This window comes from Loxodonta africana, chromosome 18 (assembly GCF_030014295.1).
Source record: "Loxodonta africana isolate mLoxAfr1 chromosome 18, mLoxAfr1.hap2, whole genome shotgun sequence".
NCBI lineage: Eukaryota > Metazoa > Chordata > Mammalia > Proboscidea > Elephantidae > Loxodonta > Loxodonta africana.
The window spans coordinates 60,489,826-61,559,134 of NC_087359.1; the positions used below are offsets into that span (position 1 = coordinate 60,489,826).

Sequence of the window (1,069,309 nt, forward strand, 5' to 3'; positions counted from 1 at the left end):
CCTAACTTTCCTGGCAAGAGATGAGGGTGGAAGCTGGACCTCCAAAGCCATGACAAATGTGGGTGCAGGTGAACCAACAGTTCTAGACAATGTCAGTGGGGGAATCCTCTAGAACTTGGTTAAAAACAATACCTAAGTGGTATTTAGAAAACACGGTAGTTAGCGCTGTAGATCTAAGAATCCGTTTCAAACTTTCAGCGACTTAAGGTGGTTGAACAAAGTACAGCCAGAATGCTCCTTAGAAGTGAGAATGGTAAGACTTCATCTCGTGTACTTTGGAGGGACATCATGCTTGGTAAAGTAGAGGGTCAGCAAAAAAGAGGAAGACCCTTAGCGAGATGGACTGACACAGTGGCTGCAACAATGGGCTCAACATAGCAATGATTGTGAGGATGGTACAAGACCAGGCAACATTTCATTCTGTTGTACACAGGGTCGCTATGAGGCAGAATCGACCCAACAGCACCTAACAACAACTACAACAAGGAATGTTTGGTGGATACTTGTAAACTGTTTGCACAATAACCTTGATTTCTCCCCTCCACGATGGTTTTGTGCATGTGTGTTTGGGCTTTTCCATCAAACATAAAAGCCCCACTTTTCTGCAAAAGTAAAAGATTAGCTAAATCAGTCTTCATCGTACTAACAATCCAGAAGGGTATAAAGCGCCAAAATTAAGCTGCTGAAAGTATTTGAAACGCAAACAGCACAAGCAGGCAAGTTGTGGCAATCTCTCTCCAAGGCTCCCAAAGGGCCTCTTAGTCAAATTTCATTTTGCCTCAGCCCTACCTCCTTCTACACCTGGCCAGCCTGCAGCCCCCAGTCACTCTCCCATAACCCTCCCAAGGAAAGACGCTGGCAGCAACCTGGAGCCTGCCCACAGAGGCCAAGGTAAAGGGGCTGAGCTCAGTTGGGCACTCCTAGCATTAAAGACAACTACAGTTTCCTCTTTGCCCCAGATAAAGCCCAGTCATAGGATATCATTCTTCCGTGCATTCATTCATTCAAAAATTATTTATTGAGCTAGAAGTTATGCCCAGAGCCGAAGATGTAATGACAAACAAGGCAGATGAGGCTCCAACCCTTATAGAGTACAGAGTCTAAGGGAAGAGGCAGGTAATTAAATAATCCATTCCTTTATTTTCAAAAATAACTTTGTTTTAATAGAAAATATATTCACATTGTTCAAAAAAAATTATAGAAAAATGGACTGTGAAAAGTCTCATCCTACACATTAGCGTTCCCCTCTTCGGAGGCCAATATTTCTAGTTTCTAAAATAATTTCTGTAGCAGGATCAATTCAATAATTGGAGAAGTACAGGGTGCCATGAGGGCGCATTACAGGTGTATATCTAAACCAGTCCAGGTGTTAGGAAATGAATGAATGAATGACCAACCAAATAAGTATGTCCCTAAGAGCCCAATTCTGGAGAATGAAGAAAAGATACAGAGAAGGAAAAGGGAGGAGGAACCTCCAGCTGTGGGCAACTGGTACCTTAAGCCCTTGCACAGTCACTAGTCGGCCAGAGCCTGCCATGATCCCCAGGGTGACTCTGTCCCTTGCCAGCCATTGATCCAATTAATCAGATAGTATATTCCTGGGGTGGCGTGCTTCGCTGGGCATCAGACGCCCATGTCTGAAATGTTCTGTGCAAATCTGCAAATACTTGTGTATATACCAGTCCCCATCCCCCAATTTTTGGTTCTGAGGAAAGGGTGCCTCAGTCAAACTTGGGTCACAGCCTTGAGGTATTGGCAGGGAAGAACTTTTTTATAGAAAGTTTCTTTCTCTCTCCAAGCTGCTATGAGATTTTCTATACTGTCCCCAAAAGAGTAGGGTGAGAAGTGTCAGTAAAGCTACAATATGTCAGGTGGATATGCTTATCTCCTTTTTTGAGGTTGAGAGAGGCTGAGTGACTTGCTCCAAGTCACCCAGCCAGGGGAGCTAGGACTTGAACCCACATTTACCTGGCTGAAGCCCTCCACATCCACTGTACCACCCTGCCTCTCACAGTGATGCTTGAACAACACATCCTTTTCTTCAGGGATCCTGGGGAGGCCAACAGTTTCCCTACACCACCCTAAGTGCCCCGAACTCCTATGGAGAAGTCATTTTATCCATTAGGGTACTACAGCCACAGAACCTTGGGCTTATGGGATTTCCAATTTTTTTTTTTTTTTTTCTAAAGCAATATATTTGGAAGAAAGGCCTGGTGATCTACTTCTGAAAAATCAGCCACTGAAAACCCTACGGAGCACAGTTCTACTCTGATGCATATGGGGTCGCCGTGAGTTGGAATTGACATGACAGCAACTGGTAAAACAATATATTTAAAACCCCAAAAGATTTCTTGGCTCCAAAATTTCAGAAGAAAACTGCAAAATTAAAATAAATGAATGTTTAATAAAATAGCTAGAGACTCGTGCCTACCAGTCAACTGCAACTGAATCCAACTCTTACATAATTATATATAAATATAGTATAATCAAGTATAAGTCCTAAGAATGCAGTGAACCATTTTTTTTCCTGTAGTTTAGAACTACAATAATCCGTTTACACTTTTTTAAACAAGAAACTATATTCCATATAGGCAGTGAGGTGTATTTTGACGTGGTTGATAAAAAATGGGGCCTCCCAAGGTCTTAGGAAGGCCCTGGTGTGGTGAGAAACTTGGAGAAGAAGAAGGGACAAGTCTTCACCAAAGACAGCCCCTGTCCTCACTCCCGCTGCTCCAAGGATAAGAACACAGCAGCCAAGGCCTCTATCAGCCAGCCTTGCCCACAGCCACAGGGGCCTCTCTGGATTTCTGTATCCCTAGTTTAAACAAAGGCTCCCAAGGGTGAATAGCCTGCAGGCTGAGCCACCAAAGCTCCGGGGATCAGGGGGAACAAAGGTGGAGGGAAAGCAGAGTGCTGACAGGGCCAGAGGCCACTGGTTGCAGGCCTATAAGAAGGAGGCTGCAGAGGACGTGGCACCAGATGGAGACCCAGGCTGTGCAGCAGGAGCTGGGTGAGTAAGGTCCCAAGGGGTGTTCTTGCCCTTCCTTGCCTTCCCCCTACAGACACACCCAGGAGGGGACTCAGTTTTCCTCCCTTGTGGTCAGAGCTTTCTAGGATGGCAAGAGAACAGTGGGTGAACTCTGGAAGGAGGCAGCCTCCTCCTCTTGCCACCCCAAAAGAAGTCACTTATATGGGAATAACCATTGCCCCAGCAACCATGACTGCGGGCAGTAGGATGTGGAGCCCCACAAAGGGAGCTGACTCCTGGGGCACAGGGAGAAGGTGTAAGGGACAGGAGCTGGGCAATGTTGCTTATTCAGAGGCTCAGAATGAAAAAAACGTACTGCAGAGTCTACAAGCATCAGGCCCTGGGCCTGATACCACCCAACGGGGAAAGCTGTTAGAGGCATCCTGAGTCAAGAAACCTGATGCATACCTTCCTATCCTCCCTTTCTCCTTCCCTCTCTTCTTCCTTTACTTGCTTCCTCCCATCTTCCTCTTCTTCCTCCCTCCCTTCCTACTTTCCTCCTGACCTCCTTTCCTTTATTCTTCCAGTCATCTTTTCTGTCTACCTAACCTCTATGAGCCTCAGTATTCTCACCTATAAAATGGGGATAATGATAGTACTTACCTTATAAGCTTGTTGTGAAGATTAAATGCATTAATACATCAAAAGCACTTAGAACAGTGCCTGGGATAGAGTGAGCCATTGTTAAGTGCTATTTATTACTACTCTCTTTGTTTTCTCACTTTCCATCAGTAAGTCTTTTTCACCATTTCCCTTCCCCTAACAGGTGCTATGGGTGACTGGTCCAGGTCCTGCCATTGAAATGGGCAACCAGGACGTAGTCAGTAACAGATCAGTACTGTGAGGAGTGCTAGAAATGAGGGAGAAAGCTAGCCGCTGCAGGCTGCGGAAGGCAGGAAAGTCTCTCTGAACAGGAGAAGCCAGGGCTGAGTAGGTCTTAAAAGATAGAGAAGCAGGAAGGAATGGTAGCATGATTCTGCAGAGCCCCAGTCAGCTTGAGGGCTGTGAGAAGCCAGGTGAGGGTAAGACCGTGAGGGTAAGACTACGGAGGGTCAGAGCCTAGGCTGCCCTTGAATTGAGGATGGGGTAGGAGTTGCTGGCTGTGTGGTCAAGCAAATGAGGGGTCTAGACTAGATGGTTGCCGAGAAGTCTGTGAGCCTGAGGCAATACTGCCACCTGTAGGGAGTGTCTGTAGGCAGGTGCAAGGACAGGAAACTACATTTATCAGGTTACAATGCTTGTGCAGTGTTTTACCTGCATTATTGCCTCTAGTCCTTACAATAACCCTGCATGTAGAGTTTTACAGATGGAAACACGGAAGTTTAGCTAATGAACAGCAGAGCCAATATTCCAACCAGTCTGTATATTGCACTTCAAACCTGCTCCCTCCCCGATTCTAGAGACGATGTCACTGGTGTGTGTTCTGTCTTCCAGAAACCCTTCCAACCACCAAGATGGCTCAGACCAACCCCATGCCAGGGTCCATAGGGCCATGGAAGGTAAGCCCACCCTATAAACATGGAAATTTGAGGAATGGAGATTCAACACAGCAGGGGGTTAAATACTGCTACAGAGTAGACCAAAGGGCTGTAGTGCAGCTTGCTTTTCCATGAGAGAGTGATCAACCAATAAAATACTACTGTTTGTAGAGGCGGGATCCCCCCCGAGGTGCAGACACTGTTCAAGGAAGGATCTCTCAGGAGGCCCCTTGTTGGGACATAGGAAAGATGACCCTAGAAGCCTATGATGGGTGGGAGGTGATATTTAGTTTCCTAGGTCAACTGTCTGACACAATGATAAACTCACTTTAAAATAAAGCAGTCCAGAGAGGATTGTGCCCATGGAGAAACTGGGGATCCAGAAATGAAGAGAAATTTACCACCAGATCCCAAATAAGTAATAGGGTTGAGGTCTCCTACTCCCAACCTGAAGCTGGTTCCAGCCATTGGCTGAAGGGGCTGATCCTCAGGCTTTTCACTATTTTCCCCTCATACTGCATCTCTGTCCTCCTCATTGGATCAACTCTGAGGACAGTTCACAGCTTTCGGAGTGGTCTCTGTCCTCTGACCAGGTCCAAGAGCTAAGTTCTAGTTCAAGGAATAAAGAGGGTTCATCACAACTGTCCCTTTACACTTTAGGCTTCTATAGTGGGTGTGGCTAGAAAAGCTAAGGAACAAAGGGAGTTCCTGAGTGTCCTAGGATCCTGGCCTCTGGGTCACACTTACACAGGAAATGTGAAATGTGAGTCCACATGGCTAAAACCACCAAATTCTTGGTCTGTTCACTGGGTAGCTACGTCCCTGGCAGATCATTCTATAAACCATTCCCCTCATACCTCATCACTAGCCTGGACACGTGAATATCACCAACCAGTGGTGTTAACTCAAATCCCTTCCTACCCTGTCTATACTGGAAAAAACCTTATCAGGCCAACATATGACCCTGAGCATCCTGGGCTGCAACTGGTGACAGAAAACACAGGGTCAGACATAAGTAAACTGTTGACTTGGGCCTCTGTTCTTCTTTGTTCTACCAAGTTCTAGCTCTCTTGCCCCATTCAATCCCATTTCAGATAACCATCTATGACCAGGAGAACTTCCAGGGCAAGAGGATGGAGTTCACCAGCTCCTGCCCAAATGTCTCTGAGCGCAATTTTGATAATGTCCGGTCTCTCAAGGTGGAATGTGGCGCGTGAGTATGGACTTCAGCATGTAACCATAAGAGTGGAGATAGCGGAAGAAAGATGTTTCCCCAGACTCTAATTGTTTCTGGGAGAGAAGCCTCCATAGTGAAGTAATCTCAAAAGAAATCACTACATGTATAATTTACCAACCCGAAGTTAGGAGTGTAAGGTTCTTAGTGGCTTGGTATTGGGAGGAGATTAAAGAAGTATATACCATGGATGGGGCAGTGACAGTAATCAGACCTGTGCTTCTAGAGGCCATGGGTTGCTACCTATGATTCCCTCAGAACAGCCACAGGACTCTTCAGTTTTCTTGCCTGCAGAGAATAAAAGGGTAGAGAGAAAACCGTCAGGCTGCAGGCCTCTTTGCTGTTAATGTCCTCCTGCATGTCTCAGACCAGACCAGCCAGCTAATTTCACTAAAAGGACACCCAATCCCATGACTCAAAAGCCACATTAGTTGCTACTCCGTTTTCTGGGGGCTTCTTGTTGACGGTTAATGTCTTCGGTGAGGGAGACACCTCTCGTCTTTGTCCTTGGCTCTTTGCTCTTCTGACTTTGCAAAGTCAAGGCCTTTATCATCAGCCTGAAAACATAAAGGGAAAGGACTCTCCTTTGGCCTTGGCAGAGCTGGCTTTGCATGTGGATAGTTTCCCGTGAGTTGCACACCACCAAAGCTTTTCAACCCTTTAGAAGGAGTAACACTGTAAGGTGTCATCAGCACCTGAGACCTGATTGTGAAAATTTGATCTGAGGTGTTTCAATAAATAAGGTGTAGGTATGGAGCAGCAGGAAGAACTCACAAAGTGACAAGGAAACAAGAGACAATAATCGATCAACTACCCATTTGTCTCCTTCCTTGGGAAGAAGCCAACAGTTTTGGCTAGAGCCAATGCAATAGCCACTAGATCCTGAACTTGGAGCTCCAAGTACGGAATGGGGTGACTTGGAGAGAAAAAATATACATTTAGAGTGACCTTACTAATACATTTCTTCAGAATCTTTTAGTGGTTAGTCCCAAAACAAATACCACTTTTATAAACCTGCTTACATGGCTGCCAGCTCATTCCGTACCTCTTCTGATAAATTTATTACCTCATGGTGGCGTAGTGGTTAAGTGCTACGGCTGCAAACCAAAGGGTGGGCAGTTCGAATCCGCCAGGCGCTCCTTGGAAACTCTGTGGGGCAGTTCTATTCTGTCCTAGAGTTGCTATAGGGTCGCTATGAGTCGGTATCGGCTCGACGGCACTGGGTTTGGGTTGTTGGTTTTTTTTAAGGCTTTTTGGGATTTACTTTTTACACCACTATCATCTAAAAGAAAAGATGTCTTCTCCCTGAGGCCATGTAGGCTCCGAACATCCTGGACAATGACTACCTATCTTTGGCAGCTGGATTGGTTATGAGCACACCAGCTTCTGTGGACAACAGTTTATACTGGAGAGAGGAGAATACCCTCGCTGGGATGCCTGGAGCGGGAGTAATGCCTACCACGTCGAGCGTCTCATGTCCTTCCGCCCCATCTGTTCAGCTGTGAGTCTCTGGAATTTCCAACTGTGTGTGCATGTGGAGAATGGGAAAACAGAAGGTGCGGGCAGACTGACATTTAAGTTACTTCTCATCAGTTAGGCTGAAAGGTAGCAGCACAGAGGACAAAAGTAAAAAAGAAAACATTGCTTCCCTCCTTCTCCAGGCCTGCCATTTGATTTTTCTCTACCAGATGGCATTTTCCTTAAAACAAGCTAAACGAAAGGGCCTTCTTATAGGTAGGTGGCAGGAAATGGAGACTCAAGAATCCAGATCTTCAAAAGTGCTGTAGGACAACTAGTGAGAGCACTTACTATGGAAAAAGTAAATCCTTGACTGCACAAAACAGGGGAATGCTGATAGCCCCAGTAAATGAGAATGACCGAAGAAAAAGAAATAGGCAAGTCTTCAGTATCTCTGCTCTGATTCCTAGTTTTAACACTAAGCACTACCCAGTAATGCATTAAAAAAAAAGTCTTTGGAAGAGTTCAAGTGGAAGCAGGATGTCCTTCAGGCATGTGTTGAAGTCTAGAAGTGATTTTCATCTCACTTTAACTTTTTTTTAAATCAAGGTATAATTTACATACAGTAAAATGCACAGATCTTAAGTATACATTCATTGAGTCTTAAAAAATATGTACACCCATGTAACAACACACTAACCAGACGTAACAATTCCATCACTTCTTAAAGCTTTGGTTCCAGTCAATTTTTCCCCAACCATCACCAGGGTTAGTTTTGCCTGTTTTTGAACTTCAGACTAGTCTCTGCTTTCTTAATGCTTGTGTAGTATTCTATTTCATGTAAACACAACTTAATTCAACCAATTCCCTACTGGCCATTTAGGTTATTTCCAACATATACCTACACAGGTAGTCCCCGCTTAACGATGTCGTAATTCGGCTCTGACACAAGTCGAATACCTTTTTTTTTCTAGTTTTCACTATTGCTTTTTATTGTCAATATCTTTATAGATCCTACCTTTGTCTTTGGGGGCTGGGGACATTACATCTGAGAATGATAGCATCAGTAAATTATGTGTTGCAACACTGTATATAAAATTTTTTTTTGCAACATTGTAGGTAGTATATATTACTAAAGATGTACCAAAAAAATTTGGTGGTAAGTCGTATAGTTTTACTATAAATATGTATATATTTTATCTCTCACACACACACACGCGTATGTAAAATTGGGCTTACTTTTTCTATTAACTCATGGAATCTCTTTCCACATTAAAAAAGAAAAAAACCAAACCTGTTGCCGTTAAGTCGATTCCTACTCATAGCAACCCTATAGGACAGAGTAGCAGCCATAGCTCTAAACCACTACTACACCATCAGGGTTTCCACATTAGTGAATATTAACCCCTTGGCTGGCTGTGTGTTGCAAGTATTTTCTCCAGCTGTCATATTTTCTTCATTGGTCTTTTGTTGTTCCAAAGTATAAAATCAGTTATTTGTACATTTTAAATGTTACATTAAATTGGATTAAGGATTATGGGTTATTTTTTCTTACAAATTTCTGTATCGCCTCAATCTCTTTACAATGATCATGTACTTCCTTTCTTAAACTGGGAAGTAAATATTTCCAGTTCGAATAATACACAGCAATTAAAGAATTAAGGTTTAACAGCCAAAACACTGGTACTATTTGACTTTTTTTTTTTAATTTATGGATTACAGAACCACAAGGAGTCTAAAATTACCATCTTTGAGAAAGAAAACTTTATTGGGCGCCAGTGGGAGATCTGTGATGATTACCCCTCTTTACAAGCGATGGGTTGGTTCAACAACGAAGTTGGTTCCATGAAGATACAATGTGGGGCGTAAGTGCAAAAACAGGGTTTGGAGCAATTTCAAAGTAACTCCTCCAAGTGTGTATCTTGTGAATATTAATACATCATTGGGTCATATTTTATCAAGATTTTATACACTGCAATCATACTGGTATGGATGTCACATTCTAGTCATGTTGAATCTCAAATTCCTGGCACCAACTACCACTCAAATTTTGTTATTTCTCCACCATTCTTCTATGGCAACATTTGTCTTTTTTTTCTTCCCCACTCATTCTCTTTCCTGGAGTCTTCAAAGTTGTATTTTTAGCAAAAATAAATAGGATCCAAGAAACATGGGAAAGTAGGTTTTTTCAGAATTAATCAGTTGTCTTTAAAAGCACATAGAGCCGCTTGTGGTTGCGAGTGGATCAGCATTAACTAATTGTAGCATGTAAGACCGCTGGTGGCACAACAGTTAGTGCTCGGCTGCTAACCCAAAGGTTGGTGGTTTGAACCCACCAGCCAATCCACAGGAGAAAGATGTGACAGCCTCAGCCTACTGGGCAGTTCCACCCTGTCCTACAGGGTCACTATGATTCAGAATTGACTCAAGGACAGCAAGTTTTTTTTTTAGCCATATCATGCCTGGCACATTTAGGATGACTGTCTTCTAAGCCTAAACGCATCATTATACAGACTATGTTGCGGAGAAGGCTCAGGTTTTGGGGTGTTGACCAGGCTCCCTACTTGTTTTAATAATCTATTGTGCTTTGGATTTCTCAGTTGGGTGTGCTACCAGTATCCTGGATACCGTGGGTATCAGTATATCTTGGAATGTGACCATCACGGAGGAGACTATAAACACTGGAGAGAGTGGGGTTCTCACGCCCAGACTTCCCAGATTCAATCGATTCGCCGTATCCAACAATAGTGGATTAAAAGCACCAAGTAAGAGAATTCCTCAAGCGTGAGACCTTGCTAAGCACTAACTTTGAATGAGTTTTATGTTCTGCTCAGATACTGCTTCCAAATGTTAGCTGCTGAAATCAATAAATGTCATTTAAGAAAAACTTTGTAGGCTGCATTAAGTAGCATGCTTTACACAAATCACACTTAGATGGCTGAGACTTTTGCAAGACAAGTTTTAATAAGATCCCAAACTCCCTTGTGTCCTTGCACATCACTCTTACCAGGTCAAATCAAATGTTATCAGAACTTACAGTGACACACGCACTTTTGGTGAATGTTTTTTTCTCCACTTCCTCCTTTTCCTCTTACCTCAAGTCTTCAAATACTCATTAGCAAAGATAAACAACGTCCAAGAAATACAAAGTAGGTTAATGGTCCAGAGTTAATTATTTGTGTTTACAGGCACAGAGAGTTGCTGAGGTTGCAGCTGGTTGTTAATGTCAGTATTGATTTTTTTTCCCCCCACCTTGTGACAAATCCCCTAGGCAAACCTAAGAAGTTTCTCATATGTGTACTGCCAGATATATTTTTTTACATAAAGCTATGGATAAACCAAGAATCTCGGCAACTTAACATTCTAGTTACTTAACTGCTTAAGCTCAATTTTGGTTTATTTCAAATGAAGAGCAATGAAGCTCAATGTTCTGCCAAAAAAAAGCTGCTCTCACATCTGTTTTAATAAAGACACTATTTTCTAAACACCTGAGCAACCCCTATAATTAAAAAAAAAAACTACATGACACATCACCACATTTAGGACTGAAATTCTTTGTTCATCTGATCCTTTGAAAAAGATTAACATCAAAATCACAGTTTAGTTTTCAGCAATTTTTGCAATTAAAGACAAAGGATAACACAAACATCTCAGAAACTTTAAAATTTTTATTCAACAATGTACACTTATTCTCTTAATTTGATCTACAAATTTCTCAAGTTTTTTTTCTGATAAAATAAGTAAATCTGTGTATGGTTGTCGAGTGTTTGTAGTTTATATTTTTAAACACTGAACATGAAGTAAGACATCAATAAAGGAAGATCACGTAACTGACACTTCCTCAGAATCCATGACATCAGATACAACTAGGGCAAATACCTAAGCATTTAGCAAAAAGGGAACTTTCTGGTCACTGGTCTTTTATCTAGAAAAGGTTCATCTTTATGACTGGGCAAAACAAACATTAAGACTTTTGGGGGGGGCGGGGAGGGAAGGAGAAGCATCCTCTAACATTGTAGTCCACTAGCTTTCCTTTCCCGCAGATTAAGAGGTAACTCAGCTCCTAATTGCCTATGCACACAAGACAAATTACTGTGCTCCTACAGTATCTTCTAAGGCTGAACTTAAGTGAACTACTGACAGATGCCCAAGGGTAGCCACGGCCATCTAAGACAATGCGCTTGCTACACTCCTGCACTTCTGCCTCGTAAGGCCATGCATTACTAGTCAACTTTTGACTCTTGAATAGTAGACTATTTAGTTTTTAATTGTCACTATCAGTGAAGATAGAGAAGGAAGGGTTTTGCTGTGTTTTTAAAGTCAGCAACATACACCAAGAGCGTACTTGATGACAGAGAAGTAATCCTCTTTTATATATAAGAAAAGCTTTAAATTGAAATATTTCTTTTACTACTAGGAGCATGGGGAAGATACTTTAAGTGGTAACTTCTACTTCTACTTAAACTTCCTAGCCTCTCCTACAATGGTACTGAAGAGATTACAAAACAATCTTAAAAGATGACCTGACAAAAACTGGCCAGCACATCTACACAATCTTCTAAGTACACATACCTGTGAAGTAAAGCTATTTAGTTCACACGGGCTGCAGAGACTTCAAAAAAATGCACCCAATTTCTAAACTTGTTCTAATCAACTTGGGCAATTTTAAAGATACACACTGTCTGTAAAATAACCTGTGCTTTGATCTTTAAACAACTGAATCATTCTAATCAAGTCAATCATTCAGTAAACCACATTTGTTAAAGCAATAAAGCTATTCTACCTTTACACCAGCTTTAAGACATCATAGTCACAGAGCTCCATGGGGCAAACAAACGTCCTTCCTTCATTTCAACTTGAATTACTTCCCATTTCTATTTGATCAAATAAACCGACATTTTGCTGAGGAAGGAACAGCATCCAATGGTTTGTAAAGCTGGTATGAACTGCCCTGTTTCAAGAAAAGCCCTTTAATAGATACAAGATCTCATTTGAACTGAAGCTTATTAAAATAGGTGCCAGTTTTCCTTTTTCTTTTTTTAGTTCTATGGATGAGCTAATCCAGAACTTAATTTTGAGCAATGTTTCCAAAAGATGGTAAAACTAAGAACAGCAAAGTAAGAGCAGATAGGTCACTTTTGGTAATGACACACAAATTAAATTAAAAACATGTGCATAGCTTTATTCATCTACTTAGAACTAACCTTTCGACGGAGCTTCGGCAAAATTTTAGTGTGCAAAATGCATTTCTAAAAGATAATGCAAGCAAAGCATTTCACATTTACACTGGCAGGAAATACAGAGAAACTAACAAGTCACATTAGGGAGAGTAGGTTTTTTAATAACAAGAATTGCACAGTTCATTAATTTTAGACAATTGTTGCAGACACAGATATTTATGCAAGGTGCTTTAACAATAAAAAATTTAAAGTTGGATAAGAGCTGATAACTTGGATCGTAGCTCACATAGAATTCCAAATTAAAGTTGACTCCATTCATCTCCCTAGATTTTGCAAACAATAGTTTTCATTAACACTTTTTTTTTTGTAACACTAAAGGAGATAGCAAGCTGAAATTATTTTCCGAAGTACACAAGAAATGGTGTCATTATTTTACTTCAAGAAGGTGCTGAGGGGGGAGGGAAAGGGAGTGAAGAATCCTTTTACTATTTCCCACTACACAACAGCCACTAATAGACTAAAAACAAAAAATTAAACTACAAAAAAAAGTGAATCACTTCCCCAGTTTATAAAATAGTTCCAGTTTGTGACAAGATCTTTAACAGAGAGCACCAGTTGGGCAACAGAATAAGCATTTCATACTGCAAGAAAACTAGTGAGGTGGTAAGAACCATCAACTAACTATCTCAGACATTACTACATGGCCTTTCCAATTTTTTTTTTAAATATACATGCAAGGCACATTGATATAAAAATAGATCTCTGGCCAAGATATATTAAATAAGCAAATTAAAATTTTGGCTTTGCTGTATTGGCATCATCAAAATATAACCAGATAGCTTTGGACCACACATCTTTCTCATATTCCTCCACCCCATTTGGTGTCCTCCCTCCCCCCGACCCAGTTATTCTGGGTTCAATCTCCTTCAAGTTTGGGTATGTGCTTGAGAAACGACTTTTCCTCTTGTCAAGTAGCATTTCTACTATACTTACTTTTCCTTTGTTAAGTAAAAATATACAAGAGAAGCAGAATAGTAGGAGTTTTGATTTGATTAAACTAAATCTGATAGGCTTGGGGCAGCATTATTTCTCTTCTGTACACAAACACAAAAATAAGACCCCAGCTTACATGGTAGACAATTGTTTTCTTTCAAAAAAAGATCAGCAACAAACCAAAGGTCCTACTTCCTTTAAGCCTTTCTTTCCTATTCCTTTTTGAGGCAGAGAGAGGGAGTAATAGAAACAAAGATATAAAAGATTTTCAGTAGTAAGAGACATTTTTAAGGCCCAAAAGTGTAACATTGACAGAATTTTTATTTTCCTAAGTTATTGTTCATGATAGGCCAATAACAACAATGGGTTAATTAGTTCTACTGATTCCCTCCCTAAGAGAATTTCAAAATTCATTCACTTTTGTTAGTGGCTGTGCTAAAGGAAAGGTATCAAAGCAACCTAAACAGGTATGGTATATAGTCATGTAAAAAGTGCATCACAGTCTTGATTTTCAGTTACTCTTAGCAGCAGGATTAATCCAAGACAGAAAACAGTTGAATTTTCATTCTAAAAATGCAACAATACTTAATGAAACGTATTCAAGATCATGAAAGGATCCTCCTCTAAAGAGGATATATGAAACAGACTAAGACAAACTAAAGGCATTCATATTTACATATTAAAACCACTTTTGTTAACACCAAATTTTTACATCTAGCAGAAGAAATGTATATTAAGAATAAAGCAGATGTTCCTAAAGCAGTATGCATTTTTGGAGCTTTTGTTTAGCACCTGAGAAAAAAAAAAAGAACATGGAAAGCTATATAATTTACCTCAAGTTGGTCTGTTGGTCTGCAGAGTACAACTGTGATATACGATAAAGTGAGACTGAACTGGAAAATAAATGTTTGTAGCTATTTTAATAGGGCTGTAGAAAAAGGATATCGAAGTATTACAAAATGGCTAACTATAGACATAAAATTTTCTGGATAAACAGGGAAGTCTGAATCAGCAATCCCATTCCATGTGAGGAAGGCTGTTTCATAGGTTGCTAGCCCGTAACTGCCATTTTTAACACTCCCAGTAACCCAAAGCACTATAACATTTGTGCCTCACTGGGAGTTTTTATTACACAGACAACCTAAAACTCTATTTGTAGATTTCTGGCACCCAACTACTTTAAGACCTTTTCTTGAGTAGCAAACAGTGTGAAATTTAAAACTCAGCAAAGCGGTGCTTCTGAGTGGAGCCAATGATTCTTCAGTCTTTCAACCAACCCAGGGTGGTCTTGGTTCTCACATATTTCAACAGGCTGGTGGTGTATGTTTAAATGAAACCTTTTAAGATACAAAGCAGAAGCCCATCTTCTACACTCTAAAAGAATCCTGCTGCTGTCAATTAGTTACATTAATAAAAACAACATTGCTACTAAGAACTAACGTTAACCTCTCTGCCTGTGTAAACTTATAGCAGCTATTTATGCTTCTAGTCTTGTTGCCTGAACTCTCCCTTTTAAACAAATTATCAATACCTGGGGTTGAGGGGGCGGAGATGAGCAATTCCTGCAGCCTATCCTTTAGAAGTTACAAGTAAACCTACTAAGAACATGACCCTATCACAATCTACCCCAACTGGTGCAGCATCAACAAACCTGACCATAAAAACTACTGTCCATGATGTATGTATATTTTTCCCACAACAGCTTGTCTGCTCTGCACAATCAGCATTAAGTATATAAGAGAGATCATGTGTTATTTGAGAACATAGCCCAATCAATGGTTTAACTATACCTATAAATTCTTGGAAACTGGACTGAAAGTCCAATTCCTTGCCTGTGGCCAATTGGTACATGACATACAAATTTCACCCTAAATGGCTTTTTTATGCTTAAGTTTACATCAATTATAACAAAAAGCAAAAAATAAACCATTAGATATCTCTGATGTGAGTCAGCAACAAGCCTAAAAACCAACTATGAAACTACCACTGCTATGCAATGTTTTGGGAAGAAACACATTTTGCATTGTAGACAACTCCCATAGTAGGGGCTTGTCTTATTTTCCCTAAAAACTGTTATTTGTAAAGAAAGATGCAGCACTTTTTCTCCTTTATAAAGTTTTTATACATTGTGAGTGATGACTAGGTAAGCAGATAATTAAGGACAGCAAAATTCTAAAGACAGAGAGGACATCTCTCGAGACATTTATTTCAAAAAGTTTTTAACAAATTCCTAGTTATTGGCTATCCCCTTCCAGAAGCAGAGGCGGAGGAAGGGCTACTATAGATGGAGTAAATACAATTATGTAAAGGTTCCTTACTAAGAAGGTTAGAGGAAACGCTATGCAAATAACTTCAGAAAAGTGGGGGTGAATACAGAGAAAGATAAATACACCCTGTCTTTTGTGGGGAGGGGAGATTATTCAAGACAAGGAGTGGTATGTGACATAGAAGCCTACAATCAAGATAAGGTTTAAAAAGAAATCTTCACCCATAATTAGTATCTTCATAGCTATTAAAAAAATAGGTCATGATTTCATTCTCAGTGCCATTTCCCAAATACTACCCTTTTAAGGATTAAAACCACCTGACTTTTATTCTGTGTAATGAAAACAAATGGCACAAAATAAATACAAGTTCATTCTCTGAATACTAATGTCTTACATTCATTTACTTCCTAATTTTTATTACCTCCCTCTTTCCCACACATACACAAGCACTCAACATACATACACACAGACACACACACCTTTTTCAGTCTTTATAATGGAGGGATGTTAAAAAAAAAAATCCCCTCTAGACTGTATTTGGTTTATGCTACAGTACTAATACTCTGAGTTGAAGGAAAATTCTTTATATCCAACAATAACACATCAATGTTATTTAAATGTGCTAAATTAATCACAGCTGAAGTTTGTTTAGAAGGTTCCACAAAAATAATCAGAAAACAGATCAACTCTTTAAGATTTTTTTTTTTAATAAGTGCTCTGTAAGGAATTGTGTGAGGACCTAAGGAGAAAGATTTTGACAAGTGTTACAAAACAGCACAAAGGAGATTTGTCCCAAAACCTGCTTGTACCTAGGCAATTAAGTCCATTAACCCAATGCCCCCAAAATACTGACAATTAATATGATGGGGCAGTAGGGTTCCCAGAAAGTTAAAGAGACAGTCCTAACTATATACCTCTAACCATACAATCAAGGAAACTTCAGTGGAAATTAAGTGAAACGTTGCATTGTTTTATTTATAAGTGAGACTCTGAAAAACCTTTGGGCAGACAGAGAAGGAATAAATTCTTTTTGACTTCTCTGAATATGGAGGCCTGAGGGATATGGAAGGGAAGTAGTAGGAAAGCCCAAGTTATTACTAAAGTTTTGTTATTTTTTATTAAGTAAGTGTTGCTTCTAAACTTCTAAAAAAACCAATTCAAATGGGGGCTGTTTTTCTTTCTTTTTTTTTTTTTTTTTAAATATATATTCATTCAACCTCCGTATGTCACAAACCCAGAAAGTTTCCTGTGAGTTGTGAGCCAGAAGAGCTTTAAAATTCCAGGCAAGCAAAATGGATGTTGGGAAAAAAAAAAGAATCTGGCCCTAAGGCGACAAATGGTTTACAGAAGGCAACTGAACACACAGCAGAACTTTAAAACCTATAAAACAAACTGGAGCCTTTTTTTCCCCTTTAATCTTTTTTTTTTTTTTTTAACTTTAAAAATTTCTTTTTATTTAAAAAAAACACAGAAACACAGACTTCTTTCACTTCAGTATATGGTATGTCGCATTTTCCAGTTTGTTCAATGCTTTAAAGCTCAAGGATGCCTCTGCTTTCAATTGTACATGGGCCTGAAGCATCCTAGCTTTTGGCAAGCAGGCAGGAGACTCAACAAAAATCAAAATAAGAACAAGGCAGACTAAATGCAGGGCACATCTGTAAACATATTATACATTTGAAAATTACAATATCAGTAAAAGTGATACAGTTTACAGGTGAAATGAAACTATCTGGAACTGGCCTACCACAAGTTTCTGAACCTGGACTGATACAATAAGTTATATATATTATGTATAAAAAGTTTTGTTTACATCAAGTGGAATTGGCAATCCATGCTTATACTTTAAAAATCTAAGCAGGGCAGAAATCCAGACTAAAAAGATATTTTAATTTCTCTATCTATGTTGAGTCCAACAGCTTCTTTCATGAACTATTTGTTAAAAACCTCAAATAATCAACAGAACAAGAAAACCCATTCATACTAGTCTCTCAAAACTGGACATTTCTTAAGCAGGCGGGTAGAGCAAAACCAGTTACTTTCTCCCCCAAATACCCTGGGGGATACAATCGACTTTATTAGACTACACCTCATATAAAATGCCCTGCTATCTCAACCTGTATTTGACCTACATTAATACACTAATTTCTCTGCGTGTGATGTGATATTATGTCAGGCCAGAGAACTTGTTTTTATCCACTAACATCACCCAATCTTAAATTGGACCCTTAGTTTCTGCACACACAAAAAATTTATTTTAGCATGCTACACGCAAGCTGCAGTGCACCAGGATGGCAATGTGATGATAGGACAGGGCTTTGCTCTTCTCTGCCCGAAAGAAAAATTTCCAGAATTTCACATTATTTTTTCCTTAAAAAAACCCATTTTGCTCTAGTAATAAAATATATTTATAAAGATATCATTAGAAGCTAAAAAGCTCAGAAGTACAGTTTGCATGAAAACACCTTCTATAAGCAGGGTTTATTACCCCCTCACTGGCTAAAAACATGAAAAGTTTTAGTCTTCATGGGCTTTTTTCTTCTTAAGATTTTTCTGAGAAATTAAAAGGGAAAGAATTTACAGAAAGATGTTATAGTTTCTCTTCAGGTGTTTGATGAAAACCAAGGAGAACAGCACATTTAGTGTTACTGACATAGAGCAAGTCTGGAGCACCTACAGTTGAAAAGCAGAGTATGTTTTTGCTCCCAGTTATACAATTACATTAAAAGATGGGAACAAAGGGTTTTTTTTCCCCCCATTATTAAATATTTAAGCTTGTTCTGCAAATTTTCTTTAAAATGACACTCATGGATTCTTCAGTTGTAAAAGTCCAATGTGTAACCAAAGCCAAGTGACTATGTACCACCAACCATTCCAGAATTGTAGAACTTTAATGCCCTCCCCTACCCCCACCGCACCAAAAAAATAAAAGGAAAGAAAGAAAAGTATTTCCCCAACACCCCACAGAGGCCGAGCTTAACTCCTGGCAAGACATGCAAATCATATTCGCTAAAAAAAAAAAAAAAAAAAATATATACCCCTGCAAACGTCAAGGCATTTATCCAGCATTCTCGCAGGGTTCAAAGGAAAACCAAAAGATCAAGGGAGGAGTGGGGAAGATGTTGAATCATTCTGGGCTCCCCATGATTAGTGTACCACTTTAGTCACAGAACAAGATACAGAGATCTTTTTAAGTGGATGTGCCTTTCCAGTGGGTCATTTGTTGCCCAGGTTGATGACAGCAGGAACTTTAGAACCACGCTTGTTTAGTCTGTATTCATTAATCACTTGCATTCACTCTTAAAAACAATATCTAACAAAAGAGGGGAGGAAAAAAAAAAAAAACTATTCAGTACCGGAGATTAAATAACCATGTGTAGTCTCTTGAAATAATTTTTGATTCCTTAAGAAGTCTAATTACTTTCAGTTGCCTTTTTTTAAATAACTATATATATATATATATATATTTGTATATATTATCCTGTGATTCTACTTATGGTTCCTCTGCTGCGTTGAAGATCTAGGAGCATAAAAGCCTTGCGTCCCCCATGAACGGTGGCTCTAATGCTGCAGAAAGGTTACAAACAGGCAGTCTGGTCCTGCTACCTTCATTGATCTGGACTATCCATGGCTTCGTTGTAAGTGATTATCCTTTTGGGATCTGCAGGCAAGGTTAAAATAAAAATAAGGTCTGGCCCTCAAAATGCCCACACCGCCCCCCCAATCCCAAAATAACCATCATCATATATTTAAACTGGCCCTTCTTTATGCAAACATAATTGAAAGGCCTCATCCTCTTTGCATTAATATATGTAATCCACTTTCTCAACCCAAAAGTAGTTGTTAATATCCCAACAGCAACAAGGTCCTCTAGCCAGTGAGGGCCCCAACTCCCACAGATTATAGTTAACTAGGGTTTTCTATGTGTTTATTCTGATTGTAATAGTAGTTTGTTTGAAAAAGTGGGCAAAGAAATAATAATTCAATACTAACACACTTGGAGGTATTTTCTTTTGCTCTTCTCAGCAAAATGAAATCAAAATTTATTTCAACCACTGAGAGTTGTCTATCTAGCAAGGAACTGTCCAAGTAAAACCCAGCAGCAAAAACTTCAGGTTAAGAAGTACTAATTCAGTGCTAACTATGACTTATTTGTTCCTTCTTCCTAACTTCCCATAGTACCACCAGCTTGATTCCTAGCAACAACAGAAGTCTATGCATGTCGTGGACTGAAAGTACACAAGTGTCATCACGTGTCTGGATCAAAGATCCCAGGTGTTATTTGTTTGTTTTTTTAAATGTTTGGTATTATTCATTTTTAAAAATCTGTAATACCAAGTACATAACAACATAAAGTGAGAAAAAATGCCCTTGTTTTCATTTGACAATAGGATTTGACATAATATTTTTCCAGGCGTCATTCTGAAGGCTGAATTCCTACTGTTTAGCTGCCTGCTCTCCTCTTCTGGACAGCAATGATGTTATCACACACAATATCTATCGTAAGAACCTTTAAAAGTATACCCGGCTTTAATAAAAAATAGGTAAACCAACAAAACTGGTCACCTAATGGAAAATTATAAAGACCTGAAAGTAATATTGAAGAACTCAGGCTCACTTCAGCCTAATAATCCATCTAATTTAGTCTAGACAAATATAATATTTCTGGGACTCTAAGGGCCATCCACTGGGAACCTGCCACGAAGATAATGCTCATTTCTATTAGTTACCAGCCATTTAAAGTAAAAACAGGTATGTCTACCTTTGTAAGGTATAGTTTCTAAACTACCATCTCTGCATTTGTGCTTGAATAATAAAAACTTCAAAAAATATAGAAAGCAACTCAGATTGCTAGCTATCTTCAGGCCACAGCTGTCAGACAAAAAGATCTGGCCTAATAACAAGGTGGAGGTGGAAGAAGGCGCAATGCTGGGAAATCAGGAGTCCCACCACTCTCTAGCTGATATAGTAGCCTTTCTGGGCCAGAGTTTCCTAATCTGTAAGATAAAATAGAAGAGTAATTCTAAAGCCCCTTAAATTCTGAAATTCTAAGAATTTCACATTAATCTGAAATTCACGTATATTAACTAGCGAAGTGGATGGGGAACAGAATATAATTCAGTTACAGGGTTCTGAAAACCTCAATCTATTATTCAGTGACTAGTTCTCCAAAGCAGAACTAGCACTTTATTTCAGGTATCCCACAACTACCATAATACACTGGGAAAGAAGGCCTATGATAATTAGGATACTTAATCTTCATTTTTTAAAAATGGCAAATACTCCCAATGTGGATTACCCAGTCCCTCTGCCCGCCTGCTATTCACATCTCATTCATCGGAGGGTAAGGGGAGCCAATTTGTTATTACTTCTAAGCAGCTTTTCAGACAATATACAGCCCAGATAAAGTCTGTGTAATAGCTGTTATTTTTCTATGAATTTCAGTTCTTAGGCTACTCCTTGTGTTCCACATAAATACAGATAAAGGCTGGTTATAAGAGGAAATACTTATTCATGTTGGCTTCCTGGATGAAAATATTTCTGGCCTGTCTTACCTTCATAATTAGAAAAAATAAAAATATTCCTGTTCTTGACCCAGGTAGTGTCTTTGAATATTCTTTTCCCTTCCAGTGCTACCCTGTCCTTAGCAGTTCTGAAATGGTAACTAGTGCCTTTCGGCTGCAGTTAAAACTAACTCAAAATACAAAGTCTATTTATTTGGTAAGCGACACCACTGGTCTGTTCTTCCCAACCAACAAAAATGTTCAGTGACAGCTGATTAGTACTCCTACATTCCAGGTAACATAACCATTCTTACCTTGCTTCTGTAAATTCCAAATAGATTCCATTTCTGCAAAGAGAAAAAACAGAAGAGGAGAAAAAAAAAAAGAGAGTTATTTTACACACTAAGTTTTAAAGAGTCAAGTTTGAAGCTACGCTCTTCATTTTTAACTTAACAAACCTAAACTGATTATTGCTGGGCTGGAGGTAAGGTTGAAACAGCACAGTTCTATGAAACTCAGAGAGAACCCTCATATTTTTCTGTAATTCTTAAAAGTATCATCCAGATTGTCCAAAGTGTTACAGAAAGTCAATTATTATCTGAAATCGAACTGCCAGAACAATTTTGTCTTTGGCAAATAGCAAAGACATGTAGAAGCGTGCTATAGATAAAATGTATCTTTTACAACAGCTTAGCATTATTAAAAAACACCAAACATTTCTTGGCAACAAGATGCCCACATCTGTTGAATGAATCAAGTTTAAATTTGATTAAACCTGATGTTTAAAATGCCTTATTAAAATTTTACTTTATCCTTTGGCTCTAGGGAAGTGGTTGACACCAAACTACACATACACCTATTTTAACTGATATGGTCAAAATGTCAATCTGTACCCATTTATTAATAACACACAATCCTCATTTGCTCCAATTTCATTTAAAGCTTGAATGTCTACAATGTGGTTCTTAGTTTACTCTAGCATCTTACAATAAGGGAAATACATACATGACCAAAGTGTTAGAGCAACATTCAGAGAGGGCAGTATGAAATCTCCAACTGGGAGTATACAAGAAAAGCTTCACAGAAGGGGAGAGTTGAAGTCTTGATAACTAAGATAGTAAATGACCACCAAATGCCAAAACTACACCTTGAAAGGAAATACTATATACTGCTCCATTATAATTCTGACAAAACTTGTTTTTGAACTATAAACACTGAGGATAAGTGCTCTTTCCATGGCTATATAACTTTCCCCAGGGCTAAAAGAAAAGTATGTAAATCTTTAAAATTAGGACTTTGTTGTATGTGTATGGGGGCAGGAGAGTAGCAGAATCACATTCTCATCACCCCACCTCTCCCAGATCTTTCTACAGATCTTTACATGTATGTTTCTCTACTAAACTGAGTTACTCTCTTTTCATTTACTCATCACCAGTGCTTCACACAGTGCTTGGTTTAATAAATATTGATTTGAATGAAATACTGTTTATAAATTAGCCAGGAATAATGTACCACAAAGTAGTATTGGATAGCTTCATCAGAAATTGCTGACATTCAACTTTTTTGACCTATAAAAATGGCAATTTCATATTGTCCAACCAACTAGACTCAGCATTTAATTCTAAAATCCCTCACAGGGGAAAACAAAACAAAACAAAAACCTGAAGCTACAAGAGCTAAAGTCAACTAGAAGCTTGTCCTTTGCCTTTAAAACTGAAGAATGGATGATACTATTGTCCGAGTTTAATAAAACATTTTAAAAATCAGTATCCACATTATGACCTTAGCACATAATGGCTTCTCCCAGACAGAAAACAGATCAAATGTAAGGCCAAGCAAGCTCACTCCCACAACTGAGAACCCCCACATCAATTTACCACTTGTCATTCCAATTCTTCCTGAAGCCATTTTAAATCAAATTCTGTAGAATTTAGCAGGTCCAGTGTGGACAGGAGTGGCAAATATAAATTCGGCTTTTTTTTTTTTTCCTAATCCAGATTTATCAGTATTTTGATGATTACTGGCTATTCTAACATGTTATATTCTGATTTCCACTGTACCTAGCTAATTCTTTCGGAAATTTTCCCCCACACCTTACTTTTTCAGTTCGACTATCTGTTGTTGCTGTGTGCCATCAAGTCAATTCCAACTCACAGCAACCCTACAGGACAGAGAAAAACTGCCCATAGCGTTTTCTAGGCTGAAATCTTTACGGGAGCAGATAGCCAGGTCTCTTTTCCCATGGAACACCTGGTGGGTTCGAACCGCCAACCTTTCAGTTAACAGTCGAGCACTTAACCATTGCACCACCAGGGCTCCTTACTTTGATTAAACACAAAGAAAAATACATGTAGCACATTTCAACTGAATTTGATTAAGGTGGTTAGACACCACCAGTTTTTTAGTAGATGCTTAACAAACTGTTAGGTGTAGCAATTTTAATCCTGTATGTCCCAATTTGGAGTTACATCGATCAGAATAAATTGTCTGGACTACCTCTAAATACATACACAACGGTTTCAGCAACGGAAGCTTGGAATTCAAAAATCTTTCTTTCCTTCCTTCCTTCTTTTTTTTTTGCCCTTTTCTATTGCTATACTTATTCCAACCCAGTTCGATCTACAAAGCTAAAATATCAAATTCAAGCTGCTTGGAATGAAACTGCTACACTTGTGATAGTAGGAAGCTTCTGCTTTTACAGCAAGGATGGTTATCTGGGGGCTAAATTTTTTCTATAAATTTCCTCCAGGTCACCCTTTCACACTAATACTACTACCAAGTAAATTCAATAGTACTGCAGTCATAAAGCAGACTTAAATGAGCAATCAAGCAGCCTGTATGGATGCTAAAATGGCAAGTCCTTGGGACAAAAGGTCCCTACGCCATATTAGAAATTATTTATTACATCCGTTTCTGTATGTTCCATATTATAAAGGGGAAAAAAGGACCCTTTTCAAATCTAGGAAATTCAACCAGGGCAGAAACCAAAGTGTTTATCCTAAAATGGTCAAACTGCAGGCACATGCTTTAAGATTAAACAGGTAAACATGGAACAATTTCAATAAAGTGCAGTAAATATGAAATTACTTATTAAGCATTGTGTTAAAAAGACAGACTTTAGTATTCAGATCCTTCTGTGACCAGATGTGCAAACTGTATACCTACTGCCGTCAACAAACATTTTATGGATTAACCATAGCATATTTCGTCATATCCTGTTTCCCAAATCCTGTAGATATATTTCTAAGTATTTTGCATCAGTTCCCTCATGCCCTTTCCCAATCTAAAATCATTTGTTTACTTTTGTATAGGTAACACATTTACATAGTTACAAATATAAACGGGAAAACCTGTTATCCCTCTGCCTGGACTATTCGAAGAGTCTTCTAACTGATCTTCCACTTCCAGTCACCAAAAAAATGGGCTTCCAACCCACCCTACAAATTGGTGTCACATTAATCTCTGTTAACAGCTCAACAAAGTCAGCTGATTAATACCAACTCAGTTTTTAAACCATCTGAGTACAACCTTATAGGACAAAGCAAAGGCTATCCTTATTTTACAGAATTAGGAAATCTAGGCTTAAAAATGACAAATGATTTAATACTGGTATTCCTGATTACTATTGGGAATACCAGTATTAAAACCCAGTTTAAGTTACTTCTACTCCAACCTATCTCCCTGGTATTCACGGCTCCACCTGCCTCCAGATTGAATTTACAAAACTCAGTGATCTGGCAACAACTTATCTTTTCTCACAGTCACTCGTGATTCGCCGATTTTGCTATTTATTCTTTATCCTCCTCTTCCCTGCATTTTTGTAAATCAAAAATCGTCCCTACCTATCAAAACCCAGTTTAAATGCTACCTTCATGAGAGACGGTTGGTTGCTATGATACTGGAAAATATGCCACCTGTATTTCATATACCAGCAGGGTTTCCCATGGTGAATAGGTTTCAGCGGAGCTTCCTGATTAAGACAGACTAGAAAGTCAAGTCCTGGCAATCTACGTCCAAAAATCAGTCAACAAGAATCCTATAGATCACAACAGAATATTGTCCGATACTACGCTGAAAGATGAGCCCCTAGGTTGGAAGGCGCTCAAAATACAGTGGCCGCAAAAATGAACTCAAGGATACCAAAAAGATCATGAGGATAGGGCAGGATTGAACAAGGTTTCGTTCTGTCATACAAGGAGTCACCAAGAGTCAGAGTCAACTTGATGGCAACTAACTCCACGAAGGGCAGTGGTGGTTCAGTAACAGAAGTGCTGCCTTCCATATTATAGACTGGGTTTGACTCTCGGCAAAGGCACCTCAGGTGTGGTCTTATCAGTGGAAGCCTGTGTGTTGCTTTGATGCTTAACAAGTTTCAGCAAAGGTTCTAGACTAAGACTAGGAAGGACCTGGTGATCTACTTCTGAAAATCAGCTAATGAAAACTATGTATCACAATGGTCTGATGGATCCCCAATTGACCACAGGGATGGCGCAGGACCAGGCAGCAGCAGGGTCCGTTGTACACGGGGTCACCACGAGTCAGGAGCAGCTACAACAATCGCCATGAAAAAACGTCCTGCACTCATTCTTCCTACCTTTACCTCTTTAGATATTCTCTTTCCTCTGAAATCTAGGTTTTTTTGTATCTTTATGACATTAAAAATCTTGTCTTATACTTGTACACTGTTTTCTCCTCTACTTGATAAGTTCTTTAAAGGAAAAGACTCACCCTGTCCAAGTCTTTTGCATTCCCAGAACCTACCAAAGTTACTTTGCCTACGGTAGGTACTTCATAGGGGAAAAGGAAAAAAATTCACACACCTATATTATACGACTCCTTAATAGTAAAGAGAAATGATCAACTGGAGCTAGCTGTGACAGAGCAAGAAAAATGCCAAGCAATGTTCTCTATATCTATAGTTCCCTATCCTGCTGGCAATCAGAACCATCCAGAGAATTAAATTTTTTTTATTCCAGGGCCCAGCCCCAGATGTACTGAATCAAAGCACCTATTCCAATCACCTGTCATCTGTGGAGGTAGTAGAGACACACAATTTTAAAATTTCATGTAATACCCTGAAGTTGTCTAAGAGATCTTTTATCCCTAGCTTCTCCTTCTATACAAAAGGCACTTAGATAATTAAAGAAAAAAAAAAAAAAAAAAAGGACATCAAAACTCAAAGGAGTTGTTTTTCCAGAGTAGTCAACTTAGAACACTTATACGGAATGGTAGCAATACCACCTTGCTTTCACTAGATTTTTAAACTTCTTTGATCCTCACTCATTTTACAGACCCAAGGATCACTTTCATGTTGGCTTACCCTAATATGCAAAGATTAAATCTTATTTTATTAATTCAGCTCCCCTGCTTCTGTATGTGCTGAGTTAGATTTACCATATCAAATTATCTTTAATGAGTATTTCAAAATGCCAATATTTTAAATGCCTGCTATCCTTCCGTGCTGTATTAGGCTAAGAGAAACCAACCTAATTTAAATCATGGCTTCGAACCGGTTCAAACCCCGGCTGACAATTTGCCTTGCCACTCCCAATATACTGAATCAGAACCCACGGTTCAACAATATCCACAGGAGATTCTTATGTATAATTGAATGAAGATTCTATAGATGAACCCTGCTCAAAAGGTGTGTGTTGGGGGGGGGGGTGGACCGTGAGACAGAATTTCAAATTATCATGGAATCCAGACTTCCTGGGACCACTGAGGCTCAATGACCTCAGAAACTCTCACCCTGACATAATCTTTAAATCTTAAACCAAAAATATCCCCTAAGTCTTCTTTAGACTAAATGATAGTTTAGCTCAATTAGTAATGAATGTCTGCATCGAGTATTGTGCTCTTTTAAAGAACTATCTATACGGGATCATATTTTGACAACAGCAACTCAACAGATTAGACAGGAAGCTTGGGGCCAGTGAGTTTGTCCATGCGGGAGCAACAATTCAGAAAAAAAGAGTGAGAACGGTTGCACAACTTGAAGAACATTATGTCAGTGAATCGTACATGTAGGAAAAAAACTGTACATGCAGGTTCAAGCTGAATGATTCTCACACATCGGGATTCATTCAATTACTGGCCCTCCATTTCTGTGTATCCTTAAAATTTTTCATAATCAAGTAAAAAAAAAAATCACTTTATAGTTTTACCTTGTGTCAATTCGGATAAATGGTGAGGGATCTGTGTAATGGTACAATATTCCCCCAGATAAAACAGGTAAACAATCCTATTTCTAATACAGTAGCATAATATATATCAAAACTTAAAAAGAAAAATCCCAGAAACTAGAATTCCCATTTTGTTTTAATATCTTACTGCATCTTTTTATCATATCCTTAATTGTACTGAACAGCTGAGATCATCCAGATTTTTAAATATTTAATCTAAAACACTGCACCATTCCTATTAAGTGTGATAATGCACCCTTCTACCTACTTACTACGATCGATCCTCTTTATTCGAATGCCTTTTTTGGAATTTGTCTACTTACTAAAATTTGTAACCACAAAATCAATGCTGGACATTTTTTCTGTTTTTGTACTTTATGTTGGTGATTTTGCTGTTTTAAATAGTCCCCAAGCGCAGTGTTATAAGTGCTGCAGTGTTCCTAAGCACAAAAAAGCTGTGAAGCACCTTAAAGAAAACATGTGTTTTAGCTAAGCTTCATTCAGGCATGAGTAACAGTGCTGTTAAATGTCAGTTTCATGTCAACAAACCAACAATTTATATTAAACGAGGCATCTTAAACAGGAACTAAAGGTAGATGCGTTAATCAGCTGACAAAAATGTTGTGACCAGAGGCCTACAAGAACCTAACTCTGCATGGTTCAGTATTTGCTTAAGTCAGTGTTCACTGTGACTTTATAAAACAATAACTACCATGAATAATGAGAACCAGCTATACTTAAAAACCAAGTTGTTGAAAGGGTATATTTCTAAGAGGTAGTGTATAACTTCCACTTGTAAGCCTAACTTCAACTTAGTAAAAGATTACTATTAGAAATCTAAAGACTATAAAAAAGTGTGGTTACAAATGTATGTAATGCATGCATGTATGTGTACACCAAAACAAAAACAAAACCAAATCCGGTGTGATCCAGTCAATTCTGACTCATAGTGACCCTATAGAACATAGTCGAACTGCCCCACAGGGTTTCCAGTGAGCACCTGGTGGATTTAAACTGCCAACCTTTTGGTCAGCAGCCGAACTCCTAACCACTGTGCCACCAGGGCTCCCTTAAACGTGTGTAAGTATCTATACATGCATACACATACAGATGTGTGTGTGTGTGTGTATATATATATATATATATATATATGCATATGTAATGGGAGCTCTGGTGGTGTCAACGGTTAAGCATGTGATTGCTACCCAAAGGTCGGTGGTTCAGATTCACCCAGTGGCTCCCGGGAGACAGACCTAGCCATGTGCTTCTGTAAAGATGACAGCCAAGAAAACCCTAAGAGGCAGTTCTACTCTATCACATTGGATAGCAATGTTTTAGAGTCCACTTGACAGCACAACATACATACAGGGAGTCCCCAGGTTTCAAATGTCCAACTTATACACTACCCATAGTTAAAAACCGACCCTCCATAAAGCCTATTAAAAATTCCAGGTACACACAATGGCTTGTAGTAACAAATGGGCACTAATTTGCATCAAAACATTATTTTGTATTATTATTTTAAAGACGTTTTAGGGTATCTGAGAGTTTCTTTAATGTTTTTTATGCATAGAAAGGACACCATAAACTACATACTAAGACAAACATTTGACTGACGTCAGATTCGAACCTATCCGCTCTGACTTATGTATGAATTTGACTTAAAAACAGGCTTTAGGAATAGAACTCGCTCATAATCCAGGGACTGCCTGTGTATGTGCGTGTGTGTGTGTATATATATATTCATATATATAAAATAAAGCACCTGGAAGCACGGTTACAGATACTTCTTAGACATAGCTAAATACTTCACAGGATTGGTTTTCTGGGTTTGAAGGACCATCATCTCGTGCGAGAAGTCAGTCAACTGGCATTAAGATAGTTCATAAAGTTTATGTTCTACATCCTAGTTTGGCTGAGTAGTGTCTGGGGTCTTCTTTGGTCTCTACTCATCGGGAGCAAAAGAGAAAGGAAATCAAAGGCTCAGAGAAGAAACTAGTCTACAGGACTAACAGCCTACAGGAACCACGGCCTCATCAATCCTGAGACCAGAAAAGCTAGATAGTGCTTGGTTACCACTACCGACCATGCTAATCAGGGGCACAACAGATGGATCCTGATAGAATGGGAGAAAAACGTGGAACATAACTCAAATTCTTATAATCCAGACTTACTGGATGGTTGAGACTAGATGACTCCCTGAGACTACTGCCCTGAGATATGCTTTTAAACCCTGAACTATCAACTATCCCCCAAGGTCACCTTCCAGCTAAACAGACTGAATCGTTAATACTACCTCCCGTCAGTACTGCACTCCTTTGAAAAATCAGCTATATGCCACCAAAGAGTCAACAATCAATTACTCTAAAGCAAAGGTTAGAAGGTAAGAAGACAGGGAAACTAGGTTACTGGAAATGGAGCAGCCAAAACAGCAATGAGAATGTTTAAATATTGTGAAAAGTAACCAATGTCACTGAAAAATTTGTATAGAAAACATTAAATGGGAACCTTAATTTGCTGTGTAAACTGTCACTAAAAACACAAAAGAAGACTGCACTAAAGAACTAAGAAAATAATACTGGTACTCTTAAGCCTCCATATACAAAGTAGAAGCTTTAAAAAGTTGTGATTCAAAAGAAATCCAAGGAAAGAAAAACCTTAATGGACCGACTCAAACAGCCTGCCACTTTGGGACCTAACTGAATTGAGTACTATCTATTGTTCTGGGGATGAGAGGGATCAATGATTTAATCTCAATAATGTTCAACTACAAAACTCGAGCTGACGCACAGTAAACTACATCTTTTCTGTAGCACCAGCAAAACTAAACATAACTGCATCTATGGAAGGGCATTTTGTTTATCTAAACATCCCTATTTCATATTTAGTTAGCCCATCTACAGGGCAAATGCATAAGGAATATCTAGAAATAAATAGGAGCTAAACATGCCCACATTTTAAAAGGTCTGCAATTCTGCATAACATCATCCAATACTTAATTCACAATATATAACTATACAATTTGTCCGTTATGGATTAAATTATGTCCCCCTAAAATATGTAAATTCTAACCTCTAGGCCAGTGGTTATAATCCCATCTGGGAATGGGTTGTCTTTGTTATGTTAATGAGGCAGGATTAGTGTTGGCTTTATCTTGAGTCACTCTTTTGAAGGGGGGGGAAGATGCCAAGCCACATGAAGATTGCCCAGGAGCGTACAAGGACCTTCCTCCTAAGCTAACAGAAAGCCTTCCCCTACAGCCAGTGCCCTGAATTCAGACTTCAAGTCTCCTTAGCTGTGAGAAAATATGTTTGCTGAAGCCATCCACTAGTGGTATCTGTTACAGCAGCACTGTCATTATTTGTTAAGTGCCACTGAGTCGGTTCCAGCTCATATAGACACAAAGGACAGAGCAGAACTCCACTATAGGGTTTCCAAGGAGCAACTGGTGGATTCAAACTGCTGAACCGTAGCTCTTAACCACTGCACCATACAGCAGCACTAGGTAACTTAAAACACTGTCCCAGAGTTTTGTTGAGGGTAGGAACGTAACACAACCGGATAAATGAGGACCACTAAGAAACTGGTAAAGACTTTCCAAGTAATGGCCTCTCTGGAGTAGATAGCACAAAAAACGACACCAAAAACACCCAACTCCCCCTGGCAGAATTTAACATATATAATTAACATGACTTCAAAAACTAAACATTTCTTTTTTGCTCTAACTTTCCTAAAAACATTAAACTCCTGGATAACTCATTTTTACTTCCAAAGAGCAGAACAGAACAAGTGAACACAGCTCATTCTATCTGCCAGGATTCTTACTCCTAAACTCCCTTAAGGTAATTCTACTACTTACTCCCATTCTTTTAATGGAAGAAAAATATTAAAAAGATGTTTGTTTTACTAAATGTCTTCCAGTTTACAGGTAAGGAAAGGTATTTGGATTAGGTAATTTGCTTCAAAGTTACATGAATAGCCTTCTAATCACCTTTTATGCAATAAACAAATAATTCTTCACTTAAAAACAAACCAAAAAAAAAAAAGAAGTTACATGAATAAATAGCTTTGTTGTTCATCAGAGGCAGTAATTCTTTCAGGGAGAACACTGTAATTACCTCATCCACACATCCTGATTCGCTCCCCTTTCTCTGTAGTAGCAAGTCACTGCCTAAATGAGCAAATGTTAACAATGGGAATGTGTGCGCACACATGTGTGCATGGGGTGTGGATCTGTGTTGAGGAGGGGGAGGAAAGATAAAGGTGGAAGGGTCTAGAAGCACTGAAAATCACTGTTCTCTTAAGCACTGGTTGTAAACACCACTCATTAAACCTCATAATTTACTTTATGGATTTACATTATCATTATGCCATACGTTTAGTTTTTCTTCAAGACACAAATAAACCATATTCTAAGAAAGTTATTAACATAGAACTTGAAAGATCTGATTCCTATTTAACACAGGCTTTGGGGCTGTGAGAAGTGCAGACTTTCAAGAGCCTGGTCTCTATGCTGCTAGTTGTGTGGCTACTGTGTTGTTGTTAAGTGCCATCAAGTCGGTTCTGACTCATAATAACCCTATGTACAACAGAAGGAAACACTACTCGGTCCTGCTATTATAGTCTAAATTATTTTCTAGTTAACAACCAGCACCCGTTATTCCTTCTTATAAGAGAAAAAAATAGTTTAACGCTTTCTGTTAACATTAAAAGAAAAAAAAACCTCACCACCGAATCAATTCCGACTCATACAGACCCTACAAGACAGAGTAGAACTGCCTCACAGGATTTACAGTGGATTCAAACTGCTGACCTTTTGGTTAGCAGCCAAGCTCTTAATCACTACGCCCCATGGGTCCTTAAGTTATAAAAGACGATAATAGTTTAACATTTTTCGGACTCCTCACAAACACTGCTCCTACTCATTTTAAGCAAATTAGAACTATTAAATAAGCTAACAATTCTAAAAAGTATACGATAAAAAAAAAGCAAGGAGAGGGAACACCTATTCTAAAAATTTAAAAAGAACAAGTGTTTCAGAGAAAATATAACATCACCCCTTTAGTCAAGAACCTCCCTCCTTTATTCTCTGAACCAGGCCAAGAGGCCAATTATATGTCTACGTAAAAGAAATGGCTTAAAGTTGCAAATCAAAACTCCTTCTAAACTTTAACCACAGTATTTCCAAAGACCCTGAATTAGAACTCATCAGTAGCTTATTCACACTGTGATTCTCAACTAAGCTCTGAAATTTTTAAGGAAAAAAAAAGTCATAGTAATTTCCAAAGTTCACCCTTAATAAAATATCTTAAATATATCTTAAATTGGTCGATAAGAATCTTTGTATAGAAAACATTTAGATGAGTTACCTTTAGTGTGATATACAATAGCAGCCCTCAGGTCAAAAGAACCCCAGCTATCATTCCTTTCTAGGCCTCTCTGGTATTTCTGTTCTTTGGCAGAGCCTAACAAAGTGTTCGTGGGAGAGGCCAAAGGATTTGGATTTTCTATCTCGTAGTCCTTTGAGAAAAACACTAAAGCACCTTGACTACTGGTGTCTGCTTTTTGCAGGTCACCTATATGACTGGGTTCCAAGGATAAGGCTCCACTCTCACTGGTAGTCCCAGATTTTATAATGCTACCCAGAACTTGAGGACTAGTCCGTTTTTCCAGCTCATAAGCCTTGGGAAACACAGGATGCTCAGTTCCTGAGGGGATTATTTCAGCACCCTGTGAAACCAAAGTGGCAGGATATTCCCCTTGAAATGTCACTTCCATTACTTTATGATCTGAAGACTTCCCAGTAACAGTCTCAGGGCCAGCACTGGGCTCGTTTATAAATGATAAACCCCACTGATTCTGGAAAATATCCCCCAGGTTTTGTTGATCCGTCTGAGAGGGCAGGTCTACTTGTGCTGTGCTCAACAGCACAGTTTGCATATTTGAAGGGTAGATAAAAAGGCTAGACTTAATTTGTTCAACAGCTGCTGAAGTTAAACTCATGTCCTGGAGCACTGAATCAGTTCCAGAGGAGATGGGTGTTAGAGTACTAGCAGCAGCAGTCAGCAGTGGCTGACTCCCTGGAGAATACACACTTGCATCAGTCCCTGCTAAAACAGGCCCATTAGAAAAGTTGGCAGAAGTAACAGATTTCAGCGCAGACATAGGGACCTGGGATAGCCGGCTTGAAGACTGGGTCTGAGTTTCCCCAGTAGATGATGAAGAGGATGAAGATGAAGATGGAGACACAGAAGAATTCTGTACAGTTTTGTTGAGGTTTTCCTTAACTTTGCTTGCATAACTTATTTTAGGAACTATTTTAGCACTGCTATTGTCCACTGGAAAAACTGGGGGTGGTTTAAATAGGGTCCATGAGTCCTCCTTGGAGGCAACGGCTGATGCATGCTTTCCTTTGGGCCGATCATCAAACTTTTTACTGCTCACACCAGGTTTAATATCAGAACTCTTCCGCAGCATATCACCCACAGGTTTTCCTCGGCTTGTTCCTCCAGGCCCAGTTTCATACTTCCAAATGGGCTTAGAACCATCTACTCGATTTCCCTTTTGTTCGCTATAATCAGGCTTGAAAGTTTCAAGTCCCTGTTTCAAGGGTGGGACACTGGTCTCTTGTTGCATTATTTTGTCCTGCACTAAATTTAGGTTTTCACAACCCTTGGCACTATTGCGCCTAGCTTTCCTCTTTTTTGGAGTGGTATATCCACTCTCAGACCCGCTACCGTCATTATCTGCCCCTTTGCCCACATAACCATTAGCAATATAGCCAGAATTATTTGTTATAACACCATTTGGAATCGCTATAGTGTCCGTCTTGTCTACAGATTGGTTCTCGCCAGATTTATTTTCGTAAGACTTTCCATTCTTTTTGTCCATACTGTTTTTCTGAATGAAATTCTTGGTTTTAATTCCTGCTCTCCCAAAGGTGCCGGGCTTCACAGTCTGCTTCACATTAGTGTCTACCACTTGCTGGTTGCCATTGAGGACCCTGGAAAAAGGGCTGGTAGCTTCATCAGAACCCAAGTTCTTTGAAGATATTTCCCTTTCTCCAGCATTACCATTTAGTTCACCATAACCTAGGAAAACAAAAAGGCACTTTTTAATCACAACATGTAAATTACAGTAGTACCTAACATCTACAACTGTTTTCTTACTGTGCAATAGACACTATGCTATGAGCTTTAGCTCTAAATATTATTTTACAACTCTACGAGAAAGACACTTGTCAGCCCCATTTTACAGATTAGAAAACTGGAGTCTATCCAGACATTAAGTAACTTGCCCAAATTTTTACTGCTAAGCAATGGACAGAACCAAACCAAATTCAAATCAATGTCTGAGGTCAGAGAGAACATGATCTCTTCTGCAGTACGCTATAATCTCTCCCATCAACCTACCTATCGCTCTCACAAGGCCACTGTAAGATTTCCTTTACAATTAAGAGCAAGGATACCCTTTTGGCAAAATCAAGTAAACTGACATAGTAATTATTCTTACAAGAAATCTCCAACTTCATTCCTATCAAATTACAAATGGTTGGTGGTCATCATAAGCAGTTTCCATTTCTGTCATTCTATTTACAATTCAACTTTTGAAACTGAACAAAAACCTAACACGTACTTTTTCTAAAGAAGTCTTAAATTCACTCTGACATTTCCTGGACACTGGATTGTACGTTAACACACGAAACCAAACACCTACATACCAACGTCTGTAACTCTTTTAAGATATATCTTCTTCATTTTATAATTGAGTAAACAGACTTCTCAAAGAGATTAAGTAGCTTGCCTAAGTCACAATGTGGCAGAACTAGACCTCTGAATTCCCGTCTGTCTGGAACCCATGCTTTCATACCACTATGTCACACTGCCTACCCAAATGGGGCAGTAAGAAAATATTTACTAACAAAACTACAATGAAAGGTACATAATTTTAAAGTGTTACGGTATTCAGGCTTAATTAAAGACCTTGATCCACCATAAAAAACAGTTATGTTACTACAGGTGGTTTAAGGAGTTCTCAGAGCAACAATTCAGAACCATATTGGGAAAATTCAACAACTTTTCCCATTTGCTTACTAGTAAAATAGTTATCATTAGTTAACTATCTTTCTAGAAAATGTACATCAAAGCATCTGAGATCATTAGAAATAGATATGCAATAGGATGGACACACACAAATCCAATGCAGCTTTTTGGGGGGAGAATTCAATTGGAATACTAAGCTATTTACCCTTGTCACTCTCACTCTCTTGGGTCTTTAGCCTGTGATGGCTAAAAGGCATTTGAGTTTTTGTGTTCTTATTTTAAAACTGTTTTAATTTCTAATATGGTATCATCAGATATAACCCATACTGAAAGCTCTGTGGAGGTGCTCAATTTTAAGAATGTTAAGGTATACCGAGTTTAAAAAAAAAGTTTGAGGACCACTATTTTGAACGAGTTTGACGTGGAGCGAACATACCTTAGCCTGAGAAGACTCACAACAGGGTTCACTGTAATTTTAAGTCACTTATTCTACATCAGAAAAAAGGGTGGGAACACTAAAAATGAGCAAATAAAGGCATTTCCTTCCACTGTATTATCAGAAAATACACTCAAGAAAAAACACTCAAGGTATAATCATTTCTAAGACAGCGGGAAAACCTATAACACGAGAGAATAGATTGTGTAAAAGTTTTTAACTTCTGTGGGGTTACATTTTTTATTTTCTGACTGCTGAGAAAGCTATGCTAACCCATCAAGTCACTTCTGGTGGGAAAATTCTAACTCTACAAAACAGGAAAAAAGATTACTGCTTGGGATATTTCTAAAAGATTGCTTTTTCTGTAGAAAAGCAGAAAGTTCCTAATTACAGGCTCTACATTTTTAGTAAACAACTTTACCCTTCTGCAACTCAGGACCAAAGAATTATATATATATACACCCTCTAACATGCTAACAGGTTAAGCAAAGGTCTGTATCCTTTTGGCCATTACTCACAACTTTTCGACCCTATAGACAGAGTAGAACTGCTTCATTCGGTTTCCAAGGAGCAACTGGTGGATTCGAACTGCCAACCTTTTGGTTAGCAGCCAGAGCTCTTAACCACAGCACGATCGGGGCCCCAATTAAAAGTAAGCAGTCTTAAAAAAAAAAAACAAACCTACGTCCAAACAGTTGGATCCAAGTTAAGACTTCTCAGTACTTTTAAGTGAACTGGAATAATTTTTTCTAAGATCACTAATGTTTAGTGGCTCAGATTTCAAGAACCACCAAAGAAAAATAGCTCAGAAACCACTATACTCTCACCCCTAAGTTTTTAATTAAAAAAAAAAAAAAAAAATCTATAAATATATAAAATTTAGCTATTATGAAATTTTTTTCCAAGGCAACCTTGTTTATGTACAAAAAGTCTTCCAGAAAGAAGTTTTCTTTTTAAAACTGAAAATTACTAAGAACACAATGTATTTTAGGACAATGTAAACACTATAAAGTTACTAAAAAATTAAAGGATTCCTAATGCTTTTATTATTTACAGCTGCCATGGTAAAGCATCTAACCCCAACTTTAAATGGATTCAGCAAAACTTGAGTCCTGATAAATCTAGCATTTTGATTTGAAATTAAAATTACTCAACACATTTGGCCCTCTCTTGCGCCCCCTTTTGGATAAAGAAAAACTGTTCCTCTTTATAGGTTTGTGGGTAATGGGTTACTTAAGCCCACCTCAACCAACATTTTAGATACATTTGGAAAGTTTTCTTAGAAAATTAGCGTCGTAAATGTCAAAGCAACAGCACTGTAACCAGGTCACACATGAAAAACTGCTCATCACAAATTGTTTACATTCTCTCAAAACTGTTAGGCCCAGTTTTCCACTTTTAATCACTTCCAGGATAAAACGGACTATTTTGGGCGATGCCACCTTGAATGGTTTAAGGGTCACTTCTATAAGCGGAAAGAAGTACTGCAGAAGGATATTAACGTGATCAAACTTTTCAATATGGAAAATAACATTCCCTAATAATAAAGCCTAAGCAACCCTAATAAGGTTAAGGTTTTCTCTTCTGTAAATTGAGCAAGGTCTTTTAAACTGTTTCAAATCCTTAGGATTAAATATTCAACACATTCCTGTGTCCCTACCACCCCCCAAAACGGGAAATTTGGCATTCCAATTTCAGTCAAAGTTAAATTAAGTCTGCGATAGAAACACATTTAGCTTTTCTCCAGCTTTCAGTAACTGCTTGCTTGTACCAAATTTGACATGCTGGATTTAACATCCACTTTCTTACTCTCCCCTTCATTTTAATTTAAAAAGAACTTATTTTTTTTAAATCTGGGTGGTTATAAACTTTTAACCTCGTTTCTTCTCAAACCTCTTCTAAAATGTCTTTTACCCTCACAATTTAACATTTTTTAAGGAGGTTTTGGGATCAATAGCGGTTTTAAAATGCGAAAAAAAACACCTTTCCTGGAAACATGGAAAAAGCCTCATCCAAGGCAAGATGGTAGTGATCCAACCTCATGGATGAACCATCTCGGTTCATCCTAAAGGACAAGAACAAGGGGTCAAAAAACTCGCCCTCTCCGCCATCCAAGCGAACATTTTTTTTAGCCCTCTCTTTCTCAAAGACACTACCTAAGCTCAGAAGGTATGTGTTGGGGCGGGGGGTTAGACAGAGAAAAGCTTTTTTTGTAGAAAATAAGAAAAGGGCCCAAGTGAAAGCCTCAGAGGCGGAGTCGTGAGCGAACCTGGCAGGAGATGAGGTTCCTGTGGCAGAGAAACTCGTGACCGGGGAGCTCAGTTCCCGCTGGGTACCCCACCCGGCCTTCAGGCACCGCCTCTACCCAAAATGCACCCCCCCACCCCCCCACCCCAACTCTCCAGCCCGGAGAGCCGCCGCGGCCGAGCCGCCCGCGGCCTCCTTTCCCCTCGGCTCAGCTCAGAGGCCGGCTCCCCGCCCCGACCGCCCGCGCCTCCCGCCGCACCCGGGAGCGGGAAACGCGGCCGCCGGCGCGCAAAGCCCGGCGCAGGCCGCTCCCCTCGTGGCCGCTTCCCTCCCCCACCCCAACCGCCCCCGCCCCCGCCCCTCACCCCAGGGACCCGCCCGGGGCCGCGCGGCCGCCACCGGGTTACACAACCCCGGCCGGCAACGGGGGGAGGGGTGGCCGCGAGCCGGCGGTACCCCCGCAGGGTAAGGGGGAAAGGTGACGGCCGGTAGGGATCCCCGGTCACCCGGCTCCGCCGTGCCGTGTGCCCCTCGACACCCTTCCCCCTCGGCTCCTTAGTGGGCCGGAGTCGGTGACAGGAATCGGCTTCCAACATGGCGGACAGGAAGCGGCCCCGCGAGGAGGAGAGAACATTCCAGCCGCGCCGGCTCTGCGGGGAGCGGGCCCGGGGCGCCGGCCCTGGGAGGAGCCGAGGGGACAGACCGCGGGCTCTGGAGCCCCAAAGGGGTGTTTCGAGGTGGAAATGACCTAAGAGACGAAGGGTCCCACCCGCCCCCCAGACGGGGAACCCCAAGGCCACAGGTGGGCTTGGGGTGGCGGATGAGGGAAGACACTTCCTTAACTCTGCCCACCTACCCTCTCCCTCGCCACCTGCAAAAGGGTCTCCCGTCACCCACCCGAGCAGAGATTCACTAGGCCTTCCTGAGTTACACCCCGAGGGATTTGGGGGGGGGGGCTAGATGCTAGATTCATCCTGTCTCGAGGCCCCAAATTAAGGCCCCCTCAGGGCAGCAGAGACGAAAACGCGAGAGAAATAAGGCTGGACTTCCAAAGCCGACCTCCCGCTCTTCCTCCAGCCGGGGCGGGGGCCGGGAAGGTCACACTGGCCTGGCTGGGCCTCTCCCTAAGAGGAAAGAGAGGGCGCTACAAACCCCACTGCCCAGCCCAAGTCTGGGGAAGGTTTGGGAGAATGAAAGGGGGCATCCCCGACCCAGACGGTAGACACACATATACCCTCCGACCCCGTCCGCGCTTTTCTGCTCCAGCCCCACCCCCATCTCTCCTGCCCCCCACCCCTAGTCCCCTTCCCCCACCCGTCCTCCCTCCCAGACCTGTTTTCTTCTTCGGCGTTTCCTGGTGCTGCTGGAGGGCGTGTTTCTGCTCATGTTTCAGTGGCTTTGGCTGGGCCTTGGGGCTGCCCTCGACTCCATGCTGCAGGTACTGGTGAGGCTGCTGGTGATGGTGGTGGTGGTGGTGGTTGTGGCTATGGTTGTAGAAATAATAATGGTGGTGGTGGTGCGGCTGTTGCTGCTGCTGCTGCTGCTGCTGGGGATGATGGTGCGGGTGGTGGTGGCTGTGATGGTGCTGAGGCTGTGGCTGGCCGGGCTTCTCCTCCATTGAAAGCGGCTGGGACTCCCTGGCTGAGGCTGCAGGCTGCTGCACCGTCAGGATCTGAGACTGCTTCTTAGGGCTCACTCAGTATATCTGAGCGCGTCTCGCCAGCGCACTGGTTAACCGAGCGATTTTGCGAGATTGGCAGCCGCGCTCCAGCAATCAGGAGCCACGTTGCGCCGCAGGCCCCGCCCCTAGCCCAAATCCTCTTTCCTTCCCCTTTGCCACTGCCTCTCGGCCAACGCCACTTACCCTATGCAACCTCACAGGGCTGGGCCTTCAACGTCAGCACTATGGCTCTCTCTTCTGTCGCTTTCTCTCCTTCACCAAGCAGTCTGCGAGCAGCACTTTCTACACTCCTCGCCGGCAAGCAAGTTTATGTCGAGTGTAGCAGATTCCACTGGCGCTAGGAGCCATCTGTCGGTTTTTGCACCCCCTAGAATCTGCTGGCTTTTTTTTTTTAATCCTTTTCCGGGTAACCGGAGGGGAAGCTCAATTCTCTTAACCCAGAGACCACTAAAGGGGCAATACAAAAAGAGGAAATAAATAAATTTTTAAGAATACAAGAGCTTCACAATCCAGTAGATGATTTTGTATTCTGGATTCATTTTGCTTTGTATTCATATGCTAATCTCTTCCTTTCCACGGAGGGATTATAGGGTTCGACAATGGGGTATCTGTGTAATTTTCTAAAAGGCCACAAAGGGTTTATATCATTGTTTCTTTGTAGTTGAAGGCAAAGGAGAGCGGGAGGAATGAAAATCTACACTTGAAGTTTTTTTTTTTTTAATTAAACTGCAGGTGAGGTCGACTGTGGAATTAAAATAGGTGTTAGAAGGTGAAGTTTGAAAAGCGAAGGAAGGGGGAATGAGCACTTTAAAAGTTGTTAAATTGTTCACTTTCTTTGCGTGTATGAAAAATATTGGGATTTAAGGAAGTATTCTTTTACAATTTGTAGTTTTGTTTTTTTTTTTGGTGTTAGTTTAACTTTCCTGTATTATCATACCACACTCTAATTTTTATAAACAAATATTGGAATCAAGTTAGTCAGAAAGCAAGAAGAGGGTTGTGATGGGGAGTAGCACAGGGTTACCCCTCTGATAGAGTATTCATTTATTGACCTAGGTGGTGATTACACATATTTACTTTACATAGATTCGTTAAACTGTATATATTATACACTTACCTCAGTGTAGGTTATATTTTACAGTTTACGAAATGTAGCTCAAATTCCTTCCTGTATTTATAACAGCAGGACTAAGTTAAGGGCACAAAGAAGTTTAAAAGCAAAAACTTTCCACAAATTAATCACAAAAGCATAAGTAGAAGGTAAAAAGCATGCTTCCAACAGCGAACACCACTGAATCCAAAAAACCATGATCAGACTCTGATTTGTTCTATATAATGAAAATTTGCATTGCCTTGCTATATTTTAAAGACAGACTCTTGGGGGACCAAAACTCCAATGATAACATCGTATCATGACATACAAGTTTTTGCCACTGAATAGTATTCCACCACTTTCCCATCCATTCAATAACTAAAAGTATAAGTATACAGTGTGTAGAATTTAGGATTATCTTGATAATACTTTATATTCTTTTCCTGACCTAGACATTTAGTTGGAAAGCAAGAATTTTGACTTCTAGTTTCTTTTTCTATATTTTCAGCACTATAGTTGCAGGCAAATCAGTGGTGCTCACTCTGAATTTCTGACTTCTCACACACCTTCGCCTGCTTTAGTTTCTTCATATACAGAGCTGAGAAAACTAGGACAAGACTATGGTTGTTACTATGAATGTTGCTTTAGTAGTCTGTAGTGGTATGGAGAAAGGTTTATGATATAATGTAAGGAAAAAATGCAGAATATTTAATTCTATGTATAATAGGATCATAACCTTGTAAAACATGAATAGAATGTAAATACAGCAGTAAAATATATACCTTTTTCTTACATCTAATTTTTCCAAAGTAGTTTTATGTAAAATATATTTAAAATTTGCCATGCATTTGAAATATTCCATTATAATAAAGCCATAATACCAAACCTCCATGAAAAGAAAATAATTGGTTCTGTATATTTCAAGAATATTTTTTATTAAACAGAGTCTACATTAAGGAAAAAGACACAAGAAGGAAAAACATCGTAAGTCTAGTAGAATTATGGGTGGTTTTTTTTTTTTTCTTTATTTTCCAAATGTTCTATACTCTAGTCATTACTTTCCTAATTAAACATTATTTTTAAATGAAATTAATACAAAATTTAATCTGTGCAATCCTTTGAAGTTCATTTTACACAGTATTTTACTATAGCCAATGTGGAAAGTTACAATGGAGAGATAGGAAATTCCCATATATGGTAGGTTAATGTTTTAACTATCGTTATAATCATAATAACCTGTTGCGGTCGAGTCAATTCCAACTTACAGTGACCCTATAGGACAGAGAAGGACTGCCCCATAGAGCTTCCAAGGAGCGCCTGGTGGATTTGAACTGCTGACCTTTTGGTTAGCAGCCGTAGCACTTAACCACTACGCCACCAGGGTTTCCATAATCATAATAGCAGGTATATATGGAGCATTTTCTATGTGTTCGGAATTGCACCAAGAATTTTCATTTTCATTTGTAATTCTTTGAAATGGTTATTAATCCCAGCTTACAGATAAGGAATTTGAAGCCTATAATTTAAAAGCCACCAAGTTTGTAACAGGGCCTGAAATAGAACCCAGGACTAGCAAACACCAAGCCTGAAGTACGTAATTCTGTTCAACTTGAAGTATGTCTAAAGCTATCAGAAAACAAGCTAATTTATAATCCTGTCTATTTTGCTGCTTCTCAAAAATAATCAATATTCATCCCTTCCACTTAAAATATTCTATTCCAAAACTGCGCATAAATGGAGAACATTCAACTGGTAATGTTGTTATGCCTGATAGCTTCTCTTGCAAGAGAAAAAGGCACCAACCTTTAAAGACAAATGAAACTAGCAGTGAATCTCCCAACTGGCCTGACTCACTTCAAAGGAAACTCTAAGCATCCTTCTTCCGCAGACTTGATAGTTTAGTTCTGCCTCAGCTGTCAACTATTTGACTCTTGTAGGGCTTTTCACTGTAATTCGATCTGTGAGTTTTATTAAAGATATCTCAAACAGTGTACAACTATATACTCCAGAGCACTAGCCTTATTTCAGCCCTATATTAACTTGCTTTCATTTAAAAGGATTTTTAAAAGTAGTCTTTCAGAAAAGCCCTTTAATCTTTGGGAAGAAAAAAAGTGGTTTATCACAGATAAATACAACTTTTAGATATTTATTTAACACTTAGTCTCCAAGATCTCACAAGTAACTTAATGCTGAAAAATAAGGAAATTTGTTTTAAGACCAAGGACTAAGTGTCAGTATTAGTTTGTTTTCATTTTCTTGCTGTTGTCCTTGAATCAGCTCCAACTCATGGTGACCCCATGTATGTCAAGGTAGAACTGTGCCCCACAGGGTTTTCAATGGCTGATTTTTCACAAGTAGATCACCAGGCCTTTCTTCTGAGGCACCTCTGCTGGACTCAAGCCACCAACCTTTTGGTAGCAGCCAAGCATATTAACTTTTAAAAACAATTGTACCATACACGCCAACCTTTAAAAAACTGAAAATTCTTAATTAATCTCAGCACTGGAAAAGAAATTATTGGTTCTTTGTTAGAAGAAAGTATTTCTAACACTATCAAAAGGTCATATATATTTTTAAAAGTTTAGTAAACCTCTTAAAAATGCACAAGCTACATCATAACCACTGAGAAGGTGGTGTCTGGTTATAAATAGAGCCAAGTGTACTGTAAAGCTAATGAACCTTCAGAGACCCTCACTGCAAGGCCCCTGCGAGGCACTCCAAAGGATCTTTTGAAAGAACTGGATATGTTTTCATTACTTTATAAAATTTGAAAAAGTAATATATTTTTGTATTGTTTTTCTTATTGGTGGCCCCCAGAACCTGGATCCACCCCTGTCAGTAGTCATTTGGGTTTAGGAATCAAAACTGTTGTAACTTCAATACCAAAACCTGTTGCCATCGAGTCAATTCCGATTCATAGCGACCCTATAGGATAGAGTAGAACTGCCCTATAGAGTTTCTAAGGCTGTAATTTTTACAGAAGCAGACTGCCACATCTTTCTCCCGTGGACCGGCTAGTGGGTTCAAAGCACCGACCTTTCTGTTAGCAGCTGAGTGCTTAACCACTGCGTCACCAGGGCTCCTTTGTAACTTCAATAGGTACTTTAAAAGATTACAGTACTATTTTATAATAGGGAAAAATGTTGACACTAACTCAAATTTTAAAAAGCAAAGTATCAAATTATATATATACATTATGAATGCATGTAAAATATGAATCCAAGGATTGTGAGGGAACTTGAAAACTGAAAACAATTTTTTTATTCATTTGTTCAATCAGATATTTCTTGAGCACTTTTTATGTACCAGGCATTATGTTTTTTGTTGTTTGAGTTATTTTTGATTCATTGTTATTTATATAGTTTGAAAGTTAATTAAAATATATTTCCAAGACTGCCTTAATTATCAAGTGAAAATCATTTTTCTCACACACTTTGTGTATTAATGACAGACTAAGAGAGACAGAAGTATTTAACTCTCTGGGCCTTAGTTTTCTCATCTCTAAAGTAAGAAGGATGGCCTAGGTGGTCTCTAAATTGCTTCCTACTCTAATGTTCAATGATTATAATTTTCTGATGTTTCTCCACAGTTGTCATTAGTTGCTATCAGGTAGATTCTGACTCAGGGTGACCCCATGCAAGCAGAGTAGAACTCCTCCATAGGGTTTTCAAAGCTGTGATCTTTCAGAACAGGTCACCAGGCCTGTTTTCCAGGGTACCTCTGTGTGAGTTTGAACCACCAACCTTTTGGCTAGTAGTCAAGTGCTTAACCATTCATGCCACCCAACCACTCCCCAGACCATCTCTTTATTTCATTATAATAAAACCGTACAGCAGCAGGAAATTAGCTGGTAAAATTCCAGTTTGTAAACTGTAACAACTGACTATAACTTTACAGGGATTAGAATCAGAAAAAGTATATGTAGTTGTGTATAAATGGAAATTGGTTCTCTGATGATGGTTCCAGTTTTAAAATGAGGCAAATCACTGGCAACATCCACTGGTTTATTTCACCAGGGAAAGGATTTTATTCATGCATATTTCTTTTAGATCTTAAAATTTTTGACAAGAGACACTAACTTCAAAAAACCTTTAAAGGAATTGTATAGAGGTATGGATAAATTAGACTAGTCTTTTAATAACTGGAATATGATGACTTTTCTGAATATGAAAGTTTAAAAAAATTATATTTGATTTCTATAAAAAATACTATGGGGAAAAGAATGAGGAAGACACTATAGCAAAGTGGTATGAGCATAAGCTTCATGGGCAGACAGAACTAGATGGCATCCCTGTTCTGAAACTACTTGTTTGGGCAAATTGGTCCCTGTGCAGCACAAATGGTTTGCCCTTGACTATTGACTTAAAGGTTGGCGATTTGAACACGGCACTGGGAGAGAGGATTGGTGATCTGCTTTCATAAAGGTTACAGCCAGGAAAACCCTACAGAGCAGTTCTACTCTGTAACACATGAAATCACCACGAATCAGAATCAACTACATGGCAACAGTTTGGTTTTTGACTTTATGGGCAAGTTACTTAACCTCTCTAAGCCTTGGTTTTCTCATCTGAAAAATGGGGGTAATACTAGTTTTTTGTTTTTTTTTTTTAGTAGTAGGTGCCTTTGAGTGGATTTTAACTTATAGCTATCCCATGTAATTGAGTAGAACTTCCCCACAGGGTTTTCTAGGCTGTAATCTTTACAGGAGCAGATCACTTAGTCTTTCTCCCACAGAGCGCTTTCCAAAACAAAACCAAACCTGTTGCCCTTGAGTCAATTCCGACTCATAGCAGCCCTGTAGGACAGAGTAGAACTGCCCTCTGTGGTTTCCAAGAAGTAGCTAATGGATTCGAACTATTGACCTTTTGGTTAGCAACCAAGCTCTTAAACTCTGTGCCACCGAGGCTCCTTCACAAGGTTTAGTGAAGTTTAAGATACAATATTTCTCCGCAAATAGTGTGCTGGGCCCACATAAGTAACACACACATATAATGTGTGGAAATAATGAGATTATATTAAAAAATTCTCGCATAGCACACCCTTGCATATACTGCACATGCCTTGTGACAATTCCAGAAGTGAATTTCAGCCTCATTTACCCTCAGTCAATAGTCCAAAAATGTTACTTTTGACCATATTTGTATAATAAAGGTATAAGCCATGGTCAAGAAGTCACGGATCCAGATTGGTAGTACCTCAGTAATCCGAAAATAAACTATTAATTTAAGTTGATAATTATATCAACCTTGATTTTGAATCATTTGAACCTTGAACCTACTGAAGTCTGTCCAAATATCATGTGCAATTTGGAAGCATAAACAAAATGAAGACTGTACTGGCATAAACGACATTGAGTAGCTATCAATAGGAATTGCCATTCGATCTGCATTGACATAATTATCACAGTGGTCTTCCAACCGTGGCTATTAATTGGAGAAATAAACAAAGCAAAACTGATACATGATTGCTCTTGACTCAACTGTTGAATATGAAAACCTTATCAGATCATCTTAAGGGAAACCATTATTAGGTCTGCTTATTTCATAGTCTAATTATGTCTTATTAGCACCCATGTCTTTGGTCAATTATCATGTCACCTTAGTCTTTTGCTTACCTTCATATAAAAAGAACTTTGCTTCTTGTACACCTCACATTTGAATTTTGCAATCTCTTTACTAGAACCGGAAACCTTGGTGGCATAGTGGTTAACAGCTACGGCAGCTAACCAAAGTGTCGGCAGTTCGAATCCGTCAGGCGCTTCTTGGAAACTCTGTAGGGTCGCTATGAGTCGGAATCGACTCGACGGCACTGGGTTTGTTTTTTGTTTTTGTTTTCGTTTACTAGAACCAGGCAGTTATTAATTATATTGTGCATATTTTTTCAGTTTATAAATCTAAATCTTCGAAGAGCTCTTTAGGATCATGGCAGAAATTAAACACAAGTCCTACACCGCCAACTTCCAACTGAAAGTTGTGGGGAGGGCAGAAGAAACAAGCAACAGAGCCGCAGTGAGACGGTTGGAGGTTGGAGAGTCGTCCATTCATGAATGGAGAAAGGAGAAAAAGGAACCGGAAAAAATGAATCTGTGAAAACTCGAATGTCTGGGCCCAAAGGAAAATGGCCTGAGTTGGAGAACGACTTGAAAGAGTGGATTATTTCTCGAAGGGAACAAAATCAAGCTATTTCTACTGTCACAATTCAGATCAAAAGCAAAGCTTCTGGCAAATGAAAGAGGAATCCCAGATTTCATGGAATGGCGTTTCCATGAGAATGAGAACCATTAAGGATGGTAATGAATGAATAAATGAAAATGACGTATTTGAATATGAAAACACAATTTCTTCTGGTGACTTATTTGTTGATTTCAAAGACATCGATTATAAAGCATTGTTTCAGTTAAAGATTTACAAAAGCAATAAAATACAAATAATGTCTTCTTTTGTAGGCCTAGGATCATTTCTAACTTACCAAATTCTAGCTCTTCGTGCATTCATACTCTTTGGTTTCAACACGGGGTCTCATTTCCTCACGAGCCCATTCAGTTCACCACTGGTTGCACTTGATTTAGGAAAATACCTGCCTTAAATGAAATTTCCATGAGATCAGTTTTATCCCAAACCAAAAAAAAAAACAAACCCGTTGCTGTCAAGTCTATTCTAACTCATAGCAACCCTATAGGACAAAGTAGAACTGCCCCAAAGAGTTTTCAAGGAGCGCCTGGTTGATTTGAACTGTTGATCTTTTGGTTAGCAGCCACAGCACTCAACTACTGCACTACCGAGTTTTCAACAGTTTTATCCCAGTATCATTAAATCTGTTGGACAAAAAAAAAAAATTGAAGTCAGCAGCATGTAAAAAAATATGGCTATTGAACCCTTACGAAAAAAATCCAAGGGGGGCTGCACAGTCTGCAAAAATGTATATCGTGCACATTATTTGCGTAAAAACACGGTAATGGAAATAAAGATGTTTAGCATAGTGCTTATAACATCAGTTGTTGTTAGTTGCTTTCAAGTCAGTTCCAACTGGTGACTACCCATGTACAACAGAACAAAACATTGCCCAGTCCTGGGATCATTGGTATGTTCCAGTCCATTTTTGTAGCCACTGTGTATTTTGAGTGCCTTCCAACCTAGGGGAGCCCTGGTGGCACAGTGATTGAGAGCTATGGCTGCTAACCAAAAAAGTCAGCAGTTCAAATCCACCAGGTGCTCCTTGGAAACCCTATGGGGCAGTTCTACTCTGTCCTACAGGGTTGCTATGAGTCGGAATTGACTCAGTGACAACAGGTTTAGTTTGGTTTTTGGTTCCAACCTAGGGGGCTTATCTTCCAGCACTATATCAAGACAATATTCTGTGACTGACAGGGTTTTTTGTTGTTTAGGTTTTGGAAGTAGATGACAGGCCTTTCTTCCTTCTCTTAGCCTGGAAGGTGCGCTGAAAATTGTCCTCCATGGGTGACCCTGATGACATTTGAAATACCAGTGGCATAGCTTCCAAAATCTTAACAATGCAGAAGCCACCACAGTATGACAAATTGACAGACAGGTGGTGAATAACATCAGTGATAAGAGAAAAAAAAAAAAATCAGTGATAGTAAATATTAAATATTAGTGGTGCTAAATTACTAAATATTAGATATAAAACTGAATTATAGAGAAAACAAATGGGAAGTTAACCAAGAATAGAGTGTATTCACAAGTTTTAAAAGGAAAGCCAAATGCTAGCAACTTAAATTCAAGAGTGCACTCAGCCTCAATAGCAATTCAGAGTAGCAGGTTCAGAGTTGACTCTTACTTTCTAATTTTGCTTCTCTATTTTCCCTAAATGTTGCACATTGAACATTTATTCCTTTTGTAAAAATAGAAAGCATTTTTTAAAGACTGAATTCAATATGCAACTACTCTCTGAGCATTGATCCAAAATAAAGACCAAGAGAATTAATAGGCCATTTTGGATGATTTGTTCAGTCTTCAATAGATAAAATTAATGTATTATAAATCAATTAATATTTAGTTGCCAGTATATATAGTCAGTATATAGGAATCCATAGTTAGATGCATCCAGAACTTAGACATATGGTCACCCCCCGAAAGTAAAACTAGTAAGCTTCAACACATACTGGATGGAATTAGCCATTAATAGGTAATTTAGTCAGTGTGATCAGAAACCCTAGGAAGCTATAATAATTTAAATAGTGTGTAACTGTGGAAACTATAACGGATTTTATATCTCCCTTCTTTTTTAGTGTTTTAAAATTAGTATTTCAAAATAATATGATTACTGTGTTATTTATTGCTATTTATTCTTGTTCTTGTTTGTTGTTGTTGTTAAAAAAAAAAAATTGTTATTAGGTGCCATCAAATCGGTTCCAACTCATAGTGACCCCTATGTTCAACAGAATCCTCACAATCATTGTTATGCTTGAGACCATTGTTGCAGCCACTGTGTCAGTCCACCTCACTGAGGGTGTTCCGCCTTTTTGCTGACCCTCTACCAAGCATGATGATGTCCTTCTCCAGGGACTGGTCCCTTCTGAGAACATGTGCAAAATATGTAAGATGAAGTCTTGCCATCCTTGCTTCTAATGAGCATTCTGGCTGTACTTCTTCCAAGACAGATTTGTCCATAATTTGGCAGTCCATGTTATATTCAGTGTTCTTCACCAACACCATAAGTCAAAGGCATCTATTCTTCTTCAGTGTTTCTTATTCAGTATCCGGCTTTCGCATGCATATAAGGTAATTAAAAACACCATGGCTTGGGTCAGGCACACCTTAGTCCTTCAAGTGACATCTTTGATTTTTAACACTTTAAAGAGGTCTTTTACAGCAGATTTGCCCAATGTAATGTGTCCTTTGATTTCTCAACTGCTGCTTCCATGGGCACTGATTGTGGATCCAAGTGAAATGAAATCCTTGACAACTTCAATATTTTCTTTGTTTATCATGATATTGCTTATTGATCCAGTTGTGAGGATTTTTATTTTCTTTAGATTAAGGTGTAATCCATACTGGAGGCTGTAGTCCTTGATCTTCCTCAATAAGTGCTTCAAGTCCTCTTAACTTTTCAGCAAGCAAGATTGTGTCATCTGCAATTGCAGGTTGTTAATGAGTCTTCTTCCAATTCTGATGCCCCATTCTTTTTTGTATAGTCCAACTTCTTGGATTTATTTGCTCAGCATACAGATTGCATAGGTATGATGAAGGGATACAACCGTGACACACACCTTTCCTGATTTTAAACCATGCAGTATCCCCTTTTTCTGTTCAAACAAGTGCCTCTTGGTCTCTATACAGGTTCTGCATGAGCACAATTAAAGTGTTATGGAATTCCCATTCTTCACAGTATTATCCTATAGTTTGTTATGATCCACATAAGCAAATGCCTTTGCATAGTCAATAAAACACAGGTAAACATCTTTCTGGTATTCTCCGCTCTCAACCAAGATCCATCTGACGTCGGCAGTGATACCCCTTGTTCCATGTCCTCTTCTGCATGTGGCTTGAATTTCTGGCAGTTCCTTGTCAATGTACTGCTGCAACAATTTTTTAATTATCTTCAGCAACATTTTACTTTTGTGTGATATTAATGATATTGTCTGATAGTTTCCACATTCTGTTGGGTCACCTTTCTTTGGAATAGGCACAAACATGTATTTCTTCTAGTCAGTTGACCAGGTAGCTGTCTCCAAAATTTCTTGGCATAGATGAGTGAGCACTTCCAGTCCTGCATCCGTATGTTGAAAACATCTCAATTGGTATTCCATCAATTCCTGGAGCCTTGTTTTTCGCCAGTGCCTTCAGTGCAGCTTGGAATTCTTCCTTTAGTATCGTCTATGCTTGATCAAATGCTATCTTCTGAAATGGTTGAATGTCAACCAATTCTTTTTGGTACAGTGACTGTGTATTCTTTCCATGTTCTTTTGATGCTTCCTAGATCATTTAATATTTTTTCTGTAGAATCCTTCAATATTGCAACTCGTGGCTTGAATTTTCAGTTCTTTCAACTTGAGAAATGCCAAGTGTGTTCTTCACTATTGGTTTTCTAACTTTAGGTCTTTGCACATTTCATTATAGTGCTTTACTTTGTCTTCTTGTGCCGCCCTTTGAAATCTTCTGCTCAGCTCTTTTACTTACTTCATCATTTCTTACTTTCGCTTTACCTACTCCATGATCAAAAGCAAGTTTCAGAGTCTCTTCTGACATCCATTTTGGTCTTTTCTTTCTTGACTGTCTTTTTAACGACCTCTTGCTTTCTTCATGTATGATGTCCTTGACATTATTCCACAGTTCATCTGGTCTTCAGTCATTAGTGTTTAAGGTGTCAAATCTATTCTTGAGATAGTTTCTAAATTCAGGTGGAATAAACTTAAGGTCATACTTTGGCTCTGTGGACTTGTTCTAATTTTCCTCACCTTCAATTTCAACTTGTGTATAAGCGATTGATGGTCTGTTCCACAGTCAGCCTCTGGCCTTATTCAGACTGATGATATTGAGCTTTTCCATCATCTTTTTCCACAGATATAGTCAATCCGATTCTTGCGTATTCCATCTGGTGAGGTCCATGTGTATAGTCATCATTTATGTTGGTGGAAAATGGATTTTGCAATGAAGAAGTCATTGGTTTTGCAAAATTCTATCATGTGATCTCCGTTGTCATTTCTATCACCAAGGCCATATTTTCCAACTACTGTTCATTCTTTGTTTCCCACTTTACATGCCAATCGCTGTAGTTATCAGTGCATCTTGATTGCATGTTTGATCAATTTCAGACTGCAGAAATTGATAAAAGTCTTCGGTTTCCTTATCTTTGGCATTAGTGGTTGGTGCATATTATTGAATAGCCATATTAACTTATCTTCCTTATAGGCGTATGGCTGTTATCCTATCACTGACAGTGTTGTACTTCAGGATAGATCTTGAAATGTTCTTTTTGACAATGAATGCGAGGTCATTCCTCTTCAGTTTGTTACTCTGGGCATAGTTTACCATATGGGCACTTATTTGTTGCTCTTATTTATTTATTAATTTATAAAACATTTTATTATGTTTTAGGTGGAAATTTACCTAGCAAATTAGGTTCCATTTAACAATCTTTATTCAACTTGTTCCATGACATTGGTTACATTTTTCACAATGTGTCAACATTCTGATAATTCCCATTCTTTTTGTTCTGTTTCCATTAATCCACTAATCGTTTGGTTTCATATAGTTGATTATTTAAGGGAGCTTGGTATTCATGGGTGATATTGTTTATTTTATAAGCCAACGACCCTTGGGAGTGGCTTCAGTTCCAAATTCAAAGGGTATGTTAGGGTGATAGTCATGGAGGTTCCCTCTAGTCTTTATCCGTCCAGTAAGTCTGATCTTTTTTAGGAATTTGAGTTTTGTTCTTAATTTTTCTCCCTTTTTTGTCTGGGACCTTCTGTTGTCTTTGGTTGGAATGGTCGGTAGTGGTAGCCGGGGACCATCTAGTTTTTCTTGTCTCAGGCCAGATGAAGCCGTGATTCATATGGGCTATTAGACCTGTCAACTAGTTTCTTCTCTGAGTCTTTGGTTTCCTTCATTCATTCTTTTTTGTTCCATAAAAGTAGGGACCAATAGTTGTATCTTAGATGGCAGCACACAAGCTTTTAAGACTGCAGATGCTACTCACCAAACTAGGATATAGGACTTTATCTTTATGATCTACATTATGCCAATTGACTAAGCTGTCCCAGGAGACCATGATCCCAAGCCTTCAAACCCAGTAATCCAATCCTGAGAAGTGTTTGGTTACATATAGGAAGTGTCCATAACTGTGTCCCCTATGTGGTTTATTAACTTGTCTTGGTCATCTAGTGCTGCCATAACAGAAATACCACAAGTAGATGGCTTTAACAAAGAGAAGTTTATTCTCTCATGGTCTAGCAGGTTACAAGTCCAAATTCAGGGTGTCAGCTCCAGGGGAAGGCTTTCTCTCTCTGTCAGCTCTGGAGGAAGATTCCTTGTCATCAATTTTCCCCTGGTTGAGGAGCTTCTCAGGAGCAGGGACCCCAGATCCAAAGGATGCGCTCTGCTCCCAGTGCTGCTTTCTTGGTGGTATGAGGTCTCCAACTCTCTGCTTGCTTCTCTTTCCTTTTATCTCTTAAGAGATAAAGGGTGGTACAGTCTACACCCAAGGGAAACTCCTTTTACATTAGATTAGGGAGGTGACCTGAGTAAGAGTGGTGTTACAATCCCACCCTAATCCTCTTAACATAAAATTACAATCACAAAATGAAGGACAACCACACAATACTGGGAATCATGGCCTAACCTAGTTGATGCACACATTTTTAGGGGGACATAATCCACAACATAAATATATGAATATACATGCAGTGCATATCAGCATGTATATACGCATGCCTACAGATATGCCTATACATGCACACTTATATATTCGTATGTGCCTTCCTATACACATAAATGCATACATGTCTACCTATGTAGCCACATACATTTTTTTTTTTTGGTTATTATTATTGTTGCAAAATTGTATGTTATAGCATTTGTCAAAATTGTCCCTTATTCTTGCATACTTCTTTGTGTCTTCATTTACCTTGGACAAATTGTGCAGATTTCACCTGTATTGGGTATTTGTCTTAGTCATGTAGTGCTGCTATAACAGAAATACCACAAGGGGATGGCTTTAACAAAGAGAAATTTATTTCTTCACAGCAAAGTAGGGTAAAAGTCCAAATTCAGGGCATCAGCTCCAGAAAAAGGCTTCCTTTCTCTGTAGTTCTCATCAATCTTCCCCTGGTCTAGGAGCTTCTTCACGAAGGGACACCAGGTTCAAAGGACAAGCTCTGCTCCCGGCACCGTTTTCTTGGTTGTATAAGCTTCCCCCTACTCTCTGCTCACTTCTTTCTTTTTTATCTCAAGAGATTGCCTCAAGACACAATTCAATCTTGTACATTGAGTCCTGCCTTGCTAACACAACTGCCGCCCATCCTCCCTCATTAACATCATAGAGGCAGGATTTACAACATACAGAAAAATCACACAGTACCAGGAATCATGGCCCAGCTAAATTGATACACACATTTTTTTGGGGCGGGGGGCATAACTCAATCCATGACAGTATTGCCTTTCCCATCACTTACCTACTGCTATTTATTCACTGTTACCTCAAAACTTGTGCCTTAAAACAATGAGTATTTGTTACCTCAGTTTTTATCTGCATGTGGCTCAGTGAATGCCTCTGGCTCAAGGTTTCTCACAAGACTGCTAGGAAGATCTGCTTCCAAGCTCACACATTGGTTGTTGATAGGATTCAGTTTCTCCTGAGGTGTTGAACTGAGGACCTGAAGTCCTCACTGGCTGTTGGTTGGACGCCTCTCTCAGTTCTTTGTCAAGTGGACCTCTCCATGTGGCAGCTCATAACAACTGGCTGCCCTCAGAGCAAGAGAACAAAAAAGCATTCGTGAGAAAGTCTTTGTAACCTAATCTTGGAAGTGACGTTCCATCATTTCTACTATATTCTGTTCTTTAGAAATGAGTCATTAAGTCCAACTATACACAAAAATCAACCAAAACCAAACGCAGTGCCATCGAGTCTATTCCAACTCATAGCGACCCTACAGGACAGAGTAGAACTGCCCCATAGAGTTTCCACGGAGTGCCTGGTGGATTCGAACTGCCGACCCTTTGGTTAGCAGCTGTAGCACTTAACCACTACACCACCAGGGTTTCCAACTATACACAAGAGGAGGGAAATCACACAAGGGCATGAATACTAGGAGCCAAGGATCATTGGGGCCATCTTAGAGGCTGCCTACTGCAAGTTAAAAATATTCATCAAATTTATTCTTACTGTTCTGATGTCATACCTAGCTATATTCTGAATATAATCTCATTTTAAATATGACTTGTCTACTTTTTTTTTTTTTTGCAAGGAGAGAGAATACACTGACCAGCACACATAAGTTCCTCATCATTTACTCAATAAATATTTTAAAACACTTAAATTTTGTCATTTGGCTTACATGCCATTCCTTTGAGTGTGATTAACATGATTAACATCCTTGGAAACTCTATGGGGCAGTTCTACTCTGCCCTACAGAGTCTCCATGAGTCGGAATCAACTTGACAGCACTGGGGTTTTTAACATGATTCAGTGTCCCTAATGCTGGTTAGCATCTGAATGTGAACTTGTGACCAGGCTCAAGCCTGTAATCCTGCCCTGAAAGGGCCTACCTGAGCAGCCAGGAAGCTTCCTTGTGCAATAGGGCTGAATATATAAAATGCCTATATGGGTCAGGCAGGTATCTTAACTGAGTGAAGTAAATGGATGTAAGAAACATTTCTCCCAACACAGCATTAAATCCTACAGTGATATAGCTCTCTTAGAATATATACCTATTGACCTGAAGAACTAAGTGATGCAATGTCTAAGTCAAATATCTACATTCAGTTTACAAAAAGATAATCTGATACATACATACAGACACGAGTGCAGCATAACTGGTGAAATCTGAATAAGCTCTATGCATTAAGCCAATTTCAATTGCTTAGTTTTTAATATTGTACTAAGTTGTGTAAGATGTCAGCCCTGGGGGAGACTGGAGAGAATTTTACAGGACTTGCATGTATATTCCTTTGCGACCTCCTGTGAACCTACAATTATTTCAAAATAAAAAGTTAAAAAAAAAAATCTGTCCCTAAGGTAAATTTGGAAACCCTGGAGGCGTAGTGGTTAAGTGCTACGGCTGCCAACCAAAGGGTTGGCAGTTCAAATCCACCAGGCGCTCCTTGGAAACTCTAGGGGGCAGTTCTACTCCGCCCTATAGGGTTGCTATGAGTCGGAATTGACTCGACGGCACTGGGTTTGTTTGTTTTTTTCTTTTTTTTTAAGGTAAATTCAACTCTCTACCTCTGCTACAACGTCTTTACTTGACTATCTTTAAACCTAACTATATTAAAAAGTTTTACCTGCATAATAATGACTTAGAGCTACAAAGTCTTAAAAAGAAAAGATAAAGCCCCTCCCTTAAAGGAGTTTCTTTTAAGCAAATTAAAGACATACAGGCAAATTTGCTGCAAAGACCTCTTCAAAGTGTTTAAAAGCAAAGATGTCACTTTGAGGACTAAGGCGTGCCTGACCAAAGCCATGATATTTTCAATCATTTCATATGCATTCGAAAGCTGGACTACGAATAAGGAAGACCAAAGAAGAAGTGATGCTTTTTGTCTTAGTCATCTAGTGCTACCACAACAGAAGAACCACAGGTGGATGGTTTCAACCAATAAAAATCTGTTCTCTCACAGTCTGGTAGACTAGAAGTCCAAATTCAGGGTGCCAGCTCCAGTGGAAAGCCTTCCATCTCTGTTGTCTCTGGGGGAAGGTCCTTGTCATCAATCTTTCCCTGGTTGAGGAGTTTCTCAGCACAGGGACCCCAGGTACAGAGGATAGGCTATGCTCCCGGTGCTTCTTTCTTGGTGGTATGAGGTCCCCATGTCTCTCTGCTCGCTTCTCCCTTTTATATCTCAAAAGAGATTGGCTTAAGACACAATCTAATTGTTTTAGGCTAAATTCTCTAGAGAAACAAAACTAGTAAAGCGTATAAAAATATATAGAGAGAGATTTATATCAAGGAAATGGCTCACAGAGTTGTAGAGACTAACGTGCCAAGTCGTGGATCAGGAAAGAGGCTTCTGATTCATGTAGCCACAGGGGCTGGCAAACCGAAGATCAGCAGGCCAGAGATCAGGGCTGTTGCTCACAGGCTGTGAAGATCAACGAATTCCAAGATCAGCAGGCAAGACCACAGGTAAGCTGCTAGTTCAAGTACCAAGGACCAGAGGTCAGACGAACAGGAGCCAGCTACAGGATCCAGAACAAACAAAAGCCCCGGCAAGGAGAGGAGTAAAAACTGGGCAGTAGAAGGCAGAGAGATGAAGGCTGAGGGGGGCGGTGAGCCACCACAGGCCCTTCCCTGCCAGTATGGACTCACAGCAGATCCCATCGTCGGGAGGATCATGTATCAAATCTCAGTAGGGAGGTGATCACATTATACGACTGCCAAAACACTGAGAATAATGGCTCAGCCAAGTTGACACACAATCTTAACCATCACAGTAATGTTGTAGACTGAGTGCTGCCTCATTGACATAACTACCTCTAATCATGCCTCACTAACATCATAGAGGTAGGATTTACAACACACGGGATAATCACGTCAGATCACAAAATGGTAGACAATCATACAATACTGGGAATCATGGACTAGCCAAGTTGAAACATATTTTGGGAGGACACAATTAAATCCATGAAACCTTTGAATTACGGTGTTGGCAAAAAATACTGAATATATCACAGGCTGCCAGAAAAACAAATAAGTCTGTCTTGGAAGAAGTTCAGCCAGAGTGCTCCTTGGAAGCGAGGACAGCGATAATTCGTTTCATTTAATTTGGACATGTTATCAGGAGGAACCGATCTCTGGCAAGCGACATCATGATTAGAAAGGCAGAGGGTCAGAGAAAAAGAAGAAGATCTTCAGTGAGATGGACTGAAAAAGTGGTTGCAACAATGGGCCCAAACATAGCAACAGTTGTGAAAATGGCACAAGACCGGGCAGTGTTGCATTCTGTTATATATAAGGTCACTATGAGTTGTATTTGACTTAACGACACCTAACAACAACAAAGAGATATGGATATGTAGTTAAGGGGCATTTTGTCAAGCATGAAAGTTATGTATGTTCACATACTACTATAAGGTAAAATTGAACTCTTCAGATCAAAGTCACTGTTGAGCATCAAAAGGAAAAACATGAGTAACTTAGGAGTATAGCATGAAAATCTCCATAGCCTTGGTGTGAAAATAAATTTTCCGTATTTTAGTTATTTAGTAAATGTCCCTGCATCTATCTATCCATCTGTTCATCTGTCCAATCATGCAATCATTCATTAATGTCTTCTACTTGCAGACGCTCTTCTACCTTAGTCTTAAAGCACTAGAGTCTTAGGTATATTATTTTGCCTCACTTACCTCTGTGGCTAATCACATAAAATAATGTAACTGATCTCACTCTTAAATGGGTCTTACAAACCAACTTTCCACATGTCATTCTGCAAAATGCCCATCAAAATCCTGGGACTCAAGTATAGCGTAAGTCATTAAATCAAAAAACCAAATGTGTTGCCGGTGAGTCGATTCCGATTGATAACAACCGTATAGGACACAGTAGAACGGCCCCATAGGGTGTCCAGGGAGTGGCTGGTGGATGTGAACTGCCAACCTTTTGCTTAGCAGCTGAGCTCTTAACCAGTGTGCTACCAGGTCTCATTAGAGATTTAAATACAAGAATAATGTGTCCCCATTTACCATTTCAGATATTGTCCTCTACTATATTTACATAAGACAGATGTAGAATTGCCCCCATCTATGAACATCTGGACTGAAAATCAGTGAGGTGAGAAGTTGTGGGGGGATGTGAGTGGAGCTGTCCACTCTGGGTACAGGTCGTAAGAAGGCTGTATTAATTTTCTGTGGCTGCTTTAACAAATTACCAGAAACTTGATGATGTAAAACAACAGAAATCTATTCTATCACAGGTCTGGAAGCCAAAAGTCCAAAATCAAGGTGTCAGCAGGACTGTACTCCCTTTGGAAGGTTTGGGGGAGAATCTGTTCTTTGCCTCTTCACAGCTTCTGGTGACCATCTGCATCTCTCGAATTGTGGCCATACCACTCCTTTCTCTACCTATATAGCCACATTGCCTCCTCCTCTTTGGCTTAAGGACCCACCTGGATAATCCAAGGTGAACTCCTACTTTCAAAATTCTTAACTTAATCACATCTTTTGCCATATAAGGTAATACTCACTTTTTTACCGTATAAGGTAATATTCACAGGTTCCAGGGATTAGGACATCTTTGGAGGAGGCCACCATTCAGCCTACTATAGAGGCATTGTCTGTAGAAAATTTTGAAATAATAATAAAACTGTCTAAAAATAAATCTACTTTTTATACTCATGCACAAGTAATTTTAAACAACATCAGTGCTAAAATACTCCTCTCCGTTGGGGCAGACCACTTACAACACCTCCACAATCCTCTGTGTGCCACTATTGAATATTCCAATAAGAGCTATCCAGCCTGCCTTAACTTTTTTTTTTTTAATTTAATATTTTAGGTGAAAGTTTACAGAGCAAATTAGTTTCCCATTCAACAAATTGTACACAAAGTGTTCCAAGACATTGACTGAAATCCCCACACTGTACATCAGCACTCTCTACTTTTCTGCCATTGGTTCCCCATTACTTTTCATCTGGTTTTCCTGCCCTTTCCTGCCTTCTCATCTTTACTTTTGGGCAAATGTTGTGCCTTAACTTTTTAGGGCCTGTCATGGATTGAATTGTGTCCCCCCAAAATATCTGTCAACTTGGCTAGGTCATGATTCCCAGTATTGTATGATTGTCTACCATTTTGTCATCTGATGTGATTTCCCAAAGTGTTGTAAATCCTATCACTATGATGTAATGAGATGGATTAATGTAATGAGATGGATTAGTGGCAGTCATATTGATGAGATCTACAAGATTAGATAGTATCTTAAGCCAATCTGTTTTGAGATATACAACAAGAGGAAAGCGAGCAGAGAGACATGGGGGACCTTATACCACCAAGAAAACAGTGCTGGGAGCACAGTGTGTCCTTTGGAACCGAGGTTCCTTCTCGGAGAAGCTCCTAGGCCAAGTGAAGATTGATAACACAGACCTTCCTCCAAAGCCAGCAGAGAAAGCCTTTCCCTTGGAGCTGATGCTCTGAATTTGGACTTGTAGCCTACTAGATGATGAGAGAATAAATTTCTCTTTTTCGAAGCTATCCACTTGTGGTATTTCTGTTAGAGCAGCACTAGATGACTAAGACAGGGCCAAATACTGCAAAAAAGAAACAAACAAAAAAACCAATTTGGTAGATCATCAATGGCCAGCCATACTCCCTAACCTTGGTATGACTGAGTCCTCATCCTTCAGGAATCAACTTAAATTAATGTCACTTCCTCAAGGGAGACTTGCCTAAATATTCTATTTAGTCCCCAAGTGCCATCTTCCACTTATTTCTTGTATTTGTCTATTTCATAGCACTTGCCAAAATTTGCTGTTATTTTATTTGTTGTTATTATTGTTGTTGTTAGTTGCCATTGAGTCAATTCCAAGTCATGGTGACAGCACACGCATCACGGTAGAACTGTACCCCACAGGGCTTTCAAGTGAGCAACTTTTCAAAAGCAGATTGCCAGTCCTGTCTTCCAAGGCACCCCCGGGTAGGTTCAAACTGCCAACCTCTTGGCAAGTAGTCCAGCATTTAACTGTTTACACCACCCAGATTTTTTCCAGCTGCTTCATTAGGTTCCAAGACTTGTCTGTCCTGTTCTCTGAGTTATCCCCAGAGCCTAGATGCTCAGTATCTATGTATTATTATTGCGCCCTCCTCAGCTTGTATGCTCCCAGTAAAGTGCATTTGCTCAACATTGGGGAAATTCTTATTTCTTTATGTCATGCCCATTACTAAAAAGAAATAGGTACTTCTTGTCTAAGACTGGTGACATAGACAGCCATTTATCTCCATAATCCAGAAACAGCTGCAGCATCATAGATCTTAGTAAAGTTGTTATGCCCTATTCCAAACTCCATCTCAGCCATGATTACCCACTGCCATCAATTCGATTCCAACTCATAGCAACCCTACAGGACAGAGTAGAGCTGTCCCATGGAGTTTCCAAGGAGCGCCTGGTGGATTTGAACTGCCAACCTTTTGGTTAACAGCAGTAGCTCTTAACCACGACACCACTAGTGTTTCCCAGGCATGATTAGGAATGTTTGGTTCTGAAAATTCACAGATACCATAGTAAGACTGAATCATAAAATATAAATACGATGTTAACGTTATGAAGGGGATCTATGATTTTGCCCAGGCACCACACTAGAAATGACAGAAATTCATTCAGTACCTCCAAACTTAACAAGTTTCAAACGTATGTCATCAATTTCTTCTCCAAACCACATGTTCCTCCTAATTTCCTTCAGTATTTCTTTTAGCAGCACAGCAATTCACCTGACTAGTTATCCAGGCTCAGTCCTAGGCTTATTTTTTCTCTCCTTACACTGTCTTTCTAGATCTCACTCGTATTTATTGCAACAGTGTTAACTCCTAATACAAGTCCCCCAGGTCTCTCTTCTGAGTTCCAGACTCATATAGCAACTGCCTACTTTTTATATCTTCTTAGATCATTAACAGACATTTCAAACTTATCAGGTCCAAAGCCGAACTCTTTTTCTCCCTGATCTTCTCTATCTGTAATGGTACCATTATCCACTAGTGGCTTAATATAGAAACCTGGGAGATATTCTTGATTCCTTTCTTTCTCTTACCCCACACGACTAGTTCATCCACAAGTCCTATCAGATCTACCTACAAATACATTCCGGTTGCGCTTACTCCAGAGTACTGCTGGTGCAATCGTTGAGAACTCGGCTGCTAACCAAAAGGTCAGGAATTTGAATCCACAATCACGTCCTTGGAAATCCTGTGGGGCAGTTTTACTCTGTCCTACAGGGTCGCTATGAGTCAAAATCAACTCAACGGCAATGAGTTATCAGGTATGGTGCGCTTACTCCTTTCCATCTCCACTATCTTTTAGTTCTAAGCTAGGGTAATATCATCCTAACTGGTCTTCCTATGTCCATTCTTAACCCCATATTCATGCCCCAAAAATAGGTAGACTAATCTTAGAATATAAATCACATCATGGCATTCCCCTCTTTTAAATTATCCAATGGTTCTCATTGCACTTGTAATGAAATCTAAATTCCTTTTTTGTCATGGTCTACAAGGCCCTGCAAGTACAACTACCATCGGTCTGTGAGTGGAGGCTTGTTTGCATGTTGTTATGATGCTGAACAGGTTTCAGCAGAGCTTCTAGACTAAGACAGACAATGAAAAATGTCCTGTTGATCTTTTTCTGAAAACCCTATGAATCACAACAGTCAGTTCCACAACCAATCATGGGGATAGCACAGGACTGGGCAGCATTTTGTTCCATTGTGCTTGGGGTCACCATAAGTCAGGGGTCATCATGAGTTAGGGGCTGACTCGATGGCAGCTAACATCAACAACACAAGGCTCTACGTGTTATGAGGCCCTAGCAATCTCTCCAAACTCATTTTATTTCACTTTCCCCTCAATCGTTGTGCTACAACCATTTATTGTGACTTTCAGTTCTTTGTACAAATAAAGAACCTTAGCACTTTCTAAGAACCATAGTGCAGAAACAGCTGCAGTGTAATGGACCTTAAAAAAGTCAATATTTTCCCCATGGTAATTCATACAGAAACTTCATAAAGAAATTGAATCACAAAATACAGAAAGCATCAGTAGTATGAATTGGATAGAACTTCAAAAGTTTTGCCTGAGGCAACAAGGTATTTTCTTAAAATACCTTGAGATAACCAGACAGATGTTTCTTTTTGCACTCCTTCAAATGGACTCACAAAGATAGACAGTATCTGCTGCCTATTCTGGCAAGAAGTACAAAAGTTGTATATTAAAGCATAAGTCATCCACCCAGAGGCCTTCGTTTCCATGAAGAAGAGGGGCAAACTAATTTCAGATAAGTCTGGCCTAGTAATTTGACCTAACAGAAAAGTGGGTCCACATTTACCATTCCTTAGACCTTACACAACATGACAGTGTCCAAAGAGGTGTCTCTTCCTTGTCACACTTTAGAACTTCCGTGCATACCCAGACTGCCCAGCAACTAGGCCTCGTAAGCTGTCCCTCAAGCAGACACTCTCTGGCCTGGCTTGAAAGTTCTTAAGGCTATAATAATAATAATGTTCAAGCAATAACAGAAGTCCTCAGATTTCTCTCAGTGTCTACCTTTGAAGCAGTTCAAAGAGTTTCCACATTTATTTTTTTCTGGTGCTTTCTCTGTCACACTATGATGTAAGGAGAACTGAGATTAGAGGATAACCTGCTCAAAGCCACAAAGAAGTTACACGATACCACAGTTAGGCCCCATTTTCCTGACTCGCACTAGACCATGTAGCCTCCCAAGGGATTTAAGACCCTTTATAAAAAATTTTCAAAATTATATGTAATTGTGAGTCTTAGGCATTTTTTTCTAACTCTCTCAATACAGAGAAAAAACATTATTTTGCAGTTCTTAAATAAAAACTCTTTGAGGACAAGCTTCTGAATCTCCTCATTCCAAATTCACATTGAAATGATTGAAGGGATATATACAGAGAAAAAACCTTCCATATGTCAGAAAATACGAGGAATTTCTGTTAGACTATAGAAGGGCCCATTTAGAAGAAAGGGCCATTTCAGGATTTCTCTTTTGTAAAGTGCCTGATAGATTTCCACAAATATCTCCTTGCTTAGGGTTGAAGACTAGGTGAGGACTGGTAGGGAGATAATCAGGGGACTCACTCAGACATATTCCAATCTATAAGGGAACTCACTGCAATTCCTACTTGGGTAATGAAAGATGGACAAGCACAGACCTCCATGTTAAGATGGGCAAATGGAGAAAATTCTAAGACCTATGAAAAGATGCTACAACCCAAAAGATGGGTTGTTTTTAGGTGTCACTGAGTCACTTTTGACTCATAGTGACTCTATGGGACAGAATATAACAGCCGCATAGGGTTTCACAGGCTGTAATCTTTACAGGAACAGATTGCCAGGTCTTTTCTTCCATGAAGCAACTGGTGGGTTTGAACTGCTGACCTTTCAGTTAGTGGCCAAGTGATTAACCACTGCACCACCAAACCCAAATATGTTGCCGTCAAGTCAGTTCTGACTCACAGCAACCCTATAGGACAGAGTAAAACTGCCCCGTAGGGTTTCAAAGGAGCAGCTGGTGGATTGGAACTGCCAACCTTTTGGTTAGCAGCCGAGCTCTTAGCCACTACGCGGGTACCTCAAAGGATGAGGTACTCCTGAAAAATCAGAACAAAAGTGGGTGACATAGAGAGCAGATTCAGAAGATCCAATTAATAAAAGGTAAGCATTTCTGTCCCCTAATGTATCCCCAATACCTAGGGCAGTGCCTAGCATAGAATAGTTGCTCAATAAATATTTGTTAAATGAATTCCAGAAGGAGGAGGGAGGGTAGGCACAGAAGCAATAATTAAATAATTTTCCTAAGACGTAAGCCTGCAGGCAAAATGAATGAAAAGAAACCAACATCTAGACTGGGCAGGTGATTAAAGGATAAAGGAAAAAAACCTCTAATGACTTATCTCCAAAGGAACAAAACTCAAGTTGGCCTCAGACATCTGCAACTCTGTAAGGCGCAAGACAATAAAGTATAACCTACGTAATTCTGAGGGTAAACGTTTATAATTTAAGAATTCTACACTCGGCCAAGTTGTCATGTGTTTATGAAGGGCATAGAAGCTAAGTACTCAGCTGTAAAGGGTTCAAAAATGAAACCATCCCGGTTATCTGTCCTGAAAGGAAAAATTGCTCAAAGATGTACTTCTGCTGAATGGGAACTAAAGAATAAAGAAGGAAGTGATGGCATAAAAGGGCTTACACATAAAAGAGTTTTGTTTAAATGTCTAAAATAACTCTTGTAAAAGAAGATGTATAATATAAAAAAAAATTTTTTTTTCTAAAAGGAATCATCAGGGTCTAAAAGGCCAGATTGTATGAACAAAACCAAACTGAGGGGGTCAGGGAGTAGAAGGTAAAGAATGAGGGGAAATAAAAATGTGCTAAATGCCACATCTTACAAAGGAGAAATCAAGAACTATCATTTCATTGTGATATTGAATAGAAGTTCTTTGTTTTGTTTTTTAACTTAAAGGTAAGAACCTGTAGAACAGAAACCAAACCAAAAAAAAACAAACCCAGTGCCGTCAAGTCGATTCCGACTCATAGCGACCCTATAGGACAGAGTAGAACTCCCCCATAGAGTTTTCAAGGAGTGCCTGGTGGATTCGAACTGCCGACACTTTGGTTAGCAGCTGTAGCTCTTAACCACTATGCCAACAGGGTTTCCAGAATAGAAACAGGATGTGTAAATTGCAATGCATTAAACAGGACTTACGGAGCAAGAAAAAATAGTTCATATAGTAAAAGACTAAGAAAAAGAGAAAATCAACAGAATATTAAAAAAAAAAAAAACATTAAAAGAACTCTAAAGACACAAGGAAAATATTATCCCTAGAGACGGAAAGGGCCACAGAAACCAGAGACACAATCAGCCTGAAACCAGAAGAACTAGATGGTACCTGGCTACCACCAATGACTGCCCTGACAGGAAAAAAAACAGAGTACCTGACAGAGCAGGAGAAAAGTGGGATGCAGGACTTAAATTCTAGTAAAAAGACCAGACTCACTGGTCTGACTGAGACTAGAGGAACCCTGGAAGACATGGCCCCCGGACTTTCTATTAACACAGAACTAAAACCATTCCCACAGCCAACTCTTCAGACAAAGATTGGACTGGACTATGAGACATAAAATGATACTCGTGAAGAGTGTGCTTCTTAATTCAAGTAGATACATGAGACTAAATGGGCAGCTCCTGTCTGGAGGCGAGATGAGAAGGCAGAAGGGGACAGGAGCTCGTTGAATGGACATGGGAAATCCGGGGTGGAAAGGAGGAGTGTGCACGTTTTAGAGAGAGCAACTAGGGTCACATAACAATGTGTGTATAAATTTTGTATGAGAAACAAACTTGAGCTGTAAGCTTTCACTTAAAGCACACACACAAAAAAAGATTAAGAAAACAAGATTACCCAAATAATCTGAAACACCAGAACATCTATCCCATCTATATCCATAGTCAATAAAACACAGGTAAACACCTTTCTGGTATTCTCTGCTCTCAGCCAGGATCCATATGACAGCAGTAACGATATCCCTTGTTCCATATCCTCTTCTGAATCCAGCTTGAATTTCTGGCTGTTGCCTGTCGATGTACTGCTGTAGCAGTTTTTGAATTATCTTCAGCAAAATCTCAATTGCATGTGATATTAATGATATTGTTCAATAATTTCCACATTCAGTTGGATCATCTTTCTTTGGAATAGGTATAATTATGGATGGGTTGGCCAGGTGGCTGTCTTCCAAATTTCTTGGCATAGGTGAGTAAGCACTTCCAGCACTGCATCCATTTGTTAAAACATCTCGATTGATATTGTCAGTTCCTAGAACTTTGTTTTTTGCCAATGCCTTCAGTGCAGGCTGGACTTCTTCCTTCAGTACCATCAGTTCCTGATCATATGCTACATCCTGAAATGATTAAACGTCAACCAATTCTTTTTTGTATGGTTACTCTGTGTATTCCTTCCATCTTATTTTGATGCTTCCTGCATCATTTAATATTTCCCCCCATAGAATCCTTCAATATTGCAACTCAAGGCTTGAATTTCTTCTTCAGTTTTTTCAACCTGAGAAATGCCGAGCCTAATCTTCACTTTTGGCTTCCTAACTCCAGATCTTTCCACATGTCATTGTAGTATTTTACTTTGTTTTCTTGAGCCGCCCTTTGAAATCTTCTGTTCAGGTCTTTTACTTCATTATTTCTTCTGTTTGCTTTAGGTACTCATAGTTCAAGAACAACTTTCAGAGTCTCTTCTGACATCCCTTTTGGTCTTTTCTTTCTTTCCTGTCTTTTTATTGACCTCTTGCTTTCTTCATGTATGATATCCCTGGTGTCATTCCACAACTCATCAGGTCTTTGGTCATTGGTGTTCAACACATCAAATCTATTCTTGAGATGGTGTCTAAATTCAGATGTGGATTTACTCAAGGTCGTACTTGTGGCTCTTGTGGACTTGTTCTAATTGTCTTCAGCTTCAGCTTGAACTCACATGTAAGCGATTGATGGTCTGTTAAACAGTAGGCCCCAGCCTTGTTCTGACTGATGACATTGAGGTTTTCCATCATATGCACGAATATATGTGTGTGTGTGTGTGTGAGTATTAATAAAATCTATATGTGCTTACGCATGCATGTATGTAGAAATAAGACTGAGAGAAACTATACAAAAGTGTTAACAAAGGCTATCTCTAGGTCATAGGATTTTGAGTGATTTTTTCTTTCTTTATACTTTTTGTCCCTTCATGCTTTTCTGAATTTTCCAGAATTTCTAGAAAGAACATTCTTGCTTTTACAATTAGAAAAAAAAATTAATTTAAATGTATTATAAACAGTTTGTGGGATAGCAATACAAATAGAAATATAGCTCTTCGAAAGTAATATTCATTCTCAGGCACCTAAAATGCACAAAATTACCTGTAAATACAACATTGTCTTTTATACAGCTTGAGTTCAATTTTAGCAAAACAAAGCAAATGTCTTTTCCTTTGAATGGTGAATGCCTTGAAGTTACTTGAGAATAATATTGAATTATTCACATTGAATGGTGAGTGCCTGGAGTTACTCCAGAATAATATGACATCAAACTTTATTTCAGTAAGGACTTCTAAACATAAAATCCTGTAAATTAAATCATCCTGGTACACATATCTGTTCTAAAAACTAGTCTCCAAATTTATGGATACTAGCAGTAAAAAAAAAAAAAAAAAAAACCGGTTGCCAGCAAGTTGATTCTGAATCACGGTGACCCCATATGCTTCAGTATAGAACTGTTCTCCACAGGGCTTTCTTGGCTGTGATCTTACGGAAGCTTATTGCCAGGCCTTTCTTTCATGGTGCCACTGGGTGGTTTCCAACTGCCACCTTTTGGTTAGTAGCCAAGAGCAAATTGTTTGCACCACCCAGGGAGAGGGCACAAGAAGACTACATATATTAGACAAATGCCACTTGATGGTGAGGTAGAGGTGGGGGAAGTGTAGGACTGTGGAACTCAATACCAATCATTGTAATATTACAGTATTACTCCCAACTGTCTTTTATCAGAGTAGTGTGTGATAAACACTGTTTCATTCACTCATTCTTTCAATTAATATTTATTTAACTGTGGTACATACATACATAAAATGGAATACTACCAAAACAGTAAAAGAAAGTCTCAATAAATGCTACAATATGGATGGAGTTCGAAGACATTATGCTCAGTGAAATAAACCTTTCATGACCAGAGGGACATACAGCCCCCACCTATATTTTCCACCTCTTGGATTTATTGGGAAGCAGCTTTCCCACTGACAGTACATACAGATGGCAGGCGGGGACCTATATAACTGTTTGAAACTGAAGATATAGGCACGTGCTGCAAATAACTGTTTTTACAGGGTATTGTAATAAGTGGTGCACCCTGGAGGTGTAAGTGTGCAAAACTTTTGTCTCTTGTCTTTTATACAGTGGGATAAGCCTTGTAAGTATATTTCTAGGTTCCTTTGCATTATTTGGAAGTTGTCTTTCTCGAGATGATTCCATGTTCATTCAAACACCGCTCAAGCACTGTACAATGTATGCACCTATGAAGGGATGTAAAAGGCAATGCAGAGTCCAGAAGGACATATGTGTCCCACATCATATGTATCAAAATCTATATTGCCTACCAAAAATTCAGACATACTTAATGATTCAGCATACATTCCATTAATGAAAAAAAAAAATTATCAACAAAAAAATTAAAAGAAAAAATTAATTTGGTCATGAAAGGGTTAAAAAGACAGGAAAGAAAAAGAAAAGTCTAAAATGGATATCAGAAGAGACTCTGAAACTTGCTCTTGAATATAGAGTAGCTAAAGGGAATAGAAGAAATGATGAAATAAAAGAGTTGAACAGAAGATTTCAAGGCAAAGTCACAGAAACTTCACAGACACATCCAAATCCCCTGAGGGACTGAGCTACTGGCCTGAGGGCTGGGGACCCTAGTCTCAGGGGACATCTAGCCCAACTGGCATAACATAGTGTTTAGAGAAAATGTTCTACATCCAACTGTGGTCAGTAGCGTCTGGAATCTTAAAAGCCTGCGAGCTGCCATCTAAGATACTACTGGTCCCATCTCACCTGGAGCAAAGGAGAATGAAGAAAACTAAATACAGAAGGAAAGGATTAGTTCAAAGGACTAATGGGTCACAACTACCACAACCTCTACCAGACTGAGCCCAGAACAACTAGATGGTGCCCAGTTACAACCATTGACTACTCTAGCAGGGATCACAATAGAGGATCCGGGACAGAGTGGGACAAAGGTGTAGAACACACTTCAAATTCACACACACACAAAAGACCAGGCTAGCAGGTCTGACAGACTGGAGAAACCATGAGAACATGGCCCCTGACACCCTTTTGACTCAGTCCTGAAGTCACTCTTGAGGTTCACCCTTCAGCCAAAGATTAGACAAGTCTATAGAGTCGCTATGAGTCAAAATCAACTTAACAGCAACGAGTATTAGCATAAGACCAACAAAAACACTCTTGAGGACTGTGCTTCATAGTTCAATCATGTACACGAGACTACTGGGCACACCAGCCCCAAAGCAAAGAAGGCAGTATGGAACAGGAAAACCAGAGGAATGGAAACAGGGAACTGAGGTGGAGGAGGGGAGGGTGTTGACACACTTTTGGGTTGACAACCAATGTCACAAAGCAATTTGTGTATTAACTGTTTAATGAGAAACTAATTTGGGCTATAAACTTTCACCTACAGCACAATTTAAAAAAAAAAAAAAAGAGGAAGGAAGGGGGGAGGGAGGAAGGTAGGCAGATAAGAGGGGAAGAAGAAAGTGAGAGAATAAAAATAATAGTATAAGGGTGAGATAAGATTGAATATTTACTTTTATCTTCTGAAGCTAGAGGAGATGAACTTTTACTAACTCCCTCTTAGTGGATTTTACTATTAACTGAATGTTCTAACTCAGTGCCTTTCAAATTTAATATGCATGTAATTGTAATTCACCTGGGGGATGATTCAATAGGTCTAGGGTGAGGTCGCCATGAGCCAGAATGACCCGTAGACAACTAACAACAACAGCAACAACAACAACGGGGTGGGGACTTGCAATCTTCTGCATTTCTGCCTAGATCTCAGATGATGCTGACGCTTTTGGTCTGTGGACCAGTTTGAGTAGCAAGGCTCTAGATTAAGTGGTGTGGTTTATTTTAATTTAAAATAAATAAATAAATATTTTATAAAAACCTATCTCACATCAAATTGTAAGTATTTATACTTATTGTATAATTTAAAAATTGTCTCGAGGGTCTGCTGATTCCAAAATATGTTCTGCACTGGTCTGTCACAGCATCCAACAGTTTTCAGTCTTAGAGTTGCTCTTTTGGATTTACAGTATTATCTCCTAAAATTTCCTTCAAAAGCACCTTCCTGCCTATCTGCTTGACTGCCTTCTTGTTTGCCTGTAGGCCCTCCTGCCTCCCTCTCTTTCTGAATAATTTAGTCCAAAAGTCATTGTTGCTGTTGTTAGTGTTAGGTGCCATCTAGTTGGCTCCGACTTGAAGCAACCCTACGTACAACAGAATAAAAAGTTGCCGGGTCCTGTGTCATCCTCACAATCATTGCTGTGTTTGAGCCCTTGGTTGCAGTCACTGTATCAATCCATCTCATTGAGGGTCTTCCTCTTTTTCGCTGACCCTCTACTTTACCAAGCATGAGGTTCTTCTCCAGGGACTGGTCCCTCCTGATAATATATCCAAAGTAAGTGAGATGAAGTCTCACCATCCTCAATTCTAAAGAGGTTTTTGTCTATACTTCTTCCAAGTCATTAAAAAATAAAAACAAAACCCTTTGCTGTTGAGTCGATTCTAACTCCTAGTGACCCTACAGGACAGACTAGAACTTCCCCATAGGGTTTCCAAGGAGCAGCTGGTGGATTCTAACTGCCAACCTTATGGTTAGCAGTTGAATCTTAACTACTGCACCACCAGGGGTCCTCCAAGCTCTTAGGTGTGATTTAGGAAATAATATTGGGAGTCATTATTCCCTGTCCTTGAGCACAGAGAATGTGACCCAGCTGGAGCTGGGCCCAGGAGGGCTCACAAGGACCCTTCAGCTGGGCCCTGAAATATAAAGACAACAGCTCAGACAATCTTGGAAAATGTCTTTTAGGGAACCTTTCACATAAACCAATCAAACAGAACACAAAAGACTTTCCACTCTTATCTTTTTCTATTAGCCTTTAGTGAATAGAGAATTTGCTGGATCTGTGAGGACCTTCATGACTTACTGAAACCTGTACAAATGATTGTTAAGAAAGACAATTCAAAATGTAGATCACAGTTTCTGGCCCATCTGTGAAAAGGTGAAGCTTTCAATGGTTTTGCCCATTTGTAATGTTAATATATACTGATGATTCTGTAATATTCCTTGGACTTGGAAAGACATGGCTGTGGTAACATGCTTGTCCGTTTTTCCTTTCTTGCCTATTCTGTAGTATTCTTTGGGCTCAGACACAGCTGTGGCAGCATGCTTGTCCATTTTCCCACTTTTGTCTATTCTGTAATTTCCTTGGACTCAGGCAGACGTGGCTCTGGCAGCATGCTTGTCCAATTTCCTACTTTTATCTCTTTGAGCATATGCCGAATAAAACTTTCTTTTTGCTTTACTAAACTTTGCAATGTTTTTTCCCTACAACAGGTGGGGCAATAAAAAGTGCTGAGCAAGGGATGAGGGTTGGAGCACGGAATGTCAACTGGGTCAGAGTGTTGGAACTCCAATAAGGACAGAAGAGTGCCGGCACAGAAGGTCAGTGGTGACCTAGTATTGGAATGTGACAGGGGTGAGAAGAGTGTTTCCATGGGTGGGGTGGGGGAGCACCATGGGATATGGGAGATAAGTTACTTTTCAGAATGGGAAAGTGGGAGAATTGATTCAGTAAGTAAATATTGAGGATATTTCATTGTTGTTTTTCACTGTAGGAGTTACAAATACGGAAAGAAAATGAGAATGAGTCATCCAGTGTTATGTTAGCATTGGAGTTATCAGTGTGAACTCGTCATTTAAAATATAGGGAGATATTTTAATAAAAAATATAGATGTAAATGTATGTGTGTATACATATATACATACATACATATAATGTGTATGTATATATATATACATACACAGTGAAGTAAGCTCCTTATGTGGTCTTTTTGCCTTGGCTCTTTGGAAAACTAGCTTGAGAGATTTTTCCCCTAAGCCCTGAGGAGTTACCTTTGCCCTAGTTTTCCACCCCTGAGGCTTTGTAACTTTTGTCCAGGTTGATCGACATTTCCTGGGTAAGCTGTAAACAACTTGTGGTCTGATATTTTTTTCTGGTCCTGCGCTGAAGCCTGCCCTGTGATTGGTATGCATCTGATCAACAGACAATGCTAACGAAGTGTCTGTAGCCTACTATGCAAACTTGTGGCCTACTGAGAAAGGATTGGTCAGTTCATGGCCCTGGTGGGAAGGCCATGCCTTGAAATTGACCAGGAGTTTGTGCATATATGCAGCCAACCCTACAGAGGTTTTTCAGGCAGGAGTCAGAGAGAAGCAGAAGAGAGAAGAAAGAAGAACCAGAGAGAAAGCAGTTAAGGAACTTCCTAAAAGAGTTGTTACATGGTATCATGGATTGAATTATGTCCCCCCAAAAATGTGTGTATCGGTTTGGCTGGACCATGATTCCCAGTATTGTGTGATTGTCCTCCATTTTGTGATTGTAATTTTATGTTAAGAGGACTAGGGTGGCATTGTAACACCACATTACTAAGGTCACCACCCTGATCCAATATAAAGGGAGTTTCCCTGGGGTGTGGCCTGCACCACCTTTTATCTCTCAAGAGATAAAAGGAAAGGGAAGCAAGCAGGAAGTTGGGGACCTCATACCACCATGAAAGCTGTGCCGGGAGCAGAGTGCGTCCTTTGGACCCAGGGTTCCTGCACAGAGAAGCTCCTAGTCTGGGGGAAGAGGGGAAGATTGATGAGAAGGCTGACAGAGAGAGAAAGCCTTCCCCTGGAGCTGATGCCCTGAGTTTGGACTTTTAGCCTACTTTACTGTGAGAGAATAAACTTCTCTATGTTAAAACCATCCACTTGTGGTATTTCTGTTATAGCAGTACTAGATGACTAAGACATGCGGGCTGTGGGCTGTAACACTGAAGACAACGACAGGCCCAGATGGGGCCCTTCAGCAGAGTTGGTGGTAACAGATGGCAGGGCCAAGGGGAGCCTGTCCTGAGGGAACCAGGAGGAAGCATGTCCTGAGGGGTTGAGAGGAGGCCTGCGCAGGCAAGAGGAGCTAAGAGAGCTGTCCTGCACTAAAGAAGGGAGACTTTGCCTATGTACTTCCCTTTCCTGATCCTAGCTGTAGCCTGTTACTTCCTTAATAAACCACTTAACTGTAAGTATGGTCTGTGAGTTCTCTGTAGCCATTTCAATGGATTACTGAGCCCAGAAGAAAAGTAGAGAGTGCCGTGGGAGAATTGATAAAAAGGTTGGAGGGTGGAGGTATGTCTGACCTCCACCTGATGGGAATCGGCTTTGGGCTGATCCTGGCCGTTATACCCCCTGAAGTTAGACAGGTTCTGATACTATTACAACTACCACTATTGCACACACACACACACACACACACACACGTATATTTCTCAACTCCTAGAGGGCCTGGGAGCAGCAATGAACCAATAGAAATTAAGTGGCTATATCTTGATTTCTAAATAGTATTCTCTGTTAAAAAATTATCAGGAATTCTTGGAGAAATAGCTTATTCCAGGGCTGAAATATGGAAAACTTAAGATAAGCTTGAAACATCTTTTTGTGTCAAAACATAAGATAATAAAGAATCAGACCAAAGACACAGAAGAAAACTTGAAGGGGCTAAATTGGAGACAATCAGAGCATCAAAATAAATAATGATTGTTGTTGTTAGTTGCCACTGAGTCAGCTCCACCGTATGGTGAACCCAAGTGTAAACCAAAGGAAATGTTGCCTGGTTCTGTGCCATCCTCATGATTGTTGACATGTTTGAGGCCCCGCTTGCGGCCACTGTACCAGTTCATCTCATGGAGGGTTTTCCTCACCTTTGCTGATCTCCACTTTACCAAACACAATGTCCTTCTAGAGTGATTGGTCCTTCCTGATGATACACCCAAAGTAAGCAAATTGAAATCTCAGGCAATATTCTGTGATCCATAGGGTTTTTGTTGGCTAATTTTCAGAAGTAGATGACTGAGCCTTTCTTCCTAGTCTGTCTTAGTCTGGAAGCACGAATGTAACCTGTCTACCATAGATGGCCTTGCTGGTATGTGAAATACCAGTGGCATAGCTTCCAGCATCATTGCAACACACACACCACCACAGTATGACAAATTGGCAGACAGGTGGTAGTAAATAGTGATACTAATGGATTATATAAAATAGGAGTCCATGAGCCCATGCTGATATAAATAAATAAAATAATAAACAAATGGGAAGACTAGAGAGATTTTTTTAATAGTCAACACTAACTAACAAATGTAGAAAGAATGTTGGAATGAGAAAACCACTATTTAGCAATCATGATAAAGCCAAAAACCAAACCCATTGCCGTCGAGTCGATTCTGACTCATATCAACCCTATAGGACAGAGTGGAACTGTCCCATAGGGTTTCCAAGGAGCAGCTGGTGGATTTGAACTGCTGAAATTTTGGTTAGCAGGCGTAGCTTGCCGTAGCTCTTAGCACTGTGCCACCAGGGCTCCAGCGAAGAACCATCATGGATGCTAAATCTAGTGGGTGAAAATTTGATGAGGAACAGGATATTTACATAGTCTCAAAATACTTCCCTCACAAAATAATTAATAATTACAAAGTGAAAAATAGTAACTTTACAGTCGAGAAACCTGGCAGATACCACCTTAATCAAGTGGTCAAACTTAACATCACCAGTAATGGGAAAGGTCCCTGGGTGGCACAAATGCTTTCCACTCAGCTGGTAACCAAAAGGATGGTGGTTTGAACCTACCCAGTGTCACCATGGAAGAAACAGTTCTGACGATCTGCTTCTGTAAAGATTACAGCCAAGAAAACCCTATAGAGCAGTACTACTCTGTAACAGATGGGAGCTCTCCAAAGTCACAAACCAAAAACAAAATCAGCAACTAGTAATGGGACAAACTGAAACCGTATACCACCTAATAGGACACAGTAAGAACACAGCATCACTTCTGTGATAACCCTGCCAAAAATGCATTACCTGAATCTAATCATGAGGAAACATCAGACAAACCCAAACTGAAGGGTAGTCTACAAAATAACTGGCCTGTAGTCTTCAAAAGTGTCAAGGTCATGAAAGTCAAGGAAAGGCTGAGAAACTGTAATTCAAGATTGGAAAAAAAAAAAAGAAGATACAGCTAAATGAGACACATGATCTTGGGTTAGATCCTATAGCTATAAAGAGTGTTATTGGGACAATGGGTAAAACTTGAATAAATTTTGAGGATTAACCCTTTGCCTTTGAGTCAATTTTGACTCATAGCGACCCTACAGGACATAGTATAACTGCCCCATAGGGTTTCCAAGGAGTGCCTGATGGATTCAAACTGCCAACCTTTTGGTTAGCCGCCATAGCACCTAACCACTATACCACCAGGGTTTCCATTTTGAGGATTAAAAAATATATATATACCACCAGGGTTTCCATTTTGAGGATTAGGTGGTAGTAATTTATCAGTGTTAATTTCTTGATTTTGATGGCTGTATTGTGGTTATAGGAGCTCTGGTTGCACGTTGGTTAAGTGCTTGGATGCTAACCAAAATGTTGGCAGTTTGAACCTACTAGCCATTCTGCAGCAGAAAGATGTGGCAGTCTATTTCTGTAAAGATTACAGCCTTGGAAACCCTATGAGGTAGTTCTACTCTGTCCTATAGGGTTCCAAGGTTGATTCTGACTCAACAGCAATGGGTTTGGTTTTGGTTTGGTGTTGTGGTTATATGGAGAATATCCATGTTTGTAGGAATCCCACTCTAAAGTATTTGTGGGTGATGGGACATCATGCTGGCAGCTTATGTCCAGATAGATCAGGAGGAAAACATAATTTGTATTATTCTTGCCCAAGAAAGGTAAACATGTGATGTTGAATAGGTGACTCATTAAAGAGTGCCTTTATTGATTAATGATGCCTATTACAGGTACAGGGAGCCCTGGTGGTACAACTCTTAAGCGATTGACTGCTAACCATAAAGTTGGCAGTTCAAACTCATCCAGCCACTCCTTGGAAGAAAGACCTGGCAATCTACTCTCGTAAAGATTACAGCCAAGACAACCCTATGTGGCAGTTCTACCCTGTCACATGGGGTCACTATGAGTCAGAATCGTGGTGCCCAAAGACAACAACAATTATAGGCGCAGGATGTTAGTATCCATTTGGTATATTTTCTGACCCTAGCCTATGGGTTTGGTAACAACAAATGATCACAAATTAGCAGTGTGGCAGATCCTGTTGTTTGCCTACCCAATTGTCATTCCCTCCTCGCATTCTTAGTTGCTAACAGCTATGGGTATTTGGGTCCTTCCTACCTCTAGGAGGTGAATTTTTATTGGTCTAAGCCAGTCATGGTTTAGGTATGAGCATATGGTATAATTCTGGCCTGTGATATATGATATAAAAAAGCAGGTCTGGAATGGTTCCTGTTTTAAAAATATATATGTATCTATTCTGTTTCTTGGATAAAATTTTACCAATTTAAATAGCAAGATTAATCTACACATCACAGTGGATTTCTCCTCAAACTGATAATGCCTGGATTTCAAGCAATTAAAGTAATAATTAATGTGAAACTAATAATAATAAGACCCACAAGATGCAATGGTCTCTTTTTTTCTGTTTGATGTGGCCGTGTCTACATGGGACAGCTAGAACTGCAGCAACCACCTTCCAACCATGAGGAGACATGCCTGAGAACAAAAGCCAAGATGCTGAAGATGACAAAGCATAAAGATAGGAAAAGTTTTTATCCTGGGTAATGCCATTGACCTGCTAAATTAACCAATCCTGTAACCACTCTATCCCCTGCCTGTAATGTGGGATAATAGGTTTTATTTGTTTAAATCATTTGAGCTGGAGTTTTCTGTTATTTTCAGCCAAAAGCAACCCAATTGAGATAGTCAAGAGAAATCTTTAATCCACGGATTTTCTAAGATAGATCCAGTTCGCTTAAGAGAAATAGCTCTCTGCCTAGAGGATCTAACATGTACCCTATTGGATGAAGTTTGAGGTCATAGAAGAAGACAGCTGAACACTTTAAGCCTGACATGGTTTGTAGAAACTTAATGATGTACTGACTAGAAGATAAGCCTTCGGCTTGACATTTCCCACAATCTGGACTGTTCTGTTTGATACATTACAATTTTTTCCCCCGAAGATTTATATGGACTCATTCCATTCTTTGGATACCAATGAGATATGCTACTGTTCATAGGGCCTATGATTTTTCTCATCTCTGTATCTAGGGGCAGAATTCCACATAAAAACAACAAAACATTATGAAAGTCCCTGTTAACTGCATACCAAATAGATTCTCACTGAATAGGTATATCTCCTCCTTACCCTCCCTTCTCAGTCATATGCTAAAAGTGCTTGAAAAGATTTTGTATTTTTGCCTTTTTAATCGTCTTTACTTGTCTCATCAGATTTTTCAATTTCTCTCTTTTTGCTGGGTTTTTTTTTTTTTTTTTTGGTCACATGCCTGTTCTTGGATTTAGAATAATACGGTAGTTAAAAGCTTGAGACTTGGCTCTTCTTATTGGCTGGCTGACCTTAAACAAGTTACATAACTTCTCTAAGCCTCAACTTTCTAATCCATCAAATGGGGATTCTGACAGTACCTTCATAGGGTAATTGTGATAATCAAGTGAGATAATGAATAGAAAGGTCCTCCCTATAGCACCTTTAGCATAGTAAATGCTTGTTTGGTAGCTCTTATTAAATAACAGGAATGTAACACTGAAGTATCCCTATGTAATTTTCTGTATAATTTTACTACTAACAGGGAGTTTCCTTGGGCGTGTGGCCTGCATCCGAATATAAGCGGATGTTCTAGCTTTTTGCTCCTCTGCATCCTATAGCTGGCTCCTGTTCCACTGACCTCAGGTTCTTGGGACTTGAGCTAACAGCTTACCTGCCAATCTCGGGATTCGTCAATCTTCACAGCCTGTGAGCAAGAGCCCTGTTCTCCAACCTGCCAATCTTTGGTTCACCAGCCCCTGCAGCTATGTGGATCAGGAGAAGTCTTGTGGTCTTGCTTGCTGGTATCGGGATTCATTGATTTTCACAGCCTGTGAACAAGAGCCTTGCTCTTTGACCTACCAATTTTGGGTCTGCCAGCCCCTGTGGCTACATGAATCAAGAGACGCTCCTATCCTGATCCACGGCTTGGGATGTTCCAGCCTCTACAATCGTGTGAGCTGCTGCCTTGATACAAATCTCTCTCTCTTTATATTTATACATATTACTGGTTTTGCTTCTCTAGAGAACCCAGCCTGAGACATTTTACTGTCATAATTTGTTTCATCAGCTTCCTATTAACATACTTCAAGACATAATAGTGATTCAGAACGTTGGGCTTTTGCGTTGGACAGACCTAGGTTTGAATCCCATCTCTACTACTTATTAGTAGAATGACCTTCTGCAAGTGATTTAACCTCTCTGATCCTCAATTTTGTCATCTGAAAAATGCAAATCATTAATACTTAACTCATAGGGTTGTTAAAGGCTTAAAGGAACTATTCAGTGCAAGTGTTCAGTATAATACAAGGCACGTGAGAGTTGGGGGCCAATGCAGGGTGGCGGTGGGGGTGAGACTCATTCTGGATATATTCTTGTCAGTTTCTTCCTGACACTTATCTAGGTACTACATGGCTCAAAGCAGAAGTATATTTGAGTGAGAGCCATGAAGATCTAGAAACTTCACACTGAAACTCCCAGGCTAAACCACCGTATTCCCCTTGAGAAAGCTTCAAATAGACCATTTTCTTGCAAATAACAGTTTACTTTCACAAAAATGTGTAAACCCTGGTGGCGTGGTGGTTAAGTGCTATGGCTGCAACCTCCAGGCGCTCCTTGGAAACGCTACAGGGCAGTTCTACTCTGTCCTATAGGGTCGCTATGAGTCGGAATCAAATCGACAGCAGTGGGTTTGTGCTGGTGCACAAAAATAGATGACCTAGCTCATGACCATAATTAGCCTTCTGGAATTGAATGCTAATTGTAAATGAGTGGACATAGTTCTGTCTTTTCACTGTCCTGAGCTGGTGAGGAGCTCCTACACTTTTTCCTCAGATAGTGCATTTTAACAGTAAAAATGCCATAGTGTGTCAATTATTACGTTTACACATATGCTTACGTAACATCATAAAAGGGCAAGTATTTTACAGATGCAATCTAATGAATTTTCACAAGGGTTTCAGGAAGGAAGATGCAGAAACGAAGCCCAGGAATAAAGTTAAACAGCTAAGTGACAGACCTGATTAAGACCTGAGGCTGCTGCTGTGTGTACAGTCATTGCACCATTGCGTTGTGCTCCTGTTCTCACTGGGATTACAAATAGTAGAGCCCAGATGTGCCTTCCACAAGAGTTTGCACTGGTCTTCTTTCAATTCATCCAAGGCTCTAAGCTTTTTCCTACCTTATGGCCTTTGCGTATGCCATTTTCTCTTCCTGGAATACTCTTCTTCATCCTTCCTGTAACTTTTACTCATCTTTTGAGTCCCAGCTGAAATGTCACTTACTCAGAGAGCTTATCTTTGACTACTCCCTCCCATCCTAAATTCTCACTCCCCCATTCTCTTTCATAGCACTCTGCACTTTCCTCCATCTCACTTTTCACCGTTTTCGATTGTGTCTATTTATGTAAGTATTTGTCTGTCTTCTCCACTAGGCTCTCAGCCCTAGGCAAGCAGGAACCCTGTCTCTTTTATCTTCCACTGTAAGCCCAATGCCTAGCACAGTGCTGCATGTGTAGCAGGCTCTTAAATGTATATATATAAAAACCCACTGCTGTCGAGTCGATTCCAACTCATAGCGACCCTATAGGACAGAGTAGAAGTGCCCCGTAGAGTTTCCAACAAGCGCCTGGCCATAGCACTTAACCACTATTTTATTTTTGTTGTTGTTGAAAATATATACACAGCAGAACATACACCAATCCAACAATTTCTACATGTACAATTCAGTGACCTTGATTACATAATTTGAGTTGTGCAACCATTCTCACCCTCTTTTGGGGAGTTGTTCCTCCCCCACTAACATATATTCACTGCCCTCTAAGTTTCCTATCTAACCTTTCTGGTTGCTGCTGTCAGTTTGATCCCATATAGATGGTTCTTTAAAAGAGTACAATGCTCAAGGCAGACATTTTTTACTAGTTAAGCTAAACTATTGTTTGGGTTTAAGAAGACTTCAGGGGAAATTTTTGGTTTAAGGTTTAAGGATTATCTCAAGGCAATAGTTTCCGGGGTTCATCGAGCCTTCGTGGCTCCAGAGTGTTTGGAGACTATGAGAATTTGAAATTCTGTTCTTCTTTTTCCCCCTTTTCATCAGGATTCTTTGACAATCTTTTATCAAAATGTTCAGTAATGGTAGATGGGCACCATCCAGTTCTTCTGGTCTCATGGCAAAGAGGGCAGTTGTTCATGGAGGCAATTAGCCACACATTCCATATCCTCCTCCTATTCCTGACTCTCCTTCCACGTTGCTTCAGGTGAATAGAGACCAATTGTTGTATCTTGCACGGCCAATTGCAAGTTAATAAGACTCCAGGCACTATGCAATGAGCTAGGAGGTAGAACAAAAGCACTAAACATGATATTAGGCTAATTAACTGGAATGTCCCATGAAACCATGACCCTAAACCTCCAAACCAAGAAACCAAATTCCATGAGTTATCTAGTTGTACATAAGCAGCCTCAGCAGCTACTTTTTTTTTTGTCATTGTTATATCACACAACTTTTGCCAATTCAGTATCTTACAGGTGTGCAACTTATTTGCAACAACCCTGCACTTAATTAGTGTACCTTTTCATCACCATAAACTGAAATTCAGTATTCTATAAGCAATGGTTCCCCCCTTTTCCCCTCCTTACCACCACTGGTGACCACTATAAAATGTTGGTCTCTATACATTTGCCTGTTCTTATCTTTTTATGTGAGTGAGATCATACAATATTTGTCCATTTATGATTGACTTAATGATCTTTTGCTTTCTTCATGTATGAGGTACTTGACATCATTAGTGTTCAATGGGTCAAATCTATTATTAAGAATGTCTCTAAATTCAGGTAATATATACTCAAGGTCATACTTTGGCTGTCATGGACTTGTTTTAATTTTCTTCAGCTTCAGTCTGAACCTGCATATGAGCAATTGATGGTCTGTCCCGCAGTTGGTCCCTGGTTCTTGTACTGACGGATATCCAGCTTCTCCATTGTCTCTTTCCAAAGATACAGGCGATTTGATTCCTGTGTGTTCCATCTGGGGAGATCCACACGTATGGTCACAGTTTGTGTTGAAAAAGGGTCGTTGGTCTTGCAAAATTCTATCATGTGATCTCCAGCATTGTTTCTATCACCAAAGCCATACTTTCCAACTACTGATCCTTCTTTGTTTCCAACTTTCACGTTCCAATCACCGATAATTATCAATGCATCTTGATTGCATATTTGAATCAATTTTGGGCTCCAGAAGCTGGTAAAAATGTTCAATTTCTTCATCTTTGGCATAAGTGGTTGATGTGTAAATTTGAATAATAGTCATACTAACTGGTCTTCCTTGTAGGTGTATGGCTATTATCCCATCACTCACAGCATTGCACTTCAGGGTGGATCTGGACATGTTCTTTTTCACGATGAATGTGACTCCGTTCCTCTTCAAGTTGTCATTCCCAGCATAGCAGACCATATGATTGTCCAATTAAAAATGACCAATACCAGTCCATTTCAGCTCACTAATGCCTAGGATATCTGTCTTTAAGCATTCCGTTTCATTTTTGACAACTTCCAATTTTCTTAGATTCATACTTCACACATTTCATGTTCTGATTATTAATGGATGTTTGCAGCTGTTTCTTCTCATTTTGAGTCATGCCACATCTGCAAATGAAGATCCCAAAAGCTTTACCCTATCCACGTCATTAAGGTTGACTGTACTTTGAGGATGCAGCTCTTCCCTGGTCGTATTTTGAGTGCCTTCCAACCTGAGGGGTTTATCTTCTGGCACTATAGCAGATAATGTTCCACTGCTATTTGTAAGATTTTCACTGGCCAATTTTTTGTTTGCTTTGTTTTATTGTGATTTAAGTGAAAGCTTTCAATTCAAGTCAATTTCTCATACAAAAACTTATATACACATTGTTATGTGACCCTACTTACTCTCCCTGTGATGTGACAACACGCTCCTTCTCTCTACCCTGTATTTCCCATGTCCATTCAACCAGCTCCTGTCCCCTTCTGCCTTCTTATCTCGCCTCCAGACAGGAGCTGCCCACATAGCCTCATGTGTCTACTAACCAGTATCATTTTATGTCTTATAGTCCAGTCTAATCTTTGTCTGAAGAGTTGGCTTAGAGAATGGTTTTAGTTTTGGGCTTACAGAGAGTCTGGGGGCAATGACCTCTGGGGTCCCACCACTCTCATTCAGGCCATTAAGTCTGGTCTTTTTACTAGAATTCGAGGTCTGCATCCCACTTTTCTCCTGCTCCATCAGAAATTTTCTGTTGTGTTCCTTGTCAGGGCAGTTATCAATTGTAGCCAGGCACCATCTAGTTCTTCTGGTCTCAGGCTGATGGTATCTCTGGTTTATGTGGCCCTTTCTCTCTCTTGGGCTCATATTTTCCTTCTGTCTTTGGTGTTCTTCATTCTTTTTTGCTCCAGGTGGGTTGAGACCAATTGATTGCTAGCTTTTAAGGCCCCAGATGTCACTCATTGAAGTGGGATGCAGAACGTTTTCTTAATACGCTTTGTTATGCCAGTCGACCTAGGTGTCCCCTGAAACCATGGTCCCAAATCCCTGTCCCTGCTACTCTGTCCCTCAAAGTGTTTGGTTGTATTCAGGAAACTTCTTAGCTTTTGGATTAGTCCAGTTGTATGACTTTCCCTGTATTGTGTGTTGTCCTTCCCTTCACCTAAAATAATTCTTGACTACTATCTAATTAGTGCATACCCCTCTCCCTCCTTCGCTCCCCACCCTCATAACCATCCAAGAATGTTTTCTTCTGTGTTTAAACCTTTTCATGAGTTCTTATAATAGTGGTCCCATACAATATTTGTCCTTTTGCAACTGGCTAATTTCACTCAGCATAATGCCTTCCAAATTTTTATGAGATGTTTCACGGATTCATCATTGTTCTTTATTGTTTCGTAGTATTCCATTGTGTGAATATACCATAATTTGTTTAACCATTCATCCGTTGATGGGCACCTTGGTTGTTTCCATCTTTTTGCTATTGTAAACAGTACTACAATGAACATGGGTGTGCATATATCTATTTGTGTGAAGGCTCTTATTTCTCTAGGATATATTCCAAGGAGTGGGATTGCTGGATCGTATGGTAGTTCTAGTTCTAGCTTTTTTTCTTTTTTTAGTTCTAGCTTTTTAAGGAAGCACCAAATCAACTTCCAAAGTGGTCGTACCATTTTACTTTCCCACCAGCAATGTATAAGTGTTCCAGTCTCCCCACAACCTCTCCAATATTTATTATTTTGTGGTTTTTGGATTAATGCCAGCCTTGTTGAGGTAAGACGGTATCTCATTGTAGTTTTGATTTACATTTCTTTAATGGCTAATGGTCGTGAGCATTTCCTCATGTATCTGTTAGCTGCCTGAATGTCTTCTTTGGTGAAGTGCCTGTTCATGTCCTTTGCCGATTTTTTAATTGGGTTATTTGTCTTTTTGTTGTTGAGGTTTTGCAGTATCTTATAGATTTAAAGATTAGAAGCTGATCAGGTTTGTCATAGCCAAAATTTTTTCCCCATTCTGTAGGTTGTCTTTTTACTGTTTTGGTGAAGTATTTGGATGAGCTTAAGTGTTTGATTTTTAGGAGCTCCCTCACTGGCCAATTTTTTAAAAAGTAGATTACTAGGTCCTTTTTCCTAGCCTGCTTAGTCTGGAAGCTCTGCTGTAACCTGTCCATCATGGGTGACCCTAGTGGCATAGCTTCCAGCGTCACAGCAATACACAAGTCACCACAGTACAACAAACTGACAGATGAGTGGTAGAAATAGATTGTAAACACCTTTAAAATAGGAACCATTTTAATAGTCAGATACCAGAAAGTCTGGCTAGTGATTTTCAGATGCTGACTTCTGAAGACACATTATCTAAAGAATACAATGAATTCCAAAACCTCATTAGATTGCTCTGCTTTTGGAATTAGCCTCAAATGAGAGGACTAAATCATTTTCCATTCTTTTTCTTATTGCAAAATGTCAGCCTTTCAATTCTGGGTTCAAACAAACCTAGACTCAGGTATCGGTCTGCAACTTGCTGACTGTGTAACCTTGAGCAAGTCTCTTAAACTCTGAATTTTCATTTCTATTTCTGGAGTGCTTAAGCTCATGAGCTTTGGAATCAGGAAGCCTATCTTTGAATTCTGCTGCTTCTCCTTAGCTATGTAGCCTTGGGTAAGTTATTTAATCTCTCCATTTAGTCACAGTAAAATACAGATCAACTTCATACGTTTGTCATGGAAAAATGCATATCAAGAACTTGGCACAGTGCTTTGGCATATATTATAGGTTCAGTAATTGTTAACTTTATGGAGTTATTTTTCTCAGTTCTTAAGCAAGGATAATAAATATAGCGAAGGTTCTTGTGAGGGATTAGATGAGATAACACAGAGTCGGAACGCAGTGTCTGACACAAAGTAATCAGTCAATATTAGCTCTGATTGGCTGACAGTGTTGTTGTGAGGATCCCGTGGAATAAAGTAGTATGATGCTCATAATCATTACTGCTCCCTCGCAGTGGGAGGTAATTCTCATCTTGTGGTTCAGAAAATTTTGACGATGCTGTCTATAACCTGAAAGCCAGGTTTTTAAAAAACTCATTTACCAGTTGCTGTGGAGTTGATTCCAACTCATGGCAACCCCATGTGTGTCAAAGTAGACCCATGCTCCATAGGGTTTTCAGTGGCTCGGTTTTCAGAAGTAGATCACCAGCCCTTCCTTCCACAGTGCCTCTGGATGAACTGGAACCTCCAACCTTTCTTTTAAAGCCATTTACACTTTATTTAATCCCTATACTTGTCACTTATTTATATGCTGGGATCCTGCAGAGGTAACAGCTGGGCATTTCCACTCAGATCAGGCTTGATAATGCTCCTCTGATCCTAAGGTCCTGCTCCAGAAATGGCCAACACCATCCAGTTCTTCCCAGGAGGGTGGCTGGATTTGGATTGCGAAAAGGGAAAAAAGAAAACCTGGTGGAAAGAAATGTTCCAAAAATCTTCTTTAAGACAAACGTCAAGGTTTACATCTGCCTGGAAAATGACTTCTTTAAAGGCCATGCAAAGGATAAAAGAGGGAACAGTGGAAAGAGCAGCATCCAATTGCTATGGCAACCTGAATTTTGCAAATAAATACTTCAAGCAAAGGCTTGTTGCTCAAACAAGCTGACCTATTCTTTCCATTATTTGGTCTCCGTCCTGTTTTCTCATCCTCCCTGCATTAGTGCACTCCCATTCCTATCATACTTTGGATGAGAGAAAATACTCCTTTTTGAGCCTATCTTTCCCTCCAAAATAAAATCTGGCAATGTATGTTTGTTCATACACTGAGAAAAGAAGTGTCCCTATGATTATCAGGAACTCTGTCCCTTTTTGAGCATCATCATACTGAGTTCCTGGAAGGTGTGCTAAGCCAAGAACCTCCCAAGAATCCTGACAGCCATGATACTACTGGTCTACTAATGACTTGCTGAGTCTCTAAATTTCCCCAAGCATCCCTTTCCCTGTGTGCATGGGGGAAATGCTGCTCTAAGTTATAGGAAATATGGGCAAGATTTGGGTCATTCGTACTCATATTCAACTGACCCAGTTTGGGCCCAATCTCCCTTTCCAGTCTAAGCTCTCACTGGTCTCCTGTGCTTTTAGCCAAACACGTCTACTTGTTCCTGGCACACGTATTTCTGTGCTTTGGCTTTTGGCATTTTTTCTGCCAGGAATGCTCTCTCCCCCTCTTTCCATTTCCCTCTGTTTTATCAAAGTCTGATCTCTCCTCCTATAAACCTCAAATCAAATAGCACCTCTTCCATAAAAAAAAAAAAGCCTCCTTTAATTTCCAAAGCTAGTAGAGACCATACTGTTTAAAAATTCTTATTCTTTTTTGGTATTTATCATTATTTATGTGCATCTTTCATCTCCCCAGTAGAATATAAGCTCCTTGAGAGCAGACACCATGTATTCTCTTTGACTCTCCTTCACATCCCAACCTATAAATGGCCTTTTACTTTTATATCTCTCTCCCACCAGCCCTTGACTTATAAGCTCTTTGAGACCAAGGGCCGTGTCTTGTTCTTTATTATATAACCAGCATCTAGTTCAGTGCTTGACACCTAGTTGATGCCCAAAAAATACTGGCTGAATAAATTAATAAAAGTAGATGTTTTGTTGAAAATTAATTAATTTATAAAATAAAACCTAAAATTAGTGGAAAAAGTATTGAGTAGTTCTACGGCACTGAATTTATTCGTTCATTCACTCGGCATTGAACAAAGCAAGTAAGAATCTTGAATTCACGTAGCTTGTATTTTAGAGGGACATGCAGAGAATTAATAAGGAAATAAGGCAAATTCAGATTATGACAAATGCTGTGAAGGAAATAAGCAGAGCAATGAAATAGAGCCATTTTAGGTGGGATGTCATTTAAAGTGCTACTTGTAGGGTTTTTCAACTTCTACATTATTGACATTTTGGGCTGCATAATTTTTTGTTGTTTTGACCCTAGGTGGTGCAAATAGTTACATGCTGGGCTGCTAAGCCAAAGGTTGGAGTTTTGAGTTCACCCAGGGGCACATTGAAATAAAGCATTGGCGATCTGCTTTTGAAAAATCAGCCATTTAAAACCTTATAGAGTACAATTCTTGTCTTAGTTATCTAGTGCTGCTATCACAGAAATACCACAAGTGGATGGCTTTAACAAACAAATTTATTTTCTCACGGTTTAGGAGTCTAGAAGTCCAAATTGAGGGCACCAGCTCCAGGGGAAGGCTTTCTGTCTCTGTCAGCTCTGGGGGGAGAAGGTCCCTGTCATCAATCTTCCCTTGGTCTAGGTGCTTCTCAGCACAGGGACCCTGGGTCCAAAGGACACACTCTGCTCCTGGCTCTTCTTGCTTGGTAGTTGTCTTAGGCTGGGTTCTCTAGAGAAGCAAAACTGGTAAAGTGTATAAATATATATATAGAGAGAGAAATTATATCAAGGAAATGGCTCACATGATTGTAGAGGTTAGAACATCCCAAGTCTGTGGATCAGGATAGAGGCTTCTCCTGATTCACATAGCCATAGAGGCTGGTGAATCCAAGATCAGCAGGTCGGAGAGCAGGGCTCTTGTTCACAGGCTGTGAAGATCAACGATTTCCAAGTTCAACAGGTAAGCTGCTAGCTTAAGTCCCAAGAACCGGAGGTCAGCGGAACAGGATCCAGCTGCAGGATCCAGAGCAAGCAAAAAGCCAGAATGTCCCCTTGTATTCAGATGCAGGCCACATGCCCAAGGAAAATCCCTTTCAACTGATTGGCTACTCACAGCAGATCCCATCATGGCACTGATCACATATAAACACTGAGAATCATGACCTAGCCAAGATGACACACAATCTTAACCATCATAGTAGTAATGAGGTCCCCCTCCTCTCCACGTGCTTCTCTGTTTTATATCTCAAAAGAGATAGACTCAAGATATAACCTAATTCTGTAGATTGTATCCTGCCTCATTAATATAACAGACAGCTCACTCCCAAAGAGGATCATAACGACAGGCATACAGGCTAGGATTCACAACCCATAGGATAAATACACCAGATCACAAAATGGAGGATAACCACACAATATTGGGAATCATGGCCTAGCCAAGTTGACACATATTTTTGGGGAACGCAATTCAATCCAGGACAGCTCTGACACACATGGGGTCACCATGAGTTGGAATCAACTCAACAATAACTGGTTAATTCTTTGTTGTGGGAGGCCCAGTTGTGACAATCAAAACTGTCTCTAGACATTGCCAAATGTCCACGTGGGGGCAAAACCACCCCTAGATGAGAACCACTGTGTTAAAGGAAAACCCCTTTGAGTAAGCGACATGAGCTGAAACCTAACAAACAAGAGTAGCCTTTTAAAACTAGTGAAGTACATTCCAGGCAGGAAAGAGTTTAGAATGTTCAAAGTACTACAGTGCCTAAAGGTAATGACTGAGGAAGAGAATGATGCAAGATGTGATTGGAGAGGCAGGCAGAGGCTGGATAATGTAGTTCCTTTTTAAGTTATATAAAAAAAAAAGTTATATAAGGAAGCTTAAATTTCATTTTAAAGAAATAGAGGCCATGACAGATTTTAAGCAGAGAAGTAATATCTGATTTATGTTTTTAAAGTTTACTCTGGATACATTGTGGCAAATGGATTGGGTAAGAGTAGAAGCAAGGAGACGAATGAGCAGGCTTTTATAACAATCTGAGTGAAAGATGATGAGGCTCTGGTCTAGGGTAATAGCAATGGAAAAGGAGATAAGTGAACAGATTCATGATATCGAACAAGTACTACCATGTAAAATGAAATATTACCAGCTAAGAAGAGGACAAACTATGAATGGTTAACTCATCAACGCATGTTTAGTTGCAAGAAAGAGAAATCATCTCAGACTGCTGAAGTAAAAAGTTTTGTTTGCCTTTTTGTTTGTTTGCTTGTTTTTAAAGACTAAAAAGATGATCTTAAAAAGAATCAACTACAGAAAATAAAGTACAGTCAGGACACATAAGAGCTAAATCCAGAAGGTGGGTATCCAGACTTCTCCTTCACCTCTTCTAGCACTTCATGGTGTATTGCCTCCATTTCTTCTGCAGATGAGCTTCCTTGCATCCCCCAAGCTTCAGCCTGCCCGTGGTTTATCATCATAGCCAAGACTCTACAGTATGTTTTTGTTCAGGCATGCGCTGTCCTCTAGTTACCTCAGCCTCTCAGCTTTTCAATTCCTAGAGAGGGAATCTGATTTGTCTAGCTAGCTTCAAGTCTCCATCTCTTCTGGGGAACATGGAAAAGTCAAGTTCACTAAAAATGGTGTTATGAGTGAGAAGGCAATGATTGACATATCTACTGAAGATAACAGTTTTTAGTTTTAGGGTCTGCTCAGGCAAATCTTATGAAACAAATTCACAAGCGCTAGCCTTTTTCCAGCCTGCTCCAGAGGTTTGGTCAAGGTAAGACTAGATAATGGCTTAAAATAAGTCCATTTCTATTTCAGAGAACTCCCTGAGAAGCTGGTTGTGTTTCAGATTTACCCTCAGATATTTTCTTTTCCTCCTTTATGGACCAGAGAATCAAGTCAGAGGAAGCCAAGAAGAATGACAGAGTCAAGGTAAGGCTAAAAATAAAAGAATGCCCTATTCTTATCACAGGCTGCACTAGGTTATTGTACGTCTTATTTCCTCAATTAGTCTACAAGTTTCTTGATGGCAGGTACTGCTATATACCTGTTACAGATTGAATTGTGTTCCCCCAAAATATCTGTCAACTTAGCTGGGCCATGATTCTCAGTATTGTGTGATTGTCCACCATTTTGTGTGGTTGTCCACCATTTTATGTGATTTTCCTATACGTTGTAAATCCTATCACTATGATGTAATAAGATGGATTAGTGGCAGTTATACTGATGAGGTCTACAAGATTAGAAAGTGTCTTAAGCCAATCTCTTTTGAGATATAAAAGAGAGAAACGAGCAGAGAAACATGGGGACCTCAAACCACCAAGAAAGCAGCGCCAGGAGCAGAGTGAGTCCTGCACCGAGATGCTCTCAGACCAAGGGAGGCTGATGACAAGGACCTTCCTCCAGAGCCGACAGAGAGAGAAAACCTTCCCCTGGAGCCAGGGCCCTGAATTCGGACTTCTAGCCTCCTGGACTGTGAGAGAATAAAGTTCTCTTTGTTAAAGCCATCCATTTGTGGTGTTTCCGTTATAGCAGCACTAGATGACTAAGACAATACCTTGAAAACTATTTACATTCTACTCAGCACCACCTAGCACATCAGTCTTTACATAGTAAATGCTTGATAAATTCTTGTTCATTAATTTATTGATTGGTTAGTGGTTCCTATTTTGGTACCAGATTATTATGAAACAGTCTATATTTTCTCATAAAAACAATAACACATTGCTTTTCTGACTGAGCACTTAGTATCAAATAAGTAAAAAATATTTGGCTGACCATATATCATGATGGGAAAGATGCAATTATAAAACTTTAAGTAATTTCTAAAAATAATTATTAAAAAAATAGCTTATAAAATTTCTTTTTTTAATTCAATAAACACGTAGAGATATTATTATGTGACTGGTTGTGTGCCAGATTAAGAGGATTCAAAGGCAAATCCCTGCCCTTGAAGAGTTTGCAGTTTCATGGGGGGGTAGACAAGAAACAAGCATCTTTACCATGATGGGGGGTGAGTACTCTAATACAGGTAAATGCACATTACTGTGGGAGAAAAGGATAAGAAGCACTTAACTCTATTTGTGACTAGAGAAAAGGGAAGTTAGAAAGGTTCCTGAGATGCTTCTTAAAAATAAGCATGACCAGGACCATGTGGCACTAGCATAAGATTAATGGAATAGAATGGAAGAGTCCAGAAATAATTAGGGTCAATTGATTTTGACAAGGGTGCTGTCTTAGTGCTCTAGTGCTGCTATAACAGAAATACCACAAGTGAATGGCTTTACAAAGAGAAATTTATTTTCTCACAGTCTAGGAGCCTAGAAGTGTGAATTCAGGGTGCCAGCACCAGGGGAAGGCTTTCTCTGTGGGCTTTGGGAGAACATCTTTGTCATCAATCTTCCCCTGTCCTAAGACCTCAGGTCCAAAGGATGCGCTCCCCTTCTGGTTCTGCATTCTTTGTGGTAAGAGGTTCCCTTGTCTTTCTGATTACTTCTCTCTTTTATATTTCAAAAGAGATTGACTCAGTCTTGACTCAACCTAATCCTTTAGATTAAGTCTTGCCTCATTAAAATAACTGCCTCTAATCCTGCCTCATTAACATCGTAGACACAGGATTTACAACATATAGGAAAATCACATCAGATGACAAAATGGTGGACAATCACGCAGTACTGGGAATCATGACCTAGCCAAATTGATACACATTTTGGGGGGATACAATTCAATCCATAGCAGGTGCCAAGACAATTTATTCGAGTGGTTCTGGGATGCATGGGTATCACATGCAGAAGAATGAAATTGGACCCCTTACTAACACTATACACAAACATTTACTCAAAATGGATCACAGAGCTAAAACTAGGAAACCTTAGAAGAAAACAGAGCAAGAAATCTTTGTGACCTTGAGTTAGACAAAGCCTTCTTAGATATGACCACAAAAGCTTAATCACAAAAGAAAAAATAGATGAATTGACCTTAATCAAAACTTAAAATGCTTGTGCTTCAATGGAAGTCATCAAGAAAGAGAAAAGACAACCCACAGACTGGGAGAAATTGTTTGCAAATTGTATACCTGATAAGGGACTTGCATCTACAATATATAAAGAACCTCTACAACTCAACAATAAAAAGACAAATAACTCAATTAAAAAACAAACAAATGATCCAATAGACATTTCTCTAAAGAAGATATGCCAAAAAAGCACATAAAAAGATGCTCAACATAATTAGCCATCAGAGAAATACAAGTCAAAAGTACAATGAGATACCATTATCGCTATAATAAAAAAGATAGATAATAACGAGTGTTGGTGAGAATATGGAGAAGTCAGAACCCCCATATACTCCTGGTAAGAATGTAAGATGGTGCAGCCCCTTTGGAAAACAGTCTTGCAATTCCTCAAATGATTAAACATAGAGTTAACATATGATCCAGCAATTCCACTCCTAGGTAAATACCCAAGAGAAATGAAAACATATGCTCACACAAAAACTTGTACACAAATGTTCATAGCAGCATTATTCACAATGGCTAAAGTGTGGAGACAACCCAAATGTGTACCAACAGATGAATGGAAAATAAAATGTTACATACCCATGCAATGGAATATTATTTGACAATAAAAAGGAATGACGTTCTGCTACATGCTACAACACGGATGAGTCTTGAAAACACTATGCTAAGAAGCCAGTCACAAAATACCACATATGGTATGATTCCATTTTTACGTAATGTCCAGAAATAGGCAAATCTATAGAGACAGAAAATAGACTAGTGGTTGCCTAGGGCTAGGGAGAGTTGGGGGGAAATGGAATTGGTAGCTAATGGGTTCAGGGTTTCTTTTGGGGTGATAAAAATGTTCTAAAAGTGATTATTGTGATGCTTGCACAACTTTGTGAATATATTAAAAATTGTTGAATCATACACTTTAAATAGATGAATTGTATGCTATGTGAATTATATCTCAATAAAGTTGTTATATACATATATATATATATTTTTTTAAGAATTAATTTTCTGAGGAAAGTAAGAGACAGCATTCCAGGCACAGGGAACAGTATTTGCAAAGGCAGGGAGGAATAAAAGAGTGCTTAATGTTTTTCATACTACATATGATTTGCACTGGGTTTTTTTTTATACGATTTGTTAAGGGTAGAATCAGAAGGTTAAAATTCATGGTACCTCAGTATTACGGGCCCTTCCAAAGCCCTTGAAGGGGCCCACCGATGTGTTCACATGGCCATATATTTTTATACAATTCGGAAAAGCAAGATATATTTGCATTCTTTTTCTTTAAAAGTATCTCCAGTTTTTATAAGCTTCAGTGCTACCCCCCCCCCCAAACTTGTATCTGCTCCTTGGGTAGAGTGAGAGGTGAGTATGTAGGTATAGCAGGAGATGAGGCTGGAAATATAGGCAGAGGGTGGACCCTGGCAGACTTTGTGTGCCATGGTAAAGCATTTGGCTTTTATCCTTTAGGGAATGGTACCTCCTGAAGTGGTTAAATGTTGACCAATTGTTTTTGGTATAGTGACACAGTAACTAGAATTGTCTTTTTAAAAGCACAAATCCAGTCATGGCATTCTCTTGCTTAAAGTCATTCAAGGCCTTCCTGTTGTACTTATAATAAAATCCAAATTCCTTATTACTTCATGCGAAACCCTGAATGATCTCACACCTGCCTATCTCTCCTACCTCATGTCTTCCCATTCTCTCCCTCTTTAGTGGACATCTGTTACTGTTATTGGTTGTCCAGAATATGAAGCCCTTTCCAGTGTTCAGGGAATTCCCCACACTATGAGCTTTAGCTGGAGGCAGAGTTGCTTCTTCCTTGAAACCACAAATACCAGTGCTTTTTTAGCCTCCCTTGAAGTAAGGGAACAGGATCTAGGCTTTGTCAATCAAATGTATTTGCCTGGGGTTTGATCAGGAGCTAGTGACCTAAGGCTTTGTCAATCAACTGTATTTGCCTGGGGTTTGATCAGGAGCTAGTGACCTAAAGAGGGAGAATTTGGTGGGAGAGACTCCTGCAGGAAGGAGTTCCTGCGGGTGGCAATGGCAGCAGTGAGAGCTCTGGTGTCTGATATTCTAGGCCAACAGTGTTGGCAGTTTAAGCATATTGATGCTCAGAAGCAATCACAGTGGTGTCCCAAGCAAAGACTGTGTGGTTAAATGTGGGACATTGTTTTGGGCCACATAACTGTGAACCTAGTTTCCCAGCCCTACTGATGATTCCTAGTGACTCAATTACCTTGGTTTTTGTCTATAGCAGCAAGGATAGCCCGAAACCCAGTGCCATTGAGTCAATACAGCAGCAAAGCAGTATTATACCCTTTCTCTACTACCTGCCAAATTATTTCTGGCCAATAGAACTGAAGGACCCCTATTTTACTTTATATCCCCAACGCTTCGGATAGTATATAGCAAGTAGCAAGTACTTAGTAAATGTTAGTTCAACTGAATAGAACTGGTCAGTCATAAGCCAACCTACAAAACTTTTGTTTCTCCTATATACCCCTTTGAAGCTTTAGCACCACCAGAAAAAGCGTTCTTGCATTTCAGTTTCTGATTGTCACAGTTATTAGTTGCCATTGAGTTGATTCCTACTTATGGTGATACAGAGTAGAACTGCTCCATAGGGTTTTCTTGACTGTAATCTTAACAGAAGCAGTTCACGAGGCCTTTTCGTCTATGACACCACTAGGTGGGTTAGCAGTGAAGCATAAATTGTTCACGCCACCTAGGGACCTGCCACTTCGCCACCAGTGCTCCAAATTTACGGAATTAGACTTCCCCACTAACTAGATATTGGCTCCACTATAGGGCACAAAAAAAAAATCTGAGCTTCCAGACTAAGACACACTCGGAAGAAGGACCCGGCAGGCTACTTCTGAAAAGAATTAGCCAGTAAAAACCTTATGAACAGCAGCAGAACATTGTCTGATATAGTGTCAGAAGATGAATAACCCAGGTTGGAAGGCACTCAAAAAAAGACTGAGGAAGAGCAGCCTCCTCAAAGTCGAGTCAATCTTAATGACATAGATGGAGTCAAGCTTTCAACACCTTCATTTGCTGACGTGGCACAACTCAAAATGAGAAGAAACAGCTGCAAACATCCATTAATAATTGGAACCTGGAATGTATGAAGTATAAATCTAGGAAAATTGGAAATCATCAAAAATGAAACAGAACACATAAACATTGATATCCTAGGCAATAGTGAGCTGAAATGGACTGGTATTGGCCATTTTGAATCTGACAGTCATGTGGTCTATATGCCAAGAATGAAAACTTGAAGAAGAATGGCGTTGTATTCATCGTCAGAAAGAACGTTTCAAGATCTATCCCGAAGTACAAATGCTGTCAGTGATAGGATAATATCCCTATGCCTATAGGGAAGACTAGTTAATATGACTATTATTCAAATTTATGCACCAACCACTAAGGCCAAAGATAAAGAAATTTAAGATTTTTACCAACTTCTGCAGTCTGAAATTGATTGAACATGCAATCAGGCTGCATTGATAATTACTGGTGATTATAATGCAAAGTTGGAAACAAAGAAGAAGGATTGGTAGTGGAAAATATGGCCCTGGTGATAGAAACAATGCCAGAAATCACATGATTGTGTTGTGCAAGACCAATGACTTCTTCATTGCAAATATCTTTTTTCACCAACATAAATGGCGACTATACACATGGACCTCACCAGACAGAATACACGGGAATAAAATCGACTACATCTGTGGAAAGAGATGATGGAAAAGCTCAATATCAACAGTCAGAACAAGGCCAGGGGCCTTCTGCAGAACAGACCACCAATTGCTCATATGCAAGTTCAAGTTGAAACCAAAGAAGATTAGAACAAGTCCACAGGAGCTAAAGTACAACCTGGAGTATATCCCACCTACATTTAGAGACCACCTCAAGAATAGATTTGAGGCATCGAACACTAATGACCAAAGACCAGACGAGTTGTAGAATGACATCAAGGACATCACCCATGAAGAAAGCAAGAGGTCATTAAAAAGAAAGGAAAAAAAGAAAAGATGAAAATGGATGTCAGAAGAGACTCTGAAACTTGTTCTTGAATGCCGAACAGCTAAAGCAAAAGGGAGAAATGATGAAGTAAAAGAACTGAAGAGAAGATTTCAAAGGGCGGCTTGAGAAGACAGTATTGTAATGACATGTACAAAGAGCTGGAAATAGAAAACCAAAAGGGAAGAACCCACTCGGCATTTCTAAAGCTGAAAGAACTGCATAAAAAATTCAAGCCTCAAGTTGCAATAGTGAAGGGTTCTATGGGGAAAATATTAAACGATGCAAGAAGCATCAAAAGAAGATGGAAGGAATACGCAGAGTCATTATACAAAAAAAAAAAAAATTGGTCGACATTCAACCATTTCAAGAAGTAACATATGATCAGGAACTGATGGTGCTGAAGAAGTCCAAGCTTCACTGAAGGCATTGGCGAAAAACAAGGCTCCAGGAATTGATGGAATATTAATTAAGATGTTTCAGCAAACAGCTGCGGTGCAGGAAGCACTCACTCCTCTATGCCAAGAAATTTGGAAGACAGCTACCTGGCCAACTGACTGGAAGAGATCCATGTTTATGCCTATTCCCAAGAAAGGTGATCCAGCCGAATGCAGAAATTATCGAACAACATCGTTAATATCACACGCAAGCAAAATTTTGCTGAAGATTATTCAAAAGCCGCTGCAGCAGTGTATTGACAGGGAACTGCCAGAAATTCAGACCAGACTCAGGAGAAGACGTGGAACCAGGGATATCATTGCTGATGTCAGATGGATCCTGGTTGAAAGCAGAGAATACCAGAAGGATGTTTACCTGTGTTTTATTGGCTATGCAAAAGCATTTGACTGTGTGGATCATAAAAAATTATGGATAACATTGCAAAGAATGGGAATTCCAGGACACTTAATTGTGCTCATGAGGAAACTGTACGTAGGTAAAGAGGCAGCGGTTCGAACAGAACAAGGGAATACAGAGTGGTTTAAAGTCACGGAAGGTGTGCTTTGGGGTTGTATCCTTTCACCATACCTATTCCATCTGTATGCTGAGCAAATAATCTGAGAAACTGGACTATATGAAGAAAAACGGAGCATCAGGATTGGAGGAAGACTCATTAACAATCTGCATTATGCAGATGGCACAACCTTGCTTGCTGAAAGTGAAGAGAATTTGAAGCACTTACTGATAAAGATTGAAGACCACAGCTTTCAATATGGATTATACCTCAACATAAAAAAAAAAAAAAGATCCTCACACTGGACCAATAAGCAACATCATGGTAAACAGAGAAAAGATTGAAGTTGTCAAAGATTTTTTTTTGCTTGGATCCACAATCAACAGCCATGGAAGCAGCAGTCGAGAAATCAAAAGACGCGTTGTATTGGGCAAATCTGCTGCAAAGGACCTCTTTAAAGTGTTGAGAAGCAAAGATGTCACCTTGAAGACTAAGGTGGGCCTGACACAAGCCATGGTATTTTCAATTGCCTCATATGCATGCAAAAGCTGGACAATGAATAAAAAAGACTGAAGAAGAATTGACGCCTTTAAATTGTTCTGTTGGCAAAGAACATTGAACATACCATGGACTGCCAAAAGAAAGAACAAATCTGTCTTGGAAGAAGTACAACCAGAATGCTCCTTAGAAGCAAGGATGGTGAGACTGCGTCTTACATACTTTGGACATATTGTCAGGAGGGATCAGTCCCTGGAGAAGGACGTCATGCTTGCTAAAGTACAGGGTCAGCAGAAAAGAGGAAGACCCTCAATGAGGTGGATTGACACAGTGGCTACAACAGTGGGCTCAAGCATAACAAGGATTGTGAGGATGGCACAGGACTGGACAGAGTTTCCTTCTATGGTACCTAGGGTCACTGTGAGTCGGAACCGACAGGACAGCACCTAACAACAACAACAGCACAGGGCACAAAGCTAGAAGAGGTGGAGAGTAGGGATGGAATTCTAGAAGTAGTGTTGTTGTTGTTGGGTGCCAGCAAGTCGGTTCCAACTCAGGTCCTTTGCCATCCTCACAATCGTTGCTATTTTTGAGCCCATTGTTTTGGCTACTGCGTCAGTCCATCTCACTGGGAGCCTTCCCCTTTTTAGCTGATCCTCTACTTTACCGAATATTACGTCCTTCTCCAGGATTTAGAACTTCAGTGGCGGGGGCGGGGGGGGGGCGGCGGGGGAGTCAGAGAGAAAAAATCAGGGTGGGGATAGGGAGCGGAAGCAAGATTTCTATCTCCCATAAGACTGTTCTGGGTGAGACTTCAAAGTTGTTATGGCAGTTCTTATTGGTAGTTTTGGTAGAGACTCTGGTGTGGGGTGGGAAGCAGAATCCAAACAAGAAACTAGAAATTTGGGGGAATTGAGGTGGCAGGGGCCTACTTCAGCATGGTGGAAGCAGAGGCTGGGTATGGATGGTTCTCCTGCCTTTCTTCAGGCAGCTTTTCAAGTCTCTGCTAAGTATGACTGTGGGGAGGGAGGGAGAGAAGCATTGTAGAAGCGAGAATTGCTTGTTAGCATTAAAACCAGCCACCTTTTGTTAAACATTTACTTTGTGCCTAGCACGACACTAAGTAATTTGCATGGATTATCTCATTTAATCCTCACACCTCTCTGAGAAGTAGCTTTTACTATTGTCCATCTAACACCCTTGCTTAAAAACCTATTTTCACCATTATAAAGATAATGCATCTTCACACATACACTTTGTTTTTCTCCTGTTAAATTATTTTTCTTGGGATAAATTTTCAGATATGCAATTACTGAGTCAAAGAACTTAAAGAGTTTAAATCCATCAACTTTTTTCTCTTCTCACTTGGGGGATGAGCCTGCTCCCTTTCCTTGTACTTAACTTTCTGTGGGCTCCTCCACTTCCTGAAGTCCTGCCCAGCCTACAGGCTGACAGACAGTAGATGCTTAGTAAGTATTTACTGCATGACTATCAAATATATTTAGAGTATTAAAAAAACAAACAAACCCAGTGCTGTCGAGTCGATTCCGACTCATAGCGACCCTATAGGACAGAGTAGAAGTGCCCCTATAGGACAGAGTAGAAGTGCCCCATAGAGCTTCCAAGGAGTGCCTGGTAGATTCGAACTGCCAACCCTTTGGTTAGCAGCCGTAGCACTTAACCACTATGCCACCAGGGTTTCCTATTTAGAGTATCTCGTCTAAAAATTCACCTAAGAAAAACAATTAGTTCTGTCTTTGATAAAGATTCTCAGGATGGAATTTTAATAATCACCTACTTTAAATTTATTAATTCATCTACAGTTTGTCTTCTTGCAAAAATAATTTTCCAGTGTCTTATAAAGTTGCAAAAACAGATAGCAAGACAAAATATATTATGTATAAGAAAGGAATGTATAGAGGGAATATAATGATAGGGAATTAAAATAGAGCCAGAAGTGAGGGTATCTCACAAAATGCATACCATGAAGTTCTATACATTTGCTAGAGAGGACCATACACAATTTTGACTTTAAGCTTACTGGGAGCCAATAAAAAGATTAAAATGTGATCATTTGCAAAAAGATTCACAGTGTTAATAAGGCAAATACAGCTACTTAGGAAAATCACCACCCTTCCTGATAATAAGACTTAACATAAATTTCTTCCGTGGTTTCTCTCAGAGAGCAAACCTTGTAATGTTCAGTGGTGCCACTAGGAGGATGTGGGGGTGCAGACCACACTGGGTGACACTCTCAGAGGGTGATACCAAAATGACTGTCTATAAAATTTTTGTACAGTGTTTCAGCAGAAATTTATTATTTTTTATAAAAAATCCCTGTAGTTGGTTATAACAACAAAAAAATTTTCCGTAAGCCCAGTTTACATGTATCAATATACCTACAAGGCTAAAACTCTATGCTAATTTATTTTTGAACGTTCTAATCAACTCCTTCTGGTCAGAGCTGTCATTATCACCCAATTACAATGATGTTTCCAATCACATGGTTTGGCTACATGCTCTAGAAGCACACCCTGCTGTTTTTGTTGCTGCCAGTTCATAGTCGCTGATTTTTTCAAATTTTATGTGTTTTAGCTACAATACTGTGGTCATTAGCATGGCGGGGGGACACCATGAGTTACTGCACTGGGTGACATCAACCCTAGTGAAGCCACTGGTAATATTAATAAACAATGTCAAGATCCTTATAGTAAACACAGAGAGGAATTTTAGAGGACTGTTTCTTAATGTGCTTGCAATAAAATCAGAAAACATTACAACCAATTACAGTTCAATAAAGGCTGTTTTATTTTTTAATTATGTAGCCCAGAAGATTAGACACTCCTAGTTTTATTTAATCAAGGGGAAATTTTTATTTATAGGATGTAGGCTAAAAAATTCTTAACCAGGGGCTTGTGGAAAACCAGTCAAATATTCTAAGTTCTCTGAAATTGTATGCAAAAGTATTGTGTCAATGAGTAGGTACATTTTCCCCTGGAAGAGCCTAGGGCAGGAGCTCTTAGCTTTAGCTGCACATTGGAATCACTTCCAGAGCTGAAAAAAAACAAACACAAAAAACAATGTTAGGGATCCAGCCTCAGATATCCTGATTTAATTGGTCTAGGGAGTGGTGTAGTAGTTAAGAGTGATGGCTGCTAACCAAAAGGTTATCAGTTTGAATCCACCAGGTGCTCATTTGAAACCATATGGGGCAGTTCTACTCTGTCCTATAGGGTTGCTATGAGTTGGAATTGACTTGACAGCAATGGGTATGGCAATGGGTAGGGATCCTGGGCAGGATATATATATTTTTTAATTAATAAGCATAACAGACACTGAAAGATTTTTGTTAATATGCAGATACTGATTCAGTATATCTGGGGTTAGGCCTCAGACTATGCATTTCTAACAAGCTTCCAAGAAATGCTACTGCTGTTAATCTGCAAAACACGTTTTGGGTAGTAAGGCTCTATAGCCATACTTTTCAAAGTGTGGTCAGAGAACCCCGGGTGTGTGTGTAAGGTAGAAGTAGCTGATATTCATAAGAAAACCAAGATGTTACTTGCCTTTTTCACTGTGCTGACCTTTGTACTAATGGGGCAAAAACAATGGAGGGTAAAATTGCTGATGTGTTAGTACCAATCGAGATGGTGGCACTCACTGTACCAAAACTCACTCTATTCTTTATTGCCATCCATGTGCAATGAAAAACATGCATTTTTACTTAAGAATATCCTTGATGAAGCAGTAAAAATTGTTGATGTTATTAAATCTCAACTCTTGAATACGTGTCTTCTTAATAATTTTGTGTGAGAAAATGGGAAGTATGCATGAAGTAGGAGGGTTATCTTGAGGAGAAGAACTTGTGTAATTGTTTCAGTTGTGAGCACAGCTAGCCATTTTGCTATGGACTACCGTTTTTACTTGAAATAATGAGTGACAGACAAACTATGGCTATTCAGGCATGGGTATTTGGCTCAAGTTTTGTAAAAATGAAGTGAGCCTGCCCTTCAGGAAAAATAATTGACAGCATTTGTTGCCAATGATAATATATGAGCTTTCAAACAAAAATTAGAATTTTAGAAAACTTGTATCCACCACCATGAGCTCAACAGCTTCCCAATACTTAAAAGACTTTTTCTGATGATAACAATTGTGATTTTTTTTTAATGTCATATGATGAAATGTGTGTTCTGGGTATTATGAAATGTGTCAATATCTGGAAGATCTGCATAACTCAGTGAACCAGTACTTTTCAGTGATCAGCGTTTATTAAATCGTGCATGAATAAAGCATCCATTCAAAGAGCAAGATAGACTAATGGATTTTAATAAAACAGAATAAAAAGTTCATCAATATGATTTTAGATTTCACATTGCAACTAACCTTTAAGAAATCACTACTTGTTGAGTTTTGGTGTAGTATCAAACTCAATGGAACCTAACAACAACGACATCAAAGGAGAATAACCAATATATAAGCCAAAACCAAACACATTGTCATCAAGTCGATTCCGACTCAAAGCAACCCTTCAGGACAGGACAGAACTGCTCCATAGGGTTTCCAAGGCTGTAATCTTTACAAAAGGAGCCCTCATGGCACCGTGGTTAAGCACTTGGTTGCTAACCATAAAGTTGGAGATTCAAACCCATCAGCTGCTCCTCAGGAGAAAGATGTGGCAGCAGGCTTCCGTAAAGATTACAGCCCTATGGGGCAGTTCTACTATGTCCTATAGGGTCACTATGAGTCAGAATCGACTAGACAGCACACAACCAACTAAACAAACCGGGGTAAATTTATTTAAGCATAATTAATTTCACTCGGTGGTTTTAAAATGTTTGGAAGAAAAATAATATGCTCTTTTTAAGACGACAGTTTATCAATGGAGAAATCATCGACCAGGAATTAAAAGCCTTGGGTATGTTATGTGAGGTTTTACATGAAATATCTAGAATGGGCAAATTCATACAGATAGAAAGTATAGTAAAGTATAGTAGAAGTTACCAAAAGATACTGATGTGGAATAAAGAATGTCAGTTTAGGCTATCATCATTATTTACTTAAAAAAAAGAATAACCATAATGACCTGAAAAGACTATTAAAATACTCCCCCCTTTTCCAACTATCTGTGTGAGGCCAGATTTTCCTCATATACTTCAACTAAAACAACATATTTTAACAGATTGAATACAGATGCATATTTGAGAATCTTGTTGCCTTCTGTTAAAGCAGACATTAAAGAGATTCGCAAAAATGTAGAAAATTGACACTCATTACATTTTTTGCTGTTTTGGAAAATACAGTTATTTCCTTAAAAAAATGTTATTTATGTTAACGTGTAATAGGTTTCTTGCTATTTTTTTAAATGAAATAAATATTTCTTTGCTTTAATTTCTAATACAGTAATTGTTGATAGATATAACCCACATAAACAAAAGCTCTTTAGGGCTCTCATTGACTTTTAAGAGCCCTCATTAATGTTTTTTAACAATTCCCTTTTTTATTTGCTTTTAAAATTGTGTTTACACATATATAATAAAGTTTGCCATTTTAACCATTTCTAGGGTAACATTAATCACATTCACAATGTTGTGCAACCATCACCACTATTTCCAATTTTTTTTAATCACTCCAAACAGAAACTCTGTACCCTGACAGACCATTTTAAATCTCTTAGAATCCAGATTTCTGGGTTCATGGAGTTCGGTGACCCACTCAGGCCATCTGCCCATACGTGTCCTTTTGAACCTTGAGCCTTTAAGGAATTGTTTTCCTAAAGTCTCCTTCAAGTCAAACAATAGCCTAGTAGGCAGTTTGGTGGAGATCGTTTGGCCTAGGCATTGGGCTCTTTTAGAGAATTATCTATGTGCAGCCACTTTGGAGGAGCAGGAACCCAGGGTCTGACTGGAAAATGTATAGCATGTCCTCAGTGACTGTTTCTACAACAGAATGACCCTGGAACCCTGCACATGTTCTGATTCTATCTCCTGAGAAATTAACACGACAATGACCTATATGACCCATTTTCACTATCCCCTCTTCAGAGCACCTTTCCAATTCTTTCTAGGTTGATGATGCCCAATTGAAATTGTATCTACTCACAATAAATACATTCAGTTACACCAATTTTTGGTGTTTCTCTGCATATTTAGGTTTTTGACGGCCCATTAAGCAATAGGTCCCCCATAACCCTTCACCCTAGCCCTTGGTAACTTCTAATCTACTTTCTGTCTCTAAGAATTTGTCCATTCTAGATATTTCATGTAAATGGTGCCAAAACAAAAATTATATTAAGCCAATCATAGAAACTGATTGAAATTTATTTAATATAGGATTTGCAAATTGTCAAAAATGTTCCGAAGATGGAAGAACTTCCCAAAAATTCTTACAGCCAATCTTATTGACATTGCCATGGAAAAGCGTTTATATAAGAACAATTTACCCTAGAACACAGTTTCCAGTTCGACCCTGGAGTTTCTGTTTCTTGAAACTGATTGCAGGTAGATGAATTCTTCAAAAGAATCCAATGCCTAAGGCAAAACAGTCTTCACTAAGCTGCTTACTAGGCTACTGTTTGACTTGAAAGTGAATTTAGGAGACCAGCTTTCTCAAGGCTCAAGGTTCAAAAGAAGGTCTCAGGGCAATGGCCTGGGTGACTCACCACAACTCTATGGACCTCAGAAATCTGGATTCCAGGAGAATTAAAACTTGTTCAGTGGAATCACATATTTTGCCTTCTGTGTTTAGCTTATTTCACTTAGCATGATGTTTTCAAGGGCCATCCATGTTGTGGCATGTATCAGAATTTCATTTCTCTTTATGGATGAATAATAATCTCATTGTATGTGTATATCTTTTTGTCCATTCATCTGTTCATGGACATTTTGGCTGATTCCACCTTCTGGCTATTGTGACTAATGCTGCAATGAGCATTGGTGTACAAGTATCTCTTCAAGTCTCTGTTTGCAATTATTTTGGATACATACCTAGGAATGGAATTTCTGAGTCATATGGTGGTTCTGTAAATCCTGGTGGTGTAGTGGTTAAGTGCTACCGCTGCTAACCAAAAGGTCGGCAGTTGGAATGCACCATGCCCTCCTTGGAAACTCTGTGAGGCAGCTCTACTTCTGTTGCTATGAGTTGAAATCTACTTGACAGCAATGGGTTTTTTTTTTAATGGTAGTTCTATGTTTAACTTTTTGGGGAACTGCCAAACTGTTTTTCACAGTAGCTGCACCATTCTACATCCCCCCTAGCAATGGATGATGGTTCCAATTTCTCTCTATCCTTCCTGTCTTAGTTACCTGTTGCTGCCATAACAAAAATAGCACAAGTGGATGGCTTTAAAAAAAACAGGAATTTATTTTCTCTCAGTTTTGGTCTATGGCACTGGGTGGGTGGGGTTTGGAGGCTAGGAGTCTGAATTCAGGGCATCGGTAGGGCAGAGCTATGTTCTCTCTCTCTCTCTGTGAACTCTAGAGGAAGATCCTGGCTTCTTTCAGCTTCTGAAATTTCAGGCGTTTCATGCCATTCCGTGGCTCTTAGAAAGATATTGGTGTTTTCTCCCTGGGTATGTGTCTCTTTATGTCTGTTTTCCTTTTTTATAATACACCACTCAAAAGGGATTAGGTTTAGGACCCACCTTTCTCTGGTATAACTCATTAATATAACAAAAGAACTTCTGTTTCCAAACAAGTTCACTTGCACACAAAGGGAGTTAGGACTTCTTTTTAAATGTAGACATTTACAGCTATAAATACCCATCTGGTATGTTGTGCTTTCATTTACATTTGTCTCAAAGTATTTTCTAATTTCCCTTGTGATTTCTTCTTTGACTCACCGTTTGCTTAAAAGTATGTTGTTTAATTTCCACATATTTATGAAATTTCCAGTTTTTGATCTGTTATTGATTTCTAGTTTCATTCCATTGTGGTCGGAGAGAATACTTTGATTGAATACTAATGATTTCAATCTTTTCAAATTCATTGATACTTGTTTTGTGACCTAACATACGTTCATGCGCATTTGAAAAGAATGTCTATTCTGTTGTTGGATAGAGTGTTCTGTATATGTCTGTTAGGTCTAATTGGTTTTTAGTTTTGTTCAAGCCCCCCATTTCCTTTTTGATCTTCTGTCTTAATATTACTACGGCACTGGGTGGTTTTGGGTCTTAACATGGCATACAAACCACTCTATATGAACTATGCTGTACAAGAATAAGAATTAGGTAATTTAATTCTCACAAGTCTATGTGGTAGTATTCTTACTATCCCCAGTTTTGCATATTTTGTGAATTAATGAATGAGTGAATTCATGAGTAAATAAAATTAATTAAACTTGTGTACTTATATACAAACACAATTTAGGGAAGAGACAGGCTGTCGATATAGCTCTACCCATCCAATTAGTGATCACCTCCTGTCTTTTTTTCTTTTCTCTCTCAATATATGCCTGTGTGCAGTTTTCTTGTGTTCTTACTGCCACCTGCCTCTTTTCTGTCTTATCGCTTCAAAGGTCTCACAGTTATTGCCTTTCCTTCTTGGGCTGAGAGATTTCTTCTTTCTAAGGCTTTGTGCACTTTTTGAAAATAAGTACAAATACCTCAGTCTCTATCACTTATTGGACCCCAGTTCTCATGCTTCTCAGTATGGGCAATGTGCTCATCCTAGCAGACAGATCTCACCACTGTCTCTCAACCACACTAACAATAACAGGAACTAGCATTCACTGAGTATTTAACTATGTGTTATGTGCTTTATTGCATGATCTTATTTAGTCTTCGTCGGTAACTACAGTACTACTTTTATCACCTGTTTTACAGATGGGAAGATGGAGGTTTACAGAGAGCTAAAATAATTTGTCTAAGTCTCCTAGTTAGATAGTGTCGAGCCAGGATTTGATTTGAATCTGTCTTTTTTTCTTTTGCACATCTTTATTGAGGTATAATTTACACATAATAAAATGTACCTATTGTAAGTGTACAATTCAATGATATTTAGTCAATTTATAGAGGTGTGCACCTACCACCAATCCAGTTTTAGAGCATCTCCTTTATCCTAAAGTTCCCTTATGCTCATTTGCAGTCAAGTCCTGCTTCTGCTCCTAGCCCCAGTCAGCTATTGATGAGCTTTCTGTCTCTATAGTGTAACTATTTCTGAAAATTTCATATAAATGAATGTAAATGGAATCTTTTGTCACGTTTTTTTCGCTTAGCATGTTTTTGAAGTTCTTCCATGTTGTATAGTGTGCCGGTAGTACATTCACTTTTATTGCTGAATAGTATTCCGTTGTATAAACCAAACTTGTTGCCATCTAGTTGATTCCAATTCATAGCAACCCTATAGGACAGAGTAGAGCTGTCCCATAGGGTTTCCAAGGAGCACCTGGTGGATTCAAACTGCCAGACTTTTGATTAGGAGCTGAACACTTAACCACCGTGCTACCAGGTCTAGAGATACACCACATTTTGTTTTTCCATTCATTACCTGATGTACATTTGACTTGTTCCCACTTCTTAGCTACTGTGAATAATGCTGTTATGGATATTCAAATACAAGTCTTTGTTTGGACATATATTTTCATTTCTCTTCAGTAGTACCTAAGAGTGAAATTGCTGGATCATATGGTAAGTTTATGTTTAACTTTTTAAGAAGCTGCCAAACTGTTTTCCAAAGTGGTTGTATCATTTTACATTCTCACCAGCAATGTATGAAGGTTCCAATTTCCCCACATCCTCAACAACCCTTAGTATTGTCATTCTTTTTTATTATATTTATCCTAGTGAGTGTGAAGTGATATTTCATTGTGGTTTCAATTGGTATTTCCGTAATGACTAATGATTCTGAATATCTTTTCCTGTGCTTTTTAGCCATTTTTTACATATTCTTTTGTGAAAACCTATGTCTTTCTTGATACAAAGTTAATGTCACCTAACCAATGCCTTCCAAACATGTCATATACATTCTTGCCTCTCTCTTTTGATTATTCTCTTCCCATCATGTAAAATACCATTATTTCATGATCCCAAATTTACAATTTTAAAAAATTTAGCTCCAGATTTACATCTCCTATGCAGACTAATCTTGGCCCAACCCTTACACATCTCATCGCCCACAGTATTCTACGTATAGCAAGAACCCAATAAATTCTTAAATGTACAGATGGATTTTGCCCCAGTTAAAGCACATGAATTCCTCAGGGGACATCTAGGTCAACTGGCATAACAAAGTTTATTAAGAAAATGCTCTGCATCCCACTTTGATGAGTGGCATCTTGGGTCTATAAAAGCTATCAAGCAGCCATCTAAGATGCATCAATTTGTCCCAACCCACCTGGAGTAAAGAAGAATAAAGGACACCAAAGACAGAAAGAAAATATGAGCCCAAGAGACAGAAAGACCCACATAAACCAGAGACTTGATTAGCCTGAGACCAGAAGAACTAGATGGTGCCCAGCTATCACCAATGACCACCCTGACAGGGAACACAACAGAGAGTCCCTGGTGGAGCAGGAGAAAAGTGGGGTGCAGAACTCAAATTCTAGTAAAAAGGACCAGACTTAATGGTCTAACTGGGACTGGTGGGACCCCAGAAGACATGGCTCCTGGACTGTTAGTCCAGAACTAAAACCATTCCCAAAGCCAACTCTTCAGACAAAGATTAGGCTGGACTATAAGACATAAAATGATACTGGTGAGTAGATACATGAGGCTATGTGGGCAGCTCCTGTCTGGAGGTGAGATAAGAAGGCAGAAGGGGACAGGAGCTTGTTGAATGGATATGGGAAATACAGGGTGGAGAGGAGAGTGTCACATTGTAGGGAGGGAAACTAGGGTCACATAACAATGTGCATATAAGTTCTTGTGTGAGAAACTGACTTGAATTGTAAACTTTCACTTAAAGAACAATAAAAATAAAAAAATAAAGCATATGAATTCCATTCTAGTTCTGAGCAGAACAGATCCTCAACATATATTTCTTTTTAAAAATATTTTATTTATTTTTGGTTGCAATATACACAACCAAACATACATCCATTCACAATTTCTACAGTTAAACAACATTGGTTATGTACTTCACATTGTGTCACTCTTCTATCTCTACCCATATTATTTCATCACCATTAATATAGGCTCTCTGCCCCTTAAGTTCTCATCTGTGCTTTAGATTAACTGTTGTCATATAGATAATTCTTTATATGAGTGCTATGCTTGAAGCAAACATTCTGTGTTAATTGGGCTAAACTGTTGTTGGAAACCCTGGTGGTGTAGTGGTTAAGAGCTACAGCTGTTAACCAAAAAGGTCAGCAGTTCGAATACACCAGGCACTCCTTGGAAACCCTATGGGCCAGTTCTACTCTGTCCTATGGGGTCGCTATGAGTTGGAATTGACTCGATGGCAATGGGTGTTGTTTTGTTTTGTTTTAAAGTGTTGTTTAGTTTAACTATGGCTTCACTGATAGTTTGGTTTGAGGTTTAAAGATTATTTCTAGGCAATAGATTCGGGGGTTCCCTCAACATATATTTTTTGAAAACTGATTCTGTGAATGACACAAATATGAATAAAATAAACTAAAGTATAAAAACACTTATCATCCGGCATCACACACAGGCACAGACTCAAGTAATGCAAAAGTGTATCTGCAGTTGCATCATCACTTCAGGCCTAAATGAGACCCACAGGCCTAGTATCCATTCATCTACTAATTCATTTAACTATTATTTATTGGGTAGCATAGTGGTTAAGTGGAAACCCTGGTGGTGTAGTGGTTAAGTGCTACGACTGCTAACCTAAAGGTTGGCAGTTCAAATCCACCAGGCACTCCTTGGCAACTCTATGGGGAAGCTCTACTCTGTCCTATAGGGTAGCTATGAGTCGGAATTGACTCGATGGCAATGGGTTTGGTTTTTGGTATAGTGGTTAAGTGCTATGGCTGCTAACCAAAAGGTTGGCAGTTCAAATCTACCAGGTGCTCCTTGGAAACTCTGTGGGGCTGTTCTACTCTGTCTTATAGGGTTGCTATGAGTCAGAGTCGACTCAACTGCAAGGGGTTTAGTTTGGTTTTTATCATTTATTGAGCATCTCCAATGTATTAGCCACCATGTAATTGCTATGATTAGAGGGATAAATAGAGATAAATAATATATGATCCCTGCCCTCTTCTTGTTCATAGCAAGATGAAGGAAAGCGACAGGTAATCAAATAATTCTAATACAATGATAAATGTTATAATAAACGTAGCCTCAACCTGGGACCACAGAGAAAATATTATCAAGATATCACAAAAGAGCTAACTTTGACCTGGTTCTTTAAGAAAGAATATTGGCCAAGTGAAATGTAGGGCTCCCTGATGGGAATTTTGCCCAGCTCTGGATTTTTCCCTCACCTCAGGGAAGTTAGACTGTCTTGTCAAAAACCCGATTCAATTTTGGACTCAGTAAAATGAACTAGGGACCAAAAAAAAAAGTCCCAGACTGACTTGGGTTCCTGGAGATATTAAGATAATATCAATAACGGAAACTCTCTCCACTACCCACCCCCCCAACACCCCCCCCCCCCCGCTTCGGGCCCATGTCTAGGCATTATATTCTCAGTTTTTAGGCAACTTGAACAGCTTTAGGAATGAAACAAGGATAGGAGGGCATGCACGGTAGATAAGAAGTGGACATTTTGAAGGACTGTTTTTTTGATAATCTGTTCTCTTTTAGCCTAGAGGATTGCCCAAAAGCCGGAGTCTCTGTATTGTAAATAACATTGATTGTTCCCAGGTGAAACCATCAGGTTTTTAGGCCCCAAAATACTGCCCACCCTTATTACTTGATTGTTATTTGAGTTTAGCCCATATTGACTTTTATTTAAACCTCTCAGGAGAGCTTAATCTGGAAAACAAAAGTGGATGGTGGTTTAGAAAACCAGGAAAAGCCTGAATAGTATCTGAATAAAACAGGAAGCTGTTACTCCTGCTATTAACATAGTATAATGAAAAGGTATTTAGACTTCAATCAGAATTTGAATGCTGATTCTGAAATTTTGGTTAAGTCACTTAACTCTCCCAAATCTTAATCTCTTTATCAGAAAAAAATTAAACTGCCTTCTTTATTGAAAGTTAAAGAAAGTCCAGTATGTAACAGCTGATTGATGTTGGTGATAATAATGCTAATATTAATACCACTACTACTAGTTTATGTTTATTGAGCATTTTCTATGTGCCAGGCAGTGTTCCAAAGTGCTTGTATGATAACAATTATTTGTAGAATCTAAATCTGTTTCCAGGAAGAATTAACTGTGTTTGCCACTACATCCATCTGAGACACCAGTGGATCGCCATTCTAGGAATTAGTTCTCCATCCTGGCTGCACATGAATCATCTGGGAGCTTTTTAAAAATATCAATGCCTATGTGCTAGATCAATTAAGTTAGAATGTCTGGGGGTAGGACCCTGCTCCTTTCAGAGTGAAGGAGAATTAGAAGGCAAAACTTATTTACAGTTTTCCTAAGTAATGAGCACCCAGTTTCCTGAAAGCCTTAGCAGTCAGCCCAAGGAGCCCTGATTTCACCCAATTTTTGCTTCACTCCTGGTTTTCTCTGTTTTTCTGTATGGGAAGAAAGTCAAAAGAGAGGCCTCTTTGAGGATTTGTATGGCCGTTGAAGAAAGGACATATCTGAAGCTTGATTAACATAGCACTTGCCTCTTCTCGGAGTCCTATTAGGATTCTTGTTATTCATTTCTGGGGGTGTTAAAAAATAATCGAAACTCACCAAAATTTGAACATAAGGTTTATTCTGAGCAGTTATTCTATAAGCATATAAGGAGGCCATTTTGATTCCAGAAAAAGCAAATGGCTAGAAGAAATTCAGTACAATGGGGCTCATAAAGAGATGTTAGGTGCTGTTGAGTCGATTCCTACTCATAGTGATCCTATGTACAACAGAACAAAACACTGCACAGTCTTGTACCATCCTCACAATCATTGCTATGTTTGAGCCCATTGTTACAACCACAGTGTCAATTCATCTGGTTGAGGGCCTTCCTCTTTTTCACTGACCCTCTACTTTACCAACACGATGTCCTTCTCCAGGGACTGGTCCCTCCTGATAACATGTCCAAAGTATGTGAGATGAAGTCTCGCCATCCTTGCTTCTAAGGAGTGGTCTGGCTGTACTTCTTCCAAGACAGATTTGTTTGTTCTTCTGGCAGTCCATGGTATATTCAATATTCTTCACCAACACCATAATTCAAAGGCATCAACCTTTCTTTGGTCTTCCTTATTCATTATCCAGATTTTGCATACATATGAACTGACTGAAAAGATCATGGCTCGGGTCAGGTGCACCTTAGTCCCCAAAGTAGCATTTTTGCTTTTCAACACTTTAAAGAGGTTTTTTTGCAGCAGATTTGCCCCATTAAATACATTGTTTGATTTTTTGACTGCTGCTTCCATAGATGTTGATTGTGGGTCTAAGTAAAATGAAATCCTTGACAACATCAACCTTTTCTCCGTTTATCATGATGTTGCTTATTGGTCCAGTTGTGGGGATTTTTGTTTTATGTTGAAGTGTAATACATACTAAAAGGCTGTAATCTTTGATCTTCAGCGGTAAGTTCTTCAAGTCTTCCTCACTTTCAGCAAGCAAGGTTGCGTCATCTGCAGTTCATACGTTGTTAATGAGTCTTCTAATTCTGATGCTGATGTCAAATGGATCTTGGCTGAAAGCAGAGAATACCAGAATGATATTTACCTGTGTTTTATTGACTATGCAAAAGCATTCCACTGTGTGGATCATAACAAATTATGGATAACATTGTGAAGAATGGGAATTCCAGAACATTTAATTGTGCTCATGAGGAACCTGTACATAGACCAAGAGGCAGTCTTTTGAACAGAACAAGAGGATACTGGGTGGTTTAAAATCAGGAAAGGTATGCATCAGGGTTGTATAAAGAGAAGAAAACCCAAATCGAACTCACTGCTGTCAAGTTGATTCCAACTCATAGCTATGAGTCAGAATAAAGAGAAGAGGAGGGAGAAATATAGAAGGCTGCTTTTAACACGATAGGTTATTATTAACCTAATTGATTGAACCCTGCCTTCCCTCTTTACTGAGAAACTAATATCAGGTTACTTCTAGCCAGACTGCTAATAATTTGGCCCTCCATCTGCCTGCAGCCATTAGGCATTTTGAGATTTAAATTAGGAGATAGTGGTTTGATGATTATCCTTTTCTAGCAGTGTAAGACAAATTTACATTTCAGTAGAGCAATTTCTGGCAACCTTTTGTAGTTTGTGTCAGAATTTTTATGATTAATATTTGGTATCTGTCCTATAGGGTTGCTATGAGTCAGGATTTACTCAACTGCAATGGGTTCGACCATGCTAGACACTCTGCTAGATTCAGGGTATACCCTGATAGACTCAGTAGACATAGTCCTTGCCCTCATGGAGCTTACAATCTAGTAGGGGAGGCAGACGACAAATAGGATATTCTAAAAACATACAAAATTATCATTTGAATAAGTGCCACGAAGAAGCAAATGGAATCCGGAGGAAAAACAATGTTCAGGGTTGAGGGCCAGGCTTGAGACAGGAATGGCCACAGACCAAGACTTGAAAGATAAGAAGTATCCTAGTTCAAATCCACCAGGCGCTCCTTGGAAATTCGATGCGGCAGTTCTACTCTGTCTTATCGGGTCACCATGAGTCGGAATTGACTCAATGGCAAAGGTTTTTTTTTTTTTAAGAGTAAAATCACCTCAAAGTTCTATATTTTGAACTGTCTTTCTTAATAATCATTGGTATAGATTTCAGTAATGACAGTCAGAAGGGTCTCCATTGGTCCAAAAATCTTACTATTTACTAAATGCTTTTTTTTAATAGAAAAAGAAAAGATGAGTGGAAAAAATATGGGTCTTTTGTGCTATAGGTATTTGTTTACGTGAAAGGTTGCCTAAAAGATGTTTTCCAAGATTGTCCTAGCTATTGTTTTTATAGATCAGGGCCCAACTGATGTGTCCTTGTGAGTCCTTGTGAGTTGACTTTTAGCTGGGTCACATTCTATGTACTCAAGGACAGGGAATAACGCTCCAATTTAACTCCTAAGTCACTCCCTCCTTTCCATAGGAGATTGGAGATTAACACATTGATAATCAAAACCTGGACTTACTTGGGCTCCTAGATGGTGGCCATGGCAGTCTTTTTAAACTCATGGTGCAGGTTTTCCATCGAACACCATCTGTTTCTTCACCAGGATCTTAAGTAAGAATGAGGTTCGCATCAATTGCATTGCAGAAAGGAGCAGAATTGATGTACATCAACATTTTAGACTGAGCCTTTCTTTTGCCTTTTAAGTGTGCAAGACAATAGAAGAACTCCCAAAGTTCACCCTTCAGCCGAAGATTGCACAGGCCTATAAAACAAACAATAACACATGCGAGGAACATTCTTCTTATCTCAGTCATATAAATGAGACCAAGTGGGCAACACCTGTCCAAAAGAAAAGATGAGAAGGCAGAAAAGGACAGGAAAACAGAACGAATGGAAACAGGGAACCCAGGGTGGAGAAAGGGAGAGTGTTGACACATCACGGAGGTAGCAACCAATGTCACAAAACAATTTGTGTATAAATTGTTGAATGAGAAATTAATTTGCTCTGTAAACTTTCACCTAAAGCACAAGAAAAAAAGACAATAGAAGATAAGTTTTATTATGCCTAATACTATCAGAATGCAGACTAAGAATATTACTATTCCTTGTAATAGTGATCTAGCCTATGTACTTATTTTTGGTGGTAACTAACCAAATAAATCTAATGTATGCAGGGGTATTATAGTGTGCAACCAAGTAGCTTGCTGTCTAGTTCTATGTGTATCTTGTTGCACTTCTCCTGTGTTATTTATCAAATGCAACGAGAGGTATTTGCTACAGCACAGATTCCACCTTCTTGGGCCAATAAAAAATCTAAGACTGTTCTGTTATTTACTGTCACCTTGGCTAATACGGTCAGAGTTCTCTGTTGTGTTTCCATCCCATTAGCAACTTTGTCTGCTACTTGTCCCGTAACCAGTTGCTATTGAGTTGATTCTGACTTATAGCGACCATATCGGACAGAGTGGGGAAACCCTAGTGGCAAAGGGGTTAAGTTCTACGGCTGCTAACCAAAAGGTCAGCAGTTTGAACCCGCCAGGCACTCCTTGGAAACTCTATGGGGGCAGTTCTACTCTGTTCTATAGGTTTGCTGTGAGTCAGAATCAACTCGATGGCAGTGGGTTTTATAGGACAGGGTAGAACTGCCCCATGTGGTTTCCATGGAGCTACTGGTGAATTTGAACTTCCAACATTTGATTAGCAGCCGAGCTCTTTACCACTGTGCCACCAGGGCTCCATTTGTCCCATAGTTATTGATAAATTTCTTAAATGTTTTTCTAATTCAATTATACCATAAGTATGAATTAGAGCCCTTAGAAATGACCAACCCCATCCTGAGTGTTGGACTAATGGGTTTTCTTCTGACTCTTGATTTACAGTTATAACAATTTAACACTACCTCCCTGGCGGCACAAAGATTAAAAGCTCAGCTGCTAACCATAAGTTCAGCAGTTTGAATCCACCAGCTGCTTCTTGGAAGCCCTATGAGACAGTTCTACTCTGTTCTATAGGGTTGCTATGGGTTGGAATCGACTTGACGGCAATGGATTTGGCTCCAGTATTTACTAGCATCATTACTACGAATATGTAAAAGTAACCCTAAAGTTTCCAAAGTGCATTGCTCATGCTTTCACCAGGAATCTAAACAAGAGATTGTCCACATAAACTCACTGTCTTTTGGACAGGGATCATCTCAATTAGTATAGTTGGATCCACCACACAAAAAGATATATCTGCAAGGAGTGCACAAAGTTTGTCTAGAGGAAACAGAAGATATAGAAAAATTTACATGTGACTACCAAGTTTCCATTAAAGAATACATGATTAGCAACATAATTCAGGATGGACCCTTCCTTTTGGAGGTCTTCTGTTAATCTATTTAAAACATACTAAGTGTTTTTCCTGAAGGCAAGCAGCCCATCCTTGGTTTACCTATTAACAGTCATGGGTCACTTTCTCAGAAACAAAAGTAGAGCCTAACACAAAATAAAGTCTCAGCCAGACCTTGTGTTAGCCATTTTAGTTAGGCCAAGTGCCTCAGTTACAGTGTGCCTTCACATAGTCCCTTCTTCCAATCTTGAGTTTCCATACAAACTCTTTGATCACTATACAAGTGTATCTTCTTCCACTCAGACACACTGATTCTGTGATTTTAAATTAGGATAATTGTAGGGCAAGGCCACGTTGGAGGAACTACTTGATTTCCCAAAAAGCTGACTCAAGGTGAGGTTGATCTCCTCTGAGAAACTGGTTTCTTCAAGACACCTAATTTTCTACAGAAAGGGGGTGGCTGTTTGATTATAAACATTAGCCCAAAACCACATTTTATACAACACTGTCTTGAAGATCAATTAAAGTAATCACTGATTTACCATAGACATATCTCCAAGTCTGATCTTTGGAGTCAGTTTCCTGAAACAGACTGAATTATTCAAAAAGCACAATGCTCAGAGCAAAACAGTTTTACTAGTTTATCTGCACCATTGTTTGACTCAAAAGTGGCTTCAGGAATCAGTTTTTTTCACAAAGCTCAAAGTTCAAAAGGACACCCAAGGGCAATGGCCTGTGTGGGTTACTCCAACCTCCATGAAAGCCAGAAATCTGAATTCTAGGAGAATTACAACTCTTTCATCATCTTTTGATCATGATCCTGCTATAAAATCTTTAATCAAAAATGTTCAATAATGGTAGTTGGGCGCCATCTGGTTTTTAAGATTCCAGGCACCATGCAGAGAACTAAGAGGTAGAACAGAAACACTGACAATAATATTAGGCCAATTGTGTAAAAAAATCAATGAAACCATGACCCTAAGTTCTTTGAACCAAGGAAAGCAATCTGATGAGGTGTTTGTTCATACATAAGCAGTATCAGTAATTGCTTTTCATATGCCTCAGCAGCAACTACATTCTGCAAAACCTCAGATTGTATATTACTATAAACACAGTAACATTTATGTATTACAGCACAAACTGTTCCTTGGGAGACTAACAGGAAATCTAACATCATTCTATTTTGTAAAATCATAGCTAGAACTTCAGACACTTCTCTGGTTATGATATTTACAACTTTGCTAAGTTTATCAACAGGAACTGCTAATTTGAAAGTTACAATGTCTAAACCCATTAGTTAGATAATGTAGGAGAAAGGAGGGAAATGATTTCTTATATCCAGAAAATAGGACCTTAATACATCAGCAAAATTCCCAAGTAAAACACATAGAAATCCTTTAGTTTACTCAGTCTTAGGTAGTTAATTTCTGTGCAACGTGATTCTGGATCAGCTGCAGTCTGTGAACTCATCAGCTTCTACATAAGAGTTCTGGAAATTTTGATTCAATCTAGTCACAGTCCTTTTCACAAGTCCAATATAAACAAAAACCTGTTGCTCTCAAATTGATTCTGACTCATAGTGACCCTATGGAACAGAGTAGAGCCGGCCCATGGGGTTTCCAAGGAGTGGTTGATGGATTTGAACTGCCCCTTTTGGTTAGCAGCCAAGCTCTTAACCACCGCATCACCAGGGCTCCAAGTCCAATATAGTCCATCTTTTTTGTTGAGTTATTTTGGTTAAAGGTTTTCAGCAAATCAGCAAACTAAAAACTTATCTGCAGACTACAAAACTTATTATGGCCATGGTTAATTTATGAAAAGAATACTCTTAAAAGTGGAAGTCCTGATGGAAATTAATTACAAAAGTAATGCAAAGCCAAATAAAGTCAGTTTAAAAAAACTTTAGATAAAAATATCTCTAAATATAATGATTAACTTTATTTTCAAAGAGCTTCAGATATAATATATAACAATCTTGAAACATAATACCCTATAGTCAGAATATACCAAGAATATACAAGGATTATCCAGCCTCTAGATAGATGAATAGTAATTAAAAAAAAACTTCATGGGTAAACAATGTGAATTCCCCAAACAAGGCATTGACATTTATGATGGTAGATTTAAAAATAATAATAATACAATTGTGAACAAGTTAGTAATTAAAAAATAATAAAGCTATGACATAATATTATGAATTCGTTGTCTAATATTAGGCAAAAACATAAGAGAAAATACTACCATGTAAATGTTAACCTAAAGAGAATCAGGTGTTTCTCTTGATTTTGACAACACATTCCAAGTATTTTATAATATATTAAATAAAACTTTTTAGCACTTTTCTGTTATAAATTTTTTTTTGTGGCTTTCCATGAAGTTTCAAATTTGCCAGGAGTTTATTACAGGGTACCAGAAAAAATACTTAAGTTATTTAAGATCTTAAAGGTATAAGCCTTAGTTTTTTTTTTTTCTTTTTTAAGCCATGCAGCTTGGTTTTTGATTTAGGAATCTTATTCTAATAAGAGGCTGAGCCTTTGCCTTTGAGGTGGATTACACGAAGAATACATTAACCCTTCAACTAACAGTGAGAAACCCAATTCTCTGTTTTTTATGCCATTTAACATTAAAGTTCCTAAAAATCTCATAAATCAAACCATTGAACTTTAGCCAGACAGATAAAACTTTTGACCATATTAAATAATTTCTTTTTATCGATAAACATCTTAAACATTGTTGCATATCTCTTATAACCAAAACCAAAAATCCTACTGCTGTTGTGTTGATTCCTACTCATAACGACCCTATAGGACAGAGTAGAACTGCCCCGTGTGGTTTCCAAGGAATACCTGGTGGATTTGAACTGTTAACCTTTTAGTTTGCAGCCAGACTCTTAACCACTACATCACCACGGTTTCCATCTCTTATCATAAAAAGAACTTATCATACACCCCTTTAAATGGTAAACATTAGCATATATATATCTATACATATCTTTTCTCTGTGGCATAAAAAGCAAAAATATATAAACTTAAATTATGACAGATATCTATTATTTTAATAACAGGAAGTTACCTGGTGGTGCAGTGGTTAAGAGTTTGGCTGCTAACCAAAAGTTTGGTAATTTGAAGCCACCAGCTGCTCCTTGGAAACCATATGGGGCAGCTCTACTCTGTCCTATAGGGTCACTATGAGCCAGAATCGACTCAACAGCAACAGGTTTGTTTTTGGTTTTTTAACCAAACCCCAAACCCACTGCCATCACGTCAATTTCAACTCTATAGGACCGAGTAGAGCTGCTCCATAGGGTTTCCAAGGAGTGTCTGGTGGATTCAAAGTGCTGACCTTTTGGTTAGCAACTGTAGCTCTTAACCACTACACCTCCAGGATTTCCTTCGTTTTTAAATTCCTTAAAAAGTTTTGGAAATTATTTTAAGCCTGTATACCATAAACTATAATTACTGTTGAAATAAAATTTGTTTAAATATTCTAAGTTTTCATTCAATTCTTATTGTTTCCCATATTTTCTCCAAGCTAATTTTGGTGCTTGAAGATTTTATCAGCTGGCTTTGGAAATGACAAAGTCTCTGCTCAATCAACCAATTCATTGATATGGATATAATCTTAAGTGTCTGGTTAGGGATGGAAATATTTCCCTGTGCCATTTCACGTGTGTCTCATTGTGATTTCTATTTTTCGGCTTCTTAGAATTCCTCTACAATAGACAGAACTTGTTTACAGTTCTTTTACGATTGGGATCCACCCAATTTCTGATAACTATAGTAAGGGAGCATTTAAAAATTTTTTCTTTTGTCTTAAAAAAACTCCATCTACTTGGAAGGAGTCTTTCAAAAGCTCCCCTGGAGCTATATGACCTCACAAGCTGGGGGCCTGCCCTCCCTCTGTTGTCATTCCAATTGATTTATATATGTTTAATTTGGGCCCCTGGTGGTGCAGTGGTTAACAGTTTGGCTGCTAACCAAAAGGTTGGCAGTTCAAATTCACCAGTTGCTCCTTGGAAACCCTATTGTACAGTTCTAATCTGCTTTATAGGGTCGCTATGAGTCAGAATAGACTCAATGACAGTGGGCTTGGCTTTTTTTTTTGGGGAGTTGGTCTAGGCATTTTCAAAGACAAAAGATAACAAATTTTTCCCCCTTTATTATTCCCTTGCTAAGCAGTTTTAGCTTCTCCTTATCACAACTTTTTTATCTACCTAGTAAATACCAGAAGTTTTAGCAATTTTGTAAATAAGTCCCTCAATTCTTGGCTAGCTCCCGTACTCCCCCCACCCCCTTTCCCTCTAGGCTTATCCTATGCCTCCTTTTTTCTACTCTGAAACTACTAGTTTATTTTAAGACAAAATTGTCCTTTTTCTTTATATAAAACATATTTCATATAATATCTAGCTTAAGTTACCTAGAGGTTTCACTTTTAAGACTGACATAGTACAGAACATAAAAATCTTAGTGCACTTTTCAAATAGACCAATTTATAGTAAAGTTTTTCAAAGTAGCTACTAAAAGCTTAACTCATAAGACAGGCACAAGATGCAGTTTTTCTTGGATAAGGAAAGAACTGAGGTTTTAAGACAGCCTTACAAAAAACAGCAACTGTCAGCTGTAGTCTCCAGCCTGATACAAGACAGAAACTCAGACACAAAACTCTAGACCTGAAGCAAGCTCTTAGAACAAAATGAGACAGAAAAGCCACGTAAACACACTGGACAGTACCACAAAAAACAAGGATACGGGAACCATATTTTCTTAAAGTGTATATAGAATTTTTCATAAGATCCACTCAATTGAATGGAAAAAACAGGTTCTAGATAAAACTTACTAACTTCCCAGAGCCTCAGATGGGGGAATATTAGGCCTTTTGACAAAACCTGAGCATCAGACAAAGGTTCCCCAAAGAAGAAAGAAAAGACAACACAAATGGAAGCTCATTTTCCCAAAGTGGAAAGAAAAGAAAAAAACAGAAAAAACCTAGCAGATTGGAACTCATTTTCCCAAAGTGATCACTGAAATTCCAAACTACTTCCAGCATATTCAGTTTATAGTGTTTTTAAATATGAACTCCAAACCAGCATTGCAATGGGGGGAAGAAATACAGGCTTATTTATCAAAGATGTTAAACTCTAAGGTTCAAGCTTTTGGTTTCCTTCTTTTTGAAAGTAATTCATTCTGTGGGCTAGAGACCTAGTCTCTTATTCTAGGCCTTAAATATACTAGTTCCTCCAATTGGAAAGTTCTTTAAAGTAGATACTGATGATTTTAATTTTAACATTGTGATTCTTTATTGAAAAATTGTATCATACTACAGGTCTGCAAGTACTACTTCCCTCTATGAATTTCATAAAACAAGTCAACATAAAAAGACAAACAGAAACAGAAGTAAAAATACAGGATCAACAACAACAAAAAACTCTGAAGAACTAAAAGACATTTCAACAAGAGTGTGAGAACAATGCTTCCCACTGATTTTAAATTTATTTGAGATTTACTTTGCTTGTACTTTACATCTTAAGAAGACTAATCTGGCCAATTTAAAAGTCCCCCATTTAGGCCATTGTAATGAATTCTTTTCTCTCATTAAATTATGCCATTTTTCTAAATACCAAACCAAATTAGACCCCAATTTTTTTACCATATAGGTAGCAGGTGTGCTGGATGGTGGGTCATCAATTTTGCTTTTCTCTTAGTTATTTCCCACCTTAAATTTGGAAAGGGAAAAGAAAGGGCTTTTGAAACAGAGCACTATTTTCCAGATTTTCTCTGAATTACAAAAAGAAACCTAATGAGGAACACTGCGGGGTTTGGACAGTGTTTTGCTTGGACCAATGTGTACCTTTCTGGTGCAAAATTTACTTGCTCGTAGCAGGCAGCCTAATGCTCTAGCCTGTCTTGTGACCACCTTATCCTGTCATGGGAGTCTTTAGCACTCGTGATGAGGGCTGGCAACTGCCTTAATGGCTTTTACTGGTCAACCCATGCCTGAATTTTGCATCTTCTAGCGACCCAGCACTCTTTGAAAATAGAATTACCTTTTTAATGTTTCAAACACCCAAATCCAGACACCAAACTGCAGTTCACCAAAAGAATCACTAAATTTCATTCTTATCCAAACAATCAAGCAAAAATCTAAGAAAGATTCTCCTTAATCAAACAACTGGTTTTCAAATAATATGCTGAACAAAACTTAAGAAAATGGGAGAAAGAGAACAAAAAAAGAATAAGCAAAGGCTTGTTTTCCAAGAGCAGTTATCCTTTTGGTGACGAAGGGAAGTGGAGTGTGAGTGGTTGGGGTCCAGAAGATAGGACCTCTCTTTTTGGGCTTCTGATATGCAGTCCAGGTCTCCTCAAGGTCACCTGGATTCATTGCTTCAGAAAATACTGCAGCAACTATGTCATTTAATTGTCCTAGAGTAAAATTGCCACAAAGTTATAGCAAAGCAAGAAGAAAGGTTTTATTCAGCTTCTGTTCCACGAGGCAAAAGTGGGAAATGTGCAGTTATGCTCCCAGACTCATGTCTGCCCGAATCCGAAGAATGTTAGAGTCATCAGTATATATTGACATTACAAGTGGGTGAAATCATTAAGTTTCACCTCTGCACAGCTTGGCTAAAAACATGCTAAATCACCATGATTCCATATTTTGAACTGTCTTTCTTAATAATCATTGGTACAGATTTCAGTAATGACAGTCAGGAGGGTCTTCACTGGTCCAACAAATCTTACTATTCACTACATGCTAATAGAAAAACGATAAGACTAGAAAATACATGGGTCTTTTGTGCTCTAAGTATTTGTTTATGTGAAAGATTCCCTAAAAGATGTTTTCCAAGATTGTCCTAGCTCTTGTTTTTAGCTAGGGTCCAGTAGATGTGTCCTTGACAGGGAATAATGGCTCCAATTTTAACTCCTAAGTCAGAAGTCAACCATGACAACAGCAGAGGGAAGGGCAGAGAGATTTTGACATGTTCTAGGAATTGAAAAGAGGCCAATATGGCTACAGTTTAGAAGGAGAGAGTGGTATAAGATGAGGGTGGGTAAGTGGATAGAGGCCAGATCATTCAGGGTTTCTTCTAGGCCCAGGTAAGGAATTTTAATATTATTAGAACAGTTGGAAGTTACAAACTCGTTTTTAAACAAAAGAATAACATGACTGGATTTGTGTTTTAACATTAATTACTAAATGCAGAGTAGATTAAAAAAGAGTCAGAGCAATCAGTGAGGAGACCTGGTGAAATTTTTAGGAAAATAGTGGTTCTATCAAAATAAATATTGAAGAAAATTAAGAACAGAGAGTGGTTTTTTAGATGAAAGTGATAACTTTGTTTTGGGCCTTGTTGATCTTGGGGTGCTGACACTGGTCATTTCAAACATAACTCCAAGCTGGACTAAGGAGATGTGTAGAATGGAGAAGCCATTCAATTCCAGAGACTGATGTAACAGTAAGGAAGGTCAGAGAGGGAATGCCAAGACTGGAGTCAGAGAAACCAAGGTAGTTTTGTTGTGTAGTATTTTAGAAATCTTAAGAAAATGAATAGAGAGATACTCAGGTTTGACATGTATAAATTCGTTTAGTTTATTGCAAGGTAGTCATGGCAAGACATACAAGTAAGACCTTAAAACATTCATTTAAAACAGGAGCATCAGAATTAACGATTACAACATTAGTTCAGTGGTTACAGTCCAAATCTTTCAGGCTTATACCTTTAATGAGAAGTCTTGGGAGGAAGGTTTAACCATGGCTAGAACTCAATGGAGGTCCCTCATAGCTAGGTCCAATGTCGGTTGCAGTGGACAGAATCTCAGCTCCATCTCTGCTTTTTCTCAGTGAATGAGCAGAAATTTAGGGTTTATATGTGAATTTGTCACTTTGGCTCCATACAACAAGGGCCAATGTGACATCAAACACTAGTATGTTATATCTTTTCTCCAGGGTTAGAGAGTAGCTGAATGATACATCTTTTCTTCAATGTTAGAAGTTAGACCCAAAAGCAAAGATGAGAAAGCAGGAAGAGTCAGGAAAGCTGGGTGAATGGAAATGGTCAACCTGAGGTCAAGAAGGGGAGAGTGTTGACACATCATGGGGTTGGCAACCAATGTCACAAAATGATATGTGTATTAATTGTTTAATGAGAGACTAATTTTCTTTGTAGACTTTCACTTAAAGCGTATTAAATTTAAAAAAAGAAGTTAAGGAAGTTGTTTACATTTATGTTGTTTTCTTGTGTTATAACATGCGAGGTCAAAGTAAAATTAGAGATTGTTCATGTTCTTTATATACTTCACATACTTCTGTGTTTCTATGTCTAAGTTCAGAAATTTTCTAAATAACTGTCTTATGACTTAGAGGTTTCTAATGGCTTATAGTTAATGTTAGATAGCCTCAAAAAGTAAACATATTTCTATTTCTAAATTCATATTATGAGTGCTTATACATACATATTTTGAAAGGATAATAGTGACTTTCACTTTATGGAATTTGATATCATTATAGAAACATACAGAACAACTTTCTTTCCCAGAGTTAATTTCACAGGAGTGTCAGATACCTCACAACATCCTTTTGGAGATGTTCCACAAACATCTGGACTGGAGTTTAGAATAGGAGGCCGACTGGACCAATGACATCTCTGCATTCTCAGTTTGTAGCGCAAAGCAAGACGTTAAATGATGTTTGTTAAATGAACAAGGTCAATGTGGTAGTTACCCAGTTAGGAGGCGGTTGTTGGAAGTGTAGGAATGGATGGTATCAGTGAGGGAGAGAAGAGAAAGAGAATGAAAAGGGAACAGCCAAGGATAACTAAGGTCTGATCTGGTAGAAACTGAATAGTGTGACTACAAGAGAAATTTGAATTGGACTCTGGAAAATCCTAAAACTGGTGATATTTAGTAAGAATGAGAGGTTATCAATTAAGGAAAGATATTGAATCGCTCTCTTTTTGTCTGAAGAGATTTTTAAAAAATAGACAGCCTACTAATTAAGTAAGATCCAAAGTGGTGACATGATCTCAAAAAGACTGACATTTTTTATATAGGTTTCACTACAACCAGCTGGGAATTTTGAAACAATAGGATATTGGGCAAAATGGCATCCAGTTGTTGAGAAATTATCACTTACACAAAATGGCTAATAGGGTCTCTATAAAAAAACTGTAATTAAAGGGGAGTAAAAACAAATCCTTTGCTTACAGTTTCAGTGGGTTTAATTAAAACCTATTTTACAGCCAGCCCATTCTACATGCAATATGTATCTAATTCATGTGGATTTAAATCCAAAGAAACTAGAAAAAACCAATTATCTCTTTGCTTAATGTGCCTTAGTGTTAGGCAGACCCGGTTTTGATTCTTGCTTGCCTATTTCCTAGCTGTGTGACCTTAGGCAAGTTACTTACCCTCTCTAGGCTTCAGTTTTGTCATCTGCACTGTATAGATAATGAAGTAATCTATTTCAAAAGGTTGTTATGAAAATTAAATGAAAAAAAATTAAAGCATTTAGTGCAGTGCCCTGGAGGCAGCACCTGACACATTCTATTGCAAAAAGACATCATACAAACAATATAATATCTAATGTTTATTATATGCCAGCTACTGTGCTTAAGTATGTTAAAAACATTATCTCATTTAATCCCTTGAGACAGGTACTATTTCTTATCTGCATTTCACTCCTTAAGGAATTGAGGTTTAAAGAATCTCAGTAATCAGTGAGCTAGACAAATACTACTTTAGCACAGTTACCTTCAGGTGTGCATATGTAATTTGCTGCATATATATGCATGCACATAAGTACAAGGATGTGCACATACTTGTTGTTGCCAGTCCCACATTTCCTGGTCCTTCTGCTGGGGTTGGTGGTACTGGAATAGCACAGTGACAGTTGTGTAACTGGCTGGAGGAGCACCTACTCAATCTGCATAGGTGCTTTACTGAAAAGGGTGATGTATTGCAAAGAGCACAACTCTGTCTCTAACTTGCCCTAGGACCTTGAATAAGTCATTTAACTAAGTCTTTGGGCCTCAGTTTCCTCATCTGCAAAACAAAGGCACTGGCCCAGCTTTAGAATTCTCCAAATCCAAGCAGCCCTCAAGCCTACCACTTTGCATAGGCAGTCCTATACAAACACTTGCCCCCATGGCAACAGCCAGTGGGTTCTCAGCACCTCTGGTATGCCGCTGTACTCCAGCCAGCAGCACTATTTCCATCGTAAATTCCTGGGTGAGTAGGAGGCTTGGATGGGGAAGGGACCCATCGGGTGAGAAATCCTAAAGCCCCTGGCTTTAAGAGAGATCCTGGTATAAGTTGTCTGTGGGTGGTATGTGTTAAGTCAGAAAAACAGCATCAGTGTTTTTAATTCACAAAGTCACTCTTCTAGGAGGTAGAGGAAGACTTAAAGGGTCACTTTGCCACTAAATGCTGAGTCAATAAGTGGAGGAGACAGTGACATAAGCTCATTAGTATTTGAGAGAATGCCAGAGGAACATTGCCAAAGCGTGTTTAAATCAATCTGGATTTTTAGGAAGCGGCTCTAGTATTTATTTCCAAGGTATATGGATTAAGAAGACTTTCTTATTATCATGGACATGATCAGAGCTCCACCTCAGAAGCACAGGGACTGTGGGGCAAGAAGATTGAGGGTAAAGATATGAGAGAAAGAGAACATCTCTTTCCGAGAACAGTAGGAAACATCCTTGAAAAGGCTGCCCTACATCTGCTTTACCCTCCATTTCTAAGCCTTCACAAAGTTGTTTCCTGAGTCTGTTGCTCCTAACGTTGACGATAACGACGAATTTATGGAGAGGAAGAGCTTCTGCTTTTTTCCTTCTCGGCCCATATTACTACCTGAGATTTGAGTTGGAGAGTAGAAGGGGGCAGTATCTTTTTATAACTCAGATGTAAATGAAGCAGATGTTCCAGCAGTGAGTTTGAAGAACTGACTTTCTGAGAGAGGAGTGGTTCCAGGAGCAACGCAACGAGCACTTCACTAGATTCCCGACCTCAGGGCAGGAGTGTTACCCTTCGCTGACTCCTTTTGGTTGCTTCCTGGGAGATCTGCTTTGCAAGGGAACTGAAGAAAGGAAAAATGTGGAGGTGGGAGTGGGTGGTTGGGAACCAGGCTGGCAAGTCCCTAGTAAAGGGCTGTCTATAATCCTGGTGGCTTAGTGGTTAAGAGTTTGGCTGCTAACCAAAACGTGGGCATTTCGAATCCATCAGCCACTCCTTGGAAACCCTGTGGGGCAGTTCTACTCTGTCCTATAGGGTCGCTACGCGTTGGAATCAACTCAACAGCAACGGGTTTTTTTTTTTTTTGGATAGTCGCTGGTGGCACAGTGGTTAAGCGCTTGGCTGCTAACCGAAAGGTTGTAGGTTGTCGGTTGTCAGTTCAAACCCACCAGCTGCTCCGTGGGAGAAATACATATTAGACTGCTTTGGTTCTGTAAAGATGACAGCCTTGGAAACCCTATGGAGCAGTTCTACTGTGTCTTATAGGGTCTCTAAGGGTCGGAATTTATGGCAACGGGTTTGGTTTAGGTTTGTAGTCAAAGACAGGAGTCTCTGTGTGCCGCAAATACTTCAGTGTTCTACTACTAGCTGAAATGTTGGCTCAAACTCACCCAGAGGCGCCTCCAAAAAGAGGAGAGCAGTTTTACTCTGTACACTGGGGGTTGTTGTAAGTCGGAATTGACTCAACAGCTACTAACAACAATAACAACAGTAGTCAGAGGCAGAAGTGGTCTTTGCTGAAGACTGAGCAACAAAACTTGCAGAGAGATACAGGAGCTATAATATTCAGGGCAAACCAAACCTGGCTGTATGTGGTCCTTACAAGACCGTTCGAGTTGAAACTTGCTGTTTTTTCTTTTGCCACTAGAGGGTAGACTATGAAAAGAAGATTTGTGTATTCTTATTCTCTGAAACTGGCTATTTAACCCTGGAGGAATTCTAAGTCTTAGAAGGGATAAACCATGGTCTTGCTTAAATGTACTTCTGATTAAGCCATTTATTTCCCTGCTTACATATTTTCAATGGCTTACTAAAGTCTCCAGGAGCCCCTGGGAGGTACAAACGTTTAATGCTCCTGGCAGCTAACCAAAAGGTTGGCGGTTTGATTCCAACCAGAGGCACCTTGGAAGAAAGGCCTGGCAATCTACTTCAGAAAAATGTAACCATTGAAAACCCTATGGAGCACAATTTTACTCTGAACCACATGCGGTCGCCGTTGCCATAAGTCATAATTGACTCGAAGGCCAACTGATAAAATCTCCAGAATTAAGTTGGATGACAATGGCATACAAGCCTCTTCCTAAACTGCCCTTTGTCTTCCCTTCTAACTTTACCCCTTTAGCACCCTGCTCCCCATCTCAATATATACAGTCCTGGGGGAAATAGTGTGGTAGAAAGAGCATGAATGTTGACACCATCCAGAAGCCTGTGATTTCATCTGAGGGGTTTTCTTTTCCAGCATTACCACATCCAAGTAATCATTAATTCCTGTCTATTCTACCTCTTAAATAAGCCCCACGAGGGCAGGGACCACATCTTCAATTGTTCCTCTTTGTAGTCTTAGTGCCCAGCACTCTTAGAAGGAGCTCACTAAATATTTACTGATCAAAATAATACATAAACAAACATATCCATGTCACTTATCATCCTAGTCCAAATCACTACTATCTCTCATCTGGTCTGCAGTGGGATCCCCAGTGGTCTCCCTCTGTCCCTTTTTGCTCTCTGTAACCCATTTTATACCCTGCAGCAAAAGTGATCTTTCTGAAATGCAAGTTTGCTAAAAACGCTTAGATGACTTCCCATTGCTCTTAGAATAAAGACTATAATCCTTATTATGACTCACAAAGTAAGCATAATTGAATTGTTAGCAGCTTGGGCACTTGCTAGTTAAGTGATCATGAAAAAGTTACTTAATTTCACTGATCCTTGATTTCCTCATCTAAAAAATGTGAACAATAATTATTCCTACCTCATACAGTTGTTTGGAAGATTAAACAAACTAAAAAAAAAAAAATACAATTGTTTGGAAGATTAAACAAACTAAAAAAAAAAATACAATTGTTTGGAAGATTAAACAAACTAAAAAAAAAATACAGTTTTTCGGAAGATTAAACTAAAAAAATATATACAGTTGTTTGGAAGATTAAACAAACTAGTACATGTAAAATGCTTAGCATAGTGTCCAGTTCTATGTTCCATAAATGGTAACCACAATCATGAATACCTGAATGCTGTGATGTAGTCCTCACCTACCTCTTGCTATTCTCTCTCACTTTTTGCACCAGCCTCATTGAGCTTCTTTCAGATCTCAGAATACACCATGCCCCTTTTTATGCCTACTCCTCTTTCTAGTCCCGACATAGAGTTTACTTCTTCTAAGAAGCCTCTCTTCACACTCCATGTCTGGGCCAGGTGGCCCTATGATGGGCTCCCTGGATAGCGTCCTGTGCAACATTTATCACTGCATTTGTTGGCCCACTCCAGACAAAGTGGTTGATACTTAGTAAGCCCTCAATAAATAGCTGTTGAATCAACTCTAGACCCACTGCACTTCTCTTTCCTGTATTCTTTGTACATATTGTTTCTTATTTCTGTTCTAGATAGACATAACTGCTATATCCACATTTCCTTTCCAAGAGAAACTTTCCTACCTACAGCCTCTGTTGAAGAGTCAGCCCTAGGTAGCTACATTTCCTGTCCCAAAGAGCTACTTTTGCCTTAGCTGACTGGACCAGGATTGGCATCTGATGCAACAGTGGACGATCCAGAACCTGGCCAGCAACTTACGACATGCCTGGCACACAAACACACAAAAAGGAGTCGGTCAATCAGATTCTCTCTTACTCTCTAAAATTTGAATTGGAAAAAGAAGGAAAGAATGTGGCTATTAACAGCAAGAATAAAAGCTGAAATGATACAGAAAGAAAAGCCGTGACATAAACTCAGAGTCACAAGGGGTTATGGCAAGCTATATAGCTATAAAGAAGTAGAAAGTATGAGGCAGAATTGGTAGAATTGGTAGAGGTAAAAGAGGCCCTGCCAGGAAGAGAATAGCTGGGTCTTGCTGATGATTGAACATCAGAGTAAAAATATCTAAAATGCTGTCTCTTGCTCTTTTGAACTGCTAAGTTTTCCTGGGTTTCTGTGACATACATTTTTAAAATAAAATTGTAAAGCTAAATTGTGAGTCGTTCTTTGCAATTCAGAGGGCCTCACTGATAAACGATTTCTCTGTTTTGGGAAAACCCTGGCATCTGTGAAAGCTGAATTTCTGACTCCCTCTTCTGTCTCTTTATTCACTATAGTATTTGTCATATTATCTATAATTATTGGTTTATATTTCTATCTCTCTGAGGCCAGGGTATGTTGTCCGAGTTTACCCTAGTGTCTAGCAGCATTCCTGGTATATGAAAGATGTTCAATAATGTTTTTTTTGATCAATGAATGAGAGAATAAATGAAGAGATTGGCTTATCTAGACTTTGCCTTTGTGTGCCTTAAATCTGGGACAAATTTTTCTATGTAATTTAAGTAGGTTATAAGTAATAGAAATTGGAGGGGCTTGGGGAGAAGAAAGATAACAATTAATGAAAACAGCTAACATTTACATAGAAGCTACTCTGTGCCAGGTACTAAGCGCTTGACATATTTCAATTTATTTAACCTTCATGAAAGCCTTCTGAAATAGATACTATTATTTTCTACATTTTAACAGACAGGGAAACTGAAGCACAGAAAAAGCCTTGCCAAAAGTAGCAAAGTAAAGAGTAGAGCAGGGATTCGAACCGGAAGTTTGACTCCAGAGTCCCTGAGCTTAACTGCAATGCCGTATGGCCTTAAACTTAAGGAGAATGAGGGCAGGAAATAGTACTTAATATGAATATTTAAAAGCTGGTTTAACAGGGTATTTGGAGCCCTGGTGGTACAGTGGTTAAGCGCTCAGCTGCTAACTGAAATGTCAGCAGTTCAAACCCACCAACCACTCCGTGGAAGAAAAATGTGGCAGTCTGCTTCCGTAAAGATTACAGCCTAGGAAACCCTATGGGGCGGTTCTACTCTGTCCTGTAGGGTTGCTGAGTCAGAATCAACTCAAAGGCAACAGATCTGTTTGTTTTGGTTTTAACAGGATACAAAGCACTTTTATACATTATATGAGGACATCAAGCATACTCTCATCCTTGGTGGCCAACAGTTCTAGACCAGGAATATCAAACACCTAGATTCTTCCTACAGGCATAGGAAAATGAAGTATATCTAAAGGGCTCATACAGACCTATTTTGCGAACTCCATGGACCCTTACAGGTGCTAACATCTGGAAAGTTATGCAGATTTCTAGACTAGTGACTGAAAAAAGGATTCTATTACAGTATGAAGACTTTTCATCTGGGGCAAAGCATCTGCTTTCTCAGCTATTCCAAGAACTGGCGATCTCTCCATAGGGCCAACAGTTGTGGGTGTGTGTGTTGTGGGGGAGAGGGGTGGATGTAGTGGTGATTACACTTTGTACTATTGTTTTTAAAGGAGTCTGGGTTTAGGGAGGGAGACCTTGTGGAGCAATGGTTAAGCACTCAGCTGCTAACTGAAACGTCAGTTGTTTGAACCCACCAGCCACTCCGTGGAAGAAAGATGTGGCAGTATGTTTCTGTAAAGATTACAGCGTAGGAAACCCTATGAGGCCGTTCTACTCTGTCTTATCTGGCCGCTATGAGTCAGAATTGACTCAATGGGAAGCGTATGGGTTTAGGAACTCTTGCAGATGCCTTTATTGAAGCCTCAACCCATTTCTCTTGAGTTGCCATGGCAATAGGGAGCCAAATTTTGGGAGAAGTTTATTGGTGAGTGATAAGGAACCAAAAGAAAAGAAAGATCTTTGAGGAAAGCCTGGGGTTGTTCTGGGAAAATGGAACAGGACATTTACATGTATTGGTATGGAATAAAGCCAGATGCCTCTTGGCACAATACACAGGTAATGAAGACCAGAACAAGCACTCAGGCTACCTAGGGGCTTCCTAACATGCCTTCTTCCTCCTAATCCCCTGTCTCTCAGAGGTCTCAGTAAGTGACCAGGGGTGAGGCCTGAAGGTAGCAACTGTTCAGCACTAAAATGTTCTTAAATATTGATGGTGCTGTGTAGGGACAGAAAGAGTCTTTGGGAGCTTCAGAAAGAGAGGGAACAGCAGGAGCTACCTATAGAAAAAAAAAAATTCACCAGAGAGGTGAGTGAGATTTGTGTTTGGGCTGAATTCCTAGTGACTCAGCCATATGGCTTTTGCTGACTGTCATCCTCCAGATGGTATACTCCTTTTAGAGGGCAGCTAAAGTGTATAGAGGATTGTGGCTTCCACACTGTCACCTTTAATTCCCCTCCTCCACCATCAGCTGGAACTCTTTAATGAGGACTCATAGTACCCCAGCTTCTCCTTCTAGCCTGAGTTCCTAGCCAAGATCACGGATCATCCTTCCCTTTCCGCAAGCCACTTCCTCACATCTCTGATTTTTCTCCCTAGAGTAGGAGGCTTCAGGGGACCACAGCTGACTGTGCCAGGCACAGAGGGTTGAGTCATCCTGCGGGCGTCAGAGCTGTTAGCAACAGCTCTGCTGATCTGTATGCAGCTCCAGCTCCCTCTCCAGTTCAGAGTTTTGGAGCCAGTCTTGTTCGAAAGCAAAGAACAGAACACAGATGGCTGGTAACAGGATCCCACGGGGACCTCCTTTCCCACTGAGCCCATCCTGCTAATTCTTTTACGGGAGACAGAAAATAAATGGTGAGTGGAGCAAATCAAGAGTATTGGCTTCCTGCACTGGTTTTGGGGTCTTGGGGGATGGTCTCTGAGAACCACCTCCAGCCGTCCATTAAATTTCCCAAGCATATTCCCTTCTTGGTCCTTCTTTCTCCTTATTCACTTCTTTTTAGTCCTTCCTTCCATTTTCCATCTCAGCTCCCTATTCTCTGTAGTATCTTTGAGTCTAGTGGATTATTTTACCCAAATACCTCCTACTTGAACTGGGAAATTCTAATCCATACATGTATAAGATAATCAAATACACTGGAATTTGAGAGTGGATTTCGTCGGTTTTGTCTCTTGGGAGTCCCTTTAGTTTCTTCTCCTCTACTGAGGTAGCATGATGCACTACAAAGAACATAGGCTTTAGACTCAGAAAGAAGCAGGCTCAAAGCCTTGTCCTAAAAAAATAAGTAAACAAATTTTTATTTAAATATAAAAAAAAAATCTGCTCTGCCGCTTACTAGCTGTGTGATCATGGGCAATTTACCTAACCTCTCTGAGATTCAGGTACGATATCTGAAGATATATATAGTAGTACCTACTTTGCCAATAAGGTTTTCACTGGCTAATCCTTTTCAGAAGTAGACCACTGGGCCCTTCCTCCTGGTCTGTCTTAGTCTGGAAGCTCAGCTGGAACCTGTCCGCCATGGGTGACCCTGCTGGTATTTGAATACTGGTGGCATAGCTTCCAGTATCGCAGCAACACACAAGCCCACGTAGTAAAACAAACTGACAGGTGGATGCTAAGGCATTTAACTGTGCGGATCATAACAAATTATGGATAACATTGCGGAGAATGAGAATTCCGGAACACTTAACTGTGTCCATGAGGAATTTGTACATGGATCAAGAGTCAGTTGTTCAAATAGAGCCAGGAGATACTGTGTGGTTTAAAGTCAGGAAAGGTGTGATTCAGGGTTGTATCCTTTCACCATACCTATTCAATCTGTATGCTGAGCAAATAATCCCAGAAGCTGGACTATATGAAGTACAGGGCATCAGAATTGGAGGATGACTCCTTAACAACCTGTGTTATGCAGATGACACAACCTTGCTTGCTGAAAGTGAAGAGGACTTGAAGCACTTACTAATAAAGATCAAAGAACACAGCCTTCAGTATGGATTACACCTCAACATAAAGAAAACAAAAATCCTCACAACTGGATCAATAAGCAACATCATGATAAACAGAGAAAAGATTGAGGTTGTGAAGGATTTCATTTTACTTGGATCCACAATCAACACCCATGGAAGCCGCAGTCAAGAAATCAAAAGACTCATTGCATTGGGCAGATCGGCTGCAAAAGACCTCTTTAAAGTGTTGAAAAGCAAAGCTCTCACCTTGAAGACTAAGGTACGCCTGACCCAAGCTATGGGAGTCAGAACATGACATTATATATACCTGTCTTGGCTATGAAGTTATTCACTAGTTCTAACTTCACTTAACATTATCATTCTTATTTTTTAACTTTTTTTGATGAATAAGGCACCTTTTCTGGGGCCAGATGTGTAAACGTTCTTACCAGGCACTGAGTAAATCTTTAATTAGGTTAGGAATTCTGGCTTTCGTTTTTCAAGCAGTTAACTTTGACAAAAGACTGAATGATTTTTATAAGAGTAGAACTGAAAATCTTAGTTTAATTCAGAATGGAGTTGTTAATTTAGGTCTGAAGTCACCTAATTCAGATATTCCAGTACCTCAGATTCTAAAGTTTACATACATACTATAATGGAAGAAATGATGAAATAAAAGAACTGAACAGAAGATTTCAAAGGACAGCTCAAGAAGACAAAGTAAAATATTATAATGAAATGTGCAAGGACCTCGACTTAGAAAACTGGAAGGGAAGAACACTTGACATTTCTCAAGCCATAATAACTGAAGAAAAAATTCAAGCCTCGAGTTGCAATGGTGAAGGATTCTATGGGCAAAATACTGAACAACACAGGAAGCATCAAAAGAAAATGGAAGAAATACACAGAGTCACTGTACCAAAAACAATTGGTGGGTGTTCAACCATTTCAGAAGGTAGTATATGATCAAGAGTCCATAGTATTAAAGGAAGAAGTCCAAGCTGCACTGAAGGCACTGGCAAAAACAAGGCCCCAGGAATTGACAGAATACCAACTGAGATGTTTGGACAAGTGGATGCAATGTTGGAAGCACTCACTCATCTATGCCAAGAAACGTGGCCAACTGACTGGAAGAAATCCATATACGTGCTCATTCCAAAGAAAAGTGATCCAACAGAATGCGGAAATTATCAAACAATATCATTAATATCACACACAAGTAAAATTTTGCTGAAGATAATTCAAAACCATTTGCAGCAGTACATCAACGGGAGCTGCCAGAAATTCAAGCCATATTCAGAAGATGACATGGAACAAGGGATATCATTGCTGATGTCAGACTGACCTTGGCTGAAAGCAGAGAATACCAGAAAGATGTTTACCTGTATTTTATTGGCTATGCAAAGGCATTTGACTGTGTGGATCATAACACATTATGGATAACATTGCGAAGAATGGAATTCCAGAACACTTAATTGTGCTCATATGGAACCTGTAATAGACCAAGAGACAGTAGTTCGACAAGAACAAGGGGATACTTCATGGTTAAAAATCAGGAAAGTGCACATCAGGGTTGTATCCTTTCACCATACTTATTCAATCTGAATGCTGAGCAATAATCTGAGAAGGAGGACTATATGAAGAAGAACAAGGCATCAGGTTTGGAGGAAGACTCATTAACAACCTGCATTAGGCAGGTGACACAACCTTGCTTGCTGAAAGTGAAGAAGACTTGAAGCACTTACTGATGAAGATCAAAGACCACAGCCTTCAGTATGGATTACACCTCAACATAAAGGAAACAAAAATCCTCACAACTGAACCAATAAGCAACATCATGATAAAGAGAGAAAATATTGAAGTTGTCAAGAATTTCATTTCACTTGGATCCACAATCAACACCCATAGAAGCAGTAGTTGAGAAATCAAATGACGTATTGCATTGGGCAAATCTGTTGCAAAAGACCTCTTTAAAGTATCAAAAAGCAAAGCTGTCACTTTGAGGACTAAGGTACGCCTGACCCAAGCCATGGTATTTTCAATTGTTTCATATGCATGCAAAAGCTGAACAACAAATAAGAAGACGGAAGAATTAATGCCTTTGAATTATGGTGTTGGCAAAGAGAGTTGAATATACCACGGATTGCCAGAAGAGCAAATCTATCTTGGAAGACATACAGCCAGAATGTTCCTTAGAAGGTAAAATGGCAAGACTTCGTCTCACATACTTTGGACATGTTATCAGGAGAGACCAATGCCTGGAGAAGGATATCATGTGTAGTAATACAGAACCCATTGCTGTCCAGTCGATTTCGACTCCTAGTGACCGTATAGGTCAGAGTAGAACCGCCCCATAGGGTTTCCGAGGAGCACCTGGTGGATTTGAACTTCCAACCTTTTTGGTTAGCAGCCGTGGCTCTTAATCACTACGCTACCAGGATTTCCAGTAAAATAGAGTGTCAGTGAAAAAGAGGAAGACCCTCAATGACATGGATCGACACAGTGCCTGCAACGATAGGCTCAAACATAGCAACTATTGTGTGGATGTTGCAGGACTGGGCGGTGTTTTTTTCTGTTATACGTAGGGTAGCTATGAGCGGAATTGACTCAAGGGTACCTAACAACAACAAAAACAACCAAAAACTCATCTGATACAGGGCTGTGGTTTGACGTGGTTGTTTTTTTCCAGGTAATAAACATGTGTAATGTCAATTATGCTAATATGTTTTGCTCTAGTTGAAACAAGGAGGCTGATGACGAGGCCGGGACACTGTACTTCATTCTATCTGACCGGGCTACTCTCTGGCAACACGTTTTTCCTGTCTCTCTTTGTAAGTGGTAATTAGGCTGTCAGCTGAGCTGTCAGGAATCTTGACAGGTTTTACAGGCAGTCACCTTTAGACAATTTACAACTCTGGGCTTTTCACAGCTGGTGTGTTCCCTCAACCAAAGTTTTTCAATTTCAGACTCCTCCTATCATTCAAAGAGGCTGATCCAAGAAGAAGCTAGCTTTCTCAGTGCATTACCCAATTCCAAAACAGACTGTAAGATCCAGTGGTGGTGATGGGGAAAACCTCGATATTTATGTATACCCCTGAGCAGTAAGGGCTGGCTCTGTGGTTTGGTAATGAAGTAGAAGTCATCAAAGTCAAAAGTGGCATGGGAGGATGGAATCTAACATACTTTTCAAGAGAGAGAGAGAAAAATTAGTTAACTTCCAGGAACCATGTATCTGATAAGGGTCTAATGTCCAAAATGTATATAAAAGTTCTACCACTTAACAGCAAAAAGACAAGCCAATCGAGAAATGGGCAAAAGACTTGAGCATACATTTCACTAAAGAGGATATTGAAGTGATCAATAAACACACGAAAAGATGCTCAATGTCATTAGTCATTAAAAAAAAAGAAAAAAACAAACCCATTGCTGTTGAGTCGATTGCTACTCATAGCAACCTTATAGGACAGGGTAGAACTGCCCCATAGGGTTTCCAAGGAGCGGCTGGTGGATTCAAACTGCCAACCTTTTGATTAGCAGCTGAGCTCTTCACCACTTCACCACTAGGGTTTCCATTAGTCATTATCCACTGCTGTCGAGTTGATTCCTATAGCAACCCTATAGGACAGAGTAGAACTGCCCCACAGAGTTTCCGAGCAGTGCCTGGTGGATTCGAACTGCCGACCTCTTGGTTGGCAGCCGTAGTACTTAACCACTATGCCACCAGGGTCTCCCCATTAGTCATTAGGGAGATGCAAATTGAAACTCCAGTGAGGTACCACCTCACCATATTAGAATGGCAATGTTCAAAAAAATGGAAAACAACAAGCATTGGTGAAGTTGTGGAATGCAGTGTGATGGATCGCTTTTGTGTGGCCTTTCTCATCACGGTCTTGTAACTTTCACCCAGGTAACTGTGCATGGAAATACGGCAATTATGGTCCACCAAGGGGACTGGTCAATTTTGCCTTAAAATAGAGCCAATTCCAGAGCAGAGAGAGGACCCCACCACCACTAAGGAAGAACAGCCAGGAGCAGAGAGTGCAGCCTTTGGACTAGAGATCCTTGTGCTGAGAAACTCCTGGACCTAGGAGACAGAGAGCTGTAATCCTGAAGACGGCAAGAAGTGGTGGCAGGAGAGACTGAGCAGTGGGCTTCCTGGCTCATGCAGTGAGAAAGCTGAGTGTCTTTTGGCAAAGGCAGAGGGCCAGGGAGAGGCGTGCCTGCAAGCATTGCTGAAAAGAGGCTGTCCTGATGGAAGAACTGCATCTTGAGCGTTCCTGAGCCTGAATTGTAACCTCTTTGTTCACTAATAAACCCCATAATCGTGTGTGTTGTCTGTGAGTTCTGTGTGGCCACTGCAATGAATTATTGAGTCCAGCAGAGAAGTAGAGAGTCCCATGGGAGGGATGGTTGGTGTTAGAACTGGCTACGATGGTGGGTAGAGGAAACATGTCTGAACTCTGCCTCATAGGAATCAGCCTTCCGCCTTGTGAAGAGAAAGGAGGCTAGACTCTGTCCCTATGCTGTTTTTTTTTTTTTACATGGAGAAACTGGAACCCTCATCCCTTGTTGATGGGAATGTGAAATGGTATAACCACTATGAAAAATAGTTTTGTGTTTCCTCAAACTTAAACATAGAACCTCCGTATAACCCAGCAATCCCAATCCTAGGTATATAGCCAAAAGAAGTAAAGGCAGGAACGCAACTAGAAACCTGTACACCAGTATTCATTGCAGCACTTTTTAAAATAGCCAATAGGTGGAAACAACCAAAATGTTCATCCACAGATCAGTGGATAAACAAAACGTGGTACATACACACAATGGAATACTACCCAGCCATAAGGAGAAACAAAGTCTTGATGCATGTCACAATGATGAACCTTGAAAACATCATGCTGAGTGAAGTAAGTCAGTCACAAAAGGACAAATACTGTGTGATCCCACTTACATGAAATAAGCAAATATATAGAAACCAAAGTTTAGGTGTTAGTGGTTATCAGGGGTGAGAGGAAGGGAGAGGAAAGGTGGAGTTTTTGCTTACATGGTACCCAGTTTATGTTAATTGTGGTGGAATGATTTGGAAAAGGATAATGAGAATGATTGCGCAACTTGAAGAATGTGATCAATGTTTCTCAACTGTACATGCACAAATTGTTGAAATAGTGTATGTTCTGTTATACAGAATTTCACAAGAATTTTTTAATTAGTTAATAAAGTTGTTTTTCTTTGGCCTTAAAAAACCCGACCCCCCTTTTTTTAATACAATTTTTATTGTGCTTTAAGTGAAAGCTTACAAATCAAGTCAGTCTCTCACACAAAAACCCGTATGCACCTTGCTACACACTCCCAATTACTCTCCCCCTAATGAGACAGCCCGCTCTCTCCCTCCACTCTCTCTTTTTGTGTCCACTTCACCAGCTTCTAACCCCCTCCACCCTCTCATCTCCTCTCCAGGCAGGAGATGCCAACATAGTCTCAAGTGCCCACCTGATCCAAGAAGCTCACCAGCATCCCTCTCCAACCCATTGTTCGGTCCAATCCATGTCTGAAGAGTTGGCTTCAGGAATGGTTCCTGTCCTGGGGCAACAGAAGGTCTGGGGGCCATGACCACTGGGGTCCTTCTAGCCTCAGTCAGACCATTAAGTCTGGTCTTATGAGAATTTGGGGTCTGCATCCTACTGCTCTCCTGCTCCCTCAGGGGTTCTCTGTTGTGTTCCCTGAAGCCTGACCCCTTTTGGATGAGGGAACTTAAGTATTTGATTAAGAGAATCAGTTCTTCCCCGTCTGGGTGAGGAGCTCCTCGGATGGGCTCTCACTTTTACATTGATTACAGCACTTGCCAGACTGTACTGTAAAGCCTATTTGTGCTGTTCATCTCTTGTTTTTGCTGCCTAGCATCCATTTCCCCTCTTCTGGTAATTGTACCTCATCTTTTAGCTGGGAACAAGTCCCCCCTCTATTCACAGTCTATATGGCTTTTGTGAAGTTGACTCTATTTTGCAGTCTAGGGGTGGAGCGTTTTTATCAGGCCTAAGGCAGTCAGTGTATGCATTGTTTAGTATTTCCCCAATAAGACTTTCTCTGGCATTTTTGGGAAAGAATTTCTCTTATTTTTTCCTGCTAGATCTGAAATTTGATGATGATTATAATGATAACGATAGAAATTAATTCGTTAACTTTTATCGAACACTTGTTCTGTGGTAGGGAGAGTTCTAAGCACTGAAGTTATTTACTCTTCACAATAACCATATTGGTTGGATATAACCATTATTCTTTTTTACAAATGAGGGAACTGAGGCACGGGAGTTTTAACTAATTTGTCAAAGGTCTAATAGCCAGTATGATGTGGTGAGGCCAGGTGTCAAACAGCCTTCCCTTGGAACAATTATACTCTTTTGCCTTGAGAGGATATAGGGACTGGAATTGCTCCTGCTTCTTGTTGTGAAGCCTCAGACCAAAGGTAGCACAGTGGAAGATAAGTCCTGGATATGAAACCAGATAATTTAAGTCCTGGAACTAACTCTACCTGAAGCCGGCCCTAATCCTGGACTTTTTAGCTTGTGTGAGGCAAAAAATTCCCATTTTGCTTTAGCTACTTTAGATTTGGTTCTCCATTACTTGCAACCAGAGTCCTAAATGACAGAGAACTGTTTATCTGTTGGCCTTTTCCACTAGGCTGTGATCTCTACAAGAATAGGAATGGTGTCTTATTCATCTCTATGTTCATGGAGCCTAGCACAATGCACATAATTGACATTTAATAACTGTTTGCTGTCTATCAATTTAATCATTCAACAAAGGTTTACTGTGGGTCTGCTATGTGCCAGAAATTGGGTTAGGTGTGAAGATGGAAAGAAGAATGAGTAAATGAAGGCTATTTGTCTGGGTTATGTGGAAGAACAGCTATTGCAAAGGTTAGTGTGATTACAGAACTCCAGGAAAAGACGCACATGAGACATGCTAGATCACTTCCCTGGAAGCTCCTGTCACCTTAGCAATATGTACCTGGCTGATGGGCATATTCCAGGCTGGTGCACCTGTCAGATACTTTTAGGGTTGTCTAAGATTCTAAGAATGACTGGAAGGCACCTGCTTCATGAACTGATACACATATCAGAGTGACACCTGGCCCTGTCATACGAACCACGCATCTTCTGCTGTGCTTCTGTGTTGCTTGAATCTCAAAAATACATCCTGTAAAATGAATATGCCCTGTCCACAACTCAGGGTTTCAGTGAAGGTTAAAAGAGGTCAGAGATATGAAGATATGAAAGTCCTATTGTATCCATGTGGTAGTTTCTTTTACCCGGTAACACAAGTGCTAGCGTATCCTCCTCTAGCTAGTATCTCCACCAAACCACATCATTTGGCTTCTATTCTATTCTACTTCATCATTGGCAGTTCTATTCTACTTGTAGTGAACATCTGTTGTTTTTGTCTGTCCAGAATTTCTCCCTCTTCTTTTGGCAAAAGTACCCTACATTCCTTTGGGAGAATTTCCCCTCTGTAATTCTATGTAGTTCTTGTGGGGCCACTACCTTGAATCTGTTTCCCAGGGTGGGCACATAATTCCAGCTAAGGCATCAAAATGTTTCATTTCTTTGTGAATTGACTGATCTAAGGAAAGGCATAGGACACAGGACCCAAGCTGGGCCACTCAGAGCTATTCCTTTGGATTTTGTATATTGTTAGTGACAGTGAGAAGCTTTCCTTTGCTCTTGGGGTCACTAAGCTGCGATGATGTAAATCTGGACCTCCTGTGGCTGTTCTACCCTACTTTTTTCCCAGTCCAGTCAGGGGCAGATTATCTAATAAGCAAGGTAAGTACAGTACTTATCTTGTTTACCAGGTCATCTGTCATGGACAATTTCACATTTTTTTCACCACATCAAAGATTCTGCTTCTAGGTATGGCTGGCATCTGTCTCTTTCCCAACCCCAGAGCACCTTCCTACAGAATCAAAGCCTCTTTTTAAATTTACAGTCCCTGACAGGGGTGGATGACCCAGTAAGCAAGGTGAGCAATTTCACCACATATTTGATGTACTGAAACCCATGTGAAATTGTTCACTATCATTGATCTGGTAAGCAAGGTAAGCACTATACTTACCTTGCTTGTTGGATAATCCGCCCCTGCCCGTATCTCTCTGCTGCATGAAATAAACAATTAAGACGCAAGTTCTATTCAGTATGATTTATGTGATGTCTGCTTAAACCTCTCATGGAAATATATTTACAGTTCATAAGCCCCAAGTTCTGACCCGCTCACCCTCACAAAGTCCCAAATACCTTCAAATCCTACATACTCTGACGTACATGGGGTCGCCATGATTCAGAGTCCACTCAATGGCAACTGGTGTTTTTGTTTTTATATTTCTATACTGAGAAGACTTATGAAGAGGACAAATAAAGAATGGGTTTCATGATATCATTATATGATGTCATTTGGTAACTAGACCTGATGTCATTTGGTAACTAGACTAGATCTTTGTCCCCTGCTCAAGGGTTTTGGGGCAGTAGGTGGGAGGGAGCAGGTTATGTATGAGAAGTCACATAGCAGGCAAGCTTAACTGTATAAAATCTGAACTTGGGGACAAGGGCTCCTGTTACTAGTGATTATAATACAGTATAACATGTAAGTAAAGGAAACATATGATTAAAACCATTATTAGAAATCTCCTTGATTCATCTCCTGTATGTTGACAGTATCAACGACAGCATTCAGTATTTGGGTATATTAAACTAGGTGGCAGCAGTGGGAAGCACCTGAAGTCCCTCAAATTTACCAGCCGCACCCCTCTCAGAACACACACACACACACACACCCCTACGTTATAACAGAATCCAGTCTATAGAGAAAAATAGCCAAGAGATTGGGGATTGGGAGCTGGGTGTAGTGTGTGGAGAGACAGAGAAAGGGGAGACAGAAAGAGATAAACACCTAACAAAATATTTTTAGTTCTTGAGGCACTGGACTTCTTGTTACATGGCCTAATAAATTCCCCCTCCCCTTTTTTTTCCCTTAAAAAAAACAAACAACTCGTTGCTGTTGAGTTGATTCTGACTCACAGCAACCCCGTAGGGGACAGTAGAACTGCCCCATAGGGTTTCCAAGGAGTGCCTAGTGGATTCGAACTGCTGACCTTTTGATTAGCAGCCAAGCTCTTAACCACGGAGCCACGAGGGCTCCTCTTTTTCCTTAAGCTGATATAAATTGTCACGTTAAAAAAAAAAAGGTTCTTACTAGTACAGTACTACTACTAAGTAAAGAGAAGGATAAAAAGGAGACTCAAAGACAATTCCAGGCCAATAAAATATCAACTTATTTATGTTTTGATTGCCAGCTGTTTCTTTTTCATATTCTCTGTGGCACAAATCTGGCTGGAATTTGAGTAAGTTTTTTTTTTTTTTAAATCCTCGCAGATGCCAGCCAAAGAGAAAAGCATGACCAAATCGCCAATTGGTCTTGAAGATACATTCCAGAAACCTCTCAGTCCACAAACATGCTGCCCAACCCTTCCCACATTCGCAGGTGTCCCAGACAAACACCATGCACTGTTCATGGGGTGCCTGCCAGAGGGCAGTGTTGGAGCTGTGCGATGAATAGTTACCTCTTTACACAGACACAGTAATAGTTTACACATTAAAACATTGTCCATGGGCTAGGCAGAGTGCTACGCACTTTACAAGTTATTTAATTCTCACAAAACCCTCTGAAGAAGGTAATGTTAGCCCCACTTTCCAGGTAAGTATAGGAAGGCTAAGCATGGTTATGAAAACTGATACAAAATAACACTGGTTCCAGACACTAGTAAGTAATGGAGGTAAGACTCCAAAGTCAATGTTTTTAGGCGTAGCTGTACTACCTTCTCATCCTTTGCTTGATTTCTTCAGAGCTGGATTTCTTTTAGACTCTGCGGTAAAAAAAAAAAAAAAAGCTGCTTTAATTTATTCACGGCCTGCTGCTCTTGCTTAGCTGGTAGATACCTGAGACTGAAACGTTTCTAGGTCAGGACTTTCTTGGACTAAATTGTATTCTACCACCCTTAGGATATCTTGGCCTGGCATGTATCCACTCCTGTGGGTTAAAATGGCAGAACCTGTTGCCTCCCAAATGTAAGATGAGCATTACAAAAAGATGTTCACAAAATGCATACAATTACTGTATGGGAATGCAGAGTATATGAAACAACTCTGTACACAATCAGTTGTATTTTCCAGCATGTGAAACCATGCCTACATCAAGTAGCCTTCTATAGACACTTCTGAGACATGTCTATATGACAAGCAGACTACAACCTGCCTCAGTTGGTTGATCCTGGGACCTAAAAATAAAAATCCGTGGAGATGATAACACTGATAACAATCTAGGGTTGAATGGGCTTTCAGAAACTTGCTTATTTAATTAATTCATTTATATAATGATCAGTTCCATGCAGTGCCTCACCCCTGGTTTCTCAACTGGGAATGCTAAGACATATCCTTCTTACCTCTCACATGCTTTATTGATTTTTGCCTTCTACTTGGGAGAAATAGAGATTTCCATAAGTAAACATAATAGACAATGTGATTGCAAAAATTTTACATACTAGATAATGCTGGATGGAGATATCATCATGACCAACAAATTTTCCCTGTAGTTTCCTAGAATACCCAAAGAAGAGTTTTCTCTTTCTATTTCTACATATGGACTCTTGGCATGCATACATGTATGTGCGTGTGCACACGAGCACACACGCACACACATGCTTTGAAATTCAAGATCTATGCAGGTATTATTTGCATAATCCCTATAATGATAGATTTTTGAACTGCAAAGGACTCTAGAGATCATTTTAGTCTATTGTGGGAAACTAAGGCCCAGAAAGGTGAAAGTAAGGTCTGGTTTAGTGTGTCATTTGATCACAGGTGGCTTTGCATTGTTATTTAAACCATAGTAGAATTTTAAGTTCCTGAGGGGGGGCCGTGGGGAAGGGGACTGGGAGGCACTGGAAAAAACAGAGCCTTAAGATTCAGACTGAACCTGTACTCTAATTTTAGCTCTCCACTTACTAGCTGTGTAACGTTGCGCAGAATTATTTAACTTCCCTGAACTACTTTTCTCCTCTGCAGTTGGAATCATCATCATCATCCTAAACATCTCTATCTTTCAGGGTTGTTGGGAGGATAAAAGGGTATAATGAATGTAAAGTATGTGTTTCATACAGTGCTTGGCACAGAGTAAATATTAGTTCTGCTCACCCCTTCTGTATCTTACTTTAAACCATACACAATAGGAATGCGACAGTATTTGTTAAATTGACTTGAACAAGTAACCTTGTACACATGACTCAATCCTCTACTTAGTTATAATACTGAAAAGATAGCTTCAGTGGGCAGATGCTTATATCACTACACCCGCTCACACACTGACAAGCTAGCTTCTCACACAGAGATACATGTGTAACAACAAATACGTGGATATCACACATGCTCAGGCATCTCTCATACACCAGAAATGTGTCCATGGCATCATGTCCTCGGTTGGTGGTTCCAGGAGTACAATATGGCACCAGGAGTAAAAAGGGAATGTGCTTTTGGATTCATTAAGACCTGGGTTCAAATTCTAGCTTACCACTTGTGTGATCTTGGGCCAGTGACATCAGCTTTCTGAGCCCTGGTTTTCTTATCTGTAAAATGGAGGTAATAATAATAGTACCTACCTCACAGGATTGTTGTGAAGGTTAAATAAGACAGTATATGGAAAGGGGCTTATTCTTGGTTTTGTCCCTGCCTGGCGACTTTTCTGTTAATGTTACACCTGGTTGATATCCATCGTTCTTCTCCCTGCAGCCTTCTGATCCCAATTTACAGGCTTAGGAGATACCTAATTAGGATATAAGAAGGCCTCTCAAGGGAGGTGACACTTGAGCTGAATCTAGAAGGATATTGACCAAGAAAGAAGGCATTCCAGGCAGAGAGATACAGTAGTGTGTCTTCAAAGCAGCATGTCAGTGTTTGCAGAATAGTGAATAATAGTTCGAGTGGAAACATCCATCCTAAATAATGCTGGAGAGGTATGCAGGGGTTTTGTCTGGATTGCATTTGAAGGACTATGAGGAGCTATGGAAGACTTCTAAGCTGAAAATTGACAATCAGCTTTTAGAAACTGCATTTTAGAAACATTAAAACCATTCACTGTGGTATGGAGAATGAGGCACACTGGGGGGCAAGGAGAGTAGTCAGAAGGCAATTATAAGTATCTAGGTGAGAAACTACGAGATATGAACCAAGGCAGAGGCAACGAGGATGAAGTGGACAAATCGGAGAAACGTCGATGAATTAAATTCACAGGAAATGCAATATCTGCCAATTGTTCTAAGCATTGACTTATTTTTTTCTTGGCTAAAATTAAAATAACTGATATATTTTACAATATCTACTAATATAGTTTACTGTCGAGTAAATTTGACATTGAGATAAGTCCATGTGTGTGAAGTTTGAAGAGTTTGAGGAGGAAGGCGTTTTAGCCCCAGAACACAGGCACAGGCACAGATCAGGAATAAGAAAGACAGCCAGGTTCTCTTAATTAAGGTTCTCTGTGGTTTTGGGTGTGCCAGGGAAGGATGGACTACAATTTGTGGCAGAGATGTAGGTGAGTGTGAGAATGAGATAATGGCAGATACAAAATATTATGAAAAATGCCACCTATGTAACATTCTTGCAAAAAAAAATTCAACCTAAATATAATCAAATCTTTAAATTTAACTATCACTTTACAAGAAATGGAAACCCTGGTGGCATGCTGGTTGAGTGCTATATGGCTGTTAACCAAAAGGTTGGCAGTTTGAATCTACCAGGTAGGTGCTCCTTGGAAACTCTGTGGGACAGTTCTACTCTGTCCTATAGGGTCGTTATGAGTCGGAATCGACTCTGTGGTAGTGGTGGGCTCCCCCCCACCCCAGGAAACAAGAGCATTGAAGAAAATGTGAAATGACACTGCAAGGCTGCATCAGCCATGTTCAGAATGTGGGACATTCTACAGGACATATGATCTGATTTCTTCAACAAATAAACCACATATGAAAAATAGAAAGGAAGAAGGAAACGAAGAAAAAGGGAAGGAAACCATCATGAATGAAAAGAGACTTAAGTGACATTTATCAATCAAAAGAAGTATGTAGGACTTGTTCAGATCCTGATTCAGATAAACGAACTGTAAAAGTACTGGAAAGTATCGGGAAAAACTGAACATGGATGGGTATTTCCTCCATTAATTTTGTAAAGATGTGATAATGATGTGGTGGTTATGTTACATCAGATGTCTTAGAGCCACAGCTGAAGTATTTATGGGTGAGATGTTATAGTGACTGAAATTTATTTAAAAATATTTCAGGAAAAAAAAGTGTGTGGGAAAACAGATGAAACAAGAATGGTAAAATGTTGATAATAGTTGAAGCTGGGCGATAGACACATGGAAGCTGATTATTCTATTCTTTCTCCTTTTGTGAATGCTTGAAATATTTGATAAAAAATTAAATTAAAAAAAAACTATAAGAGAGCTTAAGTATTTTTCTATTCCCAAATGTATGAAATAATAGAAGGGAACATTCTCGTTGCAACACTTTCAGGAGAAGGGATCATTTATGGGGTGGGTGAAGGAAGAGGAGCCCAGTGGGGTTGAGAAGGTAGAAGGAAAACTGGTTTCAAGTGGTGAAGAAGCCAAGGAGGAACAGAGTTTCAGGATGGAAGGAGTATCAACCAGGTCAAATGTTGCAGATATCAAGGAGGAAAATGACTCCACTGGACACTGGACAGCAGGTCACTCATGACCTTGGCAAGAACAATTTAAGTGGAAATGGGAAGATAGACAAGTTTTCTAAGAAGCTGGGGTGTGAAGAAGAGGAGAGAAGATAGTAAACTTTCTTTTCCCCCAAAAGGAAAGAGAGTAAACATGCTTTTTATGCTTCTTGGAAGCTGCCATTTGAAAGTAGTTGACAATATAGGTGAAAGGAAGAATGACTGACTCACAGAGCAAGAACAGTAATCCAAGACAGAGTTTTGAGAACAGATGTGTACATCCCACGGAAGTAGATGTCTTGCTTTACTAATTATGGGCAGTTTACTTTCCTAGTTTACTCTAACAGCCAATCACGGCTCCAGAGTACATTTTAACTCATAAATCTAACACAACAGACCCATTTTTCTCCGTTGTCTTGGCTGAAGAACCAAGATCTTTTATGACTGCACTTTAGGCACACTATTTGGTTCTTCAGTAAAACTGCTTTCTTTGTAGTTCACTGAAGGGGTTTTCCCTTTAAAAAAGTTTTTCACCACAAAAAAAAATTAGATAAATTCTACTTCTTCCCTGCATAGGACCCTTAGGACCCTTTAATCCGTTGCTCTTGTTCCAAAAAACTCACCTTTCAACCTACTAGAAAAATCCACAAAGACTTCTCAAGAATTTGTCTCTTTCCTATCCACCACCAGCATCCAGAATGGTTTAAACCTGTAAAAGTCTTATTCAAACTCAGTGCCCTCGAGTCGATTCCGACTCATAGCGACCCTTCCATAAATTATTATCAACTATTAGACTCTCAAAAATTCAGTTACATACTGCCTACGCTGCCCAGTTGACTTCAGAATTCTGCGGAGGGATCGAACTAAGGTGTGTTGAAGTGGGAGTGTACACACTGCTCAGTCGCAGGATTAGTAGTGGCAGATGTTTTGGGCGTGGGACGAGAAGGAGGAGTGCATATAAGCACTTCTTTCTCAGATTTTTGAGGGTATATCTATGCATCTGATGCCCACGTGGCACGAGGTCCGCGAGCTGAGTGAGCCCGCGCTGGACAGAGGATGGGGCTCCAGGACTGCGGGGCTCCCGGGGCGACTCCGCCCCGCGCAAGCATCCGCGCGCTCCTGTGAGGGCGCGCGCGCGCACGTAGTCGTGTCTCGCGCAGGGTCGGGCCTGTCAGGCGGGAAATCTCGCGAGATCGGAGACTGGGGTGACTGTCGGGAGGAGGGGAGTGGTGTCGGGGAAGGGGGGGAAACCTGGGCAGCGGCTGGGCTCTGTGGCTTTAGGGCTCGTAAGGGAGAGGGAGAGAGAGAGAGGGAGAGAGGGAAAGAGCGAGGGCGGCAAAGAGAGTGAGTCGGCGCCGCCGCCCGCCTGAGGAGAGAGGAGGGGTCCCGCTCACCCTGCGCTCTTTGCGGGCCGAGAGCGCGAGGCACCCTAGAACCTCTGAGGCCTCCGGGCCCCTGGGGACCCCGCCCCGCCGCCCGCCGGCCGGCCCGAGGCCTCTCTTCCCTTTGTGAGCGCCCCCTTCCCAGGGGTGGTGGTGGTGGCGGCGGAGGTCTGTGCGTGGGCCCGCCCGCCGAGGGGCCGCGGCAGGGGACTGAGAGGGCCTCGGCTGTGTGAGGACGGGAGGCGGCCGAGGCCCGGGCCGGTACCCCCGAGGCAGCGGTAGTGGCGGCTGCCGGCACTTCCCCGCGCCATCTTAACTGAGCCCAAGTGCTGAGGGCGCCTCATCGACCCCGGTCGTCCCCTCGCCCCCCCCCCATTGCCCCTTGTCGCAGAGCTTGGGCTGGGCGGCTCGCTGGGGCTCGGGGGGGGGGGGCGGCGGTCTGTCGCCGGGCCCCCTCCTCCTCACTTCTCGCCCTCCAGCGAAGCGGCTACCGGAGCTCTGCAGGGGGCTGCGCCCGCCTACCCCGCCCCAGACCTGTCGGCGAAAGGGTAAGGGCACCTCTGCTTTGCGTAAGGGAGACCTGGAGGGGGGCGGGCAAATTCGGCCCACTCAGGCCTCTGCGTGGAAGAAGGGCTGTGGGGGTGGGGTGGGGGAGGGAGACAAGGAGGGTCTGTGAGTCTGTGGGTGGGGTAAAGAAGCTGGTGAGCTCGGCTCCCTCCCGTTTTGAGGGGCAAGAGCAATTGCATTCCTCTTTCCTGAGGGTCACCGGAAGGGGTGGTGGAAGGGGATGTCTCGAGGAAGGTGTGGCCCTCATAGGGAGACTGTGTTGATGTGCACCCCGATTTAAGGCTTGAGGTCCCTTTCCCTTCTTGTCTAGCTCCTCCCGCTCCATTTCCCTTGTAGTGTCAGTGTTCTTGGGAAGGGAGACTTCTCTGGTTAGCTTGGCTGAGTAGCTGCTCGATTCCATCCCACTCCCCCCATCGCCCCCCCCAGGAAGTCTGTACCCCTCTTCTTTAAGGATGATGGAAGCCTTTCTCTCCCCTACCCTTCCACCCTCCCCATCCTCTAGTCTACTGCAATGCCGCAGAAGTCCAAGGCTGTTTCTTCTTGCACAGACCCATGTATACACTGAAAGGGGGGGGGGGGTGCGGGTAGCAGGAGAGGGAAGTAATGGCGCTTCCCTTGGAAAGGTTACTCTTTTTTCCTTCGGTTTTTAAATCCATAACAGTACTGGTTTAGTACTCTTCCCCTGAGAGCAGTAACTGGGAAGTGTATCTGTTCCTTTTGTTATTATTGAGGGATGTGGCCTCTCGAGAGGGACCCCTGCCATGTTAGAACAGTTTTGATGTCTCTCCCTTTTTAAGCACTGGATTGACATATTTTAAGCAGGTTGGGAATCAGATAAAATAATTGTTTCCTCTCATCCCCCGCTTTTCTTCCTATGACTTTGTAGTGCTTGAGGAATTGTTGAAGATTATTTCGTACAGCCAGGCTGTCTGATAGACATTTCTTCTTGAGCAGTGAATTTTTAGGGTTAATACTCTTTTGTATAATATTGAAATTAGAATTTTCTGAAAATGATGAGGTTGCAAACCTTTTTGTAGCAAATGCAAAATAATAACATTAATGTCCTTGTAATGCCATGATAGGATCTATATTCTCTTGTCAGTAAGTCATTTTTTAACTTCCTTTGCTTCATACCATATTTGTTTAAAACAAAGCATCTTATCTGATTTACAGTAGTACTTGTTGGTTTTGTACTTAGTACAGTAGAAATAAGTAAATAAGTTTTTTAAGATATTCTGAAAGTCTTGTCTTGCCAAGTGCTTTTCGTGACCAAAAGCAGTCTTGAAGTCTACTGTTGATACTTTTCTTTTTCTTTAAGTATTAGGTTTACTGGTGAAGTGATTTCAAAATGTTTCCATATATGAGTATTAAGAGAATTAAATAATTTTTTCAGTACGTAGTGGAGATGACTAAAATATATATAGATGAGTTGTTTTGATATTTTACCAGTAAGTTGTACTTGGTGTTTTAGCTTTTCTTAGAGGGTGACATTAAATACCAACAGATTTTATGCTGTCACTAAGTGTTGTCCATCAGAGCTTTTTGTTGTCTATGTTGCATTTTGAAATCTGTTTTGAGTCAGGGATTTAAGGTTGTTGTTAATGGTGTCACTAGGCACTAGATTTTCTAAGTTTCTTTTAGTGAATCTTGACATAGGGAGACACATTTATGGTATGTTAAATCACAATTTTTTTTTTCTCAGAAAATGAAATTCTCTTTGCTGTGTTAACTCTCTTTTGATGTTTATTTCAATTCATTTTAACTTAAACAACACTACTCATTTGAATCTTTATTTCCTGGCACAAGCTGTATATTCTGGTCTGTGGAGTTTTCTCCTACCTGGCAAGTTGTGCTATAAAATTGAATTCCCTGGGGGGTTTGTGTTTGTTGTTGTTGCCAACAGTTTGTTGTTGACAATTCATGTATACTAGCATGTGTAACTTCAAGCATACTGCTGAGTGAAGGGTGACTTTGCTTTTATCCTGAAAAGATGCAGGCAGAGAGAATTTATCAAGAAGAGCTAGAAAACTTAAGAAATGTGCACACGGTATAGGTAGACTACTTGATATATTTCGGTGTGTTAGAACTAAGGGGTACTCTTTACGACAACTAAAAAGAAACCTTGTTTTCCATAGCTGGTAGGACCTCTGCCCAAGAGTGGTAAAAGTATGTTCATCATCACTTAAATAAATTCATTATTAACGAAAGACTGCTTGAGGGTTATTTCAGCTGACCTCTGATGCCACTGCCGGAGAATACTGAGAGCTATTAGTCTGGATTGACTCCAGATTAGTATGGCACTTCTTATGTTTCTAAATAGTTCATCTGCAAAATGGCACTGTACATCACTTCCTGTTCTTTCACAACTGGCTCTTTCTTTGGATTCCCCTTTAATGACTTAATTTTTGGCATTTTGTTATCTGATTTGTTAATTTGGTTGTAATTCTCATGTTTTATAGATGGAAGAACTAAGAATCAACCGGGTTTAAAGGTTTTGAATAGTCTAAGATCTTGACAGTAACAAAACATTGCTTTTATATTAAAGGATAGTGTCTCAAACAAAATTTAAATTTTGAAAGGGTTTTAAGAAATACAGCAGTATAAAAGACAAAAAGTATGAGTAAAGTGAATATAATTACTGCATTTCCTATAATATGGAATTTTTGAAAACCGAATATGGCAAATCAAGTTTAATTTCGTTAAAGATGTCTCATCTTTTTTAATATTATTATTTTTTTATTGTGATTTAAGTGAAAGTTTACAGTTCAAGTCAATTTCTCATACATAAATTTATACACACATTGTTATGTGACCCTAATTGCTCTCTCTGTAATGTGACAGCACACTTCTTCTTTCCACCCTGTGTTTCCCATGTCCATTCAACCAGCCTGTCTATCTCTGCCTTCTCATCTCGCCTCTGGACTCTGCTTTCTCATCTCGCCTCTGGACAGGAGCTGCCCGTGTAGTCTCATGGATCTACTTGAGCTAAGAAGCATACGCTTAACAAGTATCATTTTATGTCTTATAGTCCAGTCTTATCTTTGTCTGAAGAGTTGGCTTCGGAAATGGTTTTAGTTTTGGGCTAACAAGAGAGTCCGGGGGCCATGTCTTCTGGGGTCCCTCCAGTCTCAGTCAGACCATTAAGTCTGGTCTTTTTACTAGAATTTGAGTTCTGCGTCCCACTTTTCCCCTGCTCTGTCAGGAACTCTATTGTGTTCCCTGTCAGGGCCATCATTAGTGGTAGCTGGGCACCATCTAGTTCTCCTGGTCTCAGGCTGATGGAGTCTCTGGTTTACGTGGCCCTTCCTGTTTCTTGGGCCCATATTTTCCTTGTGTCTTTGGTGTTCTTCATTCTCCTAGATGTCTCATATCTTACAAAAAACTTCATAAATTACAATGTTATGGAGGGAGTAGAAACAGTTGGAGCCCTGGTAGCACAGTGGTTAAGAGATTGGCTACGAACCAAAAAGTTGGCAGTTCAGATCCACCAGCTGCTCCTTAGAAACCGTATGGGGCATTTCTACTCTGTCCTATAGGGTTGCTGTGGGTTGGAATCGACTCAACAGCAATGAGTAGAAGCAGTTATTTTCGATTGGGATGTGTCCGTCAACATTTGGTAACAATTATTTCCGTATCAGTTTCTTCCATTTGTGTTAGAAGAGGACTTTTTATTCTGAAATACAATCTAAAGCTGCATCTTTTAACTAGTAACAAAATTAAGTGGCCCATAAAAGGTGGGAAAGTATCTCAAAACACAAGTACCTGGCATATAACTAAAGTAAATAAAACTACAGGTTACAAAGTACCTTGCATAATAGATAATACCAGTATCAGTTGCTGTTAAGTTGATTTTAGCTCACGGTGACCCTGTGTGTCAGATGAACCCTATAAGCTAGAAGGCAGTCAAAATACACCGTGGCCTCAACAATAAACTTGAGCATATCAAGGATCATAAAGATGGTGCAGGGCTGGGCAATGTTTCACTCTGTTGCACACGGGGTTGCCATGAGTCAGAGCCAACTGGACGGTAACTAACAACAGTATTCCACTTGTTAACAGACATTTAGGTTGTTTCCACCTTTTGGCTATTGTGATCAAATAATTCTTAGAACTGTGCTCCATAGGATTTTCTGTGGCTGATTTTTGGGAGGTAGATCACCAGGCCTTTCTTCCCAGGCACCTCCAGATGGACTCAAACTGCCAATCTTTTGCATTACCAGGGACTCTGGTACCAAAAAAATGCCAGTGTCAGTGATGTCTTAGGTTATTTGTTTAAACTTAACTACATTTAAATTGCATTTAACTTATCTTTAAAGCTAAGAAGGGATTAATTTTTCCTTCTGCTAATTAGATCTAATAGTCTTTTGCAGATATAAAGGTGGGTGAATTACTTCAACATTTAGAAAGATATGTATAGTTTTTAAGAAAAGCATTGACAAATAATGGGATGGAAAAAAACTTTCTGATTTGCAGCTGCCAATAAGAACAAAACTGGCACTTAGTATATCTTAGTTTTATCATTTATTAGCTGTGTAACTTCTTTAACTTTTTAAGCCTCACTTTCTGTATCTATAAACTGAGGATAGTAAGTATCTATTTCACAGGGTTTGTTAGGTTTAATTGTCATGACTTACACACTAGCTGCTTAGTAAATGTTTACAGATGAGTACTGGGAATCTAATACTTAAGAATGAATTGCATTCTATAATTTTGATTTGAAGTTGGATTTATACATTTGGAGCTGCACATTTTTTTTTGAAGGAAGTGGTTAGACGATCAGGGTAGTTTACAAACTTTTTGTACCTATAACGGACTGTGTAGTACTTAACACTAATGCCCGTACCCATTACTGTCAAGTCGATTATGACTTATAGCAACCCTATAGGACAGAGTTGAACTGCCCCATTGGGTTTCCAAGGAGCGCCTGGTGGATTTGAACTGCCGACCTTTTGGCTAGCAGCCATAATGATTAACCACTATACCACCATACCTAATACTGATAGGAATTTCTAATCTATAAGTAATTTTCATTTTCCTTTGGCGGATATAACGTCAGTCCTAAGGAATTTTTCTTTCCCGTTGGTGCTTCCATTTGTTTAAGAATTATTTGATCACAATAGCCAAAAGGTGGAAACAACCTAAATGTCTATTAACAGGTGGAATATTGTTGTTAGTTACTGTCCAGTTGGCCCTGACTCATGGCAACCCTGTGTGCAGTAGAGTGAAATGTTGCCCAGCCCTGCATCATCTTTAGGATCATTGATATGCTCAGGTCCGTTGTTGAGGCCACTGTGTGTTTTGACTGTCTTCTAGTCTATAGGGTTCATCTTCCAGCACTATATCAGGCAATATTCTGTGTGATCCATCAGGTTTTTATTGGCTTATTTTTGGAAGTAGATTACCAGGCCATTCTTCTTAGTCTTAGTGTGGAAGCTCTGCTGAAACCTGTCTACCATGGGTGACCCTGCTATATTTGAAATACCAGTGGCATGGCTTACAGCATAGCAACATGCAAGACACCATAGTACAACAAACTGGCAGACAGGTGGTAAAATGGAATATTACTTAGCCATACAGAGAAATGAAGTTCTTATACATGCTACAACATGAATGAACCTGGAAAACATTATGCTGAATGAATAAGTCAGTCACAAAGGGACAAATATTATATGATCCTACTTACATGAAATATCTAGAATTGGCAGTTGTATAGAGATCAAAGTTTATGGGTGGTTACCAGGGGTGGGAAGGAAGAGGAAAGGAGGAACCACTGCCTAGGGGGCACTGAGTTTCTGTTAAGGATTATGGAAAATTTCATACATATAAAAAATGTTTAAGTGGCAAATGTTTTATATATATTTGTACCACAAATAAAAAGAATCGTTTGGTGTCACTCCTCTGTCTCCTAGAGCTCTTTTCACCATCTCTGGCTTTGAAGGTATCCAGGGTACTCAAGTTCTCCTAAGTCTTTTTATTTAGATATACTTTGTAGGTATGCCCTCACCTTGAAAGTACTTTATTTTACAAAATGTTATCAGCTCAGCAGACAGTAAATGATTAAAAAAGCCCTCACCTTGAAAGTACTTTATTTTACAAAATGTTATCAGCTCAGCAGACAGTAAATGATTATTACAGATATAATCCCTGCCTTGGAGGCATGCTGTCTTCTCAGTTTTTTCATCTCCTGAATAGTTTTCTCAAACAATGTAGATATTCATGGAAAGGAAGAATTTTCCTATGGTTGTCAGTTCCTCTGAGCCAGTGCTTTTCAAACTTCAGGATGAATTTAATCTTGAGAGTCACAGTAACAGTTTTTCTTTTTTAATGAAAAATATCAGTATGTTACATAAGTAAGAGTAAGTGTTGTTCAGGGAAACTTATTTTTTATTTCATTGTGTTAAAAATATATATAATGAAACATTTGCCAATTCAACATTTTCTACATGCACAATTCAGTGACATTGATTGTGTTCATCATGTTGGGCAACTGTTAACCACTATCCTTTTCCAAATTATTCTACCACCATTGCTCCCTAAGCAATGACTCACGCTTTTCTCCTCCTTCCCACCCTTAGTAATCAGTAATAAGCTTTTGTCTCTATATATTTGCCTATTTCATATAAGTGGATCATACACTATTTGTCCTTTTGTGACTGACTTATTTTACTCAGCATAATGTTTTCAGGGTTCAGCCATGTCGTAGCATGTATCAGGACTTGATTTTACTTAATGGCTGAGTAATATTCTGTTGTATCTGTGTACCACATTTTGTTTATCTATTTATCTATTGATTGACATAAAGTTGTTTCCACCTTTTGACTGTTGTGACTAGTGCTGCAGTGAATGTTGATCTGCAGGTTTCTGTTTGCATTAGTGCTTTCAATTCTTTCTGGTATATACTAGGATTGGGAATGCTGGGTCATATGGTAGTTCTATGTCTAACTTTTTTTTTTTTTTAAGTAATTTTTATTGTGCCTTAAGTGAAAGTTTACATATCAAGTCAGTCTGTCACATATAAGCTTATGTACACCTTACTACATACTCCCATTTACTCTCCCCCTAATGAGTCAGCCCACTCCCTTCTTCCAGTCTCTCCTTTCATGACCATTATGTCTTAACTTTTTGAAGAAGTGCCAAACTATCTTCCACAGTGGCTGTACCATTTTGTATTCCCACCAGCAATGCATGAGGGTTCCAATTTCTCTACACTCTCACTAACGCCTGTTATTGTCCATTTTTTTTCTCATAGCCATTCTAGTGAGTGTGAAATGATTTATATCTCCCTATTTTTTAATGATTAATGGGGTGGCATAGTGGTTAAGTGCTACGGCTGCTAACCAAGAGGTTGGCAGTTCGAATCCGCCCAGCACTCCTTGGAAATTCTATGGTGCAGTTCTACTCTGTCCTATAGGGTCGCTATGAGTCGAAATCAACTCGACGGCTGTGGGTTTGGTGCTTTTTTTGGAATGATTAATGGAGGGCAGTAGCGGTTCAGTCGTAGAAATCTTGCCTTTCGTGCAGGAGATCTGTGTTTGATTTCTGGCCAGTGTACCTCAAGCACAGCCAGCACCCATCTGTCAGTGGTCTATCAGTGGAGGCTTGTGTGTTGCTGGATGCTGAACAGGTTTCAGTAGAGATTCCAGTTTAAGATAGACTAGGAAGAAAGGCCTGACAATCTGCATCTGAAAAATCAGCCAGTAAAAACTCTTTGGATCACTACGGTCAAATCCTCCTGTACATGGAATCACAACTCAAAGGCAGCTAACGACAATGACTAATGACCTTGAGCAGTTGTTCCTGTGCTTTTTGGCCATTTGTGTATCCTCTTCGGTGAAATGTTTATTCAAATCCTTTGTCCATTTTTTGATTGGGTTGTTTGTCTTTTTATTATTAAGTCGTAGGAGTTCTTATGTATTCTGGATATCAAACCCTTTTCAGATATATGGTTCCCCAAAATTTTCTTCCAGTTCCTCACTTTGTCAATAAAGTGTTTGGGAAAAATTTTGTTTGTTGTATATATAAATGTGTGCTCTGGGTGCCCAGTTAAAACCAGTTAAAATTTTTTGCATTTCTTTTTTTCACCTCTTCCCTTTCTTTTTTTTTTTCTAGTTTCATGTCTCTGAAGGCTGCTTTTTTTTTTTTTTTTTCTGTCTTTTTCTTTTCAACAAGCCTGTCTTCAAGCTCTATTGACTGTACTCTATTTAGTAGTTGTATTGGGCATATTTATGTTTTCTAGGTCTCAAAATTCATAGGGTATCAAGAACTCAGTCTAGAAAACCATGGCCAGGGTACAGGCAGTTTTGGGTATGATGGTAACTTTTGAAGCTTTTATATCAGGGAGCATATATCATCATGTATCAATTGTCACAGAGTAAAAATGACATGGGGGCGATGTCTGACCTCCAATTTCACAAAGGGGAAGGAGAATCAAGATCAGCAGCCTACTCCTAGGAATATAAAAAAATCCTAGAGAAATAAGAGCTGTCATACAAATAGACGTATGTACACCCCTGTTCACTTCAGCATTGCTCACAATAGCAAAAAGATGGAAATGACCTAAGTGCCCATCAACAGATGAGTGGGTAAACTATGGTACATACACGCAATGGAATACCACTCAACGATAAAGAACAAATGATGCGTCTGCGAAACATCTCACAATATGAATGAATCTGGAGGACGTTATGCTGAGTGAAATAAATCAATCACAAAAGGACAAATATCGTATGAGACCACTATTATAAAAATTCATGAAAAGGTTTACACACAAAAAGAAACAATCTTTAATGGTTACGAGGGGGATGGTGGGGAGGGAAAAACGCTAAATAGAAAATAGGTAAGTGGTAACTTTGGTGAAGGGTAAGACAGTACACAATACTGGGGAAGCCAGCAGAACTTGACCAAGGCAAGGTCACGGAAGCTTCATAGACATGGCCAAACTCCCTGAGAGATGGAGTTACTGGGCTTAGGGCTGTGGGAACCATGGTATCAGAGGACATCTATCTCAATTGGCATAACATAGTAGTGTCTCAGATCTTAAAAGCTTGTGAGTGGCCATCTAAGGTACTCCACTGACCTCACCCATCTGGAGGAAGGGAGAATGAAGAAAACCAAAGACATAAGGGAAAGATTAGTCCAAAGGACTAACGGACCACAACTACCACAGCTTCCAAAAGACTGAGTCTAGTACAACTAGATGGCACCTGAATACCATCGCTGACCGCTCTGACAGGAATCACAATAGGGGGTCCCAGTCAGAGCTGGAAAAAAAATGTAGAGCAAAATTCTAACTCACAAACACAAAAAAAGACCAGACTTAACTGGCCCAACAGAGACTGGAGAAACACCGAGAGTATGGCACCTGTTTACCCTTTTAACTCAGTACTGAAGTCACTCCTGAGGTTCACCCTTCAGCCAAAGATTAGACAGGCCCATAAAACAGAGCGAGACTAAATGGGCACACCAGCCCAGGGGCAAGGACGAGAAGGCAGGAGGGCACAGGAAAGCTGATAATGGGGAACTCAAGGTTGAGAAGGGGAGAGTGTTGACATGTCGTGGGGTTAGCATCCAACGCCACAAAACAATATGTATATCAATTGCTTAGTGAGAAAATAATTTGATCTGTAAACCTTCATCTACAGCACAATTAAAAAGAAAAAAAAAAAGGCAGCCCAAGGCTTATTCCTTTGAGGCAGAGGTTAGACATGCCTCCTTTCTCCACCATCCTTACCAATTCTGACACCTCCATCCCTCCCATGACACTCTCTACTTCTCTCCTGGGTTTGATAATTCATTACAGTGGGCATACAGAACTCACAGACCATACTTACAGTTATGGGGCTTATTAGGGAAGTAACAGGTTACAACTCAGGTTCAGGAAAACTCAGGATACAGTTCTTCCATCGGGACAGTCTCTTCTCAGCTGTGCTTGCAGGCACACCTCTCTCTTAGCTCTGCCTCGCTTGGCCAGTAAGCCTCAGCTCAAAGGCGCTCAGCTCTAGCTCCATGGGTTGGCAGAACCTAGCTCCACCAAGTGCTCAGAGACACCCTATCCTCCAGCAAGTCTCCTGCCCAGAGGCACTCAGCTTTCTTGCTCCGTAGGCCTGGAAGCCCAGTGTGCAATCTCTTGCTGGTTCTCCTGCTGCTGTTTGTCTGCTACCACTTCTTACCATCTCCAGTGTTCCAGCTCGGCCTCTCTCCATCTCCTGGTTCCAGGAACTTCTCAGTGCAGGGATCCCGGGTCCAAAGGACAGGTTCTGCTCTTGGCTCTTCTTCCTTAGTGGTGGTGGGATGCCCTCTTTCTCGCCTCTGGGTTGGCTCATTTTAAACCTAGCAAGGTGGCAAAACTGACCAATCCCTTTGGTGGGCCACAGTTACCTTATTTGCGCAGTCCTTCCCAATTACTTGGATGGGAGTTATGAGACCATGGCGAGAAGGGCCACACAAAAGCGATCCATCACACCACATACCCTCTAGGTAGGTCCTCTCATGAATTGTGGAATTTATTATAAAAAGAAAGCCTTTTATACTTGGAGCATATTAAAAATATTTTTTATTTTTGCTTAGGCCATATAGATTTAATTTTTAAATTTTGTAATGTACATTTTAATGAGATTTATTATGCGAATATGTTTAAATGTATTAAATAAGTACAATAAATATACTTTTAAAAGTTCATTGTGTTTCATTGTATTGTATCTAACCATATCCTTATGTTTTGGTTAGTTTTTTTAATCCACTCATGGTAGTAGTTATGAGTCTGTTTAGTTTTTATTTTGGTTGGATTTCTTCCAATTTATTCTCATTAAGACCAAGAAAGAGGCTTCAGAAAAAGTTGATGAACAGCATTACTTAACAAGGTCAAGGTTTTTCCTTTTTTAGACTTGGGAATTTAGTGTCACTGAAAATTGGAAAAACTTTGTCTCTGCCAAAAGCATCCATATCCTTGACTGTAAAGACTAAAATTACTTATTAACCTATGGGTAATTGTATTTGATAAGGAAACTTTGCTCTTCATTGTTACACAGAAATTCTGTATAGTATGTGTGCTAGTATTTAATATATAGTGTTTAAGTAATCTCATGTTATACACATGGTAGATGATGAGTATGATGTTTTATAGGGATCATAATGGGATATAAAACAAAACCTGTTGCCATCTAGCCAGTTCCGACTCTTGGTGACCCCCGTGTGTTACAGAGTAGAACTGCTCCATAGGGTTTTCTTGGCTGTAATCTTTACAGAAGCAGATCCATGGTGTCACTGGGTAGATTTGAACCACCAACCTTTGGGTTAGTAGTTGAGCGCAAACTGTTTGCACCATACAGGGACCCTCATCACATGATAAGAATACACAATATTTCAGTTGGTTTTGTTTCTTAGAATTCAAGGTTTCTGAGTCCCAGAGGGGCAATGCAATTTGCTCACCTTCAGTTTCTTTATTTTGACATATAGTTGTTGGTGATAATAATTTTCCCACTGCCTAGGAAAGCATACAAAATTTAAAACTGTGGAGTAATACAAAGACCTTTTCCTGAAGTTCTCTTTAGGTACTGGCAAATTATATTTGTGTTTTACATATGAATGTTTATATTCTAGTATGTGACCCTATCTACATTCAGGAGGAGGGATAAGAATCAGGATCAGCTTAAAGCTAAGTCATATGAGATAGAGGTCGGACTACCTCCACTCTCTGAGTTTTTCACCATTTCTGACACCAGCCACACCACCTCCCACAGCAGTCTTCACTTCTTTGCTGGGTTTGATAATTCTTTGCAGGGGCCACAAAGAGCTCACAGACCATGGGTATATATGGTTTATTAGGGAAGTAACAGGCTACGATTCAGGATCAGGATCAACTTGGAAGGAACAGGGTACAACTCAGGAGACAGGATACAGTTCTTCAATCAGGATAGCTTCCAACCAGGACTACTCTCAGCTGCTTCTTGGCTGTGCCCACAGGTAGGCCCTTCTCTCAGCCGTGCCAGCTGCAGGCTTTCTCTAGGTCTCTTCCCTACTAGGGCAAGTGTTATAGCTCTTTAGCTTTGCTGAGAAGTGCCTGGAGGTACCCCACTCTGTCAGCAAGCCTCCTGCCTGTGGGCGCTCAGCTATCTCATTCCATGGGCTGGCAGGTACCACCACAGCTGTCTGACAGTCCCCTGGTACTAGCTGTTCGTACTGCTGCTGCTGTTTCTGCTGCTGGGCTCTGCTCTGGTTGACATTGTTTCTCACCACCTCATGTGGTTGTCAGTGTTACAGCTCTCTCCTTACTGGGTTAGGAGGTTCTCAGCACAGGGACCCTCGGTCCAAAGGACACACTCTGCTCCAGGCTCTTCTTGATGGTAGTGAGGTCTCCCTCAGCTTCTGTGGGATTGGCCTTTGTATTCAATTTCAAGGCATGGCCCTCCCAGTCAGACCATGAACTGACCAATCCTTTTAGTAGACCACAGTCACTCAGTTTGCATAGTAATCAACCAGTTCCCTCAAGGTCACTTAATCCTTGTGGGTGGTTTTACACACCCTAATTGCATAGTCAGCTAACCAATACCTTTGCAAGATTGTGGCCCAGCCAGTCATGTTTGGCAGAATTATAAACTCAAGGCCAGAAAGTCCATATGTAAGAGAAACCCATTGCACTGCAATGTTCAGTTATGTAAAATAATGCCATAAAACTTTTATCAAGAGTAAAAGGATTTTAAGAAGGAAAAGATGTGAAACTACTTTTACTTAGGAAGGAAATGTCCCATAGTACAAAAAGCTTAATTACTAACAATAGAAAGCATAGAATTTGGATATTTCTTTATTTATATGACATTTTGATCATAGTAGTATATAATAAACTGGTTGGAGAGAGCCACTGTCTTAGTTATCTAGTGCTGCTGTAACAGAGATACCACAGTGGATGGTTTTAACAAAGAAAAATTTATTTCTTCACAGTAAAGCAGGCTAAAAGTCCAAATTCAAGGTGTCAGCTCCAGGGGAAGGCTTTTTGTCGACCTTCTCATCAGTGTTTCCCCAGACCAGGAGCTTTTTCACGCAGGGACCTTGGGTCCAGAGGAGGTGCTCTGCTCCTGGTACTGCTTTCTTGGTGGTATGAGGTCCCCAACTCTCTCCTTGCTTCTCTTTCCTTTTATCTCTTAAGAGATAAAAGGTGGTGCAGGCCACACCCCAGGGAAACTCCCTTTACATTGGATCAGGGTGGTGACCTGAGTAATGTGGTGTTAACAATCCCACCATAGTCCTCTTAACATAAAATTACAATCACAAAATGGAGGACAGTGACACAATACTGGGAATCATAGCCTAACTAAGTTGATCCACACATTTTTGGGGGGACGTAATTCAATCCATGACAGCCACAATGCTCAAGATTAGCATGGTTTTAGGGAAGAAGAAAAATATTATTGGTACATGACTTTTGTTTTTGTAATATGTTAGATAATTTGGTAAGTTAGAATAACTTCTACAAGAGAGATTATTGCTGTATTAAAAGATGTTGTACCCAAAAACCCATAATAATGGATTGTTACCAAATAAAATTTCTTTTATTCCTCTGATTGAATACATATGAAGTAGATGTTGTTTACTATCTAATAATTAGGTAAATGATCCAAGTGGTTTTTTTTTTTTTTTTGCATTTAGTAGTTTCAGTATTGGAATTGGATTAGATTTTGTGCCTATAGGTGATTTTTGTGCATGTGATTTGTAAAATTATTAGTGTTTTTTTAATCAACAAGCATGGACCTAGTTCAGAAGTTGTATGCTTTAAGAAGTGTATAGGAATCAGATAATTAATTCTTATTTATCAGATTTGGAATGCAGTTATTTTGATAATGTGTTCTTTCAGCTATCTTCAGTTGGAGAATTGGTCTTGTTGTTACTCTTGAGTCATGGCGATGTTATGTGTAATAGCATGAAACATTGCCTGGCTCTGCACCATCTCCATGATCTTGATAAGTTTGAGCCCGCTGAAGCTACTGTGTCAGTTCATCTCACTGAGGATTTTCCTTGTTTTTGCTGATCCTCTACCAAACATGATGTCCATTTCCAGTGATTGTTCTTCCCTAGTGATGTGTCCAAAGTAAGGGAGTTGAAGTCTCTCCAGCCTCTCTCCTGAAGAGCATTCCGTTTGTATTTCTTCTAAGACTGATTTGTTTGTTCTCTTGGCAGTCCATGGTATATTCAGTATTCTTTTTCAAAACTACAATTCTTCTCCCTCCCCCCACCCCCCCGCCCCCAACACGACAATTCTAATGCATCAACTCTGTCTTTTTTCATTGTCTACCTTCCACCCGCATGTGAGTCAGTTGAAAACACCATGGCTTGGGGCAGCCACACCTTAGTCATCAAAATGACATCTTTGCTTTTTAAAACGTTAAAGAGGTCTTTTTCAGCAGATTTGCCTGATGCAATGCGTCGTTTGATTTCTTGGGCATTGATTGTGGATCCAAGTAGTATGAAATCCCTGACAGCTTCAATTTTTTCTCCATTTATTGGTCCAGTTGTGAGGATCTTCGTTTTCTTTATGTTGAGGTGTAATCCACACTGAAGGCTCTGGTCTTTTACCTTCATCAGTAAGTTGGAGAATTAGCCTCCCAATATTTTACATGCTATCTACTCTAAATAGTTAAATTTAACAAGGTATTTGGTTAATTTAACAGTCTTGTAAATAAAGATTTTTCCTTTGGTGAAGGGTACACAATACAAGGGAAGCCAGTACAACTTGAACAAGGCAAGGTCATGGAAGCTCCATACCCGTAAAAACCCAGTGCCGTCGAGTCGATTCCGACTCATAGCGACCCTATGAGAGTCGGAAGCTCCATAGACACATCCAAACTCTCTGAGGGACTAAATTGCTGGGCTGAGGGCTGTGGGGAACATCTAGCTCAATTGGGATAATATAGTTTATAAAGAAAATGTTCTACATTCTACTTCGGTGAGTAGCATCTGGGGTCTTAAAAGCTTGTGAGCAGCCATCTAGGCTACTCTCTGGGTCTCACCCCTTTGGGAGCAAGGAAGAAAGAAGACTAAAGACACAAGGGAAAGATTAGTCCAAAGGACTAATGGACCACATCTACCACAGCCTCCACCAGACTGAGTCCATTACAACTAGATGGTGCCCGGCTACCACCACTCACTGCTCTGACAGGGATCATGATAAAGGGTCCCGAATGGAGCTGGAGAAAAATGTAGAAAAAAATTCTAACTCAAAAAGAAAAACCAGACTTCCTGGTCTGACAGAGACTGGAGAAGCCTAGAGAGTATGGTCCCCGGACACCCTTTCAGCTTGGTAATGAAGTCACTCCTGAGGTTCACCATTCAGCCAAAGATTGGACAGGCCCATAAAACAGAACGAGACTAAATGGGCACACCAGCCCGGGGCAAATACTAGAAGGCAAGAGGGGACAGGAAAGCTGGTAATAGGGAACCCAAGGTTGAAAAGGGAGAGTGTTGACATGTCGTGGGGTTGTTAACCAGTGCCATAAAACAATATATGTGCTAACTGTTTAATGAGAAACTAGGCTTGTTCTGTAAACTTCTTCTAAAGCACAGTTAAAAAAAAAAAAAAAATTTTTTTTTTTTTTCCACTCAACTTTCCAGGTTACGGGGTGAAATAGATTAGGGTGGGAGTGGTGAAATAAATACCATAATATGTAAGATGCGTTTCATGACTGTCTTTGAGGTTGTAAATCCAGTCATTAAATAAATATTTTATCGTTGAGATAAGAAATGTTTGTTAAAATAAGTAAAATGACTATAATATAAAAACTTAATTTTTGACAGTATGTTAAAGGGCACTACCATTTTTGTTAATTTAACATAAATTGATTGGATTACAGTTAGGTAAAATGGTATCCAAAATTTTAGTATCCATTATTTTATTTTATTCAGGTGGCATTGTGATTAACATTTTTTTGAAAAAGTGTTATTTATTTATTTTTAAATTCTCTTGAATCATAGTCATTAAGCTAGTTGGTTTACTCATACTGTACTTAATATAGAAATCAATTTTAACTTAATTTTTGAGATACATGGTTATAATTGTGATTACTAAACGTGCTGCACACACAGACTGCCTCAAAGGCGGCCCCAAGAACCCAAGCAGGCACAAGACTACTGGAATGAGGACCCCGACCAGTAGCAATAATCCCCCCTTGGCTGCTGTGTCCATCCAGTCTAATTAAGTCGCACACAGAAGACACTGTGTTGGCAAAGTGAAAGCCGTTTATTACTCACAGAAAGTAGACAGCATACAACAGGAACAGATTCATGATAAGCCAGTCCACCCTTGGGCTTAGAAGGCTGTTCACGCAGGATGGAGACTTCTCTACCTATGCCTCACCTTGCACCATAGGAGAAGGGACTCTGAAGTCCTGTACCCACCTGGCTTTATATTCCAGGGGTCACTGACTCCCTTGAGTTAGGAACAGCTGCAGGTTTTCAGGCTTGACAGCTCAAGGAGGTCCATGGCCCTTGATAGGTGCCAGCTGGAGTTTCCCTGGTCCCTGTTGCCTACCTGGGCAGAATATCATACCCCAGATTGAGCTGTAGTTTGTTCCTGAAGCCTAGGGACACTAGCAGGAGGAGGAACAGGGGAAACTGTGGCTGCTGGGCTGTCCAAGGGCTGACCTCCTTCCAGTAAAATAGTAATTGATGGGGTTTGAATTTAAAGACCACCATTTTAACCATTAAGCTATGTAGCTTTAGTGTCAAAATAAGATTCAGTAATGACACATTTATTATATATAACCCAGTGCCATCGAGTTGATCCCGACTCATAGCGACCCTATAGGACAGAGCAGAACTGCCCCATAGAGTTTCCAAGGAGCGCCTGATGGATTTGAACTGCCGACCCTTTGGTTAGCAGCCATAGCACTTAAAACATTTAATTTTATTTTAGGTGGAAGTTTACACAGCAAATTAGTTTCTCATTCAAAAAAAAAACCAAACCAAACCCAGTGCCGTCTAGTAGTTTCTGACTCATAGCAACCCTATAGGACAGAGTAGAGCTGGCCCATAGAGTTTCCAAGGAGTGCCTGGCACATTCAAACTGCCGACCCTTTGGTTAGCAGCCGTAGCACTTAACTACTACGCCACCAGGGTTTCCTTCTCATTCAACAATTCATATGTAAATAGTTCTGTGAAATTGGGTGCTATCCCCACAACTTGTCAGCACTATTCCTATTTCCACCCTTCCTTTTCCATTTTCTGTTTCCATCTCTTCAGTTTCCCTGCCCCTCCTTGCCTTCTCATTTATGCTTTTAGGCAAATATTGCCCATTTGGTCTCATTTAATTGATTGTTCTAAGGAGCACATTCTATAGACCAATCTATTATTTGGCTAAAAGGTGACCTCTAGGAGTGGCTTCAATTCCAGGTTAAAAGAGTGTCTTAGGGGAATAGTTTCGGGGGTTCCTCCAGTCTCTGCCATTCCAGTAAGTCTGAACTTTTTTATAAATTTGTATTTCATTCTACGTTTTTCTCCCATTCTAACCAGGACCTTCTGTTGTGTCCATGATCAGAGCAGTCAGTAGTGGTAGCCGGGCACCATCTAGTTTTTCTGGTCTCAGGCTAGAGGAGAGTGTGGTTCCTGTAGGCATTAATCTTTTAGACTAATTTCTTTCTTGAGTCTTTGGCTTCCTTCATTCTCCTTTGTGCCAGATGGGGAGAGACCAATAGTTGAATCTTACATGGCTGCTTGCAAGCTTTTAAGACCCCAGACACGACTCACACATTGGAATGCAGAACATTATCTTTATGATCTGTTATGACAGTTGAGCTAGATGTTTCCTGAGACTATGGTCCTTAGCTTTTAAGCCCAGTAACCCAGTCCTACAAGGTGTTTGGATATGTCTAAGAAGTTTCTGCAACTGTGCCCCCTATGTGCTCTATTATATATATAAATATACATGCAACACATACAAATATGTATATGCAGTTACCCACAACTATACCTGTATATGGAGCCCTGGTGGTGCAGTGGTTAAGCATTCAGCTGCTAACCAAAAGGTCAGCAGTTCAAATCCATCAGCTGTTCCTTGGAAACCCTGTGGGGCAGTTCTACTCTGTCTTATAGGGTCGCTGTGAGTCGGAATTTACTCGACAGCAATGGTTTTTTTTAATACCCATATATGCATGTGCCCGCACTCCCGTATGCCCACATCCATATAACGTACATATCTACCTACGTTACCACTCAGAGATTTTTGGTTGTTATTACTGTAGTTTGTAGACTTGTATATGGTATAGTTGTTACTGTAGTACTATATGTTTTTTGAATGCTATATTCTAGGCACTGCACTTATCAAATAGCTTCTGCAATGACACGTCTAATTATACATTATTTGAGTGCTGTTTATTAGGTACTGTGCCAGGCAGATACAGAAATGAGTAAGACTTGATCCCTGCTATTTTATAGTTTACTAGGGGTACAGACTTGCAAACAGATATATACAATAGTGTAGCGCAAGGGTTCTCAACCTTGACAGTATTAGGTAGGATAATTATTTGTTGCGGGGGGTCTGTGCTGGGCATTATAGGATATTTTGAATCATCCCTGGCCTTTACCTAGTAGATGCTAGTAGCCCATGTCAGTTGTGATAATAAAAAATGTCTTCAGAGATTGCCAGATATCCTATGGGGGCCAAAATCAACTTTGATTGAGAACCAGTTGGTGGAGTGAATGCTAAGGTGGTAGTGTAATGTACAAAGAACTGTTTAGCATAGGTGAAATAGTGTTAAGGGATGTTTAGGTGGAATGGCCTCTGAGAAAGTGAGATTTTATATGGGTCTTAGGTAAGAGTCAGAGGGGAAAGGGTATTGCATACCTCAAAGCATGAAAGATCAGTATTTAAGAGCATTAAAGATTTAAGTATTTAAGAGTATTTTGTATAAGAGTATTTAAATACAATAAGAGTATTTAAGAGTGATTACTGATAGTTTGTGGCTATAGATTATGTAGATTATAGTGCATTATATAGATTACAGTGCGTGTGTGTATGTATGCAGTTTTGGATGGCTGTTTGATAAAATAAAGCTGAAAAGGTATTTTGGGGACATCAGTCTTTTTTTTTCTTTTTAACTACGGTATGATTTATGCAGCAGAGTGCACAAAGATTAAGTATAAGCTTGTTGCCTTTTGCAGGTGTATACACTCATGTAACCACCATGCAGCACAGGATGTAGAACTTTTCCAACACCTCTCATAGTTTTTTCTTGAAGGGCCATTTTTGCTGTGTTCCTAATTAATGTGAAAATCATAAAAGCAGAAGTGTGATAGGGTCAGATTTGTGTTTTAAAAAGATTACTCTCGAAGTACTGTGGAGAATGTTGTCAGTTGCTGTTGAGTTGGCTCCGACTCCTGGTGAGCTTATGTATAATGGAATACAGTGTTGCCTGATCCTGTACCGTCTTAATGAGCTTTGATATGTTTGAGCCCAGTGTTGTGGCTATTATCCATCCATCTCACTGAGGGTTCCCCTTATCTTCTGTGACCCTCTGTTTATCAAACTTCATGTACTTTTGTAGAGATTGGTCTATTTGGAGAATAAACAGGAAGAAATTATGTGTAAGAGTTTGGCTAGGAGATAATTACAGAAGTCTAACTAAGGAGTAGAGCTGACATGTTGGATTTGAGAGAGATTAAGTCAGAAAATTGAATTTGGTACTTAACAGATACGGGGAAAGTGTATGTTGAGGATAACTTTATTTTGCAAGGAACGGGAAAGATAACGATTTTGATTTGGGTTTATCAGTCAGGAGAGAATAGGTTATGTTGTGGTACCAAACAGCTCAAAAATTTCAGTGGCATTTAACAGTGCAAAAATTTTTGGCTTGTGCATGCTGCGTGTACCGTCTGGGTTGTCAGAGGTACTCTGCTTGTTGTAGCTTTGGAGGGTGTTAGTCTGATGAGGATGCCTCTGAATAGCATCATGGCAATGGGAAGGGGACTGTTGTAAACAACTTACTGGCTTTTAAAGTGCCTCCCTAGAAGTAGGACATGCAATTTTGCCTTATAGTTTATTGGCCAAAGAAAATCTTATGGCCTTAAAGATCTACAGGGGGTAAGGAATTATAAAGGAGCCCTGGTGGCACAGTGGTTAAGTGCTCAGGTGCTAACCAAAAGGTTGGCGGTTTCAACCGACCAGCGGCTCCACAGGAGAAAGATGTGACAGTCTGCTTCCATAAAGATTTACAGCCTTGGAAACCCTGCGAGAAGTTCTGCTCTGTCCTGTAGAGCTGCTTGTGATGACAGTGGGTTTGGTGGGTTTTTTAATTTTTTTACTTTAAGGAATTGCAATTGTACCATGTGTTCTGAAGAAGAACAGAACTGAAATATTTCAGCCATGATGAATATTTGTCATATGTTAAGTTATAGATAATTTAGTCTTTTAAAAGGTGAATTATGTTGAAATTTATGGTAACAATTGTAGTACGGGCAGTTCCCGGATTATGAATGAGATCAGTTCCTAAGTGTGTCTTTAAGAATTTGTGGATAAGTCAAAACAGGTGCATGTGGCTCTTATTTAGCTTAATTTAGTGCAAGAAAAGGCTCGAAACCTTTTCAGTGATTTAAAAACTGCATGTGTAGCAATTGAAGGTGATTGTGATGAAGAATGTGTTGCTAGTAGGGGTTGGTTCAGCTGTTTCAAAGTGAGGGCAAATTTACTTAACATTAAAGGGCAAGCAACCAGGGATGTACTGTAGTAATAAGAGCTGGCATTATTGAACATTTACCGTGTGCCATGTACTCTGCTAGGTGCTTTCAGATGCATTCTTATTTAAAATTTTTTTTTTATAACATTCTTGTAAGGCAGATGGCAGTTCTGTTTTAAAGTGATGAAACCGATGCTCGTGCTGTAACATAGCTTGTTTAAGATAGCCAATAAGTGACAGAGCCAGGAGCTTGACTGTATAGCCTGAGCTTTTTGGGAGTAGGGTGGGAGAGGAAGAAAAACTCCTTTTTTTATTAGCTATTCAATTAGACTTAAATGATTTGCAGTCATATTCTTTCTGTAAATAGTATTTTCCTCCAAGATTTTTCTGAAATTTCACAATTTTAGGCTATTTCCCTGTACTTAAAAGATTCACAGATTAAAAGATGCTGTTTTTCATCTTTTATTTCTGTTTTTTCACCATCTGCAATCTGATTTCTGCCTATGTCATGCTACTAAACCTGTTCTCTAAGGCTGCCTGTTTATCATTCAATGAGTGTTTGAGTGTGGAAACCTTTCATCAGTTCTTTGTACGTGAAATTCTAGTGTATGTGATTTACTTCTTTGTTACTCTTTCTTCAGCAGCGATAGTTTCCTTTCAAGTATGTGAATTGCTAGTCTTGGGGAGTTTGCAATTAGAATAAGAGGGGTCTGGCTATTAGGAATAGGAAAATCAAGCAGAAGGCCTAGTCAGGAATAGGAATTTTTGTAAGGAAACCTTGGGAAACATTAAAGGAAGCTGAGAAGAAAATTTGATCCTTAAAACTGTCATTTAGCAAAAGACAAACAAACCAGTTAAAAAATGGGCAAAGGATATGAACAGACACTTTACCAAAGAATACGTTCAGGTGGCTAACAAACACATGAAGAAATGCTCACAATTAATAGCCGTTAAACCAAAAAAACCAAACCCGTTGCTGTCAAGTCAATTCTGACTCACAGTGACCCTATAGGACAGAGTAGAACTACCTCATAGGGTTTCCAAGGAGTGGCTACTGGATTCAAACTGCCACCCGTTTGGTTAGCAGCCGAATTCTTAACCACTGCACCACCAGGGCTCCTATTAGCCATTAGAGAGATGCAAATCAAAACTACAATGAAATACCATGTCACCCTGACATTATTGGCACTAATAAAATAACAGAAAATAACAGATGTTGGAGAGGTTGTGGGGAGATTGAAACTCTTACACACTGCTGGTGGTAATGTGAAATGGTACAACCACTATGGAAGATGGTATGGCGCTTCCTTAAAAAGCTAGAAATAGAAATACCATATAATCCAGCAATTCCACTCCTAGGTGTATACCCTAAAGAAATCAGAGCTGTGACACAAATAGACATATGCACATCCATGTTCATTGCAGCATTAATCACAATAGCAAAACGATGGAAACAACCTAGGGTCCATCAACAGATGATTGAAATAACTGTGGTACATACAGACAGTCGAATACTATGAAACAATAAAGAATAATGACGAATCTGTGAAACATCTCACAACATGGATGAATTTTGAGTACATTACGCTGAGTGAAATAAGTCAGTCACAAAAGGACAAATATTTTATGACATTGCTATTATAAAGAAACAAGAAGAGGTTTATAACAGAAAAAGACAATTATTTGATGGGAGGAGGAGGAAGGGAAAATTACCAAATAGATGGAAGACTCATTGTCTTAGGCTGGCTTCTCTCTATATATACACATACACACACACACATACATAGAGAGATTTATACCAAGAAAATGGCTCATGCGGTTGTAGAAGCTGGAAACTCTCAAGTCCATGGTCAGGCTGAAGGCTTCTCCTGATTCATGTAGCAGCAGGGACTGGTGAACCCAAGATTGGCCGGTCAGACAACAGGCCCCTGGCTCACAGGCTGTGCAGGCTGATGAATCCTAAGATCAGCAGATAAGCTGCTAGCTCAAGTCTCAAGAACTGGAGGTTAGATGAACAGGAGCCAGCTGCAGGATCCAGAGTGAGCAAAACCCCTCGAGCCTCACCAGAATGTCCACCTATATTGGATGCAGACCCCCTCCTCCCCCCGCCCCCCTGCCAAGGAAACTCCCTTTCAACTGATTTGCTTCTCACAGGAGATCCCATCATGGAGGTGATTGCACATTATATCAGATCTCTTCATGGAAGTGTTGACATCATTATACAACTGCCAGACTACATCATAATTGCCAAACCACTGAGAATTATGGCCCAGCCAAGTTGACACACAAAACCTTAATGATCACACATGTATTAGTATTGGTGACAGAAAGGCAATGCACAATATGGGGGAAGTCAGCAAAACATGATCAGGGCATGGGAGAACACTGAGTGGAATGCAAAAACCAAAGGCAACAACATAGCATAGACAATTCTGCAACAATAGTATTAACAAACACTACGAATGGATACATAGGTAGGTAGGTGTGTCAAGAGGTGTGGGAGGATGTAAGGGAGCACACCCACCTACAGATACAGGTTTGGTGGTGGATATTTCTACATACACAACTGTAGGTAAGACAATAGAGCACAGAAGGACCACAGTCAGGGCAACTCCTTAGACATAATCAAACACCTTGTGGGACAAAGTTCCTAGGCTTGAAGGTGAAGGACCACAGGCTTGGGGGACATCTCTGGCAATTGACACAACACAGTAAAGACAAAGTTCTGCATCCTAATTTTGTGAGTAGCTTTTGGGTTCTTAAAAGCTTGTGAATGGCTGTCTAAGATAGGTTACAACTATTGGTCTCTTACCATCTGGGGCAAAGGAGAGTGAAAAAAAACAAAGACTCAAGGGAACAATTAGTGCAAACGACTAATAGACCACACTGAACCATAGCCGAGACCAGAAGAATTAGATGGTGCCCAGTCTAAGGTAAGTTACAAATGACTAATGGACCACACTGAACCATAGCCAGGACCAGAAGAATTAGTTGGTACCCAGCTACCATTACTGACCACTCTGACTGGAATCACAACACAGAGTCCTGGACAGAGTGGAGAAAAGTTATAGAACAAAAAATCAAATTACAAAATATACCAGACTTATTGGTCTAACAGAGATTGGAGGAACTGCTGAGACTGTGGCCCTAAGAAACCCTTCTGAACTGGGACTTGAAGCCATTCCCAGAGACCACCTTTTAGCCAAACCATAGACAGTCCCATAAAATAAACAGCACCCAAGAGGCATGTACGTCTTAGAACAATCATTATGAGACTAAGAGGGCAACGTTTGCCCAAAAGCAAAGGTGAGAAGGCAGGAAGGGGTAGGAAACCAGGACAAAAGGAAACGGGGAACCTAGGATGGAAATGGAGAGAGTGCTGACACATTGTGGGGAAGAAACCACCATCATGGAACACCTTTTGTACAAACTGTAGAACGGGAAACTAATTTGCTGTGTAGACTTTCACCTAATGAACATTGAAAAATTAAAAACAAAACAACTGTTGTCTTCTGTTGGAAGGGAAGGGTTTATCTTTGATTGGCTGACAGTGATCTGACATGAAATTAACGGGCAGAGCTAAGGCTTTCTATGCTGAGAAGGGCCTGTGGGAATTAAGTTATCCAAAGCATTTCTATCACCAAAGCTACCGTAGCATCTTTGGTCTATGGTTGGTCTTTCAAAATCAGCAGCTTTTGCCTTAAAATCAGGAACGCTTTAAATAGGAAAAAAATTAAATTATTTAGAGTAAGTTGTAACTATATATGATACAAAATTTAAAAGATACAAAAAATATACCATGAAATTTAAGTTGTTCTCCCAGTCCTGTCCATTAGTCACCTTGTTCACTTTCCTAGAGGCAGCCACAGTTTTTCTAGTGCATGTGTCCGGGAATAGTTGACATTAAACATTTGAATGATGGATTCCAGATCAAACCAAACCCAGTGCCGTCGAGTCTATTCCAACTCATAGCAACCCTATAGGACAGAGTAGAACTGCCCCATAGAGTTTCCAAGGAGCACCTGGTGGATTCGAACTGCCAACCCTTTGTTTAGCAGCCGTAGCACTTAACCACTATGCCACCAGGGTTTCTGAATGATGGATTAGGCCTCTTAAAATGCATGTCTGTAAAGGAGCAGTCCACGTTTACAAGCACTTCATTAAAACTTTGAGGAGGAGAGAGCTGGAAGATTTATAGTTGGCAAATTGACATCAATAGCATTGGTATTCTTTTTACTTAGTACTTTAGTGTGTGTAGAAAAACGTAAAAAAATTTCTAAAAGCATAAATCTACCTATGACCTTAGTCCTTCTGATCCTGTTTTTCTTTCTCATATCTTAAGTGTCTAAAGCATCAGGAAGTAGGACTTTGAGTTAGGGAGAGGCTGCTCAACCTGGTTGCAAAGTTGTCTGTTAAAAAACAAACAAACAAACAAACAAACAAATCCTCTGCTAGGTGATACAAATAAAAGGTGTCCATGAAAGATGAGTTTTGAATTCATAAGGAGAATGAATTTATTTGTGTTCTGTCTTAGTCCTCTAGTGCTGCTGTAACAGAAATACCACAGGTGAATGGCTTTGATAAAGAGAAGTTTATTCTCTCACAGTCCAGTAGGCTAGAAGACTGAATTCAGGGGAAGGATTCTCTTTCTGTTGGCTGTGGAGGAAGGTCCTTGTCATCAGTCTTCTCTTGATCTAGGAGCTTCTCTGCGCAGGAACCCCAAGTCCAAAGGATACACTTTGCTCCTGGTACTGCTTCTTGGTAGTATGAGGTCCCCATGTCTCTCTGCTCACTTCTGTCTTTCATATCTCAAAAGAGATTGGCTTAAGACATTTACCTAATCTTATAGAGCTCATCAATATAACTGCCATTAATCCATCTCATTACATGGTAGTGACAGGATTTACAACACATAGGGAAATCACATCAGATGACAAAATGGTAGACATCAGACAATAATGGGAATCATGACCTAGGCAAGTTGACATATTTTGGGGGCACACAGTTCAATCCATGACATGGACCTTTTTGTTGTCTGCTTCCTTTTAATGCTTAACAGTTAATCCTTCCCCTTCTTCTTTCAGACTGCTCCTATCTGTAGATGTCTCTAGACACTTACCTTGATGCTTTTCTCGGCTTCTCACTCTGGCACTCTTGTTCTATCTCTTCCTACCGCCTCCCCTAACCCCATCCTTTATATACCTAGCTGCCTACATGAGATGACTTTTATCTCTTGGTTATCCTGTAGAAACATCAGGTTTGACACATTTAAAATGAACTCTTCTTCATCTCCTCTTGGAAAAGGTCCCCTGTATTTACCTGCCTATTTCGATATTAATATATTTTTAAAAATGAGCTTTACCAAGGTACAATTTACTTAAAATAAAATTGATACGTTTTTAGTGTATGGATCAGTGGCTGTGAGCGTCACCCTGGTGAAGATGAAGAACGTTTCCGTCTCCTCTGCAAGTTCCCCAGGCTCCTTTGCAGTCAGTTACACCCCCACCCTGACGTCTAGGCGACTGCTCATATGATTTCTGTTACTTTGAATTACATTTGTCTTTTCTACAGTTTAATAAAAATGGAAATCAAGTATGTATTTTTATGTTCGGCTTCTTTTTCTTCGCATAATAGCTGTGATATTTACCCATACTGTTACATGTATCAGTAGTTATTTTTTTTTAATTGCTGAGTGATATTCCAGTATTTGGCTATACCACAATTTATCCATTCATCTGGTGATTGATGTTTTTGGCTATTATGAATAAAACTGCTATAAACTTTTGTGTACAAGCCATTTTTGGACATCAATTTTCATTTCTGTTAGTAACCTTTCTGAAGTCTTCCAGGCTAGAAACTTTGGGATTGTTTTAGATTCTTTTAGTCTCTTTCCTCACCTATGTTCATCCAGTAGGTTATTTAAGTCATGAGGTTTCCTTCTTTGAAATATGTTTTATCCTTTGTTTTTTTTTTTCCAGGAATCTTTAACTCTCTTGTGAGAAGCTACTTTTAACTTTTGTGAAGCCTTATTTTAGGAGTAGGGGATATAGAGGTGATTATGTAGCTGGTGTACTTGCTGAGTGAGGTTTATAGTCAGTCATGCTGACTCTGGAATTTGTGAGAGAATGGTGCTGACATTGAAGCCACAGGACGGGGAAAGAGGATGTTGCTGCTGGATGTACTTCATCTCTGTAAGCACTGTTTCAGTCTGTGTTGTTTTTTTTTTTTTTTTGCATTTTATTTTTTTAAATAATCTTTATTGTGCTTTAAGTGAAAGTTTACAAATCAAGTCAGTCTCTCACACAAAAACCCATATGCACCTTGCTACACACTCCCAATTACTCTCCCCCTAATGAGACATCCCGCTCTCTCCCTCCATTCTCTCTTTTTGGTCCTTTTCGCCAGCTTCTAACCCCCTCCACCCTCTCATCTCCCCTCCAGGCGGGAGATGCCAACATAGTCTGAAGTGTCTACCTGATCCAAGAAACTCACTCCTCACCAGCATCCCTCTCCAACCCATTGTCCAGTCCAATCCATGTCTGAAGAGTTGGCTTCAGGAATGGTTCCTGTCCTGGCCCAACAGAAGGTCTGGGGGCCATGACCACCGGGGTCCTTCAGTCTCAGTCAGACCATTAAGTCTGGTCTTATGAGAATTTGGGGTCTGCATCCTACTGCTCTCCTGCTTCCTCAGGGGTTCTCTGTTGTGTTCACTGTCACAGCAGTCATCGGTTGTAGCTGGGCACCATCTAGTTCTTCTGGTCTCAGGATGATGTAGTCGCTGGTTCATGTGGCCCTTTCTGTCTCTTGGGCTCTTAATCACCTTGTGTCTGTGGTGTTCTTAATTCTCCTTTGATCCAGGTGGGTTGAGACCAATTGATGCATCTTAGATGGCTGCTTGCTAGCGTTTAATAGTCTGTGTTCTTGTTGATAGGTTGAGATAAACTGACATTTTTAGCTTATTTTGGTTTTTGTTTTGTTGTGTATGCATGGGTGTATAGCTGGTGTGGAATGGTGAAAACAGAGCTTATTGTCATGGACATTCTCATTACTGTGTAACCTTGAGCAACTAACTTAACCTTTCTGGGCTTCCATTTCATCATTTGTGAAATGGGGATAATGATAATAAAACCTATCACATAGGGTTGTTAAGAGGATTACAGATACAGCTCTTAGAACAGTATCTGTGTTATATAAGTATTAAAACCAAAAAAACCCACTGCCGTAGAGTCAATTCCGACTCATGGTATTAGCTATTATTATTATTACCTTAATTCTAAGTTACCTAAAAGGCTATCTTTTCTGCTCCTCTTGCAGTTCCTTTTAGGTATTGCTTTAAGACTTTTTTTTTTTTTTTTAAGACTTATCTCCTAATATACCACTCTTCTGTTATCTGTTCAAACCTACAGAGGTACTGTGTCATCTGGCAACTTTTTTTTTCCTCCGATTGTGGTATAATATAACCAGTTGCCATCAAGTTGACTCCAACTCATGGTGACCCCATGTATGTCAGAGTAGAGCTGTGCTCCCTAGGGTTTTCAGTGGCTGATTTTTTCGAAGTTGATCACTAGACCTTTCTTCCAAGGCACCTCTGGCTGGACTTAAACCACCAACCTTTTGGTTCACAGCTGAGCACGTTAACCTTTGCAGTACCAGTGACTCCTTGGTAAAATATGCATACAATAAAATAAACAAATGAATTTTTACAGTGTATCCACCACTCAGATCAAACGGGCTATAGAAAGTTTCTAATACTTCAGAAATCTTCTTGTCTTTTCCCCCTCAATAACCATCTTTCCCACATCAATTCTGATGTCTTTAAAATTGATTATTTTTGTCAAGTAATTCTTTTGTTTAATTTTTAAGGCTATCTGTGATTGGCCTCATCACATCTATGCAGCCTGATTCCCATCACTGCCCAGTGTAAAGCCATTATCTTACCTGTTCTGTCTGTGCTCATGGTGTCCCTTTAGTACCCTTTCGATCTTATTGTCCTGTTCCTCTCTGTCCATTCAGGTCTTCTTTCATGAAATTGTTCCCAACCGCCCCAGCTTATATGGTTCTCATTCTCTAAGTTCTATCTGACTCATTATCAGTGTCCCTGTTTAGTACTTAATGAGATATTTTCCTTTTTTGGTAATTACTTGTTATGCAAAATAATGAAGTTGGACCATTATCTCACACCATATACAAAAATTGATTAAAAATAGACCAAAAATCTAAATGTTAGAGCTAAAACTGTAAAGTACTTAGAAGAAAACAAAAGTATAAATCTTTTTTTTTTAACTCATTTTTAAAAAAATTATGGTGAAAATCATATAATAAACCTTCACTGGTTCAACAATTTCCACATGTACAATTCAGTGACATTGATTACATTCTTCATGTTGTGTCACCTTTATCATTATTCTTCTCCAAATTATCCTACCACCATTAACATAAACTCAATGCCCCCTAAGTGAAAACTTCCCCTTTCTCTCTTCCTCCCATCCGTGCTAACTACTACTAATCTTTGGTATTCATATATTTGCTTATTTTATATAAATGAGATCATATTGTATTTGTCCTTTCACAGCTGACTTATGTAGTTTGCCTAGTGTCAATCTTGATAACCTTGGATTAGGGCATGGTTTTTTAGATATGACACCAAAACCACATAAAACAAAAGAAAAAATAGATAAGTTGGTCATCATCAAAATTAGAAACTTTTGGGCTTCAATGGACACCATCAAGAAAGTGAAAAAACAATCCACAGACTGGGAGAAAATTTTTGCAAATCATGTATCTGATAAGGGACTTGTATCTAGAATATATGTTGTTATTAAGTGCCGTTGAGTCGGTTCCAACTCACAGCGACCCTGTGTAAAACAGAATGAGACACTGCCCTGTCCTGTGCCATCCTCGAAATTGTTGCTGTGTTTGAGCCCATTGTTGCAGCCGTTGTGTCAGTTTACCTTGTTGAGGGTCTTTCTCTTTTCCACTGACCCTCTACTTTACCAAGCATGATGCCTTTCTTCAGGGACTGATCACTCCTCATAGCATGGCTGAAGTATGTGAAACAAAGTCTTGCCATCCTCGCTTCTAAGGAGCATTCTGGCTGTACTTCCTCCAAGGCAGATGTATTTGTTTTTCTGACAGTACATGATATATTCAATATTCTTCACCAACACCATAATTAAAAGGCATCAATTCTTCTTCGGTCTTCATTATTCACTCTCCAGCTTTCACATGCATATTAGGCGATTCAAAATGCCATGGCTTGGATAAGGTGCACCTTAGTTGTCAAGGTGACATCTTTGATTTTTAACACTTTAAAGAGGTCTTTTGTAGCAGATTTGCCCAGTGCAATATGTCATTTGATTTCTTGACTTCTGCTTCCATGGGTGCTGATTGTGGATCCAAGTAAAATGAAATCCTTGACAACTTCAGTATTTTCTCTGTCTGTCATGGTGCCACTTATTGGTCCAGTTGTGAGGTTTCTGTTTTCTTTATGTTGAGGTGTGATCCATACTGAAGGCTGTGGTGTTTGATCTTCATCAGTAAGTGCTTCAAGTCCTGTTCACTTTCAGCAAGCAAGGTTGTGTCATCTGCACATCATAGTGCAGATGTTAATGAGTTATTGAGTCTTCTTCCAATCCTGATGCCGAGTTTCTCTTCATATAGTCTGCTGGAATATATAAAGAACTATTCAACTCAATAATAAATAGACAACCCAATTAAACAATGAACAAAGAATCTGAATAAATATCTTTCCAAAGAAGATATACAAATGACCAATAAGCACATGAAAAGATGCTCAACATCATTAGTCATCAGGGAAATGCAAATCAAACTACACTGAGATACCACTTTAATAAAAAAGATAATAACAAGTATTAGAATATGGAGGAATTGGAGCCTTTATACACCTGCTGATGGGAATGTAAAATAGGGTAGTTGCTTTGGAAAACAGTCTAGCAGTTTATCTGATGGTTAAACGTTGATTACTGTGTTGTTTTTAGGTGCTGTCTAGTTAAATCCAACTCATAATGACCCTAGGCACAACAGAATGAAACAGTGTTGGGTACTGCGCCATCCTCACAGTTGTTATGCTTCAGCCCATTGTTGCAGCCACTGTGTCAGGCTGTCTCGTTGAGGGTCTTCCTGTCTTTCAGTGACTCTCTACCAAGCATGATGTTTTTTTTTTAGAGACTGGTCCCTCCTGATAACATGTCCAAAGTATATGAGATGAAGTCTTACCATCCTTGCTTCTAAGGAGCATTCTGGCTGTACTTCTTCCAAGACAGATCTGTTTGTTCTTCTGACAGTCCGTGGCATATTCAGTATTCTTCGCCAACACCATAATTCAAAGGCATCAGTTCTTCTTTCGTCTTCCTTATTTATTGTTCAGCTTTTGCATGCATATGAGACGATTCAAAATACCATGGGTTGGGTGAAGTGCACCTTAGTCCTCAAAGTGACATCTTTTGCTTTTTAGCACTTTAAAGAGTTCTTTTGCAGCAAATTTGCCCAATACAATATGTCATTTGATTTTTTGACTGCTGCTCCTGTGGGCATTGATTGTAGATCCAAGTAAAATGGAATCCTTAACAACTTCAGTCTTTTCTCTGTTCATCATGATGTTGCTTATTGGTCCAGTTGTGAGGATTTTTGCTTTCTTTATGTTGAGGTGTAATCCATACTGAAGGCTATGTTCTTTGATCTTCGTCAGGAAGTGCTTCAAGTCCTTGTCACTTTCAGCAAGCAAGGTTGTATCATCTGCATATCACAGGTTAATGAGTCTTCCTCTAAAGCTGATACCCTGTTTTTCTTCATATACTCCAACTTTTTGGATTATTTGCCCAGCATACAGATTGAATTAAGTATGGTGAAAGGATTCAACTATGATGCACACTTTTCCTGACCTTAAACCATGGAATACCCACTTGATCTATGTGTAGGTTCCACATGAACACAATTAAGTATTCTGGAATTCCATTCTTCACAATGTTATCCATAATTTGTTATAATCCACACAGTCAAATGCCTTTGTGCAGTCAATAAAACACAGGTAAACATCTTTCTGGTATTCTCTGCTTTCAGCCAGGAGCCGTCTGACATCAGCAGTTCCACATCCTCTCCTGAAGTCATCCTGAATTTCTGGCAGTTCCCTGTCAATGTACTGCTGCAAATGTTTTTGAATGATCTTTTGCAAAATTTTACTTGCGTGTGATATTAATGATATTGTTTGATAATTTCTGAATTTGGTTGGATCACCTTTCTTTGGAATGGGCACATATATGAGTCTCTTCCAGTCATTTGGCCACATCTTCCAAATTTTTTGGCATAGACAAGTAAGCTCTTTCAGCATTGCATCCATTTGTTGAAACATCTCAGTTGGCATTCCATCAATTCCTGGAGCCTTGTTTTTTTGACAGTGCCTCAGTGCAGCTTGAACTTCTTCCTTCAGTACAATCGGTTCTTGATCATATGCTATGTCCTGAATCGGTTGAACGTCGACTGATTCTTTTTTGGTATAGTGACCCTTTGTATTCCTTCCATCTTCTCCTGATGCTTCCTGCATTGTTCAATATTTTGTCCATATAGAATCCTTCAATATTGCAGTAGAGGCTTGAATTTTTCTTCAGTTCCTTCAGCTTGAGAAATGCTGAGTGTATTCTTTCCTTTTGGTTTTCTAACTCCAGGCTTTTGTACATTGCATTATAATACTTTGCCTTCTCAAGGCGCCCTTTGAAATCTTCTGTTCAGCTCTTTTACTTCATCATTTCTTCCAATCACTTTAGCTACTCTGTGTTCAAGAGCAAGTTCAGAGTCTCTTCTGACATACATTTTGTTCTCTTTCTTCCTTTCCTGTCCTCGTGATCTACTTCTGAAATTCAGCCAGTGAAAACCCAGTGGATCACAATGGTCCAATTCCCAGCTGGTCACGGAGATGACATGCTGGACAACGTGTTTCATTCTGTTGTACATGGACTCGCCATGAGTCAGGGTTAACTTGATGGCCGCTATCAACAACAACCTTTAGAAGATAAGACTGATACAGAGTGGGAGCTTAACTCCCCACTTCTTAAGTGTGGGCAGTGCATAGTGACTTTCTAATCTACTAGCATCTGAATTCACTTAAATTCACGAGGAGGGATGAGAATCAAGATCAGTACAAAGTTGATTTCTGTGAGATGTAGGGGTCAGTCATACTGCCACTCTCTGACTCTTTCACCATTTCTGACACAAGTCCCGTCCCCACCGTGGCACTCTCTGCTTTTTTGCTGGGTTTGGTAATTAATTGTAATGGCCGTACAGAACTCACAGATCATACTCACAATTGTTTGGTTTATTAAGGAAGTAACAGGCGATACATAAAGAAAACAAAAATCCTCACAACTTTGACCATTAAGTAACATCATGATAAATGGAGAAAAGATTGAAATTGTGAAGGACTTCATTTTACTTGGATCCACGATAACACCCATAGAAGCAGCAGTCAAGAAATCAGGCAACGCATTGCATTGGGCAAATCTGCTGCAAAAGACCTCTTTAAAGTGTTAGAAAGCAAAGATGTCTCTTTGAAGACTAAAATTCACCTGTCCCAAGCCATGGTGTTTTCAGTCGCCTCACGTGCACGCGAAAGCTGGACGATGAATAAAGAAGACCAAAGAAGAATTGATACCTTTCAACTGTGGTGTTGGTAAAGAATATCAAATATACCATGGACTGCCAGAAGGACAAACAAGTCTGTCTCGGAAGAAGAATGCTCCTTAGAAGCGAGGATAGTGAGACTTCGTCTTACATACTTTGGACGTGTTATCAGGAGGGATTGGTCCTTAAAGAAGGATATCATACTTGGTAAAGTAGAGCATCAGTGAAAAAGTGGAAGACCCTCAATGAGGTAGATTGACATAATGACTGCAACAATGGGCTCAAGCATAACAACAGTCATGAGGATGGCACAGAACTGGGCAGTGTTTCATTCTATTGTACACAGGGTCGTTATGAGTTGGAACTGACTCAGCAGCATCTAACAACAACAACAGGCTATAACTTGGATCAGGATCAGGATTAACCTGGAAGTAACAGGATACAACTCAGGAGACGGGATACAATTCTTCACTCAGGACAGCTTCCAACCAAGACAGCTGTCAGCTTCTTCTCATCCGTGTCCACAGGCAGGTGGCCCTTCTCTCAGCTGTGCCCGCCGCTGTGCCTTCCCTTGGTTGTGCCCGTCACTGGGCCTTCTCTGAGCCATGTCCACAGCTCGGCAAGTGTTTCAGCTCTTTAGCTCTGCCAACAAGTGCTGGGTGGCACCCCACTCCACCAGCAAGCCTCCTGCCTGAAGGTGATTAACACTGTATCTTGCTCTGTGGGCTGGCAAGCATACTGCAACTGCCTCGCTCTAGTCTTCTGGTTCCTACTGCTTGTACTGCTGCTGCCATTTCTTTGCTGCTGGGTATGCCGCGGTTGCCGCTGTTTCTTGCCATCTCCCACAGTCTCCAGTGTTACAGCTCTCTCTCTCTGAGTCTAGGAGATTTTTGGTGCAGTGATTCTGGGTCCAAAGGATGCATTCTGCCCCAGGCTCTTTTTGATGGTAGTAAGGTTCCCCTCAATCTGTGCATTTGGCCCTTATGTAAGCCTATTTCTTGTCAATTTAAAGTGTGATTCTCCCACCAGGACTCCTACTAACCAATTCCCTTGGTAGGTACCAGCCACTCAGGTCTGCTGCAGGTGTCCATCTGATCTGGTCAGGTTCTCCAAAAGTCATCATGGCTTCACCTTTTCTGGCATCTGATAAAATTTAGCTGAAAGAATATTAGTCCCTTGCTCTGAGCCTCTCCTGATGCATCAGCATAGCAAAACCTTTAAGGAACTTTAGGTTTGGCTACTGTTCTCTAGTCCAACACATGCCACCCCCCTCCTCCCCCAGACTTCCTTCCAAAGAGTACAGTATGGAAGGGGGGGTGACGAGAATAACTTTACAGTGTGGAAACTTGATAAACAGTATTTAGCCAGGTGATTAAGGTCAGTATCAACAATTGTAAATCATGTCGATGGTATGTATCCTTGATATGATGTGATGTTCTGTGATCCCCTTCTTCAAAACCTATAACCTCAGTCTAATCATGAGAGAAACATCAGACAAATTCCAGTTGGAGGGCATTCAACAATATACCTGACCAGTGCTCCTTTAAACTGTCAAAAGGTTATCAGAAATGAGGAAAGTCTGAGAAACTGTTACAGCCAATAAGAGTCTAAGGAGATATTACAATGTAATATGGTACCCTGGATAATCTACTTTGATAAATGTTCCATATGCACATGAGAAGAATGTGTATTTTGCATTTATTGTGTGGAGTGTTCGATAAGTGAATTAGGTCAAGTTGATTGGAATGTTTAAGTTTCTGTATATCTGTTGGTTTTCCGTATTCTCTCAATTACAGAGAGGAGAGTGATGAAATGCCAATTATAATTATTCATTTGTCTGTTTCTCTTTTTAGTTCTATCAGTTTTGCTTCATGTATTTTGAAACTCTGTTATTAGGTGCATACACATTTAAGATTGTTCTTGATGAATTGTTCTTTTCTCATTATGAAATATCCCTTTGTATGTTTGGTAGTATTCCTTGTTCTGAATGGTCCTTTGTCTAATAATATAACCACTCCAGCATTCTTATTCTTTTTTTGTTTTTTAATTAATTTAACATTAACTTGTTTTTTTCTTTTATTTATTTATTTTTAAAATAATTTTTATTGTGCTTTAAGTGAAAGTTTACAAATCAAGTCAGTCTATCACATATGAGCTTATATAAACCTTACTACCTACTCCCGTTTACTCTCCCCCAATGAGTCAGCCCGCTCCCTCCTTCCAGTCTCTCCTTTCGTGACCGTTTTGCCAGTTTCTAACCCTCTCTACCCTACCATCTCCCCTCCAGACAGGAGATGCCAACACAGTCTCAAGTGCCCACCTGATACAAGTAGCTCACTCTTCATCAGCATCTCTCTCCAACCCGTTGTCCAGTCCCTTCCATTTCTGATGAGTTGTCTTCGGAATGGTTTTTCTTTTATTTTAAAAAAATTATTTATTGTGCTTTAAGTGGAAGTTTACAAATCGAGTCAGTCTCTCATACAAAAATTTATATACACCTTGCTATATACTCCCGATTGCTTTCCCCCTAGTGAGACAGCACACTCCTTCGCTCCACTCTCTATTTTCATGTCCATTCGGCACTATTTTCATGTCCATTCGGCAAACTTCTGACCCCCTCTGCCTTCTCATCTCCCCTCTAGACAGGAGATGCCAACATAGTCTCATGTGTCTACTGATCCAAGAAGCTCAGTCTTCACCAGCATCATTTTCTATCTCATAGTCCAGTCCAATCCCTGTCTGAAGAGTTGGCTTTGGGAATGGTTCCTGTCTTGGGCTAACAGAAGGTCAGGGGACGATGACCTCTGGGGTCCATCTAGTCTCAGTCAGACCATTAAGACCATTAAGTCTGGTATTTTTATGAGAATTTGGAGTCTACATCCCACTGCTCTCCTGCTCCCTCAGGGGTTCTCTGTTATGTTCCCTGTCAGGGCAGTCATCGGTTGTAGCCAGGCACCATCTAGTTCTTCTGGTCTCAGGCTGATGGTCTCTGGTTTATGTGGTCCTGTCTTTCTCTTGGACTCATAATTACCTTGTGTCTTTGGTATTCTTCATTCTCCTTTGCTCCAGGTGGGTTGAAACCCATTGATGCACCTTAGATGACCACTTGCTAGCGTTTAAGACCCCAGAAGCCACTTTCCAAAGTGGATTGCAGAATGTTTTCTTAATAGGTTTTATTATGCCAACTGACTTAGATGTCCCCTGAAACCATGGTTCCCAAACCTCTGCCCCTGCTACGCTGGCCTTCAAAGCATTCAGTTTATTCAGGAGACTGCTTTTAGTTTAGTCCAGTTGTGCTGACCTTGCCTGTATTGTGTTGTCTTTCCCTTCACCTAAAGTAATTCTTATCTACTTTTTTAAATCCAATTAGTGAAAACCCCTTTCCCTCCCTTCCTCCCTCCCCCCTCGTAACCATCAAAGAATATTTTCTTCTCTGTTTAAACTATTTCTCCAGTTATCATAATAGTGGTCTTATAAAATATTTGTCCTTTTGCAACTGACTAATTTCACTCAGCATGGTGCCTTCCAGATTCCTCCATGTTATGAAATGTTTCACAGCTTCATCATTGTTCTTTATTGATGTGTAGTACTCCATTGTGTGAATGTACCGTAATTTATTTATCCATTCATCTGTTGATGGGCACTTCGGTTGCTCCCATCTTTTTGCTGTTGTAAACAGTGCTGCAGTGAACAAGGGTGTGCATATATCTATTCGTATAAAGGCTCTTAATTCTCTAGGATATATTCCAAGGAGTGGGATTGCTGGATCGTATGGTAGCTCTATTTCCAGCTTTTTAAGGAAGCGCCAAATCAATTTCCAAAGTGGTTGTACTGTTTTATATTCCCACTAGCAGTGTATAAGTGTTCCAGTCTCTCCACAACTTCTCCAACATTTATTATTTTGTGTTTTTTGGATTAATGCCTGCCCTGTTGGCATGAGATGGAATCTCATTGTAGTTTTGATTTGCATTTCTCTCATGGCTAATGATTGTGAGCATTTCCTCATGTATCTGTTAGCTACCTGAATGTCTTCTTTGGTGAAGTGCCTGTATGTACCCTTTGCCCATCTTTTAATTAGGTTATTTGTCTTTTTGTAGTTGAGTTTCTGCAGTTATCATGTAGCTTTTAGAGATCAGATGCTGATTGGAAATGTCATAGCTAAAAACTTTATCCCAGCCTGTAAAATCTATTTACTCTTTTGGTGAAGTCTTTGGATGCGGATAGGTGTTTGATTTTTAGGAGCTCCCAGTTATCTGGTTTGTCTTCTGCATTGTTGGTAATGTTTTATATACTGTTTCTGCCATGTACAAGAGCTCCTAGTGTTGTCCCTATTTTTTCTTCCATGGTCTTTATCATTTTAGATTTTATATTTAGGTCTTTAATCCATTTTGGATTCTTTTTTGTGCATGCTGTGAGGTATGGGTCTTGTTTCATTTTTTTGCAGATGGATATCCAGTTATGCCAGCACCATTTGTTAAACAGACTATCTTTTCCCCGTTTAAGTGACTTTGGGCCTTTGTCAAATATCAGCTGCTCATATATGGATGGATTTATGTCTGGATTCTCAATTCTGTTTCATTGGTCTATGTATCTGTTGTTGCACCAGTACCAGGCTGTTTTGACTACTGCGGCAGTATGATAGGTTCTAAAATCACGTAGAATGAGGCTTCCCACTTTGTTCTTCTTTTTCACCAATGCTTTACTTAACTGGGGCCTCTTTCCCTTCCATATGACATTGGCGATTTGTTTCTCCCATCTGATTAAAAAATGTCATTGGAATTTGAATCAAAATTGCATCGTATTTATAGATCGCTTTTGGTAGAATAGACATTTTTACAACGTTGAGTCTTTGTATCCGTGAGCAAGGTATATTTTTCCACTTATGTAGGTCTCTTTTGGTTTCTTGTAGTAGTGTCATATAGTTTTCTTTGTATAGGTCTTTTATGTTTCTGGCAAGATTTATTCCTAAGTATTTTATCTTCTTGGGGGCCACTGTAAATGGTACTGATTTGGTGATTTTCTCCTCGATGTTCTTTTGTTGGTGTAGAGGAATCCAACTGATTTTTGTATGTTTATGTTGTATCCCGATACTCTGCTGAACTTTTCTATTAGTTTTAGTTGTTTTCTTGAGAATTCTTTAGGGTTTTCTGTGTATAAGATCATGTCATCTGCAAATAGAGATGCTTTTACTTCTTTCTTACCAATCTGGATGCCCTTTATTTCTTTATCTAGTCTAATTGCTCTGGCTAGGACCTCCAGCACAATGTTGAATAAGAGTGGTGATAAGAGTGAGCATCCTCGTCTGGTTCCCGATCTCAAGGGGAATGCTTTCAGACTCTCTGCCTTTAGGATGATGTTGGCTGTTGGCTTTTTATAAATGCCCTTTTTAATATTGAGGAATTTTTCTTCTATTCCTATTTTGCTGAGAGTTTTTATCATGAATGGGTGTTGAACTTTGTCAAATGCCTTTTCTGCATCAATTAATAAAATCATGGGATTCTTGTCTTTTGTTTTATTTATGTGATGGATTACATTAACTGTTTTTCTAATGTTGAACCATCCCTGCATACCTGGTATGAATCCCACTTGGTCATGGTGAATTATTTTTTTGATATGTTGTTGATTTCTATTGGCTAGAATTTTGTTGAGGATTTTTACATCTATGCTCATGAGGAATATAGCTCTGTAATTTTCTTTTTTTTTGCGTGTGGTGTTTTTTACCTGGTTTTGGTATCAGGGATATGGTGGCTTCATAGAATGAGTTAGATAGTATTCCGTCCTTTTCTATGCTCTGAAATACCTTTAGTAGTAGTGGTGTTAACTCTCTTATGAAAGTTTGGTAAAACTCTGCAGTGAAGCTGTCTGGGCCAGGCCTTTTTTTTTGTTGGGAGTTTTTTGGTTACTTTTTCAGTCTCTTCTTTTGTTATGGGTCTATTTAGTTGTTCTACCTCTGTTTGTGTTAGTTTAGGTAGGTAGTGAGTTTCTAGGAATTCATCCATTTCTTCTAGGTTTTCAAATTTGTTTCAGAGTAATCTGATTCTTTTAATTTCAGTTGTATCTGTTGTATCGCCCATTTCGTTTCTTATTCGGGTTATTTGCTACCTCTCCTGTTTTTCTTTTGTCAGTTTGGCCAGCGGTTTATCAATTTTGTTAAGTTTTTCAGCAAACCAGGTTTTGGTCTTGTTAACTCTTTCGAATGTTTTTCTGTTCTCTATTTCATTTAATTCTGCTCTAATTTTTATTATTTGCTTTCTTCTGGTGCCTGAGGGTTCTTTTGTTGATCTCTTTCTATTTGTTCAAGTTGTAGGGATAATTCTTTGATTTTGGCCCTTCTTTTTGTATGTGTGAGTTTATTGATATAAATTGACCTCTGAGCACCACTTTTGTTGTGTCCCGAACGTTCTGATGGGAAGTGTTTTCATTCTCATTGTATTCTATGAATTTCTTTATTCCATCCTTAATGTCTTCTATGACCCAGTCATTTTTGAGCAGGGTATTGTTCAGTTTCCAAGTGTTTGATTTCTTTTCCGTGCTTTTTCTGTTATTGATTTCTACTTTTATGGCTTTATGGTCAGAGAAGATGCTTTGCAATATTTCATTGTTTTGGATCTGCTAAGGCTTGCTTTATGACCTAATTATGTGATCTATTCTAGAGAATGTTCCATGCGCATTAGAAAAGAAAGTATACTTAGCTGCTGTTGGGTGGAGTGTTCTGTATATGTCTGTAAGCTTTTCTGGTAGGTATGTAATGTCACCTTCAAATTTTAAGGATGTCTTTACTGTACATAATATTCTAGATTGACATTTTTCAGCACTTTAAAGATTTCATGCCACTGTTCCTAAAAACATTAATCATCGAATTACCATATGACCCAGCAAAAGACTTGAAGGTAGGGACTCAGACGCATGTAAACCAGTGTTCATTGTAGCATTATTCACAGTAGCGAAAAGGTGAAAACAACCCAAGTATCTATCAACAGGTAAGTGGATAAACAACATATGGTGTATTCATATAATGGAATAGTATTCCATCATAAAGAAAAATGAAGTTTTGATATATGCCACCACATAGATGAGCCTTGAAAACATACTCAGTGAAATTAGCCAGATGCATGAGGTCAAATATTGTATGAGCCTACTTACGTGAAATATCTAGAATAGACAAATCCATCGGGACAAAAGATTAGTGGTTACCAGGGGCTGGGTTAGAAGGGGACCTGAGGGGAAAAGTACGTCATGCCATTATCTTCTGACTTGCATAGTTTCAGATGAGAAACTTGCAGTCCTTTTTATCCTTGTTCCTCTATATACAAGATGTCTTTTTTTCCCTGTCTACTCTTAAGATTTTCTCTTTATCATCAGCTTTCAGCAATTTGATTACAATGTGCCTTTGTCTTAATATGAGGTTATCTTGTTGTTGTTGAGTTTCTTGAATCCGTGGGCTTATAGTTTTCATCAAAACTGAAAAATTTTGGGTCATTATGTCTTCAAACATTTTTTTTCTGTTCGCCCTTCCCCCCCGGCACTCCAATTACATGTTAGACTGCTTAATACTGTCCCACAGTTACTGAAATTCTATTCTGTTTTGTTTTTTTTTTTCCTTTTTCCTCCTGTGCTTTTATTTGGTTAGTTTCTATTGCTTTGTCTTCCTATTAATGAATGTTTCTCAAATTTATGGATCTTTTCTTGTACGGTGTTATATATGCTGTTCATCTTATCTAGTACATGTTTTATTTCAGATACTGTATTGTATTTTTCCTTTTTGAAGTTCCATTTAGTTCTTTTTTTTTTAGCTTCCTTTCATTATGTATATGTTCTTATATAAATCCTTGAAGATATATATATTAACTAATTTGACACCCTTGCCTGGTAATTTTGCTTTCAATATGAGGCTTGTTTCTGCTGACTGATATTTATGCTGGTTATGGCTAACATTTTGCTGTTTTCTGTGTGTGTGTGTGTGTGTTTTAGCATGTCTTATAATTTTTGATTGGTTCTGTATGTTGTCAGTTATGTTTTTTTGTATGCTAAGGTTTTGTTTGTCTATCTCTAAAGAGTGTTATACTTCATTCTGATAGGCAGATAAGTTACTCATCAATTAGCTTGATCCTTTTAAGACTGTTTTTAAGCTTTGTTAAACGGAGTTTAGAGTAGTCTTTATTCTAGGGTTAATATAACAGCTAATTTAGCTGTTCTAAAAAAAAAAAAAAATTTCTTTTTTTTTATTCAGTTATGTCCCCTTTGGGGTCTCTTGTATTCTCCATGGCTTCGGTAAAGACTTTCCACTGTGACTGGTTGGAACTCAGGCATCTCCCAGCCCTCACTGAGCTCCGTAGCTCCGTAGCAGTTATCCTTTGCCTGGCCTCTTGGAGTTTCACGCTGTTCATGTGTAGCTTAATATTTAGTCAAATACGTAAGGGGTTCTCCAAGCAGAGTTCTGGAATTTTTTTCCTTGGGCTGTTCCCCTTCCCTATTCCAGTTGGCTCAGTCTCCCTGAATTCTGATCTCTGTCTTTGTGTTCAGTGAGATTGCCATGCTTTACTTGGAATCCCTTTCCCTGTATTGCATTCTGGAAAGTGTTTCCAGGTAAAAAGTCAGCAACCATAGAACTCACCTTGTTTGTTTCATTTCTCTTAGAAATCGTAGTTCTGTATTCTTGTCTGTTGTCTGCAAAGTGGTTTCATTTTTTCTTTCCTCTAGTTTTCTAGCTTATGTCAGGAAGGTAAATCCTTTCCCAGTTACTCTGTCATTACTCAGTAGCAGAAGTCGACCCCAAATTTGTATATGTCTATTTTCAAAAGCAATTTGATTGGTTTAAATTTTGTTAAAGTATTATAGCCAACATTGTAAGATTTTTATTGATTAAATTGTGGCAGTATGTAAAAAAAATCACTGTTATTATGAATACGAACCCTGTGCCTCATAGAATATATGGAGTTTTGTATCTCTGAAATGCCGGTTTGGACTATTTAGCAGAATGGTTTATCCCAAACATAAGATTCTTCATAAATTGACTGTAAGTTAGAAGAGTTGGTAATCATCTACTTCTATAAAATTAAATAGAATATATATACTCAGTACTTCAGTGGTGAGGAGCCATTGCATTTCCTTGGCAAAACAGCATCATTTAGAAACAATGGAGTGTTATTCTTTCATGGAAATGGAGTTGTTGTTTTTAAAAGTGTAATTACTGTCATGATCAATATAAATGATTCATTAAACAGAAGTTCCGAGGTTTGCATGGCTTGGTGGTATTCCTTTCTAGCATTTAAAAAGCCTTAAACACTATTTTTGGGTTTGTTTTATTATAGAATTTGTAGAAAATATCAGAAAATACAGAAAAGTAAAACCCGTTTTATGGACAGTTGGTAAATTTTGATGAGCATGGAATATCATAGTTGCTGCTAAGTAACAGCTTACAAATCTTTTTGCACTGATGGACCTCACTTCTAATTCCTACCAAATAGATTATTTAAAACATCTAGTAGTGTGTCTGACACAGAATAGGAATTCTGTATTTTCTTCCATCTCTATTTCTTCTTGCTTCTTGTGAAGCTCTAGATGCCCTCTCCTGCCCTTACATATACTCATTGCCATTGAGTCAATTCCGACTCATAGCAGCCCTGTAGGGCAGAGTAGAACTGCCCCATAGGCTTTCCAAGGCTGTAATCTTTATAGAAGCAGACTGGCACATCTTTTACCTGTATAGCTGCTGGTGTGTTAAACTGCCGACCTTTCAGTTAGCAGCTGAGCACATAACCACTGGGCCACCAGGGCTCCTTCCCTTACATACACCATGTGCTTAATACCCATATATGTAAGTGAATAGGGACACAGTAACATTTGCTAAAGAAAGAAAAGAAATAAACTGGGCAGAGAAGTAGAAATACTCATGTCAGGTCTCCTTAGTTACCGAAGTGAAGTTGGGTAACCTACGTATCTTTGGAAGTTGTGCTTACCATATAGGAAAAATGAGGTCAGTAGTAGCAAATGCCTGTTTTCATATGCTGCATAAAATTACCTGCCAGAAGTTTTCTTTATTGATTGCTGACCTTTCGTTTCTCTTTTTGCTGCTTAGAAAATAGTTTGAAGTTTGGAACAACATGTACAGGTTAATAGTTTTAAGTATTTAAAAGTTTTTTTCTGGTTGTACTTTTTATTCATTATAGATTTGTGTGCAATTTTTTTTACTCTGCCACTTCTAAAGGTGAGTGTGCTATTGAGAATATGCTACATTATTTCCATCATGAAAGCCATGTAGTAGTTAGCAGTGTAATTATTTAAAAATTAGACTGTTAACATTCTTAGTAAACCCTGAGAGTATGGTCCCCGGACACTCTTTTTACTCAGTATTGAAGTTAATCCTAAAGTTCACCCTTCAGCCAAAGATTAGGCAAGCCTATAAAACAAACAGTAACACATGTAGTTCAACCATGTATATGAGACTAAATGGGCACACCACCCCAGGAGCAAGGACAGGAAGGCAGGAGGGGACAGGAAAGTTGGACCAATGGAAATGGGAAACCCAAAGTAGAGAAGGGGAGAGTGTTGACAGTTGGCCGGATTGGCAACCAATGTCACAAAACAATACGTGAATTAATTGTTTAATGAGAAACTAATTTGCTCTGTAAACGTTCACCTAAAGCAAAGTTGTAACATTTGTAGATTTTGAGTATGTTAGTGAACTTAAAAATTCCTGTTTCACGCTTACCTTGGTTTAAGTTTCTGATGCTTTGCAGAATAGTAGCAACGGTATTGTTTTCTACTTGCCTTTTAAAATCCATACTATTAAACTACATTCATTATAAGCACAATAAACTAGAAAATACTGATAAGCAAAATGAAAAGCAAATCGAGAACAGTTTGGCAGTATCTTAGAAAGTTAAACATATTAAAAAAAAAAAACCGTCAATTCTACTTCTAGGTGTTTATGCAAGAGAAATGAGAACATGTCTTAAAAAGGCTTATGTGCAAATATTCATATTAGCCATAAATCAAAAACAATGCAAATGACCATCAGCTGGTCAATGGAGAAACAAATTGTTACATCCATACAGTTGACTACTACTCTGCAACAACATGGATGGATCTCAAAACCATTATGTGCGTTAACGTGCATCAGGGCTGTATCCTTTCACCATATTTATTCAGTCTGGATGTTGAGCAGATGATCTGAGAAGCTGGACTATATGAAGAAGAGCACGGAATCGGAATTGGAAGAAGACTTATTAACAACCTGCGATATGCAGATGACACCCTCGCTTGCTGAAAGTAAAGAGAACTTGAAGCACTTACTGATGAAGATCAAAGACTGCAGCCTTCAGTATGGGTTACACCTCAACATAAAGAAAACAAAAATCCTCATAATTGGACCAATAAACAACATCATGATAAAGAGAGAAAATACCGAAGTTATCATGGATTTCATTTCACTTGCATCCACAATCAACATCCATGGAAGAAATCAAATGACGTATTGCATTGGGCAAATCTGCTGCAAAAGACCCCTTTAAAGTATTAAAAAGCAAAGATGTCACTTTGACAAGTAAGGTGTGCCTGACCCAAGCCATGATATTTTCAATCACCTCATATGCGTGTGAAAGCTGGGCAGCGAATAAGGAAGACTGAAGAAGGATTGATGCATTTGGATTATGGTATTGGCAAAAAATATTGAATATACCATGGACTACTAAAAGAACGAACAAATCTGTCTTAGAAGAAGTACAGCCAGAATGCTCCTTAGCAGCAAGGATGGCGAGACTTTGTCTCATGCACTTTGGACATGTTACTAGGAGGGACCTGGAGAAGGACATCATTCTTGGTAAAAAGCGTCAGTGAAAAAGAGGAAGACCTTCAACAAGATGGGTTGACACAGTGGCTGCAACAATGGGTTCAAATGGCAGTGACTGTAAGGATGGTGTAGGACCAGGCAGTGTTTTGTTTTGTTGTATGTAGGTAGGATCAGCATGAGTCAGAACTGACTGGACAGCACCTAACAAAAACATGTCTTGAAATACTTATGAGATAATCTTGTAGGATTTAGTTATTTGGTAAATTGATTTTTGCAGTGCAATGGATTGCTTTTATATGATCTTTCTTGACGTGGTCTTGTAACTCCCACCAAATGACTTCGTGGGACTATGCAAGTGAGGTGCTTGTGGCTCTTCAAGGGGATTGGATAGCTTGCTAACAATGCAAATAAGGTACATAGTACCCTTGTGGGGGTAAAAACCCCAAAAAAAACAAACCCATTGCCATCAAGTTGATTCCAACTCATAGCGACCCTGTAGGACAGGGTAGAACTGCCCTGTAGAGTTTCCAGGGAGTGCCTGGTGGATTTGAACTGCCAGCCTTTGGGTTAGCAGCCATAGCGCTTAACCACTACGCCACCAGTGTGGGGGGTGGGACCATGTAAATGAGGTATATGGAACTCTACCAAGGGGATTGGTCGGTTTTGACATCCTACTAGGCTTTAAAGAAAGCCAATCCTAGAGGAGAGGGGGACCTTACTACCACCAAGAAAGAAGAGCTGGGAATGGAGTGCATCCTTGGGACCTGGGATCCTTGTGCTGAGAACCTCCTAGACCCAGGAGACAGAGCTGTAACACCAGAGATGGTGAGAGACGGTGAGAAGCAGCAGCAGAGAAACGGTGGCAGCAGAGACAGCAGAATCAGGAGACCAGCAAGAGATGGTGTAGCGGGTTTCCCAGCCCATTGGGTGAGGAAGTGGAGCACCCTCTGCTGGCCAAGTGGGGTGTCTCCGGGCACTTGTCGGTGGTGTTAGGCTTGCAGACCCACTAAAACTAGAGCTGAGTGCCTTCAGGCTGAAGCTTACTAGCAGAGTGGGATGCCTCTGGGCACTTATCAGCGGCTAAAGAGCTTTGTAACACTTGCTTGAACAGGGCAGAGGCTGGGCTGGCCCAAGAGGCCTGAGGGGCCAAGAGGCTGAGGGCCAGGGAGAGGCCTGCCTGTGGGCACAGCAGAGAAGAGGCTGTCGTTATGGAAAAGCTGTATCCTGATTCATCCCTGATCCTGAATTGTAACCTGTTACTTCCCAAATCCCATAACTAAGTATGGTTTGTGAATTCTGTGTGGCCATTGCAACAAATTGTTGAACCTAGCAGAGAAGTAGAGAGTGCCATGGAAGGGACAGCTTGTGTCAGAACTGGTAAAAAGGTTGGAAGATGCAGGTGTGTCTGACATCCACTTCATAGCAGTCAGCCTTGGTTTGTCGATGCTGATAATAGTTCTCCTCTCCTCTTGTGAAGTTAGATGAGGAGATCTGATGCTGCCGCCATACCATCTTTACAATTTTTTAATAGTGTACTTCTGATTCTTTGTTATGTTAGAAACTGTCGTGTTAAATATTTTGTGAAGAATAATACCTTTTTTAGGGAGTTTGTTTTTTGAGGGAACTAATCTTCTTCTTATTTCTGATTATCAATATGATGATGGTAGAAAATGCAAAAGTATAAAAAAGGTATATTAACTGTTAATATTTTAGTGTATTTTGGGATTTTTTTCTATGCTTAAATGAATGTGGAATAAAATATCAGTATCTAACATTTCTGAGCATATACTGTGCATCATGTACTGTGCTGAACACCTAGGGAATCAACTCCCACTCAAGGCAACCCCATATATAACAGAACAAGATATTACCCAGTCCTGTCGCCATCTTCATGATTGTTGGTATGTTTCAGTCCGTCATTGCAGCCATTGCCAATCCTTCTTACTGAGGATTTCCCTTGCCTTCACTGGCCTTCCACTTTACCAAAGTTGATGTCCATCTCCTGATGATTTGTCCTACATATGCCAGTTGAAGTCTTGGACAATATTCTGCAGTCCATAGGCTTTTCACTGGTTAATTTTCAAAAATATATTACCAGTCCTTTCTTCTTAGTCTGCAATCTCCACTGAAACCTGTTCACCATAGGTGACCCTGCTAGTATTGAAATACTAGTGGCATAGCTTCCAGCATCGTAGCAATGTGCAGTCACCACAGTTTGACAAACTGACAGATGGGTGGTGGTTGGTACTAATTAATATCTTAAATTATTCCAATTCTAAGATTTTTTAAAAAATAATCTTTATTGTGCTTTAAGTGAAATTTTACAAATCAAGTCAGTCTCTCACACAAAAACCCATATACACCTTGCTACACACTCCCAATTACTCTCCCCCTAATGAGACAGCCCGCTCTCTCCCTCCACTCTCTCTTTTCCGTCCTTTTTGCCAGCTTCTAACCCCCTCCACCCTCTCATCTCCCCTCCAGGCAGGAGATGCCAACATAGTCTCAAGTGTCCACCTGATCCAAGAAACTCACTCCTTACCAGCATCCCTCTCCAACCCATTGTCCAGTCTAATCCCTGTCTGAAAAGCTGGCTTTGGGAATGGTTCCTGTCCTGGGGCAACAGAAGGTCTGGGGGCCATGACCACTGGGGTCCTTCAGTCTCAGTCAGACCATTAAGTCTGGTTGTATGAGAATTTGGGGTCTGCATGCCACTGTTCTCCTGCTCCCTCAGGGGTCCAACCCTAAGATTTTATAATTATATATAATGTCTATAAGTAGGTTGAAACAACATCAAATCACTTCTGCATAGATTAAGCCTGATGTGAGTTCCTGTAATATCAAATTTATGTTCTTGCTGACATTTCTTAGTTGTATTCTATATCATCCCACTTTTTGGTGTAGTGATGTGTGTGCATGTGCTGTAGGGTCGGTATGAGTCAGAATCGACTCGACAGCAGTGGGTTTTTTGGTTTGGTATGTGTGTGTGTATGCATCTGTGTCTCTTGAGGGAGGATATAGAAGATTGTATAATCTCTGCCACATCTGTATAAAGAGGCAATTTTTCTTTTCTATAAAGAGAACGAACGTTTGACTAAGTTGACTTTTTCTACGCCTGTACGCTCTGATTAACAGATGTAGGGGAAAGGGCTTTCTTTATGCAATTGAAGCCGTTGCTTAGGACCAGCAACGTCCTTTTTGTGAAAATCTGAAGGTTCTTAAAAGATGGACCACCATGACATCATCGTCACTGATCCATGGAGCATTCCTTGAGTGATACTGAATATGCTGTGATTTTAAGTACCTTTTCCCCTGTATTATTTATGTTGCTTTTGACTAAAGTTATTGTCAGTTATTTGACTCTGTGTTGCAAATGAGGAAAAGTTACATTTAGCTCTGAAAATCTTATTTTGGGTTAAGATTTTAAAATATATTGGGTTTCTATTCTAGTTTCATCTGTTTTCTTAAAGATGTATTGTTTAGGATTGAACAAAGTGGTACTGCACACAAAAATTGTTTATGCCTTTTGCATTTTTAGCCCTACATAGCCTAATAAATGATAGGCTTGACTTCTTTATTTTTGTGGAACCAGAAACAGATTAGGATTGTTAATTTCTTTTTAGTGTTTTCTTTTTGTAAGAAAGATGTGTTAAGTTACTATCATGATATTTTTCACAAATATCATATTAGATATTTTAAAAATGTAGCCTAATATCCTGGTGTTACTTTTAACTTTTAAAAATAAAATTAAAAGATGTTAACAGATTACGTGTTCAGTCACATAGTACCATTAAGAGCTTGTTAAAAATATTTATATCTCTTAAGCCTGACCTGTAGTTTATCGTCTGTGTGTGTTCACCACACCAGAAGAATTACGGAGTTTATGATCAAGGTTGCTGTGAAAGTTCCTTTATGCTGATTCTTTTCCTGCAGTTTTTAATGACAACTGTTTAAATTATACAAGACTCAAGTCAAGTGCCTTTGTCAGTGATGATTCTATTTGTAGCAGTATTCTGAATTGGTGCAGGCAGCCAAGATGGTACTAATTTGTATTAGTACTTTTGAGAATTTTGAGGATGTATAGAAAAGAAGTGCCGATGTAGTGAATACTGTTAAGTCTAGCATAATGAATTATACTTATGGTGTAATTCAGGGATTTCTAACTCTTTTGGAGTTCTCATATTTTTATACATTTTATTTTTCATCTTTTCTGTCTTCTGAAAGACAAAGAATATGCACGAGTGTTGTTGGATCTTCTTTCTTTTTACCTTTTTTTCCTGGTTGTATAATTATTGGTGAAAATTTGAAATATAAGGAAAGTATAGATTAGTGAATAATGTCCATAATAGTGGCCACTAAACGAATAATTTTTTAAATAAGGATCAGCCCAAAGCTGGTTCCTATGACATAGAGGTTAAAGATGTCCCAAATGTCCAACTTTTCCAACTCCTGTACCACTTTATCATCTCTAACATCAACTACTCCCTCTCCCCTCAGTACTCTCCCTCCTGTCTTTGGGTTCCCTGATTTGCTGCAACATCTCATAGAACTCACAAATCATATAAAGGAAATGGTTCAAGTGGTTGTGAAGGCTGGCAAGTCCCAAATCCGTGGGTCAGGCATAGACTTCTTCTGACCCGCGGGGTTACAGGGGCCGATGAACCTAAACCAGCAGTTCAGACCACAGGCGACTGGCTCACAAGGCTGCAGAAGCTGGCTGATCAGGTCACATGATAGGCTGCTGGCCCAAGAGGCTGCGGAGGTCGGCTAATCCCCGAATCAGCAGGTCAGACAGCAGGCCTCCAAGAAGGGTGGTTGATTACTAACTGGATGGGCGATCCAGATGAAGAGACAGAGAGCCTCACCAGGACACACACGTATATCTCAGATGCAAGCTACACCCCAGGGAAGGGTGTAACTTTAGTAAGGGTGGGGCCTGAGTCATGCCCTCCTGCAAGGCTTAGATGCAAGGCACACCTTATACCAGTTCTGCCTCATCAACATGTAGAGGTCAGGATCTACAACACATAAAATGGAGGACAACCACACAATACGGAGAATCACGGCCTAGCCAAGTTGACACATAACCCCAACCATCACAGGCTCCATATACCTTATTTGTGTAGTCCCACTCAGTCATTATGTGTAAGACAGAAAGACCATGGCTAGAGGGGCCGTATTAAGTAATTCACTGCACCACAGCCACCTAAAAACAAACCTGTTACCATTGAGTCGATTCCAACTCACAACGAACCGATAGGACAGAGTAGAACCGCTCCATCGGGTTTCCACAGAGCAGCTGGTAGATATGAACTGCTGATCTTTTGGTTAGCAGCTGAGCTGTTAACCACTGCACCATCAGGGCTCCAATATCGGCCACAGCTACCTAAAATCAACCTTAATATTTTCATATATAGTCACGCATCACTTAACGTCCGCAATGCATTCTGTGAAATAGGATGTTATGTGATTTGGACGTTGTGTGAACACCCATATTATATACTTAGCAAAGCTGTATGGGATACTTTACTTTCACTTTCAAATACATCCTTCTCCTTTGCCTCTTGCTGCTGCTATAACTAGCACTGGTTTTGCTGCGTTTGGGAGCCATGATGCACTTCGCGGTAATATTTTTGAAGGAAAATTAAACAGAGAGATAATGCTGCAACATTCAAGATGTGCATGATACAAAAGACTGGATGCCGCTGCCTATGAGTCCAAGTATACACTGTAATATGATAAACTTTTTATTTGTAAGTAGATAAAGTTCACATTAAAGCAGCGATAATCCAGTTACATAGGCGTTTATCATGACTATCAAGACAAATACGTTATAGGTTCTGTATGTAGTATACCATTATATGCCTGTCAGCATAATCGCTTTGTATACAACAGACATGACATACACATGTTGTGTGCGGGTTGCTGTTTGTTCCCTTCATCTGATTACGTTCTCCACTCTTGTTCTCTGATCGAGATTTCTGAATTCTGTTATAACCTTATGGGACCACTGACATATATGTGATTGGATGTTGCCCTAACAGAAGTTACGCAGCACATGACTGTATAGAGGAAAACACTGGTAAAAATGTAGTATCAGTTACAGTAACATCAGATTGTTTTTGCTATTTTTAAGATATTAGGGAGCCTGTAGAAATGGGGGAAAAGGAGGAGAAAGAATGTTAATTGAGCATTTTCTCTGTGCTATGCATGGTCCCAGATGCTATAAGGTTATTTCACTGAAAAGCTATTAAGAAGACCTTTTAAACCTCAATTACACTTGGCTGTCAAAAAACTACACCTGTTGCCATAGAGCCAATTCTGACTCATAGCTACCCTACAGGACAGGGTAGAACTGCACCATAGGGTTTCCAAGTTGGTTAGCAGCCAAGTTTTTAACCACTGTGCCACCAGAGCTGTCACCTGACCAGAAATCCACTTCCCCGCACTCTTGGATTCCCTGCCGCGGCTGACCACTGTGTACAAGCTAACTAGACTTCGGTGTCCCCACCAGCAAAGCTAGGCTAAAAGACAACTCTGTCTCTTCCTGTCCTAGACATGTGGTCATTCAAAGAATAAAAAATGACTTATGTGAGGACATGTGGCATGAAGTCTCCCTGGCCACCACCCAGTTTTTCTTCCTTGCCCTCTATACAGTGGAACCTGATACTACAGACACATGGTCCAGCTTGCCAATGGTCTGCCTGAAATCTGAGTCTGTCATTGTGAGCGCTTCAGGTTAAAAGACACTCAAAATATGACTGGGGAAGAGCTGTCTCCTCACGGTAGAGTTGACCTTAATGACGTGGATGGAGTAAAGCTTTCAATTCCTTCATTTGCTGATGTGACATGACTCAAAATGGGAAGAAACAGCTGCAAACATCCACTAATAATCGGGACATGGAATGTATGAAGTGTGAATCTAGGAAAATTGGAAGTTGTCAAAAATAAAATGGAATGCATAAAGATCGATAGTATTAAAAACCTGTTACCATCAAGTTGATTCTAACTCACAGTGACCCTGTAGGACAGAGTAGAACTGCCCCAAAGAGTTTCCAAGGACTGGCTATCAGGTTCTAATTGCTGACCTTTTGGTTAGCAGCCAAGTTCTTAACCATTGTGCTAGGATGGAGCCATGCACCTAGGGCTCCATGGACTGGTGTTGGCCATTTTGAATTGGATAATCATATAGTCTACTATGCCAGAAATGACAAATAGAAGAGGAATGGTGTTGCATTCATTGTCAAAAAGAACATTTCAGGGTTTATCCTGAAGTACAACGCTGCCAATGATAGGATAATATCCATATGCCTACAAGGAAGACCAGTTAATATGACTATTATTCAAATTTACACACCAATCATTAATGCCAAAGATGATGAAATTGGAGATTTTTACCAACTTCTGCAGTCAGAAATTGATCAAATATGCAATCAAGATACATTGATAATTATTGGTGATTCGAATGCAGAAGTTAGAAACAAAGAAGAAGGATCATTTGGTAGTTGGAAAATATGGCTTTGGTGATAAAAACGACACCAGAGATCACATCATAGAATTTTGCAGGATCAACAACTTATTCTTTGCATCTGTCTGTTTTCAAAAACGTAAATGGTGACTACACATGTGGACCTCACAGAAATCAAATTGACTACATCTGTGGAAAGAGACAATGGAGAAGCTCAACATTATCAGTCAGAACAAGGCCAGGGGGCTGACTGCAGAACAGAACATTAGTTGCTTATATGCAATTCAAATTGAAGCTGAAGAAAAAACAAGTCCACAAGAGCCAAAATACAACCTTGAGTATATCCCACCTGAAATGAGAGACTATCTCAAAAATAAATTTGATGCATTGAACGCACATGACTGAAAACCAGATGAGTTGTGGGGTGACATCAGGGACATCCTACATAAAGAAAGCAAAAGGTCATTAAAAGATAGGAAAGAAAGAAAAGACCAAATGGTTGTCAGAAGGAACTGCGAAACTTGTTCTTGAACTTAGAGTAGCTGAAGTGAACGATGAAGTAGAAGAGCTGAACAGAAGATTTCCAAGGGTGCCTCGAGAAGACAAGATATTATGAAGTGTGCAAAGACCTGGCGTTAGAAAACCAAGAAGGAAGAACATGCTTGACATTTTTCTAGCTGAAAGAGCTGAAGAAAAAATTCAGGCCTTGAGTTAAATTTTGAAGGATTCTGTATAGGGTCGTTATGAGTCGGAATTGGCTCGGCGGCAGTGGGTTTGTGGGTTTATGGGCAAAATATTGAACAACATAGGAAGCATCAAAAGAAAATGCAAGGAATACACAGTCAGTGTACCAAAAAGAATTGGTCAGTGTTCAGCCCTTTCAGGAGGTACCATATGATCAAGAATCGATGGTATTGAAGGAAGAAGTCCAAGCCGCACTGAAGGCATTAGCGAAAAACAAGGCTTCAGCAAGTGACAGAATGCCAGTTGAGATGTTTAAACAAATGGATGCAGCTCTGGAGGTGCTTACATGTCTATGCTGAGAAATTTGAAAGACAGCTACCTGGCCCACCGGCTGGAAGAGATCCATATATGTGCCCACTCCAAAGAAATGTGATCCAACAAGATGAGAAAACTATTGCGCAGTATCATCAGTGTCACATGCAAGTAAAATTTTGCTGAAGATAGTTCACAAGTGATTGTGGCAGGGGACTGCCTGAAATTGAAGCCAGATTCAGAAGAGGGCGTGGAACAAAGTTCATTTTTATGAATATGTATGTCCAATTGCTGTGGCACCATTTTTGAAAAGACTATTGTTTCTCTTGAATTGTTATGGTACCTTTGTAAAAAATCAGCTGTTTATGTTTGTGTGGATTTGTTTCTGGACTGTTTTGTTCCCTTGTGCTATGTGACTATTCATCAGCACCACACCGTCTTGATTGTTATAGCTTTACATTTGCTCTTGAAATCAGGTAGGATGAGTCTTCCAACTTTTTAATTCTATTTAGAAATGGTTTGGCTAATGTGGATCTTTTGCCTTTTTGTGAACTGTGTAATCAGTTTGTTGGTACTTAACAAAAATCCGGTTGGATTTTCTTTGAGATTATATTGAATTGTATTGAATTTTTGGATCGATTTGGGAAGAATTGACATCGTAACAATATTGAGTCTTTAAGTCCATAAACATGGTACATCTTTCCATTTGTTTATGTTCACTTTGATTTCTTTCATCAGGGTTTTATTTATATAAGGTCTTATATATTGTTAGACATATATAAATATGCAATTTTTTTCCTTGTTATTTTTTATGTTCCTTGGAATTTTCATGTACACAATCATGTTATCTACAAATTAAGACAGTTTTCTTTCTTTGTAATGTCTGTACCTTTTATTTTCCTTGCCGTATTGCTCTGACAATTTCCAGTATAATGTTGAGTAAGAGTGATTTGAGTGGACATCCTTGCCTTATTCCTAATCTTAGCAGTAAAGGTTTCATTTCAGTCTTCTGCCATTAAGTATGATATTAACTATGGGTTTTTTTTTGTAGATGCCCTTAACCAGGTTAAGAATGTTCCCTTCTAGTCCTAGTTTATTGAGAGTTTTTATCCTGAACAGCTGCTGAATTTGTCAAGTGATTTTTCTGCCTCTGTTCTATATGATCATTTGTTTTTTTTCTTCTTTAGTCTGTTTACAATGTTGAATTACATTGATTGGTTTTCAATTTTTGAACCAGCCTTGTGTTTCTTGGGTAACTCCTACTTGTTTGTGATATGGAACTATTTTTATATATAGCTGAATTTGATTTGCTAATACTTTGTTGAGGATTTTTGTGCTTATGTTGATGAGGGATATTTAGCAGTAATTTTCATTTTTTGTCTTGTTTTTGATATCAAGGTAATGATGGACTTCTGAATTTGGAAGGGTTCCTTTTTTTATATGCTTGAATAGTTTATACAGAATTGGTGCTATTTGTTCCCTTAATGTTTGGGTAGACATTGAAACCATTTAGGCCTGGTGTTTTTTACTTTCGAAGATTTTAAACTATGAATTTAATTTCTTTAATATACACATGACTCTTAAGGTTATCTATTTCTTCTGAATGTGTTTTGGTAGTTTATGTCTGTCAGGTAATTTGTCCATATCATCTATGTTGTCAGGTTTATGAGCTTAACCCAACCCAGTGCCGTCGAGTCGACACTAAAATGATGAGAAAATGTTATTAACATAGTGGTTAAGTGTCTGTGTAGTGGTTAAGTGCTACGGCTGCTAACCAAAAGGTTGGCAGTTCGAATCCGCCAGGCGCTCCTTGGAAACTCTATGGGGCAGTTCTACTCTGTCCTGTAGGGTCGCTATGAATTGGAATCAACTCGACGGCACTGGGTTTTTGGCTTAGAGTCTATAGTGATATTCTCTCTTTTATTCCTGTTATTGGTAATCTGTGTCCGCTGGGTTTTTTTTTACTTGATGAGTTTGGCTAGAGATTTATCAGTTTCACTCATCTTTTTTTTTTTCCCCTGACAACAAGATTTTGGGTTCATTGATTTTTTTTTCTCTCTTGTTTTCTAGTTTATTGATTTCTACTCTTCTTTAGATTTCCTTCACTATACTTACTTTGGATTTAATTTACTTTTCTCTTTCGTAAGATGGAAGCTTACATTATTGATTTGAAGCCTTTTTCTCTAATATAGCATTTAATGCTATGATTCCCTTAAAGTACTGTTTTAACTGTATCCTACAGATTTTATGTTATATTTTGATTTTCATTCAGTTCATAATATCCTATAGTTTCCTTGCGACTTTCTTTTTGACCCATGGGTCAAACAAATCAACAACAACAAAAACCAAAGAAGAATATGGGACAGAGACTCTACCTGGTTCACAAAGCCTAAAATACTTACTCTCGGGTCTTTTACAAAATAGTTTCGTTGACTCCTGCTCTAAAAGATAAGTACCCTTTAAAAAAACAATCCCCAAACCATTATTACCCCTAAAATTCTTAAATAACAATTTCTTAATATCAGAATCGACTCAAAGGCAACAGGTTTGGTTTTTGGTTTTTTAAAATACCTTATTAGTATATATTCTGCTACCACAGAAAATCTGATTACCTCATACAAAAAACTTTCTACTCTCTCCTGCCCTCACTCCCTCCCCTGCTCTCCTTCTCTCTGTCTTTCTTTTAAGAATTGTTTATGTAAATCAGCATGTAAAACAAGGTTTTTATGTCTGGTTAAAAATTCTAAGTCTCTCTTTATTGCCCCTACCCTCTTTTTTTTCCTTGCAGTTCATTTCTTGGACTAAGTCATTGTCCTGTAGGCTTTTCATATTTTGAATTTTGTTAATTGCATCCCCAGGGTGTCTATTAACATGCTTATCTTATCTCTGAATTCCCGTAAACTATGAAGACATCATCAGGTTGAGTACTGAATTTTTTTTTTTTGGCAAGAATACTAGGTGTTCATTCTTGTAGCTTGCCATGAGTTGGAATCAACTCAATGGCAGCTTATTTCGTTTGGCTTTGTTGTATCTCCTTGAAACCAGTTGTTGCAGAGTCGATTCCAGCTCAGCTCGTAGTGACCCTATGTGTGTCAGAGGAGTATTGTACTCTATAGGCTTTTCAATGGCTGTAATTTTATGGAAGTAGATCACCAGGGTTTTCTTCCAAGGCACTGCTGGGTACAATTTTGCACTAACCAGGGACCTTTGTATCTCATTAACCAAAAAAAAAAAACTAAACCTGTTCCTGTCCAGTCAATCCTGACTCATAGCAACCGTATAGGACAGAGTAGAGCTGCCCCATAGGGTTTCCAAGGTATGACCAGTGGATTTGAACTACTGGACCTTTGGTTACCTGCTGAACTCTTAACCACTGTGCCTCCAGAGCTCCTTGTATCTTGTTAAAAGAAACAGACAAAAAAACCAAACCTGTTGCCATTGAGTCGATTCCAACTCATAGCGGCCCTGTAGGACAGGGTAGAACTGCCCCATAGAATTTCCAAGGGGTGCTAGTGGATTTGAACTGCCAGCCTTTTGGTTAGCAGGTATAGCTTGCCATAGCTCTTAACCACTGGGCCACCAGGGCTCTTGTATCTCATTCAAAAAAAAAAAACCCTTAGGAGGCTGTTAATATCGTGTGTCATTTTTCAGTGTGAAAATAAATTAGTAGGTTCAGGTATTGTCCTTATCCTCACAGCTTTTCAGGTACTGTAAAGGCATTAGCAATCATTGATAATGATCAAAATTGATCCATTATTTTGTTAACCATTGTAAATGATAATATTCTATCATTCTTTCTTCATTTATTATTTGGAATATTTCTGTAAAGAAAAAATTTCACTCGTTACCTACTTGGCTATCATAAAAAGGCAGGATAAGTGTTTGATTTTTTTCCTTTATTTATCAGTTTACAGAATAATGTGTTGGTTATCTAGCATTTCCCAAAGACCATTGAAATGTGTATGTGTTTTCAGTCAGTACTAGTGCATTTTAACATACTTGATGTGTTTTTAATTCATTGTTTTAATTCTGTGTTTCTTAAATTGCTTCATCTCTGGTTTGTGGAAACTTTTTAAAAATTGGCTTGTGAGTATGGACTTTTGTAGCTTTTTTGCTTTCTCATTATGACAATATGTTTTCAGGCTTATTTTATACATTTCCTCTCCTAGACCCATAAATCATCCAGGTGTGCTCATTGCCACTAGATTGGTTTCGAAGCCGTTTTAGTGGATAGAGTTGGGAACTAGGCGTTGTTACTTTGTTTTGTTTTTAAGGTAAGTTAAGTCATGAGCTCATACCAACATCTCCGGTTCAAATTTCAGATTTCAGAGGTTTTACTTCTTTGATTTTATATCTGTATCTCTTTTATCTTGGTTCCTCCTGACATTAACATAATTACTCATTTGTATCTTACACTATGGACATAATGGTTTCAGAATAACAATTCTAATGTGATCACTAACAATATGACTAAAATAGTTTAAGATGTTTTGCACTTCTTTTGGTCCTTAGAATATATTCTAATAGCCAAAATTCTGTGTTTTAAAGTTACAATAATTTCTCTGTTTGGTTAATCCACCAATTTAATACACATATAGGGTCACTTGTTTCAATTTGCTTTTGATTCTCAGGGATTGTTCTTTTTCTTTTCTTTTTGAATAAAGTTTGATTTTATAACAATGTAAGATATTCTCATGCTTCGAACTCAAATTAATAAAACAGTACATTCAGAGAAACCTGGCTTCTATTCCCATTCTCTTTACCCTGCCTTTTCTCTACATAGGTAACCATTTGAAATAGATTTAAAATGTTTATCCTTTCATATCCTTTTTTGGGTATTCTTCCGTCTTATACACACTATTCTGTACCTTGCTTTTTTTCTCATAAAAATATAATCTGCGCATTACTTCATAGCAGCATGTAGAAACGGTCATCGTTACTTTTTATAGCAACATAATTTCCATTTTATAGATAAGGGGTTGGCAAAGTGGCCATAGGGCCAAATCCACCCTGCTGTCTGATTTTGCCTTGCCCACAGCCAAGAATAGTTTTTTACACTCCTAAATGGTTGAGGGAAAAAAATCAAAAGAAGAACAATATTTTGTAGCACATAAAATACAAATTCCAAGGCATGAAGTAAAGTTTGATTGGAAAGTCATGCACATGTGGTTACAGAATGTCAATGGCTGCTTTTGAGTGACAGTGGCAGAGTTGAGGGGTTGCAGGAGAGACCGTATTGGATATTCTCATTCTGTGGCTCCGCTGCTGGGCACACAATAAATAGCAGTAATACACTTATAACTCGACAGTGTTTTGAGTACCATGCCTGTCATACTCTTATTACCAGGGCATACCTGTTATGTCAAAACTAGAAAAGAAGAGAAAAGTGGACTTTAGATGTCATGCCTTAAAGCATAGTATAGATTATTTTGTTATTGAATTAAGTGACAGAGTACTGTGTTGATTATTCACTGACACTATGTTGTTGTTAGTTGCCATCGAGTTGCTTTTGACTCTGGTGACCCATGTGTTACAGAATTGCTCCATAGGGTTTTCTTGGCTGTAATCTTAACAGAAGCAGATTTCCAGGCCTATCTTCTACAGTAGTGCTGGGTGGTTTCAAACCACGAACGTTTAGGTTCACAGTTGAGCACAAGCTTTTTGTGCCACCTAGAGCTGTGTTAACCTAGAGCTATGTTAAAAGAATATAATGTATGTCAATATTACCAGGCTACGTACCCATAACAGTATTCTCATCTGACAGGAAAGCAATGTTCAGGAAAATTAGAAAATTTAAAATAGAATATTTCATCACAGCAGAATTTCTTCATGCAAATGAGGCTCCCCAGAGGGGGTCAGAAGCTGGCTGAATAGACATGAAAATAGAGAGTAGAGGGAAGGAGTGTGCTGTCTCCTTAGGGGGAGAGCAGTTAGGAGTGTATAGCAAGGTGCATATAAATTTTTTGTATGAGAGACTGACTTGATTTGTAAACTTTCACTTAAAGCACAATAAAAATTTAAAAAAGAAAACGAGGCTCTAACCAAATAGTTTCTTAGTAGCTCATTTATTAGCCAAGCAAGGAAAGTCCTTTACTGATGTGAATAAATTAAGCTGTATTTGATTGCAGCAGCTGAAGAAATGGGTCCAGAGATAATAAGCTTGTTTAAGACAGTATTTCATTGAGAAGAGTTGTTCAAAGAGTTGAGGACATTGGGAACAACATCAATGGTTAATTAGAAAACAAGGTAAATGATTTTGAGTGGTTTTCCTTGGTTTTTGATGAGTCAGCAGTTGTTACTTATACTTTTTAGTTGTTACTTATTAATCTATGCTGTTTTGAAGTGACTGAAGAATTTGCCTCTATAAATGGCAAGAACCAACTACCAAACCAAAAAACCCACTCTGTCGAGTCAATTCCAACTCATAGCGACCCTGTAGGACAGAGTAGAACTGCCCCATGGGGTTTCCAAGGCTGGAAGTCTTTATGGAAGCAGACTGACTGCCACATCTTTCTCCCACGGTGTGCTGGTGAGCTTGAACCATCGACCTTTTTTTTGGTTGGCAGCTGAGTGCTTTAACCACTGCAATACCGGGGTCCTTGAATCAACTACAGGTGAGAACATCTTCAAAGAAATTGAGCAAACACAAACTCTGTGCCACGTGAAGTAGAATCTGTTAAGATGTGTTATAATTGATGGTGGTAAGCATACATGTGGAACAGAAAAAAGCTTAGTTGGACAAATTTGCAAAGCTTGTGAAAATGTAAGGTGTTTTAAAGCCTGTTGTTGTTACTCATTGTATTATCAGGAGGTAATCTGTGAAAAATATTTGAATCTATCTTGTGTTATGGAAACCCTAGTGGCGTAGTGGTTAAGTGCTACGGCTACTAGCCAAAAGGTGGGCAGTTCGAATCCACCAGGTGCTCTTTGGAAACTATGGGGCAGTTCTACTCTGTCCTATGGGGCCGCTATGAGTTGTAATTGACTCGACAGCAACGGGCTTGGTTTTTGGTTATCTTGTGTTATTGAACCAGTAATGTCAGTGGTGAACTTGATTGCTCTTCTGGACTTAATCATCACAGTTCCATGTATTTTTGTCAATTATAGAAATTGACTATATTGACTTGTCCTAGCACACAGCAGTCTTATGGCTTAGCAGTGGTACAGTGGCTTTGTGATTTTTTTGTACTCAGAACTTAGGTTAAATTATTTAGGGTGAGAAGAACTCTTATTGTCAAACATTGACTTGCTTTGAATATTAGCTTTTGCTGCAGACTTGCTAATGTGTCTTACTGAATTCAAACTAAAACTACAAGGTGAAATAGCACTTAAATAGGAAAGATTCTTGGTGAAGTCATTTGAAAACAACTAATATTTGAATCACAAGTAATGTCAAGCTGCTTCATACATGCTAAAACAAGAAATAAGATCTCCACTCTCACATAAATTTCCAGCTCAGTGGTTAAGTGCTGGGCTGCTAACTGAAAGGTCTGTGGTTCGAACCCACCAGCTACTGTGCAGGAAAAGGATGTGGCAATCTGCTTCCATAAAAATTACAGTCTTGGAAGCCCTGTGGGACAATTCTGCTGTGTCCTATAGGGTTTCTATGAGTTGGAATTGACTCGATGGCAACAGGTTTGGCTCTGTAGTTTTTGATATTTTCTGAGTTCAAGCTGCAGTTCCAGCATTGATTTTCAGACCTCAGTGCAAGTGCAGAGAAAATCTTCACACTTCAAAATTCATTTATCTGTACAATTGAGGAGTTTCCATCTAACTCTCAAGTGATTAATTTGCAGTGTAATGATACGGTAAAAGGCAGATATCGAGAAGAGTCTTAGAAATGCTTTCAAAGTGATAAATATCCTCATTAAAATCATATGTTCATGGATTCATATCAGTATTTGGCAGTACCTACCTATCTGTGTGAAAAGACATGTGAAATAAGTCTCATTACAGGCCAGCACTAATAGGTGAACATTTGTGATTTTGATCATAGGGTACCCTCACTTCGAACCCTGTTAAGCAAAATGTTATTCTTCCCCAAAAGAATTGCATCGTTCTGTTAGAAGTGTATCTCAAAAAATTATACACAATTACTGTATTTTGAATTTTGTTACTACATTATTTTTGGTGGAATATTGTGTTGTTTTGTTATAAATACAGGATAAATAATATCCTTGATTTTTTTGCATCTTGGCCCACAAAGCCTAACGTATTTACTCTCTGGCCTTTTATAGAAAAAGTTTTCCAATGCTTGGTATATATGTATAGTTTATTTGAGCAGTCCCACGTGATAAACATTTGGGTTGTTTCTAGTCTTTTGCTATTATACAAATAGTGTTTCATCAAATAACTTGTGTATTTATCATTTCTTGTATTTTACATAAGAATCCTTGGTATGAATATCTTTGTGAGATTTTTGGGTGAAATAGTACTGTATTTTTACACAAATAATTTGCATCTTCTGTGTTTGTTTGCCAACCATGCCCTCTCCCTGTGAGGTATTTTTATACACATGCTATGCTCATTATTATTATTATTATTTTTAACAGAAACATATAAAAAATATTGGCGTAGTGACACTTACAAAAATACCTCATGGGAAGAGAGTGTGTTTGGCAAACAAACATAGAAGGCATGCCTTATTTGCGTAAAAATACGGTAAATGCATACATGAATTTGCTAGGTTTTTCTCCATAAGATTTGTACGCTTTTGCAGTCCCACTACTAATGTATGAAAGTGCATTTTTTTCTTCCACCTCACTATCAGTATTTTAGATTTTGGCTACTTTGATAGGTAAGAAATGGTTTTTGAGTATAGCTCTAATTTGTATTATTTTTACTTTGCATGCTATTGAGCGTATTTTTATATATTTAGTGGATACTTGCATTTCTTTTTCTGTGAACTGTTTGTTTATGTCTCTGCCAGGTTGTTGCCTTTTTTTTTTTTTTCCTCTCTTTTTAGAAACTATATATTGGGGATATCAGGTTGTTGTATCTTCTCAGTTTTCCCAAGCTCCTTATATATTACAGATATTAACCCTTGGTTATATAAGTTTCAGACATTTCCTTCCAGTTTATCATTTGTCTTTTTGTTATTGGTGTCATTTTCCATGGCTTTTCCTCCCAAGTTTTCTTTTTTATATTGCCAAATATATCAGTGTTTTTCTGTACTGCTTTATATTGGGATCATAGGACGGTTTCCTCACTCCCAGATTACAGAGGAATTTACTCATTTTCCTTCTAGTACTTTTCTAATTGCTTTTTAAAAAAAATGTTTATATTTCTGATCTATTTGTAATTCCGATGTTCAGTTTGAATAACAGGTGCAATTTTTTTTCCCCATATGGCTATTGGATTATCACAACAACACTTCTTTTTATCAAATTTTTGTTTTCCCCATTGATTTGAGATGCTTCTTTAAGCCATTTAATAGTGATGTTTGTGTAAGATATGTGATACGGATGTAACTTATTTTTTCCAAATGGATTATCAGTTTTCTCAACAACACTTGTTTCTTCATCTTTAATAGTATGCCAGATTCCAAGATACGTACACATGGATTTGTTTTTGGACTCTCTTTTAGATTTTTCATTTGCTCGTCCTTCTTGTATTAGCATTCTACTGTTGTCATGGCAATAAATAGTTTTGTATTATCTTTTGGTATTTGGTAGAGCAAATATTCCAATTCCCACATTATTTCTTGTTTCTCTGATTTTCCGGAGGGTGTTATCCTTATTAATTTATTCTGTACTATAAACTTTTATATTTTTGCATAGCATAGTTTCATGCATACTATTTGTTCAGTTAACATCTGTGAAAGTGAAACCATTTTTAGGGGTGGTAGAGAAGAGAATTAAATGCATTCTTTTAGTTTAATAAACATTTATGTCATATTAACTGTGGTTCATGCTTAGTAAAAGGTAGGCAGGTGATATAAAAATGGATAACACACATTGTCCTTGTCTGTGTAGGTAAGAGAGAAAGATAAGTAATTGCAGTATAGTATGGTAAATGCTGTAGCATGTTTTGGAGCATAAAGGAAAGTGACCAACTCTTCCTAATAGAATTAAAATTTTACACACAGATCATTTAATCTAACTCTTGAAACATTTTAAGTGGGAATGTGTTAGGCAGATAAGAGAGGTGATACAAAGTCATGTAACTGGTTAGAAAACATTAACCTCAAATAATTCTTGTAATGAAGGTACAACAAGTTGATCATTCAGAATTCTTAAATAAGGTCCTAAGTAATGGAAAGTTTTTTTTTTTTTTAAAGCATGTAGATTAATTGGATATTAACACTTTATGTGGAACTTAGTTCAACCTACTCATTTTAAGCATGGGAATTTACGTGACTTTCCTATGGTGACATATTCTTGGCAGAACTGGAATTGAGATTCTTTGTTCCAAGAACTTCCAGAGCAGGGAAATTTGTAGGAAGGAGTGTATCGTGCAACCTTGCATCATGTATGTTAGAAATGGGACACAAAAGAACAATTTAAACCTTCTTTACTTTTTTTGCTGTATTTAGGCCTGCAAAAAAGACATTTAAATGTGTTTTATGTAGTGACAGAACTTATCTAACAAGAGTTAAATTGGTTCAGTTGATGTCACTATAAATGACACAGCTAACTGCTTAAAAGTTATCTAAAAGGCATGGGAAAGAAATGGCAAGAACTCTCTTTTTTTTTTTTTCCTTTTTTTTTTTTACTGTAATTAAATCAATTTTAGATCCCTTCCCCACTACCACCACTGAATTTAAGCAAGTTAAAATAACAGCTCAAGTGGGAGGAGCCAACATGATACCCTAGACAGACTCACCACACCACCCATCTGCTACAAAGATCTGAAAAACTAAGTAAAAAGATACAAACATCGACCCTAGAACCCTGAGCATCAACTGAAGGGATAAAGAACTAGATCAAACACCAAGTGGAAGAAGAAACTGATGGAAGACAGAAAACGAGGGGATATATGAAGTAGAGGCCCCCTGCCAACTAATAGGGCACAGCATGGCCATCTTGAAACACAGCCAGCAACAACCCTGGACAGGGAGTATGGGAAGGCAACTTCGTGGAGGTCCCAACAGGAGTCAGAGCACCTGGTAATCAGAGAAAAATACTTTCCTACCCTTTACTCTTCTGGCGAATAGAAGCAAGACCTCCCCCCCCCGCCCCCAACCACTCATCCTGGCAGCCCCCGTCACCAGGGTTCACAAATACGAGCTCCTCCTTTTTAGAGCCTACCCTGACCCCTCCTGCTATGTGACTTTTTTTTTTCTTCTCTTTTTCTCTCCCTCCCACCTAGCCCCGTATGCCATCTCCCCTCCCCACCGGCCCCTGGGTTCACCCATCCTCCACTCGCTGGCTGTAACCATGCCATGGTTTTTTTTTTTTCTTTCTTCTTTTTCTTTCTCCCCCGCTCCTAGCCCTTTACGCCACCTGTCTCTTCCTCTATCCCTCACCATGCCACTGCAGCTAGAGACCCAGTGGCCTGCTGCCACCCCAGGTTCACCCTGCCCCCATCCGTCAGCTCCCACATTGCCATTTTTTTTTTCTCTTTTTTACCTATCCCCGTATGCCGTCTCCTCCCCTTCCCACTGGTGCCCAGGTCCACCCTGTCCCCACTCACTGGCTCCCCACCACGCCACCGTTTTTTCCCCTTACCTTTCTTCCTCTCACCTAGCCCCATACATCGCCTACCCACCATTACCTCTGGCCCCAGCCGTGCTGCCATGGATAGAGTGCCATGGGCACACTGGCCCACTGCTGCCTGGGTCTACCCCACCTCACCCGCCGGTCCCTGAACTGTGCCATTTCTTTCTTTTTTTCTTTCTTCTTTCTCCCTTACAGCTAGTCCCGTACACCACCTTCCCCCTTTCTGCACGCCTCCGCCATGCCACCATGGCTAGAGTGCCCCCAGTGCTCAGGCTTGCCACCACACTGGGCCCACACCACCCCTACCCTCCTGTCACTTGATCAGCTGCTGAATAGTATGAGGTGAACCTGTACCACCACACGTCCTACACTCCCTCCCATCTGGCAAGGAGCTGTGTAAAGCTCCCACATTGCTGGACCAACATTAGGAAGCAGACAGTGCCCTCCCAGTCCTCTCTCAGCCATTTTGCCAAACCAGTGTACAGCGAAGCAGTCTCACCTTGCCCACCGTTGCTCTGCCCACCCAGATGAGGTGGTGGGAGGCATTGTGCCGACAGATGAGCAAGCAGCAAAGAACACTCAGGCCACCTGCCCTGATATATCAAAACAAAAAAGCAGGACAAAACAAAAAAACAAACATACAATCAGTAAATAAAGGAAACAATACCTTAATGTCTCAGAGACAGCAGACAATAAAAAAAAAGCAGGACAGGATGGCTCCAGTAAGTGACCAAAATAAAGAATCAGATAACCTTCTGGTAGAAGAAAAGTCAGTGTAGCTACCCTGATGTAGAATTCAAAAGATTAATATGTAGGGTTCTCCAAAAGATTAGGAAAGAGATCAAGGAAAACACAGACAAAACTAAGGAAAAAATAGACAAACCAACAAAAACATAGCCAAAATCAAGGTAGACATGGACAAATCCATAGAAGAATTCAGGAAAATAATACAAGAACAAAGCATTGAAATAAATAATTAGAAATCACACAAAACAGTAACTAGAAATCTAAAGGTAAACAACAAATTTTCAGAAAAGAACAACTCAATAGAAGATTTTAGGAGCAAATTTGAAACAATGGAAGACAGAATCAGTGAGATTGAAGACAAATGTGTGCATGCCACTTTGAGGAAAAATCAGAGAAACAAATGAAGAAAACCTAAGAATTATGTGGAACACAATGAAGAGCAAAAATTTGTGCATGATGGAAGTTCCAGAACAGGGAAAGAAAATGGAAAACACAGAGAAGATTGTTGAAGATTTACTGACTGAAAATTCCTCAGATATCATGAAAGATGACCATCCAAGAAGCTCAATGAAACCCATATAGAATAGATCCCAAAAGAAGGTCCCCAAGACATACCATAATCTTACTTGCCAGAACCAAAGACTAAGAAAGGATCCTGAGAGCAGCTTGAGAAAAACAATAAGGTTAAGCTCTGATTACTTGGCAGAAACTATGCAGGCAAGAAGGCAATAGGATGACATATATAAAACCTTGAAAGAACAAAACCGCCAACCAGGAATAATATATCCTGCAAAGCTCTCTCAAAATTCACTGGTGAAATTAGGACATTTCCAGATAAACAGAAATTAAGGGAATTCATAAAAACCAAACCACTCTTACAAGTTATATTAAAGTCCTTTGGTTCGAGAACCAACATCTGACAACAACCTGAGTCTAGAACACAGGACAGCATCAGTCAGATACCAACTTAGGTAAAGAAATCTCAATAACAAAACAAACCTAAAAGACTTAAAATAGGGAAACAGAGACATCAGTCTGTAAATGATGACAATGTCAAACCAATAAAACGGGGAGTAAATGGTATAGGTACAGAACTTTCAAATGGAGATGAAGTCAAGGCAATACCAAGTAATAAAAGACTGGATCAAATTTAGGAAGATAAGGGTAAGTTTAATAACCACAAAGAAAGTTAATAAACCTACTCATCAAAATAAAAAAGAAGAAAATCATAAAGACTCAGTAAACTCAATAATAACGGAAGATATGAAAAGAAAATCCACAAATAAAAGGAACTAAGTACAGGAAAGTAAGAGGAACAGAGAAATCATTAGCACTACAGAAAAAAGCACAAGAATATGACAGCAATAAACTCATACATATTGATAATCACACTGAATGTAAATGGCTTAAATGCATCTGTAAAGAGACAGAGAGTGGCAGAATGGATAAAAAAACACAACCCATCAATATGCTGTCTACAATAGACACATCTTAGATACAAAAATATAAATATATTAAAAATCGAAGGATGGAAAAAATATATGAAGCAAATAATAACCAAAAAAGAACAGGAGTGTCAATACTATTCTCAGATAAAATAGACTGTAAGGCAAAATCAACCATAAGAAACAGGAAGGACATTATGTAATGATTACAGGGACAATCCATCAAGAAGGCATAACCTTAATAAATATCTATGCACCCAATGACGGGGCTCCAAAATACATAAATTATAACAGCACTGAAAAAGAGAAATAGACAGTTCCACCATAATAGTAGGAGAGTTCACCACACCACTCTCGGTAAAGGACAGAATATCTAGAAAGAAACTAAGCAAAGATATAGAAGAGCTAAAGGCCACAGTCAACCAACTTGACCTCATAGACGTATGTAGAACACTCCACCCAACAGTGGCAAAAATATACATTCTTTTCAGCTCACGTGGAACATTCTCCAGAGTAGACCACATTTTAGGCCACAAAGCAAACCTCAATAAAATCCAAAATATCAAAATAATACAAAGCCTTCCCCCTGATCATTACCCCATAAAAATAGAAATCAGTAACAGGAAGAGCAAGGGAAAATAAACAAATTCATGGAAACTAAATAATACCTTGCTTAAGAACAACTGGGTAATAGAAGAAATCAAATAAGATATTAAAAAATTCCTAGACTGAAAAGAGAAATGAAAACACATCATACCAAAACCTTTTGGACACAGCAAAGGCAGTGCCCAGAGGTCAATTTATAGCAATAAATGCATGTATCAAAAAAAGAATGGGCCAAAATCTAAACATTAGCCTACAACTCAAACAAATAGAGAGAACCGGAAAAGAAGCGCACAGGCACCAGAAGAAAGGAAATAATAAAGATTAGAGCATAAGTGAATGAAACAGAGAACAGGAAAATAGCAAGAATCAACAAAACCAAAAGCCAAAGATTAAACAAGCCTATAAAACAATAACACACACGAGGAATGTGCTTCTTAGTTCAGTCAAGTATATGAGACCAAATAATACCTGCCCAAAAGCAAAGATGATAAAGCAGGAAGAGACAGGAAAACTGGATGAATGGACACAGGGAACCCATGCTGGGAAGAGGGAAAGTGATGACACATTGGAGGGATTGCAACCAATGTCACAAAACAATTTGTATAAATTTTTGAATGAGAAGCTAATTTGTACTGTAAACTTTCACCTAAAGCTCAATTAAAAAAAAAAAAAAAGCACTTAATATTGTGCTTTCTATGACTGAGTACGAGTTTATGCTTACATTTATTAACTTAATTCTCACAACTACAGAGAAGTAGAGATATAGTATTGTTCTCATTTTATAGTGATATAGGAAAATGAGGCTACCCAACATCACAGCTTGTAAGTAGTGTTGTCAGGATTCAAACCCAGGCAGTGTCATTTCAGAATCCAGGTTCTGAAGCCTCTCAATTGATGATAGTCATTTTTTTTAAAATGAGTAATCTGATACAAAGGAATTGATAGCAGAGCCACCAGGGAATTTACTAGCTCTCTGCAATATATACTTATCTAATGAAGAATAGTTGATAAAGACCATATTTTAATGTGAATCAGGTTTATGGGAAAACAGTTGTCTACAATTAAATAGTTTATTCCACTGTATTTCCCTCCCTCCCTTAGGAAGGTCTGTACTGGAGTTGATTGATTAAACTAGTATGTGAAAGAAAGAGAAAAGCAGAGTACTGAGTTAAATCTTTTGTGTGTTTTCTTATATTTGAAGATCAGTAATAGGTGGGAGTTTCCCTATTGTTAGAAACATGCCATGGGTACATCTTGAGTTGCGTATATTAATCTGTATGTTGTATCACCTCATCTGTCTCACTGTATCAGAATTAAAGTTCTGTTTATTGAGAATCCACGTAAAAACAAACAAAAAAAGGGCAGAAGCGACTGTGATGGTGAGTGAGGTTTAGGAACAACTGTATTAATAGACAATACTGCCTTTTCAGTGAACTTCTAGGCCTAAGATAATTTTGCAAATGCTGTCAGTAAATGATCTTATAGTAATTATTCTTAACAGCGTTTGCTTTTCCTGACCTTTTTTTCTTTTTTTTTTTCTCTGCAGTAGTTTATGCCAGCGTGGCTTCATTCATACAGATGAACCAAGGATTGGGATAGCAGTATAAAATTAGAATCAGACAGCTGACTGCCCAGCAGGATGCCATCAACTAACCGAGCAGGCAGCCTGAAGGACCCTGAAATAGCAGAGCTCTTTTTCAAAGAAGATCCAGAGAAGCTCTTCACAGACCTCAGAGAAATTGGCCATGGAAGCTTTGGAGCAGTGTATTTTGTAAGTGTTAAAGGCTTAATGTCAGTGGCTAGCATTTGCTTAATGTCCACTCTTGGCAGAGTAAAACACAATAAATATAAAGAAATATAGTCCATAGTCCAGAGTGGTGTATGTATGTGTGTAAGATCCAAATATGAAAGTAGATAGTTTTATTTGATAATGTGTTTTTAAAGCTTCTGCTTATTGAAAAAATATTATTTTGTTTTAATGTACATGTTACTTGTTCAGAAATTTTAGCTGTTTTTAGGAGTCTTATGGCATGCATTGGATCTCTGGTTGTGCAGTAGTTAAGAGCTCGGCTGCCACCCAGAAGATTGGCAGTTTGAATCTACCAGCTACTTCTCGAAAACACTATGGAGCAGTTGTAATCTGTCCTATAGAGTTGCTATGAGTCAGAGTTGCCTCGACGGCAACAGGTTTGGTTTGGTTTTTGGTATAACCCAAACGGAGCCCTGGTGATGCAGTGGTTAAGAGGTCGGCAGTAGGATCTACCAGCTGCTCATTGGACATCCCGTGGGGCAGTTCTCTGTCCTGTAGGGTCACTATGAGTTGGAATTGACTCCACAGCACTGGGCTTGGTTTTTTTTGGGGGAAAGATTAATACTTGTTCGCATCTCTTCATGTGTTTTCTTAGCTGCCTCAGTATCCCCTTTTGTGAAGTGTCTTCATGTCCTTTGTGCATTTTTTGATTGGATTGTCTTTTTGTTGTGTTCAGTTGAAGTTTTCTATATATTTAGAGATTAGACCCTTGTCAGGTATATTGTTGCCAAAGATTCTTTCCCAGTCTGTATCTTTTTACTCTTTTGGTAAAGTCTTTTGATGAGTGTGTTTCATTTTTAGGAGGTCCCAGTTATCTAATTTATCTTCTGTTGTTCATGCATTTTCAGTCGTGTTTGAAAGTCTGGTTATATAGAAACTTAGGACCCCTAGTTTTGTCCCTGTGCTTTCTTCCCAGGTCCCATAGTTTTTAAAACATGCTTGAGTTTCTACCATTAAAAAATCCTTTATTCGAGCCACATGAACCAGAGACTACATCGTCCTGAGACCAGAAGAACTAGATGGTGCCCAGCTACAACCGATGACTGCCCTGACAGGGAACACAACAGAGAACCCCTGAGGGTGCAGGAGAGCAGTGAGATGCAGACCCCAAATTCTCATAAAAAGACTAGACTTAATGGTCTGACTGAGACTGGAAAGACCCTGGTGCTCATGGCCCCCAGACCTTCTGTTGGCCCAGGATAGGAACCATTCCTGAAGCCAACTCTTCAGACATGGATTGGACTGGACAATGGGTTGGAGAGAGATGCTGGTGGGGAGTGAGCTTCTTGGATCAGGTGGACACTTGAGACTATATTGGCATCTCCTGCCCGGAGGGGAGATGAGAGGGTAGAGGGGGTTAGAAGCTGGCGAAATAGACATGAAAAGAGAATGGAGGGAGAGAGCGGGCTGTCTCATTAGGGGGAGAGTAATTGGGAGTATGTAGCAAGGTGTATATAAGTTTTTATGTGAGAGAATGACTTGATTTGTAAACTTTTACTTAGAGCACAATAAAAATTATAAAAAAAAAAAAAAATCCTTTATTCCTAGCTCCCTGTCTACCAGCAGTCACGCCCTTTCATCCACCATCTGCAGTCCTAATCATGACTACAGCCTCAACAGTGCTAAACATTTTTGTTCTTACCACTGTGTTATACAGGGTGTTCAAGAATTTAAAATATGGTATTTCCTCACTAACGTCAGGGATTGTGTGCCTGAAACCTATAGTAATTACCCACACCATAGTTGTCAAGGTAAGGTGGAAAATGTGTTAGGAAGTGTTAGGAATAGAAGCATTAAAATGATTTTTAAATATATTTTTTAAATTGTTAAAAGTCTAATAAAGTATCAGCTAGTTATATAAACAAAATGTATTGACATTGAAAACCTACTCCAGTAAAATAACCTTTCTCTTCAGTCTCCTTTTCTTGTTTAATAACCATTGCGTTAGCATTGTAACCTGCAGAGGCAGATTATTCACAGGTTTTATCTTTCTTTGAAAAGTTTTTAGTCAGCCCTTACTAAATTGACTTTCTTTTTATATTTGTATTGAGATATTACCTAGATACAGTAAATTGCACAGATATTAAATGTACAACTTGATGAGTTTTCACATGTGTATATACCCATATTACCACCACTCAGGTGAAGATATGGAACTTCCCCAGTACCCCGGAAAGCTCCCTCAATCACACTTCCTGTCTATAAAAAAAAACCCCTCCCAAAAAGTAACCACTGTTCTAACCTCTCTCTGTAGATTAGTTTTGCCTATTATTGAACTACATATAAATGGAATCATATTGAATGTACTGTTTTATATCCAGCTTCTTTTGCTAAATATCAAGTCTTTAAAATTCACCTAGATTCTTACATATAGCAGTAGTTTATTCATTTTCATTGTTGCCTGGTATTTTGTTGTATGAACATACAATTCATTTATTATATTGTTGATGGACATTTGGATTGTTTCCAGTTCGGGCCTATGTTGAATGAGCCTGCTGTGAAAATTCTTGTACGTGTGAGTTGGTATACATAAACCTCCATTTATAAACTCCCATTTCTCTTGGGTGAATAACCAGTGGTCACATTTCTGGGGCATACTTTGTGTGTGTGTGTGTGTGTGTGTGTATGTATGCATTTAACTTCACAACATACTGTCAAACATGTTTTCAAAGTGGTTGTACCAGTTCATTAGTGTATCAGAGTTCCAGTTGCTCTGCATCCTTGCCATGATTTCGTATTAGCATTCCTTAGTTTTTGAGTTTCGGTGGGCATGTAGTGGTGTCTCATTATGGTTTCATTTTGCGTTTTTGTGATAAATAATGATATTTTGATACACATGTTGGCCATTTGGTTTTTTTTTTTTTTGGTGAAGTGCCTGTTTAAATCTTTTGCCAATCTTAAAAGTCAGTTTTCTCTCATTTTCATATCCGTTTGTTAGGAGTTCTTTACAGAGTTCTTTTAACCTAGCCTGTGATTTTCATTTTCTTAGTTTTGTATTTTGATGAACTCAAGTTTTTAATTTTAGTGAATTCTAATTTTTGTTTGTTTTTGGTTACTACATTTTGTGTTCTGCTTTAGAAATTTTTGCCTACTCTAATTAAGCTCAAGAAAATACTGTCATATGCTTTTGTGTAGAAGCTTTATTTTATCTGTCACATTTATGTCTATGATTCATCCCTGTTTAATAACTGTGTTTGTTATATGAACGGGGACCGAGGAGGATGTCTAAGTAAATCACTAAAATTGACCCAGCATTAGTTACTGAATTGTACCTTTGTAGTAAATCAAGTGTGATCGTATATGTGTGAGTTTCTCTCTGAACTTTCTGTTTGTTCATTTGGTCTATTTCTGTCTTTTTTGGGGATTTTTGTGTCACTAATCCACGGTAGGTTTATAATCAGTTTTAGAATCTGGTAGTTTTAACTCTCTCTGCTTTGTTGTCTTAAAGGTTGCCTTAGGCTATTCTAGGTGCTGTGCCTTTCCATACAAATTATAGAGCTAGCTTATCATTTTCCATAAAGTCTGGGATTTTGGTTTAGATTGTATTGAATCTATAGATCAATTTGGAGAAAATTTATGTCTTTACAGTGTTGAATTTTCTTATTCATGTACCTCAGTTTTTCTCTCCATTTATTTAGTTCTTCTTTAAGATCTCTCATTGTTTTTGTATATTTTGCTATAGAGGTTTTGTACATCTTTCCGTAGGTTTATTCCTAGTTTTTTGGGGGGGGCGGGGGTGAGGGTTATACCAAATGGTATCTCTCTTTAAAATTTCATCTTATAGTTATTGATTCCCAATATATAGAAGTACAGTTGAGCTTTTGTATCCAGTGACCTTGCTAAATTCAGTTATTCTCATAGTTTATAGGTGTTTTTGAATTTTCGTATGTAAGCTGACATACTGTCTGTATGCGAATGTCAGTTTTATTTATTCCTTTTCAATCCTTTTTTTTCCTTCTTCATTGTTTGTATTGGCTAAGACCACCAGTAAAATGTTGAATAGAAGTGGTAAAAAACTTAGACTTACAATGCCAGATGTTGTCTTCTTGAGATACAAACATGTCATTTAATTTCTACTGTAATCTGATTATGCATTTACCTATAACTTTCCCAGTCAGTGCTGTATGTCACAAGTTTTCATATGCCATTTTTAAAAGAGACTTTTTTTTTAAACACAGATTTAGGCTTACAGAGAAATTGTACAGAAAGTACATAGTTCTCACATGCTCCCTACCACCTGTACATCTTTTCTTCTACTAACATCTTGCATTCCTGTGATGCGTTTGTTGCAATTGATGAATCAATATTGATACGTCCTTATTAGCTAACATCCATAGTTTACATTAGCGTTTATTCTTTGTGTTGTACAGTCCTTTTGGTTTGGACAAATGCATCATGTCATGTGTCCACCATTACAGTATCATACAGAATGCCAAGTGATCCACCTTTTTATCCTTCTTTTCTCCTGCTGACCCCTTGACAACTGGTGATCTTTTCATTGTCTCTGTAGTTTTGCCTTTTCTAAAATGTTAGATAGTTAGAATCACACAGTATGTAGCTTTTCTGCACTGTGTTTTTTCACTTAGCAGTATGCATTTAAGCTTTCTTCATGTCTTTTCGTGGCTTGATAGCTCTTTTTTTTTCCTGTATTTTTTTTTATTATTGTGGTGAAAATATACCAGAACATTCACCAGTACAACGTCTAGCTCATTTCTTTCTATCACTCCGTTGTTTAGATGTACCACAGTTTATTTATCCATCACCTATTGAAGGACATCTTAGTTACTTTCAATTTTTGGCAGTTATGAATAAGTTGCTATAAACATACATATGATAATATGTCATTTTAAATATCATTTAGGTTAAGAAAATTTGTTTTCCAGTGTGATTTTTTTCCCCCTTTGGGTTATATACAAGTGTGTTGCTTAATTTTTAAACATTTGGGGGATTTTCTAGTTATCATTCTATTATTCATTTTTTTTTTTTGTATAATACCACTTTTGACACAGATTATACTTTGTACGATTTAAATCCTTTGGAATTTATTGAGACTTGCTTTATGGAACAGTATATGGTCATAGATAGCATCATACAGCCTCTACAATTTCTGATCCACAATGAAGGGCATTCAGTGCTAGAATCCAATGTTCTCTCATCCAATTAAGAGCATTCCATGTGTCTAGGAAAATAATATATATTTTGTATTTTTTTTGTTGTAATGTTTTGTATATATGTCAATTAGGTAAAGTTCATTGATGATGGTCTTCAGCTCTTTTACATCATTACTAATTTTGTGGGAGGAGAGAGAGAGCCTTCTCTTTGGATCATTACTGACAGAGGTATTTTAAAATCTCTACTGTTGTTGCGGATTAGTCTGTTTTTCCTTTTAGCTCTGTCTAGTTTTGCTTTATATATTTCTAAGTTATGTTCTTAGGAGCATACAAGTTTAGGAATATTATGTTTTTCTTTTTAATTGTCCCGTTTATCATTACAAAATTTCATTCTTAGGACAGGGAACCTGGTAATGGGGAACTCAAGGTCAAGAAGGGAGAGAGTGTTTATATGTTGTGGGGTTGGCAACCAGTGTTACAAAACAAATATATGTATTAATTGTTTAACAAGAAACTAATTGTCTAAAGCACAGTAAAAAAAATTGCCCCCCCAAAATTATTCTTAATCATTCATAATATTTCTTGATTAAAAATCTACTTTGATGTTAATCAGAAACCTTTTGACTAATGCTTGCGTGGTATTTCTTTTTTCTTTGGGGAGCTAATAGCTAAAGTGTTTCTCTTGTGTACAACATAGAGTTGGGTTTTATTTTTTTTTAATTTGTCTCATGATCCTTGTTTTAGTGTTTTGTCCTATTTTATTGGATGCAGTTACTGATACAGCTGGCGTTAAAGTCTGCTGTTTTGCTCTTTGACTTTTGTTTGTTCCATTTGTTCTTCCTTGTTCCTCCTGTCTTGTCCTCTTTTAAATTAATCAAGTGTCTATTGTTATTATTTCTTTTTCTCTATTAATCTTTTGGCTATACATTCTTTTATTATTCTCTTAATACTTATCCTAGAGATTACGTTATGCATTCTTGGATTTATTATACTTAATTTAAATTTTAGCACTTTCACTACTTCTCAGATGATGCAGAAAAACCTTATAGTATTTCAGCTCTATGTTTCTCTTGTTCTTTGTGCTATTATTGTCATATATTTTACTTCCAAAATGTCCGTTTGATTCTTTTTTTAAAAACTCTGAATCTATTGAAATGCTGTATTTTATGCATGTAATGCACGCTTTCTACCTTTGTTTGCCAACCACTCCTCCCCGCCCCCCGCCAGGTATTTTGGAAGTGTGCTATGCTAATTTTTTTAGATTAACATGTAAAAAATTTAGCATAGTGGTGCTTATTAAATTACCTTGCTGGTAAAAAAAAAAAAAATTACCTTGCTGGTGGAGGGTGTGATTGGCAAACGAATGTAGAAAGCTTGTGTTATTTGTGTAAAAATATGGTACATGGATTTTTTTAAGCAAGTTTAATCTTTTCCTCTGTTTTCTTGAATTTATTAATCGTAATTATTTTATAGTCTTCTGTCTGCTAACCTCAATATCAATTTCCCAGTAGACCTGTTTATGTTTCCACTTTTTTCTCTTTTCAGAATTTGATCTACTTTTTAGCATACCTCCTAGCCCCCAGGTGTCTGTCAGTTTGTTGTACTGTGGGGGCTTGGGTGTTGTTGTGATGCTGGAAGCTATGCCACCGGTATTCAGATACCAGCAGGGTCACCCATGGAGGACAGGTTTCAGCTGAGCTTCCAGACTAAGACAGAGTAGGAAGAAGGACCCGGCAGTATACTTCTGAAAAGCTTTAGCCAGTGAAAACCTTATGAATAGCAGCGGAACACTGTCTGATACAGTGCTGGAAGATGAGCCCCCCAGGTTGGAAGGCACTCAGAAGATGACTGGGGAAGAGCTGCCTCCTCAAAGTAGAGTCGACCTTAATGACGTGGATGGAGTAAAGCTTTCGGGACCTTCATTTGCTGATGTGGCACGACTCAAAATGAGAAGAAACAGCTGCAAACATCCATTAATAATCAGAACCTGGAATGTATGAAGTATGAATCCAGGAAAATTGGAAATCGTCAAAAATGAAATGGAACGCGTAACCATTGATATCCTAGGCATTAGTGAGCTGAAATGGACTGGTACTGGCCATTTTGAATCGGACAGCCATATAGTCTACTATGCTGGGAATGACAACTTGAAGAGGAATGGTGTTGCATTCATCGTCGAAAAGAACGTTTCAAGATCTACAACGGTGTCAGTGATAGGATAATATCCATACGCCTACAAGGAAGACCAGTTAATATGGCTGTTATTCAAATTTACGCACCAACCACTAGGGGCAAAGATGAAGAAATAGAAGATTTTTATCAGCTGCTGCAGTCTGAAATTGATTGAACATGCAATCAAGATGCATTGATAATTACTGGCGATTGGAATGCGAAAGTTGGAAACAAAGAAGAAGGATCAGTAGTTGGAAAATATGGCCTTGGTGATAGAAACAATGCCGGAGATGGAATGATAGAATTTTGCAAGACCAATGACTTCTTCATTGCAAATACCTTCTTTCACCAGCATAAACGGCGACTATACACATGGACCTCCCCAGATGGAACACAGAGAAATCAAATTGACTACATCTGTGGAAAGAGATGATGGAAAAGCTCAATATCAGCAGTCAGAACAAGGCCAGGGGCCAACTGGGGAACAGACCATCAATTGTTCATATGCAAATTCAAGCTGAAACTGAAGAAAATCAGAACAAGTCCACAAGAGCCAAAATACGACCTTGAGTCTATCCCACCTGAATTTAGAGACCATCTCAAGAATAGATTTGATGCATTGAACACTAGTGAATGAAGACCAGATGAGTTGTGGAATGACATCAAGGACATCATCCATGAAGAAAGCAAGCGGTCACCGAAAAGACAGGAAAGAAAGAAAAGACCAAGATGGATGTCAGAGGAGACCCTGAAACTTGCTCTTGAGCGTCGAGCAGCTAAAGCAAAAGGAAGAATTGATGAAGTAAAAGAACTGAACAGAAGATTTCAAAGGGCCTCTCAAGAAGACAAAATATTATAATGATATGTGCAAAGATCCGGAGATGGGAAACCAAAAGGGAAGAACACACTCGGCGTTGTTCAAGCTGAAAGAACTGAAGAAAAAATCCAAACCTCGAATTGCAATAGTGAAGGACTCCATGGGGAAAATATTAAACGACGCAGGAAGCATCAAAAGAAGATGGAAGGAATATACAGAGTCATTATACCAAAAAGAATTAGTCGATATTCAGGCATTTCAAGTGGTGGCATATGATCAGGAACCGATGGTGCTGAAGGAAGAAGTCCAAGCTGCTCTGAAGGCATTGGTGAAAAACAAGGCTCCAGGAATTGATGGAATATCAACCCAGGTGTTTCAACACCCAGATGCAGCATTGGAGGTGCTCACTCGTCTATGCCAAGAGATATGGAAGACAGCTTCCTGGCCAACTGACTGGAAGAGATCCAAACTTACGCCTATTCCCATCCCAAGAAAGGTGATCCAACCAAATGTGGAAATTATAGAACAATATCATTAATATCACATGCAAGCAAAATTTTGCTGAAGATCATTCAAAAATAGCTGCAGCAGTATATTGACAGGGAACTGCCAGAAATTCAGGCCGGTTTCAGAAGAGGACATGGAACCAGGGATATCATTGCTGATGTCAGATGGATCCTGGCTGAAAGCAGAGAATACCAGAAGTACATTTACCTGTGTTTTATTGACTATACAAAGGCATTCGACTGTGGGGATCATAACAAACTATGGATAACACTGTGAAGAATGGGAATTCCAGAACACTTAATTGTGCTCATGAGGAACCCTTACATAGATTAAGAGGCAGTTGTTCGGACAGAACAAGGGGATACTAATTGGTTTAAAGTCAGGAAAGGTGTGCGTCAGGGTTGTATTCTTTCACCATACCTATTTAATCGGTATGCTGAACAAATAATCCGAGAAGCTGGACTATATGAAGAAGAACGGGACATCAGGATTGAAGGAAGACTCATTAACAACCTGCATTATGCAGATGACACAACCTTGCTTGCTGAAAGTGAAAAGGACTTGAAGCACTTCCTAATGAAGATCAAAGACCACAGCCTTCAGTATGGATTACACCTCAACATAAAGAAAACGAAAATCCTCACAACTGGACCAATGAGCAACATCATGATAAACGGAGAAAAGATTGACATTGTCAAGTATTCCATTTTATTTAGATCCAGAATCAACACCTATGGAAGCCGCAGTCAAGAAATCAAAAGACGCATTGCATTGGGTAAATCTGCTGCAGAGGATCTCTTCAAAGTGTTGAAGAGCAAAGATGTCACCCTGAAGACTAAGGTGGGCCTGACCCAAGCCATGGTATTTGCAATCGCATCATATGCATGTGAAAGCTGGACAATGAATAAGGAAGACTGAAGAAGAGTTGACACCTTTGAATTGTGGTGTTGGCGAAGAATATTGAGTATACCATGGACTGCCAAAAGAACGAACAAACCTGTCTTGGAAGAAGTGCAGCCAGAATGCTCCTTAGAGGCAAGGATGGCGAGACTGCGTCTTACATGCTTTGGACATGTTGTCAGGAGGGATCAGTCCCTGGAGAAGGACATCATGCTTGGCAGAGTACAGGGTCAGGGGAAAAGAGGAAGACCCTCAACGAGGTGGATTGACAGAGTGGCTACAACAGTGGGCTCAAGCATAACAACGATTGTAAGGATGGCTCAGGACCGGGCAGTGTTTTGTTCTGTTGTGCATAGGGTCGCTATGAGTCGGAACCGACTCGACGGCACCTAACAACAACAACAACAACAACATAGCCAATGATGAGTCTATGTAGCAGAGGTTAGCAAACTTTAACTTATGGGCCAGATCTGTCCTGTGACCTGTTTTTGTTCAGCTCCCAAACTAAGAATGGTTTTTACATTAAGAAGAAAAAAATGTGCAGCACAGACTGTATGTGGCCTGCAAAGCCTAAAATATTTACCATCTCATCCTTTACAGAAAGAATTTGCTGAATTCTGATCTAGAGAAGAAATAAACAAGGCTTACCACCACCTTAATGTACATTAGACGGGTTCATACAATAAAAAAGTAGGGAGGGAAAAAAAATAAAAAGCTGACTTAGGAAGTTCAGGTTAGAACAAACCCAGAACCATTAAATGAAACCATTGAGTAGTCAGAGGCAACTGCTAAGAGCAGATATTTTCTGTTACTTTTCTTGATTTCTGGGAAACGTGCAACATATAACCAAACCAAAACCAAACCCACTGCTGTCGAATCGATTCTGACTCATAGCAACCTTACAGGACAGAGTAGAACTGCCCCATAGAGTTTCCAAGGAGCGCCTGGTGGATTCGACCTGCTGACCTCTTGTTTAGCAGCTGAAGCACTTAACCACTACACTACCAGGGTTTTCCGTGCAACATATAGGTGAGCAAAATTTGAATGTAGCCCAGAATCAAATCTTCTTGTGGTAATTCCATTTCTAGGTCTCTAACATTTATATTTTTTGGTATCAGATAATCTTGGTGTGCGTGTATGTATATATGTGCCCACCTCTGTATGTTCCGCCTCACTCCCACCCACAGCAGGGCTATATGTGTAGTGTCTGTCTGTAAAGTAGATAGAGGAAAGACCCTCTTGTCAAATAATTTTTACATGACTAAAATATTTTTTATAACACTTCTTTGAATTTTTATTAATTGGAAGTAGGCATCATCTTAAGTTAAAGATATTCTAATGGAACTATGCTGGCTATCTCATAAGGCAACGTAATGAAGGGCTGGTGTCATAAGTATTTGAAAGCAAACCAGAAAGTCAGATGTGCAAAAAGATCACTGTCTCTAGATTGCCAGCAAGATTAACATTCTCTTTTAGTTTTCAATACCTTAAATAGAACTAACGTGATGTCAGTAGATAGCCATAAAACTGCTGCCGTCGAGTCGATTCCGACTCATAGCGACCCCATAGGACAGAGTAGAACTGCCCCATAGAGTTTCCAAGGAGTGCCTGGCGGATTCGAGCTGCCGACCTTTTGGTTAGCAGCCGTAGCGCTTAACCACTATGCCACCAGAAAAAAAAAAAGCCATAGGATAAGTCAAAAAGCAGAAGAGAGTACTGGCTTGGGAACCAGGTAGCTTGCTAACAGAAGTGGCAAACCATATATGACCCCAGAAAAGTTTTACTTTGCAAAAGTTATTTTCTTCTTCATTTTTTAAAGTGAGATATAAACATCTACCTCTTATTTCCTAGTGTAAGATTTTACTAATTTGTGTTCTTTTAGGAGCTTTGTGCATTTTATCTTTCCAGTGATTAAAGTAAACGGTTTAGTGTTGTTCACATTAGACTTAAGAGAAAAGTGGTGAACACAACAAAAGAAATACAGAAAGACAATTTATATATAATTATTAATTGACAATGATTTCAGATCATTCTTATTAACTGATTAAAATAGATCCCAGTGTCACAGTTTCCTGGTTTAAAACAAAAAAATTGGTTGTGTGCATCATCTTTTTACTACTCAATCTATTTTTGTTCCTTTTACACCTTAGATAGCATCTGGTTTGTTTAGCCCATCAGCTAACTTTACTCTTTTCCTCTCTGAGGGTGAGAATATATGACATGTAGCATCATACTCTTCTTGGATTACTCAGAGCTCATTTGGTTCTTAAAAAACTGTTTCTTTTGACTCTTAACCTTGCTTTTTCTGTATTAGAAGAATATTATATCCTTTTTTAATATGGGTCCTGTTTACTTCTTCACATCCTTTATGCTAGTCTTGTTGTATATATTATTGTATCTACATATATTATAAACTCACAATACAATATTACAATTTTTGCTTTAAACAGTCATGTATTTTAAAGAATTGAGAGTTTACTTGAAAGAGCTCCCAGTGGTTAAAACTGGAACAGTTTGAGCAAGAAAAGATTCCCATTATTAAATGTAGAAACACTGAGGCAAATAAATTGTCACAACCATTTGTGGGCAAAAGTTTAAAGAGAAACAGGATATATGCATAATTTCAAGTATCTCTCCCAAGATAGTCATTAATTGAAACAGGAAAATCAGTGGAGAAACTTGACAGAGTCCACCTTAATTAAGAGACCAAAGTTGATGCAGTGAATTGATTTGTGTCCCCCCAAAATATCCATCAACTTGGCTAGGTCATGATTCCCAGTGTTGTATGATTGTCTGCCGTTTTGTCATCTGTTGTGATTTCCCTATGTGTTGTAAATCCTAATCTCTGCCTGTGGTTAATGAGGCAAGGTTAGATTATGTTAAAGAGAATTAGGGTGGGCTATAACACCCTTACCCAGGTCACATCGCTGATCCTGTGTAAAGGGAGTTTCCCTGTGGTGTGGCCTGTATCACCTTTTATCTCTGGAGAGATGAAAGGGAAATGAATAGAGATTGGGGGAACTCAGACCACCAAGAAAGCAGTCAGGAGCAGAGCACATCCTTTGAAGCTGGGGTTCCTGTGTGGACCAAGGGAAGATTGATAACAAGGACCTAGATAACTAACACAGTTGATATCGCCAGTAATAAGACATATCAACATCATGTATCCCCTGATATGACACTATGAGGACACATCACTGTTGTGGTGCTCTTGCAAAAAAAATAAAAATAACTCTAATTATGAGGAAATATCAGACTGACTCAAATTGAAGAACATTATATAAAATGGCTAACCAGTACTCTTCACCTGAACGTGAAGAAAATAACAGAATAAACAAATAACTGGTAAACAACATCATGATAAATGAAGAAATTGAAGTTGTCAGTGATTTCATTCTACTTGGATGAATAATCAGCACCCATGGAAGCAGTAGTCAAGAAATCAAAGGACATGTTGCATTGGGCAAATCTGTAAAAGACCTGTTACAGTTGTGTTGCTTAATTTTTAAACATTTGGGGATTTTCTAGATACCAATCTGTTATTCTCTCTTTAAATTTCTTTAAAAAGCACAGATGTTACTTTGGTGACTGAGGTGCACCTGATTCAAGCCATGGTCTTTTTAATCGCCTCATGCATGTGAAAGCTGGACAATTGAAAAGGAAAACAGAAGAAAAAAAATTGATGTATTTAACTGCGGTATTGGCAAAGAATATTCACTATACTGTGGACTGTCAGAAGAGTGAACAAATCAGTCTTAGAAGAAATACAATTGGAATGCTCTTTAGAAGCAAGGATGGAAAGACTTTGGCTCTCTTACTTTGGACACGTCATCAGGAAAGACCAATCGCTAGAAAAGGACATCATGTTTGTTAAAGTAGAGGGTCAGCAAAAATGAGGGAGACCCTCAATGAGATGGATTGGCACAATAACCAAAACAATGGATTCAAACATACCAATGATCATGAAGATGATGCAGAAATAGGCAGCCTTTCCTTCTGTTATACATAAGGTTGCCATGAGTCAGAGCCAACTCAGTGGCACCCAATAACAACAGCTCTTCAAAAGTGTCAAGGTCATGAAAGATAAGGAAAGACTGAGGAAGAGCCACAGATTGGAGGAGACTGAGGCAATAGGACAGCTAAATGCAATATGGGATCCTGGGTTAGATTCTGACACAGAAAAAGGTTATTAGTGGGAAAACTGGTGAAATGCAAATAAAGCCTACAGTTCAGTTAATAATAATTTTTCCAGTGTTAGTTTTGGTTGTTGATCTATATTATACAGGATGTTAACATCAGAGGAAGCTGGGTGAAGGCCATATGGTAATATCTGTACTATTTTTGAAACGTTTCTGTAAGTCTAAAATTATTTCAAAGTAGTATTTTTTTAATCGACTAATTTTGAGTGTACTTTCCATACAGTAAATACACAGATATTAGATGTGTAGTCTAATGAAATTGGACAAATTATCCCTGTAAAGCCAACAGAATGGAGTGGTTGGTGGAGGGGATAGGGTGCAAGGAGTAGGAGAGGAAGTGGCATTTCTTTGAGTATACCTTTTTGGATAGTAAATATTTTATGTATTTAAAAAAATTGAATCAGTATGTTTGGGGGGAGACCTTGAAATCAAATGCAAAGAGAGACAGTAAACCCAACTATGTTTCAGAACACACTGAGGAAAAAAAAGAACTAATGTAAGTAACTTCTTGAAAATAGTATTTTAACTGTATATCCTCAGTCTGCTTTGGGAGAAGGAAACTGCAGATAAATCTTGAACTCTTCTTAATAGGTTTGTTTCATACTGGTATAGCTGTGACTGTTCTGGAACTATGTGTAAAAGAATTAATTGGACAATGAATAATGCTGATATTGGGAGTTAGGGTTCTAACTGTGAAAGAAAACCCATTGCCATGAGTCGATTCCGACTCATAGCGAGCCTATAGAACAGAGTAGAACTGCTCCATAGAGTTTTTCAAGGAGTGCCTGGTGGATTTGAACTGCCGACCTTTTGGATAGCAGATGGAGCTCTTAACCACTGTGTCACCAGGGTTTCCACTATGAAAGAAGGAACAGAAAACACAGAAATATGGAATTGAGGAAGGAAGAACCCTATGGAGTTAGGTAGGGATTGGATAGGAATTAGAGATATCAAAATGAACTAATTTATATGTATGTAGAATATATGTATACTGCACATACATGTATATATATCCTAGCTCTGTCCACTGCAACGTTCTAGTTGCAATGATACTCTAGTAGCAGTGAGCACACCTAGCACCCAGATCTTGAATTCTCCACCAAAAGGAACAAAGACTCCTTGGAGGAATGGCTGATCCTATTGCTGGGAAAGAGAAGGTAATAGACAAGACTAGAACATATAGTGCCAGAAAGTAAGAAAGCACTTTAAGAAAAAAATGGGGGCTCCACCAGCCAACTCCGGGATAAGTTGAGCATCAATATAAATAAAGACAGTAATGGATTATAATGCATAGAATAAAATAGGAATTCGTAATTTCTATGGTGGTGGGTGGATGAATGGGAAGAGAGGGCTCTTCTTTGTAATAGAATCCTGACTGATTAATGTGGAAAGAGTGGTTGAGTTGGAAAAATGAGCATTTTACAGTCATCATACGGAAGATTGTTTTAACCTAGAGTATTCACTGGTTGCAGAATCGAGGGGAAGAGTTTGATGAGGAGCAGGATGTTTCCAGATTAAGTGTGGGGAGATACTTTTAAGTGCAAGTGTAAAATGCAAGGTGGAAAACAGTAATTATAACCATATGCACTGGAGAAACCTGACAACACCTTGAGTGGGTGATCACAATTAATACAATGAGGTATGGACATCATATACCTAGATACGATACCCTGAAAGGACACATCATTTTTATAGTATTTTGGCCAGAAATGGTATAACCTGAATCTAATCATGAAGAAATAATCAGACAAGCACAAATTTAGGCGCATTCTATGAAGTACCATGGTGGGGTGGTGGTGTTACTAGGTGCCATCAAGTTGGTTCCGACTCATAGCGACCCTGCGTACAACAGAATGAAACACTCCCTGGCCCTGCGCCATCCTCACAATCCTGTATCTGAGCCCTTTGTTGCAGCCACTGTGTCAATCCATCTTGTTGAGGATCATCCTCTTTTTTGTTGACCCTTTACTTTACCAAGCATGATGTCTTTCTCCAGGGACGGGTCCCTCCTGATGACATGGCCACTAGGGTGGCTATAATAAAAGAAGCAGATAATAACAGATGTTGTCAAGGATGTGGAGAAATTGGAACTCTTATACACTGTTAGTGAGAATGTAAAATCGTTTAGCCACTTCAGAAAACAGTCTGGCAATCCCTCAAATGGTTAAACATAAAGTTACCATATGAGCCAGCAATTCCCTTCGTATGTACCCAAGAGAAATGAAAAACCTATGTTCACACAAAAATTTGTACACAAATGTTTATAGCATCATTATTCATAATAGTCAAACGGTGAAAATAAACCAAATGTCTATCAGCTGATGAAAGGATAAACAAAATGTGATATATCCACACAATGTAATATTCAGCCACAAGAAGGAACAAAGTATTGGTACATGCTAAGTATTGATACATGCTTAAAAACATTATGCTAAAAGATAGAAGCCAGTCACAGAAGACTACATACTACGTAATCCCATTTATATGAAATGCCCAGAACAGGTAAATTTGTAGAGACAGAAAATAGATTAGTGGTTGTTTAGGGCTGGGGTCAATGTGGGAATAGGAGGGTGATACCCAAAGGGTATGGGGATTCCTTTTGAGATGATCAAAATGCTCTGAAATTGACTGGGGCTATGATTTTACGTATCTGTGAATACACTAAAAATCATTGAATTCTGTTTTAAGTGGATAAATTGTATGAAATGTGAATTCTATCTCAATGAAAGTGTTATATACCTAAAAGAATGTAGCTGTTCAAATTTGTTGATCAGTATCGCAGGGCTCAGAGACAGGCAGAAAACATTTTGGGAAAAGATTCATATGTAAGCAGGATTTAAGTGGATGGATCCACTTCGTCCATTACAGTAAGTGGCACAAGTTCATATTAACCAGCAATTTAATTGGAATGTGTAATTGGAATGTCATTAGTTCTTTCCGGGACTCACTTAACAGAGCACAAGTGATATGCTGTTTTTTTTTTTTTTAAACCAGTTATTGAGGTACAATTTATATACCATAAAACCTACACATTTCAAGTGTACATTTTAGTGATTTTTAGTAACTGTACAGAATTCTGCAACCATCACCATAATCTAGTTTTAGAACGTTTTGTCTTGGTTCTAAAATTCGCTAAAGCCTGTATTGAAGATGAGTTCCTTCACAGATGTTTTGAGGTGGTTCTGACCCTCTTAATGAACTCATTTTAAGTATTTCACAGCTATTCTCTTGTGTCTTCTTAATATATATTACCATTCTTTCGTACACTAAGAGAGTTTGTCTCTTCTTTTCCAACACATTAACTATCATGTTTATAATTTATACTTGTATTACTTTTTTGAGAATTTCCACAACAGTGTTAGCTGTTAACTGTGATACCAGTTTAGCAAACTTTCTTGATCCTGATTAGCATTTATTTGCAAAAGACACTCTATCATGTTGAGGACTTTTCTTTCTAATTTTGACTTCCTAAGAATTAGGTCCTTTGCCAACTGAATACATTTAGAGTTGGACTCTTCCTGCATTTTCAGCATTTATTGAGAGTTTCCATATTTTTTTCCCTGTGACTTTTTAAAAAGGTGGAAACTTATGAAATGCTTTCCTGGTACCAAACTCTTTGCATTCTTGGGATAGTATATTTTGTCCAAGTGAAAGTTTCTTTTAATACCCTATAAAATTTGGTTTATTAGTTTTATTTAGAGTTTTCTTTTCTCTATTTATAAATGAAATTGGTACCTAACTTTCTATTTTGTGGTGTTTGTGAGGTTTTAGCTGGAGAGTTATATACTTTTTTCATCAAATTAATGGGAGTAGCATCCCTATTATCCCACTTGTATCCCGGAAAATTCTCCCTGGTAAAACTATTTGCCACTGAAGAGTATTTTAAAGATAATTTATTCTTTTCAGTCTTCCACCATTGTTTGTTTTACTAACATTTTCTTTTTTAGATCAGTTTTAATAATTTTTCTTGGGAAATTGTCCATTTCATTGAGATGTCAAAATTTATTAGCACAAAAAAAATTATTGGCATGGACTTGTATTTGTTGTTTCTTCGTTTATAGTATTACTTAAATTTCTGTGTTTTTCCCCTCTCAACTGTTATAACATCAAATCAGTTCCAACTCATGATGACCTCTGTGTGTGCAAATTAGAACTGCTCCGTAGGGTTTTCTGGGTTGTGACCTTTCAGAAACAGATCATCAGGCCTGTCTTCTGAGGCACCTCAGGGTGGGTTTGAACCACCAACCTTTGGGCTAGTAGATAAGTGCTTAACTGTTTGTACCACCAGGGACTCCTTTTTCTCAGCTATATTACTCAAAAGTAAACCTGCTTCCTACAGCAGAACAACAAAAAGACATCCCAATCGAAAATGGGCAAAGGACGTAAATAGACATTTGCCAAAGAAGATATACAAATGGCCAACAAGCATGTGAAAAGATGCTCAATAATCATTAGGGAAATGCAAATAAAAAATTGCAACAATACCACTTCATGCCCACTTAGATGGCCCCAATTTAAAAAACAGAGAACAGCAGGTATTGGTGAGGAAGTGGAGAAATAAGAGCCTATATTTATTGCTGGTGGGATTGTAAAATGGTACAGCCATTGTGGAAAACAGTCTGGAGGTTCCTCAAAAATTTTAACATGGAATTACTGTATAATGTAGTAATTACACTCCTAGGTATATACCCAGAAGAATGGAAAGCCAGAACACGAACAAATACATGTACACCAATCTTCATAGTGGCACTGTTGACAATAGCCAAAAGATGGAAACAACCTAAATGTCCTTCAATAAATGAATGGATAAACAAAATGTGGTACATACATAAATGAAATATTACACAGCCATAAAGAGAAATTAAGCCCTGATGCATGCTATAAAATCAATGAACCTTGAAAGCATCATGCTGAGTGAAGTCAGGCACCAAAACCAAAAACCAAACCCAGTGCCTTTGAGTCGATTCCGACTCATAGCAACCCTATAGGACACAGTAGAACGGCCCCATAGAGTTTCCAAGGAGTGCCTGGTGGATGTGAACTGCCAACCCTTTGGTTAGCAGTCGTGGCACTTAACCACTACGCCACCAGGGTTTCCAAAGTCAGTCACAAAAGGACAAATATTGTATGATTCCACTTGAATTATCTAGAACAGGCAAATGTATACAGACCTAAGGTTATTAATAGTTACCAGGGGCAGGTGGGAGGGAGAGGTAAAGGGGAAAAGCTTAAGGGACACTGAGCGTCTGTTAAGGGTGATAGAAAAAGTTGGAAATATAATGTTGATGGTTATACAACATGATGAATACAATTTATGTTGCCATATTGTATGTGTGAAGACTGTTGAAATGGCACATGTTTTCTTATGTACATATTTACCACAATTTGAACAAAGTAAATCTGCTTGATTTTTCAGAGTACCAGTTCTCGGAGCATTTTATAAATTTTGTTATATAACGTGATTTTTTTTAATGTTCGGTAAAATCAGTTTTAATGTCCTTTTTTGACATGGTAGTTTACAAATGGTTTTATTCTCAGAGAAACAATTGCCTGGGTTTAATCTGTTAATTTTCACAATGATCCTTTCTTTATTATTTTTTAGGCACGAGATGTACGCACCAACGAAGTGGTGGCCATCAAGAAGATGTCTTATAGTGGAAAGCAGTCTACTGAAGTAGGTTAAGTATATACATTTTTATTGGCATGTTAGAGAAAGACACTAGTTTTAATGGGGTGTGCAGAATTTTTTTACCATAGTGTAACATACATAAAGAGTGCAAATCTTAGTGTATATTTCAAAAGGTTTTCTTTCTCACCAGTAACCACCCTGACAGGGAACACAACAGAGAGTCCCTGACACAGCAGGAGAAAAGTGGGGTGTTGAACTCAAATTCTAGTAAAAGGACCAGACTTAATGGTCTGACTGAGACTGGAGGGCCCCCAGAAGGCATGGCCCCTGGACTCTCTGTTAGCCCAAAACTAAAACCATTCCTGGAGCCAACTCTTCAGACAAAGATTAGACTGGACTATAAGACATAAAACGATACTTGTGAAGAGTGTGCTTCTTAGCTCAAGTCGATACATGAGACTAAACGGGCAACTCCTGTCCAGAGGCGAGATGGGAGGGCAGAAAGGGACAGGAGCTGGTTGAACGGACACAGGAAATACAGGGTGGGGAGGAGGAATGTGCTGTCACATTATAGGGATAGCAACTAGGGTCAAAAAAAAAAAAAACAACAACACATTTTTTCTTTGATCGCAAAGTGAGTGCGCCTACTTCGTTAGAACGTAAAGCCGTAAACAGAACAGTACTGGCATCCTAAAAGGCTCCCAACTTGTGCTCCTTCTTTTAATTTTTTAAACTCTAGTTTAATGTATTACTCTATATTTATCTTAGAGGAATTGTCTTGACTTGAATGAAATAATTTTGCAAATTAAGTAATTGAGTTATAAACTGTATGAATGTAATTTCTTTTAACATTTTTATTGACATCTAATGTAAAAATTACAAATAAATTACAGTTGTATTTTCTTGTCAGTCCGTCTTAATTTATTAATTGCTTTTTTTCTTATTTAACTCTCTAAATAAAAGCAGCTATTCATAAATGTTCTCCTTATCCCTTTTTTCCCTTCACAGAAATGGCAGGATATTATTAAGGAAGTCAGGTTTCTACAAAGAATAAAACATCCTAACAGTATAGAATACAAAGGCTGCTATTTACGTGAGCACACAGCATGGGTAGGTATTTGTTCTCTCCTTGCTATAACTTTAGTTGGTTTTGGTTTAGAATGAATTAATTAAGACTCTCAAACTGGTTGTGTAAAGGCATGCAAAAGCACCTGAAATGTTAGTTAATGCTGAGAGAGGAAAAGCAGTACCTTCTAGAAATAGGCATAATCCTACAATTGTATGGGTGTAATTATTCATATAAGAGAAGTGCTAAATTTCTTTTAAACAGAAATGGCTTCTTTTTGTTTAATAATTAATAAACACCACAGCTAATTATCATTTTAGTATACTGAACTTAGATTTGTAATGTTTGGTCATTTTTATCCAGTTTAAATTTTGGAAGAACTCCTAAACTTGAGGCTATGGTTAAACAGACAGCAGTGATGTTGGTCAGGTTCCCTCTCTCTCTCTCAGATTCCCCATCTGTAAAACAGGAATAATAACAGAGCCTACTTCATCATAAGGTTGTAGAGGTCGTTGGTGGTTCGGTGGTAGAAGTCTTGCCTTTAATGCCTGAGATCCTGGTTCTCTTTCTGGCCAGTGTACCTCATACACAGTGTTCCCTGTCTGTCAGTAGTGGCTTGCATATTCCTATGATGCCAATCAGTTTTCACCAGCACTTTCAGACTAAGATGGACTAGGAAAAAAGGCCTGGCAATCTACTTCTGAAAATCAGCCAGTAAAAATCCTGTGGATCACGATGTTCCGATCTGCACCGGATCACGGGGATGGCATGGGACCTGGCAGCATTTCCTTCCATTGTGCATGGGGTCTCCATGAATCGGGGCCCACTTAGTAGCAACTAACAGTAACATAAGGTTGTTGTGAGCGTTAGATTATTTAATATATATAAAATAACCTGGCATATAGGAGATACTCTGTATTTACTTTACCAAAGAGATATTTAAGCGGTAACCTACACTTTATACATATAGTTCCACAGTACAATTTTCTGATTCCTAACAGTTAGCAGTATTGTTACTATAGGTTAACTGTAACAGAATATGTATATTCCTTTCTAATTTTAATAGTTATATATGAAGTACACATTTTGTAGAAGTGATTATATGTTAGCATTATTAAAAGATTAATTTATCACTGGTTAAACTTTATACATATAGTTAACATTGATGAACAAATGAGTATTTATTTTTCAAGGTAAATGATAACTGGTGCCTGTTTTACTTAAAAGTATCTTCTGGATCTCCTGGGTGAATTTATTTGATCTCAAATGAAATCTTTATATTTTAATATTTTTATAATTTTTTTTTCCCACGTAGCTTGTAATGGAATATTGTTTAGGATCTGCTTCAGATTTACTAGAAGGTAAGTTTCCTTGTATTATTAAAGAAAAAATAATAATAACAAAATACAAAATTCAGTTAAAGATTTCTTAAATTATGTTAACACAAAATAATGCAAAAACTTTTCCAAAATAGAAAAACCCTACCCTAGATATTTCCAGGTTTGTAGCATGGTATGTGCTATCCTCATTAAATATTATATAGTAGCATAAGATAGGAGGATTCTCTTATTGTGACTTTACAGGCTTTTTTCTAATTTCTTTGTCGCTTCAGCAGCTTGACCTGCTCTTTGTGTTCAGATCAAAGATAAGAGAACATATCTTCTGTTAATTTTGTTTTTGTAATCACCAAACGATTGTTTAGTATTCTTAACTAAGAGGAAGATTGGCTTTGAAATAAGCTAACAGCTGGATACAACTATATACCAGTTCTAAAGTTCTATCGACTTGTTTTACTATCTTAGAAAATGTTAGTATCCTAAAATTGTCCCATGTATTAGGAATGTATATTTATTATTTTAAACTGTAATATTCTATATAATAATTAATTTCAAATAAATTCTTTATTTTAAGTTCACAAAAAGCCATTACAAGAAGTAGAAATAGCAGCAATAACACATGGTGCTCTCCAGGGATTAGCCTACTTACATTCTCATACCATGATCCATAGGTAAGTTCTTTGAAAATTATCATATATTAACAAGCAGATGGCTTCTTGCATTTATCAACCCAAAAAATTAACTGTAATTTTTGTCGGTTATAACCAAATAGAAGTGTTTCAGAATCTTGTAAATGCATGTTTTTTAACATGTCCATCTTCTAAAAAGATTACACCTGGTCTCTCTTTTTAGGGTTATTTTCATCTTTGCCTGCTCATGCTACTGGGTCTTCTTGAGTTATGCATACTTTATGGATTTGTGGTAGAAACTTAATTGTAGAATCACTAAATGTACAAGCTGGAAGAACATTGGGGATCATATAGTCTTTTCCGTTTTACAGATGAAGCCCCAGTTTGTGACTCGTTTCCTAAAGGTTGCAAAGCTAGATGCATTAGAGCTAGAACTAAACCTTTTGTCCTCCTGGTAACTGATACTGCCAGGTTTGTTCCACTGATTTCATGACATGGACAAATAAAAGTTACTTAAGACTCTTTATGCTTTAATCACTGATAGTGGGTAGTAACTTTGATATGAAACCATTTTGTAAAGCATTTTTGGCACTGGTATTGGTTTTGACGATTTTAGAAGAAAACTAGCAATTTTTGATTTCATATGTATCAACCAGACAGTGCATATTAAACTGTGTAACAGGATCATCTTGACTTAATGGGCTATCATTTTTTTTTTTCAGATGAGCAAAGTCAGGTCCAAGAGAAATCCATGTAGCTTGTAAATAAGTCTGGTGGTGCAGTGGTTAAAACAATTATTTGTACCAAGGAACAGACTCAAGATAGACTATATGCTCCAATTAGCTGATTTTCTCTCTTTTGTCATTTACGGCTGTTTGACTTCATTTCTAGAAAATTGTTACTGTGTATTTATTCGAATTTTATAATTTTTATTTTCTAACTTGAATCTTAATAATCACTTTCGCAGTTGTAAGACTATCCTAGGACTTAATTATTTTGATTTCTCCTTCCCTATCTTAGGAATTCTTGTTTGATTTTTTATCATTTACAATACAATCTAATGAAGAAAAGATAAATAATTTTCTGTACTCCTTAAACCCAGAGATATCAAAGCAGGAAATATCCTTCTGACAGAACCAGGCCAGGTGAAACTTGCTGACTTTGGATCTGCTTCCATGGCATCTCCTGCCAATTCTTTTGTGGGAACGCCGTATTGGTAAGAATTGTCTTATCTGTTATTGATCCTCATAATTGAAAGACACAATATGTGGTTGTACATTTTTCCAGATGTCTTTTTTCTGTAAATACACCCACTCCTCACTTATCAACATGGTTAGGTTCCAAGACCACGTCATTAAGGTGAAAATCAGCATTATACAAAAATGGAGGATGACCACATTAGATCACAAAATGGGGGTTGATTACATCATTGCATACTACCAAATTACATCATTATGTAACTGCTACATTATATCATTATGTAATTGCCAAAACAGTGAGAATCATGGCTCAGCCAAGCTGACAAATAACCTCAAGCATCACAGCCAGGATTACCCTCTCCTCACCCTTCAGCGTTTGTTACTGCCAGACATGTGTTGTTAATGCACAAATGGTTGGATAGTAAATTTTTACTATTGTTGTAAATGTGAAATGTCAGATAATGAGATAGTCAATAAGTGAAGAGTAGGTGTATAATGCTATCTTGGACATTTTAACTTTAAGGACTATAGTTAGTTTTTAATATAGATTTGAGTGCTGCCCTTGAATCTCTTTTTTTTTTTTTAATCTTTTTTAAGTCTCCCCCCCCGCGCCCCAGTTCCATCCACATTATTAATTATCTGCATCATAAATTGGGTGTGGGAATGAAAAAGTTTTAAAAAATCCAGGTATGGGGAAATAGAAATGCTAAATGGAAATTTGTGTGTTTTCCTTAGGTTTACCTTTACTATGTTTCAGTGATTTTCAAACAGAGAGCACCTGAAGGCTGGTAGCTACTTCAGAGTTGTTTTTTTTTTTCTTTTGTTTGGTGTTTTTGTTGGTTGTTTTAACTTATTTATTATAGAGATTTTCAAATACACACAAAAGTGGACAAAGATATAACAAAACCTCATGTTCCAATCACCTAGCCCAACAATATTGTCTCATGGCCAGTCCTACCGTACACATTCTCTCTGCCTCCCAACCCCACCCTCGATATTTTGAAGTAAACCCTAGACACCATATAATTTTATCCGTAACTAATTCAGTAGTATTATCAGCAAGTCAGAAGGAAATAATTTTCCACGTTTTCAGCTTTCTTGTGTTCTCTTACTCTGTGTAATCTGAAAACGGTGCCTGATGGCCACTGCATCTCCTTCCCCACCTGCCTTCCAAATCTCCCCTCTCCTGCTTTATAAAACAAATGCTTCGGACCCATCCTGAATATTACAGTGGTGAATCTGCTTTGGGATGTAAAAGCCTCTGAGGCATACCAAAGGGACAATTTGAGAATATGTAGCATTTATGAAAAATATTGAAGGGTCAGAGTGCAAACTCATGGCAGGGCCCTATGCCTTTCCAGTCATCTCCCTTCCCCTTCTTTTTCTCCCCCCTTTTCTTTTGCCTCCATTACACTCCCCTTTTCTTTCCAGATTAGAATTTAGAACTGATGGTTGTCATGGGGACACATATTAACATGTTTATTTGCATTGAAAAATGAAGTCGGGCTTTTCTGACAGCAAGTGACTCTGACTTAGTAATATGACCATGAAGACTTCCTTTGCTATAGGTTATATGGTACTTTTTTTTTTTAAATAAATGAGCTAATTCTGCAGCTCCAAGGTTATGATGAAAATATATTTAAAATTCACATATAATATACGTGTATATGCTATACATTATATTCATCTATTAAACTTATAAAATTTAAATGTCATCTTAAAAATGTGCAGTGGGATACACATAGTTTTTTAATATGTAGGAGACATATGAATAAACAATTTGAAGGCCACTGCTTTAGATGACAAAAATTTCTTATGTAGAACCCTAGTCTGGATATAAAAAAAGGTTCTGTGAGCAAATAATACTTCTGAATGATTCCCTTATTTAGAAATTAATGATGAATATTGGATATTAAAAAATCCCTGGAAAGCCCTGCAATAAAAAACAAAAATCACATCTTTAACCTTGTTTAACTTAGTAATTTCCCAAACTTACTTTAGTGTCTTAAAAAAACACTTAGGGAACACCCTATTATTGACAATTAAAAGTTTACTTCATTTACATATTTGTTAATTTGAATATAGTATATTTGGAGCACAAGAACTACATATCTATCTATATGTTGTCACGCGCATTTATGGGTATCTGGTAACAATGTTACTGAAGCAATCAGCAGCTGTTTTAAGTGTCTGCACTTAACACCAAATACAAATGAAGCATAAAGCAAAGTAGCATCAAGAACTCTGGATTCTAGTTGAAGACACAAATCAGTGTTTCATTTTATAACTAAGAAGCCTATAAAGTTGAAAACTGTATGATTGAGTTGGGAGTTTTTATCGTGGAACATTATTTGTATTTGAAAGAAAGACTGACAGACAATCTGTGGTTATCCAGTCTTGGGTATTATGGTAGATAATTTCTCAGTTGTCACGTCAAGGAAAACAGCTGACATTATTTATTGTCAGTGATAAAATTCAGTATTTCAAGCAAAAATTAGACTTTGTAGTGAGGTCCTAAGACCAAAAATATTTGAGAACTGCTGGTCTGTGGGTATATGCAGTACTAGAATCTGCAGAACTAGAGCAGAATACAGCCCTGCACTGGGGGGTATCTTTGTTTAGAGTGCTGCTGTATGATCATGACAGATGGTGAGACTGAGGATAGTCTCAAACTATAAATGGCATCCTAAATATTTACCTCACAGCCTGGAATACATTTATTTCTCATTATAAAAATCCTTATGTTCACTCCATCAGCCTGACACCAGAAGAACTAGATGGTGCCCAGCTACCACCAGTGGCCGCCCTGACAGGGAACACAACAGAAGGTCCCTGACACAGCAGGAGAAAAGTGGGGTGCAAAACTCAAATTCTACTAAAAAGACCAGACTTAATGGTCTGACTGAGACTGGAGGAACCCCAGAAGACATGGGCCCTGGACTCTCTGTTAACCCAGAATTAAAACCATTCCCAGAGCCAACTTTTCAGACAAATATTAGACTGGACTATACAACATAAAATGACACGTGTGAAGAGAGTTCAAGTAGATACACGAGACTAAATGGGCAGCTCCTGTCTGGAGGTGAGATGAGAAGGCAGAAAGGGATAGGAGCTGGTTGAATGGACACAGGAAATCTACGGTGGAAAGGAGGAATGTGTGGTCACATTGTAGGGATAGCAACTAGGATCACGTAACAATGTGTGTATAAGTTCTTGTATGAGAAACTAACTTGAGCTGTAAACTTTCATCTAAAGCACACACACAAAAAAATCCTCATGTTCAGATAAATTGACTGGAATTGAAACCAGTCTTCCTCATATAGATGGTCACTACATTCTCAAAGAACAGTATACATTTTTCAGACTTTAAATGAACATTTTATGTTTTAGGATGGCCCCAGAAGTAATTTTAGCCATGGATGAAGGACAGTATGATGGCAAAGTAGATGTATGGTCTCTTGGAATAACATGTATTGAACTAGGTAAGCATTGTTCTTCATTACTGTGGAGTGAGTTTTGATCAGTGTTTTACCTTAATTTTTGTACCTAATTACAACATTTTATCTCATGTGCCACTTCCTAAGGGGAGCAATAAATACAGACTGTATTAACGTTCTAACTTAGGTTTTCTGATAATTTTCATACATACTAAGTTAAATGAGGGTTAAGATAATTTTCCACTGTGGTTTTAATAAGTTTGAAATATCTGTTTCTAACATTAACGAGTATTTCTTAAATATCTAGAAAGTATCTATGAATACTAAGTTTATCATCTGTAGAAGCTCTCTAAAGCATTCATGAATTATTTGCCTCTACCTACAGTACTTAATTTAAGTTAGGTATGGTAATTAGATGTCAGGTTGTATACTATATTGTAGAAGTTTGATTTTATGCACATATTTTGTTCTGTTGCCCGTAAGTGGAACTGTGGTAAAAACAGTTGACCATCATAACTTATTAACATTCTACTGTCAGTGAGCTAGGTGAGTAATTGAACTGCCTCTGTAATTGAAGGTGATGGCCATCGTCTTGCACTTGATTCCCAGTCTTTCCCCCACTAGCCCGATATCTTTTCTTTGTTTTTCTTCTTATAAGAATATTTCATTTAACATATTTAAAAGTGGAAAATATTACTAGTATTTAATCGAAACATTCTAGAAGGAGTAACCAAGGTCTGAAAAATAATATATTAAAAGTAAAATCAATGTGTAATTCTGGTAAATCATTATCAACCTGGATTTGTCAGTAGTTTTCTGAAACAGGGAAATTGAGGTACAGTGAAGGTAAACGTTTTCTTAATATTACACAGGTTATAGTATAATTTCAGTAACAACCATACTGTTTCTATTTTGTGGTCCAATATTTTCCCAAAATAAGGTAATCTTTAAATAATTTCATTTTTTTGTTGGAATTCCTACATTAACCATTCCCTTCAAGCTCTACCTCATCATGTTTATTATATAGTTTGACAACACCAGGAATCAGAGATTTTAGAGATTACCATAATGTCATTCTTTCGTAATATCTTGCTTTCAATTTGAGGTTTGTGAAATATTTCTATAAGTCCATTTTTTAAGAAACCTTGATATAAACGTAGAGAAGAAACTACGGGATATATTCTACCCATGCCTTGCTTTTAGATACTCAGGTTTTCTGGTATATACTTGTGCCCTTACTGGTGATGAAATTGCATTAATGGTCTGTTAGTTATCAGTGCTATATTTTAAGATTTACATAATTAGAGGAAACTACAGTTTTTACGAAATTGCTTCTTATTTTTCTAGGCTGTCTAGCTTTTTATTCTAGTTCATAAAATGGAGTGCCTTCACAATGGACTTTCTTATAATAAAACAACTTCAGGAGATGTGACTACTACCTTTAGATCATTTTAAGTGGGTGAGATGTTTCAGAGACTTTAGCAGAGTTTTAGGCATACATTTGGCATCTTCATCTTTTATAAATATTCATAACCAGTTTTTATAATATTACTTGGAAATGTTTTAAATTCTAAAATGCTCAATCAGGAATTATATTTTAAGCCTGGCTCTGTTGTGTGGGAGATGTCTAGAGTAGCACTGTTCAGTAAAATGTTCTACGGTGATGGAAATGTTCTGTATCTGCATGGCTATTGAGCACTTGGAATGTGGCTAGTTCAACTAAGCAACTGAATTTCTAACTTTATTTAATTTTAATTAGTTTACATTTAAATAGCCACATGTGGCTAGTGATTACTCTGTTGAACAGCACAGATCTAAAGGCATGATTTTCAATGCAAATTAGATTCAGTGTTGGGAAATATGTCTGTTATGTGCTTTTCCACTTTAAAATTGTTAAGGATAATGACTTAAAGCAAATTTATAATTTAGGTAAAGAGCAAACATCAATTGTACTATCTTTGGTTTTAATAAATGTAGTTCTGGATGAATATGACTCTTTGTCACCTTGGTATCACAAAAGTCAAAATAACTTGGTAATTTCTTCTGACCCAACGTTAAAGTGAAGAATTTTTCATAGATAGTTTTATTTGCTTGTTTACAGTTAATCAGATGAAGAAGACCCCTAGTGTGTTTTTTTCAGCCATATGTACAATTGTATAGTTTTCTTTATAAAAATCAAATTTACCTTTGTTTTCTGCTTATATACTGAGGATAGAAAATTAGAAAAAGTGAAAAGAAAATAAATCATCCATAGTTCTACTGTCTAAACATAACCATTGTAAATTTCCTTCCTTTTTTTTTGTTGTTTTACTTTACACATAATTTTTCATGTTGCTGCTGTAATTGACTCCTCTTAACATAATACCAACCTAATGCTATATATATATATATACTTTTTAAAAAAATTGTTTTTTATTGTTGCCAACAGGTTGCCGTTTATGAGCTGAGTAACTTTGGGCACCTTAACCTATCTCACAGGATTAAGTGATACATATCAAGCGCTTAGAATAGACCCAGACACATAGTAAGCATTGATAAATGTTGGTCATTTTTCCAATTTGTGCCTGATGTAGTTCCTTCTTATATCCTCAAGTTAAGGGTTAAGTAAATCTAACTTACAGAGGAACTTCTTAAAATAAAAACACCATCCCATCCAGAAAAAAACAAAAAAGGGACAAAAACTTTTCTCCCGTGTCTTAACGTCCTGTAGAGAGCCAAGGTGAAAGGAAACTTGTTTAAGTTGATTATCAGTACTGATTCCCAAGCAAGGACAAAGTCATTTCTACCATTGAGAGACATAGCCATAAAATAAAATGGTAAAATTTGAACTCATTTACCTCACCTTTTGATAATTACTCTCCTGTGTAAGTACACATTATTTGAACTTTTTCTCTGGAAGTTTTTTTCACTGGACTTTGTTTTCTGCAGTTTGCTTTCTAGAACTTCCGGTTCTTCTATCTCAATTTTATGTCATTTCCTCTTTAGTTTTAGTGGTATTAATTCTACAGAAGCAATCCATGTTTATGGAAAGAGACATCTGAGAAGCATGTTCAAAAGATAATAAGGCACATGGATAAACCTTGAAAACATCATGTTGAGTGAAGTAAATCAGCAACAAAAGGACAAATACTGTATGATCTCACTTATATGAAATAAGCAAATGTATAGAAATTAAAGATCATTAGTTCTTTCAAGAGGTGGAGGGTGGAAGGAAGGGAGAGTTATTGCATAGGGGGCGTTAAGTTTGTGTTATAGTAGTGGAATGATTTGGAAAAGAATAGCAAGAATGGTGGCACAACTTGAAGAATGTAATCAGTGTCAATGGTGCTGGACTACCACCTCTGAGGGCTGCCCTGACGGGGATCACAATAGAGGGTCCTGGACAGAACTTAAGAAAAGTGTAGAACAAAATTCTAACTCACAAACCAGACTTACTGGCTTGACAGAGACTGGAGAAACCCTGAGAGTACGGCCCCTGGACACACTTCTAGCTCAGTAATGAAATCACTCCTGAGACTCAACCTTCAGCCAAAGATTAGATAGGCCTATAAAATGAGACTAAAGGGTCACACCAGCCCAGGGGTAAGAACTAGAAGGCAGGAGAAGACAGGAAAACTGGTAATATGGAACCCAAGGTCGAGAAAGAAGAGCCTTGACATGTCGTGGGTTTGGTAATCCGTGTCACAGAATGATATATATAGTAATTGTTTAATGAGAAGCTAGTTTGTTCTGTAAACCTTCATCTAAAGTACAATAAAAAAAGAACAACTGACAGTAAAAAAAAATAAAATCAGTGTCACTGAATTGGACATGTAGAAACTGTTGAGATAATATACATATGTTTTATAGTTTCACCACAATTTATTTAAAAAAAGATAAGATGGTGTCTCTAACTTTTATTATGATAAAAAATATATTACATAAAATTTAACCATTTTCAAGTATATAATTTTTTGGTATTAATTCCATTTACCATGTAATACAACCATATCTATTTCTAAAAATTTTCATCACTCTATGAACAGACACTCTGTACCCATAAAGAAATAATTCCCTATTTGTTCTTCTCCTCAGTTTCTGGTAATCTCTACTTTCTGTCTCTATACATTTGCCTATTATAAAGATTTCATGTAAGAAGAATCATATAGTATTTGTCTTTTTCTGTCTGGCTTTTTTCACTTAGCATAATGTTTTTGAGATTCATCCATGTTGTGACATGTATCATAACTGCATTCCTTTTTTTAATATTCCATTGTATTTATAATATTACATTTTGTTGATCCAGTCATCTGTTGATGGACATTTGGGTTGATTTCACCTTTTGGCTATTATGAATAATACTGCCATGAACATTCACATACAAGTATCTGTTGAGCCCTTATTTTCAAAATTCTTTTGAGTTTATACCTAAACATGGGATTGCAGGGTCATGAGGTAATTCTATTTTTAACTTTTTGAGGAATGTAACTTTTTTGGGAACATTAAAGTTTAGTTGTAGCTCATACAAAAAACCAAACCCAAACCCATTGCCATCAAGTCGATTCTGACTCATAGCTACCCTGTAGGACACAGTAGAACTGCCCCATAGGGTTTCCAGGGAGTGGCTGGTAGATTTGGAATGCTGACCTTTTGGTTAGCAGCCAAGCTCTTAGCCACTGCATCACCAGGGCTCCAGTAGCTCATAGGATTATTTTGAAACAAAAAGTTGAACCCACCAAAATCTATCACATTTTGTGTTTGGTGAATCTCTTATATTATTTTTAGTTAATTTTAGTGCTCTTTGATAAATTGAGAGATGGTTAAATTTATAGTAAGTGAAAATATAAAAAGGCATATTCTGGTTTGATGGTATACCGTTCAAAAAATTTAAGGACCTTAATAAATTATCATAGAAACAGATAAGTCATTTATTTCATTCATTCAGAATTTCTTCAGTAAGCCCTTCTCCTTTGTAAGCTATTCAGTTTTAAAGCCATTAGGTGGGACATAGTGAAGTTAGGTGTCCTTACTAGGTGGTGAGCCTTGGTAGTCCTTAGTTACGTGTCAGAGTCGAGAAAGTAGAGGAGGGAATTCCCACAGAGAAGTAGCCTGATGCCGACACCCATGCCAGGTGGGCAGTCCTGTGTGGAGATATGGAACCATAGTGGGATGACTAAGGCATTCATGCATGGAAGCACTCTGCATGAGGCATCAGAGCCCAAGTACTGTGAGAAGATGACAGTGCAGAGGGAGTGTGCCATCGTATGAGTCTTAGGAAAATATTCATATCTGGGGATGACATGACACAGAGTGGCAGTGCCTGGTTAGGATGCAGAGAAGTGGCCCAGTTTTAGTGGGGTGTCAGAAACTGAACCGGTGAAGTAGGTGTCCATCCTGTAGGGCAACTTCGAATGGGACTCCAGAACTTGAGCAGAGAGGATGGCTTCTGCTCAACAGAGAGGGTGCTTGCAAAGATTGGAAATTGGTTGCATACAGAGGAAGTTTATCAAATAAGAAAATACAGTAAAGATAATGGGAGCAGGGTTTGTCATTGTCAGAGAAGGACATTACAATTATGGAAAGAGAAGGCTAGAATAAACACTATGGTGTTCAATTGGAATTGAGGTATTGTAGTGAACTCATGGTTTTAATATAGAAATAAATTTAAATGTTTAATGTGCCTGTATGTGTATAAATACGTTATGTACATTTATGTATTCCCTATGTCTGTGCCCTGAGAGGGCCTGGGAGCAGTGACATGAAAATAGCAGTGAGCACACTTAAGTCCATGGCTCCTTGGAGAAATGGCTGATCCAGCTTCTAGGGCAGGAAAAGTATGAGACTAGAACACCTTGATTGTGCCAGAAAGCAAGGAATTAATCAAAGAATGTTGAAAAGATGCAGAAGCCAACTTGACGAAGCTCCTACTGATCAAATATGAGACAATGTGAATACCAAAATAAATTATTAGTAATAGGTTATTTAAAAAAAAATAAACAGCTACCATCAACTTGGTTCCAACTCATGGTGACCCCATGTGTGGCAAGAGTAGAACTGTGTTCCATGGGGTTTTCAGTGGCTGGTTTTTTGGAAGTAGATAGCCAGGCCTTTCTTCCGAGGTGACTTTTTGTAGACTCAAGCCATCAACCTTTCATATAGCACCTGAGCATGTTAAGCTTTGCACTACCCAGGGACTCTAGCAGATTATAATTATATAAAACAGAATTCTACCAATCCATATAATAAATAAATAAAAGAATTTAAAAAAATTTTATAAGAAGCATGGTATTTATAAAGCTTCAAGGTATCTTCTTATAAACCCACCCACTGCCGTCGAGTCGATTAACAAGGATTAACAAGTCTATTCACAAGGATTTTATAAGAAAGTATAAGAAGGCTGACCAGGAGGAAAATAGAAGGCACAAATTACCGATATCAGGAACGAGAAGTAATATCACCTTAATACCTAGATTTTACAGATATTAAAAAGGATAATAGGGAAGTATAGTGAAAAATGTTATGCCAATAAATTTGATAACTTAGATAAAATGGTCAAATTCTTAGAAAGACACAAATGGTCAAAGTTCTCTTTGCTATAAAATAGGTCATTATTCTGACATTTTGAAGAATGTTATTGTTTATAGGAAATACATTTAGGTATGGCGGGGCATCAGATCAGCAATTTACTCTCGATGATTTGGAGGAAAAAATCTTTCAAACTTCACTTCAATTTTTTAAAGTACGAACTTGTTTCAAATTAAGGAAAAATAAGTAAAAGACCTTTAGCAATAAGTGCTTCCGTGCCCTATATAATAGGCACATATTTTACCAGGCAAGTTTTCTTTTCTTTTACAGCGGAAAGGAAGCCTCCTTTATTTAATATGAACGCAATGAGTGCCTTATATCACATAGCCCAGAATGAATCCCCTACACTACAGTCTAATGAATGGTGAGTATTACTAAGAGATATATTACTCAACTTTGTATAAATGAAATGCTTTTTTATGACCTGTTCTCAAAACGAGTTCATTTTGCTTAAGTAAGATGTGTTACCTGAAGAGACATTAAAATAGGCTTATATTATTGCTTCTTATATCATGTTTATTCCTAATCATGTATGCAGTTCATAGCATATATATATATAAATCGGCTTAGAAGTAAAGGACAGATGATATCATATGGAAAGAAAAAGTATTGCTTTTTATAGAAATTTATATTTTTTCTTTGAACTTTAGGAAAATATATAACCTCATTACATAATCAATAGCATGACTAAAGCCTTAGTATTTTATAACTAAAATATATAGAGTGCCACAACTTGTATTTCATTTGAGAAATAGTTTATAATTTATGTGATATAAAAACAAGTAAAATGATTTGACTTTATCAAAATTACCAGGTAATTAAAAACTTTGGGATCATTCTAATTGTAACAGTGATATTTGTTATTCACATTGCTCTGATATTGTTTCTTCTAGTGCTTTCTTGATTTGATATAATTAAATTCATTCATGTAAAGATGTTTATGTAGGACAGATTGACAGTTTTAGAAAACTAAGAGTTTTATCAATGGTAGAAAATTTTAGTAGGAAATTAATTACTCAGGTATACCTAGTATTTGAAAAATTCTAGGGAAAAATCCAGCATACTTAATAAATATTTTTTTTAATTCACAAGTAGATTCATAAATCAAATATGGTACCTTTTAAAAGATTACACAGTTAGGGCACCTTCATAGGTCTTTGGTACTTATTTAGAGATATATAGAAGGAATCTTTTGGGCCAGAGTTTAGTATTATGATATACTATATTTTTACACAAATAGCACATGCCTTCTACAGTTGTTTGCCAATTGTACCCTCCCCCCCTTAAGGAATTTTCATAAGTACCCTAAGCTAATTTTTTTACAGCAATATGTAAAATAATTATATAGCAGTGCTTATGAAAATACCTCATGGGGAAGAGGATGTAGTTGGCAAACAAATGTAGAAGGTACTCATTATTTGTGTAAAAAATGGTATATAAGTAATAAATATACCGAACACAGGCTGTCTTTACACTGTGTTTAATATATTGGGGATTGAAAAAAAGAATTATTTTCTTGCCTACATGGAATTTAAAATTTTATTTGAATATTCATGCAAACATTGATGGAACAATTATTTCTTACTGCCTTACTGAACTCTAGTCAATAAAACTATATAATAATATGTTACACACTTCTAACAACATTTTTAAAAATATCTTAATTGGTATTCTAGGTTTAGTGGAAGTCTTATGCATTTGCTCAGGGGCACCAAATACTCAGGTATCAAAAAATGCTCCCTCCAGAGCGCATAGAATGGTATTCTGAAACACACTGTACAGAGGACGATCCAAGGGGCACACAAAGGAAGAACGACATCTTAGAGGGGGGAAAAAGTTGAGAAGAATGTTATCTTGGATTTGAATGCCGTTTTAAAAATGTAGCTAGGTTTCCCTAATTTTGCCTCAGTATTTTTATACAAAAGGTTGTGATAGTTAATATGTGGGAGCAGGGTTTCACATGATGTATACAAGTTTATCTATGGAAAATGGCAAAGATTCATTGATTGCTTTAGATAGTTATTCATGTTTTACTTTTGACTTATATGAAATACATAATATATAGTCTTTTCTTTTTGTTTCCATTTCTTCTCCCACCGATATGCACATGCCTTGATTTCTGGATGTTTTTTTAAAGGAAATAGCAATATGTTCACTTGATACTTTCCTTTACAATAGGTCTGATTATTTTCGAAACTTTGTAGATTCTTGCCTCCAGAAAATCCCTCAAGATCGCCCTACATCGGAGGAACTTTTAAAGGTCAGTTTTATTATATTCTAAATCTGTTTTCAACCCCTGTGGAGTTATTTTAAAGAAAGTGTTTTATATTTTGATTCTGAATCAAGGATTAGATAAGCTCTACTAGCTGTTAACTGAAATATCAATTTTTTTTTAAGTTTTTATTGTGCTTTAAGTGAAAGTTTACAAATCAAGTCAGTCTGTCATACAAAACCTTGTGTACACCTTGCTATATACTCCTAGTTGCTCTCCCCCTAATGAGACAGCACATTCCTTCTCTCTACCCTGTGTTTCCATGTCCATTCAGCCAGCTTCTGTCTCCCTCGGCCTTCACATCTCCCCTCCAGAAAGGAGCTGCACACATAGCCTCGTGTGTCTACTTGATCCAAGAAGCCCATTCCTCACCAGTATCATTTTCTGTGTTATAGTCCAGTCTAATTCCTGTCTGAAGAGTTGGTTTCGAGAACAGTTCCTGTCTTGGGCTAACAGAAGCTCTGGGGACCATGACCTCCGGGATCCCTGTGGTCTCAGTCAGACCATTAAGTCTGGTCTTTTTACGAAATACCAGTTTTTTTTATCTTGCTCCTACTAGGAACTTTTCTTAGATACTAAGTTGGTTTTTTGTTTGCTTTTTTAAAAATTGATTAGCTGTTCTTAAAACGTCTGAACAGAACATATATTTAAATATTCATGGCTACTTTTTTATATGTGCAAGAATGTATTTATGAGCTATAATTATGCATGTGAAACAATGTCTTATTTCAAAGTTGGTAAAATAGTTTAACTTTGAATTTAATTCTTATATCTACCACACTTTATATATTCATCTGTTCTATATTAATGTAATTTGAGAGAAAGAGAAGTGACACGTAACATTTACATCAATATGTTAGAGAACAGAGATTACAAAAGAAACTGTTAAAAATAGATATATTTTTATTCCCTTTTTTGGAAATACATTTAAATTTTTTAACTTAACCCATTGCCATCAAGTTGATTCTGACTCATTGGGACCTTATGTATTTTTAATTTAGCAATGAAAATATTTTTTAAAATCATGTAAGTTCAATTATCTGTTGGCTTAGTTGCTAATTTTTTTTTTCTTTTTAATAATATCTTATTGTGGTTTTGGTGAAGGTTTACACAGCAGTTTAGATACCCATTCAGTAATTTCTACACACGTTGTTCAGTGACATTGTTTACGTTCTTCACAATGCGTGAACATTGTCATTATTTCCATTCTGGTTGCTCTGTTTCCCTGCCCCCTTACATTCTCATCTTTGTTTTAAAGCAATTTTTGACTATTTGGTCTCATATAGGTGATTTTTTTTTTTAAAGGAGCACAGTACTTTCAAGTGACATTCGTTATTTTTTTAGCCAATTTGTTATTTAGCTACAAGGTGACCTCGGGTTAGTTCAAGGTTTGAAGACTATCTCAAGGCAGTAGTCTTGGGGAGTCCTCCAGTCTCAACCAGTCCAGTAGGTCTCATTTTGTTTCTTTGTTTTAGGAATTTGAGTGTCTGTTCCACATTTTTCTCCCATTTTATCAGGGTCCATCTATTGTGGCCCTGATTAGAACAGTCAGTAGTGGTAGCCAACCACCATCTAGTTCTTCTGGACTTAGTTGCTAATTTAAATACATGATTGGTATCTGCTTTCTGTTCTCAAAAATTTATTTATTGTCTCATTTATTATTTAACAATAACAGTATTCTTGAATTCAGTATAATTTAACATAAAAAGCTCTTAAAAAATCTAGGTAAGGCATACTAAGTAAGATTTGACTCTATGTCTTTGTGACCCTTAAGGAATTTTACTGACTTCTCACTACAAAATTTAATATAGATTATTTTTACACTAATGTTTTAGAATTTCAAAGAGGTTCAGTTCATTTTCACTGACACGGATCAGTTAAAGCTGCAAAGAAACAGTAGATATCGCATATATTCTATTAGTATTATTTGCAACTACAGTACGTAGAAGATCTATATGAAGTTAGAATAATGCTTAGGGAACTCAGGGCAGTAAGCACACTCCTGGAAACCCTGGTGGTATAGTGGTTATAGAGCTATGGCTGCTAACCAAGAGGTTAGCAAATCCACGAGGCGCTCCTTGGAAACTCTATGGGGCCAGTTCTACTCTGTCTTACAGGGTCGCTCTGAGTTGGAATCGACTCAATGGCAGTGGGCTTTGGGAAGCACACTCATAGTCTCAGAAGTGAAAGTCTGAATAAATTTTCATTGTACCTTTTAACAGCTTTAATATAGCAAGGAATTATGTTAGTAAGGAATAAGCAAGACCTATATGTAGAAAGGAGCCCTGGGGGCACAGTGGTTAAGAGCTACCTACTGCTGCTAAGCAAAGGTCGGCAGTTCAAATCCACGAACTGCTCCTTTGAAACCCTCTGGGGCAGTTCTGCTCTGTCCTGTAGGGTCGCTGTAAGTTGGAATTGACTCGAAGGCAGCAAGTTAGTTTTTAGTTATATATAGAAAACTATCAAACTTAGAAATATAAGAATTTTGGATAAGAACACTGAATATTAGAATACTGTGTATTATAAAATATTATACACACCAAGCTAAGGCCCAGAAAAAAGGAAGAATTTGACTGACTTCTTACACTTGCCTAATGTAGGTAAAAGAAGTCCTTCCAACTCATATATGTAATAATCCAACTCATTGGGGCCAGATATTTGGTGATTAGATCCAAAGCGTGTATTGGTAGGCCTATTTGAAATGATAGAAAATATCTATCAAGAACTTCATATTCTTTGACCCAATTAATTACGTTTCTCTTACAGTCCATCATAATAAAAATTAATGGTAAAAGCTTTTTTTTAAGTATGAAGATGTTTATCTCAGAATTTAAAAGTTGAAATTATTGTCCAGATTTAGGGTAATAGTTAAATGATTTTGTTACAAACATTTGCTGAATGTTTGCAGTTATTGTACTTGAGAGTTTCAATAACATGAATAATACTTAGGACAGTGAAAATAGACTATTGTATGTATGAGCAGTTACAACTAATTGCTATTGAATTGAGGGATACAGTTACTAATACTAAAAATACAGGCTTCAACCTGACTTTTACCTTCTACTTTTATTCCAGCACATGTTTGTTCTTCGGGAACGCCCCGAAACGGTGTTAATCGATCTCATTCAAAGGACAAAGGATGCAGTAAGAGAGTTGGACAATCTGCAATATCGAAAGATGAAGAAACTCCTTTTCCAGGAGGCACATAATGGACCAGCTGTGGAAGCACAGGAAGAAGAAGAGGTAATGACTTATAAATGACTTCAAATATTGAGCTCTCTTAACTAGTTTATTTCCTCATGCAACTTGTCCTGCCAAGAATCTACTTTTTTATATCAGTGACTTGCAGATTATGTTTCCTTAACAGTGGTCTTGTAAGATCCCAGGTGGAGAAAAAGGTCTTTGATCATGTTAGACTGCCTTCTCTAAACCCAGCGCCTTCGTGTAACGCACACTGACATAGTAAAGGCTGTGAGAAGTCTTTTGTTAAAGAAACCTGTTCAACTTTGTTTAATCTGGTTCCTTCCAAATTTCTTGGCCCTTTTTGGCTTTTGCTTTTTCTACTTTTTTTTATTCATTAAGGTTAAGCTTTATTAAATGTTAGCAATAAAAATTGCTTCCATGAATCACATTTTGGGAAATACTTGAAATTACAGATTCTGGAAGATGACTGTAACCAGGCATTCTGTGTCACTGGGGAAACTTAATTCCTTTCAGTTATGTATAAAGAAAAGAAACTAGCTAGAAACTGTGCATAATTTCATTCTGTCTACTTAGTTCTGAAGTACTTGTTTTACAGATGAGGAAACCAAAGGTTAGAGTGGTAGAGGCATATGGGTTCAAAACTATGTCTGTTCCACTCAGAAGGCCAAGTTCTTTCTATGTTGCTCTTTTAAGTTTAGGGAGATGGAAGTATAAATTTGCAATAGAAATGTTACAGAACTTCCTCACAAAGAAAATATATGTAAAGTTTATTATATGTAGAGCTATCTTTTTTAATCTATTTTAAGTTTTCTGCTTTTCTCTTGTTAGAATCCCAAAGCATTGATTCTTTTCTATTGCTCTCCAGTGAGAGAGATCACTTTGAATTCTGAAACCAAGAGCAGTAGTTACTTTTCTTTTTAATAAAAACAAAAAACCCAAACCTGTTGCCGTCGAATCGATTCCGATTCACAGCAACCCTGTAGGACAGAGTAGAACTGCCCCACAGGGTTTCCAAGGAGCACCTGGTAGATTCAAACTGCTGACCTTTTGGTTAGAAGCCATAGCTCTTAACCGCTATGCCAGCAGGGTTTCTTTCTTTTTAATAAAAAAAAAAAAAACACTACATAATTGATGAACAATAAAATACAAAAGTTTCATAACTTACAGTTTTGGGGTTTTGTTTTTTTAGTTCTTATGATGGTTATGGAAACCCTGGTGGCATAGTAGTTTATTAAAAGTCGTGAAATCAATAAAATTCTAACGTAGCTGGATCTCTTTAACAGCATCCTTGTAAGGCAAAGGATATAAGAATAGTCCCTGTATACATATACCCTGTGTCTGTATTTATTAAGTTTTACATATCTCGTAGAATTCTGGTATGGTAAAACTATTATATGTTGGTGCTCAGATACCATGGCTGCCTAATCCCTTTAGGAAAACATTCATGTGATTGAAATATATATATATATAGTTAGGAATTAATAAATTATTTGGTGGTAGAAAACATAGCTTAGAGACTATTTTGAGGAAGAAAGAAGAATTTAGTTAAGGCTTCAATAAAGAGTAACAATTAAAAGAGGTATGTATAGGATTTTTTAAAAAAAAGGTTAGGTCTTGTACTAACCATGAGAATAATTGAGAAATGAACAGAATATATATCCCCTGTGAGACATGTGATAGAAATGGTTTTCAAAATACATCAAACAATTTAGAGAAAATGCTACACTTTGGAAGTAACCCAAAATTGATCGACTGACTTATTTACACCTTTGGTTGGGTTTTTGTTTTTGTTGGTTATTTTTGTTTGTTTTTCTGTCAGCTAACATTTGGAAAACTTCCTGGTGTTGGCAAATATAGGGAATTTCTTAGGAGACCTCTAACTAACTTTCTAAAGATGGTGTGCCAAGCACTGTGCTGGTGCTTACAATTAAGAATTCAGAAAAGATATAGGTATTTGAACCTCATGCTCTTCTCTCTTAGGAACAAGATCATGGTGTTGGTCGGACAGGAACGGTGAATAGTGTTGGAAGTAATCAGTCTATTCCCAGTATGTCCATCAGTGCCAGTAGCCAAAGCAGTAGTGTTAACAGTCTTCCAGATGCCTCAGATGACAAGAGTGAGCTAGACATGATGGAAGGGGACCACACAGTGATGTCTAATAGTTCTGTTATCCATTTAAAGCCTGTGAGTATTTGGATTGCAGTGAAAATTTTAACTTTGGTGAATAATTTTTTCCATCTGATGAGTTTCAGAGAAGGTAGTTTTCTTTAATGTTTCAATAGTGTGGGACATTTTTAGGTAACTTATTTTAAAATGGCAATAGGCTTGTTAACTTCCAATCTAATATCTGCATTTGGAAAACAGATATTTTGAGAATTCATAAAGAGCGTGGAACTATTTTAAAATCATATAGAAGGAAAAAAATACTGAAGTACTATATAATGTATTATTTGAAGTTATGTGGAAAATAAAACATTAAAAGTTAGACTACACACGAAATTCATGATAATGATTGCCCTTTGGGGAGTGGGAGAAGGGGTTGGGATAGATGATGATCAGAAGTGACATGCATTATATCTTTAAAATAAAACAGTATAATTATGGAAAATTATAGTTAAAAGTTCTGGGTTTAGGAAATATGGGTGTTTGCTATGTTATTCTTTGTACCTTTGAGTACAGAATTTTAAATTTTTTCAAAAATATTTGAAAGCTGGGTACGCCTTTTAGCAATTTATAGGAATGCTTATCCTTTGCACATTTTTTAATTGGATAATTGTCTTTTTTTTTTTTAATTTTTATTGTGCTTTAAGTGAAAGTTTACAAATCAAGTCAGTCTCTCATACAAAAATTTATATACACCTTGCTGTATACTCCTAGTTAGTAATACTCTGTTTTAACTTTACAGTTCACAGTATAACTTAAAATGTTATTAGAAATGATTAAGTAGTAGTGTTATTGGGAACAAAAACATGTTTAATTTTTATATTCTTAGGCGATTGAATCAATCATAAAAAAAACTATTGATACAATTAGTTGGCTGCTACTTAACTGACTTCCTTTTTAGTTAATGAACTAAGGTATATAAGGAAAGACATCAATTAAATCTGTTATAACTATTTTTTATGTATCTTGGACAGATGGCAGAAGTATTAAAAAATACATTTAAGTTATATTGCTTCTAAAACCCAAGAGCCTTAGAATAATTCATTTTATTACTGCTATTAAATAAAAAAAAAAAATCTTACTTTTTTTTTTATTTAATACTGGCTTATATTTTTATACAGAGCTGGAGAAATATGTAGAACAAAATTCTAACTCAAAAAAGAGACCAGACTTACTGGTCTGACAGAGACTGGAGAAACCCCGAGAGCATGACCCCCAGACACCCTTTTAACTCAGTACTAAGTCACTCCTGAGGTTCACCCTTCAGCCAAAGATTAGACAGGACCATAAAACAAAATGAGACTAAATGGGCCCACCAGCCCAGGGGCAAGGACAAGAAGGCAGAAGGGGATAGGAAAGCTGGTAACAGGGAACCCAAGGTTAAAAAGGAGAGAGTGTTGACATGTCGTGGGGTTGGCAACCAGTGTCACAAAACAATATGTATATAGTTGTTTAATGAGAAACTAATTTGATCTGTAAACCTTCATCTAAAGCACAATTAAAAAAAAATTTTTTTTTTTTAATTAAAAATACTGGGTACATGTTTCATCATCTTTGTTTTTAAATTACAATAAAGCTTTTTAGTGTTGCATATGATGGGTAGGATACAAATCTAGCCTTGTATCTTTCCTTATCCTGAATCTGTGTATTATCGCGTACACTAGGGAGATAATTTCTATTGATTCTAATTATATTAAAAATAAAACATCAGCATTTCCAATTTTTGTTTTAGCTTTTTAAAATTAAGCATCTTTGAGATTTATTTATCAAGTCTTTAATTTTTAATTTTCTTAAAGGTTCAAATGAACGACTTGTTCACCTTACATGGTATTGTCTCTCCCTTTGCCTAGGAGGAAGAAAATTACAGAGAAGAGGGAGATTCTAGAACAAGAGCAACTGACCCACAGTCTCCGCCCCAAGTATCCCGTCACAAATCACACTATCGTAATCGAGAGCACTTTGCTACTATACGGACGGCATCACTGGTATGTACTTCTAAAGGAGAGAGAAATAGCTTTTTCATTTTGGACATTGGCATCCATACTCAAGTATAACTATGTCTTATTTTTTTGTATTTGGATGTTTATTTTGTAAAACATATTCATTCAACATTTAAGTCCCTATTATGGGAAAGATATTATACAAGGCACTCTTGAGAGATGTTAAACTAGTAGTGTTTTCCTCCAATGTACATAAATAATTAATATGTTAGAATATATTAAAAGCTTAAGAGAGCTACAAAGTACTTAATAGAAATTCAGATAGCTTTTGATGAGGGGCATAGAGGAAGTAGTTATGAAATGAATGGTTTGAGCCTTTAATCATTAGTAGGTTTTAGCACAAAGAGAGAGAACAAATGAGACGTGCACAGGAAAAAAAAAAAATTGGCAATGAGGAGTTACACTGTGAGAGACTAACCGGAGTAAGGGGGAATGTTTGGGAAATAGCAGGTAATCTAATTTGATATACTCTAAAAGTAGTTCTTCTGATTTCCTACATAATAACAATACTGGATTATATGTCCATAACAAGGATGTGGTTGTACTGGAGTAGTTAAAACTCTGATCAGTCAGATGAGTAGGACTAAAACATGATAAACATTATTAGGGATAGAAAGAAATTACACTAAGATATCATAGGAAAAGTAGACTATGATGAAATATGACATTTCCTTATGACTAGATACATTTAACACTTTTTCATATGCTCATTGTCTGTTTATATATATTTTTATTGCATTCATCTTTTTAATATTGATTTGTAGGAGTTCTCCATATAGTCTGGATACAAGTCCGGTATCTCATTTCTAGCTAGTGAATATTTTTTCTCAGTCTGTGGTTTTGCCTATTCCGTTTGTTAATAGTGGATTGATAAAGACAAATGAAATTCTTTTATTTTAGAATTGAATTTATACATTCTTGCTTTATGGTTAGTACTTTTCATGTCCTGCCCAAGAAATGTACATCTATCTAAAGGTCATGAAGATATTCTATGTTTTCTTCTACTTTGTGATTCTGGGTTTTATATTTAGATCAGTTGATACTTCTCAAATTAATTTTTGTGCTTGGAGTGATATATTGGTCAAGGTTCATTTTTTTCTGTACAAAGAAACCAGCTCTTTCAGCAGGATTTGTTAAAAAGACTTTCCTTTCAACTCTTGACTTTTTGATAGAAAATCAATTGACTGAATATGTGTGGGTCTGATTTTAGATTCTCTTCTGTTCCACTGGTCTACTTAGCCTTTCCTTACACCGATATCATGCTGCCTTCATTACTGTAGTGCAAGTTCTCCAACATTGTTTTCTTTTTAAGGTTGTTTTCACCACTTTAGGTCCTTTACATTCCCTTTTAAATTTTAGAATGACTTTATGTTTTTCTTTAAAAAAATATACTGGAATTTTACATGGGATCTGCTATCATTGGGATCTCTTAAATTAATTGCCTACTTAGTTAATAGTAGAATGGTCTAAAATGTTTTTAAAAGAGAAATGTTCTGCTTTATTTTTTCTCCGTTGTTTACATGTCTAGGTTACAAGGCAAATGCAAGAACATGAACAGGACTCTGAGCTTAGAGAACAGATGTCTGGCTATAAGCGTATGAGGCGGCAACATCAAAAGCAGCTGATGACTCTGGAAAATAAGCTAAAGGCTGAGATGGATGAACACCGCCTCAGATTAGACAAAGATCTTGAAACTCAGCGTAATAATTTTGCGGCAGAAATGGAGAAACTTATCAAGAAACATCAGGCTTCTATGGAAAAAGAGGTGGCTGAATTAGTATTATTAATTTATGTATTTTAGCTTGTGATCATCTCAGAATTAACCAAAACGACATTTTGATTTTATGGTATCTGTTCCCAGGAGCCAAGCAAATTGATTTGGAGAAAGGGAGAAGCATTTATATGACGTGTGTAAGGCTTTGTATTAATTGGTATCAGATTAGTCACAAAAATCTGCCTCTTTTGTTTTTTCTCACTAATTGTGTGTGTGTGTAAAACAGACAAATCTTAAAAGTAATGATCAATTGGAATAGTCTGTCTTACAGTTTTTCCAATAGCCAACAAATATTTTGGTTATAAAAAATTAATGGGTTTTAATATTGAGTACTAGGTCTGGGAACTAATAAACATGGAATCATTTCCTGTCACTTGATAGTTCTATAGTGTCACAGTAGGTAAGTCATTCAACTAGTCTAGGCCTTGAATATCCCGGTTATCTGAGTACTTTCATAAATCATTTACCGTAGACGTGTGATTATAAGTTAACTCCTGTCTCAAAAACTCATTCATGATTTTCTTTAAATTTTCTTCTCTTTGTATGTTTTGGAAACCCTCCTTAAATTTATAGCAGCATTTTTATATGGGAGAATAACTAAACATTATTATAATGCATTGGAGATTGTAAATTAAGAGAGATTCATATTAAGATATAGCCCATTTTGTTATTTACAAGTAAGTGTCAGTATTCTACTATATGATCAAGGTATATTTTTTAGGATTCTTGTTATATGAAATCTTCTAATATTTTTGGTGTCCCATCAGTTTCATTTTTATTTATTATTTTTATAGTTTCATTTTATTTCAGTAGTCGTATTTGTCAAGTAAAATATAAGCTCTTCAATAAATTCATGAATTTTATCAAAGTATATCTGGCTAGTCCTCATTGAGGCATTTTTATCATAGCTACCCTGCCCACCCTCCTTCCCAAAAAAGAAGAACTGCTTCCCTCAATAGTGGAGAATTTGGCAAAATAATTTATGGTGTAAATATATATTTGATTTTAAAATCATCTGATGAAAGAATGTACAGATATTAAGAATACTGTTGGGCATTGGACAATATTTTTAATAATTTTGCAAGAGGTAGATACTAACATATTTAGTAAAACAACTCAAGAATCAGGATATGCAATATGATTACAAATTTTTTTAAACATATATATATATATGTGTGTATGGAAAAATTAGGAAGGGTAGGCACCAAAGTGTTTATATTAGCTATCTTTGGGTACTGAAATCACTTCAAATTTTTCTTGTGTTTTTCTGTATTTCGTAAATGTTCTATGATGAATATATACTGTGTACATAATCAGAAATATTATTTAATATATATTTATCATTTTGGTATTAATATATAAATGAAAGAATAGGGTTTAATTTGATGATAAGTGTATTACATTATTTTATATATAAATTAATCTAAGTAAAAATCATGATTTAATTTTATTTGAAGATAAGAGCCTTGTATATTTGTCTTATTTTATTGGGGGAAGCTATAATCCTGTTAAATGAAAAACAGGTGAAGACATCTTGATCCTGTAAGAGATCAATATTTTAATAAAGAGTTCATTACTGGTTCTGTGGAACTCAAATGATACAGGGGCTGAGTAATGTTTATTAATAATTTGGTTAGGTATTCTTATTTTGGCAATGCTTTATGTTTCTTACAAAAAAATAGATATCTTTAGTGTTGTGTATTAAATGATGTGTATCAAACTGCTCCTTTGAATCTATCTGCCTACTTAGCTAACTTGATATCATTTTTTGAATTTCATATAGGCTAAAGTGATGACAAATGAGGAGAAAAAATTTCAGCAGCATATTCAGGCCCAGCAGAAGAAAGAACTAAACAGCTTTTTAGAGTCCCAAAAAAGAGAATATAAACTTCGAAAGGAACAGCTTAAGGAGGTACTTAATTTATAAAAATTATCAAGCGAGTTACCTGTTTATTGATTATGTCTAATGATGATCAACTCATAGAACCATTAGGATAAAATTTACTGTTGTTTTTTGTAACTACTAAGTGTATATCAATTTAACTGAAGATGTTGGTTGTAACCAATTACCCTTCAGCCGACTAAGTTCTCCAGTTGAGTGGGATCTAAAAAGAATCATGTCCTGAAAATATAAATTATTTTTATGTATAATAGCTTTCTTCAGTTCTTAAGTAGTTGACTCATTGGAAACAAAAACAAAATATTTGAGCTGTGAAAAAAGCCCCACATTGCTTATTTTAAAGTAAACCTTACCTTCTTACTTTGGCCCAGAAGATTATAATGATTTGTTCTTATTATGATTTTTTAGCATAGAATGAGGATAAAAGATATATTTGCTTATCATATTTTCTTTCATAGGAGAACATGCTGATTGTTTCTTTATGGCTACATGGTTTCATGTGTATTTGCCCTGTATGTGCCACTTTTGTGAACTTTTAAAAGCAGATTTAGTCAAACTTTTAAAAAAACCTTAATTTTTCCAAGGTAATATCCAAAAGGGATAATTATTTAGGATAGTAGCCAGGATAGAAAAATGATGTCTTTTTATTTATTCTATCTCACAGAGTGATTGAGTAAAATTTTTAGTCCATATAATTGATTAGCACACTGCGATATATTAATGAATCTTCATAAGAGTAATCTCTTTGATATCAATGCTTTTTCTTGTGTAGGAATTTGCCTTATAATCGGATATGTAAGTCTTGTTACATACGTATTGGTGGCACATGGACTTGCCATATATCCTGCAAGTAAGCTTAATTGATAGGATTTTGCCAACTCTATAGAGTGTTCCCGACACTATATTCCTAAAACTATAATTCAGAAGTCAAACTCTGTAGTAGAACATTTGGTTGGAAAAGATTGTAAGTGGAGTTTCCCAACTGTAAATAAATATCCAACAGAATGTAGTTGTATAGTTCTGTTTTCCAATGAAATGGGATTTTAGCTTTATGGGTAAGTTGGCTTAGATAATTTTTTAGGCATTTAACTTGTAGTCCAACTAATAAATTCATTTTCTTTTAGAAGTCAGATTTTTTTGTGTTTGTATTTACATTTATTTGGAATAAGGATTCTCACTGTAGAGAAAGGGACATATCAGAATCTGGGTGGGGAAGTTCCCTGGCAGAAGATTTTAAAAAGTATTCCCAGGTGATTCTCTGTGCATGTGCTAATATTATCCCTGTGTCTTCCCATGCTGTGTGTGTACAAACTACATTGAGAACTACTAATTGATATGCTTTTTATTTTTATGTGTTTGAATATCTTATGAACCAAAGCTGTAAAGAGTTACACCCTTTCTTGAACAATAAGGAAAGGACTGTGACTTTAGAAGTCTGAAAAATCATCTCATACTTGGAAAGCTAGCTAGATTGTATCCTGTACAATGTTGTTGCTTTTTAGTTTGAAAATATACTGGTATTAATTATCGTTCTAGAGTTTGTCTCATTGACTGTCAATTTTTTTGCCTTGCCCAGTATAAATGCATTTTCATTGAGGTAGTTTGTGACATGATCTTTAAAACAGTGTAGAAAACCATAAGTTCTGTGTGTGTGTGTGCACTTTAGGTGAAAGTTCACACAGCAGATTAGTTTAGCATTCAGTCATTCATACACAGTTCTTTCTGTGACATTGGTTGCAGTCCCTGCAATGTGTCAGCACTCTCCCCATCTCCACCTGGGTTTCCTGTTTTTATCTGTTTGGTTTCCCTGCCTCTCCCTGCCTTCTCATCTTTGCTTTTGGGCAAGTGGTAACCTTTTGGTCTCATATAGTTAATTGTTCCTAGGAGCTTCCAAGTTAGAAGGATGTCTTAGGGCAGTACTCTTAGGTGTTCCTCCAGTCTCTATCAGACCAGTAAGTCTGGTCTTTTTTATGAATTTGAATTTTGTTCCACATTTTTCTCCCATTCTAATGGGACCTACTGTTGTGTTCCTGGTTAGAGCTATTGGAATGGTAGCCGGGCACCATCTAGTACTTTTGGTCTCATACTAGAGGAGGCTGCTGTTCCTTTGAGTCATTAATCCTATTGATTAATTGCTTCCTTGAATCTTTGGTTTTCTTCACTCTCTGTTGCTCTAGATGGGAAAAGATCAAGAGTTGTGTCTTAGTTGGCTGCTCAAAAGCTTTTAAGACCCCAGATGGTACTCACCAAACTAGATGTAGAACACTGTCTTCATGAACTATGTTATGCCAGTTGACCTGTATGACCTCTGAGACTATGGTCCTTAGCCATCAAGTCCAGTAATTTAGTCTTTTGAGATTTTTTTTTTTATATGTGCCATATGTATATTCATATATGTAATAGTGTACATAGAGGGCACAGTTTTGGAAATTTCTTAGACATAACCAAACATCTCAAAAGACTAAATTACTGGGCTTGATGGCTAAGGACCATAGTCTCAGAGGTCATACAGGTCAACTGGCATAACATAGTTCATGAAGACAGTGTTCTACATCTAGTTTGGTGAGTACCATCTGGGGTCTTAAAAGCTTTTGAGCAGCCAACTAAGACACACTCTTGATTACAAATATCCAAAACTATACCTGTATATGCATGCAAGTGTACTCCCATAGGACTTTCCACACTTATTTAACATACATATCTATCTAAATATCCACTCACAAATTGTTGTTGTTAATGTTGTTGCAGGATCGTATATGTCTTTGTTATCTAGCACTGCTATAACAGAAATACCACAAATGGATGGCTTTAACAAGTAGAAATTTATTCTCTCACAGTCTAGTAGGCTAGAAGTCTGAATTCAGAGCCAGCTCCAGGGGAAGGCTTTCCCTGTCGACTCTGGAGGATTGTCCTTGTCATCAGTCTTCCCCGGTCTAGGAGCATCTCAGCGTAGGGATCCCGGGGCCAAAGGACGTGCCGTGCTCCCTGCAGTGCTTTTTTGGTGGTGTGAGGTCCTCCTGTCTCTCTGCTCACTTTTCTCTTTTATGTCTCAAAAGAAATTGGCTCAAGACACAGGCTGACCTTGTGGATGAGTCTTGCCTCATTAACATAACTGTCTCTAATCCTGCCTCATTAACATCTTATAGGTAGAATTTACTGTGTATTGGAAAATCACATCAGATACAAAATGATGGACAATCACACAATACTGGGAATCATGGCCTAGCCAAGTTGACACACAGTTTTGGGGGACACAATTCAGTCCATAACAGTATATGTTATAGTATTTACCCTTTATTTGTCCTTTATTCTTACATGCCTTTCAGTGTCTTTCTTTGCCTTGGTCATGTTATTCTGACTTCCCCATATTGTATATTCCATTTCCGTTCACCAGAGTTAGCACATGTCTACTCTATAGTTTATGATTCTCCCTTCCTCCCCCTCTTACTCCTGGTAACCATCAAAGAATGTTTCTTTTTGTGTGTAAACCTATTCTTAACTTTTTATAATAGTAGTCTCAGACTGTTTGTCCTCTTGTGATTGACTTATTTCACTCAGCATAATGTCCTTCAGATTCATCCATGTTGTGAAATGCTTTGCAGATTCATCATTCTTCTTGTTGTATAGTATCCCGTTGTGTGTATGTACCACAATTTGTTTATCCATTCATCCATTGAGGGACACTTAGGTTGTTTCCATCTTTTTGCTATTGTGAATAATGCTGCAGTGAACATGGGTGTGTACATGTCTATTTGTGTCATCACAGCTCTTATTTCTCTAGGACACATACCTAGGAGTAGGATTGCTAGATCATGTAGTATTTCTATTTCTAGCTTTTTAAGGACGTGCCACACCATTTTCCAATCCCACCAGCAGCGTATAAGAGTTCCAATCTCTCCAAAACCTTGCCAGCATTTGTTTTCTGATTTTTTTTTTAATCAGTGCCGTTATTGCTTGAGTGAGGTGATATGTCAGTGTAGTTTTGATTTGCATCTCTCTAATAACTAATGATCACGGGCATCTTTTCATGTGTTTTTATTAACCACATGAATGTCTTCTTTGGTAAAGTGTCTATTCATATCCTTTGCCCATTTTTTTAGTTGGATTGTCTTGGTGTTCAGGTGTTGAAGTTTTCTGTAAGTTTTAGATTAGACCCTTGTCAGATATATCATTGCCAAAAATTTTTCCCAGTCTGTAGGTTCTCTTTTTACTCTTTTGGTGAAGTCTTTTGATGAGCATAAGTATTTAGTTTTTAGGAGGTCCCAGTTACCTAGTTTATCCTCTGCTATTTGTATATTTTTAGTTACGTTTGCTAGACTATTTATGCCATAAATTAGGGCCCCAAACTTTGTCCCTGTGTTTTCTTCTATGAACTTTATAATTTTATGTTTAGCATTTAGGACTCTGATTCATTTTGAGTTAGTTTTTGTGTATGGTGTGAGTTATGGATGCTGTTTCATTTTTCTGCAAATGGATATCCAGTTTTGCCAGCACTGTTTGTTAAAGATACTATCTCTTCCCTGTTCAATGGACTTTGACCCTTTGTCAAAGATCAGCTGTCCATAGCTGGATGGATTTGCTTGTAAGTTCTCAATTCTGTTTCATTGGTCTGTGTGTCGGTCGTTGTACCAGTACCAGACTGTTTTGACTATCGTGGCTGTATAGTAGGTTCTGAGATCAGGACATGTGAGGCCTTCTACTTTGTTCTTCTTCAGTAATACATTAGCTATCCAGGTCCTCTTTCATTTCCATATAAAGTTGGAGATTAGTTTTTCCATCTTGTTAAAGAATGTTGTTGGAATTTCGATCGGTTTTGCTTTGTTCAGTGAAGTATTAATGCTGAAAATTAAATACCATTCATAAAGGAGGTCTCTGTTCTTCCATAGTTTTGTTGATTTTCCGTTTTAATTTCCGATTCTTTTATACTTACTCCATCCATAATTTTATCGAAAACTTAATACTTAGGATGTCTAAAGCAAAGAATAAGACTGTGTTTTAGCCATAATTTTAATTGACATGTAATTTTCACCTGAAAGCACTGTATCTGTCTCTTCTTGGGAAGAGTCCAAAGAAGGACAGGTTTTATTTTATTGACCAATCAGCATGTGCTTTTGAAGCTAGGAGGCATCAGAAATGTAGCTATGTAAAGCTAAAAGGTATGCATATTTTGTAGTGTACATTTCTCTTTTCTTGTCTTACTTCACAGGTAACTCGGGAAAATATAACCTACCTTCTCAAGGTCATTCCCTTGCCTGGGCATTAGAGAGGAAACCCAGTAAAATGCTTTTATTTAAACGTACCAGATACCAAATAGTACATTCATGTGGTTAGTTTTTTATGTATTTTGAGCTAAGTTAGTTGTTTATGTTGCCAGGAGCTGAATGAAAACCAGAGCACCCCCAAAAAAGAAAAACAAGAGTGGCTTTCAAAGCAGAAGGAGAATATACAGCATTTTCAAGCAGAAGAAGAAGCTAACCTTCTTCGACGTCAGAGACAATACCTAGAGCTGGAATGCCGTCGCTTCAAAAGAAGAATGTTACTTGGGCGTCATAACTTGGAGCAAGACCTTGTCAGGGAGGTATGTTTTGTGTGTATGTGTGTGTTTGTGTGTTTTCTAGGTGAAAGTTTACACATAAATTAGGTTCCCATTTAGCAATTTTTGTACAAATTGTTCCTTTGCAATGGTTATAATTGTCATAATATGTCAGCATTCTCATTGTTTTCGTTCTGTTTCCATTTATCTAGCTTCCCTGCCCCTCTTTACCATCTCATTTCATCTTTGCTTTTGAGTAGACAGTGACAGTTTGTTCTTGTATAGTTGATTGTTTAAGGGAGTACATTTCTCATGGATGATATTGTTTATTTTATAAGCCAATCTATTATTTGACTGAAAAGAGACCTCTGGAAGTGAGGGAGGCACGTTTGAATAATAATGAAACTTAAAATTCTTTAATGAACATAATCCTTTCCTGAAAACATGCTAATCACCTTTCAACCTCAGAGCCTTTGCACTTATATTTCCCTCTGCCTTGATCACTCTTACCACAGATATCCCTATGACTTGCTCTCTCCCTTCATTCAAGTCTCTACTCAAATATTACCTCTTTAGAAAAGCCTTCCTGATGACCAAATGTTTCTGTCTTCTTTAACTTTTATTCTTTCCACTTCCTTCTCTCTTACACACACATGCACATATTTTTTGGGGGGGAGGGGGTGGAATTCTATATCCCTCACTAGAATGGCGTTAGACTAGAAGCTATGTGAAGTCACAGACTTCATCTAATCAATTATATCCCCAGTGTCTGGCCTCCATTAGGCATTCAGTAAATATTTATTAAATAATGCATGAATGAAAGAAGTACTAATTTTTAAATATGAGGACATTAATAGGGCATTTTATTCTTTGATCTGAAATGGGTGTCATGAGGTTTATATTACCATTTAATATACTTTTATGATCATCTAATTATTAATATAGCAAATGTTGCAGAAACTCTCACACCAGTGATTATTAGGGATACTTGTGAGCATAGGTAAATTTATTTCCCAGAGTGGCTTAAAATAATCTTCAAATATAGCATAATTATTCAAAATCACTAATAATTGAAGAAATTCTAATTAAAGCAGTGGCATTGGTTAAATAGAAAAAATTTTAAATATTGGTACCATCAATCCTAGCATGGTATGAGGAAATAGGCACTGTTGGTAAGAATATAAATTGATACCACCCCTTTGGAGCATAATTTTAACAGTGGCCTTTAAGACTTAGTATGTACATATACTTTTAACCATCAAATCCACTTGTAGAACTCTGTCCTCCAGATATAATAACATGATTATATGATGCAGTATGCATAAATATTTATTGAAACTTAATTTATAAAAGCAAAAATTGGAAACAGCTTAAATGTGTAACTGTAGAGGAATGATTAAAAAAATTAAGAAACAAAAAAAATCTATGTACTGATCTGGATGTATGTCTAATATATTGTTAGGTGAAGAAAGCAGGTTACATGCTTATTATTTTGTTACCTAGTTTTTAAAACTAGATGTTTTTGTATAAAAGATGTGTCACAATAAGCATAGAAAAAGTTGGGAGGCATATGTTCCAAACTCTTGGTCTCTGGGAAGTAGGTTGCAGAGGCAAAAGGCCAAGTTTGACATCTACATTTTGTGTGCATGTATATAGCTGTTGTTTCTAATCTGAGAAAAAGAATAATAACATTTATTGAGCACAAAGTGCTAGGTACTATTCTGGGGACATTTCATTTATGAACTTATTTCATTCTCACAATAAATCTGTTAAATATCTGTGTTATATTATCTCCATTTTAGAGGTAAGGAAACTGAAAGAGAGAGTTGAAGTAATTTACCCAAGGTCTCACTACTAGTAATTAGCAGAGCCAGAATTTAGATACAGGCAGTCTAGCTCTAGAGGCTATGTTCTTAACCACTACACTATACTGAATATATATAATAGAACTGAATAATATAGTCTATAGAAATTCAAAGGATGAATTAGAATCCTTCTTCAAAGATAAAATCAGTAAACAATAATGAAAGAAAAGAAAGGAATAAAAGAAGAAAGTAAAATCTCGAGATAGATTTGATGTGTCTAAGCTTATAGTATAAAATAGTATCAGTAAGTAGTAAATGAATGTATTAAGGTTATTTGTGCCACTAATTGCCATTTATTAAAGTAAAAGTCATGAAACCTTTGTATTTACTTTTTAGCCATTATTGAATCAGAGAATTAATCTGTTTCCTGACAGCCCTCTTTCTTAGGATCTAATTTTATTTTTCCAGCATTGTACAGCAGTAAATTATACCTATGTCTTCTATGTTATGGATTAGGAGTTGAATAAAAGGCAGACGCAGAAGGACTTAGAGCATGCCATGCTACTGCGACAGCATGAATCCATGCAAGAGCTGGAGTTCCGTCACCTCAATACAATCCAGAAGATGCGCTGTGAACTGATCAGATTGCAGCACCAGACTGAGCTCACTAACCAGCTGGAATATAACAAGCGAAGAGAACGAGAACTAAGACGAAAGCATGTCATGGAGGTTCGACAACAGCCTAAGAGTCTAAAGGTACCTTTAGCCTAAGCTTATTGACAAAGGGAAAAAGAAATAAAAGCCATCCATGTAAGTAGTAAAAGTCCCAAGGCAGATGTCTGTCATAAAGAAATTGAACACACTCTCTTCATTTTAAGCTTGCTTGGGTAGTTTCAATGTGGGTACAGGCTTTTGCTTATCTAGTTCTCAAAAAAAGGCAAGAACTTTTAAATGTGGAAAGTGCCGATAAAAATCAAGATTCTTAATTTCAGCCTGCCTAAATGTCCAATACTGATATTAGATTCTGCATGTCAACATGCTAACATGTTGGCTTCTATTGTTCTGTGTTATACTGGTTTGGAATCTTATTTGCTCTAAATATATATCCAGAAAGGACAATAAGTTTTTAATCAGTGCAGAAGCCAATAAATGAAAAATCCCTTTTTACCCTGTTGTCTGTACTCATCTGAAGTGGAATAGTAGAACCATCACAGTGTTTCTTCTATCCTGCTCATTTTCTCTCTGTGCTTGGTAATGTAAGTAGGACCATAGCATGGGTAATTAAGGTATATTTTTAATATCAGGATGTCCAGCGCATCAGAATGGAGCAAGTTGTTATATGCCCTTCCCCAAACAAATAAGGAAAGGCAAGTGCTGGCGATATATATTACCAAAGGACTTTAAAATTTGTATTTGCTTTGAATAGAGGAGTCTATTCACATGGTTCAAAATTCAAAAGATACAAGTGTATTATAAACTGAAAAACTTCCCACTCTCCCCTAATCTCACCAAAGTCAACCAATTAACAATTCAAAGAAATTTTCAAATTTTATAACTTGTAATAAGTAAGGAATAGAATCTTATGATTCTTAAAAATCAAAAACCACCGTATTCGTAGGCTACCATCCATGGCCATACCTCAATCTGTACATATCTGTACATTTTAAACTTTTATTTGTATCCACTAAAGGGCTAGATCCCACAGTAGTTTCTGTTTAAAACCATTTTTCTTCTTTAATTATCTGATACTTAAACTATAAAACTGTTCCTGGTTCTTGCCCTGAATAATTGTACTATGCTAGAGTGGAAATTCATTCACAAAGATAACCTGTGTCAAAATCTGAAGCTATAACACATACCTAAGCATATACCTTTCCAAGTGAACGTAAGTAAAATTTCACTTTGCTGTATCTTAAAAGCAGCTAATTAACATGATTTAAAGAGTAGTTATGTTGACTACCAACATAACCTTCCTCAGTCATTGGTCTGAAAAATTGGAATCTGTGAGGGGCAGAGCAAGATGGTGAAGTGAGGGTGCACTCCCACGTACTCCTCCAGCAACTAAGCCACTGAACAACAAATAAAAACAAGCACAGACTGAGATGTCAAAGCTCCAAACAGCAGCTGAGGTGTTGGAGAGTTGAGGTGAGTCCAGAAGTGGGGGGAAAGGAAGAGCGGAGATGGTACAGAAGTTGAGAGAACCTCCCTACTAACATTGAGAGCACTCACTCATCACATGCATTTGGGGATGGGACTAGGGAATACCCTAAACAAGGAACACAGAAAAGGAGCTAATCTGAGGAAGCTCCAGCCTGAATTTTTAAGGCAGTGCAGATTGCTTTGGTAGTTCGCGGGCCTTGCATTTGGGAGGGGGTGAAGGGAGACCATGACACTGCGAGAGAATGTTGTTGAATCTCGCTGAGGCCTGAGACAGACAGGCAACTAGAACCAGGAGAAACTGCAAGGGCAGCAGGACAAGGGGGAATACTTCAAACAGACGGCAACACAGACGAAAATGGCTAGCTCTCTGCCCACAGCGGTACACCAGGGGAGAGCTTGTGAAGGGGCACCCATGAGAGAGAGACATAGAGATCCCCTTACTTTTGCCCCAGGTAAGTCAAGCCCCACTGCTTGTGTCAGAGTCTGTGACCAGCTAAACCTTCCCTCCCGTGCGTGCGCATTGATCCCAGAGATCAAGCATCCAGAACTGAATCAACACTGAAAAAATTAAGGATAAGAGTGCCCTCTGTTGGTTCTCAGGAGACATACCGAGCCCACTGTCAATGGGTCAGTTCTCACCCATAGTGGCCGTGTGGGGTGGAGTGGAGTGGAGCTACCTTGTGGGGTTCCCAAGGCTGTGAGCCTTTGCAAAGGTAGGCTGCTGCATCTTTTTTTCATAGAGTGGCTGGTGGGTGCTAGTTGCCAGCTGAGTGCTTGGCCACTGCACGAGCAGGGAGTCCAATCAGAAAATTTTCCCACAAAAACCAGACTACAAAATTTAAAGTAAAAAAAAAAAGTCCCAAGATCAACAAAAATATTAAAACATGCAAAATCACAAGAGGAGAAGGACCAATCAAAAGCGAAACGTGAAAAAGAGGAAATTTCTCCAGTAGAGATCAGACTAACTTAAAAAATTGATAATTTTCACATGATGGTGCTAAGTAAGCTTAAAGAAAGCAAAAAGTATGGAGAAAACAAACTAGTGGTGGTCAGGAAACAAATGGAGGAACAAAAAAAGAGACTCAGAAGGGAAAATAAAAACAAGCAAAAAAAAAAAAAAACCCAAGAGAACTACTGAAGCTGAAGAATAAAGCAACTGATTTAGAAAAAGCAAGAGAAACACTCAAAAATAGAGTTGAACAGACAGAAGACAGAATAAGTCAACTAGAAGACAAGAAAAAAGAACAAATAAAGGTGAACAAACCCAAAAGGAAATACGTGTTTCAGTTAAGAGATCGAACATTAGAATTAGTGGAATCCCAGAGCACCATGACAACAATAAAAGCACAGAAACAATTTTCCAAGAGATAGCAGAGAGAATTTCCCAGACCTAAACAGAGAACCAAGCCTGCAAACACAGGAAGCTACACAAACCCCAATTAGAACAGATACAAAAAGGTCAACTTTGCACCATATCCTAATAAGATTCTTGAAAACCAAAGACAAAGAATTCTGAAACCAGCAAGAAAGAAACCCAATAACATACCAAAGGGCTTTCATAAGAATTACTGCGAGTTTCTTACCAGAAACGCTAGAGGCCAGAAGACAATGGATCAACGTATATAAAATACCGAACGAAAACAATTGCCAATCAAGAATTATTTACCCAGCAAAGTTGTCATTCAAAAACGGGAAATCAAGACATTCCCAAATAAACAGAAGCTCCAGAATTTGCCACTACCAGACCCGCTTTGCAAGTATTACTCAAGGGTACTCCAAATGGAAAGGCAAGAGCATTAAATAAATACTCATATCTATAAAAAAAAAAAATTTTATAGATATGAGTATTTATTTAATGCTCTTGCCTTATATGGGGAAAAAAACAGTAAACAAAAAATAAAAGGGAGATGTCCAAAAAACACAACACGGGCAATCATATAGACCAAGTCTATGGTATTTTCAACTAATAAACTCAATAATTAAATCCCACTAACAATACATCAAGTTTGTAAGAAATAAGTACAAAGTAAACTTATTGAATATAGGTTATTTTGATGATAATAAGCAGCCTTGGTGCCACAGTGGTTAAAGTGCTCAGTTGCTAACCGGAAGGTCAGTGGTTCAAACCCACCAGCTGCTCTGAGAGAGAAAGATGTAGTCTGTTTCCATAAAGATTACAGCCTTAGAAACCCTATGCGGCAGTTCTACTCCTGTAGAGTCACTGTGAGTCAGAATCAACTCAATGACAGTGGGTTACCGATGCTAATGGAGACACATCAACAGAAATGGAGGAGAGAGGGAGCATGTCAGGAATAGATTTATTATGTTAAGGTTATATGAAAACTGTTGCTCATGTGTTAAGTATTTTTGAGTTGTAAGTTACGTGATGTAATATATGTGATAACCACTAAGAAATCACCAAGAAAAAAACATTCAGAAGAAGAGAAGGAAGAATACAAAATGACTCATCACAAGAAAGCAGCCAAGTACAAATGAAAACAGAAAAATCAGAATAAAAAAGAAAGAAGATTGAAACATTCAATAAACAAATAGCAAAATGAGTGAGGTACACGCTTCATTTTCAGTACTAACCTTAAATGTAAATGGTCTAAATGCCACATGCAAAAGGCCGAGAGTGGCATTATGGATTAAAAAAAAATAAATTATCTATCCTTTTGCAGTCTACAGAAACACACCATAGATGTAAGGCCACAAACAGACTGAAAATAAAAGGATGGAGAAAAATATTCCATGTACAAGTAAACAAAAAAGAGCAGGGGTGGCCATACTAATATCAGATAAAATAGACTTTAAATCAAAAGTTATTCCAAGAAATAAAGGACATTACATAATAATAAGTCAATACAGCAAGAAGATATAGCAATTTTAAACATATATTCATCTAACACCAGTGCACCGAATATGTAAAACAAATACTAACTACTATGAAAGGAGAAATAGACAACCCACAATAATAGTAGAGGACTTAAACACACCACTTCAGTTATAGACAGAACATCTAAAAACAAGATCACTAAGGACACTGAGAATTTAAATAAAACCATAAGCCAGTTGAACCTAACAAATATATATAGAACACTATAGAACACCCCACCCAGCACCAGAACAATATACATTCTTCTGCAGCACACATGGATCATTTTCCTGAGTAGACAGTATGCTAGGACACAAAATAAGTCTCAACGAATTTAAAAAAATTGAAATCATCAAAGCATCTTCTCTAACCATAACAGTATGAAGCTAGAAATCAACAATGGGAAAAATAATAATAAATACATGGAAACTAAATAATACACCACCAAAACACTCTTGGGTCATAGATGAAATTGTAAGTGAAATGTAAAAATTCCTGGAATCAAATGAAAATGAAAACAAAACATTTGGGACACAGGAAAAGCAGTATTCAGAGAGAAATTCATAGTAGTAAATGCCTACATTAAAAATAAAGATCCAAAATCATAACTTAAACTGACAAATTGAACAAAGAGTAAAAGAACTCAAAAGCTACCAGAAAAAAAGGAAATAATAAAGATCAGGGCAGAAATAAACTAAATAGAAAAACAATAGAAAGAATCCACAAAACCAGAAGTTGGTTCTTTGAAGGGAACAATAAAATAGACAAGCCACCAGAACCAAATGGCTACAGTGGAGAATTCTACCAAACATTCAGAGAAGAGTTGACACCGATCCTACTCAATCTCTTCAAAAACGTGGAAGAGGGAGAAACACTACCAAACCCTTTCTGTGAAGCCAGCATAACCCTGATACCTAAACCAGGCAAAGACATCATAACAAAAGAAAATTACAGACCAATATTCCTTATGAACATTGATGCAAAATTTTTCAACAAAATTCTAGCCAGTAGACCTCAGCAACATGTTAAAAAAAAATCATATACCATGGTCAAGTGGGATGCATACCAGGATTACCAGGGTGGTTCAATACTAGAAAATCAATCAATATAATCCACCCCATAAATAAAACAAAGGAAAAGAACCATATGATCATATCAATTGGTGCAGAAAAGGCATTTGAAAAAATTAAACACCCTTTCATGGTAAATAAAAACTCTCAGCAAAATAGGAATAGAAGGGAAACTTCTCAACATAATTAAGGGCGTGTATGCAAAATCAGCAGGCAACATTATACTTACTGGAGAAAGGCTGAGAGGCTTCCCTCTGAGAAAGGGATGAAACAAGGATTCCCATTATCGCCACCCTTACTTATCATCGTATTGGAAGTCCTAACTAGTGCAATGAGACAAGAGAAATAGAAGTTATCCAAATTAGAGAAGAAGAAGTAAAACTGTCTACTTGCAAATGACTTGATCCTATACACAGAAGACCCTAAAGATTTCACAAGAAAACTGCTGGAAGTAATTGAAGAATTTAGCAACACTGTGTAGGGTACAAGATCGACACACAAAAATCATTTGGGTTCCTCTACACTAACAAAGACTACTCCAAAGAAAAAGAAAACAGTACCATTTACAATAGCCCCCAAGTTGATAAGATACCTAGAAATTAGCCTAACCAGGGACATAAAAGACTTATACAATAAAAATTATAAAACATTACTACAGGAGACTAAATGAGACCTACAAAATGGAAAGACATTCCATGCTCATTGATTGGAAGACTTAATATAGTGAAAATGTCAGTTCTGCCTAAAGTAGTCTACAGATACAATGCAATCCCAATACAAATCTCAACAACAGTCTTTATTCAAATGGAAAAACTAATGACCAACTTGATATGGAAAGAAAAGAAACTTCGAATAGCCAAAGCAGTATTGAAGGAAAAGAACAAAGCAGGATGCCACACGCTCTCTGTTATCAAAACATACTATACAGCCACTCTTATCTAAACAACCTGATACTGGTTCAATGGTAGACACATAGACCAGCGGGATAGAATTGAGAAGTCAGAATTAAACCCAGCCATCTATGGACAGCTGATTTTCAACAAGGGGTCAAAGTCTATCCAGTGGGGCAGAAACAGTCTTTTTAATAAATGGTACTAGGAAAACTGAATATCCACTTGCAGCAAAATAAAACAGGACACATACCTCACACCTTACAGAAAAACTAACTGGAAATGGATCAAAGACCTAAATATTAAACCTAAAACCATAAAATTCCTGGATGAAAACATAGGGAGAAAGCTATGGAGCCTAATCTTTGTTAAAAATCGGATAGCAAACATTGCAACAAATTCACAAATAGAAGAAGGCAAACTAGATAAATGGGACCTCATACAAATTAAAGACTTAAGCTCATCAAAGACTTTATAAAAAGAATAAATAGACAATCTACTACTGGGAAAAAAATCTTCCAAAATGACTTACCTTGTAAGGGTCTGTCTTAAATGTCTTAAGTTGGGTTCTCTAGAGAAAAAAACCAGTGAAGTGTATATAGAGAGTGAGAGAGGGAGATTTATCTCAAGAAAATGGCTCACGTGGTTGTAGAGGCTGGCAAGTACCAAGTCAGTGTGGGTCAGGTGTCAAGTTGGAGGCTTCTCCTGACTCACGTTGCTGCAGGGGTTGACAAACCCAAGATTGGCAGGCCAGACAGCAGAGTACTGGCTAATAATGGGCTGTGGAGGCCAACGAATCCCAAGATCGGCAGGCAATACGCCAGGCAGCTGGCTCAAGAACCAGATGCAGGATCCATAACAAGCAATCTAGTTTTGCCAGAACATCCATATATTTATTAGATGCAGGCCATACACTTAAGGAAATGCCCCTTACAGCTGATTGGCTGATCACATCAGGCCATATTAGAGAGGATGACTGCTATTGCCCTAGATACTCTTTAAACCTAGAACAAAGCCTGTCCACTTGAGATCACTTTTTAGCGAAATAGCAAAGTCACACGCAAAATAAAGGATAACCAAAACAAAAAAAAACCAAACCCAGTGCCATCCAGTCGGTTCCGACTCAGTGACCCTATAGGACAGAGCAGAACTGCCCTATAGAGTTTCCAAGGAGCGCCTGGCGGATCCGAACTGCTGACCCTTTGGTTAGCAGCTGTAGCACTTAACCACTATGCCACCAGGGTTTCCAAAATAAAGGATATTACCTGTAAAATTGGGGCCCTGCTTAAAAACCATCAGTACTGAGACCAAAAGGTCAACAATTACTCAAAAGCAAAGATGAGAAGATAAGGGACAAGGAAACTAGAGAGGCAACAGACACAATTAAAGACAATGTTGACTCATTGTGATGTTAACTAATGGCACCGAACAATTTGTGTGGAAATTATCTATGGGAACCTAACTTGCTTTGTAAACTTTCATCAAAAACTCAGTAAAATATTACTTAAAAGAAAACTTGGGATTCATAATGATATTTCAAATTTATGTTTTCTTTGCCAAGAAGAGATATATAATAGTTTGTCTACAGATCACTCACCCACCAGTTTTAAGAATTTTAAAACATGTCTGTGAAATTAATTATGGTTTTAAAGCCATCAGCATCCAGAGATAAACCAAACTGGAAGCTTATTAGTTTTCCCCAGACATACCATAAATCACTTCTAATTTTTGCTGGGATCTGGTGAAGGATAGTTGACATTTTACCATTCTTTTCTGTTGTTGAAAGCTTTTAAACACCAGTCTGATTTTCAAAGATACTACACAGAAAGTAAGGGGAAAAGTAATGTTTCACAGTCAGACTTTGGATAGAATGCTTCCATCTGATGACAGACAAGCTCAAGGTTTGCCATAAAGGAACACGTTCTGTTACTTTAACAGGGAAGAAAATCAGTTTCCTCTAAATGATAAATACTTGTTTAATTTGAACTCAACAGACTAGATTTTGACACCAAGTCATCTCATTTCTATTTACCTAAGTAATAGTTGCCTCTTTAAAGCTCCTCTAAGACTTTAAAAGGTTATAGGGTGGACTTATATTTGAGTGAGGAGCCCTAGTGGCACAGTGGTTAAAGCACTCAGCTGTTAACTGAAAGGTCACCGGCCACTCCTCGGGAGGAAGATGTGGCAGTCTGCTTCCGAAGATTTACAGCCTTGAAAACTCAATGGAGCAATTCTACCCTGTCTTACAGGGTCACTATGAGTTGGAATCGATTTGATGACAGTGGGTCGGTTTAAGCGCTTACATGAATTGACTAGGATTTGTGGAGGAGGGGTACCATTTCTGTGGAATGGATTGGGTAAAAATCTACCTCCTATTCTGCAATTTCTCCAGCTGCCATCCAGATTTCACTCTATGGGTGTTAAATGAGTAGAAATAACTAACTTACAGTCATTTTGCTTTCACTTGAGCCAAACACTGAGGTATGTACGTGTACTTTGGTATAAGCATTAATCTTACTCTTCTTTCTTGTTTGAAGAAAAATTCTTTAAGGAGCTCTTTTTTCTCATTAGGCTATTGATATGCTATGATGACAGTTTTATTGGCACAGCATTTTAAAAATAAAAACTTTTAAAAAGAATGTCTACATTTCACTTGTTCCATTCCTGGCTAGAAGTACATGGAAGAACTTTGTTAACAAGTACAGTATTTATTTAGGAGCGGTACTACTAGGCATAGCTAAACCAAGAGTTTCTTCTTCTAGCTACACATTTTTTTTTTCTTTACTTATTTTTTATTGTACTTCAGGTGAAGGTTTACAGAACTAGTTTCTCATATAACAGTGAGTACACCTGTTGTTTTATGACATTGGTTAACAACACCACGACATGTCAACACTCTCCCTTCTCAGCCTTGGGTTCCATGTTACCAGCTTTCCTGTCCCGTCCTGCCTTCCAGTCCTTGCCCCAAGGCTGGTGTGCCCTTTTAGTCTCGTTTTATTTTGTGGACCTGTCCAATCTTTGGCTGAAGGGTGAGCCTCAGGTGTGACTTGATTACTGAGCTATAAGGGTGTCCAGGGGCCATACTCTTGGGGTTTCTGCAGTGTCTGTGAGGCCAGCAAGTCTGGTCTTTCTTTTTGAGTTAGAATTTTGTTCAACATTTTTTTCCAGCTCTGTCCAGGATCCTGTATTGTGATGTGATCCCTGTCAGAGCAGTCAATGGTGGTAACTGGGCACCATCTAGTTGTACTGGACTCAGTCTGGTGGAGGCCATGTTAGATATGGTCCATTAGTCCTTTGAACTAATCTTTCCCTTGTATCTTTAGTTTTCTTCATTCTTCCTTGCTCCCGAAGGGGTGAGACCAGTGGAGTGTCCTAGATGGCTGCTCACAGGCTTTTAAGACCCCAGATGCTACTCACCAAAGCAGAATATAGAACATTTTCTTTATAAACCACGTTATACCAGTTGAGCTAGATGTTTCCCAAGACCATGATCCCCACAGCCCTCAGCCCAGCAATTCAGTCCGTCAGGGAGTTTGGATGTGTCTATGGAGCTTCCATGACCTTGCCTTGTACAAGTTTTGCTGGCTTCCCCAGTATTGTAGCTACGCATTTCTTGACCCTTCACAGAATAAAGTTGTGTGACTATGATATAATGCTGCAGTTGGTGGGAAAAAAAAAAAAAAAATGAAGAGCATAGTTGATGTTGTAGTACAGAAAGGAAAAAAAAAAAAAGACAAGTATATAACTTTGGTCATATATACATTTTTTGCCCACAGTATCAACCAGTATCTGGCTATATTTATATTAAGGTAAAATAATTTCAACTATTGGTTCTTCCTTTGTGGAACAAACATATATATTCTCCCTTGTAGACTCCATCAGTATACTTTATATAAGTAAATCTTACCTCATTAAAGTTTTCTAAAATCTGAATTCATAGAATATCTAACCCAGTGAATAACCAAAAGCTAAAGGCAAAGCTCTTCTGTCTTTGAGTTCAGATTATGTTATCTCAGAAATGTGTATGTAGTTCATGTCTGTTGTCATCACCCCAAGAAGAGGACTGCCCTCCACCCCTACCCCATTACTCTTTTTTGACCTGTGAAATATTAGTGACCTCAGCCTTCAAGTTTTCACGTGTGCTGTTAAAGAGTAAACTATTACTAAGCATGTTCCTACGTAGTTTATTCCATTAAGGAAAAAGACAGTTGTACTAATATTCTTCAGTTACTGTTAGAGACTTCCAAGTCAGCTTCTGGTTTGGTACCTAACTCTACTTTTGCCAGGTCTGTCATAGACTATATAGTTGGAGTTGAGATTGTCATTAAAAGTAATTGGAGCTTAATGTCTCAGATAAGAAACAATGAATATGCTTATTTTCTCCTTCAGTTGGAGATCTGGTAAAATATTGTCTTGCCAATAAAATGCTTTTTTATCTATACTAAATTCATGAGAAGAAATTTAGTTTTCTGTCATTAGCATACACAGTAATCAGAACTAATTTTAATTCTTTACTCAAGTCTCTAAGTTTACTATTGGAGTAATGAGTATTGCTTGAAGTCCTGTGATAAATGGGTTTTTTATGTTCTAATGTTAGTTTTTGTTGTAAAAATGCATAGAATCCAGTGGTTTTGCCCATTGAAGAAGTGCAAAAGTACCTGGAGCCTTATAATCCAATCTTTTGTTTTTCCTCTGCCTTTTTCCTAGCAGCCTTTATTTTCATGTAAGCATAAAGTATATCAAATGCCATATGTTAAAAAAATACGTACATCTTATCTTTTTCTTCCCAGTCTAAGGAACTCCAAATAAAAAAGCAGTTTCAGGATACCTGCAAAATCCAAACCAGACAGTACAAAGCATTAAGAAATCACCTGCTGGAGACAACACCAAAGAGTGAGCACAAAGCTGTTCTGAAGCGGCTCAAGGAGGAGCAGACCCGGAAGTTAGCCATCTTGGCTGAACAGTATGATCACAGCATTAATGAAATGCTCTCCACACAAGCTGTAAGTGTGCTTTATTTAGGCAAAACAAATTTACTATTCCTTTTTCCTTCTACCACCCAAATAAAATCCTAGCAATTAAAATACTAATTGGAAATGGTCGCTGTCCTGCAGCTTGGGAAATAGTAATGTTAGTGCATATTCTTCGTGCTCTTTTTGCTTGCAAATGATGTGATGCATGTAGAATCTCCTTAATAACATTTGTACTGAAGGTTCTGAACAGGCTCCCTGCCATTGCTTCTGAGGTTTTTAGAACAGATCCCAACAGCTTATCAAGGTCAGAGCAGCAACATTGTTAAGCGGTAGGCAAAAAGCAGTACTACATTGTGAACGCAGATGACCACATTTGAGTACAGGACAAAATGTATTTTATATAAGGGGTTTGCAAACTTCCTCAAAGGCCAGGTAACAAATATCTTAGGTTTTGAAGGCAGGCCAGGAGGCAAAATTGAGGATTAATTATCGTGTGGATACCTACATAACTATTGATGTATTGATACTATTTTCAAAATGTAAAAAGCATTCTTGTCTAGTGGACCATTAAAAAAAAAAAAAACTGTTGGCTGGCCAGATTTGGCCCATAGGCTATAGTTTGCTAGTCTCTGTTCTATAGTATTTCCCCTGGGGAAGGAGAGATTCAGAGTTGTATATCACCTAATCAGATTCTAGATTTTTCTAAAGAAAAATGTGGTTAATCACGCACCCTCCAAATAGCTTATGGTAGGTAGCTTTATCTTAGTAATGCCATCATTGGTTACTGTGCCTTCTTTTTCAGAAATGTTCACTACAGGATGTAAGAAAACAATTGTGTAACCTACAAAAGAATAGCCTGTCTTCTGTCACAGCGCCTCCTTTCCACTATAGATAGTGCACAGTAGGCTACAGCCGTTTTCTTTCTCTCTCTCAGCTGCGTTTGGATGAAGCACAGGAAGCAGAGTGTCAGGTTCTGAAGATGCAGTTGCAGCAGGAACTGGAGCTGTTGAATGCATATCAAAGCAAGATCAAGATGCAGGCTGAGGCACAACACGATCGAGAGCTTCGGGAGCTTGAACAGAGGGTCTCCCTCCGCAGGGCACTCCTAGAACAAAAGGTATAAGTAATAGAAAGAAGATAATTATTCGAGAATTTGCTTTCATCAAAAGCATTTATAAATGTATTTTCATATGGACAGAGGTTATATCAAATTGCTTTCACAATATCATATTTCCCTAATTCTAGTGGTGGTAGTTAGTGTTTTCTTATTTTTTTAATTATTGGTTCAATAATGAACCGTATAATTAGTGGGCTCTAAAAATCAAGAAAATATAATTAAGTAGTAATTGCTAGAGAGAATATGGGGTTATATGAAGGTGTCCAGTTGAATTGTGAGAGAGTAGCTCTGGCTCTGTGCCCCTCACTTCTTTTGTGCACCTAGCTCTACCTTAGGAGGTTGGAGAAAGACTTGGATAGTGAAGAAAAGGAACTGCAGTAATTGCGTGGGAGAGGCAGGAACAAAGGATCAGGAATATATATTTTACTCACACATCCTGGCCTGGTCCTATACAGATTGATGGAAGATTACTGGGAGGCAGAAGGTAAAACCAGTTCTTACACAGGCGAAAAGTCAGGCTGCAAAATGTACTTCTAGATGCATCTTTATTTTATTTTTCTGACTTACACACTCTCTGTCAGTATATTCAAGAACAGAACTAGAATTCCCAAATTTATTTTCCATCCTACCAGGTTACCAAGGGTACTAAGGTGTGTGTGTGTTTTGAGGAAAAGGCAGAAGGTTTTTAGAAGTAAAGAAAAGAGAGGTATTTGTGCTGAGAAGTAGTATGACCTATCACTTGTACCCAAGATTCAGAGCTGTGTTCCAGAATTCCTGAGCTGTAAGTTCCCAAAAGCTGATGTAGTCTTGGGTCTGTGGGGCATTGTTAGTTAATACTTGTTTAATGGCCTTGTCTATTAAAGGTTGTCATCGCTTCTGAACCATAGGCGCATAAACTTTTCCTCTGTTTCCTACAGTTCTTGGGATAAAAATTGAATGCCCTATTATATTGAAAAATATATCCTTTTGAAAAAAACCACCTAAATAAGATGTTACTATTCCTCTGGCACAGCTGTCTTTATTACTGGCTTCTTTGAGAGATACTTGCCTCTAAAATTACTTCAGTTATGTTTCTCATTCAAGATGGGAAGATAGAAACGAACATAAATTTTGAAATACCTAGTTTGTTCCCTGTACAGATTTCATAAACCTGAGTCCAACTCTCTTTCGTACTTAAAATTCTGTCTAAGCTCTCTCAATGCTTCAAAGTTATCATTAAAAGAAAAACTCCCTATAGTGTTTCAGGCAGTGTTTAAGTATTCAGCTGCTAACTGAAGGTTGGTGGTTCAAACCTAACAGCTGCTCCATGGGAGAAAGATGTGGCAGTCTGCTTCCATAAAGATTACAGCCTTGGAAACCCTCTGGAGCAGTTCTTTTCTGTCCTGTAGAGTCATTGTGAGTTAGAATTGACTGGACAGCAAAGAGTTTGTTTTTTTTTGTTTGGTAGTGAGAGAAATACTGGTACTATTGAAGTATGTTTGTATTTTTAGCTCCATCTAGTGGTTCAGTATTAGTGCTAGTTAGCGTCTTATACTATGCTAATTAAAAAATTTTTATTAATTAGCCTCTAATAATTATAATAATAATATTACATATGTAGTTATAATAATACGACTTCCAAGTAGCATTTACACCATGGACTGCCAGAAGTATGAACGAATCTGTGTTAGAAGAAGTGTAGCTAGAATGCTTCTAAGAAGCAAGGATGGCGAGACTTCATCTCACGTACTCTGGACATGTTATCAGGAGGGGCCAGTCCCTGTAAAAGGACATCATGCTTGGTAAAGTACAGGGTCATCAAAAAAGAAGACCCTCAATGAGATGGATTGATATAGTGGCTGCAACAATGGGCTGAAACATACCAACAATTGTGAGGGTGGCGCAGGACTGGGCAGTGTTTCGTTCTGTTATACATGGGGTCATTATAAGTCAGAACCGACTCAATGGCACCTAACAACAAAAACAGCATCTTAGGTACCGTCTTATTTCAGTTATGAACCAAGCCCTGCGTATTATACAAAGCCTAATAAAATACAGGCATAAAACCAATACCTATTGGTGAAGGTACAGTAATACTCTTATAAATTGCAAATGCCTTTTGGAAATCAATTTAGAAGTATATATTGAACCTCCGAAATCCAAGGGAAATAAATCCAAAATGTAGGAAGAACAATATATATTATTATGTTAATCGTAGCATATTTTATAATAGTTTAAAGCAACCTAACCATCTAAAATAGGGGTGTAATTAAGTAAGTTATGGCCAAGCCATTTAATAAAATCTTATTCAGCCATTTAAATGATGTCTACAAAGGTAGCATTAATATGGAAAAATCTTCATGATGTGTTGAATATACAAGACTTAAAAATTACACTTAAAATGAAATAATGCAGAACACCAAGGTCACACGATAACTAAGAGCCCAAGAGACAGAAAGGGCCACATGAACCAGAGACCTACATCATCCTGAGACCAGAAGAACTAGTTGGTGCCCGGCCACAATCGATGACTGCCCTGACAGGGAGCACAACAGAGAATCCCTGAAGGAGCAGGAGATCAGTGGGATGCAGACCCCAAATTCTCATAAAAAGACCATACTTAATGGTCTGACTGAGACTAGAGGAATCCCGACGATCATGGTCCCCAAACCTTCTGTTGGCCCAGGACAGGAACCATTCCCGAAGACAACTCAGCAGACATGAAAGGGACTGGACAGTGGGTAGGAGAGAGATGCTGATGAAGAGTGAGCTGATTATATCAGATAGACACTTGAGACTGTGTTGGCATCTCCTGTCTGGAGGGGGGATGAGAGGATAGAGAGAGTTGGAAGCTGGCAAAATTGTCACGAAAGGAGAGACTGGAAGGGCTGACTCATTAGAGGGAGAGCAAGTGGGAGTACGGAGTAAGGTGTATATAAACTTATATGTGACAGTCTGACTTGATTTGTAAACGTTCACTTGAAGCTCAATAAAAGTTAATAAAAAAAAATGAAATAATGCTGGTAGTAGATCTGTTAATAGGGATTGGTTCCTTTTTCCATTCTTTTTTGTAATGTGGATTATGTTGCTTTCGTAACAGAAAAATGCATAAGATTATTTAGTATTAAAGGTAATAAAAAAACAACAAAAACCTGTTGCCATTGAGTCGATTGCAACTCATAGAGACCTTATAGGACAAAGTAGAACTGCCAGAGGGTTTCCAAGGTTGTAATCTTTATGGAAGACGACTGCCATATCTGGTGGGTTTGACCACTGACCTTTTGGTTAGCAGCAGAGCACTTTAACCACTTTGCCACCAGGGCTCCTTAAAAGAACAACAGGATGATAAATCTAAACTACTTTGAAATGTTACTTGATTTCTAGGGCTACTGTTTACATTTCAAGGAAGTGCGTGACTATAAGGCAATCTGGGGTTGGTTGGTAACCATGTTTCTTTTCTGCAAAAACTTTGAGCAATCATAACACCTCTATTTTTTGTACTTTGTGGTTGTACAGATAAGAAACAGTGATCTGAAAAATAAATTGAGGTGGAACCAGAGTGAAAGGTAGTTGTTTCCAGATGAATAATCATTCTATTTGAAGATTGCTTTAGCCTCCAAATGAACCAAGAATTATTCCTTTAGGTTGAGATACCAAAAAAGTAAGCCTCACGTGTACCTGAGGTCTTGCTTCAACTGGTCTCATCCTTCATTTACATTACATTTTCAACCAGATGACAATATAACTATAAATCTTAAATTCCATGTGAATGTTATACATGCATGAAAAGTTGTAGTATTTTCAAAGTATAAACGGGCTTTATTTGTTTTCTCATCTCATTTAGTTTTCCCAGTGTTTTACTTAGTATCGCATCCTGGTTGCTTTTTTTTTTTAAGTAAGAATTAACAATTGGAACATCTTACAAGACCTTTATCTGTGGAACTGAAAATATTCACACACACAAAAAATCATATTTGGTTTCAAAGAAGACAGATTGAAAGAGCCTCTCAAAAGTCTTCATTATGGTAACTCCGTCTACCCAGTGAAACCATCTTTCTAATTTGCAGTGATAAATAACATGTTTTAAAAGAAATGAGGATAGATGTAAGCTATCACCAATCTTAGTTTTGTTTTGTATTTAATTGAAAAGTGTGCACAGTTTGTATAACAAAACTAATCAGCAAACAAAATTGAAGCAGTGCTTATTATTTAAAATGTTGGCAAGCATTAATGTGTTCAATTATTTTAACTTGAGTCCCCATCAGATAATATGCAGGGCATTGAGATCAGTGAATGCTCAGAGCATTCCCATCATTTATTAGTTCCCTTGAATTAAAATAAATCTTTTTAGTGAATGAATTTTTGAAATTTTTACATGTGAAATATTTAAAAGAAAAAATTTAAAGTTCTTTGAATCCTTAGAGGTATGTAAATTTAATTCTTTATTAATTGGTTATTTTATATATAGTATTAAAAAAAGAAACCAAACCTGTTGCCATCAAGTTGATTCTGACTCAATGGCGACCCTATAGGACAGAGTAAAACTGCCCTAGAGGGTTTCCAAGGCTGTAATCTTTACAAAAGTAGACTGCCACATCGTTCTCCTTTGGAGCCTGTGGTGGGTTCAAACCACTGACCTTTTGGTTAACAGCAAAGCAATTAACCACTGCCCCACTAGGGCTCCTTTCATATATAGTATAACCAAACCAAGCCCATTGCCATTGGGTCAGTTCTGACTCATAGCAACCCTATAAGACGAGTAGAACTGCCTCATAGGGTTTCCAAGGAGCGACTGGTGGATTCAAACTGCCAACCTTTTGGTTAGCAGGCGAATGCGTAACCGCTGCGCCACCAGGGCTCGACATACATAGTATATAAAAAAAAATAGTATATAGTATATATAAAATATATAGTATACTATATATATATAGTATATATACCATATATAAAAAATTTTTTTTTTTTTTATAGTATAGTAGTGATTACTTCTTGCCTTCTATGTGGGAGACCCCCACATTGAACTCCCAGCCAATCATACGTCAAGCGCAGCCACCACTCGTCTGTCAGTGGACACTTGCGTGTTGCTACGATGCTGAGCAGGTTTCAGTGGAGCTGTTCAGACTAAGACAGACTAGGAAGAAAGGCCTGGTGATCTACTTCCAAAAATTAGCTGCTGAAAACCCTATAGATCACAATAATCTGATCCCCAGCAGATCATGGGGATGGCAGAGAATTGGGCAGCGTTCCCTTCCATTGTGCATGGGGTCACCATGAATCAGTGGCCAGCTTGATGGCAGCTAATGAGAGTGACATATTAAAAGAGTAGAAAAATTATTTTTTAAATACACAATCATCAGATTTTTTTAAGTTAGAAAATATAGAGAAGCATAAATAGAAATTAAAATTTGTCTTTAATTCCTCCACTCAGAAATCACCAGAGTCAACTGTTTTATGTCTTTCCCTCAGAAGAAGCATTCATGTCTAATCTAAGTCCTTCAACCTTCACATAAAATGTCCTCTCTAAATCCCTTTTATAATATTTTAGTACTTAGAACAATAATTTTCAAACTCTCCTTATGGGAGTCTATTCAGACCTATTTATAGTTTTCCCGACACTTACTGTAATCATTTCTCTGTGCCTTTGCACATGTTCTCTCTGCTGAAAATGTCTTTCCTTCCCCTTGTTCTTCTGTTAAACTTCTGTTTGTCCTTGAGACTCTGGCTTTTATGTCAACCCTGTGGAAGACTTCATTGTCACTCCATCCCTTTGTATTTCTGCTGTACCTCATAAATCTGTTATTACATCTTAACACACTGTATTACGTTTTTAAATTTGCATGTGCCTCATGCCAAAATATATGCTTTTTAAAGGGCACTTTAAAAAACCTGATACATAAAAACTGAACATGTTTGTTGGACTAGACTTCTGCAGAGAACAGTGGCTATTTAGGACCTCACGTATCTTGAAACTTGAATCATTTGATGTTCCTTTACAAATTCTCTTCATTCCTTTTTTTTTTTTATCATGGAAATTTTCAAACATATACAAAAGTAGGAAGAATAGTACAGTGAAATCCCCAAGTACTAATCACCCAGCTTCAACAGCTATCAGTATTTTGCCAATTCTTTCTCATCTACTCTCCTCTCCCCCACACAATCTGTTTTTTGTTTTTAATTGTGCTTTAGGTAAAAGTTTATAGCTCAAGTTAGTTTCTCATACAAAAACTTATACACATATTGTTATGTGACCCTAATTGCTATGCTTATAATGTGACAGCACAGTCCCACTTTCCACCTCGGTTACACCCTATATTTTAACTCCAGTGTCTGGAGTATTTTAAAGCAGATCACATTTCATCCCTACATACACATAAGGACATTTTGTCTTCAACATAACCACAGTTCCATTGTGATAGCTGAAAAAACTTATCATCATTTACAAATATCATCTTATACTTGGGGAACCCTGGTAGCGCAACGGTTAATGCTAACCCAGAGGTTGGCGGTTGGAACTCATCTAGTGGCTCCATAGGAGACCTAACAGTGGGCAATCTGCTTCTGTAAAGGTTACAGCCAGGAAAACCCCATACAGCCAGGAAAACCCCATGGAGCAGCTCTCCTCTGTCACATGGGGTTGCTATGAGTCCAGATCTACCCAATGGCACCTGGCAGCAACAACCTAATACTCAGTCCATGTCTTAATTTCCCCTATTATCTCAAAAATGTCTTATTTGGATTGGGTCCAAACAAGCTCCAAACATTGCATTTGGTCAATAATCTTTTAAACCTTTTAATCTCTTCCCCCTCCCTTATTTGTTTATTGTAGAAGAAATTGTATGGTTTGCCCTATACAATTTCCCTCACTCTAGATTTAGCTGATTGCATCCTCATGGTGTCATTTAACACATCCTTCTGCCTCCCTTCACATTCCTGCAAACTGGTAGTTATATCTGGTTATATTTAGGTTCAATTGTTTATTTTCTTTTTAAAATTTTTGCAAGACTACTACTAGGGTTTACTCTGTACTTCGTTTGCATCATATCAAGAGATAGGTAGTATCCAGTTGTCACACTTGTAAGTGATATTGATCAGTGGGGTCAGGTATTACCAGTCTGATCACCCATAAAAAAGTTCTCCATCAACTTTTTACCTAATGGATTTGGCGGCCACTGATGATCATTGCCTTGATTTATTATTTCAGTAGAGGTCATTACCTTTGCTTTTAAAAACTGGATTTTATATGCTTTAGAAATACAATTTATGTATGATTCCTGTAGTACCACTCTTCGATTTTTAAATATCCATTTGTAAAATAGCCAGAGTGATTTTTTTATTAACTCACTTCAAAGCTGAGTTAATATTGCTTCCTTAGTTTATAGATTTTTAAAATATAAATCCGCTTTCCTTTTGTTTCCCTCTCCCACCCCTCACCAGATTGAAGAAGAAATGTTGGCTTTGCAGAATGAACGCACGGAACGAATACGAAGCCTGCTGGAGCGTCAAGCCAGAGAAATCGAAGCATTTGACTCTGAAAGCATGAGACTAGGTTTTAGTAACATGGTCCTTTCTAATCTTTCCCCTGAGGCATTCAGCCACAGTTACCCGGGAGCTTCTGGTTGGTCTCACAATCCTACTGGGGGTCCAGGATCTCACTGGGGTCATCCCATGGGTGGCCCACCACAAGCTTGGGGCCATCCAGTACAAGGTGGACCCCAGCCATGGGGTCACCCCTCAGGGCCAATGCAAGGGGTACCTCGAGGTAGCAGTATGGGAGTCCGCAATAGCCCCCAGGCTCTAAGGCGAACAGCTTCTGGGGGACGGACGGAGCAGGGCATGAGCAGAAGCACGAGTGTCACTTCACAAATATCCAATGGGTCACACATGTCTTATACATAGTAATTGAGAGTGGCAATTCCGCTGGAGCTGTCTGCCAAAAGAAACTGCCTACAGACATCGTCACAGCAGCCTCCTCACTTGGGTACTACAGTGTGGAAGCTGAGTGCATATGGTATATTTTATTCATTTTGTAAAGCGTTCTTGTTTTGTGTTTACTAATTGGGATGTCATAGTATTTGGCTGCCGGGTTGTTTTTGATTTGTTTTTTTAACTTTTGGGGAATTTTTGAAAAGGGGAGTTGATACAAAAAAATATATATACACATATGTATATATGTGTATATATATAATGCATGTAGTAAAAAATCGGATAGATAAGGGGGTATATTCTGAAAACTGCAAAAATAAAATGCAGCAAAGTGGCCTGAGTCATCACTCTTGGGCGTTTGTATCCTAAGAAGTTCATGAAAAGATCTAAAGCCTTCCTCCATATCCCTAATTCTTACAAGCCACTCACAGCAGGCAGCATATGCTGAACTAGTTGTTAGGAGAACACACTCGCCTCCCCTCACCAGTGTATTTTCTTTATTAAATTGGCCCGACTTCTCAGCCTCATTTGGAGTAGAAAAAGAGAGGGGAAATCCATGAACACTAAAGGGTTCCATTGACTTTTTCAGAGGGTAGAAAACAACTTAGTTCATTTTCTCAGTGCCACATAGGTTTGTCAGTGATTTTTATCCATTCGATTGTGCCTTCTTTGTGGCATGAAGAGGTGAGGGTACTTCAGGAGACCACAAGTTGTGTGGAGATTGCATTAACAAACCTGTGAGATTTCGAAGGGGGAGACCAGAAGGGTGAAAGAGGCCTCTGAAAGCTCATATGGTGGGTATGTTTAGCAGCAGAGTGAGGAAGTGAAGCCTATATATCCTGAGGTTTTGTTGCTTATACTGTGATATCTCATCCTAGCTGAGCACTATAACTCCCAAGACCCCGAACATATTTTTACTTGGTACAAAACAAAGATGTGTAGCCAATACAAATCAAATGCCAGAGGTATTTGAATGATGCCATATTTGCAAGCTGCCATCTATTAGAATTCTCATCACACTACGTAGACATAATTTGATTACCCCATTTTGGCTTATGGGATTTCCTGTTGACACATAGAATAGCCAATTATTTAAATGTTTAGTTGCCATAGTGAACAAGGAGTCACTGAGCCAATGACTACCAGCTGCTGACAAATCCTCATCACCACTGTAGATTTTGTTGCATGTGCAGGTCCTCTTTTTTTTAGTTGCTGTTTTTGTTGCTGCAATACTTTACAAACTTCTAGTTCATTGAGACTTTGTGGTCATTTGACATCATGTTAACATCACACAATAGGAAACACCACTTACAGAAGTCTCTAGCCTTCGTGCTTAAGTACTACTGAAAAAGAACTAGGAAGTTTGGCAGATTAAAAAGAAAAAGTAAGTTAAAAGTGGTCAGGGAATCTCTTGACAAAAGCTAACTTTTTTTTTTCCCCAAAAAAGGGGGGGGCATGTTTTGTTTTGTTTTACAGTGAAGGATCAACTTAGTGCTAAATGTCAGACATTAATTGGTGTTCCAATGCCAGTGTGGAAATTGAGTTGGAGGTGGGTGGGAGCTGTGAGTATTCCTTGAAGAAAAAAAAATGTCTTTTCCGGTGGTGAATCAGAGTTCCTTATACGTTGTTATCCTGCCCCCTCCCCGGTTGTCTTGAAGAACCCGTGCTGCTAACTCTGGGTCCTGCTTTTTGTGTAGTCAGAATCCCTCTCATTGATAATACTCTGCTAGACTGAACTAGAGACCAACAGCAATGTATCACTGTTGAAGTCCTGGTTTTCTCAACTAAATTAAAGTCTTCCCCAGGTATGTCAGTCTAACCCCCAGGAATCTTCTCCTTTAGGATTTCCTGGCATTCATTTAAAGGTAAATGAAGAAAAATTAACATTTTAATGTAAATCTTTTTAAAATCAAGATCACGGTAGAATTCACACACCATTTTAGGCAGTGTTTCAAGTAGCACTGTGATATAGTGTCCTCTTGGCCATTCATCATCACCAGTTCTTAGGTAAAGGTGACATGTATTTGTCATATCTAATGAGATATCTAATGTCATATCTTTGTTGCATTCAGACATATAATGCTTCAAACAAATTGAGAAACCTGACAAGAAAAAGCATTAAAATTTAATAAAATGTTAAAAAACGTAGTGAAACGTAATCCCAAAACCCAGTGCCGTCGAGTCGATTCCAACTCATAGTGACCTGGCCCCTTTTTATATAAGACCTGGCCCCTCTGTACTACTAGACGGATGGAAGAGCAAATGTTTTGCATACCAAACTCCAGATTCCCCATTCTGCATTTTAAAGTCCAGTTGTAGACTTAAAATTAGAGTTTTCAACTTAATCAAATTGAGTTATTGAGTTTATTCAGATCATATAGACTTGTAAAAATGCAATTAAATACTGACTCCAAATGTCTTTCCAGTAAGACTTTGTATCTAATTTAATCGTGTGACACCCAGATTTACATGTAGGTCATGACTATACCTGGTTTATACCATTAAGTTAATTTTAATTAAAATATGTATCTTTTGCAAAAATGATTCAGATTAATTGGTTTGTGTGTGTTTGTGCAGGAGTAAAATCTGACTTCTGAGGAATCGCATACGTGATAGGAACCATCAGAGTAAGGCTTATAATAGGAAATTTGAAATGTTTTGAGATTTTCTAAAGAAAAAAGGAAGCACTTTCTGAATCAGTGTGCAAATGTCAACATTTGATCAGATTAATACTACCTCTTTCCCATTGTTGGTGTCCACTTGTTATATGTGTATTTAAGGAAATAAAAAGTATGGGAAATTTGTTCAGCATATCAGAAAGTTCTAAATGCTACATCTGGTTTCCAGAGCTTGGCAGTAAAGTTTCCTGTGTTCGCTGTCGCTCCCTTTTTTCCCTTAGCATTTTAAAAATGCAAAACCTCATTCCTTGAAATATAGTATTCCTGATTGGGTTCCCTTCCCTTTGCACATGTTTTTCTCCCCTTATTAAAATCAGCTCTAACCCCAAATTATATAGTATCTGAGAGTAATTTCATTATATATAATGTTAGCTGCAAATGTGTTTATACTATTTTTATTCTCTTTTCTCTGCCTAGAGATGAGTACTGCTGCATGTGAAACCATGGCCACAGGTGTCATATGCTTAGTACTCCAGGCATATTACAAAGATTTGTTGTGAAATTGAACTTTCTACCATGGTCTTTACGATTTTTGGCTGCCTAGACATCAAGTAAACACCATTCACTACACTAAGGAAGCTGTCCTGGACACCCCTTCCACCTATTTTTCCTTACCCTCTTTCAAAAACTGAAAACTCTATGAGTGTCTTTTTAAAATCATAAGGCAGATTTTAGTACTTCTTACTTCTGTAAGTGCTAAATGTCTGGCATTTTAAATTTTTACAGAATACATTGTGTTGGACACTGGAATAATACTATTTATTTTCACCTGTGAAAAATGACTTCGTTGTACTTGAAACACCTCCTTTGCATGTCTCCATTTGTGCCATTCACTAGTGGAAATAAATTGTATTATACCATGATCTACTGGCTTTTTAAAACTGTGTTAGATATGCACATTTTTGGTATAGCTATTATCATTTGTATGTGTATATTGTATATACATATGAGTGTATGTGTGTATAGATAAATGGGTGGATATAACTCACACTGTACGTTTCCATCAGGGCACTTAAGGTTCTGTTCTTTTATTTTTTTATTTCAGCCCTCAGTTAAGGCAAAAATGCATACTTTTCTTAAGAATGTGTGCTCTGGGTTGGTATTTATGAGAAGGTGGCCATTAGATGCACTCTTTCCTTTTTAATCCCCCCTGAGCACTTGTGTGAGTGGAGAGAAAGTTAAATAAAATGTGGAGCATGCATTGCAATGCAGTAAATAGTGCTAGGGAAGAAGCCAGTTAGTGTTTCTTTGAGTCTGTGTTGTGATACAATAAAAAGGTAAATGATGCAGAGAGAAATGAACCGTGGAAATTAAAACACTGATGGTGATTGCTCTGCAAAGATAATGAAAAGCATCAGTAAGTCACACAGTCTTTAATACTTTCTATATGTATTTCTTAGCAGTGATGCCATTGATCCTCTTACCCCCCCCCCTTTTTTTTTACTCCATTAATCCTAATATGTATTTTGCTGAGGACCAAAACATCCAAAAAAGGAATTACTGCTGAGGCATTTACAGTTCTCCTAAATCGTAAAATATAAGAAATGGCCACTAGGAGAGAAGGCTATGGTACTGGTGTGCGGGGCTTTCTCCTTCTAGCTGCCTCTTCTTGCTTGATAATCGTTAAGATCTTTGTGCACCTTCCACCCCTTCTGAGCCACCACTATTCAAACCAAGCAGAGGTTTGACCCAACACAGCAACCCTTTCCTAGTAAATTTATATGGTCCTGCATTTCGTCCCATGCTCACAATGTGAAGTGTCTGGTGTGTATTCAAGTTAGAAAATAGTATATTTAAAGTATATAAGTGTGAATCTTGTGTATTGATGGAGGTGGAGGTTCTTATTTCTTAGATGGAAAAGAGCCTTTTCTAAGGAGCAGGGCCAAAACTTGGGCTGTCATCTTTAAGCTGCTTACCAAAATACAGATCATCACTGAAGAAAAACACATTGTCTATTTTATTTTCCTCCATCTAACACAATAGCACCCCCGACCAGCTTATAGCATTGCCTTTGACAAGGCATGTATGTACTCACTCACTCACTCTTAGTTGTTAAGAACTGGAACTTTCCCATCCTCAAATTCCTGAAAGGATGAAGAGTGTGCTGTACACCTAGCAGACTCACCCTTTGTATGCAAGGACTACTGATCGAGGTCTATTTTGCTGTGTGTCTGGTTATGTTGTCTGCACTTTTATGAAATCACTACAGTAGGTCTGCATTGGAAATGACTTAAATTTGTAAAGAAGTAAATTTTATTACACACTGTCTAGAAAAAAAAGTGAAGCTGAGAACTCTTCCTTTATTGTGCATTTATGTTTTCTACTGAATTTTGGAACCCCCTTTAAAGTCATGTTGGCTAATTTTTCCCTCTTTGTATTCAAATTTCCAAAATTTCACTCATACGGTGGAAGAGAACCCATTTAGCCTAATGGTAGTCTTCAGATGATAAGAAATATATGAATTATTAATGCACCTTATCTGCCTGTTGTGGGTCTCTTAAACTTGCACTTCCCACCCACCCAAAGATAGATACCCTTTAAAGAAAATAAAGGCAGAGAATTAAAACTGGGGAGCCATTTACTATGTTACCGTCACTGTTAACTGTTTCCCAGAACCCAGACTTTTTGAAGTTTCAGAGGTTGTATGTGTGTGTGTGTGTGTCTGTTGGATTGTCTTTTGTTTTGAAAATACAAGTGATTCTTCAGAGGGGGAGAAAATCTAATCCTCTCTGTGATCTCCCTTTGAAAACAGCGTGATTTCCGCTGAGTATACTGATTTGAACATCTGTAGGTAGTTTGCCATAAAGAAGTGGAGAGAAGATGAGACCTCTGAATGAATGAAAAAGGGTATTATTTTGATGCCCAAGAATCCCCCCCAAAGTACGGGTACTTCAACCTGCACAGTTTCCTTTTCACTCACAGTTTTTAGCAATTGCGAGTGAAAATCATGTAATTATCTGTAAATATGTAGCTAACAAATTGACCTAGTTTCTGTATTTTTTTGTTTTTGTACTAAAGTTTATAGGTCTGTGCCAGCTAGAGAGGAGTTGCCGTCATTGCCAGTTGTGGTCCTAGCGTCTAACCCTGAAACCATCCTAGGTGACATTTTAGAATTAATGCTTAAATGTTGTTAAACAGGGGGAAATGAAGCTTAACCGTTGATCAGGTTTGAAATCTTTTGAAGCTGAATAATTTAATATAATGATTACATGTTCTTGATCATGAATGAGGTAGGGCGCCTCCCTTCCCCAGTGGCCATGTTTACAGAAGTGTGTTTTGTCTATAAAGTGCAAGTGTTTTAATGTTTATGTAAATTATACAGGTGATAACATTATGGTTTGGAATTGTTTATTGGGCTCTTCAGCTGAATTTTCCAATGAAATGAACTATGCTTATTGCTGGCACATTGGTCCCATTTCTGGAACGTTTTTTCTGTTTCCAGAATTGCATATGTTCCTTTGTCATTACCCCCTTTTAACCTCTATTTCTCTGATATGCCTTGTAGCCTAAGGTATTATTAGATTGGTGAACATAGACGAGGGAAAAGTATTTTAAAAAATATCCAGGAACCCTCATATTTATGCTTTCAGTGCTCGTGTTATATGTTTCTATGGCAACTCTGAGGTCAGTGGAGTTTAGAAATGAGATACCAATTTTAATGAAAAGTGTGTACTCTTTGCTTTTGCATGGCTTGGCTTAGTATCAAAGGTCTATTAGGGCCACTGGAAACAATGAAGACCAGCTACGTGGGAACAGGTTTCTCTCAGTGGCACATTTTGCTTTTTCTGAGCCTTCAAATGCATTGCCTCGGCATGGACATTAGTGTTACTATAAATCGCACATGGTCATGGAGAGAATTATGTGATTAAAAAGGATGCAACTGCCTCACGTTTGCGGTTCTGGTTGGTCCATGTGACCGTTTGGCACATATCAAACAAATCTGGAGTGTATTGAGCCCTTCCCCTTTTTAGTCATAGACAAGTATGTTTAGTTTATGAAGATCCTAGCTGCCCCTGGTGTGTTGCCAGACAGCTCTTTTTTGGTGCCCATTCCAAATGTGCTTTTGTCCTTCCTTGCATTTCATACTGTCAGAAACCACCACCCCTTCTCCTCCACTGCATTTTATGTTACACCTTTTATTCCACAGTAAGTAGGAGTTGTGCCTACTTAGAGTGCCCTTCCAATTAATTGCACATACCCCAAAATATTCCAAGCCAGAGACACAAAGTAGGAGAACGTTTCCCCAAAAAAGTCCACTTGAGGCCAGTAATTTATCTGACAAGGTATTTTACCACATTATCTTGACACTTGACATATGAGCCTATTAGGAGTTGCAAGTGACTTTCTAGGGTAAAATCCAGGTGGAGAGGGACATGAAAAGAGAGAATTTCGTTCTCATTTTCCTTTTCCTTTTATGATGATCCTTCTCTGCTAGGTTAGAACAGGTTAGTTTTCCAAATTTGTTTGGTTTTGTTTTCTTAGGGAAATTTTTACAAAAGCAATGGTCTGATGTAAATAACATTTTAAAGTATAGTGCACATAACTTCCCCAGACTATTCCAATCTGGTAATTTGTAAATGCTTTAGAATTTTTTAAGTTAACACTTGTGTTGCTAAATCCTATTTATGTAAGTCTGCTAAAATTTTTAACCCATTTAAAGCTTGAGACAAACATTTAAATAATGGATGGGTTACACTGAGCAATTTAGCTTTCAGAACCCCCTTGTTTTAGTATATGAAAAAGATAGCCTAATGCGCATTAATGAGGTTGGAGAGACTGAGAAATATGTATAGTGTATATTTTAAAACAGCTTTGCTTGTATTGTGAAGATTTAAAACAAACTTGAGATTTTTAACGTAACTATTAACACAGTTTTAACATAAGTTATCCCACTGGGTTTAAGAGCATCTTGAATGTATAATCCTTTTTGTAACCCAGGTTGGTTTCTGCTTTTACCAGTCATCCAAACACATTATTTATGTTTTTAGTTTTATGTACTCATTTCCCTTTGTTTTCCTCAAACAGCATGATTTTTTTGCACATGTATTGTAGAAAATTTTTAAAAGAAAAAAATGAATACATCATTTTCTCTGAATTTTCTTCACCTTTCCCTTCTACTAACCCTTTACCTTAAAGGCCATATCGCTCCATTTGCATTACTTGTGCAAATGCCAGGGTTGGTTTTTATTTTTATTTTTGCTATTTACTTAAAAAAAGAAAATGCTTCAGTCAATTGCTTTTTTATTTAAAAAAAGAAAAAAAGAAAAAAGCTGTAACCTTATCATTTCTGAAGACATTGAGAGATGAATGCACACCTGTAATCACCCAGGACCAGCTTTGGTGGCTAAAGGGAATATTTTCAGTAAGCAAGAGGTTCTTTTCTACAAGTGGTATATATTACCCACAATCTATTTCAGTTATTCCCACAAGTCAGGGCTCCAGATAAAATGAGGGTTATCAGCTAACTGATATGATATCATTGAGGTCCATCAATGAATTTGTACATTTCTAGTTCCCTTTGGTGAAGGGAAAAATGATGATTTTGCAAGACCTAGATTTTGGCTTGGTTTTTTGCCTCCTTTTTTTGGCAGCCTTTATCTTCTCATCTCCCACAGCCCTTGAGCCTGTAGGGTTTTCATAGTGGACGAAGGACTTGGGTGGGGTCTTTTAAAACGAGGACTGGTTTTTTTGGTGAGAGATTATCATGTTAAAAGCGTGTTCTTCCGCTTTACAGCTGACTCTTTTTTAAATATACACAGTCCTCTCAGTTTTCAGACCAAACAGGTGCCCACAGTGGAGGCTTATCAAGGGTTGCAATGGGGAAGAAGCCCCTCCCTCACTGTCAGCACCAGCTGGTAAAGGTGGCTGTACAGATGTGCATTTTCCTTTTGGTAGAAACGGTCCGCAGCACTAACTGGTAAGGCTTATTGTACAGTATATCGTCAGTATTCTTCTGGTTCAACATACCTTCTAGTTCATATATAACCTGTATTAATTGTATAGATTGTGCATTTAAAGCTGTTACCAAGTTGTCAGAACATAAGAGAGAAAACAAGGTCATATGTAATATTTTGTTTGTAAGTATCCTTTGTATCATAGCAAAGGAAATGTTAAAAAAAAAATCAACTGTAATAAAGTAATTTTAGTACACAGGGTGTCTGCTCAGTTTTTTAAAGTAAATTTTATTCCCATAAATGGTAACAATAAAGTATATTTCAATTCAGTGGCTATCTATTGGATAATACTAAATCTCTGGCATTGTGCTGGTTGTTGGGGTTACAAAAATGAGTAAGATATGGGTAAGAGTGAATCCCCCTATAGAGACATAAATCCTCTAGTCTAATTGCCTCCAGTTCTCTCTGCTTACACAGTTAAGTGGCCTCTTCTGTTCTGGGTGTGAGATGATTCTATTTTAGGTTTAGATTCTATTTCATACAGGTTGTTCTATTCCTTTGTTGTGGTCTTTGTAACTACCACACGCAGAAGCTTAAAGGTATGCAGTTCTTGGACCTTGTACAAAGCTTTAAAAAGTACTCTCATCTGGCCTTATCGCCCCCAATTTAAAAATCACATTTCAACCCTATAAAGGGCAGTAGATCACCTAATACAGTCCTCTTGTTTAAAACAGCGTTTCAGTGGCTTTTTTGTCAGAAGGCTAATTGGGCGAGTGGGGTGGGGGGAGTGGGGGGAATATTCATTTATATTTTTTTAATTAAAAAAAATAGCTTTAAGTGTCATTTCAAAAAGCATAATTTAGATTACCTATTTTATTAAATAGAAGAACTGTCAGTGAGAAAATGAGCCCTGGCGGTACAGTGGTTAAGAGCTTGGCTGCTAACCAAAAGGTCGGCAGTTCGAATCTAGCAGCCACTCCTTGGAAACCCTGTGGGCAGTTCTACTCTGTCCTGTAGAGTTGCTATGAGTCAGAATTGACTCAACAGCAATGGGTTTTTGGGTCAGTGAGAAAAATGACACAACTTTGTAACTCCTAAAATGTTGATATTGAGCTATTTTGAGAATAACATTTACATAGTGCTTAATTTGTGTGGCTCAAACAACTGTGTGGCAGAGCCAAGATTAGATCCCAGGTCTCCTAATTCCAACATTTCCCAGTATACCACCCTGAATTTGGAGGACGCCAACAAGGGTTTACAAAACGAGATTTCTTTCTGTTTTGGGGGGCTTTTCAGGCTACGTTGGGAGGAGAGTATTATAAAACTTGTGCTTCTAGCTTGTAACCCATGTCAACCACCCAAAACAAATGTCATTGGCTAAACATCAGGAGACCTTGAGTTATGCTTAGGATTTAAAGCCTGTCTTTATTGACTCTAAAATTTTGCATAAATAAAAGCCACAGTGATCAGCTAGCCGCACAGAGCAGTGGTTATTAGAGCTATCACCTCCATCCAGTGATGCCAGTGGCAGAACTATGGTCTTCCGCTCTGTCATGGCCAGTTAATGACTTTACCTCAATTGCTACTATATGTTCACGTACTTGTGCTTAATGGATAGAGGGAGACGGGGCTGCTGAGAGTATTACGGTTATGTAGGATGTGCAGTGAACAACTTTGGGGGTGCCACTGATAGACTAATGTGTAGGACTCCCCACAGAGTTGTGCACTTCAGCAGCCCTGAAGAAAAGTTATTTCCCCTTTTGTCAACATCTTTTACATTATGGAGTCTAAAATCAGCATTATTTACTATCACCTCAGACCCATTGGCTAGGAAAAGAAAGGCAAAGTGTGGCATAAAGAACACCGATCTGGGGTTCTAGTTTTTGCCCCATTTTTTGTGATCTCAATTGTGAGATCTTAAAAGCCACAGTCTCTCTAGCCTTTATACGAAATTGAAACATAGTTTTTGGCAGGAACAGATCAACCAAAGTGAAACCTATTAACCATAACATGATAGCATGTGTTTGGATGGGGGATGGTGTGCATTTGCCCTCAATTGAGCAACCCAAGGCCCAGCCTGTGAGACTCAAAAGTGCTGCTCTTTCAGGCCCTTCCCATCTTTACCGTGAAATTAGTAACCAGACTTTCTTGGCTTGTAAAATATCAACTGGAGAATAAAGATTCTGATCTGAAAGCAGGTGCCACTTCATCACAGAAGTCTTTGAGGAATTGGAGTCTTGGAGAATGGGATCTACATATTTTTACTATCTCATATATCCGAACAGACCTTATAAATAAGGCCTTTTCATAAGAAACAACTCAAAAACAGTAAAGTTAGATAACTTCCCCAAGGTCATATGAGTCACATATGAGGTAGAAACTAGGCCCCATATCTCCAGACTGCTTCAGTACTCAAACCAAAACACAAATACTAATTGCATCACTGGAAGATCTCTCTGTGTAGGTACCATACATGATCAGGGAATTTTGGACCTGCTGGGAAATTATTAGCCCAGAGCAGGAGGTCTGGTTGTTGATTAAACAGAGCTGCCACTCAGTTGAGGGGACACAAGGCTAGATCCACAGAAATGAGGCAACAACTAAGGAGTATAGAATGTGCTGAGAGGCTCTGTTAAACCCCACAGGTAGGTAAGCATGGCTCAGTACACAGAGGACTTCAGAAGACAAACATCACACATTTGTTTCTGAGGATTTAAAAAAACAACATGCCAGTGTTGCAGGGAGACTGCAATTTATTTACTATTCAAAGGCAAACAATTTGGTGAGAGAAATTTTTGTTCAAGCATACTAGTGATAAACTCTAGGGAAGGCTGGAGGGGTTAGAGACTGACAGGTCTGTTTTTGATGCTTTTAGTGTCTTTTATTGTTTTAGTGAAATTTCGTTTTACCCTCTAGCTTTCAGCTCTTCCTGGGCACTTTAGAATATGATTATTGAATATCTTAAAAACATACTCTGGTCACTTTAGCAGTGTTATTTGCATTAAAATCTTTATGTCCTTTCCCAACTCCCAAAGTCCTGGTCAGGTCTGTGGTCTCCTGATCCTTAAGCCCATAAAGTAACCAGAAGTCTTCACAACCCACTGAGCTCATTAGCATTATTTATTTCCACAGCCTCAGTTGAGAAGAGACCTTATATGTATGTGATCTAGGCCACCCTCGTTTCTCAGCACATGTCACCTTCATGATACATGCCAAGTGGCACTCTAACTTGAAACCCACTAATGATGTGGGGCTTGCTGCTTCCCAAGCAGCCATTCCATCTTCAGCCACTCAGACACTCCCTGGGTATAACTTCTCAAGCCTTCCTAAAAGCAATCTTATCTCTGCAAATTGTGATAACTAGTGAAAACAATTTCTGATGTATCCTTTGTTGCTTGGCCTTCAGGTCACTAATATTCCTTATTGTTACCAAGTCCCACCAAAGTGGTCAAGTGTGTCTGCTTGTTTAAGCAGGGAGGGGAATTCATGCTAAAATTCATTTCTAAAGGAAGATACCTTGGCATTACTAAGTGTGACTGACTGACAGAGGATTCTGTGGTCTGGGTGGAAGATGACTACAGAAGGGCTTCTGTTCTGGGTGGTTTTGAGGTTTCATACAAAGCCAAGATAAAACTTCCTGTGTCAAGGCCTTTTTCTAACAGTATTTTAAGTCTCAAGTCTTGGAAAGGATATCTTCACTCAAAACAGATGATGTCTTCCGAAAGAGAGGATTTGAGATTTTGTTTTTCATACTCTCCAGCCAAGCCACCTCGGAAACCTATGTATAAATACATAAAATGCTAAATCTTTATGAGAACTAATTCACAGCTTAGCACAGTCCTTGATCTCAGAGGTCAGAATAGTAGAACTGAAAGAAACTTTCTGAGGCAGTTGTCTGCTTCCTTTGTTTTGATCCATTTGGGCTCTCAATTCTCCAAGCCAATGGGTGCAGACAGAGGACTCAGTCTCTGGTGGTGAGATAATGCCTCCCTTAAGTCACTGTTTTGTTTCCCTTACATCTTCCTCTCGCCTCCCATGAAGGAGACCTGGGTTCAGCTGGGCCAATACACCTCACGCACAGCCACTACCTGTTTGTCAGTGGAGGCTTGCTGAACAGGTTTCAGTAAAACTTCCACACTAAGATGGACTAGCAAAAAAGGCCTGGCAGTTTACTCCCAAAAATAAACCATTGCAAACTTAATGGATCCCAACAGTCTGATCCACAACTGATCAACAGGGTGCTGCAGGACTGGGTAGCATTTCATGGGGTCACCATGAGTCAGGGCTGACTTGACAGCAGTTAACAACAAAATAAAGACGGACCGAATGAAGACAACACAAGCAAGTGAATGAGACGTGAGATCCTTACAAACCATCACCTGGAAAACTCCAATTCTGTGGTACTTCCTTGGTTTGGGTTTGCTTTGTTTTGTTGTTTCTTGCTTCTTCATACTCGTAACTTGTCATTTCCTTCAAGGGCCACTCATTCACTCAGAGTAGTCTGCCTGGGGACTGCTCCAGCTGGCTTCACGTGATCAGCTATTTACCAAAACAGCCAATCTGGATGATTCTCTGAAGGACAGGGTCACCCAAACCTTACCTGCCTGAACAGAAGCTACACTTTCTTAGCAAATAATGAGCATTTCAACCCTAGCCTTCAAGCAGTGATGGGAAAATGAAAGGCATAGCTTCCTGACTTATGCAGTGAGCCTGTCAAGCTTGATGTGATGGTGATGAGGGCCGGGGAGGAGAAAGACTTTAGGACTTGGGGCTCAGGGTCCAAGGAAATTAATGGAGCCTGGACTTGGGCTGGTCTGTTTTGAGAGCTTTAAGACTATAACTGCAAAGTATATATATTTCCCTCCCTGGTAAGTTTTCTTTCCTGCAAAAAAGGGAAAGGAAAAACCAACCACTAATTCTCCAAAAGCTATTAAAGAACCAGAATCCTATGGCATCTAGCCTAGAGAAACATCCAGATTTCAGCCCTTAGAAGCCCTTTAAGCCCTGGGGGTTTAAAAAACCACTGAGCTGCTTCTCATTTTGCACTCAGTTCCGAATGATCCTAGGGCTATGGGACTGTGGGACCTTAAATAACTGAAATCTCCCAATGCTATGGGGATGGCCAGATGTCAGTAATTCTCTCTCACAAAGTCTTATACCAAGGCTGTTGTTCACCACCAGTAGAACGGCTGCATTTAGATATCAGTTCCTTTTTTTTCCTCCTGCTCAGAACTGGTGAAAGGATGTTAGATAAGGAGCGTGGAAGAGGAAGAGCAAGAAGTGGGGTGGGGGAGGGGTTCATTTTACCACAACGGGATAATGCGCCTAAGACAATCGAGTGTTGTCTGTATTTCGGCTAAGATCCTTGGAGTTAGATTAGGGTTTCTTCCTATTCGATCTAGAATAAAACTGGGATAAGATTCTCCAGACCTGAAATCCAGGGATAGCTCATACCAAGCCTTGGGATGTGGCTCTGGGTCAACATCTCTCCTCTTTATAATTGCTTTGCTGTTTGTAAGGCCAGCATGGCGCTTTCTGTCAAAACAGGTGCCCTCTTTCTCAATGGCAAATGAAAATAAAACTTCAGGGCAAAGCTTTTGAATCTTAGCAACACATGGAGCCAACTGTCCTATTATATTGTTTAATGGGCCAATCCAAACCAGGATGTGTGGATCAGTCTGTACACTATGCCTCAGTTTACTCTAGTTTTCACCATTATGCCCCATAAAAACAAACACCCACTCAGCCACTGAGTGGCCAGACCCAGGAAGAAGGCTTTCTGCATTTCATGGATGGCCTTTTGAATAATTGAGCAGAAAAGGCATGGTGATGTGAAATATTCATAAATCACTGAGTCTGCTCTAGTCAACCTCCTGGTGCTTTTGTTTTCTCTGGTCCCAGATGCCGCTCCTGGTGCCGGAAAGGGAGAGGTTAGTAGTACTGACAGAAAAGATGACAGCTAACCAGAAAACACCCGAGTTATGAGGTCTGTACTTCTCACTGACTGACAGAAAGCCCACAGTCACTCAGGAGAAAAACAGCTCTGGCTAGGGCTTTCTGTAGTAATTCCCTGAAATGGTATCAGAGGGGACATCGAGGACGCCTCCGAGTCTGGCGACTTGAGCCATGACCTAGCAGGCCCCTTAGACCTTGCTTGAGAGGCCTTCCTGTTCCTAACATCATCCTTGAGATTTCTCCAGTGAGGCTCCAGGTCCTAGGAGGGAGCCCCAGATCATTCCCATTCCCAACTGAGACTTGCAGATTGCCTCTGAAAGACTGGACCTTGATAGTCCAGAGAGGCATTCATTCATATTCTACCTTGTCGGCCCTCACCAAGCAGGTCCCCACACAGCACCTACTACTGCCTTCCACCTCTGCACCACTGCCTTTCTCACACAAGACGAAAACAGCCAAGCAACTCTGAGAGCCTGCTTCCACAGCTGCTGCTACAGAAGGCCAGAGCCCGGTGCCACAACCACAGAATGAAACGAGGGAAGTGGGACTGACACAAAAACATCCTGTCCTTACTACATCGAGTAGCTCCAGCTTGAGCATCAGGGTCACAGAGATGATCATTCATGTGGGACAGAGCTACCCAATGGCTTGCATCAACTCATCTCCTCCGTAGTCATTGCTAGTAAGAGAGCATTTTCTCCTGAGTCCACGGACTTAAACAGTGCAATTCTTTGGCTTATGAGGTCAGTGACAGGAGACAGTGACTGGGAATGCCCCTCTGCTGATCAGGGTGAGTAGGAATGTGTTGAGCAAGCGTGGGTAGATGTTCGGCTCCGGGTAAACTGAGCTCCAGCTAGCTGGAAGTGCTATCTCTTTGCAGCGACCGTTCTAGGAGAGAAGGGGCTGAATCAGGAGCAAAGAGATGGAACTGTTGGCCCCAATCAGTGCTCACCATCTTTTGGGGGCTCTGTTCTTCCTTGCAGGTCTCACCTTGTATACGACCGCTTCCAGCTAAAGATCTCCAGATTGGAAGAGGGAGAGACCTCCCGCTTCTGCAGGCTTCCCCAGCGACGCCGGCCCCCTAGGAACGAAGCCTGGCGCCTACTCAGCCCTTTCATTCTCTCTTCCACTCGGAAGAACTCAGTCAAGGCCTGGAAGTACTCCAAGATGACCTCGTGGCTCCAGGCTGACAAGGGCTCCTGGCGCAGGAAGCCACAGTGGCCTCCGTGGCGACTGAGCAGGAGGAAGAAGTAAGGGTTGCTGTGAAAGAGCTCGGTAGGCAGAGTGTGGTCTGGGGGCCCACACACTGGGTCATCAGCACTGCAAATACACAGCACGGGCACAGCCGTCTCATCCACATCCCGGAGGGGGTCATTGTGGTCCCAGTAGGTGTCCCAGCTGATGGGGAAACTCTTGGTGTGGCAGAAGAGGGTCTCCTCAAGCTCACGCAGGGAGCGGCTCCTGAACAGTTTCCCCATGTCTACTGTGTCCTCCAGGGCGGTGGTGTACCTGGCAGCAAGAAGTTGAATGGGGCAAGGTGAGAAACAGAGGGAAGAATCAGAAAACAAATGATGACAGAAGTTACAGAGTGGCAGCACACAGGCCAGATTCTGGCCACAGATGCTTTCTTTGGCATCTGAGTGTCGTTTTTAAAAACTTCCATTTCATTGCCATCATTTCAAACCAGGAGATTGCACATAAAATGCAGGTGTCTGGCTCCTCTAGGGAAATGGGGCTTTCCTCCCTCCGTCCCGTGTCACAGACCCCACCAGGCCTGTCATTTGTGGCATAACCTGCCCAGCCCTTGGGGGACTTTACAGCCACTGAAGACAGGGCTCTCTGAAGGGAATTTGCTATGAACTGTCACTTCCTCAGCCCCTCCTAGTGGAACTCACTGACTCAGACCACCCAAACCCATTCCCACCGGTCACTCACATAAGACTTCGGTTAAATAAGTGAGTTCTTTTTATTGCTGGTGGTATTTTGTTGTTGTTGTTGTTGTTTTAAGCTAAAATGTTGTCCCAGTGATAACAAATGAGTGTGACCTGGATCAGTGGAACAGGTATTCCTGGAGAGTGCTGGGTAGAAGAGGAAGCAGACTGGGAGTGTGATTAAGTTACAGGGTGGGTTCACTGGGGGCCTGAGAGGAACTGCCACTGGAGAGGGCCTGCCACCCTAACAAGGAGGCCAGGATGGGCAGCCCAGTCCTTTCGGTGAATCTATCTGGTCTCAGCCAGTTGAAATTGGATGTGTGTCTCCTGCAAACGTTCAAATAAGCTTGCTCTGAATTTTCAATTCCAAACTTTCATGGGCAGGGCAGTTGCTAAAGGCCCAAGTTTCCTCTCCATTTCCCTGGTCTCCAGCTGCAGCCCAGAGTCAGCACTGGTGGTGATCATTTTGGGATGGAAACTATGGCAATTAAGCCATACAAGAACACCTTGCCCCTGGACTGCGTCAGCTCTGGGTTGCCATAGCAGCACTTCAGGCTGTTGTTGAGCTCAGGATTTGACCTTCTCAGAATAGGAAGCAAAGTGGGGAGAGGGAAGAAAGAGAAATCACAATTGTCACCACCTACCCAGGGCCAGGCCCTCCACTTTTGTTATCTCACGTAATGCTCACAACCACCCTGGCAGGCGGTTATGATTAACTCCACTTAACCGAAGCAAGAATTGAGGCTCAAGGGGGTTAGCTAACTTGCTAGAAATTCAGGATTTGAATTCATGCAGGCATGACCCCATAGCCCAGGTCTTTCTGCTATACCACCTGTTGTCATAATGTCTTGGACCTCATTCTGTCATCTGCTAGGAAAACAACAGCGCAGGCTGAGGCCTGGTTATCTGCAGCGGGGCTGTCATTCAGGCTCTCTCAGTGGAAAAGTCTCACCTGCCACTCCTTTGGTATCATACTTTAAAATTTTTTTTAATTAAATATTGAGTACATGCCTGTCTATGGATATGTAAAACGTTTTCCAGGTCTAAAGAATTAAATCCAATGTCAGCATCTTTCTGATTCCTGTCACCTCCAGCCTCCAAGACTATAAGAAAACATTCTGGACAGATAATCGGTTGCAATTGCTTCCAGAGCCCTCTTCGCTGATTTGTCAGGCTACCAGCTAAGCTGTAAATGTAAGGCCTGAGCTGTCTTCCCTGCAGCCCACGGGGTAGCTGCTCAGGTTGCTGAAACACCTGCGGCTGAGAGGAGGAGAGGGACACAATGATCCTGACTGAGTCCATCTATAGCTTCTAAAGCTTTTTTCTTGATTCTGGCTAGACCACGGGGTTTGGATGGCTTCAGAAAGTGTGTAAGGAGAATTTGGCCCGAATTGGCCTGAATCTGTTCGATTCAATACCAGGCAGAGCTGTTTCTCCGTCTGCTCGAGACCGCTGTTCCCTCTGCGGCCTCCGTCACCCACCTGCTGAGGGCGATCTTTTGTTGGAGCAGAAAGCCCCATTCGTAGGCCCAGGGCAGGCCGGCCTCGAACCACTCGCGGCAGCGCAGCACCGGCGAGATGCAGGCGGCACCCGTCACGTAGCTGGAGGAGCCGCACTCGCCCAGGTAGGAGAGCAGCAGCGCCGAGCCCGAGCCCTCGCTCACCGCGAACAGCGGGGCCGCTGGGTGTCTGAAGCGGATGTAAGTGACCGCCTCCTTGAGGTCGGACGGGTCACCAAAAGGCTGTAACCGGGGGCTGACCAGCGGGCAGCCGTGGTGGCCGCGGCGGTGGAAGATGACTGGGTAGTAGCCGCGCTCCAGGGCGAGCAGGCAGAGGCCGAGCACGTTGCGGGTGAGGCGCCCCCACGCATTGGGGATCACCAGCAGCACCGCCGGAAGGCCTCCGGCGTTGGTGACCCGGCGGCTTCGGGAGCAAGGTCCCACTACCCAGTCCAGGGCCACCAGCCCGTCGTCCGCCAACTGCAGGTACTCCCGGGCCAGCTCAGGGCCCGACCCCACGGGCAGGACGAAGTGACAGAGGGTCTGCAGGTGGGGCCCGGAGAGCCAGGGACGCGGGTCCGTCTCCAGCGCAGCAGAGCGTCGGAAAGCGCGTACCAGGTACTGGGCCAGCGCCGACGGCTTGCAGATGAGATGGCACCCACCCGGCAGGGGCTCCCGCCGGTCGCTGAACTGGTCCGCGAGGTTTCCGCCTTCCATCTCCTCTTTGTGGTCTTGGCCCCGAGCCTCCGGTAGGGTCCCTGCTCCGACGGCGCGCCTCCCTGGGCAGCGTAACCGCGAGGCCAGCAGGCCAAGCAGCGCGAGCGCGGCCAGGAGCAGGGCGAGGGCGGCTCCCCACGTTGGCATGGTGAGGCAGGCGAGCCCCCGGCGGCTGGCGGGCGGCAGGCTGCGGGCGGTCCCCTCGGAAAGCTCCCTGCTCTGCCAGCGGCTCCACCCGGCCGCCAGCGGCTGCCTAGAGCCCTCCGGCGCGGCGCGGGGAGGGGGGTGCGCTCCGGACTGGCAGCGGCCCTGCTGAGGCAGCCAGTTCGGGCCCGGCTCCCCTCCCCGCCTCCCCACTCCCGTCCCTCCCCCGCCCCCCCCCCCCGGGCCCTTTGTACAGCGATTGAGACAAGCAGAGCAGAGGGTGAAAGGAGCCGGGACCACGGAGAGCGGGCGAGGACGCGCCGGCGAGCCGGAAGAGGGTGGGGAGGGCCGCGAGCCGAGGAGGGGGTGATGGCAGCCGAGAAGTGGGGAGACCCGGAGACAGATGCTTGGAGGGCGGAGGTGAGCATCAGAGGTCCCCGTCCCCGCCCTCTACCCTGCGCGGTCCGGAAGGCTGGACCGTGCCGGCGACTAGAGTCCGTAGCGGCGGTGCGAGAGACCCTGGATCGCTGCGCCCTCAGGGGCTGCTCTTGAGAAGTAGCAAAAGGAAGAAGTGAATAAACCGCAGCTCCGGGCGCGGGCTCCTGGGCTCCCACCGGCTGACTGCAGTTGCAGCCCGGGCCACCAGCCGCGCCTCCTTATCCCGGCTCGGCCGTGCTCTGCCCTCGGTGTTTGGCTTGGCCCCACCAACTGCGCAATAACCCGGCCGGGTGGGGGTCAGACATTGGGCCAGCGAGTGCGAGGGCTGGCGGCGGACCCCGGCACGAGTTTGCAGCGGGAGGCTGGGCGCCCGGGGCTGCTAGTTCCTTTGCCCGCATCAGTGCGCTGTCCCGCTGGCCCCGCCGGTGAGCTTGAGGCTCACCGATTTCCGAAAGAGGAAGTCCTTAACACGGCTCCCCAGGAAGGTCTTCTTCCCCAGAAGAAAGAGACCCGAGCCTCCAAGAAAAACCTAGGGGAAAGGACCCACTCAGGTGCCCTGCCGCCCCCAGGTTGAGGCCTGGCGATGTTAGACTGGAGCTCCATCATCAACTCAACTGGCAACTACTTGGGGGGACCGCGTAAGGAAGCCCCTGTAAGTCACAGATTTGTGGGAGACATCTGAAACAACACGTTCTCACTCCATTTCCAAGTTTTGGGCTGGACATCGCAATCCTCTCTCCACCCACGTTCCCGTCTTTCTTCAAAATCCTGAGCCAGGCCAAGAAGAGCACATCGGGAGAGGGCAGCAGAGCCGGCGCCCCGCTGCTGGGGCGGTCCGGCCAGCCTTCCCCTCTGGAGCGAGGCCTAAGTTTCCTCCACTTCACGGTGACCAAAGTGGCCACCGTCGGACGAACGACGAGAGCGAGGGTGGAGGTGGGGAACAAAGCAGGCCCGAAGCCAACTCCAGCCTCCCGGACTTTTAGGCCTGGGGAGGTCGGGACCCGGAGTCCTCCGACGCTCCTGGAGGTTGTGACTCTATTTGCGAGGGCGGGAGTGGCATGGGCAGAAGATGAAGCAACAGAGCTGGAACCCTCTCCCTGTCCGCAGCTTGGACTTTGTGATTCTGTCCCTCTTCTACTGGCTGGTCACATGGACAAGTCTGAAGCGGGTTTGCCGGGGGAGCTTGCCCGTCTCCCCTCGCCTGGACCACCCGGTCCACAGGGATCCCATCTCCCGCTCTTGCCCGCAGCTGCGCTCTGCTGGCCGCGGGGATGCGCCGGGGCGAATCCCGCCGCGGTGGAGGCGGTCCCCGCTCGCCCTCCACAGCTGCGCCCGCCGGCCTGGCTCCCACTAAACTTTTCCGGCTCCAGGTCTAGGACGCGTGCGCGCCGGGTCCGCTGCTGTGGGCGGGCAGAGGCGGGGCGACAGTGGCAGGGCGCTCTGGGGGCGGGGCGAGGGATGGACGCGGAGTCGGCGAGTACGGGAGCGCGGGAGGGGGTTGTGGGAGCGCGCGCGAGCCCGGGTCTACGTGGGCGCGCGGGCGGCGCGGGGGCGCTGGGGCAAGGCCGCGCGGCGCGCTCCCTACCTGGCGCCGCGGCTGGTGGGACCCTGCCGGGGGCCGCCGGGGATGGCGCCTCCTCCGCCTTCGCCCCAGCTGCTTCTCCTGGCAGCCCTGGTGGGGCCCCTGGGTCCCAGTGAGGTAAGGCGACCCGCTCCTGAGAAGGCTTCGGCCCGGGATCTCAAAGCGTGCTTTGCCGAAAGTTAGTCCTGGAAGGAGTGGCACGCAGAGGGGAGACTAGGAGTCCCACCCTGGCGGGATGGGCCTGGTGAGGCAGCGGCAGGGCCCTCGCTGAGACCAGTGCCCCAGCTCTGTGCCTTGGACCCACAGGTGGTAGCTGGGCCGGCGGAGGAGGCAGGAGCCCTTTGTCCCGAGGGCCCATGGCCTCTGCCCCCACAGGTAGGAGTCCTGGAGGGCTGGGAGAAAAGGATTGCTGAAGGGATAACCCCCTCCCGCTATAGCCTCGCCATACTCTCCTGGGTCAGTCACCCTCTGGGGACCTCTACCGGTCCTTTCTGCCCTAGTCACCGGCGTCTCCATCCCAACCTGACGTTTGGGGCCTACGGTCCTCTCCCCACCACACCCACAGAGTCCCGCAGTTGCCCTAAACTCTCTTCTTTCCCGATGTACAGGTGTCACCAAGAGTGACATATACACGGATGCTCCCAGGGCTGGTAAGTACAAGCAGGGACCCATCCTTGGGTGTGCGTATTTGGGAAAAGCCAGCACATTGCAGGCTTCCTCCACCTTTTCTGCTCACCAGCTCCATTCCTTATCTCTTCCCTCAGGAAGTGACAGTGTTCCTAGTCCCCAGTCTTGCCCTAGTTCCAGGACTAAACATATAGGTGAGCCAGGGGCCTCTGTCCTCTGTAATGGTGTGGCAGGAATGCTGCTGGGTAGCTGGCAGGCTGGGCAGGTGGCTGCAAGTGCAAGTGAAGGTAGAAAAAAACAGTTCCACACCCCAGCTCCCCCATGTGACTGTGGGCGGTCTCCTGACTTCTTAGGGCCTCAGTTTTCTGTAAGAGAAAATATTAATACCGTCCTACCTGTATGAATTAAATGAAAAGTGACAGCATTTTGCAAAGTACAAAGGTATATCTTGTAAGGAGTGTGCCTCAGGTTTGTTGTTGTTAGTTGTCACCGAGTGATTCTGTGGCACTCCCGTGTGCCTCAGGTTACTAGACTGAACTGTGAGTGTCTGCCTCTCAGTCCTTATTGCCAATAGTCAGATGTCTTCTCTGTCTGTTTGGATTTTCCTTTGAAATATGTAACTTTTTTGATCATCTGTAATAGCTTGATGGCAGTGGGTTGGTGGGAATAGCTCTAGGCTAAGAGATGTTGCTTCATGCCACTCCCTGATTCCATTCTTCAGCCCTTTCATCAAGTCATTCCACTGTTCGGAAACCTTCAGGACTTCTTATTTCCTTCCTTCTCATGGCCATACTCCCCTGCCTGCCTTTATTACCAAAAAAAAAAAAACAAACCCGTTGCTGTCCAGTCGATTCTGGCTCATAACTACTCTATAGGACAGAGTAGAACTGCCCCGTGGGGTTTTCAAGTTGCAGCTGCTAGATTCAGACCATCTACCTTTTCATTAGTAGCCTAAGTTCTTAACCACTGCACCACCAGGGCTCCCCCTGCCTTTATAGTTAAATGAGCCTTGAATGACCTCTCCAAATCTTTGGTTCCTCTCCTATCATGTTGGTTTGCTCACCACACACAATGAGTGCCAGGCTCATGCCCACCTCTGTACCTTTGCTCCTGTTTATTCTCCTGCACACCTGGCCTATCCTAACCTCAAGTGTGTGGCTCCCTTCCCTCCCACCATCCAGCCCCATACATCTTCAGAGGTTAGTGCAGGCGTCGTCAGTCCTTTGAAACCTTGCCTGACCGTGCCAGGTCTTATCCATCACCTCCTTCTCTGAATTCCTATACTGCTTACAACCACTGTCTCATAATTTAACAACTCTGTGATCACTTTGAGTTTAGTTTGCTATATTGTTTGCACTAGTTTTGTTTGCCTGAGCTTCTCACACATTCTTTGCAAGCAGAGTCCCGGAGTTAGTCCTCTTTTGGCATCTATTACAGCATTTAGCGCGGCTCTGAGCACCTGGTCAGCTCACTAAAAGAATAATTAATGACTGATGATGTCAATTCCCATCCTGGGGGTTGTGCACCTGCTTCCTGTATGTCCTGTGTTGGGATGCTGTTGGCAGATTGAATGTATAGATCCGATAAATAAATGGAAGACCTGGTCTCCACTGGGACAGTTATAGTCTAGACTGGGAACCTGTAGAGCCATCATTGCAGGTACCAAGAAATAGAGCTGAAAGAATGTGACCTGAATCCAACAGGGCTACCCAGGCACGAAGTCTTAAAGTTGTGAGCTTTGAGGGGTGGCACTTGATGGAGAGGAAGGGTAGAAGGAACACTCAGAGGCAAGAGGGAATGCATGCCCGCACCCAGGATCCTTTGTTCTTTCCTGGGTCCCAAAGGTGGAAGGCCATCTGGGAGTTCCTTTAAACTGCTCTCCCCCACTCCCCCAGGATAGGAGAATTTAGGATGCCCAGGGAGGGAGCTGGGCCAGGGTTGATGTCTCTCTGCCTTTCTTTCAGGCTGAGGATGTTAGCTTCCTGTACCACCCCTGTGCCCACCCCTGGCTGAAGATCCAGCTTGCCCTCCTGGCCCATGTCTGTGTGGCTCAGCCCTCATTGGTCCCTGACTCCAGCCTCACTCGGGATCGGGTAAGTGGTTGATGAAAGGCACTGGCAGAAGGCTGCAGCCCCCTATGCACAACTTTGTAAGAAAGGAGACTTCAGGGGCCTCCTCTTGCTTGCTCCCTACTTGCCTCAGCTCTAACAGTTACCTCCTTCCATAGCCCTTGGTACTGTCAGCGTGGGGGGTGGCGCTGGAGATGGCATGGGTGGAGCCAGCCTGGGCTGCCCACTGGCTAAAGAGATGGTGGCGACGGAGGAAGAAGAAAGCATGGCCCCACTCCGACGGCCTTTCTGGGCCCTCTCCCGTAGTGCCGACCTCAGGCAGAGGGCGGCTGTGCTGGAGAGGGTGTGTGCAGGTGAGGGGTGCTGGGCCCTGGCTTGGTGGGGGGTGGAGGGGTGTCATTGGGTTATCTGGAAATGGGCAGGGAAGGGCGACGGCTGCTTCTTCTCCCCACAGGCCCCGGCTTTGGCCTTTGCTCTTCGAAGCTGGCGGCCCCCAGGGACAGAGGTGGCATCTAGAGGGCCCAGGCAGTCTTCTTCAGACGGTGCCAAGAGGCGGGGCCTGCGGGCTGCCCTTGGTCTGCAGCCCACCCCCTCAGCCCCAAAGCTCTCCTCTGCTTCTCCACAAAACTGGGAGGCCAAGCAGCCCACACTGGGCACCCTGGGTGAGGCGGGTAATGCCCCATCAGTGCGCACTGGCTCCCTGCTGCCTGGGGGGCCTGAAGGCAATGCCAGCTCTAGGACACAGGCTCAGGGACCCAAAGGTCAAGGCAGCCCAGGAGGCTGTGCCTGTCCCAGCCAGGTGTCCCCGGCCCCTCGGGCAGCAGCACCCCCACGGGCCGCCAGGGTCCCCACGCCACGCACGGAGGAGGCCGCCTGGGCTGCCACGGCCCTGACCTTCCTGTTGGTGCTGCTCACCCTGGCCACGCTCTGCACTCGGCTGCATCGAAACTTCCGACGCGGGGAGAGCATCTACTGGGGGCCCACGGATGACAGCCAGGACACAGTGGCTGGTGAGCAGCTCCCGTCCCCTGCCGCGCCCCGCCCCGCCTCTTGGCTTCCCTGCCCTTGACTGTCCCCACCCCCCACAGCTGTGCTGAAGCGCAGGCTGCTGATGCCCCCACGCCGCGTTAAGCGCTCCCGCCGGAGACCCCTCCTCCCACCCACGCCGGACAGCGGCCCGGACGCGGACAGCTCGGACTGACCTCGCCCCAGCCCTGCCACAGTGGCAGCCGGGCTCCTCCTCGGGTGGGGAGGCCACGACCTCTGCCACGTGGACCGCGCGCAGGGGGCCCCCTAGCGGCCAGATGAAGTAGTCCGCTCTCAGCGTGGAAAAAACTGTCTTCCTCCATTGGAGGAGGGAGAAACCCAGGGAAAAAGAGGAGCCCTTTCAACCTTCCTGCCAAAGTTCCCTGTTTCTAATTAAATTATTTTAGTAGAGTCTGGAGTTGAGTTTGTCCATCTGCGAGATACACACACTCCCATCTAGGGCACTGGTCGTGGGCCGTGGACGTTGTGTTTGAGCACCTGCCAACTGGCCTTAGACAAATATTTTAGGAGTGGGATAGAAACCCCCCCACTGTAACACTTACTGCCAGGCTCCTCTTCTAAAAGACAAAGGTTCTCAATGCGGGGGCTTCCCTGACATGGGACTTCAGGCTTTGCCAGCCAGGTTTGTTTCATGTCTGCCATGGCCCTTCGCCCTTAATCCTCTGAAGTATCAGAACCACCACCATGGTCACTTATTTATTTTTGATACAAATGTACATGACACATGTCTTGACAGTCAGCCCACCCACCACCACACAGGTAAGGCCTGGCCCCCCAGGGAAGAGGTGGGGTGGGGAGAGGAGCTGGTACGTGCTGCCTTCCCAGGCTGCAGCCCAGGCTCCCAGGCTCCCAGAGGGTTGGGACCACAGTAGAGGTGCGGATGCTGATGGTGGGTGCTGGCCTCAGAGATGACAGGAATGGGGCTAACACCCACAGCTGAGCTGGGGACCCTGGGGAGCCAGCCCCAGGCTCGGGTGCTCAGTTCAGCCCCAGCCAGTACAAGTTCCCTTTCCACGAGGGAGGGCAAGGAAAGATGGGAGGAAATGATGTCCCCTTAAGTTCACAGAGAAGGGGTACAGGTGGGGGGGGAGAGAAACGAGGGGAGGCAGCTGGTGGGACCACAGCTGGTTACCTCGGCAGGCCCTGGCCCCAGGGTGGGGGAGAGGGAGGCAGATCCCCAACACTGGTCCCACTGCTCTGGTCCCTCACCCCTCACAGAAACCCAGACGGACCAGGCCTCCGGAACGGCACTGCCGCCCCGCACACTCACACAGGCACTCAGGGACACTCAGTTACCACAAAGTTAAAATTAAGGGATGGAAGAGAGACAAGAGAGAGGGAAAGAAAAAAAAAAAAGATTTTTTCCAGTGTTTGCTGCTGGGGCCCCCAGCACACAGGGTGGGGCCGTTTGGCATTAAAGAATGAGAGCAGCAGGGGGGCTGGTGGCTACAGGGCAGGGACATTCAGAGATTATGTACACAGGAGGGCGATGCCCCCGCTCAGCCCCAGTAGGGCTGAACTGGCTCATGGGGGTGGGGTGCATGTAGGGGGAGCTGCCCCAGTTGGAGTGTCCCCACCCTGACCCTTTGCTGAGGGTGCCCTGGAGAGCAAGGGGTTGGGAGTGATGCCTTCCAGGCCCCTGCACGCTAGAAGGGGAGGAGATGTTATGTACAGGGGAGAAGTGCATGGAATGTGGGGGACAGAAGCTCCTGCCACCCCACCTCCCCATCCTTGGGGCTTGAGGGGTTGGGCACCAGGGCGCCTGGCTGCCAGGGGAGCAGCGCAGCCTAAGGGCACTTGTGCCGGCGGCTCTGTTGGGGTGGGATTAGTGTCTGGAGTGGCCCTGCTCCCGTGGCCAATGAGGTCCCAGGGTGTGGGTGAGAGCGTAGGGAGTGGTCACTGCTTCTTCTCTCGGGTGGTGATAGTGACCAGCTGTTTGGCAGCCTTGGCGATGTCATAAGCGCACTGGATCACCTGCTGAGTCAGCAGCTGGAAGTCCACAGGGGCCCCAGGCTCCGGGGGCACTGTCTTCCGGCACTCGCTTTGCAGCCGGTAGGCGCTGGCATTGAGCAGCCGCAGTGAGCTACGTACCGGCTCCAGGGCTGGCCTCTGGAGGGAAGCGGGGAGGGAGGCTGGGCCTTGGAGTTCAAGCTATGAGCCAAGACCATGGCCCAGCGTGTCCATTTCTCCACCCCGGTAGCCATCAGACCTGCCCTGCCCTGGGCCCTCCCACTCCTGCTCCTCTCTCTGGCCCTGTACCTTTGGGAAGAGAGAGGCCATCTCGGTCACAGCCAAGTGGATCTTCTCTGAGCAGGGCACAAAGCTGTGGTGGGGGGTATAAATGAGAGGGGCTCTCAAAGAAGGCTCCTGGGGACAGTGGGACACTGGCTGCTCTCCCACTGTCTGCACTGCCTCAAGCCAGTAAGCCTGCCCCCACCCATACCTGTCATGCTTGAATTCCTGGGCAGCCCGCAACAATTCCTGAATGTTTTTGGTGACCTGCTCCGTCTTCAGGATGACATCCTCTGTGCTGGGAAGCCCAGGGTCCAAGTCTTCATCCAGGCTTTCCAACTCTGGATGGAAATCTTCCTCCTTGCCCAGTTCTAGAAACCTCTTCCCTTCCAGTCTGAGACCAGGGGTGGGAAAGAGACATCCCGGCTGTGGGGCTGGTCGCCTACACCCTCAGACACCCTGGGGCCCTCTCAGCCTCCTCCCCTCAGGGTGCGAGTAGGGCTGGGGATGAGACCTAAGAGTGCCTCACCCAAGCAGTGGGTCCCCACTTTGTGTGTTCTCATAGTCGCTGTCTGCACCACTGCCATGGCGGGAAAGCTTGCTCTGGGGGGTGTAGGGGAAGGGGCCGTAAGTGAAATACAAGTTCTTGGACCCAGATGGCCCTCCACCCCACCCCCGCCACTCCCCTCGCCTCCCGTCCTACACACCAGTACAGCCCGTCTGTGGACACTGGGGATGGAAACGTTACCGGGTGGCGGCTTCCTTCCTGGGGGCACGACAGCAGCGGGGAGGAAGGAGTGAAGGGCACTGCTGAGGCTGACACGCCCTTCCGGATCTAAAACCCAGGACAGGGCTGGAGTCAGTCTCTCCTCAGTGAGGACAGGGACCCAGCTTCTGGCACAGAGACTGACAACCAGTGGAGGCTCGGAGCATCTTTGCGGAAATGGCCCTACCTTCCCCAGGTCCTGCTTACCCGGTAAAGGCCAGACGGCACATGCACTGAATAGATGGTGTCATCCTCCAGCTCCTGGGGGGAGGGGCACAGCAGGTGTCATGTGGGCCCCTGAGTTGCCCCCAACCCTCCACCCGACTTGAGACCATAAGAGCTCACAGCGCTGTGGTAAGGCTGTAGCCGCGTGGTAAGCTCGTCCCCAGGTGGGCCCCCAAAGGGCTTCAGGGCGGAGCCTGGTTCATACATGGAGAAGGCCTGGCGATCCCTGCGGTGGGCACTCCCACCAGGACCCACAGTGGAGTGTTCTGCCCTTTCACTGGGGAGGGGGGGTGCAGGCACAGGCCCCGACTGCTGCCGGATCTGCAGGTTTTCTGCCTGTAGCTTGTGGATCTACGAGCAGCCGCACATGGTGGTGTCAGAAACTCCGGTCCAGGCAGGGCCCCCCCAGCCCCCGCTCCCACCGAGGCTGCAGCCCTCACCTCCCTCTGCAGCCTCCGCAGCTCATCACTCAAGCTACTATTGACCTTCATGAGCTGCTGCACCTTTGCCTCGGAGGTAGCCAGGGCCTTCTTCAGCTCCAGGTATTCCTGCAGCGTCACGGCCCCATCGGACAAGTCTGAGGAGTCTATGCTCTGCAGAGTGGGACATAAGCCCGTTAGCCATTGGGGCAGGGAACCGGTGCCCTCAGGGGAATGCCATTGAGGCTGTGACCAGTCCGCTTGTCCCCAGAGCTCCTGGGGTACAAGAAGATGGCGCTGAGCCACAACGGAGGGGTGGGCCCAAGACAAAGGAATGGTCGGGGCCAGGCCAGGGAGGGGCAGCACTCAGACCCGGGCACGGTTGTTCCGAGTGGCGCTTGCACTGCGTAGGGGCTCCTGGTCCGTGTCCTCGTCGGAAGCCACACTGTCGTAGTCGTGCTGGTCGTCGAGGTCACTCTGGCTCCGTGCGGAGAGCTCAAGGTTGTCTGAGGACACAAGGCTGTCACTCAGGGGTCATGCCATCCCCACCCAAAGGGAGCCAGGGAATATCCTGGATGGAGCCCACAGTCCCCCAATCCTGGCCCCCACCTGTCGGGCTGCTCAGGCTCTTGCCCTGCTGTCTTCGCTTGGCCTCGCTGAGAATGTCGATGATCAAGGTGGCAAACTCTCGAGCATTGAAGCGGGCTAACTTCTGTCTCCCCTGCAAGGCAGAAAGGGGCAGGCTGACATGAAGGGGCCCCTTGCGGCTGACACATGAGGTGGAGACAAGGCAGCAAGGCAGTTCCCGAGTATCCAATTCAACCACAGCCAGCTTCACTCTGCCAATCCTCCATGGCCACCTCCAGGGTGGGGGGCGGGGAAGGATACAGATTCAGGGTGGCTAGGGAGCTCTTATGAAGGGGCTGGAACCCCTAGAGCCTGTTCACCAAGAGCTCAAAAGGATAGCCTCTTCCTCATTCCCGAATCCCATGCCAACTAGGCCCTGAGGGAGGCCTCAGCCAGGGGTAGAGAAGCTGGCCCAGGACCCAACCCAGACAACAGCAGCAGCAGGTGAGGAAGGTCAGGGCTCACAGAGCGACAACCCCAGCAGGAGACTGCCTCAGGCCCCCACCCAACCCCTCACCTGATTCCGTGTGGCTGAGTACTCGGGGTTCACAGGCAGGAAAGGCACAGCACTGCGCTCTGTCACCAGGGTGCTGTGGTTTTGGGTTGCCAGCCATACTGTGGGGGAGGGGCAGGGAGAAGCTTGCCCGCAGTGGCCAGGTGCCACTCACGGCGCGAGGGAGGGGGGCCTTCCTAGCTCCTCCCCACATCCACAGTGCATAGGAGTTCAAAACGGAGGTGGTCTTGAGGTGTGCGAGGCTCAAAGCTCAGCTGGGTCGGGAGAAGACTGGGAAGGCCAGCTGTAGAACTGACAAGCAGGGCAGAACAAGGCAACTCCCTTCCACCAGCCCAACACAGAGTTTGGGCTAGAGTCTGGCTGTGGCCAGGGAGGAGTGATGTAGGGGGCGGGGCAGGACCAGGAAAGAGCCAGAGTGGGAGGGTGACTGGAGCTGAGATTGGGGGTGGGGGGTGGGCTGACAAGCTGGCTGCCTCCAGCTCAGCACTCTGCCTGGCTGGGGCCACTGCCCAGGCGGGCACACAGCTGGCAGGGCCTTAACTGCAGACCTGCTGAGCAGCCCAACCCCACACCCAGGCACCCTTCTCAGCCCCAGAAACCCAAACCAGGCCCTGGCCCCTCCCTAGCAGGGTAGGCACCCCAAAGCCACAAACAGCCTCCAAGCTCACCTGCGTCATTTTCTCTTCGATCCACCTCGTCGTACACATCCATGGCGAGTTCCTCAAAAAGCCGGTTGCTGAGCTGGAGGCAGAGTGGGGGCTCTGTGAGATGAACCCCCCTCCAGCCTGTTCCAATAAGGCCAGCTCACTAGAAAGTCCTAGGACATGGGGAATGGCTTGTGTCCCTGGTGTCATCTAGCTCCCAGTCTCAGAACCAGAAATTGGGGTGGTGATCTATGTGCCATGCTCCAAGGTGGGAGAGGACAGAGGGAGGCCAGAGCAGCTAATTCCCTCACAGGTTGGAGGTGGAGGTAGGGCCCTGGGAGCCCTAACACTTCAGGGGGCAGAGCCAGGGTCAAACACACACAGGTGGAGAGATTGAGAAGAGACTGATGAGGCTAGAGTAAAGGGCAGGAAGAGTGCCAGGCCAGAGATTTGGAAAAGGGCATCAGGTCAGAGCATATCTAGGACAAGCCATGAGAAAGGGGGAGCAGGAACAGTTGGGGGTTAACACCAACGAGGGCTCTGAGGAGATTTACCGCCTGCAGCTTTTTCTTGGCAGCTTTGGCCAGCTCAGACAGGTCCAGGCTGTGGACAGAGGAGGGAGACAGTGGGGAGAGAGAGGCCAGATGTGAGAGGTGGCCTGGCCCCCACCAATGACCTCCCAAACACACAGGGACCCCAGGGAGACAACACTCCAGATGCAACATACCACACGCCTCCCTGCCCCACCCAACCTCCAAAGCCCGCACCACTGGCAGGCATGATATACCTCTGAGACATGCACTTTTGCCGAGATCTAAGTCCAAAGGAAGGCAGCAGAAGGAAGAACAGGACAGAGGCAGCAATTACCCAGGAGCAGGGCAGCACACGCCTTCCCACACCAGCTCAGACCCATCTCCATCCACATACCCAACCCCGAGTGCACAAAACTGCCCTCATCTTCCCCCCAACCAGCCCCTCCTCCTGCTCGTGCTTCCTCTCCATTTGTGGCACCACCCTTCACCCAGCACAAGGGTCAGTACACACCTGAGAGTCACCTGACACCTTCCACACCCTCAGTCCTGTGTCTGCTCCCCATATCCCGCCATCATCCACTCTTGCCTCAGCTTTTTGACACTTTCCTAAGCCATCTCCCTACTTCCTGTCTTGCCCCTACAGTGCTTCCTCCACCCAGCAGACAGGGTGATCTTTAACTGACACGACAGACTATACTACCCTTGCCTTAAAACACTTTAGCAGTGACAGCTGTGTACGGCTCCCTCCAAAAGCTCTGTTACGACGTAATGTGCTAAGTGCTTTGCATGCACTATCTTATTTAACCTTCTCAACAGCCCTGAAATACAGGTGCGGTCATCTCCATTTCATAGGTGAGGCAGTCAAGGCTCAGGGTGCTCAAGCAGCCTGTCTCAGGTCACACAGATACCTCCATACATCTGTTCTCAGGACCCCTCTGCCCTTGGGATGAATAACTTTTGCCCAGGTGCACAGAGCCCGCCACGCTCCTGCCTGCCTCCATCCCAGCCCTGCTCCCGGGATTCCCTGCCTCCCACCTTCGGCTCCAGCTGCACGGGCGGCCTGCGGCAGTTCCTGGCACAGCATTTCTAACCTCTATGCCTTTGCCTCTCTAGCTGCGCTCCCCACACTGGACTCTAATTGTCTGCTGACTATGCCGCCTTCTGCTCTAGACTGGGAGCTCCTCAAGGGCAGGGTTCACCACGTCTGTATTATCTCCGTGCCTCCAGTGCCCAGCACAGCAGCTGGCACTGGGAAGATGCTCAGTTAACATTTCATTGAGCACAGGGCCATATGTGTTTGTCTTCATAGGCATGAGTGTACACACACACACCCCCGGGGCAGAACCAGACCAGAGAAAGGAGAGAAGAGTCTTAAGGTCTCAAAACAGAAGAGGTCTGAATTTAGGGATACAAGGTGGCCAGGCCTGACCATCCCCAGCTGTCCACACAGACCTCTGGGGAGGGACAGAGCCTCCTCTCTCCAGATTCAAGCCAGCACGCACAGCCTGGCATGAAGACGTGGCCATCACAGAAGTGGCCACCAGGTGGCGCAAGCAGCCACCTTGTGAGCTGGACAAGTGGTCGGTGGTATCCAGTTGCCTGGGCACCTGGGGCCTCTCAGATCAGAGGCATAAACACCTCATTCCCTCCTTTCCCTCCCCCGCCCCGCAAGGCCGTGCAACCTTCAGAGGCCTGTTCACGAGTCCCAAAGCTACTCGAATCTTTTCACAGAAGCAGCTTGTCTAAAGACTTCACAGCATGCTCAGTGCCAATGAAGCAGAGCCCGATACCTGCCCTCCCTTCCAGAGGTCTTTCCTGGCACCCAGGCCCTCCATGTTCTTGACAGGAATGGGGCACAGACTGCGCTGGTGATGTACTGAGCTAGATGGAATTTCCACCTGCTTTTTTGGGGCCCAGGATTAGAGTGAGGTCTGGGCTATGAAAGGCCTGTGCCTCTAGCCCCTGGGAATTGGGTGGTGGGGACTCAAGCCCTTGAAGCCTGGCAGAAGGGTGAGGGCTCTGGGTACGAGGCAGCCAGCATGGCATTTGATTGCCTCCGGGAGCCTCTGGGAAGGGGCATCAGGTGGGCACTCACCTGTCAGCCATCTGTGGGATGATGTAATGCCCATTCTTGTGATCTGAACAAAAATAAAAATGCCAAGTCACTGGTGCTGGGTAGCCTCAGCAGCTGGGAGCCCACCTCACTGCCCTGAGCAGGGGTTGGCACTCAGAAGTATCAGTGGGAAAGGGAGGACAGGCCATCTCCAAGAGCTCTGGGAGCTCGCTGGAAGTTATGCCCACCCCCATCCCCGAGCCCCATGAACTGTAGCCCAGAGCCTGCAGCAATTCCACAGGAGCTAGTTGCCTAGCAACACTGTTTCCCAGCCAGCTTTGTCACCATGGCACCTGCTGCTGGGTGTGTCTGGGTCCCACCTGCCCGCCCCAGCCAGGCCCGCCGCCCCACCCTGCACTCTGCTTACCCGGCTTGCGTCCACAGAGGTAAAAGGCCAACCGGTCAGTGAGCTCATACTGGCACTCGACTAGCCTTTCCGCCAGCTCATGGTGCCCCGCCTGCCTGTGGGGAGGGGCATGGCTCAGCCCTGAAGCAGTAGCCCACACCCCCTGCCCACCCAAGCCTAACCCGCCTGCTGACCCTCACCTGGCATAGTCAATGGGTGTGCGGCCGTTAACGTCAGGGGAGCCAGGGTCAGCTCCATAAACTACGAGCAGCTCGGCCTGCAGTGTCTGCCCCGCCTTGGCGGCCACGTGCAGAGGTGTGGTACCCTTCTCGGGGTGGAAGAAGTTGGCCTGGGCGCCTAGGGACAGCAGGCGCAGACACGTCTCCAAGTTGCCCGTCCGCACGCTTGAGTGCAGTTGCTGCAAGGAGCAGAGCACACAACAAATACACAAGGGGCACTCCCTACACTGTACCTAGAGCAGGCAGCTCCTGGGGCACCTACCAGCTCCTAGGGGCCCAGGTAAAATCAGGTTGTGCCAGGGAGGACAAAGGGCTTCCCACTGAGAGATAATGCCAGTAGTTAAAAATAGCTGCTGCCAGTCATCATCTGCCACGTGCTGGGTGCTCTGATTGGAACAGATACTGTCTATGACATAGATGCTATTACTCTGCTGCCATTTTACAGATAAGGAAACTGAGGCTCTGCAAGGCTAAACAGCTGCCTTGAGTTTTCATAGCATCTGAGTGGCAAAGCTGGGTCTTGGGCTCAGTGGTGACCAAGGAGAGGCCTTCAGGGTGTTGTGTGAGGCAAGAAGAGGAAAAACCCACCCACTTCATCCTGGGGCCCCTCAAACCTTGCTGAGGTCTTTAGCAGTGACCCCGTCATCGTCCCGACAGGGAAGCTTGTGCACAAATGCCAGCATCTGGTACTTGGCCCTGATGAACTCAGACTTGATAGGGCTGCATGGGGCACACGGAGAAATGGGGAGCAGGGTGGGAGAGGCTGGTCACTCGGCCACCTCCCAGGCCCAGACTGTGCCACCGCTGCCCACCACCCCTGCAACTCCACTCACTGCACTTTGTCTTGGGGGTTGGCTTTGCGTCGGCCGCTCTGCACTTGTGCGGGGTCCAGCAGGGAGTGCTCCCAGATGGAGTTGGCCCCGTTGCTGGCGAGCGTGTGCACCATCTGCAGGGGACAGATGCCAAGTGACAGAGTGCCCACTGCAGCCCAGCATGGCTAGAAACAGGACCAAGGGGACCTACTGTGTGCCTGGCACCATCACACCTCAATCCAGTCACGCCACCCTAGGGCACGAATCCTATTTAGCACTCCCAGTCACGTGGTGAGTATGGCAAAGCTCAGAGAGGTTAAGCACCTGGCTCAGCATTACAGGGCCAGGCTGGTAAAGGGCATGCCTCTAGTGCTGGAAGCCTTCTCTCTGTGGGGTGAGCAGATGGATCAAAAGTGCCAGGGTCAGGCTCTGCCCAGGGTGGGTGCGACCACTGGAAGCTGCAGATTTCAGCCGGTTGTGCATGGGGGTGTGGGGAAATGTGCTGGAGCTGGGTACCCTCAGTCTACAGGGAAGGAAGAACGACCCGGCCCGGCCCCATACCTGCAGCAGCGTGGGAGGCCAGGCGCTGTGGCGAAGATGCTTGACGATGGAGATGTGGCGCCCGAGGCTCCGGTGCACGCTACAGCACTCGTCACACACCAGCACACCCCTGCTGATGGAGGCCCAGCCCGGGTCTGCCAGGGACGGAACAAAGGTCGGCCATAGCCAGGCCATGGGGAGATGTCAGGCTCCTGAGCACCCGTCCTGGGCCTGCACTATGCTTAACACTTCAAACACATTCACTCACTCAGTCCCCACCAGCCAACAAGATGGGAACCATCACTACCGTCCAGGTTACCAGTTGCCATCAAGTTGACCCGGAGGCAGGGCAACCCCACATGTGTCAGAGCAGATCCGTGCTCCATAGTTTTCTTTTCTTTAATTTGTTTTGTTGCTGTTGTAGAGAATATCACAGCAAAACGTACACCAATTCAACCATTTCTGCATGTACAATTCAGGGACACTGATTACATTCTTAGAGTTGTGCAACCATTCTCACCCTCCTTTTCTGAGTTGTTCCTCCCTCATTCGCAGAAACTCGCTGCCTGCTAAGGTTCCTATCTAATCTCTCGGGTTGCTGTTGTCACTTTGATCCCACAGAGATAGTTCTTAAAAAAGTATAATGCTCAAGGCAGACTTTTTTTTTTTTTTCCACTAGTTAAGCTAACCTACTGTTTGGTTTTAAGATGACTTTAGGGGATATTTTTGGTTTAAATCTTAAAGATTATCTCAGGACAATAGTTTCAGTGGTTCATCTAGCCCCCATCGCTCCAGAAAGTCGGGAATCCGTGAGAATCTGAAATTCTGTTCTGCATTTTCCCCGTTTTGATTAGGATTCCATAGGGTTTTTAATGACTGGTTTTTCAGAAGCAGATCACCAGGCCCTTCTGCCAAGGTGCCTCTGGGTAGACTCAAACCTCCAACCTTTTGGTTAGCAGCTGAGCGTGTTAACTGCTTGCAACACCCAGGGACTCCTACACCTGGGTTTCAAAAACTAAACCTGCTGATATTGAGTTGATTCCGACTCAGAAAGACCCCACGTGTTACAGAGTAGAACTGAGTTCCATAGTTTTCCTGGTTATAATCTTTATGGAAGCTGAAAGCCAGGCCTTTTTTCTGCAGCACTGTTGGGTGGGTTCAAACCTTCTTATAGCCAAGTGCAAGCCATATGTGCCACCCAGGCACCTTTACCCAGGTTATCAATGAGGTAGAAGGGGTTTTCCGAACAGCACACAGCTAGGGGCTGACAGAGTGTGCCTTTTCCTACACATCCTTGCCCCTCTGGGAACATGCAGCCCCCAGGGTCCACCCAGTGAGCAGAGCTTCTTGTCTTGCCAGCCCCACAGCCCTTCCCCAGGGAACAAAGCTGCTGCCCCAGCCCTTCCCCAGGGAGGCAGGAGTCCCCTAAGGAACGCTGAGCTAGTGACCCTGACATCCCTGGGCACCGCACCTGGTGACCCAGGCTGGGTCAGAGCCATATCTCTCCCACATGTAAGTTTCTGTTGGGACCACTGGCCCACCTGCCTGACCCATCTCGCCCCTCCATGGGCTCCTGCCTCTGCCCTTGCCCCCTGGCAAGCGAGGAATCCCTCCATGCCTGAGTCTTCTGCTACCGTCACTGATGGGGTAAGCCCAGCTTAAGAAGAAGGGAGGGGGCAAAAGAACCAACGTTTATCGAACATATACTATAAACCAGCTGGGTACCTTATGCATGATGCCTCTTACAATAGCCAAGTAAAGTAAGAAATGCTCTCCCTGTTTCACGGATGAGGGAAGTGGCTCAGAGAGGTTGCGTGGCTTTCTCAAGATCACACAGCTAATGAGTGGCATTGCTGGGATGTGGACCCAGGCACTTCGATGCCAGAGACCATGCCATGTCTCCCTGCTGTCCCCTTGCCCTTGCCTAGTGAAGGGGGCAGCCCAGACAGGTGAAAGCCCTGGGAGCCACTCTCCACCCCTTGGGGAGAAGTGAACTTCGGAAACAAGAATGGGTGCCAGGGCTGGGTGACAGATCCCGGGGTCCTTCTCAAGGGAGGGGAGATGCCACCCATCCCAGGCCCCTCGGGAGAAGGGGAGGAGACAGCTGCACACAACTCAGGCTGCGGAAAGGTCACAGGGAGAAAGCAGCCATTGTGTGCAGCCAGAGAGTGGGGGCAGGGAGCCTGTCTCCCAGGACACTCTGCTCTATCCAGGCCCCCGCCCAGGCTCAGGAAGCCCTGTCCTGAGGGGGTGGGCTGGCTCTCTGCCCTGCCCTGTGGCCTCCCAGGGAATCCAGAAGTGGGCTCCCACAGGGGAAGGGCAGGCTTGGGGCAATAAGAGCCTCTCCCAACCAGAAGGTGGTTCTCGGACCCTTTTCCCCTTTCCCCCAAGGCCTTCCATCAAAGTTCCCAGGAGAACTATGAGGAGACTGAGTCAAGGGCCACAGCAAGTGCACCCCCATGAGGCGTGGAAACTGGAAATGAGCCGGCTTAGCTCTTTGAGTCTAGGCCTTTAGGGGTACCCTGTACAACAGGGTGACCTCAGGTGGAGCTGAGGAAGGATTGAGACCAGAAGGGGCTACTATAAGGGAGGATGGAGAATTTCCCCTAAAGGGCAGGGCTGAGGTGGAAGCAGAAAGATGGATAAGGTGGGAACAGAGAGATGGACAAGGTGATGCCCATACACCTTCCTGGGGGGCTGATTCCAGGCCCCCAAAAAGAAGGGGTCCAACATCTATACCAAGAGGGGGAGCTCTCAGGCATACTTTTGTGTTACCTTTCCCCAAACACTGAGCTGCCCCAGGCATGGAAAGCTCCCTTCCCCCACCCCCAAACCTCACTGGGTCAGGGGTCTGCCCGCCAGCCACCTCCAGCAGCCCAGGCAGGAAGCCGGGAATGACGCAGCCCAAATTCCTCTTGTTGAAATGGTGGGGTTTCCTGTTAAGTAGGGAGCCGCCCAGGCCAGAATCATAAATGGGCCATCCTGAGGCCTCCACCCCCAGGCCTGTGGCCCCACAAGAGAAGCCAGGCCTGGAAATGTTGGTCAGATATCCAGGGCCAGTAGTCTAAGAGCCCCAGACGGATTCAGGGAACTTGGTCCAATGCATTGCTTGTAACTCCAGCCCAGCCTGGGGAGGGGTCTTCCCTCTCCTCCATGGTGGCCGTGGTAGAGGATCATGATCAGAAACAGGAAGGGCAGGCAGAGGATGCTGTCCTGGTCTGGGTCACACAGGGGTCAGCTTGGTTCTGGATGACACATATGAGAAACTCACCTTACCCTTACTAGTTTCTCCCTATGCCCACCTGGCCTTGGGCCTACCCAAGCAGGAGCCCCATCCCCCACCCCGGCTAGTTCCTAAGCAGAGGAGTAAGAAGGGTTCCTGAAAGGCAAACAGCAGTTGTATTAAGGTTAAGGGACCCTTAACCTCAGGAGATTTCTGGACCATACTCGGGGCAGAAGAGACTGGTAATGTAGAGGGCAGGGAATATGGTGCCCCCTTGGTATCCATCAACCCTCCCCCTGGGCTTCTGCCTCCACAGTCAGGATGGAGGTCTGGTATATGTAGGTAGCAGGAGGGGTCTTAGAATAATGTCAACCTGTGCCAACACCACAGAGGCCTCTACTAAGGTGAATTCATGTCCCCAGCTCACCCTCCAGTCCCAGCTGGACACAAAGAAAAAACCATTAGTGGCCTCTAGGGCCATTAGATCGCCAAATAAAGGCCAGCCTCAGCCTCCCTCACTTTTGCTCTACTGCGCCCAGGCCCAGATCCTCACTAGAGAAGTGGGAAAAGCCCACCATCTGGAAAACAGGCAGGAGTAATCCATGTGGAGAGACGCCAGTATGGCTGTTACTTTGAGGGGGCACTGCTGGAGGAAGACACGAGGAACTGGAGTCCTGAATATGCTCTGTGTCTTGATTAGAGTGGTGATTACACCGGCATACACACGCACCAACAAACATACATCAGGCTGAACACGTACAGCGCAGGCATTTTACCATATACACGTTACCGCTCGGTAAAAAAGGGAAAAAAGCCCACAATTCACCCCATTCCTCCATCTGTGTTGTTAAGAGACAACTGAGCCTGCAGGTTGTCCCGTAACATGTCACCAGCTGGTGGCCAGCCTTGCTCACTCGAGGTGCCCATAGAATGGGCATCTTCATCTCTGTGTCCAGGGCTGCCATAGTGGAAAGGTCAAGATGATTGGCCCATGGGTCAGGAGTAGGCCCCTGAGAGCTGGGCTGGGGCTGTGTGGCAGAGTAGGTGGAGGAGGAGGAATGGGGAACACTTCCCAACCCCTGCCCCTCTTGCGGAGTCTCAAGGGCAGGCAGGGATGTGCCTGGCAAGAGAGCAGCCATGCCATGTTCAGCTGCTTTGCCACATATTCACGCTGGTCCCCTGTGCCCAGAACTGAAAGCAGAGGAAGGACAGGTCCTTTAGGCTGTACCTCATCTTTCACCTCCATGCCCCCTAAAATTAGCCAACCACAAAAAGACCACCACCCCACCCCCAGGCTGTACTGCAGGGCTCCTATCACATTGATGAGTCTGTGACCCTGGGCGGGAAGTGCACAACCAAGGCTTGGCCCTGGGCCTGGACTCCAGATTGCCGGGTATCCTTAGCTCTTACCTGGGCTGCTATGGTACCTGGAGAATACCCTCCATGCCAGGACTAATGTTGTACAGTGGGAGTACGGGATAGTCCCAAGCAGCCAGCCCGGGTCCTGACAAGCATCCAAACACCTGGGGAGTGCCTGCTATGTGCCAGACACCATAGTAGGTGCCAAGGTGCGGTGGTAAGACTGGCAGCACTCTGCCCACCTCACCATCCTCACTTTCTCATCACCTGCCTCTTCCTGACCTATATTCTGGTTCAGGGGGAAAGGAGGTACCTGGGGCACAAATATTTCTGTCAGGGTCAAGGACTGAGGACACACCAGCTTCCCACCACTCCTCCCCAGCCTACTGGGCACCCAGAGACTTCAGGCAAGTACTCAGATGCAGTGGAGAAAGGACAACTGCATTGCTGACGCTTCCCTCCGTCCCTCTGCCCCAGGGTCAGGACCGCAGACTTGGAGATGGGGCTCCTACTCGTGGCAACGTTACGCACAGCAGAAAAAAAAGTTGCTCAGTCCTGAATCATCTCCATGATCTTTCATGTGTTTGAGCCCATTACTAAGATTATTGTGTTGATCCATCCTGTTGAGAAATTTCTGGAGATGGGAGGACCCTCAAAAACTATTTCTAGTCAAATTTCTTTGCCTTACAGCTGAAGAAACTGAGGCCCAGAGTGACGGAAGTCTAGTCAAGGGTTACAGAGTAAGCTGGAAACAAAGGCAACTCTAAAATCCAGGCTCCCCTTAAGGGTCACCACTAAGCTCCCCACAGTGCTTCTTGGTGCCCCACACTATGCCCACCCAGTAGAGATGGCAAATAGCCTGGGACAAACAAAAGACAAGCTCTCCTCTTAGCCCTTCCATCCCTCAATCTGCCCGCAGCTGGGGGGAAGGGGTTATAGTTTTCAGTCAAAAAAGGGCAATGGCACCCTACCCGATAGCTCCTCCAGGGCCCTCCAGACCATTACATTCCCCCAGAGGAGGCCTCAGGGTCATAAGCACCCACAAAGCCCTCATGCCTGTGCCCTGACAGGCATGCACCATTTCTAAACACTCTAGCTTGGTGCAACGGGAACCACCAGAACATCTGTGGGGCTCAACCTGTTGGGGTTCCGCCCAAGGGGTGGCTGGAAGTTACGAGCACACAGAACATCATCTCACACCCACACCCTGAATTGTGCCTGCTGTCACCCTGGAGTTCAGAGACTCCTGAGCCTTCTCAGGAAGACAGCTCCTTTTCTAAAGAGAACGGACAAGTGTCAGGGCTTCCTTCCCCGGGCTAGCTGCTGAGCTCCAGCACAAGCACATCAGAAAGGAGCAGCTTCTGAGGTCACTGCCCCTCACTTCCTCAGGAGGCCGGGGGGTTCACACTAGCCAGAACCCAACTCTGCTGGGAAGGGAAACACCTCAGTATACACAGCCAGGAAGCAGGCCAGGAAGCCAACCTGATTCTGGGAATTTGGCACCCCTTGCCACTGCCCCCTACCTGATCCTGGTCAGATCCTGACTAGGGGGCTGGGAGGGGTCTGTGCCCAGGCCGGGACAGTTCCAAGCCCACCTTCCCAAGTAGGCCTCACTGGTGAGCAGGAAAAGCCGAGTCCAGCTGTTTCCAGTCACCAGCAGACCTACGATGTCTCCAGGGAAGATGCCCAGGCTCGGACTGACCCTGAACACCAGGCCTTACAGGGGGCCCCAGCCTTAGGAGCCAGAGGCAGGGAGCCCTAGGAGTAACCACCCCTCATCTGTTCCTGAGGAAACAGTACCAGGGCCCCACCGCACATCAACCCAGCTCTCTGCCCCTTGCCCTCGCCACCCCGGCGGGAGCGCAGACCATGCGAGCAGCAGGTGCAAGGCGCGGGGGTGGCACTGAGATGACACAAACCACCCTCGCCCTCACCTTCGAAATCCTCCGGGCCTTCGCCACAGCCCTCCTGCCACCCCAGGCTGGAGCTTCCGTTTGGATACTGAGATGGAGGTGGGGGGGGGACAGCTAGCTGCCCGCCTCCCTCAGGCTGAGGGGTGGGAGGAGGCGCCGGGAACGTCCTTCCCCGATTGTCCACGGACGCGAGGGGACAGGGGGCCCCCAGGCCGGCCCACCTGCCAAAGACGCGGCTCCGCAGTGGCCCGGGCGGGGACGAGGCCAGAGGCCGCAGCCCCCCGCCCCACCCTCCGGCCCCGCACGACGCTCCCGCCAGGCCCCGGCGCCCGCCCGGCGGCGGCCTCTGTGCGCGGTCCCGCCCCCGGTCCGCTTACCCAGTGCGCTGCAGTCCGCACACACCTCCGCTCGTGGCCCCTTCCGGGACATCCTCAGCGGCGAGGCGGCCGCAGCCCTCTGGGCCAGCGTGGGGGGCGCGGGCGGCGGGCCCGGGCGGCGGCGGTGGCCCCTGCTCCCTGGCCCGGCTCCCGCAAGGCCCCGGCTAGGCTCCGCGCGCCCGGCCAACCGTTCGCCGCTGGGGCCGGCCCGGAACCCGCGGTGCCCGCCCGCTCGCCCTCGGGCGCCCTCCGCCCCGCGCCGCCCCGCGCCGCCCCGCCGCCGCTCGCCGCTCGCTCTCTCCGCCCCCTACGCGGCTCCGGGCCGCTCCTGCAGGAAGCGGCGCAGGCCCTGCCCACCGGGGGAGGGGCAGCCCACCCCGCCGCCCGGCCCGGCCCGCCCCGCCGCGCCTCCCGGAGAAAGGAAGCCGGGAGCGCGGGCGGCAGCGGGCGGGGCCGCTTAAAGGGGCCGCGGTCCCTCGGCCTCGCCTGCGGCCCCCGCATCTGCTCCGGCGGCCCCCAGGCCCAGAGGCAGTCGGTGTGAGTCAACCTCGCAGCCGCATTCCCTACGCTTTTGGGCGGAGGGTGGCCTAGGGACGGTGAGCTGGGTTAGGTTAGGGGCTAGGGAAGAGGGAAGGCCTGGAGGCCGATGCCCCCTCCCGGTCAAAGAGCTGTGGCTTGGCGTACCCGCTCCTCTCAGGTTGGGGTGAGGTGTGCGTCTTGCTGGCCCCCATGTGCCCACGCCCGTGTGCCAGTGTGTATGTGTGGTCATACTCTTGCTGAGTGCACCACCCCCTCCCCCCGCCAACAATATGGACGCCCAGGTGCAAGAGAGGTCAAGCAGTGTATCCCCCTGCCTCCGGGCTAAAAATACCTTTATCACTCCCTCCGTGCTTTCACCCGGAAAGGAATAAATTGGGATGCTTTTAAAGACCTCCCAGGAGGTGACCACTGTGCCTTGTGTGCGGAATAGCCCCTTGTCACCCGTCGTGTATACCTCCATCACAAGTGCGTCTAGGGTGTGCGTACAACATACACGGACCGTTTCTTGTGACGGTCTTTCTTCCCATACTTGTCACCGAGACATGGCAGGCAGGCCCGAGGGGGGAGGCGGGGGACAGGGAGCCGAGGCGCAGGCCGCACGTGGGCGCAACCCCGCACTGAGCATGCTCCCCGGTACACGTGTGCCCCGCGTGCACCCAGCCCCCAGCCCTGCAGCGGCACAAGGCCAAGGCCCTCGGCTTGTGAGCAGAGGGTCGGGGGTGCGGAGGACCAAACTTGGGGACCAGATCTGCGGTGGCAAGGTTAAGGGAGGGCTTCCCCAGTGGCCGGGCGTTCTCGGTAACCAGGACGGGAAGGGAGCCTTTGAGCAGGCGTGACCGAGTTGGTCGATTTCTCCCAGCGGTGCCCGAGCAGCAGTGACTTGTGGGTGGGCAGGCTGCTTCCCTGGGGGAGACAAGTAATGCTCATGAGTCACACCACCCGAAATACACGCAAAGCTGCCTCCATCGCCTTTCGCTGCAACCCAGATTGACAAGTTTGTTTGAAATCGCGATCCACGGGTATATTTATAATCGCACCTTAAAAAAACCTTCTTGCAGGCCTCTCCTCCCCCCTGCCAGCAGCTCAGCTGCCGGGGCTTTCTGTAAGCAAAGATACCTCGCGGGGCTGGAGTGTGTCAGGAGGGGACACCACCTGCCGCCCCATGCTGCGTCGGCATGGAGGAGTCCGCGGGCTGAGTGGCCCCAGGTCAGGCGGCCGGAGGAGCTGCCTGGCCGCCTGGATCCGGCACGCAGCCCACGAGCGGGGCCCGCCGCTTCACCCCCGATCGACCCTCAGCTAAGAAATTTCATTTATTAAATGTCGAGGTGGCTCCTGGCAGCCGGGCCGCTGGGCTTTGTTTCTCTGGTGTGTGGGTGCGTTTCGAGCACGTGGCAGCCGGAGCGCGCAGGCCAGAGGGAAAGCCGGCCTCAGTTTACTGTCCACGATCGCCTAGAAAAGAGAGCCCGCTGCCCAGGGGGCGGCCCTCCCCGCCCCCCCCCCCCCCGGCTGATTCCCTTCCTTGGGCTCCAGGGCCTTCCAGGGAAGTAGACTGATTGACCTCGCTTCCCGCCCCATCTCCAGGTTGGCCCGGGGACCACCTGGGAGTGGCCCAGGCACCGATCCACTCTCCAAACTTTGTTTCGGAAACCCCGAGCCCCTGCACAGCCGAGTTTCTGGGATTGGGGTAAGGGAGAAAAGAGTTTCTGGATTTCCCTATGTCACCACTACCCGAAGCAGGGCAACTAAAAGAAAATGAGACACAAGGTTCTTAAAACAATTTAATGAGGAAATGTACAAGAATCCTCACGGCCACTCCTGGCCGCCCCTCCCCGCGGCCTAGCCCCCCTCCCCAGCTCTGGCCGCCGCCACGACACTCTGCTGACCCCTTGTGGCCGAGGTGGGCCGCGGCCTCTGGCGGCCGGAGACGCCAACTGGCTCCTCCCAGGCTGGAGAAGCTGCGAGGCACTGCGCTCCTCCCTCATCTCTTCCCGCCGGGGCCTGGCACCGCAGGGTGTGGAGGAGGGAGAGGAGAGCACACAAAAACCTGAGAGAGGCGCGGAGAGTTTGCAAGCATTTGCTGGCACCTCCCACACAAACACATCTTGGGTTGTTGTTGTTCAAGGTGGGGGGGGGGGCTGGCGTGGAATCCCTCATTCCTGCCTTATTCTAAGGTGGGCTCAAGAAGGCACCGTGCCTGGTCCTGCCACCTGTCACAGTCGGCCTGGTTGGCGGAGGGAGGCGCCGTTTTGAGGGCAGTTACTATCCTTAGCTCACCCAAGGAGGTAGTATCCAGAGGCTCATTTTAGAGGTGAGTGGCCTCGTAAACTCAGAAATATTAAGCAATTTGAGTTAGTCTGAATTAGAGCTCAGGTCTTTCTGACATCACAGCCCCGCCTCTCCCGGCCTGGGGCCGAGCCTCCAGGTCCTTCCAGCCCTGACAACAGGCAGCCCCAGAAGCCAATTCCACACTTACCACACCCTCTGCTGGGCCGGTTCTGGAAGGGCCTCTCTGCCCTGGGGTCACCCAGGGAGGAGACAGTCTCTGGAATCGGCTACTTCCTCTCCTGAGGGGACCCCATGGGGTGGGGTGGGGAGCTGCCACCTGCTGCTTTCCCTGCTCAACTCCACTCTAGTCCTAGTTGAGGACAGTGCTGGGGGGGGGGTGACCTCACCTGCGTGGACATTTTCTTTCCAATGTCAAGTGTGCAAGATGGAGTTGAATGTTCTAAGAAGGCAGGGAGGATTCCTAAGAAAAATCTCAGGTGCCAGACCCCTCGCTGCCCCAATGACCCTTAGTACAGATGCCCTGCACCCTTCTCGGGGATCCTGCATCAGCCGCTCTCTTCTGGGTATCTGGATTCATGCTCACAGTCCCTGGAACCCACGCTCAATCCTGAAGGCCACACACCGCCCTTCCCTCAATGTTCAAGGGAGCTCTGCAGCCCCTCCGACCCCCAACAAAGGGCAAAATCAAGTGGGTGGGGGTGCCCCCAGCCCACCTGGCGTCAGGACGCTGCTCCCGTTTCTGTCAGGCCTGGCTCCTCCCCAGCCCTTTCCTGGGAGCAGGAGGACAGTGTGGTACCCTCCCTGGTCCCCTGTCACCCCCAACTCCACAAGGCAGACTACAAGCCCCATGATGCCGCGGGGCCGGGCTACAACAAGCTCTGCCCTGGGTACCCGGGTCCCCCTCCTCTCTCCTTCGCATCCCCACATCCCTCGCCGGCCGCTGGGGCTGAGGGCCGGGCTATGCGGCTGCGAGGAGCCGGGGGCTGCGGGCGCACGTCCCTGCGGCGGCGGCGTCCCCGGGGCCGGCGCCCCGTGCGCCCCCGCGCCCGCTGCGGGCGCCTGCTCCCTCCGCCGAGCGGCGTCTTTGTGTGCGGGGGTGTGGGAGGCGAGGCGCGAGCCCGCGCCGCGCAGCCGAGTGCCCGCTCCCTCTCCGGGCGGGTGGGGGCCTCTCCGCGCCTCCTCGCGAGGACGCCCGCCGCCCGCACCGCGCCGGGCGCGCCGCCCCCGCCCGCCGGCGCCGCTCGCACATGCCCGAGCCGCAGCCCTGCGAGCAAGCAGCGCCGGCCCCCCGCCCCGCGGCCCCGGGCCCCGGCTCCGGCGCCGTCCCTCCTCCCGGGCCGGGCGCCGCGGCCCCGGCATGAGGAGCGGGCGATGATCCCCGCCAACGCCTCCGCCAGAAAGGGGCCCGAGGGCAAGTACCCGCTGCACTACCTCGTGTGGTACAACCGCTACCGCGAGCTGGAGAAGGAGGTCCGCGCCGGCCAGGTGAGAGCGCCGTCGGGGCGCTGCGGAGACCCCGCGGCCGGGCACGCCCGCCCGGCGTGAGGAGGGGGCGCGGCGCGGGCTGTCCCGCCTCACCGACGAGTTTGCAGCGCTTCTTTGTTCGCAGCCGCGGCTTTTGTGTTTGTTGACCGGAGAGGGTGATGGGAGCGGGCGGGGGCCGGGACGGGCGGTCCCCACGTGGTCCGGACCCTCTCAGATTGGGGTGGGGAACACTGTCCCCACCGCCTCCGGGGCGGTGAGAGCTGCGGGGAGGGGCTGCCGGGTCGGTCTGTGCTCCATGTGGTGAGAGAGAGTCTGCCTCACTCAGCCAGGCAGGGACACCTCCTGCATGTGTATGCGAAGGTGGGAAAGGCCTGGGTGGGGAGAGGGTCACAGGTCAAGGATCAGGGAATAGGCTGTGACACTCCCAGGCATCCCAGCTCCACCCAATGCCCCCTACCCTCGTGGTGACCGCTTTCTCTGTTTCCTTGAGACTGGGCAGAGCCCCTGGGTCCCTCCAGACGCCAGCACTGGCTCAGGAATGGGGAGTAAAGAGAGACCCTCTTGGGGTGGCTGTGCAGGGCCTTGTCCAGGTGCTGAAAGACGCTCTCCTCCCCTGTGGTGCTGGGGCCTGGCTTCTAGGCTCTGAGGAAGCTGGGGCGCACTGGCCACAGGATTTGAGGTTCTGGACACATTTGGCCTTCTAGTTCCTGCTAGTCAGTGAGAATCTGAGTGGGTCAGCCAGCTTTGGGTTGGGCCGTGGTTTCCAAAAAGACAGAAAGGGTGGGGTCTCCTGACCATTCTTCAGGGCCACGGCAGGCATAGGTCGCTGACAATCCCCAACTCTGCCCTTGGCACTCAGGCCAAGTGGGTAAGCCCTTGTGGCTTGGACAGCTCACCCCTCAGAATGAGGAGCAGGAGCAGCCTGCCCTGGGTTGTCTCAGTTGGGACCACCAGATATGGCCCCAGTGTGAGGCCCTGGGGCCATGGGCTGGGGGTGGTTTGCCCAGTTGTCCTCCTTGGGAGTACACCTTCTGAGGGCCACTTCCTGAGTCACAGGAAGTTCGTAGAGAAGCTGTCCACTTCTCAAGAGAGGAGTAGGGGGTGGAGAGCAGGACATCACCAGACAGTGATTGAGATGAGGGTCAGGGTGTGTCTCTGAGGTTCACCGCTGAGCCCCCAGGCCATAGTAGTCCCAGTAAATGTTGGGGTGACTTGAGCCTCTAGATGGCCTGGGGGTCCACTTCCTTTCTACCTCTGCTTACCCAAGGACCCTCCAAGTTGCTTCTCAGACCATTTCTTTGTTTATCCATCATAAAGGAAGTGGTTTGCAGCCCTAGGAGGGTTGGTTAAGGGTACTAGACCCTGTGGAAACAAAATGAACAAAGCACAGCCCCTGCCCTTAAGGAAACCCCACACTGGTGTGGGAACATGAAGGCACAGTGTGATATGCAGAGTGCTAAGACACAGACAGTGCAGGAGGGTCTCTTCTTGGCTCTTCTCTGCTTTTCTCCCCTGAGGGGCACACCTCTGACAGAGGTTACAGCTGGAGGGATTTAAGTTTGACTTGAAGGAACTTCCTAATGGTCCAAGGATTGTAAAGTAGAAGGCTTGCAACTGAATCTCCAGAAAGTCTCAGTCTCACTCTCTTGCCTGAGGGGTGGGTGGACCTTTTCCTGCAAAAAAAAAAAAAAAAAAATTTTTTTCCCCTGCAAAGACTAGCTAGATAAAAGTAAACCAAAACCAAACCCAGTGCTGTTGAGTCTATTCCAACTCATAGCGACCCTGTAGGACAGAGTAGAACTGCCCCATAGAGTTTCCAAGGAACACCTGGTGGATTCGAACTGCCGACCCCCTTTGGTTAGAAAAGTAAAAGGTCCTGGAAAAGACTCTCACCCAGGCCTCTCTGGTTGATGGTCCTGAGGTCAGCGGCCATTTTGCTGGGGTGAGGTTGAGGCGGAAAGAACTGAAGTCTGCTGCAGGTAGGAACGGTTTGGGCTCACTGAGTGTGCCCCTCATCTACCCCCAGACTGATACAGAAACCAGGCACCAGGTTCACCACTGTCCCCACCCTCCTGACCCCTCCCCTCCTTTTGCCCTGATGAGTTAGTATCTCCTTGAAATGGACACGACTTGCTCTCAATCCAGGCCAGAAGTAATACAGGCCACTGGTTCAGGTTGACTCTTGCCCGGACAGAAAAGTCAGGTCAGCTCTATCCTTCCCTCTGGGAAACCCAAGAAGGGCAGAATCTGGGTGAGAGAGGCCCCTGCCTATACCCCAACTCCAGGGCAGACCCCAAGTGATGCTTGCATCCAAATGTGCCTCGGGACATCAGGCCCCCTGGGAGAGCTGAGGGTGCTCAACCCGGGTGTTCCCTAAAGGGAATGGGCCTGAGGCAACTGTCTAACATCATAATGGAAGTCCCCATAACCCCCTGACATCCTAGCTAGGGGTCCCTGGCCCCTGGTGCTCTTGGCACCAGCCATCACCAAAACCAGCCAGTCTTCCCTCAAACATATGGCAGCTGGGGTTCTCTGGTCTCCACTTGGCATAGCTGCCTCTTCTTCACTCCAAGAAAGCCCAGCAGAGGCCCTCCTGTGGGCAGGCTTGGCAGCCCCTGCCAAGGAGAGGGGTAATGTGGAAGGCTTCAGAACATGTTTTGCTCAGCCCCTTGATAGCTCTTTTGGGTGCTGGAAGCCAGGAGTTGCGGACAGGTAGTAGGTGCTTGGCGGGTGCTTGTTTGGTGAAGGGAAGGGCACCTGGGGCACCACAATGGTTGCTGGGTGCCTTGCTTCCTACCATGCAATTCAGGCCCCCGCCAAGTTAGGAGGGGCAGAGGATTGTAGGCCAGTGGGTGTGCCAGGTCCCCCTTGCCTGGTGCAGCCCTGAGGTTGGCATAGCCAGCTGGGCACAGCCCTGGTTCTAGAGTCACGAGCCCTGGTGCTCCCTGGGGGGCAGGGCCAGGCAGCACAGCTCCCTGTGGGAGGGCACACGTGTCGGGTGGGCTGAGGGGAGCAGGAGTATTTCCCTGGCAACAGAACTCTGGAGGGGGCCAGAAGAGGCCTTTAGCCTGGGCTGTGGTCCTAGGGAAACTCTTTCTTCCTTAGGCCGCCTCCTCTGTGGTCCTCCTTTCTGCTCTCCTCTCTTCATTCTTCTGACCTAGAAGCAGCCGAGATTGGGTTGTGAGGCCCCTGGACACCCAGACAGTGCCTGCTCTACAGAGGCTACAGATGACATCTAGGACCTTGGGGAGCACCCGTGACCCAAAGTGGGCAGTCCTAGATGTAAGGCATCACCACAGCCTAGTAAATTGGGAAGCTCGGGAGAGGGAGCCATAAACCCTAGAAACCAAAAATCAATTTGCCCTGTGATGAGGGGGAGGGGCTGCGTGGGGCAGGATGGAAGGGGTGGAGGGAGAGTCAGCAGGGCGCTGCCTCCACCCCCCATGGCCTCCTACTCACCTGCGGAAGCACCGGGCCTCCCTCGCCCTCGCCCTCGAGTGAGCTCAGGCATACCTGTTCTTACACCCCATGTTAGGTGGGAGAGCTGAGAAGTAATGACCATACCAGGCCTCAGGACTGGGGAAAAGAGAGGGCAGAGAAAGGAGCTGAAGGCTGAGCAGGCACGGGCCCGGGCTCTGGGTCCCTCACCCCTCTCCTTCAGCACCCATGTTTAGTCTGCACATTTGGTGTGTCTTTTTAGGATCTCACTTGACAAAAGGATTCTGCTAATGCTAAACACGTTAGAAAAATACCCTGCTAGTGCATATGGGTGTGAAGGTGTGCATGTGCAAATATACTGTTGGTGAACATGCGTGTTACACACAAGGAGATTCCTGCAGAGCCAGAGGGCAGGTGGGTACCCATGTGCTTGTACACGTAGAGGCACACGTGTACTGTGTAAGTGGAGGCAGGAGTATGGCACCTATGCATGCATGTGTGTCCCTGAGTGGAGGCAGGGAGACTCTTTGCCCAGGGAACCTCACCTCCTAAGCTCCAGAAACTACCAGTTTTTGACTTTAGCTGAGGCCTGCTGGGTTGCGGAGTTTCCATTCTCTTGATCCCTTCCAGGCTGATTGTAGGGAGGGCTGGGTGTTGGGTTTCACAGGAAACCTTTTCATTCCAGCAATTAAATAGCTGTAAGCCTTTGCTGGGGAGATTAATGAATTCTCCCACCTGGGCCCAGGGCAAGACGCCACCTGTGCTTCAGGCCCTATCTGGGCTGGCCTGGGGAGCTTTTAGGGCTTCTTTATGGCTGGGCATCTGTGAGGTCCACACTGGCCCTGCAAAACAGCGGTGTCCTGGGGAGGCTGTTGGGGCGAGCTCCTGAGGAGTGACGATGAGGTGGGGCAGCCTCTCTCCAGAGCCTGGAAGTGAGGCCCCTGGCAGGGGGGAGGCAGGCAGCATCTGGATCCCTGGGGCCAGGTGGGTTGTCATGCCAGCTCCCTGGGGCCTTGTTATCATCGGCAGCAGCATCTGGGGCAGGGCAGGTGGGAGTCTCAGATGGCTCAGCTGAGCCTTGGAGGCCCCACAGGAAGGCCTCCTCCTGGCTTCCGCAGCCAGTGCAGGATCCTCTGCTCCTCCAAGCCCAGGGCTCAGGGCCTCGCCTAGGTTGTGGGCTGAGGGGCCCAGCCCAACCTGTGATAGGCAAAAGGTAAATGGTGCTCCCCCTCCTGTGGGAAGCTGGTGTAGAGGAGCAGCAGAGGGGCCTGTTCACAGTTCACACCTCCAAGCCACAGCCTCTGGGGGAGGTGGTTCCCGAGAGGGTCAGGGGCACTTTTTTTTTTGAGGATCCTAGTATATCTAAAAATTCAGAAATGTAATTGAGGGTTATGAAGATTATATAAATCATTTAAAATGTTTTATTTTTGACAAAAGAGTTCATACTCAGGCCTTAAAATATTTAACTGTTGCTCCCTGGTGGTATAGCAGTTAAGAGCTGTGGCTGCTAACCAAAAGGTCAGGAGTTTGAATCCACCAGCTGCTCCTCAGAAACGCTATGGGGCAGTTCTACTCTGTCCTATAGGGTTGCTGTGAGTCGGAATTGGTTTCTGGTTGAGAAGTATTTATAATGAAAAACAGCATCTCTTTCTACCTCTCCCACCTCATCTCATTCCCCAGAGGTGACCGCTTCGAACTCTTTGAGCTGTTTCCTCATTTATTCACGTCTTTAATTATAAATAATATGTGCCAGTTTCTTGGTTTATCACTTCTATTCTTTACTGCGTTTCCTTCCCCCTGTCCTTTTAATACGGTCATTTATTCAGTCCCTGGGTGGCACAAACAACTAAACACTCAGCTAATAACTAAAGGTCGGTAGTTTGGATCTACCCAGAGGCACCTCAGAAGAAAGGCCTGGTGATCTGCTTCTGAAAGATCCAGCCGTTGAAAACACCATGGAGCACAGTCCTTCTCTGACACGCACGGGAGTCTCCATGAGTCAGAACTGACTTGGTGGCGACGAGTTTGGTTTTTTGTTATTGATTGACCAAGAGTCTATTGAGTACTAATTATGTGTCAGGTACTAGTCTCTGAGGTGTGATATAACAGTGAATAAAACAGACAGGGGCCCTGCCTTTGTGGAGCTTACATTCTAGGTGAAGGCAGAAGGTGGGAAAAAAAACAAGTGAGTCAGTGTTGGGGGAAAACTAAAGCAGGGTAAGGGGCAATGGATAGATAGATAACAACTGTTATTTAACAGTTGTCAGGGCAGCCTTTCTAAGGAGGTGATATTTGGGCAGGGACCTGAACAAAGAGAGGGCGAGAGCTTTGTGGCTACCTAGGGTATTCAGAAGAAGGTCATTCAGGGAAGGCTGGTGTGCAGGTGTGGGGTTGTGCAGAAGAGGAAGGAGAGTAAATCAGTTTAGAGAGAAGTCCTGGATCTCTGGATTCTAGTGTAAACATGATGGGAAGTCATTTGGAAGCTTTTGGGCTAAAGAGTGTCAGAACCTGAGTAACATTTCACAGGATAACTCTAGCTGCTGTGTGGCCATGTGGAGAATAGATCTGAGAAGCAAAGAGCAGAATGAAGAGATCAGTGAGGAGACTACTAAGCCTCCAGGTGAGAGATGGGGTGGCAAAGACCAGGAAGAAGGTGAAGAAAACTGATAGAACTTTGGGTGTATTTTGAAGATAGAACTTGCACACACTCGTGTGTGTAGGTGTGTGTTTGAGTGGAGTTAGGGAGGCTGTCTGCCCAGGGAAGCCCAGCCCCTGAGCTCCAGAAACACCAGTTTTTTATTCCAGCTGAGGCCTGCTGGGATGAAGAGTTTCCATTCTCTTGATCCCTTCTACTCTGGCTTTGGTGGGGAGGACAAGAAGAGAAATAAACACAGCACCAAAGTTGTTGTTTTTGTTTTCTAATTTGAAATCTGAGTGAATGGAGGTACCATTACTATGAGGGGAAAGCTGGGGCAGGTGCAGCTGTCCAGGAATGGCTGGAGTCAAGAAAGCAAGGGAGAGAATAGGAGAAGTCATGGGAGATCAGGGCGTTCCATTTTGTTGCACGAATTCAATTTCATAATTTTCTGAAGATGCAAATTACTATTTTGCCCCAAAAGATTTCTTCTGTTCCCTGCACTGATTGTGTTTTCTTCTGGATTTTTAATATCTATTTGTATGTCTTGGTCTCTCTTTCACGTGGGAGGCTTCCCTCAAATGTCTAGTCACTGTTGGTGCATATTTAACAATAGGGCATGGAGCTTACTGATGCATGGATTCTGCTATGAGATGATTTAATGTCAGGCTGGCCTGTTCATTGTAGGACCCTGCAAAGTCTGTATCCAGAGGTCTTTGGTGCCTTTAGTTTCTCCGGTCTCCTGCCAGGTAGGTATATGATGGTGTGTGTGGGCTGGCTGCCAGTGTTTCAGGAGCAGAGCCAGGGAAAGGGACTGGCGTTTCACTGTCATTTTGTAGGCATTCACTCAAGTCCCCAGTTTTCAGCCCCATGACCTCATTCTCTGCCCTGGCCAATATCTCTGAGTCTAGTGCATTTCAGGCTCAGTTTCTGCAGAGAATAAACCTATAGTGTCCTGTGGTAGGGGAGGGGTATGTCTCCTAGCTTTACAAGGTTGAGGAGGAGACAAAGGGGAGGGTCTGACTTTTAACCAGTCCCCCTATATTCATCCCTGTCCCTCACCCTCACCTCTGCCATTCCCACTGCCTGCAGACCCTACACTTTCCAAAGTACTGGGGTAGGGTGAGGGCAATCTTGCTACTGGCTGGGGTTTCCCTCTATGAATGCTTAGCTTCTAGCTTCCTAAGTCAGTGGTGATGCCACTTTCCATGTTCTAAAAATGTGTTGACATCTTTTCTCCTTATTCTTGTGGGTTTTAAATATTTTACTGACATTTTTATAGTTGCCCACAAATTTACCATTTCTGGTACTCCATTCTCTTGTATAGCTCTGAGTTTCCATCTGGTACCATTTTCTTTCCACTTGACGAACTTTCTTTAATATTTCTTGCATGTCTTCTGGTGACAAATTATCTTAGGTTTGTTTGTCTGAGAAAGTATTTTCCCTTAATTTTTGAAGGATATTTTCACGGGATGTAGAATTCTGGGTTAACAAGTTTTTTTTTTTTCTGTCTCCCCAGCGCTTTAAAAATGTGATTCCATTGTCCTCTGGCTTGCATAGTTTCTGATGAGAAGTATGTAGTATCCTATGTTTGTTCTTTATATAGTGTGTGTCTCTACCTATTTCTAAGATTTTTTTTTTATCACTGGTTTTCAGCATTTGATTATGATGTGAATTTGTGTTTATCCTGCTCGGAGTTCATTAAGTTTCTTGGGTCTTTGGGTTTATAGTTTTTATCAAACTTGGAAAATTTTGGCCATTATTTCTTTAAATTTGTCCCTACCCCACTCCTCTCCAAGTACACATGTGTTAGAATGCTTGATAATATCTTACAGGTCACTGAAACTCTATTAATCTCTTTCAGTCCTTTTCCCCCCTCTGTGCTTCAGTTTGGAAAGTTGTATTGCTATGTCATCTAGCTCAGTGAATTTTAAAATTTTGTAGTGTCTAGTCTGCTCTTAGTCCCATCCAATGATTTTTTTCATTTCAGATACTAGTTATCGCTAGAAGTTCTATTTGGCTCTTTTGTATATCTTCCACTTCTCTTCTCACGAGCATCTTGTGCATTTTTTGAAAACTCTTGAACATATTGATCTAATTCCATCATTTTATAATTTCTATTAAATTATTTTTCTCTCTGTCTTATAGGGTCGCTATGAGTCAGAATCGACTCGACAGCAGTGGGTGGGGTGGTTTTATGGGTTATATTTCCTTACTTCTTCAAGTGTCTAGTAATGTTTAATTGGATGTCAGGCATTGCAAATTATAATATAATCATAACATCTGGATTTTGTTGTCTTCCTTTAAAGTGTGTTAGGCTTTGTTTTGGAAGATTAGTTGAGTTACTGGAAAACCAGTTTGATTACATTGAGGCTTATTTTTAATTTTTGTTAAGATGGGTATAGGTGAGCTTTTTTTCCAGGGATAGTTTAGCCCTATTACTAAGGCAGAATCCTCATGGGATCTCTATTAAATACCCTGCATGATCAGCAAAGGCTCTTCACTTTAGCCAGTTGGAGCTCAAATGTCTCCCTGCCCTGGGTGACCTCTGGGAATTGATCAGCCTGTAGCTCCTTTTTGCATAGCCTTGTGGAGTTTCACCCTACACATGCAAAGCTTACTATTCAGCAAAGATTCCAAGGGATCCCTGTCAGAATTTTGCACCTCTTTTTGGCATAGCTCACTCCTCTCTGGAACTCTTCCTGCAACTTCTAGCCACCTGAGCTTCCTTGAATTCCTGTCCCTCAGTGAGGCCACCATGCTCTGCTGGGGATTTCCCTCCCTGAATTACAGGCTGGAATGTTCCTCCGGGCAGGAATTCAGGGCAATCATTGGGGTCATCTTGTTTGTTTCCCTTCTTTGAGGGATCAGTCCTGGACTACCTGTTACCAGTTGTCTGAAAACAATTATTTTTTTACATTTTGAAGTAATAGTTTTCTTGTTTATGGTGGGAGGATAATTTCTGTTATTCCATCATGGTTGGAAGTGGAAGCATTTCATTGACATTTTAATCAGGTTTTGGAAAGGAGAAGAGGAGTTACAGGCATGTGGTCAGTTCACTGTATTTAACTAGATATCTTAGACTCCTGAAATATATTTAAATATTTAAGTTCAACAAACATATATGCTTTTATCATACAACAAAAATCTCATGCAATGTAACCGTACTGTTCACAAAATAATAATAGGATTTATACAAAATGTTAATGCATAGTGCACCACAAACACAGGACATGGATTTGATATTGTATCATGAATATGTTCTTTCGTTCCTAACAGGTATTACTACAATTATTTGTTAAGCTTCAGTGATAACGTCAATGATGTAAATTTGTGGCCCTTCCTAATTGTGTGGCATGGGATCCCCTAGGGTAGGTTCTGGCCCAAACACCCTCCTTGGCCGACAGCATCTCTGCACCACTCTTCAGCTCTAAGCTAACTCTTCACAGGCAAGCCCACTTGGCCTTGGGGGAGAAAACTTGGTCAGGGACCTAGGTGGAGGTGGACAGGAGGGGAGAAAGGCCCTCCTTCTCCCAGAGTTACATTCTGCCCTGTCCTCCAAGTTCCCTTCTGTTCACCTGACCTCAGCTCATCATGTCAGCTTTTTCCATTGCCTTTCTGTGCAGTAAGTCAGGAGGGGGTTGCTGCCTGCTTAGGGGTTGTTGGGCTCAGGTGAGCTGCCTCAGAAGTGACTAGGGCTACATTTTCAACTCTGTCTCCAGGTGGACATCGAGCAGCTGGATCCCCGTGGTCGGACCCCCCTGCACCTGGCCACCACACTGGGGCACCTCGAGTGTGCCCGTGTGCTCCTGGCACACGGTGCAGATGTGGGCAGGGAGAATCGCAGCGGCTGGACAGGTGGGCACCCTTGCTCACCCAAGCTCCACAGTCAGATCTCCCCAGCATGTTCTCGCCTCTGGTTGGTTGAAGGGAGCCCTAGGCAGGCTCCAGCCCTGTGACGTTGCTTCCCTCGCCCCCAGTGCTTCAGGAGGCTGTAAGTACCCGGGACTTGGAGCTGGTGCAGCTGGTGCTGCGATACCGAGACTACCAGCGGGTCGTGAAGCGGCTGGCGGGCATCCCTGTGCTCCTGGAGAAACTGCGGAAGGTGGGGCCTAGCCTCTTAGCTTCCCCATCATTGCTCGAGCCCCATTTCTAACACAAGTTTAGTCACTCTACTTTTTATTCACCAGGCCCAGGACTTCTACGTGGAGATGAAATGGGAGTTCACTAGCTGGGGTAAGAGGGGCTGAAGGGGTCCCTCTCTGGGCACTTCCCACCTGAGGGCTTTTGCATTTGCTACTCCCTGTTTGGAGCATTCTTCCCATAGCTCCTTGCATAGCTCCTTCTCATCTTTTAGTCCTCAGCTCAAATGTCATCTCCTCAGCTAAGCCTCTCCAGACTGCCCCAGATACGCACCTGATTCCATTATTATTTCCTTCACTCTGTAACAGCTTGCTTATTTATTTGTTACCTGTCATCCCTTGCTAGAAGGTAAACTCCAAGAGGGCAGGGATTCTCCCTTGTTCAATATTTTATTTCCAGTGATTGGAATAGTGCCTGGCATAGAGTAGGTAGGTGTTCAATAAATAGTTGTTGAAAGAATGAATGAAAGATTGAGTGAATGAATTAACAAATGGTAGATATTAGGGACTCAGTGGTGACTGAGACCTCCCTGTCCCTCCAGCCTCAGCTTGCTCACATCTGAGTGAGTGGGGTCTACATTGGTGTGTGTGTGTGTGTGTCTCTTGGGTGAGGGCCTGCCCTCTTACCAGTTCTCTCACCCTTTCCTGGCCACACCACTGACCCTAACCCCCACGCCCTCAGCTGGCCCAGGCTGGGTGGGCCAGGTAAATCGAAGCCACCTCTGACCTCCACTTCCATCCAGTGCCCTTGGTGTCCAAGATCTGCCCTAGTGACACCTACAAAGTGTGGAAGAGTGGGCAGAACCTACGGGTAGACACCACACTCCTGGGCTTTGACCACATGACGTGGCAGCGAGGGAACCGCAGCTTTGTCTTCAGGGGCCAAGGTCAGCCAGCCGGGAGGAGGGGCAGGGTGGGAAGGGGGATGGGAGACAACCCCTCACCGCCTCTGACCCCGTGCTGTCCTGTGGCTGGCAGACACAAGCGCTGTGGTCATGGAGATTGACCACGACCGCCGCGTGGTATACACAGAGACACTGGCACTGGCCGGGCAGGACCGTGAGCTGCTGCTGGCTGCTGCCCAGCCCACTGAGGAGCAGGTGCTGAGCCGACTCACCGCGCCTGTTGTTACCACACAGCTTGATACCAAGAACATCTCCTTTGAGAGGTGAGTGGACACGCCCTCGGACAGCCTGGAGTCAGCCTGGTGGGATGCTTGCGTCACCTAGGCCACGCTTTTTCCTCAGGAACAAGACTGGCATCCTGGGCTGGCGCAGTGAGAAGACTGAGATGGTGAATGGGTACGAAGCCAAGGTGAGGAGGCCACAGCCCCTGGGTGCCAGACCCAGGCACACTCTTGCCTACAGCAAGGTGAGAGATCTTTCCACCGACACGAAGGTGCAGAGGCAATGCAGTATGGAGAGAAGGGCACTAGACTGAGAGTCAGCTGATGAGGATAAAACCAAAAAACCCAGCCCAGTGCCGTCGAGTTGATTCTGACTCATAGCAACCGTATAGGACAGAGTAGAACTGCCCATAGAGTTTCCAAGGAGGACCTGGCGGATTCAAACTGCCGACCCTTTGGTTAGCAGCCATAGCACTTAACCACTACGCCACCAGGGTTTCCGCTGATGAGGATAGCCAGCATTTATTAAGCACTTACTGTGTTCATGTTCAAAGCACTGTTCTGACATTTTTACACACACGTATATTTTATGTATGTGCACATGCATGTATACATGTACACGTATATACTGACGTGTGTATATGCACATATGTGTACACATACATACACATATACACATGTGTATATACTTATTTGGAGCTCTGGTGGTGCAGTGGTTAAGAGTTCGTCTGCTAACGAAAAGGTCAGCAGTTTGAATCCACCAGCTGCTCCTTGGAAACCCTCTGGGGCAGTTCTGCTCTGTACTGTAGGGTCACTATGAGTTGGAATCAACTTGACGGCAGTGGGTTTTGTACTTATTCTGATTTAGTTCTCATAACAACCCTTTGAGGTAGGTACTATTATTCCTATTTTACAGATGTTTATTGAGCCTTTTCGACAATATCTTATTTAATCTTCACAGCAACTCTATGAAGTAGGGATTATTGGGCCATTTTATGATAAGGAAATGGAGGCTTGGAGTGGTTAAATGACATGTGCCAGGTTCCACAGAAAGTGGCAGAGCTGGGGTACAGGGGTTAGGAAGGTTGTGTCTGTCACTCCGGGACCCCTGCATCGCCCAGTACATGGGGACTGTGACGAACGAAGGAAATAACCAATGTGTAAGGTTCTGTACATACTTCTTCCTCTTGGAAGCCTTCCCTGGTTCCCTGGGCTGGGGTAAGGACTCTGCTTTTTGTTCCCACAGCCCTGTGCTACCCCCATCAGAGCACTTGTTACGCCACATAACTGTCCTTTTTCTTGTCTGTCTCTCCAACTAGATTGTCAGCTTCAAGGGGGCAGGGATCGTGTCTGGTGTTTTCGCCACTGTATCCCTAATGTCCACCCCAAAGCCTGGCACATAAACCAAAACCAAATCAAAACCAAACCATTGCCATTGAGTTGATTCCAACTCATAGCAACCCTGTAGGACAGAGCAGAACTGCCCCATAGGGTTTCCAAGGCTGTAATCTTTACAGAAGCAGACTGCCACATCTTTCTCCTGCGGAACAGCTGGTGGGTTTGAACTGCCAACATTTCAGTTAGCACCTGAGCACTTAACTACTGCATCACCAGGACTTCTGCCTGGCACGTAAAGGCTCCTCAAAAAAAAAAAAAAAGTTGTTGAATGAATAAATAAATAAATGAGTTCATATATTTATTTGCCCAGTGGCCTGAAGCCTGGACCAAATAGCCCCTCCAGGACCCCTCTTCCACGTAGGGAGTATTCAGAAAGCCCCTGGGGGCAGGGAATAGCAGAGCCATCTCTGAGCCCCTTTTCCATCTACCCCCAGGTGTATGGGGCATCTAACGTGGAGCTCATCACCCGGACACGGACAGAGCATCTTTCAGAACAGCACAAGGGCAAGGTCAAAGGTGATGGGGCAGGGGCAGGTGAGGGGAGGTGTTGTAGGAGTGAAGGAACCAGTTCCTTCAGCATCTCCCTCTGTCATCCTAGCAAGAGCCAGGATAGTCTATTCATGGGCAGTAAATAGATTTCAACTCAACTGCCAAGCCCTAATGATTGGCAATGGCTGCTAACCCCTAGAGTACTAAGAAGATCCTAAGGGAACATCTGGGCTCAGTGGGAAAGAATGCTGCAATTGATTACTAATGTCTGCACTGGGTTAGGAAGGGGAGAGAATTGGCACGTATGCCATTTATTGCCCATTCTAATCTAGGGAGACATCTCCTAGGCAGAAAGTCAGGGGAGCCTGCCACTGATTCTCTGTGCCTGTTGACTCCACACCTGGTTTTTTTAGACACCACTTACCCTGTCTGAAGTGGAAAGACATAATTCCTATCTCACGGGGAACAAAATGAAGTTATCAATATGGAAGTGCCTGAAGGAAAACACACATAGATACATGCATACCCCACAACTGCTCACCAAAGGCAGATATTGTACCATCTAGTGTTACCAGCCTGGAGAGTAGTACTTCTGGGAGTTTCTCCTGAGCCCTAGGCCTACTTTTCTTCCAGCTGTGCTTGCAGTGGTTCTGCCCCCTGCCCCTGGAGCCCTCAGTCACCTTCATATGAAGGTGCCTGGGTATGTGGTATGGGCAAGCAGTCTCCCCACCCCAAGAATCAGCCTCCTCCTTGGTCTTGGGTGAAGTCCCTTCCGATGAGGTGCCCAAGTGTGTGTGGGACTGTGGTATCCTCTGATCTGCCGTGTTTCTTGTAGGTTGTAAGACACCTCTGCAGTCCTTCCTGGGAATTGCTGAACAGCACGGGGGCCCCAAAAATGGGGTGAGTGCGTACCAGGGGTGGCCCTGCGTAGAGGGGTGTGGATGTGGCTCAGGAGGAGGCCTGGGAGGCATCCGGCTTAGCATGGCCTATGTGGACCTCCTTTCACAGTGCCCAAGGCAGGGGGGACAGATCGGGGGCCCTGTGATACCAAATGGCTAACCTGGCATCAGAGACTGAGAAGGGCTCATGGGCCCCTCCCCATGTGGTACAGACCCTGGTCACTCAGACTCTGAGCCAAGCCAACCCCACTGCCATCACCGCAGAAGAATACTTCAACCCCAGCTTTGAGCTTGGCAACCGTGACATGGGCCGCCCCATGGAACTGACCACCAAGACACAGAAGTGAGGCCCCTGCTGGTGCTGGGTAGGGGTGGGCAGGGCAGGATTTCCAGGAGGTCCTGGGAGGCTATGGCTTCCTGCAATGTCCCTCACCCCTTGGGATCTTGCGGGGGGTAGGTTCAAGGCCAAGCTGTGGCTGTGTGAGGAGCATCCCCTGTCCCTGTGTGAGCAGGTGGCCCCCATCATTGACCTCATGGCTGTCAGCAATGCGCTTTTCGCCAAGCTCCGGGACTTTATCACCCTGCGCCTGCCTCCTGGCTTCCCCGTCAAGATTGGTGAGACCCGCGCTCTCCAATTTCCCCTCGGGCCCTGGTGGAGGGTGGGATTTAGATGAGGTAAGAGTGGGGGGGGGGCTGGGCAGGGGTGTGAGGGGAGGGCTAAGGTGTGAGGGGCTGGGCAGTGGCGCCTGATGCTTCCCTCATCCCTAGAAATCCCGATCTTCCATATCCTCAATGCCCGCATCACCTTCGGAAACCTCAATGGTTGCGACGAGCCGGTGCCATCTGTGCGAGGCAGTCCCAGCAGTGAAACCCCTTCCCCAGGCAGCGACTCCTCCAGTGTCAGCAGCTCCAGTTCTACGAGTGAGACCCTGTACTCTTCTCTGAGTCTGCCCTCACTTCCCCTCGCTACCAAGCCCTTGCCCTGCCCCTTGGGTGCTGTTCCGATGTTGGTGGGACCGTGTGGAGTGGGCTCAGCCTCTGACCCCCAGCCCCGTACCCACAGCCTCCTGCCGCGGCTGCGAGATCTCCCCGGCATTGTTTGAGGCCCCACGAGGCTACAGCGTGCTGGGCGGCCAGCGGGAGGCGGTGGCCCGAGACGACGACGACGACCTGCTGCAGTTCGCCATCCAGCAGAGCCTGCTTGAGGCGGGCAGCGAGTATGACCAGGTACGGTGCAAGACTGCAGCGGGCCCCCAGGGCTGCAGCGCCACCACGCTAACTGGCTTCCGCCGCCTCCCTTCAGGTCACCATCTGGGAGGCGCTAACCAACAGCAAGCCAGGCACCCACCCTATGTCCTACGGTCGACGGCAGGACAGGTCAGTGCCCGGCAGGCCGGAGAGGGTTTGGGGACGCCTTTCTCCCACCCACCGCCACACACGCCCTCTCGCTCTCACACTCTTGGCCCAGAGGAACTAGTGCTCTTACCAGGGACCCTACTGGTATCAGGATGGCTTCTACAACACCCTTTCCTGGCTCGGGGGTGTGTGGGTAGTGTTCCAGCGGCGGGGACGGAGCAGGGTCCAGGCTTTACCGCCTTCAGACCCACACCCAGCAGGACGTCATGCTCTGGGCGGGCTTTGTACGGGGTGGGATCTGCCATCAGCGGAAACTCGGGAGGTGACAGGGAACTCATCATCATCCAGTGGACGGTGGCCTGGTCAGCTCTGTCCTCGGGCCTCCATGCCGCCTCCGGGACCTGCCTACAGGAAGGTGCGCCCTTCAGCCCCTGACATATGTTCACGGTCCTCAGGAGCGCCCCGCCCACCCCGCAGCGCCAGCCCGCCCCCCCGGCGGCCCCTGCGTCGGTCCCCAGCCCTCGGCCGAGCCCCGGCCCAGGCCCTGGCAGCCCCGTGTTCCGGAGCTACGACGAACAGCTGCGCTGGGCCATGGAACTGTCGGCGCGGGAGCAGGAGGAGCGGCGGCGGCGCGCACGCCAGGAGGAGGAGGAGCTGGAGCGGATCCTGCGGCTCTCACTGACTGAGCAGTAGCGCCCCCTGCCGGGTCCCTCGGCCACGCCACGCGGGACCCGCCCCAGACCCAGAGAAAGAAACCCCCGGCCCGCCCCTTGGCGAGCAGGGGCTGGAGACTGGAGTCACCGCCTCGGAGCGCAGGAGCGCAGCAGCGCAGCAGGCACGAGACGGGCGGGGTTCCGCACCGGGAGCGTTTCCGGACCAGGGCCCTGGAGGCAGCTGGCACGGCCCAGGCTCCCTGCTTTGCTGTATCCTGACCTCCCTTCACTCCCTCCCTCCCCCTGGGCTCAGACCTGTCTGAGGACAGAGCCAGTCATTCCAGAGGGAGAGAAGAATCCTTAGAGGAGCAGTGTCTCCATCCCTTGCTCCTTCTGACCGGCCCTTTTTTCTGCTCACTGACCCCACTCCAGGACACTGCCCTTGAAGCCTTTGCATCTCCGCTCTTCACCCCTGGGGGATAACTGAGCTCCTCGAGTGCTGTGTCTCTGCTTTGTCCCAGACACAAAACAGCACGCCAAGGGTCCAGGCCCTCCCCTACCCCAGCATTTCAGCGTCAAGTGCACTTAGCGGGGTGCCCGGCTCCCCTACCCCCACATCCCTCCTGGGTCTCAGGGTGGTTCCAGCCTCTCCTTGGGCAGCCAGAAGTTGGAGTCCCCATTTCCAAGACATGTTTTTGTGATCAGGAAGGGTGTCCAAGGTGGCCCTCTTACCGGGGCAAAACCTGGCTCCCCTGTAGTGTCTTGGAGAGTAGGGGCATATTGGACTGGGGGGGGCAGGCATAGACCGTACATTGGACTGGACACAGAGGGTTGCCCCGGGCCCTGGCACCACCATCCACCCCTTCCCACCAGCTGCTGCTAGCCCTATGTGGTTGTGCGTCCCACTTGCCTCCCACCCAGGGGCTGACTCTAAAACCCTTTATCCAATGGTGCTAACCCCCGGCTCTCCTTTGCCCCACCCCGCCCAACTAGAGAAGCACAGACCCCGCCAGGGGCAGGGGCACACGGCACACCCTTGTCCTGGTCTTGGACTGGCCTTCCGGCTCAGCCACTGAGGCTCAGAAGGGACACAGAAAGGGGACAGAAGAAAAAAGCAACAAACTCCCTCTCATTCCTTTCCTTGATGCCAGGGGCACCAGACTGATTCTGAGGCACAAATAAAAGAGGCTTCAAACCCAAGGCTTTTAACAATTGGCTTTACTGAGGAGGAACGCCCTCCGTGCAGGGTCCTTCTGAACCTCATTGTGGGGAGTGCTCTGGGGAAAGAGGCTGTTTGTTGGGTCCTGAGCTCAGGATTGCATTTGTCAGGGTCCCCAGGAGCCTGGGGGTAGCATTTGAAGAGGCTGAGGTTCTTGCTCTCCTTACCCCTACACATGCAGGAGGCACAGACGGAGCACTTGGCCAAGTATTTCATTCAGTACGTCTTGTTTTCCTTACAAAGTCAAGGCCACTGCAGAGAGCTGGGGGCAGTTTGTGTGTGTGTGTGTGTGGTGGGGGGAGGTGAACTTTCTCATGACAGTTGTCCTGTAAGTTATCCCGCGAAGGGTGCTGTGAAGAAGCCGCCCTCTCCCCTGACCGTGGGACGAAGGAAGAGAGAGGGTCCTTGACCATAGACGGCTGGATGTAGCCAATGGGTTCCGGCTCGGACGCTAAAGGGTTATGTATCTGCAAAACTGGGGGTAACGCCCGTCCGGCTTACCATCAGCGTGGCGGAATCAGGTGGGCTGATGAGAGGCAGAAGCGCTGTAGTTTCCCCAGGCAGCCCGGGGAGACCCGTCGAATCGCCACCCCTTCGAGGAGATCAAGCCCAAGCTCCTCAATATTCCCAAGCATCGCGTTAATACTAAGCACTCCCCTGCCGTGGGCGGGGGACAGAGGGGAACACGCTTCGCCGCGCAGCACCGTTGCTGAGGTCGTCTCCCTCCGCCCCGGCCTCCCGAGGCCAGCTCCGGCGGAATCTCGGACAAGGCGCGCAGCTCCGCCCACGCCGGACAGACGCAGGTCTGCGTGCCGTTCCGCGTGTCCAGGACTCCCGCGAGGGGCGGAGTTCCCGTCCAGCCCCGCCTCCGAGCCAGCCCAGGGAGGCGGGGCCCGGAGTGCCGGATCAAAGCCCGGGGCGGGGCGGGGCCGAGCCGGGGCAGGGCGGGGCCGAGCCGAGTCGGGGCGGGGCCGAGTCTTGTGCCCCGCCCCGCCCCGCCCCGCCCCCGCCCCCGCCCCCTTGGCTGCGAGCTTCGCTCAGCTTGCCGCGCTAGTCCGTGCCGTCCACCAGCTCGCACAGCATGTTTTCCAAAGCCGTGATGCGCTGCTCCTGGGCCTGCACCTGCTCGCGAAGGGCCTTGATCTCCTGCAGCAGCGTCTCCAGAGTGTGCTGCTGCGGGGGCGCGGAGGACAGAAGAGGCGAAGTAGGGCAAGGGGCGGTAGGGAGACCCGTAGACTGGGCTTGGGTGGGGCGGGGCCGGATCTCACCGACAGCGGGGCATCGCTGGCTGACTGGCTGCGGCTGGGGCCCGAGGGAGGGCGGACGTCCAGGATGTTGCGCTTGGTGACCCGGAGCTCGCGGTGCTTGGGGGGCACGTAGCCGTCCCTCAGCGAGATAAGCACTGGCTCGGCGTCCTGGCCCGACATCCACTCGTCCGCTTCTAGGGCTGGCTCTGGGCCTGGCGTATCTGGATATAGGTCGTCCTGGAACAGGTCTGACTGCGGGGATGGGGGGACAGACAGACACTTGTCAACGAGCGCCGGGTCTGCTGCTCTCCCTGTCGTCTCGGGGTCCTGCACCAACCTCTCTCCTGTCCCCTCACCTTGCGGGGCACAGTCATGATGATGGGTTCACACTTCCTTTCGTGCAGCTTGTAGAACCTGTAAAAGATTAGGGTTCGGTACTCTCACAGGATCCTCCCTCCCACCCCCTTAATTTCTCCTGCCTGGAACCAAGGGTTTGGAGGCCAACGCTGAGCGCCTACCATGCGCATTGCACTTTGTGAACACTTTATCGGTCCAGCGGTCCACCACCTCTGATGGGGGTGTTTGTTTATCATCATTTTACAGATGAGGAAACTGTATGTCAAGATAGCTCTGGGGCTGGCACCGGAAACAGGCCTGTTAGACACCCCTCCCCCCCGCAACCCCACTCTTTCCCAAAGAATTAAACTATTGGGGAAGCACCCGTGGCTAAGACCCATGGGTGTGGGGGACAGAGGCAGGCGTGCTGACCGGGCGATCTCGCACTTGCTGACGTCCAGACCCCGCTTGGGCATGAAACCCATGCCTCGCTGCGGCTCCTTGCTGCTGAACGTGTTCAGGTAGTGCACGAAAGGAGGCTCGTCGGTAATCTCAAAGTACCGAATGCTGCTGTCGCCCTGCAAAGGCAGTCAGCTCAGAGGGGCGCCCGGGCGGGGCCCTCCCTCTCTCCACATCTCGGTCCTGCCCCCTGTTCTCCCAGCCTGTGCCTGCTTCCCCGCCGGCCCGCGAGCACCTTGCCACACAGGTAAACGATGCTGGAGTCGGGATCGTAGAACGGCAGTAAGACCCCGTTGCTTGTGTCCATCTCTTGCAGTGCCACTGGCTCTTCAAAGTGGTTCTGCCCAAGCACAAGAGGCGTGACCAGCCCTGCCCCTCCCTAACGTGCCACTTCGGGACTCCCTGAAGCCATTTTACGCTTTCTGACGCCCCAAACCCCATGGATCGGATCACCGGAGCTGCAGGCCCCACTCCTGGGCATATACCTCTCCCTCCCCTGCACACATATGTCCCCTGGGTCGCCGCATGCAGTCACAGCAAACCACCCCCAGGGACTCGGCATCACCAGGTGGGGGGGCCAGCAGGGGCTACTTCAGGCGACCTAGCAAAACTAGGCAGAACGGTGGATGAGGGGATGGTCGGCGCTGCACAGGGGCCAGCAGCCCCCAACCCTGTCCAGATGGGCATGCCCTGCGGATGGGGGGGCGCCTGGCCTTTCTCCCGTGATGCCAGTCCCCGGGGCACACACCCCAAGCCTCCAGCTGCGTTACCGGGTCCCACAGACCCAGCTCTCGCTGGCTCATGCGGGTGAAGCCCGTGGTGAAGATGTGACCCTGACGCGTGAAGACGGCCCGCATTGGCCTCATCCCCTCGTGGGCCGCAAACCTCTCCTGGTGGGAGGGGGAAGATAGGGAGGGGCGTCACCCACATTCCTGCCTTGGGGAGCTTGGAGAGAGGGCTGAGCAACCACCTTGCTGACTTGGATATATGTGTGTGCTGTGGGGGAGTGGGACGGGGGAAGGTTTACGGAAAGACAGAGAGGGGCCTAAGTACTCAACTTCTTGGGGGGCCATGGCTGGCCCCATGCCTGGAGAGCGTCTGGCCCCAGAGAGAGCACGTGTCTCCCAGCAGATCCCGAGCCCATAAGCGCCCTCAAAGGCTGATCCCTAGTGCAGGGGATGTCTGCCGGCTCCCCAGGGTGGCAGCGAGGCTTTTCCCGGGCGGGAGCTCCCCACTCCGCTTCGGCCCTCTTGGGCGCGGGCCACGTCCCGGGAAGGCGCTCCAGGCTGACCCAGCGAAGGAGGGAGCGAGCGCGCCCCGCGCGGCCTGGCCTACCGGGTCCCAGAGCGCGAGTTGCCGCTCACTCATCCTGCTGAAGCCGGTGCTGAGCAGCTTCCCGTCTGCGGTGAAGACGGCCCGCAGCGGGCGGGCGCCCTCGTGAGGCCGGGCTCGCTCCTGCTCGCGGGGTTAGTGGGTTAGAGCGCCCGCCAGCCCGGCCCGCCCAGCCGCGCTCAGCGCGAGTGCACCTCGCAGACATGCACACGTGCCGCTCACCCCAGGTTAGACTGAGTGAAGTGGGTGCCGTTGCCCTCCCAAGGGCACCCGGTTGGGATGAGCACTGCGACAGGGTTGCCTCCACCCCCCTCCCAAGGGCCCGCCCGCGAGCCAGTGCCAGGCCCCGGACCCTGGAAGATGGCGTTGGGCGCCGTCTGAGATGAGAGGGAGGTTTCATTGTAGGTTCTAGTGGGAGGATGGAATTTGCAGCGTCTCCTCTCAATCTCCCCCTCCTATGGGCTTCTTAGATGCAGAGGAGGGGAGGGAATAGGGGCGGGGCCGAGAATTCCGGGCTGGGGACTGACGTAGAGAGCAAGAGTAGTGATTGCAGACGTTGGGGAAGGTGGGCAGGTCTCTGGGATGGGCTAGGGGAAGGGAGAGGTGGACACGGGGGCTCAGGGGGTTGTGGGTACAGGGGCTGACAGCTAGGGCAGAGGCTGTGCCTGGAGGACAACCAGGCCAGGCACTCACCGCCACCACCTGGCCTTTGCGGGGGTCGATAATGCGCAGGGTCTTGTCCTTGCAGGTGGTGGCAAGCAGGCTACCGTTGCTGTTCCAGCACACGCTGTGGATGACGTCAGGGTGCATGTCGTCCAGGCTCAGCAGCACCTCCCCGGTGCCCACATTCCAGATGATGATCAAATTGTCACCGCCTGCCCAGAGTGGCCAGGCATTGTCACCTGGACCCTGTCACCACCGCCCCCCCAGACCTAGGTAGGGACCCTTCCTCCCTGGGCCGTCAACCTGCGCTGAGCAGGACATTCCGGGCAGTGGGGTGCCAGGTGATGATGCCCACACGCTTGGAGTGGCCCTCCAGTGTGATGATGGGCTCTGTGATGTTGCGCACAGGAGTATAGTCCGGAATCTGCCACACCTGGGTAGGAGGAAAGGCATAAGGTGCGTGAGGTGAGGAGCTGATTCCGCTCCCCCCCCCCCCACACCTACCCTCAACCCTGTGGTTCCCTCTGGTGGTAAGGGTCAAATACAGAACAAGATATGGTGGTGCCTGCCAGGGGCAGAGGCAGCTCGGAGCCAGGAGGGGGCAGTGCCAGCTCTCCAGAGACCTCTCCATTCACCCCAGCAGGGAGACTCCAGAGCACTGGCCCCTGCTCTTCAGGCCCCAAGCTGGCCATGAGGCTATAATTATCCTAAGCAGTGCATCCTGGGAGGGGGTGGGCATGTAGCTAAAAATAGCCTGGGAGCTGGGCAGGGCAGGGCCCTAGGACCAAGCACCTCCCTTACCACCTTCCCCAGCACAGGTGAGGCAGCCCTTCCTGCTTCCCCTGCCCCACTGCCCAGCAGTGTCCACCTGGTTCCTACCATGATGGTGGTGTCGTCTGAGGCACTGGCGATGACGTTGTCATTGTGTGGGCACCAGTCGATGTCCAGCACAGGAGCAGTGTGCCCAGTGACCAGCGGGTAATTCTTATCCACTCGCCCTGTCTGGAGGGGTCAGAGAGGAAAATGCAGGGCCACCTTCCTGGGTGTTTTTTGGGGGTGGGCAGAGGATCTGTTTGCATTCCAATTTTCTATTGTCTATTTTGTCTTTACAGACACCTCCAATTCCCTCCAGCCCATTTGCATTTCACTGAAGGCAGAGCTGAAGTCCTTTTATATTAGGGAATCAAAGAGAGGTAAAACCACTTGCCCAAGGACACACAGCATGATACTGGTACAGTCAAGACTTGAACTCTCAGCCCAGTGCTCTTCCAAAGACTTGGAGGAGGCTGTTCCTGAGCCTGTTCCCCTAAGTGACAAGTCTACCAGAGGCCCCAGGTGAAGGAGGTCAAGGTGCGGTAACAGTGCAGCACCCAACAGCCCTTTCCTAGCCACTCTTGGCAGATCTCTCCCTTGTCACTGGCTTCACCTTGGAACCAAAAACACCAGGCATCCTGGTGCCTGCTATCCCCAAACCCGAGCTGGGGGCCCATCTATTTTTGGTCCTCAAAGGCTGCTTGTGGGGGCTCAGAGCCCTCTGCAGAAGCTGGCATCAGCCCAGACCAGACGGGAGGGAGAGGGGCGGAGATGTGGCACTGGAATGCCAGGACTAGGGGAGGAGGCAGCTCTAGCTGAAATTTGAGCCTCGGGGATGGTGTTCCTGGAGGGTGTCTGCATTGTCCCTGGGTGAGTCACCGGCTATTGTCAGGCCTCTTCATGACCCTGCCACCTGTGGGGCCTCCCCTAACAAGGTGTAAGGGCCAGAATCCAGGTCAAGGTCATGCCTTAGGATGGCCATCCTGGGGTGGACATGGCCACAGGGCTTGAGGTTATTGCCTGGTCCCCATCCCTAGGATAGGACATGTGTCTCCCTGCCCTTCGCTCTCATTCTACCTCACTGCAAGAACCTGAGTGGGGAGGTGGCCAGGGACTCTTGGGAGGGGCCTAACTCTGTCCTCAATGTGCTGCTCTGGGGCGTGAGTTTAATCAAATGGTCCCAGCGGCCTGGGGAGGAGGATCCCCACACCAAGAACAAGAAGGAGTACAACATTAGGAGAGACTGGAACAGAACCCGGCCAGGCCCTGGCTCTGCTCTACCACCCGACTCTCCTCTTTCCTGGTTCCTGGTGAGAACATGATGTTGCACAAAGTGGGAGGTTGGGCTGGGAAGTAGGCGTAAGTCTCCATAATGCTGCGACTGAGGGAGCCTCCCCACATGAACTGTCCCCCTGACTGAAAAATGGAGTTCAGGGTATGTCAACACAGGTTGCTGTCAGAAATCCCCAGGGGTCCCAGCCAATGTCTTCCCTCACCTTGGCCAGAGTCAGGACGATGAAGGCACCCCCGCCTCCAGCCTCCACAATAATGGCCAGGAATTTGGGGTTGACGGCACAGAAAGAGCTGTCCCATGTGACCTTGGACACACGGATGTCCTCGTAGGTCTGGTCAGCCTTTGCCGCCTGCCCAAACACATGGCGGAACTTGCTCTGCCGAACCACACGCCGGCTCATGGCTGGGGGCAGAGGCGAGGATCTCAGTGCCCAGGAACACGGTTGGTCCTTAGTCCTGTGAGCTGTGGGAGGGAGGAGGAGTGGAGGGTGTGGCAGGTGAGGAAGGTTATCTGGCAAGGAGTCAGGTATAAATTTATACAGAGTCTGGTTCTAGCAACAGGGAGCCTTCTGGAAGGTGGATCAAGCATGGAAAGTTCTTTGCCAACTGTAAAGTGCTGCTTAATGTGAGGCGCTATGATTTAGGGCCTGACTTCTCCTTAAAGACTCAGGCTGAGGGGACAGTGGGGTCTCAAAGTGTTTCTGGGGAGGAGCCTCAATGCCAGGGTGCTGTCCCACTGCTAGCCTTGGATGAGCCTCTCTCCACCCAAGTGGCTGTATCTCCCAGAGGCACCACCTCCAGTCAGAGGTCCTGGGCCTTGGATCTTGGCTCAAGGCCAGGAGATCCTAAGGTGGAGATTCTAAGCCACATTTCTGGCATAATTGAGGCAGATGGGGTTCTGCTTCCTTCCTAAGGATTTGTCAAGGGAGAAGTTCCTCCTGTCAGCTAACCTAAGTCTCTCCTGCTACTGTTTTTCATCAGTTTCTTCCCATGCTCTTGGGGGAGACACAGTGTAAGGTGGATCTCTCCCCATTCTCCTTGCACCCTGCACTGGCTTATCTAAGAGGCCCTAACCTCTTGTGTGGTCTTCTGGCTTTTGCCCACCATCCTGCGGCTGAATTTCTTCTCTGGCTCCTTTGCCCTGCTTGTCCTTTCCTCCTGGTGAAGCTGTCCTGGGGGTGGGGTCCTCGACTCCTGGGCCTGATTTGCCGGGAGAGTGATGCTCCTTTTCTCCAGCCAAGGGCCTGCGCTATGCTCTTCCCCATGGGACGCGCTGAGCTCTTCAGACGCCCCAGCCACTGCTGGCCTTCCCCAGCCCCGGCATCCCTGTGCCCTTCACGCCGCTCCTGCGGCCCCAGGCCTGGGGCCCGGCCCCCCCCCCCTCCTCCGGCCTCCTGCCCAGGCACTGCGTTCCTGCAAGACGAGGTGTCCTCGCCCTGTGGGGCGCGCGGGCCGCTGTCCGGCCAAATATAGGCACCGAGTCCACCCCGCCCGGGATCGAATTTGGCGGCGGGGGGAGGGGGACGCAGATCTCTTCCCGCTCCAGAGACCCGCTGGCTTCGGTGGCTCCAGTGGCGGAGGGGGTGGGGTGGGTACCTGGTCCTGAGTGGGCTGGGGGGGCGCTCACGCTGCGACTGCTCTGCGGAAGGGTCTGGGGGTACGCTGGGGACCGAGGGAGGCGTCAGGGCGCCGGGGCTGCCTCTCTGGGTGTCCGCGGCTCCTGGGACCCGAGCGGCCGGCTGCGCGCTCTAGCTGCTGCCTGCAGCTCTCCCGGGCCCGGCGACGCTGCAGTCCCAGCTGCCGCTGCCATCAACCTGCGGGGGCGGGGTCTGGGCCAGAGGCGGGGCCATAGCTACCCCGCCCCTCCCCACGGCGGGAAAGTCGAGCGCCCCAGACTCTGCACCGAGCGCCGGCCGGCCTCGGAGAAGCGCCAGAAGTTAAGTGTCCGTGTGTGCGCGGGGTGCGCGCGCCCCTTCCCCACCTTCCGCTCCTCCGGGGGCGGAGTGGACTGGGGAGGCCCAGGTGCCCAGGCCCGGAGGGGGGCTCTGAGAGCCAGAGGCGGTGAGGGAGAGCGAGGGGCAGCCCCCAGAGCCGGCAGCCGCGCGAGGTCAGGTGCTTTCGCGCCGCATTCCTGCCGCAATTGCCTTCTCGAATTAGTCTGTCCCCGCCGGCCGGGCTGCGGGGCGGGAACATCCAGGCCCCGCGGGGAAGAGGCCCCCGGAAGATGCACCGAGGAAGTCGTGTCAGTCCTTGGATGAGGCCTAGACTGGTCCCCGGCAGCTGCGAGGTTACCCGACAAGTGGATGTGAACGTTAGTTATTATTCTTGTTTTTATTAATAGCGACAGCAACCATCTGAGAACCTACAACGTTGGCACTGTATTAGGGCTTTCACTCCGTTAGAGACAGAGGATTTCATGGGGCAGGGAGGGAGGCAGCCTAAAGAGCAGGGAGAGGAGAAAAGTGAGCCCACCTTGACCCCCAGGATCATCAGCCTCAGGGGGAAGGGCCTCTGGCTAACCGAAATTTAGGGGGTCAGAGTGGCCAGTCTTCTGGGCCTTTGAGTTGGGAGTGGACAGTGTTGCAGGGAAGCCACCCCCTAACTCCATCAAGGCCCATGGATCTAAATATTGACCAAGAACAAACCAAAAAAATCAAACCCCTTGCCATTTGAGTCGATTTCGAGTCATAGCGACCTTACAGGACGAAGTAGAACTGTCTTGAGTTTTCAAGGAGCGCCTGGAGGATTCGAACGGCTGACCTTTTAGCAGCCCTGCCTCCTAACCACTGTGCCACCAGGGTTTCCCACCAAGAACAAGGAGGAGATAAAAAGAAACCTGGAAGTTAAAGAAAGTTCTAGTGTGTTGAGGTGGCAGTATTGGCCAGGCTGCGAGAGGAGCCATTAAGGTAACTGGAGTTGCTGATTAAGCCTAGATGACAACCTTCCAAAAGCACCACGACTTCCTGGAAGAGCTACCTATCCACAGGGAAAACCAGTGGGGAGCCTGGCCAGGATTGGTGAAGTTCTGGGCAGGAAACTGGAGGAAAGGGGCTTTGACAAGGCCTATTGGTCCTTGGCCAGTTTCCTGTGCTAAAGAAAGATGATGAGCTCTTCTGGGAGTGGCTCAAGGACAGGTGTAGCATCAATGACAAGCAGCCCTGGGACTGCTTTGGGTGCCTCCGGGAGCAGTGCCTTCTTGTGATGCTCTGCGGAGCCCCAGTCCCAGCACTGAGTTTCCAAAGTTTGAGCCAAGTGAGGACTCCTCTCCCACCCTCTACGAAGTCCTCAGAAGTCCTCCTCCATCTTCTGGGAGTTCTTTCCCCTCACCATTTCAGCTTTTCTTTGGAATTCTTGCTGTTGCATGAGTCCCCACCTCCTCCTGCCAGTTCCATGGCAACAGTCACCAGCTCTCCTGAGTGGATTCCTGGCCCCTTCCCTTGCTCTCTACCTCACCTCTGGTCTGTTTTAGGCTCCTTTTTTGGTAGAACAGTCACTGTCTTTGTAAAGATTTTTGAATCAATAAAACCAGTGGCTGTGGGGGGAGGGTGGAGGGAGGGGGAAATAAACCTAATCAAAATACAGACAGTGAAGAACAGCCAGTCCCTAGAGCCATTCTATCCGGCTTCTGCCTGGATTCCTTCCCTTGGATCATAAACCCCTGGAGGGCAGGGTGGAATCAATTATTACCTCCCAGCTCTAGGGCAAACCTGGGACTGCATGGATCACAGCTGGAGGGCAAAGACCTGCAGTGGAGGGGAGGAGGGAAGCTCGTGAGAAACATAAAGGCCCCCATAGACTCTTTGCTTTTCTGGAAGAGTTGCAGTATCCAGTGGCTTGTAGGGGAATAGAACCAGGAACTTGTACAGGCACTCCAGAAATAATTCATAGCATGGGGGGCTATGAGGGCAGACGAGCCTCCCATTTTAATTATTTCCAGGCACATGATTAGAAGGAAAAGACCTGAGTGACTCAGTTGCTCCTTAATAACTCACACTTAGTATGTGCCAGGCACTGTTCTAAGGGCTTTATGCATATTAATTCCATCCTGGTAACAACTCTCTGGTATGAGTACTATTATTACCCCGTTACACAGATGAGTAAACTGACGCACAAAGAGGTTAAGTAGCTTGCCCAAGACCACTCAACTGGTAGTTGGTGGAGCTATGATCCTTACTCAGATGGTCTGGTGCCAGAGGACATGCTTCTCAGCACCATGCATTTCTGCCTTCCTGAAGGATCCTGCCCATTTATATCATAAATGCTGAGACTGACTAACACTGCATAGCACAGAGGAAAGGATGCCTGGACTAATGAGGTTTTAAAACTGGGGTTCTAGCCGTGGCTTAATTCTATTTTTGCAGTTCTCTGGGCTGTAAAATGAAGAGAGGGCTGGGTCAGCTTCTAAGTCTGCGCCACTTGTTGGCAGACAAGGGATTTGAAATGCTGTCTCCTACTCTGAAACAGCTTCTTTCTTTTCCACCCTCCTCTTCCCCTCCTTTTTAAAGAGAGCTGGGGACTCCGGGCTAAAAGGAAGGGTCCGGGACTAGGAAGCAGGAACCTCTCAATCCGCCCTGCCTTCAGTCCATCATCTGGGTACAGAAGCAGGGATTCTCAGGTATTGCTTGGCATGGTGTGGCTCAGCCCTGCCTTCTAGCATTCTAATGGCTGCCAAGTCCTGGGACAGCTGTGGGTGGGTGGAGCCAAAGCATGAAGAACCAATTGGGAAGAAGCCACCTGGGCTTGGTGCCACCCCTTCCCGGTACCACTTTGCACTGTCAGCTGGACTCTGAACTGCAAGAGGCAGAAGACAGGCACAGATTTCATCTTTCATTAAGCCATTTTCTGGAAGAGGTGGCCTGGCAACAGCCATGATTTGGTTTGCTTTGGCTAGAAAGCCAAGACTGAGCTCATCTAGACTGGTCAGAGATCCCAGGGGCCCTTAGAATATTTTGTGAAATGACTTTGCTTTCTCCACAATGAACTCCATCCAGCACTCAAGCCAGAGACCAGGGACGTGTCCCTCCTAATTGATAATGGGTGACTCAAAACGAAGCAGGGTGATAACTTTAGTTTAAGGCAGTGTCTCCTCTGGAAAACTTTACGATGTTTTGTTGTTAGTAATTTGGAAACTGAAAACTGAGCTTTTGCTAGATGGTGTGTGATGAATGGTACTCACTAAAAACTCATGATGGGAAAGGTGGAAGACACGGACACCCCCAACTCAAGAGAACTGCCTTTTGGCCCCATCTCTCTCCTGCACCATCATCAAATGTTTCTTTTAAGAGAGGGAGGTGAAGCAGTGGATAGTTAAAATTTTTACTTCTTTGCAAAGTCAGTCCCATTTCTAGAAGGCTTTCAGTGAGCTTTCTCGTACTCAAAGCTACTGAGTTCTACCTTGCCAGTGTCCAGAGAGGTCACCCACCAAGTCTAGTCCCTGCTGGGGAAGGTCACAGCAGCTGTCCCAGCTGTCACTCTGCACCATAGATGGTGAAGGAATTTTGGTGCCTTTGCTTATTCATTCCCCTAACATTCAGGTGGTGGCTTTGCAAGAGCTTCCTTGACCAGGCAAGGTCCCGACTTGGTCACCTGACTGGAGCCACCCTGAGATAATGTTTAGTAGTAATTCTATGTAGTCTTTTATTTTGTGGAAGGTAGAAAGTCACATTTTTTTTTTTTTCTCCAGAGCTCAGCTATCTGTTAAGAGTGTGATTGGTGGGGAATCAATCAATGAGAATTGCTCCATGTTTGAGTTATCATTTCCAACCCCTCACCTTCCCCAGCAACCCCCTCCTTCGTTGTATTTGATAAAGGACATGTGTTCGTGTTTCATCTTCAAAATAAAAATTTATTCAATCTGTAACAACATTGAATCTGCACATTTGCGCACAAGTTCACATTTAAAAACAGCGGAGCACATCAGTAATAAAAAAATCTATGATACAAGTGGAACATCCCAACCACCAGGAAGATTAAGGAAGGAGATGAGCCCACTCTTTATATTCTGTTTCAAATGCCTCAAAAAGGTCCCAGAGATTCCAGGGAGCACCTGCTTTATTTAATAAAACGTGAGCATAAAAGTTTGGGGGTGGCCTGGGGCAAAAGTAACAGTCTGTGAGTCTTCTGGACTTGTTTTCCATATTCTGGACAAGTCCTAAAAAAATGAAGTAGAAAGAAACAAAGGAAAGGCACCTTAAGCTACGCCAAGCAAAACAAAACCCAACAAAAAATAAAAACCAAGCAATCCCCTGTGGGGTTGTTGATTGGAAAACATTTCAGGGCCAGTTACCCAGTTTTCTGATTGGGTCCTCAGCTCTGCCTGTGTACACAGGCTGTGCCACCATTGCTGTGGGACACAGATGGCAGCACCAGTTAAAGACCTCTTGAGGACTCTTCAAGCTGATGAGGGGCGATTCCAGTTTAGAAATCCTGTCCTAGATCTCTGGGGCATTGAGAAAATGAGGCTGGTCTCTTCCCAAAGCAGGAGCCAGGCCCAGTCACCCTCCACTTCCAGGCTGGAAAAGTACAGAAGCACCTTGCAATAGCTCTCCACGGCATCAAGGGACCCTAATCCCTGGGAGAAGGGTTTGGAGTGTGCAGCCTCCTGCTTTGGTAGCAGGCCTTTCCCTAACATGGGTGTCATACGAGTTGGGGCGGCAAATCACACGTGTACCTAATACATGCCTTCATCTTACTTTTAGTTTGGAAGGGAAAACAAAGTCCAAAATGCTTTTAAGTTGGATTGGTGATGAAACAGCTAAAATTTCACCTTGTCTACCATCAAAAAGCAAAACAAAATTAAACAAAAATGACACTAGCCATTCACCATTACAACCATCACTGTAAGACACACCATCACTGAGGAAACGGCGACTATTTTCTACACAGAGTGTTGTATGGGGGCGCAGGACACAGGTGGAAATCAGCTCCAGGTTTTGCCCACTTATCCATGAGGACTGACCCCTATGACATGGCTCTGTGTGAGGACTCACAGGACAGCCATTGCTGGGTGCCTGGAGAGGAAGGAGACTGGGCAGCCGACAAGATGATACAGGTTTTAATACTCACAATGTAAACAAAGTATCCACAAACAGGTGTCCAAAATGCCAAAGAATGGCTTTAAGAATTTTAAAATGCCCTTTAAAAGTGATCCTTTTTACATAATGTTTTCTTAGAAGAACAAGAAACAACTCCCACAAAAACATTTTTACCAAACATGCCTAGGTCACTTCAGAACTGAAACCCTCAGATGGAACAGGTGAAGATTTCTGCAAGCTGCTTTGTCTTAGAAAAGCAACTTCTCTTAGGAAGCTTCAGGCCTAGCCAACAGCATCTGTCTCGGGCCCATGAACAGGAGAGGACCCCAGAGCCTGGGCTGTCCTGAAAATGAGAAAGAGAAAATACCAGCTGGGATAAAGGTACAGAACCAGGAAAATTCTGGATAAAGAGCCTGAAGAGGCCAAGATGCTAGGAATGATCCCAAACTTTTAGAATCTGAAAGGCAACCAAAAAGAGAGATGACTATTACCATCCCACAGTACTCCAAGCCTACTACAGTACACACTATTCCTAAGTGTTTGCAAGAAGGGCTAGGATTTCTCTCCTTTCATACTGACCAGGTAACCGTCCCAGATTATAGTTCAAAACCAGTGTGCTCCTGGGGCTTTTGGCCCACGCACCAAAATCTTACTCTTCATGCATATGTGTGCAGCCAAGCATGCACGAGAGTATGCACACACACACCCTCCAGGGTAAATGAGAGTCAGATGATGGTGGTTTCTGAGATACAGATAGAGGCAATGGGCGAGATGCCAAAGCTTTTCCTCCTCAGTTTGTGAAATCTACCAAACCCCTGCCGTTCCAGGTTTGGATATTCCACGAACAGAAGAGGGAAACAGGCCAGCAGAGATTATCAAAGAGTTTGAAGAGAAGAAAGTCTGAAGAGTCCCTGACACCTCATCATACACCTCCCGAGGACAATGCTCAGTCACATAAATAAAACAAGAAGACCCAACTGTGGGATTCTGAGAGCGGTGGCAAAGCTCCTTGGCATGGTTGAATCACAGACCCTGTGTGTAAAAGGGTGTTTATTTAGGCAGGTCAATGAAATGATAAAAAATGTAATAAAAGCAAAATGAAGGCAGAATAAGACCGTTTACTCTTTAAACAAAAAGCTTGTTTTTCACAGCATTAGAGGGTTTCTTCCCAGCTTTGTTGTTCTTTAATGCAATGAGCATGAGCACTAAACACAGTGGTAGGGGAGATAAGGGAACAGTGCCGTAATGTTGATACTGCTTTTATCTCTAAATGTGTGCAATGTCACCATCTCAGGGGTTAACATCAGTGGACACCATTTTCTTACCTTCCATGCAAATTTCTCCCTGCCCCCTGTCTCAGCTTCCTGTCTTTCCCATCATATTGGTGGTGGAATTGCCACAGCAAAATGGGCACTTCAGATGGGTGAGTCCTTGGGAATTCATAACCCTGTCTCACTAGCCTCCTCACATTTGTACATACCACCTAAAAAAACACCTTACAACACATTAAATAGCCAGGAATCACCAAGCTGTATGGATGATACATCTCAACATTTAAGAAAGCTATTTAGGCACAGCACGGTTACACATAACCACTACACCACAAAGACACTTTTAACAGGTGGTTTCTGCCCAACCTGCCTCCGGGCAGTGACATCAGTCCCAACCACAGTTCCATATGGCAACTGGACTTAAAGCTCTTCTCGAGCACCTAAGAGTAGCCTCAGTCCACCTTTCCTCTCTCCTGTGGGTAGCCCCCCTGCTTGCCCCCACTGAACTCTGCTCTCTGACATCAACTTGACAGTCTCTACATCTGCCTTTGCCTTTCAGTGCTGTGATAAACCAAAAACCTAAGTCTGAAGTCCACTAGGTCAATCTCAGCCATGTGGACATCAACCAACACAAACAGGAAGCAAATTTGCAAACCACCTTTGTTTTGGTGAGCTTCTGAGGGTACTTCACTCCAGACTAAATACATTTTCTGTAAGAAGCTGAAATAGGCTTGTTTATGGCAGGTGCGCTTGTGGTAACAATATCCAGAACAGCAGCAAAGCTACAGCATGCTAAAAGGAGTCGTTACCAGGCGTTCGCCCTTGGCCGAGGCCTCCCCGACTGCCTCAGCCACCATCAGGAGCTGCCACCTGGGGCAGCCGTAACACCCCTACCAACTCCCTGGCTGCAGTTCAGCCACTGGCACACAGTGTTCTGGGATTTCAGCCTCAGAGAACTCAATCTTCAGTCAACCTGTGATCTAATGGGAGCTTTCAGGGGTTTCTCTGAGGAGGAAGTTACTAACACAGAATTTGGCAGGAACTGGAGATGTGAAGTCTCCCTTTCAGCAATTAAAACCACCGTCAATATACTGTGCAGATTCGACGAACACCCAGCAGTTTTATTCCTGTGGTGTCTTTGTGTGTTTTCCAGTTGCAACTTAACTCCTTCTTAAAAAGAATAAATTGAAAAGATCCTACAACATCAACAACAAAACACTGTAAGCAAGTGACAACATTATGTACATAAATACTGCGTATAAACTTTAGAGAAATGACAAACCTTCCAGGAAAAGACCAAGAGGAAAAAAAAAAAAAACTTAGGTCAAGTGTTAACAGTGATAACGTAGAAAACTTTGCTTTCACTGGAGGTTATACACATGTAACAATTCAAATATCATCTATGAAATTAAAAAACAAAAAACCACCACAGGCAGCACTGGGGAAATAGCAAGGGGGAGGAAAGTACATTGGAAAAAAAAATATGGCCATTAAACTCAAAAGGCCCACAGAATTATTCAAGTAATGGAAGGGTTAAACCCTACAGATGTTATTCATTTTGCAAGAACACGTTGAGTTTTAATTGCTGTTTTACAAACTTGTCACTATTGTGTTTTAGATGGGAGGACTGGGAAGGCCAGGATGGCCACTTGTGTGGATCCCACCAACCCAGAAGTTACCAGGCAGCAGCCTCTCCATCCACAACTTTACCTCCTCCTCCTCTTGTCACGCTTTCTTCTACAGAAGACCTTTTCCTGGGTTTTATTTGGGGTTCACTTTTAATGTCAAAAACTATTTGCTTGGGAAAAAACGATTTGCTTGGTAAATTTACAAAGCTGTCTGTTATCATTTTTGTAATGACAGGCTCTGGAATACCAGAAAAAATGGATTCTGGAAAAGTCGCTTTTAAAGCGGAGCAGAACCTGTGCACCTCATTAACTCCAGCGGGCTGGGGCTAGAGATGGAGGCTGAGAGCACTCTGCCGCCAGTCTGGCTGCTCTTCAGTTCATCCGCTGCCTCAGGTCTGGGAACCAAACCATCATCACAAAGACCCTGGGGAGCACCTTTGATTTCCAACTTCATCTCCACCCTACCCAGCTGCCTCCTGCCCTCAGTTGAGCAAGCACGCCTTCTCTCAGAGGGCAAAATGATAAGCAGGTGGCAGGTGACTGAAAAACAGCAATTTGCCTTTGATAAAGGTGTTCTTTGAAAATGAGTTTTTTTTTGAGGTTTGAATTTTTAAAAAATAAAAAAAATGACAAAATGGTCTTGCAGTCCAAATCTCTTTCTCTCTTGCACACACACAGACACACACACAAGACCCAAACCCTGCATGCGCCAAGAACAGTAAAATGACCAAAACGTTATAAAATTAACCAATAAAGTGCATGTTCCTTATATATTACACCTGCCCCTTGTACAAACATTTCTTTTCAAAAGTCATATGTGTAGGCTCAGAATCACATGGTATTATAGAAGGGGTTGGTTGTCCGTTTTTTATCATTTGCCTTTTTAAGTCTCCTAAGGGGGTGAGTTCTGCCGTGTTGCTGACGGGGCGCCACAGCCAGTCCTGGAGCTGGGCCTGCACACTGTAGTCCCTGGGTCTGTAGCAAAGGAGGGCCTCCTTCAGAACTAGTCAATTGAGGTCCCGACCTGGGGAGCGAACACTGTTGACTGTAACCAAATTCTTTGGCATACTGCACAAGGGGCCTCTCCACTGGCTTGCTCTGAGCGATACACTCTGTTGTTTTGAGTTGCTCTATAAAATACTTGGTGGGCTCTGGGTTCTGGGGGACACCTGGGTTTTCTGGGGGCTCCTGGACCTCCATGGCATGCATGCCTGAGTCAGTCCTGATGAAGGGCTGAAGCAGTTTGAGATGAGGGGATTCTGAGATGGGTTCCCTCTCTGGAAAACAGTCTTTACAGAGGTCCAAGTAACCTAACTTGGCGAGGGATGCTGAGCGCCTCATTTGGGATGGTTTGTTAAGCCCTGTCTGGCAAATCACTCGGGACTCAATTTCTTTAGCACGTTCCTTCACCACACCAGCGCTGTGGCTGAGACCCTTTACACTGTCACTGCTGGAGCTATGTGGTAGTCGAAAGACTACGGGTGATGGGTCCAGTTTTTCTTGTAACACCTCAATATTGTCATCAAGTTTGTTAATTAAACTTAGGTCTTCGCTACTTAACTGGGAGCCCTTATGTGGCACCTCATCGCCACTGCAGAGGGGGCCCTCCTGACTTTCTTCCCATCTACCCTGCTGTGTGGAGGGCTCATTGTCTGTGCTGCTGCTTTGCTCTGTGAAGCCCTCCAGGTGAACCACGGTTTGGGAATGCAGGTAATCCACGTTAGCAGAGGGTACATGGGTTGCGCAACTGACAAAAGGCGCTGCTGTCTCTAGGGGTGTTGATGGGCTGTTGCTCCTAATTTCAGGGCTGCTCAGGGTGGAGGTTGGGCTGGTGGGCCTGTCATGGTCAGGAGAGGACGAGTGCAGCAGAGGTAGCACTTGGGGGCGCAGAGAAACCTGGCTGGGGCAGAGAGTCTTGTTCAGATTTTCATCCAGTGCACTGAGCACAGTGATGGACTTTTCCACTTTCACTTTCCTCAGCCCTTGCTCCCCACTCTTTTTGGTGGTGGCTCCTTCAGCCTCGGGCCCAGGGGGACCAGGTGACATAAGTGTGTGGGTATACTCAATGATTTCTATCCTCTTGGGAAGGGAAAGAGGGACTGCCTCAGTCTCAGAGCCCTGGCATAAAAGCACAGTCCTCTGCTCCTTTGGGACTCTGTCCTGCTGTGTTCTAGCATCTGACCCTGGGTAATCCTGAGGAGCTGGCAAGGGGTGAAACTCCAGCAGCTTGGATGCTGGAACGATGGCTTCCTGCTCAGGAGGGAGCAGTGAGCCAGCCTCAGATCCACTGCACTCCCCCTTGCCCTTGCTCATCTCTGATTCCTCGGGGACAACGGAATGTTCCAGAGTGGCTTCATCACTTTCCCCTTTTGGTGCTAGGTCTGCCACAAGAGAATCATTCTTGGAATTCTTACGAGTGGACAGTGAGGTACATACAGGGGCAGCCCCATGGTGCTCCTGCTCTTGCCGCAATCGTTCTTCGAACTCCAGTGTGGCTCGCTTCACTGAGCCCGGGCACCACTTCGCACCTGGGTGCATCCCTGGGCCACGGAGCTCCTGTTCCCCCTCAGCTGGTTCTTCTTCTTCCAAGTCTGCTGTGAATGAACGTGTGGTTAGGCAGCCTTCGGGGTCCCACTTCCCTGAGTCTTTGGCTAGTTCTGGCTGGGCTGTGCAGGAACCCCTGTTCTGCTCCAGATTCCCAGGTTTGTCTTCCAAGGCCTGGGCCCTCTCAACGGGCAGCTCATGGATGGCGGCCTTCTTTGGTGTATGGCATGGGTTGGGTAGGACATCTCCTTTCAGTTGAATCTGTCCAACTCCTTGACTGATGGACTCAATCTCAGTGATGATTTCTTTGACTGAAATTGCATTTTCTGAGTGAGACTGCATGAAGATGTCTGGGCTGACCAGTTCTGAGATTGCCTAAGAAGAGAAAGTAGTGAGATGGTTATGGAGAACTGCAGCCTAATTGAAAAGGCCAGATGTTCTGCTTATTAATCCTCTGATCCAGGACAACCTATCTGGACATGAGGACACAAATAATGGAGTGCCTGAGGCTGTACTCTGACCATCTGTTTTGTGATACAAGGAACAAACCAGGACTCATCAAAGCCAGAGATACAAAATTAGTTCCTAGGTCTACAAAACTGTACACTGTAGTCCTTGGGTCTGTAGCAAAGGAGGGCCTCCTTCAGAACTAGTCTATTCAGGTCCTCAAGCAGGATTCCAATTCAATACCTTGCCCTCAAAATTAATAGCAAATAATCCCTGGAGGGTCCCATAATACTTATTTTTCTAAGACCACGAGCACCCAGGATACAGGCCATAATGGCATAAATCAACCTTCTTCCTCTGGCCTATCAACTTCCAGTTAGACCCTAGTCTAGTTCAAGTGGAAGAGTTTAATTCAAGGGCTTGGTGGCCACCTTAGATATGCCTTAGAGCAAGATGGATGAGGGTACCACCTAATGTCTAACAGGACACTCACTGCTCTCTTCTCTCCTCGGTTTTGCCAGGTTTCATCCACATCCTCCCACTGCTTCTCCCAGCAGCAGCAGCCCCAGCACCGACGGGCAGGGAGAATGCACTCTATATCTGACCACACAATCCCTAAGTTTCACACGGCTCCTTCTGGGAAAGGGTTATGTTGCTTATGCAGCCACATAGCTCAGCAAACTTTGAAACTGTGATTCTCTGATATTTTATTGTTTTACCATTTATGAATTCCTAGACGAATTTATGACAAGGCCAAAGAATTTGGCCAATGCAAAATCAGGTCCTACTGTAAAAAACAACCAACCAAGATTTTAAAAATCTGGACATGGCCTTTGGAAACCTCTTAAAGAGGCATCATTATGACCATCAATCTACTTTGTTAAACATTTTTGTAAGCTTTCAAAGTACAATTACTTCCTTTGCAATTGTTCAGGTCTTTCTTCTTCAAAAGAGAGTCAGTATTAGTACAAACTAACAAGGCCAGTCATGTCTTTGGGGAAAATCTGCCAGGGCATCAGGATGAGGCAAACTTGGCAAGATTGGGAGAGACGCCACAGCAGGTCTGGGATGTGTATGGCCTGTGGAAAGGGTGCTCATATGATCAAGGTCTTTGCAGAAAGGCTATTTCTGTCAGTGCTGCTATACCCAGTGGTCCAAAGGAGAGCTCAAGCATTCTAACTTCCAGGTCAAAAAGAAACAAAGGCAAAGCCTTTGGGGGAAGGAGAAGACAGAAGCAGAGGCAAGAACTGTCCTGGGGCAGTTAAGGAGAAAACAGATGAGTGGACAAGGTGGTAAATATAAGTATATGAGAGACATCAGGAGATGTCAAGAATCTCTTCAGTCCCACTAAAATTATTAGTGAAGTTTGGTAAGTTAGAGGAAACTTGTCACCATTTACTGCCCAAGACACCACTGTCTATAAGATGCATCCCAATTTCAGAAACATCAACACGAGAGTGTGAATCTCAGAACTGATGATTTACCAGGAATTCTTTGCCTGAACTGAGATGGCTTGTAAGAACTAATACACCACCAAGAAGGACCTAAGGATTCTGTCTGCTCTCGGATCATTTCCCCAAGCCAAGCCTCAATTCTTCAGCACCTATGGGTCTGAAATGAGCAACAATTCAGCAACGTTATTAATAGCAAGAGCTCAGTATGAAGAATCAGTTGCTACTCTGACAACTATTTACACATGCCTAGTCTTTGAATTTTCGGCAGCAAAAAAGAATTTCCCAAGCAAATCCATCTTCTCAGAGGGACACAGGTTTCACTTAGGCAGCTCTGAGTCACTGGCACTTCATTATTGGTGACAACTGATCTGAAATACAGAGTTCAGGGGAACCTCTCCTTGCTTAGCCAAGACATTCATTTTGGCTAATCCCTTCCCTCTTCACCCCCTCTCAGAAGTGCTTCCAGTGACACCAAAAGCCTGAAAAGATGAATTCCTCAAAAGACAAATGATTAAAAAAAAAAACAAAAAAAACCCCTAAGTTTTCCAGGAAAATGTCAGCCTTGAGACTGTCCCTCCCATATTGCCTTCCTAAACCCACAACAACATTAAATATAAAGTGCACAAAGTAGAATTCCAAACATTTTGTCTCTGAAGAAAACGTCAGTAAGTGGAGAGCTATAAAGACAGCACTTACCTTTGGCTGTTCCTCATCTACCGAAGATTCTTCAGATGCATGGGGAGTATTGCTCAAAGAGCTGCTTCTCTGGTCATCAGCTGTCACTTCAGGAGGGGTGACTTCTACCACTGACAGTCGGCAGTTTTCACTCCTTCCTCCACCCAATTCTTCCATCCTTGAGTGGGAAAAAGATTGGGACCGGGTTTCTTGGGAAAGTTCTACAAACTTCTCTAGGGCACTAAAAAAATCAATGCGATCTGTACTGAAATCTGACACCTCTGCCTGGCAACTGGGTTGGGGGCTCGGTGACTCAGGGTCAGGAGACATGGGGAGGTCTTTTAGTCGAGATGTCAATTCTTCCATAGGCAGTAAGTGGACGTTCATGTCTGCTTTCAGTGCGTCTGTCTCTAAGTCTTCCACTGTTAAGTCTGCAAACTTGTGGGCTACTTCTGGGGCCTGCCCAGGTTGGATCAAGACTTTGGATGCGTGGCAGTTGTCAAGCGGGAATTTTGATTCATTCAGACAACATCCTGATGAGCATCCATTGATGTCATTTAGGTTTAATTCATCTTCAATCTGTCCAGGATGAAAGTCCCCAGAAGTAAACTCCAAGCAGATCATTCTTTCTTTGGTACACAGGCCTTTCTGACTTGTATCTTGTGGTACCATGTGTTCCACGAAGACGGGAGGTACGGATGGGTGGCTCTCCATGGTTTTTACCTCAGCAATCTGGTCGGCTGAGGTGGTGATTTCCTTCTTGTTGAGTTCCAGCCCTGGTTTGCAGATGGGTTCGTGGTGGTCTGAGAGGTCGCTATCTGAATGAGATCTCCAGAGCTTATTATGCCGTTGTTTGCTGTGGAGGAGATAAACAAGAAACGCTTTACTCTGGTTTGTGAAAACAATCAACACCCTGGGAACCGCTCCCAGATAAACTTAAATCTTAACCCTCAAAGTGCTTTGTTAATGCCCAGTGGGAAGAGACAGTAAACATTTGAAGAAGATGCTCAATTTAACTGATAACACCCCACCCAGTGCAGTCGAGTTGATTCCGACTCATAGCGACCCTATAGGACAGAGTAGAACTGCCCCACTGATAGCAAAACAAAACAAACCAACAAAAACAAATTAACATGAGAGCTGAGTTTTTTACCTATCCGACTGACAGGAGTTAAAATGATTGGTAACAGCCAGTGTTGATGATGGTGTGAACAAACATACGTGCTCATACACTGCTGGTAGCAACGTGAATTACAGGATTTTTAAGAGCAGTCTGGCAAGAGCTCTCAAAATGTAAGACTTTTTCTTAGAGAAATATTACTTTAAATGCACAAAGATACACATATAAAGATGTTACCGTAGCACTGTAGCAGTAAAAAATTAGGCACATGCAGAAAAGAATTTATGTAAATTACAGTTCACACAACTATCTGCTATGAAGCTGTGAAAACAGGTATTTTAGTGGAACGATGTCCAAAGTATACTAGTAAATGAAAAAGCACTTTGAAAACACTTGAAATTTTCTGTCCCCATGTTAGAATAAGTAAAGGGAAAAATTGGGGGAACATTACCAAACTGGTAACAGTGAGTTTTTTTTTTCTTTCCGAAAAAGGCAGAAATAAGAAATACCAGGGGCTTTTACTTTCTAGACTCTCTATGATTTTTGAATTTTTAAAATCATAAGCAGTTTAACCTTTATAATCACACACACACACAAATCCCTACAATCAAAAGACAAGTAATAAAAAAAAGGGAAATACTCTGTGGGAACCCGTTACACCAAGTCCTCATAATTGGGGCGAAGGGAGCTGATGTAGGACAATGGCTAACATGGGGGTGTGAGGAATGTGGTGATCATTTTTCAACAGGAAAGCCAAGATGGGCTAGTAAATCCAGAAAGAAAGCTCAGTAACAGAATGGAAGAGGATGAGCATAAAGTACAGGTCTTTTTTCAAAAGGATCCGTGGCTAAAAACCATTGAGCTCAGATGATGCCTGGAAAAACAGGTGGGTTCTTCAGAGACATTGTATCTCCTTTTTTTCTATGTCTTTTGGTTTATTTTACATCCTCCACACCCCCATCCCTTGGTTTATTTAAAAAAAAAAAAACTTTTTTTTTTAAAATTTTATTTTACAGAGAAAAGGTCTGAGATGGGGATGAGACTGCATTTTAAACCACATATTCTAACAAGAAAGCACACAGCTACCCAACCAAACAGCCCATTGCCATTGAGTTGATTCGGACTCATGGTGATCCTACAGAACAGAGTAGAACTGCCCCACAGGGCTTCCCAGGCTGTAAATCTTTATAGGAAGCTGAATGCCACACCTTTCTCCCAGTGCAGTTGGTGGGTTTGAACTGCCGACCTTTCGGTCAGCAGCAAGTGCTTAACCCACTGCACTACCAGGGCTCCTCAGTTACCCAAAGCCCCAGCCAAAAAGAGAAAGGTGGCCCTGTGGCTGGTCAGGACCACCTGCCAAGGGAACAGGTCACTGAGTGTAGTGCTCGGGGGTGTGGTCTCCATTACTCACAAGCTGATGAGGAGTTACCTAACTGCAGGGTGGAATGGGAAACTCAGCCCAAAACAACAACTTGCTCCTGGGCTCAGGGCCACGCCTGCCTCTGCAGCCTGTGAATCTCTGCCGAGTCATGCGCCTGCACTAACGTGAACCCGTTTGTTCTCAACTCTGCACCTGCTCTCAGCCTGTCTGCTGCTGGGGTGGGGCTCCCTCTGCCTCAGGCCTGCACAGCAGAGAGGTGCTTTTCTGAGCAGGGACCAGGTCCATCTGTTTATGAAGACAAGCTGTAATCAATCACCTGGGTGTGAGGTGGGGTTTTCACACCCTCCAAACTGCATGAACTTCAGTCACCCCTAGGAGGAGACAACATGTCACACATCCCAAACACTGGGGTAGCTGTGGGAAGGGGCAGGCTGACTGCTTGACTGGTGGGGCCTAACAGTACCTTGTGACCAACCGAGGACTGCCAGTGCTCTTCCTTTTGAAGTTGCTTCTCCTACATCCTGACAACTCCATTCCCTGCCCTCGCTATGACTGTGTTCAGTTTCTATCCCTCACCCACCGTGAAGATGTTCCAACCCGCACCCACTCCTCTCACCCACCACGGTGGGACAATTCCAGTGATACAAATGACTAGGAGAAAAGTCTCAGGAAGCTCTTCTCTTTTCACCTTTCTCATGCTACAAAAGAACAACTTATCTTATCACGTAACAAGCAAAGGGGATGTCTTCATGATCCCAAGAAGTCTGACTTCTTAACTGCCTGCAAATCACCAACCAATTGGGAGGCAATGAGAAACTAAGTTATGCTAACAGGCACACACGGGGTGCAAGTTTCAAAGGAAGTGGCCACTGACATCACAGCTGTGCTGCCCAGCAGGGACTTCCTTCTATTCCTGGGGAAGATAATCATCAGAAAACATTGGGTCCAGGCTCTGGAATTAAACTGACACCTATTTGTAAAAGGGAAAGAAAAAACTGCAAATCCAAAGATGGGTCTGATGATACCTCCTTTTTCATGTTTGCAGTAGGACCCACGGGGTGAGTGGCAGGCAGCTGATACAGTCAAGATCTTCACTACCATTGCCTCTGAAGCACCCCATGCCATTTGGCACCCCCCCGCCCCGTTCCTAATCACCTCCTCCCTCAGAGGTGACCTCCATTCTAAATTTTGCACTTACCATTCCTTGTCTTTACGGTGGTACCACGTTTTTGTTCTTTTACTACTTAGTTTTCCATGTTTTGAACTTTATGTAAATAAAATCCTACTGTATGTATTCTTCTACAACTTTATTTGCCTAACATCATGTGCTTTTGATATTCTTAGATGTGCGTAGCTGTAATTACAGAGTGGGATGAATATGTCACAATTTATTTATCCATTTATCCAATTACAAGGTTGACTATTACAAATGACACTGCCATGAACATTCTTGGTTTCTCAGTGGTGTTTTACACAGGAACAGAAAAGGTGGTTATAAGGTATGTGTGCGGCATTTATTTTCTTGGTGACACCAAAAATATTTTCCAACGAAGCCTTTTTTCAAGTCAGTTTATTCTAGTGCACTTTAATAGGGAGAGATGTAAGACATTAGATCATATCTATTATTTTAAACTGTTAATTTTTAAGTCCCGCTGACTCTTCCACCTATTCCAGGCAGGCAGTGAGTAAACAAGATGCTAGAAGATAACTTCAGAGTTGGTTTGTGGCCTGGATGATGTAATCAAGTCTCAGGTTCTTTTTTCCCCTTGAGTGGCCTCTGACCTGAATCTGGATTTACATAAACATACAGATACATGTGAGACGACTGGGCCACTCTGGGTAAGAATTTGGCCTTTTACTTAGTAAACAAACAACTGTTGTTGTTGTCGTTAAGTGCCGTTGAGTCGGTTCCGACTCACACGATCCCATGTACAGCAGGATGAAACACTGCCCCAGTCCTGTGCCACCCTTATAATCATTGTTATGCTTGAGCAAATGAACAACAAGGAAATTTAAATGACAGGTGTATATGGTAACCCGTTCTCTTGCCTCTACTTTCTTGTTGTTATGTTTGGAGAAGCATCAAGTCTGTTAGAGAAAGTTAATACAGTCATGCGTCACTTAACATCCATGACGCATTCTGCGAAAATAGGATGTTAAGCGATTTGGACGTTGTGTGAGCATCCCTAAACTGCGAGCAACAGCATTCACTGATTTTCTACCTTCATGTTGTTTGATAACCTTTTGTTTCACTTCCGAATCGGTACTTCTTTGGCTTTTGCTGCTGCTATCCCTAGCACTAGTTTTGCTGCATCTGGGAGCCATGATGCACGTCATGGTAATATTTTCAAAAGAAAATTAAACAGAGAGATAATGCTACAACATTCAAGAGATGCACGATACATGAGATTGGATGTTGCCCACGAGTCGAAGCAGACACTGCTGTATAGTAAACTTTTTATTTGTAAGCAGGGAAAGCTCACATAAAATAAAGACAGAAAGCACAGTAGATGCACAAGCCAGTAACACAGACATTTATGTAGTACACGTTATATATGTACTGTACCATTTTATGCCTGGCAGTGCAACTGCTTTGTATACAAGAGACATGAGATACACGTGTTACACGCGGGAAGCTGCTGTGTTCGCTACGTCCAGTTCCGTCTGTTATGTCCTGTTTTCTGATCAGGATTTCTGAACTCTATGACAACTTTATGGGACCACGGACATATACGTGGTCGGATGTTGTCCAAATGGACGTTATGTAGCACATGGCTATACAGAGGAAAACACTGGTAAAAATGGAGCATCGGTTACAATAAAATCACATTGTTTATGGCTATTCTTAAGATATTAGGCAGCCTGTAGAAATGGGAGAGATGGAAGAGAAAGAACATTAACTGAACATTTTCTATGTGGGTGAATGGTCCCAGGCACCTTAAGGTTATTTCAGTGAAAAGCTATTAGGAAGACCCTTTAAACCACAATTTTACTTGGCTGTCACCTGATCAGAAATCCACCTCCCATCACTCTTGGGTTCCCTGCTGCTGGCTGACCAGTGTGCACAAGTTAATTAGACTTCAATGTCCCCACCAGCAAAGCTGGGCTAAAAGACAGCTCTGTCTCTTCCTGTCCTGGACACGGGGACATTCAAAGAATAAAAAACGACATCTGTTCAGGACATGTGGCATGAACTCTCCCTGGCCACCACCCAGCTTTTCTTCCTTGCCCCCTATACACTGGAACCCGATACCACGGACACATGGTCCAGCTTGCCAATGGTCTGCCTGAAATCTGAGCCTGACTAATGGAACATAAATCTGCCAGGTACCTGCATGATCAGAGTGCAGAATAACAAACAGGGCTGCTGGCAGTTTAATGGAGAGTTTCAGACACATATACACCACCCCCTTCCCCACTCATGCCTTACTCCCAGCCCCCCTGTTGTAAAATAAATAAAGATATGAACAGTATCAGCAGTTTTATAATACCCCCCCATTTTATGTCTAAAACGGAATATTAAATATTAGCCCTCTTTCCCAAGCCCTTAATGACATACTGGAAGATGTAAAAAGTCCTTATACTGTCACTGTTTGGCCCAAACCATCATACTCTGATTAAGACATGCTGCTGTTAGTTGCCATCGAGTCGATTCTGACTCATGGTGACCCCATATGTGCAGAATAGAACTGCTTCATAGGGTTTTCAAGGCTGTGACCTTTTGGAAGCAGATTGCCAGGCCTGTCTTCTGAGATGCCTCTGGGTGGGTTTGGACTGCCAACTTCTAGTAGTTTTTGCTACCCAGGGATTCTGTGATTAAAAGATAGTCACCAATTTATAAATTACTACAGGAGGCTGGTGTCACTTCAGTCAACTTCTCTTTTACCAAGAGGTCAAAGCATCAAGCTAATACCCTCAGAGTTGCCACCTCAAGTGAAGCACCCAGCGCCACCCTGAATAACCATGGGGCTGATGAATGCTAGGATCGCTACTACATGGAAAACTACCACATGCCTCCTGGGAGAAGATATGAAATACAAGATCTGAGCAACTGTTCTGCAAAGAGACTGAGTGGGAGTGTTCTAAGTACTTTCCTTTCCTGGTCACCTATGCTGCAAGGCTTAAAGAGCTGCAGTCACAGGGGCTGGGGCTTCTCTTTCTTTGCCCTTCTAAGCAGGCAGACCCAGAGCAGCACTCGGGCTGGCCAAGGGTCTGCTGGGCCCAATTTACGTGGCAGTTGGCTTGGCAGGCAGCCTACAAGCACCAGGGTTTTTTGACAACATGTTGTAGACTACAGACTCTAAAGGCTGCATACCTAACAGATACTTCCAATTCTTTTTCCTTACTGGCAGAGGGGCCTGACTTGGTTTGGGTAGTCACTGTCCCATGGGTCCAGGAAATGTAGTACTTCTCTAGCCCCAGAGGATAAACATGAATTTGTTTTAGCTGGTCCTAGAAATTCTATTTCTCTCGGCAGGGGCTGGTTTTACATATACGATCCAATCCTTGCCAGCGGGTCCTGAAGGAAGTCCACTAGGGGAATTCTAGGAGAGGTTTTCTTCCCTAATTAAAATGCTCCTTTTCTTCAGCCAGATGCTGTGGAATTTATATGTGCATGCCTAGGTTGGTTTTATGCCCTGACTAAAGGTATTACTCCTCTCTGAAGGTGTCTTTCTCTACAGGATTCTCCTTTTAGGTTCTAGTAACTGCTCCCTCCCCTCATTGGGCCTAGGACTGGTAAAAGCTTTGCTGATACTAGTTCCTTGGGAGTCTACTACAACCCTACACCTTTGCAAATGGCCCCTTTATTGAGTCCTCCTCAAATAACCCTAATCTAAGCATGCCATGTGTTTCTTGTTGAGATCCAGGGTGATGGTGGTATCTTATAACTTGAAGCCAATGCAGCCTAAGTGATATCCCCAGCACGAAATTCTAGTTCCTAAAAGCCAGAAAACATCAACATAGGGAATCCCAGAACCACTTACCATCCCAGTTTCTAATGAATTTACTGTGCTTGTGGGTGGTGGGAGGCAGTGGTTGATGTCAAGGAGGAGGAAATAAAGCATGCATGTATATGTATACTGAGCCCTGGTGGTTAAGTGCTATGGCTGTTAACCAAAAAGATGAGTAGTTTGAATCTACTAAGTGCTCCCTGAAAACCTTTTAGGGTAGTTCTACTCTGTCCTATAGGGTCAACTATGAGTTGGCATTGACCCAATGGCAATTTTTTTTTTTTTTTTTGGTATATATGTGTTTTCTGGGTAGCGTCCAAAGGCTACCCTTTACATCTGAATAACCCTTAATGGCACATAATGAACATTTATATAGATTTTTATTTATGATAATCCTGTGAGGTAGGTCTCTTGATTTTCATTTTACAGGTAGGGTCAGGTCAGGATCAGAAACGAGAAGTAACTTATTCAAGGTTGCAGCAAGGGGTAAAGCAGGAATGGAAACCAGACCTACTGACTCAAATTCTGTGGTTTTCTCACTCCACAGGGTCTGCCCCTCCCCTCCATGAATCAAGCACAGGAAGACAGGATGGAACGGGAAAGGAAAGGGAAGTGGAAGAGGAAGGGTGATTTGTGGGTTTTTACTGCCCTTCTTATCCTCATCTAACATTTTTCTGAAATTCCTCTAACATCTAAGAAAAGCCACATACACTTAAAAAACCCAACCCAACAGCTTGCAGTAGCCTGGGATTCCAGAATAAATACTGAAATTGGCAGGACACGTAGTATCCTTCCTCTCGATGGGTCACGTGAGGACACTGCCTACCATCCGTTGTGTGTGCCTGGGAATATACAATATTTATGTCTCATCAAACCCTTGGATGCCTCTTTCTTCTGCCAAAAAGAACTGCAGTGTCCTACCTTCTGATCTAATCTAAAAATGTCATCAAAATCTGGCCCTTAAGACCTATAAATTCTTTTTAAGCAGAGGAGGCTTGAGTATCCTCCCAGCCTCCTAAGAGAACAGCTCAGATGAAATCATGCCAAGTCCTGAGTAAATGGGAGGTTTTTTTTTTTTTTTTTTTTAGTGGAAACCATAATGCTCTGCTGTGACCACATTTTCACAATACTTTGGGAGTGGGAGGGTGGTCCCTCTGCCTGGATAGGCTGGAAGGCTATCTAACATTTTGTTCAGGGAAAACACAGCCCAGATTCAAGAGTCAAGACCAAGTCATGAGACTCACTGGAGTCCAACCCTGGCAGCAGCCCCAACGGCTTCTAGGCAGCTGTGCCTCTGCCATAACAACACCACCTAGAACATGTCTACGTGGGAAAAACAAAGTGAAGTCTGGTACATCCCAGGAAACTGATCCTTAAATCCAGTTTAATATCTGAATCTTGTTCCTGAGAGCAAATGAAGGTGGCTTTTACCACCAAAGGAGTAATAGCCAATGCAGTGATACTAATTACTCATTTTATAACCAAGTACCAAATTACTGTTGTTGAAAACAGCTGGTTCCTATTGATACAGGAAGATATGTAGAGAGACAAGCTGCAGAACAATTTTTGTGGGGAAAAAAAAAAAATCCATCAATCTAGGAGATGAAGTTTAAGACCTGGAGAAACAGGTAAGGTAATGTTGACTGCTGTCTGTAGGTACTAAGCTTTTTAAAATGAAAACAAAAGAGTTGCTTCTGGGAAGTGCCTTCATACTTCAAATGGGTTAAACATAATTTCAATTCTACTGATTTGGCACATGACCAAAAATACCTGAAAGGAATGCCCAAAGCAGCACATACTTTATTTTTTTTACGAATAGGTTAAAGAATTTCCAAGAATTTCAGTAAGCCTAGCATTACCTTGCAAAGAGTTTTTTTAGCATTACCTTGGAACAATAGGTAACCATTTTGATAAGGCAGTTGCATCTGGCCTTATAAGAAACTGAGAAGTGCTTATTAAAATCTGCCCCGAGTTGAGAAGTGAAGTAAAGGGAACAGTATTTTCACCCTTTAGTTTATTTATACCAACCTGGAGGATTAAATGCTTAATTTTTCATGCTAATCTTTTTTTTTTTTTTTTGGTGAAAATATACGTAACAAAAACATACCTATTCAACATTTTCTACATGTAACACTGGTTACATTCCTCGCTTTGTATTGCCATTCTTGCTATCTCTACCCATATCGTCTCACCACCATCAAGTTAACACTCTCTGTCCCTCTGTGTTTTAATGTTGTCAATTTGATCTCATACAGGTATTTTTAAAAAGAGCTTAGTGCTCAAAGCAAACATTTTTTACTAGTTAATTGTTTACTTTAAAGATGTCTTCATGGGTCCATGCTAATCTTAAATGTTTATACTTATTTTTGAAAACCAGGATTCACAGAGGAATAAGCCAATTTAAAAAACAAAACAAAACAAAACACCGGGTCCAAATTAGGTTCAGAACTAGCTGCTGAGACGGATATTTCAACTTGCCTTAGGGAGTCTTAAAGGATGGAAAATTTGAGAAAAGTCATTACAGTGCTCACCTTGCCAGCAAGATCCCCTGGTATTCTTCCAGTTGTCTCATGAAGCTGGGGTTCGGCTTGGTCACGGTTCGTCTTTCCTTCACATAGTCATAGGCTCGGTCTAGATTCCAGCCATATTCCTTCATTGCATAGGCAATCACAGTGGAGGCTGAGCGACTCACCCCCATCTTGCAGTGCACGAGACATTTAGATCCATGTTTCCTAGTTTGGGGGATCAAGGCAAAGAATAGAGGAAAAAAATAAAGTGAGTATATTTTAAAAGCTGGGTTTTGCATCTTTCAAAGTCTCCTGTTTTGCCCTTCCATTTTCTTGCTGTGCAACCCCCATCCTCCCTGCCCCCAACTTGGTGCATTAGTAAACATCTTAAACAAATGTGTGGGGAGGGGAGGCAGTTACTCTTAAAAACAATATTCAGAAAACGTTACCAGGCATTTACCAGGTGGAACACAATGTGCAAGGTGCTGGGATGCAAAGATAAAACACATAGTTTTTGCCCTAAAGGGTAGGATCTAGTGGGAGAAACAATTATAATTCAACATGGTAAGTGCAAAGACCCCATTTTGTGTGTGGAGGAGGCCAGTCCCCTCAGAGCCCCAGGTGCATGTTTCATGGCTGGCACTCTCTTGAGTTACAGGTATGGCAGTGATTCATCTAATTTATTCAAATGTTCTGAGTTGCTTCCAGTTCAAGTTCCAGTAAGGGTTCTATCCCTGGAGGAAAGCACCAACCAAATGAAACTAACCCTCCTTTCTACTCAGATGTAGCCTTGGATATTATTTTTCACAACTGCATGGCCTTCTCAATGTTGAGGGGAGAATGAATGAGAACTGCCTGTAGCTGCCACTGTTTTTTTTGCTTTTAATGAGGAGGAAGAGAAAGAAAGCAAAGCCACTCCCTAAAAATAAAAGCCCAAAACAAAATCCCTCAGTCTGAACATGCCAGAGCTCACTAACTTGGTCATGAACATTATTCAGTTATGCCAATTCTGCTAATAATACAGTGTCTGGGACAGAGCAGGCCTTCAAATATTTGCTTAATGTATGAACAACCTTATGGATTTGCTGGTTAATTTAAGCTACCAGCTGCTTAAGTAGGAACAGCAGTTTAAAATCTGGGAAGGAACTGTTACTCTTATCACTAGTGACACAGGCTCTGGAATCCTTCCCAAGTGGCTATTCCAATAAGTCAAAAAATGCACAAGTCAGCATAACAGGGTAAATCTTCTATCCATTCACTCACTCACTGTATGATGTAGACAAGCTTCCTTCCAGAAGCTTATAACCCTGTTGCTGGAAATACAGACACATGAAAGAGTTAAGTATGAACGTAAGCAGGTATGACGTTAAGCACCAAAGTGGATGAGCAAGGTAAGCTACAGGAACGCAGGGAATAGTTTGAAATAGTTGAAATAGTCTCAAAGGAGAGGTGAGATCAACCTCCTACCTATCAACTAGGTATAAAATTTCAGTGCCCTAAGGATGGAGCCCTGGTGGCATAGTGGTTAAGAACTCAGCCACCAACCAAAAGTTCTGTAGTTCAGATCCACCAGCCGCTCCTTGGAAACCCTATGGGGCAGTTCTATTCTGTCCTATAGGGTCACTATGAGTCAAAGCTGACTCAACGGCACCTAACAACAAGGTTGGGGTGAGTGTGTGTCTCTGTGTGCTTAGATTATTCCAAATGGCTCGGGAATAAATACTTATTTTGTTTCTGGCACCCCTGAGTTTTCATTTAGGCTAGTCAGGAAGCCAACGCAGAGTGACTCAGATGGAAGCTTAGACATGTGCTCTATATTTTCCCTTCAAGCTCTGACAACTCTGATGCATCACATTTCAGGTCTATGCCTACAGGCATGGAAGGTGCTCAGACTTGGACAACCCTAAGAAAAACATAATTATAAAATCTACTACCATGAAAACTCTTCAGCACATTTTGAACTGAGCTTTCTAGGGGATGACATCTAACTCATGCAATGGAGGATCTTAAGTTAGTTCCACCCTTTCAGGTTAAGTAAGCCTGGCATCACTTAGGAATCCTAAACCCACCTGTAGGTATGGTCTGGATTTCAGGGTTCTAATTAGGGTCAAACATACAAGGTACCCAGGGTGCAATATGTAAGGAGGTACTCACTCTCAGGCTTGTACAACTGCAGCTCAGCAACTGAGAGTGAGCACCTCCTTAAATGTTGTACCTTGGGTGCCTCATTTGAGCCCTAATCATAGCCTGCTGAAATTAGCCTTTCTTTTGGCCGGGACTGGAGCCTCATCTTGAACTCTGGCCTTTTTGGCTGGGACTCTGACAACTGGCCTAACCTTTTCCAGTCCCCTTTCCTCAGGGAACTAGATTACTCCTGAATACTGGATGGACTCTGAAGTGAGACCCGATCTTAGGTTCAAGTCCTATCTTCACACTTGTGACTTAACCCCTCTGAACCTCATCTGTACAGGAGCATGACAGTATCTGCCTCTCTGAGTTCTGAAAAAGATTACACAAGATAATGCATGTAAAGTGCCTGGTGCACTGTGAGCAAACCATGAAAGGTACTATTATTCCTGGGAGTAATTTAATAATAGGCTTCAAGAATATAAAATGCTCAGGTGCTGGTTAGATAGTGAAGGAATGGGCACGAGATAGAGGATGAGAGCTTCAGGGTAACTAAAAGAAAAAATTTCCTGATCACGAAGGATTCTTAAGAGAAGTGTAGAATCTGTCTTGAAAGAAGACTTTAAAAAAACAGAAGTGCTTCTGATCTGCCAGGGATGGTTTGAATGTGGTCCTCCCTGAAGGGAGAGCATGGCCAAGATGCTCATTTATGGTTCCTTTTAGTGACAGCATGGCCAAGGAAATCCCTAAGGACTTAAAAAATGCAGTGTTGACATAATAATACTATTTAGTACTAATTTAACTATTTATTTAACACTAAAAGGGTCAATGAAGACATCAACAGAAAACCCAGAGGAAAATTTCACCGTTTAGAATATCATAAAAATAAAGTCAAAGAGTGGGAAAAGATTTCTGAAGCTTACTTAGTTTCTCTCATCTTCAAAGAGGAGGGCCTAGTATTCCACCTTTCTGGAATAATTTCTACTACATAATTTTCAAATCTCCCCACTGGCACTTCAGAACTTCATTCAGAACTTCTCTCATTTCTATTTCTCTTGCTGTAGCTTAAGTCTATTTCCTCGAATTTTAAGTTCAAAGGAAATAGCCAATACGTGGTCACATTCGTCAAGTGGCTTCATTTACTTAAAGAAAAAGTATTGAGTCACTAGTCTTCTCTTCCTTAGAATTACAAAAATCTCAGATTCCTTTTTTTTTAATTTCCTTTTTCCTGAGTACCATCAATACATTATCTGTAGCCATCAGGCCCCAGCCATGTGCGATACACAGGAACAGAGGTCAGAATGTGTGTGGGGGACCCCACTACTCACTTTGCTTTAGAGATGAATTTGTAAGTGTCATTCCAGTAGGCCAGGAGATCGGTTGCCTCTTCATCATATACCCGGATGTTATGGTACTCAAAGACTCCTGGGAAAAAGTTATCTATCTCTCGAGTGACGTTCAAGATATACCGCACCCTGCAAAGAAAACAAGGGAGCATGTGTGCTCTACCAGTTAGGCTAAATGCAAATTCCAACACTGCTTTGCTTATTTAAAATTAGTTTACACCCTAGGCAGAAATTAAATACTAAAATAAAGAAGAAAGCTAAAAAACGAAGAGGATATACTTATTTAGTATAAAGTCTACGTGACAGAGTTCTGGGCATACCTGGGCATCAGGGAGTTATAGAGAGAAAAGCTTTTTGCCAAGTTCAACATCTAAATTCCATTTCCAGTTTATGTCTAGTTATACAATCTCATCCTTGACAGTTTCTTGATAATGTGCCTTGTATTTTACTTCAAAGAATCAACCTGAGGCCCGTAATTTGACAATTTCTCTGTCACTAAAATTGCCAGCAATGTAATTAGTTTTTTGAAAGTCATTTGTATAAATCAGACTATAGACATGTCCCTCAAAAAACAAAAAACTTCCTACCTTTCTAATTGTCAAGATTGTCAGATGTCATTACTTTCTCTAAACTACACTGAAGGCAAATGAGGCCAGGGCTGGCAGGGTCAGAGGAAAGTTGGACTTAAAACTCTCTCAACTTTATCTGGCAGCATTCCTGGCTGCCATGGTAGCAGATGTGTCTGAGGGCTCTCCCATACCGAGATGCTGGCAGAACAGAGTTTCTGTATCAAAAATTCCTCCTGCTAACTCTCTCACCATGAGCCCTGGTGGTATAGTGGTTAAGGCACTCAGTTGCTAATCAAAAGGTCGGTGGTTCAAACCCACCAGCTGCTCTGTGGGAGGAAGATGTGGCAGTCTGCTTCCGTAAGGGTTTACAGCCTTGGAAACCCTATGGGGGAAGTTGAATTCTGTCCCATAGGGTAGTTATAAGTTGGAACTGACTTGATGGCAGTGGGCTTATCTCTCTCATTCCACAATTTCAATAAATGCTTGGGTTTAATTTACCAAGGTGTTATCTTTTCTCAATGCTCTGTGGACTCAGACATCACTGAGGTTATTCAACAACACAACAGAGACCCACTCATTTCTCTCTGCAGAAGCTACTTTTTTCCCAGAACCACATGCGGAGTTCTATAAATTCAACATGTGAAGTCAAAGAAATGGCCTCAGAAAGAAAGAGCCACACCTAGCCAACTATGAGGTTAAGGTCAGACAGTCAAAATCTTCCCCAAACATGATCTGAACCTGTTTTAACTTAGAATCAAAGCCCATTACTAGTAAAGATTTTTTTTTTTTTAATTTAAAAAGCAAGTACATGATGAGACTGTGAAACGGTACAGCCGCTTTGAAAAGTAGTCTGGTAGTTCCCCAAAAGGTTAAACATAGAATTATCGTATGAGTCGGCAATTCCACTCCTAGGAAGCTACCAAGAGAAATGAAAACATGTCCACACAAAATCTTATACACAAATGTTTATAGCAACATTATCTGTAATAGCCAGAAAGTAGAAACAACCCACATGTCCATCAACTGATGAGAAGACAAATAAAATGTGGCAAATCCATACAATAGAATATTATTTGGCAATAAAAAAGGAATGATGTACTGATATATGATACAATGTGAATAAACGCTGAAAACATGTTAAGTGAAAGTCAGTCTGAAAAGACCACATATTATACAATTTCATTTATATGAAGTGTTCACAACAGGCAAATCTATAGCAATAGAAAGTCGGTTAGTGGTTGTCAGGGGTAGGGGAGGAAGGAGGAAATGGGATGACTGCTAAAGGGTACGAATTTCCTTTTTGGGGTAAAAAACATGTTTTAAATTGATTGTGGTGATGGTTGCACAATTCTGTACATGTACTAAAAGCCACTGAATCGTACACTTTAAATGGGTGAACTGTGAATTATATCTCAACAGAACCATCACCACCCAAAAAAGGCAAGCACATTTCTCTTTGTTTATTAAAATAAAAACAACCCCCTCCCCCAGCCCCACACTTCAGTAACGGATATGGCATCTTCTCTCTGGAGACAGGACATGGCTTGCCAATTCTTTTCATTACTGAGCTCTGGGCAGCCACTGCCTATTGGAATTGGCACGCCTTGAAATTTCCTTGCCTTCTCAACACTAAGTGACTTTACACTGAGTAGCACTTTACTTGGGGTTAGCTTCTAAAGTCAGTAGATTGGGTGCCAATGGCCCTGTTGTCAAGTTATACTTGAAAAGCCCTTAAACCATCCACAGTATATTCTTTTTTTAAAAAATTATATTTATTTTGTTGTTGCTGAGAATATACACAGCAAAACATACAATTCAACAGTTTCTACATGTACCATTTAGTGACACTGATGACATTCTTTGAGTTGTACAACCATTCTCACCCTCCTTTTCGGAGCTGTTCCTCCCCCATTAACATAAATTCACTGCCCCCTAAGGTTCTTATCTAATCTTTTGAGTTGCTGCCGTCAACCTGATTCCATATAGATAGTTCTTAAAACAGCATAATATTCAAGACAGATATTTTTTACTAGTTAAGCTAAACTACTCTTTGGTTTTAAGAAGACTTCAGGGGATATTTTTCGTTTAAGGTTTAAAGATTATCTCAGGGCAAGAGTTTCAGGGGTTCATCAATGCCCATGGAAGCAGCAGTCAAAAAATCAAATGTGTATTGCGTTGGGTAAATTTGCGGCAAAAGATCTTTTTAAAGTGCTAAAGAGCAAAGATGTCACTTTGAGGACTAAGGTGTGCCTGACTCAAACCATAGTATTTTCAATTGTTTCATATGTATATGCTGGATGCTGAAAAAAGAAGACCGAAGAAGAATTGATGACTTTGAATTATGGTGCTGGCGAAGAATACTGAATATACCACAGATTGCCAGAAGAACGAACAAATCTGTCTCGGAAGAGGTACAGCAGAGTGCTATACTTGAGAGGATGGCAAGACTTCATCGCATATACTTTGGACATGTTATCAGGAGGGGCCAGTCCCTGGAGAAGAACATCATGCTTGGTAAAATGAGGGTCTGTGAAAGAGGGAAGACCCTCAAAACAAGATGGACTGACAAAGTGGCTGCAATGATGGGCTCAATGATTGTGTGGATGGAGCGGGACTGTGCAGCGTTTCGTTGTCGTACATAGGGTTGCTATGAGTCGCAACTGACTCAAATGGACCTAACAACAACAAGGCTGTCTGGTTTTAAGAAGGCGTCGGGATTTTTAAAAAAAAATTTTTTTATTGTGCTTTAAGTGAAAGTTTATAAACCAAGTCAGTCTCTCATACAAAAACTTATGTACACCTTGCTATTTGCTCCCAGTTGCTCTCCCTCTAAGGAGACAGCACACTCCTTTCTCAGGGGACATTTCTGGTTTAAGGTTTAAAGATTATCTCAGGGCAATAGCTTCAGGGGTTCACCCAACCTTCAGGGTTCCACGAAGTCTAGAGCCCATGAAAATCAGAAATTCTGTTTTGCATTTCCCCCCCTTTGAACAGGACTCTTCTATGGAATCTTTGATCAAAATGTTCAGTAATGGCTGCTTGCAAGCTTTTAAGACGCCAGGCACTATACAACGAAGTAGGGGTAGAACAGAGGCACTAAACACCTGAGGCCAATTAACTGAGACATCTCATGAAACCACAACCTTAAACTTCCAAATCAAGGAACCAAATACCGTGAGGTATTTGGTTGTATTTAAGCACCTCAGCAGCCTCTTATTCTTGGTTGTTGCTGTTGCATATGTATCTATCACATAACTTTTGCCAATTCAACTTTTTACAGGTATACAACTTTTGATAGCAATTCCAATTATTTGCTGTGTAGTCCTACACTTAATCAATGCGATATTTCCATCATCGTTAACTGCCCCTTCCCCTTCCTTCCTGCCTGGTAACCATAACCACTAGTACAACTTCTCTCTTTTTATATAAGTAAGGCCATACAATATTTGTCCTTTTATGATTGACCTACTTCAGTCAGCATAATGTCTTTCAGCTGTATCCACATTGTAGCATGTATCAAGTATTTCATTGCATGTATGTACCACATTTTGTTCACGGTATATCATTACAAAAACAAGAACCAATAACTACATTTGATTTTAAAAGGCACCAAATGCCTGCACATTCGTTTCTGAAAGTCTTTCCAGTAAAACAGCTGCTCTTTCTTGGGGGATAGGGAGATTAAACTGGGAGAAGAGCCATTTTTATTTTTATTAGAGCTCACCTGATTAGAATCAACTGGAAGCAACTCTTAAGATTAAAGTTATTCATTAATATCTCTTTGACTGGAAAATGTAAAGATAAGACGCCTAGGGGTGTCAGCAATTGTTCTGCGTACTTACCCTCGGTTCTGTAAGTCCTCTAAGTTGGAGGCGTTCCATTCTGAACCCTGAGGAGCCAGAAAAGACAAAGTTAGAGGGTATGAGCAACTCAACCAAATACAACACTTGAAAAGGAGTCCTGTGAAAGAAGCAGAGCTTCTAAAAAAGACGACCAATAACATCTACCAAGCTACATGTTATCATGTTTAGTTTTCAGAAATGATAGCATTAAGAAAGTTATCTTCATCTTCATATTAATAGATGAGAAAAATCAATATTCTGAAAATTCAAATAATTTTTGCTCAAGATCACACAGCTGGAGAGGCATCTCTGACTACCCTCTAAGTTAGACGTCGTCTGTTATTTTCACTCATAGTACTCTGATTTTTTTCCCTCCATCACATGTAACACAATTTGTACTTATATGTTTATTAATGTGTTTATTTACTATCTCTTTCACTATAACATAAGCTCCTGGAGGGAAGGGACCAGGTCTCGTGTTTGCTATGCAATCTGGCACTTGGCAGGTGTTCAATAAATATTTGTTGAATGAACAAAGTGACCTTATTATGAATTAAGCCTAGATCTGATTCCAAGGCCCACATTCTTTCTAGGATATTATGTTGCACTTAGGAGTTGGGGGCTCAGTGGGGGTGGGGGAGAGTACAACAGCAGCTTCTGTCAAACAAATAAAGGAAACACGATATACACAATAAAAGGCATTTTTTGGGGGGAGCGGAGGTTCTACAAATTATATGGAAGATGCGTAAGTTGTTATTATTTTGCCACATTTGCTTTTTCTCTCCCGTTCTTTCTTTCCCCTGCCCCTGGCCATCTGAAAATAATTTGAGCCTCATGACACTTCAACACTTGAGATGTATCATCTAAGAACATTCTCTTTATACCATTATCATACCCAAGAAATATAACATCGATACAAGAATAATTTTATACATTATTATCAAGTTTCCACAGCTGACCCCAAAATGCCCTTTATATTTATTCACTCACTCAAGGATCACATTTTGTATGACGTTGCCACGTCCCCACCTCCTTTAATCTAGAGGAGTCTCCCCCTCCGACTTTTTTTTTTGGAGGGGAGAGCTTTCATGACATTAACATTTTTGTAGAGTCGGGCCTGTTATCTTGGAGAATGCCCCACAATCTGGGCTGTGCATGGATTTATCTTGATTGTTTCCTTATGATTAGATTCGGTTCAAACATTTCTGGCAGGACTATTATTTCCTACTGCATCATATCAGGAGGCACACAACGTCAGCTTGTCTCATTATCTGTCAGGCTGAGTTTGAATTCTTGGTAAAGATGCTTTGTGTTTGCTGCATCCCTCTATCGTAAAGGTTCCTTTACAATTAGTTAGTAATCTATGGGGTAATACTTTGAAGCCATGTGAATACTCTGCTTCACAATAACCTTCACCCTATGATGTACCCCCTCCCGATTCTCTACTCTGCTCAGGACACACATCATTATATATTTTTTTAAATCGTGGTAAAATATACACAAAATTTCCCATTCTAACAATTTTTAAGTGTTGATTCAGTGACATTAATTACATTCACAATGTTGTGCAACCATAACCATTGTTTCCAAAGTTTTTCATTACCTCAAACAGTTGTACCTATTAAAACAATAATTCCCCATTGCCCCTTCCTCCCAGCCCTTGGTAACCTCTAATCTGTCTCTACGAAATTTGCCTAAATATTTCACATATTTGTCTTCTTTATCTGACTTACTTCACTTAGCATAATTTTTCAAGGTTTATGCATATTGTAAGCATGTATTAGAATTTCATTTTTTATGGCTGAATAATATTCATATATACATACATACACACATTTAGTTTATCCTCGTGTTTTTAAAAATATTTGATTGTATTTTTGGTGACTGTACATAGCAAAATAGGTTCCCATTCAACAATTTCTACACATATTGTTCAGTGACATTGGTAACATTCTTCGTATCGTGTCAACATTCTCATTATTTCCGTTCTAGTTGTTCCGTTTCCAATAACCTAGTTTCCCTGCCCCCACCTTCTCATATATGCTTTAGAGTATTTGTTGACTATTTGGCCTTATACAGGTGGTTTTTTAAGGGTGCGGTACTCAAGGTGGTATTCATTATTTTATGAGCTAACCTGCTATTTAGCCAACAGGTAACTTGAGAGGATAGATTCAAGGTTTAAAGGGTATTGCAGGGCAATGGTCTCGGGGATTCCTCTAGTCTCAATGGACCCAGTAAGTCTGGATTTTTTGAGAATTTGGAGTTTCATTCCACATTTTTCTCCCTTTCTATTAGAATCCACCTATTGTGGCCCTGATTAGAATGTTCAGTAGTGGTAACCAGGTACCACCTAGTTAATTCTCCTAGTCTCAGGGTAGAGGAGGCCATGGTTCATGGGGACGATTAGCTCTGTAGACCAGTTCCTTCTTAGAATTTGTGTTTTCTTCTCTTTTGCTCCAGAGCAGTAGAAACCAATACTTGTACCTTAGAAGGCTGCTTTCAAGCTTTTAAGACCCCAGAAACTACTCGTCGAACTAGGATGTAGAACACAAACTTTACGAACTATATTATCGCAACTGACCGAGTTGTCCCAAGACACTCTGATCCTAAATCTTTAAACGAAAAGAACTAATCCTGTGAGGTAACTGATTATGTCTAAAAAGGATCAGTTTCTGTGACCCTTATTTGTTTTATATATAAATGTATGTGCTCGTGTGTATATATAAATCTCTTAATTATAAAATAGTGAATTTATAAAACATCATCTAATTGTGGCCGAGGATGGAAGTCTGTTGAGGAATTGTATGATTCAGTTTCCACCCAGTGACACTGAGTAGCCTATAGAGCTCTTTCGTGCTTCCTCCCATGAGAAGACAGCGTACCAGAGGACCTGAGATTGGTCTTCGCCATCACACAGGATACGCAGGGAATTGTTGTAACCTGAAACTCCAAACCATATGCTGCTCTGTTAAGAACTATCTTCATGGGGTCAAACTGGTGACAGCAACTTGTAAGATTAGATCACAATCTTAGCGGGCAGTGAATTTATGTTAATGGGGGAGGAACAACTCAGAAGAGAAGGGTGAGAGTAGCTGCACAACTTGGAGAATGTAATCAATGTCACTAATTGGTACATGTAAAAACTGTTGAATTGGTGTATTGTTTTGCTGTATATATTCTTAATAACAAATTTAAAAAGAACAAAAAATACACACACATATACACAAGTATGTATTTTACATATTTTGATTGTTGCACAATTAGATACAACATATATAACCAAACCATCCTCTGTGTGTGTGTGTACCACTTAGTGGCATCAGTTACTTCGGTCAAGCTGTGCACACTTCACCCACACTCGGTGCTACCTTTCCCAGCACCATAAATAAACCGTGACTACTATCTAGAGAATGAATCCCCTTTCCCCTACCCCCGTCCCTGGTAACCACTGATGAATATTGTTCTCTGTATATATAACTACTCTTGTCACTTTACAAAAGTGAAATCATTCAGTATTTGTCCTTTTATGATTGACTTATTTCACTAAGCATACTGTCCTTCAGGTTCATCTACATTCCAAGATGTTTCAGGAACTCACCTTTCTTTATAGTTGTCTAGTATTCTACTGTATGTATGTACCGCATTTTGTTATCCACTCGTGTTAATGGGTTACTTTTACCGTTTTGCTATTGAGAATACTGCTGCTGTGAACGCTGGCATACAAATATCTGAGTCCTTGTTTTCAACTCTTTTACGTACACACCTAGGAGGTGAATTGCTGGGCCATAGGGTAATTTTATATTTAACTTATTGAGGAACTCCAAGCCTTTACAAAAGTGGCTGCATCATTTTACGTACCCACCAGCAATGTATGAGGCTTCCAATTTTTCCACATCCAGGCCAACATTTATTTCCTTTTTTAAATTAGAGACATCCTAGTAGCTATGAAGTGGTAGCCCATCGTGGTTTTGATTTGCATTTCCCTAATGACTGGACCCCTGGTGGCACAGTGGTTAAGAGCTACGGCTGCTAACTAAGGTTGGCAGTTCAAAACCACCAGCTGCTCCTTGGAAACCCTATGGGGCAGTTCTACCCTGTCTCATATGGTTGCTATGAGTCCGAATTGACTTGATGGCAACAGGTTTTGGTAATAACTAATGCTGTTGAGCATCTTTTCACGTTCTGATAGGCATGAAATGTTATCTCAGTATAGTTTGAATTTGCATTTCTCTTATGTGTAAAATTGAGCATCTTTTCAATGTTTAAGGTCCTTTTTTTTTAAATCTTTTTCTTTGAGCTGTTTGTCTTTTGAAAATATAAACATTATAAAATAAGAGTTTACCTATTTCAGAATTAGATTTATTAAATGGAATTTAACATTAGAAGCTTTGGGTTCAAGTTCCAACTCCCCCTCTTATTGTGTGGCATTAGGTGAATTGCTTAACCTCAGTTTTATGTATCTAATGGATACCTTCCATCAAATCGCACATATATTTAAAAATTCTCCCATATTAAAATGTAAAAACACTTTCTTCGCCCCAAATCCTCTAGACACTGCTCTTTTTCCTTTCTCCCTTCTGTTCATAGCCAAGATTCATATAGTCTAACACTCACTTTCCCTATTTCCTCATTTCCCATGCGTCTCAACCCACAGCATCTGGCTTCTATCCACAGCACTCTAAGGATTCTGCCCTCATCGCTCTTGTAAACGACCTCCCCTAATTTCTAATCCAAGGGTCACCTTTGTACCCTTATTTCATTGGCATTCTCTGAGCATCTGATATGGTTCATGACTCCCTGCTTCTGGAATTAGATCAGACTACATAAATGCCTAGCACAAAAAAAGCATCAACCAATGTTTGTTAAATGATGAAATGAGATAAATGAAGCACTTGGAAAATTGTCAACTGTTATGTAGGCACTGTCATCGTATTATAAGTGATCTGCAATCTGGTCACTGAACTGGGAGATCTCAAGGATATCTCTTGAAGTTCCATTCATGAAAAGGTCAGTAAATGATGGACAACTGACTTTTTTTTACAGACCAGGGCTCAGCTGACTTGCTCTCAAAATATATGGGAGGTTCTGAAAGCTCTGTTCAACCTTAGAAAATAGACCCCACACCAAAGAAAGAGGCAAGAACTACAAAGGGCTTTAAGGAGACACAAGCCAAGCAGTAAGAGTCAAGTGGCTAAACTGGGACCAGGAAAATGTGACCACCTCACTTCTTAATTTAGAAATCTAAATCCTTTGCTGAACTCTGTCCAGTGAGATGGAAACCCTGACGTGATGGGAGAAGTACATGCTTTTCATCTACCTGTTCAAAGAGAATTCTATCAGACAATATGAAACGACACATACCCAGAGCCTAAATAAATTAAAAGCATTGACTACTGACTCAATGAAACCCAGGTCAAGTGACTTGGGCTGTGGCTAGGACTTCTTTAGGTTCAACCTTGACGAACTGAAGTCAATGTGGTCTACCTACATTTCTGTCCTCAACAGAAATACACAAATGCCACGCATATGAGCCTCCTGAGGTCCTCTACAGACCCAATCTGAGCTCTTACGACGACATAATTCTATGGGGGTTTTCACTATGTTTTGTGTAATTATGCAAAGCATATTTTAATCATTCTGAAGTGTAAAGTGAAATCTCGGAACTATTATAAATTTTTAAGTACTTTAATTTCCATCTTTCACTCTGGTCCCCACCTCCCTGAGCCTGGCCCAAAGACCAAGGGAATGATTTCTTCTTAAATGTTATCTTCGGGAAATAGCCTTTCTGGGGTCTAAACGTTCCAAGCAAAATAGAAGAGGAGAACCCAACTATGGAAAACAAGAAAACATATGTACTGGGGGGCGGGGGGGGGGGGATTCTGCTAAGATAAACAAAACGATATAAACTTCAAGAAATGGTATCACTGTCCAGATCTTCTTCATCATAGCCACATTACTGTGGTAACCAGGCACAAGCCTTCTATTAACTTCTCCTTCAAAAAGAAATTTAAGACACACCTTTCAGCTCAGGGACAAAAACCAGGAATGTGATTAAAATAACTCATTTGATTAAGTAGTGTCTCATCTTTTCACACACTTTCCATTTCTTAGCGCCTATTTTTTATAGTAAAAGTAGTAATCACCGACGTGCATCTCAGTTTTTCTTTAAGAAGGAAACACTAAAAGGATTATTTTTAATGTCAAATCTTAAAAAAGATAATAATCAGCAGAAAAATTCTGCCATTTGTTAAATTCACGAGCAAAATTACTGGTTGTGTGTCTAATACTCCTGTGTTCCCCTTGTTTAACTAAGAAAGTTGCCTGCCTTTCTGCAAAGGGTCTCTGTTCACATCTAGTTTTCTCAGCCAAATCGGACAGCCTCCAGGAAAGCTGGTCATACTGAGATTCAGTTGCACAAAGGCTTCCAGTGCAGTGAAATAGTACACTCTTAAGAGTGTGGAAGAACCTCTTTTTTCTGGAAATACATGGTTTGCAACCAATCCTCTTTTCTCCGTGCAGATTTTCTTTAAACTATGCTCTACCCTTTCTCTCTCCACACCAGCTGGACACCTTTCCAAATAAACAGGTCTCCGTGTAGCACACTGTAGAGCTGAGCAGTCTTCCAAAGGGAAGGAGTAATCCTGCTGCCTCCCTGTACACAGTTTGGTTGAGCTCCAGACACGGCTGCTATGCACAAGATGACATGACTTTGCAGAAAATTAACACTACCACTTGAAGCTAGGATAAGACCTCTTTTTCCGTGTCAACTCCTGGGAAAGCCAGCAGGGCCGAGACTCATTGGAGAAGAGACAGGGTTCTGGATATAGGATATGGTGGTACAAACAAAGGGAGGAAGCTACCAAGGAACAAATACAATGAGATGTTTAGACAGCCTGTTCATGTACTTATTTTGTTAGACAGGAGTTAAATTTCAGGATTCTCCAGTTTGAAAGTCTTCTGCCCAAACAAGGAAAATATGCACAATGGGAAGAACATGTATAAAACAGAATTATATCTGAAGCTGAATAAATTTTCCTTTGTTAAAATATATGTTCAGATACACATTAAAAAAAAAAAAAAAAAAGACTAAGAGGTAATACTATAGTACAAAAGGTAACAGTGATTATCTCTCTTAGTGATGATTAAATGTTATTCATTATCTTCTAACATTTTCTATAATGAACACAGGTTATTTCTGTAATAGGGAAAAACTCAAGACAGAAGAATATGCCTGAAAACCATGAAATAACAGGATGAGTGTACTGCTACAAATACTCAAATGCATTTATAATTGACTAGGAAATGCAATTTTGAGGGAATTGGATTTTTTTTTTTTTTTTTTGCTTAAAAAAATAAAAAGTTGCTGTTGAGTCGATTCCGACTCATAGCGACCCTATAGGACAGAGTAGAACTGCCCTGTGGGGTTTCAAGCAAGCAGCTGGTAGATTCAAACTACAGACCCTCTGTTAGCAGCTGTAGCTCTCCCTAAAATTAGTAGGAATCCTGGCGGTACAGACAATTAAGCGCTTGGGTGCTAACTAAAAGGTTGGTGGTTCGAACCTACTCAGTGGCTCTGTAGGAGAAAGACCCGGTGATCTGCTTCTATAAAGATTACAGCCAAGAAAACCCTGTGGGGCAGTTCTACTTCATCACATGGGGTTGCCACCAGTCAAAATCAACTGGCAACTAACAACAATAACATGCCCTAAAATATATCATTTAAAGAGGGGATATGGAGGAGCTGGTTCTGAGGAGGTGGTATCGGATACACAGGACAGCATGCTTGAATTAAACACGCTGAGCAGTCAGAAATGGCGTATACTTGATATTCACACATTATTAAAATCCAAGCTCAATGGGAAAGTGACTTCCAAGTCTGCAGCATTGGTCCCTTTCTAACATGAGCTCTTTTTGGCTACAGGCATTTGTCCTTCACAAAAATTAGTCAGGATACAGGGAGACAGTTGGGGGCAGGGCTCGTTTCCACAGTAACTCCTAAGTCTTCTCTAGAAAACAGAAAGATTCTTCCCAATAATACAAGAGCAAAGAATGCTTGAACCCTTGTGGAAGAATACACAAAAGACAACAAAACCAGATGACTTACAGATGGAAAAGTCAACGATCGTTTTGTAGTAGGGTCTATACCCACAGTTTGCAATACTTATTGGTTAAGTTGAGGTAATGGAAAAGAAGTTCCTCTCCCAGCTTTTCATGAGTAATTTTATAACCACACACAACAGACACCACCACTATGAATCACTCCACATGCACATATACTCTAGAGCATCAACAAGTTAATTCAGGGCACAAGCCTGCATTGGCACAAAGTCTGGATGCCTGGTGAAATAGACTCTTGAATATTCAGGGTGAGATGATCCAGTTTAGTCAGCTCCTATGCATTTATTTCTCTTCCCTCCTGTATTCTCAGCTTCTCATCATTTCACAGTTCACAAATGCCCTCACCAGAGAAAAGGAAGTGAAATTCAAACCAATCAATTTAGTTCCTTGTTAGCATTTTTGGTCAAATTGTGTGGGAAGAGGGAACAAAAACGAGGTTTTGGTGTTCCCCACTGATTTTAATTATCCTTGTTAACCTTGTTCCCACTACCATGTACAGATAAAAACTGGAACTCTTTAACACTTGGGATGAAAATAGGTCTTAGGATTTCAGAAGCTTTTCCAATCCATCTGTTAGAGCGGTCCATCTCCTTGGGCTAATTATACGTCACTGGAGGGTCAGGAACCATGAAGAACAATTGTAAGTCATTGACTTTTTGGTAATCACAAAAGTATTTAGAGCATTTAAAATGTAGCTACAAGGTTTCAAATGTTTAACAGTTGAATAGCCTCTCAGTTATATGAGTTTCCACCTGCTCTGCTCAGATATATCAGACCTTACACACATTTGGCAGATCTGAAAAAGTGATCTCAAAGGATCATATTATTTGTATACATTATACAAAACTATTGTGGACTACAGTCTGTTTTTTTCCACTTTAACTACTCTGTGTTCCTCCAAAAGATATGCTGAAGTCCTAACCCCTATTCCCAGTGAAAGTGACATTTTTGGGGAAATGGGGTCTATCTTTGAAGATATTATCTGTTAAGTCGCAGCTGAGTAGGTCTGAAACATGGAATGGTCTTCCTCTAGAGTCAATGGAGAGACAGCATAGCTTTGCTGACACTCTGAATTTGAATTTACAGTCTCCAGAACTGTGAGCAAATACAACTGTGTTCTTTACAGTCACTGGCTTTTTGGTACTTTGTTACAGCATCCCTAGGAAACTACTGTGAAGAGTAGATACGATACTGAACAATCAGTTCTCCAGGTGTAAAAAGCCTCATTTGTAGCATTTGCCAGTTTCTTTGGTGTATATACTCCTACCATGGTTAATTTCTATCCACCAGTTTGATGTCACTGAATGAAGAATTGGAAGAGATGAGCAGTACCATCCCATTATATAATATTTCCACCATATAACAGACATAAATAACCTTAAGGGCACAGGTAACAGTTAAATGTAGTAAAAGAATTAGGAAGTGATAAGTTTTGAGTATTTATCACCATTGTTTTTAATACAATTTTATAAAATTTTAACTGTCGACGCCCATGAGTCAGTATGGACTAGCTCATAAAGCGGCCCTCGGACTTACCAAGAACACGTGCTCAAAGATCTGTGTAGGGCTATCCATCTGACCAAGGATCACTATCATTTCATTATCTATAAATTCCTTAAATTCTCGCAAGTTGCACACCATTTGCATTTCCAACTCCGTTCTTATCTGAAACAAAGATGGCATATTGAACTAACCTCTGTAAAATCCCTCTGCACTTGCAACCACGCGTCATTTCTAGCCCCACAATTAGTTATTCCACCCCAAGCCCTGCAACAACGAAGATTCAAGGTCTCCCACCTCTTTGGATGTGATGTTCTCCAAATCTTTCTGCATCATAATCTCCCTTAGTTTGGTTTTAATTAGCCTTTCTGTTCGCTCACGTTCAGTTGGTCTGAGAAGAAATGGAAAAATTTTTTTTTTCCTTAGGCAAGAATTTGACTAAGTTAATGAATATGCCATTGATTATGCTTCCAAACTGGCAGGGCTTGCCTCTATTACCCTCAAACTTATATTCTGCAGGCATGGCAAAAAGGAAATTACCTTTTTAAAAGTTTGTTTTCGGAGTGTATAGAATGGAAACATGTAGGAATTATTACTTGAAGAGGTTGTCCATGTCTAAAAGCTCTTAAGGACCTCTGAAGGAGTAAAGACCAATTTGGTACCCTGAGGGCAGTACTTTAGTGGAAGACCATATCTACACTTTCCCATCAAATCCCCTTGGGTACCATTTATTGAGGTAGAACACCAAGCTGTATAGACCAGTGGTGTGACCCACTATGGAACTGGGTCTTCTGTAGCTTAAAATACCATCCCAATGCAGATCATTCATTGTTGTGACTCTAGAAAATGGGAAAGAGGGAAGAGTGACTCCGATTTCGTCAATAGGCAAATTCTCCCCCAAAATGAGTTGCAAGGATCACATACCCAGAATACTTTCATCCAAAATGCTTTCCTTTTCACAAAAGCTTTTATAGTATCTTTGTGAAACTGTTACTTTCATTTTACAGATTAAGGAAACAAACAGCTGAAAGGTTAAATGACATGATGAAGATCGCACACACTGGCAGGACAACCAGAACTCTCAGCCCAGCTTAACACTTTACCTGCAGGATTATATTGGGTCCCTAAGTCTTCTGACTCTCTTAAAAATAAAATTACCCCTGGAACTTTAATATGAAATCAAACTAAGTAACTGACTCTCCAATTACTAGAAGGGTATTGGTTGAATGTAACTGGATGCTTCTAAAAGCATTATTTTATATTTTGCAGAATTTGAGGGAGGCTGAGAGAGCACTTTCTGTCTCATCTCTCCCTCCTACCTACTCAGGAAAGGTATCTGCTCTGTGCCTCCTTATTTGGAGATGAAAGTGGACTAAGCCTTGAGGCATCCTGCCTGCCCTTTCTGCCTACAGCCTTATCATTGGCTGCAAAAATAGCATCAGTAATCTCCAAAGATGGATGCTCTCACCCCACAACTTGGGACTCCCACCACTTGGGCTCTCAGTTTCCCATGAACCCCCCAAAAATACAGCTAATACCTGTGCCATTTCCCTGTCAAACAGCGAAGCCATCCCTCCCTGTCTTGACTAGGATTAAAATTCTTAACCATGCCCTCCCACCCCCACACCATTTTTCCTATAGACATAGCTAATGGTAGGAAGTTATTCGTTTGAGTCTTCCATTACAAAGAAATATTAGTAAAAAGCAAATTTTAGCACCTGCGTGCATAGGTTAGATTCCCTAGTTTAACACTCCTTCCCCCAATCTCTCATACTTATTTGAGGCAGAGTGGCTTCAGACTACATGGTTTTAATCCTGTAGCGGCTACTTATTGATAGTGTTATCTTGAACAAGTTTCTTCTCTTCCCTGAGCCTCTGTTTCCTTTTCTGTAAACCGAGAACAGTAATAACATCTGCCTCATGAGCTTCTTATGAGGATGAAGTGAGATGCCATGTACGAAGTGCCTAGCACAGCACCTGGCATACGCTGGGGGCACCATACCTGTGTTTTCCCTTTTCTACCCTCCTTCACTTTCAAAGTATAGACTTTATTCACAGTAGAGCACTTAGGTCCATTTTGGTATGTATTCTTTCTATATACTCAGCATTCTTTTTTAGGCTTTTCTAGTCAACTTAGGAAACCCTGGTGGCGTAGTGGTTAAGTGCTATGGCTGCTAACCAAAGGGTCGGCAGTTCAGATCCACCAGGTGCTCCTTGGAAACTCTATGGGGCAGTTCTATTCTGTCCTATAGGATCGCTATGAGTCGGAATGGACTCAACGGCACTGGGTTTGGTTTTGGTTTAGTCACTTAGGGAGGAGGAAGTGATGGAAAAAACATTCCAAAACACACACACACTTTCCCCCCTTGAGCTCATGCAGAAAAATTTAAAAACACCAAGAAAATAAAAATCACTGAAAATCCCTCTGTCCAAAGATTAAAAAACAAAAAAACCGTTGCCGTCCGGTTGAGTCTGACTCAAAGTGACCCTATCCAGAGATAATCATTATTAATGCTCTAGCATATAGCTTCCAGTCTCTATGAAAAAATAAACATTTATTTATTAAATACATCTTTTAAAACTGCGGTTATATTGTACATACTAGAAAACCCAGACCTGTTGCCGTGGAGTCGATTCCGACACATAGTGACCCTATAGGAGAGAGTAAAGCTGCCCTATAGGGTTTCCAAGGAACAGTTACTGGATTCGAACTGCTGACCTTCTGGTTAGCAGCTGTAGCTCTTAACCACTGTGCCACCATTTAATGAGACTCTACCATGTGGTAGGGGCTCCTGAATGGTTAATGTGCTCCGCTGCTAACTGAAAGGCTGGCAGTTAGAGTCCATGAGGAGGCACCTGGAAACAAAGTCCTGGTGATCTACTTCCAAAAAATCAGCCATTGAAAATCCTACAGAGAACAGGTCTACTCTTGACACACACGGGGTCGACACGAGCCGGAATCAACTCAACCACCGCTGGTTACTGGTACCACATGCCAGGGACTACATTTACATTATTTTATTTAATGTAGAGAGATTATGGGCAATTTCATTTTCTTTTTTGAGCTTTCCTGTAGTCTCCAAATTTTCTCAATAAAATCAGGAGGAATGGGAAGAAGGGTTTTCTATCTCTCATGTAAGTGTGGATCAGACTGTCCCTTTTTGAGCTAGATAAGACATCCATTCCTGTCAAACCCACCAACCAGCTGGAAGGCATGACATCAGTAACATCTCCCAAGACTCTGAAAGCCAGACCTTTTTAGTACTCTACCTTTTTAGTACTGCGGGTTCTTGCTACTGAAAAGGAGATCCTAGTACCGATAATACCCCAAAAGCTTCAACTGCTTTCCTTACTGTTCCTTTCACAGTTTTTACTATTTTCACCTTTTCTAGTAAAAAATATTTATTGCACTATTATCTGAATTAAGTCTTTTTATTTTTATTTTTAAAACTATGAACTGTTTTGGCATGACTTTAGGAACCTGAAGGCAAATCCTCTTTGTAAGGTCTGACAGTAAGTAGGCTACTCTTCCTTCCCAGCTGTAGAATATCTTGGAAGTGAAGAAAGATCAATTCGGAGCAAAACAAACACCCTGATTAATTTCCAAAACAGGAACTAAGTATGAAAAAATTTCCAAAATAGTCACATAAGCCTTAACGCATAGACCTAAAAAGGAAATAAACATCAGCTCCACCTTGGGCCTTTACCCAACTAAGAGTACACCAGTGAGATTTAATAGAATCTTACTGACAAGGACTCACTCAACAAGGCAAAGGCTGAGCTGAACAAGACACCTGAATTACAAAAATACTTAAAAACAAACAGAAATCAGTTGAAAATTAGCTTAACAATATAAGTATTCTTCTAAATTGACTGGAAACATCCTGTTTTCCCAAGCATTCTCTCTCTGAAAGCTTCCTTAAGTCATTAATTTGTTTACTAAATGATTCTTTCACAGGTAACAAAAAGTTAAACTTTCGGCTACCTCCCTTATACTCAAATTTCAAATCAGTGGAATATGAACTAATAGAATTTTATGGTAGTGGAGCTCTTAACTATGGACGCTCCACTGTGTCCAGGAGTGTAAGTCCTCAGGCCTTTGTAGGCAATGGAAAAAATTACATTTTCTTAAGTAGGGCTTTTTGTGTGTGCTAGATGTGTGGCGTACACAGTGACTAGTATCACTGGGTAAGAGGGGAGATGAGGAAGAAACACGCTGCCTATAATCCCCTAAGACACAACAGAGAGGACTGCCCCCATCCTCAGGAAACTGACTTACATGTCTGTGAAGAGCGCAGGAGAGTCTGGCCGGTGGGACTGCACATCCTGCATAGCATTCCATTCGTTGACTGAGGACTGATCTGAGTTGATATGGCTCTCGTAATAACTCACCCATGTTAGAAACAGACTGCCTGGGTAGTAGTTATGCATTCTGGCCACTTCGCAAGCCTTGTGCAAACTCTGCAGGGCAGACCTGAAAGACATGCTGGGAAATGAGCACTGTAGAACTCTGGAGTACCAAAAGGTCAACGATTCCTATGTACCCCAAACTCTTCCAATTTTTAAATCCTGCAGAATTTGGTTTCTGAAGGATGTACTTCCTGGAATGCAAGATTTTCTGATTCTGATTATATCACATTATTTATCCACAGCAATAGACTAGACACATTTCTTGGTGAAAGATGGGATGCATTATTGGTGGGGAGGCGAAAGGACAATTCACCAATGAAAAGTAAGTCCAGGTGCATGTGCAGCTCATGGTCCCATAGTTGGAACTACGTTGTGGCTGTGCTGTATCATCAGAGAACTAAAGATCTCAACAGTTTACAAAGATATGTTTCCCATGTTACAGACTTACGTTACGGTACGTTCCTTATGATTCTTAGAGGCTCCACAGAGATCTCACAGACATCCCCAAGCCTTGAGGACATGTTCTTTAATGTCCAGGAAGCGCTGATCGGATAACATTAATCATTCTTGCTGCCTTAGACTCCTAGTTTTTAAAACCACTCATCCATACACTGGAGTTACTTTCTAAGAACAGCTCTGGTTATTCTGAGCCTAATGAAACCTTCCAACTTGGAACTCAGGAACCCAAAAAGACTAGGTACAACTAAAAAGTACCTTTTGGTTATACATTTGGGAAAACCTTAAGCCAGAAATGCTCAGAAGTAAGTTACACAAGAGTAGGGACTTTGTAGGTTTTTACTAACATATCTCAAGCACCTAAAACAATGCCTAGTTCATAGCTGTAGCTCATAAGAATTTGTAGAGAAATATCTTACTAGCTACAAACTAATGTTTTTCCCTGAAGGGGAAAAGACAATATAGAAGAATTCTGTGGTCCATCCATTTTCATCTTTTTCTTAAAAAATGTCATTTTATTTTTTTCCCCTCATAATAAAAGTGAAGCACGCCACTTAGAAAACTTAGGGACCTTAGACTAAAGGGGCAAAAATATCCTGGAATTCCACCACCCAGAAATTATCACCATTGAGATTTTAGTGTAGATCTTCCCAGTCTTTTTTCTACGCATAGCTTTATAATAAACATGACCATATTCTGTATACTATTTATGACCTGCTCTTTTACTTTGTACTGTCATCAACATCTTTCCACGTTGATAAATATTCTTCAACTACTAATATTTTTAATGGTTGCATAATATTCAATAACATAGATGTATCGTAATGTAACTGATTCCTATTTTTTTTGACACTTGTTTTCTCTCCCCCCCCCCCCGTTTTTTTTTGCTATTCTTGGAATGCTGAGAAACATTCTTATAGCTAAAATTTTTGCACACACCCATGATTACCGCCTTAGGATGAATTCTTAGAATTACTAGGTCAAAGGACATACAAAATTATAAGGTATATTGGCAAATCACTCTCCAGAAGAGTTGCTCCAGCTTATTCTCCCACGAATAGTATATGACAGTGTCTGTTCCTTGAGTCTCTGTCAACCCCATATGATGTAAATTTAAAAAAAAAAAAATTTACCAATTTGATAAGAAAAAAATGTGCCAGTCCAGTTTTATTAGGAAAACATTTTTTCCTTAAAAACCAAGTTGCTTTCTATTATACAAAGTAAGCCAAATTCTCAGAGAATTTCAGCAAACCAGTTTCGTTACACAGATTCAAACATAAGGGTCTCTTTAGTGAAATGTACAGGTTACGTAATATATGTTTTCTTCATCTAGGGAACAAGTGCCTCAAAAGCAAATATTACAAGCGTCTGGTGCAACTGCTTAAAATACACTGATGGCCTGACCACCTCAGATACTTCAGCTGCACACAGAAGTGGGAGGCTGCTGTAACTACCTTCCTGTGAAGGAAACACCTGGCCTGAAAGCCATTTTGATCCATACATCATCTATTTTTTTTTTGTGTGACTTTCGGTTCACTATTCCCCATGTGGTATACCAAAAAAAGTTTATTCTGTAATAAGCTAACAGAGCTAGGCCCACTCAGTCTACTTTAGAAAGCAAAGCCTGACCTAAGGTTACTACTTGAGTCTTCACTATCTTTAAGAATTAAGATTGCTCTGTACTCCTCCCAAAAATGTAACTGAAAACATACTGTCATTCATGGGACTTACTGTGTTTGGTTTTACTTGGCACCTGGGAATAGATAGGTCAGTTGCCTTGAACTGAGCCTTATCCAAAGGAGGTCACGAGTTTTCCATGAGAAATTTACCTCTGAAATACGCCCTGAATCTAAAAATTTGGTGTAAACACATGACCTGAAACTCTATGTCCTACCTCATTTACAGCATGAAATGATAAGACTGTCAATTGTTCAGGGACTCTGTCTTAGGACCCCACCCACCTCAATCCTATCAGTTCTGTTATTCAGGGGTAGGTTATCATCCTGGAGTCTTTTTCAGGCTCCTTTACTTCTTGTTTGGCTTGCCTTCTCTCCATTCCACTCCTCATGGGGACTTCCACTACACAACGTGCAGCTGAATGAGGAACAGACATTAAAGTCCTTGACTAGGGAATGGACTCTGAATCTTACAGTCACGCCCATTGCCTAGTTACACTAAATAATTTTTCCAGATAATTTGGAACAATAGAGTGAGAGAGCCTGTTCTGTCTAAACATGAGAGATACTCTCAGGCCAGTCATATAACCTCTCTAAAGCTCCAGATTTTTTAAATCTATAACAATGGGCTAATAATACTATTTTTTTTTGAGGGGGGGGTTTATGTGATGATTAAATGTAATCCCTGTAAAGCACAACGCCAAACACATAGTAAGCAGCCCAACGTGTCAGTTATGCTACCTGATTATTATTAACAACTACAATTTGTTCTCTAGGCTTTATCTGCATTATGTAAACAGACACCATCAGTTTAAACAGAAACTTAGCTATCTATAATGCAATCCTCCATCAAGGCTAGCCCTTATTGCTTTAAGAAATTGAAAGCTAATGTACAGGCAAGTGTGATGTTCTAGACTTGGCTCTGCTACTAACCAACTTGGTCAATGTGTCTATAAAACTCAGTTCCAACTGGCTATCTCATCCATTAGATCTCTTCCAGAGTCAAAGAATACTTCTAAACTTTAATTGCTTACCATGCCTCCCACACTGACAATCTGAAAACTGTACTTCTAGGCTACCTTTAACTATAATGACCACACAAACAAATCACACAAAATCCTAACACAGATGATACAGCATCTTCATAGTCAACTGTACCATTCCAAATACTGCAGCCCACAAAACGCTGCTCCAATAACACACTAAAAAACTTTGAGAAAGATATTAAAAGTCATCTTACCACATTGCCTGCACAGATACAGGTTTGAATATATGAACTCTGTTATCTGTTGATACGCTGAACCCACTGAAAAGAACAAGACAAAAATCCACAAATGAGAGTGGGTTATTTCAGTTGAGATTTTTCAAGGTCGTTGCCCAGGCTCGCACTAGCTAGCTCAGTAGAGGGGATCAACAGGCACTTCATGTAGAAGTTAACTAGAGCTTCAGCAAATTGTCTGATATTATCTACCAGGCAAGATGAATGGACTCTCACACTAGGGTTAGGGAATTACACAGCCTCCCAGCAGAAGCTATGTACCAACTGTTCAGCTGTATATTTCTATTTGGAAGTCTTGTGGGTTCTTAACAAACTTGACCCTAGCTTTATGAATTAGGGCAAACATCTTGGTCTCTTGGGGACTCATTCTAAAAATACCAGCAGGTGGGGGTGGGGGTCAGTGGTAGGAAATGGCACAGGAAAGGGGTTATACTCTAGGCTGACAGCTGGCAGGGGCTGCAAGTGGTTGTTTGAAACAGAACATATCATCCTTGGGGAGAGCATTGCAACAGTCCCACATGTCCAATTAAAGAGTGAGCCAATGAACTAGTTCTTCTTGCTTGGATTCTTACCATAGTCAGCCTAGAGAACAGAAGTGAGAGTCTCTGGCAAGTTGTGTTTTTACTGCACTTGAAAAAACAAGAGTTTAAAAGGACTCATTGAGCTGCTAACATGACAGTTCATTTGGGCACACTGGGCCTCCATTCAGCTGAATGAATGGTAACTAAGATGGAACCCCAGCCCTTGGCAGAAAGTAGGGGAATAAAAAGAGAAAGGTCTTACCCATCACCATCCAAATGAATTAGGGTGTCACTCCAGAGAGGCAGGACTAAGCCCATGGTACAAGTGCTACTGTAAGACAAAGAACAGTCCATAAGTTACTTCCTGTTATTCTGGGAAACAGTCCTTTGTTTATTAACTCTTTCAACACAAAAGATAAACCTTGACATGAGCGTTAGAGAAATTTCTATCATATTACTACTAATCCTACGTATGTGTTCAGGAGTTGTTTTAAAGAGGTGGTTAATCAGTTTCCTGTATATTTAACAAAGAAAACTTATTGACTGAGTTCCCTGTATTTGGCTACCTTGTAAATGGCCACTTTCTATGAAATCTAGGTGACTGTGGCTGAATAGCATCTGGCAGATCTCAGCCCAGGGTCACGACACCCAACTGAACTCTAAGGACTGTTTCTTACATCAAGAACAACTGCCGGTTGTTAAAGGCTTCTGAGTATGTGGTTTGCTCAATACTAACTCCGAGGTTTACAGAGATTTATTGAACACTAGAACACTCTCAATAGTTTGAAAGAGAAAGGGAATTAAAAAATGTAAAGCAGTAATTGTTAACGGGTTGTGAACAAGTTAGAGACACAAAATGGACACAATACAAAACAATGCTCGGTGGCTGTGCACGGAATTAACACTGCTGAAACGCAGAGTTGATAGGAATGCCAACAACTACAAAAGGGCAGCTTTAATATGCTATATTAAAATGCTATTTAAGTTACCCAGGAAGGAAACTGGCTTCAAGTTAATGGAACAGGCTGGAACAGGAAACCATGGACTCCCGATCGTGAGCTCTAGCTCTAACTTCTCTGGACCACTGTAACCTACTCCAGACTTCTACCACTTTCTCTCCTTAAAACTACAATAAACCACCATTTTCCCCTTCCAGCCAGCCTCCCAAAGGCTCCTATACTTCCCCCCACCACTATATAGAGAGATACAGCTCGATATGGTGGAAAGAACCTGGGACCCAGGCGGTGGGACAGTACTGCATGTGTAGGAGCATGGGCTCTGGAGTTGGATGGGTACTGGAACCCTGGTTCTGGCACTAATTGCATAATCTTAGGCAAGTTATTTAATTGTTTTGTGCCCTAGTTTCCTCATCTGTAAAACTGGGATAAGATTACCTTCTTCACTGGGTTGTTCTGAAAATTAAATAACACACACAAAAAATGTATAGACTAGTGCTTACCCATAAAAATAGACAACAACAAAACAAAAACAAAAAACCAGCTGCTGTCGACTCTGACCCATGGCAATCCCATGTGACTCAGAGTAGAGCTGTGCTCCAGGGTTGATTTTTGGGAAGATCACCAGGCCTTTCTTCTGAGGCACCTCTGGGTGGACTCAAACCTTTAACCTTCCAGTTAGCAGCCAAGTGTGTTAACTGTTTGCACCACCCAGGGGCTCCTAGAATAAAAAAAAACTAAAAAAAAAAGCTGTGGCTACGATATAACGATAACTACCATTTATTGAACAGTTGTACCAGAAGATCTAGATTTGATACCAGTATTTCAACTCCTTTTGGCAAGCTATTTAGCCTCTCTCAGCTTGAATTTCTCCATCTTCAAGTGCAGACTATAAAGCTTACCCTTACAGGGTTGGCATGAAGATTTAAAATATTTAAAGTGAAACAATATTTGCGAATTATGGTCATATAAAACAAATGCTGAATATGGATCTATAGTTGGTGTTTTCATGTATCTGAAAGTGATTTTTTATGGGGGGGGGAAGCATTATACAGTTGTTTTAAAGACAATGTGAGGAAAACCAAGCTTTAATGGCTGCAGTCACTGCAGGACTAAGGCAGGCCAGGCCCTAGTGGGCCGTGTGGAATGCTTTTCACTGCATTCGCTGGCCTGTGTTACCCCAACGCTCACTAGCGATCCCAGGGCACTGGAGATACAAATCAAGATCGTAACAGCTTATCTATACGGGGACCCTGGGCCTGAACACCAGAGACACAGCTATCATGCCAGAGTCTAGAAGTGAGCAGGCCAGTGCCACCACTATTTCTGTTGACTAAATGAGGTAAAAAAAAAAAAAAAAAAACTTGCTTTGAAAATGGCTTCTCAAGGTGGAGTGGGGTTATTTTTAGAAGAGCTTTTTTTATTGAGTGTTTAGCAGGGTTCCTAGCAACAAGCATAATTTGGGGTATAAATATGAAGGGCTGATAGCCCAGTGACAAATCTAGAAATTAAGTAACTACAGAAGACGACACAGAAGCTGCAAAGGAATGTGATTTATGAGCTTGTGACCAGATGCCAGTTAAACTCTGGGCAAGTGACAATGATATGTAGGAACCAACATCACATTTTCACCTTAAATTAAGACCAAAATGCATTTTTTACATTAAGAAGTAGCTTTTTCACATAACAGGAAGAAGAGTTCTGAGCTAGGTTTACCTGGTATTTTTATCCAGTTTACCTTGAGTCTCATGAGATTTTTCTCTATTAAATTACAGCTACTTATTTTAATAGATACTCATCCCATTCAACAAATATTTACTGAGTGCCTACTATGTTCAAGGTTCTGGGCATACAGAGAGAAATTAAAAAAAAAAAAAACAAAATCATAAAGCTATATTATTTTATAACCTGACATACATCCAATGCAATTTGGAAATCAAGGTTACACTGCATATTAAAAAATGTATCACTTAACATATAATACAATCTCAAAGGGCCTGTAAATAGGCTAAATGAATTGGCTGTAATGTATCTCACGCATTACTTGGGAAGAACACGTCATAAACAATCTGGGTTTCACTTTGGTTAAACATTGTTTTAAAACAGGAACTTTTTATATTCTCAGATATGTTACAAATTCATTCAAAAGCGACGGAGACCGAAATGACACTAGATTACCTGACACCAGTACTCTGATGCAGCAGGGTTTCTCTTACAGTGCAAGGAGCTCACTTAGGCAGAGGATGTGTGGCTATTTCATAACATCAAGTTTACCAAACAGAATGAAAACTAGTTTCTAGCTTTTCATGTTATCTTTTGTCTCCCATAAACTAAACTTCTCTTTTGTTAGTAGCACCTGGCAGATGATTCAGACAGGATTATTACAGTAGAAGCGGCTCTTTGAAAAAAATGACTGGGCACCCATATTAATCAGCATTCTTTATGATTTCTAGGGGGAGTTTTGAACAAAGTGAAAGAGGTAAGATTAGACCTCTGACTGAAGTACTCTGAGTCAGGAGAACATGCAGTTGTTTCCTTCTGTCTCTAGAGGAAGGCTAAAGTTTCCATGCAGCCCCAGTTCCTATTATGTAGGGTTTTGAAGAAGGAGATAAAGAAGAATTGAACAAAAGAAACATATGATCTACAGCAGTGGTGTACAACTGAACTTTCTGCAAGGATGGAAATGTTCTATACATATATTGTCCAATATGGTAGCCACCAGCCACATAAAGGAAACCTATATATACATGTATACATGTATGTATGTATGGAAACCCTGGTGGTATAGTGGTTAAGTGCTATGGCTGCTAACCAAAAGGCTGGCAGTTCGAATCTACCAGGCGCTCCTTGGAAACTCTATGGGGCAGTTCTACTCTGTCCTATAGGGTTGCTATGAGTCAGAATTGATTTGACTGCAACGGGTTTGGTTTTTTGGTTTAACCACATATAACTACTGAGTACTTGAAATGTGGCTAATTGTGACTAAGGAACTGAATTTTTAATTTAATTTTGTTTAAATAGTCACATGTAGTTGCACATATGTAGACAGATTAAAAACCCTAATCAGAGACCTTCAAATTCTTACATGAATATAGGCAAGGCTGGTGCTCTGACAGAATAAACGCTTACTGAATCTTCTGTTGCTTAGGCAACACCAGAGGTTAAAACCATCCACGAGATTCTTAAATGTGGTTTACAGCCTGTGTAATTTCAGAGTTTACAATTAAAGGCTGTAAGTGATATACAAGGTAACAACTCTGGCCTTGTGATGCTTGTGAACCCACAAGTCATTTTCAGGTTGACTGAGAGGTATAAGCTCAGGTAAACACTAGTTTGGGAAACCTTCTAGTTACAATGTCCTTTTTTTTCCAACACCAGGACAATTAGAATCACTTCCAGTCTTCTCCTCTCCTTGTGGCTAAATCCCCGAGGCCTGAGTCACACCCCCAGCTACTCCACAGTTCCATTCTAGTCCTGAACCAGGAAGTCAATGCTTTGAGACATCTGGCAGGATTTCCTGAGGCTTATTATCTAGAGTGCAAAGACCTGCTTAGCAGCCACATTCCACAGTCTTCCCAAGATTTCTCCAGAAAGAGGGAAAATAAAAAAGGAAAGCAACAAAACATAAGGACACAAAGAGGCCAAGTTGTTCTATGTGATGTGTGGTATCTTTAATCGCAGGAAGCGATGTGCAGCCAAAGCCAAAGGTGCATAATTATAAGAGACTCTACACTATATCTACACTACGTTTAAGAAACCACCGCAACCCCCCCCCTTTTTTCTAAACTCAGAAGAAGGAAAAAACAGCTATAAGATTTGATAAAAGTAAGGTTTAACACAGAGATTGGAGTTGAAGTGGGTTCTCTTTGAACCCAGATCTACTGGTACACTATCACAAATGGAGTGTGCTCTAGAATCACCACAGTGAATCACTACTGGTGAAAACAAAGCGGGCTGCCAGGAAAGGGCAGCTTTTTTTCTGGAAATTCAAGTTAAAACATTTACTTTATGCCATTACTACCTAAAGATGAGAGGAAGGTTAAGTAGTAGTGGTAAGTTAGGGATATACGACAAAAGACATAAGCTGAACAAGCCTGTCTCTCAAGACTGTGTGTCTAAGATACAAATTGACTCGATAGCAGCAAACAACAACAGTTTTAAGTGCTGAATTTTAGGAGTAGAACTGACACAAGATATTTTTGTGATAAGTCAAAAGATAACTGAAACAGGGTAGTTAAAAACAAGTTTCCCATCTCCCATTTTGTGGTATCATACCTGTCATTAGAAGAGAAATCCATTCCTAGGACAATGCTTTCTTCAGTGTCTTGTCTACCATTCGTTGAAACTACTACCATATAGCGTGTTCGATTCTGATAAGTACTTTCCAGTCTCACAGCCTGGAGGTTAATAGACAACAAAGAAATTAACAAAAAAAATTAAGAAATTTAAAAGGCCAATTTTTCATCATTCAATCCTTTTTTTAGATCAGTATTTTAAACATACTTAGGGAGGCAGCATAGCCAGTAGTTTAGAAGGCCTAAATTAAAATCCCATCTCACATATTAGCTACATAACCATCAGTAAGTTCCTAAATCAAATGGAGGGAGCCATCATAATACTGATCCCATTGGAAAGTTGTAAGAAATAATACATGTTAATAAACACAGTACTTGGCACACAGCAAATGTTCAATAAATGTTCGCTACTAACATAATTCGTAATAACAGCAATTACATGCCTATGTACTGGGTTTTACTGGGTCTGGGTACTATAAAGACTCAAGTGGGGAATGTGAGGTATAGGAATGTGAGCATTCAATTCACAGATGCAGGTCCTACAGACCATTATAACATGAAGCCATCTATTAGCAACATCTAAGGAGAGTGCTGATTGTGCGCTACTGAATCCGGCAGATTACATACGACAAGATTTCCTTCTGCAGTTTCACTGATAATTAAACCTGCTTCTTTAGAAGCTTCACATATTATATTTTTCAAAAAGTTTTTATTTATGATTTTTAAAAGGCCCAGCAAAAAATTTAAACATGGACAGGGTGTTGGATATTAAGGAAAGATTGCTTGATGATGGCATTGTGGCCTTTTCCTAAGTACTTGGAAGTAAAATGATACGGTGTCTGAACTTTACTTTAAGATGCTCCAATTAAAAAAAAAAAAAAAAGGAGGGAGGAGGGGTAGGTGAAAGAAGTCTGGCAAAACGGTGATGGTTAAAGGACAAAGATTGTATGAGTCCCCTTATATAAAATATCTAGGACAGACAAGTATATACTCCTTCCCCCCCCACCAAAAAAAAAAAAAAAAAAACTGTTGCCGTAGAGTTGATTCCAACTCATAGCCCCATAGAGTTTCCCAGGAGTGCTTAGTGGATTTGAACTGTTGAACTTTTGGTTAGCAGCTGTAGCTCTAAACCACTATGCCACCAGGGTTTCCAGACAAGTACGCAGAGACCAGGTTTATCAGTGGTTACCAGGGGCAGGTAGGAGGGGGGACACTTAAGGGACACTGAGATTCTGTTAAGAGTGATGGGAAAATTTGGAAATGGGTAATGGTAATGGTTGAATAGCATGATAAGTGTAACTAATACCACTGAATTGTACATGTGAAGAATGCTGATATGGCAAATGATTTGTTCCATATATATCAGTCACAATAAAAAATGTTGAATGGTTATTAAATCTAGATTATGGGTTCATGAGGATATAATATATTCTCTATTTTTGTAGGTTTGGGAATTTTCTTAATACAAAGTTCAACATCCATTCAAATATGAGACATCCCTGCTACTGAAGCCACGTCAGCGTGAGAGGGCCGGGGCCTTTCCTATTAGGTTGGGGATCTTCTCTTATAATGAGATGAAGCAAGGGACAGCCAAATGTTTGAAATGCCCCTGAAATGATAAATAACCACAGAAACACCTCACTTTGTAAAAAGAGACCACTAATGAATATCACTTACAAAGAAACTCCTGCTGCCTACCTGCTAACTTGCTAACTTGCATTCTAGGTAGTATTTGTGGAAGTGGTTTTTAAAAATTTTTTTCTTTCCCCCTTTTATCAGCTTTGACTTAGCCAATCAGCTGCCACTGGTTGTTGTAGAAACTGTGGACAAATTATTAGAAGCACAGTTCAGCTGTTCCCATGTCATCTGTATTTGAGTCTTGCCATAAATTCTCAGAGCCTTGGTGAGGGGTAAAAGAAGCCCCTAACATGATCGGGAAACTGACAGCTCAGAGCTCACCAAGGCAAGCCCAAACTTAAACATGTAATAATAGGAGAGAGGCCATCTGTAAGAAATTCTAGCTCACCTGCACCAAGTTTTCTGATTAAATCAATGTGTTAGGAGGGTTTCTAGAGTCAGAGAGTCAGTGGTGCCTGAACCTCACGTGCATTTACTATCCACAGCTCCTTCCTTGGTTCCAGCCCATGGGGCTAGGGCTTAGTCCATTTAAATGTTAGTTCCTTAGCTTTTCATATGTGAATCTGGCTTGAATCCTTGGATCACTTCATGGAACAGGAAGTCAGAAGTACAGCTCTGTATCTTGTATACTTGGAATCAGGATGGTGGGGGCATTACATTCCTGCTGTATCAACTCTTGTAACAAAAAAGCTTTAATGTAGCCAGTTCTGTTCTTTGTAGTTCTCTAGCTTTTCCTAGGAGTATCAAAACAGAGACAAAAGCCGTGGGAGGCTCACCTCTGCCTTGCTAAATGGGTCATTTGAGCTGTGTAACTACTCTCTTTTTGCTTAGCCACTGCGGAAGTGACAGGGTTAAGGAGAGTCCATGAAGAGCAGCAATGAACGAATTCTAACTAGAAACCAAATTTCTGACAAATGTCTTGAGCCAGTTAATGGTACTGAAAATCTGTTTCTCTTCTGAGATAAAGAACCGGGGTTATTTTATGCACAGGAAATTGCCTTCAGGGCACATTTTCCTGGCTTCAAAGAATCTGCTATTTTTTCGTTAGTAATAGGAGAGAACTTTTACTAGAAAGGCGAATAGAACTAGACTGTCCACTCCATGATGGAAGGAACCACGTCTCTCTTTTTCACCTCTGAATCCCCAGCACTTGCACAGTGACCGGTACATTGCAGATGTGTAGTAATATTTAAGCTTCTTAAATGGAAGTACAGCATGTAGAGTTCATGGGACTTGATCACGGACCTCTAGATAGTACCTATGGTAATTACTAAGTTCCTAGTACAGGGAAATGAAGTTTTAATCAAGGGATCAGGGCCTATGACGTTTATTCAACATCTATATCCTAATTAGAAAGGTGAGATGAAATTAAAAAAAAAAAAAAAAATTCTGCAATGCCAGAGGACGAACCTAAGGGTTTAAAGTCCCTTTTTAAGTTTTAAGATTCTTTTTTTTTTTTTTTTTTTTAAATTTTTTATCCTAAGAGTAACAACACAAAAGCAAAACTTAATTCCCTCTCTGTTTTGAGGTTTATTTCATATTCCTCTGTTTGGGTAAGAGTAACAAAATCTAATAATCTAATTTAATTCATCAAGTCAATTGGAGAAACACAGTTTAAAATGGCACTTTGTACCTAGTACCCTAATACTAGGACTGGCAGCAATTTCAATGTTTTGTCAGTCTCCTTAACTTCTGCGGAAGAGATGACAGGAATAACGCAATGATTTAGATGCACTTGATTAACTAAAGTTCTCACTGAAAATGGCACTACTGAAGTCTACTTTAATTGTCCAAACAAAACAACATTTTGAATTTTAAAATGTGGCAAAAATAACAACTGAGATCATTATTACCAGAAAGTCTATCCTATTACAAAGTTCAGGTGAACTGGATCCAGTACTCCTAGGACTGAGGTGGATCTGGGAAGTCATCTCTGGCCTCTCCCTTATTGCTGATAGATAAAAACCCAATCTGTTTTCAAAGCTCATCTATCAAAGAATGATACTGAAGCTTACCTCAGTAACTAATTTAAATGCTTAACTCGACTGCAAGCTGTTCAGAAACACCACCTGATATAACAGCTTCTCTCCTCAGCATCATCCAGTATCAGGAAATACTCCACCTTAAGCCTATGCCACAGCTCTGCCTTTAATTTCTCTCCAACAAGAGTCTTACGTCATGCCCCTGCATGCAAGGTTTATCCTCAGGGAAGCCACAATATAAAGGTCCAACATCTAGACAGGCAGCTTACCCAATCCATCAGAGGGAAAGGTTTCAAAAGTATGTAAATACTAGATTCTAGCCAAAAGAACAACAAGGGAAAGTCAATAGCTAAAATTAAAATAGACTTCAGATGTAACACTAATGAACTAAAAGAACAGTGTCTTCAAAAGAAACAGATAAGAGCTTGAAGCAGTCTCTGGATTTTTAGAAATCTATCACTACGAAGTTCTTAAGTTAAAAAAAAAAAGTTCATAAATTATACTCTGTATAAAAAAGCCATCATATAGCCATTAAAAACAATGACCTACCTATTGGTATGGAAAGATAATCATGATAAATTGTGAAGAAAGCAGATTACAAAACAGCATTTATATTTTTAATCTCAATTTTGTAACTCAGCTGTCTCTTTCTCTCTTATACACAAAACACAAAATAAGACTGGAAGGATATTTATCCAAATTGCTAAGGATGGCTTTTTCAACATGCACAATACAGAGTGACTTTCACTTTCTTTATATCTTTTATATATACCTTTTATAAAAGATATCTTTTTATCTTTCTGTATCATCCAAGTAAAAAAACAGATAATATATTTATATTTAGGAAAAAATAAAGCTATTTTCACTTTGGAAAAAAAATCAGCATATTAAAAAAAACTCGCAAAACAACAACAAGAACTCTTCATTTTCTTAAACTTCCTTGCAAAGTACTCGAAAAGGCCTCCTTGTACCTTAGCTGCACCTCAACTCTAGTTAAGAATTAGGTGGACTTAATTCTTAATTTCCCAATCTATTTTTTATTAGATGGATCTTTGATAATGTGTTGTTATTGCTGTTAGGTGCCCTTGAGCCAGTTCAGACTCATAGAGACCCCACGTACAACAGAACGAAACACTGCCCAGTCCTGCACCATCCTCACCATCACTGCTATGTTTGACCCCATTGTTGCAGCCACTGTGTCAATCCATCTCATTGAGGGTATTCCTCTTTTTTTGCTGACCCTATACTTTACCAAGCACGATGTCCTCCTCCAGTGACTGGTCCCTCCTGATAACATGTCCTCACTTTAAGGAGTATTCTGGCTGTACTTCTTCAAAGATTTATTCATTCTTATGGCAGTCCCTGGTATATTCAATATTCTTTGCCAATTCTTTGTTAATTCTTTTTCGGTCTTCCTTACTCATTGTTCAGCCTTCATACGCATATGAGGTGACTGAAAACATCATGGCTTGGGTCAGGCTCACCTTAGTCTTCAAAGAGACATCTTTGCTTTTTTAATACTTTAAAGAGGTCTTTTTGCAGCAGATTTGCCCAAAGCAATGCGTCTTTTGATTTCTTGACTGCAGCTTCCATGGGTGTTGATTGTGGATCCAAGTAAAACGAAATCCTTGACAACTTCAATCTTTTCTCTGTTTATCATGATGTTGCTTATTAGTCCAGCTGTAAGGATTTTTGTTTCTCTATGTTGAGGTGTAATCCATATCGAAGGCCATAGTCTTTGATCTTCATCAGTAAGTGCTTCACGTCCTCTTTGCTTTCAGCAAGCAGGGCTGTGTCATCTGCATATTGCATGTTGTTAATGAGTCTTCCTCCAATCCTGATGTTGCGTTCTTCACATAGTCCAGCTTCTCAGATTATCTGCTCGGCATACAGACTGAACCAGAGTGGTGAAAAGACACAATCCTGACACATACCTTTCCTGATTTATTCTGTCTGAATGACTGCCTCCTGGTCTATGTACAGACTCAGCATGAGCACAATTAAGTGTTCTGGAATTCCCATTTTTCTCAATGTTATCCATAATTTGTTATTTACACAGTCAAATGCATTTACATAGTCAATAAAACACAGGTAAGCATCTTTCTGGTACTCTCTGCTTTCAGACAAGACCCATCTGACATCAGCAAAGATATCCCTTGTTCCACGTCCTCTTCTGAATCCAGCTTGAATCTCTGGCAGTTCCCTGTCCATGTGCTGCTGCAACAGCTTTTGAATGATCTTCAGCAAAATTCTACCTGTGTGGGATATCAATGATATTGTTCGATAATTTCCACATCTGGTTAGATGATCTTTCTTCAGAACGGGCATATACATTGATCTCTTTCAGCTGGCTGGCCAGGGAGCTGTCATCCAAATCTCTTGGCTTAGATGAGCAACTGCTGCATCCATTTATCGAAACATCACAATTGGCATTCTGTCAATTCCCGGAGCCTTGAGGTGTTAAGAGTACGATAAACCATTTTCTTCATTTTACCAGCTACAGTTTTCCTAAATTCTAAAGTTAATATTTGAGACCTAGTGTATTTGGAACGCAGAGCTTCGCTGGAAGATTGGTTTCTTTCTGTTTTCAATACCAAAGCAAAACGTAGGGTTTGGTGTCTCCATTTGTTGTTGGGTTATTAGAAAAAATAAAGGCAGGGCTTTCAGTTGACTGTCAAACTTTTAACCTTATGTACAAGCCCTGAGATGAGAGTTTTTGCATTCCAAATTTAACGCAAAACAAAAGGCTTTGCTTTGAGTCTAACAAATGCTCCCTTCAGTTATAAAAGTGCTAATTTGTCCAAAGTCATACAATGTATTCACTGATTTTCTTAAAGATGACTCACTCAATAATCTGAAATATAATGACTATGTGTTCGTAACAATTCAAAACAACTGTGAAATGGCTTGTCATTTGAACTCTGAATTAATTTGGAGGCGTCAGTTACATTTTCTGAATTTATATTTTAGAAATGTAAAGCAGCTGAAGCTGCGTATTTCAGCAGGGAAAGAAAAGACTTAATTGCCAATTCTGCTTTCCCAACTGCTTCCTTTAATGTCCTTCGAGTCTCTCAGGGTTAAAAGTATTTTAACATTTATAGGTATAATCCAAACTCCAGGAGCTCATCAAAGAGAAAAGCGAAGTGAGAGAGGTCAGACTGTAACTGCAGCTGTACTAAACCACAGAATTTTTGGAAGCTTTTTTTTTTTTTTATCAACTAACATCTACTGGGCACCCAATGTGCGCGAGTGACCTGCTATTACGGGTTTTAGGGCAGTAGTTCTCAAAACGTGACCCTCGGATCAGCCGCATTAGCATCACTTGAGAACCTGTTAAAATATGCAACTTCCTGCCCCTTAATTCCCACCGGCAAGGTCCAACTCTGCAGGCAGGGCCCAGCAATCACTGTTTTAAGAAGCCCACTGGGTCATTCTGACGCATCCTAAAGCTTGAGAATGCCAGAACAGCTTCAGAATATAGAAGTGTTTAAGATAGAGAGGAGCCCTGGTGGCACAGTGGTTAAAGCACTCAGCTGCTAACCGAAAGGTCAGCTGTTTGAACCCACCAGCCGCTCTGCGGGAGAAAGATGTGGCAGTCCGCTTCTGCAAAGATTTAGTCTTGGAAACCCTATGAGGCAGTACTACTCTGTCCTATAGGGTCGCTACGAGTATGGAATTGACATGGTGGCAACAGGTTTGGGGGCTCTCACTCAATTTCCAAGTTACCACCCTAACCTAGAAGGGCTCATCACCACACACGTGGGTCACTGTAATAGCTAACTACCCAGCTGATTTTCCTGATTTGAGACAGCCTCCTTTTCTCCTGTATTTTGTATCTTAAATACTGTAGTTGTCCCATGTCATTACCTGACTCAAAAACCTACAATGGTTCATTACTGCTACTGAAGGGGTAGCAGCAGATGGCCAGACAGGAAATATAAATGAGTGAAGTAGGCCACTTTCACTTTCCACAAAGAAACATGCTTATTCCTATTTTTTTGTTATCTGTTTATTAGAAGTACTACTATAAAAAAATAACTTTAGAAATGGTGACAACAGTGTATGTGAAGATTATGGTAAATTAAGAGTTCACTAAACACTTAGCCCTACTATTTACATGAAACTTTCCTCAACTACATCAAGTCCTTAAGTTTTCTCTCCGTTTTCTGAACTTCAGTTGTTACTATGCTCAATAATTTCAATCTGGTGCTTACCAGTAATTTTTAACCATCAAATTATTTCACATTAGCTCATATCCCCAATTAAATTCTATGCTCCTGGATGATGGGGTCACACCATTTCTTCTTTTCCATTCCACAGAGTTCCCAACACTGGCATAGGGCATAACAATGACTGCTTAACATTAGCTATCTGGTCTTCTGAGGGACAGAGTTATGATGATACCACTCACCAGCCTGATGTTGTCTTCTGGGCGGAGTAATATGAACATTGCTTGAAGATGCTGTTGGAGATCACCTGGTGAAATTTACAAAACAAGGATAATTACTCTCCATTCTAATGTCAATAGAGAGAATTTCTTCTACCCTGATGACTTTTCTAAAAAGGAAGTTCTAGTTCACTGAAGGACTCTAATTAGATACAGCAATTAAGTGAGTGTCTTAATATGAGTATTGACTTATTTTTAAATGGAAAGGGAGGGTGGTAGACTGCTTCTTTAAACATTCACTGTTAGTCTAGACTGCATTAAAATTTGTTTTTTTATTTTTTATAGTATAGAAGGAGCACTTGAAACTGATCTCAGTTTGCTACTATGGTGGAAGCTGTTACGAGCGATGGTGAGCTATTTGGCGGAGGCAGCGCTGCTTGTGCTCTCAGGCTCACTGATGGTAGCAATGGGGACGTCTTAAGAACGTGGCGGGTATATGGTATTAGAACCATTTTGCAATTCCTACTTTGATAAAACCTGTAATCATAATCTTCAGTTGCACTTAATCTAAGAAGAGTCATAGATTCCCTTTAGAATACTGTCAACAGTGTAAAACAATTTTTGCATTAGCAGTGATATTAAAATGACAAATTTATTAAATACAGCAGACCTCCAGTGATATATATTCTACTGAACACAATTACCAGGTGCTTTGAAATGGTCAACCATTATCTGAATCCTCACTTGTTCTTATACGTTCTATAAAACTAAATCAAAATTTCTTTATATAAGACTGTTAGAGATTTCCTCCTACTCCGTATTCTGCAGAGGAAATCTGAAGCTTTGGCTGGTGGGAGATAATTAGATAATGAGGTATCATAAATAATGACAATCAGAGGAGAAAAAACTTCATCCTGTCCACCCACCCCCAGCCCTTTTTTAAGAGTCTACAGTGATTGGTGTAGACACAAAATCATGGGTGCTGGTGTAAGCTGTCCTCACATTGGTCTTTGCACCTACATATATCACTTCTCTCCAGGCAATCTCATAGCTATTAATCACAAAATAAAATGCTGATATGTGAAAGAAGTGGAGACAGGCAGGAAGAAGAAAAAAAAAAAAAGTTGGCAAACAGGTGTCTGTCTAAAAGGTCAGCAAGTCTGAAAGCCTTTCTTTTTATCTGCCCCCGCCCCATCCCCACCTCCTGTCCATTTTCTTCTCTTGAATAATAGTTTTCTTGTCTCCATTTCACTGCAGGCTTCTGACTAATTCCATTACTGCAGAACCTTTAAACTTTCAAAATTAAAGAGGAGAGTCAATATGTTTGGCTAGGTCCATTCTATTTTATTTCAAACCCAGGGTCGCAATCTAAGTCTCATATGTAACGACCAGTAGGACTCCTAGGAATATAAAACCAAAAACTAAACCCAGTGCCGCTGAATTGATTCTGACTCATAGCGACCCTATAGGACAGAGTAGAACCGCCCCACAGAGTTTCCAAGGAGCGCCTGACGGATTTGAACTGCCGACCCTTTGGTTAGCAGCCGTAGCACTTAACCACTATGCCACCAGGGTTTCCATCCAAAAGAAATGAAAACATGTCCACACAGAAACTTGTACACAAATGTTAAAAGCAGCCATATTCAAAGTAGTCAAAAAGTGGAAACAACCCAAATGTCCATTAACTGATGAATGGATAAATAAAATGTGGCATATCCATACAATGAAATATTTAGCAATAAAAAGAAATTAACTACTGATATTGTGGTGGATTAATTACTTCTGTATATGGTCTTTCTAGCCACCGTCTTGTAACTCCCACCCAGGTGATTGTGATAGGGTAACTGTGGCCTCCAAGGGAACTGGTCAGTTTTGCCTTAAAAGAGCCAATTCCAGAGCGGAAGAGAGGAGCCCACCATCACCCAGGAAAGAGAGACCAAGCGGTAGGCACCTGCTAGCAGGAGATAGTGTGGTGGGCTTCCTGGCCCAAGGGGAGAGAAAGCTGAAGGCCTTTGGGCAGAGACTGAGGGCCAGGGAAAGGCGTGCCTTTGAGCACAGCTGGGGAGAGGCTGTCCTGATGGAAGAACTGTATCCTGGGTATTCTTGAGCCTGAACTGTAACTGTTACTTCCCATATAATAAACCCCATAATCGTGAGTATGGTTTGTGTGTTCTGTGTGCCCATTGCAATGAGTTCTTGAACCCAGTAGAGTGCTGTGGGAGGGACGGCTGGTGTCAGAATTAGTAGAGATGGTGGAGGGAGGAGGCTAGTCTGGCTCCCACCTCATGGTAGTCAGCCTTGTGCTGGTGATCTCAGGTCTCCTTCCCCCCTTGTGGGATTGGAGGAGGTCAGTCTCTTCCCCCACACTGTTTTTACGGATACATACTATAATAACATGGATGAACCTTGGAAAATATTATGCTAAGTGAAAGAAGCCAGTCTCAAAAGACTACATGATTCCATTTAATATGAAATGTCCGGAATAGGCACATTAAGAGAAAGTAGATGTGTGGTTGCGCAGAGCTGGGGGAGGTGAGGGAAATAGGGAGTGACTGCTAATGGGTATGGGGTTTCTTTTTGGAGTGATGAGAATGTTCTACCATTAGATTGTGGTGATGGCTGCACTGTGCATATACTAAAAAACACTGAATTACATAGTTAATATATTGAGTGAATTATATTCCAATAAAGTTGCTTAAAAAAAAAATAACCAGTGTGAGGAGACAAAGTGCTAGGCATAAACAATGAAAAGTGGCTAGAGTTTACACGGGCAATTGAGTTAAACATCTGAGGTTTTTTAAAAATTAAACTTCCTTTGTCCTATCAGGAGAAAAACCCTGAGCAAAGGATTTTCAGAAAGGAAAACTTCTGGAGAAGAACCATTTCTAGATAAATTGTAGACCAAAGTCCCTATTCCAAGCACTACTGGCCCAAAGGTCCAAATGGATTATTTGAAGATGTGGCAACATTCAGGGGGCTCTGTCCCTAGTAAGGCTTCTTAGGTGAGCTGAGTATGTGGAAGCTCAGGTTTGTAAATACAGACTAGGACTGCTAGGAGCAAACTGGGTATTTCCTATGGAGAAGCTGTTCTTCACAGAGACTAACAGAGGCAAAATATCGGTATCGTTAAGATCCCTCCCCTACATTTCCCGTATATTTATTGCCACTGCTAGTAGCTAAGTTTCAGATTTCAGTTTGATTTTAAAGCTTTTAAAATTGTTTCCCTTTAAAATGTTATCAGACATTCACTCATCCCACTTTTTAATTGCCCAGATAAAAAATTCTAAACAGTTCAAGACACATGCATAAGAAAGCACGAATAGAGATAGCAAGCCCTTTTATGTATTCTGGATTCCGCCATCATCTTTCAGTCACCGTGAGCTCAGCCAAGGCAGTTCCAGCGTATGTGAAGGTCTGGCTTTTGTGCGCTACATTTAAGCTCACGCTGCCTTATCTGTTCTGGTGTGGATCACAAATGAAGCCCATTCAGCTCATGTTAAATCCGCTTTTTAGTATGGGGAAAGCTAAGTGAAGTGCCAAGTAGAAACCTGGGTGGCAGTTGAGTATGAAAGTTTGACCAAAGAAAAAAGCCAACCAGGGCCAGGAAGCTTAAAGGCTACTGACCCCCCTTACTGTTATGTGTCACAGAACAATTTGCCCAACATCTCAGTCAGACAAACTGGGTTTAATCCAATAATTTGTCATGTTTTTACTCTAAGTGATAAAAATCCACACCAAACAGAAATACAAATCTTAACTGAGGCTACTTCCTCTGTGCATTCACTTTTTTTGGGGAAGTGGTTTTTTTGGGTGGTGGGCATTGAGGAGGAAGGTTTTAGAAAGTTTAACTGAAAGCTACTTTCCCGAAAAGCTTTTTTTCCCCTTTACTCTTTTTAAAAATTTTCCATGGCTGGAGAGTTTGGTAGAAGGCCAATACTATCCGGTGAGACAGATTAAAATTCTGAGCTACTACATTTGCAACTAGGTGAGGGCAAACAACAAGTAGGACAACCACTAAAACTGCTGGGACTAGCCTGACTGGCGCTAAACTCAACTACTGGCTCAGTGGAGTCCTGAAGTTCTGGCTTCCACCTCTGACCTACACAGTCTTCTTTGTTCCCTTCCTAGCAATTAAAATTTCTTCCACTCCTGCAGGTCACACATCATCAAAGTGGCACATTTAGGACAACAAGCAAACACTTCTTTGTATACCACTGATTAGGACTTCTCCAATTACTGTCCTTGGATTGACTTCTATCTTTCCCCTAAACTGACACAAGCCGTTATTTACTGTTAGTAGGTTATTTCAAAACCAGAGTCTTACACATTTATTTAAAACTTATACAGGTGAACATTTATTTGATAATCCTACTCCTTGTTTCTATAAACATCTTCTGGGTTAAATGTTGTCTTTTCAGTTTTTATACATTCAAGATTATAGGAAGTAGAGTCTGGCATTTAAGAACTGGCATTTCAGTATGTAATATAATGCTTGTTATCGTGGCATGACAGTGAGCTTACTTTTATTTATCTTAACAACCTACCATATCATTCTTCTCATACCATCACTAGAGAAAAGACAGACACAAGAAATTTAATCTTTGATTAGTTGAAATAAATTTGCATAAACTCCAAGGGAACACCTTAACATCTTTTAGGTATCAAAACCTTAATTGAGAAGTACATTATGACTTCACTAGAGCATTTTTGTACCTTCCCATTATCATTCCAACAAAAACTTACTGAACATTTATTACATGTGCAAGGTCCCTGGGTGGCAAATGGTTTGCGCTCGATTACTAGCTTAAAGGCTGGTGGTTCAAACCCACCCGGTGGCACCTCAGAAGAAAGGCCTGGCAATCTGCTTCTGTAAAGATTACAGGCAAGAAAACCCTATGGTCACCATGAGTCAGAATCGACTCAATGACAATGGGTTTTTATGAGTGTAAGGCATTCTCCTAAGTGCTAGAAATATGGTCCATGGGAGTGGGAAAAAAGTTCCTATAATGTGGAACAACGTTTTTTTTTTCACTATTACGGAACTGTTGAACTGTTGGAGAAATGGTGATAAGGTAGTCAGCTTTTTAGAACAAAACAAAAGTCAAGGTAGAATGGTGTGTGTGGAGTTTACCTGCATGCTTGTTGCGTCTGTGGCTGATTCTTGGTGTGGACGATCCATTCCCCCGTGGTAGAAAAAGGGCAGCACCTTTGACGGTTAGAAAGCTCTCGCTGATGCTACAAGGAAAACGTCAAAAGAAAATAAATTACTTATGGAAGGAAAACAAACAGCAGGGTGTAGACCCCTTTTTGGATTATTTTCTCTTCTCTATTCCAACGTCCCAACTTTGTGGGATGAAGTAAAAATAAAATCGGGGAGGCTCTAGTTACTTACACAGTAACTACTGTGTACTCTGGACAATTTTTCTGAAACAAAACTTACAATAATCCACACATATTACATGGTAGCAGTTAAGAGTGAAAGCTCTGGAAACAAAACAAACCAACAAAAAAAAGGTGAAGGCTGGGGAACCCCAGACTGTTGGGGGTTGAATCTTGGCTCTACTACTTCCTACCTGAGTGAAATTTTCTGGGCCTCAATTTTCTTATTTGTAAAACAGGGTTAACAAAATGAGGTTGTTATGAGAAGTCATTGAGCAAACAAAATTAAATCAGCTCTATAATGCTGCTGTCAGTCGTTCACTCAATTTTATTTTTTAATGGAGTCACACGAAGCTGATAAACCTTTGTGGTACCCTGCCCAATAGACTGGAACACATCTTCTAAAAACAAAATATCAGAAGAATCCACAGACGCCACTTTAAAAATTTGCATGCTGGTTGGGAGGGGCTGTCTTGATTTTGTTTTGTTTTCATCTTTAAATAAAGCATTGCGCTCTTGTGGTCTGTTGCACAAGCTTTGTCTCTTGTTACATCCGTGGTGTGCACATGTTGCCCTGCTGTGGGCCACTGTGTCACTCACATACCGGGAACGACCTAAAACAAAACGTCTGAGTGACAGGATGAGTGGAGCACACCACAGACAGGAAATGAAAGTCACACTTCTGCCAACACAGCAACTGTCTGCTTTACTAAATGAAAACATTTTTAAAATAAAGGCTAAATAACCTACCTATTTATCAGGCCAAGTAATAGCTTTGGACACTTTGGCTTCCAGTAAAAAAAAGTGGTTCTGTACATCTACAAAAGAACTTGTGTTTGTTGAGAGCTTAAAACAACTGATCACACTCAAGTCATTCCTCTTGTGAGATGGAGGCAGTTTCTCTTTGATAAATACCAGTTTAAGAATTAATTTCCTGGTTTTTGGAGTTCAGTAATATGTTCTCAGGTACATTTATTACTTATGCTTTAAAGCATTATCTACATGTGTTCTTTAAATTGTAGTGCTTTCACGAGTGGGGTTCAGAGGTGGGGGACCAGGGCCCTTGGTTAACTCGAAGTTGCCTGGAATCAGGAAATTTTATAATTCCTGATTATAAAAGAAAGACTAGAAGTCAGACTCACATCACATACAGCCTGAGGGAAAAGACGCCTTTCTACTTCGATTGTTTACACAAATCTCAAAGAACCTTTCTGACAGAATAAAATGCACAGCAGATCCAGCTGGGCCAGGAGACCGCCCTGGGAGGTGGGGTCTGGGCTCCCAGAGAGCCACAGCAGACCCACTTGGAACGGCACAATCAATCCTCTTTATTCTGTGGCCCCAGATAACGACCCTCATTATCACAAAAGTGGCATACTGTTGGTCACAAGGGGACCAGGAATGAGAATGTGGCTGATTACAAAAATCCCTTATCATCAACGGAAAAAATTCAAAGCTTTACAAATGCTATCAAAGATGGGACGGCAGCACAGTGGCATGGAAGCGGAAAAAAACAAAACAAAATAAAATTCACAACTGCCAGAGTTTAGGTGGATCAAGTTGAACTTGGTAAATAATGCTTTATTTGCATAAAACTATACATAAACTCAATCACATGTACTTCAGTGCAAGGTAAAAGCTTAGCATTTCCAGTTAGAACAAAAGGAGATTCATTTGTGTAACTATTAGTCTTTCTGAAACAGCTGCCTGAAGAATCAATTGACCTAGAGTTGGTCTCTAAATTGGTTAGAAAAGCAAATGAACATTATCAGATGGTTTCTGAATTGACCAGTTTTTTTTTTTTAGAGTCTAGCCCAGAAACGGGACTTCTCCAGTAAACTCTATGCAGCCAACTGTATGTGATTACAGACGCCTCCGTTAAACACAAACTCAAGAGAAGTTAAGAACCCCTATATTAAGGAAGAAACAAGATAAACAGAATACCTTTCTCTTCTGATCTCAAGACTGAGAGTAATTAGCAGCTTGATAAGAAAAGACACAGGATTACCTTTCTAACTGAGTGACAGTGAAGGTCTCCAGAGTCTTTATCAGAACACAATTGAAGAACATCTATCCCTTTCTTTGCCCTAAGATCACTTGCTCAACAAAGGGAAAGTCATCCCTGGGTAACCCAAAACTCAGTGCCACTGAATCGATTCCGACTCGTAGCGACCCTATGACTCTGGGTAGGTAACAGTTAACTCGACTAGATGCCTACTGTATGCTAGGCGCTGTGCTAAGCACGTTACATTATTTTATTTAATCCTCACAACAATCCTATGAAGTAGGTGTTATTTTTACCCCCCAATTTACACATAAGAGACGGAGGAACTCAGAGATTGTAATTCTCAGATCATAATTTTCAGGGCAAGGATTCAAACCAAGGTCTGACTTGAAAGTTCATGCTCTGAATCGCCCTCTACTATAATGTTCTAGTTTTATGATATAATTTATGGTGGATGAAATACAATGTCTTCCCTACAGATCTTTCAGACAGAATAGAATTTAAAAGTAGGATACAGGAATGAGAGAAAAGGACTGAAATCCATCTAGATTTCAAGTCTTCTCTTCTTTTTTTTCCTCCCCTGAACCAAGGCCATAAACAGAAAGGAGGGACTGCGGGGAATGACGACTAAGGGGAATGCAGAACATGTGGCTGAAAAGAACCAGGGTAAGTAAAGTCTTCGGAGATGAATCCAGATGGGATGAACAGTAGAGAAAAGAACTATAACTTCTACTGGGAATGGTACTAGAGTTTCAGCATCAAAAAAGGAAGAAAGTACTCTAAAAAATATCAGAAGGTCAAAACCAGCTAAGGCTGAATCAACCAAGAATATACATCTTACGGAAAAGCAAATATCCGACTGCTTTTAAATACATTTTGGGAAGCACTCTGTGCCAATTCCTTCTGATCAAAATCACATACCAGAATATGAAATCTGTTAACTGGCAATTTCTTCTCGGGCAAAGGGAACAGGAAAAGGTCAACTAAGGGGAGAAAATGCTTAACTGTTCTGAGGTTGGAATAATCTTTGAGGAATGTGACCAGGGTGATCAACCACGACCAACAGGAAAGCCAAGGAAGCAAAACAAAGCAGCAACACACCTGGCCAAATTACTGAATGTCAGTTGGATACAAATTCTTCTGTTTATATACAACGAACATAATAAGAAATGGATCATTTACTATGGGTAATCGAATTTCAGAAAGTGGGTCTAACACTTTTATTTCAGTATTAAAATGAAGGAAGTAGATTTTCACGTTATAATGCTTGTAATGCTAAACTCTTGAGTTTGGTATTTCTGTCTGAAGTAGGAATTCATAGACAAATTATTGTGTAATATTGAGCATATATAATATTTTTGAACAAAGTGAGTTGGTTGGCATTTATGTTAAATTCAAATACACATAATCTAAGCTGTTCCATTTTTGTCTTTCAAATACATTCCACCCTACTAACACCATCCTCCCATAGCTTTCTCTGAGTATTTAGTTGTTTAATTTTCAGATTTAAGGCACCAGGGCAGCTTCTGTCAATCCCACTGGGTAGAAAGGAGTTTATGTCCCTACTTTATGTGGTCATATTGCACAAAAAGGGAAGAATTTTGTAGTAAAAAGATTCAATTAGAAGACCAGAGGCTAAGGGACTACGATCTTCTGACAGAAATTAATTTCTTCTTTTACAGCCCACACCTAGAGAGTTGGTGGTCAGCACGAGTGCCTACTAAACCAGAAAACCAAACCCACTGCTCACGAGCTGATTTTGGCTCATAGCGACCCTACAGGGCAGAGCACAACTACCCTCTAGAGTTTCCAAGGAGCACCTGGTAGATTCAAACAGCCGACCTTTTGGTTAGCAGCCAAACTCTTAACCGCTATGCCACCAGGGTTGTACTGGCTAAAGCCAAAAAACAGGGAAGAAAAGGTCATTGTGCCACTGTATGAAACCTGATTTCAAAAGTCAAAAGCATGCCTCCAGGTACTGAAACAAGTCTGATTTTGTAATCCTGAATAAAGTTAGATTCTGAGAGAAAATTCACACCAAATACCGTAATTAGACATTCTTTGTTATTAGATATTCCCCATCCTACCCCCATCACCCATGGCCATACAGTCAAGTGACAATACTAGAGTAACAAGCAATACCTGGAAGCCTCTCCCCCAGGGCATTAATTCCCAGACACCAGGCACAGGCCTATGAATGCAGGTAGCAGGATTACTTCTCTCCTTATCAGCTTTTTTTTTTTTTGTATCAGCAGGCAAACAGAGGCTGGGGCACATTAGTCCACCGATTACAAGCAAAACAGAAAATAACTTAGAATTCTAGTTCTTACTCATTAACTACAACCATCAGACCATTTTAGTTCAAGCTAATTTTCCAACTTAAACTATTGCACAATGCCCAGCACAATTACACTCAGATGCAGCTATTTGTTTTTCCCCTTTCCAACTTTTTTATGATTACAAAAAGGAAAAAAAAGGTATGCTTGTTCAACAATATGCCTAGTTTCTTCCCCTACAGACCATAAATGGTGGTGGTGGTGGGGGCGGGGGAACAAAAACCAGAAAATTCTTTTTTTTTGTTCACTTTGTTCACTTATTGGCAAGATCTTGTAGCTATTCAATTTTTGCCTTAACCATGCACATCTTAGAAATGTTCAGACAGAAATATAACATAAGATCAATAATTTTACCAATGGTCACACAATCCAACCTTTACAGACGGGGCACATCTGAGTTGACACTTGGTATTTTTGGCTGCCCAGCAATAAATCTCCACTTCCTAGTGTCACCCTAATCTCCTTTTTGGGAATCCTCCCAAATGTGCATGATCTCGATGGCCTCCAATTGCAAAACTGTAAGGGGCTGCAGGAAGCTGGCATGTGGCCTATGCTTGGCCAGCTGGGAACTGTCCTCTGTGTGGGATGGTCACATTCATTATGGGGCGAGTGGCGAGGTGTGGGTCAGTCTGCTTCTGGTCCCTGATCTTCCCAGAATGCCCGTCTGCTCTCAATGCCTAGTTGTCTAGCCTCCCATCCATTTTGTGAACACTGACATCCTCCCGACAGTATCTTGCATAAAATAGGATAGTTAAATTCATTTCTGAGTGTGCAAGAGAAAATCTGGTGCGTCAACTGAAGCCCAGAGAATTTAATTACTTGTCCCAAGTCACACACAGCTACAGTTAGCAGTGGAGGCAAGACTAAGGTCCATGTCATCTGACACTCAGGGTGGCACTTTAACCCTTTTTCCTGTGTTAGGTATTACGACAACAGGACATTTTGCTGACCTCATAGTCTGAGGCACCCAGCAGTTAAAACACATCTGGTCAGTTCATCTAAGAGAATAAAGGCAGGATTTCACGGCGGAGCTCAGCATGGTGTTTGTTCTATTTTCCATGGCATCTTGAAGACACAGTTCAGGTCTGAGGGGGAAAGATTTACACATATTCCCATGAGGCAAATACTTTCATTCATGCCATCTCTTAAAATTGCCTCTTTTTTTCTTTTGCCTTTTGTAAATTTCTTAGATATTAAACTTTGCTTTCAAATATATATATAAAAAACTAGGTGTCCATGAAAGGAGTTGGTGTCACGCAACTTCCCAACACACAACTGATCTCAGTCCTCCTCATGACTGATAGTGGTAAACCAAGGTGTTGAGTCTTCTTTTCTTGAATCCTCTTTTTCTGAGAAGGCCTTCCCTCCAAGAAGAGGAGAAATTATCTATCAGCAATAGGCAGCCTATGTTTCTTACGGGCTGAATTAACAAAACTTCTCAGTCCTATGGCCCTAAAGTCTAGATTTGAATATCTTTCTTTCAAAGGGAAAAGCTTTAAAGCTGTCTGGACCCAAAAGTAAATGACCTCGATAGTTCTTTTCCAGTACTTAAAACGCAAGACATATTGGTTACCAGGAGACATGACCAATATTACTTGGCATCAAACTTATAATAGTTGGTAGGGAAAAAACAAAACAAAAGATTAACTAAAACAAAACAAAAACTGTTCATCAAGTGAAAAATAATTTCATTTAGATGATTCAACAAATGCCTTTCTAGGTACTTAAAACACACCTGAAGAAGGAATGCAAGCTGGACTTTCATAACACTTGGCCAAAATGTCAAACTCTGTTTTCAGATCATTCCTCTTTCACCTCTATACAAAGCCTCTTCTGAGGCTCAGGCAATCTTCTATTTATTCTTCATCGCTGTCACCTTTTTCCATCCTTGTCATTATCTTTTATTTACCCCTTGTCTTGCTCAATCTTCTTCCCCTTCACTCTGACTCCTACTACAATCATAACAGACTCCACACAGATGAACATCCAATAACTCTGCACCAAAATTTCTCATCCTCCCGATCTTCAAAGATCTTCACTTTGACTCCATTTAGAGCTCTAACTCCCAGGGACCTTCTGGAAGGCATTGAACCTTGATGGACGTGATTACAGAAATACAACTCCTTTTCCTCATCACACTTACATGTGTTTACCAAGTCTCTTGATTCCTCAATTTTTTTGGCCATCAACCTCCTTTTGGCTTTTCTTCCTTCCTTAACCAACCTAACCCCGTGTCTTACTTCCTAACTGGTTTCCCTAAATGAAATTATATGATTTGATGATTTCTTTATTTTCATCTCTTGGAGCAGTGACCTTGACATTGTGAACTTTAACTGCTTTGTCTAATGTTATCTTCCTAATGTCTAACACAGTGTCTGGCATGAAGTGGATATTCAGCAAATAATATATTGAGTTAATAAAAGGCAGACAAACACTGCTGAAGGAGATTATGAAACCATGCTGTGAGGTGCTACAGAATATTCATGGTGTCAACAACAATGATGTCAAAAGATGACAGTAACAACATTGAGCTGACTCGGTTGGGTACTGAACACCTCTGGACAGCTCCCCCTCCCATACCCTTCCACTGTTATTTTAAACCCTCCCCACTCTCTTCAAGCCCCATTGCAAGCCCTGCTTCCATTCACTCCCCACATTTAACCTGACCTTCTACAACATCAAGAAAATGGAGGCTAGCTGGCGTAATGTCTCCCAATTAGTTTCTCTGACCTGCAGACTAATCTCCTTTCTCCAATCTCATAGAATCATGTATCCAGCTGTTAAAAGTCAACTCTTTTATCTGTGTCCTTGACCCCATTCCCTTGTCATCCAGTTTTATCAGTTAATCTCTCTCTCTCTGCTACTGCTTCCCCTCAGTCTGGAAACATGCTCAAATCTGGCCTTTCACACGCTTAAAACAAAGAACCTTACCTGACCCTGTGTTCCCTTTTAACTTCTCTTCCTTTTTTACTGAAACTCTTTAAAAGGAAGTCTATACTTGCTGTCCTCATTTGCTTCCCTCCCCAGTCATTCCTCTACCCATTGCCATCACACACAAGAATGCGAATACTGAGAGGCGAGACTCATTGGGGACCATCTTGGAGCATGGCTGCCACAACTCCCACATTGGTCTCTCTAGCCCAGATCTACTGCCAGAGCCCCAGACCTGTCCAACCAGCTACCTGCTGGACAGTTATTTTTTGCAAGTAATAAAGGCAGCAACTTTACCATTATTTCACAAACTTTTGTGTAAACCTAAAATCTGGTACAATGACATGTCCATCAAAATGTTCTCTTTGGGAGTTGTATAGTGCTGGTGGTAATGGTTAGGGATGGCTCTGAGCATTGTGAAATAAACTTAAAGAGGACTTTGTAAATATCATTTGTTGAGTGCCTGGTGCTTTACACTCACTATTTCACAATAGCCCCAAGAAAAGATGTCATTTCTTCCCATTTTAAAGATGAGGAAACAAAGCTTTTGAGAAAAACTTGCCTAAGCTTACCAATCACAAAATCAGTAAATGACAGAGCAGAGACCAAAAGTTAGGCTCATTTCCGAGGCTTTTTCCTTCCTTGGCTTCTTTAGCATTCTGTATAATGAGGGCACTGCAGTCCCATGGTAGACTACCCAGCAGGGCACCCAATAGGGCTCTCAAAGAGAATTTTCAAATATTGGAAAAAAAAAAAAAAAAAAAACCAAAACAAGGCTTTTTTAATTGAGTCAGTTCAGTGCTACTTTACTGCAGCCTTAAAAGGAATTCTCGAAATTAACTGGCCACAAAAATTTAATGCAGTATGCAAAACACTAGTCTACCAATTTTCCTTACCAAACCGTCTTTCCTGTAGTTGCTTTCTACCTTACTAGGCTAAGGAAATGACATAATTTGCAAACAGGCATTCTTAAAAATTCTTCAAAGATACTAATTTCCAAACATCAAACCAAGGAGAACAGAAAAAGGCACTGTACAGTACACTGACTCTATTTTAAATCTACTGCCTGGTTTCCTTACTATTACTGCACTGTCTAACTTTTTAAAGTTCCTGGGCAAATTCTTATTTTCTTAATTGTCTTAATGATGTTACAGGCACCCTGGCCCTGCACTGATGCACAATGAAATCCACTTGCAAAGGCAGTTAAATTCTGTAAAAGAGTAACAATGATGATGATGACGACAGAGGAGGAATAGAGGAAGGATATGGAATGGGAGGGGGGAAAAAACAAAGTAAAAGGCAAAGTCCAAAGGACAATTTAAGGAGTTATCCACAAAAAAAAGGCGGGGGGAGGTGGTGGGGGGGCGGGGATGGTAGAGAGAAAGCAAGTGGTAGTTACTGGCCTTAATTAACTCATATTTTTAACCAATTCAATGTTTCTTGCTTCCTACTCTCTTCTTACAAAATTATTCCATAATTGCATCACCAACACAAATGAAAAATTCACTCCATTGGCTCCTTGCAAATTTAATTTATCCAGCTTTCTTGCTGCCTGATTCAATTTTGAGGTATATTTATGACGAAGCCATGACCCAGTGTACTTTCTTCCCTATGTTCCAGATAGTGCTCATAAGAAATTAGCGAGCTGGGAACAAAGAGATCACACAGTAGTATTTTGAAATACTCTAGAGTGTAATGTGAAATGAGAATTCTAAACATTTTGGTTAGGATTTGGAAAAAGAGGAAAATATCCAAATCAAAATGATCCAAGAACAAATTTTAACTTACATGTGCCAGAGGAAAAAAAGTTAAAACTTAACACGTATTTGCTCTAGCGTAGGAACAGACTTTGCAGTATAATCCCACATCTGCTGCCTAGGTTGCTTTTAGGTTCTGGTTGAGCTAGGTCCTCTAGTCTACCCCAAATGGCAACTCAGGACCCAAAAAACATAAACAACAAAAGGAAGTAACTTTAAACACCAGGTTTACTGTCAAAGGCAAACTTTATCTACTATGATAGGAAGGGTCTTTCATTTTCTCGGAGGGCCGCAGATAATAATGAGTCCTGTGAACTTCCTGAGCTATCAAGGGACCCTATATACCACACGTTCACCTTTAAACATCTAAGCACAGGAGACCATGGTTTCTAAAAGGAAGGTGGCTGAAAATATTCAACATCTAACTGCCTGCTAAAACAAGCAGATGCGGTTCATTTTGGTCTTCCTTTTTGTAAAATAAGAAAGGGAGTCTGAGAGACATGTATGTGGCCTTATTTTCCATCAGAAAGAAGATAAGGATGGGACATAGAGGCAGCTCTGAGGATGCAGACAACCAATTACAAGTGAAGCACTGCTAGCAACAAGATTTGTCAGGTATTTGGAGGAGCTGAGGCTTGCAATATAACAAAGAACAAGAGTGTAGACATGCTTTTTCCTAAGTGGAGCTGCACTTGGGTGGGCATAGAAGTGTGCCTTGACAATTGATGTAATTTAAAACAGTTTTAAAATGTTAAGAAAATTAAAAATGCTACACACACGCATACAGTCCATTTTAATAAAAGCTGAATCTCAGCCATACTCCAAAACCTACAATACTTGGGTCCCAAAAGCCAGAAAGGAAAATAAAATCAAGGACTCACTGACAGAGTGCTGATAAACTACAATCCCTTTTCAGTGACTTAAGACCCAAAACCGAGATGATGCCAGAATCAAGAAAAACAACAACAGAGTGGCTGTATGACAAAGTATCTGAACTTTTGCTTAAGAAAAAGGACATAACTAGGTAAACTCTATGCACATCAAGAATGGAAAAGTAATGTGACAGGAATGGAAATGGCTATTAGTAAGGATGGTGCCTTTGGGGTGATTTTCCCCCCTTTTTTATACTGTGTTTTCAATTTTAAATAACACCAAAAAAAAAAGGGGGAGGCGGGGGAGCAGTACAGGAAAACACACCGTGGGAACAGAGTCCAGCACACAGATGTTTTGCGTAAGCTGCGTTCTCAGAGACATCTGCCTTTGTGCAAGACTTGAAAAAGTGGAGCTGCCGTCAACAAGTTCCCTGCAGTACGGGGGTGGGGCCTGAGAGAAAGTGAGCTGTGAAGAAACCCAACAGTCAGAACCCTCAGGGCTGAGAACACAGAGTTTCTTAGATTAACTTCCTCATTTATGACCCACTCCCCTGCCCAAAGTGCTTCGCCATCAGCAATGTCTACTACCCAAACAAAGGCGACTGGAGCTGACTATATGTCTTTATTCAAGTGATTAAGGTTCTTTGTCAGCAGCAGCACTCAAGTTATTTGCAGCAATATCCTACCCTGTGGTAGAAATGAGAGGACAACTCCTCCCCTTCTTGTTCCAATTCCAAATAAAAATGATTATTGTGTACAGAAAAACTCACGTAAAAGCAAAGATTGTTAATTTGCCCTAGCACCTTGCTTTGGTGTGTTGAGCTTTCTTCATTTTTAGTAAACCCTGGCGGCACAGTGGTTAAGTGTTACGGCTGCTAACCAAAAGGTCAGCTGTTTGAATCCACCAGGAGCTCCTTGGAAACTCTACAGGGGCAGTTCTGTTCTGTCCTATAGGATCGCTAAGAGTCGGAATTGACTAGGCGGCAACAGGTTTGTTTTTTTTTTATGTCTGTATTGTTCGCTTTTGCATGTAAGGCAATGGAGGGAGGGTGCCATTCGCACTGCTTTATATCCCACTGTAATGCCATGTACCAAAAACCAAAACCAAACCCGTTGCTGTTGAGTCGATTCCAACTCCGAGCAACCCTACAAGACAGAGTAGAACTGCCCCATAGAGTTTTCAAAGAGTGCCTGTTGGATGTGAACTGCTGACCCTTTGGTTAGCAGCTGTAGCATTTAAACACTTCACCACCAGGGTTTCTATGGTATGTACAGAGCGCTTAATAAATGTAATCTGAAAATGACAATGGGGATGCTGAAGGCTCATGCATACTTCAGAGAATAATAACATATCAAAGTCATTGTAAAATCTCTTCTCTGGTGTTCACTGGCAGGTGACAAAGCCCATATGTCTTCTTCCTCTGCAACATAAACCACAAGGAGAGGCTGCCTTACTTGCTTTTGTTCGCAGCCTTCTATCAAGCCTGATGCTAGTGGGGAACTTCTACTCACAAGACAACTTTCAACTTACTTGTAAAGTTCTATCTGGTGCTCTGTCTTGAAGTTCCTTTTTCTGAGAAATCGGGCGTGCTGTACAGGTTACTGCCCTACACAGTTAACAACAAAAGACTTTAAAAAGCTCTTGCTCAAGCACAGTAGCCTCTTCTAGATCCTGTATAGGTACCTCTCACTGCTGGAATGACAATGGAGCTCATATCTATAGGTTGATATAAACTTGGGATAAAGTCACCCAAACTACTAATACAATCTCTTAGTTAATTCCACACAGCTCACACAACGTACATTTTCCCACTGGTTAAACTACCAATCAAAGTAGAAAATTACCATAGAGAAATCAAACTCCTACCATCAGCTAGATGAAGATTTCAACTCGAAGTTAATACACACATGAAAGAGGATGGTACCTATTCCTTCTGTACTTACATAACCTAACAGTGGTTTTGAAACATGAATGGCAGATCCTATCCCAAGGATTCTAATTCAGTAGTAAGTTTTTTAAGTGTCCCAGCTGATTCTGAAACCTAGTCAAGTCTGGAAGCTACTTTTCAAGAATGCATCATAGATTCCATTCACTCATTCAACAAATATTTACTGATAGCTTATTATGCGGCAGGTCTATTCTAGGCACTGAGAACATACAAGTCAACTTTCAGAAAAGTCCATGTTCTCAAGGAACCAAGAGATTAGTTGGGGTTGAGCAGGGAGACAAAAATATGTAAAATGTCAGGTGGTGATAAATGCTCTGAAGAAAACAGTGGGTAAGAAGCTAAAGAATGAGAGGGTACTCAGGAAAGGCCTCTCTGATAAAGGTGATATTCAAGCAGAGGACTGAATAAACAATAAGCCAAATATACTCGCTGCCCTCTCCAGAAGAATGGAGAGACAGGAAAGTTCCAGGGATTTACAATCGCAGCAGGTTAGGTCAACACTCAGGCCTGCCCTTCTGGGAGATACAGTTCTTCCTCCAGAGAAGGTCATTTCTGCAAGCTGTCCTGGAGCCCAGTAGGTATTAGCCAGGTAGAAGGCGCCTGGGAGGGAGAAGAAAGGAAGTTCCAGGTAGAGCCAGCAGCATGCGCAAACTTCAATCATGTATTGTGAAACAGTGGAGGGAAGGCTGCAATAAAGATGGGGAGACGTAAGCAGGGCACAGATTTCAAAGGGTCTTATGTAGCTTGGCAAGGAATTTGGGTTTATCCTAAGGATAACAGACAGCCAGGGTTTGCACTTCCAGAAAGATTTCTCTAGCTATGGTGTATAGAATGGATTGAAAGGGGATGTACTCAGAAACTAGAGTTATAGAAGTTACTGCAGTATTAGAAATAGAAGTTACTGTAGTATTCCAGGCAAGAAATAGAAGTTACTGTAGTATTCCAGGCAAGAGAGAAGGGTGGTCTGATCTGAGGTAATGAGAACGAAGAGAAGAGGGATACCTTGGGGATATTTGTTTACTTTCTGTGGCAGACGGAAAATTTACCCCATAAAGAAATTAAAATTGTAAGAAAAACAAGAGGTAGAAATGCTTTGATATGTGCAAATCCCTTGTACTCATAAAGAATGTTTTTTTCTTTGCACCTCCGGACTCTTAAGACAGATCCTTCCCTTTAACAAACTGCAATGCTTTAAGACTCTCAGCCGGGGCGTAATAAAAGAAGTCTATTTACACTGCTACTAATTTCCATACCACTTGCCTTTGCCCAAACTCTTCTCAAAACAGGGTTTTTCCACTATCTCAGTGTTCTCCTAAATTATACTTTGTTAATCCTCAGATTTGGAGATCAAATTAGCTTTAATCTATCCGCCAGCTGACAGCCAATCATCCTGGACAAGCCAGGGAACCTTGAAGGCAATTCTTCCTCATGTCACTTTGTTATCACACATGTCTGTATCATTTCCTGCCAGGCACCAAACCTCCAGCATCAAGGAGGAACAGCTGAGGAAAATGCTTTTACACAAAGAACTTCCCTCCTTCCTTATCCCCCATCCCACGGATATGACATATACTGATGATACAGCCAAGACTCAAGGTAAATGAATGATGATGCAGCCGAATTCTGAAACTGTCATTTTAAATCAACTATAAAGACAGCTTAGTTGTCTGAGCATAGTAACAAGCAAAAGATGAATCAGAAACCTGAAGCCAATTATCAGTCAGATGAAGGCAGGTGAATTTTACGAATTCATCAGTATTTCATTAAAAAGGATGTTACTGTAGAAGAATGGTAAGCAGGTAATGCTAAATCTCTTTGGCTCTGAGCTAAATTAAGCAGCCCATTATTAAAGAACTTCTATAAGAAGACAGTTTTCAGGGACTTCATTTCCCCACCTCTAAAATCAGTGGTGGTGCAAAACACAGCTGCTGCAGACTTTGAAGAGAATTTATATTAAAGATGAACCACAGGCTGTCCAGCAAAGAGGACTGGTAGATAGATTACTTCAGGGGGATACAATTTGATCCAAAGTATATTTAAACCACAGGGAAACTGTCATGTTTTAACAGGTGACTAACCTCATTTCTCACCTCTCTTCTATAAATGGGATCCTAAGAATATATAAGATGTTAGGGCAAATTATGATTAAAAATACGATAATATGATGAGGTGGCAATCATATTCAGAACACACCCTTGAGAAAAGGGGCTCTGCAATCGAAGTTCAAAATATCTCTACGTCAAATCTTTCCAAAAATGGACTTCCAGTTCATAGATCATGTTTTCAATGACTTAGCTATTAAACCCACTGCTGTGAAGTCAGTTTCGACTCATAGAGACCCTACAGGACAGAGCAGAACTGCCCCAGAGAGTTTCCAAGGAGCACCTGGTGGATTCAAACTGCTGACCTTTTAGTTAGCAGCGGCAGCACTTAACCATTATGGCACCAGGGTTTCCCACTGACGTAGAAGAAGCAGTAAATAGCAGGTATATAACTGACCAGGATTTTCTAACCCCACTTTACCTATGACTGGGTGCCTCTGAGTCAGTTTTAGTACTTTAGACAGTTTTCCTATCTACAAAAGAGCAATTTAGTGTATCACCTGCTTTAGGGAAACATGTAAGGATAGAGAAGAAAGAGTATGAATATGACAGTTACTTGACCTGGAGTTCTTGCTCTGCCACTAATTATATAATACAGAGTGAGACAATCTGGACCTCAATTTATATAACATTATAAACTTTTGAAGTTTATGATTCTGGGCAACTATCAATGGAAACCTTAAAATCACTCCATTAGTTCAAGATGAGGTCACCATTTTTCTACAGCATTAAACAACTAAAAATACCAACTAGGTAACTCTTAAAGAATTCCCCTAAAGGTTTTGTCACAATGGGCTGCGCCACTCTGCAAATGTGACTACACAAACCCTGTTTCTGTTTAGTAACCAAATGGCTCATTTGCCTATTGGATCCCTGCTTCCACTGGAAAATTTTTCTGCAAGTAGAAACCCACCCCTTCCTGCCCCACCCCCCAAAATGTTGGTCAATTGAAAAAGAAAGGGATGGGAAGGGAGAATTTCTTTTAAAAGAGGCTCTGTTGGAAAAGTTTTATACTTATAAAAGAGGTTAAAAGACAGCTCCCTGAGATAAAAGGTGGTGTACTGGAATCACTTTATGGTCTATTAGTCCTCTAGAAAAGTCACTTTACCTCTGTATCTCAGTTTCTTCATCTGCAAAACAGGATTACTGATATCTACTCTTTCTCATATGCTTGGGGATATAATATCCTTTCTTCTCAGTTGCAGGGCAATGTGTTTTTTTTATGTAGCCTTTCTGCCCACGGTCTTGTAACTCCCACAAAATGACTGGGTGGGACTGTGCAAATAAGGTGCCTGTGGCCCACCAAGGGGACTGGTCAGTTTTGCCATCCCACTAGGCTTAAACAGAGCCAATCCCACAAGTTGAGGGGCGACCTCACTACCAAAAAGAAGAAGAGCCAGGAGTGAAGCATGTCCTTTGGACCCAGGGTCCTTGCACTAAAAACCTCCTAGACGCAGAAGACAGAGAGCTGAAGACAGCGCTAGAGGACATGAGACAGCGCAAGGGGCGAGAACCAGGAGACCAGCACAAGATGGCTGTGGTAGGCTTCCTGGCCCATGGTGTGAGATGGCTGCAGTGGGCTCCCCGACCCACAGAACAAGAGAGCTGAGTGCCTTAGGGCAGGAGGCTTCCTGGGGGAGTGAGTTACCTGCAAGCACTTAACAGTGGAGCTAAAGGGCATTAACACTTGCTGGAGTAGGGCAGAAGCCAGGACCCAGCAAGGCCTAGTGGCAGAGGCCTGCCTACGAGCACATCTGAGAAAAAACTGTTCTGATTCAAGAACTGTATCTTGACTTGTTCCTGTTACTTCCAAGTTGATCCTGATCCTGAATTGCAACATGTTACTTCCCTAATAAACTCCATAATCGTGAGTATGACCTGAGTTCTGTGTGGCTACCACAACTAATTATCAAACCCAGCAGAGAAGTAGAGAGTGCCGTGGGAGGGACGGCTGGTGTCAGAATTGGTAAAATGGTTGGAGAGTGGAGGTATATTTGACCTCCACCTCACAGGAGTCAGCTTTGGGCTGATGCTGATGGTGATTTTAATCTTTTTCCCTGAAATTAGATGAGATCTGATGCCACCGCTTTACATTAGTAAACACGTTTGTGAAAGCTTTGTAAAAAGTAGGAAGTACAAAGATTATATAAACACAAGCTATAATTTTAAAGTACATATGAAAGCTTCACTTTTTATAAATATTCTGAATAAATGTGAACTTTTGGTCAATGAAGTATAAAAAGAAAACATCCTCTATGTGCGTTTTCACACGGAATTAACTCCTGGTTTCTTTCTAAGATGACGCATTTTAGCTTTTAAAACAATCTTTGGTTTAGTGTAGAAAAACTTTTTACCTAAGGAAGCCAAGCAACTAAAAAGTGCATTTCAGCCTATAATCAGAACTAAAACAGTATCCCTGTTTCTTTAAATATTATTGTAACACTAGTAATGAAGCAAGACCAGCTAAGGTCATTCTACTGTCTCTCTTTCTATTAGCCAAGCCCGCAACTCACTATATTTAGACAAGGTATGCACACACTATTAAAGATAGAAGAAGAAATCAGTCCTAGGCTTAGGCCTACAACAGTGGGCTTAATACCTCGGGGGAAAACCACTAACAAAAAACTATATTCTATTGGCAACCAATAGAACCAATGCTCAATTTTATTTCATCCTGAATAAAAAATCTCTAACATACATGGAACAATCTCTACCACATGTAACTGGACATAGTCATGTCTAAAGAAAAGCAGCGAACATCTTTCAGATAACTCACTTGCCAGGACCGTCGGCCACGCCTTAGTGACAAAGAGCTGCCCAGGTCAACAGGGTAAAATGTTCAGTAGCTTGGTCTCCTGGGAACTGGACAAACAGGTTTTCAACCTGGGAATCACCACTATATCAAAACTACCAGGGTCTAGCTGGGGACAGTCCTCCAGCACTCTTCTAACTGACGGCTTCTGGGATCCAGATTCAGCAAAGAATCAAATGGGACAAAGCTGACTAATGTATTTCAGAAAAAAAAAGCTTGGGGAACATGGATTTTATAACAGTCAGGGACACGGTGCTGCAGGTAACAGGGGAACCTGTTTGGGTGGAACTTATTTTCTAAATGGCCCCAAATCAAGAATTCAAAAGAATGGGTCTGAGGAAAATATCTTAAAATACAGCTGCCCTCAAGAGAAAGCTATGAAAACCCCAATAACAACCAGATGTTTTTGGGACCTCCCCAATTGTCAGGGGGAAAAAATATTAAATACATTTAAAGAATGCAGTAAATACACTTTTGAAACGTAAGTATAACAAACAGAAATTTATTTATCTTCATTCAAAGGAAACTGCACATTGTAATTATGAACATTTCCACTGCAGGAAAGATAAGCAGATGTTGGATATTTTCCCAAAGTTTTTCTAGTGTCACTGAAGAGGTTTGTGGAATCTGCTTTACATTTTTTTCAGATTAACAGTTAAGGCTAAAAAGGCAACATTTCTTATTTTTTTCTCTTCATAATATATGTTAATGTTTCTACAGCAGTAAATTTAAACAACAGCTACTAAAGAGAAAATAACTGAACATACAGTTTATACACTGTACTTGAGTATTTATTCTCCATATTTACTTCTAAATTAAAAGCTACACAGTTAAATAACGTATTTAAAAAACCAAATTTTGAAAAACCCCATTTTCCATTTCCTCTGCATTAAAAAAAAAAAAGCTACTTCATGAAAAATACCTCTATCTAAAAACTCTCATTTGACACTGAAAAGCTGAAATAATCCCCCTGGAGGAAAACTCTAGGTAAATAATTTCTTTTTTACAGCGTGCTTAATTTCTAAGAGATGGTTTGAGTTTTTGCAAGGCTTTACGCAAAACTCAGAAAACTTTTTGCCAGACAAACAGGCATTGGATGAAAGCCTGAATAAATAAATAATGCAAGGTGCCAAGAAAGCAAAAATGGCATATAAAACTTGACTGCTCACACTTCTCAAAATTCTTAACTGTACATGGTGTGCTGCAGAAACTGGTCTTAGCAGCAAAGAATGTCTTCATGGTTGGAGAATTCTTGACCTTCAGTACCCAGCATGGTTAAATAGCACATTCATTCCTTTAATGTCTAAGCCCAGGGCAGTGGTCCCCGTCTCCAAACCTTCTAACAAGCTATTTATAACTAATTTAATAAACACCTGGATTAATGCAATTAGAAATTTTCCTACCTCATGCTGAAGTGGACCTCACAACTTTTTCTTAAAACTAACAACTTTAAATCATTTCTGCCTCCCTGGGTATAGTTCAAAGCAGCAGAAGTTCTTGACCCTAATATTCCTTTTATCACTCATCACATAAGCTGTGACCATTTGCTGAGGAACACAAACATTTGGGGTCTACTGTAGTATTCCCTGTTTTCTTTAAGCAAATACCATTCTTGGAATATTCGCTCCAAGATTATTACGAGAGAGAGGGAGTTCAAAAGGCCACACAATCTTTCTCAATAGAGAGAAAATGCTAGCTCAAATTCTTTCAGCATGGGGAAATCCTAAGTGACTGTTTGTAAAAATGGATCAATAAATCTCACTGGTTAAGTTAAAAAAGCTTAAAAGGAGTTTTTACCCGATTTCTAAGTCAAGTGCCTAAAACAGTCTATTCTAGGTTCTTAAATGCTTTTCTCTTTTTGGGTGGTGGTGGTGGTGGTCACTAGATTTCTTTGAGAATTTAATGATGGCCCCTTCCTTCCTTCAGAAAAATAAATGTACTAGTCACATATAGACTCAATTTTGCATATGATTTCAGGGTGCTAACTTCCTAAAGGACTAAAGGAACCTGGTAATCGCCCTAAAGAAAATACAGGCAGCTAGGAAGTAATAGCTTCCCCACCACAGCCCCCTTATCCTTTTAGCAGATAATAGTTCAACTTTAACAAGATGCAAAGAGCGAATGATTAATGCTTAGGCTTAATTTTGAAACCACAACACCTATGAATAGATAAGGTCTGGGAGTTGCTAAGGGTTTGTCTTCTCGTAATACCTTGGATCCTGCCATTTTAAAACACGTAACAAGCAAATTCTATGAAAAGGTCGTCTTCCCGTCTGTCTCCATCATGCTACCTCTTTTTCCCCCATTTCTGAAAATCCCTCTACAGTAAGCATTTTATATTGCAAAGATTCCCCCAAATTAGGTGAAACTCACTTACTGAGGCCCTATAGTCCTAGATATGCTAGGATTTTAGGACGAGAAGGGATTTTGGATAAGATTTTAAAATTAAATCTGACCAGTAAATGAAGTTTTACATTTCCTGAACCTACTGGGTACTCTAGAGATTTTAACAGCCACCTAGAACATGCCATTTGATTATAGTACTGACTTTCTAGCGATGCGAGAAATCTAAGATCACCAATCCGTTAAACATTGCCTTATGCGGTAAGTGACTCAGCATGACAGGAAATGACTAGATTTAGAGCTTTACTAATTTTATGATGTTATAATCTGTGCTACAAAGAGATCAAATACAACACATGACTGTTACCATAAAGGCTAAAGTTTACAGTAGCTAACAATCCTCATCTATGGAAATTATGCCCATCAATGCAGAGGCCTCATATTGTTTATTTATTAAAGTTAAAAAACTGATTCCTACATTTATACAATATTTTACATTTCAGTTTGTGGCTCAAATTACAGCTTATCAGTGTCTTGACCATTTTCTTTTTAAACGGCACTCCCCCACCCTGGCTTACCTTCCCCATTTTTATCCTGAGCTTTTTTTCTTTATAGCATGCATCATGAGCTGATTATTTATCTATAGTAATTTATTTAGACTCTGAAATATAAGTTCTAAGAGCTGAGACTTGGTCTTTTTTGTTCACTGATGCATTCTCAGTACCTAGAACATCATAGGTAAGCAATAAATGAACACATATCAATAAATGGTATTTACTAGGTATAGATATAAAATTAACTAATTAGGAGCAAATACAGCATAGTACAAAAGCATGGGATATAAAGTAAGAAGACCTGGCTTGAGTCACAGCCTTTTTACTTATTAACTAAATGACCTTAAACAAGTCATTTAATTTTTTGAACTTCAATCTTTCTCCTTCAAAATGATGCTGAAATGCCTATCTCATAAGGTTACTGTAAGAGTTGCCGGAAATAATGGAAGCGAAACCCTGTTGCAAACTGTAGATCACTAACCAAATGCTAGCTGCAATTATTATATCCCAGCAGGTATTCTTGGCAAACTGGCAGAAAATTCTGTAAAATAAATCAATCTTAAGAAAGCACGATATTCTGTCACCTTTATTCTTGGTTTTGCAGGCTTGTAGAGACAGAATGGAGTAGTGGGAAAACATGGCATTAGAAGGCATGGACTTGAACTTCACTTATCTGACCTTGAGAAATCCTCTTAACTCTTTGAGGATTAATTTTCTTATCGATAAAATGAGGGGAAAAAAAAACTAACTGTCTGAATTAAATGTTGACTCAATTGCTAAAGTACTTTTTAAACTATAATGCTGTGTCTGTATTTTTAGTTAAATCAGTTAACTACCTTTCCTCAAGCAAAACCTCAATCTTGACTGTTCCACCAGCCAAATGGAAGTAAAGATTATTCCAGAATGAGCCCACAAGGACTAGCAAAAGAAGTATAAAAAAACCAAACCCACCACCGTCAAGTTGATTTCCACTCACAGTGACCCTGCAGAACAGAGAGACTGCCCCATGCGGCTGCCAAGGCTTTGAATCTCTATGGAAGCAGACTGCCACATCTTTCTCCCGCAGAGCAGCTGATGGGTTCAAACCACGGGACTTTGGTCAGCAGCCAAGTTCTTTAACCACTGTGCCACCAGGGCTCCTGGAAGAAGTATACGTGTTCTTTGGAACTTCACAAATCACACGCCCATGAAGCTGACCTTGACTTTGGGATGTGAAATTAAATAGACCTAGGGTTGACCAGCTGGAGCCCTGGTGACCAAGTAGTTAAGAGCTTTGTTATTTACTTACATGTGACTTGGTTTCAGAATTTGTTTTCCCTTTCTATTGTATACTTCTTCCATATACCCAAAAACCCGCTGCCCTCTTACATATCGCCAATTCTTGCCATGGGTTCTCCAACTTTGGTGGAAGGGTGGAATAGAACAAAAAAGGTCAGAATGTAAGAGACAGAATAGAAAGAGAAAACAGAAGTTCTGAAACTATGTCACATAATAAACATGTAGCAAAGCTCTAATCAACCGCAGGTCTATTCAACTTCACATCCCAAAGTCAAGGTCAGCTTCATGGGCGTGTGATCTGTGCAGCTGCATAAAATCCTGCACTTAGGAAGGCCTTGTGTTTGGTTTAATGCTCTACTGCTGACATCTTGAAATTCTTAATTTTTTAACAAGGGGCCCTGCAGATTATGTAGCTGGTCCTGCCCACTGTCATTCCACTAGACTAGAACTCAAGGACAATAGCTTACAGTCTCAATGCCTCTGCATACAATTGCCAATGGTAATTCAAAGGACAGTCACTAAAAAACGAGACTTTTAATCAGATTGGCGATCACATATTTGTAGTCCTTAAATTCTGAAGTTAGCAAAATACTTAGTAAAAAGCCAATTTAATTAAAAAAGTGTTAACCTTAACTAGAAATGCAAACGTTATTTGCCTATTTCAAATTCACTTTACTATTTTTGTGCCGTGCCATATCCTAATGATAACAGGCCAAAAAATGATGCTAGTAAATACGATACCTAGATCCAACTCTGAAATCTTAATGACAGTGATTTATCTCTGGTTTTTGATTTGATACCTGCCACCTCACAGTAAGCAAAGCCACATTCCCACAGAAACTATCTCTGGAGTTGAAGTTCCCAACATAACCCCACTCAATTAACTCCTGCCCTTTAAATCACACTGTTTCTTTTCTGCTCCTGCTGACTGCAGAAAACAACTAATGGTTTTTCTTTGACAGGAGCTGAAAGGTTAAGCTGATGAAACAAACATTTCCTAGGCTACAATTCAATTTTTGAAGTCTGCAGACCAAAAAGATAGCTTTTCCTCTTAAAGCCAGATTGACCCCACACTAGTCCATTCTGACCTTTAGACTCCTTATCTGTCACCTTTGGTCTCTGGCAGTAGCTGGATACATCAACCACAGAGGTCCACTCTCCAGTGAACAAAGGCTTGCTATGTAAAAGAGATGAGCTAGGGGCAGAGATAGGATCTGAAGAGAAGGTGCTGAACATATCCTCTGTTCCAGGACTGCTGCCACTACAAAAAGTGAAACTTCACCCCAAAACACTTTCCCTGCTCGTGATTTAAACACACACTTTCATTTAGGAAGCAGCCCCGTTTCAGGCAGAGACAGGCAACCAACACCAACGAAGCTAGCATTTAACTGTGACCTGCACTCTAACACTCCTTTCTCCTTCCTTTTTTTTTTCCCTTTACTTTTTTTCTCTAAGTCTGCCACAGGCCTGTATGGATACTGTTTAGATCTGCTGTTGGCAGTCAAAGTAAGACTCTTGAAGAACTTCAAGAAACACACATGCTAATCTCCTTTCTTCTATATTCGACACTCTTTTAGCCTCAAAGATAGAAACTTTTCTTCAGGAATATAAACCCCTTGTGCCCTAAAAAGTTAATCTTCTCAACTCTGTGAAGTACGTCCAATGCTTTCTATTAGTAGGGTCAGGATAGCCTAACTTCATAAGTACAATCACAAGCAGTAACAAACTAATATACTGATATCTTTTAAAAATGTCTATCATTAGTGAGACAGCTATGGAAATCTCAATGATGGTTAACACTTCCTGAACAGAACACAATGAAATGTTGTTCAAGATATGAATTAATTTGTTGTATGACCTTATAACAAAACAATGATAACCTGTTGCCGTCAAGTCGATTGCAATATAGAACAGAGTATAACTGCCCCATAGGGTTTCCAAGGAGCAGCTTGTGGATTTGAACTGCTGAGCTTTTGGTTAACAGCCACTGCTCTTAACCACTGTGCCACCAGGGCTCCAAGTTTATTTCCTTCTCTTTTGGCTCTAAATGCTCTGAATCTAAAATGGTGATCATTACAGAATGAAATAAAAATGTAGGGAGCAAACCTAAATTTATAAACACTACATGTGTACTCAAAAACATCTTGGGATAATTAGTGTTTCTTCATCTTAACTATCAATGTGCTATTATTTCATCTTTCCATTAGCTATACTTGAGTAAAAAAAAAAAAATACTTGAGTAGCTTACAAAAATTAAAAGTATTTTCAATAGGCATGAAAGGGGGTCTCAATAGCAAAGACAAATGAGGATCAACTTTTCTGGGCCTCCAAGTAGCTGAAATGAATTGAAGGATAAAATTGTATTTACCTTGCTTTTGCTTTTTATTATTTCAGGAGCACCATAAGAATAGATTACTACAATTGCTGCTGGGAACACAGACTGGTACAACTTTCTTGGTCAGCAAACTAGCAATCTGTATCAAAAGCCCTAGAAATATGTACAACCTTTGGCCCAGCAATCCCAGAATTGAGCTTTAGCATATTTCCTTTAGGGACATGTACAAAGATTTAGGCTGAAGAATATTCATTCAGTGAGGCTTTGTTTATAACTGCAAAATAAATAAATAAATAAATAAAAATGTCCAACAATGGGGCAAAATTTGTATCAGTTCTATGGAAAACAAACAACTGTTAAAAAGGATATGAAATAAATGCATTTGAGGACAATGGCAGGATGTCCCCAACATGCTAAAGTAAAGAAAAAAAACCAACCAGGTTACAAAGCAGCAGATACAGGGCAATCCCACTTTAAAAAGCACCTACGTACATAGATAAGGCCTGGAAGGTGTTAACGGTGAATACTCGGGAGATAAGAATAATGCTTTTTGGGGAGAGGAGGAACTCCATGTTTTCTATAATAAACATTCACTATCTGCAAATACTGATCGATAATATCTTCTGTTTTGTTGAGCTTAAGTACCAGTAAGACCAGTTCCAGTAAAAGAAAAATTAACCCTGGATAAATACATTTTTAGACTGAGTGGGTAGTAAAGAAGGAAGATATTATCAACCTTACTGTGTATAAGGTAGACAGGGTTTTAAAAAAATAAAGGAGACTCTGCATTTGAAAATTTTCCCCAAATTGATTTGTAAAATTGTCATAAAGAAGAGTATCAGCATTCAATGTTTGTTGATTCTGACTTTAACTGAAAAAGAGACTAGAAGTTATTTTTTAAAAAACACAGTAAACATGTTATTATTCTACTATCATTTTTTGACAAACAGGACGTATGGCCTTGCTGAGAATTTCTCCAAGCACCTAAAATGGCAACAGAACAGGGAAAGGGGATTTCAGTAGCATGGGCATGGTGGACTGAGACTGACATTGAGTGAGCCACAGGAACGAACCAGCCCAGACACAGGATTTATGTGAGTTCTTAACAGGTGTACTCAAGTACTTCCAAGGAAGTATGCAAAAAAAGTAGATTAAAACAACAGGGACGCCTTTTAATCCTTAAATGAGAGACAACTAACCAGCCTACATTCTTCAGTTTTTCTTTAATTTTGAGAAAAATTACACTGGGTTTAAATTAATTTGGTTAAAATCACTAAATGGAAATAAATATGTGGTTTCTCTCACCTAGTCTAGTTTGCCATTTCTTTCAGTGCAGGAGAATCCATTAAGGTGTAACCGCTATATTTTTAGTAGCTGCAGCAAATCTTTGACTCAGTATCATTAAACTACTACTTGGGCGTAATGTAATATGGCATTTACATAGTTCCTGATCTTTATTAATTGATGTATAATTAAAGGCTTACTAAGTGTATAAAAGATCCCCATGTTTACTGGGATGGTTTCCATGTGTATCTGACTCAGACACATACATTGCTTATAGAACTCCAAATAAATTGAGCAATTAACTGGCAACCAGGCTATTAAAATAGTAACCAAGTGAGTAAGAAAAAGGGAAAATAGCAATCAGTACTCCCCTCCTCCTATAGCTCACTCCACTGTAAACATTACAGGCCCTCTGTGCCATGGGAACCAGCTTGCCTACCATGTGATGCTGATGTAATATCTAGAGCTAAGCACCTGGAGGAAGCAAAGAAAAAGGTTTTGCTTTGGACTACTTGAATGTGTGCGTGTAAAACCGTAAAGCCACTAGCAAATAGTTTAATGATTTCTGTTCTTCTGCTGCCTGTGGGGATTTCACATTGTACTCCCAGTCACTAGTACTGATTTAAAGTAACAACAGCCTTGTAAAACCGGCAACCTTCCTAAATAAGCTATGTAAAGTATGCAAATACTGTTTACTGTGCTGTGTACTCCGTGGATATTTGATAAAACTTCTGCTTCCAGGGTATACTCAAAACAGACTCAGGGCAATTTCCTAAAGAACACTACTAGTCTACACAAAAGACTTTCTGGACATTCCTTCTTACCCCAAATGATTAATAGCAGCTTGGAAGCTACTTATTCATAACACGGCCATAACATCTGCCATAGTACTCTTCCTTTCTCTCACTACAGAAGTATCCTTTACCCCTGTTTACACAAATCAAGACTTAAATGAGGGCCAGAAATAAAGGTCAGAGTCCCAGCTCAAACCCTACTTCCATAAAGCCTTTAGTAATAGGCTCATTTACAACGATACCTTTCTTTCCTCTGAATACCAAAAGTACCAACTGCGCCGTTCATGTGGCACTTAGCGTATGCTAAATTGTGTTCTTATTTACTCTTTTATTAACACGCCTTATCTCCTCAACAGACTTTGAGCATCCTGATTGCAGGAACCACCACGACTACCGCCAGTTACCGTTGAGTCCAACTCTGACTCATGTTGACTCCATGTGTGTCAGACTAGAACTGTGCTCATAGGCTTTTCAACGGCTGATTTTTTGGAAGCAGATCACCAGGCCTTTCTTCCAAGGCACCTCTGGGTGAATTCGAACCTCGAACCTTTCGGTTAGCAGCTGAGCACCATTTGCACCATCGAGGGAATCCTAATGCCAGAATCGTATCTTGTATTTCTTTGTATCACCCATCCCTCGCACAGAATAGATACGATTATGATAATGATGCAAATGATAGAATTTTTACCACGAGGCTAGGGTGCCACTTCATATTTTAATTCTTCCTCCTATAATTTGGCTCATGTCAAAAGAGCAAGAACAGCAAAAACATTAGCTACCATTTACCGAGTGCTTATTATATACCAAAACTTCGTAAATACTGTATCTAATCCTCACAGGTATTATAAACTCCGTTTTATTGATGAGGAAACTAAGGCTTAGGGTGGTTACAGAGTATGCTCAAGGGTGCACAGTGAAATCTTGATCAGAACTCAGGTCTGCTTCATCCCAAACACTGCACCGTTATTATTAGCCATATGAACAAACGGCAAGCAGTAATTCTGAATATGTGACACAAAAGACTTTTTAAGAGTTTTAAAAAAGAATACTTAAGGAAGGGGTACTTTAAGAATTGAATGTGAGATTTTATTGGGGAGGGATGAGTATCACAGAGATGGGGTTGACAGAATGGTCTACAACAAATCTCATCAAAAGGACGTCAGAAAGATTGTTTCACCCATTGTCTGAATCTATTTTTTTCCCCCTCACCTTCTAAGAAGGAATATCTACATTGAAAAGTATTCTCATTTTCACATCCCCCCACAGACAGCCCAATTTGTCAAGCCAAAAACTTCCCACAAAATAAAGATGATATAATAAAAATAAATTAAAATTTTTGGTGTTTATAGAGAACTGGATATATTAATTAACTTTAGGAGAAACATAATAATTTAAAGTGGCAGAGAGAAGTAGCATCTCTCCTAAGAGCTGTTAAAGTGATTTCTTCAAACCACTAATTATGCTAATGGCAACAATATTCTGCATCATACAATACAAAGCTAACTCTAGCCCTATCTAAAAATAGTTCAAATATCCTTTTATTTTTTGGCTTCCACCTTAGAAATTCAGAAACGTCTATGTGACGGCATCTATAGCACTGTAATTTAGTCTCCAGGCAGTTTAATACATGGTAATTAAAAAGACTCACATCTACGAGAGACCCAAGGAGAGATGTGAGCAAGATGATCTGTGGAAGTTTGAGCCCCTCTATTACTCTAAGGTCCAAACAGCTCTTGGAAAACAGACTGACAACCTCCTTTATTTGGCTTTGGGTAGTGGTATCTTAGTGTAATTTTAGAGAAATTACTCAGTATCAGGAGTGAAGATAGGTGAGCGCACAAGTTGATTTGCAGTAATTAACAAACCAACGAACAAAAAGCTACCCTAGGTTAATCAATAAGAAATCCTGAATTGAGCACATGACAACCTCACCTTTCCTGTTCATCTTCATTCTGTAGATTTCCTCCTTAGTTAACTTGGCTAACCATACGTAGTTCCAGTAAGGCCAAAGTTCAGAGTTTTTATTTTTGGTTCTAGGCCAATTACTGCTCTACTGACTTCAAACAAGCACAGCTGTGGATAAAACCGTATGTTATCACTGCAACTGAAAAAAGCACAAACGCACCTTTACACTCCTGACAATGGATCGTTAACCTTTCCCTCCTATTTCAGGGCCATAACGCCCAGCAGATTCACGAGACATAAACTAATGTAATCACCCTTTAAAAAAATTCCACTTTTTAAGGATATATTCTCTATTCAAGGATCAGAGAAATAACCACAAAAATAGTCAATATTAGTTGAAACTAAAAGAGATATCTCACACCTCTTTTAAATATTAATATTATTCCTTTAGCTAACTGTGTCTACCAAAGAGAGATTAAAAAAAGTCTTTAAATCATAAATGAATGCCTAGTTTCGATCACTGAATTTTCAGTTATTCTATTTATGTTTGTCCATTTCTTTAGTGGACAAGACTCTAGATTTAAAAAGCATCACAGGTGATAATTACACTTATTCAATGAAAACAGCAAAATTTAATGTAAAATTTCGAAAGGCAAAAGTTTCGTAAGATTATAACACTGGAAGTAGAACTTCTTGGTTTGAGGCCCTCAGACGACTCCTGCTAAAGAGCTGTTTTAGAGCATAGAAGAAGATGGTAGGCTGCCTAAATTGTTTTACAAATCAAACTAAGTTGAAGAAAAAAAAAATTTTTTTAAGTTGAAGAGTCATCACCAAATGTTCAACAAATATTTGAGACCCTAAATGCAGAAATCGTAAATATTAGTAAGCCAAATCCAGTAACATGTTAACAGAATGATACGAATAGGGTATAGCTCAATTATGTAAGGATGATTCAACTTTAGCAACTCAATGTAAGTCACTGCATTAGCAGTAAATGGGGAAAATCAAAGCATTCCAATAGATGCCAAAAAAAAGCATTCAATAAAATTCAACAACTATATCTAATTTAAAAACTTTGCAAATAAGGGATAGAAGGAACTGCCCTCAACTTGATAAACAGTCTCTGCTAGAACCTGTGGCGTATAGTTTACTTATTACAAAACATGACACTCATTCCTTTTACTATGGAAAACAAGACAAGCTCACTAGCACTGCTAGTATTTAACACTACACTAGCAGCTCGAGCCAAAGCAACGAGAGTTATAAATACTCAGAGACAAAACTCACTTACAGGTGATATAATAATCTACCCAGGAAAATCAAGAAAATAAGCTATTCAGCAAGGCGGCCTGATATAAAAACAAATATAAAAAGCAGCAGTTTTACTACACACCTGCAGTGACTAGTTAGAAATGCAGCTGGGAATGCAGAACTCATTCACAAGAGTGACAAAAGCTTTATAAAACACCCATGAACATACCTAATAAGAAATGTGTAACTACCATATGAGGAAAACTGTGAAATTTAAATGAAAGTGAATTCCAACTGAAACACCAACAGGATTAAAAAAAAAAAATCGTACTTGACAAGCTGATTCTAAGACTTATCCAGAAAATAAAATAAGCAAGAATACCCAAGATACTAAAAACAAAAACAAAAATACTAAGGGAGGCCTTGCTATATAAGGTATCAAAATAGCCATTGAATCTGTAAGTGTGGCACTGATGTGTGAACAGAAAACATATCTACAGAACTTAAAAGTACAGAAAACCAAACCAAACCCATTGCCGTCAAGTCAATTCTGACTCATAGAGATCCTATCGGACAGAGTAGAACTGCCCCCATAGGGTTTCCAAGGAGCGCCTGGTGGATTTGAACTGTCAACCTTTTGGTTAACAGCTATAGCTCTTAACCACTGTGCCACCAGGACTCCTAAGAGTACAGAAGCAGACCTCAAATATTTGTAAGAATTAAATGATTAACACAGATAGCATTTCGCATCAGTGAAGCGAGAATGGATTAAACAATAAATGATACTAGAATAAAAGACTATTTGGAAAAAAAGTAAAGTTAGCTCCCTGCTTCACACTATGAATAAAAATAAATTCTAGATGTTTTTGAAGAGTTAAAATATTTAAAAACTATAAATATATTAGAAAAAATATAAAAGAATACTTTTATCATCCTGGGGGGGTTGGTAGATGGAAGAGGTTTTTTAAAGTATGAGAAACAAAACCCTGAAGTCACAATAGAAAATACTGACAGATTTGACTACAAAAAAATTAAAAACTTTTATATAAAATACAAAGTTAAAAGGCAACAATAGGCTAAAAAAAAGCTAGGAGGAAGTATTTTGCCACATATTTGGAATACAGAGGAAGCACAAAAAGAGAAAAAGACAAATATCAGTAGAAAAATGGTCACAAGTACAAACATGCAAATCACAGAAGAAAAAAGCAAAAGGCCGATAAAAAATATAAAAGAATATTCAACCTCTATGTAATACCCAAAACCAAGTCGAGTAGATTCTGACTCACCGTGACCCTATACCTATAGGACAGAGCTGAACGGCGCCATAGGGTTTCCAGGGAGTGCCCAGTGGATTTGAACTGCTGACCTTTTGATTAGCAGCCAAGCGCTTAACCACTGTACCACCAGGGCTCCCCTATGTAATATGGAAACTGCAAATAAAGAAGCATTTAAGAGTAGGAGAGTAAGACTGCCTGTGTTTGCATCCTGGATGTATAATCTTAGACAAATTACTTAAACTCTCTATGCCTCTTATCTGTAATTGAGTATAATACCTCACTCATAAGGCTGGTAAGAAGAGAGACAGAGATAAAATGCAAAATGCTTAAGACAGTGCCTGGAACATAGTAAGAGCTCAGTAAAAACTAACTGCTCTTACTATTGGTGAACAATAAGAAAGTAGGTAGGACTTACACTACCTGACCTTAGAACCTACTCTACAGCTACGGTAGTCAAACAGCCTAGTACTCGTACAATGACAGACACATGGCCCAATGGAACAGAATTGAGAGCCCAGATATAAATCCATCCACCTAAGGTCATCTGATCTTCGACAAGGACCCACAGTCCATCAAACGGGGGAAAGGCGGTCTTTTTAACAAACAGTGCTGGCAAAACTGGATGTCCATCTGCAAAAAAAGAAACCTGACCCATACCTCACACCACAACTAATTCACAATGGTTCAAAGAACTAAATATAGGACCAAAAACTATGATGATCATAGAAGAAAAAATAGGATCAACGGTAGAGGCCCTAATACACGCATTAACAAGATACAAACTATAACTAACATCACAAACTTCAGAAGATTAACTGGGATCGTCTAAAAATTAAACACTTATGCTCATCAAAAGACTTCACCGAAAGAGTAAAGAGGGGAACCTACAGACTGGGAAAAAAATTTTGTCTTAGACAAATCCAACAAAAGTTACATGAAAATCCAGTATCTCGCCAACAAAAAGACAAATAATCCAATTAAAAAATGGGCAAAGGATCTGAACAGACACTTCACCAAAGACATTCAAGCAGCTAAAAGACACATGAGGAAATGCTCGAGATCACTGGCCATTAGAGAAACGCAAATCAAAACCACAATGAGATCCCATCTCACCCCAACATAACCGGTATGAGTAAAAACAAAAAACAAAAAACAAAAAAACCCCCAGAAAATAACAAATGTTGGAGAGGCTGTGGAGAGACCGAACTCTTATGCACTGCTGTTGGGAATGCAAAATGATACAACCACTGTGGAAAACAATACAGCACTTCCTTATACAGCTAGAAACAGAAATACCATATGATCCAGCAATCCCACTCCTAGGAATATATGCTAGAGAAATAAGAGCCGTTACACAAATAGACAAACGCACACCCATGTTCACTGTAGCATTGTTCACTATAGCAAAAAGATGGAAACAACCTAGATGCCCACCAACAGGTGAATGGATAAACAAACTATGGTATACACAATGGAATGCTACGCAACAATAAACAACAATGACTCTGCAAAGCATCTCACAACATGGATGAATCGGGAAGGCATTATGCTGAGTGCCATAAGTCAATCACAAAAAGACAAATATTGTATGAGACCACTACTATAAAAACGAATGAAAAGATTTATACACAAAAAGAAACAATCTTTGATGGTTATGTGGGAGGGGAAGGGTGGGGAGGGAAAAACACTAAACAATAGATAAGTGGTAACTCTGGTGAAGGGTAAAACAGTATACAATACTGGGAAAGCCAGCACAACTTGTCCCAGGCAAAGGTCATGGAAGCTCCACAGACACATCCAAACTCCCTGAGGGGCTGAATTACTGGGTTGAGGGCTGTGGGGACCCACAGTCTCAGGGAACATCTAGCTCAACTGGCATAACATATATTATAAAGAAAATGTTCTATATTCTACTTTGGTGAGTAGCGTCTGGGGTCTTAAAAGCCTGTGAGTGGCCATCTAAGATACTCTACTGGTCTCAGCCCATCTGGAGCAAAGGAGAATGAAGAAAACCAAAGACACAAGGGGAAGATTAGTCCACAGGACTAATGGACCACAACTACCACAACCTCCACCAGACTGAGTCCAGCACAACTAGATGGTGCCCAGCTACCACTACTGACTGCTCTGACAGGGATCGCAATAGAGGGTCCCAGACAGAGCTGGAGAAAAATGTAGAACAAAATTCTAACGCTATCTCTCTCCCTCTCTCTCTCTCTCTCACACACACACACATGCACAAACACACAAAAAAACCAGACTTACTGGTCTGACAGAGACTGGAGAAACCCTGAGAGTATGGCCCCCAGATACCCTTTCAGCTCAGTAATGAAGTCACTCCTGAGGTTTACCGTTCAGCCAAAGATCAGACAGGCCCATAAAACAAAACGAGATTAAATGGGCATACCCGCCCAGGGGCAAGGACTAAAAGGCAGGAAGGGATAGGCAAGCTGGTAATGGCAGACTCAAGCAAGGTTGAGAAGGGGAGAGTGTTGACATGTCATGGGGTTGGCAACCAATGTCACAAAATAATATGCGTACTAATTGTTTAATGAGAACCTAGTTTGTTCTGTAAACCTGCCTCTAAAGTACAATTAAAAAAAAAAAACGAAACAACAAACTGCTATTACTGTCATTATTACTACCAGGGTTGGTAAAGACACAGGGAAAGAGACACTCTTCAACGTATAGCTGGTTAAGAACAAACTGGCAAAGCCTTTTTGGAAGGCAGTTTGGCAGTATATATCAAATTTTTAACACATACATACCATTAGACCCAGAAATTCCACTGCTAGCGATTTATCTAAAGAAACATTCACAAGTATATACAAAGATGTATGTATCAGGATGTTCAGTGCAGCATTGTAAGAGCTCTGGATTTGGAGACAGGAAATGCTGGTTTTAGTTTCAGTTCTGGCAATAACAAGCCATGTAGCCCTGTGCAGATCACTTCACCATTTTGATTTCTTTATTACTCTATAAAATGAGGATGCTGATTTGCCCAATCTACCTCAGAGGAAAACTCTAAGGCAGTGGTTCCCAAAATGTAGTCCTCCTCGGACAAGCATTATCCGGAAATTTGTTTGAAATGCAAATTCTCAAGCTCCACCCCAGGTCTACACAGTCAGAAACTTGTGGGGCAGCTGTGCTTTCAGGAGCCTTTAGGTGATTCTGATGCAAGCTTAAGTTGGAGACTCACTATAAGCACTTATGAAATCACTTGGACAACTATAAAGCAGCACTGAAAAAGCACTATACTATTACTAACACAAAAAATAAAAGTTTTCACCTTTCAACTTCATGAAAAGGTACATTTTCGGATAATTACCTTACATGTTCTTCTGTTGTTCAGTGCTGAGTGCAGCTAGGAAGCCAAACTTATATGTGAAACCAAGTAAATACAAATACCTTAGGTCAAGGACAAAAAGCTCAAGCCTGGTCTTCATAACAGGAACACTGTTTCAAGGTAACCTGGTAACCTTTGCCAGCATTTTATCTAATAATTCTTGAACCTTCCCTGAACTGTTCAGAATACAAAAATGGCCACTGATCTCTCGACAAGCTATTTGTTGGCATATGACAATAACAATAGGAATGCTGTGGCACCTTGTTTAGTGACCGCCACTTGGAGACTGAATGGTGGCTCTCTAAAAATAACATAAAACAAAAAAACCCAGGGCTGTCGAGTTGATTCCGACTCATAGCAACCCTACAGGACAGAGTAGAACTGCTCTGTAGAGTTTCCAAGGACTGCCTGGTGGATTCTAACTGCCGACCCTTTGGCTAGCAGCCGTAGTACTTAACCACTATACCACCAGGGTTTGGCTTCCACATTTTTCAGAAGTTCAAATGTGTGTTTCATTAAATAGTATGCACAGACTCTTAAGGGTATGGAACTTTTCATGATCATTTGATCAGTCAGATCCAAGACTCTCAAGTTTGATCCTCTAGGTTGTCCACACATTTTTTTTTTTCCCTGAAAGGACTAACATTTATGACAGTAACTATTCTTTGGTTTCATGAATGAATCTGATAACTTTTTACTGTTATTCATTGATTTCTGTCAAAAATATCACCATATTTGGTAAGTTTTATACAATGGAAAGTAGAGACCTTAATCTAGTAATGATGATATAATTCCCAATAAAATGCAGAAATACCCCAGCTATTCTATAATTTCACCTACATATAACACAGTTGAAAGCCAGTAAATTAGAGCCTGTGAAATCACCAAAATGGGTACCTAATGGCCATCCTCTAAAGGTCATATACTTCCCCCATAGGAGAGTCCCTAGGATTCTCATTTGGTATTTACTCTTTGACGCAATTCTCATAGGATTTGTTACTTGGTTTCTAAAGCCAAAGTAAATTTGAGGCAGCAAATGAGAAAGGGCAAAAAACTTTTACGGGTGACAAGAGAATTAAAGATTTGATAAAACCATAAAAAAGCAGGTAAGAACTCCAAAAGCACTGGAATCAGGGGCCATCACTAGGCAATGTTAGAGCTAGAAGGATTAGAGATCACCTATTTCAACCTTCTCATTGTATGGAGACTACCAGAAGCTTAAAATACTCACCCAGGGTGATATTGTTGCAGTCGAGTCGATTTCGACTCATAGCGACCCTACAGGACAGATTAGAACTGTTCCATAGGGTTTCCAAGGAGCACCTGTTGGATCTGAACTGCCAACCTTTTGGTTAGTAGCCATAGCACCTAACCACTACACCACCAGGGTTTCCCCAAGGTGATATAGCTAGAGTAAAACCTGCGAAAGTTAGAAGCTGTGTAAGGGAGGAAACCTGTCAGAGAAGGAAAACTCAAACACTTTCCACTAATAGAGATGGACAGAAAAGTGCTAAGAATGCACCCTGTCAAAGGCGGAAAACTTGCGAGACCTGGAAAAATAAGGCAGTTCCACTGAGTTCTGGCTCTCACAACTTTCACTTTATTTGTTGCTTTTCTCACTATATCAAGTTCCATGTACTGTAAGGCAGCGTTTTAAAATACTTCCATCTAAAATAGTTAAAATAAAGGCTATAGAAATCCCTCAACTAACTGGAAAAGCTAGCTCTCCAGAACAACTAATTCTATCAGGGTGTGAGTAAAAAATTTTATTTTAACTTCTTGGAAGAAAAACCCGAAATATGGAAGAGAAATTAATGGAATTATTCTTTTTCAACTGTTTTCACCCAAGACATGACTCTCAACCTTGACTGCACATTGAGTTCATCCGGAGAGCTTTAAAAAATCCTGATGTATATAGGCTATACCTCATATCAATTAAATAAAAATTTCTGGGATGCCACCCACTCACCAGTATCTCTTTTGGCTCCATTTTTAAGCTACATTTTAATATGCAGTCAAAGTTGAGAACCACCGGGCTAAGGGTATTCACGTGTTAAGACACTGTCCTTCAACCCCCAAAAACACACTTAGATTTTTTTGAGTCAGTCCTCCCTTATTACCCTAAATCTGAATCTTTTAGTTGCTCCCACCAGACACTGTAATTTACATATCTGGTACCACAGGGAAATTCGCACACCAGCTGACGTTTAGAGTTCTAAGTCTTAGAAACAATACTTCCTTTTAGGAAAGAGGTCCTTAACCTTTTTCGAGATCACAGATTACTTTGAGAATCTGATTTAAAAAAATACATTTATCTCCCCAACATTTTCACAGGATCTCAGAGAGCATGTGGGGCATTCTGAAACCAATTCATGTAACTCTAGATAACCATGGACCCCGAATTAAGAACTTCTGCTTTAGGTGCCAACAATGTGTGTATTTAAGCTCATAAAATTTAGGATTTCATGCGAAGTGATCCCTGAAGATTTTTTAATGATGATGAAATGGGCAAGAGCACGGATGCTAAATAAGCACGACCTCTAAAACAATACTAATAAATACAGTTTAGAAAAAGGGAATATTAACAAGTCTCTTTTAAGGGGGAAAAAAGTGGCAAGAGACAAAAACGAAAGAGAAATACTCTGATAATTCTTAAAGAGTTTGTCTATCTTAGCAGCAAAACTCTTAGAATAGTAAATACATTTTTTTCTCTAATAAGTTGAAGGTGTCAGCAGTTCAAAATAATTTCCAAGACTGCCAACTCTCAAAAGTGACATTGCAACTACTAAGACAGAATAATCACTTTACAGTGGTTAAGACCACTGGCCTCGGAAACAACTGGATTCTAAGGACTGTTTTGTTACTTACTAGCTCTATGGCCTTGAGCATTAACATAACTTCTCTAAGCCTCAACTTTATCACCTATAAATTAGTAACTTAGTTCATTAGGTTCCTGTGATGATTAAATAACAGGCATTAAACAATTAGCACACTGACAAGCAGTCAATAAATGGCAGCTATAAATGACTGTTTAATTTAAATTAACTTATTTTGGGGGGCAGGGCCTTATAATTTGCAACGTGTTACAACGGATATGATTTCTTAGGAGCCTATGGGAGTATACCCATTTTGTAATGGAAGAAACTAAAGTCAAATGACTTACCCACTGACATTAATTAGTAGGAAGAAAAATTTGGGCTTGTTTGATTACACTAGGAAGCATGATTCAAAACTCCTTCTCCCCTAAAAAGCTTAAAAGCGCTGCCTTTTTAAAAAGTATTGCTAACAGTATTATTTTGAGACTCATTATTCAGTTTCAAGTTATTCACTACTTTCCTTTTCTTTCACTTCATTTGCCTTTTAGCCTTTTTTAAAAAAGTGAAAATGTAAATAAGGCAGTTTATTTAATTGTGTGCAGAATTTGCAGGACAGGGCAATAAAACCCCTGTTATTATTATTTTTTTCCTCCTATTTCTTTAGCAGCTCCATTACGAATAAACACAAAGGGAAAAAAAAGTTCAAATAAGTTTAATTGGAATTGATAGGAGAACAAGCCATTACTCAAAATAATAAATGCGGTGTACCATTATCTATAAATCACTTTACATGCTATTCTTGGACCTTTAACAAGGAATAATGGAAAGCTATCTGTTGTTGGACATTGCAAAGCTGTTCAGGGTCGACCTGGGAGGGAGGTGGTGGGGTTGGTTAAGAGCTGGGAGTCCAGGAAATCTCAGCAGGTGACTCCTTCTCTGAAGCCACTCTGGAGTGAGTGCTAATTCACTATGCAGACCAAACTGCTATGTGAAAAAAAAAAAAAAAAAAATGTGAAGTAACCCTAAATCACCCCACTGGTTTAAGGATGCAGCTTGAATAGATGGGGTTCTCGTAACTGTGAGGCTTGACATTAACCACAAGTTTGAGCACACGCAGTTCTCAGAAACAGCTAAACCACAATGCAAGGGAAGGACAACTACTCCACAAACTTCAAGAACAACGATTTAAATATGCGCTCGCATTCTTGCACTTTAGTGAATGAAGCTGCTGCGCGTGCTGGCTTGGGTTGCGATCACCTAGGGGGAGACAAAAAGTAAATCCAACTACTTTTAGCCTAGTTCCCGGTGAAGAGCGGACTGCCTTTGTTTGTGTGAACGGTTTGCAAAAGAAATTTATGGTCACGCACAAACTTATTTTAAAATCTAAAGACGAGAGTCTGTTCACCAACAGGACCCGCACCGGAGTCCCTAGCGTTTCCGGCGGACGGCTCCGACTCTACCCCTACCCCCGGCCCCCACGCCAACCCCGAGTCTCTCGCGTGCCATACGGCTCCGGCTGTCACTTGGTCAACTTCCCCGGGACTGCTCCACTTCCAGACCCCCCCAAAGTTTACCGGGCAGGTTCTTCTGCCCGACCTCCCCTCCCCCCGGACGCTTTCTGCCTTCATGAGCTACCCCGCACCCCCACCCCACAATCCCCCTGGACGCCCCGAGACTTCCCAGCACGCAGGCTGCGATTCTGCCCTCGCTCGCTTGCCTGCCCCCCAGAATGCTGGAGAAAGAGGCTGCCGGAAAGACAACTTTCCGCGCGCTCGCGGAGGCGGCAGGGCGCGCGGCGCACTCACAGCTGGTTGATGGCGTTCTGCGAGATGACCGCGTTGGCGGAGAAGTAGGGGATCATGTCGGGGCCACCGATGCTGCAGGTGCAGGCGGGAGGCGCTCTTCTCTCGCAGGCCAACGTGCTCAGGGTCATGGGGCCGGCTCAAGGCGCTGCGCTCGGCATCCTGGCCCCCGCCCGGCTCGGGCGCTGGGCGCTCGCTTCGGGCTCGGCCGGGTCAGGGGCGCCGGCAGCGCTAACTCCCGGCGGCCGAGCTGGGCCCGCCGGGTCGCGCGGAGGCAGCCGCCGCAGCCCTGAGGCTCGGCCGAGGAGTCCCGGCGGCCGGCGCCGCCAGCAGCCCGCCTCCATCCGCGTCCGGGGCGGGGCGCCGCGGCAGGGGCGGGCCGGGTGGGCGGGCAGGGTCCGGAGGGCCCGGAGGGTCGGCCCGGCCGGCGCCCCGCCCCGCCCCGCCCCGCCCCGCCCCGCCCCGGAGCTCGCCGCGCCCACGCGGCTCCCGCCGCCCGCGTCCCGGCCTGGCCACGAGGGTCAGCCCCAAGGAGACGCCGCTGAGGTGGAGTGAAGCCAGACAGGGTGGGCGAGAAAGGCTTGCATTTCTTTAAGAAGAATGTTTCAGCGGAAGGGTCCTGCTTCTTAAACGGCTCTATACATTGTACCTCAAACAAATCCCATTTTCCGAATTACTTTAAAATTGAGTTTTAAAAGCCCTGCATTCACAATGCAACACATTTATCAGGGGTTTCCTATGTGCTAAGGGCTCAGAAAATTCAGATTAGATTTTTTTAAGATAACAGGTGAAGTTAGGATGGAAGAAAACCTACCCACACTCTAGATAACACAGGCTAACGCTAGGAAATAAATTTATAAAGGGCTTTCCTGGTCATCCTCCGATCCACGGATTCCCAGACTTGACTGCACATAGACGTCCCTTGTGGACATTTCAATACTCCCAAGGCCCAGGCCAAACCCTAGATCAATTTCATCATAATCTCTGACGGTGGCATCTGGACATCAGCATTTTCAAAGCTCCCCCGTGGTTAAGCACTCGGCTGCTAACCAAAAAAAGGTCTGCAGTTCGAATCCACAAGCTGCTCCTTGGAAATCCTATGAGTCCGTATCAACTCCATGGCAACGACTTTGGTTTTGGTTTTTGGTGCCAAATGATCCAGCGAGGAAGGAAGGCTAAAGATTATGTCCTCATTTTACGGGTGTAGAAACATTCAGGGTCTGCCCAGATGACCTGGTTTGTAAGTGATGCTGATCAAACAGGAACTCAGGTTTTGACTCCTGAGGGTTTTCCCCACCAAACTGTATTCCCTGAAAGCTTTATGGGTTTAAGTTCTTATGTTCCTTTCACCTGACCAGGAAACAGCTCTTTGTAAAGTGAGAACCCTCTCATGCTTCCCGGCAAAGTAGTTTTTGGTTTACCTAAAGCGGCTGGCACAGTGCAGGCACTCAGTAAAATAGCCCTATCTCTGGTCCTTCCAGTCTCATAAGCCAGAAATCAAACCACCTGTTGTAGATTAGATTCCAACTCATAGCCGCCCTATAGGATGGAGTAGGACTGCCCCATAGGGTTTCTAAGGCTGTACATCTTCACAGAAGCAGACTGCCATCTTTCTTCCACAGAGCAGCTGGTAGGTTTGAGCTGCTGACATTTTGGTTAGCAGCCGTGTGCTTTAACCACTGCACCACGAGGGCTCTCCATGTGCATAAAAACAAATATTTTCTGCATTTCTGAACACTTGATTAAAATATGTATCAATAAAGCTACCTTTAAATATCAATAATGTCACCTTCAGGACTAAGATGTGTCTGACCCAAGACTCATATGCATGTGAAAGCTGGACTACGAATAAGGAAGACGGAAGAAAAATTGACACCTTTGAATTGTGGTGCTGGCGAAGAATATTGAATATACCATGGACTGCCAAAAAGAAGGAACAAATCTGTCTTAGAAGTACAACCAGAATGCTCCTTAGAAGCAGGGATGGCGAGACTGCGTCTCATGTACTTTGCATATGTTATCAGGAGAGACCAGTCCCTGGAGAAGTACATCATGCTTGGTAAAGGAGAGGGTCAACCCTCAATGAGATGGATTGACACCGTGGCTGCAACAACGGGCTCAGGCATAGCAACGATTGTGAGGATGGTGCAGGACTGGGCAGTGGTTCGTTCTGTTGTGCATAGGGTCGCTGTGAGTCAGAACTGACTTGACAACACCTAACAACTACCACCTTAGGAATTCCGGAACCAGAAATTAACAAATTTTAAACAACTTCACTAACAAATTATAAAAGAGACTAAGACTGGCACAGGAAGAAGTCCTTCAGGACTCAACATATGCCAGAATCAAGAAGAAATAAGCCTATTTGTTTTATATAAATTTTTGGATCTCTTTTCCTTTTAGGAAATTTGGCAGTTTTCAAAATACTAGTAATGAAATCATCTAAACTATAAACTCTATGCCTAAAAACAGAATCACTCTTTTGTTAGCTGATCCTTCCTTAAAGCTGTTGCCAAGGCACCGAGAGACTTCAAATATTGTAAACTCAGGCTAGAAAGATGTATCTGTGTTTCCTAGAGATCTGGTAACAGGAAGGAAGCAGTTGTCAAGGGAAGAGTTAATAAAAAGTCTGAATCTTGGAGTTCAGTGCATCATCATCTTCATCATCCATCTCTAGGAAGGAAAATGTTTGAAAGGTTTATTCAGGCTGTGTCAGCAGGCACCCAAATGGCAGTGTATGAAGAAATCTGCTGATACGCCCCAAAATAAATTGCTTAAAATATCTGGCAAACTTGCCAGTTTGAAACATCTTCCGGGCGGTAATTTATTACAGTCCCCTGCAGTGATCAAAAAAAGGCAACAGGCAGTTTAGAGCAGCACTGTTCAGGTGAGTCCAGTTCCTTTCATGACAGCAGAGTCAACACTAAATGATGGTGTTTAGGAAAGATGATGGCATGGTAATCACCTGTATCTGCAGAAGAAGTCAGCAGGAAATATATTTTACTCAATTCAGACTTAATATCTCTTATGTTTAAAAACTCTAGAGGTATAGATTTCATCAGTACGTATGCTTGTGTTTTATAAGTAGGTTCCTATAGTGGTGCCCAGAAGTGCATAGTCCTTTGTTTCCCCTCAAAAGACCTCTGTCTGTGCCTGTTCAGCTAAGGAGACTATTTTTGCACCCTCATCCAGGCCTTTTCAAAAGCTTTTCCAAGTTAAATTCTTGCTTTGAACTGTAATATAGGAAAATTGGGAAGGTGTTAAAACATGCCTCTTGGTTTTTTGAGAAAAAATTAAATTATCTTTGCAAACTGGGGTACCTTTAAGGAAATGGTTGTTTCTGCTAGAATCTGTTTTTAAAAAGTTGAACAAATACCCTTTTCACAATCTGCAGAGTGTCAAAATGTCAATCAATTTAGTTTCAGCTCAATTTAATCCTTTACTCTCCACTGTCAGAAGACAAGGCTCTAGGGAACAAGTTCTCTGTACCCAAGCATTTAGGAATTCAAAAATGATTCCAAATTAGATTGAACAGCATGAAATAAACTAAGCTAGTTTTCCACTCTACATGAAGTCAGAAGGGGCTTTCTTAAAAAAAAAAAAGCGCAAAACTCTACAAAGGCCCTAAAGAAAAGGTGGTATGTTTCTTTACACTCTTGGTTGAGTTAGGAGATTTGAAATGAATTCTGTCATTTGCTGACCATTTCAAGACTCAGAAATAAGAATATTCTAAAATGTTAACTTTGCTTTTGACAGCATTAGCTATGACCAAATTAAATTTTTTGTAGAATCATATGTTAATATCATAAAAATTATAAGATGTCAATTGTATCCATAATGTATTTCCATTACTATGTCTTCATGTGTTCCTCCATAAGGCACACCAAAACCAAACCAAACCCATTGCCGTCAAGTCAATTCTGAGTCATATCAACCCCACAGGACAGAGTAAAACTGCCTCATGGGGTTTCCAAGGCTGAGCCATGGTGGTGCAGTGGTTAAAGCACATGGCTGCTAACCAGAAGGTTGGCAGTTCGAACACACCAGCTGCTCTGCTGGGAGAAAGATGTGGCAGTCTGTTTCCGTAAGGATTTACAGCCTTGGAAACCTTATGGGGGGCATTTCTACTCTTATAGGGTTGCTACGAGTCAGAATCAGCTCCATGGCAATGGGTTTTAATCTTTACGAAGCAAAGTGCCACATCTTTCTCCTGTGAAGTAGCTGGTGGGTTTGAACCGCTGATCTTTTGGTTAGCAGCCAAGCAATTAATCATTGCGCAAGACGTGCTTTTGCTGCTGGGACAAGACCAAGGTGGGTAGATCACTTGAGCTGACAGTAGCTAATGAGCTAAAAGGTGACAGCATTAGTTTATAGTGCCAACATCAGTAGGTTAGAAACCAGAGGGCCTAAGTTCTAGTTCTGACACATCACTTAATAAATTAAGATTTTAGCCAAGTCACTTAACTTCTCTGTGAAATACAGTAATAAAACCCTAAGGAAATGTCACAAGATCTGTTCTTGTGAGAGTCAGGGAACTTTAGAGAAAGAAATTTCATCCAATCTGAACATATATTTAATCCACTTAAAATAAATAGTTCCTAGACGTCCAAGAGGTTAAGTGTTTGACTACTAGCTGAAAGGTTGGTGGTTCAAACCCATTCAGAGGGACCTTAGAAGACAGGCCTGGTGATCTGTTTCTGAAAGGTGACGACAGCCTTGAAAACCTTATGGAGCAGCTCTACTCTGCACACATGTGGTTGTCATGAGTCAGAATCGATTGGGCGGCAATTAACGCGAGTTTAAAGCAGTAGTGCCAGCAGTTAAAATCTCTGTCCTTGGAGTTAATAGGCTGGGTTTGAATCCTAGTTGTTCAGTCAGTATTAGTTTATGATGTTATTGTGATGATTAATTAATATATACATGTAAAGTCCTTAGACTAGGGCCTGGCATAAAAATCTACTTTTTTTGGCCTTGATGGCTCTTTAAGTTTGTATGTTAAGAGAAAGCTTGATGAGATTGCTCTGTAGGAATAAAATCAGAGAGCTGGAGTCCCCAGTGAGGAATCTTAGATCAAAGTGCATGGCTGTAAAAAATTTTAAAGCTTTTTTTTTAATCTTTATAATTTTTCCATTTATCTTATTTTTTGGCTGTTCTTCTGAGGTAAGGTAGAACAACTATGTGTTTTTCTGTGTGTGTGTGTGTTTTAGGGGAGCAGGGGTCTCTGAAGTCTGTCTGGCAACCTTAAGGTAAGGTCCACTGTGGGCCTTAGTTTATTCACTGAGAAAATGAAGGTGTTGGACTACAGATGATCCCCTCTGCCTTTTCCACCGATCTGAAAAACAGCTGAAATAGGCCACAGTAAAACATGGCAATGACTCTGATATTAGAAGTTCTAAGTTCTAGGTATTTTATTCGTGGGCAAACCTTAATCTGTCCCAGTTCTAATTCCTTTAGTCTTAAAGTGGGATGATAATTTTTTATCTCAAAGGCTTATTAAGATACGTAGACAAAACTGTTTTGTGAACAGGACAACACCAAATTTTCATTATTATTATCATCTATAAACTGGCCAACCAGCTTTCAATAATACAGAGCTAGTTGTATTTGCTTTCTTTTATTACCCACAATTTGATAAACAAATAAATGAAAATTAAAGTACATACAAACTTTCCTTATATATCACCATTTCATGCAGGAAGTCTTTTTTTAATATTATTGTTTACCAAGTCGTTAATTACATTAATTCACTATTGCAAACTGCAGTAATGTGAGATCTGCTGCTTACTGAGTATTTATATTTTTTAAACTTTGAAATAATGGCATTAACTTATATAATTATATTGTTTAAATACCTGGTCATAAGAAATAACTGATTATACCAATCAGAAGGCTTACTTTATGTTTTCTCTAAAGGCTTGATCTAGAGAAACAAACAGTAAATTAATCCCCTGAGTGTCAAAAGGGAGCAAACCGACACACAGCTACAAAACAAAAGGCTTGTTACCTGGAGGAACACAACATTCTGTCGACTGTTAATCTGTAGAATGGCAGGGTGAAACTCTCAAGATAACACCCCTAATTTCCAAACTTGTTGCCCAGACAGCACCGAGAAGTATCCCACTACACTGAATCAAAGGCACTCTTCATACAATACAATAAAACCAAACTCTGTAAACAAAGGCTCTTAAAAGCAATCATGTTTTGCAATCACCTTGTGGCTAATAGTTTTGTTTGAAAGAAGAATATCTGACAACAGTTTTAAACACTCGATTTAACAATGTCACAGAGCCCTTGCAGTTCTTTCCATGAAGTTTCCACCATAAGAGCACTGGGAGACACTGAAAACATCTGGATATCAGCTCCATGAGAGGTGATCTCCAAGGCATTTATCCCCCATGGTCTTAACCACCATATGCTCCTGTAGGAAGAGATGCTGAAATGTTGCTTTCTTCAGGTTACAAAAGCCCCACACTCTATTGTTTAGTAAAAATAATAGGTATTTATAGATCACTTTTCACATCCAACACACCTTACAAAAACACTTAACCATTTAATCCTGACTCCATCTCTTTCTCTTACACCATCTCTTTAAACATTTTATTTGTTAAAAAAAACTACTTTTTTTTAAAAATAAAGGTAACACTGTCAAATGATTAAAATATTATTTTCAGTGTTCAGAAAGGTGAAAATAAAAGTCACTCTTCTCCATCTTTTTACTCCCAGGGGTAGTTACTGTTAATAGTTTCTTACATATATTTCCAGGAATTTTCCTTGCATATGCAAACATTAGTGTATTACAGCTGCCCTTTAAGAAACACACTTAGAATTGCATTATATATAATATTCTGCTTTTTGCTCCCCCCACCCATTTATCACTATATCTTAGACATTTCCCACATTTATATAGATCTACCTCATTCTTTTAAAGAACTGCATCATGTTTCATTGTAGAATCACATATAATTTGTTTAAACAGTCCCTTACTGATGGATATTTAAGTTGTTTCCAGTCTTTACTATTTTATACAGTGTTGCTAAGAACGTGTTTTTACACAATCTTTGTGTATGCATGTGAATATATTTGTTGGATGGATATCTAGAGGTAGAATTGACAGTTAAAATACTTCAAACATCTTAGTATTTGGTGGATATTACCAAATTGCCCTCCTAATGGGTTTAGTTTTTTATTTTCCCATGAAATATTAGTATCTTCTCCTACCCTGTGATCTGGTAAATTAACTCAGGGCCCAAAATTCTCTTTTACACCCCAACTTTTGCATATTACATTAGAAAGAAAAAAAAGAAAAGAAAAAATTATAGAAGTAAAACATGCTTTCAGTAGGAAATCTAGAAAAATAACTAAATTATAAAGAGCTATATTATAAATTATTGATTTCAAAGACTAACAATATACACATAATACTTAAACTACTTTGAAGATAATATACTTTCTGATTCAGAAGATATTTTAAGATCTTGTACTAGTGCTGTAGAGTGTATTATAAGTGAATGAGCCAAATGTGGCCTTATACCATCAGTGTCCTGGAATGAGGTGAGACAGACAGAGAAAAATGGGAAGTGAATTTGGGAGTGTCAGAGAATGAAGGCTAGACTCTAGGAGCTGAGAAGCACTTGAAAATAAAAAACAGTAACTGACATTTATTGAGCTGGTATTTACTGTGTGCCAGGTGCTCTATTAGTTCATACACAGTAGCTCACTTAATTCTCACAAACAAAACTGTGATTCTGTTATTATCTCTACAAGGCTCAGAGAGGTTAATTTGCTTAAGGTTATACAGGGGTATTTCAAACCCAGTCAGTATTCTGATTTCAGAGCCTGCTTTCTTAACCAGTTTCTATACTGTCTCCGTAAGGATGGAGATTCATTACAGAACAGGTTAAGTCTGAAAAGGTCTATTGCCAACAGGCAGTATTGACCTATTGTCGACTCCTGGGGACCTGAAATACCTACGTGAGTGCACCTGCTGTTTTCTCCTCTACTTATCCTAGCTACACCTAGCAGGTCCTGACAATGCCAAGCAGATCCGGACAATAATAGGGATCTATCCAAGTACTTTTTTTTTTTTTTTCAATCCAAGTACTAAATGTAGCAGTAAGAGGATCTTTTGGCTCTTGTACCATCCGCTTGCTACCAGATCCTTAAAACTCTGTATTTCAAACTTATATTCATCTCACAACATTCTTCAAAGACTTACACCTTCAGATCTTTTTGTTTCCCTAGTTTTCACACAGCATCCTGCATGAGGGAGGTATTTAATGTGTTTGTGGATGATGATGGTAGTGCTCTTATTTGATATTTAAAATAAACCTACTAGCCGGTCGAGTATTATCATTCCTTTTTACAATTAAAAAAAAAAAAAAAAAGATGACCCAGACTAACATCTAGCTGATAAGAAGCCTAGGCTCTAGGTTCAGTTGTGTCCAATCTACCCTACATATTGTTGAAGGACTAACTGAATTTAGTGTCACTAATCCTGAATACCTGTATGCCAGGTACTTTGCTAGATGCCGATTATGAAAATAAATAAGTTAATCACTTTTATAATAATAATTCCCTACTCAAAAGCCCCAAATATTTCCTTATTTCTTTTCAGATCAAATCCAAACTCTTCCTTCTAGCATTCGGAAACCCCGGTGCTGTCAAGTTGATTCTGGCTCATAGCATTCAGACCCCTCCATAATTTAAATCTTACTGTAAACTAGTCATTATGACATATTACTCTCAACTCCATGTTTTCCCCAACACAATCACTGTTAACTTTTTACCCATTCTCCTGAAATAAATCTACAATTATGTTGTATCCACCCTGCCCTACTATATCGGAGTCTCACTCTCTGTTCAAATTGCTGCCTCGCTGGGACCACTTTCATTCAGCTTTTCAAGTTATCCCATGTGCAACATATTTCTCAAGGCCTAGTTCAATTCTCAGTTCTTTCAATAATTAGAAACTCTATAGTGTTTTCACATCCATTGATGCTCATTACAATCCTGTGTATAGGTAAACAGAGACAGCTGCTATTATCATCTCCATTTTATAGATTGTTTGTAGAAACTGAGGCTCAGAAATTAAGGGACTTGTCCAAACTTGCATGGCAAATGTCAGAGATGGGATTTGAACCTAAGTCTTCTGATTAAGTCCAATGACCAGTTCCTGGTTTGCAGCATGCTATGATACTTTTTGAGCTCTGGTAGCGTAGTAGTTAAGAGCTCGGCTGCTAACCTAAAGGCTGGTAGTTCGAACCCATCAACCACTCCATGGGGGAAAAGATGTGGTTATCTGCTCTTATAAAGATTACAGCCTAGGAACCCTATTGGGCAGTTCTACTCTGTCCTAAAGGGGCACTATGAGTCAGGATAACACAATAACCTGACACTTTTCTAAAGCCTTCAAATTTTTATTATGTTATTCAAGGTCTTTGTTGTTGTTGTTGCTAGGTACTGTTGAGTAAATTTTGACCCTATAGGGTTTTCTAGGCTGTAAGCTTTATGAGAGCAAATTGCCAGGTCTCCACCCACTCCCCCCGCCCCCAAGCCACTGGGTGGATTCGAATCACCAACCTTTGAGTTAGCAGCCAATTGCTTAACCATTGTACCACCAGGGCTCCTATTCAAGGTCTTATTCTCTATTTTATACCGTGTGCTATGAAATGTGTTTGTATGTATACGTATTTCTTGTCCTGTAATTGCTGCCTATGTAACTTATCTCTCTGTTGGAGCAAATGAGACACAGTAACTTTTGTGTCCATTACAGAGCCTAGGACAGTGCTAGGCAAGTCATAAGCACTAAACAGTTGTTTGATTGATCCCTTACACCACACCGCACTTTATCTTTGCTATGGCTACTTTTCACATACACATTAGGCTCCAGATAAATACTTCCTGAAGTAATCAATACATTAATAATAGAGGCTTTCTCTCTCTGGGGGCTTACTCCCTCAGCTCTGGTACAGGGAGCAGTCCCTAAGACTCTTTTTCAGTGTTTCATCTCTTTCCTCCTGCCTCTTGCACTTTGGGTAGATGCCTCCGTCGTACAAAGAATCCAGTAGTGGGTCTGGAACACGAGCCAGTAGGTAAGGGCTTTATCTTTATTTTCAAGCATGCCCTAGACTTTCAGGAGCCAAAAGTTCAAATTGCAGCAGGACTGATTCAGCCCTTTCACAAGCGATTTAGTACTATGCAGTTTGTTTCGAATGGTCAAGTTTCCAGGCCCTGGCTGAGCAGCAGCATTATCTCCAAGTCTTCATGTATCAGCTTCCCTGGCCACATTTCACTTTTCATGTCTTTCTTCTCCGAAATCAGGTGAACACGCAAAATCACAAACTTAGACACAATTAGACGCTTTTCAACAACCATGTCAGGTATGTTCAAGGAATTTAAGTACAATATTGGACGTTGTTTTTCCTCTCTGGCTTAGGCAAAACCAAGAAGTATGCAAAAGTCATAATCCTCAGTTCTTGGTGGAAAGGGGACGCTTTATAGCATTCTTCAGATAGTACATCAACTAACTGAGAAAAGATGGGGTATTGTCAGATTCTCTTCAACCTGCCTCCGCTGAAAGGCCGACTGGACAGTGGATCTTAAGTGGAAAATATTTTGCCAGGGAAGAAGACTAAGTAGCAAATCTTTCTTTTTAATTTTTAATTGTGAAATATGTCAACCATAGAGAAAAGAACAGAAAGTAACAAAAACGAACAGCTATATATGCTAAACAGCAGTATCACATTCTAACATTTTACTCTTCCAGAGATTTTAAGAATAAAACATTGAAGTTGAAGCCCTCTGTGAACTCATCTCTGAGCTCTTTCCCCTCACTCTAGGTGTAACTACTCTCCTGAATTAGTTATTTATCCTCCCATTCATGTTTTATATTATGCATATGGTATAGCTTTGTTTAATGTAACAGTCATTCAATATAGTATAGCTTGTAAAGTATTGAACTTAAATTTTTTTTTTTTTTTCTTAAGGTCGATATATAATACATATAGAAGGCAAATAAAAACTTCATTTCTGCTTAAAAACCTCTAGCCCGGGGGGTGGATATGTGGATAGATGTGAGATAAAGCCAATATACCAAAAAACCTATTGCTGTCAAGTCGATTCTGACTCACAGTGATCCTGCAGGACACAGCAGAACTACCCCATAGGGCCTCCAAGCAGTGGCTGGTGGATTTGAACTGCCAACCTCTTGGTTAGCAGCCATAGCTCATCACAGCTCTTAACCACTGTGCCAATATAGCAAGATGGTAACTGCAGAATCCAGGGGGTGTGTATTTGGTTGTTTTCTGTACAATTCTTTCAACTTGTCTGTATGTTTGAATTTTTTAATAATAAAATATTGGGAAAAAAACAAAACCTCTAGTTCATGTTTTATCCAAAAATCTCTGTGAAGAAGGATATCAACTGGTTTTAAATACTTAAGGACCTAGTATACTACAGAAAACAATAATTAGGCTTGATAGTCTAATTACTGCTTAAGCTCTTGCTTATGGTATCTACCAAATAAAAAGAGAAAAGGCCAGTTCCTCTAACATTATCTTAACACAGTCACTTCTTGTAAAGCACTTACTTCAGCTCTGATTTTCCTGGTGGTAGAGTGCTGAACTGTGCGCCTCCAGAGATATATTCAAGTCCTAACTTTTGGTACCTCTGTATATGACCTTATTTGGAAATAGGGTCTTTGCCAATGTAATCAAGTTAAAACCACAAACCCAGCCTATTGACATTGAGTCAATTCCAACTCATAGTGGCCCTATGAGGAAAAAAAAAATCAGGAAAGGACAGAGTAGAACTGCCCACAGGGTTTCCAGGGAGCAGCTGCTGGATTCAAATGGCTAACCTTTGGATTAGCAGCCAAGTTCTTAACCACTGTGCCACCAGGGCTCTGTAATCAAGTTAAGACGAGGTAATATTGGATTAGGGATGACTGGTATTCTTACAGAAACAGAAATTGGACACAAATACACCGAACACACGGAAAATGCCAAGGGATTGCAGGGATACATTTATAAGCCAAGAAACATGAAGGAGTGCCGGCAACCACGAGAGGCTAGGAAGAGCCAAGGATCCTCCCCAAGAGTCTTCAGAGAGAGAGCATGGCCCAGCCGACACCTTGATTTTGAACTTCTAGCCTCCAGAACTGTAAGACAGTAACTTTCTGTTGTCTTTAACTGCCTAGTTTGTTATAATTTGTTACGGCTGCCCTAGGATACTAATATACCAGCCTTTTCTAGAGAGGTTGTGAGATGATTTATTTATAATCTTTTTCTCACCACAATTGAAACCCCAATCTAGGAAGCCCAAATCTGTTTACAGCTGATGAGCATCACTAGTATAGTGACTGAGTACATTAAATCATTAAAAGCAAAATACTTTTAATAGTTTTTAAAAGACTGTTTTTTTTTTAGTCTCCCTCACAAGCTTCCTTTATCTCAGTAACATGCTCTGCTACAAGCTGACCGTGAGAAGAACTAGAACAAAAGACATTTGCCATTGATAAAATCCACTCAGATGCAACATTTACGAAATGGTATTTTGCCTACTATTTGAGGTATTTTCATACTTGTATCTTATTTCTGCCTCACAGTAAGTATGCTCCGTTTTTTTATTTCTTTTCTTTTTTTTTTTTTTAATTAAGAGGAAACTGGATCTCAAAGAATGGATGTACTTGTCCAAGGTCATGCAACAAATACAAACAAATGTAGGTCTTTTAACTCCGAAACTAGTACTTTTTCTACGTAACTGAGAACAAATGCACTATAAATTTTTGCTTTAGTGGTATTTTAAAATGACTACATTACCAGAAATTACATTATTTATTATTTGTTTGTAAAGTATTTTACCTTAAGTGGTCTAATTTAATTGGAATTACTCATCAGGGTTGGTATTTTCATAATTTTATAGGTAAATAACTGATCCAGAAAAACTCAAGCTTTATATGGCTCAAATGTTGACTGTTCCAACTACAGAATACTATCTTTTTTTCCCCTTTTTATTGTACTTTAGATGAAGGTTTACAGGACAATCTACTTTCTCATCAAACAGTTAGTAAACACATTGTTCTATGACACTGGTTAACAACCCCATGACGTGTCAACACTGTCTCCTCTCAACCCTGGGTTCCCTATTACCAGCTTTCCTGTTTCCTCCTGTCTTCCAGTCCCTGCCCCAGGGCCGGCTGCACCCCTTTAGTCTTGTTTTGTTCCATGGGCCTGTTTAATCTTTGGCTGAAGGGTGAACCTCAAGAATGACCTCATTACTTAGCTAAAAGTGTGTCTGGGAGCCACACTTTCAGGGTTTCTCCAGTCTCTGTCAGGCCAGCAAGTCTGGTCTTTCTTTTTGCATTACAATTTTGTTCCACCTTTTTCTCCAGCTCTGTCCAGGACCCTCTATTGTGATCCTCTGTCAGAGCAGTCAGTGGCAGTACCATCTCATTCTGGACTCGGCCTGGTGGAAGTTGGGGTAGATGTGGTCCATTAGTCCTTTGGACTAATCTTTCCCTTGTATTTTAGTCTTCATTCTTCCTTGCTCCCGAAGAAGTGAGGCCAGTGGAGTATCCTAGATGGCTGCTCACAGGCTGTTAAGATCCCAGATGCTACTCACCAAAGTAGAACGTAGAACATATTCTTTACAAACTATGTTATGCCAATTGAGCTAGATATTCCCGATATCATGGTCCCCACAGTCCTCAGCCCAGCAATTTGGTCCCTCAGGGCATTTGGATGTGTCTATGGAGCTGCCATGACCTTGCCTTGTATAGGTTGTGCTGGCTTCCCCAGTATTGTGTATCGTCTTACCCTTCACCAATGTTTCCACTTATCTATTGTCTATCAAGTGTTTTTCCATCCCCAGCCCCCGCCTTGTAACCATTAAAGATTGTTTATTTTTGTATGTAAACTTTTTCGTATTTACAGTAGTGGTCTCATACAATATTTGTCCTTTTGTGATTGACTTATTGCACTCAGCATAATGTCCTCCAGATTCATCTATGTTATGAGATGTTTCACAGATTCATCGTTGTTCTTTGTCGTTGGGTAATACTCCATTGTGTTTGTTTATCCATCCAAACTATTTGTTTATCCATTCATCGTTGATGGGCATCTAGGTTGTTTCCATCTTTTTGCTATTGTGAACAATGCTGCAATGAACATGGGTGTGCATATGTCTGTCCGTGTGATGATGCTTATTACTGTAGGATATATTCCCAGGAGTGGGATGGCTGGATCATATGGTATTTCTATTTCTAGCTTTCTAAGGAAGTGCCATATTGCTTTCCAAAATGGCAGCAGTGCATAAGAGTTCTTATCTCCCCGCAGCCTCTCCAACATCTGTTATTTCCTGTTTTATTGATTCGTGCCAGTAATGCCGGGGTGAGATGGTATCTAGCAATCGTGAGTATTTCCTCATGTGTCTGTTGGCTGCTTGAATGTTGTCTTTGGTGAAGTGTCTGTTCATTTCATTTGCCAATTTTTTAACTGGATTATTTGTTTTTTTTTGTAATAGAGGTGCTGGATTTTCTTGTAGATTTTAGAGATTAGACCTTTGTCTGATTTGTAATAGCCAATTTTTTTCTCCAGTCTGTAGGTTCCCTTTTTACTCTTTTGGTGAAGTCTTTTGATGAGCACAAGTGTTTAATTTTTGGAAGATCCCAGTTATCTAGCTTATCCCCTGGAGCTTGTGTGCTGTTGGTTGTGGTTTGTATCCTGTTAATGCCGTGTATTAGGGCCTCTAGGGTTGATCCACTGCTATTCATAAGGTTGTCACTAGCTAATTCTTTTCAGAAGTAGACTGCCGGGTCCTTCTCCCTAGTCTGTCTTAGTCTGGAACCTCAGCTGAAACCTGTCCTCCATGGGTAACCCTGCTGGTATCTGAATACCGGTAGCATAGTTTCCAGCATCACAGCAACACGCAAGCCCCCACAGTATCACAAACTGACAGACATGTCGGGGCTGGGAATGATAACTTGAAGAGGAATGGTGTTGCATTCATCATCAAAAAGGATATTTCAAGATCTATCCTGAAGTACAACGCTGTCAGCGATAGGATAATATCCATACGCCTACAAGGAAGACCAGTTAATACAACTATTATTCAAATTTATGCACCAACCACTAGGGCCAAAGATGAAGAAAGAGAAGATTTTTATCAGCTGTTGCAGTTTGAAATTGATCAAACATGCAATCAAGATGCATTGATAATTACTGGCGATTGGAATATGAAAGTTGGAAACAAAGAAGAAGGATCAGTAGTTGGAAAATATGGCCTTGGTGGCAGAAACAACACCAGAGATTGAATGATGGAATTTTGCAAGACCAACGACTTCTTCATTGCAAATACCTTCTTTCACCAACATAAATGGCGACTATACACATGGACCTCGCCAGATGGAACACACAAAAATCAAATTGACTACATCTGTGGGAAGAGACAATGGAAAAGCTCAATATCATCAGTCAGAACAAGGCCAGGGGCTGACTGTGGAACAGACCATCTATTACTCATATGCAAGTTCAAGCTGAAACTGAAGAAAATCAGAGCAAGTCCATGAGAGCCAAAATATGATCTTGAGTATATCCCACCTGAATTCAGAGACCACCTGAAGAACAGATTTGACACATTGAACAGTAGTGACCGAAGACCAGATGAGTTGTGGAATGACATCAAGGACATCATCCATGAAGAAAGCAAGAGGTCACTGAAAAGACAGGAAAGAAAGACCAAAATGGATATCAGAGGAGACTCTGAAACTTGCTCTTCAGCGTCGAGCAGCTAAAGCAAAAGGAAGAATTGATGAAGTAAAAGAACTGAACAGAAGATTTCAAAGGGCGTCTCGAGAAGACAAAGTAAAGTATTATAACGACGTGCAAAGAGCTGGAGATGGAAAACCAAAAGGGAAGAACATGCTCGGTGTTTCTCAAGCAGAAGAACTGAAGAAAAAATTGAAGCCTCGAGTTGTAATAGTGAAGGATTCCATGGGGAAAATATTAAACGACACAGGAAGCATCAAAAGAAGATGGAAGGAATACAGAGTCATTATACCGAAAAGAATTAGTTGATGTTCAACCATTTCAAGAGGTGGAATATGATCAGGAACTGATGATACTGAAGGAAGAAGTCCAAGCTGCTCTGAAGGCATTGGCAAAAAATAAGGCTCCAGGAATTGATGGAATATCAGTTGAGATGTTTCAACACACAGATGCAGCACTGGAGGTGCTCACTCGTCTATGCCAAGAGATATGGAAGACAGCTTCCTGGCCAACTGACTGGAAGAGATCCGTATTTATGCCTATTCCCAAGAAAGGTGATCCAACTGAATGTGGAAATTATAGAACAATATCATTAATATCACATGCAAGCAAAATTTTGCTGAAGATCATTCAAAAACGGTTGCAGCAGTATATCGACAGGGAACTGCCAGAAATTCAGGCCGGTTTCAGAAGAGGATGTGGAACCAGGGATATCATTGCTGAAGTCAGATGGATCCTGGCTGAAAGCAGAGAATACCAGAAGGATGTTTACCTATGTTTTATTGACTATGCAAAGGCATTCGACTGTGTAGATCATAACAAACTATGGATAACACTGCGAAGAATGGGAATTCCAGAACACTTAATTGTGCTCATGAGGAACCTTTACATAGATCAAGAGGCAGTTGTTCGGACAGAACAAGGAGATACTGACTGGCTTAAAGTCAAGAAAGGTGTGCGTCAGGGTTGTATTCAGTCACCATATCTATTTAATCTGTATGCTGAACAAATAATACGAGAAGCTGGACTATATGAAGAAGAACGGGGCATGAGGATTGGAGGAAGACTCACTAACAACCTGCGTCATGCAGATGACACAACCTTGCTTGCTGAAAGTGAAGAGGACTTGAAGCACTTCCTAATGAAGATCAAAGACCACAGCCTTCAGTATGGATTGCACCTCAACATAAAGAAAACAAAAATCCTCACAACCGGACCAATGAGCAACATCATGATAAACGGAGAAAAGATTGAAGTTGTCAAGGATTTCATTTTACTTGGATCCACAATCAACAGCCATGGAAGCAGCAGTCAGGAAATCAAAAGACACATTGCACTGGGTAAATCTGCTGCAAAGGACCTCTTCAAAGTGTTGAAGAGCAAAGATATCACCCTGAAGACTAAGGTGCGCCTGACCCAAGCCATGGTATTTTCAATCGCATCATATGCATGTGAAAGCTGGACAATGAATAAGGAAGATCAAAGAAGAAATGATGCCTCTGAATTGTGTATTGGCGAAGAATATTGACTATACCATGGACTGCCAAAAGAACGAAAAAATCTGTCTTGGAAGAAGTGCAGCCAGAATGCTCCTTAGAGCCAAGGATGGGGAGACTGTGTCTTATATACTTTGGACATGTTTTCAGGAGGGATCTATCCCTGGAGAAGGACGTCATACTTGACAGAGTACTGGGTCAGCGGACAAGAGGAAGACCCTCAATGAGGTGGACTGACACAGTGGCAGCAACAATGAGCTCAAGCATAACAATGATTGTAAGGATGGTGCAGGACTGGGCAATATTTCTTTCTGTAGTGCATAGGGTCGCTATGAGTTGGAATCAACTCGACAGCACCTAACAACAACACCAACAGGGTCGATCCTATTTTTTCTTCTATGAATGTCATGGTTTTTGGCTTTATATGTAGGTCTTTGATCCATTTAGAGTTAGTTTTTGTGTATGGTATGAGGTATGGGTCCTGTTTCTTTTTTTTTTTTTTGCAGATGAACATACAGTTTTTCCAAGACCATTTGTTAAAAAGACCGTCTTTTTCCCATTTGATGGACTTTGGGCCCTTGTTGAAGATCAGGTGATCACAGGTGGATGGATTTACATCTGGGGTCTCAATTCTGTTCTATTGGTCAATGTACCTGTCATTGTACCAGTACCTGGCTGTTTTGATTACCACAGGTGTATTGTAGGTTCTGAGGTCAGCATACCATCTTTCAAAAGGAAAATCTTCAAGGAAAAGGATTGTGTTGGGATAAAAATAGCAATTACATTTTGGGAAATGAAAGATACTACTGCCTCAACACAATTCTTAAAAATCAGGAAAGGTATGTGTCAGGGTTGTATCCTTTCATGTACTTATTGAATCTGTATGCTGAGCAAATAAGCCGAGAAGCTGGACTATATGAAGAAGAACGCAGCATCAAAATTGGAAGAGGATTCATTAACAACCTGTGTTATGCAGATGATACAACTTTGCTTACTGAAAGTGAAGAGGAATTGAAGTACTTATGATGAAGATCAAAGACTACAGCCTTCAGTATGGATTACACCTCAATGTAAAGAAAACAAAAATTACCACAACTGGACCAATAAGCAACATCATGATAAACGGAGAAAAGATTGAAGTTACCAAGGATTTCATTTTACTTGGATACACAATCAACACCCAACAGAAGCAGCAGTCAAGAAATCAAAAGACATTGTATTGGGCATATTGGCTGCAAAAGACCTCTTTAAAGTGTTGAAAAGCAAAGACGTCACTTTGAGGACTAAGATGCACCTGACCCAAGCCATGGTGTTTTCAATCACCTTATATGCATGTGAAAGCTGGATGATGAATAAGGAAGACCAAGGAATTGATGCCTCTGAATTATGGCATTGGTGAAGGATATTGAATATACTATGGACCGCCAAAAGAATGAACAAATCTGTCTTGGAAGAAGTATGACCAGAATGCTTCTCAGAAGCAAGGATGGTGAGACTATGTCTCACATACTTTGGACATGTTATCACGAGGGATCAGTCCCTGGAGAAGGGCATCATGCTCGGTAAAGTAGAGGGTCAGTGAAGAAGACAAAGACCTTCAATGAGATGGGACTGACACAGTGGCTGCAACAATGGGCTCAAGTATAACAATGATTGTGACGATGTCGCAGGACTGGGTAGAGTTTTGTTCTGTTGTACATGGAGTCACTATAAGTCAGAACCAACTCGATGGCACCTAACAATAACAACAACAACAAAAAACCATTGAGTCATAGAAGAAATAAAATGTGAAATTAAAAAACTCTGAGAATCAAACAAAAATGAAAACACAACATATTAAAACCTTTGAGACATAGCAAAAGCAATACTCAGAGGGAAATTTATAGCAATAAACAACCTACATTAAAAAAGAAGAAAGATCCAAAAAAAAGAAAGAAAAAGGAAGAAAGATCCAAAATCATTAACTTAAACTTAAAACTTGAACAAAGAGAAAAGAAAGGGAAAAGGAAGCCAAAAGCTATCAGAAAAAAAGAAACAATAAAGATCTGGGCAGAAATAAACAAAATTCAGAATAGAAAAACAACTGAAAGATGAACAAAACCAGAAGTTGGTTCTTTGAAAGGATCAATGAAATAGACAAACCACTGGCTAGACTGACAAAAGAAAAAAAAAAAAAAAAACAGAAAAGGGAAATAACCAAATTAAGAAATGAAATTGGTGACATTATAGCCAATTCAACAGAGATAAAGATTATAACTGATTACCATGAAAAATTATACTCCAATGAATTTGAAAACCTAGATGAAATGGACAAATTCCTAGAAATACTACCTACCTAAACTAACACTGAGGTAACAAACTTAAACAGACCTAATAAAAAAAAAAAAAAAAAAAATTTTTTTTTTTTTTTTAGTACAAAATCAACAGCAGTGGGTAGTACAAAAGAAGAGAATGAAGATATCATCAAAAAACTGCCAACAAAAAAAGAAAAGCCCAGGACCAGGTGGCTACACTGAAGAATTCTACTAAACATTCAGAATAGTTGACACCAGTCCTACTCAATCTCTTCAAAAACACAGAGGAAGGAATACTATTGAACTCTTTCTGTGAAGCCAGAATAACCCCGATACCTGCACCAGGCAAAGATACCACAAAAAAAAGAAAATTACAGACCAATATCCCTTATGAACATGAACATAAAAATTTTCAACAAAATTCTAGCCAACATACTTCAGCAACATATAAAAAAAAATCATACACCATGATCAAGTGGGATTCATACCAGGATTATAAGGGTGGTTCAATACAAGAAAATCAATCAAAGTAACCCATCACATAAATAAAACAACGGATAAGAACCATATGATCATATCAATCGATACATAAAAGGCATTTGATAAAATTCAACACCATTTCTTGATAAAAACACCCAGCAAAACAGGAACAGAGGGAAATTCCTCAACGTAATTAAGGGCAAAACCAACAGCAACATCCTACTCAACAGAGAAAGGCTGAGAGCCTTCCCTTTGAGAATGGGACCAAGACAAGGATGCCCGTTATCACCACTCTTATTCAACAGTGTATTGGAAGTCCTAGCCAGAGCAATAAGACAAGAAAGAGAAATAAAAGGTATCTAAATCAGAAAGGAAGAAGTAAAAATATCTCTATTTGCAGATGACATGATCCTATACATAGAAGATCCTAAAGATTCTACAAGAAAACTGCTGGACCTAATAGAAGAATTTAACAACATTGCAGGGTACAAGATCAACACACAAAAATCAGTTGGGTTCCTCTAAACTCAAGAAAATGATACCATTTATTATAGCCCCCAAAACGATCAAATACCTAGGAATTAACCTAATCAAGGATATGAAAGACTTAGATAGTGAAAATTATAAAATACTACTACTAGAGACTGTAAGAGACCAACAAAAATGGAAAGACATCCCATGCACATGGCCTGGAAGATTTAATATAGCGAAAATGTCAATTCTACCTAAAGCGATCTACAGATACAATGCAATCCCAGTGTAAACCCCAACAACATTCTTTACTGACATGGAAAAACTAATAAGCAACTCATATGGAAAGGAAAGAAACCTGGAATAGTTAAAGCAGTATCAAAGAAAAAAAAAAACAAAAAAACGAAGCAGGAGGCTTCACACTCCCCGATATCAAAACATACCATACAGCCAGTATAATCAAAACAGCCTGGTATTGGTTCAACCACAGACACACAGACCAGTGGAACAGAACTGAGAATTTAGAATTAAACCCAGCCATCTATGGACAACTGATTTTCGACAAGGGATTAAAGTCCATTCGGTGGGGCAGAAAAAGACTGTTTAATAACTGGTGCTGGCAAAACTGGATATCCACCTGCAGAAAAAGCATACCTCACACTGTCCACAAAAACCAACTCAAAATGGATCAAAACTCTAAATGCTAAGCCAGAACCATAAAACTCCTGGAAGAAAACTGTGGGACCTAATCTTCTGTAAAAATAGAATAACAAACTTTACAACAAATACACAAATAGAAGATCAAATAGACAAATGGGGCCTCATCAATATAAAAGCTTATGCTCATCAAAAGACTTCATGCAAAGCATAAAGAGACAACCTACAGACTGGGAAAAAAATCTTCAGAAATGACTTACCCATAAGGATCTAATCTCTAAAATCTATACATAACTGCAACAACGAAAAGACAAACAACCCAATCACAAAATGGGCAAAGAATGTGAACACAGCCTTCACCAACGAAGATATCCAAACAGCCAACAAACATATGACAAGATGTTCACGATCATTAGCCATTCAAGAGACGCAAATCAAGACTACAATGAGCTATCATCTTACTCTAGCTAAGATGGAATTAATAAAAATAAAACAACAAATAACAAAAGTTGATGAGGATGTGGGGAGACTGGAACCCTTATCCACTGCTGGTGGCACTGTAAAATGGTACAACCACTATGGAAAACGGTATGGCACTTTCTCAAAAAGCTAGAAATAGAAATACCTTATGATCTAGCAATTCCACTCCTAGGAATATACCCCAGAGACATAAAAGTAATGACACGAACAGACATATGCACACCCGTGTTCATAGCTGCTTATTCACAATAGCAAATAAATAGAAACAACCAAAGTGCCCATCTATGGATGGATGGATAAGCAAATTGTGGTTCATACATGCAGTGAAATACTCCACAAACATAAAAGAACAATGATGAGTCCATGAAACACTGTAACATGGACAGACCTGGAGGCTATAATGCTAACTAAGTCAAGCATATAAAAGCAAATACTGTATGATTCCTCTTTCATAAGAAGACAAGAATAGGTAACTATAGAGAGACCAATGTTCATTGGTAGTTATTGGGGGAGGGAAGGAGTACACTTTAGACAGTAGAGACTTGTTATTTTTGGTGATGGGAAAAGTTGCACTGAATGTGAGGGATGTAGTGAGCACAGCACAGCCAAAGTAAAAACGAGTGAGCACATATGGATGGGTACTGGCAAACTAGTATACGGGTAGGTACAGGTGTGTACATAGGTGAAAAGAGAATTATCTGTCCAACCAGAAATGAAATCTGTTGCCATCCAGTCGATTCTGACTCATAGCCACCCTACAGGACAGAGTAGAACTGCCCCATAGAGTTTCCAAGGAGCTCCTGGTGGATCTGAACTGCCGACCTTTTGGTTAGCAGCCGTAACTCTTAAACACTATGCCACCAGGGTTTCCAGAAGTATCTATGGGTACGTGTAAATACCAATATGTGGATGCAGGCCCATATAGTCACTGAAGACACCAATATGGATACTCCTCAAATATAACCAAACACCTTCCAAGATTGGTTTTTTGGGTTTGAAGGCTGGGACTATAGTTTCATGGGACAACGCAGTCAGTTGGCATAACAGAGTTAGAAAAAATCATGATCTGCATCCTAGTGAAGTGAGTAGCATCTGGAGTCTTAAAAGCTTATGAGCGGTCACCTAAGACACAACCACGGGTCTCTACTTGCCGGGAGCAAAATAGTAAGAAGGCAACCAAAAGCTCAGAGAAGAAACAAGTCTACGTGTACCACAGCCTCATCTAATCTGGAACCAGAAGAACTAGATGGTACCCAGCTACCACCACTGACCGTTCTAACCGGGGTCACAATAGTTGGTCCTGGATAGAAGGGGAGAAAAATATGGAGCAAAACTTAAATTCTTATTTGAAAACAAAACAAAAAAACAAACTGGAACAGTAGGCAACAGAACAGAGGACTCCCCAGTACTACCCCCTTGAGATACTTTTTAAACCTATAACTGAGCCAATCCCCTGAGATATCCTTTCAGCAACATGGCAGAGTGGCACACAAAATAAAGCGTATTACCCATAAAATTGGTGCTGTACTTAAAAACCATCTGTATGAGACCAAAAGGTTAAAATTACCCAAAAGCAAAGATGAGGAGACAAGGGGGGGCCAAGAAACTAGATTACTGGAAAAGTAACAAACAGAACACAATTAAAGAGAATGTTGACACATTGTGATAAATGTAACTAATGTCACTGAACAGTTTGTGTGGAAACTGTCAAATGGGAACCTAACTTGCTGTACAAGCTTTCACCAAAAATTCAATAAAATATTATTTAAAAAAAAGAAAGAAGTCAAACAATGTATTGCATTGGGCAAATCTCCTGCAAAAGACCTCTTTAGAGTGTCAAAAAGCAAAGATGTCACTTTGAAGACTAACGTATGACTGATCCAAGCCATGGTACTTTCAATTGCCTCATATGCATGCAAAAGATGGACAATGAATAAGGAAGATCGAAGAAGAATTGATGCATTTGAATTATGGTATTGGTGAAGAACACTGAATACACCATGAACTGCCAGAAGAATGAACAAATTGTCTTGGAAGAAGTACGGCCAGAATGTTCCTTAGAAGTAGGGATGGCGAGACTTTGTCTCACATACTTTGGACCTATTATTAGGAGGGACCAGTCCCTGGAGAAGAACATCATGCTTGGTAAAGTAGAGGGTCAGTGAAAAAGAGGGAGACCCTCAACAAGATGGATTGACACAGTGGCTGCAACGATGGGTTCAAACACAGCAATGATTATGAGGATGGTGCAGGACCGGGCAGTGTTTTGTTCTATTGTACATAAGGTCACTGTGAGTCAGAATATGAATTACACATATATATATATAAATATATGTAATTTTCATATACATATGTGTAGTTTGGAGCCCTAGTGGCGCAATGGTTAAGAGCTTGGCTGCTAACCAAAACATCAGCAGTTCAAATCCACTGGCCACGCATTGGAAACCCTATGTGGCAGTTCTACACTGTCCTACAGAACCAACTCGACGGCAATGGGTTTTTTGGGGGAGGGGGGTTATGTGTAGTTGATGCATTTTATAGATCATCTTTTTAATAGGAAGCCCCCCCCCAAAAAAAGCCCAAAGTACAGTTTAATTAAAGTTAAAAGAGTCATTTGGTATTCTGTAGACAAAACCATTTACCTAAGACAACAACCATTTAACTCAGTTGAGTGTTAAAAAAAAAAAAAAGTTGATTTCATTGATTACATGTCCCAGCTATTAAGACGATATTAGGGATAGTCAAATAAAACAAAACAAAAAGATGGGCTTGGCAGCTATATTTTAACTTTACTTGAAAAAGGCTTTAACCTTAATATCAACTGCTTTTTCTTTCTTTCTTTTTTTTTTCAATGAAGAACTAGGTTTTTTGATTTTGAAGGTTTCTGAAATACATACTGTGAAGAATTGTTTATTATGGGACATACAGTTATGATCTTAGTTTGGAAGAACCCAGTTCATAATGACAAAAAGGAATAATAACAATAGCTACTAGTTGTTAATATCTATTACTGTAATACACATTTAAACTTTATATCACAAATCCTCGTGAAAAACAATACAATATTCTTGTTCCTATTTTATTCTTACGGAAATGGGCTCAAAGAAGCTACATATCTTTTCCAAAGCCTGCAAAAGGACAAAAAGTATGGTTCCTTATTCATTCCTTCTACCAAAAGTTAATGAGCGCCTTCTATATGCCAGAATTCTAGGATACAATCATGAACACGAGAGAGGCTGTCCTTGCCATAGTTAGAAAAAAAAACAAAAACAGACAGACAAGTAACGTTTAACAATAAAGTTTTGGAAGTGCTGTGAAGGTGAAGGAGAGAGTTCTGTTAGAGCGCTAAGTGAGAATTTTTTCACTGAAGAGTAAGGATTTTGTAAGCAAAGGTGGCTCATACCAGTTATGTGTTTCCAGCAGTCTCTAAATTTCCTGATCTTTTGTTTGGTGTTTCAGCAGAACAGCTGTTTTAGGGCTGGGTTAGGTAATTGATAACAGGTTCTTTTTTCTCTCTCCAAATGGCTGCTAGGCTTGGGGAAATTCCCAGTGAATAATTAACACCAGAATAGTCTGCCAGCTATGTTTATTAATATATTCCTTCTGCCTCAGGATGGTGGAATAGTAGTGAGTCAGAGAGGCAAGTAGATGAGTTGTTGCTTAATAAATATTCATTGAATGAATGAACCAAGACGATTAGTACCTTTAAACAGGGTTTTCCAAGTGGCATCTAATACCTGTGACTTTAGGTAATCACCCTGGCTGAGTCAGATCTGAACTACTGATTCAGAGAGGGGAAGCTTCCATTTCTAATTCCATACTAATTTGTATTTACTGGTATCTGAAGTCTGACAATTTCTCTTCTGGCTTTTCCTCAGTAAGTGATCTTAATACTATATGACATAAGGGGTGTCGGTCATAGCATGGACTTAGAGAAGTTGAGCTGTGAGTTTTTGTAAAATTAAAATGTAATTTAGATAAATAATAGTGAAAGTACCATCACTCTACATCTTTGCCTGGTGCTTAATATTTGTTACAGCTTTCCTATACACTATTTTATTTGCTTTTTACAACAATTCTATTGGATAGATGGGCAGGCCTTATTCTAATCTTACAGATGACGAAACTGAACCTGGCATAATGAGAGATGGGACAGAATTAAAATCAGGTCTTTTTACTCTTAGTTCATTGCTCTTTCCCTCTATTATACTGCTGGACTGGATGTCCAGGTTTATCCTGATGACTCCTTTGTGTATATAAAACCAACACTGTAGACTTAGAGTCTACAAAACCAAAACCAAACCCAGTGCCGTCGAGTTGATTCCGACTCACAGCGACCCTATAGCACAGAGTAGAACTGCCCCAGAGTTTCCAAGGAGTGCCTGGCAGATTCGAACTGCCGCCCCTTTGGTTAGCAGCCGTAGCACTTAACCACTATGCCACCAGGGTTTCCATTGTACAGATAGGTTAGAAAATATTTTTATGCCTATAGTTTATCTATGTTTCTTGTTTAACCACAATTTGAAGGACAGCTGCTGCTTTGGGATAAATTTTCAGTTTTACCTGGGGAATCTTTTGTTTTTCAGAAACCCTGATCTCTAAGCACCTGATAAAAACACGGCAAACATTTTAAACTACCTTTTCTGAAGCCCAGTATTCTATAAGTAGTACTAATATTCAACATAGAAGTTTTGTTAAATGCTCTTTACCATCTCCACCAGATGGTTCACTCATCACTTTTTGAGATAATTAAATATCAATGTTGTCAGTGATATGAAGATACTGGCAATTTATGAGTTCACTTGGGTTATAATGAGACATCTTTCTGTAGTGAGCTATTTCCTTTAAAGTATGTTTAAGACATGAACATACACACAGGGGATACGTGTATTATTTTCAGGGTAAAAGAAATCATGTACATGAGTTTCCTAAAGTTTATACTGCATAAACCCACAAGGAGAAGGAAAAAAAAAAAAAAAAAAGCTTGACCTTGTATTGAACTCAGTAGTTCTGAATGACATGTTCATAAAAAACCTTTTCTAATAGCCTCTTCTCATTTCATCCAAGACAAATAACTTGTGGTGAACAAGAAGGAAAGTATATTAACTTTATTAAGTTTTTATGTTCCCTGAAACTTCCTGGAGGAAGATGAGATTCTAATTTGGGGTTTGGGAGGATGGGCCAATCTTTGGTTCTGATTTGTAGGTTACTTTTTGGGAGAAGGTAACAGCACTATAAAAAGTTAATCATCAGGTCATGAATTACCTTTAAAGCTGTAAGGTGCCTGATGCTGCACAAGCCTCCCTAGTTTCAACTCATGCACTTCTCACTCATTATACTCAGTAATTTAATCATTAGGTAATGTGCACCTATGAAGTGCCAAGCCATGGCCTGGACCTCGGGAATATAAAAATAAGAAATGCATGGGAGACAGCAGCTTAGGGGGGAGACAGACAAGAGTCTAGCCTTTCTTCAAGAGAGATCTGTGAATTATTATGAATTTTTCATTGCTAATCTTACTTACCAGACTCCTGCAAAAATCAACACAGTTTGAGAGTAGAATAGCAAATTCACTAAAACATTTTTATCAATGAATGTAGTTTTATTCTGTGAATATGCCTTTCTTTTTTTGATATATGGTTATCTTCTATTTGTAAATTCTGATTTTTTGTTGTTGTTGATGGAAAGAAAAGAAAATCCTTAATATATAACGACTCTCCCATCCTAGATGAGTAACCCTCGTGGTGAAGTGGTTAAGAGCTTGGATACTAACTAAAAGGTTGAAAATTTAAATCCACCAGCTGCTTCTTAGAAACCCTACGGGGCAGTTATACTCTGTCCTATAGGGTCACTACGAGTAGGAATCAACTCCATGGCAATGGGTTTGATTTTTTTGTGTGTGTCATAGATGTATGCATTCAAACTCCTTCCCTGGGTTTCCTTGGCTGCACTGCTTTGTCTGAAGGGTAGGGCTTTATCCTGAGACAATACCACTTGATGGTTTTGTTAAGTCGGTAAAGGCAGTGCCAACACAAGTCATCGGTACTCTCTCCCTGCCCCTGAGTTGTGCACAATTCAGCTTGGTTTTAATTTTAAACATAATCTGGAAAAAGTTCTTTAAATGCCTCAGAAACTCTATGGTGGAGGGGAAGAGAGTAGGCCTCACAGGAGTTTGGGTCATGAGCAGCTGCTAGAAGCAGGCTCTCGTTAGTAGAATCCACACGTCGGCCTCTATAAACTCCTCCCTGCAGCAGCCTGGCACAGTTTTCAAGGCTCACCCGTGTTATAACATATATTAGAACTTCATTCCTTTTACAGCTGAATAATATTCCACTCTAGGTATATATCACATAAGTCAAATAAGCCAGAAACAAAAGAAACCATAGTGTATGATCCCACTCACGTGAGGTATTTAGAACAGGAATATTCACAGAGACAGAAAGTAGAACAGAAGTTACCAGGGGCCAGGACAAAACCAAAACCAAATCAGCTTCTGTCCGATCAATTCCAACTCATGGTGACCTCACGTGTTTTAGGTTTTCAGTTGCTGTGAACTTTCGGAAGTAGATTGCCAGGCCTTTCAGAGGGAATGGGTAGTGGGGAGTTATTGTTTTAATGAATAGAGGTTCCGTTTGGGATAATAAAAAAAGACCTGGAAATGGACAGTAATGATGGTTATACAACACTGTGAATGTATTTAATGCCACTGAATTGTACACTTGGGAGTGGTTAAAATGACGAAGTTTATGTATATTTTACCACAATGAAAAAATTTTAAAATGCTTTTCATGGTTAAAAAAAAAAAAAAAACAAGAAAAAAGAGGAAAAGCCACAATCCCACAGCTGCCCACGTCCTACTTCCCTTGTTGTGGAGGAATTCTCCCTCAGACCTTTTCAGTCTGGAATATGAAATTTCTGCTTAACACGGACCTTGGTAATGGGACTGAGGATGCAGCTGGAAATAAAGTATCATAACTCTCATTTCCAGGATGCATTCCTTAAGAGTCTATACTCACAAGTCACGTAGCTAAGAGGATTTCATTACTGCTAAATAGTCAGCAGTGATAAGTATTTGACAGTTCATTAGACTTTGGGCTTTTATAATACAGGAAAACAACTTTTCTAAAAGTTTAGCAAGTCAAGGATGGAGGGAAAATTTATTTTATTTTTGTTTTTGCTTACTCCATGAAGAGTAACATCTGAAAAGAAGGAAAAATTATTCACTTAGCTTTTAAAAGATGAAACCTAATTTCATTATGACTACGATAATAGGAGTTACTTTCAGATTACAGAATATGCCAAAACCAAAAAAAAAATCCAAACCCGTTGCTATCGAGTTGATTCCGACTCAGAGAGAGTCTATGAACACATTCTTCAGAGAGAAAAAGTACTTCAGTGAAATGAAAATTCTTACTGCTGGCAAGTGGCCAGGGAAAGAGCCTTTAAAAGTGTGCACTTAGTATATCAAAGGGGCTACTCCATACAGTGGCAACAACTCAAGAGAGGATGAGTGGACGGCTCAATACATCCCCCTGGTGGCCACATCCAACTGTTTATCAACAACAGATAATTCTCTACTCTGGACAGGAAGATGTAACCTACCTACGTGGTGGGAGGTGCACAGTGAAGAGCAAAAGATGAACAGTTTCAATGTGATCAGTTAGAGCCAGTTTTTAATACATGGAAAGCTCTATTTTTGTAAAAACAAAACAAAACAAAAGCAAAACACTCCACAACATATCCTGTTATAAGCTCAATAAGTATTGGGCTCCTCCAGGAAATCTTAACCTCGTATTTCTATTTCTTAAAACAGAAAAGCAGGGCGATGGAGCATCCTGTCAACATCTTACTATCAAATGATTCAGGAAAAAAAGTTCTTTGCATGTCTTTCTCCTTAGTCTTCCAACTTTTCTGTAAGTTTGAGACTGTTTCCAAATTTTAAAAAAAGATTATAAAAAGATGAGGACTAAATTATCAGCTCGTATTTACAGTGGACCTTCCTCTTTCTCACTGTCTTTTTTTTAAGTACAATCTCAGATTCTCTAGATGAATATACTCTTTAACTAGAACATATATTGAGGCAGAAATACATTTGTCCTCTTTTCACAGCCAAAAAAAAAAAAAAAAATGGGCACCATTATGATACTTAATGCCATAGAAAAATTATTTCACCAAATAGGCTGAAATTAAAGGAAGATGAAGCCATATCTCAAAGGTAAAAAATACACAGAGCAAATACAAGAAAAAGAAAACTTGACAAGGTACCAAAGACAGAGATCTGGAGGTAAGATGTGGTCACAAATTGAATGAATTAGTAACACAATGCCATTGTGAAATTCTCTCTTACACAAGGACATGTCCTGATTCTGTTTTATTTCAACTGTCTTCAAGCCGTCTCCACTTGAATATTGCCCTGTTTCACATGCCCAAAAGTGAACTCTTTATGTCTTACCACACGAGTTCTCTTTCTCAAGTATATCATTTCTAGCATCAGTATCAACATTCTTCTATTCTCATTCACTCATCATTCATTCAACAAGCATTTACTGAGTGCCAAATACATGGTAATTGCAGTCCTTGCCTTCACACTACTCTCCGATGGTGAATGCCAACCACTGTGGTAAATGTTACGATGCCTACAGGAGCATATAGCAGGGGTGTCTAACTCAGACTGCAGGCCCCAGAGCTGCTTTCCGGAGGAGACAGTACCTGAGCTAAAATTTAAAGTTTGAATTTTTAGTAGGAATTAGGCTAAAAATGGGGAAAACTAAGGAAGGAACCTGTACAAAGGAACCAATATGCAAGAGACCTGTTCGGGGGAACTGGCTGGATCATAGAATTTAAGGGGGCTCTGATAAGAGATGAGGCTGGAAACATAGGCAGGGGTCAAAAAATGAAGGCTCTTGACTGACATGCTAAGAGTTTGAATTTTTACGCTGAAAGGGGCATAATGAGATCTATATTTTAGAAAGATTATTGATGGTATTATGGAGAATGAATCTTGGGGTGGAGGGAGAACGAGTCAGGTGGGGGATTTTGAGACCAGAGGCAGGGAGACCAGGCTCTTGTAATTCTTCAGGTAGGAATCTTCAAGTCTTTTCTCTCTTCCATATCATATATTCAAATCTATCCATAAGTCCATATTCCTTGGATTTGTCTTTTCCTTTCCATTGTCTCCACCTCTAGTCATTTGCCTAATTTATTCCAACAGCCTCCTCAGTAGTTTTCTTGCCTCCTCCCAAACTGCATTAACACTGCCAGGCTCTTTTCTGCCAGTCGTGCCATTCTTCTACATGAGGAGCTATCAAATCAAAACTCCTCTGTTTTTAAGAAACAGATAATTATCTTCTCACTGTCCCTGAATCACACCATATTCCAGACTTCTGAGGATATCCTTCCACTCTCTCTACCCTCCTATATTTGTAATGCTTTTCTTTTCTTCTGTTCTTCTACCTAAGTCACACTCATTCATCAAGACTCAGGTCTTACAAGAGATTTTCGGAGACTCCTCTGGCCCACATGACTCTCCCTCCATCCCCTGTGTGGCAAATTTTGTTTTCATTGCTAGGTTTGAAGTTCCTTGGAGAACAGACCATGTTTTCAAAGGTGAAGAGGAAGAATCTAGGCTTAAAAACACGAGAGATTTTGGGTTGAACGTGAAAAATAATTTCTTCACTTTCAGAGAAATTAAAAAAAAATTGGTGACAAAATTTTACATATATGATGTGTGTAAATAAATACACACACAGGTATATACGTGCACTATATATAAAATAGTATATCTTTATTTAAACACATATATTTATATTTATGTATACTTTTTTATACATATACATACATGTGTATATACACACACATATATATATAATATTTGTCACCAGTTTTGATATATAGCTTGAGTTGAGTGAGAAAAGTAAAATTTGTCCTGAATGACTTAAGCATCCTTTTTTTTTTTTTTAAACCAAAAGGACAATTTCTCCCCAATCATTGAAACAATATTACAGTACAATACAATGACTTGCTGACCCCAAAGCTGAGTCCCTAATAGTCACTCCTTTTCTCTTTATACAATTCTTAGGCTGGGTTTGGTACTCACAGGAATGGAAGGATTCTGCTATAATTAAAGTATTTCTTTTCTAAATTTAGATCCTAAAGGACTTTGTTTCCTACTATAAAGACTCAACTTAAAAAAAGACATCTCAGGACTTCACAGATTTATTTCAGTGGCATATTTTTCTTTTCTTCATTGATTATCTTACAATTTTATTATGTTGAACTACATGACATTGCCATTTATAAGTCAAAACACTGAATATTGGCATTTTATGTGGTTTAGTCTTATTGTTACCTTCCTGGCTGTTCCCTAGTCAGCAAAGCGTGTATGTCATCACACAAGAAGAAGGAGAGCTATGAGCTCATGAATATGCAACAGGAAGACTGGCACTGAATTTCACCTATTTTCACCAAAAAGTTAATAATACACAACCTGATTTTAAGTTCCGTAATCATGTTATCTTTTTATGTCTATCATCTGAGAAAGACAAAACATTGCCAGAATTTAAGTATCCGAAAAAGGATAGTGTGACATGAATACACTGGTTTTTAAAGATATCATATCAAAAACCAAACCAAACCTGTTGCCATTGAGTTGATTCTGACTCATAGCGACACTACAGGACAGAGGAGAACTACCCCACAGAGTCTCCAAGGAGCAGCTGGTAGATTCAAACTGCCGACCTTTTGGTTAGCAGCTGAGCTCTTAACCACTGCACCACCAGGACCCCAAAGGTATCATAGTTTAGGGTAATTATATTGAAAGATTAATTTAATTTATGACTTTTCCAATAAATGACATTTGGTTAAAGTAAGAGATTACTAATGCAATGCCTTTTTTATTACCTGGAACTGGTATCTAGTTTTAAAGATATGCTGTTTGCTATTCAAATTCCCTTCTACAAATCACATTTGAACCCACAAACTGACAAGATGAGTTCAGGCATGCTCAATGAAAAGACAGTAACTCAATGTTGGTTTACTGAATGGTAAATGATTGAGAAAGTGAGGACAATCTGTAAGCAGCCAAACCCACAAAAATCAACCTCTTACACACCATTTAGCTCCAAGGGGCATTCAATTGGCAGTAAAAGAAGTTTCTTTGCTTTGAGTCAGACTACAGCCATTAGATTTAGGAACAGCCTGGCAAACACACTGAATGTAAAATTTAAAACAGGCTATCAAGCCTTGTATTTTTTTAAAATGGGTACTACTAAGTTTTTCTTCACTTCTTATTTCTTTAAGTGATCCTTTTCCCGTAAATAGAAGAGGTCTAAAAAAACCCTCTGCTGGTCATATTAATGATTTACTGCCAGCAATTTTAAAAACAGGGGTCTTCGTGATAATGGCTTGACAATTGAGTGCTGTAAGAGAATAGTCTGAACTTGCCTCATCATTATGTAATGTTTTGAACAATTATTATTCCAATGGATGCCAAGTCAATAGGTAAAGCTTAAAATTAACTCAGAAATCTTTAAATTTGACCTATCAGAAATTTTAATAATTCTTTGGAATCCTTTTTTCATTCTAATGGGAATAAGGTTATGATGCCTCAAAAAATTCAGCTAAAATTTTCTTCTGGATTTCTATCTCTTAGCCCTACGGAAAAGAGTGACATTTCACTATCAGATCTTCCCTAAGAGGTGGTGAAAAATTAAGCTTTAAAGCCAAAATTCGTGTGATAACCAAGACAGCAAAAATGTAGCCAATAACCTCGGTTACTAATTAAACTGTATTAAGTTGTAATTTAAAGGAGAAAGCTATCTTGAGGGACACCTAGGTCAACTGGCATAACAGTTCATAAAGAAGATGTTCTACATCCTACTTTGGTGAGTAGCATCTGGGGTTGTAAAAGCTGGCAAGAGGCCATCTAAGATACAACTATTGGTCCCATCCCATCTGGAGCAAATAAGAATGAAGAAAACCAAAGACACAAAGAAAATACTAGCCCAAAGGCCTAAAGGACCACATGAACCACAGCCTCCACTCCAGCCTGAACTCAGAAAAACTAGATGGTGCCCAGCTACCACAACCGATTGCTCTAACAGGGATCATAATAGAGAGTATCAGACAGAGTGTGGAAGAAAAACGTGGAACAAAATTGAAATTCACACACACACACAAAAAGGCTCGAGTTACTGGCCTGACAGAGACTGGAGGGACCCCCGAGACAATGGCCCCTGGACACCCTGCCACTAAAGCCACTCCTAAAGCCCACTTTTCAGACAAAGATTAGACAGGTCTATAAAACAAACAATAACACACATGAGGAATGTTCAACCAAGTATATGATACCAAATGGGCAACTCCTGCTCAAAAGCAAGTCGAGAAGGTAAGAAAGGACAGGAAAACTGAAAGAATGGACATAGGGAACCCTGGGTGGAAAGGGGAGAGTGCTGTCACATTGCAGCGATTGCAACCAATGTCACAAAACAAATTTGTGTATAAATTGAATGAGAAACTAGCTTGTGCTGTAAACTTTCACACAAAGCACCATTAAAAAAAAAAAGGAGGGAGCTATAAATGAACAGGGGAGTCCTGGTGGCACAGTGGTTAAAAGTTTGGCTGCTAACCAAAAGGTCGGCAGTTTGAATCCACCAGCTGCTCCTTGGAAACCTTATGGGGAAGTTCTACTCTGTCCTATAGGGTCACCATGAGTTGGAATTGACTCGATGGCAATGGGTTTATACATCAATAGGAGTTCCTGGGTGATGCAAATGGTTAAGTGCTCAAATACCAGCTGAAAGGTTGGCAGTTAAAACCTACCCAGAGGTGGCCTGGGTCACAGTCTTGAAAACCCTAAGGAGCAGCTCTACTCTGCACACATGACATCACCATGAGTTGGAATCAACTTGATGGCCACTAACAACAACAACATACCATCAACGAATACCGAACAATCATTAAGGAGGCATTCCATTTAGCCAGCTTTTCCACAGTAAGCATGCTTTTTGTATTCTTCCTCTGAATCATCCAGAATAGCTCATTTCATTCGGTTCATAGGACAGAAGTTCGGTAACATTTGAATGACTATCTAGAACTTACTGTAACTGTTTCTTGTGGGAAGGGGTTGCTTTGAAAAAAACATTTAAAAGAGATAAGAGAAATGTTATTATACACCTCCTAGGTTTCTCCCATAATTGTATTCTTTTAAATGGCAGCAGGTATAACAACATACCCACTATTCCATGACAGGGAAAAAGAAATATCACTGTATTTTAAAGGATTGGGTAGGCTAGTCAGTATATATTTTGTATTTAGGAAATGAAATATTAACCAATCTGTAAAAATTGTCAAAATACATCAGATTGAGGGACAAACATAAGTACAAAACTGAAGACTAAAATGTTCTTCAGTTGATATTTTCCTAAACGGTAAGGAAAATTTGCTTATTACCCAAGATAGTTCTTGATCTAGGTCAAAACTGGACCAAATTGACCTTTGTGCATATTTTTAAAGCAATCCACCATTTTAAATTGAAAGGTTGGCAGTTTGAATCTACCCAGAGGTACCTTGGAAGAAAGACCAGGCGATCTACCATCAGCCACTGAAAACCCTATGCAGCACTATTATACTCTGATACGCATGAGGTTGCCATGAACTAGAATCGATACAATGGCAACTGTCTACCATTTTAAATCTTTCTGAGTCAGTAACTGGCTTCTTAAAGCAACCTCATTTTTGAGAGACCACTGGAGCATCTTGGAAAAAACAAGATAAGTTAAATCTGAGAAGACTGAAAAAGAATTAGAGAAAAAACTTTAACTACAGAAATGCAATAGGATATAATGAAGAAACATACCTCCTGGGCTGTGATCGGCATTCCTCCTCCCCACTGTCTGCCTCCTATATAGTCAAGAGAGAGAGAAAAATAATTTAAGATCTGAGGTCTCGTATCACAACACCAACAATGCAATTTTACTAAACTTTATGTGTGGGAATATCTCCTTTATGTTACTCGTTTGAACTAAATTCACTTCATAAAAAGTGACTTCAACCTACCCAGGAGGTTGATTTGTATCAACAGAACTTATTCCTGGAGGAAACATCAACAGTCCACAAACAAATTTTGTTAATAACAAAGTGCTCTTTTTTTAATCATTAAAAGAATTACCTCTGAAAGCCAACTGAACATATCACGTTATGTTACTGTTAAGCTACTTCAAATTCAAAATGAGTGAGCATTCTGACTACCACCAATAAATTTTATCAGGATGACCTATTAATGATTCTGATCCGCAGAGAACACCATAAACAATAAGCACCACTTCACGGAGTGCTCATGATCGAACCATCATCACTATCAGTGTAATGGCTACTACCACTTACAGAGCAGAACTCACATCGTGCTAGGCACTGTGCTAAACACTTAAAGTATATTATTAAGTACAGCTATTCTTTAAACTCAGAAGGTGGACGGTACCATATTTTTCACTGATTCCAACAGACATATAACTTAGGATAAATCTACAATCAATGTGAACGTGATAAACTAGCATTGAATCAGAATTTAATTGCAATATTTATTCTTAGTGATACATAAGATAATGTTGTTAGTTGCCTGTCGAGGAGGCTATGACTCATGGTGACCTTATGTATAAGAGAATGAAACATTGCCTAGTCCTGTGCCATCTTCACGATTGTTGGTATGTCTGAGTCAATTGTTGTGACTATTGTGTCAATCCATCTCCTTAAGGGTTTTCCTCATTTTCACTGACCCTCTACTATACCAAACATGATGTTCTTTTCTAGTAATTGGTTTTTCCTAATGATGTGCCCAAAGTAAGTGAGCGGAAGTCTCACCATTCTTGTTTCTAAGGAACATTCTGGTTGCATTTCTTCTAAGACTGATTTATTTATTTTTTGGCAGTCCATTATATATTCTTTGTCAACATTATAATTCAAATGTATCAACTCTTCTGTCTTCCTTTTTCATTGTCCAGTTTTCACATGCACATGAGGTGACTGAAAAGACCGCGGCTTGACATCTTTGCTTTTCAAAGCCTTAAAGAGGTCTTTTTGCAGCAGATTTGCCCAATGTAAATACATTGTTTGATTTCCTGACTGCTGTTTCCATGAACATTGATTGTTGATCCAAGCAGAATGAAATCACTGACAACTTCAGTTCTTTCTCCATTTATCATAATGTTGTTCATCAGTCCAGTTGTGAGGATTTTCAATTTTTTTAAATTATTTTTTATTGTGATTTAGATGAAAGTTTACAGAGGAAATTAGTTTCTCATTAGACAGTTAATACACAAATTGTTTTGTGACATTGGTTGCCAATGCCGTGATGTGTCAACACTCTCTCCTTCTCCACCCCAGGTTCCCTGTTTTAATTTGTTCAGTTTTCCGGACCTTTCCTACCTTCTCGTTTTTGCTTTGCAGCTGGTGTGCCCATTAGTCTCCTATACATGATTGAATTATGAAGCACGACCCTCATGTGTGTTACTGTTAGCCTTATAGACCTGTCTAGTCTTTGGCTGGAGGGTGAACATCAGGGGTGATTTCAGTACTGTGTTCAAAGGGTGTCTGGGGAGGATTTTCATTTTCTTCACATTCAGGAGTAATCCATACTGAAGGCTGTAGTCTTTGACTTTTGTCAGTAAGTGCCTCAAGTTGTCTTCATTTCTGGCAAGCAAGGTTGTGTCATCTGCATATCACAGGTTGTTAATGAGTCTTCCTCTAATCTTGGTGCTGTGTTCTTCTTCATATAGTCCAGCTTCACGGATTATGTATTCGGCATACAGACTGAACAAGCAAGGTGAAAAGATACAGCACTGCTGCAAACCTTTTCCAGTTGTTCTGTTTGAATGACTGCCTCTTGGTCCATTTACAAATTCCACCTGAGCACAATGAAATGTTCTGGAATTCCCATTCTTCACAACGTTATCCATAATTTGTTCTGATCCACACAGTCAAATGCCTTCACCTAGTCAATAAAACAAAGGTAAACATCTTTCTGGTATTCTCTGTTTTCGGCCAAGATTTGACATCTATAATGATATCCCTTGTTCCACATCCTCTTCTGAAACCAGCTTGAACTTCAGGCAGCTCCCTGTCGATACATGGCTGCAGTTGTTTTAAAATTATCTTCAGCAAAATTTTGCTAGCATGTGGTATTAATGATATTGCTTGATAATTTCTTCATTCCGTCTGATTGCCTTTCTCTGGAAAGGGCACAGATACGGATCTCTTCTAGTCGATTGGCTAGGTAGCTGTTTTCCAAATTTCCTGACATAGATGAGGAAGGGCTTCCAGTGTTGCATCTGTTTGTTCAAGCATCTCGATTGGTTTTCTGTCAATTTCTGGAACCTTGTTTTTTGCCAATGCCTTCACTGCTGCTTAAACTTCCTCCTTCAGTACCATTAGTTATTCATCATGTGCTATCTCCTGAAATGGTTGAACATTAACCAATTGCTTTTGGTACAGACATCAGCACACTTGCCTTTACATGTATTATAATTATTTAGAATCCAGTGTTTCCTTATAGTCCTCTTTCTCTTTTAAGGTAAAGTTTATATATGAATAAATGCACAAATCTTAAGTACACCATTCAATAAGTTTTAACAAATGAAATTACGAAAAACAACAGAGGAGAGCTAATTAATTAAATTACTAAATAAACGTTCGTTGGCTTTTTTATATTCTAACTTCCAGAGTACTGTTGTTAAATTTTTAATTTTGATTTGGTGAAAATATACACAGCAGAACATACACTCATTCATAAATTTCTGCATGTACAATTCAGTAACATTGGTTACATTCTTCATGTTGTGTCACTATTCTCACTATCTCTATCCATATTGTTTCACCACCATTGACTCGGACTCGCTACCCCCTAAACTTCTTATCTATGCCTTAGAGTTACTGTTGACAATTTGACTTTATATAGATAATTATTTAAAAGGGCATAATGCTCATGGCAAACTTTCTTTGCTGATTCAGCGAAACAGTTGTTTAGTTTAAAGATGACTTCAGGGGATAATTTAGGTTCATAGTTTGAAGATTTTCTCAGAGTGACAGATTTGAAGGTTCCTCCAGACTCAATAGGTCCAGTAACCTAATTCTGTAAAAATGTGAAGTTCTGTTTCACATTTACCAGCTTTCGATCGAAGAAATGCTAATTAATTAAATTACTAAACACGTTTGTTGGCTTTTCTACATTCTAATTTCCAGAGTCGTATTGTTAAATAGTTTTTATTTGAAGAGTGTAATTACTTATTGATGTCCTCAAGAAAAATTCGACCTAGGAAAAATTTGGGCAGAGACACTACATGTTCATTTAATTTCATGCATGCAAAAGCTAGATAATGAAAAGGGAAGGCAGAAGAAGAACTGATGCATTTGAATTGTGGAGTTGGCAAAGAATACTGAATATACTGTGGACTGCCATAAAAATGAACAAAATAAGAAAAAATACAACCAGAATACTTCTTAGAAGTGAGAATGGTGAGACTTTAGCTCACTTACTTTGGACATGTCATCAGGAAAGACCAATTGCCAGAAAAGGATATCATGCTTGGTAAATTAGAGGGTCAGTGAAAACGAGGGAAACCCTCAAAGAGATGGATTGACACAATAGTCACAACAATGGACTCAAACATATCAACAATCATGAAGAGGGCACAAGACAGGGCAACATTACGTTCTGTTATACATAGGGTGACAGCAACTAACAAGAGGGATGTACAAAATGATATACGGAAGCAACAGAGAAGGAAGTGACTAACTGGGGGATTGGGAAATACCTCACAGAAGTTAAATTTTGGGCTGGGTTTGAACTAGAGGGCTTTTATCAGATGAAAAGAAGAGAAAGTATTTCAGGCAGAAGGGCTAACAGAGAAAGGCAGAGAAGTAAGAAAGAGTCTGATACGTTTGAAGAATGGAGAGCAGTGTGGATTGCTGGAGCATCAGTGGGTTTAGATATAGGTGTTGGGCATTAAAACTATCAAGTAATATTGATTTTATGCATCTATAATGGTAGGAGTCTTAAGATAACAGTTGTATGGTCTGGAAAGGTGGTATGGATCATCCATTAACTGGATTTCAGATTATCCATCAGTCATCTCTGCCCTTGGAAATAAACTAATAGTGGGAGGTGTCTGTCAGACAGGAAAAAGGAATCTAGTAGTCTAAGAGTGGGTGTGATCTTTAAAACCAGAAGAGATAATAGTGTGCTTCTGGGTTTAAGAAAAAGCAGATGTAAAGTACACAAGATCAAGGAGGAAGTAAGGACTTTCACCATTCCTGCCACTTGGCTACTGGTAAGAGTAGCCTTAGCTGTTCTCCTAGAAACAGACAAAGAAGTTAGGGATAGAGCCAACTGTTTGGGTTGCTTCTTGCTTCATTAAAAAAACTACTAGTTAATTACATTTCGTGATTCTATGGGTCAGGGATTCAAGCAGGACTTAGCTGGATGATTCGGCTGTTCCACATGGTATCGTTGTAGGTCACTTAGTGGTATTCAACTAGCAGATGGGCTGGTCTGGAGAGACCAAGAAACTTCATGTCTGATGTCTTGACTTGGGTGGCTAGAAAGCTGAGCTCAGCTAGAAATGTCAACTGGAGTACCTACATGTGACCTCTACATATGCTTGGGACTCCTCAAAGTATGGTGGCCTAAGGGTTGGTCTTCTTGCACTGTGGCTCAGGGCTCCAAAAGGACAAGGTGAAAGTTACTAGTCTTCCTAAAGGCTAGGCTCAGAGCTTGCATAGTATCACGTCTACCATACTCTAGTGCTGGACTAAAGATTCAAAAGGGGTGAATTGGATTTCACCTTTCAGTGAGAGAAGTAGCAAAGAATTTTCAGCCATCTTTAATCAATCCTACCGACCCTGATGACTGTTGTTGTTGTTAGGTGCCGTCGAGGCAGTTCCAACTCATAGCGATGCTATGCACAACAGAACAAAACACTGCCCAGTCCTGCGCCATCCTTAACAATCGCTGCTATGCTTAAGCTCATTGTTGCAGCCACTGTGTCAATTGTTGAGGGTCCTCCTCTTTTCCACTGGCCCTGTACTTTGCCAGGCATGATATCCTTCTCCAGGGACTGATCCCTCCTGACAACATGTCCAAAGTATGTAAGACACAGTCTCGCCATTCTTGCTTCTAAGGAGGATTCTGGTTGTACTTCTTCCAAGACAGATTTGTTCGTTCTTTTGGCAGTCCACGGTATATTCAATATTCTTCGCCAACACCACAATTCAAAGGCGTCAATTCTTCTTCAGTCTTCCTTATTCACTGTCCAGCTTTCACATGCATGTGATGCGATTAAAAATACCATGGCTTGGGTCAGGCGCACCTTAGTCTTCAAGGTGACATCTTTGCTTTTCAACACTTTAAAGAGGTCCTCTGCAGCAGATTTACCCAATGCAATGTGTCTGTTGATTTCCTGACTGCTGCTTCCATGGCTGTTGATTGTGGATCCAAGTAAAATGAAATCCTTGACAACTTCAAACTTTTCTCTGTTTATCATGATATTGCTCACTGGTCCAGTTGTGAGGATTTTTGCTTTCTTTATGTTGAGATGCAATCCATACCGAAGGTGATGGTCTTTGATCTTCATTAGTAAGTACTTCAAGTCCTTTTCACTTTCAGCAAGCAAGGTTGTATCATCTGCATGATGCAGGTTGTTAATGAGTCTTCTTCCAATGCTGATGTCCCGTTCTTCCTTGTATAGTCCAGCGTCTTGGATTATTTGCTCAGCATACAGATTGAATAGGTATGGTGAAAGGATACAACCCTGACGCACACCTTTCCTGACTTTAAACCAATCAGTATCCCCTTGTTCTGTCCGAACAACTGCCTCTTGATCTATGTAAAGGTTCCTCATGAGCACAATTAGGTGTTCTGGAATTCCCATTCTTCACAGTGTTATCCATAGTTTGTTATGATCCACACAGTCGAATGCCTTTGCATAGTCAATAAAACATAGGTAAACATCCTTCTGGTATTCTCTGCTTTCAGCCAGGATCCATCTGACATTAGCAATGCTATCCCTGGTTCCACGTCCTCTTCTGAAACCGGCCTGAATTTCTGGCAGTTCCCTGTCGATATACTGCTGCAGGTGCTTTTAAATGATCTTCGCAAAATTTTGCTTGCGTGTGATATTAATGATATCGTTCTATAATTTCCACATTTGGTTGGATCACCTTTCTTGGTAATAGGCATAAATATGGATCTCTTCCAGTCAGTTGGCCAGGAAGCTGTCTTCCATATCTCTTGGCATAGACGAGTGAGCACCTCCAGAGCTGTATCAACTGATATTCCATCAATTCCTGGACCCTTGTTTTTCGCCAATTCCTTCAGAGCAGCTTGGACTTCTTCCTTTGGTACCATCGGTTCCTGATGATATGCTACCTCTCGAAATGGTTGAACATCGACTAATTCTTTTTGGTATAATGACTCTGTGTGTTCCTTCCATCTTCTTTTGATGCTTCCTGTGTCGTTTAATATTTTCCCCATAGACTCCTTCACTATTGCAACTCGAGGCTTGAATTTTTTCTTCAGTTCTTTCAGCTTGAGAAATGCCTAGTGTGTTCTTCCCTTTTGGTTTTCTATCTCCAGCTCTTTGCACATATCATTATAATACTTTGTCTTCTCGAGATGTCCTTTGAAATTCTTCTGTTCAGTTCTTTTACTTCATCAATTCTTCCTTTTACTTTAGCTGCTTGATGCTCAAGAGCAAGTTTCAGAGTCTCCACTGACATCCATCTTGGTCTTTTCTTTCTTTCCTGTCTTTTCAGTGACCTCTTGCTTTCTTCATGGATGATGTCCTTGATGTCATTCCACAACTCGTCTGGTCTTCGGTCACTAGTGTTCAATGCGTCAAATCTATTCTTGAGATGGCCTCTAAATTCAGGTGGGATGTACTCAAGGTCATATTTTGGCTCTCATGGACTTGCTCTGATTTTCTTCAGTTTCAGCTTGAACTTGCATATGAGCAATTGATGGTCTGTTCCACAGTCGGCCCCTGGCCTTCTTCTGACTGATGATATCGAGCTTTTCCATTGTCTCTTTCCACAGATGTAGTCAATTTGATTCCTGTGTGTTCCATCTGATGAGGTCCATGTGTATAGTCGCCGTTTATGTTGGTGAAACAAGGTATTTGCAATGAAGAAGTCGCTGGTCTTGCAAAATTCTATCATTCGATCGAAATGCAAAACTTGGAAACGAAGGATCGGTAGTTGGAAAATATGGCTTGGTGATAGAAACAGACAAATGAACAGGACAGAAAAAAGCCTGTCAATGATAGGAGTAGAATTTCCAAAGGCTAGCTATAGAGATATCTAGAAGGCAAAGAAAGTGACTCTTAAGTCAGCACAACATGGACTGAAGGCCATGGGGATAATTTTATAGGCTAGTGTTTTTTAGTGTCTATTGGGAAGTGTGCTTCTCATTTGGAAGGCTGGGGACCAGAAAGAGCCTGTTAAGTGTGCAGTGCAGACATATAGTACATTTCGGGACCAAAGTGAATAACCTTGGCACTCATACCACATGGGAGGCTGGTTTGGAAGAGGCTCGGATCTCATCAAATCAGCAGTTACGATATAATCTGGTATTGTTTTAAAGTCTAACTTAGATTGAGATGCATAGTATTAGCTGGGATCAGGAAGACAAAATAATAAGAGATTCATCCCAGTCATAGTTTATAGAGATATAACATGCATTAAAGTAAAATAAGGAAGCCAGAGTATCATACAATGCTTATAAACAAAATCAATATGACAGGGTTTAAGAAGCCCTAAATAAACTTCCTTGACTGTGATTTCAAAGCAATAGAAAACCTCCATGAGATACCCACTATTTCTCAAGTGTTTCCTTTAAACTCGTTTATAATACAAATATGTATGAATCACCATTGGGATGGTCAACGAGCTACTTCCTCAGTGATGAGGAAGCCAGATTGATTAGAATTTTGCTGAAAAAACCCTGTTTCTCAAGAACACCAAGTCCTTGGCCAACAGCTCATTTAAGCGGCAAAGTAGTCCAGTCAATGCCCAACAGAAAACCTGAGCTCTGGGTGTGGAGCTCTCACTGGATGTCTTCTGTCTACAATCCTTACTCCACGTAAAGATTATTTAACATGTGTACCTAACTCATCTACTTGTGATAATTTTGGAGTTGTTACATGGTCTTTTCTATCACCAGAGATCCAGCTTCTTGAGGCTATTTGGTCTTAAATGGCAATGAGTTTTATTGTGTTTTGAACCTGTCACACCTGACCAGTTGAGATATGACAATATAGAAATCTTGCAAGTCACTGGTTTTTTAACTCTGGTTCCCTTCTAGAAATTTTTTAGTAACAAAAATCTCCAGTCCTCACACCTGCAGATTTTTATTCCTTAGCTCTGAGGTAGGGCCAATGTTGTGTTGGAGCTAACAGAGGCTCACAAGAGTCAATTGTTAAATTTTTAGGAATTTTGTGAGACTCATATTGGTAGCTTGAAATTGGCCATGGTGGGAATATTTTCCAAGGAAATCAGCAAATGCTACAAATCAGAAACCCCTACCTCCACCCCACCAGAGAACAAGTTTTTAAATTATTTACCAGCACATCACAGGGTGGGGACCAGGAATCTGTACATTTAGAATGCCACTGAGAACTGATGAGCAGTTAAGGCTGAAAACCTTTTTCTTAAAGGTTTGGAGAAACAACATCAAAAAGACCAGGGTATATATAATTAGAACCCCTTCAAGTTTTTTCAAGGTAACTGTGCAAGGTACCAGGGAGATCAATGTAATGGTGGGAACTCAGCTCTCCAAAACAACCTATTATCTCCCTTCCTAGAGTGTAAACTCTGTAAGGGCAGGACTATGTTTGCATAGTGCCACACAAACAGAAGATACTCAGTAGATATTAAATGAATTAGTATTGTGCAAGGTGGAGCCCTGCTGGCGTAGTGATTAAAGCTCTTGGCTGCTAAGTGAAAGGTCAGCAGTTCGAAACCACCAGAGACTCTGCTGGAGAAAGATGCGGCACTTTGCTTCTATAAAGATTTACAGTCTTGGAAACTCTATGGGGCAGTTCTACTCTGTCGTAAAAGGTGGCTATGAGTTGGAATCGACTTGACGGCAGTGGGCTTGGCTTGGGTTGGGGACCCAAGGTATCATAACCCGTAAGTGGCAAAACTAGGAATAAACTCTATACTAATTTCACTATATCATGTGCCTCATCTTCATTAATTTATTAGTCATATCCTTGGTTTGTCAATTCAAGATGAGTGCTCAAATTTGGGGCAGAGAACAAGCAGCACAGCATCCATCATAAGATAATGAGAAGACTTTGCCTCTGTGTCATTCTCTGGTTCTCCATAATTTAATGTCTTTTCATGACTATTATCTCATTTGAACCACTCTGGGATGAATGCAGAGAAGGTATCAATTAGAGCCTTAATTTTCAACTGAAGAAACTGCCTCATGGAAGGGAGACAATTTGCTCAAAGTGACCGAAAAGTAAGCAGTGGAATCAGGATTCTGCCTGGTAAGGTCGAGAACACCTTCTGCCACAGCAAGCTACTCCTCTTGTATTAAAGGACTACCTCCAGGTACACTGATAGGGGCCCGGTCCTAAGACTCTATCTTTGAGCTACTTCCCTATCCAGGTTCTGTTCCCCTCTGTTCAGGTGAAATTCCAGATGCCATTCTTTGAAGACCCCATGCTTGGTCCATTTTCTTCATTGTAACCTGAATCCTCAATATGGACATATCCAGGCGGCCTATGTTCAGCCGGGACATAGGGGTACAGCTTTACTAATTGTTAAAATATTGAAATACTTCCATACTGGTTGTAAATAGTGGCTGCCTAGAGTCCCTCTGAATGTTTCATGATCCAGCCTTGTCATCAAGGTGATGCCTGGCACAGCAAGAGGACCTCTAGGTCCTGCTCTCATCTATTCTGTGCCATACTGGTTGTTAAAGATTTTGAATATCACCTCTACCTATAGGCACATCATTTCTGTTCTCTAAACTTCGGTTTAAAATTCTCTATTCTGACCTTAGCCTCACCCTGGGCATGGTGCCTGCATGCCCTTTTTGCCTATATCATCCATTCACCTGTTTGTGTGTCCTGCAAATAACTACACCCCAATAGCTTAGCTTAGAATTTAAACTATAAAATATACTGATAACATCCAGGGGAGACTAAATAAAACATGCTTTTGATATATATTTTAATATTACATGTTCTAATTGGTTCATGGATATAAAGAATTAGGTTAGGACCAACCAAAGTCACAAACTGAAACATTATTCAGAAATAAGGCCAAAGAACACATATTACCTCCAAATACTACTAAACTAACAGCATGATCTTCTCAAGCTTTCTAAAATCATTTTCAAACTAACAAGGAGGGAAATACAGTTAATGGCTCTGATTTAAAAAACTAGAATATTTAAACCATAGGTATGTTGCCAAGACAGGGTTTTCATTAGGGGGAAATAAATTGCTATTATATTAATATTTGTATTTAAACCTAGACAGTTACCTTTTCAGCCATTAGCAGGGAAGAAGATAGAGTCAGGATACTGGATATCTATCTTTGAGTAGTAAATAATCAACACATTCACTGAGAGCTGCTAGAGTCCATGAGGGACACAAAGAAGTGTGAGACAGTACCATACTCAAGGCATTTATCTGCCTTGTTAAATTTGGAAACTTGATATAAAAATTACAATGTAAGCGAGTGGTACAAGAAGTACATGTCACAGGAATTCAGAAGAGAATTATCACTGTGTTCACTGTATTCACTGTTCTCTGTTCACAGAAACAAGGGAGCTTTAAGTCTAGACTTGAAGGAAGAGTAAGATCTGAAAAGGCAGAGATCAACAGGGCATTTGAGACGTGAGCAAAAGGGAAGAAGAGCAGAAACACATTTGACACACTGGGGTTGCAGTGAGCTGGATCAGCTGAGTTGAAACCCAAAGCTTGCCTTGATGTAAGCTACAAAGGTAAGTTGTAGGGGTCAGGGGCCTGGAGTGACAGGAGCCTAGACCTGATCCTACAGGGAAGCTAGGGAACGTCTTTACCAGCATCTCAGAAAATAGAATGAAATTATAAGTATGTTGCTTTGGTGTCAATAACAAATTCTGTAAAGGGCCAGAGGCTAAAATTTGGAAAGCCCATGAAGAAAAATTAGGTACCTTTTCCTAAAAACACCATCCCTTTTGTCTTGGAGGGAAGAAACTAGCTAATTTAAACACAGCTGTCCACTAGAGGGCAGACAAATCCAAGCTTATCCTATTGAACTGGAGAAAGCAGTTCATCCACAGAACAGACCAGGAGAAAACATCTGTCGCTGTTTTTTAAAGATCACCTTCAGTGCCTTCGCCTTGGACAGAACTTTTAGCTAGCAGATGAATCTTTCACAGAATATCCTTCTGTAGCATAAAATGCTTCTTAATTGAGCAAAAGTGACCCGTTGAGAAGTTATACTTTGGGAAGGAATCTGGCTTAGCTGACAGCCGCATGTGTTTATACATGGCAAGCATGCCTGGAATGCCAACAGCAGCACTCATCACTGGCTACCTTACCTCAATCTTCCCCACCCATCTCAGGCACATCCTAACTACCATCCAGTGACTAATAATATGTACAATATCTGGACCATGATTTCAATCTGGGTTCTCCTTTGGTCAACTGAGGAAGTGCTTGGTCTTAAGGACTCATATCCCTTTAGTCAGAGATGAAGTAAGGCCAGACCAGACAAAGGTGCTGAGATGTACCTGAGATGCGGTGGTGGGGAGGGCTGTCAGTGGGAGCCCTCAGGTCTCACTAACTAGGCCACAGCATGAGTAAAATAGCACCTAAGTAAAGGGGCTGAGAATTCCATCAAACTTTTTAGAGGCTAATGCTAGATTTTGCAAAATACTATAAATGCTTTTTTTTCTGCTTTTATCTCTTGCCAAATGTCTGTCAGTAAAGGTGCAAAGGCAATGCTGTTTGGGAGGCTGCCTTTCTGCCATTAGCTAGCAGTAGGTTTCCTCCACTCCTGCTCAATGACAGTATTTTTCTTTCTCCTACATCTTGGAAATGATGCCATTTAGTTTTAGATATTAGGTACTTCAACTGTAGATAAATTCTGTTATACTGATATTCTTGCAATATCTCCAACAAGCTATGCCATCTCGTCTCTTAGACTTTGCTATATTGCTCCCTCAGCCTAGAATACTCTTTATCCCTCCTCCTTTGCTTGCCTGGAAACCCTGATGGTGTAGCAGTTAAGTGCGAAGGCTGCTAGCCAGAAGGTTGGCAGTTCGAATCCACGAGGCGCTCCTTGGAAACTCTATGGGGCAGTTCTACTTTGTCCTATAGGATTGCTATGAGTCGGAATCCACTTGACAGCAGTGGGCTTGGTTGGTTTTGCTTGCCTACTTCACCCTTCGGATTGTGGCTTAGGTGCCTCTTTCTCCAGATGCCTCTAAGATTAAGTTCCATGCTCTTTCCAGGTACACTCCTAACTCCCTCTACAGGTCTCCAGTGTAGTCATTCTCACGCTGCCTGTTTACTTGTTGGTCTCCCATTCCATACAAGCCTGAAGGCAGGAACTGTGTCTTAATCACTGTTGTATCCCCAGCATCCTGCAAAGCTCAATATTTGTCGAATGAACGATTAGAGTAAAGGAAAGGCCAAGCATGGCGGCATAGATACTTCAGCCAATGTGTTCCATTTTCTATGTTATAGACTCAGTCTTCATGCATTATTTACTATATATGATTCAAATACAAAAGGCAGTCATTCCTACATAAGACTATTCATAGCCATACCCACCCCACATTTTCACAAGAGCAATCATTTTAAAGACTTAAACAACACAACTCTGATAGAAAGATAGATAAATAGTCATAAATTAGTAAACTAACTCATCATCCTCTTCTTTTAGGAGTGGTTCTGTTTATTTTATCTTAGATAGTCATATCTAGGAACTTTTTTCTTTATAGTTTCTCTTCTTTTACTTGAAATAAGTTTCCTTTAAAAATTAGCTCATTAATCCACCTATAATTTGTTGTGGTATTCTGTTTAAGATAGAGGTATCTAACATTTATTTTTCCCCCAGTAGTTAATCAAATACCTCAGCACTATCCGGTTATTGACCCATTTCCCCCCACTAACTTAAAATTCCACCTTAATCACAATTAATCACAATTAAGGTGGAATTTTAAGTTAGTGGGGGGAAATGGGTCAATAACCGGATAGTGCTGAGGTATTCTGACTAGCACCACATTATCGATCGTTATTGGCTTCTAATAGTTTTTGGTGTTGGACTATGAAGGTCTTATCCTTTTAATTTTTTGAACTTATTGCTCAATTTTATCCACTTGCTCTTCCAAATGAACTTCAGAATAACTTCGTCAGCTTCCCCCCCCCCTAAAAATCCTTTAGAATTTTGACTGAATTGCATTAGATTTTGGAAATTAATTTCGGGGGAGAAATGATACCTTTTCCATATTGATTTTTCTCATTCAGACACATAGGCTGTCTGACCATTTATGTAAGTTTTCTCTTTTACCATCAATAAAAACATTGTAGTTTAAAAAAATTTCAGTCCTGAGATTTGTTACATGCGTGCCTAGATATTTTATCTGTTGTTATTGTGCATGAGATTTTTTTTACACTGTATTTTGAACTGGTTATTGCTGGCAAAATAGAAAAGCTATTAACTTTTATATACTTATTTTGATATCAGCTCATTTATTAAAGTTTAAAAAACACATTCTTATAATATTTCATTTGACAATACCACTCTCTTGAAAGAGTAAAAATGTAAAGCCATTCATCAAAATAAGGTGAACAAGTGTTTCCACTTACAAATAAGAAATACTTATAAATGGAATATGAAGCAGTTTTATGTATATTTTACAACCTAATTCTCAAAGAATTTGTATAATCTCAAGTATAAAATACTTAAAGAATTTTATTTTCCATCAAAACGATGTTAACTTACATTTAAATGTGTTTATAATTTTTTTAATGAAAAAAGGAAATTACATATATTCGACATAAGCACTACTGTCAGGGAGAGAGTAGCAATATCTATCTACCTCCAGTCCTTGCAGAAAATAAAAAGGTAAAAAGACTCACTACGCTGTGAACTCTCTGAAGGCAGGGGCTGTGTCTTTTTTGTCTTTATATTCCAATACCTTGCACATAAAACCAAAAAAACCAAACCCATTGCCATCGGGTTGATTTTGACTCATAGTGACCCTATAGGACAGAGTAGAACCGCCCCACAGAGTTTCCAATGAGTGCCTGGTGGATTCAAACTGCTGACCTTTTGGTTAGCAACCACGGAACTTAACCACTATGCCATCAGGGTTTCCACCTGGCACATAGTATGTGTGTGTGTTTTTTTTTTTTAAACATCTTTATTGACATATAAGTCACATACCATACAATTCACCCATTTAAAGTGTAAATTTTTTTTTGAAGTATATTCACAGGGTTGAGTATGTGTTCTTAAATATAAACTCATGCATTTTAAAATCATGCCAGATACTAAAAAACAAAAGCGTATATTTGAAGAGGAAGGAAAGAAGTAAAAAAAAAACAAAATTTAAAGTCCAATGACAAACTGAGAAAAAAAAATTCACCATATATAACCCAAAAAACCAAACCCACTGCTGTTCAGTTGATTCTGACTTATAGTGACCCTACAGGACAGAGTAGAACTGCCTCACAGGGTTCCTAAGGCTGTGAGTCTTTACAGAAGCAGATTGCCACATCTTTCTCCCACGTAGCAGCTAGTAGGTTGGAACTGCCGACAGTTTGGTTAACAGCCAAGCACTTTAACCACTGTGCCACCAGAGCTCCTTTATAAACACTGAGTTAATAGTCGTGATAAACAAGAAATTCCAAAAAGTCAGTCAGAGAAAAAGACAAACATTCCAACAAAAAAATGGGGAAAGACTAGAAACAGAAAATTCACAAAAGAAACTCGAATAGCTGAAAAGGAAATTAAAATATATTTAGCTGAAAGTTAAAGAAGCAAAAATTAAAATAAAGATATTACATATTATTTTCCCTATTAAATTACTGAAGATAAAACAAACAATAATGTGCAATACTGTGAAGGGACCAGGAAAATGGACAATCTTTCTGGCAACCTGTATCAAGAGCTTTAGCATTGGTCGTATTTTTGACCTCACAATTTCATATCTAGAAATGTATTCTAATTAAAAAACAACAATAACAGAGATATGGATGGCAATTAGGAACTATTCATAATAGCAAACAAGCTACACCTTACTGTAAAAAGACAGGGAAAGTTGAGTAAACTGTCACATAATAGAATTTTATTAAGCTATCAATTTATCAACTTATATGGAGTCCTGGTAGCACAGTGGTTAACGGCTCAGGCTGCTAACCAAAAGGTCAGCAGTTTGAATCCACCAGCCGCTCCTTGGAAACCCTATGGAGTAGTTCTACTCTGCCCTATGGGGTCGCTATAAGTCGGAATCGACTAGATGGCAACAGGTTTGGTTTGGTATCAACTTCTGTTGTCTAAATATATTTAACAACGAGAACATGACCATAATATAACGATTCCTAAAAAACAAAACAAAAAAAACAGGCTTCTTCTGAGATGTGGATTACCAGTAACTACTTTCTTCTTATGATCATCTATATCTTCTACAAACACTGTGTACTATAATAATTAAAAAACTTTAAAATGTGGAACAAGGATATGGGAAAAATGAACAGTCTCCTGTTGTTTTCCTTTTCCTAATCAGCTGTTCCGTGAAATATTAGGTAGAAGACTGCATATATCACCTAAACCAATGTTCTAAAAGAGACATAATGAATGAGACGGAAGATCATCAAGTAAAACCTTCTGATAGCAGGTGCGCACCTGGGTAAATGACACCCCCTTTCCTCCTTCTTGCACAGCAGCTTTTAATCTCCTGCTACAGCCACATGTACTCAGCACAAGTTCACGTTTTCTATCCTATTCAATGTCGTTTTTCTCCAGAGCCCTGTTTTTTAAACTGGGATTCAAGCACCCCAGGGGTCATGTCTCAGTGTGGTAGGGATTATTGAAGCCAAAGGATGATTTCAAGCATATTCCCAGAGTATCAATTTTACTTACAGGAAGTAATATTTTCATAGTAACAAAGATCTGGATATATTCACATTTGCATGAAATTTAAAGTAAACCATGAGAATTCAAATACATTTCTGTCTTGTAATGGGTTCCTTCGGACTATATATACCTAGACTGCCAGGGGTTCCCCATTCACTCTCCTTTGTTGTTAGAGAAACTTATAGTTCTGAGGAGTATTACAAAAGGCTGCTATAGTTAACGTTAAAATTAAGCCTGTGCCTAACATTGAACAATCAAAATATAAGTTAAATGCTGGGGGGGTATGATAGGCTATCATGAAGAGAAGATCAGATGCTTAAGACTCCTAGGTTTAACTCCCTGATCTACCTCAAAGACAGAGGGCATGTCACTTAACCATACTCGGCTTTTGTAAACAAAAGACTGAAAAAGTTGATTTTTATTTTTTTTTATTTTTTATCCGAGGGCTCCATGCCTACTTGAAGTGAGACACAGGTACTGAAATATTGAAATAAAGGAAAAATACAAAATTAGAAATCAGAATGTGATCTAATTCCTAATATACATTAGGCCTAGCTAGTGATCCTTGCTAACGCACTGAACACAAGAAGTCCAAATATTACAATGAGATAGCAAATGAAAACCACAAATGAGATACCAACTCACCCCAACATTATTGGCACGAATCAAAAAAACAGAAAATAACAAATGCTGGAGAGGCTTTGGAGAGACTGAAACTCCCATGCACTGCTGGTGGGAATGCAAAATGGTACAACCATTTTGGAAAACGTGGCGCTTCCTTAAAAAGCTAGAAATAGAAATACCATATGATCCAACAATTCCAGTCCTAAGAATATATTCTAGAGAAATAAGAGCCGTCATACAAATAGACATATGCCCACCCATATTCACTGCAGGCATTGTTCACAATAGCAAAAAGATGGAAACAACCTAGATGCCCATCAACAGATGAATGGATAAACAAACCATGGTACATACACACAATGGAATATGATGCAACAATAAAGAATGATGATGTACCTGCGAAGCATCTCACAACATGGATGAATCTGGAGGGCATTATGCTGAGTGAAATAAGTCAATCACAAAAGGACAAATATTGCATGAGACCACTACTATAAAAACTCATGAAAAAGTTTACACACAAAAAGAAACAATCTTTGATGATTATGAGGGAGGGGAGGAGTGGGAGGAAGAAACATTAAATACTCAATAAATAAGTGGTAACTTTGGTGATGGGTAAGACAGTACACAATACTGGGGCAGCCAGCACAACTTGTACAAGGCAAGGTCATGGAAGCTCCATAGACACATCCAAACTCCCTGAGGGACCAAATTACCGGGCTGAGGGCTGTACGCACCATGGTCTTGGGGATACATCTAGCTCAGTTGGTAAAGAAAATATTCTATATTCTACTTTGGTGAGTAGTGTCTGGGGTCTTAAAATCTTGTGAGTGGCCATCTAAGATGATCCACTGATCTCATCCGTATGGAGCAAGGGAGAATGAAGAAAACCAAAGACACAAGGAAAAGATTAGTCCATAGGACTAATGGACCACAAGTACCACAGCCTCCATCAGATTGAGTCCAACACAACTAGACGGTGCCTGGCTACTACCACTGACTGCTCTGGCAGGGATCACGATAGAGGGTTGTGGACAGAGCTGAAGAAAAATGTAGAACAAAATTCTAACTCACAAAAAAAGACCAGACTTACTGACCTGACAGAGACTGGAGAAGTCTCGAGAGTATGGACCCCAGTCACCCTTTTAGGTCAGTAATGAAGTCACTCCTGGGGTTCACCCTTTAGCCAAAAATTAGACAGGTTCATAAAACAAAACAAGACTAAATGGGCACACCACCCCAGGGGGTAAGGACAAGAAGGCAGGAGGAAACAGGGAAGCTGGTAATGGAGAACCCAAAGTTGAGAAAGGGAGTGTGTTGACATGTTGTGGGGTTGGCAACCAATGTCACAAAACAATATGTGTATTAATTGCTAAATGAGAATCTAGTTTCCTCTGTAAATCTTCATCTAAAGTAGAATTAAAAAAAAAAAGAACCCCCCCCACAAAATAACAATAACAAAAAGAGAAGTCCAAATATTAATAGCCTTCCACAAACATTCCTTGTTTTATTTATCTTATCAGTGGAAATAAATGACAGTGGAAAAAATAGCAACTTAATGCTGACAGATTTTAATTGCATTTACAGTCCCCATTAAACTTGACAGTCCACCAACTAGTAATATAACAAGAAAGCACCTCACCCAGTAATAGAGGTCTAACTTGAACTACATGAATACAAAACATTATATAAGAAAAAAGTAAAATCTTACGGAAACCAGTCAGTCATCTGAGTTTCCCCTCCAATTTGTTGAAAATCTGCGTCAGATATTGAGACCACCCAACCCAACTCAGAAACTTCCTGCAACTCACTCCTTCACGTATCTAGTGTTTCTCACTAATGACTCCCCCCATTGCCTTCCCCATTCTCTCCTCCAACCCCACTCTTTGTTCCCAAAGGTTCTCACTACTTTTCCCTCCCATCTTGTACAAAACTCATGAAGTTCTCTCCCTGGTCTTCTTTAAATTTAACATCTCGAGATGACTAGGAAATATTAATGCTTTAAACTCTAGGAATATATCATTAAGGCATCTCCCTTCTCCCCCTACCCTGCCCCAATTAACAGTCTAAGACAGAAGGAACTGTTATAACCAGGTTTTTAATGCAATCCTTTTCTCCTGCCACCTTCACAGAGTTCAGAATATATACCATTAATGACGTCTAAGGTCATTAGAATTTTGGCAATTGAACCAAATAACTACAGGAAGCCTATGAAGATATAGTCAGATGTTTTGCTAATTATTCTAAATTATTTATTAGTGACATATTCTTTATTTATTTATTTTCTTTCCTCAACCTGAACAGAACTGGGGAGGAAAAAAGAAAAATAAAGGTAAATAGTAAAGGGCAAGATGTGTACACATGACAGAAAGCCCCTACCCTTACTTACAGATTCTAAAGGAAATAGGCATAGTAAGTATTCAGGAATCTAAGAGTGTTAAGTATTTCTTCTTAAGACGCTAGTACAATCCCAAAAGAGTTGGCTGTATACATAACAGAAGGCACCAGCAACTTCATAAAAAACACAATTCCTGGAAGCAAGGGTAGATATAAAAAGGCATTCCCTAGATAACATCCTGGTCATTAAACACTTTCTTTGAGCAACTACCAGGAAATATTTATTACTTGCCTAATTTCCTAAAGTCCACCGCTTTCTTGATAAACAATGCCCTGAACATCCATGATAAGAATAACCAAGGCAACTAAGTAAGTGTTGGTAAAATATTATACATTATTAATTTCATATAACTTAAACAGATCAACTAAAACTATGAACTAAAATCATAGCTATAAAGTGTGCTGAGATTAAACAAATTCTCTAGCTCTCACTTAAACTGAGATGGCGCACAAAATGCTTTCACGCTGTATTTTCTGAAAGGTTTAAGAGACCGACAATAAGAAAAACTAATAAGCTTTGAAGAAAATCAAAAGTTGCTTACAGCTGTAGCTATATGTATAATGTATACACATGTGCGTATTCACTATCAGTCTGAAGTAAGTACTTCCACAGAGACTATACCAAAGAACTGAGTTTTTATAAAGTGATAATTTCCAATTTCCACACCTCTGAGGAGTCAGAGAATTGAACAATGGGTATGCATAATCTACTTGGAAATAGTGGCCATCAACAGATACTCAGACAATTATGTATTGTGTAAATATAATGAGCTGTGACCCTCAGCCTTCACAGCAACTGCATTGCATAGGTAACTAAATAATTAATCAACACTGGGTTCCTAAATATTTCTTTTTTGGCCTGTATAAACCAAGAGTTTTAAAGAGTTTCAGGAAAGTTAAATATAAAAAAGTATTAAAAACATTTCTCCAGTGAAGTTTTAAAAAATCCACTTTTTAAACCATCCTGTTTTACTAGTCCCATGATATTTTCATAAAGGGATGATATATGATATATGAGGGTTTGGAAACCTTGGTGGCGTAGTGGTTAAGAGCTATGGCTGTTGACCAGAAGGTCAGCAGTTCAAATCCAACAGGCGCTCCTTGGAAACCCTATGGGGCAGTTCTACTTTGTCCTACACGGTCGCTATGAGTCGGAATCAACTCGACAGCAACGGGTGTTGTTTGGTATGAGGGTTAGGCAAAATAACTCAACAGATACAGTTCTTGTCCTTACATAGGTTAAAATCAAGATCAAATGACAACAACAGTTATTGAATAAAATAATAAGGCAAAATAAATGTAAACAAAAGGTGGACCACGGGTTGTAAATAACCAATTTTTGTTTCATATATTAAAAAAGCTAGCATGAGAAAAGCAAAATCTGTTTCTAGAAAAAAAAAACACTCTTAGATTCCTCAAAATGAATCTGCCACAGAAAGATGGGACTTGATCCTTCAGACCTACATGCCCTTTCATTCAAAAAAATCTCTCTTAAAGGTTTCCTATGTGCCAGACACTGTGCTAGATGTTGGGGATAAAACAGATCCAGCCCTTACTTCAGTTTGATGAGGCAACTGAATAATTACATAAGCGAAAGTAAAGTGCAATTGGAAATCATTGGGGAATACAAGAGTATTACTGATGTTTATCACTAATACACACTGACAACATGCCCCAGATCCTAGTTCTTATGCTGTCTGCAGTAAAAAAAACCTTAACTCTCTTCTAGAAGGTATTCCTCAAGGTTTGTTTTTATTCCTTATCATCAATTCACTGAATAAAGCAAATTTAAATAAAACACTTCCACTGAATTTCTGATTTAATGAGTGCTGTCCTGGAACCTACCTCAACCAGAGGCCATTAATGTACACTTTGGATTTTAAATTATAAAGAAGACTACTGAAATGCTAGTTAAGAAAAAAAAGATTTCATTACATATGAAGCTCAGATTAGACTGAACTCAGCCCTTGCTGCCTCTCTACCCCCAGGGATCCTTGGACTGTGCAGCAATTTCTGCCTCTACTAGTTGGGGGAACTGTCAACTACTAGAACTCCAAACACTTCAATTTTTCTTTTCTCATGTACTGGCAATCAGGATCTGAACGAGTCCACTGAGAATTCCAAACCATTTCAAGTTATTCTTAGCACTGTGTCCCAGGGAAATGCCTCAATCAAAAAACATATTTTGTTTTGACCCTCTTTCATCAAAGACATGTTTCCTGCTTTTTAGGAAGAAAAATCATCAAAATCTCAAAGTCTCTGAACTCCCCCAACTGGGTGTGAGTTCTCCTTTTCTAAAGTCATGTTCTTTCATCTTTCTTCTTGTATTTATCATATTCTTACTTGAATTATAATTACATGTATTCATATATTACCCTTAGAAGTACAGCCAGAATGCTCCTTAGAAGCAAGGATGGCAAAACTTCATCTCACATATTTTGGACATGTGATCAGGAGGGACCGGTCCCTAGAGAAGGACATTATGCTTGGTAAACTAGAGGGTCAGTGAAAAAGAGGAAGACCCTCACTGAGATGACTTTACACAGTGGCTGCAACAATAGGCTCATATGCATAACAACGGTTGTGAGGATGGCACAGGGCCAGGCAGTGCTTTGTTATGTTTTACACCGGGTCACTATGAGTCAGAGCTGACTTGACAGCACCTAAGGACAACAACAACAACATGTTATCTTGATTTATCCAGAGTAAAGCACCTACTAGGTGCTTTGCCAATTATTGAATGAGTAAATGTCACTGGAGCAAATAAATTATGAAAAAAAAAAGTTTCTAGGTAAGGAAAGGGATAAATGAGTAAGAACTTCAAAAGAATGAAAAACTGTGGAGGGGAAAAATTCTGGCCCACTATATAGCAACAAGGAAACCCTGGTGGCATAGTGGTTAAGTGCTGTGGCTGTGAACCAAAAGGTCGGCAGTTCAAATCCACTAGGCACTCCTTGGAAACTCTATGGGGCAGTTCTACTCTGTCCTATAGGGTCGCTATGAGTTGGAATCAACTTGACAGTAACGGGTTTATATAGCAACGAGGACTTAAAAACAAACAAACCAGCCAGCCAATCAAGGCAATAATGAGAATTAAAATAATACCTAACCATTCTATTCCTAAAGAGCTCTGGTGGTGCAGTGGTTAAGCAGTTGGCTGCTTACCAAAAGGTTGGCAGATAGAACCCACCAGCCTCTCTGTGGAACTGAGATGTGGCAGTTAGCTTCTGTAAAGATTTCAGGCCTTGGAAACCCTGTGGCACAGCTCTATCACCTCATTTACTTATCACCAATAAAATGGGGATCTGTTCTACAGGATAGCTATGAGTTGGAATAGGCTTGATGACAATGGGTGGTTCTATTCCTAATCAAAAACCAAATCCTAATCAAAAACCAAATCCATTGCCATTGCGAGTTGCTATAAGTCTATTCCTAATAACCCTTGGAATTCACGGTCACAAGAAACTGGAAATAAGAGCTAAATACAGTAAAACCTGTGAAAGCTGGAACTTGCATAAGGTGGAAACCTGCCAGAGAAGGAAAACTTAAATATTTTCCACTAATGGAGAGCAACAGAAAAGTGGTAAGACTGCACCCTGTTAAAGTCAGAAAACTTGTGAGACCTAGAAAAACAAGGCAGTTCTGTTGAGTTCTGGCTCTCACAGGTTTCAGCTGGTTCAAATTTTTAGCTAAGTAAGAGCAAAGGCCAGACTGAATATGATCACAGAACCAGAATCACCAGTGCTCTCTCATTTAATACAGCCAGTTCTCTGAATTCAAAGATGCTGCTACCTCCTTGTATGTTAGCCTACCCTTCAGCATCTTCAGTGAATATGTGACCTATCAGCTTAGTCACCTAAGACTGGCACTTAGTTAAGAAGTATTGTACTCCCTCCAAACCAAAAACCAAACCCACTGCCGTCAAGTTGATTCCGACTCATAGCAACCCTATAGGACAGAGTAGAACTGCCCCATAGAGTTTCCAAGGAGCGCCTTGTGGGTTTGAACTGCCAGCCTTCTGGTTAGCAGCCATCACACTTAACCACTACACCACCAGGGTTTCCATTGTACTGCCTCAGTCTCATTAAATTAAGCAAAATTTAAGTGATTTACATTTCTAGATACTGAAAGCTTTTGTTAAAATGATGTAATTGAAGAAAAACTTCCTAAGAGTCCAGTACTATTTTACTTTTCTTTCTTCTGGTTCTAGGGTTCTCCAAACCTCATTTCCATAAAAGCACCTTTAATGGACAGCACACAGCTCTAGGCTCTGGAAAAATCAACCTGGCTCTAGTTTTGTCTGAAGATCATAGTAGGACCTAAGGTTGGCCATATTTTTATTATTAATAAAATGGGGCTAATATTGACCACCTAATCACATTTGCTAAGTGACGACATCTGTACTGTGCTGTTTTGTTGGTATTCACGGTTAGTTGATAATTTTGTTCACAAAAATCTAAGAATGCAAGAGGCACTCCAGTAAGCCTGATTATTTTTCCGCAAAAGACAATTTCAATCAGATTCCTTTGAAACTTAAAAAAGTACTATGAAACAATTGTGAGAAAATTTAATGCTTTATTCTACTCTACTGAAAAATGAAAAATATTTTCTATAAGATCGATGAAAAGTAGGTGTTGTTTTTAGGAGCCGTCGAGTCAGTTCTGACTCACAGTGACCTCATGCACAACAGAATGAAAAACTGCCCCATTCTGCACTATCCTCACAGTTGTTGCTATGTTTGAGCCCACTGTTGCAGCCACTGTGTCAATCCATCTCATTGAACGCCTTCCTCTTTTTCGCTGACCCTCTACTTTACCAAGCATGATGTCCTTCTCCAGGGACTGGTTTCTCCTGAATAACATGTCCAAAATACATGCTACGAAGTCTCACCATTCTCTTCCAAGGAGCACTCTGGCTGTACCTCTTCCAAGATGAATTTGTTCATTCTTCTGGCAGTTCATGGTATATTCAATATTCTTCACCAAAGGAATCAATTCTTCTTCAGTCTTCCTTATTCATTGTCCAGCTTTTGCATGCATATGAGGTGATTGAAAATACCATGGCTTGGGTCAGACGTACCTTAGTCCTCAAAGTGACATCTTTGCTTTTCAGCACTTTAAAGAGGTCTCTTGCAGCAGATGTGCCCAATGCAATACGTCCTTTGATTTCTTGACTGCTGCTTCCACAAGCGTTGATTGTGAATCCAAGTAAAATGAAATCCTTGACAACTTCAATCTTTTCTCCATTTATCATGATGTGGCTTATTGGTCCAGTTGTGAGGATTTTTGTTTTCTTTACGTTGAGGCATAATCCATTCTAAAAGCAGTAGTCTTTGATCCTCATCAGTAAGTGCTTCAAGTCTTCTTCTCTCTCAGCAAGCAAGTTTGTGTCATATTGCAGATTGTTAAAAAGTCTTTTCTCCAATCCTGATGTCCTGTTCTTCTTCATATAGTCCAGCTTCTTGGATTACCTGCTCAGCATACAGACTGAATAAGTATGGTGAAAGGATACAACCCTGATGCACAAATTTCCTGATTTTAAACCACATAGTATTCCTTTGTTCTATCTGAATGACTGTCTCTTGGTCTATGCACAGGTTCCCTTGAGCACAATTAAGTGTTCTGGAATGCCCATTCTTTGCAAAGTTATCCATAATTTGTTAATGATCCACACAGTCCAACACCTTTGCACAGTCAATAAAACAGAAGTAAACATCTTTCTGGTATTCTCTGCTTTCAGCCAGAATCCATCTGACCTCGGCAATGATATCCCTCGTTCCATGTCCTCTTCTGGATCCAGCTTGAATTTCTGACAATTCCCTGTCAATGTACTCCAGCAACTGCTTCTGAATTATCCTCAACAAAATTTTACTTGCATATTATATTAATGATATTGTTTGATAATTTCTGCATTCTCTTGGATCATCTTTCTTTGGAATGGACACAAATATGGATCTCTTCCAGTTGGTTAGCCAGGTTAACCGTCTTCCAAATTTCTTGGCATAGATCAGCGAGCACCTCCAGCAATGCATCCCTTTGTTGAAACATCTCGACTGGTATTCTGTCAATTCCTGGAGCCTTGTTTTTTGCCAGTGTCTTCAATGCAGCTTAGAATTCTTCCTTCACTACCATTGCTTCTCGATCATATGCTACCTCCAGAAATGGTTGAAGTCAACCAATTCTTTTTGGTACAGTGGCTCTGTGTATTCCTTCCATCTTCTTTTGATGCTTCCTGTGTCATTCAGTACTTTGCCCATAGAATCCTTCAAAATTGCAACTCCAGGCTTGAATATTTTCTTCAGTTCTTCCAGCCTGGGAAATGCTAAGCATGCTCTTCCCTTTTGGTTTTCTAACTCCAGGTTTTTGCACACTTCCTTACAATACTTTGTCTTCTCAAGCTGCCCTTTGAAATCTTCATCGTTTCTTCCATTTGCTTTAGCTACTCTATGTTTGGAAACCCTGGTGGCATAGCGGTTAAGTGCTATGGCTGCTAACCAAAGGGTTGACAGTTCGAATCCACCAGGTGCTCCTTGGAAACTCTATGGGGCAGTTCTACCCTGTCCTATAGGGTCACTATGAGTCGTAATCAACTCAATGGCAAGGGGTTTGGTTTGTTTTTTTTTTTTTTTGGTACTCTACGTTCAAGAGCCAGTTTCAGAGTCTGACATCCATATTTTGGTCTTTTATTTCTTTCATGTCTTTTTACTAACCTATTGGTTTCTTTAAGTATGATGTCCTTGATGCCATTCCATAACTCATCTGGTCTTCAGTCACCAGTGTTCAGTGTGTCAAGTCTATTCTTGAGATGGTCTCTAAATTCAGGTGGGATATACTCAAGCTCGTACTTTGGCTCTCAAGGACATGTTTTAATTTTCCTCAGCTTCAACTTGAACTCACATATGAGCAATTGATGGTCTGTTCCAATAGTTGGCCCTGGTCTTGTTCTGACTGTTGATATTGAGCTTCTCCATCATCTCTTTCTACAGATGTAGTTATTTCATTCCTGTATATTCCATCTGGTGAAGTCCACGAGTATAAAAACAAACAGAAAACAAATCCAGTGCCGTCGAGTTGATTCTGACTCATAGCAAGTCTACTGCTTAAAAAAAAAAAATTCATGGAAAAAAGGTATTTCCAATTAATAAGTTGTTGGTCTTGCAAAATTCTACCTCTGGCATTGTTTCTATCACCAAGGCCATATTTTCCAACTACTGATTCTTCATCTTTGTTTCCAACTTTCACATTCCAATCACCAGCAGTTATCAACGCATTTTGATTGCATGTTTGATCAATTTCAGACTGCAGAAGTTAGTGAAAATCTTCCATTTCCTTATCTTTGGCCTTAGTGGTTGATGTGTAAATTTAAGTAACAGTCATATTAACTGGTCTTCTTGTAGGCTTATGGATATTATCCTATCACTGACAGTGTGGTACTTCAGGATATATCTTGAAATGTTCTTTCTGATGATGAATGTGATGCCATTCCTCTTCAATTTGTCCTTCCCCAGCATAGTAGACTATATGCTTGTTTGATTCAAAATGGCCAATGCCAGTCCATTTCAGCTCATTAATGCCTAGGATATTCATCTTTATATGTTCCATTTCATTTTTTACTTCCAATTTTCCTGGGTTCATACTTCATACATTCCACATTCTGATTATTAATAGACATTTTTCAGCTATTTCTCATTTTGAGTCATGCCACATAAGCAAATGAAGGTCCCAAAGCTTTACTCTATCCACGTCATTAAGGTCAAGTCTACTTTGAGGAGGCAGCTCTTCGCCAGTTGTATTTTGAGTACCTTCCAACCTGAGGGGCTCATCCTCCTGCACTATATCAGAAAATGTTCTTCTGCTATTCATAAGGTTTTCACTGGCCAATTTTTTCAGAAGTAGACTGCCAGGTCCCCTTTCCTAGCCTATCTTAGTCTGGAAGCTTCTCTGAAACCTGTCCATCGTGGGTGATCCTTCTGTCGTTTGAAATACTGGTGACATGGCTTTCAGCATCAGCGCAAGAAAAGCAGATAGATTATAATTAATGAAATTTATGCATTATAGTAAATAAGCTGACTTGTGGGAGGGTAAAGCTGCTTTAATCAAACAGACGTGTTTTTGAGAATTTCACGTGATATACTCAAATAAATAGTAGTTTTATATTTTAAGAAGAGGCATGTGGAGTGTTAACTTTAACAGTTTAAAAAAGCAAATATAGGTGCATTTGGGGGAACATACGATTATAAAGTTATAGAAAAGCTGCCAGAATAGTATAAGCATATGATACTTTCCTCACCTCACTCAGGCTCTGACACCTTACACTGGGCCAGTGTCCCTCTGTGTGGACACCCTCCTCACTTTCCTCAGACTCTAAATGCACTGTATTAGGCTGTCCTTGACCCCTACAAAGACTCCTTCCTCACCCTATGCTGGACTTCTGCCACCACTACACTCCCCACATGGATGTTCTCCTCAACCTACTCAGGCTCCAACATCTCACTCCAGCCTGCTCCCCCAAATAAATGCCCTCCTCACCCTGCTTGGGTGCCAATGTCCCACGCTGGCCATGGAGCCCACTCATAGACACCAACAATGCTTAGCCTCGTCTAATTGCTTTTGTACTGAATTGTCAGACAAGGAGATGAAAGGTGCTTTATTTTTTTTAATTTCAGTTACAAATACAAGTTTAAGACAACCACATTTAACTAACAAATATTTACTGAGCTTCAAGTATGTACAAGGCACAGTGCTAGGTCCGGTGGAACTATGTAGTTCTCCAACAGCTTTTTTTTGACTGAGGAACCCATGATATCTCTACCTATTATTTAGGGTGCTTTTTAGTCTCCAATAATTAAAAATCCACCTAAAAATGGCTTAAATGATAAGGAAAAATAGCATTTTACATAACAAAATGACCACAGTTGGTTAAGTCAGTGCCTGAACTTTATCAAGGATGCAGTTTTCTCCCCATCTTTCTTCTCCATTCTTCTGTCAGCATTGCCCTCAAGCTAATATGGTTCCAAGATGACTGGCATATCAAGGTCCATCACATATGTACCCAACAGCAGCCAGCTGAAGGAAAAAGCTCTTCCTCTATGTCTCTTTTTAAGTACAAGAAAAATTGTCCCAGAAGTCTCCTGGACTGCAAGCTTCCCCTCTCATCTCACTGTCTTGAACTGGATCATATGCTCATAAGCCAATCACTGGCAAGGGGAATGGAACCCCTGATTGTTTGGGTCCAATCAGGGTTCACGGGCTGGGGCTAGATTTCCTTCAGGCCTATGGCTGCAGGGAGGAGATGGATACCTGAACAAAACCAAGCTTATATTAAGAATGGTGGGAGAAAATGGATACTGGGTATTCAGCCAACTTTGTCTGCTACACTCTACAACTCTGAATTTATATGTAATGGACATTTGTCGGTCTTTGTCTGCCAGGCAGCAATTCCTCTTCTTCTGAAAATAACACCCTGATTTTCTTATAGGCAACTGTCCTTGCCTATTCTCCTGCTAGAACTTCTGAAGAAAAGGAATCTTTCCATGAGGGTGGTCAAGGTGATAGAATGTACAGATGGACATGTAAGCAGCTGTTTTACCACCTCATAGGGAGGGTCTCCATAAGAATGAAACCAACACAGAAAGTAGAGGTGTGTGTTGAAGACTGGGTTTTATGAGGAAAGTATTTGAGGCCCCAAATCCAACTAGGCCTTAAGTTCAGACTTCACGTTCCCCAGTTACATGAACCAACAAATAACCTTTATTTCCTACTTAAGCCAATTTCTATTACTCTCCATCAAGAGTCCTGACAAATATATCATGTATCACATATACCCATGTGCATAATCAAGGAGAGGTGAGACCAGAAGAAGAGATTTTATTTCCATTTTACAGGTAGAGAAATTGAAGTACCTAAAGATTAAATGACAGATTGCTAGCATGCTCTGCCCCTGAGAATATGCTGCCTCTCATACAAACTGGAGAGTCCAACGCAGATACAGAAGTTTGTAATAATTATATTATACACTCACACACACACATATATATAAATGTTCCCTGGAATTCAATGAAAAATATTTTATAATCTGACTTTGAAGTCCAGGGCTCATTGGGTGGGGGTGGGGGTAGGTGGCAGAGAGGATGACATACTTTATGTGTCATGAACAAATGGCACTAATACTCTAATATGGCTCAGAGAGGATGTTCATGCCCGGAGAGTTCACATTGTCTATATTATCCACTCACCTTGCAGACTACAAGGAGCCCTGGTGGCACTGTGGTTAAGCACTCAGCTGCTAACCATAAGGTTGGTGGTCTGAACCCACAAGTCACTCCTCGGGAGAAAGATGTGGCAATCTGCTTCCATGAAGATTTATAGCCTGATGGCCACCAGACACCCTGCTAACTTAGAACTGAAGCCACTCCCAAAGCCCACTATTCAGAAAAAGATTAGACAGGCCTAGAAAACAAACAATAAAACACAAGAGGAACGTGCATCTTAGTTCGATCAACTATACGAGACCAAATGGGCAACTCCTGCCCAAAAGCAAGATGAGAAGGTAGGAAGGGACAGGAAAACTGGATGAATAGACACAAGGACCCTGGGGTTGAAAGGGGGAGAGTGTTGTCACATTGTGGGGATTGTAACCGATGTCACAAAATAATGTGTATAAATTTTTAAATGAGAAACTAACTTGTGCTGTCAAGTTTCACCTAATACACAGTTAAAGAAAAAGAAAAAGGATTTACAGCTTTAGATACCTTACGGAGCAGCTGTACTCTGTCCTATTGGCTTGCCAGGAGTCAGAATTGACTTGACAGCAATGGGTTTGATTTTGGGTTTGCAGACTACAGGCACCTTCTTTGATGATTATCTGCTAACCAAAAAAAAAAAAAAAAACCCCAAAACCTGTTGTCATCAAGTCGATTCCGACTCATAGCAACCCTATAGGACAGAGTAGAACCGCCCCAAAGGGTTTTCAAGGAGTAGCCGGTGGAGTCAAACTGCTGACCTTTTGGTTAGCAGCCCAACTCTTCAAGTCATCAATACTGATACAACATGGCTGCAAACCAGGCTTTCATTCAGCCTGTTCTTAAGCCATTTTTTCCTACTTGCCTGGTTTCTGTATTTTCAGAAAGCAAGGCTTGTTTAGGGAGATGCCATCATGGCCCTGTCTACATAAGAGGAATTGTCATAGGCAAGGCTCGGGTGCTTACATAGTGTCTGAGTTTTAAACACCCGTCATTATAGACTTTGTCCTGCCACGTGATATGAAATGAGACAACTATAATTTGGTCAGAGGTCACAGCCCTAAAAGCAGGTTTAGTTGCTATACGGTAAACCAGGAAACACTGCTGTTTACCTCTAACCTATAGCTTAATAGTGAACCAGAATACTACATATACTAAGTATTTTAATCTCACTCTATGAACATCCATGTTTTCAGACATTATACTAAAATCTTTTTTTTTTCCTGAAATATTTACAAAAATTTAATATAGAAAAACGTACTTCATGCACGTATTAGTCAGATAGGCTATGTTATGGATTGAATTGTGTTCCCCCAAAATGTATGTCAACTTGATTCCCAGTGTGGATGTCCTCCATTTTTTCATCTGATGTGACTTCCATATGTGCTGTAAATCCTAACCTCCATGATGTTAATGAGGCAGGATGTAATCTGTAAGATTAGGTTATGTCTTCAGTCAATCTCTTTTGAGATATAAAAGAGAGAAGAGAACAGAGAAGAGGGGGACCTCCTACCACCAACAATGAAGAACCAGGAAGAGAGTGTGTCATTTGGACCTGGGGTCCCTGTGCTGAGAAGCTCCCAGACCAGGGGAAGATTGATGACAAGGACAATCCCCTAGAGCTGACAGAGAGAGATAGCCTTCCCCTGGAGCTGGGACCCTGAATTCGGACTTCTAGCCTTCTAGACTGTAAGATAATAAATTTCTGTTTGTTAAAACCATCCACTTGCGGTATTTCTGTTACAGCAACACTAGCTAACTAAGACAGGCTGTAATAATACACAGTATCAGAATCTTAGTGGCTTAAAATAAAAATGGTTTGTTTCTCATTTATGCTACATATCCATCTCAGGTTAGGAGAGATTCTGCTCCATGTTGTCCTCTTTCATCTGGAACATGACTGGTCACTATGGCAGGGAGAAGGGAATATAATCTATTATGCATCAGCTCTTAAGACTTAAGGACTTCCACCCAGAAGTGACACAAATCACTTCTACTTAGATTTCATTTGCCAAAGTAAGTCACATGGCCATCCCAAAGATGTCAAGGAAGTATAATCCTACCAGTACCTGAAGAAGGAGAACTAGAAATATTGGCAAATGCTAACGAATACCACAATATACAATAATAGATAACAACACTGTAGTATACGTTTTCATTTGGAAGCAATCTTACTTAACGAAATAAAAAAGGTACTCATTTGGATTAAAAAACACAGTGATGCTATTAGGTCTCTATTTTCTATTCTCTCTCTTTTGACTCTGCTTACTTCTTATTCTTAGGCAGACTGTCTCCATGTGGTGGTAAGATGGTCACTAATCACACCAAGCATATGTCATCTTTTCATTCAGAGAGCCCAGAAAAAAAACTCAATTTTTCCTACCCCCAGCATCTGTATCAATCTTTTGGCATGACTGATTGGCTCTGCTTGGGTCATGGGCTCACCCTGGAAACTGGGTGCTTTGATCGGCCAGCCCAATCAATGTCCATCCCAGTGGTGGAAAAACAGGGTCAAACGATTGTCAGCCCCACCAGAATCACATGGAGTAGAGAAAATACAGCTCCTGAGAGGAAAAGATGTAGACCAGACTACAAAGTAGCAGCTCTCCACCCAGAGAACTCTATTTTTTCCTTTCCCCAATCATTCCCCTCAACTCTGATACGACACGTGTGAAACAAAAAGCTCTCCCCCAAAACATAGGGAAACCCTGGTGGTGTAGTAGTTAAGTGCTATGGCTGCTAACCAAGAGGCTGGCAGTTCAAATCTACCAGGCGCTCCTTGGAAACTCTATGAGGCAGTTGTACTCTGTCCTATAGGGTCGCTATGAGTCAGAATAGACTCCATAGCCGTGGGTTTTTGTTTTTTTTTTAAACATAAACCCATGTGGACTTGGTTTTCATATACAACCTGATGATATTAAGCCAGATCGGTCGTAGAAACACATACCAGAGAACACATATGAGTGAATTCTGGGACAAAATTTTCTTAAGTTATTCTGCACAAGGCTCTTCTGAGTACAGATCCAAGCAATTTATAAGGAAATTCCCTCGTACACAACCAATTCAATGAGTGATAATTTTGAGATACTCATATGCATTATTACTAAGCTTCTTACAAGTAACAGGCTCAAAGAGGGCAAGTTACCTTCCAAAGACACACATAACATGTAGTAGTGCTAGGATTTGAACCCAGGTCTGATCCTTTCCTGAGCAGAGGCAGAGGGTAGGATGGTAACAAGCATCACACTAGTAGCTTCATAAAGGCAGGAATTTTTGTTTTTGTTCAAACATATCTTAGGCAACCAGAACAGTGACTGGTACATACTAAGTGATTGATAAAGAAACCCGAAGACCAAGTTCCTTTTCCTATTTTAAGTAGTAGTCAACATCCAACAAAATAAACTGGGTTTTCCCACTTTTGTCATTCTTCTAAAAATAGGGTAAACAAATTTTCACAGAAATAAAATGCTCGGTTCCCAGGAAGTTCCAGGTAACACACATTGTGATTTGGTACATTCCTCAGTATAGCTTCTTGAAGGTGGGCAGGACAAACACAAAACAACAAAGGAAAGAATACAGGTAAAAAGAAAAAACAAAAAAACGAATTAATACAGACAAAAGCTAACTTGGCTGCAGCACCTGTACATGAACATTATTCTGAATCAATACAAGTTCACACCACTTTAGAATGTAGTAGCAGTGATTTATATAATGCATTACATAGCAATTATTTTAAAGGAGATAGCAGGACCTCTGTTTATCTTCTGGCAACAGCTGGGTAAAGTCTTATTTCTGGCCAACTCTTTCTCACTCAGCGCCGTCTCCATTGCCAGAACAGTTTAGCTGATGCTTTCCTGCCTTTGCTTAGAGCCCTCCCTGAGTGACAAGATAGGCAGCTATGCAGGTGGAGCCATAATGTTGGACAAGAGAAAAAACAAAGCTCACTTTTACTTTAAAAAAAAAAAAAAAAGGAATTATTCACCATCTGTGAACCATCTCACCACAGGAAGTCTCTGACAAATTCAGTAAGTGAACTTGATTGCAGTGAACTCTCACTGACCACATGAGAAGCTTTTAATTTTTTCCTTTGTAGCACTTGGCACCAAATTCCCTTTAAAATTCTGCCCTCTTATGTTCTTAAGCTACAAGACAAATTTAAACACAAAACAAAGACTTTCTGGGCAGGGTTGGAATCCACTGTGAACTTTTAGAATAGATTCCCTCCCACCCACCCACAACTGCCCAGGACTCTTAGAGAAAGATGGCATTCTTCAGCTCCTGTTCTTACTTCCACAAAATAGATCAAAAACAGAAATGCATGCTTTAGAGAACAGGTTAAAGATAACAAAAGTCAGGATCCCTGTAAGCATGTGATGTGGCACACTTTAGAGGGGAAGAGAAAACACGTTTCTGTGTACTAATTCCTTAGACAAAATGGGAAGATCTTGGTTTCCAGGCCTAGAATTACATCTTGTTGAATGAAGAAATCAACGGTATTTAAATCTTTTGTAAAGCCGGAACAATCTATTTTGGAAAAGCAATTTTTTTTTTTTGGAGACATTATTAACATTTCAAATACTGCCAACAATTAACCTTGATCAACCTGAAGCTTCGCTCAGCATCGTAATTACACACATTACATAGTTACCTAGTATGTGGGAAACAGAGACACAGATGTTTCCAAGCAACTAAGTACATTCTGGAGAGTTTCCTGCAAGTGACAGAACCCTCTCATTGGTATTTGTGAAAAGCCAGCTTCAGAGCAAAACCATAGCTAGGGGTAAAACAAAGATTCATTCCTAAACTTCCATTTCCATCTCCAAATGACATTTGTAAAATTAAACCATATGCACGGTGTTTCTCTACCAGCTGACGAGGCTAGATTCCTGCAATCCAGTGGTGGCTAGACAAGTCCACATGTGACCTAGGGATGGAGAACCATTCCATAGGCCACCAAGAGTGTGTTGTTCTCAGTCAGAGGAGCAGCTGAACCCTTTGTGAGACTGTAACAGTGGCTAACATTTATATAAAGGCTTACAATGTACCAGACCTTAGTCTAAGCCCTTTACAGGCATTATTTCATTCAATCCTGATAATAACCTCACAAGGTAGGTATATAAGTTATCTAAGTGCTGCTATAACAGAAATACCACAAATGGGTGACTTCAGTGAACAAACATTTATTTTCTCATACTTTACAACCCAATGCCGTCGAGTCAATTCCGACTCATAGCGACCCTATAGGACAGGGTAGAACTGCCCCATGTCGTTTCCAATTAGGAGGTTAGAAGTCTGAATTCAGGGAACTGGCTCTAACCAACCAACACGCTACTGTTGATTCCAACTCACAGCAACCTTTAGGGCAGAGTAGAACTGCCCCATAGGATTTCCAAGGTTGTAAATCTTTACTAGCAGATGGCAGGTCTCTGTGGCTGGGGGTGGGGTGGAGGAGTCCTTGTCTGTTTTCGGCTTTTGTGCCTTGGCTTGGCTCCTTGATGATCTTCTTGTGGCCTGGATCTTCCCCTATTGTGCTTCCTTCTCTGTGCCTAATCTGAGCTTTTTATATCTCAAAGGAGACTGGTTCAAAACACACCCTACACTGATATGGTCTCGTTAACGTACCAAAGAAAGTCTTATTCCCAAATGGGATTACATCCACAGGTATAGGGATTTATGATTTACAATATATATTTTGGGGGGACATAATTCAATCCATAATAGTATACTACCATTTCCATTCTTTGGATGAGGAAATTAAGATTTAGTGAAGGAAAGTAATTTATCCAAGGTCACGCACTCTCCACAACAACACCATACTGTCTCTCTGTCAACTTCCCTCTTAGCTCCATTCCCCAAATGAGTTAACCAAACCAAATCACGGGAAAATGAAGCCCCAACTGTTAGTGGCTAAAGAAAAAAAAATCAGAAGTTTATTCTCCATAGTGAAGCCAGGTAGATCTTTCCAAAATGTCAACCTGGTCACTCTCCACCTGTAAACTCTTCAGGAGATAAAGATCAAGGCTCTGCACCATTTGGCTTTTGCTGACCTCCCCAACACTATATTGTTTATTTCCTACTGTCTTTCTTTGCTTCAGCCTCACTGAACTTTCTTTTAGTTCTTTGAACGTGCCATTCATTTCCTTAAATTCTTCCTTTCCAGCTCTCCCCACCCAACTTTCCTCTGGTTGGCTTTTACTCCTCATTCAGAGCACAACCCAAAACACCAGTTCCCCAGGGAAGCCTTCCCTTGACCACTAACTCTCACCCCTCACCCAGGCTCAGAGCCTACTTGCTATCGATTTTCATAGTATAATGTACTTTCCCTCATTGCAGAATTTATCACAATCATAATGTAAAAGTTCACTGCATAATTATGTGTTTAATGCCACCTTTCTCCACTAGAATGTTAAGTTCCACAAAGGAAGAAATTATGTTTGTTATACGCATCACTATATCCCCAGCACTGAGCTCAGTGTCTAGCACATAGGATGTGGTCTATACACATTTGTTCAAAGAATAAATGAGTGAAAGGTAACCATATACACAAAAAAATGGAAGCTAAAGTGATGCCTGAGAGTCAGGCAAGGAAATGTGAATATAACCAGTAAAAAGAGTGCCCAGGCCAGTTCTGCCCTGCTTTTGGTATTGTGCCTGGTACAGCTGCTCCAGATTAAGCTGGTTTAATCAGTTCAAGGTAGAGGCATAGAACCAGACCCGGGAAACCATGAATGGGGAAGGAAATGGAGCAGTAATGCTTTAAAGTCTGACTTAATGGGAGACGTAGGCTAATTATAAGATCTGAACATAACTTTGCATAGTAGAATTTAAATTATTACTAGACGGCAACATCACATTTCATTAATGTTCAATGGATTTTAATTGATATTTACTTGTTACATGTAGCTCACAACAGGAAGGGCTGTAAATACTGAATGTCAGAATTGCTTAATATAGCCCTGGCTGCTCTGCAGCTCACCTTTAAGGCATAAAAAAAAATAGCCCTGGTGAAGTTCTGTTTGTGATGAAGAAGTTCCTTGAGAAGGAAAAAAGCAGTTAGCTATAAAGAAAATTTAGAAAGGAATCTCCCCAGAAGATCACCGAACACTTCTATAGTCATAACCTGTACATTAGTCAGTTCCAAGGCACTTAACAATAGTCTGCAGAGATCCAGGCTTCAATGATGGGGGGAAAGGTAGAGGGATATATGTGTTAACCAGTCACCATTGCATCAACTCCGACTCATGGTGACCCCATGCGTGTCAGAGTAGAACTGTGCTCTGTAGGGTTTTCAAGGGCTGATTTTTCAGTAGATCATCAGGCCTTTCTCCTTTCAGTTAACAGCCGAGCACATTAACCATGTGCACTACCCAGGGACTCCATCTGGTATGTGACGAACAGCCTCTTTATCCCCTCTATCAACTTCGGGCAAATACAATACTTCCTATCTTCTAATCTTTAAGACAACAAATAAGAGACTTCAATGCAGAGTTAAGCACCCTGCAGAATCCTGCGTTACTTTATTTTAAATGATCTATTTTTTTTTTTTATAGTGAAGCAGTAATAAATAAACTTGATTCTAAAATATAAATAAGACAAGTGCAACACTCCAAAAGCCCTTCATATCCTCACCATCCTAATTTAAACTACATTTTAGGTCTCTTCCACATATTTTGATTCCTCTTTTGTTACATGCATTTATACATAGTTTTTATTTGATTGTTGTCATGGATTGAATTGTTCCCTCCCCCCCGCCCCTCCCAAATCTGTGTCAACTTGGCTAGGCCATGATTCCCTGGTTGTCCTCCATTTTGTGATGTCATTTTTTTGTATGTTCTAAACCCTACTCTCTGTCTATGGTTAATGAGGCAAGATTAGGTTATGTTAAAGAGGATTAGGGTGGGGTGTAACACCCTTACTCAGGTCATACCCCTGGACTGATGTAAAGAGAGTTTCCCTGGGGTGCATTATCTTTTATAACAGATAAAAGGAGAGAGAAGAGCACAGATATGGGGACCTTCTATTACCAAGAAAGAAGCACCAGGAGCAGGGCGCATCCTTTGGATCTAGGGTTCCTATGCTGAGACGTTCCTAGGCCAGGGAAAGATTGATGACAAGGACCTTCCCCCCAAACTGACACAGAGAGAAATCCTTTTCTGGGAGCTGGTGCCCTGAATTCAGACTTCTAACCTCCTAGACTATGAGACAATAAATTTCTGTTTGTTAAAGCCATCCACTAGTGGTATTTCTTTATAGTGGCACTAGATAACTAACAGTTGTAATCAGGGTATATATGTAAATATTGTTCACTTTTTAACTTGACATAACAAAAGAGGAAAGGAATATCGAGAAAGTTCTTCTTGTGCCCCAACTGTAGTCTATACCTCTATACCATTACTGCACTTACATACTGTATGTCAATCATCTATTTATAGCTGTCTCTTTTCTAGACTGTAGATACTTAAGGATAAGAACATCTTTCTTTTAAAATAATATTTGTAGAATGAATGAATAAAGGCTTGATAATTTGTTCTGCCCCTTTTATTTTAGTATTTAAGGTAGGCTAGGTAATATGTAATGGATTGAATTGTGTCCCCTAAAAACGTGTGTCAACTTGGTTAGGCCATATGTGGCAGTCCTCCATTTTGTGATTTTCCTATGTGTTGTGGATCATAATCTCTGCCTGCAGTTAAAAGGATTAGGGTGGGATTGTAACACCACCCTTAACCAGGTCTCATCCCCGATCCAATGCAAAGGGAGCTTCCCTGGGGTGTGGCCTGCACCACCTTTTATCTCTCAAGAGATAAAAGGAAAGGGAAGCAAGCAGAGAGTTAGGGGCCCCATACCACCAAGAAAACGGCACCAGGAGCAGAGCACGTCCTTTGGACATGGGGTGGCATTTCTGTTACGGCAGCACTAGATAACCAAGACATAATGCATGCACATACTACAAAATTCAAAAAGTAAATAAGATAAACAATAAATATAAGTCTCCCTCTCATATCTGCCCAGCAGCCAACCAGTTCTCCCTAAAGATAATCACTGTTTTTAATTTTTAGTCTAAGCATATTTAAGTATCTAAGTACATTTCCTTTTTACACTTTTATACAAATGATAATGCACATTGCTTTTCACTTTGGTATTTTCTCTTAAAAATATAAGAGATTTCATATTAGTTCATTAGAAACATCTAAGATGTTTCTATTTTTTCTATTACAAACAATGCTCCAATGACTATCCCTGAACACGCATAATTTCACGCATGCAGGAGTATTTCTAAGGATAAATTTCTACTAATGAAAATTCTGGAGCAAATGTTATGGGCATTTAGAATTTTAATAAAAAAAAAATTTAATAGATATTCCCAAATTTTCCTCCAAGGAAGTTGTTTTAATTTAAACTCCACCAGTGATATATAACAGTGCCATTTCCCCGTGCTGCTGCTAACACAATGCCCTATCAAACTCTTTTGATCTTTGGCAACCTGAGAGATGAAAAAATGATATTGGTCATGAGGGCTACTGAATATTTCTTCATATGCTGAAGAGCCATTTGTATATCTTCTTCTGTATAAGTCTGTTAGTTGCTTTTGTACCTTTTTCTATTACATTTCTGATCTTTTAAAAAAATTATTTCTACAGCTTATTATATAGTGTAGAAATTAGCTTTTTGTCTTATGTGTTGCAAGTCTTTTCCCCAACTTGTTGTCTTTTGACTTTGTAGGGTTTTTTAATGCAGAATTTTTTTAGCTATAATTATGATTTTAATTTATCAATGTTTTCTCTTATGGTTTCTGGGTTTTGTGTGATATTTTAAAAAAGGTCTTTTCTACTCAGTGATTACAGGCAGTCCCCAGGTTACAAATGAGATCCGTTCCTAACTGTGTCCTTAAGTCAAATTTGTAGGTAAGTTGGAACAGGTGCATAAGGTTCTTATTTTAGCCTTACTTTAGTGCAAGAAAAACCTGGAAGTCTTTTCTATGATTTAAAAGCTGCATATGCAGCAAGCGAAGAATTTGTTGCAAGTAGGGGCTGGTTCAAACATTTCAAAGTGAGGGCAGATTTACATAACATTAAAGGGCAAGTACAAGCTGTCTGTAAATTTAGATGTTCCTAACCTGAGAACTGCCTGTATTTTAAAAATTTCTCCTATATGTTCTTCTTGTGGTGTGAAATTTTTTTACATTCAACTTTTTGGTCCATCTATAATTTATTCTGGCATAAGAGTGAGTAGAGATGCAACTTTATTCTTTCCATTTATTTACTTTTTTCACTTAACATTTCATAAACAGTTTCTCATGGAACTACATAGTTTTCACTTAAAAGACTTTATTATTATACTATAGTTTACTTAACCACTCCCTCTCCCCTATTACTGAGCATATTCATTAAAATTTAAGTACACGTACTTTTTTGTTCTTTTAAAATAAATTCTTCAGAGGAAAATTTCAGGAATTAGATTTCTGGGTCAAAGCGTTTGAAATATTGTAACTGTTGACTAAACTGTCAAATTGCCAGGATCAAACAATTTACAATCCTAAAAAATACAATCATCAAATAAGATGTATATATGAATATGATGTACTGATCTTTCCCAATCCAAAATTTACACGAGGCACTATTCAAATCTAAACAGTTAGGCTCGCCTTCCAGAGTTAGAAAACCTGTATCATCACACTTCACCGGAAGCTGTCTAGCGTAAGAATTGCTGTTATGTCCTTGGAGGAAAAAGAACAAGTGGACTAATTCTTCTGGAGCAAAGGGCAACTCAGAGGGACTCTAGAAAGACCCTAAGAACTTGGCCAAACAATCATGGCAGTGGAGTCAGAATTCAAGACTGTACCTCACCCTTCACCTCTGTCCTTTCCCTTCCCAAGGGCAGAGATTCCCTTCCTCCAACATTCTTTATAAGCATCTTGAGGCTCTAGCTACCATCTGGCACTTATTAGTCAGCTTCTTCCATAAGCAGCCTTTGCTTTGCTCCTGGATCAGGTTCTGCAAGTTCTTTAAGTTCAAGTAGAGCCAGGAAATGAGATGTTGAGCCAAAGAGGAGCTTCCAGACCCAGCCCATGCAGGTCAATAGGGCACTTCCTCCTGCAAATGTACCTAGCGCAGTTACAGCAGAGATTTTCAGCTTCTTTGAGGCTGTGTGTTTCTGTCATTTGCTCTTCCCTCTCCCTCCTACTTCTTAGAGCTCTCTTTAAAGAAGCATTTTAGCAGGTAGATTTCTTTTGAAACAATTATCATTATAATTTATTATTTATAAATTGTATGATACCCCCTTTGGGAATTTAAAGCAGTGTCCTGAATGCTGGTATGACCAGAGAGGACAGCAACAAGGCTTGGAGTAGATTCCAAGCCCTTATCTGATGGGTGGTATAACATGTTTAGCATAGCCAGCCTTAGGAATCAGACTTGAACTTCACCACTTACTGATGTGTGACTCTAAACAACTCCCTTAACTATTCTGAACTAAAATATCATTACCATATTAGAAAGGCCCTTTGTGACCATCTTTTGTCTAAATGGCTCCTCTGCCTTGTTATTCTTTATTATTTTTTCCCCATTTGTTTTCTTCCTAGCACTATCACATTTTGCAGTTGAATACCATTCATTGTTTATGATCTGTCTTCCCCAATGGACTGTAAATTCCATTAGGGCAGGGTTTGTTTTGCTCAGCACTGGATACCCATTGCCTAGCACAGTGCCACAAAGTAGATTCAAATAACTGTGGAATAAATGAGCCTCAGTTTTCTACCTTTAAAACAGGGATACTACTACTGACATCAGAAATGTGATGTGAGATAATACATATAAAAACATTTAGTATACAGCTGGGCACATGGTGGTTGTTGTTAGCTGCTGTCAAGTCAACTCCGACTCATGGAGACTCCATGTGTGTGCAGAGCAGAACTGCTCCATAGGGTTTTCAAGGCTGTGACCTTTCAGAAACAGATCGCTAGGTCTATCCTCCAAGGCACCTCTGAGTGGGTTAGAACCACCAAACCTTTCAGCTAGTAGTCGAGCAGCCTCAACACCTAGTGCTCAACAAATGTTAGCTATAATTTCAGTTACTGTTCTCAGCAAGGCATGGCATTTGTAACTCAACTTTCCTAATTGTAAAATTAAAAGAATTACTACCCTTCCTGCTGCCAAAAGAACACTATGAGATTACAGAAAATATACAAAAGCATTAAGAAGAGCTCAGAAGGCAGGATCTACTGAGATTAAGAATTTGTTTAGTTTGTAACTCTCTCATGACATTTGTCTTAATCAAGGCTATCCACTACTCTCTCCAGGGTTAGCTGTTCTTGTCTAATTGCTCTGAAATCCCAGCTTCACCAGGGCTCCACCTCAAGTATTGAGAAAATAGGCCTGTAAGAAAGCAAACTAGGGCTGAGAAAGACTGCTTGAGTACCATAGTGGTAGCTTTCTAGAAACTCATAGAGTAGAAATTAATCTGGCTATAAAACACCAGTGATATATCCAACTTCCAGTAATAAATATTATCTTATTCATTTCCTGAACCATGAAACTTGTTCTTAAGCTATCTCCTCCTCCCCTATATTTCTAACAGTGTGACTTCACGATATTCCAAATTCAGGCTTAATATGTCCCCAAATCTGTAATTTTATGATTCCTCTCTAAGGAATTTCTACGAACATGATTCTCAGCTCTGGTTGTACAAAAATTACCTATGGACCATGTGAAAAATAAAGATGTTAAATCCCATTCCAGACCCACCTGAATGAAAAATTTTCTAAGGTTAGACTTGAGTTTCTGTATATTCATAAAAGCACCACACATTATTCTGGTACAAAACTATAGAGTTGAGAACCACTGTCCCATTTGCTCTTGTCCTCCTAGCACCAAATTAACAATCATCCCATTCAAGGGCAAAGGCAGTTCAGCGTAACTGTACTGACAGTGTGGCAGACTTGGTTGCCACTACCAGCATGGTCACAGACCTTGGGTAAACCTCTGTGTGTCAGCTTTAAACCGGGAACACTAAAAGCACAATCTTAAATTGCATGAAAGCACTTAGCACAATGTCTGGCACATGGTAAGTGCTCAAATGTCTTGAGGAAGTCAAGTTGTCGTGATGGACAAAGGGTGAGTTTTTTTTCCAAGCTATTATCTAATAAAGTGTATACAATTCTTATAATTAAAAAAACAAAAACAAAAACCCTACGATCCCTGCAATTTCCTAATTCTCCCAAAATAAAATAAGAGGAAAGTACACCTGAGCAGGCCCTGGTCAGATTATGGAAGCAGCATAACTCAGCTATTTGGAGCTTTTATTTGATTGATTTTGCAAATTAAGCCAAGCTCCTGGTTTCATCCTGCAATTGTTTCACTTCCACATTCTGCATCCTCACATTCCAGATGCCTCAAAAATATACCTCTAGTCACAGTAAGGGCCAGAAGTCATGCCCACACAAATCCAGCACATGGTGCGCATGATGTGCTTGAGGCATTGTTGTTAGGTTCCTTTAGCCAGGTATTGTGGCTGTTGTTAGGTGCTGTCGGGTTGGTTTCGACTCACAGTAGCCCTATCTACAACAGAACAAAACACTGCCCAGTCCTGCCCCATTCTCACAATTATTGTCACACTTGAGTCTATTGTTGCTGCTACTGTGTCAATCCATCTTGTTGAAGGTCTTCCTCTTCTTCAATGACCCTATACTTTACTAAACATATGTCCTTCTCCAGGGACTGGTCCCTGCTGATAATATGTCCAAAGTATGTGAGATGAAGTTCGGACATTAACTATGTGCAATTTGCAAATCGCTGTGCCAGGTGCTATGGGGGAATATAAAGATGTATAAGAGAAAGTTCCTGGCCTTTCAATAGTCATTTTATGAACAGAAATAATATACTTTTGAAGTTGTCACGAGTCAGTCACAAATTAGGGATTTTGAAGAAAAAGAAAGATGGTCAGGATTCCTACATTTTCCTCCTCCTTCTGTCCACAGCTGGGAAGAAATTGTACCCACAGACAACGCTGGTGCTCCTCTGGCTCTGTTGAAGAGACGATGACATGAAGAAATCTTGTCATCTACCCCTGCTCTCTCCTGAGCACAGATAATATGGCAGGTCCTCTAAGTGCTTTACATAAATTATCTAAATCTAACAACAGTGCTATGACACAGGTACTATTATTATCTCCATTTTACAGATGGGAGAAGTGAGGCTTAGAGAAGTGGAGTCACACAGCCAGTAAGTGGTAGAGCTGGGACTCTGACCTAGGCTATCTGAATGCTGAGCCTGAGCTCTTTTAACTACTAAATGGTGCTGAGCCCTGATTCTACAGGTGGGAGAGAGTCCTCTAAAGAGCACAGCAGATACCCACACCAAAATCATATGGTCAATTACTGGACCTATTAGGACTTGGGGAATCCCAAATCTATTGCCCTGAGATAATATTTAAGCCTTGAACTGAAACTACCCCATGAAGTTATCATAAACTAAATAAGAATTTAGCTCAACTGGTAAAGAATATTTGCTTTGAGCACTGTGCCCTTTTAAAGAATTATCTGAGATCAAATGACAACATTAACTCCAAAACAGAGAAGTTTAAGGGACAGAGAGTCTAACTGAATGGTGATGAAACAACATGGGTAGAGATGGCAAGAATGAAACACAATGAGAAGAACGTAATCAATATCACCGAATTGTAAAAAAAAATCAAAAAACCAAATCTGTTGTCTTCAAGTTGATTCCGATTCTGACTCGTAGAAACCCCACAGGACAAAGTAGAACTGCCCCATAGGGTTTCTAAGGAGCAGATGGAGGATTCAAACTGCTGACCTTTTGGTTAGCAGCTAAGCTCTTAACCAGTGCATCACTAGGGCTCCCACTGAACTACACATGTAGAAAATATTGAATGGGTGTATATTTTCTTATATTTGCACCAAAAATAATAATGAAAAAATTGCTAGTTCTACTAAAAGATAAAACATTCAGGGTAGATCATTTTTCTCTTCAGATCATCATTCCATGAATATAAAAATATCCATCTGTATCCACCCATTTATGTAGGTGTATTTTCCCACATAATTACTGACAGAAATTATACAATACACCATCCCAAGAACTTTTTGGATACTTGTGGAAACTTATCTTACACACATGTAGCACTGGATCTTTTCCAAGAATTAAAAAAAAAAAAAAAGAAGTCAAGATAATGGTTAGTATCCACTATCCTGGGGGAGGGGTGGGGGTAGCAAATGGAAGGGAAGGGGGGATATATATGATGCAGGGAGTGGTATGTCCCATTTCTTGATCTAGGTATTGATCACATAATTTCTTGAGCCTGTGTTCAAGATAAATCTGTGTGCAAGATAAATACACTTTTCTATACGTTATACTTCAACAAAAGTATAATATACAAAGTTGGAAGTGCGCTTTAATTCTTCTTTATCTTTCCAACAGTGTTGACACAGGAAGAGTTAAGTCTTAACCTGATGGAAAACTTTAACCCTTTATTGACACAGGTTTACTAATTGGATCACCTGATTTTAGTATCTTGCTCTTCTTTCAACAGACACCTAGTGCATGGATTTCACTCAATAAAAGTTGTGTTGTACCTGAGTAATCAAATGCATATAGTCAACCTCTATGATTCCAGTCCTCACATTTCATCTGCTTTTGAAGGAAATAGTTGCAGACCGTACCTCCAATTTGAAGGTGCAAAAACAAGCATAGCTAGGGTTAAACTACTAATTCTTAACCCTTGATCTAAATTAGAGTAATCCTGAGAACATTTTAAAAAATAACAATACCTGGGGCCCTACTTACAGAGATTCTGATTTAACTGGACAGGTGAGGCCCTGTTATTATTTTAAGTGTTCCCAGGTGACTCTAATATGCAGCCATAGAACCAGTGAGTTAAGTGAAAAGGCTAATTTCAAAAATAGCCTTTCTTCCCAAGATTGCCATAAATTTCATTTCTCTTCTAATAAGTCACTCAAGAGGTTAAGATTTTTAAAAAGAAAAGTGTAGAATTACTTCTCACTTGCTATTTTGGGATAAAATAGTCAAGCTATGCTTTTTTTCATCTTATCCTGGAAGAAAGTAAAATTTAACATCACAGGAGGCTTTCTACCTGTGTAATAATTTGGATCAGACCCCTCCAAAAGCAAAAAAAAAAAAAAAAACTGGGAGTATTCTTCATGGTGAAACTATGTTCTTGCCATTAGCAATATCTCCATCCTCCCCTGCACCTCCCTTTTCTGGCCAGGTGCTCTAACCAGCAATCTTCTCTACTACGCAGCAGAGCTGACGCAGAAACTAATCCTGAACTCCGGTGGGACAGCTTTCTGCTGTTGGTCAACTGGCCAAATGAAACTCATAATTGAACTCACAGCTCCTTGGCAACAAATTTTTCTTTTTTCCTTCCTTTTTATATTTGTCAGCTAGCGAAATAAATGATTGTTTCTAGAAATGAGTCTGAAAAAAGAAATAGGAAATACACACAGTACAGAGAACAGAAAGAAAGAGCATAAATACAAATCATCAGAAATGACCGGATGTGCTTGTTGTCAGCCCACATCCTATCACCACCCTCCTGCCAACCAGTCTGTATCTGTAGGTTTACCACAAGCCATCCTGAAACTTACAAAGGCAACTTTTCCCTCCTAAGCGTAGTTTTCCTTTCAGGTTAACAAATCATTCGTTGTTTTGATCATTCAATACACTTAAAATATACAAGAAAAACAGGATGCTTCAGAAGAATCCTGAAGATTAAAGTCCCTTCTATCTTCAATCCATAAGGATCAGCTATTCCACAGCAGGTCTTCAATGAGGGCCTACCTTAATAATGCTGATAACTTTTAAAAATTCTTAAATCCTTCATCTTGAACATTTAGGTTAAATATTCTCTCTCTGCAAAGCTGTCTCCCACCCCATAAAATGACTACATGTGAAAACTCCCATAGACGCTGACATCCAGAAGGATACTGTTGGATTCTGAGACTCTGCCCTGCCCTAGAAGAGAATGCAAATCTACAGGCTGAAAAAGTAAAACTATTCTAAACCAAATAACTCTTACATGTTAGGTTTTCCATTTTTTCATCTGCCTTCTCCACATTTGATTCTAGAAGCTGCCTTTTTCTTTTCTTTCTTTCTTTAATAACACAAAAGGCTAACATCTCTTCCTTTCACTGGGCTATTCAAACATAAAAGCTCTTTTGATTGCACAGAGGGAAAATGCATTCCCTGTGAGGATATAATAAATGAAGCAGAAAAGAAAAGAAACAGACCAGAAAAATAGTATGAACACCTACCTATATGTGTCCCTCTTCCTATTTGGTGGGGTGTAAATTGAGGGGGGGAGGGAAGCAGGGAAAGGTGAGAAATAAATAATTTTTATTCCTAGGAAATAAACAAATTTAAGTGTTTTCCTGTCAATCAGCCTGGGGAGGAAATAACCCTACAATGGTAATGAACCCAGTTGTTTCTAGCTGACTCCCATAAGCACAGTAATTGGAATCCCAACTCACTTGGGCTTTTTCTCCTTTTAAAAGAGGGAATAGAAGATGGGGTGAAGCTTCAGGACCCTCATGGGTCTCAGTGGCTGCTGCAGCCACTACCACCCCAACCTGCCCTAGTTCACTACCTACATCTCTTCATATCTGAAGTTAAGGTGAAACTCCTGCAGCTAGGGCCAGTATTTTCTTCCAGTCACGTGTATTGTTGCCATTGCCTCTGTGACCCCTTCTAGTCACACTGTTAACCCTGCTCTGAGGCAGCAGTCCTTTCAATGTGGAAACCAAAACCCCTGAGTCGATTCCGACTCATAGTGACCCTACAGGACAGAGTAGAACTGCTCCATAGCGTTTCCAAGAAGCAGCTGGTGGATTCAAACTGCTGACCTTTTGGTTAGCAGCTGAACGCTTAACCACTGCACCACCAGGGCTACCTCCACATGGAAGCCTTCAACAATCTTGTGTACAGCAGGGATAACCAGCAGCTGCTTCTCCATACTCCTCCCTTCTCCTCTGGGAAAGCTCTGGGAGATCTAATAAAGTCAGCCCTCTTCCAGAGAGAGTCATCCCCTATTTTCTCCAGCTAGATTTCTTTCCACTTGTCCAACAGATTTCTTCTCCAAGTCTCATGGATAATTTTCTCTTCTCCTTCTCATAGCTTTTTATGAATGTCCATAAAACTAATTTGTTGAAGGGTACACTACAAATTCTCTGAGGTAGATTCTATGTTTTAAGCTTAACCCCCACAGCCCTGGGCCCAGTGCTTTGCACATAAGAGTCAATCAATTTTTGGTGAATGAATGAATACAACTAACCACATTTCATACTTATAAAATCCCAAGATTGAAGAGGAAGTTCTTCAGTGACTGACTTTATCTTCTACACTTCTTTACAACTGATAACTTCCACTTCAAACAGTTATCAAGATCTGATACGACTTCCTTTCAAGAAAATTAAATAATGGAAATTTCAATCAGTTTGCTCCCCCAATAACTTTTTTTTTTTTTTAAAAGGTTAAGTCTTCAAATTAGGAAGGACCTCTTCAATCCCCACTGATACGAAGGGTGGGATGGAGAAAATGCAAAAACGTGTGGAAAACACTTCCTGAGCTAGAAAATAGGAACATGATTCAATACCTTAAAAAGTCAGCCAAGTACAAGTAACCACTCTTACCTCCTGAGGAGGAAAAGAAAATAACAAAACTGACTCCAATGAATGAAAGTTCTGGCAAGAAAATAAAGCAATTCAGAGTAATGTGTACATACATAGATCCAACTAGTTGTTTCTAAGGGAGAAAACCATGAAAACTAGAGTCATTCCCCATATGTGTCTAACTTCATGAAAATATTCTTCATGTTGATTCCCATGCACTAGTCTGTTGAAGACAAAAGCAGTCAAACCAGTCAGTCAGTCCAAGTCCAGAGGAACCCAATGCAGACGGAACAAAATAAATTTTAAAAGATGCTGGATAAGGAACCTGGTGCACATGCCACCAGTGATGCTGCTACCTGCTGATAATAAGCTCATGGCTGGCTGTAGGTGATGAAATCTGATGTCAGTGCTGCCCCTGCTTTCCATCCTCAGTTTGTCATCTGCAAAATGTTGATAATAAAAGCCTTCATGAGGATTCATCTGTTAATGTTTACAAGCACGAGGAAATGAGCAGTACTCCAGCTATTAGTGAGTCACAATAGCTGAATCCATGCTATTATAGGCTGTCATACATTGAACTATGTTCCCCAGAAATATGCGTCCACTTGGTTAGGTCATGATTCCCAGTATTGTGTGGCTCTCCTCCATTCTAAGTGATCGTAATTTTATGTTAAAGAGGATTAGGGTGGGATTATAACACCGTTACTAAGGTCACATCCCTGAGCCAATGTAAAGGGAGTTTCCCTAGAGTGTGGCCTGCACATTTGATCTCACAAGAGATAAAAGGAAAGGGAAGCAAGCAGAGGGGGGGACCTCATACCACCAAGAAAGCAGTGCCCGGAGCATAGCATGTCCTTTGGACCCCGGGGTTCCTGCACAGAGAATCTCCTAGTCCTGGGGAAGACTGATGACGAGGACCTCCTTCTAGGGCCAAAAGAGAGAAAGCATTCTCCTGGAGCTGACACCCTGAGTTTGGACTTCTAGCCTACTGGACTGTGATAAAATAAATTTCTCTTTGTTAATGCCATCCACTTATGGTATTTCTGTTATAGTAGCACTAGATGACTAAGACACAGGCTCTTCATCAATGGAATGAAGTGCAATCAGGTAAATCAACAGGTGAATGAGGTCCTAAAATGGTGATCACCTTCATTGTACTATGAGGATGAAGTGAAGAAGACCACGTAAGAGCAGGCAGTGGAATGGTGATATACTTGAGAGGCACAGCTTGCTTTGAGAGGTACATCTTCCACTGGCTAAACCTCAACAATATATACTGAGTGTCTATTACATACAATAAGCATCTGGAAATAGACAGAATCCAGTTTTTATGGCCAAGATTTGTAGAACCTTTGATCCACAGCTAGTAAAGGCAGCTTTCCTATTGGAAGAGATCAGGTCCAGTAAAATTATGGAGAAAAATGTCAAACCAGTCAATATCAATTTAGTTTTATAGTATGTTATCATTCATTTTATATAAAGTATGCTATATTAACTGTACTTTTTTGAATCTGTGAAGTGGGATTCATTATACAGGAAGACAAAAAACAAATCTCCAAATGGGAAAAGGGGTCACCACATTTCCATACTTCGATTTGATATAAGGCCATCTTGAACCTCCCATAAAATAGGAAAAAAAGTTCAGAGAGCAGCCCAGTTTTCTATGGATGTGTCAGTCCAAAAATATGCTTGAATAAAATCTTCCCTCATAGGGTCATTCCAAATCTGAATAAACTTCATGGCAGAGACCAGCACAACTAAAATCAGGTAATTACCAACTAAGACTTCAACTTAAAGCCAGTGGGAAGCAAACAGATAAAAATGTAAAACAGGCATCTGGGTTGGAAGGAGAAGCAGAGCAAAGACCAGGACCTCTCACTAAGAGCTGGTCATCTGTATTTCTGATTATCTTTAACATAACTGGGGATGGGTCAGCATTCTTGTAGCCTGATCTCCTCAGATTTATGTTTTTAGTCCACTGGGAGACAGATACCTAATTGCCAGTTGTGGAGCTCATTCATTTTCCATATAGAGCTCTTCTCTTCCCTTCCCTCCAAGGTGTTTCCAGCACCCCATTAAGGGAGGACCATGTATATGAGCTACTTCTTGTTGTTGTATACCATCTAGTCGATTCTGACTCATAGCGACCCTATAGGACAAAATAGAACTGCCCCATAGGGTTTCCTAGGCTGAAATCTTTACGGAAGGAGATTGCCATGTTTTTTCTCCTGTGACACAGTTGGTGAGTTCAAACTGCCAACCTTTTGATTAGCACCTGGGTGCTTAACCATTGTGCCACCAGGCCTCCTTGTATGAGGTACTAGGCCATTCAATTCTCCTGGAGAATTCACTTATATCTCAGGATAAACCAAGAAACTCCAGACTAAACTCATTGCCCACTGCAATACATTTTAAAAAGTCAATTTAAATCATTTCCTAATTTTGGCATGGCTACATGAGTAATTTGCAATAAGTCAGCAACTATGTTGAGGGTCAGTTGGGATAAGCAAAATTTATAACATTTCATGAAATGTAGTTAAATAGTTTACTATTCTACATTTGAGATGATCAGGCTGACTCCCCAGGCCGGTGATTATTATACTAATTAGCTTAACATTATCAACAGCCAAAGTCAGGCCTCTGTGGAAGGTAAAGATCCAGTAGCAGCACCAACACCATGCAGCTGCCACAGGGAAATGACGGCCTGTACTAATGACCTTTACAAAAATGTGTGCCTCACGGGGGAAAAACCCACAAAGACAATTATATTCCTTACTGAAGGAAACTCATTCAAGGTTCCAGGAAGCACCACTTTTTTTTAATAGATACACTCTGAGTGGAGACTATTATGCATACATACACTCATTCTGAGTCACCTATTTGCCTTCCCAGACTACGATCATAAAACTTCTACATCCAACTGTACATTTATTATACAGTCTTCATGGTTAGTAGATAAATCATTTAAGTAAGTAGATAAATAAATGATTTAAGAGCATAAAGACACTTTTCGCACTATGCTATAGGCTCTCCCAATCTCTATGACCATCTAATAAAGAAAAGAAACAAAGTATAGGTTCAAAGTATCTCATCCAAATCCTGCAGGACCAGATCTATTTTGGAATTCCAATATTTTTTGATGTGAGAAACGTAATAAAAAGCACATTCCATGTATTACAAAAAACCCTCAGTATGGTCTTCTAACCCCCTTATAAAACAGTACTATGGTCACGAGTTGCTTAACGTCCACCACACATTCTGCGAAATAGGGCGTTATGTGATTTGGACGTTGTGCAAACATGCCTAAATCGCAAGCAATCGCATTCATTGATTTTCCACCTTCATGTGCTTTAATAACCTTTTGTTTCGATTCCAAATCAATACTTCTCCTTTGCCTCTTGCTGCTGCATATTTCTCAAGGGAAATTTCCAATCTCCACTCTTGTCAATGTTCCATTTTCAATTCTCTTCTACTTCTTAGAGTAAACAGAAGCCATGAAACCAACAATTGCATAAATTTCCTCTAGTTACAGTGAAAGAGATGCACTTCCCCCTGCCTTAGGCCACCTTCTTCACCTATACTCTAAATCCCAACTCCTCTCATCTTCTCAGGGGTAAAGTAATTGACACTGTAAAGGAGAGACTAGAAAATAGATGCCAAAATAAGCATGGACACACTATGTCAGCAAACGTTTAACAGATTTTTTTTCATATTGCTTGACCATTCATCAGCATTTGAAAGTGTGTTTTTTTTTAAAAAAAAAAAAAAAACAGGAATCTCCTCCACCTATCATTCTGACTTCTCAGGCTCTTATACGTTTGACCACCTCTATTTACTCTGGTTTGGGACCATGGACATTTATGCAGCACATGGTTGTACTTCAGCAGAAAAGTATACAATGTTCACCTTTAGTGAGATAAATAAAAGATATAAATGGTTCTTAAAAACTATAAATAGTTCTTCCAGAGACTCCATCAGCCTGAAACGAGAATGACCACCTCCACAGGGTACACAACAGAGAGTCCCTGCTGGAGCAGGAGAAGAGTGGGGTGCAGAACTCAAATTCTACTAAAAAGACCAGACTTAATGGTCTGAGACTGGAGGGACCCTAGAAGACACAGAACTAAAACCATTCCCGAAGCCAACTCTTCAGACAAAGATTAGACTGCACTATAAGACATAAAGCGACACTCAGGAAGAGAGCGCTTCTTAGCTCAAGTAAATAAAAAAAAAAAAAAAACATAAGACTAAATGGGCAGCTCCTGTCCAGAGGAGAGATGAAAAGGCAAAAAGGGACAGGCACTGGTTGAACAGACATGAGAAATCAGGGGTGGAAAGGAGGAGTGTGCTGTCACATTGTAAAGAAAGCAACTAGGGTCACATAACAACGTGTGTATAAATTTTTGTACGAGAAACTAACTTGAACTGTAAACTTTCACTTAAAGTACAATTAAAAAAAATTTTTTTAAAGCTATAAATGGTTCTTATCAGTTCAGGTCAGGATTTGTGAAAAATGCATGGAAAACTTCTTGGTTTTGAGAGCTTTTTAGATTTTGGAACTGTAGCTAAGGGAATGTGGACAATCTGCTTGTTTCACACAGGCTGGCACAGCAAGGGAAGGTAGCTTTCACTGACATCACCTGCCTTTGAGACGTAGCAGTACTGCATGTACCATTTACATGAGTTTATTGAAAAAAAAAAAAAACTTTTTTTCTTTTCTTACTTCCTACCCTAATTTTACTGCACTCCTCCAGTCTTGGAATAAAGTGACTTTCCTCAATAGCAATCTTCCTTCTGAGCCCCACAGAGCTGCACGTCTTACATATTTTCCATCATCAACTTTACTCTTATATACTGCATTTATAAGTTGATACTAGGCATTTCACTACCTACCAGAAATGGTTCGCTTCTTCTAATACATGAAACATTTCAAGCAGTGTTTCTATATGTGAAGAAGTAAGAGCTAGAGATTTAGAACTGGCAATTTTAGAGATTTAAAGATTTAGAATTGGAAGGTTCTAAGGCTAGAGATTTAGAATTGGCAGTTTTACTAAAACATAGGTGGGAAGAATCTGCTCCTCCATAAATCAGTAAACTCAACCACTCCAGAAAATACTTGTCCCTTCAAAGCTCTTAAATAAGCCCTAAATAACATTTTGGTACCAGGCCTTATCGTAAAATGTCCAGCTTAAATATGACCAGATTAGTTTTTTAAGTTCTCATCTCAATTTTGATGCCAATGACCTTCTTACATGAAAAAGTGGGGAGAATTCAGTCTATAAATCATCAGTCTCTGAGTCTCCAGTACCCATCATGTGTGTTTTTAACCAGAAAGGCTTACTCTTCAAGAAGTTCAACATCAAATTCTTCATTTACTAGACTGAATTACTGTTTTACTGTCTGGAAATTTAAACCAACTTGTGGTTCTGATATGCAGTTGGTTGAATGGGGCCAAATAGATACAATCTCTAAAGCACTATCTCAGTTGCATTAGAGAGCCAAATTTACCCAAAAAGCTTTTTCACTTGAATCACCAAAGGCTATATAAAAGACATATATATACCTACGTACATTGGAATCACTAAAGATTTCTGATTCTTCACATTCACAGCAAAGTAACGCTGCTGATTCACTGTCTTCCAAATGAGAGCTCTGTAATACAAACAAGATCATTTCAGAGATCCAGATGAATAGGCCCGTAAGCAAGAGGGAAAAAGCCAGCAGAAATCACTGAGTCAGTGTTAGCTCATATGTGAGGAGCCGCAGTTCTGATTAGTGGTGGCTATTTCGGAGAGAATAAAGCCAACAAGGGGACTGGTTAGGTGAATGAAAAAAAGGGAATGAAAATCAATTGAAGAATGTTTGGTTAGCTGAAGCATTTTCTATGGTTTCCAGTTTGGGCAAAGGGCTGTCCTTCTTCTGTAAAGATGGTGCTACTAACCCTTCACAGTATATACTCTGAACTCTTTCTGGGCTGGGGATAGGTTTCTGTTAATCCTCCAATCTAAAGGCACACATTTGATGTGACTGTTTAGAGCATATAATACAGGTCCTGACTGAGGGATCAAACTCACTAGCCTGGCCTCATTAGCCCTCTGGTAACAAGTGTTTAAGAGAAGAGCCAAAAGACATGCCCTACCCAACTCCCCTTGACAGATGCCAGAAAACAATTTAAACCCTTTTCTTCATTCTCCAATCTCTTTTTAAAAATCTGTCTAGAGGACAGATAAGGAAAATAAGACAAAGGAGTGAAACAATTAGCTGGTAACACAAGAGTATTTTTCCCTTATGACTAAAAACAACACAAAAAAGAGAACAGAAAACGCTCCAACTCTGATGCATTAAGTTCCATTTCAGTGTTTGCTGTTTGGGTAACAGCTGCTGAACACTGAGTTATCCCTAGGCAGAGCACTGAGGTATATGCTTATGTCATCAAAGCGTCTGACTACTAGCCACTGAAACTTAGTCATATACAACTACTCTATGACTATCCTAGTTGACTCTTGAGTTTTCAAAGCTGAGACTGTGTTTCAACCTGCAAAATACCTGTGGAGACAGAGTTTTAGAGTGGAAATAAACTTAAATGGAAGCAAGTAAAGCTCAGAGTTACTATTTCTGGTAACTTGCCTTGTTTCTGCTTGCTACTTTCCTACCCTGATCCTTTGCCTACTTTGGTTTCTCCTTCTTACAACCAAGTCTCATCCTCCATTATGCCTCCTTCCTGTTATTTTAGAAAATAAACAGAAATAACCAAAACAACTTCTTAAATCATGCATATGCAAAGTCATTCTTGCATTTTAGAGGGAAAAAAATTTACTCTCCATGTGTCTTTTTTTTTTTAATTAGTCTTCAAGATACGTGAAGAATTCTAAAAGTTATATTAGCAAAGTTTTTTTTTTAACGCTTAGTAAATGATAAAATATTTTAAGTCACTAATAGACATCAAAGCTGCTTTCAATTCTTCCAAGCTTTCATATCAAAATAGATAATAATGTAAAATAATATTAACCATATCAAAATTGGCTTGTCACTGTCACAGTGTATACAAACTAAAGAAAAATACAAGTTAATCCAAATTACATTAGTTAAGATTTTAAAGTTTTCGTTCTTTTAAATATTTTACCATGTTTATGCTAGCTCTTTCAAAATGATCTTTAAAGAAAGAGGTCCTGGTAACCACACTTGCATTCCTAAAGTTATTTTAAGACTTCATTGTATTCTTATTAATTGAAACAATTGATTAAGGTAAAAGGTATCAATTTAAATGTGCTGGTAGCATTACAAAATACTAAATTCATGGAACACATATTTACCTGCAACCAACATGTTTAGTTCTAAATTTCATTTGTAAGAATCCTAAAGGAAGACCAAGGACATTTTAAGTTCTCTGAATTCATGTTTAATAGCCTGAAAAAGAGTTTTTGTTTACCCAGGGATGAACCCACATATTGTGAGTATGCTAAACCTTACAATTTGGGAAACTTCTATAAAGAAAAAGAATTTAAAAGAAAAAGAATACACAAGTATAATTAAGATGCTAGTAGCCATTCCAGCATCACCCTATAGATGGAGAGGTGTGACAAAAGGGGAGGTGGAATGGAAAAAGAAAGGATCTTAACACATTGTGGACAAAATATCTTTTACAAATTTACAAAAAATATGACCTTGTGAAAATATTGCTAAGGCGCCTTCCAGGTTTTGGAAGGGGACCATGCAAGTGACGAGGCCTGAGATTTAAGCTTTATTAACTTCACAGTAAATCTACTTCCAACCCTACCCATCCATAACTCTGTAGTAAATGGGAGAGAAATCAAGGCACGAACCTTAGATGACGTTTTAACTCAAAATTGTCTAGGGGTATGACATTTAAACTACACGTAAATGCTCAAATTAATAATAGGTATGTAAATACATATGTAAATAAGGCATTTTTTTCATACACTTGTATGTGACCCTTGAGAAATCCCGTAAGACGAACAGTATCTGCTCTTGAAATTATAGCAGCAATAATACATTAATACCTCCTAAGTAACAAACATTTATGCTTAAGAAGTACCAAGACATGAACCATTTGTAAAATATTTAAATTGCCCTCTTTGTTTACTTGAGTAAAGAGCCAAACCCCTTCAATGGATAGGGATACTAAACCAAACCAAACCAAACCCAGTGCCATCGAGTTGATTCTGGCTCATAGCAACCCTATAGGTCAGAGTAGAACTGCCCCACAGAGTTTCCAAGGAGCACCTGGCAGATTCGAACTGCCAACCCTTTGGTTAGCAACCGTAAGCACTTAACTACTACGCCACCAGGGTTTCCATAGGGACACTAAGGAGAGCAATATTATGAAACTTGCTGCGTTGTTAACAAATGTGCTTAATACATGCTAATAACGATAAAGATGAAAATAGGAGATTATGAGAAGCAATGACAAAAAAAAAAAAAGACCCTAGAGTGATTTTTTATTAAATCAATATTCAGTGTATATACTATCACTAAATACAGACAACAACTGATGATTTTTATCGCATTCACATAAGTGACATCCCCAAATGAGATTCAGAAAGTTTAAGTAGTGGATAAAAAGATACCCTGGTATCATCTTTAAGGTTTTCTCTAGTAAATCAATTTTGTACTCATGCTCATTCACTTCTGTAAGGCTGTAAGATTTTACCAATTTGGTTTTGATAACATAAAATAACTTTCGATAATGTAAGATTGCTAACAGTAGAATATAACAATATAAAATTAAAAAGTAATGATTTCCAAGCTTAAAATTTTTTATCAAAATAAAAAAATACGTTTTTCATTTTACCAAAGTGATACACGTATGTCAAGTAGAAGTAAAAAGCTTATAATGAAAAACAGCAGTCCTTGGTCTCTTTCTTCTGGCTTTTTTTCCTCATTTTTAGAAAATTTTCTTATGCTGCTATCTGGGTACATCAATCTTAGACATCATCTGATTTTCTCTCATTGTTCATAGGTTTAGTTCTCTCCCTCATCTCTCTCCTCCCATTTCCCCAATATAGCTTTATCTGCTTTTTTATTAAATCAACAGTCATTGCTTATGTTAGTACGATTATGTAAATATTGGTTACTGTTGGACCATGTTGTAATTTATGATTATGTTTCATTTCTTGCATAACTTTTTGTTTAACCTGAGATTAGTAATTCTCTTATATATTTTTAGTTTTCTTTGAACTTATGGCTGTATCTTCTCATACTCTTAGATATTCTCTTAATATGATTTTCCACGTGATCAAACAATATCAGTAAAAGTATGAGCAGGAGGTAAAATTTTTGTAACTTTGAATGGCCAAAAAAGCTATTATTCCACCCTGTATTTGATAGTTTGACTAAACATAGAATTCCAGGTTGAAAACAATTTTACCTAAGAATTTTATAGGCCACCAGGCGCTCCTTGGAAACTCTATGGGGCAGTTCTACTCTGACCTATGGGGTCGCTATGAGTCGGAATCGACTTGACAGCAGTAGGTTTTTTAGGTTTGTCCCATTGTCTTCTAGCTTCAACGTTGCTGTTGAGAAGTTTGTTACCACTGTTACCCTTTATCCTTTATCTGTGACCTGTTTTATTCTCTGGAAGCTTATAGAATGTGTTCTTTCTGGCATACTGAAATTTCAAAATAATATGCCTTGTGCTGTTCCTTAGTCACTGTACTCGGCAGTTTGTACTTTCCATTCAGAAACTCCAGTCATTCAAGTTTTGAGAAATTTTCATATTTTTAGTTCACTTTAGACTTTGACTTAATCTTCATTTTCAATCCAGCACCTTTCCTCTTTACTCCTGTCCCTGAGGACTCCAAATCTGGGGTATTCTGGTTTTATTATCTCTAAAGAATAAACTTCTCATCTTGAGTGAGACTGAGGAGAGGGTATCTGAGGGTCTAACTCCTCTACTTATAAACCTTCAATCATTCTAATTTTAGTCCCTCATCTTTCTCCTGCTTTCTGAGGTACCTGGTAATTCCAATTCCCGATTTCTCCCTGGGTTCTACAGAGTAAACTGTCTTGCCTATAGTACGAAGGAGCTATTCCAGGAATGCAAGGATGAACCAATATTTTGGGACTCAATTAATAGAATTTAACATATTACTAAGTCAAATGAGAAAAATTATAATATTATCTAAATAGATGCTAAAAGGTATTTGATAAAATTAAAGTCACTTCTGATTTTAAACATTTTTAGTAAATTATGAATGAAAGATGCCTCCTTGACTTACTCCCTAAGTTGGCTTTCATATATAGGATCTCTGGCGTTGGTAGGCCTTTACCTCCGCCTGGTCTTGCCTGGGTTTCATATTACAGAAATTCCCCCAATGTTTCTTCTACCATGTGGATGGTGATCCTCCTGAGTTTCTAGGACAGATACCGATTTCCTTCTCTCTCTCTTTTTTTTTAATGTTCCTTTGGCCACTTCAGTAGGAATTTTGAAGAATGTAGTCAAACTCATATTCAAGTTACTATCTTGCATTGGAAGTTCCAAGTCCAAATCTTAAATAAGTTGACTTCATAACTTCGTTCTGCCACTTACTAGCCATGTGACTTTCAGCACATTTCTTAACCTCTCTGAGCTCAGTTTCCTCATCCATAAAAATGGGCACAAGAAGAGTATCTATTTACTGTATTTTTATGCAAATAATGCGCGCCTTCTGCGTTTGGCCATCCCCCCACCCCGCTGAGGTATTTTTGTAAGCACACTATGCTAATTTTTTTTTAAACAGCCACTGTGGAAGAGGATTGGCATGGCAGTGCTCTTCAGAGTGCCTCATGGGGGGAGGGCGCTGCCGGCAAACAAACAGCAAAAGGTGTAAAAATATGGTAATGGGGTTTTTGTAAGATTATATGAGAGATAATACAAAAAAAGCACTTAGCATAGCACCTATACATAGGAGATACTCAATAAATGTTAACTACTGCTGCTGCTACTACAACTACTATTTCTGATATTAAGTATTACTTAATACTGATAAGCATTATTATAATAATAATCTCCTCCTAGATGTAAATATTTGGGTTACATATTTGGGTTAAAATCCTCCTTCAAAGAAAATTTTCCCTTCTTGGAAGGAAAACAAATTTTGTGTTTCACTTCTAAATTAAAAAAAAAAAAAAAAAGTATTCTCTACATAACCCTTAAGTATTGAGCTCAAAAGTCATTCATTATCATTTATTGTACCCCTATTAAGCACTTTTCTGGGTGCTAAATTAAAAAATTAGCTATGGTAAATTTCCAAACAAAAAGGGGACGATAACTGAACAGGGTTCCAAATAGAACCACGATTTTTGCTTAGTTGTTTGTTTGTTTGTTTTTTATGGAGATGCAAAAACCACAAAGATAAGAACCTTTGTGGAAATATGTCCCTTTGGCTAAATACTGTTTGGAGAAAAATATGGAGTAAGATTGTTAAGGAAAACACATCTATACCCATGTAAGAAGAAGTCTCCGTCTAGAACAGCTGCCAAGCAAAAATTATAGTGTTGCAACCTTTATATGAAATGTATCCTGCAAGGACTCATGTACCAGGAAGGATGTTTTGAGGTGTTAAAATCTAACTTGTACAGTTACCTACTTGCAAGCAGCAGTCTTAAGAAATAATCCCACAAGAGTCAAAACGTGCGGCTATTAAGTCTCTTTTATTATATCCCTATTATAGGATACATGGTTTTAAGAAGCAGAAAACATTGACTATTATATTTTTTTTCCTGTCTTTTTTCTTCTTCTTCTTTTTTTCCCCCTTAAGTGAATATCTTGCAGCTGTTCTTAAGGACCCTAGAGATTTTGAAACTATACTACTAGACATGAAACAATACAATGCAACTGTATCCTAAAGTCTGGCCACTTCGGAACTAAGAGCTTTCAACCCTTTAAACGCCATGACAAGGAGTAAGTCTTATTCATTCTGACACTTAGATGTAACTGGACTGACAAAGCGATTTCATAGCCTAAAGATGATCCAGTTGAGAAACTCTCTGCAGTCCCTACCCTCAAGTTGCACATTTAAAAGCAATTATTTCAATATGTGCACATGGTTAACAAGATTCAGAAGGCGTAAAGGGTATTTAAGACTTCCTCCCATCTCTGTTCCCCTATCTCTCAATTCTCCACCATCCCTCGCAGAACTAATCACTATGCCAGTTTCTCGGGCATTCTTGCAGAGATAGTCTGTGTACAAACAAGCATTATGTATATGTTCCTTCTTTAAAAGACATAAATGGGACATTGTACCTATTTTTCTGTTTTCACTTAATGTCTTGTTCCAATGTATAATATTTCATTGTATGGATGACCACAATTCAGTTAATCACTCTCCTATTGATTGATTCAGGTATTTGTAACTGTATTAGTTTTCTTACTTGCTGTAACAAATTACTACAAACTTGGTGGCTTACATCATACAAGCTTATTATTTTATAATTCCTGTAGGGCAGAAGTCTGGCACTGGTCTCATCGGACTAAAATTAAGGTGTTAGCAGGGCTGCATTCCTTTCTGGACAGAATTGTTTCCTTGCCTTTAGAGGCCACCTGCAATCCTTGGCTACTGGCCCCCTTCCTTCCTCCATCTTCGAAGCCAACAATCTGACCTCCTCTCCTGCCCGCCTCTTCCACTTTTAAGAGCCGTTGTGATTACACTGGGTCCAACCAGGATAATCTCCGTATTTTAAACTCAGCTAATTAGCAACCCTAATCCCATCTGCAACCTAAATTCCCCTTTGCCATGTAATATAACATATTCACAGGCTTCAGGAATTAAGAGGGGACATTATTCTCCCTCCCACAATAATCTTCTGTGCAGATATCACTGTGGGAAACAATCATTTTTTAGAGTCCAATAGTCACACCAATAGAGTGGGAAGCACAAAATTAAGTGACCAAGCAATATTATAACTATACACTTTGTACATAATGAGGATCCTAACTTAGCAGCAGTAGCAGTAGAATGTTTGCAATTGCTTTTTTTGGAGAGATGATAACTTGGTTTGACTCAGCCACAGTATTTCACACAGGCCCCTTTGAGATCAGTGGTACAGATCTGCAAGATAATTAGCTAGTATTAACCATACAATCTGTAGTTATTGAAGGACACAATAATTAGACAGCCTATTTGAAAGTTTCAGTTGGGAGGAACTGGCAGTGCCTTCTTCTAGGCATCCACAGTTCCTTGCACACACACTTTTGAACCCTTATCTCACTGTATCATAATTATTTTTATTCATATTCTTTCTCCCCCTCTAGATTGAGCTTTTCAGTTTGTATCTCTAGGACCTGGCACACAGTAAACATTAAAAAAATATTCAATGAATGAGCGAATGACTTAGCATTGGCTGTTGAAACTGTCCTTGATGCTGACAGCAACAACACAAATTGAAGGTGAATTACAATCTGTGTGCATAGGTATGATTAAGAGATCAACAGTCTTTGCTATCCTAAGCACATGATGTTTGTCCTTTAATTAGTCATAGTAGTAGCAACAGCTCCTACTAGAAGAGCCAATTGTTACACGAGATACTGCCTTCCTTGGGCTCCAAGTCAACATGGAGGCTTTGAGCCAAGGGAGCACCTTCATTTCTCACAGCTGCTTAGCAGGTTGGGTTGCCAGTGGCTGAGGCAGTCCAGGTATTCATGCCACAGAACTCTCTTAACTCTGGCTTGCAATTAGCCCATTTCATCTGTACAGGTATGGCTGCTCTCCAGAGACTCTTTGCATGTAACACATGGCTATGTCATGATAAGCATCACAGGCTTGTTTCTCTCTCCATTCACTGCCCTCTTCAGAAGGAACACATCTCTCAATTCAAATCCAACCCATCCTTCAAAGCAGTACTCAAATCTCAGACTTCAAGAAAGCTTCAAAACGATGACTTCAGCCTCACTGACTTCCCTCTCCTCTGCGTCTTCCTTCATGGCCTAGGCAGGGGTTGGCAAACTACAGTTTTTCAGCCAAATCAGGCCTGAGCCTTGTTTCGTATATCCAGCAAGCTAAGAATGTTTTTTTAATTTTGTTTTTAGTTAATTTTTAAAGGATTGTTTAAAAAAAATGAGGCAAAGAAGTTATGCAACAGAGACCATATCTGTCCCACACATCCTAAAACATTTACTATCTGGTCATTAACAGAAAAAGTTTGCCGACTCCTGACCTAAAGCACACAATTCAGCCTGATAATAAATTGCCCAGAACTGTTCTCTAGCCATGGCACAGATGATAGTCTTGCCTGCCTGTGGCACACCCTCTCTCACTTATCAGCCCCACCATTGAGGTTAAAAATGCCTTATATCGGTTTTTCAGCCTACCTGGCAGCCAGCACACAGTTATATATCCAAAGTCTTGTCCATGAGACCTGAGGATAAGTCTGCCATGGGCTTGTGCAAAAGGTTTTCTAACTTGATAAAGGAAACTTGAGAGAAGAAACTGCTTTTTCTCTGCTTTTGGATGAAGCTGTGCAGATATGCTGTCTAGAGGTGAGACAGCCACTTTGTGACCTCAAAGGGGGAGGCCCAAGGACAAAAGCCAACATGCTAAGGATGGCAGACAGGGCCCACATCTTCCATGTCTGCATTTCTATAGCATCTACGGGGCTACAATTGGTGAGATTCCATTATTTTATGAGTAATGACTTTGAATAAAACTTAACATCTACAGGGTTTGAAAAGATTCCCGAGTGTACAAATCAACTGAAAATAACTCTGATGGACAACTACCATAAACATAGCCATTCACATTTGTTATTTCATTGAATACTAAAACAATCCAGTAAGGTTAAAAACGCCAAAATCATTCATTAAGTTTAAGTGGTAGAGTGACGATTTTAACTCAGGCTTCTTAGATACCAACATTTACACTCTTGCACTATACCTTCCCTCCTCTTCTAAGTCTCTTGTTGCAACTAACAATAAGGTACAAGATTTAGAGGTTTTGCTTGTAATTCTTACAACATTCATTTATGATAGGATTTCAGATTCCATTTAAATGCCATATTAATGTAATAGCAAATATATACTCTCACACAGATATAATTTGAAGAACAATTTTTTTAAAAAAGCTCACCAAACTTTGTTTCTTTTTCCTCTTTTTCTGATATAACCATCTGCCCAAAAAGGGTGTCTTTGAGGAATACGAGAAAAATCCTCTCATCAGTGGTTCTCAAAGTGTGGTTCCCAGACCAGGAGCAGCAACATCACCCGGGAATTTGTTAGAAATAAAAATTCTTAGGCTCCATCCCGAATTTACTAAATCAGAAACTCTGGGGGTAGGACCCAGAAATATGTTTTTAACAAGCTCTCCAGGTGATTCTGATATATACTATAGTCTGAAAACCAGTTGTCTAAAATAATTGCATCTGCAGACAGCACTTAAATCATGCATTAAAACTACAGTGGTGTAATGAGATCAATCCTATGATAGCAGTTAAGCACTCATGTCGTTAGCTGCATAAAGCGGAATCTGACTCACGGAGACTATATGCCATTAAGCACTCGACTACTAGCCAAAATGTTGTCGGTTTGAACCCACCCAGAGTAGTTCGAACCCACCCAGAGCACCTTGGAAGATAGGCCTGGAAATCTGCTTCTGAATGGTCACAGACCTGAAAATCCTATGAAGCAGTTCTAATCTGTACCCATGGGGTCACCATGAGTTAAGCATTAGGTCTCTAAATTCTGGTGACTTCTCCAGACACTGAAGAAAGAGTTTCTCTACAACCAAATTGAAATAAGAGATAAGTAGTGTCCCTATAACACATATTCAATTCAGGTACAGAAACAGATTTATTATTAAATTGGTAAATCTACAATTAAAAGGAATATAAACTCATTCTTGCTATTTAGTATTTAAGATTGATACAGCACCACCATGAAATCGCACTGCTGTGCTAAGAGACAACCACATTTATTATTTTAACATCAGAGCTTGTGGGGCAGGAAAAAAAAAAAAAATCAGCAGTTTAAACTTAACCTGGAAATTAGGGAACCCAAGAGGCAAGCTTTACAATCCAGCTTCATATACCAAAAACCTATTGCTGTTGACTCATAGCAAGCCTACAGGACACAGCACAACTACCCCATAGGGTTTCCAAGGAGTGGCTGGTGGATTCGAACTGCCCATCTTTTGGTTAGCAGCCAAGCTCTTAACTACTGGGTCACCAGCTTCATATTCAGCCTACAGAATGGTGATGCAGGGGAGATGACTTAGAATTCAACTTCCTGGTGCATAATTTTTTTTCTTTTTATTATGCTTTAGGGGAAAGTTTAGAGAGCAAGTTAGTTTCTCATTAAACAGTTAATACACAAACTGTTTTGTGACATTGGTTCAGGAAGTGTCAACACTCTCCCCTTTTCCACTCCGGGTTCCCTGTTTCCATTTGTGCAGTTTTCCTGTCCCTTCCTGCCTTCTCATCTTTGCTTTTGGGCTGGTGTGCCATTAGTCTTCTAGATGTAATTGTACTATGAAGCACATTTCTCACATGTGTTATTGTTGGCCTTATAAACCGAAAACCAAACCCGTTGCCACTGAGTTGATTTCGACTCACTGAGACCCTACAGGACAGAGCAGAACTGCCCCATAGGGTTTCCAAGGAGTGGCTAGTAGATTTGAACTGCCGACTTTCTGGTTAGCTGCCAAGCTCTTAACCACTGTGCCACCAGGGCTTCCTTGGCCTCATAGACCTATCTAATCTTTGGCTGAAGGGTGAACCTCAGGAGTCACTTCAGTACTGCGTTAAAGGGGTGTCTGGGGGCCATACTTTTGGGGTATCTTCAGTCTTTGTCAGGCCAGCAAGCCTGATTTTTTTTTTTTTTTTGTGAATTTGAATTTTATTCTGCATTTTTCTCCCGCTCTATCTGGGACCCTCTATTGTGATCCCTGCTAGCACAGTCAGTGGTGGTAGCTGGGCACCATCTAGTAGTGCTGGACTCAGTCTGTTGGAGGCTGTGATAATTGTGGTCCATTAGTCCTTTGAACTAATCTTTCCCTTCTGTCTTCAGTTTTCTTCTTTCTTTTTTGCAGCCAGGATGGGACTAGTAGATGTATCCCTGGTGGATAATTTGCCATGAGAGTTAAAACACACTGTATCATTTGTCAGCACTAATGAACTTTTAACCCTAGTTTAAAGAAGAATCATGGATACCAAAAAGAAATCAGAATTACTCTGAAAATTATTCCTTGATGGTAAAGAGGACTTTGTTGGCCTTAATTCCCACCACATACTTCACTGAATCCAAATGTTCCTTTTTTTTTTTTTTCATTTAGGCTAGGAAAGACAGAAATAGTTGAAACTAAAGATAAAATTGCAACGAGACCTGGAACAAAGTCTATTTGTAATTGAAAACCAATGCCTTCATAATTTCAGAATAAGAGAGGATAAAGGACAATAAATTCACAAAGACAGAAATTATGGAGCAAAGGAAACTATGCTGGAAGAGTGTGAGGTCAGTACAGAAAAATCAATTAATCGGAAACAAGTAGTTTCCAATTTACACAAAGATTATTGAGAAATACATGTGCAGATCTTGAATGACATTTTCTCACAGAAACATTCCTCACTGATGTCTGGACTTCTAAACTAGTTCTGGATAGCAAAACCAGAAAAACGGATACATTTCCAATGAGGTGCCAAAGCAGCCATTCATATGTACAGGTTATTCAGTCTATATAAAGGAGCACTGCCTGTTATTTAACGAACACCCATGTAGCGTCACACACACACAGAGTTAGGTACCATGGCGAAGTCCAAGGAGTAATCATCTACAGAGGCAAAACAAGTTAACAAAGACAGGGAAAAGTAAAGAAGCTGGTGGTGGACGTTCAACCCTGGCTGACGGCCCACAAAAACAATGAAACGAAAATAGCAGCAGCATTTCAGAACTTCTAGACCTGCAACCTCAAGATACAAAAGAGAAACTTCTGGATTGATGTTCCCAGTTGCTAATTAAGCACCCATAGAAAGGCTGGTTTATCTCTACTTAGGCAAACCAAATACTCTATTATTTTCCATTTTTGGTTAAGCTTCTGCTGTTTAAAGTTAGCTGCTTACTTCCCTCCTGTTCTGTGTAGGAGTTTAAAAAAAAATCAGTTCTGTCAACTTCATGAAGTGACAGCAGGCTAGCAAACAAGGACATGCTGCATACTTAACCCCATGTGTGCTGAAAGCATACAATTCTTGTTGACCTCCACTTATTTGGTAAGTCACTCTATTTATTATCTCTATGGCCTTTAATATCTTGGCATTCTAGTGTTTTATTTCCCTCCTCAAAACCAATGTATGAAAACTATCTGTACTTTAAACACAACCATCGATCCTTCCCACCTCCATACCTTAAAAAAAAAATCTAAGTAGCTTGACTTGGAACCTGGACTACGAAAGTGAATTGGGTTTTAGAGATGCTAATGTGTATACCATGTAATATGACCACTGTATGCTTCTGTAGGGTGTGCAAATAAGTGAAACTCTGTTATTCCTTTGGGGAATAAAGGCTTGAAGAGCAAAAAGAAGGCTATCTTAGAGAAACTAGGAGAATTCAGAGAGAAAGAGGAATCTGAAGACAAGACGACACTGAGTAAGAAGGGAGAGAAAACCCTCCCTTGGACATTTGTCTAGAGATATGTGCCAGGAAAGAAAGATAAGTGCAGAAAGATTGCTGTTGCTAAGATAGAATCCTGAGACACTACACCAAGTCAGGTTTCAGACGATTGTGAAAAGAACAATCTTTATTTAGAACCAAGGATTAGGCCTATTTCCCAGTCAAGTAGAAAGCTTGATTCCTTCTTCAATAAACAAGTTAAAAGATTTAGGTCTGGTACTAGAGGAGGAATCTAGGTTGATTAGCAAGGAAAGCTAGAGATAAGTAAAATCAAGGACTAACTAGCTGAATTAGGAGTAAATTAGGAATTAAATGCTAATCTGTATCAGATTCAAGTGAACGATGAGTTTGTACTTGTAGTTAATTTCCTATATAGCATTCCAACCACGAGATCTGCTCACTGTGTAAGGAGGTCATTTTTGCATTCTAGCTGATTAACTGGACTATGATGGGGAAAGCTGCCCAGGAGGAGTTGAGTGAAAGGTTGTAAATCTCTGGTATAATCTTTCAAAGAAATTCACTCTCTATTCTTTGGAGAAATAATTACTCTAACCATTAAAACTACCTGAGATACCTTTGACCTGGGAGTTGACCTGAGCCCATTTTACTAGTCTCACTATTCTCACTGTCCAGATGGAGAACAAACATTGGTATGAGAACAAAATTAGTATTCTCAGTTGGTAATTAAACCATACGTATCTTTAAAAAGCACTGTTTAAAATAGGATAATTTACTATCTCCCCTTTGCCACGACAAAATAATTCCAGTAGAATAAGAGCTAGTTCATCAGGAAATGCAATGGAACACTACACTCTCCAGAAACTAAATCTAGGATATATTTTCTGGAAGTCCTCACACAATGTTATTAGCTCATGTGGATTTGTCAAAAGCAGATGGTCGGGAAGCACTAGAGTAAAAACCACCCTACAAAAACAAAAAACCTCTGCCACCAAAAACTCAACTTTTAGGTCCAGTTTGAGTAGAAATCAAACTAAACAGTGTCACTGAATAAAACTTCCTCGGATTAAAAAGTCTCTAATTTTAAATTTCTGAAGCAATAAACTTTCTTCTCTAATCCTCAAATAATTGCAAACTAAGATAAAAGGATAGAACCCTCTTGTTTTGAAGCCCTGAAGTGTCTGCTTAAACGATGTGAAACAGTTTCATATTTTGACAGAAAGGTCACGTGGTTAGAGCTCATAAAAGTTTATGGGATCAGCCCTTTCCAGGGACGATGCATAATTTACAACTGGCCAAGAAGTACCCATTTAGTATACCTGGTTTCCTCAATTCCAAGCAATCAAATGACAAAGATACCTTCTAATCTCCTTACTGAAACAGAATTTTCCAGGTTTTCTGTGTGTGTGTTTTAGCATTTTCTCTAATGAGTGATGACTCTCCTTAGCTAGCTACTTCCCACAAATCTCTAATGGGCCTAGTAATTTTGAGAAGTAAAGAAGTGTTGTAATTTCCAGAGCTATTGAATCTTAAGGAGGAATGATCTTACAACGGTATATATTCTGACATAAAATGTACAGACATGTGCAGTGGGAAAAGCACAGGATTTAGAATCAGAAGATACGGTGACTACTTGTGGCTATAACCTCTCTGGGCTTAGTTGCTGCAGTTGGGAAGACCAGGTGTGACAACTACAAAGGGTTACAAGAAATAGGTGTACTGTCTAGGAGAAAATCTGTACGGTTGGATTAGCAAAGATTTCTTAAACAGGACACAAAAAGCACCAACTATAAAAGGAAATATTGGTAAAATGGGTTTTAACAATATTAAAACCTTTTCTCTTTGAAAGACACACTTAGGAAAACAAAAAGCAAGCCACGGACTGGAAGAAATATTTGCAAAACATATATATGACCACGTACTTTATACAGAAGAATTCTTACAACTCAACAATAAGAAGACAAGCATCTAATTAAAAAATAGGCAGAAGATTTGGACAGATCCTTCACCAAGAAAAGATACAGACAGGAAATAAGCATATGAAAAGATGCTAGCCAAGAGTACTCATTTTTTGATGAGAAAATAGAGGACCCTGTCCTTTTCCAGTAGAGGCTATGCTATAACACTAAAGAATAAAGAAAAACCCTTTTTGAATTTTTGCCCAGACAGTAAACTACTAATACAGTCAGCTCCTTGAGGGCAAGGACAATTTTTTCATATAAAGAGAGCTCAATAAGTGTTTATACCCAGTGCATCATAAATAAGATTAAAATCATGATGCTATTTAAAATGCCAATCATTAATAAAAACTGCAGAGCAGTATTTAGGATGGTAATAAGTTGAATAAATGAACTTCTTTAGAATCGTGTAAGGGCTTTGAACTACCCATGGCAATAAGGAAGTAATTTACAGTGCTGACTCAGAGTTACTGGCCATCGAACTGTAAGTAATCATTTAGCATTTTCATGGCCATTTTTACTTACACGAAGAAAAATATTTTAAAGACATTTAATTTAGGGACACAGATCAGAATCTCGGTTGGCTAACTATGACCTTTATCTCTTTCCAAGTTTTATTTTTAAGATTTAGCCCCTGGGTCCTTTATGTCTATTAAAAGTAATACCATACCTTCCCATTGGTCCAGCAAGTCCATTTCTAGGAATGTATCATAATTACATGAAATGACATTTTTCCAATGCTATTCACTGCAGTATTTATTATGATAGCAAAAGCTTGGGCTAAATAAATCATGGTACATCTATTCAATGGAATCCTACCTAGGAATAAAAACAAAGAGGCTTTTTACATAGTAATATAAAAATATTTCTAATTGAAAAAACCAAACCAAGCCAAAACCCAGTGCCGTCAAATCAATTCCGACTCATAGTGACACTATAGGACAGAGTAAAACTGCTCCATAGAGTTTCCAAGGAGCACCTGGCGGATTTGAACTGCCGACCCTTTGGCTAGCAGCCGTAGCACTTAACCACTACGCCATCAGGGTTTCCATTGCTAATTAAACTAAGTGAAAAAAAGAGCAAAGTACAGAACATTGTGTATAGTGTGCTACCATTAGTGTAAAAGAGGGGGAAAGTGTGCATATACACATTTGCTTGTCTATACAGAGAGTTACTCTCAGGAAGAGACACAGAAAATGAGTAACATTCGTTGTGTGTGAAGAGGAGAACTGGGTGGCTGGGGGACAGGAGTAGGAGGGGGATTTTTCACTATATACTTTTTTTACACCTTTTGAATTTTGACTCTTGTGAATGTATTAACTAGTTTAAAAAATTAAATGAAAAATAAACTTAAAAATCAAATAACAACAACAAAGGAATTTACCTAGCCTTTCAGCAGTAAGCAAGCCACAGAAAGAACCAGATTTGATTACACTCTACGTGAGAGAAAATACCATCAAGTGTCAGAAAGACATCTATATAGGCCTGTATGAGCAAATTTGGAGACCTGGGATACTGGTATCATAAACCCAAAATCTGTACGTGGCATCACTCAAGACACTGATTCAGCACATTCGTGTTGGAATTACCACGCCTTCATTGTCCATTTGATAAGCAAAAATAATGGTTCTCTCTTAAAGTTTCAGAAACCCTGGTGGTGTAGTGGTTAAGAGCTATAGCTGCTAACCAAAAGGTTGGCAGTTCAAATCCAGCAGGTGCTCCTTGGAAACCTTATGGGGCAGTTCTACTCTGTCCTGTAGGGTCGCTATGAGTCAGAATTGACTCAATGGTGATGGGTTATGGGTTATCTTAAAGTTTCTCTTTGTTACCTGTGTCTTTTACCCCAATACAATATAAAGAAAAAGGTTCCTTTTATATGGATACAATACAAAGTCTAGGTACCCCAAAGATTAGAATGGAAACTTTCATGGGTGAACACTAATTGTACACAAAAAAGTCTTCTATACACGACAACATCATAGGGGGCCAACTGAAGCAGTACCAAAATTTTTGAAGTTGTTACATTCCCTTAAGTATTTCTGAAACTACTCACTTGAGAAAGAAGAGAAGCAAAATATGGTATTTTAGGAATGAAACTCTGGCTTACAAGGTTATGGGGCATCTGAGAAGTCACGGGATAGGTCCGACTTTCTCAGAAGGGAGGCTGCATTTTTTTAATATTTCCAACATCTGCTATTAAAATTAGTTCTGCACAAATGTTTGCAGATGCAGAGCAGCTGGCAGTCTTGCCTGCATTTTGCCCGTTGGTGGATTAAAAGCAAGCCACTGAAGTAGGACTGCTGAATTTTCCATTTGTGTTCCAGCATTTTCAGAGAACTGGCAAATTAATGTTCTGAAATATTGGACTTAGAATGTTAATATCCTACTGTACACTGTTTAGAGCTTGGAAAATTCATAGCAGAATTGAAATACATCTAGTCTTTCAAGATAACACAATTTGAAAATATACCCGCTTGTAGCTATTTATAGGCAATTCCTTTTCATGCCAGTGTGTGGAATAAAGATATATTATTCTATCTATATGCCTGCTTTCTGATTCTTCAAGAAACTAAGAAACTTAAAAATATACATGTTCTGAGGCGGGGCCAAGATGGCAGAGTAGTCAGATGCTTCCAGTGTCCCTCTTACAACAAAGACCCAAAAAAACAAGTGAATCAGTTATATATGACAATCTAGGAGCCCTGAACATCAAAGACAAAATTGAAGAGTCGAAACGAGCGGCAGGGTGAGGGAGAGACGATTCAGAATCAGCAAGGAGTTGCCAGACCTGACCCGATGGGAATCAGCACCCTGCAGGCTGGATTGGCTGGTGTGCGTGGTGAGGCAAGCAGTGGTGCTCAGGACACATTTTCCACATTGGGTGAGACCAAGTGACAGAGAGTCTGCTCAACCATCCAGAACAAGCAAGAAGCACCACTCAATCGTCAAAGGATAAGCACATGTGTCTAACCTACTGCACGGATCAAAAAACACCCCCTTTGGGAAGGTCCCCTCTGCCATTTACCTCCCTGCCTCCCTGCTCTGTACCGGGTCTGGGCCCACTTCAGCGATTGCCATGTCCCCTGGGCTGGAAATAGGACCCATCGTGTGCCCTGAGCCATTCTCCTGACTTTGGAGAAGGAACGAATAAACAAACAGGAAAAAAAAATCTGCCGGCTCTCCTAAGCCAGGAGCTCAGGGCAGGCACAGCTCCTTTGCCTAGGCATTGGCATGAGGGGTCCACAGATTTTGAATGCCTTTTCACTGCTGCATAGATCTGTGTGGGCCCATTACAACAGTATAGGCCCTCATTAGCACAGTATAAAAGGGTGTATACCTGAAGCCTAATTTCAACTGTATCAGCTATAAGGTGGAGTGGTAGGTTCGTGACATTTGACACCATTCTGGCCACTAAGCAGGGTCCTCACCTATTGACGTCGGGGGCCTGAGAACTGGTGGCTCCACCCACGCGACCTAGCCACCCGTGACAGGGGTCCAAGATAAGTGTTGCCTCCCAGTCTTTACAGCCAACAGCATTAGGTACCCATTCTCTAGCTGCAAAATCCACCCACCTACACACTCTAGGGAACAGGGACACACTTTCCTCCCAGACACTCAGGGACAGCTGTCAGCCCCCTGCCTTGCTCAGTGCATGATCCCTTACTACAGCCAGATACCTATGCCTACTCCAATCACCCCTGCCCATCTAGGACTGTAGGTGAGAGCCTGCACCACACACTTGGTGACCGACTACCTGGACACCTGAGCTGAATCCATACCTAGTAATAGCTCTAACTACCCGGCGAGAGGACATTACAGCTTCAAAGGTGCCAATAATCAAACTAGCTCACACAAGTAGTCTATTTGGGCGTACCAAAAGAAAACAAAACAAGAAGCTAGGACATAGTGAGCAAACATAAAATAAATAAATATAATAACTTATTGATGGCTAGGAGACAACAGTCAATATCAAATCACATAAAGAGACAGACCATGATGGCTTCAGCAAGTGCCCCAAACAAAAAATCAAGAAACCTTCCAGAGGAGGAATAGAGCTTCTTGGAATTACAGGAGGTAGAATTCAAAAGATTAATATACAGAGATCTTCAAGAGATCAGGAAGGAGATCAGGTAAAACACAGAACAAGTCAAGGAACACACAAACAAAGCAATAGAGTAACTTAAGGTTATACAAGAGCATAATGACAAATTTAACAGGCTACACGAATCCACAGAGAGATAGTAAATGGAAATTCAAAAGATTAACAATAAAATTTCAAAATTAGACAATTCAATAGAAAGTCATAAGCACAGAATTCAGGCAATGGAAGTCGAAATTAGTGAGACTGAAGATAAAGAACTTGACACCAACTTATTTGAGGAAAAATCAGACAAAAGAATTAAAAAAAATGAAGAAACCCTAAGAATTATGTAGGACTCTATCAAGAGGAATAGCCTACAAGTGCCTGGAGTACCAGAACAGGGGGCATAACAGAAAATACAGAGAGAATTATTAAAGATTAGTTGGCAGAAAACTTTCCTGATATCGTGAAAGATAAGAAGATATCTATTCAAGAAGCTCATCGAATCCCACACAAGGTAGATCCCAAAAGAAAGTCACCAATACATATTATAATCAAACTTGCCAAAATCAAAGATAAAGAGAATTTTAAGAGTGGCTAGGAAAAAATGAGAAGTCATCTGCAAAGGAGAGTCAATAAGACTAAGCCTAGACAGGGATTGGACTGGAATATGGGATGGAAAATGATACTGGTAAAGAACGGGTTTCTCGCATCAAGTAGACACATGAGACTGTGTTGGCATGTCCTGTCTGGAGGGGAGAGGAGAGGAGAGGGCAGAGGGGGCCAGAAGCTGCCTGAATAGACACGAGGAGAGAGTGTGGAGGGAAGGAGTGTGCTGTCTCACTAGGGGGAGAGCAATTAGGAGTGTATAGCAAGGTGTGTATAAATTTTTGTATGAGAGGCTGACTTGATTTGTAAGCTTTCACTTAAAGCACAATAAAATTAATTAAAAAAAAAAAAAGGACTAAGCTTGGACTACTCAGCAAAAACCATACAGGCAAGAAGGCAATGGTATGACATACATAGTCTTGAAAGAAAAAAATTGCCAGCCAAGAATTATATATCCAGCAAAACTGTCTCTCAAATATGATGGTAAAATTAGGGTATTTCCAGATAAACAGAAATTTAGTGAATTTGTAAAAACCAAACCAAAATTACAAGAAATACTAAAGGGACTCCTCTGATTAGAAAATCAGTAACATAAGATAAAAACCCAAGACTAGAACACAGGACAGAACCACCAGACATCAACCCAGGTAGGGAAATCACAAATAAATCAAAGCTAAAACACTGAAAATAGGGAAACAGGGACGTCAAAATGTAAAAGATGACAACATTAAAACAAAAAAGAGGGTCTGAATACTAAAGTCATAGATCTTTCATATGGAGAGAAAGTCAAGGCAACACAAAGAAATAAAAGATTGATTTAAACTTAGAAAAACAGAGGTAAACATTAAGGTAACCACAAAAGAAGCTAACAATCCTACACATCAAAATAAAAAAAAAGAAAAACATAAAGACTCAGCAAATACAAAATCAACAAAAATGAAAAGGACGAAATGAAATACAGGCAGAAAAATGACTCAGGACAGAAAAGTAAGTGGAACAAAAATATACATGTTCTACATCATCAGTTAATCAAAAAATGCAAAATAAAATGAGGTAAAATTTTAATCTTTCAGATTGGCAAAGATGAGACTATAGCTGCTTCCAAAGATGGTAAAGAAAAGAGAAATAGGCACTCTCATAAGCCAATAATGCTTGGGAATGTAAAATGGTAAAACTTTTCAAAAAAGTAATATGACACTGTATCAAAAGTGTTAAAGATGTTCATTACCTCGAACTCAATATATTCCAGAATTATTTTAAAGAAATAATCAAAGAATTAGTGATGTATATAAAGACTTATGTTTAAACTGTTCCCTACTGAATTACATATATTGCAGTCCAAATGTCCAACAACAGGAGAGTAGTTAAATTGTGGCACAATGAAATGAATTACTCAGTAACACACATGAGACTCTTACATAGCTAAATCTTTCAATAAGTTTGATTTATTTTTTATCTTTTTAACAGAAAAACAGTGATGAAAAACAGTGGTGCTTTCGATATGCTGCCTGTTCTTTGGTTTTCAAAGTTTTGGAAAGGTAAAATGATTTCTTTAGAAACTATATACACATTGGTTTGAGTTTTGGAAACTGAGTGTTTACAGTTTTAAGTATGTTCTAGCATCTCATAATAGGAATTGGTGACTTTTAGTACCCACTGACATAACAGCACAACATTAGCATGAACTCTTGGCTCCCCTCCAAGAAACAATACAATAGCAACAATAAAAATCAGTGTGTGCTCCTAAGCCTAGAGCCTACATTAAAAAAAAAAAAAAGCCAATTTCCCCTCTCCTCAAAATTTTAATGATATTTATGTAGAGGGTTGCTATGAGTTGGAATAGACTTGACAGCAACGGATTTGGTTTTAGGTAGGTGCAGGAGAGGTAACTAAAGATAGGAATTATGTTCTCTTAATATGGTGATGTTGAGTGCAGAAGGAGGGCTTACAGTGGCAGCTGAAAATTCTTGCTAGCCTGAAAAAGTACTTTTTGGCACAGTAAGGTAAAAGCGATAAGCCTCTCGAAATGTTTCATGTTAGAAAGAATTTTAAAAATTAATTTTGATGAGTTTTAGAGCAACAAGGCTAACATAACAAGCAAGCAAGTCAACATGCAAGCAAAACAAAAAATACTTATGAGTTACCTACAAAAAATTAAAAAAATTAAGAGAAATGGAATTGGGTGTTGTGTTGTTGTTGTTGTTAGGTGCTATCGAGTTGGTGCGATTCATAGCGACCCCATGCACAACGGAATGAAACACTGCCCAGGCCTGCACCATCCTTAAAATCGCTGTTATGCTTGAGCTCACTGTTGCAGCTACTGTGTCAATCTATGTTGTTGAGGGTCTTTCTCTTTTCTGCTGACCCTGTACTCTGCCAAGCATGATGTCCTTCTCCAGGGACTGATCCCTCCTGACAACATGTCCAAAGTATGTAAGATGCAATCTCACCATCCTTGCTTCTAAGGAGCATTCTGGTTGCGCTTCCTCTGAGACAGACTTGTTCATTCTTTTGGCAGTCCATGGTGTATTCAATATTCTTCGCCAACACAATTCAAAGGCATCAATTCTTCTTCAGTCTCCCTTATTCACTGTCCAGCTTTCACATGCATATGATGCGAATGAAAATACCATGGCTTGGGTCAGGCGCACCTTAGTCTTCAAGGTGACATCTTTGCTTTTCAACACCTTAAAGAGGTCCTTTGCAGCAGATATACCTATCGCAATGCGTCTTTTGATTTCTTGACTGCTGCTTCCATGATTGTTGATTGTGGATCCAAGTAAAATGAAACCCTTGACGACTTCCATCTTTTCTCCGTTTCTCATGATGCTGCTTATTGGTCCACTTGTAAGGATTTTTGTTTTATGTTGAGGTGTAATCCATATTGAAGGCTGTGGTCTCTGATCTTCATAAGTAAGTACTTCAAATCCTCTTCACTCTCAGCAAGCAAGGTTGTGTCATCTGTATAATCCAGGTTTTTAATGAGTCTTCCTCCAATCCTGATGCCCCATTTCTTTTTCATATAGTCTAGCTTCCCGGATTATTTGCTCAACGTACAGATTGAATAGGTATGGTGAAAGGATGCAACCCTGACGCACACCCTCCCTGACTTTAAACCAATCAGCATCCCCTTGTTCTATCCAAACAACTGCCTCTTGGTCTATGTAAAGGTTCCTCACGAGCACAATTAAGTGTTCTGAAATTCCCATTCTTTGCAATGTTATCCAGAGTTTGTTATGATCCACACAGTCGAATGCCTTTGCATAGTCAATAAAACACATGGAAACATCTTCCTGGTATTCTCTGCTTTCAGCCAGGATCCATCTGACATCAGCAATGATATCCCTGGTTCCACATCCTCTTCTGAATCCAGCCTGAGTTTCTGGCAGTTTCCTGTCGATATACTGTTGCAGCTGTTTTTTAAGTATCTTCAGCAAAATTTTGCTGCGTGTGATACCAATGATATTGTTCTATAATTTCCACATTCGGTTGGATCACTTTTCTTGGGAATAGGCATAAATATGGATCTCTTCCAGTCAGTTGGCCAGGAAGCTGTCTTCCATATTTCTTGGCATAGATGAGTGAGCACCTCCAGCGCTGCATCTGTTTGTTGAAACATCTCAATTGATATTCTGTCATTTCCTGGAGCCTTGTTTTTCCCCAATGCCTTCAGAGCAGCTTGGACTTCTTCCTTCAGTACCATCGGTTCCTGATCATATGCCACCTCTTGAAATGGTTGAACATCGACTAATTCTTTTTGGTATAATGACTCCATCTTCTTTTCATGCTTCCTGCATCATTTAATATTTTCCCCATAGAATCCTTCACTGTTGCAACTTGAGGCTTGAATTTTTTCTTCAGTTCTTTCAGCTTGAGAAACGCCAAGCATGTTCTTCCCTTTTGGTTTTCTATCTCCAGCTCTTTGCACATGTCATTATAATACTTTATCTTCTCGAACCGCCCGCTGAAATCTTCTGTTCGGTTCTTTTACTTCATCATTTCTTCCTTTTACTTTAGCTGCTAGACGCTCATGAAAAAGTTTCAGAGTCTTCTCTGACATCCATCTTGGTCTTTTCTTTCTTTCCTGTCTTTTCAATGACCTCTTGCTTTCTTCATGGATGATGTCCTTCCACAACTTGTCTGGTCTTCAGTCACTAGTGTTCAATGTGTCAAATCTATTCTTCAGATGGTCTCTAAATTCAGGTGGGATATACTCAAGGTCATATTTTGGCTCTTGTAGACTTGCTCTGATTTTCCTCAGTTTCAGCCTGAACTTGCATATGAACAATTGATGGTCTGCTCCACACTCGGCCTCTGGCCTTGCTCTGACTGATATTGAGCTTTGCCATTGTCTCTTTCCACAGATGTAGCCAATTTGATTCCTGTGTGTTCCATCTGGTGAGAGGTCCATCTGTATAGTGGCCATTTATGTTGGTGAAAGAAGGTATTTGCAATGAAGAAGTGATGGGTCTTGCAAAATTCTATCATTCAATCTCCAGCATTGTTTCTATCACCAAGGCCATATTTTCCAACTACTGATCCTTCTTCGTTTCCAACTTTCGCATTCCAATCACCATTAATTATCAATTCATCCTGATTGCATGTTTGATCAATTTTAGACTGCAATAGCTGATAAAAATCTTCTATTTCTTCAGCTTTGGCCCTAGTGGTTGGTGCGTAAATTTGAATAATAGTCGTATTAACTGGTCTTCCTTGTAGGGGTATGGATATTATCCTATCACTGACAGCATCGTACTTCAGGATAGATCTTAAAATGTTCTTTTTGATGATGAATGCAATGCCATTCCTCTTTAAGTTGTCATTCCCTGCATAGTAGACTATATGATTGTCCAATTCAAAATGGCCAATACCAGTCCATTTCAGCTTACTAATGCCTAGGATATCAATGTTTATGCATTCCATTTTTGACGATTTCCAATTTTCCTAGATTCATATTTCGTACATTCCAGGTTCCAATTATTAATGGATGTTTGCACCTGTTTCTTCTCATTTTGAGTCATGCCACATCAGCAAATGAAGGTCCCAAAAGCTTTACTCCATCCATGTCATTAAGATCGACTCTACTTTGACGAGGCAGCTCTTCCCCAGTTGTCTTTTGAGTGCTTTCCAACCTGGGGGGCTCATCTTCCAGCACTATATACAATGTTCAACTGCTATTCATAAGGTTTTCACTGGCTAATGCTTTTCAGGGGTAGACTGCCGGGTCCTTCTTCCTACTCTGTCTTAGTCTGGAAGCTCAGCTGAAACCTGTCCTCCATGGGTGACCCTGCTGGTATCTGAATACTGGTGGCACAGCTTCCGGCATCACAGCAACACGCAAGCCCTCATAGTACAACAAACTGACAGACACATGGGGCATGGAATTGGGTAGGATGGCTTTTAATAGAATTTTTTTTAATAAAGAGGCTTTAAAATGTACAACTAGCTCAAAAACCTCTAAAGAAACACATGAAACAAATACATGGATATAAGAAATATTTTTTTAAAAGCCATATTCAAAGAGAAAAGTTGAGTTTTATCACCAGCATCTACAAAGGCAAACATCAATCAACTGCTATTATAAATACAGGATGTGTAACCTGAATAGAAGAAATTTAAATGAACTGGAAACTCCAATCAAAGGAAAGTGTTTTTATCCCCCCTTTACTTTCAGTTTTTAGAAGAAAGGGGTTATGGATAAAAACACCATTGATACTGCTAGGCTGATTTATAAACAAGCTTCTAGGAAAAATTCCTGGGAAATCTGATGTTTGGTCTAGTTTCCTCCATTTTCTACATCTATGCTCCCTTAAAAGAGTATTGTTTAGAATAATGACCGATTTCCAGAAAAGTTTATGAATATACTAAAGACAGATATTTAATTAAAAGGGGTTTTTGGGTTAATATTTTTAATCAGAAAAACATTTATAGTTTAGTTTATTGCCTTTATGAGCAGTAAGCAGAGAACACAAAGAGGAAGAATTCTCTTTGACTGTCAGATAATACATAACCTGGTCAGAAAATTTAATTAAAATGGTACAGGATTTCACCAAAATATATAGACCTTGGTCTTGAGTACTCTTTTCTCTCTATAAGTGATCGCGTTATTCCCAGGACTTTAAATATCAACTATGAGCTGATGACTCCTAAATTTATATCCCTAGTTCAAACCTGTCTTCTAAATTCCAGACTCATATATTCAACTGTCTATGTGTCATCTCCACTGGCAGTCTCACAGTCATCTGAAACTTACCATGTCTAAACTGTACTCCTCCTTTCTGCTCCCTCCAGTATTTCTCATCTCATGAACACACCCATATGTTGTATTCAGAAATCTGGAGTCATTCTTGACTTACTCCTTTGTCTCAACCCTCCTATCCAACTTATCAGTAAGCCCTGTAGGTTATTCCTCTAAATCCATCCAATTTTTTTCCATTTGTGGTTATCACTACTCACCTACAATAGCCTCCTTACCAGTCTCCCTTTTTCCATCCTTATCTCCAACAGACTGTTCTCCACACAGCAACCAAAGCCATCTTTTGAAAACAGATATCTGTTCACTCCTGTGTTCAAAATCTGTCAATGGTTTTCCCATAGTTCTGGGAAAACAATCCAAATCCCTTACCAATTCAATCTAAACACTGTTCCCTGCTTGTTTTAGTCCCAGAATTATCATAATTTATAATTACAAATTTATCTACATGTTTAATTCTATCTTAATACTAGACTGTAAGCTCCATGACAAAAGCAAGTATGTCTGCTTTATTCATCAATGCATACTTACTGCCTAGCACAGTGCGTGACATAGTGGATGCTCAATATAAATTTTTAGAATAAATAAATCAGTGAAGAATTTTTTTTAAAAAAAGTAACCGGATATCCATACATTTATGGCTATTTGATTTTTGATAAAGATGCTAAGTCTCTTCAATAAATGGTACTGGGACAACTGGATCTCCATATGCAAAAGAAGGAAGTTGAATCCATACCTCACATCATATAAAAAAATAACTCAAAATGGATCAAAGACCTAAATGTAAGAACTAAAACTATAAAACTCTTAGAACAAACCATAGGCTTAATGATTCAGGACCTAGTTTTCAACAATGACTTTCAGATATGACACCAAAAACATGAGCAAGAAAAGACAAAATAGATAAAATGGACTGCAACAAAATGAAATACTTTTGTGCATCAAAGGACTTTATCAACAAAGCGAAGAGACAATCTACAGAATGGGAGAAAATATTTGGGAATAATATATCTGATAAGGGCTTAATATCCAGAAAATATAAAGAACTCCTACAACTCAACAACAAAAATACAAACAACCCAGTCAAGAAACGGGTAAAAAACGTGAACACACATTTCACCAGAGAAAATATACAAAAGGCCAACAAGCACATGAAAAGATGCTAAGCAGTAGTATTGACTGCAGAAATGCAAATCAAACCCAAAATGAGATAAAACTTCACCTCAACTAGGATGGCTATTATCAGAAAAACAGAAAACAATAAGCGTTTGCAAGGATGCGGAGAAATTGGAACCCTCAGCCATTGCTGGTGGGAATGTAAAATGGTAAAACTGCTACGGAAAACAGTTTGTCAGTTCCTCAAATCGTTGAACATATAATTACCAAATGACCTAGCAACTCCATTCCTAGGTATATATCCAAAACAATCAAAAGCAGGGACTCGGATACTTGTAACACACCAGTGTTCACTGCAGCATATTTCACAATAGACAAAAGATAGAAACAACCCAAATGCCCATCAACAGATGAATAGATAAACAAAATGTGGTACATACATACAATGGGATATTTATTCAGTCATAAAGAGAAATAAAGTTCTGATACATGCTATGACGTGGATGAACCTTGAAAACATTATGCTAGTGAATTAAGTCTGACACAAAAGAACAAATATTATATGATCCCACCTAATGAAATACCTAGAATAGGCAAATGCAGAGAGAGACGTTTATTACTGGTTACCAGGGAGGTAGAAATGGGGAGGTACTGCTCAAGGAATACTGAGTTTCAGTTAAGGGTAGTTAAAAAATTGAAAACAAATAGTGGCAATGGCTGCACAACATGCTGAATGTAATTAATGTCACTGAATTATACATGTAAAAATGGCTGAAATGGCAAACGTTTTATCACATATATATTTCACCACAGTAAAACTGGGGGAAAAAGTAATTGGAGAAACTGATAGAAATAAAGAGAAGATCAAGAAAATCTGGGTTGAAAATCTCCCATACTGCCTTCTTGGCATTCAAATTTCTTGCAGATTTCTACTATGATAGATATTACACATAAAATAATGGGTTACTAGTCACAAATATTATTAGTATAAGGCATATTTGTAAGAATATGAGATAAAATGCAGCCATATCCTACTAAATGTATCGTGCTATGACTGTAACTAATAAACTCAAATTAATGGTGGAATACAATACTCAAGATCACAAGTTATGAATTTTCTGAACTATATATAAATTGATGGCAGTGAGTTTTTTAATATATAAATTAGGGATAGGCAGCAAGGTAAGCTCGAAGTAGCAACTGAACAACAAAGTCTGGTTCAAGACTAGTTCATTTTCTGATTTCTATCATGAAAAATTTTAACAACTAAGCATGCTTGGTGTTCTTATTTTTCATAACTGTAGAAATTATACAAATTACTGGCTAACTCACATGTTTTTCCCCAGATGTCATGTCTGTACATTTTATTAAAAATAATGTGTCTAGAAGCATAAAAAAAAAAAAAAACCAGTGCCATCGAGTCGATTCCGACTCATAGTGACCCTATAGGACAGAGTAGAACTGCTCCAGGGAGTTGCCAAGGAGCGCCTGGCGGATTCGAACTGCTGACCTTTTGGTTAGCAGCTGTAGCACTTAACCACTACACCACCAGGGTTTCCTCTAGAAGCATACAGATTTAAAATTCCATGGTGTAAAGTCTAAGAACTAAAATATGATGATCATATTTTCCAAACAAAAAAAAAATCAGAATGTGTGCTGACAAATATTTAAAACTAAGAGTATTGAAAAGTCATAATATATGTTAAATATCACCATTTCAATTTACAGATGAGGATTTGGGGAGTTAGCCAATCCAAGATAAGTAAATAAGAGAATCAATATTCAAACTTAGGTTTTTCTTACTCAGAGGCTCACGCTGTTCCCGCTTTGCTACACTGTTTCCTGGTGTTCATTTTTTCATTTGCTCCTGTATTAATTCATTCCAATATTAACTGAGTGCCTATTAGATGCTGGAAACCCTGGTGGTGTAGTGGTTAAGTGTTATGGTTGCTAACCAAAAGGCTGGCAGTTTGCATCTACCAGGCACTCCTTGGAAACTCTATGGGGCAGTTCTACTCTGGAATCGACTGGAATCAACTCGACAGCAACAGGTTTGGTTTTTTTTAGGTGCTGCTGTGAATAAATTAATATTAGAAAAGAAATTACGACTTGTCTTTAAAGTTCTTAAATACTTCCAGGCTCAAACTAAATCTAATGGAGGGGGGAGGGGAGAGAACAGACTATCTGAAACAAGGAGGATCAGCTGTCTTTTTCTTTGTCAGCCAAGTCCTCTAGCCTATCAGAAAATCATCAGAACAAGATGTAAAGTTTCCAAGTCTCAGCCAACACTCATGAAAATTAAGCAGGTGAAACCAATGCCATAAATATAATGTTGGATATACTAAATTTTGACTCCTAAAAATGTAAGAGAATAGAGTGTTAGAACAACAAAGGATGCTTTCAAAATTTTAAAGTTACAAATTAATATGGCTATTTTATTTACTCTTGAGATCAAAAAAAAAAATTGAAAAAACCCAACTGCAAAGCCACACTTGATTATACTTACTATATGCATATGCTGCTAGAACAAACAGCTTTCTAGTCATTCATTCAATCTAGTCATTCATTCACCCATCTCTCTATTATCCATATCTGGCCAGCCGACCATCAAGCATCACTGTGTGCTGCTACATGTAGGACACTTTGCTGAACAGTATACAAAGACGAATCAACTTAGATTCCACTCTTAAGTAGTCTTCAGATTAGTACTAGAAGGAAAAGGTTACAAATACAGGTAGTCCTCAACTTACCACCCATTACCACAAACTGCACTTACAGCTTTCTTTTTTTTTTTTTTCTGGTACATCTTATCATTAGTAATATGTACTCATACAATGTTGCAGTGAATAAATTGTTTCATCCCAGAAGTGCGTGCCTATCGCCTTTCAAGATTCTGCTGTTACTTGATAATGCCCTAGGGCATCCTCCTCATGGAGATGATTAAATCCAGATGTGAACGTGGTATATACACCTCCCAGGACAACAGCTATCATTCAGCCTACGGATCAAGGTACAATCGCCAGTTTCAAGGCATACTACCTATGGATTGTTTGCTCAGGTGACAAACAGCGGATGGAGGTACAGTAACATTACACAATTTCTGGAAAAATTACAGTACTTTTCAGTGTATCTGCAACATTGCATCTTCCTGGGAGGAAGTTACGGGAAAACAGATGCAGGAAATTTGGAAAAACTTGCTGAGTTATGTGAACACACTCCAAGCATTTGATCAGGATAATATGATGAAAGAGATTGGTGGAAAAATCACCCATATGGCAAGAACACTTAATTTTAGAACTTAGTATCCCCAGTGTAGAACAGCTTATAGATCGCAAAGGAGGGGAACTGACATATAAGGACTTAATGGATTTTGAAGAGAAAAGAAATGCTTAAGAAGAAAGAAATAATGAGGAAGAGGAAGGAAAGAAGTTGTCAAAAAATTTTACAGTGAAAGGATTAGGTGAAGTTTTTTCTAAACTAAATCAGGGCCTTCAGTAGCTTAAAAACATGGACCCAAATACTGATTGCTTTGCTAAAGTCAATAGGAATATTCGGGAAGCACTGAGATATTATTGTGAAATATATGGGAAGAAAAGGAAAAAAAAAAAAAGACCATACAGACAACTGGCACTAACTTTCTGACAAGAAAACATTATCCCCATTCCCAGGGATAATCCAGATGACTCAGAACCTCCTACAAGGGGAGTTATTACTGCAACTGATAAAATGCAAATGGTGTCCCAAGTTTTCTTCATCACTGGAGTAAAATTTTATAATTTGTGTATCTTTTTATGGATGTATTACTAAAATATATCTGTAAGTTTACATGCAATATTTTCAGCCCCCAAAGACGGATAAAGATCAGATTTATAAAGATACTGATAATAAAAGGCAATAATGAAAACTTAAAAAAAAAAGTATTCAACTTACATCAGAACAAACTTACAATGGAAATGGAATCATGGGAATGGAACCCCATGGTGAATCAGGGACTACCTACACAATTACAAGCGAGAAGGGAGAAGTTATTTTCTGCTTAAAGAGTGAAGGCTTTTGAACTGGGCATTTGAACTGGGCCTTGCTACACGGAGAAGGTGTGGACACGCGGAAATGTGATGAGAGTTCACTTGTGGATTCTGAGTGAAGGCAGTGTGGTTGAACATGGTAAAGAAGCTGAATGGAATCCAAGGCTCTTTCTGGAGTCCAGGATTCTACTATTAACTCAGACCACTTCACTCAGAAGCACTGAGATACTTCCTACTTCCAAAGTGTAAAATGGAGCAATATTACTCTCCTCCATGACGGGGATTTTATAAAGAGTAATCAATACTTACGAAGAGTAATATTGCCAGACAAATTTCTCTTCTTGAATTTTAAAGGGTGGAAAATAATTTTATACATTACATTCTCTTTCCCAGCTTCTGCTTAATAAAGTCTTGCTGGAACCATAGTTACTTTCTCTAACTGACCTGGTGAATAAAGCTCAAACAATTCCTCAAATTATCATAGTCTTCTCTGGCCTCTTCATCTGTTAAGGTTAGCTAACCTTACAGAGCTAACAAAAGAGTTAAGACAGCAACTGTCTGGGAGGTGAAATCGTGAGACAGAAAATAAACTCACGTAAATCAGGTAAACGCAGCTGCCAAGATACAAGCTTCTTAACCTCAAAGAAAGTTAATTCTTAGATTCTGGAGATGACTGAGAGATGGATTTAGTTCAACTCACACAGATGAGGAAACTGAGGCTGGGAGAGATGAGTGACCTGCCCAAGTTTCTCAGCTAGTAAGTGGCAGACCCAGAACTTCAAATTTTGATCCAGTGTTCTTTCCTTTAAACCAGAAGCTAACAGGAAGAATTCAGTCTGCAGAAATCTTCCGTATAGACCTCACAAAATTTTTTTTTAATTGGAATTTTTTAAGCAAAAGGTACAGACAAATACATTCATTTGTCACAGGCTCCACCATTCCCTAAGTTTTATACAAACCCAATTCACATATTTATGTTACCTGTCTGGCTCTGGTAGGCAAATGAGTTCTGACTCCTGCTTTACACTGTGTTGCCTTCTCTAATAGTGTGCTCTGAATATAATCAAGGAAGTTATTTCCCTACCATTCCAAATCTCAAATGCCAAGGTTTTTTCTTCTTCCTAATAATATTACCTCATATTTGAGTAGTACTTCCATATAAATTATTTTCTTTGTGTAGGTCGTTTTACAAAAACTTAGAAGTGATTTGCTAAAGGTCACAAGGCAAACTAGGGACAGCTTTAGGGTTGGACCCCAGGATTCTTAGCTTTCTTTCACTCTCTCTCTCTTTTTACTTATCCCATAACAACTCATCTATAGCTCAATTCCTTCTTTTCAGAAAAATATATCAAATTAAAAATGAATATATACCTACTCCTTACTTACTGACTATCCTGTTATCCAAGATTTCACATTTACAATAGTAAAAAAATCTATTACCCGACTATTTTGCTCATTAACAACATGTGTCTGGCAGTAACGAATGACGAGGTACAAGGCAAGAGTAATGCTGGCTGTGATGGTTAAGGCTATGTGTCAGCTTGGCTGGGCCATGATTCTCAGTGGTTTTAGCAGCTATAAAATAAGCTTATTATCAATCAGCCACCTAAGAAAAGTCGTATGGTTTTAAAATGAAAAAAGTAAATAAAATCTTTATATTAAGTGGAATTGCAGAATTGTAAAACATCTGTAGCACCAATTTTCCCAACTTCTTTATTATTAACAAAATAGCAATTGTGGAAAGTACAACTGGGAGATGAAATTAGAACTTGAAAATTCCCTTAAAACTGTAAAATGAACTCAAACTTTCAAAGGAGAAAAAAATATTAAACATCTCCATGAGAACAAGACTACATAATTGGCTTCTCAAGATATATATATGAGTGTGTGTATATGTATACACACACACACATATGTGAAGTAGGTTTGTTACAGAACTGAAGGGCTAGAGGCTTCAGGAAGATACGTAGCTTGGTACATAGCTACCAACTTTGCCTGTCATCTGAACGACTACACAGTGCCAATTTCCTTAAATTTTCCTAAAATGAGAACATAATTTTTAAGACTTAGAAAATGATGTTTGGGGCATACTCACTGCCATTACAGGCAGAAGTGTAAACTAATACAACTTTTCTGGAAAATAATTTGGCACACTTACCAAAAGCCTTTATAAAGTTAAAAGCCTTTTTTCTAGTAAATCCACTTTGGTATGCCATGTCTCTTTTTCATATTAACATCATCCACGAATGAGTCTAACAAACTTGAAATCATCAAGAATTTATAACTAGCCTTAAGATGCTAGAGAATGAGCAAGTTTGGATCTTTTTTCTCCCATTGTACACTCAATGTAGGATTCTTTTCTCACACAGAACTTTACAATACACGCTTTTTAAATAAACATGCTCCAAGCTGGAAGCCTATGACGTTATCATCAATGACAATTATTTCTTTTCTTAATGACCAAATTAAGTTCTTATGCCTAGTGGCAAGTGGGTTCTGGTATACCAAAAGATACCTACTAAAAACCAAAGTTGGTATTAATTTGTAGAGCTAATAAGTTCAAGGAACGTAAGTTCTGAACAAAGGGTCCTTTTAAATTTTGGCCTATATCTTTGTAATTCAAACATTTTCCAAATCCTATGTAAATTGACATCTTATTGAGTGCCCACTGATGAACTGACCAAAATAAACCAAAACCAAACCCGGTGTCGTCGAGTTGATTCTGACTCATAGTGACCCTACAGGGCAGAGCAGAACTGCCCCATAGAGTTTCCAAGGAGCACCTGGTGGATTTGAACTGCCGACCCTTTGGTTAGCAGCCGTAGCACTTAACCACTATGCCACCAGGGTTGTGAAATGAAAGATCAATATAAAAAAGAAATAGAAGACACATTTTCCCACTATGTTTTAGAAAGGTTTTTGCTAATCTATAGAGAAGTCAAGGCAATAAATTATAGTGTTACCCCAATTCCATTTAATATTGTGACATACTATAAAAAATATTATCCAAATATTAGTTATCAGCTTATTTTATACACAGAAATTTTTATCTTTGTACAGACTGAGGTGCAATTAATTACTTTTGTGTGTGGCCTTTCTAGCCATGGGCTTGTAACTCCCACTCACGTGATTTTATGATAGGGTAACTGCGGCCCACCAAGGAAATTGGTCACTTTTGCCTTAAAAGAGCCAATTCCAGAGCAGAGAGGAGGAGCCCACCACACCAAGGAAGGAGAGACTAGCAGGAGAAACCCAACAGCAGAGACCCAGCAGCAGGAGACAGTACAGTGGGCTTCCTGGCCCATGGGAGAGAGAAAGCTGAGTGCCTCTGGGCAGAGGCAGAGGCAGAGGCAGCGAGCAGAATGGAGTTCACATCCCGGCACAGTTCTTCTCACCGACCGACACTGGCCATGATGGGCAGCCCACGCAGAGCCCCTCCTGGCCCTTTTCAGGGAGGAGGGCACAGTTATAGTCAGGGAGGAGGGCCACCATCTCCCTCCCGCCCTGTCCGTCTGTCTGTCCACTCTGAGTATGGTCTATGAGTTCTGTGTGGCCACTGCAATGAATTATTGAACTCCGTAGAGAGTGCTATGGGAGGGACAGTTGGTGTCAGAATTGGTAGAGATGATGGAGAGAGGAGGCTTGTCTGTCCTCTACCACATGGGAGTCAGTCTTGTACTGTTATCTTGGTTCTCTTTCCCCCTTGCCGTTCATACACAGAAAGACTGATAAACTACACATTGGACATATTTCAAGTTCTCCTGGGAGTAAAGAATGAGATTGTAACCCTGCACGGTAAGATTCAACCATAACAGGACATCAATATTTAAATCATAGAGCCGGAGTTAACTTTCCTCCGGTTCCAGACTAACTGCTTATTCAGTGTTCTTGACCCCTTCCCCTGGAACCTGGTCCCATCAATAATCCCCCTCACTTTTATCTTCCATCTCTTTCCCAACCCCCATTCTCATTCCTTTGGCTCATTTCTCTCATCATGTAAGCATTTTCACGCATATCCCAGATTTTAAAGACAAAAACAAAACAATATTCATTTGACTCTGCATTCCCCATTCACAAGAACACTTTTGAAAAGGAATAGTCTATTCCTTTTGTCTCCACTTGTTCAATTTCAATTCACTTTTCAACTCACTGCAATCTGGCTTCTCTGTTCCACCTCTCCCTGAAACTTCTCTAGCCAAAGCCACCGATGGCTTCCATATTACCAATTCAGAACATGTTTCTTTGTCTTATCGAATTTTTCAGCTTTATTTGACAGAATTGGACCATTTACTCCTTCCTAAAACTCTCATTTTTGGCATCTGTGACACACATTCTACAAGTCTTTCACGAATTGCTTTCTGGTTGTTTCTTCTTGGTCTCTGTCAAATATTCCTTTTCTGCTTTTGCCCTTAAACATGGAAGCTCCTCTGGTTCTGCCTTTGATATCTATCTCCATGGGCATTCCTTTAGGGATCTTATCTCTCTCACAGTTTAAAAAAAGCCTATAAGCTGATTACTTCTACATTTTCATCCCCAGTGTTCTTGGGTACCCTACCATCTAATAAGAGCATATTTGCTTCGATGTTCCACAGGATTACATGCTCAATGTGTACTCATCTTCTTCTCGTCAAAGCTTTACTTATACTCCTGACCTCTGTTAATGGTATCCACTATCTACTCAGCCCAGCCAAGCTCAAAGGCAGGAAGGGGCACCTGCGTTTCTCATTTTGTCTCACCTCTCACAGCCAACAAATCATCAAACCCCTATATCATTTTACCTTTTGTATATTTCTGTAATTTATCTCATCCTTTCTATCCTGACCACAATTGCCTTAGTTTGGGCCTTTGTTAGTTTTAGGGCTCAGCTAAGAAGCCCAGGTGGTACAAAAATTAAGTGCTCATCTGCTAACCAAAAGGTTGGCAGTTAGAACCCACCCAGCGGCTCCATGGGAGAAAGACCTGGAGATCTGCTTCCGTAAAGATTACAGCAAAGAAAACCCTATGGGCAGTTCTACTCTGTCACATGGGATCTCTATGAGTTGCAACCGACTCAACGACCGCCAACAACAGGACTCAGCTAGTGCAATGGTCCACTCTAAACCATAAATCTGACCTTATTTATTTAGGAACCTTTTATTGTGCTTTAGGTGGAAGTTTACATAGTAAATTAGTTTCCCATTCAATAATTTGTACACAAATTGTTCTGCGACACTGACTGCAACCCCTGCGATGTGTCAGCACTCTCCCCATTTCCACCACGGGTTCCCCGCTTCCATTCATTCAGTTTTCCTGCCCTTCCTGCCTTCTCATCTTTGTTTTGGGGCAAATGTTACCCTTTTGGTCTCGTATAGTTGATTGTTCTAAGGAGCACCTTCCTCACCGGTGTTACTGTTCATTTCATAGGACTGTCTATTATTTGGCTGAAAGGTGATCTCCGGGAATGGCTTCAGTTCCACATTAGAAGGGTGTCTTAGGGCTATAGTCTTCGGTGGTTCCTCTGGTCTCTATCAGACTAGTAAGTCTGGTCTTTTTTATGAATTTGGATTTTGTTCTACGTTTTTCTCCTGCTTAACTGGGACTTTCTATTGTGTTCCTGGTCAGAGCGGTGGGTAGTAGTAGCTAGGCACCATCTAGTTCTTTTGGTTTCAGTCTAGTGGAGGCTATGGGTCATATGGGCCCTTAATCCTTTGGACTAATTGCTTCCTTGAGTCTTTGGTTTTCTTCACTCTCCTTTGTTCCAGACGGGAAGAGACGAATGGTTGTATCTTAGATGGCAGCTTGCGAACTTTTAAGACCCCAGGCACTACTCACTACAGTAGGATGTAGAACATTATCTCTATGAACGATGTTATGCCAATTGACCCAGATGTCCCCTGAAACTATGGCCTTTAGCCTTCAATCCCAGTATCTCAGTCCTTTGAGGTGTCTGGTTATATCTAAGAAGTTTCCCTGTCTGACCTTATTCTTGTGCATAAAACCCTTTAGGTTCCTCATTGCCAAAAGCATTATTTCCTGTATCAGAGTTACTTGAGAGTGTTTGTAAAAAAAAACAAACAAACAAACCCATATTCCTGGGCCAATCTGCATTTTTACACACTTCCCAAGTGATTCTGATGCATTCTGAAGTTTGAGAAATGATGAGGCTAAAGTTTAAGTCTAAATTTCTTACCCAGGCATACAAGTCTCTCCAGGTCATGGTCTTTGTCTCTTTTCCTCTCATCAAATAACTTATTATCTAGAATAGTGAATTTATCTGCACTTATCCCAGTGGCTTCAGCTTCCATGCCTTTGCTGTTCTCTCCCCACCTCCTTTTTTTTTTACCTCACCAAATCTTACTCAACCTTTAGAGAATTATGGGGAAATCCATCACTAAACCGATTTTATTCTATCAAGTAGACACTTAGCTCCCTGGGCTTTCTTACCTGTAGAAGCTTGAGCATTCTCTGAATGAAATGAAACTTATGACAAGGAAAATAAGTAAAATACTTATCATTCTCAATCTTTAAGAATCTACTGCAAAATTCAAAGATGTCTTACATGCTAATACAACCATAAACAATGAAGGAAGACTGGTAATTCCTATTGACAGCAATTTAAAAATCAATCCATAAAGTACCCATTTGACTTGTTAAAACTGCTGATAGGAAACCGGAATTCATTAAGAGGAAATGCAACAACACCTTCTGTAACACAAAAGTGGATTGAATTCTAATTCTACAGCTTCGTAAAAGGAGAAAGCCATGTCCATATGTGGGTTACCACTACCCTCCAAACTTAGATCAGTAGATAGTAGATTTCATTAAAGACTAGCTTTCATGAAAATTTAAACATCGTGATTCAAATGAATTTTTAAGACTTCAACATTTATGTAGAACTGCTTTGTTTTCTCTTTAAAAAATTTAATTGCCTATTATACAAAAAATATATATGCATAAAGAAAACATCAACTATTAAAAGCCATCCAAAATTCCACCATCCAAAGACTCATTATTATATAAAATTCCAAATACTGTAATAAACTTACAACCAAAAAAAAAAAAAAAAACCCAAACCCATCGTGGTTGTGTCGATTCTGACTCATTGCAACAAAAGCCCAGGCTCAATCTCCGCCCCAGAGATAACTGCACCTATTAGGCAGATTTTTTTAAGATTATGTGTATGTGTGTGTTTATGCAGCTACAGGAATGATGTTTTACTTTACATAAATAGTATTATATGTACTGTTCTGTAATTTGCTTTCTTTATACAATGTTTGAAAGCCCTTTGCACATTTGTACATATAGATTTATCTCACTTTTCTTAAGCAATGCACAGTGTTGCAGAGTTTATTTGCTTTATTTATTAATTTTGTTTATTCCTTGTTTATAAACATTTAGGTTATTTTTCATTTTGTTTTGTTTACTATTACAAACAATGCTACAACAATCATCTTAGCAGCACATCCCTGCGTCACATGTAAGGATGTTTTTCTAGGGTATATTAAGAGGGGAACTACTGAGTTATGATGTACAGATGTTTTAAATATAAATAGATACTGCCAAATTGCCCTCTAAAGTGGCTGTACCAATTCATACGTCCACCAACAGTATATATATTCCCCCCAATCTTACCAGATATTATCAAATTAAATATTTTTTCTAACCCAGTGGGTGAAAAATAGCACTCTATTGTTTAAATTTGCATCTCTGAACTTCTAATGAGGTTAAATGTCTTTTTAATGGGCTGTTTTATTCCCTCTTCTATGAATTTGCTCATTTTTCCTATTAGGAATGTTTCTTATTATTTGTAGTTCTTTATATATTCTGAATAGAAAGGATTTGCTACATATCTTGCAAATATTTCTTAATTGGTACTTGTTTTCTAATGTAATTTATAGTATCTTTTATTATATTAAATTTTATATGTTGACACAGTCAAATTTATTAATATTTCCTTTAGGGATATTACATTTGGTGATTTATTTAAGAAGGCCTTTCCTACCCCAAGGTTATAAACATACTCTCCTACATTTTTCTTTTAATAATTTTACATACTTTAAAAAAAAAAAACTATAATCCATCTGGAATTTATTTTTGAGATTGGTCCCATGCGGGGCTTTAACTTTACTTTTTTTCCATATGGGAAGCTAACTACCAACTCCATTTGTAGTCCTTCCTATCCTCACTGATTCAAAACATCACCTCTATCATATAAAATCAAAAACCAAACCCACTGTCGATGAGTTGATTCTGACTCATAGCAACCCTATAGGACAGAGTAGAACTGCCCCAAAGGGTTTCCAAGGAGTGGCTGGTGGATTTGAACTGCCAACATCTTGCTTAGCAGCCCAGCTTTCAAACACTGTGTCACCAGGGCTCCTGCATCATATAGTAAGTCCCTATAGACACATGTAGCCCTAGTGGCACAGTGCTTAAGAGCTACAGCTGCTGACCAAGAGGTCAGCAGTTCGAATCCATCAGCCGCTCCTGGGAAACCCTATGGGTCACCTCTACTCTGTCCTACACGGTCGCAATGAGTCAGAATCAACTTGATGGCAATGGTGGTTTTTTTCTTTGCTGTTTTGTTCTGTTTTAAAATGTACATATAGGTTTATAGCTGTCCCATTAATCTATACTGCTTTAAAACCACTGCCTTCGAATCAATTCTGACTTGTGCTATACTGTTTTAATAATTGTTTATAATACAGTTTCATATCTGCTAGGGCACATCCCCTTTCAGTATCTTATTAAAAAGTCTTGTTATTCTTTTCCTTTAAAACACATCAAAATTTTATTGCTTGAAGAATACAGCATATGAAATCACAAGAATGTCAAAATGAACAGATACTAGGTTTCAAACATATAATACATTACCAGATGCAGTAAAATATTAATTAACCTGAACTCTACATCAGAAAAAAAAAAAGTATGGAAAAATATCTAAGTTGTTTACTTATGAAACAGATACACTTAAAATAGAAAGTGTAAAAAAGTTATAGTACAAATTAGAAAAGCCAACTTAAACATTCAGCAAAACAAGCTTTTTGTTGCATGTGGAAGTGTATTTAATAAATATATGACAATATTTCACTTTTTCTAAAACTGCAAAATGATCATTAATAAATGTAATAATTGTAAACTTTACTTATTTAGCTTTCCAATTAAAACTTGAATCCTGGCAGCCACAATCTATTTCTGGGCTTGGTGAATATAGAAATTTAAAGGTTTGGCAATTGACATAGGAATTTAGATTACTTCATACTATAAGTGTGTCTTGTTATTCTTGAACGTTTTCCCCTTCACCTGAATTTCAGAATCAGCTTATCAAGTTCCAAAAAAAAGCCTCTTGGGATTCTGACCGGGACTGCACTGAAGGTATAAATTAATTTGAGTAGAAACGGCATCTTAACAATATTAAATCTTGCCCCTAAGGAACATGATTACATCTTCATTTACTCAGGTATTCTTTTATACCCTTTAACAGGCTTCATATATATCTTACAGGGTTTCTTGTCAAAGTGTTGCCAGGCACAGTAGACACTCTATAAGTGGTAGCTACTACTATTATTGGGAGTTTATAGTTTAGAGTATACTGAAAAACAAACAAACAAGCACATTCTGTCAGTTTCTCAGGCCAAACCGAAATCGGGTTCCTAAATTATCCTTCAACTCCCACCTCCCTTTCTAATCCCACCCCTGAACCAAAATGTCCATTTAAAAAAATTATTTTAAAATCAAGTTTCTAAAAACCTAATTTTAGTCAGGAATATATTATCTCATTAGAGAATATAGTAAGCTTGAACAGCCTCTAGCAGATCCCTAATAAAACCCTAAGAACATCTAAAAATACATTTCCAAGACACAGCATGTAAATCACATTTCCTGTGCAGGGACAGAGGTTTCTACCCCATAGATCCAGAGGTCAGTTAACAGAATTATCCCTCAGCCTGTTCTGCACTCCTGCCAATAACTACCACAAGATCCAAGGAACAAAAGTCAATTATAGCACTCCTCCGATTTCTATTCCGTGATTCTGAAGACATTTTACTAAGAGTACATAATGTCTTTGGATGCTAAGGCTAGACAGGACCTTAGAGATCCAACTTTTTTCCTCAGATGGAAAAACTCAGGCCAGATAGACGAAGTGACCGGCCATGGTCCCAGAGTTAAGTGGTAGCAAAGTCAGATAAAACACTCCCTGAAGAATGAAGAAAACCAAAGACACAAGGAAATTATTAGCCCAAGAGACTAACCCCCAACCAATCAACCCACTGCTGTGGAGCTGATTCCGACTCACAGCCACCCTAAAGGTCCACAAAAAACAGAAAGTCCATCAGCCTGAGACCAGAAGAACTAGATGGTGCCCAGCTACCACCAATGACCACCCTGACAGGGAACACAACAGAGAGCCCGAACAGAGCGGGAGAAAAGTGCAAAGTAGAACTCAAATTCATATAAAAAGACCAGACTTAATGGTCTGACAGGGACTGGGGGAATCCCCGAAACTTGGCTCCAGACGTTCTGTTAACTCAGAACTAAAACCATTCTTGAAATCCACTCTTCAGACAAAGATTAGACAGGACTATAAAACAAAATAATACACATGAGGAGTATGCGTCTTAGTTCAATCAGATACACAAGACCAAATGGGTGGCTTCTGTTTGGAGGCAGGATGAAAAGACAGAAAGGGACAGGAACTGGTTGAATTGGACACAGGGAACTTGGGGTGGGAAGGGGCAGTGTGCTGTCATATTGTGGGGATTGCAACTAATATCACAAAACAATATGTGTTTAAATTTTTGTATGAGAAATTAACTTGAGCTGTAAACTTTCACCTGAAGCGCACACACACATACACACACACACAAAATGCCCTCCTGACTATCATACCAGCATTCTTTCTTCTATATCACGCAGCTTATACTACTTTGGGGACACCTGTTTTACTTGATACTATCTGTGGATGATATTTTATAATAATAATTTGGATCAACAATTAGTGTTATAAAAATAAGCTGTTAGCATAGAATACATTTAATAACATAAAAAAGGCTCATAGCATGGAGATTTTTAAACATTTTAGATATTGTCATTATGGGATTGTTTAACAAGGATTAATAGAGGATAAGCTTGAGCTTTAATATGGAGAAAAAAAAAAAAAAAACCCCAGGGCACTTCAGGTATATTTCCTAGCTTCTCTTTCCTAGACTTACCAAAAATGGCATGTAGAATTCTAGAGTTTAAGTCAAGAATATAAGGCAGGCCAATCTTGGGCATGTGCTATTGTTAAGACAAATGGGCTCTGAAGTCAGACTGTCTGGATTCTAATTCTGTTCTATGCCTTATTTGTGCCTCAATTTCCCCATCTGTAAAATGGGGATAATAATAGTACCTATCCAGAAGGTTGTTGTGAAAACTGAATCAGATCATACCTATAAAGAGGTCAGAATAATGTCTGGCACAGAGTTCTTGTTAATCTGATTATTATTATTGGGCTTTCTTTGAAGAGAAGAAACTTTCTGGTCACCATAGCACAGGGAACAGACCTGTTTATATGGTCTTCTGCACTGAAGGTTAGGGTATGCTGCTACTTAACATTAATTTTAGGAAGGAGAGAAGTGTTTTCCACTTTGTAATTTAATGTAAAGAAAATATTCCTCCTGTATCTTTAAAAAAAAACAATGACGATTATCTTTAAAAAAAAAACAATGAAGATCTTATAAACAAGAATAGTTTTTACAAACCAGTATATGTGAAGATAATGAAAGAAACTGTGCTTAGATAGAGATTACACTTGAACCCACTGTGAAAACTGACAGATACCAGCAAGGAAAAATCTGAAATCATGAAGTTCAAGCCTGGGGAGTCTTCACGGTCCCATGGGATGGCTGAAAACGGCTTTGGGGGGGAATCAGACATTAAATGTATTCCTTTCCCACCAAAATCCAAGGAAAGAGTTAGAGTTTTACATATTTCATAGCAGGAACAACCTGCAGGGGATCCATATGAATGCAAAGGAAAAACCTAATATTTTTTAGAGACCAAATCTTCTGGTGGTTTAGGTTTCTACTGCCTACTGTATCATACCTTAATCACACAGTTGGAAAAGTCACTATAAAGAAAGAAAATTGAAATAACTCATATATATCCTTTCATAGTAAATGTATCATTCTCCTCATTTAATATAATGAAACCCATTTTATATAAATACTGAGTTTAGTTTTTTAAAAAGGATAAACAACTCATAAAATTTAATGCAAAAAATAAGTCTGAAAAAAATTTTTTAAAAGGCCACCCCATGAAAAGCCTGGACATGTACTCATTTGAGTCATGGACACTTTTACTACATTTAACGGGAGAACCAGGCTGAGTCAGACTTCATCACTTTTCCCATGTTAGCGCCTATCAGAATCACTGTAAGGAGCCTGTTAACGACATAGTCCTGAGCCCCATCAAGAAAGAATTTGATTCAGTGGGACAGGGATGAGGCCCATGAATCTGCTTTGTTAAGTCCCACATGCATTTAACGCATTTAATATAAACATTTCCCTGCATTGGTATCTAGATGAAACCCACCGGATTTAATCTACACTTCTGCATAAATTCCAAAAGGGTGAACATATGCCTGAGTTACAAAAAAAGAAATAAAATATAGCCTCCAAACTTATGACTTGTGAAAAGTAGTCCAAAGGTAACTGCAGAATTTCCAGACTTCTCATTTGAAAGAAAAGGTTATCTCCTCTGGATGAAGGAACCATAAATAGCCATAAAAGCAGAGAAGAGAATTGCACCATTATATAGTGACCCACTTAAAATCACAAGGCCTCAGTATAGATAGGCCACACCATAAATACTTGGTATCACTAGAAGAAAAATGTTCCACAATTTTATGATTTATATCCCGCCCATTCCATTACTTTTCTTTAAACTGAAGAAAAGGTTTTGTACAAACAATATATAGCTTGAAGATATCTACCACCAGAAGCTTTTAAAAATCAGGAAAATGGATTTTAGAATAAAAAAGTAGAGAAGTAAAGTAATAGATATTTTCAGTAGTAAATGCATATAAACATATAAAACTTGTGGAGGTTCCTTATGTGGTATCTTTATCTGGAAAAATGGTGGAATTAAAGCAACTCCAAGATACCACTTCACCTAAAAAAGGGACTCAAGTACAGAAGAGAGATGTCCCAAAACTTATGAATTCCACTCCATGGGGTGGCGGGGCGGGGGGTGGGATGTGTAGAAGGGAGACGAGTGCTTTTTAGACCTTCAGTTGATTTACTCTTAGTTCTTATTCAATACTGAAAAGCTTGGTTTTTCAGTTTTCTAGTTGGAAGCATATACCAAAAAGAAAAAAAAGGCAAACAAACAAACCAAACCCACCATCGAGTTGATTCCAACTCACAGCAGCCCTACGCGACAGAGTAGAACTGCCCCCACAGGGTTTTCAAGGAGCGGCTGGTGGATTCCAACTGCTGACCTTTTGCTTAGCAGGGCAGCTCTTAACCACTGCACCACCTGGGCTCCTGGAAGCATACATAAAGCAGCAAGTCAGCAAAAGTGAAAAGGTGCTGGAGGAAGACACGCTGACAGTAGGAAGTGACAGCTGACACTGTGACAATGAGGAGAAAGAATCAGAAAAACTATAAAATATAGACCCAAACACAAATGCCCAAAGCTTAACAATCCTACTTGGAAAAGAGCAAAACTGATTTTAAGGGTCTCAATAGTGCCTACTGGCATTGCTGTATTAGAGCTCAGTGTGCTACTTTTCAAAAACCCTGGTGGCATAGTGATTAAGGGCTACAGCTGCTAACCCAAAAGGTCAGCAGTTTGAATCCATGAGGCACTCCTTGGAAACTGTATGGGGCAGTTCTACTCTGTCCTATAGGGTCGCTGAGTTGGAAACGACTCGACGGCAATGGGTTTGGTTTTTGGGTTTGGTACTACTTTTCAACCCCCAAAAACTAATCTCCTCGTCTGTCCTCTGGAACCTGTCCTCCCATTCCTCTAGAATCTGGCTCCATGATTCACCCTCTCTTCTCTACCATATTTTGACCCTTTTCTGTCCTAGTGACTCCTTCCCCTCGATACAAAAAGATTGACAAGACTCTTCCGAATAACACAAAAGAGGCCTTCTCTCATCTCACACTCCACTCTAGTTGCGTAAGTCTTCTCTTTTCCTTCAGAGACAAGGTTTGGAAAGAACAGTCTCTACTTGCTACTTCCCCTTCCTCAACGCTCATTTACTCCTTAACCTGTTGGAATTGGTCTCTGACCGCCCAGTCCACTGAAGCTGCTTTCAGATCGGTCACTAGTGCCCTCCTAATTGCCAAAGCCAACTGACTGTGTTATCTTTCTTGACCTCCCCAAGATATCTGACCCAACAGTGACCACTTCCTTCCAGAAACTCTCTTGTTGTTTAGCATCTGTGATGACATTCACTTGGATTTTATCCTAGCTAGTTTCCAGTTCTGGGAGGTTAATGGGTATTATGCAAAAGAAAGGGGAGAGGGGTTGGTGATCAAATAGGTTTAGGAAATGTGGTATTAAACAGGTTTCCTTACCACAGAATTTCTCATATTCCATTTCAGAGCAGTTCTTTGACCTCTGATTTACAAGAAACGGTTCTCCCTCTAGACTGCTACATGAGAGTATTACGACTCTACATGATGAGGTTCTGCAGTGTTGTCCAAACTTACCTGACAACAGAATTCTCTCCACCCCTCTTTTTGAAGAACTATTTTATATGACAGATGAACTGAGGAACACATTTGGGTATCACTGCTCTTAATGTTCCTTTTCAGTCTCACTTGTAGGATAGTCTTCCTCTACTGGCCTCTGAAATGCCTAAGTTCCCCAGAAGTCCATCTTCACCCTTTACTCATCTCACACCTTAGTCACCCCTTAGTTCTCCACTTGTCTCACCCTATACCTTCTCCTTACTATTACTACTACCCATTGCCATTGAGTGGATTCTGACTCAGAGCGCCCCTATACTACAGAGTAGCACCACCCCATAGGGTTTTCAAGGAGCAGCTGGTGGATTCAAACCGCCGACCTTTTGGTTAGTAGCCATAGCTCTTAACCACTGTGCCAACACATTCTCCTTAGGTGACCACGTTCATATACTCATGGCTTCAATACAGCTTTAGTGAACAAGTGACTCTGCCACTTACTGTGTAATCTTGGACCTTGGTTTCCTAATTTATAAAATGAGAATAATAGTAACTAATTCATAAGGACTGACATAATGTACACGAAGTGTTTCCATAGTACCTGACACATTTAAGAAAAAGCTCGATAAATGGCTATCAGTTTTCTCTGTCTTCAGCCTAGATCTCCAGATGTATCTATGCAACTTGGGACTTTCCCTTGGTTGTTTCATATATGCCTGGGATATAAACTTGGGATGCTCATCTCCCACCTCCACCATCTAAACTGGCCCCTGTATTTTCTATCTTGGTGAATGGCATCACTCTCCACCCAGCTGCCTAAACCTGGAACACTGAAGTCATATTCTAACCTCTTCCCTCTCAATTACAATCTTTTCCCCTTCCTCCCAATTTACTAGTTAACTATGTATATCTGGCTGCTCTCCAATATACTTAAATGGTCGTCTTTCTAAAATGCAAATCTGATCACATCACTTCTCTGCTTAAAACTCTTCGATGTTTCCCTACAGTTTTCAGAATAAAATTCAACCACCTGATGTATTACCCAGAGCCCTGGTGGCACATTGGTTAAGAGCTATGGTTGCTAACCAAAAGCTCAGCAGTTCGAATCCATCAGTCACTCCTTGGAAACCCTACCGGGCAGTTCTACTCTGTCCTGTAGGTTTGCTGTGAGTAGGGATTGGTTCCACAGCAACAGGTTTGGGTTTTTTCGGGGTGGGGGGCGGGGGTTAATGTATTACATAAGGCTCCTCGTGATCTAGCCTCTTTGTTCTCATCTCTTACCATGCCCCTACCATGACCTATACTCTCCACGCCAGTCAAATCAAATCACAGGCAGTTCTACAAATAGGTCATACTGCCTTGACTTTGCAAATTCTATTCTTCTATCTATAAAGTCCATTCAGCCCCACTTCTACCCACTTTATTGCTAGCTAGTTCCAACTAGTATTTTTCATGAGTTTAATGTGTTATCCCATTCCTATCCTCTAAATTTTCTGTGACATATGTAAAATGCAGCCTATAAATTTAAATATTCATTCTCAATCTATTTAATACCAGGAAAAACAAGCAATTCATCCAATATGCTTAGGTAAAATTATCAGGCCCAGAACTGTCTTATTTTAATAATGAAGTTATAATTAAATGAGATTAATATTCATTCACTGATGCATTTATTACATCTTTATTATATTCCAGACAAGGGAGTTACAAAGATAAATAAGAAAGCCTCCTGACCTCAGTCTAATAGGCTGACCCTTAAACAAATAACCCCAGTATAATACTATAAAGATATGTATATATATAAACATTCTATGAGAATACAGAGGAAGAAATAGCTAACCTATGTTAAAAAAAAATTATATTCTTTTGTAACCACCTATGTTAGGTGGTTACAAAAGAATATAATGAGAACAAATCCTAAATAAAATACTTGCCTCCTCAATGAAATGAAATTTTTTACTTAGTTAGGTTAGATACTAGAGTCCACCCAATAAATATCAAAATAAATTCCAGTTTCTAAACTTTTCACTCTACAGGTGACCAGTTCTTTTTATTTGTTGCAAAATCTCAGAGGATAACGGGATATGGGCAGACTTTTAAATCAAGAGCCTAAGTAGCTAAAAGGCAAACATAAGAGTCTGTACTTCAGGAACACCCAGCAATACATGCTCATGAATATGGTATAGTTTTGGAAAGCCTAACGATTCCATTTCAGAGCAGTTCTTTGACCTGTGATTAACAAGAAATGGCTCTTCCTCTTGACTGCTGCAAGAGAGAGAAATGAACTTTTATCTTACTAATGTCTCAGTATGCAGAGGTCCTTTTTTATAGCAGCCTGGCCTATTCCTTAACTAACACAGGCAGGAAAAGCAATGAATGCACACTACTTTCTGAAAGATATATGAAATAAAAAAAATTAATTCTAAAAATTCACATTTAATATTATAAGCTCTCTTCTTGGTTCTTTGCTTAGTTACAAAATGATATTACAAACTCATGTAGTTACATAAAAGCAGCCCTTCTTTTATTTATTTACTTATTGTGCTTTAAGTGAAAGTTTACAAGCCAGTCTCTCATACGAAAACTTATACACACCTTGCTGTGTAACCCTACCTGCTCTCCCCCAATGTGACAGCACACTCCTCCTCTCTACCTTGTATTCTACGTATCTGTTCAACCAGCTCCTGTCCCCCTTTGCCTTCTCATCTCACCTCCAGACAGGAGCTGCCCACGTAGTCTCATGCGTTTACTTGAGCCAAGAAGCTTACTCCTCACCAGTACCATTTTCTGTCTTATAGTCCAGTCTAATTCCTGTCTGAAGAGTTGGCTTTGGGAATGGTTCCAGTCTTGGGCTAACAGAGGGTCCAGGGGACACGATCTCTGGGGTCCCTCCAGTCTCTGTCAGACCATTAAGTCTGGTCTTTTTATGAGAACTTGAGGTCTGCATCCCACTGTTCTCCTGCTCCGTCAGGTATTCTCTGTCGTGTTCCCTGTCAGGGCAGTCATCAGTGGTAGTCGGGCACCATCTAATTCTTTCAGTCTCAGGCTGATGGAGTCTCTGGCCTATGTGGCCCTTTCTGTCTACTGGGCTCATACTTACCTTGTGTCTTTGGTGTTCTTCATTCTTCTTTGCTCCAGGTGGTTTGAGACCAATTGATGCATCTTAGATGGCCGCTTGCTAGCGCTTAAGACCCCAGACGCCACACAACAAAATGGGATGCAGAACATTTTCTCAATACATTTTGTTATGCCAATTGACCTAGGTGTCCCCTGAAACCACGGTCCCCAGACCCCCGTCCCTGCTACTCTGGCCTTCAAAGCATTTGGTTGTATTCAGGAAACTTCTTTACTTTTGGTTTACTCCAGTTGTGCTGACCTCCCCTGTATTTTATGTTGTCTTTCCCTTCACCTAAAATAGTTCTTGTCTACTATCTAATTAACCCCTCATAACCCCTCATAACCATCAAAGAATATTTCCTTCTGTGTTAAACTTTTTCTTGAGTTATTATAATAGTGGTCTCATATAATATTTGTCCTTTTGCAATTATCGGATTTCACTCAGCATAATGCCTTCCAGATTCCTCCATGTTATGTTTCACGGACTCACTGTTGTTCTTAATCATTGTGTGGTATTCCATTATGTGAATATACCCCAATTTATTTATCCATTCATCTGTTGATGGGCACCTTGGTTGCTTCCATCTTTTTGCTATTGTAAACAGTGCTGCAATGAACATGTGTGTGCATATATCTGTTCGTGTGAGGGCTCTTATTTCTCTAGGATATATTCCAAGGAGTGGGATTGCTGGATTGTACGGTAGTTCTATTTCTAGCTTTTTAAGGAAACGCCAAATGGATTTCCAAAGTGGTTGTACCATTTTACATTCCCACCAGCAGTATATAAGTGTTCCAGTCTCTCCACAACCTCTCCAACATTATTTTGTGATTTTTGGATTAAAGAGCCTTTCTTATGTATCATAACCACTTTAAAAAAACAATCCCTGTGGATGTTCACTTGGGGTTGTTTTCTAAAATACTCTGTCACTAGAGTGGCCATATGTTCCAGTTTGTCCAGGTCCTAGTTAACACCTACTGCACAATGAAATGATTAATAGCAGCCCTTTCACTCTCATTATTATCCTGCTTTGGACAATAAATTATAAGGTCATCCTATCTATCATCTACTTTCTTTCCTCCTAAAAAATTTCAATAACTTGTTCTTTTCGTTCTTAAGGCCAGTTTCTATCATTCAATATCTTTAACATCTTTAGGGGGAAAAAGGATCTATTTTAACTACTCTGTCTCTGAGATAAATCAGTTCAAATTATTCTTCAATTTTACTACCTCTTCCTCCCTCTCATATTTGCTGTGAAAGGAGACTCTCGTGTTCTTCAGCCTAGAAAAATAAAAAAAGCGGTGGAGGCATCTACGAGAAGTAGGAAAAAATGGACAAAAATCCATGCTGATTTTACATAGTGAATACTTTTTGAGAATATCTCTCAAGGTAAAAATAATTAGAGAACTCAATACATCTATAAAATAATAAACTAATGACATTTTTTTTCAAACCAACACAACAGAATGTGTATTTTAACATCTTGAGATATTCTATGATATGCCACATCACTTCTCGAAACATTTTTGTAATATCAGCTTGGAAACTGTTTTAAGCCAACTCATGAGTCAATACAATTTATCTCATTAACTTGTAGACAAGCCTATTTTTGATTTCTTTCTTTCCTTTATGAAATTATTATTTTAGTGAATAAGGATTTAGGGCTCACAGCCCCCTTCTCTGTTCTGCATCTCCCTGCCAAATGGCCGCCACAGTCTTTTGACATGCCATCTGCCCTAGGGTTATGTACCAACAATTTTCCCACAGCTCTGAGCACAGGGACTGATGACTTTAAACATTCTTGTATCCCTAGGACCTGAGATATAATAGACACTTGTTACGGGTTGAATTGTGCCCCCCAAAAATGTGTCAATTTGGCTAGGCCATGATCCCCAGTATTATGTGACTATCCACCATTTTGTCATCTGATGTGATTTTCCTGTGTTGTAAATCCTGTCTCTATGATGTTAATGAGGCAGGATTAGAGGTAGTTATGTTAATGAGGCAGGATTCAATCTACAAGATCAAGTTATGTCTTAAGTCAATCTCTTTTGAGATATAAAAAAGAGAAGCAAGCAGAGAGACATGGGGACCTCATACCACCAAGAATGGAGTATCTGGAGCACAGTATGTCCTTTGGACCTGGGGTCCCTGCACCCGACAAGCTCCTAGACCAGGGAAAGACTGATGACAAGGACCTTTCCCCAGAGCATAAGAGAGAGAAAGGCTTGCCCTGGAGTTGGAGCCCTAAATTTGTACTTCTAGCCTACTAGACTGTGAGAGAATAAATTTTTCTTTGTTAAAGCCAACCACTTGTGGTATTTCTGTTATAGCAGCACTAGATGACTAAGACAACACTCAATTAAGAAATTTTGGATTGGTTAATATTCATCAGATACAGATACAAATTATTTTTGGTTATTTCCAAAAATCAAATTCACCTTCAAAGGAAGATTCGCTACCCTTGGAGAACTGAAAGAAATTCCATAAAAGTAGCTCCAAGGATATTTTTAAAATGTTACATCATTTGCATAAATGCATTGTCCTCTTTCCTTAGAAATAGATAGCTAGCTAGCTAAGCAAGAGTTGACTCTGACTCATGCTGACCTTATATGTAACAGAACGAAATGTTGCCCAGTCCTGTGTCATCCTCATGACTGCCAGCATGTTCAAGTCCATCGTTACGGCTATCGGGCTATTGCACCAATGCATCTCGCTGAGGGTCTCCTGCACCCTTGCTGGCCCTCTCCTTCACCAAACATAAGAAGGGACTGATCCCTTCTGATGATATGTCCAAAGCAAGCAAACTAGACAATACTCTGTTGTGATCCATAAAGTTTTCATTGGCTACTTTTTTAAGTAGATCGCTAGGCCTTTCTTTCCGGTCTTAGTCCGGAAGCTCCACCGAAATCTGTCCACCATGTGTACCCCTGATATTTGAAATACCAGTGGCATAGCTTCCAGCATCACAGCAATACACAAGCCACCACAGTACAACAAACTGACAGATGGGTGGTGACCACTTTCCTCAGGGACTGCAAAACAATTCTTTGATTACAGAGGCTCTGTTACATTTGTTAAAAGAATTAGTCATATTTTCTCAAAGACTGGAATTCTTTAACTAACTGAAATCTTCCAAAGAAAGAAAAAACTAAGGTCTACAGCCAAATTGTACTTCATCAGCATGTGGCCTTAAAATTTTTCTTTTTAAAACTCTAAATTCTTCTCTCCTAGATAAGAATGCCAATCAATCAGCGTCAAATGTATCAATCGCGCCAAAACCTTAATCATTTTCCAATCTTTCCCCTAAGGTTTTCATTAAGAGTTTCTTCAAACTTGTCTTAGCTTTGGAAGGTTTGTTATTAAAATCTGTACTCTGCCCTACTGTAAAAATGCTTGAGTTTAAGTTTCATCACAACTTCTCTTATATTAAATTATAAAAGTCTCTAAATCTCTGTAACTAGGAAAATAAATTTCTATGTATCTTTCTAATTATCCATATCTGTCCCCCTTTTACTATCAAACGGTATTTCCAGGTATTGTGGGAATATCCATATAGATACAAAGATGCCAAAATCAAATTTCTATTAGACCTAGTTCCATAGCCACAGGAAGATTAAAAAGGAAAAAAAAAAAAACATAAAAAAAAGACTCAGTAACTGAATTTAATTAACTTTAAATGGCTAGATCATCCAATCATAGATGAATGGATCTCAAGGGATAGTAGGAGAAAAATAATCACAGGTAAGGGAGACTGCTGGATATTTAAAGTCTTAAAAGCATAAGCTAATTATAGCTCATATATTATAAATGCCATACCCTAAATTCCTACAGTCACACACTAGTGAAATTTTACCATTCTGACTATTAGGCTCTCATGGTATCAGGCACCTGCACACACAGATTCCTGAAAAGTCCCATTTATAACAGTTAAATTCCATGAGAAAATTACTAGTATCTGTTATTTCCAGTGCTCACTAAGCAGAAAAACACCACCCCGTTACTAACCTACTACGTCACTACATGAGTCACCTTAAAACAAGATTTTCCTCCTTTGTTTAAAAACAAGACAACCTTATACCAAGCAACAAGTAATAAGATACAAGTTTAGACAACTTTACTTTCAGAAGAAAACACTTGACAACACTTGAACAAAAGCATACTACTGCTCCTAGAGTTTTACCATCTATCAACCCTATTCTTACTTTTAAATTTTGGATCCTCAAGAAAAACTTTCAGAGGGTGCACACTAGCTCATTGTAACCTGCAAAATAAGCATTCTCTCTAAGAGAAGGAAGGCCCTATCTGTCTTTCTATATGGCAATGCTGGGATACTTAAGTTGTATTTATGCCTTTTGAGCACCACAACCTGACCCAAGCAACTGAAGTCCTAAAGCATTTTAAGCAGTGCATGTAATTCAGAAACTGTACGAACATTACCATATCATTATGTACATAATAAATACTTTTGTCAGTGGTATAAGACCTTGTTGGACATGTGTGTCAACACTGTAAATCAGATCATCTGTAACTTTATGGCTTGGTGTAGCTTTACGTGAAAATGGTTAACATCCTTGATGAATGACTCCCAGATGGATTTTGTCATTAAGGATTTGCAACATCTTGCAGACCATTTAATATCACTTTGTCCTTTGAAAATCTATACATCACGAATTTGAAAGCAAGATTTTTCTGCATTTAAAAATCAAAATATTCTTCTGTATCAACGATACGCTTCACAATTGAAACAATGAAAAAAACAAAGTTGATATATTCTTTGTTTGTGATCATGTTAATCTTGGTCTATAAATTTGGAGGCTGTTACATTAGAGTTTTCCGTTGATATACGATTGATAATCTTACATCCCTATCCCTAAAATAGCAACATTATTCTCTTGGCCACATTCATCTGTTCTAAATTTTGGCTGATGTGGCAGAAAAAAATATCATCATTGGTCTACGTTGCACATCAGGAGCCAAGTGGAACCCTGGACAACCTCAATTTCTTTATCCTTAAACATCGTATGCTATACCTACCATAACAATAACAGCTACCACTTATTGAAGGCATACAAGGGCCAAATTCTATGGTAAGCATCTCACAAAAAATAACTAGAGTTGTATCAAATATGCATTTAACTTATGCTAATTTGATTATTTCAAGGTCTGTCCTGAAGTACAACACTGTCAGTGATAAGATATTATCCATATACCTACAAGAACAAACAGTTAATACAACTACTACTCAAATTTACACAACACCCACTAAGGCCAAAGATGAAGAAATGGAAAATTTTTACCAACGTCTGCAGTCTGAAATTGATCAAACATGCAACCAAGATGCCTTGATAATTACCAGCAATTAGAATGTGAAAGTTGAAAACAAACAAGGATCAGTACTTGGAAAATACAGCCTTGGTGACAGAAATGATACCAGAGATCGTATGATGGAATTTTGCAAAACCAATGACTTCTTCATTATAAATACCTTTTTTCAAGTATACAAACATTGACTATACACGTAGACCCTGTCAAATGGAATACACAAGAATCAAATTGACTACATCTATGGAAGGAGCTGCTGAAGAAGCTCAATATCATCAGTCAGAAAAAGGACAGGGGCTGACTGTGGAATGGACCATCAATTGCTCATATGCAAGTTGAAGATGAAGAAAATTGGAACAAGTCCATAAGAACCAAAGTATGACTTTGAGTATACCTCACTTGAGTTTAGAGGCCATCTCAAGAATAGATTTGATGCACTAGATACAAATGACCAAAGACCAGACGAGTTGTGGAGAGACATCAAGGACATAATATGTGAAGGAAGCAAGAGGTCATTAAAAACACAGGAAAGGCAAAAAAAAAAAAAGGCCAAAATGGTTGTCAGAAGAGACTCTGAAACTTGCTCTTTAACACACAGAAGCTAAAGCGAAAGGCAGAAATGATGAAGCAAATAAGCTGAACAAAAGATTTCAAAGGGCATCTTGAGAAGACAAAGTATTAATGACATGTGCAAAGACCTGGAGTTAGAAAACCAAAAGGAAGAACAGGCTCAGCATTTCTCAAGCTGAAAGAACTAAAGAAAAAATTCAAGCCTCAAGTTTCAGTATTGAAGAACTCTACAGGCAAAAGATTAAATGATGCAGGAAGCATCAAAAGAAGATGGAAGGAATATACAGAGTTACTTTACCAAAAAGAACTGGCCAGCGTTCGATCATTTCAGGAGGTAGCATATGATCAAGAACTGATAGTACTGAAGGAAGAAGTCCAAGATGCAATGAAGACACTGGCAAAAAAAAGGTTCCAGGAATTGATGGAATACCAATTGAGATGTTTCAACAAACAGATGCAGCGCTGGAAACGTTCACTCTTCTATGCCAAGAAATATGAAAGACAGCTACCAACTAGAAGAGATCCATGTTTATGCCTATTCCAAAGAAAGGCAATCCAATTGAAGATGGAAACTATCTAAAGATATCATATACATCACACACAAGTAAAATTTTGCTGAATTTGCAGCAATACAATGACAGGGAACTGCCAGAAATTCAAGCCAGACTCAGAAGAGGATGTGGAGCAAGTGATATCATTGCTGACATCAGATGGATCTTGGCTGGAAGCAGAGAATACCAGAAAGATGTTTACCTGTGTTTCATTGACTATGCGAAGGCACTCGACTGTGTGGGTCATGACAAACTATGAATAACATTGCGAAGAATGGGAATTCCAGAACACTTAATTGTGCTCATGAGGAACCTGCCAAGAGGCAGTCGTTCGAGCAGAATTAGAGGATGCTGCCTGGTTTAAAGTCAGGAAAGGGTTGTATGCTTTCACCATACTTATTCAATCTGTACGCTGAGCAAAGAATCCAAGTAGCTGGACTACAGGAAGAAGAACGGGACATCAGGCTTGGAGAAGGACTTATTAACAACCTGCAATATGCAGATGATAACAACCTTGCTTGCTAAAAGTGAAGAGGACTTGATGCACTTACTGATGAAGATCAAAGACTACAGCCTTCAGTTTGGATTACACCTCAAAATAAAGAAAACAAAAATCCTCACAACTGGACCACTGAGCAACATCATGATAAATGGAGAAAATACTGAAGTTGTCAAGGATTTCATTTTACTTGGATCCATAATCAACACCCACGGAAGCAGCAGTCAAGAAATCAAACCATGCATTGCATTGGGCAAATCTGCTGCAAAAGACCTCCTGAAAGTATTAAAAAGCAAAGATGTCACTTTAAAGACTAAGGTGCTCTGACTCAAGTCATCATGTTTTCAATCGCCTCATACACATATGAAAGTTGGACGATGAATAAGGAAGACTGAAGAAGAATTGATGCCTTTGAATTACGGTGTAGGGGAGGAATATTGAATATATCATGGGCTGCCAGAAGAATGAACAAATTCTTGGAAGAAGTACAGCTGGAATGCTCCTTAGAAGGATGGTGAGACTTTGTCTCACATACTTTGCACATGTTATCAGGAGGGGCCGGTCCCTGGAGAAGGGCATGTTTGGTAGAGGATAAGCGAAAAAGAGGAAGACACAAACAAGATGGATTGACACATTGACTGCAACAATGGGCTCAAGCACAACAATGATTATGAGAATGGTGCAGGATTGGGCAGTGCTTTGTTATGTTGTAAATAGGGTCACTACGAGTCAGAACCGACTCGATGGCACCTAACAACAATTTGATTATATGTGTTAGATGGAGAATAAACAAACAAGTAGAAATAAAAACGTAAGTTATACTATAATACCCAAGATTTTACCTGCCATTCCACCCAGTCAGTGCATACAACAAAGTGAGTATGAGATGACAGAAACTGTGCCCCTTCAGACAGTCTCAGTTACAGGGTTGTACATCCAAAACCATGTTATACACTGCTTTATGGGTAATTTAAGAGATTTTTTTTTCCAAAGACAATTTCGACTGTATTTCATTTTTGCCTTCTATATTTCATATATTCACTTTAGAACCCAGCTAGATGGGACTCTGCTGTACCTTATTGGATCCTCATAAAAACTGCGTGAGATAAGTAAAATTATTTGCCCCAAATACACAGAGAGGTTACGCAACTTACTTGGCAGAGACAGGGTTCTAACTTTGGTCTTTCTGATTTGAAAGTCTCTGCTCTTTACTGTGCTATACCACAATATTAAATGCCCATTCTCTAGATGAGGAATCAGAGGCTCAAGATTAAGCAAACTTGCCAAATATTATACTGCTAGCAAGTGCTATACCACAATATTAAATGCCCATTCTCTAGATGAGGAATCAGAGGCTCAAGATTAAGCAAACTTGCCAAATATTATACTGCTAGCAAGTCTCTGCACCAGGACTTAAACCCAGGCTTTCTGATTTCAAGTTCAACACTCTTTGTACATTATCTCTTTCTACAAGGTTACTTTTGTCAACCTAATAAAATAATTGATAGAAGTCAGGAATGAATAGTGAAGTACTAAAATGGATGTGTGTGTGGGGGTGGGGGAATAGTTAGAAAGTGTCTGTAAACTGGTGGCCCACAAGATAAATCTGGGCCACAGATATGTTCTGTTTAGCATTCGGAACAAATTTCTTTAAATCTGTATTAATTGTTACAAAGTTTGATGGCTAATCCAATAGCCATTCCAAACATCTTTCTCCCCTGTTGCTACCCAGTGTTTAAGATGGAAAGCCATATACTTGCTTTCCCAGGCTCTCTTGCAGCTAGGGATGGCCATGGAACCTAATTCTGGCCAGAAATTATAGAGAAGTCCACCAGGAATGGGGGGTTTGTTTTTAGGAAAACCTTTTCCTAATAAAAAGTACAGCCACAGCTGGCACAGTCCCTTTTACCTCTTCTTACGGCAAACATGGATGTATCACCTGGAGCTACAACGGCCATCTTGTATGTGAAGACAAGCATAAGGATGGAAATCCAAAATACAAATAACTGTATAACAGAAAGATACAATGAACTTGGATCCTTATGGCATTGTTAGGTGTGAGTTAGTCTTGGGCTATACAACCTTGAATTTCTTGCCAGAAAAACCGAAGATATTCTTAGAGTTTCTATCGTTGTTAGGTGCCATCGAGTCAGTTCTGACTCATAGCGACCCTATATAAAACAGAACGAAACACTGCTCAGTCCCGTGCCATCCTCACCATCATTGTTTGAACCCATTGTTGCAGCCAGTGTGTCAATCCATCTCACTGAGGGTCTTCCTCTTTTTCAGGGATCCTCTACTTTACCAAGCATCACGTCCTTTTCCAAGGACTGGTCCCTCCTGATAACATGTCCAAAGTATGTGAGACGAAGTCTCGTCACCCTTGCTTCCAAGGGGCATTCTGGCTGTACTTCTTCCAAGACAGATTTATTTGCTTTTCTGGCAGTCCATGATATATTAAATATTCTTCACCAACACCACAATTTAAAGGCATCAATTCCTCTTCAGTTTTCCTTATTCACTGTCCAGTTTTGCATGCATATGAGGTGATTAAAAATACTGTGGCTTGGGTCAGATGCACCTTAGTCATCAAGGTGACATCTTTGCTTTTTAACAATTTAAAGAGATCTTCTGCAGCAGATTTGCCCAATGCAATGCGTCGTCTGATTTCTTGACTGCTGCTTCCATTTCCATGGGTGTTGACTGTGGATCCAAGTAAAATAAAATCCTTGACAACTTTAATAATTTTTTCCCCATTTATCATGATGTTGTTTACTGGTCCAGTTGTGAGGATTTCTGTTTTATGTTTACGTATAATTCACACTGAAGGCTGCGGTCTTTTAACTTCATCAATAAGTACTTCAAATCCTCTGCACTTTCAGCAAGTGAGATGATGTCATCTGCATATTGCAGGTTGTTAATGAGTCTTCTACCAATCCTGATGCCATGTTCTTCTTCATGTAGTCCAGTTTCCCAGATTATTTGCTCATCATACAGATCGAGTTAAGTATGGTGAAAGGATACAACCTGTCACATACCATTCCTGATTTTAAACCACACAGTATTCCATTGTTCTTTTCGGACAGCTGCCTCTTGGTCTATGCACAGGTTACTCACGAGCACAATTAAGTGTTCTGGCATTCCCATTCTTCGCAATGTTATCCATTATTTGTTATGATTCACACAGTTGAGTGCCTTCACATAGTCAATAAAACACAGGTAAACATCTTTCTGGTATTCTCTGCTTTCAGCCAAGATTCATTTCATATCAGCAATGATATCCTTGTTCCATGTCTTTTGCTGAACCTGGCTTGAATTCACCAGTTCCCTTTCGATGTACCGCTGCAACTGTTTTTTAATTAGCGTGCATGTCATATTAATGATACTGATCAATAATTTCTGCATTCTGCTGGATCATCTTTCTTTGGAATGGGTACAAATATGGATCTCTTCCAGTCGGTTGGCCAGGTAGCTGTCTTCCAAATTTCTTGATATAGACAAGTGGGCCCTTCTAGAGTTACATCTGTTTGTTGAAACATCTCAGTTGGTATTCTGTGAACTACTGAAGCCTTGTTTTTCAACAATGCCTTCAATGCAGCTTGGACTTCCACCTTCAACATCATTGGTTCTTGATCATATGATACCTCCTGAAATGGCTGAAGGTTGACCAACTCTTTCTGGTACAGTGACTCAGTGTATTCCTTCCATTTTCTTTTGATGTTTCCTGTGTTGTTCAATATTTTGCCCATAGAATCCTTCAAAATTGTGACTCAAGACTTCAATTTTTTTTTTCAGTTCTTTAGCTTGAGAAATGCTGAGCACATTCTTCCCTTTTGTTTTTCTAACTCTAGGTCTTTGCACATTTCCTTATAATACATTACTTTGTCTTCTTGAGATGGCCTTTGAAATCTTTTGTTCAGCTCTTTTACTTTATCATTTCTTCCTTTCATTTTAGCTACTCTATGTTAAAGAGCACGTGTCAGAGTCTCTTCTGACATCCATTTTGGTCTTTTTTTTCTCTCCTGTCTTTTTAATGACCTTTTGCTTTCTTCATGTATGATGTCCCTTACGCTATTCCACAACTCGTCTGGTCTTCAGTCACTAGTGTTTAGGTGTCAAATCTATTCTTGAGATGGTCTATAAATTCAGGTGGGATATACTCAAATTCGTACTTTGGCTCTCGTGGACATGCTTTAATTTTCTTCATTTTCAGCTTGAACTTGCTTATGAGCAAATGATGGTCTGATCTGTAGTGAGCCCCTGGCCTTGTTTGACTGATGATATTGAGCTTCCCCATCATCTCTTTCCACAGATGTAGTCAATTTGATTCCTGTGTATTCTATCTGGTGAGGTCCATGCATGCAGTCGCTGTTTATGTTGTTGAAAAAAGGTATTTCCAATGAATAAGTCACTGGTTTCATAAAATTTTATCATGAGATCTCCAGCATCATTTCTATCATCAAGGCCATATTTTCCAACTACCTCTTCTTCTTTGTTTCCAATGTTCACGTTCCAATCAAGTAATTATCAATGCCTCTTGATTGCTTGTTTGATCAATTTCAGACTGCAGAAGCTGGTAAAAATCTTTAGTTACCTCATCTTTAGCACTAGTGGTTGGTGTGTAAATCTGAATAATACTCGTATTAACCACTCTTCCTTGTAGGCATATGGATATTATCCTATCATTGACAGCGTTCTATTTTAGGACAGATCTTGAAATGTTCTTTTTGACAAATGAATGTGACATTGTTCCTCTTAAATCTGTCAATCCTGGCATAGTAGACCATATGCTTGTCCAATTCATAATGGCCAATATCAGTCCATTTAAGCTCAATAATGCCTAGGGTATCGATCTCCAAACATTCCATTTTATTTTTGGCAACTTCCAATTTTCCTTGATTCATATTTCAGACATTTCACTTTCTGATCATTAATGGAGTGTTTACAGCTGTTTCTTCTCATTTTGAGCCGTGCCGCATCAGCAAATGAAGGTCCCAGAAGCTTTACTCCATCCACGTCATTAAGTTCAACTTTACTATGAGAAGGAAGCTCTTCCCCAGTCATATTTTGAGTGCCTTCTAACCTGAGGGGTCCATCTTCCAGCACTGTACCAGACAATGTTCCATTGTTATCCATAAGATTTTCACTGGTCAATTTTTTCAGAAGTAGATTGCCAGGTCCTTTTTCCCAGTCTGCCTTAGTCTGGAAGCTCCACTGAAATCCATCCACCTTGGGTGACCCTGCTGGTATCTGAAAAACTGCTGGCATAACTCTCAGCAGCACAGCAACATGCACGTCACCACAGTTCGAGAAACTGACAGACGAGTGGTAGGGTCTTGTGTTACTTGGAGCCAAAATCATTCCCAGCCATTTTAGTTCAACATTTAAATGTCAGGAGATTTCACATAATAATCTATATTACTAGTGTTGCTTAAAATATAAAACTTTTCTGGCAACACAGGGTCTATCCTCACTTGGTCAAAACTGGAAGCCCAGGAAGACAGAGTTTGTAATCCCCATTTTACCAGGGGCCCTATTTGGTCAGTTTCACTAATTTCGATCATCTGTCTAACCTCATGTGTGACCCCTGCTGCCAGTATTGTATCTTAATCTAAATTTGGTCTAGAAACAAGGGAGGATTTGAATGCTTACCATCCTAGAAAACCTCCAACTAATTTCTACAAAGATGTAGTACCGAGTTTTTATTATAGCAAAAACTCTCCTAAAACTGCCCAAGAAATGAACTACTGTGGCCTTTATGCCTGGAACCAAATTATGGAAACTGCTTAGCAGTAAAATGAAGAGTTAGAGTAGTCAACTTTCCAGATCTAAAATTCTATGAACCCCTAGGAATTTTTATTTATGAATAACCTCAAGATTCCAATATTAATCAAAAGTCCAAGAAACCTCCTAGATATCCTACATAGAAGTGGCAAAGAAAAATAAATCCACATCATCCAAAATCTCCCAAGCAAGAAATCAGGGTTGTGATTTGGAAGTCTTAGCAGGAAGACGAGCTCCTTGCCCCCACTACAGCACATACTGGTAAAAAGTTTAGGGTTCTAGCATCCAAAGCTATTATGTCATAATTTCACAAATGTTAGATGTCACAGGTGAGGGATGATGTGGGATACTTCCAGGAGGCTGTCACTTAGGATAGCTAAATAATATAGACTTTCACTACAGTTTCAATAAATGACAAACCTATCCCAATTGCCAATATTTCTTGTCAGTTTCTTGGACAAATGATATAAATGAAGTCTGAACTATTTTAAAAATCCCTCAATTGTGTCCACTGAGTATTAATTGGGGGCTCATGCGCAGTGCAAAAACTCATTGCATCTCTATCTAAAAGGAATTTTTTAATAGTTTTAATGGAAGTTTAAGATAGCCACAAACTACAGTTCCCACTATCTTCAAACGTACTTCATTACACAAAGACGGTTTTTCCAGTTCCAATCCAGGGTGTATTGTATATAGCTCTCACAAAGCAAAACATTTGAGAGTAATATGTGTTTCACACGCTTCATTAAAGACCCAAATATATCACCTACAATAAATATGTATTGGAAGCCAAGCTATCATAATTTTTAAATTAAATACTACCTGTGAACTGTGCAGGAAGTAAGCAAAGAATGAAATCTACTTAACATGAGTTATCACTAGCAGTTACTGAACTGAGTACTCACTCTGCTACAGTGCCAGACACTGTGCTAAGCATTCGTTCAGTTATTTCAAGAAAGTCAACAATAATACTGTAAGATAGGTATACAGACAAAGAAACTGAGGCTTAGAAAAGTTAAGCAATTTTCCAAGTTATACACCTAGAGCTGGAACTTTAACTCCAGAATTCTGGCTCAAGAGCCTAAAGCAAATGTGGGCAGCTCCTGTCTGGATGAGAGATGAGAGGGCAGAGGGGGTCAGAAGCTGGCCAAATGGACCCGAAAATAGAGAGTGGAAAGAAGGAGTGTGCTGTCTCATTAGCAGGAGAGCAACTAGGAGTATATAGCAAGGTGTATAAAAATTTTTGCATGAGAGACTGACTTGATTTGTAAACTTTCGCTTCAAGCGCAATAAAAAAAAAAAAAGAGCCTAAAGCGAATTTAACCACCATGCTACAATACTGCCTATTTCACAGAGAACAAGTACTTAAGACATAAAATCATTACTAAATTGGCCAGAGAGGGAAACTGTTCTTTTAGGTCTGGATTTGGCATGGTAGAAAAGTGTAATGATGGCCCGCATACAAAATATTCTTTAGAGCAATATAATCAAGACAGGTTTGTTGCCCTCAACTTCCAAAATGGAAGTGGATCAAGTGAAGTAGGTAAAGACCAAAATGAGGAAACATTAGGGGTTAAGAAGCAACTATCTTACAAGGCATTTTCTCAACTACCGACGACCCATATATTTTCAAGTGACATTTTGGCTTTCAAATAGTTTCCAAAGGCAACTTGGTGCGTTTGATTTTTTTTTTCCCCCTCATCTTTGAATTTAGAACCATATATGATCTAATTCTATACTACAAGGTCTCACTTTGGAGTCCACATAAATACTGCAGGGAGGTTATTTCTAATTACAGAATCACTAATTTCAGAAATATGAGCTACAAATACTATACAGAATAAAAAAGTACAAAATCAAATAGGGGATATGGGATTTCAGCACATCAGCAGAGTCAGGAAAGAATAAAACACAGAATCTCAGCAATCCAACTTTCTAAATCATGTTTTAAATAGGGTAGACATAAACTAACAGCTTAAACAAAATAGCTACATTGGTTCTCAAGACAGCATCTTGTGCACAACAGGAAATTATGTTTGCATATGAATGCAATTCAATAAAGTGTAAAAATCTATGAAAAAAAAAAAAAAGCATAAGGCCAGGAGCTGTTAAAATAGTCTTCCTCTAAGTGCCTTCAATCACCTGAAAGGCCTGCTGGAAACAAACCAAAGACTAACTTGGTGAGGAACACCTCTATTTCTAACTTTTGGCACACTGGCATTCAGAACAAGCTCATGCAAGACAAAGGTTCAAATCTTCCTTGTGCTTTAGAAGTTTTTCATTTTGAGCCACAACTATAGTTTTCTATAAGCAATTATCAAGAGCACAAAAATACTTATCATGATTTTAATAAAATTCTCTTAATTTTTTAAACTTATAGATTAAAAAAAAAAAAAGGTGCTTAAATTGAAATCTCCTAAGAATATTTTCTTTCTCCTAAAAGTCCTAGATGTAATTTTCAAGAGTCTGTATCATGCAAGAATGTTTTGTAGCCAAGTGTTGGAGTTCGTGGGTTTTTCAGCTGCACCTTGCCTAACCAGACTTCCTTTACGGTCAGTACAGTTTCCTTTGAAGTTTAATTAAAAACCACAGAATCAGCATAAAAATGCTCACAGCTGAGAAAGTTGCAGCTTGTACAGACAGATCAAGAAGATGAATCAAAACACTGTGCTCACAGAAACATTAGCTTGGCTTTTGTCAATACTCTCTGTCTTCAGGAAGAAATAGGTTGTCTCTATTTTCTGAAAGAGTCCAACAGTAAAAATTATAATCAAAGTGCAACCAAATTCTGAGCCAAAGATCTCTTTTTATGTCATATGTGAGTTCATTCAGTTGCTTGGAAATGCATCTTCTAAAAGCCACATCCAATTTCAACTGCCAACTGCTTGGTGTAGCTGGATTAAACAGATCATTCTTCTCACCTATTGTTTCCTTCTACAAAGATATATTTAAACCCATGAATACGTTTAGTGTTTTCAAATTTCCCATATTTTGAAAATATCTGGCAATTTCTGTTCTATTTTGCCACATAATTTATAGCCTCAGTCATTAAAAACACCAACACAGTCTACGATTTGACTAGGCAGAGTTCAATGATCAGTCCTGCCTATACCAGCAAAACATCCAATAAATTAACATGCTGCTAAGTGTGGCCTACTAAATTGATAAGCTCTCCAGGGAAGGAGATTTTTAAAGATTACGGGCGGCATTTATCATTCTGGATGATGCCCCAGGGTATGAGGAAATCACACTTTGCTGTGGAGATCAGCAACTAGAGCAGAAATTCTCTAATTTAAAAAAATGAAGCCATTATTGAGTTAAAAAAAAGAAAAAAGATAGAGGGAAAACTAACCTCTGAAATAGGCTACCCATTTTGAATTACATAGCTATAAAGCAAGTATCCTCCCCACCAAATTTGTGTTATATAATGAAAAATTACTTAATAACCAAAGAGCAACCCTGAATCACCATCATCATAAAAGTGACTAATACATTGTATGTGCATGCTTATTTGGTGTCAGGCTTGGTGCTTGGCATTCCCTCATTTAGGGCTTACAACATCTCTGTAAACGATGTGTACTATTACTACCCCTATTTTACAGGCGGGCAAACCAAAGCACAGAGCAGTTCCGTGAGTTGTCTTAAGTGTAGTAAACTCTAAAGCCAGGATTCAGATTGAGACCTTACACTTTTAAGCACTATGCTAGACTGCTTCAGGTTACTAGATGTATTTTTGAAGGCCTGCCTGGGAAGACAGAAACAAAAATACTTACATGGTTTCTGCCGTGTGATGAATAACTTAGAGTACGGTCTTTCTGGCCAAGGTCTTGTAACTCCCACCCAGGTGACTGGGCAGGGCTGTGCAAATAACATAACTGTGGCCCACTGAGAGGATTGGTCAGTTTTGCCTTAAAAGCCAATTCCAGAGTGGAAAGAGCCCACCACCACCAAGGACGGAGAGACCGGCAAGAGAGACCCCCAGGTTACGATGCAGTGGGCCTCCCGGCCCTCGGAGCGAGAAAACTGCATGCCTTTGGGCCGAGATTGAGGGCCAGAGAGAAGCCTACACCTGACCCACGAATTTGGAACTTGCCAGCCTCCACAACCACGTGGGCCCCCTTTCCTTTCCACGGTTTGTGAGTTATGAGGCAGCGAATTAGGGCACCCAAAGACAGGAGCGAGGGTACTGAGGGGAGAGGGAGTAGGTGATGTTAGAGATGATGGAGTGGTACAGCAGCCTGGAAAAGGCAGACATTTGGGACATCTTAACCTTCGCCTCACAGGAACTGGCAGTTATAAAGATTGCTGATGTTCATAAAAGAAATTATTCACTTAGTTTCCCTACACCCATATGCCCATATTAGAACAATTGGCAGGTACTATTTTTATTCTAAACCACAATGGCTTTCTCAAACCCCCAGAATCAATGAGCTTCCTTAACAGACCAAGACAATGTGTTATGAGATGTTAACATGTGGTTTATTCTGATCTCTGCCTGAGATGTGTTAAATATTGTAATTATGAAGAAAGGGCTCTCCCAAATTCTTGCTGTTTTTATAAAAGTGTCCAAAGCACCAATTGGAAAGTCATTGCTCCAATGAGCAAGTTGCAGGGAGACACCTCCCCTACATTTCAAATGTATTTGTTCATGTCATTCAGTATGTCACAGACAGACTTTCTAACCATAAATATAATTTCTTACATTCCCCTATCTGTCCAAAGCAATAAAAAAGAGGCTTTTTTTTTTTTTTTTAAGTGGATAAGGTATATGAGTGAGAGAGGAAGAACAGGTGAGGGGAAAGGTAATGCCCACAAATACATACTTTGCAAAGATTGAAGGTTCCAGTATCTGGCAATAATCACCATGGAGAAAAAAACTGGCTTCTAATTGTGAATACAGCAGAAAGGAATTACTATCTAGAAGTAAATTATATTTCATTTTCCTAGCTGGAAAGGCATTTGCTCCTTGACATCTTTTCAGATTAGTTTGTTCCACATTCTCTGTCCATTATCCCCTTCAGAACTGCTGTCTTCTTCCCATGTACACACTTGGTTTGCATCTCTCCTACTGCAGTCACAATGCTGGGTTTTTTTATTATACATGCTTAGTTTGTAGCTGCATCCCTCCCCTCCCCTGGACTTATAAGTTGTGAAAGGCAAGGACAATATCTTACATCATCCCACAGTGCTTGAAGAGCCTCTCCACAAACTTCCACTAAACTGAGTTTATCAAGTTCCAAGACACAAGCGGCCAAATGGCTCAAACTGCAGTGGTTCAAATAAAAGCAGGGCAAAAATGAAGCTGAATGGTTAAAAAATAGAAGAAATCAAATAGCACCTAGACATAGAGACTAATTCTAACATCTAGAAAGTAATTTAGCTTAGTAGTTGGTCTCTGGGTGTGACAACCAGGGTTTAAATCCCAGCTCTGTCACTCCTAGCTGGAAGAACCCAGGCACCTCTCTGATGATCAGTTTCCTCATCTGTAAAATGGGAATAATAATAGTATCCCTTGAAATGGTTACTGTACCGAGCCCACGGCCTACCACACAGCAAACACTTAAAACACCGTGGCTATTATTAGGACAGTTATACTTTAAGGTTTCTGGCCCATAATCTCAAATTTTAACAGATTCACTTTAAAGGAAAGCTGAGGGGATATATATACTATATTAAAGGTAAATGTAAGGGCACAGATGTTAAAATTCAGAAGAAATTATCTTTACTTCTCCAGTTCCATCAGCACTATACTGCTTGTGGTTCCTAACATACATCATGCCATTTCTAGCCCTGTGCCATAAATTCATAATTTTCTCCCTACCTAGAATGCCTCCCTCCCTCCCTCCTGCTACTCACCCCAGCCCTCTGTTTGCTGGGTAACTCCCACTAATTCTTTAAGGCTCAGCAAGAAGTCCTTATTTGCCTCCTTTCTCTTCCTCAAGGCTTATATAATTTGTGATTACTACACTGTAATCTAATTACTTATTTAATACCAGTCTTTCCACCTACACTTAAGCTTCCTGAGGCCAGGAACAAACTGGCCCTGGATTCCCAGTCATGGCATAAAGGAATAAATGGATAGCCTCAGAACCAAGCATAGCGCAGGGCACAAAAAGGTAGTATATTGCCTTTTTTGTTTTTTAACTGAATGTTTAACCGAATCAAACATGTCTATAGTATCTGGGCTGGAACACAGTACACTATCCCTCCCCATTTGTTTCTAAGCATACCCTCTTCCTCTTAATGAGTGAAATTTTTCACCCTGTCTTTCAGGAAGTCTAGGGAACCATGGGACTTTTCACTACATTTCACCAGACTTTCAAAGTGAAAGGCACTGTAAACAGCAGCTGTGCTGCTCAGCTGGGCTGGGCAAGAAAATGCAGGACAGCTTGCAAAAGTATCTGAGAAGGGTTCAGTGCTGAGAACCAGAGGAAAAGGATGGATGGGTTACCTGTACAACACCAAAAACCAAACCCACTGCCATCGGGACAATTCTGACTCACAGTGACCCCATAGGATTTCCAAGGCTGTAAATCTCTACTGAAGCAGGCTGCCACATCTTTCTCCCGTGGAGCCGCTGGGGGTTTCAAAATGCCGACCTTTCCATTAGCAGTTGATCACTTTAACCACTGTACCACCAGGGCAGCAGTTAGTAAATATTTTTTGGTCTTTTGGTCTCTTCCATCTACACCAATCTCTGGCACATTTCAAGTTGGGCCAAGAATCTTATCAATAATCACATCTTAAAAAATTTTTATTAGAAATAGCTTTCCTACTACAGCTGGATTTTTGGAATGAATGAGCAAATAAATGAAAAAAACATGGACATATGAATGCCTTATAATGGCCAGGCAATGCTACAGCCGACAAAACAGCAGGCATTTGATGGGAAAACACTAAAGTCCTAAGCTGCTGGGACCAGCAGTGATATTTAACGGTGCTACACAGGAGGGCAGTGCAGGCTCCAGGTCCTCTGTACAGTGACTTTTTCAGACTAGCTATAAACTGGAATCTGTTCCCTCTCCCTGAAAGCCAGGTAGAAAAACCAGAGACCTACAGCCACTTTTTGAGTACTAAAGGCCTGCTGTTCCCCTAGACTTTCCAGATACTTTAGTCAAATTTTAAATTTTAAGCTAGTTTAATTTAATTTTCTATCTCTGCAATTTAATGAATTCTAAGTAACAGATGCCAAACTAAACTATTGTGGGACTAGCAATTGCACTTCACTAGAACACACTCTAACTTATACTCAAATTTAGTATTTCCAGAGATGTTACTGAATGCCAACAGAAAAAGTGGTAATTGTTTCATAAAATGAACCGGGACAAGTAGTTAACTATTTGGAATAAAATAACTTTAATCCTTACCTCACACCATGTAGTAAAATTAATTTCAGGTGATTAAAGCCTTAAAATTTAAAATAAAACTATAAAACATAAAGAAAATATAAGTGCCTATTTCTCTATTGATGGAAAACTAAGTGGAAAAACGGAGGAAAAAGCACACAAAAAAAGCCTTTGGACTGGTGAAACTAAATTGTTTAATGTCTATACATCAAAATGAATAAACTAAAACAAAGAAAACAGAATGCCAAATGAAAACTGAGGCAAATACTTGCAACCTAACACAAAAAAAGTTAATACTTCTAGTACATAAAGTATACTTACAAATTGATATGGGAAAAGTATGTACCTATGGAGAAAGCTGGGCAAAGCACATGAACAACTTACATAATACGAAATACGTAATATATGATAGTAAGTATCTGAAAAACCTTTTAACCTCACTGATAAAAAATATAAGTTAAAATAACAATAAGATACTAGTGGTTAAGAGAGGGGTTCTAGGGCAAGACAAAAGACCTCTAACTTTGGGCGACTGACTTTAGTTCTCTGAGCCTCAATTTTCTTTGTAAAATAGAGAATAATAATATCCACCCCATAGAAGTAATGTGAAAATTAAAAGCATTCTCATGACAGTCTGACACACAGTAAGTGTTCAGTAAACAATAGCTAAGATTATGATAAAGGCAATGGATGATGACAAGGGTACAGTGAAACAGACATCCTCCTCAGCAGCTTATAAACAAAGATTGATTCGAGCTTTCTGGAGGACAATTTGGCAGTATGTATCAAAAGCCTAGTCAAAAGGCGGTCATATCCTTTGACTTCTAGAGATGTCTTCCTATGCTATTAAAAAAAAAAAAAAAAAAGGAAGAACTAAAAATGGAAAAGATTGCTAAATATGACTACATTCATTGATCCATCTGTTGATCTACACATCAAATATTTTTGAGCCCTGGTGAAACAAAACAGGCAAATAGACCCAGTTAGTTTGGGGAAGAGGGGTAAGCATTAAAACAATCAAGTATTAGTAAAGAGATACGACCCATGATGGCTAAGTATAGGGTGCTATGCTGCACATAGATGGAGCACCTACCATAGTCTGGGAGTTGAGTCATGGAAGCTTCCCAGAAGAAGTAACATTTAAGCTGAGACCTGAAGGATGAGGAGGAATTAGTCAGGTAAAGAGATGAAGGAAAAGTGTTCTAGGTTAAGGGAACAGCATGAGCAAAAGCCTGGAGACCAAAGGGAGCACGGCAGCGTGATTGTGAGCAGTGTGCAAGCCAGGGACTTAGGGAAGAGATAGGGCTAAAGAGGTAAGCAAGGTTGGCTCATTAAAGGTCTGGCTAGCAAAATTTTGGAGTGTAGACTTTATTTTAAGGGTAAAACCAACTGAATAAAAAAGCAAATAACATAACAAATATAATAAACAGTTAATATTCACACTATATCAAGAGACAACACAAATTGAAAAGAACGAACAAATAGCTCATAAAAAAGAAACAGGATTGTAATGAAGGTTGCATGACTGTGTTAATTTACTAAAAATCACTGAATTTTAGACTTATTAAAATGGGTGCGTTTTAGTACACATAGATTATACCTCAATAAAGCTGTTTTTTTTTTAAAGGACATAGAAAAGCTTAATAAGCATCTGAAAAGATTCAACCTTTCTAATAATAAAGTAGAAGTCAAACCAACTAGATACCACTTTTTTCCTCAAAAATTAGTAATGATTAAAAATGAAATGAGAATATCCAGTGTCAACATCAGGAGAAATCAGCATTCTTATACCACCTGGCTGAAATAATTGTTAACTGGAACAACCTTTCTAGAAAGTATAACTATTTAACAGAAGCCTTAAAATTGTTTATGGTCTGTAATTCACATTTCTCAAAATCTTAATAAATGTTCCAAAATGAAGTCAGATAACTATGGCTAAAGTTGGAAAAAAACTTAATGTCCAAATTTGGTAGAAAAGTTAGAATGAGTTGTAACTACTCAATACAGCCATTTAAATGATACAGCAAAAAAAAAAAAAAAAAAAGTAATAGACTGAAATCCTGAGATCATTATTTTGATAATGAGAATTTAAGAGATCGGCAAAAGCAAATAGCCCGTGGTCATTATTTTTCATTAACCGCTTAATTTCCGTTTACCTCTCCAATGCCTATTACTGAAAACATGAATAAAAATTTGTCATTTAAATCAAACAAAAATAAAATAAATGATATGGCAATACATGATATATACAACACTTTTAAAAAACAAGGATACAGTGATGCCACAAGCGTCTTTTATTCTCTTTTCTGTATTTTCCAAATTTCCTACAATGGCCACATATTATTTCTATAACTTAAGTTTCTAAAGCTGTCTTCGAAAAATGAAAAAGCATTACTTTTAAGCATATATACGTCATATAAGTCAATTTCACATTTGCCTTGGTTCAGTGGTAGAACTCTCGCCACCCAGGTGGGAGAACCAGGCTCGATTCCTGGCCAATGTACCTCATATGCAGCCATCACCCCTCTGCCAGTGGGGGCTTGTGTGTTGCTATGATGCTGAGCACGTTCCAGTGGAGCTTCCAGACTAAGCTGCACTTAAGAAGAAAGGCCTGGTGATCTATTTCCAAAAATACGCGAATAAAAACTCTACGGATCAAACGGTCCGATCAGCAACCAATCATGGAAGTGGTGGGAGACTGGGCAGCGTTTCATTCAATTGTGTATGGGGTCACCATGAGTTGGGAGCCAACCTGATAGCTGCCAACAACAACAACGAAGAGGAGAGGTGTGGCCATATTTGAACAGATATTATTCAATATTTTACTTACCCAGCATCACGAGGAAAGAAGATACATATATAAATGCATGTGTATATCTATCTATACATCCTATTTCCCTCAAGATACAGGATAAATAAGACATATATATATACATATATATTCATAAATGAATTTCCCAATTAACATAAATGTGTACCTTAAACATCAAAATTTTGGTGAAACTTGGATGGATGTCTATCTAAAAATTAAAAAAAATATATATCTAAAAATACACCATACTTAATCATCATTATGAACATATAGTAGTAACTCTGAGGGACTACTGAGTCCCAGAAGGTTATCTGCCCCTACATTAAGTAGCCCAGGACTGCTAAATTTTTTCTTATTCTTCCTCCCTTGCTGTGAAACCATCATTTCCCAGCACTATACGGAGCCTGCCTTTAGCAAAACCTGCCACTTTCTATAGTGTAAGGAAACCAAATATCCAGTTTATGGGAATTATGTGTAAATTAAAAGTTAACAGGCTTCTAATAGGGTATCACTTAAAAATGATTTGCATATACTTGGACGATTCTGTTCTAGGTAGCCAAGGTTGCAATATAAATGAACTCTTAAGAGAGTGTGAGTTCTTGATTGTATCTCAAGTCTTGGTTCCTTTGTTAGACCTACAGTCAAGTTCTCCGAATCAGTAACTGCATATGCTGTTTCTCTTATCATACTATGGAAAGAGACGTGGACTTGGAGCCAGGCAACTCAGTTCTAGTGCGGCTTCTTATACCAACCAGTTTTGTAACCTTCATCAAGTCTTTCAACCTTGGTATATGTCCTGCATAATTTATGGGGCTACTCTAGAATTAAATTAGATCATGAACACAAAAACACTCTGAAAAGTATAAAGCAAAACACGAAAAGTAAAAAAAAATTATTACAATATTATACTTTGTTTACATGACCCTGGATCAATACAGTTATCAATTCAGAAAATTCATAACAGAAAGAAGGAGGGAATGATGCAATTCTTAAGTTGCCCCCCTAGTAATTAAGAAACATCTATTATCTAGGGAGAACAATATATCCTAAGATTCCTCCTCCCCATATCTATATCTAATCAGTCCCCAACTCCTTTGGTTCTTCACAATCCCTCTCACATCTGTCACTTTCTTTCCATTCCCACTTCACTATCCCAGTTCAGGTCCTTATTATCTCACAGCTGGGTTACTGCAACAGTTTATAACTGGTTCCACTCATGACCTCTCTCACCCTCCCTCAAGCACCTCTGGCCCAAAGCTGCTAGATCAATTTTCTTAAAACACAACTGTGATCATATCTCTCCAAATACCTCTGATGACTCTCACTCACCTTCTCCATGAAGTTCAAACTCCTAAGGCCTACAGTCCCTGTGCAGCCCTAGCTGCCTCGCCTTTCTCTCTCACTACGCTTCCAAACAAATCCTTTCTCCAACTGGTCTATTTAATTCCTTCAGATATACCTTGTACCTTTCTGCCTCTAAGTCTTGGTGCATATGGCTTCCCTCCACCTAAAATACTCTCTTCTTCCCAGTTCCATCTTGGCCTACAGACATTCAAGGCCCAGTTTGACAGCCACCTATTATGTATACTTTTCCTTGATCACCAAGGAAGAAAAGATGGCTGATTCTAAAATCAGACATATCTGGGCTTGAATTATAGCTCCAACCACTTACTGGATGAACAACACTGGGCAACTTCCTTAGTAGCTCTTTGCCTCAGTTTCCTCATCTCTGAGATGGGGATAACACCAACTCCCTTTAGCTATACTGTGAGGAATTAATGAGTTAATCCATGTAAAGGACTGCATAGACTAAGCATCTAAGAAATGTTAGATATTGTTATTAATCTTATTATTACCATTGTCATTAGTGAATTTTACTAACCTGAACTCAGAAAATACTTAGAGCCACAACCAACTGGCTCTTAATGTTAATATACTAATATTCCTCCCTCTCTCCTTTTCTACCCCCTTCTTCCATGTTTGTTCTCCCCCACCACAAACACACAGACACACAAACAATTATATGATCCTGATGGACAAGGTCAACGTCTTATACATCTTAATACCTATACCTAGTAGGTGATCATTCACACCTAGTAAATGATCAATAGAAGCCCTGGTGGTACAGTGGTTAAGAGCTACGGCAACTAACTGAAAGGTCAGCAGTTGGAATCCACCAGCCGCTCCTAGTAAACCCTGAGGCAGTTCTACTCTGTCCTATAGAGTTACTATGAGTCAGAATCAACTTGATGGCAACGGGTTTGGTTTTTTTGTTTTGTTTTGTTTTAGGTGATCAGTAAAGATTTGTTTAATGCATAATGAAAGAACACTGCAGAGCTGACAATATTACATATGGTCCACATCCTACAATGAGGAAGTATAACAGAATTCATAATTAATAAAAAATTATTAAATTCCCAGCCTCATAAAATTAAATCTCTCCTTTCATGGTTCTCTAGAGTCTCTCTGCTTTCTGTCACTCTTTAAAAACAAACAAATTAACTTATTCATGCAGCAAGAGACGCAAAAGCACAATATATGCAGGTCAAAAAGTAGCCAAACACTATAACACTAAAAAAAAAAAAAATAGCGTTAGGACCAGGAAAAAAACTCCATTGAGCTCTGGATGAAGCAAAATAGGAAGAGAATTTAAAGGAAAAGGTGACTGGCTACAACAATCCTGACTGTTTCACATGCCCATTCCCCCAGCTCGTAGGATCCCTCTGCACCCAACAGCCACATATAAACAACTGAAGTAACCAGGCTGTCGTAAGCAGATGTAAAAATATCAGTCATTTAGCTCAACAACTGAGATTACCACATGATCCATTCAATTACCTATGTCAAAAATGACTATTAACATAGATCAAGATTCTAAAGCAACCACATTTTGGCAAATCAAAACATATCAAGTAGATATGGCTTTACTATACACTAATCACTCACCTTGAGAAAATCTGTATGATGACAACTTGATACACATTACCATTACTATTATTGGTTTATTGCATAAACTCTTTTGAACAATGCCCAGGAAAAATAAAGTTACTATAATACTTATTTTTTTAGCTTATTTGCATGACTCTACTAACCTTCCAAAACCCTGGTGGCATAATGGTTAAGAGCTACAGTTGCTAACCAAAAGGTCTGCAGTTTGAGTCCACCAGGTGCTCCTTGGAAACCCTATGGGGCAGTTCTACTCTGTCCTACAGGGTCACTAAGAGTCAGAATCGACTCAATGGCAATGGGTTTGGTTAGTCTTGGTCTACCCAAAAATGGTCTACTAACCTTCAATTGCTTTCTCAGCCAAAATCGGGCTTTGTAACCACTGTGAATTAAAATGCTCTGCCTGTGTGCTAATGACTTTCCAAAAGCTAGTATAAAGTGATACAAAAAAAAAAAAATTACATTAAATTTCTATCCTATGATTCTTACCTTCGGAGGACCCTAACATATTTTACCACCTTGGAAGTACAATCATTGTCTAATTACAGAATCTTAAGAGTTGGAAAGAGCCTTCGAAGTCCTCCATTGCAGGAATTCTTTATATTACCTCCCAGGCAAAAGATCCTCCAGCTTTGGTTTGAATACTACCAGCAATGGGCACTTACGATTGATTCTGCGAGGCAGTCTACTCTGCTGTTATAATATTCTTCCTTACAGCCACGGGAAATCTGCCTCCCTGAACTTCTACCCAAAGATCCTAGTTCTGCTTATCCTGGAACAACACTGGATAAGTTAACTTCTGAAATATAATTATTCCTAGAATTAGAGTAGTTGTCAATTTGGTCACCAAAAAAAGCAAAACAAAGTTCAGAAAAAAAAAAAAAACACCACTATACACAACAAAATGCTGAAATTCAGGAAACTATATTGAAATTACGCAAACCAGCATATTTTCAAGATATCAGCGCTCATGCCTCAGTTAACATGCAAATAAATAAAAAGTAATTTTTTAAATAATGGAACAGTGTTTACTGAATCCCTTTTTGCAACTTCACACGACTAAACCCACCAAGACACTTTAGAAAAGAAAATACAACTCTGTAGAAGTTCAAGATGGTTTTCCCAAGTGCTCATATTTTCATTCATTCTATTTCCCTCTAAAACATCAGAATTTTTCTTTAAGAGTCCATTTTGCTCCACTGGTGCAATATTCTATTTTTAAAAATGAATATTTTCAGAAATAAAGCCTAGAAGAATGGAGGGTAGGAGGGTGGGGGTGGGGTGAGGATGGAAAGGCAAAGAAGGGCCCAGCAGGAAAAGGCTGGTTCCTGGGTATTTTCCTTCTGGAAGCATGCTTTATTGGCACAGGCATCTGAAGTAACGTGCCATATACAAACACGACCCAAGAAGAACAATCATGAGCAATGAGCGTTAAGGCATAAATGCCTGTAAGATGGAAATGAATTGGCACTGGTCATCAAGCAGCGCCGGATGCTTCGGGACTTGGTGGAGGAAACCTAAGAGAGCTGAGAAGCAGAGACCGTTGCCACCCTTTCGAGGCGGGGACAAACCAAAGAGTAACCACCGTTCAGCAGTCCAATGGAGCCTAAACAGTACAGAGCACAAGAAGAGAGCAAGTGACTAAAGGGAAGGCACACGCCCCGGAGAGCCTGAAGAAGGGTGTGTGCAATGTGCAAATGCCGAAAGGGTCCATGAATGGGTGTGGGTGAGGGGATGCGGGTGCGTGTAAGGGGCAACACAGGAGAGAAGCCCCATGGTCCTGTCCCTGCAGCAGAGCAACAGAGGGTAAGAGAAGGGGGAGGGCGAAAAGCAAGAATGACTCATTCCCGAAAGGAAGTGCTCAAGCCATAGGAAGGCATGCCACAGAGGGGTTCAGGGCGAGGACTGTGACGAGCAAGGTGGTTAGGGTGATGGGGGCAAAGACCAACATCCTGTAGTTCCTGCAGCTGGTCTTTAAGATGGGGGGTGTGGGGGTTCGCGGCAGCGGAGTGCCAAGGCCTGGGAAGCGGCGCGGCGCGTGCGCAGTGGCGCTCGGCGGGACCCGCTGAGGCAAAGCGGAGCCGCAGTGACAGAAGCGAGCGAGCGGCCGCCGTGAGGGACTCACCGAGGCGCAGGGGCTGGAGGTGGTGCTGGGGGTAGGCGACCGCTGGACCGTGACCAAAGCCATCTAGGCGCTGCTGGGTTGTTCCGGGCAGGGCATTCTTGTTCTGAGTGTGGGGGGCTGGAGGGTGACGGAGCCGGGATGGGGAAAGGGTGCGGGATGGGGTGAGGGAAAAGGGGAAGAGGAGGAGGCCGCTGGAACGGCCGCAGGCTCCGCACCCACCACCGGACTCTCGCAGACTGACGCGCCGAGAGGGCGGCGGGCGGGCAGGCTGGCGGGCGGTTCAGCAGCTGCGGGGCACAATGAGCGCTCCCAGTGCGCAGGCGCCACCTGTCAGCAACCGCCTCTCCCCTCGGCGCGCGCCGCCGCCTGGCGGTAACCCTTGAGCTGCCGGACGCCGGCGGAACGTGTGCGCCTCTGGTCGCCGCCCCCTGCGCGCTTTCTTCCTTTGCGCTGGAAGAGCGCCGTTGGCCAGAGCAGGGGGCTGCCGAGTGGGGTGGGGCGGAGAGGTCACGGGGAGCGAGCGGGGGCTGGTCGGGGCAGGAGGGTGGTGCTGGAGTCCCCGCTCTTGAGAGACAACCATTTTATGAGGTGGGGCGTGGAGCTTAACCAACCGTTGTGAGAAGAAACTGAGGTGAAAACCCTGAGACGCATTTTCTGGTGGAAAAGGACTCCCCGGGTTTCAAACGCTTTCGCTGGGCTTGGTTGGAACGGAGCTGAGACCCCCCGCCCCGGGGCGAGTTTACCCCCCTTTGGCCCAGGTCTCGGGGACTCTTTCCGAGCTTTCTCACCCTTCTGTCTCAGAGTCCGTGGTTTATAATGAGACCTTCTGAAAGAGATTTTAGTTTTATACCCTGTAAAGCTTCATGCTACTCTCAAGCTTCCTTTATCACCCTGACCCTGTCTGAAGACTCGTTCATTATTAGGTGAAGAGAGACTGAGAGCGCCAGGGAGGCTGAGAAAGCTGGGTTCACAAGAGTTGTAAGGGTCCAACCTGCTATTTACCTCCCACTTGCTTCCTGCTGTGAAGAAATTCTTTTAGTGAAACAGTATTTGCTCCTTGCAGTTTCTTCTCTTTCGTCTCTAAGACTTAGGCGAAAATGTGGATTAAAAATATTTTAAAGGAATGATTTTCTAAAAGATACACAGAGCATAAACCAAGAATGTAATGGAAAATTAGGATTAAAAAGGAAAAAAAATTGCACCATGCAATTATTGATTATTTGCACAGAGAAAGAAAGTTGACAAAGCTAATTGTCAATTTGAGTAGATATGCTGGTAACCGTACATATTAAACCTTTAGAAAACACACGTACTCCGAAGTTTGCTGTTGTGAAAGCCCACATCCTCGTTTGTCACTCAAACACTCTTGGATCTCATTGCTCCTTTTAAACTGACAGAGCTGTCATGAACTGTTTCTGGCTGCTGTACGGTTAAGTGCCACAAGAGCCCTCTGTGCTGAGCCTTTGTTCTCTCCCTGGTGGCTTGTGGTTGAAATAATTAGGAGGGAGGTTCCATCAAGAATCAGACACTGAGGGTCCCTGTACTGTACAGTCCTATATAGAGTGTATTGCAGAAAAGCCAAATGGTAGGCTTTTGCCCCCTGGTGGTGATCAAGAGACAAAATAAAACAAAGATGTATGGTTCAGAGATTAAACAATCTGTTTTTCCCAGAGCTACTTAGTAAACAGGAAAAGAGAAGACAAGGTTCAGAAGTAAGAACTTTGAACCAATGCTTAAGAGACCAAAGAGGAAGCTATATACGTAGCAAAGAAGTAAACTTAGATGAAAACTGAAAGAACTTATATAAATGAAATATAAGTAGTTTATAAACCAGAGTATCATTCTAGAAAAAGTATTACTCAGATCATTGATGTTACTTACCTTAGAGCCAATTCTGATTCATCATGACCCCACATGCTACATGTTGATTCTTTTACTGACTCGGTGACCACAACACTGATATTCTACTTTTGTGAAGAAATGTACTCTTAAATTCTTCTGGAATATGAGAAGCTGTTTAATTCCATTAACCTTACAGTGGGAAAGTACATTGGTTTAGGAGTCAGTAGACCTGGTTTCTAGTTCCACCTCTGTAAAACTTTTAAGTGAATGGAAACTTTTTGAGCTTTAGTTTCTTCATCTACAATATGGAGCTGCTCCCCTCTAGCTCACAGGATTCTTGTGATCAAATGAGGTAATGTACAGTAAAGTGCAATATAAACTGTAAAACCCTGTATGTAGGGGTCTGGGGACCATGGTTTCAGGGGACATCTAAGTCAATTGGCATAATAAAATCTATTAAGAAAGCATTCTGCGTCCCACTTTGAAGAGTGGTGTCTGGGTCTTAAACGCTAGCAAGCAACCATCTAAGATGCATTAATTGGTCTCGACCCACCTGGATCAAAGGAGAATGGAGGACACAAGGTGATTATGAGCCCAAGAGACAGAAAGGGCCACATGAACCAGAGACTACATCATCCTGAGACCAGAAGAACTAGATGGTGCCCGGCTACAATCTATGACTGCCCTGACAGGGAACACAACAGAGAACCCCTGAGGGAGCAGGAGAGCAGTGGGTTGCAGACCCCAAAATCTCATAAGACCAGACTTAATGGTCTGACTGAGACTGGAAGGACCCCGGTGGTCATAGCCCCCAGAACTTCTGTCACCCCAGGACAGGAGCCATTCCCGAAGCCAACTCTTCAGACATGGATTGGACTGGACAATGGGTTGGAGAGGGATGCTGGTGAGGAGTGAGCTTCTTGGATCAGGTGGACACTTGAGACTATGTTGGCATCTCCTGCCTGGAGGGGAGATGAGAGGGTGGAGGGGGTTAGAAGCTGGTGAAAAGGACACGAAAAGAGAGAGTGGAGGGAGAGAGCAGGCTGTCTCATTAGGGGGAGAGGAATTGGGAATGTGTAGCAAGGTGCGTATGGGGTTTTGTGTGAGAGACTGACTTGATTTGTAAACTTTCACTTAAAGCACAATAAAAACTATTAAAAAAAAAAAAAACCCTGTATGTAGTTAAGATAATTTTATTATCCTCTAAGTTTGCTCAGGTTTAGTCAGCTTTAGTGGAGTGCCTGACCCATGTGCAGAGAATAGCATCAAGCCAAAGGGGAGTAAAAAGAACAATAAGACATTTGTGTCTTTTCATAACGATCAGGTAATGCCTCTTCTCTTTGTAGGTATAGAACATTTTTGTTCAGCATATCTGAGGTGATAAAACCCTGGTCAAAACTGGATTATAAGATAATTAAATTCACATTAACCTTGTTTGTATCAGGAAGTTAATTTATTAGTTTACCAATTATTAATCTACCTTCCTGGTAATATATACAATATGTATATATAATCTTTTAAGGAAAATAAGATTTGGAAATTATTAGTGTTCATTAATTTATTCACCATTAATTCAGAAAGTATTAAGTGTTTAATATGACTAGACACTGTTGTAAGAGCAAAATAAATGTTTATATACCTCTCAGTGTCTCATAGCCTGTTAATAGGGAAAAGCACAGCAACAAATAGTTATAGTACAGTTTAGGAGTACTGTGGCTTCAGTCACCTCCACTGGGTCCCAAGGGAGATACACAGATATATAGAAGTCTAGATATGTACAAAGTGCTATAGAAAGACAGGAGAGGAAGTCTGAGCAAATGTTATATTAGCTTTTGGACTTTGACCACAGATCCCAATATAGCCACTTTGTGAACTGAGCTGTGTAACAAGTGAGCATTTAAATTTATGCCCTCTGCTCCATTTTTACTCACTTTTCCTTGGGCTCCACCCTGGTTTCTACTTGATCCTTTAGTGATCTCAGGGAGGAAGTGTCTCCTTTGAATAGAGGGAACCCTAGAATCCTCTTACTATGCTAGCTGAATTTGAGAAGAGAGAGGCCAAAAGCGTGGTTTCCAAAATGGGGAGCCCAAAGAGACAAAAGCCCTCCTCGTTCTGTTTCATAGCACCTTCATGACTCCCACCTGTAATAAGGGAGGCCCACTGTAGTCCATTTAATCCTCATATCATCACTTTTTCAGGGATGAAACTATGGGGAACTTTCGAAATCTCTGAGATCACTGGTCTTAAGGTTTGAGACCCTGATGAAAACTATTGACCTCTCCAGAGAAACCCACATGCATATTTCACACACCCGCTGAAATCCATCCAGGGGCCCCAGGTTAAGAATTCTGGTCTAAAGGTTAAAGCAGTGCTTTCCAACATTTTTCACATCATGACACACGTAGAAATAATCATTTTAATGAAAAAAAAAAATAGAATATTAAGGGTGATATGAAATTTTGAATATGTATAAAGCTTCCAAGGAGCCCTGGTAGCGCAGTAGTTAAGCGCAAGGCTGCTAACTAAAAAGTCAGTGGTTTGAACCCCCCAGCTATGCCTCGGGAGAAAGATGTGGCAGTTTGCTTCCGTAAAGATTACAGCCTTGGAAACCCTATGGTGCAGTTCTACTGTGTCCTATAGGGTCACTATGAGTCGGAATAGACTCGACGGCAAAGGGTTGTTGTTGGTAAAGCCTCCAAATATAATCTTTTCAAAAATTTAATGAAAAACCTGAGATTGCTTCTGTAAACATAACATTTTTAATATAAGGTTTTATTATTGAAATGGAGTCCCTGGGTAGTGCAAAAGGTTAACATGCTCAACTAGTAACTGAAAGTTTGGAGGTTCATGTCTACCCAGAGATGCTTCAGAAGAAAGGTCTGGCAATCTACTTTTGAAAAAATCAGACATTGAAAACTCTGTGAAGCACAGTTCTACTCTGATACACATGGGGTTGCCATGAGTCAGAACTGACTCAGCAGCAACTGGTGTGATTGAAATGACTGCATGCAATTCCTGAACTAGACAGTTTAGTGGTAGAACTGTCTTCAAATTTTGGCAGTCATTACTAATGAGAACTTTGGTCATACGTGTAGGTGATTTAAAAAATTTTAAACAATTTTTATAACAGTTCAAAATTTACAAGTACAAATTATATTTGCATCTACTAGCTCTTGCTTTTCTTTCATTGACAAATGTAATACAGAAATACGTATGTGGAGTATCCTGTGTTATGTGACTGGATTTAGAATCTACTCAAATTGTTTTCATATCAGATATATATTGCAAAATAATGACAAAATTCTAATTTGCAGAGCACATCTGTGTTATTAAAGCAATCACTTTACAGCTAACTAGGGTGTAACTAAAATACCCATCAGCCATAAACATAGGGAAGAATTCAATATATATGAAGAGAGAGACTGGGAGCTGGGCTTGTCAACAGCATCTGGCAGGCCTCCCTGCTTTTCCTTGCCACACCTTGGCTGTGAGTCCTACTCCTTGGGCACCTGGAACATGCACTCTTCGGGCAATTCCAGGGCTCGGCGTATATGGTGGGCAACAGGACATACTGCAGCTGGCTTCTGAAAGTGATGCCCTGGTGGTAGAACACTTGTTTGCTTTGCTCAGAAAGTCATTCATTGTGCTTGTCACCTGTGGGACCATGTGGGACACTAGGATGGGTCATCAGACTCTGATTCTCTTGAGCTGCCCTCTGAGAATCCCTAGGTCAAACTGACTCTTGCTAGGAGTGAATTGCCTAGAGGGCCCAACCACCCCAGACCTTTCAGGCTCACTCCCAGGTCTAAGGGGATAACTATCTTGCAGTACATCTGTAACTCATTCATGGCACAGCTAACACAGTATGTCACTTAAAACACTACAATTTTATGTAGCTAAGCTGTTTTTTTTAAGCTGTTAACTGAAAGAGAGCAAGAAAACAAAAAAGGTTTTAAAAAATTGTGGTTTCTGACCTTAATAATCCAATCTCATGCATTTGAAATGACTTGTGCACAGTTACAAATTAAGATAACAAATGTAAATTGATATAATACAGGCAAATGTACAAGAGCTGAGAGTGACTGGAGTATGACTGAGTCATGTGTTGCCTCCCTCTGCTTGTAATTATTTTTTAATCTTAATAATTCTTTACTAACTTCATTTAACTGTATCAGTGTCCAGGCAGGAAATAGAAACCATGCCAGTTACTTGAACAGGGAGAGTTTAACAAATAATTGTTAACTAAATATAAAGTTGTTAAGTAGCTAACTGGAAAGGTAAAAAGAAAAATCTAAGGTACCACAGAGGTAGCAACTGCTACCACATTTAGGGCTGGAAACAACAACAACAACAAAAAACAACCAGAGGAAACAAAGGGGAAAACTTAGAAACTTAGAGGAGTGGCCCCACAGAACTGACACTCAGATGTCTGAGGACAAGATGCTGCTCAGCTGGTGTCAGTGTCTCTGAACTTGGAATAGGGGCTCCATGGGCCCTCAGCCCAGACTTCTGAGGTGGCTTGCTGGCTGACTGGTCTTGGTGTCTTTGAGTCAATTAAACTAATTCTGCAAATGCTGGACAAACTACAAACCAGATTCAGGGCTGCTGAATGTTGCGTTTTTTAATGTTATATGTAGATAATCAACATTTTAGTAGGCTATACAGAAAGGAACTGCTTCAACCAGGGTGAAGAAGCATTGCTAGAGAGAAGCTCACAAGAACCCGAATGCTACAGGAAGCAGTAACGAGGTACACAGGAAACACAAAAGAGCAAGTCTTTTGTAATTACTCCTGCTTGGGCTCTACCTCTGGTGCTCCTAACTGGCAGAGCCTAACAGAGCCAGCTGGCAAGGCAGAAATGTGGTTTTTAGAGTCTTAGCTCTAGCATCAAAAGAATACAAGAAGGTGAGTTTGGAGCTGAGACAATAATTTAGCTGACATTTGACCAATATGGAAATTGATACCAGGGGTAGAATTTATCTCCCACCCTCTTGTTTACAGTTAAATGAAGGCAGTTAAAGACTTGCTATTTTAACTTGCTTAAGTTTTAAGTTTAAGTACCTGCTACTTTCTGTTCCTCAGATCCAATCAGCATAATGTCATCAATGTAGTGGACCAATGTGATGTTGCCTGGAATGTCAAAATGCTCAACATCTCTGTGGACTGTATTATGGCAGAGTTGGAGAATTGATAAAGTCATGAGACAAGACTATGAAGGTATATTGTTGACCTTTCCAGGTAAATCAAACTTCTTCTGGTGTTCCTTGCCAATTGGTATGGAGAAATAAGCAAAATGTTAGGTCAGTAGAATATGTAAGAATATAAGGCAAAGCTTTGGCTCATTTACTTTGGACATGTTATCTCCAGTCCCTGGAGAAGGACATCATGCTTGGTTAAGTAGAGGATCAGCAAAAAAGAGTAAGACTTCAATGAGATGGATTGGCACAGCGGCTGCAACAATGGGCTCAAACATAGCAAGGATCGTGAGGATGGAGTGTTTTGTTCTTTTTTTCAGAAGGTCGCTATGAGTTGAAGCCTGCTCGATAGCACCTAACAACAGGAAAATAACTGCATACCAAGTGCCAGAAGTTGTGTTGACTTGCTCCAGTAAAGGTACTACATATGAAAAACAGCTGCAAAAGGAGGCATCACTTGATTAAATTTATAATAATCCACATTAATTCTCCAAGATCTGTCTACCTTCTTCATAGACCAAAAGACAAATTAAATGGACATGAGACAGTTCTCACAACCCCTGTATCTTTCAAGTCTTTGATGGTGGCACTAATCTCTGTGATCCCCCTTCCCCCAACCCCAATCCTGGAAGCAATATTTTTAGTTTACTATCCTTGTGGGTTAAGGGCTACAGCTGCTAACCAAAGCGTCAGCAGTTTGAATCCACCAGGCGCTCCTTGGAAACTCTATGGGGCAGTTCTGCCCTGTCCTGTAGGGTCACTATGAGTCAGAATTGACTTGATGGAACTGAGTTATCCTTGTGTGTGTGGTGGAGCAGGTTCCAAGGACTTAAACTTGGCCCTTCACACTATAATGGTCCTTACTCTAGGATCTGAGAGCCAATATGGAGATTCTGCTAGTTACCAGGTATCTCAATTCTAATTATATATTCAGGAACTGGGGAAGTCACCACAGGGCATTTTTATGGACCTAATTGGACCATTGTGATTCAAACTTGGTTTAAGACTCCATTTCGTACTTGGCCACCACAAGCCCCCAGTTTGACTGGGGCTGTAGTAGTGTTTTGGGTCCCCAGGAGTTAACATCAATTTAAAGCCGGTGTTCATAAATTCCTCAAAAAGCTGGGTATTTCTTTTTCCCCCACCACACAGTTATTTTAGGAAATGAGCATTGGTCCCCTTGGGGAAAACTTGAAGCAAGGTATTCAATATACACCATACATACTGCAGGGTCCTTCTTCAAGGAAACCCCAGCCTTCCCTTCAATTAAGAGGCTTGGGTCTGTGAACTGGCTTAGGTCTGGAAACTAGGTCAGAGGTTGGAAATCTTCACCGTGGTAACTAAAGTCAGATTTTTTGCTACTAGATATGGAGTTTTTTAATGTTATATATAATCAACATTTTTATAGGCTGTCCATCTATTTTTATAACCACAATGATCCCCGAGGGTAAAAAAAAAAAATCTGATTAACACTATATTTTTACCTTTTATAATAAATGTGCCGACTTGCCTTTGGTGGTTAAACACTGACATTTGGCCTCTGGTACTTTGAAATCCCATTATCGAGTAGTCCACCTCAGTGGTTAACATCTGCTATCATACCTAGCCTACAGAAAAAAGCCACCACAGAGATTAGCAAGGATGCAGGTACTTCCACTCGCTAATGTATTTCTCAATGTCTAAAGGGGTTGTTCCCTGGGTCCACCTGGGGGATGTACTTTTTGTGATAAATTCTCTCAACATTCCCATCTCCCTAAGACATTGGAGTCCTCCCTCTACATTATGCCAGGAAAGTTCTGGCATCTCAGCTTAATTGAACATAGTTCACTGTTGAGTCCAAGTTTTACTCAGTCTAACAGATAAACTGGCAAAGTCATTTCCAGCTGTGCATGCTAACGTATCAAGTCCATAGTATCTAGTAACTGTACCCATATCAATAAATTCTGCCCAAACCAATATTATATTCTGACCTTCTCGATTTAAGTGCTTTATAATTTATTCTCATGCATATTCCCTGGGTTTCTGACAATATGTAAGCAAATACCAAAATTCACTCAGTGTAAAAGCTAATTCCTCCTGGTCACACTTTGTTTTTGCCCTGCTGGAGCATTTTGAGATTTAATTCCAGTTTATGAGTCTAGTGGCTGTAAGAGGTAGTTAGGCTGAGTCTTGAGGAAAATGGCATTTCCTTGCAAATCAGCTGTTCCAGAAAAGGTTATTACAAGGTTTTCAATCAAGAGAAGGCTAGTCTTCTTAAATACGGGAGGACATACTGCTTCCATTGTCAAGAGTGGCTCAGGAGTTTGAAATTCTCAGTTTCTGAGTCCAATTAGATGGCCCCATTCCAAATTTCAGGGTCCCCCCTCTTCCCAGTCAGTGCCCCAATTTTTACATGAGTAACTTGTCTAAGCTGTGAATTCAATTAACATTTGCAATTCTGTAACCCACATAATTAAATTTTGTGTTACGTTTTCATCATCATTATTTACTTTAAAAATTTTTATTATAGTAAAATATACATAACATAAAATTTGCATTTCAGCCATTTTTAAGTGTATATTCGATGGCATTAATTATATTCACAATGTTGTACAACCATTGCCACTGTCTATTTCCAAAGCTTTTTCATCACCCCAAACAGAAACTTTGTATTCATTAAGCACTAACTCTCCATTTTCCATTGCCCCCAGCCCCTGGTACTCTCTCACTCTTTTCTGTCTCTATAAATTTGCCTATTTTAGATATTTTATGTAAGTGGAATAATATAATAGTAGTCCTTTTCTGTCTGGCTTATTTTATGTAGCATAATACTTTCAAGGTTTGTTCATGTCGTAGCATGTATTATTAGAAAGAACTTTATTCCTTTTTATGGCTAAATAATATCCCATTGTATGTATATACCACATCTTATTTATCCATGTATCTGTTGATGAATACTTACGCTGTTTCCATTTTTTGGCGTGAACATTGGTATACAAGAATCTGAGTCCCTGCTTTTAATTTTTTGGGGTATATATACAAAAAAAAAAAAAAAAAAAACTCCCTGCCATCAAGTCAATTCCAACTCATAGAGACACTATAGAACAGAGTAAGGTCATGTAGTAATTCTACATTTAACTTTTTGAGAAACTTCCAGACTGTTTTCAACAGTGGCTGCACCATTTCATATTCCCACTAGCAATGTATGAGAGTTCAAATTTCTCTACATTTTCATCAAGCCTTGTTTTCTTTTTTGATAACAGCCATCTTAGTGGGTGTGAAGTGGTATCTTATTGTGGTTTTGATTTGGATTTCCCTAATGACTAATTATATTGAGTATCTTTTCATGTACTTATTCATCATTTGTATATCTTTTTTTGTGAAATACTGTTCAAATCCTTTGCCCATATTTTAATTGGGCTGTTTGTGGTTTTGTTGTTCAGTTGTTGTTGTTGAGTTTTTGTCCTTTATATATTCTAGATATTAAACCCTTATCAGATATATGATTCTCAAATATTTTCTACCATTCTCTAAGTTTTCTTTTCACTCTTGATAATGTCCTTTGATGTACAAAAGTTTTCAATTTTGATCAAGTCTGATTTATCTTTTTTTTTTTTTTTTGCTGCTTGTACTTTTAGTGTTGTATCTAAAAATCCGTTGGCAAATCCAAGGTCGTGAAGACTTGCACCTATGTTTTCTCCTGAAACTTTAATGTTTTTAGTTCTTATATTTAGGTCATTGATCTGTTTTGAGTTAATTTTTGTCTATCATATAAGGTAGGGGTCCAAGTTCATTTTTTTTTCTTTTTTTGCATGTGGAAATCCAATTGTCCCAACACCACTTATTTTTAAGATAATTTATTGTTAACAAATATTGATTCTGTGGCTACAAGAAGTAAGAGATTATTTTAGAGCTGCTATGGAAGCTCTCTAGTACTAATTCCTTTCCTGAAATTTAATTTGTCTTATATTAAAATATAGTCACTACAGCTTTCCCTTGATTTAAGTTTGCATTTTATAAATTTTCCATCCTTTCACTCTTATTTTGTATTTATATTTAAAACATTTTTTTTGTAGATATCATGTTATTGTGTTCTGCTTTTATAAAATCCTATCTAACAATCTCTAACAATCCTATCTAACAATTGGATTGTTAGAGCCCTGTGCTTTCATCTAAGAGTTTTGTGGTTTTAGTTTTTACATTTAGGTCTTTGATCATTTTCAATTAATTTTTGTATATTGTGTGAAGTATGGGTCTAACTTCATTCTTTTACACGTGGAGATAAAGTTGTCCCAGCACCATTTGTTGAAGACACTCTTCTTTCCCCATTGAATGAATTTGGCACACTTATTGAAAATCAGTAGGCCATAGATGAACGGATTTATTTCTGTGTTCTTAATCTATTCCATTGGTCAATACTGTCAATTCTTATACCAGGAGCACACTGTTTTGATTACTGCAGGTTTGTAGTACATTTAGAAATTGGGACGTGTGAGTCCTTTGTTCTTACTTTGTTCTTTTTAAGATCGTTTTGGCTATTCAGGGTCTTTTGCAACTCCATATAAATTTGAGGATCAGCCTTTTTATTTTTGCAAAAAAGGCTTGTAATTTAAATACAAATTTTGTTGTATCCATAGGTCACTTTGGGTAGAATTAACATCTTAATAATATTAAGTCTTCCAATCCATGAACACAAGATATCTTTCTATTTCTTTTATTTTTTTTCTTCAAGTTGCCATTGAGTCAATTCCAAATCATGGGAATCCCATGTGTGTCAGAGTAGAACTGTGCTCCATAGGGTTTTCAATTGTTGGTTTTTCAGAAGTGGATTGCCAGGCCTTTCTTTTGAAACAACTTTGGGTAGACTCCAACCACCAACTTTTCAACTAGCAGCCAAGAGTATTAATCATTTGCACCAGCCAAGGGTCCCTTATTTATTTAGATCTCCTTTAATTTTTTTCAGCAGTGTTTTATAGCATTCATTGTAAAGACCTTACACATCATTGGTTGAATGCATTCCTAGGAATTTTATTCTTTCAGGTGCTATTGTATAAAGGATGGTTTTTAAATTTTTCTTTCCAGATTGTTCGTTCCTGGTGTATAGAAGTGCAGCTAACTTCTGCATGTTGATCTTGTACCCTGAAACTTCGTTGAATTCATTTGCACAGCCCTCTAGGTTGAAAGGAGAAGAAACTAGATAGTAACTCAAAGCTGTATGAAGAAATAAAGACCTTTGGAAAAGGTAATTTAAAGGCAACTATTAAAAAAAAAAAAAAGAAAATAAAGGCCAGTTTTGCTGTATTTTTGGTTTATAACTATGTTTATTATGTTTAACATTCCATAAAGACAAAAAAAAATTATAAGTATATAGTACTGGGCACTTAATGTATAAAAATGTTATTAGTAACATCAACAATATAAAGGAGGAGGGAAGAGTGGTATAAGAACAGAGTTTTTGCTTCCTATAGAAGTTAAGCTGGTATCAATTTAAACAAGATTGTTATAAATTTAGAGTGGTAAATGCAATTCCCATGGTAACCTCAAAGAAAATTTCTAAAAAATATATACATAAGAGGAAATGGTCAGGGAATAAAAATGGTTCACCACAAAAAATCAACTAGACACACAAAAAAGGGCAGTATTTGGGGGAAATAAGGGACAGAAAATATGTAAGACATAGAAAACAAATAGCGTAATGGCAGAGTAAGTCCTTCTTAATAACTACTTAAAATGGGAATGGATTGAACTTTCTAGTCAAAAGATACAGATTAGCAGAATGTATAAAAAAGCATGACATAACAATATGTTGTCTACAAGACACCCATTTTTTTAAAATAATTTTTATTGTGCTTTAAGTGAAAGTTTACAAATCAAGTCAGTCTGTCACATACAAGCTTATATACACCTTACTCCATACTCCCCTTACTCTCCCCCTAATGAGTCAGCCTGCTCCCTCCTTCCAGTCTCTCCGTTTGTGACGATTTTGCCAGTTTCTAACCCTCTCTACCCTCCTATCTCCCCTCCAGACAGGAGATGCCAACACAGTCTCAAGTGTCCACCTGATACAGGTAGCTCACTCTTCATCAGCATCTCTCTCCAACCCATTGTCCAGTCCCTTCTATGTCTGATGAGTCGTCTTCGGGAATGGTTCCTGTCCTGTGCCAACAGAAGGTTTGGGGACCATGACCTCCGGGATTCTTCTAGTCTCAGTCAGACCATTAAGTCTGGTCTGTTTATGAGAATTCGGGGTCTGCATCCCACTGTTCTCCTGCTCCCTCAGGGGTTCTCTGTTGTGCTCCCTGTCAGGGCAGTCATCGGTTGTGGCCAGGCACCATCTAGTTCTTCTGGTCTCAGGATGATGTAAGTCTCTGGTTCATGTGGCCTTTTCTGTCTCTTGGGCTCATAGTTATCATGTGACCTTGGTGTTCTTCATTCTCCTTTGATCCAGGTGGGTTGAGACCAATTAATGCATCTTAGATGGCCGCTTGTTAGCATTTAAGACCCCAGATGCCACATTTCAAAGTGGGATGCAGAATGTTTTCATAGTAGAATTATTTTGCCAATTGACTTAGAAGTCCCCTTAAACCATAGTCCCCAAACCCCCGCCCTTGCTCTGCTGACCTTCGAAGCATTCAGTTTATCCAGGAAACTTCTTTGCTTTTGGTCCAGTCCAGTTGAGCTGACCTTCCATGTATTGAGTATTGTCCTTCCCTTCACCTAAAGCAGTTCTTATCTACTAACTAATCAGTGAATAACCCTCTCCCACCCTCCCTCCCTGCCCCCCTCGTAACCACAAAAGTATGTGTTCTTCTCAGTTTATACTATTTCTCAAGATCTTATAATAGTGGTCTTATACAATATTTGTCCTTTTGCTTCTGACTAATTTCACTCAGCATAATGCCTTCCAGATTCCTCCATGTTATGAAATGTTTCACAGATTCGTCACTTTATTGATGCGTAGTATTCCATTGTGTGAATATACCATAATTTATTTAACCATTCATCCATAGATGGACACCTTGGTTGCTTCCAGCTTTTTGCTATTGTAAACAGTGCTGCAATAACATGGCTGTTCATATATCTGTTCGCGTAAAGGCTCTTATTTCTCTAGGGTATATTCCAAGGAGTGGGATTTCTGGGTTGTATGGTAGTTCTATTTCTAACTTTTTAAGAAAACGCCAGATAGATTTCCAAAGTGGTTGTACCAAGACACCCATTTTAAATCAAAAGACACAAATAGGTTGAAAGTGAAAGGGTAGAAAAAATATTCCATGCAAATAGAAACCAAAAGACAGGTGGAGTGGCTATATTAATATCAGAAAAAATACAGTTTAAGTAAAAAACAGTTCCAAGGGACAAAGAAAGACATTATATAGTGACGGAAGGATCAATTCCTCAAGAAGATATACCAGTTATCAATACATAGTAGAACCTCAAAGTACATGAAGAAAACACTGACAAAACTGAAAGGAGAAATAGCCATTTCTACAATAATAGTTAGAGACTTCAAAACATCAATTTCAATAATGCACAGAACATCTAGACAGAAGATCAATAAAGAAACAGAAGACCTGAACCACACTGTAAGCCAACTAGATGTAACAGACATTTATAGCTTATTTCGCCCAAGAACAGCAGGGTATACACTCTTCTCCAGTGCACATGGATCATTCTCCAGCTTCAAAAACTTTTGAAACTGAAATTATTCAAAATATCTTCTCCAGTCATAGTTGAATGAAACTAGAAATCCATAATAGAAGAAAATCTGGAAATTTCACAAAAATGTGCAAATTAAACAACACACTGTTCAACAACCAATGGGTCAAAGAATAAATTACAAGTGAAACTAGAAAATACTTAACAGACACGTACAAGAAGGAAAGCACAACATAACAAAACCTATGGGATGCAGTGAAGGCAGTATTCAGAGGAAAATTTATAGCAGTAAATGCCTATATAAAAAAAGAAAAAAGAGACCAGATCAGTAACCTAGCTTTACATATTGAGAAACTAGAAGAGGAAGAACAAATGAAGCCCAAAGCAACTAGAAGAAAGGAAATAATAAAGATGAAAGCAGGGATAGAATCAGTGAAAATAAAAGTTAGTTATTTAAAAAGATCAGCAAAATTAACAACCCCCAACTTGACTGACCGTCACATGTCCGTCAATTTGTCGTATTGTGGGAACTTGTGTGTTGCTGTGATGCTGGGAGCTATGCCACCAATATTCAAATACCAGCAGGGTCACCCACTGCAGACAGGTTTCAGCTGAGCTTCCAGACTACGACAGACTAGGAAGAAGGACCCAGTTGTCTACTTCTGAAAAGAATTAACCAGTGAAAACCTTATGAATAGCAGCGGAACATTGTCTGATATAGTGCAGGAAGATGAGCTCCTCAGGTTTGAAGGCACTCAAAATACAACTGGGGCAGAGATGCCTCCTCAATGTAGAGTCAACCTTAATGATGTGTGGACCTTCAAGCTTTCAGGACCTTCAGTTGCTGATGTGCCCTGGCTCAAGATGAGAACAGCTCCAAACATCCATTAATAATCAGAATGTGGAATGTACAGAGTATGAATCTAGGAAAATTGGAAATCATCAAAAATGAAATGGAACACACAAACATCGATATCCTAGGCATTAGTGAGCTGAAGTAGACTGGTATTGGCTATTTCGAATCATATAATCACATGGTCTACTATGCTGGAAATGACAACTTGAAGAGGAATGGCGTTGTACTCATTGCCAAAAAGAACATTTCAAGATATGTCCTGAAGTACAATCCTGTCAATGACAGGATAATATCTATATACCTAAAGGAAAGCCCAGTTAATACCACTATTATACAAATTTATGCACCAACCACTGAGGCCAAAGATGAAGAAATTGAAGAGTTTTACCAGCTTCTGCAGTCTGAAATTGACCAAACATGCAATCAGGATGCATTGATAATTACTGGAGATTGGAATGCAAAAGTTGGAAGCAAAGAAGAAGGGTCAGTTGTTGGAAAATACAGCCTTGGTGAAACGATGCCAGAGACTGAATGATAGAATTTTGCAAAACCAACAACGTCATTGCAAATATCTTTTTTCACCAACATAAATGGCGACTATACACGTGAACCTCGCCAGATGGAATACAAAGGAATCAAATCATCTACATCTGTGTAAAGAGATGATGGGGGGGAAAAAAAACCCTCACAACTGAACCAAAAAGCAACATCATGATAAACGGAGAAAAGATTGAAGCTGTCAAAGATTTCATTTTACTTGGATCCACAATCAACATCCATGGAAGCAGCAGTCAAGATATCAAAAGACACATTGCATTGGGCAAATCAACTGCAAAAGATCTCTTTAAAGTGTTAAAAAACAAAGATGTCACCTTGAATCTACCAGCAGCTCCTTGGAAACTCTATGGGGCAGTTCTACTCTGTCCTATAGGGTCGCTATGAGTGGGAATCAACTCGATGGCAACGGATTTTTTTGTTGTTGTTGTTATTGTTGTTTGTTTTGTTTTATTTTAATGTCTTAATGCCAAATGCTACAATTCACCAACTTACAACTCTATTGGGATTGAGTGTGGAGGGTCCTTAACTAGATTCACAGAGGCTCTGTCTCCTAGCGAACAACTTAGTGACTCTAGGATCTTATGGGTGGGGGTGGGAAGGTGGGCAGAGTGCTATGAACTTTGAGTAAGTTAAATGGAAGGTAACATTATTCAGGCTGGACAATGCCTCCATCATCTTCCAATGAACTTGATTCTCAATACATCATAATATATTGCAGTGACGTTTTATACTCCTACTGGAAATTTGATTGGGCTATCTAGCAGGCATCTTAAAAGTAACACCTTATAAAAACCAAAAAAACCCATTGTTGTCGGGTCAATTCCAACTCATAGTGACTCTACAGGACAGAGTAGAACTGCCCCGTATGGTTTCCAAGGAATGTCTAATGGATTTGAACTGCTGACCTTTTGGTTAGCAGCCTTAGCTCTTAACCACTACACCACCAGGGTTTCCCAAGCTCATCATATTATCTCTCAGATCTGTTTTTGTCTCCTTTTTAATTTCACTTAATGGTATCACCATTTGTGAAAATGTCAGTTCTACCCAAAGCAATCTACAAATATAATGCAACCCCAATCCAATTACCAAAAGCATTCTCTAACGAGATCAAAAAAGTGATCATTAACTTTATATGGAAAGGAAAGAGGCCCCAGATAAGTAAAATGTTATTGAAGAACAAAGTGGGAAGCCTCTCACTACCTGACCTCAGAACCTACTATATAGCTACTGTATTCAAAACAGCCTGGTACTGGTACAGTGACAGACACATTGACCAATGGAACAGAATTGGGAACCCAGATGTAAATCCACCCACCTAAGGTCACCTGGTCTTCAACAAAGGCCCAAAGTCCATTAAATGGGGAAAAGACAGCCTTTTTAACAAATGGTTCTGACAGAGCTGGATGTCCATCTCTAAAAAAAAAATGAAACGGGACCCATACCTCACACCATACACAAAAACTAATTCGAAATGGTTATCACCATCTATTTAGCCTTCTAAATATGGAAAAAAAAAAGTTCAGTTGTCCTTAGCTATTTCTCTTTCACTCTCTAGATCGAATTATGCCTCAATCCTAATGATTGTACCTGTTTTAGTTTGAGTTCCCTCAGAACAGATCCTGAGCCAAGGATTTGAATGCAGTCTCAGTGGGGAGGTGATTCAAGGAAACCCTGGTAGAAAAGTAGGGAAATAATACAGGAAGGGGAAGGAAGCCAATGAATGCATTATTGGGCAGGTTACACTGTGAACAACTGAGGCTTAATCCCACTGGTGAACTCTGGGAGACAGTATAAAACATACCTCAGAAAGTTGATTCTCAACTCTCTATCCACTACTGGCCGAGAATTTCTCTCATGGATGTCCACTCCCAAGCACTGCTGGTCTGTGCCCACAACTGGACTGACAGGAAGCCCTCAGGCAGAGAATTGCAGGCGCTTGCATTTGGAGAGTAACTGGCTGTGCTAAAAATGTAAGTGCTGAGGTGACATGGTTGGGTTACTGATGTCTGGCAAGACTTAAAACTAAGTGAGGAGGAGTGAGGAATTTACTTCAGGTGCAAAATTTAAGGTGCCTTCCTCCTTTCTCCCTTCACACTTCCAGTCCATCCCCCATGTTGCTGGTGCAGTTAATCTTTAAAAACACTGATTTGATCACATTCATCCCATGCTTAAACAGTCTAAACTCTTTAATTTAGCATGAATCACTCTTGACAGATTGAATATAGTTACCTTTTTAGCCTCATCTCCTGCCACTTTCTTTTATATAACTATACGCTCTGCTACATGAATGCTTTGCTCTTCGAACTGCCATACCCTTGGAGTGTATTGTTCCTTCTGCCTCAAATACCCTTCTTTTCCCTCCCTCCTTTCACACTGAAATTTCTTACTAGTCCTTAAAAATCCAGCTTGAAAATCTATTTCCCTGTGAAAACTTCCTGACTGCCCTGAAAAAATTAATTGCTTATTTCTCTGTGTTCCTTAATATTTGGTATGTACGTCTACTCTTGCACCTACCAGCTTGAATTTGCATTTAGCTCTTTTTCCCTCACCAAACTGAGAACTCTTCAAAGGCAGGTCTTATTCATTTTTGTAACCCACCACATCTGTCTGCATGTAGAAGATACCCCAAAACGTCAATTGAGTTGAATTTAATTCATCCAGCCACATCCAGACAAAATATATTCTAAAAGAAATGGAGGGAAGCTTCTTAGCAATTTCAGGAGATGAACACCATCAGCAAAGAAAGCAGGTTGTGAGAATATACAATTGGGATTTATCACAGACATCTATTTTATATTATTCATTATTTATGAACTGCTTCCAAAAGGCTTTGAAGCAGCTATTTTTAAGTGTTGGAATCAGTTGTTTTCAAAGGCAGCCCTTTTGATTTATTCAACTAGGACATGTGTTATGCTGATAAAAAGAAAAGCTAATACTCTAGGGTGTTATATACATACTATTTAAAATTAAACAGTCCCTAGATTGTAAACTGCTCTGAAGACAGAGACCATGTGTATGTAATTTACTCTTTACGTAGTACCTAGCCCATATGAACACTAATTCTTAAGTAATTTTTTACACAGCAGTGATTTTGATAATCTGTGACTAAATCTATAATCATTTGCAGTGAAGTGGGGATCTGGTAAGTTCTTAGGTTTTAATTCCTCTATATGACTAAGTAAACCACATTAATCACATTCTCTCAAGAGCACCACATCCCCCCAAAAAAAGTTTGGTTGAATTATTCTATTGTCTGTCTGCCTTTCTCACATGAATTAGGTAGCTATCAAAATTTTACTTTGCCTCATCTTGTTATTTCAAAAATTGATGGTAATAATAATACTAAAAATAAATACAATCACATTATTGTTGTTTTTTAAATGATAATGATGATGAGTACTGTGGTGAGTTTTCTTGTTTCACTGAGCACTAGCCTAGCACTGATCTAGCTTTGGTCAGTATCAACAGTAATAACGGTAGTACAGTTTGAAAAATTCAACAGTTGAGAACTTATTACCATTCAATAGAATGGTGTGGTGCAGTGGGATGGGGGAGGGGGAAGATTTTGATCCTCCAGAATATTTTTTGTTTGTTTATTCATATTTTCTTTTTCTCTTTTTTTTGTTATTAATACTAGTCTGATAATACCTTTCCATATCATTTGGTGATAGTTTTAGCGGGCCAGATGAGTGAGTCAGCATCTCAAGAGGAAGCCAAATCTGCTCAGGTTCTTGGCCTAAATAGATTTATAACCATTTACGAGAAGATTTGAGTCTCAGCATCTTGGGAAAATTAAGATGCAATATCATATTCTATCATTTAATTATTTCTCTAGTTAGTTAAAGTATTTTGCATCAGTAATTTCTGAGAAAAGGGATCAGACTTTGATAGTTGGGTCGCAGTGGTCTGCTTCTAGTTCGTTGGTATTCCTTAATTATGTATGAAACGTCTTTCACTTTTTGAGTTTCTTGATTCAACTAACTTTGTCTAATTTTATTTGGTATGATGTTTATATGATTATTTGTATGCTTTGTGTAATTCCACTTGGTATGATGTTTATATGATTATTGGTAAACAATATGATGTTTGGTATTATATGAAATCTTTTTAATAAAAAACTTGCAATACTGGAGTTTCAAGTGTTAGTAACTGATATCCAAAAGGAGCTGGAGATTAAACTAACACTGTTTCCATTTCAGGAAAATGGAAAAGAAAAAAAGGAAAATAAACAAGAAGCAACTGAAGTGAGAGAGTCTATTGAGGTAAAGTTGTCATGAATAATCAGATATGGTAACGCTGGAGAGTAAACTGGATAAATTAATTTTCTTATGAAAAGGAAAAAAGATATGGTTATTCAGCAAGACAAATAAAATGGCAAATGGAAAAGGGCAAACTCATGCTGATTTTTAAGCTGATTCATTTAAGTCAGTTACAGGAAACCTCCATAGATTGTAAATTATTTGTGAAGAGCCATTATGAATTACAGATGAATAACAGTTGCTTTCTGAAATAAGAACTATTACCATAAGTACCCTAACTACTATTACCCTAAGTACCCCAAAGACCAGTTTTTAGGATAATTTTACTATCATGCTGAAAATATAATTTCCATGTTAATCATTTAAGTAACTTTAAGTATTTAAATAAACTCAAGACTGCAATGAGGAAGAACGTTTTTTACAGAAAAAATGGAAGCAATTGAAAATAGCTGTATGGATTTATCATTAAGTTGACTAATGTGAGACTTAGAATATCTTACAATCTTTTTTTAAAAAGCACTCCAGCAAAGAGCTATTTTGCCACCATATGTTCATAAAACTAATCTTTAATTTTCTCAATTAATATGAAAATGTTTTTCTTTCCAACACAGATGTCAAAGGTGATTCTAATAGTGAAAAAAGAAAACTAGCATTTTCAAAGATCTGATTTCACCATGCTATGGTCTCAAATTATACTTCTAGAAAGTGCTATGTAATTCAAGGTTCGATGCACGTGTGGAATGATATTCCTAGCATATTACTTTGTTAGCAATAGGCAAATGTGATGACATGCTGAGATAAAGCATTGTCTAGTGAATGCATTAAATAGACTGGAATTACTGTTTGATTCTAATACACAACATCAAATCCAACCAAAAATAAATAGAAATGTTTGGTAGCTTCTACAAGGTGTTTATTTGCATTCTTTAATTGGGAAAGTTGTTGTGACTTTGAAGAAAAGCAACTCATTTGTAACTGGTGTTTCTTTTCTACTTTCAAAGAGTTCACAGAATGTAGTACAAGACACGGTAACAGAGATCAGCGACAATGTGGCAGAAGAACCAGAAGACATCAAATCCCAAGGTAGAGAACTAGCCTTTCCCCTACACAACAGAATCTAAACTTATTAATAAGTTTTTATTGGGTGTTCTTCAACATTTTCCTTTTTAAAATGTAATTCCACAGGGATTGTAATCAATTTCACGGAACAATTTGTGTATGAATTGTTGAATGGGAATCTAATTTGCTATGTAAACTTTCACCTAAATACAATAAAACATAAAAAAGAAAAAAAAAAAGTAATCCCAGGGATATTTAAATGCAATTTGGCAAATAGTTCAAAATGTGTTTTCATCACTTTCTATTAATATTTTTGAGGTAACTTTATGACTGCTCGTTTTGTGCTTAATTAAAGAGAAAATTTAACTAAGAGAGCTGACTGACACATAGCAGACAACCTACTAGTACAAAAATAAAATGACGAACCCTAGTGACTTGGGCTGTTTAGTGTTCTTGGTCCTGTTTCTTCTTTTTACTCCTGTATTGGACCACACATTTATTTTGTTTGATCCAAAGCTTGACTCCTAGCCCCATCCCTAACCTAGCAAAAACAACAAAAACCAAACCTGTTGCCATCAGTTAACAAAGAAAGTTAACAAACATACTCATCAAAATAAAAATAAAGAACAAAAACATAAAGTCTCAGTAAACACAAAATCTCCAAAAATGAAAAGTAAAAAAAAAAAAAAAAAAACCCACCAACAAAAGGTATTCAGCACAGGAAAGTAAGAGGCACAAAGAAAATGTAGCACCACACACACACAAAAAAGCACTACAAAATGACAGCAATAAATTCATACCTATTAATGATCACGCTGAATGTAAATGGCTTAAATGCACTCATAAAGAGGCACAGAGTGATAGAATGGATTAAAAAACAGGACCCATCAATATGCTGTCTACAGGAGACACACCTTAGAAACAAAGACATAAATTTATTAAAAATCAAAGGATGGGAAAAAAAAATTAAGCAAATAGCTACCAAAAAAGAGCAGGAGTGGCAATATTAATCTCAGATAAAGTAGACTTTAAAACAAAATCCAGCATAAAAGACAATGAAGGACCTTATATAATGATCAAAGGGATAAGCCACCATGAAAACATAACCATATTAAACATCTACACACCCAATGACAGGGCTCCAAAATACATAAAACAGACTCTAACAGCACTGAAAAGAGAAATTGACAGTTCCACAATAATAGTAGGAGACCTCAACACACACCACTCTCGGTAAAGGACAGAACATCTGGAAACTCAACAAAGATACAGAACTAAAGGCCACAATCAACCAACTTGACCTCATAGACATACATAGAACACTTCACCCAACAGCTGCAAAGTACATATTCTTTTCCAACACACATGGAATGTTCTCCAGAACAGACCATATCTTAGGCCACAAAACAACCCTCAACAAAATCCAAAACATTGAGATAATACAAAGTATCTTCTCTGATCACCATATCATAAAAGTAGAAATTAATAACAGGAAGAGCAAGGGAAAAAAATCAAATACATGGAAACTGAATAACACTCTGATTAAAAACCACCGGGTAGTAGAAGAAATCAAAGATGGAATAAAAAAGTTCCTAGAATCAAACGAGAATGAAAACACATCCTACCAATAGGTTTGGGATACAGCAAAGGCAGCGCTCAGAGGTCAATTTATAGCAATAGATGCACACATCAAAAAAGAAGAAAGGGACGAAATCAAAACATTAGCTACACAACTCAAACAAATAGAAAGAGAACAGCAAAAGAAACCCACAGCCACCAGAAAAAAGGAAATAATAAAGATCGGAGCAGAAATAAATGAAGTAGAGAATATAAAAACAATAGAAAGAATCAACAAAACCAAAAGCTGGTTCTTTGAAAGGATCAACAAAATCGACGAACCACTGGCCAAACTGACAGAAGAAAGACAGGAGAAGATGCAAATAACCCAAATAAGAAACAAAATGGGGGATGTTAAAACAGACCTAACTGAAATAAAAAGGATCATAACAGAGTACTACGAAAAACTACACTCCAACAAATTTAAAAACCTAGAGGAAATGGACAAATTTCTAGAAACACACTACCTACCTAAACTAACACAAAATGACGCTGAAAATCTGAATAACCCCATAATAAGAGAAAAGATTGAAAAGGTAATTTAAAAAACTCCCAACAAAAAAGCTCTGGCCTAAATGGCTTCACTGAAGAATTCTACCAAGCATTCAGGGAAGAGCTTACACCAATACAACTCAAACTATTTCAGAACATAGAAAAGGAAGGGATACTTCTGAATTCATTCTATGAATTTGGCATAACCCTGATATCAAAACCAGGCAAAGAGACCACAAAAAAAGAAAATTACAGACTACTATCTCTCATGAATACAGATGCAGAAATTCTCAACAAAATCCTAGCTGATAGAATTCAGCATCATATCCAAAAAAAAAAAAAATACACCACATCCAAGTGGAATTCACACCAGATATGCAAAGATGGTTCAACATTAGAAAATCAATCAACGTAATCCATCACATAAATAAAATAAAAGAATTACATGGTCATCTCAATCAACACAGAAAAGGCATTTGACAAAGTCCAGCACCCATTCCTGATAAAAACTCTCCATAAAATAGGTATAGAGGGGAAATTTCTCTACGTAATAAACAGCATTCATACAAAACCAACAGCCAACATCATTCTTAATGGAGAGAGGCTGAAAACAATCCCCTTGACAATAAGAACAAGACAAGGATGTCCTTTATCACCACTCCTATTTAACATTGTGCTGGAAGTCCTAGCTACAGCAATAAGGCATGAAAAAGAAACAAAGGGCATCCAAATTCATAAGGAAAAAGTAAAACTGTACCTGTTTGTGGATGATATGATACTATACATAGAAAACCCAAAAAGACTCCACGAGAAAACTACTGGAACTAATAGAAAGATTCAGCAGACTAGCAGGATACGAGATAAACATACAAAAATCATATGGAGTCCTATAACCAATAAAGAGAACTATGAAAAGGAAATCAGAAAACCAATACAGTTTATAATAGCCCCTAAAAAGTAAAATACTTAGGAATAAATCTAATCAAGGACATAAAAGACCTATACAAAGAAAACTACAAAAGACTACTGCAGGAAACCAAAGAGGCCTACATAAAAGGAAAAACATACCATGCTTATGGATAGGTAGACTCAACATTGTGAAAATGTCAATTCTACCCAAAGCAATCTACAAATATAATGCAATCCTGATCTAAATACCAAGAGCATTCTTTAAAGTGATGCGAAAACCAATCATTAACTTTATATGGAGAGGGAAGAGGCCCCAGATAACCAAAGCACTATTGAAGAAGGAAAATAAAGTACGAGAACTAGCGCTACCTGACCTCAGAACCCACTATACAGCTATGGTAGTCAAAACAGCCTGGTACTGGTACAATGACAGACACATTGACCAATGGAACAGAATTGAGAACCCAGGTGTAAATCCATCCATCTAAGGTCACCTGATATCCGATAAAAGCTCAAAGTCCATCAAATGGGGAAAATACAGTCTGTTTAGCAATAGCAATGGTATGGCAAAACTGGATGTCCATCTGCAAAAAAATGAAACAGGACTCATACCTCATACCATACACAAAAACTAATTCAAGATGGATCAAAGACCTAAATATAAAGCCAAAAACTGTAAAGATCATAGAAGAAAAAATAGGGTCAATGCTAGAGGCCCTAATACATGGCATAAACAGGATATAAACCATAACTAACAATACACAAACACCAGAAGATAAGTTAGATAGCTGGGATCTTCTAAAAACTAAACACTTATGCTCCTCAAAATTTTTCACCAAAACAGTAAAAAAAGGACCTACAGACTGGGAAAAAAATTTTGGCTTAGACAAATCCAACAAAATCTACAGGAAAATCCAACAACTCTACAATAAAAAGACAATCCAATTACAAAATGGGCAAATGATATGAACAGACACTTCACCAAAGAAGACATTCAGGTGGCTAATAGACACATGAGGAAATGCTCAGGATCACTAGCGATTAGAGAAATGCAAATCAAAACCACAATGAGATACCATCTCACCCCAACATTACTGGCACCCATCAAAAAAAAAAAAAAGAAAAGAAAATAACAAATTTTGGAGAGGCTGCAGGGAGACTGGAACTCTCATGCATTGCTGATGGGAAGGCAAAATGGTACAACCATGTTGGAAAACAATATGGAGCTTCCTTAAAGAGCTAGAAATATAAATACCATATGATCCAGCAATCCTATTCCTAGGAATATATCCTACAGAAATAAGAGTCATCACACGAATAGACATATGCACACCCATGTTCTTTGCAGCATTATTCACTATAGCAAAAACATGGAAACAACCTAAGTGTCCATCAACAGATGAATGGATAAACTATGGTACATACACACATGGAATACTACGAAATGATAAAGAACAATGATGAATCTGTCAAATGTCTCACAATATGGATGAATCTGGAGGGCATGATGCTGAATGAAATAAGTCAATCACAAAAGGACAAATATTGTATGAGACCACTATTGTAAAAACTCATGAAAAGGTTTATACACAAAAAGAAACCATCTTTGATGGTTACAAGGGAGAAGAGTGGAGGGGAAGGAAAAACACTGAATAGATAATAAACCAAAAAACCAAATCCATTGCCTTTGGGTCAATTTCGACTCAAAGCTACCCTAAAGGACAGAGTAGAACTGCCCCACAGGGTTTCCAAGGAGTTTCTGGTGGATTCCAACTGCCTATGTTTTGGTTAGCAGCCGTAGCTTTTAACCACTATGTCAGCAGCTTTTCCGAAGAGATAATAGATAAGTAGTAACTTTGGTGAAGGGGTAAGTCAGTACACAATACTGAGGTGAAGGGATAAGACAGTACACAATACTGAGGAAGCCAGCACAACTTGTCCAAGACAAGGTCATGGAAGCTCCACAGACATATCCAAACTCCCTAAGGGACCGAATTACTGGGCTGAGGGCTGGGGACCATAATCTTGTGGAACATCTAGCTCAATTGGTGTAACATAGTTTATAAAGAAAATGTTCTACATATACTACGGGAAGTAGCTTGTGAGCGGGCTATCTGAGATAATCCTCTGGTCTCACCCTGTCTGGAGCAAAGGAGAATGAAGAAAACCAAAGACACAAGGCAAAGATTAGCCCAAAGGACTAAAGGACCACAAGTACCACAGCCTCCACCAGACTGAGTCCAGCACAACCAGATGGTGCCCGGCTACCACCACCAATTGCTCTGACAGGGATCACAATAGAGGGTTCCAGACAGAGCTGGAGAAAAATGTAGAACAAAATTCTAACTTAGGAAAAAAAAAAATCAGACTTATTGGTCTGACAGTCTGGTAAAAACCTGAGAGTATGGGCCCTGGACACCCTTTTAACTCAGTACTGAAGTTACTCCTGAGGTTCATCCTTTACCCAAAGATTAGACAGGCCCATAAAACAAAACAAGACTAAAGGGGCACACGAGCCCAGGGGCAAGGACAACAAGGTAGGAAGGACAGGAAAGCTGGTGATGGGAAACCCAAGGTCAAGAAGTGGAGAATGTTGACATGTCGTGGGATTGTCAACCAATGTCATAAAACAATATGTGTATCAATTGCTTAATGAGAAACTAATTTGCTCTGTAAACCTTCCTCTAAAACACGATTTAAAAAATTTATGAAATGAAATGAAAAAGGCAACAAATAAGTAAATGAGACATTCATCCCTTCACTATAGCTAGTCTAACTTAAGATACTTGGTGAAATCCTTTACTGACAGAAATTCTTTACAACATTTAAAATTCAGCAATTTCACTATAAATTCCTCTCAATTCTGTTTACAAGTACTGAGTATTTGGCAATTTAGTAATTATAATAATAATTACTAAAGTGTTTTCTAAACTATAAATTGCTAGATAGATGCTAGTTATAACTTTGAGCTACTTATAAATTTTCTCCAAAGATTTTTACTGTCTTTTATATTAAAAGCCATTATTTAATATTTCTTCTTATTATAGGACACATAAGCATTAAGAATCAAACTTTGCAACACTTATTTTGTCTTTCTTGTAAACATAGTTTACAAGATTCACTAACTCTCAAAAAGGTTGCTTTTTGGCAGGTCTTCACTTGCCTTCCTCCACTTTTCCCTCCCTGCTCTCTCCCCCCACCCCCCCCACACCACCACCTTCCATCTTTTTTATTCCCCCTCCAGTTTGCTAACTACACTTCCTCCTCACCCCACCATGACTGCATGCAGATACATTCCCTTTACCTTAATCACATGGGCCAGCTTTATGAACTAACTCGATCTTTTTAAACATACCAAACAGGTCATTCGTTACAAATTTAATTAGGTGTTTGCTTTAATCAGTTCGTAACCAGATTTGCACCTGCAAAACTTCGTACATGTATTCAAACCTATGATTTCTTGCCTTTCTAGAAAACTTATCAAGAAAGTGATTGTGGTGTTTCCTTTTCTTGGGCTTTTGGTTTCTCTTGTTGCTTTTCAGTGTATGAATGTATAGTAGAGGAAATGTGTTTTGTTTAACTCTATTCATCCTATTATATGATATGTACTGAAAATATTGCAGTTGCTTGGGGTAACACCAAATACCCCGCCCCGCAAAAAAAACCAAACCCACTGCCGTTGAGTTGATTCTGACTCATAGTGACCCTATAGGACAGAGTAGAACTGCCCCATAGAGTTTTCAAGGAGCGCCTGGCGGATTTAAACTGCTGACCTTTTGGTTAGCAGCCGTAGCACTTAACCACTACGCCACCAGGGTTTCCAATACCAAATACAATGCAGTATATTTATTCAGTCAGTAATCAGTCAGGATTAAACCTAATATTCAGAATCTCCCTTTGTGAATGTGTATACACGTATGTTGGTATGTGTAGGAAGTGGGAAGAGGAGCTGTCATTGCGATTCGGCATGTCAGAGGAAGTGTCTTTACCCTTGTAATATATTTGTCAAAATCAAAATGATGTTAGTTGCTAGACATCTCCCAGAATGCACTCAAATATGCATCTTTGCATAGAAAATACCATGGTTAAATGTACCATGTGAATTACTCATTTCTTTACCCCAGTTATTCCACTTTTCAAGCTATGAGTTTAACTTGCATTTTGAGAAATCTTTTTTTAAAACTATTCGTTTGCTCAGCTCAGTTCTTGATTACACAGCCCTAAAATTAACAAGGTTTTGTAAGAAAATGCCCTTTTCATATAGCTAAAAAAGCTATTGCATATTAATTCCAGTAGTGTTTAGAATGTTCTTCTTTTCCTCCTTTCTTCTCAGCAGTCATTCTACATTATGTACCAATGTTAAGAAATCCTGACAATAAAGCCAAGCCAGCTGAGTTTCAGACAGGGCTTGTGTTTAGAGAGAACATCACACAGCTCTTGAGTAGTCCTGCTGGGTCAATTTTCACCAGTTTAATCAGCAGCCAGTCCCACTAAGTTTATATGCCTCCTTGTGAAGAAAGAGCCTGCTAAGACTTATCATAATTTAGGTTATAATTTATTCCTATTTATGTCCTTAAATAGGGTTGTACCGAAGTTATGCCCAGCAGTGCACTATGCAGGAAATGATAAAAGTCCCTTAGCCTCAACCTTTCAAAATATGAACAAGGAATTCTTTCGTGTCCCTATTTGCTTAGTTGAAAGCATTTATTCCCATAGTGTCTGAATAGGTGTATGTTAGAAAGTGGACTAGTACAGGGGTGAAGGTGTGCATTTGGGGGGAGAACTTGAAAGGCTCTTAATTCTGGGAAGAGTTTAAGGAGACAATCCGGGAAAAAAAATTACAGTGCTTCGCATACCCCTTGCTGTCCAGTAAATTCCAACTCATAGCAACCTTATAGAACAGAGTACAAATGCCCCATAGGGTTTCCAAGGCTGTTTAAATCTGTATGGAAGCAAACTCTCATGTCTTTTTCCTAAGGAGCAGCTGGTGGGTTCAAACTTTTCAGTTAGCAGCCGAGCACTTAACCACTGTGCTACTAGGGCTCCTTGGTGCTTAGCATAGTGCCTGGCGATAGTGAAGAATCAGTAAAATGAATAATGAAACAACCAATCTGTCTGTAAAAGGCTTAGGAATGCTTAAGCACAGATCTGCTAAAAACAAACAACAAACCCAGTACCTGTTTGAAACAATATTCAACTGAACCTCTGATTTAATTTGCTCATGGACAGTGCTGTAATTTGTGATCCTTGAATTCAAAGGTCACGCAGTCAAAAGACAGCTTCAGATAGGCTTATTCAGAATTCTGATTTATTAACCCCCAACATTGCTGTTTCCTTTTCTTTTTTTGGCTTTATGGCTCTAAGAGAGAAGTGTTTGACTAGAGTTGTAACCAAATACACATCTACTTCCCTTCTGAATCTCAGTGGGGTCAATGCAAGCACTAGGATTATTGCTTAGCAATCTACAATAGCCAAGCAGGAACACTAGCAGGCTGCAACTAAAAAAGAGAATGCCCTAGCTCACATGTGAGTTTACTAATAAGCCGTGACTTACCTACCGATAGATATTAAATTGCACATCTGTAGCACTACACTTAAAGCAGGAAGAGGTTTATCTGCTCCGGGTTATGCTGGAGGGGTTAAAAACGAAGATAGTAGGTTAGAACCTGCAGACTTGGAAGAATTGCTCTTTTTTCACACTTGTTTAAAATAAAAATAAAAGCATTGTACATTAATGAGCGTTTAACCTAACGGAATAGACCCTTCCCCCCTGCCCCCCCACCCCCAAAAAAGGTTAATTCATTTGCAAGCCCAACTAAATGTTGACGGAGGGCATTAGACTATCCTTTTCACTTCTCCTATACCAGAATAAGAGAATTGGCCAAGGAGGAAAACAAAACTTGGGAGGAGGCTCATAAATACTATCCACTATTGGACTTAACGGCACTTGGTTTGGTGTTTTGGTTTTATTGGACTTAAGGGTTCCTGGATGGTGCAAATGGTTTGCACTCAGCTACTAACCTGAAAGTTGGATGTTTGAATCCACCCAGTGGTACCATGGAAGAAAGCCCTGGGGATCTACTTCTGTAAAGACTAAACAACAACAACAAAAACCAAACCCATTGCTGCTGAGTCGATTCCAACTCATAGTGACCCTATAAGACAGAGTAGAACTGTCCCACAGGGTTTCCAAGGCTGTGAACCTTTATGGAAGCAGATTACCACATCTTTCTCTCTTGGAGTGGCTGGTGGGTTCAAATCACTGACCTTTTGATTAAGAGCTAAACACTTTAACCACTGCGCCACCAGCGCTCCTCTGTAAAGATTACAGCCAAGACAACCTTATGGAGCAGCTCTATTCTGTAACACATGGGGTCGCATTGAGTCAGAATCTACTCTATGGCAATGGTTTTTTGTTGTCGTTGTTTATTGGATTTAAGACATTCTGTAAATGAAATGTTGGTTTTTCAAGGGTTTCTTCAAGGACTATTTAATTTCTCTCCAGGGCAGAAAGATAGGCACTATCTAGATAAGATTTTAAAAGCCTACAGAGCATTGGTTTTTAAACTTTTTTGAAGCAGCAAAAGCTTTTTTTCCTCAACAAAATCTTACAATGCTCCCCAATATGTAAAAACTATTGAAGCAGAGCTGCTGTGGTCACAAAGGGATCGAGGAGTGTGGAGTCCTATGACTTTTGAAGCTCCTTCTCAGGATCCTGAGAAGCACAGTTAGAATACCACTGCTCTACAACAGGAACTCTTACTCGTGCTGGTGATGATACCACAACCAGTCTGGAGAATAATTTAACATTATCTTGTCAAGTTGTAATGCGCATACCCTATGACCCTGCAATGACAATCCTAGTTATGTACCCTAGAGAAACTCTGATACACTTACACGAGCAGACATGTGCAGTAATGTTCATAGCTGCTTTGTCTGTAGTAGCAAAAAACTGCAAACAATCCAAATGTTTATCAATAGGAGAATGGATAAAAACATTGTAGTATCAGCTTCTAATGAAATCTTATACAACATTAGAAATGAATGGACTAGAGCTACAGCTATCAATAGAAATCAGTTTCAGTTATATTAATTGCACAAAAGGTTGCAGAGTACATATGGTATGAAATAATTTTTATAAAATTTAAAAAACAAGAAGGATAATACTATATTGCTTAAATTAATATAGTATAAACTTATGCATGGAAATGATAAACATGAAATTCTGAACAGTCTTTACCTCGAAGTGGAGGATATATGATCAGAAGGGGTACGTGGAAAGCTTTAATATACAGGTAACTTTTTTTCTTAAGGTAAGAGTAGATACGTGGGCATTTATCATGTAATTTTTTCAATACTTTTTTGGAGGCCTTAAATATTTTATAGTAAATAAGGTTTAAAAAAAAAAAACACTTCTCTAATGTTATAGAGTCTATGGTCTCTTGACTTTTTATTGCAATAGTACTATTTATTGACAGCTGAAGATCAAAGACTACAGCCTTAAGTATGGATTGTACCTCAACATAAAGAAAATGAAAATCTTTACAACTGGACCAATAAGCCCCATTATGATAAATGGAGAAAAAATGGATGTTGTCAAGGATTTCATTTTACGTGGATCCACAATCAATGCCCATGGAAGCTGTAGTCAAGAAATCAAACAACATATTGCATTGGGCAAATCTTCTGTAAAAGACCTATAAAGCGTTAAAAAGCAAAGATGTCAGTTTGAGAACTAAGGTGAACCTGACCCAAACCGTGGTATTTTCAATCGCCTTATATACATGTGAAAGCTGGACAAAGAGTAAGGAAGACCAAAGAAGAATTGATGCCTCTGAATTATGGTGTTGGTGAAGAGTATGGAATATACCATGGGTTGCCAGAAGGATGAACAAATCTGGCTTGGAAGTATAGCCAGAATGCTCCTTAGAAGCAAGGATGGCGAGACTTTGTCTTACATACTTTGGACATGTTATCAGGAAGGACCAGTTCCTGGAGAAGGACATAATGCTTTGGTAAAGTGGAGGGTTAGAGAAAAAGAGAAGGACCCTCAATAAGATGGATTGACACAGTGGCTGCGATGATGGACTCAAACATACCAATGACTGTGAGGATGGCGCCGAACCAGGCAGTGTTTCGTTCCGTTGTACATTAGGGACACTATGAGTTGAAATTGACTTGACGGTACCTAACACCAAAAAGAATTAATGATCGGGGCATATCTCAATAACCACTTTCCAGTTATGTTAAAAATAATGTGTATAAAAATAATTCCTATCTTATATATTTCTTCTTTTCTCCTGCAACCACAAAGTATCAGAATCAAAAGACGTTAACAATACATAGCGCTGACCCTATTTTTGTTCAGTTGTGCTGATAAAAAATTATTTTTTTTGTGCTGATACTTAGAGCCAAATTGCCTTCCAAAAAGTCTTTGCTATTAAGAGAAGATATTTGGTAAAAATTTCTAATTGGTTGTTTCTTACCAGCTGCCGTCAAGCCTTCCTCAACTCAATAGGATTTTCAGTGGCTGATTATTTTGGAAGTAGATCGCAGGCCTTTCTTCTGAGGCTCCCATGGGTGGATGTGAACTTCCAACCTTTCGGTTAGCAGCCAAGTGTGTTAACCACTTGCACAACTCAGAGACTCCAATTGGTTATTGCTAGTACCTAGAAAATAATTTTTGTATTTTCATCTTGTATCTTGCACTGGTTACTTGACAGACCTTTTTAAGAAAATTATGGTAAAAACACATAACATAAATTTACCATGTTAAAAAGTGTACAATTCAGTGGCATTAAGTATATTCACAATGTTGTACAGCCATCAAAACTATCTGCTTGCAGAACTTTTTCATCACCCCAAACAGAAACCCCATTTGTTAAGGCTTTTAAAAATGAAGATTTGTATCTTTCTAAAGTTCTGGGGGATTTTCTTGCTTTGACCATTTCCTTCCCCTGTATTCTCTTGGTTCACTCCTTCTGATCCTTTTATATGATGAATATTAAAAGTTCTTAACCTGGTCTTCATTCTCTTAACATTTCCTTTGTCTTTTGAGCCAGTTTGGCTTGATCCGCCAGCCTACTGGTTAGTTATTCTATATTTTCTGATGTACATGTCAAACTATTGATGGTTTTATTGCACCAATAATCTTTGTGTCATCTCCAACTGCACATTCTCACTTTGTCTCTCTCTCTCTGTCTGTCAATTGGCTTCATTGGTTTCTTTACTTTTTTTTATTTTAGAATACGTTTAGATTTACAGAAAAATTGTAAAGATAGTATAGAGTTCCCATATACGCCACACCCAGTTTTTATTTTATTATCATCTTATACTAGAATGGCATATTTGTCACAATTAATGAATCAATATTGTTATATTATTATTAACTGAAGTCCATACTTTATTCATATTTCCTAATGTCTTCTTCCTGTTCCAGGGCACCATACAGGATTGTTGCTGTTGTTAGGTGCCATTGAATCAGTTCTGACTCACAGTGACCCTATGAAAAACAGAATGAAACACTGCCCAGTACTGCACCATCCTCTCAATCATTGCTATATCCGAGCCCATTGTTACAGCCATTGTGTCAATCGATCTCGTTGAGGGTCTTCCTCTTTTTTGCTGACCCCCTGCCTTACCAGACGTGATGTCCTCCAGGGACTGGTCCCTCCCAATAACAAGTCCCAAGTATGTGAGACAAAATCTCCCCATCCTTGCTTCAACGGAGCACTCTGGCTGTATTTCTTCCAAGACAGATTTGTTTGTTATTCTAGCAGTCTATGGTATATTCAATATTCTTCACCAACGCCATAATTCAAAGGCATCAATTCTTCTCCGGTCTTCCTTATTCTTTGTCCAGCTTTCACATGCATATGGGGCAATTGAAATTACCATGGCTTGGGTCAGGCATACTTTAGTCCTCAAAGTGACATCTTTGCTTTTCAACACTTTAAAGAGATCTTTTACCGCAGATATGCCTAATGCAATACGTCATTTGATTTCTTGACCGCTGCTTCCACTGCTGTTGATTGTGGATCCAAGTAAAATGAAATCCTTGACAATTTCAATCTTTTCTCCATTTATCGTGATTTTGCTTATTGGTCTAATTGTGAGGATTTTTGTCTTTATGTTGAGGTGTAATCCATACTGAAGGCCATAGTCTTTGATTTTCATCAGTAGGTGCTTCAAGTTCTCTTTGCTTTCAGCAAGCAAGGTTGTGTCATCTGTATATCACAGGTTGTTAACGAGTCTTCTACCAATCCTGTTGCCAAGTTCTTCGTATAGTCCAGATTCTTGGATTATTTACTCAGCATACAGACTGAATAAGTATGGTGAAAGGATACAACCCTGACACATACCTTTCCTGATTTTAAACCACGCAGTATCCTCTTGTTCGGTTCAAATGACTTCCTCCTGGTCTATGTACAGGTTCTGCATGAGCACAATTAAGTGTTCTGGAATTCCCATTCTTCACAGTGTTATCCATAATTTGTTATGATCCACACAATCAAATGCTTTTGCACAGTCAATAAAATACAGGTAAACATCGTTCTGGTATTCTCTGCTTTCAGCCAAGATCCGTCTGACATCAGCAATGATATCCCTGGTTCCATGTCCTCTTCTGAATCTGACTTGAATTTCTGGCAGTTCCCTGTTGATACCCTGCTGCAACCACTTTTGAATTATCTTCATCAAAATTTTACTTGCCTGTGATATTAATGATATTGTTTGATAATTTCCACACTCCGTTAGATCACCTTTCTTTGGAATGGGTTGAAATATGGATCTCTTCCACTCGGTTGGCCAGGTAGCTGTCTTCCAGATTTCTTGGCATAGGTAACTGAGTATCTCCAGCACCGCATCTGTTTCAACAAACGGAAACATCTCAATTGGTATTCTGTCAGTTCCTGGCTGCTTGTTTTTCCCCAATGGTTTCAGTGCAGCTTGGACTTCTTCCTTCACTACCTTTGATTCTTGATCATATGATACTTCCTGAAACGGTTGAATGTTGGCCAGTTCTTTTTGGTACAGTGACTCTGTATATTCCGTCCATCTTCTTTTGATGATTCCTGCATCATTTAATATTTTGCCCATAGAATCCTGCAGAATTGCAACTTAAGGCTTGAACTTTTTCTTCATTTCTTTTGGCTTGAGAAATGCCAAGAGTGTTCTTCCCTTGAGGTATTCTATCACCAGGTCTTTGCAGATTTCGTTATAATACTTTACTTCATCTTCTTGAGCTGCCCTTTGAAATCTTCTGTTCAGCTCTTTCACTTCCTCAATTCTTCCATTCTCTTTAGCTGCCCTACATTCAAGAGCAATTTTCAAAGTCTTCTGACATCCATTTTGGTCTTTTTTTCCTTTCCTGTCTTTTCAATGACCTTTTGCTTTCTTCACATATGATGTCCTTGATGCCATTCCACAGCTTGCCTGGTCTTCCGTCATTAGTGTTCAATGCATTATATCTATTCTTGAGATGGTCTGCAGATTCAGGTGGGATATGTTCAAGGTTGTATTTTGGTTCTCGTTGATTTGTTTTAATTTTCTTAAACTGCAACTTGAAGTTGCATGTGAGCAGTTCCACAGTCGGCCGCTGGCCTTGTTCTGCCTGATGATATTGAGCTTTTCCATTATCTCTTTCCAGAGATATAGTCAATTTGATTTCTGTGTTTTCCATCTGGTGAGGTCCACGTGTACAGTCATTGTTCAAGTTGTTGAAAAAAGTATTTGCACTGAATAAGTCATTGGCCTTGCAAAATTCTGTCATGCGATCTCCGACATCTTTTCTATCACCAAGGGCATATTTTCCAACTACCGATTCTTTTTCTTTGTTTCCAACTTTTGCATTCCAATCACCAGTAATTATCAACGTATCTTGATTGCATGTTTGATTGATTTTAGACTACAGAAGTTGATAAGAATCTTCAATTTCCTTATCTTTAGCATTAGTCATTGGTGTTTAACTTTGAATAATAATTGTATGCCTTGTAGGCGTATAGATACTATCCTAGATGGATAGATCTTGAAGTGTTCTTTTTTACAATGAATGTGATGCCATTGCTCTTCAATTTGTCATTCCTGGTATAGTAGACCATGTGATTATCTGATTCAAAATGGCTAGTATGAGTCCATTTCAGTTCACTAATGCCTAGGATATCGATCTTCACGCATTCCATTTTATTCCTGATGACTTCCAATTTTTCTGGATTCATACTTCATTCATTCTATGTTCTGATTATTACTGGGATGTTTGTAGCTGTTTCTTTTCATTTTGAGTCATGCCATATCAGCAAATGAAGGTTCTGAAATTTTGACTCCATCCACATCATTATGGTTGACTCCACTTTGAGGAGGCAGCTCTTCCCCAGTTGTATTTTGAGTGCCTTCCAACCTGAGGGGTTCATCTTCAGGCACTATATCACATAAATGTTCTACTGCTATTCATAAGGTTTTCACTGGCCAATTTTTTCAGAAGTAGACTGCCGGGTCCTTCTTCCTAGTCTGTTTTAGTCTGGAAGCTCTGCTGAAACCTGTCTATCATGGGTAACCCTGCTGGTATTTGAAATACCTGTGGTGTAACTTCCAGCATCACAGTAACACAAAAGCCACCACAGTACAGCAAACTGACAGATGCGTGGGGACCATACAGGAAGCCACATTACATTTATTTGTCACATTTGTTTAGGCTTCTCTTGGCTCTAACAGTTTCTCTGATGTCCTTGTTTTTGATGATCATAACAGTTTTGAAGAGTACTAGCAGGTATTTTTGTAGAATTCATCAATTGGGACTTGTGTGATGATGTTATCATGATTAGACTGGAGTCCTGGATTTTTGGGAAGACTACAGAAGTGCCATGTGATGACCAGGCGCTCCTTGGAAACTCTATGGGGTCGCTATGAGTCGGAATCGACTCGACGGCACTGGGTTTGGTTTTTTATTTTTTTATTACTATTGTTAATCTTCATCACCTGGTTGAGGTAGTATTTGTCAGGTTTCTCCACTGTAAAGTTAACTGTTTTTCTCCATTTCTGTACTGTAGCCTTTGGAAGGAAGTCACTATGCACAACTCACAGTTAAGGAGAGGAGAGTTATTTGGAATACATCTGCATGGAAGATTTGTCTATTCTCCCCATTTATTTATTTCTTCAATGTTTATTTATATCAGCATGGACTCATATATATTTATTTTATATCAAAAAATAAGAAACCAAACCCATTGCCTTTAAGGGGACTATGATTCCTAGCAACCCTATAGGACAGAGTAGAACTGCCCCATAGGGTTTCCAAGGAGCAGCTGGTGGATTCAAACTGCTGACCTTTCAGTTAGCAGCCGAACCCTTAACCACTAGGCCTTATACTTGGGTTTTAATCCAATACTACTTTATTCGTTTTGTTAATCAAATTATTCCATCGTTGGCCATTAGGAGCTCTTTCAATTGGCTCCAGTGTCCCTTTGATGTCTCCCAATTTATTGTGTGTATGTGTGTGTGTGTTGACTATTTCCTTACTTTCTGGCACTACAAATGCTCCAGGCTCATTTTGAATATTTCCCACCCTAGTCCTATAGGGTCACTATGAGTTGAAATCTACTCAACAGCAAAGGGTTTTGGTTGGTTTGGTTTTAGTCCCAGAATCAGGGTTCACCAAGGAACTCTGTCGTTTTTCGTTTTGTTTTTTCATAACATTCTTGTTATTTCCTTTAATTTCCCTGCTCTGAGGATATTACAACTCTTTTAGGGACTCTTTACATTTATTCAATTAACACTATTTCTCAGGTGATACTAGTTATTTCATTTGTTGAATTTTGTCGTAAAGATGGTTTTCCCTAAATAGTGGTTCTTATATGTGTGCTTCCATTTGCATTTGAGAACCCCTGTTTGCTCTTCTGTGGGTGCAGTTTCAGTTTTTTGTAGCCTGCTGCCAGTGATTGTGGAGAAAGGGCAAGATGTACGGACAATTTAGCTGGTAATTCTTCTGTGTGTGTAAACATTATCCGGTCTGTCTAGCCAAACACCTGTACTCATAATAGGTGTAAAGCTTAGTGCCTCTGCTGTCTGATGTTTCTACGGCTGCTAACCAAAGGGTCAGCGGTTCAAATCTGCCAGGCCCTCCTTGGAAACTCTATGGGGCAGTTCTACTCTGTCCTATAGGGTCGCTATGAGTCGGAATCGACTCGATGGCACTGGGTTCTGGGTCTGACGTTTATCTCAGTTGGGAATGAAGGTATAGGAAAAGGCCTATCATTTCCTACTACCTATGTCCTTTAAGCTTGGGGTGCCTCATGGCTGCTTCCAAATTCACAGTGGTTTCCTCCTGTGCCTTTTTTATTTTATTTGTTGTTGTTGTTGTTGTTAGGTGCCCTTGAGTCGGTTCCGACTCATAGCGACCCCACGCACAACAGAAACACTGCCCGGTCCTGCACCATCCTTGCATTCGTTGTTATGCTTGAGCTCATTGTTGCAGCCACTGTGTCAATCCACATCGTTGAGGATCTTCCTCTTTTCTGCTGACCCTGTGCTCTACCAAGCATCACGTCCTTCTCCAGGGACTGATCCCTCCTGACAACATGTCCAAAGTATGTAAGACGCAGTCTCGGTATCCTTGCCTCTTTTGTTTATTTTGTAGTTTGTTTTTTTTTAAATTAATCTAATCCTATATGCCTTCCATTTTTCAGAGATTCTTAAAAATTTCTGACTGATGAATGTCCCCATCTTCATATCCAGCACTCTTACGGATATATTAAAAAAAAAAAAAAACCTTTCCTGTCATTTCTAGTGATTTTGTTAGGGAGGGAATGTAGGTGTTTGTTCTCAGTCTGTATCTTGGTCTAATATCTCCACCCTGCATTTTAAAAATGAAAACGTGAAAGAGTTGACTCAACTAGAAAGGCACAGGTCGATTATTTTAATGCAGAACACGCAATATTTTGGTGCCATGGATGGCTCTTTGAATATTATTATATCTATTTCCATAATTGAACAAACAAGTCTGTGAGCAAACTTCATCTGTACTTGGTAGTGTGAGTGTGTCATGGATTGAATTGTGTCCCCCCCAAAATATGTGTCAACTTGGCTAGGCCATGATTCCCAGTATTGTGTAATTGTCCACCATTTTGTCATTTGATGTGATTTTCCTATGTGCTGTAAATTCTACCTCTATGATATTAATGAGGCAGGATTACAGATAGTTGTGTTAATGAGGCAGGACTCAATCTACAAGATTAGGTTTTGTTTTAAGTCAGCCTCTTCTGAGATATAAAAGAGAGAAGTGAGCAGAGAGACAGGGGGACCTCATGCTACCAAGAAATGAGAGCCAGAAGAATAGTGTGTCCTTTGATCCCAAGGTCCCTGCGCTGAGAAACTCCTAGGCCAGGGGAAGATTGATGACAAGGACCTTCCTCTGGGGCGAAGAGAGAGAAAGCCTTCCCCTGTAGCTGGTACCCTGAATTTGGACTTCTAGCCTGCTAAACTTTGAGAGAATAAATTTCTGTTTGTTAAAGCCAAAAAAAAAGAAAGAGGCTGGAAACATAAGAGTGAGAAGAAATATGTTTAAATATACCTGTGCGGTAGAGGTTACCTGCCTATTCAGCAGACATTTCCCTATCATTCACCTGCCAACTGAATCTCAATTTTGTAGCAGATGGTGATCACTTGATGTAAGTGAAATTAGGTCCAAACTCTGGCATCAGAGAATAAATATGGTTGGTCAAAATTAGTCATAGTAATCCCATTTACCTTTACCAGTAATTGGTCTAGGTGTGGGCAGGTAACCTTGTTAGGGTCAATAAAATGTAAAGTATCAGAGCAGGGATTCTGGGGTCTTCTCCTTTTGAAAAATAAAAGAGAGCTTCAAGAGGAGAAAACTCGTTTGTCCTCAATCCTTTTTTTCTGTGAGCTGCAGCAGCCATCTTGTGATCCTGAGGTAGAAGCACAAAAAATGAATAAAGAACAATAGAAACAGATTAGGTATTTAAATGAAATCACTGAACTGCTGAATGACTTCTGATTAAGTCAAAAATAAATCCTTACTGTTAAATAACTTTTGCCTGATTTTCCGTTACTTTCAGCTAAAAGCATTCCTATATACCATATAAATGGATATAAAAATGCTTTTTTTTCTAATAATATTCTGAAGTCAAGGGATCAAATTCTACTTATAATGTTTCTTATATTTCACTTTTTCTTTTTTTCCCCAGAATTAAACCTGGAGTGTCAGCCAAAACCTTCAGCTCTTTCAACAAAGGTCTCAAAGACTACAATCGCAGGGGCTGTTGTTATTAGAAAATCTGCACAAGTGACTTTCAGTATGGATAAAACTGCACCGAAAACAAAACTAGAACAACCATGGAAGAAAAATCTTTTTGAAAGAGTGGAGGCAAGAGCCCAGGCAATGCAGCAGAAAATAATAGATAAAGATAATCTGAAGAAGGAGCTAGAAAAAAAGACTGAAAAAAAACTCCCTAAGGATAATTTGGCCAAAGAGTGGTTTAATACTGAAAACAGCACACTGAGTACTCGAGCGTATTTGCTTGACAAGCTTCTACCTACATTAGTTCCGGGAGTAGAAAACATGTTAATGCAAGTAGAAAAGAAGAAGCTTTTTGAAAAAGTTGATACTCCAACGAATTTTGATCCAATTACTTTTCTGGGGGAATATTTAATGAGAAACAATCCAAATTACGTCAAAGCTGAAACGTCTGGTTACCAGAGGGTGATGAGAGAAGTCACAGAAGATCTGAAGGTCCGTGTTCCCGACACAATCTGCAACAGGTACAATTTGTCATATTTTCAACTGATAATTCATCTCCTTACTTTGAAAAGCCAGGAGAGCAATAATGCAGTCACACAAACAGAACTTAAAAGAAGTGATTTCATATTATTCAAAATTTATTGAGCTACTGCTATATGCTTTGCTTTTCATGAGGCACTATAAAGACTAATGAAGTACATTAAATAAGTTACTTGCATTCATGGATTTTATTCCCTTACCACGGCCCCAAGTATATATTTATTTGTTTATTGTCTGTCTCTCTGCACTGAAAAGTAAGCAATATGAGAGCAGGGGCTTTTTTTTTTTTTTTAATTTTTCAGATAGGCAATATATTCACCTGGTTCAAAAGCCAAAATGTGTAAAAAGCTATACAGAGAAAAGTTACCCTCCCATAACGTCTTAAGCTGGGTTCTCTAGAGAAGCAAAATCAGTGAAGCGTGTATAAATATATATATACAGAGAGAGACAGAGATTTCTAGGAAATGGCTCATGTGGCTGTAGAGGCTATAAAGTCCACGAGTCAGGCTGGAGTCTTCTCCTGACTCACATAGCTGCAGGGGCTGACAAACTCAAGATTGGCAAGTAGGATGGCAGGCTGCTAGCTCACAAGCTGTAGAGGCTGACAAATCCCAAGATCAGCAAGTAAGCTGCTAGCTGAAGTCTCAAGTACTGGAGGTCAGATGATGAGCCAGATGCAGGATCCAGAACAAGCAAAAGCCAGTGATCTTTGCCAGAAAGTCCACATATATTGGATGCAGGCCAAAACCCAAAGGATACTCCCTTTCAACTGATTGGTGGCTCATAGCAGATCTCATCATGGAGGTGATTATATCAGATCTCATGATGGAGGTGAGTACATCATTACATAGCTACCAAACTATATCATAACTGCCAAACCATTGAGAATTATGGCCCAGCCAAGTTGACACACAATCTTAACCATCACACATTCTTATCTTCCATCTAGCCAGTACTTAGCCTCTGCCGTAGACAACTACGCATTCTTAGTTTTCTATGGATCCTTCCAGAGTTTCTGGATGCATGCATAAACAAATGCAAATACAGGTTCTTAATTTTCCTCCTTTTACACAAAAGCATGTGATATGAGTTACAAATATTTTCCCGTTTCTCACCTGCCATTTATTTATATTTCGTCATGCAGAAGATTTTTTATTTCCATGTAGTCAGATTTATTAACTTTTATCTTACGGCTTCTGGATTTTGAATCATTGTTACACTTTAAGATTTTAGAAGAAATCTCCCATGTTTTCTTCTGGAATTTTTGTAGTTTTAATTTTCTTTTAAAATAATGATTTATTTGACATTTATCTTAGTGTAAGATATGTTTTTGTTGTTGCTAGGTGCCATCAAGTCAATTCTGACTCATAGGAGCCCCATGCGACAGGGTAGAACTCTCCCGTGGGATTTTCTAGGCTATAATCTTTAGGGTCTCTGTGAGTTGGAATCGACTTGATGGCAATGGGTTTCAATCTTCACAGGGGGGCCCTGGTGGTGCAGTGGTTAAGATCTTGGCTTCTGACCAAAAGGTTGACAGTTCAAATATACTAGCTGCTCCTTGGAAACGCCATGGGGCAGTTCTACTCTGTCCTATAAGGTCATAATGAGTCAGAGTTGACTTTTTAAAAAATCTTTAGAGGTGCAAATCACCAGGTCTTTCTTCCATGAAGCCACTGCATGGGTCCCAAAAGCCAACCTTTCAGTTAGCAGCCAAGTGCTTATAAGGTATGAATTTTTATTTTCAGTGGAAATAGTGCCCCTTAGAGTGTGGTAGCCAACAAATGGCATCAAAATTACTTGGGTACTTAGTTCAAAGGTCAGATTTATAAGTTCTTCCTCATATCTTCTGGATCAGAACCTCTAGAAATACATTTAAAATGAGTTCCATGGGAGCCTGTTATGTACACTAAAGCTTCAAGATGAATCATTTAGAGAAAACAAATTAATGGACTTTTAGTACTGGTGGAACGTGCCAACAGCATGCAGGGAGCAAAGTCATTAAATTTAATAAATAGCTTCGAGAACATTTCCTCTCACCATCTGTTCTTGTGAAGCAATAGATTAGATTTGTGTTTAGATCTGTTTCCATAAATAATACTTAAAATTTGGGAACTGGTTTCAAGGCTGTTAATTGATATATTGACAAACCCTTCCTCCAGTTAGGGCTACATAAACCTCAATCAGTACGTTAAGCTCTGTTGTTGTTAGGTGCCATCAAGTCGGTTCTGACTCATAGTGACCCTATGTACAACAGAATGAAACACTGCCCAATCCTCTGCCATCCTCACACTCTAAAATCTAAGCATTTATTAATACCAATAACAAGAATAGTAATGGGCATACTAGGGCTCTGGTCTGGGTTCCATTGCCAACCAATGACATGACATAAAACATTTCTTGAACAGGGAGTTTGAGGGTCTTTTAAGGTTTGGTAAGAGTTCTGTTATCAAGCAACACTGCTCTAAGAAGTCCATGGAAGAGTTAAAGGAATCACAGATGCTTTTTGTTTGTTTGGTCTGGATTGTTAGGATTAGGGTTTCATTTCTCTCTGGCAAGAACCCAAAAGCCCTGGTGGTGCAGTGGTTAAAGCAATGGACGGCGAACCGAAAGGTCAGTGTTCCAAACCACCAGTGGCTCCGCAGGAGAAAGATGTGGCAGTCTGCTTCTGTAGAGATCTACAGCCTTGGAAGCCCTGTGGGGTCACTATGAGTCAGAATCAACTTGACGTGGTGGGAGTCCTGTCTTTATATGTTAACAGATGATTGTCGCAGGCACTGTAGAATATTCAGAAATTCTAGGGAAGCTTTACAACAGCATGCTCTCCTCCCAATGCCTTTTGACTAAAAGCTTGGACAACCAGCTATCTTAGCAAAAAATAGTTCTGCTTTTAAATTCTCTGAATTATATCATTGCGTTGTCCTCAATTCGTTAAAGAGTCTTGGAGAAGTCTACAGGTAGTCCCCAGTTTACTGCGGGGTTCTGACAACTCCAGTGTAAGTCAGTTCTGACAAGTCAAATACCTCTTTTTTTAAAGTTTTCATTATCAGTATCTTTATAAATCCAGCCTTTGTCTTTGGGGGTTGGAAACATTACATATAAACTTGCAGATCTACTTTAACATTGTATGTACAACAGAATGAAACACTGCCCAGTCCTCTGCCATCCTCACACTCTAAAATCTAAGCATTTATTAATATCAATAATAACATTGTATGTAATACACGTTACTAATGATAAGATGTGTAAAAAAAACATGGTCATAAGTGAGGTACCTTGTAACTCAGATACTTTGTAAATCGAGAACTACCAGTATTTAAGAATGGGAGATTTCCTTATTTATATTCAAGAAAAAAAAATTTTTTTTGTTTGGTTTATTAAGACTTTATCTTGTTGAAATGTTCATTTGCCACAAATCAACCTGAAAGTTCTCAGCTGCCTAGGTCCCAAGACAAAAAAAAAAAAAAAAGGAATTCATTTCTGTTGGGTATCTAAGAACAATAGATAATGAACACACTCCTTACGTATTTGGAACAATTTTTATAGTGGTAGCCAGTTATCCGGAAAACAAAATGCCACTGCTGTCTGTTTTTACACATAAAATATACTGTCACTGCTTTTATCAGGGCTCCTGAAAGATACCTAAAAAATAAAGTGGACTTTGATTCTTATATACGGTTTTGCAAAATAGGTTGGATTAGCGTCATTTTGCTTTTCTTCCATAGCTGTTCTTTAAATATGTTTTCCCTCTGACTCTGATTCCTTCTGTGCTTGGAAACATGTATTTGAAAGGTTGTTACTACCTTATTGTAAACTGACTTAATGAAAAATATTTATTTTTTAAAATAGAATTACAGGGGAAGTTTATTAATGTTAGAATTTCAGACTATTCCAGAGAATGAGGGCCTATTATACTATAAATTTCCTCTCTTTTCTCCACCAGTCCTGGACAAACGAGATCCTAAACTGAGAGTTCAAATGAACCAGGAAGTAGATCCTAGAGGCCCAAGGCAAAAAGTTGGATCTTTTCCTGTATGGCAGTAATAGTGACACATATTGTTCTGGTTTTGTAATGATCCTTGATCCTTATATCTGTTGGTTATTTCACAGTCACTATGGAAACCCTGGTGGCGTAGTGCTTAAGAGCTATCTATGGCTGCTAACCAAAAGGTCAGCAGTTCAAATTCACCAGGTACCCCTTGAAAACCATGGGGCAGTTCTACTCTGCCCTATAGGGTCGCTATGAGTTGGAATCAACTCCAAGGCAAGGGGTTTGGGGGTCCATGGAAACCCTGGTGGCATAGTGGTTAAGAGCTACGGCTGCTAACCAAAAGGTCAGTAGTTTGAATCTCCCTGGTACTCGTTGGAAACCCTATGGGGCAGTTCCACTGTGTCCTGTAGGGTCACTATGAGTGGGAATTGACTCGATGGCAATGGGTGTGGTTTTGGTTTATGGGGTCCATATTCCACCTTGAGATATCTTTTGGTCATTTCCCCTGTGACTCCTCTTTATTAACCTCATGAACTAATATATTTAATCCATAAAGAAAAAGAATCACAAAGAAATACTCCAAATAATTACTTTCTTTGCCACAGTCATGTGAAGGAGAAAAATAAGTCAGTATAAATGCTCAAACCTTAAGGATACACATACCAACTAAAATTTAAAAGGTAGAAGGACACAGGTCTTTAGGCATAATAATTCTCTACAGATCAATTCACATACAGTGTTCAAGGAACGTATGCAGACTGTCTGACAAAATTCCGTTGTGTGTCTTTCTATTGGAATGTGGTATCTGTGAAGGGTTCTAATATTTACTTCAAAGTATTTACTTTCTGTATTCCAAAAAAACCTCAGAGTGTCTAACGTATCCTTATAAGATGCCAGCACTAGGACTTGGCAAGAGTGAGGGTCTGTTTCATCCTTGATATGAGTTTTCCTTAACTGCCAGGAGACAGTGACTGCCTAGACAGATATCTGTCTGCTGGTACTCCACACCAGCTGCCACCCTTTCACTGAGCCAAACCCTTGTGCTTACATTATGCTAGGAAATCCCTCAGGTGCTTCTCCTGATGATGTTATTAATACGAACCATCTTGTCAGTCTGTATTGAATACCAGATTTTATAAATCCAGTAAAACAGATTATGCTAAAAGTGATTGAATAGATAAGGGAAATGCTTTTTTATAGCATTTAAATGACTATTATACCTAATGGTATGTGATGAGACTTTATCCAAACAGGTTCTACTTTGTCCAACCTGAAGCATAATAATAATTCGTGTACCCTGACTAGTTTCATATCCACCTCTAAGCCACACTTTGTTGTGTATGTGTATATTCCATTATTAAGTACAGTACTTAGAAATCAAGTACTTATGGACTGAGGGATCATGGTTTTCCTGGGTATTATCCTAATATTCTACCCCCCTACTTGTTGTTGATGTACCTGCTTCCATAGCGTAGGACTTTCCTAATATTTACGAGTCTAAGGTAGAATTCCTGAGTTAAGTTCTTTCAAGCTAGATCTGGCATAATGCCTGGCAAGGTGTGGTGATCCTGGAGTAGAAACACTTAAGACTGTCAGAGATGTCCATATGTTCCTAGAATTTGCCAAATAATTCTATTGATTCATTTTAAACTATCTAATAACTGATATCCTTAAAGGAAGATAAGATTTGTTTGTTCATAGAAGAGGCTCTGGCCTTCTAGTGGCTAGAGAACTCACGTGCAACTGAATTGATTTTTACCTCTTCTGTCCTAACTCAGTCCTACATTACCAAAACAGATGCTTCCCAGTCGTCCAGTGGGAAATATCCCTACTTTGGTGGCCTCTACCCTGCTCTTACTTCTCCAGGAAGGTGGATCAACTGGAACTCAATCATCTCATTTAGAAATAAGAAATCCTCACCATCAAGGTCAGCGTCAAAGCTTAAAGGCACTAGATCAGAAGTACCCAGCATGTAGTGACAACGAACTCAGACCACCAAGACCTGACTTAGTCCACCCAGGCTGGATAAGCTGCATTCTTTATGAACACCAATTTTACTATCTCCTGTGATACATAAAAAAAAAAAAAAAAAAATTTTTTTATGTATCAACTACTCAAAATTACAGAGTATCAGCTTTTTCTATCTAGAACATCTTTCTCCTTTCTATAACTTACTAATTTCTCCTCGTTCTTCAAGAATTGGCTCGAGTGTCACTTCCTCTGGAATGCTTTCTGTTAGGTTTGGTTGGATTATATTCCTGAAGCACCTATAGGCTCATGTCAGCTGTCAGAACACTGTAATAGAACTGTTGATTTACTTCCCCATAATCTCTTTGAGGATAGGGACAATTTTATCTGCACTTATGTTCCAACAATGAACACAGTGCTTGGCATGAGTTAGGGCTCAATAAATGTTTTTCCTCCCACATGTCTGTCAGTTTCTTGTACTGTGGGGGCTTGCGTGTTGCTGTGATGCTGGAAGCTATGCCACCAGTATTCAAATACCAGCAGGGTCACCCATGGTGGACAGATTTCAGCTGAGCTTCCAGACCAAGACAGACTAGGAAGAAGGACCCGGCGGCCTACTTCTGAAAAGCATTAGCCAGCAAAAACCTTATGAATAGCAGTGGAACATTGTCTGATATAGTGCCGGGAGATGAGCCCCTGAGGTTGGAAGGCACTCAAAACACGACTGGGAAGAGCTGCCTCCTCAAAGTAGAGTCAACCTTAATAATGTGGATGGAGTCAAAATTTCAGGACCTTCGTTTGCTGCTGTGGCATGCATGACTCAAAATGAGAAGAAACAGCTGTAAACAACCATTAATAATCTGAACATGGAATGTATGAAGTACGAATCTAGGAAAATTAGAAGTCGTCAAAAATGAAATGGAATGCATAAACATTGATATCCTAGGCATTAGTGAGCTGAAATGGACTAGTATTGGCCATTTTGAATCAGACCATCATATGGTCTACTATGCTGGGAATGACAACTTGAAGAGGAATGGTGCTGCATTCATAGTCAAAAAGAACATTTCAAGATCTATCCTGAAGTACAATGCTGTCAGTGATAGGATAATATCCATACACCTACAAGAAAGACCAGTTAAGACAACTATTATTCAAAGTTATGCACCAGCCACTAAGGTCAAAGATGAAGAAACTGAAAATTTTTACCAACTTCTGCAGTCTGAAATTGCTCGAACGTACAATCAGCATGCACAGATAAATTACAGGAGATTGGGATGTGAAAGCTGGAAACAAAGAAAAAGGATCAGTAGTTGGAAAATATGACCTTGGTGATAGAAATGATGCTGGAGATCACATGATAGAATTTTGCAAGACCAATGACTTCTTCGTTACCAATACCTTTTTTCACCAACATAAATGGCTATTATACACGTGGACCTTGCCAGATGGAAAACACAGGAATCAAATCTACTACATCCATGGGAAGAGAAGATGGAAAAGCTCAATATCATCAGTCAGAACAAGGCCAAGAGCTGACTGTGGAACAGAGCATCAATTGCTCATACGCAAGTTCAAGTTGAAACTGAAGAAAATTAGAATAAGTCCATGAGGAATATGCCTATTCCCAAGAAAGCTGATCCTACCGAATTCAGAAATTATCGAACGATAATATCATTAATATCACACACAAGTAAAATTTTGCTGAAGATCATTCAAAAGCAACTGTGGCAGTGTATTGACAGATAACTGCCAGAAATTCAAGCCGGATTCAGAAGAGGACATGGAATCAGGGATGTCATTTCTGAAGTCAGATGGATCCTGGTTGAAACCAGAGAGTACCAGAAAGATGTTTATACCTGTGTTTTATTGGCTGTGCAAAGTAATTCAACTGTGTGGATCGTAACAAATTATGGATAACATTGCGAAGAATGGGAATTCCAGAACACTTAATTGTGCTCACGAGGAACCTTTACATAGATCAAGAGGCAGTTGTTCGGACAGAACAAGGAGATACTGATTGGTTTAAAGTCAGGAAAGGTGTGCGTCAGGGTTGTATCCTTTCACCGTACTTATTCAATCTGTATGCTGAGCAAATAATATGAGAAGCTGGATTATATGAAGAACACGGCTTCAGGATTGTAGGAAGACTCATTAATAACCTGCAATATGCAGATGACACAACCTTGCTTGCTGAAAGTGAAGAGGACTTGAAGCACTTACTAATGAAGATCAAAGACCACAGCCTTCAGTATGGATTACACCTTAACATAAAGAAAACAAAAATCCTCACAACTGGACCAATAAGCAACATCATGATAAACAGGGAAAAGACTGAAGTTGTCAAGGATTTCATTTTACTTGAATCCACAATCAACACTCATGGAAACAGCAGTCAAGAAATCAAAATATGCGTTGCATTGGCCAAATATGCTGCAAAAAACTTCTTTAAAGTATTGAAAAGGAAAGATGTCACCTTGAAGACTAAGATGCACCTGACCCAAGCCATGGTGTTTTCAATCACCTCCTGTGCATGTGAAAGCTGGACAATGAATAAAGAAGACTGAAGAAGAATTGATGCCTTTGAATTGTGGTGTTGGAGAAGAATATTGGCATACCATGGACTGCCAGAAGGGCAAACAAGTCTGTCTTGGAAGAAGTACAGCCATAGTGCTCCTTAGAAGCAAAGATGGGGAGACTATGTCCCACATACTTTGGACATATTGTCAGAAGGAATGAGTCCCTGGAGAAGGACATCATGCTTGGTAAAGTAGAGGGTCATCCAAGAAGAGGAAGACCCTCAATGAGATGGGTTGACATAGTGGCTGCAACAATGAGCTCAAGCATAATAACAATTGTGAGGATGGCTCAGGACCGGGCAGTGTTTCGTTCTGTTGTGCATAGGGTTGCTATGAGTTGGAACCGACTCTACAGCACCTAACAACACCCACAACAATTGTTTTTCAGATGAATGAATGAATAACTTGAAATGACTGAAGAGTCTTCACTCAATCAGTATTTATTGTATTACTACTGAGTATTCAATGTTGAACAAAACCCTAAAGGGGAAAATAAAAATTTTGATTCTTGTCATGAAGAACTATACAGTAGTCTATTTGGGGAAATATAACTAAATCACACCCAAATTTATCAAAGCAATTTTCTCTACACACTCTCCTCACTTCCCACACACTTCTTAATCTGTTCTAGTCTGACCTTTATACCAGGCTTTCTCCAATAAATGGCACTTAACAGGTTAACAATGCTTTCCATGCTGGCCAATGGAAAGTTTGCAGTCCTTGTCTTACTTGACCTTTTAGTAGTATTCAGTGATGTTGACCATTTCACTCCTTTAAACACTTTCCTTTCCCTTTTATAATATCATGGTTTGTTTTCTTTCTCTGTTTAGTCCTTCTCATTATCCTTTGCTGGCTCCTTCTCTGCTACCTGATCTTCAAATATCAAGGTTCTTTAAGGCATGATACCAGGCCTTCTTCTCCTGTCATTCTATAATTCACCTATGAGTGATCTCATTCTAAAACATAACTTCAATTACCACCTGTACGTTCATGACTTTTCAGCCTAAACACCTCTTTTGAGTTCCAGACCAGAATATCCAACTACGTATCTAACATCTGCGCTTGGATGTTTCACAAGCACCTCAATTACAGCAAGTCATTGTCTTTACTTGGATTTTCTCCAGTGTTACCGATCTCAGTGGATGTCATCATCATCTATCCAGGTGCTCAAGCCAGAAACCGAAGGATGGATCTTGACACCTCCTGCTTCCTCACTGCTCATTTCCAGTCATTAAGTCCTGTTGATTTTACCTCTTTCTTGCAGATCTGTTCACTTTTGTCTCCGTAGTCTAAGTAACTATCATATCTCACCTGTGCTATTGCAGTAGTCTCCTAATTGGTTTGTTTACATCTACTCCTGCTCTCTTCCAATATTTTCTTTACCTGTAACTGAAATGATTTTTTAAAAACACTAATCTTATTCTGTTCTCCAATGTGGAATCTCTCAATGGCATCTCCTTGTATGACCTGGTCCCTGCCCGTCTCTCTAGCTCTGGCTCCTGCTTCTCCCCTCACATTCTTTTTTACTCCAGGCACACTGGATTTCTTTCCATTCTTTAAGCATACAGTGCTTTTCCTACCTTAGGGTCTTTACATATGCTATTCCTTCTGCCCGTATCACTCTTCTCCTTCCTTTTTACCCTGGTGGTGTAGTGGTTAAGTGCTACGGCTGCTAACCAAAGGGTTGACAGTTCTAATCTGCCAGGCGCTCCTTGGAAACTCCATGGGGCAGTTCTACTCTGCCCTAAAGGGTCGCTATGAGTCGGAATCGACTCGACGGCACTGGGTTTGGTTTTGGTTTTTTGGTACCAAAGCTTTAGAGCTCAGCTCAAATACCACTGTTATCATGAAAGTGGTCGGAATCTTCCCTTACAGGCTCTCAGAGCATTCTGTGTTTCTCTGTCATTGAAGTTGTCACAATTCTAATGGTTGTTTCGCCTGATACAATGTAAGCAGGAGTTATGTCTGTTATATTGAATCCCCAGTATCTAACACTCTGTCCTGTAAGTAATGCTTGAATTGATATTTGTTAAATTAATAAATTCACCTATTCCAATCAGGCTTTTGCCCTCATGATGAAAGCTTTCTTTCTTTTTTTGTTTCTGTTTTTAGATACATAAGATCATTATGAGATATGTCTTAATGCCTAATGACTATAGGACAATCACCTTATTTTCATACTTACCCTAATTTTAGGTAATTGAGGATTTAATTTTGAAATCTCTGGAACTAATCATCATTATTTATTGGGAATGTTATGATAAATGTTCTTCACCATTTTATAAGCTTCCAAATAGGCCTAATAATTTGTGTGTTCAAATATCATTAATTAGCCATTACTTAAATTTTTTCAAAGTCATTAAACCTATGTCAAGAGCCCTATTTCATAGTAAGATATTGTTGAATAAACAAAAATAAAAAATTAAGTAAGCACATGTCATATCCACCACTTCTCTGTCAGTTTGTCATACTGTAGTGGCTTGTGTATTGCTGTGATACTGGAAGCTTTGCTGCCAGTATTTCACATACCAGCAAGGTCACCTGTGGTGAACAGGTTTCAGCCGAGCTTGCAGACTAAAAGACACTAGAAAGAAGGATCCGGCAGTCTACTCCTGAAAAAATCGGCCTTGAAAGCATTATGAATAGCAGCAGAACCTTGTGTGATACAGTGCCTGAATATGAACCCCTCAGGTTGGAAGGCCCTCTGAGACAGATAGGGTTAACTGTGTTGGCGGGACAAGACAGCTGTTAAAAGATTACCATCTAAAAGTCGAGTAAACAGGAACCACACTCTGCCAACACGAAATAAGGTTAAAACAACCTGTGAATTACCACCCTCTTCTTAGTGTTTTTCTAGTCCCTTCCCCCTTTTACAGGCTGCACATACATGGAGGAACAAAGCGTGATCACTGTTTGACCTTCCTTAGCCCACCAAAGAGGGCGATGTAGTGCCAAAAACCAGTGAGCCTGTGATATATCCCATAATAAGTAATGCCAAGGTCTGCCGAAAGGACTCCATCTTGAATATCAGCAGGGTTCCAGATGTACGTGCAACGTAATTAGTATGCACCACCATTCTGAGAAATACCCGCCCTTTGAAAGAAACCCACTATATATTCATTACTGTATTGTCTCCACCAAACCCATTTGGGGCCTAGCCTTGGCCCCTCTTTCCGCTCAGGCTTTTGGAGTCAGACTTTTGGAATGGCATGAGCCCTCTCTGACTTCTTTTACTTGTCATAAGTAAAATAAACCTCTCAGAGTTAAACCCAAATTGTCTACTCTGTGTATTCTTACAAGAGAAAAGACGACGACCCATTGAGATCGGAGGGCCTCAGTGATAACACTTCAATGATAACACAAGAGCCAAAATATGACCTTAAGTATATCCCACCTGAATTTAGAGACCATCTCAAGAATAGATTTGAAACATTGAACGTTAATGACTGAAGACAAGATGAGTTGTGGAATGACATCAAGGACATCATACATGAAGAAAGCAAGAGGTTGTTAAAAAAAAAAAAAAGGAAAGAAAGAAAAGACCAAAATTGATGTCAGAAGAGACTCTGAAACTTGCTCTTGAATGTAGAGTAGCTAAAAAAAAAAGAAAGAAATGATGAAGTAAAAGACTTGAACAGAAGATCTCAAAAGGTGGCTTGAGAAAACAAAGCAAAGTATTATAATGAAATGTGCAAAGACCTGGAGATAGAAAACCAAAAGGGAAGAACACACTTGGCATTTTACAAGCTGAAAGAACTGAAGAAAAAATTCAAGCTCTGAGTTGCAATATTAAAGGATTTTACACAGAAAATATTAAATGATGCAGAAAGCAACAAAAGAAGATGAAACGAAAACGAATTGGTAAATGTTCAGCTATTTCAAGAGGTAGCACATAATCAAGAACCGATAGTACTGAAGGAAGAAGTACAAGCTGCACTGAAGGCATTGGTGAAAATCAAGCCTCCGGGAATAGACGGAATATTGATTGAGATATTTCAACAAATGGAGGCAGTGCTGGAAGCTCTCACTTGTCTATGCCAAGAAATTTGGACGATAACCACCTGGCCAACTGACTAGAAGAGATCCATATTTGTGCCTATTTCCAAGAAAGATGATCCAAACAAATGTGGAAAGTATTGAACAATATCATTAATATTACACACAAGTAAAATTTTGCCAAAGATCATTCAAAAGTGGTTGCAGCAGTACATCGACAGGGAACTGCCAAAAATTCAAGCTGGATTCAGAAGAGGACGTGGAATGAGGAATACCATTGCTGATATCCTGGTTGAAAGCAGAGAATACCAGAAAGATGTTTACCTGTGTTTTATTGACTATGCAAAGGTGCTTGACTGTGTGGATCATAACAAATTATGGATAGCACTGTGAAGAATGGGAATTCCAGAACACTTAATTTTGCTCATGAGGAACCTGTGCTTAGACCAAGAGGCAGTCGTTCGAACAGAATAAGGGAATACTGTGTGGTTTAGTCAGGAAAGCTGTGTGTCAGGGTTGTATCCTTTCACAATACTTATTCATTCTGGATGCTGACCAAATAACGTGAGAAGTTGGACTATATGAAGAATGCGCTTCAGGATTGGAGGAGGACTCATTAACAACCTGTGATATGCAGATGACACAACCTTGCTTGCTGAAAGTCAAGAGGACTTGAAGCACTTACTGGTGAAGATCAAAGACCAAAGCCTTCAGTATGGATTATACCTCAACATAAAAAAAACAAAAATCCTCACAACTGGACCATAAGCAACATTATGATAAACAGAGAAAAGATGGACATTGTGAAAGGTTTCATTTTACATGGATCCACCATCAACACCCACGGAAGAAGCAGTCAGGAAATCAAAGGATACTTTGCATTGGACAAACCTGCTGCAAAAGATCTCTTTAAAGTGTTAAAAAGCAAAGATATCACTTTAAGGACTAAGGTGTGCTTCACCCAAGCCATGGCATTTTCAACTGCTTCATGTGCATGTGAAAGCAGGACAATGAATAAGGAAGACTGAAGAACTGATGCCTTTGAATTATGGTGTTGGCAAAGAATATTGAATATACCATAACAGCCAGAAGAAAGAACAAATCTGTCTTGGAAGAAGTACAGCCAGAATGCTCATTAGAAGCAAGGATCGTGTGACTTCATCTCATATACTTTGGACATGTGATCAGGAGGGACCTATTATCAGGAGGAACCAGTCCACTGAGAAGGACATCATGCTTGGTAAAGAAGAGGGTCGACAAAAAAGAGGTAGTCCCTCAATGAGACGGATTGACACAGTGACTGCAACAATGGGTTCAAGCATTGTGAGGATGGTGCAGGACCGGGCAGTTTTTAGTTTTGCTGTACACAGGGTCACTATGAGTCAGAACCAAACAACCTAACAACAATAACAATGACAACATCTCATTTATGGATTTTCATAGATTTAGTTATCACGGGAACAATGTGTGTATGCTTAAGGAATGACAAGTTCAGTTTAGCTTTGTGAAACAAAGACCACCAGAGCTTAAAAACAAATAAACAAAAACTGAGTTTATTAACTTGCCGGTGAGGAAATATATATATACACCAGTGAAGAATTCACTGAGTAGTTTGCTGAAGGGGGGAAATTCAGGGGCTTTTAAGTATTAGGAAGAGAGTTTTATGATGGTTATACTTACACGAGTTGAAAACTATCACGCTGTATAGGACAGAATGATTTTACAGGTCGGTACCTGAGTGATTAAAACAAATTCCATTCTGCAGTGGTCAAGAGTCTTCAGTTAGGTCTGCTAAAGGTCTAGTGTACTGGGACCACTTAAAGTTCATCGTTGGTTATCTCACTTTATTACCAATTGCCAATCTGACACAAAGGGTTCTTTCTTTTCCCGATTAAGAATACACATGAAAGGCAAACTATCTTCAGCAAGCTTTATTTTGCTTGAGTCAAGCAAAAGGAGTCAGCAGGGATCTAAGCCTCTCTAAAAGACTGACTCGAAAAGGGAAGCAAGGCTAGGGCTTATATGGGTTTGGTGGAGACAATAGAGTAATGAATATTTAGTGGGCTTCTTACCAGGGGCAGGTTCTTCTCAGAATGGCAGTGTATGTTAATTAGGTTGCCTGCGAGCATCTGGAATCTAAGATGGAACCCACCAATATTCAAGATGAAGTCCTCTCAGCAGCCCTTGGCATCACTGATTATGGGATATAGCGCACGCGCACTTGATCTTCAGCACTACATCGCCATCTTCGGAGGGCTAAAGAAGGTCAAACAGCAGTCACACTCTGCTCCTCTGCACATACGGTGCCTGCAAAGGAGGAGGGAACTAGACAGACACTAAGAAAAAAAAAAAAAAAACTTTTTTTTTTTTTTTTTTTAAGAAGTAGATAGTAATTCATGGGCTGCCCCAATCCTATCTCATGTTGACAGGGTGGGTTCCTGTTTACCCAACTTCTAGGTGGTAATCTTTTTAAAAGCTCTTTTGTTCCACCAGCACAGTTAACCCTATCTGTCTCACGATAGGGTGTGGTTCCTGTGTTATCCAACTTCTAGATGATAATCTTTTAAAAGCTCTTTTGTTCAGCCACCGGCACAGTTAACCCTATCTGTCTCAACTTCAGCTGGTTAGAAACAATTTTGATGAAATACAACAGTCAGTTTTCATATAACCTAGGCAAATACTGCTGTGAGTGGAAAATTTTCTTTTTCCAGCTTGAAAGGATGGATAGAATTTGGGCTGTCACAACTAGGATGAGGAAGTGTTTTTATTTCTACCCCTTAGTCAATTAGATTTATACTGTGCTTTTCTTTTTTTTTCTTTAAAATATCTTAAGACATTTGTTCAGATGAGAAAACTGTTTTATTAGTTAGCTGTTGCTGAATAACAAAATACCCCAAAACTTAGTGGCTTAAAACAATGGCCATGTATTTGCTCATGATTTTGTGGTTTAGTAACTTTGGACTGGGCTCAACTGGCATAGCTCATCTCTGCTCCATATGTTTGGACTCACTCATGTCTGTAAGATGACAACTGATGGCCTTAATCACTTGCTTAGTGATTGGCTGACTGCAAAAATGGATGGCGGTAACTGGGTCATCATCCAGCAGGCTAGCCAAGGTTCGTTTCCAAGGTGGTGGTAGAAGGGCCCCCAAGAAGAATAAGAGAAGGCAAGACCCTATGTTCAAGCACTTTTCAACTTTCTACTTGCATCATGTTTGCTAATGGCCCATTGGCCAAAGCAAGTAACATAGCCATGGCCAGATACAAGGGGTACAGAAATAGATTCCAGCTCTTAATGAAAGGAATTACAAAATTACATTGCAGAGGGACATGCATACAGAAATGGGAAAAATTTGTGCACATTTTTGCAATTTTTCATGCTGCAGTTTTTCCTCCCTTCTAGTCCCCTTAATTGTGTACTTAGAATCGCTTGCAGGGTTTATCTGTGCTACACTGCCCAGAGTTAAGAGTTGGATGCCATAACATTCAGTTCACCGATGTAGACATTTTCATGAGATAATGCAGGCCACAGGAGAGAAGAGTTATTCATTTCCTAAATGAGCTACAAAATCAATTTAATATCCATTTGGATTACATTTAGAGTCTCATGTACAGAGGCCCTGCAGCACAAAACTAGATTTTGTTTCTAACTTTGGGCATCAGTAAATGGGAGGAAATGGTGTCTGAGCTGAGACCTAAAGGGTGTGGAGGATCAAGTCAGGCAAAGAGAGGGAGAAAAGCATTTCAGGCAGATGGAAACATGACCAAAAAACAATTTAGTGATGCCTAACTAGAAAACAACAACAACAAAAATTTTTTTTAAACTAGAAAACCAGGAAACTCTGGCGGCGTAGTAGTTAAGTGCTACAGCTGCTCACCAAAAGGTCTGCTGTTCAAATCTGCCAGGTGCTCCTTGGAAACTCTACAGGGCAGTTCTATAGGGTCGCTATGAGTCGGAATTGACTCGACAGCAGTGATTAAACTTGGAAACAAAATTCATTTTTGTGTTTCAACGACCAATATACATGGAAATATCCAGAGCTTACCAAACAACATTGTTTGCTTTTCTGCTCTGCCATTGGACCCTGAGCTTTATAATGGCAGGATACACAGTAGGTACCCAAAAAATATTTGCGTAATGAATAAGTGAGTGAGTGAATGATGAGAAAAAGCCGAGAGAAGGACACAGCCACAGAATGGAGAGCCATGCAGGAATGAAGACAGAGATTGGGGAGAATGCTAGATGGAAAGAGGAGAGAGGGAGAAAAGAAAAGAGAGAGAAAGAAAGAGACAGGGAGAGAGATACAGTGGCAGAGGCAGAAAGAGTAGTGAAAGAACAGAAGCGAGCCAGGCAGAGGAAAGAACTGGGAGCTCTGAGATAAGTGGTGGTCAGAAGTTCTGGGGCTATTTTCATGGTTAGCAATTACGTCAGAGGAATTTAGTGCTTCCTTTAAAATACAAATTAATCTTATAGCTGTTCAGAAACAGCCCTTTCTGCACTATTAAACCACTTGCCTGCTTTTATTTTCAAACTTCAAAGTTTGGTTTTGAAGGCTTATTTTTCTAGAGAATTTTGAAGGCCCTCGTTACAATTGAATTGTGTCCCCCAAAATATGTGTTATAAATCCCTATATCTGTGGTTATAATTCCATTTGGGAATGGGTTTTCTTTGTTATGTTAATAAGACAGTTAGTGTAGGGCGTGTCTTAATTCAATCTCTTTTGAGATTTAAAAAAAGGTGATTAAATAAGCAAGCAAGAGAAGCAGAGATGGAGGAAGAGAGAAGCCAAGCCACATGAAGATCACCCAGGAGCAGAAACCCAAAACAGACAAGGACCTTCTTCCAGAGCCAATAGAGAGAGAAAGCCTTCCCCTAGAGCCAGTACCTGAATTCTAGCCTCCTGAACTGTGAGGAAATAGATTTCTGTTTGTTAAAGCCACCCACTTATGATATTTCTGTTACATATAGCAGCACCAGATAACGAAGACAGCCTCATGTGGGCATAAAGTAAGCAGTTCAAATCTGCCAGGTGCTCCTTGGAAACTCTGTGGGGCAGTTCTACTCTGTCCTGTAGGGTCGCTATGAGTCGGAATCGACTCGACGGCACTGAGTTTTTTTTGAGTAGATTTTAGCAGTTTCTTTTGGATTATTGTTGTTGTTATTGTTAGATTCTGTTGAGGTGGTTCTGACTCATAGTGACCCTATGTATAACACAGGGCTTTGAACCGGTTTGTTCTGGTTCGAACCCCTGCTGAGAGTTTGCATTTCTAACAAGTTCCCAGGAAGTTATACATAAGAATCAACTGGGGATTTTGTTAAAATGTACATTCTGATTCAGTATATCTGGTGTGGAAATGCAAATTCTCAGCAGGGAACTTGTTAGAAATGTGAATTATCAGCAAGGGTTAAAACCAGAACGAAGTGGTTTGAAGTCCTGGTATAAACACAACAAAATGTTGCCTGGTCTTGCACAATCCACACAATCATTGCTATGCTTGAGCCCATTGTTGCAGCATTGAGGGTGATCCTCCTTTTTGCCAACCTTTACCTAGCATGATGTCCTTCTCCAGGGCCTGGCCCCTCCTGATAACACCTCCAAATTATGTGAGACAAAGTCTTGCCATGCTGGATTTTTTTTTTTTTTTTCTGGTTTGGATTATTAGAGGTACAGTTAACCACCGCTTTTTGAAATTTCGCTTTTATGAAATACCTGTTAGTATTTGTTTTCACTGATAGAAAGAAATTTGAAGCGGATTTTTGCTTCTACGAAAAAAGTCAAAAAGTGGAAGTAGCATTCAACATTTTTTCGCAGTGAGCCTTCAAAGAGGCAGCACATACCCCAAGCTGTAAGAGTGGCTTTGGCAAGCTCCTTCCCCAGGAACTACACTCAGCATTCCTGCTTTTACTACATCTCAGTGTTATTTTAGGTTTTACGTGTTATTTGGTGTGATTTGGTGGGTTAGTTTTTGGGTCTGGGAATGCTCAAAAATATTTCCCATATAATTAATGGTAGTTGCTTCTTAGCTTTTTACCATTTTGGCTTAAGAATTCATAGTAACACTCTACTTTCAGACACTAGGGGAAACCTGTATCTAATTTACCAATTCTTTTAATTTTATTATGCTTTAGTTGAAAGTTTACAGCACCAATTAGGTTCTCATTCAAAAAATTTTTACACAAATTGTTTTGTGACATTGGTTGCAATTCCCGCATTGTGTCAGGATTCTCCCACTTTTCCTTTACAACCTGGGTTCCCAGTCAATTTACCAATTCTTATTGAAAATCCTTCTACATTTCAGAATCTGCAAGATTGCCTTAGGTTTTCTCATTTGAAAAATAAAGACTTCTCTCAAATGTTGTTGGAAAATTGTATTCAAAGCCAGCCATTATTTTAATTTTTCTGAGCTACTTTGGTGCTTCAATCGAAACCAGCTTGGGGTTTTAATGCACTAATAGAGATGAGGAGCATAACTAACGAGTTCCCAGTTGAGCTGATTCCAACTCATGGTGACCCCATGTGTGTCAGAGTAGAACTGATGATGAGTATAGGAGCCATTAAAATCACAATTATTCTCCTATTTTCACCCTGAGGAATGAAGCTCTGTGTGAGGATAGGGGTACCTATTATGTTCAGGACTTCAGTAGGGGCTGTCAAAGTATTTGACTCAGGCCAGATAAAGGCAATAGGCCAGTATATAATCCTAGACAGAATTTCTCAAAAGTTTGACCCAAGGCATCAGAATCACCCGGGGTGCTTATTATAAATGCAGCATCCAGGACCCCAACCTAGGCCTGAAATCAGAGTCCTCCTAGATGATTTCTGTGTCCCAGGAAGATAGAAGCCCACTACCTTAAGACCTTAGCACCTTCAACCTTGCCTTTAGGGTTTATATGGCAGCTTCTAGGACTATTCTTACTACTTCTTAAGTACATTACTGTGATCGTTAAGATTGTGTGTCAACTTGGCTTGGGCCATAATTCCCAGTGGTTTGGCAGTTAGGATGTAGTTTGGCAGTTGTGTAATGATGTAATCACTTCCATGATGGGGTCTGCTGTGAGTAGCCAATCAGTTGAAAGGAAGTTTCCTTGGGGATGTGGCCTGCATCCAATATAGGTGGACTTTTCTGGCAAGGTTCACTGGCTTTTGTTCACTCTGGATCCTGCAGCTGGCTCCTGTTTATCTGACCTCTGGTTCCTGGGACTTGAGCTAGCAGCTTGCCTAGTAGATCTTGGAATTCATCAGCCTCCATGGTCTGAATCTTGGGTTTGCCAGCCCTTGTACCTGCGTGAGTCAGGATAAACCTCCAGCCTGACCCACGGGCTTGAGACTTCCCAGCCTCTACAACCTTGTCAGTCATTTCCTTTATATAAATCTCTCTCTCTCTCTCTATACGCATCTCTGGTTTTGCTTCCTAAGAGAACCCAGCCTAAGACAGTTATTAAGTTGGGAAAGATAAGGCCTACTGTCATAAAAAGTCAAATAATAGATAGAAGGCAACCTATGATTAATGACAAATTCAATAAGTGCTGGAGGAAGGAGGGATCACTGCAAGCTTGAGTCAAGGTAGATTTCACAGAGAAAGCCTGGTACAAAGCTTGAATGAGCCTCTGATTGCTTATATTCTGCCATTTGAACCATCTGAACCAAATGTAAATAGTCTTTACTCAAGATGTTTTCTATTTTTACATTCTTCAGAGTATCCAAGATAAAGGAGGTTGTTCAAGAGAAAAGAGAGCAAAGAGAAAGAATAAACAAAGTAAAAATGAAGGTGGCTGACACACGGAAACAGGCTCTGGAGGAGCAGTTCGATGAATGGATTCTGGACCCCAGTGGAATGATTCCCATGGCAGTGGTACGAAAGGGATGTATGTAAACGATTGGTGGGGTAGGTGAAGGGAGGGCAGTTGCTAGAATACTGAGTGGAATGCTGGAATCTTCCCTCTAAATTCTGTCCTGCTGAGGTAATTAGATTCTTGACCTGCCTGGTCATTTAGAATTGATTCCTTCAGTTTTCTTTTGAGCATTTAAACATATTTCTGGCTAGATTTCCAAAATCTTGACTCTAGATAAGCTCCCAAACTTCTCATTGGAAACAGAAATAGATTTGTTTTTTTGGCGTGTGTGTCTGTGTGTGTATGACTAATCACTTCTGTGAACTAAGAGACCATATCTCTTAGCTCCAGAGAAAAACTGCATTCTAAAAGCTAAATATTTCCTCTTAGTATGTATAGATCCGAGAATACTTATTGGTTAGTTACAGTGTCAAGCATATTTTCAGTTCAAAGTGAATTCTTAAAAATGGAGCGAGGGAACTCTGACATTTCATTTTTAGGAACTGAAGAATTAGTAAGTGTAATGGATTGAATTGTGTCCCCCAAGCATATGTGTCAGCTTGGTTAGGCCATGTGTGGTTGTCCTCCATTTTGTGATTTTCCTGTGTGTTATAAATCATAATCTCTGCCTGTGGTTGAAAGGATTAGGGTGGGATTGTAATACCACCCTTACTCAGGACACCTCCCTGATCCAATGTAAAGGGAGTTTCCCTGGGGTATGGCCTGCACCACCTTTTATGTCTCAAGAGATAAGGCCTATTGCCATAAAAAGTCAAATAATAGATAGAAGGCATAGACATAAAAGGAAAGGGAAGCAAGCAGAGAGTTGGGGGCCTCATACCACCAAGAAAGCAGTGCTAGGAGCAGAGCGTGGCCTTTGGACCTGAGGTTCCTGTGCTGAGATGCTCCCCAACAGAAGACTGACGCCTCACAAGGACCTTCCCCCAGAGCCTACGGAGAGAGGAAGTCTTCCCCTGGAGCTGATGCCCTGAATTCGGACTTCTAGCCTACTGGACTGTGAGAGAATAAACTTCTCTTTGTTAATGCCATCTGCTTGTACTATTTCTGTTATAGCAGCTCTAGATGACTAAGTAAGTATAGAGAGTTCTTTGGATTGCCAAGGTGGTTGCCAAAGGTGAATTAACTCCATCATGCCCAGTGTCTGAGAGTCACTGGTATTATCCCCTACAGAGGTCAAAATGAGATCACTCTCAGCATTCCAGTCCTTCTCACACAAAAAGGTTGGTAATCAAATGTGGGACATACATGTGAAAGCATCGTGTTAGTTATTTAGTGCTGCTATAACAGAAATACCACGAGTGGGTGTCTTTAACAAGCAGAAATTAATTTTCTCGTAGTTAGGAGGCTAGATGTCCGAATTCAGGGCTCCAGCTCTAGGAAAAAGACTCCCTTTCCATATCCTCTCTGGAGGGGGAGGGGGTCCTTGGGTCTTTTCACCTTCTATTCCTCAGTTCCTTGGTGATCATCATGTGGTATGGCATCTACCTTCCCCCATCTCAGCTTCTTTGCTTCCTTGCTTAATCTGCTCCTTTTATATCTCAGAGGAGGTTGACTCAAGACACACCCTATACTAATACCATCTCATTAACATAACAAAGAAAATCCATTCCCAAATGGGATTATAACCATAGGTACAGAAGTTAGGATTTACAACACATGTTTTGGGGGACACAATTCAATCCATAATGCACTTTATATACCTTGAAGTATTCTATAAATTAAACGTGAGTTATTACTATTTTTACCCCTAGTTTTAAAAAAAAAGGATCACTCAGGACTTAAACTGAAAAACCATAGATGACTTTGAATCTAAAAGAGGTAGGTAGTATATAAGTGGTAATTGAGGAGTATTATATGTTCTCTTTTCTCTGATTTACAGATTCAGAATGTTCTTCATGATTTTTTCCAAAATCCAGATTTCCCGCTTGGTAAGCCTGCCTATTACTATAGTGTTTTTTTTTTTCCTTTCTTTATTTTTTTGGAGGGAAAAGGGTTGGCTGAATTCAAATGAAGAGTCAATATTGAGTAAAAAATATTATTTAAAGCTGTTATAGGTGTACTTAGGCTCTTCTGTTGTTTCCAGGTGAGGAATGAAGAAAAGCAGAGAAGTAACCAATGATTCATAATCCTAAAATGCCCCCATTTTATTACAAATGTTCTGTAATGTCCCTTTACTACCCTACAAAAATTCATAGAAAATATCACCTAGAATGTTTTAAATATTCTAATGCATAGAACTCATAGCGACCCTATAGGACAGAGTAGAACTGCCCCATAAAGTTTCCAAGGAGCACCTGGTGGGTTCAAACTGCTGATCTCTTGGTTAGCAGCTGTAGCAGTTAACCACTATGACACCAGGGTCTCTATAGGGTCGCTATGAGTCGGAATCAACTTGACGGCAGTGGGGTTTTTTTTGGAATACGTAGAATTTTAAAAGAAAGGTATAATGCTGTAACTGTGATATACGGGAGAAATACAAGAAAAGACATTTATAAGAAAATTATATGTACTGCACTCCAGTATATAAATGTTTGGCTCCGATTTCACTAGAAGAATAATGGAGTAGTCAGATATTTGTTCCTACTTGTAGTGAATGTTTACTCGATGGTACACAACCACAATAACGAATGTTTAGATATAGGAAACTAAAATTATATCCAACTAACCAATTTCTTCCTATTTGAGATTTTTGAAATAAGGGCAAAATAAGATGGATGTGCATACAGACATAGAATCCCCATGAATAGGAGAGCTACAAATGCAGGCTGACACAAATGTGTTATATTGTAGTTTGTGGTATTACCTTCCACTAGACAGTTTTCTGAAATAGTGGACAACTCTTGGTAAAGTTCCAGAATGAAACAAAGTACAACCCTCTGTCAATTTTCATAGTAGTCACATTCTTAGAAAATTCAATAGCAGAGTTAGGTCCTAGACTCAAAATTATTATAAGCATATTTTTACTTATTTGTCTATCTAGCGGGAAGGGGAGATTCTTTATTGTGCAGGAATTGTAGGAGTTCTGCCCTTACCCTTACTCCCCATCAGTGTGACAACCAAGACTCACTCACAAATTTCTACTGTGTTCATTGAGGGGGAGGCGCAGTACCACCCCTATGGAGAACCTCAGTTTTTTGTTTTTTAACATTTTATTGCACTTTAGGTAGAAGTTTACATAGTAAATTAGTTTCCCATTCAGTGATTCATACACAAATTGGTTACAGTGGTTCCAATCCCAGCAATGTGTTAGCATTCTCCCCAATTCCACCCAGAGGTCCCCAGTTTCCCTGCTCCTTCTGGGCTTCTCATCTTTGCTTTTAGGCAAATGTTGCCCTTTTGGTCTCATATGGTTGATTGTTCTAAGGAGCACATTCCTCAAGGCTGTCGTTTATTTTATAAGGCTGTCTATTATTTGGCTGAAAGATGATCTCCAAGAGTGACTTCAGTTTCACGTTAGAAGAGTGTCTTAGGGCTGTAGTTTCAGTGGTTCCTCTGGTATCTATCAGACCAGTAAGTCTAGTCTTTTTATGAATCTGAATTTTGTTCTACGTTTTTCTCCATCTGATTCTAAGCGGGACCGTCTATTGTGTTCCTGGTCAGAGCAGTTGATAGTAGTACCTGGACACCATCTAGTTCTTCTGGTCACAGGCTAGTGGAGGTGATGGTTCATGTGGTCCATTAGTCCTTGGGACTAACGCTTCCTTGAGTCTTCAGTTAGAACCTGAGATTGTGATGCTTTTGTTTTCAGAAAGGTTTTCCTACTTGAAATTAGTTAAAAAAAAATATGACTGTTGCATAAAGAACTAAAGTTTTGCCCCTGAGATTTACATAATTCCTATTTAATTGATTTCTTGGACTACTTGCATTACATTGATAACAAGAAGTTGTCTGAAGTCCATTTTCACTTTTAAAATAAAATATGCTTCCCACCTTCCTGATCACTGGTCCCCAAACATGATTCGGGCCTTGCTGACAGTGTTTTCTCCTTCTGCTTGTTCCCAGCCTATCAAAAAACTATTATCTTTCACAGTCAGTTCAACCTCAACTCCTCATTCCGAAAATCTTTGAAATAACTTTATTTATTCATTTACTTTTGGATTAGAGTATAGAAAGAATGAGTTAAGAGCCCTGGTGGTGCAGTGGTTAAGAGCTATGGCTGCTAATCAAAAGGTCTGCAGTTCAAATCCTCCAGCCGCTCCTTGGAAACCCTATGGGGGCAGTTCGACTGTTTTATAGGGTTTCTGTGAGTTGGAATCGACTTGATGGCAACAAGTATGTGGGATTCTGACAAAATTAGAGAAATTCCAGACCACTCCAGTTGACAATGATTGTTTCCTCTCTCAGCTTTTATATTACAGTGTTTATTTTCTATAGTATTCACTGATCCAATATTTATCCTCACTTAATTCCAGATACTGTGAAGGCGTGGCAGAAGCAAAGAGGACTAGGACATGTTTTCTGCCCCTAAATTGCTCAAAGTCTAGCAAGGGGAGAGACACATACAACTTACCAGCATCAAACTGGTAGAAACTAGTCTGGTTTACATCATCTTCCTCAAGCTCAGGGGGATGGTCTGGGATGGGGATATCAGCATCCTATGCATAAGCTTATATGAAAGCTTATCCAGTTATCTTAGGACCACATATCTAATATCTCATACAAAACTCAAGAGTGACTGAAGAGCCTTTTCTGTGCCCTTGTGCCAGCCCATGATAGGCAGGAGGGACTACTGTTAGAAGAAGTAGGAAAGTCAGTGCATTATTAGCTCTTTCTTCAGGAGGTTCCATATGATCTGTGAGTTTGTCTTTTGGTAAGGTCAATAAAGATCACACAATTCTCATATCAAATGGACATTTAAAAATTGTTATTTGAACTAACTGCCACATTCACCATTATTGATCACTCCGTTGTTCTTGAAATTCTTTTTTCTTGGCTTCTGTGATATTATTCTTTCCTGATTTTTCTTCTATTTTTGATCTTGGCTCTTCTTTTGCTTATACCTTAAATACTCTTTTCCAGGGTTTCCTTTTTTGGCTCTTTGATCACTCTACGAATTATATACACTCCCTGGGTTTTCTCATACAAATCTGTGAATTCAGCTAATATCTAAATGCTGATGACTTCCAACCCATACTCCCATCCCAGACCTCCGCCCTGAGCTCCAGAACCTATTTGAAAAGCCCTATATAGGTTGCTGTGAGTTGGAATCAACTTGACGGCAATGGTTTTTGGTTTTGGTTTCATAAGATGAGTGGTAATGCGAAAGAAAGGAAGTTGCAGATCAATATTATCATATTTATGTTTTTTTAAAAATAAAAGATATAAATGTATATATATGCATATGTAAATGCATATAAAGTTTTCTGGAAGGATGACATTAAACAATTGATAGCAGTTACTTCTAGGGCAAAGTATAATGATTGCTGGCACTGGGTAAGGGAAGGCGTGAGTTTCTTTTTTTTTTTGGTGAAAATATACATAACAAAACATACACCCATTCAACATTTTCTACATATAAAAAAGAAAATACATCACCATTAAGTTAGACTGTCCCTTAAACTTCTCCTCTGTGTTTTAGAGTTACTATTGTCAATTTCTGGGTTTTTTTTGTTTTTTATTGTCAATTTGGAAAGAGACCTGGTGGTGCAGCGCTTAAGAGCTCAACTGCTAACCAAAAGGTCAGAAGTTCAAATCTACCTGCCACTCCTTGGAAACTCTATAGGGCAATTCTATTCTGTCTATAAGGTCGCTATGAGTCGGAATTGATTTGATGGCAGTGGGTTTTATGGGTTGTCAATTTGATCTCATATAGATAATTCTTTAAAAGAGCTCACTGCTCAAGGTGAACATTCTTTCTAGTTGAGCTAAACTATTGTTTAATTTAAAGATGACTTCATAGGATAGTTTCTATTCAAGGCTTAAAGATTACCTCAGGGCAATAGACTCAGGGATTCCTTCAGTCCCAATGGGTCCAGGAAAGGTTGATTTTCATGTCTAGTTGTTTACATTTCTGAATTATTTGAACCTAGAGCGTATTAATATAGTACTTTTATTTAATTTAAGAAACATTAAAGACAAAAGTAAGTTTTTAAAAAGGAAGTTTATAGAGGTGTTGTATTTTAGAATCTGCCAGCATAGATGGCTAGAAACCCTGATGGTGTAGTGTTTAAGAGCTATGACTGCTAACCAAAAGGTTGGCAGTTCGAATTCACCAGGTGCTCCTTGGAAGCTCTATGGGGCAGTAATACTCTGTCCTATAGCGATACTATGAGTTGGAATTGACTCTACAGCAATGGGTTTGGTTTTTTTGTTTGTTTGTTTTTAGCATAGATGGACAAACCAACACAAATGATTTTGTATTATTTTATATTATTAATGTACGTATGTATTTCTGCTTTATCCTAACCTGGTCATTAAAAATGTAGGCTCAGTCTTTTTAGTATTTGGGTTGATTGGTTAAATAAAAGTCAGTAAAAATAATAATTTTGTAGTAGATGGAATGTTACCCAACAGTATATCAGCTACTTTATGGTAGATACTTATAAACATTAGCTATGAAATAATTTTATTTTCTTTTTTAAAAGCATTATAATGTGAACATAAAATATGAATGTAATATAATCATACTATCTAATAACCTTTATTCCATTATTAGAATCATGCTGCAAACAATTGGAGATTACTGACTCAATGGAACCAAGATTGGACAAAAATACATTTACTGAAGTAAGAAGTTACATTATTCAATATTTGAATCAAATTCTTTTGCCAGGTTCAGTTGTCTTATGGTGGATGGCACATATACATTAACTGAGAATTAAATGAAATGAAAGCATAATAACTTATTTTATTGATTTTAAGATACACACTTTAAAATATATTAACCACTCTGAAATTGGGTTGCATTTTACAATCAAGGGCATCTTAACAACTGCTTTCAACCAGTGGCACTCATGATGTGAAAGTATGAAAAACTTCCACTGCTACCTTCTGGTAAGATCAAGAAAAACCAGCTTCTTAGATTCAATGAAATATGGTTATAAAAATAATAATGAATGGCATAGTGCCTGGCTACCATTACTGAACATTTTGATCAAGGACCCAAGAGATGGACCCTGATCAAGAAGAGAAAAGATGTGTTACAATATTTCAAATTCTTATAGAAACCAGGCTTATTGTACCCGTTGTGACTGGGGGAACCCTTGAATCTATTGCCCTGAGATAAGCCTTGTACCAAAACTATCACATGAAGTCATCTTTAAACAATAGTTTAGCTCAACTAGTAAACAATGTTTGCCTTGAACAGTGTGTTCTTTTAAAGAATAATCTATACAAGATCGGATTGTCAACATTAACTCTAAACCACAGAGAAGTTTAGGGGACAAAGTCTAAGTTAATGGTGGTGAAACAATACAGATAGAGGTAGTGAGAATGGTGACACAATGCAAAGAATGTAACTGATGTCATTGACCTATATGTGTGTAAAATGTTGAATAGGTGTATGTTTTGTTATGAATATTTTTACTAAATATAAAATTAATCAAATAATAATAATGAGAACTAAAACTTACAGAGCATTTCCTATAGGCCAGGCATTGTTCTAAGTTATTCAGATAATCCTTTCAGCAACCCTGTAAGGCAGACACTATTATTACCCCTATTTCTACAGATGAGGAGGACATAAGGTGCAGAAAGGTTAAGTAACCTGCACAAGCTCTTACAGCCAGTGGAGCTGAGGAGATTTGGACTCAGGCGATTTGGTTCCAAAGTCAACATTACACTGTATCTGAGAAAGTATTATTCTACTGTAGGGAAATAGGCAGTTTAATGGTACTGGAATCCTAAGTCTTCCATAAGTTGCTTTTGTGTTGTTCCATATCTTTCAATACCACTTTCCTCTATTTTCTTTTGTTTAACTTGGATGAGTCCCATAGTCAAGGTAACTTTCATAGTCTTCTTAAGTTTATTTTATAGCTAATATCCAGGGTTTTTAGCTGTACTTTAGCAGAAAGAACAGGGAGAAGTTAATCTACTCCATCTTGGTCCTTGAAACATGATTTCAGTGCCCTGGTGGCTCAGTGTTTAAGCAGTTGCCTGCTAACTTAAAAGTCAGCAGTTTGAATCCAGCAGCTGCTCCTTGGAAACCATATGGGACAGTTCTACTCTGTCCTGTAATGTCATCTAAGAGTCAGAATCAACTTAATGGCAAGGGTTTTTGTATTTTTTTTTTAAATATATAATATTCCAAGGAGCTCTGGTGACTCAGTGGTTAAGCACTTGGCTGCTAACTGAAGGGTCAGTGGTTTGAACCTACTAGCCACTCTGCTGTAGAAAAATGTGGTGGCCTGCTTCCATAAAGATTTACAGTCATAGAAACCCTATGGGCCAGTTACACAGTGTTGCTATGAGTTGAAATTGACTCCACAGTAGTGTGGTTTTGGTATATAATATTCCATTATGTGATTGTATTATAATTTATTTAATACTTTATTGTTGGATATCTACTTTTTCCTTTTTCACTATAAAAATGATAAGACTAATATCTGCATATAAATTTTTGTTTAAAGCCCTAATAATTTTCTTAGAATAGATTCCTAGAAATGGAATTACTAGGTCAAAGCATATGAACATTGCTAGGGTTTTGATATCTATTGTCAAATTGTGCTCTAGATTGTACTGACTTATTCTCCCATCACCAGTGTAGGTGAGGTCTCAAGGTATCGCGTTCTCACCAACAGTGGACATTACTGAATATAAGAAGCCTCTGCAATTTGATGGCCTTTTTTTTTTTTTTTAATTTTTTGATTACTAGCGAGGGTAAACATTTTTGTGTAATTTTAAAATTTCTTCTTGTGAATTACCTGTTCATATCCTTTGCCCATTTTACCTACTGATTTGCGTGTGGTTACACAAATATGTATATAGACATGTATGTGTATGGGTATGAATATATGAGTACAGATGTGTGTCCAGATAGATGTATCTATAGGCATATGTACATACAGGTGTGTGTGTGCATGCATGTACACCTGTATATATATAATAAACCACATAGGGGACACAGTTACAGATACTTCTTAGATGTAACCCAACACCTCGCTAGATCGCTTTTCTGGCTTTGAAGGTTTAGGACCATAGTCTCGTGGGACAACTCAGTTAACTGCCATAATATAGTTCATAAAGTATATGTTCTGCATCTCAATGTGGTTAGTTGTGTCTGGGGTCTTAAAAACTTGCAAGCAGCAATCTGAGGTACAACTATTGGTCTCTACTCATCCAGAAACAAAAAACAAAGAAAGAAACCAAAGACTCAGAGAAAAAAGTAGTCTACAGGACTAATAGTCTACACAAACCATGTTCTCATCTACCTTGAGACCAGAAGAACTAGATTGTGTCAGGCTACCACTACTGACCATTCTGATCAGGGTTACAGTAGATGGATCCTGATAGAATAGGAGACAAACGTGGAACAGAACTCAAATTCCTTAAAAAGTTCAGACTTACTGGATTGGTAAGAGTAGAGGATTCCCTGAGACTGTTGCCCTGAAATACTCTTTAAAACTTAAATTGAAATTATCCCTTGAAGTCACCTTTTAGCTAAATAGCAGATTGGCCCATAAAACAAAAAATATCACCCATAAGTAATGTTGTTGTTGTTAGGTGCTGTTGAGTCGGTTCTGACTCATAGCGGCCCTATGCACAACAGAACGAAACACTGCCCGGTCCTGAGCCATCCTCATAATCGTTATTATGCTTGAGCTCATTGTTGCAGCCACTGTGTCAATCCACCTCGTTGAGGGCCTTCCTCTTTTCCGCTGACCCTGTACTCTGCCAAGCATGATATCCTTCTCCAGGGACTGATCCCTCCTGACAACATGTCCAAAGTATGTAAGACGCAGTCTCGCCATACTCACTTCTAAGGAACATTCTGGTTGTGCTTCTTGCATGACAGATTTGTTCATCCTTTTGGCAGTCCATGGTATATTCAATATTCTTCACCAACACCACAATTCAAAGGCATCGATTCTTCTTCAGTCTTCCTTATTCATTGTCCAGCTTTCACAGGCATATGATGTGATTGAAAATACCATGGCTTGGGTCAGGCGCACCTTAGTCTTCAAGGTTACATCTTTGCTCTTCAACACTTTAAAGAGGTTCTTTGCAGCAGATTTACCCAGTGCAATGTGTCTTTTGATTTCCTGACTGCTGCTTCCATGGCTGTTGATTGTGGATCCAAGTAAAATGAAATCCTTGACAACTTCAATCTTTTCCCCGTTTATCATGATGTTACTCATTGGTCCAGTTGTGAGGATTTTTGTTTTCTTTATGTTGAGGTGCAATCCATACTGAAGGCTGTGGTCTTTGATCTTCATTAGTAAGTGTTTCAAGTCCTCTTCACTTTCAGCAAGCAAGGTTGTGTCATCTGCATAACACAGGTTGTTAATGAATCTTCCTCTAATCCTGATGCCCCGTTCTTCTTCATACAGTCCAGCTTCTCGTATTATCTGCTCAGCATTCAGATTGAATAGGTGTGGTGAAAGAACACAACCCTGACGCACATCTTTCCTGACTTTAAACCAATCAGTATCCCCTTGTTCTGTCCAAACAACAGCCTCCTGATCTATGTAAAGGTCCCTCATGAGCACAATTAAGTGTTCTGGAATTCCCGTTCTTCGCAATGTTATCCATAATTTATTATGATCCACACAGTTGAATGCCTTTGCATCTATAAAACACAGGTAAACATCCTTCTGGTGTTCTCTACTTTCAGCCAGGACCTATCTGATATCAGCAACGATATCCCTGGTTCCACGTCCTCTTCTGAAACCAGCCTGAATTTCTGACAGTTCTCTGTCGATATATTGCTGCAGCTGTTTTTGAATGATCTTCAGCAAAATTTTGCTTGCGTGCGATATTAATGATATTGTTCTATAATTTCCACATTCAGTTGGATCACCTTTCTTGGGAATAGGCATAAATATGGATCTCTTCCAGTCAGTTGGCCAGGAAGCTGTCTTCCATATTTCTTGGCATAGACGGGTGAGCACCTCCAGCGCTGCACCTGTTTGTTCAAACATCTCAATTGATGTTCCATCAATTCCTGGAGCCTTGTTTTTCGCCAGTGCCTTCAGAGCAGCTTGGACTTCTTCCTTCAGTACCATCGATTCCTGATCATATGCCACCTCTTGAAATGGTTGAACGGCGACTAATTCTTTTTGGTCTAATGACTCTGTGTATTCCTTCCATCTTCTTTTGATGCTTCCTGCGTTGTTTAATATCTTCCGCATAGAATCCTTCACTATTGCAACTCGAGGCTTGAATTTTTTCTTCAGTTCTTTCAGCTTGAGAAACACTGAGCGTGTTCTTCCCTTTTGGTTTTCTATCTCCAGCTCTTTGCACATGTCATTATAATACTTTACTTTGTCTTCTCAAGACGCCCTTTGAAATCTTCTGTTCAATTCTTCTACTTCGTCAATTCTTCCTTTTGCTTTAGCTGCTCGACGCTCAAGAGCAAGTTTCAGAATCTCCTCTGACATCCGTCTTGGTCTTTCCTTTCTTTCCTGTCTCTTCAATGACCTCTTGTTTTCTTCATGGATGATGTCCTTGATGTCATTCCACAACTCGTCTAGACTTCAGTTGCTAGTGTTCAATGCATCAAATCTATTCTTCAGATGGTCTCTAAATTCATGTGGGATATACTCAAGGTCATATTTTGGCTCTCGTGGACTTGCTCTGATCTTCTTCAGTTTCAACTTGAGCTTGCTTATGAGCAACTGATGGTCTGTTCCACAGTCGGCCCCTGGCCTTGTTCTGACTGACGATATTGAGCTTTTCCATCATCTCCTTCCACAGATGTAGTCAATTTGATTTCTGTGTGTTCCATCTGGCAAGGTCCGTGTATACAGTCACTGTTTATGTTGGTGAAAGAAGGTATTTGCAATGAAGAAGTCGTTGGTCTTGAAGAATTCTATCATTCCCTCTCTGGCATTGTTTCTATCACCAAGGCCATATTTTCCAACTACTGATCCTTCTTCTTTGTTTCCATCTTTCACATTCCAATCGCCAGTAATTATCAATGCATCTTGATTGCTAGTTTGACTAATTACAGACTGCAGCAGCTGATGAAAATCTTCTATTTCTGCATCTTTGGCCCTAGTGGTTGGTGTGTAAATTTGAGTAATAGTCGTATTAACTGGTCTTCCTTGTAGATATTATCCTATCACTGACAGCGTTGTACTTCAGGATAGATCTTGAAACATTCTTTTTGATGATAAATGCAACACCATTCCTCTTCAAGTTGTCATTCCCAGGATAGTAGACTATTTGATTGTCTGATTCAAAATGGCCAATACCAGTCCATTTCAGCTCACTAATGCCTAGGATATCAGTCTTCAAGCTTTCCATTTCATTTTTGATGATTTCCAATTTTCCTAGGTTCATACTTCCTACATTCCAGGTTCCGATTATTAATGGATGTTTGCAGCTGTTTCTTCTCATTTTGAGTCGTGCCACATCAGCAAATGAAGGTCCTGAAAGCTTTACTCCATCCACGTCGTTAAGGTCGACTTTACTTTGAGGAGGCAGCTCTTTCCCAGTCGTCTTTTGAGTGCCCTCCAACCTGGGGGGCTCATCTTCCAGCACTATATCAGACAATGTTCCACTGCTATTCGTAAGGTTTTCACTGGCTAATGCTTTTCAGAAGTAGACCGCTGGGTCCTTCTTCCTAGTCTTAGTCTGGAAGCTCAACTGAAACCTGTCCTCCATGGGTGATCCTGCTGGTATCTGAATACTGGTGGCACAGCTTCCAGCATCACAGCAACATGCAAGCCCCCACAGTACAGCAAACTGACAGACACGTATAAGTAATGACCTCCTTTAAAAAATATCTGTATGAGACAAAATGGTCAAAAATTGCTCTAAAGCAAAGATGAGAAGGTAAAGGGACAGGGTAACTAGAGTACTGGAAATGGTAAAACCAGAACAGAGTGAATAAGAATGATGACACATTATGAAAACTGTAACCAATATCACTGAATAATTTGTATAGGAATTGTTCAATGGGAACCTAACTTGCTATGTAAACTTTCACCCTAAACACAATAAAATATTATTTAAAAACAAAAACAAAAAACTGGTGGTAAGCACTGAAACCAGATAAAAGAAAGATATCAAATATTGTTTTAATCTAGTTACAGGATAAGTAAAATACCAAATTATTCTCAAAAGAAGTAATATATAATATAAAATAACTTGCAGGGGTGTAGAAAAAAAGCAAAATTTTGCTAAACTTTGTCTTAAATGGGAAGAATGACCCACTGCTGTCGAGTCAATTCTGACTCATTGTGACCTATAGAACCGAGTAACTGCCACATAGGGTTTCCAAGGAGTGGCTGGTAGATTTGAACTTCAGACGTTTCGGTTAGCAGCCGAGCTCTTAACCACTGTGGGAAGAGGGGGGAGTTTTTTTTTTTTAATGCATTTTCATGCTTGACTCTGACATTAAAAAAACTATTTTTTAAGCTATTAAATTGTTAAACTATTAAAACACGCTTTTGAAAAAAGTAAACCTAGCCAATATTGATAGTATAAATGCAACATTTATCTTCCAAATTACTATGCATAGTCCCATCCTGTCCAGATCAAAGGAGAAAGAAGAAAACCAAAGACACAAGTAAAATATTAATTAGCCCAAAAGACTAATGGAACACAGGTACCACAGCCTCCACCAGACTGAGCCCAGAACAACTGGATGGTGCTTGACTACCACCGACCACTCTGACAAGGATCACAATAGAGGGTCCCTGACAGAGTGGGAGAAAAATGTAGAACAAAATTCAAATTCACAAAAAAGGACCAGACTTGCTGGTCTGACAGAGACTGGAGAAACTCCAAGAGTATGGCCCTGGGACACCCTTTTAACTCAGTACTGAAGTCACTCCCAAAGTTCACCCTTCAGCCAAAGATTAGACAGACCTATAAAACAAACTATAACACACATGAGGAATGTGCTTCATAGTTTAATTATGTATATGAGACTAAATGGGCACACCAGCCCAAAAGCAAAGACAAGACAGGGCAGGAAAACTGGACAAATAGAAGTGGGGAACCTGGGGTGGAGAAGGGGAGAATGTTGACACATCACAGGGTTGGCAGCCAGTGTCACCAAACAATCTGTGTATTAATTGTTGAATGAAAAACCGGTTTGCTCTGTAAACTTTCACCTAAAGAACAACTAAAAAAATAAATAAAACAAATTACTGTGCGTGGAACAATGGACAGAAACAAAAAGGAAGCTAAAAAAAAAAACAGAAAGAATGAAATGCAATATATGTATACAATTAAATTTTAATAAATATAAAAGAGCTAGACTTCCCTATTAAAAGATAAAAACTCTTATATTGAATCAGACCAAGCAATCCAATTATTACGTTTCCACAACTCTTTTTGCATTTTTGAAGTCAGGACACATCTTGCAATCACTGTGTACATTTGAGTAAATAGTAATTCTTCTCCGTCTTCCCAAACCACAAAAATCTATTATTAAATCAGCAGTTCGTCTTACGATTGATGTGTTTTATAATTGGATAAAAATGCTATTCAACTTTATATTTTCATTTAATATAAAGTGACAAAAAATGAAAGTAAAAGACTTGTTAAGGGAATATCGTGTAAATGAAAATAACCAAGCAAGCAAACAAAACTGAGCAAATTTCAAGACTTAAAATCATTTCATGGAACCAAGAGTATTTCTAATATTTGTGAATGTTAAAATTTGTATTTGTAAAGTTCAAAATTCGTAAAGATGAAAGCACTCTCTTAAAATTTTATGAACTTACAGAATGTCAAAATAGAATATATAAGATAAAAATTACTATAAATGTAAAGACAAGGGAACGAAAAATCTACATAATTGTGGAGACATTACATTTTTTTTAACAACTATATTGAGGTATAATTCACATATTGCTTTATTTCCTATGACTTCTGTAACAAATTATCACAAACTTGGTGGCTTAAAACCACAAAAATTTATTGCCTCCCAATTTTGGAGGCCAAAAGTCCAGAATCAGAATCGCTGGGCCAAAATCAAGGTGTTAGCAGGGCTGCACACCCTCCTGAAAGTCTATGGAGGATCCATTCCTTGCCTCTTTCAGCTCCTGGTGCCTGGTGGCATTCCTTGACTTGTGGCCGCATTACCAGTCTCTGCCTTCGAGGTCACATCGCCTCCTTCTTTCTGTTCTGTCAGAGAAATCTCCCTCTTCCTGTCTTTTATAAGGACACATGTCGTTGCATTTAGGGCCCACCCAGATAAACCAGGATAATTGCTCTCTCTCAAAATTCTTACCTGGACATCTGCAAAGACCCTTTTCACATACAAAATTACATTTACAGGTTCTAGGAACTAGGGGCTGGTAGCTTGGGCTGGTAGCTTTGAGGACCATTATTCAGCCCTCGCTATGCCACACAAACCATACCATCCAGTATTTAAAGTACATAATCCAGTGGCTTTTAGTATATTTACAAACCTGTGCCACCATTACAATACTTAATTTTTAGAACATTTTCATTGCTCCCTCCCCCGCCCCCCCCAAAAACAAAACTCTATGCCAGTTCAGTTAGTAGTTACCCCCATTTCTCTCCAAACCTCCAGCCCTAGGTGACCACTAATCTACTTTCTGTCTCTGTACCTTCGCCTGTTTTGGACATTTCCCACAAATGGAACCATATGTATGTGAATATGTGGTGAATTCATCTTCCACGTGTTAGCAATTGGTTCTCATTCTCCGCAGCAGGCTCAAGCCTGACATTGCAATGTGACTCTGAGCCAATACAATTAAATTTTTGGACTCCAGAATGGCCAGTTTTTGCTGTATGTACCAGGTGTTGGGGTTACAGAGATAAGCAAGGACACAAACAGGCAGAGAACTGCAAACGATTGTACTAGACCAGAGAATCCCAGAGGAGACGGAAGAGCACCGGTAGAGTGAGTGAGCCGGTAAGTCCCAGGTAATATACTATAGCTGGGTCTTCAGGAACTGGACTTATGTAGAAAAGGGAGGGCTTTTCAGGAAGGCAGAAGAACTGCATGTAAAAGGCAGTAAGGCCTGAAAGAGAATTTTATGTCTACACGGTAGCGAAGAATTCGTTTTGACTAGTGTGTGAGATACATGAATACAAAAGGGTGAGAAACGAGGGAGGAAAGTTAGGTTGGGACCCTATCAACATAGGCATTACACAGAATGCTAATGAGTACATATCATATTAATTCTGTGGACATTTACGGTATGTTATTTTGTTTCAATGCATGATTTGGGCGATTTGAGAGGTGAGAATTCGTTTTCCTGACATTTCCCAGCTTCTCTTCCTGAAATACAAACAGCACACACTCAGGCTCCTTCATTATAGACAGCCGTTGCTTGGACAGAAGACAAGAAAGTATTTCTTGTACAGAAATATTTATTGAAAATATTTAATTATCTGATCAACAAACCATTGGGCCATCCCATATGCATAGAAGTAGTGTTTGAAACACTTGCTTTATAAAGGGATTGGCTTTAAGACTTTTCTCAGCACTCATTTAATGAAACTGGAAGAAAACTAATTATAAATGCCGGGCTTAAAGTCACGCTATTACACACAGGCGCCACCCAGTGGAGATACTGTGCCATGCACTTGCCCCTCTGATCATTTGTAAGGAGCAGTGTAATTTTTTTTAGTGTAATTAGCACTCGGGAGCGAGCGTGTTTGGAGGAAACAGAGTCGTAAATAATATAGAGAAAAAAAGTAACGGAGAGAATGAATGGTCACAGATGCCTCCATGTGAGCCTCATTTTCCTAGTGTATATGTTTTCTGATGGATGAATGCACAGATGATGATTTCTTAAGTGACAATAATATTTCTCTCACTTTTCATCTGTTTTATTCCAGTGAGTGAAGACCAAAAGTAGCTCTTTTAGAATGTTTACATCTAGTCTCTTAGTTACCAGGCATATAACAAATAGTGTGCTAGCAGCGATGTCAAATTAAAAGTTGTCTTTCTTACCCTTAAAGACCAAATAGTGCAGTGTTGTATGTGAGTGTAACTGTGTGCATGCAGGCATTCCTTGTGTGTGTGTGTGTATGGGTCCAGGGAGAGGATCAGGGAATGGGAGGATCAAAATGTAAGCAATTAAAGACTTTAAAAAAATTAGAAAGCAATGAACAGGTGCAAAACATTGTAAATGATTATATTCATTGCTGCTGAGGGATGCATAATATAAGAAAAATGAGGCTTCAATGGTGCAGGTTTTATCTGGGAAACTCATCTGGAGGTCATGAGTTTTAAATTTCTTCCACCTGCCTTACCTTGTGTCTCCTTGCTTCAACAGGAACCTTAAGAACAAATACTTGAAAATATTTGCATATTGACAGAAATAATTTGAAATGTAGAGTCCACTGGTTTATTTGAATTTTTTAGTTTGTTTTGTTTTAGGCATGTAAGAAATCTGTTTTGAGAGAGTCTCAGACTTGTTTTAAATTTTGAGAACACGCCTCCCTAACCCTCTGAAGAGAACTCATTACAGGAGACAAATGTTACCATTTGTACCACTTTAACACAGGTGCTGAGTGCTGGAAACAGCTACTGTGTTCCCCGTACAAGTTTGAGCAGTCCTTTGGTGGTGCAACGGTTAACGTGCTTGGCTGCTAACCAAATGTTGGAGTCTACCCAGAGGTGCCTCAGAAGAAAGGCCTGATGACTTACTTCCAAAACACCAGTCATTGAAATCTCTGTACATTGAGGCTGAATGAAAACCCAAAACTATTGCCCTGAGATAGTCTTTAAACCTTAAACCAAAAATATTCCCTGAAGTCTTCTTTAAACCAAAGAATAAAACCAAAAAGCAAACCCACTGCCACTGAGTCAATTCCGACTCATAGCGACCCTATAGGACAAAGTAGAACTGCCCCATAGAGCTTCCAAGGAGCACGTGGTGGATTTGAACTGTCAACCTTTTGGTTAGCAGCTGCGGCACATAACCACTACACCACCACAGTTTTCAACCAAAGAAGAGTTTAGCTTAATAAGTAAAGAATGTCTGTCTTGAGCATTGCGTTCTTTTAAAAAACTTAACTATATAGGATCAAACTGACAACACCAACTCGAAAGATTAGATAGAAAGTTTAGGGGGCAGTGAGTTTCTGTTAATGCGGAAGGAACAACTCAGAAAAGGAGGGTGAGAATGGTTGCACAACTTGAAGAATGTAATCAATGTCACTGAATTGTACAGGTAGAAATTGTTGAGTTGATGTTATGTTCTGCTATGTATATTTTCAACAACAAAATAAATTATTTAAAAAAAAAAAAAACTATGGAGCACAGTTCTACTCCCACTCACAGGGGTTCTCCGTGAGTCAATCTACTCTATGGCAACTAGACACAAGTTTGAAAAAGAACAGAAGTCTTAACCCCTAGGTTCTGTGGGTTTCCATTAGCAAAACTAACTGCATTGTCTTGTGTTCAGGCCAAGAGTAAGCGGGCATTGATAGATGGATCCTTTCTGAAATTCCCAAATTTCAGTTTTACAGTGGCTATACCTTTTCATTTCATTATCTGGGCTTGGTTAATTTGTTTATCAACTGAAGAAAACCATTTCAAATATATTTGTTTGCTTATTTGGTCATCAAAAATTTAGTTAAGTTTTTAGGTAGAAGTGTTCTTTTTTCTTCCTCCCTGGACTTTTCGAGCTCTACAAATTCCCTTTATTTTGATAAAGAAATTCCCGATAATCTGCTTCAAGAGAAGTTTGAAAGAGAGATGTTGTTGGTTGCTGTCGAGTCAATTCTGACTCATGGTGATCCCATCTGTGCAGAGTAGAACTGCTCCATAGGGTTTTCAAGGCTAACCTTTTGGAAGCAGTTCACCAGGTCTATCTTCTGAGGTACCTCTGGGTAGGTTCTAATTGCCAAACTTTCAACTAGTAGTCGTGTGCCTAATCATTTGCACCACCCCGGGACTCCTGAAAGAGAGATGGGCATGTCTAAAATTTTCTTGGTTTATCTTAAGGCAAAGGCTACCTTGAGTGGTTACAGTGTCCATAATTTTTTCAATGGCAGTTTCACGATTACCTGGCTTCTTTCCCCCCGCCTCCCCCAAAAAAGCTTCTGTAAGTTTGAAACTTGGAACCTATTTTCCAAATAGAAGCAATATTTTATATGATGGCTAGGATCCTTGGATTCTCTGTGCCTGAAAGGGACTTCTTAGTTTAAAGTAGCCATGGGGGAAAATGCCGCTTGAAGAACAGGGCATGACCATGAATAGAGCACCACGTGCAATCGAAAGGTACTTTCTTAGGTCTAAACCATTGGGGCATGTCAAGATATTCCTTCTAAAGTAAAGGATAAGTTGTTGCATCTGGCCCCTCCTACAACTAAAAAGAAGGCACAATGCCTGTTGGGTCTCTTTGGATTTTGGAGGCAGCATTTGGAGGCACCCTCATTTGGGTGTACTACTCAGACCTATTTATCAAGCAATTCAAAAACCTGTTTTTAACTGGGGCCCAGAACAAGAAAAGGCTCTGCAACAGGTTCAGGCTGCCATGCAGGCTGCTCTGCCATTTGGGCCATATGATCCAGCTGATCTAATGGTGCTTGAGATGTCAGTGGCAGATAGAGATGCTGTTTGGGTCTTTGGCAGACCCCCTTGGTGAATCACAGTGCAGACCCTTAGGATTTTGAAGCAAAACCCTGCCATACTCTGCAGAAAACTACTCTCCTTTTGAGAGACAGCTTTTGGCTTGTTACTGGGTTTTAGTAGAGATTGAACATTTAACCACGGGTCACCAAGTAACCATGCAGCCTCAGGTGCCCATCATGAGCTGGGTGTTGTCGGACTCACAGAGTCATAAAGTGAGACGTGCACAGCAGCACTCCATCATTAAACGGAAGTGGTATATATGAGATCCGGCCTGAGAAGGACCTGAAGGCACAAGTAAGTTGCGTGAGGAAGTGGCCAAAATGCCCATGGTCTCCACTCCTGTCACACGACCTGCCTTCTCCCAGTATGCACCTATGGCCTCATGAGGAGTTCCTTATAATCATTTGACTGAGGAAAAGAAAACTCATGCCTGGTTTTGCACAATATGCAGGAACCACACGAAAGTGGACAGCAACAGCATTACAGCCCCTTTCTGGGGCCTCCCTGAAGGACATTGATGAAGGGAAATCTTCCCAATGGGCAATACCTGGAGCAGTTCATCTGGTTGTTCACTTTGCTTGGAAGGAGAAATGGCCAGATGTGTGACTGTATACTGATTCATAGGCTGTGGCCAATGGTTTGGCTGGATGGTCAGGGACTTCGAAGGAACATGATTGGAAAATTGGTGACAAAGATGTATGGGGAAGAAGTATGTGGATAGACTACTTGGAATGGGCCAAAGAAGAGAAGATATTTGTGTCTCATGTGAATGCTCACCAAAGGGGAACCTCAGCAGAGGAGGATTTTAACAATCAAGTGGATAGGAGGATGAGTTCTGTGGAAACCAGTGATCCCTTTTCCCCAGCCACTCCCATCATTGTTCAACGCGCTTCTGAACAAAGTAGCCATGGTGGTAGGGATGAAGGTTATGCATGGGGTCAGCAACATGGACTTCTACTCACCAAGGCCAACTTGGCTACAGCCACTGCTGGGTGCTCAATCTGCCAGCAGCAGAGGCCAGCACTGAGTCCCCAATATGGCAACATTCCTGGAGGTAATCAGTCAGCAACCTGGTGGCAGCTTGATTATATTGGACCACTTCCATGGTGCAAAGGGCAGCAGCATCTTGTTCTTACTGGAATAGATGCTTACTCTGGATATGGACTTGCTTTCCCTGCATGCAATGCTTCTGCTAAAACCACCATCTGTGGTCTTACAGAATGCCTTATCCACCATCATGGTGTCCACACAACATCATCCTAACTTCATAGCAAATGAAGTGTGGCAATGGGCTCATGCTCATGGAATTCGCTAGTCTTACCATCTTCCCAATCATCCCGAAGCAGCTGGCTTGATAGAATAATGGAATGGCCTTGTAAAGACGCAATTATAGTGCCAGCTATGTGGCAATACCTTGCAGGGCTAGGGCAGTGTTCTCCAGGGGTTGTATATACTCTCAACCAGCATCCAATATATGATGCTGTTTCTCCCATAGCCAGGATTCATGGGTCCAGGAATCAAGGGATGGAAATGGAAGTGGCACCACTCACTATTACCCGAGTGACCCACTCGTAAAATTTTTGCTTCCTGTCCCTGCCACCTTATGCTCTGCAGGTCTAGATGTCTTAGTTTCAAAGGGAGGAATGCTTCCACCTGGAGACACATCACTAATTCCAATGAACTGGAAATGAATGCCACCTGGCCACTTTGGGCTCCTCATGCCTCTGGCTCAACAGGCAAAGAAGGGAGTTACCATATTAGCTGCAGTGATTGATCCTGATTCCAAGAGGCATTCAGATTGACATTAAGTAATGGAAGTAAAGGAGAGTATGTCTAGAATACAGGAGACCTCTTAGGGCATGTCTTAGTACTACCACGCCCTGTAATTAAAATCAGTGGAAAACTACAGCAACCCAATTCTGACATGAATATTAATGGCCTAGACCCTTCAGGAGTGAAGGTTTGGGTCACTCTTCCAGGAACAGCACCAGCTGAGGAGCTTCCTAATGGTAAAGGGAATAGAGAATGAGTGGTGGAAAAAGATATTCTAAATACCAGCCACAACTATGGGACCAGTTGCAGAAACAATGACTGTAATTGTTATGAGTATTTCTTCTTTGTATGTATGCATCAAATATTTTTGTTTTCTTCACTTATAAAATATAAGATGTAAACTGGGCTAGTACATTTTCAATTGTAAGTGTGTTAGTTGTATCATGTTACATGCGTGTATGACTTTATAATTGTCTTCATTTAGAGATTATGTATGGTTTAAAGAGATGTGTACATGTGCCAGTTTGACAAGGGGTGGAATGTGATGGTTAAGGTTGTCTGTCAAGTTGGTTGGTCTGTGATTCTCAGTGGTCTGGCAGTTATGATATAGTTTGCCGTTATGTAATGATGTAATTTGGCAGTTATGTGATGATGTAATCAATTCCATGATGATATCTGCTATGAGCAGCCAATCAGTTGAAAGGGAGTTTCCTTGGGGCTGTGCCCTACCTCGAGTATATACATGGATATTCCAGCAAGGCTGTCACTCTGGATCCCACATCCAGCTTGCCATCATCTGATCTCTGCTTCTTGGGACTTGAGCTAGCAGCTTACCTGCCGATCTTAGGATTCGTCAGCCTCTGCAGCTTGTGAGCCAGTGGCCTGCCATCTTACCTGCAGATCTTGGGTTCGTCAGCCCCTGCAGCTACCTGAATCCCAAAAAACCTCCAGCCTGATATCTGAACCTTGGATTTGGGACTTGGTGGCCTCTACAATCACTAAGCCATTTCCTTGAGATAAATCTTTCTCTCCCTCTCTCTGTATATATATGTAAGTATATGTGTGTATATATATGTTGAAATGTGTGTATATATATGTTGATGGTTCTGATTTTTCTCTTCTGGTTTTATGGTCATGCTCTGAGTTGGTAGGCAGAGTCAGGGATCAAGAGAAGTGGCTCAAGAATATAGATGTTTTCAGTCTCTAGACTTAAAAAAAAAAAAAGACCAAGGACAGCCTATTGCGATATCAGAAGACATAAAAACTGTTCATAATCCTCATCCCTTATACTCTAGTAGTAAAGCATAGTGAAACACACATATGCTTATATGCTATACATCAACAGAAAAACTGGACTCAGTTTTTGGAACTTTTAATTTACAAGCAACATTTTAGGGCTGCTGGTATTTCATACTGTGAAGAAAGTCTGCCCTACATAATGCCTACTGATGTGATCTAGAGGTAAATTGCTCAGAAAATATCTAGTCCCACTGGTGTACGGTGTAGAAGGCTATCTTGGCTACCTATCTCTGTGGCATAGTCTATAAAGCAACACTTACATGAAAATGTTTTATCTAAATGATAAAAAAAATTTGAAAATACATTTGCATCCAATAAATTTCATGTACATCGGTTGACCGTCAGGAAAGTCCAAGTAAAGAACACTACTAAAAATCAACCATTTGTCCTCTTTTTTCTCTGCAGTACATCTCTTCACACATTGTAGACTTTAAAAGTGAAATGTTTGAGCAACTCCTTAAGCACCTTTGCCACTGTGCAGAAGAGTTTCGGGAGGTCATAAAAGCTGACATGAGGAGACAGATGTTTGCTGAACTCTTCTTGTATTGTGACCATGGGAAGGTAAGTTAAGACCCTTACAACAGTGCTTCTCATACTATTTGCAGTGAAGAATTCATTTTAGGTTTGCTGTTACTGGTGGTTATGGAGTTAATTTCCATCCAGTCTATTGTGGACTGATACTCAATAAAAATGAAATAATAGAGAGAAAAAGTACTTACAAGTACAATCCACATTTTTTTACTATCAGATTCCAATCTGAATTTTTATCATATTACTTTCTCAAATTGCTATAAATTTTTCTAGAAGCTCTTCTCAATTTCTGTACTTACCTTGTTATAGACTGGTAGCAGTCTGCAGGCTATAGTTTGAAGGTATTTCCCTGAAGCATTTATTAACTTTTCTCTAGCTCCTTCTCTTTCCCATTCTCAAGTCAATGGATTGCTTAAGATTGTTTTTGGTTCCCCTCTTTGCTGGCAGCTTCCTACAGAAAAGAGCTGCCTACCACATGTTATTATGCTGTTTCTTAAAATCAAGAAGAGTTAATATCAAAAAGTATTTCTAATAATGGGGCTTGGGAGGACAGTGGTTAACCAGAAGACTGGCAGTTCAAATCCACCATCAAGTTAGTTTCTCATACAAAAATTTACATACACTTTGCTATATACTCCTAATTGCTCTCCCCTAATGAGACAGCCCATCCCTTCCCTACACTCTCTCTTTTCGTGTCCATTCCGCCAACTTTTGACCCCCTTTGCCCTCTCATCTCCCCTCCAGATAGGAGATGCCAACATAGTCTTATGTGTCTACTTGATCCAAGAAGCTCAGTCTTCACCAGAGTCATTTTCTATCCCATTGTCCAGTCCAATCCCTGTCTGAAGAGTTGGCTTTGGGAATGGTCCCTGTCTTGGGCTAACAGAAAGTCTGGGGACCATGACCACTGGGATCCTTCTAGTCTCAGTCAGACCATTAAGTCTGGTCTTTTTATGAGAATTTGGGGTCTGCATCCCAGTGCTCTCCTTCTCCCTCAGGGGTTCTCTGTTGTCTTCCCTTTCAGGACAGTCATCAGTTGTAGCCAGGCATCATCTAGTTCTTCTAGTCTCAGGCTGATGTAGTCTCTGGTTTACGTGGCCCTTTCTGTCTCTTGGGCTCCTAATTACCTTGTATCTTTGGTGTTCTTCATTCTCCTTTGGTCCAGGTGGGTTGAGACCAATTGATACATCTTAGATGGCTGCTTGCTACAAAGGCCATTTCTTAATGAATCAAGGACACCAGAGCCCACCTGCCTGATGCTGCCTTTTTACATACTGCCTGCCTCCACTTCTGATAGACCCGAGTAATTCATCCTGCCCAGCCTAGACAACCTCTTCCTCCCTGCTCCTACGACCAAGCTATCCCTAGTCAATCTAACCGTATTTTATTTAGCTTCCATATATATTTACCTGTAAGAATAGTTTCCTGCTTTAAAGCAAAGACCCACAGTAGGTAGTGGAATTATGGGATAGGAGTGGGGTATTGATATAAATATAAAAGTATATTTTTCAGGATTAGGAACTGGGAATTACATCTTCTGTTACTGCTGGTGGTGCTATGAAAAGATTATGTAATAAAATATTTTCAAATTTAAAACAATTGACTCAAAGTGGATCAATGACCTAAACATAAGAACTAAAACCATAAAACACTGAGAAGAAGACATAGGGGTAAATCTTCATGACCTTGGATTTGGCAATGGATTCTTAGATATGACACCAAAAGCATGAGCAACAAAATATCACTATAATAATTGAAAACTGAAAACAACACAAATGCCCATTTGAAATAGAGTGAATAATTTTTTGTATATTTATGCAGTAGCTTATTCGGCAGCAATGTAAAAATGAATTGCAGTCAAATGAAACACGAATGACACTTTTAGACATAAAGTTGAGCAAAAAAGTCAGACACAAAAGAGCATGTACTATATGGCTCCATTTATATGAAGTTCAAGAACAGACAAAATTAATTTATGGTGATATCAGAATAATAGTTAGCTTTGGGGAAATTACTGAGTTTGAAGTACTGTTAAAGAGCTTTTTGATGGTGGTAAAAATGTTCTTTATCTTTATATGGGGGCCCTGGTGGCACAGTGGTTAAGAGTTCAGGCTGCTAACCAAAAGGTTGGCAGTTCAAACCCACGAGCTGTTCCTTGGAAACCCTTTGGGTCAGTTCTACTCTATCCTATAGAGTCACTATGAGTCAAAATTGACTCGATGGCAATGAGTTTTTTTTTTTTTAATCTTTATATGAGTGGTGCTTACATGATGTATAGATAGATAAACATTCATCGATCTAACCAGTTAGAATTTGCCCACTTTTTTATTGCATGCTTGTTATTTTTCAATGAAAAATAAATTTAATTGTCATATATGTTATTCTTCAATGAAAAATAAATTTAATTGTCACATACAGTTGTTTGAGATTAAGTGCCTATTGAAGGAAAGGCTTTAAGAGATCAAGTGGTTGTTGCATTTGGCCATAGTTATAATAATGATGACTGTAAGGGCTATAGGAAACCCTGGTGGCATGCTGGTTAAGTGCTGCAGCTGCTAACCAAAAAGGTCAGCAGTTCAAATCCGCCAGGCTCTCCTTGGAAACGCTACGGTAAGTTCTACTCTGTCCTATAGGGTCACTATGAGTCAGAATTGACTTGATGGCAATGGGTGTGGTTTGGTTTATGAGGGCTATAAGTAGGTCGGCTTCATCTCACTGCATTGGAGAAATATAGAAAGTAAAAGGCAAGCTCAGATCTTTTAAACTCTCATCTCAAGTTGCAGTCAGAAAACCAGAAAGTTTCCATAATGGCTGTAAAGGAATTTTTATTTCCTGTAGCTTCAGCAGATGTCAATAAAAAATCAGCTAAAATTTAATGTGACAGAATTATAATGTAAGTTGAACTCACAGACTTGCCAAGTTTCTTATGAGAAAGTTAGCACATTGCTTGGGAAATAGAGGGGACCTGAGACTTGGAATGACTACATTTGAGTATACTCTGAAGAAGCTGACACTTGAGCCACAAATCTCCCTAATCCTTCCTTGCCAGCAGAAGCAATCTGTATTCTCCTATCTTAGACTATTAGCTTTTCTTTACTTACAGACTCTGGGCAACTAACTTATAAGGGGATGCCTATTTTCCTTAAGACACACCTGTACAATGTTCATTGCCTTTAGACCCAAAATTGGAGTCAGGTCTAAGCATCCCCCAGGGGTACTAATGCAAAATTTGTCCTTAGAGATGTTGCTGCTCCAAGAAAATAGCAAGTTTTTGCTTAATTTGTGTAGCAAAAATCTGTGGAATATGTGTGGGAATTGATCCTAAGTAATTTTAGACTAAGGGGGATGAAGTATAACATTGGATTGGCCCAAGCTTAACAATATTGTTATACTTAGTTGTAGTATTTTTAGTATCTGGGCAGTGGCCTATCTATGGAAAATAGCACCTATGGCAACTCGTTTTAAATTGCTGAATGATCTCTCACAGCTCGTGATGGAAACTGTGACGACCAAAAGAAATTGCTCATTAGCGCCCCTCCTCAAGTGGTGCACAGGCACGCACCCTACCAGTCATAATTTAGTTACACCTCTGGAATTGTTTTAACAGTTTCCTTGGTAGGTTAACTGAAACTGTGACTCAAAAATGGCCTACATTCAATTAGGTCGATGCCAGATGAGCCTTCCTGGCATACTGAAGAGGTAGAAATCAGTGGGAAAATGACTAATCAATAAACAATATTGGAACAATTGACTTTTCACATTGGAAAAAATATAAAAAATAAATTCCAATCTTACCAATAAAAAAAAAAATAAGTTACAGTTGATCAGAGACCTAGATGTAGAAAACAAAAGTTTAAAAGTTTTAGAAGCAAATATAGAGCATACCTTTTGAACTAAGTATAGTTAATTATTTCTTAAAGATTGCTCCAAATAAGCACAGACCATAAAGGAAAAGATTTATACATTTCACTACCTCAAAATTAAAAACATTGATATGACTAAGTTCACCAAAAATTAAATTAAAAGATAAGAGACAAAAGTCTGCATAGACCCATAACAAGAGAAGAGTTTGAAAAGGTAATTTAAAAAAACTCCCAACAGCAACAACAAAAAAGCCCTGGCCTGGACCGCTTCACTGGAAAATTCTACCAAACATTCAGAGAAGAGCTAACACCAATACTACTCAAAATATTTCAAAGCATAGAAAAGGAAGGAATACTCCTGAATACATTCTATGAAGCTAGCATAACCCTGATACCAAAATCAGGCAAAGACACCACAAAAAAAGAAAATTACAGACTATACCTCTCATGAATGTAGATGCAAAAATTCTCAACAAAATTCTAGCCAACAGAATTCAGTGTCATATTAAAAAAAATAATACAACACAACTAAGTGGAATTCATGCCAGGTATGCAGGTGTGGTTCAACATTAGAAAATTAATCAACATAACCTACTATATAAATAGAACAAAAGAATCACATGATCATCTCAATAGTTGCAGAAAAGGGATTTGATAAAGTCTACCACCCATTCCTGATTTAAAAAACTCTTAATAAAATAGGAATAGAAGGGAAATTTCTCAACATAATAAAGGGCATCTATATGAAACCAACAGCCAACACCATTCTCAACAGAGAGAGGCTAAAAGCATGCCACCTGAGAATGGGAACATGACAAGGATGCTCTTTATCACCACTCCTATTTAACATTGTGCTGGAAGTTCTAGCTAGAGCAATAAGGCAAGAAAAAGAAATAAAGGGCAACCAAATTGGAAAAGAAGAAGTAAAACTATCCTTATTCTCAGATGATATAATACTATACATGGAGAACCCCAAAGAGTCCACAAGAAAACTACTGAAACTAATAGAAAGATTCAGCAGAGTTGCAGAATACAAGCTAAACATACAAAAATCAGTTGGTTTCCTATACACCAACAAAGAGAACTTCAAAAGGGAAATCAGGAAAACTATACCACTTATAATAGCCCCTAAAAAGATAAAATACTTTGGAATAAATCTAACCAGAAATGTAAAAGACCTATATAAAGAAAACAAGAGAGACCTACATAAGTGAAAAAGCATACCATGCTCATGGATAGGAAGACTCAACATTATGAAAATGTCAATTCTACCCAAAGTGCTCTACAGATACAATGCAATCCCAATCCAAATACCAACAGCATTCTTTAATAAGATGGAAAAACTAATAGCCAACTTTGTATGGAAAGGAAAGAGGCCCCGGATAAGCAAAACATTATTGAAAAAAAAAAAGAATGAGGTAGGAGGCCTCACACTACCTGATTTCAGAACCTTCTATACAGCCACAGTAGTCAAAACAGCCTCGTAGTGGTACAACAACAGACACATAGACCCATGGAACAGAATCAAGAACCCAGGTGTAAATCTATCCACCTACCTTCAGCTAATTTGTGACAAAGGACCAAAGTCTATTGAATGCAGAAAAGGCAGTCTCTTTAACAAATGGTTCTACCAAACTGGATGTCCATCTGTAAAAAAAAAAAGAAAAGAAACAGGACCCATACCTCACACTGTACACAAAAGCTCAAAATGTATCAAAAATCTAAATATAAAACCTAAAATGATAAATATCATGGAAGAAAAAATAGAGACAACACTAGTGGCCCTAATAAATACAAGGCATAAATACAACACAAACCATAACTAACAATGCACAAACACCAGAAGGTAAACTAGATAACTGGGATCTTCTAAAAATTAAACACTTATGCTTATCTAAAGACTTCACCAAAAGAGTAAAAAAAGAACCTATGGACTGGGAAAAATTTTTTGGCTATGACATATCTGACAAGGTTCTAATCTCTAAAATCTGTAAAATACTTCAACACCTCAACAACAAAAAGACAAACAATCCAATTAAAGAATAGGCAAATGATAAGAAGAGACACTTTACCAAAGAAGACATTCAGGCAGCTAACAGACACATGAGGAAATGTTCTTGATCATTGGCCATTAAAAAAAAAAAAAAATTTTTTTTTTTTTTTTTTTTTAAACTACATAGATACCATCTTACCCCAACATTACTGGCACTAATTAAATTTTTTTTTTTTTTTAAAAAAAGCAGAAAATAACAAATGTTGGAGAGGTTGCAGGGAGATTTGAACTCATATGCACTGCTGGTGGGAATGTAAAATGGTACAACCACTATAAAAAACGATATGGTGCCTCCTTAAAAACCTGAAAATGGAAATGTCATACAATCCAACAATCCTACTCCTAAAAATATATCCTAGAGAAATAAGAGCCATCACACAAATAGACATATGCACACCCATGTTCATTGCAGCATTATTCACAATGGCAAAAAGGCAGAAACAACCTAAGGGCCCACCAACAGATGAATGGATAAACAAACTGTGGCACATATACACAATGGAATACTAAGGAACAGTAAAGAACAATGACGAATCTGCACAACATCTTCCAACAGGGATGAGTCTGGAGGGCCTTATGCTGAGTGAAATAAGTCAGTCACAAAAAGACAAATATTGTATAAGACCACTATTATAAAAATTCATGAAAAGGTTTACACACAGAAAAAGAAAATCTTCGATGTTTATGAGTGAGGGAAGGGTTGGGGAGGGGAAATCACTAACCAGATAGTAGACAAGTATCAACTCTGGTGAAGGTTGGATTATATACGAACTGAACATTATATACTGGATTTAGCAATCAATAAGGCAGTAACAAAGAAAATATTTGTTAACTGTCTAAGTGCAAGGCGTTTTGACATGTCAAAGAACGGGGAAGTACGGTATAAATCTGAAGACAAGATACAGCTTTCCTGATTTGACTCGGCAGATTTTATTTAGATGATGTTGATGATGATGGTGGTGGTGGTGATAAGTCATATTTCATCACATAAAAATTCTAAACCCTCTAACAAATAATTACAAACTTTCTGCTTAGGTGGGATTTTTGGATCGGCAGAGGACATTAACCTTGCTGGAAATATTCTATGATCAAAGTCCAAAAATGCTTAAGACATTACTCCGAAACCCAAGACAATGTAAGTTTTACTCAGAAGGAGTTTGCTTAAGCTGGGGTGATGCATTACATTGCTATGATAACACAAGGTCATTCTTCCCCCATGGAATTCCTTCTCGACAACATCTGCCTTAGATCATGATAGGTATAAGTAGTTGTGCATTCCCTACAAAATTTACTTTTAATCCCAGCCCATCTGTTTTTCACCATAGCACAATACTAAAAGTTGTCATGTGAGAACACAGCTAGAATTCAATTTTAAATTCATTCAGATGATGGGGTGTTCTAATATTAATCTGAATGTTTTAGAAATTAAGTCAGTAATGATAATTGCAGTCTTAATGTGTCCAACTTAGAATTCTAACATTTCTAAGAAAAATATTTCCCTCTCCCAAGCATTTTTACTTGCATATATTTATTGTACGTGTACAGTAAAACATTATTTTTACATTATTACCAAAACAGATATAATTATGGGTTTCGTTTTTATTTTTTAAAGATAATATCTTTGAATGGCTAGGCTTTCAAAAGAATGGCTATATTTTAGTTTTATGTGAGAATGTATTGATTGGTTATTTCATAATCTGTGGGTGGTATACATGAAGTATTCCTGAAATTTGCAGGAATCACAAGTATAGCTTAACTACTAAACATCTCGGGTAGAGAAGGGTAGGCTCATGGCATGAGTCCCATCAGGTCTGTTTTTTTTTTTTTTTTTAACTGTGGGATTCTGGTGAATGCTATTCAATCTTTCCCTAGAATTCTGAACCAGGTGCCCATGCAGTTGTGGGGGAAAAATTGAGGAGTGAAGGAGAAAGAAAGAGGGGAAGGAAACTGGGAGAGACAATGACTATTGGAAAAACATAGCCCCAGTGAAAGATTACCAGGGATAGAGACTTGAATTTATTTTGTTATCACAGTCATTGAAAAGGTGTTTAGATGAAAGACATCTAAACATCCCTTCGCCATCCCTATGTTGTGCTTATTGTGAGAGGACTAAAGGCAATGAACAAATTCCGTTTGCCTTGGCAGCCTAAGCAACAATCCAAGTAGCAAAAGAAGGATCATGTTCACTTCCAAAGCCCACCTTTTAGGAAGTGATGGTTTCTAACTTAGTAGCGAGCATTTTTTATGTTTCCTTGGGTACTTTTTTGTCTTTCATTGCGTTGCAGGGACAGGTAATTAATATTTATTTAAAGAAATATTACCATCACTGTGTTCAATGCTTTTTTACATTAGTTAATTTGATTGCTCTCATTCTACATTATAAAATCATTTGTTTAGGTAAATGTTTTGTTTTCTGCTTTAGGGCCACTCGTTGAGTTTGAAGAGATAGATTTGTCTGAGTTCTGGGGAGATATGGATAATCAGAAACACATCTATGAAGACTTTGATCATACGCTCTTACAGATGAACACATTAGTTGCTGAAAAGCATGCTGGAAAAATGCAAAGTAAATTGTTAGAAAATCAAGATCAACAAAAACATGATGAACAGAGAAAATCATCACCACCACCAAATTCACCAGAACAACAGAGAATGACTGCAGAACAAGGATCACAAAGAACATCAACAGAAGAACAACAAAGTAGAGGGTCAACTACAGAACAACAACTGCATAGGAACTCAATAGCGGAACAAGGAACCCACACAGGGTCAACTCCAGAACAAGGATCAAGTACAGAGTCAATAATAGAACAAAGGCAACATAGCGAGTCAGCAACAGATCAAGGACCAAACAGAGTGTCAACTTTAGAACACGGAACCCACATAGAATTGACTGCAGAACAAGAAACCCACATAGAATTGACTGCAGAACAAGAAACCCACAGAGAATCAATTGCAGAACAAGGACTTTACAGAGAATCAATAAGAGCACAAGGACAACACGAACAAAGACCACACCGAGGGTCAACTGCAGAACAAGGATCACTCAGAGAGTCAATAACAGAAGAACCACGTACAGATTCAACTGGAGAACAAGGATCACGCAGAGTGTCAATGACAGAACAAGGATCACATCTAGGGTCAACTGCAGAACAAGAATCACGCAGAATGTCAATGACAGAACAAGAATCACATAGCTTGTCAATTGCAGAACAAGAATCACGCAGAATGTCAATGATAGAACAAGAATCACATAGATTGTCAATTGCAGAACAAGGATCACGCAGAATGTCAATGACAGAACAAGGATCACATACAGGGTCAACTGCAGAACAAGGATCACGTAGAGTCTCAATGACAGAAGAAGGACTACACAGAGAAATAATTCCAGAGCATCAGAATATATACTCAGCTTCAGAGTCAAGTACAAATTCTCAGGAGGTTACTTCTGAGTACACAGTAATCCCTCCACAGGAAGAGAGGTTTCAGGGGCAAGCATATGAAGAGGAACTAGCCATAAGTTCTGAACTGCAAGAAGTTCTAACATCAAGTAGAAAATATCATCTTCCAGGTAGGAATGCAGTTCTGCAACATCAGCTCCCTGTTTTGTGGAGTGGTTTTAAACATGCTTTCAGAATATACGCATTGAAATTAGGATCTTTTCTGGCATATCAGGTCATGCAAACATCAGGCACGTTTTGCTACTCAACGCGAGTCTATAGCTTGAACAATTAATTAAATGCAAACCAGAATGTCTCCATTGTCAGCTTACCAAGATTCTCCTTTTTCACTACAAGCCCATTTGTGAAGAAGAAACCTAGCAATGTTAGATAGAGAAATGTTTTAATTGAGTCTCTGAAAAGGCAGCAGGAGCCCTTTTGTTCTAAATGTATTGTATATTAGAAACTACTTTCTAAAATTTCTTGTATTTCAGCTATAAAATGAGTTTTGCTTTTTTCAGTTATGTGCACAATATTATGTTTTCTAGCAGGGTTTCTGCAAGTCATCTTTAAAACTGAAAGAGCCCTGCAGTTCAAATATTTATTCTGCAGAAAACATTTCCTCTGAACTTTGTATTCCAGTTTATTCCCTTTTGTTGAAAAGTCTAGTCTTTTAGACAGCCAATCTCAATACCACTTAAGACCTCATATAGGTGTGATTTTTTAAAGTTATGTCTAATTCTAAAGTCCCATAGTCCCAAGAAAGTTCTTATTTAAAACTCCAAGAGATGGGTAACCTGTGTTCCAGATTCTACACTATCATCAACTAATTTGAAATCTTTCATTTTTCAACCTACGTTTATTTCTCTACAAAATGAGGGTACTAGTTTCTAGTTCTCCTTATATAGCAGGAACGCAGATAAAAAAAATTCAGTGAAGTTACTATTCAATTGAATGTTATATTAGTGTTGATTTAAATTAACAATGTCTAAACAAGATAGGAGTTTCTTTTTTTCTCATATAAAAGTCAAAACTTGTATGATGGCTTAGTCCCATGAAATTAGCAGGGGCTCAAGTTCCTTCAATCTTGTGGATCCTCCAACCACATGGTCCAAGATGGCTCACCACCAAATCCATATTCTATCTGATAGACAAGGTAAAAGAAAAAGAGGTAGGCATCACATCACTTCCCCTCACATATCATTGGTCAGAATTTAGGCATATAATTACACCTAGCTGAGAAGGAGACTGGAAAATGCAACTTTCATTATGGGTGGCCAAATTGGGGGACAGCAAACAGCTTTTTTTTTAATTAGCTACAGAGCAGCTCTCAACAATTAAAATTAAGTGTTTTCACTGTGGTTCAGTGTTTCAAAACATATATGGGAAAGTACCTGAAAAGAAGTTTTTTATGTTGTATATGCAAGACATTTCTTTCATTCATTAACCTTAGAATATATAATAGAAAGAATTTTAGTCCTAATATATCCAATTCATACGCATTTTCTTTTGTACCTTCTAGAAACTGCAGAAAAAGTTCAGAAAGAAAAATCCTGTGAACCTAAGTCCCAAAAAGTAGAAGGAAAGGCATGGTCAGGTAACTACTTATTTAAGCCTCCTTTCATTTATACTCTAGAACAAAAATATTGTGGAAGTGAAGTTAAATTGGCTATGGTATTCAGTGTGTTCTTTTACAGGTGAATTTTTGACTTGTAATTGGAAGACGAAGTATGCCAAATTTGAAGATGAGGAACAGGCAAACTTAATCTATGGTAACTCCAGATTCACAGGTACATGTTTACAGTGAAATCAGGAAGCATAAGTGGCAGTCCAATTTGTGGATTTAATTTACTGTAGTACCCCCATGATAAAGACTAGACTTAGCTAATTGATTTAAATATATACAAGATGAGTATTTTTGGTGGTGGTGTACTTGTAGGCATGTGCTGTTGATGAATGCTCTTCTATTTTTAAACTTATGGCATTATGTATACTTTTTTTTTTACCATTGTGTGGCCCACAACTTCTTTGAAGCTGTGATCCCTGCATACAAAGGGAATCAGATATTAGATATTAGAACTCAATTGAAATCATTCCAGCTATTCCTCTCTTTGGTAGGTCTGCATCTGAAGACCTGAAACAGGTAAGAATCTGTCTTGTTTTTGAAGACTCACAAAGATGGATCTACTCGACCGAGCCAAGAATGGTTTTTAGCTCCCAGATAAACCATGTATTTAACAACTACTGTTCCAACAAGTACTCGCATTTTACTAGAATGCTATTTTATCATTTTACCTTTCATATCAACAAGTACTATAGCTAATTAGATTATTTTTCTCCTTCTGCAAATTTTTTTCTCACTTAAGGCTGGATCAGATAACGAACTATCGCTCCTCAAAATATTTTGGTGAAAACGCATGGCATTTGTCAAGCTCTTGTGGCTTGCTTGCTCATGTTCTTCTCCCTGATCTTACTTCTGTATTTCAATTTTACTTTTGCCATTAAAAAAAATTGCATGGGTGTTCATTTTAAGTCATGTCAAATCTCATTTAGAAGACAGAAGGTCATGAATGACTGAATAAATGAATAAATCAAACATAAGTCATTGGGCTGACATTTTATGAAATATGCTTCATGTTGTAACATTGAGCTTCAGGATAAATGTATTAGTCAAGACTCTTGGGGTGGGGGAAATTGTGGTAGGGGTATTTACTAGCTTATTTAATTGAAAAGTCCAGAGTGCAGGTGGTTTCAGGTACAAGTGTATCCAAGCACTCAAACAGTAACAGCAGGACATTGTCTCTCTACCTCTTAGCCCTGTTCTTCTCTGTGTTACTTTAAATTTTAGGTATTTTTCGCTATATTGTGGCAAAAATGGCCACAAAAGCATCTCTAAGCTTATATCCTACTAGCTCAGCAATCAGAGTTCAAAAAGAGTGACTCTTCCCCAGTAACCGTTGAGTCAGTTCCAACTCAGTGAGCCTGTAGGACAGAGTAGAATTGCCTCATAGGGTTGGCAAGGAGCGGCTGGTGAATTCGAACTGCTGACCTTTTGGTTAGCAGTCTGAGCTCTTAACCACTGTACTACCAGGGCTCTTTTTCCCCAGTACTTCCCAAAAAAGTTCTGGAGCTAATTCTCATTGGCCTGTATTGGGTTACATTATGTCTTATATGAATCACATGAATCATACCTGTATCACATGGTCACCCTTGGAGCAAAAGTTGAAGAGGCTCAGCACCACCTGAGTCATCTGAACTGACAGTGGAGGAGTGATGTTTTCCCAAAGGAAAAAGGAGAACGTTATCCTCATTAAGGGAACATGGATTCCCGACAAGCAAAAATGGCAGATGTCCATTATGATAGATACTCGCATATATTCTCCCTAAGCTTTGAGAAAACTTTTCACTTGACTGCTTGGTGTATGTTTTATGCTTGACAGACCTACACTCAATTATCAGAAATATTCAGTCTTACAAAGAAGGAAAAGGCAGGACTGCCTTCAATGGAGTTTCCCTCAATCTGCTCCAGTTTGTGCAACTCCTGGAGACATTTGTTGGTGAAGATGCCTCTTTGAATGTCAGTGAGGACCTCACCTCCTTTTTTAGGAGGTGCTATGTTGAAACAAAAGAAGAGAAAATGAGTGCCTTAGAACAGGTGGGTTATATTTATCAATGAAACAAATTAGGTCACTATTATAAAGTAAATCTCAACCTCAGTTGCTCCTAACGTGGCTCTCCTTAAGCATCTTACAACCAAATTTACTACTTTAATTCAACAATCACAGGCATTAAATATTTTGTTTTATTGTTAAATGGTCTAAGATCACACTCCAGAGAACTCATCGCCCTAATAATAACATGACTACTCCTTGCAGGAGGTGGCTTATTGTACAGCTTTGTTTTTCCTCCCCTGCAGCTTTAGTAGCAGATTCTGAAGAACAGATATGTATATACGCAAAAACGTGTGTGTATTCTATTCTCTCTGCTTTGTAAGTGCATCTGCAAATACACATACCTAGGAGTATGGTTATGGCTTGGGTATATATTTTTATTCATGGGCACCCAGGTAATAGACATTTCCAAAGTATAAACTACTTACTTCAGAGATAGACAAATGCACCCAAATTAACTGAAATAAACAGTTTATGGACTCTTACATGAAATGGGTAAATTAGATTCACCAAGCATATTCAGTAATCTCATCAACCTTAGGATTCTTCTCAACCTAATTCTCGAGTTGATATTCTGTTTGCCTCTTCAATTGTGGTTCCTCCCATTTAACCCAATGGAATATATTCACTTTAGTTTTGCAATTAAATCTATCTAGATATTCATTCAATTATTATTTAACTCACAGAATTAACCTAGTAAATTTAAAAGGTAGATAAAATCAATGTCAAATATAAAAAATATTTTTTAGTACAGCCATTATTTATTGTTTGAGCACAGCGATTCATCTTCTTCACTACAAAAGATATCCCACCAAGAAGCTAGGCAGAGCATGCCAGGTGCTTATCACATTCCTGAACAACCGAGGAGTAGAGTGAAAAGGAGTGAATCAAGATTCTTAAGGAGATATAGGCCTCTTCCTAAGTCAGTGTGTTTTAGTCCAGTAAAGAGAATGCCTGTTTTTTGGTCAAGAAGTGAAACAGGAAAATGGCATTTAGGAAATTAAAATTAACTCTCTGCATGTTTCCATTAGTATCATCTTGGCCCCTAAGTAAAGCTGATTTTATAAAAGATACTGCACTGTTTTTGGCATAGACATAGGGTGCGAGCTACCACAATGAAAATTGTGTCTTCTGTGCTTTGTTATCCTATTTGTATCCTAGGTTAGACAGAATGCTTCACGAGTTCGACGGGGGCTTCTCTTAGAAGCCCTCTTTCAGAAATGGGACAGTGATGGCTCAGGCTTCTTGGATCTGAATGAAGTTGATGAACTGTTGTACACATACAAGGAGGGAATGGAAAAAGAATCTATGAAAAAAGGTAAAACATAAGAATTTTCTTATTTAAGTAGTGGTAACAATTTGGCTTTAATGTCCCAGGACTAATATAAATGACATACATAAATCGAGTTAAAACACTGGCTGTTCTGTCATGATTGCCTAAGGAAGATCCATCTCTGCCTAGGTCACTGCGGAATTGTAATAAAGGACTTTTAAGGACCCAAGTCATAAAGCCTCTGCCTGGCCCAGTTGTATTCTCTTTTCCTGAAATTAAAATTGTACTTTTTTTTCTTGTTAGCATACCATAGAAGAGTATGTTTAAGGGACATCAAGGCCATGGAAATCCAACCAGGTTCTTCTTTCGGCTGTGAAGCTTTTTATAAGCAATTAATATTTTCACAAAAGAATCCAAGTTGAACATTTTCTCTGTGATTCACATACAAAATTGTCCTTAGATTGTTCACCTGATAGCATGAAGATATTGCTCTAATGTGGCTGAAATGCTTCTACAAGGCTGACAAGTAGAGGAAATTACAAAGTGACCCAAAGAGGTTTTTTCCTCGACTATGGATGTTCAACATCTAAGGAAAAGCACAGCCATTGTGCTGGTGTTTCCCCACTAGGCTATCTACCATACCCCCAGGGAGCATTTGGAAATAAACAGGGGCTTTTTTTTTTTTTTTTTTTTTGCATGTGGGGAGGGTACCCCACTAGTATTTACTGGGAGGGTGCCAGGAATGCTAAACATCCTGCAGTATACAGGCAGTCTTGCACAATAAAGAATTGTCCCACCCAAAATGCCAAAGTTGCCCCATTGAGAAACACTGAACATGTACGTTTTAGTTTGCAATTTCTGTTCTAAACGAAAGAATATGAACAAAATAATGTGCCATTTTTAAAGAAGGTTACAAGTGTCATGATAACCTTTCCAGAATCAATTAAGCAGATGGAATTAGTGCTCATAATACTTGTGCCCCAAGTCTCTATTTATTAAACATAACCATCTAATGCTAAACTCATCTAATGCCTTCCACAGCATCCCTTGACTCCCTATTTCCCTATTCAGACATGTTGGATGGTAGCAAGAGACAAGGAGAGAAATCAAAGCAGCACACTGTCGGAATTGATAGCACCCAAGCTGAGCAAATTATCTGAGAAGCTGGACTATATGAAGAAGAGTGGGGCATCAGGATTGGAGGAAGACTCATTAACAACCTGCGATACACAGATGACACAACCTTGCTTGCTGAAACTATATGTTGCTCTAATTCTGATTACTGTTTATTGCATACACAGTCTTACTATCATCAGACTGCAGCCTCTTAAGGAGCCCTGATGGTGCAGTGGTTAAGAGCTCAGCCGCTAACCAAAAGATCTACAGTTTGAATCCACCAGCCACTCCTTGGAAACCCTATATAGGGTCACTGTGAGTTGGAATCGACTCGATGGCAACATGTTTGGCTTTTGGTTTTTGCAGCCTCTTAGCAGGGGTGCTGGGGAAGGTACTTGTGCAGGCCAGTCTTTGCAGAGATTTTGCTCCACTTGGCCAGTTCATATTCTTATTTTGGGGGAATGTGCATAATTTCTCCCTTGAAATTTACCCCTTGATCATGTTTCTCTCAGCCAATAATGAAAGTTGTTCTTTGTCTTGCTGATTAGAGCGACTCAGCATAATATTAAAAACTCTGATGTCCACATGATTGTCTTCTCACCAAAATAAAAATCAACCCTAACTCTTCTTGCGAGTAAACCTACATTTCTGGTGCCTTGATTCTCAGTTTTGCTCCCCATTTTAGACAGTCCTAACCCTCTGGACTGGTAGGGGTGGGTGGTAAGGGCACACAGATAAATCCTAACAGCAGATATCTGATGTTCTTTTCAACAGCAGTGCCTGAAAATTACAGTAGGTGAGACAACATGGATATGCAACATCATTTATTATTTACACTAGCTTTATTGCAGTCAGTGACAGCCGGTATAACCAAAAGTTCCCTTGAGCATCAAGACAGAAATTACTGTATCTCATCAATTCTAAGACGTTTTCTTATATTTCAACATTTCTAAAACAGGGATTCATCTTACCGTTGATAGCATGTCACGATTGCTGGTGTTCAATGGTGATCATGACATAGTACTCATTACCTAAACATGTGTGAACGTAGTTGTTATTCCTAATGGCATGACTGGTCAACTGCATTTCCTTGACCTTTTCATTAGCCCTTTAATGAAAGAACAACTTGGTTGTTGTCTGAAAATCTTCTGTTGAAACCTTGTGGTAAGCTCAAGAAAGTGCCAGCATCAAAATTTGCAGAACGGTGATAGCGGCTTAGAAGAAAATGCTACAGACAATAGGGGACACTCTTTTAAGAAATACTGCATCACCAATGCACCCTTTCTTGTGGTATAAAATCCCTCCCAAACTTCTCCCTAGATCTTCTTCTGCAGTGGTGCTAACTAGACCACAGATGCCCCAGCTCTAATTACTGTTTTCCTTTTCTCATTATAATGTCATTATTGTAAGACTTGGGGGTCCTATAGCCAGAGCAATCCAGAGTGCAATATAGCATTGCAGAGCTCTGTGTCCAAGACATTAGCTCTACATAGTTAAGTTCCTTCTGTGTCCTTAGCTACTCTTACTCTTGAGGTTAGAAGAATCCAAACCACTCCACAGTTCTGCCTATTTTCTCTTCTTGTCTTATCTGTCTGCCTCCATAAGGGCTGATTCATCCCTCAAGTCTGGTGGACTTGCAAGTTTCTCCTGAATTTACTAACTTAACCCCTTACTCTCCATGATGATTTTTTCCTCTTATATTATAAATTTCTCTTCTAATCAATGCTTCCCTCTCAAAAGCTATCAAAATTCTTATTCTAATACAGTAAATTCCCACCCCCATTCATTTTATCAGATCCCAGTACAAATGATTTTGCTCTTCACTGAGTTTAAGGATTTATCTGGCAACTTTGGCATACCAGGTTTCCAATTCTTAAAGTATATAGTACACAAGAGAAAGAATTGTCATGGTTATTTCAGTCCTTTCAAAAATCATTGTATTAGCTGATTTTCAAATGTACCCAAGTTTATCAATTGTCATGTCATTAGCTGCGTCTTCTGTGAACTTTACATTACACTGCTTGTCTTAGGCTGTGACCAAAGAGGATTTAATTAATGAAATTCCAAAAGCATAATGAGATGTTTTCCACTTACAAGATGGACATACTTCATAACACAGAACTATGTTCTGCAGAGGGAAGAACATTAGACAATAGTCAAGAGAGCTAGGTTCCAACACTGGCTCTATATCACTAAATGGTCATGTGACCTGGGTGTCCTTATTTGTAAAATGAAGGAGTTAGGCATGATGAATTCTAGAATTTTAAGGAATCCAAGGGTAATATTATAAAGAAGTTCCAATATATGTGATTGAGGTATAGCAACAGGGATAGGCAGAAAGCATAAAATGTAAAGGGTTAAGCTAAGCAAATGAGAATGAGGAAAGCAATGAGGAGGCAAAACCTGCTGCCAGAAGAAAATGTCTGCAAGCAGGAAGAACAAATTCTTCTCTCTGAGGGTAGGCTTGTACAAAATGACTCTCTGAACACACATTGGTAGCCACCTGGCCTGAAGAGCTGACTGTTGAGTTGATGGCAATATGAAAGAAGAAAGGCAGATTTAGCCTTTTTAAAAAGGAAGAAAATTCTAAATTCAAGCATTAGACAACAACTGATCAGCAAGTCTTCAAACAGCTCTGTATTTTTTTGGTCGTTATTGTTTTTGCTCTACCCTTTCTGTCATCTCTTTCTGTGTCCAAGATTAAAAATTGGAGTTTAAATAGCATAAAGCCACAGAGTTAGAAAATATCACTGGTGGTGTGCTCAAAATGGGAGTTTTCTATGTGGAAGAGGGAAACTTGGACCTTTTAGCCTGTCATTCCCCTTTTCATTTCTAATACGACCTAATTTTTGGAGCAGAAATATCACAAATAAAAAGCTATAGGATATGTGACCTGTTCTATACTGTGGAATTTCATGAAATAAATCACTCTCCCCATCACTCCTGTGGAATAACTATTAACTTGCTGGCTATGCCCTTTAATTTTTTTAATTAAATGACAAGATCTGGTTTAATATATAAATTTCTATTTAAGTAGGAAGTTTAACTCTCCTAAAGTAATAACATTTTAGTGATGCATTCCATCACCAAATTCCAGAAATCTTGGACAGTAAGAGCCATATCTGTTTAGAAAGTTTCATTGCAAAACGCAAAGTGTTTTTTAAAGAAACTGAAAACTGGACAAGTAGCTAGCTTCAAGTGGCTGCTGTTCCCTCACTCTGGAACTCTGTAACAAGGAATCACTGAGGAATGCCTCAGTCTTTCCCAGGTTTTCATGGAAATCTTCATTAGATGGCACTTTTGAATATAATGGGCCACTTTTTTTGTAGTATGTCTTTCATTTAGGTTTGTCTGTTTCGTCCTGATTAAATTCAGCTTATGCATCTTTGATAGGAATATCACGTAAGGGATGCTGTTTTTCTCATTGAATCCTATCAGAAGTTCCATGATGATGTTAACCTTGACTAGCTGATTAAGATGATATCTGACAGGTCCCTCCACTTTGAAGTTACTCTTTTTCCTTTTGTTATCAATATCTATTTTGTGAGTGTATTTGGACGCCATATAAATATTCCCTTCTTTGTCAAATTTTTCGTTTATTCATTTATATCAGTATGAACTCATGGTTTCCTATTTTAGTCAATGAGTTATAATTCATTACTATCATTATTTATTTTGATGCTCAAATTGTCTCAAATTTGGCAATTGGGAGTTCTTTCAAGATGGCTCCTGTGTCTCCCCTGTCCCCCATCCCCATCCCATGCAGCATTTTGATGTGGTTGTGGGGAAAAAAGTGCTCTCAATCAGTTCTTAGCATAGTTTGGCAAAGAAATTCGATCTATGTCATTTCAGGAAAGGATTTCTCGGAATCCCAGATTGCAGACTTTATGCAACTATTTCTTATTAAAATAACTTAAAATTCTCTGTACTTAAAATATCATGTTTTTAACCTGCTGGCTACAAATTTAGAATTTTTCCTTTACCCTTTCGGGATACCAGCCACAAGCTCAAGGGCCACCCAGGCTCCCTCACCTCTGACCTACTGCCTCCCACCACTCCTTTGGATTTGATAATTTGCTAGAATGACCCACAGAACTCATGGACAGTGCTATAATTATTATGACAGTCTTATAGGAAGAAGGATATGAATGAAGAGATGCACAGGGTGAGGTCTGGGAGTGTCTCCAACGGGAAGCTTCCATGTCCCAAAAAGGGATGCATTGCCCGTCTACCCCACATGCATCGATGTCTTTCACCAACAGGAAACGCATTGAGATTCAGTGTCCGGAGCTTTTATTGATAATTTTTGCCATATCCCCGTGAGGTGGTCATTATGAGGTAGTATCATGAGGTGTGTCCCTCTAACCTGGCAGCCCCCACCCAAAAGCTACCTCACCATCATAACCTGTCAGATCTGGTCTGGAGACCTATGTTGTTGTTTTTGTTGTTAGGTGCCATCGAGTCGGTTCTGACTCATAGTGACCCTATGTAAAACGGAATGAAACACTGCCTGGTCCTGCCCCATCCTCATAATCATTGTTATGCTTGAGCCCATTGTTTTGGTTACCGTGCCGATCCACCTTGTTGAAGGTCTTCCTCTTTTATGCTGACCTTCTACTTTACCATGCATGACGTCCTCTCCAGGGACTGACCCCTCCTGATAACATGGCCAAAGTATGTGAATGAAGTCTCACCATTCTTGCTTCTAAGGAACATTCTGGCTATACTTCTTCCAAGACAGATTTGTGCATCCTTTTAGCAGTCCATTGTATATTCAGTATTCTTTACCAACACCATAATTCAAAGGCGACAATTCTTCAGTCTTCCTTAATCATTGCCCAGCTTTCGCATGCATATGAGGTGATTGAAAACACCATGGCTTGGGTCAAGTGCATCTTAATCTTCAAGGTAACATCTTTGCTTTAAACAGGTCTCTTGCAGCAGATTTGCCCAATGCAGTGTGTCTTTTTATACCTTGACTGCTGCTTCCATGGGTCTTGATTGTGAATCCAAGTAAAATAAAGTCCTTGATGACTTCAATATTTTCTCTGTTCATCATGATGTTGCTTTTTGGTCCAGTTGTGAGGGTTTTTGTTTTCTTTATGTTGAGGTGTAATCCTTACTGAAGGCTGTGGTCTTTGATGTTCATCAGTAAATGCTTCAAGTCCTCTTCACTTTCAGCAAGCAAGGTTGTGTCACCTGCATATCGCAGGTTGTTAGTGAGTCTTCCCCCAATCCTGATGCCCCATTCTGATTTATATAGTCTAGCTTCTAGGATTATTTGCTCAGCATACAGATTGAATAAGTATGGTGAAAGGATAAAGCCAGATGCACACCTTTCCTGACTTTAAACCACACAGTATCCCTTGTTCTATTTGAATGACTGCCTCTTGATCTATGTACAAGTTCCTCATGAGCACAATTAAAATGTTCTGGAATTCCCATTCTTCGAAATGTTATCCATAACTTGTTATGACCCACACAGTTGAGTGCCTTTGTACAGTCAATAAAACACAAGTAAACATCCAATTTCTCTGCTTTCAGCTAGGATCCATCTGACATCAACAATGATATCTCTCCTTCCATGTCTTCTTCTGAATCTGGCTTGAATTTCTGGCAGTTTTCTGTTGATGTACTGCTGCAGCCACTTTTGAATGATCTTTAGCAAAATTTTACTTGTGTGTGATATTGTTGATATTGTTCAATAATTTCTGCATTTGGTTGGATCAACTTTCTTTGGAATAGACATAAATATAGGGTTTTTTTTTTGAGACTTGTGGAAAAAAAAAAAACCAAACCCATTGCCGTCAAGTTGATCCCAACTCGTAGCAACCCTATAGGACAGAGTAGAACTGCCCCATAGGGTTTCCAAGGAGCAGCTGGTAGTTTCAAATGGCTGACCTCTTGGTCAACTAGCAGCTGTAGCTCTTCACCACTGCATAATCAGGGCTCCATAAATAACAAAGACACCTCAATTACTCAGGAAATTCCAACAGTTTAGAACTAACTCTCAGGAACCAAGGATAAAGACCAAATTACTTTGGGTAAAGTTGAATCTTTACCCAACAGTGTTTTAATTCAATTATATATATGTTGAACACTATTACTGTTAATCCAATTATACGGTGATAAAAGCTGACTTGGGGTTATGGAATTAGGAATGGAAAGGAGTGGCCACAAGATTCACCACCAAAGAATAAGATTGCCAAAGATAAGATTTAGTGGTCTAATGGATATAGAAAGCAAAAATCATGGAGAAGTCAAAGTTGACCCTGGAGTTTCACCTGGGTGAGTAGAAGAATTAAAAAACAAAAACAGAGATGATGACATCTTGAGTTCAGCATAGGACATCACTGTAAAATGTTCCACTGGGCTCAAAGATGCTTTTGATATAATGCCTGTTTTTCCATGGAACAGTTGACAGGAGCTTCAGTTTGTTGTAAGAGGAGAATGAAAATACCCCCCCACATATAAATGAATTTTTGTTAGTTCTTGGTTTTGTGTTTATGTCTTTTAGCTAAACTACACATCCAATTTCCACAGCCACACCAGGGTCATGAAGTAAGATCGTCTTCAAAACAGTTTCAGAAATATATAGAATTGGTTGTATCTGAACTCAGGGGCAATGAAGACCAGGTTCTGGAAAGTGTTGTGGAGTTTCTGATGAATGCTTTGGAGAGAAGCCATATTGAGAATCTGAGGAATTCTGCCAGGCGCAAGTGGCTGCACCAAATCCAACGTGCTGCAGAGACCAGCGGGGTGTCCGTGGAGCCAGTGTATGCTGAGACCTTTAAGGTCCTCACCCAGGTACGATTTCTAAAATGATCTAGAAAAGGAAATTTTTCCTCACAAAGGGTAATGTTCCATGATTGCAAGGGTAGAACACACTAATTTTTCCCAAAAAATTGCTAGGTGCTGTTATCGATGGTTTCTTCATTCCAATATATTACAGTGACCCAAAGTGTAACAGAGATACAACTGGAATGATTGCAGGTTGGCAGGGTAGAAGCAGAAGGGGAAAGGTAGAAGAAACAGAATTATGTCTTGGGACTTCTGATTTCGTCTGTGCTGAGAGTCAACTGAACCTAGACTAGACAATAGACTGGTTTTGAAAAATATCGGTAAGGAGATAATGCAGGCAGTTTAAGCTACATTTTCTTGCATGGTGTTTGGGAAGTCAGTTTGAAAAGAAACTGTATTTAATCTAAAGTCATTTCGAAGTAGAATCCAACATCATACAACATTTCACAGCACTGCCAAGAAGCAAACTGAGACTATCACAGAACCCTGTCACTTCAAAAGCACATGGCCCTAGTGGGCCACTGCCCACAGTCTTGCCACCCCCTCAGAGACACTCAGCTTGCTGATCCTCCCAGCCAGAAACAGCAGGGTATCTTCTGTACATATCACAGATTCCATTGATCCAAAGAGTCTGTGCCATTTATCTCAGCTTAATAATGACCCTTGGTTGAATTTTCCAATGTAGTTAGAAATGGTGTGACCAGAAACTGGACCGGTCACAAAAAAAAGACATATTAATCCAACTACCTTCAGAAATCTGTGGTACCCTAAGAGAAATCTTAATACATTTGTTAGTGACTCCGTAGATCTTTTATGTGGAGAAGGTGGAATAAAGGCAGGAGAAAAAAAGACATGAAAAGCAAACCCAAAGAATACATAGAAAGAGGAGACGAATATCAAGGAAAGTGTCCTCATGTTCCCAACTTATGGACATGTTCAATATGTGTATTAATGTTATAATATGTTTTTATTATTAATAATATAATGATATTATAGATACAGAGAAAATGTCCAGTTATTTTAAGAAATAGCTGCATAAATTCTGCAATCTGGGATCCACGAAACCCTTTGCTGGAATGACATAGACTCAATTTCATAACTCCTTGAGATCATTTTTTTTCCACATTCACATCACAATAGACGGTCAAGAAACGTAAGTAAAACGAAGGCATCTTCTTGCCTAAGCTCTCTAAAATAAATACTGTGAACTGAAGTTCAGGAAATGTGATTATAGTTCTAAGGATCCAAGTCGTAAGTCTCTAAATTTGGGTAGAATTGATATCTATCTGTCTATTTTTTTTTTTTTTAGTAAACCAGTCTAATTAGCATAGAGCAAACCCATTCCACTCACTAAAACTCAAGTTTAGGGGAACAGCTGTGATGTCACCTTTTTTCCCAAAGTCCACAAATGATACTATCTGCATCATTTATTTAGGAAAATGGAGTTACTGGAGCCAGCTGCACAAACTGGCTAATGAGGGCAGCATGATTAGGGGAGTAGCTCTTTGGCAGTTGGCAAATGGGTGATCAGAAACATTTTGCCGTAGGATGCTGAAGCCCATGGAAATAAGAAGATCAGTGCTCACATTTCTCTCTTAGAAGAAAATGAACTACTGCCTGATAGAGGAAGTGTTATGTTGAGGAATGTGGCTTGTACTTTAGATGATGCTCCGTTTGTATTGAACAGAGTGCTCTACAGGGACATGAAAGGAATTAGGTAAGAGCTTCTTGAAGAAGTTGGTTTTACCCCTCTAAAATAATAATTCCCTTTCACAAGTAAACTAACATTGAAATCCTAAGTTAGCTGCTCAAGAGATAATGTCTCAACCCACCAATGCTTCTAGAGTGGGAGCTGATGCATTTCCAGTCCTGATGATTTCGCGTCATCATTTCTAGAGCTCTCTCTTAGGCAATGATTTGCCATGTAGGGACTCTGCTTCATGATGTGAATTCAGTTATTTCAGCCTGCTCTGTAAATTATGTCTCTGTTTTCTGTTAAGATCTAAGTTTGGTTCTTAAGTCTTTCTCCCCAATCAAAATCTCCAAACTGGTAATTTTATCTGAGTCCACTTCTCTAATATATAATGCCAGTGATTGTGAATGGAGAATTGATCTAGTGTCCTGAATGGTTTAATCTAAAGTCTTCCCCTCTGCCTTTCCCCCAACCTAGTATTCCTATTCCTCAGTTTTACAGTAGTGGATGAAGGGAAGCCAATCCATGTCCCCCAAGTTCAGCACCATGGGAACGTCTTCTTCTGGAAACATTCCAGACGTAAGAATAATCGTAATGGGTCATTCTTGGCTCTGCCTCTTCAGGATGCGTATATGAGGATCTTTGGGGTCATTGCTGTTGATACCCTAAGAGATCCTCAGGAAATAAACATCTTCCTACCTCATGAGATCAGATTCTACCAGGTAAGTCAGAGAATAATTATCAAGATCAATGGTTAGGATGGTTTCTCCATCTATACTTTTTAAACAGTGAAACCTGAAACCAGGTGACAGTAAATTTGTGTATATGGACAGAGTCATCCTACTGTTCCCATGCCCTATATGTACGTATCAGTCTTTGGAGAGGTTCCCCTTTACTCAGAGAAGGAATCTCAGCCTCAGTTGCACATCTGTACCTCAGCTTCTCTAGGAAGATTGTTAATATTATCCCATAGTATTAATCGTGGGAACAATATTTTACGTTGCCTTGAGCCCTGATGGAAACCCTGGTACTGTAGTGGTTAAGAGCTACATCTGCTAACAAAAGGCCAGCAGCTGGAATCCACCAGGCTCTCTTTGGAAGCTATGCAGGGCCGTTCTACTCTGTCCTATAGGCCTGCTATGAGTTGAAATCGACTCGACGGCAGTGAGTTTATTTTTTTTTTTTAATAATTTTTATTGTGCTTTAAGTGAAAGTTTGCAAATCAAGTCAGTCTCTCACACAAAAACCCATATACACCTTGCTACACACTCCCAACCACTGTCCCCCCATGAGACAGCCTGCGCTCTCCCTCCACTCTCTCTTTTTGTGTCCCTTTCACCAGCTTCTAACCCCCTTTACCCTCTCATCTCCCCTCCAGGCAGGAGATGCCAACATAGTCTCAAGTGTCCACCTGATTCAAGAATCCCACTCCTCACCAGCATCCCTCTCCAGCCCATTATCCAGTCCAATCCATGTTTGAAGAGTTGGCTTTGGGAATGGCTCCTATCCTGGGGCAACAGGAGGTCTGGGAGCCATGACCACTGGGGTCCTTCCAGTCTCAGTCAGACCATTAAGTCTGGTCTTATGAGAATTTGGGGTCTGCACCTCACTGCTCTCCTGCTTCCTCAGGGGTATTTTGTTGTGTTCCCTTTCAGGACAGTCATAGGTTGTAGCCGGGCACCGTCTAGTTCTTCTAGTCTCAGGATGATGTAGTCGCTGGTTCATGTGGCCTTTTCTGTCTCTTGGGCTCATAATCACCTTGTGTCCTTGGTGTTCTTCATTCTCCTTCGATCCAGGTGGGCTGAGACCAATTGATGCATCTTAGATGGCTGCTTGCTAGCTTTTAAGACCCCAGACGCCACTCTTCAAAGTGGGATGCAGAATGTTTTGTTAATAGATTTTATTATGCCAATTGACTTAGATGTCCCCTGAAACCATGGTCCCCAGACCCCTGCCCCTGCTACGCTGGCCTTCGAAGCATTCAGTTTATTCAGGAAACTTCTTTGCTTTTGGTTTAGTCCAGTTGTTCTGACCTCTCCTGTTTTGTGTGCAGTCTTTCCCTTCACCTAAAGTAGGTCTTATCTACTATCTAATTAGTGAATACCCCTCTCCCACCCTCTCACCCTCCCCCCTCTCGTAACCACAAAAGAATGTTTTCTTCTCAGTTTAAACTATTTCTCAAGTTCTTATAATAGCGGTCTTATACAATATTTGTCCTTTTGCAACTGACTAATTTCACTTAGCATAATGCCTTCCAGGTTCCTCCATGTTATGAAATGTTTCACAGATTCCTCACTGTTCTTTATTGATGCATAGTATTCCATTGTGTGAATATACCATAATTTATTTATCCATTCAACTGTTGATGGGCACCTTGGTTGCTTCCATCTTTTTGCTATTGTAAACAGTGCTGCAGTAAACATGGGTGTGCATATATCTGTTAGTGTAAAGGCTCTTATTTCTCTAGGATATATTCCAAGGAATGGGATTGCTGGATTGTATGGTAGTTCTATTTCTAGCTTTTTAAGGAAGCGCCAAATCGATTTCCAAAGTGGTTGTACCATTTGACATTCCCACCAGCAGTGTAGAAGTGTTCCAATCTCTCCACAGCCTCTCCAACATTTATTATTTTGTGTTTTTTGGATTAATGCCAGCCTTGTTGGAGTGAGATGAAACCTCATTGTAGTTTTGATCTGCATTTCTCTAATGGCTAATGATCGTGAACATTTCCTCATATATCTGAATGTCTTCTTTAGTGAAGTGTCTATTCATATCTTTTGCCCATTTTTTAATTGGGTTATTTGTCTTTTTGCAGTTGAGTTTTTGCAGTATCATATAGATTTTAGAGATCAGGCGCTGATCAGAAATGTCATAGCTAAAAACTTTTTCCCAGTCTGTAGGTAGCCTTTTTACTCTTTTGGTGAAGCCTTTGAATGAGTATAGGTGTTTGATTTTTAGGAGCTCCCAGTTATCTAGTTTTTCTTCTACATTCTTTACAATGTTTTCTATACTGTTTATGCCATGCATTAGGGCTCCTCACGTTGTCCCTGTTTTTTCTTCCATGATCTTTATCATTTTAGATTTTATATTTAGGTCTTTGATCCATTTTGAGTTCATTTTTGTGCATGGAGTGAGGTATGGGTCTTGTTTCATTTTTTTGCAGATGGATATCCAGTTATGCCACCACCATTTGTTAAAAAGACTGTCTTTTCCCCCTTTTAACTGATTTGGGGCCTTTGTTAAATATCAGCTGCTCATATGTGGATGGATTTATGTCTGGATTCTCAATTCTGTTCCACTGGTCCATGTATCTGTTGTTGTACCAGTACCAGGCTGTTCTGACTACTGTGGCGGTATAATAGGTTCTAAAATCAGGTAAAGTAAGACCTCCCACTTTGTTCTTCTTTTTCAGTAGTGCCTTATTTATCCGGGGTCTCTTTCCCTTCCATATGAAATTGGCGATTTGTTTCTCCACCTCATTAAAGAATGTCCTTGGGATTTGGATTGGAGTTGCATTAAATGTATAGATCGCTTTTGGTAGAATAGACATTTTTATAATGTTAAGTCTTCCTATCCATGAGCAAGGTATGTTCTTCCACTTATGTAAGTCTCTTTTGGTTTCTTGCAGAAGTGTACTGTAGTTTTCTTTGTATAAGTCTTTTACATCTCTGGTAAGATTTATTCCTAAGTATTTTATCTTCTTGGGGGCTACTGTAAATGGCATTGATTTGGTGATTTCCTCTTTGATGTTCTTTTGTTGGTGTAGAGGAATCCAACTGATTTTTTTATGTTTATCTTGTATCCCGATATTCTGCTGAACTCCTATTAGTTTCAGTAGTTTTCTGGAGGATTCCTTAGGGTTTTCTGTGTATAAGATCATGTCATCTGCAAACAGAGGTACTTTTGCTTCTTCCTTGCCAATCTGGATGCCCTTAATTTCTTTATCTAGCCTGATTGCTCTGGCTAGGACTTCCAGCACAATGTTGAATAAGAGTGGTGATAAAGGGCATCCTTGTCTGGTTCCCGATCTCAATGGGAATGTTTTCAGGCTCTCCCCATTTAGGGTGATGTTGGTTATTGGCTTTGTATAAATGCCTTTTATTATGTTGAGAAATTTTCCTTCTATTCCTATTTTGCTGAGAGTTTTTATCATGAATGAGTGTTGAACTTTGTTGAATGCCTTTTCTGCATCAATAGATAAAATCATGTGATTCTTGTCTTTTGTTTGGCAATGAGTTTTGAGTCCTGATATAAAATGCTGATGATTTTAAAGAATTTGTGGTTTCTTGTGTTTCTTGACAATAAGATCACAGGGGTTCTAAGGACTTCTTATGGAACAGGGTCTCTTTATGTCTCTAGGAGGCTATGTAATCTAGCAATTTGCAGGCCTTGGAGCCAAACACATTCTGTATAGCTGCTCTGATGAAAGCAGCCATGTAAAGATGTACACATTAATATTGGCATTAGATAAGGGCAGCTCCTACCTATGTGCCCAAGGCTGGCATTAATTCTTGGCTTTTCAACCTTTCTCTTTTTCCATTTCAAAGCTTATCTTCTGACACTATTCTCTGGTAGGAAACCTCACAAATTTTACTGGATGATCATCAGGAAGCATAATAAACTGTGTGGATCTTACAGTAGAGCTTTCCTTACACTTTTGATTTCCTGGTGATCCTTCTTTCATAGTAGAATCTAGAACACTACCTTTTGAGAACTGATGAATAATTAGTAGGACATAGATTATCACCAGTTAACAATGGATTTTTAGGTATAACACTGAAAGCATAAACAACAAAAGATAAAATAGATAAATAGCATCTCATTCAAAATTTGAAACTTCTCTACATCGAAGGGCTTTATCAACAAAGTGAAGTGTCATCCTACAGACTAGGAGAAAAATTTTGGGATCCACATATCGGATAATGGTCTGATATCCAGAATATATAAAGAACTCTTACAACTTAACAACAAAAGAACAAACAACCCAATCAAACAATGGATAAAGTTGCTGAATAAATATTTCACCAAAGAGACTATACAAATGGCCAACAAACACATGAAAAAGTTCACATTGTTATTAACCATTAAGGAATGCAAATTGAAACCACAATGAGATACCAAGATGTGGCAGTCTGCTCTGGTAAATAATATAGCCTTGGAAACTCTATAGGGCAGTTCTGCTTTGTCCTATAGGGCTGCTGTGGGTCGGAATTGACTCAATGGCAATGCATTTTTTAGGATGGCTAAGATCTTTTAAAAGAACAGAAAATAACAAATGTTGCTGAGGATGTGGAGAAATATAGCCCTCATCCACTGCTGCTGGGAATGCAAAATGGTACAGCTGCTGTGGAAAACAGTTTGGCAGTACCCCAAAACATTAAACATAAAGCCACCATACGATCCAGCAACTCTACTCTTAGGCATATACCCAAAAAGCAGCAACGCAAACAGACACATGTACACCGATGTTCACTGCAGCACTATTCACAATAGCCAAAAGGTGGAAACAAATGAAATGTCCATCAACAGATGAGTGGATAAACAAAACATGGCATATACAAAACCACAGAATAGTACTCTGTCATAAAGAGAAATTAAGTCCTGATACCTGCCACAATGTGGATGAACCTTGAAAACTTTATGTTGAGTGAAATAAGTCAGTCACAAAAGGACAAATAGTGTTTGATCTCACTAATATGAAATACCTGGAATAGACAAACGTATAGCGATCAGAGTTTAATAGTGATTATCAGGAATGGGAGGAAGGGGGAAAAGGGAAAATTATTGTTTAGGAAGCAGTGAGTTTCTGTTTATGGTGATGGAAAATTTGGCAAGGGATATTAGTGATGGTTGCACAACATGATTGATGATTGTTCTCACTGAATTGTACATACAAAAATTGTTGAATTGGCATACATTGTGTTACTATATTTTTACAGCAACCAAAAGATAATCCAATTGATGCATTACTAGTTACTTTGTTATTTAAAAAAATTTTTTTTTATTATCTGTCTCTGCAGGGTGTTGCCAATGTCTTTAGCACTGCCTATCACTATGTCCACAGCCGGGAGCACATCCTGCATGTTATCATCACTGGCATCGGCTGGCTGTGTGGCATCACACCCAGCATCAACACCATCACTACGTACTTTGTCGAGCTTAGCCCACAACAGGTAGACAAGGCTAGACAGTGTTAGACCTCTCTAGGGTAACAATTTCTAGATGTTACTATCTTGCTAGTATTTTAAAACCATATTCAGTTAGCTATTGAGCTAACTGAGGACATATTTCCCACAACCTCAACTCAAGACCCTTGGTTGTAAATGATACAATCTATGCCACAAGAATTATCTTAGGTGAAGGAAGGACAACACACAATACAGGGGAAGTCAACACAACTGGACTAAACCAAAAGCTAAGAAGTTTTCTGAATATAACCAAACACTTCAAGGAACAGAGTATCAGAGGTGGGGATCTGAGGACTGTGGTTTCAGGGGATATCTAGGTCAATAGGCATAACAAAGTTTTTTAAGAAAGTGTTCTGTATTTCATTTTGGTGAGTGGTGTCTGGGGTCTTAAAAGCTAGCAACCGGCTATCTAAGATGTATCATTGGTCCCAACCTACCTGGAGCAAAGGAGAATGAAAAACACCAAAGACACAAGGAAATTATGAGCCCAGGAGACAGAAAGGGCCACATAAACCAGAGACTCCATCAGTCTGAGACCAGAAGAAGTAAAAGGTGCTTGGCTACCACTAGTGACTGCCCTGAGAAGTAACACAACAGAGAATACCTGACGGAGCAGGAGAAAAGTGGGGTGTGGAACTCAAATTCTAGTAAAAAGACCAGACTTAATGGTCTGACTGAGACTGGAGGGACCCCAGAAGACGTGGCCGCAGATTCTGTTAACCCAAAACTAAAACCATTCCTGAAGCCAACTCTTCAGACAAAGGTTAGACTGGACTATAAGACATAAAATGATACTCGTGAAGAGTGTGCTTCTTAGCTCAAGTAGATACATGAAACTAAATGGGCAGCTCCTGTCCGGAGGCGAGATGGGAGGGCAGAAAGGGACAGCAGCTGGCTGAATGGACTCAGAAAATACAGGGTGGAAAGGAGGAGCGTACTGTCACATTACATAGGGAGAGCAACTAGGGTCACATAACAATGTGTGTATAAATTTTTGTATGAGAAACTAATTTAATCTGTAAACTTTCACTTAAAGCACACACACACACACACACACACACACACACACAAAAGAATCCATGTCAAACTTTCTTAGGCAAAAGGGGGAACTGATTGACTCATGTGACCAAAATGAAAAAAGAGCAGGAGTTAAGCTGGCTTCCAGAGTGACCAGATCCAGTGCCATCAGGGCTCTCTCATGATCTATCACTCCCCAGTTCCCATCTTTGTTTATTCCTGCACATTAGCTTTGTCTTCTCCAGGTAATGATAGGCTATCTCCACAGGGGAAGCCAGATGCTTAGTATATTAGTTTCCTAGGGCTGTCCTAACAAAATACCACAAACCAGGTGGCTTAAAACAACAGAAATTTATTGTCTCATATCTGGAGTCTAGTAGTTCTAATTCAGGTTGTTGGCAGGGCCATCCTCTCCCTGGAGGCTCTAGGGGAAGATCCTTACTTGTCTCTCCCAGCTTCTGGTAGCCCAGGCATTCTTTGGCTTGTAGCTTCATCACTTCAATCTCTCTGCCTTTGTGGTCACATGGCATCCTCCCTCTTTGTGTCTCTCTGTCTCTGTGTCTCTGCTTGTAGGGACACCAGTTATCTTGGACTAGGGCCACCTTCCAGCATGGCCCTGTGTTAACATACTTAATTACATCTGTAAAGACACTATTTCCAAATAAGGTCACATTCACAGGTACCAGGCATTAAGGGCTTAAACATATCTTTTTAAAGGACACCAGATAATCCATAAAACTTAGTAACCAGAAAGGAAAAGAATCTTTCCTTCCTGTTCCAATTTGGAACATCAAAGAAAACTTCTTTCTGACCCATCTGAGTTATACCCCTTTGACCATGGTGCAGCATACAGTAACTGTTAGCCCCCGCAGAATCATATGGGTGGATGAAGAGCTGTCATTCTGGGAGGACACAATTACATCACACCAATCATAAAAAGGCTCCTTACTATAATGTGATAAATTTTTGCTGAATGTTTGCTTTGGTTCTTTACATTTAACTTTAATATTATGGTTTCCCATATGTTGAGAATGGATGAAAGGTGTCTTCCTTCCAAGAACACTAAATGACTGGAAGAGTCATAGTGCCCCATTGGGTGGTGGCACTGCTTTGGTTGTCTCCTAATCTTTTGGCTTATCCCCCACCCCATGCTTATCTCCTGCCCTTCCCACTTCTTCCTTTCCTTCCAACCCACCAGGTCCCTGGTTCCCTCCCACAGCCTGATGAGCCCTTAGCCAATGACAGTGGAATTGCAGAGCTCTCTGGTGGGGTGGCCAGGCAGTAGAGATGAAGAACACTCAATAGTGGGCACTACTTCCAGTAGCCTCCATGTGCTGTCAGGACGTGGGAGAATCATTGGATGTTGGCAGTATGGGGATGGGGTTTGGACCACCTGGTCCAATCACCCACATAGGAGTTGGGCTGAAGCACATGTGGTCCAGGAAGGATTCAGCTTGGGGGCTAATATCCCCACCAAGCTTAAGAAACATCTTGTCAGGGCCCTAAGGGAGATGACATCACTGTTGAGGTCAAAATCATCCATAGCAGTCTGCAAGAGGAGCTGCTTTTGCAGAGATTAGTTTTAGAAATATGACTCTGAGGACAAGGCCACAGGGGTCAATGTCCATCTCACCTTGGGACATTGAATGGAGGTAAAGAAGACCATCTCCAGGAAGAGGAGAGGGGCAGGAGAAGGGCCACCCAGCAACTGGGGTTTGGGTGGAGTCATGCCTGAACCATCTGTCCAAGGGGCAGGGGTTTATCCTAGGTGAAAGACACTACAGTGAGGCTTTGGTATTAGAAATGACTGAGGGTTGACTAGAGTCACTTTCCATGCCTCAGCCTTCTCCTCTTCTTTCTCCTTCTTGAGTCCCTCCAGATCTGCTCTCCATTCTTCTCTTGCCTTGCTCTGTGCCTCAGAAACTGGTAGTATCGATGGGCCCCTGGGCCCTCAGATTGTGCTTGGGTTTGTTCAATGACAGGCACCAACAGGCAATTGGAGGGCAGAAGGTGAGTGAGGCTGCGGTATTTATGCTTCTGGCTTCCTCCCTGCCAGGTCGCTATGGGTTGGCTCTGTTCCTCTACTAAAAACCACAGCTCTTGTCCGGTGGCCCTCTCCATACAGCTATCCTCTCCAGGTTCTGGAAATTGCTTCCTCCCCTTGCATTTTCAAACTAAGTGTGGTAACAGGCTCCCCTTGTTACTAGCTCTGGGATTCTAAACACTGCCCATACCTTCATGAACTTCCCTTTATTAAACTCTACTCAAATTACCCAGTTCCAGTGTGCCATCTGTTTCCTTCTGGCACCCTGGCTGATACCAATTATAAACTACATTCTGACATACCCCACCTCACCACATCCCCATGTCCCTATAAGATGCAGAGTCATGGAGGAAAAGGAATTCTTGACCTATTGGCAATAACCATAGATGAGGGAAAATAGGAGATTCAAATTCTCTTAGGTATGAAACTCAGGCTATTTTAGTTTGTTACCTAAAAGTACTTTTGTCTAACTAGTTCATTGGAGTACCAAACTTGTTAAATAGGTCATTGTGGTAGACAGAATAATGGCCCCCAAACATGCCCATGCCCTGATTCCCAGAACCTATGAATATGTTACCTTACATGGCAAAAGGGACTTTGCAAATGTGATTAAGGTTAAGGACCTTGAGATGGGTAGATTATCCTGGGTTATCTAGGTGTGCCCAATCTAATCATTCGAATCCTTAAAGGCAGAGAACCTTTCCTGGCTGTGGTCCCTGAGAGATGGGCTGACAGAAGAAGAGTCAGAGAGATAGCAGTGTGAGAAAGATTTGACACCACATTGCTGGTTCTGAGATGTAGGGGGCTATATGCAAAGACCTGAGAGAGACCTGCAGGGGGTTAGTGTGGCCCCCAGCTAACAGCCAACAAGGAAACCAACCTCAATCTTTTATTTCCCTGAGGTTTTAAGAAGGATAAACGGCTAGCATGTATACCTGGTTTGCTGTGTTAAGCCAGATTGATGTAGGCCTTTGAAAAAACAAAAGCCAGAGATTAGCTGGCTATTTCTGCTTTCTACCTCATCATATTCCTCTTCTAAGGAAATGAAAGGGTACAGACTTTTTGCTTGAATGAGAAGAAAGAGGATGGGAAAGACTGTCAGGAAGAGGAAAAATACAATAGTGAATTGTTATCACACCATATATAATTGTTTTTGTTAGTTGTCGTTGAGTCAACTCCAACTCATGGAGACCTTCTGTGTAATAGAAGGAAGTGTTGCCTGGTCCTGCACCATCTTCATGATCATTGGTATGTTTGAGTCCATGGTTGCAGCTACTGTGTGAATCCATCTCACTGAAGATTTCCCTTGTTTTTGTTGGCCCTCAATTTTACCAAGCATGATGTCCTTTTCTAGAAACTGGTCTTTACTAATAATGCGACCAAAGTAAGCCAGTCAAAGTCTTGTCATCCTCACTTCTACAGAACATTCTGGTTGTATTTCTTTTAAGATTGGTTTTTTCCTTCTCTTGGTAGTCCATGGTATATTCAATACCCTTTGCCAACACCACAGTTCAAATGCATCAATTCTTCTCTGTCTTCCTTTTTCATTTCCAGCTTTCCCATGAATATGATGCATTTGCAAAGACCATTGCTTGAGTCAGATGCACCTTAGTCATCAAGGTGATATCTTTGGTTTTTAAAACGTTGAAGAGGCCTTTGCAGCAGATTTGCCCAATGCAGTACATCGTTTTATTTCTTGGCTGCTGTTACCTCAGGGGAGATTGCTAAACCTATACCAAAGGTTGAAACAATTAAGGAAAGGTTGATATTTTGACTATATAAAAATGTAAAATTGTCTTGCATCAAAAGCTAGAAATAAAATTAAGTGACTTATGACAAACTGGAGGAAAAATTGCCACACATCTACCAAAAAAAAGGGTTAACACCAGTATACATATATTAATGAAATAGAAAGGCAGCATTCCAAAATAAAAATAGGCAAAGAAGATCAACAACCTATTAAAAACAAAAACAAAGCCTTATGCAAATGGTCAATAAATATGGAAAAAATATTCAGTTGTTCTCATAATGAAATACACAGTTAAATATAAAATATTTTTTTAGCTATTAAATTGACAAAGATTTTTTTTAATTATAATTTGAAATGTCTGTTAGACATCTAAGTGGAGATATTAAATAGGCAGTTGAATATATGAGGCTGGTATTCAGGGAGAAATCCAGGCTATCGAATAAATGGTATTTAAAAACTGTGAGACTAGATGGGACCACCTAGGAAATGCATGAGAATAGAAAAATAAATCTGAGGACTTAGCCCTGGGACACTCCAAATGATGGGGATCAGTGTGGCTTCAAACTGTATTGTCCATGGCCTACATGTGCAGAAACACACATACACAGACATTTGAAACAGAAAATCACAAAACAATATCTACTTTTACTATATGTGTTGTTTTCTGATATTTTCTATTCTGTTTCATTCTTTAAAAAAAAATATTCATCCAAAGAGAAAAAAGCAAGAGGAGGATAAATACTAAAGATAAACCATGTGTATTGAGAAAAGTGAAAAGGAATAGAATTGGAAAAAGGAAAAAATAAGCCCATAGCAAAAGAAAGAAAATAGGGGATATAGAATTGCAGTTTTTTTTCTCCAAATGGTTTCCTAGGAAATTTTAACTAGGAGTGGTTATCTCACTACTAAGTAATTGCACCAGGGCTTGCTGAATTTATAGTTTCTTGGCACAGCTGAAAGATAAGCTTATTTCAGGCATATTATTATGGGTGCCATACTTTGTATATTATGCTTCTGATCTGAAGCAAAAGTGTTCAATCTGAACAATTTTGAGAGGGAAAAACAAGAGAGGAATCATTTGATTTTGTCTGTAAAATCTAAACCTAGAAACACAGAGTGAGATTTTAAAAAAATCAAATCAGTCTAGTATGTTTAACACCAAGTACGAAAGAAGCAGAAGCCAATTTGCCAATGTAGCATAATCTTTACAGCTTGCCAAGTATCCTGTTGAAAACCTTTTTTTTTTTTTTAAATCTAAAGAGCTTGTTGGAAACCCTGGTGGCTTAGTGGTTAAGTGCTATGGCTGCTAACCAAAGGGTCGGCAGTTCAAATCCGCCAGGTGCTCCTTGGAAACTCTATGGAGCAGTTCTACTCTGTCCTAGAGGGTCACTATGGGTCGGAATCAACTCCACGGCACTGGATTTGGTTTTTGTTTTTTTTAAAGAGCTTGTTACAGCACTTGAGATCATGGAGTGTGGAGACAAGAGAAAGTTACATATTACAAAACAGTTCATCTTCCAAGCTACCCATTCAGCATGCAGCCCCTGGGGGTCTGATTTTCATGGTTTCCTTTTTAATCAAAGAATTATTTAAAAGAAGGGAGGGGGCATAAAAACTTCTCCCAAATGAATTTGTCCTCCCTACAGTTTAGTGTATTTTACAGAATATATTATTAATTTTCCTATAAATAATCTCTACCACAAAAAAAAAAAAAATGTTGATCAAGACTCATTAAAATATTTTCACAACCCACATGCAGGTTACAACCTACAGTTTGAAAAACACTTAGAGGTGAGGGAGATAAAGAAGTAGTAAGGGGAATGAGAAGGAATGTTTAGTGAGGTAGGAGACCCAGGAAAGAACAGTGTCCCAAAAGCCAAGTGAAGAAAGTTTTATCAAGAAGGGAGTGGTTCACTGCGTCAAATGCTGCCAAGAGGTAGGGTTCAAGACAGGACTGAGGATTGACCAATGAAACTTAAAATGAGAAAATCACTGGTAACCTTGACCAGAACAGTTTTGCTGAAGCGGTGAGAACAAAGGTCTCGCTGGAGAACGTTTTTTGTTATACTTATTTTCTTTGGGTTTTCTGTATTTTCCAAATTTTCTACAAATGCGTTTTTAATGTCAGAAAATAATGTAAACATATAACTTTATGACAGTTATAACAATAAACTTGTGCATTAAAGATAATCTTGTTTTTTGGAAAATTCTTTTTGTGGAATACCTCATCCCTTAATGGTACTTAGTAAGTAAAATGTCACTGTACTTAAAGCTAGAGGTCATCTAAACTTAAAAAAAAAAGTTTTCTACCATTTTTGAGGGAAAAGACAGAATGTAAATCATTTGGTTTTGGGTGTAAGATTTAAACCTAGAAACAGAGTGAGATTTAAAAAAATTCTGCCTAGCACGTGTAACATCGGGTGGTAAGCCATGGAAGACAGACACCAGAAAAGAAGGTAGAAGCCTCTTTGGCAAAGTGGCGTAATCTTTACAGTTTGCCAGGTATTGTTGTCTTACCTGTCCCCAAAAGCTTTGATGGAAATACCAGGTCTAATTAATTCTCTTTGTAATGAAATCTTTTTCTCTTTTCAAGGATTCAGACTATGTTTTACGCAACATGATGGTTACAGGGTATCTGGGTCTAACAGAAATCCACACCAATCCCCCTACCATCTTTAGAAAGAAGTGTATCTTCAGGTATGGGACTTCTCTGTTTTTGCTTGACTGCCAAAACACATCCCCCTGGTGTGACAGCAGATCTGAAAGACAGCTTCTGCCTTCTATTCCTGCACACTGAGTCATTCTGATTGGATTTTAAGGAAAAATTCCTGTAGAATGTCATCTATGTGGGACATACTAACTCCTCTTCCCCAAAATGATATTTAAAACAGATTTCATCAGTATTTACATTAAAATTGTGTGTGTTTTTAAGCATGGTAGCGTTTTATCTTCTATGATTTTTTTATAAACATGGAATTCAATAAAAACCCAACATGATTATGAGTAGTATATCCATATCACTTACTAGAGCTCATCAGTTAATGTTAGCTAGCCTATGAACCTGTGTTTTATATTCTTAAAAAGATGGGTGGGGGAAAGAGTGGAGAGGAGGCAGAGAATGTTGTCATTAACAGGGAACCAGCTCTAGATTCCTTAGAATGACTCTCACCTGTGGAACTCTCGGGACACTACTAAACTACCCAGTGCCGTCTAAACTAAAAAAAAAAAAAAAAAACTAGGCAGATGCAAAACAGATCTTAACTGAGAACGTACCTGTTACAAAAGGGACTGACTGCTTCTTTGGGGGATCAGTGTAGCTGAATAGGCAGTAACCCTATCTCAGACTAGAAGGCTAATTTGACATTTAATTCCATAAGTTAATTAAATTTTAACTTGGCCTCACTCCAAAATGTTCACTCCGTTTGAAGCTCTTTTCCACATAGTTTTTCTTTGTGCTGGTCCCTGCAATGACACCCAGATTCATAAGCTTGAATTCCTGTGTGTAACCTAGAGCAGATGCCTTTGGAGGAGCTCTGTTGATCAATGGGCTTTTTCATTATGCCTGGAAAGTTTGGTACAATGTGTCATTGCCAGACACAAAGTGATGGCCCAGGAGCAGCAAGGGGTAGGAATAGCAGAAGAAGTACAACCTTACCTGTCATTATAAATTGATCTTATGAACTAACTATACATGTGCTTTTCGAGGCTATGCCAAGCAGCATTTTATAAGTACCACAAAGGAATGACATCACAGTATCAATGTAATTGAGAAAAGAATTAAGAAGATATGTAGGCCTCACTAGAAAAGAAGTAGCCACTATGTCTCTATGAAAATCTCAGGTCCCTCACTGAGGCGGATGTTGTTGGTGCCCTGCCCAGATCCCCAGTATTCCCTTTGCCAGCTGCTGCAGGTACTGCTGCTAATGGCTCAGCACTGGAGCCCCTCATCAGGAGGTGCCCAGGAGTTATGTAAACACAGCCCCCGCCTGCACAGAAACATACACACACAAACATACAGAACAACTTAGAGCCAATGACTGACCAGTGCTAGGATACAAAAGCCCCTCTCCTTTGCCTCAAGATGGGGCAGACTCTGTGGTATAATTTACCTTTCAGATTTCCCCTTGGGGTCAGGCTGAGGCTAGACTTCCCTTGAAAGTTAATTCTTGCTTAGCTTCGCCCCCTTCCCTATCCTGTACCCCTCAATTCCTTGCAGGTTTCTCCTGAGAGCACACCCCCAATAAATCACTTGCGGCAAGAATCCGTGTCTTCAGGCTCTGTGTCTGGGGAACCCGACTTAACACACCCATTGTTCCTCAGGCATTCAACCAATATTTATTGGACAACAAGTAAATAAAAATGAACACCTTTGAATAAGTATAAGTACAGTAAAGACAATAAAGCATGATATCAGGGTACAGCATGACACAGGTGATAGTACTTTAGATTGGGAGGTCAAGGACGGAAGGCTTCTCTAGGGAGATGACATTTGAGCAGAGTCCTGAGTGAGCTGAGGTAGAGGGGCACGTGAAATCAAGGGGGGGCGCATTCCAGGCAGACGAAACAGCACAAAGGGCTGGGACGGTTGCAGTGTAGTAGGTACAAGGTGTGTTTGGGTAGAATGTGTACAAAGGCTGATGTTTCATATTCTTACGCTTATTTGGTTTTGGTTTCAGAGATTTCCTCTTTAAGTGTACAGACAGTTCAGAAGTTGTTTTGGCCTCTGCTTGTGGAGAAACCCACATAGTAATTCCACTTCGTGAGAGAACAGGAGAAGCTCTGGGAGTCATAGATTTTAACATTGGCCGGAGTAGGATGTTGTTGTATCGAGAATATAAAGATCTACAGAAAATGATGAAGGTGGTTCAAGCTGCCTGCTATGAAATACTGGGCGAATTCTCTGGAGAGATAAAGAAGAAATATGTCTTAGGTATTGTGAATGTGGTGACAATCTGGATTTATGGGTTTAATAGGTTTGGGGGAAATCTCAGACAATGCAATGAAAGATACATTTTCTAAAATGAATTTTTGCAATATACAGATCTTTCCACATGAAAAGAATTTCCTCACACAGTCTTGGCTGATGAGCATGGTCTGGAAAGTAGAACAAAGGGTAAAGAGTCACATTCTATTGGTTAGAATCATACAGTTTGAGAGCTAGAAGGACTCTTAAAGGCAATAGAGAACTAAAATTTATTAAATGCCCCATTTGGTGTCAAGCACTTTAAATATGTTATTTCCCTTAATCCCCGCTACAGCCCTATGAGATGAATGGTGATACCCCACTTTACAGGCCAGAAAAATGAAACTCAGAGAAATCAAACAACTTGTTCTAAATTATACAGTTACTAAGTGGTGAAGACTGAATTTGGATCCAGGCTTGGGTGACTCCAAAGATCATGCTCTATCCACTATGTTACACAGCATTAACTAGTCAAAGCATCTAATTTTACAGATAAAGAACTAAAACGTATAAAAGTAAAGTGGATTGCCTGAGGTCCAATAGCAAGACCAGAACTCAGTTCTTACAATTCCACATCCACTAAGCTACTCTTAGCACAAAACCAGCTCCAGGACTGGGGAGGGGAGAAGAAGGCATGGAAACCTCTGACTACCTAGAATGTAGTGAGTAGAATTACAAATGTAACATTACGTGGAATTAAGCTGAAAGTTTTCCAGCCATGCTCAGGACACGAAAAAAAAAGAAAGAAGAAAACTCATGTCTCTTGAGCATCCACTATGTGTCAGGCCTGAAGTAAAGCACTTTTACATGTATCATCTGATTTAATTCTTATGACTCACCGGGGATCAGTCCCATTCTCACAGAAGAGGAAAAAGCAGTTGAGAGAGATGACAGAACTCATAAGAGGGAGAGTGGGTATTCAAACTGAAGTCTAACTCCAAAACCCAAGTTTTCTTCTTTCCTCAAAGCTCCTTTCTGTGAGCTTCAACAGGTGTAATTCCATTGTCTTTTGATGTCAGAGCAAAAGAAACTAAGATTGTTTAAAACCATAGGCTTTGGTCTTCTTATACTGGGGGGAGGAGGAGGAGGGAAAGTGTTTAGTATGCTCAGAACGCTAAGGAAAAGTGATGTATTTGACTGAACAACAATGTGAGGGGTCATTCTGTTATTCCAGCGATTGAAAACGTAGGGGAAGTCCAGCGGGCAGGAATCATCTTTTTCCGGATCATGCTGCAGGAGCTGCAGGAAAGCATCCGACTGCTTAACTCCATAGACTTTGTGTCGCTGCTCATTTATGATCATAAACTTCTAACAGAGCAGAAATCTTTTCAAGGCTCATCTGGCCAGCCCCAGGACGCTGAAGCCAACACAAACCTAGTGCGTGACATCCTGATGGGGGTTATCTTGTTCTTTCATCCAGAGTTGGAATTCTCAAGTGACTTTGAAGATTGGGATAAGTGTAAACTGGTAAGTGTTTTGTTTAGGTACTTTTTTTTTTTTTTTAAGATTTTGTGCACTTAATTTTTTCAGAGCAGTTTTAAGTTTACAGAAAACTTGGGCAGAAAGTACAGAGTTCCCATATACCCTCTCTGCCCTCTGTACAGTTTCTCCTGTTATTAACATCTTGCATGAGTGTGGTACATTTGTTACAATTGATGAACCAATTAATGTCTATTGATACATTATTACTAACTAAAATTTATAGTTTACATTAGGGTTCACTCTTTGGTTTAATAAACGCGTAATGTAATTGACCCACCATTACCATATCATGCAGAATGGCTTCATTGCCCTTAAAATGCCCTGTGCTCCAACTACTCATCCTTCATCCCTTCCTCCCAACCCCTGGCAACCATTGATCTTTTTACTGTCTGTATAGCTTTGCCTTTTCCAGAATGTCATATAGTTGGAATCATGTAGCATTTATATAGTAGCTTTTCCAGCCTGGCTTCTTTCACTTAGCAATATGCATTTACAGTTCCTCCAAGTTTTTTTGTAGTTTGATATTTCATTTCACTCTGTCACTCAATAATACTCCATTGTATGGATGTAGCACAGTTTGTCCACTCACCTACTGAGGGACATCTTTGTAGCTTCCAACTTTTGGAATTATGAATAAACATTTGTGTACAGGTTTTTGTGTGGAGATAAGTTTTTAACTCATTGGGATAAATACCTAGGAGCACAATGTAAGTACTCTTTTAATGGAAGAATAACCTACACAGCTTTAAACGTACAAGTTATAATTGCACAAATCCGAAGGGTAGAAAGCAAAGAATTTTCACACAATGAATAGATCCGTGTAACCAGGACCTAGATCAAGAAATAGGACATTAGCAGCATCCCTAAAGCCTCCTTTGTGCCCTCTCCCATGCCCCCCGCATACACACACACCAAAGATGACCACCATCCTGACTTCTACCAATAAAGATTGCTTTTGCCTGCTTTAAATTTTCTACGAATAGAACTATGTAAGCTGGTTGACTGGGCACTGTATTTCTACTTGCTGGTGGCCCCGTAACCTTTCTTTCATTCTTTGTTCACAGTACGTTAACAGATACTTAGTTGAGAATATTTGTACCTTTGATCCAACTTCTAGCAACGTGCAAGTTAATTTACAGCTCATTGATGGCTATATCAGAGGTAAATTTCCGCTTAATTAGGGTCTAGATCTATACCAATAACAATAGAAGTCAGTTGCAGTTCAGAGGTGTTTATTGAAATAAAGCAAGTGGCTCATAAATTTAGTTAGAAAATTTTTTTTTCTGATTATAAGCCTGCCTAAATATACTGCATTTCCCAAAGTCAATATCTACGGTACACATATGAGAATTCAAAAGCACATCTTTCTCCCACTTATTGACTCAATTTGTATTACTCATAAAAAGATGCGTAGGGGTTGCAGTGAGGATAGGGAGCAAGTACGTTAAGCAAAAGGGCTATTATTATCTTTAGTTTCAATAAATAACTAAAGAAAATAAAACATTCTGAGTCTACATAGACTAGTAGTGTAGGCTTTTTGGTAGAGGTGATTGAGCAGTGAGGTTCCCAAGCTGGAGAAGGCCATAAGCTCTTGGCCACAGAGAGTATTACATATAAATGTAAATATACATATGCAAGCACACGTTTCTCCACTGGTGTATATTCTCCCACCAGAGGCTTCAGGCTGTGTGTGTGAGTGGTTCAGTAAGGAATTTTAAGTTTGTTTCTTCTTTGTTACTTATGAAAAAATAATCATTAATTGGGAAAATTATTACATAAAAATTGTTCCCTTAGACCAGACTTAATGGTCTGACTGAGACTAGAGGGACCCCAGAGGTCATGGTCCCCAGACCTTTCTGTTAGCCCAAGACTGGAAACATTCCCAAAGCCAACTCCTCAGACAGGGATTGGACTGCACTGTAAGACAGAAAATGATACTGATGAGGAGTGAGCTTCTTGGCTCAAGTAGACAGATGAGACTATGTGGGCAGCGTCTGTCTGGAGGCGAGATGAGAAGGCAGAGGGGGACAGGAATTGGTTGAATGGCCATGGGGAATACAGGGTAGAGAGAAGGAGTGTGCTGTCTTGTTAAAGGGAGAGCAGCTAGGAGTACATAGTTGTATATGAGTTTTTGTATGAGAGACTGGCTTGATTTGTAAACTTTCACTTAAAGCACAATAATTAAAAAAAAATAATTGTTTCTTCAACCTCTCCCTCTAGTCCCCACTATCTGTGTCAGAAGGGGCCAGAACCATGTTAGGGGGGCCAGAACCAGAGAGACTTCTTGGACAGGAGGAAGGAAAAGGCAACCCAGGGAAAGACAAGCACACTCCTCAGGGTGTTCGTGGCAGTGGAAGCATGTAACCCGGTGGTGGCAGAGCAGTGAGGCAAGGATAAGGTGGACGAATGAGAGAGAGGTCTTCTGGCCTAGGAACGTGACATACTCTGAGAAGTTTGGGAGTGCTAGAGAATCAGAGAAAACACAAAATTGAGATAAAAGTTAGCATGAGTTAATGTGGGACATGAGTGAAGCGAGTAGAGATTAGGATTCTAATTTGAAATGGAGCTTCCACAGTAGCCCTGGGCTGATTCACATGGGGCCTCTGAATTCATAGGTTTTACAGACATAACTTCTTCTGAGGTGCTATTTAAGGGAAACAATAACAATAGCAACAACGACAACAAATAATGAGAGTTTTTTAAATTAAGAAATCCCCAATGGTGTAGTGGTGAAGTGCTACAGCTGCTAACCAAACGGTCGGCAGTTCGAATCTGCCAGGCGCTCCTTGGAAATTCTGTGGGGCAGTTCTACTTTGTCCTATAGGGTTGCTATGAGTCGGAATCTACTCAACGGCACTGGGTTTGGTTTTTTGGTTTTATACTTGCTCACTGAGGTCTTAAAAACCCAGAAGAAATGTTTTCTACATCCTTGCCCCAGCCTGCCTAACCTCCAGGCTCAGCCTCACCTAGTTGCTGCTTTTCTCTTTGGAGTGGATTTAGCCCCCACCATATGTGATCAGTCTGTCTGATTAATACTGTCTGATTCCATTGGCCCAGAGCCAAGCCCTGCTGCCAGCGTCCCTTGTGTCCTCCTGATGCTCTGTTTCTTGGGCTAGGACTCAGGCAATGACCAGTGTCCAGTCCAACTGCTCTGTCAGGTGGGAACTGGGAGCTGAGGAGCAGGCCCCTCTACTCTCCGCCTTGCAGGTATGTACAGGAATTGGCTCTCAACCCTTAATAAGCCCACCTCTAGCCACTGGAAAGGCCCAAGGCATCTTCTATGGCATTGTACCAATGCCTCAGTGGAGTCTCATCAGGCTACACCTCCAATTTGCCTAGCAAAAGTACCTCCTGATGTCATCTACACCTCCTTTGTTTCAGGACTCACACAAATTTCTATTTCTCTGCTTGCCCCCACTTTGAACTCTCCTTGCTGAGCAGCCTTGACCTCCAACATTGGCCACCACTTTCTGTTTTCCAACAGTGTCCTCAAGTGGCAGGAATTCAAGCTGCAGTTAACAGAGCCCACTCAGCCGGAAGCCAATAGTCAAATCTTGCAGCAATCAAGAAACTTCATAGGCCACCGAGATACCAGGCCACCCTCTCTCTTTCAGCTTGCAATTTTATCAGGAAATTCTAAGCTCCTTGCTTGGAGTGAGGGAATGGAACCCTATGGGGTACTCTTCTGTTTGTGCAGAAGTAGAGGAGTCCCCTGGCAGGGCAATCTGCTGCTTAAAGTTTACCCAAGACTTCTAGCAGCCTTAAGTGAGGCCCATATTCAACAACCCCACCCAGTATGAAATACCATCAACAGTATCTGTAGGTTCTGCCTGGGATGGGGAGGAAGAGCTAGACTATGTAGCATGGCCCTTAACCCACCAAGCCCACCAAACTAATGATTTTGGCAAGAAAGAATTAGGGTTGGTGATGTGCCCACACTTTCTTAGGGCTTCTGCTGCCAACTCTCACCCCACTTCACCCTAGTACATTTGTAGAAAGGGGTATTTATATTCTGGTAGAACTCCAGGCAGCTATGTTCTGCCTTTAGATTGAGACAGTCATCTATGTAAGATTGGTAGACACCTTTGTTCAGCAGGCCTGGCTTCCCAAAGCCGTGCCCTTGCACATGAATGCTGTTGACATACTTCCCTGTGGGAGACTCAGTGATGCCAATGACCTCTCCCAGGCAGCTGTGCCTGAATAGCCTGCTATCCTCTGTCACTTCTGCATAAAGTACCCCTAATAGCTGGCCTTGTCTACCAAGAGACCCCATGACCTGACTACCTTCTCAAGGATTCACGCTACTCACTCTGTTTTTGGACCTCTGCGACCAGACTTGCCTGGTCTTTCTGTTCCATTCCCTCCATGTTCCTTGTCCCCTCCCAGGGAGTTTGAATAGATGTAGCTTGCAGGGAAATGTTCGCAGACCTAGAGGAAAGAAGAGCTGTTCTTCACTGCAAGTGTGACCAGAGTCACTTTGATGCTTAGAACCTGTGTTCCCACCAAGTGGCCATATTTCCTCCCCAAGCCTAAATCTGAAGGTCTGCAAGTCCATGGACAGTGGTGTCAGTAGGAGTCCCCCAGGCTTGCCACTTCTCTTGCAAGGGCCTAGGCTGTTTCTCTGCCAGAGTAGCCAGGACCTCAATTCCATTACTATATATAAAGAAACCACTAGCTTCCTGAATAAAGCACCACCATGGTCCTACTTAAAATGTGTGGCCTTGGACAGTTATTAGCCTCTATGAGACTCAGTTTTTTTAATCTGTAAAACAGGGATAATAATAGTACCTGCCTCAGAGGGCTGCTGTAAGGATTAATGCAGCATGTATGTATATATGATATGATGTGTGTAAAAGCACGGTGCCTGACAAAAAGTAAATGCTTATAAATATTAGCTCTTATCATCCAAGCAGAGGTGGTGGCAAGAGCAGTAAAGAGGCTGGGCTTCCCATTATGCCAAGGAACAAAGGGGATCATTGTTCCTAAACGCTTTGTACAATAGTTAAATCTCCTTCGATTTTAAATTGTGAAGTCTTCCAACGGTAGCTATTGAATTAAGAGAAACAACTAAAAGTGGCTTTACTTGTCTAGGTAATATCACTGCTGCTTTGATATCTAATTAAAGGTTTTTAAAAATCATTTTAGTGAGGATATTTTTCTATTTAAGGGAAATATATATTACAGATTCCCTTGTGTCTTGGTTATCTAGTGCTGTCATAATAGAAATACCACAAGTGGATGGCTTTAACAAAGAGAAATGTATTTTCTCACAGTCTAGTAGGTTCTAAGTCCAAATTCAGGGCATCGGCTCTGGGAGAAGGCTTTCTCTCTCTGTTGGCTCTGGAGGAAGGTCCTGGTCCTCAATCTTCCCCTGGTTGAGGAGTTTCTCAGGCGCAGGGACCCCGTGTCCAAAGGAAGCGCTCTACTCCTGGACCTGCTTTCTTGGTGGTGTGAGATCCCCAACTCTCTACTTGCTTTCCTTCCCTTTTATCTCTTGAGAGATAAAAGGTAGTGCAGGCCCCACCCCAGGGAAACTCCCTTTTGGATCAGGGAGGTGACCTGGGGAAAGGTGGTGTTACAATCCCACCCTAATCCTTTCAACATAAAATTACAATCACAAAATGAAGGACAACCACACAATACTGGGAATCATGGCCTATCCAAGTTGACACGTATTTTTTGGAGGACACAATTTAATCCATGACACCTTGACACTCATATTGTTTTCCCTTTCAGTGAATGTGAAAACAATCTTTTACCCAGAAAGGATTTTTAAAATTATATTTTTTATCAAAGTAGTTTAAAAGGTCAAATAGAACTAAAACTAACAAGAGTCCCTTACCCATCACCTCTCTCCCTTCCCACTCTCCTCAGTTCCCTCAACCAGAGGAAGCCCTTTTGGACTCTTTCAGCTGTTTCCTCTGGCATTTGCACATGTCTACATTTCTAATATTGTGCACGTATCTCTATCTTTTGATTCATCAGTTTTAAACCTTGTCAATCTATTTTCTGTTTCAGTAGGTGAAGAGTTAGCTCTGTTACCACCATTCCCACTTCTTTTCTTGCCCCATCCTCCCTGTATAGTTATATTACTATTGGGGTTAAATCAAAATGCAATATTTACATGATTTTGCTTTGCAACTATTACCCACAGCTGAGCGTTGTAGTATATTTTGATTGCTCCTTTATTTTTTGTTCTTTTCCTGAAGCAAATAATTGCCTTTTTAAAAAAAAATTGCTTAATTTTCTTTGTACTCTTAGATAATTCTTCCCACCTCTTCTGTTTGCCTCTCCAAACATTTTCCTATAAGGTCCACTCTATTAAGTAATTTTTTAGTTCCAATTTCTTTTTTTTTTTTTTTTCGTGACGCCTTCCCTGCTGGGTATCTCAATTCTCTTTCAATCTGGGGTTTCCCCCCACTCTCTAGATCTGCTGCTCAGCTGCATTCCTGAGACTCATTTGCCCCTAGCCTAGGAATCTTGGTTCATTCTTTCTTGGTCCACTCTCTTGTTTTGAGATAGCGTATTTCCCGTTTTCTGAAAAAGTGGTACCTAAATGATAAATAATCTGGGGGGACTTTTTATATCTGAAAATTTTTTTATTCAACCGTCATACCTGATTTGTAGTTTGCCTGGGAATAGAATTTTGAAGACCTTGTGCCATTTAAAAAAGAACTTTTTTTCTTATTGTGCTTTAAGTGAAAGTTTACAGCTAGCTCAAGTTAGTTTCTCATACAAAAATTTATACACACATTGTTATGCAACCCTAGTTGCTCTCCCGATAATGTACACTCCTCCTTTCCACCCCAGATTTCCTGTGTCCATTCAACCAGCTCCTATCCCTTTCTACCTTTCTCGCCTCCAGACAGGAGCTGACCATTTAGTCTCATGCATCTACTTGAACTAAGAGGCACACTCTTCACAAGTATCATTTTATATCTTATAATCCAGTCTATTCTTTGTCTGAAGAGTTGGCTTCAGGAATGGTTTTAGTTCTGGGTTAACCGATAGTCCAGGGGCCATGTCTTCCAGGGTTCCTCCAGTCTCAGCCAGACCATTAAGTCTGGTCTTTTTACTAAAATTTGAGCTCTGCACCCCACTTTTCTCCTGCTCTGTCAGAGACTCTTTGTTGTGTTCACTGTCAGGGCAGTCATTGGTATAGCCGGGCACCATCTAGTTCTCCTGATCTCAGGCTGATGGAGTCTCTGGTTTATGTGGCCCTTTCTGTCTCTTGGGCTCATAATTACCTTGTGTCTTTGGTATTCTTCATTCTCCTTTGCTTCAGGTGGGTTGAGAGCAATTGATGCATCTTACAGGGCCGCTTTCTAGATTTTAAGACAGCAGACGGCACTCACCAAAGTGGAATCCAGAATGTTTTTTTAATAGATTTTATTATGCCAATTGACCTAGATGTCCCCTGAAACCATGGTCCCCAAACCACCCGCCTCTCCCCTGCTACTCTGGCCTTCAAAGCGTTCGTTTTTTTCAGGAAACTGCTTTTGGTTTAGTCCAGTTATGCTGACTTCTCCTGTATTGTGTGTTGTCTTTCCCTTCACCTAAAATAGTTCTTGTCTACTATCTAATTAGTGAATACTTCTCTCCCTCCCTTCCTCCCCGCTCTTGTAACCATCAAAGTATATTTTCTTCTCTGTTTAAACTATTTCTTGAGTTCTTATAATAGTGGCCTCATACAGTATTTGTCCTTTTGCAACTGACTAATTTCACTCAGCATAATGCCTTCCGGATTCCTCCATGTTATGAAATGTTTCACAGATTCATCATTGTTCTTTATCGATGTGTAGTATTTCATTGTGTGAATATATCATAATTTATTTATCCATTCAACCATTGATGGGCACCTTGGTTGCTTCCAACTTCTTTCTAGTTTAAACAGTGCTGCAGTGAACATGGGCGTGCATACATCTGTTCTTGTAAAGGCTCTTATTTCTCTAGGATATATTGCAAGGAGTGGGATTGCTGGATCCTGTGGTAGTTCTATTTATAGCTTTTTAAGGAAGCGCCAAATCAATTTCCAAAGTGATTGTACCATTTTACATTCCCACCAGCAGTATATAAATATTCCAGTCTCTCTACAACCTAACATTTATTATTTTGTGTTTTTTGGATTAATGCCTGCCTTGTTGGAGTGAGATGGAATCTCATTGTAGTTTTGATTTACATTTGTCTAAAGGCTAATGATTCTTTGGGTGAAGGGAAAGACAACACTCAATACAAGGAAGGTCAGCCTAATTGGACTGGACTAAAAGCAAAGAGGTTTCCGGGATAAAATGAAAGCTTCAAAGGTCAGCGGAGCAGGGGCTGGGGTCTGGGGAACTTGGTTTGAGGGGACTTCTAAGTCAATGGGCAAAATAATTCTATTATGAAAACATTCTGCATCCCACTTTGAATTGTGGCGCCTGGGGTCCTAAATGCCAACAAGCAGCCATCTAAGATACATCAATTGGTCTCAACCCACCTGGAGCAAAGGCAAAGGAAGAACACCAAGGTCACACGACAACTAAGAACCCAAGAGACAGAAAGGGCCACATGAACCAGAGACCTACATTATCCTGAGACCAGAAGAACTAGTTGGTTCCCGGCCACAATCGATGTCTGCCCTGTCAGGGAGCACAACAGACAACTCCTGAGGGAGCAGGAGACCAATGGGATACAGATCCCAAATTCTCATAAAAAGACCATACCTAATGGTATGACTGCGACTAGAGGAATCCCAGAGACAATGCTCCCCAGAACTTCTGATGGCACAGGACAGGAACCATCCCCGAAGACAACTCATCAGGCATGAAAAGGACTGGTCAGTGGGGGGGATAGAGATGCTGATGAAGAGTGAGCTAATTAAATCAGGTGGACACTGGAGAGTGTGATGGCAACTCTTGACTGGAGGGGGGATGGGAAGATAGAGAGAGAGGGAAGATGGCAAAATTGGCACGAAACGAGAGACTGTAAGGGCTGACTCAATAGGGGGAGAGCAAGTGGGAGAAGGGAGTAAGATGTATGTAAACCTACATGTGACAGACTGATTGGAATGGTAAATGTTCACTTGAAGCTTAATAAAAATTAATTAAAAAAAAAAAAGCTAATTATTGTGAGCATTTCCTCATGTATCTGTTAGCTACCTGAATGTCTTCTTTAGTGAAGTGTCTGTTCATATCCTTTGCCCATTTTTTAATTGGGTTATTTGTCTTTTTGTAGTTGGGCTTTTGCAGTATCATGTAGATTTTAGAGATCAGACGCTGATTGAAAATGTCATAGCTAAGAACTTTTTCCCAGTCTGTAGGTTATCTTTTTACTCTTTTGTTGATGTCTTTGGATGAGCATAGGTGTTTGATTTTTAGGACCTCCCAGTTATCTAGTTTCTCTTCTGCATTGTTAGTACTATTTCGTATACCGCTGTGCCACGTATTAGGGCTCCTAGCGTTGTCCCTATTTTTTCTTGCATGATCTTTATTGTTTTAGATTTTATATTTAGGTCTTTGATCCCTTTTGAGTTAGTTTTTGTGCATGGTGTGAGATATGGGTCTTGTTTCATTTTTTTGCAGATGGATATCCAGTTGTATCACCACCATGTATTAAAAAGACTGTCTTTTCCCCCATTTAACTGACTTCGGACCTTTGTCAAATATCAGCTGCTCACATGTGGATGGATTTATGTCTGGATTCTCAATTCTGTTCCATTGGTCTATGTATCTGTTGTTGTACCAGTACCAGGCTGTTTTGACTACTGTAGCAGTATGATATGTTCTAAAATCAGGTAGTGTGAGACCTCCACTTTTTTCCTCTTTCTCAGTAATGCTTTACTTATCCAGGGCCTCTTTCCCTTCCATATAAAGTTGGTGATTTGTTCCTCCATCTCATTAAAAAATGTTGCTGGGATTTGGATTGGAATTGCACTGTATCTATAGCTTGCTTTTGGTAGAATAGATATTTTTACAGTGCTGAGTCTTCCTATCCATAAGCAAGGTATGTTTTTCCACTTATGTAGGTCTTTTATGGTTTCTTGCGGTAGTGTCTTGTAGTTTTCTTCATATAACGGTCCTTTATATCTCTGGTAAGATTTATTCCTAAGTATTTTATCTTCTTGGCGGCTACTGTAAATGGTATTGATTTGGTGATTTCCTTTTTGATGTTCTCTTTGTTGGCGTAGAGGAATCCAAGTGATTTTCTTATGTTTATCTTGTATCCTGATACTCTGCTGAACTCTTCTATCAGTCTCAGTAGTTTTCTTGAGGATTCTTTAGGGTTTTCTTTGTATAAGAGCATGTCATCTGCAAATAGAGATGTTTTTACTTCTTCCTTACCAATCTGGATGCCCTTAATTTCTTTACCTAGTCTAATTGCTCCGGCTAGGACCTCCAGAACAATGTTGAATAAGAGTGGTGACAAAGGGCATTCTTGTCTGGTTCCCGTTTTCACGTGTGGCCTACTTTTTTTTTAAAGATATAACTCATATACCATAAATGTCGCTACTTTAAAGGGCATAATTGAGTGGCTTTTAGTATAGTCACAAGGTTGTACAACCATCACCACTATCTAATCCCAGAACATTTTCATCATTCCAAAAAGAAACCTTTTACCTATTGGCAGTTGCTCCCCATTCTTCCCTCTCCCCAGCCTGGCAACCACTAATCTACTTTCTGTTTCTATATACTTGCCTATTCTGGATATTTCACATAGATGGAATCATAAAATACGTGGCCTTTTGTTTCTAGCTCCTTTCACTTAGATTAATGTTTTCGAGGATCATCCATGTATACATTCTTCGTTTTCTTCTGGTTAATATCCGTTGTAAGATATACCACACTTTGTTTATCCATTCATCAATTGATGGACATTTGGGTGGTTTCCACTTTTTGGCTAGTATAATTAATGCTGCTATGAACAGTCATGTACACATTTTTGTGTGGACATATATTTTCCGTCATCTTCGATAAATGCCTAGGATTGGAATTGCTGGGTTGTATAGTAACTCTGTGTTTAACTTTTTGAGGAATTAGCCCCATTGTCTTTTAATTTCCAGGATTGCTGTTGAGAAGTCTGAAGACTTTCAGGTTTCCAATCTTGTGCCTGTGACCGTTTTTGTTGTTTTTTGTTTGTTTTTCTCTAGAAACTTGTAGACTCACTCCTTTATCCCCAGGGCTGTGAAATTTTATAATGATATGCCTTGATTTGGGTCTGTTTTTATCCATTGATCTGGTACTCACTGCACATTTTCACTTGTGAAACTCAGTTCCTTCAGTCCTGCACGATTTGCATCACAGCATCCAGGTTGCTACATCTGGCTGTGCAATTTGTAAACCGCACAAGGGTGCTCTGCTGAAGAGGTGAACAAGGGCTGAGATCTAACCCAGACTGCATTCACTAAACTGTGTGTCGTAGCTTGAGGCTGTTTGTGTGGAGGAGGGAGCATCTTTTTTTCTCACACAAAAACATTCTGCTCACCAAGCTGTGTGCCTACAGTGTGCATTCACTCATGGTAGGTGTCTTTTTCTCACATACACAATGGTGCTGTACAGCCTGGTGATGGCCCTGTCTTTTCTGTACCCTTTTTGTAACTCCTATTATTCAGACATTAGATGTCCTAGATTCAGTCTTCAAAATTCCTACATTTTCTCTCTGATTTTCTATGCCTTTGTCTCTTTGCCTCACTTTTTGGGGGATCCTCTTAACCTTATCTACTAATCCTATTGAAGTTTTTGTTTCTAAGAGCTTTTTGTTGTTTTCTAAATATTTGATTTCTACAGCATCTTGTTCATATTTCACAGATGCAATGACTTATCTCACTGAGGGTATTAATGATAATTGTTCTTTCAAGGTTTTCTTCCCCCTGTTGTTTCTCTGCTTCCTTGTTTCTGCTTTAGTGTTTTGGTCTCTATTTCTCCTGTTAGAGGTTTTCTTCAGTTGTCTGGTAACCTTTGTTTATATTTAAGAATGGGGAAAGTAAAAAGTAAATTGAAAGCTCTGTGGTATAAATGGGCTCCACTGTGGGGTGATCTGATGACCTTCGTCGGGGGAACCTCCTGCATTTGTGTCTCTAAGTCCTTCATTTTGGGCTATCAGGTTCCTTAGAGAAGATTCTTCCAGTCCCCTGCTTGGAGCAGAAATCCCTGGCTCCAATGCTCTGGGCACTTCCTGGGGAGAACGATATGGGGGTCTCAATATTCAGCATTCAATATACGTATTCTCCCTGTTTTCAGTATGGTGCTTTCCTCTCAACTGGGTCTCTTGTCCCCCAATCCACAGACTTTCTACCTTCCCCTTTCCAAGGAATAAATTTTTAAGGTTCAGGAGTATAAGTTGTCCAGTGGTATGTTGTGGGGAAGATTTTCTAGGAATCTCATTCTTTCTTTAATAGCTTTAACATCGTGAGCAATTTGAGGATTCCAGGATATACGTTAGATTGGTTCTAGGCTTTCTCCACTGCTGGTTTAGGATTCAGCTTTCTCCTGTGGGATGTTAATTACTATTCCTTCATCTGCTTTTACTTCAGAAATTTTGTTACTTTGTTCTTCCACTCAACAAAAATTTCCTAAGTGCCAGGTGTATTCCAGGCTGTGTCCTATGCTCTTGGGATACAGTAGTGAACAAAATGGACCAAGATCCCTACCCTCGAGAAGCTTACATTTTAAAAGGGAGAGCAGATAATAAGCAATAAATATAATAAATAAATAAAACGGTAGAAAATAAATACTATTGGAGAAAGAAATAAGTGGAGCAGAGGAAGGCAGGGTATGGATGAGGCAAGCAAGAGGCCACGGGTTGCAGTTTTAAATAGAGTAATCACCAATCTTCTGTCAGTTTGTTGTACTGTGGTGGCCTGCATGTTGCTGTGATGCTGGAAGCTATGTCATCAGTATTTTAAATATCAGTGGGGTCATCCATGCTGGACAGGTTTCAGCTGAGTTTCCAGGCTAAGACAGACGAGGAAGAAGAACCTGGCAGGCTACTTCCGAAGCAATTGATCAGTGAAAACCTTTTGAACAGCAGTGGAACATTATCTGATACAGTGCCAGAAGATGAGCCCCTCAGACTGAAAGGTGCTCAAAATATGACTGGGGAAATGCTGTCTCCTCAAAGTAGAGTCAACCATAATGATGCGAGTGGAGTCAAGCTTTCAGGACCTTCATTTGCTGAGGTGGCACGACTTAAAATGAGAAGAAACAGCTGCAAACATCCATTAATAATTGCAACATGGAATGTACAAAGTATTAATCAAGGAAAAGTGGAAGTTGTCAAAACTGAAATGGAAAGCTTGAAGATTGATATCCTAGGCATCAGTGAAATGAACTGGTATTGGCTATTTTGAATCAGACAATCATATGAAAACCCTGGTGGCGTAGTGGTTAAGAGTTTGGCTGGTAACCAAAAGGTCAGCAGTTCGAATCCACCAGGTGCTCCTTGGAAACCCAAAGGGGCGGTTCTACTCTGTCATACAGGGTCGCTATGAGTTGGAATCGACTTGACTGCAACTGGTTTAGTTTTACTATGCTGGAAATGACAAACTGAAGAGGAATGGCATCACATTCATCATCAAAAAGAACATTTCAAGATCTATCCTGAAGTACAGCACTATCAGTGATAGGATAATACCCATACGCCTACAAGGAAGACCAGTTGATATGACTATTATTCAAATTTAAGCCCAACTACTAAGGTCAAAGATGAAGAAAATGAAGATTTTTACCAACTTCTGCGGTCTGAAATTGATCAAACATGCAATCAAGATATGTTGATAATTACTGGTGATTGGGATGCAAAAGTTGGAAACAAAGAAAAAGGATCAGTAGTTGGAAAATATGGCCTTGGTGATAGAAAAGATGCTGGAGATCACATGACAGAATTTGCAAGATCAGTGACTTATTCAGAGCAAATACCTTTTTTCAAAAACATAAATGGTGACTATACACATGAACCTCGCCAGATAGAATACACAGGAGTCAAACTGACTACATCTGTAGCTCAATATCATCAGTTAGAAAAAGGCCAAGACTGCAGAACAGACCATCAATTGCTCATATGCAAGTTCAAGTTGAAGCTGAAGAAAATTAGAGCAAGTCAACAAGAACCAAAGCATGACCTTGTGTATATCCCACCTGAATTTGGAGACCATCTCAAGAATAGATTTAAAGCATTGAATACTGATGATTGAAGACCAGACAAGTTGTGGAATGACATCAAGGACATCAACATGAAGAAAGCAAGAAGTCATTAAAAAGACAGGAAAGAATGAAAACGCCAGAATGGAAGTCAGAAGAGACTCTGAAATTTGCTCTTGAATGCTGAGTGGCTAAAGCAAAAGGAAAAAATGATGAAGGAAAAGAGTTGAACAGAAATTTTCAGAGGACAGCTCAAGAAGACAAAATAAAGTATTATAATGAAATGTGCAAAGACTTGGAATTAGAAAACCAAAACAGAAGAATGCATTTGGCATTTCTCAAGCTGAAAGAACTGAAGAAAAAATTCAAGCCTCAATTGTAATAATGAAGGATTCTACAGGGAAATTATCAAAGGATGCAGAAAGCATCAAAAGAAGGTGGAAGGACTACACAGAGTCACTGTACCAAAAAGAATTGTTCAACATTCAATCATTTCAGGAGGCAGAATATGATCAAGAACTGATGGTAATGAAGGCAGATGTCCAAGTTTAATGAAGGCATTGGCAAAAAAAAAAAAAAAAAAGGCTCCAGAAATTGACGGAATACTAATTGAGATGTTTCAATAAATGGATGCAGCGCTGGAGGTACTCATTCATCTATGCCGAGAAATTTGGAAGACAGCTACCTGGCCAACTGACTGGAAGAGATTCATATTTGTGCCCATTCCAAAGAAAGGTGATCTAAGAGAATACAAAAATTGTCAAACAATATCATTAATATCACACACAAGTAAAATTTTGCTGAAGATTATTCAAAAGCAGTACAGAGACAGGGGACAGCCAGAAATTTAAGCCAAATTCAGAAAAGGCTGTGGAACTAGGGATATCACTGCTGATTTCAGATGGATCTTGGCTAAAAGCAAAGAATACCAGAAAGATGTTTACCTTTGTTTTATTGACTCTGCAAAGGCATTCAACTGTGTGGATCATAACTAGTTATCAATAACATTGCAAAGAATGGGAATTCCAGAACACTTAACTGTGCTCATGAGGAACCTGTACTTAGACAAAGAGGCAGTGGTTCCAACAGAACAAGGGGATACTGTGTGGTGTAAAGTCAGGAAGGGTGTGCATCAGGGTTGTACCCCATACTTAGTCACTTTGTATGTTGGGTACATAATCTGAGATGCCAGACTATATGAAAAAGAATGCGGCATCAGGATTGGAGGAAGACTCGTTAACAACCTGCGATATGCAGATGACACAGCCTTGCTTGCTGAAAATGAAGAGGACTTGAAGCACTTACGGATGAAGATCAAAGACCACAGCCCTCAGTATGGATTACACCTCTTCATAAAGAAAACAAAAATCCTCACGACTGGACCAGTAAACATCATCATGATAAATGGAGGAAATATTGAAGTTTTAAGGATTTCATTTTACTTGGAGCCAGAATCACTGCCCACAGAAACAGAAGCCAGGAAATTGACTTATTGCATTGGGCAAATCTGCTACAAAATCATGTTAGAAAGCAATGATGTCACTTTGAGGACTAAGGTGCACCTGACCCAAGCAATGGTATTTTCAATTGCCGCATATACATATGAGAGCTGGGCAATGAATAAGGAAGACCAAAGAAGAATTTACACCTTTGAATTCTGCTGTTGGCAAAGAATATCAAGTATAGCATGGGCTGCCAGAAGAACAAACAAATCTGTCTTGGAAGAAGTACAGCCAGAATGCTCCTCAGAAGCACGGATGCCAAGACCTCGTCTCATGTACTTTGGACGCGCTGTCAGGGAATCGACTTAACAGCAATGGGTTTGATTATATATATCCTAACAGTTAAAGTGTATCCTGACCGTTTGGATGTGGGATGAGAAAGGAACAGAGGAGCCAGGGTTTACTCCATGGTTTTGGGAGGACGGAGTGGTCATCGACTGAGATGAAGAGCACTGTGTGTGCGGCAGGCTTTGGAGGAGATGAACCATTTCAGTTTTGACATGTTGAATTTGAAATGTCAACTAGACATTCAAGTGGGGATGCAAATAGGTAGGTAGATAAGTAAATCTAGAATTTTGGAGGGAGGTCTAGGCAGTAGCTATACATTTGGAATTTGTCTTAGGCTGAGTTCTCAAGTAAAGCAAAGTCAATGAAGCTTATATGTATAAATGCATAGAGAGAGATTTATCTCAAGGAAATGGCTCACATGGTTGTGGAGGCTGGCAAGTCCCAATCCATGGGTCAGGTGTCAGGCTGGAGGCTTCTCCCAGTTTACATGGTTGCAGGGCCCTATCAACCCACAATTGGCGGGTCAGATGGTAGGCCATTGTCTCATGGGGCTGCAGAAGCTGGTGAAGCCCAAAATCAGCAAGCCAGATGACAGATTCAAGTCCTAAGAACCAGAGGGCAGGTGATGACAAGTCAGATGCAGGATCCAGAGAAAGGGAGTGCCTCGTCAGAGCATCCATATATATATGGGATGCAGGTCACACCCTCAATGAAACTCCCCTTACATCAGATACTTGAGTAAGGTGGTGACATGAGAAAGGGTGTGACTTGAGGAAGGCTGTGACTTGAGTCATGCCCTTTAGTAAGGGTGTAACTCAAGATACATCCCACACTAATCCTGCCTCATTAACATATGAAGGTTTAGGGTTTACAACAAAGAAAATGAAGGATAATTACACAATACCATAAAATGGAGGAGAATTACATGAGATCACAAAATGGAGGACAATTATATAACACTGGGGCTCATGGCCTAGCCAAGGTGACACATAACATTAACTATCACAGGGTTTGTTAGTGAATAAATGATTTGCATAACCGAGATGGAATTACCAAGGGAATACATATAGATGGAGAAAAAGAGAGTGCAAAGAACTGAGCCTGGGCTATGCCAATGTTAAGTTGCCTGGGAGAAGGGGAGGAACCAGCCAAGGAGTCTGAGAAAACCCAGGTAGGAGGAAAATATAGAGTATGTAGTATCCTGCAAGCCACATAAGAAAGAGTATCAAGGAGGAATTTGGTCAAGAAGTGATCAAATAAGCTGATCACAAAAAAGCCACTGACGGAAACCCTGGTGGCATACTGGTTAAGTGCTGCGGCTGCTAACCAAAAGGTCAGCAGTTCAAATCCGCCAGGTGCTCCTTGGAAACTCTATGGGGCAGTTCTACTCTGTCCTATAGGGTCGCTATGAGTCGGAATCAACTTGACGGCAACGAGTTTGGTTTTTATGGTTTGGTTGAATAGGCTTTCCAAGTCTGTAAATCCTTAAGCAAGCAGACTGCCACATCTTTCCCCTGTGAAGCCGCTGGTGGTTTTGAACTGCTGAACTTTCAGGCTCCAATAAGCTGATTCCAAAAACCCATTGCCATCAAGTCGGCTCTTACTCATAACAACCCTATAGGACGGAGTAGAACTGCTCCATAGAACTTCCAAGAAGCGGCTGGTAGGTTAGAACTGCCGATGTTTTTTGTTTGTTTGTTTTTTGCTCTACTTTAGATGAAGGTTTATAGAACAAATAACTTCTTATTGAATGATCAGTACAATATTGTTTTGTGACATTTGTTTCCAATGACGGAACATGTCAACACTCTCCCCTTCTCGACCTTGGATTCCCTATTACCAGCTTTTCTGTCCCTTCCTGCCTTCTCATCCTTGCCCCGGGGCTAATGTGCCCGTTTAGTCTCCTTTTGTTTTATGGGCCTGTCTAATCTTTGTCCAACTGGCAACCTTTTTGTTAGCATCCAAGCTCTTAACCACTGCACCACCAATAAGCTGACACTTCAAGTAAAATAAGGACTGAGAATTGACTGTTGAATTTAGCAATGTGGAGGTCATTGATGCCTAGACAAGAGCAGTTTGGGTGGAGAGACTGGGCAAAAAACCCTAACTGAAGTGAGTTTACGAAACAAAGGAGAGGAAACAATTATTTGAAGGTTTTGCTGCAAACGGAAGCAAGGAAATGGAGGGGGAAATGGGGTCAAGAGTCTTTTGTTTTAAAATGGGAGAGAGACCAACAGGTTAGATTCTGATTGGAATAATCCTGTAATAAGCAAAAAACTGACAATGTTGAAGAGATGCAGAAGAATCCCCGGAACAATGTCCTCAAGTAGAAGAGAGAGGGTGGGATTTTGTTAATCATAAATCCCTGTTTACCTGGAACAGTCCCAGTTTCTGCTTGTTCTCCTGGTGACCTATCTGGTTAGTTTCCCCTTTCTCTCTCAAGTGTCCCAGTTTGGACAATGAATTATATGACCAACCTAGACCTAGTACACATGTGGAGGAATTGAATTCTCATGGCAAGAGGGGAGAGTATGTGGCAGATGATGGCTGGTGGGTAGAGGTGTTGGTGGGAGTCTGTGGAAGTTGCCCTTTGATTGCTCCAGTTTTGACAGTGAAGTTGGAAGCGGGGTCATCGGCTAGAGTGAGAATGGGAGAGGAGGTGTTGGGGTTTTGAGGAGCGAGGAGTAGGACCAAAATACTGGTGTTTCCCTTTTCCTGATCTCCCCAACTTTGTAACCGATTTCTTCTTCTTCTCCTCCTCCTCCTCATCCTTCTTCTTCTTTAACTCCTTTATAGTGAATTTACTAGGCTTTTAGAAGGGAGCAAAACTGATGACTATTTAATCCATCTAGAAAAGGTGCAAATGGTTAAGGTGCTTGGCTACTAACTGCAAGGTGGGAGGTTGAGTCCACCCAGAGGCACCTTGGAAGCAAGGCCTTGTGATCTACTTCTGAAAAATGAGCCATTGAAAACACTATGGAGCTGACACACGTGGGGTTCCCATGAGTCGGAATTGATTTGGCAGCAACTGGTTTAGTGGTCACAGCAAATATGACTTCTCCTATAGGGTCGCTATGAGCCAGAATCGCCTCCACAGAAATGGGCTTGGTTTGGTTTTTTACCCACATAAAATCTGATTGGAATTCACACACACACACACACACACAGTTTTAAGTATATAATGTTACATGGATTCCCATCGTATCGTATGTGGCAGTAGTAAGGTTAAAAGAACTAGCGACGAAGGACAGAATACTCTGAAATGGTGCCAATTTGGGGTTAATTGTTATTTGAAAGGAGCAGTTACACTTTCACTTTTGAACTTGAAGCTTAAATACTTCATTCTTTTTGCTCTGAGCATTTTTGCTAATTGTCTATAATCCTCAAAAGGTTTAATTTAATTAATCCAGTATTAAAGCAGGAATCTGAAGACGGAGTTTCAGCTTAGAAATATCCTAGAATAGCCTAATGTCTCCAGGATAGTGAATTCCCTATGTGATTAAAAGTTTGATTAAACTAGAACCTACAAAATACCATAATAAATGTTTCTGAATTAATACGTCCACAAACTGATTCAAAGGACGAACAGCAATTCTTTATAGCTTAAATGTCTTCCAATAATTCACTATAGCCTTTGTCATGGCAAAGCAAAAGAGCATCATCTCTTATGGCTAGAAAAGAAATAGGGGTGCACGTGTTGGAAAGTCTGCAACTGGCTCTGCCGTCTGCCAAGCTGCTAAGATCTGGCATTTCTCCACCACAAGAGGGCAGTAGGGCCCAACAGTTAATGGGGAACGCGACAGACCGCCCTGCGGCCTCGTTAGAAGAATTATTACAGTCATTGTTAACACATCAATCTCTCATTGAAAGGGGCAGGGAAACAGGAACAACCTCCCAGACTGGTTCGGAGGTTCAGCCCCCGGTAACTGTAAGACAGGAAATAAGCAACTGGGGCTTGTCAAAGGGGGCGACTTGGGGACCCTCCCCCCCCGCCTCCGTGTCCTTGAATCACCGTGGAGATGGCAGACTTGCTTAATAATGGCTGCAGATAGGGGTCTGTTCATTTGGATGTTCAGATAAGAACACTGCGGCAGTCGTCAAAGGAACAGAGAGCTCTTAATGGGGATTCGGGAGCAGCAGAAAAAAAGCTGTGGGGAGCGGCAGAGCTTTTATATCCGAGTTAATTAGGACTGGTTTTAGGAGTGTCCTAGGGTGAACTTTAATTTAGATTCATAACATTGGAACAATAATAAAGAGAAACAACGTAATCTTTGGAAACCTGTATAATTTACTCTGTAAAGGTCCCAGGAAGCTAATTAATACAAAACCAAAACCAAGCCACTGCCGTCCAATCGATTCCTACTCACAGCGGCCCTATGGGACGGAATAGAACTGCCCCATAGGGTCTCCAAGGCTGTAAATAGTTACGGAGGCAGACTGCCACATCTTTCCCCCATGGAAGGGCTGGTGGATCGGAACTGCTGACCTTTCTGTTCGCAGCCAAGCACGTTAACCACTGCACCACCAAAAATTCGTTGCTGTCCAGCGGATTCCAACTCATAGAGACCCTATAGGACAGAGTAGGACTGCCCCATAGTGTTTCCAAGGATTGACCGGTGGATTTGAACTGCTGACTTTTGGTTAGCAGCCATAGCACTCAGCTACTGCGCTACCAGCGCCCAATAACGCTCGCTAATTAGTGCAAAGGAGGATCGATTGTAATAAATGCACCGTCAATGTTTTAAGCATGTATGTTGATTAGTTTAGCCCATAAAATGAGATGAATCGGGTATGTTAATGTGTTCTCATTACCGCCATCTGTTTTTTTTTATTCATAATTGCCCTATTGTTCCTGACCTATAATCTGGAAAGACTTTTAGTCTTTGAAAAACTTAATTCAATTATTCCATAATTTAATGTTGTTTAAGTTCAACATTTATTGAACACTTAGGATTGAGTGAGAAAAAACAGTGCCTATGTGTGTGTGTGTGTCAAAAGAGAAAGAATTTTGGAAAATTAATTGTACCCACGTTTTAAAGTCAACCTTAAAATGGAGACTTTGCGAATATTTTGTACATTTTATGTGCCTTTCTTACTCCGTATTATACTTTTTGCTATAGTTACACCTGCAAAGCCATAGGAAGACTAAACGTAGTTCAGAAAACCCTGTTCCTTCCTGTTGCTAGAAGACAGGGAAATAAAATATGTTCTGTTTTGTAGTCAGGAGTAATTCCAATAGATATCCATGGTGACTTAATTGTCATTATTGTTACTGAGCTATTATATGGAAGACTTTTGATATTTAAACTTCTTATTCACTTATAATTACAATTTAATGTTCATTCCATTCAAATCGGCAATAATTTATTGGTCTAGGAACTATGTTATGTTTAGACAGTGGGAATAATAAAAATGAATAAAACATAGACATGGGAGAGAGAACCTCTGAAAAAAGGGAGGTAATTAGCATGTTTTGAGCATCTGCTCTGTGACAGATCTTCGCATACCTTTTCCTCCCCCCCCCCCCCCCCCCCGCCCCGCGCTGTCAAGATGATTCCAACTTATAGCAACCCTGTAGGACAGAGTAGAACTGCCCTGCAGGGTTTCCTAGGCTGTAATCTTTTTTTTTTTTTTTTTTAATTGAGCTTCCAGTGAAAGTTTACAGCTCAAGTTAATTTCTCATATGAAAATTTATGTGGCATTGGTTGAAATCCCTACAATGTGACAGCACACTTCCCCGTTTCACCTCAGTTTCTGCTGTTTATTCAACCAGTTCCTGTCCCTTCCTGCCTTCTTATTCTGTCTCCAGACAGGAGCTACCCATTTGGTCTCGTGAATCTGATTGAGCTAAGAAAAACACTCCTCATGTGTATTATTTTTTGTTTTATAGTCCAGTCTAATCTTTGTCTGAAGAGTGGGCGTCAGGAATGGTTTTAATTCTGGGTTAACAGAGCATCCAGGAGCCATAGTTTTGGGGCTTCCTCCAGTCACTGTCAGACAATTAAGTCTGGTCTTTTTACATGAACTTGAGTTCTGCACCGCACTTTTCTCCCGCTCCTTCCAGGACTCTCTGTTGTGCTCCCTGTCAGAGCAGTCATTAGTGGTAGCTGGACACTTCTAGTTCTTCTGGTCTCAGGCTGATGGAGTCTCTGGTTTATGTGGACCTTTTGTCTCTTGAACTAATATTTTCCTTATGTCTTTGGTGTTCTTCACTCTCTTTTGCTCCAAGTGGGTTGAGACGAATTGATGCATCTTAAATGGCCATTCAAAAGTTTTTAAGACCCTAGATGCCACTCACCAAAGTGGGATGCAGAACATTTTCTTAATAAACTTTGTTATGCCAATTGATCTAGAAGTCCCCCAAAACTACAGTCCTCAGGCCGCAGCCCTAGCTACTCTGTCCCTCAAAGCATTTGGATGTATTCAGGAAACTTCTCAGCTTTTGCTTTGGTCCAGTTGTGCTGACTTCTGCTGCATTGTGTGTTGTCCTTCCCTTCACCTAAGATGTTCCTTGTCTACTTCTAGTTAGTGAATTCCCCTCCACCTCTTTTCTGGTTAATCCTCATAACAACTCTGAAATATTAGCTCTGTTTCATGGAAGAGGAAACTGAGGCTCAGCAATTAAGTGACTCGCTCAAGGTCACAAAACTAGTTGGGGTAGAGCCAAGATTAGAACCCATGTCTGTCCAGCTCTAAAGTACGTACTCCTTCCCTTATATCATTCTGTCTTAATATTCCCCAATGCATCTGTCAGGATGTTGTGCTGTGGAGGCTTGCATGTGGCTGTGATGTGGGAATTTATGCCACCAGTATTCAAATGCCAGCAAGGTCACCCATGGTGGACAGGTTTCAGCAGACCTTCCAGACTAAGACAGACTATGAAGAAGAACCTGGCGGTCTACTTCTGAAAAAACTGACCAGTGAAAACCTTATGAATAGCAGTGGAACATTGTCTGGTATAGTGTCAGAAGATGAGCCCCTCGAGTTGGAAGGCATTCAAAACATAACTGAGGAAGAGCTGCCTCCTCAAAGTAGAGATGATCTTAATGACCGGGATGGAGTCGAGCTTTTGGGACCTTCGTTTGCTGATGTGGCATGACTCAAAATGAGAAGAAACAGCTGCTAACATCCATTAATAATAGGAACTTGGAATGCACGAAGTATGCATCTATGAAAATTGCAAATTGTTAAAAAATGAAATGGAATGCATAAACTTTGATATTCTAGGCATTAGTGAGCTGAAATGGATTGGTACTGGCCATTTTGAATCAGACAATCATATGGTCTACTATGCCGGGAATGACAAATTGCAGAGGAATGGCATTGCATTCATTGTCAAAAAGAACATTGCAAGATCTATCCTGAAGTACAGCACTGTCAGTAATAGGATAATATTCATATGCCTACAAGGAAGACCAGTTAATACGACTATTATTCAAATTTACAGACCAACCACTAAGGCCAAAGATGAAGAAATTGAAAATTTTTTACCAATATCTGAGGTCTGAAATTGATCAAACATGCAATCAAGATGCATTGCTAATTACTGGTTGTTGGAACGTGAAAGTTGGAAACAAAGAAGAATTGGTAGTTAGAAAATATGACCTTGGTGATAGAAGTGATCCTGGAGATAGCATGACAGAATTTTGCAAGACCATTGGCTTCTTCATGGCAAATACCTTTTTTTCAACAACGTAAACAGTGACTATACACGTGGACTTCTCTAGATGGAATACGCGGGAATCAAATCGACCACACCTGTGGAAACAGATGCTGGAGAAGCCCGATATCATCAGTCAGAACAAGGCCAGGGGCCAACTGCAGAACAATTGCTCAAATGCAAGTTCAAGTTGAAGTTGAAGAAAATTAGAAGAGCCCACGAGGGCCAAAGTATGACCACCTGAATTTAGAGACCATCTCACGAGTTGATTTGACGCATTGAACACTAATGACTGAAGACTAGGCAAGTCGTGGAATGACATCAAGGACATCATACATGAAGAAAGAGGTCATTAAAAAGACAGGAAAGAAAGAAAAGGCCAAAATGGATGTCAGAAGAGACTCTGAAACTTGCTCTTGAACATAGAGTAGTTAAAGCAAATGGAAGAAGTGATGGAGTAAAAGAGCTGAACAGAAGATTTCAAAGGATGGCTTGTGAAGACAAGGTAAAGTAGTATAATGAAATGTGCAAAAGACCTGAAGTTAGAAAATCAAAAGGGAAGAACATGCTTGGCATTTCTCAAGCTGAAAGAACTGAAGGAAAAATTCAAGCCTCGAGTTGCAATATTGAAGGATTCTACAGGAAAAATATTAAACGACACGGAGGCATCAAAAGAAGATGAAAGGAATACACAGTCACTCTACCAAAAAGAATTGATCAACATTCAGCCATTTCAGGAGGAAGTATATGATCAAGAACCAATGGCAAAGAAGGAAGAGATCCAAGCTATACTGAAGGCATTGGCAAAAAAGAAGGTTCCAGGAATTGACGGAATACTAATTGAGATGTTTTAACAAATGGATGCAGGGCCGAAAATTCTCACTTATCTATGCCAAGAAATTTGGAAGACAGCTACCTGGTCAACCAACTGGTGTTTGTACCCATTCCAAAGACAGGTGATCCAACAGAATGTGGAAATTATTGAATAAAATCATTAATATCATACACAAGCAATATTTTGCTGAAGATTGTTCAAATGTGGTTGCAGCAGCACATGGACAGGGAACTGCCAGAAATTCAAGCTGGATTCAGAAGAGGATGTGAAACCAGGAATACCATTGCTGATGTCAGATGGATCATGGCTAAAAGCAGGGAATACCAGAAAGATGTTTACCTGTGTTTTATCGACTATGCAAAGGCATTCAACTCTTTAGATCATAACAAATTTTGGATAACATTGCAAAGAACAGGAATCCCAGAACACTTAATTGTGCTCATGAGAAACCTGTACTTAGACCAAGAGGCGGTCGTTTGAACAGAACAAGGGGATACTAAGTGGTTTAAAGTTAGGAAAAGTGTGCATCAAGGTTGTATCCTTTCACCATACTTACTCAATCTGTATGCTGAGCAAATAATCTGAGAAGCTGGACTATATGAAGAAGAATGCGGCTTCAGAATTGGAGAAAGACTCTTTAACAACCGGTGATATGCAGATGACACAGCCTTGCTTGCTGAAAGTGAAGAGGACTTGACACACTTACTGATGAAGATCAAAGATCACAGCCTTCAGTATGGATTACACCTCAACATAAAGAAAACAGAAATCCTCACAACTGCACCAATAAGCAACATCATGGTAAATGGAGAAAAGACTGAAGTTGTCAAGAATTCCATTTTACTCGGATCCACAATCAACACCCATGAAAGCAGCAGTCAAGAAATCAAAAGACACGTTGCATTGGGCAAATATGCTGCAAAAGACCTCTTTAAGGTGTTAAAAAGCAAAGATGCCATCTTGAAGGATCAGGTGTGCCTGACCTAAGCCAAGGTGTTTTGAATCGCCTCCTATGCATGTGAAAGCTGGACAGTCAATAGGGAAAACCGAAGATAAATCGATGCCTTTGAATTATGGTGTTAGTGAAGAATATAGAGTATACCATGGACCACTGCAACCGAACGAGGGTTCTTGTCCTGTCCTATTAGCCGATCGAAATAAGATGGATGCCACACCACCAGTTGTGAGGGAAACAGAAAGTGGAAATTTATTGTCTGCACAGACAAGGAGCAATGCGGGGTCTAGGGGCCATAAGGCCATGTGCTCGCTGTCTGAGGGGGTTGGGGAGCTTTTTATTTCCAATGGCTTCCGGGGGTTGGGTTTGGTGCCCAGAACTCTCCGCCCTTAGCCCTCCCATGTCCACATTTGGAGGTCCGGATGTTTAATCAGTCGGTGATGTTTCAGGTCTAAGGACACACTGAGGACACAGCTCTTCAGGTCCTGCGCATGCGCCAAAATCTTGGTTTGCGCACGCGCAGGATTCTGGAACCAAATTCAAACTGTGGTTAGGGCCGCAGTGTGGTTGGGCCAAACCGCAGTTAGAAGCTGTGGCTTGGTGGACTGAAAGGGGGACAGGGAACCGGCGCGGAGCAGGGGGGAATCTAGGCAGAGGCTTCACCATCAGAAGAACAAACAAATCTGTCTTGGAAGAAGTACAGCCAGAATGCTCATTAGAAGCGAGGATGGCGAGACTTCCTCTCACATACTTTGGACATGTTATCAGGAAGGATTAGTCCCTGGAGAACATCATGCTTGGTAAAATAGAGGGTCAGCGAAAAAGAGGAAGACCCTCAACGAGATGCAGTGGCTGCAACAATGAGCTCAAACACAGCAATGATTGTCAAGATGGCACAGGTCCAGGCAGTGTTTCATTCTGTTGTACATAGGGTCGCTGTGAGTCGGAACCTACTGGAGGGCACCTAACAACAATGATAACTTATTATTTAGTCATTGACTCTTGGGAAAAAATAACTTATCGATGACAGTTTAACAGTTTACAACCTAAACTAAACATATAATGGTGTGACTATATATTTTTAAATAATTTTTAATTAGGAAATATTTCAACAGTCTATGTGTAGAGATTAACACTTGTGTAGTCGTTACCAAGTTATATTCTATGTCTAACCTTAACATTATGCCCTATTTCAGACTTTTTTTTTTTTGAGAAAGAAAACATAGGAACAGTTGAGGTTTTCTACACCCACCCCCCCAAACCTCCCACCCCTCACACCCCCACATCCCCCACCACCCCTCCCCACACCGCTCACACTGTCACCCCACCCCGCCAATTCCATTCTCTTTTCTCCCTCCCTAGAAATAATACGGAGCCCTGGTGGTGCAGTGGTTAACAGCTATGGCTGCTAACCAAGGGATCGGCAGTTTGAATCCACCAGGTGTTCCTCAGAAATCCTATGCGGCGGTTCTACTTTGCCTTGTAGGGTCACCATGAGTCGGAATCGACTCGATGGCAATGGGTTTGGATTTTTTTTAGAGATAATGCAGAGCCCTAGTGGTGCAGTAGTTACGAGCTACCTGTGCTAACCAAAATGTCGGAGGTTTGAATGTACCAGCCACTCCTTGGAAACTCTGTGGGACAGTTCTACCCTGTCCTGTAGGGTCGCTGTGAGTCGGAATCAACTGCGCGGCAAAAGGTTTTTTTTTGGTTTAGAAATAATACTATTATAAATTTGATGTTTATCACTTTCATGCATGATTTTTTACTTTTACTTCATGCTTACAAATCCATAAACAATGTATTATTTTTCAGGCTTTTAAACTTTTTAAATTGTACTTGTATTATTCTACAGCTTACATTTCGTGCTCAACAATGTGTTTTTGAGGCTTATCCATAATGATGTATGTAGCTCTAGGTCTTTAATTGTTAACTCATGTGAAGTGTTCCATTATATGAATATACAAAATGTATATTTGCCTGTAATTACATATTTAAATAAGATCCTGCTACGGTTTTGACTTAAAACATGTCTGAGAAACTTTAATCAGAACACTGAAACATATTATTTTAATAATAATAAGACGTAGTAATATAATAACATCTTTTTTTTTTTCTCTTGGTGCAGATCATTCCCGAATCGAAGTATGGAATTTTGGTAATATCGTCATTGAATACCTATATCACTGGGCACACATCTGTTCAGCTCTAATAGAGCTAAACAAAAAACTAAATAGTACTATTAAACCTCCATTGCCCTCCAAGACGGACTCGTATGTGTATGCAAAAATGCCAGGGGAAACCTTGCTAGGGAAATCATAGAATTGATACTGTTTTTAGGATGTTTTTGTCATGTTCAGGTTTGTTTGTTCGCTACAAAATATTTTCAGTTGGAAAGCAGTGCCACATAACTTATGTTATGCGCCTAGACATTTACTTCAGCACTTTCTATCACCAAATGTGTTATCTAAGGAGAAATTTGACCTAAAAAATATCCAGTTAGGGCAGCCATAACCAAATGTATTTAAGTATGTTATAGAATATATTTAAAAGTTAAGTTTGAACTTTGTGTCTTCCATCAGACTGCTATGGTTGATTGGATGGATTTATTTTAATTCTTTTGAGGTACAAAGGAAAAAACAGGAGAGAAAAGACTGAGGATGTAGGGGAGGAGAAATGGCAGTTTTTACACCAAAAGACTACCAAGTAATAAAGATTTTAAGGAATGAACCAGGAATTGTTTTCTAATTTTTCAAAGGCTTAACTGAGTGCCATATCCCGCCTACCCCTCACCCTGGCCCACTCGCCTTAACAACTTCAGAGCCATTTTAATGAAGAGAAAGTCTTTTGGGAAGTATTTGTCCACGGCTTACGGAAAAAAGAAAACACAATTTATAATGGCAAAAACCTCTTGAGTTCAAAAACTCCAAAAAGAATTTATATTTGCTTAAAGCTTATTATTACAGCAAACTTTACTGCTCTGTTTCAAGATTTCATCTTTGCAACAAGGTATCTGATGAGAGAGTCCATTTTTTAATAAAATTTTGGGAAATTAAACTTCATTTTCTTTATTTGGTTGACAAAATGTGATGTGTTCCGAACATCTTATAATTTGAGATTGGAGATCCCTTTTTAACCTCTTCTGATAAGATGGCAGTGTTATTACCAGTCCCCATCTCTTGGGTGATCACATGCCCGGTTTTAACCTACAAGCCTGTTTCATATTTGGAAGAGGGCTTTGCAGGGCACTTGCAGCAACACTTCCAGGAACAATGTTCTTAAAGATATTAAACTGATAGGCACATATCCTGATGGTTTAGGAACAAGCTCACAAAGAGTTCACTGTGAATACAAATGGCACTTTAGGTAGCAAGGAGAGAAAGATTTAACAGAATGCTACTTTTAAAACTATTATCATGGGACTTATGTTCTCTAAGTGGCACTTAGCTTAATGATTACAAATATCATATATTTGCAAGAGAGTTTAACTTGTTTGAAGTGTTTTCAGATATTGGCTCATTGGATTTTTTCAATAACCTGTAAGGTATATAGTCCAGATATTATTATCCCCATTATATAAATGAGGAAACAGGTTCAAAGAGTGAGTGAATTGCCCAGGTCGCAATAGCTAATAAGAGGCGGTAGGGTGGACCTAGTATACATGTTTTCTAATTTCTGGTTTACTGCCCTTGCTGGCACTCCAGACATCTCACTAATACTTTCCAGTCTTCTTTTTTAGTGAGGAGAATGATATTCATACTTGATTAAAAAATTTAAATGTGGATACATGTTTATATCTAATTAATTCATTTGGTTGTTAGTATTGTATAGAAGGGAGACGTCAAAGCTGCACTGAAAGCATTGGCAAAAAAAAAAAAACAAGGCTCCGAGAATTGAGAGGAATGAAAATTCCTTAAATTATCTGTTGTGATCGTTCAGATTGTATGTCAACTTGGCTGGGCCAGGATTCTCAGTGGTTTAGCAGCTATGATGTAGTTTGCCAGTCCTATGATAATGTGATCATTTCCATTATGAGATTTCATATAATGTGACCACCCCCATGATGGGATCTGCTGCGAGTAGTCAGTCAGTTGAAGGGGAGTCAGTCAGTTGAAGGGGAGTTTCCTTGAGCATGTGGACTGCATAGAATACAAGTGGAGATTCTGGCAAGGCTTGTGGGCTTTTGCTCACTCTGGATCCTGCAGCTGGTTCCTGTCCATCTGACCGCCAGTTCTTGGGACTTGAGCTAGCAACTTACCTGCCGTCTTGCCTGCTGATCTTGGGATTCATCGATCTTCGCAGCTTGTGAGCAAGGACCCTGCTGCCTGACCCTTCAGGTACATGAATCAGGAGAAGCCTCTATCCTGACCCATGGGCTTGGGATGTTCCAGCCTCAGCTATGTATGAGCTATTTCCTTGATATAAATTTCTCTTTCTATATATATTTATATGCTTCACTAGTTTTGGTTTTCTAGAGAGCCCAGCCTAAGACACTTGCAAAGTGTCTTCTGAGGTAGTGAGTTCAGGATGCCTGTGGGAGTTCAAGAGAGCTGGTTGCCTTGGTTATATTTAGATTACAGGTGAATAGGGAGCCAAAAGACCACAATATTGTATGAGTCCATGTATATGAAATGTCCAGAACAGAAAAATCATGGAGACAGAAAGTAGATCAGTGGTTGCCTAGGGCTGGGAGTGGTAGTGATTGGGGATACGGGGAATGACTGCTAATGGGCATGGGGTTTCTTTTTGGGGTGATGAAAATGTTTTAAAATTGATTGTTGTGATGCTTGTACAACTCTGTGAATATACTAAAAACCCTCTTAATCTAAATATAACCAAACCAACTGGCTGCCTTGAACTTATGCAGGCATCCTGAACCCACTACCTCAGAAGACACTTTGCAAGTAATTTAATGAATGTTCATTCCTCTCATATGCGAGGTTTTATGCAATACCACTCCTGCCTGGCCCCACTGCACATCATCAACCCTGTGTTCTTACTCCTTCCTACATGATCTTATAAAGACCTCTCTCAACATCATAAAATCAATTAATTAAATATTTGCATATTTATCTGCCCGTATGCATAAAAATTACCCTCAGCAGGTATTTCATCTCCTAGTCATTAACCATATTTTATCTCCCCTTCATCGACTGCCTGAGCTTAGACTGTCCTGCCCACAGATCTCACTGATGAGGTAGCTCCGCTGTTGTTGTTAGGTGCCGTCAAGTCGTTTCCAACTCATAGTGGCCCTGTGTAAAACAGAACAAAACACTGCCTGGTCCTGTGCTGCCCTCACAATCAAGGTACCTCTTAGTGGTCATATTTTATTCCAGGTGACCTTGACTCTTCAGCCACAGTTGTTTGAATTAGGGTTAGACCCTTACCAAAGAGAGGCCAATTTGTGAAACAACCTAATATAAAAAATACCCAAACATAGACAAATCAAACTGGAAATAGCAACAGTAGTATCTAGAAGAATATTAAGCTTTTAGAGAGGCCAAAGGTGTCATGGCTGGGCCTTAAACAAGTTGAAATGTACTGCTTTCCAGATGCTACAAGTTAGCAGAAAGTGTAGAGAGTAAGCAGCCAGTTGGCTGGGGAAAACAATAGGCACCAAGAGAAGCAGAGACTGTAAGAGTGGTGCAGTAACATTAACGTTAAGAGATTAAATAGAAGGTCTGAGTTTGGGTGCTGATGTCCCCACAGTTGCCTTGGATTCAATTCCAGTAGAGTGTTCCTGTTCTCGAAGTCTTGCGTCTGGAAGTCTAAGACAGTTGGAATTCTCTGTTGTGTAATCATTGGGAGTGTGGTCGTAATGACACTTTTACTTGTTTACCTTTTGTCCTTAAAGCATCTTCGACTAAGTTTTCCACACTTGGGCTCCAAGATATTAGGAGGCTTCTCTGTGCTGCTGATTTGCTGTAGACTCTGCCAAGGAGTGAAGAACTCTCTGGAACACTGGATCTGAGAAATCAGACTTCGAGCTTTAGGAAAATCCCTTGAGTGCTTCATTACAAAGTCCCAGAGGTAACGGGAGAATACAGAAATCAATAAACCAGTTCCAAGACTCACAATATGTAGGATCTTGAGCTCTCTACGGGGTAATTTTGTGTATCTAATTCCCCACTCAGTCTCTTCAGGCAGGAGGCAGACAGCTCTGGTAGGGGGGTTTATTTTTTGCTCTTTATTGATTCTTTTTATTTTAAGCAAAGTAACATGTGCTTATAGTTTAAAGAGTCAGCCTGTAGTATGAGATCTGCTAAGACCAGAGTACTGTTCAGCCTCCCTTATCCCCATTTTCCTTGCTTCTGAGCTAACTACTTTTAATTCTTTTAGCTCAGGAGTTGGTAAAGAGCAAGCCAATCTGGCCAACTACCTGTTATAGTAAATAAAGTGTTATTAGAACAGGCACACCCATATTGTCTATGACTACATAAGCACCACCACCACAAGACTAGTTTGGAATGGGCCAAGAGTTAGTGGGTGCACAGATGGAATGTGGTCAGAAAAAAAAAAAAAGTATCATATATGATTTTGATTCCTATACCCAGTGACACTATGAACAGCGTTGTTATCATTATTGGCATATACAGTGAAACCTGTGAGAGCGTGAACTCAACAGAACTGCCTTGGGACTTCCTTACTTTCCCAGGTCTCAAAAGTTTTCTGCCTCTGACAGAATGCAGTCTTACCACTTTTCTATTGCTCTCTATTAGGGGAAAATATTTCAGTTTTCCTTCTCTGACAGGTTTCGGCCTGACACAGAGTCCAGCTTTCGCTGATTTTTACTGTATATTATGTTTTTGCCTAATTACCTTGAGCCAGGTATACTCACACTAAAGGCAGGGGGTAGATTAACAGCCTAAGGTAGTGGTTTTCAGATTTGAATAAGGGTCGGAATCACCTGGAGAGCTTGTTAAAATGAGCTGATCCCAGCCCAGAGATTCCAGTTTAGCAGGTCTGGGAAGGGGCCCCAGAATTTGCATTTCTTACTAATTCCATCACATGTCTGTCAGTTTGTCTTACTGTGCTGGTTTTCATGTTGCTGTGAGGCTGGAAGGTATGCCACTGGTATTTCAAATACCAGCAGGGTCATGCACGGTAGGCAGGTTTGAGGAGAACTTCCAAACTAAGACAGACAAGAAAGAAGGACCTGGCAGTCTGAAAAAAATTGATCAGTGAAAACCTTATGGATAGCAGTGCAACATTGTCTGATATAGTGTTGGAAAATGAGCCCCTCATGTTAGAAGGCACTCAAAATACAACTGGAGAAGAGCTGCCTCCTCAAACTAGAGTCAACATTAATGATGTGAACAGAGTCAAGCTCTTGGGACTTTTCTTTACTGATACGGCACAACTCAAAATGAGAAGAACAGCTGCAAACATCCATCAATAATCAGAACGTGAAATGTACAAAGTATGAATCTAGGAAAATTGGAAGTCATCAAAAATAAAATGGAATGCATAAAGATTGATATCCTAGGCATTAGTGAGCTGAAATGGACTGGTATTGGCCATTTTAACTCAGACAAGCATATGGTCTGCTATTTTGGGAATGACAGATTGAAGAGGAATGGTGTTGCATTCATCATCAAAAAGAACATTTCAAGATCTATCCTGAAGCACAACAGTGTCAGTGATGGGATAATATCCATGTGCCTACAAGGTGGACTAGTCAACAGGACTATTATTCAAATTTACGCTCCAACCACTAATCCCAAAGAGGAGGAAATTAAAGATTTTTACCAACATCTGCAGTCTGAAATTGATCAAACATGCAATTAAGATACATTGATAATTACTAGTGCTTGGAATGTGAAAGTTGGAAACAAAGAAGAAGGATTGGTAGTTGGAAAATATGGCCTTGGTAACAGAAATGATGCTGGAGACAGCATGAAAGAATTTTGCACAACTATCAACTTCTTCATTGCAAATACCTTTCTTCAAAAACACGAATGGTGACTATACGCATGGTCCTTACTGGATGGAAAACACAGGAACCAAATTGACTACATATGTGGTTGTGTGCTATGGCTGCTATTCAAAAGGTTGGCAGTTTGAATCCACTAGGCACTTCTTGGAAACTCTATGGGGCAGTTCTACTCTGTCCCATAGGGTCCCTGTGAGTTTGGATCAACATGACCGCAATGGGTTTGTTTTTGGGTTTTGGTGGAAAGAACTGATGGAGCAGCTCAATATCATCAGTTGGAACAAGGCCAGGGACTGACTGTGGAACAGACCATCAATTGCTCATATGCAAGTTCAAGTTGAAGCTGAAGAAAATAAAAACAAGTCCACAAGAACCAAAATACAACCTTGAGTATATCCCACCTGAATTTAGAGACCCTCCCAAGAATAGATTTGACTCATTGAACACTAGTGACCGAAGACCAGATGAGTTGTGGAGTGACATCAAGGACATCATCCATGAAGAAAGCAAGAGGTCATTAAAAAGACAGGAAAGAAAGAAAAATACCAAAATGGAAGTCAGAAGAGACTCTGAAAGTTACTCTTGAATGTAGAGTAGCTAAAGCAAATGGAAGAAATGATGAAGTAAAAGAGTTGAAGAGAAAATTTCAAAGGATGCCTTGAAAAGACAAAATAAAGTATAAAGAAATGTGCAAAGACCTGGAATTAGAAAACCAAAAGGGAAGAACACGCTTGGCATTTGTGAAGCTGAAAGAACTGAAGGAAAAATTCAAGCCTCGAGTTGCAATACTGACGGATTCTACTTGAAAAATACTGAAAGACATAGGAAGCATTAAAAAAAAAAAAAAAAAGGAAGGAATACACAAAGTCACCGTACCAAAAAGAATTGATCAATGTTCAACCATTTCTGGAGGTAGCATATAATCAAGAACTGATGGTAATGAAGTCCAAGCTGCACTGAAGGCATTGGCGAAAAAGAAGCCTCCAGGAACTCACGGAATACCAACTGTGATGTTTCAACAATCGGATGCAACACTGGAAATGCTCACTCATCTATGACAAGAAATTTGGAATACAGCTACCTGGCCAGCTGACTAGAACAGATTCATATTTGTTTCCATTTCAAATAAAAGTGATCCAGTAGAATGTGGAAATCATCAAACAATACATTAATACCACACACAAGTAAAATTTTGCTGGAGATCATTCAAAAGCGGTTGCAGCAGTACAGAAACAGGGAACTGCTAGAAAATCAAGCTGCATTCACAAGAGGATGTGGAAGGAGGAATGCAATTGCTGTCAGATTGATCTTGGCTGAAAACACAGAATACCAGAAAAATGTTTACCTGGGTTTTATCAACTATGCAAAGGCATTTGACTGTGTGGATCATAACAAATAATGGATAACATTCCCAAGAATGGGAAATCCGGAACATTTAATGGTGCTCATGATGAACCTGTACATAGACCAAAAGGGCTCAGACGTAGCAACAATTGTGAGGACGTCGCATTACCGGATAGTGTTAGGGTCACAGGGTCGCTAAGAGTCAGAATCCACACTAATTCATTCCCAGACGCTGCTGGTGCCGGGACTGGTTTGCGAACCACTGAAAACCGTCGTAGCGTAGTAAAGTGCTACAGCTGCTAACCAATAAAGTTGGGCAATTTGAATCCACCAGGCGCTCTTTGGAGACTCTATGAAGCAGTTCCACTCTGTCCTATACGGTCGCCATGAGTCGGAATCGACTAGATGGCAATGGGTTTGGTTTGGTGGCCTAAAATTTTGTCACTTTATTTTTTCTTCCTTCCCCCTGATTTCAAGACCGCTGGTCACTTTCTAAACAGAATCGGAAGCCACAGTATTCGCCTCCCAGAAGAGTGGATGTAACACAGATAAAAGACCGAAACGCAGAGCCGGGCTCCGGACCGCCCAAAACCGCGCGAGAGTTTACGTGACGACGTCAGCGTCTGCGTCCGCCTTACGTTTGCGTCGGCCACGTTCAGCGGAGACGGGAGCAAGATGGCGATTCCGGGCAGGCAGTGAGTGATCCGGGAGTTAGGGTCAGGCTGGGGACGAGAAACCACGGCGACTGTGTCTTTGGCCGAGGAGTAAAAGTGCACTGCAAGGGAAGGGGCTGTGTCGTCAGGGCTAGAGACGGGAAAAAACAAGAAATCCTGAGAAACATGTATTCCCCTCCCCCATACATTTTTCAGGTTGGAAGCCCGAAGTTTGAGGGAGAAACTTGTGAGGAAATAAAGGAAGTTAGGCTGAGGGGCAGAGAGCGAGACTTTTCTATTTTCCAAAAGCTCGGTCTGAGGCCCCTCAGTCTTGCTTCCTACCCCGCGCTTGAGTTTCTCCCCGGTTGGATGCTCTCAGGAGCAATGAGAAGAGACCATTCCTGGCTTCCTTAGAGGGCCTTGTTCTCCTTGGCAGAAGCTCAAGTCCTGATTCCCGCCCTCCCTTCTCGTTTTAGGAATGTTGTGCTCAGAAGCCACAGACAAGGGTAGGCATTTAGGGTATTGGGTTGTACGTTGCCGCAAAAGAGACAAGTACTGTACCTACTTGGAGGCTTTATTTTATTTACTTTCCATGCGGCTTCCTGTGATATCTTAATCTTAAAAGATCAAAATAGAGAAACGAAGTGAGTTGGACCTAGTGGGAGGATTCTCTCAGATGCTTCGAGACAAAGCCAGGGAGCTTTAAACTGTAATGGGAACTTACTCCAGGTCTACCTGTGTTTCTCAGTTAATGTAATCTTTTTTAAAGTTACCGTATTCGTGAAACAGTATGGTGATGAGTTCCCCAGTTACTTCGTGTGGGTTGCATTATCCCATAACTTCTTTAAAAGTACCTAGTAGAAAAAAATCTAGCTATTGTCTTGACTTTTGTTAGACCACAGGGATAATTTAGAGCGTTTTTATTTTCAGTGGTCGTGAGCTGAGTTTTCTACTAACGTGTCCTTTATGAAAACGTTACTGTGACTTCACCATCTAAAACATCTCTGAACTTTTCAGTTACTCCTCCTTCTTGATAAAAATGGTATTTGAACTAGGTTCACTTCCACAAATAATCACTAAGAGTAATTATTAAATGTTATGGCTTACTAAAATTTTGAGATCATTGAAAATCAGTCTGTTATCTGTTCGTAGGCTATAACATGTTTTGACTTGGTAGCTTCATCTGAAGAGGTAGTGAATGTATTATTTTTTAACATTTAAAGATAATGGTGTAATTTCTATTTCAAAACAAAAAATGCAGGTATGGGCTAATTTTGCCAAAGAAAACACAGCAGTTGCACCCTGTTTTGCAAAAACCATCAGTGTTTGGGAATGATTCTGATGATGATGATGAGGTAAGGGAGCTATATTTTTCTCTTGAATTGTTGGAAATATAAATTTTGTTTTGTTTTTAGTTGGACTTGTGAGTTTGGTGTCTGCTTGCTTTAATTATTTGTCACTACAGTGTATCTTCAGTGTATAATAATTGATAAGATTATCAAAAGGAATGTTTAAGGAAAGAAGCTCCACCCATTTTTTTCTTTATAAATGACAAATGGATAATCTAAAAAACTGTTTTAAACAATTGTAGAGTCTTCTCAGCAACTAATATTGACGCGGAGCCTTATTAGCTCAGTGGTTAAGAGCTCCGCTGCTAATCAAAAGGTCAGCAGTTCAAATCCACTAGACCCCCTTGGAAACCCTATGGGGCAGTTTTTCTCTGTCCTATACAGTCACTATGAATTGGAATCGACTAGACAGCAGTGGGTTTTTTGTTTTTTAATATCGATGTAACAACATATTGGTTACATGAGGATCTCTAAGAACGAACTACTAAAATGTCATCAATTTCATAGAAATTTTTATTAGAAAAGTAGTTTTCTGATTTCTTAGCTGGGTTCTGAGATGATTGGGTAGCAGTTCTTTATAGAGATACTTTTTTGGTTATCTCTTTGGTGTCTGGTAAGTGTAATTGCTGTTATAATTACGGTAACAAATAAGGTTACCATTGGTGGTATTATGATAATAACATCTGATATGAGCATTTTCTACTTTAGCAGCTGGAACAGTGTTTCCTGTGAAACTCGGTTTATAGCAGCAACGGTGCTTCAGTCATTTTTTCATAGCTCTTAAAATGGAGACCTTTACAGCAGTTAATCTCATAATTTCCTTTGTTCTAGCAGAAAAATAGCTTTCTTTTCAGTTTTTATTAATTATAAAATAGCGTAGGTAGATAACTGAACCATTTTGGTACTTTTTTGCTTCTTGTTTTCTTTCTGTTAAAGACATTGGCTCTAAACTCTTCAGACATGTATTGGACTGGACAATGGGTTAGAGAGGGATGCTGGTGAGGAGTGAGCTTCTTGGATCAGGTGGACATTTGAGACTATGTTGGCATCTCCAGCCTGGCGGGGAGATGAGAGGGTGGAGGGGGTTAGAAGCTGGCGAAATGGACTCGAAAAGAGAGAGTGGAGGGAGAGAGCGGGCTTATCTCATTAGGGGGAGAGTAATACACCTGAGTGTATAAAGCAAGGTGTATATGGGTTTTTGTGTGAGAGACTGACTTGATTTGTAAACTTTCACTTAAAGCAGAATAAAAATTACATATATATTTAAAAAAAAGAAATTGGCTCTATATGGCTTACTTTTATTAAATTGGAGTATAATTAACATATAATAAAATTCACAAGTTTTAAGTGTACAGGTTGATGTCTTAATAATTGTATATATCCTAATCAAGATATAGACTGTTTTCTCTCCCTAGAAAGGTCTTTCATGCCCCTCTGCAGTCAGTCTGCCTTTCCTCAGCTACTCATAGGATTTTCTGTCACCATAGATTAATTTTGCATGTCCTAGAATTTCATATAAAAGAAATCATACAATATGTACTTTTTTATGTCTGACTTCTTTCAGTCATTATAATGTCAGTGAGAGTCATCCATGCAGTTCTGGAAAACATTTTGCTTAAAATGGATTTTCCCCCTTAACAGTGACTTGTTTTTACCTCATTCTTTCATTTTTATTTCTTCATAAAATTTAAGAATAATTGATTATAACAAAAAGAATCAAGCTTACTAGTTAAATCAGTATTTCTACTCAGCAAACCAGACTCTTTTAAAATAGAATATTGAGGGTATTACTGATTATAGCTCTTACCTTTTTAAATTAATCCCAGATATTTTGTTGTTCAACATAAATATTTAATATGTTTTAAGGGTGTGATTAAATTTGTAGTTGGAGCCTACGTGGTTTGTTCTGTGCAGAGCCTTTATAAGTCTTTGGGGACTGTAATGATTTTGTAGAATTCCTGCCTCCCACATGGGAGACCCTGGTTTGATTCCTAGCCAATTTACCTCATACACAGCCACCACCAGTCTGTCAGTGGAGGCTGTGTGTTGTTATGATGCTGAACAGATTTCAGTGGAGCTTCCAGACTTATGCAGTCTAGGAAGAAGGGCCTGGGTTGGACTGCTTCCAAAAATCATCCAGTAAAAACCCTGTGGATTATGGCAATCCAGTCTGCTCCTGAGTGCGGGGATGGCGCAGGACTAGGCAATGTTTTGTTCTATTGTGTGTGGGGTTGCCATGAGTCGGGGGCTGACTCTACAGTTTCTAACAGCAGCAGTGATGACCAAGAAATACATTGCTGTTTTCAACTAATTTGTAATTTAGTGGGGAAGATAGACATGTAAACATTAATATAAAGCAGAAAAAAGTTAGGAAAGGAAACTGACATTTCTGAGTATTCTTACATGCCCATTGCTTGTGTATTTTGTTTGATCTTCATAATCCTGAAAGTAAGTGTTATTCCCATTTTACAGATGAGGAAATTGAAGTTCAGAAAGGTTAAGTATCCTTTACATTGCTGGGAGGAGTGTAAAGTGTCATAGCTGCTGTGGAAAACAGTTTGGTTCCTCAAAAAGTTAAGCATACCCCTCCTAGGTGTATATCTAGAAGAATTGAAAGGAGGAACTCAAACAGATACTCAGAGACCTGTATTCGTTACGGCATTATTCACAATATTCAAAGGATGAAAACAACCAAAGTGCCCGTCAGCAGATAAATGGATAAACAAAATGTGGTATGTACATACAGTAGAATGTTATGCAGCCATAAAAAAGGAAATTCTGATACATGCTACAACATGGATGAACTTTGAAAACATATGCTAAGTAAAATAATCCAGACACAGAAGGACAAATATTGTATGATTCTACTTATATGAAATATCTAGAGTAGGCAAATTCATAGATACAGAGAGTAGATCAGAGGTTACCAGGGGCTGGAGGGAAGGGAAAATGGGGAATTATTCCTTAATGGGTACAGAGTTTCTGTTTGGGGTGATGATAAACTTTTGGAAATAGTGGTGGTGATTGCACATGGTGAATATAACTAATGCCGCTGAATTGTACACTTAATGATTAACATGGCAAATTTTATGTTATATAAACTTTGCTATAATTACAGATGAAAAAAAGAAGCATTGAGTAATTTACCCAAGGCCACACAGCTAATAAGTGGCAAACTGGGATTTGAACTCAGGTCTGACTCCAAAACCTATACTCTTTCCCTTCTACCCTGCCTCGTTTTAATAATAGAATTACAAAATGCTAGTGAAATGTAGAACATGAAATGATTCACTTTGCTATAGGGAATTAGAGCAGGAATAGGCTTTCACACAGCCTGCAAGGCTTGTTTGGGTTGAAATGGGTAGAAAGATGGAAGTGGCTATTCTTTCACTTGGGGGATAGACAGCAAGAAATACAGAATGGCATGAAAGTGCAAGGCATTTCTGTGGAATAATGTGACTAGAGAGGAGGATATTTAGGAATAAGCGGTTGCAGATGAGACTGTGACAGAATCAGGTCAGATTGTGGAGTACCTTGAATGCTATGTATGTATTTCTACTTTAGCAGTGCTGTGATATGAGCACACTTATTTTGGGAAGGTAACTCTTGGGACGCTCAGAAGGACTTTAATGCAGAGAATTGGTTATATAGATGGTGGAAGACCTGATAAGTGAAAAAGAGGGTGGCAAAGCAACCCAGTGCTAGCAAGAAGCAAGCAGTTATGAAATGGAGGAAAGTGGAGAAGAGATAGGTCCTGGTGGCCAGGAGCCAGGGTCACTTGGCCTATCCAGAATGAGCTGAATCCAAGGAAGAGGTTTAGCTTTAGGTAGAGAGAAAGACAGGGAGAGATAACTCTGGCTTCTCCTTTCTCCCTACCTCCAGTATACTGTTGGTGTGTTTCTTTAATGGAATCCAGCCAGAAGTCAACTGACAAGAGAGCGGCAGCTTTGTTCTTGATGAGTAGAATATAAAATTATTCTTCAGTATAATTTGCTTATTTGTTAAAAAAAAAAAAAAAAAAAAATCTGGTGAATTCCAGCTTATTCTTAGTACACAGAGTTAGATTTCTTAAGTTGAGTATGTTACTTAAACATTTGAGGTTTGCCTATGTATAAAAATTTTCAAAACTAATTAACAGTTTAAGCAACAACAAAATTATCAGTGCTTTGAAAAATAAAGAGAAAGATATTTCATGGTTCCCTTGCTGAGTAGGCATTTGATACACGTGGAGAGGAGCTGCTATGAATCAACAGTCTATTTTGTTATTTCCAGCAGTTCAGCAAAAGCCGGTAAGAACCCACGTTTAAGATCTGGATTTCCTTTTAGTGGTCCAGAAGAGGGGACCCTAGCATGTGAATTCTATTTAGAGTTTAAACGGGAAATTGGGAGTCTAGACTTTTAGTTATTTAAGTAGTTCTTTTTCAAATTGTCAGAACTATTTAGAAATAATTATTCTTTTGTTTAAAGGTAGAAGACGTAGTAAAACTCGATGCCTTTGCGTCGATTCCGACTCATTGCAATAAGGGGTAGGAGTAGGGAGAAAAGTGAGAATGAATGACATGAAGGTTGAGCAGATTTGGTAATGGCAGGGTAGGAATTACAAGAGAAAGAAGAGGATTCAGAGTTTCCAGCCAGATCACATTGGAGACCAATGGAATAGTAGGGAAGTTGGGAAGAACTAGTTTGGGAGGTGAAAGTTTTTACTCCATCTGAGAAGTCTTATTCTTATGCTGCTGTCTGATTATAAGAGTTTGAGTGGTTCTGCTGTCATAATAATGTGTTTATTCCGTTTTTTCCAGTCCATTCTCTCTTTTCCGGTGCCATTGCCACCGCTTTCATTACTCCTATATTGGATTCTTTTAATAACGTCATAGCTAATTTTGTATCTGTCTTTCCTCCTCAATTTCATTTCACATACTGTTGTCAGATTGATCTTCCTTCTAATCACTGTTACTGTCTTGCTCGTAAACCTAACTATATTTAAAACCTAAACTGCTTAGTCTGACATGGAAAACTCTATGTTTGGCCTCACACTGTTTCTTAACTATTTTCTCATCTAACTGTTCCTCCACACAGAGTACCCTGTCATGGTTGTAGTTTCTTACAACTTTTGCTTTTCTTTGCACTGGAAGTGTTCTCCCTATCACTGCATGTCCAAATTATAGCCCTCCTTCAAAATCTAGTTCAAAAGCTGAATCATTTGGGGTACCTTTTTTGATTTCCCCACCAGAAACAGTCTCTTCCATTTTAGGATACTTTATGTTTCTTACAACACTTGCTTTTTATACCTTGTTTTATGAATTATTTGCATACATGTCACTGTCCTAGAGTATGAACTCTAAGTTAGAATCAGGACATCTAGGTTGGCTTCCAAGAAATGAGTAGAATTATTTACTCAGGTATTGTAGCTGCCTATAACATGAAGAACCAGATAGTAAATATCTTAGGCTTTGTAGGCTGTACAGTCTCTGTTACAACTACTCAGCTTTGCCCTCATAGCCTAAAAGTGGCCATTAGACAATATGTAAAGAAATATGTTATATAGCTTTGTTTATAAAACCGATGGTAGACCAGATTTCATCCACAGGCTGTAATTTTTGCTAACCTTTGGTCTGTATGATTATTCTTAAAAAATACTGTGATAACCAGCATCTCACAAGTGCTATAAGGTGATTAGTGATTAAAATAGATGTTCCATGACAGATTAAACATGGAATTTCCTTTTAGATGTTTCTCCATGATGAATGCTTGCTTATTTTGCACTGCATAATGAATTTTCTTTTTAAAGTTGGCAGTTTAAATGCTTATTTGTAGACAATAATACTTGCATGAGACCTGATTTTGCAGTCTAATTAATATGCCTTAAAAAGACATGATGCATACAACCTGAAAATTGTTGCTTTTGGGTAAAAATAAAAAACCTGACCTTTTTAAAAGGGAGTATTTTTAAACTAGATAGCTAAAATTTACAAAATTAATGTTAAGCATGGCAAATACATCAGATAAAGGGTAGATAATAATTATACTTTGAATCACTTAGAAGCCATGATTCTTTTACGAGGTAAGTATTAATTTTCGTAAGATTAAAATACTTTTTAAAAAAGTAAGAAAAAACACTAAAACTGTTGCAGAGAAATGGGTGAAATACATTTATAGACAAGTGTGGAAGAAATAGAAATACCTAATAATAATAATAGTCTTATTATATTAAAGAAATGTAAATTAAGACAGCAGTGAGCTGCTGTTTTTTACAATAATACTAGCATTTTTAAAAAAATGATGTGGCAAGGTTTTGGTGAAGTGGACATTTATAAATTTTTGTTTGTTTAAATTGATGCACCTTTCTGGAAAGCAGTTTTGGTATTTGTGTCAGTCTTTTAAGAGTTGAGTATTTTTAGTCCAGTGTATCAGTCAAGAGACAGAAACCGTGACAGTAATCTCCCTTTTAGAATTCTGTCTTGAGAAAATTGTCAGAAATTTATACGAAAGACTTGGAGATACTCAAAAGTATTTATCTCAGGGTTGTTTATGATAGCGATAATCTGGCATCAATCCAACTTTCAACAATAAAAGCATGGGTAAATAAAGTATAGTGCAACGGATGTTGTTGTTGGGGATCGTTGAGTCAGTTCTGACTTATAACAACCCTATGTACAACAGAACTAAACATTGCCCAGTACTGTACCATCCTCACAATTGTTATGTTTGAACCCATTGTTACATCTACTGTGTTTATCCATTTTGTCGAGGGTCTTCCTTTCTTTCGCTGACCCTCTGCTTCACCAAGCATAACGTCCTTCTCCAGGGACTATTCCCTCCTGATAACATGTCCAAAGTACATGAGACAGAGTCTCAGCATCCTTGCTTCCCAGGAGTGCTCTGGCTGTATTTCTTCCAAAACAGACTTGTTCGTTCTTTTGGCAGTTCATGGTATATTCAGTATTCTGCACCAGCACCATAATTTAAAGATGTCAATTCTCCTTTGATCTTCCTCATTCATTGTTCAGCTTTCGCATGTATATGAAGTGATTGAAAACATCATGGCTTGGGTCAGGCGCACCTTAGTCCTCCAAGTGACACCTTTGTCTTGTAACATGTTTTGCAGGAGATTTGCCCAATGCGGTATGTCATTTGATTTCCTGACTGTTGCTTCTGTGGGCATTGATTGCAGATCCAAGTAAAATGAAATGTTTGACAACGTCTGTCTTCTGCAGTTATCATGATGTTGTTTATTGTTCCAGTGCATTAGGTATACTACCCAAACCAAGAAAAACCCAAACCCATTTCTGTCCCATCACTTCAGACTCGTAGAGAACCTGTAGAACAGAGTAGAACTGCCCCGTAAAGGCTGTACTCTTTACGGAAGCAGACTGCCACATCTTTTCTTCAGTGGAGCAGCTGGTGGTTTCAAACTGCCGACCTTTCAGTTAGCAGCCAAGCACTTAACTACTGCGCCACCAAGGCTCCTTGGATATACTACAGCTATTAAAATTACCGTGAAATGACATGTAGTGAAAAAACGTGTATGAAATTGTTACAGATAAACACCAAAGGAAAAAATACAGTAAAGAAGACATTTTAGAATATTAATTGTAGTTGTCTTTGGGTAGTAGACTTAGGAGTGGTTATCTTAGTTTTTATATTTTTCCTGGATTTTCCAAGTTTTCAGCAATAGTTCAATGATTGAAGAAAATATTTTTAAAGAAAAACTTGTGGGTGAATTTTAAGGACTACCAGTAGGCTATGTAGCTTCTAAATCATATTAAAATATAAAAGGAAATAACACTTTTCATAGCCTCTTGAATGGTGCACATGATTAAGCACTGGACTGCTAACCAAAATGGTGGTTCAAACCCATCCAAAGGCAACTCAGAAGACATGCCTGGAGACCTGCTCCTGAAAGGTCACAGCCTTGAAAACTCTGTGGAGCGGTTCTACTCTGCACAGATGGGGTTACCGTGAGTTAGAATTGACATGACAGCAACTAACTACAATAACACATTTCATGGGATAGAAGGCATGATAAGAGAAGAGAGTATATTGAAACCATTTAAATGCCTCAAATAAGATAAAATGGAATAAAACACCTCATGGTATTTATTTCCTTGGCTTGGAGGTTTAGGATCATGGTTTCATGGGACATCTCAGTTAATTGGCCTAATAACATGTTTAGTGCTTCTCTTCCACCTCCTACTTCGGTGCGTAGTGCTTTGGATCCTAAAAGCGTGCAAGTGGCCATCAGCCACACAATTGGTCTCTACTTGCCTGGAGCAACAGTGGAAGAAGGAGGGTCAGGAATACCAAACCCAACCCAACCCAGTGCTGTCGAGTCGATTCCGAGTTATAGCGACCTTATAGGACAGAGTAGAACTGCCCCGTAGAGTTTCCAAGGAGCTCCTTGTGGATTCGAACTGCCGACCCTTTGGTTAGCAGCCGTAGCACTTAACCATTACACCACCAGGGTTTCTGGAGTCAGATATAGAAATGGAATGTGTGGCCGATTGCCTCCATGAACAACTGCCTCCTTTGCCATGAGACCAGAACTAGATGGTGCCCAACTACCATTACTAAACATTTTGATCAAAGATTTTATAGAAGAATCCTGATCAAAAGGGGAAAAATGCAGAACAGAATTTCAAATTTTCATGGAATCCAGATTTTCTGGAACTGTTCAGGCCGGTTGAACCCGTTGAAACTGTTACTCTGACTGTAACCCAAAAATATCCCCTGAAGTCTTCTTAAAACCAAACAGTAGTTTAGCTTAACTAGTAAAGAATGTCTGCCTTGAGCGCTGTGCTCTTTTAAGAGCAATCTATACGGGATTGATTTGACAACAGCAATTCCGAAGATTAGATAGGAAACTGAGAAGACAATGAGTTTACTTTAGTGGGGGAGGAACAACTTGGAGAAGGAAGGTGAGAATGGTTGCACAGTTCAAAGAGTGTAATCAATGTCAACTGAATTGTACATGTAGAAATTGTTGAATTGGTGTATGTTCAGGTGTGTATATTCTCAACAACAAAACTAAATTCAAAGAAAAAGTAGGGGGTCGGAGATTAGCTTATTGGAAACGGAACAATTAGAATGGAAACAATGAGAATATTGACACAAGGTGAAAAATGTAATCAGTGTCACTAAACAATATGTGTAGAAAATGTTGAACAGGAACCTGTTTTGCTGTGTACACTTCCTCAAAAATACAATAAAATATTATAAAAAAATAATTAGGGTTAAGTACAGCATTGAGGGTTTAGATCTATGACAACTGCAAAAAACATATGGGACATAAGATAAAAAATGAATAAAAAGAAGATAAAATGAGATAAACACGATACAGAATTAAATATGTATGGTTATGCAAAGCTATTCGTACATATATAAGTGGAAAATAAATGAAAACATTTCTTAGATTATGAGTTTTTTTCTTTCAAAATTATTATTTTATTTTTGTAAATTTGAAAAATAGTGGGAAATGAGTGTTTATCCCTAAAGTTAAACATGAGCAAGTTACTGGATTACATGATACATTTTCATTGCTTTCACTGTTTCTAATCTTTCTCCATTTTAATTCAAATCTTTAAAGACATTTTCTTGAAAAGTAAAGTAGCCTTCTTAGGTCTGTTTTACCTAATAAAAAGCTAATCTTATTTTAGTTAGAAGCTTGTTTGGCTTGGCAATGGTAAGAAAAAGTTAAAATTTTAATCCATCTGAATATTATAGTACATCCGAATCAATAAAATGTTTCAGTTGTGGCTTTTTATCAGTTATAATCAGATAATTTCCTATTTCTCTGGACATAGTCTGGTTATAGTTCAAATAAAATGACAGTTTTATGTAAACATGGCAAACCCTATTGTGAAAATATCAGTAAATTTAGTTTCTTTTAATGTTGGCTAGGAATTTTTGAACTCATGCTATTCAGATGAGTTCCTAGCAAATTCATGATACTGAATATGTCTAACAGCGATACAAGCAGTGAGGGATTTAAAGTAATTGTTCAGTTTAAAAAAAATTTGTCTCAATCTGCTGTCCAGAAGTGAAACAAGTGAAAAGGCTAGAGGAGAGAACAGGATGGAACTAAATGATAGAACTGTGTTGGGATTGGGCAGGAGAATTCTATTCTCCTTGTTTTATTCCACAATAGGGTAAAAGCATTACAGAAGTAACTAAGAGAACAACTGGTTATGAAGGTAGAATGAGGTAGGAATTCTTGTTCTTTTCTAGGAAGAGAAATGTGGTATTAATCATAGGTTGTCTTAGACATGTAAAGTTACTTTGTGAATCTCTGTTTAAACCTATGTGTTTTTGGCCAAGTTTACTTACTTTGGCACATGGGCAGATTCTTTTTTAAAAAGTCATTTTTTGTTGTGAAATATAATACACAGGCAGATACTTTGGAGTCTTTTGCCCACTTAATAACTGTTTATACTATCATTAATCCTTTTTGTTTGTTTCTCAGTGTGTTTATTAAATAATACAAGCCATACAAATAGAAATCATTTTATGTGATTTCTAAAAATATATTTTTATATATTTTTAAGATCCTGTTGTAGTGAAACACAAGAATTTGCCTAATAAACACAATGAAAAATTATTCTACAAAGATACTTTTTTAAATTAGCAAATTCTGAATGTTAATAAAACAAAAAAAAAAAACTGTTGTCATCAAGTATATTCCAACTCATAGCGACCCTATAGGTCAGAGTAGAACTGCCCCATAGGATTTCCAAGGAACAGCTAGTGGATTTGAACTACTGACCTTTGGGTTAGTAGCCAAGCTCTTAACCACCATGCCACCTGGGCTCCAAAATAGTAATAGTTGATTTATAAATTCATTATTTAGTGAGAGTGGAAAATGTGCCGAGATGTTTCATACCTGTGTGAGAAAGGAAAAAAAAGTACTAGGAAGCTCTGATATTGTCTGAAGGCCAAAGGGCTGGGGTGATCAGATATAAGAAGTAGGAAATCAGCTGTGATAAGAAACTTGTAATACTATCCCACGAAATAAATTGAGGAATATGGAGGAGAGAAAAAAAAGTATGTTGTTTAATTATAAATTAGATTAAGAATGAAAAAACAAAACAGAATATTCACATTTTAGGAAATAGTTAATAAGAACATACATGTATTTTACTTATAAGCCTTGATTTTTTTTTAAAAAATTCTATTTTAGGTAAAATTTTATAGAGCAAATTAGTTGCCCATTCAACAAATTGTACTAAGTGTTCCATCACAGTAGAACACTGCACAGTGGTTAAGAGCTTGACTACTAACCAAAAGGTTGACAGTTTGAATCCACCAGCCGCTCTTTGGAAACCCTATAGGGTGGTTCTGCTCTATCCTATAGGGTGGCTATGAGTTGGAATTAACTTGACAGCAGTGGGTTTTGGTTTTGGTCCTGCCTTCTAATGTTTACTTCTGGTAAATGTCCTTTTGGTCTCGTGTAATTGTTCTATGGAGTATGTTCTTTTCAGGTGTTATTGTTTATTTTAGAAGCCTATTACTTGACTGGAAGGTGGTTTCTGGGAATGGCTGTAGTATACTATCATTAATTCTGAAATCTTACATCTTATGATGAGTCACTCAGGAAACATATTGATGTTTTCCAGGCATTGTTGAAGATACTGGAATTAAAAAACAAATTGGGTATGAGTCCTCCCTTTTAGGAATCCCACACTAGTTGGAAAGACACAGGCAGCTATTATAGAGTATAGTGATTTATTCGTCTGTGTGGCATGTAGTTGAGACATGAACAAATTGCTATGAGAGAAATGAAGAAAAGATTAGTAAGTTTGTCAGCTAAAAGAGTGATAAAAGTGTTTTATTAGGGAGAATAAAGAGCATGTGCAAGGGCTGGGATCCTGAAGGACAAGGTGTGCTTGGGGGAAATGGAGATGTTTGATTTATTGGTAAGTAGATTGTATGGGCTAATGGAGGGACTAGAGGATAGACCACAATAGGAAGATGATGGTGTCAGAGTAATCAGCCGAAGAGAGGCTATCGAAATATTATCCAGATGAAAGTATGAGGAATCCAGACTAAAGTGGAGGCGTTAGAGCTGGAGAAGCGAGATTAGATTTGAAAGATATTAAACAGGATTACAGAAATTGGGTGACTGACTGGGATTGAGACTAGAAAGAGTAAGGAGTATTGAGGATGATTCCTGTACAAAATAACTTGGGAGACTGAATGCATGGTAGTGCATTGATCATGGCTGAAAACGTAGATGGGAGGTTAAATTTGATGTGAAGCATTTGTTTGTAGAGTGTTTATTCTAACAAAGAAGTATGTGTAAAGGCACAGGGGCATGAAGGAGCAAAGAAACTAAAACATAGTGTTTTGTGACCATGGTGCAGGGAGTTGTGTTGGGGGAGCGTTGGGTGATGAAAATGGATAAGCAGGTAGAGACGTAGATAAAAAGTAGCTAGACTTAGATCATACCATGCTAAAGAACTTTATCCTGTGTGATAATGGTAGGGTCAAGAGCCCTGGTGGCACAGTGGTTAAGCGCTTGGCTGCTAACCCAAAGATCTGCATGGTTCAAACCAACGAGCCACTTGATGAAGAAAGATGTGGCAATCTGCTTTCGCAAAGATTACCACTTTGGAAACCCTGTGAAGCAGTTTTCTGTCCTATAAGGGAGCTATGAGTCGGAATTGACTCCAAGGCACCGGTTTAGGGTTTTTTTTGTTTTGTTTTGTAGCAGGGTAGGGACGTCATCACATGCTTCTCTGATTACCTGTGAAGGATGAATTAGAGATATATGAGACGGGGGGGTAAGAAGACTAGTTAGGTAATTAGAGGTAAGATTTAATTAAGTTTTTTGGGAACACAGCCAGGCTTATTTGTTATGTATTATCTGTGGCAGTTTTTGTGGTACGGTGGTAGAGCTGGGAAGTTGAGACAGACCGTAAGGCCTGCAAAACCTAAAATATTTACTATCTTGCCCTTTACAGAAAAAGTTTGCCGAACCCTTCCCTAGAGACACTGAGTTGAGTATCAGTAGCATATGTGGTAAATGAAATCATAGAGATGCATAAGATCACCCAAAATGTATGGAATGAAAAGTGGATCAAAGATGGAAATCTGGGAAGAAAACACCAACATTTAAGATTAAGAGACTGGGAGAAGAGGAGTGAGTATTCAGAGGAGCTTTGGGCTGATGATTGAAGAGGAAGGATGAAGGAGGTCGTATTCTGGAAGCCTGAATAAGACATAATTTCAAGTAGTGTACATAAGAGTTTGAAACCTGTAAAAAGTGCATCATAGTGAATATTAAAAATGGGCCATTTAGTGACCTTTGAGATAATAAATTCAATAGATTGGGGGGGAGCTTTAGAAAGTAGGTATAGTGGGTGTAGAATACTTTTTCAGAATGTTTGTAGGTGAAGGAAAAGAGGGAGAGGTAGGTGGAGAGATTTTTTTTGTTGTTCGTAGGTTGGACATGAAAGAAGGAATTAGAAGAGAGATTATCTTAGGGTTCTCTAGAGAAACAGAACCAGTGATATATATGGATGGAGGGGTTGATTTATTTCAAGGGATTGGCTCTTGTGATTGTGTGGGGGCTGGCAAGTCCAAAATCCATAGGTCAAGCAGCAACCTAGAGACTTCTGCAGTCTTACGTCCCAAGGTCTGTAGGTCAGGCAACAGAAAGAGTGCAGAGTGAGGGGGTGGGGGAGTGCATTCTTCCAAAATATAGTGTGGAGGCAGAACAGATCCTAGGGAAACTCACCTTTCAACTAATTGTGTCACGTTAGATTGCTTTATGGAAGGTGATTGCAGTACATTGTGGAACAGGAACTAGTCTAGTGTTTGGCCAAACCACTTGGAACAGTAGTCTAGCCAAGTTGATAAATAAAATTAGCCATCACGGAGAAAGAAGAGAGAAGGGATAATTGAAGAAATTAGATGGGAATTGGAGTTACTGCATGGAGAAGAGAAATACGATCTCAGAGACAAGGAGAAACACATTCATTCACTTGTTGAACATCTGACAGCTAATGTTCTTTGTTGTTAGTTGCCATCAAGTTGATTCCGACTCATGGTAACCCCATGTGTGCAGAGTAGAATTGCTCCGTAGAGTTTTCAAGGCTGTCACCTTGGAAGCAGTTCTAGTGGCCTGTCTTCTGACCTGCCTCTTGGTGGGTCCGAACTGCCAACATTTCGTCTAGTAGTTGAGCACTTAACCATTATTTGCACCACTCTGGGACTCCAAAAACCAGTTCTGATTCATGTGTGTCAGAGTAGAACTGTGCTCCATAGGGTTTTCTGTGGCTGATTTTTTGAAGGTAGATTGTCTAGCCTTTCCACTGAGGTTCCTCTAGGCACTGGCAATACAGTTGTGAACATGCCAAGTATGGTCTCTGCCATTATAGAGCTTAGTATTCTAAAGGAGGAGATAGGCATGAAATAACTAATAATGAATCAGTTATTTAATAGCAGTTGGGACAAACGCCAGCTTTATTGCTAGAGCCTCCTAACTGATCTTGCTTGCATCTGTGCCCTACCTACACACCCTGCCTCCACTCCAGCCTATTTTTGGTCAGTCCAACTAAAGTTTTGTTAATTTTGTTGATCTTTTCAAAGAACCAACTTTTGGTTTTGTTAATTTTCTTTTTCTATTTCAGCCCTTTATTATTTTCTTCCTGCTTTGAGTTTAGCATGCTCTTCTTTTCATAGTTTCTTAAAGTAGAAGCTTAGGTTACTGATTTGAGATCATTCTTTTTAAAGATACCTCAGTTTATAGCTATAAATTTCCCTATAAGTACTTCAGCTGGATCCCATTTTGGTGTATTGTGTTTTTGTTTTCACTCTCCTGAAAAGTATTTTCTATCCCTTGTGATTTCTTCTTTGACTTATTGATTATTTAGGATTGTGTTGTTTGATTTCCAAATATTTGATGAATTTCCCAGATTTCCTTCTATTATTGATACCTGATTTCATTCCATTGTGGTCAGAAAACATACTTTGTGGATTTCACTCCTTTTAAATTTATTGAGACTTGTTTTAAAAGGCCTAATGTATGCTAGTCTAGAGCATACATTCTCTAGTCTAGAGAATTTTCCATGTGCTCTTGACAAGAATGTATCTTCTCCTGTTGGTGGAGTATTTTAGATACCTGTTAGGTCTAACTGAAGGAGCCCTGGTAGTGCAGTGGTTTAAGTGCTCACTGCTAACTGAAACGTTGGTGATTCAAACCCATCCAGCAGTTCTGAGGGAGAAAAACCTGGTGATCCGCTTCCATAAAGATAACAGCCTAGGAAACCCTATGGGGCGTTTCTGCTCTGTCACACGGAGTTACCATGAGTCAGAATCAGCTCAGTGACAGACAATAACAGCAGGTCTAGTTGGTCTGTAGTGTTGTTCAAGTCTTCTGTTTCCTTATTGATTTTCTGCCTAGTTTCTTCTATTTATTATTGAATGTGAGGTATTGAAGCCACCAGCTATTACTGTTGAATTGTCTGTTTTTGTCTTTAATTCCGTCAGTTTTTGGGTCATCTATTTTGAAACCCTATAGTTAGATGCATAGATGTTTGTAATTGTTATATGTTCCCGTTGGATTGAACCTTTTGTCGTTATAAAATGTTCTTTGTTTCTAGTAACAATTTTTGTCTTAAAATCTACTTTGATATTAAGATAACTACTCCAGCTCTTTGGTTGCTGTTTGCCTGGTATATCTTTTTTCATCCTTTTACTTTTGAATCTGAAGTATGCCTCTTATAGACGGCATAGTTGGATTATGTTTTGTTAGTTTCTTCCGTTTGATTGAAGTGTTTCATCTGTTTATAGTTAATATAATTACTGATAAGATAGGATTTAACACCTGTCATTTTGCTATTTTTTTGCTACATTTCTATGTCTTTTTTCTGTTTTTTGTTCATCTAGTTCTATTACTGCCTTCTTTTGTGTTACACAAATATTTTCTGCTCTACCATTTTAATTTTAATTGCCTTATTTCTTTTACTATGTATTTTTGAGTTTTTTTTTTTTTTTTGGTGGTTGCCTTAGGGATCACTATTAATATCACTAACATAACAATCTAGTTCCGATAAAAAACAATTTAATGACCAAGCCCGTTGCCGTCAAGTCAATTCCAACTCATGGACCTCACCAGGTGGAACACACAGAAATCAAATTTACTACACACAGAAATCAAATTGACTACATCTGTGGAAAGAGACGATGGAAAAGCTCAATATCATCTGTCAGGACAAGGCCAGGGGCTGACTGTGGAACAGGCCATCAATTGCTCATATGGAAGTTCAAGCTGAAACTGAAGAAAATCAGAGCAAGCCCACGAGAGCCAAAATAGGATGTTGAGTATATCTCAGCTGAATTTAGAGACCATCTGAAGAATAGATTTGACGCATTGAAGACTAGTGACCGAAGACCAGACGAGTTGTGGAATGACATCAAGGACATCATCCATGAAGAAAGCAAGAGGTCATTGAAAAGACAGGAAAGAAAGGAAAGACCAAGATGGATGTCAGAGGAGACTCTGAAACTTGCTCTCAAACGTTGAGCAGCTGGAGCAAAAGAAAGAATTGATGAAGTAAAAGAACTGAACAGAAGATTTGAAAGGGCGTCTCGAGAAGACAGAGTAAAGTATTATAATGACATGTGCAAAGAGCTGGAGATGGAAAACCAAAAGGGAAAAACATGCTCGCTGTTTCTCAAGCTGAAAGAACTGAAGAAAAAATTCAAGCCTTGAGTTGCAATAGTGAAGGATTCCATGGGGAAAATATTAAACGACACAGGAAGCATCAAAAGAAGATGGAAGAGAGTCATTATACCGAAAAGAATTAGTCGATGTTCAGCCATTTCAAGAGTTAGCATATGATCAGGGACCGATGGTACTGAAGGAAGAAGTCCAAGCGGCTCTGAAGGCATCGGCAAAAAACAAAGCTCCAGGAATTGATGGAATATCAATTGAGATGTTTGAACAAACAGATGCAGCGCTGGAGGTGCTCACCTGTCTATGCCAAGAAATATGGAAGACAGCTTCCTGGCCAACTCACTGGAAGAGATCCATATTTATGCCTATTCCCAAGAAAGGTGATCCAACTGAATTTGGAAATTATAGAACAATATCATTAATATCACACGCAAGCAAAATTTTGCTGAAGATGATTCAAAAACGGCTGCAGCAGTATATCGACAGGGAACTGCCAGAAATTCAGGCCGGTTTCAGAAGAGGACGTGGAACCAGGGATATCATTGCTGATGTGAGATGGATCCTGGCTGAAAGCAGAGAATGCCAGAAGGATGTTTCCCTGTGTTTTATTGACTATGCAAAGGCATTCAACTGTGTGGATCATAACAAATTACGGATAACATTGCAAAGAATGGGAATTCCAGAACACTTAATTGTGCTCATGAGGAACCTTTACATAGATCAAGAGGCAGTTGTTCGGATAGAACGAGCGGATACTGATTGGTTTAAAGCCAGGAAAGGTGTGCGTCAGGGTTGTATTCTTTCACCATACCTATTCAATCTGTATGCTGAGCAAATAATCCAAAAAGCTGGATTATGTGAAGAACAGGGCATCAGGGTTGGAGGAAGGCTCATTAACAACCTGGATTATGCAGATGACACGACCTTGCTTGCTGAAAGTGAAGAGGACTTGAAACACTTACTAATGAAGATCAAAGACCACAGCCTTCAGTATGGATTGTACCTCAACATAAAGAAAACAGAAATCCTCACAACTGGACCAGTGAGCAACATCATGATAAACGGAGAAAAAGTTGAAGTTGTCAAGGATTTCATTTTACTTGGATCCACAATCAACAGCCATGGAAGCAGCAGTCAAGAAATCAAGAGAGACATTACATTGGGTAAATCTGCTGCAAAGGACCTCTTTAAAGTGTTGAAGAGCAAAGATGTCACCTTGAAGACTAAGGTGCGCCTGACCCAAGCCACGGTATTTTCAAGTGCATCATATGCCTGTGAAAGCTGGACAATGAATAAGGAAGCCCGAAGAAGAATTGACACCTTTGAATTGTGGTGTTGGCGAAGAACATCATATATACCACGGACTGCCAAAAGAACAAACAAATCTGTCTTGGAAGAAGTACAACCAGAATGCTCCTTAGAAGCAAGGATGGCGAGACCGTTTCTTACATACTTTGGACATGTTGTCAGGAGGAATCAGTCCTTGGAGAAGGACATCATGCTTGGCAGAGTACAGGGTCAGCGGAAAAGAGGAAAACCCTCAACGAGGTGGATTGACACGGTGGCTGCAACAATGAGCTCAAGCATAACAACGATTGTGAGGATGGTTTAGGACCGGGCAGTGTTTTGTTCTGTTGTGCGTGGGGTCGCTATGAGTTGGAACCGACTCTAGGGCACCTAACAACAACAACAACAGCGACCCTATAGGGCAGAGTGGAACTGCCCCATAGACTTCCCAGGGAGCGTCTGATGGATTCAAACTGCTCACCTTTTAGTTAGCAGCCAAACTCTTAACCACTATGCCACCAGGGTTTCCAATTTAATGACAATAGTATACAAAACTTTGCTAGTATATAGCTCCATTCCCTCCCTCCTCCTTTGTGCTGTTATTGTCATACAAATTATATGCTTATACATTGTGTAAGCCTATTACACGTTTATAATTATTGCTTTATGAAGTTCTTTTAATTTAGGAGAAAAAAGAGTTAAAGACAAAATACATTTACACTGTCTTTGTATTTACCTATGTAATTAATTACCTTTACCAGTTTTCTTCTTCTTCATGTAGATTTGAGTTTTTTATGTAGTGTCCTTTCTTTCAGGTTGAAGGACAGGCCTGCTAGTAACAGATTCCCTAAGTTTTTGTTTATTGTCTCAATTTCACCTTCATTTTTGAAAGATAGTTTTGCTAGATCCAGAATTTGTGGTTGACAGTATTTTTCATTCATCGCTTTGAGTATGTCATCCCGTTGCTTTCTTATCTCCATGGTTTCTGATGAGAAACTATTAATTTTATTGAGGATTGCTCGTATATGATGAGTTTCTCCTCTCTTGCAGCTTTTAGGATTTTTACTAATTTTGTCTTTATCTTTAAATAGTTTGATGATGTGTCTAGAACTCTGAGTTTATCCTACTTGGAGTTTGTTGAATTTCTTGATGTGTAGATTGTTTTTCATCACTTTGGGACTTTGTAGCCATCATTTCCTTAAATATTATTTCTGCCACTTTGTCTCTTTTCCTCCTGGAACTTGTTATGCATATGTTGGTACACTTGATGGTATCCCACAGGTCTATGAGACTGTTCATTTTTCTTCATTCTCTTTTCTTTCTGTTCCTCACAGGACAGTTTTATTTGACCTATCTTTGTGTTCACTGATCCTTTTGTGAGCTCAAATCTCCTGTTTAGCCATTCTAGTGAATTTTTCATTTCAAGTGTTATACTTTTCAACTCCAGGGTTTTTATTTCATCCTTTTTCACAATTTCTGTCTTTTTACCGATACTGTCTATTTGGTGAAATGTTATTTTCATACTTTAGTTTTTTGGACATGGCTCCTGTTCTTTGAACAGATTTAAAATAGCTGATTTAAAGTCTTTGTCTAGTAAGTCTAGCATCTGGGCTTTCTCAAGGACAGTTTCTTTTTTCTTTTAATTGTGCTTTAGGTGAAGGTTTACAGAGAAAATCAGTTTCTCGTTCAGTTTATTCCGTGACATTGGTAGCAGTCACCTCAGTATGTCAGTCTGAGCTCCCCATTTCCATTTGTTCAGTTTTCCTGCCCCTTCCTGCCTTCTCATCTTTGCTTTTGGACAGATGTCGCCCTTCTGGTCTCATACAGATGATTACTCTAAGGAGACTTTCTTCACAGGTGTTAAAACCTCTTCACAGGTGTTACTGTATATTTTATAGGCCTGTTTATAATTTGGCTGAATGGTGATCTCTGGGAATGGCTTCAGTTCCAGGTTAGTAGGGTGTGTACGGGTCATAGTCTCTGGGGGTTCCTCTAGTCTAGATAACTACAGCTATGAGGATGACGCAGGACTGGGCAGTGTTTTTGTTCATGGAATGGCTATGAGTTGACACCTATCAACAACAACAGTCTGTCTTGGACCAGTAAATCTGGTCTTTTTTATGAATTTGAATTTTGTTCTACATTTTTTTTTCCCACTCTTAACTGGACCTTCTATTTGGGGACAGTTTCTTTTTGACCTTTTTTTTTTCTTGTGTGGACCGTATTGATTCTTTGCATGTCTCATAGTTTTTTTGTTGGAAACCGGACATTTAAGATAATGTAATGTTGCAACTCTGGAGATCAGATTCTCCCCTCTCCCCAGGATTTATTGAGTTGTTTTGATTTTTGTTTTTTGCTTATTAGTGAGTTTTCTGTACTAAAATTGTAAGGCGTGTATTCTTTGTTGTATGTGGCCAAGAAGTCTCTGCTTGTTTAGTGTATAATGATAGGATGGAAATATCCTTAAATGTCAGGAACCAGTAAGTTGCCCAGAATTTGCTGAGGGGCTGTTTGTGCATGTTGGGGCACACCTTTAACACTCAGCCAGGCACTTTACAATTCCACCTTAGCCTTCAGTTCTTGCTTGTGCAAAGCCTCGACATCAGTTAGAGGTGAGAGCTTAGGGCCTTCCCAGGTCTTTCCTAAGCTTGTGCACAACCCTACACATGGGCGGTGGCCTTCAAGATTTTCAGAAATGTTGGAACTTTTCAAACCTGGCTATGGATATCTTATTCCCAAGCTTTACCTTTTATGCTTTTTGGTTGGCCTGTGGTTCGTCCCACTGCCATCCACCCCTTCAGGCAGGCTTTATGTTTAGTAATTACCTTTGATTGTTTTTTGACATGCATCTCTGGGGAACGCCCCTGGGAAAGGGTGTTCACAGTGTGAACTCTGAGTTAAGTCAAATAAAGACAGCCTGTGAGTGGGGTCTTTCTAGGAACTACAGACAGATCAAATAATAACATTTCTCTGGTAATGTAGCTTAGAAATTCTGTTCCCTCCAGTGGCTGCCAGGCTGCTGGTTTCTACCATGATTATGGGTGTTTGTTTCAAGTCTACCATAGTGCTAGGAGGTGGGGATGGGAATATAGCAAGTTCAGGCTTACTGTTCTTACCAAGATTCAGCCGTTGTTCTTGAATAAGTGCTACTTGGGTTACTGTAAGCCTTTTAATGTTTGGAATCCTAAAAAAATAGATTCTGACGTTTTAGTCAATGTTTTTTAGTGCTTTTATGGAGGAGAGGATTTTTGGAGGTCCTTGCTCTTCCATTTTCACTGATGTCCAGGTTGTCTTTTGAAGCCTCTTCAGTCCATTTTTGCAAACTTCAGATGAAACGATCTTACTGAAATTTTCAAAAATCACTGTTGACTTCCCATCTCTTTTAGGATTAAGAATCCTTAATTTGGTCAACAAAGCCAGGCATTGTCTAGCTCTTCTTTCTTCTTCAACTGCTTTTCCAGTATGTGACCCTATCTTAGATTTTTGAGACGTATATCCTTCCATGTGAAATTACACAACTCTACCTTCCAGTGTCTACCAGCTGTCTCCATCCCACTTTTTGTTTGATGGTCATATTGGGATGCCTGTCTTTTTTGGGACCATTTTATAGGATCTTGATCACCACTTTGAGTTGTGGTCATTAGCTAAGAATCACATGTTAGAAAAATTCCATAAACAAGGCATTAGTATCCATAATTGTATTTTTTTGAATTACTAGTATCTTATTTAGTCTGTACATGATTCCATTGCACCCTTTCACTCATCCTTTTTAACTGACAATTTCTAATTAGAATATAAAACCAAAACCAAACCCATTGCCGTCGAGTTGATTCCAACTTATAGAACAGAGTAGAACTGCCCTGTAGGGTTTCAAGGAACACCTGGTAGATATGAACTGCTGGCCTTTTGGTTAGCAGCCGAGCTCTTAACCACTGCTCCTCCAGGACTCCAATTAGAAGATAGTATACGCTTTAATTCCAAATTTGCTAAGTTAAATAACAAAATTAGCTTTCTGATTTTCCCAAACCACTCATGTCTCTTCATATACTGACGGGCTTTGACACTGCCTGTTCCAACTTTACCATAAAAATCATTTTTAAAAGTTTTTCCTTTATTTTCATGTTGTGTTTCTGTATGTGTAGTCAGACAAAAAGCAATAATCCTTCATCTCACTCATGGATTTATCAAAAGCTGAGAATAAAGTAGATCAGATCACTTTCTGAAACAAAATTACTTTATTAGTTTAGTAATAATTTGAGGTTACTTTAAAGATAAGCAGCAGCATTTGGGAGGAGATTCATTTCCTGCCTTTGGACTTTATCTGCAAGAACTACATCTTCAATGTCAAGAGATTGTGTATTTATAACCAAACTCTAATAAAGTCTGTACTGGGCATGCTGCACACCTGATTTGGTCATTGTGATTATATATTAGGTGCCAAACTATTGCTTGTCTTCTGGAAAAAAAAATATTACCAAGCATATTTCATTAAAATTTGGCCTGTGTACAGCTGGACTAAACCAAAAGCAAAGAAGTTTCCTGAATAAACTGAATGCTTCGAAGGCCAGCGTAACAGGCACGGGGGTTTGGGTACCATAGTTTCAAGGGACATCTGAGTCAATTGGCGTAATAAAATCTATTAAGAAAACATTCTGCATCCCACTTCGGAGAGTGGTGTCTGGAGTCTTTTTTTTTTTTTAATTATGCTTTAAGTGAAAGTTTATAAATCAAACCTGTCTCTCATACAAAATCTTACATACACCTTGCTATATACTCCTAGTTGCTCTTCCCCTAACGAGACAGCACATTCCTTCTCTCCACCCCGTGTTTCTTGGTGGGTTGAGACCAATTGTTCATCATAGATGACCGCTTGCTAGTGTTTTCTGTTTGTTTTCGAGTATTTAATTTTTTTTATATATAATTTTGTTGAGAATATACACATTCAGCCAGCTTCTGTCCCCCTCTGCCTTCTCATCTTCCCTCCAGACAGGAGCTGCCCACATATTCTCATGTGTCTGCTTGATCCAAGAAACTCATTCCTCACCGGTATCATTTTCTATCCCGTAGTCCAGTCCAATCCCTGTCTGAAGAGTTGGCTTTGGGAATGGTTCCTGTCTTGGGCTAACAGAAGGTCTGGGGACCATGACCTCCGGGGTCGTTCCAGTCTCAGTCAGACCATTAAGTCTAGTTTTTTAAAAGAGAATTTGAGGTCTGCATCCCACTGCTGTCCTGCTCCCTCAGGGGTTCTCTGTTGTGTTCCCTGTCAGGGCAGTCATCGGTTATAGCCAGGCACCACCTAGTTCGTCTGGTCTCAGGCTGATGTAGTCTGATTTTTGTGGTCTGTTCTGACTCTTGGGGTCATACTTACATTGTGACTTTGGTGTTTTTCATTCTCCTTTGCTCCAGCTGGGTTGAGACCAGTTGTTCATCTTAGATGGCTACTTGCTAGTGTTTTGTTTATTTGCTTTTGAGTATTTTAAATTTTTTTGTAATTTTATTTTGTTGAGAATATACACAGCAAAACATACACCAGTACTACAGTTTCTACATGTACCATTAAATGACATTGATTACATTCTTTGAGTTATGTAACCATTCTCACTCCTTTTTTTAAGTTGTTCCTCCCCCATTAACATGAATTCACTGCCTGGGAGGTTCCTGGCCAATCTTCAAGTTGCTGTCAATTTGATCTCATGTAGATAGTTCTTAAAAGAGCAAAATGCTTAAGTCAGACATCTTTTTTTACTAGTTAAGCTAAACTATTTTTTGGTTTTTAGAAGTCTTCAGGGAATACTTTTGGTTTGATGTTTAAAGATTATCTTAGAGCAATAGTTGCAGGGGTTCATTCAGCCTCATGGCTCCAGGATCTAGGATCCATGAGAATTTGAAATTCTGATTGTTACACATTTTCCCCCTTTTGATAAGGATTCTTTTGTGGAATCTTCGATCAAAGTGTTCAGTAATGGTGAACGCCAGTTTGTTATTGCAGCTTAGCGTTGACCATTATATGGTGGTCTTTATAGAGCATAAATTCTCGCTTTCTAATATAGTCATACCCTGGTGGTGTAGTGGTTAAGTGCTGTAGCTGCTAACCAACAGGTCGGCAGTTCAAATCCACCAGACACTCCTTGGAAACTTGATGGGGCAATTCTACTCTGTCTTATAGGGTTGCTATGAGCCGGAATTGACTCGATGGCACTGGGTTTTCTGGGGAATATAGTCAAGACCATCAGTTTTCTCCCTACAGTTTGTGATTTTAGGCGTTGTTTTAAAGAACTATCTTTTATTGAGTTTATAATATCTTTTACATGCAGATCTTTAATCCATGTGGAGCCGAGGTGGGTGAGGTAATAACCATCTATAGACAGTGCATCTTTTTCCTGCTGATTTGTGGGTTGTCTTTATCATAGCTGGTGAACCCTGGTGGTACAGTGGTTAAAGTGCTTGACCGCCGACCAAAAGATCAGTGATTCAAACCCACCAGCCACTCCTGCGGGAGAAAGATGTAGCAGTCTGCTTCCGTAAAGGTTACAGGCTTGGAAACCCTGTGGGGCAGTTCTGCTCTGTCTTACACTGTGAGCTGATTCTGACTCAGTATAAGACAGAATAGACTCAGTTTAAGACTCTTGGAATCAACTCAATGGCAGTGGGTTTTTAGTTTTGGTTTTTTATCGTGTCAAGTTCCCATGTATCCCTAATCCATGAGTCTGGTGCTAAACTAAGCTCTCTTGTTTTGTTCCATTGTTATATGTTGCTGTGGTAGTACCACACTTTTTATTATTATGCCTTATTTTTTATTTTTTTATTTTTTAGTAAATCTTACAATAGAGTAGAATAAGCCCTATTTTACACTTTTTTCAAACTTTATTGTTTTTGACCTTTATTCTTCCATAGACATAGAATGAGTTTCAATTCCTTGAAAACTAAAACAAAACTCTTCAGAGGTTTGTACTGGAACTGCCTTGGACTTATAGTTTAGTCTTTGAGGAACTGCCCATAAATGTGATATAGTTCCCCAATTTTGAAATACCAGTGTGGTATGGTAATATTGGAGCCCTGCTGTTGTAGTGGTTAAGACCCTGGCTGCTAACCAAAAGGTTGGCCATTTGAATCTACCAGCTGCTCCTTGGAAACCCTGTGAGACAGTTCTGCTCTGCCCTATAGGGTCGCTATGAGTTGAAATCAGCAACGAGTTGGATTGGGTTTGATTTATGGTAACAGAATGTTTGCATTTGAATTTTTTTTTCTTAAATGTCTTCTAAAATGAACCAGAGTTAAACTTTATCAGTAGTATATTGCTAATCTTTTGAGCCCCTGTAAAATGCTATACTTTTCATGCAGTCTTAGTACTTTTTTAAGATAGAGGTCCTTATAAGGAGTAATTTCTGTCTTCCTAAGTTTAAAACTAATGATAATTTGGGGTTACACTGGGAGGCGTCGTTAATGAATTCTGTCCTGTGTTATACTGTGAGCTGGTCTTCAGACATAGAATAATTATCTGCCTGCTAATTTTGTAGCTATTTAATTAAGGACAGTATTGTGTGTTTTGGGTCACATTCACCCTCAATAATTTTTTAACAGCTTTTCCTTAGGTCACTTGTAGGTAAGGTTATTTTGTGGCAGGAATTGAAGTGTTTTGCAACATCTGTACTAAGTAAAACACACACCTTTAAAATTATGCCAAGTGAAAAAAGCCAGCCTCAAAAGGACACACAGTGCATGATTGTATTTATTTAACATTTGTGAAATAACATAATTGTGGCAATAGAGAACAGATTAGTTGTTGCCAGGGGTTAGGGTGTGTGGGAGAGGGGTGGGTAGGACAGTAAAGGAGGAGCACTACAGAGCCTTAATGCTGGTACAGTTAAGGATCTTATTGGCAGTGGCACGAAGCTGTTCGTGTCATAAAACAGCATTGAGCTATACACACATGCACACGTGACTAACTGGATCATCAAGAAACAATATTTACGCTAATTAGGAAGACAGATATAAAAATACATTGGAAAGAATTTCATGAGACTTTCTCATTAGCATATTTAATATTGAAATGAGTTAAAGCGTCTTATCATGTGTTGGAAATTTTGATCAAATGGTTAGTATGTGGAAAGTAACATGGCACCCGGCTCGGTAAGTGTTAGCTGCTGTTACTGTTGTAGTTATCAACATCTCTTCCTCTGGTGTCGTTAGTTGCTGTGGAGTCTGTGACCTCTCTGAAGCCGATTACCAGACCTGTCTTCTGAGATGCCTTTCAGCTAGCAGTTGAGCGCTTAACAGTTCGCACCATCCAGGGACTCCTTTGTCTATGTAAAACAACCAAACACATTGCTGTCAAGTTGATTCTGATTCATTGTGACCCTATAGGACAGAGTAGAACTGCCCCGTAGGGTTTCCAAGGAGCAGCTGGTGGCTTCAAACTGCCGACCTTTTGGTTGGCAGCCAAGTTCTTAGTTCCCCTTTGTCTATACAATTCTTTAATTTATTGATAATGTGTGTTTTTTTGCTTGTATGGCTTTTTGTATATTGAGTTTGTCTTTAGGGAGCTAGAATTAGGTTTGTATATTTTTTTCTGTTTATTGCTGTGAAAAACAAAGGAAGCACACTGACTGATCATACGCAACTAAAAAAAGCAAATGTCAGTAGGCTAGACAACTATAATACCAGGGCTGAGCATTATAATTTTAATTAAAAATAAATTCATCGATAGGCTTGTTTTGTTTTTTTGAGATACAGTTAACATGCTGTAAAGTTCACCCTTTTAAAGTGTATAGTTCAGTGGTTTTTATATATTCACAAAACCTTATACTTTTAAGGAAACTTTTTGTTAAAGTATTCTGATTATACTTTTGTTCTTAGCTATTAGTCTTTATTTACTTTTGCCCATGTCCTTACTGCTACTTCCAAAATATCCTTCTTTTAAATTTCTGTTCTTTTTGATTCAGATCTAATTTTAATTTCTCTTTTGGAAAGGCTTTCTTGTTTCCTCATATATTTAGTTGCCTTCTGCTCTGGGATCCCACAGTTCCTTGTTTATCTCTTTATTACATTGCTTATCACATTTGTATTGTAATTAATTCTTCAGTTATTTGTCTTCCTTTTCAGACTATTTATCTCTTGAGGACAAAGACTGTCCTAGTTTTTCTACTGTCTTCAGGACCTAGAACAGTGCCCCTTATAGCAGGCTTTCAGTATGTATCTGTTGAATGATTATAGCCACAGATAATTTTGGCTATCCCTAAGCTGGAAAGAAGGAGCCTTGGTGGCACAACGTTTAAGTGTTCAACTGCTAACTGAAAGGTTGGCAGTTCAAACCCACCCAGTGGCTCTGAGGGAGAAAGAACTGGTGACCTGCTTCTGTAAAGATTACACCCAGGAAGACCCTGTGGGGTAGTTCTTCTCTGTCACATGGGGTCACTATAAGTCTGAGTCAACTCGAAGGCACCCAGCAACAACAAACTGTAACGCATATACCATGAGCTTGGTGTACTATATTCAGTGATGAATATTAAATGATGTGTTTTTTGTTGCTGAGAATCATACCATTTTAGTGTTGGAAGAGATCTGAAATGTTACCAGTCCAGTTCCTCCCCATTCACATTTGTGCGTAAAAGAAATTCAAATCCAGAGAGGCTGAATGACTTAGTGGTGAAGCTGGGACTAAACACACATGTCTCATCAATCTTTCCTGTACCATTATATTTTCTCTTACACCTTACAGACTGCTCTGATGATTTGCAATGAAAATTCATGTGTTTCCTGAAGTTTCAGAGGAAAGATCTTGAAAATGTTAATTTAATTCATGGTATCTTTCTACTTTTAACTGTCACATTAAGGAACTAGTTGCCAACTTGAATACTGAAAAAGAAATTTTAAATGGGTGGAAGGAATGACAGCTTTTTTTCTTTTTATAGACTTCTGTGAGTGAAAGCCTTCAGAGGGAAGCTGCTAAGAAGCAAGCAATGAAACAGGTTGGTGAAGTATTTCGGCTCACATTTTTAAGTGTTAGTTTTGATATCTTGGTACTGAAACTAAAGCAGAGTAGGTGTTTATAAAGAAATAATTTTGTGTTGATCCTTACTCTCTAAAAATGTGCTAAAAGGATGCTTCTTGATTTTTACATAGGTTACAGGTTTCTCATATAAATTTGAGTGGAAAAAACAGAATAAAGAATTTTTGTGCAGTAGGTTAAACCATGTTTTGTTTTTAGATGATGACTCATTCATTAGTCTGGCAATGGATCGTTTAGCTCAATAATTCCTGCGAGCGAGTTTACTGGTTTTAAAAAAGTCTTTTCACAAGCAAATTGATTTTAAAATTTTATAATTATTTGAAATGCGTCTATTAAGAAAATAGGTATTGGGTAATTTTTAATAGACTTAGTAGCACCTTGTGTTTATATTATGCTCTATAGTATTTCCAAGCACTTTTTACATAAATATATATATATGTATTTTTAATTGTCACAAACCTGCTCATGGTCCTGATTAAGAAATCTGAAACTTAAAAAGGATTAGCTATCCCCATGATCACACAGTTAATTACAGAAGCAGACTTGAAGATTTACTTATCTTTCTACCGCACTAGTATATCTCAGATTTTGCTACTACAGAACATAAAGTAAATATTGACAAGCTTTTTTTTTCCTTCAGTTTTAGTTTTCTTCTATTTTTTCTTATAATTCCTGGTACCTATTTCTCCCTTGTTTAACTAGAATCCAGTATAAATCCAGGATAAATTTATTGACTGTTTCCTGTGTGCCAGATGTTATATTAATTACTTTTCAAGAGTCATCCTTAATTATTTTTACAATTCTGTGAGGTAGATGTTCTTATAATCCCATTTTACAGTTGAGGAAATGAAGGCAAAAAGAATTTATTTGACTTGGGTAAGATCACACAGTTAGTAAATGATGGAGTTGTGTTCATACCCAGGCAGTGAAATTGCAGAGCCGCAAGCTTTTATCCAGTGTGTTATACTGCTTCCCTGGGGATTTGACCTTGAATTATTTTTTTTTATGTATTTTTTTTATGTATTCAGTTATTTTAAGATACTACCTCAGTTCAATGGTGGAATATTATAATGTTTACCTCAGCAACCTCAAAATTATTTAATATGTACATAAAAACAAAAATCTGTGATTTTTTAACTAACATAAACACTATAGTGCTTTGAATCTGAATTTTAGAACGCAATAGGATTTTAGAGTGATCATCAAGTTCAACTTTGTTATATAGATGAAAGAATTGAGTTCCAGGGAGTCAGGTAACTTTTCCAAGATCCTGTAGGTGTCCTGTTTTCTCATGTTCTTTATTTTTGTGCTACTTTTTCTACACATAAAGCATAAATCCCAAATCCAATTTCATTCTTAACTCTGGATTTTTCAAAGCTACTGTTTCTGTCAGTGGGACTTTTTCATTGTTTGCTTGGAAATTAAGACTACTACTACAACTCTTCTTATACCTCTCACCTGCCTACCGCTGCTTTGGTCTCCCACATCTGCTAGCTATTCTTCATCTTGTTCCCATTTGGGTGATTCAGCTGTTTGCTGCGTTAACCCCAAACCAGCTTTCGTCACAGTGAATACTGGTTTGATTGCTTTTACTTAATTTAAAAGAAAATACTCCTAGAAGTGGGGTACTTTAATAGTGAAGCCATTTTTTCCCCATTTCGTTAATAAAGCTTTCAGTATCTCATCATTAAATACAACCTTTTAGTGTAGTTCTTTGGAAGATACCTGTTGTCAAGCTAAGAAGTGCTTTTCTTTCTATTCCTGGTTAGAGGTTTTGTTTATTGTTTATTTTTTAAAATCATTAATGGGTTCTATAAAAAGAGTATTGCTTCATGATGAAGTTGGCTTCATACCAATAATGCAAGGTTGGTTTAACTTGAGAAAATCAATCATTATAACTTTGTATAAAATAGCATAACCCAAACATGGGCATAGTGTATTATCTTTATATACCGTTGCATTTAGTTTACTCGGATTTTATTTAGGCTGTTTACATAAGTGCTGAGGATTTTCGCATCATAAATGAGCTTGGCCTGTATGTTTCCTTTTATTTCACTGTAATTATCGAGACTGAAAAAATTAAAAAGTCTGATAATACCAAGGTTTGGTGAGTCTCATAAAATGAGCAAATAACACAGAAGTTTGAAATTCTTTCTTTCTTTAAACATTTGATAAAACTTGACAGGGAAGCTTTCTATCTGACCTAGAGTTTTCTTGGTAGGGGGTTTGTTGTTTTTTTTCCCAACCAGTTGTCATTGTTAAGTGCCGTCTAGTCGGTTGTGACTCATAGCAGCCCTACAGGACAGAGTAGAATTGCCCCATAGGATTTCCAGGGAGCGGCTGGTGGAGTTGAACTGCCAGCCTTTTGGTTAGCCTCTGATCTCTTAACCACTGTGTGCCTTCTTAATTGTGGTATCTTTGTCTTCCTCCTAAAAAGGCTAGAACTTGAGCACGCTATCATCCATTGGTTTCTGCCCACCCCGTTAAGTTGACCTTGTCTTGAACTTCAGTGTGGCTCATTATGAGGGTGCATTCTTTTCTACCCCACCACTCCTTTTGTCTGGCGTTTGTTTTTAAGATACAAACAGCTTTATGAACATTCCACGTCACCCTTCTCATCTTTCTTTCAGCATTTCCTGGATTTCTTTTCTTCTTGAATACTTTCTCCAAAAGTGTATTTAATATGAGCCTTTGTGTGTCTGAGAATATTTTTTATGCCCTTGTGTTTGATAATTAGCCTAAATATAAAATCCTATGTTCTTTTTCTTTGTTTAAAAATCATTACTCTGGTGTCTTAATTGCTGTCAGTGTTGCTGTTGAGAAATGAATGTAAAGTCAGTCTGATACTCCTTTGTGAGTTATCTGCTCTTTCTCTCTAGAAGCTTTCAGAATTTTTTGTTTTCATTTTGCTATTTTGGTATTTAACAATACTGTGTCTGTGCATTACCTGATGCTATTGCGTCGATTCTAACTCATGGCAACCCCATGTGTCTAAGTGAGGGGTTTTCCTTGTCTCTCCTATTCAGCACTCTATGGCACCAAGTGGTCTTCTTGGTTGTTCATCTTTCGTCTATTCTAAGGAAATTATCTCCATTATTTCTTTGAGTATTTCTCCCCTCAGTTTTTGTTTTTCTTTTCATCTTGTTGCTGGGTGTAACCCCAGATTCCGCTCTGTATGACTTGTCTCAGCCAGTAAACGAGAGACCATGGTGGGACAGTAGAAAGGCACCTTTATCTTGTGCAAGGAGAGGAACAGTTGAGGCTGCCGCCACCAAGACTGCTCAGCAAGGGTGAGGGGAAAGGTTACTTTTAGGGGGTTTACAAGTGGGAAGTTTGTACAGGTTACATCAGCCACATTCTTAATCATGCTACGCAGGTGCAGTTGGGTTTACATATAACTTCATGCATCGCAAGTTCAGAAAATGGCAGTTAAATTCCACCCAGAGATGGGGAGGGTATTATGCATGAGGTGTTTAATGAGCTAAAAGGTTATCCTGAGTGTCAGCCGATTTCTGCCAATTTCCTCTAGTTTTGGGGCAGCAGTTAAGGAGGGGAACTACGATTTTAATGTGATACTACTGGGTGTGCCAAGCAAAGGAACCGGATTCTAATATAAAGCTGGGGGTGGGTGGTGGGTAACAAGCAAAGGAACCAGGATACTAATGTAAAACTCTGGGGCATGCCAAGCAAGCTGCCTGAGGCAGGGCAATTTTCTGCAGCCTGGGGACCCCTGTCTTATTCTGAGACTTCATTTTTCCAGATACTGGTACTTCTTTTGATCTCCATATCCTAACTTTTGTATTTTCTGTATATCTTCTCTTGCGTCCGTTTTGGAGAGTTGCTTAATCCAGTCTTCCAACTGGTTAGTTCGTCTTCAACTGAATTCATTCTACTAATCTCACCTATAATTTTTGTCCCCTAGTTACTATGTTTTTTATACCTAATTTTTCCACTTAGTTCTTTTTTATGAATTTTTACTCTTGTTTTGTTTGCTAATATCTTTCATATTTCTTTTGTAATTTATTATTTATCTTGCTTATTTTAAAATCTTGGTTCTAGATCCTGGTAATTTATTATTCCAATGATACATACTTGTCTACTTGACTTTTTTTTTTAAGTTCTTTCAATTATTTTTAAAATTAAAACCACTTCAGTTATCTAATTATTTTAGTCTGTGAGCTCATAATCTCTTGGTGAGTGATTCTCTAATATGTATTGAAGAAGGGCCAAAGACCAGACCCTAGTTAGCCTCATTCCTGATGAGTTCAAGAGTAGGAGAGGGACTGAGCCCTAGGGTATGGAACCCCAGACAACACAAAAAACACAGTTGTCCCACCAAGCAACTCTTCAGGTCCAGGTATTACCTTCCTACCCTGAGGGAGAAACAGAAGGAAACTGAAAGGAACCAGGCTGTCTAGATTGTGATCCACCAGCCCTGGAGTTTGTGGGGAAGCTGGTGAATTCTTGAGCTCCCAGTTCAAGCTGTTGTCCTCTACTCCTCACCTCAACAGGACTTTTGCAATGACTCTAGTCTTGGGCTCATGCAGTATTGCCACCTATCTTTGCAGGGAGGAACAAGGCTTTGCTTATCCTGAAGTATCAGAAAAAGAAGCAAGAACAGAACTTACATCCTCCTTTCTCTAGGCTGTCCATACACAGCCGTCAGCTGTGCTTGGTCCCAGACCACAGTACCCCCTGCTGTTCTCCTCCCAACATACGCAAAGTCACAGCCTTCAGTTTCTCTTGCTTTTTGTGGTAGTTATTTCCTGGGTTGTATATTTGCCTCTTTGGGTTCTCCAGATTTGGTTTTAGGGAAGGAGTAGCAGTGCTAGTTTACCATCTGAGCAGGAAAATCATTGTTTTTCTAATGATTTACATTTACATTTCTAAAGTAAATGTTGAAAAGTGAGGGAATTTATGAATTTAATATTTTAAACAATATTTCAGAAAAAATTTAGGTTAGCATGGTACATCTTTCCAGCCTATTGATATGTAAAAACTTGAGACTGTTGGGAGGATTCTTTCTGTTTAAAAAGGGTTTATAAACCTTTTGTGTTTCATATTATATTAGGTATTGTGGTAATTCAAGAAAAGGTTACAGTGTGTAGACTAAGCAATTTCTAAGCTAGGGGGAGAGAAGCTAAGATTTGTGAAATAATTAGAAAGTAATAACATCAAGCCTATTAAGAGTTAAATATTGCAGTGGTGAATGTGCCATGAGTTCAGAAGAGATTGTTGGTGGTTAAAGTCCTCAGAAAAGAAGGTAGGGCTTGAGGGGGCCCTGAAGCTCTGGATAAGATTTTGTTGACTTGAAAGCATGAGGAAGAACATTTAAGATTGAAGGGACATCATAAACAGAGGACTTTGTAAGATTAAAATTTGGAAAAACCGGCTTAATTACAAAATGTTATTTTTTACTAGATAATGTTGAGAGCTTTTCATACAGTGTTTCCTACCATTAGACATTTGAAAATAAAACATTCTGTTTGGCAACTCAGCTCACTAAAGATGATTTGAAAGTTTAATATATAAGCATCTCAAAAGCAGGGTTAGATATTTCCAAGTCATGCTTTCCACATTTTGACATGTTGGTGTGGATTATATTTATGTATAAGTGAATAGATAATAGTTAACACTTATTGAACAGTTGCTCTGTGTCAGGCTCTATTCTAAGGGTTTTAAGTTTATTAAGTCAATTATCACTACAATCTGGAATGTAGGTAGTGTTATTAATCTCCTTTTTCAAAAAAATTGTACACTTTCAAGGCTCTAGAATTGACATTCAGTGTGATTGCTATAATCTTTTTATGATAGATTTCCACTTGATGAACCTCTCTCTCAAAAAAAAAAAAAAGATAGACCTTTTGTGGTATCTATTGGCTGACATATTTTTGAAGCATGTTTAATTTTTTTTAAAGACGAAACTGGAAATCCAAAAGGCCCTTGCAGAAGATGCTACTGTGTATGAATATGACAGTGTTTATGATGAAATGCAGAAAAAAAAGGAAGAAAGTAATCCTAAATTGCTTTTGGGAAAAGACCGAAAGGTTTGTAAGTGAAAATAGAAACTTTCTTTGATCTTGACATGCATTTTGTGTCTTAATCTTATTTCAGCATGCAGATGAGCTGAGTAAAAGCTTCCAGGTATTTGAAATGTGAAGAGCCCTTGGTTCCAGATATTATAGATTTAAAACTCAGGAAGCCCTACACAATAGAATCTTAACAGAAACAAGTGAATTTTCTAATTTTATACATTTTGTTGTTTGCTTTGAAAGCTTTGTAAATACTTAAAATTTATCCTTAGAAATTTTATGTACCGAATTTGTCCTCCTCGTGTTTATGCTTGTTCATGTTTTACCATCCTCTTTTTTTTTTTTTTAACTGCTTCTTAGCTGATAACTGAATCATCATGATCGTATTTCTAGGTTGAAAAAAATTGAGGCAGGGATTGAAGTAAGTTCAAATTTTCTATCACTCTTGTTCTTCCACAAGCATAGACTGATTTTTAAGGATCTTTGCACCTTTCAATATCTACTGGAAGAGCAGTGGTTGTCAAATTGTATTATAGCTACTATTTTAAATAATCCTGTTTCTGCTAACTGAAAAATAGGAACTTTTCTATCAGTTCACTTATTTGTTGAAATATTAAAAGAATACCAGTAAAAATGGTAAGAAAAGCAGTAGGAAAATTTGAGTCTACAAAGAAGTAAAATAGCATTATGAATTATTTCTATCTCTATGCTTAAATTTTTACTGAAAACAACTTTAATTTTATTCTAGATAGTAAATTTATTTTTGAATTTTGAGAAGAAGACAGTCCTACCTATTTGGACTAACCATTTCTATCTTATGAATTTATGATAAAAATAGAATATTAACAATTACTATCTTTGACTCTTTTCTAAATAAATATTTTTTTCCCTTAGCCCAAGTATATTCACAACTTACTAAAAGCAGTTGAGATCAGGAAAAAGGAGCAGGAAAAAAGAATGGAAAAGAAAATTCAGAGAGAACGAGAAATGGAAAAGGGAGAATTTGATGATAAAGAGGCATTTGTGACCTCTGCCTATAAGAAAAAACTGCAAGAGAGAGCTGAAGAGGAAGAAAGAGAAAAGAGGGCTGCTGCGCTCGAAGGTGAGGTTGATGCTGGAAGAGGAGAAGGAACAGAAGCAGCAGAATTCTGCCCTGTGGTTAACCATTTTGTTTTGTCAGTGAACCTTTGGATTTTAATGTTACGGTCATAAATTCATATATATGGAATTCAAGATACAAGATACAGTGTTATAAATCAACAAGTGGTATTAGCTAAAAGCACAGTCAACAGTAGTTATTATTTCTACAAGACTTTTCACTTATTTTTCATTTTGTTTAAATCTGTGGTTACAACATTCATCAGCAGCAATATAAACAGATTTAAACCCTAATTATGTTTTCTGACATGAGGAAATCTAATACTCAGAGAGCATCAACTGGACATTTAGGGGAAAAAAAAGTGTGGGAGCTAAAGAATGTGTTAATGCTTTGCTTTAGTGCTCTTATTCATAGTCATTTACCTAGGCCTAAGTAGAATATATACTTGGAAATGGTTTAATTGGAATAAGTGGTCATCAGCTTTAAGTAGAAGCAAATCAAATCTGCAAGACTATCCAGGCATGCATTATGTTTTCATCTGTAGCAGTGGTGGGTAAACTTTCTGTAAAGGACCACATAGTAAATATTTTAGGCTTTGTGTGCCATAGGGTCTCTGATGCAGCTACTCAAGTCTGCCTTTGTAACTCAAAAGCAGTTGTAGACAGTACATAACTGAATGAGCAGGGCAGTGTTCCAATAAAACTTTATTTGCAAAACCAGGCAGTGGGCCACATTTGACCTGCAACTCCTGATCTAGGCAATAGCTTACACACTGTGTGTGTTATACACTCCGTGCCTGTAAAACTGAACTGCATTGTGCCTTGTTGAATATACTCTTCTCACTTCTGCTTTCCCTCTCTTAGCACGTTTGGATGTAACCAAGCAAAAAGATCTCAGTGGATTTTATAGGCACCTATTAAATCAAGCAGTTGGTGAAGAGGAAGTTCCTAAATGCAGCTTTCGTGAAGCCAGGTGAGATGTGGCATATGGAATATTTAGAAAAAAGATACTGTCCATAGATATGATTGTGGGGTCATTAACCCTCTGAAAGGTGGAACATTGCAGCATTGCATGTTGTGTTGTGAGCCACCTGACCTAATTCAGAGATTGGCTAGAGATTTGCAAGTAATTTCTTGATCAAAAAACCTACAGATTAATTTCAAGACCATTTTTATTCTGCAGTTCACAAAAATACATTAAAATTTGCATCAGTATATTTTCAGTGATTAAAGTTTAACATTACTACAAAATCAAATAACTTAAGCATTTAGTGTATAAAATTTGAGTATCAAAATGGTTTCTAGTTGTGGGTCTTATAAATGACCTTCAAGGAGGAACAAAACCAAATTATAGTCTTTTTTATTAATGCCTTTTTTTTTTTTTTTAACTAAAAGCATGGGTATCCCTCATGGTCCTGATGCCTTAAAATTATTGCTTTCAGAATTAAAGAGAAATCTGGCAAGAATCAGATGTCATACAGTTTACTCTTACGTGCATGTTCAGGTAGTATGTAAAAAGGAAAGTGATTTATTTTCATAAATAGGATAGCTGAAAAGGATCCAGCCTCCGTGAAATGTAAGGTACATGTATCAGGGTCTAGAACTGCATTATCCAGTATGGTAGCCATTAGTCACATGTGGCTATTTAATTAAAATTAAGTAAAATCTAAAATTTTGGCTACACGGTGGACTTTACAAGTACTCAGTTGCCACATTTGGCTAGTGGTTACCATATTGAGCAGGGCAGATAGTACATTTCCATTTCTGTGGACATTTTTATGAGACAGGGCCAGTGCAGAAAGTAAAGGGTTAAATAAAATTACAAGGTATGGGAATGGGGAGATGATTAAGCTGTAAGTACATAGTTGAAGGTAAGAGGGAGGATTTATCTGAAACCTGTATCTAAGCAAACTTGTTTTTGAAATAGAAACATTCTGATCAGAGGATCTGAGTCTGTTGCTGGGGAAAAAGAAGAGGTAGAGGGAAGGAATTAAGGGTGAGGAGAGGAAGTTATAAGAAAATGTATTTGAAGATTCAGATTGTGGATGGAAATTATAATGCATTTTGACTTTTCTACTAAAGAGTTTCATCTGGAATAGTTATGCGGCCAGCCGTGAAACTCCATACTGTCATATACACAGTCGTACTTCTCAGAGCCTAATAATAGAATTCCTAACTGTTAGTGATCCTTTAGCCAAAACAGTTCTGCCAGCAATTCCTAGAGAATTGTTGCAATAGTATAATTAGTAAGACAGAACTTGTGGGTGATATAAATTAACCATACTTATCAGCTTAAAAAAATGTAGAAGATGTGAACTATTTAAATGTTGATTTTAATAGCTGAATGTGTTTAAATTGAATATTTCTGTTTTCTTGTGATAGGTACCAAAGGATACTGGTGCCATTTTAATCACGAAGGGGATTATTTAATAGAATTGAGGTTTTGCCACCATTTTGCCCTGAAAAATTATCTTTGTGTGTTTCCAGGGCCATTATAATAATTTAAAAAGAAGAAAAAGAAAAATCAAACAGCTATAACTTGAACTTCATGTTGTAAAAATGGAATTTAAATCGAAAACATATCTTACTTTTCCTAATTATTCTTCATCCAGACTTAGCAGAAATGAAGAGCATGTGCAGACCCCTTCCTGAAGCTTCTAGTGATCCAATAGAGAAAGGATTATTTTCTCTATTTCAGTTTCACAATATTGACAATATTTTGAATGGTTAGAAAATAGTAGTTTGCAGATATTTACACACTAAATAGCTTAAGTATTTTTTCCAATTTGGATAATCAGAAAGTATATATAATTATGTTGTATTGATTTAAGTATTGAGGAAAATTGTATGAATACTTCATTTGCTTACTATAATTGATAATGTGGCATACTTATTTTTAAAGGTCTGGGATAAAGGAAGAGAAATCAAGAGGTTACTCCGATGAAGTAGGTTTGGAGAACAGAATACCACATGAGAAATGCATTCTCCAAACTGGTATGAAGGCAGAGGAAAACCCAGATGCAGACAGCGACTTTGATTCTAAGAGCAGCGAGGATGATGACATTGAAGAAAATAATAAAGTGAACTGCAGAAGGAAAAAAGGCACAGAATCCTCTGAGAATAACCCTAAGCATCACAGGAATCAAACCTGCTCACGGTCATCTAGTGAAGAAAGAGGACACAGTAGCAGACACCACACAAAAAGTTCCAAGTCAAGAGGACATGAGAAAAGAGAAGATGAGCATCAAGACAGACAATCCAGGGACCAGGAGAACTATTACACTGACCGCGATTATCGAAAAGAAAAGGATTCCCATAGGCACAGAGGGGCCAGTCATAGAGATTCCCACTGGAAGAGGCATGAAAAAGAAGATAAACCAAGGGGAAGAGACCACAGAGAAAGAGACAGAAATGACAGAGAATGGAAAAGGGAGAAAGATAGGGAGAAATATATCCCAAGAGAACAAGAAAGAGATAGACAATCACATGAACAGGACCGACACAGTGAGAAAGGGGGAGAGAAGGAAGAGAAAAACAAAGCAAAGGAAGAGCATATAAAAGGAAGGAAGGAAAGACATGAGAACAATGATAAGTACAGAGATAGGGAAAAACAAGAAGGAAGTGTTCAATCTTCAGAAAGAAATCGAGACAGAAAGGAAAGTAGCCCAAATTTTAGAGCAAAGGATAGGTTGCTTGACCAGGAAAAATCCAATAAAATGAAAAACTTGGAAAAGGAGAAAGAAAGGAACCAAGAGAACCCCTGTAGTTCTGAAACATCACTGGGAGCAAAACACAGAATCACAGAGAAAGAGAAAGAGAAAGGCAAAGAACAAGAGAGACCACCTGAGGCTGTGAGCAAATTTGCAAAGCGGAGCAATGAAGACACGGTAATGTCAGCTAGAGACAGGTACTTGGCCAGGCAGATGGCACGGGTTAATGCAAAGACCTACATTGAGAAGGAAGATGATTGATAGTTGCTCCAAAAGAAAGATGTGTGAAAGCACAGAAAATTATTACTCCTGGAACTTGCTGTGTGAAAGCAAAAAGGAGTGTGTTAACAGTGGTTTGGGAGGCTATTTTTAAATATGATTATCAAACTTTACTTTTGGTTTAGATTTCAACCAAAAGTCCTTTTACCTTGAATATTTGACTGAATTTATGTAATATTTACTTAGCAATACATCACATTTTTTGTTTGTATCCAAGCAACTTTAATAGTGTGTGCTAAGTCCCTGTAGGTACTTAATGAAGAAAATGGGCTCTGCCATCACCATTAACGTTAGTTTTGTTTCAGGAGCTGTCGTGTTACTGAATTTTAAATTAAAATATGTGGCTTGAACAATAAAATATTTATTGTACTTATAACCATATAAATATGTTCTGAAATTTGTATTAATGGGCAAAATGTACATCACACATCTTGTCTAAAAAACCTTTTAGCCCACAGCATACTCGACTTGCGTAGCGTGCAGGATAGTCTAAGGGGAGATACTGGAGTCAGAGACCTGATAAGAAACTGTTGATCTCCCTCTCCCAGTAGTTCAGAGCCTTTCACAAAGCAGCTTGGGAGCTTCAGATGGGAAAAGCTGTGGATTACTTTTATTAACCTGCTTGGTTTCACATCGCTCAGGGAGAAACTGCAAACTGAGTTTTTATTATTTGTTTCCATTTTGGAGTTACTATGAATAGTACCGGCAGGGACATTCTTATACTTGTCTTTTGCTGCATACATATATATTTTTTTAATTGGGTAATTCCTAGGAATGGAATTGCTGATTCATAGGGTATGCTTTAGTAAAAAAAAAAATTTTTTTTTTTTTTTTTTTAAGTAGATACCTACTAATAAGTTTTCCAAAATAGTTGTGTCAAGATACACTGCTTCCATCCATGTTTGAGAATTCCAGTTGCTCCATGTTCTTGCTTACACTTGGTATTTGTTAGTTTAATCTTAGCCATTCTGGTGGTTATGGTGGTATCTCATGGTTTTTATTTTGTGGTTTCTGAAGCCTGTCTCATATATTTAGTAGCATTTAGGTATCTCCTTTTTGAAGAGTCTTTCAGTCTGCCCATTTTTTCTCCATGACCTGGAAGGGTTGTATATATGTTAAGGATATGAGTTCTTTGTCTTTGCAAATTATGCTCTCCTACTATGTGGCTTTTCTTTTTCACTGTCCTAATGGTGTTTTTCAGTGAACAAAAATCAGTAATTTTTATAAAGTTTAACTTAATTAAGATTACATAAAATTTAAAATTCATGTCCTCAGTCTGATTAGACACATTTCAAGTGTTCAGTGGCTACATTTGGCCAGTGGCTACCATATTGGACAGTGCAGATTTACAGAACATTTCCATCATCATGGAAAGCTCTACTGGACAGCCTTTCTAGAAGCATTGTCTACTTTTCACATTTAGCTCTACCATACACCTGAAATTAATTTTTGTGTGTGGTGTGGGACAGGGATTAAGATCCTTTTTTTTTTTTTCTTTCTCATGGATATCAAAGACTTGGCATGGACGAAACTTCAAATTAAAACCACAGTTACATACGCGTCAGGTTGGCAAAAAATGTCAACCTTAGAACACCAAGTGTTGATGAGTTACGGAGCAGAAGGAATTTATACATACTGCTTTGGTGGGTGAACCGGGACAGCCTCTTTGGAAAACTGACTGGCTTTACCACGTGATGGTGAAGCTGCAGATTTCCTGTAACTCAGGTGTTCTTCCACAGATGCACCAGGAATGCTCATAGTAGTGCTTTTCATCAAACTGGAAACATCTTAAATGTCCATCAGTAGTAAAGAATCTGGTATATATAAAATACAGGTATGAAATATATAGCTACATACAATGCTGTAGCTACATACAACTTGAATGAGTTATGAGGAACAAAAAGTAATTCATATCATCTATATAAAATTCAAATGCAGGCAAAACTGAACTATCTTGTATAGAAATAATGGATAGGTGGTGAAACTAAAGAAAAGGAAAGAAGTGATTATTACAGAAGTCAAGATAACATTCGTGATATGGGAGAGGCACACAGGCCGTCGATGGTGATGACTCAGTTGTTAACTAACACGTTTTACATATTCTGTATGCATAATATGTCTCAAAATAAGCATTTTTGTAATTGTAACATTTTTAATATATGAATAGAAGGGACTGTTCGACATCCCGGTTAGACATTCCTGCAGAAAGTAGCTACATAGACTTGTTGATTTGTTAAATGACTTATGCACAGGGCAGCAGTTCTTTGAGACTTTAGGACCAGTATGAATAAGGGGTTTATTAAATTTGTTGCTAAATATCATGTTCTTTTAAACATGAAGTCCAAAATAATATACTTAGAAATTTTGTGGGTTGGTAAACATCTGTTCCTCTGACTAAATTTTTAATAGAATATAAATAACTGAAAATACCGTAATTTCATTTTCCCCTCCCCTTGTTTGCCCTTACTCAAATCAAATTCATAGTGCTATTTCATGCTAATTTGTGCCTTCTCATATACTGATTGCTTTGCCTGAAATGCCATGTTCTTGCCTCACTCCTTATTAAAACTGAGTCGCAGTGTCATTGCCTCCAGAAAGCCTGTCCAAATACCCCTCTTTGTTTTAGCAACCAACGCCTCTGTGCTGCTTTTGCATCCTGTGCTTAATACCATCATGGCATTTATGATGATAGTATGTCAGTTACTTGAGGGCAAGATTCTATAGTGCTGGCATGAATGAACATTTAGAGAAGTTTTTATTTAAACTTTGTTTTAATTTCACTGTATATGTGGTGGTGTAGGAAATGCATCCTTTTTTTCATTTTTGTATTTTGTGTATATAAAATATAATCCTCGTTTTACACAAGTCCATTAATTCAGATCTCAACATTAACCATCTTTTTCATTTCACCTTTTGCATTTTTTTATTCATAAAAACCGTGTATGTAAAAAAAAAAAAATGAATACTGGTCACTGTTTTGAATATTTTCAGAATTACTGGTTGGTGATGTCCAAAACTGAGGCTGAGACCTCAAGGTGAATCCTGTAATTGAAGTCTTACACTTTATGTTGTTGTTATTAGGTGCCATCGAGTCGGTTCCGACTCATAGTGACCCTGTGCATAACGAAACACTGCCCGGTCCTGAGCCGTCAATCGTTGTTATGCTTGAGCTCATTGTTGCAGCCACTGTGTCAGTCCACCTTGTTGAGGGTCTTTCTCATTTCCGCTGACCCTGTACTCTGCCAGCATGATGTCCTTCTCCAGGGACTGATCCCTCTTGACAACATGTCCAAAGTATGTAAGACGCAGTCTCGCCATCCTTGCTTCTAAGGAGCATTCTGGTTGTACTTCTTCCAAGACAGATTTGTTCGTTCTTCTGGCGGTCCATGGTATATTCAGTATTCTTTGCCAACACAATTCAAAGGCCTCAGTTCTTCTTCAGTCTTACTCACTGTCCAGCTTTCACATGCGTATGTTGTGGTTGAAAATACCATGGCTTGCGTCAGGCGCACCTTAGTCTTCAAGGTGACGTCTTTGCTCTTCAACACTTTAAAGAGGTCCTTTGCAGCAGATTTACCCAATGCAATGCGTCTTTTGATTTCTTGACTGCTGCTTCCATGGGTGTTAATTGTGGATCCAAGTAAAATGAAATCCTTGACAACTAAAGTCTTTTCTCCGTTTATCATGATGTTGCTCATTCATCCAGTTGTGAGGATTTTTGTTTTCTTTATGTTGAGGTGCAATCCATACTGAAGGCTGTGGTCTTTGATCTTCATTAGTAAGTGCTTCAAGTCCTCTTCACTTTCAGCAAGCAAGGTTGTGTCACCTGCATAACGCAGGTTGTTGAATCTTCCTCCAATCCTGATGCCCTGTTCTTCATATAGTCCAGCTTCTCAGATTATTTGCTCAGCATACAGATTGAATAGGTATGGTGAAAGAATACAACCGTGACACATACCTTTTCCTGACTTTGAACCAGTCAGTATCCCCTTGTTCTGTCCGAACAACTGCGTAATAGTTGTTCTTACGCTTGATCTTACGCTTAATAGCGTTCTCCAACTCAGAATATTGGCAACATTAGCATTTATTTTAAATAGTAACAACATGTGGAAAAGCAGCACCACCTAAGGTGATCACTAGACCGTGGTAACAATAACAATCTGAGGGAACAGATGTCTCTCAGAAAGCTTAAGATCAGATTCGAGGTACAGTAGTATGTCTGGAGGTCACTGTGGTATGACATTTGAGCCTTGTTACTGGCCCAACTGTTGATTTTCTTTCCTCTTGTCTCCTACCTTTTGTTTATGTTGTTCTTGGGTGGGGAATGCCCAGTTCTACGCCAAAACATGTAGGGTTGCCATGAGTTGGAATTGGCCCTGGGCAACTTTTTTTTTTTTTTTTAAGTAACTTTCTCTAGGGACCCAATACCTTTCTTAAACAACCAGTCTGTGTACAGTACAAGGATTGGATTTAGTGTGGTAATGCTACCTTGCAGGATGTTTGCTAACCAGTACAGGGCACACACACACACACATACTGTATCTGCTGCAGGTTCTATTCCTAGTCCTCTTCCCCATCACACCTTAAAATGAAATAGAATGTACTTGCAGTTTAGAAAAAAATCCAGCCTGAAGTTGAATCACTCTGGATTTCCCAGGCTTCTATGATGCTGATTTTAAACATACACATACACATGCAAATAAACTTTGCCTGGAATCAGAAAACCTAGGCTGGATCTGTTCTGTAACTTTCCATCTGTGTGAACCTGGGGAAAATCATTTAACCTGTCTGAGTCTCAGGCTCATCTGCAAAACTGGGAAAAATGTGTCACCCAGAGCTCTGGTGGTCAAAAGAGATGATATATGTGAAAGCACATTATAAACTAAAGCTCTGCACAAATTTGTAAAGAATTACAATGATTGGGTTTACTAAAATGTAATTTTTAATTGGAAGATGTTTTGATGCTAATATTTGCAAATGACATGCATTGGTGTATTGGGACATATAAATGCTTTGACAATATACAGTTAAGTTTTTATTTTAACCGTAAGAGTTTGGACTTTTTTAATGAGGACAAATCTATCATGATACTAAAATTATTACCGTAACAGCTCAGAGTATAAGGCGTTTACTGATACCTCACAATCTAGCTTGAAGCACTTACAACAACTGCATAAATGAATACAGAGATATGCATCAGAAAGGGGATCTTTTAAACAAAACTTTAATTCTGCCACTAAAGTTTGAAAAATTTTCGTGTTAAAAAAAAACCTGGAAATTTTCATATTACCACAGTTGACAGAGGTGAATACAGGGAATAAATTTACTATCCTTAGCTGTAAGTGATATGAGGAAAAAATATATAATTCAAAATTTAAAGCACCTCACTGATGGGCCCAGCACACAATAGAAGTATCCTGGAAAGTTGTTTGTACGTCAGATCTTTTTTAAATGACATTAGAATAACTGAGTTCTTATGTAAAGTCCTTAGTTTTATATTTTAAAATATGCTTTTATATCAAGTTTTATTAAGGTAAGGTGGTGGTGGTGTGTGCCGTCGACTAGATTCCAAAGGTAAGGGGCACTTCTTAGAGTTTGAACAAGAGTAATCTTGCAAAATAGTTTTTTTTTTTTTTTTTAGTAAATGCTCTTGCTTATGGTTTTTTAGCATAAAGATGGGACAAACACCCCTCCACAGCCAATTATTGTTTGGACTGTCACAGATTACAAATTGCTAGAAATAAATTGTCCATTACGCTTGGAGTCTTCAATTATAAAACTAAAGCGTTGATGTCGTTTATTCTCTCCCCCTGTTGATAAGATTCAGCAGATATTAAAACATTTTTCTGATGAGGTACTCTACCAGTGCACACTGTTGCCAAATTAGAGTTGGTCAGTGGAAGAATTTGGCATGGATTTTGTGATGTGTTGGTAAGATAAATACCACTTGGCACTCTAATTGAATAATTTTCAAGAAAAGAGCTCTTCTGTTGAAAAGGTGAGCTTTTTTGAAACACTTTATGTAGAAACAATACTGAATGGATTCCAAAAATATGGAAAAAAAAAAAAAAACGTTGCCATGGAGTCAATTCTGACTCGTAACGACCCTATAGGACAGAGTAAAACTGCCCCCATAGAGTTTCCAAGGAGCACCTGGTGGATTCGAACTACTGACCTTTTGGTTAGCAGCTGTAGCACTCAACTACTACATCACCAGGATAGGAGATACATAAGATTCCATCTTAAAATATTTATCTTTTCCATTGTGGTAAGTGCCTACTAAAGCAATCCAGAGGGGTGTTATTTCTGTTGGAGGAAGTAAAACTTAACCTCACCTTCATTTAGGAATTTCTCAGATCCCACAAGAAAATTAGCTTGATCACTAGGTTTGCCTCTGTCTCTGATGGAGTTATTTGAACTCGAAAAGCTTATTATTAAAATTTAAGCAATGATTGGAAAGGGTGATTACTACAGAAAGTACAACAACAACAACAACAAAAACCCTAGGGCACTGACATATTTCTCTCAAGGAACTAAAGTACAAGTTTTAGTAAAGATTCTCCTTGATTCATCTCTGACATTGAAGAAAAAAAACTCAGAAACCAGAATGTTTCAAGTGGGCCTGAAAAGCTTTCTGCAATATGGGGATATTCTCTGTCATGTCTCTCTTTTTTTTTCTTGCCATATTTGGATTTATAAATTTCATTGTCTAACATGCTTCCTGTCATGGATTGAATTGTGTCCCCTGAAAACATCTGTCAGCTTAGCTAGGTCATGTTTCCCAGTATTGTATGATTGTCTACCATTTTGTCATCTGATGTGATTTCCCTATGTGTTGTAAAACCTATCACTATGATGCATTAATGATGTAATGAGATGCATTAGTGGCAGTTATATTGATGAGATCTACAAGATGAGATAGTGTCTTGAGCCAGTGTTAAAAATTTTGAGATTAGAAGAGAGAGGCGAGCAGAGAGACATGGGGACCTCGTACCACTAAGAAAACAGTGCTGGGAGCACAGTGTGTCCTTTGGACCTGAAGTTCCTACGTGGAGAAGCTCCTGGGCCAAGGGAAGAGTGAGGACATGGACCCTCCTCAAGAGACAACACATCCTTCCCCTGGAGCTGATGCCCTCAACTTGGACTTGGACCCTACTAGGCTGTGAGAGAATAAACTTCTCTTTGTTAAAGCCATCCACTTCTGATATTTGTTATAGCAGCACTAGATGACTAAGACAGAATTTGGTATGGAAAGTGGGGTGCTGCTCTAACAGATACCTAAAATGTGGAAGCTGTTTTGAAACTGAATGGGCAGAGGAGCAGCACTGGCAGAGGACCAGCAGCAGCACAGAACCAAAACCAGCGGAACAAGGAGACCAGCACAAGGCGGCACTGGAGCCGACCAACGGAGGGAGAGAGCTGAGTGCCTGTGTGCAGGAGGCTTCTTGGCGGAGTGGAGTGCCTCCAGGCACTTACTGGTGGAGCTACAGGCCTTTGGAACACTTGTCCCAGCAGGGCAGATGTGGGCTAGAGGCCCAAAGAGCATAGAGGCCAAGAAACCAGGAAGCACAAGCTGGAGAGACAAGGAACACAAGAAGCCAAGCTGCCTCAGTCTCAAAAGGTATGGCCATGACCTCTGGGGTTTCAAAGGGTGGAGCCATGGCCTCTGGTGTTTCTAATGATGGAGTCGTCAATTAGGTGGACTAGGAGAATGGTGTGCCTAAAGCCAAGGGAGCAGAGTTGCTGTCCCAGTGGGCCTGGAAGGTGGAGCTGAAGCCCAGGGCCGAGGGGCCTTCACTCAGAATCTGGAGAGTGTGGCCAATAGCTACAGTCTGGAGGGCAGGGCTATTGTGTAAATGGTCTCAGAGAACAGAGGGTTATTTTCAAGCCTTGAGAGCTAATGTGTTCTGGTGACTTGCTTGGTGCCTGTTACCCCTTCTTTCCCTCCAATTTCTCCCATTTGTAATGGAAATGTCTGGCTTGTGTCTGTTCCACCATTGTACTTTGGAAGCAAATAATTCTAGATTTCACACATGAAGAGGAATTTTTGGATTTTGGACTTGGAGTTGATTTAAGGCTTTTGCAGTGATATGATGGGGTGGACGTGGCAAGGACATGAATTTGGGGGGGCCAAAGGGTGGAAAGTCATGGATTGAATTTTGTCCCCAAAAAGTAGCTGTCAGCTTGGCTAGGTCATGGTTCCCAGTATTGTATGAGTGTCTACCATTTTGTCATCTGATGTGATTTCCCTATGTGTCGTAAATCCTATCACTATGATGTAATGAGATGCATTAGTGGTAGTTATATTGATGAGATCTACAAGATCAGATAGTGTCTTGAGCCAGTGTGTTTTGAGATTAGAAGAGAGAGGCGAGCAGAGAGACACGCGGACCTCGTACCACTAAGAAAACAGTGCTGGGAGTACAGTGTGTCCTTTGGACCTGAGGTTCCTACGCGGAGAAGCTTCTAGGCCAAGGGAAGATTGAGGACATGGAACTTCCTCCAGAGTCCACAGAGAAAATCCTTCCTCTGTAGCTGACACCCTGAACTTGGACTTGTGATATTTTTGTTATAGCAGCACTAATGACCAGGGTACTTCCCAAGCAAGCACTTTCTATGCTCACCTTCCTGGTTTAGAGCACTTCAAGAGCCCTTCGTGTTACTCTCTGTTTTAAAACATGGTGTGTGGTTCCGCAATGACTTTGAAATAACTTCTTGCCACTTAGCATAGGACTATTTTGATTTTATGGCTGTAACATAAAATCTCTCTGAGGAAACCACTGCTTTCCATCCCTCCTTACTTTAAACCTTCCCTCCCTCCCCCCAAAAGGGAGGGGAGATACTGTGATTACTTTTGTATTTAATGAAGACAGTCATTCCGAACAGCTCTGCTATCTTAAGCACCAGATGTCGATTTATGAGTAAAGAGGCATGCTAAGAAAGGAATCAGGCTTGAGTGTAACAGTGAATAGCCAAGCATTCTCCAAGACCCATGTAAGAACAGCGTGGCTAAGCCGTTGCATTCCATAGTTTTAAGCTTTGTTTTGATAGTGACTCCAAATCAAAATTACACAACAGGTATATCACCAGTTCAGTCCTTCCTGCTTATCGGGAGAATATGATCCTCATTCCAGGAGAAACATCTCTTTTTAAGGATGGATGAGTTCAATGGAAATTCAGATTTACACTTAAATTTTGAGATTGGTGGTACTAAATTAATAAACTCAGTAAAAAGAGGGTGGAGAGGGAGTGACTCATCATGCAGAATAACTTTTTGCCTTATTTTGTGATTTCATTATTTGATTTTAGAGTTATTGTATTGGCTTTGGATTTGTCAAGGTCTTTGCACCCATCTTTTCACAGACAGGACAGCCAGGGAAGTGAATTCGTATGCATTCCAGTCAACAGATGAAATAGGTTTTAAATGGTTTGTAAGTTTTCAGTTGGGAGATGAATTCTTTGGACTTCGTTGTACATCAGTATAAGAAATAACCTTTAATAGTCAATCGAATTCTTTCATGTCTTTGTCTTGTCTTGCCTATTTCTTGTGTATTTTTTTTTAATAATTTTTATCGTGCTTTAAGTGAAAGTTTACAAATAAGTCTTTTGTGTATTTCTTACTGATAAAATCACAAGAAAATAAATTAACTTCAGTCCTTAAATAATTTTACCATTCCATTTTTATTTTTTACTTTTATGTAAATACCACATTAGATGTAAAAGCTCTTTAAATGATAGTTTAAAAATCTGTCTACCTACTCTTGTTTTCCTTAAAAAAAAATTCATAGTAGTATTAATAAATAGGGGTCAAATAAATGCAAACTATGCAAAACAAACAGATTTTAGCTTTTTTTTTTTTTCAGTCTAGTAGAGTTTGAAAACTTTTCAAAGTTCCTATATATTCATCTGACACCTGACTTGGTGAAACGCTAATCATTTTAAAAAAGCACTTTACCCTCTTTAAGGTTTTGATAAGAAAACCTCACACTACAAGGTAGAATTTGCTTCTCTACTTAGGCATCTGGGAGTCACAAGTCACCAAAGGCTAAATTTACTTGATCTGCATTAAGAACTTTCCGTGGAGTGAAAGGTGATTCACTTAACTGGCCCTTACTCAATCACCCTTAGACTCGGTCTTGAAAATTATCTGGAAGGCTCACAAACATAATCACAGGAAGGGTCATGGGCAGTGAGTGGCTGGAGGTGGGGAGAGAGGAAGATCCATTTAAGGCTAACCCAGACTCTCCAATTGCTCTTGCATTGAGGATGCTTTTGGTTTATGGTCAGGGTTCCAGATCTATATACCCTAGGGGTAAGTGAAAACTGGATTTATATTCTCGAGGCAAAATAACCTGAACGGTCACACTCAGTCATTTGCAGTAGGTAGAGCTTAAACCAGATGGCTAACTGAACACTGAAGGCGCATGTGTTGACATCCATCTTCAAAGTAGTTCACAGCTAAGCCACAGTGGCTAAAGATAAGCCAGATTTGCCTGTGAAAATCTTCTTGAATGCTTAGCAGAGTGGGATAGGAAGATGGCACTGAAGTGTAGCAAATGCTAAGGGTTGGCCCATAAAGGAAAGTGTGTGGCCTAAAGTAGTGTCACTGGAAAAGCAGAAGGTGGCAGGACATCTTGTAATAATTGTACCTTTCAAATAACAACACACAATACACATGTAAGTGGGTAGAATTTGTTAATGTAAGAAAAATCTCAGGAAATTCATATAATTTGTAATGGGCCCAAAGAACTGGAATAGGGTTACAGATACACTGAAACAGCAGTATACAAAGGCACACAAGCTCACACATACACGTTTAGCTTCTTATATCTTCCACTCCTGACTCCAAAGCAACACACGAGTTAGAGGGTTCTAGTAGGTTCCAGCTATAGAATTCTGTGCTACTCAGAAACTGGATGGCTAGCAAGACAGCATCCCTGTTTTCTCTTACGTGGTTTATGCATTCATGAGCAGTGACACCTTTGGAAACAGATGTCAGATATCGATGATCACACCAAGAAATGATTCAGGAGGCTTTCACAGACTTGACCCTAATCCTAACGTAACAGATGACAGGACACTTGTCATCACCTCCCACACACACCCTCACATGTCCAAAACGAGCCAGTTCAGCTGCATCGCAGGTAGAGTCCAACGTGGTCATATGTCCAGGAGATTTCACTGAAAGAAGCGGCTGGAGGCCGTAAGAGACTGGGCACCATAGCCTTTTGAGACTGTGTCTCTGTGAAGGAGACCCTTCCATTGTCAGGCTTAGCTGGAAACTCGTTCACTTAGAGGGGAGAAGGCCAGGTGTGACAAGGTCAGAAGTGGAGGAAGAGGTTGTTGGGAAGCCATTTTCCTCTCGAAGCATGTTACACAGCATCCAAGCAGATGTCCCCATAGGGAATTTCTGTTGGTGTTTCTGGAGTGATACTTTTAATAATACGCTGTTGGGAAGAAAATCTGATGTTATAAACATTCTTGTAATTTGACAGGGTTGCAAAAATATTTCAGCATTAATAATAAAACGTATCAAAACGGTACTTAATGCTAAGTTGGAATATTACCGTTGACTTTCCTTAAGAAAGGAATTCCCAATTTATCCTTTCCCAAATATGGTTAAAAATGATACATTCAGAAACTACAACCACCTGTAAACTAAGAAAACGTTATGGCACTAAGGGAAGAACAGGAGCCTTCAGTGGGCCTCCACTGACCTATACATGTCTTCGAATGATTTGGGAAAGGCACCTTGGACAGAGGAGGCTTCATGCAGCCACACAGGGCTTGGGGAGCAGAATGAATGCTGGACTTCAGTTCCCCACCCCGTCAGCTGGGCTCCTTACACCTGCATATACTCTAGAGCAGGGCTTCGAATGGGTTTAAGCCAGTTCAGTCATGGCCGACAAAGCAAAACCTGAACAGATGCAACTTTTTTAAATTTGGGTGATCCAGAACCATAACTAGAACAGGAAAAATTACAGGTCATAGCCCTGGAATGGGAGACTTGGAAGAGGCATAGTGAGCCCTTTCAGGGCATGAGACTGGATTATTGCCAGGACTGAGGAAAGCAACACACATTCAAAGCAGCACAGTCAGCCACCATCTTTGAGCCAGACACCCCTATTTGCAACACTGTGCAGAATCCAACCGGCAAGAGATTTGGTTGCTATGCAATATGTATGCTGCCCTTGTTTTCTAAGAGGGTGGTTAAGTTTCTAGCAAGGCTTTGACATAATTTTTCCCATTCCAGTTATGATCCCGGATCAACCAAATTTTAAAAATTGGGGACTGTTCTGGTATCGCCTTCTTGGTCATGATTGCCCAGGAATAACAATTTTGAAGCCCTCCTCTAGAGCCACAGTGCACACTGTCATCCAGTCACTGTAACGACAAGAACATTACTGATTTATTTAATCCAGTTGCAAAAAAGTACCAGTTAGTTTGCACAGTGATGCAAATTATTACATAATTAAAATTTAAAAAACGTGGCCATTTAAGTCATCAATCCTAAAGCAATCTCATGTCGATATAGTATGCATAACAAGGAAAAGGCTAAGAATCTACTTTATAAATAGCTGAAATACACAGAAGCTTTAAGACAGTTGCAAAATATGTTCGGGCTCGGGTATGAAATGTATAACCACCTTTGAAAATTTAGTGTCAGGGTGACATGAAGCAGCTCAGGGATGTGGAGAAAGAAAACCAGCAGCACCACAGATGCTTAGAAAAATATTAAGTTACTTAATAAAATTTTTGATGGCCCAAAGTCTGCCCGTATGGTAAGGAGGCAAAATTGGATCTGAAAGCATATTTTGATTTATTAATTCTAGGTGAAGCTCTGCTACTTGTCCCTTTTATTTTAGACTGAGCAGGACCTGTGGAATTCAGAAAGCTCCGTTCTCAGCTCATGAAATTCACAAAATTGTATTCTTTGTGCCACTCATGACCTTATTATTCAAGCACCAAAATCTCACACTAAAAATCCATTAAAAAAAAAAAGTTACTGCAGTGCTCATCAGCTACTCCACTAAAACCCACTGCCGTCGAGTCGATTCCGACTCATAGCATCAGCTACTAGGACACACTAAGTCGTTAGAAAGCAAAATTTCACAAACTGTCCATCCTCATATGGTGCAGCGGTTAAGAGCTACGGCTGCTAACCAAAAGGTCAGCAGTTCGGATCCACCAGCTGCTCCTTGGAAACACTATGGAGCAGTTCTATTCCGTTCTATAGGGTGGCTGTGAGTCAGAATCAACTCAGCAGCAATGAGCTTGGTTTTGGTGTGGTCCACTCTCATGATAAATATGGAACTCAAAACTGATTAAACAGAAGTATGTCTAGCTAATCAGGAACTAAGTGGCCTTGAGTGGCACTATGGTGGGCAGAGACAGATGGGAGCACTAAGGTATATGTGTGGTGGGGCAAGGCCAGGAGTGAACATTATAAAGAACATGTGTGCCCTAGGCTCCATTCTGCTGCTCTTCTGGCTGCCTATCTCTCAAAATGCCAGGCCCAATTTTGTTTTCTTTATTTTGTCAGCATTCCAGCAGCCAGACTATTCTTGCTCTCAAAATTTGCCAGGCTCTGGCCTACTGCAAGGTGATAACCCGCTAACCTAAAAAATGGATTCCTGTTGATGTCTTCATGAACACTTGCTTATTAAGGGCATCTTCTTTGTGCAGGTTTCTAGGGGGATTCTGCAACAATGACCTAATCCAGTGGATGACTCCCACCTTGAGACATCCAGGCTGCAAGTGCCTACGACAGCCTCCAAATTACAGCAGTAATGGTGGCTCGCTCCCCAAACTCCAACCTTGTATATGACGAGGGCCCAAAAAAGTTAAGAAATTTACCTTTCCCTTAGTCTTTTTGTTTTTTTAAACTCAGAACAAAATTTCATACACAGCTAGGATGTTAGAGACGATGGCATAGGAATATAAATATCTAAGGTTGACAGCCTCCTGGTGAATTTTATGTGATGGTCTTAACAAGAGAACCCTTTTCTCCCAGAAACATTACCATTACCAGTCTCAACACGCATACCTCCTTAAAGGTCCCTGGAGTGGTGATCAGCCGGTAAGTTATATATGTAGGGATGCAGATGAAAGACGACGTTCCTATGCAGTAACCCAAGATGACACTCCAGCGGGGGTAATTATATTGGAAGAGCCGTAACTCTGGGGGGCTCATCAAAAAACTGCAAATGATGAACTAAAACAGAAATTCCAAGAAACATTTAAAATCTTAGCTAAATCCATGCAGATAAGAGACAGTTCTGATACCAAGAACACAAAATGCTAGAGCTACTTCCAAGAAATTTCCAAAACGTGATATATCCTAGATTGAACGCTAACATACAAAATTCACCAATTTCTGTACCTAAGCTGCAAAAGTAAGACAGCCAGGTGCTTATCTGAATTTTCCTCCCTATCCCCCATCTCAGCTCCTGCAGGGCAGTTGCCAAGGCCTAGAATGTTACTTAGGGAAGATACAGCGCCCCCTTCTGTGCAGTGCTCTGGAAAGGAGAAGAGATTGGCATCCACTGGGAGTGATTTGGACTCCGTCTTGCCAGACAGTGGAGGACTAGATTGGACAATCTCTCCACAGCCGCTGCCAGTCCTGTTGTTGTTGTTAGTTGCCCTCCAATTGATTCCTACTCGTGGTGACCCTGTGTGTGCAGAGTAGAACTGCTCCATAAGGTTTTAAAGGCTGTGATCTTTCAGAAGATTGCCAGGCCTGTGTTCCGAGGCGCCTCTGGGTGGGTTTGAACTGCCAACCTAAGGGCTAGTAGTTGAGCTCTTAGCCGTTTGTATCACCCAAGGAACCTCCTGCCAGTCCTGCCCAGAAACCCTGCCAGTCCTAGGGGCTCATATTTCTCTCGCTTTTGTTTTCATTTCCTCTTGCATTTCAGCTGTGACGGTTTGGGTCAGCTGAAAGGTACCTTATGTCCAGGAGAAATAATAAGATTCTCAAGAGCTGCAAAGGACGAAGGCCCCTACATATGTGTTCCTTTTCTTGAGCTCTTGTTCTGCATTAAGCTCATTAGCCTGGGGATTCAACAAAGATAGCTCTGCCACAAGGCATCCCAACAATGAATGACTACCTGCCACATGTCCTCATAATGCAAGAAATTATGGAGGTGAAAAACACTTTACTTAAAAATTTAGTGAAAACTTTGGCCAAGAAAAATTCCACAGTGTGCTTCCAATACTCATCTTGTGAGTTTTTTGTTCTTTTTTTTTTTTTTTTAGTTTGTTTTACAGAGACAGTGTAAATATCAGTTTTTGCCTAGTAACCACTGTGCCGAAATCATCATCGTTCTTGATTTAATTTTATTTTATTATTTCATAGTCATAGAGAAGACAGTAATGTAAATTATTCGTGGGTTGAACATCTGTTTATATCTTTTTTTCCCCCTTTGTCTGCAGGTAATAAAGTGGGAAATTGTTATACACACATCCATCTTCTCAGCAGTGTTATCCTAAGTCCAGAAGGAAGCTTTCAAAACAGGAGCCCGGCCAATCGCACCCCCCTTTACTGACTTACTCCCCTCACCACCAGACCCAGCTACAAAAGAAGCTAATTTTGGAACAGGGAAAGAGAGGGTTTGGTTAGGTGCCATCTCTGCTGTAACTTGTCTCATCTTAACGTCAGGTGCAATCTAACTCCGCTCAGTGAGGGCTCAGCTCTTGGCATGGCCAGTAGCGGCTGCTTTGGAAACTCCTTCGTGTGTCCCAGCCTCTCCTTGCTCATATATGATATTTTCTTTTTTTGTCTTTTGGCTTCAGAGAAAAAGAGTATTTTTAGTAAGCTACCACTCTTTACGTAACCCACCCAGTGCTGTCTTTACCTACCCCAAAACCCCATAAAGCAGCCTTAAAAAGCCCAGAGCAGGGGATCTGTTAAGTAACCCCAGAATTGGAAGACAGATTTGTCTCAATCAGGCACTTGAGCTCTTGTCTCCAGAGGAGGTGGGTAAAAGGAACATTGTGGGAATCATGAATAATGTGCCTGAGGCCCAATCTGTACCTGGGTTTTGTCGGGCAAAGAAACCTATTGACTGGGCGTCAAGAGTTTACCTGAAGTCCACAGAAATGAAAACACCAGAAGTCTCAGGGCCAGGACTAGGGTACGGTACCTAAGACCCTCACCTCTGGGGCAAAATTTAATGGGGTGCCAAAAATTCAGTTATCAAGATAAAACTACATTTTAATGCAGTATTTTAGAAAGACAGGATCTGACAGGGCCGGATTAGGGTAAGGCAAGTGAGGTGATTCATGCAAGGACGGGGCAGGTCCTTTGTTCATTTAAAATTTTGATATTTTGTTCATCCTGGATTTTTTTATGCATCAATTTTGATTTTTTAAAAAAGATATTGCATTGAGTATTATTTATTTTCGTGACTCAGTCTTTTGGCGCCTTCTTAAATTTTACCACGGAGGTGAGTGGCTCACTTGCCTCACCCAAGCCTGGGCCCTGGACATCATGTCCTCACTCCGTGAGGAGACCAAAGTAAACAAACAAACATGGTTTCTGCCCTCAAGGAACTAAACCAATGTCTCTTCTTGCCTTGAAAAACAAAGAATTTAAATAGATTACGGAGAAGCACTGGCCTTTTGTGTGAGGACTTCCACTTCAGGTAATGGTGGGCTAGGTTGTTCAAACCAACCCTCCCACAACTAAAAATTCTTGATTAAAAAATAATTTTAAGAAATCTACCTGAAAGCATCAGCGACTGGATCCAAGGGAGAGCTGGAGTCCAAAGTACGTGTGGGGGCCACTTTGCCCTGAGAGTACTTGGCCCTTGGGGCAAGAGTGGGCTTTGGTTCTGGCAACCTCTGGCGCCCAGGGGAATGGAAGTCAGGGAGGGGTTCAGTGGGCAGAGTCACAGAAGCAAGAATGAGCACATTGTGTGTAAGTTAACACTGAGATGTGTGGGTGGTACAAAAAATAAAGGCCTGCCCCAAGAACATCAAAACAGAATGCAAAAAGGGCCATTCTGAAAGAGGGGAAAAGCTAGGTGTATGCCAAAGGCCGAGATATTCTAAGACAAAACGGGATGGCCCAGCTCCAGATAAGCTGGAAATGAATTGAAGGAACACCCTAAAAACCTTTCTGACTCTAAAAGATCAAACCAACCAGTTGCCGTTGATCGTCTCTGACTCATGGTGACCTCAAGTGTGTCAGATCAGAACTGCTCCATAGGGTTTTCAGTGGCTGATCTTTCAGAAGATCTCCAGACCTTTCTTCCAAGGTGCCTCTGGGTTGACTCAAATTGCTAACCCTTTGGTTAGCAGCCAAGCACGTTAACCGTTTGCACCGGGGACTCCATGTAGTCAAGAGGGCCCCAAGATGAAGTTACAGATAAAGGAAGGAACTGAAGAATAGTCCCTGTGGAAATACACAGAGTCACTTCACCTCAGGTTGCCTCAGACCACACTTGAGATATTAGCAGAGGGCTCATCCACATTTGGGCAAGCATCTTGCTTCAGGCGATACCAGGAACAGCGCAGGGGTATGTTCAGGAGGAGGAAGTAAGTACTGAGCACTCCTGGGCACAGGCAGCACTTGGAAGTGAACTCTCCCACCCAGGTCCTTTGGCAATAAATGGATTCTACTTTTAACTCAGATTTATACTTCAGGGCTTTTGTAAGGGCCCCCTTCAAGAAAAAGAACACAAAATTATAAATACAAAATTACCAGGACCACTCCCAAGGCCTTGATGTGCGCCCCTGGTCTTGAAAAGCTGGCTTGTTATGTGACCTTGGATCCTTTGCTTAACTTTTCTAAGCCTCCATTATAACTACTTCATAGGATTGTTGTGAGTCAGCAGTGGGTACAAGTGCTTAGTAAGTGTTATTTCTCATTCTCATTGAGCAGGGAAGTGATGTAATACACTGACTGAAGCCCAGGCTACTGATGGTGTTAGCAGTCAGAAAAAGGGTTAACTATGGGCCGGGGGGCGGGGGAGGGAAGTGAATGGGAAGGGACACATGAGGGACTTCTGAGGCACTGGTCATGTTTTTGGCTGCTAACCAAAAGGATGGAGGTTCAAGTCTACCCAGAGGTACCTCAGAAGAAAGGCCGGGTGATCTACTTCTGAAAAATCAGCCACTGAGAACCCGACAGAGCACAGTTCTGCTCTGACACACACGGGGTCGCCAGGAGTCAGAACTGACGCCACAGCAACTGGGTACCTAAGTGTGTCTGATTTGAGCTGTACACTTAGATTGCATACTTTTCTATATCTATGTGTGTGCTGTGGTGTATTGCTTTTATATGGCCTTTCTCACCATGGTCTTCTAACTCCCACCAAGTGAGTGGGACTACGCAAACAAGGTGCTTGTGGCCCACCAAGGGGATCGGACAGCTTGCTAATAACGCGAATAATGTGCATGGCACTCTTGTGGGGGTGGGACCATGCAAACAAGGTGTATGGAATTCTAACGAGGGCACTGGTCAGTTTTGCCATCCCTCTAGGCTTAAAATGAGCCATCTCAGAGGCAGAAAGAAGGGATCTCACTACCACCAACAAAGAAGAGCTGAGAATGGAGTGCACCCTTTGGACCTCAGGTCCCTGCACTGAGAACGTCCTAGACTCAGGAGACAGAGAGAGACAGCTGTAATACCAGAGAAGGCACAAGATGACAAGAAGCAGCGCAGAGAAACAGCAGCAGCAGGACCAGGACACCTCCGTAAGATAGTGTGGTGGGCTTCCTGGCCCACTGAGCAAGGTGATTATAGTGGATGAGCTGACCCGTGGAGTGAGAGAGATGAGTGTCTTCAGGCTGAGGCTTCCTGGCAAAGTGGGGTGCTTCTGAACACTTACCGATGGAGCTAAAGAGCTTGGTAGCACCTGCTCAAGCAGGGCAGAGGCCAGGCTGGCCTGAGAGGCTGAGATGTCAAGGGGCCGAGGGGCCGACAGGCCGAGGGCCAGGGAGAGAAGCTGTCCTGACTGAAGCACTGTATCCTGAGTCGTTCCTGATCCTGAACTGTAACCTGCTACTTCCCTAATAAACCTCCTAACTGTGAGCATGACCTATGAGTTCTGTGTGGCCATTGCAAGGACTCATCAAACCTAGCAGAGGAGGAGAGAGTGCCGCGGGAGGGATGGCTGGTGCCGAATTGGCAAAACGGTTGGAGAGAGGAGGTAAGACGTCCCCACGCCCCCATTTTTTACAACATGTTACACTTAAATAAAATTTATTTTTTATAAGTGTTTGAGGGTGAATCTTTCCCTAGGGCAAGAAGGAGAAGGGAAATTACAACTTACCAGGAGAAACAGAGGGCTGATGGCCATCCAGCAGATCCTCCAAAACCACCCAGGGCTGAAGCCGAGCATTTCCTTCACGTCACTGCAGAACCGAGTGACGCCTGAATCACCCGAGAGAGAGAGAGAAACTGACTGAGAGCGGATACTGGCTGCCCCCTACCCCTGATCAGGAGTCAGGGTCACCGGGACCAGCACTGGGAATGAAATGGAGGAAGGGAGTTGGAATTCCTGCCCTGGTCAAAGGTAACAACAGCTCTGGGATTTCTCCATAGGAGGTGCCTGAAAGTGAGACTAGGGGACTTGTCACAAAACTGCGTTTTTATAGCAAGTAAAGCTCTGTCTACATAAAGTACGGGGGCTGGCCTCAAGTCCCCACCCACACTGCTTTTCTAAGATCTCAACATATATTTATATGTATATTTTTATATATACATATATTTACTTTTGTTATATATGTGTATTTTATTTATTACTTTTACATATTTACTTTTCTTCTAGAAAAGAAAGTTGAGTTTTGTCAACAAATAGTGAACCCGCCCAACAGAGACTGACTTTGACCACGCTCTGGAAACTTTCAAAGGAACACGTTAACCACAATATCGCCCGTTCATATGTCAGATCAAGATGAAGGTTCTTCTATAAAAAGTAACTGGCATGGAAGTGAGAGCCGAGGACTTCAGCTGGTGAGAAATTGAGAAGGGGAAGGGTGCCTGTGGCTGCTGAACCAAGAGCACCCAGCACGTCCTCGGGCAGGTCTGTAGTATTCACACACTTTGAACTTTGCCCTCTGAATTGCTGAAGAAATAGGGAGGATTTCGTCTTTAAAACAAACCAGCAAACAAAAGGCAGAATATAACCACCATGTGGGCCCACGTGCAACTCAAAATGTGGGTCTGCCTTCAGCTTATGCGTAAGGACAGCCATACTAAAGTTGCTTTATCGTAGAACCTAGGAAAATAAACACATTTTTAGAATGAAATAACGTATCTTATTTAGCCTAGCCTGTTGACTTTAAGGAAACCCTGGTTGTGTAGTGGTTAAGTGCTACAGCTGCTAACCAAAGGGTCGGCAGTTTGAATCCGCCAGGCGCTCCTTGGAAACTCTATGGGGCAGTTCTACTCTGTCCTCTAGGGTCGCTATGAGTCAGAATTGACTCGACGGCACCGGGTTTGGTTTCTTTTGGTTTTGGTTGACTTTAAAGGTGAAATAAGGCTTCTCTGAGCTTGGTTTTTTTCATTTCATTCCGTGTTGTCTCCATTGTCGCCCAAGGGCTCTGGGACCCCTGCCCATGGGCCCGTGTTAGGGGCACTCTCTGCACCCCTGGTAGTTCTCCCTTATCAAAATCTATCCCAGAATCCCCATTGCTGTGGAGCTGATTCCAATTCATAGCGACCCTATAGGATAGGGTAGAACTGCCCCATAGGGTTTCCAAGACTAAAATCTTTAAGGAAGCAGATTGCCGCATCTTTCTCCCTTGGGGCAGCTGGTGGGTTCGAATCACTGACCTTTCAGTTTGCAGCTGAGTGCTTAACCGCTGGACCACCAGGGCTCCTTATCCCAGAATCAGAGGGGGTGATTTGAGATTTCACCAGGGTAGATACCCAAATAGCACCATTTTTGCCTCTTCCTTACAGTGTAAGCCCCTAGGCTCTTTCTCAGGGCTCTGGAGGAAGCTCTTGCTTGTAAAATTTAAATTTGGGGCCACCGCTATAGCAGTAGTACTCTGTACACTCTGAAATGTGTTCACGGTGCACTAGTTGTTTGTTCTCCTTCCAATTCTTAGAACTAGTCACCATCTTCAGCTATACAGAACTGCCCCAACTTGTCTCCCCTGGGTAAACATCCAAACCCACAAGGGAAAAAAAAGTTCTCTCAAGAGCAAGGGCACTTTGCTATACAAGGTGTGGAAGAAATGATCTAATTCTGAAGAAGGCAGTCAGCCGAGATTATTTTACAGGCCCATCAGGAGGTCATGTCTTATAAACTGTGCCTGCCTTTCTTTGATGAAATCAGCCCTTCTCTATTCTCCTGGTGTAGAAAAGATGGCAGCTAGCTGAAGGAAGCATCTTACCATAGAACCAAGACACGGCAACTGCTTCAACAAGCACGACGGTGAGGACTGCAGGCCCCGTGGCATATTCCTCCAGCAGTTTCACCACGTAGGCTCCTCCCTGGAAATGAGAACATGAGCCTCGTTAAGGGCCCTCTGAGGCACTGCCACCTCCTTACTATAGACGCTTGCAGAAGCTTGTTAACCAGTTAACCATTTGTTGATTCCAACTCATGGCAGACGCATGTGTGTTAGAGCGGAACTGTGTTCCACAGAGTTTTCAGAAGAAGATTGCCAGGACTTTCTTTCAAGGTGCCTCTAGGTGGACTCAAACCTCCAACCTTTCAGTCAGCATCCAAGTGCATTAGCTGTTTACACCACTCAGAGACTGCAGAAGCTTCTTAGGATAATTCTGAAAAATTCCCACTCTGGACCTAATATAAGTATCCCAGAGCCTGCCTCCCAGAGTGCCTTTGCAGTGTGGGCCAGATTCCATCTAACCCCGTGGAACACTCTCTTCTTGTTTCCTCTCCCCACTAAGTTTGAAGTGTCCAACTCCAAGTGGCCTCTGGATCTATTTTCATCTTTCTTTTTTTCTATCTACTATATACCTACTGTGTACTCTACCCTGTAGAATCCTGGTGTTTCAAGACTGAAACTTCCAACGAGCGTCCATGATAACAGACATTGAGCATGTTGGTCACAGTCACACCTTCTGTCCTGACTCATGAGTCCTTCCTGCCCTGCTCAGAGCCCTACCATCCCACAGAAGCTCCACAACCGATGGGGTCAAGATTTGAAGACACGTATCCACAAAGTCTGCCTTGAGTCAGGAGGACACAAGCCTAGGATGTGTGTGGGTACTACCTGTGCACATGGACAATCTTTGCCTCAGCTACTTAAAAAAATTGCTAGAGAGGTCTGATTTCTTTACCATTGCAAATTCTCTGTAGTTGACATTATTGCTAACACGAGATGCCAGTCTCCAGATGTTCTACATTTCAGGGCAATATTTCCATGAAAGCAGCCTTAAGTAATGAAAATAGACTGGGGAAGTAGATCTTAGATCTTATCAAGATGTTTTGCCAAGCCTGAAATCTAGCTGGATCTGCTGGAAAATGCTAAGAGCCTCCAGATTCCATGCACGAATCCTACAAGCTGATATTGCCAGAATCAACTTTTCTTCTTATCCTTGCTGACAAATTTTAGCAGCAGTGACAATCCCCCTTCCTTTGGCCCTAAAACCTGTTGCCATCAAGTCGATTCTGACTCATAGCAACCCTATAGGTCAGAGTAGAACTGCGTAGAACTGCCCCATTGGGTTTCCAAGGAGCAGCTGGTAGATTCGAACTGCCGACCTTTTGGTTAGCAGCCAAGCTCTTAGCCACGGCACTGCCAGGGCATCGTGTGGGATGGAAGGAATGTAACCCCTTCTTGTAGAGCCATGTTGCCTGTTGCCCTAGGGGAGGACCTCTCAAAGGTGAGGGCCACGGTACTCACAAAAGTCAGGGTGACCAGGGATCCAAAGAAGCAGGTGATGACCACTCCAAGCACAAACCACTCCCGACGCTTGGCCCAGATGTGGGGACACTCATCCAGCACAGCCGTAATCACCCCCTCCAAGCCTGCAAACTGAGAGGGAGACGCAATGGTCACAGTGCAGGCTCTGGGGCAAGTCTGTTACCTCCCAGGACAGTGAACAGGAGGGAGGTAGGGAATCATGCCAGGGTCTGGAAGATTGCTGAATGGCCAGTCATGCTGATCATGACCAGTTCCCCAGACTCACTGGCCCACAAAAGCATCAGGAAGTTTACTTATCTTTTTACACATTTGGGACCCATTATGGAGAAAATCCAGGAAAGAAAATACAGCACATGGACAGAACTTCTATTTGTGAGGTGCTCTAAAGGACTTGAAGAGGCCTTGGCTGGAAGAAGTACAGCCAGAATGGTCCTTAGAAGCAAGAACGGCGAGACTTCATCTCACGTACTTTGGACATGTTATCAGGAGGGACCAGTCCCTGGAGAAGGACAGCATGCTTGGTAAAGTAGAGGGTTACTGAAAAAGAGGAAGACCCTCAAGGAGATGGATCGACATAGTGCCTGCAACAATGGGCTCAAGCGTGACGATTGCAAGGATGGTGCAGGACCGGGCAGTGTTTCGTTCTGTTATACATAGAGTCGCTATGAGTTGGAACCAACTTGACGGGCCTACTCCAGTCAAGACTCACTTCACCCTAACCGGTGCAAGGCACTGGGTCAAATACTAGGCAGAGCACTGAGACATAAGACTGACCTTGCCCTGGCATTTAGGGGCCACCATCTGGTCAAGGGACAGTGCATAAGAATAACTGTTTATGTATGCTGCAGCTCGGACTGTGATGGACACTTTGTCCACCTTATCCCATTAAAGACTGTAATGTCCTAAGGGGTGTTGAATGCTGTCGTTGAGGAGTGAACAAGGGGCTGGGGAGCCCCAGGAGGGAGCAACCAACTCTGCCTAGGATGGGCAAGATGGGGAAGAATGGATATAGCTTCCTTCTCCTCCTCCTTCTCCTCTTTCTCTTGGTTCTCCCCTGAGCCATTTTCCCTCCCCATTCACTCACCGTGCTGTCCAAGCCCAGCGTGATTAACATCAGGAAGAAGATGATAGCAAAGAACGTAGATGCTGGCATGTTGGCTATGGCTTCTGCATATGTGATGAAGAGGAGGCTGGGGCCTGAGATAGAGGGGGGGAGAAGAGGAGTGGTCACCAAGACCTGCACTACAGAGATGTCACAAAGGAAAACTCAACCACACCAACAATTATGTCAGGGATGGAAACAGACCTGAGACCCTAAGACTAGCAAAGTTGTACACAATAATAATTTCTATTATATCATAATTTAGTGCTTTGTTTCAGGGCCAGGGTAGATATCTCTAAAGTTCCACAGCCTTTAGCACCCTCTGATGTCTTTAGCTCCAGAGAAGTAGGAAATATTAAACTGATTTCAGTATAGTCACAAGTCCCCTTTGGTTGTGTGAGGAACATGTCCTCAACTGCTCATGGGCTAGCTAGGGGTGCTCTCTTTCCTGAGAGAGGAGTCAGAGCACCCTATCAGGCCAAACACGCACAGCGTATTGGCAGGAAAGCCCTGGGACTCCACCCATTAGACCCCATCGCCTCTTTTTCAGTATCTGTTGCCTTTTTCTTTTTCCATGAAAACCTCACTGCACTGTAGAGTGGCAGTGGGCAGTGTCAGCTATCCTTTATTTTTCTATAAAGGGAAGTTTTCAGGATTATTAATCATTTGCTTACTGGACTTGGTCATCTAGACTCACGACCCAAACCCACTGGTTTTAAGACAATCACCCAAGTCATACTTTCTAGGCCATAATGTATTCAAGGCCCATAGTACACCAGGTACCAGGAAGCTGCCCTGGCCATGCCTTGGCCAGAATGTCTGAAAAGGTTGAGATCTCCAGGGCACTGTTGTTATTGTTCTTGAGTTGGTTCTGATTCACAGTGACCTTATGAGACAAAATAGGGTACAATAGAATGAAACATTGCCTGGTCCTGTGCCATCCTCACAAGCATTGCTATGTTTGAGCCCACTGTCACAGTCACTGTGTTAATCCATCTTGTTGAAGGTCTTCTTCTTTTTCGCTGATCCTCCACTTTACCAAGCATGATGTCCTTCTCCAAGGACAGATTCCTCCTGATAACATGTCCAAAGTATGTGAGATGAAGTCTTGCCATCCTTGCTTCTAATGAGCATTCTGGCTATATCTCTTCCAAGACTTCTTCTGGTAGTCCATGTTATATTCAATATTCTTTGCTAACACCATAATTTAAAGGCATCAATTCTTCTTTGGTCTTCCTTATTCATTGTCCAGCTTTCACATGCATATAAGATGACTAAAATTATCACGGCTTGGGTGAGGTGCACCTTAGTCCTCAAGGTAACATTTTGCTTTTCAACATTTTAAAGAGGTCTTTTCCAGCAGATTTGCCCAACGCAATACGTTTGAGTTCTTGACTGCTGCTTCCATGTAGTTGATTGTGGATCAAAGTAAAATGAAATCCTTGACAACTTCAATCTTTTCTTTGTTTATCTTGATGTTGCTTATCGGTCCAGTTGTGAAGATTTTTGTTTTCTTTATGTTGAAGTATAATACATACTGAAGGCCGTAGTCTTTGATGCTCATCAGCAAGTGCTTCAAGTTCTCTTCACTTTCAGCAAGCAAGGCTGTGTCATCTGAATAATGCAGGTCATTGAGTCTTCCCCAATCCTGATACCCCGTTTTTCCTCGTATAGTCCAGTTTCTTAGTTTATTTGCTCAGTATACAGATTGAATAATTATGATGAAATATACAACCCTGATGCACACTTTTCCTGATTTTAAACCATGTAGTATCCCCCTGTTCTGTTCTAACAACTGCCTCTTGGTCTATGTACAGGTTCCTCATGAGCACAATTACGTGTTCTGGAATTCCTGTTCTTTGCAATGTTATCCATAATTTGTTATGATTCACACAGTCGAATGCCTTTGCATCATCAATGAAACACAGGTAAACATCTTTCTGGTATTCTCTGCTTTCAGCCAGGATCCATCTGACACCAGCAATGATATTCCTCATTCCACATCCTCTTCTGAATCCAGCTTGAATTTCTGGCAGTTCCCTGTCCATCTACTGCTGCACCCATCTTTAAATTATCTTCAGCATAATTTTACTTGTATGTGATATTAATGATATTGTTTGATAATTTCTTCATTCTCTTGGATCATCTTTCTTTGGAATGGGCATGAATATGGACCTCTTCTAGTCAGTTGGCAAGGTAGCTGTCTTCAAATTCCTTGGCAGAGACGAGTGAGCACTTTCAACATTGCATCTGTTTATTTAAACATCTCAAGTGGTATTCCGTCAATTCCTGAAGCCTTGTTTTTCGCCAGTGCCTTCAGTGCGGTTTGGACTTCTTTCTTCACTATCTTCAATGGTTGACCGTCCAGCTTAGCTTCTAGACTAAGACAGACTGGGAAGAAGGACCTGGAGATCTACTTCTGAAAAAATCGGCCAATGAAAACCTTATGGATAGCAGCAGAACATTGTCCAGGAGAGTAAGTTTCACCAAAACCTCTGAAGAATTTAATAGGAACATTTAAAATTAATTCAATTCTGTAAAGCTAAAAACTGTTCTAAAAAAAAATAAAATCTATTAAAAAAATACATATAGGACAGTCCACTTCCCTGTTTCATGTGCATTAAAAAAATAACTTAAAAGTCAGATATTTGCAAAGTTCCAAAGAGCAGCAAAGAGAAACTCGGGCCAGACCAGTTCGATAGGAGCAAGGGACCTAAACAGAACCTGAGGTCCTACCTGCGTCTTTGGCCACCTCAGAAACATCTTCATTCCTCATTTCAGCCATATACCCGAGGACTGTGAAGATGACAAATCCCGAAACGAAGCTCGTCATGCAGTTCACCACGCTGGTCACCAGGGCATCTCTGGGGTAGAAAATCAAGGTAGCTGAGACATTTCCAGGATCAGGAGTGTAAGGACCATCTGTCTGTGCACCGCCCTGCCCGAGACTGGCCTGCCTTTGCAAGGGTGAGTGGGCTGAGCTTCAAGAGGCCTCCAGCCTGTCCAGCTGTCCCTCTCCTTTCTCCCAGAGCCCTGGTCTCTCATGCAGGTCAGATCAGCTTTTAAGCACATGGGGGCATGGCATGGGGGGAACAGCAGGTTACAGGTTGTTTTAAGAGATGCTCCTGTTTTGAAACAGCACTGCTCATTGTTGTTGTTATTTGCCATCGAGTCTATTCTGACTCATGGCAACCCCAGCTGTGCAGAGTACAATTTCTCCACAGGGTTTTCTAGGCTGTGACCTTTCGGAAGCAGATTGCCTGCCAGGCCTGTCTTCCAAGGTGCCACTGGGTGGGTTCAAGCTGCCAACTTTTTGGTTAGTAACAGAGCGTTCAGCTGTTTGCAGTCCCACAGCTCAGACTTCTCCGTTTCCAACAAATCTTGTTCTGAGGCATGGGTTGGTGTGGGAACCAGAAGGGGACCTTGGCCCCGCAATTGTGAAGTCCTCAGATCTAGACATTTGTGTGTGTGTGGTAAATATATACATAAGCCAACATTTGCCAATTCAACATTTTTTACATGTATAATTCAGTGACATTGACCACATGAATCATGATGTGCAACCATCACCCAAATTTTCCATCACCATGAACAGATACTCAATGCTTCCTAAACAATGATTTCCTCTTTCCCCTCCCTCCCACCTCTGGTAACCACTAATACACTTTGGTCTCTATGCATTTGACTATTCAGACCTAGACTTTTTTTTTTTTCCAGATCTAGACTTTTGACATTATCTGTAAATGAAGTCACAAGACTGCCATGGAGATACCCTGACACTTTTAAAAGAAGATGTCACCATACAACTTCAGGACTAGTACAACACCATATTGCCCATGGTACATGTGAACTTCTTTTTTAAAAAATAAATTCTGTCATTTTTAATGAACAGCACAATTAGATTGTTGGACATTGCCAACTGTGATAGAACATTCATGAAAACAAAGTTAAGTTTAAAGATGATGAATGATATTTAAATCACAATTGCTGCAACACTCCCTGTTTGGTCAAAAATTCAGGAATGTTGTTGACAGATTGTGATAAATGTAACTAATGTCACTGAACAATTTGTGTGTGGAAACTGTCAAATGAGAACCTAATTTGCTATGTAAATTTTCATCAAAAAATCAATCAAATATTATTTTAAAAAAAAAACACAAAAACCCTATGGATTTCACCAAAAGAACAAAAAGAAAACCTACAGACTGGGAAGAAATTTTTGGCAATGACAAACCTGATGAAGGTTTAATCTCTAAAATGTACAGGAAAACCTAATACCTCTACAGTAAAAAAACAAATAATCCAATTAAAAATGCGCAAAGGAAATAAACAGACACTTCACCAAAGAAGACATTCAAACAGCTAACAGACACCTGCGGAAATGCTCGTGATCACTAGCCACTACAGAAATGTAAATCAAAACCACAATGAGATATCATCTCACCCCACCAGTACTGGCACAAATCAAAAAAACAGAAAATAACAAATGTTGGAGAGGCTATGGGGAGATTGGAATGCTTATGCACTTCTGGTAGGAATGCAAAATGGTACAACCATTTTGGAAAATGATACGGCATTTCCTTAAAAAGCCAGAAATAGAAATACCATATAATCTAGAAATCCCACTCCTAGGAATATATCCTAGAGAAATAAGAGTGGTCACATGAATAGACATATGCACACCCATGTTCACTGCAGCATTGTTTACAATAGCAAAAAGATGGAAACAACCTAGATGCCCATCAACAGATGAATGGATAAACAAACTATGGTACATACACACAGTGGAGTACTGTGCAACAATAAAGAACAATGATGAATCTTTGAAGCATCTCAGAACATGGATGAATCTGGAGGGCATTATGCTGAGTTAAATAAGTCAAAGACAAAATATTGTATGAGGCTACTACTATAAAAACCCATTAAAAGGTTTATACACAAAAAGAAACAATGTTTGATGGTTATGAGGGAGGGGAGGGGTAGGGATGGAAAAAACACTAAGTGAACAATAAATAAGTGGTAACTTTGGTGAAGGGTAAGACAGTACACAATACTGGAGAAGCCAGCACAACTTGTACAATGCAAGGTCCATAGACACATTTCAAACTCCCTGAGGGACTGAATTATTGGGCTGAGGGCTGTGGGACCATGGTCTCAAGGAACATATAGCTCAACAAGCATAACATAGTTTATAAAGAAAACGTTCTACATTCTACTTTGGTGAGTAGTGTCTGAGGTCTTAAAAGCTTGTGAGCGGCCATCTTGATACCCCACTGGTTTCACTCTGTCAGAAGCAAGGGAGAATGAAGAAAACTAAAGACATAAGGAAAAGATTAGTCCAAAGGACTAATGGACCACAACTACCACAGCCTCCACCAGATTGAGTCCAGTACAACTAGATGGTGCCACCACCGACTGCTCAGGGATCACAATAGAGGGTCCTAGTCAGAGCTGAAGAAAAATGAAGAACAAAATTCTAACTCACAAAAAAAGACCAGACTTACTAGCCTGACAGAGTCTGGAGAAACCCCAAGAGTATGGCCCCCAGACGCCCTTTTAGCTCAGTAATAAAGTCACTCCTGAGGTTCACCCTTCAGCCGAAGATTAGACAGGCCTATAAAACAAAATGAGACTAAAGGGGCACACCAGCCCAGGGGCAAGGACTAGAAGGCAGGAGAGGACAGGAAAGCTGGTAACAGGGAACCCAAGCTTGAGAAGGGAGAGTGTTGACATGCTGTGGGGTTAGTAACCAGTGTCACAAAATAATGTGTGTACTAATTATTTAATGAGAAGCTAGTTTGTTCTATAAATCTTCATTGAAAGTACAATAATTAAAACAAAACCCGATGGAGCACAGTTCTACTCTTACACACGAGGATCAGAATTGATTTAATGGCAAAAAAAAAGATCAGGAATGAGATTTTGCCACAAAAATGATGGTATTTTTTGTCAGTTAAAATCATTCAAGCATCATACTTTCTGTGTATATGTACATAAATTACCACACTGTAATTTTTGGTGTTAAACATATTAACTAGTTAAATTTCAACATTAAATGTTTGCTGCAAATTTTGTAAACCCGCCTTGGAATTTTTTAAGGAATTAGTTTTTCATATTCAGGGACTCAGAAAATGGAAGCGGCCTGGGGGCCTCTCTCAGCGTCTGAGCAGTTCCGACGAGGCTACGGTCTGGGCGGGGGTCTGGCCCAGGGCGAACTGGTCAGGGATCTTCGGTCTCATTACAGCCTGAGCCTGGCCAGGTTTTAGGCCACTGCTTCCATTTGCAAGTCTGTCTCTAGACCAGACACCTTCCGCTCATCCTACTTTGAAGCTTTGCTTGGGGGAATCCCAGATACTCACTGATAACAGTTGTTGTTGAATTTGTTGTAGCTAGCAAAAGCCAGTAGAACCCCAAAGCCAGGACCAAGAGAGAAGAAGATCTGAGCCGCGGCATCCACCCACACCTGGAACACAGCAGAGATAAGGGCCGGAGGTGTGGGGGCGTGGAGGCGAGTGGGGTGGGTGCCTCTCATGTCTTCATATGTACAGAGGAACCGGCAGGAAACCAGCTTTCAAGGCTCACACCAAGGACAGCCACATATCAAATGCAAACAGATGTGATTTCTCTTCCTGTCATTTAGGCATCAACCAACCCAATGGTCTCAACTGTGTTTTTATGCTTGTCCTTCTGTTTAAAGCATCGCGGAACTCTGAAGCCAAATTTCAGTTGCCCCTACCGTTCCATTCAGAGGACAAAATGCCAGACAGGTCCATGCCCTTTCCCCCATTATCTTACCCCTGTCTCCAGAAGTTTCTGCCAGTTGGGTTTCAGGTAAAAGAGAACACCCCTCCAGGCTCCAGGGAGGGTGGCTCCCCTCACCAGCAGGATAGAGAGGATGATATAGGGGAATGTAGCTGTCACCCACACCACCTGGAAGGAAGGAGAGCAGACATCAGGTTATCACTGTGCTACCCAGGAAGAGTTCAGGAAAGAAGTGGGTGGCTATTGGTGTCATTTATTCTTGAAGATCTCCAAGAAAGGAGACCCTCACCTCTTTTTTTTTTTTTTTTTCCCTGTAATTTTAAGAGGCAGGGTGGTGTGGTGGAAAGATGATGGGCTTTAGAATCAGACAGACAGGGACATGATTCAGAGCTCGGCCAGTACTGTAGTATTGTTTGTTGTTAGCTGCCTTTGAGTTGGCCCAGACTCACGACAGCCCCATGCAAAACGGAATGAAACACTGCCCAGTCCTATGCCATTCCTATGATTGGTTGCAGATTGGACTATTGTGATCCATAGGGTTTCCATCGTCTGATTTTTAGAAGCAGACTGCCAGGCCTTTCTTCCTAGTTTGCCTTAGTTTAAAAGTTCCATTGAAACCTGTTCAGCATCATAGCAACAGATGAGCCTCCACTGACAGACAGGTGCATTACCCATGATTCAAACCCAGGCCTCCCACATGGAAGGCGTGAATTCTACTACTGAACCACCACTGTTCTCGCTTGGCCAGTACCAGCTACCCCTATAAAATGGAGACAATATCTAGCAGGAGACAGTATCATTGTTAGCCATCGTATCTAAAGCACTGGTAAGGTCCAGGATGGTTTTCAATAAATGACTGCCACTATGATACTGGCAATGGGTTAAAAGAATTTTGAAAAAAAAAAAATCACATAGAGGCTCTTCTTAGGATTGGCCTACTTCCATAACTTTCTAAAAGACTTGGTGAAGAGATTGAGCATCATGGAATGTGACTGTTCCCCTGCCTATGGCTGTCTAGGATACTGGGTTCTGAGTTTGAGACCCTCTGGGGCCCCTTGGCAGGCCTGGATCGTCAGCCAGAGTCCCCCTCACCTTGCCAGATGTTTTGACGCCTTTCCAGATGCTGAAGTAGATAATGGTGAAGATCAGCATGATGCAGAGGGCAAGCTGCCAGCTGATGCCCCCCAGGTCCTGGAGTCCCTTAGACCGGTGTATCTGCAGGACGTGGCGTCTGGGGTAAAAGAAAGAGGCCTGTGAGAAGCTCTGACAGTGATGTGAACATACAGTCCGTGATGCCTCTAGGAGCCACAGGGTCCCTGAGCCCAGGAGAAGAGCAGCATGCCAGCCCACTGACCCTGGAAGAGTGCTGAGCGCAAAGGCGTATCTCCCCAGCTCTCCTTTCTTGGCTGGGACCCAAGCCCCTTTCACCAACACAACTGGAATTTTGGTGCACGAAGATTTGTATGTGTGGGTCCCGAGCCCCCTCTGCTGCCCCAAAGTAGCTCTCTCTGCTGGCTGCCACACTGCCTGAAATTCCAGCTTGAAAGTATACTACCTTCTCCAAGTATCTTCTTCCGAAAGGTAGATCCCCCTTCTGAAGTCAACACATTAAACCATAAACCATCTGTAGTAGTTTAATGCTTTGCTTCTATGACAATTGGCTGAGAAGAGGGCCTAGGAAGAAGAGTAGTTTTGGAGCAGGGGAGTAAGTTTGGAATGTGAAGGTAGGGGCCAGTCTGGGTACACTGGGGCAGCCTGGTATGGCCCATCAGAAAAGAAGGGAGAGGCACAGTAGGGTCAGGTTACAGAGCACTCAAAAGCAGTCTCCCAACTCCAATTCCTGCCTGGGTGCCTGCTCTGTCATCTCCTCACTCACACAAGCTCACCAGCCCTAAGAGCGTCATCTCTCAGAAATCCATCAGGAAGAAGCCAAACCCCAGGGGTGTGTCCTGCCCCTGACAGACCACCCCCTCACTTACATGCACTTACGTGTAAAACTCTTCAGCTGGGGAGGTGGAGTGGAGGGTCCAGGTGATGTTGTCCTGGGAGAAGTAGTTGGTGCAGTTGCCCGTGTTCCAGGGGTTCTGGCAGCTGGTCCAGGGCAGCTGGTTGGTGAAGGAGGAGATGAGGTAGTAGAGCGCCCAGGCAATGATAGTGTTGTAGTAGGAGGCAATGTAGAAGGCAATGACACAGATGGTGTAACCGATTCCTGGGAAGCAGGAGACAGACAGTGAGAGAGGACAGGTTTAAAGGGCAGCCCAATGTGGAGGATTGAAACCAGGCACTGGAGGGCATTGCAGCCTGAGTGAGGGGTAGAGGTGGGTTGTTGTTGTGAATTGCCATCAAACTGGCTCCGAGTCATGGCGATCCCATGTACAACAGAAGGAAACATTGCCTGGTCCTACGCCACCTTCACAATCAGTATTCTTGAGTCCATTGTTGAGGACACTGGGCATTTTGAGTGCCTTCCAACCTAGGGGGCTCATCTTCCAGCACTATATTGGACAATATTCTTTTTTATTGTACTTCAGATGAAGGTTTACAGAACAAACTAGTTTCTCATCAAACAGTGAGTACACATTTGTTTTATGACATTGGTTGACAACCCCACGACATGTTAACACTCTCTCTTCTACCTTGGGTTCCCTATTACCAGCTTTCCTGTTCCCGCCTGCCTTCTAGTCCTTGCCCCAGGGTTGGTGTGCCCCTTAGTCTTGTTTTGTTTTATGGGCCTGTGCAATCTTTGGCTGAAGGGTGAACCTCAGGAGTGACTTCATTACTGAACTAAAAGGGTGTCCCAGGGCCATACTCTTGGGTTTTCTCCAGTCTCTGTCAGGCCAGCAAGTCTGACCTTTTTTTGTGAGTTAGAATTTTGTTCTACATTTTTCTCCAGCTCCTTCCAGGACCCTCTATTGTGATCCCTGTCAGAGCAGTCAGTAGTGGTAGCCGGGCACCATCTAGTTGTGCTGGACTCCATCTAGTTGTGCTGGACTCAGTCTGGTGGAGTCTGTGGTAGTTGTGGTCCATTAGTCCTTTGGACTAATCTTTCCCTTGTATTTTTAGTTTTCTTCATTCTCCCTTGCTCCTGAAGGGGTGAGACCAGCGGAGTATCTTAGATGGACACTCACAAGCTTTTAAGACCCCAGACACTACTCACCAAAATACAATGTAGAACATTTTCTTTATGTTATGCCAATTGAGCTAGATGTTCCCCAAGATTATGGTCTATTGGGCAATATTCTGTTGTGCTCCATAGGGTTTTCATTGACTAATTTTTGGAAAGAGATTGCCAGGCCTTTCTTCCAAGCCTCTTTTAGTTGGGAAGCACCTCTGAAACCTGCCCACCGTGGGTGACACAGCTGGCATTTGAAATACCAGTGGCATAGCTTCCAGCATAACAACTTACAAACCACCACAGTACAACAAACTGACAGACAGGTGGTTGTGAAGTGGGTACTGTCACTCATTTTACTCCCCAAGGACTCAGGAAGATGGTGGAAAAGTGGCGATCTGGTACATTATTTATATGTATTTGCAAAGTGACATGTTTTAGAAAATGTGTGTGTGTGTGCTGGTAATGCGTTTAAAATTCTATTATTTATCTTAACGTTTTATTCTATTCATTTTATTACTTAAATAATAAAACTTATTTTATTTAAAATGTATTATTTAGCTTACCTTAAATTACCATTTATTTGCTCCCCTTTAACATCTTTTTTTATTGTGATAAAAATATATGTAACAAAACATTCGTCAATTCAACGATCTCCTTTACCAAGCTTACAGTCAAAACTGTAATTACTCAAGTTATTTCCCAGGGATATGTGGGTCCTAAGTGATTCCAAAAGAAGGTCCCCAGCTCCCACCACTCCCTTGGGAGGCTGCATTCACCCACCACCCAAGCCCTCCAGTTACCTTTGAAGATTGGGCAGATTTTCCGCCATATTGAAATGCATCCGTTTCTGTGGTACTGGCCCAGCGCCAGCTCCAGGTAGAAGAGTGGGATCCCTCCGAAAATGGCCATGATGGTGTAGGGGAGGAGGAACGCCCCTGAGAAAGGTTGGAGACAATTTCACTTCCTGCCCTTATCTGTCCTAGGCAGCCCAACTTCTCTGGACAAGGGGCCTCAGCCGTCAGGGAGTCCCGTTCTGTGCCAAGTGACTTCCTACTGTGCCTCCATTGTCTTAGTGCTTCGCCAGAAATAGCAGTGAACAGAGCTACATGGCTAAAGCGAGGTTTTGGAAGAAGACAGCTTAAACAGAGAGAAAGCTGGGTTTGGGAGTCAAGAGACCACACACCAGTACCAGCTCCACTTCTACCACTTCCCCTCCTGGAGCCCCGATTTTCTCCCCTATGAAAGGACAGAGTTCAGGAGGGCTGAGTTTCCCAAGCCCAGCCACACATACTCACACAGACTCCTAGATCCGTCCCCGAAGTCCTGAAGCAGGATCTCCAGGTACAAGTACATCACACATTTCTTTTTCAAGCTCCCCAAGTGATTCTCATGCAATAGGTACACAGACCATTGTTAGGGACCAGGTCACCTGTGAGGTACCTGTCAGCTTCAACCACTTATAGAGTCTCTGAACCAGTGTCTTTGCACATCTGTATTACCCATGGTCTCAGACGCATGATTACTGACATTTGGCTATCTTCCCACAATTCCACCGAGCCAAAATTATCCTTCACGAACCACCTTCGCAGGTATGTCTTAAAAAAGGGTAAGATTTCACAAAATGAGAATGCTACCTCACTGGACAGGCTGGGCCTTGTGGAACTGCATGACTGAGGCTGAATTTGTAAAGTTTTACTAGCCCAACAGGTGGAGCAACTGTGATTTCCCCTGATAACTTTCCCTCCATCAAGTGCTCTGAAGCTGGGAACCTGAAGTCAGAGCAACTCAGAAAAGACCCACCTAACTTACAATCACACTGGGTACATCTAGCTTGAGAAGAAGAACCACATTGTGCTTTTGCTGTAGCCTTCATCCAAAGGGTTTGCTCGGCCACCTTTAGAGCAGCAGTGACTGTAGGGGAAACATCACCAGTGACCCAGCCCCTTCTATAATGCTCAGGCTAAAGGTGAGTCCTCCCAGGCTGTAGTAAGGTGATTATGACTTCCTCTCCTCCCAGCCAGGAAGCTCTGGGCTTCCAGGGCCCATCTGGAATTGCCTTTGCAGCTGCGTGGACAGAAGTCCTCAAAAGACACAGCCAACCCAGGCTACTCCGTTGGGTCATGGGAGATGTGAGGGTGGTAGGAATGAACTATCCCCAAACCTCATTGTAGCCACCCTCTCAAATCTATTGCCAGAGCTCCTGTCAAAATAAATGTTGACTGATTTGACTCCCAGAGCCCTGGCTGTGCAGTAGTTGAGAGCTCAGCTGTTAACCAAAAAATCGGCAGTTCGAATCCGCCAGCCACTCCTTGGAAACCCTATGGGGCGGTTCTACTCCATCCTATAGGGTTGCTATGAGTCGGAATCAACTCGACGGCAACGGGTTTGGTTTTTTTGGTTGGATTTGACTCCCAGTTCTTGTCTTTGTTGTACTCTTGTTAGCAAATCCAGTGTACACACAGAGGCCCATACCTATTCACTTCTTTCCCCTGCCCTGCTCTCCCTGGGGTTCATGCAGCCATGCCTACAGTCAGTTACCACGTTTAATAATCTGCAAGTTAACTTCTCTAGATGCTTTGAGGGGTACAAGGAAGAACAAGAGATGGTCTCTGGCCTCAAACACTGTCATAGGAGATACAATGTATCTCCATGTGTGGTTTGGGGTTGGCATTAATTTCATGCCATGACTGGGTTCAGCTTTAGATTCAGCTCAGACTGGTAATTTAAGACTTTGTACCTAAACTGAGGCCCTTCCCTTAAACTCACACAGGCCCAATAGGGTCTGGGACCCTGAAACCACCTCTCAATTTTTTCTTGTGCAGATCTAATCCCTCTGGAACCTTCAGCGCGGAACCTGCCACCTGGAGTAAAAGAACCCAGCTCACCATGGACAGCCTTTCCCTCCCCTCTGGTGTGGTGGAGGGCAGAGCTTGGGGAACATGCGGATGAGAAGAGGGGCCCTTCCATAAAGGAAGCACTAGTGATGATAGGAATCTGCTGAGGTCAAGTTTGGGAGAGTGTCTGGTTATCTAGTGCTGCTGTAACAGAAATACCACAAGTGAGTGGCTTTAATGAACAGAAATTTATTTTCTCACAGTTTAGGGGGCTAAAAGTCCGAATTCAGGGTGCTGGCTCTAGGGGAAGGCTTTCTCTCTCTGTTGCCTTGGAGGAAGGTCCTTGTCTCTTTGAGCTTCTGCTCCTGGGCGATCTTCACGTGGCTTGACATCTCTCTTCCCCCACTTCTGCTTGCATTTAATCTCTTTTATCTCAAAAGAGATTAACTCAAGATATACCCTACACTAATCCTGTCTCATCAATATAACAAAGACAACCCATTCTCAAATAGGATTATAACAACAGGCACAGAGGTTAGGATTTACAACACATATTTTGGGAGGACAATCCATAACAGAGAGCTTTATTCCAACTTTACAGCCCAAAGCATCTCAGACATGCTGATCTAAACTTTTGGCTCACTGAGGATTTTTCTTTTAGGCTAGCTTGAAAGTCTAAGCAATCATGTTCCCAGACTCATGTCAATTAAACAAGACAGAAAAGACATGGCTTATCCTTTGGCCTCCCGAGAGGATCTACAGCCCACACCTAGGTTAGAGCCCCACTCCATGGCCCAGGATACTGACCTCCTCCATTCTGGTAACAAATGTAGGGAAAGCGCCACACGTTGCCCAGGTCCACAGCATAGCCAATAACTGAGAGAAGGAAATCCACCTTCTTGCCCCAGGTCTCCCGTTCCACCTGATGAACTTCGGCCACTAGGGTGGTGGTGGCTGCTGGGGTGGAGTGCTGGGTGTCATCTCCTGCACCAGGGCTGGGAACCGATGAGTACCCATTGGAGATTTGGCCAGGTTCCGCTTTATCCCCTGGGGCAGGGACACCTTTCCGTAGAGCTCCGTTTCCCTGACAATCTTCTCCATCCTTACACTCTGACAGCTCCTTCTGAGAATTTAAGGGAGTGGTCTCCATCCTGCTGATGATTAGTAGCTGATACTGGTGTCCATCTGCCAAGGGCCTGAACTGAATCCTTGGTCCTGGGATTCCTCAGAGCTTTATAGAGATGGGCTGGAGAGTTCTGTTGTAAAGGCATGTAGAGAAAGGAGAATAAAATTAGGCATTCTGCTTGTCTTTGGTATTAAGTCATCATACCTCTTAAACTACATCCGTGAATGGGATCACAGATGCATCTGTTAAATATGAAGACATCTTTATGCCATAAAGGGCTCAATACAATCAACTAAGTTTTTCAACCTATACCAAAAAACCCCAGACCCACTGCCATCAAGTTGATTCCGACTCATGGTGACTCAATGTGTTACAGAGTGGGACTGCTCCATGTTCTTGGTTGTAATTTTTACAGAAGCAGACTGCCAGGCCTTTCTTCTGCACTGCCACCAGGTGACTTTGAACCGCCAACCTTTAGGTTAGCAGTCGAGTGTAAACCATTTGCGCCACCCAGAGTGTCAAAATGCGATCAAGTAATTTGTAAAGTAAAAAACAAAACAAAAATAGCCCCCCCCCCAAAAAAACCTTCCAGCGAACATGGCGCCATAGACGAGAGCACCGCGCCATCCCTCCACAGCAAAGACCTGAAAAACTAAGTAACACAGAGGCAAACAACATTCCTGGAACCTGAAGCATCAACTGAAGAGATGAAGAACTCAGCCAAGCACTAAATGGAATAAGAAACTGACAGAGGACAGACGTCAAGGAGAGAGATGTGCAGAGGGCCCCATCAGCTAATACGGCAAGGATCCGCCATCCTGTACTCCTGTTGGGGATTGGCAGACAGGGAGCACAGGAAAGCAGCTTCGCAGAACTCCCAGCAGGAAATAGGGCAGCCAGTAACCAGTGATACGTGCTTTCCTACTCTCCATTCTCTCCCTGCTTCTCTACTTCCAACCATCCTGGCTGGCTGCAGTGGCTCTGCCAGCTGCAAGTACAGCCTCCAGTGCTGTTTTGATTCTCCTCACCCACACCTGAGATTGGCGGACGGAGAGTATGGGAAAGCAGCTTCGTCAAGTTCCCAGCAGAGCACCTGGTAAGGAGCAATGTATGCTTTCCCAACACCCCCCCTTCTTCCTCCCCTTTGGCCTCCTTTGCTTCCTGCCAGGCACAGTCTCTTGGCCAGGAGGCAACTGCTTTGGCCTCAGGCTGCTTGTATTTGGCCTGCCCACACTGGTGGTGCTCCTGAGCTGGTGTTGGTTCTTTCGGTTTCTTCTGTATGCCATCTTTGCTTCTTCTTGAAAGGCTGTGAAGAAGCCACACTCGACTGGGGAACCACTCCCTCGGCCCGTGACACTACGTTGGTGGAATCCTCGGGGCTTTTTTTTCTTATTTTGTTTTGTTCTGTTTGTTTTCTTTTTCTTTCTGCAACTTGGGAGCCCCTTCTAGCTGGGCTGCACTGCACAATTAAGGAACCACTCCCACAATCTGCACAGCTGCGTAGGTGGAATTCCTGGGCGAATTTTTTTCTTTTCTCTCTTTTTCCCTTTTTGTCTTTCTTCATTTCTCAGTTCTCATCTCTCTACACTTATCTTCTTTTCCTGTCTCCTGAATACCTGGTGCTGTACGATATCTATACTCCCTCTAGCCAGGCTATACTGGATAGCCTGGGAGCCACTTCCCTGGTCTTAGCAGCCCCACTGGTGGGACTCTGGGACTCCTGGGGACTTTTCTTTCCTTTTCCAAACTTTTATCTAGTTTTTTTTCCTTTTTACTTTTCTCCATTTCTCAGTTTCTCATCTCTCCACTCCAACAGTAAGCTCCCTTAGCACTCTTTTTTTTTCTTTCTTCCTTTGCTTGTTTGTTTTTGGCTTCTGTTTCTCTCTCCTCTTTCCCATACCCCTATTAGCTCCACACATCACAACCTCCCCCTCTTTCCTGCCTACCTGCACTGTGCACTGAACATCACACCTGTAAGCAGCACAGGCACAGCTTACTGGAACCTGCCCAGCCTGATTCCTGGCCTGCTCTGTTGACCCTAGTACGTGCCACAAACAACTCTTCTCAGCCCCTCCCTCAGCTGGACCTGGCCTGTTGCACCATAGCTGATTGACTGGCCCTGCCCATTGGACAAGGAGGTGAAAACTTTCGTGACTATAGACAAGCAAACAAGAAAGAATGCACAGCTTGCCTGCTCAGACATAACCAAATAAAACAAAAAAGCAGGACAAAACAAACAACTCTACAATCAAGAAACAAAGAAAATAACTACTGAATGTCCCAAAGACAGCAGACACTATCAAAACATATTTTAAAAAAAAGGATAGGATCCAGTAGGTGTCCAAAATAAAATACCAGATAACTTTCCAGTAGAAGAAAAGGCACTAGAACTACCCAACAGGGAATTCAAATCTCTAATATTCAGAGCAACCCAAGAGTTGATGCAGAAAACAGACAAAAATGAGTTAAAAATAGACACATTTATGGAAAAGGCAGACAAATTCATGGAAAGTACAGACAAAAAAAAAAATGGAACAATTCAGGAAAGTAATACAGGAACAAAATGCCAAAATAAATTCACAACTAGAAATCATACAAAAACAACAATTAGAAATCCAAAAGATAAACAACAAGATTTCAGAAATGGACAGTGTCACAGAAGGGCTGAGGAGCAGATTTGAAATGATGGAAGACAGAATCAGCAAAACTGAAGACAAACACTTGGATACAACTCTGTTTGAGGAAAAATCAGAAAAAAGAACAAAGAAAAATGAAGAAACCCTGAGAATTATGTGGGGTACAATCAAAAGAAAAAAATTGCAAGTGATTGGAGTTCCTGAACAGGGAGAGAAAACAGAAAACACAGAGAGGATCATTGAAGAATTGCTGACAGAAGACTTCCCTAATATCATGAATGATGAAAATCTGACCATCCAAGAAGCTCAAAGAACCCCATGTAGAATAGACCCCAAAAGAAAAACACCAAGGCATATCATAATCACACTTGCTAAAACCAAAGACAAAGAAAAAATCCTGCAAAGAGCTCGAGAAAAACAGAAAGTCACACACAGAGGAGAAACAATAAGACTAAGCTCTGATTATTCAGCAGAAACCATGCAGGCAAGAAGGTAATGGGATGACATATATAAAACCTTGAAAGAAAAAAATTGTCAACCAATAATATTATATCCTGCAAAACTTTCGTTCAACTATGATGGTGAAATTAGGACATATCCAGATAAAGAGAAATTAAGGGAATATGCAAAAACCAAACCAAACTTACAAGAATTATTAAAGGGGGTCCTTTGGTCTGAGAACCAATAACATCAGACCATAGCCTAAACAAGATTGTACCAGCCAGGTACCAACCTAGGAAATGAACTCTCAGAGACTATCCACAACCAAAACAATTGCAACAGGGAACCAGAGAGGTTAATCTGTAAATGACAACAACATCAGAATAATAAAAGAGGGAGTAAATGGGGTAGGTATAGAACTTTCTAATGGAGAGGAAGGCAAGGCATTACTGAGTAATAATAGACTGGTTCAAACCTAGGAAGATAAGGGTAAATTTCAAGGTAACCACAAAGAAACTTAACAAACCTACTCATCAAAATAAAGAAGAAAAACATAAAGTCGCAATAAAAACAAAATCTACAAAAACAAAAGAAATGAAAACGAAATCCACAAACAAAAGGAACTCAGCACAGGAGAGTAAGAGGAGCAATGAAAATGTCAGCACCACAAAAAAAAGCACTACAAAATGACAGCAATAAACTCACACCTATCAATAATTACACTGAATGTAAATGGTCTAAATGCATAAAGAGACACAGAGTTACACAATGGATAAAAAAAAAGAGAATCCATTAATATGCAGTCTACAAGAGACACACCTGAGAAACAAAGATGTAAATTTACTAAAAATTAAAGGATGGAAAAAATTATATCAAATAACTACCAAAAAAGAGCAGGAGAGGCAACACTGATCTCAGATAAGATAGACTTTAAAACAAAATCCACCATAAAAGACAAAGAAGGGCACTATACAATGATTAAAGGGATGATCCATCATGAAGACTTAAGCATAATAAACATCTACGCACCCAATGACAGGGCTCCAAAATACATAAAGAAAACTCTAACAGCACTGAAAACAGAAATTGCCAGTTCCACAATAATAGCAGGAGACTTCAACACACCACTCTCAGTAAAGGACAGAACAACTAGAAAGAAACTCAACAAAGATACAGAAGAACTAAAGAGCACAACCAGCCAACTTGATCTCATAGACATACATAGAACACTCCACCCAACAGCTGCAAAGTAGCCATTCTTTTCCAACGCACATGGAACATCTCTCCATAACAGACCACATCTTAGGCCACAGAACAACCCTCAACAAAATCCAAAACACTGAGATAATACAAAGTATCTTCTCTGTTCACAATGCCATCAAAGTAGAAATTAACAACAGGAAGAGAAAGGAAAAAAAAAAAATCAATTACATGGAAACTGAATAACACCCTGCTTGGAAACCACTGAGTAATAGAAGAAATCAAAGATGGAATCAAAAAGTTCCTACAATCAAACGAGAATGAAAACACATCATAACAAAACCTTTGGGACAGAGTAAAGGCAGTCCTCAGAGATCAATTTATAGCACTAGATGCACACATCAAAAAAGAAGAAAGGGACAAAATCCAAACATTAGTTACACAACTGGAACAAATAGAGAACAGCAAAAGAAACCCACAGCCACCAGAAGAAAGGAAATAATAAAGATCAGAGCAGCAATAAATGAAATAGAGAATAGAAAAACAATAGAAAGAATCCACAAAACCAAAAGTTGGTTCTTTGAAACGATCAACAAAATCGACAAATCACTGGCCAAATTAACAACAGAAGAACAGGAGAGAATGCAAATAACCCAAATAAGAAATGAAATGGGGGACATTACAACAAACCCAACTGAAATAAAAAGGATCATAACAAGAGTATTATGAAAATCTATGCCAACAAATTTGAAAACCTAGAGGAAATGGACAAATTTCTAGAGACACACTACCTACCCAAACTAACACAAAATGACGTTGAAATCTGAATAGACCCACAACAAGAGAAGAGATTGAAAAGGTAATAAAAAAACTCCCAACCAAAAAAAATCCCTGGCCCAGATGGCTTCACTGGAGAATTCTACCAAACATTCAGGGAAGAGCTTACACCAGTACTACTCAAACTATTTCAGAACATAGAAAAGGAAGCAATACTTCCAAATTCATTGTATGAAGCCAGCATAACCCTGATACAAAACCAGGCAAAGACACCACAAAAAAAGAAAATTACAGACCAATATCTGTCATGAATATAGATGCAAAAATTCTGAACAAAATTCTGGCCAATAGAATTCAGCACCATATTAAAAAAAATAATACACCATGACCAAGTAGGAGTCATACTAGTTTTGCAAGGATGGTTCAACATTAGAAAATCAATCAACATAATCCACCACATAAATAAAAGGAAAAGAAGAGAATCACATGATCGTCTTAATTGACACAGAAAAGGCATTCAACAAAGTCCAATCCCATTCCTGATAAAAACTCTCAATAAAGTAGTTACAGAAGGAGCATTTCTCAACATAATAAAGGGCATCTATGCAAAACCAATGGCCAACATTGTTCTCAATGGAGAGAGGCTGAAAACATTCACCTTGAGAACAGGAACAAGACAAGGATGCCCTTTATCACCACTCCTATTTAACATTGTGTTGAAAGTCTTAGCTAGAGCAATAAGGCAAGAAACAGAAGTAAAGGGCATCCAAATTGGTAATGAAGAAGTTAAACTGTCCCTATTTGCAGATGATATGATACTATACTTAGAAAATCCAAAAGACTCCATGAGAAAACTACAGGGAACTAATAGGAAGATTCAGCAGAAAAGCAGGATAAAAGATAAAAATACAAAAATCAGTTAGATTCCTATACACCAATAAAGAGAACAATGAAAAGGAAATCAGGAAAACAATACCATTTATAATAAAAAACAAACAGTAGCCCCTAAAAAAAAATTAAAAAGTTGGGAATAAATCTAACCAGGGATGTAAACAACCTATACAAAAACCCCAAAACCAAACCTAGTGCCGTCGAGTCAATTCTGACTCATAGTGACCCTATAGGACAGAGTAGAACTGCCCCGTAGAGTTTCCAAGGAGCGCCTGGCGGATTTGAACTGCTGACCTCTTGGTTAACAGTTGTAGCACTTAACCACTACACCACCAGGTTTTCCGACCTATACGAAGAAAACTACAAAACGCTACTGCAAGAAACCAAAAGAGAGCTACATAAATGGAAAAACATACCATGCTCATGGATAGGTAGACTCAACATCGTGAAAATGACAGTTCTACCCAAAGCGATTTATAAATACAACGCAATACCGATCCAGATACCAACAACACTCTTTAAAGAGATGGAAAAACTTATCATTAACTTTATATGGTAGGGAAGAGGCCCCGGATAAGTAAAGCACTATTGAAGAAGAATAAAGTAGGAGGATTCACACTACCTGACCTCAGAGCCTACTGTACAGCTATGTTAGTCAAACAGCCTGGTACTGGTACAACGACAGATACATTGACCAATAGAACAGAATTGAAAACACAGATGTAAATCCATCCACCTATGGTCACCTGATCTTCGACAAGGGCCCAAAGTCCATCAAATGAGGAAAAAACAGTCTTTTTAACAAATGGTGCTGGCAAAACTGCATGTACAACTGCAAAAAAATGAAACAGGACCCATAATTCATACCACATATAAAAACTAACTCAAAATGGATCAAAGACCTAAATATAAAGCCAAAAACCATGAAGTTCATAAAAGAAAAAACAGGATCAACGCTAGAGGCCCTAATATACGGCATTATCAGGATATAAATCACAATTAACAACACACAAGCTCCAGAGGATAAGCTAGATAACTGGGATCTTCTAAAAATTAAACACCCATGCTCATCAAAAGACTTCACCAAAACAGTAAAAAGGGACCTACAGACTGGAAAAAGAATTTGGGCTATTACAAATCAGACAAAGGTCTAATCTCTAAAATCTACAAGAAAATCCAACACCTCCATGACAAAAAGACAAATAATCCAATTAAAAAATGGGCAAAGGAAATAAACAGACACTTCACCAAAGAAGACATTCAAGCAGCCAACAGACACATGAGGAAATGCTCATGATCTCTAGCCATCAAAGAAATGCAAATCAAAACCACAATGAGATACCATCTCACCCCGGCATCACTTGCACTAGTCAATAAAACAGAAAATAACAAATGTTGGAGAGGCTATGGATAGATTGGAACTCTTATGCATTGCTGGTAGGAATGCAAAATGATACAACCATTTTGTAAAACGATATGGCGCTCCCTTAAACGATATGGCGCTCCCTTAGAAAGCGAGAAATAGAAATACCACATGATCCAGCAATCCCACTCCTGGGAATATATCCTAGAGAAATAAGAGTGGTCACACGAATAGATGTATACACACCCATGTTCACTGCAGGATTGTTCACAATAGCAAAAAGATGGAAACAACCGAGACGCCCATCAACAGATGAATGGATAAACAAACTATGGTACATACACACAATGGAGTATTATGCAACAATAAAGAACAATGATGAATCTGTGAAGCATCTCATGACATGGATAAATCTAGGGGACATTATGCTGAGTGAAATAAGTCAATCACAAAAGGACAAATATTTTATGAGACCACTACTGTTAAAAACTCATGAAAAGGTTTATACATAAAAAGAAACAACGTTTGATGGTTACGAGGGAGGGGAGGGGTGGGGATGGAAAAACACTTAATAGATAAGCAGTAACTCTGGTGAAGGGTAGGACAGTACACAATACTGGGGAAGCCAACACAACCTGTACAAGGCAAGCCCAAGGTAGCTCCATAGACACGTCCAAACTCACTGAGGGACTGAATTGCTGGGCTGAGGGCTGTGGGGACCATGGTCTCAGGGAACATCTAGCTCAATTGACATAACAGAGTTTATAAAGAAAATGTTGTACATTCTACTTTGGTGAGTAGCATCTGGGGTCTCAAAAGCCTGTGAGCACCCATCCAGGATACTCCACTGGTCTCACCCCTTTGGGAGCAAGGAATAATGAAGAAAACTAAAGACACAAGGGAAAGGATTAATGGACCACATCTACCACGGCCTCCACCAGACTGAGTCCACTACAACTAGATGGTGTCCGGCTACCATCACTGACTGCTCTGACAGGGATCACAATAGAGGGTCCCAGACAGAGCTGGAGAAAAATGTAGAAGAAAATTCTAACTCAAAAAGAAAGATCTGACTTGGTGGCCTGACAGAGACTGGAGAAACCCTGAGAGTATGGCCCCCAGACACCCTTTCAGCTCAGTAATGAGGCCACTCTTGAGGTTCACCCTTCAGCCAAAGATTGAACAGGTCCATAGAACAAAACAAGACTATAAGGATGCACCGGCCCTCGGGCAGGACTGGAAGGTAGGAGGGAACAGCAAAGCTGGTAATAGGGAAGCCAGGGTTGAGAAGGGAGAGTGTTGACACGTCATTGGGTTGTTAACCGATGTCATGCACAAATGTGTGTACTAACTGTTTGATGAGACACTAATTTGTACTGTAAACCTTCATCTAAAGTTCAATAAAAAAAAAAAAAAGGATCTAAAAAAAAGTCTGCAAATCACCAAGGTTTCACAAGGCCCTATTTAAGAGCAAAGCATTCACTTCACCTCAAGGGACAGAAATCTCACCCTCTAGCACCAGTAACTGGTGTGTAGTGGTTAAGAGTTTTGGCTGCTACACCTTGGAGAGAGGCGCCTGGGGTCTTAAAAGCTAGCAAGCGGCCATCTAAGATGCATCAATTGGTCTCAACCTACCTGGATCAAAGGAGAATGAAGAACACCAAGGACACAAGGTAATTATGAGCCCAAGAGACAGAAAGGGCCACATAAACCAGAGACTACATCAGCCTGAGACCAGAAGAACTAGATGGTGCCCGGCTACAATCAATGACTGCCCTGACAGGGAACACAACAGAGAACCCCTGAGGGAGCAGAAGAGCAATAGGATGCAGACCCTAAATTCTCGTAAAAAGACCAGACTTAATGGTCTGACTGAGACTAGAAGGACCCCGGTGGTCATGGTCCCCAGGCATTCTTTTGGCCCAGGACAGGAACCATTCCCGAAGCCAACTCTTCATACATGGATTGGACTGGACAATGGGTTGGAGAGGGATGCTGGTGAGAAGTGAGCTTCTTGGATAAGGTGAACACTTGAGACTATGTTGGCATCTCCTCTCTGGAGGGGAGATGAGAGGGTAGAGGGCGTTAGAAGCTGGTGAAATGGACACAAAAAGAGAGAGTGGAGGGAGGGAGCGGACTATCTCATTAGGGGGAGAGCAATTGGGAGTATGTGGCAAGGTGTGTATAAGTTTTTTATGAGAGACTGACTTGATTTGTAAACTTTCACTTAAAGCACAATAAAAATAAAAAATAAAAAAAGTTATTGCTGCTAACCAAAAAGTTGGCAGTTCGAATCCACCAGGTGCTCCTTGAAAACTCCAGGGGACAGTTCTCTACCCTATAGGGTCACTATGAGTCAGAATCGACTAGACGGCACTGGGTTTGTTTTTTTTTTTAAGTACCGGTAACTAAGAAGAGTGTAAGACAAGGACTCATTTCATGGAGCACTTACTTGGTCTTGGATGCTGTGCTAGGTCCTGGGAAAACAGTAACCTAAAAAAGAAGCCATTTCTTCCCGTAAGTAGATAAGGACAGTCTTCTCCATTATTTAAGCTGAATACCCCAAGTTATATGCTATATAAGCTGTAGATATGATTTAAAAAGTAAAAGAGCAAAGGATAGAGGGGGAAAGGCAGCCCCTTGTGCGGCAGCCCTAGCCTTAGCTGAGGACTTCTTCACCTCTCCCTCAGCGCAGGTCTTGGAAAATTTCGGGCAGATTCTAGCTGCCTCCAGCTGCAGCTGAGTCCTACCCCTCTGTGCTTTGCCCTTCTGCTGAACAGAGTTCCCATCTTGCCCCTGAAAGTCCCAATGGGACTTAAACGGCACTGCTCTTACCATCCCCCAGCAACTTCTGTGGCTAATCCCCTTGTCCTTCTGCAACTGTGGGGCAGGCAGGGTCACCTCTCCTGCGGGCTGGGAGAGTCAGGAGAACAAGCATGGGAGTTACTGATGCAGTATGGCTGGTGTCTCCATCACCATGAGCCTTTGTGGGGAGGGCTGGGCGCAGGCCACAGCGCCTTCATATCACTGCCCTGAGCTGTGGGGAAGTCAGCTCACCTTCCTCGGGTCTAGAATGAGGGCTGAGACATCAAACATAGGGTAGAAATCTGAGCCCTTTTGGACTTTATACCTGTGACCTGTTATAAAGTCGTAAGCAGTCAAGACATCCAGCTAACTTCGTTTCTCCAGGGCCTGAACTTTTCAAAATCTTGAAACAGCTTGTGAGTTGAAACGTGTTTCTGTTTAGCTAAAATCACATTATACTATGCTAGAAAAAGATGTCCAGGGATGGACTGGTTCCACTACTGATAACTGCAAAGACTTGGTGTCCACCCCCAGATCCAACAGGAGCAGGATGGCTAGGAACTGGTAACTGATAAAAATGGCAAATGTAATAACAACTCAAGAAAACATTTACACACAGAAAAAAAAAATCTTTGATGGTTACAAGGGAGGGGAGGGGTGCAGAGGAGAAATTACTAACTAGGTGGTAGACAAGTGTTAACTTTGGTGAAGGAAAAGTCAATACACAATGCAGGGGAAGTCAGCACAACTTGTCCAAGGCAAAGTCATAGATGTTTCCTAGACACATCCAAACACCTTGAGGGACTGAGTTACTGGAGACAAAGGCTGGGCACCATAGTCTCGGGGGACAACTAGGTCAACTGGCATAACATAAAGAAAATGTTCTACATCCTACTTTGGTGAGTAGTGTCTTGGGGTCTTAAAAGGTTTTAAGCAGCCATGTAAGATATATCTACTGGTCCCATCCCATCCGGAGGAAAGGAGAATGAAGAAAACCAAAGACATAAGGAAAATATTAGTCCAAAGGACTAATGGACCACATGAACAACAGCCTCCACAAACCTGAGCCCAGAAGAACTAGACGGTACCCAGCTACCCCCACCAACTGCTCTGACAAGGATCACAATAGAGGGTCCTGGACAGAGCAGGAGAAAAATGTAGAACACAATTCAAATGCATGAAAAAAGACCAGACTTACTGATCTGACAGAGGCTGGAGAAACCCCTAAGACTGTGATCCCTGGGACATCCTGCTAACTCAGAACTGAAGCCACTCTAGAAGCCTACCTTTCAGCTAAAGATTAGACAGGTTTATAAAACAAACGATAACACACGTGAGGAAGGTGCTTCTATGTTCAATCAAGAATACAAGGCCAAATGGGCAACACCTGCCCAAAAGCAAGATGAAAAGGCAGAGAGGGTCAGGAAACCCAGACAAACCAACATGGGGAACCTGGAGTGGAAACGGGGAGAGAACTGACACAATGTGGGGATTGCAACCAATGTCACAAAATGATTTGTCTATAAATTTTTCAATGAGAAACTAATTGACGCTGTAAACTTTCACCTAAAGCACAATAAATATTATTTTTAAAAGGCAAATGTATGTTTCCTACCTATCTGGGAGCTCTCAGTGGCTGTAACTTAACTATCTGCACATAGAAATGTAAAGACAATAATGCAGTGAGTAGAAAATTAGAACGCCAAGTAGTAGATACACATGGATGACTCTGTATATAAATATTGGCAAAGATTAAACATGAACACCAGGTGATATAAGTAATTAGAGTTTGTGTTCTTTGGGTTCTTTTTTTTCCTGTAAAGCGGATAATAAAAATTTTAAAGGGATTGGTTGTTGCCAAAAACACCTACAATAACAAGAAAGAAATCAGTGCTGTGTAGCTAGGCTGGTGGAGATGGTGGTATGTGTATTTGCAGAGAGAGGCAGGTGTCCTGTGCTCTATCCTATTCAACTATTTGGTACCCACCCCAACTCCACCTCAAGTTCAAGGATACAAGAATCACTTATAAGAGAATACAAACTTCTCACAGGCTGATCTAGATAAAACCTCATTCTGCTCATTTTTTTTTTTTTTTTTTTTTTTAATGTGCTAACTTCTCTCTGTTCTCCCTTTCCTGGTACCTTAACTGGAATTGACAGACTTTTTAAATAACCACGCATCCTCACATCCACATAAGACAAAACAAAAACCCAAGCCTGCTGCTGCTGTCAAGTTGATTCTGACTCAGGGTGTCCCCATGTGTTACAGAGTACTGCTCCATAGGGTTTTCTTGACTAAAATCTTTACTGAAGAAGACCACCAGGCCCTTCTTCCACGGCACTGCTGGGTGGGTTAAAAATCATCAAGCTTTAGGTTAGTAGTCAAGCACAAACCACTTGCACCACCCAGGGATCTCATCTACCATAAATAACTGCTTATTCAGGACAAAGGTCTCTTTTTTTTTTTTTTTTAAAGTTTTTTGTTTTGTTTTAATAAGAGACGATGAGATGTCAATATATATAAACACACAGCTACTACACTGTCTGAATTTGGTGATCTCTGGTTGTGTCATTTGAGGAAGGTCTCTGTACTTCTTTCCAGCCTATACCAATGGCATGTTTTGCACATTAAACATCAAATAACTTTACCAGATGGCAAGTATAAGGAACTTTACCACGTGTAGCCCTTGGCACCCAGCCCAGATACCTGCCTGTGACCTTGGCCCTTTTCCACTTGATCTTTTTTTCTCTACCTTCAAAACTCTACCCAGCATTTTCTTTAGGAACGTCTTCCTATTTTCAATCACAACTTTCCTCTTGTTTAAATTGAAGCTCAAAGAATAACTGCATTACCCAACATTTCTCCAGCCCATCCACCAAGTCAGGAGGGGTCTACAGAAGAGAAACGAGGTCCATCTCGGGAGCAATACATTTAGTTGGGGAATAAGCTTAGTTATAACAATGATCGCTACCCTCCTTCCGCAGAAGCAGAGTGACTGGCTCCAGATTCCGTTTACGGCGTATTCGAGTTACGACGAACAACGCTTACCACCTAGTGTCCCTTTTTTTTTTTTTTGGTACATCTTATCGTTAGTAATATGCCCTACTATAGTGTTGCAGCTCATAGTTTGCTGATGTTATCATTTGCAGACATTCACTCACAGGTGTTCGATGTTACGATTTACTGTTCAAAACACTGCCATATAGCAGGCAACAAAGAAAACTAAAAAAAAAAAGAGGTTTTCAACTTATGTCAGAACCAAATTACGACAGGGTTGTAGGAACGGAGTCCCGTCCTAAGAAGGGGACTACCTGTACTTTCTCCCCTGGGACATCCTGCAGGGAGAATGGAACACCTGTGTGCAGGCAGGTGGACTACTGGAGGGCACTACAGGTGTGTTCTTAAAGGTCCTTGATTTCTTGGCAACTATGACGAGCAGCTCCAGGAAGAATAATACACTGGTCTCTATTTTTGTTCTCAGCCACTACAAAGGTCTTGTTTCCTAAAATAGCCCCCTAGTACTTTTTTTTTTTTTTTCAGCAGGCCGAAATGGCCAAGTCAGAAGAAAACCTGGTAGGGGGCATCCCTCGCAGAGCCAGGGCTTCAGGTCTCTCTCCAGAGGTTGGTCTCTCTCCATCCCAGCTCTGCTTTCTAGGCGTTCTCCTATTGCAGCTCCACCCCTGGGTCTAGAACCTGGCGTGCAAACAGACAAGCTACCGTCTCTCAAAGCCGCCAAGTAGCAGGAGGTGCACATCTCCTCATCCCTCTGCCTCTCCCAGTTGGAGGAAAGCTCCTCCCAGTTACCAGTCAGGTCGGTCAGGAGCTGCATGGACGTGCCTGGGCCCCCTTCTGTCCGCAAGATCCTGCCTGATGGATCTGGACTCTGTTCCCACTTTTCTGATTCTGCAGAGCACTGACCAGCTTTTTCTACTAAGACTGACAGATGACAACGGTTGAGAGCGAGCTGGCCCAGGAATACAGAAGTAAGAGTTGTTAAAAAGTTGGTTTCTGAGAATGCTGTCTTGAAAGCCTTCCTTTTTGTTAAAGGTTTTTTATCTGGCTGGATGGGAAAACTGCAAAGGAGGTCAGTATTGCAACTGTGACCTCCTCCAGGCAGCCTTTGAGTCTCTCCATGGCCAGAAAAAGCTCCAGAAGCTTCCTTTGCACCTTGAACGTGTGCCATTATCTCAAGTTGAGCAGGTGACAGGCTGTGGGTGGGGTCAGGTATGCCAGCTCTGCCATGGGAGGACAACCCAACACACATGGGCCTCGTCCCCCCCCACCCCCATCTCCACACTCAAGGGGCCACATAGTGGTACCTTTGATGGGCTGACAGTCGTGGTTGACTGACTTTTTATTCACACTCCTGGTTCCTCTCAGCCCTGTGACTGGGCTAATTCACTCCATTTCCCCCCTAGTCAAAAGAGTTATTTCTATTTAAACAGCTCTTGATCAAATCTCCATTCCTCTTTCCACAAACTCTGTCTCTGTAGCCAGGGGAACCAGTATCTGAACAAGCATGTAATTACAATTAGTCATAAAACCACCCAGCCCTTTGGAAATGCCCGTGACTCTGTCTGTTTGCTGTCCATCAGCACATTCTCGGCCGAAACACCACAGAAATTTTGTACTCGGACTTAGTGTGTCAAGATTTAAGTAAGTTCATTTCTCAGGGTACTCCCTTTTCATTTTCAAAAACAAAACAAAAGGAAAAAACAGCAGGAGTTAGGCATCTACCACTGAGATAAGATTAATTATAGGTCATATAGCTAAGTGGTAATTTGCATTTTCTCTTCAGAGGGAGTCTAAAGTTCCCAAGGCAGTACCGGGGGTGATAGGAATTACAGAGCTCTGGTGCTGCCCAACGACACTGAGCTTGCTCTCTGCCACGGATAAACGCTATCTATCTTCAGCAAAGGCACCTATGTGCCTATTACACGGTGGAGTCCCTGAGTGGTTCAAATGGCTAACATGCTTGGCTGCTAACTGAAAGGTTGGAGGTTCGAGTCCACCCAGAGGCACCTCATAAGTAAGACCATGTGATCTACTTCCAAAAGCTCAGCCACTGAAAACCCTATGAAGCACAGCGCTAGTCTAACACACGTGGCATTGCCATGAGTTGGAACCGACTCAACAGTGACTGGTTTTTTCTGACTATGTGCTAGGTACTTCAGAGACAAGACGGACACAGTCTTGCCTAATGGAGCTTATGATCCAAGGCCAAAATCTGGAAAGAGTTAGACCAACTGCTACGGAAAACAGTAATAGGTTTAAGGAGGGAGAGGTCGGAGCTCCTTTTCAGTGCTGTGGCCTTCCCTACCATACCCTGGGATTTCTGCCGACCTGCTACAGTGTGCTCCTACCTCTCAAGTTGCCCTCAGGATTTAAAAGCTTGCCTTTGGCGCTACTGCTCAGCTGCTGTCCCAGGACCCCGGATTTAGTCTTTGCTCGAAGATTCCCATGGTGGGTCATATTTGCGTCTGCTGAAGGTACAAAGCTCTCTGTGGTATCAGTGTCGTAGGTTCTAAGCCACTGGGACACCTGGCTTGTCTTTCAAACTAAATAGAGTCCATGATATAGCTGAAGGGGGCAGACAAAATCTGCTTTTTTTTTTTTTTTTTTGCATTTAAGGGGTAGAAAAGAACTCCAGGATCATCTTCTTATCCAAAGGATTGACTCCTCGTATGAGGGAGTCAGACAGTTTAATCTCCTGAAGAGGAATCACATAGGCTAAAACCCTTAGGGCCATTTGGGTGAGTTACCCTGAGAAAGGAAAAGGTCTTTGCCAGAGCTTTCTCTGCCTGGAAGAAAACAGCCCTGAGCTTCTCTCTCCACACAGAGTGTAAAAATCTAGACGATTAGCTGTGTGTGGTGGGGTACAGATCATTCCAGAGGCTGGCTAAAAGTGCAATGGTTTATTTATTTTGACTTTAATAAAAATAGATTTGGCATCGATAGGTGTGATCAGCCCCCTCCTCCGATGAACATGTCTTCCAGCTAAACAGCCAAGCCTAGACTCATGGCTTTCTTGAGTTGTCATTGAATAGTTTCTGTGTGTCCACAACCTGCAGTTCTCCTTTCTGTCTCACAGGCCTGCACTGGAATCCCAGATCTACCACTTACTGGCTGTGTGACTTTGGGTAGGTTACTTAACATCTCTGAGCCTCAATTTCCTCAGTGTAAAAGCAGATCTTTAAAACTCTTACTGTGTAAAGGCTGCTGTGGGGATTAAATAAATGTATGACAAATGCTTGGCTCAGTGTCTAGCCCATGGAAAGCGACAATAAATGACAGTGAGTTGATGGCCATTCCCACTACCACACACATGCAATCCATTCTGCTTTCCTACTTCACACTCCAAGCAGGGATACTGAGACCCACAGGATTAAGTGACGTGGAGCCAACATAATGAGTGGTTTGGGTCTGATCCTAGGGCCCTCATCTCTTTCCATACACGGGGCCTCACTGGTTCACACTTGTTCCTCTCAATCAGTGTCTTGAAGTCACCTGAGAAACTTGTAAAGAGTAGAGTACTGGGTTCACTCCCACAGATTCTAATTCAAGAGATCTGGGCTGGGGCCTAGGGATACACATTTTAAACAAACACACCTCCCTTCCCGCCTTGTGATTCAGGGACAGGTGAGCCAGGGACACTGCTCAGCTCTCTCTCTTGATAGTTCACTCAACCACCCATCCAAGTTGCAATGAGGCATTTCACCAGTGACTCTGAGTGAAACGTGGATCACTAACACATCTACCCAGTGTGTTACTTGTTGCCTTACCTTGAGCGCTGGTTGACAGCATGTGTGCTCTGGACAAGGCTGACGGGCCACCACTCCCCCACCCGGCATCGGGGCTCTCAATTAGCAGGGGACAATACAGCCAGTCTCCTGCACGCTGAGCTCACCAGATGCATCCATCCCCAACCCATCCTGTGGGCTCGTCCTGCCTCCTTGGAGGCCTGGTTTCAGTCTACCTCCTTCATGAAGCTCTCTCACCACCCGGGCCTGGGATAATCACCTTCTACTCTGTGTGAGGAGTCACTTGTCAGTCATCATTGGTAAATGTGTATCACCAGTTAGCTTTGTGTGTATATTTGCTTTGTGCCCCCCAGCTAGCCTGGAAGCAGGGCCACGGCTTAGCCGTCTCTGTGTCCAAGCACTTGCTCCCAACACTAAGGGTCTACTTCAGGTTTACAGGGCGCAGGGCAGGTGGATCCACAGCGGTGTTGGCAGGCTTGAGCCCAGGTGAGGCACCTTTCTTCCCTGGGCTTAAGGCAAATGGGATCCAGGTCCCCTTCTCAGGGACCCTTGTCTCTCTTCTTCATCCTCCTGTCCCCCCTCTCTCCTCCTTCATTCAGAGGCTCTTCTGTGCATCTTGGGAATGGGGAAGGGCTGCCACAACTGTGATTTTAATGGACTATTTTATGAACCAGAGAAAATTGACCTATCTAAGACTAAAGAAGAGCCCATGTTATGCTTTTAGACTTTGAAACAAGTACAGGCAGGCACACCCATCAACGGTTTGTGCTCCAAACCACGAGTCGGTTGTCTGGAACTTGGAACATATTTTCTACTCACAGAAATAAATGCTATAAATGGTGTTTAGCTTTCCAAGCCAGTGTACAAAATCCTACTTTAACCATAAAATAATAAAACAACAGAAATGAAAGCTGAAGAACAGGGCATTATTAAGTACTACAAAACAGCGAGGGGAGGGTGGGGCTGATTAGAACTTATCGGGTTTTTTTTTTTTTTTTAATTTTTAAAATTTTTAAACATTCTTTCTGGCTCTTGAGGAAAATTGAATTTGAGGAGAGAAGGACAAGGAAAGAGACTTGTATAGATTCTGTGGAAAGGCCTTTTAGACACTTTTAAGGGCTTTGGAAGTTGCTGACACAGATTCCATGTTACAGGTAACTTCACAACTTAAAACTTTTTGCAGAAACAAAACCACTTTCACTCAGTGGCTGTAATATGTTTGAACACGGACAAGGCTGGAGAGAGATTTAGGAAACTCCAAACAGGTGATGACAAAGACTAAGCAGGTTTAGGAGTGTCACTTACATTTTCTAAACATTCTTTTCTTGTTGCAATGTTATTTATACCCTGACTGGGCAGTGTTCCATTCTGTTGAACATGTGGCCGCTCTGAGTCGGAAGCAACTCAGCAGCACCTAACGACGGCAACAACAGCAACATACGCTGAATAGAAATCGAGATAAAAAACGTGGAAAAATTGCCACACATGGCTTTTCTTTTCCTCAGTACAAATACATTACTAAGACTACTTTGGCGTGAAGCAGCTACGATTAGACCCCCAGAGGGAGCCCAGGGAGGGAGAGGAGAAGAAAACCAGATCCAGGCAGAAGGTGTTATGAAGTGAGGACAGAATACCTGTGTCCACAAGCAAGGTAGAAGAGGAGGCTGGGAGGAGGAAGGGGTTTGAAATGGAATTAAACAAAAAGCAAGTGGTGAAGAAGAGACGAAAGAGGGGACTGGGCCATCCTGCTGGGTGGGCAGCGAACCGCTGGAGGTGGGGGCTCAGAGCGTGGAGGGGGTGTGGAGGCCACGTGTGGTCAATGCTTGAGCTACAAGATGTTTGTGATTTTTTTTATTGTGCTTTAAGTGAAAGTTTGCAGCTCAAGTTAATTTCTCACACAAAAATTTATACACATGTTGTTTTGTGACATTAGTTGCAATCCCCCCAATGTGACAGCATGCTCTCCCTTTCCACCCAGGGTTCCTTGTGTCCATTCATCCAGTTTCTGTCCCTTCTTGCCTTCTCATCCTGCTTTTGGACAGGAGCTGCCCTTTTGGTCTCGTATATCTATCTGATTGAACTAAGAAGCACACTCCTCAGGTGTGTTATTTTTTGTTTTATTGTCCTGTCTAATCTTTGTCTGAAGAGAGGGCTTCGGGAATGGTTTCAGTTCTGGGTTAACAGAGAGTCCGGGGGTTCCTCCAGTCTCCTTCTGGACTTTTTATGTGAATTTGAGTTCTGTTTTACGTTTTTCTCCTGCTCTGCCCGGGACACTCTGTTGTGTTCCCTGTCAGGGCAGTCGGTGGTGGTAGCTGGGCACCATCTAGTTCTTCTGGTAGATGTTTGTGATTTGGGTGTTATTGCTTTGGGGTGCCTGTACTCTTAAATCAAGAAGTTCTAAAATGTGCTTTAAACAGTGAGTAACAGTTTGAGGACATTCATGAAAAATTGGTTCACCATTAATTAGTATTGATCTAGTTCTCAGATATGCACTGAGATGAGGGCAAGAGACAGTCTCTGGCCCCTAGGAGTTCATGGTCTCAAAAAGTGACCCTTTTTGAGCATCATGATGGTTGGAGAACATGATGAATGTAATCAATGTCACTGAATGGCATTGTAAAAAATGTTGAATTGGCAAATGTTTTGTTATGTCTATTTTACCACAATAAAACAACTTTAAAAAAAGAAAAACTACTTAAAAAAAAACAACCCTATGGCTAAAAAAGAACATCATTGAGACAACAGGAGTAATTTGAATATGGGCCGTTTCTTTGATAATAGTATTGTGTCAGTGACAAGTTTCCCAAGAGTGGAAATGGTACTGTGGTTAGGTAGGAGAACGTCCTTGTTCTTAGAAGATAACTACAGGAATATTTAGGGGTAAAGAATATCAATGTCTGCAAATTCTCAAAGGTTCAACAACAACAAAAATATTTATATATGGCGGTGGCTAAAATCTCGGCTGCTAACCAAAATGTCGGCAGTTCGAATCCACCAGCTGCTCCTTAGAAACCTATGGGGCAGTCCTACTCTGTCCTATAGGGTTGCTATGAGTCAGAATTGACTCGATTGCAACGGGTTTGGGGTTTTTTGTTTGTTTGTTTATATATATAAATTGGAAATCCTGGTGGCATAGTGGTTAAGAACTATGGCTGCTAACCAAAAGGTAGTCAGTTTGAAACCGCCAGGCGTTCCTTGGAAACTCTATGGGCAGTTCTACTCTGTCCTACAGGGTTGCTATGAGTTGGAATTGACTCGATGGCAATGGGTTTAGTTTTTTTGTTTGTTTGTTTACATATATAAATTATGTAATCATTACATGAATGTTATATAATACAAAAATTATATATATCACATATACAAAAATTAGATACATGTGTGATTAGACAGAAAAAGAGAGTATGGGTGCATTGGTGGCAAAATGTTAACAACTGGTGAGGCTGGGTGAGGGTGCACTGGACCATTCCTACAACTTTTCCAACTGAAATTAAAAAAAAAATATCTGGAGAAGAAAAATAATTCTAGCCCTCAGATGATGCTGGGGAATGCCTGTTACTACCACTGGTCAGTCAACCCTCCCTGGGGTAAACAAACAAACAAAACCCCAAACCTACAGAGTGGGACCCCATTGGGTTTCTAAGGAGTGGCTGGTGGGTTTGAACTGCCAACCTTTCAGTTAACATCCAAGCTCTTAACAACTCTGCCACCAGGGCTCCTTCCCTTGGTGGTGCACCCAAAATAGCATATCTCTCTGCTCCCCTCCCGGTTTCTCCCCTCCCTTTCCTCCCACCGACTCAAAGGCACTGGGTTTTTTTTGGGCGGGGGTTTCCTCCCGCCCAGCTCCTTTCTCTGAAACAAGGAGAAAAGCCAGCTAACTTGATTAGCTTTTTAAAAATAACAAACCCACTGTTAGCAGGAGAAGAGAAAAGAACAAAAGCCAAGGACTTAGGAGACTCAAGTTCAAGTCGTGGCTGTGCCCTCACAGCCTCGGAGAGCTTGACCAGGCCGTGCAGCTCATCTGAGCAGATCTCTTCCAAGGTCCTTCCAGGTCTGCCACTCCCTAGTTCTAGGGCAATCCCTTAGTTAAAAAAAAAAAAAAACTAGTGCCATAGTTCTAGGGCAATCCCTTAGTTAGAGATAAGAATTTATCTTATTTTTGCTCAGTATCTGGTAATGAACTATACAAGCCTTTCAGTAGGAACATAGGAAGTAACAAAGGAAACAAATGCTCTTTTTCCTTGAATACACCCAGAAAGACCACACAAAAGACAAGGAGGCAAATACCCAGGATTGCCTCCTCCCACAGAGCCCACCTCCCCATCTTCGGCCAAGGGACTCTCTCAGAGCAGACAACTGGCTGAGAGGTGCTATCCCAGATATGGTTTTGTCACGCCCCTGTTTCCAGACCTCTGCCCTCCCTATGTCAAATACTGACACCAGGTTCTGACTGGCTGCCAAAAACTGGACCTCGAGATCCCAGGAGATCTCCCCCCTTGCTATCTGTCGCTAATCAGTGCCTGAGGACCCTGGCCACTGAGCTGGCCCTGGGACATCACCCCCACATCGCTGGGGTTTATCTCTCACTTTGCAGTCCAGGGGCTTCTGGGGTCAATGGGTACCCAGTGTTGGAGCCCATCCAGCCCTGGTTTTAAAAAGCCTAGGTTCAGGGTTGGGTGGGAGCTAGGGAGCTGCTGCCAGGTTCCAGGGGAGTCAAAGGAAAGGAAAAAATAATAATAAAGCAGTCGGACTGCCTCATAACCAGCCTTATCTCCACTCCTTTTGTCACCTCGTTAAACACAGGGCTGGGAAAACACTCGTCCAGTTTAGAAGCGTATTGTTGACATTGAATAAACGAGCATTCATCTTCCCAGTCACCGAGAGCTAACAAAGGTCAGGCTGAAGGGACTGCCCCTGCACAGAGCTGTCTGTAGGACCTGACATGTTACCTGAAGTGACAATTTTGAATGTGGACCAAAGTCAGTGCTATGAGCTCCACCTGGAAATAAGGCAGCTGCATCGGCCAATGGCCAGCAATTCACCTTTCCATTCAGGAAAAGTCATTTATACCACATTGCTTTGAAAAGCTAGTTTCGTGTATTTTGAAAAGCTAGTTTCGTGTATTTTGTACCTGGGTCCCTCCTAGAAAGGTGGTAGTTTTCTTTCCTTAGGGTGCTGTTTTGCTCAGTTAAGCACAACTGATTCCCCACAAAAGCAGGGTGGGTCAGCATCACTTGCCCCAGGTACGTACAGTGCTTTGATCAGATGTCTGACTCCATACCCAAGCCTGTTCCACAGAACCCCACAAACCTCAGGTGAGCGCTGCCAACTGGCAATAGCTCAGTGACTGGAAAAGAAACAGCACAGCCCGAGTTTGTACTGCCTGGAGGCCATTTCTGCCACACTTGTCCTGAATATCCTGCAAAGGACATTCAGGGAGTCCAGGGGCTTGGGGCCCTGCTGGTTGTGGCACTTAAGTTTGCATGTCAGAGTGTGCAAACTCTCTGGCTTAAAGCGAAACCCGGGGTTGGGGGGATCCCCAGAGGACCAATCTGATGGCAACATCCGGATAGAAAGTTCCAGCCCTCGGGCATTTTGCACCATCATTTCAACTCAAGTTGCTTAAAGCTGGGAGGTTGGGGTCATGGTCACAGAATGAGTTGGGGGGCACTTGGATATCATGTTGCTCTACCCCCCTCCCCATTTAGAACAGAGGCCCGTCAGAGCCCGTGTATAACCAAGAATAACACTGACTGCATAATTTTCTGTTTGGCCATTTAGGCATCTTCAGAAAAAAAGTCAAGTCATGACCATATCCTGTTGATTCATTACACTGTATTAAAATTAAACTTCTTCAGGCAGCCCTGCCTGTGTGCTCTCAGATTATGCCAGTTGATGAGTACGAAGAAGGAGCAGAAACAGCCATGTACTGACTGAGTTCCTGGAATTACCCACACTTCACTTTGGCAGGGGAGACATCCAGGGTGTTTTTGCAAACCTACTATAAGAGACTGCCCAACAGACACTCCTAACGCCCTGCAGCCAAGGACTCTTATTCCAGCCACTTCCCCCATATGGGCAACTCTTCGACATGCCTCTCTGAGTTTCATCAAAATGCTGAGATGACTCTAAAGATGCCTCAAAGAGGAGTTTCTGAAGTCTTGCCAATTCCATTAAAATGTCAACACTATTCCCCTCCCACCCCCGCGACCCACCCCTAGCATGTGTCTATATATGTCTTAAACAAGGAGACTGAAAGGAATGGATTTGAATATTGGCCCTGGTAATTACATCCCTGAAATGTGCTAGATGGGTCACTAGAGTTTTGAAGGGACTTTTGATTAATTGTAATGCAGTCTCAATTAGCTCTTATTCAGGTTTAGTGATTTAAAAAAAAAAATCCCAAAGGGTTTCTTAATTTGCACAAGCCCTATAAAAGCCTGCCTCTCATCCGTGCTGCAAACAGCCACTCCTAGCCCAGAGTCTATGGTAGGAAACTTGGACCTTTGGGTATCCATGGCCCCACATAAAAGCTAATAATTGGACCAAGAGTCAAAGCTGCATATTGCCCTCCACCCCTAAAACCCCAAACACTAATGCCTCCCATAGCTCTTCTCCCTTTCATGAAACTCAAATTCCAATGTTGCTTTCTTAGACATTTTCCCTATGTAACTGAAGGCAAAACACATTAAATATTTGATCTCTTCATACTATGATGAGAGCTAGCAGACTCATAAATAATCCATTGACCTGGTTCATTTTTCTGGACAAAATTGATCATAAAAATACATACACACAAGACTTGGAAATGTCTGACTCTGAGAAATTCTACCCCTCTCTCTTTTAGAACTCCAACTGGAAAAGAAACAATTCAATATGCAAAAGACCCAGGAAAACCCCTCCTTAGTGTTCTTTGGCTTTTTCAAAAACAAAATTGAATGTACACCTTGTTTCACGCAATTGATGGTTATGCACTTCAACCATACAAACCAGCCCAAAGGAGTCAGAGTTTCACATAAATTCTGAATGGCCTGTGACCAGTCTGAGCGCCCAACATCTCTGCCGGTGAAAACAACTCAAGCGCGCTCGGGAACTCGTCCCAAATAAGGGTCGCTCGGAGATTTCTCTAGACAATTTGAGCGTTTATGTCAAACACAACTCTCCCGCAGAACTAACTGCCTTTGCATAAAGCCACCTGCACGGAATTGCACAAGCAAAGGTAACACAGAAAACAAGGGTTGAAATGAAATCAACTTCCTAAAGCGCAGAAACAGCACTAGGTTTAGGATCATCTCGGCAAGGTTTTAAGACATCACAAAGCCTCCGGTGCCAGAGAAAAGACGCCCTCCAGAGCCTTCAAGAATCCCCTTCTTCACTCAACTTTCATCTTTTCCCACTGGCCCATAAGCTGTCAACACTTACTACAGAGTTGCAGGAGACAGGAACGCGCCGCCGGGAAGCGCAGACAGCTCCAGTGGCTTGGCTTAATCAGAGCCGGGCTGACAGGTCCCCTGCAGACCGCCCACGGCATGAAGTTCTGTAAAGAAGTGTGGATTAGCAGCAACAAAGAAAAATGGACCCACCTGCCGGGAAGGAGACCGGAGGGCTGGTTCCCGGAGCTCTCGGAGACTCGGCGACCCGCGCGCCCTCGAGGCACCGGGGTGCGGACGCTGCCTCTGCCGCGGCTTGCGCCGGAGCGGCAGTATTTGTACTCTTGGCCCCTCACATGGTCTGATCTCTAGATACCCGCCGCCAAAGAGCTCTTTAAGAATCTTTGCGTCACTTTGAGCTGAATAAACTTTATGTTTCACCGCGGCCGCGGCTCCGCTTTCCTCCTGGAGTGGATGGGTGGCCGCCTGGGTGCGTTAGGCTGGGAGGGGCTGCACGGTAGGGGAGGGAGGCTGGGCCGGGGGCGGCGCCCCTACCCCGCCCTCGCGCGCGACACCCAGAGTAGGGGGTGAAGGTCATTCCCCCCACCCACACGAAGAATTTAAACTTTCCTGCCCTGCTCTTTAATCTTGCATGGAGTGGGGGTGGGGTCCCCAAAACTAAGAGGTATATTTATTCCCCCACAAATTGCTCCTCAAATTTTATTCAGGTTTCTGCTCAATACTACCTCCTCAGAGCTGTCTTTCCTGACACAGACACCAACCTGTCACCTTGATGCTGAAACCTGCTTTATCTTTCTTCATAGGACTTAACAGCACCTGGCATTCCATTAGGCATTTATCTGGCTCCACCGCTACAATGGGAGCTCAGCCACAGGGACCTTGTCTAATTTTTCTCCATCCTAGGCTTCTGACAGTGCTTGACCTAGTGCCACACAATCAATACTCACAGAATGAATGACTGAAGAGGTCCCCCCCCTTATTTTGTTAACCAGCCACAGTTCAAAGCAGTGTCAAAACAACATGGGTTGTGTCTTAATCATCTACTGCTGCTGTAACAGAAATACCACAAGTGATGGCTTTAACAAAGAGTTATTCTCTCACAGTCCAGTAGGCCAGAAGTTCAAACCCAGGGTGCTGGCTCCAGGAGAAGGCTTTTTCTCTCTGTTGGCTCTGGAGGAAGGTCCTTGTCATCAGTCCTTCCTTGGTCTGGGAGCATCTCAGCACAGGGACCTCAGGTCCAAAGGCTGTGCCCTGCTCCTGGTGCTGCTTTCTTGTTGGTATGAGGTCCCCCTGTCTCTCTGCTTGCTTCTCTCTTTTATATCTCAAGAGATTGGCTTAAGATGAAACCTAATCTTGTATATCTCATCAAATACAACTGCCACTAATCCATCTCATTTCATTTTAGTGATAGGGTTTACAGCACATAGGGAAAGTACATAAAATGGCAGACAATCACACAATACTGGGACTCGCGGCCCAGCTAAGTTGACTGAGACTTTTGGGGGACACAATCCAATCCACGACAGGGAGTGATCTGCAAAAATGTAATTAGCCTATCTTGCTGGAATCAGTGGATGAGTTAACAATATTTTAACTGTGCGAGGCAGTTCCATAGGAGGCTATTGTGTGAACCACATGCATACATTGATTTGATAACTTTAAAAAATGTTTAAAAATGAATTTAATGTTATCTTTAAAAATTTTTTTTAAATTTTATTGTGCTTTAGGTGGAAGTTTACAGTGCAATTAGGTTCTCATTCAAAAATGTATACACAAATTATTTTGTGACATTAGATGCAGTTCCTGAAACGTGTCAGCACTCTCCCCCTTTCCACCCCGGGTTTCGGTGTCCTTTTTCTGTCCCTTCCTGTCTTTGTTCTTGGGCAGGTGTTGCCCATTTGGTCTCCTATGCTTGATTGAACTAAGAAGCATGTCCCTCACGTGTGTTTTTGTTTGTTTTATAGGCCTGTCTAATCTTTGCCTGAAAGATGGGCTTCGGGAAGGGCTTCAGTAAATTTTTTTAAATATTAAGGACAGATGCAGTACTTGTTGGGACGTCTCTGAGGCAGACATGAGAGGGAGCAGGCCAACCCACTTACCTGTCTCCAACAAGGAGGTCAGGGACCACACAGAACAAGGAAAAGAAGAAATAGCAAGTACAGGTCTGCAGCTCCGGAAAGGCTGCAGCCCATTTGCCCTTGGAGTTCGGAGTAACTGAACCCCAAGAGCTGAGCAAACGAGCAGCTAGGCTGAGATGGAAGGTTTCTGGAAGGGCTGAGTGGGTACAACTCCTCGGTCCCAGGGCGTCGGCTCCAGGACCTCGGAGGAATCAGTCTGAGGTTTTGGCGCCACCTAGAGTCAGCGTGCAGATTGCAAGGCGAGCAAGGAGCCCTTCTCAGGGCCCGGACGCCTTGGGCAGCTAGCCTGCATTCACCGCGGCAAAATTAAGTCTTCAGGCTAAATCCCAGAGTGACAGGGGCCTATGTCTGGTGGCTCCTTCTTTCAGATTAACAAGGTTGTCTGTTGCATTCCAGGTTCCGCAGGGCATTCTTAAACTAACATGTAAGGGTTGTGTAAACAGAAACAAATCCCAAACCAGTGGCCGGTCCAGTCAGTTCCGATTCTTGGCGATCCCAGGTGAGTTGTCATAGTTAAAACTGTCTCCACAAGGTTTTCAGTGGCTAAGTCTCTGGAAGTAGCTCACGAGGACTTTCTTCCCACGTGCCTTTCTCTGGGTGGATTCAAATCTCCAATCTTTCGGTTAGCGGCAGAGGGCATTTAACCGTTTGCACATCCAGAGACTCCTGTATAAACAAATGGCTGGACAAGAGTGTGGTTCGGTTATGAGGTGGGTGACGGGGCAGAAGGAGAAGAGAGGGGCTGGGAGGCGGGAACAAAGGCGGTGGGCTGCGGGGGGCAGCAGTTTAGAATTGGCTAAGGCTCTTGCCTCCACCCAGTCTGCCCTCCACGGTGTCTCAACATGACTTCAACACCATTCCGCAGTCTCATGAACTTGACCTCACACTCCTGGCCTTTTTTCTAGACTCTGATATCTATCTACCCCTCCCTGGACATGCCAACCACCCTCTGGTACTGCCCAGGGTCTCCTTCTGAGGTCCTGACCTCCTCAGTGTGGAGCTGTCCTAGAAAGAGCGTGGGAGTCACTCGAACCTGGGTTAAATCCTGACTCTGACCCTGCACTGGCTGGTGGGTTTGGTCGAATTCCTTAACCTCTCTAGCCTTGGGCCCCTCCTCTGTAAAACAAAAAACAAACAAAAAAACCCGAAACCCAAACCCCTTGCCCTCCAGTCACTTCTGACCTATAGCGACCCTATAGGACAGAGTAGAACTGCCCCACAGGGTTTCCAAGGAGCGCCGGCTGGATTCAAACTGCGAAAACTTTTGGTTAGCAGCCCTAGCCCTTAACCACCACCTACCAGGGTTTCCCGACTGTGAAATAGGAATGGTAATAATGGTGGGCACCACCCAGGACTGAAGGGGATAATACTCGTGTGGCCCCTCCCACTGTGCAAGGGAGGCTTCCAACCTGTCCCCACTCTTCATCCTCAAACCAACCTCCTGGCCCCTTTCCTCCCTTCCTGCTCCCTGGCTGAGGGGCACTATTAGAGAAACAAAATCACAGAGAGGACCCTTCTCTCATTCCTCACTGCCTCTTTGGCGTATTCAGCACAAAACACATGTTGCCTCTTCCTCCAGCCCCCACGAGTGCCATTCCAAAGGGGGGACTTAGCCCCATCCCCACTTTCACCTCAACAAACCCAGCCTCTCTCACTATTCCCTGAACCCAGCCCTCCCGTCTTGCTTCTGATTGTCACTGCCACAACTGTTCCGTCCTGTCCTGGCTTTTCCCTGTGAAGATCCCCCGTTCTGGCACCCTACCCCACTGCCACTGGAGCTTCACTTGACTGCCCCCCCCCCGCCTCCAACTCAGGGGGGACAGACTTTATTATCCACTACCCAAGAAATGGCAGCCCGGCACCCTTCCCAGCTGTCCACCTCCGTTGTAGCTCCTTCATAACCTGAGTGCCTACTATGCACTAGACCCTGTGGAAGACACAACCCCTGCCTTTAGGAGACCTTGGGCACCAGGGAGAGGGGTTGTACTGAACATGGAAGGCCATAGAGAGCTGTGAGGGGAGAGGCAGGGGGAAAGCTGTGGTTCAGGGAGTGGGTTCTGACCAACATGGGCTGGAGGGACGGAGAGGGGTGGACGGGATTGGCTGAGGCAGCTGGGTTCCACAGGAAGTGAGTGCAGGTGGGAGGTAGGGTGGCAGAGAGGGAAGAGATGGAAGTCAGAAACCAAAACGGAAACCTGTAAAGCTTAGTGACTGGCTTGGTTTCTCGGTAAAACAGTGGAGATGTCAAAGATGACATGAACCTGGGTGATGGGAGAAGAGACATGTTGGGGCTCGTGGTTTAGCAATAATTCCTCTTTGTTCCTCTAGCTCTAGCCCAGGTTTATTTTTTTATGAGGCTGCAGAATAAACAGTCTTTCATTCTGAGATGTAAAGAACACATTTGAATTTTTACATTTCCTATATAGCACACGGAAACCCTGGTGGCGTAGCAGTTAAGTGCTACGGCTGCTAACCAAAGGGTCGGCAGTTCGAATCCACCAGGCGCTCCTTGGAAACTCTATGGGGCAGTTCTACTCTGTCCTGTAGGGTCGCTATGAGTTGGAATTGACTCGATGGCACTGGGTTTTTATATAGCACACAGACACACACTGTCACCACCACCACCACCACAAGAAGACACACTTCCTTGGAATCTCAGAGTCCAGCAACGGTTCCACTGTGGAGCCAGGCCAGGGCAAGCTCCTTCAGGAAGCCCTTGGTGCCATCCGTCTGTCCTACTACTGCTCTGTTTACACAAAAATGGAAGACCATGGTCTGCCCCTTCCTGTGGGCACTTCCTCAGACCTGGAAAAATGCCAATGGTATTTCCCATCCTGAGAGTGTCTTCGTGTCCCTTCCACAGCCACCCCATTTGTTTTTCCTGGGATGCGGCATAGTTTGGTACCTCAGGCTTCATGTCCGACCATGCTTCGGGGACAGCAACTCCAGGGGAGGGTTTGCTGTCCCAGTCACCCTGTGGCAGGTCCACCCCAATCCAGACTTCACTTCTCCTCTCCAGGTCAAGCAAGGCCCAAGGAAAGCCCCTTTAGGAGTGCCAGGAGGGTGCCTGCATGGGGGCGTAGGAGGGGATGAGGGAGGGGGAAGCTGGGTCAGGGTCTGCCCCAGGGAAGGCAGAGGACATTTGGCAGTAGGTGAATTTTGGCTTTGGTCACTGTCTTTTCCTGGCCCCATTCTCCCCCACCCCTTAGGAGCCCTGCCTTTGCTATATAACCTTCCCCTTCAAACCATGTCACCTCCCCAGCCCCCCACTTCATTTGAACTCCCATATTTCCATTTCTCGTAGTCAAGTGTTACAGAGGCAGTCTTATCACACCAACCTATACTAAGATAGTCCCCGAAATCCTCCCAGGTGCATTTGTTGGGCAAATAATAATAGCCAAGACTAATACACTGCTTTTCATGTGCCAGGCACGCGTACATAAGTGCTTCACATAATTAACTCTGGAAATCCTCACAGCAGCCCCTGCCTCTTCCACCCACCCCACCTAGACACACAGTAATAATTAACTCAAATGACTGAATGTTTGATTAGTGTCGAAGTCCACAATTAGCTCAATGCATATTCAAACTTCATGGAAAATTTTTTTTGAAGAGGAAAAACCTGGGTGTAGCTGATGTAGGAAGGCCCAGCTCAAAGGTTATTTGCACAGAAGGAGAAGTCAGGCTGTAAGTGACTTACTCAGATTCTGTAAGTATTGAGTCTATCCCATGTTCTATCTGTAAGGTCTCTGAATCAGGGTTTTTGTTTATTTCCTTCCTACAGGATTCCCTCCCCTGACCATAAGCACCCCTTCCCCACGTTCTGGAGGGCAGCTGTTTTCTCCTTCCAACTTGGCATTGAAGTTGAAGCCAGGAGAAGCAGAGTCCCAGGAGGGGCCCCCACAGCCCCATGCACATGCAGATCTGTTCCAGCACTTTGCTCTTTCTCTAAATGCCCATCGCCACTTCGCACCTCAGCTCCCGGGACGAGGGACAGGGCTCGGCCTCTCTCCTCATCTCAACACCTAGCACTGCATGAGCACATAGCAGGCTCCACAAACAGGTGTACTGATGATGAAAGACAAGGGTGGGCCCTTTTAAGAGACTTAGTGTGTTAGGAACCGGGGCCCTGGGGACTGGTAAGGAGATTGTGGCATATCCAACAACGGAGTGCCACACATCTGTTAAGGAAAGTGAGGCAGTTGTATATGTGCTGATTTGGGGGACGTTCCCAAGATTGTTAAACGGGGAAAAACCAAAGCACAGAACGGGGCCAGGTGGGGGGCGGCGGAGGAGAGGGAGATTTTAAGAGGCTGATATGTATGTTGAACTCTCAGGGAAAAAGAGGAAGGCCCTTAACGAGACAGACTGACATAGTGGCTCCAGCAACGGGCTCAAGCATAACAACAATTGTGAGGATGGCGCAGGACCGGGCAGTGTTTCGTTCTGTTGTACGTAGGGTCGCAATGAGTCGGAACCGACTCGAAGGCACCTAACGATGACAATGAGCAGGAAAAAGCAAATGTTTTCTCTATTAGCAAGAATGCTGTGAGCCAGGACCAGGTGAAGAGGGACAGACTTATTTTAGGACTCGAGTCCTCTGCTTTCTGCTCCTGAAGCTCTTCATCTGTCCTGCCGTCCTCCTTCCAGTTTTCCTTCATCTGCTCTCTCTGTGGCTCTTCCCCTCCATGGACTTCAAGATGACGTATGCCTCTGCATATCAGGTGGATTCCCTTGGTTCCTTCTTGGTAAGCTGATCACCCTCACTCTTGTGGTCTGTGGTCACTGTGCTTAGAAGTTAGCCAGCATTTCTTTTCCTTCTCTGATTTCAAGCTCTTTCCCAACTGCGATGCCATTTCCTGGAAGTCTACATTCATATAAAGTCACCTTCTTTTTCAACGAGTTCATATAGATACATTTGATTTTCCCCAGTAAATGGTAAGCGTTTTGGAGAGAGGGGAATTGCTTTGATTCCCAGAGGGCCCAGCACAATACTGGACACGCTGGAGAAGCTCAGCAAGAGCTGGGTGTCAATGAAAGATACGGCTTACTGAGCATGTACTAGACACATTACATGCATTTGCTTTGGTCCTTACTTTTTTTTTTTTTAACATATGGGTAAGGGAAAACAGTTAAGCTCAGCTGCTGACCAAAAGGCCAGAGGTTCAAGCACACCCAGCAGCTCCGTAGGAGAAGAGACCTGGCAATCGGCTTCCATAAAGATTACAGGCCAGAAAACCCTATAGGGCAGTTCTGCTCTGTCACCTGGGGTAGCTATGAGTCGAAAACGACTTGCTGGCACCTAACAACAATAACAAGGGCATTAACATGCAATATAGATCCTTTGGTTGTAATATTTTTTAATGTCATTAAAAATAAGCTAGTTTCTCTTGTTTTCAAGCTAGGAGTTTTCATATTTAATAAATTTTAAAATCATTTTTAATGAAGGTGATATGGAACCAGAGAAGTTAAGGTACTTGTTCATTCTTACAAAGACCCCAAGTGGCAAAGTTACAATATCTGAGTCCAAAGGCCTTGCCCTTCCCACTGTGCTGGGCTGATCTGAAACAAGGAGGATTCGAGCAGTGAGAAAAGTAAGGTAAACCCTTCGCGGTTTTATTCTCTTCCTCTTCTGTTCCCCTCATGCCTACCATCTTCATGAAATCTAGACCTTTATGTTAAGCCATGAAATATGAAGATCCATAAGGGGCTTTGTTCTTGTTCTCCTTGTTCCTACTGAGCATGTTATAAGGAAGCAGGCTTCAGGTCTATGTATAAACTTTTAATTGAGCATAGCTGTCAGAATACATGGCATTTTCAATCAGTCATCCAACCAATATTTACTATGAGCCAGGCACTGAGGATACAGTGATGAGCAAGACAAAGTTCCTGCCCTTGGGGAATTGACAGAGAGTATTGACTTTGGAGAAAATAGAAATAAACATTTAAATAAATAACTTCAGAAACTGGTTAGTGCTGTGAAGAAACTAGACCCCATGAACAGTATACAGAGTAACAGGCGCAGAGACGGTAGAGACAGTGGGGAGGGGGAAGATGGCTACTAGGTGAGACGATCAGGGACAGCCTTGACCCTGCAACCATGACGTGAATGACAAGCCAGCTATGTAAGGACCTGGGAGAGAGCTTTAGGTAGAGGGAACAGCAAGGAGGCAGGAATAAGCTTGGTATATTTGAGGGACAAAACAGAGGCCCATTGGCTGGAGAAGGGGGAACAAGAAGGGAAGAGAGTGAGCTGAGTCGGGAGAGGTGGGCAGGGCCACAGATGAGGAGGCTGTGTATCGCTGCCATTGAATGTAACCAACCAAGTAGAACTTCAACGACTTCTTATCTGTTTTGGTGAAGTCTGGACTAGGCGTCTTCTTGAACTAGGTAACCTACAGGGTAGCCAGGTGAGATGCGGTCACGCTCAAAGTCAAGCACACTCTGGTACTTTCCACCAAATTCCTGCCCTGCCTCAGCTGCTTTATCTTTCTGCACAGCAGCTGATTGAAAAAAAAAAAAAAAAAAAGCTGCCATGGGGTAGCCTGAGTGATGGCTCCAGAGCCCACTCCATCCACTTCCAGATCTGCTATTGAACTGGATTTTTCTCTAGAGGAGTAAGCAGGAGAGAAAGCAATTAATATTTAAAGGATTCGAGAAAAAGGAGTGCAGGAGGGCTTCTCACCTTCACACAATCCCGTTTCCAAGTAACTGCAGCAAGTATGAATCCAATGCTCCCTCCTTCCCTGTCCCGCTTTCCCTTTGCAGTAACCTGTAAAAGCACTGTGGCCACTTTATCCCAGTTTTCCACCAATTTGTATCACAGACCCCAAGAAAGAACAATCAGCTTCACAAGAAGCAACTACCGTTTGGAATGAGCTGTCTTAAATATGAGAATGCTCATTTGGAATTAGTTTAAAAAAAAATCCAGCTTAACAAATGACTATCGCCACAGTCAGCAAAAATTGAAAGAAAGGGGCTTAAAGTGCAAGCACCCAGCACTGCCAACCGCAAATTAGAATTAAGCTGCTCTTTGAGGACCAACCAGTGCAAGCAGCTGGGCCCACAACCACATCCTGAAGGCGCATCTCACTATCAGGCTTTGGCTTCTTGGCATGTAGGGTCAGCGTAACTGTACACGCTCCAGAAGAATCCCAGGGCCGGTAAAGACCTTTCAGAGCTCATAGACTTTGTCTTGTGTGACACCGCACCAGAGCTCTGACAGGCCATTTTCCACCTTCCCCTTTCCTAGCTCAGCCGTCACCCAAATATTAACAAGTTCTTCCAATTTGGGTCTCTGGCTAAAACCGACCTCAACCCATTTCCCTTCATCTTTAGCAGAGATGATGTACTCACCTTTTGTTGTTTCTCCCCACTGGATGCTAACTGTATTTGAAAAATGGCTTTCATTAAACATTTGGTTATAAAAAAAAAAACCCGTGCCGTCATTGTAAAGACTATCTTTTTTTGTACATTGCTGGGTTTGGTTTCTAGTATTTTGCTTAGGACTTTTGCATGTATGAGTAAGGTTTCCTGTAATTTTTTATTTTACTATCCTTTTATGGCATAAAAAAATAGTTTTTTATGCCATAAAATAGTTCTATAGATCTTCTTGTGCTAATCAAGATTCCCCAGAAAAGACTTCCAACCTCCCGGCCACTAGAGTTCTGCGAGCCCAGTATGGCCAAGGACATTGAGAACACAGGTAAATGGTTACTTAATCTCCTTGCGCTAATTTCACCCTCAGCTATGCTTCTGGCCTCCAGACCATAAAACGGTGTCCTCTCCAGAGAATAAATCTCTCATCTGCTGAGTGGGGTAGGGGGTTGTCACCTTGCTGCTCGGAGTAGGTAGGGACCCTAACAGACTTGTGCAACTGCTCAGCAACCCCCCTTTTACCCCCAATGACAGGGGCAATGCTATTTGGTACTATGTATCTGAGCTTCGGAAACCCTGGTGGAGTAGTGGTTAAGTGCTACGGCTGCTAACCAAAAGGGTCAGCAGTTCAAATCCACCAGGCGCTCCTTGGAAGCTCTAGGGGCAGTTCTACTCTGCCCTATGGGGTCGCTATGAGTCGCAGTCGACTCGCCGGCAGCAGGTTTGGTTTTTGGTTTGGTACCTGAGGTTCTGGGGGGATAATGTGCTATAAAAAATGGTTTGCTTATCACTGGCTTTCCTACCACAGGTGGTTCAGGATTCACTTTCTCAGCTCTGCTCAATCTTATAAAAACTCCATCAGCTTTTTAGCTTCAAAAATTGTGTTGTTGCCTCGCCTGCTCTTCCCAAGTTTGTAGGTTTCTGTCCTCTACAGAAACCCCTTCAGACAAAGTTGTACCCTCTATTTTTCCTCGTCCCTGCAGCATATGTGTGGGTGTGCACTTGTGTGTTTTTCCTTGATCAGAACCCACCAGGTGCTCTCTGGAATCCCTACAGGGCATTTCTATTCTGCCACCTAGGGCGGCTGTGCGTCGGAATCGACTCAACGGCAACGGGTTTTGTTTTTCTTTTTTCAGCATCTTTATATGCATGTGCTTGCTTTTTTTCCTGGTAAGTCTCGTCGAAGATCAGTTCATTTGCTTCATTTTAAAAGAACCCATTCTTGGCTTTGTCAGTCTGCCCTATGTTTAACTTCTGCGCCTATCTTTATTTCCCTCTACTTTCTTTAGGTTTATTTTGCTGTTCTAATTCCTCAAAACAGATGTTTAGTTCAATAATTTTCAGCTTTTCTTATATTCTAATAAACTTCTAAAATAGACTTTATATTCTAATAAACTTCTAATGCTCTAAAATTTCCTTTAAGGACTGACTGTTTTGGCTGCGTCCTTCATTTTGATATATAGTATTTTTTATTGTTGTTCAGATTAAATTTCCTTTATGATTTCTTCTTGGGCCCAGGAGTTGTTTTAGTAATACAGTATTTTCTTAATTTCTAAATACACAGGGGTTTTCTAGTTATCTTTTAAATTTTGATTTCTAACTTAATCGTACTGTGGTTTGAGTGTGGTCTGCAGGGTAACAATCCTTTGAAATGCATTGTCCATTATGTGGTCTATTTCTGTCAAAGTTCCATGTGTGCTGGAAAAGAATGGCAGTTATCAGGTACCATGTTATTTTGTTGTCAGAGGCCACAGAGCCAACCCCAGACTCACGGTAACCCCATGCACAATGGAATAGAACATTGCCCGGTCTTGCACCAGCCCCATGTGTGGCTTGGACTGCTGTGATCCACAGGGTTTTCTTGGGCTGGTTTTTTGCAAGTAGATCACCAGACCTTTCTTCCCAGTTCATCTTCATCTGGAAGTTCCACTGACACCTGTTCAGCATCACAGCAACACACAAGCCCACACAAGCCACCACTAACAGATGGGTGGTGGCTGGGCATGAGGTGCACTGCCTTGGAATCGAACCCAGTTTTCCCCACATGGAAGAGCAGAACTCCACCACTCAACCACCGACGCCCCTGCACTGTTCTAGATACGTCCATTACACCAAACTCACTAAATGTTTAAATATACTGTCGTTACTAGCCTTCGAGTCAGTTTTGACTCATGATGACCTCATGTATGAAGAGCAGAACTAACTGCTCCACAGCGTTTTCAAGAACGTAACCTTTCAGAAGCCAGGCCTGCCTTCCGAGGCACCTCTGGGTGGGAACAAATCAATAACCTTTTTTCTTTAATGACAAGTTCCCTGATGTATTTTTTTTTTTAACTTTTTCTTGTACATTTGGTGAAATTTTACAGAGGAAATTATTTTTCCATTTGATAGGTTCACATAAAGTGTTGTATAACTTTGGTTTCATTTCCCACAACGTGTAAGCACTCTTCCCATTTCTGTCCTAGATTCCTTGTTACCTTTCATCCCTGATTTTCTATCCATCCGTCTTCTCATCTTAGCTTTTAGGCAAACGTCATTCTTTTGATTTCATCTAATTGATTGCTCTAAGGAGCGTGTTCCTCTCGGGTATTATCATTTTATGGGCTCGTCTATGGTTTGGCTGAAAGGTGGTCTCTGGGAATGGCTTCAGCTCCAGTTCAGAAGGGTGTCTCAGGGCCATAGTCTTCGGGGTTTCTCCAGTCTCTGGCAGACCATTAAGTCTGGTCTTTTTTGTGAATTTGAGTTTTGGTTCTACAATTTTTCTCCCCCTCTGTTAGGAACCCTCTGTTGATAATCAGAACTGTTGGTATTGGTAGTTGGGCACCATCTAGTTCTTCTGGTCTTGGGGTCGTGTAGGCTGTGGTTCCTGTGGTCCATTAGTCCTTTGGACTATTTGCTCACTTGAGCCTTTGGTTTTCTTCACCCTCCTTAGCTCTGGATGGCAAGAGACCAATAGATGCTCAAGAGCTTTTAAGAGCCCTGACCCTACTCATTAAAGTAGGATGCAGAAATTTATCTTCGTGAACTATGTTGTGCCAGTTGACACAGATGATCCCTGAGTCTATGGTCCCTGGCCTTTAAACCAAGAAACTTCGTTCTGCAAAGTGTCTGGTTATGTGCCCTGACTGTGGCCCTTGCATGCTCTATTGTCTATGTCAATGCATAAGCAGTGCCTACAGTTGTGTATGTAGAAATCAAACCCAGGGCCGTCGAGTCGATTCCGACTCATAGCGACCCTATAGGACAGAGTAGAACTGCCCCATAGAGTTTCCAAGGAGCACCTGGCGGATTCAAACTGCCGACCCTTTGTTAGCAGCCGTAGCACTTAACCACTATCCACCACCAAACCCCTGTCTGCAGGTGGGTGTGCTCTTACCCCCTCCTACACCTCTTGGTATATGTATGTGCTTATGTCCCTCCCTAGTGCCCTAGTGCTGTCGATTCATAAACTAGTTTGTTACTACTACTATTGCAGGATTCTCTGTTGTTGTTGTTAGGTGCTGTCGAGTTGGTTCCAACTCAAAGCGACCCCATGCACAACAGAACGAAACACTGCCCGGTCCTGAGCCATCCTCACAATAGTTGTTATGCTTGAGCTTATTATTGCAGCCACTGTGTCAGTCTACCTTGTCAAGGGTCTTCCTCTTTTCCGCTGACCCTGTACTGTGCCAAGCATGATGTCCTTCTCCAGAGACTGATCCCACCTGACAACATGTCCAAAATATGTAAGAGGCAGTCTCTCCATCCTTGCCTCTAAGGAGCATTCTGGTTGTACCTCTTCCAAGACGGATTTGTTCGTTCTTTTGGCGGCCCATAGTATATTCAATATTCTTCACCAACACAATTCAAAGGCGTCAATTCTTCTTCAGTCTTCCTTATTCATTGTCCAGCTTTCACATGCATATGATGCGATTGAAAATACCATGGCTTGGGTCAGGCACATCTTAGTCTTCAAGGTGACGTCTTTGCTCTTCAACACTTTAAAGAGGTCCTTTGCAGCAGATTTACCCAATGCAGTGCGTCTTTTGATTTCTTGACTGCTGTTTCCATGGCTATTGATTGTGGATCCAAGTAAAATGAAATCCTTGACAACGTCAATCTTTTCTCCATTTATCATGAGGTTGCTCACTGGTCCAGTTGTGAGGATTTTTGTTTTCTTTATATTGAGGTGCAATCCATACTGAAGGCTGTGGTTTTTGATCTTCTTTAGTAAGGGCTTCAAGTCCTCTTCACTTTCAGCAAGCAAGGTTGTGTCATCTGCATAATGCAGGTTGTTAATGAGCCTTCCTCCAATCCTGATGCCCCGTTCTTCATATAGTCCAGCTTCTCAGATTATTTGCTCAGCATACAGATTGAATAGGTACAGTGAAAGAATACAACCCTGACACACACCTTTCCTGACTTTAAACCAATCAGTATCCCCTTGTTCTGTCCGAACGACTGCCTCTTGATCTATGTAAAGGTTCCTTATGAGCACAATTAAGTGTTCTGGAACTCCCATTCTTTGCAATGTTATCCATAATTTGTTATGATCCACACAGTCAAATGCCTTTGCATAGTCAATAAAACACAGGTAAACATCCTTCTGGTATTCTCTGCTTTCAGCCAGGATCCATCTCACATCAGCAATGATATCCCTGGTTCCACGTCCTCTCCTGAAACCAGCCTGAATTTCTGGCATTTCCCTGTCTATATACTACTGCAGCCGTTTTTGAATGATCTTCAGCAAAATTTTGCTTGTGTGTGATATTAATGATATTGTTCTATAATTTCCACATTTGGTTGGATCACCTTTCTTGGCAATAGGCATAAATATGGATCTCTTCCAGTCAGATGGTCGGGAAGCTGTCTTCCATATTTCTTGGCATAGACGAGTGAGCACCTCCAGTGCTGTATCTGTTTGTTCAAATATCTCAATTGATATTCCATCAATTCCTGAAGCCTTGTTTTTCGCCATGCCTTCAGAGCAGCTTGGACTTCTTCCTTCAGCACCATTGGTTCCTGATCATATGCCACCTCTTGAAATGGTTGACCCTGCTGGTCTCTGAATACCGGTGGCATAGCTTCCAGCATCACAGCAACACGCAAGCCTCCACAGTACAACGAACTCACAGACACGTGGCGGGCGAGGGTCAGGATTGTCTATGCTATAGTAATTGCTATGTTGCCCTCTGTTCTTGTGCTCCCCTCAGTGTCCTCCGATGCTTTAGTCCTGTTTTGCTGACTTTCCCCATGTAGTGTATTACCTTTCCCTTCACCAATATTAACATGTGTCTTCTATCTACTTAGTAATTTTCCTTTCCTTCCCTTCCCATCCCTGGTAACCACCAAGTAACTTTTTTTTTTCCTGTGTATAAACCTTTTCTTGTTTCTTTGTAATACTGGTCTCATACAATATTTGTCCTTTTGTGACTGACTTATTTAATATAATGTCCTCCAAATTTATCCATGTTGTGAGATGTTTCACAGATTTGTCATTATTGTTTATCATTGTGTAGTACTCCACTGTATCTATCAGTCTGTTAATCCATTCATCTTTTGATGGCCATTTAGATTATTTCCGTCTTTTTGCTATCATGAATAATGCTGCAATGAATTTGGGTATGCATATGTCTATTCGTGTCACGGCCCTTATTTCTTTAGGGTATATGCCTAGGAATGGGGTTGAGGGGTCATATGGTATTTCTATTTCTAGTTTTTTAAGGAAGTGCCATACCATTTTCCATAGTGGCTGTACCATCTTACGTTCTCTCCAGCAGTGCATAAGAGTTCCAAACTCCTCACAACCTCTCCAACATTTGTTATTTTGTTTTTTTTTAATTACTGCCAGTAATGTCACGGTGAGATGGTCTCTCGTTGTAGTTTTGATGTGCATCTCTCTACTGGCTAATGAGTAGCCCTGGTGGTACAGTGGTTAAGAGGTTGGCTGCTAACCAAAATGTCAGCAGTTCAAATCCATCAGCTACTCCTGGGAAACCCTATGGGGCAGTTCTACTCTGTCCTATAGGGTTGGTATGAGTCGGAACCAACTTAACAGCATGTAACGACGACAACAATGACTAATGATCAAGAGCATTTCCTGATCTGTTTGTTAGATGTCCGAATGTTCTCTTTGGTGAAGTGTCTGTTCATATCCCTTGCCCTTTTTGTTTTCTTTTAAACTTCTTCATTAAAAGAAAAATTTATTGTGCTTTAGGTGAAAGTTTACAACTCAATTTCTCATTCAAAAATTTATAAACATTGTTTTGTGACATTGGTTGCAATCCCCACAATGTGACAGCACACCCCCTCTTTCCATCCCTGGTTCCCTGTGTCCATTCATTCAGATTTCCTGTCCCTTCCCGCCTTCACACCTTGCTTTTGGGCAGGAGTTGCCCATTAGGTCTCATACATTTGATTGAACTAAGAGGCACATTCCCTCATGTGTGTTATTGTTTTATAGGCCTGTCTAATCTTTGTCTGAAAAGTGGACTTTGGAAGTGGTTTCAGTTCTGGGTTAGCAGAGTTTTTGGGGGCTATGGTCTCAGGGATTTCCTCGGTCTCTGTAAGACCAGTAAGTCTTGTCTTTTTTCATGAATGTGAATTTTGTTCTACATTTTTCTCCCGCTCTGACCAGGACCCTCTGTTGTGATTCCTGTCAGAGCAGTAGGTGGTGGTAGCCAGGCACCCTTTAGTTCCTCTAGGCTCAGGATGGTGGAGGCTCTGGTTCATGTGGTCCTTCAGTCCTTTGAGATAAGGTTTTCCTTGTGTCTTGGTTTTCTTCATTTGCCTTTGCTCCGGACAGGATGGGACCAATAGATGTATCTTAGATGGCCACTCACCAGCTTTTAGGACCCAAGATGCTACTCACCAAAGTGAGATGTAGAACATTATCTTTATGAACTATGATATGCCAATTGATCTAGATGTCCCGAGACTATGGTCCCCAGCCCCCAGCTCCAGTTACTCGGTCCCTCAAGGTGTTTGGATGTGTCTAGGAAATTTCTATGCCTTTGCTTTGGTAAAGTTGTGTTGACTTCCCCTATACTGTGTGGTCTTTCCCTTCATCAAAGTTGACACTTGTCTACTACCAAGTTAGTCATTTCCCCTCTTCCTCCCTCCCCACTCCTGTAACCATCAAAGAATGTTTTTCTGTGTGTAAACTCTGAGTTCTTATAACAGTGATCTCGTACAATATTTGTCCTTTTGTGATTGACTTATTTCATTCAGCACAATGCCCTCCAGATTCATCCATGTTGTGAGATGTTTCACGGACTCATCATTGTTCTTTATCGTTGCATAGTATTCCATTATGTGTATGTTACATAATTCGTTTATCCATTGATCTGCTGATGGGCATTTGTTTCCATCTTTTTGCTATCGTGAATAATGCTGCAATGAACATGGTTGTACATATGTCTATTTGTGTGACGGCTCTTATTTCTCTAGGGTATATACCTAGGAGTGGGGTTGCTGGATCGTATGGTATTTCTAGCTTTTTAAGGAAGCATCATATTGTTTTCCAAAGTGGTTGTACCATTTTACATTCCCACCAGTAGTGCATGAGAGTTCCAATCTCCCTGCAACCTCTCTAACATTTTTTTTTTTTTTAGCGCCAGTATTGTCAGGGTGAGATGGTATCTCATTGTAGTTTTCATTTGCATTTCTCTAATGCCTTTGCCCATTTTTAAATTGGATTGTCTTTTTGTTGTTGAGCTGTTTTCTATATATTTTAGATATGAGATAGCCAATTTTTTTCCACCAGTCTGTAGGTTCTCTTTTTATTCTTTTGGAAAAGTCTTTTGATAAGCTTAAGTGTTTAATTTTTAGGAGGTCCCATTTATCTAATTCATCTTCTGCTGTTTGTGCATTTTTAGTTATGTTTGGTATTCTATTTATACCATATATTAGGCCCCTAGTGTTGTCCCTGTTTTTTCTTCCATGATATTTATAGTTTTAGGTTTTATATTTAGGTCTTTGATTCGTTTTGGTGTGAGGTATGGGTCCTTTTTTTTTTTTTTACAAATGGGCATCCAGTTTTGCCAGCACCATTTCTTAAAGAGATTGTCTTTTCCCCATTTAATGGACTTGAGCTCCTTTTCACAGATCAGCTGTCCATAGGTGGATGGATTTACACCTGGGTTCTTAATTCTATTCCGTTGGTCTACATGTCTGTTGTGGTACCAGTACCAGGCTGTGTTGACTATTGTGGCTTTATAGTAGGCAAACTACTAACCTTATGGCTAGTAGTCAAACACTTAACCGTCTGTGCCATCCAGGGACTTGTAAATATTTTATACAGTCCCAATTTTTGGTTGCTTGATCTTTTTTGATCTATCAGTGATTGAGACATATGTTAACAATCTCCCACTATGCTGGACTACTTATTATTCAATATAGTTGTCAATTTCTGCTTTATGTATTTTAAGGCTATGTTACTAGGTACACACTAATTTAGAATCTTTTTATTTTTCTGGAGAATTAAACAAACATATCAGTATGTGTGACTGTTTCTAGTAATGTTTTTTTAAAAAAAAAAAAAACACCTCTTCCAGGGCTCTGTGTTGCACAACTCCAGGAAACCCATTCACATCACAGTTCGTGTGCACGGCATACTGTGGAAGAGCTGGCCATTCACAGCTACCACAGTCACGTTAATCAATACATTTATCTTCCTCCTCAATGACACAAATACCTTAGAATATATTAATTCCAATTACTTCCCTACTTATCTGCTATTTTCATGTATCTTAAACCCTGTAAGGCTATTCTGTATTCACTTTTTATTTAAATGACCCAAATATTTATCACTTCCTTTTCTCTAGCTCTTTCTTGTTTCTCCAGCCTTCTATATTGGATCACTTTCCTTCTGTTTGGCACAAAAAGCTCTCGACTGAAAACGTCTTTATTTCACTCTTGTTCTTGTAAGACAGTTTCATTAAGTATAGAATTTTAGGCTCGCAGTTAATTTCTCATAATACTTTGGAGACATATCTCACTGTCTTCTGGCTTACACAGCTGCTGATGAGAAGTTCGCTGTCAAACTAATTGTCTTTACTTTGGAGGTAATTCGTCCTCTTCCTGGATGCTTTTAAGATCTGTTCTGTAGTTTCACCAGGTGTCGAGAAATGGATGAATTTATCCTGCTTGAAACAGAATTACTAGAATATTGTAAACAATTTGGTTAAAGCCTGTGCCTTTACTTAATGTTATTTTGGAAAGTGCTGTGATAGACACTACCCCCTGCTAGGAGAGAGCAGACTGTTGGAGAGCCAGAATGGTAGGGCTCAGGCACTGATGGAAGCACTGACCATGGTGCTCTACTTATTTGCTTTCAGTAAAAGGGAGGCTCGGTCTCAATAAAATACATGCTCTCTGGGCCATGCTAAGTCTCACTTCCCATCTTGTAGGCACCCTGGATCTGAAGTTACAAGGGGTGGAAGAATGGTTAGTGGCAGGGGCACAAGCCCTCACAAAAATATGGTCCTTGGAAGTCCACTGCAGAGCCAGTGAGGTCAGTGCAGGCTGGAAAGGCTCCCATAACCTGCAAAGAAGCTGAAGCAGAGAAGCCCTGAGCCATCTTGCTGTTGTGAAAACACTGTGAAGAACACGAGTCAGCACGTAGTTGTTTTCTTTTATAGCTAAGAAATACTTCATATGCAGATCAAATAAGCCAGCTTATTCTCATTTAGCAAAGTGTTTTATTTAAAAGCTTCTCAGCACCATCTAGTTGTCAGAAAGAATGGATATCACCTTTTCCTGCCCGCCCAACCTCCTACTCCAAAGGCAGAAGTTAAACCATTTGGCTAGAGCTCCCCCTAATGTTTATCATTCAGATCATGATAAGGTTTTTGGTTGTTCTCTCACCCAACTTTAAACCTGACTCAAGCAGAGCTGTGCTCCCCCACAGTTCAGGACAATGGGAAGGAATCCTATCAGACTTGATCAACCTCTCATTCTTGGGCTTAAACAAACAAACAAACAAACAAGACAAACCCGTTACCATCGAGCTACTAGAGGCACACAAAATTGCCTTGGAAAAAATTCAGTTCAGTGACTGCCATGTAGGAAGGACAGTGATGCTGTCAGGCAGCATGTGCTTTTGAGAGCTTGAATCGTCGGATAACACCCCTCTTCCACTCCACTCCTGGAACAAGGAGCAGCAGGTTCGTTTTCTCTCCATACACCTCAATTGCTCATCTTTTCCTGTCTTATTAAAACACAGACACTTAACCAAACCTTTTTGACAGAGTTATGACAATTACATGTAATTAAAATGCTAAGAGATCCTGAGCTGTTGGAGATGAGAGTAGACGGTATGATCTTATCTTTCCTGTTTTTTTTTTTTTCTCTTTAAGAATATTTTGTTTCCGCATAAAGCACACTTCCTCAAAGAGGTTCCTGGAGGAGAATGGAAAACTGTGTCCTGTACGAACACACAGTCACCTGTGTAACTTTGGCTTCAGTCCCTGGATCTGTCCTTTGCAGCTACTTCAGGTCCCATGGGAGGAGGAAGGAAGTAGAGGCAGTATCATTCGGCCAAAGCCCCCATGGGGTCCCAGGCTGGCAGGACAATGGGTTCTTGCTCTAACACAGCTAGCACCTCTTCAGGGATATGCTTCCTGTCCACCACCACCTCGTAGACATACTCAGAGAACCATTCATCTGTCATGCACAGGTAACCTGGAGAAAAGAACACAAGCCTCATGAGTCCAGCGGGCAAGGGCCAAAGAGCAGAAACCCTACCCGCACTATAAAGAAGCATTCTACAAAACTAATATTTGTACATAATTTTCAGCTTTCCCCTCTGTAATTTTACTTAATCTAAGTTTTATTAGCAATTCTGTGAAGCAAAGAGAACAGACACGGCTACATTTTTACCAATTAGAAAACGGGGGGCCGAGAGTAAATAAGTGGCATGCCCTGGTATACGGGTGAGGTTCAGAGCTGGGCTTTGGACCCAAGGCTACTACCAGATCCTGTGCTGCTCTACTGGCCAGGCCACCCCGCTGAAGGTGAGTGGATGACCTGTATACTAGAAGGTAGGTGGAAAATGCTTCTTGTTTGTACAGCCACACCCAGGGGATCAATCTCCAGGGTTGAAAGGGCAAGCACACCAGACTCCATTCTTACCCTGCCTATCCTCTCAAGCATCACTGGCTGCTCTCCTCCCGTCCATAAACTCCTAAAACAACCAGCTAAGCTTCTAGATGCATGTGGATGGGGACATTTCATCATTCTCAGATACCCAGTTATGTACAGATGATACTGTAGGAAGTGAAATGATCACACAGTCCTTGTCTTCCTAGGAGGAAATTCATAATGATCCTCAGGCAGAACTCACAGAGCTAGCTGCTCGACCTGCCCATTTCAGGAAGGCCCTATGATTTGTGGACCTTTCCAGTGGGCAGGGCTGCAGGTGCACAACTGTACTAATCCAAACACCTCAGGTTGAGAGCTCTGCTGAGAGAAAAAGTGTGGTATCAGCAGGTACTCATCCTAGGAACCTACCTCTTTCCATCTGGAAGATTAACCTGTATCTCAGGTTCCACTAGGACAACACAAATTCTCCTTCAGAAAAGTACTTCCAATAACTGGAATAGTAGGAAAGTGTTTTACCAAAGCTACTGCTAATATCGAAAGCAAGATTAAGTGAGGGATTATGGTGTGTGTATTTAAAACAAGAGCAGGTTACTGGGCCAGGGAGAGTATACAGAGTACAAAAATGGGCACCCACCATTATCTGGCACCTGCTATACCGCAAGTACTTTACAGATTTTAATTGCATTTAATTCTTCTAAGAATTCCTGGATATAGGTATTATTATTCTTTAAGCCACCGGCCAGAAAGTTTCACAGCTGTTTGTCTCTGAAAGTGTTTGTGTGAATCTAGGTCTACACTATACAATCTCCTACTACACAGGACCAACAAAAAGAGAGGTGTAGCTATTTCTCCCAGGGAGTCCTCTAAAGCGGTGGTTCTGAAACCTTTTGGCCTTAGAACCCCCTTACGCTCCTAAGATTACGGAGGACCTCAAAAAGTTACATTCTTAAAAATTATAGAAAACAAAAAACCCACTGCCATCGAGTCAATTCCGGCTCATTGGGACCTCCATACGACAGAGTAGAACTGCCCCACAGCATTTCCAAGGCTGTAATCTTTACAGGAGCAGACTGCCACATCTTTCCACCATGGAGTGGCTGGTGGGTTCAAACTGCTGACCTTTTGGTTAGCAGCTGTGTGCTTTAACCACTGCGCCACCAGAGAGGACCCCAAAAAATTGTTTGTGTGGGTAATACCTATTAATATTTACTATATTAGAAATTAAAACAGAAACTCAGAAATATTTAGTAATATTGTACTATGAACATAAATAATAAATTTTTAGGAAAAAAATAACTGTGTTCCAAAATAAAAAAATTTAGTTAGAAAAATGGTGTTGTTGCACATTTAGTGTCTGGCCTCATAAAAGACAACTGAATATTTATGTCTGCTTCTGTGTTCAATCTGTTGCAATCTGTTGCTTTGGATAAAGTAGATAAAATCCAGTCTTACACAGACGTATTACTGGAAAAGGGAAGACCTTGCGGACACCTAGGAGGGTCCTGGGGCCTGCAGGGTCCTCAGACCACACTTTGAGAACTGCTGGTCTAAAGGTAAGACTATTTAAATGATTAAAAGATAACATGGTGGTAGTCTAATTCCGTAAGCTACAATGATGTGACAGAGGACATTATTTAACCGGAAAACACAATTGCGTTGGTGAGTCGTCCATGCCTGGTTCTGCTTTCCACCTCTGAGAGGAGTCAGACATCCCACCCTGATGTGGTACGGCACATTCACCCTCAAAATAAATGCCCTGGGCAAGTACGCAGTCCAAGGTGGACAGTGGAAGGTGTCCTGCCCCTGCTTGCCAGCCCCTGATCCCGTGCTCCTTTTCTCAATAGGGGATACAGGGAAGGGGAGCGGAGACAATTCGCCTGTGCCATCTCTGCTTTCTGTCTTTCTGTCCCTGGCTTTGCTTGGGCTGGTCTGTCAGAATGTGGTCCTTAACGTCACCTTACACTAGCGCCACTGAGCTTTGTCGGCTCAAGAGCCCACCAGTGCCATTTCTTGCTTAAGTACTTCTTGAGAAACTACGAGTATGCCTTCCAAAAAAGAAGCTGTTAGCAAACTGGAGGGCAGATGACTTAACCCTATACCATTTGAGATGTGAGTCACCCTTCCCCTTACCATAATGCAGGCTGAATCAATCTTTAGAGTAGCTCTGGGCAGTGAGGCAGGTGAAGGATAGAGGCGGATTTATATAATAAACTTCTGTGTCCTTATAATAACACTATCATCACACAATCAAATGAATCTTCAATGTATGCCCAGAGAAAATGGACAATAAGTACATCTACACTATCTTGTTCAAAAGCAAAAGATCAGATTAAGTCTTCACAAATTAAAACTCCTATCAATTGTAATCCAGCCTTTCAAAGTTTCTGCCAAGAGGCCCTGCTTTGATTAGTCTCTCTCTTCAGGATATGAGTTCTTTGGGGCCCGCGAAAACCTCACAGTCTAGGTGGCGGCCAAGTAATTGCACTCTGAGTAGATAATGAACTTGTGCCTGCGGGAACTGTTGACACTGTGTGTCTTGGAGTTTGAGAAGATTGGGATCAGTGTGTCTGAGAGTTGAGGGAGTGCTGTGTGAGGCACCAAAAAAGCACTCACTCAGGCAGGATTAAGGTGACCATTTTGATGTGAGGAAAGTTGCAGCTCTTGGCCATCAGAAACAGGTACTGCCCAAGGAAAAAGGAAAACAAAACTAAAAACTGTTCCAGGGATCCAAAGGCTATACTTAGGGAAATAAATAGATAAAGAAAGTCAGCTTTAGAAACTAAGGTGAAATGAAATTTGGTTAAACTTTAATGTCTTGTTTACACGTAAAAAGAAAGAAATGAAACAAGTGAACAGTCCCTTACACAAGCTGGCAGTGTTTCTGTATCTTGTAAGAGAAAGGGTAGTATTAAGAGTCTGTAAAGGGAAAAACAAGGTTTGAGGAAATAATTCTATACTGTTTAGGCTAAATTCACTCAGAAACAGAAGAACTTTGACTATTCCACCTCACTGACAAGCTACTTGTGGTTAATTATTCCTTCGCTACTTTAAAAAAGGTGTGACAAAATCAAGGTGTAACAAATCTGATGGATTCATCTGGCAGCATGGCCCTAAGGAAGGCAGGCTACCAAGGCCTCATTAGGTCACTGCCAACCTCTCACATGATGGCAATACCACAAGGTTGAGGAGAAGTTCCCAGAGGCAAAAACCTCACTGGCACTTTTCCCATATTTCAAACTTTCTAATCAATATTGAGAAACCACCTAACAGAGCATTAATAAAATTATGAAGACAATGTAGCAACATGGAAAAAGTTTTTAGGTAAAAAAGTATACAAAGATATTATATACCCTGTGTTAGAAATACAGGTGTACATGAAAAAAATGAAAAATGAACAAAAATGATAATTTTATGTCATGGGGCAGATCATTTTTTCCCCAAGTTTCTGAAAAGGTATACTGCTTTTTGACTCCTTAAAATTGTCCAAATAATTCATGCTCGTTATACAAAATTTTGAAAACATGGAAAAGAAAAAAGAAGAAAACAAATTCAAATTTAAAAATTGCCTATAATCCTACCACCTTGGGATAAGCCTTGCCAAGATTTTATATATATCCTTTGATAAAGCTTCTACATGTAGACTCTATACATTTAGTAAAAATGAGACACCACACATGCCCTTTTATTATAAAGTGTTTCATACATGCTGACACACATTTTTTCTGATTTTAAAACAGGGTTGTATCCTTTCACCATGCTTTTTCAATCTCTACGCTAAGCAGATAATCCGAGAAGCTGGACTATAAAAGAAGACCGTGGCTTCAGGATTGGAGAAAGACTTGTTAACAACCTTCGATAAGCAGATGACACAACCCTCCTTGCTGAAAGTGAAGAAGACTTGAAGCACTTACTGATGAAGATCAAAGAATATACCCTTCAGTATAGATTACACCTCAACATAAAGAAAACAAAAATCCTCACAACTGGACCAATAAGCAGTATCATGATAAATGGAGAAAATATTGAAGTTGTCAAGGATTTCATTTTACCTGGATCCACAATCAATGCCCATGGGAGCGGCAGTCAAGAAATCAAACAATGTATTGCACTGGGCAAATCTGCTGCAAAAGACCTCTTTAAAGTGTTAAAAAGCAAAGATGTCACTTTGAAGACTATGGTGCACCTGACCCCAAGCCATGGTATTTTCAATCGCCTCATATGCATGCGAAAGCTGGACAATGAATATGGAAGATCAAAGAAGAATTGACACCTTTGAATTATGGTGCTGGTGAAGAATACTGAATACACCGTGGACCGCCACAGAATAAACAAATCCATCTCGGAAAAGTACAGCCAGAATACTTCTTAGAAGCAAGGATGGTAAGATTTTGCCTCACTTTATACATGTTATCAGGAGGGACCAGTCCCTGGAGAAGGACATCAAGCTTGGGAAAGTAAAGGGTCAGCAATAAAGAGAATGACCCTCAAAGAGATGGACTGACACAGTGGCTGCAACAGTGGACTCAAACACAGCAACTATTGTGAGGCTGGCGCAGAACAGAGTAGGTAGTGACACAGAGAGAAACAAGATTACTCTCTACATGGTTTTCTTATTTTGATTTTGGAGCAACGTAGTTTTATTATCTATTAAAAGAATTATACTTTAGAAAATAAACCAAAACAAAAAATTCATGAAAAAACCACAGGGAGCTTACACTTCACAATGCAATTTCACATACGCTACCCTTGTTTTGATTTTAATCCTCGCAACAACCCTAGGAGGCAGATAGGGTTGGTGTAAGTCGTTCAAGTCACAGAGCGGGTAAGTGTAAATCCGGCACTGAAACCCAGGTCTCAATTTCACACTTAGAGTCTTTCCACAGGACTCAGCCTCCTCCCATAGGGCACGCGGGCAGAGACTGGGCAGGAGTTACGACTGAGGCGACAGATACAGCCTTTAGTCCAGCTTGGGTTCCTAAATGTTTGGAGTCAGGTCATCTACTTATATTCCACATCAACAATCAGGCACACAGTTTTTACAGGGTCCATTTACAATGTATTTCGTACCTTCAAAAGCAAGCAAAGACATGTTACATGTTCTAAGTGTATTCTGAAGGATGGGGAACAGGATGGAATGGACGTTAAAGAAAAAAAGAAAGGGAACCAAAACAACGACTTGTAAGACTGACATCTTAACAGCGATCTGACAGGTTCTTTTCCCGCCAAGAGTATAAACACAAAAATTTGGCCCTGTGGTGAGGACACACTGATGCTTGCAGACCTTTTGCTGATGAAAGAAGACCAGGGAAAATGCAGAATGGAAAATGAAGCAGGGAAAGAGGGTTGTTCTGGTTTGTGGGTTTTATTTTTTAAACGATCAAACCACAACAAAGTATATAATCAGCAGAAGTATACACTTCCTGAGGAAGTACCCTCTACTCAGGAGCCCAGAAACCTGTTCACCTCTGGGCTGAGGAGAGATGGCAACACACCAGCCAGATTCCCCTCTTATTAGACCAGTGGTTACTATCCAGGCAAGCCTGGACACACACGTGCTCCTGCCAAGATCTCTGACATTAGATCAGTAGAGGGAAGCACAGGTGCAGATGTCATCCAAAGGGCTGTCTTCCCACTGAAACTCAATGATTTCCCTGATCCCAAAACTACTCCCATGTGTTTCAGGCAAGGTCTGTGTTTTGATCATTCTTCAAACGCTCCATGGACAGCAGGCTCCGTTATTTCTTGGCCTCATTCCTCTGACCTGTCTGAAGCATGCCCCACATGTCAAAGGCTACCCGTCTCAGCTATGGCTTCCCTGGCTGGCCTTGCCACCATGCTCCCCCCACCTCCTGCCCCCCCCAAAAGCCATACCCCTAACATCCTTCCTAAAATGCCTTTCATCCTTGAAGAATCCCTAAGGAGCCCGCACAGTTCCAATCACTCACCATCTCCCTTGCAGTTTACCCCTTATATTATTCTGCAGTTATTCTTGGGTTTATGTCTTATGTATTTGTTCCTACAAACATCACACGGAGCAAGAATTACAGCCTCAATTGTCCCAGGTTCAATTCCTGCTACTCCTACCCACCCCACTTAACCCAGCATTTGAAAGAATTAAGAACAAAAATGTTGCCGATGTGATGCAGCCGTCAGGCTTGTATCACCTCCACTCCTGTTTCCAAAAACTGCCTCAAAGTCCACCCCCCAAAGCCTTTTTCCTTGACACATTTTCCGACTGCTCCATTGTATCATTATTTACTACATGTTCTCCCTGCCTTTGTCTCGTCCCTTGGCTTCTGTGGCTTGCTCTCTTGCCCTCCACCCATTTCATTAACCTCAGCGTCGATGTCTTTACTGTCGCCCCACTGAGGGGGGCCTTCTCTGGTTCCTCCTACTTCTGTTGTTTGCCCTCCTGGAGACATCATTTCTTCTCTTGCTTTTCTCGGTGTACTTACCCTATAACTTACAGTCTGAGGAGCACACCATGAATGCCACTTCCGTCCCATCACGGCCTTCTTCAAATCCCTCTCCTGTGTCCCAGGTGAGTCAGTATAAATTCCTCTAAGAGTCAGAGACATTCATTTCACCATGGCCTGTGCACGGTTCCCTGCATCCCATCAATAAATGTGGGGTGATGCAACTGTTAAAATGGCTTTTCCTCAGCCACAGGTCTATCGACTGCCAGTGATTTCTCTGACAACACTAGGCCCACATTAAAGGCCATTCATCCAATAAACTGGTGATTGAGCACAGTGGTCACGCTAGGGCCCTGAATTCTTACAGAGATCTCAAGCTGGAACCATGGGGGCAAGTCAGACAGCCCTTCTCTTCAAGTGGAAGGTTAGACAGCCAGCCTGTGCTCTTGTTCTCCTCCCTCATTAGTAATGTTAACAACAGTAACAACGACAGCTAATATTTTTTGAGCACTTAAGTCCCAGGCACTGTTATCACGACAACCCTGTAAGTACAATTATTATCTCCATTTTACAGATGACGAACTGAGGCTCAGAAAGGTTAAATACCATAATCAATGTTGCACGGCAGTTAAGTGGCACATAACCAAGATGTGTACTCATGCAGTATGGCTTCAGATTCTGTGCTTAACCTCTATCCTTCTCAAACCAATGATTCTTAGTCTTTTTTGTACCATAGACACCTTGGAGACAATATGGTAAAAATAACAGACTCTTTCCACAGGAGAAAGCAAATTTACACACAAAACTCTCTATTAAACGTGAAAGGATGTCTCCCTGAAGCTTATGCCTGGCTGCAGGTTAGGAGGAGCCTGTGTCCCATGCTTTGTCCCCTGGACAAGAGTCTCCCTTTCCTAGTCACACACTTTGATAAGGAGTCACTGGTCTGCCTGAGAGCACGTGCTCCCTCTGTCCCCCTCACATGCACTATTTTTTAGCCCAAGTCAAGCAGACTCCTTTTTTTCTAAGCCTAGAGAGAGATGTAAACCCTCTGAGGTGACATAACAAATTTGCATCTTGTCTCCTTTCCAGAAAATCAAAAGCCTCTGGTAATTTTCTCTTGTTTCAACAAGTTCAGCTCAATAATGTCTTTCCTATTATTTGACTAGAAATTCAGAATTGAATCTCAAGCAGATCTGCAAATATTTGATAGTCTTTTATAAGTGATTATCATTTTTAGGGAAGCTGCTCTGTCAAAATGAGAGATCTGAAGTCCATCCAATTCTATCTCTGACACTGTGTGATACCAAATAATTCAAAACCTCTCAATGATTTTCGGTTTCATCACACAAAGAAACATAGGTATACTGTAATCACCCACATTCACATCCTGAGTTATTCTACCTTGATGTCACAAGGACAAATAAATATAAATGTATTAATAAGCTCTGAATACTTAGGAAGCAAGGTACTATGTAACTGCCTGTCCTAAGTACCTTTGGCAGAAATATGGAATATCTATTTAACTCTTTTAGATTTATGTAACAGTAAACAGTCTGAAAAATGCTTTCATTTCATGGCTACATACAGAAAACCACAGGGTGTCAGAAGGAAACAGAGTGATTATCCCCCGGGTTGCTGACAGAGAAATGTGAAACCATAAGGGTTAAATTACTCTCCAGGATCTATAATCAAGAAAGTATTGCCTCTCTTTCCACAATTCACCTGGTTCTACAAGATAACATTGTGTGACGGACATGGTGAGTTCTGAGATTAGCTTTGGACATACTGTCTCTAAAACCACACGTGGGAGTTTGGCTGATGAGGAAATTAAAGGCCACAATGTTGGTTTTCAGGATGTGGCAAAAGTCCAGATGTAATCTGAACAGGCCCTGTAAGTTTCTTTCCAGATTACTCTCTAATATGCCAAAGTCTCTTTAACGGAAATCATCATGAGGCTCCTTTTTATGAGAAAGTCTGGAACCTTCACTAAAAATCAGGAACAGAGACGTTCATTGTAAGAAAAGATGAAAAATAAGGGTTAAAAACAATTGTAAATTTTCATGTATCTGAAAGGCACAAAAGCAATTTGAAGAATGAAAAACTAATCTTGGTTTAAGCTGAAAACTAGGAGACACGGAATTTTTAAAAAGATATAGAAATTTCCTTCAGTGAACACTGCACAATTAGAAAATAGTATTCCCCCTACCCCCGCCTAAAAGTTGGGTTACAGAGCATATTGAGACACCAGACTAAACAAGCACTAAGAAGTCTGCTACGGTTAAGTCCAAGTTCAGAGCTCTGTTGTATCAGGCTTGAGAACTAGAATAAAATTTCATGACAAACCACAAAGAAGTTCTGTAGTAAGACTGGTTCATTACAGAAACCATCCCAGAACTTAATTTACTATTAAAAACACCTTATTACATGCATGGCAAAGTGCTGGTAACTGTTGAAGTTCGGTGACAGATACATGAGGGTTCTTTAATACTACTCCGTTTACTTTACATATGTTTGAAATTGTCTGTGATAAAAAGTTAAAAAGAAAAAAACCTTGTTATAAAGCAGCAGGGACAAAATGATTCAGGGAAATTTGGTTGTGTAGTTTTTTACTTGCTTGACCTCACAATGTGCTAATTTTGGACACATACTCACACAAGATTTCCCATCTTCCTCTCCTTATTCATGTTCCCAGCCATAAATGGTACTCTAAGGGCCCTTTCTCCTGACATCAGACATATACATGTCTCCAGATCCTTCATACAGTTTTATGTCCTCTCAACCACTAGTTTTTGGTTACTAATGATCATGAATTGACTTGTGTCCATGAATAGACTAGATGCTACTGGAACAGAGAAGTTGCGAGGAAGCACAGTTTAGTGGTTAGAAGATGTTCTAGTGTTAAGCTGTGTGGTTATAGTTCTGGCTCTAACATTTATTAACACGGTGACCTACAGGCCACTCTGGCTTAAAGGTGATGCTGCTTTTCAAACTTCTGACTAAGAATGAGGTGTGTTCCCTTACCCTATCATAAAATTCGTTTCTGATATGATTCACAAATGAGATACAAAATGCACAGTCAAGTATTTCAAGAAGCTGGTGAGATAAGAAGTCAGGATGGTACACATGTTAGATATGCATCTGATTTTCAGTCCAGCTGACTATGAATACCAGAATTCACCAACACGAAGTAACCCAATGGGTACAGTAAGGCAAAAACTAATTTCTCCTTTTATGTCTCCCCTGGTCAGGAGAAACATTTGTCCATTTTGTGAAACGTCAGGATATTTGATTTACTTAACAGTCTCTGGCAGGAAGGGCCATGAACGTGACCAATGGGAGAGACCAAAGCCAGGAGTGGGCAATGCGCAACGCAGCCTGCCCAGGTGTCTCTGCTCTGTTTACCTCCATCTTGTATCATTACTGATGCTTTTTCAGAAGCCCTCACCTCCAAAGCGAATGGTAACAGACTGTTAACAGTGTTACCTACAGAAACAAAATCCCAGCTTACAGCTGTCCTGCCTCCAAGAGACCACAGAGGTCCTGCCTCAGGCATGCCCACCGGGATGGCGGACAGGAGGGCCCTGCTGGGGTAAACACACACCGCCATCATCATGACACACTATACGCTCTCCTAAGGTCAGGCCAAGTCTGCCAATTAAATTAGATCATGTTTTCTTTCCTTCCTTCCTATTAAGTCAGAAAGAACATTACCAAGAAATACACCAGAATAATTTACTTTGGCTTTCAATGAAATACTCCCTACCCCCACTTCAGTTCAATTTCTTATCTTTTGGCTCTCCACTGAAATACTTTGCTTTGGATAATCTCTGGCATTTCGGTTATTTAACAACAACAAAACAGTTAGTTTAATCTTAACTAGATAGCTGCAGATTACACGAGAAGAATTACAAGCAGATCACAGGGATCAAGACCCCAGTTCTCTTAAGACAATAATGAAATGAGTAAGGTAACAGAAGCAAAATGCTTATTTTGTAGGAAAAAAGGTATAGCTGAAAGGGAGGGGGAAAAAAAAAAAGCAAAGCAGCCCAGAATCCTCTTTAAGAGTACGTATGTAGGTTCAGAGTAAGACATGAACACAGACCAAATAAAACAGAGCATTTTCCTTTACAAACGTTTGCCCTCCCTTAAGTGGATATCACCATTATCTACAAACTTAGTGACTATTAAGATGGAACAAAGAGTTACCAACGAATCCAGGCTCGTCTACACAAACCATAATTTTGGTCTTTTTCCTGGACACTAACCTATGTGACAAGAAGCTCAATTACAGGGACCAAATTAGACCAGAAATGAAATAGACGCTATAGAGCTCCACCTGAAGCAATGGAAAAGGTTTAACCTAGTACCTTACATTTTAAAATATGTTACAAATCCTCCCAACTTTAAGACAACCTATTCCCTTGCATTCCATTTCTTAACTACCACCTATTTACAGATATAACTCAATTGTGAGTTAAGAGTTTCTTAAAATCTTTCTGCTCACTTTGTGGAGATCTGAACCCCTATCTGACCCTAATGTGTATTTGTCTTAAAATGAAATTCATCTTTGAAAAAATTACCAATTAAAGATGATGTTGTACTTTAATTCCTAATAGTTAATTTAACCAGCATTCCTGTAATCACGAAACAATTACAGAAATCACCGCGGGGAGACATGCAACTATCTGATGAACAGAAACACACTACAAGCACTTGTATTTGTTTACATGCAAAAATTCAGTCAGCCAAAACCCATCAGTGGTCAATTTTATGGGGAGATGAAACAAATGGGAATGAAGGATTAAATGGTCTTCAGATTTTGACTGTCATATACTGGCTTGTGCTGCTCAATCAGCATACTCAAGCCCTGTCAAGGTCAAAACTCAGGTAAATAGGTTCTTCTAGGACGGTTTTCAAGTATCAGCGACTAAAGTCCCATCTGTTCACTTCCAAGCCTCCACACCTCTTTCCCCACCTTCCACCCTTGGAATCCCTAGGCTTCTGAAGAACGCAGCCGGAAAGCCACTATTCCAAACACAGAGGGAGGCAGTGGGCACAGAGATTTATTGGTGAGAGCTCCAGTTTCTTTTTATTTTCTTTCTGTTTACTTCTCTCTTTTTAAGAAAATGGCTGACTGATTCCTGCTTGGATGAGATGTATGCTGAAGCTTGGTTCCAAGAGCCTAAGTATCTCATTTTTCTGGCTTTCCTACCTACTTCCTCCCAGCCTTCTAATTGGTCTAGGAAGCAGTGGGTAATGTGTTTTTCCCAGCCAGAATCCACTGGTTAGAAGGAATATAGGCTTTGGGAAAGAGTGGGGTGATTAAACGCCCCCAAAATGCCACCACCACACAGCACATATCCATACACATGCTTGCGTGCATACATACTCCATGGTGGTTGCCATTTTTAGTTTGAAATCCTAAAAATTAAATTAAAAGGGTTTCCCCTATTATTCAAAGCAATCTTTAGAAGTCTGGTCTCAAAAATTTGGAAGAATATACTCTAAAATGTGAATTGGTGGTGATCTCTGGGTGGCTAGATTATGAGATATTTTTATTTTCTTCTTTTTTGTTTAGGAGCCCTGGTGGTAAAGTAGTTAAGTGCTTGGCTGCTAACCAAAAGGTCAGCAGTTTGAACCCACCAGCCACTCCACAGGGAAAGATGTGGCAGTCGGTTTTCTGTAAAGATTTAAAGCCTTGGAAACCGTATAGGGCAGTTCCACTCTGTCCTACAGAGCTGCTATGAGTCTGAATCGACTCAATGGCAATGGGTTTTTGGTTTCTTTTTGTTTACCTATATATATTTTTTATTTTTCTATGACTCATTTCTTGCCTGTTTCATAGTTTTTTTGCCTAATTACTATAATTTATGACTTCTGCCAGAGTTTTGATTCATCAGCATAAAACGGTTCTAAATGGTACCCAAGGCGTTCTTTTCCTCTTTAGACTTCCCAGCTCCTAGTGAGTCTTTAATAAATATCTAAAAGTTTTTTTTTTCTTTTTTGCCAAACCCATTCTACCACTTAGGCTTCTGATTTCTCTAGAGAGTTCGTGCAGCAGATGAAAATATACCAAACACTACATAGCAAATGTCCCAGGAAAGGGCACCCCACCTTCTCATCAGCCAAGGCAGCTCTGGTACAAAGAGAACTGGCAGATCAGCACGGACTGGAATGAATCTAAGAGACCAGATTCAGGCCAGCACATGTTGGTTTCAGAGTCAACTTGGGAGTTCAGGCATGCCATCTTGGTCATAGGGATTCTCAGAGCAAACCAGATGTTTGGATTTTTCTCTACAATAGTCTAGCCAATGGGACCAGTTACTCAAAAATCCTCCACACTAGAGGAGCCTTCCAGCCATATCTCTTGGGAGGCACAGAGTAGAACAGACCCCAGTCATCCTGAGTTAGTATTACCTAATTAAGCTCACCTTTGTGGCCATGGTCTTCACCCCATGAATTCTCCACTCTCCATTTCATGAATGCTCCATCCTGATCATCCTGCAAAAGAATGGGCAATACTGTATAGTCTGAAACTAGGCTCTCCCTGATGAGGTGTCATGTAATTTCAGCTCTTCTGAAGCCACTCAGAGGAAAGAGCCTGCTCTTTACAGCCACGATATATGTGACTAGGGACATATATTTCCCACCATCACCAAAGGGATACTCCAATAGAAGTGGAGTTGGAATGTCTTGGGGTAAAAATGCAATATAGTTAACAAAACAATAAATACTACCTTTTTGTTTACATTCCATTCTGTTCTACAGAGAAAATAAGGATGTTTAAAAACCATGAATACCATTTGAAAACAGGAACTCTTGCTTTTAATTAATCAGCATTCTTTGCAAAGGCACCCACTGTATTTATTTTAGGAATGATTCTAAGACCTGGTCAGAGTTTGTTGTTTTTTTAAAACCACATTCTTATCATGCTGTCTGATTTTCTAATTAGGGAAACTAATGGTATTCTCCAAATGTGTTCTTTTACTGATTTAGTTACAAAAAAGATGGAATTTAATACAACAGAGAATGAACAGCAAAGCAAAACCAAAAAGATCATTTTCATAAAACAAAACCCAGGCAGTTCTACTGTTCTTTTGCTTCATCCTCATTAATAAAATAAGCTCGATTTTCATCTTCTTAAAGAACAGTGATCTCATTATGACAGCCTTCATTTGCAGCCTTTATTGATACAGAGAGGGATAAGACGAAGGCTCCACTTGGGAGAAGACTTCTCTTTCATGTTTACCCAAGGCATTTGCTGATGTCCAAACAACTAAATCCTCAAAGCATGAGAAGAGAGTGGGCCCCTGTATTATCTCCTAATGATTTCATCCATCAACTCCCACTTGCATATATAACTGCATGACAAGTTTCATCTATGTAGGATTTGGTTCCCTTTGGCTTTGCTGACTTGAATACTCTCGTAAGTTTTCTTGGACCTCAGTAATGTTTCAGTCTCAGTGATAGGCAACAATCTGTCACCAACAAGTCTGAAACACCCTTACCTGTACTACTCCTTAATTTTAGGCCCAGGAACCTTCAAAACCATGTCACTGAACTATACATCCTGAGGCTAGCATATGAAATGCCTGTTGAGGCTTCCTATTCCCCTCCTGTAGTCCATCTTTACTCTCCTTTTAAATAGCACTTGTAGAACCTATAGCATCTACAGTCATTTACTTGTTAGAAGTCTAAAAGTTTTCCTATTCTTTTCTTTGTCAAGTAATTCCTACAAGACCTAGATAAAATTGTTCTCTGTGTCATCTACAAATTTAGGATAATACTTGGATCTCCCTCAGAGGGATTCTAAGAAATCAGCAACAGGAAAGAATATTCTAGAAATACAACTGCTAGTATGCATTCATCTTTGCATTATTATTCAAGTGCAGTTCAAACTAATTTCAGTGGTCAAAAACTTGAAGTGGAAAGAGAGAAAAATCTCAATACAAAATTCCAGTTATGATTGTATAAATTCTGCTTTATACTATTAGCATGTAAGTATAGCTCCATTTCCCTGAGGAAAAATGGCATGTTCATAAACCATGCCAGTCAAAGAAGAGGCGTTTCAGAGAAAATGACATGGAGTATGCATGATTTATATTCCCAAAAAACAGGAATACTCTACAACAGAGATGGAAATGATAAAAAGCAAAACTTGCCTTTCAAATTAAAACAGGTATTTTTTGTTTCTTAATAGACCTCTAAATAGCTAAAAAGCTTCACTTTAAGAAACTTTAGTTTAGTTACAAATTCACTGAATTTTACTATACAGCAGGCCCAAACATATAAACATAAACAACTTACTCTGTTTTTTACTCACGAAAAGTTACTGCTAATGTTTTGGTTCATGTCAAAAGGCAGCCTTATTTAAAATAATTTCTCATCACTTAATCTTATGTTTTGTTTATAATGCAAATGCAAGAATTTTGTTAAATCTAGGTGATAAAACTTCTAAATCACGTTTTGCTATCCTCAAATGGCTTTCTCTGATCCACTTGAGTAATACCAACCGTACTTCACACCTTTACTCTTCTGAGTAACTCTGAACAATCACTATCTGCCACCTGGTGCTGGAGTCATGCTAACTCTAGGATGAAAATGTCAAGGAATGGAAAGCCAAGGGAAAGAGTTCACTCGCTTACACGACCTCAACCTTTGTATTTGAGAACTACGTGAGAATCATGAATACCTGCATGGGACTGCCTTATTAGTTCAGGGTACTTTTTAACACTACACCATGGTTAATCTCAAACTGCAAATACTTCTTAACTACAACTTAAAGCCCTAGCCCTATCATCAGTATGCATGTAACAAAGTCTTCCTTAAGATTTGGTATTGAATGGGGAGAAAGCATGAGGCTCTTGGATACTATGGGATCAAAGGGACACCTGCAAGTGAGAAAGTTAGAAGAAACACGAGAAAGAGGTACAGAAAGAAGTATTAAAAAGAAAAAACCCACCCTATTCACAATTTTGCCAAGGAGTACAAAAACTAATCAGGACTTCTAGGTACACTATCTAGAAAAATTTGGCCTAATTAATATGCTATTTCTAAATGTTTTAACGATCACAAATCTAGTAGATAGGATAGCAAAAACAATTCTCTATCAAACTATTTTCTAATAATTTATACAAGGCATACGTGATTTTTCTTTCTAGTCATTACAGACTAGAAAGAGAACATTTTTGCTTACGGTGATAAAGAACGAAAGTAGTTCATGCCTCCTTTGCCATGAGACCAGAACTGGATGGTGCCCAGCTAACATTACTGAACATTTTGATCAAAGATTATATAGAAGAATCCTAATCAAAAGGGGGAAAATGCAGAACAGAATTTCAAATTCTCATAGATGCCAGACTTTCTGGAGCCATGACGGCTGGATGAACCCCTGAAAACTATTGCCCTGAGATAGTCTTAAGCCTTAAACCAAAAATATCCCCTGAAGTCTTCTTGAAACCAAACAATAGTTTAGCTTAACTAGTAAAAAATGTCTGCCTTGAGCATTATGCTCTTTTAAGAACGACCTATATGTAATCAAAATGACAACAGCACTTGAAAGATTATATAGGAACCTTAGGGGGCAGTGATTTTATGTTAACAAGGGAAGAACAACTCTGAAAAGGAGGCCAAGAATGGTTGTACAACTTGAAGAATGTAATCAATGTCGCTAAATGGTACATGTAGAAACTGTTGAACTGGTATATGTTTTGCCATGTATATTCTCAACAACAAAATAAATGAAATTAAAAACGAAAGTAGTTCAAAGTCTTCTCTTCCCTATGATCCCTGAGCACATTTGTAAAATATCCATCCTACAGTCTAGAAGTGGGAGGCTTACTGAGAAAGACAAAATTCCAGTTGCTGTTTCTAACACTGTGTCCCAGAATTAGTGACATTACTATTCAGAGTATTTTATAGGAAATTCAAAGTATATAAATCCAGAAATGAACATGAAGTCCATAAATTACTGTTGCTCACATTCTACTGCAGAAGAGTCTGAATGACAAATGAAAGGAAGTCTGAATACAGGTCATCAGGACATGAACACTGTTGACACTTTTCCGGGCACATTTCAACTCCCTAAAAAATAGAGGTTAACTTTTCCCAAGTTCCCTTGCAGACCTCTCTTCACACCAAGATCTTCAAAAGTTAGAGAAAAGCAGTCACTTCCTTACTCCCTGCTGACCCAAATTCTGCTTCTCACCCAAAGTTCCTACTTTTATTACCTCTGAGCACACAGCCAACCCCCAAGCAACACAGGTACAACGTCTTGCTTGGAAGCTGACTTTTAACAGAAATCACAAACACCATGAATGAAGCTCTGCTGGACAGTGTGCAGAAGAACATGGTTTCATCTGTGCTAACACTGCAGCGGGCATGCTGAGGGTCATACCTTTTCTGAGACAGCAGTGAAGGTCATGGCATGGGTCATCAGTGACTCACCAAAAGTCAACCTTTCAGCTTTGCTCATGTTCTTCAAGGAGACACCAAACACTAATTCATGGTCATAGCTGTAAAAAGAACGATGGTACAAAATAAAGGGAGTATAATCATGGCAGAAAACTGGCTTCTGTTATAAAATGAACACCGAAGAAACTGAAGGGGCTCAACAGCTCCAAATAAATAAATATGGACTCCAACTCTAACTCTTCAGAGATAATATGGCACATGTAACCGACAGGGCTAAACTGTTCCCCCTTCTCCCATCACTACCCCCCAGCCTGTGAGTTTCTGATAAGACATTTCTGTGTAACAACACAAAATTGTCTTACTGCTTCTCTGCTTAACCCCTCCTCCCCATTCAGACATGAGCAACAAGCCACAAAACTGGCCTCAGATAAACTTCATGTGTCATATCCTCCAGCTATGATATTGTACCCCCACTGCACCCCCATAAATGTTAATTAGGTCCTGAAATTGCCTGCCTATTCCCAGAAACTTTATGAACTATATATAAGTTCCCTACCTTGAACCCTATAACTACCCTAAAATCCCCAACCTTGGGGAGCTTGATTTGAGACTTAGTCTCCAAGCTCCGTGCTTGGCCGGCTTGCAATAAAGTCCACTTTCTCTTTCTCAAAGGCCTGGTGTCTCTCAATTGACTCGAGGGGTCGCATCCAGCAGGACTCATTCCCATTGGGTTACACACATGCAAAATTTAGTCTCTCAATAGGATTCCATTCTCTATACGTCACAAGAGTACTCCAGAAAATATAAAACAATTAAATATAAATTCCCCACATCAAAAAGCTGAGGAGTTTGCACTGCCATTTTGGCCAGAAAACCTTAAAAAAGAGAACTATAACAAATAATGAAAACGGCTTTTGAAGTAGCTTCTTTAAAAAGTGGTCCCTTCAGAGCTGGTAGAACCACCCAGTTTCTGAATTCATTTAGACCACTGCTAACAGTGAAATTTAAGGCAAATAATGCCTAAAATATTGGAGAACACTTTCAAAGTTAAAAAAAACAAAAAACACTCATTATTTCTCTCTTTTAGTAGATTTCTTCTCCTGTTATTAACCTTTGAGATATTTACTCAACTTCCTACAAGTAGGAGCCCTGGTGGCATTGTGGTTAAGAGCTCAGGCTGCTGACCAAAAGGTCGGCAGTTTGAATCCACCAGCTGCTCCTTGGAAACCCTATGGGGCAGTTCTACTCTGACTGATAGGGTTACTATGAGTCGGAACTGACTTAATGACAACAGGTTTGTTTGGTTTTCTATAACTAACAAAAAAAAGTATAAGTAACCCTAAAACGGTAATATTTTAACAGTCAAAGAATCTTACATGATTTAGATCGTGAATATACTTTCAGTGCCATAAAAGATCAGGAGAACTGCTTCAAAGTGAGCACACAAATCAGCCTCAGTTGTCATAAAGACTCAAAATATATGAGGCACCAAAGTAAGGTAAGCACTTTAAGGAGGAACAAATAGCAAACAAGAGCTCTGGAAACCTTTCATTATACTCCCAAACGCACTGAGCAGATTTACACAGTAATCAATTATTTGTGCGTGTGTCTTTTTCATATAGGATGGCTTTTTAGGGACATACGAAGATTCTAACTCAGATAGGAAGCATGATCTTCCCTGGCTAGAGCATTTAGGTAGGTGGAGTTTCTGCTGTGAACCCTCAAACTCTACAGGATGGAAAGAAAGAGACCCTTAGGCCAACCTTAAATCTTTGGATGAATCTCGGTAGTCATTTCCTACCAACCGTGCACTCCAACAGCAACAACCCACAAATGACTTCTATTGTAAATTTCTCGTACTCACATGTTCATGTCACTGAGGCCTAGCTTGCCATTGAAGTGTTTGCCAACATCACAGCCAAACCACACAGCCTAGAAATAAAGGAGAGAGAAAGAAAGAAAATCAACATAAACTCTATCTTCTTATACGCCAAAGAAGTATAAGAGGAGGTTTTAATCCCAATGAGAAAGACACAAAAACAATACCAACCTCTCCATCTTTGATGGAGGCAGCAACCATTTTTTTCAAGAAGTCAACAGGCTGGTTGTTGTATAGTGTTTTTCTCCCTCCAACCATATTGCCTAAGTAGTCTACTGTGTAAAGTTTGTTGTACTTGTGCTGGGGCCGAGGGTCATTCACTAAACAAATCTATTGGGATCAAGAATATGCTGATTAGAACATAAAACTAGGAATGCCAAGCAAGACAAGTGCCTCTACTTTAGGTTCACACGATTACATCAAGCTCATCACCTCTACCTTAAGAATAAAGCACTACAACCACACCGTTACAAAACAAAGAAACCAAAGGCAGTACAATACATGTGAGAGAGGCCCCTGAACGTTCCAATTAGCACAAGGACAAATGGACTTACTCTTCTTAAGTGGGACATGTGTGGGAGCTGCATCTACCTGTTTCTCTTACTGGCAAGAATTGCTCCAAAAACTAATTCTCAAAAACTGCATACACTGCGTAAGGCTAGATGGAGATCTCATCACTATACAACGCCTGCGCTCAAGTTGTAAGACTGGCTCAACGCCTGGCAATACTTCAACAGAACTGGGGCTTCAATCATAAAACAAAATCAATTGCACAGAAGAGAGTCAAGAAGCCAATAAAGGAAGGAGGCTCTGATCATCTTGCCAGGCAGTGGGGAAAGCCTGAAGGAAGCAGAAAAAACTAAAATAGGACATTGCTTCCTTCTCTGGGGGGAGTCCCCAAAGGGGTTACAGTACAGGTTCGGAGTGCTCTGAACACATGATTATAATCACTCAATACGCTTTCATTGTCTTTGTACCTGAGAATGATTCTAGGCCCAAAGTAGGGGAGCACTTGGGAAGTGAACTGACTGCTGGCCTAGAGTTAGAAAAGTCTCTGAACTGGAGCACTGGGAAAGGTGGTAGATCTTGATACAACCAACTTTACTAGGTACATAAGATACCTCAAGAGAAAGAGGAAAAAAGTTTGCTTAGTGTCTAGTCTGATGGTCAAGCAAGTTAACCCAGGAGCCTTCTGGCCCTCCCTATAGCCAACAGGCATTTGAAAGTAAACAGTAAACAGCTGTCAGTGCCAGTCTCCAACCTTATCCTCCATATTGAAGAGTGGCTTGACATGTTCCCTATAAAACTCCAACGGTGTTATGGGGCCAATCTTCTGATAATTTTTATCTTTATCTCGATACTCCCAGGTGAATGTCTCTGGTGGATTACCTAAACAGATGCACACCACTCGGACTATCTGGAAAAGAGAAGGAGGACAGATGAGCAATGGTGAGGGGGAAGTGTTATTCTTTACCTTATTTTTTCCAAGCTTGGGAAACAAGAAATTAGATGCTGAACCCAAGCCAGAAATTTCATTGGAAATCAAATCTTGCTCCAAAAATTAGAAGGCTATGTCCAGGATTTGGTATCAGTCAATTTGTGATCCTCAAATAAACACTCTGAACAATGTGACTCTGAAATGTTAATATTTACTACTTAGTATTTACCCTGTAAATTAAAATTCCTTAGCCAAGAAACCACCCACCATTGATACCTAACAAGATCTGGGTTGCTGCTCTGTTGATTATTTTCCAAGTGACAAATAATGACATAAATAGATTTCCTTCCCTTTATGCATCTAGGTTTTCCTTTGATTGTGAAAGGGGTCTCTACTCATAGAAAAGTTATTTACTTTTCAGTTGGAACTTGGATAACAATGGCTGTGAAAAGTTATTAGAAGAGGGATAACTTTTAGTAGTAAGGTACTGTATTATTAGAAGAGGGATAGCCTTTAGTAGTAAGGTACTATATTATTAGAAGAGGGATAGCTTTTAGTAGTAACATACTGTATTATTAGAAGAGGGATAGCTTTCAGTAGTAAAGTACTATATTATTAGAAGAGGGATAGCTTTTAGTAGTAAGGTACTGTATTATTAGAAGAGGGATAGCTTTTAGTAGTAAAGTACTACATTATTAGAAGAGGGATAGCTTTTAGTAGTAAGGTACTGTCTTTTTTTGGGTTGTGAGACCATAACATATTTTCTAATGATGTTACACCTCCAAATTAGCTTCAAATAATCCAAGTGTATATTTTTATTATTCTCCTTTTATAGAAAGACAAAAATAGAAGTATAAAGACACACGCCTTGTACAATGTCACAGCGTAGACAGCACTGTCTCTCCTGTATCACACTTGTTTATTATGTCTTTTTAAAAGCATAACACTAGGATCTGTCCCCTCTTTCTCCAGTCCAGACACCACCTTGATTCAACCTTATCAGTTATTACCTGCATTATTTGTATACTTGACTACATTCAAAAGAAATGAATCTTACATTAATTGTGTCTATTTTATGTGAGAAAATACGTATCTGCTAGGTTCACTTAATTCTCCTAACACTTTCTCAAGGTATAATTTCACCCTTTTTCTCCACACAAGGGGAGATTAAGATTTAAAAAAAATCAGTAACCTACTTAAGGTCACCTAGGCAGTGACAGAACCATGAACTGAACTGAGGTCGGACACTTAAAAAAAAAAAAGTACAGCTCTATAGTTATAGGGTTAAAAAGGGGGAAATATTTACCCAGTGTCTATAGGACTGTACTGCAATCTTTGAATACCTTATCTCTTAAAGCTCTCAACAAAGGCAGTAGATATTATTTCCATTTTACAGATAAGAAAGCCAAGGTTCAGGGAAATAAAACAGCTTGCCTGAAATCACAAAGCCAGTAAAACAGCAGAATTAGGATTTGAACTCAAGTCTGACTTCAGTGCTGTTCCTATGACACCATGAACTAACCATTTATCATTTGCTGTAACTTTCTGAGTTTCAGGTAACTTGTCTCCTCCAAAAGATAATATACTTCCTAAGGATTAGGACGAGGTCATGGATATCCTGTGGTCCTCACAGCAGCATCTAGCATAGTGCTAGGCACGTGACCTGTATGCAATGGTGGATCTGAACACTGTTCTATGCCATCCATCCTCCACACCATTACAGGATGGAGAGTTGTAGAAGCACCACTTTTTTCAAGATCCAATAATGGTTCCCTATCACTTCCCACAACAAATCTAAACTCTATGGCTTGATTTTCTTACTTTTTACTGATGCATTACATACATTCAGTAAGTAAAACGCACTAATCTTGTGGTATCTGTACATATGTATATATCCATGTAGCCACTATTCAGATGGCACAGAACATTTCCAGAGCCCAAGAGGTTCTTTTGATACCTTTCACAGTAAATAACCTCGTGCCCCAAGGTAATCATTCTTTTAGTTTCTATAACCACTGTCTAATTTTGCCTGTTCTTAAACGTCATATGACTGGTATTCACATGGCATATTCTCTTTTTTTCCCCAATGTGTTTTTTTTTTTTTTCTTTTCATCGTGGTAAAATATATATAACAAAATTTGCCATCTTAACCATTTTTAAGTGTATAATTCAGGGACATTAATTACATTCACAATGCTATGTTGCCATCAACATTATCCACTTCCGAAGTTTTTCATCATCTTTAACAGAAACTCATTGTCCTTTCAGCAAGAACCTACCTTTCTTTCCTCCCCCAGCCTCTATTAACCACTAGTAAACTTTGGTCTCTATGCACTTGCCTATTCTAGATATTTTATATAAGTGGGATCATACAGTATTTCTCCTTTTATGTGTGACTTATTTCACTCAGCATCATGTTTCAAGGCTCATCCATGTTGTATCATGTATCAGAACCTCATTACTCTTCACGGCTAAATAATATCCCATTGTACGTACATATCACATCTGGGTTATTCATCTGTTGATGGACATTTGGGTTGTTTCCAACTTTTGACTACTGTGATTAATGTTGCAATGAACATTGGTGTACAAGTTATGTGTTTGAGTCCTTGCTTTCAAGTTTTTGGATATGTAACTACAAGTAAGACTGCTGGGTCATACAGTAATTCTACATTTAACTTTTTGAAGAATCACCAAACTGTCTTCTACAGTGGCTGCAACATTCTACATCCCCACCAGCAATGCACAACAGTTCTAATTTCTCCAAATACTCACCAACATTTGTTATTTTCATTTTTTCTGATAATAGCCATTTCAGTGGGGATGAAGTGGTATCTCACTGTGGTTTTAAACAGCATTTCCCTAATGATTAATGATGTTAAGCATCTTTTCTTGTGCTTATTGGCCATTTATATGTCTATTCAAGTCCTTTGAACGTCTTTTAATTGGGTTTGTCTTTTCATTGCTGAGTTATATATATATTCTAGATATTAAACCCCTATCTGACATATGGTTCTCAAATATTCTGTAGGGTGTCTCTTTATTTTCTTGATAAAGTCCTTTAATGCGCAAAAATTTTTCATCTTGATGAATTTCAATTTATCTGTTTTTTCGTCTGTTGCTTGTGCTTTTGGTGTCATATCTAAAAATCTATTGTCAAGAACAGTATATTCTCTTTTGTTTCTGGCTCTCACTGTTCCACATAATGTCTGTGAGATTCATCTATGTTACTGTGGGAATCAATAATTCATTGCTTATTGCTATACAGTATTCTAATGTATAAATATACCAGGATTTACAATTTTTCTGTTGATGGATATGTATGTTGTTTCCAGTTTGGGATTATAATGAATAAAGCTACTGAGAACATTTTTATCCAGTTTTCAAGAGGGTTGAAGTAATTTAAATACCCACCAGCAATGTTAAGTGTTCCAGCTGCTCTGTGTTCTCACCAATACCTGGCATTGTATTTTTAATTTTACCATTTTGGTGGGCATATAATGGCATCCTGATGTGGTCTTAACTTACATTTCCCTGATGAGCATAGTTTGGATTTCAAGGCTCTCTATAACTTCACCCAGTCTAGTTATCCAACTTTATTTCCTATCACAGACCTTGCACTCCAGTCACTTTTCTGTCTCTCCTTACTGTCTGCCAAATGCACTCAGCTCACTGTCACCTTCATAACTTTGCTGTCTTCTCTGTTTCTTACATCCCAATCTTATCCCCATGCTTTAAAAAGCTCAGAGCAGTCCAAAAAGCCTTCACTGATTAGCTCACACCAAACACTCCATTCTCTAAACACTTCTGGCATAAAAATTCAACATTTGATTTCACAGGGCCGTTTATGCTTCTTCAATGTCTCTCCAGCTAGGCTTGATCTATGAGGGAGAGGAGGAGCCCCTCTTAGACCTCTTCCACACCCCCAACAAACTCTAGAAGAACCACACTAAAAACAGTTTTCTTAAATCAAATGTCCTTGCCCAGTGACTGCTGTGAAATTTGGATTTAGGAGTTCAAACTAGGTTTCTGCTTTCTTTAAAAACATTCTAGATAATGTTCTATACCCTAGTTTGATGAGTAGCATCTGGGGTCTCAAAAGCTTGCGAGCAGCCAACTAAGATACAAATATTGGTCTCTTTCCATCTGGAGCAAAGGAGAATGAGGGAAACCAAAGTCTCAAGGGAGAAATTAATCCACAGGACTAATGGCCCACACAAACCACAGGCTCTTCTAGCCTGAGACAAGAGGAATTAGATGGTGCCCAGCTACCACTACCAATCATTCTGACCAGGGATACAATAGAAGGTCCTGGTTATAACAGCAGAAAACTGTAGAAACTTTTCAAAATTCAAATTCCTAAAAAAGACCAGACTTACTGGACTGATAGATTAAGAGAAACCCCCGAGACTATTACCCTAAGATACTGTTTTAACTTGGAACTAAAGCCACTCCCAGAGGTCATCTTTCAGCCAAATAATAGGCTGGCCTATAAAATAAACACTAACACCTGTGAGGAATGTGCTCCTTTAAACAATCAACCATAAGAGACCAAATGGTCAACATTTACACAAAAGCAAAGATGAGAAGGCAAGGAGGGGCAGGGAAACTGCATGCATGGAAAAAGGGCAGGTGAAGTAGAGATGGTGAGCACGCTGACACATTATGGGGGTTGTAACCAATGTCACAGAACAATTTTTGTATGAACTGCTGAGTGGGAATCTAATTTGCTGTGTAACTTTCACCTAAAACACAATAAAATATTCAAAACAAAACAAAAACATTCTAATGGGGAGGTCTTACTCATATGTTTACGCAATGTTCTACATACCAACATCCAGAACTCGGAATTTAAGTCAAACATGCCAGCTCTAACAATGTATCATCTCTAACTGATACATTATGGATTCAAACCTGCCACACGATAATCACAGCAAATCATTACCAATTCCATTTATAATGAAGGACATTTCTCTCTACTTTGCCTCTAGTTTAGGCAAGAACAAGGACTCCCAAAATACACTATTAATTTTCTCACATAATAGACTATTGCCGTTATGTGCTGTCAAGTCGGTTCCGACTCATAGTGACCCTATGGGATAGAGTAGAATTGTCCCATAGGGTTTCCAAGAAGCAGCTGGTGGATTTGAACTGCCAACATTTTGGTTTGCAGTCTAGTTCTTAACCACTGTGCCACCAGGGCTCCCTGTAATAGATTAAAAAACTTAAACATTGGCAAATTCTGTTTTAAAATGGACTGACCTCTCAACTTTGTTTTTCTCTGAACTTCTCCCTCAACTTCTCTGCTTATACACACCAATTTTGCCATCGAGGCACATTAGTTACATTTTATTTCTAAATTTCAAGCGGTGTGTGAAATATGGATAAGGTTAGGTAGAGCAGCTAAACCCACCCATGTTACAGAGTTATTCTTAGAAGCAGTGGGGCTATTTACTTCAAATGATATCCTACTAATTCTATGAGCTCCCTCTGTCCCTAGGGTCTCAATCAGGGCAAGATGATAAATATCTCAGATGACGTGAGCCAAATCCCAAAGGCACCCTAAAAACAGTCAAAAGGGAAGGCTTAGGGATGAAAACAAAGCTACTGCCTATAAAGAAACACACTTCTCCCTCCCCTCCCCTTCCTGGACCCCACTTCTAAGAATTCTGCTGTTCTTAAACTGGCAGAACCCACCCTCTTCCCCAATTCGCTGCCTTCTCCCTTCAGAGATTTCTGTCTCCTCCTTAGTTCTAGAATCACCAAATAATCTTTTATGCCTGCCTGCTTGCCTTCCTAACACCTCTATCCACATCACTTGATGAAAGACCATTTAAGAAGCTTATTTCTTGACATTCCCTAGCCATATCTGAGGAGTTGAGTGGCCAGAGTTTGTCCAGACTGACTTACAGGAAAATTCATTAGTTCCCCAGTCCCTGCCTGGCTTCTTCATCCATCTGGGAACACACACCCAAGATCCCCTCAATTCTCAGGCTGTAACCACGTATCATCAACCACTCTAACTGCCCTGTATTTATTTCTCACCATCCCCAGGATATTCTGGGCCTCAAAAGCCCTGGGACAGAACGGAAGAGACACAACTCCTGATAAAAACCAAAACCCAGTGCCGTTGAGTCGATTCTGACTCATAGCGACGCTATAGGACAGAACAGAACTGCCCCATAGAGTTTCCAAGGAGCGGCTGGCAGATTCAAACTGCTGACCCTTTGGTTAGCAGCTGTAGCACTTAACCACTACGCCAACTCCTGATAGCAGGGTTCAAATTTATTCTGAGAGTGAAAACTAGAAACTAGAAATAGGGTTTTTTACGACATTAGGCCTATAATTAAGAATAAAGAGACTCTTAGTCATGTATTATTATGGGAAACAGAGCCTGTTTCTACTATCTTAACAGATGCAGGTTAGCCTACAGAAAAGGTTATGCTTGCCTTTTATTTTGTTTTGTTCTGTTTTCTAAATCTTCCTTTACTAGGCTTTATTGTATGTTTTGTGAGTCTTAACAGCTAGTCTTTAACCACCTCTCTTGAACGTTGTACCACTCTGACGGTTGGTTTCTGGCATTAATAAAAAAAAGAAAAAGTAAGAGGGCATCATATTAGCAATAGTAACTGAGCTATTCTAGCCATGGATTAATGAGTTCTGTTTGGGATTCACATGGACCAGAGAGTCATTTTATATTTGCTCAGCTCCAAGGCTACAAATGGCAACTTTAGGAATATGCCATGAGGAGGACACTGCTACCATGGTCAAGGTGATAAAGGTGTATTGTTAGAACACGTTTAGGTTAGGAATGTTTTATAGAATTCAACGATGTGTTTTTTTCCAACTGGTATTTGTTGTCACATCTGTGCTATATTTCAGTGGGACCATTTCGATATTCTCAATTATCCAAAGGTAGTTTATCCTGCTCAGCCAGGCCCTGGCCAAAAAAAGTGGGGAGGCTAGGACCAGGCACAGGGAAGATTAAGATAACTGAGTGAATTTGTCTACTTTTAAACACATCTAAAGGTAAACATGAATGTTTTACACTATAATTTATATAGTATCTTAATTGTGCACTTGACTCCCTAGCTGAGTAAAAATAAAGTGTTAAATCACTCCCTCTTTCTTTAAAAAAAATCCTTGACTCCAAAAAATGAGAGGAAATATGCACTTCCACCATCTAAATGAACTGTATGCTGAAATATGCCCTACTGCATATTTTATAAATCTGAGTTTCTATCAAATGTATGTATAAGGCGTGAATAAAGATGGGGTGACATTTCTTTCCCTTAGATTCCAGCAAATCTCTGTAATTTCAGACATGCTGCTTTTATGTTGTTTGCCACGACTACAAATTATTACCAAAGCCATTCACTTTTAAGTCCGTTTGTAACACTCTGGAGGGAATAACTGCCTCTGAGTAAACTAATAATAGTTAAATGAGCTCTAATGAAGAAAAAAAAAAAAACAAAAAAACTCTCCAAAGTATAATCTCCAGGATCCCTGATACTATATTTTCTTGATTAAAGATTAAGCTGTTCTGAAATAACATTCCCTGTTCCCAAAGGTACAAAACTGGCAAGCAGCAGACAGTAAGCTTTGGATATCCAAGTCTGCTCTCTGGTGGACAATGCAGGAGTGTCGCCTGCTTCTCACAAGATGCACTTGACATTCAGGACACACACACAAAAATCCTGTACACTAAACGTAAGTTATTAGAACTGAATAAAGTAAGAGCACAACCGCACTCCTCAGAATATAATTACACGCTGCAAAACCACAACTGGCCCTTTTAGGTAAATGTATCTGGGACTTTAACTGAACCCCCCCCCCCCGACTCCCCCATCCTACCACTAGCTTTCTCTCCTGTTTTATTATCACCTTCTGGTATATTATATTTTTCACATATTTCATGTATCTCTCTCTACTAGAATGTAAACTCCATGAAGGCATGGATTCTTGGCTGTTTTGTTCACTGCTGAATTCCCAATGCCTAGAACAGTACCAGGTACACAGCAGGTCCTACAGAAATATTTACTGATTACATGACTTGTAATTGTGATTTTAGACCAAGCTTAGTAATCAGAACCAATTAGATAAAAGGTATTAAACAGAGTCACAGGGGTGGACTTTGGGAATATGGACTTCCTGAAGGCAGCTCAGTGATATCTGGGAAATGATTATGCTTTCCTCCAACTCCTCAATCCAATAATGACGTGGCTGTCCTGATTCTGAATTTGATTTAGAAAAATAGGAGACTCCAGTGTTTGTAATTATTCCCTTACACATAGATATTAGAGAAAGTTCTCCTAAAATGGTGATACAAATCCTTAGTATAAAACGGCAGTGGTATGTCAAAAATTGAGCTCAATTTTTAGATTCACTGAGACCCTTCCTTTGTACACTTAGGAGGTGGTCAAGGGAAGCTGCACTGAGATACACTGCATCTGTATCTGCCTCTTGGGGCCATCTGGCTTCTGAGGGAGGTTTTGAATTCCTGACTAATTAAAGTGGGAACTTAAACTAACCTTACAGTGTGGGCGCGTGCAGTCCCTTCCAGCCAATCTATATCCCCATCGGAAATGCTGCAGCTCGTGTCAGAAAGGTCCGAGTCCTATTTCCAGTTTAAATCCATTTTGTAAGTAAGCAGAGTGTGAATTATAAATAAGGATCTTGCCTCTCAAGTGTAATTTTGTAAAGGACTCCCATTGTAACTGATCTCTAAAACAATTTTCCCCTAATGGAGAGACCTGTCTTAAACGATTTCCTCAAGCCTAACATGATGAATAACGGAATCAAGAAAGGAAAAGGGCAAAAAGAAAAAAGGACACAGAAAGCGTGACACAAGGAATACAAGGAAGGCTGTACTGACCCCAATTTGAAGCTGAATGATGTGGGATTGAGTCAGTTCTACCGACGGCTAAATTTCGGGCACAGATGTCAAGGGAGGGGAGGAAGGGAGGATGCAACCATTGATAGTCATGAACACCTAGAAAGGTGAGATCCTTAAGGACTTTAAAGGCAGCTACAGGCAGACACGGAATAGAGGCGATCATAGTAAACGGAAGGGTGAGAATGGGAACGAAGTGCAAAGATAAAACCAACCTATCTGTAAGTGAGCAAAACAGCTAAGACTAAACAATTTCAGCACTTAGAACCACTGCAGAAGTGACAGAATCTTAGAATCCTCATTTGTATACAGAATACTAGACTGTTGAGAGCATCCAGTAAAGTATAAAGCACTATAGAAATAGGAGTTATTTCCACTGCTGTAAAAACCGAAAGCTATAGTACCCTTATGAAATCATCTATCCAACTTTTCAATTTTATTGATGGGGAAACTAGGTTCAAAAGTAAAATGACCTATTAATCACAGAGTAGAACGGCTGGTGGGAGAGGGGGGACTGGCACTAAAGTGGCCAGAGAAAATAGCTGATGGCTGACAAAATCGTTTTGATTCTCCTGGAATCCAGATTTCCAGATTCATGGAATTGGGATGACCTATTTTTTTTTACCCACACCATCTGCCCTTAGGTGTCCTTTCAACTTTGAAGGGACTGGTTCCCTGGAGTCACCTTTAGGTCAAACAATAAGCCTAGTAAGCAGCTTAGTGAGACCATTTGGCTTTAGGCATTGGGTTCTTTTAGAAAATTATCTACCTGCAGCCAGCTTTGTTTGAGAAGCAAGAACTACAGGTTTGTACTAGAGGCTGTGTTTTAGGATGCATGGCGTGCCCTTGGTGACTATCTTTCAATAACCAACAGAACCCTGAAACGCTGCTTGTGTTTGGCGTCATCTTCTGATAAATTAACATAACAATAACTTTATATAGCCCCCTTTTTGGAGGGCTTTCCCTATACTTGGGTTGACAGGTGCCTGATTCACATTGAACCTACTCACAGTAGATGTATCTTGTTACAATAATTTCTGGTGTTTCTCTAAGCATTTAGGTTTTTTTTTGACAGGATAAAGGAGCTAGTTACAGGAGAGAAGGAGTAATAAATCTTGGTGACTGATGATATGCAGAGAAAGGGGAAAGAAGGGTAAACAGCTCTCTACTGTTTTCTGGTGGAGAATGAAAGAAGGGCAGGATCTGTCAAACTCAAAAAACCTGAGACTGCATTAAATATACTTCCAGGCAGGGAAAGACATAAAAAGGTACATTTAAAACGTATGTGCCCTTCAGTGATGCCTATGGGAACGAACTCAGAGAGCTCAGACAGAAGGCATATACGAAAAGATAAATCCCAAGTAGGTACTTAGTCAAAGCCTATGAAGTCAGCAAAGATATGGTCAGGGCAAAAATTTCATCAAATCCTTGCACACCTCAACCAAGAGAACACCTTTAAGTTTCAAAGTAGTTTCTTAATAAATAAAACAAGTAAGCTCTGGTTTTTTTATTCTGTAATCTGAAACTGTATTAACCAATACTTACAATTCTGTACCTACAGTGCAATGAAAACTAATAATCACACTAATGATCTTGAGACTACCTCTAGAGTGATGTTTGAATCAAGGGAAAGAAATAGTTTTAAGTATAGAGAGTATTTTTCCATATCCTAATTCTTACCGGGTTATTCCACTGTGCTTAACCAGAATATGTCAATCCTTCAACCATTCTTATTGACAGGGAATATACTGGACTACTTTAAGACCCTCAACGAGGTAGACTGACCCAGTGGCTGCAACAATGAGCTAAAGCATAACAACGATTTTAAGGATGGCGCAGGCCCAGGCAGTGTTTTGTTCTGTTGTGCATAGGGTCGCTACAAGTCGGAGCGGACTCGACGGCACCTAACAACCACAACAACTTTAAACCTTGCTACTCAAAGCGTGGTTCTTTGATCTGTGAACTTGTTAGAAATACAGACTCTCAGCCCCAACCCAGACCTTTTGAATCAATCTGCACTTTAACAATATCTTTACAGGTAATTCATATGCACACTGAAGTTTGAACAGCACTACTGCACACCACATCTATTAGTTCCCGCCTCCAGAACTTCTTCCATTTTAACTTCTCTCGGAGCCCTGGTGGCTTGTGGTTAAAATAGCTTGGCTGCTAACCAAGATGTTGGTGGTTCAAACCCCCCAGCCGCTCCATGGGAGAAAGATATGGTAGGTCTTGCTTCTGTAAAGATTTAAGCCTTAGAAACCCTGTGGGGCAGTTCTACTCTGTCCCACAGAGTCGTTATGAATCGAAATAGATTCGACAGCAGTGGGTTTGGTTTTTTGGTTTTCTCATTCACGCTTGCTATCCCCTTCTACAACACTGCTAGCAAAAAGCCCTCCCTTCACACCTGCAAGCCCTTCTCCAAGATATCATGACATCACCTTGATTCTTCTCTTTTCCATTTCATCAACAAGTTCTGACAGTCTCACTTCCAAAATATACCCCAGAGCTTACTCACTTCTCTCCATCCTCACTCTCACCAGCCTGGTCCAAACCACTATAATCTCTCATCTTGACTGCCACCTTAGTCATCTAACTGGTCTCCGCTCCTCTCTTGCTTTACAATTCATTCTTCTCAAAACAGCCAGGGTAAATTTTAAAAAATAAGAATTTAACCATGTCCCTCCTCAGCTTAAAACCCTCAATAGGTTACCTCACTCAAAATAAAATCCAAACTCCATACCATATGTATAGGGCTCACAGGCTGGTCCTTGTTTCCTCTCCTGCAGTCCCCAGGTGTTGCAAATGATTAACATGCTTGGCTACTAACCAAAAGGTTGGAAGTTTGAGTCCACCGAGAGGTACTTCAGAAGAAAGGCCTGATAATTTACTTCTGAAAAAATCAGCCATTTAAAACTCTATGGAGCACAGTTCTACTGCAACACACATGGATTGGCATGAGTCAGTTTGGGGCGTGGGAACTGGAGGAGAGAAAACAGGGCAGGACGACTTTTTACACCTTTTAGATGTTTGAACTACCGTTACCTATTCGAGAAATTAAAGAATTTTTTAAATCGAAGGAGCCTTTAACATAAAAATACAGATAACTAGAGGCCATTTTAGGGAAATCTGTAGGTCTGGTGCAAGAATAGGCCTATAAATTGTTTGTAAAAGCTGAGAGCTACTGCTATAGAATTTCCTAAGTCAATCATAATGGCTTCCTGTCCCTTTTCATGGCATTGACAAATAACGTTTTTGTTTTGTTTTTAAGAGAGGGCATTTTCGTAGAGATCTAGAGACTAAAAGAAGAGTAGAAACACTGAAAATCACTGCATTTCCAGGTCTGCCCTGTATGTCATTTTACCAAGCAACCTGCACTTCTCTTTCCTCAGAAAGAATGCCTTTAGCATAAACACATTTCCTTCAAAGCTATCTAAGTTTCATGGCTATTGATTTAAGCCACCATTTTAACTTGCCCATAAGGCTAGGCGAATCACAGGTACTACTTTGTGGTTTTAAAACCAAAGCTAGACTCTTCATTACCAAAGAGCCAGGTTCAATAAATAGGAGTCGTACAGGCGGCTGTAAAAACCTGTAAACCTACCACACAGACTCTACAGTCAACAGTTTAGGAAAAGTTGTTAAGTAAATGATTCTATAAAACATCCTGACTCAGGACTTAGTAAAGTGATGCTCTATTTCTCCCAGGTGGGGTTAGGGGAGGAAAGACATATGAAGTATTCCAGCCCTAATTCTTATCAGTCTCTTACCATCCTCTACCAATCCCAAGGTCAGGATGTGGATTTAAGATACATCATTAATCCACAGATCACGAAGGCAAGCCTCAAAGGCCAACAGGATGCTTATGCCAGGATCCTTTTCTGTAACTGTTTACAGAATCTTCATCCCAACTACACCCTATCTAATGATAAATGAAGGCAAAATATGATCTCAGCAAGTGAGATCATTACAAAACAGGAAGGGAAGAGAACTAATATTTACTGAACTCCTGCTAGGTGCCAGGCACTATAACTGGCATTCTTAATTTAATTTTTTATTCGAGCCTCACAAAAATCCAATGAGGAATATATTTTAAATTCCAAACTGAATCTCAGATCAAGCTATTTTTCCAATATTACAGAACTGTTAAATGGTAGGGCCAGAATTCAAACCCATATCTATCTGGCTCCAAAGCCTGTTTTTTCTACTACACTAAGACACCATTCTTCAGTAGAAGTGTTTAAGAAGTAAACCACCCCCCCCCAAAAAAAAAAAAACTCGTAGTCATCATGTCGATTCTGACTCATAGGACCCCACAGGACAGAGCAGAACTGCCCTACAGGGTTTCCAAGCAGTGGCCGCTGGATTTGAACTCCCGACTTTTTGCAATTGGCAAAATAATTCTATTATGAAAACATTGTGCATCCCACTTTGAAATGTTGCGTCTGGGGTCTTAAATGCTAACAAGCGGCCATCTAAGATGCGTCAATTGGTCTCAACCCACCTGGAGCAAAGGAGAATGAAGAACACCAAGGTCACACGATAACTAAGAGCCCAAGAGACAGAAAGAGCCACATGAACCAGAGACCTACATCATCCCGAGACCAGAAGAACTAGTTGGTGCCCGGCTACAACCGACGACTGCCCTGACAGGGAGCACAACAGAGAACCCTTGAGGGAGCAGGAGATCAGTGGGATGCAGACCCCAAATTCGCATAAACAGACCATACTTAATGGTCTGACTGAGACTAGAGGAATCCCAGAGGTCATGGTCCCCAAACCTTCTGTTGGCACAGGACAGGAACCATCCCCGAAGACAACTCATCAGACATGAAAGGGACTGGACAGTGGGTGGGTGAGAGATGCTGATGAAGAGTGAGCTAATTATACCAAGTGGTCACTTGAGACTGTGTTGGCATCTCCTGTCTGGAGGGGGGATGGGAGGATAGAGAGAGTTGGAAGCTGGCAAAATTGTCACAAAAGGAGAGATGGGAAGGGCTGACTCATTAGGGGGAGAGCAAGTGGGAGCATGGAGTAAGGTGTATATAAACTTATATGTGACAGTCTGACTTGATTTGTAAACGTTCACTTGAAGCTCAATAAAAGTTAAAAAAAAAAAAAAAATGAACTCCCGACTTTTTGGTTAGCAGCCCAATGCTTAACCATTGTACTACCTGGGCTCCTTAAGAAGTAAAGAAAGGGTAAATATGGGATTCTTTAAATGTATTTGGTAAAATGAAACTACTGTATTCATCCACTCAACAAATACTTATGCAATGGCTAGGTGTCAAGCATTGGGCTAAACATGTCACACATGAACAAACCAAGACTTGAGAGTTTAAGGAACTTGTCTGAGGACACATGGCTGTTAAGTAATGAGAAGATTAGAACTCAGACAGTCTGCCTCCAGAGCCCACATTCTCAACTATTCCACTATACTGCCTCTCAAGAATTTAAAGGAAAACATAGTGACGTGTCAGTGTTTTCCACTGCAATGAAAAAAATTAGGCCATTTTAATTACACACAAACCATCTTGAAAAGAGGCTACTAGCTGAACGGTTCCTGCTAACGGGCCCACTGGTTGATAAAGGGAAATGTTTGCTCTTTTCTCAAAGCAATTTCAGTTTTATGCAGATTCATTCTGGGTTCTGGAGACTCTTCATTGCTTTGATAATAAATAATATCACCTTATATTTATTTAATGCTTTAAGTTTTTCAAAATGCTCTTGCATACATTAACTTAACAGATAAAACCACCAATAGGTATCGAATAAAGCCAAAAAGTTCTGGCATCTACCTGAGATCCTCACAGCTCTGCTTTTCTAGCTTAATTTGCTACTTCATAAAACACATGCTTCAGCAACACTGTTTTCTGCAGGCTCCACCTGTATTTATGCTACTATATACAGTTCCCCTATTAGCTACCTGGTGAATTCCTACTGCTCTTTCAGATGCTGGTTCAGATATCATCCCTGTGAGGCCTTGAGGACATGAATTAGTCACTCCCTCCTCTATGTTCCCTAATTTTTTTTCACTTCTCTAGCATAAATTTATGTAATTATTTATGTGTTTCTTTTCCCCAAGAGGGTGAGCTTCTTGACAGTACAAACTATATTTTTCCTCACCTTTCTATCCCCAGTGCCAAACTCATACAGGGTATTCAATATTTATGAAATGAATAAATGAACAAATGAATTACAGGCAGTCCCCGGGTTAGGAACAAGATCCATTCCTAAGTCTGTCTTTGAGTCAAATTTGTAGGTAAGCTGGAATAGGTACATACGGTTCTTACTTAGGGTCAGTTAATCAAATGTTTGTCTTAGTATGTAGTATATATTTGACACCTTTCTATGCATATAAAACACTTAAGCAGCAATTCCAAACTATGCAATGTTTTCACGAGTGTCACAAAATAATGCATGCATTTGTTAACTATAAATCATTGTATTTAACTCAAATTTTTAATACAATAGGCTTTATGGCAGTCTGTTTTTAAGTATGAGTTGTCCGTAAGTTGGACATTTGTAACCCGGGGACTGCATGCATACAGATCATTAAACTGGGAAATAGAAGGCCTAAGTATAAGTTTCACACTAAAAGGAAAAGTCAGTTTATATCTCAGTTCTTTTCAGCTGTAAAATAAGTAATTCAATTCATTTATTGCAATGACTATGCTTCCCAAGCAGTTTAATATATGGGAATATTCTGAGAGTTCTTTAGAAGTCACAAAAACCCAAATAATTATTACCTCCTCCATCATGACGTCTTGTACAGCTGAGATTTCTCCTTTGGTTGCTCCACTGTGTACCAGGTTCCGTAGTCGTATACAGAATTCTCTCATCTATGACAGAAATTTATTTAGCACTCAAATATTACCCGAGTTCAACTGTAAATGAGACTAAGAGGCTAATGCTAGTTCTATTTTGAAGTATACCTAAGTCAGGACCCAGGGCAAAGTTCATAAAAGCAAATGTGTTTTTCCCCAACCAGTCCACTTAAATGCATAGATGCAAACACTTCTCATGAGTGGAAAAGACATGGATTATCCCAAGAGCACTAGATGGAACTGTTCCTGAACAAGCAGGCATCGTGGTGCGACTTAGAGTACGCTTTGTGACAATACATGCTTGGGTATGGGAAAAACAGCTGATTCCGTAAGGCCTGGAGTCCATGAGTGGTGCAAAACGCTAACAAGCTTGGTTGCTAATGGAAAGGTTGAAAGTATAAGTTCACTTGGTGGCACCCTGAAAGAAAAGCCTGGCCATCTACTTCCAAAAAAAAAAAAAACACCAGCCATTGAAAACCCTAAGGAGCACAGTTCTACTTTGACATCTGTGGGGTTATTATGAGTCAGAAACGATTCAACAGCGACTTGGTTTTCCATGCCTCTTGCCCTTAGAGAAAACAGGAGACTTCATTAAGATAACAATGCCACGAAGTCACTCTAGGAGGTTTTTATTTAGATCTTTATTAGTTGTCCACTTCTTTCTCTGCCACATAACTATGCCAACCCCCAGTGATTGTTTTCATCTTTGTTGCTTTTAATTTTGAAGGATAAGCAAAGTCTAAAATAAAAATGAGTCTCATCTACAGTGCTAAGAAGGATCTTGCCTCCACTCAAAATGGAACCCAATGCTGTACTTTAATGATCTTTTAGCCTTCGGATAAGAATCCCCCGAGTCTCCTGGGTGGAAATAACCTAATTCTAAGGCTGAGGAAACAAATCTATAGCTTATTTTAAAAAATGTAATCTTTCTCCTGGAGTCGACAAATTCAATTTTTGCCTCAGAGATCAGGACAGCAACTTCTGGCAAAATTCTAGCTCGCAAAAAGGGTATCTGACTGGTAGAGTGACAACTCTACAGGATTTATATTCCTCCTCGGGAGAATGAGTTATGTAGAGAAGAATGATTCATTAAGATAACTGAAGAACTAAAAACGCAGTGCAGTGATTACATCAAAACTTCAAAGAGTGGATACATGTAAATGTGGTCTGGAGAAGTCTCTTTTCTGCCTAGGACATTCAGCATGCTCTTTAAGGAAGTCTCACAAACAATTCCTTTCAGTTTTATTAGCACATAAAACTGTTCCAGCCCACCTCCACAAGAACTGAGTGAGAGACACGGCACCCAGTATGCTTGTAAAAAAAAAAATGCTTGTGGCCTACATTAATTGAGCATATTATACTATACTGGAACTTTCTTTCCCAAGTACTCATTAGAAAACATGAAAATCACTAGGTATTAAATGGAAGATGAAAAAAAAAAAAAATCCCCAATCTCAATTATTTTGAAAGTTAATATGTACCAGCTATGTTACTATTAACAGACGTCAACATTAGTTGCTATCTGGTATACAAGCTGTGTACAATGAAAGGCCCGGGAACCCCTTTTGAAAGTCAGATACATGTAAAGATGGTGAGCACATGGAACTCAGCCCCACTCTGCTCTGCAGGCTATACCTTGTGATTCAGAATCTCATTCATTCTTCTGGTTGACTCTGTTGTGTAAGACTCAGGAAAACACTTCTTGGGAACAACACCATATTTTTCTAAAAGAAAAAAAAAAAAACTGTAGTGTTCAGTGAAGGCTCAGATACACTCCAGCATAAGAAACCCGGACAAAAGTACCTATTGCTTAAAAAAAAAAAAAAAAAAAAAAGGCCACATTTTATTGGTCTAATTCAGAAAATTTAAAAATTTAAGCTTCACGTTATTAAACAGGTTACTTAATCTGTGTACAACTTCTCCTCACTTATCAACTACCTCGTTATCTGGCATGTCACGATTCTGACGACAGTAAAAAATCTACTATCCGACTATTTTGTGCATTAACATACACCTGGCAGTAATGAAGGCTGAGGTGTGATGGTTAAGGTGTTGTGTCAACTTGGCTAGGCCATGATTCTCAGTGGTTTGGCAGTTATGTAACGATGCGATCTGGCAGTTATGTAATGATGCAGTCCTCCTCCATTTTCATGTAATGCTCATTTTCACATAAAAACATGGTCTTTGGAACCCAACCTTGTCAATAAGTGAGGAGTGGGTGTATTTATCCATCTTAGAATTAATTCTGTTCTTTTTATCTGTTATACTTCGTAAAATGCTCAGCATGATGAGTTTTCCCCAAAAGAAGACCCTTTTTTGAATGAGGATATTTTTAGACAGTTGCAGTTTCAATGCACTTCTCAGGAAGTACATCAATGGATAAGCAATAGGTTTTTCCATGGAAAGTTAGGTCTACTTAATGCTACCTTTTCCTCTCCAATGCAACTTCACAATACCTATCTGCCTACCCCAGATGTAAGAAAGATACTTTACAGTTGAAAGTGAGGGTGAAAACAGGGTTGAGATAAAGGTTCTCCTTCTGGGAAACCAACACTACTCTGTACATAACCACAAATGAAATGGCTTACACCGAACTACACAGCCTTGCTTGATCATGCTGAGCTTCAGTTCCTTTAGAGAAAGGCTCTTACCAACAATATTGACAAGCATATCCCACTGTCCACCATCATTTGCAGGATTCATAAGCAAATACTGCACCAGCCTCCCATCCTCAGGCTCCTTTTTCTGGGCTGTGTCCACAAACGCATTTAAGAAGAAATAACACCGTTCAACCTAGAATAAGGGAAGTCAAATAAAATTAGAAGAAAAGAGAGTCAATAGCTTAATTGGTAATATCAACAAAACAAGAGTCTTGGAACTATCATGGACACAATAGGTATTCTTTAACCAAATTTGAAATTTAAATATTTTTCTGGTTTCATGAGAATACTTGAATTTCTTCTTATATCTGTGTATATATTCCAATGGTTTATTCAGAACAAAACACTGCTTTGTTTTGAAATAAAATATGATACTTGAGTCTTCAAACAATAAACATTTACTGGACACTTAGTATAAAGATTAAAAAATAGAATAAAATAATTCACTATTTTTCAGACAAGTACTACCTAGAGAAGAGGAATTAGATCCTCAAAAAACAAATAACCTAAACATACTAAAAAAAAAACATACTAGAAAAGGAAATTACTGAAAACAAAAAAACAAGTAAGCAGCAGAGTAAAGTCAGTACACCTACTACTTCATTGCAAAAAGTAGCCAAGTATCAACCAAAAGCAGTCCTGCCTTTGGAAAAAGTCAACTTTTGATATTTTGGAAATCAGAATAAATGGTATTCCATCTATAACGGAAGAACAAATTACAACTGAAGAAGCAAGAAATGAAGAGGCAGTCCCTGCCAAGGTTGGTATTGAAACAAAAAGAAACTTGAAAGATCAGTCCCATACCTTGTCCCAGAAAAATAGATATGATTGACTAAACTCAAATTCTTCAATATTTAATTTTTTCATGAATGGAAGTCTCATAACGTTCAGACAGGAAAAGATCCAGCATCGCCCTGAAACAAGAAAGCAAACCAAGAAATGAAGATGAGTTGTGTTCACATAGATTATATTTCTCCCAGTGTATTTCCCAACACTGAACCTGCGATAAGATCTTGGACAATCTAAGACTAAATCAAAAAGAGCAGGAAGATTAAAAAAAATAAAAATCAAGAAAGGTAGTAATTACTATCCTCAATATACATGCAAAGGCTTAATATCCTTAACATATTAGAAAAAAAAAATCTCTACGTATCACACAAATAATCACATTACAAATCACCCAAGAAAATCACGTTAGAAAAAAGAAACACTGCTAGAGAAACATGAGCAGGGATCATTAATAGATCATTCAATGGCCAGAAGAGATACAAATGGCAAAAAATCATTTTTTAAAGTTCATCATAAGACACCCGGAAATGGCAAAACATCTTTTTTTTTTTTTTTTTTAAATCAACAAAACCCAATACTGGATTTGGGGAAATAAGCATTGTTATACTCAGGATAGGGGACAGGGATCTAAATAGGTACAAAACATCTGAGGGCAATCTGGCGATACATAAAACCAAAACCAAACCTGTTGCTGTCGAGTTGATTCTGACTCTTAGCGACCCTACCGGACAGAGCAGAACTGCCCCCGTAGGCTCTCCAAGCAGCGGCTGTTGGATTCGATGCGCCAACTTTTCAGTTAACAGCTGAGCTCTTAATCACTGTGCCATGAGGTCTCCAGCAACACACAGCAAAAGCTTTAAAAAGTCTCTACCTTTTAATCTAGAATATACGTGTTTAAACATAAGATGACCCTAATATAACTCAATCCCCCATTCTCCCAGGGACTAGCCAAAAGAAGGATGATTTTGGCTAAATGGATTATGTAGAGGAGCCCTGGTGGTGCAGTGGTTAAGCACTCAATTGCTAATCGAAAGGTCAGTGGCTCAAACACACCTGTAGCTCTGTGGAAGAAACTGGCAGTCTGTTTCCAGAAAGATTACAACCTTGGAAACCCTGTGGGGCAGTTGTACTCTGTCCCATAGGGTCACTGTGAGTCGGAATCAACTCAACGGCAATGGGTTTGGTTTTGGTTTTGGATTATGTGAACATTTAAAGACATAGGTGAAATAGCAATTTAAAAGCACACACATTTTAAAAATCATGTTAAAATAATAAATTTAGAAACACCGTTTTTTCCATTTTCACATTTAATTAAATACCCTGGTTTGTACTCGTCACATTCATCTTATTGTCATCAGTGCCTCTGCTATCATTACATCCACTTTTCAGTCATCTTAAGAGTGTTTTTTTTTTTTAAGAGTGTATCTACTTCTTCCATCTAGTATGCCTGAAACACAGAAATGTTTTGAATCTGTGCATGATGTTGTCCCTGAAAACTGTATGCCAAGCCTCAAAGATAAAAGAACATTCCTCATTTGTCCTCCAAGTGCACTGATTTAAGTGATCTTTAAAAGGCCTTTTTACAATGACATCCAACATTTCCATTTGTGAGTTCATGTCCTAGAAATATACTGTGTTGAAAATGTTTACCTTTTTAAAAACCAATTCTATCAAACAATTCTATCAAGAATCCAAACAAGCATAGATCAAGGTCATTTCAGAATAATGTCTTTGCCAAACTGTACTTTGTTTCAAAAAAATTAACTGAGAGTGACTGTTATGAGCCTTTGTAATGCCTCAAATACAGGGTAACTCTTTTCTGAAAGAAAAACCTCACCTTATATTTGGGTAAAACTTTTTTACTGATGAAAATATGTTCATCATATACTGATAAGTGAAAAAGGTAGGGAGGTTCCCTAACAATGTGTAAAGTACCAAGCCATTTTAAGCGCGTATGCACATATACGTGCACACACGCACAGGATAAAGACCTAATGTATATATAGAAAAATGTTATCTCTGGGTGGTAATACTTCCTTGTTGGCTTTTTCAAATATTCTAACTTAACAATGATTTCATAACAAATTTTTTTAAAGTGACTATATTCTCTGAAAGTCACTAATGGCCTGTCTTAGCGTAGTTCACCTTTACTTGGGTTTACCTACATGTCACCTCTCTCCCATCCAGCAGAGGGAATCTGGAAGAACTGTTAATCTGAAAACTGCATGAAAATACACTGCATAGCTCATGTGCTGTTTGCCTCTTTTGTACATAAAGGGGACACTACGGAATGTACAAGGCCTGACCCGTTCTAGATTAATACTTCAAGGATTTTCCCTAAGACGTCACTGTAACCTTACACACGACCATTGTGACATTACAGAGTCATTTGTAGCCCAACATGCGACACCACCCCAAATGCATCTACTATAGCAAAACAATTATTACAAGGGCATGTTTTGTTTTGGTTTTTTTCCTTAAAATTTAAAAACCAACTTTACTGAGTTATAATTTTACATATAATAAAACATACTCATGTTAAGTGTACATATTTTGAGTTTTGACTGGCCTGAAGCAAGCACTGGTCTGCATTCTGTCAAAAGATAAACTGGAAGTGATTTTTTAAATGGATAATGACTTAAAAAAATCCTTTAGGTACAATTTGGTTATGAGGCCGCCCTCCTTATTGAGGTTCCTGAGTGAACAATCTTTCCCAGTATCTGGTTTTCTGACAGTGGCACCAGGTAGTACAAAGCAAAGCAGGAGCTCTTAACCAGTAAGGCGTAAAAACTGAAATTTTTTTCTCTATTAGAACCTGGCCTATGGGGGAGGGGGGTTAAAACAGAGTCCATTAGCACGTTAGCTTAAGTTGTAACCAAGAACTGTATTGAAAAATAACATTTTGCTGCAATTACACTGTGTCTTTCCAATTTCGTACATTTGTATATGGCCCTTTTTTTTTTTTTCAGGGCAATTTTGTATGTAGGGAGTCCTCTAGGATGTGAACATTTTCCTGTGGTCTGTTTGTGACCAAAAGCAAATATCTGCAAGACAAGAGGCTGCAATCACTTAACTTCAAGACAGGATAATAGATAACACTCAAGCAGATGACCAAGAACTTGTCCTTTAGTGCTCAAACTGAATGTGCTGCCCCGCCACAGAGCATCCAAACAAGCGACAGGGATAATGTTCTTAGACCTGTCCATACCTGTGTCTGTCTTCTAGGAATTTACTACAAGTTCTTTCAGTACAACCCTCTGTTCTCCCAAGTTTATGCTCTCACCTGAGCTCTTCTGGTTGGTGACTGGTTTGCCTTCCTGAGACACAGCGTGTTGGAATACATGCTGAACACCGTGTACCGTTGCCCTCTTCAGACAGATGTCCAGCAGGTCGTGGGTGGTCCCGACATTCTGGGCAAGTACGAACTGAGGGTCGGAATTCAGTTTCTGAATCAGAGCGGCTACCTTCTCCGAATTCAGTCCTGCTGGAAAGTCAAACGGGATTATAACACCTAAAAAGGAGCCAAGGAGGAGTGTTTACCTGGGGCTCCCCCACTCAAGGTCTAACTTCAAGAGCATCCTGAAGGGACTTCTGCAGCAGAGGCTGCCTCCCTCCAGGCCACTCCGGCCCCGCTCCATCCCCGCCACCGTCCCCGGCTCCAGCCCCGGCCCTTCTCCGCTGCCCGGCCTCGCTCCGAGCGGAGTCCCCGAGACGACCTCGGCAGAGCTCCGGCAGGGAAACGCGGCGCCTCACCCGCGCTGCTCATGGCGCCGCAGTGCCCGGCGAGGTAACGGCAGCCTTCGGGGTCCGGGCGAGCTCCGGGACGGCACTGCAGCGCGCTGCCTGGGCGGCCCGGGCTGCCTGTCTCACCCACGACGCCGGAAAGAGGAAAGCGGCCCAGGGGCGGCGGGCAGGCTGAGGCCGACGGAAACGGGGTCCGCGGAGGGACAAAACTCCCCCCACGCGTTGCTGAGTCAGCACCCGGGGGCGAGCCCCGCCCCGGGGAGGGCCAATGGGGGCGGCCTCGGGGAGGCGCGGAGCGGGTTTGGCGCCTTTGCGCAGGGCCTGACTCGAGGCTGCTGGTGCCCCGGCTACGACCTGCAGGGTGGTCCCGTGTTGTCGACTGTCTGCCTTGGCGGCGCCAGCGCTCTCGGCCAGCTGTGACCTCGCTCCTGGGAGGGAGCCGAAGGGTTCCAGGCTGGGTCCAGATTAGGAAAACTCTAGTGTCGGGGATGGAGCTAAGGGGCCCGTAACTAAATAGGAGGCTTTGGATGGGTCGGCAAGTCACAAAAAAAGCTTCCAAAGGCTTTTCCTATGCGCACCCGTTGCTAACCAATCACTGTATTTTCAATGGCAACTTGTTGTTTGTCTTTTAATCAGAACCAAGTTCTTGTATTTGAGAAGAAATGTGAACCAGCCTCTCCACCACCTACTCCCAAGCTACTACCATAGTTCTACAAATATACATCTCAATTTGTGGTAGTAATGGTGGCTTGAGTGTTGCTGTGATGCTGGAATTTATGCCACAGGTATGTCAAATACCAACAGGATCACCCATGGGGAACAGGTTTCATTGGAGCTTCCAGACTGAGACAGACTAGGAAGACCTGGTATCTACTTCTGAAAATTAGTGACTGAAAACCCTATGGATCACAATAGAATATTGCCAGACATTGTGCTTGAAGTCCCTGGGTAGCACAAACGGTTACGTTCTCCACTGCTAGCTGAACTCTTAACGGTTCTAACCCATTCGGAGGTGCCTCTGAAGAATGGCCTGGCAATCTGCTTTTGAAAGGTTACAGCCTTGAAAACCCTGTGCAGCAGTTCTCCTCTGCATATATGGGATTGTCATGAGTCAGAATCAACAGGATGGCAACTAACAACAACATCAACAACATAGCTCAGGAAGATGAGCCCCTTAGGTTGTCAGAAGGCCCTCAAAATACACAATGGCTGAAAAAATGGGCTTAAGCATACCAACCATTGTGAAGATGGCACAGGATCTGGCAACATTTCATTCTATTCTAAATGAAGTAGCCATGAGTTGGAGCTGAATCTGCAACAAATAACAACAATAACATTTCAAGAAAACTAGCCATTCTGGGCTTCATGGAGTTCTTGAGTGCCTCCTAGCTAGCCCAGCATATGCATAAGGGGAATGACAGAGGCCTCGGGCCCTCTACAAAACTTATAAATGATGCCCTCTCCAGGCTTTGAAGATAACCACAGTTTCCTAAATTTTGAGATTGTGAAACCCTTTTGCATTGTTTTTCATGCCCTGAAATCTCAACCCTTGGTGATAAACACAGAGGTGATAACCACAAACCTATGTGCTTTAACACCAAAAACCCTGACTGTGCTACTTAGAACAGCGAGAGTCTTTTGTGGGAGCTAGAATTTAGGTCCTAAATTGAAAATCATCATTGGTTCTAAAGAACTCTGATATCTGGAAAAATCCACACTCAGATGCCAGTTAGTCATTTGACAAATCAGTCGTGTCCCTAAAGAGACCTAGCTAAAGTTTGAGGATACAACAATAGCAACTATCTCCAATTAAAAAAGAAAAAAACAACAAATCCGCTGCCATCAAATCGATTCCGACTCATAGTGACCCTGTAGGACAAAGTAGAACTACCCCGTAAGGTTTCCAAGAAGCAGCTAGTATATTTGAACTGTGAGCTCTTAACCACTGAAGAAAAGGAGTAGCATGAACAGTTATGTTAAAATAAATCATTGGCCCTTCCACAAAATAATGTTCAAGCATGCTGCCCAATTCAACGCATGTATAGTTTGTTGCTGTCCACTCAATTCTGGCTCACGGTGACCCCATGTCTACAGAGTAGAACTGTGCTCCATAGCATTTTCAAGGCTATGACCTTTTGGAAACAAATCTCCAGGCCTATCTTCAAGGTGGCTCTGAGTGGGTTCAAACTGCCAACCATTCAAATGGTAGTGGAGAGCTTAACCACTTGCTCTACTCAGGGACTCCAATTCATAAAAGTGTTATTCAATATCTACCATACACTAGGCACTGGGCAAGCTGCTGATATAGAGGCTAGCAAAGCTTAATCCCACCCTTAAGAAACTCACAAAATAGTGAGAAAGAGATGCAAAACAACTTTTAGACGATCTATACTATCATGCCACTAGTGCTGTAAAATCAATGAGGAGCATCAGAGGCGCCTGAAAAAACTTCCTGAGGGATGACAAGTAAGTATCACCTTGAAGAGTACATGGGATTTTATAAGGCAAAGAGGCAGAAGTGCACTGGAGGCACCACCAAAGGCACAGAGACATTAAAGCACGCAGCAAAATCGTGGTTAAGAAGCTGCATCATAGCCTGACATAGTTAAGAGCAATGAACATGTTTGGAGCAGCGGCAAGATGTAGGACTGGAAAGGTAGGTTTGGGCCAGGATTTGAAAGGTTTTATATGCCATGCTTGGGCACCTGGACTTTATCCTACGGGTAATTAGAAGCCAAAATATGTTTTTAATTAGAGGAGCAATGTGCTCTGATCGATGTAAAGAAAAAAACCTGGTGGCAGTGGGGAAGGTGACTTGGAGGCGAGAGATTCTGGAGATAGGGAAACGAGGTAGAAGGCTCTGCCACTAGTGCACTTGGGAGCAAATGAAAGCCTTAAATTCTAGAAGGAGAAGAGGCACAGATAATCTTGAGCATTTTCAGTTGAATGAGAGGATGGATGGTGGTGTTATTAACCAAGAAAGGGAATACAGAAAAGTGGGTGTGTTTGAAAACATGAGTCCATGTAGATAATCAATCCAGTTTGGGCCCTGTCAGGTGCCCACAGGACACCCAGGAAGAGAAGCCCAGAAGGTAGACGAAAAGATGTCTAGAGCTTAGGTAATAAGACATTTAGGTTATTATAGTTGGAATCCAAGAACATCAACAGGGTTGCAGAGGAAGAGAGGGTAGACTAAAAAAGAGATGAGGATTATGGGCTGCAGTATACAGTTGTACAGGGTGTTTATGCTCAAGGACACCAGGTTGAGTGGGCTGAGGGGGCTGAAATCCAGTCCAGGGTCTTCTTGCCAGGCCTTGCACCCTGGCCCAGGACTGTGCCCAATCAGAGTATGTTGTTGATGTTGTGTGCCGTCGAGTCGATTCTGACTGATGGTGACCCAATAGGACAGAGTAGAAGTGCTCCATAGGGTTTCCAAGGAACAGCTGCTGGATTTGAGCTGCCAACCTTTTGGTTAGTACCCCTAGCTCTTAACCAAGTGCACCTTTTAGCCTTGGAGAGGGAGACATTTAAAGAATAGTGAAGACAAGGGAGCCAGGAGAAAAAGACGGAAAGAAGTCAGCAAGATATGAGAAGACCTGGAGAATTATATCCTGGAGTCCCAGGAAGGCAAGGAGAAGATGGTGAATGGTACTGATAGCTGCAGAACAGTCAGGTAGGAATGGGTTTGGCAATTATGTCAGATGTGACCTTAGAAAAGGTAATTTCAGTGAAAGGGCAGGGGGTGGGGTGTAGACTGGGTGGCGCAGAAGCCACATTGCAGTAAATTGACAGGGAGGCAAATATCAAAGAAGCTCCTTTAGGGGAAAGGGAAACGTGTGTCTACCTGGAGGATGAGAGGAGGGAACCAGTAGAGATGGGAAATTAAATGTATGCCAGAGAGGCTGCAATTGAGAGAATAAGAGCCCAGGAAAACAGGTGAGGATGGAATCACTGGGAAGGTGGAGGGGACGGGGACCAGTTTTGCAGCTACTCCCACCCTTTTCATGCCGGTGACTGTGTTTCCCCACCCCGTTCCCAGAGATTTCTATCATCATGTCTTTACCAGGTCTCCTCCTCTGCCCTGATTGGCAGGGTGTCACCCTCAGTACTAGCTTTCCACCCAGCAACTCACACCCATACACTCAGCCCCCATGTGGGGATGAAGGAGGTACATGAGAAAACTGGTTTCCCAGTGTGTCCAACCCAAATCACCCACCCAAGAAAACATTTCCCGAAGAAGAGAACTCTTAGGATCTACCCCTGTAACTCCAGCTAGTAGAGAGATCGCAAGGTCCAGTGATATTTCGATGGAACAGAGAATTCCAGTATGAAATCAGCAATATTAGAAAAGAAAATCTTTATAAATCCTGTGAAGCAGAGCCATCTACCATTGCAGATAGGCCTTCTGCCTATTGCTTTCCTCGGGCTCCACCCAGTTCAAGTGATCAGGGCCAGTTTCAAGGCAAATTGTGAAGCCTTTCTCCATCCTGGGCCCACCTCCTCTGATGTCCATCAGTCTTTGACACTTGCTGGTCAACTGGTTCTGCTTCAATGGAAAAGACCAGATTTTTATATTGGATGGAAGGCTGGACTAGAATCTAAGAATAATATTCTGCGATTCTACAAAATATTCGTACTTAAGTGTCACCACAATTAACTCAGAAATTCGCTTTGGTCAGAAAACCCCCTGAAATCTCACCAGAGCTGAAGGTGAACTTCGGAGTTCACAAGTTGGAGAGGCTTGCTTGGCTAAATTCAGCTCCTGGATGTTCTGTTCATTCTGCAAGGTGTTTTAAAATTTCTGAGCCAGTATTTAAAATTGGGAAATTTTGTATACAAATCTGGGTTTCTGGCTTCTTTTTGGAAAACAACAGGAGACCTGACTGCGCCGGGCCTGCTATAGCTGAGCAGGAGCTGCCTCCTTTAGACAGGGCATGCACTCTACAGCTCATTACCCCTCCACCCCTCTTCACTATCTCCACAACAGTGAGGCCAAGTGTCTGTTGCCACTTGTCACCAGGCTTGCCTTGCATTGTTGTTTTCCTATGCTGGTTATTTCTGCATCAAAAATGAGAAAATGAAAATCAAGTCAAGGTGCATCACATAATTTTCTCTTATATCTAGCTTGCTTCTGTTATGTATAAATATTGCCTGGAGTTATTTGAGTTTTTCAATTCCTGACTTAGAGTGACCTGGATGGAGTTTGGGAGGGCTATTTCTCCTTTTCCACCTTCATCCCACCCTCCTCCCATAATTCCTGCTTCCCTGGGATGAATGAGCAAAGCAAGCAGGAGCTGACCCTGCGAAAGATACCTGGACTTCCTGGCCCCAGGGAGCCTATATACTTTCATCACAATTTTCCTCCCAACTGTTCCACACACCCATCTGTGCCAAGGTGAGGTGGCAGTTTCAGGCCTTCCACTACCTTCCCCACCCTTCCCTAACTCCGTGTGGATATAACCCAACCCTTGTCTCCTGTCTCTCTGCCCAAAGAACTCCAAATTCAGATCTTAAGTGTTTGGATATAGTTGACATTAGTTGTGAATTGTTTGTTTAAACCTTGTCTGGTATTCTGAAATGCACTGTCGTACCTGCAGTATAACTCCTACCTCCGGATATGACATTTCTGCCAGTCAAAGGACCAGGTGCTAACAATTCACAGAGCATTTCAGGCAGAGGAAAAAGTACGTAAAAGCTTCCAAGGCGTCAATGGGCTTGAGTGTGATTCAAAAACAGTGAGCAGTCTGGTCAAGTTTTATGAGTATTTGAATCGTGCAAATTTGAAATGATTCATTATAAACTAAATAGATCTCATCGTATGTACACAGAAGCAATGGGAAGCCCTCACAATGTTTAACGTTTGGCAGGAATTGCATACTTTCAAAAGTGGTGGTGGCTGAGTGAACTAAAAAAAACTAGAAACTGTTCATGCTATTGCCACATGGTGGAGCCATTTTGGCTGGTAAAATAGTATCTCCCCTTCAATAAACTTGCATTTATTGCTATGAGAAAAATAGACTCGAATTATGGAAGTTTGTAATTTTGCGTGAAGACTCCAGGAATGTATCCCTTGCCTAAAATTCGATTGTTCTAAAATTTAATGCGGCAGGAGAATAGAGTAAATGATGGTGCAAAAGAAAGGATGTAGGAGATGAGAAATGAGGTTGAAACGATGGTTTAAAGTCAGATTCTGAAGCACTTTGAGGGACATGCATCCTTTATTCATGGGGACTTATTATATACACAAAATCCCCCACAAAAGCGAGAGAGAATCACCTCCAAGTGATATTGCCCATGAAGGCACTAAGTTGGCACTTTACTTCTCCCAAATTTTCTTCCTTCCTTCCTTCCTTCTTTCTTTTTTCAACAGTTTATTGAGCATGTACTGCTTGGAAGGGATTGTACTAAATACCCAAAAAACATAGATGAATAAGAGACTGATCTTGACTTCAAGGAACTTCAGTCTAGTGGGGGAAATGGACGACAAAATTAATCATTATTTTTTTGATTATGCAAAAAATATTTATTGAAGACTTACTATGTGTCATTACAGGGTTGCTGTGAGTTGGAATCAATGGGTTTTGTGTGTCATTAGGCATTAAAATACAGAGGAAAACCTGAAAGACAAGGTCTTTGCCTTCAGGAATGTATCCCTTGCGTAAAGTTCTGGATATGACATTTCCGCCAGTCAAGGTGCTAGGCAGGGACAGATGCCCCATAAGCAAGGTAAAGACGTGCTCAGGGCATCAACAGAACGGGGCACTGAAGCAAAGACCCATAGATGCCAAGCAGACAGGGCACAAGGAAAAGTGAGTGCCACAGTGGAGGGGAACTGGCAGGGCACTAAATGAAACTGATACCAGCCCCAGTGTGTGAGAATGTGCTAGCCAGAAATAAAGTTCACACAGGGTCATGAGGGTGCCCACTGGCAAAGCTGTTTAAGCTATGAGGCCCCTGCCACCTCAACACCTTCACTGGCATCCTACAGTCCTCTCCCATGTAATTGAAACTCCTTATCTCTGTGGATCTCTTGGGAGTATACTATTTCTAATAAACAAGAGGTGGGAATGGGCTGTTGAGCCTAACTCTTGTTACATTTACCCAATATGCAACTGGATCCAACATGAGCAGTTACTGGGCAAGGATGAATTATATTAATAGATAACAGGTCTCTAATCCAATTTGAGAGAACCATCCTGTACATCCATGTCTGCAGATCCAGCAACTCCAGTCAGGAGGGCCAGTGATGCCCTTTGCCATGATAAATAAACACAAAGGCATGTTCTTGAGCACATCCTTGTAAACAACCAATGGAAACCCTAGTCCCAGATGATGTGCAGAAGCAAGAGAAGTCAAATAACCACTGCAATGAATCCAATCAAGTTACTTTTTAACTGTATAGCATTTATGTACAGAGTCATGTCCTAAGTTTTGTAAACGATAATACTTATAACTTTGAAATACATTTGGTATACACACAGATGGAATCTGGCATACATTTAATATAATACTAGCATGGGTAATAATTTAATATAATACTAACATAGCAAACATAAAAAAAAAAACCCAGAAATATTAGTATTTTTCTAACACTAAGTTTAAATTTATGTATCAAGTGAGCTTTGTTTTTTATTGTCTGTTGCATGGGACATAGCGCTTGATATTACTCTATATATGCTAATAAATGAGGTGTTAGGCACATTAAGAGGGTGCAAAATTCAATATTTATCATGGAAAATACGTTTCTGTTTTGCAGCAATGAGTGTTTCTAAATTCGTTTTCCAAGAAAGCAACAAAGGGTGATTATCAGTACATTACATTTATATTTTATCAGAATATTTACTTATCTCCATGTAATAAAACTGAGCATTCCTTGAGAAATTAAATTAAATGAATATTTGAATAATAAAAATTATACAAATGTGTTTTATTTTCCATTTCCCTTCAGACTGACTTTCTTTTAAGAAATTGATTGATATTGTTATGACTCCTCACAAAACAAACCTGCTTGTCAAGAAGAGATGCTATTGTTACATCAATTATGTACATATTTCTGAAAATGAGAGTTGAACAATTTCACAAAGAAATAAAATGTACATTTCATAAATTTTGCATACGATAACAATTATATTTTCCTTTTCATTTCAGACTGATCGGGTATAAAGTTACATTCAATTCTCTCTCATGAACCATGTAAGAATACATCAGTGACACTATGATCACGTGACTCATGGTGTATCTGAACCTGTCCTGCACAAAGCAAACCAAAACACATCTTCAGCTTGAGCATACCCTTGTATTTGTAGCATGCTCTTTGCAATTGCTCTCAGCCCCATCGGGTATCAGCAGTAGTCCAATACAATGTGAAGACGCAGCATCAAAAGATGGAAATTGAGTGTGCAAGGTTTTAGCATTACTTCAAGACAAAAAACACTCATAGACATGTGCAAAGGGCCTGCCAAAAAAAATCGTATGACAAACAAATGAAATTATTTCCAACGGCCCTCTAAGTACTATTTCTTTTAACTATCTCAGACCTGAAGAACAAAATTACGTGTTCCTAACCAATTTTTGTACTTACTGATTTTCAAATATAAATTTTGGTGTTAATGTTCAAATCCAAATGTAAATTTTATTTTATAAATTTTATTTATTTTCAATTATTGAAATTCATTTGCTATGGTAGAGTCAAATTTTAAAAGTCACATAATCTTATATCCAGGTATCTTAGTCATCTAGTGCTGCCATAACAGAAATACCGCAAGTGGATGGCTTTAACAAAGAGAAATTTGTTTTCTCACAGCTAGTAGGTTACAAGTCTGAATTCAGAGCGTTGGCTCCAGGGGAAGGTTTTCTCTCTCTCTCAGCTCTGGAGAAAGGCTTCCTCTGGTCAAAGAGTTTCTCAGGTTCAGGGACCCCATGTCCAAAAGACATGCTCTGCTCCGGGTGTTGCTTTCTTGGTGGTATGAGGTCTCTGCTTGCTTTCCTTTCCTTTTATCTCTTGAGAAATAAAAGGTGGTGCAGGTCACACCCCAGGGAAACTCCCTTTACCTTGGATCAGGGAGGTGATCTAAGTGAGGGCCCTAATCCTCTCAACATAAAATTACAATCACAAAATGGAGGACAACCATACAATACTGGAAATCATGGCCTAACCAAGTTGACATACACATTTTTGGGGGGACATAATTCAATCCATGATACCAGGTAGAATGAAATGGCAACAACTAAGTAGAGCGCAAAAATGAAAGCTCACACAGTTCAAAGGACTAATGGACCACATCTATCACGACCTCCACCAGACTAAGTCCAGTACAACAGGATGGTGCCTGGCTACCACCACTGACTGCTCTGACACGGGTCACAACAGAGGGTCCTGGAGAGACCTGGAGAAAAATGTAGAACAAAATTCTAACTCAAAAAGAAAGACCAGACTTGCTGGCCTGACAGAGACTGGAGAAACCCTGAGAATATGGCCCCCGAACACCCTTTCAGCTCAGTAATCTGGTCACTCCCGAGGTTCACCCTTCAGCCAAAGATTGAACGGGACCATGGAACAAAACAAGACTAAAGGGGCATACCAGGCCTGGCGCAGGAACTGGAAGTCAGGAGGGAACAGGAAAGCTGGTAATAGGGAACCCACGGTTGAGAAGAGAGAGTGTTGACATGTGGTGTTATTAACCAATATCGTAGAACAATATGCGCACTAACTGTTTGATGAGAAACTAGTTTGTTCTGTAAACCTTCATCTAATGTACAATTAAAAAAAAAAAAAGCTCACAGAAGAAAAAAGAATCCCCGAAGACAATCCAAAATTAACTTCCTTTTTAAAATGTAATGAATGAGAAGAGACTTCTTCCGTTGAATGTTTGAGTTTAATGGGTGCAAATCATTGTACTAGTACTGCCAGTGCTGAAATTACTAATAGCAATATGAATTGCTAATAAATTACTAATAATATCCATTCTTTCCTGTAGTAAAAAAATTAGGGGGAAGCAGAGCCAATATGGCACCCTAGACAGACACATCATGACACATCATGCCATCCCACTGCAGCAAAGACCCAGAAAATTATGCAAAACAGGTACAAATGTCAATCCTAGAATCCTAAGTGTCAAATGAAGGGATAAAGAACTAGATCAAATACCAAATGGAAAATACTGAACAAAAACAGAGAACAGGGTGAGATAAGGAGTGGAGATCACCTGCCAACTAACATGGCACAGCTTTGCCATCTTGGAGCAGAGCCAGAAACGACTCTGGACAGGAAGTACAGGAAGGCAACTTCACAGAATTCCCAACAGGAGACAGAGCACCTGGTAGCCAGAGAAACACACTTTCCCACCCCTCACCCTTCTGCCCTGTGCACCACCCCCAGCCCTTCTTGATGGGCCATGTTGTGACACTTGGCTAGAGAGCTACTGGTCTGCTGGGTCCACTCCAGCCCAGCCCCCACCTGCCAGCTCCTGCTGTGCCATTTTTTCCCTTTTCTTTCTTCCTTTCACCTAGCCCCATATACCATTCCCACCCCTTCCAAACAGGCAATGCTGTACTGCATGGCTAGAGAGCTATCAGCCTGCTGTCACCCTGCGTTTCCCCCACCTCCACCTACCAGATCCCACCATGCCATTTTTTCCCTTTACTCCCTCCCACCTAGCCCCCTATGCCACCTCTACCTCTTCCTGCTGGGCCATGCCGCACTGCCACAGGTAGAGAGCCACCAGCACACCACCAGCCCAGGTCTGGCCTGCCCCCACCTGCCAGTTCCCACCACGCAATTCTTTATTTATTTTTTTCTTTTCTTTTTCTTTCTCCCTCCAATTTAGCCCCACACATCACCTTTACCTCTTCCTGTCAGGCCATGCTGCATTGCCGTGGCTAGACAGTCATCAGCCTGCCACCACTTGCCATGTTCCCCCAGCCATTTCCCCCTTTTTTTCTTTCCCTTTTCTTTTTCCCTCCTGCCTAGCCCTGTATGACACCTCATGGCCCCTTCTACCAGCTCCTAGACCCATCCTGCTGCCACTAGCCAGCTACCCTTTTTTTCTTTTTACTTTCTCTCTTTTCTGTTTTTATGCCCTCTATCTAGCCCTGTGTGACACCCCCCCTTCCTGTTGGCCATCCCAGTGATGCCACTGTTAGAGTGTCCCTGGCTCAGGCCCATCACCACACCAGGCTTGCACTGTTTTACCACTCCCACTACTCCACCAGCTTCTGAATGGAGGGAAGTGAGCCCTTACCACTCCCTGTCTGACACCCCCGCCTCTCCAGAAAAGGACTATGAATGCTCCCACACTGTTGGACCAACACCAGGAGGTAGACAGTGCCCACCCAGTCTGCCCTCAGCCACCTCATCAAACCAGTGTACATTGAAGTGGGCTCACCCTGCCTGCTGTTGCCCTGCCCAACTGGACAGGGTAGTGAGAGCTATTGTGCCCACAGATGAGCAAGTAGCAAAGTACGCCCAGCCCACCCACCCTGGCATATGAAAACAAAATAAAGAAGCAGGATGAAACAAATGAACACACAATCAATAAATACTGAAAATAGTACCTTATTGTCTTGGAGACAGCAGACAATATCAAAATATATATTTTTTAAAAAAAGGACAAGATGGCTCTAGCAAGTGACAAAAATAATCAGATGACCTTCTAGTACAAGAAAAGGGAATGGAATTAGCCAATATGGAACTCAAATGACTAATATTTAGGGATCCAAGAGATTAGGAAAGAGACCAAGGAAAACATAGACAAAACCAAAGAAAACATAGCCAAAATCAAGAATAACAGAGACAAAGTGATAGAAGAATTCAGGAAAACAATGCAAGGACAAAATGCCAAAATAAATAAACAATTAGAAATCACACAAAAACAGAAACTAGAAATTCAAAAGATAAACAACAAAATTTCAGAAATAGACAATTCAATAGAAGATTTTAGGAGCAAATTTGAAACAATGGAAGACAGAATCAGCAAAATTAAAAACAAATCAATGGACACCACTTCGAGGAAAAATCAGAGAAAAGAATGAAGAAAACCTAAAAATTATGTGGGACGGAATCAAGAGCAAAATTTGTGAATCCTCAGAGTTGCAGAACAGGAAGAGAAAATGAAAAAAAACAGAGAAGATTGTTGAAGATTTGCTGGCAGAAAACTTCCCAAGGATCATGAAAGAAGAAAAGCTGACCATCCAAGAAGTTCAAAAAACCCCACATAGGATAGACCCTAAAGGAAGGTCACCAACACGTATTATAATCACACTTGCCAAAATAAAAGACAAGGAAAGAACCCTGAGAGCAGCTTGGGAAAAACAAAAAGCCACTTAAAAAAAGGGAAACAATAAGACTGAACTCTGATTACTTGGTGGAAACTATGCAGGCAAGAAGGCAATGGGATGACGTATATAAAACCTTGACAGAAAAAAAAAAAATGCCAACCAAAAATAATACATCCTGTAAAACTCTCTCTCAAATATTATGGTGAAATTAGGACATTTCCATATAAACAGAAATTAAGGGAATTTGTAAAAACCAAACCAAACTTATAAGAAATATTAAAGGGAGTCCTTTGGTTATAGAACCAACAACATCAGACAATAGCTGGTGTCTAGGACACAGGACAGTGTCAGCCAGATACCAGCCTAGGTAAAGAACTCTCAGTAATAAAACAAAGCTAAAAGACTAAAAACAGGGAAACAGAGATGATAATCTGTAAATGATGACAATGTCAAAACAATAAAAGGGGGACTAAACTGTGTAGGCACACAACTTTGAAGCAAAGAGGAAGTCAAAGCAATAAAAGACTGGTTCAAACTTAGGAAGATAAGGGTAAATTTCAAGGTAACCACAAAAAAAGCTAACAAACCTACTCAACAGATTAAAAAAACAAAGTCTCAGTAAACACAAAATCTATAAAAATGAAAGAAAATCCACAAACGAAAGAAACTCAGCACAGGAGAGTAAGAGGAACAAAGAAAACATCAGCACCACAAAAAAAGCAGAACAATATGACAGCAACAAACTCATACCTATTAATAATCACGCTGAATGTAAATGGCTTAAATGTGTCTATAAAGAGACAGACAGTGGCAGAATGCATAAAAAAAACACGACCCATCAATATGCTGTCTATAAGAGACATGCCTTAGACACAAAGACATAAATATATTAAAAATCAATAGATGGAAAAAATATATCAAGGAAATAATAAACAAACAAACAAAAAGAGCAGAAGTGGCAATCCTAATCTCATATAAAATAGACTTTAAGGCAAAATTGACCATAAAAGACAAGGAAGGACATTATATAATGACTAAAGAGACAATTACCAAGAAGACATAACTTTTAAAGAGACAATTACCAAGAAGACATAACTTTAATAAATATCTATGTACCCAATGACAAGGCTCCAAAACACATAAGAGAAACTCTAAAAGCATTGAAAAGAGAAATTGATGGTTCCATAATTACAGTCGGAAACTTCAACACACCACTCTATGTAAAGGACAGAACATCTAGAAAAAATTCAACAAAGGTATAGATCTAAAGGCCTAAATCAACCAATTTGACTCCATAGATACATCTAAAACACTCCACTCAACAGCAGCAAAGTATACATTCTTTTCTAACACAGCTGAAACATTCTCCATAATAGACCACATTTTAGGCCACAAAGTAACCCTCAATTAAATCCAAAACATCAAAATAATACAAAGCATCTTCTCTGATCACAATGCCATAAAAGTAGAAATCAAGGGGGAAGAAAAGAAAAAGAAACCTGGAAACTGAATAACACCTTGCTTAAAAGCAACTGGGTAATAGAAGAAATCAAAGGGGGAATCAAAAAATTCCTAGAATCAAATGAGAATGAAAACACCATACCAAAACCTTTGGCACAAAGCAAAGGCAAGTGCTCAGATGTCAATTTATAGCAATAAATGCACACATCAAAAAAGAACAGGCCAAAATCAAAACTTTGGCTCTACAACGCAAACGAATAGGAAGAGAAAAGCACAGAAAAGAAGCCCACAGCCACCAGAAGAAAGAAAATAATAAAGATCAGGACAGAAATAAATGACATACAGAATAGAAAAACGATAGAAAGAATCAACAAAACCAAAAGTTTGTTCTTTGAAAGGATCAACAAAATTGACAAGCCATTGGCCAAACTGACAAAAGAAAAACAGGAGAGGAAGCAAATAACCTCAAAAAGAAATAAAATGGGGGACATTCCAAAGACCCAAATGCAATAAAAATCATAATGGAGTGCTATGAAAAACTATACTCCAACAAATTTGAAAACCTAGAGGAAATGGACAAATTTCTAGAAACACATTACTTACTTAAACTAGCACAAACTGATATAGGAAATCTGAACAGATCCATAACAAAAGAAGAGATTGAAAAAAGTAATTAAAAGAAAGAAAGAAATCCCAAAAACAACAAAAAAGTCTGAGCCCAGATGGCTTCACTGGAGAATCCTACCAAACATTCAGAGAACAGCTCACACCAGTACTACTCAAACTATTTCAGAGCACAGAAAAGGAAGGAATACTCCTAAATTGACTCTATGAACCCAGCATAACTCTGATACCAAAGCCAGGCAAAGACACCACAGTAAAAGAAAATTACAGACAAATATCTCTCATAAATATAGGTGAAAAAATTCTAGCCAAAAGAATTCAGCATCATATCAAAAAATAATACACCATGGCCAAATGGAATTCATACTACGTATGCAAGAATCTTTCAACTTTAAAGAAAATCAATCAATGTAATCCACCACAAAAATAGAACAAAAGAAAAGAATCATGCGATCATCTAAATTGATCCAAAAAGGCATTTGATAACACCCATTCCTGATAAAAACTCTCAATAAATAGGAATAGAAGGGAAATTCCTCAACAAAATAAGTAAATGGGATCTATACAAAACCAACAGCCAACATCATTCTCAGCAGAGAGACACTGAAAGCATTCCCCCTAAGAACAGGAACAAGACAAGGATGCCCTTTATCACCACTCCTACCTAACATTGTGCTGAAAGTCCTAGCTAGAACAAAAAAGGCAAGAAAAAGAAATAAATGGCATCCAAATTGGAAAGGAAGAAGTAACACTATCCCTATTCGAAAATGATATGATCCTGTACATCGAGATCCCCAAAGATTCCACAAGAAAACTAATGAAACTAATAGATTCAGCAGAATATCAGAATATAAGACCAACATACAAAGATCAGTTGGATTCCTATTCACCAACAAAGAGAACTTCAAAAAGGAAATCAGGGAAACAATACCCCTTCTAATAGCCCCTAAAAAGATAAAATCCTTAAGAATAAATCTAATCAAGGACATAAAAGACCTATACAAAGAAAACTACAAAGCACTATTTCGAGAGACCTACATAAATGGAAAAACATACCGTGCTCATGGATGGAAGACTCAACATTGTGAAAATGTCAATCCTACCCAAAGCAATCTGCAGAAACAATGTAATCCCAATCCAAATACCAACAGTATTCTTTACTGAGATAGAAAAACTAATCACCAACTGTATAAGGAAAGAGAATACAAGCAAAGCATCACTGAAGAAAAAGAACAAAGTAGGAGGCCTCACACTACCTGATCTCTGAACTATGATGTAGCCACAGTAGTCAAAACAACCTGGTACTGGTACAGTGACAGACGCATAGACCAATGGAACAGAATCAAAAGTTCAGATGTGAATCCACCCAACTATGGTCAGCTTATCTTGGAAAAGACAGTCTTTTGAACAAATGGTGCTGGCAGAACTGGATGTCCATTTGTAAAAAAATAAACAGGACCCATACCTCACAACACGCACAAAAACGAACTCAAAATGGATCAAAGACCTAAATATAAAATCTAAAATGATAAAGACCATGGAAGAAAAATTAGGGATAATGCTAGGGGCCTTATTAATACATGTATAAATCGTAACTAATAATGTGTAAACAACAGAAGATAAGTCAGCTAACTGGGAGCTCCTGAAAACTAAAAACTTATGCTCATCAAGACTTCACAGAAAGAGTAAAAAGAAAATCTACAGACTGGGAAAGAAAATTTTGGTTGCAACATATCCGACAAGGGTCTAGTCTTTAAAATCCACAGAATACTTCAATACGTCAATAACTAAAAGACCAAATAATCCAAATTAAAAATGGGCAAAGGATATGAACAGATACTTCACCAAAGAAGACATTCAGGTAGCTAACAGACACATGAGGAAATGCTTGTGATCATTAGCCATTAGAGAAATGCAAATCAAAACTACAATGAGATAGTGTTATGGATTGAATTGTGTTCCCTGAAAATGTGTGTCAGCTTGGCTAGGCCATGATTACCAGTATTCTGCGGTTGTCCATCATTTTGTAATCTAATGAGATTATCCTATGTGTTATAAAACCTAACCTCTAAAATGTTAATGAGGCAGGATTAGAGGCAGTTATGTTCATGAAGCAGGACTCAATCTACAGGATTAGGTTGTATGGTGGGTCAATCTCTTTTGAAATATAAAAGAGAAGATATAACAGAAAGGAGAGGGACCTCATTACAACCAAGTGAGAAGAGCTAGGATCGGAGCATGTCCTTTGGATCTGGGGTCCAAGCGCTGAGAAGATCCTAGGCCAGGAGAAAATTGATGGCAAGGACCTTTTTCCAGAGCCAAAAGAGAGAGAAAGCCTTCCCCTAGAGCTGATGGTGAGTTCAAGCGATTGTCAACATTAGAGTAGACCATTTGAAAATTCATGTTGGAATTTTCTGCATGGCAAAGAAACAAGATTCTGTAGCCAGAATATATTTCTTGGGTTCAAAGCTAATGGTGAAAATTACAGGCGAAAGTGGCTACTGTATTCTCCATCAGTTGGCTTTGTATATTGTTTTGTCTGCAAACTATTTAGTCCTGTGATCATTTAATTCTCAATTTGCTACAGATGGATTTTCGGAGCCCTGGTGGTGCAGTGGTTAAACATTTGGCTGCTTTGCAAAAGGTTGGCAGTTCGAATCCACCTACCACTCCTTGGAAACCCTATGGGGCAGTTCTACTCTGTCCTCAAAGGTCACTACGAGTTGGAATCCGCTCACCGGCAATGGGTTGGAGTGTTTTGGTTTGAATTTAGTGATTGGCGCAACTCAAACATGACTAATAATCATGAAAACAGTTCAATTCACAGAGATTGTGTGCTGTCATATTTAAACTGAGGACACAGTTTTGGCTTACCTCATTTGCGATGGAACTGGAAACCCAAATTAATGAAGAACATCAATATTGGAAAGCTGTTTTGCAATGCATTGTTGCTGTCATAACAATCGCTGAACATAAACTATCTTTTTGAGGAAGAACTGAAGTATTCTTGAAAACTTAGGGGGTTTATTTGAGCTTGTTGCTCAGTTCGATACATTTTCAGCAAGTCACATCTGAAAATATGGTAACACAGGAAAAGGCAACCCATTGTGTATGCCTAAAACAACGTGTAAAGAATTAATAAACTTAATAAGTGATAAAGTTCAATCAACTATTTTCAGTGAATATTTCATATTCAGTGAAATACAGCTTGATATTTCAGTTTGTCTGTAGATACCACTCCTGATCTTTCTCATACAAATCAGCTAAATATTATTTTAAGATATATATCGGCAAGAGGTGGAAAACTTGTCAAGCAATTTATCACATTTATTAGCTTGAAAAGTCATACAGGTGAAACAATTGCAAATCAAGTACTTCACTATTTATGTGAAGTCGCAAAATTGATTTTTCTAAGTGCAGAGGCCAGTTCTAAGACAATGATGCCAATATGTCAGGGCATTATATAAAGGAATGCAACCAAAAATTTTAGAATGTAATGAACATGCGTATTTCATACCATGTGCTGCACATTTGCTTAATCTTCTAGGACATAGCACAGTAGATTGTTGTCTGGAAGTAGTTGATTTTTTTTCTACTGTTCAGTTACTGTGCACATTTTTTGCTGCCTCTAATCACCAAGGAGCCCTGGTGGCACGGTAGTTAAAAGTTCGGCTGCTAACCAAAAGGTCAGCAGTTCAAATCCACCGGTTGCTCTTTGGAGATCCTATACAGCAGTTCTACTCTGTCCTATACGGTTGCTATGAGTCAGAATGAACTCAACGGCAATGGGTCTACTCATCGATGGTGGTTTTTTTTTTTTTAATTTTTATTGTGCTTCAAAAAAAAATTTTTTTTAAGTGAAAGGTTACAAATCAAGTCAGTCTCTCACACAAAAACCCATATGCACATTGCTGCACACTCCCAATTACTCCCCCCCAAAAAAAAAATTTTTTTTTTTTTTTTAATGAGACAGTCTGTTCCCTCCCTCCACTCTCTCTTTTTGTGTCCATTTCACCAGCTTCTAACCCCCTCTACCCTCTCATCTCCCCTCCAGGCAGGAGATGCCAACATAGTCTCAAGTGTCCACCTGATCTAAGAAGCTCACTCCTCACCAGCATCCCTCTCCAACCCATTGTCCAGTCCAACCCATGTCTGAAGAGTTGGCTTTGGGAATGGTTCCTGTCCTGGGTTGATGGAAGTTCTTAAAACATATTTAGGCAATGATGGAGTATTAAAATGTCTTTCCAATACCTGTTGGGAAACACGAGCTGTAGTAATGACTCCAATCCTGAAATCGTACAAATTCTAGATGCCTTAGAGAATACTGCTGAAGACCAGACATGAAAGAGAAGCTGAAAACATCCCCAGCAAAATGCAAACACCAGAGTACGTACGAGGGTAAGTCAAAAAAAGTATTGCTGCTAGGGTTTCAGTTCATATATGCATGGGTTTATTCCAAACAAAACATGTTTAAATATTTCTCTGTGATCAGTGGAAGGCTGCAGACAAGTTCTCTCACTAATACACTTGTCTTAGTCTCCTTAGGGCACATTCAAAAAAAAAGGATACTTTTTGTATCAGGGGAAAAAAAAAAACAATTTTGAGGTCAGGGCTAATATCAAATTTTTAACAAAATTCAAGTGGACATCTTCCCAAATCATTAAAGCTTTGCAACAAGTTTATGGGAATGTTGCCCCACATAAAACAACAGGTTTTAGATGCATCAGGCTTTTTAAGGAAGGTCAGGAAGAGCTCAAAGATGAGCCAAGAGGCCCCTCAGAAGGTTATGGCTACTGTTTTTTTGGGATTCCAAGGGGGTAATCTTGATAGATTTTTCTTGAAGGACACAAAATGATCATGGGGGCTTATGAAGAAGTTTTAAGAAAATTGAAAACTGCATTGGTGAGAAAATGCCAGGAAAGCTGCTCTGAGGAATTTTTTTCCATCTCGACAATGGACCTGCTCATTCTTTAAGGGTAGCCAGGGAAAAATTTCATTGGGAAGCCTTACCGCATCCACCCTACAGCCTTGATCTTGCCCCTTGAGACTTCTTTTTGTTCCCAAACTCAAAGAACATTTAAAAGGAACACGATTTATGTCCCTTGAGGATGCCCAAACTGCCGTTTTGACGTGGTATAAATCAAAGAGCACAGAATTCGTCGGGGAAGGGTTAGAGAGATGGAAACACCAACTTCAGAAATATATAGACCTAAACAGAGGATATTTAAGAAACATTTTGATATTTTTGTTTAATAAAGGTTTCCAATTTTGCAGCAATACTTTTTGAATTTACTCTCGTTTTTATGTTGGTTATGTGGAATAATATATTGCAGCATTTTCACCAGATGAATCAAGCTCCCCAAGATTCAGAAGTAAATTGAAAGGCATGCGCAGATCTCTACCAGTTATTAATAGGGTATTTACATAATTTCAGAGAAGTCGTTGAAAATTCTGTAAACACAACAAAACAAATACTAATTATCAACAGTTCACAATTGCAGAAGCATTAGATAGAAACACGTAAATGACAGAACTGCTCCGGAAGTGTTGAGTGCCAGAGATCAATTTCATGTAACCACATGCTACATCATCATCGAAACACTTGAATCTTGCATACAAGAAAAGTGAAAGTGTGTGAAGTTCTTTCAGATACATTTTCCTTCTTAAACAGTATGGATATGCCTAATGAAGAATGTATGAAGGCATCGAAGAAATTAGTGCAAGCTTATCCCAATGACTTAAATACAAATCTTTACGGAGGAGTGCAACAATTTCATTCTTACATGAGGACTAAGTTTACAGATTTAGGAAAGACAAATTTTACCCATGTAGCATGCATGATTCCATAACAGAAGATAAATACAATGCATATTTCCAAATGTTCAAATTGCTTTACACATATTCCTAACTTCAGTGATCACAAACCACACAACAGAAAGCTCACTTTTGTCCCTAAAGAGACTCAAAAACCCACAGTGTACAACGACGATTCAAGAAAGACTCAATTCATTATCCTTATTATGTATGGAAGTAGATATTGTTGGGCAGTTGAATTGTGACGAAATCATTGAAGAGTCTGTAAGAGCAAAGAATAGAAAGAAATGTCTTTAATTATAACATGTTAGAGATGAAAGATCTATCTAAAAATAAAATGTAGTAATTTGTTGTAATGTTTGTTTTCTGATATCAAATTTTCTTTTATGATGTCTTTTCATTTGTTCGTTTATAATTATAGCATTTATTACAAAACAAGCATCAAAACTGAAGTATGAGCTATTAAAAGCAAAACCGATGAAAGCCAATTTTTCATTGTGGGAGGTTAACAGAATTTTACATTGATTGTTGAAATAACTAAGTTCACTGACTCATTTTCTTTGTTGTAGAATATGTGGAATATTCTTTTTGTAGAAAACGTGGTATATAGTAAAAATCTTAGTACCCCACATCTGCTAAAAATTTTATAATCCTGTTCATCTCATCCTGCTAAAATGGCATACATCACTTTTCTATCCACTTGCTAATATTTTAAAAAAGAAGTTATATCATGGATAGCTAAGACACACACGTATATATATATACACCCATAACCTGTTGCCGACGAGTTGATTCCAACTCATAGTGACCCTATTGGACAGAGTAGAACTGCTCCATAGGGTTTCCAAGGAGCAGCTGGTGGATTTGAACTGCCAACCTTTTGTTAGCAGCCAAATTCTTAACCACTACGCCATCAGGGCTCCATATACATTTATACATGTAAGTATATAACTCACATATCCTGTTTGAGTGTGTGAGTAAGCAGAGGAGGGGAAATCACAGATTATCAGAATTAAGGGCCCTCACATGCCTTAATCTGGCCCTGCTAGGTGCTAGCAATTCACAGAGCATTTCAGGCAGAGGAGGTGGCACACACAAAGGCTCCGAGGTGTGAATGGGCTTCAGTGTGATTCAAGAACGGTTAAGTTTTAGTAGAGGAGACAAATGCTAGACAAATAAATACAGATAAGTGTTGCATGGTATAAAGAAAGTAAAACAGCATGATGTGATAGTGATGGTCCCGGCAGTCGTGGGATAAACACCTCTCTGAGGAGGTGACCATTGGGGAATGGCAAGAAAGAGCTAGCCATGTGAGAGTCTGGGGAGAAAGTCCTAAGAAAAAGGAAAAGCAAGCACAGGGTCTTAAGACAGGAACAACCTGTACCCAATAATGTCGTAAATAACTCTGCTTCTTCCTAGCGCTGTGACCTGCCCTTCCTAGTATTAGCTTCACCCTGGCCTTGTTCCCCTCGTGCTTCCTTTTTTCAATTCCAATGGAGGAAAGTTTGACTTTCTATCACTCCTTCCTGAGAGTGAAGATGAACTTTCCAGGAAGCCTCAAGCAAATCATTCCCTAAATCTTACTGGCCAAAATGAAGTCATGTGCCTTTTCCTGAACCAATCATTGGCTAGGAAAATGGGATTACCCTTATTATCAGTCAGGCCCATTCCTAGTACAGTGGTCAATTTCCCAAATTGCGTTGCTTCTCCTCAGTGGGGGAGGGGTGGGACAATGTTTGGGAGACAACCACAATGTTCCCTAAACCATAGTAAGGAGTTTTGATTTTATTGAAAATGCAATGGGAAATCATTACAGAGTTTTAAGGTATGAAGGGTCATAATCTGATTTACGTTTTTAAGGACAACTTTGAAAATGTTTGTAACACAGCTAGTTAATAAAAACAGTATTCAGAATATATAAAGAACTCCTAAATATCAATAGGAAAAATACAAACAACTCAATAGAAAAATGGGCAAATGACCTAGTGAGGCATTTGACAAGAAAAGAAGCATAAATGGCAAATAAACAGTAATGATGGAAATGCAAATTAAAACTATAAAATAAGACGCCCCTTTATACCCAGATAGGCAAAAATTTTAAAGGCAGACATTAAACAGTACTACTGGGAATTTTTATGCAGACAAATAGGAGTATCAGTTAGTGTAACCACTTTGAGAACATTTGTCAATGTAAAGTTGAAGGCGCCCATACCCTATCAACCAGCAACTCCATTCTTGAGTATATGCTCTAGAGCTACTCCGTCCAAAGTGGTAGCCCCTAGTTACGTGTGGCTACCTAACTTTAGATTAATTAAAATAATTTGTAGTTTGTAGTAATTATATTTCAAGTACTGAGTAGCCACACGTGCCTAGTAACTACCATACCGGATAATGCAGATATAGAACATTTTCATCATTGCAGCAATTTCTACGGGACACTGCTGCCCTAGAGAAATTCTTCAATATATGTACTAGAAGTCAGGGTCAAGGCTGACTATTTCAGCATTGTTGGTGATTGCATAGAAGCTGGGAAAAAAAATCCAACAATTCATTAACAGGGGTCTGCAAGAATTGTGACATATTCATACAATAGAATACTATGCAGAAGGGAAAATCAACAAAAATGAACTTCATAAACAATGTTGAATGCAGAAGGCAAGTTGTAGAAGAACGTAATGGCATGAGGCCGTTTTTTTGTGTGCATGCTTTAAGTGCAAGTTTACAAATCAAGTCAATCTCTCATACAAATACTTATATACTCCTAGCTACTCTCCCCTTAACTAGACAGCACACTCCTCCTCTCCACCATGTATTCCCCCTGTCCATTCAAACAGCTTCTGTTCCCCTCTGCCTTCTCATCTCCATAAGGCCATTTTTTAAAAGTTCAAAAACAAGTAAAATTAAATCATGTATTGTTTAGAGAGAAGGAGTGCTGGTGGCCCAATGGTTAACACTCTGCTGCTAATCAAAAGGTCAGTGGTTTGAACCCGTCAGCTGCTCCATGGGAGAAAGATGGGGCAGTCTGCTTCCCTAAAGATCACAACCTTGGAAACACTATGGGCAGTTCTACTAAGGCAGAGCCTCAGGCTGCTTTGCATCAGAATCCTGTTTCCTTTGATTGGCTACCTCCCCCACAGCTTTGAAGTTGTACATAAACTCCATCGCACCTGCGTGGTATGTTTAAGAGTGTTGCTGACTTAACTCGTGTGAACTTCCTACTTGTAAACCCCTTAAAAGTTAACTTTCCCCCTCACCCTTGGGGAGCAGGCTTGGTGGTGGAAGCTTCGACTGACTCCTTTCCCTGTGCAATGAAATAAAGGTGCATTTCTGCCTTCCTACCTCAATCACTCATTTATTGGTCAATAGGAGTCATGCCAAGCAACTATCTGGGGTTTCCACCCGGTAACTTTTCTGGCGAACCAGCCAAGAGTCAACCGCTCAGTTCCTGAGGTGGATCAGACAACACACCAGCCCCGATGTCTGGCACCACCAGGTGATTTCTCCTGGAGACCTTGGAGCAGTCCTGAAAGCGGATCCACCCTGGACCCAAAAAATGACTCTGTGGGAGGCACAAAACGTGCCTGAGTTGTTCGGTAAGTACCTAGGTAAAGCCTTAGAAGAGTCCCAAGAAGCAGGAGAAATTGATCGTTGAGGGCATTAGGTATCTTAGGTTGTTTGATAAATAACAGGGTAATTCCCATGTAAGGCCTTAGAAGAGTTCCAAGAAGTAGGAAGAATTGACTGATGAAGGCTCTAGGTACCTGTTAGGTTGGTGCACTGGATTAGGTTGTGTAAGTGTGTGTATCTGGAGAATGAGGAATGTTCAAGGCATCCAGGAATGCGGCCCGGTGAGATGCATCCTTAAGGACTGGGAACAGACAGACATGGCTCTGGCAGCATGCTTGTCCCTTTCCTACTTTAGTCTCTTTAAATATATGCCAAATAAAACCTTTTTTTTTTTTTTTTTTTGCTTTACTAAACTTTTGTGGTGTTTTCATCACACAACAGTGAATGGTGTAGTTGTTGAAGGGATTCTAAAACCACAAATCCAGTCAACCTCGAGGAGACCTGGATTGCAGAGCAGAAGCTGACAAAAAAGGTCCTATCTTCTGGACCCACACGTTTGCACTCCATGTCCCTTCAACACCAACAGGGCGACTGCTCTCGGGAAACAAGATTTGCTTATTCTTTTTGCTCTCTTTCTCATGTTTTCTTAAGTTTAATTTGGCATTTTTTTTTTTTTAAACGAGTTGTTTGATTAAGGAGAATCTTTCTTAGGTTTTTGCTTGATCATTTAGTTAAGAGTGACATTTACTAACTCTTGGTGAACTGCAGTTTAGTGTCTGGATTCAGGTGCTTGAAACATTAAAGAGGTAATTTTATTTCCAAAGAGCTCTGGGTCACTATAAGCTGCAAAATTCAGGGACAGGTTGACCAGTAAAAGCCATGAGGGCAGTTGCTGGTATACATCATGAGTGTTAAAGACTCCCATGACAAGATAAGGTGATCCTGAGACAGGCTAGCGCACTAGAGAAAACCTGGGAAATAGTGCTTTGTTTTGCCAAATTCTCAGGGGGAGGTGGTAGCTCCTGACCTGTTTTATGAAATTTGAAGGGAGAAGTGGGATCTCCATACCTGTTTTATAGTTTCTCAATAAAGAATCACGATGTTAAAATTAAAATCATCAGTAGCAACTTTAAAATACTTTCCAACTGAAGGAACTAGTATATTTAAGGTCTAAAATAAGGGACTAGGTCTCTAGCCAGGAGGATGAATTAAGTTCAAAAGAAAGAAAACCAAAAGCTTGAACCTTAGAACTTAACATTTCTGATAAATGAGCCTGGATCCACACCCCTCCCCCACTACTGAGACACTGGTTTAAGGTTCATATTTAAAAACACTATAAACTTAATATATTAGAAACAATTTGAAACTTCAGTGACCACTTCAGGAAAGTGAGCTTCCATTTGTGTTGTCCTGTCTTTTCCTTTTTGGGGAACTTTTGCTTGATGCTCAGGTTTTGTCAAAAGGTCTAATATTCCTCCATCTGAGGCTCTGGCAATTTAATAGGTTTTATCTAGAGCCTGTCTTTTTTTTTTGTAAATTGAGTTGAGAGAGCGAGTACAGGCAGGTTCAGGCCTCCCCAGCCCCCAGTCTTGCTAGCCAAGAATTGATGGATTCAATTACAAAATTGCTGAAGAGCTTTGGTATTTACTGGGTAGATTGGAAAAAAAAAAAAAAATTTTTTTTTTTTTTTTGAAGATAGCCCTTCAAAATACCTAGGTCAGTTTACACACATCTAAATGAACTGGGATGACCCAATCTCATCTTCCATGATCAAGAGGGAAATGGCAGGGCAGGATCAGGCCTCCTCAGACCCAGTCTCCGAAGTTACGTAGCTCCAGGGAAGCTTTTGAAAGACCTCTTCCAGCTAAGTGGAGACTTTTTAAGACAAGAGAAAATAAGAAAAAATTGCTGCCTTACAACTGTACCAAAAATTAGGTAGATCTCAATCATAAAAGAACTGTAAATAAGTTCTCTCTATTGTAGGGGAACTCTAAGAAGCAAAAAAATAGGAATTGCTATGAGACACACCTAAAATGGCCTAAAAAATGTCTCCACCCCTAGCCAGAGACTTAAGGTTATATCCATATCAATGAATTGGTCAATTGAGCAGAGACTTTGTGATTTCTGACACTGGTTGATAAACTTTTAAAAAAATTTTTATCGTGCTTTAAGTGAAAGTTTACAAATCAAGTCAGTCTCTCACACAAAAACTTTTATACACCTTGCTACATAGTCCCAATTTCTCTCCCCCTAATGAGACAGCCCGCTCCCTCCCTCCACTCTCTCTTTTTGTGTCCGTTTCGCCAGTTTCTAACCCCCTCTACCCTCTCATCTCCCCTCCAGGCAGAAGATGCCAACATAGTCTCAAGTCTCCACCTGATCCAAGAAGATCACTCTTCACCAGCATCCCTCTCCAACCCATTGTCCAGTTCAACCCCTGTCTGAAGAGTTGGCTTTGGGAATGTTTCCTGTCCTGGGCCAAAAGAAGGTCTGGGGGGCCATGACCACTGGGGTCCTTCTAGTCTCAGTTAGACCATTAAGTCTGGTCTTCTTATGAGAATTTGGGGTCTGCATCCCACTGCTCTCCTGCTCCCTCAGGGGTTCTCTGTTGTGTTCCCTGTCAGGGCAGTCATCGGTCGTAGCCGGGCACCATCTAGCTCTTCTGGTCTCAGGCTGATGTAGTCTCTGGTTTATGTGGCCCTTTCTGTCTCTTGGGCTCGTAGTTACCTTGTGTTCTTGGTGTTCGTCATTCTCCTTTGATCCAGGTGGCTCTTCTCTGTAGGTGACTTTTCATTTATCCCTAGTTGCTCTTAAAATTCTCTCTTTATCTTTGGTTTTGGCAAGTTTGATTATAATATGTCTTGGTGACTTTCTTTTTACATCTACCTTATGAGGAGTTCGATGAGCATCTTGGATAAATATCTTCTCATTTTTCACGATATCAGGGAAGTTTTCTGCCAACAAATCTTCAACAATTCTCTCTGTATTTTCTGTTATCCCTCCCTGTCCTGGTACTCCAATCACTCGTAGGTTATTTCTCTTGATAGAGTCCCACATGATTCTTAAGGTTTCTTCATTTTTTAAAATTCTTTTATCTGATTTTTCTTCAAATATATTAGTGCGCAAGCAATTTGTCTTCAAGTTCAGAAATTCTGGCTTCTACTTGCTCAGTTCTGCTCCTCTGACTTTCTATTGAGTTGTCTACTTCTGTAATTTTATTGTTAACCATCTGAATTTCTGATTGCTGTCTATGGATTTTTCCAGCGTATTAAATTTTTCATTAGGTTCCTGAATAATCTGTCTAATTTCTTCAATTGCTTTATCTGTGTGTTCCTTGGCTTGTTCTGTGTATTGCCTCATTTCCTTCCTGGTGTCTTGAAGGGTTCTGTGTATTAATCTTTCGTATTCTGCCTCTGGTAATTCCAGGAATGCACTTTCATCTAGAAGATCCCTGGATTCTTTGCTTTAGGAGCTTGTTGAGGTGATCATGGTCTGTTTCTTTATGTGACTTGATACTGACTGCTGTCTCCTAGGCATCTATGTTATTGTATTAGTTTATGCTTGCTCACTGTGTCATAGCTTCTTGCTTTGTTTTGTTTTGATATGCCCAAATGGGTTGTTTGAGTGAGCTAGCTTGATTATTTTCACCGTTGGAGCTCTGACGTCCTGTCCCCAGATGGCTAGAGCTGTTATCAGGTATATCAGTCTAGGAGTCCATTCACTTTTCTTGTATGAATTCAGCTCAGGTGTCCAGGTAGCTGATCACCAAATGCGTGGTACAAGTTCTGTCCTACAGTCTTAGAGCAGCAGGGGTGATTGGTGTATGTACCGGTATCTGATTTCAGCAGGGGGTCATGCTCTGAACAAGGCAGGGGGCTGAGAACTGACCCCTGAGCGTCTCCGAGGAAAGCATGTCCTTGTTCCCTAGAGTGTGCAGGTGCGTGGGTTCTGCAGACGGACCATGGGCACCCAGTGTTTTGGTTGTAAGGACTGGGAGGTACCAGTTATCCTTGGACCCCTGTCACAGGTGGCTGGGTGACCTGAGTGGAGCCACCAGTCCTTAGGCCCCTGATGTGGGTAGGTGAGGACCCTGTTTAATAGGCAAAGCAATGTCAAGCATCAAACACCCACCTCTCCACTGCACAGCTGAAATGGTTGGAGTCTGCCAACAAGGGCCTATTCTTCTGAAATAGGCCCACACAGGTCCATGCAGAGGGAAAGGTACTCAAAGTCCGTGGACCATTTATGCCTTGACAGGAGCCGCTTCTGTACTGAGCTCCCCTGGTTAGTGGCAGTGGCAAATTATCTTTTCCTCCAAATTAAATTTATTCCTTCTCCAAGGCTGGGAGGATGGCTCTAGGTGCTCAACAGGACCTATCTCAGGCCCAGGGAATTCAGCTACTGAAGCCAGCTTGGGGGTGGGGGGGGCACGGTAAAGTATACGCGAGTACTTAGCTTTCCCAGAGAGCGCTGTTCTTCTCAGGTTCCAGAGGTGTGAGTAGGCTGTGTGGCTGGCTGCTTCTCCCTGAGGAAACTGCGGCTGAATGCTAGTACCGGCCTGCTGCCGCCACTCTGGGAATGGCGCCTGAGGGCTCCCCGCGATTAAGGTCCGGTAACTTTTCTCCGCTTCTGAACCGTCTCTTCCTCCCCCTGCCCCTCGGTTCATTTTCTAAGCTTGCCTTTGATGCTCAGAGCTCCTAGCTTGTCATAAATATACTTGTTTCACTTGTTTTTTCAGGTCTTTGTTGTAAAGAGGGCTCACCGGAAGCACCTGTCTATTCTGCCATTCTTGGCCCTGCCCCCTGATAAACTATTTAAGGGCTAAAATTAGATTGAGGAAAATAAGAAATAGGAAAAATTGAATAAAAACTTGAAATGTTCAAACAAACTTCATTTCAACAATTATGTTTTATGGTATCAAGCTTAAAATAATTTCCAAGACCTTTTAGGTAACTTATAGATATTAAATTGAGTGAATAGATATTCAACATCATTTAAGTTTATATACTTTTGCTTTTTATGGCACAAAAAAGGATATATATATATATGTATATATATATATATATTTGGGTCTGCGAATGAGTGTGTTTGTTTTTGCCACTTCAAAAGGATGTATTACTGTAAGAGATATGGAACAAAGACAACGTTTAAGAGGTTTATTAAAAAGAAGCTTATTTGAAATGGTCGAAAGTTTTATGTCTGACTAAAGTTTAATGGTTTAATTTATGAGATTTTTAGGAGGTCTAATGTTAATATATAAAACAAAGAATTAGGTTTCTCACCGTTAAAATAACAAAATTTTCTTTGATTTCTGAGTAGGAAGATTAATTTATTCTTTCTATAATTTGCCTCAAAGACAAAGGTTCAGCCTATCATTAGAGTAAAATTCCTTAGTCAAAAACCAAGCCACATGGAATTTTTGTAATTTAGAGTATTATGTTTATAAATTAATAATGACCATATTAAGATATGCCATCTGCAGATAAGTTTTTACTTTGCTAATGTTTTAAGGTCCTACTTTTTGCAAATAAGAAATCATTTTCCTTTCTCCTAATGATCAAATTTTTTGAACAAATACCAGATGAGTTCTGAAATGACATCAAGGACATCAAACATGAAGAATGCAAGAGGTCATTAAAAAAACAGGAAAGAAAGAAAAGACCAAAATGGGTGTCAGAAGAGACTCTGAAACTTGCTCTTTAAAGTCGAGTAGCTAAAGCTAAAGGAAGAGATGATGAAGTAAAAGAATTGAACAGAAGATTTCGAAGGGCGGCTCCAGAAGATAAAGTATTGTAATGACGTGGGCAAAGACCTGGAGATGGAAAACCAAAAGGGAATAACACCCTTTGCATTTCTCAAGGTGAAAGAACCGAAGAAAAAATTCAAGCCGCTAGTTGTAATAGTGAAGGATTCTATGGGGGAAAATATTAAATGTCTCAGAAAGCATCAAAAGAAGGTGGAAGGAACACAGAGTCACTCTACCAAAAAGAATTGGTCGACTCTCAACCATTTCAGGAGGTACCATATAAACAGGAACCAACGGTACTGAAGGAAGAAGTCCACGCTGCACTGAAGGCATTGGCTAAAAACAAAGCTTCAGGAATTGATGGAATACCAATGGAGATGTTTCAACAAATGGATGCAGTGCTGGAAGTACTCACCCATCTATGCCAAGAAATTTGGAAGACAGCTACCTGGCCAACCGACAGGAAAAGATCTATATTTATGCCTATTCCCGAGAAAAGTGATCCCACCGAATGTGGAAATTATCAAACAATATCGTCAATATCACACCCAAGTAAAACGTTGCTGAAGATCATTCAAAAGCTGCTGCAGCAGTATATTGGCAGGGAATTCCGAAACACTTAATTGTGCTCATAAGGAACATGTACATAGATCAAAAAGCACTCATTCAAACAGAACAAGGGGATACCGTGTGGTTTAAAGTCAGGAAAGGTGCCTGTCAGGGTTGTATTCTTTCACCATACCTATTCAATCTGTATGCTGTACAAACAATCCGAGAAGTTGGACTCTATGAAGAAGAGTGGGGCATCAGGATTGGGGGAAGACTCATTAACAACCTGTGTTACGCAGATGACACAACCTTGCTTGCTGAAAGTGAAGAGGACTTGAAGCACTTACTAATGAAGATCAAAGACCACAGCCTTCAGTATGGATTGCACCTCAACATAAAGAAAACAAAAATCCTCACAACTGGATCAATAAGCAATATCATGATAAATGGGGGAAAGATTGAAGTTGTCAAAGATTTCATTTTACTTTTATTCACAATCAACACCCATGGAAGCAGCAGTCAAGACATCAAATGACACATTGCACTGGGCAAATCTGCTGCAAAAGACCTCTTTAAAGCGTTGAAAAGCAAAGGTGTCACCCTGAAGACTAAAGGTGCGCCTGACCCAAGTCATGGTATTTTCAATCACCTCCTGTGCATGTGAAAGCTGGATGATGAGTAAGGAAGACTGAAGAAGGATTGACACCTTTGAATTGTGGTGCTGGAGAAGAACACTGAATATCACGGATTGCCGAAAGAACGAACAAATCTGTCTTGGAAGAAGTACAACCAAAATGCTCCTTAGAAGCAAGGATGGTGAGACTACATCTCACATGCTTTGGATATGTTGTCAGGAGTGATCGGTTCCTTGAGAAGGACATCACGCTTGGTAAAGTAGAGGGTCGGTGAAAAAGAGGAAGACCTTCAGTGGAATGGAATGACACAGTGGCTGCAACAATGGCTTAAGCATAACAACGATCGTGAGGATGGTGCAAGACCAGGCAATGTTTCGTTCTGTTGTATATAGGGTCGCTATGAGTTGAAACAGACCTGATGGCACCTAACAACAACAGCATAGATGGTAAAAGGTTTTTGTTGTTGTTGTTGTGTGTGTGAGTGTGTGTTTTAAACAAGAGAATACTAAACACCAGGGGAGGAGAGAGGAAATGGGGTCTGGGAGGGACACACAGTCAACTTAAAGATATTGGTAGTGTTCTATTTCTTCAGCTGGTGGGTACGTGGGTGTTTATCCTCTTCTTTATATCTTATTTTATTAGATCATTCTGGCTGCTATGTAAGTGATGTACTGAGGAGAGACAGGAGTGGAAACAGGAGACCTATTTTGTTGTTGTTAGGTGCAGTCAAGTTGGTTCTGAATCATAGAGACCCTATGTACAACACAATGAAACACTGCCTGGTCCTGAGCCATCCTCACAATAGTTACAAAAAAAAAAAAAAACCCCAAACTCATTGCTGTCACATTGATTCTGACCCACAGCAATCCTAAAGGGCAGAGTAGAACTGCCTTATAGGGTTTCCAAGGAGCAGCCAGTGGATTTGGACTGCCGACCTTTTGGTTAGCAGCCAAGGTGAATGGTCACCTGGATCAGGAAGGCAGCAGTGGAAATGAGAAGAAAAGAATGAATCTGGGTGGATCACCTTAACCTTAACCTCAATCATTACAACATGGTAGAGGTTTGCACCTGGTGATATGGAGGAGGGAGGAGGGATATCTCAGTCAAACTGGAAGCTGTAGGGAAAGCTTCTTGGAAGAGGTGACAGATCAGATGAGTTTTGAAGTGCCATTAAAGAGCTCGTCAGGTGAGAATGGCTGGGGGTAACGTGTTCTAGTTCTAGGTAACGACTTACACAAAAATCTTAGGGCATAGGGGTCACTGAGTTTCTCTTAATGGTGGTGGAATACTTTGGAAGAGGTAGCAGTAATGGTTGCACGGAAATCCTGGTGGCATAGTAGTTAAGTGCTACGGCTGCTAACCAAGAGGTCGGCAGCTCAAATCTGCCAGGCACTCCTTGGAAACCCTGTCGGGCAGTTCTACTCTGTCCTATAGGGTTACTATGAGTCAGAATTGACTTGACGGCAATCGTTTTTGATGGTTGCACAAAATGATGGATTTAGTCAATGTCACTGAGTTGTACATGAAAAAACTGTTGAAATGGCAAATCTTTTGTTACGTACATTTTTACCATAACTTAAAAAAAAAAAAAAAAAGATCTTAAGGCAGCAAGTCTCTGTTTGGAAACTGAAGACACTGAATGTAGCTGGAACTAGAGTCAGAGTGGAGGGTGATCCAGGGGCCAAACATACACGACCAAATCTGCCCCCTGAAGAACTGAGACCTCGTTCTGAAAAGTTTGGGGAAATTGCCTCCATTTTTCTTTCCTTTTGCTGGGGAGAAAGGAGTATCCTTGTGAAAAACAAGATGATAAGACGTAGATACAATGTTGTAAGGATCTAGCTACAAAGAGACCCTGGTCAGAAAATGCTTCTTTTTGCCCTAATCACTTTTATGAAATGATCAGCCATGGTCACCAAAACCTAAATTTTGTTGAAGAAAGGTTGAAATGAAGACAAAGGGAAAAGAAGGGCAAACGGAAGAGAAAAAGACAGCTGAAAAATGGAGAAACTGGATCTGAGAGAAAATAATTAAATACCATTGGAGAGCATAGATACTGGTTTTTTTCTTTTAGGAACGCTGTTTGACTGGCTTTTCTTGAAGTTGCAACAGGTAAAACCAGAGCGATCTTCAGTTCTTCTTTTGTTGATGAACTACATTCTTTACTGTCTTAAGCAAATGTATAAGTATAATAATTATGGCATCATTACCTTCTTGTCAGAGCTGGAGACAGAGCATAAAAATCTCGGATATAGTTAACACGCGGGAATTGGTGCTTCGATTCCACCTTATCCAATGCATATCCTTTGTAATATTTTGTCATCAGATTTCCATTTTTTTAATCTCATCTTACTTTTCTTTCATTTAATTTTCTTTCTTTCTCACTCCAGGAAGAATGGTTCATCAGGTAGAAGTAAAACTAAACACACTTTTCGCAAATGAAAATCCGAACAACAACAACAAAAAAACCTAGCACGCATCTCACCCTGAAATTGGATCAAAAACTGGTTTCTCTTTAGGACCGAAAAAAAAAAATTCTTACCCAGAACTCTCAAGTAGAAAAACAGATTTCATACATTAAATCAGAAAGACAGCGTAGGAGTTAGGAAAAGAGACTGGAGTTTGAAGTCTGTTAGACCTCGTTTTAAGTTCTGACTTTACTGTTTATCCACCACTCATCTGTCAGTTTGTCATACCATGGTGGCGTTCGTGTTGCTGTGACGCTGGAAACTGTGCCACCAGTATTTCAAATACCAGCAGTGTCACCCATGGTGGAGACGTTTCAGAAGAGTTTCCAGACCAAGACTAGGAAGAAAGGCCTGGTGATCTATGTCTGAAAATTAGCCAATGAAAATCTTATGCATCACAACAGAACATTGTCTAACTCACTTGCTTTGGACACGTCATCAGGAAGGATCAATCACTGGAGAGGACATCGTATTTGGTGAAGTAGAGGGTCAATGAAGGTGAGGGAGACCCTTGGTGAGATGGATTGGCACAATAGCCACGATGATGGATGTGAACATGCTGGTAATTGTGAGGATGACGCAAGACCAGGCAACATTTAGTTCTGTTGCACGTACAGTTGTCATGAGTCAGACTCAACTCTATCCATCTACTGTTTACAGGCATATATAGTCATTTAATCTCTGAGTCTCAGTTTCTTCTTCTGAAAAGTAGAGTTGATAATACTAGCTATAACAGCTAAAATTTATTGAGTGCTTACTATGCCGCAGGCATTGCTGTAAACTCTGTACAAGTTTTAGCACACTTAATCTTCACAATAGTCCAAAATCAGGAGGTAGATTCTATCACTATCCCCATTTTACAGATTAGAAAACGGAGGAACAGAGAGGTTAGGTGAGTTGCACATGATCACACAGTAGTAAAAGTGGTAGAGTCGGGATAAAAATCCAGGTAGTCGCTCTGACTCCAGATATTAAGTACTTAAGCTCTCTAAGCCTAAGAATCAAAAGATATAATGTAAGTGAAAGCATTTTGAAATTCCAGTGCTTTAGACATGCCAGTCTAAACAATTAACCTGCAGATTTATAAAATGCTGGGTGGTGTTGTATGTCATTTTTCAATTTGCCACAAAGCAACCATTTGTGAATACTCTATTTGTGGATGGTTTGGGTTATGGGTTCTTTTATTCTAAGATTTGACAAATAAAACAATCGTGAAGTTTTTCTTAAGCACAAAGATATACAACTGCTAAGTTTTCACATTGGCCCATTTTAATCTGTCTGATATGAGTAGAAAACAATGATGAGCATGCAATGTGGCACACAAGGAATCAATGATAGAAGCTTTAATTATGATTCCTCTGTGGTCTCATAAAAGAATTATATCTACCTTTAGAGTGATAAAAAGATGGCGAATCTTTAGTAGAAATATGAACTTGTTAATAAATCATTAGATATATTCTTTCAAACACATATGACCTACATCTCAAATTGGGGCAAAGTCCTTTAGACTGCTGATTTCCAAGTGAGCCAAGTTTATTATTAAACACTTTTATGAAGTACCATAACTATAAAAATCATTTCAGGAATTCAAGGCTGTGATTCTTTAGCAGCAACAAAGTTTATATCCTCTCAGCTGGAATTTTTTAATAATGCCCGTGAGCTGCCTATAAAAGCTACAAATAACAGCTGGAGTAGAAAATGACCTGTTTGGGGCTGAAAATCTGTTTCAAAAGGAGCATACGGTTTGCAAAATGACACACAAGGAGGTAGTAAGGCACTTAAGAGTTGTTTGATCATCACAAAATATTTTTTTAATGGCAATCATACAATAGGAAGTCTCACAGGATCTCAGAGATTATCTTCTGACCCAGGCCCTCAGTTTTGAGTTAAGCAGCTCATTAATGGCTGAACCAGGATCAGAGACGAGAGTTTTGAAGCAACTATTCATACATCTTTTTTTTTTTTTTTTTAAACCACTTTTTTTATTCATACATCTGGTAGCTACGTGAACATCTGGTCACTAAAGCTTTTCATGAGCAATGTTGAATATGCACAGCAGAGTCATTCAACTTACCGGAATCCAACCACCCACTTCAGCTCTGACCGTGTTCACACATACAGGTAGAGTTGTGGCTTACTCAAAGATTAAGTTCCAAAGTTGGGCAAAAATGGATTATAGTCAAAACTATCCTTTGAAATTCCTTGGGAAGGTATCACCTTAGAAACCCAAATACTTCCTCTTAGGAAGCACAGCAGAGACAGTTTTTACTCCAGTATGTGAAAAGATCGCTGTTTGGTTGAAAACCAAATGGAAGAGTTGGCTTGGATTTAGAGGTCATGTTGTAACACAAATAAAAATCCTTGAACACTTGAGAGCTATGAAGGAACTAGAAGAACTGACCAGGCGAGCTGATTTTCCTTCTCCCCTCATACTCACTTCCGGCACCTGTTCTTTGAGTGGCAGGCCTTATCGTGGCACTTCTAAGCTGTTCTTTCCCTTTCTCTCTCGTCTTCTTTCTCTTCCATTCTCCCCTCCCGCCTTGTCTTTCTATATCTGCTTTCTATTTTAACTCGAAAGTTAAATACGTTAGCAACGGGGATTAAATGAGTCTGTACATGTATGTTTTTGGCATATAGGAAGCGCTAAATAAGTGTTAGTTCTTACTGTAAGAGGCAACTTAGCTTAGTAGTTAAGAACCCAGGATTCAGCCTTCCTTGATTCAAACCTGGTTCATCCACTAATGAGATGTGTGACCCAGAGCACATGACTTAACCTCTTGGTGCCTCAGTTTTCTCCTGTGGTGAAATGAGTTCCTTTATGTGGCCTTTTTCATTGGTTCTTTGGGAAAACAGTTTGAGAAATTTCTCTCTAAGCACTGAGGTGTTACTTTGCCCTAGTTTTCTACTCCAGAGGGTGTGTTACTTTTGATCAGGTAGATTGACATTTCCCGGGTAAGCTGTAAACAACTTGATTTTGATATTTTTTTCTGGCCCTGGGCTACAGCCTGCCCTGTGATTGGTATGCACTTTGCAGGGACTGGTCAATAGACTATGTAAACAAAGTATCTGTAGTCTACTATGCAAATGAAGTGTCTGTGGCCTACTGAGAGGGGACTGGTCATTTGTGGCCCTCACTGGGAGAGACCATGCCTTGAAATTGACAAGGAGTTGTGTGTATATATATGTGTGTGTGTGTGTTATACATATATCTACACATGTATGTGCAGAGCTGGAAGTGCTCACTCATCTATGCCAAGAAATTTGGAATACAGCTATCTGGCCAACCGACTGTGAGAGATCCATATATATGCCTATTCCAACCAAATGCTGAAATTATTGAACAATATCATTAATATTATACACAAGTGAAATTTTACTGAAGATCATTCAAACGCGGCTGCAGCAGTACATGAAAAAAGAACTGACAGAAATTCAAGCCAGATTCAGAGGAGGACATGGAACCAGGGATATAATTGCTGATGTCAGATGGATCCTGGCTGAAAACAGAGAATACCAGAAAGATGTTTACCTGTGTTTTATTGACTATGCAAAGGCATTTACCTGTGTGGATCATAACAAATTATGGATAACATTGTAAAGAATGGGAATTCCAGAACACTTAATTGTGCTCATGAGAAACTGTACACAGATCAAGAGGCAGTTGTTCAAACAAAACAAGGGGATACTGCGTGGTTTAAAGTCAGGAAAGGTACATGTCAGAGTTGTATCCTCTCACCATACCTATTCAATCTGTATGCTGAGCAAATAATCTGAGAAGCTGGTCTATACGAAGAAGAATGGGGCATCAGGATTGGAGGAAGACTCATTAACAACCTGCATTTTGCAGATGACGAAAACGAAGAGGACTTGAACACTTACTGGTGAAGATCAAAGACCACAGCCTTCAGTACGGATTACACCTCAACATAAAGAAAATAAAAATCTGTACAACTGGACCAATAAGCAACATCACGATAAATGCAGAAAAAATTGAAGTTGTCAAGGATTTCATTTTACTTGAATCCGCAATCAACACCCATGGAAGCAGCAGTCAAGAAACCAAAAGACACGTTGCATTGAGCAAATTGGCTGCAAAAGACCTCTTTAAAGTGTTAAAAAGCAAAGATGTCACCTTGAAGACTAAGGTGCGGCTGACCTAAGTCATGGTGTTTTCAATTGCCTCATATGCATGCAAAAGCTGGACGATGAATAAGGAAGATCGAAGAAGAATTGATGCCTTTGAACTGTGGTGTTGATGAAGAATATTGAATATGCCATGGACTGCCAAAAGAATGAACAAATCTGTCTTGGAAGAAGTACTGCCAGAATGCTCCTTAGAAGCAAGGATCACGAGACTTCGTCTCACATACTTTGGACATGTTATCAGGAGGGACCACTCCCTGGAGAAGGACCTCACGCTTGGGAGAGGGTCAGCAAAAAAGAGGAGGACCCTCAGTGAGGTGGATTGACACAGTGGCTGCAACAATGGGCTCAAGCACAACAATGATTGTGAGGATGGCACAGGAACGGGCAGTGTTTCATTCTGTTGTACACAGAGTCGCTGTGAGTCACACCCGACTTGATGGCACCTAAAAAATATATATTTTTTTTAATAACAACAACATATACATACGGCACTGGCTTTTTGGCCTATACATACACACACACATACATGTGCAGCTGCCAGCCTCACAGAGGTTTTTGGAGACAGAAAGAAGCAGGAAGAGAAGCAGCAGAGAGAACCAGAAGCAGCAGAGAGAGAGGAGATGAGAAACCTCCTGAAAGAACTGTAGCACTGGTTAAGGGCTATAACACTGAAGACAGCAAGAGGCCTAGAAGGGGCCCACTGGTAGAGCTGGTAGCAACAGGAGGCCATTCAAAGCCTGTCCTGAGGGGACTGAAAGGAGCCTGTCCTTCTCAGGGGCCTGAAAGGAGGCCTGCATGACCAAGAGGATCTGAGAGATCTGTCCTGCACTGAAGAAGGGAGATTTTGCCTATGTGCTTCCTGATTTTGATCCTAATTCCAAGTTGTAGCCTGTTGATCCTGATCCTGATCCTGAGCTGTACCCTGTTTGTTAATAAACCACTTAACTGTGAGTCTGTGAGTTCTATGTGGCCATTGCAATGGATTATTGAAACAAGACGAGAAGTAGAGAGTGCCATGGGAAGGATGGCTAGTGTCAGAACTGGTAAAAAGGGTGAAACGTGAAGATATGCCTGACCTCCTTCCACCTCATGGGAATCAGATCCTGGTCATTATCCTCCCTGAAGTTAGACAAGTTCTGATGCTATTATAATTACTACTGCTATTTTACACCTTGCCTATAAAATGGGTGTGATAAAAATAGAACCCTTGAATTGTGATTGTTATGAGGACTAAATGAGGTATAAAATATTTAAAGTGCTTAGAACAGTACAATGTAAGAGCTTAAAGGAGTTTATTATTATGTGATGGAGTCCCCGGGCAGTGCAAAGAGTTTACGTGCTTGTCTGCTAACTGAAAGGTTGGAGGTTTGAGTCCACCCAGAGGCACCTTGGAAGAAAGGCCTGACGATCTACTTCTGAAGGAATCAGCCATTGAAAACCCTATTGAGCACAGTTTAACCCTGACACACATGGGGTCACCATGAGTTGTAATCGACTCAATGGCAACTGGTTTGTTTTTAAGTGGTATCACTATACTTTGGGTAACTCAGAGAACTCAATTTTTTAATTTCTAATAATAATCAATGGAAACAATTGGTATATGTGTCTGATACTTTAATTTTTTTATGTCCTACCTCCATTTTTCCTGTCATATAGCAATCACCCACAAAGCAAAAGAGCCGAGCGATTGTCCTGTTCAAAACTGAGAGCAATTGTAGTACTTACTTAGGGCCAAAGGGCAGGATGATGGGTGGAGTGACCCTTCTTACTAGCTGTGTGAACTTGGACTGGTCCCTTAACCATTCTGAACTTCAGTACTATTTCCAGTTGCAAATCATAAATAAGGACAGCACTACCTATCTCACAGAGTGGCTGTGAGGCTCAAACAAGATATGAGTAAAAATGTTTTAAAACTATAAGGCAGCATGAAAATGTAAGAGATTGCTGTTAATAACTATAATGTAAAGAGAGGCTGACACATTGTGGCTATCAGGAGTGTCAGAAGAAATACAGACGAACAATTCATGAGTTTCCACAACAGTGCTTCACTGCGGGAGTCTACTGGAAGAAACTTCAGGTCTCCAGTTTTTTTCTTTCTACACGTACAATGCTCTGAGAACCCTTGTTTTTTGGGAACTCACAGTAGCGTCCTTCATGTTTTCCAGTACTATGGAAGTAAAAACTAGGCACGATGTAAGCTGTTTGCTACAGAACAACCTTGACATTGCACAGATAAACTCTTGAGAAAAGATGACCTGAGTGTTAAGGAATCTGTGCTTAATGTGTAGATTTTGTTTAGTGTACTTTTGTTAAGCATACTTTGGATTTTTTTAATAAAATGACAAACTAATTAATTTTATTCTGGCTTGCACTATTGCTGCCGTATTCCCTTAAAGCATGTTGTCAATGAGTCTATGTGAAGAGAAAAACAAGCTTTTGTGGCAGGTTCTTCAGCATTTTATATGACTCATGGTCCATGGTAGGAAGGTTAGGGATTACTTAGGAAATTGCCCCTGAAGTTGAGCATTACTTTACAGGAGACTTGGTGATGCAGTGGTTAAAAGATCCAGTTAAAAGATCCACTGGTAATCAAAAGGTTGGCAAATCAAATCCACCAGCCACTCCTTGGAAATCCTATGAGGCAGTTCTACTCTGTCCTACAGGGTCACTATGAGTTGGAATCGACTTGACAGCAAAGTTCTTTTTTTGTTTGTTTGTTTTTATTGAACTAGAAGGAACTTTCTCTTCAGTTCTTATTTTAACGAAAATACCTATATCAATCAGTATGGGCCAAGTTGCGCTGCAGTACAAATTAACCCCAGAATTTAGTGGCTTAACACAAACGTTGATTTCTCACATACATACCATACATTAGCAGTAGGCTCTGCTCCACATCATTATTCGGGACCCAGGCTGACAGATGCCTTGAAACCTCTCCACAATTTCCATGTCAGGAAAAGAAAGAGCGTAAAGAACATGCACCCACTCGGTTTCACTTTTTCCAGAAGTGATACCACTTACTTGTGCTTGTATCTTCTTGACTGTAAATAGTCACAAGGCCTGCCTAGTGGCAAGCGGGCAGGGAAATGTAAAGAGCACAAGGATATTCTGTGAATGATAAATATCTCTGCCACAATCTCCAAACTTCTAAAGCAGTATGATGCTGTCAATCACATTCAAGTATTTTTATTACACACACACACCCCCCAATCCCAGGTCAGTGTAGTATAGAGGAAAGAACATAGACTGTGGGGTCAGACTGCCCTGAGTTTGAATTCTAGCTCCACGTACTGCTAGTTGTAAGATTTTTAGAAGTTACTTGGTTTCTCTAATCCTCAATTTCTGCGCCTGTAAAATGAGGATACCAACACCTACCTTTTAGGATTGTTGTGAGGGTGAGAAATAATCTATGCAAACCCTTTGGGAAAGAGTAAATATCAAACTAAACTCCTTGCCGTTGAGTCAACTCCGACTCACGGTGACCCCATCGGACAGAGTAGAACTGCCCCAGAGGATTTCCAAGGCTGTGAATCTTTACGGAAGCAGACTGCCACATCCAGGCCGATCCAAAGCCCCGGGCCAGGGGGAAAGAAGGGGATAGCACAGAAAGGGTGAAGATGGGATGATGAACATCAATTTTAACTCTCCAGTGAATTTGCCAAGAGTGATGGCTCTCTTGATTCTACAGCTAACGACCCGAGGAGCATTATATTCACAAACACCCATTGCCATCTGACTCATAGAGGGAATTCAAAATAATCTTAGTTGGAGAGCCTTTTGAAAATGTTACAACACTCCTAGAGATGCTTTGAAATATCCTGGAGTGTTGCAGGACTGGAGCTGAGGATTGCTGCCCTAAATATTTGCGTCTCTTCCTACTGATAACAATCACCAAGTACACCAACTGGGGTGATTATCAATGGTAGGACAAGCAGGTATTTAGGGCAGCAATCCTCAGCTCCAGTCCTGCAACCCACGAGGATATTTCAAATCATCTCATGGAGTGTTGTAACATTTTCAAATGGGTCTCTAAGATTATTCTGAATTCCCTTGACTGGTGAATATAACACTCCACAGGTCATTAAGGGTAGAATTAATACAGGCGTCACACTTGGCGAATTCCTTGGAGAGGTAAAGTTTATGTTCATCATCCTACCTTCACCCCTTCGGTGCCACCCCTTCCCTTCCCCTGGACCCTGGGCTTTGGATCAGCCTGGGTATGAATCCCAGCTTAATCACTCTTTACAAATTACTCAGGCATTCTGAGCCCGAGTGTCATCATCTTAAAAGTTGGGACAATCACATCTACTTCACAGGGCTGTTTCTAGGATCAAATAATATAGGTAAAGTCCACTGCACAGTATAACTAACTGCCCTCTGGCTTAGTTCCTTGTTGATCATGCCTGAATTTTGGGGGAGAGGAGGCTATGAGTGAAAACTACAAGAGCTGTTTCACAAAAACCTCCATGAGAAAACAAAGCTCATGCAAGAGCTGGAACAAAATCTATCAATCTGAGAATGGTGTATATTAGGGTGAGAAGATTCTTTTGCTCCTAGGCATACAGGATTAAAATAAATAAATAAATAAACTTTTTGGATTGGGGGCATACATTTTAAAGTTAGGAGAATTATATGTTTTAAAAAAACAAAAACAGATTTCTCACTTTTCTTAAAGAATCAGAAGGCCTGCCCCCAGTGTTAACTTTCAGCCCTCTCTAAGACACAGCTGTGCTCTCCATTTGCCACAGTCTCCACCACTCCTTATTGTTTTACATCTGACCTGCTTCACACATTTATTTGCTTGACACTTGCATTTGAGTTTATGACCCATGGCCAGTAGGTTCAGGAAGGTCGTCATGATGATGATGATGACAGGGTTAAAGGTAGTGGGAAAAGGGGGTCTATAAGCTATTTTCAATGATTCAAAAAGCCTTATGGTAATGGATATATTCTTAACCTCTAAAAGACTGTATAGACTAACTAACCTATTACGATAGAGTTGATTCTGACTCATGGCAACCCTATGTATTACAGAATAGAACTGCTCCATAGGGTTTTCTTGACTGTGATCTTTATGGAAGCACATTGCCAAGCCTTTCTTCTGTAGTCCCACTGGGTGAGTTCAAACTGCCAACCTTTAGGTTAGTAGTTGAGTGTAAACCATTTGTGCCACTCAGGGACCTTATAAGCTAACAAAAGCACCAGATTTCTTTGTTTTTAAGTGGAATTACATCAACTGGCCACCACTCATCTGCCAATTTGTCATACTGTGGTGGCCTACATGTTACCATGATGCCGGAAGCTGTGCCACCAGTATTTCAAATACTAGCAGGGTCATCCATGGTGGACAGGTTTCAGTGGAGCTTCCAGACTGAGACAGACTAGGAAGAAGGACCTGGTGATCTAGTTCTGAAAATCAGCCAATGAAAACTTTATGGATCACAACCAAACATTGTCAGACTCTCTTGCGTTGGATGTGTCATCAGGAGGGATCAATTGCTAGAAAGTTATGTTTGTGAAATACAGGGCCAGAAAAGGCGAGGGGGACCCTTGGTGAGATGGATTAGCACAAAAGCCACAATGATGGACTCAAACATGCTAGGAGCTATGAGGACTCAGGACTAGGCAACATTTCATTCTGTTGTACACAAGGTTGCCATGAGTCAAATGCATTAGCTAACAACAACGCATCAACTGGGTAATTGTGCTGTCATAAAAGAAGTATAGACTAGTAAGTAAATGTCATTGATAGATGCTTTAAACATTGGGAAAACATGTTATTAACATTCAATAAAGTTTGTTTGATGAGTCAGTTCATTAAAAAAAAAAAAAAAAAAGGAGCCCTGGTGGACCAATTTGTTAAAGCACTCAGCTGCTAACTGAAAGGTCAGCAGGTCAAACCCACCAGCCGCTCCTTGGGAGGAAGATGTGGCAGTCTGCTTCTGCAAAGATCCAAAGCCATGGAAATTCTATGGGGCAGTTCTACTCTGTCCTACAGGCTTGCTTTGAGACTGAATCGACTCAGCAGCAGTGGGTTTGGTTTTGGATTTTTAAGAAGGAGAAAAATAATAATAATAAAAGGTGTCCTTATTGGTAGAAAAGCTGAGAAAGGAGCCACCGGATTTGTCGTCTCACTTCTCCACTGGTATTTATAGCTTCAAAGGGTCAAAACCGGAAAAATGAATGGTAGACTTTCAGGTGTCTCATAGCAGGCAGAGAAGACTTTTGGGGAAAGGTGATGGGGTCCTCTTTTAAGGCCTGGAGTCTCATCTCCTTCGAAGGCAGGCTCCGGGCTGACTTTTGATTTTAGAGTTAATAATAGACATTAATATTTAATATAAGCCTTGTTTTTTCAAAACTACAAGGCAAAGTGAAATACTATGACCATTTATGATATTGCTATGCTCTTCAAAATGAGTTACTGCCACTCTATTCTATAAGGGTTAAGAAATTTTTTCCTAATGACCTGTAATTTCTTAAGGAATTGTTACATGCCCTAGGACAAAGCTGATCCCTAGTTCTACTAGGTGGGGGAAAGGTATTACATCTTCAGTCTTTCTTGCCAACTCCTTCCAACGCAGTTAACTAAACTATATGGGAATTTTTTGAGAATCATAACATTTTAAAACTACCGTGTACCTTAAACCAAACCAATGACCATTGAGTCGATTCTGACACATAGTGACCCTATAGGACAGAGTAGAACTGCCCCATAGGATTTCCAAGGAGGTAATCTTTCTTCCACAGAGCAGCTGGTGGGTTTGAACCTCTGACCTTTCGGTTAGCAGCTGGGCGCTTAACCACTGTGCCACCAAGGTTCCCACCACATTCCTTAAGGATCCTCTAATCCAACCTCTTGATTTTGCAGAGGCCCAAGAGAGGTAACACAACCAAGACTGGAACTCGCGTCTCCTGATTCCAAGTCCAATTTGATATGTAAGTTTCTCTGTTGTCTTTTCCATTTTCCAGCATCCCAGTTGGCCATTGCCTGACAGCTGGCTTTTTCTTTACAGTCTTCAGGCTTCTACTTAATTGCCCAAACTTTCAGATTTCCATAATCCTCCTACTTTATTTTTACAGCATTTTCACAAAGCCTCCAAATCCTAATTTGAGAAATCTCAAATGAGGCGTGTGATCTGAAGACTTCCCCACAAACACTGGCTGGGGCCTCCAAGAAGCCAGAGAAACCTGTAAAGCATGGTCTTTAACTCCCTCTCTCTGTTCATTCCATGACGAAGTTCCCAAGGAAGCAAGGAGAACCCTCACAGGAGGCTTGTGTCTGCTCTGCTTAGAAACAAGTCTGTTGAGATTTCATATGTTCTGCTCATTTCTTCTCTTTGCTTTTATGTCAATAAGGGGTTTTTTACCACTGGTCTGACAGCAGATCTCTCCCTCTAGATGTGGCAAATTTAGCTATCGCGATATTAGAGGAAAAAAAGGTTTTTTTTTTTTTCCTAAATAAAGGGGGATCACAGCAGAGACATCTAAGGTGGTTCTGACTAGGGCAGCCTCTCCCCCTAACTCCCACCCCAGTTATATGGGAAAGAGAAGCAGAGACTCTTGTGGGGGAAAGATACAGAGAATGGAGGTGGGAAAAGTCAATGGCAAATTATAAGGGAGCTATAATTTAAAGCTAAGATATAGGAGGAGAGAACAGGCTGGCTCACAATATTGATAAAACCAAACCTATTGCTGTCAAGTCAATTCCAACTCATAGTGACCACTATAGGACGGAGTAGAACTGCCCCATAAGGTTTCCAAGGTGTGGCTAGTGGATTTGAACTGCCAACCTTTTGGTTAGCAGCCATAGCTCTTAAGCGCTGCCACTAGGGCTCCACAATATAGATAGATCTATTCAAATGACTATGACCACGCACAGAGAAGCCAGAGATGGTTGTAAAGGCCTATGCTGGCCAGCTTCCCTCTCCTGCTCTTCTCACGTTCATCCTCACAAAAAAACTCTCACATTCTGTGACTGTGTCCACCATGATGAGATGGGGAAAATAAGCACATATGCTGAGTTTTTCATAATACTAAATTTATTCAGTTTAAAGGAATGTCTTATATTCTGAGATTACTTCCTTTTTGTAGTCCTAAAATATTTCTTTTATGAAATGACGGTGAAAGTAGATGATCACTGACTTTTTTATGTGCTTCCTTGGTAACTTAAAAAGTTGAGCACTCTCTGTTCTTCTCCTCCACTTCCCAGTAATGCCCCCCTTTCTTGGGGGGGAGGGGTATTGCGCTGATTTGTGAAAGAAGAATGTCTGCTAATCTCTGATGGAGTAAAACACAAGTTAAATGGTAAAAGGTTACCAACCTATTGGTAATGAATCTCAATTAATTAATGTAACGTTCTAGGAGAAGACTCAATAAAATCTTACTTTTCATTCTTGATAATAGCTCTCTCCATAAAAATATTCCAAAAGTTTATCAGGTTAGTCATAAATACTGTTAAGTGATTAATGAAACTCTTCTCATAACCTCTAACAACCTGATAAGAGTGAATTTAAGAATAGCAATAAATACAGATGGAGCTCCATAAATTAAGGAGGCCTTGATGCAAAACTCTTCTTGCAGTCGATGGACATCTCAGCTTTCTCATCTGAAATGGACCAAGAAATGAATTACAATGAAAATCAGAGCAATAAAAAAAAATTTTTTTGAAGACACAATTCACACTCTCAGGAAATACGTCTTTGTTCTTTTTATCCACTGTCCTCTTGATGTACTATAGCCAACAGACTAAAGGAAGGTCCAGAGAGGAGGCAGTATTAGGCTGGAGACTGTGCCTCCTGGTCTTGTTGGGAAGGAGGACAGCAGCAGTGACTTTCCCCAGAGCAGGCCCTCTCAGTCATTGATACTGTGTGGCAATAAAATGCAGTGGCATAAGCATTAGCCCAAAATTGCTTAGAGTGCAGGCTTAAGACCAAAAGTATTTTCAGTTCTGCCCAACATAGCCTCACCTTTCTTTTTCTAAAGTGGAGGCAGATTCTCCCCCTCCCTCCATTCTCCTCTGAACCCCTTCACCTTCCTGCACCTCCCGTCTCAATAGGAATTTGCCTGGAATGGACTTTATGATGCGACACTGCTACCCATCTGCTTACGGAAAATCACTGACCCCAGCCCAGGGTACTTACAGAGGAGTTCCACTCTGGGGTTCTTGATCCTTCATGCAGAGCTAAAAGCAAACACAAAAGGGCAATAGGTTTGCCTGCTTTTCCAAAGCCCATGGGTAAACATTTTGATTGCATCAAGGTAACTCAGAGGACAGGTGCTGTGGAAATGCAGACGCCTCTGTACTGGCCCAGGTCTCATTTGTTTGGTCACATGGCTGATTTCCATTCAACTTAGAGAAGATGTAATTCTTAAATCAGGATGCCTCCAGGATTCGTAGGTAGTTGAGCATTTGTTTTCTTTTTTTTTTAAACTTGTGATGAGTACATATATGTAACAAAAAATTTGCCATTTCAATATTTTTGTATGTGCAATTCAGTGACATTAATTACATTCGTCATGTCTGCAACCATCACCATTATCTGTTTCCAAATTTTTCCATCATCCTTAACAGAAGTTCAGTGTCCCTCAAGCCATGATGCCCTCTTTTCCCCTCTTTCCCATCTCTGGTAACCACAATTAGATTTTGGTCTCTATAATTTGCCTATTCTAGATATTTCGTATAAGTGTGAACATTTTTTGTAGGAAAATTTTGCTTGGGATGGGAAGGGGATGGAGTGAATTTCTTCTTGGGAGACATTGTCCCTTGGGATACCACCCAGCTTCCACGTGTTTCAAGGAGAATGCCCTTTGCTGGATTAGTAATTCTGCCCAGGGCACAGTGGACTTTCCTTAGAGGCTTTTTGCCGTATTTGCCCTTCTTTGGCATTGGATTAATTGGCAGAGCCAAATGTATGGATGGCATTAACCTACGTATGCATATACTTTGAATCATGCTAACCAACAAGGCTAACCATTCCTCCAGTCAAACCCCAGTCCTACTGCAGCTGAAGCACGTGGCTGTACCCAAGAGATAAGCAGCAAATGCCATCTTTTCAATGCAGATCTCTGAATCCAGACCAGATGTTCCTCCCAATATTTATTGTTGTACAACAGGTACCATAGCGACAATAAACGAAATTCCAAGAGGAAGATAACTCAGTCCCAAATCCCCTAACCCTAACACCACAGCTATTTGTCTTCAGGTTGTGCACATAAGCACTTGTATTCTCTGCAAAGCTATACGCATAATACAAGTGCAATTTTTATTCCCTTAACTAACTTCTTTTTAGATCCCATGGTAGAAAGACCAGATTCAACTTTGCCCAAGAATCATTCCTAACTCTAGTCACTTATATAGCCAGTTCTCTGCCTTTATTTAGCAAATTTAGTAGATTCATTAGATGGCTTTATATCTAATAGCTTAGAATACTAAGATACCTCCATTATTCTTTTTCTTCTAGCCATCAGTCCAAAGCACAACGTCAGAAAGATGACAACACATGCAGCAATAATGGGTTCTATTGGTATGGTCCACCCTTTAGCTGTTGGAAATGCAAACACAGAGAATGAGAACTAACATTTTTATGCTTCTAATTTATGTGCTTCTAATATGTCTCAATCATAGTTCCTTGCACTTTAAATACATCTTTTTCTTAATTACATCCTCTCGGTAACCCCAAAAAGTAGGTATTATTATCCCCATAATACAGGCAAGGCTTTGAGAGGTTACTTGTCTAAAGTGACAGAACTAGCAATTGGCAGAGGCAGGTTTTGAATCCATTTGTGGAAGGATAATTTATTGAAATATGAAAAACTTCTCCCAGGCAGGTAGTCAGACCATTTTGTGTCTCTTTATGTGTAATTTTTGCCATGCAGAAAAGAGAAGGACTGAAGTCATGGTTCCTTCTGCTTCTTGAAAAGCCCAAAAAATACAGAGAGGTGTTCCAGTAGGGGAACAAAAGGGAGGAGGGGCTTTGGGGGCAAGTAGAGAAAAGGTGGAGAATCTGCTGAACTGAGAAGGAAGAGAGGCCTGTGCCCCCCAGCATCAGTGGGGAGCCTTATACCTGTACCCAAGCAGATGCTATGACATTATAGGAGGTGGCTGCATGGTGTCCCAGCAGAATTAGGACGCTAAGCACCAGCCTTTGCCACACACACAAAGATTTCCATACCTCCCTGAATGACATGGAAGGTCAGAGAGCCTACTGGTAACTTGGCCTAGGAAGAGACTAGCAACAGCCATGCCAGCCTGGAAATGGAAGTCCATTTCCTTGTTTTTTGAACACCAGGTAAGCTCAAACTGTCTTATTGATCAGGCACTATGAGCACAATGCCCATGCTTACGAGCTTTCCAAGGGCCTATGAAATTGTCTCAGCTTTGAAGAAAAATTTTATTGGCTCCAAAATATGAAAAAAAAAAGTGGCAAAGTCAAAATTATAAATGTTTAATTAAACATCTCCAAAATGTAACCTTGTGCCAACTGTAAATCAACTGTTAAATACTAATGTTTTATCTCAAGAACTAAACTTATAACTTATCTATAACAAGATTAAAAATGTATACAGTTTATACAAATCCTTTCAAAATTTTTATAGTAAAAAGTATACTTAATGGTATTGTGCCTCTAGGCTTATAGACTTATTTTGGTTATGATTGAGAAGCAAACTCTGATTTCTAATACGTGTTGTGATTGATTTACATATTCTCCCATAAGAGTTTTAATAAAAATACTTCTGAATAAAAAAGTATACTTAACGTGCTTCATTTTAATGTGTTTGCTACAATGTAGTGCGACCCTTCAAAAATAAGAGTGCTTAAGGTCAATCAAGTGTTACAATGACTCTGCCTAAGTTCCTGCATTCTGGTGCCACCCATGGAAAGACAAGGGGCTCCCATGATGACTTAAATGAAATTTTCCACCCACACAGAGGCTGGGGTTATGGAATCAGAATTAAGTTAATTTAAAGGAAATAAATAGCATGCTTTTTATTGTGCAATTGAGTTTGTAGATTTAGGTGCAGTCAACAAATATTTATTGAAAGACTACTGTGTGTCAGGCACTGTACTTGGCCCTGAAAAGAATAGAACAGACATGGTCCCTGCTTTCATATTCTAGTGTGGGAGACAGACATTAAGCAAACAAAAACTATATAGATCGAGATAAATATTATAAAGGAAACAGGATCACAAGATAGATACAAGGGGCAAAAGATGGGGAAGGGAAGAGGTGACGTTAAAAAAAAAAACAAAACCCAGTGCCGTCAAGTCGATTCTGACTCAGAGGTGATGTTAGATAAGTCTAATTCAAAGCCCAAGCCTTATCTACCTCAAGATTATGAAATAGGATTTATCTCCCCCGTAACTGGATGACACACTAACCAATTATTTTTTCCATCATTTTCTTCCCCATTTCTTGTCCAGCTCCTGACCAGAATAATTTGGGGGAGTGAGTGGATTAGGCATCCTCTGCTCTTGCCTTCTCTTGGCTGTTCCTGAAAATTACTCTCATGTAGGCCTGGGATGCACCAACCCTCTGGAGAATCTCTGCTCAACGGACCTTCTTCTAGCAAGCCTTCTTCCAGTAAGCTCCGAATCGTCAGCCTTGGGACACCCCAAAAAGGTTTACTTTACTGGGGGACACCATCCACTTGCAGGCCAAAAAGAGATGCCAAAACAAAGGGGAAGCAAAGGGGGGACAATAAGAAACATAAATCAGAGTTCAGTCAAGGGCTGGACCATTTTGACCAGGCTGAATAAAATGAAGGCCCATGTGATGGTCACTCCAAAAAACAAGCTGAAATAAACTGCCTGACCCATTTGGTCCCTTTGGATTCCAAGTTTCTGCTGAAAGTGACTTTTGCAAGTGCCACTTGCCACCACTAAATGTAATGCACCTCTCTCCTTGTCCTGTTTTACACTCTCATTTGTAACCAGACCCAGTATTTTTCCCCCGTATGCATTGTGGTAAAATAATTCCAACATGTGGGCTGCATCTTGTGCTCAAGAAAAGATCTGTGATGTCATTTCCAGCTTTGCATGACCTCATTTAGAAAGTACCCCACTGCAGGGGGAGGCTAGGAGAGGCTCACGACAAACTCGGCATTTAGCCGGTGCTTTTTTTTTTTTTTTTTTACCAGCAGTAGAGCGGAGACGTGAGATGGCCAACAGCCAGGGAAGAAATAAAGCAGGAAGAAATCAGAAAAACAAGTTGGTTTGGAAGAGTTCCACCTAAAAGAGGATCCTGCCCACCTGAAAGTTAGTTTGCCAAGCTGGCATCCTGCCTGCCACACGAGATGTATGTTTTTCAGGCAACATAGAACAATTATGAATCCCCTTAACCAAGAGGGAGGGTATAATCTCCTTGTCTGTCTGAGTGTGGTCTTCACAGCCAGTTAGAGTGGCATAGCCTGAGGCCACATCAAGCATGCTTTTGCAGTCCTGGGAGAGGTGGCTAGCCACAAACTTGAATGTGGTGCTCCTTCCATGGGTACTTAGATCATTTGTGGTTTTGGTTTTAAAAGCAAGTCGCCCCTGGGCACATGTCACCACTCTGCAGGACAAATTACTGAACATGCCAGGAATCACAGTCATGGCTTCAACTGGTAGCTCTAACTCCTGACTAGCCACTCTGTTGGTGTCACCAGACCCCTGAGGGGGAGGAAATAAGAAGCCCCCTGGTGGTGCAGTGGTTAAGAACTCGGCAGCTAATCAAGAGGTCGGCAGTTTGAATCTACCAGCCGCTCCTTGGAAACCCTACGGGGCAGTTCTACTCTGTCCTATAGGGTCTCTATGAGTCGGAATTGACTCAATGGCAATAGGTTTGGTTTTGTTTTTTTTATGGGCACATTAGTTGAATGCTTCTGGCAGGGGTTCAACTGGCTTCCTGGAGACTGGCAAGAATGGGAATGAGTGGGCATAGGGAGGCAAATAGCAAAGTGAATAGTGTTATAGCAGGATCTAAGAGCCTCAGCTTGTTTGGCTGCTCCCAGCATGCTGGCCTAAGACCTGGAAATGTGAGGATTAGCATTTTCGGCATCAGCCGTTCCAGGTATCTTGCCCTTCCTCTCTGTATGAGCAAGAACTACGAGGAGGTAAAGACACATAGAGCTTGGGTTTTTTCCCTGTTACTGCAGAGGTGTTAAACCTAGCTGTATGAAACAGGAAGTCAAGAGAAAGAGGGTGGTGGTGTTTTTTTTTGTCACCCCTTTCATTTTTTTCCCACTGCCTGTTCTGATTAGCCTGCAGGTTAGAATTGCAGAGCAAGGAGTAATTTTAGAGATCCATTTTCTTATCATGCCAGCAACTTTCTTCTCTATGTGTTTCTGACTTCTGTTTGTCATTAGGCTGTGAACTTACAAGTCCAGTTCCTACAAACCTTGTTACACAGGAGAATTCATGGAAACAGTCCTCCCTAAAAGCCGATGGAACAGTCCTTTGGTGCTGCGAACAGTTAGTGTGCTGTTTGCTATCCAAAAGGTTGGAGGTTCAAGTCCATCTGGAGGTGCCTTGAAAGAAAGGCTTGGTGATCTACTACTGAAAAACCAGCCACTGAAAACCCTGCGGAGCGTAGTTCTACTCTGACAGGTGTGGGATTGCCATGAGTTGGAACTGGCCCTATGGTAACTGATACTGATAAAATTCAACAGGGTTTTTTTTTTTGTTTTCCTACCCCTTGATGTAGAAAAGGATCAAAAAGCAGCATCCTCTCTGAGATGGGTATAATTCCCTGAATTCTTAGTGGAAAACCCCAGGATGGGATAATTTGCCAAAGAAAATCCTAGCTATTAATTACACTTGTCATCATCGTTTGTTGTCATCAAAAATATTTACTGAGCATCTATTCTGAGGTTTGCACTATGCTTGTGACTACCTAGACTTGTTTTTTTTTTTTTGGACAGCAGTTACCTTTAACAATCAGGTGAAAGTCCTTAGTCTCTGTTTGCAGAGGTGAACTTGCAATGCAGCTATAGGTCCCATTGTCAGATTTCTTGACTTTGGTGATTGACAGCTGAAAAGTCTCGCTTGTCTGGTAGACTTGGTGACGGTTTTTCTCTAAATCCAGGCTGCCGTTGTTTTTGTACCACATCATTTGAGCCTGGGGGTTGGATTTCACATTGCAAACCAACTGCACATCACTCCCTTCCTCAGCTGTTTGGAAGTCATCTCCGCTTAAGCGAGGAGGAACTGCAAGGCAAGCATTTATGTTTAACAGCAGATAAGCCGTAGTTCACGGTCAGCGTTCAAGGTCTTCCTTCAGTCTATCTCATGCAGTTGTTCATTCATTTGACAACTATTTATTGAGTACCTACTGCATACCAAGCTTTAGGCTAGCATATGGGGATGTAATTGGGAAATAAGATTAGTTCCAAACATTATAGAACTTTGTGGTAGAGAAGGAAAACCATGAAACAAACACAAACACATATAATACTGAATCTGTACCAAGTAGTCAATTTTTAAGAAATACAAGAGTATAAGCCTTGGGTCTTTGCTCTCTGAGAGTTAATATATCAACCTGTACTAGTATTGGACAACCAAAACCAAACCCCTTGTCTTTGAGTCAGTGCTGACTCATTGTGATCCTACAGGACAGAGTAGAACTGCCGCATAGGGTTTCCAAGGCTATGATCTCTGCGGAAGCAGACTGCCATATTTTTCTTCTGTAGTGTTGGATGAAACGGTATAATATTAAGAATGCAGGCATTGCCGTTAGCTCCAATTCCATCTTCACCACTCGCTGTGACCTTGAGAAAGTTACTTAACTGCTAAGGCCTCAGTTTCCTTATCTGTAAGTAGGATATGTAAAGAACTTATCACAGTGTTAAAAAGCTGCGATGATTATTGTGGGGTGGCAGCGGTGGTTGTTTCGAGGGCTACTCAGGCCCTCTCCTTTTGCATTTTGTCTAACCACATTTTCCCTAACTACATATTTACTAATGCATATTCGCATTCCTCAATAATTCTCTAGAAATAATGTCCCCCTCCCAGAAAGTGTTCCAATTGTGGCAACTCTGGCATCTGTGGCAGGTAAGCATGATTTTCTGAGCCCTTCACATCCCTCCATGTAAGTAACTTCTTACTCCTTCCATGATTAGGATAGCTGTAGACTCATAGATAGGAATCCCTGGGTGGTGCAGTTAATTGCTCTTGCCTGCTAATCAAAGGGTTGGTAGTTCAAGACCACCTAAAAGCAACTTGAAAGAAAGGCCTGGTGCTCTATTTCTGAAAAATCAAAAACATTATGAAGCAAAGTTCTACTCTGAAACACATGGGGCCACCATGAGTTAGAACCAACTTGAAGGCAACTGGTAGACCCACAGATAGTCAAACACATTGTCATCACCAAATAGTTCTAACCCTCTCCCCCACCAAGGTTTTCCAACATCAAGGGAAAGGAACAGCTGGACTAACTTTCCCCTCTTCTCCCTGCCCCTTCCATTTTTTGGCAAAGGTGCAAAATAGTAATAAAATGATTGAAGAATAGTCAGTAGGAAAGAGAAAGAGGTTGATAAGGAGGAAAAAAAGTAGCTCGTATAATCTGCACACTGACTAATTAGACCCTGAGTAGGCTGCACTATTAATAACTCTTTCAGAAGAATGACATTTTGTTGCTTTCTAGAATGAGCTTGAATCCTGTATCCATATCCAACAAGGATGTATATGGCATTCAGATACGCAGGAAGCGGCTAGAATAGAGAACGTGATTCCCAAATACACCAGTTCCATTTGTGAACAGGCCCTATTAGTTTTTCCTTATCATTTAACTCTTTCCACTATGCATCTGTCAGTTTGTCATACTGTGGTGGCTTGCGTGTTGTTGTGCTACTGGGAGCTTTGCCACCAGAATTTCAAATACCAGCAGGGTCACCCTTGGTAGACAGGTTTCAGCAGAGCTTCCAGACTAAGACAGACTAGGAAGAAGGACCTGGCAGTCTACTTCTGGAAAAATTGGCCAGCGAAAACCTGATGAGTAGCAGCAGAACATTGTCTGATATAGTGCAGGAAGATAAGCCCCTCAGGTTGGAAGGAAATCCAAATACAACACAGTGGCTGCAACAATGGGCTCAAATGTAACAATGACTGTGAGGATGGCGCAGGACCAGGAAGCGTTTGGTTCTGTTGTACATAGGGTCACTACGAGTCGGAACCAAATTGATGGCACCTAACAACAATAACAACAATTTTCAATTAATTTTAAACATATAAACTATAGATGGATATTCTCTTTTCTTAAGTTTAGTATATTTCGGATGAAGCTAAAGTCCTCTTGACTCTAGCCTGGTCACCTCCTGACCTCTCCAGAGATACCCACTGCTATGAGTTTGGCGTAAATCCTCCCAGACCTTAAAAAAAATTTTTTTCTGTATTTATAGTATACCTATAGGAAATATGGAAACCCTGGTGGCGTAGTGGTTAAGTGCTATGGCTGCTAAGCAAAAGATCAGCACTTCAAATCCATCAGGCGTTCCTTGGAAGCTCCATGGGGCAGTTCTACTCTGTCCTGTAAGTTTGCTATAGGGTCGCTATGAGTTGGAATCGACTCAACAGCAATGGATTTTTTGTTTGTTTGTTTATAGGAAATATATTGTATAGCTTTAAGGGGGATGATAAGACTTTACATAAAATACTTCATTCTCTAATAACTTGCATTTTTTTGTGATCTACCCACATTGAACCACAGAGATCTAGTTCATTCCTTTTAGCGTACTATGTAGTATAGTATATGACTCTTGAATCATTTTCTTTTGATGGGCATTAAGTTGTTTTCGTCTTTAAAATGTTACACAATGCTATAACAAGCATCCTGTATATGTCTCTTTATGCACATGAGCATGTGATTCTCCAAGGTTAATACCTAAAAGTACAAATGCTGCATCATAGGGTAGACACACATTAAAATTTGATAGATATTACAAAAGAGGGGGTCCCAATTTACACTTCCGGCAACAATGCATGAAAGAATCTGTTTCTTCACACCCTCTGCCAAGCAGTATATTGTTATCAAACTTCCATTTAGTTCTTGATCTACTATTTTATAGTAATAATATCCTCTTTAGATTGTATGTAATATTCTTGTCAGTTTAAAGAGCTTATTTGATTTACCAATGATGAGTTATTGCCATTTATTACCCCTGTGAATCAACGACCCAATGGTAGTTTATATGAATGTCCTCAGCAGCAATGCTGTTTAGGAGTTTGTTATAAAGATGATTTGAAAAGTGGATTCAGGCTGGAGAACTGGACAGTTTCTTTAAGCCACCAAATTATAGCATGGGTTATGGCTGCCAAGTCTCTTTTAGTGTGAAGAACACTGGATTAGGAGCCTGGGGATTTGTGTTCTGTCCTCAGCTCCAACTGTGATTTGGGTCCACAGTCTGTGCCTTAGTTTTCTCGTCTGGCATTTTAAGAGACCTCCAAATTCCCCCTGATAGTTCTGGATTCTATCAATGTAGCCAAGAAGGTAGCTTGATAAAAATCACATTTTTTCAGTTTATGGAAAATGAAAAACCAAACTCCCAGGAACGTGAAAATAATTCACTCTGGAAACACAAGCTGCAGGGTGGGCCGGGTGTCTCCAGAGACAGGCTTCTGGGCATTTTCTCCATCCTTATACCTCAGGAGCAATGGCATACATTTTTGGCAGAAAAGTTTGCTGAGCTCACTGGAGTCAAATTGAGATAGGACTAGGCTAGAGCAGGGCCGGTTGCCTCCTCCCCCCACCCCCCCACCCCCGGCCTGCCTTATTGCACATAGGCCAGGAAAAAGTTGAGCAGGACAGAGAGTGGAATAAACAACCTGGTACAACCATAACCCACCTCCTGGAAAGTAGAACAGAACACGCAGGCCCTGTGGGCAAACTGTTCTGGCTAACTGAGATGTTCCAAGATGTTGCAAATAAACTGTTAATATAGTCCTTGCAGGGTTCAGAGCGTGTGCAAAAGAAGTAAAAGCGACTATTGTTTGTCCTGCCCATGCCCGCTGAAGGGGGCGGTGTGACAAAGGGAACCAGTGTGCCTGCTTCACATCCCGTAATGAGTTATGTCAAGGTGAACCAAAGGACTTCCATCTTTAAGAAATCCTGCGTGCACACCTGCATTTGCCCAACACAACCTTTTCTCAGAAATCTCCACCCTTCTGCCCTCCAAGAACCTCATGAATAAACATCAAAACCCCTCCTCCCCTCCTTGTTGAAACCCTTAAATACTTGGATCGTGGGCAAATAGGTGAGACAGTGTCTCTGAAGGTTCCAGCCCTTACTGTCTCCTTTTGCTAGCTGCTGGCAAGATAAATTTGCTTGTGCGACTCCAGGCTGCCTCAACAGTTTTATTGGGCAGCATTAATCCAGTTGGGTTCAACTGAGGAAGGGGCCCTCGGTAACAAAATGGCTTTGATTTTTATCACTGCATTCCAAGTCCAGATGTCTTTCTACCAAATCAATCCACACCATCATCCTACCCCACAACACCCCACACCACTCACACCGTACCTCACTCATGCAAAACCTACCTTTCACCCAAACCACCTACTTGATCAGCTGTAGTATGATTTGAAGGACCCTGTGGTGAAATGAGTACCTTTATGTGGCCTTCTACCTTGGTCCTTTGGAAAAACAGCTTGAGAGACTTTTCCCCCTAAAGCCTGAGGAGTTACCTCCGCCCTAGTTTTCTACCCCAGGAGGTTTGTTACTTTTGTCCAGGTTGACCGACACTTTCTGGGTAAAATGTAAACAGCTAGACTCTTTGTCTGGCCCTGGTCTGCAGTCTGCCCTGTGATTGCTATATGCCCTGCAGGGACTGTCCATATCCCCATGCAAGTGAAGTGACTATGGACTATGCAAATGAGTTAACTATAGCCTACTATGCAAATAAAGTGTCTGTGGCCTACTGAGAGGGGATTGATCAGTTTGTGGCCCCTGTTGGGAGGGTCCATCCCTTGAAATTGACAAGGAGTTGTATATACATATGTATATATACACACACATGCAACTAGCCACACAGAGGTTTTTTTCAGACAGAAAGAAGCAGAGAGAGAAGCAGAAGGAAGAAAGCAAGAAGAAAAAGGAGAGAGAGAAAGGAGGCTAGGAACCTACTAAAAGAGCTTTAACATGGGTTAAGGGCTGTAACACTAAAGACAGCCAGAGGCCCGGAAGGGGCCGGTTGGTAGAGCTGGCAATGACAGATGGCAGGGCCAAGAGGAGCCCATCCTAAGGGGCCAGAAAGAGGCCTGCACGTCCGTGGCTGAGAGAGCTGTCCTGCAATGAAGAATGGAGACTGCCTACATGCTTCCTGATCTAGATCCTGAATTGTAGCCTGTAATCCTGATCCCAAGTTGTACCCTGTTCCTTAATAAACCACTTAACTGTAAGTACAGTTTGTGAGTTCTGTGATACGTTGCAGCAAATTGCCAAACCCAAAAGGGGAAGGGAAGAGTGCTGAGTAGGGGGAGAGCGGCTGATGTCAAAGATGGAGTGGTTTGGCAGCTTGGAGAATGTGGAAATCTGGGATATATTGTAATTTTACCCAGCTAACCCCCCTCTGGTGGGGGGGGGGAGGGTGCAGTTGGCAAACAAAAGTAGAAGGCACACGTTATTTGTGTAAAAATAAAATATTTGACCTCCACCTCATAGGAATTGTCTTCGTGGTGATTCTTACTTATATTTAAAGTTGTTCGTACAACCCCTAATACACATAGTTCCGATGGTGTGTTACCAATACCTGGCATACAACCACTGGGGAGTTTTCTTTTTTTTGTTTCTAGATGATGTTAAGAGATCCCCAAGGAAGGTGTTTCTAAGTAGAACACAAGAGCTAGAAGCCACAAAGGAAAAGATTGATAATTTTAAATACATAAATGTTTAAAACTTCAATATGGCAAAAAAAAAAATTATAAAGAATGTCAAAAATAAATGAGGAAATATTTACAATCTGAATGACAAAGGGCTAATTTCCTTAATTTACAAAGCCCTTTTACAAATCCATAAGAAAAAGGAAAATAACCCAATAGAAAAATGAGTGAAGGACATGAGCAGACATTTTATAGAAAAGAAACATGAATAGCCAATAAATTTATGAAAAGGTGATCACCCTCACTCTTAATTTTAAAAATGAAAGTAACATTTCCAATCAGGCTGACAAATTCTTAGAGTCTGAGGATACTGAGTGCTTGTGAGGGTGTGGGGAAACAGGCCCCCTCATGCTTTATGGGAGAGTATTAATTAGTCAGTTTGGCAACCAAGCAAACGTTCAAATGCACATACTCCTTGGACCTAGATTTCAACCACTAAACATCACGCAGATAACATCATACAGACAGCACAGACTGACTAGCAGTTTCTTTCCCCTAACTCACAAGTGACATTCAGCACCACTGAGATGAACATCGACTGATCACTCTGCAGCCTGCAGGTAAACGTGACTCCATTGTCGTTTTCACTGATGGGAGAGACACAGACGGAGCTGGAGTTGATTTTGTTTCCAGATTTCAAATCCACTCTTCCCTCTTCTCGGTACCAGAGAAGTTCTTCCTCTCTGGTGTGATTTTGAACAGCACATGTCAGAGACTCGTGGGAATCAGGCTTAGTGTGCAGGATATAGTTCTCAGTTTCACCGTTCACCGTTAAAACAGAGCCTGGGAATACAGAGCAAACAACCTGATGTCCATCAAGAATAGGTTGGTTAAGTAAATTCTATTACATCAATACAATGAAATACTTTGCAATAATTAAAAATAGTAATATTAACCAATATGATTTTACAAGGAAAAAGGTCCATAATGTATTATTAGCTAAAAAGTGAAAAAGGTTAAAATAGAAAAACAAAAAAACCTATTGCCCTTGAGTCAATGCAGACTCGTATTGGAGTCACCTGTCGATCTTAAAAAAAAAAAAAAAAAGAGCGTACTAATGGCCTGGCTTCCGCTCCCAGACCCTCTAAATTAATTGATGTGAGTGCAACCTGGGCATCAGATTGTTTACAAAACACCCCAGATGATTCTAATGTGCAGTGAAATTTCAGAACCACTGGGTTAAAAAAAGGGCTGTAGAGAACAATCCCTTTGTGTGTGTGTGTGTGTGTGTGTGTGAGTGTGTGTGTGTGTGTGCATGTGCGTGTAAAAATTCTTGGGGAAAAATATATATTGCGTAAAACCAAAACCAAAACCCATTGCTGTTGATTCCAACTCACAGCAACCCCATGTGTTACAAAGTAGTACTGCTCCATAGGGTTTTCTTGGTTGTAATATTAGTGGAAGCAGGTTGCCAGGCCTTTCTTCCAAGGTTCCACTGGGTGGGTTCGAACTGCCAACCTTTAGGTTAGTAGTAGGAATCAAACCTTTTGCAGCACCTAGGGTCCTTGTACATTGAATAGGATTGATAAAAAATAGAGAAGAGAGTGAAAAATACTTACTAGGCTTAAACTGATTACTTCAAACAGCTAGAAGGAGGAAATTAAGGGAGTAGGTCAGTGAATTAAAAAGGAAAAGGACTTTAGCAAAATGGAAAACTATTTAAGGCATAGCATTAAGTGAAAAGGCAGAAAACAAATTACATCTCTAGTAATTACTGCAAATATATAAAAGTTGAATATACACGTGGGCAATAACAGATTTGGAAACACTTTTTGATTAGATGGTGGGATTATGGACAAATTAGATCTTGAATTTCTGATCTCTCAGTATCGTTTTTGCAGTGTAGTGAAGTAAAGAAGTGTCTAAATGGCTGTGGTTTGTGGGGTGAACAAGTTGTTGTGGGTGGCTAGAATATATAGCAGTTTATTTTCATCCTTGATTTTTTAGAAATCTGTTTACTGCCTAGTAATATACCTGAATTTCAGTTTTTACTTTCCTGGGTCAGAAGCAGGTGACAAAGCTAAAAAAATAACTTTGGCTGCCATCACACACATACCCCCCCACCACCACATGCAGACACCAGATAACATTTGTTAATATTTTGTATAAACCCATAAAGTTTTCCTTTAAAAAGTACAAATTACTGGTGAAGATAATGAGATTGCTGTTGTTTGTCATTAAAAAAAAAAAAATTTTGTCATTAGGTGCCATCAAATCAATTTTCAACTTACAGCGGCTCTAGTATCAAAACAAAGAAGAATATACATGAAAACTTTCAACAATTATCTCTGGTTGATGGGATTTTGGGCGACTTTTTACCTTTCTTTCTTCTTTCCTATGTTGCCTAATTTATTTTATACAATGACTATGTATTACTTTTCAAATGGGGGGAGGTCTACTTCCCTGGTGGGAAGATTTTCTTGGACATGATGTGTTTAAATGGCAGAAGATTATTTTGGGTAAGATAGTAATGAAATGCGTTAAAACGTAGGCGAATTCTGCCTGTGCCTCTGGAGAGAATAGAATACTTCACTCTGTCTTGTGGTATCAGAACAAAAAACCCCAATATGTCTTCATTCAATTTTTTATGTTATCTGGTTTCCGTACTCTGAGCCATACCAAAGTGCTGTCAATCCGATTTGGATTCTATGATGTACACAATGCCCACTGATCACTTTTTAATCTAATAATTTTCTTTGCATAAAAAGTGGTCATAAAGAATGCCTACTTACTCGTCATTTCACGTGGCAGAAATAAAGTCACAAAGAGAAGAAATTTGTATACTTCCATTAGGCAGCTCCTCTTGCATGCCATCTTTAACGAATTCGGGTTGACTCTGTCAGGGGAAAAGAGTGCAGCTGGGTCTGTACTTTGGTCTATACTGAGTGTATGAACCTTTCTCCTGTCTATTATGCATTTTAAATCAATTCCCAGATGAGTCAACTCAACTATAACAGTGTTGCTTCCAGTTTTTAATTAAACAACCCTGTTCTGTCTACTGAGCTCAAAGTACTTTAAAAAAAAAAAAAGAGCTTTAGTATTAAGGAATTTGTTGAAGGTAAAAACTAAGGGAAATAGACCGTAAGATATAGAGCAACCGATAAGCTAGTTTTCCCCAGAGAAATTAATAGGTCATTTTAGCAGACATAGAAATGAGACGTGCTTCATTCTCATAGGGGCCCTACTGAAGAAAGTAATCCATGTTTTGCAAGTCCTTCTGGGTCATTTTCATAAAGTTGCTCTCTGATAATGGAGAGTTTTTAAGACTACTCCCAATCCAGAAGATTCAGATGGTGTGTGTTTTAGAAAAGATTGAATCTCTATTTGGTCTCTAGTCTTAAACCATGTTAATCTCTTCACTTTCCCCTATCTCTCCACTGTATCCTTCTCTGGACATTCGTTCCTTTTGACATAGTATGGACTAAACATAATAAATAATAAAGACCTTCTTTCTCCCTTCTTCTGTGCCTTTGTTCCTGCCATCCCTCTCTTAAGATGTTCTCTACTTCCTCATGGGAAAAACATACTTCCATCGCTTCCTTTCAAGATTACTACTATGAACTACAGAAGAAACACATACGGAATGCTTTCTAGTGCCAGGCACTGTGCTAAACACTTTATAGACTTTAACTCAATCTCAATTAGGCCTTACAACAACCCTTTTGAGGTAACTTTCAAAGATTTAGAGAGATTACATAATTTGCTCAAGGTCCCAAAGACAGTACATGTCAAGGTTAGGGTTCAAACCCAGGACTCCTAAGACCGTGCTCTTAAAACCCTACTGTCTGGGTTAATATTCTCTTCCTTTGAGAGGCTACTATTCATCCCTTTCAACCCCTGATCACTCCACAGAGATTAGTAACTTGGAATTTTTCCCTTTAACACAAGTGCTAAGTTTTAAGAGCTGTAGCATACCTATGACTCATTTGGCCTTGTTCGACTCTTCCCCTATCCCAGGCCTGTTCCGACAGGAGTGAGTTTCATTCCCACCAGGCTCACCCTTTCTGGCTGGCAAGCCTGCATCCATCTTTCAATGAGATGCAGTTACCACTGATATTCTTTTGTGATTTTAAATTTTAGCCAAAAAGATTTCTATCACAGTGTTGTAACAGTAAAGGTTTCAGAATTTGGCTGTCAATTGCATTGTCTTAGGCAGTGTACACTACAGGTGCTCCATAAAAACTGAGACCTCTCCCCACCCTATTAAGGGAGAGGACTGATGTCTCCCCTTTCCTTCCATCCACCAAGATAGCAACTTTTCAAAAATAAATTTCCCTCACCTGCCTTGTCTTTAATTTTCATGATTCTCTCTACTTTCTATCCAAGGCAAGGTCTTAACCACTTACCGGCTGAGCTCTGAAAAGCTGACTTACTCGGCCAACTCTTCCTCCATCTGGGAACCTGAACCCTTTCTCTGTTACTCTTTTATAGTACATGTATTTAAACACTTTATGACAGCAGAGTCAAGTGAACAAGATAGATTGGGTTCAAAGTTTATTTCCCTTTATGGATTCTCAGAGAAGACAGTAATTGGGAAAGACATCTTCAGGTCTAAGATTTCCTGCGTACCAAGGTTACTAGGTGGGGCCAGATATTACTAACAAGGATGTAATTGTTCCAGCAAAGCCTGACCTTGTGCAAAAATGTATAGCACATCTCACTGAACATTGCCTTTCTCAAGTTCAATGACTGTGCTTTGATAATCTGATAGCCTGGGAATTATGATGGGGCATGTTTCAGGAGAGGTTTGACTTTCACAGCAGCCAAAACATTGGAAGATTCCACCCGACTTTAATAATGCTGGAAAAGTATTACTACTTGTAACCCAAGGCCAGCATGTAAGCTGTACAAAGCAGGCATGGCAGGGGGGAGCTTTATCCTCTTGAGGCCCCCCGCCCCAGTTAGGGAATCCTTACATTATTATACTTGCAAGAATTAACAATTGGTGATAACATTTTGTTGGGTAAAAAATATATATCCTCATGGATTGGACTGGACAATGGGTTGGAGAGGGATGCTGGTGAGGAGTGAGCCTCTTGGATCAGGTGGACACTTCAGACTATGTTGGCATCTCCTGCCTGGAGGAGAGGTGAGAGGGTGGAGGGGGTTAGAAGCTGGTGAAATGGACATGAAAAGAGAGAGCGGAGGGAGAGAGCAGGCTGTCTCATTACGGGGAGAGTAATTGGGAGTGCGTAGCAGGGTGCATATGGGTTTTTGTGTGAGACTGACTTGATCTGTAAATTTTCACTTAAAGCACAATAAAAATTATTTAAAAAAATATGTATCTTGTAATGATGCAAATCTTAACATTTTATCTGGCAAGTACTATTGCTTCCATTTGTACAAGAAGAGAACAGAAGAATATTTATTGCTATCCTTACGTTTTAGCACACTGGTTAAGCACACCAGAGATCTGCCACTTACTTGCTGTGTGACTATGAAAAAGTTCTTGAACCTCTATGAATCTCAGGTTCTTTATCAACACAGTGGGAATAATAATAGTGCCGTCCCTATAGAGTCACTGTGAGAATTAAATGAAGAAAGCATGTCAAGCTGCCACACAGTAAGCTTTTAATAAGTTTTTTAGTGATCATTACTGTTATTAATGTATCGGCACTGGGTTTTTAGGCACGACCTAATGTCTTTCTCCAATCCTGATGCCCCATTCTTCTTCATATAGCCCAGCTTCTTGGATTATTTGTTCAGCATACAGAATGAATAGGTATAGTGAAAGGACACAACCTTGTCGCACACCTTTCCTGACTTTAAACCATGCAGTATCCCCTTGTTCTGTTCCAACGACTGCCTCTTGATCCATGTACAGATTCCTCATGAGCACATTTAAGTGTTCCAAAATTCCCATTCTCTGCTATGCTATCCATAATTTGTTATGATCCACACAATCGAATGCCTTAGCATAATCAATAAAACACAGGTAAACATCTTTCTGGTATCTTCTGTTTTCAGCCAGGATCCATCTGACATCAGCAATGATATCCCTGGTTCCATGTCCCCTTCTGAAACCGGCCTGAATTTCTGGCAGTTCCCTGTTGATATACTGCTGCAGCCACTTTTGAATGATCTTCAGCAAAATTTTACTTGTGTGTGATATTAATGATATTGTTCTATAATTTCTGCATTCGGTTGGATCATCTTTCTTGGGAATAGGCATAAATATGGATCTCTTCCAGTCAGATGACACAACCTTGCTTGCTGAAAGTGAAGAGGACTTGAAGCGCTTACTATTGAAGATCAAAGACCACAGCCTTCAGTATGGATTGCACCTCAACATAAAGAAAACAAAAATCCTCACAACTGGACCAACGAGCAACATCATGATAAAAGGAGAAAAGATTGAAGTTGTCAAGGATTTCATTTTACTTGGATCCACAATCAACAGCCATGGAAGCAGTAGTCAAGAAATCAAAAGACGCATTGCATTGGGTAAATCTGCTGCTAAGGACCTCTTCAAAGTGTTGAAGAGCAAAGATGTCACCCTGAAGACTAAGGTGCGCCTGACGCAAGCCATGGTATTTTCAATCACATCATATGCATGTGAAAGCTGGACAGTGAATAAGGAAGACCGAAGAAGAGTTCACACCTTTGAATTGAGGTGCTGGTGAAGAATATTGAATATACCATAGACTGCCAAAAGAACGAACAAATCTGTCTTGGAAGAAGTGCGGCCAGCATGCTCCTTAGAGGCAAGGATGGCGAGACTGCATCTTAGGTACTTCGCACATGTTGTCAGAAGGGATCAGTCCCTGGAGAAGTACATCATGCTTGGCAGAGTACAGGGTCAGCGGAAAGGAGGAAGACCCTCGACAAGGTGGCTTGACACAGTGGCTGCAACAATGGGCTCAAGCATAACAACGTTTGTAAGGATGCCTCAGGACTGGGCAGTGTTTCGTTCTGTTGTGCATAGGGTCACTATGAGTCAAAACCGACTCGGTGGCACCTAACAACAACAACAATAGGCAGGACCTAATAAATAAACACAGCCTTACTATAGCATTTTGCTAGAAAGAATCATAGCTCTTGTTGGCTGGATTGAGTTTTGAGTTGGCTGCTTCTCTATGGATCCAGGAGCAGTGTGTTTTACTATTATTATTTTTTAATGAATTTATCAACGAATTGGTGTCCTGGTTCAGGTTTCCTTCAAAACAGACCTGAGACAAAGCTTTGGGTGTAAGTAGTTTATTTAAGAGATGATCTAAGGAAGCACAGTAAGGAAGTAAGACAGGAAAGACAGGAAAACTAGCAAAGAGTATGTTAACTCACAGGCTACAGGCAATATGGCTGTGGGCACTTGGAGAAGCTCTGTGGAACACACCTCATAAATGGCTCACTAAGTAGATTTCTAAGATACTCCACTGGTCTCACCCCATCTGGAGCAAGGGAGAATGAAGAAAACCAAAGACTCAAGGGAAATATTAGACCAAATGACTAATGGACCACAACTACCACAGCCTCTACCAGACAAAGTCCAGCACAACCACATGGTGACTGGCCAACACCCCCAACTGCTCTGACAGGGATCACAATAGAGGGTCCTGGACGGAGCTGGAGAAAAATGTAAAACAAAATTCTAACTTACACAAAAAAAGAAAAAAAACAAAACCAGACTTACTGGTTGGACAAAGACTGGAGAAACCCCAAGAGTATGGCTCTCTGGACACTGTTTAGGCTCAGTAATGAAGTCACTCCTGAGGTTCACTCTTCAGCCAAAGATTAGACTGGCCCATAAAACAAAATGAGATTAAATGGACACACCAGCGCAGGGGCAAGGACAAGAGGGCAGAAGGGGACAGGAAAGCTGGTAATGGGGAATCTATGGTCGAGAGGGGGAGAGTGTTAACATTTTGTGGGATCAGCAACCAATGTCACAAAACAATATGTATATTAATTGTTTAATGAGAAACTAGTTTGCTCTGTAAACCTTCATCTGAAGTACAATTAAAAAAAAAAAAAAGAAAGAAAAAAATGGCTCACTGAGGGAGATGAAAGCTTGGGTATTTATCCATCAACTTCTGTCCATCATTGGTTGAGGGTCTCTCCTGGGGTATTGACTCCCCAGCACTTTTGGCCTGTCCTATGAGGATGCGGCACACTTTTTCAGGCCAAGAATGCCCAGGCAAAGATACTCAGGAAGTCGTCAGTTATATGGAAATTGTTTGCAGGTAACCTCTGTGTAGGCCAAGGGATTAAGGGTAGGGCACCAACAATACCATCTGCAACTGGGTATCAGACGATATTACAAATAATGGCTAATTATTCCTCAGTGTGATAATGGTATTGCAGTCATGTAGGAGATGTCCTCTTTCTTGGGCAATGCTTGCTGAAATATTTATGAGTTAAGTGTCATGATGATTGCAACAAACCTTCAAATGACTCAGCAAAAATAAAAAAATAAACACACACAGACACAGAGAAAGATAAAGCAAATACAGTAAAATGTTAACATTTGCTGAATCTAGGCTGTGTATAGAGTTTCATCGTACTGTTCTTCCAACTTCTCCATACATTTGAAATTTTTCATAACTAAAAAGTTGGTAAAATATATTTAACAGATATTTATTGAGTGTTGTTATGTGCCTTCGAGTCAATTCCTACCCATATAGTGACCATAGTCGGCAGAGTAGAACTTCCCCATAGGGTTTCCTAGGCAGTAACCTTTACAGAAGCAGATTCCCAGGTTTTTTCTCCTGCAGAGCCACTGGCGGGTTCAAATCGCTGACCTTTTGATTTGCAGCCAAGTGCTTAACCATTGCACCACCAGAGCTCCTTACTGTCTACTGTGTGCTAAGTACCCTAAGCACTGAGGATGCCAGCCCCATCACAAGCCAATATGGTGGCTTTGTCACAGATTAGAAAAAGGCATGGCTTTCTCAAGACACTCTACTGCCATCTGTGGAAAATTGTTATTATAATTATACAAATCTGTAATGACTTGTAGTCTCTGGCTGGTGCAAATACTTAACACATCAGGCTGATAATTGAAAGGTGGGAAGTTCAAGGCCACTGAGAGGCACCTAGAAAAAAAGTCGTTGCGATCTACTTCTGAAAAATCAGCCATTGAAAACTCTGGGGGGCATAGGTCTGCTCTGACATATATGAGATGGGGTTGCCATGCATGGGAATAGACTCAATGGCAACTTTTTCCTTCCCTCTGCAACCTTATTGGCTCACGTGTTTCCAAGTATAAACTATGTTTTACCTAAGTTCTAGATATATTTTCATCTACCTTCTAGACTTCTCTTCCTGAGTGTCTTGTGGGCACCCCAAACTTGATATGGACCAAATTGAATAGATTATCTACACACTCCTATACTCCCAAATATGCCTACTTTTCTGTTTTTATAACGACTACAAGGTGAATGGTGCTCCCTGAACTTCACAACATTAAGTGGGTGCCCTGGGGGATACAGAGATGAATAAACAAAGCTCCTGACATTCCAGGCCCTGACATTGTAGAGCGAAAGGTGAATGATGGCCAGAAGCCCCATGGATAAGAAAAATGGTATCATGGCGCCCCTTCTGGAGAATCAAAGAAGTGATGTGACTTATCTAAGGTCATATAATAAGTCCCTGGAACATTCTTCTTTCCTAGAGCTGATAGAGGAGAAAAATCATTTTGCTATAAGTAGTTAAGCCTAGTAGTTAAACATTAAGCCTAAGTAGTTTGGCTACTGGGAATATTAACAGAGCCCAATACTCCACAGTTTCCACAAGTAGCTTAGGCCCAGAGGGAAAGAGGAAAGTCTGTCTCGAGTCTGGAAATTCCTGAGATCCAAGACCAACCTGTTACACAGATTTCAGGCCCATGTCCTTCTAGAAAGGTACTTAGAAGGGATTCAAGGAACTTTCAGCCATGGCTTTCCGATTCAGGTAAGTATAAGAAACACCTGGCATGTCTCCAGGCGCCTTTCCTTCATCAGTTCTGAGGAACTCAGGAATCCTCATCTTTACCCAGCCTTCTAGGTAACTGTGATGCAGTGGTCCATGAATCTCACTGAGAGAAACACTGATCATGGGACTGGGTATTGATGAGTGTGATGAAGATGGAAGCCCTTCGGCTAAAGGAAATTGCCTAGCTCAGAGCTTAATGCATGGTGGGTACTTAAGAAATATTAGCTGATGGAAGAAAGAAAAGGAGAGAAAAAGGGAGGGATAGGCAAGGTGTCCTCCACCCTGAGAGAAATTAGAGTTGGAAGTCAGTGCTCCTTCCCAGAAGAGGGCATGTGCACCAGGCTGCCCTATGGGAGACTGGCTCTGTAGCACAGACCTCACTACTTCTTCTTGTATGGGAACAAAGGACAGGAGAGGGAAACAAGCAATCAGAATGTAGGAATGGGCCTGAGGGCAGCGTAGCTGTCTGACGAGTACCATCATCCCCAAAGGCCTTGGAGCTGCAGCCTTCACATCTGCTGTGACCAAACTTGATGTGATGGCTGAGGTGTCAGTGGGCTTTCAGTCAGATAGTATGTAGCACTGGATGGCAGGGTCATTTGGCCAGGTCACTTGGAATGCCATTGAGGGTTTTAGAGTGACACAAAAAGCTAGAAATTTGGCAGTCACAGTCTAGCAATGATAGAGAGGTTCTTTGAGCAATATAGGGACCCAGTGTAGTACTTTCTCTGTCCAGAATCCAACACAGTATTCACTAAAATGCTTAAAATTGCTCATAAGGCCTCATAGGCTCCAGCTTAAATAGTGATCAATGATCCTCTAACTTCACATCTCTCTGGTATTAGGATTCTTCCAGCACCAAATATCTTAAATCAAGACCTGAAAGGCCAGGTTTAACAAATAAAAATACAGGATACCCTGTTAAAAAAAAAAAAAGGTAATTATTTTAGTATAATTTTGTCCCCTGCAACTAATTCATGACAAAGCCTATATTTGACATCTTGGTCGTGCAGTGGTTAAGAGCTACGGCTGCTAACCAAAAGGTCAGCCGTTCAAATCCACCAGCCACTCCTTGGAAACCCTATGGGGCAGTTCTACTCTGTCCGGTAGGGTTGCTATGAGTTGGAATTGACTCGACAGCAACGGGTTTGGTTTTTTTTTATTTCATCTGGCAAACTGTTGAACCATATATATATACACATACATACATACATATGGAAATTAAGTTTAGAGATGTAAAGGGCCTTGTCCAAAGTGAAACAGCTAGTTAGTAGCAGAGCTGGGTTTAGATTCAAGATTCCTGGCTGCCACAGTCTACCCTTTCCCAAATGCCTCCCATCAGAGTTCCTTAGCTCGGGTTCTTGAACCACCACAGATGAGCTTTAGAGCGCTATTTACTGTTAGCTGCTGTCAAGTCAATTCCGACTCACGGTGACCCTATGTGTGCAGAGTAGAACTGCCCCGTAGGGTTTTCAAAGCTGCAACGTTTTGGAAGCGGATCGCCAGGCCTGCCTTCTGAGGCACCTCTGAGCGGGTCCAAACCACCAACCTTTAGGCTAGTAGTTAATTGCTTAACCATTTGCTCCACCCAGCAGGGATTAGAACGCTAGTAAACTCCCTGAAATTAGAGGTAAAAATCTATGTGTATGTGCCTATGTGTACTTTTCTGGGAGGAGAAGATCTCTAATTTTTAAATTAGCTCTCAGAGGAGTCCTGATCCAAAAATAAAATAAAATCCACTGTATCGCAGTACTAAGCTCTGCCTTCAAAATGCAGAGCATCTATTACTTTGGGCTGAAATCACATTTCAGCTTTGCCAATATCCCCTCAGTCCCTGGCATAGCCCTGGGCCCAGTCACACCTGGGAGATGGATGGATTTTATCTATGAATATACAGGAAAATACCCATGACATCCTCTACACACCAGGCAGCAGAATCTACCCCACCCTTCACAGACTTCCTATATATATTTTTAAGACCCTCTGATCTATCCTATATTCTCCTTCTTTCTTTGCTGTCTGTGAATCTTTGATTTGAAGTGACGGGTAAGAGAATTAACTTTTATTGAGCACCTATTATGTGCTGAGCTTTTAACACATGCTGTATCATTCAATCCTCAGACCAGCTTAGAAAATACCTATGATTATCACCATTTTACAGATGAGCAAACTAAGGCTTAGCACCCCCTCCAGGTGAAGAAGATAAACTAGGATAGTAACCCACGTGTGAATGCTTCTAAAACCTGTGCCCTTTTTCCAAAGCCTCCAGTTTGATAGGAAGCTAGAAACTGTGTTAGTGGGTTTTTATTAGCCAAGCTTCCTCCATCTCTTGGAACTGACAAGCCAGAATTGACAGGCCGGAACACCTGTAAGAGAACAGGTACAAGGTGGCAGTGATGTGACCTTTGAGACTGACCACTAGAGGTCCCTTCTCATCCACAGTGATTCTGAAGTGAGACTTCACTAGGGCTTAGAGAAGATACTTCCTTGGACCAGTGGGGCAGGTCTCTGCCTGTTACAGGCATACCCGCTCTATTCTGTACCAAGTAGTGGGGGTAGCCATGTGATACTGCACGAGTGATGCAGAATAAAATGACTTCCTCAGAAGAAGTTGGATAATGGCCTCCAGTATCAGACCTGATAGCAGAGTTTTCAAGAGGGAGCAGGGCTCTGGAGCCTCCTCCACCTCCAGAAGGAAAAAAAAACACAGGATATTCCACCACCCACAGTCACCAGGCAAACATCCAGTTTCCTTCTGAGTATAGTCTGGCTCCAGGGGTGGGTTTACTGGAAGTGAGTGAAGTTTCAGCTTCAGGGCCCCTCCTAGACACAGGCCCCTTCTAAAGGCCCTGACCCTAAAAAAATAAAAACAAAAAGTTGCTGTCAAGTCCATTCCAATTCATGGAGACTCCATGTGTACAGACCAGAGCTGCACTCCTGGGGCTTTCAGGACTGCGACCTTTCGGAAGCAGATCACTTTTGATCAGTAGCAAGCGTTTAACTGTTTGCACCACCCAGGAACTCCTGGCCCTGACCCTAGCACGTTTACATTTATGGTTTTGTATTCTTTTCCTTAAAGAGGGGTTTCCAAAGTATACAAACGTCAGGCCCCGAAGGACCTCAGTCTGGCACTTTCTGGTTCCAGGATGCAGGATTTCAGAAAAGGAAAGAGGTGGGGAGAGCTTCAAAGGGAAGCCGCCCTGGACGCAACTTCCAAAGAACTGGAATTGTGGGTGCACCAGAAGTGAGGGAGCCCCTCGCCCTTGTCTATTTGAAGCTTTCTTTGGCCAACAGGAGTTTGTTGAATCTTCAGGGGAAGGTTGGTTCACTGACAGACCAGTAGCATCCTGTTGGCGAGTTTCTGAATAAACAAATGGTCTTGCCAACCATTGTGTAAATTTTAGGGGGCGGGGGGGAAACTCTACAGTTCCTGAAGTCCTCTGAATTGTGCTGAGACATGAACTTTACGAAGGTGTAAATCGGGGTTGAGTGAACAAGCCTGTTTGGGAGGTATAGCTGGATTCTGGAATAAAAGTTAAAGCAATATCCACACTTCAGAAGCACTGTAGATGAGTGGAAGAAGCTGGAAGGTTTTTGAAGAAGAGCAGTGCTGGACACCAGCAACCAGCACCGACCGGTGTATCTCTTCTCAACTCTGTATTCGCTGACTTCAACTTGATGGCTTAACCACAGTGGGAGCACTTATACCATTGAAATTGGCAATAACTACAAATCAGGACTTTGCCTTCCAGAGCCGGTTGCTCAACCTTTACCAGGACATCACCTGCGCATCAGCCTGCACACCTACCCCCCTCTCCACACACATGGCAGAACGTGCAAGCACTTCCCTCTGTGTACATTCATGTGTACATAAACACACAGAGGATCACATATGTACACTTTCCCATTATAGCCAGCTTGGATGTCAGCAATTCTTTTTGCTCTGTCAAGCTGACATCTTTAGTGTTTTTCTACTGTTCACATCTTGATCTGAACAGTGATCTTTATCTCCTGAGCTCATGCTCTCTCTCTCTCTTGAATTCACAATTGTTCTTGCCCTTACATCATGAGGCCCTCTGTGCCTTTGGGATTAAGTACCCGATTGTGAAACCTTCTGATAACAATACATTCAGGACAGCAGCATTATCCTATCTGTCCATAAGTGAGGCAATAAACACTCAGCCACAAAGACCATACCGGCAACCTCACAGTATCATCAAAATGGAAACCATGTTAGTATTTTGTCAGTGTTCTTTCAAGAACCCCAAAGCCCTTCCTAGTTCTCACCAATGTGCGTCCAGTTCCCCTGGCACATGAAGCAGTTTGACATGAGCATCTTTGTGCCAAATGAGCAGAAGCAGGCAAAGAAAATTCCTGAGACTTGTCCAGGCTCACATGGTGAGTCACAGACCAGGCTCAAGAATGAATGTCACTTCTCAACCTGAAAACCTTGAGCTGAAGGATATTGCATGGAAGACGCAGAGGAAGGGACTGAAAGTTGCGTGCCTACTTCACTCCTGTAACAAATACTCTTTGAGAGAGACGTTATTATCCCCAACCAGGCGAAAGAACTGAGGCTCAGGGAATTTAAGCAATCTATTCAAGGATATTCAGCTAGTATGTAGTAGATTTCTATTTTTTTTTTTTTAACTTTGTATCTAAGTATATATAAGTGTACATAAACATATATACATACATATATACATACGCATTGTTTGTTGTTAGGTGCCCACCAGTCAGTTCTGACTCGTAGCAACCCTTTGTGCAACAGAATCAAACACTGCCCAGTCCTGCACCATCCTCAGAATCGTTATGCTTGAGCCCATTGTTGCAGCCACAGTGTCAATCCATCTTGTTGAGGGTCTCCCTCTTTTTCTCTGACCCTGTACTTTACCAAGAGTGAGGTCCTTCTGCAGGGACTGATCTCTCCTGATAACACGTGCAAAGTATGTGAGACATAGTCCCCCATCCTTGCTTCCAAGAAGCATTCTGATTATACTTCTTCCAAGACAGATCTGTTCATTCTTTTGGCAGTCACCATGGTATATTCAATATTCTTCTCCAACACCACAATTCAAAGGCGTCAATTCTTCTTTGGTCTTCCTAATTCATCGTTCAGCTTTCCCATGCATATGAAGTGATTGAAAATACCACGGCTTGGGTCAGGCGCATCTTAGTCTTCAGGGTGACATCCTTGCTCTTCAACACTTTAAAGAGGTCCTTTGTAGCAGATTTACCCAATGCAAAGCGTCTTTTGATTTCTTGACTACTGCTTCCATGGCTGTTGATTGTGGATCCAGGTAAAATGAAATCCTTGATAACTTCAATCTTTTCTCCATTTATCATGATGTTGCTCATTGGTCCAGTTGTAAGGATTTTTGTTTTCTTTATGTTGAGGTGCTATCCACACTGAAGGCTGTGGTCTTTGATCTTCATTAGTAAGTGCTTCAAGTCCTCTTCACCTTCAGCAAGCAAGGTTGTGTCATCTGCATAATGCAGGTTTTCAACAAGTCTTCTTCCAATCCTGGTGCCCCGTTCTTCATATAGTCCAACTTCTCGTATTATTTGCTCAGCATACAGATTGAATAGGTATAGTGAAAGAATACAACCCTGATGCATACCTTTCCTGACTTTAAACCAATCAGTATCCCCTTGTTCTGTCTGAACAACTGCCTCTTGATCTATGTAAAGGTTCCTCATGAGCACAATTAAGTGTTCTGGAATTGCCGTTCTTCACAATGCTATCCATAATTTGTTATGATCCACACAGTTGAATACCTTTGCATAGTCAATAAAACACAGGTGAACATCCTTCTGGTATTCTCTGCTTTCAGCCAGGATCCATCTGACATCAGCAATGATATCCCTGGTTCCAGCTGTTCCCCATTTGTCTTTTGAGTGCCTTCCAACCTGGGGGGCTCATCTTCCAGCACTACATCAGACAATGTTCCATTGCTATTCATAAGGTTTTCACTGACTAATGCTTTTCAGAAGTAGACTGCTGGGTCCTTCTTCCTGGTCTTAGTCTGGAAGCTCAGTTGAAATCTGTCTTCCATGCGTGACCCTGCTGGTATCTGAACACCGGTGGCATAGCTTCCAGCATCACAACAACACGCAAGCCCCCACAGTATGACAAACTGACAGACACGTGGGGGATATATATGTGTGTGTGTATATATACACATATACACACACACATACGTATATGTGTGTGTGTGTATATACACACACGTATGTACATATATATATGATATGCACACACACATATATATAGTATGTATATATCTAACCACGGAGCCCTGGTGGTGCAGTGTTTAAGTGCTCATCTGCTAACGAAAATGTCAGTGGTTTGAACCCATCAGCCACTGTGTAGGAGAAAGATGTGACAGTCTGCTTCTATAAAGATTACAGCCTTGGAAACCCTATGGGGACACTAAGAGTTGGAATCGACTCTACAGCAAAGGGTGTGTTTTTTTGGTATATAGCTAACCAATAGACTTTTTACTAATGAGTGAAGGAATTTTGTTTTGGTTATTTTACGGCTAGTAGTGCTTGGCATGTAATAAATGTTAAAAAGGAAAAAAAAAAAAGCCATTATTTCTTGATCTACCTGTTGACCTCCTGCTGATAGATGAGAATCTAGTGCACCAACATCACTTCCCTTTTGCTCTCTGACTGCGTCCCATTAAGGCTTTACCAGTATTTTTAGTTCCTCAGCTGATCACCTTTGTAACTCTAAGTAATACAGGTACACCTTTATTTCTTGTTTAATCAATATTTTTAGTTCCTCACCTGGTCACCTTTGTGTAACTGTAGGTAATGCATGTATGTCTTTATTTCTTGCTCTACAACTACAAATAGTATCTTTGGACTACAGTGTGAAGTTTTGATTTCAGTGCAGGTCTGCCCAATTCGAGAGCACACGCCCTTCCACTCCAAACTGAGCCTCCCACACTGGTCAATTCTGGGCCAGCAAGTATCCCTCTGCCTAATCTGGGGAAATATATTAGTGTTTCCAAGGAGCAGCTGGTGGATTCGAACTGCTGACCTTTTGGTTAGCAGCCGAGCTCTTAACCACTACGCCACCAGGGCTCCTTTAAACTAATAATAAAACTAATAGGCACTGGGAAATGGTTTTTGAACTGGAGGCATTCTTGGGTCATTATATCTAACACCAGGGGAGAACAGGCTGAAAACCATGATGTGAATCCTAGGTAGTTCATCAAATTAAACTTAATTTTAGTTAGAAGTACTTGAAAAAGTATCCAGAGTCCAGATTTTTGATGGCAGGTTATAATTTGCTGAAAATCCCTGTTCTCTGATGCGAATTCCTGCCCCTTCCACAGTGCAGGACTTGAACTTTACAACAGGAATATCTGGAGCCTAAGAAACTGGTGCATGCCCTGGGTTCTCCACTGTTATCACCTGCTCAAAATACCCCAGAAACATCCCATATGTGTGCCCCAAGGCTGGTAGTTTCCTTGGCAGGCTGTGAAAAGGTGGAGCGGGAGCCCAGCACAGCTCTGGTGTAAGCCTGGGTGTGGGTTTCACTAGAGAAAGTCATCGATACCGTGAAGCAGAGGCCCTGAAAGGAAAACAGACATGCCCTTTGTTTCCCAAGGGCCTATGGCTGGCATTGCACATACAACGCAAACACTGTCCACGTAGGCGCTTTTTACAGATTTTTGTGTGTGTATATTCCCTGCCTACTTCCAGAAAGCAGCTTCAGTTGTCTTTTTATCTGTACTTCCTCCTCCCTGGCCACTCCTCACCCTTCTTCTTAAAGGTATCTGCTGGCTCTGCAGATCTGAGTTAGGTAGAGATTTGATTTTTTTTTTTTTTTTTTTGACCTATAGGTCTTGAGCCTATCAGGCCTTTAGACTTAGGCAGCACCCAGGGCAGATGACAGAACGCCATTCAGGGCCCCACAGCCTCCTGCTGGTCCTGAAACCTGAAGAAAATATTCCCTACCTCCACCTCCAGGACCAGCCCCTGCCCTGTCCTAGCCCCATCTCTGAGGTTCATCAGGAGCACCCAGCTCCCTACAGATTGCCCCGTACTGTAGACATAGCAGATAGCACATCCTAGGTCCTCACCCATTTCCAGTGGGAACCTGGCATGTTTGCCATAACTTTTTGCCTTGTACTTAGAGACAGTACCTGCCTATTAGAAGAGAACTGTCATGGATTGAACTGTGTCCTCCAAAAATATGTATATCAACTTGGCTAGTCCCATGATTCCCAATATTGTATGATTATGCACCATTTTGTCATCTGCTGTGCTTTTCCTAGGTGTTGTAAATCCTGCTTCTATGATGTTAATGAGGCAGGGCTCAGTCTACAAGATTGGATTGTGTCCTGAGCCAATCTTTTTTTTTATATAAAAGAGAGAAGGGAACAGAGATAGGGGGACCTCGTACCACCAAGAAAGCAGTGCTGAGTGCAGAGTATGTCCTTTGGACCCAAGGTTCCTACTCAGAGAAGCTCCTAGTCCAGAGGGAGATTGATGACAAGGACTTTCCTCCAAAGCCTACTGAGAAAGCCTTCCCCTGGAGCTGACGCCCTGAATTTGGACTTCTATCATACTAGCTCGTGAGAGAATAAACTTCTGTTTGTTAAAGTCATCCCGTTGTTGTATTTCTGTTATAGCAGCACTAGATAACTAAGACAAGGACCTTAGGAAGTAGTGAGGCATCTTATGGCAAGACTAAATTTGAATTGCCTAAGTTTAGGATCTGGGCTTGGACAAAGCCACACCATTAGTTACCATCAGGTTTCTCTAAGAGCAGCAGAAAAATATAGAAGTGGCTTAAACAAAAATGCAAATATATTTCTCTCACACATTTAAGAAGTTCAGAGATAGTTCAGGACTGGTATGGCATGCCATAATGTCCTTCTCTCATGTTGCTTCACCCTGCATGGCTATATCTAAGGTTACCTCATTGTCCAATATGGCTGCTAGAGCTCCAGTCATTGCATTCATATTCCAGCCAACATGAAGGAGGAAGGGCAAAGCAGGGCATACTGGCTTCCTTTAAGGACACGTCCTAGAAATTGTGCATATCAGCTACTGCTTACGTATCACTGAAGAACATAATCACATGGCTGCATCTAGCTGCAAGAAAGCTGGTAATTGTTGTCTTTATTCCAGGCAGCCATGTACCCAAGTAATAATTGGGAGTTCTGTTACTAAGGACAAAGAGGAAAATGAAAATCATTGATCAACCAGCAGTCTCTAATCCCTGGTTGGAGCAGATTAATAAGAGACTCACTGCCCCAATTCAGGCCACTCTTACTTGGGTTGACAGAAGTAAACAAACAATGCTTAAAGTTTGAGAGTCAGAGAATTCATAGACTCTCCCAAGCCATAAAAGATGGAGAGTCCTCTCAGGTCAAACCCTCTCTATTACAACTAGGGTGAATTAATTTCTCAGTGTTTTCTGGCTGAGAGGATATACTAACCAAAGACAACCTTTGTCCCTGTCATGGAAGGAAGGACAGTAAGCCTAGTGCTATCCCATCAAACAGCCATTCCAGCTGAAGAGGAAGAAAAGAAACCAACCAGCTCTGTAATAAATGTGTACTCTGGGGTACCAGACTTTTAAGTCAGGATGCCACTTAGACTTTGCACCCATCTTCAACACCTAACTCAGCTGGTCAATTCTGCCTTCTGGATCACAGTATGCTGAAGATTTAGGCCATGCCAGATGGAAGAGCCTTAGAGAGCTTCGCTGGCAAGGCCTGGTGAATTACGAGGCATCCTGGTCCAGCTAAAACCACACCCATGTAAGTATATGGCTATGTTACAGCAGCGTTTGAGGTAGTCCCCAACGATTGCCTCCCGGTATTCATACCCTTGTGTAATCTCCTTCCCTTGAGTGTGGGCTGGATATACTGACTTAATTGTAATAAATAGCATAAGGTAGAATTGATGGGACATCACTTCTGAGATTAGGTTATAAAAAAGGCTGTGGCCTCCATCTTGTCCACCCGCTTTCACTCTCTTGCTCACTTGCTGTGAGGGAAGCCAGCTGCCATGTTGTGAGATGCCCTAGGAGAGGTTCATGTGGTGTGGAACTGACTTCTCTGGCCAACAGCCAGCTGGGACTGAGGCCTACCGACAGCCACATGAGTGAGCTTGGAAGCAGCTCCTTCTCTAGCCACACCTTAAGATGACTGCAGCCCCAGCCAATGCCTTGATTACAATGTCTTGAGAGACCCTGAGCCTGAGGCATCCAGCTAATTTGTGCCTGAATTCCTGAGTCACAGAAACTGAGATAATGTTTGTTTGTTGTTTTATGCTACTAAATTTTAGGGTAATTTGTTATGCAGCAATAGATAACAAATACAGATTTATATCTTCTTAAGAAATGCTGCTAGCTTATTCTAATTCTCAATTTTTTTAATTTGTTGCTCTGTCAGTCCTGAAGTGACAAGTTCAGGCCATGCAAGACTGTGAATACAGAGCAGAGATATGCCACGAGAAAACAAAGGAGTATCTTTACAGACATTATGAATGCCACAGAGAAATACTATAAATCACTTCCTCCGTGTAGAAAAGCAGGGGCTTGGACTCATTGCCTATCTCTCCCCACAACACATTGAAAAGACATTCACTCACTGGCATGCCCTGATCATATTTGCAATCTTCACTATTTCCTTCAACCCTGATTCAAGGTCAAGTTTCATGTTGTCTGCTAAGCGTTCTCTGTGAATGAAGCAGTGTGTGGGTTGGCATTCAGGTACAAACCCTTTTATTCCTATAGTAACACCCTTCTTTGCTAAACATATGGCTTTCAGTACGGACTCCAACATACATTTTTCTCACAAAATAATTGTTATAAATGCAAAGTCTCTTTATTTTGTTATAGATGGTAGATTGTCATTGAGCACTTTTCCATTATGTATATACCACACATAATGCCAAGGGCTGACTTATACTCAACACACCAGCCATTTCTTTCATCTGTGAAAGGAAGTATTTGTTGGTATGAACACATGATAGTAATTGCTCTTCTATTTTGTTTGCTGTCACATTTTTGCAGCAGCCTAGAACTGTCACTAGATAAAGGACGGTGCTTGCTTTCTCTTCAAGCATAAAATGTGTCATTAGCTTTGTATTGAATTTATAACCTTTTGGCAATAAAAAAAAAAAAAAACAATAGAGTGACTTATATCCTTGTTTTGCTGAAGAAGAGCAGTTTTGAATGATGTTACTAGAGTTTGGGAATTTTCTCCACCTTTAAAACAAAATTCATCAATTTGGAAAGTATAAGTTTGCTCCTCTTCTAGAAAGATATCATTTCTTTATCAGAGCGATTACTATGTTTTGTTCAAAAAATGACACTAAAGCATGGATAGCTTTATTCTCATATGTGAACAAATTTTATTACAAACAATGCACTGAGGAGTAGGGGTGAATAAATTGCTAGCTCAGTAAAATCCAATTTTCAGATACTTATCATCTCTTTTAAAGGAGCCCTGGTAGCACAGTGGTTAAGTGCTTGGTTGCTAACTGAAAGGTCAGTGGTTCAAACCCACCCACTGCTCCACGGGCGAAAGATGTGGCAGCCTGCTTCCGTAAAGATTTACAGCCTTGGAAACCCTATGGGGCAGTTCTGCTCTGTCCTATAGGGTCACTACGAGTCCGAGTCAATTCGATGGCAATGAGTTTATCATCCCTTTTACTATTTGCACCATTATTTTTTGACTACTTGTACAAAATAATCATATTTTCAGATGCTTATGATCCTATAACATATAGAGTCTCACTGTATTTTCACTAGAGTCCCGTTCACTATTTAAATTTATGATGCTATTCTGGTTTGTGCTGTTTACCTTATTGTTCATGATTTAAAAAACTTTTAATAAGAGGTTTATTGAGATACAGTTCACAAACATAAAATTCTCCCTTTTAAACTATACAATTAGGTGGCTTATAGTACAGTCAGAGTTATGCAGCCATCACTACTATCTAATTTTAGAACTTTTCATTACTGCAAAAAGAAACTTTGTGGCCGTTAGCAGTCCCCTCCCATTCGCTCTTACCTTCAGTCCCTGGAAATCACTAATCCACTTTCTGTCTCTGTGGATTTGTTTATTCTGATATTTCACATAAATGTAATCACACACTACGTGGTTGTAAAAAAGGTGGTAGTAGTGGCCTCAGAAATTGTCTAACTTCAGGGGGAAGGATGAGAATCAAAATCAGCCCAAAGCTGATTCCTATGGGATTGAAGCCAGAAATACTCCCGCTCTCCAACCTTTTTACCAATTCTGACACCAGCCTTCCCTCCTACAGCACTCTCTACTTCTCTGCTGGGTTCAATAATCTTGCAAAGGCCACACAGAACTCACGGACCATACCTACTATACCTGTGAGTGGAATTGCTGGGTCATATGGCAACTCTATATTTTAACATTTTGAGGAACCATTGAACTATTTTCTAAAGTAGCTGCGCCACTTTATAATTCCACCAGCAATATATGAGTTCCAATTTCTCCTTATCCTCACTAACATTTATTATTAATATTTTGTTTATTGTGCTTTAAGTGAAAGTTACAAGTCAGTCTCTCATGCAAAAAGTTAGACCCACCTTGCTGTGTACTCCTAGCTGCTCTCCCCCAATGAGACAGCACACTCCTCCTCTCTACCCTGTATTCCCTATGTCCATTCAATCAGCTCCTGTCCCCCTCTGCCTTCTCACCTCCTTTCCAGACAGGAGCTGCACACATAGTCTCATGTGTCTACTTGAGCCAAGAAGCTCACTCCTCACCAGCGTCATTTCCTATCTTATAGTCCAGTCCAATCCCTGTCTGGACAGTTTCCTTCAGAAATGGTTAATCTTGAGCTAACAAAGGGTCTGGGGACCATGACCTCCAGGGTACCTCTCATCTCAGTCAGACCATTATGCCTGGTCTGTTTAGGAGAATTTGAGATCTGCACCCCACTGTTCTCCTGCTCCATCAGGGAGATTCTCTGTTGTGTTTCCTGTCAGGGTGGTCATCTGTTGACTAAACATTTATTACTGTCTCTTTCTTCTATGTTAGCCTTCTAGTGGGTGTAAGAGAAGCCCTGATGGTGCAGTGGTTAAGCACTCGGCTGCTAAACAAAAGATCAGCAGTTCGAATAAATGAGCAGCTATACTGGAGAAAGATGAGACAGTCTGCTTCCATAAAAATTTACTGTCTTGGAAACCCTATAGGGCAATTCTGCTTTGTCTCGTAGAGTGGTGGCAACAGGGTTTTTTTTTGTTTTTGTTTTTTGATTAGTGGGCATAAAAGGTAACTGGGCAGAACACAAGTTTCACACTCAACTACTAACGTAAGGTTAGCAGTTTGAACCTACCCAGCAACCCGATGAAAGAAAGCCCTGGTGATATGCCTTTGTAAAGATTACAGCCAAAAAAACCCTATGGAGCAGTTCTACTCTGTAACCCATGGGGTTGCTATTAGTCAGAATCTACTTGATGGCAACATTTTAGTTAGTGGGTCTATAGATGTAAAGTAGCATATAATTTTTTTTTTTGGTAATAGCTTTATTGAGATATAACTCACATACCATACAATTCACCCATTTAAAGCATACAATTCAATATTTTCAGTTTATTCACAGAGTTGTACAACCATCACCACAATTTTTTGTGTGTGTGTGTGATTTAGGTGAAAGTTTACAGAGCAAATTGGTTTCTCATTAAACAATGCACCAATAGTTTTCTGACATTGGTTGCCAACCTCATGTGTCAACCTTTCACCTTCTCCACCCTGGTTTCCCTGTTTCCTTTCATTCGTCCAGTTTTCTTATCCGTTCCTGCTTTCTCGTCTTTGCTTTTGGGCTGGTGTGCCCATTTAGTCTCATATACGTGATTGAACTATGACACAAACACATTCCTCACGTGTGTTATTGTTTGCCCTATAGACCTGTCCAATCTTTGGCTGAAGGGTGAACTTCGGGGGTGACTTCAGTACTGAGTTAAAGGGGTGTCGGGGGCATACTCTCAGGGTTTCTCCAGTCTCAGACCAGCAAGTCTGGTCAATTCTTTATGAATTTGAATTTTGTTCTATATGTTTCTCCCACTCTGTCCGGGATTCTCTATTGTAATCCCTGTAGGAGCAGTGAGTGGTGGTAACCACGCACCATCTAGTTGTTCTGGGCTCAGTCTAGCAGAGGTTGTGGTAGTTGTGGCCCATTAGTCCTTTGGATTAATCTTTCCCTTGTGTCTTTGGTTTTCTTCATTCTCCCATGCTCTAGCCAGGATGGGACCAGTAGATGTATCTTAGATGGCCGCTTGCAGGCTTTTAAGACCCCAGATGCTACTCACTGCAGTTGGATGTAGATCACCACAATTTTAGGACATTTTCATCATCCCCAAAAGAAACCTTTTACCTTTTAGTAATCTCATTGTGGTTTTGATTTGAATTCCCCTAATGGGCAATGGCTAATGATGTTGAATATATTTTCATGTGTTTATTGGTCATCTGTACATCTTCTTTGGAGGGATGTCTATTTAAATTCTTTACCCATTTTCTAAGTGGGTTATTTGTCTTTTACATTGTTGAGTTGTAAGAGTTCTTTATATATTCAGAATACAAGTCCCTTATCAGATATATGATTCACAAAAACTTCATCACATTATGCATTATTGTCTTTCTACTTTCTTCATTGTGTCTTTTGAAACACAAGTCTTTAATTTTAAGAAGTCCAATGTATCTGTTTTTCTTTTCATCACTTGTGCTTCTGATGTCTAATCTAAGAAGTCATTGACTAATCTAAGGGCACAAAGATTTACTGCTATGTTATCTTCTAAGAATTTTAGTTTTAGCTCTTGTTTTTAGGTCTGTGATCCATTTGTGTCGATTTTTTAAAAATATTTTATTGTGATTTTGGAGAAAATTTACACAGCAAATTAGGTTCTCACTTAGCAATTTCTATACATATTATTCAGTGACATTGGTTACACTTTTCACAACGTGTCAGACTTCTCATTATTTCCATTCTGGTTGTTCTGTTTCTACTAATATAGCTTCCTTATCTTCTCATCTTTGATTTAGGGTAAATGTTGACTGTTAGGTCTCATTTAAATGATTGTTTAAAGGAGCACAGTACTCATGGGTGATATTATTTATTTTATGAACCACTCTATCTTTTGGCTGATAGATGAGCACTGGGAGCAATTTGAGTTCCAAGTTTAAAGGGTATCCCAGGGCAACAGTCTCGGGAGTTCCTCTAGTCTCTACTGGTCTTGAGTAATTTTTGTATATGGTGAGAGGTATGGATCCAAATTCATTCTCCTGCATGTGGCTATGCAGTTGTCCTAGCAATGTTTGTTAAGAAGACTATACTTTCCCTATTGAATCGTCTTGGCACCCCTGTCAAAAATCAATTGACCATAAATGGGAGAATTCATTTCTGGACACCTAATTCTATTTCGTTGATCTATATGGCTATCTTTATGCTGTTACCACACTGTCTTGATTACTGTAGCTTTTTACCAGCTTTTGAAATTGGAAGTATGAGTCCTTCAACTTTGTTCTTTTTTGACAGGGTTATTTTGGCTCTTCTGGGTCCCTTGTATCTCTAAAGAAATGTTAGGATCACCTTATCAATTTCTGCAAAAAAGCCAGCTGGGATTTTGACAGGAATTGCATGGACGTTGTAGATCAGTTTGGGGAATATTGCCGTCTTAACAATCTTAAGTCTTTTTGATTCATGAGCATGGGATGTCTTTCCATTTATTTAGGTCTTCTTTAATTTCTTTCAATGATGTTTTAGCATTTTGGTGATGTTGTAAATTGAATTTTTTTAATTTACTTTTCAGAATATTCACTGCTAGTGTATAGAAATACAATTGATTTCTACATATTGATCCTGTATACTGCAACCTTGCTGAACTTGTTTATTAGTTCTAACAATTTTTAATGAATTACATAAGATTTTCTCTATGTAAGATCATATTATCTGCAAATAGAGATAGTTTCATTTCCTCTTTTCCTATCTGGATGCCTTTTATTTCTTTTTTCTAGCCGAAATCCCCTGGCTAGAACCTCCAGTACAATGTTTAATACCCAAAAAAAAACCAAACCCACTGCCATCAAGTTGATTCCGACTCATAGCAAACCCATAGGACAGACTAGAACTGCCCTGTTGAGTTTCCAAAGAGCGCCTGGTGGATTCGAACTGCTGACCTCTTGGTTAAGAGCCGTAGCACTTAACCACTATGCCACCAGGGTTTCCACAATGTTTAATAGAAGTAGCAAAAGTAGATGTCCTTGGCTTGTCCCTGATTTTAAAGGAAAAGTGTTTGATCTTTCACCATTAAATATGTTAGCTGTGGGTTATATTCATATTTTAATGAACCACTTTTCAGCAACTGATTCTTCTTCTTGTATTTTCAGAATTTTGGAAATATGATGCACTGTGATAGTAACAATGAACAGGCTAAATTTAATAATTATTCAATCACAGTTCTTAGTTGCAAATAACAGAAACTAACTCTACCTGATTTAAGCACAAAAACGGTAGCACTGTGAAGGATGGAGAAACAGGCTCTGAAAATGGTCAGAGCATAGGGCGTCCCAACAGCAACCAGGAGCACATTCTAAATATTGCCATAAATCAGGCAAGGAAGGCACTGCCTGTGCCGCTGCTTCAGCATTGGATTCCATAGCTTGGACCAGGTCTCTGGCAGCATCAGACGCTGCCCCACTGCTGAAACCCTTGCCCCTAGAAATTGATGTTTCTGTGTCATTGCTGTCACGAGGCATCAGAATTAACGCCTGATTCTTGGTGTCATTGTTCTCAGTTCAAAGTTGGGGAGAGAGGTTATATATGATTTTCTCAGCTTAGGCTATTTGCCTAAACACTTAGCTCCTCGAGGGACTCTGAGAAGCAAGTGTCTAGCTGTTCTTCCCTTAAGCTGGGAAATCCTTAGGAAGGGGTCAGATGCCAGACTTCTCAAAACAACAATTATACCACTATGAAAGCCAGCAACATGCGAACGACCTGACTTATATAAGCCCAAGGCAAATGCAACCTGTTAACTGAATGTTTGCCAAAACAAATTGAATGCAGCCCTTGTAGGGCTTGTATATCCTTTACGAATGCCATGGTTGTTAGGAGGGTAATTGTACGTATGTGCAAATCATAATTCATCTTGCGTTTCAAGTTTATGAAGTCTATGTGAACAAAATTGTTTTTCCTCTGAAACTGATAAACTATCTATAGACCACTTAGCAGGTTGTGGGGAACCACCCTTTAGAAGAATGCTGGTTAACAAATCCAATGAAAAAAGCTTGCAACAGAGATTGAATCAATAATCTCTTCCACTAACTCCCCCAATAAAAGTGAAAATCTGGAAGGTTTATCTGTGCAATGATTAACAGACCTTAAGCATTATGACTATTCAAAGCCATTACCCCACTCATCTACTCACCTACCTGATTTCCAATTTAATGGATCAACTGTAGTTGTGTGGCCTCTACAGTCTAGGACAAGTTTCCAGGACTGGTATTTCTGGGTCAGAAGGTATGTAAGACTTTTTCTACATATTGTCAAATTGTTGAAACTATTTGTACTCTGACCCACACCTGTCAAACAATCAGCACTAACGACATGCCAAGCAGAGAAACAGAACTTTGACATCACCGAAGTGAAGATTGTAGAGCATGAGATATACATGTGCTCCCATGCAAGATCTATACGTATGTACATGTGTACACATACACCCTCCTTCCAAGGCCACTCAGTTCTTCCCTGCTTTATAGGCTATGGCCATCTTCCACTGAGCTGCTCCCTGGCCACCTTACAAATGTACCTCCACACTTGTCTTTCTTACCTGTTGACGCTTTTCAGTGGTGAGGAGGCATCTAGCTTCATCATCAAGAGCCCATCTTTGGAATAAACTGGGGCAGCTCAAGAATGCAGCAACCTGACTGGAAGGAGGTCTTATGTGAAAGTTGTGTTTACAGAGCTAACGCACTGGTTTTCTCAGTTTGTGTGTTTATTTGGGGTGCCTTTGGAAGTTGGAGCCCTGGTGGTGTGATGGTTAAGAGCTCGGCTGCTAATCAAATGTTTGGCAGTTCGAATCCACCAGCCACTCCTTAGAAACCCTATGGGGCAGTTCTGCCCTGTTCTATAGGATCTGCCTATGAGTGGGAATTGACTCGATGGCAGTGGGTTTGGGTATTTTGGAAGTTAATAAGCTGGCAGCTATAGCCTCCCTCTACGCCAAGCATACATAATTCAGACATACCTAGGTTCAAATCCTGGCTGAGCCACTTTATTTAGCTAAATGAGATTAGAAAAATTACTTACATGTTCTAAGCCTCAGTTTGTCTAGAAAATGGAGACATAATAGTACGTTCTTTACAAGGTCATTGTGAGGGTGAAAGAAGTGATGAACATGAGGTGAATAACATAACATAAGGTGCCTGGCAGAGAGTAAGCATTAATCATTGGTTGCTATTGCTCATATTCCTCCTTCAACCCATTTCTTGGCTACCAGGTCATTTTCCTTGGAATCTACTACAGTCTCTGTTTTTCACTCTTAACTTTTGAGCCATCTCTGGCTCCCAGTCTTCTTTCACGTCTTGGTCCCCAACCAGTGCCAGTGTTTCTGAACTTGAGTATTTGATGCACTCAGATGCAATGCTCCCTTATATTGAACTTGGTGTTGGACTCGTAGTCCTGGTCATGCTGTTGACTGATAATGAGGGTTTCCTGGCAGAAAAGTGATAGGATCAAAGCTTTATGACAGTAGTCTTCATGCGGGTGGGGAGCAGTGTTCATTCCTGGCAGATGCTGCCCTGGGGTAGAGAAAAAATATTAGAACTTATATTTATTTTATTTAATATAGCTAAGCGTTTTTGCTGGGTGCTGTCAAATCGATTCCAACTCATAGTAACCCCATGTGACAGAATAGAGCTACCCTATAGGGTTGTCTAGGCTGGGTAGGTTCAAACCACCAACCCTATGGTTAGCAACAAAGCTTTACTGGTATCTAATATGTGAACTGATGTTGGCAGCCATACTTGTCTGTACATGAGTCAAGTGTTTCATTAATGGTAGATGAGATCTCCTGAGAGGAATTTGTGTAATGCAGAATGTCATTGTTAAGACTATTTTTATCAAAACAAGCCCTTTAAACAGTAGAATCTTTATTATACTGTGCAATGAGATGAGAAATAAGCATGAAAATCAATTGAATCAAACAGATGTTAACAGGTCATTTGGGGTAAAGGACTTAAAAGAATTGTCAATTTAAAGTTGAATTGCATATTTTTCTTTTACTAAAAAGACTAAAAAAAAAAAATTTTTTTTTTTTAGTGTTCCAAAATTTCTGACCTTTTCTATTATAACAAGTAATTGTCAATGCTATGCTACCTGTTGTTGTTGTTGTGTGCCTTCAAGTTTATTCTGACTCATACCTAGCAGATACTAAATTAATAAATATTATCTATACCTTTTGAGGGAAATCCTGGTGGCGTAGTGGTTAAGAGCCACAGCTGCTAACTAAAAGGTCGGCAGTTCAAATCCACCAGGCGCTCCTTGGAAACCCTATGGGACAGTCTTCTCTGTTCTATAGGGTCAGTGTGAGTTGGAATCAACTCAACGGCAACTGGTTTGGTTTTTTGTTTTTATACCTTTTAAGGAAAAAGTGGTGTTTAACAGTGAGTGAAAAGTAACTGCTTTTGAAAACAAGCCCTTGTTATTGAGAAAGCATTTTGAAAATGGCTGCTCAGAAATGTTTCCATTGTTATGTTATTTTATTCCTGAAAACTATGTAACTATATCATTACCTCTGAAGCATTTCTATCTGCATGCTTCAAAAACTGGGAAACAGTCTTTTAACCCCTTAATCAACCTTCCAAACATAGATTTACAGTCTTTCAATTAGCTTCAAGAATAACTCTTTGTTATCAGTAAATTTATTGGCTGGATTTCCACAAAACCTTTGCGTAATTGGTGAATGAAAACGAATATTAGGATTTAGTAATACACTTTGGGTGCCTTGGGTACTGTGGACTTTGGTGACTATCTTTGTCAGCACATGACAGCGATTAAAATCTATTTCCAAAGTAAAATGAAGTTATAAACATACTTTTGAATCACTCTAACACAAATGGTTAAACCAAGATTTTAAAAAGCCAATGGAATGTATTCAATTATAGACAGAGAAATAAAAATAAAAATAAAGATTTAAACTAAAGATATTCATTTACTTCTATCTCCTTTTAATTTCTGTTTTGGAGTACATTTTAGGATATACATACACGTTTAGTGTTAGGGATTGAATTATGTCCCCCCAAAATGTGTGTCAACTTGACTAGGTCATGATTCCCAGTATTGTGTGATTGTCCACCATTTTGTCATCTCGTGATTTTCCTGTATGTTGTAAATCCTACCTCTATGTTATTAATGAGGCAGGATTAGAGTCAGTTATGTTAATGAGGCACAACTCAATCTACAAGATTAGATTGTGTCTTAAATCAGTCTCTTTTGAGATATAAAAGAGAGAAGCGAGCAGAGAGACATGCGGATCTCATACCACCAAGAAACAAGAGCCAGGAGAATAGCATGTCCTCTGGAGCGGGGGTCCCTGGGCTGAGAAGCTCCTGGACTGGGGAAGATTGATGACAAGGACTTCCCCTAGAGCCGATAGAGAGAAAAAGCCTTCCCCTGGAGCTGGCACCCTGAATTCGGACTTCTAGTTTTCTAGACTGTGGAGAATGAATTTCTCTTTGTTAAAGCCATCCACTTGTGGTATTTCTATTATAGCAGTACTAGATAACTAAGACACTTAGTCATATGTGTACATTGTTTAGAAATAAATAAATACACACTAGGAATTCATGTGCAAGCATTTGTATTGACGGGGTGTGCTATTAAAAGATGTCGAAGAATAAATCTTGTTTGTAAAAATATGTCTGGGCCTATGTGTAAGATAAAAGAAGAGAGAGGGCAGAAAGAAGAAAGAGAATAGGCACTTCTGCAATGCAATATTTCAGGCCAGTGGTAGCAAGAGGCTGAATTAGGGTGGTGAGATCTTGAATGCAAAGGAACAGATTCAAGAGAAAGAAGTAACGAGAAGACAGAAGCAATGATTTTTGACAACGGATGGTGTGTAGGAAGCGCGAGAGAGGGAGATGTCAATGATGCCAAGATTTTCAAACTTGAATAATTAGAAATAGGATGATTTTTATCACGGAATTGAGAGGGGGAAAAGTTATTAGGAGATAAAACAGTGGATTTTGCTTTAAATATGTTGAATCTTGAGTGCCTTTTGGAATGTTAAATGATAGGATTTAAGGAGCACTGAAAAAATAAGAGACTGGGTAGCAGTGACTAAAAATTACTTTTTGGAAAGGTTTTACAGTTTTTACCATTTTTACATCTATTACTGTACAGATAACATGCATACATGAAAACCAACAGATTTGACTTCTTAAAATATGAATACCGTTTGGAGGAATACACATCTTTTTTCCCCTCAGAAGTTCCCACTCTAGCAGAACTGTAACGGCACCTGACAGGTAAAAGAATAAAAAAAAAATACAGTGGATTAAAGTATAGGCCCTGCCTCAGGCTGATTCAGGATCAAAACTGACTCTACCATTTAATAGTAATCCAACTCTGGAGATTTATTTAACCCTTCTAAGGCTTTTTTTTTTTTTCCTAAGGCTTAGTCCCCTTGTTATGGTTTGAATTGTGTTCCCCCCCGCCCCCCCCCTCCAAATATGTTGAAGTCCTAACCCCTGGTGCCTGTCAACGTGACCTTGTTTGGAAACAGGGTGTTTGAAGATGTTATCAGTTAAGTTAACGTGAGGCCACCCTGGAGCAGGGTGGAGCCTAATCCAATCTGAGTGGTATCCTATAAAAGGAGAGAAGAGATCAGAGAGATGGACGGAGGAAAGACAGCTGTGCAATGACGGAGTTATGTGGCAGCTTCGAGCCGAGGAACGCCTGGGGCTACAGGAAGCTGGGAGAGAGAAAAAGCAGTCTTCCTCTAGAGTTTTCGGAGGGAACATGGCCCTGCCGATCCCCTGAATTCAAAGTACTAGACTCCGGAACTGTGAGACAATAAATTTTTGTTCTCATAAGCCATCCAGTTTGTGGTATTTTATTACGGCAGTGCTAGGCAACTAACGTTGTTGTTGTTAGGTGCTGTCGAGCTGACTCATGTCACAGAATAGAATTGCCCCGTAAGGTTTTCTAGGCTGTAATCTTAATGGAAGCAGGTCGCCAGGTCTTTACCTAATGGAGCTATTGGGCGAGTTTGAACTGCCAGCCTTTCAGTTAGCAGCTGAGCACTTTACAGTTCCACCACCAGGGCGCCTTGGGAAACTAATACACACACACACAAAAAAAAAATTTTAATACACAACTCATTATTAAATGATGGCATAATAATGTTACTGATTTTATAGAATTATTGTGAGAATTAAATGAGGTAACATATGTAAAGAGTTTCTCTCCATGCCTTGTAGAGTTCAGAATTAACGAAAGATTAGTTCTAATTATTGTCCGGTCACTGTAGTTTTTGTAAAGCAAATTGGCTACTGTGTTGTCTTTCACTTCAGCCCACTAAATCGTATTCAGTACATACACACACACAGAAATAAAAGTCATTCACAAAGATTTTAATGCTTGAGATTTGAATTAAGAAAGAGCATAAAACTTGCCGTATCTGGATTATAACTATAATAATAATTATCCTCACATGTACACAGAATTTCGTCACAGAAATGATATCATTGGGAAAAGACAATAAAGATTCACCATGTATATACTCAGTGCCCCTGAGGTAGAAAACAGAACAAGTGGAGCATAGCAATATTCACAGGGAAAAGAACACTTGCCTGAAATGAAGAACAGAATCTACAAATTCAAAGGATACACCGTATAGAGGAAAAATTGGAGGGCTGCTTGGTGCAAGGTAGTGGAGACTATGTAGGGTGAGAAGGGGGCCCAGGTGGGACGGTGGTGGCGGTGGTGGCCAAGTGCTGGGTGTCAGACTCTGAGCCAGATGAGGAAGGTGTCCATGAAAGGAGATGATGTGGAGAGATGTCAGAGCCCAAGCAGGGTAAAGCAGGCACTCCCGTGGGAGCACAGCGCGTGTAAGTGTATAAGAGTTTGAACAGGGTGAAGGGAAGATCTCCATAGGGGGACATGAGAGACTTTTTTTTTTACTTTTTTGTGATTTTTCTGAAAGTGTGATTGTTTTTTAAAATATGTGCCTTAACATTTTAGATTATTTTTTCTGATATTACAGATAATTACCTGGAGAAAAAGGCATTGACATGTATTTAAAGTATTACTTGATATATATGTATATAAGTTGTAGAGAGTATCATATTAATCACATAACACAGATTCCTTTCAACTGAAATATTTTGGGATGTATCATTAAGGAACTTTGTAATGCTAATTTTTTTTCTTTGTATTTTTTAAATATTTTTGTTGTTGTTGAAAATATACACAGTGGAACAAACACCAGTTCAGCAATTTCTACATGCACAGTTCAGTGACACTGATTACATTATTTGAATTATACAACTCTCCTCACCGTGCTTTTCCAAAATTGTTCATCCCCCATTAACATAAACTTACTGCACCCTAAGCTTCCTATTTAATCTTCGCAGTTGCTGTTGTCAGCTCCATCTCACATAGATAGATCTTTAAATCTATCGTTAAATCTACCACAATGCTCAATGCAGACATTCTTTACTAGTTACTAGTAAAGCCAAACTATTGCTTGGTTTTAAGAATAGTTCAGGGGATATTTTTGGTTTAAGGTTTAAAGATTATCCTAGGGCAATAATTTCAAGGATTCATCCAGCCTCCATAGCTCCGGAAAGTATGCGATTCCTTGAAAATTTGAAATTCTGTTCTGCATTTCCCCCCTACTGATCTTCTTTTATAGAATTTTTCATCAAAATGTTTAGTTATGGTAGCCAGATACCATCCAGTTCTTCTGGTCTCATGGCAAAGGAAGCAGTTGTTTATGGAAGGCTTTCTGTTTCTTCCTCCTTCTCCTGACTCTCCTTCTTCCTCTGTTGCTCAGGTGAATACAGACCAATCGTTGTACCTTGGAAGGCTGCTTGCAAGCTTTTAAGACCCCAGACACTAAGCAATGAACTAGGAGGCAGAACAGAAGCACTAAACATGATATTAAGCTAATTAACTGGGACGTCCCATAAAACCATGACCCTAAAACTCCTAAACCTAAACCAAATCCCATAAAGTGTTTGTGCATACATACATAAATGATGCTAACTTAATGAAGCATTTTGCCGCTACTTCAAGAATATGTAGTGATAGATTACATGTGGAGTCCCTGAGTGATGCAGTTAATGCACTTAGCTGCTAACTGAAAGGTTGAAGGTTCGAGTCCACCCAGAGGCATCTCAGAAGAAAGTCCTGGTGATCTACTTCTGAAAAATCAGCCCTCGAAAGCCTTAGGGAGCACAGTTCTATTCTGACACACACGGGGTCACCGTGGGTCAGGATCAACTTGTCCGCACTGGTTGGTAGGTGGACTCTAACTCCAAGCTTCTGGTTAGCAGTGAAGTGGGTTAACCACTTGCACCACCCAGGGATCCTGACAACTCCTAAACCATGTCAATCTGCCCATCCGCCTCTTTCATCACCACTGCCTAAGCAGACACGTGACGCTTAGCCAAGGTTCAGGATCTCAGAAATTGCTGGGACTCCGTTGGAAAGGTTGAACCCTGGAACCAACCATGAATTTCCTTGTGGTTTCACACTTGTTACATTTTCTTCTCACATTGCCACAACCCAGACAGACTCAGCCCCTCTAGATGCAGTAAGCTTGGGTTGCTTCACTTCCTGCCTTCTGGGAAACCGCAGCTGCGTGAGCAGGCACCCTGAGAAAGGCAAACACATTAAAGCATAGATGCAGGAGAGCCATAGGTGCACTACCTGATGTTGTCAGGGAGAGGAGAACACTATGTTTCCCCAGCCCTCTCACGAAGAGGGCTCTCTGGTCTTCAGTCCTCCAGGAACAGTCTGTGGGACATTTTTGCATGATATTCTTCTATAGGAAACCCTGATGTCGTACTGGTTAAGAGTTTGCCTGCTAACCAAAAGGTCAGCAGTTCTAATCCACCAGGCACCGCTTGGAAACCCTATAGGGCAGTTCTACTCTGTCCTATAGGGTCACTATGACTTGGAATCGACTCGATGGCAACAGGTTTAGTTTGGCTTGGATTCTTGTATAAGCAAATGAAAGCACCCTTCCAGGGTACAGGAAATGTCATGTTGGGTCAGGATTATGGTTCAATGGGCTCAGGGTTTTTTATCATTGGTGCTGCCACCAACCTACACTTTGTAGCTGCCTACTGGTAATGGTTCCAAATCCTGATCTCCAAACTGGTGCTGATACGGGGAGAATTTTTAAAATTATTATTCATTTGCGATGAGCTAGAAAGAGTAAGAATAATGTGGGAGAACATACCCAAATGTCATTTTTTGAAAGAAAAAAAAACTTTTATCCTGAGACTACGTTCTTCTTATATTTTTAATTTTAAAAATATCCTTCCTCTTACGAAACACAAGTGATAGTGCATAGCAATTTGTTTGTTGTCTTTCAGTGTCTTTACTTGGCAAAGTAAAAAGCAGGCAATTTTCTGTCAGTCCCTATGCAATCTTTTTTTCAATACTTTTTTTTTAATTGAAGTATAATTTCACAAAAAAATGGGATAATTTACATCCAATAAAATGCAGATTTTTAAGTGAATTGTTTAATGAGTTTTGACAAATAGATTGATCAATGTAACTGCCATTGTAATCAAAACAGAATATTTCTTTTACCAGAGAAGTTTCCCTTGTGCCCTTTTAGTCAATCTCTCCTCCCAAACAACCACTGTTCTGACGTTATCACCATACATCAATTTTGCCTGTTCTAGAATTTAGTATACGTGGAATTCTACTATATGGACTCATTGGTGTCTGGCTTCTTTTGCTCAAAGTAATGTTTCTGAGATTCAGCTTTGGTGCTGTAATTCATTCTTTTTTATTGCTAAGTGTTATTCCTCTGTATGAGCATACCACAATTTGTTTTTCAGTTCTCATTTGGGTTGCTTCCAGCTTTTGGCTATTACAGATAAAGCTGCTAGGAACATTCTTGTGTATCTTTTTTTGGACATATATTTTCACTTCTCCTGGATAAATGTCTAGGGATGAAATTCTCATAAAAGAGGAGTATATATTACTTTATTAGAAACTGCCAAATGTTCTTCCTTTTTTCTACCATTTTACACCCCTACCAGCCATGTACATACGAGAGCCCCAGTTTTTCCACATTTTTCACTAACACTGGGTATTGTCAGTTTTTAAAATCTTAACCATCCTAGTGGGTATGTGGAGCCCTGGTGGCATAGTGATTAAGAGCTCGGCTGCTAACCAAAAGGTCAGCAGTTCAAATCCACCAGCTGCTACTTGGAAACCCTGTGGGGCGGTTCTACTCTGTCCTATAGGGTCACGGTGAGTCGGAATTGACTGGAAGACAATGAGTTTGTTTTTTAGTGGGTGTGTGGTGGTAAGTGTGCACCTTTTACTAAATTCCCCCCCTTCCCAGGCAGTTAATTTCAGGGAATATTGTCAGATGACTTTGCTAGGATGTACAGGACTCGTAGGATAAAAGTTAAAGAAGCACAACTTAACTAGTTTAAATAGAAAAATAATTTATTGCCTCCCGCAATCAAACCGTGGAGGGCTGCCCTAAGGAGTGACTGGAGCTGCCTTCAGGTCACTCTCCCCACATGTTCTCTTCTTCCTGTTTCTCTCTGCAAGTTGGCTTCATTCCCACAATTCAGTTGTCCCTGCCAAACTGGAGTTTTGTCTTCAGGCAAGTCAAGGCTTTCATTCACACAACTTCCAAGTGAACAAAGAAGAAAGTGCCTTCCCACCAGTTCCAGTTACAACCCTCTGATTATCCTGGCTTGGGACATGTGCCATCTTGGAACCAATCACTATAGCTAGGAAGATGGAGACCAGCCTGGCTTGTGTACCCATCCTATGGCCAAAGAATGGAGAAACTGTGATTGGGCAATCCCCATCAGAACCATGTTTGGAATGGGGAAGGGGAAGTTCCCAAAGAAGTAGAGTACTCTTTGAGGCAGGTAAAACAATAAATGTCTATACAGCTTCCCTGATTTTTAATAAAATTTTACATGTCTGTGAAATTAGAAAGTTTTGAAACCATCATTCTTTTAATTCACAGGCAACCACAATCAGGAACTTAGCCCAGACATTTCTAACTTCACTTAATTCATTGTAGGTCTCTCATCCGTGAGCTTATATGAACCATCCGTGGATCCTTTCTATGTAGGTTTTGGTCTGTTTAACCTCTCAGGCCAAGTTAAGAACTGGGAAGGGTTACCATTTAAGCAACATTTCATTGGGCCCAGTAGCCAAAATCTCACCTAGACCTCCTAGCAGACCTACCCCACCTTGCTAACCTGATGACATTCTCTCTTTCCATATTCTCCTTTGGCTACTTAATCCTTGCCTTTGGAGCCCAACTGTACTCAGTAAGTCATCATCTTTTAACTTCTCTTCCAATACCCAGCTTTTAACTTTGGAATCTTTCTGTATTTCTCTTCAATTCCCAGTTTCCAACCCTACTCGTTTTGATTATTGGAAGCCGTCTCGAAAACTTTCTTTTCCTCTTTGGCCTTGATCCGTTCCTGTACTGCTTTTCTAGATTTTCTCTGGACCAGTCATCTACCAAGTCCTGACTGGTTTAGCAGTATCCCTAGGACCTGAGTTCAGTTTCAAGAAGTCACCTCTAAAATTTGGAAATGGATAGTGGTGATGGTTGCATCACATGGTGAACATAATTCATGTACTAAATTGTACATGCAAAAATGACTGAATTGGCAAATGTTTTGTTATATATATATATATTACCACAATTAAAAAAAAAAGTGATCTCTAATGCTAATGTTTACAGGTATAGTAAACAAGGCTACATCCGTTGAAGCCATAGCTTTATGATTTGGGTCATATTACCTCCCAACTTCTATATTTCTAGATAGCCTTAAAAGTATGAAATTATTTAATTCATCCTAAGATGGAAGCCATTCTGCCCCTCCGATATTTTCGTGCTCTTCTCAAAATCTTCTTCAGATCTTGAAGCACAGCTACCAATAGCGCATTTGGCCTCCTGATATGAAAGCCTAATAATTTTGTGGGATCTCAAAATATACTGTATTGTGTTTTAGGTAAAAGTTCATACAGCACATTAGTTTCTTGCTCAATAAATTGTACACAAAGTGTTCCATGACATTGATTGAAGTCCCCACACTGTGTCAACGCTTTCTCCATTTTGTTTGGTCTTGTTTTCCTAACGCTTACTGCCTTCTTTACTTTGGGGCAAATGCTTCCCTTTTGGTTGTGTATAATTGTTTGTTCTATGTTCTTTTCGAGTATTATTGTTTATCTTGTAGGCCTGTCTATTGCTTGGCTGGAAGTTTCTGGGAATGGTTGCAATTCCAAGTCAGAGGCGTGACTTAGGGCCATAGTCTTGGGAGTTTCTCCAGGCTCTACCAAGCCATCAAGTCTGGTCTTTTTTATGAATTTGATTTTTTGTTCTACATTTTTCTCCCACTCTGTCCAGAACTCTCTATTGTGATCCCAGGCAGAATACTTGGTAGTGGTAGCTGGGTACCATCCAGTTCTTCCACTCTTGGAATCATGTAGGCTGTGGTGCACGTGGCTCATTAGTCCTTTGGACTAATTGTTCCCTTGAGTCTTTGGTTTTCTTCACTCTCCTTTACTCTGTATAGAAAGAGACCACTAGTTGTATCTTAGATGGCTGTTGGCAAACTTGAAAGATCCCAGATGTTGTTTTCATGCACTATGTTATGCCACCACAACTTGTCTGTCAGTTTGATGTACTGTTGTGGCTTTCGTGTTGCTATAATGCTGGAAGCTCTGCCACCAGTATTTCAAATACCAACAGGATCACCCAGGGTGGACAGGTTTCAGTGGAGCTTCCAGACTAAGAGATACTAGGAAGAAAGGCCCAGTGGTCTACTTCTGAGAAAACTGGCCAGTGAAAACCTTATTAAGAGCAGCAAAACACTGTCTGATATACTGCCGGAAGATGAGCCCCTCAGGTTGAAAGGCACTCAGAATAAGACTAGGGAAGAGCTGCCTTCTCAAAGTAGAGTTGACCTTAATGACGTGCATGGAGTCAAGCTTTCGAGACCTTCATTTGCTGAGGTGGCATGACTCAAAATGAGAAGAAACAGCTGCAAACATTGAATGAACATGGAATGTACGAAGTATGAATCTAAGAAAATTGGAAGTCATCAAAAATGAAATAGAACACATGAAGATTGATATCCTGGGCATTAGTGAGCTGAAATGAACTAGTTTTGGCCATTTTGAATTGCACGATCATATGGTCTACTATGCTAAGAATGACAAATTGAAGAGGAACGGTGTTGCAATCATCATCAAAAAGAACATTTCAAGATCTATCCTGAAAGACAGTGTTGTCAGTGATAGGATAATATCCATATGCCTGCAAGGAAGGCCAGTTAATACGACTATTATTCAAATTTATACACCAACCACTAAGGCCAGAGATGAAGAAATTGAAGATTTTATCTTCTGCAGGCTGAATTTGATCAAGCATACAACCAAGGTGCATTGATAATTTCTGGTGATTGAAATGCAAAAGATGGAAACAAAGAGGAAGAATCAGTAATTGGAAAATATGGCCTTGGTGAGAGAAATGATGCTGGCGATTGCATGATGGAATTTTGCAAGATCAACAACTTCTTCTTTGCAAATACCTTTCTTCAACAACATAAATTGTGACTATACAAATGGACCTTGCCAGATGGAATACATAGGAATCAAGTCAACTACATCTGTAGAAAGAGACAATGGAGAAGCTCAATATCATCAGTCAGAACAAGGTCACTGGCCAACTGAGGAACAGACCATCAATTGCTCCTATGCAAGTTCAAGTTAAAGCTGAAGAAAACTAGAGCAAGTCCACAAAAGCTAAAATATGACCTTGAATATGCTACACCTGAATTTAGAGACCATCTCAAGCATAGATTTGACGCACTGAACACTAATGACCAAAGACCAGAGAAGTTGTGGGATGACATCATACATGAAGAAAGCAAGAAGTCATTAAAAAGACAGACAGAAAGAAAAGACCAAAATGATGTCAGAAGAGACTATGAAACTTGCCCTTCAACTTAGAGTAGCTAGGGAAAGGGAAGAAATGATAATGAAAAGAGCTGAACAGATTTCAAAGGGCAACTCAAGAAGACAAAGTAAAGTATTATAATGAAATGTACGAAGACCTGGAATTAGAAAACTGAAAGGAAAGGACATACTCAGCATTTCTCAAGCTGAGAGAACTAAAGAAAAAATTCAAGCCTCAAGTTGCAACATTGAAGATTCTACAGGGGAAATATTAGTCACAGGAAGCATCAAAGAAGACGGAAGGAATACACAGAGTCATTATACCAAAAAGAATTGGTCAACATTCAACCATTTCAGGATGTAGCATATGGTCAAGAACCAATGGTACTGAAGGAAAAAGTTCAAGCTGCACTGAAGGCACTGGTGAAAAACAAGGTTCCAGGTATTGACAGAATACCAAATGAGATGTTTTAACAAATAGATGCAGCGCTGGAGGTGCTCACTTGTCTATGCCAAGAAATTTGGAAGGCAGCTACCTGGCCAACTGGCTGGAAGAGAACTATATTTGTGCCCATTCCAAAGAACGGTGATCTGACAGAATGCAGAAATTATTGAACAATATCATTAATATCATATGCAAGTAAAATTTTGCTGGCCATCACTCAAAAGTGGTTGCCACAGCACATCAACAAGGAACTACCAGAAATTCAATCCAGATTCAAAAGCAGACGTAGAACAAGGGGTATCATTGCTGATGTCAGATGGATCTTGGCTGAATGCAGAGAATACCAGAAAGATGTTTACCTGTGTTTTACTGACTACGCGAAGGCATTCGACTATGTGGATCATGACAAATTATGCATAACATCGCGAAGAATAGGAATTCCAGAACACTTAATTGTGTTCATGCGGAACCTGTACAAAGACAAAGAGACAGTCGTTCAAACAGAACAAGGGGATACTACATGGTTTAAAGTCAGGAAAGGTATGTGTCAAGGTTGTATCCTTTCACAATGCTCATTCAATCTGTATCCTGAGCAAATAATCCGAGAACCTGGACTACATGAGGAATAACAGGGCATCAGGATTGAAGGAAGACTCATTAACAACCTGCAATGTGTGGATGACATAACCTTGCTTGCTGAAAGTGAAGAGGACTTGACGCACTTACTGATGAAGATCAAAGACTATAGCCTTCAGTATGGATTACACCTCAACATAAAGAAAACAAAAATCATCACAACTGGACCAATAAGCAACATCATGATAAAGGGAGTAAATATTGAAGTTGTAAGGATCTCATTTTACTTGAACCCACAATCAACAACCATGGAAGCAACAGTAAAGAAGTCAAACGATGTATTGCATTGGGCAAATCTGCTGCAAAAGACCTCTTTAAAGAGTTAAAAAGCAAAGACATTACTTCGAGGACTCATGTGCGCCTGACCCACACAGTGGTATTTTCAATCACCGTATATGAATGCAAGGAAACCCTGGTGGCATGGTGGTTAAGTGCTGTGGCTGCTAACCAAAAGGTCGGCAGTTTGAATCTACCAGGTGCTTCTTGGAAACTCTATGGGGCAGTTTTACTCTATCCTGTAGGGTCGCTATGAGTCGGAATCAACTGGACGGCAATGGTTTGGATTTGGGCTATAAGCATGCAAAAGCTGGACAATGAATAAGGAAGACCAAAGAAGAGTTGACACCTTTGAATTATGGTGTTGGTGAAGAATTTTGAATATGCTATGAATTTCTAGAAGAATGAACAAGTCTCTCCTGGAAGAAGTACAGACAGAATGCTCCTTAGAAGCAAGGATAGCGAGATTTCATCTCACATACTTTGGACATGTTATCAGGAGGGACCAGTCCCTGGAGAAGGATATCATTCTTGATAAAGTAGAGGGTCAGCAAGAAAGAGGAAGACTCATTGCCAATTCCAGTCTATTCAATCCGATTCCAACTCATAGCAACCTCATAGGGTTTCTGAGGCTGTAAATCTCTGTAAATCCGTACAGAAGCCAACTGCCACATCTTTCTCCTGAGGAGTTGCTGGTGTTTTCAAACCACTGACCTTTCGGTTAGCAGTCAGTCACTTTAACCACTGCACCACCAGGACTTTGATGAGTTTGTGTTTAATTTTTAGGAGGTCCTGCTCACCTGGTCTATCTTCTCCTGTTTGTGCATTTTTAGTTATGGTTGGTATACTATTTATGCCATGTGCTAAGACCCCTAAGGTTGTCCTTATTTTTTCTACCATGATCTTTATAGTTGTAGGTTTTATATTTAGGCCTTTGATCCATTTTGAGTTAGTCTTTGTGTATGGTGTAAGGTATGGGTCCTGTTTCATTTTTCTACAGATAGATGGCCAGTTTTGCCAGCACCATTTGTTGAAGAGACTGTCTCGTCCCCATTTAATATACTTTGGCCCTTTGTTGAAGATTAGCTGAATGGATTTACTTCTCAGTTCTCAATTCTGTTCCATTGATCTACGTGTCTGTCATTGTACCAGTACCAGACTGTTTTTACCACCATGGCTGTGTGTAGTAGATTTTTAGATCGGAAAGTGTGAGACCTTCTACTCCGTTCTTCTTCTTCAGTAATGCTTTACTTATCTGGGCCTCTTTCTTTTCCATATAAAGTTTGTGATTAGTTTTACTATCTTATTAAGGAACACTACTGTAATTTGGATCAGGATTGCATTATATCTGTAGATTGCTTTGTGTAGTATTGACATTTTCGCAGTGTTAATTCTTCATATCCTTGAGCATCGTATGTTTTTCCATTTATATAGGTCTCTTTTGGTTTCTTGTAGTAGTGTTTTGTAGTTTTCTTTGTATAAATCTTTTACATCCTTGGTTAGATTTATTCCTAAGTTATTTTATTTGGGGGCAGGGGAGGGCTGTTGTAAATGGTGGAGCCCTGGTGGCGAAGTGGTTAAGAGCTACCACTACTAACCAAAAGGTCAGCAGTTCAAATCCACCAGCCACTCCTTGAAAACCCTATGGGGCAGTTCTACTCTGTTCTATAGGGTCACTATGAGTCTGGATCCACTCGATGGCAACAGGTTTGAGTTTTTGTTTTTTGTAAATGGTATTGTTTTCCTGATTTTCTTTTTGAAGCTGTCTTTGTTCTTGTAGAGGAATCTGACTCATTTTTGTATGTTGACCTTGTATCCTGCTACTTTGTTGAATCCTTCTATTAGTTCCAGTAGCTTTCTTGTGCAGTCTATGGGATTTTCTATGCATAGGATTATATTTACCAGTAGGGATAGTTCTACTTCTTCCTTGCCAATTTCAAAGCCCTTTATTTCCCTTTCTTGCCTATTTGCTCTAGCTAGGTCTTCCAGTACAATGTTAAATAAAAAAATAAAAATTGTTGAATAGGAGTGGTGATAAATGGCATCCTTGTCTAATTTCCATTTTCAAAAATTTTGTGGGACTTTGTCGGTAAGTAGTCTGACTTCTTTTTCAGAAGATCAGTTCTTCCCCCTATCGCCACCCCATCATCCTTCTACTCATTAACAATGCTGATGGCAACCAGAAACTGGGAAAGAGAAGAGCACCTATGTAGCCAGAAAGCCAAAAGTTATCCTCCCATGAGCTTTTCAAAGGCAGGGACAGTGTCATTAGCTGGGTCACCCCATAAGGCACCAGCAAAGCAGGAACATTAGAATGAGAGTAAGAGAGAGAGAGAGGAAAACATTTATCTTTGACATAACCCGAATTTTGTAATCTCCAAATCTAGAAAAAAGCTATTTAAATTTTGCCATATATTCATGGTTTGTTATCATTTTGAAAATAAACTTTCATTTTGAATTTTCTTTTCCGAAGGGGACACCATAATCTCTTCAGTGCTTAGGGCCTCTGAGGCTCTTAATCTGGCCTTAATTGTATGTTTTCACTTTTATGCCCAGAGCCTTGTACTGGGCTTGGCATGGAGACTGTGATTGGTCAAGATCTGGTAGATAAACTAATAAATGGACAGAAGACCTTGCGGAGCAGAAGCAGCTACCAGAAAGTGGACAAAGATAAGGGTCAGGGGTAGGTGTTACAAAGCAGCATTAGGGGACCTGACTGGAACATCTGCTCTGGGGACCCTAGAGATTTGCTATATTTTCCACACATTGCACCTTAACTTTGGTTGCATCCATTTGCCCAGTTTCATCTGGCTTCATTGCCTGTTCTTTCCTTTCTTTGGGTGCTGAGAAAAGTGTTTTCTTTTCCTACTAAGCATATGAGTTAGTAATTGCTTCTTTATGAGGGTCCTTTTGTAAACCCACTTCCCTGTCCTGTGTCCCTGGCACTCGGGGTCTCCCAGGGAGCTTTGCCTCTTGAGTAGGCTTGCAGTATTTCTGTTGCTGCTTTCTCCAGTGCTATAATTCCCCTTGTACTATTTTTCACCCAGACCTATAACAGAGAGAGGGCTGCAGATTGTTCCCATAAATAGCATCAATCTCTTCACCTTCTGGAGCTTCAGCTTGCACTCTTGAGATGGAGGACTGCTGGCTAGGTGTGAATGTGCTTTGCTTGTGCCAGTTCTGTCTCGGCAAGTATTTTCATCAAAATTAAAGGCTGAAATTGCTGGCTGCCAAAGCATCCCTAGTGACTGAACATCTGTCTGGTTAGTGAGCTCAAGTTGTGTGTGTGTATGGGGGGAACTTTCTGCATGGGTGCACAGTCCCGATTTCTTGCTGTTTTATTGGAGGATGTCTTCTGATCTGGGCATACTTTCCTGCATCTGGGTAAAATAGCACTTGGTCCCCAGTTCGAATGTGTTGCTGGAATCTAGAGCCCGCTATAGGCAAACCTGTTAAATAGGTACAATGTATAACCCAAGTAAAACCAATCTATATCTAGCCTTGGCTCAATACAGTCACATCCAAAACAAAAACAAAAAAACAAACCCAAATCCAACTCCCTTGAAAAGTAAAGTACACCTTCGCTTGAGGGATCTAGAAGGAAGTTATTGGACTCATCACGGAACACAAGTCTCTCCCTAAGGTCTCATGCTTCTCAAGAGGTGCCTTCAATCTTCCTCTAAAACTCCTCCAAAAACATCTCCCCAGCTCCATGCATGCTCTTCTCTCTTCTTTATTACCATCTCCTCCCTCAAAGGATGCAGGACGCCAGTATTTTTTGAAAGCTTCCTAGATGATTCTAAAGGGCAATCAGGGCTGAGAACCACCAATACCCAGCAATCTAGTTCTCCCTGGGGCTTCCCCTATTGACATCTCCATCCTTTATCTTGGATAAAGGATAAAGATTTATCCAGCCAAACTAAAGGTTTTCCTTGGAAATGTGGGGGCAAGTTTTGGGGGTTTTTTTTGCCCTAGCTACATAGGTACCAGTGTCTTTGGCAACCCGATTTCTCCTCTTTTAATATTTCTTTGCCTCTCTTGTGCCCACGTCATCTGCATTCCATTATCACGGGCCCTTGCCTTTAAGCAGCCTGTTAAGTCCTCCCTAAGGTACCTTTCCCACCCATCCCAAGGTGTCAGCTGACAAGACCTCAAGATATTTGATACCTTTAATACTGCTTTCCTGGAGCTTTTGCCTTTTAATTGAGGGAAAAACCTTTAAGATTCAGAGTAATCCCTCTCTACCAGTGCATTTTAGGCACTAGACAGATGGTGGAAAGGGAGGAACTCTTTGGAGTATGAAGGAACGTTTCTCAGTCACTCCTTTATCTATGAATGTGTCATATAGTAAAAAAAAGTATGGGTTTGGAGTTTGAAGGTAGCGTGGCCCTAGGCACCAGTTACCTAAACTTTCAGAGCCTGTATTCTTACCTGTAAAATGAGGATGGTAATAGTGACCTCAAATGGGTTGTGTTCCCATAAACAACAGCTATAGATACTGATTCTGGTTTAAAAATGAATTAATTGAATGAATATGTTAAAAGGATGTTGGGTGGCTTAGGAAGGTTGCTTAGGAAGGTTGGAAACCCAGAGGTTACACACAGATAGGAACAATGCCCCCCAAAGCAAGTAGCAGAATTTAGGAAACTGCTGCTACCGTGGCCAAGTGCCAGCTGCTGCAGCTTGCCCTGCCAATACCACTGGTACTGGAAGCTGGATGTCCTGCTTGCTTGCTCGACCCAGGAAGCACATGGTGCTGCTCACCCCTCCTCACTACAGCCAGATAAAATTAGCCATGATCTTTGCTTCCTTGTGTCACTAGCTCCCAATTCAAAGTGTGTCACAGGCTTGTTTGTAGGGCCAAACCTAGGCTGTACGTCCATGTCCTGGCTGCAAGGGAGGCTGGGAAAGCAAGTACCTGGCATTTTCAGCCTGTTTAATGGCAGGAGGGCCCCGCCTTCTTCCAAGACTCCTAGATGGAAGGTTACCCAAACAAAAGGAAGGAGTTCAGGTGCTGGACAGCCAAAAATAAGAAATGGCAAGATTTGGTGAAATTAAGTATATGAAAGCATGTTGTAAACTCTAAAGCACCCTGCAGGTATGAGCTATTGGCACATGGTACTTACTGCTACTTATTTCACTACGTTGCAGCACCTGCTTTTCCTCCTCTCTCCTTTCCCCTTCCCTCCCCTTCTCCCTTCTCTTCCTATCTCATGCACTGTTATATTCCTCTCAGTCAGGGCAGGGTGCACAGCATGCACCTCGTGAATGTTTGTTGAGTGAATACAAATTTTTGCTGCTGTCACTTGTATGGTGAGGGAGGCTGGCATTTATTGGTTGATTCCTCAGCTTCCACTCCCCCCTTCCCCTTACCATAGGCCATGATTTCTATTTGGGAGTCCATGTAGTTCATGGGAGTCAGATTCCATCCCTGGCCTCAGCAATGGAGCTCAGGCTAAGCCAATCATCACCCTCCGTCTCCCCAGCCATAGTGATCAGTTCAGGGATAGGCATGTGATCTGAGATGATCCAATCAGAGTGAAACTCAGCAATTCTGCTAGAACAAGGGCATCACTGTTTTTCTGCTGAGTGTGAATAAGGAAGCATGTGGCTTTGGAAACTACTGTCAATTCTCTTGGACCACCAGGGAAGTCAGCCTTAGAATAAAGGCAATATTGTAGAAGACAGGGCCAAGAGGCAAAAACAAATCAAACAAAAAAACAGATACTTGGTGATCATTTAGCCATAGGATGAAACTATGTCTGAATCCAGACTTCTCCTTTGGCCTTCTCAGTTACATGAGCCGATAAACTTTATTTATTATTTAAGCTAGAATGATCAGGTTTTCTGATATGTACACCTCAAAGTATCTAATACCTACTTCCTTCCCTCCTTGCCACATGACCACTAGTGAATCTTTTTGGAAATACAGATCAAAATCACGGTCATGGCCTCCTGATTGGAGGCAGCATAATTATACTATAGAAACAGCCCTAACTAAAACATAAATAGAAGAGACCTACATAACCAAGGGCAAACTCAAAAGGAGATTAAAAAAAAAAAAAAAACCCTTCATTTCTCTTTGACTTGGAA

General features: G+C 40.5%; 14 protein-coding genes and 1 pseudogene across 31 annotated transcripts; 7 read left to right on the top strand and 8 right to left on the bottom strand.

The window, feature by feature from the left end:
* The first annotated feature begins 3,998 nt into the window (after nt 1-3,998).
* CRYBA1 (crystallin beta A1) lies at nt 3,999-10,711 on the top strand. Its single transcript, XM_023556126.2, has 6 exons — nt 3,999-4,044; nt 4,463-4,527; nt 5,601-5,719; nt 7,100-7,241; nt 8,921-9,063; nt 9,799-10,711. The coding sequence occupies exons 1-6, from the start codon at nt 3,999-4,001 to the stop codon at nt 9,944-9,946; spliced, it is 663 nt and encodes a 220-aa protein (XP_023411894.2). The 3' UTR covers nt 9,947-10,711.
* Nucleotides 10,712-16,802: 6,091 nt separating this feature from the next.
* On the bottom strand, nt 16,803-39,759 carry NUFIP2 (nuclear FMR1 interacting protein 2). 2 transcript variants are annotated; one of them, XM_023556223.2, is made up of 5 exons: nt 39,382-39,759; nt 32,694-34,415; nt 21,457-21,489; nt 19,245-19,299; nt 16,803-18,951 (listed from the first exon to the last, which is right to left on the bottom strand). In XM_023556223.2, the coding sequence occupies exons 1-4, from the start codon at nt 39,665-39,667 to the stop codon at nt 19,247-19,249; spliced, it is 2,094 nt and encodes a 697-aa protein (XP_023411991.1). In that variant the 5' UTR covers nt 39,668-39,759; the 3' UTR covers nt 16,803-18,951; nt 19,245-19,246. The 2 variants fall into 2 exon arrangements, with proteins under 2 accessions (XP_023411991.1, XP_003417004.2); XM_003416956.4 differs by having other exon boundaries at nt 16,803-19,299.
* Nucleotides 39,760-147,742: 107,983 nt separating this feature from the next.
* Nucleotides 147,743-302,200, top strand: TAOK1 (TAO kinase 1). Of its 4 annotated transcripts, XM_003416726.4 has the most exons (20): nt 147,743-148,418; nt 217,984-218,208; nt 237,556-237,627; nt 238,591-238,692; nt 239,964-240,009; nt 240,560-240,656; nt 241,717-241,830; nt 245,204-245,295; nt 252,085-252,178; nt 253,993-254,074; nt 257,162-257,329; nt 259,271-259,474; nt 261,304-261,438; nt 262,982-263,218; nt 265,011-265,139; nt 270,502-270,705; nt 272,982-273,221; nt 284,251-284,463; nt 285,368-285,550; nt 292,964-302,199. In XM_003416726.4, the coding sequence occupies exons 2-20, from the start codon at nt 218,077-218,079 to the stop codon at nt 293,423-293,425; spliced, it is 3,006 nt and encodes a 1,001-aa protein (XP_003416774.1). In that variant the 5' UTR covers nt 147,743-148,418; nt 217,984-218,076; the 3' UTR covers nt 293,426-302,199. The 4 variants fall into 4 exon arrangements, with proteins under 4 accessions (XP_003416774.1, XP_023411994.1, XP_023411996.1 ...); XM_023556226.2 differs by lacking the exons at nt 147,743-148,418; nt 217,984-218,208; nt 237,556-237,627; ... (2 more) ...; nt 240,560-240,656; nt 241,717-241,830 and having other exon boundaries at nt 254,019-254,074; XM_023556228.2 differs by lacking the exons at nt 147,743-148,418; nt 217,984-218,208; nt 237,556-237,627; ... (3 more) ...; nt 241,717-241,830; nt 245,204-245,295 and adding an exon at nt 247,699-247,774 and having other exon boundaries at nt 254,019-254,074; nt 292,964-302,200.
* ABHD15 (abhydrolase domain containing 15) lies at nt 301,386-312,380 on the bottom strand. Its single transcript, XM_003416735.4, has 2 exons — nt 311,392-312,380; nt 301,386-309,488 (listed from the first exon to the last, which is right to left on the bottom strand). The coding sequence occupies exons 1-2, from the start codon at nt 312,270-312,272 to the stop codon at nt 308,966-308,968; spliced, it is 1,404 nt and encodes a 467-aa protein (XP_003416783.1). The 5' UTR covers nt 312,273-312,380; the 3' UTR covers nt 301,386-308,965.
* Nucleotides 312,381-312,619: 239 nt separating this feature from the next.
* Nucleotides 312,620-318,422, top strand: TP53I13 (tumor protein p53 inducible protein 13). 5 transcript variants are annotated; one of them, XM_023556231.2, is made up of 7 exons: nt 312,620-314,077; nt 314,596-314,664; nt 314,898-314,939; nt 316,881-317,009; nt 317,144-317,338; nt 317,440-317,995; nt 318,074-318,422. In XM_023556231.2, the coding sequence occupies exons 1-7, from the start codon at nt 313,979-313,981 to the stop codon at nt 318,184-318,186; spliced, it is 1,203 nt and encodes a 400-aa protein (XP_023411999.2). In that variant the 5' UTR covers nt 312,620-313,978; the 3' UTR covers nt 318,187-318,422. The 5 variants fall into 5 exon arrangements, with proteins under 5 accessions (XP_023411999.2, XP_003416787.2, XP_023412000.2 ...); XM_003416739.4 differs by lacking the exon at nt 312,620-314,077 and adding an exon at nt 314,212-314,406; XM_023556234.2 differs by lacking the exon at nt 312,620-314,077 and adding an exon at nt 315,054-315,110 and having other exon boundaries at nt 314,593-314,664.
* A 1,314-nt stretch (nt 318,423-319,736) lies between these two features.
* Nucleotides 319,737-335,039, bottom strand: GIT1 (GIT ArfGAP 1). 3 transcript variants are annotated; one of them, XM_023556229.2, is made up of 21 exons: nt 334,915-335,039; nt 328,064-328,197; nt 327,524-327,636; nt 327,305-327,410; nt 326,652-326,869; nt 326,473-326,567; nt 326,088-326,130; nt 324,247-324,273; nt 324,014-324,062; nt 323,484-323,556; nt 322,819-322,916; nt 322,284-322,395; nt 322,047-322,180; nt 321,696-321,848; nt 321,376-321,606; nt 321,238-321,291; nt 321,013-321,099; nt 320,794-320,867; nt 320,476-320,658; nt 320,292-320,355; nt 319,737-320,141 (listed from the first exon to the last, which is right to left on the bottom strand). In XM_023556229.2, exons 1-21 carry the CDS (start codon nt 334,964-334,966, stop codon nt 319,929-319,931), a joined length of 2,313 nt encoding a protein of 770 aa, XP_023411997.1. In that variant the 5' UTR covers nt 334,967-335,039; the 3' UTR covers nt 319,737-319,928. The 3 variants fall into 3 exon arrangements, with proteins under 3 accessions (XP_023411997.1, XP_023411998.1, XP_003416792.1); XM_023556230.2 differs by having other exon boundaries at nt 321,741-321,848; nt 334,915-335,016; XM_003416744.3 differs by lacking the exon at nt 324,247-324,273 and having other exon boundaries at nt 334,915-335,016.
* A 4,072-nt stretch (nt 335,040-339,111) lies between these two features.
* On the top strand, nt 339,112-355,459 carry ANKRD13B (ankyrin repeat domain 13B). Its single transcript, XM_010596469.2, has 15 exons — nt 339,112-339,225; nt 349,021-349,156; nt 349,279-349,403; nt 349,489-349,534; nt 350,184-350,327; nt 350,419-350,608; nt 350,688-350,754; nt 352,399-352,480; nt 353,289-353,353; nt 353,565-353,695; nt 353,810-353,967; nt 354,121-354,273; nt 354,416-354,579; nt 354,656-354,729; nt 355,164-355,459. The coding sequence occupies exons 1-15, from the start codon at nt 339,112-339,114 to the stop codon at nt 355,399-355,401; spliced, it is 1,887 nt and encodes a 628-aa protein (XP_010594771.2). The 3' UTR covers nt 355,402-355,459.
* Nucleotides 355,460-357,605: 2,146 nt separating this feature from the next.
* Nucleotides 357,606-363,124, bottom strand: CORO6 (coronin 6). Of its 3 annotated transcripts, none has more exons than XM_003416756.4 (10): nt 362,927-363,124; nt 361,497-361,619; nt 360,921-361,050; nt 360,648-360,829; nt 359,393-359,512; nt 358,858-358,962; nt 358,596-358,741; nt 358,184-358,241; nt 357,849-358,079; nt 357,606-357,753 (listed from the first exon to the last, which is right to left on the bottom strand). In XM_003416756.4, exons 1-10 carry the CDS (start codon nt 363,122-363,124, stop codon nt 357,631-357,633), a joined length of 1,416 nt encoding a protein of 471 aa, XP_003416804.1. In that variant the 3' UTR covers nt 357,606-357,630. The 3 variants fall into 3 exon arrangements, with proteins under 3 accessions (XP_003416804.1, XP_064127562.1, XP_023412005.1); XM_064271492.1 differs by lacking the exon at nt 359,393-359,512 and adding an exon at nt 359,958-360,077; XM_023556237.2 differs by lacking the exons at nt 359,393-359,512; nt 360,648-360,829; nt 360,921-361,050; nt 361,497-361,619; nt 362,927-363,124 and adding an exon at nt 359,125-359,257.
* Nucleotides 363,125-364,876: 1,752 nt separating this feature from the next.
* LOC111752503 (uncharacterized) lies at nt 364,877-371,094 on the top strand (annotated as a pseudogene).
* SSH2 (slingshot protein phosphatase 2) lies at nt 369,356-636,044 on the bottom strand. Of its 5 annotated transcripts, XM_010596471.3 has the most exons (16): nt 635,967-636,044; nt 559,213-559,293; nt 505,464-505,507; nt 431,970-432,073; nt 426,863-426,927; nt 418,812-418,933; nt 413,843-413,911; nt 413,021-413,086; nt 409,518-409,712; nt 405,536-405,629; nt 405,275-405,403; nt 395,621-395,667; nt 391,192-391,338; nt 387,761-387,961; nt 377,798-378,632; nt 369,356-375,575 (listed from the first exon to the last, which is right to left on the bottom strand). In XM_010596471.3, the coding sequence occupies exons 1-16, from the start codon at nt 636,027-636,029 to the stop codon at nt 373,488-373,490; spliced, it is 4,350 nt and encodes a 1,449-aa protein (XP_010594773.2). In that variant the 5' UTR covers nt 636,030-636,044; the 3' UTR covers nt 369,356-373,487. The 5 variants fall into 5 exon arrangements, with proteins under 5 accessions (XP_010594773.2, XP_003416817.2, XP_064127563.1 ...); XM_003416769.4 differs by lacking the exon at nt 559,213-559,293; XM_064271493.1 differs by lacking the exons at nt 505,464-505,507; nt 559,213-559,293; nt 635,967-636,044 and adding an exon at nt 469,970-470,186.
* Nucleotides 636,045-676,533: 40,489 nt separating this feature from the next.
* On the top strand, nt 676,534-789,874 carry EFCAB5 (EF-hand calcium binding domain 5). Its single transcript, XM_064270336.1, has 20 exons — nt 676,534-677,161; nt 697,409-697,565; nt 699,446-699,494; nt 704,222-704,292; nt 720,719-720,874; nt 727,796-727,895; nt 729,183-730,331; nt 731,723-731,797; nt 731,898-731,990; nt 733,641-733,855; nt 735,033-735,189; nt 742,778-743,067; nt 744,609-744,778; nt 745,248-745,476; nt 750,775-750,927; nt 758,347-758,450; nt 760,430-760,683; nt 761,891-762,183; nt 763,263-763,359; nt 789,681-789,874. Exons 1-20 carry the CDS (start codon nt 676,551-676,553, stop codon nt 789,872-789,874), a joined length of 4,617 nt encoding a protein of 1,538 aa, XP_064126406.1. The 5' UTR covers nt 676,534-676,550.
* Nucleotides 789,875-797,198: 7,324 nt separating this feature from the next.
* Nucleotides 797,199-844,001, top strand: NSRP1 (nuclear speckle splicing regulatory protein 1). Its single transcript, XM_003416780.4, has 7 exons — nt 797,199-797,524; nt 798,744-798,837; nt 826,705-826,761; nt 832,721-832,849; nt 833,729-833,936; nt 834,797-834,905; nt 836,835-844,001. Exons 1-7 carry the CDS (start codon nt 797,505-797,507, stop codon nt 837,901-837,903), a joined length of 1,686 nt encoding a protein of 561 aa, XP_003416828.2. The 5' UTR covers nt 797,199-797,504; the 3' UTR covers nt 837,904-844,001.
* Nucleotides 844,002-847,466: 3,465 nt separating this feature from the next.
* SLC6A4 (solute carrier family 6 member 4) lies at nt 847,467-900,432 on the bottom strand. The gene is made up of 14 exons (XM_003416785.4): nt 900,164-900,432; nt 875,390-875,838; nt 872,549-872,683; nt 870,623-870,842; nt 869,726-869,864; nt 868,667-868,801; nt 868,231-868,334; nt 864,608-864,735; nt 861,854-861,966; nt 860,749-860,880; nt 859,270-859,369; nt 857,199-857,299; nt 851,969-852,136; nt 847,467-849,368 (listed from the first exon to the last, which is right to left on the bottom strand). The coding sequence occupies exons 2-14, from the start codon at nt 875,730-875,732 to the stop codon at nt 849,294-849,296; spliced, it is 1,893 nt and encodes a 630-aa protein (XP_003416833.1). The 5' UTR covers nt 875,733-875,838; nt 900,164-900,432; the 3' UTR covers nt 847,467-849,293.
* Nucleotides 900,433-917,059: 16,627 nt separating this feature from the next.
* On the bottom strand, nt 917,060-963,768 carry BLMH (bleomycin hydrolase). 2 transcript variants are annotated; one of them, XM_064271496.1, is made up of 12 exons: nt 963,637-963,768; nt 963,167-963,364; nt 959,899-960,008; nt 959,086-959,227; nt 958,070-958,158; nt 956,357-956,449; nt 940,538-940,693; nt 939,448-939,606; nt 939,262-939,329; nt 937,381-937,498; nt 933,416-933,485; nt 917,060-920,148 (listed from the first exon to the last, which is right to left on the bottom strand). In XM_064271496.1, exons 1-12 carry the CDS (start codon nt 963,647-963,649, stop codon nt 919,997-919,999), a joined length of 1,368 nt encoding a protein of 455 aa, XP_064127566.1. In that variant the 5' UTR covers nt 963,650-963,768; the 3' UTR covers nt 917,060-919,996. The 2 variants fall into 2 exon arrangements, with proteins under 2 accessions (XP_064127566.1, XP_064127565.1); XM_064271495.1 differs by having other exon boundaries at nt 963,167-963,367; nt 963,637-963,761.
* Nucleotides 963,769-1,010,049: 46,281 nt separating this feature from the next.
* Nucleotides 1,010,050-1,024,572, bottom strand: TMIGD1 (transmembrane and immunoglobulin domain containing 1). The gene is made up of 5 exons (XM_003416962.2): nt 1,024,491-1,024,572; nt 1,022,263-1,022,541; nt 1,015,819-1,016,097; nt 1,011,351-1,011,454; nt 1,010,050-1,010,094 (listed from the first exon to the last, which is right to left on the bottom strand). The coding sequence occupies exons 1-5, from the start codon at nt 1,024,570-1,024,572 to the stop codon at nt 1,010,050-1,010,052; spliced, it is 789 nt and encodes a 262-aa protein (XP_003417010.2).
* Nucleotides 1,024,573-1,069,309: the final 44,737 nt, after the last annotated feature.

What these genes read in the sequence shown, in the direction of transcription:
- CRYBA1 (XM_023556126.2), top strand. Translation starts at nt 3,999, where the DNA reads ATGATTCTGCAGAGCCCCAGTCAGCTTGAGGGCTGTGAGAAGCCAG. An exon ending in CTCAAGGTGGAATGTGGCGC is followed by an intron (nt 5,720 to 7,099) that starts GTGAGTATGGAC and finishes TATCTTTGGCAG; the next exon opens with CTGGATTGGTTATGAGCACA. An exon ending in ATGAAGATACAATGTGGGGC is followed by an intron (nt 9,064 to 9,798) that starts GTAAGTGCAAAA and finishes TGGATTTCTCAG; the next exon opens with TTGGGTGTGCTACCAGTATC.
- NUFIP2 (XM_023556223.2), bottom strand. Translation starts at nt 39,667, where the DNA reads ATGGAGGAGAAGCCCGGCCAGCCACAGCCTCAGCACCATCACAGCCAC. An exon ending in AACGCCGAAGAAGAAAACAG is followed by an intron (nt 34,416 to 39,381) that starts GTCTGGGAGGGA and finishes TTGTTTTCCTAG; the next exon opens with GTTATGGTGAACTAAATGGT. An exon ending in TTGGAATTTACAGAAGCAAG is followed by an intron (nt 19,300 to 21,456) that starts GTAAGAATGGTT and finishes CCTTGCCTGCAG; the next exon opens with ATCCCAAAAGGATAATCACT.
- TAOK1 (XM_003416726.4), top strand. Translation starts at nt 218,077, where the DNA reads ATGCCATCAACTAACCGAGCAGGCAGCCTGAAGGACCCTGAAATAGCA. An exon ending in AATAACATGTATTGAACTAG is followed by an intron (nt 245,296 to 252,084) that starts GTAAGCATTGTT and finishes TTTCTTTTACAG; the next exon opens with CGGAAAGGAAGCCTCCTTTA. An exon ending in AAGCACAGGAAGAAGAAGAG is followed by an intron (nt 257,330 to 259,270) that starts GTAATGACTTAT and finishes CTTCTCTCTTAG; the next exon opens with GAACAAGATCATGGTGTTGG.
- ABHD15 (XM_003416735.4), bottom strand. Translation starts at nt 312,272, where the DNA reads ATGCCAACGTGGGGAGCCGCCCTCGCCCTGCTCCTGGCCGCGCTCGCG. An exon ending in CAAAAGATCGCCCTCAGCAG is followed by an intron (nt 309,489 to 311,391) that starts GTGGGTGACGGA and finishes TCTTGCTGCCAG; the next exon opens with GTACACCACCGCCCTGGAGG.
- TP53I13 (XM_023556231.2), top strand. Translation starts at nt 313,979, where the DNA reads ATGCGCCGGGGCGAATCCCGCCGCGGTGGAGGCGGTCCCCGCTCGCCC. An exon ending in CTAAACTTTTCCGGCTCCAG is followed by an intron (nt 314,078 to 314,595) that starts GTCTAGGACGCG and finishes TTGGACCCACAG; the next exon opens with GTGGTAGCTGGGCCGGCGGA. An exon ending in CACGGATGCTCCCAGGGCTG is followed by an intron (nt 314,940 to 316,880) that starts GTAAGTACAAGC and finishes CCTTTCTTTCAG; the next exon opens with GCTGAGGATGTTAGCTTCCT.
- GIT1 (XM_023556229.2), bottom strand. Translation starts at nt 334,966, where the DNA reads ATGTCCCGGAAGGGGCCACGAGCGGAGGTGTGTGCGGACTGCAGCGCA. An exon ending in TGCGGACTGCAGCGCACTGG is followed by an intron (nt 328,198 to 334,914) that starts GTAAGCGGACCG and finishes CGTCCCTGGCAG; the next exon opens with ACCCGGGCTGGGCCTCCATC. An exon ending in CCAAGAAAAAGCTGCAGGCG is followed by an intron (nt 323,557 to 324,013) that starts GTAAATCTCCTC and finishes CTCTGCCTCCAG; the next exon opens with CTCAGCAACCGGCTTTTTGA.
- ANKRD13B (XM_010596469.2), top strand. Translation starts at nt 339,112, where the DNA reads ATGATCCCCGCCAACGCCTCCGCCAGAAAGGGGCCCGAGGGCAAGTAC. An exon ending in ATGGGAGTTCACTAGCTGGG is followed by an intron (nt 349,535 to 350,183) that starts GTAAGAGGGGCT and finishes ACTTCCATCCAG; the next exon opens with TGCCCTTGGTGTCCAAGATC. An exon ending in CAGCAGCTCCAGTTCTACGA is followed by an intron (nt 354,274 to 354,415) that starts GTGAGACCCTGT and finishes CCGTACCCACAG; the next exon opens with CCTCCTGCCGCGGCTGCGAG.
- CORO6 (XM_003416756.4), bottom strand. Translation starts at nt 363,124, where the DNA reads ATGAGCCGGCGTGTGGTTCGGCAGAGCAAGTTCCGCCATGTGTTTGGG. An exon ending in AGCAAGTGCGAGATCGCCCG is followed by an intron (nt 358,242 to 358,595) that starts GTCAGCACGCCT and finishes AATCTTTTACAG; the next exon opens with GTTCTACAAGCTGCACGAAA. An exon ending in TCATGACTGTGCCCCGCAAG is followed by an intron (nt 358,080 to 358,183) that starts GTGAGGGGACAG and finishes CCATCCCCGCAG; the next exon opens with TCAGACCTGTTCCAGGACGA.
- SSH2 (XM_010596471.3), bottom strand. Translation starts at nt 636,029, where the DNA reads ATGGCTTTGGTCACGGTCCAGCGGTCGCCTACCCCCAGCACCACCTCC. An exon ending in CAGACGCAACAAGCATGCAG is followed by an intron (nt 426,928 to 431,969) that starts GTAAACTCCACA and finishes AAATTTCACCAG; the next exon opens with GTGATCTCCAACAGCATCTT. An exon ending in TCTTTGAGCACGTGTTCTTG is followed by an intron (nt 395,668 to 405,274) that starts GTAAGTCCGAGG and finishes CTGGCTCCTCAG; the next exon opens with GGTTCAGAATGGAACGCCTC.
- EFCAB5 (XM_064270336.1), top strand. Translation starts at nt 676,551, where the DNA reads ATGTTTCTTATATTTCACTTTTTCTTTTTTTCCCCAGAATTAAACCTG. An exon ending in AAATGAGTGCCTTAGAACAG is followed by an intron (nt 733,856 to 735,032) that starts GTGGGTTATATT and finishes TTTGTATCCTAG; the next exon opens with GTTAGACAGAATGCTTCACG. An exon ending in AGAAAGAAGTGTATCTTCAG is followed by an intron (nt 758,451 to 760,429) that starts GTATGGGACTTC and finishes TTTTGGTTTCAG; the next exon opens with AGATTTCCTCTTTAAGTGTA.
- NSRP1 (XM_003416780.4), top strand. Translation starts at nt 797,505, where the DNA reads ATGGCGATTCCGGGCAGGCA. An exon ending in ATGGCGATTCCGGGCAGGCA is followed by an intron (nt 797,525 to 798,743) that starts GTGAGTGATCCG and finishes CAAAAAATGCAG; the next exon opens with GTATGGGCTAATTTTGCCAA. An exon ending in TGCAGCTTTCGTGAAGCCAG is followed by an intron (nt 834,906 to 836,834) that starts GTGAGATGTGGC and finishes TTATTTTTAAAG; the next exon opens with GTCTGGGATAAAGGAAGAGA.
- SLC6A4 (XM_003416785.4), bottom strand. Translation starts at nt 875,732, where the DNA reads ATGGAGACCACTCCCTTAAATTCTCAGAAGGAGCTGTCAGAGTGTAAG. An exon ending in AATCTGCCCAATCTTCAAAG is followed by an intron (nt 870,843 to 872,548) that starts GTAACTGGAGGG and finishes CCTGCTTCCCAG; the next exon opens with GAATCGGTTACACCATCTGT. An exon ending in TCAGCCCTCTGTTTCTCCTG is followed by an intron (nt 852,137 to 857,198) that starts GTAAGTTGTAAT and finishes TTTCTGTTTTAG; the next exon opens with TTCATCATTTGCAGTTTTTT.
- BLMH (XM_064271495.1), bottom strand. An exon ending in AAGACGTCATGATGGAGGAG is followed by an intron (nt 940,694 to 956,356) that starts GTAATAATTATT and finishes TCTCTTTTCCAG; the next exon opens with ATAGTCCGAGTGGTGTGCAT. An exon ending in GGCCTCAGTGACATGAACAT is followed by an intron (nt 937,499 to 939,261) that starts GTGAGTACGAGA and finishes TTCTTTTTACAG; the next exon opens with CTATGACCATGAATTAGTGT.
- TMIGD1 (XM_003416962.2), bottom strand. Translation starts at nt 1,024,572, where the DNA reads ATGGCATGCAAGAGGAGCTGCCTAATGGAAGTATACAAATTTCTTCTC. An exon ending in TCTGCCACGTGAAATGACGA is followed by an intron (nt 1,022,542 to 1,024,490) that starts GTAAGTAGGCAT and finishes CTGTATTCCCAG; the next exon opens with GCTCTGTTTTAACGGTGAAC. An exon ending in GAAGAAAAAGAATAATGGAG is followed by an intron (nt 1,010,095 to 1,011,350) that starts GTATCTTAGTAT and finishes GTTTGCTTTTAG; the next exon opens with CTCTGCATGAAGGATCAAGA.